General features: G+C 37.2%; 41 protein-coding genes, 5 long non-coding RNA genes, 1 other non-coding gene and 1 pseudogene across 58 annotated transcripts; 27 read left to right on the top strand and 21 right to left on the bottom strand.

Moving 5' to 3' along the window:
- Positions 1-12,080: 12,080 nt before the first annotated feature.
- Trnaa-agc (transfer RNA alanine (anticodon AGC)) lies at positions 12,081-12,153 on the top strand. The gene has a single exon. It is a non-coding gene; the product is annotated as a tRNA-Ala (tRNA).
- A 40,227-nt stretch (positions 12,154-52,380) lies between these two features.
- Positions 52,381-73,793, bottom strand: LOC135074020 (protein limb expression 1 homolog). The gene is made up of 4 exons (XM_063968328.1): positions 73,686-73,793; positions 58,210-58,400; positions 54,071-54,264; positions 52,381-53,763 (listed from the first exon to the last, which is right to left on the bottom strand). The coding sequence occupies exons 1-4, from the start codon at positions 73,759-73,761 to the stop codon at positions 53,388-53,390; spliced, it is 837 nt and encodes a 278-aa protein (XP_063824398.1). The 5' UTR covers positions 73,762-73,793; the 3' UTR covers positions 52,381-53,387.
- A 27,574-nt stretch (positions 73,794-101,367) lies between these two features.
- Positions 101,368-103,433, bottom strand: LOC135071646 (uncharacterized). Its single transcript, XM_063965446.1, has 3 exons — positions 103,259-103,433; positions 101,626-102,637; positions 101,368-101,542 (listed from the first exon to the last, which is right to left on the bottom strand). Exons 1-3 carry the CDS (start codon positions 103,431-103,433, stop codon positions 101,368-101,370), a joined length of 1,362 nt encoding a protein of 453 aa, XP_063821516.1.
- Positions 103,434-165,725: 62,292 nt separating this feature from the next.
- On the top strand, positions 165,726-167,799 carry LOC135074011 (acyl-coenzyme A diphosphatase NUDT19-like). The gene is made up of 5 exons (XM_063968317.1): positions 165,726-166,140; positions 166,651-166,795; positions 166,874-167,071; positions 167,185-167,392; positions 167,475-167,799. Exons 1-5 carry the CDS (start codon positions 165,830-165,832, stop codon positions 167,702-167,704), a joined length of 1,092 nt encoding a protein of 363 aa, XP_063824387.1. The 5' UTR covers positions 165,726-165,829; the 3' UTR covers positions 167,705-167,799.
- Positions 167,795-170,105, top strand: LOC135074006 (serine/threonine-protein kinase OSR1). The gene has a single exon (XM_063968304.1). The coding sequence runs from the start codon at positions 167,795-167,797 to the stop codon at positions 169,223-169,225; it is 1,431 nt and encodes a 476-aa protein (XP_063824374.1). The 3' UTR covers positions 169,226-170,105.
- Positions 170,106-194,295: 24,190 nt separating this feature from the next.
- LOC135073992 (elongation factor 1-alpha) lies at positions 194,296-196,671 on the top strand. Of its 2 annotated transcripts, none has more exons than XM_063968283.1 (2): positions 194,296-194,407; positions 195,038-196,671. In XM_063968283.1, the coding sequence occupies exon 2, from the start codon at positions 195,049-195,051 to the stop codon at positions 196,435-196,437; it is 1,389 nt and encodes a 462-aa protein (XP_063824353.1). In that variant the 5' UTR covers positions 194,296-194,407; positions 195,038-195,048; the 3' UTR covers positions 196,438-196,671. The 2 variants fall into 2 exon arrangements, with proteins under 2 accessions (XP_063824353.1, XP_063824360.1); XM_063968290.1 differs by having other exon boundaries at positions 194,370-194,475.
- Positions 196,672-201,013: 4,342 nt separating this feature from the next.
- LOC135073987 (uncharacterized) lies at positions 201,014-202,280 on the top strand. The gene is made up of 2 exons (XR_010257733.1): positions 201,014-201,324; positions 201,630-202,280. It is a non-coding gene; the product is annotated as an uncharacterized LOC135073987 (long non-coding RNA).
- A 3,698-nt stretch (positions 202,281-205,978) lies between these two features.
- LOC135076282 (adenylate kinase isoenzyme 6) lies at positions 205,979-207,382 on the top strand. Its single transcript, XM_063970768.1, has 4 exons — positions 205,979-206,173; positions 206,298-206,449; positions 206,712-206,857; positions 207,171-207,382. Exons 1-4 carry the CDS (start codon positions 206,131-206,133, stop codon positions 207,358-207,360), a joined length of 531 nt encoding a protein of 176 aa, XP_063826838.1. The 5' UTR covers positions 205,979-206,130; the 3' UTR covers positions 207,361-207,382.
- A 782-nt stretch (positions 207,383-208,164) lies between these two features.
- LOC135074037 (protein disulfide-isomerase A3) lies at positions 208,165-233,032 on the bottom strand. The gene is made up of 9 exons (XM_063968347.1): positions 232,788-233,032; positions 232,490-232,698; positions 232,096-232,324; positions 230,450-230,566; positions 223,323-223,455; positions 211,521-211,681; positions 209,716-209,947; positions 208,993-209,130; positions 208,165-208,483 (listed from the first exon to the last, which is right to left on the bottom strand). Exons 1-9 carry the CDS (start codon positions 232,934-232,936, stop codon positions 208,379-208,381), a joined length of 1,473 nt encoding a protein of 490 aa, XP_063824417.1. The 5' UTR covers positions 232,937-233,032; the 3' UTR covers positions 208,165-208,378.
- LOC135074070 (putative nuclease HARBI1) lies at positions 223,573-225,337 on the top strand. Its single transcript, XM_063968380.1, has 5 exons — positions 223,573-224,089; positions 224,160-224,441; positions 224,596-224,983; positions 225,064-225,197; positions 225,287-225,337. Exons 1-4 carry the CDS (start codon positions 223,835-223,837, stop codon positions 225,192-225,194), a joined length of 1,056 nt encoding a protein of 351 aa, XP_063824450.1. The 5' UTR covers positions 223,573-223,834; the 3' UTR covers positions 225,195-225,197; positions 225,287-225,337.
- A 687-nt stretch (positions 233,033-233,719) lies between the features above and the next one.
- On the top strand, positions 233,720-261,545 carry LOC135073980 (uncharacterized). Its single transcript, XM_063968265.1, has 8 exons — positions 233,720-233,824; positions 234,510-234,561; positions 248,033-248,091; positions 250,928-251,084; positions 251,834-252,014; positions 253,433-253,589; positions 254,155-254,306; positions 258,985-261,545. Exons 1-8 carry the CDS (start codon positions 233,758-233,760, stop codon positions 258,991-258,993), a joined length of 834 nt encoding a protein of 277 aa, XP_063824335.1. The 5' UTR covers positions 233,720-233,757; the 3' UTR covers positions 258,994-261,545.
- Positions 261,546-263,221: 1,676 nt separating this feature from the next.
- On the bottom strand, positions 263,222-266,439 carry LOC135076271 (small ribosomal subunit protein mS31). Its single transcript, XM_063970757.1, has 6 exons — positions 266,350-266,439; positions 265,988-266,265; positions 265,761-265,884; positions 265,323-265,499; positions 263,784-264,004; positions 263,222-263,530 (listed from the first exon to the last, which is right to left on the bottom strand). Exons 1-6 carry the CDS (start codon positions 266,358-266,360, stop codon positions 263,268-263,270), a joined length of 1,074 nt encoding a protein of 357 aa, XP_063826827.1. The 5' UTR covers positions 266,361-266,439; the 3' UTR covers positions 263,222-263,267.
- Positions 266,440-271,358: 4,919 nt separating this feature from the next.
- Positions 271,359-286,422, bottom strand: LOC135073969 (uncharacterized). Of its 2 annotated transcripts, none has more exons than XM_063968245.1 (6): positions 286,261-286,422; positions 285,306-285,607; positions 284,777-285,211; positions 284,485-284,541; positions 279,860-279,987; positions 271,359-274,015 (listed from the first exon to the last, which is right to left on the bottom strand). In XM_063968245.1, exons 2-6 carry the CDS (start codon positions 285,442-285,444, stop codon positions 273,752-273,754), a joined length of 1,023 nt encoding a protein of 340 aa, XP_063824315.1. In that variant the 5' UTR covers positions 285,445-285,607; positions 286,261-286,422; the 3' UTR covers positions 271,359-273,751. The 2 variants fall into 2 exon arrangements, with proteins under 2 accessions (XP_063824315.1, XP_063824324.1); XM_063968254.1 differs by having other exon boundaries at positions 285,390-285,607.
- Positions 286,423-312,003: 25,581 nt separating this feature from the next.
- On the top strand, positions 312,004-353,270 carry LOC135073960 (protein eiger). Its single transcript, XM_063968233.1, has 8 exons — positions 312,004-312,539; positions 335,570-335,764; positions 336,268-336,412; positions 338,566-338,704; positions 346,258-346,348; positions 349,335-349,419; positions 350,102-350,253; positions 352,502-353,270. Exons 1-8 carry the CDS (start codon positions 312,171-312,173, stop codon positions 352,787-352,789), a joined length of 1,464 nt encoding a protein of 487 aa, XP_063824303.1. The 5' UTR covers positions 312,004-312,170; the 3' UTR covers positions 352,790-353,270.
- A 9,464-nt stretch (positions 353,271-362,734) lies between these two features.
- On the top strand, positions 362,735-377,096 carry LOC135071540 (uncharacterized). The gene is made up of 12 exons (XM_063965346.1): positions 362,735-362,908; positions 368,724-368,918; positions 369,631-371,469; positions 371,563-371,693; positions 371,773-371,986; positions 373,825-373,908; positions 374,482-374,538; positions 374,878-375,015; positions 375,368-375,585; positions 376,145-376,312; positions 376,511-376,660; positions 376,860-377,096. The coding sequence occupies exons 2-12, from the start codon at positions 368,732-368,734 to the stop codon at positions 376,914-376,916; spliced, it is 3,243 nt and encodes a 1,080-aa protein (XP_063821416.1). The 5' UTR covers positions 362,735-362,908; positions 368,724-368,731; the 3' UTR covers positions 376,917-377,096.
- On the top strand, positions 377,082-382,473 carry LOC135073951 (ankyrin repeat and MYND domain-containing protein 1-like). Its single transcript, XM_063968222.1, has 15 exons — positions 377,082-377,430; positions 377,931-378,104; positions 378,355-378,564; positions 378,683-378,889; positions 378,993-379,195; positions 379,262-379,382; positions 379,461-379,644; positions 379,724-380,258; positions 380,342-380,510; positions 380,580-380,798; positions 380,871-381,110; positions 381,187-381,331; positions 381,418-381,610; positions 381,693-382,041; positions 382,248-382,473. Exons 1-15 carry the CDS (start codon positions 377,293-377,295, stop codon positions 382,455-382,457), a joined length of 3,297 nt encoding a protein of 1,098 aa, XP_063824292.1. The 5' UTR covers positions 377,082-377,292; the 3' UTR covers positions 382,458-382,473.
- Positions 382,474-383,127: 654 nt separating this feature from the next.
- Positions 383,128-395,954, top strand: LOC135073943 (deoxyribodipyrimidine photo-lyase-like). The gene is made up of 7 exons (XM_063968209.1): positions 383,128-383,580; positions 383,882-384,084; positions 392,744-392,902; positions 393,106-393,304; positions 393,737-393,929; positions 394,555-394,796; positions 395,243-395,954. Exons 1-7 carry the CDS (start codon positions 383,172-383,174, stop codon positions 395,407-395,409), a joined length of 1,572 nt encoding a protein of 523 aa, XP_063824279.1. The 5' UTR covers positions 383,128-383,171; the 3' UTR covers positions 395,410-395,954.
- A 3,149-nt stretch (positions 395,955-399,103) lies between these two features.
- On the bottom strand, positions 399,104-427,691 carry LOC135074082 (PRL-1 phosphatase). 4 transcript variants are annotated; one of them, XM_063968390.1, is made up of 6 exons: positions 427,571-427,691; positions 407,609-407,779; positions 405,325-405,798; positions 403,747-403,913; positions 400,833-400,964; positions 399,104-400,149 (listed from the first exon to the last, which is right to left on the bottom strand). In XM_063968390.1, exons 3-6 carry the CDS (start codon positions 405,430-405,432, stop codon positions 400,041-400,043), a joined length of 516 nt encoding a protein of 171 aa, XP_063824460.1. In that variant the 5' UTR covers positions 405,433-405,798; positions 407,609-407,779; positions 427,571-427,691; the 3' UTR covers positions 399,104-400,040. The 4 variants fall into 4 exon arrangements, with proteins under 4 accessions (XP_063824460.1, XP_063824477.1, XP_063824469.1 ...); XM_063968407.1 differs by lacking the exon at positions 427,571-427,691 and adding an exon at positions 412,277-412,604; XM_063968399.1 differs by lacking the exon at positions 427,571-427,691 and adding an exon at positions 412,426-412,604.
- LOC135076260 (putative nuclease HARBI1) lies at positions 420,102-421,997 on the top strand. Its single transcript, XM_063970747.1, has 5 exons — positions 420,102-420,631; positions 420,711-420,979; positions 421,061-421,216; positions 421,299-421,455; positions 421,718-421,997. Exons 1-5 carry the CDS (start codon positions 420,393-420,395, stop codon positions 421,956-421,958), a joined length of 1,062 nt encoding a protein of 353 aa, XP_063826817.1. The 5' UTR covers positions 420,102-420,392; the 3' UTR covers positions 421,959-421,997.
- On the bottom strand, positions 422,086-423,823 carry LOC135076250 (uncharacterized). Its single transcript, XM_063970737.1, has 3 exons — positions 423,462-423,823; positions 423,036-423,296; positions 422,086-422,760 (listed from the first exon to the last, which is right to left on the bottom strand). The coding sequence occupies exons 1-3, from the start codon at positions 423,594-423,596 to the stop codon at positions 422,227-422,229; spliced, it is 930 nt and encodes a 309-aa protein (XP_063826807.1). The 5' UTR covers positions 423,597-423,823; the 3' UTR covers positions 422,086-422,226.
- A 682-nt stretch (positions 427,692-428,373) lies between the features above and the next one.
- LOC135076240 (proteasome inhibitor PI31 subunit) lies at positions 428,374-430,895 on the bottom strand. Its single transcript, XM_063970725.1, has 6 exons — positions 430,613-430,895; positions 430,372-430,521; positions 429,557-429,740; positions 429,191-429,278; positions 428,973-429,110; positions 428,374-428,554 (listed from the first exon to the last, which is right to left on the bottom strand). The coding sequence occupies exons 1-6, from the start codon at positions 430,751-430,753 to the stop codon at positions 428,422-428,424; spliced, it is 834 nt and encodes a 277-aa protein (XP_063826795.1). The 5' UTR covers positions 430,754-430,895; the 3' UTR covers positions 428,374-428,421.
- Positions 430,896-431,126: 231 nt separating this feature from the next.
- Positions 431,127-628,093, top strand: LOC135073913 (kinesin-like protein KIF13B). Its single transcript, XM_063968167.1, has 38 exons — positions 431,127-431,319; positions 437,785-437,872; positions 503,249-503,412; positions 556,202-556,329; positions 557,208-557,357; positions 570,899-571,146; positions 572,815-572,962; positions 573,670-573,849; positions 574,202-574,301; positions 574,458-574,606; positions 575,054-575,291; positions 576,898-577,044; positions 578,016-578,126; positions 578,421-578,644; positions 580,380-580,520; positions 587,836-587,871; positions 588,204-588,383; positions 589,836-589,952; positions 591,344-591,584; positions 591,936-592,132; positions 594,252-594,412; positions 601,408-601,522; positions 601,753-601,854; positions 602,179-602,284; positions 603,693-603,884; positions 604,511-604,655; positions 605,070-605,218; positions 605,678-605,823; positions 608,684-608,858; positions 611,442-611,507; positions 612,979-613,112; positions 613,551-613,677; positions 614,465-614,902; positions 615,491-615,636; positions 617,557-617,713; positions 618,174-618,338; positions 619,413-619,559; positions 624,666-628,093. The coding sequence occupies exons 1-38, from the start codon at positions 431,265-431,267 to the stop codon at positions 624,746-624,748; spliced, it is 5,796 nt and encodes a 1,931-aa protein (XP_063824237.1). The 5' UTR covers positions 431,127-431,264; the 3' UTR covers positions 624,749-628,093.
- Positions 628,094-629,752: 1,659 nt separating this feature from the next.
- On the top strand, positions 629,753-635,279 carry LOC135071438 (dynein beta chain, ciliary-like). The gene is made up of 12 exons (XM_063965254.1): positions 629,753-630,059; positions 630,207-630,364; positions 630,563-630,785; positions 630,943-631,095; positions 631,282-631,493; positions 631,563-632,078; positions 632,149-632,259; positions 632,340-632,494; positions 633,924-634,200; positions 634,578-634,713; positions 634,795-634,976; positions 635,106-635,279. Exons 1-12 carry the CDS (start codon positions 629,753-629,755, stop codon positions 635,277-635,279), a joined length of 2,604 nt encoding a protein of 867 aa, XP_063821324.1.
- Positions 635,212-653,918, top strand: LOC135073760 (dynein beta chain, ciliary-like). Its single transcript, XM_063967934.1, has 49 exons — positions 635,212-635,264; positions 635,542-635,715; positions 635,796-635,941; positions 636,026-636,152; positions 636,347-636,592; positions 636,672-636,896; positions 636,969-637,195; positions 637,275-637,416; positions 637,501-637,913; positions 638,473-638,608; positions 641,240-641,374; positions 641,450-641,580; positions 641,664-641,997; positions 642,072-642,784; positions 642,872-643,173; positions 643,257-643,408; positions 643,485-643,621; positions 643,706-644,172; positions 644,250-644,365; positions 644,476-644,637; positions 644,720-644,919; positions 645,004-645,160; positions 645,280-645,468; positions 645,560-645,799; positions 645,907-646,097; positions 646,186-646,355; positions 646,546-646,808; positions 646,875-646,995; positions 647,111-647,286; positions 647,603-647,764; positions 648,283-648,411; positions 648,495-648,659; positions 648,746-648,939; positions 649,026-649,395; positions 649,464-649,604; positions 649,681-649,851; positions 649,994-650,230; positions 650,317-650,396; positions 650,487-650,763; positions 650,844-651,035; positions 651,149-651,320; positions 651,394-651,569; positions 651,655-651,897; positions 651,971-652,153; positions 652,358-652,417; positions 652,504-652,617; positions 652,695-652,843; positions 652,944-653,076; positions 653,361-653,918. The coding sequence occupies exons 2-49, from the start codon at positions 635,578-635,580 to the stop codon at positions 653,520-653,522; spliced, it is 9,666 nt and encodes a 3,221-aa protein (XP_063824004.1). The 5' UTR covers positions 635,212-635,264; positions 635,542-635,577; the 3' UTR covers positions 653,523-653,918.
- A 1,031-nt stretch (positions 653,919-654,949) lies between these two features.
- Positions 654,950-680,560, bottom strand: LOC135071342 (dynein beta chain, ciliary-like). The gene is given in 66 exon segments (XM_063965165.1): positions 654,950-655,590; positions 656,081-656,228; positions 657,178-657,332; positions 657,405-657,518; positions 657,585-657,644; positions 657,838-658,020; positions 658,134-658,376; positions 658,459-658,634; positions 658,720-658,891; positions 659,074-659,265; positions 659,347-659,623; positions 659,700-659,779; positions 659,850-660,086; positions 660,171-660,341; positions 660,426-660,566; positions 660,661-661,030; positions 661,746-661,939; positions 662,050-662,214; positions 662,364-662,502; positions 662,833-663,002; positions 663,090-663,265; positions 663,353-663,473; positions 663,566-663,828; positions 663,929-664,098; positions 664,173-664,363; positions 664,547-664,786; positions 665,044-665,232; positions 665,340-665,496; positions 666,023-666,222; positions 666,629-666,790; positions 666,869-666,984; positions 667,463-667,929; positions 668,025-668,161; positions 668,235-668,389; positions 668,481-668,782; positions 668,861-669,573; positions 669,652-669,985; positions 670,061-670,191; positions 670,280-670,414; positions 670,496-670,631; positions 670,846-671,258; positions 671,336-671,477; positions 671,574-671,800; positions 671,876-672,100; positions 673,238-673,483; positions 673,973-674,002; positions 674,301-674,427; positions 674,501-674,646; positions 674,738-674,911; positions 675,002-675,160; positions 675,241-675,422; positions 675,508-675,643; positions 675,824-676,102; positions 676,195-676,480; positions 676,570-676,781; positions 676,847-676,995; positions 677,080-677,341; positions 677,519-677,708; positions 677,940-678,094; positions 678,167-678,277; positions 678,358-678,873; positions 678,957-679,168; positions 679,309-679,461; positions 679,540-679,762; positions 680,013-680,170; positions 680,248-680,560. Coding segments are annotated over 66 exon segments (13,470 nt in total). The 3' UTR covers positions 654,950-655,428.
- An 18,135-nt stretch (positions 680,561-698,695) lies between these two features.
- On the top strand, positions 698,696-920,714 carry LOC135073795 (uncharacterized). Of its 4 annotated transcripts, none has more exons than XR_010257711.1 (11): positions 698,696-698,936; positions 727,225-727,414; positions 816,207-816,348; positions 846,412-846,569; positions 883,614-883,686; positions 886,898-887,065; positions 894,457-894,655; positions 906,751-907,001; positions 914,479-914,569; positions 917,722-918,135; positions 918,769-918,858. XR_010257711.1 is itself a non-coding variant. In XM_063967977.1 (11 exons), the coding sequence occupies exons 2-11, from the start codon at positions 727,338-727,340 to the stop codon at positions 918,882-918,884; spliced, it is 1,521 nt and encodes a 506-aa protein (XP_063824047.1). In that variant the 5' UTR covers positions 698,696-698,936; positions 727,225-727,337; the 3' UTR covers positions 918,885-920,714. The 4 variants fall into 4 exon arrangements, 3 of the variants coding, with proteins under 3 accessions (XP_063824047.1, XP_063824070.1, XP_063824056.1); XM_063967977.1 differs by having other exon boundaries at positions 917,722-917,967; positions 918,769-920,714; XM_063968000.1 differs by lacking the exons at positions 698,696-698,936; positions 727,225-727,414 and adding an exon at positions 767,005-767,201 and having other exon boundaries at positions 917,722-917,967; positions 918,769-920,714.
- On the bottom strand, positions 815,313-823,306 carry LOC135073939 (uncharacterized). The gene is made up of 3 exons (XR_010257731.1): positions 823,017-823,306; positions 821,313-822,730; positions 815,313-815,824 (listed from the first exon to the last, which is right to left on the bottom strand). It is a non-coding gene; the product is annotated as an uncharacterized LOC135073939 (long non-coding RNA).
- Positions 920,715-921,811: 1,097 nt separating the features above from the next.
- LOC135071245 (putative serine protease K12H4.7) lies at positions 921,812-923,331 on the bottom strand (annotated as a pseudogene).
- Positions 923,332-925,886: 2,555 nt separating this feature from the next.
- Positions 925,887-927,317, bottom strand: LOC135071151 (putative serine protease K12H4.7). Its single transcript, XM_063964954.1, has one exon. It carries the CDS (start codon positions 927,315-927,317, stop codon positions 925,887-925,889), a length of 1,431 nt encoding a protein of 476 aa, XP_063821024.1.
- A 9,851-nt stretch (positions 927,318-937,168) lies between these two features.
- Positions 937,169-938,731, bottom strand: LOC135071062 (putative serine protease K12H4.7). Its single transcript, XM_063964845.1, has one exon. The coding sequence runs from the start codon at positions 938,729-938,731 to the stop codon at positions 937,310-937,312; it is 1,422 nt and encodes a 473-aa protein (XP_063820915.1). The 3' UTR covers positions 937,169-937,309.
- Positions 938,732-945,822: 7,091 nt separating this feature from the next.
- Positions 945,823-947,247, bottom strand: LOC135088589 (putative serine protease K12H4.7). The gene has a single exon (XM_063983525.1). The coding sequence runs from the start codon at positions 947,245-947,247 to the stop codon at positions 945,823-945,825; it is 1,425 nt and encodes a 474-aa protein (XP_063839595.1).
- A 5,407-nt stretch (positions 947,248-952,654) lies between these two features.
- LOC135073751 (intraflagellar transport protein 74 homolog) lies at positions 952,655-970,313 on the top strand. The gene is made up of 11 exons (XM_063967925.1): positions 952,655-952,865; positions 953,698-953,830; positions 954,681-954,918; positions 955,091-955,287; positions 955,668-955,844; positions 957,039-957,164; positions 957,648-957,749; positions 958,136-958,441; positions 958,645-958,759; positions 958,941-959,050; positions 969,661-970,313. The coding sequence occupies exons 1-11, from the start codon at positions 952,735-952,737 to the stop codon at positions 969,871-969,873; spliced, it is 1,848 nt and encodes a 615-aa protein (XP_063823995.1). The 5' UTR covers positions 952,655-952,734; the 3' UTR covers positions 969,874-970,313.
- LOC135073744 (leucine-rich PPR motif-containing protein, mitochondrial-like) lies at positions 970,303-987,625 on the bottom strand. The gene is made up of 16 exons (XM_063967912.1): positions 987,441-987,625; positions 987,013-987,369; positions 986,530-986,686; positions 986,070-986,179; positions 985,609-985,840; positions 984,705-984,911; positions 983,742-983,955; positions 982,638-982,850; positions 981,596-981,816; positions 980,887-981,063; positions 978,230-978,388; positions 977,439-977,653; positions 973,465-973,638; positions 971,842-972,064; positions 971,209-971,431; positions 970,303-970,558 (listed from the first exon to the last, which is right to left on the bottom strand). Exons 1-16 carry the CDS (start codon positions 987,569-987,571, stop codon positions 970,374-970,376), a joined length of 3,198 nt encoding a protein of 1,065 aa, XP_063823982.1. The 5' UTR covers positions 987,572-987,625; the 3' UTR covers positions 970,303-970,373.
- A 1,245-nt stretch (positions 987,626-988,870) lies between these two features.
- On the top strand, positions 988,871-1,035,094 carry LOC135073725 (ADP-ribosylation factor 6). Of its 3 annotated transcripts, none has more exons than XM_063967885.1 (7): positions 988,871-988,954; positions 993,935-994,031; positions 1,027,184-1,027,292; positions 1,029,839-1,029,994; positions 1,030,566-1,030,712; positions 1,031,393-1,031,591; positions 1,034,819-1,035,094. In XM_063967885.1, the coding sequence occupies exons 3-6, from the start codon at positions 1,027,211-1,027,213 to the stop codon at positions 1,031,533-1,031,535; spliced, it is 528 nt and encodes a 175-aa protein (XP_063823955.1). In that variant the 5' UTR covers positions 988,871-988,954; positions 993,935-994,031; positions 1,027,184-1,027,210; the 3' UTR covers positions 1,031,536-1,031,591; positions 1,034,819-1,035,094. The 3 variants fall into 3 exon arrangements, with proteins under 3 accessions (XP_063823955.1, XP_063823969.1, XP_063823963.1); XM_063967899.1 differs by lacking the exon at positions 988,871-988,954 and adding an exon at positions 988,970-989,157; XM_063967893.1 differs by lacking the exon at positions 988,871-988,954 and adding an exon at positions 991,637-991,795.
- Positions 1,013,816-1,014,947, bottom strand: LOC135076234 (uncharacterized). The gene is made up of 2 exons (XR_010258226.1): positions 1,014,323-1,014,947; positions 1,013,816-1,014,032 (listed from the first exon to the last, which is right to left on the bottom strand). It is a non-coding gene; the product is annotated as an uncharacterized LOC135076234 (long non-coding RNA).
- On the bottom strand, positions 1,018,629-1,020,874 carry LOC135076227 (uncharacterized). The gene is made up of 4 exons (XR_010258225.1): positions 1,020,650-1,020,874; positions 1,020,289-1,020,431; positions 1,019,761-1,019,964; positions 1,018,629-1,019,440 (listed from the first exon to the last, which is right to left on the bottom strand). It is a non-coding gene; the product is annotated as an uncharacterized LOC135076227 (long non-coding RNA).
- Positions 1,035,095-1,038,223: 3,129 nt separating the features above from the next.
- On the bottom strand, positions 1,038,224-1,041,883 carry LOC135076220 (uncharacterized). Its single transcript, XR_010258223.1, has 2 exons — positions 1,041,828-1,041,883; positions 1,038,224-1,038,602 (listed from the first exon to the last, which is right to left on the bottom strand). It is a non-coding gene; the product is annotated as an uncharacterized LOC135076220 (long non-coding RNA).
- A 111-nt stretch (positions 1,041,884-1,041,994) lies between these two features.
- Positions 1,041,995-1,048,729, bottom strand: LOC135088522 (uncharacterized). Its single transcript, XM_063983393.1, has 6 exons — positions 1,048,517-1,048,729; positions 1,047,369-1,047,515; positions 1,043,508-1,043,630; positions 1,042,651-1,042,786; positions 1,042,349-1,042,429; positions 1,041,995-1,042,140 (listed from the first exon to the last, which is right to left on the bottom strand). The coding sequence occupies exons 1-6, from the start codon at positions 1,048,613-1,048,615 to the stop codon at positions 1,041,995-1,041,997; spliced, it is 732 nt and encodes a 243-aa protein (XP_063839463.1). The 5' UTR covers positions 1,048,616-1,048,729.
- A 726-nt stretch (positions 1,048,730-1,049,455) lies between these two features.
- On the top strand, positions 1,049,456-1,051,864 carry LOC135073719 (trypsin, alkaline C-like). The gene is made up of 4 exons (XM_063967872.1): positions 1,049,456-1,049,547; positions 1,050,111-1,050,273; positions 1,050,800-1,051,064; positions 1,051,475-1,051,864. The coding sequence occupies exons 1-4, from the start codon at positions 1,049,502-1,049,504 to the stop codon at positions 1,051,796-1,051,798; spliced, it is 798 nt and encodes a 265-aa protein (XP_063823942.1). The 5' UTR covers positions 1,049,456-1,049,501; the 3' UTR covers positions 1,051,799-1,051,864.
- A 62-nt stretch (positions 1,051,865-1,051,926) lies between these two features.
- Positions 1,051,927-1,053,092, top strand: LOC135088430 (vitellin-degrading protease-like). The gene is made up of 3 exons (XM_063983282.1): positions 1,051,927-1,052,143; positions 1,052,592-1,052,718; positions 1,052,843-1,053,092. The coding sequence occupies exons 1-3, from the start codon at positions 1,051,927-1,051,929 to the stop codon at positions 1,053,090-1,053,092; spliced, it is 594 nt and encodes a 197-aa protein (XP_063839352.1).
- A 3,619-nt stretch (positions 1,053,093-1,056,711) lies between these two features.
- Positions 1,056,712-1,058,579, top strand: LOC135073845 (trypsin CFT-1-like). Its single transcript, XM_063968064.1, has 4 exons — positions 1,056,712-1,056,813; positions 1,057,260-1,057,422; positions 1,057,735-1,057,993; positions 1,058,189-1,058,579. The coding sequence occupies exons 1-4, from the start codon at positions 1,056,768-1,056,770 to the stop codon at positions 1,058,510-1,058,512; spliced, it is 792 nt and encodes a 263-aa protein (XP_063824134.1). The 5' UTR covers positions 1,056,712-1,056,767; the 3' UTR covers positions 1,058,513-1,058,579.
- Positions 1,058,580-1,059,724: 1,145 nt separating this feature from the next.
- Positions 1,059,725-1,062,345, top strand: LOC135088320 (trypsin, alkaline A-like). Its single transcript, XM_063983201.1, has 4 exons — positions 1,059,725-1,059,930; positions 1,060,661-1,060,831; positions 1,061,357-1,061,621; positions 1,062,022-1,062,345. Exons 1-4 carry the CDS (start codon positions 1,059,725-1,059,727, stop codon positions 1,062,343-1,062,345), a joined length of 966 nt encoding a protein of 321 aa, XP_063839271.1.
- A 4,348-nt stretch (positions 1,062,346-1,066,693) lies between these two features.
- Positions 1,066,694-1,068,488, top strand: LOC135076210 (trypsin CFT-1-like). Its single transcript, XM_063970697.1, has 4 exons — positions 1,066,694-1,066,777; positions 1,067,170-1,067,332; positions 1,067,641-1,067,899; positions 1,068,097-1,068,488. Exons 1-4 carry the CDS (start codon positions 1,066,732-1,066,734, stop codon positions 1,068,418-1,068,420), a joined length of 792 nt encoding a protein of 263 aa, XP_063826767.1. The 5' UTR covers positions 1,066,694-1,066,731; the 3' UTR covers positions 1,068,421-1,068,488.
- Positions 1,068,489-1,070,945: 2,457 nt separating this feature from the next.
- LOC135073711 (trypsin, alkaline B-like) lies at positions 1,070,946-1,072,670 on the top strand. The gene is made up of 4 exons (XM_063967858.1): positions 1,070,946-1,071,056; positions 1,071,350-1,071,509; positions 1,071,761-1,072,019; positions 1,072,318-1,072,670. The coding sequence occupies exons 1-4, from the start codon at positions 1,071,011-1,071,013 to the stop codon at positions 1,072,627-1,072,629; spliced, it is 777 nt and encodes a 258-aa protein (XP_063823928.1). The 5' UTR covers positions 1,070,946-1,071,010; the 3' UTR covers positions 1,072,630-1,072,670.
- A 314-nt stretch (positions 1,072,671-1,072,984) lies between these two features.
- LOC135073699 (uncharacterized) lies at positions 1,072,985-1,088,422 on the bottom strand. 2 transcript variants are annotated; one of them, XM_063967838.1, is made up of 8 exons: positions 1,088,245-1,088,422; positions 1,080,601-1,080,774; positions 1,078,585-1,078,718; positions 1,077,247-1,077,415; positions 1,076,706-1,076,813; positions 1,075,306-1,075,414; positions 1,074,660-1,074,814; positions 1,072,985-1,073,526 (listed from the first exon to the last, which is right to left on the bottom strand). In XM_063967838.1, the coding sequence occupies exons 2-8, from the start codon at positions 1,080,751-1,080,753 to the stop codon at positions 1,073,416-1,073,418; spliced, it is 939 nt and encodes a 312-aa protein (XP_063823908.1). In that variant the 5' UTR covers positions 1,080,754-1,080,774; positions 1,088,245-1,088,422; the 3' UTR covers positions 1,072,985-1,073,415. The 2 variants fall into 2 exon arrangements, with proteins under 2 accessions (XP_063823908.1, XP_063823918.1); XM_063967848.1 differs by lacking the exons at positions 1,080,601-1,080,774; positions 1,088,245-1,088,422 and adding an exon at positions 1,079,968-1,080,035.
- A 770-nt stretch (positions 1,088,423-1,089,192) lies between these two features.
- Positions 1,089,193-1,091,033, top strand: LOC135073690 (achelase-1-like). The gene is given in 5 exon segments (XM_063967827.1): positions 1,089,193-1,089,289; positions 1,089,732-1,089,894; positions 1,090,186-1,090,444; positions 1,090,642-1,090,907; positions 1,090,909-1,091,033. Coding segments are annotated over 5 exon segments (777 nt in total). The 5' UTR covers positions 1,089,193-1,089,243; the 3' UTR covers positions 1,090,952-1,091,033.
- A 2,229-nt stretch (positions 1,091,034-1,093,262) lies between these two features.
- LOC135073852 (trypsin, alkaline B-like) lies at positions 1,093,263-1,094,956 on the top strand. The gene is made up of 4 exons (XM_063968077.1): positions 1,093,263-1,093,371; positions 1,093,665-1,093,824; positions 1,094,076-1,094,334; positions 1,094,633-1,094,956. Exons 1-4 carry the CDS (start codon positions 1,093,326-1,093,328, stop codon positions 1,094,942-1,094,944), a joined length of 777 nt encoding a protein of 258 aa, XP_063824147.1. The 5' UTR covers positions 1,093,263-1,093,325; the 3' UTR covers positions 1,094,945-1,094,956.
- Positions 1,094,957-1,094,962: 6 nt separating this feature from the next.
- Positions 1,094,963-1,152,292, bottom strand: LOC135073786 (uncharacterized). The gene is made up of 13 exons (XM_063967966.1): positions 1,151,986-1,152,292; positions 1,136,838-1,137,110; positions 1,135,843-1,135,994; positions 1,119,743-1,119,995; positions 1,110,616-1,110,731; positions 1,104,374-1,104,506; positions 1,102,605-1,102,778; positions 1,100,574-1,100,707; positions 1,099,324-1,099,492; positions 1,098,770-1,098,877; positions 1,097,382-1,097,490; positions 1,096,699-1,096,853; positions 1,094,963-1,095,747 (listed from the first exon to the last, which is right to left on the bottom strand). Exons 1-13 carry the CDS (start codon positions 1,152,217-1,152,219, stop codon positions 1,095,637-1,095,639), a joined length of 2,121 nt encoding a protein of 706 aa, XP_063824036.1. The 5' UTR covers positions 1,152,220-1,152,292; the 3' UTR covers positions 1,094,963-1,095,636.
- Between the last annotated feature and the right edge of the window lie 1,141 nt (positions 1,152,293-1,153,433).

Raw genomic sequence — 1,153,433 nt, 5'->3', positions numbered from 1 at the left:
CTGTATCTCACCTGATGGTAAGTGATGATCAGGCCAAAGGTGGAAGCGAGCTGCATTCTAGTTAATAATCATGAGTATTCTGCGAAAACCATTTGTATGTAATTGTGTTCTTTCAAGTCGCGAATTTGTACTGATTTATGATACAGAGAGATTTTAATCTGTGTAGGTTTATCCAGGGTATTCCCTGGAGGTAGTTACCTTGTTTGATTAGGACAGTGGAGGCTTAAATTAACCTACATTATAAATAAGAAATTGTAGCTACGTCGTACTCTGGAGGTACGAGTAGACATGAAAAGCGCTCAGTAAAATTGACATCTATGATAACTTATAAATCTAAGGCTGACCTGACTTTAGTCGTAACTATAACGATAATCGGTGTTTTTGTATAGAGTTTGGCAGATTTTTGACGTTTATTAAAGTTTAAGTAAAATGGTGCAACTGCAACTCAGCATAATACTTTTTGGTTGAGATCGACACGCAAAAACTCTACTACGATAGTTTCTGGGTTTCTATACGAAAATACGAATAAGTTAGGTACTTTTTTTTATAATCCCTTGCAGAGCCCTTAATATTATCTGTACTGTGTTATGGCATGGGGTGACCTTTCGCGGCGTAACGATAACGACACGATAACGCGGCGTTAACGAGCCGCCGGCGATGCGCCGTAGGAATAACAGCTGTGCCAGGTGTCGCTTGCCTTCTATTTGTGTCGGTTTCGAACGACACGCGCAGGTTATGACGGAGTAACTATACGTAACTATAGTTAGGTATATTTATGTCTGAGTTAAGCGCTAAACCTTAAAGGGCCGATTTTTCAATCGTCAGATATCATATAACTGAAGAATAAACTTGTCATTTTGACATATTTTCCATACTGAAACTGACAATGTGCCAAACTTATTTTTCAGTTTAAAATTATATCCAACGATTGAAAAAATAGCCCTAACAAAACTATACCTATACGCACATTGTTTAGCTTGTTTGTTTAAACCAACCAATTGTAACATAATACAGTCGACATCACATCAGACTATACATTATGTGTGTTGCTGCAAAGTCGTAAGAGACGCTATTCTTGTTGCAAAATAGTTTCTATTAAAAATACTTACTTACTTAACTATGATACCTAAGTGCCTTATTTTACAAAGAAAGTTAAACGCGCGATAAATTGTCGGCTTAAAATGACATTTTCATACATACACCCGTATTCACAAACGATGCTTGCAGCAAATCGAACGCACAGCGTCGAATAGAGCTCTGTGATTTGTTTGTGTGTCACCCTGTGCGTCCACGCGCACTGTGAGACCTCATAGTAATGTTTGTGAATACGGGCTTAAATGTCAATTTAAAGTCAACGTGAGTTTAACTTTTTGTAAATATAAGGGGGATAGAGTTTAGCTTGTTGTATGTACTGTCGTCTATCTACGGTTCATATACATGAAAATGCCTTCCAATAGCAACTGCGAACTATACGAAAACACACTAAAGCTCGATCCCTTAGGCCCTAATAATTAAATCGTTTGTGAAACTGTCCCCGGGCGATCCATAATTTATCGGCCCAAATTCACCATCGCCAGCTCTGTCTATTGGTTCGGTCAAAAGTTCCCAAAAGCCATTTGTTATCGGCATACTAATGATATAGAGGTATTCACTTGAATATTTATGGTTTGTACTTAATTAACAGAAGTGGGACATTTGTTAGGTACTTTAACACGGGGACGCCTGAAATAGTTTTCGTAGTCGTTTCTTTTTTTGTAGTCGGCTCTTGTTCATGTTTTCAAAATAATTTACCTTTTATGCAGTAGGTAGGAGTACCTACATATGATCTGTGACTTTTTCAGCATTTTTTGAGAATTGTATTTAAGGCTGGGTTGCACCATCTTTGACCGTAACTATAACGATAACCTTTTTGTTTCTGTTTGCCTAAGTTAAAGTAAGATGGTGCAACCAAGCCTTTGTGTTTCCAGTTACTAAACAGTGAAACACTATCGTGTTTATAATTTTCACCCCTGAAAAATTGACATGGGATGGGTTCAGTAAGATCCATGCTTACCACGTCAAAATAAAACAAATACCAATTCGTGGTATGAATTTTCCTTTACGTTGTTATTGTTCCCAATATCTTGTAAATAAATTAAGCTATCCAAGATGGCTTTTCACGCTCAGGTATTTAGGTGCTTGCAAATATTGCGTCGCAATATGCAAGTTGGTTTTATATTTTATTGAAATCTATCGTAGCGGTAAAGGTTTTATAGGGGCGGGTGGAGGCGACGACCTCCGTTTACGAGGGCATTTGCTTCACCCCCGCCCCGCTGCCCCGCCCGCCCTGCGCTCGCGCAGACGTTCTATACCTTGATTTTTTAGAATCCAGCAGAGATGTAAACAAACACTTTCATACACAATTACACCATAATCACTTACGTGTTCATAATATCATACACATTATTTAACAAGCCCATGAAACCAACTTTATTTTCACGTTTATACAAGTTTGAAATCAATCTTTGTAACAAATTATTTTAGCAAAATACGTGGACGATGAGAATTTGTGAGACTTGTCAAATTGACTTGACGTTTAAAATCATGTGTTATCTCCATATTGTCTATGACTTGTCTCTGACACATCAGTGCCGTAACCTGTGAGTCATAGACAATAATCTGTAAATTTAATCGATATTATTTTAAGTATTCACTTATTCCGATTACTGATTAATTTTAAATAAAAAATATACGATATTTTGTTTAGTTTTCCAGCGATAACTTCGACAATATTGGAGATAACGTAAATTTATTTTTCTACTTTTAGTGTTTACTTTTTCGGAGTCAGTTTAATTTTTAGACGGTTTTATTTAAACGAAATTATTTTACTTTTTTATGCAATTAATGCTTACGTATTGTTCCATTGTTTATTTTTAAGAAAATAAAAAACTTCTTTCAATGAGGGTTTTCGCGATTGAAAAATCCGCCAGATGGCAATACGTAGACGCGAGGTCCAAATGCTGCATGATTGGTTATTTTTGACATGACATTGACAGATATGTCAAAATCCACCAATCACGCAGCAAGCAACAACAAGCAACAGAAGTTTAATAACTTTACGGATATCATTGATTGTTTTACTGTCCAGTGTGTTTTTTGATTACATCTGTGCATACAGTTTGTTTCCTGTTCTCGAAAATTTCATAATCAGTTCACATTCAATGTTGCGACTTTGTTGCATATTTTTAGTATTTTGACGATCACCCGGCGATGATACGCAAGTACTACAACATTTCACTTCGCGATTAACGAGAGGTTTTGTCGCATCACTAGTTCACAGACTAAAAATATTTTTATGTCAGTTGGCCATATTTGATGACATTTCTGCTGATTTCTAAAAAATTAGACTGTAGTCGTAAAACGTAAGCAATTATGATCGACTAGCGGCCCGCCCCGGCTTCGCATTGAGTGATATAAAGTATAACTATAAAGGGTGACTTTGCAATTAGTATCATTTTTATGAGTGACTCAGAATTAGTAACTCGATTTATGTAAAAAACACAATTTTTTTTCATGCGCTTCGAGAAATTTAGGCGCGCCTTATAATCGGTGCGCTTCCAGGAATACCTCGTACTTAGCAGTAGCCTTTTCTGAAGAACATTACTATGTGCTATTTTGCAAACAAATTGTCCATCGGATGTACCTACTACAGGCGGGTAACGTTAGTGTCTAACATATAAAAATGTTTCACGTTTCCCTTTAAAATTACTTTTTTACTCGAATAATAATTTTCATGAGCTACGTGCCTCACTCCCGCGCGGCCTAATTTGAGATGATTAATGGAGGTATCAGGTAGGTATATAAAGTGCGTCTAGCAAGGTAACTGAGATGGATAGACTCTAAATAGGACGTGACTGATATTTATTTCTGACTTTAATAACAACGATAGATATAGCAATCTAACAAAAGCGCTAAGCGAGCACTAGCGCTGATTTGACTGTCATTTCTCATACCATGTTTCAGTGTAAACTATGATTTATGGTTCAAATTTCTGATTATACCTACACAAGTATTTAATTTTTTTGAAATTTCAAGTTGTTTGAAACTTTCAAACTGGTCGCGTCATGTGTGGTATCTCAACGGACGCTATGGCAGAAAGTTAGATGCAACTCAAAAGTAACCAGCAGTTGCAGTTTCGTTGCAGTTGCGTTTCAACGTCTGTTCTGGGCGTCTGGGCCTAAAACGAAATTTGGTTTAAAAATATGTAAACTTTATAGTCGACTAAACGTCGTGTAAACTACAGTGGGCTGAGTGTGAGTTTTTTCGTTTAAAAAAGTGTATGAAAATTTTAGTTTTTGAAAGTTTCCCGCTAGGTGCGCTGTACAATCCGTTATACATTTAATGTCATTTTTTGACGCGCTCACTAGTGAGCGCGTTTAATAAAAAAACTCACACTAGGCCCTCGTGTAATTTGGTTTAAATTGGGCTGGTCTTCAAATATTACGAATTTCAAAAGGTTAACATTTCTCAAGTCTCAATTAATGCTGTTAGTTTTGCACGAGGTAAACTAAAACTATTTTTGACTAAATTAGAGGTGCCACTGTCGCAACTAGCCGACCACACACCTCGCCTCGCATAGCTAACACGGCGGCAAAAGGTAAAAAAGTTAAGTAGTGTGTGAAGAGCTCCTAGCGCGCCGTGTTTGACTGCGCCCGCGCTGGTGCAGTGCAAACATTGTGCCGCAGGGCCGGCTGCAGGCAAGTGCAGGGGGCATGGGGGCCACACTTTAAATAAGAGCTTATAAGTGCCAACTCTTGGTCTAAATTTTTTTTTTGTGTCTATCAATTAATACTGCATTCACGATTTACTGAGTTTGGAAACCGATTTTCACACGTTGGATTACTTATTTTAATCTAAAGGAATTTTTATAACTAACGCAAACTTAACTCTAAATAAAAACATATTGGTGTCGAGACCTTCGGACCCTGGGGACCGAATGCTAAAATAGTGTTTCGGACCATTTCCCCTAAATTAATTAAAATTTCGGAGAAGTCAGCTAATATTCAATATTAATATTAATATTAATATTAATAATAATATTCGAGAATATTATTATGATTATCGCATCCAGCTACCTATCATTATTCTAGTCGAACTGTGTCTATTCTACATATGCGAGTATTCTACAACAGATCAAACCAGTATGATCTGATGCCTTCCACTTTAGCTTGCTAATCTCTAGGGATAATTGACTGGATAAGTAGCTGTGCTCCGTCAGATGACTTTTTCTGACTTTATCCTTCAGACAAAGTGCTTTTCGTACAACCTGTTTAACGGATGTAGGTACTGAATCTTACTGCAAGTGTCCATGTCTCATCAATGACAACAGAAACAAGACCTTGTTGACCTCAACTGAGCCCTTATTCCGTCTCTGTGAAGGGCCCAACCGTGTCGCGACCTGTCGCCCATTGTTGTCTGCCGCGCGGCGTCTGCGCCACTTACGCTGTATTACACATGTACAGAGCCTAGGATGAAAGAGATGAAACTTTTCCAGAATCGTGTTAATTTTAAAACGATCTTCTTTCGAAAAACTAACGGATTTAATAAGTTGAACCTTTTTTCGTCGGTGATGGTTATGCAGGACGGAGAAATGAGTCATTTAGGATTTAATTAAGCCAAAGTGTGAACTTTGATGGCCAAGAAATTCTCGTTCTTGTTTATTAAAAAACCTACATTACTACAATTCTGAAAAACCCGTGGTTCCACCGGCGAGAATTTTGGTCTGATATTATTGATATTGTCTTATAATGAATCCTTCTGAGCAATAGGTATTGGAACCTACTTAAGATTTTTTTTATCTGTCACAAATTTTACAGGTTGTTGGATTGTGTGGATCCTAGTTGGTCATAATAACCACGAAGTTATTTGATATTGTGTGGACTTCTTTCTTCGATCCATGATATAACGTTCCATTACTGCCGACTCGTAATTTCGATACATCTGCGCCTTCCGAACTGGCATAAAATAGGTGCTACTAGACCAGCAATTTTATTTTATGTCCTTTTCCTTGTAAACACGAGATTTATAGATAGTAAGGCTTGTGTAGGGGTAACGAGGCTCAAGGATAAGCCGCGGAGCTCCAGTGGGTGTGAAAATTGAATTTGTATGCGTGGAGAGTATACTTATGTTTTTATTTACTCACGTTTGCTTTTCGGAATCTAAGTAGTTTGACATAGGCCCGTATTTTGATGTGACACTCGAATATGAAATGAGGTCGGATTCAAGCCTGAAATTAATCTTGATATTGAAATTGAGGCAACCATTTTTAATCGATACTTGAGTTTGAGCATCCTCTACTACAGTGAATTAATATTAATTTCTCACTCACTGTTTTTTCTTGTAATATTTTTAATGTACATTTCAGTTTGCTTTCTCACAAAGAACAACAAGTCTCATAGGAGCAGCGTCCGCAGTAATCTAATTCATCGTACAAAACTAAAACAATGGTTTTTAAATTTCTCACGCCCGATTCCAGTTATAAGACGTAATATTTCAATGATATCTAGTTACGATGCATATTTAAATGTAAAATTACATATCCATAAGTCCGAGAACCGTTTTAAGAACGGTTTAGAGGTTACTAAAGTTTGATAAAGCTATTGTTACCATAATTACAATCTTTTGAGTTTTATTTTCAGCTGATCTTAAAAATTCAGGGCTACTGAAATAAATGTCTGAACTATGTTTCCCAGTCTTGGAGCTTTACAGAAAAAATATTCGTTTTCAAAACATCTTGAGTCTCCGCCATTCACATGGTCGAGTAGTGCAGAGCAAACGGATTATGAGTTCATCGGCTCGTCATAATAGTTGCGCTTGCGATCGGCGCACGCGCATGCGTGTGACGAGTGAACTTTACGCACTTAGTTAGGCCTTACATCTGAACAATTTGACTCGAGTAAGGAGCCCTTACAGTTTCGTGATTCCACCCATTTCATAAAAGCTGCTATAGATACTTGATTGGCCTTACATTAATTTATATTTAGAGGCATAAATTGTATGTAGATATTGTTAACTAACAATTCATTCCGAAATTGTTATAATTGGGCTAGAGTCGTTGTCCTACTAATCCATAACCAGACTGACCTTACCCTCTCATAACCTGACTGCTAAAATTAATATAGGGACATTACGAGTCTAGCTAAAATATTTGCCTGTTTCTTGTGGATCTGCAGGGCTACTCCGAAACGCTGTTTATGCAATTCCGGGTCTACTGTCACTCTCGCTCAAGCTGGCATCTCGCTTTGCGTGAGAGGGATGTCAATTTCGAAACTTGGGTTAACATTTTTCGAAGTAAACCCCGCTGGCGCAAAACCGCAAACTCTGAAATCATGGGTGGCCGTTGTCACAATCTTTGTAACTGCTTACAATGTTTTCAAAGATTGGCAATCAAGTAATTGTATACGTTTCCTTTTAAGTCTCCCTAAGTAAAGTCTAATAAAGCACTCTAGTAGGCGTTACTGGGATTTAACAAATAGACATTAAAACCTCATTTCTAAACAGTATGGTTTGAGGATAATGTTAGTAGTCGGCCTTCCTGGAATTGAGGCGGACTTCCTTTGTCGAAATTAACGTGCACTCAACGATATTAGACGAATCGCTCGTCCGCACACAGTGTAGGCAGGGTCAGTAGCCCACTTGAGTTATTTTAGGTTTAAAAAAAATCAGTTAGATATCTTAGAAATCGGTATTTATAGCTTGATATTTAGCCTTTTTAGCATAACTTGTATGCTAGAGTCAGTCCAGTTTCAAGGTGATAGATGGAAAATAAGTGGAAAATTAATTTCTAAGCGCATTCTTACAAAACTGCGCTATAATTATGTGCTCGTAGATACTGAATGATGAATCGAGTATCGACAATGAGCATGTGAGTATACCATACAAAGCGATAAATGTACTTAGTATTTTGCATTTTAACTAAGAACAATCATGAAAAACAATATTGTATCATAGTCAGCATCGTGAATCGACCTCTAGATCGTCAACAAGGAATAGAAATGTCAAGTAGAGATGAAACGGATAGTTGTTTGGCCGGATACCGGATACCGGATATCCGGCGAGCTGCTAGGCCGGATAGCCGGATATCCGGCGGCCGGATAGTTGTCCCATTGTCATGTTGCATGTCGTAACGAGTTAAGCGCCGCACAGGTGCTTCGAACGCGATCAGTGAGTCTAATAGACTAGACAAGTCACACTTTTCGAAAATCGAATTCGTTCGAATAGAATGTCAGATTTTGCCACTCGCCTAAGGGGCAGATCAATTCGGGCGATTTCGGTTGCCATCGTGAGTATGTGATTGAATAGCGAAAATTCAATTATAGTTTACTTGCTGCGTAATCTGACTGAACTGCATTATACAGAGTGACTTTGAAATCGTTGGCATTCTTTTTAAAATAAGACTCTACTCATGATTCCCCAAATATGAGTCACATCTAGGGTTACCAGGTCCAAAAACACAAAAGCCGGACTCGGTGCTTAATTTGGCCGGACATTTTACCCTAAAAGCCGGACACGCCTTTTTTTGCCATGCAATGCAATTTATCATCTTCGAATCGGTAGTACGCTTCTAATACACGCATGTTCTGAATGGGCTCGGCAGCCACATAAAAAGCCTAACAAAAGCCGGACAGGCCGGACAAGAGAATTTTTGGCCGGACAAGTCCCTAAAAAGCCAAACATGTCCGGCTAAATCCGGACGCCTGGCAACCCTAGTCACATCAAATGAATTAAAATTTCAATATTTGAAATCTTGTACAGACGACAGCACATCAATCTTCATACTGTGGCATCTTATTTCAATGTATTAAGTGTTATTTTGCAACAAAATGTATAGGATGATGTGCTGTTGACTGTACAATAGTTTTAAACTCTTTTTAAGAGCACACTAATACAAATACATAGTTAAAATAATGACAAAAAATCTCATTGGATTTGTCTCATATTTGGGGAATGCACTATGTATCATGAATAGTCTTATATTAAAAGGATGCCAACGATTTCAAAGTCACCCTGTATGTCATCAGACCATCAGTGAAAAAAAGATCGCCTATTTTATTTGGCAATATTTCGACATTAAAATATATTTACTATGTATTTATGTATTCGTCATTAGAGTGAATAGCCCAGAAAGGAAATTAGTTTTTTGAAAGGCCCTTATATGGCTTTTTTGTAAGTTTTTGGACTTTAGATAAAAACCGTCATTATTATAAGCCATTTTATTGATATTTAACTCAAATATTATTGTGTTTCATTTTATCATAGGAAATTTTCGTAGATTTTTAATATCCGGTATCCGGCCGGATAGTGAGCTACTATCCGGTATCCGGCCGAATAGTAAATTTAGGCCGGATATCCGGCCTACCGGATAGTTGCCGGATATCCGTTTCATCTCTAATGTCAAGCCATTTTAATAAAAAAAAAACTAAATAGAGGTGTTTGCCAAACACTGTTTGGTCAGGTGAGGCATTAAATTCATTTTTTTTATTTTTTTTTATTTTTTGTTTGTTTAGAGAGAGCTTACTGTATTTCGTATAGCTACACTGTGCTCCAATGACTATACTTGGACAGAGTGCGTGGGGCCAGGAATAGAAGCAGGACTAGTACGTTGTGGAAACGAATTTAATTTATTAGTCGTGTATCGACCTGTAGATAAGATAAATCGCTACGTTATTGTATTCGGTCGTTGCCGTGGCTTTTTGATGTCGATCTATTTTTAGCAATATCAGCCAATTGATAAAGATTTGATGATTGCGTGTTAGCTTCATCTAACAATACGCAACTACACAAATGAGGGTTTGGTAGAGATGCACCAAGATGAAGAGGTGAAGACCTACTGAAAACCGTCAAGACTTACCAGATAGTCAACAGACTTATTGGTAGTTTGAAGTGATATTTCAGTAGTTATTAAGCACTAATAATAATAACAATGGTTACAAATACCTGACTTGTTATCCATAAAAAACATTATTGGTCTGTGGAATCACCTTTTATTAGTTATCGTAGCGCCCTTTTCAACTTAAATAAAAGCTTTTTACGAGGGAGCAAAGCTCAAGTTCAACCGATCACTTCACATCGATATTCGCTCATTATCCTTTCTTTCTCAACTGAAATCATATGTTTTGGTTATTACATAGTATAATAATAAATATTTACCTAATATTATACAGCTAATATTAGGTAAATATTTTATAAATAGGTTTTAATAGTACCTATCTCTCTACACGTGCCGACATTAGGGTTCATTGGACACGCGTCCGGCTTCTAAGTCGCCTTCACTGACGCTGCAGCAGGATGTACAGACTACTGAACATCTTGACTTACTTGACTTAAGGTCCTATGTCCCCTAGATGGGACAGAGGGCGTCCACAACAGTCCTTCATCGCGTTCGGTCTTGAGCTTCGCGTTTGAGTTCAAGTCTTGCCAATGTTCTTCGCCTCGTCTTCTAGGTACATAATGAACATCTTGGTAGGAACATAATGTGTTCTTATTTAATTGTAATAGGTGCTATTTTGGAATAAAAACGAAATAGGGATTTTGACGACTGTACTACAATTAACTCATACAGAGATTGTGACTGGTCACAAATATAGCGAAGTGGGACAGCACTATCGTTACGAAATTGAATATACGAGTAAGTAATGTTTATTGGAAATAAAAGCCAATGTAGAGACTCTTGTTGTACAACAATGTTGCCAAGCCACGTGAAATCGCCAAACGCCTTTGAGATTCATTAGATTATCATAATAAAACCCATTTGAATGCGTCATGAAAAAGAAACCACTTTCGTATGTTTGTTTCGATTCAAAAACAATATTAGAGACTGTAATTGATTTTATCATTTGATAAGCTTCCTTTTTGAAACATTCAGTGCCCCCGGTCCGGTTGTCCGGAGGTTTTCCCTAACGTCCGGATGTTTCGGACCGGACCGGACAATCCACGTAATCGTACTGCGAGTCGTGTGCAGTTATTTGTTTTTTAAAAAGTGGCAGAAAAAAAATACATAAAGAAGACCGAAGGATAATAGGTGGTTATGTGGTAGAATAAAATATCGTTAAAAAAGACCGAAAGCTATGTTAATTACTTATATCTATATTTATTGAAGAATGGTTCAAGCTTTAATACTTAGGTAGGCTAGGTAATATTCTTTCTAGTACCTATCTTATGAAATTTTTATTCATTTTAAGTTCATTCATAATATCGTTTTATTCGTTTTCTAAAAAACTTACTTACCTATTACATACAGTTTATTTTATTATTTTCTTCTTCTGCAAAGCTTACATTAAAAGGTTTCAAAGGCAAAAGCTTCTTTGTACCGGAAGTAACATCAATTGCGATTAGAAAGGATTAATTTAAAATGAAAAGGTTTCTAGTTTATTTCCAAACAATCCCTAGTGCCAGATAGTCCCTGAGGCTACGAAATTCACCGCAAACGATGCCCATACATCTTAATACAGGACTAAGCCACATAGAGTGCACCCTCACAGACCACTTACTCATACCACAGAATAAATAACCACTCATACGGAAGACGTAAATAATTATGTTTGCCAATAGCACCTATTTATCAACTTTTTGCTTATTCTTCTATCGTTTTGATTATAATATTAACTATTTATGACTTTTATTTCTACAATTGGCATCTCACAAGCACAGAGATTACCTCATTTTTTAATTTCCTGTGGTGGACCACCATATCACATCACACAAGAATGTGACTATTCTGTCACGTATAGGTACGTACCTACTTACAACGTTCAACTAGTAAGGGTGACTTGTCTACAGCTGTAGATATTCGTAGATGAGTATTTTTAATAGTTCGTTACCATTCGCATAATTTATCTGCTTACTGCTTTTTGCACATCTTGCGCACAGTGACGGATAGTTAGCATCTACAGCTACGCTTCTGTCGATAAGAAGTGAAAGTATCATTCTACTCTGGGCGTCGGACTTGATCCGATTTTTTCAATGTCACATGCGTAACTAGTTTGTTTTATTATTATCTTGGAACTCTGATACATATGGAATTATTCGCCAGTGTAACCAACGGGGGCGTAGCTCAGATGGTAGAGCGCTCGCTTAGCATGCGAGAGGTACCGGGATCGATACCCGGCGCCTCCAATTAGTTTTTTAATTGTGTAATTTTTATACTAGCAACACGTCGATCACAAACTAGACTCAATGCTTAATATTACGTTTCATCACACATTTTTTATAGTAAGAGTGTTTTTTAAGTTAAATGAATCCTAGACTGAATCTCATTTATCAGATGTCATTGCGGGCGTTTTCTACGTATCTACTACGGTTTCGTAGTAACAGCAATCGTTGAGCGTTTTTTCTACTATCAAAAATAGGGCAAATATTACATTATCTGAAAGCCTTTAAGCAATCTACATAGTCCACCAGTTATGATTGGTCACCCGGGGCGTACCTAGTGAATTTATGGCCTAACCACTTCATAAATGTTAGTTGCGAGCTATGTTTATTGTTTAGTGTTGGCCTGTTGCAACCTTTTTGTCCTGTGGTACACACCAACAAGTCATGTGTTTTATTTGTCACTGTGACTGTAGGAATCACATAAGTTTGGCACCCAAGAACAAAAGTTTTTTTAAATGTTCTAACTACAGTTCTACTTTCTTCACCATGGTGAACGTAGTGGAATAATCTAGGATAACCTTAAACTTTTTTAAAAGTACATTACTATAAAATGTGGCTTCTATGTAACGCCAAGTTGTCTATCACAACTTTAACACTGTTATACCAAATATTGGCGAATTTGTTCTAACACACCCGGCTTAGGCAGAGAATTACTGCCCAATATTGTCACTGTAGGTGCTGTAGGTACACGAAGGAGTAAGTTCAGTTATTAAACATGCTTTCAAAGTACAAAATGAATAGGCATTTCATATTACGATGCAATCAAAAGGAGAGTTTATTGCGTTGTATTGGCATGGGAAAACGGCGACCTATCGCTCGCAGGAAACTTATAATATTTGCAGTTACACGACAAAACCAGCCGAGACTAGACATTTTTATAGAAGTATCAAAATAACATCTTAACAGCTAGGTATGTCGGTAATAGGTTAAAGGTGTTTACTTTCTGTAAATTCTCTGTAGCAGCTTTTTTTTTTTTTTTTTTTTTATGTGATAGGAGGCAAACGAGCAGACGGATCACCTGATGGTAAGTGATTACCGTCGCCCATAGACACCCGCAGACCCAGGGGCGTTACAGGTGCGTTGCCGGCCTTTAAGATAAAGATACGCTCTCCTCTTGAAAGCTTGCAGGTCGTATCCGTCCGGAAACACCGCAGACGACAGTCCATTCCACAGTTTGGTTGTACGGGGCAGGAAGTTTCTAGAAAAACGTACTGTTGTGGACTGCCAACCATCTAAGTGATGGGGGTGGAAGTGCTGTCGGGTAGATCGGTGGCGAAAAGTGGCGGCAGGAATAAGTCCGGATAATTCTTCGGAGCACTCCCCGTGATACATGCGATAGAAGATGCACAGTGAGGATACATCTCTACGCAGCGCCAAGGGGTCAAGCTTCATATTTATATGAAAATAATCTTCATATTGTCAGCAATGTTGGCTATGTTTTGTAGACTTCAAGAGCGAGTTTTATTTAGTTAATAAAATAGATTTTATTTCAATTACTGAATAAAACTTCGTTAATTACTCCTGAGGGAGTAAAATTAAATTATTTCATAGAAACGGTCAAGTTGAAGTTGTAAATGACCATCTTGATATTTTTAACTTCTCAAGAAGAAGTCCAGAGTTTAAATTCGCTGTACAATTTAAAACTTAATTAATTTTACGGGTCCGAGAACTCTTTTTATTCTGAAAGTTTTTACCTATGCTTTTGCCATTGCTGCACCCAGTTTCCTGAAGAGCGATTCATAAAATAAAAAGAGCCGTTATGCTTGAATGCATCAGGCGACTTAGCGATATATTTTATGGCCGGAGTTTGTTTTATGTCTGTGTTTACCTCGCCCTACGTGTCTCGGATTTATCGCCAAATCGGGAAATCACTGTCATCCTTTTTTATTTAAGGTTTTGTGACACGTAATTTGATTCCGGGTGTGGGGTAAATGTCGTAGTGTTTGGTTGGGATTGGACGTAAACCATAAATGGGACTTTAATTCAATTTCACTATTTGCATTGGAAATAGATCACTGAAAGTTACTACATAAACTGTCATGAATTGATGAAAATTTGGGTGTAGGTAGATAGTATTGCAGTTATTGCACACAAGTGACATAAAATTGGTTATTTTCTGTCTTCCAACGCCATTAAACTTTTATCGCCACTGTATAACGATAATACTTGCAGTTTTAACCCTTTATCAGTCATAGCAAATTTTTCTGTGTTGTTTCATAATCATCATCATTTCAGCCATAGGGCGTCCACTGCTGAACAGGTCTCCCCCGATTATTTCCATGATGACCAGTGTTGTTTGGCAAAGATTAAAAGAAGATAAATTAAAAGATTTAAGATAATCATTCATTTGTGTGTCCAAATTGTTATTTTCAAGCCGACATCAACCTTTACGAACGGCTCCCTTTAAATCTTTACAGTAGCTACTAGAAACATTTACACGATATACTTATGCAGCACTTCTATGCCCGCATTCAGTTAATATTGCAACAGCTGTTTTATGGGGAATCGAGATAGTTCCTTCTTTGTGCGACAAGAATTTTGTTTGCTTCCAATGTCAATATAATCAGACGAGTATTATGTAGCACTATAATAGCAACTGCGTCAGTGGAAAAATACTCAATAAGCTTAATGGGTCTTGTTACGTTTAGTAAGTAGTTCGACTTCGAACCAAGCAATTTTGTAAATAAGAGCGATAAAATCTACTGAGTTAAAGATCGAACAGTCCCAACAACCGCATGATAATTTCACTTTGCTATTAGAGTTAGTTTAATGCACTTAAAAAGGTTAGGGATGATTAGGAGGCACTATAATAATTTTGCATGTACTCGTATATACCTAGTTAAATAGCTTCGACTTAAACATCAATAGGATGTTGATATTCTTCTTTCTTAGATTCTTGATAAAAGTTTCCTGGTAATCGTTTCACGCAAAAGAAACCTCCACAGTACCGATTATTATTAAATTATTAAAACCCGTCTGTATGCCAAATAACTAGATCTAGCACTGCGATAGTGTCCCCATATAAGTGTATACCCCTATAAGGGCTCAGAATGCAGGCCTCTGTTTCCTGATTTAACGACCTCACCACGCCTCTAAAAGGGCTCTACTCAAAACTATTTTTACGTAATTCGCTTTATTCCGTCTCATTCAGTTTAATTTGGATGCTGGAATGAGTGAAAGAGAACTTACACGTGAATGGTATTAGTTATATTAGAATAGACCCTAGATAGTGTTGCAAGACGAGAGCTTTACGCCAAGCAGCAAATCGAACACACAGCGTTGAATACAGGTCTGTGATTGGTCCGTGTGTGACCCTGTGCGTCCACGCGCACTGTGAGACCTCATAGCAATGTTTGTGAATACGAGCGTTAATGTTTGAAACTTGACAGACTTTGAATTAGGCGGGAAAATACTTTCACTAAGTTCAAAGGTGGTTGAAAACAGACCAATTGGATGAGATTCAACAGATTTTCAGGGGAATCACGTGATGATTATGAACGATGGGTATAGCATTTTGTAGATAACGTTGCACTTTGGACTTGTTCTCGTTAGTTGTAAAAACCATTATAAGATTACAAGACTCTTAAAACGTTTATTATATAGCTAGTCTAGAAGTCAAGATGCAAGCTTACTGAAGCGTATTTATGCTTGTCTGAGCTACGAGTAGTTTGCTGATGAAATAAAGTAATTAAGATTGTGTTGAGTAAACATTTATAGCAGACGAAATTATACTCAATTTTAGTAACAAGTCAAATCGACAAAACTTAATTTAATCGAGTGTTTCACGTCACTATCGCGTAGTAGGGATAGAAATTCTTACATTTCTTGTTAGTATCGAATAGGAATAACTAGATATTTAGAGCAGTTTGAAAAACGAAACTTGTATGACCAAACTTATAATAAGCCATAATTGGCGCAGTGAAAGGCTGTGCAGACCGTATGAGGAAATGTTATTTTCAAATATAAGTAGGTAAATAAGTCCTTAATTAATGTAAGGTATTGAAAGTAAGAAATCAATAAAGCACAGTCAGCGTCAAATAGTTCGTGTCACCCAAAGTAGCCAAAAAGTTCGCAAGACGTCTTTGTTACATTGGAATAAGGTTGTGTTGTCAACTGTTGTCAACTTTGCTTTGTGGACAGTTTGGGCACAGAATAATAATAAGTACTACGTACAGAAGTTTTACTTCTCGAAGGTATTTAAAAAAATGTATGCTCAATGTCATTAACAATATGGTGTAATTTAGCCTGTCTCAAGAGTCAAGCACCATTTTGTTGACAAACGTCAGTGATCGGCACTGCGCCGAAGCTATAGGGCTGACTTCGGTAAAATGATGTGACGTGAGGTGCCAAACTGCGGAAAATGGCGGAGGAAATACATGATTTAGCATGAATTATCATGAATAATATTAACTACATACTTATTTACCTCTCAGTGTCTTGAGGCAACTTAAAAAAGTACATTCTGTGTTTTTATTATTACCTATTTAGGCAGTTAAATACTGCACAGTATTTAGTACACCATTTTCTTTATTTTCTTCCATCATACACAAGAATACGCTTGCGTGAGTCAGTGTTCGCTCGTATGTGAGGCCTTGTCGAATAGTATCCTATAGGTGGGCCATCGTGCGTGTTTTGTTTTCGATGTAAACTCGCGGAGATGAACAGGCCTGGTTTGGGTAACAACTATTTGACGCTGACCTATGAGGTAATGGGGCTTATCTACGTATCTAGGTGTACAATAATTACTTAACTTACATGTAATAATCAATCAATTAGTCCATCTTAAGTTCCAGCAAATATATTTTTCTCTTTACACGAACGAAGAAGAATGAGCTGTCAAATACAATCAATTATAAGGTATTTTAGTCCATTACCATTATTACCGCAATAATAACATTATAAGTACCTACTAAGATAAAAAAAACTAAATTCATTTTCCAGGTTCTCAGTAGTCTTGTTCTTTTTATTTTCCTTCTAAGGCTCCTTTCAGTGAGCTTCTTAGAATTGGATCTAAAACCGTCTTTTATACAAAAATCTAAATGACAAAAGACTTAAAAAGTGAGCATTATAGCGAGGTCACTGACCGAACACAATAACAATGTTAGGGAGAGGACTCACGAAAATACTCCAGTTTTTATTTAGGGGATGAAAATGCCCTTCAGATCGTTATTTATCTGTGACGCGTCTAGTCGTTTTTTAAGGTGTTTCCTATAAGGGTCTTGGGAATCGCTATAATTCATAGAAACTCCACGTTTCATTGAGTTAGTGCAGAATTTAATATCAGACCGACTTTTTACCGGGACGATAAATATGTCGCATGCATATTGTAATTTGTAGCTAATGCCACCTTGCTAATCGAGTTATTACCGTAAATAAAACCATTTAATATTAAAAAGGCTATTATCTGAGTAGGTATACTTATTTGCTACATGGCAGCTATCCATTTATACAGGGAACAGTACAGTCAACTTGTCAATCATCGTATTTTGCTATGGGACAAACAGTCGATGTTTTGCATTAAATTTAAGTTATAGAGAACCCTAGCAGACGGCAAATGTGCTGGCACGAGGGTTAATGAACATTATTATACCTAGCAGATAATATTTTGGACGAGAGTCAAGATACCGGCCAACGGTAAATTATCGGCACCAAACTCACGATCACGAGCCCAATGGACGGTAAAATTATCGGTACTAGATAATGCAAACGCACTCATATTATTTCATTCTCTACGGAGTCGTTCATATTGCGCGTTCACGTATTCGGGATACTTCGGTCTCGGGGGCTGAACGTTTCTTTGCATACTCGAGCAACTTTGAAACGGAGTTGAAACGTAAATGGAATTGAAAGCTGTTTTAAGTTCATACGCAAAATTTTTTTGGTTACGTAATTTATTTAATGTTCCTATGATTTTGGTGTATGCGTGTATTTTCAAAGGAACCTTGCATTAATCTCTACAAATCTGATTACTAGGCACAGTAAGTAGCGCTACTTTGCGTTGACCACTATTTTGGTATTAAAATCGAAATCTGTAGTAATTAGTACTGGAAAAACCATCACATATTTATTCATTACTTGTTTCTATACATGACTGTCTGTTGCCTTAAATAAATGTTTAAAAAAATAAAAGAATATTCAGAGTCATAATATTATTAAGTGTCATCATAACTGCAAAGATCATACAGGTATAACTTCCTAACTTTCGGGTTTTCGAATTCAATGCAGGGTGTCAAATATACCTAATGTCCCTCGAAAATCAATTTGTCCGAGCCTTAGGCTATGGCAGAGCTCCCGAAACAAAAGGTCATTGTAAATTCAAAGCTTTGTTATCTGTGGCTTTCAGACGTTATAACGTCAGAGGGGTCGTATGTATAAATTACACTGTGTGTACATAGCACTATGTCCACCAACCTTACAAGAAATACAGGAACTTAGAGTTTAACTTCAGAAGTTTGGAGTAAACATTACGTTGTGATTTTAACTAGAAGTTATTAATTTATTCGATAGGTGATTGTTTTAGAAACTTTCAGGTAAGTATTTGTTGGCTATTCCCACGCCTAGTTTACTTTACTTGTACCTGACAAATCAAATCAAACCAAAAATGTTTGCGATATTTAGACCAGTATTTTGGCACTTATGAACGTCAAAAATAATAAAAAGGTAACCCGACAGATCTAACAGAAAAATCTTAACACTAAGGGTGGGTTGCACCATCTTACTATAACTATGACAAACGTCAAAAAACTGTCGAAATCCATACAAAGAACACCGGTTATCGTCATAGTTACGGTCAAAGTTGGGTGGTGCGACTCAGCCTTAGACCTTATTTTAACCGTTAAAATAACAATAAACGGTGCTTTTTGTATGGATTTTGACGGATTTTTGACATTTGTCAAAGTTAAAGTAAGATGGTGCAAACACGAGCAGTTTTGTGTTGGCTGTAATAGGTGCGAATTTGCTACGAAAATGCACCGTCTACTGTACTTAGCATTCTTATAAAGCTTCATTTTGCCTAATGGTAAGGTAAATCCGTGCATTTTACAATCGCTTACTCAAAAACGGACTGGGATACGAGTAAATGTAGATAAGTAAGTAAGTTTAGATACACGTTAAGTAAATACACGTTCCTGCTACAGTGCTCAAAGCGAGCTCTTTCGGAGGATCCATTTTAAAGTGCCACTCTACAAGCGATACCTTTCATTGCCCCAGGATTAGTGTTGAAAATGACTAAAGTGACGGATTTAGACTGATCGTCATTTACGGTCAAATTGGTCAAAAAGTAGTCATAAACTGTCAAAAACCGTCATTTTTAGTCAGATTGATTTCAGTCATCTTAAGGCGATTAGAGTCCTCAATGACCTTGGGCGTTTAACCTTCACGCCGCGAGCAACACCCGCGTACCCCGCACCAAAAACTCCAATTTGACACCGATCAAAAATACACGGGCATAGGTAGATACAGAATAGAAGCTCTTTCTTCATACATTACTGCCTATTATTTTAAACTTAAATTGATGAACCTTGATGTCGGTGTCATTTAACTCAGGCGTAAAGGTATTTAATAAAAATAACAAAATCCATGAACATTTTGTACGGGATAAAATTTTATTTTATTTTTCGTAAATTTTCTAATGTTTTTGTCGGTTCAGTCGTTCTCGAAATTTGAACAAACCCGACTTTATTACAAGCTTTTATTTAGCTTGCAATTTATGATGTATGTATTTAATTACATAAATGTTTGTTCGGGTGGAATCTTGCAAGCTGAATTAGTAAGACCAACTTCCTGACGACAACTAGGCTAGATCAAAATTTCAATTATTTGTCCGTCAGACAGATAATTAGAAAATATTAGACTCATATTTTTTATTTTCTTTCATAATTAAATAATTAAATAACAGTGCTACATCGAGTTGAAATGGCGCGATACGCCACGCTTGAGTAGAATTTTTACTCAAATGTGACGTCACGCGACATTTCAACTCAATATAATACTGTAATTATTCGATTACTTTTAGAAAAAATTTAAAAATATGAGTCTAATAGGTATTTTCTAATTATCTGTCTGACGGACTAAATAGAATTTTGATTTCATTACCCAGTCATCATCCCTATTGGAACGCATTAGTACCTAGTATTGTCTATGGCCTAAAAAAGCAAATGTTTCTGCTTTTGTCTATTGTCATTCTCTCTGTGTCACTTATGAAGAACTAGCGGCCGCCCGCGACTTCGTACGCGTGGATCCCGTTGTACCCCCTTCATCTATCTTACGCGGTTTAGATTTTTTCATACAAATGTTTTTTTCCGCTAACTCCCGTTCCCGTGGGAATTTTGCAATATCCTGTTGTAACTAAGCTTCAAGTTTACTAAGGTACCTGCATGCCAAAAGACAATGCCGGAAATTGGCGTCTTTTTTTTTTCGCGCGGCCATCGACCAAACTTTGTTTTTTGATTACAAAATAGTGTAATAAACCAAACTTACTATGACATGTATACCTCTAAACTCAGTCTGAACTGAGTTACGAGCATTAGAAGTTTGATGATTTTCATACTAGATTTGCTTTTTGCGCGCAAAGTTTTGTAAGAAATTGCAACAAAATAGTGAGATTGTATGTGTAAACAAACAATATCATCCATTAAAGGCTCCAGACATCAGTATGGAGCAGAATCAGCGCAATAAAAAAATAGCGCAATATTTTGTTGCATTTCTTACAAAACTTGCGCACAAAAAGCAAATCTAGTATGAAAATAATCAAACTTCTATTGCTCGTAACTCAGTTCAGACTGAGTTTAGAGGTATACATGCCATAGTAAGTTTGGTTTATTACACTATTTTGTAATCAAAAAACAAAGTTTGGTCGATGGCCGCGCGAAAAAAAAAAGACGCCACTTTCCATACAAAATCTGGCATTGCCATTGCAACAAAATATTCCGCTATTTTTTTATTGCGCTGATTCTACTCCACACTGATGTCTGGAGCCTTTAATGGATGGTATTGTTTGTTTACACATACAATGTTACTATTTTGTTGCAATTTCACACAAAACTTGCTCGCAAAAAGCAATTCTTAGTATGTAAACATCAAACTTCTAATGCTCGTAACTCAGTTCAGACTGAGTTTAGAGGTATACATGTCGTAGTAAGTTTGGTTTATTACTTTATTTTGTAACCAAAAAACATGGTTTGGTCGATGGCCGCGCGAAAAAAAAGAGACGCCAATTTCCGGCATTGTCTTTTCTTACAAAACTTGCGCGCAAAAAGCAAATCTAGTATGTAAATCATCAAACTTCTAACGCTCGTAACTCAGTTCAGACTGAGTTTAGAGATATACATGTCATAGTAAGTTTGGTTTATTACACTATTTTGTAATAAAAAAACAAAGTTTGGTCGATGGCCGCGCGAAAAAAAAAGACGCCACCTTCCATACAAAATCTGGCATTGCCATTTCAAGTGTCTAACTTAAGCGGTTTAGATTTTTCATACAAATGTTTTTCCCGCTAACTCCCGTTCCCGTGGGAATTTTGCAATATCCTGTTGTAACTAAGCTTTAATTTTACTAAGGTACCTGCATGCCGAATTTCAAGCGTCTAACTTAAACGGTTCAGATTTTTCATACAAAACGATTTTCCCGCTAATTCCCATTCCCGTGGGAATTCCTAAGTATCCTATAACCTGCCCAGGAGTATGAAGAATAATTGTGCCAAGTTTCGTTAAAATCCGTCGAGTAGTTTTTGTTTCTATAAGGAACATACAGACAGACAGACAGACAGACAGACAGACAGACAGACAGACAGACAGACAGACAAAAATTTTACTGATTGCATTTTTGGCATCAGTATCGATCACTAATCACCCCCTGATAGTTATTTTGAAAATATATTTAATGTACAGAATTGACCTCTCTACAGATTTATTATAAGTATAGATAAACTGAAAATGTATTTGTCTTTTTATTAGAAATCCTTCATCAATTGATTGAGTTAAAATTTCGGATATACATGTAATTCGGGTGACAATGCAATATTGTGATGACATGGAGCTGATCTGATGGTAGAGCTGGAATGCCAGTGGCCCCATAGCAAACTCCGGGATTAAACGATTCCATAGAGTTTAGGCTCGTTTGATTTGTATTTATTTATTATTATACCTAAATAATTTCATTACAATTTTCTAAAAATGCACAAAAACTTAAAACTCTTGAAAACGGTGATATTTTTACTGGGGTCAAAATTGGACGTTAGGGAGACCATGGCGAGGCCTATCGATGGTTGAAGGGTTATCCATTGTTTTTGGGACACCCTGTATAAGCAAGTACCTAATGTTATGTATGTACGCTACTTTGAAAATCATGAGTCTTCAATTCTCTAAGGTAAACTGCAGGGTCTGATGATGGAGCTGGAATGTGGCCATAAGAATAGGCTAGTTTCTTAAAAAAAACTTTTGGTCCGTCAATTTATCATTATCAAAAAATATTGGACACAGGATATTATTATTTGTCAATTAAACAAGTAATTACGAAGATATGTTGCGATGAAATTCCGCGTGACGACACAAATCGCCACATTTTTAAGCATGCCTTGACGTCATGTGCCTCATTTTCTGAACTTTGGTGCGCTTCATCTCTTTAAATTTTCATAAGTTTAAAAAAGTGAAAAATACATTTAGAGTTTTTTTTTTGGTAAGTTCACCGACGGACTAATTCAAACTCTTGCTACTTTCTTGCTTTATCCACAAAACATCCCTATTCTTCGAAATTATTACGATCTACAAACGGAAAATCTCTGCTCCTACGCCGCAGTAAATTCCCCATCATAAATAAAAAGATTTTTTTTAAAACAAGCTCTTGTATGCTAATAATGTTGGTTTCATGACATGCTCCTAAAATTCATCACCTAATAAGAGGATTTCAGTTTTTATCTGCGAAACTTTTTAATAATATAGGTACGTTTCATCAATGGCAACAACAAGGTCTACTGAGTACCTATAATCTACTAAAGGCATGAAATAGATTAATTTCACTCAAAACGACTCACCAAAAGGTAGGCTGCCACCGACTCCGAAAATGGCTAATTTTGTAATCAGTATCCAAATTTTTTAATAAGCTCTATAGAAAAATTCAATACCACCTTATCTTAAATTTTTTTAATGTGACAGGAGGCAAACGAGCAAACGGATCACCTGTTGGTAAATGATTACCGTCGCCAATAGACACCCGCAGACCCAGGGGCGTTACAGGTGTTATTTTTAATTGTTGTATTTTCGCGAAGAAACATATTGAAAATCTAATTCTAATAAGTATGAAAACGGCCATTCTCAGATGAGCTAGTTTTTGGGTGTCCGGGCTGTTAAATCGTTAAAAATGACAAATTAGAGACATGCATGTATTTTTATATGTTACTTAACAACCCCATCCAGTTGTGCATTAAATCATAGGCCTCTATTTTAAGTATTTGTGACTTAATTAATTTCATGAACCTCTATTCTCTAATTACCGTTACGCGTCCGCACACCGACTTAATGTTAAAACTTGGCTGTAATTTTTATGTCGTATAGATTTGGTTTACTCCATTCAACATTTTAAAGAGTACAAAAGATTGTCTTACGCATAGCAAAATATCTATTCAATAGAACCATTCTGTAAATAATTAGAATTAAAAAACTGCTTGTCCGAGCGAGAGTCCTAATTCCCGTGACGTTTTCTGTTTTTGGGCACACAAGCCTAAATAATAATATTTGACACATCATTAACGCGCGCGGCGCGAGCCATTAGTTAGTTCTAAGACCTGTTAGCAAGTAGACGTCTATTGCGTTGTCGTACCGTCGATGAATTGCGTAAGAGTATAATTACCATATCTTTGGTTTTCAATTTTTCTATTTACCATGTCCTTATTTTTATACTCGATTTTTGAAGGTAGATCCACGTTGTTAATTTAAATAGATTCAGTACTTTGGCCTTCATACGTTGTAGTAAGACAGTATTTGCATAAGCTGAAGATTTTGTAAATTTTGAAGAAAAACTATCGTTTTATAATTTCCATGTACTAATTACCGTATATTTATAATCACCGTTGTATGATATTATTACCTACAAATTGCACTCACGATTGAATAAGTATGATGATAAAATATGAAATATACCTAGACTTTCGCATAACAACTGTACGGACTTTTCTTCCAATCTGACAATCAAAATTTAAAAAAACTTTCGTTAGAGTAACCTCGAAATAGATTCAATTTCATGACAAATGTTCAGCTTCAGTTGCTGCATGGTTGTTGGATTTAAGAGTATATTTTAACCCCTAAGGTGACCCCACAAAAAGAAGTTACCTGGAGTGAAATCGGGGCTTTCTGATGGCCAGGAGATGTCACCCCTGCATGAAACATGTCTCGTACCAGATATTTATTTTTGATTAATTCTAATATAATACCATTAACATCTATCCATAATACCTTTGCTCTAAGAAGATGAGATTTTCCAACAGTGACACTTACCTGGCGTGATCATATTAAGAACAAAAGAGAACAAATCAACAGACAATGGGACTTTTCAAGGCAAGAGTATATAGGCACTTTGTACCATCCTAAACTGCATCCTACCTGCTTTGTTATGCATAGAAAAAACTTCGTGAATATGCAATGGGTACTGGACAGAAGAAGCTTGGAGAATAAACTATATACAAATGGATCCTAAAACCCATGTAGACATGGCATCGACTTAGCCTCGCAAATGTAGAAATACTTTAACGTTTTCAAAATAAAGTTTCAAAAATCTTGAGCTGTGCACCTTGGTTTACAAAGTCCATTGAACTGATACCAAACGTCAAAGAGGGTGTGGAAAATCCTGTAAAGCTTACAACCAAAGACTAGTCCTTCTTGCAATCTATTTGCTGCATCCCTTCTAAATTCTAAGAATTCTGCATTTAGGCTCAGGAGAAAGCGAATAGCATCAATCTAAAAACTTATTGTAAAAGAATCGAGGTGACAAATCATGGGATATGCTGAGCTGGAACTGTCATTATTACACAGTCATTATTACAAATTCAATTTAATCTGCAAATGGGTGATGGCTAATCGCAGATAGATTAAAAAGAGGAAAAATCACTTAAATCATTAATTAATTTTTCGATATATGCATATCCGAAAAATCAAATTTGTGAGATCTCCTGATCCATTATCTGTACGTTAAATCGTTTGTACCACATTGAAATCAAATAAATGATGATTAAAATTCTAATGAAATGTGAAACGTAGCCCCTTCTGGCCGAAACTAAGTGTTCCTGTTAAAGCCTCGATTGTTGCAGTACACTGAAAATATCTTGATACAATAAATAATAGAAATGAGTGTTTTCCTTTTTTCAAAGGGTTATTCAGTGTACCTACAGCGTTTTTTATGACGCTATATATTTATATACAAATTTATCAATGCAAGATATTGTTTTCTTACTATTTAACATATTTTTTATAATTACCGTTAGATTAAGTATTAGCCTTATCTAATTACCGTGACCATAAAATTTTTGGGTCTCATTTACGCGAAAACCGCTTGGAATAATTTGACGCCTTAACGATTGTTAAATTCGTACTTTTCATGTGTTTCATATTTAAATGCGTTTAAGTCAATTAAGCCAAATTTCAAAAATGATATGGTAATTAGGCTGAGAACGCCTAATCGTGAGAATGGCCGAAAAATATAAATTGTTTTCTTCACGTAAATCGATTAAGTTACAGATTCTGACTAGCTCCTAATTTGGATACTGATTGCAAAGGCCTAGTAAATAAATAACGTAATAATTTTTCTACTTGTATTTATCTAGTGCAGTTGTTTTGGAGTCAATTATAGTTTTTTTACACTAATAGATTCTATTCAGGTAGAAAATAGCGTCTGAGCGCGTCATAATTCAATTGTATCGTCTGACTGCATGTACTCTATGAACAATTCTGACATAAAATCTATTGTCGAACAAAAGCTGGGTTGCACCATCTTACTTCAACTTTGACAAGCGTCAAAAGTCTGTCTAACTCCATACAAAAAACACCGGTTATCGCCAAAGCTACGGTCAAAGTTAGGTCACGTCAGGTGGTGCAACTCAGCCAAAGAAAAAATTCATTTTGATCGCTAATGTCAGTTTGCAGCGAGTGACACAACCTCCCCGTCTGAAGGCCAGCGGCCGACTGCCGCCCGCACCCCGCGAAGGCCCCCTCAACAGCAAAACGTTCGGAATTTATTAAAAGTAAAATTTATGAATGAAAGTAATGTTCGATTAAAAAACGCAACGTGTCATTTAAAGATTAAAGAATTCCTAATCTATTCGTGCAAAAATCTTTTAAATTAACATAGCCGTTTTGGAGGAGTAGGGAATTTAAGTAAAAAATCGATGTCCCGTATTTATTTTTTTAATCCAAAACAAAGAGACGTAGCGAAAATTCAAACGTCACAAATGTAGTCCTTGAACTGTTGTATAACATATATTTTTTTCAACTATTTCTATCCAGTGGTAAAAGAGGAGTAGGCTTTACAAAATGCCCATTTGGCGCGGATTGAGGACTCTAATCGCCTTAATAGAAATCTTAATTGAAACAAATAATGGTATAATAAAACGTTCCTTCCTTTAATATTGCATAAAATTGAGTAAGTACCTAAATAAATAAATTATTCAGTAATATTTTAGTCAAATTGACTGAATTTGACAATAAATGACCGGTCATATTATGGTTTTAACAGTCGTGACCGGTCAGATTCGGTCAATTTACATCTCTACGTAGGATATAATATTTTCATAGAAAAAGTGTCCTTTTCAATTCACGAGTTTTCATTTCAGCGAGTGAAAGATCCTTAAAGGTCAGCTCTTCAGCTCCCTTTGTGAGGTGCCGCATTCATTAAAAGATCTCAGTGACTACGATAAAAATAAATCTTTTGTTTTTGCTTCGTACTGAATCATTCCTTTTTCTCACAAAGACTAGGAAAGCTTCAGTTATACAAATATACGGAGAGTACGTAATTACGTAGTTTATTGGTGTAAATGAGATATAAGTACTTGTAAATAATCGTATTTGTTTCTTAGAGTGAGGGCCTAAAATAACATTTATGTGTCCCTAAAGGATCACCGCTGTCCGCGACTTAGTATGCGTGGATCCCGTTTTACCTTCAGGGTTGAGTTTTGTAAAATCCGTTCTTAGTGAGCACCTACGTTCTAAAGGGAACCCCAATGCAAAATTTGAGACTCCTCCTAGCATTTGTAGTTTCTGAGATTTCGTGATAAGTGAGTGAGTCAGTCAGTCAATCAGTGACCTTTTGATTTATAAATATAGAATAGAAATTCGCAAATAAGGAAGTCGTTTTCGTGTGGCCCCAGCTTTACTTATGGCATGGACTTTATTGCCATTCTCCAGACGGGAAAGTACCTACGTGTTCAATCGAGATGAAAAGTGTCTCGTATTTTTCCAGGCTCTGGAACCACGTTTAATTCCTCTTCAGTGACTGTATTTAATTTAACACAAATATAAGAACAAATAGTTACCTATTTAAGATGTATCTGTAAGATATATTGTTAAAATCTGTTTGTGCAATTGTTTGTTATCCCTGTAAAATAAAATGTAATACCTATCATCGGCAAAACAATGAAAGTTTACTGTAGGTATGGTTCTTACAGAAGCAATATTATTATGGTGTAACGCAAAGAAATGTATTAAAAAGAACAAGTTGCAACGTCCGTCAAACCAGTAAGCCTGATCACCGGAAGTATATTATTATTTCATGATAATTTTTAGCGATTTTTTGAGATACTTCTCGTTGCAGTCTGAAGTGGAGCTTTTATGAAACTTATTCTTTAGATATGTATTCATAAACCTATACAAATGCTTACATTACCAAGACGTTGATTCATACTTCTATTTTTGGGGTAAAAACCTTTCCTTTAATGAAATGAAGTTTAGAACTAGGCTTTCAAATGGTACCAATGTTGGTGGGAAGTGAGGATGCATACGTTTGATAAGTGCTTGTCGCGGGAGGTGCGATTTATTTGATGCCGAGTGTATTATGGCGGCAAGTGTCGCCGACATGACGTAAGCAAGCTTGCCGAAACTACCGCACAGTTTTGTTCAGAAAACCGCTAAAAACGACAAGGAATATTCTCCTGAAACTTTTATGCAGACTATGTAAGATAAAAAAATATGGGTCAAGTTGCTCTTTCCTCCCAGTAATTTCTGGTGTCCTTTATCCAACCCCTCACAGAAGCTCTTAATTTACACGTTAATTACTCGCACTTTTTGGCACCGCTATCTACTTACAAAATTTGTCTTTTATGTCCCTTTTTTATTCCCAACAGTTTCCAGGAAGTGCGCATTTTATTGCGAGCGAATATTTATTACAAAAACCCCGGCCGTGGCTGTTTACAAGTAAACGAACTGTTCAAATATGCATGATTCTCAGTAAAAAATCAACATCATTTCTGGCATTATAATTACGCCTTATCCAGCCGCTCGCCCAAAATCGAACCGCGCAATTCGGGTTCAATCTCGTCGCAAAAAGTTGTTACATCAAAATCGACTTTTTACCGAGAAAATACCGGCGTGGAGCTGGGAGGGGGGTGTGGTGGGGGTGTGGGGGGGTTGGGAGTTCGGGAGCGGCTACCTGGAGGCGCGGGTAGTTGCAAAAACTGCGCCCGCGCCGCTCCCACGCTCGCCGAACGCGGTCAGCGACCCCATCGCCTAAGGGCAGTGCACACGCATAATGACTAAACCTTGACAGTCTATATCCAGACGCAAATCAAAGTCTGCAGTTACCTGTTGCTTTATAAGAAGGTGTGTTATTTTCTCTTTAAATAAATTACAAAATGCATTTTGTTTTTAGCAGTTTGGTAGACAATATGAATTTATGACGTGATGGGTCATTTAAATGTAGAGTTTTAATTTTTTTGTCCATTTATAACATAACATTGCTAACGAAATGTAGAGCGCAAACAATTTGTATGAAGTTTAGAAGAAAATTTAAATTAAAAACAAAATGTTTAATACTTAAGTGCAGTTGGATAATATTCGAGAGCTGCCTAGAAAGTTTCGTTAGCAGTTTATAGTTCAAAGGCTGAAAGCGAAACTTCTGGCACGAAGCCAACTCATACAAGGTTACTTGAACGTAAGCTTAATCCGGGCACAACGTGGAAACTAATGTATTAAAGGGAACATTGAAGTGATTGGCGAATAAAAAATGTATCAAGTAGGTACGTAAAGATGTTACGGGAATAATTTATTTAGTCCAAAATGTAATTATTATTTAGTAAAGAAATTATGTGGAATAGTACGAGTACCTATGTACATGTAAATACATACGTAGTAGGTACCTATGTATATTACTCGTAAATGACTATCTAATCCGACGTCATCCAATTTATATTTTTTTTAAAGTTACTTAATATGAAAAGTTCATAGGTAGAATAGAAGATCAGCATGCTCAAGCTAAAATATCAACTCGGAGACCGGGGATTAATTTTAGACCTAATTTCATTAAGAGCTTAAGAAAACAAAATAAGAGGTACCTAGCTAAAGTCACTCCTATAAATCGATATAGGACACTGAACCTTCACAGCTCTTAGGCTGGGTTGCACCATCTTACTTTAACTTTGACAAACGTCAAAAATCTGTCAAATACCGTACAAAAAGCACCGGTTATCGTCCTAGTTACCGTTAAAGTTAGGTGGTGCTACTCAGCCTTAAAGAATGAATCGCATAAAAAGTCCACAAGTCAAAACGTGCACAAGTATGGTAACGACTTAATAACGTGCATGTGTACGTAGCCTAATGCTAATTTGGCGATATAGACGGGCGCTACGCGACGACGCCGTCTACGGAACTGCGCGCGCGCCGGCAAACAGCCACTTATGGGCGAATTTATAAAACCAACTCGCATTTAGGACCTTCAAAAAACCTTTATTCCAATTCAAATCAAATCAAAATCAAAAATATTTTATTAGTGGCACGAACGAACGTTAAAATACAGTAAAAAAAAGGTAGCTCTTAAGGGGGGCACTTTACATGTCTCATCACTGCACAACAGCATTTCTGATGATTGGGTTATGTTACATGATATTAGTCCAATTTTTAATGACGATTTCAAATCTGTGATTGAAATATCTGTATCAGCTCTGGTTAAAAAAATATGACACTTGGGTCTTTTTGTAAAAAAACACTCTTTTTTTAGAGATGATCCTATTTTATGAAGTTGTTAAGTTGAAAAAACTTTCTTTTATTTGACTTCCTTGCTGATGCTGAAGGCAGACAGCTCTTCTGAATGATTCAACAGCAGTCAGCCATCATGTGTGCATTCCAGTGGCCCTGATAGCGTCCCTCTATCGTACGAAGGCCCTGGTGGATTTGCTCGCCATGTTCTTCACTTAGACCCTTAAGAGTTGTGATAAAATTGTTCAGGTGATTGCGAAGAGAGTGCAATTCGATGTTTATATTACATCCAACCAAAAAAACATGTTAGTAAGTGACTCATACGTTGTTCGATGTGTAAGAATAGTAAGATTTTTTCGGATTTTCCAAAAAAAAAATTAAAATGCCAAAATAACTCATTCCATGTCTTTTCGGAAGACTTGAAGATCCTAAATCTCTAAAACGATCGTTTAAACCATCTTGGCTACATGGTTTTGAAAATTTCGGGTCACATTCAAAGTCTCTACCACACTGACAGTTTTCGCCTCAAAATCCTCATGTGAAGTATCAACATGAGGTTCAGGTGACTTCTTAGGGTTGAAAAGACGTCTACATGCCAAACGTATGCAAGGAATTACTATTTAGTTCAATATTTTTTGGTTAATACCATTTTTGTTCAAAAATAAAAATAACAGTCGTCGCGATGGTTCAAGGGTTCCTTTCAGATCATAGCGGTTTCGTACCTAAATCTACACATATTCTTATTTGTTTATAAACGTAAAAACTCAACGCATCTTTTCCACGCCTTTTGCGGAATTCAAGGCTTATCTTTCATTTCCACTAGGTCCCCAAACTATTTTTTTTAAGCCAATTTTACGAACTTTGTCACATTTAAACGGATTATTTAAACATATCCTCTCCGCAAATGAAACAAAATTGATTTAGATAATTCACACAAACACTTCTTAATGTTACCATATTAAATTATACAAAGAAAACATAGTATTTTTTGAACTGTCGGCGAATTAAGACTGAAATTTAGCAATTTTTGAGTGAAAGCTATAACACGTAAACAAGAGCTGCTACGAAAAAATGGACGGCAGATTCAGAATCAGCGACGTCAAATTAGTAAACATCATGTAATGAAAGTCAATCATCAGCCAAAAGTTGCAATTTTGTTGTGCAGTGAATTATCTTTTGGGCCCTACCAGCGCTTAGAGACAAACATGGCAAGTGCTGAGAAGAAACGCCGGAACAAACTGAGTCACCACTAGTTGCCAGTAATTATCTAACGTAACCAAATTCAAGTACATTCACACAATTCCTATGCATTACGATTGTTTTTCAGGGGTTTAAATTAGCCAATGCTTGAACGAACAAAAATTAACGCCATAAACATTTCGGAAGCTGCGTTGTGTTCTATTTATAGCTTCCTGAAACGCCACTGAAAATGTGTTTTAAGCTCTACTGTGTGATTTTTCTGTTACTTACTGATGATTACTGTTTCTACGTGACCTCTAAACTGGTATTTACTATTTTAAGTTTATCGAATAAACATAAATGTTAATGGAAACACAGACAATTTTATTGTACTTGATTGTCTCTCCTACATAATAACTGCATACATTAGTTATCAGTAAGTTATAATTTACTTACAGGCTTAGCTTACAGAACAATAATTGGAAACGTTTTAATATGTTTTATCAGATAAATAAGGGTCTGTTTTATAAATACAGGATTTATGATATGTCCCAAAAAAGCGGCACGTCCAGATTAGCGCGTACTCGACGTATTCCACTTTGAGCACCCGTTCAAATAGCACCTGCACGAATAGCACCTGGCCTTAGAGCACCAACAACGCAGCAGCCTAGTGCTGGCTGCTAATTTTGTTAGATAGGACGTTACTAATTTCACCCCAAAAGTACCAGGGCATCATAACCTTACAGGAGCTATGTCGAGGTTTTTTTATCGGGACTACCGATAAATATTTCAAAAATAGCTCCTGCATAAACCTTACCAAGAGTACCACGGCAACATAACTATGTTGAAGAATTTAATAACGTCATGTCTGTCAAATACATTAGCAGCCAACACTAGGCTGCTGTGTTGTAGGTGCTCTAAGAGGACTAGGCCAGGTGCTATTCGTGCAGGTGCTATTTGGGTGCTCAAAGTGGAACACGTCGCGCACTCGGGCACGGCGCGGGTGCAATTATAGCTACGCGCTAATTTGTTTCATTGCGCTTGCGTCGTGCGTGATTGATCAGTTCCCCCCAATTTCGCGGGACGTGCGTACGTGAAGAAAATGCAAAGTACTTCACTATTTTTTAAGCGGGCAATATAAAATATTGCCATACTGTCTTATTGCTGCCTTGAGTTACTATTTAACTTTTCTCAATAAATTGTAGGTACAAATCAATAACGAATAGGTATGAAAGAAAGCCGATGGGGCAGCAAGGTTCTGAAGTGGACGCCACGTAGTAACAGAAAACGCAGCGTAGGACGTCCACCCACAAGGTGGACCGATGACCTCATGAAGGTACCAGGAAGGCGCTGGATTAACCGGCCATTGTGAAAATCATTGGGGGAGGCCTATGGCTGAAATGATGATGATGAAAAAAAGGAAAATGAAAAACTTTTTAAGACTTCACTAACTTTATTTTCTCTAAGTAATAGAAAAGGGATACCGGATGAGACGACAAATTAGATCTGTCTAATTTTTATTGACGATACGCTTTCGATACGCTCTCGATACGCTCTATCCAGCCACCGGGTCCTATTAGAGAAGATTGGAAAAAGACCCATGTCGTAAAGTAACGAAATTAGTATGATATAAATTAAGGTTAAAATAATGAAAACTACAGCAGTGGGTAGGTACGGCTGGTTTTTCTTTTTACAGAGAAAATTCTCAACTGCGGTAGTGGTATCCGTTCTCGACGCCAAAATTGAAAAGTATCAACTTTGACACTTTTCTCGTATTCTCATTAAAAATAATCCCGTAAGCAGTCGTAAGCGTATAAGAGCTGCTCGGGACAGCGAAAATAACTTGTTTCACTTTTGTTTGTTTAGGCCTAAATGTTTTCATTTCACCCTTTGGGAACCTGTTTAGGGATGGGCCGATAGTGACGTATGCGCACCGAAATAAGTAAGTGCACATTGGTTGCATTGACGGCTGTGATCTGATTCGCGCTTAATTGGATCTATCACCAGCCGGGCTAGGATGCGCGCCGTGATAAAATCTTATTGATGATTTTAGACGACAATCGTACCTAACATCGCGTAAAATCGATAAAAAGGCGCGATAAAAACTTATCGCGGCGCTATCCTAGGCCTCATGATGATGAGATGAATAACACTTTGGATCCAGATTCCAGAACCATTCCCAGAGCAGTTTTTACTTCGAATAGCCAAGATGATGACATGAGAGCACATGATGAGGTTTCAAAGTCAAAAATCACAAATTTTCCTTGGATCCCGGAAAATCGACAAGTTGCGAGTCCTCAATTACGACACTTAAGTGCTTTTAGGATAAGAAACTTTCAGGACGAAACCAATAAAAAAATTACACCATTACTCAATTAACTTTTGTATCTTGTTCTTATTTAATACATTTTAAAGTTTGCTGATTAGCGTGTTAACAAAATTAAATGATAATCATGTTTTTAAGTTTGTCTTCGGGACTCATTTAAGAATCAATTAATGTTAAAAGATCCCTTGTCTGCTCCCCTTATACTTTGGTCATTACAAAACAAGACAGAGACAAAGGATTTAAACCCCTTTCATTTCTGCCACAACAGCTTTGAGGAAGTTTGTTATGAATAAAATCAAAATCAAAATCAAAGTCTTAAGCTTAGCCACAGAATACGTAAATGCAGACAGAAGCGTCAATCGTTTTGTGATTAAATAATTTTGTTCTGACGATGCAGAGGACCAATATTAACGTACGTGTGTATTTTCAGCGATCACTTCAGTCATTTGACGACGTTAAAAATGAAATAAAGTCATAATTTAAGTAAGTTATAATACAACAAACTTTATTTTTCAAACATAACAGACACGGAAAGGAATTATAACTTTTCTCTTTTACACAATTTAAACTTATTTGTAGTACTTATTTGTTATTATGTTTACTTTCCCTACATTAATTTTAATAATATCTCCTGAATCTTAGCTATTATGTAGCCTAATTACTGTAAGTAATGAAAATTCTGCGGAGCTTAAAAGCTGTTTCTGCCTAAACTTTAAAGCTTAAACAGACAAACTGTGCCGTCCACGAGACTGAGTTTTTAAAGCTCTACCTTACTAAGAACCAGCTATATCTTTATAGTCTGAAACGGCGACTATTCTGCAGCTTAAAGTTTGGAAAGTTTATTAAAACTTCGCGTTGCAACATTTGCAGTTCGTTCTAAATGATTAACTTTGTATAGGAACCAAATATGTGTATTTAAATTACCTATTTTATTAACCTGTTTAGTGTTTAAAACTTAACGCGCGTTGTTCCCATAAAGTTATGAATACATTGTCTAATAAGATCCACAAGCAAAAGACACAAATAATCAAAAAGCCTTCTAGTTCGCTAGCAGTAACAGTAGTATTTTTAAATATTCTAATCAAACACCTAACTTTATCAACTTTATTTAGAAATCTTCACAAACCTTTAATTGTATGTGTCTCAATACATTATAAAACGATATCAACAAACTTGCAGTCTTTAGCGGAGTTGGTTCGGCAAAAAATGCTCATTGTGCTCCATTTTGGATGTAATTATGTGTAATTATTATACAATGTAATTTATATATGAACAACACTAATGAACAGGTTCAAAAACTGAATAAAAATTTATATTTTTACAGATGTAAAATGAAGCCTGAGCTACATATCGGAAGGCCAATTTGATATTTAAGAAAAATTAAGATAGTCACAAAATTTAACAAATCGGGACGCCAATTAAACCTTAAAATAGTAAAAGTAATAACAATGAGTGCATATAGAAAAGTTAAAATACATATTATTGTAATAATCACCATTTTATGATGTCTCCGTGGTCAAATAAAGTGTTCCATACATAATAGGTCAGCTATAGTGAAATGAAATATATCTGCCTATCTCTCTGTCAGCAATATCGACGCTCGAATCCATTCGTCTATTCCGATATGAACATTTATGAGACTCAAATAACTGGAATGAGCTCCATAATGTAGTAGCAGTGTACCCTTACAAGACAAAACTGCAGCGTCTTAGAGCCACGGCACACACGCTACTTTTTATTTTTTTTATCCACAACGAGGAAGCTCTTAGCCTGTATCTCACCTGATGATAAGTGACGATCAGGCCGTGAAGGTGTAAGCGAGCTTTACCCGGAATCCTCAACCACGGAAGAACTGGCTATCTTACCTCTAACTACCGGAAAACAACAATGTTAAATTGTTGTTATGGCGCGACAGACTTAGGTAAGATGGTGATAGCTAGCCAGGCGGACTTAGAACCAGGCCTACCACCAACCAAACCGAACAGAAAAATCTGCCCCCACTGGGAATCGTCCCGGGACCTCTGCGTCTGAAGTAAGTGGTTTTACCACAGGACTACAGAGGTACTTTTAGCTTCGGCGATCGGCAATTTTGCGAATTCATGCGTTCGGATGCGATACGAAGTCGCGCGTTTCAGCGACTGCTGTAGCTGCGTCGAGCTTCCGAAAAGCGATTCGATCGCCACGTTAGCGTTTTGTGAGCGATGTGGAAATGCTCAAAGTAGTGTGTGCTGTGGCTCTTACAAGGTGCGGCGTTGACAAAAAATTGGTAATTGTGCCGCTGCAATTTCGGTCTGATGGAGGTTTTGCGCGGCGGCCCTCATTTGACGACACGACAATTGCCGAATCTCGCCTTAATTGGGCACGGAATAACCCGACGTTATTATTACATACTTAGTTCTTTATGCCTTTAGGGCCAGGCCAACAGCCTGCGACAATAGAGTTTGGATTTTTTAATAAGATTATGATAACAGTTGAAACAAAAAATGTTTTAAAACACAAACAAAGTTAAAAATAACTTTGATTGCATACTTAATTACCTACATTTTCTAATTTAAATGCGTCAAAATAATAATATTCGTATAAAAATACGAAAGCCTATGTGACCCTAGAGCCATATAGGGAGCTCAAACTGCCTCCAAGCATTTGAATCTCTTCAGATCTGGGCTTTCAATTAATTATACAAAATATTTACTTATCATCTTAAATAGTAAATTAACTTGATAACTTGATATCAACTTATTTCACATTCGTATCGCAAAATATAGGAAAAACGATTCTAACCGTCCATCTGACTTTCTAACTCCGAAGCCGTATTTACGACAGATTAATGTCGTTATAAGTCCCAAGACAGTTTAAGTTTTCGCTAGAACTGCTCAACCTTCACTGATTGGGTTTTAAGAAAGTTTATACCAAGTTTAGTTTAGTAGTTTAGCGGTCAAGCTTTCTCGTATCTTGTGGGTAGGAAGGCGTTGCAGTGGAAATAGTGGAAATGAACTATCTGGTAATACATAGGAATAGTTACTGTTATCCTTCTCTTCATTATGATTATGATAAATTGGTAAGAGGTTACCAAAATATTGAAATGCCCTAATATTTCGTAATTCCAAGTTTTTTTTACAAGAGATTTTAAAACTGTCCCATAAAAAAGTACAAAAAACATAGCCTTTACCGCTTCATCAATCTCTGTGTATGTATGACGATAACCTCATGGCCGAAAGCTCTTACTATAAACGCGAAAGTTTATAAAAACATATTGATGTCTGTAACTCCTTCACGAAAAAACTGCTGACGGTATTCGATGTAACTTTTTATCGAAATCCACCCATACGAAGACTTGTCACAGAATCATCCGGTGTCGCAGCAATATCGTGACAGCAATGATGACAGCGGCGACGTCATAATGTAAACAGTTTACATTGCTTGCGTACGTACCTACTAAAGATTATTTGGACGTTGGGTACTGATACCGCAGTGGATAATGAGCACATATTTTGATTACTTTGTGAGTGTGAATTTCTAATGCGACACTGAGTTTCGAACTCAGCGCATTAGTTGGCATCTCTCTATCTCTATGGTTGTAAGCGACAAGTATTTTTGTGTCTTAATGATTAATTTTAGATTTACTTCTGTATCGTATGAAGAGCACAGCATTTCATTCCATTTATAAAGCCAAACGGTCACCCTTCTAACTAGTCCACGCTTACACATGATCGATTTCGCTCGTCGCTCTCTCGCTACAGCGCGGCGCAATCACGCCAGGAAATTACCAATCCGTTCCTTGGCATATTTGCGTTTAGCACTTATTAGTGAATTAAACTGGCGCTGATTCATGTATCCAAGGCGGGGTACACATAATACAGGATGTCCCAAAAAGTAGGGCATCACTAGGGCTACCGGAATATCGATGAATTTTGATAGTTTTCGAGTTGTGATTTTATTTTACAACATACAGGATTTTAGTTTACATTCGTGTTATGGAAGTAAATACTTCTGGATCAGCTAGACCTAGTAGTAAAATCAGGCGTGTACCTTTATTCCCGCCACAGTGACCAAAAAAGTACCTAATCACAGAAATTTAAATCAATCAAAACTCGGAAAACTATCAAAAATCGCGGAACATACATGGGGGTTATTCGGGTAGCTCTAGTGATGCTCTACCTCTGGGCTTCGGCTTGACACTACTTTTTGGGACACCCTGTATGTATGTTTGCAATTGTGTTAGGCTGGGCCCTTGTGGAAGTATTCCTGTGGGACTCTATATTTTCCGGAGGCGTCCGTTTCGCGCGCAGTGAGGCAGTGCTGGGTTGCGATGTTTTGAGTAGAAATAAACATATTGTAAATATTGATAGTTAATAAGAAGAAATCATTAAAGGCAATAAAATTAAACAAAGTTTCATAATAAATATAGGCAAACATTTTAGATGCCCTCACTGAAAGTGGATATAAGTTTTATTCTGCGGAACCAAATAAAGCTCAATAAACTTTCAGTTACTTTCTACATGACTGTAATGTAGTAATGTAAAACATTTCAATTCACTACAAAATTGGTTTATTAATTTTTTTTTGTTATCGCAAGTTTACATCATTTCGAAATTATTGTTGTAAACAAAATAGTGGTAATTGCCACATCACTAGCGAGAACTGAATAATGCGGGCCATCCGCGTTAGGGATTTAATGAATTTGGAATTTCAGTCGTAATTGTGTGACATGCTGCCGACGTCACGGTAATCACCCTGGTAATTGGAGGCGATGCTTTTAGTGGCTCTAACGTCACAATAAGTACTTGAACAAACTTGACTCGAGTTAAGATTAAGGGCTGTAATAATATTATGAAACATAGGCACTCTCCTGACTGGTTATGAGTGTGAAATGTAAGCTATTTCGTATACAAAAAGGCCTCACGGTGAGTTTTGAAAAATCGTAAGTGCAGTTTTATTTGAATAATTCATTATAATATTAAAGAACGTTTACCATATTAAGTATTTTAACTACTACACACCATTTTTGTTCTGTGATAATGCTCTTCATTTAGGCCCGATTCGTCCAAACTTTTATCCGAGAATAACTCCTGGTATAACTGGTACATTGACTTAACTGTTTCAGTATGGGAAATATGTCAAAACGTCGAATAATTAACGATTTATTCTGAGACTAGTTTTCCGCCCGCGGCTTCGCCTGCGTTGCATTTTGTCTGTCACAGAAAAACTTTATCGCGCGCGTCCCTGTTTCAAAAACCGGGATAAAAACTATCATATGTCCTTTCCCGGGACGCAAACTATCTCTATGCCAAATTTTATCAAAATCGGTTCAGTGGTTTAGGCGTGAAAGCAAGACAGACAGTCAGAGTTACTTTGGCATTTATAATATGAGTATAGATTAGTATAGATTAATATTTACTCTTGTGTGATCGAATCCACCCTTAGAAATTTAACTTAAAACTAGATTTGTCTATATGTGTAGTATAAAAATAAATTCTCAAACCAAACCTATTCTCGCAGAAAAATCCCAATATGTGCAACCGAATCCCTTGGCATTCCGCGCAATATTTTTATTTCAATAGACGCACATAAATCAAAGTTGTTTACGGGGCCGAGGTAAACAACTGTCGATTCGGAATAGGCTTACTAATCTATTTTTCAAGCTATACAATTTATGACTGCAAGCCTATCCCTAGTTTGATCTTTCGTGATATTTTCGATTTATTGGGATATACGAGTGTCTCTATTACAACTTGGGACACTAGGATTTTTTTTTTCCAGTGAAAAAGACAAACAAGATATCTTATTTGTATGAGACTTCGTGCTTAGAGGGATTAAGCCATAATTCATTCTCAGATATAGTGTTTTTAGACTCGTATTACGAAACTACACTCAAGAACCTAGAGCTTAGGAATATATTCCTTCTTTCTTTGTTGCGAATTCGCAACATAATGTCCCGCCCGCCATTTCTTTCATAATTGTTTTTATGAATAGTAATAATACTGCTTACGACAGCTAAGAAATTATTACGAAATTATTCTCAGTAGGAGAAAAGTAGGAACTTGGTAGATATAAACATATTACCGCGTTATTCATTCATTGGACTTATATTGATCACCGAACTAGTGACAGCATAGGGTTGCCAACGAGGAAAATGTTCTGATATAAAAACAGTACCCAATGATAAGTATTCGTAATGTCTCCTATGATTGTATTGTAACTTAAGTGCTAAATATTAGTATGCAATAACAACCAGTGTGATGATAATATTATAAATAATTAAACGATTGTGCTAAGATTTTGATTCTTGCCACACATAAATCCCTATAGATTTTGATTCCCTTCTTTGTTCTAGATAGTCTTGGCAGGCACAAAGAATGGCAACGAAGAGCAGCGAAGTGATCACAATAAGGGTTCCATTTCTTACCTCTTTTTATTCTGACTAGCTCTTTAAAATACCCTCGACATCAATTTCAAAGAATATGAGTTACTTTGACTAAACCATTTATGATATTGCCAACTTACGAGTACTCCTTACGCCCTGTAATGTCACCTTCAGGGACACATAAAGCTAGTTACACACATCTGTGTCAGTTGCCACGAGCGTCGCGTTCTAGCCTTTCTCGTCCTATTGTACACCCAGATGTAATCAGCGCTACTGTCGCTCGAAACTCATTGAAACTGAACGCCTCTCAATGTACAGTCAACAGTACATCAGACTATACATTCTTGTTGGAAAATAGCCCGTGTTACAAAGAGATAGGACGCCACTGTGTTTAGTTTGATGTGCCATCTGCCGACCTAGCACTGCTGCTGCTACTATTGTTGGAGTACTGAGTATGTTACTCAATAGATACTATAGATGTGGAGCCAGGGGACGGAAAAAAGGAACTGAAAGGAAAGCCTGCAGGAAAAATATCTAAAGTATTTTCTATTTCATTATATGCTTTTGCACTTTTGCAGATCTACTATAACCTTTTATAAGTACGTTACCTCCTTTCTACTTATCTTACTAAGCATTTTGCATCTTCCACATTAAATACCAGTTTAATATCTCATAATTAGCCCCATAAAAATATATTTAAATGCGAAAATGATGATGCAAAGTAGAATTTATCAGCCCTATATCATTCGGATCCGGCTTAGGGCCGAGCCAGACGTATGCCCCGGGAGGGCGTATATGGCAATACCACTTTATTATGAGGCAGTTAACATCACCACGCTCGTACCAAGTATTATTCTCATTTCCGATGCATTAGTCGGCGAGGTGTGTGGCTTTAGTTCTAGATTTGCTGGTGAAGCTAATTTAATCGATAGTATGAGGAGGACCATGTTTTGGACTACAAAGAAGAGAGCTGGTTGGGTGAAAAAAAGCGGAAATTCAGGCATTTAGACACTCCTTGGGATTTTGCTGAAGTGTGATTGGCTGGAATAATGGTGAAGATTATGTTTTGACATTTTAAAACTGGCATCACCGTACGTGATACTACATAGTTCTTATTTCTAATCTCTTCGGACAAAGCCCTCGCATTATTATGATAGAACTTCACTTTTTATGTTCGTTTAATCATTAAGTATACAGTAATATAGCTCCATCCTCCAGTTTGAAACTACACTGAAGAATAGATTCATATATCTGTTAGTTTTAATATTGAAATTCACAAAATCAGATGCTTATTGAATATTAATTTACACAATTATACAGATTTTATGTAGGTTAATAATCTTCATCATATTTCGGAATGCGAGGTTTATATCCAAGATTATATACACACAAGTGGAAACTTTGAGGGGTAAGATGTTTCCACTAAATGTAATTTAAGGTTAACCTTCTGGAAAGGTAATGAACGTACGTTATCTTGTACACTTACGAGTAAATTGCTTATACAATAGTTAGTTGGGAAAGCTCGACTAACCATTTATAGATCTGTTGATGATACGAGTAAATCAAGTTTGTCACGCGGCCGCTCGTCCTGTGAAAAACACTCAAATGAATAAAAACATAAAACTTATTATCAATGAATTGGCTAATAAAGAGCATTTTTACACGTCCCAACATAACTGTTTTAACATCAAACATACTGTACACCATGTCTACCATTTTATTTCGGCGTTAGCGCACCCGCTTCCGACCGGATCGAGTGGCCCATAAATCTAACTTTGTCAATTAATCGAAATGTTTTATTGGGCCAAACGCTCGCTACAGGTGGTTTTGGCTGTTATTTTTATTGCTGAAACTTGTGTAGGTACGATAGAAAGTTTCATGAAAAGCAGCATGAAAGAAAAGTTAGTGTTACCTAATGTATTTCTGGAAATATTGATAGTTCGTCCGTGCCATATTGGAAAATACATATTTTACTTTAAGTACTCTAGATATCCTTGGGGGGAAGTTTTTGTCCAGCGGTGGACATCATTCGGCTAAACGAACGAACGAACTCTAGAGATATTAATAAGGGACTTTAGTTCTAGCATACATAATTTAATATCTTCACGCTCCCAAGAAAAGGGTTTTGGAAGACCAAAACGATATAATGACATAGGTAGACAGACACAATTGTTGCTATGAAGATTCCTTTTTTCCTGAAAGGAACGGAAACCTAACGACAACAAAGTAAGAAACCTATGTCACTGAAACGTACGTTATATAAAGGTACTATGTAGCCACAATCACCTCGCTACCGGTGTGCTTGCTGACCCCACTTCCGGGGCTCGGTCCTGAAAAGAGCAAAAGCTCTGCTGAATATACAGCTTTTAGTGGCCCACGATAAATTGTTGCATTACCTGCTGGCCGAAATAGGGCATAGGTTTTTTTATTTTACGTTTTAGTAACTTTTACGAGTTTCAAAGTTAATTATTAGATTGGTATAAGTATAGAAAAATGTGTCATTCCAAACACAGAATGTACAAAATATTTGTTTTTACTCTTAGTTTTAGCTTCGATGTGTTTTTGTAATCATTTTCATATTTTTATGAAACGAGCAGCTTAAAGTACTATAAAGTAATAATACCTACTAGTACAGTAACTTATTACTTATTAAGTAGTAATACTAATACAATAACTTATATTAGCAGTCAATTTTCTTTATTGTATAAATGTTTGTAACAATGTCATTTTTTTGATTAAGAAGCTCTCTATGTGATAATTATTTGACTTCAATGTTACTGTTGGGTGAGATTAAAATATAACATCGCCTTCGCCATACCATAGAGCGCACCTAAAACTACACTGTGAGCCTCGACCCGGCTGTGCTAACAGTAGGGGAGACCGAGGTGAGTAGTAACAGAGGAGAGTTGTGAAATGTCAATTTTTGGAACTTATTAACTACTAGCAAGCTCGCAGTGCGCGTTTTTTAGTTCAAGTTTCGAGCTAACAAATACTCGCAGCTCGCTCGCTGATAGTTTTCCAAAATCGACAATGTCACAACTTCCCTCTGTTACAACTCTCCTCGGTCTCCCCTATCGTCAGAACAATGGCCTAGCTCTACTGTCTTCGTTATCAGCGTTTGTGCAAATTGCTTACATACCCGCAGTAGGTACAGCTAGTGCAACGGACAATGAATGAAACCGACGTTTACAGTTTCCTGCATTTGACTATGTTTTATAATTTTTACGATGTATTTTCCTGTCGAAACACGAAATAGGAGACACTTTTAGAAGTTTCCTAAACTTATATCCTAAGTATTCGTATTAAATAGTTAGGTACGTTGTTTTTCCAATGGAGAGTTGAATAATACTCTCGTGTATTTAGAAAGTCCAAATGTATTTGTAGTTCATAATCAAAAAATATTTCTACTAGAAAGACGAAGTTTTTTTCCTTCAGAAGCCTGAAAATTTGACGATTTCTAGTTCTCAAGCTGTTTGCGAATGCGAATTTCTGGTTTTCAGGTTTCTAAAATGATTTTTTAAAACGTCTATTTGTTTTATTATGAACATAATATTCTACTCATTACTATCTACTATAATTGCATTACCCATAACTTCCTAGCCTTATACCTACCGCTCTAGTTAATTTGGGCCTCACTCGTAATATTGCTCCAGCACCCATGTACTGGGACACTACAGCATGAATATTGATGGTGAGGGTGGCCAGATGGGCTCGCTCGACCTTCGCTCCCGTGCATAAAGTAAGACCCGAGTAAATACAAATGAGTAGGTCATCTTTATAGAAACGTACCGAGCGCGGTTTGTATGTGAGCGCTCCAATATACGTATGCGGCGCGCACGCACACGCTGACAAAATTCGGCGCAACCATGACTGGGTCCCCGCTAATCCACGCTAAATTTTGTCAGTGTGTGCGTGCGCGCCGCATACGTATTGGTGCGCTCACATACCAACCGCGCCCGGTGCGTTTCTATGAAGATAACCTACTCATTTGTATTTACTCTGGTAAGACGTTCATTCCACGCCTTATGACGCCCAGATGGAGTAATCCAATATCCAACGAATAGGTAGTGTAGGCTGCCTAAAATGTTTTCCTTTGCTATTTGGGTGCGCAATAAAATAACTACAAACTTTTTACGTATTGCACTCAGGTGGACATCGGTGGTTATTTTTACAATGTTTTCGGCTGAGTTGCAACAACTAACTTTTTAACATAACAAAAACCGGAATTTTTTGTATGGAGTTTGACATATTTTTGACGTTTGTCGAAGTTAAAATAAGATGGTGCAACTCAGCCTTATCTTGTTAGATATATTTACAGTGATCTATATTTAAACAGAACGCAATCACAGCGCTCTTGTAAACCTACGTCTGCTGTCGTAAAATACTTTTAGATACGTAGTGAAACTCAATTCCGAAAGCCACTATTCGACATCGAGATTTGAAAGAGCATTTTACAAAAATAAAATACATTTCTCTTGCCCCAGGCTACCGCATGGAACATATTTCCCAAATACCGCTAGAGTCGCGCAGAGGAGGTGCTAAAAATTATACAGGGTGGAAACGATAAGTGATCTCACTCGATTATTTCTAAACTATACAAGATATCGTAAAACTGGTTACTGATCCTGAAAGCACTTCACTAACTTACTAAATGTATGGAAGCTGGAAACATTGAATTTTCGGATTTTTATTCTGTAACGTATTATTGATACCATTTGATAGAGCTCGAGAATCACTTTCAGGATCAGTAATAAGTTTTTCGGTATCTATATATATAAAAGAAAGTCGTGTTAGTTACTCCACTTATAACTCAAGAACGGCTGAACCGATTTAGCTGAAAATTGTCAGGGAGGTAGTTTAGAGCCAGGAAAAGGACATAGGATACTTTTTATCCCGTTCGAAATTAAAAAAAAAAGTCTGCTTATTTATTGCCATTAAGGCGGAACAAAGTTCGCCGGGTCAGCTAGTTTTGGATAGTTTAGAAATAATCGAGTGAGATCACTTATCGTTTCCATCCTGTATGTAGGTACTTACATATCTACAGTTTTATACATCTATGCAATTAATTTGAGAACGAAGAGTGCTTTTGACCATGACGTCTCACGCCACAGAAAGTCTAGCAAAATCAAAACTATTCTGAAACAGTAACTGTTACCACTTGGTAAGCATTGAAGCAATGAGTTTATTTAAACTTTATTTTTATGTGTGAATTAGGTCTAGCGCCTAACTCAATCAGTGTAGGCACTTACCTTAGGAGGTATGGGAGTAGTTCCTTAGGAGGGATGACAATGCCATAATATTGACAGAGCATACAAATCTGCCCCCTTAGACAAAACGCACTTTTTGATCGAATCGAAAATCGAATCCGTCAAAACTCCATACAAAAAAGGGGCTTTTCGACCACTTTTCGACTGGTTTGCGATTATAATTTGCACTTTGTCTAGACCCACTGAAATGAAATATATCTGAAACCTCGCTGACGTTTGACGTCTCAAAAACACGCTCCCATACTTCCGCAGAATAACAGCGCTGCAGCGTCATGTTCTGGGTTTTACTACTTCAGAGCATGACACATGCTGAGCGGTGGCCAATTTTGGTTCTAGCAGGCCTGTTCATCTCCGCGAGTTTACATCGAAAACAAAACACGCACGATGGCCCACCTACAGGATACTATTCGACAAGGCCTCACATACGAGCGAACATTGACTCACGCACGCGTATTCTTGTGTATGATGAAAGAAAATAAAGAAAATGGTGTACTAAATACTGTGCAGTATTTAACTGCCTAAATAATAATAAAAACACAGAATGTACTTTTTTAAGTTGCCTCAAGACACTGAGAGGTAAATAAGTAGTTAATATTATTCATGATAATTCATGCTAAATCATGTATTTCCTCCGCCATTTTCCGCAGTTTGGCACCTCACGTCACATCATTTTACCGAAGTCAGCCCTATAGCTTCGGCGCAGTGCCGATCACTGACGTTTGTCAACAAAATGGTGCTTGACTCTTGAGACAGGCTAAATTACACCATATTGTTAATGACATTGGGCATACATTTTTTTAAATACCTTCGCGAAGTTAAACTTCTGTACGTAGTACTTATTATTATTCTGTGGTTCTAGCTACTTGTACTTGCTTTTATTATCTGCGTGTTATATTTTTAAGTTGGAACCAAATAAATGATTTTCTTTTTTCTTTCTTTCTCCCGCGCTGCTCCCATACCTCAAGCCTTAGTTCAGCGACCTATGCTTTGAGTATTAGGTACCTAGTTCCATTAAATATTGTTTTAGGTGTAGAAATAATCGGACTTATCTCACAACCCGATCTGCCGGCTTAGTGGGTCCTTAAAACAATAGGCCCGTTAGTTTGAAACTAAGTTACAATGGCTCTTTGTGACTGCCTGTAACTTGCAGAAAGCGTGTTTGTTTAAAACCTACTTTCTATTAGCGATTCATCATAGGTAGTAACCCGCTTACTTAACTATTTAACTGCAGTTAGTTATTTCCTGTGTCAGCCGAGTAGAAACCTGCAGATTATGGAGAAGTTAATGCAATTTAGACATACCTACCTACTTACTTTTCCAGTCAAAAGTGATATTAACCAAGAGCGTTAGTTAAAACCACTTTTGACTGCGAAAAGTCAGAATTTTTCTACATTTCGTCATGACACTCGTGACTGAAGATGACACATGAACTTTTTAGACATGAACCTTCTATCGTTCATAAAAACACCCATTAAGAATCTTCGATTTAATCAACAACTAAACAAACACAGATACTTGTAGTGTCAGCTGTTCTATGAGCTTTTATAAAGCTTGACTTATGATATGTCATTGAGCTTGACTGGCATGACTCAATCAATAAAAAGTTTAACGTGTCTCTCATCTTTTCAGAACGTTCAGATTTTTTTGTCATTGGAACTTTTACGATTTTGTCAGATTTAAACCCACAATGTCCTAATGAAACCTAAAAACCAAATAATTCCGGGACCACCTCGTTCCCAGTTCGGTGCAATAAGTTTGAGGTAGTTAATCTGTGGCGCGTTGGCACCCGCGTGTGTGATCAGCTGCGCGCGCGCCGGCACCTGCTAATATTGACTCGGCCCCACCCGCGCTGCATCCGCTGTGCTGTGTTGCCAGGGTATGATGATTTACCCTGGAAACTGGAAAAATGTTCGCTTTTGAAACTAATAAAATGTAGCAAAGTACTGTAACTGTTTGTATATTTAATCACACTATCACACTAATATTTATAGAGGCGAAAGTTTGTGACACACTCACGTTTGTTACTTCTCACGCCTAAACGGCTGGAGTGATTTTAAAAAAGGTATGGAGTTAGCTGACACCCTGAATTAACACATAGGCTACGTTTTACCGCGGGTAACACCCCGGGACAAAGCTAGTAAAAAATAAAACCAAAAACGCATAATATAGAGCGTAGTTGCTCTGTGACACTTCGTCCCTACACCATAAAAGGGTAACTAAGCCTTTTTGTTACCTGTCACATTATGCACCTCACAGGTTTACAGGGTCTGTCATCCACCAGCTTTAACATTGACATGGCTTGGGGACGCCATAAAACAATAAATATTCACCTCATGCCAGCTACGGGGCCCTAATTCGCATTGATAAATTGTATTTATTTGCCAATTCAGCACTTTGAAGCATCCAACCTTCTCTCACAATTTCGCTTCCAACTTTAAAAAGTAACAACAACAAAACGATCGGAGCTAAAAATACATCCTTTTAGGGGTATTCGAAAGTAAACCTGGCAACACTGTTCGCCCCGACGGACATGTCCCCTGAAATAACGTAGTCACAACGTGAATCGCTCATTACGAGGGGTCGACGCACCGGGACTGACACTTCTGCAGGGCTGCCAGTTGCCACCCTAATTCAAAAATAAGGTACTTGATACAAATAAGGCCTACCTAACTTTAAATGCTTATATTTCAATAAATATTAACGCCAGTCAACAAAAACAAGGTTAATTAACTTCTTCCATCCTTTAATTTTAACAATATTACAAAAAATAACACAATTTTTAACTAAATCTATTCAAAATAAGCAAATTACGAAACCACTGATTTTGGCTTTATTAAATCACCCACACGGAATAAGGCCTATATGATTCAAATGCCTGTAGACCTTAAAATTGAGGTTGTATTAAACAAAATGCGGTCTTATAACATTAAACACGTCGATTTGTTAGCGTTATCAAAATTTTACATACCAAGTAAACAGAAATATACTGTATATCTCTATATAAACTTAAATTCCACTTATTAAGAATAATACATAAATTACAGATAAAATTAAATATTCATAGTAACAAAGTAATGATTCCTTACTTAAATTATCAAAAAAAATAACAAAAATAAACAATATTATTTTTTTGTATAGGGCTTATTAAAACACCGTGTTCGAATAAGGCCTACACATAAAACCTTTTAAATAAATCAGTTTAGGAACATCATTTAGTCTTGATTTTTTGTAAACAAAATGAGATCTCAATTTTTGTTAGAACCAGGGCATAAAAAGGCTTCTGAATCATCTTTACGAACTCCTACACAATCTTTATGATACCACCAAAAGCAGTCCTTTATGGTAGCATATCTGCTACATTGTCTTCGAGACAAGCATGATAATATCAGCTTTAATCCTTTAGAATTATACATACGGCTTTTTTTTCTTATTTTTTATTGGTTTTGTATTTTGTTTCTTTTTTTTACAGGTTTAGTAATTTTTTTTTTACTCTGTTTTCTTTTTATTTTCTGTGCTGTTAGTAACATTCTTATTAAATAAATATTTAGTTACTCTTTGACTCATTTAGTTTAATGAATTTGTCCGTAATCAGGTGTTGACATAAGTATCCAATATGGCCTACCATGCTGAAATAAGGCCTAGGCCTTATTAGATATTTCGCTCTTGTTGTCTTTAAAAATTTACAAATAATGCATCTATAGCCAGTAGTACAAATTAAGGTAATTATTAGCTAGTAAGAAATATTTAGAAACGATTACTAAGAAAAGCTTAATCTAAAACAGCGTTATTTTACCGAAAATTTAAGATGAAATCGCCAGATTTTTATAAGAGAGCACGAAATTACCCACCACCTTAGAAGAACGCGTGCCAATTGGTGCTGGGATCGTGGATCGGGACGCTCTTGCACTCTACCGGGTTGTAGGGCATATGAGTACGTGACCTTGAAGTATTATCCCGGTTGGATTTGTTTATCTGTGTTTTCTGATGTATAGGCCTTATTAGAACGTAGGCCTTATTTGTATCAAGTACCTTACTAGAGATATACGAGTATACTGAGATATTTATTTATTTATTAAGGTACAGCAACAAATTGCAAATCATGGCTTTTAAACATAAAATACATTCAACAAAGATAAACCAGGTAAATAGTGTAGAATACACTAACAAAGTAACCTACAGTCCAACTTTTTTAGCAAGTCATGTGGTCCATCAAGGCCCACTTATTGTACTTACTTATGAATAGGTATCCTGAATCACGAAAATTCGTTACCTGTAGCTTTTTAGTATGAAAAAAATGATTATTTTATTAATATTCTGACGTACTTACTTGTGTGCTAATACTGTTGACAGGGAAAACACAGCATTCAGTTCCTACCGGTTTACAATAGAAAATATTAATACTTCTTTCAGTTACATTTAAAATATTTTCACTTAACGAGCTGAGGATAAGGGAAATAAAAGCTCACGTACAAACACTAAAAGCAAAAGTTGGTGCAAAGTTGGTTTTGGTCTAACTCTGATTTAGAAAACAGAAAATGTTAACAACTTACATTCCTTTTATGTGTTCTAATATAAACCAACTATAAAAATGTTTCCAAAGGAACTTTAAGCAACATTCTCTTTTGACTGCAACTTTTAATTCTTTACGTGGAAGAGAATTATGAATACTTATTTTCATCTCTATGCAAATACAAGTATCTCTAGTATTTTTCATACTGAAATTTTGCTCACAAGGGTTTTTTTTAAATTTAAATGTTAAGTTTTATTTCAAGTTAGACAGCCCTGCCCGGAACGAGCTAGTGAATGCAATTTAATAAGTTGGGCAACGCCACTTGAGGGATAAGTCAATACTCGCTCCTTGGCTTGACGGCGCGGCAAAGACATTTTTTAAACAAAAACATGTTTTACCATTCTTACTAAAATTGTAGTTGTAAATATTTTGTTTTTCTTTTTTTCTTTCTTACGTAGTACATATTCGATTCATCTAGCTCGATGTGTTATCAACTTCCACATTTGGTTGTAACATGTAGGTTATGATAGGTATTCAGAAGCGATTAATCTATCTTCAGATAATTATAATGTTAATAAGAAATCCTTGGACATGTTACATTTCGCCTGTAGTCCCAAACTAACCAAAGCTTGTACTATGGGTACTAGAGAACGGATATAAACATATGTATACATATATGTAAAAAAAAGTATTTAAGTAAGTATTTACTTCAGCAAAGTCATTCAGCATCGATAATAATCTATCTTCTTCTATCTTGGTAGTTTATTTACTTGATGTACCTACTACTCGTTTTATTAAGCTAAAACTGATAAAAGTACAATAATATGCCAATTTCCTTGTATTTTCTATCTCTATAAATTACGATAAATATCCTACAAAACAACGTAACTAGGTAGTTTTGGGAAAACGTCGTTTCCTTACATTTTTAAAACCTTCCAAGTAATTTAGGACCTACGCCACCCTTTTAATATTTTAAGAAATTAGTCTAAGTCTAAAAGAAAATTAAAAGGATAAATTGACTAACTTTATTCTTATATGCTAACGTCTTTAAGATCATACCGAGTATGAATAATTCATTTTCATAATCGATTCAATATTATGAAAGTTTGAAACTAATATTTAAACAGGCTGCAACAGGGAAACGGAGCTTTTAAAACTTCGCCGTTATTAAAGGCTACGATCAGTTCGGAACTTTAGTTTTCTTTTTCTCTCAAGATATCTAAGCGTTTCTACTTGAAATAATTGTTATTGGACTATTAAGGATATGTATTTATTTATTTACTAGTTTTTGCCCGCGGCTTCACCTGCGTGAAATTTACTTTGTCACATATCGTCATAAATTAAAGCCTATATGTTATTCTGGGTTATAAACTATAATACTGTAAAGTTTCATCATCCATAAACATCCATAATTTCGCATTTATAATATTAGTAGGATTAATATTAGGGAAACAAACAATTTAATATATAGACATTAATAATAATCACACAAAAAATAGGGCAGAAATATAATCTATACTATCCAATCCATACTAATATTATAAAGCTAATGAGTTTGTTTGCGTGAACGCGCTTATCTCGGAACTAAGTAGGTACTGGTCCGATTTAAAAAAAAACTTTTTGTGTTGTTGGATAGCCCATTTATTGAACAAAATATTGCCAAAACAGGAAATATTATTCAAACTATTTTCATGCGTACGAAGTCAGTTGGTTTCAGCTAGTTTGAAATAATTTACAGTATTCCAATAAAGCGTTATTGAATAATCCTAAAAATATTCCATTAAAAGGCCACTTTACGAGCAAGTGTGTGCAAAATTATTTATGATGACACATAAGTGCTTTTGTATGTAACGTCTCAAATAATATTATTTTATTAGCCACAAAACACAAGGAAAAGCTCTTTTTACTATTCTATAAAAATAATGGGTGAATATCATGTAGCCTTCAATAAAAGCGGCGAGAGAATTTTTCTCAGAACTTCAATTTCATGGGGAATACAACGCCTTGCTATTTGCAAAGGGCCTTCTCACTTTTCGAAAGGATCTCATACACCCGACCACAGAAGTGGTATTCCGGATATAAAACATTCAGAAATAAAATAAAGCTTAGCTCGAATGAAAAATATATATCTATACTATTAGTTTGTTTGAGTAATTTATAGATTCATCTCAGTTATTCCAGTTTTCTTTATTTGCTTAATTATATTATGTAATATTAAGGGCGGATTTTTCAATCGTTAGATACCTTTTAACTGAAGTATAAACTTGTTATTTTGCCATAATTTTTCCATACTGAAACTGTCAATGTGCCAAACTTATTCTTCAGTTAAAAATTATCCGACGATTGAATCAGCCCTAATTTAAATGAAACACCAGCACTTTCCAAACATCATTTATTCAATTTCAAACAATTTTAACGAATTTCTACATGATACGAATCTGGACTGTTATAAAAGTAAATTGTAATACTACTTACTACTCTAGTAGGTATTCTGTAGTCATTATATCCTCTTAATAAAATATCTGGCGAGCAGACTGTATAAACTAAGTCTATTGTTTAATGATTTGGTCCTTAAGTAAGGGGATATCTTATTTATAATGTGATTGCACAAGTCCGTATATTGCGATGACGTCAAACCCAAACACACCAACGCTTGGCGAAAAGCTCTACGAGCCACTAAAGGAATAAGTATATCTTTAACAATTAGAAAACTAACAATCACATGGCGGCCAGCCGCCTTTCGCTAAGAGTCACAATGAGGTTTCCACCTGCACCTTCTTGCGGTTACAGCTGGGAATACACTTTTAAAAATAGAATCTAAGCCGCGTGCACACGAAAACCTCTTTGTGAGTTCAGCCTCACTCGCGCGCAGGTTACCGCAATAGGCGGAGTTGTGTCACTTCGCCTTATTCTACGTCGACAGGAGACCGGGTCGAATGAAATATGTACTCTTACATAATAAAACTACACTTAAATAACAAATGCGTGCGCACATTGGTAGCGGGACATCTTAGGGTCTTTTTATAGAGGAATTTAAATGGGGATGCAGCCGGCTTTCCTCACAATTTACTTGTGTTCCAGATGTTATGTAACTAAGAAGTCGTCGTACTCGTTAGTAAGAAATGAACTGTAAACTGAAATCAAATATTAGACTGCCTTGATTCCAGTTATACATGTGAATAATTTTTAAAATTCTGAAATATGAAATTCCATCATGTGTATTTTAGTGTAGAGCTGCTAATGACTTTCAGCTCACCAGGTGACTTAACAAAGAAAGTACATTCTGTTAATTTAACTAACGAAGTCAAACAAAATGCTGAGTGTTTATCTGTAGATTAAGAATCCCGCGGCAATGTGCGCACGCGCCGGCGGCGATGCGATGAGATCACTGTTGCTGCTGAGGCGGCGCTAGTCGCGCAGCGAGCAGGAGGATGTCGCGTTTCTCCTTGGGGAACCTGAGCTCTCTTGCAGCGAGCCGGGCCGCGCGGAGTTCCCGTTCGGCGCGGGCGAGTTCGGTTCGGATGACGCCGCCGCCCGCGCCTGAGGCCGCGTCGCGTTCTCTCGCGGCCCACTCGCGAGCCATTTGCTCCCGCATGGCGTCATCGAGCGCACGCGCAGAATAGTGAGCCACCACCTCCTGCCGCGAACACTGGCGCTCGCGCATCGCCCGCAGAGAGCCGTTCCAATGCAGCAGCTGGAACACCGTCATCAGCTCTTGGAACTCGAGCATTGTCCGCCCTTTGTTCGCTTCCAGCATAAACCTGTGGATGGAAGAGTTGGTTGAGAATCTGGGAGTAGTAAGGACTTGCAGCATCTCATGATTCTCATGTATTATGAAACGATACTCAAGCATGAACCTAGAGTTAAATAAATTCCAAGCCTTTTGAGTCTAAATGTCCTAAGCATTGGTTTTAAATTCGAAAGATCAAAGATGATAAAGAAGATCCTTCTGTTCATCCGCCACGGCCTTCTCGATGAAGCGCTCGGAGATGCGCCGCGACTCGTGTTCGTTGAACACCCAGTTGTATTTGTCTTTATATCTGCCCACTGTTTACTTATTATGCTCACCTAAAGGCAGCGATGCCCGCGCTAGGATCCTGGTGGTGCGCGGCGGCATCACCAGCGAAGGATGCGCGCGCCTCCGCCACGGCCTTCTCGATGAAGTGCTCGGAGATGCGCCGCGACTCGTGTTCGTTGAACACGCTGTTCATGAGCGCGATCTTCGCAGCGCTGCGGCGCGCTTCGGCCTTCGTGGGGCAGTTCTGTGGGCAAAGATAAATTAATGTAAGGACTTATTTTGATAGATCTCGAAGTTACAAGTAAGATACCAATTTACCATCCCCCCAAAGTAACATTCATGATGATGATAATGACATTTATTTTATAGATTGTAGCGTATACAAAACTGCTGGGCTAACTAGATTTAGATTACAGTTTTATGAGTATTCTGTAATTGAATTGTTTAAAAATTCACAAAACAACCGGTCTAAAAACCGGTCAGTGAGCAAAATTGCTTCCTAATTTCGAGAAATGAAACCCATTTCAAACTCGGGCAAAGGCTTCAGTTCTCTTTCAGGTAGCAACCATATTTAGCCTCCAAATTCCGCTGCTAATTTCAGTGTAATAAATAACAAATTCTGCGACTATCCGCTCGTGGAACAAATGGTTTCATTAACTTGTTGAATTTAGTTGTGGAAATCGATATATTAATTAAGTCATGGAATCCCTTGTCAGCTGGTTTATGCAAATTACTAACTTGCGAATTTCTACAATAATGCTTAAATTAAGCGTAATATCTGATTTATTGTGAAAGTTTTCATTCTAGAAATTCTCACAGAACAATCACATGAAAATTATTTTAAAAGAACATAATATGTGCAAGATACAACAAGGTATAACGTGAACTACCAGTAATTGTTTAAGGTTCAAAAAACTTTAACTATAACTTTACAGAATTTCAATGAAAACTTTAAAGCGGTGAAAATAAGATTTGAATAGCATTAGCGTCATTCATCTGACTGAATTACCTCATAAATTAGTTTAAAGTAAAAAAATTATTGCAAAAAGCAGATTATTTTACTTCAATTACAATAATTAAATTGTACTTTGTGAGAGAATAGAAAAACATTCCAATTATGTATTCCATTGTGCGAGCTTGAAATCGAATAAAACGTACACTCGCCGTCCCAATTTGGACAGTTCATAATGATAAAATTGCATAAATCCCAAAACGCCTGATTTAATTTAGCTAACGTGGCGTACATATTCGAGATATATTTTATCCAGCTGCGAGGGACGCCGTGCGAAATGAACTCGGTTGAAAAATTCATTTTTGCAGAACAAAACTGTGTCTTTCAGTAACGGAATATAACAGAAAGCTGCACATTATTACTTACACTGTTCTCTGTTGTACCCTCTTGGGTTTTCCTTTCAGATTTTAAATAATAGTCTTTGTTTCAGTTTTACTTGCACATTCTGTGATTGAATAGAAAAAGATATAATTTTATAATTTTTCTAACTTAATACAGAGTAGATCTTAAATCATTCTCGATTTTAGCTTTGATTTTGGCAGTAGTACTCTCTTTACTTTTGTTTCATATTTTTGATGCTGATTTATGTCGCTGAATAAAATATTTCATTTTCATTATTTTTTTCAGTAATTTACAACACTTTTTTATATGAAATTTTCAGCTGGCTCCTTCTAATCGTGAAATTGAATTAATCCCAAAAAGGAACCAAAACAATTTACGAGGTGCGATAACTGGCCTTGAATGAAAGAACTCAATTTCCGGGTGAAGTCAATGTAATAAACTAACTTTTATAAATTGACTGGGAACTGGGTGAGGTGGGTAAGGCCCCTTGAAATAATTCGTTTTTTAGTACCACGCTTTATGTAATAAAATGAAACTATTTCAACTATTACACAAATTACATAACTCCAAACTAAGCAGAGGATTTGTATTTTTAAGGTAGAGCTTTCTATTTTTAAGGTAGAACTTTCTATTTCGACAATAAAATACATATTATATGCGTTTGAATAAACTCGTATACTGTAAGTAAACGTCCATACCGATCATAAATGCTCAAGCCGATCATACTTTCTAAGTCTGCCCTCAACGGGATTCGAACTTCTTACCCTGCACCGCAGCAAGGTACCAAGTGACTAACTGCCTCACCAACATTAGTTTCTGTAAAGGTTCGGCCAAACTAACGCGATCACACGCGAGCAGCCGGCGTGATGCGATGGCGACCAGACTTAAATGCATTGATCGCCCGATGGCCGGCGTGCAGCGATCTGCTCGCCGGCTGATCGCGTGTGATCGCGTTGGTTTGGCCGAACCTTAACTAGGTCAGCCTACGTTCCCTTATGCAGCATCAATACTTCAAGACGTTATGTTCCTAATGCAAGCGATATAATTCAGTTCGCTACTTGCAAACACCTACTACGAAAGACTGTTTACGTAGTGTCGGTTCCAACTGTCACCGTCACTCACGCTGGCATCTCGCTTTGTGTGAAAGGGATGGCAATATTCGAAACTTCGGAAAACGTTTTCGCCCGGTTCGCCGTTACGCCCGGACTGGACACTAACAATTTCAGCAGTGGGTACTCAAGCTCGTGATTCTGAAATCTCGACGGAAAACTTTATGGGTGAAGCTATTTTCGCTGTATTCTCCGAAATAAAATGTACTGTTGCTGGTATTCTTGTTACATAAGTAGGTATAATGCTGTTATAAGTAGGATGTAAGGTTGTTATTTTAGTACTAAGTACTAACATGAAATTAAGTACAATAAAATTAATTTATCTATCAATCTGTCATCATTCATCGTTGAACATGTAGTTGTCGACGTCGTAGCAAAGGATTTGATCAATAAACAGTAATGAAAGCTAGTCGGAGTCAACTGCTACGCTTATAGCAGCATGACATATTTGGAGCAGTAAACGGATAATACCTAGTCGAAAACTTTTCGTAGAGATCTCGACCATACCTGAAGCTTCCAAAGCACGCACCCCCAGGTAGCGAGCTGTAGCACACGTAGTCGTCGTAACACATGTGATTGTCGTAGCATATCGTAGGTAGGTGTCGTAGCACATGTTTTGAGCAGAAAATAGTATGATCGCTAGTAGGAGTCAACTCCTGATGATATGAGCGGTACATAAACGATCTCCGCCGCTATATGCCGGTCATACCTGTAGGCCTAAGATGTGCGCCGCGATAAGCGGTTATCACGCCATTTTATCGATTTTGCCCATACATTTTGATGTCGATAAAAGTTATCACGGCGCGCATCTTAGGCCTACTGGAAGCTTCCGAAGTACGCGCCGCCGGGCAACGTGACGTAGCACACATAATATGGCGGGTGCGCGGCGGGCACAGACTCGTGACGAGAGATGACGTGCGCGCCGCCGCCACCGCCGCTATATGCAGTCATACCTGGACGCTACCGAAGCACGCGCCGCCGGGCAGCGTGACGTAGCAGACGTAGGGCGGGTGCGCGGCGGGCACGGACTCGTAGATGACGAGCGCGCCGCCGCCGCTATATGTCGGTCATACCTGGAAACTTCCGAAGCACGCGCCGCCGGGCAGCGTGACGTAGCACACATATGGCGGGTGCGCGGCGGGCACGGACTCGTAGATGCCGCTATATGTCGGTCATACCTGGAAGCTTCCGAAGCACGCGCCGCCGAGCAGCGTGACGTAGCACATGTCATATGGCGAGTGAGCGGCGAGCATAGACTCGTAGATGACGAGCGCGCCGTCGCCGCCGCTATATGGCAATTATCCCACTGCGCCGCGCTCCGCCGCGGTGCGCGGGGCGACAGATTTAACCATTCCGTGCGCAAACTCGTTGTCAGTGTGTTGTGCCGCGCGTGTTTTCTGTACAAACTGAGGTACTTGCATATAATGATTAAATCTGTCGACCCGCGAGCTGCGGCGGGGCGCGGTGCAATGGGATAATCGCCTATGTCGGTCATACCTGGAAGCTACCGAAGCACGCGCCGCCGGGCAGCGTGACGTAGCACACATATGGCGGGTGCGCGGCGGGCACGGACTCGTAGATGACGCCCGCACCGCCACCGCTATATGTCGGTCATACCTGGAAGCTTCGGCGGGTGGGCGGCGGGCACGGACTCGTAGATGACGAGCGCGCCGCCGCCACCGCCGCCGCCGCCGCCGCCGCCGCAGCCGCTATATGTCGGTCATACCTGGAAGCTACCGAAGCACGCGCCGCCGGGCAGCGTGACGTAGCACACATATGGCGGGTGCGCGGCGGGCACGGACTCGTAGATGACGAGCGCGCCGCCACCGCCGCCCGCGCCGCCGCCGCGCGCTGCCTTCACTTGCCAGAACTCCTGCAGCGCTTCCACCACGTTCACGGTCGACAGCACGCCATCAGCTAAGGGACAAATGAGGGATTTAGAACTTGCATCGTAAATCACTAAAATAAGAGTTCTGTATAAACGGTTATAAACTAATGTAAATTATGCTAATGGTTAGTGCTTCAGGCGAATCTGACTCCACATTCGGGCCTCTGCTGTTACTGTACACACTATTACGTCAGGTAATTTCTTGAATTTACTAGGTTACTTAAGAATCCACAAGTTTTTTTTTTTCAAATACAAATGCTTGCATATTCAATGATCATGTAATTAGATTCAAATAACACAATTCACGTACTTTAAAACCCTACCTTATACGTACCTGTGGTTATATCGAAAGTACCAAGGTATATGTTATAATCCCAGTAAACAATAATAGAGTTTACTAGACCCAACCAATAAAAACGTGTAGAAAAGTACAAATCCCCAATAAATTTACCTTTCTGTAAATCAATAGCCATCCTTAAACGCCCCAGACGCCAATTCGTCAGACTAAATGTAGTAAAACAATGTTGTGTAACAACAAAACCTAAGCCTAACTAGTTTAACCAACAGACTAAACACTGGTAATGATTGCAAGGCAAAAACGTTCGACTGTCGGAGTGGTACCGCCTAGAATGGCGTGCCAGCTCCTCAAGCGACACACTAATTGCGGAATAGTGGAAAACTGCACTAAATCCATTAGCCCCGCGTTATAGAACAGATACAGCTGATTAATCGTCAACCATTTTCACACGGTCGTCAAGATGAGAACTTCCACAGTAAGTGCATAGAGTAGGCTCGGTGGACATTTCAGATTGTAGTCACTTCACGTTGTATCTACCACTTGCCTTGAATCCTATAAGGCAGTATAAACAGTAAATGCCTAGCCAAAAAGTTTTGTTTTTTTGACTGACTGACTGACATAGCGATCTATCAACGCACAGCCCAAACCACTGGACGGATCAGGCTGAAATTGGGCATGCAGGTGGATGTTATGACGTAGGCATCCGCTAAGAAAGGATTTTACGAAACTCCACCCCTAAGGGGGTAAAACGGGATCCACGCGTACGAAGTCGCGGCCGCTAGTTTGGAATATTTAAGCTAGTATGTAACTTGTAAATGACCGATCAAGCTTATAAGGAGCCTTTACTAGCCTTTTTTTCAGCGCTTCAAGACAACCATTTGGCAAGTGTTGAGAAGAAGCGCCGTAAACTAAACCATGATTATGATGATACCATAATTACTAGGTTATGGCAACTAAGTGAGGACGTACTGGAACTACCTCTCTTGTGCTGTGGCTTGCTTGGGTGAAATCAGATGCCATACAATGACTGAAGGATGGGAACAATAAGGGGGAAAGGTTAGTAGCACAGGTTTTCCATATTATTAAATATGTAAAGCTTTCCACGTACGGTATATTTAGAAATTGCATGTTATTTGCTGATAATTTCTTAAAAATTACCTACTCGTAGATTTGTGAGAATGGTATAATTACCTACTACAATACTTAGTATATTCTTTCATAAGCTCTCCACTATAATGGAAGAGGCTCGTAGTCTACCAGTGGACTGTAAAGCGCTGATGATGATGATGATGATATCTGTTCTTTTAACTACATTGATTTTCCATTATTAAAATCATAAAATATATTTTTTATGTTGTGAAGAACATCAATCACCTTACATTTCATGACACCTACTCCTAAATTACAAGAAAGTACAATGCTTCTTTTTAATTGTCCATTCCAGTGAAAAATGCCTCATCGTCATCTCAATGGATGTAATTTGAATTCTCCTTAGTACTAGAAGGAATGCGCTATATTACCCGATGCTTAACTTCGAGGGAAACGTTTTAGTTTCAGATTAAGGCTATTGCGTAGGAAATATCATGCTTATAATATAACTAGCTTTCCGCCCGCGGCTTCGCCCGCGTGGAATTTTGTCTGTCACAGAAAAACTTTATCGCGCGCGTACCTGATTCAAAAACCGGGATAAAAACTATTCTATGTCCTTTCCCGGGACTCAAACTATCTCTATGCCAAATTTCATCAAAATCGCTTCAGTGGTTTAGGTGTGAAAGCAAGACAGACAGACAGACAGAGTTACTTTCGCATTTATAATATTAGTATAGATAAATAGATGCTATTACACAGCAAAAATTAAGCTATTGTACACATAAACCTCAAATTTCCAATTAATAGAACAACGCCAGGTTGCACGGCTTAATTACCTATATGCACCGCACGTTCTGTGTAGTTAAAATGTTCCACCAGAGATAACGTGGCTAGCCAAATAAGTATACAGCCATTAACCTTTTCTGGACTTTCGCATTGTGAAAAACCATTGTGTTTTACAAATACTTTCCATTTTGATTTGATTGTATTACTTACCTATATAGTACTCAAATGTGACTCACTGACTGACATAGTGATCTTTCAACGCACAGCCCAAACCACTGGACGGATCGGGCTGAAATTTGGCATGCAGGTAGAAGTTATGACTTATTTTACGAAACTACACCCCTAAGGGGGTAAAACGGGATCCACGCGTACGAAGTCGCGGGCGGCCGCTAGTGTTGTATAAACTTCTAACCGGCTCTCAGGAAAAGTTGTTGTATTTGAGCAGCAAAATTAAACTATTAAACACGGAATAAAGTAAATCTAGAGTACGATAACCAGCGTTAGCCTACTATCGCGCAATAAATTACCGTTCAAGACGTAAACTAATTACCGAGTCTAGACTTTAAGCCGTTTACGCTGCATGTTAGCAACTCAGTACAAATAAGAGCTGTTTTTCAACGATTCAAAACGCTATTTCAAATGCTTAAGAAATTGTTTCGGATTAACATAACTTGAGTTAAGCAAAATTACAGACTAAGCCTTTTAAGTAAGCCGGATTATTAGAGGTTACCTATTAAAGCAAAATTTGAACACTTCGTACCGACCATTTCTCCTAATAGAGCCATAAGCGGACCCCGATTTACATTTTATACGCAATGTTTATACCCCAAATTTCCAATTAAATGGCAAAAACCGTACGCACGATACAAGATTAAGTTTCCAGGCCCAAAAGTGTTAAGTTATTTTAATTTATTGCAAATTATAGTTGATTAGCATAACTAATGGACGAACAGGGCGATTCGCCCACGGCCTGTCTTAGTTATTGAAAGCCTACACTTGTGGCCAAAGTTAATGCCCTACTGTTGAACAAAGACCTCTCTCATTAACACTATAAATCAAGCGATCAATTATAATAATGAGTCGGTTTATAATGAGCACGCTTGCAATTATGTATTTATTTACGCTCTACAAACCGCGGCATTCAATATTACTATTTTAGCAATGAATTATACGAGTATAATCGTCACACACCAGAGTAATACATTAAAATCGCAAAATAACACACAAATCATATTGATGTGTTGTCATCCGTGTCACAGAATAATAATAAGTACTTCGTCCGTGCTTCATTCGTAAAAATACTTCATGTTAACATGAAATATATTTCAGTGTATAAATGTGAATAACTGATTGAAATTATAAATGCTTTTGTACTGAAATAACGGATCAATGAGCACATAACATTGTTAGCTCATAACATATAAGGTACATTGAGATTATAAGTTAATAAAGTTGATTTTTCGACCCGCCGGTGTTAACGGTCCATTTGATGTTCGCGGAAGCTTGAAAAGGTCTTCACAGGGTACAGTCCAACCCTAATTTGGGTTCATTATAAGGTTGAATATCGCAGAACAAATGTGTGCCATGGGAACAAAAAAGTTTGTATATTTATGTGAATATTGGCCTTCTGTTAGGAACTAATGGTGCTAGGTGCTGCTGCTCTAAGATTTGGAGTTTTCGACTTTATTGTTTAACCCTAACTTATAAAATTTAAAAGAAATCATTGGTTTTGAACCAAAGTTATCTTACTAAAGTTCCGGTGGCATCAACTCTGCCACTTCCAGGTAAAAGCTTAATAAGTTTTACAACTTTTCCTCCTTATTTTTCTTTTTTGGAAATTGGTTTCCGACTATACTAACTTTAACCTTAAAGTGTTTCATAGAAAAGCCATTTGGTAAATTCAAATGTGAAACAGATAACATTTCACAAACCAATTGGGTAATGATTTAACATTTTACTTTATTAATGGTTTTTAAAAGGCGATGATAATGTAAAACGAAGTAACTCACGGGTGAAATTACCAATTTAATTTTTAAATTATTATTTATTACTTAGTTCTGAAAAGAAATTAAACTTTGATGTGGTATAAGATGTTCATTGCAAAAGTGATTATAGTTCTTGCAACTCACGAAGGCGAGTGAGCTTTTCTTGTGTGTGTACGTGTACATACATGCACATAACGTGTAATGTTTGTCAAAACTTTTGAAAAACGAACATTAGCGAGCCACCACACTCGTGAAGCTCACTCACCTTCGTGAATTGCAACAACTATAGTAATAATCTTTTAGGAGATTTTGGTATAAATGTTTGGTCTATATTCTACAAAAGCTCTTTAATAGTGTTGTACATTCAATGTGTCAAACTATAATAGCCATTTCCGGGTCAAGCCGAGCCGCATGTGATTAATGAACTCCACTTCCGCAGCTTCGATGCGTCTTGATGATTGATTGTAATTCAGTCAAATGGTTAAATGATTTACGATTATTTCTCTTTAAAAGGTTAATACATATCGGTCGCATTTAGCACGCGATTAGCTAAGACGTCGAAAGCATCATCGATCTGAAATTGGTTGTATTTTTAGCTTATATAAGTTATGAATTCCAAATCCGTTAATGAAATTTGCAATCTAACAGAGTAGTAATAACGTATTAACAGTTCATGAATATCTATCAGATTCATTAGCTCATCCATCATGCAAATTGTAGTTAGTGATTGGTCTAACATACTCGAACATAATATATTTATCTATGTATTATGAGTTCCGTTACTATTTTCGGTCAATTTGTTCATTAGAGTAGAACTATCTATTATTTATTGAACATAATATCCCAATCGGTCGCGTACTACGATTAGGTGAAACCTTAACAGCGGCTAAGTTTTTCAGTTAGGTTCACAGACACGAGTAAAGTAAGTAGGTACCTACAGTAATACAGATCCCGTTCCCAATTAAAAAATATTTATAGAAAATCCACCCAAAAAGGCCGCAGCCGCTTATCTGCTTGACGCGAAATTTAATTAACGTTTCCCTCCAAAAATATTGTTATCCATCCAGAGGATTATGGGCTTCACCTGCAATTTTGTGATTCCTAAAAGCCGTGGCACACGTGCCAGTTAATTTCGACGAACGAGAGACGTTAAAGGTCATAGCACAACTATCAACCCGGAAAGGGATCTAAACCATATCGCCTTTCGCGCTGTCAACTGCGAGGCGAGGGTATGGATACTTATGCACATTTGTGCGTTGCAGTACGGAGTTTCATACAAGGAATACCGGCCGCTCGAGGTGATACGGTTACGATCTGGCTCTCTTTCCGGCTTGATAAGTGTGCTCATCCTTAAATCGCCGAGGAGTATCGCGGCAATCAAAACTCGTTGGATTAAGATTGGCATACTGTCAAATCAGGGAAATTTCTAAAAAATTGCTTGTCGCTATTGCCAAAAGTACCTCGTCTGCCATGGCCCTAATTGGAACGTAAACAGTGGGAGTAATTTGAGGGTCCAGCCCTCGCTCGGCCCGCGGGATTGAGTGTAAATAGACGATCGCGTTTTAAATTGCAAGATACGTTTGTTTTTGTTCCGGATTTCATGGTATGTTTCAATGAATATTTCAGCCATCAATTTTTTTTCAGTTTCAGTTACCTTTGCTCTATGGTGATTATCAGAATGTACTGTATTAAGACGAAATAATTTTTCATTTATTAGGGTTCATCAGTTCCCGAATTCCAGATCAGTTCGAAGATCCAGAGCAACATCAAAAAGTAAGTTGAACTACATGAAGACAACTATATTTTATATCAACTCGACCCAAAAACGTTTTAGTCGTTACTCTATGTCACATGGCCTTCATCTTAGCATACGCGCCCCTATATTGTAATTTATAGAATTATTTATTTATTTTACCACCATTATTACGAGTCGCTTGATAAATACTTTCTTTAACAAACCAAAATCCACCTACCAAATCACGGGCAAGTGTGTCTTAAACAAAAAGAAAATGCGTTCATATAAATTCGGTTCACGCCTTAACCTCGGCAACTCCGGAGATAAATAAACAAGCTCGTATAACTTAATCCGTCAGTGGAACAGCTGACTGTTCCGGAACCCACATAACGTGATACGGCGGGAATTATTTTGGCAGCCTTGACGTATTACACCGCGACCGCAGTTTATGTACAAGTTTGTCTAGCGGCCTTTACAAAGGACGATTGAATTGTGCACAGGTATTTACCCGGCACTTGAGTTACGTTTTCAAGGGATTAGATTCAGACATTTTAGTTTTCTACCATTTTTGTTTTGGTTGTGAATCGCTGGGAATAAAAACAATAGGTGTACCAAGTCTCTACCTGCGGACCGGTGTATCAGAATTAAGACAAATAAGTTATCCCATTTACCTAGATACTGTATAAAATAAGTATGTCAAAAAGTAAAAGAAGTTTCAAGTAAGATATGGAACTGTAACGAGGACTATTTAATTCACATTGTTATAATTTGTTTTGTGTCTCAAACGTCCCAAACAATTTATTATGTATTTTCATTATGTAAGTATATTGAAATCTCTGATGGATAAAAGAATGAAAGTAAGATAATTAATCACAGCAAGACACAATTAGCAAAACAATACCATCGCAAAAAGCATACAAATAGAGTTTTAAATCTGAACTTTTCGGCACTTTCAGTGAAGTCGTGAAGTGTAAACCCCCTTTGCCACGCCATTACGCAGCCTTCGGCAGTTGCTCCCGGTGAGGTGAAATTAAGTGTCGCAGTTTTGGCGCCCTCAGCGAACTATCACGACATAAAGGGCGTGAAATGACTCATTTGTCCATAAATTATACAGAGGTTTTGTGATTAAAACGCCAAACAATAACACGGTCGTTTAATTTGCATCTCTAATTTTATATGTAATTAATACTTTGTATAGTTGTTGCGAGTGAGCTTTAGATGTGTGGTGGCTCGCTACTGTTCGTTTTTCAAAAGTTTTGATTCACATGAGATTACACTATCGTTATGTACTGAGGTTATGTGCATGTAGTACACACACACAAGTAAATCTCACTCACCTTCGTGAGTTGTAAGAATATTATAGGGTTGTATTATCGTAATAAATGAATGTGATTCTGAGCTTTGGTCTAGTCAAGTTTGAATGAAACCAAAGACGTGTTTAGCTGTATTGCATAGCACTGTGCTGTGCTATGCACTTTATGCTTTATAAATTGTTACACTCGGTGCACTTTATGCTTTCTGCGGGCTATATTGATATCTACCTGTGATCTTAAAACATATTCTTCAATTGACATGATATCCTCAACGATTTTTTGCACTTGTGCACTATTCTAGTGATCCCGTATGCGCGGTGGCCTGTTGTGACGTGACTAGGGCTGCCACCCGTACTTTATAATACAGTATTGTAACGTTATTTCAGGTAATTGTATACTCTATACTTTATGAGAACTATAAAGTACTTGAAAATACTTTATGATTTATTTTCTTTAGAATTTTGAAAAGTTTAGTCGTAAGTATTTTTTCGTTTAAAAATTTTTTTCGATCGGTGCTGAATCGATGTCGCCACTTGCCAGCGATAAAATTTACTGTTACTTTATTTTTGATACTATTGCTTTTTTTTTCTTAGATAAAATATAAAACCAATACTTATAGGCTTTTAATTTTAATACAAAAAAATGGTAACCCTACGACGTGACTCAGCCGCGCTAAAAATAAGCGACTTGCTCACACACACAGATTCATCTAAGGCAGACTAGCCAGGATTACGTATGGCAGACATGTACCCGCGTAGGTAAACTTACGATCTACTTCGACCCAACATGTCTTGCCCAGACGTAACTATGAAATGGGTTTGGTTAATTACTCTATCACGCAGCTCTGTTTTAGTAATGCAATTTGTTACGTAGGACTTAGAATACATGATCAATGTAAGTGTTGTGCCAGTTTAGTGCCTAACTTCAAGGTTTCAATATTTATTAGCATTTAAATTTTGGGTTTGTTATATGTATTATGTTTTGTTGATAATCGTAACTACTTATATCAGCTAAACTTGTAATTATATTTACCTAAAGGTAATAATTTTCTTTAATTGCCCAATAATTTTGTTTAGAAATGAAATACATTAATATTAATAATTAGGTACACACAGATTGTAAAACCCAGATAAAAAATGATAAAATGCTCTATGCCCTCGACAGCCAAATACTCGTAGTAATTATGTGAAATAATTAAAATTTATGACCCGAAATTAGAATCATAATGTTCATGGTTTCCTCCTATTTCAAAATACACGAATGCTAATATGCAAAGCTTTCTGAGATAGAATTCATTACCACTTCATTGTTAATAGAACAATAAGAACAGTAATCGATCTTCATTGTGCCTTTTAATGAGGGAAATGAGGGAAACCTTTTCCGCTATTTGGAAATTTCCCCACAAATAGGGTAAAATAACCACGGGTCCAAGCCAGCTCTGTTAATTTGCTCTAAGTTGCTTCGGCTAGTCGCCCGTAACGAGTCGATATTGCAGTGAGACCGTTCTTACATAACAACGAAGTATAGACAGCACAACAAGCTACATAATTTTTGTTGCAAAATGGCCCAAAATTACAGTGAATTATTAAGACATAATATGTTATGGTAAATGTGATAAATTAAGCCATCAAGCTACATTATAGCAACGCAAATATCACAAATTGGGCTTGACCACGTCCAATCCTACCCGTTATAAAGCCAAAATATACTGTGAGAAAAAAATAAGCATTATACCACAGAATAATAATAAGTACTACGTACAGAAGTTTTACTTCGCTAAGGTATTTAAAAAAATGTATGCTCAATGTCATTAACAATATGGTGTAATTTAGCCTGTCTCAAGAGCTATAGGGCTGACTTCGGTAAAATGATGTGACGTGAGGTGCCAAACTGCGGAAAATGGCGGAGGAAATACATGATTTAGCATGAATTATCATGAATAATATTAACTACTTATTTACCTCTCAGTGTCTTGAGGCAACTTAAAAAAGTACATTCTGTGTTTTTATTATTATTTAGGCAGTTAAATACTGCACAGTATTTAGTAGGTTCCTACACCATTTTCTTTATTTTCTTCCATCATACACAAGAATACGCGTGCGTGAGTCAATGTTCGCTCGTATGTGAGGCCTTGTCGAATAGTATCCTTTAGGTGGGCCATCGTGCGTGTTTTGTTTTCGATGTAAACTCGCGGAGATGAACAGGCCTGATTATACTGTAATTATGCTAACTTTATTATAAAACCTACATACATACATGGTGTTCCAAAAAATAGTGTCAAGCCGAAGCCCAGAAATAGAGTGCATCACCAGGACTATCCGAATCACCTTCATGAATGTTCCACGATTTTTGATAGTTATGATTGCGAGATCGAATCAGAAATGAGGAAATCCGTAAACGAACTAAAGTCGCTGACATATCCCGACGGATTAGCAAGCTGAAGTGGCAATGGGCAGGGCATATAGTACGCAGAACTAACGGCCGATGGGGCAGCAAGGTTCTGGAATGGAGGCCGCGTACCGGAAAACGCAGCGTGCGACGTCCACCTACAAGGTGGACCGACGACATCGTAAAGGTAGCAGGGAAGCGCTGGATGCAGGCCGCTACCAATCGATCAACGTGGAAAGCATTAGGGGAGGCCTATGTTCAGCAGTGGATGTCCTATGGCTGAAATGATGATGATGATGATGATGATGATGATGATTGTTTTAAATACTTATTTTTAGACCTTTAGTCTTTGGCTTGACACTATTTTTGGGACAACCTGTATATGCTCTGGATAACTTTCACGTATTGGTATTTTATTTTCAGGGAACTACAAGGTAAATGGAATGATAAACTTAAACATTAATATAGAAGCACTTTAAAGATGGCTGTTTATGAAATATAAAACTCCTCATACCCTCACATAAAAGAAATGTAATATTGAAGTGAAATTTGAAAAGTGCAAAGCATGTAGAAGAGTTCTTTGAGAGACATATTATTACACCTGAGGAAATGTAATATTTTGTTCATTTTATCTTTCAGATAGTATTAAACGTGATCCCAAATACACTGGCCAAGTAATACGAGTAATAGCAAATAGTAAGAAAGATAAAGAAGTTTCTCTTTTGGGTCCGTGGCCGAGTCCCCCAGTTTTCGACGCACCCGTGGTCGACGCCCCCGGTCAGTTAAATTCGATTTGAAGCAATTTTTAATCAAATGTACAGTCAGGCACAAAAATGTTTATAAACGAATAAATATTTATTAGGCCAGTAGAATTAAACACAAAAATGAATCTAATGAAATGAAAATAATTCCTACAAAAGTTTTTTGTTTCTTACTACTGCTGGTTTTGGGTTAAAATTTTGCTCCCAGATTGCATAAATAGCGTCAAACATGCATAGTTTAGTATAATAATTAGCTTGTGAAACTTTTTTCGTTGACTGTACTTAGTGCAAAAGCCGAAAAAAATATGATATTAAATTTATTTAAATCGGGGGCGTCTACCACGGGTGCGTCAAATACTGGGGGACTCGGCCACGGACCCTCTCTTTTTAACCGACTTCAAAAAAGAGGTATGTATGTTTGTTAGAGCTTTCTCGTGATTTTTATGCAGTTTTCAGGAAAGTTCTCTAGAAAGCTTTTTTATCATATTATTAGGAAAAAAAACAGTGTCAAAGTTAATGTGCCAAAATGGTCATCTGACATGGCTCAGAAATTCTTAAAACGTACTCGGAAATTTTTAAAACGTACCATTTAAGGTCATTTTACACTACGTGTGTCTTATTAAAAAATCAAATCTGCACACCTTAAAAAGCTTTTAAGAATAAATCACTTATATTTGATTAAGGTTCATGGTTTCAGCAATTCGTTCAAGTAAAGCCTATATTTTTCTTGCGTTATACTCTGGAGATCTCGATCGTAATAAAGAAGTGGAAATAAAGCACAGAAGAAAGCTCATCAAGCTTGACACTGAGGGACCTTACGTAGTTGTGATAAAGGCGATTTCGCAACAAAGTTGTACAACTTCATGTGCTTGAAGTGTTTGTATGAACGTCCGAGGGCGGGAACTAGTAATCCGTAAAATTGGAAAAGTTCAATCCATTTCTGCTCCCCTTTGGAGTTTCTATAACTTATAGAAATATAGATAAAAGAAATGTAAAAGAAACTATATTCTGTTCGCTTAGTTTCCTTTGAAACTATACGTTTTATAAGGATTCCGTTTAGCATGTTTAATTGTATTAAAATCGCATTTTTACGTGAGGAATCATAATACTCCATCTAAAATGTTAAATGTTAAACTTACAAGTAAGCAGTAGGTAATGCATTATAGTAAGACATTAGTAAGATGAACGTTATTTGGACTTTCAGAAACGCGTGGTCACATGAATCATCCAATTTAGTGCTGAGAGAATATAACTACCTAATACTCGTATAATAATGCAAGATAAGGTCACAGAATATTCTAATAATCTGACACCTAATCACTTGTCAGGGCAAGATGCAGACTCTCGCAAAAACTGAAATTATATTGACAAATGCTAACAAAAGGTGAAGGATATTTATTATTCATAAGAATATAAGTTTCAAAAAGCTTTTTCATGAAACTCTTCACAATAACTCGACCGCTCGACCCAATAATCTATGAACACTTTTGTACCTGACATTAAGTAAATAAAAATTGGATTTGATTTGATGTGACTAACTATGAACATTTATTTATTTATTTTGTAAGGGTTTTGAAATGAATTTTCTGACCTAAAATATTCTACTGAAACCAAAATTGATATTACACATTACTTACAATACGAGTACCTACACTTATATTATTTATAAGAATATTACACCCGTATTCACAAACGATGCTCGCTTAAGTGAAGCAGCAACGCTATGTGAAGTCGAACGCACAGAGTTGAGTAGAGCTCTGTGATTGGTTCGCGTGTGTGTCAGTCCGCCACTCAAGTATCGTCTATGAATAGGTTTTTGGGACCTTGTGCGTCCACGTGCACTGTCATGGACCTCATAGTAATATTTGTGAATTTATTACGGTTGTTAGAGTAAGTTAGTGGACAGATGAATTTTGTAATGAATCTTTAGGTTAAGTTTTGACATTTGTAATTTTATTCTTTATGACATTAGCTATAATTACTTTGTTACTTTTTTGTATTTGATAAAATAAGAAAAATTGACTGCCTGCATTGACAAAGATAATTTTGTAATACAAATTAATTTAGATTTTTGCTTTTTTTCAAATTTATTAAGAATCCGTATGCCTATATGGTAGATCATAGTGGAACTTACTAACCCCTAACAACTTTGTACCTATGATAATGACAAATTAAGGCTGAGTTGCACCACCTAACTTTTACGGTAACTATGACGATAATCGGTGCATTTTGTATGGAGTTTGACAGATTTTTGACGTTTGTCAAAGTCAAAGTAAGATGGTGCAACCCACCCAAAGAAGAACGGTCATTTGTGACGTTCTTCTTTCATTTTCATTTTCTGATATCACAGTCACCCTACAGCTGGGCTGGACACCATCGACAATGCGACACTAAAGCTTAGGTTGCAATTCGCTTTTAATTGCTCCTGCTTGCGCCCGCGCCGCTAACGGTGCGCGCCTACGCACATTCCTGCGGGTCTAGTGAAAATAGTGCCGAGAAAGTGTGCGGTTACCTAATACCTACTCGCTACTGGACTAGCTAGACTTGGTATCAGGTACTTGTAACATTATATTTTGTAGGGTTTAACTAGGCATTTAGGTAAAACATATACCTTGTTGAACACTGTTTTAAAGTGACGTTTAGTTTGGAAATGTCACTTTAAAACAGTGTTCAATTAGGTTGTAACTTTTTATTTATGGGGATAAAATGTAAAATTAATGCCATTTTTTTGTTTATTCAGCTTAATTTTTGCAAAATTTTTATTTCAGTAAAGAATAATTTGAGACTCTTTTACTTGTGTTGGTGGTCTCGTATAAGATCATAACATCTTTATTGCACCGTAGTAAAGGCTTTTATTCCTATTTAAGATCAGTTTTGGAAGTATAAATCAACCAGAAATACAATATTTAAGTGATAAACTTTCAGCAATAAAGACTTCACAATATTATGTCAGTTGCAACGACTAAAGTAGAGTCAAGCTCAGGAAAATGCAGCATTTTCACAAATAAACGCTCCTTCCATTCACCCTTAGGAAATCTAAATTATACCTAACCATGCGATGCAGAATTCAAGCTGAAAATGTTAGCTTATGAAAATTACAACTATATTAATAAGGTAAAATAAAAACATTACCACTTAGTCTCTGCGTGTTCATTTATACCAAATGCACACTCGTTTATGAATCATCGTTCAACTCCCTCATGACGACTGTAAAATCCCGTTTTGTGAGGTTAACTTTTTATTCGTTTGCATGCAAAAGAAAAAAGGTCTTGTTTATGAATAAAGATTTGAAATAAGAAGCGTGTGACACACCTATTTTCCGAACGAAACTACAAATGCTAATAGATTTGCATCGAGTCTCACGCGCACATCGAGCGCACTCTTTGCAGTCGCTTTATAGCGGTCGTAAACGGAACGTCATAAAAGCACAATTTGAATTTCCTAAAGACAGTTCAATTTTGAACATTTAATTGAGTTTTATGGCCGCCATGAGTCGTACAGCTCAATTATCTATAAAACAACCGTTGCGCGATCAAAACTTTACGTAGACAATACTGAACACAATCGTGGGTAGGGCTACGGAATCATATCTTCTTCTAGGTTTGTGTTAATAATATTTTTATATTTTACTAGAAAATAAAAAAGCGTACTAACACAATAAATTGTTAACATAGGTACTGGAAATTTAATTAGGTTTAGTGCAATTTATTTCAATACATTTTACAATGACACAGAACACACATTAAAAAGTTTAAATAAAAACACAAGTACTTGCAAAATGACTCAATTTTAACTTTTCTTTAAATATCCTAAAATATACGTTGCATACTTCCTTTAAATACTTTATACTTACCAACCAACAAATAAAATGGGTGAAATACTGTAGAGCTTTCAATTATTAATAATATACTTTTCATGGCGGTTTTTCAGATATTTTTAAAAGTGGCAACCCTATTCGTATGGGATATAACAGTACTCATTAAGGCTCTCTCTGCGAATTTACTATGGGAACGATTCGGAACCAGAGAGCAGAACTTTCGGCTCGTTTGTTGTTTTATTTGAAGACACCATTTACTTGTCTTTCTCAATATAGAGGCAATATAAACTTTAGAAAAACTTAAACACTGCTCCATAATAAGTTTTGCTATATTTTAACATTTAGCGTCTACATTCAAAGTTAATGTAAATAAATAAAAAATAATTTAGTGAGCTTTTAAAGTAAAAAAAAATATTACGTAGATTTAACAAAACAGTATGTGATTTTATTACTACGTTTATTTATTCTCTTTTTAATGTCAAAAACATACTTTATAGGGTACAGTAAAGTAAAAACCAAATATCAACAAGCCAAACGTAATCACAGCCTAAAAAAGAGCGAGAAGAATCAGCTGATCCGCTAATGGCAGCGTCTAACATGTGTCAGCGCTTTGATCCCAATTTCACTACAGGCCGGCGATCAATCATCCCGATGACTCAACTAACCGGCACTGCCACAAAGCCGCCAACGTTTCAATCCAAATTCGCATAAACATCGATTCGGTACACTCTACCCAACCATCGATACTTCCAAATCTTTAATTGCACGATCTCTAACTCCAAAATGTTTTTGCGAGATACTCCAACCAATTTGCCTGCCATTAAGCGGTTTATCGCCATAAAAGTTTAATTAAAACTACCTAACTTTCCTAACAACTTTTCACATAAAGATCATTTTGAGCGGACTCTCCGCGGACAAAGCAGAAACTGTTCCATTGTTTCAATTTAAATCACAAATATTTGAGTAGGAGTTGAACGATGCAATGAACTTATCGACAAAGGCAGAACTCGGTGTTTATGTCTGGGAATGGATATGAAAGCTCGTTTTAATAATGTGCAATTACATCCAGACAGAGACCCGAGTTTCCATCGGAAGCGGCAGAGACAAAGGGCAATGCATCGCGGTTGCAAATGTCAGCTGACCTCGGTAAACGTCGTCGTAGAGAGGAGCTAGCGCGGCGTCGGGCGCGCCCCAGCGGGACGGCTCGGGATACACCATGGCGCGCGCGGGCGCACGGAGCGTGCGTGTGCGCCGGCCGCTGCGCGCGAACTACTGCGCCGCGCCGCACCCCGCCCCGCCTCGCCCCGCGGCACAGACTACCGATAACAGCTCTTTGGACAACAGACTCGAAACTCCAAGCGCTGCGCGTAACGAGCAAAAAGCTCCGCGATTTGCAGTTTTTGCGATTTCAGTAGCTTAATTCGGCTCTCGATCGAGAAGCCGATGTTTCAGGTAAGCAAAAATGTAGAACCGAGCCCCGCGGCACAGACTACCGACAACAGACTCTCAAGACTCCAAGCGCTGCGCGTAACGAGCAAAAAGCTCCGCAATTGTTCGGAGTTGACGCGCGGCCCAATTAATTCGGAAATTGCAGTTTTTGCGATTTCAGTAGCTTAATTCGGGTCTTGATGAAGCCGATGTTTCAGGTAAGCAAAATGTAGAACCGAGCCCCGCGGCACAGACTACCGACAACAGCTCTTTGGACAACAGACTCGAAACTCCAAGCGCTGCGCGTAACGAGCAAAAACCTCCGCGATCGTTCGGAGTTGACGCGCGGCCCAATTAATTCGGAAATTGCAGTTTTTGCGATTTCAGTAGCTTAATTCGGCTCTCTTGATGAAGCCGAAGTTTCAGGTAAGCAAAAATGTAGAACCGACCCCCGCTGCACAGACTACCGACAACAGCTCTTTGGACAACAGACTCTCAAGCTCAAGCGGTGCGCGTAACGAGCAAAAAGCTCCGCGATTGTTCGGAGTTGTCGCGCGGCCCAATTAATTCGGCAATTGCAGTTTTTGCGATTTCAGTAGCTTAATTCGGCTCTCTTGATCAAGAATCCGATGTTTCAGGAAAGCAAAAATCTAGAACCGAGCCCCGCGGCACAGTCTACCGACAACAGCTCTTTGGACAACAGACTCCCAAGCTCTGCGCTTAACGAGCAAAAAGCTCCGCGATTGTTCGGTGTTGACGCGCGTCCCAATTAATTCGGAAATTGCAGTTTTTGCGGTTTCAGTAGCTTAATTCGGCTCTCTTGATAAAGAAGCTGATGTTTCAGGAAAGAAGAAATGTAGAACCGAATGATGTTTGTTCTTCAAGTTCTTATAAGCTAAACAGTACTGTAAGTTTGAAAATTGTTCATCCGTTCTATTTAATAATAATTTTATTAATGTACATATTTTAAAAATATTCAAACATCATGCATTTAAGAGAAATAATAAGCATTAACTTGCTATTAAAAGATCATAAAGATTTTATTTATGCATTACTTATAGTGAAACCATAAAATTAATAACAGAAATTATCTAGCAATCTCAGTGGGTTTATTATTCGATATAAAAGTGTGGAGACTGTAGTGCGTAGTCTGTGGTTTCCGTCCCGGCCCCCGCGCCGAGTGCTTCACTTTCGCACGGTCCGCGAACCCAGCCGCGACACTAGTTTAATTGCAACCCGCTGCAGCCAAACCGGATTATTGTCTCCGATATCACCGCGACGTTGATGGAAAACCTGCGAGAAATCAGCAGGCTTTCCGTGAAACATCGACCGGTCCCTTTCGCCGCGTCTGCGGCAAGTGCAGCGCTCAGTACTCGCTCGGTTCTACGTAACGATGCGCAATTATCTGCGCAGGAGTCGCGCCTAATAAAAGACATCAACGCTTCAGCGTTCGCTTCTCACGCCTTCTACGGAACGACTAGATCAGTCGTACTCCATTAATCTGCGATGAGAAGTCCAAATAAGGCGTTCCGTGATTTAATTTGCAGGTTTTGTTTAATGCGAGGTCGCATGCTAAGTAGATACGATTAGCGAGATCTGGCGAAAGGTGTCGATCGCCCGCAGAAGCAGGAGCGGTGAACTATGCAGAGGTGCACGCGCGGGCGCGGGACGGGTGCTACCGCCGCAACCAGTTTATGTTTTAAATTCGCGATAAAAAAAATCTGCAGCGGCGCGTGTCATTAGCCGCGCGACGCCCTCCCCCCGCCCCGCTGTGCATTTATTAATCTTATTCGGCGAAATCGGCGCATCACCCGCCTCCCCCTTGCCCCGCCGCCTAGGGTGCCCAAACTGCCCAACCAGCCACTCGTCTTGGACCAATGCAACTTAACTACCTTTTTTGTTTAAATAAACAACATAATATAAAAATATGCAAAAAAATCTTAACCATTTAAAAAGAGAAATGTGATTGCAATGTCCTACATTTGAAAGTGACTTGCAAATTCTACTGTTATACTACCACATCATTCTGGTACTTACTGACGTATAAAGTTTAACTTTCTTTGGGTACAAAAAACATAAACTAACTCGTATGTAATGCACATCTTAGAATTTTATTATTATCTCAGACAACTAAAATCTAAAACCACGTTTATTCTTTCTCCAAATCATCCCGCAATATCCCAACGTGTGGAGAGCCGGTGTCCTGTTTATGCCCGTTCACTCACCGTGCGACATCGCCTTGAGTCGTACCTACGCTTGCATACGACATACAACATACATAATACTTATATGTGTGTCTGCTGTACAAAGGGCCTATCGCCCTGCCCGTTTACCTGAACTCAACGTTTCTGTCAAACTTTGCAACAACTTGTTTTAAGTTGGATATTACTAAATCCTAATTGGGAGGTGTCTCGATGAATCATCTCACCACCTAGTTAAAAATATCTAGTCATAAAAGTTTTATAGAACGCGTTTTGATGACATTTATAAACGGCGCGTTTATTTATAGCCCCTTTATGCCGCCTACTGTCTAAAAAGATTACCTAAGTAGTCTATAGACGGCCTGGGAATCATTAATACCTATTTATTTTTATTTTTTTTGCGAAAAATACAGTTACAATATAATTTAACTTTGGTGCAGTAAGAAAACACATAAACTAATTAAGTTTCCACAGTTAAATACATATACAAATAAAGTTGGGCATACCATATGAATATTTTGTTGTGAAAAATATAAAACATAAAAAAAGTATTACAATTATATGACAAAAGAAAAATTATCAATTAATTAATAATGGAACGAACTGCAAACATCACCTGACGCTCGCAATTTAGTTGCTAACCTAAACTACAATTCAAATTTTTTGAAAAAAATCGACTTAATTTGATAGTCCGAACTGACCTAGCCTCTTCTTCTAGCACAATCCAGTGAAAAATTTATAGCCCGCTAGCGTTCCTATCGCCTAGCCTAGGCCCTAGACAGATAACGCATAGATGGCGCGGGCGCAGATGCGATAGTGGCTAACGGCTGTCCCCAGCTGAACCTAACGGGCGCGTGACCTTGCCGCTAATGCTCATATTTAATTATGTTCAAACGCTAGCTAATTACAGATAAAGACATAATTCAGGACTTCTCAACACTTTATAATAGACACAAGTCTAATGTGAAGCTTAAAAGCACACTCAGTTGAGTTTACGCGGTAGGTGCCGCTTTAATTTATGAAATCTATGTAAATCTTATTATCAAGCAATTTGGTTGTAATGCTTATTATAATGTCCGCAAAACAAGCGGTAGATATCGCTTTTATAATAAAAATCTGTGTAATCTTATTATCAAGCAATTTGCTTGCAATGCTTAATATAACGTCCGCAAAACAATGAGAAAGTCTCTCCCTCAATTTACCGACAACTAGGTAGAGCTTTTTTTGGTCAGTTTAGACTGACCCATGCGTTGTACTTTTACCATTTGCAACATTGTTGCGACCCATTAAAAAGCTGAAAAAGAACGAACCTCCAACCTCTAATCTTGCGCCGGCCACTGAGAAAACATGCAATGAAGTCCGACAACGTATTGTGTTCCCAACTCTATTTTAGTTACAATGCAATACAACTATTGGGTATGATCATTATTGTAGTGTCAGTTCTACCTATAAGATCATGTCATGATGAAACTTTTAAGGGAGGTTGATAAAAGTTAAAATAAATAATAAATAAGGTTGGTATCTCACGTACTTATTAGATTGTTTCCTTTATATTACTCCTAATTAAGTATGTTTCTACAGTTCCTATTAAGGGTTATCTACCTGATCAGGGATCACATTAATCTCACGACATTTTGCACAATGCATGCGCGTGCAACGCATTCACTCGAGAAGCTTCGTTGCTACACCGTTTTCCTTAACGCATATAAGTACCAAGGACTAGATGCATCTATTCTAAGCTCAGTTATGCCGGCAAAACAGGTGATTCATAAGACGAAACCAACTTTTACTGAGAAAACTATTTTGCTCAAAAACTAAGAGGCTGGGTTGCACTTAACTTACTTTACTTAACAAAAGTCAAAAACTGTCAAACTCCATACAATAACACCGGTTTTCGCCTGTAACTGTAAGTCACCGTTAAAGTTAGGTGGTACAAATCAGCCTAAGTAGTTAAAGTTAGGTACTCAAATAGGTAACATTAAAACTCATTTTCACAAAGAACTCGAACGGATTATGCCATGCCATCCAATTTAGATGGTCCAAAGTCCAGAATCTACTTACTTCGGCCAATCAGGCTAAAACCACTCGCAATGTCCTAACCAAACTGGAAATCACCAGTCTTCTTTTTCATTTTCATTCCAGGGTGTACCTAATATGATAACCATCACCAATTTCAAACTCAATTAGTGTGATCATGATGAATTTATGGTTGTATTAAAACTGCACTAGAGCTTTACTTATCCCGTCCTACTTGATAATATCACAGATATTACGATGATAATATCTTTAAAAGTCACGTTGTACATGTTTATATCCACTTTTTTCAGTCATGTCCGTCAGAATTATCTTAATAACTAGGCTTAAATGACACATTTGCATAAACCTTTACATGTTTCTGATCGGCCAGGATTAAACAGGACCCTGTCGCTTTTAATAAGCCCTTTTATTATTTCCACCTGCCACAAGGCAAGGTTTTTAAACTTCCGTGAGAGAGCTCTCCGCTGTCAGTCTTACGAAAGGAAATGTTCCTCGCATGCTATCCTGTGATAAGGAGTTAGACAGATATGTCAGATTCTGGTGTTTGATCAAATTAGATAAGTTTCGGAGGCGACAGGAGCTGCCTACAGCGATGTTTAGGCATGTTCACTATTTTTATAAGGAACAGTATGATAGGTCCTACAAAGCCCTTTATGACTGTAGGTACATGGCTTAATTTATGCCCCAGCACTTTTGATTCCGTCTAGCCGAACAAACATGTTCCAAGGATAATTTCAACAATGGGACCTTTTCTAGGAATCGGTACCTAACCTACATGTTTCAAGAGTAACAGTTTGTGATAAGTAGATCGTGATCATGGTCGCCGTCACAATAAAAAGAGTTGTACAACTTACTTATTTTTTCAGGTACTATCTCTTTCAAGTTTTCGAGTCAAAATTGGCTGCTGATCACATGCAGACCCTCGTCAGAACACCAAACAGGTTTGGTGTGATAACCGTTTCGCGACATTTGTTTTGCATATTTATCTCCACTCGGGCAGGTCGGGCGGCGCCGGGCGAAAGACAGATGGAAGCCTAGTTCAATGACATTTACAAAAAAGTTGCATTTAAGTAGGGTAAACTACCCAGTTATTGGCCAACGTCAGTTATTGGCCATACTGCACTTTGTCGGCACAAAATAAGAAACGGGGCAGGTCGGGCCATCTGTATTTTTTATAAAGAACTGCTTTATTAATCAGGTTTCATTTTAGTTCATTTTTTTCCCGTTATTGACCATAGTGCCAATTCTAACAGCATTTTTTTGACAGTTGGTACCCGGACGCCCTCGGAGAAGTATTTATGTAATGTATTTGTTAACGGACGGATTTATTTAAAAAATAGTAATATGGAGTAGTTTTCAGTGTTTTGCAGTGGTTTGCAGTGCTATTGTGTTTTTTAAACGGTAAGTTTCAATATTACAGTATCATATTTAGAGTTAATCTAATAAAACCTCAGTTTTGAGGGGTGGCCAGTAACTGAATGACAATTTGTATTTATTTTTGTTTATTGGCCAGACCGGCCAATAACTAAATTATTCTATGCTCATCGAATTTCTGCGGAAATACACCGTATTTGTAATGTTTTTAAAGTTTAGTATCTACTGGCTAGAAATCATTTATTTCTATCCATAAATTTCAGTTACTGGCATAGGTGGCCAGTAACTAAAAGCAAAGTGTCAATAACTAAATTAACCATTTTTTGTTTCACAGACATCCATTAATTATACAAGATTGCATCAAAGCGATCAAAGCGACGAAAGTATTCTCAAGTAGATCTTAACAAGGCCTTGAAGTTTATAGAAAACAAGGAAGGATCCATTCGACAAGCAGCAAATATTTTCAATGTGCCAAGAAGTACCAAAAAACACTGAATTCGCCCAAAATGCAGGACAAACGCCAAATAGAAAGACTACCATCATTTATCATCATTTCAGCCATAGGACATCCACTGCTGAACATAGGCCTTCCCCAATGATTTCCACAATGGCCGGTTAGAGGCGGCCTGCATCCAGCGCCTTCCCGCTACCTTCATGAGGTCATCGTTCCACCTTGTGGGTGGACGGCTTACGCTGCGCTTTCCAGTACGTGGCCTCCACTCCAAAACCTTGCTGCCCCATCGGCCGTCAGTTCTGCGTACTATATGCTCTGCCTATTGTCTGCTATGTCAGCGACTTTAGTTCGTTTACGGATCTCCTCATTTGTGATTCGTTTTCGTAGAGATTTTTGCTTGTGCCCTATCAAAAAGAGAATTATACAATGTAATCAATGCCAAGAAAAGTACCTATCATTTGAATTGTATTCCAATTGCTCATAGAGTGTATGTACCAGAACAGGATGACGATTCCTTTTGTGTCATTTATGATGATAAAGTTAGAGTAACACTGATTCATCTGATGATGAAGTGGATTATTTATTTGCTGCTGTCTATAAAGAAGCCAAAAAACAAGGGCTTGATTAGATAGTTTTGTTTTTATTTGTTTATTTGAGACTTATATTGAAACTATAGCTCCTAGGTTTGAAATATTCACTTTGTCTATGAGTAAATTATATTGTTTCACGACTGATCTCATACAGTTTTAGATAACGTTGTGTTTTTCATGTTATATTGATTTCTTTAGCTGTAATATATTATTTTTTTCTGTGGCCAGTAACTAGCATGCATATGGCCAGTTACAGAATTTTATGGCCAATAACTAGGATTATTCGTATGTTTTTGAATTAAATAAAAATATACATTCAAAAAGTGTTTAATTGTACTTCATAAAGCCATAAGGTTAAAAAGTAAGATTTCCTGGTCAATTTGATGTCTGTTTTTTGTTAATAAGTTATCGCACTAAGAAACCGTAAAGCTTTGAAGTGGCCAAGAGGCTTAAGGCTTGGTATTTCTGCTAAAGTAGGTATTTCGCGCTGTCAAAATCTGCGCGCGCAATTGTTCGCCGAAAACAGCGCGCCAAAGAGCTCCCGCCACAATTTCCAGCTACACAGTATAGAAATACGCAGTTGGTTAGGTTAGGTTGACTTCCTTCCGTTCAAGCATCACACTCACAGCACTTTCTAATACAAATTATATCCAAGTGATACAAATTAAAACAACTTTCAGAATTTTTGGGAATATATTTTAGAATCGAATAAATTAATATAAAAATATAACTGCCAAAGTAAACACGGTTCAAAGAGGCGTGGCGTCACCCGACCTTCCGGAAGTTCCGCGTCGGCCAAAATAATTTCAAGATTACGTCACCCGACCTATGGGAAGGTCATCGGGAGCTTGAGCGATTGGAAAAACATTTTATGATCAGTTACTCGTAGTAGCGATTATTTAGAGCTTGGATAATAAATTATAGTTGTTGCAATTCACGAAACTTTGCATGTGATTAATTACATTAATCAGTACACGCATCAATTTTGTTCAGTCTTTTTGTTTATTAATAAATAAAAATATCATACTAAAATTGCATACATATTTGTTTGTATTGATCTGGGTGTTTTCTTTCCAAAATCCCAACTAGTCCCAACTAATATTATAAATGCGAAAGTAACTCTGTCTGTCTGTCTGTCTGTTACGCTTTCCCGCTTAAACCTCGCAACCGATTTTGATGAAATTTGGCATAGAGATAGTTTGAGTCCCGGGAAAGAACATAGGATAGTTTTTATCCCGGTTTTTGAAACAGGGACGCGCGCGATAAAGTTTTTCTGTGACAGACAAAATTCCACGCGGGCGAAGCCGCGGGCGGAAAGCTAGTTTATGTATAACGTATGTATCGAAAATCACTATGAGCATCACACGCGGTTATCTGCCGCAGGCACCCGCTCTGAGCACTCATGGGAGTTTATGGAGAGGTCGCTAGAGTTTGACTTTGAGCTTTGTTTATAGTCATTATGAAACAGCACTGTCTTGAATTCGAAAGGGTAATTTGACGGTGTTAGGGGAATTCTAGGAATAAATACTATTACTAGTACTATTGGTAATAATTTAAGGGAAACCTGTTATTGGCCATATTGTATGTTAAATTTATGTATGGTAAAATTGTATAAATACGCTGTTGGTTTTCTCAATAAAATAAAATAAAATAAAATAAAAATGCAGAGCCTCCTCATTAAGATTGAGACATTTCAATTTGAGATTTCACTTGACATTGATTGCAATCTGACATGGAGTTTTCAAACACTTGTAAAAATAAAAAGTAATTAAATCAAAAGCAGTAAGTATCTAGTATTGATATCAACTTCGAAGCAAATGACTCCCAAAATAACTTTCTACCCCTTTTACACGTTTGTCATGAATTGTAATACATATTAACTAATTGTTAAGCAAAATTTCAAGTAGATTGAACCAAAAAATCACTTTGGCCCATACAAACTTTGCCCCCTTTTTTCACCCCCTTCATTTCATGACCCCATTTCGGAAAATCGGATGCCTACGTCATACAAAGAACACACCTTCCAACTTTCAGGTCTCTACGATATCCGTCAGTCATTTAGGACAAAGCATTTTTATTAGTTGTCCAATACTCTATCGTTCCAGGTATGTCATTGACAGGAGGGCGCTACTATCTTAATGGGTTATTTATAAATGCTAAATAGTAAATCGTCGGCTGATTGCAAGAAGTCATTAACTACAAAAAGTCATTAAGTGTCCATACTAGCATGGCGATATTGGCCGCGACTTATACTATATTATGCAAAAATCGCTGAATGGATATCTGCCGTACTTTGGAAGATTTATTTTTGTAAAACTTGATAAATCCAGTTTCGTCAATTTTTATAGCATTAAAATAATTATTGTCCATTAATGATTTTGTGTCGTAACATAGTCGATACACACTTTGTTTTGACTAACTGCCAGAACTTAATAAAGATTTATAATGACTTTTTGTGTAAAAAACTTTGGAACTAAATAGTGATAAAATCTGAGTTATGTCTACAAACTGTTTTCGAGAGTCATCACGAACCGTCTCGCGCGTAGGTTCGATGACTTCCAGCCTCCCGAACAAGCCGGATTCCGAAAAGGTTATAGTACCATAGACCACATCCATACGCTGCGACAGGTTATACAGAAGACTGAGGAGTATAACTTGCCACTATGCTTGGCGTTCGTGGACTATGAGAAGGCCTTCGATTCGATTGAGACCTGGGCAGTGTTACAATCTCTCCAGCGGTGCCGTATTGACTATCGGTATATCGAGGTGCTGAAGTGCTTGTACAAAAACGCCACCATGTCGGTCCGAGTACAGGAGCAGAGCACGAAGGCGATTCCACTGCAGCGAGGCGTTAGGCAGGGAGATGTTATATCTCCGAAACTGTTCACCGCTGCATTGGAAGACGCTTTCAAGCTCCTGGAATGGAAAGGATTCGGCATAAACATTAATGGCGAGTACATCACTCACCTTCGGTTTGCCGACTATATTGTGGTCATGGCAGAATCGTTGGAAGATCTTGGCACAATGCTCGAAGACCTTAATCGAGTTTCCCAACAGGTAGGCCTGAGGATGAACATGGACAAAACGAAGCTTATGTCGAATGTCCATGTTGCGCCCTACCCAGTTTCAGTTGGGAGCTCAACTCTCGAGATTGTTGACAAGTATGTCTACCTCGGACAAACGATCCAGCTAGGTAGGTCCAATTTTGAGAATCCAACTCGGCTGGGCAGCGTTCGGGAAACTAACTACGTAACATCTTTTCGTCCAAAATACCGCCGTGCCTGAAGACGAAAGTCTACAACCAATGTGTGTTACCAGTGATAACTTATGGCTCGGAAACGTGGCCTCTTACTATAGGCCTTATACAGAAGCTGAAAGTTGCACAGCGTGCTATGGAGAGGGCTATGGCTATGCTTGGTGTTTCTTTGCGAGATCGAATCAGAAATGAGGAAATCCGTAAACGAACTAAAGTCGCTGACATAGCCCGACGGATTAGAAAGCTGAAGTGGCAATGGACAGGGCATATAGTACGCAGAACTGACGGCCGATGGGGCAGCAAGGTTCTGGAATGGAGGCCGCGTACCGGAAAACGCAGCGTGGGACGTCCACCTACAAGGTGGACCGACGATATCATAAAGGTAGCAGGGAAGCCCTGGATGCAGGCCGCTACCAATCGATCAACGTGGAAAGCATTAGGGGAGGCCTATGTTCAGCAGTGGACGTCCTATGGCTGAAATGATGATTATGATTGTTTATTATATTATTTTAAACGTAATTTAACTTGATTTAACATGTATCACGGTAATCCGATAAAGTAAAAAGTAATTACTTCTTGGTTTGTTATAGTTGGCCGTCAGTCAAAAGACATTAACTTCATATTTTGATTTTTTTTAAATACTGTGTACGTTATTTTGAAATGCCAGTAACTAAAAATGATTACTAAGACTTATTTTTATGTATCGGCATTTTCATTGCGGCGCTACCTATTATATATTTTTTTTAAATGGCTTTTTTCTCTCCAAACTTCATTAAGCTATTTCTCGAAATCATGTTTCTGCTAGTTAATTACTTCTTGCAATCAACCGACGAAATATTAGTTTGGATTGTGAAATATCCTATCCTACTAATATTATGAAGGCGAAAGTTTGGATGTCTGGATGTCATGATGTCTGGATGTCTGGATGTTTGTTACTCTTTCACGCAAAAACTACTTAACGGATTTTGTTGAAACTTTACAGTATAATTTTTTATAACCCAGATTAACATATAAGCTAACTTATGATGATATGTGACAAATAAATAAGACGTGTCTAAAAAGCGCCATCTACCTATCGTCATTGGTTAAAATCTACAGCGCTGGACAAACTACTGTATGACGTTCGTAAATATTCATTCGGGGGAAGCCGTGAAACGCCATCTATGAACATGATGTCTAACGGGAGTAAAACGAGGTCCACGCGAACGAAGTCACGGGCGGCCGCTAGTTTATAATAGGTAGCTTTCCCTCCGCAACCTTATTGGTATTCCATGTATGTGTCTTTTAACTGATTTCTGTTAAACATTTCATGTAAAATTTGTCCAGTTATAACTCCATTTACATCTGCATCTGTAAACAAGGGTTCATGTTCTCCAGCCCAGATGCCGAGTAAACAGAATCGTCTTTCAGTGACGTGCAGCTGCCCCTATATTTGACCCACTGACCTAATATTTTATTATTTATTGGTATCAGTGTGCTCTTCTAAAGAGTGTAAGACGATTTGTATGTAGGTACTATTAAAATGTAATTTTAACTCATTGGTTTTGTCTCATATTTGAGGAATGTACTATGTATCATGAGTAGAATCTTCGTTTAAAAGGATGCGAACCATTTAAATTTCAATAGGTAGACAAAATTGATAATTCTTAATTATCAAACATTTTAGCTTTCTCCAGTAACACTGATATTATTATACTGTGACTCATCAAAGTCATCATTGTCAAAAATATTGACAAATCGCGAACTGTCACGTCCAACAAACTGACACGCGTCCGTCCTCCGTAAGCGCCACCGCGCGACTGATTGAGATTGTCCAAGCCGTCATGGACGATTTTTTCCACATTTTTTAACATAGTAACTAAATAAGACGCAATATAAAAATTTCATCCGTTAAAAGCCCTCAAGTTATTTCTGAACTTTAGTTTAGTAAAAGATTTAGAATCTCAAATCGCTTATTTTAAAAATAAAACCATAAATAGAAAACGAATAGAGGTAACTTTGGGAATTTATTCTATCGAGTCAACTTCATCAAATCGTGTTTCCATCCGTTAATAGCCCTAGAAAATATCCTCAACTATGCCCAATAAAAATCTTAGCCTTTAATTTTACTGTTTAGTACCTCAAAAATGAAAAATGAAAACCTCATTTTCGCCATTTTCTCTGCTACCCGGCCTTAAGTGGCCAGTAACTAGTCGATTTACCCTACCTACCTCAAAATCCACCAACCACCGAACCTGAACAAACGAACGAAGAGGCTTAAAATAAAAATTAAACTAAGTCACCTGTATTTTCGGCTTTATCAGATGTAAAACAATATCCATCATCGAATGCCCTACAATTTACTTCTTAATTAAGTCCGAATAACAAATTATTCATACATGAAATCTTTTTACATTATCGTTCCCGGCCCTTGTACTTACACAATGATAATAACATTCAGTATACAGTGTGAGTCACGTTAAAGTGTACATATGAAAATAGATTAAACTAGACCTATTTTTATCGACAAAAAAGAGGTCAAATTTTTTTTTGAGATTTTTTTTAAATTTTTTATAGAATTTTTTTTCTTCCAATTACTTATTGTAAAGAAAACGTAATAACTTTTAAACTAAGCGGTATATCCTGATAAAATAAAAACAGTAATAATGCTAAATAACAGGCAATACTAAAAAAATACATAAAATACACAAAAAAGGCCAACAAATAATAAAAAATGATAATTTTTGAAAAAAATCTGCTTAAAAATTCGTGTTTTTTTTGGTTATTTGATAAATTTCTCCAAAAAATGCCCCTATAACTGGTGGTTTTTATTACTTTGTATTATTTTCTATCGTATTACCTTCGTAAAACCAAAAATCGCATGTCTCTATCCCTATCACAACGTTTGCAATGATCGTTTGAACTAAGCCTCTCCGAGCGCGCCATTCAACGCTTCGTTAACAACAAAACTGAAAATGGCTCTAGATTTGTAATTTTGATAAAGACAAGTTAGATTTCAAATAAAAACAAAAGATTTCGAAGTAAAATAAGCATTTTAGTTAAAATTAAAATTGTCTCTACCTGTAGCGGGGAATAATGTTGTGGCAGGCCTTTGTTCAAACGATCATAGCAAATGTTGTGATAGGGATAGAGACATGCGATTTTTGGTTTTACAAAGATAATACGATAGAGAACAATACAAAGTAATAAAAACCACCGGTTATAGGGGCATTTTTTGGAGAAATTTATCAAATAACCAAAAAACACAAATTTTTAAGCAGATTTTTTTCAAAAAGTATAATTTTTTATTATTTTTTGGCCTTTTTTGTGTAATTTATGTATTTTTTTAGTATCGCCTGTTATTTAGCATTATTACTGTTTTTATTTTATCAGGATATACCGCTTAGTTTAAAAGTTATTACGTTTTCTTTACAATAAGTAATTGGAAGAAAAAAAAATCTATAAAAAATTAAAAAAAAAACTCAAAAATTTTTTGACCTCTTTTTTGTCGATAAAAACAGGTCTAGTTTTATCTATTTTCATCATATGTACACTTTAACGTGACTCACACTGTATTTGGGTCATAACACCAACGTAGCAGCGGGAACAAAGGCGAATTGTGCATTCGCATGTAAAATGAATTTCATATTTATTCATCACTGTACAGACAGATAGGTAAGTATAACGTATTAAGGCATTCGAGCGGGTTCTTAGGTGACCTTCTAAAAGCATGTAAGTATCTATTATGATAAAATTGTTGTGATCGTAAAACTGAATATAGAGAAGAACGTTTCTCTCGAATTGAGGACACTCCTTTTGAAGTCGGTCGAAAATAGGAATTATTCCTTGAAGCACACCGATTCTGAATCGCTCCTAAACTATTCCTCAAATCGCACCTATGTTTACCAATAAAAAGATTTTTTAATTTTATGTTTACTAAGATGAATAAAAAGTACCAAGGCAACATAGCATAAGGGCGCTTCGAGGAATGGCCTGCAGGATAGCATCAGGGAAGTCTCGAATCAAACTACTTACCTCGGCAACTAGGTAGATACCGTATTTTAATTGCCCACCTAACAAATAATAGTTATGGATCTTTAGATGTACCATAATCGCTCTACTGGACGTAGGCTAAATTAATGAAAGGCCGTCGGTCAAAGTAATGTAATTGTGAATAATGATGCTCTACTTACTCCGGAAAAATATTTTCATGGCTACAAAGTCGCGGGAATACCTAGTAATTTATATGAAATATTCAGAAAGTTTGGCTCATGACAACCTTATTATTTCGCATGTAATACAATACGTATTCAATTTTCCATCTGAAAAAGCAAATCATAGAACTGGAAATAATACTTAATGAAAATTCATCCAAGACATAATATTTGATTTGATTAAAATAAATTGGTATGAAAATGAGATATTTTGCTCTACATATTATATTTTCTTTGAACTTGACTTCTTTCATTAACTACTAGTGATGGAAAAAAATTAGGCCCACCCTATATTTGTAAATAAATGAAAATAAAAATATTAAAAATGTTAGTAATTTAGGTCTCAAAAATATGGGTAGCAAATTTTTTGTCAACTTTATTTTTTTGAATAAAGTAGTTTCTAATTTTTAAATCAATGTCTGCAATTTTTAAAGCACTGACATAATTAACTGATAACAATTATAAAATTAAAAAAGTTCAACGTAATATTTGATTCAATGAATGTGATATTTCACAACATTGACTCAAATGTCTATGGACAGTGCTTTTGCTGGAAACACATCCTCATGTAGTTATTACATACTATTTGTTGGCTACATTCTGTCCAAATTTTGAGAGACAGTGCAGAAGTCATAGTAGTCAGAGCAAAAGTCGTGATATTTTGAAAATTTAAATGATCATAGATAAATTTAAAATGAGTAATAAAATATTTTTTGACATAAATAACTTTATTTACAAACAATGTTAATTGAAACAGTAGTTCTAACAATTCTTAATATTTGTCAATTTCAGTCACCAGCGACTTCAGACAATTTCAACGGATTATGAAAGCAAGCAATGGATGTCAATCAAAAGAAAATTAAAAGGTTATCAAACCTAATGGTAGGGAGCACATTGAATTGAAGTTTGCCGGTTATTGAACAAGTAAACAATTTCATAAATAGCACATTTTTTACAATAAATCAGCCTTGGGGACTTTAAAGTAAACTGTTTGTTATTCAATCATTATTTATAGATAAAATAAATGTAGGTACTAGGTACTCAAAGATACAATACAATGTTGTAGTGAACTCAGACCCAAAGAAAATAGTGACTGTGCTTGATTAATAAAGGTGCATTGCACAAATGCGCAGACAAGCAATGAAATCTTAACAATTACTTGTATATTACACAAGCCATAAGTGGCTCAAACTTTCTTAGACTTACAATATACAAGTCCTTACTGGACCGAATATTTAGTTACTCTTACATCACATAAAATCACCAATGTCCTTCATAAAACTGGATAACTTATAGGTTATGTTGACATCACTTCTTGACCTGTGCTGGCGCGGTGGGCGCCGTCGCCGCTCGCTGTTGCGCTGCGGACAGCTGCGGCGTGTTTGTAGCAAGTGCCCTCAGCTGCTGCTCAGCCGCTGCGTTCACCATCTTCGTCACATTCGACTTCATTTTGTTCTTCTCCACAGCCTGAGCTTTGCTCTTGACGGGCGCGTTACTCCGCTTCGTCACGGCTTTACCCTTCGCCTTCTTCACTTTAGCGCCTGACGGCAGCTTGCTTTTTACTTTTAACTTTCCTTGGGCCATTTTATTAAATAAAATAATACGCAATTTGTGTTCACAGCAGGCGATTCACCACCACGTTATTTTGACGTTTGTTCTTGTCAATCTTGACATTGTTTTGCGTTTCGTTCAGAAACTACGTCTGGGAATTTTTCGACGACCCTAGTCTGTGTCCGATAGGGGTAAAGCATGAAGCTAAAGATAAAGGAGGCAAAACATGACAGTTGTAATTTCGAAATGTTTTCGTTTCGCTCCGGCGTTTTTTTATGGAACTCCATAAAAAAAAGTCACTCCGCGAAGGGATTAGATTTTCGGACCGATCACAAAGATGTCACCTCTAGGGCAAAGCAGTGAACGGAAAACCGATTTATAAGGATAACCCAATGATATTATATAAAAACAATTGGGATAACCGGTATAAACGGTTACAGATTCATTTGGAAACCTTTTGATGCGGTTACGTGTTAATACTGTTAACACTTTCAATAGGTTAATTAAACGGTCCCAAAACCGAAATAAAACGGTTACCGATTAAAACTGTATACCAAATTAAACCGATATGTATTTCGGTTTTAAATGTTACGAACAAGTAACAGAGTGAGACAAAATCTGTGAGCCAACGTTTGAAATAAAAAATCTGTACGGTTCCTTTGCTTTAGTTTATAATTATTGTTTTTTTATAAAATTGGCTCCTTCGAATATGAACATAATAAAGTTTTTTTGTTTTGAATTATTTGTTATATGCAATCAAACGTTAACGCGAAAAAGAGATGAAAATAGTAGGCGGCCTCTTTACCCGCTCGCTTAGTTTTCGATTCGCGGTGCATTTGATGTTGACTACTGCCGGGCGCCGGCCGTTTGTGCTGTTTTGAATCGTTCTACCTCATAATCGGTGACTCTTAGGAAAAAGGGGTAAAGACAATTTTAATAGATAATTTTTTGATCTAGTATTATTTCTTATCTATTTTAATGACTAGCGGCCGCCCGCGACTTCGTACGCGTGGATCCCGTTTTACCCCCTTCATCTATCTTACGCGGTTTAGATTTTTTCATACAAATGTTTTTTCCCGCTAACTCCCGTTCCCGTTGGAATTTCGCAATATCCTGTTGTAACTAAGCTTTAAGTTTACTAAGGGACCTGCATGCCAAATTTCAAGCGTCTAACTTAAGCGGTTTAGATTTTTCATACAAAAGGATTTTCCAGGTAATTCCTGTTCCTGTGGGAATTTCGGGAATTCCTTTCTTAGTGCACCTCTACGGTACCTAAGCTACGTCCCTTATAAATTTCAAGTGCCTACGTTTAGCCGTTTAGGCTGTGCGTGGGTATGTCAGTGAGTCAGTCATACAAAAGGAATTTCCCGCTAATTCCAGTTCCCGTGGGAATTTTGCAATATCCTGTTGTAACTAAGCTTTAAATTTACTAAGGTACCTGCATGCCAAATTTTAAGCGTCTAACTTACGCGGTTTTGATTTTTTCATACAAATGTTTTTTCCCGCTAACTCCCGTTCCCGTGAGAATTTTGCAATATCCTGTTGTAACTAAGCTTTAAATTTACTAAGGTACCTGCATGCCAAATTTCAAGCGTCTATCTTACGTGGCTTAGATTTTTTCATACAAATGTTTTTTCTCGCTAATTCCCGTTCCCGTAAGAATTTTGCAATATCCTGTTATAACTAAGCTTTAAGTTTACTAAGGTACCTGCTTGCCAAATTTCAAGCATCTAACTTAAGCGGTTTAGATTTTTCATACAAAAAGATTTTCCCGCTAATGCCCGTTCCCGTGGGAATTCCTAAGTATCCTATAACCTGCCCAGGAGTATGAAGAATAATTTTACCAAGTTTCGTTAAAATCCATTGAGTAGTTTTTGTTTCTATAAGGAACATACAGACAGACAGACAGACAGACAGACAGACAGACAGACAGACAAAAATTTTACTGATTGCATTTTTGGCATCAGTATCGATCACTAATCACCCCCTGCTAGTTATTTTGAAAATATATTTCATGTACAGAATTGACCTCTCTACAGATTTATTATAAGTATAGATAAGTTTACTACTTGGCCAAAAAATGCAAAAAACTTGGGACCTCGAAAACTTTTTTTTTAAATGACGGATCGTTGGGGATTTTTGACATTTCATTAATGATGGTGTTCTCAACATTCACACAAATTTTCAGCTCTATGCGAATTATTATCCTGATGATGGAGTCCGGAGGTGGCCATAGGAACTCCTAAACGAAAAGGCGGAATCGCATCGAGTTTGGGTTCGTTGGATTTGTCTTTTTGAGCAGTTTAGTGCTAGATGATCTCCAGGGTCCTTATGATGGATTAGGGAGGGGGCCATAGAAACTCCTAAACGAAACGGCAGAAACTCATCGAGTTTGGGTTCGTTGGATTTGTCTTTTCGAGCAGTTTAGTGCTAGATGATGTCCAGGGTCCTGATGATGGATTTGGGAGGTGGCCATAGGAAATCCTAAACGAAAAGGCAGAAACTCATCGAGTTTGGGTTCGTTGGATTTGCCTTTTCAAGCAGTTTAGTGCTAGATGATTTTTTTTGAAGGTACGCGCGCTGGTTGCTTGAAGAGCTTTTCCAGCTACACCGGGCAGAGTGGCGAGTACAGAAGGTACTCTAACCGTTTGGCGATCGTCGGTGCGTGTGTCGACGAGGCCGAGTGTGGGCTCCGCGAAGCGAAGCCCAGGCTCGTCCGCGTCGGTCGCAGACCGACGTTCGCGATCGGGCCGTATCGAGCGCATAAGGCGCCCGATCAGTGGCGAACCCAACTAGAGAGTCGCCCACCGCGGTGTTGGACCAAAGTCCAGCCTGCGGTGGGCTCACTTTAGTGGGCCCGATCGAGGGGGACTACGGACGCGGCCTGAGGGCGCCCCGGTAGGCTCGGACCTCGGCTCAGGCCGTGTCCGGGGGACGGATTGGGGAGAACAGGCACGGTACATGTCTGTACCGTCCAAAATGAAAAGCTCAAGACGCGTCTGAGGTGCGGAGCGAACGATAATCTCTGGTCGAGGGTGACACCTAAGTACAGTCACGGAATGAAAAGGTTCGTCAGTTTTCAAATTGATTCCTTCAACGAATCACGAGCACATATTACCTTTTGAAACTATGTTACAGAATAATCTCGAGTTAGAGAAAATAATCTTTAACTGTTCGCCAGTAAAGTTCAAAATTATTCAGATCAAAGTTGTTTGACGATTAAACTTGTCAAGAAGATTATTATGATTGATAAACTAAAACCTTTTTGTTGGTTCAACCTGCCATTATCTATTAAATAAAAAAAACTATATTTTGTAACATTGCACTGATGGGATAGAAAAATAAACAAGCAAAACCTTATTCGTTAGCAAACGTCATACCTATTTATTTAAATGTTAGCAGCACTGTTTCTTGCACGGTTATGTTGGCAGGTTTGACTCTAGTGCAAGCGAAAACCGACACTAAGGTGACGAACCTTTTCATTCCGCGACTGTACTTGGCCTCACTCTTCCAAGGAATAGTTTGGTCAAATAAGGTGAGATGGGTGGGGACATTAGGACGAGTGCGAACCGGAGGACGTTTGCAACGACGACGTTTGACGACACTGCTGCACTCTTTTCGGGATTTACCGCGATACGCCACTACCTGAACCATTCGCCTAATTGTGTGACTGCGCGTTGGAGCGCCAAGATGACGTAATTCCGATTACGTCCGGACTTGTAGAGTGCGGTGTCGTCCGCAAAGAGGGCTAAATCAGTATTCGGATATTTGGGGTTGTCATTGACGTACAATGAAAAAAGAATGGGTGCTAGATGATGTCCAGGGTCCTGCTGATGGAGTCAGGAGGTGGCCATAGGAACTCCTAAACGAAACGGCGGAATCTTATCGAGTTTGGGTTCGTTGGATTCGACTTCTGGGGCACTTTGGTGCTAAATAATCATCCAGAGATTGAGATACAACTAAAAAGTGTAAAATAAAATTATAATAAAAAAAAACTTTTTTAAAAACAAGCTTTATCCTGAAATGCAGTTGTACTAAAACGAAAAAAATAATTATATGCTTGGTTCAAAGAATTTCGAAAGCTTGTAGCGCAAACAGAAAAAAAGAGGAATAAATTCCATGCGTGATATTATAATTTTTTATTTTATTACAAGTACTTAGGTTAGTAAATCGCATAAATTACCTTTAATTTATTCCTACATTCACTAAGCTGCTACTCTGCCTCCGCCGACCACGTAGGTCCGCAACGAAACAGCCTGTGCTGATAAACGTGGATAGGCTGAATGATCGCGAGGCCGGGGAGAAATATGCTGAAGCCTTGTCCAAGAAGCTATTGCCAGTCAAAGAGACAGATGATGTCAGTGCTGCTTGGGGATGTTTGTCATCTCATCTCTTGGAAACCGCTTCCGTTGCCTTGGGTATGAAATACCGACGTAATAAAGACTGGTTCGATGAGAACGATGGGGTTCTCAGGGCAGCACTCGACAAACATCGAAATCTCTTGCAAAAGCATAGAAGACGAGGTGGAAGTGTCGCGGTAGTCAAAGAAAGTGACTTTGAACTGCGTAGGCTGTCTCGACAAATAAAAGACAAGTGGTGGCGGGACAAAGCTTGTCACATGCAGTGGCTCGCTGACACAAACCAACTTGGGGAGTTCTACTGCGAGGTACGTAAGCTGATTGGTACACCATATCGGGCAAAAGTACCCTTGAGGTCTGTAGACGGTACGCAATTACTGACAAGTAAGGAAGATGTACTAAGGCGTTGGGCCGAACACTTCAATACTTTGCTCAACGTAGATCGATCAACTGATCTTAATAATATCAGCTTAATGCCTCAACTCCCTCTAGCCACTGAGTTGGATGAGCCCCTGACTTGTGGGGAGGTTGTCACTGCCATCAGGCAGCAGCAAAACAAGCGGGCGGTTGGCATTGACCTTATACCGGGAGAGCTGCTCAAGTGCGGGGGTGAGGAGTTGCATAAGTTGGTTTGGGAACTATTTGTTCGCATGTGGGAGGAAGAGCGAGTACCCGAAAGCTTTAAAGTATCTCGCATCAGTGCCCTGTACAAGAACAAAGGGGACCGTTCCGACTGCAACTCTTACCGTGGTATTTCGCTTCTGTCATCCCCTGGAAAGGCCTTTGCCAGAGTCCTTTTAAACCGCCTAAAGGATTTGTCAGAACGGATCCTGCCCGAAACCCAGTTTGGCTTCCGACCTGACCGAGGTACCTGTGAAGCTATCTTCTCCGTGCGTCAATTACAGGAAAAAAGCAGAGAGCAGGGTCGTCAGCTATATCTCTGCTTTGTTGACTTGGAGAAAGCGTTCGATAGTGTGCCTCGTGAAGCTCTCTGGATGGTGCTGGGAAAATTAGGGTGCACGGGAAAGTATGTGAGACTTCTGAGACTCCTTCACGACGATATGCAGTGCTGCGTCGTCGTAGACGGCGAACAGTCAGATTTCTTCCCCGTTACCTGTGGGGTGAAACAAGGGTGTGTGCTAGCGCCCACACTGTTTGCTCTATACTTTGCGGTGGTAGTCAAAGAGGTTCTACAAACTGTTTCTGAGGGAGTCCGCATCCGTTTTCGCACAGATGGCAGCCTGTTCAACTTAGCCAGACTTAAGGCGCGCACTAAAGTCTCGTATGCACTGATCACTGAGATCATGTATGCTGATGATTTGTGCTTTCTAGCAGAATCCTCAGAAGGCCTGCAACAGCTGATGTCCGTCTTTCACCAGGCATGCCACAAGTTCGGCCTGAAGATAAGTGTCAAGAAGACAGAAGTGATGTCTTTGGACACAAATGACCACGAGTCTCTAAGCATTATGCTTGGTGAGGATGTACTGAAACAGGTGGATAAGTTCCGATATCTGGGGAGTACTATAACATCCAAATGTGATCTTGATACCGAGATCAGCAGCAGGATCAGTGCTGCAGCTGCAGCATTTGGGAAGCTGCGTTCCAAGGTTTTCTGCTCGCATGACCTAAAGCTGGCTACAAAAATTTCAATATACATGGCGGTTGTGCTGCCAAACCTACTGTACTCCTCCGAGGCGTGGTGCGTGTATCGCCACCATATACGCACACTGGATCGTTTCCACCTCAAATGCCTTCGCACCATCATGAAGATCAGATGGTCTGATCGAGTGCGCAATACCGAGGTGCTACGACGAGCCCATGTGGGTGGCATTGAGGCCTATATAATGCGTCGCCAACTTCGATGGTGTGGTCACGTATCACGTATGACGGAGGAGAGAGTGGCGAAGCGCATCTTCTACTCTGAACTTGAGGAGGGTAAGCGGAAACATGGCGGTCAACTCCTCAGGTACAAAGATGTACAGAAGCGGCACATGAAAAGATGCAACATTGAGCCCTCTCAGTGGGAAGGTTTGGCAGCACAGCGTCCAGAATGGCGGGAGATTGTGAAAAGGCAAGTCCACGAGTTCGAGGTGCAGCGTACGACTGAACTCGACGCGAAGCGCGATGACTTGAAGGCCCGTCCATCTGCCGCCTTTCACTATAACTATGTTGGCGGCGTGCTCAGATGCCCTCAATGCGCGAGGGATTTTACCGCGAAAATAGGCTACGTAAGCCATCTTCGGGCACACCAGCGCCGCCAAGACAGCTAGGAGTCGGAGTGGTCGCCATGGCCGAAATCGGTCGGATGGATCATCATCATATCCTGATAACATAAAAACAGTAATAATGCTAAATAACAGGCGATACTAAAAAAATACATAAAAAATACACAAAAAAGGCCAACAAATAATAAAAAATGATACTTTTTGAAAAAAAAACTGCTTTAAAATTCGTGTTTTTTTTTTTGTTATTTGATAAATTTCTCCAAAAAATGCCCCTATAACAGGTGGTTTTTATTACTTTGTATTATTCTTTATCGTATTGTCTTTGTAAAACCAAAAATCGCATGTCTATCCTTATCACAATATTTGCTATGATCGTTTGAACAAAGGCCTGCCACAACATTATTCTCAGCTACAGATAGAGACAATTTTAATTTTAACTAAAATGCTTATTTTACTTCGAAATCTTTTGTTTTTATTTGAAATCTAACTTGTCTTTATCAAAATAACAAATCTAGAGCCATTTTCAGTTTCGTTGTTAACGAAGCGTTGAATGGCGCGCCCGGAGAGGCTTACTTCAAACGATCATTGCAAACGTTGTGATAGGGATAGAGACATGCGATTTTTGGTTTTACGAAGGTAATACGATAGAGAATAATACAAAATAATAAAAACCACCGGTTACAGGGGCATTTTTTGGAGAAATTTATCAAATAACCAAAAAAACACGAATTTAAAAGCAGTTTTTTTTTTAAAAAGTATCATTTTTTATTATTTGTTGGCATTTTTTGTGTATTTTATGTATTTTTTTAGTATTGCCTGTTATTTAGCATTATTACTGTTTTTATTTTATCAGGATATACCGCTTAGTTTAAAAGTTATTACGTTTTCCTTAAAATAAGTAATTGGAAGAAAAAAAAATCTATAATAAATTAAAAAAAAATCAAAATAATGACCTCTTTTTTGTCGATAAAAATAGGTCTAGTTTCATCTATTTTCATATGTACACTTTAACGTGACTCACACTGTATTTTCAAAATAACTATCAGGGGGTGATTAGTGATCGATACTGATGCTAAAAATGCAATCAGTAAAATTTTTGTCTGTCTGTCTGTATGTTCCTTATAGAAACAAAAACTACTCGACGGATTTTAACGAAACTTGGTACAATTATTCTTCATACTCCTGGGCGGGTTATAGTATACTTAGGAATTCCCACGGGAACGGGAATTAGCGGGAAAATCCTTTTGTATGAAAAATCTAAACCGCTTCAATTAGACGCTTGAAATTTGGCTTGCAGGTACCTTAGTAAACTTAAACCTTAGTTACAACAGGATATTGCAAAATTCCCACGGGAACGGGAGTTAGCGGGAAAAAACATTTGTATGAAAAAATCTAAATCGCGTAAGACAGATGAAGGGGGTAAAACGGGATCCACGCGTACGAAGTCGCGGGCGGCCGCTAGTTTTTCTATAAATTTTTGGCTTTACACACACACAATTGTTTTTCTCCGTCATTCCTATCCTATTTTAGCTTTTTTTTTTTACTAATAAACTCTTAAAATACATAACATGTTTATTTTAACCTTTGGGAATGCAATTATAAACAGAAACCCAACTGAAATTAAACATTTTACTCGAAATAAAATCGTATTCTTAACAAAATTACAAAATAATCAACTATTAACCAAGTATCTAAGTAGGTCTATAAAAACAATTCGATTGAAATTAACGCTCCTCTGTCCACGGGTTTGCTAGCCACTCAGATTCTTTCATCACTGGCACCCGGAGTGCAGACGAAGACGGTTCTGGAATTGTCAAGCCACTTGCATCAACTTCGTCTTCGTCGAGCCAAACAAATGAAAAATGACGACCAGACTATAATACAAACGAAGGATTCCCCGTAAAACGTAAAAGAAAAGGGTTGCCAATTTGGGAGTTTTAATTCCCTAAATTTTTGTTTAAAAAAAGAAACAATGTTACGTAATGTCTTGTAAGAAAGTCCCCCTCCCGCCCCTGTAACGCATCGTAACGTTTTACGAGACCAAATTGCGTTACGTAATACTTGAATGCTCCGCCACTCAAAATGTCTGTGGACAGCATTTGTTGCCTTACGCGGCATAATTATACAATATAACACTAATGTTCCAGTATAATAATTTATTAGTTAACTATTTCACATTCACAGTTTCTTTTCGTAATGTTTTTTTCACACTTCAATCAATCCACGCTGAAGCGCCGAGGCGAGCACAATGATGATTGGCATGAGTAAACAAACAAATAATAAAATAAGCGGCAAATGTAAAAAGTATATTTGTTTCATTACGCCTCATAGAAGTGAAAGAGACACGTGCGATGATCAAACGAGACGCGCCGCCCGCGCGGCGATCGGTTGTAACTTGTATGGCCGTAGAGCGCATAGTACATTTCGCGCGGTGGAAAGGCAAATGAAGGTACCTACCTACCTTTATAATTCGGTTAGGGTTAACCGCATGTAAAACTGTAACATATTTTTTCTGTTAACATATTTAATTTTGTGATCAATGTTATCATTAACCGATTGATAAGAAAACCGAAATTATACGGTATATTCCTGTACGATTAACCCATTTTCTATAGGGTTAATAACAGATATATTTATGTTATTAACCCAAACCGGAAAATCCCTGGGGCAAAGGTGTTCGAATAATAGTGTTGCAAAACTGTCGATATTTGCTGTCTCAATTTTAAAATTATCGATAGAATCAATAGTTTTTAATCAATATATTTATAGTATTGTGATATCGGTATTCGACTTTTTACATTATTAATAGTATTCGTTCGTTTCAGCCAAATGATGTCCACTGCTGGACAAAGGCCTCCCCAAAGGTTTTCCACAATGAACGGTCCAGAGCCAGAGCTGCCCGCATCCAGGCTCTTCCCGCGAATAGTATTGAAACTATGGGTACTGCCTGCCTGATATTGATTAAGTAATAATAGTTTTTACTTTTTCTTACAACATTTTGTAGTGTCTGTTAGTGCATAGTAACTAGGTACTTATTTTTTTTTACTTACCCGTCAATCTGTATTTTCACAGAACGGGGCGGCGCGGCGGCGCCGTTCTCTAAAATCTTTATTCGCCATTGTCACAGAATAAATAATCCCATCAAAAACAATACTTGTCAAAAAAACCAAGTCTCGCAACTCAGTTGTTCTACGGTAAAAAGTTGTGAGATCCATGTAATACCAAGTCCAGGCCAGGCAATCTTTAACGTTTTACATAAATTATTGACTTGGCCATCGCACTAAATAATTTAATTTACACGTGTTTTCATGCGATGGCCAAGTCAATATATTTATGTAAAACGTTAAAGATTTCCTGGCCTGGACTTGGTATTACATGGATCTCACAACTTTTTACCGTAGAACAACTGAGTTGCGAGACTTGGTTTTGAAAGTATTGTTTTTGATGGGATCTCATTTCTTTTTGTATTTTGTAGACAGCAGTTATGTATCTAGAAAACTGGACCGAAATTTAAAAATTTTACTCGACTTGGCGGTTGCACTACCGTGCCCCCAAATGTCATTTCTTTTTGTATTTTGTAGACAGCAGTTATGTATCTAGAAAACTGGACCGAAATTGAAAAATTTTACTCGACTTGGCGGTTGCACTACCGTGCCCCCAAATCTCATTTCTTTTTGTATTTTGTAGACAGCAGTTATGTATCTAGAAAACTGGACCGAAATTGAAAAATTTTACTCGACTTGGCGGTTGCACTACCGTGCCCCCAAATATTTTAGTTTTTCCTTGATTCATACACCAAACACTACTTATATTCCAAATTTGAAGCTTCTAGGTCTGCTAGAAGTGCCTTAGAATTTTGATGATCGGTGAGTCAGTCAGTGAGTCAGTGAGTCAGTGAGTCAGTGAGTCAGTGAGTGACAAAATTAAGTAACTTTGACCCGTTATAATTCCTAAACTACTGGTTCAAATTGAATGAAATTTTAAATATACCGTGTCTTTACAATGCCTGCATAGCTAATGAAAATTCAGCCTTCTAGTTTTATCCACAACGAAATTACAGGCAGTCGAAAATGGCCTGAATTGCTTCGAGAAAAGGATGGTACGGCCGTGCCGCTTTTTTGCTCGACTACAATGGCTATCTGGGGGCACTGCCGTGCCCCCAGATAGCCATTGTAGCCTAATTTTAAAGACATTGAAGTACCTACTAAACGCTGTACCTAAATGTAGAAACCTTGTATCAGTAACTCTTTATTCACGTACCTATATTTTCTCTAATGTAGTTACCTTGTCTAAATTCTATTCCTACATTATTTACCTACCTACGTTCCCAAGGCAGTGAAAGGTTCTCATAATTCGAGTAAAAAGATCCATAAATAGAATGTTTGACTAATGCCCGCTTTCACCATCACTCCCTAATTTTTAAGTGACTCTTATGAAAATAAAATTCATGTTAAGCGTTACCATAGGGGCCACTTAAAAATTAGGGATTGATGGTGAAAACAGGCATTAATACCTTAGATTATTATTAAAGCCTTTACTTTCATGATTCCCTACTAAGGATTTTTTTATGTGACATGAGGCAAACGAGCAGACGGATCACCTGAAGGTAAGTGATTACCGTCGCCCATAGACACCCGCAGACCCAGGGGCGTTACAGATGCGTTGCCGGCCTTGAAGATACGCTCTCTTCTTGAAAGCTTGCAGGTCGTCGGTCGGTCGGAAACACCGCAGACGACAGTCCATTCCACAGTTTGGTTGTACGGGGCAGGAAGGATGTAGCAGGAAGGATAATACATATAATAAATAAAATACAAAATTAATATATTTTACGGACTTTTATTCATAAATCGACTGTTGCAGTATATGAATTCGAGTTTCAAGTTTAAGAAATATACATAATATAATAATATCTAAATATATTTTATGTACAGATAAATAGAAAAGTAGTCGAGTATAATAATCGGCTATCGATAGATTCGAGCGGCGAGAGTGCAGGCGACCGGCGGGAAGCGGTGCGGACGAGGCGCACCTCGCCATAAAACGTCTAGAAAAATAGATAAATCGCTCAAAAACGTCAGAGTCAGTCGAAAAGATAGAAGAGGAGATCGGGCAATTCGAAGGCGGCCACGACGCGCGTTGAACACAATCAGGCCCGTCTCACGCGTACTCCGTGTCGGTGGACAGCGAGCGCTCGGCGGGCGAGCGCCGGCCCGCCGCCTCCGCCGCCGCCGGCTCGCCGGCCTGCGCCTGCGCGTACGCCAGGCTCTTCTGGTAGCTGAACAGCTGCCGCTCCAGCGAGTAGTTCTCAGCCTGCAACGCGGCGATCTCGCGTCTGCAACAAGCGCATGCGATCACAACACGTCCAAAACCAAGTAGGCACAATACAAACCAATAACATTATATTGCACAACGCACCTCATTTGATGTCCATGCAGACGACACAGATCGTCGTATACATGATAAGTAGCCTGGAAGAGCAAGTAAGTGTCGCCCCATTCGAGGCGTACACGAAGTTCACTGCCCGAGTGCAGAAAAGGGCACCCGGCTCGAGAAACGTCCTCGACGCGGAGCGAGGTCTCCATCATGAGGCCCTCGTCGGCGCTCTCCTGCGCATAGTAGTGCTCGAAGGGAGCGCCGGGCAGCTCCTCGGCGTCGGGCTCGCCGGGCGCGGGCGCGGCGCGCACCAGCCACGCCGACCAGCTCACGTAGCGCAGGTGGTTGCGCGGCACGTGGTGCACATCGCGGTACAGCATGTGAAGCCGCACCGTCTCCGAGTGCATGTCCACGCGCACCGACCATGCCTGCTTGTCGCGGTCGTAGCACGTCGCCGCCCGCCCGGCCGTGGGCACGGCCAGCTCGGCGAGAGCCCGCGCCCATAGCAGCTCCACTGTGAGGCGGACTCCTTTGTTGAGAAGACGATTCGGCGGCCGCGGGTTCCATGGTGGCGTGCGCCCCTCGGCGTCGCAAACGCACTCGAGTGGGCCGGAGTGGAGCCGCCGTTCTCCCTCGCCGAGAGCGAGAGCGTATCTCACTCGGCATCGCTGGCCCTCCCCGGAAAGTCGCATCAGCCTCAGCGATAGTGGTTCTTTGTTGCCGGCGGTCGCAGAAACGGACCAATCGAATCCGGCGAATGCGAAAGGTGGAGTGTCGAGGCGCGGCGCGCGCAGCTCGCAGGAGTAGAGCGTGCGCACGCGCGACATGCTGAGCTCGAGCTGGAACTCGCCGCGCGCGTCCGCGAACTTGGCGTTGAGCTCGGTGAGCGACACGCAGCGGCCGCGGCCCTGCGCGGCGCAGCCGGAGCTGAACCGGACCTGCTTGCCGGAGAAGCCCTCATTGGCGGTGAAGTGGTCGCGGCTCAGCAACGTGAAGGTGAAGTCGACGTACACGCGCATGCCCTCGCACGCGCCTCGCCATACTAAATATACACCTGAAAAAGAGATTAATGTGAGAAAGGTAAAAATGATATGAATCGAAGTCTAATGTTACATTTATCTACATACGCTTAGAGCTAGCTTGGTAGTGTAGGTATGCCTATAATGACTAAGGGTATGCTGATGATAGCTCGTGCAATACTGACCGAGCGAGTTATCTGGTGCGCGCAGCAGAAGTCTTTGGAGGTGACGTCGTGGTGGTGGACTCGCGAATGAATACGAACGTTTGCCGAACCCGGGGCGGTCCGCCCCGGGTTCCAAGCATCAGGGGGTGCCATTCTGGGGTGCCTTAGGCTATAATTTATATTATTATTATGACGGGGGGGGGGGGGGGGTGCCGCCCCGGGTGCCAACCTATGCTACGCCGCCACTGAGGCTACCAATAGATCTGTGATACTTACCGAGCGAGGTGTCGGTGCGGCTGAACGCGACGGACCATCACTGGTGCGCGCAGCAGAAGTCCTTGGAGGTGACGTCGCGGTCAGGCTCACGCGTGACCGCGAACGTTTGCCTATAAGCTTGGAGCTAACTCAGTAGAGTGTACTCCGTCACGTTGCATCTCGGTTCTTAGACTGAGGGAAGACTAAGAAGGCTGCCAATAGCTGTGTGATACTAACCGAGCGAGGTGTCGGTGCGGCTGAACGCGACGGCCCATCGCTGGTGCGCGCAGCAGAAGTCCTTGGAGGTGACGTCGCGGTCGGGCTCGCGCGTGGCGGAGCGCGTGACCACGAACGTGAACACGTGCGTGTCTGCGCGGTCCTTGAGCCGCGTGGCGCGGTACAGCAGAGCCATGCGCGAGCCGCACGCCGGCCCCGCCCTGCGCCTGCCCTGCGCACAAACTAATGCACATTAACACAACATAGTCGAGACCATTCCCATCTCTCGTTGCCACCGCTGCAACTCTTAAGTAACCATGATCTACCTACAGCTCGACCGTCAATAAAAATCCAACCAGTGAAGGTAAATTAATCAGAATAACATCGGATCCTGGCACTCGAGCACAGGGATCCAGTGCAAAAAGGATGACAGGTGACAAACAAAGGTTTAGTAACCTTAAAGAAAAGATTAACACAACATACTTAGTCATTCAACATCATCATCACTCAGCTACAGGCTGTCCATAGCTAAACACAGGCCTCCCCCAATGATTTCCATATTGGCCGGCAGTGGCCTGCATTCAGCACCTGCCGACCAATCTGGCTATCTGCTAGCTGGTTGCATATCAATTTGAAGAAAAGTTTTTCAGATCAGTTTATTTTAATTTGTTGCAAATTAAAATGCCCTGCGCCTGCGCACAAACTAGTGCACTTTAACAACATTGTAGTCATCATCATAATTTCAGCCACAGGATGTCCTACTGTCTACAGGATGTACTTCTACAGTCAGTGTTTATCAAAATTTTGACGCCTGACGTGATAGTGAAGCAAGTATTTTCATCGGTGTGTGTAACAGACTAACTAAGGGCACTGTGATAAAAATTATGGATATTGAAAGCCAGAAGCACTATAACTTCATGAAGGTACCTACATAGTTTGGGTACAGTTATCACATTAAGGATAATACGTCGATAAATTCCCAAATCGTACCATTTAGAAAAACGACAGGTTATTTTGGCTGCACACAGTAAAAAGATATTAATGTCCTATTTTCGTATTCAGAAACGATTTGTTTTACCTACGGACAGTAAAAAAATATTTTTTTACAAAACGAAGATTGAATCCGTCAATCGACCTAATGCTTCAGTAATAGAAACGGGCTATTAGGTAACCTATAACATCATAACCACGTATGAATCAGTTTATAAGTTTTATCACAGTTAAACGGTTCGCTGATACCTACTTGCTACTTATGAGGTTAAAGAGTTCGAAACTTATAAATGCACTTAAACTGCAGATGAGTGAAGCGGGGAAGTTTTCAAATAACAAAGAATGCGAATCTTCGGCCGGAGCGTTTATACGGATTCCGACGAACGTAGAACTTCGATTTGCGGCCGCAACTTCGCGCAAGGCCCGACCTGGTTAAGGAAAGGAACTGTAATAGAAGCAGCCTTGATTATTTAGATAGATGAGGAAATAAGATGTCCAAAGACAAATAAAATACAGTCGAACGTTATTAGGGTGGCATTTTTTACACTGACACTATCGTGTATTTATTTAATCATTTTTTTAATGCATAACGAGGCAGGTATTTGACCGCAATCTCACCTACTGGTGTTAAGTGAGATGCAGTCTAGGATGAGTACATATCTGCCATGTAAGTGCCTATTCACGCTCGCCTTGAAAAGGCCGGAATTATAGTGTTCGGGAAAGACCGCAGCAACAGTCAGCAAATTCCAGTCCTACTACCTACTTAGGGGACATTCTGTGCTTTTTCGTGTACTGGCGATAGTCACTGGGCTTCCAACTTACACAATACTATTTTATTAAAGTATAATCCCAGATTATGATCTCTGATCGAAAAGATCTCTCGTAATCCACATAGGGTTTTCCTATCACGTAAGACATAAAAAGATACGATGTCAGTGATAAAAAATGCAATAACGCACAATTGCTATTCCCTTAGGTAGCAAAAATCTAGAAATGACCGCACTTTAATACCAACCAATTCTACCAAAAGTTAATTTAGATAACGAATTTTTGTGATCATACATGTACCTATTATTATTTTATTTATTTATTTTATTTTCACCAACTTAACTGTATTAATGTAAGTTCTACTTACTTACATCATATCATGAATACCACGAGCGAAACAAATATTTATTTTGTTTAATGTGGTCACGTTCTTACTTAGGTACTTAGCTAAGTTGTACCTACGCATTGTAGCATTAATGCGAATTTGTTTTTATGTGAACTGGAATATTATTGTAAGGGAATGAGATAAAACGTCTACGATTTCTTTCATTTCAACTTATCTAAAAGAAGATAAATATCAAAGTTGACAAACCAGCAAAAGTTTGGGCCCCAAGCGAAGAACAACAAAAGTAATTAGTTATATCACCTTATGACGTGGTAAGTGGCTATTGGCCAATTTCGTGCTCCAGCCGAATACCTTAGGGCTCCATTTGCGGTTTCGCGGCAAATTGGTTTATAAAGAATTTATCAATATAATTTATTTGGGAACAACCCATTTTCGCGGTAGGCCGTAAAGAATACGTTTTTAGTTAGATATCATTTCCCGACGGGGCCCGTGTAATTTTATTTGAAGTGCAACTAAATGTAATCACGCCTTGATGCCAGAGTTAGGAGTTGTTGTGATGAAACTAATCTAGACCAATTTCATTCGGCAATGACGAAAGAAACATAGACATATCGTCCACTGCGCCGTGGTCACTTTCTATTATTTATAAGTTGGATTTGAAGTCCGCAAACCGAATGTTAACATGTTTAAATGTCGTGGGACGTCCACCCACAAGGTGGACCGACGACCTGATAAAGGTAGCAGGAAGGCGCTGGTCGCTACCAACCGTGCGATGTGGAAGTCATTGGGGGAGGCCTATGTTCAGCAATAGACGTCCTATGGCTGAAATGATGATGATGATAAAATGTCAGTGTCGGAAATAGCCCGCAGAATTGCTTAAAAAATCAAGTGGCACATAGCTCGCAGAGCTGATGGTCGTTGGGGCAGAAAAGTTATTTTGTGGTGAAAACGGGCCGGAAGACGTAGTGTGGGCAGGCTCCCCACTAGGTGGACCGACGATCTGGTTAAAGTCGCGGGAAGAGCCTGGATGCAGGCGGCGCAGGACCGGTTGTTGTGGAAATCCTTGGGGGAGGCCTTTGTCCGGCAGTGGACGTCATTTGGCTGAAACGAACGGAAACGATACTTATGTGTAAAATACAAAGGTATTTTTAGGAACATATCTAGCGAAGCTGGCATTTGTAATTATAAAAGTGCGGAAACCAAGCCTCCAGCAATTTCCTCCCGTTCACACTCGGCTAATCACAATCAATCAAACTGTTCGCTGCAGGTGGGCACAATGAAACAGGTAGGTTGACATGTAATGAACATTATGAATAAATTTCTTATTCTTATTCTTATTCTTATTCTTATTCTTAGGTACAGTCCAAACATCAGACTGGGTAAGTTTACATTTTTGCAAAATGATCTTTTAGGCTTAGTTGCACCAACTTACTTTAACCGTGACTAATAATAATCGATGTTTGTTCAATAAGATGGTGCAACTCAGCCTAAAAGTAGGTACGTAGAACCATAAACTATGTTGTATATAGCATATACATAAATAATATTTTACATTAGTCAGGTACTTCTTACGCAGATAACGTACTGGAAAAAAGAAAAATGATTATATTTTCTTGCTACCTTCTCATCGTTCCTTGAACGTGACATTATTTATTATTATTACAAGAAAAATATATAAAGTAAGCTTAAGCGTACCAAACGATGTTCCCAGAAAATGGGATAATTAATATTTGTTGCTAAGAGCAACCTTCTAAGCGAAAGATTGAGGACGAAAATAACTTTCAGTGTAGCCGGGTTATACTTCAATCATTGTGATTAGCTATCCTTTGAATAAGGACTTTACTGACAACCAAATAACACCCATAGAATAAACTCAAAGGTACGTTTAAGTAATAACGTATTCTAAGAAAACAGTCTTTTGTTTCAAGCGACATTACTTTAATTGATGACTTTCAAATGTTTTCTTGAAAACTTACACGAAAATTAATTCGACGGGAGGAGCTACCCTTAAGGTTATAACCTATTTCAAAAGTTTCTTGTCTATTAAGACCACATGTATCAGTGATTTAGCGTAGTTTTGGCATGGTAAGTCTTGGCGTGAGAAAGTATCATGTTCATGCAAAAAGGAAGGTGCTTCTGTGTAGGATTTTTAGCTTTGTCTGTGACTAATACTTAGCTATTGCTAAACTAAATACAAGCTCATGCTTTGGTAAGCGTATTTCGCGTAGAATTTGAGAAAAAGTGCTATTAATCAGGGACATCATGGATAGTTGTTGACCCAGCTTCAACCACGGTCTCCTGTTAATTTTAAACAAACATTGACTCGTCGCGACTCTCAAATCTGAATATTTAAAACGCTTTGTTATTCTTTGCGTCGCTGAATGGAAAACTAATTTCGCAAACTTGAGCTGCAGTCACTGACGATAAATAATGTGTATTTTGGAGTGTCGCTCCTTCAGCGAAACTTTTAATGTGTTAATATTGCGAGCTGAGTTTTTATTTCATAATTTTCTTTATTTTGACGTTAACTTTTAAATGAACTGAGATATTAAACATTTGCTCTAACTTCTTTGTTACCTTTTTTAAAACTTGTGAAGTTCAAGTAAATTAGGTATCACACGATACTATCGTATATTACGGAGTTATTTATAGATTTTTATATTAAATACGACAAGTTTGTCCCTCCGATAGCTCGTCGACGTCGCAAAGGAACAAGCTCTAATACCTGTCACGACACGCCATTGGTTCCTTGAACTTGAAGTTTATAGGATACTAGCTTTTCGCCCGCGTGGAATTTTGTGTCACAGAAAAACTTTATCGCTCGCGTCCCTGTTTCAAAAACCGGAATAAAAACTATTCTATGTCCTTTCCCGGGACTCAAACTATCTCTATGCCAAATTTAATCAAAATCTGTTCAGTGGTTTAGGCGTGAAAGCAAGACAGACAGACAGAGTTACTTTTACATTTATAATATTAATATAGATAGTATAGAAGTATAGATTTTATTGCGAGATTACGCTATAATTATGCAGATTGACAATGAACAGGATTGCTCCCGACATCCAAAGTCCTTAATTAGTGCAGTGCAGTGTAAAATTACTGCGCTAATGGCCGCCGCGGTTAGCTTTAATGGCTTAGTTTACGAGCACCGCAAGTGCTGCTTGATGTTTGACGCTACCATCGATTAAATTAGAAGAAATTATTTAATCAATTACGAAGAGACACCAACTAACTAACGCCCGTATTCACTAACGATGCTTGCGTGAAGCAGCAAATCGAACGCACAGAGTTGAATAGAGCTCTGTGATTGGTTCGTGTGTCATCCTGTGCGTCCACGCGCACTGTAAAACCTCATAGCAATGTTTGTGAATACGGGCGTAAATAAAACACTCTCAGATCAACAAGCTCTATACTCGCATGCCTGTAGAGTGATACAAAATACTAATTGCGATAATGCTCTGGTCAGTAGTAGGAAGTATTACTGTACCTATACTCGTATGTATAGGTTTATCTTACACCTGCTTTGTTCCCAGAAAGAAATAAATATCGACTATTAGTGCAGAATAGCGTAGGGCGTTTTCCTGCGAAGTAGGACGGGGATAATGGGAAGTTTGTAGCAGTTAGGAAAATAATTAATCAAGATTAGCTGTAAGATGGACTGATATGACTTTTATAAGGCGTGAGTAATCTTTTGTCTATGTCTTTTGACGCTGATTCACGCCCGTATTCACAAACGCTTGCTTAAGTGAAACAGTAAATCGAACGCACAGGGTTGAATAGAACTCTGTGATTGGTTCATTGTGTCACCCTGTGAGTCCACGCGCACTGTGAGACCAAATAATCATCATAATGTTTTTGAATACGGGCGGGCGTCAGAAACGCATTTATATTATTTCCGAGACTCCTGTACAGGGAAGATATTATCTACAGTTTCTTAGAAACTCGGGATAAGTAAAGTTTCCTAGAATCCGAAACGCAATTGATCAGAAGTAAAATAGAAGGTAAATAGAAGTGTTCGAAGCTCGAGTTGACTTGGATCGAGTGCAAAGTGGTGTCGCCCGCTTTGTGACGCAATGAAAGAATAACAAGTTTCTTGAATATCTCTAAGAGTAAAGGGAAAACACTATTTTTCTACGAATTCGCAGGATATTATCCAAGCATCACTGAGATAATTAAAAAAAACATTGTAATCTCTCCAAGTGGTTATGATATCACGAAACTTAAAAAAAATCTAAAACATATTGTAACCATTCCCATTTTTGATACACCTTTCACAAGATGAAGTGCAACATGCAACATACGATAGGTGTAATATAGGATAGCTTATAAAACCCTATCACTCATTACAGCCTTTTTGTGAATTTGTGCTAACACGTGTGCTATTGGTGTAAAACCAAATAAACAAAAACATAAGTCAGCTAATCATCTGACCATAAGTTAAGATTTTAGATCTTAGGTCGTCAGATGATCCTAAATCTGGAATTTTCGCCCAACATCGGCAGATTACGGCGCGGCGATAGTACAACGGATGCTGGCCCTATCAGATGCGCTGCAGGGCCCGGTAATGCGAAATCGATACTCAGCTGGAAGCTTTAAATCGGTTTTTTAACCGATTTTTCAACGTATCGAGAGCGGAGAAGTCACTAGACAGAATCAATGTTATTCTACGTGAATTGAGTTTTAATCTGAGTGGCTAGAACTAGAAGTACTCCGGTTGGGATATAGTCAAGAGATTGGTTAGAAATATAAGAAGTAATTCTAAGATATTACACTATTAAATAACGAGGATATTAATAAATATTTAATCAAAGCAACATCATTAAGTACCCAAGGTAGTTCTGTTCCATTTTAAGTAATTATTATCACTCTAAATAATTGGGCAGTACCTACTCGAATCCGTAATTACTTACCAGACATATAAAAGCTGTCGTCCCAATCGTACAATAATTAAGGTATCATTTTTTTGTACCTTGACCTTAATAATTTTCACGACTGTAGTTATTAAATATTTTAGATTGTCATGGCAAGAAACAAATCGAATTTTCTGTACGCAAATAAGGATCCTACTTATTATTTAAATGCCGTTGTAGAGTGCTTTGTCGCTAAACTCATTTGTTTCCGTGATTAATTGAATTTTCTAGAGGCCATTGCTAAATCGATCAAGCTTAATGTACATAAACTTCGTAATTATATTTTATGCTCCAGTAATTCTTCGCCTGACGTTTAATAAAAGTTACATGCTATTACGGCACTGTGGTAGAGTATCACTGTACAAACTTTCTTTAATGAGTTTATGTAAGAGGGTGGCTGTGTCAAGCCACGGTATCAGTTGGAAACTTCTGTTTCCATTTAATATTTAAATTTTAAGATTAAAATTCACCTCTTGTAAATTACAAAAAATAGAGTAGTTATAGGTACCGTTACGCGTTATTACTTACTTTTACAGCACCATTTTAACTTCAAATTAGGTCATTTGTTTTAGAGTTTGCAGTAACAATATGGCTTGCTTAGTACCTACCTATCGTTAAAAAGTTGGGTTTTGTTATGCTTTTAATGACTTCTGCGTGTGTTATTTATTATCTAAACTTTTGCGTGGGTGTCGTACTGCGAATGTACATAATACCTACGTAAATATTTTAAAAGTGATAAGTACCTAGCTGTAATTTAACTCTGTACTAATACTTATCTACGTGCCTAAAATAGAAAAACCTGTTTGAACTATAATAGTAATATTATTATGATATAGTTACATGCAACTAATTTGTAATTACACATTTACAATTTAAAATTATTAAGTAATTTGCCCTAGAGAAATAAAACAAAAAAGGATTTAATTTCCCACCTCTTCATAGCAGCAAACGACATAATACGACAGGGCATTACTGACGCCTATTTATTTTTAATTGACTGCAAGGTTTTAGCTTAATTTGAATACTTTTTTGTTGAGCCAAAGTTGCCCTCTAGGGCTGAAGTAGCCTGGAAGTACGTTAGTAATTTTAATCAAACCAATGCCGCAATAGATTGTTTTTATAGAAATACTACACTATATTTTTTAATCTAGGAACCTATATGTGATTTGTTAAAATCCTAGAATATATCGTCCAATAAATGTCGCTGTAAATGTCGTTGAAAAATCTTCGCGAGACACGCCCGATATCTCATAGCGCTACGTTAAGCTCCTCAAATATATTTGTACGGGCGAGTACGTGCAACCGATATTAAGATGGAGCCGGCGTTATATTGATTGATTAGAGTTTACTTTGGACTCGAAGAGTTGCTGAATACTGTACCAGTCTAGACTTTTAACTAACGACTGACGAAGTCTTTTATCAACAAAAAGTTAACTACGATACATCAAACTAAACACTGAAGCATCTTATTATTTGTCTCTAGCTGTGCCCGCGACTTCATACGCCTGAAAGTAGTTTAAATAATATTTCCCTTTTTTGCAATACTTTTCTTTACTGCCCCACCCCTGTTGGCTGTAGGATGATGTTAAATAGCCTAAAGCGTTCCTCGATAAATGGGCTGTCCAACACAAAAATATTTTTTCAAATCAGACCAGTGGGCTGAGTGTGAGTGATGTCAAACTCACATTAGGCCCTCTGTAGCGTTCAAGCAAATAAATAAACAAGCAAACTCTTCAGCTGTTTGTTGTGCATGAATTTATAAAGGTATCCATTTTAGGTTACCTACATTATCTTCCAAGGATTTATTGGATCTCGATAACAAAACATTATGAAAGTGTATCAGGCGTATCGTCTAACAAATTAATGTAGTAACCTTAAACTGAAAAAAAAGTTGGCCACATGCGACATAATACGATCACATTTCTAATTCTTTCTGTTGTCGAGATATTTGCATCGGAACAATTTACCCCCGGCACTTTCAGCCCCGCTCTCCCCTTATAAAGTACATATGTATGGCACTTATTTTAGTAAAATAAAGTAATGTAGAAGAAAAATAAACTCAGCTATTCCCTAAAATAATTTGCCCTGTTAAATTCTTACACGCGAACTAGCACAACATAAAAAAGAAAAACTAAAAATAACTGAACCTTCTGTTATCCAAAAACATCTCATCAGATCCGAGGCGGTCATAAAAAGCTCTTTCAACAAAAGTCAAGTGCTCAGCCGATAAACAATTTCAGTAACAGAAAAATTGTAGGCAATACGTAAGAAACATTGCTACTTCATAAAATGTTTTGGGATAATCCTTGGGGAGCCGTATTTTCTTTTCCACTGTATTAAATTTGCTAAAGGCTTTCCTATAAACTACTGTCGAGGAATTTACTCGTGTGTTTTTATATGCTTTTGTGAATGATTTTCAATTCTTGCGCCAGTAAACTAATTGATAGCTAAGTATATCGAGCATTAATACGAGTGCAACATGCATGAAACGAGGACGAATTATGAAATTGTTTCAAGATACCAACTTCAGGACAATTATTCCAGAATTCCTTATCTTCTTATCCTTTCAAGTAGTTAAGCGTTAAAAATACATAAGATTTACGTACCTACAAAAACACCTGAATGGAAAAAATGCGAACGCACTGAGATAGATAATCCAAATAATCGATAAATTAATGTCACTATAACTACACAATAAATAAATAATAAATATAATATCCTTACTTATTTATTTATTTACAAATGTTTTTTATTATACCTATAGCATACTACATTACTTCGTTACCTACAGGCATTCCTACAGGGGTTTAAATCTGTCCAATTTTATGTAATATATTTTTTCCCTGTAGATAGTTTTGTTATCGCTATCGGCGCGAGGTACATAGAGTCAACATTTCCTCGAATGTCTGGGAGATTAGTTTGAAATACTTGTATAAGTATTTATGATGTGTTTTCATCGACTGTAATCAATAAAGCTTGTTCTATATTTGAGTATCTTTCAACTTAAAGCAAATTTCTTTATTGAAACCGTTGCGTAAACTACAATCGACATCCGACTTCATATATTAGCCCTGTTACAACTACATAACATGCCAAAATGTCAAGCTTCATGTGGTTTCATCTGCAACTAATGTAATAAACGCGTATGATTCGTTAAGTTGCCCCATAGATCGTCTCAACACACGCAATTTAGTACTTAATTAAACACGCTTTGTTCCTTTAATAGAGCTTAATACGGCAATCAGTGCGACTGATAGCTCCTCTATTTCCGACCACAACAATAATATGAGCATTAATGTGTTAAAACTAATTGCGGGGCTCGGCGCAGCCATTCAGTAAACTATAACATAGTGCAATTACATTCAGCAGGCTCCCAGAATGCGCTTTACACAAACTAATGGAAAAGCAACCCACGATTGCCAACCCGCCTGCCAAGCGTGGCGATTAAGGCAAAATCCCCCATGGAGAGGAACATATTTGTGGAAATCCTTGGGGGAGGCCTTTTTTATCAGTGGGCGTCTTTCGGCCGAAACGAACGCACGAACGAATGGAAAACGGGACTATTTTCATCTCTCGTTCCCACCGCTGCAACTCCTGCGTAGCCAATAAAATCCCAACCAGTGAAAGTACCAAAACAAATAGAAAATTAAACTTTTGTCGATTCCGTCACCGTCTTTTGTTAAACAGACAATAACATGACTTCAAAGCAAATATTCACAAAATAACTGCTTTGAGACAAGCCAAAAGACATAAGCAACATAAAATCTATGAAATTTTACTCATGTTAGTAAGGTAAGAAATCCGACTCAAACAAAACCATGTTAGCAGCAGCGTTTACAGGCTTAAACCTTTACTACCTGAAGCAGGCTGAATGCGAACTGCACTACCCATAGTAATTTATTTATTTATTTTTAAAATTACTTTTTTTTCTTGGTGACTTCTTTTACTTTTTCTTCTACTTTCTTCTTCTTGGTTCTTTTACTTTCAAAACTTTTATTCAGGTAGGTACTCCTATAAATATAGAGCCTACTGATTCAACAGCCATTGCAAATGCAGCTTATTCCACTTTATGGATATTGGACAAACGCCTCCACCGCCTACGCTTTAATTAAACGGGAAACTACATTCAGTATAAAAATTAATACCTCTATTTTTCTCTATAAAAAGATTTTATTTTAACTGCGTTTCCCGTAGTTTTTCCTTTGCATGGAAAATAACTGAACGAGTTCGTTTAGCTGCACGCATTTTAATTTTATTATGATTGTGCCTATATGAATGTTAAAAAAAAACAACAACACTGCAGGGAATTTCTAAACTCTTAACCATCAACAATATACGTAACTAATAACAAATAGTAAAGTTACATCGTCTTAAACGTGAATAAAATTGTAAATGTCTATGTATAGTCCAATCAAAACAACGCTCGACTTAGCGTGCCATATGAATACAAAGTGAGTAAAAAGCACCGTGTCTCAAAACGAAGTTCAGGAGCTTTTAGCCTGTAGTGAGAGAAGTGAGACAATGTAATCTGAAAAGTTTGATAAAGATTCTAAGCTAAAATTTCTGTTGTCTGCAACACAATGTTTGGGAGTTCAAGTCATCTCATGAACTAGGTCGTAGTCGTTCGTAGCTGAACTAAGCGCTACAAGTGCTACGCCGTAGCAAGTAACAGTAACAGCTTTTTGACAGCTAGAATATTATTACGTTAAGCATAGTTTTTTTGTCACAGTTAAATTTTAATACACTCCAAAATCACATAGCCTTGTTTAGCAAATCTAACGGAACTTTATCAAATCAAATCAATCTAGAACTGAGTCACTGCGGGGTTTAGGTATTGTTTGTTTTTTAAAACCCGAGGCAGAAACTGGTCGGATTTTCTGTTTGCCAATACCACTGAATATAACATCCAAAATGGAAAAAAATGATTACCACTTTTAACCTATCGGATTCGACTAATAAAAATGCAGTGTTTTTTTTTTATATTAAACAACAAATAGGTACTTATGAACATTTTAAAAGCAAGTAACGAAATGCAGTTAAATCTAAGTTATACACATTTTAGTCTTCTTCAAATTCAATTATACAATGAAAATAATTTAATACGAAAGTACTATTATTATTATACTGGTCGCGTTAGTACTGCCATAACACGTTTAAGTACGAAACTGTAGGAGTGTTGTGCATTTAACGCTGCTAACATTTTGGACACGCTGTCGTAATAGTCCATTTGTGCAGTTAGTTGTCTAAACGCTCGCTCTGAGTCCACGTTATGATTTCAATTCACTTTATGAGTGACTAAGGTACTATAGAGTTCACTTTTCGAGGCACGAGAATGCACATCCTAAGCGAATAACTAGAAATGTAAAAGGAATTACTGGCGTTTTTAATTGAGAGGAAGCAAACGGAATTTTTAAGATAGTCGTACGTTTTTTTTAGAGATCTCACCTTTGTGATATTGTATTAAACGCCAATTTTTACATTCGAGGCACTTTTACAATGTTACTTAAATAATAGGTACCTAGGCACCATCATAATGTTTTAATTTTTTAATATTTTACTTCATATTCAACATCAAATAGATATTATCTTTCTGTAATTATTGTTGATGGAGAGCGTCGATGTAGGTAGGTAAATAGGCATTATAAATAAGAGTGATGTTGATTTGTAATAGATAATCTATTTAATTTACTATCCAGCACATTTGCTTACGTAAATAAGCACACATTGAAATCTACATGTTGCGTGTTGTTATTCTACTTTGTTGTTTCAGTCCGTTTATGTTTGGCTTAAAACACAATGAACAGGGAATATGAACTCTCATGTAGACTACTTAAAACAAGTTTTCTATGGCACATTTTGAAGTTTATAGCATTTTGCCCTCGTGTTACAAGACATTGTTACTTGCTTATTCAACTTTAAGTACGCCGTTTTAAGATACGACGGAGCGTGACTGGGACGATTAAAAACAAAGATAATATGTTGTTTATACAGTATGTTTACTTAATTTGAGAAATTGAAACAAAGAAACAAACGTACTATTGGAATCTTAAGAATTCTCTATTCCAGAAGGCTGAAAATATGTCAATTAGTGTAAATCTATAATGGTTTGCCTCTATGATCGGTCAAAATATTTAAAAACTAATCACAGGCTAGCATTTGAATAAAACTTTGAGCTCCAGTTCATAATGCAGTTCAATAAACATCATCATGAATGTTATTATCGTTCCTGCTATTGACAGCTGCGTCCATTGTGAAAAGCTAAAGCTCGATAGTTTAAAGCTTTTATTACGGCACACTCTTTAAAATAACATTTTGTGCTCTCATTGGCCCGGAATCACAGGGTAACATAAAAGACATAAACTGCAGAAGGTGCTCTCTTAAATAAACATTAGCCCCCTCATTAATAAAAAGTTACACCTAGGATGAACACTGGATTAAAATGACATTTCCATACTAAATGACAATTTAAGCCAGAGTTCAACTATGGTGTAACTTTTATTAATAAAGGGGAAACTGATTAATTTTACACAGTAGGTAATATGTCAACGGCTAGATCTAAGATCAATCTATGTTTACTATAGGTATTGTTCGTTCATGGGTGTCAGTTTCGTGTAGATTTCAAAGTGCGGTGACCTTTTCTAAAATTAACTTAGACCGAGGAAAGTTGTGATAGAGGTTAGTTGGGTCAAAGCAAATTTCTCTGCACCTATCACAGCTAGCTGACAATTTCATGCAGACTGTGGAGTGTCGAAAGAGTAACGAATTCACGAAGTACTAGCTCTATAAACTGGCATAGGTTCAAAGAAATTGACTAAAAATCAATGGCAACTCTCTTGGGTCTCCCCTAGTTATCACCCTTCCGTGGACCTGATGCTAGGATGGATTTAAAACCTCTCATAGAGATTTGGTTACCTCAAAACAATAAGCCTAAGTTACACCTCCTTAACCGTAACTCTAAGTAACCGGTATTTTTGTACGGAGATTGACAGACTTTTAAAGTCAGATAGTGCCTTAAACTGATTATTCAGAGTGGGCTCACTTTATTCCCCTCTAGTATACAGTAGTCCAGCTTTTCCAAGCTGCAGCTGACGGAAGCACGTTTACATTTGCACAGGCGTGGCATCAAATGGACGGCACTGATATTTTACAGGGCGGAAATTTCAAGCGAAGTTTAACATAGCGTTCCCAATGGCGTTGCGTCGACGCGTGTTGTGACATTCGATTATGGCGCGCGTCATCGCAGCGTGACTTATGTCAGTGTCATTTTTGTAAAGTTTACACAATGAGCATCAACGTGAACATGATCGTGAGAGACGTGCATTAGCAGTTAACAATTATTGCGTAGGTAATTAATTATTATGAAAGGGTATTGGTAACTCATGTACTAACTTCTGAATATGCCAACCATTCTTGACGTCCACTGATAAAAATATCTGGCTTGTAAAGCTAATCCAATATAGCCAGTAAAAAGCTTTTTTAAGAGCTACAAAAACATAATCTACTTTTTACATTTTGTAAGAAAGTTTGTATTTGTTGCTTGAGTGAATTGATGAATAAACGTTGTATATAAAATCAAAATCGATTAGAAACTGTCTATAAATAGACAGGGGAAACCTAATGGAATAGTAAAAGTGTTGTGGAATGGTAATGAATTTATCCCCCACGTGAACACGCCTACATAATTTACGGGGCCGTCAAAGTTGACTGCCCAATCTTCCACCACGTCATGTGCAATCTACGGAATGACAAGTGATATGACTGCGGAACTTCCTTGTCTCCTGCGATTTATGTCTTCCTGCGAGTGCCGAGGGTGGATTGTCGAGAACAATTACCAAATAACTTAATATGAACCTAAAACAAGTAGATCTTTAAAAATAATAAAAAATCTGATTAATTCAAAGACTTTGTGCTAAAAGTTCAACGCGATTAAAATTCACACTTAGGCCGTAATTATAATTATAACTTTAAGGTGTTTCTCAACATCAAAGAGAAATAATTCTATAGAAGTTCTAAATCTAAACTATATTAATCCTAAGTTAGTTTAGCCTATTGTACGAATTTTACGTTCACAAGCCATTCTACGAATACTACCTTGCTACGACTACGAGCGCTACGCCGTAGCAAGTTGGACAACGCACGTAACACCATACGTCGTAACACAATCAACATTTTGTATGCATGGTGTAAAGTAACTACACTGAATTTAGCTTACATGTTAGAATAGTTTAAGTTTGTGTACATTTACCCAGACTCAAGTGTTTACAGCGTCGGAACGTTCATTATCTTGAGAGCACCGACTCGCTTCTCCTAAGTTACAGATTTAACACTTTCCCAGATCATTACCGAAAGTTACGTCTAAAGGACTTGGAGGTATTAGTTTCCAAGATTCCAAACATTGGATGAGTGAACCCTTCAGCAGTTTGAAACTCAAACATAGCGTGCCGATTGTGAAAGTATTATTAAAGTTCTGAAGTATTGAAAGTCAAATCTAGTTTAGGAAAGGCATTAACCTGAAAGCCTACTATAACATCATTTCCTCGAAAGGGAGTCTCCATAAGCACGTCTTTCCAAAACATACCCGTGAGACAACACACCATTAGCCATCACATTGGATCGACATACGATCGAGCCATCAACACGCGGCTCCCAGTAATGGCCGTTCTATGTTGTGTCGTTCATCATTTGAAATTCAAAATGGTGGTTTGTAAACGTACCCAATATTGGATATTGCCGGTATTCCAGAGCCGTGAATAGCCACTAACGAATCCATAAGCCAAGTTTTATTTAAACTTTATCGTTCACCGTATTTCAGTCGAAAATACTAAAAGGTATGTAACGAAGCGTTACTGGGTTACCGGTTCACCGCTTTCGAATTACGTTAACAAGAGATAAAAAGGCAGACACGTCTGTTGTTTATGTTGACGTTATTTCTCATTACTCAACGTATCAAACCGCAAAGCGAATGTAAGAAAAGAAATCCCACCGGTGCGAATATTGTCTGTTATAACATACCTAAGCCGTGAATTGAAAATAACATATTCCGGAACTCGCACGTCCAATCAGCCGTGTCATGGACCGCGGAAACAAAACGACACGCTCATTGTAATAAGCTAGAGAAGGATGCGTTCCACTTCAGATCGGCTTTGTGTGCCGGGCATGAATGAGCACGCGGCAGCGACAGAATCCCCAGCTATTCCACTTAAATATAAATAAGTCCACGCACTTCACAGGAAAATATCGTGGATTTTCTCAGACACATTTCCTTTTAAGTTCGGAAATCGCTCATACAACGAGAAAGAAGCAAAAGTATGTTACAAAGTAACGTGGGGTAACATAGTGTCAGGGACTGGGGTAGTAACCTTTTTGCTTCAATTCAAGAGCGAAGCAAACACCCTCTTATGGATGTAAGAGGATTATAAGATAGAAGATTAAAATATAACTCGGGGGACGGTCTATCTAATTTAGTTAGTCTTCCTCGAGTAATGACATAAACTACTTACTGAGCGAGTTTTAAAGCAATTTTCACGGTGAGTTAGTAAATTTTGCGGGAAATGTTGGTGCACATTTTATCAAACCCGAAATAGTTTTGCACATGTTGAAAGTGAACAGAACAATGTTAAAACCAACATTTTTGGGAGAACGAAATTCACTAGGATTTGTTTTAAATGCAGTTCTCGAGTGTATTATCTTTCGTTTAATCGAAGTCCGATTTTTGTTAAAAGATTAACTACAACCGACTCATACCGACATACTGATTATAAAATTTCTTGAAAATCTAATTAAAACGCAAAGTTATAATACCTATCTGAGGTATTATTTTGGCACATACTGACATAGCAATTAAAAACTTTCCTGAAAATATAATTAAAAGACAAAACCTGAGGCGTTATTCCGAAATTACTAAACAAAACCCAACACCAATTTTCACACACTAATTTACAAGTAAATAAGGTGTAAATGTGTGAAATTAATGATATACGAGTATGTTCACTTTGGTTGGGCAGAACATATTTCTCTGCAGGTAACGAACGGCACCCTAATGAATCACCCCGTAATATGTGGGTAGATACAGAACATGCGATCAAGCCCGTCGATTTTAAACCGCATCCCTCTTCGTGACTTGTCAAACTGTGATTTATTTTTATAAAATCTGCTACAGTGTGATGAATGATGCCTGGAGTGACCTTTATTTCAAATAGCCATGCACCATTAACTCTCACAAAAGCACTTACATTAAGTACATTGTTTTATTAACGTCACTTCTGTGAAATTGATAACCCATAAGCTATTCAGTCAGATGAAACGACATTATTAAGTTCCATGAAAATCCCTAGAAGTTTTTATGTGCAGGAATAATAACTATCCAACTAAAGCTTACAAACTTGCGTACATAATATTAGAAGTACATTGTTTCCTTAATGGAAAAAGGCACGTCCAATAGATAAATCGAATGGTTTTACAAGCTCGTACAGAAACATAAGAGTTTCCTATGTCCGACCACATTGCAGGCTCCACGGTGCAATTAACGAGTTGGCCCTTAATGAATCGCTTCCATATACCTACGTGTATATTTTGCACGGTTAGGGTTGCCAATTTGCCGTTGGAAAAAGTCCAATTACTATGTAACATAGTATATTTATTTATATCAGGTTTAGGTAACATTAAAGATGAACGATGCATAAAAAATAAACTCAACCATCCGTGCAGTTGCCTTAAAGGTTCTGCAACATCATCTATTGTTATTATTATAACCGTTGTTGTTAAAAGCAATCATCTTTATAAAAGCAAGAAGAAGTACTCCGTACCAAAGCTAAATAAATAATGTGATCATTATGACGTATACTATCACATTGAACGCTAACTGCCATCTTTCTTCGCTATCAAACTTTTAGCAACAAACAAGGAGAAGAATCTAATGTAAAATTAGTAGCCCTATTTGTAGGCTGACTGAGGATTGATACAAGCCCGCGCCCATTGATCGTCCAATCAGTGACGGTTGGCGGCCGACGGAGCGTCAGAAAGCCATTACAGCACTAAGGCGCTGTTCAGACGGAATCCTTTCAATAACAACTGTACAGTGACGTAATATTGTGTGACAGAAATTGGGTAGGCCCCGATCACAAAAGCCGGCTATGTGAACGAGATATCCAAACAGGTTCAATGATGACAACCGCTACATCAATGCTACAATAGCGCCCTTATGTTATAAATACGAAAATACTGAATAGTATATTTATCATACATTGGTTGGTGATACGAATACAATGAGATACGATTATTGTACATGGGCGACGGCAATTGCTTACCATCAGGTGATCCGTCTGCTCGTTTGCCTCCTATCACATAAAAAAAAAATACGATTATTCCTGTCGGGTAATGATCGGTTCAATGGTAAAAGAGATTAACTCAGTCTATCTTTGGATTATTTTTGGTAGAGTTTTGTTAGAATATAGATGAAACCTAGAAGAAGGCTATTATGTGTAGGATTAATTTAAGTAAAAAATAGAGTATCACGTCACAGTACACAAAATTATTGTGGCATAAGTCTCTATCAATATGCTTTTTATTGCTTCCATAATGTATTGACGTATTATTATGATTTATTATGGACACTGTTGGGCGTTGCAAATAAAATACGTGATAGAGGAAGCTTCTTTTTACCCGACTGCGCCAAAAGGAGGGTTATGTTTTTCTCTATTAGCTGCAATGGGGCGATATACAAAAAATCGCAACATTTTTGCCGCGCATGGAGCATGACACAAAACTGACGGGTCTGTAGCCAGCCTTATTAAGCTCCCGAATGGGTACGAGACTCGCGTTCCGATCAACGGAGCCACGACAAAGCCGCTATTTGTATTGCTCTTAATTGGAAGTAAGCTGAAAAAGAAACATGAAAGAAAATGAAAATACCCGTCATATTAACTGGTAATGACGTGTAACAGGAAAATTCTTAGCGGTAGAGTAGCTGGAATGAAGTGAAAAGTGATAGAGTCATTTTGTGAAGAATATATACTTTATATCCTGCATGAGACTGGCTGAAACAGGCGATTATGTTAAATATCGTGCTACTTTTAATTAAAATATAAATACCTACAATACTTTAACGCGGATTTTATTGGCCACGTCCATCGAGAGACTGAGACTGACGGCTTAACGTGCCCTCCAAACACTCATTAATCAATTACAAACAAGTTCACTCTTTTGAAACATTAAATATAAAAACATGTTGACTTTCCCTTTATAAATAAATGGCTGGATTTGTAAACACGGCGCCTACACATTAATTAATTTGATTACTATCTGTTCGGGCAAATCGGTCGTTTGGTTTTGAATGGAAACAACGGAGGATTTATGTCAGAGACGTTTGCCCACGAGGCGTCTTTGACATGGCTTAATGACTGCTATTATAACAGAAAGGTACAGCAGGAGAAGGTTTAGGGCCTTAATAAGTTTCGTCAGGGAAATCGCCACTTGGGTGCCCGTAATATGAGTCGACGGCGCAGTTACTTTTAAGGGCGTAGCATCATGCGAATAAGTTCCGAATATGGTGGATATTTCAGGTCGTGTCGATAAAATGAGCACAGAAATTAATAAGACCTTGGATTTGCTCACACATTTTGAGTTTTTTCTTTCTGCTGAGTGTCTCAGATAGAAAAGGCAGCATTCGCTACAAATTATATTTTGCACGAGCTAAGATTTCGTAAACTTTATTTGTAAAAATATATTAAATGGAGGCAATACTCAAGAATACTAGTAACTAATTACAAATATTAACTTTTGGGTAGGTAAGTTACGACCAATTTATTAACAACAGACGGTCTTATTTCTTAAGATTTCTAGATACATTATTTTCTAATATAATTTCAGTTTGTAACCTATCTTACTGTTCCCATGTATACTGTAGCCAGGGCTTAGCGTGTCTCCGGCGTAATTAGGCCTGCCCTACGAGCGAGGCGGTTGACAAGGAAGGATTGTACATTAAATTTGCCACAATGCCACGGCACAAGACCGCCGATAACAGCCATTAGGAAGCCCTGCAGCCTGGCCTAATCAGATAAGGCTGGCCAAGATGGGAGCAAATATTAATAACTTAGTTAAGCTTCGGCCAAACCAGCGCGTGCAGTTCGCGTCGGCGATGGCGATCACTGCGCGTGCATAGATCGCCGCGACCAATGACAGGATGCGTCGATTGAACTCATCGCTACAAATTCATACAAATGACATCTGATCATCATCGCGGATGCACCCTGCACGCGTTTGTTTGGCTGAAGCTTTAGTCACTCGTAATGTAATAAGGCTTGTTTGGTTATAATAATATTTATTATGTGGGTTAACAACCGCAGTTATGGTGGCAAGCTGGTAGTGTCTCGTAAAAACGAAATTAAGGAAATTCGTTAATGTCAAGTAGCATATTGCAGCTAAAGGCTTGAAGAGAAGAGACGTAAACGTACAAAAAGAACAGGAAGTCGCCCACTTAGACAAGTGTGCTTATTAAATTTTCATGTCTTGCTTTACCATGAAGATGTGTTTCCCCAGAGTACTAAGAAAATAATCTTAAAGCATTTTCATTAAGTTTTCCAGCTAAACACGAATAAACTGCATTGAAATCAGGCCAACCGTTTAATAGCTACGATGTCAAACAGACAAAGGGTTCAAACTTATTATAAACCCACTCTTAGCGTGGGGGTGGGTAGCTGCTTTTATTTAATAAAACCCTTATCTTTCATCTTGAAAGATAAGCATATTGTTTTTTGTGTAAGGCATTTCAAAGTAAGAAAAAATACATTCATCATATTTGATATTGAAGACATATACATACACACGGTAGCGTGTCAAGCCAAGTTCAAGTAACAGAACTGGCGAGCATATAAGTAATCCTACTATCCTACTAATATTATAAATGTTGTTTATAATGTATGAAAGTTTGGATGTCTGGATGTTTGTTACTCTTTCACGCAAAAACTAGTGAACGGATTTTGATGAAACTCTACAGTATTATTGTTCATAATCCAGAATAACATATAGGCTATAATTTATGACGATCGAAACGAAATTTCACGCGGGTGAAGCCGCGGGCAAAAGCTATATACATATATTCCAACAGCATGTAAGACTAGATATTTTTCTTGCAATATCACCCCTATAGCAAAAACGTCTCGTAGTCTGTGCAAGGCACTACAATAAGTATTTTATCTAAGCAATCCCTTAGCTGTTCTAGTAAATTAGACCAGATTACATAGATAACTGGAGTGCAGTCGCGCTCCATCAATTATCTAATGTGTGACGTCACAGAGCCTAACCCTTTGCAAGCGAACGCCTGACAAGAAAGGATTTGTGTTACATCTTATGGCTTCCAGTGTTCCAGTCAATTGTAACAGAGAGTTACTCAGATAACTGAAGCGCAGTTGCGCTCCAACAATAATGTAATGTGTGACGTCACAGAGCTTTAACCCTTTGCAAGCGAACGCCTGACAAGTAAGGATTAGTGTTACATCTTGTGGCCCATGCTTGTGGCACATACACAAGCCCAGAGATAAACGGTTAACGTGGTATTAACGACGCGAACCGTATTAGAAGGATTAATACCATGATCCCATTAATACTCATTTGGATTAGGCCTTATAATTTGGGTCGTGTAACACAAAACGCGGATGTGCTTACATTTCGCAAGTCATGCGCAGGCACATAGACATTTTAATGGGTATGATCATATTATATCGATACCTCTGGGCTCAAAGGGCGTAAGGGACAAAGTACAACTTTACAGTAGAAGCAAAAAATGTTTTTTTATTTTTATTTTAATTGAAAGTAAAATATCACTAAATAAGAAAATGCTTTGAATTCGCAGCATTTTCTGAGGAAGTATTGAAAAACTGATCTAGAGCTGTATTTACTTCATCACTACTTTTCCATATTATGGTTATTATGTTTGTTGCGATAACATATTACTAATTTGAAGCGAATAATTGCAAAATCATTGAGTAGGTACTATTGTTAATTGCGAATACAAATAATGCATTATTACGTTACTAAATGTATTTTCTGTTCAATTAATATCAGTGACAGTCAGAAAAGAGACAAGAATTAATTATTCCCCGCTGCTTCGTAACGCAATTAAATAAGTAACTTTTTAATTAAACACTCAAAAAATGACGAAGTATTCTTTATCTAATTTATATTTAAACAGTTCTTTTGATGGCGATAAATGTACTTTCGAATTGTTATCAAAGACACAATCGAAATATTTCAACACAGAAACCTCAATTCAATTGGAAAAATTCCCATTTAATTGTAAAAAACATTCTGGGTTCACAAAATTTTAGTTTCTCTCAGTAATTACCAGTGAAGGGAAGGTATTAGCATATTGATTAATTTTTAGAACCTTAAGACAACGTTAAGATAAACTTTATAAGCTAAGACAATTTAAGGGTTTTTCCAAGTCGCAATCATTTCTAAAGATAACAATCCCTACTCCTACTAAGGCTGAAGCGTTGCACCACCTTAATTTAACCGTACTATAACTATGACTGGTGTTTTTGTATAGAGTTCGACAGAATTTTGACGTTTGATATAGTTAAAGAAAAATGGTGCAACCCAGCCTAAGATTTTATGAAGATTTTGCTTGTCGCTTCTACTTATCGCTGGTGTAAAAAACTTGCTGTCCACATTTCAGAGCCATGCATCAAAGATTTTTAGGCTTAACGCGCTTTTAAAAAAAGTGAGTCTACTAACTCTACACATTTATTCATAACGCCAGCCGACCTGTAAAAAGGCCCAAGGTCCACAACGAATTAATAAAGCCCGTTCATTTTGGACACGAAAAATTACCGAATATAAAATCCGTGGAGCAGCTCCTATTACCTATTATTAAACCTTACAACACCGCACTGATCGTGTGCTTGGATAAGTAATTCAGTAAATAACTACTTATAAAGAACAATTTTACTCACGCAGGTCTGATTAATTTTTCAGATATCCAACAAATATTTTGTGTTTGTGGACTATAACGATAAAATACCTAACTGAGACTATGACGTTAAGGACGAAATTATACCATCAATTATTCATTGTCGTGTCTGTGTCTAGACTTTATCTTTCCTTCGTTCTAATATCGAGCCTCCAAAAGTGTCAACTGTTGACAAGCAAAAGCCTGACACGCGACGCTAATAAGAATTAAACTTAAAGGTTAATATTGTTTATACTCAGTTGTGGTATTACTATTAGTTCTTCAAGGAGTGACTAAGAAAGTAACCTTTATTGTTTGACATTCACGGTTCATAGTACGGAGCAAGGCAAAGCGTAGATTCCGCCAAACTTTAGTGGAGGGACACCTTTGGGACGGGAAAATTCGTTACGCTAGTTCCCATTGACAAAGAAAAACAAAACTGCTGGAGTTACGGTCAAAGCACACTCCTTTAGTTACGTGATGACGTGAGAAAGAAAAAAAACAACATATGTACAATGGAAAATAACCTCTCTATTTTTGAAGTTAGTTTAAAATAGAGAGTTCATCATTAGGGTTAAACAAACAGTAGTTTGTGCTGCTTACGTTCACATACTCGTACTAAGAAATAAGTAAGTAGTTTTACAGTACTATAATACTCATTATTATTTATGAAACTTATCATAAACCAATCTAAAGTCATTAAATCACACCATAATATTTAGTGGGCATGATATTTAAAAGCGTGCGTGACCAGCGCGGGCGTTGATAAACCAAAACACTATTTACGTCCGTCCATTTGTAAACGTATGTTATGTGTAGCAGTTATTTATTGATTTTGATATTAACCTTACGCCTAATTGCTTTGTATCGAATAATAGGTTTTAAAATACACATTTTTAAAGAGAATCCGATCTTTCCTACTGATAGAGTCGCTCTGTTATTGTACCTAAGTATTATGTACTCAAGATACATAACAATACAATGGTATTGAACAAAAGGTTTTTCGAACAATGCCGACAATACCGTTCATTACACTGTTTTACAAATGGAATTCTATAAAGTTGAAAAACTATTTCATCACTACGGTATAGCGATAAAATAGGTCACTGAAACAATGATTGAAATTTTTATTACATCAAATATAACCTTAACAGATATTTCCTTTTCATCAAATCCTCAAAATACTGAAATTGTAAATGAATCCTCATTTAGAACTTCTTCCCTCCCCTATAAAAGTCCTAATTTTACCGCCCCACTCTCTTGTTCTTACAAATGTCACTCTTACAATTTCCTACAAAAACCCGGAACAATAGTCTATGACAATAGACCATAGTAAGGAGCCCGCTTTGTTTTCCCGTCTCATCCGATATTCTTTCGTCGGAACTTACACTGATATAAATTGGTTACAAAAAAACCTGACCCACGCCATGACAGCAGAATTAGACTCATTTCATTATGTTAATTAATAATTTCAAAATTAAACAAAATTTTCTTATTATAGTATAAATTACACATGCTCATAGAATGTCATGCTTATTAGCATTCTTAAAACAAGCGTGTTCGAACAACTTGATATGTTTAGACACACTGCTATTAACAATAAGTAGCAAATACCATTTAATAATGCTGGTAATGAGCAATCATTTGTAACTGTACCTTTAGATCGTATTTTGCTTATGTGGTGAATAATTAGGCTTAAATAAAAGTCATATTCTCATAAATGAAATGTTTTCATTTTGCGTGTCCCAACAAATCATATTCCAATCACTTTGACCGTCTTTTATCAGCCAATCAAAACTGAAGTAAGTTTATTATTTCGATTGCTTTTACAATAAGCTTCGCAACGGGCGTATAAAAATTCTTTGAACGTGAAAAGGGGTGCAGAAAATAAGCAATGAATAAATAATTGGATCGCAGTTGTTTACTGAAGTGGAGCGCAAGTCGCGATTGCCTCTAAATGAGTTCCTGAGAAACTAATGCAGCCTTTCCAAAGAATATGACAAAGGAGAACCGAAATGAAAGATGATGTCAGTTAATGGACGGTTAGCATGTGGAATAGACAATGCCCTATCAATTCTACAAAACAAATGTTTGCATTGCCAGAGAAAATCGAAAACAACAAAATATAATATCCCGTAGAGACGCTATCTTCACAAAGCTGCTTATGATTCAACAAAAAACCTCCAAACGCTTCGTCAAACAGACAGGTTGACAGTTATCTCATCTTCAGTTGATAGAGACACGTTTTTCATGTTTTCCCCGGACTAGCACTGGACACCTGCCAACCCTGCATTACACCTGGGGCTCAATCGACGCCGAATATTCTCAGCATTTTGTTAAATTCCCGGGATGAAAGTGTTTTGTTAAAATAAGTCTTTGGTAGCTTTCCAATCTGTCGGGACCGGGCCCTAATGTCGGATTTCTATTGACAAAATACGCGGCACGCTCGTAAAAATCCGTTTTCATTCTTTGAGTTTGCATTACAAATTGGATATTTTGATACTCTTTGTATTTTTGATGATTTTCAACACAACGATAAAAGGAACGAAACGAAAAACGTGGAAAAGCCTTTTTACGTGATCCTAAGAAAGGACTAACATTAATGTTCATTATTAAAGTGAAACACAATAAGAACAATAGCCTTGACAAGACATTAATAGCGTTTCATTTTCGGCTCGAGAAATATGACGTTGGTTGCTCAAAGGCTAAGAGAACAATCAAAGGAACTAATTTGATTGTCTCAAAGTTGTAAATTCAAAATAGATTGGAAGCAAGTTTCTCTTGAGATGTAGAAGGATAAGGCGAGGTCAGGGCATGGAGTATCGGCCGTGCTGTTAAGTCAATTACTCCTAAAGGACGGGCTGTAAATTAAATTCGAAGTGAAGCACAATTTCAAATGTAGCTCTCTGTTATAGTATTATACAAACAAAAGTAATTATAGCGCCTCAAAGAGAATATTACATCAGTAACAATATTGTTATTTGAGCAAGTTTTAGTTTGTCAAGTCAAATAGTTCGTAGTTAGCTCGTAGTTTTATAATCACTGTTTTGTGACTTAAATGGCATGAACCTTTTAAAAGTTAAATCCAGTAAGTGAAAGCCCACACATATTATCTCAATATTATGCTACATGTGCAATATTCCGCAGTTTCAAACATGTCTGCAGTTTTTCAAATGTGTAATTAAGTTATTTGCAAACTCATTTGTTAACTGTAAACTCATTTGTGCCGAACTCGGAATCCATCCGGATACTTAAATGTTTAATTAAAACTCAAACTACACTCGACCGATTGCTTCATTAGCGCTAATTAATGCTGGTGAATCTATAAGTATGTTTTTTACAGGTCATGTAAATGGAAGCTTGTGCCGATGAGATAATTAAATTAACTAAATAGTAGGTACATACATTGTTATATTACAGTAATAAACGACTATAAAAATTAATTTAATAGGGATGATGACAGGGTAATGAAATCGAAATTACAGATAATAAAAAAAATTTGGACACATATTTTTTGATTTTTTCATAATCGAATAATTACAGTATTATATTGAGTTGAAATGTCGCGTGACGTCACTTTTGAGTAAAAAATCTACTCAAGCGTGACGTAACGCGCCATTTCAACTCGATGTAGCACTGTTATTATTTAATTATGAAAGAAAATAAAAAATATGAGTCTAATTTTCTAATTATCTGTCTGACGGACAAATAATTGAAATTTTGTCATCTAGCCTATTGCCTCATCATAGGAAAACAAGATAAGGAGTATTTTGTTATAAACGAGTTGATGGATGATATGGAAGTCTCAAATTAATTTTAAATTAATATTCGGTGGTATACGGTTCAGGCATTTCCATTTTATATTCCTCGTAACTACACTCGGCATCAAATAAATCGCACCTCCCGCGACAAGCACTTATCAAACGTATGCATCCCCACTTCCCACCAACGTTGGTACCATTTGAAAGCCTAGTTCTAAACTTCATTTAATTAAAGGAAAGGTTTTTACCCCAAAAATGTGTCTTTACAAGGATCCAGAGTCACTTCTTCAAAAAATAGGTAGTTACGCTATAACCATTTTTCATGACTATAACTGTTATGTTGGGATTAATCGCTATCCATCTGTTAAAGAGGACACGTCAGATCATTATTTGGTTTTATAACCATAAAAATTGGTCTAGTTGATCCCAGAGGTGTGCCCAAAGTGAGGTCTATTTTCAAGTCACATTTATGGTATATGTTAATCATTTATTTAGAAATGAAATGTATTTTTCTTTAAGGATATTTATTGGGCTTTCAAATAACACCAATATTGTTGGGGTACCATAATTGTGTCAGAAGAAAATCTTTAAAGTTCGCGTTGCGGAAGGTGCGGTTTATTTGATGTTGAGTGTAGTACGTTCATTCATTTTAAAATATTACCAGCAACCTATTTTTAATCTGGGCCACGAAAAGATATTGAGAGTCCTTTCAATATTGTGGCAGTATCTCTTCAGTGCTCTAATATTCTATCGAACACATTTCATACGCGGGTGACGCCACCCAAATCATCCGGCAAGGTGACAAGACGAACAAAGGTAGAAGGAATCAATTACTTTTAGTGTCTATTTGTTTTATAAAATGTTTAAAACAATACTTTGGAACGTAAGTTTCTTTGTTTAATAAGATACATTATTATAGACTCTATGCGGCACATTAATAATTGTCACTACGTTTTAGCACGGCTACTGCTAATACTATGTTAGTACCTAAAACTTTCCTATTTACTACAGTGAGTTTTCAAAAGGGTAAATTAAATGAACATTAAATAAAGTAAAGTTTAAAAATGATTAGATATAAAAAAGTTATCGCCAAGTTCAAGCGCATTTAATGATGTTTCAAAATATTATTCATTCATTTAATGATGATTTAATTTACAATTTGTAAATTAATTTATTCTAAGACGTTTTATAATTTGCACCGCATTCACAGATTTCTGAATGACCCAAAGGTTAACTGGTGGAGAATGCTTTACGCATTAAGTCCACCCTTAGTACAATATTTGTGCAATAAAGTATTGAAATAAAACAATAAAATATGCTTTAAGTAACCCTTTGGAATATTTTAAAACACGCAAAACTTATAACAGTAGAAACAAAGATCTAATTAACGGGGACAGCCTTACAATACATTTAATGTAGGTAATTTTAATACTTTTAGCCTTCTATCTATCTATCTACGAGTATAACAGCCTTTAGGGGGTTCGCTTTTGAACACGGGCCTCCTCTTCAACCCTCCACCGACTTTTGGTCTTAAAGAAAAACAATTGAAGTTAGATTCTCCAAGTGCTCGACATAGCTGAATCTCTCCGAACTTTCATTTTCTCAACAAAAATCAGGCCTAAGTTTACTGTACGAATATTCGTGTAGCAAAAATGTAATAGGCAGATTTGATTACTTTACCATCAGCCCTCTGGGATTTTCGCGCCCAAGTTTGAGGCTTTCATTAATTCTCTTACCTGCGGAATAGGTCCCCGATTTTACATTCATTACTTAGTATGTACATGTTTAATGTAACTCATCTGAATATTATAATTCTGGCTGAATCGTGAAAACATAAACAAGCAATGAGAGCGCCATAAAAAGAGAAAAAGGATCGGAAAAGCCGAAATGAAATACTCATCGTTATATTTTTATTGGCCGCATGAAAGCTTTTGAATAAAATCTCCATTCATCAGTGGATGCACGGGCGGGGGCGGATTATTTAAAATATTCGGGGCCACGCGCGGCTTAGCCGATGCCGATTTATCGCCGCCCGCCCGTAAACAAGGCACCTTAAAACCCTGACAAATGCAAAGGACGACCCTTCTAAGGCTCTACAAATTGAGACATTACCCAACTCCGACAACAGGAAAAAAAGCCCCGCGACAGTTAGCAACACATAAATAATTCAATTAACCGCTCCAAAAGTTCGCGAACTAATATTTCAGCAACTCGAAGTTAACGAAAAAGTTTATTCTAAAAGTACTTACTGCCAATTCCAGTCCCTAACCGGCCGGAGCTTTAAAAATTCGGAGGTACCAAAATCAAAACGTCCAAAAGCTTCCCATGGCAGTGATCAATAAATTGGTACATAGTATTTATACAGGTAAGGATGTCCCGAAAGTGCGAGTTAGTGCCAACACCTGGTAGTTACGTGTGGCAACACTTAGCGCGCGAAAACTTGGCGTTGCGTGCGGGCGCTCGAGCAAAAAGTGGTGATATTGTGGGACATAAACAAAGTTGTGCAATGCGCAACAGGGTGGCGCGGCGTGGCGAGCGTACCTTATGGCGGGCGCCGGGTGCGTGGAGCAAGTGTGCGGTCGCAGCGACGTCGCCGCCGCTCGCCGCGGACTGACGCGCCCGCCAGCCTGCGAGCCGCCCGCCTGCCCAGGGTTGCCACACCTGCCCAGCTTACCCCGTAACTGGAGCGCATGAAAATGCATGAGATTTGTTGCGTCAAATTCGAACAAGGAAATTTTTATAGTTATTCATTTCCTCATAATTAACAGCAGTCTAGCTCACATTTAATATTTAAAAGTAGGCGAACTACATACAGTTTGATTGTTCGGAACTTTTATTTGAAGATAATAACAGCTTTTTAAAATTACCTTATTTAATTACTCAACTTTTAAAAACAGACGCATTTTCTTCCTTTTAGGGAATTTAATTAAACTAATTATCTACTTCGTTAACTCCGCCAAGGACAATAACGTAATTCATCAAAGTAATTATAACAATTTTCCTTATTTCAGAGTGTGCCGTTCATCTAGCAACACTGGCATACTCCCCGCGCCCCTCCGACCCAACTAGGACCCGAATAATGAAGCGGGGGAAAAGTGATTGTGGGCCGGGAAATGTCGGAAGATGCGACCCGGGCGCCGCCGGATGCCGCGTCCGGAGCCGGCCTGCGTTGCACCCGTCAACTTTTGAAATTCGAACACTTACACGTTCGAAAAGAAAAAAGAAATGGCGCTGTGTGCCAGCACGATGACAAAAGAAAAAAGTTTGCGCCCCAACAAAACGTCCTTCGTTCTTTTGTGAAGGAGTTTCGATTGAGTGTGCTAAAATGGAATCGGATCGAGACTTCTTTGTAAGCGCCTTTGTTTACAGCTAGAAAATTGAGAAAAAATTATAGCATTCCTTTGCAACACGATAAATACCTACCTACTACTTGATTGTTACATAATTACAACTTTACACTATTATACCATTACAACGTTCTTACTAAATGCAAAACCAAAGGTACATGCTAAAACAAAACTTTTCGCGCCTTAGAATTTGGAATACAGTTCGCGAATTGAATCTTGGCATCCCAAACCGACTCGATCGCTATACAATACGATACAGGATAAGGCGGCTATTTGCTCAGGACAATAAGTACCTCGGAGAGCTCGCTTTTAGGAACTTCGCAGCCAGAAGAGGTTTTTTAGAATCGTTTTTGCTCACCAAAGGTACAGTTGAGGTAAAAACAGAGGACTCTCTCAAAAAACTGAGGTTAATATTACCTACGTTTGCTGTTCATAAGTCATAACACCCTCAAGGCGTACTTTTTATAACATTCGTACTGCTCATAAATCACAGAGGTTACACCATTATTTTCTTTACCTCACTACGTACCTATATGCCACAGTAGTGTGGAAAGTTTGTTTAAACGCAATGAAAATCTAACTAGCTATGTAACCATGCTAATTACTGTGCAACCACAAAGCCAAGTTCTCCAATCAAGAAGAGGATTTGAATTCGCGCAAATTACATAATTTTGGAGGACCATGACCTACCTTAATAAAACAAACATTACCGCAGGAGGCACAACTTTTTTCAGCAACCCACTTCTATTTTTTTTAAGTCTTGCAAGAATGAACTAAGCTTACTTTATCCGACCTGTATTATTCTAAGGGCTGGCTCCAAGAGATTAGCCCTCAATTATGGCGACATGATTGCGGGGAAAAACGCTCTAGAATTGCCATAATATACGACCTCCTCGGCGAGACGCAGCCTTACTTATTTATTCATTTCGAGTAGGTATGAGCCATGAAAACAAATAAGAGACATTCTGCTAAGGCGTCCAAAATGCGAGGCCCTTTGTCTAAGAAATAATATAGTGAATATAAATCATACGAAAGTCAGACACCAGCTTTTTCAGAGGCGTCATCGCGTAAATTAAATGGTAAAATACTATATTAGACATTTACATAATATGTACATGTTGGAATGAAACAGATTATGCTGGATTGTTCCTATTACTGATAAATCCTGGAACATCAACATTGTAAACCCCTCTCATGTCAAATAAGCTCTTCACCAAAATTTCTAAAATTTTTACGGCTTCAACATAATAAATTCTTGTCCATAAAGTTTTGGACTCGTAAAGGCTGACACCGCACGGTGGATCGAGCCCATACAAGGTGTTGGACATGGTGCTTTAAATGCAACTACTTAAAACAAGATTGATTTGCATATAAGTTGAAAGATGAGACTTCATTCTATCAAATATCATTAATATCAAGTCATGATCTACTATCATAGCTATGTGGTGCGACCGTAAAGTGAACAAAGTCAAAATCATGGATTTTCTGACTTCTGTTTGTATTGTCAATATATCCAATTTCGTTCACTGGTTTTATGTTAGTACTTAATAATGTATTAGTTTATACCTTTATCTTAATCTGTGTGTTAAAATGAGTGCCTAAAAAACTTCTAGCTTGGCTATTTTGACGTAATTTTAAAAGGTATTTTTTTAAATGAAAACTGCGTGTTTTAGTTGACATCTTGGGCGATCTTTAACAAACCATGAATGAGAGATGATAGATGACAATGTGGGCGATATTATTACTCAGTTTTTGGACCCTTGTTCATCCATATTTTCGAGAAAATCACAAAAAAACTAAATAAAAGCGCCTCATTTTTCCGCATAGCAAAATTAACTTAGGTAAAATTCGTTACACTAAAATAATGTCAGGTAAACCAAAGATGTTTATTTTGGTTTATGAGTTATTTATCGTGTGCAATTCAGTAAAAAATACTCATTAAAATGGAAAACCTCAAGGCAAATAGAGATTTGTATGCATTATTAAAAACCACGATGAAAGATCGCGCTAGTTCTTTAGCTAGGATACTAGAGCTGTTTTCCCATACACTCTCTTCAGATAAACAGAGGTAAGTACTAACGTAGTTAATACTTTATGAACATAAAGAAATACTATAAAACAGACATAGTAAAAAAATCACACTGTCATCATCTCAAAAGATTGTCGTCGTTGAATTTAGTACATACCATACATACATTTTATATGTATTTTTTTCTTAATTTATGATTGTGTTAGGTAGGTACTAAGTTACACATTTTATTTATCAGATAACTATCGAAAAAAATCAATAATTTCATTGACACTGTTTGTCGCAAGAAGAAGCAGTGTCATTATAATGAGAACCAGTTTTTAGCTACAAACGTATATTGGCGTATATAAACGTATAATCTGTTGATTGGAGTCAGTTTTGTAATCCGCCAAGTTCCTATAAAATTGCATTAGTATGTATCTAACAGCTAACAGAATATAAAATCAAGCTCGACAAAATCGAACAAAGTGATTGTGTGCAATGAAAAATCAGGCGTTTACAAAAAAATTTCTTTCATAATTTTAACACTTAATGAGAATAAATTTAGAGTATTGTTAGATTATGTATCTAACAGTTAACAGAATATGAAATCAAGCTCGACAAAATCGAACAAACTGATTGTGTGCAATGAAAAATCAGGCGTTTACAAAAATATTACTTTAAAAATTTTAACACTTAATGAGAATAAATTTAGAGTATTGTTAGATTATGTTACTCTTTAAATATGGAAATAGACCAAAATGAGTGAGTATTTGCTTTTCATTGAACAATAAATACAAGTTTTTCATCACTATATTTTAAGAATTTTTTTCACTTATATTAATTGCCATCTAATAAGTAAAACCTATCACATTAGAAAGATAAACTTATCAACCTTACACTGTAAAAATTTGAAGTTACTACGTTGACGCAATCTCATTTTATTTTAAAAACACTGAGTAAGGAAGCGATGTCCAACGCTTTGTATGGGCTCGATCCAGTGTGCACCGTCACATAGTAGAGAGAGGTCATGCAAGCACATACGAAAATGTGTTTAGTTTTACAACCTTATACAGGGTGGAAACGATAAGTGATCTCATTCGATTATTTCTAAACTACACAAGATATCGACAAACTGATTACTGATCCTGAAAGTGCTTCACGAGCTCTATCCAACGGTACCAATAATAAGCTATAAAATAAACTGGATCTTTCCGAAATTTCAATGTTTCCAGCTTCCATACATTTAGTACTGCCACAGTCATGGCACGCATGTCTTGATAATATTATAGCAAGGAAAGCCTAAAACCAATGTTTTCCATGAATAATTTTAAATTAGAATGCAATTTACGAGATAATTTTAGGTGTTTATTATTTAAAATAAAATAAAAAATAACACTTCTAATATTGTGTGGCTGGTATAGTGGCATACATTTAGTATGGAGGCTGAAAACATTGAATTTTCGGATAGATCCAGTTAATTCTGTAACCTATTAGTACTGATATCGTTTGAAAAAGCTCGTGAAGCACTTTCAGGCTCAGTAATAAATTTTTCGATATCTTGTATAGTTCAGAATTAATCGCATGAGATCACTTATCGTTTCCATCCTGTATAGTTTCCTTCAAGCTTGTGCAGAATTCATTCTATCCTTTTTAAAATAACAAACTTCAAAGGCATATCTTTGCAAAGTTCTTCTAAGAGAAACCTTTTCAAACGAAGAATGATGAATTGATATCTGGAAATTTCGTTTAAAACTAATATTGGAGCTATCTCTGTAAATATAAATCTTGTAACAGCTTGTAGAAATACAATTAAATAATAATGTCGACTTTAAAAGATACAGAACGTGAAGAATACACATTCGTAATTGTATCGTAACACGAGAACTTAATATTATTTTACATAGACCGCGCGATGTAAGTATAAAGTTAAAATACTAAAAGGATACGTAAGAAAAAACTCCGCACTTCCAAAGTCGTTTAATAGTCTGTGTAATAAAAGTCCAGATAACTGTCAAGCCCAGTAACGCAGTCCCCAAATTGCGTCGCAACAATAGATAAGGCTCTTTAAATTTTATTCTTCTAAAGTCAAACAGAAAAGTTGCGTCCATAATAAGCGTAAGATAAATTTAAATCTGGCGACTTTGGAAGTTGACGGGAGGCTTGTGGGCCGAATTCCGCGCACGTACCAAACTTTTCTAATTTTTCATTGGGCGAACTGTGTGTGAACTCTGCAAGGAATATTATTTCCATGATTAGTGCGCTGCTTCCGCCCGTCGTTAAATTGGGGCACGTGATCATTTTCTTTTTATTGATTTCTAAGGGATCAGCGCTTCGTACATCGCCGTTTTTAAGATTAGAAATGACAAATCGTAAAAAAGTTTACGAGTTTTTTTTATGACACCTATGCTTGTCGTCTTTCTAATAGAACCTTTTTTTATGAAATGTACAAGTACCTAGACTGATTGAAAGAGGCTCATTGTTAACTTAACTTTCTTGTATTAATATTAAAGCCCTGATTGTTATAAGCGCTAAAGTTTAATTTAACAGGTATTTACGAACAACCTTTCAAGCCTTTTCCAATATAATTATTTTTAGGCTTTGTAATCCTAGTTTACCTCATTTATTGAGTTTAGAATATTTCGCACAATTTCTCATTAACGCGTAACTTGAATATTCAGGGAAAATTAGTAAGTAATTGCCTTTTCAATAAGGCCACGAGCCGGTAACATTATTAATTTAATTATTAATTCCCAAAACATCAACCGATAAACGGCGTCTTCTGACAACTCAGACATTTTAAAGAATGGCTTTTATTGTGAAATCACGCCTATCACAGTAAAGTAGCACAGCTAATACAAGCATAAAACTTTAGAAAAGAAGGATACCTTGGTAACAACTTAAACAGTGATGTAAACTTACCCTAACAAACTAACCAAGAGCTGCTTTTGTATCTATCATCATCATCATTTCAGCCATAGGCCGTCCAATGCTGATTTGCCTCTCCCAATGATTTCCACAATGAACGGTTGGTGGCAGCCTCTATCCAGCGCCTTCCTGCTACCTTTATGAGGTCGTCGTTCCAACTTGTAGGTCGCTTTGTATCTATGCTATTTGCTTAAAATAAATTTTATGGGTAGTTTTATGGAATAAAACGTCATGTAATCATGTAAATAACCGTGTGTCGTTTAAAAGTGTGTAAGTACAAAATGTCTAAAAGTCTACGTATTCAATCTCCATAAAGTTCTGGTTATGAGGTTTCCCCGCTTGTCACTGCTCTTTAGAGGCTGTTATGTGAATAAAAGGGAAATAAATCCTTTCTGTCTTTCAATAGAACGGATCATCGATCGTGAATTCTGCTAACTCGGAAAATCCATTAGGTGACGAACAAGGACGTTTCAGGTAACATTTGGAAATGAAATGGAATGTGAAATAAATTATTAAACACCACATATTTATATGATTTTGTCGCCATATGATTAATAGGCAAATAATCATAAAACTGAAACAAAATTAATTGATATTCCACAATAAGGCTCAGTTGCATTAACTTACTTTGACCGTAACTTAAACAATAACCGGTACTTTTTGTATGGAGTTTGACAAATTTTTGACAACTCATTAGGTAGTCTAACTAAACAAAGGCCTTACTATTTAGTCCAAGTAGGACCAAAGGTTGGTAAAGTCAACCATTTGGTTGACTTTACCAACCTTTGGTTAAATGTACCAACCATTTGGTTGGCTTTAGCTCAGTAGGTGGTGATATTGTTCTATTTGTACGCTTCGTTGCTTACCGCGAAAACTTCTTAGTCTTAGTATTAATACAATAACCCTGTATTTTTATCCCGCTATATTGTATCTACATAATAATGTGGGTTAACTAAGCAATCAGTACGTGGTTTAAACTAAGTTAAATACTAACTAAATTACTGCTGCTACGAGCTACGAAATCAAGGCTGTAGCAGTTGTAATACGAGTGGATTTAGAAATGTGTAATGTGATAATCCTAGGATTATTAGGGTTTTACTAATTAATCCTTACTTCTATCGTAAACGTTGGTTTTCAATTCCAATATACAAGGTGGAATTTTATAATGCCACCCGAAGGGAAAATACAAGTACTCTTAATACTGTAGATATTTTATATCTGTTGATCTATTTATACTGTAAATAAAAAATATCTACAGTATCAAGAGTACTTTACTTCAGGTGGCATTACAAAATTCCACCCTGTATACCAATACCAAATTAGAACCATTGTGCAGCATTTTTACGTTTAGATTCGCCTGAAAGAACGTATTATAAAGAACTTTGCAAAATAACAATGGATCCATGTGTGGGGCGGGCGGCTGTCCCTCGGGCCCTTTGAATCTGCGATTATCATAATGTTATGGGCCCGTGAGATGAATGTTCTGTAATATGGCCATCATTATTCACAATCAAAGTAAAAGCTTTCACTCCGACGTATTAAGCTATAAATATATTATGGTTGCGACAAATGTGATATGTTTAGTAACGAGTATGGGACTTTATTTGCGTCGTAATACTTATTTGAAGGTTCTTCCCGCGACCTTTACCAGATCGTCGGTCCACGCTACGTCTTCCAGCCCGTGGTCGCTACTCGAGAACTTTTCTGCCCCAACGACCATCGTCTCATGTAGGGTTGCCAGGCGTCCGGATAAAGCCGGACATAGTTAGGCTTTTTGATTCCGTGTCCGGCCAAAATAACCGATGTCCGGCCTGTCCGGCTTTTGTTAGGCTTTTTATTTGGCTGCCGCGCCAGGCGAAAGTCTAACCACAGAATAAGGCACGCACGCATCAGGACGTTAGGCAACCGATGATGATAGTACTCACTCGTGAGCTCACCCCCCCCCCCACCCCCCCCCCCGTCGCATGTCCGGCTTTTAGGGTAAAATGTCCGGCCAAATGAAGCACATAGTCCGGCTTTTGTGTTTTTGGACCTGGCAACCCTAGTCTCATGCGTCATCGATCTGGTAAAGGTCGTGGGAAGAACCTGGATGCGGGCAGCGCAGGACCGTTCATTATGGAAAACCTTGGGGGAGGCCTTTGGCCAGCAGTGGAAATCATTTGGCTGAAACGAACGACGACTTATTTGAAGGCTTTTTGTGGCGGCTGATGTCCACAATAGAAGTTCATCTGCTACTGTTAATGTGTGATGACCTGAAATACAAGCTTCTTTTAGCTTAGTTTAGGCTCGAATTCTACTATAAGTCTAAATTGTACTAAAAATATGGTAATGATTGTTGTGGTGAGGAAGTAAAGCATTTTTATTTTTATTATTATTTATTTTTTATTACTATAATGCCATTTGATGCTATATGTGGCAGCTTATGTCCATTATAGAAGAAAATATCTGCTTATCTAACCAAAACAAATATGTTTTAAAGGCATGCGTCGTCATAATATCAATTGTTCCCTCAACGCCGAGTTTTTTCTTACAAAATTGTTCAGATTTTTCATATGTGAAGGCAAAATTGTTGGCACCTATCATTTTCCTCCCGCGCATCAGTCAGTAACACTCGCCAATCTATCAAATAACACTTCAATCAGACTTCCCAAATAGAAAATATATCGCACACATAATTTATGAAGGAGAATACAGGGTGATTCAAGATGGGTAAATCAATTTACTAATAGGAAAACTAGGTTGATGAGTAACCAGCTAAGCTTACATAGATTTTTAATGATATTAATAACGTATTTTAGAGGCAGTACCTAAATATAATGTATTGTAATTAATTTGAAAAGATACATAGTTAAGTAGTCTTTATAAGTTAATGAGTCAATATTTGATCCTATATGTATGAAAAATAAGTTTAAAAGAATCATTAATTTTCTTACAGATACAGAAAAACATTCATTTCTTTGGTATTTCACCTAAAGCATTTAAATTGGATACTTTTTGAAAAGGAGCCAGTTTTCTTTGAGTAATATTCCATGTCCTGAATAAACTCGGAGCATATTTTATTCTAAGAATATAAAATTGATTCATGAATATAAAATACTTTCCATTTGGTAAACAGATGGGTGACGCCGATGAATGATGTGGTGTGGGCTTGTACTGTGGCCTTATTACAAAAATAATCTTGCCCCGAATAAAATTCACTCTAAACATCATAAAAAGAACAAGCAGTCTATTAATAAGGCTTTGTGTCCTATTTTATTTTCTCAAACGATTTCAAAAAAGTAATGTAGGTAGTAGGTACATACCTTAAGCCCGTATTCACAAACATTACTATGAGGTTTCACAGTGCGCGTGGACGCACAGGGTGACACACGAACCAATCAGAGAGCTCTATTTTGCGTTAGATTTGCTGCTTCACTTAAGCAAGTATGGTTTGTGAATACGGGTGTTAGTTGACTTCTCATGGGAAGCTTTTGATTTCCTTGTAAGCAAATCAAAAACTTTACCCACTATGTTAGTCGAAGGGTTAGCGAAAATATGACGTCACATACATAGTAGTGTCACACAAAAGTACTAGCGCCCGTATTCACAAACGATGCTTGCTTAAGTAAAGCAGCCAGCACAGCGTTGAATAGAGCTCTGATTGGTTTGCGTGTCACCCTATGCGTCCGCGAGCACTGTGAGACCTCATAGTATTGTTTGTGAATACGGGCGTAGGGGTAAGATAGCTCAAATAGGACGTTAATTGATTGGTGTTAGAACTGTAGAGTGCCTAAGAATATCTAGTATAGGTGGTTAAGTAAGAATTGCTTACCTCAGTTTAACTACAATCACTGTTTGTTTTATATCAAACAACCCATCTTACCTTCGCGTAGCTTCATAAATTAAGTCTTCAGTGTTCCTAATAATATTCCTGCAAAATTACAGAACAGAATACACTTTGTAAAACAATTCTCGATGCTCGACCAACAACCCTTGTAAAATGAAACTATATTCTAGTTGGAATTGTAATAGTTTTTTATCGTACACTTTCAGCCGAGGCCAGAGAGTTCGCAGTCTTTCCGTTCCGAGTTGCTTGCTGAGGCGTGTATTGGCTTATTCGCTGGCTCCATTCGAATATTACTCGGGTTATTCTTGCCTTTGTTCAATATTGATGCTGCTTCCAATGATCGGTGATGAATTTGCACTTTATTCCGTTTGCTTGGTGAAGCATATATCGAGTATTCTAGCTAGTTCGAATCGAATATTACTCAGGTTATTCTCAGCATTATTCAACTTTGCTGGTGCTATCTATTGATTCTGTTCATGAATTATTGATTAAACTATTCAAATTATGTTCATCTCGTGTCGTTGATAGAACAAGAAGCAAAATTCAAAAAAGCTCGAAATATGATTTTCCACTATCAGCCGCTGCTTCCTACTCCACACATATTGAATTATATGTCATAATAAAAGTAAAAGATGCATTACCCATACATATGTCGTATTTTTTATTCATTTATATGTTATACCATTTGTAGAGTTCTATAAAGAGGCTGTCTTATTCAGAAAATTATGAAAGAACGTTGTTTTATTTTAATGAAAAATGTATAAAAGGTATGCAAAACAAGATCCTGCGGTATGTTATACATCATGATTTAATCCTCATCACACAGATTCCATTTCAGAGATGCCAGCTCAGGTATTTGATGCCTCAGTATCCGCGCCTTGGTATTTATGTAGAAGGTCCAATGTGCTCCCTTCGGAAAGCCATTCCAAATATGTCATGTGATACCTATTAATCATTTAATCGTACGTCGTAAAATGTAGAAAGGACTAGGTTTTTATACCGCTTATGTAAGTTTAGTGCGGTTTTGTTATTTGCTGTCATTAGCTAGATAAAGAGTGACATACGTCTGAGCTAAAGAAACAAGATACATTCAAATTGAACAAATGGTATTCTACTACCTATAGCAAAGTTTTTTCGCTCTCTTGTTATAACGATTTCAATAACGCGATGAAAAAAATGAAAATTCCTAACAAAAGGTTGAACTCCCTTTAATAGAGCTGCTCTAAAACATGTTTATACAGTTGTTTTTCTTTTAGAGCATTTTACAATAATATTATTTCTGGCAAAACATTCATTTTGAAGTTTCAAAAGGTTATAAATAGTTTTGCAAATCGATCACAAATTCTAAACCAATTTTATTAAATTACAAAGACGGGCAGATTAATTGAACAAATGTCATCTTGGAATTTGAATTGGAACTTAAATTAACTTTGTGAAAGATGGATCTTCAAATATTTTTAATGCGCTGATTTACACCGATTCCATGATTAATATTCCTTAATTCAAACAGTTTTTATTATTTACTTTATAAAATACACTTCTACAAAGATTAAAATGAGTATTTCGCTTTCAACAAACTAAAGCCAAATAAACAATAACTAAAGATATGTAGACTTAAATGGGATTAAATTTTTCTACCTGACCCCATGCTTTCAAGGCGGTGGACGGACTAGAAATTATTCAAGAGTCGCACCTGACCACACGTGGGGACAAGCATTGGGTCCTGTGGGAATAACTCATAGCCACACAGAATAAAAATCAACTGAAATTTACAAACGTTGAATAACACAAAGCATCAACTCAAAAAATAGTTTTTTCGAGTTTATGTCAAGATAAAAACTAGGAAAATATTTTTTTTAGTTAATGCTTTTTACTGTAACGTACTTACGCAAATGTTTGGTTAGATACAGCTGCTCTATTTGTTTCGTATTCAAGGTGGAAATCATAAAATGTTATTGCCCTCTACAGGTGCACGCGCCAGGTGCTTACATTTCCACTTTTCATCGCGTTCGGATAAATTCAAAAAGCATTCAATTTTAATTCAGTATGAATACGAAAGGTATTTTAATTTTAATATTTATTTTGGAATCGGTATTCTGAGTACGCCATTTTTAATAAAGATATCAGAATAACCCGGTTTAAATTTCAGTAACGAAATAAAAGAAATGAATTAATTAACTAACGCGTTACAGACACCAAAATCGCCGTGTTTTCTCAAACAATCGTTTTTTTATACATTACAATGATTGAGGACTACTAATACAATATTCTTCATTTTTTTTAATGGTTGCCATTATTTATTACTATTAAACTATCAGGCTAAATAGCAATCAATACCAACTTAAGTACAGAAAAAATGCTGCTTACATAATTAAGATACTTACTCTTATTGTAACCTTCAAGTTTGTGTCAACCAGTTCTAGACAAGCTGCAACTTGTCCACAATCCTCCACTGAAATGACTGCCTCTTACACAGCATAAGGAACAAGGAGCTGAGAAGGGCTCTCGCAGCTGTGTAACGAACGGCTCAAGTGCCGGACCTACGTTACTAGGAAAGTTACTCTTCTAGACACATACAGGGTAAGGGACAAGTTTGTAGACTTGACGGTTAATTCAACTTATCTATAATCCTCGACTGAAATGACTCCTTACAAAGCTTAAGGAACAAGGAGCTGAGAAGGGCTCTCGCGGCTGTGTAACGAACGGCTCAAGTGCCGGACCTACGTTACTAGGAAAGTTACTCTTCTGGACACATATGGCGTAAGGGACAAGTTTGTTAAACTTAACGGTTAATTCAACTGGTCCATAATCCTCGACTGAAATGACTCCTTACACAGCTTACGGAACAAGGAGCTGAGAAGGGCTCTCGCGGCTGTGTAACGAACGCCTCAAGTGACGGACCTACGTTACTAGTAACGTAGGTCCGGCATGCTTATAACTTTCCTAGAAAAGTTACGCTTCTGGACACATACAACGTAGAGAAACAAGTTTGTAAAACTTAAACGGTTATTTGTGTAGGTACCTACTTGATAGTATGTACCTATTAGTATTTTTTGGAAACGAAACAAAATTATTCAATAATTGTTTCACAATCCTTATAATTTCTTCTTATATTCTATGAGTACAGTTATGGACCTTACATATGTTATGTAATGCAATTAACAATAATGTAATATTTGCTTCTAATTGTATTTATCTTCGATCAATACCATCAGCACAATAATTACGTCTCAGGAAATAAGATGTTGATCGAAGGTATTTAGATTTTGAAATCTCCGTTTTCATACTGTTTTTGAATCAGTGCTTTTTTTTATTAACTAAGTATTACTGTGAAAAATAAAAGTTAAAAATAGGGAAATCATATTCCGAAAATCAGTAAAAATTCCACACAGCCTCCACTGTTTAAGTTATGCCGACCTTACACGATTTTTGTTATGCTCACGCGACCACTTTTTAAATAAATTACTTTGACCTCCAGGCAGAAAACGCTTTTATTTAAAAAGGTGAAAATTATAATTTAAAATGTAAGCTTTTTCCCAAAAGCTAATTATTATGTCCTTTGACGTCCTTAATGAGTACCTACAAATATGTATAATTTTACATAATTTACTATGTTGGTCCAGAAATGTAGCAAGTTTAGTTACCTGTACCAAATATATCATTTAAATCACAAGTATTCTCCCTCTCTCTCTGTAAACAGAAATGAATATTTATTAGTTAAGCTAGTTAAATCCGTCCAGTGCTGGACAAAGGCCTCCCACGAATTTTCGCAACGATTAATCCTGCGCTACTCGCATCAAGGCGCTTCAAGTGCTTCCTTCACCAGATTGTCGGTCCACCGATTGGGAAGCCTACGTACCTAATTATTAAACTTCGTAAATTTTACTCAGGAGTTATAAACCATACCGCGATACTCAACAAACTTTCCAACATTTTTTCCCTCCACAAGTAGGTAAACCCCTTACAAAGTAGCGCCTCAATGACGTAGTCAGGAGTTGAGGAGCCCTCGCCGCGTCGTTACGTCTAATGAGCACCGCAGCCTCGCCCAAGAATATTCACGCACCGGTTTAGTCCTTACATGTTACTGGTGAGAAAATATTATAATTTTCAGTTGGGTCCTTATTTTTTCTTACAGGCAACACGTTTAAACGAAGCTCTCTCTAATTCTCTTCAATTGAAACAAAAAAAGCAAAGGCATCGTTCTGTCAACAGTTAGCCCTTGAGGAGCGTTTACGCCGTTTGGCGCAAAAACAGTACTTTTTCAACTCGTTACAACCATTAACCAGTAATATTACAAATATGTTATAGGCATAAATAGTTAGGCAATTTTGTCGTCTAAATAGTTAATTGAGAAAATATTGCGATTAGTTTAGTATTTAAGAATTCTATCAAGATAAGTCCACACAGGTTTTGTAAATTTCCACTTTAGCGTCAGTTTACAAGCTGAAATTTTTACAAAAATACTGTGAAAACGATTTGACAAACATTTATATCCTATAGCATAGATCCTTGGGCAAATAGTTATCTGAGAAAATTTTTAGATTTAAGCATTTTACAATAAGAAATCACAAATTAAAAGAACGTGAAATACCCAAAAATCAAAGTGATTTTTTCACCAATATTCTTCCTTTATTCAACACAAAAATAGCTTAATATAATAGAAGAATATCTTATCTAAAATATTTACTTTGAAATTTAAAATAATTCATTGTAACTTTTTTTCTATGAGTATTTGAAAAGTACTATAAAACGCCGCGCACGAATCGTTCAAATTCAGTCCGCCTCGAGGCGTTCCAGAGTGAGGTCACGTCGCTCGGTGCTCTGCTGACATGTGTCACGCGTACGTTGATCTTTGACAGGTAGCTGGACTTTTATAGTGTATCCGCAAAATCTTGGTGGTAGATTTTGCGATCACGTGGTAATTAAAATATGTTATTGTTATTTTTCATTACAGTCTATTTTTACTACAAATTCTATTTCAGACGTAATGAAAAATAAAATTAAGTTATTTTTAGCGATGAAACGAAAACGAATGACGAAAATTTGGAACAGCAAGCTATGTATGTATACTAATATTATAAAGAGGAATAATACTAATAATTTATTTGCCATAAATAGGTGGTTACAGAATAGTTTAAACTTTATAGGAATGCTCTGCCAGCAGGGTCCCACCTAGTTGTAGGGGGAACATACACAACATATTACAGTCGGAAAATCTTTGCGGTAGGTACCTCGGATTGTAGTTAGTTGGTCAGTGGTCATTTGACGGCCACTTGAATCGTCTCCTCACCCCTAAGCTTTTGGCTACCGCCGGCGCACTAAGCCGGTTGATGCCTAATCTCGGAGGCCCGGCCGCACTGAGTCGCTGACTATACTTTTGCGTCGCGCGTTATATGGTCCTATATGGGGCTCAAGTATGGCACAGTGCTGTGTAGTCGTGGAGCATCCTACTGTTGAAAAAAGCGCAACGCATGATATCACTGAGGCACAGGCTGAGGTAATTCGTGGATACCGCATAGTATCCGCAGTCCGTCTATTCCCGGTTGTGGACACTGACTATGACCCTACTGAGGATAAATGGGAAAAAAATTATTGTCATTAGTGGCGACGTATAACAATCCTACTAATATTATAAATGCGAAAGTTTGGATATCTGGATGTTTGTTACTCTTTCACTCAAAAACTACTGAACGGATTTTGTTGAAACTTTACAGTATTATTGTTTATAACCCAGATTAACATAATTTTAGGTTATAATTTATGACGATATGTGACAAATAAATTTCAATAAATAAATAAGACGTGTCTAAAAAGCGCAATCTATCGTCATTGGTTAAAATCTACAGCGCTGGACAAACTACTGTTTTTGACGTTCGTAAATATTCATGCGGGGGAAGCCGTGAAACGCCATCTATAAACATGATATCAAACAACAGATTTTACAAACTAAGGAGTAAAACGAGGTCCACGCGTACAAAGTCGCGGGCGGCCGCTAGTTCAAAATAAAATTAATAATATTTGTATTCATCTGGTCTTACTTGACTTTTACTTTACGTATGTCATGCACGATGACATTTGCGTCAATATTTGTGTACGTCCCCACTAGGCATAATTGGGATGTATTTTTCTAATTTGTCATAAGTTGTGAGAAAGCCTGTAGCTACAACTGGGAAAGTATGTGTCGCCACTGGTGACAATCGATATTATTTATGCCATTTATCCTCAACGTCGACAACCGAGAATAGACGCCAGTTGCGAGGTGACCATAGGTCCCAAGGGGAAATGTACGTGTACGTGCACCACGAGAGATGGAAACCAAAAGGTAGAGGCTTGAGGATCTAGGCCCTAGAGTGCTGAAGGGTACGCCTGGCCGTCAGCCAAATTTTACGTCGCACCATAGAGGCAGTTCTGCCTGTATTAGAGGAGTGGGTGCGACGGCATGATCGCCTCACACATAGGGCGACCCAGGTTCTACCGGGGGGCCATGAGTGCTTCGGGCCATTCCTCCACCGTATAGGCCGAGAGCCTGTAGATGGTTGTCAGTTAACACTGCAGTCTTGGCACGTGAGTCACCGCAGCAGACTGACACGCTCCAACAGTGCCCAGCCTAAGCGAACGAGCGGCGGTTGGAAATGACCTCTCCCTACCAATCGGGAAGAGGCGTGAGATAGATAGATAAATTGTTTATTTGTTGTAACACACTTTTTTTAATGCTTTTAACACACACATTATGTATAGTTGCTATTGAAATTCAATTCAATATCGAAATAAAGTTAGTTAGTCAAGAAACACACTAGGTGACACCACTGGTATTTTGTTACACAGGTTAGTAATAATTTCAATAGTTGCAACATAACAAAAGTGACAAAACAACATAAGATAAAGATGACTAGCGTTTCAAATAGTTCCCTGCGTCAGAGTGATGTGTGCCGCAGCGATGCAAAAAGCAAAGAGCTCAGTATAAACACTACCCTCAAAAGGGCAGAACACTGATTTTCAGCTTTTGCTAGAGAACGCATAATGCGTACAGGTACGGAATGAACCCGCTCGCTTTCGGAAACAATATCTACATTAGTATAAAATATATTCTTATGAGACAAATAATCTTATGGTATAGTGTGCAGTGGAAAGGGGGAGCGAGAGGCCTCAGCCGACACTCCGGTTATCCGCCGCCGACACCCTGGGCGCAAGAGGACAGCTTATGGTCTCCAACTGTCCCTTCCTAACAGGCCTCGGTCGCTAGACATGGAGGTGTCTGGTGGCGGCTAAGGACGAATGCTACAGGCAACAGCCAATGGCGATGTCCCGCGTTCCCTCATATCACTCATATGGATCATGGCAGAAACAGTCAGGTTTTTAGTGGGTGTAGGGGCTACCCACCTTTTCTGGTAGGACATAACCCACTAGCTGCCCCCGCAGCTGGTGGGTATGAAATGTTATGCATTTTCCGGATAAAAAAAGAATAGTTAACAGGAAAAGTTTGTTTTGAATAGAACCGATTTGAAAAAATCTCTCACCATTAAAATTCAATTTTTTTTCTGCTGAACATAGGCTGTATATAATATTCTCAAAATAGTAAAAAACATTTGACAATTTACTATTTGATAAAGAATTTACGTATTTATTATTGATTAGGACTAATGTATACCATGATTTATAATTATGGAGTCGGTGTTGGAAGATTTGAAGATTTTATAGTTTCCTTGAGCTGTCACTTGACAGCCTGGCACACTTTTACGATGGTGGATCAAAGTATTTTGGTTTGACTATAGAGCGTGAGAACACGCACACAGTCACAATTATTTTAGTGTGAATAAAAATAGCATCGAAATTACCTAAACTTGAAATGCCACGCTAGACGTAAACGCTCTTAAGTTAAAAAAATATCAACTTCTCTACCTACTCATAATAGACGATAAAATAGAAAACCAAAATCTTATTCAATACAAACGAACATTAGAAATAAAACGCGTGCATTTCTTGAAAAATGTAAAACGCATTGGCCGTCTAGTTCCACAATATTTTCAGTAGCTCCGTCGTCAAACAATACGAGCAGTGCGTTTTGCTTCATGCAACAACACAGATTTCAATTTACAACATGTTACAACAACGCAGAGTCATTCCATAATTCATAACCGATGTTTGTCTTATTTGCACAACAAGCACACCCGACCGGCAATAAAAATATTCAACCAATTCTGGCCCCGCTCGTTGCAGGCACTTCATCGTAAAATATCTACTCCTTCCTCGACCGCCGCTATTTCTCATACCTCTCGAAAATTGGTTTATGTAATGTGTACTAGGGCATGAATATCGGAATCTCGGAATCTCGTAATATCGGAATCTCAGACTGCGAGATCCGATATTTCAATTCCGATATTGAGCGACCCAATATCGTAATATCGGAATCAGATAAAAGTTTTAATTGAGGTTTTAAACAAAGCGTTTAAACTCGCCACAACCTGCCACAAAGCCCAAAGTACATGATTGGCAAAGACCAATGATTTTCTCATGTCTCTCACCATCACTTTTTGTTCCACTGCAAATATTTTAATATCTTTACGTTAGATTAACCATAATATGATTAATGTAACTTGTTCTAAATCAATTTTAGAATTTGCCATAGGTACTTGGTCAACAAAGAACGACGACATCTCAACTCCCTTTCAAACATTAATTTTACTGGACTATGGACCGTCAGTTCTGCGTACTATGTGTCCTGCCCATTGCCACTTCAGCTTGCTAATTCGTCGGGCTATGTCAGCGACCTTAGTTTATGGAGCTCCTCATTTCTGATTAGATCTCGTAAAGAAACACCAAGCTTATCCCTCTCCATAGCACGTTATGTCCTATATTCAAAGGCCACGTTTTCGAGCCGTATATCATCACTGGTAACACACACTAATTGAAGACTTTCGTCTTCGTATTCGACGATTTACCTCTTTCTCGAAATTGCATCTAACTACCTAACTGATCGTTTGTCCGAGATAGACATACTTACTTGTCAACAATCTCGAGAATCGAGCTTCTAACCGAAACTGGGTAAGGAGCAACACGGACATTCGACATAAGCTTCGTTTTTTCCATATTCATCCGAAGGCCTACCTGTTGGGAAACTCGATTAAGGTCTTCGAGCATTGTGATAAGGTCTTCCAACGGTTCTGCCTTAGTACGCAAAACAGACGGACGATGAGGCAGCAAGGTTATGAAGTGGAGGCCACGTACCGGAAAGCGCAACGTAGGACTCATAACCACAAGGTGGACCGACGACCTCATAAAGGTAGCAGGAAGGCGCTGGATACAGGCCGCCACCAACCGGCCATTGTGAAAATCAGCATCGGAGCCTGTGATCAGCAGTGGACGTCCTATGGCTGACATAATAATATGGCTGGCTAGTGGTTTTGTGAGTTGTACATCGATAATAATCAAAGGAACAAATTACAAGCATATTCAAGTTTTTTACCACTCTCTACAATTTTTGTAACACGTGATTTGAATGACTCTAAAATTCGTTCCGCCAACATAAAACAGGGTAATATAATGAAGGAGTAAAAGTTTGTTTGATACCTGTGATTTTACAAAAACACTTTAATTATTTGCTAGTCCATTATGCTCATTATCAGTAACCATTCATTATCAGGTGATCCGTCTGCTCGTTTGCCTCTTGTCACATAAAAAACCAAATGCAATGGATACCCATAACGTAAAAATGGTTTTAAAATACTTCAATTTTATGAAGTGCTGTTTTGTACCAAATTAAAGATTTTGATTAAAATCATTCTTTTATTGTAAACAATCCATAATTCTTACGAATATAACCAAATATTAATGTTATAGAACATGAACTCAATTCCGATATTAATATCGGAATTCCGATATTGAGATCTAATATCGGAATCCAATATCGGAATTGAAAACCTTCCGATATTACATGCCCTAATGTGTACCTTTTCCCTCGCTGAATTTGTTGCGGAAAAGTAAAGGAAATAAGCAAATCTCGCCAAAGGAATATTGTCTGTTTGCCTCAAACATTACATAATGTCCCATTGTAGCGCTTCAGAAAGGGAATCGCTGTTCATTATTGCCACGACTCAATTCACTCCAGCGCCAGAATAATGCTCGGAAAAATCGCATTATTTCGCTTGCTTTCCCAGTAGAGTAGCGTAGCTCTCGTGAGATGTTTTAAAACTTTATAATGTAAGTAAGCATGGCAATTAAAACTTATGGATGATTAAAGAAAGACTCTAAATATTCATTAGAATGAAATAAGCGCACGGCTAACGGTTGAAATTTTAAACTATCTTTGGTTGGCTCCCGTTAATTTTAAAATGAGCAAAAGTTTGGTCCCTTGAGAACGATTGGCTGGAATAAACGGGCGCCTGTTTTAATATTCTATTTGTGGTTCTCCTGGAAATTATAAAATAAAATATTTGTACATTTTGCGACGTTTGGAAAATATTACAAGTCTTGTATTTTTGACTTCGCATTTTCGCCTAATGATGTAAGAGAATACGGCCGAAAGACAATACTATAAAATGAGATTGAAAGGGTTTCATTTTTCAGTAAGTGCCCTAAACGTTTCTTTGTTATTTTTAATGGGATTTTCGTTTAATCATCATCATGTTCTCACACCCATCCATTGCTGGACATCTACTACTAGGTACTGTCACGATTTAGTTCTACTATTTTATTTAGAGCGCTTACACTTTATCGCGTCGCTACTTCTCGCTGTGATGTTTCCAAGTGCGTTTATTTACTAAGATGATTAATTAAATAAAATTAAAGTCCAACGCCAGGCAAGGCATCTGCTGGATATCTAATTAATCTTATAATACAGTTATATTTGAATTGGCTGTGTCAATACGCTTCTGCGTGGTTTGTAATATTAGCGAGCACAATCTTGCGGGCGCATAGTAACCGCTGTTTTGGTTCTGCGCTGATTAGTCTAATTAATTAATTGGGCCGAATAGGCTGGCGTTGTTAGAGTCGAGCAAATCAGACTATAATTTTTTGTTGTAAAGTCGCTCTTATTTACAACTGCATAGAGTCACGGATGTTTAGCTTGATATGACGATGATTAATCTGGTCCAATACCAAGTGAGTGCTTGCAAGAATGCTGTAGGTAGACTATTAGAGGAATGTGTAGAACTCGAACTGTAAACAAAAGTAATGATCTACTTTTCGAAAAACCTACGATGATACTATCATGGCGATTTCTTTCTGCTATTTTTCAGCAGTTACGATCTTCGATGGGGCTAATAGAACCCAGCAATCGGTCAATCTTACAATCGCAGCTTGTGTAATACACTAACACGAACATATTGCATAAGGAAATATAAAAGGTCCCCATTCATTCATACGGAACACAAAACCAAATGTATTTTTGTACCCGCCTACATTTTCCTTTGACCTTTGGGTAGGGGATCAAAGATATTAATAAAGTCTGTTTATTTATCTTATATGTCAATTCCGTCTGTTTCATCCACTCGCTTATTATTATTTACAATGAACTTAATAAGGTATTCCACTAAGTTTATTTATTAGATATCATAGAGTTCAACAAACTACCCACATCTTGGTCAAGCCATTAATACCATTTTACTGTAAGGTTACATCACAGGATAAGCTTATTTATAGGTACATCATAATCATCAGCATTTCATTCAGCACTGTGCTTTTTGAATAGACAATTTGACACCATTCCTCAATAATTCGAAAACACAACTTTTCTAAAAAGACACTTCATTCTGGTCTTACAAACTTAAATGATTTTAAATTACCTGTAAATTACGATTTTTGGTCGCATTGTAATTTATAAAAAGTAGTTTAATTGAGTTGACAAAATAGTGACGTCACTTGCTTGTAGTGCCGTACAAAATCTATGGGAGAGTTTCGTTTTGCCAGTTTAAAAAAGTACGTCAATTTAGTTGGTGGTGTCAACATGTCTATTGCAGGTATTTTAGTAAAATACCTAGTATTTTTGTATCGACCGTTTTTCTTGACAGGTACTCTTGACTCTCAGTTGAATGGAGAAAAAGTAAACAGTTCTAATGTACCAAAATAATTCTCACTTTCTTTACTCCATTTACAGGTAATTACAGTCTATCTGCAGTCCAAGGTTTCCGAGGGCATTTAGCCATTGTCAATCGTTGTTTGTATTCGGGGATGAAGCCAGGGAGAGGGCAAGGTAGCTCACCGGATTACTCAATTTGCCGACCCTCGACAATAACGTTAACTGAGGAAGATTGACAATTTTATTTGTAACATAAAGAGCACCTTTTGTAGGCACCGGTTGTGCCAACTTCGTGTGCCCGTAACTGGCAATAAAACTTACCTGGATTATTTATTTAGCAAATCGTATCATGTCCGTGTGCTTTGAAATAAGTTAGCAGGACGTTTCACAAAGATATGATACAGCTGCGGATATTGTTGCTTACAGGTTACCCATTATTTTCTATGCCAAAGGTAGGTAAATCAAGAATATAATGTAAGTAAGAAAGTTTGCTATACTTAGTTAGGTAACTATGCACACTGTCGTTAACTATTCTCGATAGAATAGAATTCAATAGGATCCTTTACCTGCTTATAGCCCGACCAGGAACATAAAAACCCTCGCCATGTTGCGGAAAACTAATGGTACTAATTTATTTTAATGGCAACAGTAACTGAAAACTTCATTGACATGTCACCTTGCTTGTTTACACTTTGACAGTATATTGCTGTCAAAGTGTAAACAAACCTTATTTTAAATGTGCGCAATTGATTTTGGGAATTAAATTGCTAAAATCTTTTTATAGTCATGAAAGAAAAGTGGTTCGCAATGTGCTAAAGTATTTGTCGAAGAGCAATACTAAGGGTTCGGACAATATTTTCATTGAATAATGTTTCCGACAAAGGTTGTCAAATTGACTGCCATGTTTATCGTATAGTACAGTCCAATATGAAAATTAGCTGTGGTTTGTTTCAACTACCTACCTATTTTAAAAGTTTTTGTCACTTCCTAAGTGTTGAATTTTATGGAATTGGGAAAGAAGTACCGAGTTTGAAGCGTTCATGAGCAGACATTGCAGTTGAATATTCAAGTTCTGAATTTTATTATTGATGAATAATAAAATAAATCCTACTAGCTCGATTGATGGTTTCATTTAATTTATTTAAACCAGGTTACCTATAATAATATTTTTCCGTTAATTTATGAAAATATCAAATTAGCCCGTAATCCTGAACCCTGATACATAAAGTTAGCCTATTAATTTAACACAGGTACGACTGTACTCAGTGTTGCACTATCAAATGCAATTGACACGCCTCTATGCCAGGGTTTTTATGTTCCTGGTCAGGCTATACCTACGAATTCGATGCGTAATTTATGGTCTTAAAATACCGCCCAGCACAATCTTTCTTAAATGTGACTTTTTTTAGATGTGTGTGTGGGGTTTTCCCCACACATTCTACTGTCGTTAACGAATGCAGAAAGCGGAACGCCTCCCGCGTGCCAATCCCATAACTCATTATGTAACGCCACGGCCTGGTTCAACCCGCGGGAGCTTTTGTGTAAAGCGCCGCGAACTTTTCACGATACACTCCCCTCGATCGCGTCATTTCGCCCTAAGTGGCATGACTTGATTTCGCATGTAAACACACTCGTAAATCTTATTACAGGGTGTTGGTGAAGTAAATCGAATGTAATGAATGCTAAAGATCCAAAAACATTACTATAGGGGGTGTTTCCTTACACACCTAGCTATTATTTGGGACTTGTAATACCCTGAAAAGGGCCTACATTCTAATAAAGATTTTGACACACGTAGGTAGATAGGTTTATCAAAAACTTATTCAGTGATAAGTAAGTGTAAAAATATGGCATAGCAAAATTTCAATAAAATTACAATACCTATTTAAAAAAAACATGTCATCACGGATGTATCAAGGGTTCCATTGTTATGATGCGATAGTTTTTAAACGTTGATTTTATGGTATTTCTTATTCCTATTAGATGTGGATATCAAACTTTCATCTTTATTCGTATTCTAAATTTAGAAAAATCAACTGAAAAACCCTTGGGTCTGAATATCTTCATAACATATGGCAGACGCTGGCACCGACGCGATTTTTCCACTCCACTGCCGAACCCAAAAGCCTATAATGTAAAATAGATTACCAAGCTGGTATAATATGGATTTTTTACATAAATTGTAGTTAGGCAATGAAATTGTTCAGAAAGAAAAAATACTAAGTACTACTCCTGTGCTCTACTATTGTTGTATTTATTATGAGGATAAATAAAAATGATCCTTGTCGCAAATATTTATAACTTACCTACGCTACGTATTTCCTAAAAAGCTGGCTAGGTAACACGAAGACACAATCCAGACAATTTGTCAGATTTCTGTCTGTTAGTACAATAAATTATGATTTGCTACCATCTACTACAGCACTTGTCTTAACAATGTAACTATTTTGTCGACACAAGATATTTTTGGGACAGTGGATCATAATAAATTGGCTGTACTGAGATCCTCTGTGAGCCATTGAGATATCGCTGAACTACTGGGCAATTTTTCCTTAATAGAATCGCAGCTAATATAGCAGCTATAATACATCCACTTAGGTTAATTAGGCTGAACAGTCATGAGTGTCTCGTTCCCTGTTTTTTCTAATTGATCGAGTTAGCGCTTTAGTAGCACTAAGCTTCCCTATTCTGCGGCTTTACGATGTTTTTACTTCCACGAAGGGAGGGATAACATCTAATAGACGTAATTAAGCGCCTAAGAACTCATTCGTACGAGATACTGATGAGGTTTTAACTGGCCTCCTCGCGTTTTATGTGAGGCGTATTCTCGAAGATATAGGCACGAAAGTAACGTACATTTTCTAAGCAGTTTCTTGTACAGACGACAGCAGATCAAGGTAAACACTGTGACATCTTATTCAGTTGTAATGGAGGTGAAATTGGAACAGAAATGTATAATCTGCTATTGCCTGTACATTAGTCCAGACATTTTCTAAAAGATCTGAGAGCCTTTTAACCCCTCATTAGAACCAGACATTGAAAGTACTAACAACGGCAAACAGTTAAACAGTTGTACATTGTAATGTAGACCGAAACGTAACAAACTAAGAACAAACATTTGATTTTGAAACTAAGCCCTCGTTCACCTACATGTCAGCGCTTAATGCCAAATAATCCCAATAAAGTAGATTAACGGCATCAAACCGATTCCGAATGGTACCGCTGCTCTACAAGTGGCGGCTAGTTTATTATTTAACTGAGCGGGTCCGATACCGTTGTTAAAAGTTTTGACATATTATATTGGAGTTAGTGGTTGGCTAAACTACAGCCCGACCCGCGCCCATTGTGGTGAAGGCTTCGGCTTCGCTTCCTGAAGCCCCGCACTCAGGCTGCGTCCAAATGACCCGTTAGTTCAAGTCTCTAGCAAGCTTTTGAAGTCAGCATAAGACCACTATAAAAGCTACAAAACGTTTATAAAAGCGTTTGTCCGCCAATGTTGCCTGGCCTGAGTAAACACGCTTTTAATGGGAATCAGATTTCACTTTGCGTAACTCAAAACATGTTAATTGCCGCCAGAATCACTATTAAAACGAAATTGAGACAATTTACATACCTAGTATAGCCTGACCAGGAACATAAAAACCCTCGCCATGTTGCGGAAAACTAATGGTACTAATTTCTTTTAATGGCAACAGTAACTGAAAACTTCATTGACATGTCACCTTGCATGTCAGTCTATTGCTGTCAAAGTGTAAACAAACTTTATTTTAAATGTGCGCAATTGATTTTGTGAATGAAATTGCTAAAATATTTTTATAGTCGTGAAAGAAAACTGGTTCACAATGTGTTAAAGTATTTGTCGAAGAGAAATATCAAGGGTTCGGACAATATTTTCATTGAATAATGTTTCCAACAAAGGTTGTCAAATTGACTGACATGTTTATCGTATAGTACAGTCCACTATGAAAATTAGCTGTGGTTTGTTTCAACTACCTATTTTAAAGTTTTTTGTCACTTTCTAAGTGTTGAATTTTATGGAATTGGGAAAGAAGTACCGAGTTTGAAGCGTTCATGAGCAGACATTGCAGTTGAATATTCAAGTTCTGAATTTGATTATTGATGATGAATAATAAAATAAATCCTACTAGCTCGATTGATGGTTTAATTTAATTTATTTATACCAGGTTACCTATAATAATATTTTTTCGTTAATTTATGAAAATATCAAATTAGCCCGTAATCCTGAATCCTGATACATAAAGTTAGCCTATTAATTTAACACAGGTACGACTGTACTCAGTGTTGCACTATCAAATGCAATTGACGCGCCACTATGCCAGGGTTTTTATGTTCCTGGTCAGGCTATACCTACATCGTTTTATGACACAGAATTGTGTAAAATAGACCTAGGTATAACTAATACTCGTATTTATTTGGTAGAGTTAATACTGAGACGTGTAAAAGTGACAAATAAATGAGTTTAATGAGTTTTTATTTACCAAAAAAAATTTAAAAAAAAACTTGTTCTTTCAGTTTTCAAAACGTATTGTCTAGATCGTACCTCAGTTTCGTTTAAAGAATATAAGTAATTTGTTCCTATTGCACAAATTACTAATTAAATAGTCCAGTAAACCCTTCGTGGTAAGCTAAATATGCTTGTGTTACGAGTATGTTTACCACAATAGTAGCATCGGCGGGGTTCGAACCCGCTTTCTTCGATTACCCTTATGATAAGTTAGGTACACACAAAATACTTCAGAAAATGTTCATCTCGTAGTTTATAGTACCAGGTTTGTTCATGTGCTCGCAGGCTTAGGTTATCTGTTTTGCAGGATCACCATTTCATAATTCATCACTGTCACTCTGTTTAACTTTACACTTAATACCAGAAATTCCAGGCATTATGCGGAGCGGTTGCGTTCCGGGACACCAGATTATACCAACATTACCTTTGATTAATTATGTGTGCTGAAGTTGTATTAAATGTATTAAATACCCGCGGGTTTCCCTGCTACAAATACATACTTTGGTTCCGCGCGTTTTGAAAAATGAAAACCCTATTTATAAGATCACTCACGTATGTTCAGCATTACGTGCGCCTATATTTTCACGAAATTCAACTTACATTCGCGTTCCGTGGTGCTAGCGATTTCAGGTTTAGATTAATTATACTGAAGCTGCAAGGCTATTCTTTTTCCCAATACTAACATACTCATACCTCTACATAATGACCTACCCGTAAATAAGAGAGGTAGAGACTAATCGAAAAGTTCCAACACTACAAATTAATGAAATAATGTCTATAAATGTAACATACCCCTAAACATTGTCACTGGATCTGAAGAGTACTCTGTATTTAAGGACCTGGACAGCCTTTGAATACATTCAATAGGATGCATCCCAACAACTGGATAGATCCGGTTTAAAGCTGGCTTCCCGAGCGTTTGTGAATAGAACCTGCACGGAAATAGAAAAACTAAACCTTGCGGGCTTACGCAAACCATTGCGATATATTGGCTCTCTCCATCTCTTTCAGCCTCAACTGTATTTCAGGACGAGTGAGGCAGACAGACTACGGCTTACACTAGTACCTTCACCAGTAATCCGAGTAACGCGAACGTAACAACCGCCTGTTTCAAATTGCATAGAATTTTTAATGAAAATTTTAAAAGTTGGGAACTTTTGTGTTAAAAAATAAGTTTAAAAATTTGGGGTCTATGCTTCATAGTATGGTTTAATGAGGCCTTAAGTACGGACAGAAAGGAATATTAATTCAACCAGTGCCTGTAGAACGCAATATTTTAATACTACGATAACTGAGTTGGCGACAACTGTCTCCAAGTGATGTAAGGACTAGCGAGTCAAAATAATATTCACGCTCTGTCTAGAAGCACTGTACATATTCTAATTTGTATCCTCTTTGTCTACGAAAATATTAATGCACCTACGACGAAGTGCTACGAAAATGGGTAAGCACTACGACGTGTAGCGAGCTACTGCGAAAAAGAAAATCGTTTAATTTCTGCTTTCTACGAAAGCAACTCTGTCGTTTAAGTATTTTTTAATTATTCTCTTTCTACAAGTGTCTTCAAAAGTACTACTGGATGCTTTTAATACCGCTGTGAAGGAACTTCTATAAAAGGGGCCGCCATTATTTCCATAAAAATACTTAAGACAAGAATCTTCGCAAAGGAAAACAAAAGAGGCTTTGCAAATCCTCCGTCACAATAAAGTATAAGAAACGTACGAAATCATAAGTTTTTGTGGCTCATATCTAACTTTAAAAGTTTTGCCATGTTTTATTTGGAAGAAGGTTGAATAGAGAATCTTTCACCAAAAATGCGTAAAAAGTTACCGAAGTGAAAAGCTATGTCAAGAACCATTTCATAAAATATGGCTTTGGATACCTAAAGCTTCCAAAAGTTGTATAAGGTCACCTACAAAGTTACAAGAACTTTTGGTAGGTCAATCAACATCATCAAATCATCATGTTGCTCAGCATGAAGACTTTATTATCTCCTGAAAATAGAGTCGCCTAAAAACTGCCTTTAAATCATATTTTTCCAGATCAAAATTCATAACATAATTCCATCATCATTCTATTCAAGTAAAAGAAAGCCGGGAACATAATTGGATAATTCAACTTTTTGACATGTTGTAATACGCTCCATTCAACTTTAATGCGTAAAACAATGCGGAGTCCACGCAATTATTACAGGCAATTACTTTGGCTCATCTTACCCGAACAGAAAACTGGTTTTGGACCTTAAACGAACTAATTTAAGGGCTATAATTGCTATAATTAGGAAGAATTTTCTGGCCTGGTGCTGGCTTCGCTTTGACGTAAGTGAAATTAGTCGTAACGATCATTTGTGTTATGATGTTAGCAGCATATGTGTGCAATGGCGGCGCGCGGGGCGCGGGGCGGCAGCAACAGGCGCTGATCAATGAAAGACCCAGCGCTGCCAACCTTTGACGAATGTTCCCCTGAAACATTTTTCTTTTAAGTCCACTTGGTATAAGGTTCATTTTATCTAAAGTTTGGATAAAATAAGTCTAAGCTAATAAAACAGCCGCAGCTTTTAACTTCACCAAGTAGATTATCGTTTAAAACTCGTAAACTAGGTGTAATGTCATTATTGGTATTGTTTTTGTACGGACAATATTATTATTATAGCACTTCAAGGAAAACATAGGTGTCTTAACTCTTCTCTTTGTAATACGGGCCATTTTGCAACAAGAAAATCAGATATGCTGTTGACTTTATCTAATGCTTGTGTGATAAAATGTTTTATTAAAGGAAAGGGGGAAATAGTATTGGCTCAAAAGTATAAATTAAATAGGTACTACACGGTTAAAAGTAAGCCAGCGATTTTTTTTGTGAAATCATGGTCATAAATACGAGTAGCTGTACTTAAGCTAAATAATCAAAAAAAAAATTGAGAAAAACTTTTTGGGTTCGAATTATCGGACCCGTCCCAGAATTGAATAATGATATTCATTCACTACACACTATCTTAACACGTACTTATGATGTTGTTTTTTTTAAAGTAGAGTTAATCTGAAAGTCTACTCTTTCTATTTTATTAATAAAAAGTTATTATGCAAGTGTTAGTTTAAAGAACTTTAGCATCCACTTTCAGGTATTAATTTAAGTTTAATATTCTTACGATACCAATAGGTTGGTGCCTCTGGAGCCCCCTCCCGCCCTGCGCACTTGTTGCGCGCACAGAAACCGCTGCCAACCGACATGTTCCCCGAAGTTCAGGAAAATGGAAGAGTCAAGGGAAATTTTTCCCTGCACGCGGAAGTTTAGGGGTTAAAACATTAAAAGTTCAATGAAGTTTCGCTTGTGATGAAAAAATTAAGGGAAAACTCCAATTTTATGGCGTGTCCCAAGATTTGGAAAAGTTTTGCGAATTGCATTCACTTTTTTGTAATATCCAATGAACTCTAATAACTTTTTTCATTTCCGTTTCGTTTTCTTTTACTGTCTGCTTAAATGGGGTTTTGGTGAAATCCATTGTAACATCGTGAATATATATTTATGCAATGATGTTCAAATTTCACTTTTTAGGTAAAATTAATCTTGTATTATTTTAAAATAATTATTATAGAACGGACCATCTAGCTAATGATCCAGATTGATTACCTTTACTCAAGAAATTAACTTCAGAATATTTATTTTCCTGTCATAAAAGTTACTTCGCTATTCAGCACTGGCAATACGAGCACGACACTTACGAGCACCGCAATCCTGGCACCACAAACTTGAGCCTTATTGCTCAGAGCACAAAGGTCACTCAAGCCTGGCTTACCTCGAGTGCGTTAGTTAAGCGCTTAACATGTTTTATCTAGGCTCTACAGCGATACTCAAACTTTTTTAAGAGCCAATAAAACCATTTTTGCATTGAACCATCTGGACACAAACTATGCAAAGCTCTAGTCTCGGACTATGGGTGCTATGGGTACCAGACAACTGAAATAAAACGTACCATACGTAATGTTTATTTTTGTAAATACATACGCCCAGTAGCGGCGTAAGGGGGGGGCGGTGGGGGCGGTCCGCCCCGGGTGCCAAGCATCAGGGGGTGACACAAGTCGCGCAGATTAGTACTCACTGGCACATCTGCGTGGCAAATCTGCGGTCTATGTCATGATAAGGGAAGGGGGGGTGGGGGGTGCGATTGTCTTTCAATCTTCGAATCGGTAGGTAGCCCCAAAATTCTGGGGGGGTACCAAGGGGTGCCTTAAGACTTGTGACGTGTGGGGGGATCGCCCCGGGTGCCAACCCATGCTACGCCGCCACTGCATACGCCGTTATTATACGCCAAGCAACCAAAATTTTTCATTGCTTACCTTTGCTTTTGCTATTACCGAATAAATTGTATTATTGTACCTATTACACCGTGACTTTCAACAAACGACCGACTTAAGCCGTTCCATAGTGCTGTGGGTCACGCACTAATATCGGTCACTTCGCTACTGCGACAAGGTGGTACAGTGGTGGTACTCGTATAGCTGAGAACCTACACTTTTTCTACCTTCTTAATAATGTAATCAAAAAGGAGGAGGTCATTACAGATCATTTCGGTTGGTATATCTTTTGTGTCTAGTACATTTTTATCTTTGCGTAGGTAAGTACCTACCTAATGTCCATATGAACCTTTTTTTTTTAAACTGTTTTCGGGATTGTCCCGTAGATTGAGTATCGCTGCTACTGCGTATCGACACCAATAAAGATACGCTGATGGCCTTTGGTAGCTACCGATCGCTTCTACGTGCTTACGACTCAAGAGGGACCGCTATTGGATTATATGCGGGCTATGTTACTTACTTTACTATACGTACAGCAACAAAACGTTTAGCCTGCTTTTATTTTATATATTTACTTAAATTGCTAATGTGGAAAATTGCGTACATACATTTTAATGTGGTTCAAGTATTTTTAGTTCCCTTTACTTACGTTTCGTTTCTTTGTCTAGTTTGGTTAATATTTACTACTACTATTCTACAACGAACAATCCTGTGCGGCCCTACGGTGTGCGGTTAAGTAGTACCTACCTACCGGTAATTGTGGAATCCTTCAAATAAAAAATTATTCTATTCTATTCTATTCTATTCCTTGGGGAAGGCCTTTGTCCAGCAGTGAACATCATTTATCTGAAATGAACGAGCCTATATTATTATTTTTTAAGTTTTGCCTCTAAATTAATTCTCTTTGGCCCAAAGGGTGACTGGGAGCGAATGGCATAATGGCTGAAATGGCTCTCGCTAGTGGCGCGCTAACTATATTTACAACTAGCTTTCCGCCCGCGGCTTCGCCCGCGGCTTCGCCCGCGTGGAATTTTGTCTGTCACAGAAAAACTTTATCGCGCGCGTCCCTGTTTCAAAAACCGGGATAAAAACTATCCTATGTTCTTTCCCGGGACTCAAACTATCTCTATGCCAAATTTCATCAAAATCGGTTGCGAGGTTTAAGCGGGAAAGCGTAACAGACAGACAGACAGACAGACAGACAGACAGACAGAGTTACTTTCGCATTTATAATATTAGTTGGGATGAGGCAAATGCCCTTCCCTCATTTCACTTGTAACGGGGGGAGTGATTAGTTGCTGACTGGTAGGGTGATAAAGTTGGTTAACCTCAATGATTTTCACAAATATTACTTTACATAATACTACTTTACTTTTACATACAGGGTGGAAACGTTAAGTGATCTCACTCGATTATTTCTTAACTATACAAGATATTAAAAAACTGGTTACTGATCCTGAAAGTGCTTAATGAGCTCTTTCAAACGGTACCAATAATAAGTTACAGAATAAACTGGATCTATCTGAAAATTCAATGTTTCCAGCTTCCATACTAAATGTATGCCAGACACACAATATTAGAAGTGTATTTTTTTTAATCCCAACTAATATTATAAATGCGAAAGTAACTCTGTCTGTCTGTCTGTCTGTTACGCTTTCCCGCTTAAACCTCGCAACCGATTTTGATGAAATTTGGCATAGAGATAGTTTGAGTCCCGGGAAAGAACATAGGATAGTTTTTATCCCGGTTTTTGAAACAGGGACGCGCGCGCTAAAGTTTTTCTGTGACAGACAAAATTCCACGCGGGCGAAGCCGCGGGCGGAAAGCTAGTTTAATAATAAATACTTAAAATAAACTCGTAAATTGTATTCTTATTTTAAATTATTATTGAAAAACATTGGTTTTAGGCTTTACTTGCTATAATATTGTCAAGAGATGAGTGTCATGACTGTGGTAGTACTAAATGTATGGAAGAAGGAAACATTGAATTTTTGGTTAGGTCCAGTTTATTCTGTAACCTATCATTGATACCATTGGATAGAGCTTGTGAAGCACTTTTAGAATCAGTAATCAGTTTTACGATATCATATGTAGTTTTTAAAATAATGTGACTTTACCAAATGTATGGAAGCTGGAAACATTGAAGTTTCGGATAGATCCAGTTTATTCTGTAACCTATTATTAATACCGTTTGATAGAGCTCATAAAGCACTTTCAGGATCAATAACTAGTTTATTGATATCTTGTATAGTTTAGAAATAATCGAGTGAGATTACTTATCGTTTCCACCCTGTATATTACAAAACCATTGACCAACTCTAGCCTAGCGTACTACTCTATGGTACTACTAGAGAATAGACTAAGCGTGTGAAAATCCCTATGTGGACTTACACTGTATAGTTCCAAAATACTGGATTGTCCTGTCGATGACATTGACAGTGGGGCGCCACCGTCAATACCGAATCGCTGGTTCAGATTTTTGCCATGTTGCAAACCATATAGTTGAACGATGGTAGCGCCCCCCTGTCATTGAGTTTGGTGGGACAGTTCAGCGTGGGTCATCTATAAACGTGTGGGACTATTATCTATATTCTATCAACCAATAAAAGCGCAGTAAAGATGACTTGCAGGCTTCTCATTGGTTTAAAATAAAACGTCATCAATGTCAAATACTAATGACAGACACGGTCTTTTTAGAACCAAAAAAAATGTGAATGGACGTCAATTTGCTATTTTTATATTTGTAATTTCTTCCTGTGCTATCGTAATAACAGTTATCATAGTTGATAAGACTATTTGACTTTATTTTCTACGTAAGGAAGGTTCGTTCTTACAGTGTGGATCGTAATTTCAGTTGTTTTATTAACTTGTTTCGCGTTCACTTTGCGCTCATCATCTGTAGTGCTCGAAACAACTAGAAAGGAGCATTATCATGAACAGAATAGTCAGCAAAACTTGGCGTGATTCTGCTTCGTTAATAGTGCTTAATAAGCGGAGTGGGGATTCGTTATCACGGAGCCGCGGCGCGTTGGTTAATTACGAGGTGTTGTTGCAGACTCGGACGAGCAAGGCTTCGTTCCCCAATTCCGTGGTCTTCCCGGGAGGAGTGACTGAGGCCGCGGACGCGAGCGCCGACTGGTTGAGCCTCTTCAGCTCGTTCGGATACACACAGCACGACTTCGATGCTTTGCATCACGCTGGTGGCGCAGTCCGGCCAATTTTCCAACCTGATCCGGTCCGAAGGTACGTCACTATACTAATACTTGTCATGGGTATTTCCATAAACTTTCTATGTACTTAGCACTAACAGTTACACCAATGGCTAATGTACGCTGGCTTATCACAACGATCTTAGCCTTATTAAGAAGCGATTGAATGTTAGAATATCTCAGTTGGCATAAAACTAGCTGCAATACTCTCTGAAATATAATATAGCCTCATTAAATTACATGGTAACATTAGCTCGATTTACTTGACCATGACCATCTTGGTGTATTATATTTTGCTAAGCATTACATAGCGAGCTGTTTTATTGTATTTAACCATTCTTTTAAATATTTAAATTGATTGATAGTTCTTTTAACTAGTAAATGTTTGCATACTGAAAAAAAATCGCATAATATCATTGGTTTGAGTGTAAACCTGCAAAATACAATGATGGCACTGGCAGATTTACACTCAACTAGCCAATAAATGTGAAAATAAACACCTTTTTTCAACCACACTTAAGTTTTGTAATTTTTCAATCTACAGGCATATTGCGTTAAGAATTACGGCCATCAGGGAGACATTTGAAGAGCTGGGACTACTTTTATGCTGTCGAGAACACAAAAGCAAAAGAAATCATTTGTGGTCAAGTGCTATTGCCGACATTGATATAAAAGACTGGCAAGATCGAGTATGTTATACATTCAACTAGTTCCAAATTATTTTAGAAATTTTCAATAGAAATATTTCATTTATGTACGTCTTTCAGGTTAGCAAAAATCCAAATGAGCTACTAAACCTGTGCAAAGAATACAATTGCTATCCAGACATCTGGGCCTTACACTATTGGAGCAATTGGCTGTCACCGGTGCACCTCCCCAAAAGATTCAACACAGCATTCTTCGTGGCTGCATTTCAAAGTGAACCTCCAAATATAGAGAGCAACTCCGAAGTTATCAGTGTCCAAGTAATTATTTTTCTATTTTTTTAATAGTTTACTGAAAATTTGAATAAGTTCTCTTATAGATTTTTAAACATTATTGCTCATAATCCAATAACATGTTTGATATTTCTTTGCAGTGGTCAAATCCTGTAGATGTTTTAGCTAGGAATAATAATAAAGAATTAGAGCTGTACCCTCCACAAGTCTACGAACTGAATAGACTCATACATTTGACTGACATAGAAGAATTAATAAAATTCGCACAAAAAAGGAGCTGCCATAGTAATGAAGTTATATTCCCCGTCGTAATTAAAGCGTCGGATGGCATACTTCATCTTATACCAGGTACTACTAGCATATTAAAGTATTAAGTAAGAAATAGTAGTCACTTTTAATGAATTTTATAACAATTCTCTTTATTTTTCAGGAGATGACCTGTACCCAACAAATGTAGATTACACAAACGGAAACGATAAAACTATTAAAGACAATACAGTATTAGACCTAAGAAACAGTAGTAATATTTTACATAGATTGGAAATCATTCACTCGGAGAGCAGAGGACAGTTCGTCATTCAGAAGTACAAACCTTCGAACCATATCAACATGGGTGACAAAACGATCAGAGTTCAAATGACCATTCATAAAAGTAAGTAGAGACAAGCCTTAACCGTCGGCCTTATTAGGAGTACAAACATAGGAACCGCAACAATAATCAGTACAGGAATCGTAGAGCCTTAGTTCAAAATGGCGAGCTCCGGGCACTCGTGGCCCAACAGCCAGGACGACTACGAGCTACTGGAGGTCATCGGCGTGGGCGCCACCGCCGTCGTGCACGCCGCCTACTGCGCGCCGCGCGCCGAGAAGTGCGCCATCAAGCGCATCAACCTCGAGAAGTGGAACACCTCCATGGACGAGCTGCTCAAGGAGATCCAGGCCATGTCCAGCTGCAGCCACGAGAACGTCGTCACCTACTACACCAGCTTCGTGGTGCGCGAGGAGCTGTGGCTCGTGCTGCGCCTGCTCGAGGGCGGCAGCCTGCTCGACATCATCAAGCACAAGGTGCGCGCCGCCAACTGCAAGCACGGCGTGTTCGACGAGGCCACCATCGCCACCGTGCTCAAGGAGGTGCTGCGCGGCCTCGAGTACTTCCACCAGAACGGCCAGATCCACCGCGACATCAAGGCCGGCAACATCCTGCTCGGCGACGACGGCACCGTGCAGATCGCCGACTTCGGCGTGTCCGCCTGGCTCGCCACCGGCCGCGACCTGTCGCGCCAGAAGGTGCGCCACACCTTCGTCGGCACGCCCTGCTGGATGGCGCCCGAGGTCATGGAGCAGAACCACGGCTACGACTTCAAGGCCGACATCTGGTCCTTCGGCATCACCGCCATCGAGATGGCCACCGGCACCGCGCCCTACCACAAGTACCCGCCGATGAAGGTGCTCATGCTCACGCTGCAGAACGACCCGCCCACGCTCGACACCGGCGCCGAGGACAAGGACCAGTACAAGGCGTACGGCAAGACGTTCCGCAAGATGATCTCCGAGTGCCTGCAGAAGGACCCGGCCAAGCGGCCCACCGCGACCGAGCTGCTGAAGCACTCGTTCTTCAAGAAGGCCAAGGACCGCAAGTACCTCGTGCAGACGCTGGTCGCGATCGGGCCGAGCATGGAGACGCGCGTGCACAAGGCGAGCCGGCGGCAGCCCGGCGCGTCGGGCCGCCTGCACCGCATGGAGACGGGCGAGTGGGTGTGGGAGAGCGACGAGGACGACGCCGAGGACGAGGGCTCGCCCGCCGACCGGCCGATGAACACGCTGCCGCGCGCCGCGTCGTCGGACAGCGACGAGGAGCCGCGCGCCGCCTTCAGCATCGGGCCGCCGCCGCAGCTGGAGCTGGTGCTGCGCATGCGCAACGCGCGCGGCGAGCTGAACGACATCCGCTTCGAGTTCGCGGCCGGCAAGGACTCGGCGGACGGCATCGCGGCCGAGCTGGTGGGCGCGGGGCTGCTGGAGGCGCGCGACGCGGGCGCGGTGGCGGCGCAGCTGGCGCGGCTGGTGGGCGCGGCGCTGGCGGGCGAGGCCGCGCGCTCCGCCACGTTCCCGCTGGGCGCGCCCGCGCCGGCGCCCGACGAGGCCGGCCTGGTGGGCTTCGCGCAGCTCTCCATCGTGGACTGAGCGCGCGACGCCGGTCTATTCCACTTTGATCACCTGGCTTTGATGACCCAGGTGATCGAAGTCCACTTCCAGCGACAATTTAGTGTCCTTTGATCACCCACGGATACGATGCCCTGGGTGATCAAAGTGGACTCCAGTTAATTATTTTAGTGTCCTTTGATGACCTACATACAAATCACACCTCTGAAAATAGACACGTCATGTCCAATTATTGTAAGTACAAATATTTTCTTAATATAGACAATTTAGACAAAGTAACTCTGTTTGTCTGTCTCTATTTCACGCCTAAACCACTGAACCGATTTTGATGAAAGGCATAGAGATAGTTTGAGTTCCAGGAAAGGATATGTCCTTTTAGTTTTTATCCCGGTTTTTGAAACAGGAACGCGCGTGATAAAGTTTTTCTGTGACAGACAAAATTCCACGCGGACGAAGCCGCGGGCGGAAAGCTAGTTAATATAAGAGGAGGTGTGATTTGTATGTAGATGATCAAAGGACACTAAAATAATAATTTAACTGGAGTCCACTTTGATCACCCAGAACATTGTATCCGAGGGTGATCAAAGGACACTAAATTGTCGCTGGAAGTGGACTTTGATCACCTGGGTCATCAAAGCCAGGTGATCAAAGTGGAATAGACCTATGAAATGAGTATAATTATTTTTATGATTTTATCCGTTATCCTATTTTCCGCTCGGTGTGTTGTGTCGGGCCGCGCGTGGCGCTCGAGTGCCATACTTGGGACGTTGACGGGACCGAGTTTACAGTGTTGATTTTACATAAACGTGTATGTCGCTCCGCAGAATGTTCTTTTTACATTGTTACTTGTTTGTTGCTTACTGAAGTTTTTTTAAAATAATTTAATAAAACATTAAATTTATTTCGGTAGATTGTTTTATTAAAATCTCTAGTAATCGTTTTATGAAGTAGAAGCTATTCGTCTTACAGATTACGGTTGTTCATGCTCGAAATCTTAAGTACAAATTAATATGTTTAAACCTATGTTTTGTTCAAATCTGTAGTCTAAAAGCACGAATGAAATGAACGAGTTTGAGATTGACCTCGACCTGCAAATTCAGTTTTTATCTGGCTCCAGAATTTGCAGCTCTCACACAAAATAAGTATAGATCACATTTCACAGACTGACGTTTCCAGCGGCAACGCGAATTAGAAAAGCAATAGCGATATAAAAATAAATTTCATTTGGTATGAACTTATGTTGGTCCTCGAGAAAAAGAAACGTTCTATGCTACCAAAACTACAATCAAGCTACTTTTAATATGTGCTTTGAATTTGTAAATTTTAATCTACATAAATGAATGCATCTTGAGAAAAAATAGTACAATGTTACCAATGTTCTACAATAGGATACATGACACCAATGTCTACTTAATTACCGACACCTATCTGTATCATAGAAATGCAACAAATGCGAATTTGTACTAAATAGTGCTGCTCCAAGACAATAATCACGTTTCGCGCTTCAGTTTATTTTCTACATATCTATCGACAAACGTTTGGTGTCATGTACCCTTACTATACAATAGTCAGTGGACAATAGTGGAGGTACACTAACAGTTTAAAGCACACCCTAAATTATTTTTGTTAGCACAATGCTCTTACTGGTTACATCATATTTATACACTGGCAATTTGTAACACTTACAATATCTGGCATTTTAAGTACATCCTAACTAACAGTACCGTCGAATGTAACATATTTTACTTGTAAAATAAAGTAAGGTCATACTCTAAAACTCAGATGCAGGCTCATCTGTTACCATAGGACAAGACCCTCTCTTTTCCTCCTAGATGTATTTTTATCACTATGCTATTGCAGGAGTTTTAGCGTATGCCCTAACGCATAGGAAGTTATTAGACTGATGGAAGCAAAAAATAATTTAATATAATGAAAATAATTTTATATAAAACTATGTCAATGCAAAACTATAACAATATGTTCGTATAACAGAATAATATGGAAGGGTTAATTTTGAGCACAGGATAGTGTGTTTTGTCCATCTAGTGTGGCAGCCTTAATTATGTACTTTATAGCTAGAAAAATAATATAGAAGATGCATATTTTCTGTAGATAATTAAATTATAGTATTGCGTGGACATAGTTTCCAATTAAAAACTAAAGAGAAACAATACGTAAGTCCATTAAAAATGCATTATGTGACTAGGCAGAAACAGTAAGCGTCTTAACATTTGCTTTAAAGATTAAACCTACTTCACACTAATAAGGCAATAACAACGTTCAATTCATTAAACATTTAAAAATAACATAATAGTTTGCTCAAGTAAATATGTATGATATAAGGCAAAATATTCCAATTCCTTCAACAGCATAATAAAGCAGTGACCTATTTAACTTATAACTATTTATATAAAATAATAAATTAAGTTATGTACCTACGTTTAACAATTTATCGAAGTTTACTTTACATGAACAATGTGATAATATGTGGCTATTTGATTATGTAATAAATAAACATATATAAGAAATTAAAATTAAAATCTACACGATCTGCACTAACCTCTCTCATTGTTATTGTACTGTTTTGATACCTTTTTCAAATTAGCATGTCCATGTATAGAGGGTTCGCGATAAAACAATGAGGAATTCATGATTATGAACATAGAAAAGCGCTGATGCATGAGATTCTATACAGGCGGTTTTTTTTTTACAAATTCTTTGGCAACTTCTTGTTTTTTTGTCAAATAGAAAAATTATGGCCTTATTGTTGTAACCAAAAAACTATCTTACGTTATATTTAATGAAGACTATTAGCACTGCATCTTACATCATAAGACATTATTTAAACTAATACAACGTCATTGCTGTTTATAATTCACTTTTGTACTGTAGGAATCATAAAATATTGTAACGCTATACAAACGCTTAAAGAAGCCAATCAAATAGCATTGTTAAACCCATCTTTCTCAACCTGAGGTCATATTTTAACTGTGGTTGAAATATCTTTGCTTTTGTTAAGGTGAAATAAATTTAATATATTAGAACTAAATACTAATCCAAGCATAGCTTCATGTAAATGAGAAAACGACAAATAAAAACTAAACTTAACAATTATGACAATAAATATTTTCTTTTTAATATAAACGCGTTTGTTATACATAATTTGTGCATTTTTATATCACTATACGAAAATAAGACTAGGTAACCCAAAAGATGGTCATGGCACAACACAAAAATAAGGTCACTGAACATTGTGTTCATAACACTATTTATAAAATAAAAACTATCTGGAAGACTAATATAAATGGAATGTAAAAACACAAACAAACTCATACTTAAACAAGAGATTCGTGATATCAAATAGAATAGGATAGAAGTTAGGATAGCACATAAATAAATTGTTTTTTAAACAAAATAAAATTATGAAAAGACAGTTTTCCTATTTATAAATAAAAATTTCTGAAAACTGTTAAAATTATAGCGTTCATAGCTTTAAACGACGCAAGTGTATCAGGTACTTTCTTAAATCTGGAATATTTAACTACATAAGTATTTTAATATATTATTTTAAGTATTAATTCATGCATGTAATGGACAGATTCGGTATTCATAGTTATTTATTTCCAGAAGAATTCAATGTCTAATATTTTAAAGTTGTAAACAAACTACAAAGTAATGCGAAATGGAATTACTCGTGGGAAAAACGTGCGTAAACGAAAAACGTTAAGAGAAGTAAAGTATCACGAAACGTTGTGCGAGTTAAGTCTACAGAAATACCTAAGCTTAGAAGTCAAGTTGTACTATGAAAAAGCGTATTACATCAAAAGTGTGCCCGTGGCGAGAGTAATATGGATAATTTATCGTATCGTCATCACAATCATACCAGAAACAGTTTTCTGTACAAAATTGACACGAGCGAGTGATTATGACAACGTTACAAAATATTACAGCCACGGGCACCGACTTGGGACGATGTGTGGCGACTTTCGACAAGTCTATCGTATTTTGCGAAGGGCTACAAGGAATAGCGGCATTTATAGCAAGACCGTTTTCACCGACTATAGTTCTCCGATACAGATCTGATATTTTTTGTTTTAAAATTTGGTGCATTTGGTCTCTAGACGGCTATCTGTAACCAGCACAATGACACTATCCAACTAATTAGTGTCATTTTCTTCATGTAGGCTCTAAATTATGGATAAGTAGATTTTTTTCATAAAAACCTCTACTCTGTAACTCGATAACAATAAGTTGAGTTTTTCATTACCTTATCATGAGGGTGCCATACTGTACAGAAAACGTGTCCCGGTAACAGTCTTGATAAATCCCGCTAGTCTTCGTAGCGCCAACCCAACCGGCGTCTTTGCCGGCGACTGTTCGGGTCGAATCAGAACAGTTCCAGAAGTTTCCGCCGCAGGTATTCTTTGAGCGGCGCGTAGTAGTGGCGCCTTAGTGCTCGCAAGTCGGGGCGCCGTTTGAGGTCTCGTAGGGGCGCCCAATCTGTCTCGAAGAGCAGTAGGGCTGCCAGCGCTAGCCACGCCCACACGAAGAGGAACGAGGGTACGAACGCGCGAAGTAAGCTGAAGCCGCGGGGCGCTGCGGCCGCGCCGGCTGGCGGGAGCGCGTTTGTGGAAACTCGGGACCATTCTTCTCCTATTTGATGACAAGGAATAAGTAATTTTCTGCAAATAAGTTTTTATACGTCCCCAGACGCAGGACCGGTCTTTGTGGAAATCCTTGGGGGAGGCCTTTGGCCAGCAATGGACGTCTTTCGGCTGAAACGAACGAACGAACGTCTCCAGTATAAACTTTAATCCTACCGCTGCTTTGGGACAATAAGTGGGCCAGTGCTGAAAAGAAGCAGCGCAAGAAACTCAAACACTTTTATGAGCATCTTTTTTCAAGGGTTTACAGCCATTTGATGCTATCTAGGAAGTTGTAACATTCTGAACATTTTTATCTTTTATAATGTAATCAACTTTATAAGTTTCTCGTTTTTACTTTTAAATTATGATAATGACGGCTATCGTATCGTATTTGCCCCGACCAGTTGGTCGAGCGGAGAGCTGTACCCGCCTCTACAACCGACGTGAGCACCTCAACGTGACCATGACCGCTCTGCCAAGAAGTTGACGCCACTGTAGAGTAAATGTAGGCGCACACTAAGCGATACACGACAGCGACAGCTCGGCGACTTAAGGTGCAAGTTCGAAGCCGATTGCACGCAGCAGCAGTAGAGAAGACATGTCGCCGCGACGCTACTGATTTCTAATTAATACCATTCCTAGTAAACGACACATAAAAATACATAGTGACGTGTCGCGGCGACACGTCGTCTGCTGCTGCGTGCAGTCGGCTACGAACTTGCACCTTTAGACGCACCGACAGGCTAAGGTCCTTTCACGCGTTAGTGACTAAGACAGTGGCGTCAACTATTGAGCGCTGAAGCGGTAAAAGGACGAAGTGGCGTCACTGTAAAAGTCCTGTCACTCGACAGTGGCACCAACTCGTGGGCACAACTACGACAACTGTAGGGTTGTCTCACCTTGCGCGGCGGGCGCGTTGGATGCGGCCGGCGCGGCGGCGTGGCTGTGCGTGGTGACGCCCGACTCCGACGACGAGTGCTCGAACGAGTCGCGCAGGCTGTAGTCCGCGGCGCACTCTGGAGACAAGTGACACGGTGAATTGGGGTCTATTCCACTTTGCTCACCCAGGTGATCAAATCAAATCAAATATAATTTATTTGCATTAAATAGGGTTTCACAAAGTGGGTGTTATTACATTTTTAAGTTATTGTACTTATGCCTATTTAGCCAAAGTGCAAAGCTAAATCAAAGTGGACTTCAGGTGACAATTTGGTGTCCTTTGATCACCCATAAAATAAAGAAATAATAAATATCCCTGGACATTTTACACTACGCTTCAGTCCTAAACTAAGCAAAGCTTGTACTATGGGTACTAGACAACAGAATAACATACTTAAATACTTTTTTTTGTAAATACATACATATTATACATAGTAACACCCAGCCCCATCACAGAAATTAAAATTCATCATTAATTTCAATTTCTGCCTGGCCGGGAATCGAACCCGGGACCTCTCGGAATAGTAGTCTTTTCCGAACCACTACACCAAACGGCCGACGACCAAGGCCATGGATAAGATCACCTATGTGATCAAAGTGGACTCTTATCCTATGGGTGATCAAAGGACACTAAAGTGTCGCATGGAATATGAATAGACCGAATATGGGACCCTAGCTACATTATTCGTCCAATACCCGCGCAGCGTCAACAGTCAACACGCTGCGCAGGCGCTAGTGAGACGACGTTCGAAAGACGCTAGCATGGAAGAGGCCTTACACTTGAATGAGTGCAGATGAGGGCATCAACGTAAACACTGTTGCATTAGTTTCGTCGTCAAGGCGAAAATAGCCAAACGGTGTCCTATAGTTTGATACCCGCCGACCTATATGCTTGTGTGAGGTCCTAGATCCTAACACAAGCATACTTTATAGAGGGATTAAAAGAGATATCTCAGTCATAGGACGTCCACTGCTAAACATAGGCCTCCCCCAATGCTTTCCATGTTGCCCGGTTGGTAGCGGCCTGCGTCCAGCGCCTTCCTGCTACCTTTACGATGTCCTCGGTCCACCTTGTGGGTGGATGTCCGTTTTTTTGACGCTGCGTTTTCTGGTACGCGGCCTCCACTTCAGAACCTTGCTGACCTATCGGCCGTCAGTTCTGCGTACTATGTGCCCTGCCCATTGCCACTTCAGCTTGCTAATCCGTGGGGCTATGTCAGCGACTTTATGATGATGATGATGAAAAGAGATATCACTCACGCGGCTTGTCGTTGAGAGCTCTGCTCTCCTCAAGCGGCGCGCTATGCGTCGAGCGAGGCAGACTGCTATAGCTTTGTTCCTGGCTACACACGAGTTGCAGCGGTGGAACAAGGTGGGAATAGTCCCATTTGGACACTTACGAGCCTTGTCGTCGGGCGCGCGGTGGTCGTAGCAGGCCAGCGCGATGTCGACGAGAAACTTGGCCCTAGCTAGGTCTTTATAGGGGGTCAAGCTGTAGCTTTGCTCCTGGCTACAGAGGAGTTGCAGCGGTAGGAACGAGAGGTGGGAATAGTCCCATGAGTGGGACCACAGATCACAGAAACTAAAGGGAGATGTGACAAGGGGGCATGGCCGGTGTCGCAGCAATATGGCCAAAAACAGAACACATTGCTCGTGACAGCAATGATGACAGCAGCGACGTCATAATGTAAACAGTACATTGCTTGCGTAGTACTAAAGATTATTCGAACGTTGAGTACTGATACCGCAGTGGATAATGAGCACATATTTTGATTACTTTGTGTGTGATTTTTTTTGGGACAATATTATTTGATCCTCTAAAAACTAATTGATCTTTTTTGTATGTGCACTTTTAAAAATAAATGATGTTTTTTATTATATTTTATCTTTATATTAATTATTGGGTCTATATTAGTTGATCTACGAATAAATTATGAATGATCTTCATTAAAGGTAACATAATATTTATGTTTAACATACTCTTTTAATATTTGGTAAACAAAAATAATATTTGATCCTCTTTTTTAGTTATTGATCTTTAATTTTGTTAATTTGATGATTTTTATATCAAGTTTGCCTTTTAATATTGATCACCTAATAAATACATTTCGATCTATGTATAACTTAACTTTAAAATATATTTGATCTAACAAAAAATATTATTGGTTAATATTTTTAATTAAAAAATATCTTTTAATTTACGCGGTACTTTGTGGTTGAGTGACAATCGTCCGTCATTGGTTACTGAGTTGGCCAAGGGCTTAGCGGCCAATAAGCAAGCAGAATGGTAGGTACATTGCCATGTTTGTTTAAATTACAAGCTTTGCTTAGTTTGGGACTAGAGGCGCTATGTAAAATAATTTCTTACTTCTGACATCCCTGAACCCGATATCATAATTTTCAACTCTTTAATTTTTTCAAATCGCAAGGTTGATTTTCTCTTAGTATACCGATCTCGACCGTGATCAGTGACCATAAAGTCATCTGTCCATGGGTCGATTAGACACGATAAAAGCACTAAACGATATTTGTTTACTTTTAGTGCGACATCGGGTCGTAAGGACCTGATAAGTTTTTTTTCCAAATATTTACTGTGTTTGACGAAACAATTGCAAAACAATATTTATCTTTCGTACTACTGAAAAGACCGAATATATCCATCCCGCACCAACGCATCCAGCACCTAAGGTCAATTCGACCCGATAACGCAGTGTGAACGTGTTAAGTATGCTTTTTTAATAAAAAAAAATCTTTGAACATCAAGTGCCTTTAAATAGTTTCCATCCTTTGACTACAACTTAACAAAAATAAGTACCATAACATAATTATTTTGAAGATTATTTGATATAGACAAAAAATAATTTATACAAATCGAATTATTTAAAAAAGTATCACAATATTGAATATTTGGTGCTCATTTCTTTTATTTTTGAGGACCAACAAGTAACGATCAGATATAATTTTTACATCTCAATTTTTTTTGCGTAGTTCAAAAGAGGTTAAAATATCGATCGATTTTATTTATTTTATGTCTCAAAGAAAGAGGATCAATCATTAAAATAGATGACCATTTAGATTTTTTTATTTGCCGTTTTTGCTAATTTAAAAAGATCATTTAAATACATGCCATTTTTTTTTATGCATAATAAGGCAGGTATTTGACCACAATCGCACCTGATGTTAAGTGGGATGCATTCTAAGATGGTACATATCTGCCCTGTAAGCGCCTATTCACTCTCGCCTTGAAAAGGCCCGGATTAAAGTTTCGAGAGTTGGCATGTCTCTACAGGGTGTTAGGTAAATGGGTATATGAGCCGACACTAGCCCATGTTAACTTGGTCATATAAATGGTATGGTGAAGTCAAAAAAATTGCTATCTTCATTTTAATTATTTTATTTTTTGAAAATTAAAAAAAAAACAAAATGAGGTTATCAAATTTCTGACTTCACCATACCATTTATATGCCCGTGTTAACATGGGCTAGTGTCGGCTCATATACCCATTTACCTAACACCCTGTATATCACTATGTGGGACACTCACGCGGCTTGTCGTCGGGCGCGCGGTGGTCGCAGCAGGCGAGCGCGATGTCGACGAGAAACTTGGCCCTAGCTGGGACTTTATTGGGGGTCAAACTGTAGCTTTGCTCCTGGCTACCAATTGATCAACATGGAAAGCATTGGGGGAGGCCTATGTTCAGCAGTGACCGTCCTATGGCTGAAATGATGATGATGATGATGACACAGGAGTTGCAGCTATGGGAACGAGAGGTAGGAATAGTCCTATGACACTCACGCGGCTTGTCGTCGGGCGCGCGGTGGAGCGAGGCAGGCTTCTGTAGCTTTGTTCCTGGCTACGAGTGGCAGCGGTAGAACAAGGTGGGAATAGTCCCATGATTAGACACTCACGCGGCTTGTCGTCAGGCGCGCGGTGGAGCGAGGCAGGCTGCTGTAGCTTTGTTCCTGGCTACACAGGAGTTGCAGCGGTGGAACAAGGTGGGAATAGTCCCATGATTGGACACTCACGCGGCTTGTCGTCGGGCGCGCGGTGGTCGCAGCAGGCGAGCGCGATGTCGACGGCGGGCCCGCTGAGCAGGCAGCCGCCGTTGCACGCCTCGCCCGAAGCGCCGATGCTGCTCTCCTCAAGTGCAGCACTGTGCGTAGACCGAGGCAGGCTGCTGTAGCTTTGTTCCTGGTTACACAGGAGTTGCAGCGGTGGAACAAGGTGGGAATAGTCCCATGATTGGACACTCACGCGGCTTGTCGTCGGGCGCGCGGTGGTCGCAGCAGGCGAGCGCGATGTCGACGAGAAACTTGGCCCTAGGTAGGTCTTTATAGGGGGTCAAACTGTAGCTTTGCTCCTGGCTACCAATTGATCAAAATGGAAAGCATTGGGGGAGGCCTATGTTCAGCAGTGACCGTCCTATGGCTGAAATGATGATGATGATGATGACACAGGAGTTGCAGCTATGGGAACGAGAGGTAGGAATAGTCCTATGACACTCACGCGGCTTGTCGTCGGGCGCGCGGTGGAGCGAGGCAGGCTTCTGTAGCGTTGTTCCTGGTTTCACAGAAGTTGCAGCGGTGGAACAAGGTGGGAATAGTCCCATGATTGGACACTCACGCGGCTTGTCGTCGGGCGCGCGGTGGTCGCAGCAGGCGAGCGCGATGTCGACGAGAAACTTGGCCCTAGCTGGGACTTTATTGGGGGTCAAACTGTAGCTTTGCTCCTGGCTACCAATCGATCAACATGGAAAGCATTGGGGGAGGCCTATGTTCAGCAGTGGACGTCCTATGGCTGAAATGATGATGATGATGACACAGGAGTTGCAGCTATGGGAACGAGAGGTGGGAATAGTCCTATGACACTCACGCGGCTTGTCGTCGGGCGCGCGGTGGTCGCAGCAGGCGAGCGCGATGTCGACGGCGGGCCCGCTGAGCAGGCAGCCGCCGTTGCACGCCTCGCCCGCTGCGCCGATGCTGCTCTCCTCAAGTGGAGCACTGTGCGTGGACCGAGGCAGGCTGCTATAGCTTTGTTCCTGGCTACACAGGAGTTGCAGCGATAGGAACGAGGTGGGAATAGTCCCATGACACTCACGCGGCTTGTCATCGGGCGCGCGGTGGTCGCAGCAGACGAGCGCGATGTCGACGAGAAACTTGGGCCTAGCTAGGTCTTTATAGGGGGTCAAGCTGTAGCTTTGCTCCTACCTCCGACCTTTCTGACTTCACCATACCATTTATATGCCCGTGTTAACATGGGCTAGTGTCGGCTCATATACCCATTTACCTAACACCCTGTATATCAATCACTATGTGGGACACTCACGAGGCTTGTCGTCGGGCGCGCGGTGGTCGCAGCAGGCGAGCGCGATGTCGACGAGAAACTTGGCCCTAGCTGGGACTTTATTGGGGGTCAAACTGTAGCTTTGCTCCTGGCTACCAATCGATCAACATGGAAAGCATTGGGGGAGGCCTATGTTCAGCAGTGACCGTCCTATGGCTGAAATGATGATGATGATGATGACACAGGAGTTGCAGCTACGGGAAAGAGAGGTAGGAATAGTCCTATGACACTCACGCGGCTTGTCGTCGGGCGCGCGGTGGTCACAGCAGGCGAGCGCGATGTCGACGGCGGGCCCGCTGAGCAGGCAGCCGCCGTTGCACGCCTCGCCCGAAGCGCCGATGCTGCTCTCCTCAAGTGGAGCACTGTGCGTGGACCGAGGCAGGCTGCTGTAGCCTACACACGAAAAAGTTGACAGAAGTTAGGACACTAATGATGCGTAAACTGACAAAGAATAATACTTGTAGACGCGTAAGCTATACTCGGCGCAGACTCGTGGCAGGCGTTTAATAATAAAACAGAGGGCTAAATGTGAGTTTACATTAAACGTCGTCACCAATGAGCGCCTAGCGGAAACGTTCAAGAACTATTCGTTCAATTTTTTAACGCAATCGATGTCGAATTGATGTAAACTCACACTACGCCTTGTGCATATCACGTTTTCTCTCGCACTCACACTAGTTACTTATAGGTGACGTCACAGAAAGGCAGGTATAGCGTTGTTTATATAATTGTCAACATGAAATTGTGAATTCTGTCAGTTTATAATATAACGCGTTAGATTGTAAACTAACAGTGGGTTAGGTTAGGTTAGATAGTAATTTAACTATGTCAGATTATAATCTGACAGAATTCACAATTTTACGGTGACATATATAATACTGGCGAATAACATATTGGGCGAGCATCTCTGTTTCAAAAATTTTAAATACTTATGGCCCCGTATGCCACGAGTCTTTGCGTCGAGTATAACAAGGTAGACGCGTAAGCTCCCAGAAGACTGTAACCGTCGACGTACAGTCTTCTGGAAGCTCAAGCTAACAGTAGAGTAGTGTAAACGCGCAGTACCTACGAATATTATTTGGACTTCCTTTAATAACTGGACCAAAATTCAACAAACAAAATGAATGAATAAATATATGTAAAATGTTCAAGGATAATATTATATTTAAGGTAAATTGTAAAGATGAAAGTGTAAAAACGACAAAAAAAGTTAACGTGATTTTAAAGCTGTAAAGTTTCGATACTTACCAAAATCACCAGTCATCGGAGTAGATGGCGTGGCAGGCACGCTCGAAGCTTTCCTTTTGCCGCCTGTACTTGAACCTTCCTGCTTAACAAAAGAATCCCTCTCAATACTATCCACGATTTCCAATTACTACCGTGAAAAATCTAATTTTCAAGGCACTCTAAGCCTTATTTAAGCAGAGATAAGGTCGACAATCACCTGAGAGTCCCTCGGTGCCAGGAGACCGTCGCGTTCCAATATCTCTCGCTCGGTGCGGCCCACATACTTGAACTTGGTGCCCCACGAGAATAACCCTCCGCCAGAGTAAACGCACGCGTCCGATGATGAAGGCAATCTGCAGAAACAATTTGCATTTTAAAGCCCTACGCAGTATTAAAAAAAATTACCCACAGCCTCTCACACATCGTTAACACGTTCGACGCCACGTTCTCATAAATTTGCAAACCCACATTTTAAAACTTACGTAATTATGTAGTATCTTGACTTAGGCCCAGTTTTTTGATTCATAAAATTACAATAACTAATTATTAAATTTTGCTACTAATGGCTAAATATTAACAAAATGTAAACAAATAGTTAAAAAATGTAGTAAAATTCAAGCTAACCATTGTTCGAAAAACATTTTTTTTGTGATATTTAACCACTTGTCATTTGACATCTGTCCAATTTGACTATTGGTTATTTTAACTACGAATCAAAAAACTGGTAACTTAAACTCATTTTTTGATGCTATCTCTAAAATCTGTATTCAACTAAAAGCTGTATTTTTTCCAAATAAATAAACTTATTAGTAAACTGTGCTTACGTGAAAAAGAGCATTTGTTCTATGGCACAACACCACACATGCCGACACGATGCGCCGCTTGGACATTTGAAGCCGACTGTATGTTTTTTCTGTAAAAAAAATCTAACATTTATGTAATCATTCTTGTAATTGTTATATCCCGCTGGCCTAGGATGCGCGCTGCTATAAGCTGTTTGTCTAATATTATCGATAAGATTTTATCATGTCGCGCATACTAGCCCGGCTGGTGTACCTAGTGACCAAGACACACGTGACTGAATAAATAAGTTATAAAAAACAAACATCTTACTTCTGGATAATTCAAATGGACTATGAACATGCGGCCTTCGAAGTTGATCTTGTGGACCTCATTCCACTTGAAGTGGTGCGTCTTCTTGCTGCCCTGGAAGGTAAGGATCCCGCTGTGGTTGATGCCCAAGTACAACTGGTTGCCTCTGTGGTCCTGTAAAAAAAGCATAGGGCATACACTAACTACTATCGAAAACCACCGATAAATAGCCGAGAAAAAAAAATTGTCTCTATCAAGAGCCAGAACACGCCTGGCGAATCCATATTTAAAAAATGCTATAATGCGGACACGTTTTCTTGCACTGAAGTTTTAAAAAAATTGTGATGGCATTGAATGTGTTAACTGTTTTTTTGTGGAAGATAATAAAATCTAAACTACCTACTTTTAAAACCTAATACAATAGGTGTAGTACCTAAGTGAATTGTTATTCCGAAAAAGACGAAGTCGCGGACATACAGGGTGTGTTCTAACTAAAGCAACTCTTTGATACCAGATAAATCCAAAAACATTCTAAAAACGGAACACTATGTTAGGGCTATATTAACACATTTTAATTAGTGATGCAACAAATACTACTTTTACGAATATGAATATTAAATCTACTATTCGGCGAATACGAATACGAATATCTCTACATAAAGCCCGGTCCGTGAGCACGTAGAATCCCGTCCAATGACCCCAAGCTACCCATCCTTATCGCTCGCGCGTAATTATATTGCTGTCGCGACTGTGCGACGCGCGCCCGCAGTGAGTGTGCGAGCGCGACAGGCTTTAGTCATGAAATACTCATAAATTTAACTCTTTTTATTATGATTATCGTTTTAGTAATTAAAATTTACAAATGGCATTTTTCATTATTGTATCACTACTTTGTAACTAAACACAAAAGAAAAAAAATTCTTGTACAATCGACCTGCTATTGACTGTCAAATTCCGGAAGAGAACTTACTACTTTGTTATACTGACCGGGGTTTTCCCGTCGTGTCGTTGTGAGTGTTCGGAGACACTTAAGGTAAACGGCTACTAGTTCGTGATAGTACGTAAGTTCGTAAGTTTTTTTTCTAGCTCAAATAATAAGCAAATGGAATATTATTTATAAAAATTCTTCATTACTACAAAAACTCTATTATTTAAGCTATCTAAAAAACCAAGTACCAACATTGTGGCACCGAAAATGAGAGCAATACGAAGCTTCAAACTCTCAGAGAGCCAAAAACAGCCGTGCGGCTTGCAAAGGTTGCTCTCACCGTAAGGTTAGCGCTCCAACTTCTTAAGCTTATAAAAAGGCGAAGGATCGTCAATTTAAATAAAACTTGTAATAGTGGTTTCATGTGTTCTTTGACAATTGATTTGGCTTAGAAAAAAGTTATATGAAAACGTAGAATTCCTTTAAAATTGCGATTAATTGACTCACGAAATAGCGTACATATTATTTTTCGGGTGTCCCCTATTTCGTGACACTACCGATTCAAGGATATTATGGATAACATTTTGATGCTTGGTTTTTAAATAATAATTTATAATAATTTAAATGTAAGTTATGAAACAAATAATGCATTTATTTAAGTTTCTCATGACCTAAATTCGGTATATGTTTCGTTCACTAGAATTTATATGACACGAGTTTGAAGTTCACATATATGACCAATATTAAGATAAATTAGCATAAGTAGTACCAGCATAATTTTGGTTTTATTTCGATTTGTTTTATTTATCTTTGTTTATTTGTATTGTATATGGGATAGATAATAGTTAATTGACACATTTTGACAATAATCCATGAATTTTACTTGGGGAATTTGGAATAATCAGTATCACGAAACAAGGAACCGTATTATTGTTACTTTTTTCCAAGTTCGTGATATATAAATGTATGGTTTTAGGTACTTTTATGACACACACCATCAAAGAAATCGACATATTTTTTAGTTTTTAATACTTACCTACTTAAGAAATTAATTAATTACTTACTTTTTATTATGAGTCATTGGCGTATCTGGGGTTATTTTCAGGGAGGGGGGCTACCCTCACTTGAAACAGCTCCAGGGGTGGGATTATGGGGAGAAGGGGGGGGGGGGGGGGGGGGGGGTAAGTCCCCCCCAATTTCTAATGGTTAATATAAATATTTTCACATATCGCTAGAAATAACAAATCTAAATTTTATGGGTACGGGGGGGGGGGGTGAAGCCCCCTCCCCCCCTTGCTAATGGTTATATAAATATTTTCACATATTGTTAGAATTAACAAATCAAAATATTATACTAGACTCACATTATTTCTTATGAATATTTCAGGTAAGGCAATATCGTCAATTTCACATAATTATTTTATTCTAAATTTTTATTATCGTTTTTAAATTTATTAAACCCTTAATCATTGTTAAAATATCCTAACTGTATGCATAAAACCTTATCCCGAAATAGGGGACATGAGTTCACGAACTTAGAAACAGAGCAAAATTTTGTCACGAAACAGGATCCAAACAAGAGGTCCGCAGAACAATTAATATAAAAAAAAGTTCAAACTATATAACTATAAATTATGTATTAACTTACTGTCAAAAGACCAAAGTTTAGCATACAAAAGCTTTCATACTGATATCATGCTTGGTTATTTTTAAATAAAATGTTAAAGTCGTAAGAGCCTTAATATACCGAAGTAGGGGGCACTTACCTTACGTGTGCAACAAAATAAAATAAAATAGATATTCGTATTCCTAATTATTATTTCACCGAATACGAATATTCGAAAAATGTCTACTATGCGGTGAATACGAATATTCGTATTCGTTGCATCACTAATTTTAATACAGGTTGTTAATACTTATATGCATACCTTTACAGGGTGTGGATCAACACCATAGGTGTCTAACTGGCAGGCTATCTTTAGGAAGGTCCTCTCGGCTTCTTGCGTGGACATGCCTTTAACGCCACCACCGCCGCCCGGGGTCCCTTCCACTGGCTCTCTATGCAACTCCTGGAATCAGGGTAAATTGAGTTAAGTAAATAAATAAATTATTTATTTATTTCTCTCACAATCAGTAACATACTTAGGAAATAACATTTCGGATAATTTATCTGTTTAACTATAGAATAGATCAGGGTTGTGAGAGCTGGTGCTTATTGTAGATTTTAAGAAAATCTGTATTACAGGCCCACTCCACGGAATCTATTTGATTAAATAATTATACATTTCAATAATTGGTAGTTTCCTAGAAGTACAGAGAGTTGGGTTCTAATTAAATAGATAGGCTAAACAAAAAATAAAAAATACAGTAGCACTTTTTTCAATTTCTGAATAAGGCATCAAAAAGAAAACCTCTAAAATGCCATTATTATGCCACTCATAACTTATGATCTTAAGACATTATATTTAGAAAGAAAGAAAGAAAGAAAATTGTTTATTTGGTTCAAACATAGTAATGTTACACAATTTGGTTAATAATTATAGATAAATTGTTGAACCAAAATGGCTCCTACTCAGCTTGTATCATATTCCGTAAAGAACATGATGCTGGTATTCTGTAGGAACCATTTTGAAAAGAGCGTCACCAGGGACGCAATAAACATTGGCATTTCACCATAAACATTAATAAACTTTTACATAAAAATGTAACACTTAACAATATGAAATAAAATCTACTCTTTATTGCTTAAAAAATACCTAGACTTTTCTGGCGCATTGTATTCTCTTAGGTGAGCATGTGAGCGTGTTGTGTACTATGAGTGTATTAGTGTGAGTGTGTGTGAAGCAGGCAGAAAATAATAACAATAATAATATCTACAAACATTACTTTAAAGCTACTTAAACACCGGATATCTGGTCATTGAAAATAAACTTCTTTAAACTACATTTGAAGGCTGCAATTGTTGTAGAATTTCGGACTGGCGGCGGTAAATTGTTCCAACACTTCGTGGCAGAATACCGGAAGCTGCCACGAAAAGCAGCTGTTCTGTGTTCTGGACATATTAGACGTGAAGCGATTCTCATTTTACGCTGAGACACCCTCAGTTTAGCGAATAAATATGCAGGCTCCTCATTGTTAATTACTCCAAAAAGTAAAGAAGCAAAGTGTAATTTCTGTCTGGCTGCCATATTCAAGAGATTGTTACGGTTCAGAAATGGAGTGACATGTGATCGTGGCGGTATTGGAAAGCAGAACCGCGCACAAGCATTTTGGACACGGTGTATCAATTTCTTCGTACGCACTAATAAACACCCTCCAAAAACATTGTCACAATAATTTAGCTTTGAAAGGACAAGTGATTCGCATAAATTAACTCTCGTCTCTACATCTATGTATTGGCGGATTTTATATAAAACTCTAAGCCTATAAAAACAATTACGCATTATTTCATGAATGTGTCCTTCAAATCGTAACCTTCCATCCATCAGTAGACCCAGATTGCGAGCTTGTGGAACATTTTCCAAACTTAAACCCATCATAGACACATTTGGACACTTGGCAGAAACTGTAGCGATACCAGTTTTAGAACCTAAAATCATATATTTGGATTTCTTTGGGTTTAATATTAAGTTATGTCGATCACTCCACATGCTAATACGGTTTAGGTCTTCGTTTAATTTATCTACAGCAGAAGAAGTCGATTCAGGCTCGAATGAAATGTATATTTGGAGGTCATCGGCATATAAGTGGTATTTACAATTATGTATATTTCTAGTGATATCAGCAGTGTATAGAATAAAAAGCAGCGGCCCCAGAATAGATCCCTGTGGGACGCCACGGATCATACTGGCACACGGTGGATCGAAATGGCATTAAAGTGGACATAGGGATTTTTTTCGGAAAATCGAATTTTAAAAATTGCCAATCGATAGTCCTTTGCTCACTTATTACGACATGTCATATCATATTTTTCTCTAAACCTGATACTTTAGCTTAAAAAAAATAATTTGTGTTTTTTTTGTATGAAACGAGACATAAAGTGCTAATTTTCTCCGAAGACCTGCTAGATCGTGACTTGAAACAACCTAGGTCGGTATAACTGCATTATTTATTAATATTCTAAGCTATTTCCAGCTGCTCCAAACCGCAACTTAGCCTGTTAAACGATTCCGAAAAAAATTAAAATTGACTCTTCTTGTAATTGTATTTTAGTTCTTTTTTTTAGAAAAAGCTTCGATTACGGTACTAGAAAGTGATTTTATCGTTAGGTGACATTGTTATCTATTCTCAGAATCTGTTAAACCCTTTCTTTCCTATCAGCGCATGACTTTAAAACAACAATGAAGTTACTCATACATCGTAAATAACGTGTTTTGCGAATAAGCAGATAATGGTCAGGGGTGGGGGTAAAAAACAGATAAGGATTGTTTATTTGTTTTAAATTTAGTTTGGGCTGTGTAACGTCACCAATAACATTCAACTTTAAATGTGGTTTTTAACATGTAATTACAATGGAAGCTATTGTGAATAATATAGATTTGTTCGTAGTCTTAAGAAATACCTTAAAACCTTTCATGGACAGTGAGGAACTTTATAATCACCTTTAGCAGAAAATGGTACATTTGTCAGAAGAAAACAGTGTTGAGTTAAAAAAAGTTTGCCGGAATTTTTGTACTAATCTTAATGGACGATGGACAAACTGTCATCTATCTCTTCCCCAATTTTTAAGAAGAAACAGTGATTGCCTCGAATCTCCAATTAACTGGGTCTGGCAACTAGTTTTTGATGAAGACAAAATTGAGGAAAATGTTGGTTCAATTACTGAACCTAGTGAAAAAACAACGTTAAAATATTATTATGTAGATGCTATTACCGAAAACATGCCAACTTCTACACTACATGCTTCGACTACTTCCTTTATCCCGAGGAAACCGTTACATAAATTAACTCAGAAACAGAAAAAAAGATGAATTACACGTTACATAAATTAACTCAGAAACAGAACATTTTTCTCAATTTTGTCTTCATCAAAAACTAGTTGCCAGACCCAGTTAATTGGAGATTCAAGCCAATCACTGTTTCTTCTTAAAAATTGGGGAAGAGATAGATGACAGTTTTTGTCCATCATCAAGAAGAATAATGGTGTAAAAATCACTTAGATTTTTGGGTATTTCACGTTCTTTGAATTTGTGAAATGTAAAATGTCTTATTTCTTATTGTAAAATGCTTAAATCTAAGAATTTTCTAAACTAACTATTTGCCTAAGGACCTATGCTATAGGATATAAATGTTTGTTATATCGTTTTACAGTATTTTGTGGAAATTTGAAAACCTGTGAGGACTTATCTTGATAGAATTCTTAAATACTATACTAATCGAAATATTATCTCAACTAACTATTTAGACGACGAAATTGCCTAATTATTTATGCCTATAACATATTTGTAATGTAACTGGGTAATGATTGTAACGGGTTGAAAAAGTACTGTTTTTGCGCCAAACGGCGTAAACGCTCTTAACACTGTTTTCTTCTGACAAATGTACCATTTTACATTAAAACAGTGTTAAGTGCGTTTACTTGCCTTTAGAAAAAGGTGATTATAAAGTTCCTCACTGTCCATCAAAGGTTTTAAGGTATTTCTTAAGACTACGAACAAATCTATATTATTCACAATAGCTTCCATTGTAATTACATGTTAAAAACCGCATTTAAAGTTGAATGTTATTGGTGACGTTACACAGCCCAAACTAAATTTAAAACAAATAAACAATCCTTATCTGTTTTTTACCCCCACCCCTGACCATTATCTGCTTATTCGCAAAACACGTTATTTACGAGGTATGAGTAACTTCATTGTTGTTTTAAAGTCATGTGCTGATAGGAAAGAAAGGGTTTAACAGATTCTGAGAATAGATAACAATGTCACCTAACGATAAAATCACTTTCTAGTACCGTAATCGAAGCTTTTTCTAAAAAAAAAGAACTAAAATACAATTACAAGAAGAGTCAATTTTAATTTTTTTCGGTATCGTTTAACAGGCTAAGTTGCGGTTTGGAGCAGCTGGAAATAGCTTAGAATATTAATAAATAATGCAGTTATACCGACCTAGGTTGTTTCAAGTCACGATCTAGCAGGTCTTCGGAGAAAATTAGCACTTTGTCTCGTTTCATACAAAAAAAACACAAATTATTTTTTTTAAGCTAAAGTATCAGGTTTTGAGAAAAATGTGATATGACATGTCGTGATGAGTGAGCAAAGGACTATCGATTGGCAATTTTTAAAATTCGATTTTCCGAAAAAAATCCCTATGTCCACTTTAATGCCATTTCGATCCACCGTGTGGCAGTGGCAGAAGTTGAGGTTGAGCCATCATCATTACGCGTTTCCACGTATTGAGTTCGGTTTGACAAGTAGCTAGCGAACCATTTCAAAGTTGGAGAGTCAAAACCATAATAAGCTAGTTTAGCTAATAGGACTGTTGGGTTGGTTGGGTGACTGGGAATAACACTGACCTGTATTCTAGCCTCAATCGCATCAGTCTGTCTCAGAAGCAACCTCATTTCAGTTACATAGTTACCAACATGTATGCTTGGATCATAATCTCCCAGCTCAACTGCAAAAATTTTAAGGTAATATTAAAAAAAACTAGAAATCATTAATCAAAAATTTTAGCCCCCTTATTACAGGTTTAACCTCAAGATGAAGACTGGTTTAAAATGCCATTTCCATACCATATTAGGGGGAGAACCAATTTTTAATTTCAATTGGGCGCTAAATTTTGTAAACACAAAATTTAGCGCCCAATTGAAATTAAAAATTGGTTTACATACTAAAGTAAATATAGTAGGAGTAATGCATATTGACTGATTTATTTATTTAACAAATAGACTTGTAAATCTCAATTATTTTCTCAGACAATAATTATTTGAATAATAATAAATCAATAAAGTGCAAACTGTGACGATCATGTCCTCAATCTAACTTACTCTGTATAATAAGTGCCCCTAACATTGCAGCTTCATTGGACGTACAATAGAGCCTGCCGTGTAGCAGGTCTCTCTTAAGCTGTAAATATATCTGGAACCTGGTCACGTCTTCTTTCAGGAGTAACGGATTTGGGGGATAGAATTTTACTCTAAAACTAAATAGTATTGGAGACGCATCTGCAAACAAAATGTATTATTTTTAATATTGTTTCGAAATTGCTCCATCAAGTAACTTCGGTTGGATCACACATGTACTTGCCTTTTACTTGCTTCAGTATCAACTTTGCCATATGCAGCCAATGCTAAAATATTAAAAAAGCATAAGATTTTTTATAAAACCAAGTCATGAATAATTTCTAGTAAGAATACAATCAGATTTGAATATGTTTACATAAAAAATATTTTAACTGGATTGTGATATGATTATAGTGTATGTAAAAATATAGTCTTACCCGCTGTCCCCCCGCATCCACATATCGCAAACCAAAGTAATCGGTCTCTGTGAGATTCAGTTGCTGGCACACATACTCCAGTAGGTATTTCCCCTTGTAGCTTGGCTGAAAACACAATACGGATAACAAACCTGCGTTTAAGTTGGGAATCTACCATTTAACCACATTCACTCACGTGAAATTCGCATTCTAATATCTCGGTATCCTCTAAAAGCCGTACTGTGCATTTATAAACAATGTCCCCACGGCTTTTAAACATCTTGAATCCTTATATTGACGTATTTTACCAAGCGTTAGTTAACGATATCACTAGTTAATAGCATTGTTTTTTTATAAATGTAACTCCATTTCAATTAGTTCATTTATTACTGTTTTCATTTGTTTTTTATTTCGATTTCCGAAATGAATGTGGGATGATGACAGGGGTGCGGTGTGGTGGGGGGAGAATGTCGTACATTGACAGATTCGTAATTCGTTCAACAATATTGTTTTATCTCATTGTATTTATCCCAGCCGATGTAAAAATATTTACTACTTTTATTTCGTACCTTGTCAAAATAGATCAATAATATTATAATAGATCATTACCAAAATGAATTCCATGTAAAACTAAAAATGTTTCAAAATACATTTACCACCTAAATAAACTTAGATGGTTTCTGGTTTCTGAACGTTTGGGAATTACATGTGACGTTACTTCCGGCAAAGTATTGCCGAGTGTTGCCTTGTTAGTAAAACCTCCCTTTACCTTGGCATGCACATCACTCTCATTTCCCCACAAGTATTCAAAAAATCAATATTAAAATAAATATTGATTACAAGGGTGATGGACATTGCAATAATCTTTTATTTAATTGAATTTTAATATTTATTTATCACATTTCAAGAAATTGTAATTTTGACTTCACCAAATAGATCTTGCTTCATTTTGAAACAATTGAATTTCTGTCAACTAACCAAACAAAAACTATTAAAACAGCGCTAGATCGTTTATAAAGAATGTCTAAATCGCACTAAAGTTACGTGTACAGATGCAGTATGGTTCAACATAGCGAGTGTTATTTAATGCCACAATTTCAAAATCTTAAGCGTAGTACGTATAATAATATATCGATGGTATTTGTATGTAAATAATTCAAAACAAAACTCTTTTTTTCTCTTAATAGGGATAGATTTTAGTGCGCTTCGGTTTACATTAGTATGTAGGCCAGTAGAATTAAACACAAAAATGAATTAAATCGGAAATAATTCCTATAGCCTGACCAGGAACATAAAAACCCTGGCATAGAGGCGCGTCAATTGCATTTGATAGTGCAACACTGAGTACAGTCGTACATGTGTTAAATTAATAGGCTAAATTTATGTATCAGGATTCAGGATTACGGGCTAATTTGATATTTTCATAAATTAACGAAAAAATATTATTAAAGGTAACCTGGTTTAAATAAATTAAATGAAACCATCAATCGAGCTAGTAGGATTTATTTTATTATTCATCAATAATCAAATTCAGAACTTGAATATTCAACTGCAATGTCTGCTCATGAACGCTTCAAACTCGGTACTTCTTTCCCAATTCCATAAAATTCAACACTTAGAAAGTGACAAAAAACTTTAATATAGGTAGTTGAAACAAACCACAGCTAATTTTCATAGTGGACTGTACTATACGATAAACATGTCAGTCAATTTGACAACCTTTGTCGGAAACATTATTCAATGAAAATATTGTCCGAACCTCAATATTTCTCTTCGACAAATACTTTAACACATTGTGAACCACTTTTCTTTTAAGACTATAAAAAGATTTTAGCAATTTAATTCACAAAATCAATTGCGCACATTTAAAATAAAGTTTGTTTACACTTTGACAGCAATAGACTGACATGCAAGGTGACATGTCAATGAAGTTTTCAGTTACTGTTGCCATTAAAAGAAATTAGTACCATTAGTTTTCCGCAACATGGCGAGGGTTTTTATGTTCCTGGTCAGGCTATACTAAAGATTTTAGTGCTCTCCTAGGTTTTCGACTTCGACGGAGTTGTGCTTAAGTGGTGGGGGCCCCCGAAAGGGGCGCTTTTTAAGTTTTCCGGTTAAAACCTAGGAGAGTCTTAATGGGCAACCAATGAACCCATTAAAGCAATAAAATCTTTTGTATGAATTATTTCCGATTTAAAATCTAATTCTACTGGCCTAATGGGCCTGAATGCCTGATAAACAAAATACACTATGGGTTGATTCTGGGCAGCACTTGATCCAGACCCTGGCACCATCCTTTGCTTGCCACCGCGGCCACGCCCCGAAATCGAACCAACTAAAATCTGTTCATAATTACACACTGTAATGTAATGAAATGAAAACTAGAAAATCTCAAATTATTTTAATTATTTACCTACAGAATATTGTATTTTATGATGGGGGATTTTCGAAAAAAAATCGGAAATACATAATTTTGAATGCAGTTCTCTTTCTTTTCAAAGATAAGGAAATGTTTTCTTTGAATAAAACTTTCTATTTACAGTAGTTTCTTTCTAGGTGGCATTACAAAATGCCACCCTGTATATTAATTATGCGTGTAACTTTTTATTAATAGCTGTTTGTTTTCCTAACAATAAAATAAAATAATATAATTATTGGAGATTGGTAAACAATTTCATTCCATAAAACATTGTTTACCAATCTCTTCACACACACACACACACAAATAGTATAATCAGTGTTACTAGGAAATAAGTTATATCAGCAGTAGGTATTTAATAGTACCTATATTATATCATCAAGAAACCAAATTAAATTATCATTAAACAATATTAAGATAATATAAGAACATATGAAACCAGTTAATTAACCTACTACTGAGCGCCACGGTCTTCTATAGAAGACAACTCGTTTCAGTGCCCTCAGTCCACACCCACGTATTTTATAGAAGACAATAATGTCTAATCATATTTTTTCAGTAATTTCTTTGTTTTATGCGTATATTTACAATTGCCAACAACCATAAACTTACATTTATATTTTAATATGACCTTTATTTATTTAAACCCTTACTAATAAAAAGTTACACAGTTGTTGAACACTGTTTTAAAGTGACATTTCCATACTAAACGTCACTTTATGACACTGTTCAACGAGCGTGTAATTATAACATTAGGCTAACTTAATGCCATAAGGCATTTGTTTGTTTTTATAACAGAACTGCCTGAAACAGTTGTTTTGATATTATGTGTTGGCGGTCAAAAGGATAATTTAAAGAATAATACAGTAGCGCCACCTAGGGTAATTATATTTTGCATAAAACTTAATAACACTTAATATTATTGGTCTTTTAAAGTTCAGTTCCGATATTAAGAAATACCAATCAATTATAATCTAGAGTCTAGACATAATCTCATTTGTGTTACTATCTAACACAATATTTCACATTTGCTACACATGTTGCACAATATATTGCAATTCTAGGGAGTTTGTCCATATAAAGCAGCCACACTGCCGACCGGAAGTGACTCTCCTTGTTCCAGCTGAAACCATTTCTCGTCCATTCTGTTGGAGTCTTTCTCGGATATTACACGCTGATTGTATTCCGTGGTGAGTGTCAGAAGAAGTACTGTGAAGTGAAAAGTGATTTCTAGATCTCAAAAGTTTTATACTATAGTGTTAGTATTTAATTCACTGCCATTCATTTTTGTTTACCAAAATCCAATGAAATCTAATTAGACTAGAGTGGTGTAATTTTAAACCTTTTCAATAAGTCCGATCTGTGTTAGCAACGTGTACGAAATTATCTTTCAATCTAGTATTCCTTTGTTTCTTTTACATTTACGAAAGTGCTTTTCAATAGTTCTTAATTCAAAAACATCGTGATGTGCTTACGCGTCACATTTGTGCACGAACCGGCTCGTCACTACCACGTGGTTGATGCGATCTTGTTTGCCATATTTTAGTGTTATGTCCCAAGTTTTTCAGTTCATTTGTCTTTAGTATTAGCTGTTAATTACTAGTAAATACGTTTTTTCTAATATTTTTAAAGTTTTTGCCGTAATGGCTGACATCCATTGTGAAATGTCAAGATAGGGCGAGGCGGCCATGCGGCGGCCATATTGCCGGTCCCGCGACACATGAGGCTTCGACCTTGCGGATGCCGGTGTACATCGTTATCCCGTACGCGTGTTTGACCAAAACAAATCAAGTAATCTTATTTGTTTTCAATTGTTGCAGACTAACCAAAAATGGGCAAGGAAAAGACTCACATTAACATTGTCGTCATTGGACACGTCGACTCCGGCAAGTCCACCACCACCGGTCACTTGATCTACAAATGCGGTGGTATCGACAAACGTACCATCGAGAAGTTCGAGAAGGAGGCCCAGGAAATGGGCAAGGGTTCCTTCAAATATGCCTGGGTATTGGACAAACTGAAGGCCGAGCGTGAGCGTGGTATCACCATCGATATCGCCCTGTGGAAGTTCGAGACCAGCAAATTCTACGTCACCATCATCGACGCCCCTGGACACAGAGATTTCATCAAGAACATGATCACAGGAACCTCTCAGGCCGACTGCGCCGTCCTCATCGTCGCCGCTGGTACCGGTGAGTTCGAGGCCGGTATCTCCAAGAACGGACAGACCCGCGAGCATGCCCTGCTCGCCTTTACTCTGGGAGTGAAGCAGCTGATTGTGGGCGTCAACAAAATGGACTCCACTGAGCCCCCATACAGCGAATCCCGTTTCGAGGAAATCAAGAAGGAAGTTTCTTCCTACATCAAGAAGATCGGTTACAACCCAGCTGCCGTCGCTTTCGTACCCATTTCTGGCTGGCACGGAGACAACATGTTGGAGCCGTCTACCAAGATGCCTTGGTTCAAGGGATGGCAAATCGAGCGCAAGGAGGGTAAGGCTGAAGGCAAGTGCCTCATTGAGGCCTTGGACGCCATCCTGCCGCCCGCCCGTCCCACCGACAAGCCCCTGCGTCTGCCCCTGCAGGACGTCTACAAAATCGGCGGTATTGGTACGGTGCCCGTAGGCCGTGTGGAGACTGGTGTCCTCAAGCCCGGTACCATCGTCGTATTCGCCCCCGCTAACCTGACCACTGAAGTCAAGTCCGTGGAGATGCACCACGAGGCTCTCCAGGAGGCTGTGCCCGGAGACAACGTTGGTTTCAACGTAAAGAACGTGTCTGTCAAGGAGTTGCGTCGTGGTTTCGTCGCCGGAGACTCCAAGAACAACCCACCCAAGGGAGCTGCTGACTTCACCGCACAGGTCATCGTGCTCAACCACCCCGGACAGATTTCAAACGGCTACACACCTGTATTGGATTGCCACACAGCCCACATTGCTTGCAAATTCGCTGAAATCAAAGAGAAAGTTGACCGTCGTACTGGTAAATCCACTGAGGACAACCCTAAGTCTATCAAATCTGGTGATGCCGCCATTGTCAACCTAGTTCCCTCCAAGCCCCTGTGTGTGGAGGCCTTCCAGGAGTTCCCTCCCCTCGGTCGTTTCGCCGTGCGTGACATGAGACAGACCGTCGCCGTCGGAGTCATCAAGGCCGTGAACTTCAAGGAGGCCAGTGGCAAGGTCACCAAGGCTGCCGAGAAGGCTTCCAAGGGCAAGAAGTAGCTAGCGTTGTTAACAGCACAATTTTTCATCCAACTGCGATACTTCATACACCGAAAGGTGTTCAGAAGGAAAGAAGGGCTACTGACTCATTCCTTTTCTATATTTTTTACAAGGCTTATACTGTAACATTATTTTATAATTTATATAAGGTTATACATATATCTGAAATATTTTGTTATGACTGCAACTAAAGTGTAAATTCATAGAATAAAGGTAGCCTCCAGTAATATTTAATTACTTATTTTTATTCCTTTCCTCTCCGACATCACACACCCTTTCACAAATTCTCAAACACATTAAAAGTAGGACACACCTATCACTAAATGAACACTTGATTTACAATAATAAATGTAATAATAAAAAAGGGCCTATTGCACCTACTGTAAGGTAACATTATAATTTAGTCTTTTATTCCATTTTAATCACATAGGTGACACACAGTGTAGCTTGATGATCAGCCTTGGATAGTTTGACACCTAAATAAATATCCAAAACAAAAGGGTCACGCACGCACAAAACCGGGACCCGATTGATCGCTTTCTGTCACAAAAAATGATTTTACAGCAGTGTTCATCATCTTGTTCACCTACACGTCATAGTATTATACAACCATTCATTTCAAAGGTCAATAACCTTATCGCCCGGATCGGGTGAAAGGTGAGGTTATTAAAAAAATAGAGAAAAATGAATGAACAACAGCAGTAGGTAGCTTGATCATAACATGATGCATTTCTGTGATGAGTGATCTATGTTAGGTTTACCAGACTTTTCTAAAGCTACGTTTAACCACAGAATAAGTCTGTTATAGTACAGGTACAGAAGGATTACTCCGCAAGACGATTTAAATAAATGCGAGTCTTGCTACGACGCGATACAGTGGAATTCAGCTCGCACAGCACTACGTACCTACAATTTTATTCACCTACAAGTTTTGTCTTTTTCTATCGCGTGCCTCTGAACTCTTCTTACGCTGTTAGGGTTGCTGTCTAGTGAAAAAATAATTAATCCACTTATATGTAATAGGTAAGTACGTATAGGTATATACCTACATTACATACCCTACTACTATTTCTCTAATTTAGGTAGGTACCTACATAGGTGTATAATAAAATTGGTGTGTCCAATAGGTAGTTGATTAAGATATTCGCGAAAAACGCTTCTGGGAGAACCTTTTTGACCTTTCATGTTTAGTTTCTTCGGTTAGTTAGGACTGTAACTGTACGGATATGTTACTACTACCACAACTACTACTACTACTATACTATGTAAGTACTGACTGTACCGCAATGCAACTAAAAAATTCGATCAGTACTTAGGTACCTATGGATTAACGCCTACTCAAATTTTATAGCAATGAATGATGAATATGTGTTGTACACCTACCTCTTAGATTAATAAAGCTTTATTAATCTAAGACCAACCTATACTAACTACTTGAATTTCCATCCACTTATTAACTAATAACAAATGTTACTTAAAAATTATATTTACTTGAATATAACAGCTCTAAGTAAGTTGGTTATGTACGTACGTTCGTAATTCGTATTATGTTTTCTGCCGCACAATTTATAAACGCAGTAAGTACCACTTACTGCATTTATGATTGTTTTGAATATTCTGAATCCTGACATCGCGATCTATAAGAATCAAAGACCCGTTTTTTTCTATCTATCTTAGAACGGAAGATACATGTTATCATAAACGGTAAAGAGCAGATTGTAGGTTTCTTCACATACTATGTTAGCAGTAAGAGCACATAATAACTTAATATTACGTGAATACTCGCGCTTACTTAATTTGCTACACAGTAATAGTGCAGTATGTGCCAATTACATCATTCTTATTATGTTTCTACAATTGTTAAGTTCACCTTGCACATAGTATATGTGCAGTAATTCCACTTAAACACACACTGATATTATGTTTCCATAGGAAAAACAGATGACTTGTACTTAATATTAATGCAGTAATTACAATTATACTGCGTACATACTAAGGATTGTCAGAGTGCTGCCTAGGTGTTAACATGTTATGAACGCAGTGGCTGACTCTTACGTTATTGGAAGAAGTTGAAAACCTGTCCAAATGACAAATCTAGCCGAAGACCCAAGAGCTAGATTGACCCGACACTATACCGAAGATATCCCGGACGTAGAGATTAGAATGGCTCTCAAACAGCTGAAAAACAACAAGGCACAGGGCGATGATGGAATCACGGCTGAGCTTCTGAAATCAGGCGGAACGCCGGTACTAAAGGCTCTTTAGAAGCTATTCGATTCCGTCATCCTTGAGGGAAAAACGCCTACGGCATAGCACAGAAGTGTGGTGATACTCTTCTTCAAAAAAGGCAACAAAACCTTGTTGAAGAATTTATTTTATACCCATCTCACTCCTGATTCTGTTTTTGAGAGTCATCATGAATGGTTTCACGCGACATCTAGCCTCCCGAACAAATCGGTTTCCGATAAGGCTTTAGTATGATAGACCACATACTTATCTATGGCAGAAAACTGAGGAGAATAATCAGCAACTTTGTCTGGCATTTGTGGTCTATGAGAAAGACTTCTCTCTTCAAGCTACAGTCTCTCCAACGGTGCCAAATTTACTATAGATATTTATAATCGTTTTGTCTATGTTCATCCTCAGGCCTACCTGTTGGGAAACTCGCTGACATAGCCCGACGTATTAGCAAGCTGAAGTGGCAATGGGCAGGGCACATAGTACGCAGAACTGACGGCCGATGGGGCAGAAAGGTTCTGGAATGGAGGCCGCGTACCGGAAAACGCAGCGTGGGACGTCCACCTACAAGGTGGACCGACGACATCGTAAAGGTAGCAGGGAAGCGCTGGACGCAGGCCGCTACCAATCGATCAACGTGGAAAGCATTGGGGGAGGCCTATGTTCAGCAGTGGACGTCCTGTGGCTGAAATGATGATGATGATGATGATTTATAATCGTTGAAGGGCTTGTACGAATAGGCCACAATGTCAGTCCGTCTCCGGGATCAGGACTTCAGTTGCAGCGAGGGGTCAGACAGGGAGATGTCATATTTCTAAAAGTGTTCACTACCACTCTGGAAGATGTTTTCAAGCTTCTGGACTGGAGCGGATTGGGCATAAATATCATCAGCGAGTACATCACCCATCTTTGATTCGAGGACGATATCGTAGTCATGGCTGAGAACGTGGAGGATCTAAGCTCAATCCTCGATTGCCTCAATAGAGCCTCTCAACAAATTGGTATTTAATGGACAAGACAAAAATCATGACAAATGCCGTGCTGTACCCACTCCTCTGAAGGTTGGAGACACTATAAGTTGTCTGATGGCCGCTGGGGCAGGAAAGTTCTTGAGTGGCGACCATGAGCTGGAAGACGCAGCTTGGGCAAACCTCACACTAGGTGGACCGATGATCTGGTGAAGGTCGCGTCAGGTGCCTGTATGCGAGCGGCACAGGACCGGTCTTTGTGGAAATCCTTGGGGGAGGCCATTGTCCAGCAGTGGACGTCTTTCGGCTGAAACGAACGACCGAGTCTTTATTTTATTAGATTGGTATATTTGAGTCGTATAAAACCAAAGGCGGCCATCTGCAGTTTGACTCATTGTCGGCAAAATGAAAAAAACGTTGTATACGCTAGATTTACTTTTTACAACAACAAGAACATTTTTAAAATATTGCATTTTCTACGAATATTCAATGACACAACGTAAATCACATAGAATATTATAATTATAGACAAAAATCGTAATTATTTAATTCAGATTGCCGCCTTTGTCATTGAAAAATGAAGATTGCCGTATTTGGTACTGAACTAAGAGCAGAATGCCGTTTTTGTTACGAAGTTTTAAATAGGCAGCCATTTTGAAAATAAATAATATGCAGGGTTGTCAATCAAACAAAGCAAGAAAAATATTACTCATTGTTTATTTAATAAAATAAAAATGTTTAGTCACATAAATGAGCCTCAAATTAGACTTTCTTAGAAACAGTAATAAATTACTTTTCTCATTACAAATTTACTTATGACCAGACGATTGTAACTGTGAGTCGTATTTTCAAATACGCAGTTCGCTAGTATCAGCCAATAACTCTTCACAGTAATTAGTTTCAGTAGATGGAGCTGAATACCTGTGGAGATTTTTATGAGTTCAAAAATAGCATGTAATTCATCAAAATAAAGCAAATAAATTATAGTTTCATAAAAATAAATAATACACTGTTAAAGATATTATATCGGACTTGTCAATTTAAACCAAACGAGCCAAAACTCAAAGGGATTAAGAAGAAAGCTCTTCTTCTTCTTCTTCTGAAAAGTTCCCCTTCTGGTTCCATGATTAGATCAGCTCGATTGTACCAAATTATTGTATTGTCATCCGATTTACATACGATCTCTAAGTTTCAAATCGATACGATAATTAGGAGTAAGTTATAATCGATTTCCTAGATTTGTTTACATACTTAGTTAGTTACTTACATACAACGGAATTATATAAGAGTCTTAAAAAGCCCAGTTGTACCAACACTAGCCCCCTAACGCGAATTTAATATGGACAACCCTAGATTGAAACTAACCCATAAAGTTAATATTCCTTCGGAATAGAGCAACAAAGAATGAGCGAGCGAGATGTCACTATCTGCAACCCTGTGTGATAAAAAGAGATGTGTGATGCTATCATCGTCACGTCAATAGAACCATTTTTGCAAAAGATTTGACAGGCAGTGACACATAGAGGCACAAAGCAGAATTTCAAATCACAGTTTTTTCTAAAAATTTCGTAAAATCCTGTATAGTTTTGGAATTTTTTTATTGTAATACAATGGGGACCTGTTCCGTCCTTGATTGTGATGTAAACCAGAGAAATAATCCCGCAAAATATTCATTTCACAGGTAAATTTATTGAAATCGACACCTCCAAACTTTAGCTTTATTTTTGTGAATGCGCTTAGAATTTTAAGCACTAAGTGTGATAATTATGTTCTTTAAACATTAATTTAAGTTGTAAGCAAAGATTTCATGCACATAATCCAGAATTTATGAATATTTTGTGTAAAGAAATAATTTTCGTTTTACACTAGGGCTGTACCACAATCGATAAATATATTTTGTGCACTGTCTATCACAGTCACCTGGGAATGTAATAATATGAGTTTCTGACTATTATAATAGGTACTAATTAGTAAAGTATCTTTCAGATTTCCGACTAACGAAGATGTAAGAAAAACATGGCTCAAATTAATTAATCGTCCAAATTGGATTCCAACTAAATATGCCACTTTATGTAGCAAACATTTTGATAGTAAATATTTTCGAAAAATTGGAGCCAGAATCACGTTGAAAAAATGTGCAATCCCTACAGAGTTTGTAGGGATTTGTTGTATTGCGCTATTTTTTTATTGCGCTGATTCTGCTGCACACTGATGTCTGGATCCTTTAATGGATGGTATTGTTTGTTTACACATACAATGTCATTATTTTGTTGCAATTTCTTACAAAACTTGCGCGCAAACAGCAAATCTAGTATGAAAATCATCAAACTTCTGATGCTCGTAACTCATTTCAGACTGAGTTTAGAGGTATACATGTCATAGTAAGTTTGGTTTATTACACTATTTTGTAATCAAAAACCAAGGTTTGGTCGATGGCCGCGCGAAAAAAAAAAGACGCTAATTTCCGGCATTGTCTTTTATTATTACATCGCATTCGTTAGAATCCTATTTTTTACATTATCGTCAGAATTATCATTTTTAATTATTGACTTACTCTTACTAATTAGAAATCAGAAAGTTTGTATGGATGTCTTGATGTTTGTTGCTCTTTCAATTAAATCAGTTAAATCATTTTAATCTTCTGAGTTTTATTTTTATTTTCCACTCTCCCATATACGGATTGTATATGGACATTCTATCCTATTTTAGTTCCATTAATATTACTACTGTTAGGTGTTAATTAATATAAATCGATATCGATATTCATGTGAAAAGTAACGACATACATCACTAGCATGCACACATATTTATATTTACACACACAAATGACATCTCATTTTTGGTTTCGTTTGACAGCTCGTGATTGTTGCTCTATTCCGAAGGAATATTAACTTTATGAACTAACCTCATTTTTTTGGCCACATTCTTCTTCCAGTTTTCTGTGTTTCTTCGCCGCTTTCTTGTGTATCTATTAGTCTCTGGTATTGGGTGACTCTCCATCTTCACTTTTATTATAAATTTAACTAAATGCAATGATTTAGACACCTATAATTCACTTTAAAAGGCACTGCAAATTAACGAACTTTCCGTAGATGCGCCATACTATGACGTGTAAATTGAGGGCTTCCTATTGGTTGAGAATACAATATTGCCATCTTTGTTTCTAAGTATCAGAAGATTGCCGGATTTGGTACTAAGGGCCATTTTAAACAGTTGTAACCATGGGAGATAGCCGTTTATGATTCCGAGAGAGTAGTTTATATAAATTTAATCAAGATTTCCAGTGTTGCCACTACCATAACTCAATTTTGACCAAAACGTCAGATTGCCACCTTTGGTTTTATACGACTCATTTAAGATCTAAAAGTGGGTGCCATATCTTAATTTTTGATTTAATAACAAGCGATCTCAGCAATTATTTTGTAATCCTTGTTTCATTTACCCCTTGGTCATTTGGGAAAGTTCAACATGAAAGCGTTATTGGCTTATGATAAGCGCAGTATAATTGTATTATTACTGCGCATTTAAAGTTTTGATAAATTATTTTGATTCACACTCCCACTCATAAATGCAGTAAGTTGTAAAGATACGGCGCTTATATTACGTTGTAAGAACTAAAATTTAAATCAATCATTTAACACATGTACCGTAAGTAACGAAAACTACTGATAAACGCAGTAAGGAACAATCATACTGCATTCATGGGTAGTAAGTATCGAACGAAAACTTAGTTAATCCATAACATAAATAGTTTTTTAATCATTTTAAATACAAAATATTAATTAAAATACAAAAACCTCATATCAAAATAAACTTTGAGTTTAGCTCTATAAGCCCATATATTTTTTTTTACAAATATTTGCGTAACTAATTGTAGACACCCCAAAATAAAATTTCAACTTTGATCGCGTTTTTCTCGAAACTGTTCACGTGTTACTTACTGCGTTTATAAATTGTGCGGCAGTTTTGTGCTATGGCCAATGGCGTACAAAAGGTTAACCCTTATTCAAATAAAGGTAGATATATTACCACTTCGTTTACTTTTAAAAAAGGATCCTAATATTCGATATGGTAATACTTAAAGATATCGTGGTCACTCATTTATATTTTTAAATAGATTTTTTTACTAATCTATGCCATTTTATAACTTTTCAACGTCATTTGTCACTGTCAGGTAATGTCAAAGTCAACCAAACGGTTTTATTGTGAAAAATTTCAAGTTTTTAGCGCGCGTTTTTGGTATTTTTGCAACTTTGTTCAACGAAAATTCTGATAAGTGTTTTTTCGATTCAAATTCCTAAACTATAACATTTATTGTATAATCTCACTTATAGGCAGCGTCTGCAATTGATTTGTTCATATAATTTAGACATTTTAAAGAAGTGGTAAATAGTTTACCACTGTCCGATCCCGTCATGACAAAAGTTTGATGATTTATAAAAAATACGGTTGTTTTTTGTATGTGCACAAATAAAACTAAATAAATATTTTGAGAAATTTTAAGTTTTTTTTATATTAACGTTTTGACGTTACGTAATTAGTGAATTGTTAGTTTCAGACTCAAGGTAAGAATAATCATTGTAAGCATAATAACCAATATTAATAAATACATTTTTTATAAAAACAATAAAAAAATTTCATTCCCAAAATATTTAATAAAATATAGGTAGAACCAAGAGGAAGTCACTAGTCAAGAACCAAAAACAAACCAAGACGGACAATGGTAACTATTTTACCACCAACATTTAATAATTGGTAGGCATGAATGGATAATGGTAAATTATTTACCACCCAAAAAACTACCCCTTCCCCTATTTTTTTATTAATTTTGATCAAAAATATGAAATAAGTGACCCACGATTACCCAAAATCCACTTCAACTTTGTAAAAAAAATGCATACCAGCTTGCATTTGAATAAGGGTTAAGAGAGCATACATAGATAAGAACCTACCTACTGAGATTATCTTGGTGCATGTATGATTCACATTCACAAAGCAAAATGAATCATTTTCGCAATGTTACGCCATAAAATAAAATGAAAATCAACTGCATCTTTCCGTGTTACTACCTAATAGGTGTATGAAAACCTTGAAACAGTACAAACTATGTATATAATTTATTTTAAACCTCTGGTTTTTTATTAAAATTTTCGAGATATAGAGAATCCTGTTACGTGTTTGTTGCTTTATTATAATTATATAGGTAATATAGGTAGTCCACATAGTGACTTAGTGCCAACTAGGTATTGACTTTCGCTTTTGAAATCATTGCAGGCTTTGTTCTGCTTAGGTACTCACTTACTTTAGCTACTAGAATTACTACTAAAAATAAGACGAATGTTAATAAGGTACCTACAACGTAAAACCTTAGCACAACTTTAATATACCTAACTTTGTTACTTCATGGCAACATTATTATAATGTTGTGTAATATACATATAATTATTAACATAGTTCAAATAAAGGGTAGTTAAATAAAATATCTTGCCAGAATCTTAGTAAATTAACAGTTTTATTTAAATAAATTACTAGAACTACAATCTAACAAGTCATAACCCTTAAGTTTAATATGAAATATTGTTTTTTTCAGATTCTCCTTTTTCTTCATTTTCTATTATCATGTTAGCCCATTCTTCTGCTTGTCTGTACCTTTGTCGCTTAGCATAGGGGGCATAAAACCATCTATGTGCGGCAACCAAGGCAGTCGTTATGGATATAGCCATCAATGTTTTTGAAATTGGGCTTGCATTCCTAAACCATCTTTGAATTGCAGTCATGATCACTGCGTAGTGCTAGGCGTAATTTCTTCGTTATTTTCAAGAGGTTTCCTTTGCTGCCGAGGAAAATGTTCCTCAAATAGTGGTTTCCAGATGTAAATTCCTCCAAATACACCCAATATTGTTGCTAAAACAATTTGGCCTTTAGTTATTCCACGAGGTCTATAAATTCTCATTATAACCTGTTCTCTGTGGTAAAAGGCTTCTAAGCCTTCGGTAAATACAGCTATTTTAATTCAAAAGGAATTGTAAAATAATAAAGGTATTAAAATTACCTAACTCATTGAAATAACCTAAAAATAAAATTTTGAAGTTTTAATTTTTTTTCTCCTGCCATTCCTGATTTCTGATTCACAAATCTATAACTATACAGCTTAGAACATTTGTACTTTTTACTAAACTACCAAAGATATAAGAATTTATTTGTATGTACACGCGATTAACACAAGGAACATAAAATACAAAGAATGATTTATGTCGCGCATTCTGAATTTCTGACTGACGATGTAATAATGTTAATTTCTTTGCAATTTTTTAAAAAAGTATAAAAAAAAATTGCATGTGACTTTTCGAATGAGAGAATGACAATCACATGTTTTTATTTTGTAATACGTTGCGTTGACGTTCCCTTCAATCGGCAATATTATTTTGTACGAAACATACGATAATCCAAAAGTGTTTTATCGTTGTTTTGTGTAAATAAAGAGGAGATGGAGAGTCGTCCAAGAAAAATCCCCAATTTGTTAATAACTGGTAGGTACACATTATTTAGAGGTTATCTTGAATTGTGATGAACTTTATTTCTATAAATATTTCAGTGAGCTAGGAATGTCCTAGGCTAAAATAAGATATTAAATAAGTTGTCCATTTGATACAGGAACGCCTGGTGTGGGGAAGTCCACAATTTGTCAGAGAGTGGCAGATAGAACAAACTTCGCATGGAGAGAGGTTTCAAAAATTGCCGAAGAGAGCAGCTGTCTTGATGAATTTGATCCCGAGTATCAGTGCCCTTTCCTAAATGAGGATAAGGTCAGGCGATAGCATCATATAATTAAAGAAACCCGAAATTCCAGCATCACAATGATAATGCATGCATTGAATGTAAAACCACATGGTGGTAGACATGTTCTCTAGCCCCTATAATTTAATTATGATTTTGTGTAGGTAGGTAAATACTCATTTATTCAAACAGATCAATGTTTAAATTCCAAAAAAAATACCAACTTGCTTGTTTTGTGTTTAAGTCCAAAATAAATAAAATGTGTCCTAATTGTATTTTGTTATGTTTCAGTTATTAGATGTCATGGAGTGCATGATGAATAAAGGCGGTAATATAGTGGACTACCATGGCTGTGATTTCTTTCCGGAGCGTTGGTTTGATGGCGTATTTGTTATCAGAACAAATAATACCATCCTGTATGACAGACTTTCTGCGAGGTAAGCTAAATAAAATCCTTTCTATACTTTTGATGCACATGCTTTCTAAAGTAGGGTTAAGAAGTTAAGATGAATAAAACAAAGTAAGCAAGGATGCAGCAATACTGCATTTTGCTGTAATAAAAATAAATGTGTTAGAATGCAGTCTGGCTGCAGTTAAATATTATCATAGATAAGTGACCTAGAATAAATTTGTGTCCTATGAAAACATTAAAATAGGAGTCTAAGTTATAGTCTTACTACACCCTGTCTGTCATAAACCTAGCCCATTATTTAATCTAATTGTTAATTAAAATATGATGCTTGTTTACAGAGGGTACACAGGAAAAAAATTGGAAGACAACATCCAATGTGAGATATTTGAAACCTTACTGGAAGAGGCTCAGTCTTCGTACAGGCCACAGATTGTAAAGGAGCTGCAGAATGATTCAGATGAACAACTGCAGAAGAATGTGGATACAATCATTGAGTGGATTGAGAGGTGGAAAGAAGAAAATTTATAATAAATGTTATTAGTAGTCACAATTATTATTTTCATTACTTTACTTTTTTATTGGCAGCCTCATAACTTGAATGTTTTTGAGATTGATCCTCTGTTGCCCTTGATCTTTAACTAGTTTGTTCATTTATACCGCATCCAGTAATTGGTTGACTAGACATTCTGCTGTCACTAGAAAACTGAATTTACACTACACAAATAAAAAAAACTTTCTTACTTCCATAATAGGTAGGCCTGATGACAAGTTTTACAGTCACACAAAAGACATACCTACTAGCTTTTGGCTGCAGTTTGTTTGGTCCTTTTTGAATGGATGGACTAACAAACTTTGAAGAATCATAAAACTATTTTTAAAGTATTGTACTTAAAGTTTATCAATATTTTGTTTAAATCTATACTGATATTATAAATGCGAAAATAAGTCTGTCTGTCTTACTTTCATGCCTTAAACCACTGAACCGATTTGGATGAGATTGAGTCTCGGGAAAGGACATGGGATAGTTTTCAACCCACTTTTTGAAACAGGGACGCGCACGATAAAGTTTTTCTGTGACAGACAAAATTCCACGCGGGCGAAGCCGCGGGCGGAAAGCTAGTATTTTAATAATTCTTAACTCATATCCATAACTAAGTATTATAACTTAGTTTTCGTTCTTCTTTTACCAGAAAAAGGATCGTGGGATCCACCTTGTATCTGTAAATAAATAATCTCTCAGTTGCAGCTCTTCTTTTTTGCGGTTTAGTAAAAACTAATGTAGGTACTATTATTTGATAAACAGGAAGTAAGGATGGAATAACAACAACGGTATTATAAATACAACCTAGTTTATTCATTAGCCCACCAACATATATAAGAAATGCATTCAAATTACTGTATTTAGATTACTAAATTATAAAACTGTGCAAACTCGGTAAATGTGAGATGGTAAAATGGCAACACCAGCCGAGTTCGCGGGCAGTTGCGCAGACACGCTCGCTACATTCACTCACAGATCTTTCATGGAAAGTTTCACATCACAACACTACAGCTCGGACTTCTTGGCGTTGCCCTTTCTGTCCCAGCCGTTGAGTTCGCTGCTGGCGTTCTCAGCGACGTACTTCAGGAAGTCTTCCAAAGCGCGTCCGCCCTGTAATGCAAAAACGAATAACATTAATATAATCTTACAAAAACATTGTATCCTAAATTGATATTGTGCTGTGTATTATCTCTGAATAAATAATCAGGACTGGTCAAACTTCAACTGCAAGAAATACACTTGTTGAGACTGAAGAGTAAGCATTCAGAATGTAGCATAAAGTTTCAGCAATCTCTACTTTAACTTTCTAGAGATAGCAAACGGGACAATCATTGTTGTGCTCAACACTGAAGCATTCGTCCATAGCGAGATTCGAATCCACAACAGCTGGCGTTGTAGTCTGTGAATTAGGTCAGATGGCTACCAGAATAAATACAAACAAGTACACATACAAACAAACTGCGTTCGGTGCGTTTCTATGAAGATAACCTACTCATTTGTATTTACTCTGTGGCTACCTTAGATTCGTAACATTCAGGTCAGATGCTGCATTGTTTGTTATCCAAATCGCTTGGAGGTTGTGATGTGATCTAAAATCAGCTAATGAAATAAATACTCACGTTGTATCTGACAGGTTTCTTGGAGCTGTCCTTAGGTTTCCAGAAGATGGTCGGGAATCCGGACACGTCAAACTGCGACTTGGGCCAGTCGTTGGCGGTGGCGTCGATCTTGATGATGTCCACTTCCTCGTTCTTCAGCTGTTGGCCAATGAATTTAATTATTAGTTTGTTTCAGAAGTATTTGGACCGAAATAAGATGATGAAAGGAATAGTTTTCTGCATTGTTTGCTTTCCCAAGTTATCTAAAAATGTTAACCACATTTAAAAATTTAATTTTCTCAATTTATCATCATCATCCCCTATTATGGAATAAATGTAAGAACCTGTAGTTACTTAATGTCGAAAATAACGGCAGAAGAAGAGAGTGTGGTATGAAAGGCTGAATTTAACCAATAAATATAGTCAATTGAGTACACAAAGATTTATCTTTGGTAATATTCACGTTTGTATTCCCTTTTAGGCTGGTTTTAGAATAGAATTTCAAAATCGTGTCTCTTGAACACATTAGCGAAACAAGTGGGTTTCAAATACGCGTCACGACACGAGTGCATTATAAAAGAATAATAATGATGTCAGTCAACTACTCCATCGTGGTTTAATTATAGTGCTTTTTTAAATCGTGGCTTAATTCTAATTAAAAAAGAAAATGACCTAATTATTGACTCTCCAAGCCGTTAAGTCAAGTTAGGACAAGTCATAATTTATTATCGTGTGCCATCTTACCTTGTCTCCAAGCTCCTCCCACACCGGCGCCAGCTTCTGACAATGTCCGCACCATGGCGCGTAGAACTCGACCAGCGCGTCACGACCGCTGTCGGTCACCAGCTCCTTGAAGTTCTTGCCAACAGCCACCTTCACCGGCCCGTCGTTGCTCTCGGGAACTGCTTCGGATTTCACGAATGGCTCTAGCTTGCCGTCGACCAAGTCCTTGGTGAAAGCCAGGAGGTTTTCGATGCTGGAAATGAGAAGGTGTCTAGGTTAGTCGAATGCTTAATGTAATCTCATGTAAGTGAACTACCTGTTCTTATGAATAAGGATTCTTAAGCCGAAACTGGAACAGATATGTCAAGTGTATGAATCGAGAAAGAGACGCGTCACCATCTTCTGCTTTATAGGGTTCCGTGTTTTGTTTTAATCTAAGGTGAGTACAGTATAATAGAACGGACACTTGAAGAGCTATTGGGTGAGCAATCAAACATCAGATCTGCGAGATGGAAAGTGATGTGAAGTAAAGGGCGTATGATTGCAGTTGAAAATAGTAAAATATCTTACATGATGTATGCTTTATTTATCCAGTTTGGTGGAGCGCAGTTTTAAGTTAAAAACAACCAAACATGATAACTTTCTTTTTCTTAGTATCGTTAGTTAAGCTTCACTACTCGATAACCATCCATGAAATAACAAACCTACTTGTTAAAAATTATCAATTTTTACGCTAAAGTCAGTTCATGTTTAAAAATAATGGAGAAAAGCGAAAGGTTATCATTGTTCCCAGGTGCGATAAGTAATTTCTGAGGCAAATGAATTATACAAGCGCTGTGTGAAAACAATAGTTGGCGGGCCGATAAGCTATAATGTGTTTTTGAATGTTAAACAGCAGGAAAACTACTCATGAAGTGATTAATTTCAGAAAGCTACTATTTCATGGTCTGTTATATTTGCAAATCTTATTAGGGATTGAGCAAAGATATTTATTTATACGTGAATATTTGGCTACACACACATTGTGATAGCGCGAATCTTTGGGTTAACGCGATGTGTACCGCCCAGGGTTAACTAACGCCAAAGGTAGAAGTTAGCCAATAGCATTCGAAATTCTTATAGTTTTCATATCAGTGTAAAAAAATTCAGAAACGAAGTCATAATAACTAATCCACACCTGACTTGTGACTGACCTGACCTGACTCGGTGAATCAGCTGTTGCTGAGATCAGTGAGTAACCAAATGGCACCACTTTACAGGGCAACAATATTCTTAAGAGAGTCTCACTTTCTTGATTAAGGACCACGATGGAGTCACAAAAAGGCTGGTTTTAGAATCACGCTTATCGTCGGCGCTGGTAGCCGAAATTTATGAGGCTCGGTTTCCACCAAAGCCGAAAGGGAAAGATGATTTCCGAACCGAAGCTCAGCGGAGACGTTATGTGGAAATAACAAAATCTGATTGCTTATTCAAACACATCTCCTTTCCTCTCCGCTTTAGTATAAACCGGTGGGGTTACTCCGAAAAACGTTATCCGAAGTTTCGAATGTTACCATCCCTCTCACGCAAAGCGAGATGCCAGCATGAGCGACTGTGACAGATAGAGACGAAACTGCGTAAACAGCGTTTCGGAGCAGACCTGCTGCGGGCCTTCTAAGGGCCCTCGCCCACGGCGACTTTTTGTAGCGATGCAGTCACGCTGCTGTAGCGTGTTGGCATCACCTACGTAGTGCTTTGCAAATGCGACTAACGCGCGTTAGTAGCGATGCTGTCAAAAAGTCGCCATGGGCGAGGGCCCTAAAACAAAATAACGTTTACAACGTTACCTGAACTCGGCGCTCATGACGAACTTGTTGCCATCGGCGTCCTTTCCGGCCACGACGGGCTTGTCGGCCTTCGCGAAGTCGATGCCGTATTCGTTGAGCTCGTGAGTGAAGTCGTCCTTGTCGCTCACGGCGAAGTTCACCTCGGACATCTCCTTGGCAACCTGGATTGATACGAAAAGGTACATAGAATATGTTGTCTCCATACTTTCGACATAGTGGAAAGATTCCAAAGTAAAGCACTAAGAACCATGATCAGTATACCCCAACGTATTAGCAACAAATACATGTATCTTGACCTAAGCATAAACACTGTTCGTGAGGAAATAGTACAGGCAAGCCTCAAATACCAGGAAAAACTAGCACCTCATGCAAACGAACTCGCACAGGCCTTGAGTGGAGAAGGTGAACTACAATACAATCGACTGAAAAGACAAGGCATTCCCAGTCTCGCCCAAAGAATTGTAGACTGTCAGGAAGAGGGTTTGCTGGAAAGTTAAGCAATTGATTGGCTCTCAAAGACAACATGAAACTCAGGACATGTAGATCCAGCCAAACAAGTGGCTTATTGTTCTCGAATAGATTGCCATAGAAAATACATAAAAAAAAGTCTCCATATAACGCGACCCTCTCTAATTTACCATAATTATGATGAACAGTTGAATGCAAAAATCAGTCAAAAGTGGTTTTGACTAAGGGTTATTAAACAGTACTGTACCGTTATTCGAAGCCTTTATAATGAGAGTAGTGTCTGTCTTTTCCTGTTTGAGTACTAGTTTTGACGTATAATCTGCCCACGTGACTTCCGCTCCGGTCCCCCACCGCCTAAGCGCGCCTCAATTAGCGACACTAGCGCCACCAACGGTAGCTCGAAACTAGGTTTCGATATTCTCGCCATTGGTGTTTTAGTTCCCGTTCGAGACGGTCGTAGAATTAGCTCCGCTAGTTCGCGACCCATCTCACAGGTACTAGTCGTGACGTGATTCAGGTAAAATATTACCATCATAATGTAAGTACTTCTAAATTATTAAGTACTGGCTGAAAACTTATAAAAGTTACTGTGATTACTTATTTCGCAGTGTAATTTATTTTTACAACGGTGTTACCGTTCGGAGGTAGATTGCATTCAATCTAACTCAGTTTAATTTTAAATAATTATCTTTCTTCTCTAGTAATACTTTTACCTAACGGTATTCCGTTAGACGTGTTTTAAAAGTAACATTACTTTTTAGCAATGTTTGTTTCTAACGGTTTTTCGTTAGATATGTTTTAAGCTAACTTTTCTTCTTCTTAGCAATGTTCGTACCTGACGGCGTGTTCCGTTAGATGTGTTTTAAAACTAACATTCCTTTTTAGCAATGTTTGTGCCTAACGGTTTTCGTTAGATGTGTTTTAAAACTAATATTCCTTTTTAGCAATGTTCATTCCTAACGGTATAACACTCCTTTTTAGCTGTGTTTGTTCCTAAGGGTTTTCCGTTAGATGTCTTTATTTTCAAAAGGAAAGAGGAAATATTATGTCCACGTGCAGAAGAGGAGCAAGAGTTGGCGTAGAGGTCAAATCAAAGGATGGTGTGGTGTAATGTGATAGTCGCAAAATGTGATTGCTTGCTACAATAAGCTGTAAGTACCAACTTACCAATACCATTTCAGACATACGAATTCCATCGGACGGATTGTGTTGATTTATAAATCAACAAAATAAATAAACGGTAAACTACCTTTATCAATATGCATCCAGGGAAAGTATGAAAACTTCCACTAGGTAGGGTAGCGTACAGACGTACCTATTCTACCGCCATTATGGAAGTCTAACGCATGGCTTATAACCCAAGAGTGAAGTGTGCAGTTTGTCCTATTAGGATACGGTACGTAGGTATAATAATACCTTTGTGGTTTTCTTAAACTATGATTTCAGGAAAACGCTATGCTGTTACTGTGTAGATAAACAGTGAGTCTGTGTAATAAACGGTGAAGGATGAACATCGTCTATTCAGCCTGATACGCAGTTTATTTGATGCTAGCGGCGTCTGGAAAATTTTTCGGCAGCAATACGATCGCAACTCTGCTCCGCAGATCGATCTGAGATTTCGCCTTATGCTAAATACCTACAGTGGAAAACTCAAACTGGCTACTCGGCAAGCTAGATGGCAGTGTAACCAAAACGCAGCAGCATAATCCTGTAGCGAGGGTAAGTTCTCTTGGAGCAAACAGGGAAAAACCAGGAGCCAGAACCTTTTCTCCCTCATCCCACCGGGATAGGAGAAAACTCAAACACTCAAGGAGTCTCATATTGAGCCAGGCAACGCCGCTCATTTTTATTTACGTCGAGAGGTCTTAGTAAGGCATTGGTCCAAACCCTCTTGTTATCCCTCATCCCACTGGGATAGGAGATTACCCAAAGAGAATCGGACTCAAATCATTACATTTTGAGCCGAGCAACCTCGCTCATTTTTATTTACGTCGAGAGGTTTTAGGGCATCGCTCTAAACTCTCCTGTTATCCCTCATCCCACTGGGATAGGAGATTACCCAAAGAGAACCGGACTCAAATCATTACATTTCGAGCCGAGCAACCTCGCTCATTTTTATTTACGTCGAGAGGTTTTAGGGCATCGCTCTAAACTCTCATGTTATCCCTCATCCCACTGGGATAGGAGATTACCCAAAGAGAACCGGACTCAAATCACTACATTTCGAGCCGAGCAACCTCGCTCATTTTTATTTACGTCGAGAGATCTTAGGGCATCGCTCTAAACTCTCATGTTATCCCTCATCCCTCTGGGATAGGAGATTACCCAAGGAGAATCGGACTCAAATCATTACATTTCGAGCCAAGCAACCTCGCTCGTTTGTATTTGCGGTTCAAAGACATGAGGGCATCGTCCTAAATCCTCATAATTTTTGAAGAGTTATAGAACCCAAACGCCTTATTCCACGGCAAACGAAAATAAGTAAAGTTGCCGAGTAGACATGAGGGCTTCGCCCTAAATCCACATAACTATAAAAGGGTCTGAAATTCTATTTAGCACGGCAAAATTAAAGTAATGTTGCCGGGAGGACATAAGGGCATCGCCCCAAATCCTCATAATTTTCAAGGGTTATGGAACCCTAATTAAAATGCTTTATTTCATGACAAAAGTAAGCTATTTAAGACCTGCCATGGGTAAAAGGTGGAGACAGAGATCATGAGATTACGCAAAAATTACTCGATTCGTGTCAGTTTGGCTTATTTCATTACTGCCGAGATGATACAAGGGCATCGCCTTAAACCTTCAGAATCTTGAAGGATGTTAATTAATCGGGGCCGCAGCTATGCGCCCTGAATTTTTGGTACCGAACAGTTAACGCCTGGAGAAATTAAATAAACTTAAGCCTTTATGCAGCCTCTGCATAGTAAAGTTACAATACAACTATTGACCTGATAGTCTTTTAAATAAGGTATACATTCATAGACGCTTGGCGGGTACCACAAAGTACTGAATACTAAAATAAGTATTTGTCTGCTATACATACCTATAGTACACCGACAGACTCATGCAAATGTTCTGACGGCAATTGATTCGCACAGAAAGAGTCGCGACATTCGCGCCCTTACCTATTGGACGACTTCATTCTGGGGTAACTCAGGACCCATCCTTGCTTCGGGGTCAGATATAACCCATGCCCCTATTGTAATAAAAGCACACAAGTCTGGATAATAAACACAATGAAGTCGGTCCTTACCTATATAAAATAAATAAACAAAATAATAACAGTCTTACAAACTAGTAACAGTAAAAGGTGAACTCCATAAATACAAAATGGCCTAACCGAGTCTCGGTTACCAAAAACATACAGATCAAGTCACGTAACGTTACAAATCCTAAAGCATTGGCTCTTCTCATGTTATAACACTACAATTCATGATTTGCGTGAGGCAAAGAGCATTTTAACCGCCAACTTGAGGCGCTCATGGCACCCAATACCAAATACTTATGATCCACAATAACCAAAAGTATAAAGCTTATCTGAGCTTAAAACAAATTGGGCACGCTGCATGGTAACTCATTTCGCAATTGAATTTCACTGTACAACGAAAACAGTGACTTTAGTAAACCGTACTTACTAAATTTAATATATTATATTAAACCGCGTAGGTTTACATACTACAATTTGTTATTTTCTCATTTATACAAGCCATTACATTCGTTGGAGAAAAGATTGCATACCAAAAGTCACACAAGTCTTCAGTCTCTTAACTGAACTTTCCGTGTGCCCTATTATAGTGTCAATGACTACGTCTTGTCTACTTAATTTAAGTAAATAAATATAATTTATTATTAATGTCATATGACACCATGTCATTTATTGTTAATTCGACCTTTTGTGCACCTCTGTGGTTCAATAAAAATTGTCGTATGAATATGAACGGCTTTTACGAGGAGTTAAAGGGAATAAATCAAAACCTTCAGTCCAAGAAAGTAATTTAACTCTGATTTTTCCAATTATCACTGTGACCTTAGGGTCACACAGAAGTACATAAACATGGTTGGAATTAATTTTGGATAATGTGCCGCACTCTTAAGCTCTTTGCTTGGGGCCGAAAGTCCTTCGCCTACCTTCATAGTACAATTTACAAAATTCGTATTTGATGTGAATTAAATCCATCAATTATTATACTGTAACGAAGGTAGTCACAAGCAAAATGTTGTGGCACACACAACTGTTTACGAGTTAACTTGTTTTAAGTACAACAGCCTCGTGAAATATTCTAATACCTACCCGACTCGCTAGGTCAATAAAGTAATTTGTCTCTGCTGACTATAGTCACAAAAATTAGTACTTACCTACCTACTGGCAACTTAGGTATGTACACTTCAATGAATCATGAGTGACATTGGCGATGATATAAAACTTAGTGTTACACAAACATCATTACATAAATATTTTTACATTGTGCAAATGAGCGATCGTCCAACGGCATTCAGGGTGATGAAAATAAATCATTCGAAATTAAATCCGATGCCCACCCTAAGGGCCTTGATGAAACCTGATAAGGTTTAGATCGGCTACGAAACTATCATTTAATTCTAGCTGTGCTTGCGACTTCGTTTGCATAACTTTTCCCGCTTTCGCAACATTCTTATTGATGCTCCACTACTATTGGTGGTAGAATGATGTTATTATGATTTTATACATAGAATTCGTGGTTAAAGGACTCCAACACAAAGATAGTTTTTGTGTTGATGCAAACAAACTCTTGTTCAGCCCTATAACATTATTATCATAATTGTAATTACAATAATACATAATTTCATATTAAGATTGCTCTGAATTAAGCTGGTTGACTAACCGTCAATAAACTGATCTAGCTGACAAGTTATCACTGTTAGCCCTAAAGATAATGGTCGCACAGTCTTACCACAGCACCGACGTTTGTAAACCGCAAAGTTTACTAAGTTTGTACTAGGAAAGTCTGTATTATTATAAATTTTATCAATTCCGACTCAAACTTCGCTATTCCTAGCGAACAGCGATAACGCGGAATACTCAGCCAATACAAAAGTATCGTACCTATACATAGCCGGCTAGCTATTGTCACCTATTCATTACACCGTCCACCTAGGCTACGGTCCTGTAAAGGTTTATAAATATTAAAATCTGAGCTGATACCTAAATGTGGGAAATGTTGGAGATCATCAAACGCCCGCTATCGGCAAGCGACCTTAACTGTACCAGTGAATATTCTTATCCATACCTAATAATTATTCACTCCTACCGAAGCTTATTAAATTCATCCAACGGTCTGATACTGTGAGTGAGGGTGGACGTAGCTTTTGCGCCTTTTACATGACGTAAAGTAACCGATAGTTCATTATTACATAGTTGTTAATAAACGATGCATTAGACGTGAATTTACGGAGATGCAGATGCAGGTTGCGTTCTGTAAAATATTATAATGTACCTACACACAGTACATTACCACTCAGTAGACAGATAAGCTAAAGTTCTAACTAATTCATAACATTTCTCACTGATCAATGTCTTATTCTTCAATTGATCACATTGGCGATTACACAGCGCCACCAGGAGATAATAGACACGTCTCTCATTATAAAGGCTTCGAATAACGGTACAGTACTGTTTAATAGCGACGTTTTACCTGAAAATAAAACGTTTATTAAACATACTTACCTTATTCGAAGCCTACTTTTTAAATCTACCTGGTGTCATAAAACACAATGGCGAGAATATCGAAACCTAGTTTCGAGCTACCGTTGGTGGCGCTAGTGTCGCTAATTGAGGCGCGCTTAGGCGGTGGGGGACCGGAGCGGAAGTCACGTGGGCAGATTATACGTCAAAACTAGTACTCAAACAGGAAAAGACAGACACTACTCTCATTATAAAGGCTTCGAATAAGGTAAGTATGTTTAATAAACGTTTTATTTTCAGGTAAAACGTCGCTATTATTATAACCACTCGCCTGATTTTTGTAGTCAGAAGTGGTTTTAACCAGATACGAGTTTTGACTGTAACATAATATCTAATGAATAACAAATAAGCCCTTCCCCAATAGTTCCCGTCGGATATCATAAAATATAAATGCCGTAGGCCAGGGGATGGTGAACCAATGGTAAGCAATAAAATAAATTAGATACGCTCTCGACCGAAGTCATGTCAACGTTCTTCTACTGTTGTAATAATCTGAATAGTCATGTTTTAGCACGATAATCCATAAATGTTTGCCATCCCTGTCGTAAGCGGACACAAATCTACATCCTGTAAACATCAGGAATAATTATATCGACGCGGCAACTGAGTTAAAACACAGAAAACAAATGCCTAATAATAAAAAGTTACCAAATAACGGACGTAACTTCTATATGTACTATCGGGGACTCTTCCGCCTGACCACTTTGTAGAAATTTTAGCGTAAGCGCATCGCTCCGGTCACGTGCTCACCCCGTCTCTAATTGGTTACGCATTTTACTATATTTTTACTACGACCAATAAGAGACAATCAGGGCTTAGGTTGCAATACGAAATACCATTGTGCACTTTATTGTCATACGGTTAAGGTTTAAAACGAAATGTTTCTTTTTCTTCAATCTTTCTTAGTTTTAGGCTGAGTTGCACCACCTAACTTTGACCGTAACTATAACAGTAACCGGTGCTTTTTGTATGGATTTTGACAGATTTTTGACGTTTGTCAAAGTTAAAGTAAGATGGTGCAACTCAGCCTTAGAATTTTAATAATAGAATTTGGTTACAAACAAATAGATAATGTATTTTTTTAATATTGTGTTTTTATACGAGGTCTGTCTGCTTTTTCCTTTGGCGAACTGTCGACATATTCTCGGCTTTGTTTTTTTGTGAAGTTTTGTGATCAATAACCGATTGATTTTGTTTTGTGTTAACCCGTGCTATTACATTGGACTGTTTGATTGCCTTTTTATTGACCTCCGCGCGATTACTGAACCATGCCTCTCAAAATAATTCTTAATTCTTATACAGGGTGACTTTTGTATCAGTATCCAAATTTTTTCCTGACATTAGGTATCGTTTATAGATGACATTTTTAATAAAAAATAGGTAGGTCAAATTTTAACATCAACTATTTTTTTCCTAACCAATTAATCACGTAGTGTGGTTACCGCGCTTAGCGCGTAAACATTTTGCGGGAGAGCTGGTCGAGCGGAGAGCTGGCAACGTGTGGCAACGCTCGACCGGCCGGCCTGGCCGCGCGCGCGGCGCTTCAATCAGTCGCCCGCGCAACCCATTACGAGACGCGCGTATCGCTGCGCGCGCCGATCGTTCCGTCGCGTCGTGCGGTCAACGTAACGATGTATTCGCGATTGCAGCGCGAGTGTTATGAAATGATTCGGTGCTACATTTTAAGTGGAGAGAGTTTGAACCGGGCCCAGAGGAATACCTCGACTTCGTAACCAAGGACTAAACCCAACAGTGCCAAACCGGTGAACGATTTTAGCGGCAAACTGAAGAGAGATCCGCGAGCAAGTAGGTAAGTGCCTACACGAGACGCGAAGTGCGAAATGACACTGTAGTTTTAAATAAACTCAAAGACAATGTACAAAAGCGTGCAAGTCTGTCTGGAGAAAAATGGTATGCACTTTGGGCAATTATTAAAATAACTACTCATAATTTGTTAGTTTGTTGTTAGGTTAGGTAGGTTTGGTAAGCAATCTCAATTATTGCACATGAAAATAACGATAAATACCCCCGAATAGGTACACAATAAAAGTAGTGTTACCGCTCTCGGTGATTTTATTTTCTTTTTGATAGCGTAATTATTGTCGTAGGTATTTAATTTTTCTACCATAAATTAGTAAGTCTGTTTAATTAAAACTAATTACCACTTTGAAATCTTTTACATTTTGACGGTCCTAAGCCCGTGAAAGTATGAAGGGAAAATCGACAACTTATAAATCGTATCGCAATGAATGAAATGCGGCGCGGGCAGGCGCGTACGTGTGTGCGTGCGTAAGCGAGTGAGCCGTGACCACGGTGTAAGTGTTTTTTCAGACTGTTTCTGGGTGCTTTATTTTGACATTTTTGTACTGGACGATACAAAAATAAAAAATACGTGTTTTGTCTTTCGCTTCATAGATTATTATATTAAAATTTGGATACTGATACAAAAGTCACCCTGTATTTACTTACGAACTTATCTACAAGAAACATTAACTGTTTAAGTATTATTTAGTTTGAAGTTTAATTGTTATTGATTTAAGACCTTGTGTAAAGACACTTAATGTGCAATAAAAAACTGTATTTGAAATAAAACTAACTTAATATTATAATATTTACGATAACCAATTACCTGGACTGGATCATTGCTACCTAGTGCAATATTTGTATTAAATTGTAATAACGTAGTTAGATAAGTGTTTCTTTAAAACGGAAAACAAAAGTTGCTAATGTATTAAAAATAAATAGAAACCTATTATAGGTTTTTATTTACATTCAAGGATTTTTAAGAAAGTTATTATGAAGTTATCTTACAATAATTGTTTTTAAGCCACAAATATTCCTTAACTCTTTACTAATTAATTCAATAACATAATATTGTTTATAAATTATAAGTTCCGAATAAATTAAATACCTATTAAATAAGTAAAATTCGAAAGTAACTAACTGTATGATTTTGTATTTCTCGCCTTAACTAGCTAAACTAATATCACGAGATTTACACTCTTAATCTTAATTATCAACAATAATTATAGAAAGGGCTACTTTTTTCTCAGGAAATTGCACAGTTACCTCGGAATGTGCGATACCAATTTTGTGACCCGAGCGGGCAATCGCTAGTTCAAATTTTACACGAAGCCCCATATAATATTTTGTAGCGATTCTTTATTGGGTTTCAAATTGACTAAAATGCGACGTTGCCAAACGAGCGCTACGGATGCGGGTAATAAGCAATACTCAATCCTAAACGCTTTACATAGAGCTTGGTTTGCAAGGGTAAACATCTACAGTGGTGCGCCGACGCTGCTTAGACCCGAAACATGAATGAACGGGGGCGGAGCATAATCGAGCGTGTGTGTGCAAACAATTTAGGCCCTTAAGGTGTCAAGGCGTCCGAGTCCCCGATAGTACCTACTCGTTTATTGCTTCCTTAATGTAGGGTAAATAGATACTTCGTGTAGAGTTTAAAAACATCAAAATCCTGTAGTATAGTATATTAAATGAATATTATACACTACAATCCGATCAGTACATATGCGTAGTAACTTTAAAAAACCCACGCATTAAGCCCAATAAATTTTCTCGTCTAATATAATTATATTAGGCAATAATTTATTTACTGGGTAAAACTATTAAATGTTTACTACCTCTTGCAGCTATCTAATTAATTACATAATTAGTTTGGTTAAACCCACCCTATTCCCTAATCAGAAGGGCGGTTTTAGGAGTATATTAATAATAAATTCCTTACGAAAACAGGATGCTTGATACAGATACAGTCTAGCTACTATATTCGGGTTTGTTATCTTAACTCATGGGAGTCAAGAGCCGATAAAACTTTAGATAATTGTTTAAAAACACTTGCTTTTAAATTGGCATGATATAATAAGATTAAATTCAGCAGTCACTGCAATATGGAAAGGGAAAATATATTTCTTATCAAAGTATTTGCGATAGTAGAATGGGAAAATGTTTTGATAAACTAAAATATGTCATGGTTACGAAAACTAACATAAAAAACATCAAGCTCAGTAGAATCGAGTTAAATTGAAAATATTACAAAACATGGTAGTAAAACTTGGAAATTAAATTTGACAATAATCATAAAAAACTTAGAGATCTTCATAAAACGGTAATTCTATTGAGATATCATTTTAAATTAGCATGTCTAAGATTATATCGATCTAAGACGATACATTTATCATCTGGAATCGATATAACCCCACGACAAAATTTCGTGTCGCGCACCCTTTTACGGTTGATCTACGTGGGACACTATTTAAGTTGTGAGCCTAACTATGAAAACAAAGTAGTTTATTATTAAAATGGTATTGGTTGTCTTTCATGATTCATGTACTTTTTAATGTGTCCGAAACACTTTTCATAGCATTTTTTCCACTCGGCTTGAGGCACCTCCAAAGCATGGTTTTTGACCGCACCGACAGTTGCTTTTGGCTACATAAATCGCTGTTCACGCATTTAATTTTAATATATGGGTACCAAAAGAAGTGTTTAGATTCCAAGCAAGAATTTTGTAGCGTTGGACCTGTTTATTTCATATTTTGAGTGTTCAAATAGTCAGTTGTTTGACGAGACGTGTAAAAGCTCACATTTTCGTCACGAAGGGCGATTCGACTATGCTGGTCAATTTACCTTATTAAACTGAAGACTTTTGGAAGAAAAGTGGCTGTTTACTATTAAGAATTAACCATTCTAAATTTCTCTAGTGACGCTTCTATCATAATAATCGGATATTTCGGAAAAATAGGCGACCGTAAGTTTTAAAGTGTTCCGAGCGCATGGGACTTTTGTTGGCATTGGTTCATCTTAAAACACCTCCATAGTCGATAGTTGTTTATTTTCAGTATCATTATGCATAGGACCTTAATTCGTCAACTGTCACAATTTAAAAAACGGCTTTTAAAGCTTGTTAAACGTATTTATCAAACATTTCCAAGGACTAAACGACACAAGCGTCCTATTGAGCGTTTGAAAAAATTTGTGACATCCAGCGAGAAAAAAACGTATTAACCATAATATGGTCATACAATATTTTATTACTGCTAGTGGAATTAATGCCTAGGATTATCTCAATCCTATGATATATCACATGACGAGGTTTCTCTTCCATTTTTTTGACAACATCAATGTTTTCCGCCACTATTTGTCATTTTGGACGACTTTCGCAAAGTTCACTGGTTAGCCAATGACATACAATATTATATTTCTTAAACTATCATTTTACAATGGTAAAGGACAGATCTTAATCACCAAAATAGTAATTTAGCTGACCGCTTCAGTTTTGTATTGATTAACCACGTCGAAAGTCATAATAAATCTTCGCGCGAAAATTTCCGCAAGTCAATTCCATGTTTTTGTAGTCAAGATAATTTTCAATTCAATGTTAATAATACAAAACGTGCTCAAATGATAAAAAGTTTTGAATAAGGTTGTAGTCAAAAATGTCAAACTTTTCATTAAAAGTATCAGATGTTGTCTAACAACACGTTATGTTGTCGAGGCTCACAACTTAAATAGTGCCCTAGTAGTAAGGGAGCTCATGACCAAAAAGTATTTTTGACGTACTTTAAAAAGTACATACTATTTTAACGTACCTTGAGCACACGGTTCCTCCAGTAGTTGGTGCCCTTGGGGTTCTTGACATAGTCCACATCGTAGTAGGCCACGACCAGAGGGTTTCCGAAGTCCTGGATGTTGTCCTTCTGACGCACACCGACCAGACCGTGGCTGTTGGATTACAATCTTTTAAGGTCTGTGCTTTTATTGGGCATAGGAGGAAAAATTAAATTTCTCTCGAAAGATAGATAAACATAGTTTTGTATGCAAAACGATTATACGCTTACGGTCTTATTCATAATCATTTTTCACATTTTATCAAATGCTTATTAGAGGTTTATAAAACGTTTGATAAAAATTGTTATTCATAATCGTCATTTAGCGCTAAAATCCTCTTATAACTGTGTGATAAGTTATCGAGAGCTCGGGCCTTGTTTAAAGCTCTAATAAACCTATTTTAACCTAACTTTTATAAATGTCATTTCATATGAATGTCACTTCGTTGGTTTATTTATTCAAAATATCCTTGCTGTGATCCTTGCTTGTGAAAATGAATGCTATAAATGCAATTGTGCATTTAGCCAATAATGCCGACCCAGCGCGACGTAGAAAGCTCTACCGCCAACGAAGCAACCCATTCGATTTGCGGGACCTAAATTTTAAAATAAAATATAGGTTCAATAAGGACACAGTGCGCACCATCATAGATTTGGTGGAAGATGATCTGGTTCAGAGCGCTAGAGGTGGTGGCACGTGTCCTGAACTGCAAGTTTTAGTGGCCATAAGATGTTGGGGACGTCGTGAGGTAAGCACAAAAAAGTGTTTTATTTTATCCCTTTGTCGTGGCTGCTATAATTATTTTCATACATTTTCAGGTACAAGATGATGCTGGTGACCTCCATGGCCTAAGTCAGCCGACAGTGAGCCGGATATGCGCCAGAGTCGCGCATGCAATCGCGAATAAGGCAAATTCCTTCATCAAAATGCCTATCACTATAGGAGAGCAGGAAAGAATTAGTGCCAAATTTAGAGCAATTAAAAATTTTCCTGGGGTGATAGGAGCCATAGATTGCACCCACATTAAAATTAAAAAAACCGGAGGTGACATGGCCCAGTACTATATTAATAGAAAAGGCTATTATTCCCTGAATGTTCAGGTAAAATATATTTTGATTTTATACAGTTTACAACAGAGAAAGATTTGTTTTAATAATGTCTATAATTTTTACTTTGTATGATCTAAATTTTAGCAACATTCAACACTATATTATTGGATGGATTACCTACAGGATACTGTTTTTTTTATTTTAGGTTGTCTGTGATGCTGACCTCAAAATAATGGATATAGTGGCTAGATGGCGAGGCAGTACACATGACAGTCGAATTTTTATGGAGAGCAATATAAAACAACGATTTGAGGATAGGCAGTTTAGAGGACGCCTTATTGGCGATTCGGGCTACCCTCTTCTGCCATATCTATTTACACCTATTTTAAGGCCTAGTCGTCCAGAAGAAGAAGCATACAATAATGCTCACATCTCAACTAGGAACACTGTTGAAAGGTGTTTTGGGGTGTGGAAGCAGCGGTTCCAATGCCTACTCCATGGCTTACCAGTAAGCCTCCAAAATGGAAAAGCTGTGATCATAGCATTGGCTGTATTACATAATATAGCCATTGATATGAATGACACATTGTTAGGTAAATGTTATCAATTTGACTGTACATAAGGAATACAAATCTTTATGACAAAATGTTGACAAATTCATAATATTTTTCAGAACAACATATGGAGCAGGTCCCTGTAACTCCGCAACTTTCGACGGAGAACAGTGTTCACGACAACCGACCTTCATTGTTGAGGCGTAGGTCGCAGTTGATACTACAAAATTTTATAAATCAACATTTTTGAATGGTACTAAAATACATTTTGATAAATTCCAACGATTTACTTTTATGTAATGTCATTTGAGTTCATGAAAATGTTGTATTTTAATTTTTCAGATACTGTTCCTGGCATCTTAATGAAAATAAAAAGAATATTTGATTGAAAAATACCTGTATTTCAATTTTCAGTCCAATTTGTTACTATCACAAAAACAAAACCTGTAGTTCTCTTTAAAAAAGCAATTATTCTGCAAAAATTCAAAACAAATTACTTTATATCACTAATTTAAGTACAATTAGTTTCAACAAACTTACTTATTAAAAATCACAGTTCAATTCTTTAAAACAAAGAAATTGCTTAAGTATAAACGTTTCTATTCGGAGGTTATCAACCTTCTACATTTAAAACAAAATAACCATAATTTACACTATTATTATAAAGGCGAATGTTTGTGACTAGGCATATGTGTATTTACTTTATATCACTAATTTAAGTACAATTATTAAACTTACTTACTAAAAATCACAGTTCAATTCTTATAAACAAATAAATTGCTAAAACAGATAGATTATATAGTCTCGAATAACATATAGGCTTCTTTTTATCCTGGAAAAATGCACAGATCCTGTAGGTTACAGAAATAGTAGTCTACGCAGGCGGAGTCGTGGGCAACAGCTAGTTAATAGTAATCTCAAACTCTTATTAAGTTATGACTAGTAAACATATTCATAGCCGTCTAAATATATTGCAGAAACACAATCAAAATGCGGATTGGAACTGCATAAAATACAAATTAAAAACAAACAGAAGTAAGGGAGGAACTAACTTATTATTTAGAATCTGTTAGTACTTGAAAAACTTTAACATCAAAAGACTTATTATTCTTTATTAATGTGAGTGTAATATTTAAGTTTTTCCTGTAATAATTGATGCTCAAGATCCAAGTTTCTCCCTTTCTTCCGTTCGTTTTCCATTTGAACTTCATGCAGTTCAATCCGGCATTTTGATTCTGTTTCTGCAATTTCGGAAATCCTAACTTTGCTTAAATCAATTAAGCCTTCTTTGTTTAACAGTTTCCTTTTTTTTTTGATTGCTGGTGCTTTAAAATTAGGTTTTGCTTTATTTTCTTTTGCCTCTACTTTTTTATTTTCTTTATCTTCCAATATGCCTCTAGTAGTACAAGCATGTGTATCTTCTATTTCTTCATCAAGTACCACCAATTCATATTGGATTTCTTCATTATTTATCAATTCCTGATCTTGCGTATTTTGAGTTGATTCCTCCTCTTGAATGTTAATTAATTCACTTTTATTTGAGTCCGAGTCAAATCTGTTACAGTAGTACACATTTAATAAGGCGCGTCGTGAATCTTCGGCCACGCAGACAAGGACAAAATTTTTCCGATTATGTTCCCCGTCGCACTTGCGCAAGCCCCGCCCATTTCATAATTACACTGCAGGCCAATTGTAACGGAATTACGGGGAATAAAATATTTATCTTTTTGCCAAAAAAAGTTAAATAGAGTATTTAAATAAATAAATAGACTTCTTAAAAAACAAATTATAAATACACTTGTGGTACCCGTCGTTGTTCCCGATTTCCATAACACAAGTGCTTTTGCTACATACTTTGGGATCGATCGGAGCAATGTACGCGTCTAATATGTATTTATTTATTTACTAGCTTTTGCCCGCGGTTTCACCCGCGTGAGATTTAGTTTGTCATAGATCGTCATAAATTATAGCCTATATTATGTTATAAACAATAATACTGTAAAGTTTCATCAAAATCCGTTCAGTAGTTTTTGCGTGAAAGAGTAACAGACATCCAAACTTTCTCAAATTTTATAATATTAGTAGGATTATTTTTGTGGGATGTATTTAATCCATAATTTAGAAATGTTAATATTTGCATAAATAAATATTTGAATTTCCGAATGTGAGAAGAGTGAATGCTGAATCTATGAATGAATTGTGAATGTGTAGATGTATGGAGATTGGAGGCTCACAAAAATAAAACACTTTTTTTTGCCACTAAGTGTACTTTTGTCTGCAACGCGTCTACGCACTCTAGAATATGGCGGCTGACTAACAGTGTCACAGCGCGCGCAAACTTGACGCGGCGACGGACCAATACCGGCACAGGAAGAAGACGCGCCGTGCGTGGAGTATCCCGATTGGTCAATAGCATTTCCCGCGTTACTTAAATTCGTCTTCTGCGCAGGTACATCGGTGAGCCTTATTAATTGTGTACTACTGTAACATCGACTACAAATTCATTGGGCAACCAAGATGCTATATCATCAGCCCTATCGTCAGGCACTGATAATGGTGGACCACCGCCAGTTTTAATTTGAGCCTGCCTAGCAATGGTCTTGTCTTTCTTCGCACTGATTTTTATGAGGCTCCATTGCGATTTTAACTGGGTAATGGAGCGGTTCATACCAGCGCACATTGAATTAAACCTGAAAAAGAAATGACAGGATTTTGAATTACAGGTAAAGGCAAAATTTTATATTGAAGGCAGAAATCAAAAGATGTACCAACGTTGTTTGTAAATCAGCCCAAGCCGCAACCTTCCGTTTATTCGTGTTAGTGTCTGTATTTTTATTTTCGATTGCATTTACTCTTTCTTTCACCAACTCTTTCAGCAAATACTGAAAAGCAAACACTAGGCGTCAAACATAAATAAAACCATGCTACAAAAATTAGTAGGCACTTTATCAGGCTAAAAATAAGTACTACCTTATCTTCCTCCAACCAGTTTTCTGATCGTTGCCTTTTAGGCGGTCTGTTCTCCTTCGTCATGGACATAATTAGTATCCGATGTAACTAGCCGGGTCGTCGTAAGAGCTTATTGCAGAGTACAGGGTAAGAGGTACAGAATCCAGAACATACAATCCCAAGTTTTATAAAAGTTTGATAAAACTTGGGAGTTGATCGAAAAAACCGAAAACTTTATTAAATTTTCGTGCCAAATGTCAATGTCAGTAAGTAAAACGTCACAGCTGCCAATTTTTTGTTTTTTTTTTCTGCGATTTGTCTATGATTTTACATGGTCCATCAAGTTAAATCACCAAAAAAGCTGTTTTCGTTCATTCTTTTTGTATAGTCTGTGGAAAGAAAATATTAAACTCTGTTTTAGCTATCAAAGGTTTATAAACGATTATGAATAACGTTTTTTATCAGAGGTTTATAAGAGTGTTTTAAGCCTATCAAACGTTTTAGCTAATGTAGGTTTTAAACCTATATTAGCATTTTATTATGAATAAGACCGTTATTCTACCAGTTAACCAAACTAAAATTAAGTAGATTTTAACTGCAACTTTTTATTAGTGAAAATTTTTTTCATTTAACCTATGTTCGTAAAGTTGAAGCACTTCCGATGATATTGGCATAGCAAATATCCAATCTATGATAGCAACATAGTTTATTGTGTCGTAAAATGTACGTACACTTAAGAGCGAGAAGTTAACTTTACGACGGTTTCGCCTTTATGATCCTATGACACGTTTGATTTACATACGGCCGAATACTGAAACACTACTCAAATCTGTCACTCAGCTAACGGGCTCCTAAATTTAAGTATCCTTCAATTTTAAATGGTATTCTCAAACGCCACTCAACGGATTTGAAGCCGTGATCAGCTAAGCAGCTCTCAAATGTTTACCTACTGGCAACATTTACCAAAAAAAGTATGTTTTCATTTACACAAATGATAACTTTACGTTTTTTATCCATTACACGCAGCATCGTTTGGTTATGTATTGTCTTTTATGGAAATATACTCAATCAACTTAACATAGAACAGTTTATTTTTAGTTTATCTCGTTTTATCATATGAAAAAATTAATGCTTGCATTTTTATTTAATTAAAAAAATAATTTTAAAGGTGATAGGTACTTTTTATTGTTGAAATCTATTAAGTGGCGATCGTGGACCGAAACGTAACCACAATTGACATTTATCATTTGACAGAGTATCAAATTGACAAATCAACAACTCTTGGAAATGCTAACTATGCGATATGCGATGTCCACATATTCCTCAGAAATAGGCATGTTTATGTAAAGCGATTTCATAGCAGCTATTTTGGTTGTTACTTTGTGCACTAGTACGATGGACAGTTGGCTGTTCGATGTGGAAGATATCACATAATACACGTTCATAACTTCCCGTTGCGTAGAACAGTAGGGTTATAATAAGTATTTGGTCCACTGGTTGTATGGCATTTGATGAGGGGTTTCAAAGAGCTTCCAAATTATGAATCCAGAAACAACACCGTTTCTTTAGAGACGCGGAACCTCGCTCGGAATTGCATGTCATTATAATAATATTTTTCAATAGCGTTCAGCCTTATTGCGTTCCTGCGATTAGATCTAGGTATTTCCTCGAGGCTCGAAAGAAATGATAACGATGACACACATTATTTACCACTATTTAGGTCGTTTTAGGTATAACAATAGGATTTAAGATACCGCGCAAGCACTCTCAAATTTAACAGCTGCTTAAGACGATTTGACAGTTGTTTGAGTAATGCTTAGCGTTGAATGGCGTTTCAGTATGCGAAAATTCATTTAAGTGGCGTTTGAGTGCAACTTAATTTGAGAGGTGCTTAAAAATTGAGAACTGCTCAGATATTGTTTTGAGTATGCGAAATGTAAGTTTAGGAGCTGCTTAACTATTTGAGAAGCCGTCAAATATTTAAATGGCGTTTCAGTATTCGGCCGATAGTTATTTCAAATTCATTATCGTGAGAAGTGAATAAAGTACGCCATTCACAAATAGTCTACATAACATGGCTCTATGCGAAAATATTATTAGATTCAATCAAATATGAAGCTGAATTACCTAGATACAATCACAGGAAATATACCATTTACAGTGTCTCACTACATAATTTCGCGATGGCATATATTGATATCACATCGCTGCACGATAAACTAGACATTGTTGTCATACTACATATACCTAAAGCAATTTTTATGGAAATAGATATTGCTTTGTACGTTATAGACTTATAGTGGTGACAATGTTATTTATTACGACTTCAAAAAGTAAATCATGCATCATGTTGTTAATCAAATAATACTCCTTGTTACTTGATGAATCTGCTTAAAATGTCGTACAGTCGACTGCACATCAAAGTACACATTTTTGTAGCAAAAGCGCACCTATTTCAACTATATTAGACACTACAGTTTTTAGTTTTTTGTAGCTTGATGTAGCACTGCTGTACCTACAAGAAATGTATGGTAGTGTATTAGAAAGTGGACTTACAAGTGCTCCTTGATGAAGGCCTTGAGGGAGTAGGTCTCGGGCTCACCCTTGTACACGACGAACGAGTCTTCGAATTTGTTCTGGAGGCGTTTCGGCCTGAACAGGACTACGTTATCCCTGCAGGCAAAGATAAATACTTATTAGTGACGAATATTCTCGTAGGCATACGCGCAAACGTCAGTTTATCCATGAGCCTTGAGACAGCTTGGGAAGAATGTGAGTTTGATTCCCAAAACGTAAAAGTGAGACAGACAATTTGAATAAATGTATAATGTAATTCAATACATAATATTATTCCGTTTTTTTTCAGTGTTATTTTAATATCTTTGTGAGTAGCCAAGTATTAGAAGTTAATTAGTCGTAAAATGTATGTATACATCCTGTAATGCGTAAAGGAAACGTATAATATGTGTGAAACTGTAGAAATCGCTAAATAAGCAAGCAGTTTCTATTAATTGGGCATGCAATTTCCGTTACAAATGATTTTTAAATTTGAAGTCTGAACCAGTGTGCAATGTTTGCAGTACTTTATGATTACTCATGGTTCTCTTATTCTAATTTGCCACAATCACACTTATTTCAAAGGTAATAAAGTCTATTAATTAGCAAGTACATGAGTTTGGCTTGTTGGCATGCACATTAATGTAGCTATTACGCTGGTTATGTCAGAACTTCAAGCTGATAACAACAAATATGCCTAGTTCGTTATTTCAGTGATAATGGTCATAAAAATAAAATATTTATGAAGAATTTTAAGGCCTCACTTTATACCATTTGTGTGTGAAAAATATTTGGTAAATTAGATAATGTTATGTTACCTGCAAAACATCTAAAACATAAGATTTCAAAAGTGTTTGAATAATATTATCAAATATTTTATCTTTTGATTGATAAAGATAACAATCTAAGAATATTATCACAGCTGATACCTTTTGAGAACTTTTTAAATCACACTTAGTTTATTACAGGAAAAATATAAGTTTTCATACTGAAAAGGCAAAGTATAATTTAAAATTATTATTTTTCCTTAGGTAACATTTTATAATTTTATTACTATTTATTATTACTTAGCAACACATAAATTATTGACTATATTTTTTACAGAGACAAAAGAGTAAAAGTGACTTTGGTAACCAGGCAAATATTTGCCATAAATATGTATAATTATTTCACAATAAAAGTGAACATTTTCTTTGTCATTTAAATGATCTTAAGTGGAGAAGCAACTGAACAAATATTTAATGTGCCCCAGTTGTCTGAAGCATAAAAATGAAATTGAACAGTTGTAATTTCAGCTACTTAATAATTTCATTATTTGAGTTGGTTTGGGGTTTAGCAATTACAAATTACTAATCTGCTTATCAATGAAGTTAACTGAAATTTTAATTGGGAATGATGCTAAGTTGGTTTTTTCTGTATTTGTAAATATTATGCTGCCTTTAAAGTTGTTATAAAATAGAAGGTTTATAACATTTCTTTCCAAAAGTAAAACTAAAGATTTTTTCTAACTTGTAAAGAGATGACAAAGCCCAAGTGCATTTTCTTCTCTTGAACTAAAAATAGCGAGCTTTATAAATAGAAAGAGTTAAAACAAAGGCAGCCAAAGAGCTGAATTTAAAGGAATGTAAAATTAATTTGAGTCTTACTTGTAGCCACTCTTTTGAAGCACTTCCTTGGCAGTTGAGTGTCCGAAGACAACTTCCTCACGCAGCTTGTCAGCAGTCTTCAGGAACTCTCCCTTGAGGTCGGTCTCCTTCTCAAAGAAGCCGACGACAACAACATCGTCCTTCTTCAAGAATGCTTCATAGTCAGCCACAGAGAGCAGGTCCTTGGAGCTGGGTCCAACCTGGGCTCTCATATACTTCACAATACCACCTAAAGATAAAAAAAAATTTAGTTCATGGAAATTCTAATTTGAATAATCAGAATGAGGATAATGATTCTAAATTGAGGTAGTAGGAAAAAAATATCAGTTTACTATGACTTAAAATGTAACCATTGCAAGCTTATAATAAAGTAAAAACGGGTGTTGTGGCTTACCTGACTCTCTAGGTCCATTGTATTCCTGCGAAAGCTCTCCTTTCCTAAAGATCTTCAGAGTGGGGTATCCTGACACAGAGAACTGTTCGCACGTGCTCTTGCCGCCTTCCGTGCAGTCTACCTTAGCCAGGGCGACCGGGGTGTCATCGTTCTTGAGAATGCCGGCCGCTACGGCGTATTCCGGCTTCAGTCTTTTACAATGGCCGCACCTATAAACCCAAATCAATTCAACTTAGAGCGCCGCTCGTGACACGTTAACACTTGTAACTATAGTCATCCTCAGGAGTCAATGACTTACCATGGTGCGTAAAACATGACTAGGGCAGTATCATGTTGAGATATCACACTAGAAAAGTCTGAATCTGTAAGATCTAACACATCTTCTTCAGCGGCCCTACATAAATAAATTACACCTAAAAGTAAAACTATTTTGAGTGAACCCAACATTTTGTATACGTCCGTCTCTTGACGAAGATGCGGGCGAAATTCCTAGCCGTCGTTCAACTATGCTACGAGAAATGGTCAAATGGAAGAAAGGACAAGGACCGGAAAAATACACGTATGATGCCGCAAAATGACATTTGCCGGCACAGCGTTGGCCGTTTCTGATTGGCCCGTCGATGATACGTTCAGAAGTCGTGACACCATTAAAATTTTAATTTATTACATTTTATTTTAATAATAATTAGCTTCTATTTTTGCTAATATTTCGTGATAAACGCATGTGACATGTGACAAGAAAGAAATAGAATCAGTTTTAGAGAAAATAAACAAACTTTTGCAAAAACTACTAGTTGCGAAAAAAATATAGTAGTTATTCTAGTTTTTTTATATGGCAAGTATTAGGGGCTGCCAGTTTTTACTTTTTCCCAAAATTTACGGGTAAACATGTAAAGTTGTGGCGGATATTTTAAATTGCGGTGAATAGATTTTGCGGTTAGATGTTTGGACATTTACGTTTTGATAATATTTTACTCAAAAAAGTTAAGCCGTTTCGCGGAAAAACTTGTATCGAAACATTTTGTCTCCAAATATTATTTGAAGTAGCCCAAAAAATGTATATTATCTTATATTCTTATAGTGTTTTATCGAAAAAGTTTATTTTAAGTTACATTCAAATGTTTTAAAAATCTCAGCTCAATTAAATAACAATTTTAACAAACTACATACTTTAGGGACTTTGTTAGCTTGTTGTTCGGGTAAAAGTGCCTCAGAGCTGGCAACCCTCAACAAAGCTTTTGTCAGTTGGCTTCGCTGTCAAACAGAAAATGGCAGCGACGAGTGTTGTCGTTCTCGACAGAGGCAACAATACAACTTGTACCGTAAATTTGTTTGGTAAGTGTCTATTCAATTATACTTGTTATGTTTATTTACGACGTAGTGTGATTTTCTTTAAATTAACCGTACTGTCAGGCCTTCAGGTTTCCTAGCCGCATAACCTTATAACTTCTTTATTTATTTTCGATGCGACGCGCGGAACTTTAAAAATTCCTGAATAATGATATTTTAGTACATAACTAAGGTGTTGTAAAATATACAATTTTATATACTCTAAAATGTTTAATAGAAAATGTGTATCCTTTAATTTGTAAGTGAGTATTCAAGTTACAAGTTTTTTCATTGAATAGAATAAGTTGTCGGCAGCGATCATGACCTTGGCTATTGGATTGTAGGAAGTAAACTGTAGATACTTGCTTTTAAATTGTAGGTTGGTATTTGATGTACTCACAAAAAATATTCATAAGACATACATAGCAAAGTATATTAATATCTTGACTAATACATGAGGAAATAGTTTTACTGTTTGATTCTTTCTGTTCTATTCTAATATATTATTAAACAGTATTTAATTATATTTAAAATCTTTTTCAGCATTTAAATTATAGAATTAGGAATGTTTCTAATTCTATAATTTAAATATTTATGATGAACTATTTTGATTTGACTAATAAAAAATAATTACCACACGAGTAGTAAAAACACAAAATTGCAAGTCCTCATTATTTATTTTATTTTATAGGGGCTACAGTTGTATCATGGCGAGTCAACAATCAAGAACAGTTATTTGTTAGGTAAGTGGATTTTAGTTTTACTAATTTATCTAGATTCATAATATTTATGTTCCACTGAGGCAACTATTCTATTTGGTAATAATTGAAAATTCTATTTGGTAATAACTACTCTGAAATCAGTCTATCATAGGTATTCAATATTTAATTATTATCAAGATAAACATCTAATAATATTATTAAACAATTTAGCATGACTGTGCACCTGTTTCAATAAGTGTTTTTAATTTTAGTCTAGTAGTTCTTGATGACATCTTTTGCCTATTACATAATAACATAGTACTTCAAAATACATTAGTGATTTCCACTCCATAGTAATGAAAGTAACAGATCGAAGTAAAATGTAGTACATCAATTGCACACATAAGACATTAGCATAATATTAATTCAGTCACATTGTTAGGGCCCTATTAATCATACAGATATTAAACTCATTTGAATGATAACATTCTGAATTGTATTTGTGTTATTAATGATCTTCTCGAAACACCTGCCTTTTAACATAAAATTGTTAGACTATAACTACAACCATCATTATTTTGGCAAAAAACAATTTATAGCGTCACAAATTCACAATCTTTCGAGAAATTGATACAGGCCGGGAATCGAACGCACTACTCCATAGGTGAGAAGTAGACGCGTCTATACCTACTTCAGATATGATAGCCATTATGGCGCTTTTTTTTACCTTGCCGCCCTTTTCAGGGCGTTTAAATAAGTTACATTTCCCAAATAGAGCTTGCCCTGTTTTTTTTTTCGGGAAAAGTTAAGCTGGTGATGAGAAGTGGCGCAAATATGACGTAATCTTTGTCACATAATATGCAACTTACAACTACAACAAGACTTCTTATGAGATGATAATATAGGAAGCTTTAAATCGTTTTAAAGCTTCCTATATCATTTCTAGTCGAAATAATGTGATGTCTGTGCTGATTCGAAAGAAAATCGTAAATAATTTCGGCTCTATCTGAAAAAGATGTAAAACTAAGCTTGCTTTTCCAACTGCCTGAAAATACAACTTATCCCTTCATCACATAGTGTTCGACACGCGATCATCGTATTCCGTTCGGTAGGAGATTTCAAATCCCAAGGGCATGGGGCACCACGTTCTGCAGGTTTATTTTTATGGTTAATTAAAACCACTAATAAATCAATGGCTTTTCATAAGACCCATTTTCATTGGTCAAAATTCGCAAAAGCATTCAAATGAAAAGTACCACTGTACCTTCACAGAATCACAGAAGAGTAACCAAAGAGCGCGCACTCAGAGACTGATCGTTGTGAAAAGTCCTGGAGGACACTTGACCAATAACAGGGAACGTGTATTGGTTGAAACACAGATCCACAAATTATGCAAATAAACAATGATTTATGAATAGAAACAATCGGTTCTTTTCCGTACTGTAGAGCACATGCCTCTCACTTTTAGTTTATACCATGCGGTGGGTTGAGCCATATCCCACCACGAAAATTAAGCATGAAAAACTGCTGCAATCGGTCTTCATTGTTTTAATTTAATTACGGAATATAAAACATAATTTCGATGTACATTTTCATTCGATAATGACGTTATTTATGTTTTCTAGAACATGTTGAAAGATGTATTCGTTTTTAATTAAGTAGGTGCTTTAACCAGATGGATTTTGCCGGCGGCTGCGAATCTCACGTGTGGGAGCTGTTTATTATCGAGTAATATTGATGATACATTAATTATAATTAAGTATAATAATTTTGAATGCTTACGACTCTTGAACACGCTTATCTAATTCGAAGTTTACGAGTAACAACACCATTTAACATTTTTACAGAAATAATTATGTACCTAATTATTTAACTATTGTAGATCGGACTTAAATAATAATTGTTTAAGGACTTAATGAAATGTTTTATGCTCTTTGGGTAAATTCGCTACCTACGTATGCTTCTAAAACTTTCTAGTTAGTTTTTCACAGAGGAAAACATTGAGCAACCTCAATGGCGGAAATGGGCGAGCTTCTAGCAAATTAGTGTTGTATGTGTGTAATGCATTATAATAACGAATAATCCTATACATATTATACGTAATAGTCTTTATAGAGAGGCCTCCAATATCCGTGTTATAACAACCGTCTCGACTAATGAATCGTGGCCGATTAGCGTGGATTTGGACGGCTGCGCGGGAAATCCTGCATCTTGCAGTCACTCTGTCTTGCTTAAGATCCTCTTCATTTATTCATCCCCATCAATTTTAAATTCAAGGGATTGTTCCTTAGGAGGTAGCTAGTTAATATTGAAAATCCCGACTTATTTTGTAGAGCTTACTAGTGGTTTGAAATATACATTAACCTACGGCTTTTGATGACTTCTTTGACACTTAACAGCTCTACATTTGATCTCTTAGGCTGAGGGGCACCATCTTACTTTAGGAGTTTGACAGATTTTTGACGTTTGTTAAAGTTAAAGTAAGATGGTGTAACGCAACCTTACTGTCTGAACCAAAATAAACATTAACTACCTGTCCTAAGACTATAGGTATTCGTGATAATTGTGTCTTTGAAATCGCAGTTAGCCGCAAGAGTCAAGTTTATCATTACATAAATCGTATAGGTACGTGACCTATGTGTCACCTCTACCTTCTGCAGACAAATACGCAGATACCCTTTTATCATAAACACCTTTATCTTTATTGTATCTTGGTTTACCTACTTTTCTTTCATGTCGCCCCCTATATACTGTCTTGTAATTCTTATTATCTATACTTCTATACTAATATTATAAATGCGACAGTAACTCTGTATGTCTGTTTGTGTCTGTCTTGCTTTCACGCCTAAACCACTGAAGCGATTTTGATGAAATTTGGCATAGAGATAGTTTGAGTCCCGGGAAAGGACATAGGATAGTTTTTATCCCGGTTTTTGAAACGAACGCGCGCGATAAAGTTTTTCTGTGACGGACAAAATTCCACGCGGGCGAAGCCGCGGGCGGAAAGCTAGTATTACATAACTAGGGTAGGGTCTAGCTTTATTCCCTACTTTAAAAATATCACTCTAACGTTAACCTAGTTTTTGGGATTTTTAAATATGAACAATATGAAATGTTACTAAGGCTGAGTTGCACTATCTTAATTTAATTTTAACAAATTTCAAAAATATGTCAAACTCCATACAAAAAACACCGGTTATCGTTATAGTTACAGTTAAAGTTAGGTGGTGCAACTCAGCCTTAGATAAGTATTCTGTGGTAATGCTTGCCTAACACAAGTAAGGCATTGGAAATTCATGATCCTAAAATATCGATAAAGCAGACAATGCCATGATCTTCCACATCCGGTAAGTGATTGAATACAATGGCATCGATAGTCTATGCTAGGTGTACCTCCTAACATTGGCATATTAGTTCCATAGAGTTTTTACTATTATTGGCAAACCTAATATGTACCAATAAGAAACAAAATAATTTTACTTCAATACTAATGTGTAACCTGTTTTAAGTGTAGCTATTTTAAATTATTTCCTTCAAATTATGTACATTGCATTGGAGACCTAAAGGTTAACATGACTGTGTTGTCTTTCTACGTCAATATACTTATTTGTGTCGCAAATACTTATTTTTTTACCTCTTTCTATTATCTTCATGGAATGTTCATCTATTGTTCACTTCCATATTCTACTCACGGACTCACCGTATTAAGTTCCAGTGTAAAAAGTAAAAGCTTTCTATTATATGATCCTGTAACACCATGGAAATTACAAACACATCATCAACGTAAACATAATCTTGGATAATGGAATCACAACGTACGTCTTTAGCTTTGTCGCAATTAATTCGAAATCAATTTAGAGACACACGTATTGTACGGATGCAATTTGGCGAGGGGACAAAAAACGGTCTCTGCCCGCGAATGGCTCTAACAAACGACCGACTGCTGCTAATGATTCTATGTGCTACACACCTATATCTACTAACTGTACGTAGACTAGCTTATATCTGCAGGTCTGCTCGGTTGGTTCATTTATGTCGTACACAATCATTTTGACTACTGTGTTTGTGTCTTTTAAATTGATATGACAAAAGAAACGGATTGTGCAATATTAGAAGTTACTCGGTCTTAGCTACATTAATTAGGATCCTGGATTGTTATGTAAAACTTGTTCGGCGTTACTTTATTTTTAGCACAAAAAGTACCAAACATTTTTGCGGTAGATTTTTAAAACCCATATCTTGATAATCACAGTGCTCATCACCGTGAAACCTTGAGAAGCTAAATCTAATGGAACTCTGGCTATTTCCTTTAATTTGTGAGAGGTGGTAGATTTAACAACATTGCAAAATTTTGGAGATGACGGAAATGAGATTTGGTAATTAAAACTTTGAGTCGACATTCATTGCAGACAACTTGTATTGAATTTGTTTCTTCTTATTTGTCTTTCTGTGGACTGCATAGGATTAGTGTCCCATGTCTTTTCATTGGTTTTTCGACGTTATTGGAATTTGGTTATTGCCATTAATTTTTGATTTATGTTAAAATAGGTAATTTTTGGTGAGTCAGGAGTCAGAACGTTTGGATTGTAAATTGGGTGCTTTAATTCTCGGTTTTCCCAAAGCATAGTTAGAATACGCTTCTGTCCTTATCTTTCGAGTCCAGTAATCACGGCGAGCGGTAGCGGAATTTTGTAAATTAAATAGCGGTGTCCAGCTAGTGCGGTCCCAGGGTCGGCAAAAAGCCGCCGGCACGCGCCTTCTGTTATAATATCCAATATAGTTTGCGCTCGCGGCTTTTTGCCGCCGCGCCGACGTGACGTGAACGCTTGACCCTTTTATGACAGAGGGATTTTTCGAGGGCCAAAGTTTTGGAGAGAGTTCGTTTATGTTGTTTTACGCTGTGTAATGTTGCAATTGTGAAGGAGGTTTCTAATTTTGTTGGCAGTCGATCAATTGTCTTGCGTGGCTCTACATTTGAATAAATATTTCGTATAGGCTGCTTATTATTGTCGCATCTAAGAAGTGTTGGACTGTAAAATACGTTAAATTGTAAAATGTCACGAACTGGTCCTATCAATAGTTAGGCGATAACTGTAGATAGAGTCGATATTGTTGCAGATGAAGCGCAATTCTCGCGTATCTAATAGAAATGTAATTAGCAAAGCACCTTACAATGTAGCATTGATAAGGTCCGTACACACGTTGAGTGTCGGTGACGGCCATCCCCGCGGTGGCTAGCGGTGGCTCGGCCCGCCCTGCTCTCCTCCGCGTCTTGTTTTTGTGGTCGCGTCTGCATCCCCGAGTCGCCGGCACTTTCTTCCCGCCCCGCCCGCTTCCCCAGCTCACCCCGCCTCACCGCACCGATGACAAATGGTCCCCGGACACCCCACTCGCCCCTCGCCCCGCTAATGCCCAGATAATTTTATGCCGCTCCCGATGCACAGACAAAGCCGGGATGGGATGACCGCGAGATTACCCCATCGATCGTCGACGCGCGTCAATGAGTGCAAGCTTTGTTTTATGCTCAGCTTCATGGATGATCGCCCCAGGAGACGGGCTTACGGAGCCGTTAAATCGAAATTTGCAATAAATACTGTCATTGGAAATAGTCATGTAAGGATTGCTAAGGTGTCTAATGTTATTTGGGCACTTATCAATCACCAGAATCAAAGATGTGCTCACGGCCAAAATATCAAAGTCTATCAAGCAACCAGCTTGTGTAACAACAGCTAAATGGTTTCGTTTTAAACAAAAATGGAACAAGACGTAGTAAAGAATGTCAGCGTCACCCAGCGCTCGGCGACCTCTCGGCAGCCGTCGGTCACACGCCATTGACTCCGCTGAATAGTCAGTCCCGCTCCGCAACCGTCATATTATCTCCTGCCTTCAACTCTTTGATCAATCTCGATTTAACCGCTCGGGGTGCCACGGTTACATTCTAATTCATCAATCTTGTAATAATAATTTGAATTCATACCAACCAATATTAGCTTGACTATTGTGATTTCCTTCCGTTAGTAACTCTGTAATGGTGACCACTTGTCTTACTCGAAAGCGTCAAGAAGTCTGTCCACTACACGTGCTTGCTCCATTAGGTGCCGTCGTCACATGTGTTGCGTTACGTTTTTTGCTATCTCCGGTGACATCCAAGACATCGATTGTTACACACATTAGACAGCTGCCATGAAATATTAGAAGCTTGGATCCGCATCAAACCATTGGTTACACTTACCTCTGATTACCAACCTTCTAAAATCTAATTTGTAATTTAGGAATACACAAACACCCACTTACAAAATTCATTGTTGAGTGCTTAGTCGGTGATTTAGTACAATTTATCCTAAGGTTTGCTAAGTCGGGCGTGATTTATTTCTGACTTCGTCTTTATTGTACAAATGTAATTATTGTTTGTGAAGATGATTTATCACAATTAAGACGTCTTTTACAGTTTTGACGTAGACTCAAAGCGTAATAATCTTGACCTTTGGTGTTTGTATATACCTATTCGAAAAATAAATAGTAAAATGTTAAAGCGAGTGCTACCAATAGCCTTGCGTTGTCTCGGCGAACGCATGCTCCGAAAGGGGTCTAGCTAGGAGCAGTATAATTTAGTAATCTCGTTGGTTTCTGATAAATTCATTGAGATTATTATCTTAGCGTGGAAGTGTACTCCATTACTTATTATCTGCCTACGCGTACATTGCGTGGTGATCACAATTTTCGTCAGTCCGTGATAGCTTTTGTTTGGGCGTGTAATTATGTGGCTCGGCGTACGCGGCCGGGCACGCGATCTCCGCCGAGCTTGCTGTACCGAGAGCTGAGGCGTCAGGCATGACATCATCAGAATATGTCTCGTGTGGCCTTACATGGTCGCGGCGTGTATATGATCTATTGGCTAATGGTTCATAACAGCTGATTGAGATCGTGACGAGACGTTTTGTTCAGAATCCGGCTAAAAATGGTCACACTTGTTCAGCGCCGACGCTGATGTTTCTTTTTTACATGAGCTTTTGAAATAATGTGCCAATTAGTCATGTGTTGAGTTGAGTTTCGGCTTAGTACCTTTTAGGCAATGTAGAGTCGCGTAAAAGTTCTAGTTTGTGACAAAGATTCCCTTGACATTGTTTGATATTCTATTCATTTGAGTTATCTTGATTCCTCTGAAAGATCCAGAGCTGGCATTAGAAAAAATAGATTTCGGAGCACTAATTCATATACAAAACAGAAGCTAAGGCGTGCTTTGTCTCCGTTCGAAACCCTAATCAGGGAGGTCGGGCGACCACAATTATTCACGTACAACTATCTTACGGTAGCGGTTGCATTTGTCTCTGAGATTCTGTGTAATCGGCTTATCTGGCAGCACGGGGTGTTTGTAAATTGGAGCTGTTAAGTCGCCGCAGCCGGGGGCGGAGCCTCTTATTAATCGGCTGTCGGGACTCGGGAGCATCTGTGCCCGCTATTTACAGCTCGGCTGACCCCTGTCGCAGAGCCAGTTGTTGCAAGACCACTTAGTTCTTGTTGTCTTCGTCTCCGTTAATGTATTTTATGCTAGCCTTAATTAGCCTTCTGGAGGCATAACAAACTGCACATTAAGTTTACGACAAACTACGTCCGCGCGTCTGCGATAAGCAAATAATTTGTAATGCTAAGTTGTGGACGTTATCTAAAGTTATGATGAAGGGTAAATATATTTCTGTCAAGTCCAAAGTACTCGTAATTGGTATCTTTTTATCAAGAAAACTTTGCGAGTATATCTTGTCGCGGTGGAAACTTTTGGGAAACTCCCCTATGAGTTTTCATTCTGTAAATCAAATTAAATCTTTTGATTTGTTATGTTGTCTCTATTATTTTTATTTTTGCCATTCTTCCGAACTTGGATAGGTTGTAACGTTGTAAGAGAAGCTTACTAAAATATGTAGATTAGTAGAACAAACTTTTAAAACAAAACTTGCCTTGCCCTTTTCCCTTTTCTATGAAAATAACTCTCTTAAGTCTTTGTCTATCTTTTTATGTCCACAAAGTTTTTATAACACGTTTTGATGCACTCGTCACAAACTGAAAGGTGATAAATACCAATATACGGTCCCATTAGTACGTGCCGAGAATTTTTAATTAAGCTCAATATAATTATCCTTTTTTATTTATACTCCCTAATAGGTTATTACAGAAGGCAAAGCGAGATAACGCATGATTGTAATCGCTAAAGTTGTATTAACAAATTACATGTTCATTATTGTGGAACCGCGTGTTATTAGATTTGTGTTTCTGTTCCGAACCGCTAATGGACAAGGAAGTTTCGAGTGCTTATCAATCAAAAATCATTCCGCAAGGATACCTACTGTTGAGATAATTTTGACGCAGAGTATTTATTTTTCAATTAAGTTTACCTGATGATTAATCAGAAAAATAGCTCTACTCTGGGAGTCGTGTTTTTGATGATCCTGTAGTCTACTTAAATATGTATTACAAAACTATTTAACCTATACTGATTATTAAGACGTAAATAGTGATGGCATTTTTCTTAGTATGGTCGCTTTTTAACGTGTATCCCTAATTCTGGAACTAAGTCCTATTTAATTCCATTAAAGGAAGCTTCTATCTCAGGACTATTCGCGAACATTGCCTTTTAGTAATTTTCTGACAAATCTAAATCTCATCTACTAAAACAAGCATGCATAATGATATTGTAATGAAAAATTGTAAATGATACATGATTCTTGGTTATCAAGAGGTAAACGTGTTTGGTAGAGTCACAAGCAGCGAACTGAGGTTAATTTTAATTTATTCAAGTAATTCGATATAAGTCATATTGAGTCTTTGTGCTTATTAATGGGTAAATAACATGGGTACATTCTAAAATAAATGCAATCTTGAGATTGTTTATCAATATCTAGGACTTCCTTTGAGTTTGAATCTCGTTTCACTTTCAGAATGAGCTTGGACTCGATTCTGAGTTTGGTGAATTTGAATAGTTGCCCAAGATCGATATTAGCATTATGATATCGACAGTCGATAATTTGAATCATTCCTGTGGAGGATATTACGAAATGGGTAGACGGCACGTGCGACTCGCTGCGCCCACGCTTCCGACGGATTATCATAGATTACACGCAGACAGAAAAGTGTTTGTTCTATGCTGATTGCTGTGATGAGAAATAGATTGTCTTATTGCGTTAGGTAAGTGATGAGGCGCGATGCAATTTCAAATCATCATTGATTGTTGATCCTGCTGTAGGAAGAAGTATAAATAAAATTCAAAAGTATCATAAGTAAAGCTTGAAAATAATTTCTTTTCATTTGTCACAAGAACGTTTTTCTATCAAGAAAGTATAATAGCTGATATTATGCTTTTTAACTACAATTTTTTTAACTGTTTTTATGTTTTGCGTAGTAACAAAAGGTTTTGCAAAAGTTTGACAAAAACGTAAAACATAAGTACATATAAACAATATACCAAACTGAAAACATTTTTCTATGACTACAAAAGTAAAACGTAGGTACGCCGCAATCGTATCCTACCTATTGTTCCATTACTGTTGCAGACACATGGTTCATTTTCTCATATCAGATTCAAACGAGAAGACAACGGGCTTTTGTTTTTTCCCGTAAAATTAACATTTTGCAGTAGAGAACGGTTCTAATGAATGTCCTCACCGCGGGGAGTGCCGTCCCTCGGGCGAGGCTGCGGGCAGATGGGTCACATCGTGCCCATTTCGGGTGGACATGCCTGATTAAATACTCCTTTTTCTATGCAATACCAACGTTTCCACTTTATACATGTATTTGTCCATTTTTTACTATAAATTAATCACAGAAGATAAGTAAGAAATGAGTTACAAATAACTTCGGGCCATGAAAAAGCGATGTTTTTATATGTAGCGTTAATATTTTAATAGGTAATATTAAAGCGCAAATTAAGCTTTTAAGTTTTTACTTTTTATATTTTACCTTAATTACTCTCAAGTGTAGGTAATATTTATTCCATTAACTTTTCAAAAGTAATAACATTGCACCCATTCATTCGATATGAGAAAAAGAAAAATGAGACAATGTACGCGAGATGCCTCCACGTTGCGAAGATAACTGTTTATATAAATTGATCTTAATTTTATGTCATATCGCGATCGTGAGTAAAGTGCCGGTTATTAAACAGTAGCAAACTATTGGCCTTATAAAATAAGACTACCATTAATATCGGCGGTGGTTTTTATTTCGTTTTTCGCAGACCCGTTCCGAGCAGGAGGTACACATGTAGAGTTAATTAAAGGATAGGTTTGTATGTTGAACTTGCCCCGGGGTGACTCCTAAAATGATCTAATTGTGCCTCGCAGTGTCCCCAGTCTACGCCCTTTAATTTGTCCATCCTCACCCGCTTTTATTCGCGTTTTTTTTTTCATCAAACCGGTTTACTGTCTTTTCTTAATATGTCAAATGGAACACGCTTCAAGTCATTATCTTGATAGCGCTTCAAATAGCTTCTAGTAAGTTTTTGTGCAGCCTAAGCAACTAAGCAGCTTTTTACACTTGTCCATTGGTTAAATAATTAGTGGATTCATTAACCACAGGGAAGGGTGTTTATTGAACACCACTTTTTCTCGTTAGTTTGTAACTATGTGCTGCCAGCTACCGCTTATCAGTAGCCCTTTTTGTAGCGCGAATGCCAATATTCCAGTCTTTTTATGCATGAACTTTATTAAGGCGACAGAAAAAACTAGTTAATTTTACATTTTTATTGACGCTAGCATTGTTTTTAATTTACTTCAATAATTTCCCGGCAACGCCCGCGAGCGTGCACTTCGCTGAACCAATATTAATGAAATACCATTCATGGTCATAACAGGTAGCTGGCTGTTTATAATACTACAGTATAAAGTAATTACAAACTTATCGTGGCCGGTAGCCGGCGCGGGCGCATCGCGCGGCGAGAGCGCTCCCGGGGTGCGGTGACGCGGCGACAATGTTCTCACTGAGCAGCACCGCGTCTGTTCAACTCCAATAATGAAAGTCGAGAACAATGAGCTTGGGACCCGAGAAACTATTGCAACTCATATAGTTTTTGCGGAACGCTGTCGATGCGCTTAACGCGCCATCCCCAATAACGGATTAGTTGATGATCGTGTTAATGAGGAATTATTTAAATTTTAGCAATTAGGCACAGATTGTTGAAGAAATTTTCCCAGATGAAATTTCTGCAGAATGTAGGCTATTTATTTATTTATTGATCAACTTAAACAATGCTGTCATATCAGGCGCTTGTTTGCTAGAGTGCTACTTTACTACGAGAACAATGTAGATTTTGAGCCTATTTTCTCATACAGTAACGCTTATCAGCATCTGTTGAACCATTATAAAATTATCACTTTATGTAGGTGGATATTTTCACCGAGGTTAATTGGCTTTCAATTGACGAATCCGCCCAAAGGTGGACACCGAAAAACTGAATTGAGACGATTATTGAGAGAAAGCAATTGGCGTCGAAGTTATATTTATTGTCGCTATTTGTCTGGTCACAGAATGGCTCGGAACGAGTTTGCCAAGGTAAAAACTCGGCTGGTGCCAAACCGGGAATGTATCGGGCTCGGCGACAGTTCATGAAGGAATTTCATCCGGAATCTCTAATTAAAAGTTTATCTAGCCCCGTCCGTCTGTCTCGCCGGACGGGAGGTGTTCAAGGACCGCTTGCTTGACTTATAGAATACGATTAAGTTTTTAAATTCTTACTGTGTAATTAATTGGATTTTAAGAATGGGTACTAACACAAACTTTACAACAAGGTGCAGTATAAAATCAAAAGTCTATCATCTCAGTAGTGGCTCGTAATACTTGTTATTATTACGCAATTCGAATACCTACTTGTCTGACTGACTTGTCATTTGTGACAGCAAAGTAAAATAAACCAATGAATTATTAACGCATACAAAGTAGGTAGTAAGTTAACTGTTGTAATGAACAGTTGCTAACAAATTACTGGAGACCTTTGCTCGACATTCTGATTATCATACCGTACAAATTAAAAATTTCCAGTATTGAAGAATATACTTGTCAGACGTATTTATGGGGGCTTGAGGCATCGGAATTTGTATAATTTTCTACTTGGACGGCTTCCTTCGATCTACAAAGTTAGTTCGATAGGGTTCTTTCCACCGCGGTCTGCGATCTAAAATAAACGCGTCTGCTTCAAATATTCCTTTAACGGCCACCAGTTTAAGAGGGGTTGCCTCCATATAAGGCCTTCATAAGGTGGCTAAATGACATTACAGCCTCTGCCATTCGTTACGTCCTGGCATACTCCATTTATATGCCATTTTTACAAACAGGACGACGACAGTGTAATGCTATGTGATGTCGGAATATCATTATTTATTGCAACTCGGCCCATTAATTGTTTATATAGGGCCTTTTAGTAATCCATGTTAATCCTTGAACACGGCTTATGCTAACGTGGGAGTTATTATGACTTATTTATTGCATTACTACAATCGGTAAGGCTTTGCATATCTAGATCCTTAATCGATTCCCTTGGATGTCTTAAGTTTAAGATTACGCATAAACTTGGCAAACGTGGGCACACTACCTTATCTTGGCCTATCGTAAAATCTGATTAAGCTAATGTTACTTGAAATGGGTTTGGAATAGATGGCAAGTTCGTTGATAATGATTCGATTTTGTGATGCCAATCACACGTTTCTGGTCGGACATTTGGTCCGCCTGATGTGTCATCGGATGACGGGCTGCCATCAACTGGCCGTCAGCGCCCGGCGTCCACTCGCCTCAAACTCCGAAATGCTAAAAATGGCATAAATAATTTATACGTGGCTTGCTCGAGCTCGGTTTTTGTCGCGTCCGACCTGTCCACTGATGCATTTATAATATAAGGGTGCTTTTTGCATTGTGCCGGGGCCGCGTAGGAATGCAACCGCTAAAATTGATCTTGTTTCAAACGTGAGCTGGAGTAGTAATGCTCCTAGCTGATGCGCGCATGCGGTCGGGTCGATCGCTTGTGGTTCTAGATGCCTGGCTAATGTGGCGCCGTAATAGTGCTACGAATTACGATTGTATAACGTGTATACAGCGTTAGTTACGCTCGGTAGCGTTTACGCTTTATGCGTGACAGATGCTAAACGAATGTCCTGACATATCATCTAGGCATCAGACAGAAGGCACTTAAGTGAACTTTAAAGTCAAACTAGATTCAGAAATTTGACGATAGGGGTGTAATGTTATGATATGGAAATAGAGACTAGAAGATTCTAAGGTCCTTTCTTTTACGTGTTGGACTGATGACTTTGCTAAGGACAACACAGAATTGAACTAGAACTTCTAGGATGGATAAAACCACTCTGCATTAAAGAGCAAGACCACAGCGTTCTTTATTGTAGAGCCGATGTGGTGATTAATACCAATCGTCTTAGCGATGATTGATTCAAACGACGTCAACCTTTGCCCCTCAAAACTCCAAGGAATTTCTTTTAATTACAGAGCTGTTAATTGAAGTGTATTTTGTCTTTTGCAGCAAGCAGGCGGTATTCGATGGCAAGCGCGCGATACGGGGAGGGATACCATTCGTATTTCGTAAGTATCAACCCTGATTAGCATTGTGCTTCCCGCATGCGATCCCTGCATGTTAAATCGGACTAAACACTTATTATCAACTGACTTATGTTGAGAATGTATTAAGATAATTCCAGAAAAAGCTTTGAAATTGTTGTAGGTAGCTGCTTTGCCTAAATTTTGGGCAAATAAACTAAATAATGTCTTGTTTCTTTGTCTTAGTTTTGAAACAAAAGGGTTATTTCATCACGTTCATAAATAAAACAAATTAATGGCGAAAAATACTTTAGTTTAAAGTAATTTTGAGAAATACAAAGTAACTTAGTAGATTTGGGTAATTAGCATGATAAAGGCGTTTAATTCAGATGTTATAAAATTGAAATTAATGAAATAACGGATAATGAGATGAAAATGCATGTGCACTAGGACCGGTTAACGCTTCTGTACAAACAAGCTTTTATACCTACTTAAGTAAAATCGATAAAATGTTAATACAATACTTTTTTGAATTTTCTTTTATGTTCGCATTACCGTGATGAGATTGACGACATTATAGCTATAGCGCACGTAATTATAAAGCAAGCTTATTGAATAACCCGCGAATGTTCACGAGCAGGATAAACCCGCATAATGAACAAAAAATGCGAATAAAGTCTCCTGACAGGTTTGCGGTATTAAAACCGAATAGATTTCGCTAGAATACAATTTTCAATCAACTGCTCATCATTATAATGTCGGATTATAACATTCAATTTTTTTAGGAAATAACACCGGTTTATAAAGTAAAATAGCTGCTAGTGTTTACCAGCGGCTCTGCTTGGGTTTATACGGTTTTTCATTTATGTAAATATGTATCTGAGTTTATGTATTTGTCTGAATATAAGTAGCCGATTGATTATAGGAAAAGCAGTAGGTACGTTGTCAGTAAAAAACATACGTACCTCTACAAGAAAAGCATATTTTTATATTTAATGCCTACACACAAAACATGTTCATAATATTAGTAAAGATATATTCGCAAACGCCTTGTAAACATTACCCATAAGTGTTTTGTAATGCATCGTTCAGGCTGAAAGTAGGTACCTACCTTCGTTCCCAAATTCAAATATTCTGACGTATAGTCTGTATAATGTGATCTCTTTACGGAGTATTTTCTTTTAAACGCGGCCGTATTTTTATGGTAAACGTATTTTTGCAATTCGAGTTGCGACTTGCGATGCAATGTTGCCACATTTTGGTAAAAAACTGAGGAAAATGGTGTTTACATCGTTAAATTTATGCGTATTGTAGAGTTAAGCGCCGCGTGAGGTCCGGTTTTCACCAAGGTGGAGCTGAGTGGAGCAGAGCGGAGAAGTGTCGGGCGTCGCAGAGCGGAGCGGAGAGGAGTAATGGAAATCATCATCATCATCATTTCAGCCATAGGACGTCCACTGCTGAACATAGGGCTACCCCAATGCTTTCTAAATTGATCGATTGGTAGCGGCTTGCGTCCAGCGCTTCCCTGCTACCTTTACGATGTCGTCGGTCCACCTTGTAGGTGGACGTCCAACGCTGCGTTTTCCGGTACGCGGCCTCCATTCGAACCTTGCTGCCCCATCGGCCGTCAGTTCTGCGTACTATGTGCCCTGCCCATTGCCACTTCAGCTTGCTAATCCGTCGGGCTATGTCAGCGACTTTAGTTCGTTTACTGTACTGTACGTAATGGAAATAATGAAATATGATTGCTCATTTAAAACACTTCTCCGCTCTGCTCCGCCGTGGTGGAAAACGGGCCTGAGACGGGCGTAAGTCCTACGCGATGCCCAAAACGGTCTACTGAAGGCTTTGGAATGTATGTGGGCTGCTTTCCATTTCTTCCCACTGAAGATTAATGGAAAAAATATATTTTTAGCATCAGACGTTATTGATTTTGGGCATGATTTGGTAAATTTTCCATTCGTCCTGTTAAAATATTATGAAACAAATCTTTACGTTTAGATTTGTACTAACTAAAATCAGAAAGATGTTGGCTGATATTTGGAGACATCTAGTTCATCATGAATTGTAGCCTTTATATTAGTGACTACCTTTTTGGCTGCACCGACTTTTCGTAGACTATTAGGAAATTGAATCCACCATAAACGTTATAAAATTATCCTAGAGGAATTGGTTCCTAACAGACATGGTACTGCTCGAAATTAATCCTTAAAATATATCAAACAAAAAATGAATAGAAATGAGAATTGCTTTTTATGATTTTCTGTAGTTTTACACACATGAATCATCGTCAGGTCATTAAGCCCTGCAGAGCGACCCTTTCTGATTTGCAAGAGGCAAATAGGTATAGTAAAGGCCTGCACCTAAATATTTAAGAAACAGTGACTGATGCCCGTTTTCGCCATCAATCCCTAATTTCTAAGTGACCCCTATGGTAACACTTAGCAGGAATTTTGTTTTCATAGGGGTCACGTAAAAAATATGGATTGATGGTGAAAACGGGCATGAGTTTCTTGAGCTGCTTCTTCTCAGCACTGGGCCCCTTTATTGTCCCGAAGCAGTGGTAGGGTTAATACTGGGATGTGCTTTTTAAAAGCGTATATTTGCAAAAATAAATTAGTTTTATGAGTTTTTATAAACAAAAGCCTTCCGACCGCGGCTTCGCCCGCGTGAAAACGTGTTTTCTCGGAAATTATTCGAATTTTTCTCGCCGTAAAAACCATCCTTGGACTTCGACGAACATTTAAAAAAAAGAATTACTAAAATTGGTCCAGGCGTTGTTGAGTTTTGCGCTTACCAACACATTTTGCGATTCATTTTTATATTATAGACGATGATAAGTTTAAATAATACACTAACGGGTCCGGCAAACCCTCCACAGCTCAGTTCGGGCAATGGGCGTTCGGGCCGCAGCACGGCTTCGCGCGGGTGGCGCGCTGGCACGTGGAAAAGATGCCCGAGCGGCTGCCCAGCGGCGACGTCGAGGCCGTCTTCAGCCTCATGGATGACGACTTCACGCACTCCATGTGGCACTTCCAGTAAGTGATGACAACTATAATTATTGTCAGCTATATTTCATTATCATTCAGCCGCATCGTGGAGGCGGTCAGATTCATGACGACGATTTTACGCGCTCCACGTCATTCAGTCAGTGGTGACCTTATTGCCAGCTATCACCATCATGAGGTCGTTTATTCAGTGTCCTCTGAAGCATACTATCAATACATATATGGAGAGAAGAGGCAAACGGAAGTTTGCTAATTTGCTTACACATTCCACGCCAGAGGCAGATACTCGAAATTTTGTCTCTTAGTCGCCTTTTACGACATCCACTTAGTATCAGATTTTTATTAGGTATCTTCACTATTTTTATGTGCAACGGTTCTTTCCGTTCAACAAACTGAATTAAAAAGACGTCTTGTAATCTTCAGGTCTTTATCAACTGAAGTCATTTTCTCTACAGAAATTATCTTCGCAGCACACTCCGAACTTCTGGTACTTGCCTCACTGCCGACAGATAGCGAGTAGAGCTAGAAATAGGAAGCGAACAGGGGTTTTGATAGTTTTCTGTCGAGTAGAAAGACCGCTGGTTTATCTCTTGGCGTGAGTCGAAACCGTCAAGCGACAACTGCAAATATTTGATTACGTGAAGCAGTGCATGTGAACAATGTTGGATCAACTTATAATAATATTTTTAATGACGGGATCTAAATCTTGTGTTTCTTAAGTAAGAAAGTTACATTCTCGTCTGCGCTGAGACAAGTGGCTAAACCTGTCACCATTCCAGGTTCAGACTGACGTACCGGCTGATCCTGCGCGAGAAGGAGTTGCACTTCAACATCGGCGTGTACAACCCGAGCAAGGAGCTGACGTTCAGCTGCCAGCTGCTGCTGCACACCTACTTCAAGGTGCCCGACGTGCGCCGCTGTCAGATCACCGGCATGCACGGATGCATGTTCATAGACAAGGTATACCTTCGATACACTAATGGCGCTTTCAATTTAGATGCTACGTGCCGGACACCTGCCTGCTGTGCGTTTGCAAGACAGCACACTTAGGCCAGTAGAATTAAACACAAAAATGAATTAAATCGGAAATAATTCCTACTAAAGATTTTAGTGCTTTAATGGCTTCATTAGTTGCCCATAAAGACTCTCCTAGGATTTCGACTTCGACGGAATTGTGCTTAAGTGGTGGGGGCTCCCGCGCTTTTTCGGTTTTCCGGTTATACCGCGTAAAGGACTTACCCTATCGAAAAGTGGTCTTCCTGACGGTTAAAGGGCATTAAATCCTGCATTAAATAAGACCAAATTCATATTATTATGTTTTGAACAAACCGTTCTCGTGCAAATGTTCGGCAAAGTAGAAAATATGTGTATAATTAATGACCCTCGCCACGTCCAATGGCTCGTTACCCGCAGGCTAATTCTACTGGCCTAACTAACATATTGGTAATTGTCGATTTTATTTCGACACAGTTGTCATACAATTTACCGTGTGCCGTCTTGCAAACGCACCGCAGACGCGCAGCTGGCGTCCGGCACGAAGCCTCTAAATTGGAAGCCCTAACATAATACGTCTTTTCAGACCATTTTTTAGCGTCAAACAATTTGTGACGCCCAGTATCCAAAAAGTTCTTGACACGTCTTTGTTACAGTTAGTTACTGTTGTAATAAGGTTGTGACCGCGAGTTATTGTCAGAGCTTGGCATTCTTTCTCGGCTCCGCCCCAATGCTTTTTCAGACCATAACTCTACCATTTACGCCTACCTAAAGAAACACCTGGCTAGGGATAGTTATGGGGCATGCTATAGTGAGGCGCACAGTATTGGCTGTGTTCATTGTAATCCCGTTGACACTTATCGTATAGAACGGATATACGGGAGGTGCCAAGTATTTTTCAGGACTTGAAAGAAAGAAAATCATTTATTTTGTTTCAAACATAAAATTAACACACAGTTCGATGTAAACTAATGTAAAGGGAGTTAGAACCAAAAATGGCCACCGCTCAGCGTGTGTCATGTCATGCACTGAGGTGGAATCTAGCTGTTATTCTGCGGAAGCCATTGTTGGAGGGAGCGGCAGCAATACTTACGGCGTGTATTGCTTCAAACATTAAAACATTCAAAGAATACACACATTAAAAAAAATACAAACAAAAGAAAAAACTAAATCAAAAATATAATAAATAAAAATACAAACACCTCCATAAAACAATATAGATGCCCAACATCGAACCGTCTCAGCTATGACTAGTGTAGTGATGTAATTATTTTTATACCCTTTGATTTTCAGTTTAAATCAATATCGTAACATGAACAATAATATAATGTTTGAAATCAATACAGTTCCAACATGAACAATAACATTAGTCGTGGTGTCCGCAGACGCGGGAAGGCACGGTGTACCAGGAGACGCGCGAGGTGGTGACCATCAACGAGTGGACGGACCGCATCTACCAGAACACCATGCAGGAGCACATCATCACCAACGTCGTCAGCGGCCGCAAGATGCGGATACAGAAGTATAACTTCCCCGACACAGGTAAATTACTATTGTTATAGACACACACATATTTTTATTTTGAATCTTGACCACATCTTGTCGGTAGAGTCACGTTAACGCCGAAAATAATTCTACTCCGTGATCGTATGCATTTCATAAGACTAGCTTTTGAATTTTTTGTTTGTCAATCTCATTGATTGATTACATACAGCCCCTAAGTCACTCAGGAACAGTCAGACTTGTTAAAAAAAGTACCTGTTAATAATATAAAAAAATGCGGCGGTATAAACTGCGAAGCTCAGAACCTACTAAACGCTACATTTAAATTCGTTAGTTTACGTACTACCTGACTGCGCCAAGTTATGTTTTTTCGAGTGTATCTTTTTCAACATTTTGTAGTGCTTCATAATATACACAGCTCCCGTGTCAATTATGTGAACTCACACTTTCAACAAATATCATTGTGAGACAAATAGTTCCAACAGTGTCAATCTCGGACTGCTTAGATAAGCTAAATACGAGTATTATGTTTGTGTCCAGATGAACGGGTTAGCTGGAACTTATTAGTAACTTGTGCATAAAACTGTAATGTCTTGTTCCTCAGTGATCTGGAACCCCTGGGCCGAGTACGCGAAAGAGATCCCGGACTTCGGCGACGACGAATTTCCAAACATGGTGTGCGTGGAGGCCGGCCGCGTGGCCGCGCCCATCGTGCTGCTGCCCGGCACCGCCTTCGAGGCCAGCCAGATCCTGCAGGTATGTGCACCTTAGCGTAAACGACATAAGGTTCAATATTGTTAAGTACTTGAAGATACGTTAAGGAAGGTTTTTGCTTGACGCAACTGTCACTTTTTTTGTGGTTTCTCGAATAAATATTTGTGTTGTTGCCCGGCACCGCCTTGGAGGCCAGCCAGATCCTGCAGGTATTATGCACCTTACAGCGAACAAGTTAAGGTCCAATATTGCAGTGCACTTGGAGTTATGTATAGGCAGGTTTTTGCTTAACCCGTCTCTATAAATTTTCGAAAAAGTATTGTGCACCTTAGGGTAAACGACATAAGGTTCAATATTGTGAAGTACTTGGAGATACGTTAAGGCAGGTTTTAGCCTGACTCCAAACGTTAGTGCTGCTGCCCGCCACCGCCTTTGAGGTCAGCCAGATCCTGCAGGTATGTGCACCTTAGAGTAAACGACATAAGGTTCAATATTGCAGGGCATTTGGAGTTGCGTTACGGCAGGTTTTAGGTTGTTGCGTCCCGGAATGTTCTTCGAAGCCAGCCAGATCCTGCAGGTATTGTGCACCTTAGGGTAACGACATACGGTTCAATATTGTGAAGTACTTGGAGATGCGTTAAGGCAGGTTTTTGCTTGACGCGACCGACCGAAATTTTTGTTTTGCTGCCGCTGCCCGGCACCGCCTTCGAAGCCAGCCAGATCCTGCAGGTATTGTGTACTTTAAGTTCTACACATTAAGGTTCAGTATTGTGAAGTACTCGGAGATACATTAAGGCGAATTTTTGCTTGACTATGCGCTACTGTGCTACGCCTTCGAGGCCAGCCAGATGCTGCAGGTATTGTGTACTTTAAGTTCTACACTTTAAGGTTCAGTATTGGGAAGTACTCGGTGATGCGTTAAGGCAGGTTTTTGTTTGACGCGACTCTCAAATTTTTAAATACAAGTGTTCGTGCTGCAGTCCGGCTCCGCTTTCGAGGCCAGCCAGATCCTGCAGGTAAACGACATAAACTTCAATATCGCAGTGCCTTTGGAGTTGCATTAAGGCAGGTTTTAGCTTGATGCGAACCCGGAATGTTCTTCGAAGCCAGCCAGATCCTGCAGGTATTGTGCACCTTAGTGTAAACGACATAAAGTTCAATATCGCAGTGCACTTGTTGATTTGACATTAAGGATGGTTTTTGCTTGACGCGATTCTGAGTGTTTGCGAAGCCAGCTAGATCCTGCAGGTGTAGTACACCTTAGGCCTTAGAGTGAACAAATTAAGTTTCAATCTTGCAGCGCAGTTGGAAGTACGTTAAAGCAGATCTGGGGGCACGGCAGTGCCCCCGCCAAGTCGAGCGCGAAGCAAACACTGCCGTACCATCCTTTACTGGAACCATTTCGCCGCATTTTCAGGCCCCTATTTGAGAACCTCTGGATAAGACCAGAACACAGAAATTTTCGTCATCTAGTAAGCTATAATCACATACTTAAAATCCAAAATTTCAAGTCTGTAGGTCATTTAGTTCCGAAGTTAAGCGAAAGCAAAGTTTCGCATTTACGACACTCACTCACTCACTCACTCACTGATGATCATCAAAATAGAACTAGTACTTCCCATAAACTCAGAGAGCTGAAATTTGGTACAGAGTTAGGGTTTAATGGCCACATAAAGGGAAAACTATAAAAACTAGGAAAATCGAAGATCTGGAGTAACACCACATTCATAATCAATACTACTCCGGCACCGTGGTGTTCGCCTGTATCGCTCACCGCTAGATGGCGCTAGCACTAGCAACCGGTGTCCAGATTTTTTTCCTTTCTAGAGAAAGTCGTCGATTAAGTTGAATGTTGTGTAATTTGCATTTCGTTGATTTTATTGTAAGGTTCGCTAAGGTTATGTTATTAAAACAATTCTGATTCGTTGTCCATTTTAAAGGTCGTTGAGTTTATTTGTGTTTATTATCGTAAAAAAATGTCGATAAAACGACGACGCACACTGGATCGAGCCCATACAAAGCGTTGGACATCGCTTCCTTACTCAGTGTTTTTAAAATAAAATGAGATTGCGTCAACGTAGTAACTTCAAATTTTTACAGTGTAAGGTTGACAAGTTTATCTTTCTAATGTGATAGATTTTACTTATTAGATGGCAATTAATATAAGTGAAAAAAAATCTTAAAATATAGTGATGAAAAACTTGTATTTATTGTTCAATTAAAAGCAAATACTCACTCATTTTGGTCTGTTTCCATATTTAAAGAGTAACATAGTCTAACAATACTCTAAATTTATTCTCATTAAGTGTTAAAATTATTAAAGAAATATTTTTGTAAACGCCTGATTTTTCATTGCACACAATCACTTTGTTCGATTTTGTCGAGCTTGTTTTCATATTCTGTTAACTGTTAGATACATAATCTAACAATACTCTAAATTTATTCTCATTAAGTGTTAAACTTATGAAAGAAATGTTTTTGCAAACGCCTGATTTTTCATTGCACACAATCACTTTGTTCGATTTTGTCGAGCTTGATTTTATATTCTGTTAGCTGTTAGATACATACTAATGCAATTTTATAGGGACTTAGCGGACTACAAAACTGACTCCAATCAACAGATTGCCTAAGCCAATCTACGTTTGTAGCTAAAAACTGGTGCTCATTATAATGACACTACTTCTTCTTGCGACAAACAATGTCAATGAAATTATTGTTTTTTTTTTATAGTTATCTGATAAATAAAATGTGTAACTCAGTACCTACCTAACACAATCATAAATGAAGAAAAAAATACATACAAAATGTATGTATGGTATGTACTAAATTCAACGACAATCTTTTGAGATGATGACAATATGATTTTTTTACTATATCTGTTTTATAGTATTTCTTTATGTTCATAAAGTATTAACTACGTTAGTACTTACCTCTGTTTATCTGAAGAGAGTGTATGCGAAAACAGCTCTAGTATCCTAGCTAAAGAACTAGCGCGATCTTTCATCGTGGTTTTTAATAATGCATACAAATCTCTATTTGACTTGAGGTTTTTCATTTTAATGAGTATTTTTACTGAATTGCACACGATAAACAACTCATAAACCAAAATAAACATCTTTGGTTTACCTGACATTATTTTAGTGTAACGAATTTTACCTAAGTTAATTTTGCTATGCGGAAAAATGAGGCGCTTTTATTTAGTTTTTTGTGATTTTCTCGAAAATAGGGATGAATAAGGGTCTAAAAACTGAGTAATAATATCGCCCACGTTGTCATCTATCATCTCTCATTCATGGTTTGTTAAAGATCGCCCAAGATGTCAACTAAAACACGCAGTTTTCATTAAAAAAAATACCTTTTAAAAATACGTCAAAATAGCCAAGCTAGAAGTTTTTTAGGCACTCATTTTAACACACAGATTAAGATAAAGGTATAAGATAATACATTAATAAGTAATAACATAAAACCAGTGAACGAAATTGGATAAATTGACAATACAAACAGAAGTCAGAAAATCCATGATTTTGACTTTGTTCACTTTACGGTCGCACCACATAACTATGATAGTAGATCATGACTTGATATTAGTGATATTTGATAGAATGAAGTCTCATCTTTCAATTTATATGCAAATCAATCTTGTTTTAAGTAGTTGCATTTAAAGCACCATGTCCAACACCTTGTATGGGCTCGATCCACCGTGCGACGTTAAATAATTTTGCCACTTTCTACAAAAAGAAGTGAAATCCCACCAAAAACATTCTGTAAAAAACTAGCCAAGTCTCGATAGAGCTGCTTGTTTATCTCTAAAAAGCAATGAAATCTAGACAAAGTCGTGCCAAGTCTATGGTTCCTTCCTGCGATTTCTTTATTATTATAGTTAATGTTGTGTGACTTGGCCGTTGAACAATCTTTATTTGGATAATCATACATAAGTATTATAAATACGCAGCTTTACCTACAATTGACTGGTTATTGTTGAATCAACGTTTTCCAAGTGGCAATTTTCCATCGTCAATGGGTAGCGGTTCTGGCGACAGATTCCCTTCAACGGCTAAGTCACACAACATTAACTATAATAATAAAGAAATCGCAGGAAGGAACCATAGACTTGGCACGACTTTGTCTAGATTTCATTGCTTTTTAGAGATAAACAAGCAGCTCTATCGAGACTTGGCTAGTTTTTTACAGAATGTTTTTGGTGGGATTTTAACTTGACTCCAAATGTTAGTGCTATTGCCCGGCACCGCCTTCGAGGCCAGCCAGATGCTGCAGGCATGTGCGCCTTAGGCTGGTTTTAGTGTCACGCGGACTGTCAGTGCGAATCGCTCCGCACAGCGGATCTGTATGAACTGCTAGGGAGCGAGCGGTTCCCCCGGACCGCATTACTCTAAAACGCTCCCCAGAAGTAGAGCAAACGACATAAGATTCAGTATTGTGAAGTACTTGGTGATACGTTAAGGAAGGTTTTTGCTTGACGCTACTAATAATTTGCTTGACACGAGTCGTGTTCGTGCTGCTGGCTGGCACCGCCTTCGAGGTCAGCCAGATCCTGCAGATCCTTTAAGGTTCAATATTGCAGTGCACTTGATGTTACGTTAAGGCAGGTTTTTGCCAGACACGCCTCTCAAATATTACTGAAACTCCAGACCTACGTTCTAAGTTCCTTTACATACGTTTCAGAATACTAAATATATTATGTTTATTGTTGTTGTTTCAGGTGATGTAAGCGGCTAGTGCCGTGAGTCCGCAGCCGTCCACTCGACCGTGTCAATTCAACAGTAAACGACTCAAAGACCGAATATTGAACGCAACATTGAGGTATTGTGCTGCACTACAACTGATGTCAAACATTATCTGTACAAACATGTCCGACCTGCAAAGATTCCCAAAAAATTTCAATTTAAAAAGACCGCTGTAGAAGCATTTTATGTCAATTATTATAAATTCACAATTATTTTAAGGTTGTTTACAAAATACTTTATTTGCAGTTTTGTACCTTACCTCTAGAACAGAAGAAATAGCATGCCTTTTCAGTTATAGACAATTTTGGAATCACTTAACAGCACTGACGGCATTGCTATGCGAGTTCTAGTAACAAATCGGTGGTGTATGTAAGAATATCAGTTTAACAACAGTTTAATACCTCTCACCAAATTATTGCAATAATATTTGTACTAAATAATAAAAAATGAGCATAATGTTTTTTTTAGAATATCGACTAAATTGACGTGTCGATGATTTACAAGTTGACCTCTAAGTTTATCTTTTGGTTATAATGCTAATACAGGAATACAAAGATCGTACAAAGGCGACGTTTTAGCGTGGTTGTTACAATTTTAGTTTTATTGACTCGATTTTTACAAACACTACAAAGTTACAAACTACTATTATTTTTATAATAATAACAATGCATTTTAATTCATAATAAGAGGTGTGTAGCATACATATCTATGACTTACCGATAATAGCAGGAAGGAATCATTTAACTTAAATAATAATGCTGTCGACGTATTCCTATAGTTTTACATAATTATCATTCCGTTTGTACAATAATTAGTTATTTACAAGTTTTATAGTGAGCAATTACAATATAATGTTGCTATGAGTAGAATAGTATTCTTTATTAGATATATCTTAAATCTAGCTATTGTGTTCACAAACTTGGGTCAGAATTAAACACAGACAAAAGTAGATATCGCGTTTTCGACTGAACATCAGTTTTTGTTTCAATCAAGTATACCCAGTGCTTGCATTAAAAACTTGCTTCTTTTATCTTAATGTAAATGTTTACTGTGCTATTGCCAAGTTTTTTGGTTAAGAAATCTTAAATTTTGACTTTGATTTTGTGTACACAATAGGTAGTTTAACGTGTATTGATCCGAAGTTCGTTTGATGGGTTATTATTATAATAGGCGAAGCAGACTTGAACAGTCTCTTGTCTCTCTACCGTTTATATGTATATCTTTACCTAATATCTTCAGCGAAGGTTCAAAGTAATTAATTAATACATTCCTTAGCTGTGTCGAACTTTTTTAAAGTATAAAAACAATTAGGATGATGTAGGATAAAATCAAGTGATACGATAGATTAGTATTAAATCTTGCCAATCGTCCTACAGTGTGGGAGTTATATAATTAAATTATCTTATTATTTCTTCAATCGGTCTCTGGCTTCCTTCTTGTCTTCCGCTAGTGTTCTTAAATTGGGGTTACATCTATTATGTATTTCACTTTCGAGTTGTAGGTAATAGGTACATGTTGGTGTTGTTTACTTCTGTTTATGTTTGAAACATTGCGTATGTAATTATAAGCTGGTATTATGATTTAATAGATTTTAAAAATCTGATACTACATTTTTTATTTTCTAATTAAAACAATAAACTGTTACAATCTTTAAGGTTTACATAGCTCACTCATAGCACAAATACTCATTTCAATAACTGTAATACTACCTACTTTGTTATTTTACAGTATGTTTTGTTAATTTGATTTTGAACTTACTGTGTAATGTAATAAGTTTTAATGCAGCTTCATTAAAAGCCTCATTGCGTATCAAGCGTTGCTTCAGTGCGTTTGCTTTTTATTAATGCTAATTTTATAACTAGAAAATTAATGGAATTATTATTATTTCGGCTTCACGTCACGACAAACTGTGCAAACGCGCTCAATGAATGCTTGAGCGTAAGCGAAACTGTTCAAATAAATACTGTTCAAAACTCGTACTGTGTACATACTTGACATAATTTTGTACAAATTGATGTGATTTTTTACATTTATTTTGATGTTTTTCTTAACTTGAAACATTTTTGGAGGCTTTTAACGTATACGACGATTAATTAATATAAGAATATGTACTTAGATATAATGAGTTCCTTGTTTTTTTTACATAATGGACAAAAATGATTGGGTGGGTACTTTTAGTATAAAGATACAACATTTTATGATGTCATATGGCATTAAAGAAGTTTGTAAAAGTTATGTTTTACTTTGTATGTATTTAAAAATAGTCGATACCTAGTAATTCGATGCTCTCTTTGTTAAGTAAACTAAGGGATTTTTATAAATCCGAATGCTAGGATTCGTTTAACGATAGTATGGCGAAAAATAACATCCGTAATATAGGAGGAACTTATACATTTTTCTAGCATGTATGATAAATAAATAACAAACGTGTACTAATGTGTAAGCGAAGAAATGATTCCGAATGGCCGTGGTGCCAACACATCGAATGTTAGCAACGAAGTGTACTTCTAGGTGCAATAAAGTGGAATAATAAGAACATTTGTTTTATTTACTTCCGAATTCTTGTTTGCAGATTAGAATATATTATGTAGATTTAATAATGGGCAGGTGGTTTTTACAGAAGCTAACTACGAATATAGTTGTTATCTACAACCACTTGGGTACGACTTATGGTCCACCTTTTTTAGTATTTTGTAAGAACTTACAAGTAAACTAATTCCTAATAGTCAGGAGATATATGGAATGCGGATAAGTGAGAGTTGGGTTTTGTGTCGTCATTTAAATACTCTTCCATCTCATATCACAAGAGAAACACTAACAAGAACAACAACAAATGACAACAACAACAAAGAGAACAATAAATGATTTATTTATTATTTAGTTCTTTTGTAAAAAGAAGTGGCTGTCCTTTACAAGGAATATTATGAAGCATGCCCGAGCTTCAACCTCTTAATAGAAAGCCCAAGCTAAAGATTGAGAGCCCAGAATTTTTCGTCCCCTTAAAATTTAAGCAATATTGGGCGAAGTTCGGGCCTTATTACGAGGGCCGGCTGATAATTTCGCGGCCTAAGGTACTTAATGAAATAAAATTAATGGTTTCTATTTTTTATTTTGTAATATAATCTCCCTCAAAAGAAATACATTTCTTAAATCTCGCATACAATGCCTTTTACCCACCCAAAAAATTTTTTTTCAAAATGACGACCAACCGCAGCTTTAATTTCGTTGTCATCTGCATATCTCCGGCCCCGTAAGTCCTTTTTCAAATCGAAAAACAGGAAAATATCGCTAGGTAATAGGTCTTGGCTATATGGTGGGTGGTCAATCTCTGAGAACCCGGTGTCTTTCAGGGCTTGGCCTCGCAACACGTGCGGCGTGAACGGGCGCGTTGTCTTGCGGAAAGAGCAATCCGCGTGTCAGTTTCCCCCGTCATTTCTGTACAATAGCCTCGCGAACATAAAGAAATATTCTTCAGCTATCTGCCACGATTTAATTCTTTGGTCAGCCGGAACGATTTTTTCGACTTTTGAACGATTCCTTCACTCAGTATCGTGACAGGGCGGGGGTCGTTTTCACAGGTCTCTCGTCCGTGTTGAAATAGTCGGGCCCATTTTTTAACCATAGTATATGAAGGTCCAGAATCCTGAAGAACCAATGACATCTCTTCAAAAATGTCTTTCGGTCTATTTTCCTTCTTTACGAGGAATTATGTCCGCGGCGCGCGGTGTCGAAATTCCGCAAATCTCCAGATTCGGCGGACATGGTGATGTCATTTGTTCGATAGAAATTGAACTATCAGTGCAAACTTAAGTAGTGATTGCTTTTTATAATACTACTGAGTGTCGCAACTAGTGATATGAGTAACAAGCTAATTACTCATCGCTAAGTACCTTAGGCCGCGAAATTTTCAGCCGCCCCTCGTATATTATCGCGTTGCGTATCTTTTAACTGTGATCTCAAACCCGCCTGCCAAGCGTGGGGATTATGGCAAAACCTTCCACTATAGTGGAGGAGGCTCATAGTCCAGCAGTGGACTGTAAAGGGCTGTTGATGATGGGCATGGGCCGCGATCGCGACTTCCCAGGCGACGCAGCGTGTTCGTGATGCATTCGCTGCGCGCCCGTACTTACCTTCCTGTAAGTCGCAAACCGCTAATATGACAAGGCGTCAATGGGACACGGACGATAAGCGAATATTAAAATAAAAGAATGCTTTTAGTATTATGTACTAACTATAATGTATATCAATAACAATAATTTTATGTGCTAGCCTCGCTCGTAGCCGGCTTCGAGTCCCAAGCTCCTACTTCCGTGAGCACATCCTTTTTGCTTTCAAAATATTCTTTGTACCACATGATGTGATCTTTTTTCTCCTGAACAGTATAGAAAGCGTTTTTAGACAATCCGACGCATACCAGCTCCATGAAATGCCTGATGGGGCCTTTCTTTGGGCACCATCCTTCTAAATGTGAGTCCAGGAACACGTGTTCCGAGAAATGGATGTTCTGTTCCTCTTCCAAACCTATAAAAAATATTATTAAATCGATTAAAGTGCACACAGAGGTTACTGATGACTGCTGAACATTATTTTATGCCCTTTGACTTTGTAAAAAAAAATTCTATCATGTTTATGGGGTTAGTTAGGATTTGACACTAATGTTATAAATAATTATGAAAGGATCTTAATCTTTCTTGTCTGTTAAGACTGAAGCTTAACATTATTCATTTTTTTCTTCTTCTTTGCAACAGGTCTTACCAAAAAAATGATTTCTTACCTTGTTCATTATCTATGGGGAATTTCCAGACTTTCCCCTGTTCTGTCCACAAAACCATCTTCTGGAAGTAATTGCTTGGGGGCTGCAGAGTAGACAGGGTGAGTTCTCTCTCCTTCAATGAGTCCCAAACGTCGAGCTTAGTCCCATAGTTTGTTCCTTTAGCCTTAAAGATGCCCAGGGGTTCTCCACTGAATATATTCACTGACGAAGGCTGAGGAATGCTGTAAAAGTTAACAAAAACATGAAACAAAGAAGTGTGTGATATAGAAAGGCAAGGGTAAGAGTAGGCGCAAACCATTGATTTTTAGTTGGTCGATATTTGTGCCCGATTTTAATTTGTATGAAGAATCGGCCAAATTGAATCGGCGTAGTGTGCGCACTCCCATACATGCCCATACTGATCAACTGCCTGACTAAACTATCGGCCGACGAAAAATCAACGGTGTGCGCCTACTCTAAAGGTACATAGTATTAGCAAAATCTGGGGGCACGGCAGTGCCCCCACCAAGTAGAGCAAAAAAGCGGCACGGCCGTACCATCCTTTTCTCGAAGCAATTCAGGCCATTTTCGACTGCCTGTAACTTCGTTGTGGATAAAACTAGAAGGCTGAATTTTCATTAGCTATGCAGGCATTGTAAAGACACGGTATATTTAAAATTTCATTCAATTTGGACCAGTAGTTTAAGAATTATAACGGGTCAAAGTTACTTAATTTTGTCACTCACTGACTCACCGATCATCAAAACTCTAAGGCACTTCTAGCAGACCTAGAAGCTTCAAATTTGGAATATAAGTTGTGTTTGGTGTATGAATCAAGAAAAAACTAAAATATTTGGGGGCACGGTAGTGCAACCGCCAAGTCGAGTAAAATTTTTCAATTTCGGTCCAGTTTTCTAGATACATAACTGCTGTCTACAAAATACAAAAAGAAATGAGATTTGGGGGCACGGCCAGTGCAACCGCCAAGTCGAGTAAAATTTTTCAATTTCGGTCCAGTTTTCTAGATACATAACTGCTGTCTACAAAATACAAAAAGAAATGAGATCCCATCAAAAACAATACTTGTCAAAAAAACCAAGTCTCGCAACTCAGTTGTTCTACGGTAAAAAGTTGTGAGATCCATGTAATACCAAGTCCAGGCCAGGAAATTTTTAACGTTTTACATAAATATATTGACTTGGCCATCGCATGAAAACACGTGTAAATTAAATTATTTAGTGCGATGGCCAAGTCAATATATTTATGTAAAACGTTAAAGATTTCCTGGCCTGGACTTGGTATTACATGGATCTCACAACTTTTTACCGTAGAACAACTGAGTTGCGAGACTTGGTTTTTTGACTTAAGTATTGTTTTTGATGGGATATTTTATTTTGTTTAAAGAAAGAACTGATCTCATTACACGAAAAAAAAACTTATAGTAACAGCAAAAAATCTCCAATCAAATCAAAGTTGCAAGATCAATAGTTCTTTTAATACTTTTCACAAAGTTAGTCTGAAAACAGTGTGCCTAAATCATTGTGTCAGAATCAATAATACCTTCTTTTTCCATGAGGTCTTTCAGTATCAGCAACCTGCCTTCTCTGAGTAGACTTGGTTTGCTGATTTGTGTTGGGTCTCTCCACAAAACGTCTTACTTGCTGTCCTCTAGTTGGCTTTTGGACTGTGTCATCTTTTTCTGTGTTTCGGTCAACTTTCATGCCAATTAATAGGTCACTAGAAGATGTTAAGGTAAATTAAATAAATGTGAACTAGACATGACAGTAATTTCTAGGATTGCAATATAATACTGAATAAATCCTTGCAAAAAATAATGTTTAATGAAGATTCAAACAATTTCAATTTCTTTCAGCTACGTTTCAATAAAAAACAATGAATCTTTAAAAACTTCAGAATCATGATGAAAGTTTATCTCTGGCTGCAAATGACCATGCCTGGTTCCAATTATTAAAATATAACATTCACAATATTTCCAACCTTAACGTGGTTGAAGACTGGTTGATTTTGCCGAGCACCTTTGAAAGAAGCTCTGCTTCATTTTGTTTGACATCACCACCAATGGCTTGAGCTACTTCTCCAGCTGCTTTGGTTATACTTTCCTCTAAAATTACATTAAATATACATTAATATACTTAGTATGAACAAGCCTATAGCAACAATCTGTTTGTTGTTGTTGTTTAATTTATTGGAAGGAGTTTTCGTACCAATTTTTTCACTTGTTACTTCTATTTCATCCGCTTTGGGCTTTCGCCACCTTGGAATCTCAGGAGCGGTGGCAAATTTCTCCCGATACTCCTTCTCTGATATCTTAGGTTCGGCCAGCATCTTTTTTAGCAGTTCTTGAATCTTTTCAGTTTCTGAAGAAATCTTTTTTGTTTCTTGCTCTTCTGGCTTATTTTCTGGAGCTTTTCCATCGTTGTCTGACGGTTTATCGGATAAAAAACGAGTAATAAGACGAAAATCTCTCTTTCCTAGTCGTAACCTGAAATATTTTATTTGTGTCAGAGTATTGTTGCGATAATGATATAACATATAAGTACGAAATGTTAAGTATGGCCTTTTTTACCTGGTTAACATTATTAGATGTTTTAGTTAAAATTATACCACAACAATATTTCAAGTTTTCTTCAGCTGCTTTTTAGGTTATAAGTTTCGTTCTACGTTAAGTGACATTGACATAACAAACAATTTTACGAATGGTGCATCTTTTCGTATCGACATAAAACGGAACGTATTTTAACTGTTTTTAACTTATTCGTCATCTTCATCAACGATATTTGTGAATGTTTCAAACACTGCAAATACTTATTGTACGCAGATGATCTTAAGGTGTACCGTGTCATTGAAAATAGCGATGACCATGACAAATTCCAAGAGGACCTAGACAGACTGACTTGACTACATATTGCACTAATAATAAACTCAAATTAAGCTTTTAAATAAATGTAAGTAGGTATATTACCTTCACTCGAAAAAAGACCTTTAGACAATATGAATACTTATTATGTGACACAAAACTTGAGAGAGTGCATAGTATTAGAGATCTTGGTGTGATATTAGACGCAAAATTAACATTGGATAAACATATCGAATATATTTGTAATCGCGCATTTAAAATGTTTGGTTTTGTCGTTCGTGCTAGTAACGATTTTAAACGCCCTGCCACTTACGTCCATCTCTATAAGACATTAATACGTTCACAATTGGAATATGCCACTGTCATATGGGATCCCTTTTATAACATCTACATGGATAGATTAGAAAAAGTGCAGAAGAAATTCCTGAACTGCATGCACTTTAAGTGCCATAGAAGCCGACTGTCATATTCAACATTATTGCAGAAATATAAGATGTCTCATCTTAAATCCAGGAGAGTACAGCTGCAAGTAATGTTATTGCATGATTTCTGTCATAATAAGTACGACTGTAACGACATAGTAAATATGATTAGCTATGGAGTAGGGGAGAGGGGGGCAGCTTTGAACAATTTTCATACTTTATTAAATATCTTCCAAATTTGAACGATTTCATTAATTTTTTCTTCCTAGATAGAGGTCATGGTTATCACACAACAAAATAATGATGTTCTTCTTAATTATTCATGAACGCTTATTAAGATATGGGTCATTCCATGACAAATGTTACCGAGGGTGAAAAACTAAATATGTTCTTTTCGCATTAAATCTGATGAATTTTGAAAGTAAACATTCCAAATTATAATGTGCAACAAAAAAAATCTGGAAGAAACAAGTAATTTTTAAGTTATAAGTCTTCAAAGTCTAACTTAAGTCAACTGTTTGAATGATCATTTTCTCTCTTATTATTGGTAATACGATTTAAAAAAAACTATCAATCTGTAAACCGTTTTGCCACTATATGATTTGAGGGTATTTATCATAGTATTGGTAGATAGCGTCATAGTCCCAAAAAAATTGATAATCATCAAGTTTTAAGTGTGTTTTCTTGATACTTCGGCGATGTAACACCCGAAACAAAAAAACAGGTATTTGTTTTATTATTGTACCTTACACATGGATTAGGGTAACAATATTTGGTAAAAGTAAGGTCATGGTAGTAATGATTTCAAATACTAACTAATATCTGAGCATGATACTAATTTAGTATGTTTTTTTCTTGATTAAAAACTGTAACACCCGAAACGTTTCGGATATTACATTTTTATTTATATGTCGATAATGCGTTTAAATTGCTTGGAGAAGTCAAAAAGTATTACTGTGAGGCTCCTTCGACCTCCCACTAGTGCTGGCATCGGAAAAAGAGTCATATTTCTCTATTTAAGACTTTTTGAAATGTCGACTTAACACTAAAATTAAGGTATTGTTAAAAAGCCTCGATGTTCCACATTTCCAATAAATATCGTAATTAGAAATTAAAGTAATGCTATTTCAAGCCAAAAACAATAGAAAAAGCTGTATGCTGAGGAAAAATTAAACTCGAACTTTGTATATTTTTTAAATAAAAACTGGTTCGTAATTTCAAACCAGAATTCGCTCTATTTGTGTTTATTTGTTGTACTCCTTATTTTGTAGTACCCAGAGACTAATAAAACACCGATATTATCAATAAAACGCGTTGGATTTTCGTACTCGTAACACCCGAAACAGAACCATTGTAACACCCGAAACAAAGAAAAAATTTATAAAAAAATAGTAAAACGTTTTATGTAACCGTGATTGTATGTTACATGGTTTGTAAATTTCATACTTTAGAAGTCCTGTAAGTTTTAGGTATGATTCCTTAAGAAAATTCGCTAAATTTCGAGTAAATGCAGCAACAGTCAGAACATAGAGGCAAAATCTCGTAACGCCCGAAACGCACACTTTTCGACTTATATTTTCGTTATCCTACATTCTAAGCTGTACAAACTTTATTATTTAGATAAAACAACTAAAAACGGACAGATTAAGGCACTAACATTATCAAAATACTATTTCAAAATACATGAAATTGTTGAATATGTGTGTACGAACGTAACACCCGAAACGATGGAATGACCCATATTTAGATTTTTGCACAGACCTGTAAACGTTCAAAACTGCCCCGTAGTCGGGGCAGCCTTGAACACGCCTGGGGCAGTTTTGAATTACTATTTTTTTCAATGAAATAAAACTGAATATTTATGAATGTGTATTTTTAAAATAATTAATAAACAAAATTTTAAATGATCAGTGTCATTTGGTATCAATTTAACATGTTTATTTTATTTTACATCACTCTGTACAAAGTAACACAAAACTTAGGGATATTATTTAAAAAAGTAAATATAAGATTATATCAATTAACTAAATACTAATAAACTTTCTGTTTAATGACACATCAAAGACAAAACTGCATAATTTAAAAAATATCAATCAACTAATAAAACTAGCTTTTGCCCGGACTTCACCCAGCTTGAAATTTTATCTGTCACAGTAAAGTAATCTGCTTATTTTTTATGTAAAAACCTTCTACGAAGTATTAGAAAACTTAAGGTTTCATAATACCACTTAAAAAAGAAAATTTATAAAGTTCAAAGGTGCCCCAACCATTTCGTTCAAAGCTGCCCCATGGGTATATTTCCAGAAAAAAACATAAATTTAATAACGGAACATACTTTTATATCGCAATTTCTTATCAAATCTTCATCGAAACTATTTAAACTTCCATATAGTAAACAAACCACTCACTATTTTATAAAACTACGTCCACAAAATCCTTAGAACCAAAATAAAAAAGTGCGAAATTGGCAGTCAAAAACAAAAAACCACTTTTGCCGGTTAACCTACAGTTAGATATTAAAAATGAGATGTGACGGCTATGCGCATCAGTGCTGGCAATATAAATTATGATTTATACCATTGTAGCCTAAACCAGTGATTTTTAAATTTATTTGTTCTAAGCTGCCCCTGTCCAAAGCTGCCCCCCTCTCCCCTACCGGTCAGGCCGCGCGTTAGGACCTGCCGACCACACAAACTATTCAATGTTCCAACTGCTCGAACTAATGCTGGTAAACGCTCGCTTATTGCTCGCCTGGCCGATAGGTATCTATAACGAACATTTTAGTAATATAGACATATTAGCAAACAATAAGAACGCCTTTAGGAAGCTAGTTTTTGAGCAATTGTACTCAATTGACTAGTATCATTTGTAATTTTTTAAAATTTCTAATATTGTAGCTTTATCTTCAAAATTTTTATTTTTTTAATATTGTAGCCTTTACTATCTTCATAATCTGATGTATAAAATAATATTACCTTCCACTCTCATCGTAATTTACTCGTTTATATAATATGTGGATGACGTGGTTGGTTTCACAATTGTAATCCTAGTAAGTAAGTAATATTATTTATAGTTATACATATTGTGAAGCTGTTTGTCTTCCCAAATAAATGAAAAAAAAAAAAAAAAAAAAAAACTGTGAAAGATTTAAATAATTTTATTTCATGATTTTCCTTTCATTACATTATATTTATCAAGTTTGATAGAGAGATTTCATCTAAGTAACCCTAACGATCGATGCAATAAAAATACAGGGTGTAAATTTTAACAGATTTTAGTTGGTTAAAATTCCCGAATGTGGCGTGCAATTGACAATGTTACTAGGTATGCAAAATCACTTGAAACCTATGTTACAGTTAGGCTTTTACATTTACAAATACATCAGTTTTTATTTCATTCAAAAATACCCAGTAGTTATGATTTTATAGGCATTCAAAATTCGCTTAAATATTGAGTCCCGCCAACGGTCGTGACCGTGACGTGACCCCGCGTGACGTACATTCACAGTGTCCGCTCACTAGAAAACGGATATAAACATACTTAAATACATTTTTTTTTTGTAAATACAAACTTATTATACATATTAACACCCAGACCCATCACAGAAATTAAAACTAAACCAAACCCAAACTTGATGCGATTGTGTCGTTTTATTGCGAATTACCTTCCAGCTCCATCATTAGACCCTGATTACTATATAGAATTAAAGTACTCATCAATACAAAACGAACGAGCCCAAACTCGATGGATTTAAGTCGTTTTATTATAGAGTTCCTATGGCCACCTTCCAGCTCCATCATCAGATCAGCTCTATGTCATCATAATATTGCATGGTCATCCAAATCATATGTGTTTGCGAAATTTCAGCTTAATCGGTTGCCTGGAAGTGGGTCTTAATTCAGCTTGCAAGATTCCACCCATACAAATATGAGCCAGCCAGTCACTGTAATATGACGTCACGCGCATAAAATGGCGGGCCGGCCGCCGCGCCCGCACTTTTAAAATTCAATATCTTGGAAACTAATTGACGTATCGAAATAATTCTTTCACGTGTATTTTTTATTTTTAACAGAGAATACAGAAAGCTAAAAAGCAAAATTAGTGAACATTCTTCATTTTTGGAATAATTTGAATTGAATTCTTTAAAAAAATAAAATATTTCTTTTGAGTAAAATTTTCCACCCTGTATAGTTAGTTTTTATGTAGAATGTAGGTATGGACGCGTTTAATTTTTTTAAAATTAAATTATGCGAAGTATTGGCAACCACAAAAATTGAGGAAAATAAAACCATGTAATTACTCAGATAAGGCACATTTATTGGCGGACGGCCTATACTTCTAAACACATACACATAAACGAGACAAACAAAATTATGTCCAGAGCAAACTTATTAACACATTTAAGATATAGCTCTGGGAAATATCGGCAAATATTTTCCAATATTATCCCATGTTTATTATTAGGATCACTTTACTTATTACCAAGTAATAATTATACAAGATGAATTGTGACGAGTGAACATTCTTGTAGGGAATTAAAGAACAGGTCATTACGTCATTAGCAACCAATTTTGTTACGTATATGCCTAGGCAAACGTCAACTATTAATGAGATATTTTGATTTTAGTTTTGTATGGAAATTTTATAAGGAGACAACTCTAACTAATTACTAAAGTAACACTAAACAAAGTACATATATTTATTTAACTTATTTAGTTGCAGTTACTATTCCCAAGCAATTAAAAATAGACTCCTTAAATATGTATGTTTTTTTCATTCAAAATTAAAATCAAAATATCTGATAAAAGGTTGAATTTTGCCTAGGCATATACACAACTAAATTGGTTGCAAATGACCTGTACTATAAACCCTTACAAGGATGTTCACTCATTACAAGTCACCCTGTATACATAATAAATGTATTTATTTTTCATTCTGTCGCGTCAGCAGTTGCTCGACTGCGATAATATCTCTTAACTAGTTAATAATTTTTATCCGCTGGTTTCTGTATTATTATAAACTTTTTTTTAACTTGAGTGTACTCATTTTCTAATTAAATATGAACTGAATGTCCTGAATTGTGAATAAATCAACTTTGAAAATTCGGCTTGAGTAATCACAAATCAATTCAGGATAATTTAGTAACGAAAATAGGCTTAAGTTCTTACTTAAGTAGATAATGAGCTTTCTCAAGCTTCAAATCTCAATTCGGAAACTAGCTGTAGGGCCCGTATTACAAAACTGCACTCAAACTAGATCCAACCACAAGCATTCAATTCTTGTTAAATTTCAATATTTGGACCATTAACAGACTTAACCATAATATGATTGAGTTTGAATTTAATTTGAGCGGTCGTGTCATAATAATATGAGTATATCTATGTATAATGAAATTTTGATAAAGATTTATTGATCGTGCCATCCATGAAGACGTGCCCCACCATTCTTCCGCTAATGTTTGAGTGTTATCGGTACACGCTAGTTATCTATGAGTGCACACGCACGCTACAATAATGACGCTCGGATTGCTCGGATCAAACTCCCCGCACTCCGCGCTTTCTCGACCAAAAAATGGTAGGGCGCGTCTTCGTGGATGGCACGATCAATAAATCTTTATCAAAATGTCATTTTCACATTTAAATTACTTTGTAAATGTGGGTAAATGATGCGGTTTTTATGTTAACCATGTGTCACAACTTGCCCTAAATTAAAATAACAATTACTTATTGTTAATTCCCGAAGTCTTGAAATGAATAATGCGTTCACGAACGTAACAAATTCTATTACAAATTTCCCGTTACTCAGTTAGACACAAGGAACACTCAAATTCGTACAAAAGTACTAAATAATAACACATTGTTTTTACATATACAAAGATAACTAAGTATAATTAAGAATTAATAAATTGCAATATGTTTATCACAAATGTTTCTTACAAATTAGACATTTACACTATTCACTTTTGTATACGTATTTTCAAGAATTGTGTGTTTTTCCAACTTAATTAATATTATATGGACTAGGAAACGTAAATATACTTAAGTGTCTACTTACTAACAAAATTATTTTGCAACTAAATTAACTACATTCATGAAAATAAGTTCTTGGGAAGTTCTTACTTTAACTATTTCAATAAAATAAGACCGTAAAGACCTTTCTTCCTCCAATAATTTTGGCGCCTTGATAAACAATAACTTCTGTAAAACTCAGAAGTTTTTTGTATTGATTAAATAGCTTAAAAATAATATCCTTATCCTATGTATTTAACCCATATGGCAGCTAAGCGTTAAAAAAGCTTCATCTGCTGGTTTTAATAAAAAAACTTTGTCAAAACAAAACAAAACACGGTCTACGATCGCGAAATGTGGGGTAATCTTCGACCGACGTTAGAGAGATCACATATTCCTAATTATTACACAAATAAACAAATTGAGCATGTTATATTAACATGTAAATTGAATTCCTAAACAATCATTCATTGTTCGCGGCTTAACGTAACAAGTGACTAAATACGATTACTATACAATTCAATGTGATGTATGCAATCGATTAACGTACATATGGCACTCCAATCACTTCCAAGTTCTTTGTCCGTCTTACATTTCTAAATAGCACCATTTTTACATCCGTTTTTCAGTGGATTAAACCTTAAATAATCCGATTGTATTCTTATGATATTCACAGCCTCGCTAGGAACTTAGTTTGATGAATCCGAAGTAAGAGTATCCGGGTCTGAGCCAGAGTGTTTTGTTTTGTTCTCTCTGGGCGATGTTGACTATGTCGCCCTTGTACAGTCGTGCGACAGTCTGCACGGCGCAGGAGATTTGCGACTTGTCGAGCGGCCGCCGCGACGAGTCGTCGCCGCTCGCGCACGTGGTCAGAAGTCGCGGCGCCTGCCCATTCTGCCGCGCCCAGATGAAGTAACAATTGGGGCTTTGCGTTAAGTACACTACCTGGAAAGAAGAATGATCTGTTCAGTAAGAATGTCATTTTTTAATAAGAAGTTCCTTCGTGTCCAAACAACTGCACGCAGGAAGATTTAATGAAGGCTACTGACAACGCCACTCTTGTAGCGGAGTTTTGGGCTGACACTGCAGTAGTTTTGTTGTCGACACGACAAGAAAATATAATAATGACACTTTTTCACCTGCGCTAGAGAGCAAATGACTAGTTTTCGATATTTTATTTTGATGGTTGAATTTGAGGATTAGCGATGCCACGATAGCCAAACGGTGAACGGGTCGGAATGGCCGACTCGGCATCCAAGGAATGCAGGTTCGAACCCCTCCGCCTATAAACTGTTGTGGTGAACCTACTCGTAACATGAGCACATTTACCTTACCACGAGGGGTTAACGACACAAATTACTAATAAAATCTAAAAAACTTGATGAGCTTTTAAAACACCTATTGACAACTACATAAGCTGGCACAGTGTTTAGCTTGACGAGCTTTCGCCCGTATGACTGCTGTTCAAACACTCGTAATTTAATACTCTTCTTTGCTGTTTGTGTAAGAATCTTAAGAATATACCTAACTAGTAGGGAATCCAATGTTACGTACGAGTAATTTACACAATGCTGGGGAGATGCGACTAGCATAGTACTCGTTTTGGATTGGAACAGCGAGACTGTCAAAAGTTATTTCTGGGGTGACATGCAATCGTTGGCGAGCCTAAAGGGTGTTGAAAGCTAGCCTGTTGTAATTAGTAATTATCTAACGTCATCGACTGGCAGGTAAGTAATGAAAACTCTATGTCAGATCACCGACACATTCGATTTAACCTGGAAGCATCGCTGCCAAGGCGAATCGAAACCTACAGGGATCCAAGGGCTACTGACTGGGACCATTTCAGGGACCAGTTAAAAACCAACCTTGATGTGATCCCAAAAATCATCAGAACTGTGGAGTGCTTGGAATTAGCAGTGGAGGTAGTCACAGTAGGAATAACCAAAGCCTACGAGGACAGCTGCCCTGTGAAAACCAAAGCATCCACAAGTAAAGTCTCATGGTGGAACTCTAAGCTGCAAAAGCTACGAGAAGAAACCAGGAGACTCTTTAATAGAGCTAAAAAATCCCATGAATGGGACACATATAAGAAAGCTCTAACCAAATATAACACTGAGATCAGGAAAGCAAAGAGAGCATCGTGGAGGAAACTGTGCGAGGATGTCGAAAGTCTTCCTCGAGCAGCAAGACTCCAAAAAATGATCTCCAAAACTCCTGTTAGGCAGATTGGGCTTCTGAAAAGACCCGATGGAACTTTCACTTCATGTGAAAACGACACATTGGAGCTGCTGGCAGCAACCCACTTCCCTGGATCGGTGGGCAGCAATTGCTCGGCGACTACACATAGCAACCTTCGCAGGCCGAAGAATGACGACTGGCGGAGGGCTGCTATAATCATAAGACCCAACCAGGTAAAATGGGCCATCAGCTCCTTTAAACCATATAAAGCGTGTGGCGAGGACAACATATTCCCTGCTCAACTGAAGGAGGGGATGGAAATCCTCACTCCACATCTGGTCAAAATCTTCAGAGCCAGCTTGGCCTGGGGACATATACCGGAACGATGGACCACAGTAAAAGTCATATTCATTCCAAAGGCTGGCAGAAAGGACTACGCCTTGCCAAAGTCCTTTAGGCCAATAAGCCTCTCATCCTTCCTTATGAAGGTTATGGAAAAGATAATTGACATCTATATTAGGGACGTAGCACTAAAAACGAAACCTATTCACCACACACAGCATGCCTACCGCAGAGGTAAATCTACGGAAACAGCCCTGATCAGCCTGATTGACAGGGTCGAAAAGGCACTGGAAGACAAGGAAATCGCGCTTTGCGCATTTCTAGACATAGAGGGAGCTTTTGACAACACTCCTACTACACTGCTGGTCGAAGGTCTGGTTGCAAAAAGCCTTGACCTGACGACCACGAGATGGGTGGAGTCGATGCTCTCCAACAGGAGAGCTAAGGTATCTCTGCTTCAAACCACTATGGAAGTTACAACCACCAGAGGATGCCCGCAAGGGGGCGTGCTTTCGCCCCTTCTCTGGACTCTGGCGGTTGATACACTACTGTATAAAATGGCCGACCTCAACATTGACACTCAAGGGTACGCTGACGACCTTGTTGTCATAGTAAGGGGCTTCTGCCAAAGTACAATATCTTCCATAATGCAAAGAGCGCTAAACACCATAGGTGGGTGGTGCAAAAGAAACAGTTTATCAGTTAACGCTGATAAAACTGTCATTATTCCATTTACCAGGCGTAGACAGTTGAACAAACTAGTCAAACCCTCTCTAAATGGAAAAGAGATCGAGTTTTCCACGGAAGTCAAATATCTGGGCGTCACTATCGACCAGAAACTAACATGGAATACTCACCTTAATAACATCATACAAAAGGCAAAAATTGCCTTAGGCTCCTGTAGCCGCATGATGGGCAACAATTGGGGCTTGAATCCCCGATTTGTCTTATGGCTGTATACCACTATCGTGAGGCCGACTATATCGTACGCCTCTGTAGTGTGGTATCACAAAACCAGCCAAAAGACAGTAACAGTTAAACTAGGTAGTCTGCAAAGGCTTGCCTGTCTCATGGCAACTGGGGCAATGTCAACCGCACCTGGGGCGGCCCTGAACGCACTACTGTGCCTAACGCCCCTAAGTATGCACATTGCTAAGGAGGCGGAGGCAAGTGCCTACAGGATAGACGCTCAGGGGGGCTTCCATTGCATATCCCAGAGAATGAGAACATTACTGGAGGCTATAAAGAGCACACCTACTCTTTGCATGACTTCTGACATCATGGTTCCAAGTTGTAGCTTCCAAAAGAACTACAAAGTGGAAATACCACACAGGGAGGACTGGCTGAACAAGCAAGTCACCTGTGAGAAGGGCAGCCTTATATGGTTTACTGATGGGTCAAAAATGGGCCCTAACGTAGGCTTTGGCGTGTATGGAGAGCAGCCGAAGCTTAGGCTATCTCAAAGCCTGGGCAAATTTGCCTCTATCTTTCAGGCAGAAGTCTACGCCATTATTGAATGTGCGGAAGCTAACCTGCGAAAAAATTATGCCAACCACATAATTTACATTAACTCAGACAGTCAGGCCGCGCTGCTGGCCTTAAACTCCAACTTAATCACCTCAAAGTTGGTAGAAAACTGCATGAGTCGACTAAATACTCTAGGAGAACGGAACAGAGTAACGCTGAGATGGGTTCCAGGTCATGCGGGAATCGAGGGCAATAAAAATGCCGACGAACTAGCCAGAGCGGGAGCGGAGGGAACACAATATGGTCCAGAACCCTTTTGTGGTGTTCCCAAAAGTCTCGCTCGAATGACCCCGGAGAACATCTATTTAAACAAATCCTTTATGGCATGGTCAGACACGCCAGGATTAACTCATTCCAAAGCTCTCATAAAAGCCTATGATCGAAAAAGCTCTAAGCAGATCATAGGACTGAGTAGGACCAAAATGCGCATCTTAGTTCGAGCCCTCACTGGACACTGCAGCTTAAACAAGCACTTGTCCACTATGGGACTGTCCGAAACAAGAACGTGCAGGATGTGCCAAGAGGCAGATGAAACGCCACTACACATGCTCACGGACTGCGGACCTCTGATGCGCAAGCGGAGCTTACACCTGGGCAAACACATCCTAAGCCCACAAGATGTAAAACATATCGCCCCCCAAAAGATACTGCACTTCCTAATGGATGCAGGACTCGGAGGCGAACTGTAAGGAAAACAGCGGCGATCACAATAGATCGATAACGGTCGCAGTGATACTAGGACTTTATTGAACTAGAATAGCCGCTCAACACAAAAAAAAAAAAAAAAAAAAACTTCAAAGTGAAACACCTATTTTATTTTTCTCTGTTAACATTAAGTTGTTGCGAGGCAAATGCATAATGTAGACTTGAACAATCTGCACAACTAATCATTTAACTATTTACATTGATTATGTAAGCTAGAACATAAAATTAAATATTCTAGATTGTCTAGTTTCCGATTGAAAGAATGCAGGACGTGAGTCAGTACCAAGTGTTGCTGGTTAATCATTTACTTATACACACATTATGTGTATGTAATAGTTAGTAACTTTGTGGTAAGAAAATTTCCCATGTAATCTTAAGAAGGCGAGGGACTGACATTAGGGTAGGTCCCGTGGAATCTATACTAATAATACATTATGTCTCTGCACTGGAACTACTGGTCCGATTTGAAAAATTCTTTTTTGGTAAATAGCGCGCGCACGAGAACGGCTATAGGCTATACAGGGTGGAAACGATAAGTGATCTAACGATCAAACGGTACCAATAAAATAAGATTTTAAACTTTCGCGTTCCATTTCAACTAAAATAGTAAGACACGGGTCTGACGGTACCAATACATAATAGGTTACAGAATAAACTGGATCTATCCGAAAATTCCATACATTTAGTACCACGATTGTTCGATCCTTCATGCTTTCTGTAATTTAAATCTATCCAGTAAGGTGCTCTCACCTGGGACATTTGAAAGCGACCCGACCATTAAGTTTATTCGATTCTGTTAATTTATTTTACAGGCAAATGCTCCAAGTGTGGATTAAAATATTATTATAACAAGCGGAACATAGATGTTTCTTATCATCACGCTTATTTTGGTAATAACTTGGAAATTATACGTATATTAACAGTAGATACTATAACGGACGGACTGTCCCAGCCAAAAAGGTCATCGCAATTCGCTTATCGTAGTAACAATATTAAAACATAATATTTCGCTATATTATTATTATCTCTTACTGCGGAGTTTGCTTTAAAATTGTTTATAGTTAAATATCACGCGGTTTTATTATGATTACCTTTGGATTTTGGTCAATGAATGAGTAAGAATTACCTGACTATTTGAATGGTTTTAACTTAATTGTTAAAGTTAGAAACAGTTTTAAAACTACGAATTAAATAATTTATATTATTTTCCTTCAATTTATTATTATTTTACTTATGTATCAATAATTTACCAATCTACAATAATACAGTACCGGTTTTTTCGAGTAATTTTGATTTAGATTTGTTACAAAAGTTAATATCACGTGCATACAAAGATTTACACATGAATTAAATAATTATACACTAGCTTTTGCCCGCGGCTTCACCCGCGTGAAATTTAGTTTGTCACAGATCGTTATTCTGGGTTATAAACTATTACTGTAAAGTTTCATCAAAATCCATTCAGGAGTTTTTGCGTGAAAGAGATGTTGACATCCAGACATCCATACAAACTTTCGCATTTATAATATTAGTAGGGTACATATTTATTTTGATCACAACGCAACGATAAATTGCTGGAAAAACCTGGGTCATGCACTGATGCAAGATAATATTGAAGGGGCGAAAAGTCAACGTTTATCAATAATTTGAATTAATACAGGCTGCTTAAATTAAATTTGTTTATCCTATTCGTGTGAAGACAAAATAGTTTCCTATGAGAAATCGAATTAGTTACATATTTTATAAACTAGTTGGCCCTGCTAACCGCCTATGTTCATCAAAAATAGTGTAGGATTCTAATGGTGAAAGAATTTTTCAAATCGGTTCACTAGTTTAGAACTACGCTACGACGACAACTCAAGACAAGACTGTCCTGCCGCCGCAGAACGAGGAGAACCGACCACAAATCATGGGAAATGGTTAGGACAAAGAAGAAGAGGTCCAGTTTCGAAGCCTATTCAATATAAACAAAAATCAAATCCTTTCTCTTTATAATGTTAGCGCAGAAAAGTAAATTTTGTAAATTAAAAATCTCACCTGTGCGTAAACGAGGTACAGTCCTTCCTCCTTGATGGTAACATAATTACTATTGTCGTTGAGTTCTATTTTGGTCTCGCTGTTTCTCGAGGATATCTCCATGTCGCGAACCCACGGCCCGACGAACGCTGCAACAAAAAGAACACCTTATTAACTCCCAAGGCCATCAAGTTCGTTGAGTCTAGACTTGGCCTTAGATTAGGCAAGTTTTAAAGTTCATTTTGTGCTTGATGTTTGAAAATAAGACCACAATTAGAATTTAGCAAGTCTGTTCTTATCATAGGTCCTATACCTATTACGTATTTGATTATTTTTACGATCATCGCGATTTGAAATAATAAAAGTTCAATCTAAAAAAATATTTTGACTTCAGGGTTGTATCTTTTGTTACCTACATTCGATGGAACACACAGGCACAAATAAATTAATAATAATTCATGTTATTGTAACACAGGAAGAAGCAGAAAAACAAGTTACTAAACTCAAATCTGCAAGCCTGCCGATATGTATTTTTTGGTATACAGGGTGTTAGTGTAAAGATTCTCCCCTATAAGCTGCGGGGTTACTCTGAAAACGTTATCCGAAGTTTCGAATGTTACCATCTCTCTCACGCAAAGCGAGATGCCAGCATGAATGACGGTGACAGACAGACATCATAATTCTTTATGGCATTGAATTGGACGTGTTTATAAATAGTAAAGTTTATGAGTGTTATTATCACAGTTTCAACAAAAACATAATATACTTATACTTGAGCATTATTATTGTTTCTCTCTATACTATACGTTTTAATATGTGACATTTTAACCACATAAACCGCAAGCAAAATACGCGCATTTTACTGACGTCAAATTGGGTAATTTTTTTTTACCTTATTAGGTCATTGGCTATTCCTAATATTATTGAACTCATTAAAGTACTTACTAAATAATTACCTCTCCTTTATAAATTGTAATTTTAATAATGATCGTATTTTTATTAATAAAGAAACTGATTGAGCAACATTTACAAATTGAATAAGTAATTAAACTAATGATAATTATTATTAAGGGTTACATAGTTTCTTGTTTTTAATGTGTTTAATTATTAATGTTTTCTTTTTAATCATTTTTTGATAGGATCCAATGAATGATTCAAGGTAAAATTATTTATAATTAAAAAAATACTTAGAAGACTAAAAATTGTAATGATGATGAACTAGATATTTACATCAACCTACTCACCACAACATTGGTTTATCAGATAGAAAGATAAGATAATTTATAGATTTGTTGTAATTGCTACAAATATAGATTTTAAGTGTGTCTGACCTAATCGATGATTATGAGACAATAAACACTCGTTAAATCAGCACTTGTGAAAGGAGTTTGTTCAAATGGTTTCAAGTAATTATTAACTTAGCCGTTCAGCGATAAATGTATAAATTAAATACAAATTAAAACATAGTAGTGCTGACCGGGCGAACTTCGTACCGCCTAAGTTCATCAGAAATAATGTAGGATTCTATTGGTGAAAAAATATTTCAAATCGGTCCGGTAATACCGTTAAAGAAGTAAAGTAGTACTTTGTTGTTGACGATTTGTGCTACTACCTAGGTACCTACTAAATAAATTGAAATGACACTAAACCTACATTTAACCACACTTTAACCCTGTACCATCCTGTATATTTTCAAGCGAAGCGCATTCTTTTTCACCTGTTTTGTTGTAGTATGTATTATTTACATGTATTTTTATGTCTTTGTTATTTGCCCTCTCGGCATGACGACATTACAGACGAGATTATTGTTATTATCAGTCATACCTACTATTAATAACTAAGTACATATTTTATATCAATATAACCGGTTTTAAATAGCAGAAAAAACATCAATGAACAGAACAATATTGGAGAATTTTAAATATGAATAAATAGACGGCGCGCTCCGTCAAAATTTTCTAGGCATTTTTTTCATGCTACGAGTATATCCCAATGGTTAGGCTACATAAAATGAGATTGACTTCATCTTATAGGTAGACGAAGAAGTATAATATCCCAACTAATATTATAAATGCGAAAGTAACTCTGTCTGTCTGTCTGTCTGTCTGTCTGTTACGCTTTCCCGCTTAAACCTCGCAACCGATTTTGATGAAATTTGGCATAGAGATAGTTTGAGTCCCGGGAAAGAACATAGGATAGTTTTTATCCCGGTTTTTGAAACAGGGACGCGCGCGATAAAGTTTTTCTGTGACAGACAAAATTCCACGCGGGCGAAGCCGCGGGCGGAAAGCTAGTTTAATGATAAACAGGAAGCGATCACCGAATGGTGAAAGCACATTGAATATCAGACCGAAGTTCGAAAGATGTCAACTGGTGAAGTCTACGCTCCGCCCAGCTCCAAAACCCCGACAGCTTTCAGCTCGACCTGCAAAATAATTTCGAATGTCTGGGAGACTGCGAAAGTGAGGAAGAGATTGTCCAAAAGACAGGGTCTAAGGCCTTCTAAACCCGTCATTCAAAAGGAATCAAAAATCTATCTGACCTCACCAATAAGCTTATGGAAGAAAGGTAAAACTTGGTTTTGCAGTTCTCTGAAGTGCTGCTCAGTATCTCAAGTACGTCTCAACAAATACATTTTTGACTCGAGACTTTCGTATTAAAGAGACGATTGAGCGTGAAAGAGTTCAAAAGTGTTCACAAAAGTTCTGTCTGTTAGCTAAAGTCAACTGAGCAAGCTGAAGGCAGAGAGTGGAAGAGTCGGAAGCATGGAATCGCCGCCGCGGCGATTCCATGCTCTGTGGGAAGAGTCATTTCGTCCAAGCCTGATGTGTTGGAAGATGTTGAAGTTCTTATACGCACACATGGCCCTAATAGAGATTGACCCGACACTACACCGAAGATATCCCGGACGTCAGTCTGTCTGTACGAGATTCGAATGAGACTCATATAGCTGTAAAACAATAAGGCACCGGGTGATGATGGAGTCGTGACTCCATACTCCGCCGTGGCTGAGTTTCTGTAAGCAGGCGCGTAGGCGGAACGCTCCGAAAGGCTCTTCAAACAAAAGCTATTCGACTCTGTTTTACTCGGCGGAAAAACGCCTACGACATGGTCCAGAAGTATGGTGATACTTTTTAAAAAAAAAAGCGACAAAATCCTATCTCGGATTGAAGCCATGTCTACTATCTGTTTTCTAGAGTCATTACGGATCGTTTGACGACTTAGCCTTCCCGACCAAGCCGTTTCCAAAAAGGCTTCAGTACCATAGACCACATACATAACTTATGGCAGCTAAAGAAGCCTGAGGAGTACTTGTATAATCAGCCACGTTGTGCCTGTCATTTGTGGTCTAGGGTAGAAAGCCTTCTCGGCGTGAAATTTTGAAGGGGCGGGGGCAATGGCGGCGATGGCGGCACGCTGTCTATGTCAACGCATGTGTTATTACATGCGTATGCGCAAAGAAAGGTACGATTCAATCAACAATAGCGTCGTTGTCGGACTGGCCGAATCGAGATCCGAGGTACGCGGGTTCGAAACACGCCGTCTGGGCCCCGATTACGCTAATTTTGAACGTCTCCAATACAGACGCGCTTCTTCGATTCTGCGATACGGATTGGTCAAAACAGCTGACGTCCAGCTGTATTGGAGACGTTAAAAATTAGCGTAATCGGGGCACTGGTCTATTGTGGTGAACCCACTTGTAACACAAGAATATAGCAAGGGGGGTAAACGGGAATGTAAGTAATTTGTACCTAAAAAAAAACGTTTCGTCGCCATCAACCTACATTATCACACTATCTTGCTATATGTCTAGCAATCTATGGCTGTTAAAGGACATAAAAATATCGCCGACCTTTTGTTCAGCCATTATTTCTATGCCTGAAAAGTGGCATATCTAAATCTGTAGGTATAGCCAAGGAATTATTAGATTAAATAATGAAGTCAAAATTAAGTTAGGACAGCTCCTTTCTTACATACACACAAAACAATGAAATAAGAATTCGCCAACCAAGTCTGCTCTCTTAATTAAAGATGACATCAATTACAATCATAGTGTGCACATCTTTTACTCTGAATAGAAATTATGCTCTTCCATAGAAAAAGCTATTAAACTGAAGACCTTATTATCTGAGCCATACAGTTCAGAACCGTTGGGTATTTTATACATGTACATTGGCACTAAGCTATGCTAACATACATACATCCTGTGAACGGCAGCGGTACACATAAATTATCATATTAATCGCATGCTTGTGATATGGGCGTATGTGGGGACAATTTTAATGTTTGGTTTTGCACTGGATATTTTTAAAAGTTTATCTAACAGCAAGTCTGTATATTTTTATTGTGAGTTCCTGTGGTTATAGGTTTTAGTTTAGTATTAAAAACATAGAATTAAAAGTTAAGAAACCAGTAGAGGGATTATTTTAGATTTGAAGTAAATAAAGTTTATATTCATTATGTAGGTTTTTCTCTAAAAACTTTAATAAGTACCTAGTTAAACAAGTTAAATCTAAAGAATATAATAATAAGCTACTGCTATGTGAAAAGACATTAGCAGACATTTCTCAGTAGTCAGTAGTGGTCATTGTACACTTAAATTTTTATGATGTAGTTACGAATAAACAGTGATAATGAGTACTTACATTGTGTGCCCATGTTGACTTCTCGGACTGCACCATTGAAATGGACTACTAATGGCTCTGTAATGAGATTTATTATTTGTTATTTTGTTGAATAATAACTACATATTTGAAGTAAGGACATTAATGTCTTGTAAGTACTTTTAATGGATTAATGAGAAAATTTAAGTTCTTACTTGGAAAAATAAATTAATAAAAGCAAGATGAGTTGAGTATTCTCTACCAGTAATCCTATTAAGATTGAAACTTATAAGTTGTTTGTTTTTTAATATAATTGTATTCTAAAGAAGTTTACCTTTGGAAGCAAGAGACAGATCATGGACTGGAAGATTTTCCCGCCTGGGGATTTTTCTGGTTGAGTCCACTAATAGCATATCTTCCCCCAAATTTTCTACAAAGTACTTCTTTGGGTTTGGTAAAATGTCCTCATCTTTGGAACTGTCCATCCTGGGGTGACGGACATCACTAGCTTGCAGTGGTCTTTGGTACACCAGGGGGCTGGCTTGTCCCTTATCTGGGCCCAGACTCTGCAATAGGAACTGGTCCCTTATCAAGTCTAGTTGCTTCCTCATTGATATCATCTCATTCCAGTAGTATAACGCGACAGAACAGCTCAGTATCATACATATTATACTGAACAAAAAGTTTAGTATAAATAGCAGCCTTATTTTCTTGGAAGACGCAACAGAGAACGTTGTGTTTATGTGTACGCCGAGGTCAGCCGGTTTCTCTATAATAAAAAAATAACACGTTAGTGTATGGTATTTTATATTGACTTTTTAGTTAGGTACTTAGTCTAATAATGTTGTAGTAAAAAAAGTCACCTGTTTTTAGATGTATGACAGTTCCATCTGGTGAATTTAGTTTAGCAGTACTTTTACCGGTATTCAAAAAAATGTTTGCCGCACCTGTCGAGTTCAATGGAACACCTTCGCTGATGTGTATTTTTCTATCACCGTCCATTATAAATATTTTTATTGCTCGTAGTACAGCGTACTACGATTCATACGTTCATCAACGTAGCGTAGGCGTCTTCGTCTAAACAAAGGATGCGAAGCTTTTTATTCAAAACTTCGCACTGGCCGCATTGTAGCCGCTATGTCCTCGTTAAGTAAATCACCACACACTGAAATTGTTTTGTATTTACACACTTATCATTGTCTATTTAACTAATAAACTATTGACTTCACACTAAACTTTAAAATACTACGCGCACACAAGGTCCATGTTCCCCAAAAACAAGTTTGTAAATAAAAATAAACGAAAGTTGACAAAACACAAGGGAACTTTTTTCGTTCGTTCAACCCACAGATTAGAGAGTATGTCTAAAGGTTCAACCTCGTTTGCCAATCACGAGTCCGCGCACGGCTTGACCGCGCTAGTGGGTTCTGTTTGCGCGCCAAGTTCGAACTGCAAGCGCGGCGCTCGTTCAGCGAGGCTGGCCGGATGTTAACCGCGACAGCGGGCAAGTAAACTACTGACAACAATGCTTCGTCGTGAGGACGCTCGCCAACTTACGGGTTACGGTACTGCGGCTTACTTATAGATTTATCATCGTATTGTCTGGCGGCACTTGAAGTTTGGCAAATTCAGCATTTTGTTGACAAATAAACCGATTTTGAAGAACAAGTGGTGAGAGTACTTGCTTTATCTGTTTTTAAAATAGGTAAGTAACATGAAAACTATAGCTATAACAAAGACTTACGATATTTTATTTATTTACTATCCTAGCTTATGTATTAGGTATATTATAAAATTAAGTAAAATTATAATACTTACTTAGGTACTAATGTACTATCTAAACTTAAGATAGCAATTTTCCCATTTTAAAAATAACACTAAACAAGTGTAAAAATAAAATTTATTTAACATTGATTATTTTCCGAACACAGTACAGTTACAAATTAATTATCGTAGAATAATGATGTCGAACTCGAGTTCGTTGCAGAATTTTATCGTTATCACAAACCCAAGTACAGATGTCTCACGGTATCAAGTAGGTGTATAATATTATTGTATTTTATCAGCTCTTCTTATCGCGATAAGCTGGAAAAGTCAGCCTCTGTCCGCATGATAGATTATTTTTTATCAGATAGTAAAGTAAATAATATGACTTCAGGGGGGTTCCCCTTTTAATAGATACATATTACCATTTTATGCGCTCAGACTGACTGGAAGCAACCCTCAGACTAAACATAGCGCCACGCACGCTCCTAGGGTAGGCAGATAAAATTATCTGCAGCTTGAAATACTTAATAATTAACATAATAACAAAGATTTAAGTTACATATTACCCATTCTTGGTATTAAAGTATGTAAAGCAAGCATTAGATAAATTCTTTAAAAACAGTAAGTGCTCGAGCTGTCCGTGTATGGCGGGCCTTAAATGGTTATTTTCTTCAACATTGCATTATTAAAATATCACTGAAGAATTTGTACGCAAATTTTATTGTAAAAACTTGTTACAAATGGCGGGCTTAAAGTACAGGTGAAAGTATAGGGATTTTACCTAATTAACCACGTTTATAAATAAATAATAAATAGTATTATTGTCAAGAGACCACACGATACGACTGATAGAAGTAAATCAAAGCCTATTTAATTAATTCGATTAAATACCTACGTTCCAAGTGTACCACGAAATTCTAAGAAAAAAAGCTGTATAGAAATATTGGTCATGGTATTTGATTGGAATTTAATTTTGTAAAGAATTTTATCGTCCCTTTTACAATCTAATTTCTTTCTAAGAATGTAAGCACGGAGTTCCCCGACGTACCTAGCACTCCTACGGACAATAGGTATGGTAAATTCTTATCTCACTATTATTACGGTCTACTTAGCTACCTACATCCTAATGTCCCGAAACGATAGTTATGGTGGTACTGGTAACTACAAAACGTGCTGATTAGTACTATTTAACCACCTTCTCGTGAGGTCTTTGTTTCAAACATCACGTAAAAGATATTTAGTTAGCTAAGAATAGTTAATATGTTCCTAGTTATCTGAAAAAATGTAGGTACTAAGTTATGTTTTTTTGTTGAAACATTTTACCAATGATTTTACTTTGCATGGAATGAGTGTGAAAATGATTGAATAATAATAATAAAATTTCATATTAATAAATAAACATAAATGTAGGTATTTACAAAATACCTATCTAATAAACATCGTCAAAAACAATACGCCGTAGGTACTTGTATTTTTACAGACAAAATACATACGCATAATGTTCAGAATACGCATAATATTGTCGCAATGGCATGCGGCTCGCACCAGCTGCTCGCCGCAGCGCTCTGGTCAAGCCCCCTTCGCATTGTGTTCTCTACAATCGTTAACGCCAAAAGGACGACTGTATTGTGTTGCTCATATTGTGTTGATAGGAATTGCATACCAATTTTGTCATAGCTTTGAACTTTTTGAATGTAATAAGGTTACCCATGTAGAGCAAATAACTCTACCTAGTCTGATAGTAAGAAAAATATGTACCACAAAAACTGAACTTGTACGACATATAAAACCAATTACGGTTAATTAAGTTAAAAACCATCATTTATTACTTACTTACGCTCTCTAATTTTTGCTATGCACTGGTCTTTAGTAGCATAAGTCGCCCTATCATTAATGATAGATCGCCCGGTGCTTTGTCCTGCTGGAAGCTCTTCTGGAAGGACTGGTCTTTTGTTCTAAACGTCCTGCCAGAAGATTATCGCAAGTCCTGCCCGCAGTACGCAATTTGTACGTGTTTGCTTGCTGGTCCTTCCAGCAGTACGGTGACCTTCAAATTTGAACTCATCCTCACCAGAAGTAGTAAACACTTGGTTAGTGTTTATTAAATAAAAAGTCATGTCGTAGAATCATTTTGTTTAACCACTATGTTACTTTTCTTAATATATTAAAAACTTGTTTATCTTCTTTCAACTTAACTAATAGGAACTATAATAAGGAACTTTAAATTAATTACTTTGGTACGTCACTTTGTATTAGAAATTACACCTATCACTTACAAATACACTACAAATTAAAAACAAAAACAAGAAATAAATTATAAATGTTTGATTAGGCTGGAATACTTCACATTCATTATAATATTATCGCCAAAATGTTGCCGACTCCACGCCCGGCGCGTCAAAATGTGTCGCGCGAGCGCGAACGCGCTGCCCCCGTGTATACTCGTGCGCCATCGGGCTCCGACTAACGGTTAGTCGCGTTTTTCGATCTTGGGCACTATTGGGTGAAAGAGAGAGAAACACTCTATTTTTTCGTGTAAATTTGAAATTTGTACAATGTATACTTACGAAACTGTGATCTTTTAATTTTGCGTCCTACCGGAAGTACTTTAAGTCCTGCTGGCAGGACTCCGGGCGATCTATCATTAATATTAATTGTTGCATACCATATCTAATTTTAATGTCGATAGCTAGCTTTTCTTTGATTTTAACCTTTGGGTTTAGTGCTTTGGTTTTGGTTATTAGAGGACTTACTGCACTAAATCACTAAATTGCGACAAAAATTATAGAAATGATAATATTTAGTTTGGTTAGGCCCTTGGTGGAGTACTAATATAGCGAGCAGACTGAACCCTATTTCGGCGCGCGCGCATTGCCCGCTTCCAGATTCCATTCAGTTTATAGACACACGCCCTAGTGCATTTGTGCGAAAATAGACATGCCTCTGAAAAGACGACTGTACATACTCGTACATATTTTTATAACTTACACACATTTCTTGGTGAGTATGTGGTCCCCTTAATACAACATAGTATCATCATAGCGTCTAATTTGATATTATTTGGCATTTTAACGAAACTTTTGAACGACCAAAAATTTTCTTAGAAATTGACTCAAAAACTGACTAAATGTGTGAGTACCTATATGCTTTCAAAACACATAACAATACCTACATAACTTACGGGGATTTACTTTCAGTTTTGAAAGTTTAATATATCTACTGAAGGATTTTTCAAGACGGGGTGATACTACGTAAAGAACCTCCCATTTTACATACACCGGTGTAACTAAGGTAGGTAATGTTTACATTAGCCCAGTGTTTTTCAACCTTTTTCATGATGCGACCCCCCTAGCATGAACAAAATTTTTGCGACCCCCCGACCGTTCGCTTTTCTTTCATGCCTTTTACGAAGATGTTGCAGGGACCGAATTCTTCAATCTATACAACATTTATGCATTTGCATAATTAGATTTCGGATAAATCTAGCTTCAAAACTTTACTGTTTTTTTACTGAGGTAGTTTTTGCGACCTCTCGCGACCCCCCTATAGAGGCTTCGCGACCCCCCAGGGGGTCGCGACCCACAGGTTGAAAAACACTGCATTAGCCTAACAATATTTTTTATCTCTACGTTCCTATGCGATGAGATCTTTGATTCGGGTTAGTTACATAGTAAATACTTAGCGAATGAGTGTCTACTGAAGTTTAAAGTAACTTGACCCGATACTGTTGTGACTCACAAAAACAGCTCCTTCCCTGATTCACTCGCATTGTCTTTAAAAAGTGCTTCGTTTGCGCACACGCACGTGAAATCTTTGTTAATTGTATTTTTATCGCGAAAACAAACATAGGACGATGATACATACTTAGTGCCTTAAAGAACTGAACCTACTTTCGCTGAGATCGCAATGATTCAATCACTCCATTTTTTACTGATGATTTCGCTTTTTTATTTTCTTAGTGATAACTGGAAAGTTATTCGATAAGAGTATGAACAAAGTAAAAGTTTCTCTGGTTAAAACTTTCTGTTTGTTGAAGACGAGGACACGCAGAGACGCTGAAGTTCAGAATGGCATAGCTGAAATGCCTTTAACTGTCTGAGCTAAAGAATCGACGTTGAATAGCTACCTTCTTTAACAGATCGAAATAGGAATCAAAATAGGACACCCTCACCATCATGTCGTCCTTAGTTTTATGTGTCACCCAGTGTTACCTATCTAGACTGTTTTAGATCTTACAGGGCTCTACATTAGAAGCAAAGTTTCAATCAATTATTTTAATGGATTCCATTTATTTTTTGTTGTCAAAAAAGTAGGTATTGTAAAATAATGAAATACTTATACCTACTTACAAATTGTGTGATATCGTTTGTTGCATTTCATAATTAAGTAAACCGTTATAAGACATCTTCAGGTCTACGTATGAAAGAATTGAAAGAAATAAGTAAGTTGAAGTTCAAAAATCCATCACCGAGCCGTAAGGAACGGGACTATTCCCACCTCTCGTTCCCACCACTGCAACTCCTGTGTAGCCAGGATCTACAGCTTGACCGCCACAAAAACCCAACCAATGAAGGTCAAGTTTGTCCCGGGGGAAAGTTAAACTGTCATTGGACCCGCAACGAAATTAATCAGAAGAACATAGGAGGAGTTCGAAATTAAGGTTCGACTTCCCTCCATTGCAAAGCGGATGACAGGTGACAAACAAAGGTTTAAAACCTTTAAGAAAAGATTATGCACCACGGACAATAAATTAAATTAAGGGGGCCTATCTTATGAGCAATTAGCAACTACCTGCCAATAATATTTTTCACAAAATCGCTTAAAAGCACGGAAATTTTTCCTTGACGCGACAAGATCGGTGTAATAAATTGCGGAAACAGATGTATGTTGTATTGAATTAAGCATTATATCACGTTCATGTTTCCAAAGATCACACTCCCACAAGATATGATGGGCCGAGCCGTAAGGAAGTAAGTACTGCATCTTTGTGTGCTTGACATTGATGAGTTAAGGTGTCATAGTAGCCTGATAGCCTACTGTCGATGGCGAACATGAACCGCGCCATTGGCCTACTTAGCGATAGGTCGTGCCTCGCGTACCTACTGCCAAATGGGATGTGGGTCACCGTAGACACACACCCACAACCACTGATGTCACTCTCTCATTGTCTAGCCTTTTTGTGTAAGTTACCTATTTGTTGTATTGGCTATTTGATAGTAGATCATAGAAATGATCTGAGGATACTAGGTAGGTACTTTAAAAAACTATTTGTCTTGATAACATTGCCATGCTCTCTCTACACCCACATAATCGTGAATGAGAATGGTATTGTCTGTGATGCGTAGTACAATCAGTGTCATTCAAAGTAACCAATAAGTTCGCAACACGTGTGTTGTCAACTTTTTGACCACTTTAGGTGTCACTTTATTTGACACTGCCTGTACCTATAGCGACGTATGTCTGTGGTTCCAATCCATCGAAAAGGACTCTACTGGGTTAGGGATGCACTATGCAATAATTCATGAAACGTGTTGCTTTAGCCTTACGACTTTTTTAACGACAATAATAAGCAATATGACCTCATATCCTACGACATTCATGGTGTCCAATAACAAAACTGAATACTTCCTATCCGTTGTAAGATCAAGTTCGCAAAATGAGACTCAGTTTCAAGATTACAAAAGGCTCTATGCACCAGAAAATTAAAATGTAGGGATGTAAAGCTCAAGAAAACCACAGACTGATGACATATTTATTATTACGGGACTATTCCCACCTCTCGTTCCCACTGCTGCAACTCCTGTGTAGCCAGGATTTCCAGCTTGATTGCCAATAAAAATCCAACCAGTGAAGGTCAAGTTTGTCCCCGGGGAAAGTTAAACTGTCATTGGGATATTATTAGGCAATTCTACATTAGGCGGATGCATGTCTTCAACATGACATGCCTATTAGTCATGTCACTGAAATCCAGGTTTCAGATATGGCCTATGTGACTTACTATGCGTAGGTAGGTATAACACGCGCGCGGTACTACATACCGTGGTATCAAATTGCTACAACAAGAACTTACCGTGTAGTAAACAAATGATTAAGCACTACACGACACGAAACAGGTATCTTAGCGCACGTACTACGGTAATTATTGTAACGGTAGCATTTTTTCGTTATGCCAATGAGTCAGATTGGAAAAGGTTGAATGAACCCACCATTATGTGAGTGCCTGAAGAGTTATTCATATTCTGATGAAAAGTCGAGCTGGTCTTAATGGAATGCTAAATATTTGCTCACAAATATTTAAAATGATCCATGGTGTTATCACCCTGAGTTCAGCCAAGTTCATTTACAGTCTTAAGAGCCATTTTACATTTTCGTGCGAATTTCTAAGATTTTGGAAGCATGAATTACTATCTTAAGCAACACCCAGATATTATTTAATAACTGCGAAAGATAGGTCAATCCTTGGTGTTGACCATTAATGAAACGGATTTACTAAAACTCTTTTGCTTAATTCACAGTGCTCCATCTCCCACAACCATTTTACGGAAAAATTGCCCCAGACTCATTTTCAAAGTCCTGTATCTATTATTTATGCTCATATAATAAGCTTAAAAATATATAGTAATCATCGGACATATATTCTTGTAGTCCATTAATGAAATAGATTCTTGAATTTCATTACCATTATTGAGTAAAATCTAAAAATAATTTGGCAAATTTGAAGATTAACGTCACATTTTGATCGTGGTTTTTGGTTTAAAAACACAGCAATACCTGCAATAAAAGTATCCCAAAATAAAGAATATTCATTGTAGAATTGATTTCTACAGTTATTGTTTAAATATTAGTAACCACTTTGTCAAAATATTGATGTGAATATCAGTATAAATTACAATGCGCAAGCCGACATCGATTAGTATGGCGCGAGCGCCCGTCAAGGCAGGACCTGTGTCATTTTTCCCGCCGTGACGTTTACGTGCGTTCGTGTCGTGAAGCGGTGATTTGTACGGCGACCAAATACATTTGATACTATGCCGAGAGGCTGTTTCGAGTCGGCCGGCCGAGCAGAAATTGAAATGATGAATTTTAATTTCTTTGACGGATCTGGGTGTAACTATGTATAATATGTAGGTACCATGGTATTTAATTTAATAAATAAATTATAAAAAAGTATATCCATTATGATAGCACCCTTAACACTAGCATATTGGTTGCCTACTTTTGGACTAGATGGCGCTGTGAAATTGTCCAAAGATTTGTTTATTTATTTATCCGCTTTGAGTTTTGTTTCGTGAAGAAGAAAAAGAAGCGTTTTGTTTCGAAAAAGCTTTGTTGTTAAATCTATACTAATAAAAGAGGAAAGATTTAATTGTTTGTTTGTTTGTTTGGAGGCAATAGGCTCCGAAAAAAAATTCTTTCACGATTTAGAATCCTAATTTTTTTCTATGTAGGCTATAAAATATTTTCAAAAACTTTAGTCCAAAATCTTTGATAAAATTCGACGTTTACTAAATAAATTAGATAACATATTATTAATACTTTTTTTTCAGTACGATTTTAGTACTTGTTTTTCAGAAATTCTACGATTTAACTAAACTTCTAAAGTGTTTATATTTTATGCATAATTTATTAACTTCTAAAATATACATATATCCTATTGATAGATGACGTGCTTCGTATTTTATTAAAATTATTACCTGACTAGGTTAAAAAGGTGTGGAATGTTATTTTGGAGATAACTTGGTTCCATAGAAATATAGAGAGATGCTAAGTAATGCGCTGAGTTCGAAACTCAGTGTCGTATTAGAAATTCACACACACAAAGAAATCAAATTATGTGCTCATTATCCACTGCGGTATCAGTATTCAACGTTCGAATAATCTTTAGTACTATGCAAGCAATATAAACTGTTTACATAATGACGTCGCTACTGTCATCATTGCTTTCACAAGCAATATGTTACAATTTGTCCCTTGTCACATTTCCCTTTAGTTTCTGTGATCTGTGCTTGTTTCTGAGTTGATATCAATGAAATATTCCTTAGTACTTTTGATTTAAATTAATATTTTTATTTTGACACGTGTTTGAAAAATCAAGGTCAGATTACAACAAAATAACAAGTGAAAACGTAACATTGCATTGCAACTCGCAATTTCGCAATATTGATGAGGAGATTCCATTGGAAAGTCTGTATTCATTCCTAGGATTCCCCTAACACCATCAAATTCAAGAGAATTCAAGAGAGTGCAGTTTCCCAATTCATGCTTAGGGACCACGGTTTAAAACAGTGTGGTTGCATAGAGCCTGCAACGGGCAACCGCGTGCGCAGCTGCTCATACTAATTTTCGATACAAAAGCAAGTGTTCACGAGTTTTAGAGGAGTTCCATATGGTAGCGGAAGTAGACTTAAAGGAAATCTATGCTTCTCCGACGACCAGTTGTATGTGGAATACTCCAGAGTATGCGCACACAATAGCCTGGTGATTTTAGCACCTGAAGGAAAAATAAAAAAACATTGTTTACAAGGAAATCTGCGGCAGGTGTAGTGTTTTAATTTTGTTTTAGAAAGATCTCATAATTTTGTAAGTATTCAAATATTTAAACATAATAATTTGTAGATTTTATATCAAAAAATATAATCATTTAACAAAATTAATTTTCTTAGAATATTTTAATTCTATTAGAACCATTTTCCACTTCATCGCAGAAGAAGTCGCGGGCAAAAAGCTAGTATCAAATTGTAGTATTGCCCGCGGCTTCACCCGCTTGAAATTTAGTTTGTCACAGATCGTCATAAATTATAGCCTATACATTGTTATTCTGGTCGACGCCAGGGATGGATGAGCGTCGCTGACGCTGGCGACAGGGTCTTCTGGTTCAGGGTTCATGGCCTAGGTCTCAGGCAAAATGAAATCCACTACACACAGCACTAATAATAATAATTACACACAGCACTAGAGTCGTATCGGAACTGAGTGAACCAAAGGTCTTGCGATAGGAACGTCCGACCCGAGTGATAGTTGAACACAGACTGCCTAGTACTGCTGTACTGTACTGTAAAGTTTCATCAAAATCTGTTCAGTAGTTTTTGCGTGAAAGTGTAACAAACATCCAGACATCCACACAAACTTCCGTATTTATAATATTAGTAAGACTAGTAAGAAGTAAGATAGTAAGATGAATTATTTTAGTTATTTGTTTACTTATAATAATATTTATTTATTTATTTCTTAGCTCAGTCTGATAATGGATCTGGAGGAGATGCAATGGCCACCTCCGTAACAAAACAATAGAACCCTATGGAGTTTGGGCTTGTGTGATTCGCCTTGACGAATATTTCGTATCCAGGGTCCGATGATGGAGCTGTAAGGGGGCAGATTTTTTTTTCACTATGTGACTGTCTTTATTTTGTACTTAATATATATTTTACATATTATACCTATTCGTGTTTCATTTTTCGTATCCAGGGTCCGATGATGGAGCTGTAAGGGGGCAGATTTTTTTTTCACTATGTGACTGTCTTTATTTTGTACTTAATATATATTTTACATATTATACCTATTCGTGTTTCATTATGAATCGAAATATAAAAGACTTAATAAACTCTATTAAAAATTTAAATTAATTTATCAAGTTTGAATACCTCATTCTACCTTAAAATTTATAACTTAAATCAAGTCTTAATACGGTCACGGCTCAAGATTTTTTTGTCCATTTCAGCGTTCTTTTTACTCTTTTGACGTTGCGTTGACAGCTTTTACCTAAATTCGCGCGGAATATTTTTGTGAAATGGCTCTTAAGGCTTGGTATTTCTTCTAAAGTAGGTATTTCGCGCTGTCAAAATCTGCGCGCGCAATTCTTCGCCGAAGACTGCGCGCCAAAGAGCTCCCGCCACAATTTCCAGCTACACAGTATAGAAATACGCAGTTGGTTAGGTTAGGTTGACTTCCTTCCCTTCAAGCGTCATACCACAGAATAATAATAAGTACTACGTACAGAAGTTTTACTTCGCGAAGGTATTTAAAAAAATGTATGCTCAATGTCATAAACAATATGGTGTAATTTAGCCTGTCTCAAGAGTCAAGCACCATTTTGTTGACAAAAGTCAGTGATCGGCACTGCGCCGAAGCTATAGGGCTGACTTCGGTAAAATGATGTGACGTGAGGTGCCAAACTGCGGAAAATGGCGGAGGAAATACATGATTTAGCATGAATAATATTAAAAAAACTAAAAAGCTCATTAAAAAAACTCATACTGCACAGTATTTAGTACACCATTTTCTTTATTTTCTTCCATCATACACAAGAATACGCGTGCGTAAGTCAATGTTCGCTCGTATGTGAGGCCTTGTCGAATAGTATCCTGTAGGTGGGCCATGGTGCGTGTTTTGTTTTCGATGTAAACTCGCGTAGATGAACAAGCCTGGTCATACTCACAACACTTTCTAATACAAATCATATCCAAGTGATACAAATTAAAACACCTTTCAGACTTTTTGGGAATATATTCTAGAATCGAATAAATATAAAATATAACTGCAGAAGTAAACACGGTTCAAAGTGGCCGTGGCGTCGCCCGACCTGCTGGAAGTTCTGCGCCGGCTTAAAGAATTTCAAGATTACGTCACCCGACCTATCGGTAAGCCCTTGGGAGCTTGAGCGATTGGAAAAACATTTTATGATAAGTTACTCTTAGTAGCGATTATTTGGAGCTTGGATAATAAATTATAGTTGTTGCAATTCACGAAGCTTTGCATGTGGTTAATAACATTAATCAGTACACGCATCAATTTTGTTCAGTCTCTTTGTTTATTAATAAATAAAAATATCATACTAAAATTTCAGAAACATATTTGTTTGTATTGGTCTGGGTGTTTTCTTTCTATAATATGTGTGACGTATGTACGAGGTTCTGTATCGAAAATTACTATGAGCATCACACGCGGTTACCTGCGTACCTCTGTGCACTCATGGGAGTTTAAGCAGAGGTCCCTAGAGTTTGACTTTGAGCTTTGTTTATAGTCATTACAAAGTAGACTGATGGGAAACTGCACTGTCTTGAATTCGAAAGGGTAATTTGACGGTGTTAGGGGAATTTTAGGAATAAATATAGAGTCTCCTCATTGAGATTGAGACATTTGAATTTAAAATTTCACTTGACATTGAACACAATCTGACATGGAGTTTCCAAACACTTGTAAAAATAAAAAGTAATTAAATCAAAGGCACTAAGTAGTATTGATATAAGTAGTATATCAACTTCGAAGAAAATGACTGCCAAAATTACTTTCTACCCTTTCCACACGTCTTTCATGAATTATATTAAGCTAAATTTCAAGTAGATCGAACCAAGGAATCACTTTGTCCCATACAAACTTTGCCCCCTTTTTTCACCCCATTCATTTCATGACCCCATTTCGGAAAATCTTTTCTTATGAGATGCCTACGTCATACAAAGAACACACCTTCCAACTTTTAGGTCTCTACGATATCCGTCAGTCATTTAGGACAAAGCATTTTTATTAGTTGTCCAATACTCTATCGTTCCAGGTATGTCATTGACAGGAGGGCGCTACTATCTTAACGGGTTATTCATTAGTCCCAACTTTATGCCACTTGACATTTCAGAATCGTTTGACTTTAGATACCTAAGCGATTTGATATTCGGAGTCTTTGAATGAAATCAAGTTCTGAAATAACTTGAGGTGTTGTACCCCATCAAGCTTTTCATTGCAGGACAGTTAAATAGTTTTATTATTAGTTTCTTCACTAAGTCTTAATTTGTCAGTGTCAGATTAGGTAAAGGCTCCATGAGAGCAAAATTTAGCTTTATAATAGTTTTTAATTTTTTTCTTGAAATATTTGACGTCTTATAATCTCTCGTTAATATAGGTCCACACAAATAAAGAATGTTTGATTTCGACTTTAATAATTATGCTCTTACATAATTATAAATAAACTAGCTTTCCGTCCGCCGCTTCGCCCGCGTGGAATTTTTCGGTTTTTATATAACCTATTACACTCAGATATAACGTGGCTATCTATTGGTGAAAGATTTTTTAAAATCGGTTCAGTAGATCCCGAGATTACCCCTTACAATTTAAAAAATATACAAACACACAAACTTTACCTCTTTATAATATTAGATATTTATAGATAGGTAATTTGAAACCCTATTATGTTTTATTCTTTTTTTTATTTTAAATATTTCACAATCCAAACTAATATTTACTGTAAGTAAATGCTAAATAGTAAATATTTTTTTGGATTGTGAAATATCCTACTAATATTATAAAGGCGAAAGTTTGGATGTCTGGATGTCATGATGTCTGGATGTTTGTTACTCTTTCACGCAAAAACTGATTACTGTTAAACATTTCATGTAAAATTTGTCCAGTTATAACTCTATTTACATTTGCATCTGTAAGCAAGGATGAAGGATGTTCTCCAGCCCAGATGCCGAGTAAACAGAATCGTCTTTTAGTGACGTGCAGCTGCCCCTATATTTGACCCACTGACCTAATTTTTTATTATTTATTTGTGTAAGTGTGCTCTTCTAAAGAGTGTAAGTCGATTGTATGTAGGTAGGTACTATTAAAATGTAATTTTAACTCATTGCTTTTGTCTCATATTTGAGGAATGTACTATGTATCATGAGTAGAGTCTTAGTTTAAAAGGATGCCAACGATTTAAATTTCAATAGGTAGACAAAATTCATAATTCTTAATTATCAAAATTTTAGCTTTCTCCAGTAACACTGATATTATTATACTGTGACTCATCAAAGTCATCATTGTCAAAAATATTGACAAATTGCGAACTGTCACGTGCATAAAACTGACACGCGTCCGACCTCCGTAAGCGCCACCGCGCGACTGATTGAGATTGTCCAAGCCGTCATGGGCGATTTTTTCCACATTTTTTAACATAGCAACTAAATAAGACGCAATATAAAAATTTCATCCGTTAAAAGCCCTCAAGTTATTTCTGAACTTTAGTTTAGTAAAAGATTCAGAATCTCAAATCGCTTATTTTAAAAATAAAACCATAAATAGAAAACGAATAGAGGTAACTTTGGGAATTTATTCTATCGAGTCAACTTCATCAAATCGTGTTTCCATCCGTTAATAGCCCTAGAAAATATCCTCAACTATGCCCAAAAAAAATCTTATCATTTAATTTTACTGTTTAGTACCTCAAAAATGAAAAATGAAAACCTCATTTTCGCCATTTTCTCTGCTACCCGGCCTTAAGTAAAAACAGACGTCATGTTTGACAACTATTTCTTTATTAGTTTGTCTACTACTGAATAATATTAAACACAAATAAATCATAAATTTTACAAAACGTTACCATTATAAAGCTGTCCTTATGAATTACTCATGAATGTTTCATATACCCAACATAAGAAAGTATCTGCTCACCATTAAAACTTTTAAAATATCTACTACCTATCGAAAGCACAAAAAAGCTCTCCAATTAAAAGTTGTCCCATTACAAGGACCGATCATGTTCCCCCGTCAAAAGTAGATTATTTACCAAATCCGTTTGTGTGTTCACAACGTTATTTTATTACATAATATTAGAGCTCTACATAATAATATTTAAAGTTATGTGATTTACTTAGTGTTCGGTGGTAGATCCAATTACCTGTAGAGACAAAACAAAGGAAAAGCTGTTTATGTCATAAGACTATTTTGTGAAGTTTCTAATTAATTTGATGCTTTAACTTAGTAAATTATAATGCGTAGGTTTTACCTAAATATCTATCTATGTTCAACGTAGTTACGGCGTTATTCTTTAAACTACCTAAATACTTAACGTTTCAACTAAATATGTACCTATTATTACGGTATAGAACCGACGACATAGTGAATAAGCACTACAAGTTGTAGAAACAAGTTATCTTTCTTAAAAATATTGAAAATCGTGAAACACATTCATACAAGTTAGATGATTCACCTAAAGTATTTAGTAAAGATTATTAAGTTAGTTATTATACAGGAAGTCCCAGAATGGGTGAATCAAACTGCTAGTGGAGGTAGCTCTACTAATGTAGGTAAAAAATATGAAAAAAAAAATTGAGTTCGGATTTTTTTTAAATAAAGTGCTTTAAACTCGAAATCTAGTCATTATTTTCAAAAGTTTGTTTACAGTAAAACGAAGCGATCATGTACAATTAATATTAATAAGAAAAAAGTACAAATAAACTCCAAACGCAGCAATTATAGCCAGATAGATACTTAGGCGAAGCTGATTTATTTTCACTTTTTCAAAAACATTTTTTTTGTGTCCTGTGACCTGTGTCCATTTGTTTTATGCGCTTTATTTTTTTTCATATTTTTTAGAGATAGTACATTAGTAGAGCTACCTCCCCTAGCAGTTTGATTCACCCATTCTGGGACACCCTGTATAACTTTAATATAGCCTTAAATAGTAATTAATTAGTTATGAATCCCAAAAGCAGCCATAGCGTTGGGAACGTGGAAAAGGGTCCACGCCTCATCGCTCATATACGTAACCAGAACTGGTACTGGAATTACCCATTTATAAGGGCTACGAAGCACAGTACCCCAACATACTTGAAGGATGATCTAGCTAGAAGATAGCTGGCAGCAAGCTGTAAGAAAAAAAGCAGACGATCATTACTTGGCACTCCTTGGCTAACGTCCTGCAGTAGGTTTCTGTCAATTGGCAGATTTTTTTAAATTGATGATGACATCAAAAATAAACTAACGCAACAATGACTTCTTGTCGCGAAAGTTCTTTAAAATCGTGTTAGTTGAAAGGAGTCCGTTATGTCTGAGATTTTCGGCGAATTCGGCCCGCGATTGGAAGCAGGCCAACCGTTATGGCTCTCTCGCCTTTATCCTTTGCTGTTGTGACCGAGTGAAAGTTGTTGATTGTATAGGTAACTAATTAGACTTTTTGACTAATGATTTAATTGAGGATAGGTATATTGATATCATTATGGTGATCAATTAAATTGCTTTCATTAATTACCAATCCTAGACAATAAAAACAAACAATGTGTTTGTTTACTTTCTCTTATCCTGGTCACAGTGGGTAATTTTCTTTTGTAAATTGATTTTCTATAGAGATAAGAGCTAACGAAGATCGGTGTCTAGCGCTGGTCTGATGGGGGAATCGGAAGGTGGAGGCACAGATTAGAAAGATGTATTAATTTTCCACATCCATGGTGGAAAATTAATAGCGTCAGACATATTTTATGAGCTAAGAAATACTTTTCCCAGCTTCAAACCACCAAAAATCTAATTTAATACATGAAATAACTCACAATCAATGATCAAAGATGCTGATGATTGTATGCAAACAAAATATTTCACAATCACCATTTCTAATTACGTAACATAAATATTTAACTTTCATTTGGGACATTTCCTCGAGCAAGTTATGTAACACCTAGATCAGCATGTTTCCCTATTTATCGATATAATATTTGTTATTGATTAGGTAATTAGAGACATGTTATCGAGACCTTGTTTACCGCATCTGCTATATGCATCTAGGACACCTTACAGCGTAATTCGAGTACATTTTTTAAGATATTTGTGGACGTATGGAAAATGCTTTAACGCGTTCACATCACACCACGTAGTTGACGTATTTGTTTACGATCATACAAATAGGTTAAGGAGACTGACATTGTGTTGAGGTAGGTAATTTTAACAAGAGACAAATTGATGGTTAAATGTCTCAGGTGGTCAATATAGAGTCTTCACCATTTCTCGTTAGAATTTCTAAGGTTTCACATTTCAGTTACATTACGTTACAGTTGTAACAAAGCTTTAAGTTTGTGCTCCCTTTTCTTACTGTATTATAACTCATCATACCTATTCTATAAAATTAACGAACTTTAACAATATGACGCTTTTGAGTTAAAAACCACTGGAAGTTTTCCTCTCATTTTCCCATGATTTCTTCAGTTTAGGTAATCCTGTAATTAATCAACTTACAACTTCTACACAGTAAGATCAATGTGTCAGCTTATTGGTATGTATTAGTTTTTGTCAAATTACTTACTTTATAATAGTAGGTATGTATACCTAGGTTATTTTATGTGCATACAATGTCAACCAATGTAAATAATAAAAATAGCAATAGGTCACATCTAACCATTGAACTCATTTTTGTGCTGACTAGCTCAATTCATCTTACTACTAATACGAGTTTACTTAGAGCAGTAGGTATGTGATACAAACCTCAATAATTTGTGTCTTAAATAGCTCGTAATATCAGTATAAACACAATGATATTTTTATATGATAAGTCTTATTGATAATGTAAATGCATTTTTGTATGATAACGATAAACGACTTTACTTTCATTTTGTTTTACAGGAAGTACCTACTAGTATATCTATAGCTCTATCACTTTTACTGCGCTGTTGATTCGAAAAGCACAGAATCCTAACTACTACATGTAACTAGGGTGGAAACGATAAGTGATCTCACTCAATTATTTATAAACTATACAAGCCATCGAAAAACTGGTTACTGAACCTGAAAGTGCTTTACGAGCTCTATCAAACAATATCAATATTAGGTTACAGAATAAACTGGATCCATATATTCCATACATTTAGTACAGCTCGTGAAGCACTTTCAAGATCAGTGACCAGTTTTTCGATATCTTGTATTAGTTTAGAAATAATCGAGTGAGATCACTTATCGTTCCCACCCTGTATAGGCTCTTAATATGAAAGAACTGGACTACTCCTCGATCAAGTTTAAGCTGAGTGATCTAACTAAATATTGTTTATCACGAAAAATTTTAAACAACTCTACGTAATAAGTACCTAAATCCATCATGACTTTCCATCATGATATAAAATTGTGTTAACTTTGAATGCTGGCTCTTTCCTTGCACAAAGGCTTAGTATTGCTATCCAGCGAGGAAATGCAGCCAGCATCCACACGCTTTTATTTTTGAGTAAACAATAAGTTTTATTTTTTTCTTTGTTTAGTTAAGTTTGCGTTTGTGGCAAAATTATCTGTTCATTTTAATAACATGTAAATAAATTATGTTATTGTTGACTGTCAGTATTTATTTAAAAGGTAAATAAGTACGTTTACATTCTTATTTGAGGTCACTAGCGCTACTAAGTGCGACACAAACAATTTTCCCATTTCCACGTCGAATAAAGCTTGTTTTCTTTACACACCACGTGTTGCAATGCCCAGAATTCGGTAATTCGAGCCCAAATCGACTTACTTAGTCACACTATTTACCGTTACTTTCAATCACCTCATGCGTGCATTTTTTTTTCAGGGAGCGAACTGAAATTTATTCGAAATTGGATTTAATGCCAAGGGTAATAAGGCTTCATTGATGTTTTAGAGGTTTTGTTATGGTGTGTCTGTAGTTTTGTTTCTGTGCAGGTAGTGAGTACCTAGTTGAAAAACAGACGACAATCGGCCATAGAATAGGCTTATTCCAGGAAAATGCAGTTACAGGTGCCGGGCTGTCTGCCACGGGTTTTCAGAAAGCATGTTTGTGTGCGTTCATTGTGTTGATACATGCGAACCTACGTTTATTCTTTGGTTGCCTTTCATAAATAGTACCTTCGTGTGGTAGAATGTTCTTCGGTGTGTCTTTCGATAGTGCTTTGTTATTTTCTGAAAACTGAAACATCATTGTTTGAATGTTATGTGACTGCGTGAGTAAGTACTGACTGAATATTGTTTTGTAGCGATACTCGTATGTAGGTATTGTTTTCATTAATTTAATATTCTTTAAATACCTACTTCCTCGAATCATACCAAAATGTGGAATAAACTAGTCCTCATAATATATGTAATCTTTTAATAACAATGTTACCCCAGTTGATTCCAGTGGCTTAGCTAGATATAGGCTGCTAAGCTGTAATACTGAGCTTTGATTTGCAAAAAAACAAAACTAGGTTCTCATTACTCAATAAAGTATTGCAAAACCATAAAGGATACGATACGAACAATCAAAGATAAGAATTAGGTTTGTGATATCACTTTTTATAGACCGTCTAACTCGACCTTGTTAAACTTTCGAATAGCGAGTGTTGCCATTTAAATAAAATAAAATAAGTTTTGAAAAGGATTACTTTATTTGACAACATTTGATAAATTAAATAAAATATTAATTTATTGAAAAACTAGCTTTCCGCCCGCGGCTTCGCCCTCGTGGAATTTTGTCTGTCACAGAAAAACTTTATCGCGCGCGTCCCTGTTTCAAAAACCGGGATAAAAACTATCCTATGTTCTTTCCCGGGACTCAAACTATCTCTATGCCAAATTTCATCAAAATCGGTTGCGAGGTTTAAGCGGGAAAGCGTAACAGACAGACAGACAGACAGACAGACAGAGTTACTTTCGCATTTATAATATTAGTTGGGATAGTGACTTCTTTGACCTTAAGTTACATACGGGAGCTCTCAGGTAGGTAGGTACTAGAGTTTGTAGAGCTGAGTTATTGTAAAAAATGTTTTTTAATCCTTAAACCATTTGTGAATCAGACTTTGGTTGAAATTATACAGAGTGGAAACGATAAGTGATCTCACTCGATTATTTGTAAACTATACAAGATATCGAAAAACTGGTTACTGTTCCTGAAAGTGCTTCACGAGCTCTATCAAACGGTATGACTAGGTTACCTACATAATAAAGTGAATCTATCCGAAAATTAAATGTTTCCAGTTTCCACCCTGTATGATGCCTAGTCGTTTGTTTTGAGATAAACCACGTATGGAGTAGAGTCATACACGTGTGGAGTAGGATGATACCATAGTCTGGTCCGCAAGGCCGCAACATCTGGCTCAAGGAAACAGTTTATGATGGGCACATTTTATTTCAAATGTTAAATTAAAAACATCAAATATCTATAGTAACTTATCAATGATTTGTATAAACCTTCGATTGAGTTTTTACTTTATTAGTAAAAAACCTTTTATTTTTCCTGTAATTGCTTTCCACCTGAGATAGGCGTTGTTTTACAAAACCAGACCCTGTATTATAATAGGAAGTGATTTCATAATTATGTATTAAACATTTTATAAACAATTAAATACAAATAATGTCAGCCAGAGACACGTGTATTATTGAAATCAACAGCCTGTATAAGAATGCATAGTTGAAGTTTAATAAATCTTTATGTTTGGGCAATCCCCTTGGCACTTGCCAAATAAATGCAAATAAGTTTAGGAAAAATGGAAAGACCTTATCAAATCTCAAACATACACTTCTTATCTATGTATATTTAGGTAATCGGACACAATTTAAAAAAATAAGTATGTTAGATAAGCAAGGGCAGACTTCTTGTCTTCAATTACATATGTACAATTGTACAAAATTAATAATCCGAGATATTAATATTTCTTTGTGTGTTAAACTATGTATTTCAAATCCAAAAATGTTTCTTATTTCTGTCTGTTTCTCCTGAAAAGCAAAGTTATTCCTGTCATGGATAGACTCGTACCTACATATTGTAAGTAATATGTATATCTATCTAGTGATAACCAATTTAGCGCAGAACTCAGCTTCTGACCCTGAGGTCACGGGTTCGAACTCCGCACAACTTGTATGAACACATCTTTTGTATCAAACTGAGTGTTACTGTACTAAAATGCATTTAAAGATATCCGAAAAATATAGAAAAGATTTCGAGGATTTCAAGTCGAGAGAATTCTTTCAGAAAATAACCGTTTTTTAAAAGCTTAAAACTTTATTAGGTAAGGAATGCTTTTATACGAATTCAAAAAGGATTCAGGCTTCTTTTTCGCTCTCTGAAGGATTCCCACAAATAACCATTTTACAATTTACTAATTTGAAAATGGCTTAGGCTTTAGGCTCACACTTAAATACCTAATTGATTGGTTGAAGTCTTCTATTGAGAGCACTTTATGTCAATCGTAATTAGATCCCCAAAACTTCATTCTTTATCGGATTTAGCAGGTTCGCCTACAACTTGAAGTTGAAATGTTTTTAACATTTACGATTCTTTCTGCATATCTTTTACTGTGGTTGGTTTTTAATAATGGTTTTATTGCACCTGTTTGGCGTCTTTAGGATAGGAGCTTTGTGTGGTTTTTGCAAAAACCCAGAATACCTTCACGCCCCGAGGTACCTGCGCCGAAATACTGGTTTTAAAGGTGCGCTGATCCGCACGGAAAACGAAGTTATAGAGTTTTGAACTCTGGATTCTTTTGTATTGGACCGATCTGTCGAATCGAATCAGCGAGTCAATGTTAATTAATAACACAAAATAAGGTAGCTAAATTTATTTGACCCATTTAGATGCAGTGTTCCAGAACATTAAAAAAAAATTGAGGGCTTTCAAAGATGTTCGCTCATTACAAGATTAATTTATTTCCCATAGGTACAGTCGCGGAATGAAAAGGTTCGTCACCTTAGTGTCGGTTTTCGCTTGCACTAGGTACTGTAAGAGTCAAACCTGCCAACATAACAGTGCAAGAAACAGTGCTGCTAACATTTAAATAAATATGACGTTTGCTAACGAAATCTGTGCTAACGAATAAGGTTTTGCTTGTTTATTTTTCTATCCCATCAGTGCAATGCAATAATGACATTGACCAATTGACAATAGTTTTTTTTATTTAATAGAAATAATAATGGCAGGTTGAACCAACAAGAAGGTTTTAGTTTATCAATCATAATAATCTTCTTGACAAGATAAATCGTCAAACAACTTTGATCTGAATAATTTTGAACTTTACTGACGAACAGTTAAAGATTATTTTCTCTAACTCGAGATTATTCTGTAACATAGTTTCAAAAGGTAATATGTGCTCGCGATTCGTTGAAGGAATCAATTTGAAAACTGAGGAACCTTTTCATTCCGCGACTGTACATTACTTTCCTGAAACTAATATGGGCTCGTATCGTCAATTTCAAAAAGTTAATCTATGTCTCGATAGGTTGGTAGAGTCTCCCCGTTTTATTAATTTATTTATTAATACAAAACCCTTGTGTCCTAAGCGCTTACAAGCTTAAAAATAAATAAAAAAACATTACAAATCGTTACCCGAATGGTGGTAAATTCAACTTACGTTTGTAAGGCATACGAATTTTCAAGTAGAGTCACGTTTTAGTGGGAAGCCCACAGAAGTTTTATTGTTACATCGTCAAGAATTGATTAGATTGCGACAATTATAACCAATAATATCACGACACGACTTAAAATACATCACTTAGCTAATTTTAGCAGTAACCTAACCTAATTCTTTTAAATTTTACGTAATTTCCGTTCCACAATTTATTTTTTATTAGATTTGAAATCAATTAATACCTAGTCAAAGTCAAAAGGAAATCTTTTTTAATATAAATTTTAATAATACATATTGATTAGGATTTATGGTAAAATCAAAGATTCTAAATTAATCTACGTAAGAAAAAACCGTGGGGCCTTAGTTTTTACGACTGTACGAATTCATTTTCGTCGTATTACATTGGAAAAGCTGAAAGTTTCCAAGAATTAGGCAGGGACTTTGTTTTTCTCTCGCTAACATTGAAATTGGGAATATTCCTGAAAATCACTTGTTATTTTTCTCTCCGAATGTGATTTTATAAAGCTCGTTTGACGTTATAAATACCGCCTTAAGTAACAGGACCGAGAAATCTGAAAGGCAACAGAAAAGGGGGTTGTGTGGGGGGAATAGGGTAATGTAATCAGGATAATAAGGCCGGCAACAAAGGTTCTTGGGTCGTATTCAGGTACGGACCAACCGCTTATCAAGTTAAATACTGCGGGATCTTATGTAGATTGTAATAAGTGTGATTTTGCAACGAATTTGTACAGTCTTATGTGCACTGTACAATCTGTACATTATTGTGAATGGTGTAATAGCCATACTATAAAATTATGTAGGAGCCAATTCACCCTACTTAAGGTTATTATAATAAGAAAAAGCGGCAACAAATGCTGTCAGAAAGTACTGAAATATCCGACTTTCAAGATAAAATATTGATACCTGATTCACGCAATGTGTAGCTTTGTAACAACATTGCTATATAGGAAGAGAAGGCACAAGCAGTTTAATGTTTTTAGTAATACATAAAAAATACCTACATAAGTAAGTACCTACATAAAAGATAAAGCACTAAAATAAGTTATTAACTTAAAAACCGCTATAAATAAAACCATTTCATTACAATGACATCACCACGACATCACCGATCAAGCAGCTGAGAACGATTGATTGAAAATTAAGTTACAGAAATGAAAACAAAAAAAAACTGTGTAAAAGAGATGATTTAATTAAGTATACTAGCTATTTAAAAGTATACTTCAAGCATTATAAAATATCATTTCAGTTGTTAAATGTATGTCCTAGGGGTGTTATTATTTGTGGTGCGGTTTTTATCACCTACAGTGGAAAGAAAAGCACGAGTTAGGTAGGTGTGCATTCGTCTTGGAACGTAATATGTTATCTATACTTATATTATAAATGCGAAAGTAACTCTATCTGTCTGTCTTGCTTTCACGGCTAAACCACTGAACCGATTTTGATAAAATTTGGCATACAGATGCTAGTTTGAGTCCCGGGAAAGGTCATAGGATAGTTTTTATCTCGGTTTTTTAAACAGGGACGTGCGCAATAAAGTTTTTCTGTGACAGACAAAATTCCACGCGGGCGAAGCCGGAGAGAGAAGCGCGGGTGGAAAGCTAGTCATCATTATAAAAGAAAGATTTAAAATATACCGTAGAGGAGTAATAACTACATTTATGTGTAAGTAAACTAATATGTAAAGCACTATGAAATTACAAAATTATCTATTTTCACAGTGTATCTTTACATTTATCTCCAGTTTTAACAATACTTATTTATGAAATAATTTTAATTTTACAGTATTTTTGATAGTAAATCAGCCAAAAGGTACAGTGGACACAAAGGGGGCCTAATAAGATAGTAGTCAGTAGGTACTCTACATTATTAAGTCACTCAATACCTTCAATACGTACGACTATAATAATCAGCCAACAGACTACAAGAAAAACATGTTTCGCTCCATTTTATGAAATTAAAATGTTGGAAACTGGAGCATTGTTAACTATTAATTAATAAAAGCTCTGACGCCCGTCTCTACTTTATACAAAGCGAGCAAAGTTTCAAACTCTACACAGGTTGCAGAAATATTATATTAGGCGTTATTGGCCGTGCACTGATGAGCTTTTTCATGAGTTTCCTTGTTAATTGTTAAAAAATATAGGCACTTTATTAAATTAGCGACTTTTATAATATACCTAGTAAAAAGTTTTGTTAGACTATACAATTACGAGCACCAGTTTTATAGCTCAGGGTAATACTTTAAAAGCAGGTGGAAACAAAATAATTCCGAAAGGATGTCCAGTAAGAATTGTTCTTCACACGGTATGAAAACTAGAGGCAGACTTGGAATGAAAATGGATAGAATTATTGTTTTTTTTTAAAACCACAATGTTTTTAAGGTTCTCAAATTAATTAACGTCAAATTCGTTATTGCGGTTCTGAAATTTAGGCCTGAAAAATACGATCCAATTTGTCACATCTTCCTAATTAGCGCACACGTAACCCGGCACATGTTTATCAAGATCCCGTTTGATACATTAATAAATATATAATATCTACGTAAAGGGGAATTACTTGTGAAAGACAAACACCCACGAGGCCACGAGTATTGAAATTTGAAGTAGGTAAGTACTAAAGTCACGTTGGCAACTGGTAAATGTAGACATAATTTATAATCTGCTTAGGTTTTGCCAAATTTTATTATTCAATGATCCGTATAAAAGACTTGTCCAAAAATTTCATTCACCCGCGTAACGCTGAAAAAATATACAAAAATAAACGTGCCAAAAATAAGGTTGTTTACGTCACCACTGGGATCCATCCACGTGCGCTGTGTTTTAGACGCAGAGCGCTGAAACACAGACTTTGCACCTCTGCCACTGCCAAACATTACATAGAAAAGTGAATAAATCCCAACACTTTGTTTTTATGTTGATTGATCTCTTATTTACTCGCTAGAAATAAACTCTCTTGTATCTAATGGGTAAATCATGAGGAAGGCAAAATTATCGGAACCACGAATCTTTTTTCATCAATCTTCATATTAAGACGTCGAGTTACTTCGTCTTTCATCTTCATTATGGTTACCTTCCAATTTTAGCGGCATGTTTAGTTATGCAGTAGAAAGCTGAATTTTACCCTTAGATGGAGCGTTGATACAGTCTAATGCTATACTATATCTAGACAAGTCTTTTCAATTTGGACTAAGCCGGACCCACGCCTCTATCACTCGACGACTCGTAAGTCTGTCACTTTATGAGTCGTGATTGCATATTTGATTTTCCTTTGGGACTGGGTATTCAGAGAAATAAGCTTTCAGTATCAATTTTACACGTAATTTTCTATGTTCTGAAAAGAGTAAAATATTTTCAGAATTTCAACCATTAAATATTGTTTGCATTTTCAACACGAGTTGTCGGACTGAAAGCTGCACCCCATAAAATGTTACTGTAGTACGTACCTGAATAATTGTAATATTGTGAACTTTAATTCGTCGTTCTATGAAAGTAGAAAAACAAAACAAAATGACCAGTTTCTAGAGAGAAAATGACTAGAGAGGCCTATTTTCTGAATTGAGATTTTTCAGAGCTCAAGCAAAAATGTAAATTCAGAAACGGGGTTTACAATAAGTTATGTGTTTATAATTTATATTTTATCATTTGCGATTATGATAGAAAACGATTTCAATCCAGTTTCTGTTCTTTGAATTATGTTTCAGTATATAACGTTTCAAACAGTGGTAGAGTGGTTTTTGTAACTTTTACATTTCTTCAGGAGTTAAATTGTCTTTATGAAATTTAATTTATTTTGTACTTAAGTAATTAAGAAGTACAATTTAGATATTAAAAATCCCAAACTTACGAAATTTATGTCATGAAATTTAGCAGGTTCTAGGGGTAATGTTTTAACGCGAAGATGAGTAAGTAATATAATTTTGTTAATTTGGATATTAAAAATCCCATAAAGTTACGGAGTTATTATGTCATGAAAGTGAAGTTAGCAGGTTTCAGGGTAATGACATAACGGGAAGATGGCGACAGCTCGTGTGCTCGGGACCAGCTGCGGCTCTGACTGATTGCCACTATAGTAATTCATTTTCCTTGAAACAGTACAATTTTGTTAATGGGTCTTGGTAAGTATGTCAGAGTTATTTAATATAATATTGTGCTTAATATTACTTTACAGGGATTCCATTATGTAGAGTCGGTAATATTTACTTACTGCTCTCATGACAGATTTTTTGTGCATATTGCATTTGTGGGTACTCAGTAATCAAGCAGTATTTTCTAAATGTATGTGACGAGCCGGACTTTTTATTATTTTTATTTTGAAAAGCTTGTCCTGTACAAAATATCTGACACGTAGAGCGTGACAATAAGCTTACTACAAAAAGCTTGCTCTTGTATTTACAAATAACAGGTTCATTAGTGTTAGATGTCTATGTGTAATGATGATAATTTTCAAAACAAAATGTTTGATATGCTGTCGACTGTAGGATGATTTACATAGCGTTTGCCTTCAAATTACGGTGAATCTGTATATCAATAAAAAATAACACCCACATAAACCTTTCTAAATGGACATTTCCCACGACCATAAAACGAGCCTACCGCGTGAAATGGCTCAGTAAGTTTTATTGGCTATAAACGATTAACTAACAAAGGTTAATCTCGGTGACGGCTCGCCGCAGCGCGCGGGATGGCCGGGACGCGGCCTGCGCGCGCGCCGCACTCGCTCCCAGCGCGCCCCGACCGCCGCGCGTGTCGCTCGCTGCCGCGCTACTCCACACGTGCCAAACAATCCTCTACCACCCAACGACCCAACTTCCCCGATAATGGAACGATAACTAACCATTTGTGTACGAATGCGGAACACCCTTACGCGAGTGCAGTGTGATCTGTGATGGCTGAAAACCACGCACTCATAGCCGAATCCGCCGCAATGTATCCGCAAACAGAACTGAAGGAATCTAAGGACTTGTCGCAGAATTTAGTGAGTGGTGACTTCGAGATGCAGTACAGGAACCGAGTGTTGGAGCAGAGTGGCCGGCGGCGGCAGGCCTGCTTCATCACGTCGGCGGCGACGGTAGCGGTGCTCTTCGTGTGGCTGCTGGTGCTCACGGTGCTCCGCGAGGTGCAGATAGCGCGCCTCCGTCAAGAGGTGGAGCAGTTATCCGCCCACATCGTCGCAGTGGAGGCATCCCTCAACGGCCTGGACCAGAAAGTGTCCAACAACAGACTCTTCAACGACTTCAAAACGCTGGAGGATGCGGTAAGTGATATAAGACTTGTTTACGTTCAGTATCTCACAATGATAGCGCCGTGATGTCACGCGTTTCTCTATCGTAGTTTATTTGAGACACAACGATGGCAGATTTCGTAAACAAATCGAAATGTAGAGTTACAATTCAATGCTCTTGGTGGCATTCAAACTTCATTGTTGTTTTTTTGGGTGTTAAATGCCTTTATGTGCGAACATGTTGCATTGTAGGGTCAGGTGCTCGAGAAACGAGAAACAATAGCTCAGGTAATTTTTGGACAAATCCAGATTTCGCTGGCCATCGACTCTAGAAAACGTAGCTACGAAAAGTACGTTTGATTACAAGAAGAATGCCGCTATGGTATATTCCTACGACGAATAAAAAGTCTTATGTTTCTCAGTAAAATGTTAATAGAGACTGCGGATCTAGAATGACGAGTGGATCCGACGTGGCGCGAATATGTTACGTAACTAATGAGGCACTTACATCGCGATCTTGGAGATAACAGGCGCCGCAGAAGCTCGGCCAAGGCTGTCCTGCGCCGTGCTATTGTAGCCAATTGACCGAGCATTAAAATGATTGGTTGGCATGCTAACTATTTAAGACTAGGGAGCAATAAATTGGCGCAACATAAAAACAAATAAAATGCTGACAGGTTTCAAAAATGGTGCACAAAAATTCCATAAAGTTCGAAGCGTCGCTAATCTGAGACTTCCTCGTCTAACCTTTCCACTAGTTTAATAATATAACGTCAAGGATAAGCCATCGCAAAATTTGATGTAATAGCAACAGAAAAAGACGGTAAGAAGCAGGTTTACGTATCCGTCCAAACCGGTTGTAAAATGTAAACAAAAATGGTCGCGCGCGCATCTACCTGGCGACCGAGGTTGCGCAATGCTGTCTGATGTTTTTCAATTAGGCGTATTATTACATTTAATGATTATATCGTACAAATTAGTAAGTAACCAATTTCAAATAAAATATTCTAATGACTCTACATTTTCATAATTACGAGTACCTAGGTATATCTATTTCAGGCGTAAGTATTAATTAACTAGCTAACCCGGCGAACTTTGTTCCGCCTTAATGGCAATAAATAAGCAGACTTTTTTTTAAAATTTCGAACGGGACATAAAGTATCCTATGTCCTTCTCCTGGCTCTAAACTACCTCCCTGACAATTTTCAGCTAAATCGGTTCAGCCGTTCTTGAGTTATAAGTGGAGTAACTAACACGACTTTCTTTTATTTATATAATATAGAGATTGATAATGAAATATAATAATAGAGATGCTTCTGTGTCACTTAGGTATAAAATGTATACTGTAATAAATATTTGTACAGTTTGACATTGAGATACTTAACTAATCTTGCAAGGTGCTTGATTAATGGAAGACAATAAACTTAACCTAAATTATTCTGTCAACTAGGTTAGAGCCTCTTTAGTATTCAGGGTAGAGTTTGATAAGATGTTTATCTGAAGAGAGATGAACGTATCATCAGCTGTTGTCGCTCCAGAATGTTTAATGAATGGGTAGTATTTAAACGAGTGACTGTAAATTTATGTTGTAAGTGTCAAAAATAATTAATGTGGGCTAAAGAATTACTAAGTGAGCGACTGAGTGCGAGTGACGAAAAATCAAAAGAACAGCAACTTACAAAAAAAAAATTGGGTTCCTTAAAATACAAAATGAGAAGCTTCATAATATTTGAGCGACCTAATATTTGATTGAGTGTCAACGTTAGGTCCTGCATTTTTTTCAATATTTGGCAAATGCTTTTTTTATACTGAGCGGTATTTTTAACTTTAATGAAGTGTTTCGAATGCAAAAACTACTTTGAAAAATACTATTATGAGCAGCGTATTATGAGCCCACATTTAAATAAAAAATGATCTTATGAAATAAATATTTGACGTAACACTATTCTAGTAGCGAAAAAAATAAATCATTAAAATTTAAGGGTAGGTAATCAAATGAAACAATGTATTACGAAAATGAAATAAATTTGTATTTTCTTAAATCGAATCAACAAAAAAAAAAATAAGTCGCTTCTGTCAACCCAAAAAAAAGTAATCTTATTAATAAGGTTCATTGATTGGTACCTATGAGGATTGAGTATCTCTACCTACTCATCGTCACTGTATGATAAGTGCTGGCTTGGACTTAGCGGGCCGGCCTCGTTTTCTTGTCCAATAGGTATCAGTTTTGCTTCCAGTGGCAGTGTTGTTAGTTTGAGCCGAATTGCTAGACCCAAAACGTGTTTGCATACATATTTTGTTAAAAATTCGGGACAGTCGCCCCGCCCCCATTCGAATTCGCGCGCTGTAACAATCTGTAGTTTTCATTAATAAAGCGTATCAAAATAAAAAACATGAGACCTCAAATATAATATCAGTAACCAATAATCATTAATAAAGCAGCTCACACAACTTTGCTTAGAATTAACTTTTTTGTAGTTCGTTCAGTAAAACCTCAATTAGAAAAATCTAATGTATCTTCATATAAAAGTTGCCCTCTCTGTATTTCTAGTCGCTCACTTAGTAATTTAGTCGCCCGGATAGTATTTTTATGTCTGAAATGTAATAATCAAAACCCACATTTTGTAAGCTCGTTCTGGATTTTATTATTGATCAATATTCGTCGTTAGTTTGGTAAATTTTTCGCTTACTCAAATTCATACCGCTCAAGGTATTAAAACAGTATGCCATCATCAGTCGCAAAGTTTTTTTTTAGTCGCTCGTTTTATAATTCCCCTTAAGGAATTCGTGCAATTATTAGGTAATAAACTTAGGTAAGTTTGCTCTAAAAGGACTAACTAGTATTCCCCTAACACGATCTTCTTAGTCTTATTGATTAATTACTTAATAAATAAAATCAGAGAATTTGTTATCTTTTCAAGAAGTTTAATGATTTACAATTGAATAAACCTGCGCTACAGTAACAAAGGTCTTAGATATCTCAACTTTTATACTTTTATCAAATAAATTCCAAAACGCCAGAGGGATTCGCGTTATTCCCGAAACTTTACAAAGAGCTTGCAAGAAACGACTCAAACAATCTTAATTTTAATGCCCTGTAGAGCCATAAAGATTACCTAACAGAAGTAAGTGAGTGTTTATCGCCTGTTTGGATCTCACGTGCCGTATTTATAGTCACTTTAGTTATATTTCGGTGTTAAAGTTCGAATATTTGGGTCACGCTAAGTATAATTTGATGCGACCGCTGACTTCATTTCGTAACCTATTTTTGGTTATCATTTCGCAAACAAATCTGCTGCTCTGATGGAGATGTTTGCGGTAAATATTTGTTTTGATAATTAATTAATTCAGATAATGGCAGCGTAACAATTAAATGGCACTTCTAGATTTTACTGTTAGTGTCAAAATTACGGCTCATTGTTGTTCGTTAATAAATAACAACTGTGAAAGAGCATTTTCAACAAATTTGGAATGTTGCTGGTCTCGCTGAATATTTTAGCAATGGAAAATCGATATTGATACCTACATAGATGCAATAATTAAGAAATAATGCCGAACTTCTTCAAACAAAGACTTTAAAAACGAATAACTAATTAACGTAGAGTCGAATTTGAGAACCAGTTTCCTTTATTATTGACTTTTGTGAATCAAATTGGTTTCCGTTTAAAGAGCATTAGTTATTTATTAACCATTGCCAATCTCTTGCTTATACATTATACATCGCATGGAAGACCTCAAAGCGAAGAGCTTATATAAAAACGTTTTCATTTCGAGCCCCACTTAATAAACAGTCCTATGTAATGTTTGATGGATCCCTTCACCCACGAGAGTATTATATGAGATTATTTATTTATGCTACGCACAAGGGACGGGCGCCAGTAGGTGGTCAAACATAAAATTCGTCGAATAAATATAGATTCGTCGGATGAAAGTTTACAAACACACGTTGGACTCTCGCCAGAGCCGGCCTCTTGCCTCGGTGGCTGTTTACTATCTACTTTATTGAAATAACGACAACTGAATGAAAATAATTACGAATAAACATAAAGTTATATGTGATGTTATTGCGATATTTCAATAAATTATCCTTGAAAAACGTGTTCAAACAGCGTTAAAGGCTGTTCCACTTATAGCCGGGGGAGATTTCAAAGGCTCAATATAGGTAGGTTACAGTACTTTTCTTTAAACTTTGAGTTGCGATTGTCCTGTATTATTTGGTCAATAAGTTTTCTAAAAAGGTTTCAAGGGCCACACTTAGAAGACAACACAATGACAGGTAGTTTGTACCTGCAGTTGCGGACGAGAACCCCATAGTACTCAGTCGGCTATAATTTTGTAGGTTAATTATTATACGTGTCTGTCTGTTGCAGGAAAATTCCATTTAGACGTTTCTTATTTCGCAAAACCTATTTGAAACGCCTGCAACTCGTAGAAATTCTTCACAAATATGTAGAGCTTCTGTTTCAAAGTTGCTTCACAATCACATAGATACTTATTGTAAATATTAGGTTGCTACATAATATAAGTAGGTGGTGTATATTCGACTTTCGTTCGCATAGGTGGCACATGCTATGCAAAACATTGACTGTTATTATAAGGGTGTATGAAATATTTATGTTTCTGAACGTATTTTCATGCATGTAGCTTTGTCTTCTATCGTGTGGGTTGTTTGTTACAACCGTGTTCATATACAAACCGGTGAATGTGAATAACCTATAGTTACTAATATTATACAGAGGTAAAGTTTGTGTGTTTGTATATTTGTTAAATTGTAATTGGTAATCTCGGGATCTACTGAACCGATTTTAAAAATTCTTTCACCAATAGATAGCCACATTATTGCTGAGTGTCATAGGTTATATAAAAACCGAAAAATTCCACGCAGGCGAAGCCGCGGGCGGAAAGCTAGTAGAATCATATTTTCAGAAAATTATGTTTATTCAAACATGCAGTGCAGGGAATCAAACGAAAGTCTGTTAAATACACAGCTTAGAAAGCTTTCGTGTTGAAATTATGTCTTTCTCAATTGAGAAAGACATATTTTACAATTGTAAAATCTGTTTGCTATCTTTAGTCTAGGTATATATTTTTTTGTCTCTAAGGTGAATTATTCTTAAAAGAAACATAATTAGTTTTACTATGATTCAGAAAGAATTTAACTGTTTATTCGAAAGCAAAAGAAGTTTTACATGTACAAAATACTGTTGCACTGTAATTTCCTTCTCTATCAAGGCTTCCTTTAGAGATTCGTATTTTCATTTACTTCGAAAGTGCTTGTAAGTACCTCACTTATGTTGTCAATCTATCGATATAAAGTCCCGAACATTTTTCCTTATCAATAAGACATGGCAGAAAATATTCACATTTTGCTTTAATATTTTGTGTAATATAAATAAATAAATAAAAAATGTATTTATTGCCTTCGAACCATTAGACAGGTACAGGTAGTTAGACTTACAACTATAATAATATGAAGTACACCGAAGGATAATAGTTTTGAGCAATTACTCAAAAGGAAGCCAGAAAGCAAGAAAAATAATGTGTAAGGACGAAATAAAGATCTTATTATATTATGCACTAAATTTTTCTAAGCTGTTAGTCATTATTAGAAATTTCTAGTGACATACGATACGATATTGATACGAAAGGGGGGAAATCATATTAAATAGCAGCAAATCTGTATGAGTATCTATCTAGTATTAAATCTAATAGAGTTAGGTGGTAACAAGTAAGTAAGTAGATAGATTCATCAAACCACATCCATATCATATGTGAAAAAGAAATGGACTGAGAATTTAGTTATTCTCGCTTTGAGCCCCGCACATAAAAAACTCCACCCGCATTTTCTCGCTAACAGGGTAATACTCGTAGTACGTATCCTTAACTTAATTAAGTCTAGTTTACCCTTTTCTGCTAACCTTTTGTGGTGTTTTATTATGCAATTTTCTGCTTGAAGCTTCATTTAGCTTAAATACCTCTCGAGAGATTCCTTCAAAGCAAAATTGTTAGCACTTTCAGTGAAATTGTGAATCATTCTACTTTAGTCATTGTCCTTTCCATGAACTTGCTATAAAGAGCATTGTTTTGAATTTATAATTGTATTTCATAAAGTACTTGATTTCATTCATAAACAATTTAACCTATTTTATTAAACGACTTCAAAAAAGGAGGAGGTTATTTGTTCGACTGTATGTATTTTTTTTTTTTCTATGTATGTTCACCGATTACTCCGTCAATTGTGGACCGATTTTCAAAATTCTTTTTTTGTTCGATAGGGTATACTTCTGAGGTGGTCCCATTGTCACCAAGTTAGGATCTGATGATGGGATCCTAGGGAAATCGAGGGCAACCCTCAAATTTTATAGGCACGTATATCGTTTTTCAAACTTTTTCTTAAGTTATTGAAGTATTTGCTCCTGGAAATCATCATTTCATATTGATGAGCTGATGATAGAAGGTAAAAATCCTTAATGCTTAGGAGTTGGAAGATAATTCTTTTAAATAGATAAGTATAGTTTCTAAAGTTATTCAAGTGTTTACATCAGAATTCATCATCTCATCATGATGAACTGGTCATGGTAGGTACAACTCCTTAATGCTTAGGAGTTGGAGGATAATTCTTTAAATATTATAGTTACAAATAGACCAACAGTTGTATTCTTTCATGTTTTTAAGGTGGGCTGACGGTTTAAGGTCTTTTTAGGTTTCCTATATGGTAACCTGTATTTTGTAGGGAATATTATTTTACAGTAGACATGAAGAATATGGTCTCAATGTACTGCCTACCTTCAGTGGTAACATCAAGGTAATAATTAGTTAACTAAAAAGCAAGAAATAAGTAAAATTTTATAAAAAAAAATAAAACCGACTCCAAAAAACCTACACTGAAAAATAGAAAAATAATTACTAATTACCTACTTATTTATTAGGACGAATTAATATTTATGTAGGTATACCATGATTGATACTTTTGGAGTCGGTGCAGGCAAACTTTACATGTTTCATAATCTTGGCACCGACTCCAGAAGTATCACTCATGGTATACCTACATAAATATTAATTCGTCCTAATAAATAAGTAGGTAATTAGTAATTATTTTTCTATTTTTCAGTGTAGGTTTTTTGGAGTCGGTTTTTTTTTTTTTTATGTATATGTAGTTAGATGAAAATAATACAATGGCTCAAACAATGTCTCAAAGACAATCAATGGCGATGGAAATGCCAGTAGTGCTTGCTATTTACTTGGTAATGTTTTTCTTTGCTTCTATCAAGATGTGGCTGTATCCGACCTTCCATTAGTTGATTGTTTACCTAGGATCGGGACTCATGTCTTTATTTAGCTTTATATGATTATCATTGGCAACGACTTATGTACATACATTGATGAAGAAACCCATCGCATGTCGTAGATTAAGATTATTGAAGAACACAATAAATAAATAGCCCTTCAAAAAAGTAGAACATGTTTTTTTTTTGTGTTGCTACTCTTTGTGAAAGCATAAAAATATCGAAGCTATAGCTATTTCAGCGCTGAAAACCCAGTTGCTATGAAAATATTCAGTCTGTTTTTCCAGCGACTATAAAAATGCGTTTCTCGTAATTTGAACAATGTTAGATCTATTTTTAAACAGTTTTTTCCTGCTTCATGTCCCCCTGTAATTTAATAAACTACGCGTAATTGGCGGTACTTTAGTGGGACACGGTAATCCCGGAATACTGACTCATCTGGTGCTTAGTATGAGTCCAACTGGCACTTCGTTGTTCGTCGTCGTCCAACTGGCACATGAACCAGCAATTGGTATCTACCAATTTTCTACAGAATAAGGTACACAGTCATGGAATTGTATCTACAATGAACGGCAGTAGGTCTAATCCTGCAATATTCTAAAAAGGCTCCTCTGAAACAGATATTGATGTGTCGCAGTGGCCTCTTTGACATAGGTAAACCATATCCAGATTAGTCGCCCTTTGTAATAATCTTAGATTCTATATGCTTTGACCTCTATCCTGTAGGTATGTGTCCAATTGTACTAATTAATATAGTTGAATTGACCACGGCCGGTCCGCAAATAACCCTATTCAGTAGAGCATGAATACGGTCAAACATCTGCATTTTTTCAGAATACAATTAAAGTTAATACCGATCTTTGTTCATAAAAAGTTCTTTTTCTCCACCTTCGTAGCACATGCAGTTTAATCTTATAAAAAACTGGATCGGATACAATCGTTCGTTCGTTCGTTCGTTTCAGCCGAAAGACGTCCACTGCTGGACAAAGGCTTTCCACAAATCGGATACAATACTGGATCAAAAAACTGACGACTTTAAATCGTATTAAGTCTTATAAAATATTTACAAACTTATAACAAACGCTGAGAAATTCTCAATTGACTGGTTGTGTTCGATCCCTGTTGGTTATGTATTTAATAAATAATTCCTATGTTACTATCGTTTGGGTTAAAATCTTTGTAACTTTAATTCGAACGTTTAACTTAATTGCTCCAATTGAAAAGGTCTAAAACTGTCAATTTGTTTTACTTAATAATTACGTACCCCATTAAGAGCATTAAAGATCCAGCTTGCCTTTCACACGGGCAATTAGCAATTTAGCAATTACCTTATCTTGTGTCAATCTCGGTCGCCCGACTTTATTTCTTACAATTGATTGTAATTGTCACAGTTAGACACTCGTGCGCAGTTGCATCGCGTTAACTTTCAATTGTCTGTTTTGGCTAAAACGGGGTTAGTATTAAATAGGAAACCTTATGGTCCCTATACAACAATGATTTTCTTTGAGAAAATTAAACGTTATTTTGTAAACATTTTCTTTGAAGCATATTTACAGATTTTTGAATGATAAAATTTAGTTTAGGTCAGGCATTACTACTATTATTTAGAGTTATACAGAATTTAGTAAGCCAGTCACATCCAGTGTTTAAAGTCAATGTTTAACTAATTATCTTTAATTTTAACGTCGCCTTTGTTTTGCAAGGCATAAAGAACCATCATAGAAGGAGCAGCAAATGTCATGTTATGCAACTACAGGCGCATTACTATTGTTTAGAATGTAGATTAGATTATATGCTCTATTAACTCCCTTGGTCTGCGTGAGCTTCAAGTAGGGATGTTATGGATATGTAGTTTCGGTTATGGATAAGGTTACGGATATTTTTTTATTTCGGATATCCGAACTTCACCATCTTACTTTAACTTTGACAAACGTCAAAAATCTGTCAAAGTCCATCATACAAAAAACACCGGTTATCGTTATATTTACGGTCAAAGTTAGGTGGTGCAACTAAGTCTTAGAATGCAATTTGCAATAGTTGTCCAACACTATCCGAAACTTTTGAATCGGTTACGGTTACGGTTTCGGATATTTTTTTATTTCGGATATCCGGATATCCATAACATCCCTGGCTTCAAGTAACACATTAGAGTCACAAAGGTAGTAATAAGATGCCTATTTTAGAAATTAAATGATATTTGACACACACTCACTCACTATACGAACGTTAAAGTAAGATTTCTCTAGCTTTTGAAAATATTACTTTCGCTTTCAATAAAAGCCTTTTGTTGCTACGGTAATAATAGAGCTAGGCACAGACGACAGCACGTCAAGGTAAACCCTGTGGGGTCTTATACAATTGTGATAAGAGCGAATTTGCTACAAAAATGGATAGTCTCATGTACTGTCAGTACAATAATTCCAAGAAACGGATTGAAAGGGAATAACACCACGCGTACGAATTAATTTTGTCACGTTATTCACTGTTACCAGGTAGTGATAATTGTGTTTAGGCATAGCTTTTGTAGCTAAAACCGATTTCCTTGGAAACGTATGTATCATAAATATATTAAATTAATTTGTTAGTAAAATAAACGGATATATTGGGGTAAGAATACGATGGATTGGAAGAACAACAGTTATGCATAGGTACGGTATGTTTGTATTGCCATTTCCAGATGACACTTTATACTATTGACACGAATCGTCATCGCATATTCCCCTAGGTACTTATCTATGCGGGCACATAAACGAATTGTTTACATCCCGCTGCTTAAGAGCAATTAACAATTGATATGCAATGATAGGGCATGACCGAGCGTCTATTTCCATCTCAATTGTTCCCAAGGGACAAAGTTTGAAGCCCACGCGGCTTGAATAGTGCTCACTTTGATCTGGTCTGCGCGCCTAGCATGCCTAGACGTCGGCGTCTATTTTAGTGCCACTAATAGACTATTGAGTCGACTAATAATTACAGAGTGCACCCCGTCGCCGCGTCAATCAGGAGGAATTGCAACTAGATACGACCCATTAGTCAGCTCAAGGAAGCGACTTTATGACCGCTGTACGACCAGCAATGCGCGCGGCCTTAATTCGCGTCAATAGTTATAACTATTACAACGTTATAACGCTGGAAGTATTTCTAGAAATACTCGTGCAGTTCTAAGAATAAATTGCGAGTTACGAGTTCCAATAAATACGAATTAATCTACTAAACAAATAAAGAAATTTTGACTTTGACTTATTCACCGAGCAATTGCCAAACTTGGTTTGGGAAAACCCTCATTAAGATAGTTAGGTATGATCTACCTATGTCTATGTAACTACAGAAAAAATAGGCGTTTACGTTTAAGGAGATAATCCTAACAATGTAGGTAAGAGTATACTTACTATTGCCAAAGACGCATGAAATATTAACCTTACGTTGTTAGGCAGTAGTTATCAACACATTTTCCAAATTAGAGAACCAGACAATTCCAGCGCTTCGTCCAACTACCGATGAGGCGTTGAAATTAAATTCCCGCAAAGCCGGCGGAATATCGGATCCGGGCCTAAATTGCCGCGCGTAAGGTCACGTCGGGCGCAGGGTTGCCAGTTCCAACAACACACGCCGGACTCGGTGCTCAATTTGACCAGATATTACACCCTTATACACAGCTTTATAAAATCCCTAATTATGTTTCAATAGTAACAATATTTCATAATAAAAAAACGAGTCATGTCTTTGAGCATGCGCTCGACTTTCCAAATAAAAAGCCTAACAAAACACGGATAGGCCGGACGAGAAAATATTTGTCCGGACACGTCTGTTAAAAGCCAAACATGTCCGGCTAAAACCGGACACCTGGCATCCCTACGTCGGGCGCCATCGTGCGGATTCCGCGCGCATATTCGCCCCACATAGAATACTAATATGAATATCCGATGCAGCGAGCTATTCCCGTCTCATATGTAGGTTAACACCGCAACATATTTATTACCTGCAACGTCATTGCAGACATTGGTAATGCTGCACCGATATATCGAAATAAACGGATTTCGTGCTGTCGACAGGTGGTTTTTCCCGAATCGCCGATGTTGTTTTCGGTTCGCGAACTCGTTACCAGATGCTTATTGGAAATCTGTCTGTAATAACAAAAGATAACTTACTCACCCCAAACAACAAATATTGGAAAAACTGAGATATTATTTATGAGTTTGATTCCAGACTCACATTAAAATGAAATTATTTATAGGTATTTGATATACAGACTCGTACATCAAAATGAAATGGTTTTGACAACCTAGAAAAAGATATCTGACGATTGAAAAAAATAGCCCTATAGAAGTCTGCGATTTTCAGTTTTCGTATTAACTATGTATTAACTGGAGAAATGGATTAAAGAGAGCGCATTTAGGGTTTTATTGCTCTCACAGAACATTAAAAAACTTCTCTAATATTTGAAAAGGTCATAAGTTTTGGCCTAGGTAAAAATACTATGGACGCATTTCAGTATGCTTGGATACATAGAGCTACTGTTCGCAGAAATATTGCTATGTAAAGCAAAGCCAAAGTACCAATACCAATCAACTTCAATTAAATATTATTTTACACAAGGATGTTTCTAATTACGCACGCTAATATTCCTGTGGTTAATGAATTTATCAAAAGCATTGAGTAATTGTACCTATTTGGATTTTGTTATGTTTGTAATTTGTATTTAATAATTACTGTATTCTGCTATCATGTTTAACCTGCGTCAGCAACACTATTGTTGTTCAAAACTAGTTAGTCATTATACGTTAATTGTTTCCTATAATGAGTTAGCTTGTAGTTAATGATTGAACCTTCAATATTTTGGATACTCATTACTCGTACTTTGGTTGTGCATTTTAACAGTTTCGGTTCATCCTAATATATTATGTATAATTTTTTGCTTGCTATCTAAGATTAATTTCAAGTATTTTCAATAGCATACCTATTCATACAATCATAGTGATTTAGAGGTTGTTTATGAAACCCAAAACATGATATAATATTGCAAAATGCAAATCAATAAGTTCTTAGGAAGTGTCCGTCAGGAGGAGTCATTGTTCTTTCAACTCTGTCGTATCATTTCAAATCTAGACTTAATTTTTCAACACTGTTGATTCTTAGACCAACAATGTAACAAAAATAATTGTCCTTTGATAATGACCTTTCAATTACCTAATTGTAAAGTGTAAACGTCTTGCAGAAGGACATACCAATTGATTCTAAATTGTACTAAAATTTGCTTTTTATACATATCTGTAGGTACTCTACATATTTATTGGGGAATGCACACACCATCAAAGGATTCCAAGTGAACACGTTCGGGTCTGAGTGTACCTGGGCCATGAAAGGAGACGATTCTTGCCGCTTCAGTGATTATTTATCGAGCATGATGTTACATTTTTACGTGGAAAAGTTACTCCTTTATAAAAAGATCGTCCTTTTATACTTCAATATTCTTTATCAACGTAATGTAACTCTATTATTCGCGAATTCCAGACAAAAACGGTCCTTCCAATAATTTAATCAATAATTTGGAAGTATCCTTATAACAAAGCATACCTATCCTGAAATATATGTATATAACTACATTTCAGAATAAGTACATACCTAATTACTTTTAGTCGATCTAGGATAAAAGTAGTTTCCAAGTCTTAACGTCTGCTTGTAATAGTGTTCTTACGAGTTATAGCGAATTCAGAGAAAGCTGTAATATAACATACAAAAGCTTCTACGAATAATAACATAATTTCGAGACTGTTGTTCTGTGTTCGTGTTATTTGCTTTGTACTTATACTCGTACATTTTCGTCAGTAAACCTTCCCAGGCCCGCAAAAAGGTCGGGATCTTTTTTTCATCTGAGGAAAACCTTTTAGTGGTTTCATTGCTGTAACTGAGTGGAAAATTTCCTGTCCGGGTCTATACAATACAAATAAAGCCAAACAAGAGGTGCTTACATTGTTTTTTCAACAGATCGTCTTGAGATTGGGTACGCGACACGATTCTAACAAGTATTATTAAAAAGGCAAGGGCACAGAATAATAACATCAAAACTGGCCCGTTTCCATTATTTGTAAAGTTCGTTAGCTCTGAAATATGAGTAATTAACCTTGAAGCTTCGAAAAAGGCGTGACATTACAAAGTTTTTAGAGAAAACACGTTCAAAAAGTATGATACCTGTTTATTTATCGCTGAAACTCTTATAGTACATATGCCTACTGAAACTGCTTGTAAAATTACTCGTATAATTACTCGTACTACCTAAGAAAGCTAGTCATCAGATCAAACAAAACGGAATGATTCTACAGCTCAAATGCAACAAAAATCTTAAAGAAACAACATACCAATTGATATTAAATAACTTTTTTATATTCCCAATTGGGGACATCTTTTTGAATTTGCTTCAATAGAATTAATCGTTTTTGTTTGTCATCCATCAATCATCCATCACCACCCTGTATACTTTCCACAATCATGTTTTGAAAGTAAATGACTCCCGGTGGAGAGCTTACGCCATTAATTAGTGAACTTACACGTAATTCCTGTGGTACAGTTCAAATCACAAGTGTGTTAGCGCTATAGTGCAGTTTGAAACGCTTCCAAAAATACGCGGTGGGAAGTAGCGTAATATTAATTGGCAATCAGCCACATCCGAGTAACATAGGAAAGGTAGAATCAGTACTATTAGTAGACGAAAACACTATGAAAAGCAAGCATTGCTATATTAAAAATGATTATGCTACCTACGTAATGGTATAACAGAAGCGCTTAAATTGGTACTACACATATGCCTGTATTCACAAACGATGCTTGCTTAAATGAAGCAGCAAATCGAACGCACAGCGTTGAAAAGAGCTCTATGATAGCTTCGTGTGTCACCCTGTGCGTCCACGCGCACTGTGAGACCTCATAGTAATGTTTGTGAATACGGGCGATAGAGTCATTGCTTGTGGCAGCCAATTATAACATAACTAATGAAGCCGGTACGGTAGTAGATGATGAACTCATCTATAATTTCATTGTGAAAAAATACGTTTGTATTTTACTTACATAATTATAATTCTTCAGTTTTGAAAATTATAATTATGTAAGTAATTCAAATATATTTAGAGTAGAGAGAACGCTGCATTTATTTCTGTTATACAAATGGTTTCCGACGAGTTTCATTGAAATACTCTCTGGCCACTGGCCACCGTCTATGGAACGAATCAATACCTATACTGATCTAATTTTGTATATAATAAATTAAGAATTCACATGCCACCTCAAGGAATCTCGCATTTCGTCGTAAGGGACGTCTACTTATCTTAGATATAAAGATATTCGTCCCTTATTTATCATATCACGAAATGGTGTAAGAGAAGACATTCGTTTTAGGCAATTTAGGACGGATTTTGATGAAACTACAATTTTTTTTAGACAGATTTTGATTAGGTAAGGATCGATTTGTCTAAATTTTTAAGGATAAGAATAAGAATTACTCGCTGAAAAAAAGACTTCAGATTATAATTTAAGAATATCATCTCGGCTTATAAACTTCAGCAGAGATTTAAGCTTAATTGCCTTGATAAGAATTTCAGATAGATATTTTTACTTGATATACCTATCTTATCAAAATCGTAATCAAAAGTTCTGTTTTAAGCTCACTTTATGAAATTATCGCGCGCAATCATGGAAAGTGCTTTATTGGCCACAGCTTTAAGCGACATTTATTCAAATTGCTCCAGCTAAAAGCCTTTGCTAACAATAGAGAATTCTAAAGCCATTTCAGGTCTTTATTACTTAACTATCTGTCAGAACCAAATGATACGTATTAAAATAAATTATCCCATTTGGTTAATTAATTCTGGATTCATTAAAACTTTCTATAGGTACTGTGGAAAGCATAATTGAACAAGTAATATAATTCGTATAATCTTTTTGTAAAAAAATCCTATCATATAACATTTCGTTTAGGTCTCAGTTTGGATGGAAAAAGTTACTTTCAGCAATATTGCCTACGCGAAAGATTGATAGCCATTTATCATTAAGTTTACATACATTACGCATAAATTAGTTCACGGATTTAGATAAAATACTATATTATTTTATTTTTTATTCGGAACAACAAACAATTATGTACCTACTACTTTTTACCAAAATACCTGCATGCAAACGAAGCCACGATCGTTTACTAGTCTTGCATAACTATATTTTTGGAAAAGCTCTAGAATCCCTTTATCCTAGCCACTTGACATGATGCTGATTGAAAGAGAAAATATCGTCTCAACACAACAAGCAACTTGTTGATTCTTACGAAAGCTCGAAATAATATGAGGCCTACACAGGTAGGCTAAGATTATTATCTTAGACATTTTCCTAGTGCCGGTCCTATTTTCATAATCTGTCTACTTTAAAAATGTATTCAATCTGTCGCTTTCTTCCTAGAGCTCTTACTAAAATAGCCTACCTGTGTAGGCCTCATATTATTTCGAGCTTTCGTAAGAATCAACAAGTTGCTTGTTGTGTTGAGACGATATTTTCTCTTTCAATCAGCATCATGTCAAGTGGCTAGGATAAAGGGATTCTAGAGCATTATTATGCTCTACATTCTAAAGCAGAAACGAGCAAAACTTTCTATTAAGACAACTTTTTATTGTAGGTAGGTACAAAGTTCGCCGGGACAGCTCGTGTAACATGTAGGTCATAAAAATGTGTAATAGACGTGCTTTCGATTGTACTCATTCCAAATGGAGGCATACTACAATGAATTCATGAACGTTTTTTAAGACACATAAAAATATCCATGGTTTGTGTCTCGCGGGATTCTAATTGTTTCACCCGCAGTTAGAACTTGCGTAATAGTCCCATTTGCAAATTAGTCGGCCGCTGACAAAGTTAATGACTCAAATTAAAAAATCGGAAACCTCTATCATTTCAATGAGGCGAAATTACCGCAAATGACGTCACAGTGCAGCTAAGTTAGCGCTGGATAGGACAATCACACGAAATTGCGTGGTTTCGGACCATGCGTCACTAGTATGTAGGTGTTAGGTTCAAAGGTCATTCAGAAGCACTAGCATAATGGAGCTGTTTATACAGTAGTGTCCCTACGTGGTGATTCATAGTCGACTGTTCGTTAGAGCCACCACCAATTGGGCATCGTTATTGAGAGAAGGTGGTTTCGCTCAGTTCACTCTTGGTTTTTCTTTTTTATTGTTATTGTCTATGTGCTACTGTTATGTAGGTATTATGTTACCAATCTGTCTTCGTGTGATGTCTATTGTAATAAATGTCTGTTTCTTTCTTTTAATTCATGAGAGACAGTGTTTAGAACGAGAGGTTTGCAAAAGTTACCTTCACTCATGCAGACCCTTCCCTTTTATTTTCAGAACATACTTGGCAACCTTTAATAAGCATTAAAATAGCTGAATGTTTACGAACTTACTGGTATTTCTTACTCCTAGTCTAATAGCACTTTTCTGTAATCACGTCTATTGAAAGAAAACAAACCAGCGCTCTATGTTCTCCGAATGCAACCTACGTAATTCTATTTAAGAGAAATAATTCCATGGATATTGATTTAGTCTCAGCTTATAACAAAATTAAGTTCAACCGTTGTCCAATTATTTGCGATAAGAACCACTAATTCTGTTTTAGTCATCAAGGACTGTATAAAATATAAATGACGTCACTGTGAGCTTTTATTTTTAATGTATCTCTGTCATTCGCTTTCACAATGTGGGTGTAGTGTCGTGACAAAGGTCAACTGCTGAATACTGCCAATTAGCTCCATTTGAGTGCTCATTATAACAAGGATGCGCTGTCAAACATACTAGAGCTCGCTGCACGTAACAAATTGTTTTTTGATTGATTCTGTGGGCGCTATTCAGATCCATTTAAGATAAACAAGATTGGAAGCAGTCGATATTATTGGAAGTAAACAAAGAATCTTACATCTTCTTTTTAGAGGGCTATGAGATTTATTAGAATCAGTCACTGTCTTAAGTTCCGGAAGAAAATTTCCATGTGACATAATACGTTTAATTACATACTTATGCATGCTATTCTCACACAGGCAGATCTCGCTTCACTTTGATGTTGGGAAAAGGGAAGAATTTAATCAACTTTATTGCTCATTTAGTTGTCGTTTCTGAGGGGCATTCCTCAACCGAACTCGTGTAATTATATTCAGTTTCAAAAATAGGTGTTATTTATTCGATCGTATCAATAAAATCTCATTCTTACAATATTAAGGCCGTGATTTTTGGCATCGAATCAAATCGTAACGATCATTCCGTCGTATTTTGTCCCCCTTTTTGTTTTTTCGGGGCATACCGAGAGGTCGTTGAACTTTCAGCCAGTTCGTTTCGCATGATTTAATATAAAAACAAAAGAAGACGAGACAAATATTGTTTTGATACATAACGTGACGTTTATAAACCTGAAAACAAACGAAAAGCGCGAAAAACACGGCAACTCTACACTACAAGCTTTGACAATGCACATTTTGATTGAAGTATTTTTCATTGAATGTGCTAAGCTGAACTTATTATTTTTCCAAGTCGCCGCGGTTTTCTATTACTGTTTCATTTAATTTTAAAGCTTGATGTTGAATTTTAATCTCGCCGTATAGGAATTGCGTTGGTATCAAGTTTCCCCGTCTAGCTGCAGTGAAGCTAACTAGTTCCTAGCTCTTCCCGGCTGTTTGCAGAGCGAAGTGTTGAAACCCCCCAAGAGTCGAGATGATTTATATTACTTACTAGCTTCTGTACCGCAGTCTTGCTTGCGTTCAGCCTGTCTCAGAGTATGTCCAAAATGTCATGTGTCTTATTTTTTTGCGCCAAACTCTATTTTCCTTTTTCTTATAGAGAGTAACCGTAATTACTATATTAGTATTAAAAATCAAAACCGTTTCAGACATTAGTTGCGATAAACAGACAAAAAAATGTAAGTTGTTAAATAAGTTCAAAAAGATACGTTTTGACATTACAAACAGACACTTCAATTTTATTTATTCTTAAAGATAAAGTTAGGTTAGGAAGCTTTTCAACTACTTTCTTAACTCGTGGAAAGATGCTGCATTCCGCCCTCGCTCGCCGATAGGTTTCTCTTTTTAACTTGAACTAAACATAGAAAGTGTGTATTCTCAGTCTATGTTGGCTTTTTTACGCCTCAATAAAATTTTAATAATTTAACTTCACCGTTGTTTCAGGACAATGTTGTCAGATAAACTCATAAACTTTTTTGTGACATAGGTCCTACATAAACTCAAAGCAAAGATCTATAAAAATCGTTTTTATGTGTAATAGAGACAGACATCCATCCGTCCGTCACCACAAACTTTATGTAGGTATACTTAACTTAATAGGGTGGTTTGTCCCAAGGCCTAAGTGTGTATCGGCTAACACAGATCAGCACTTAGGTTCCATTGCTGATAGATGTCGATTAACAGTGTATGTAGCTCATTCTAAGTACGATTTGACATTAGCCCATTATTGTTAAGAACATTTTCGATGATATGCTTTCGTTTCGTAGGTTTCGTTAGATAAATGGTACTAAAATAATTTAACTTTTCTTTTTATTTCGTACGAAATGTAAAACAATTTAACGGACGAAAAGGTTAGTGTTTTTCAATTAAAATAGAGTACATTAATCATTGTCCTTAGTTTATTCTGGCTTAGAATGTTGCCTTTACTTACTATTACTCCCTCAACTTAATTTTATTTACTTAGCCGGCGTAGGACGAAAGTAATCAAGATGTTATTTAACCCTAAATACGGCTGGTTTGCAGTGGTTGTATCAAATTCACGAATATTTGCTTCCCCGGGTTTAATTGGAAAACTTTGGAAGGCTTCTAGTTCTATTCGCCGAAAATATACACTTGAAAAGACCGACTAATTGAATCGGAAAATGTATTAATTTGAATCAGAGGGTGAGGCTTCATTGAAGTTTACGTTGCTGAGATTTAAAATTGAAAATAAACTTGTGAATGAGCGTGGGGAGTGCTGGCCAAATTCTCCATTTGCCTCGGTAAATTATAGAGTCATGTTCTTGTAGTAGAGATGAAAAAAGTATATATAAAACTATACTAAACAAAGTAAGTGCATTGAGTGATTGTAATGAATGGCGTATTAAATGTGTTCAATTTTCACGTTCAAACCCAGTTTTTACAACCAACAATTAGATTTCATCAACTAATTGCAATGAAACTTTGCTCTGGCCATAATAAAATATATGCTAGAGTTTTAAACCGTTTATTTTATTAAAGCGAGTGGCCGGAACCTTTTAACGTTACAACTCCCATGGCGTTACCCATTACGTTTGGCAAAACGCCTAAACGCCTGTTACACAACTTTGCAACTAGGTAACATAGGAACTGAGGACCTATTCTTCGAAACGATTTCAGATTTTAGGCTTTTCATGTCTCTTTCATTCGTATGACAAATGAAAGAGACAGATCGATAAGAAAATATGAAAGTTTTCCAGAGTAAAGCCTAGAAACTTCAACCTCGTTATATGGAATGGGGTTCAGATTACAGCAATCAATAAAAGAGCCCCGAGGGACTGAAATTCTAGACTAAGTCTGATTCTAGAATTTATCTTAAAGTCCCTCCGGCACAGTTATGTTTACTTTTCTACAAGTTTCAGGCCGATTTATGTGTACTGAGTTATGTGAGATAATCTTTTTTGTAAGTACATGCTATTGCACTGGGGTATGGATTAGGATTTAGGTATATGGCAGGGGTATTTTGTATGTAACAAGACCTTGACTTAAGGTCCTATGAATGAAACATTGATTATAAATACGCAGCCAAGCGTGTAATGTGTATTAAACAATTCCAAAGAAACAAACATTATTTACTTAAGTACCTAGTTGCTTAAAGTGTTATCACAGTGTTACATAGTATCTCAAATATTCCAGTGAACTGCTACCTCCATCTAAAATTCCCTTTAGGGCGTGTACTTTATAAACGCTGTCTAGACAGACCTTAGTATGTATTTAATAAAGTACAATTAAACTAAGTATAAGAGCTTTTGTAATTATAAGGGTTTTCGTAATATAGAAAATGAAAATATGTGCTTATTAATAAATATCAAATATAGCAGATGCTTTACGACTCTCTATAAGTATTAGAATATAGAGAATAATATAATACGAATTTTCAGCGTTTGAATGGCGTATAGTCGCTGAAAATTCGTTTGATTCAGCTGTTTTTTTTTGTTTGTTAGCACAGATTTTTTTTAATTCATGACTAAAAAGTATAAAAACATGTAATTAATTGAGTTTCAATTAAGACATGTATAGTTAGAATTTGATAGTATTTTTTTAAAGATTTACAATTAATTAATTAATATTTGCGGTAATGAACTCCTAGAAATTAACTATTAAAATAAAATAATTAATAAAGGCATGGGCCCCGTTTTACCCCCTCAGGGGTGGAGTGTCCAGTGGAGAGTCCTATAAGGAATCTACCTGCAAGATTATTCATTACTCGATTCACTCTGCAGAGTAAAATAAGTCGATATGTCATACACGAGTAACCTTTAACTAAGCAAATTAATTGACTGGAGTGCCTAACATTTTTACAGCCAACTGTCTCTAAAACGATCGTCGATCCCGTTCGCACTCATTACTTGTTTCCCGGGTGTGAATGGGTCGGACGATCTTATTACGCGTACATTTGTTGCTCGTAAAGATACGCGATACTCTTTAGCTCGCTCATATTTCAAGAGCTCGGATAATTGCAGCGCTTGGAATTTAAATGGAACGCAGAGAATGCACGGATTTTAATGCACTTTTTGCGTGCACTGCATTTAAGTGGCTGATATTACTTTTATAAACACATGTAGACTTTTTTGTAAGTCTAACTTTAATTCAATACTGAAAATACGTCACGAGTAGCGTTGCTTACCTACGTGGTTGAGAAACAGACATACCTACGTAAAGTAAAGCATAAGAAACTTTGCTTTCCCTGTTATTAAAAGTGAAAAGCTTTTGGAACAAAATACAATAATTATAAGGACGATAAGTCTTCTGCCATGCCATGACCATAATGTGTCTGGCGAATTCCCAAACACGTCAACATTTCGTTTGTCACTCGTGACGATAATCGTAACAATTTGTCACGCCATGTTGACGTATGAAACATTTTCTATGATCGAGTCTTACATTACGTGTATTGCCTTGACTTTCATTGAGCTATTTATATTCCCAACAGCACAAGGCAATTATGTAATGAGCAAAACTAGCTCTGAAATCTAGAGAGGTTTAGTGGGTGGTGAGATGTTATGTTCTTTTTTCTTTTTTTTCTTTTCTCAGCCAAATGACGTCCACTGCTGGACAAAGGCCTCCCCCAAGGTTTTCCACAATGAACGGTCCTGCGCTGCCCGCATCCAGGCTCTTCCCGCGACCTTTACCAGATCGTCGGTCCACCTAGTAGGAGGCCTGCCCACGCTACGTCTTCCAGCCCGTGGTCGGCACTCGAGAACTTTCTTCCAAGAGAGATGTTATGTTCACGTAGCAGTATTAATAATTTAAATGCCAATAGCTTAATTAAGTACTCAAATGTATTTTAATGTTTCATAGCGTGCTTAGTTAGTTCACACCTAATCAGATTACAGGACCATGGTCGTTATTGGTGAAGACATTAAGGAAAACTAGGACTCAACATTTATTGCTACTTACGTGTTTCTATTCTAAGTTTGTGTTTTATCAGTCATTTGCTAATTAACTCAAGGAGTGATTACGGAATGCCAAAGCAAAGTTATGACTGTGTTCTAACGTGTAGGGAATTACAGAGCCTCTGCCGAACAAGATATTAGTGTCGGATCAACAACGAAGCCTCTTAATTAACTCGAGACACAAAATACATGAGACACGAGACAGAGACAATTTGTAGAGGATTCCCGGGAGATTGTTTATTATAATATTACAAAATATCTTGGCTTCAAGACTTGGAAAATAGAATATTAAGTTAGTAGAACATTATCCTCTGGTTTCCCCGCAAAAATAACGTATTTGGCACAACATAAATCAGGCCAAGACCTCATTTTGTATTGGGACTGTTTTTCGATTTCCCTTTGAGTCTGTATTTCTCTAGTTGATACGATGTAAATTATTTGCGAATACTCAGATGGCAGGAGTGCCTCCCCAAATCTGTTATTATGATACTTAAAGAGACAGAACCTTTATCAAACTGAATCTGAACATCAAACACTTATTCAGCCACGGAAAATCCTTTTTGCCTTTGAATACTCAAAAGATTTGTCTCAAATACGCATTTTACAGTTATTAGGGAGGAATTTACTTAATCATGTTCAAAATACTATTCATAACTAGACTAGGCCTCTTCATATAGAATTATTCTAATAACAGACGTGAATTTAATTTAAATTCACGTCACTTGATGATCACGCGTTCTCAGAGTGTAGGTAACTAGTGTTCTATAACACTGATTGGAACAACTAAGAAGCCAGACATTTTCAATTACCATTTCACGATAGCCATTCGACTATAGAAAACAAGATAAAGATATGAAAAGCCTCATAATTGACACTATAGAAGTTTAAACGATCCTCGACAGTGCTGGGGGTTGACAAATATTTATAGAAATTCCACCAGAAATTGAGGTTATGGGTGTGGACTCCTCAAGGCACACATTTTACACACTTTAGATTTTTCACTTCAACACTTTAAGGTTTATCATCATAATAGAATGCATTTGATTGAAACCACAAGTACCCTTAATTATACCTAAAGTCTATCTTCCTTTCCCTCCTCAGATATACGCCGATGACGACCAAGAACCAGTGAAGAGTGCCGAAGACGCGTCGGAGTACGCCTCCTTGGACAAGCTGCACAAGCTCACCATCCTGGAGGACGAGAACATGCCCGACGATGACATGTCCGACGACGAGGACCTGTACGACGAGAGCGGGGACTATTACCAGGATTACGACAGGAGAAACAACAAAAAGGTAAGGGTAGTAGGAATACGGGACTATTCCCACCTCTCGTTCCCACCGCTGCAACTCTTGTGTAGCCAGGGTCTACAGCTTGACCGCCAATAAAAACCCAACCAGTGAAGGTCAAGTTTGTTCCGGGAGAAAGTTAAACAGTCATTGGACCCGCAACGAAATTAATGAGAGGAACATAGGAGGAGTTCGAAGTTAAGGACAAGGATTATGACAGAAGGAGATACAACAAAAAGGTAATTTTTCTTGCACGTTTACGAGACTTGATGGGGCTTGACTTGTCCAACAAGGAGGACTTTTATGACGAAAATGGGAGCTATAAACCGAACTATGACAGAAGCAAGGATAGCAAAAAGAATCCTAGTCCTATGGTTCCTTTGACGAACTGACAGGCCTGGAAATATACGTGACCACACTGAACAGCGATAAAATATGCCTATGTAATGATTTATCTAGTCGTACCTACTATATTTAAGAACAATTCTGATCACATCTTATTTTCACAGATTGGCACAACAAACATGGTGATGCTACATCCTGAGGACTTCACGGACTCCGTGATGAAGTTCGACCAGGGCGACAAGGTCGCCTTGTCCAAGATCAGGGAGCTCCAGAAGGTGCTCAATGAAAATCCGGAGAACCCAGACATAGGTAAAGTAATTCTAAATACTAATATGTAGTAACTAATATTATTAAAACAACAAGGACTCTGTTTTACAATATCGTAAGTCCTATCGATGAGTAAGTAATTACTACTTAAAATGTGTAAATCATCCCAAAATTTTAACCAGTAAGCATAGGAAATAAGTAGGACGTAGGATTTATTCTTTTATGCTGGCAAATAATGCATCAACACTAAGTTATTTATTCGCTCCCAGAATTATTTTATTTACTAACATTATGGTACTTAATTATATTATAATTACCGTTTATCAGAGTTATCGTGGGAAAGGCCAATGATAATGCATTGCAATTGAATGTCTGGTCGCTTCAATGACTAACTGATAACGTAATGTGTACCTAATCCGCCCTCTAGATAACCTGGACTGACCGCCACAAAAATATCATACCTAAATCCAGGCAATAAGGTCTAGATTGTTGTAGGTACCAATAGTTCACTGAATGAAACCATCTGGCCGTGGGCGGAGGATTCCCGACTCTAAGCGCCTGCGCCGCATTCCTATTATATTTCTGTTAAACAAATCATCATTCATTTCTAATGCAAGATTAGTATGCCCCTACATACTCGTACGTTATGTGTACCTACTTCTGTATTTCACTCAAACATTGTTTACTAATTTTAATAAATAATTTTAATTGCGTTATTTACTATCCATGCCGAACTGATCTATGATAGTCTTGTTATTTTATAAATATCTACGTAGTAGCATAAAATATACCTATATATTATTCAAAACATTTTCTAACATAAACGTGACTATGTAACAATGTAGTTAAAAACAGTTTTTTATGTTTCAATTTTATCTCTGAAAATAATAAGGTGTCAGTGCAGTGCCTTTAAAATGTTTTAACTGCCAAAAATTGCTTGGTCTGGAATTCGATACCAAATTATTCATGTAGCTAAAGATGCACACGGCTAAATCAATGTAACAACCAATATAGATTCAATTGCTATTCATTGTTTTAGAATCTCGAGACAGACAGAAATGACAGCTCCAATTACTTTACGATTTAAACGAACAGCTATAGGTACTTTGAAATGAGAAACTGCACGTTTATTGCTACTATAAAACTTTCAATCATTGCCTCTAGAGTAACGAAGAAAACTTGGCAATATTGCTAGTGCCCTTTGTAATTGTATAGGCAATCATTCAATAAGCTCTACTTCCAGGGCAGTGTATTTTATTGAACAACGGAAAAGCAATAAAAGCTGGAACGTGCCATTTGTTTCTGCGCAAACCTAAGAACAATTGCAACATAGTTTTTAAAAATTCTTGAAGAAATTAAAGAAAATAGGTAACTTTGGTATTGCTGGGTCTGGGTTTTATGTATCTACGAGTACGTGGGTGGATAAAAATTCTTGGGTTTAATAGAGAAAGTCTAGTGAGTATTTTGTATGTTCAACTGAAATCAACTCTAGGGAATTCTTAGAGATTTGGACTAAAAACTAAAACACTAAAATATTTATTTCAATTTTTAAGCGTTATGAATTGCATCTTTAATCTCAAACAAAATATAAACAACTTGAAAATATCAAACTATCTCTAGGTAGTCAATTTAGTTTAACACTGAAATAATTTACTAATTATAGTAGGAAGTAGGTAATTTTTCACATTGCATACGTGGTCATATAAAAAGTAGGAATTTATTGACCGTTGCACGTGTTGATTAAACGTTTTTATTAGACGTTTGGTGTATATTGAAATAGCCTTGACCGAGTCGCCGCACCGAAACTGATTTGCGGTCAAACTGTTATTAGGTAGTTGTTAGGCGTCCTTTTCGTAAAATTTTGTCATAGGTAATGACTGTGACTTTACCGTTACGAACTCTTCCTATTATGATCAGTTTTGAATATGGTGGAAATTGTTTCTGATTGTCTACGATAAGCTTTCAATAATAAAAATCAGACTTTAATATCCGTTCAAGTTCGAAAGCAAGCTTATTATTTATCTGCGTTAGAAATTAATATTGTTGCCTACTTTTCAATTTGAATGTAAGTCAAGATTCTAAAATAGCCATTGAACACGATTATGACAACTCGAATAATATGCATATTTTTATTTGTTTATGTAAAATTTAAATAATGTCACTTTTGAATGTAAAATTTTGTTCTTATATTCCAGGGCCAGTCCTAGCCGCCACATCAGCGGCAGCAGCGTCCCCTAGCGGTGATCGCGACAAGCGCAGCGTGTTCCCTGACACCGCCGCTGACATGGTGGATGAGTTCGCAGCGCCCAGGATTCCTACCAAAATTGAGGACAGGTAAAATTCATGTTCTTCTTTTCGTGTCGACAACAAACCTACACAGTGTCAGCCCAAAACTCCGCCACAAGAGTGGCGTTGTCAGTAGCACTCGTCAAATCCTCCTGAGTGCAGTTGCTTGGGCACTCAGGGCATGACATCAGGTGCTTCATCGACTGGGGAACAAAACCGCACCTGCACTCCATGTTTAAGCCATCCAAGAATCCCCACCTGACCAGATTGTCCTTACTACGGCCAACCTGCGTTCGAAGTCTATTTAAAGACTTCCAGGTAAGCCAGGGGAGCTCATGTCCAGGTGGAGGACTCTCAGACATAGGGACAAAAGGGCAGATCAGCTCTCTCGCGCCATAACCATCTCTCTTTTGACCGATCGTCATGAAGGAGAGGGGACACACTTTTTACGAAATTGCTTCGGCTTTTTAGCCTTTGAGGCACAGGGTCGTAATTGAAAAGTGGGTGCCGTGTGTCACTCAGCATGGCCAAATAAATTCATGTTTATCAATAGAGAGACAGAGCTCATTTTAATGTACACCACACATGATAACAAAAGAAAGAAATACACAAAAAAGGCGGCAAATTGTAGGCAGTCTTATCGTTATAAAGCGATCTCTTCAAGACAACCTAGAGACCAGTTGCATATAAGGGAAGACGGTGAACGAATAACACAAAAATGTTTTAGTTCGATTCCTACATAGGACTACAATATTATAAGTAGTCGAGAATTCCCTTTGTGACTTTTAATTTGACTTCATTTCTCAGAAAGAACCTCTTCTGTAGATGATCGGTGAATTTATTATACAAATTCTATTATCTATCTATTAAAAATGTCTTAAGTCAAAATGTTGATTCCTGGTAATTCAACATCGACCCTTGGATCCAAGAATTTCGACCTAAGCTTAAGATTCAATTGTGCCATTTTCGTAAATCGGGTAAATGAATCCTTTTTAAATTCTCTGTCACATTTTCAAGTATGGCTTTAGAATAAAAGTGTTTGCAAAGATCACAATAATAATTCTAGTTCAGAAACATTTTTTGTTCGTAAAAATACAAAACCCCAGAATTGCTTTCATCGTAATTCTAGGTACAAAAGATAAGACCGCTAAATTCTTGTTGTAAAAGTTAGACCGAAACTAAACGTCTATTTTGTCTGTGACATAGTGGTTTTACGAGTCCCCTCGGAAATTTGGCCTGTTGTACAACAGACGGTTAGCTTTAAACGTTAAGTTAGATAGGGCAGGTCTGAGTCCACGAGATTTCTAAGAAGCTTTTTCAGCAGAGCTTTTAGATATTCTAACCAAAAGCTTTGGGCTAAAGTATCTTTTTTTAACCTTAAGATGCTAAAGGTGCTTTTGTACAAAGTTACATCGATTTTGTCTTAGTAATAAAAACACGCTCATTGAACAGTGTTTTGAAATGACGTTTAAGGTCATAGCAGACATATCAACTCGGAAAGGGATCAACACCGTATCGCCTCGCGCGAGTTGTCATCGCCTTTCGCGTGCTGTCAATGTGCGGATAAGTTTGCGTTGCAGTATGGAATTTCATAGACAAAGAATACTGACCGCCTCGAGTTGATACGATTACGATCCCTTTTCGGGTTGATAAGTGTGCTACGTCCTTTAACAACTTTGTTCAACAAGGGTGTAACTTTTTATCAGTAATGGAGTAAGTATTTAACTTGATTTACTGACTCTTGCAGCACATAAACATAGAGATAAAGCGATTACAACCTCGAATGAAAATTAAAAACATTCAACACTGGTACATTATTTACAGGTTCTGTTAATGTTTGTATGTGCACGCGCAAACGTGGAATGCAACCGCAGTATATCGTATTTCATCTCGTCTACATTTCGCCTGCAATCACAATTATAGGCGTATAATGTTGCCAGTGCGCATATTTTATTTTTACGCCGGTCATGTTTTGCGAGTAAACAACACGTGCGAAACAAAGTACTGTTGCCATAAAAATGAAACGAGGCACTAGAAGTACGTGTAGGCGACAGGCTGTCTGAAAAAACAGTGACTGGTCTGTAACGATGCATACTTCACATTTTTTCATGGAATTGTTACGGACACAAACAACTTTTACAGTAGCAAAACATTTAACTTTGAAATTATTTATACGTACTCTAGATATAGCTACATTATTAAATAGTTCTTTAGTTGCCTATCATCTGAAGTAGGTCTTGAAGTAATAAATACTTTATTGAAGTAGTCAGCGCGAGAAACGTGTAACTCTTGAGAGATATCAACTGAAACATACACAACAAATGAATACGCAGTTGGGCCATTGATTTTTTACGAGGACAATACAAAAAGGTTTAAAAGCTTTTCCGCAAATAGGCATAATTTTATTGTAGGTTAATTCGTAACCAAAGTACCTACTTTCTGTAGGTAGCTAGTTATAAAATGAGAAACAATCTGGTCGAGTTCTTCTGAGAATCATTTATAATATACGGTCGAACCTTCTTTACCTTTCTGTATTCATTTCTACTGTGGTAATATCCAGGCGAGTTCAGGCGAAATCTTATACTCGTAGCAGTTTCAATGGTAAATACTTAGATGTGCCAGGAATAAGTTTTCGATTAATATTCAAGTGACTTACAGAGAACGAAAATTATTTTGAATATTCACTGAAAATAAAAATTACTTTTAAAGTTAATTTCCATGGAGAAAGGTGGGTTTATGTTAGGATATGAGTTTAACTCGGTATCTCTTTCTCAGAGCTTGCATACTTTATGCTGAAATATACTTTCTATAAAAAAATTAAGATGGTTAAATGTAATTTGTGTACATTAATTAATCATTTTGGTCGCCCGAACACAGACTTTACGTAATTATAAGTTACAATCGGACGTTTATGTTACTGCACACATGCACTTATTCATGAACTGCAAAAATTTTATATACGATTATGTCCTCAAATTCTCAACAAACAATGATAAGATCTTATCAAACTAGAAACCCATCTAACACTCAACACCTAAGCTTATTTAGTTTGTCAACGTGTATAATTCCACGTATCACCGCTGTAATCGGCTTACCAATACACAGCACGCTCTATCGACATCAGAAGAGCACGAGCTACATAATCCGTCACGTCTCTAAGAAGTACAGTCGAACAAAAAAGTGGAAAAAGCGTCTGTTTCTTTCATTTACGGAGTGAAAGGTCTGTGCTAAAATTCTGAAAAAGTTCCAAGAAGTAAATCTAAAGTCAACCTTGAGATCCCGTGGGAAAAGAACCAACGCCCTTGTTTATAAAATCTTAAAAAACATACTCAAATTAATATTAAAGTTATCATTTTACAAAGCACATCATTAGCCAAAACGGAGTTATTAAATTACATAATTAATTGTATATTAATTTTAAAAATTACACGATAACACGTTTATGTTTTTGATTGTACATCTGCGCTCTTCGCTCGAAAGCAGTTAATAAATGGCGTTGAAAGACTTTAAGAGGACTTAGGGTGTTGCGTTTTATTTCCACGTTAGTTCCAAGCGTTTTTGTAAGTAAGTTAATACTTGAATTTTATTCGCAGTCGCGACAAAACCGTTCTACATACTAATTGGAATAGTGCTCTTTGAAAATATTTTATTTCAACCGCTATGGAAACCTGTGTAAAACTTTGTTTACCCATATAAATTGATTCTGAACAAATAACGAACAGTTTCGTACACGTGTATCCTATTTGTACACATAAATCGTTCCCTTACGTAATTTTTATTAAGTAGGTGGGACTTTCTCAGAAGTTATTAAAGTATAAGTGTGTAATTGCGTAATCCAATTAGCTCCTTTATAAGCTAAATAATTATGTAAACTTGTGCTAGGAGTGGGTTCACTTCAACAGGATTGAACTGGCGATCTTTTGAATGTGTATTTACGCCTCTGCACTAAAATAATGATCTTAAAATAAAATGTTCTCCACTGAAAAAAATGTTTCGTTACTGCTTACACAAATGAGTGACTTGCAAACTGAGTGTTAACTTATAACCAAACCAGGTATACCTTATAACCATAGTACAGTACTACAGTTAGTAGTAACCTGCAGTTCGCTAGTCACTCATTTGTGTAAGCAGTAACCAAACTATTCTTTCAGCGTCTGGTCACACTGATAGATTTCAGTTCTATGTGCTTCTAGAACATCCGCGGACTATTTCGAGAACAAGTTTCAACGTGTATATGATCGCATACGAATATAGTGCAGGCAGGACTGACACGAGGCTGCAGCTCCCTGAGGCAAAAGCTTACAAACTTGGATGAGCATGTTTAATGCTACAGTTTGTTTAGAAACGAACAACTAGAACAGCTAATTAGTAATACAATTTAAAGGCTAGAAGACTATCCGAAGACTATAATCCGGGCCTTTTCAAGGCGAGAGTGAATAGGCACTTACAGGGTAGATATTATGTACCATCCTAGACTGCATCCCAATTTCCACTTAACATCAGGTGCGATTGTGGTCAAATTGTTATGCATGAAAGGGTTGCTCTAAAGTCCTCTTTAAGCAGGCCTCGGATAGTATTCTACGGGTTTTTGATTATGATGAATCTTTACTGGGATTAATGATAGCAGTGAGAAAAAAATTTATTATCCGTAAAAAAAAATCCATTGATTTAACTGAACCACCTAGAAAACTGTGAAAGTTGTAACATCATCATGAGTTTATGAGAACCCTTCCTAAAAATTTGGCTCTTACAAAGTGATTTTTATACCGTAATTTTATGAGTACCCAGTGGCGGGGCAAGACCTAAATTTGATGTGGGCAAGACAGATTTCGCGAGGCCTTGTTCTGTGGCGACCTGAAGACGGATTTTATGAAATAATAAAAAAAAACGGGTCAATGGTCTATTCATTGACAGTTTCTGATTTCTTGATTCAGTGATTATTTTTAAAGGAATATTGCGCCAAAGAATAATGTTCGTCACTTAAAACCGTGTTGGTGTTTAATTTTGAGTCTGATTATGGCTGAATTTGTTTGGAAAAAAATATATTTTTATTTTTAACTACATTGTTTAGCTTTCAAGAATTTATATTTAATAGTCAATGTTTGCATTTATTGTCGTATTGTGATATTGTCATCTCCACCTTGTATACATTTTTTCAAAATTTTTGATGCGCGAGGCCCCTTGTACCGCGAGGCCGTAGGCGGTGGCCCACGTCGCCCACGCCTTACGCCGCCACTGTGAGTACCTACTGATGAATGTTTGTTACTCCTTCACTACAACTTTGCAATATTGCAACAACGCGTACTTAGCTCGTAAACTATTTTTTATTTAAAAGTCACGTGGTCGAAGCCGCGGGCACATAATTACGTGGTATAAATTTGTGTTGGCTGTTTTACTAGAGCTTGGTAGTCCCAAAAGACCGGGTTATCTCGGGATATGTAAACAAGCTAATCTTTTAACTCATCCCACGGGTACCAACATTTTATTGGACTCGTAAAACTACATTTTACTATATTGCATTAGATATTATTATGAGTTGCTGCAGCTTAGGAAGATATTATAAAATTAAATAAATAATGATCCTATGAAAAGTTTCTTTGACGGGCTGTTAACAAGATCAAAGGACCATGAATAATGTAACATCTCGTTTCTATTTCGTTATGAATCCATTTGAGTAAGAATTTAAGTATCATTCAGCAGTCGGTAATTTATGATTTCGCCTTTTGGCGTGTCATGTCTAAGCAATTATATATATTCTGATGGGTATTTCACTTAAAAAATAAACATACATATAAGGTAGGTCTTATGCTAAAGGCGTAAGGATTAAATTGTTCACCAAAGTAACAAAACACTCTCGTTGATCAAAAATGGTTTTGACCGATTATGAGTTTTGGCTGCCACATATAATTTTGTAGCAGTCTAAGGTTTCTGTACCAAGTTTTTATAGAACTGTTTTTATAGAGAATACTTTATTAAGCATTTATCCTATAAGGAATATTGCTGAAGACTAACCTTGTTTTTAAAGAGTATTAAAAACAACTAAATCCACAACCCCGATCCAGCTACATATTTCAGATTTATTAATCACCTATACCGTGATATAATTGAAACTTATAATACATCTATTTTAAGCGACAAATTCGTTAAATGAACCACACACAGTCAATAATTAGCAGAGGTTCCTGCCGGCAAGGCTTTAATTAAGTCGCCAATGACGTCACTAAACCGCCCCAGCCTCATTATGGCGTTAATTACTCATCCAGCACCCATCGTTTAACTATACGAAGTAGTTTTATTTCCGTACTAAAGGTTTGTCCTTACAAAAGGCATGCGTATACAGGATGTTACATTGGTGGGTTATCGAACAAAAAGATTGATTCTATTGCTCAAACGCAACAACTACATTGTAATTGTACGGTAGGTACCTTAGATGATTGTCAGTCATCAAGTTTAATTGACAGAGAATGCCTTATGGCATTAAGTTCACTTTATGTACCAATTTTATGGCATTAAAGAATAAGTAATGACTAAGAGATTCACGAGATAGAGAATAGTGTCTGAGTTTCTTGCGCTGCTTCTTCTCAGCACTGGCCTGAAGTAGTGGTAGGGTTAATACTGGGACATGTAAAAGTGCTTTTTTAAAGCCTACTTACATAAATAAATGACTTTTATGAGTTTTAGAGCCAGTTTAAAAAAAAGTTAGTTGTTTGTTTGGTTTGTAGCGTTTATTGAGAATAATATGGTTATAAATTACTTTCATTCTGTATTGTAGTTACTCTTCTTTGGCATGGTACAATAAAATCTATACCAAATTGATTTATTTACAACAGCCTAAAGCCAAATATACTCGTATTATGTCCCCAGACCTTTGTCACGGCAACTAGTTTTGAAAGCCCAAGTGGTAACATTCCGTAGATATTGATTTAACCTGTTCACAACCCTTCACTAATGAAAGGAAACGTTAGACACGTTCACAGGTGTTATCTTAATAATAATATTCTTGTTGAATGGCAAGTATTATATTATTAACGCCACTCTTGTAGCGTTGTTTTGGGCTAACACTGTGTAGGTTTGTTGTCGACATCACACGAAGAAGATTATATTATTTAAAGAGTGCTTATTCGGCCCAGACGGGCTTATTTCCAAAGGTTAAATTAAGTTCATACTTTATTTTTTTTATCCACAACGAGGAGGCTCTTCAACGGGTCTAGGAGTTCCACGATATTAAAAATAAAAAAGTATTTTCTTGGTATTTTACATGGATCCCGTGGAAAAGAAGAACAATAGAGTCGTAGACCTTTGGGGATAAGCCCCCAGAAGCAGTTGATGTTTACAAAGAACATTTTACTCAAATTAATTAATGAATTTAATGATAACATTAGAATATTATGTTCATAAAGTACGACACCAATACAATATTAAGGTGTCTCCTACTTATAATTAGAAATCCCTAAATAGCGTTTCAATATAAATTTCCACACTACCCACACATTATCATCTCACGTGTATTCTACTCGTAAATATAGTACCAATTAAATGTCAATCCTACCTATTTCTTAAAATACTTTTACTCCCAAAATAACTGTTTTTCTTTGTCGCAGACGTAAAAGCAAGAAGTTCGCGTCGAATGTAGAGGCCTCGCCCTCCAAAGTGCCTCTACACGCCATCACGAGGACCGCCAGGAATAGTGAGGTAAGCTTTTTTCAGTAGAGTTTTAACCTTCGGCAGGCAACACTTTTTTTGTATACGTAAAAGGCAACAGGGGTGACCAGTCACCCCACAAATTCAATTTGTAATAAAAAGCTTTGTGATGAAAAATCAAACTAATTAATGATAAGATCTATTACTTTGTTTCATTATAAAACTAAAAATGCTTTCATTTAACACTTTGTATATTTTTAATAAATATTTTTTTAACATTAAGCACAGTTAAAGCAAATATCTTTGCGATGTTGAGGGCATGAGGGTAGTTGACATTTTATACGAGATGTCTTAACTTTTTTGTTCAGTTTTCTTTGACACAGCACTCACCTTGCCTGCTTCTGTAACTTTGCTAAAGGTGCACCCTCAGGAGGTCCCTAGTTCATATTTAGAATGTCATGTGTAATTGCTCTATAATTCTTATATCTCTCGCAATAGTTACTATATTTCGTCGTGATGTTTGACTCCAAGGTGATGGAACCAAGAAGACCAAACATGTCCGTTCTTACATAGTAGCACGTTATGTTCGAATTGTGCTAGTAGAACGTCATCGTCGTAACAATTTTTCGCTATTGGAAATAAAGTCTTCCTCCTCCGACTGAACTGAGATAATAATATTATCTTCAATTTTGGAAATCTTATTATCATAGCAGCGTTTATCATAGGAATTGACATCAGCAAGTCTATAAATGTATTTTTCCATTTAACCATTCGAAAACAAAGCCATTTTTACTCCAAAACCAATCATTTACTTTAGCAACACGAAAAAATAAAGTATACGTAAAAGGCAACAGGGGTGATGAGTCACCCCAGGAATGTCAAAATATCAAAAACAGGAACCTAACGCTATATGTTGACGAATGCGACTGATAGCTTTTTCTCCAATTAGAGAATAGACCAAACGACAGAAAGACACAACATCAGCAACTAAACGTATCAAGACTTTTTTGAACTGGTGGGGTGACCAGTCACCCCTGTTGCCTTCCGAAGGTTAAGTTAGTTTCTAGTAAAATATAAACATTCTACGGATAAATCAGCGTCTCAAATAGGTTTATTGTGTGTTTTACAGTAGCTAATAACGCTGAATGTTTCCTAATTAATAAGATAGTAGTAAATAAATAAATCCCTATCACAACGTTTGCAATGATCGTTTGAACTAAACCTCTCCGGGCGTGCCATTCAACGCTTCGTTAATAACGAAACTGAAAATGGCTCTAGATTTTTAATTTTGATAAAGACAAGTTAGATTTCAAATAAAAACAAAAGATTTCGAAGTAAAATAAGCATTTTAGTTAAAATTAAAATTGTCTCTACCTGTAGCGGAGTATAATGTTGTGGCAGGCCTTTGTTCAAACGATCATAGCAAATGTTGTGATAGGGATAGAGACATGCGATTTTTGGTTTTACAAAGATAATACGATAGAGAATAATACAAAGTAATAAAAACCACCTGTTATAGCGGCATTTTTTGGAGAAATTTATCAAATAACCAAAAAAACACGAATTTTTAAGCAGATTTTTTTCAAAAAGTATCGTTTTTTATTATTTGTTGGCATTTTTTTGTGTATTTTATGTATTTTTTTAGCATCGCCTATTATTTAGCATTATTACTGTTTTTATTTTATCAGGATATACCGCTTAGTTTAAAAGTTATTACGTTTTCTTTACAATAAGTAATTGGAAGAAAAAAAATTCTATAAAAAATTAAAAAAAAATCTCAAAAATTTTTTGACCTCTTTTTTGTCGATAAAAATAGGTCTAGTTTCATCTATTTTCATATGTACACTTTAACGTGACTCACACTGTATAAGTACCTACTTTTGCTTGTGTCACCCGCCCACAGTTTCTAAGTAGGTGCTCAAAAGTTACATTGTGTGTATGAATCCCTACGTATTCGATCTAATAACATCACATCTCAAAGCAATATCAATTTAGAAAAGGCTCATATTCAACGTCACGTCTAACCTTTCCAAAGAAACTTTGACATTGCAAATTATTATTAAAAATATGATGTCTGGTTCATAAATATGGCCTGGAGCCTCCACGTCCCGGGTTTCTAAAAGGGGCATGAAAAGAATGTTTAATTAAATAAAGATATTATAGAGCTATACTTACTCCATATTATAGAGCTTACTTGACTTTGAGCGATTCTTGAAAGGCAAATAAGTAGGCGTATAAGTACACAAAGCAAAATAAAATGAAGATCAAACTTGTTCGTCTTTGATTTACAAGTGGATAATGAAGTACCTGTTAATAGTGAATTAATTACGTAACTTTGATAATTCAATTTAAGATTTTATTGATCTCAAATTAATTCACACTAACTCAGACGCAAAAATAGGCTTAAGTTTATACTTAAGTAGAGAATGAGCATTCTTAAGCTTAAAATCTCAAATCAGATACACTTGTATTTTATTATTCCACATAACTAGGTACGTAAAATTAAGATACGATAAAGCTCCGCTGAATACAAGAGTGACATTCGAAGGTCACTTCAAAGGTCGTCAACCCGGAGCTTTCGTAGTCTCGTAGCTTTCGTAGACTCGTAGCTTTCGTAGTCTCGTAGCAAGCCAACAGGAACATAACGTGTTCAAGGAGGCAGATAAGCTCCAACATGACTGGCGAGATTGACAATTTTCTCGCTACTCACGCAAACCGTTGGTTTGGTTCGTTAATGTCGCAGCCAAGTAGTACAATCTGCCAGTCAATTTAGTTGCTAAATAATGGGAAAAGTCTCTTGAGATGGGCAAAAATATGATACCTACATTCCAAATCATTCGGCAGCAAGCAACGTTGAGAAACCGAAATAGGTAAATTATTGGGAATAGGGCCTCCACGGAAGACCAGCCTTTTCGAGCATGTCACGATACTGTTCGCAGTTTATATACCTCCTTTTTTTGTCATGTACCTACTGTTATAATAAATTTATAAGTTCTAAGTTTAATTGTTTGTATATTTATTTATTTGTCTGTCTCAGGATGGTCGCCCGAAGCCGCTCATCGCAGCCCACTTCCACGGAAACACGTCACACCTCAGCCCGGAAATCCATGAGCATTACAAAGGTAAATAAATTAGTGAACCTTTTATTTTAGTGTAAATTCTTAGAGGTTTCACTCACCCAGTTTTATTTTTCATTCATTTGCGACCACTTTTCAATCAATTAAAGATAATAAATATAACTATACCGTACATACCTTTGGACTTAAATTGTGATAGTGAAGGTTAGAACATTTTTATAATACAGTTATAAATAGGCGTATACAATGGCTTGTCTTGTACATAATCGTATAAATAAACATGTTAACATAGTAACGTAGTTAATATTGTTTCCATTCTAAAGGGGGATACGATATCCCTTGGGGAAAGATCCATCAAAGTTACAAAGGCTTGAAATTGGAAGCTTTGAGCTGTAATACTGTTATTAATATGATTACCCTAGTCTATATCACGATGCTATAAGCCTTACTTAATGTTTATGCCTTTATGTAACTAGAAAAATCCTTTATCTAGGTTTAGACTGCTGAAATCAAGTAGGTAACGTGGCCAAATATTGAAATATTTCCCAGTTTCATAGCCTGAAACGATATCTTAATTTTGCTTTAGATAGTAAAATTAAATAGTCCATCTTCTGTTTTTTCTTACTTTGCCTATAAGAGCGGGTTTATCATTTGTCATACCTAAATGTAAATGTATTATTTAGTCTCTAGGTTCCCTTTATAATATTATTCACAAATATTGTTCCAGGCAATGGCTTAGTCCGCGTGGCGCACGATCAGCCCCACAACGTGTGGTACCCGTCCAGCTGGACGCAGACCGCGCCGCACCCGCGTCCCACGCTCACCAGGAGCGGGCACGTGCACGTGCACCATACTGGCGTGTACCTGGTCTATGTGCAGGTGAGACAGTATATTGTTACGACCAGCCCACAATATGTGGTACCGTCTAGCTGGACGCAGACCGCGCCGCACCCGCGCCCCACGCTCACAAGGAGCGGCCACGTGCACGTGCACCATACTGGCGTGTACCTGGTCTATGTGCAGGTGAGACAGTGATATTGTCACGACCAGCCCCACAACGTGTGGTACCCGTCCAGCTGGACCCAGACCGCGCCGCACCCGCGTCTCACGCTTCTCAGGAGCGGCCACGTGCACGTGCACCATACTGGCGTGTACCTGGTCTATGTGCAGGTGAGACAGTGATATTGTCACGACCAGCCCCACAACGTGTGGTACCCGTCCAGCTGGACCCAGACCGCGCCGCACCCGCGTCTCACTCTTCTCAGGAGCGGCCACGTGCACGTGCACCATACTGGCGTGTACCTGGTCTATGTGCAGGTGAGACAGTGATATTGTCACGACCAGCCCCACAACGTGTGGTCCCAGTTCAGCTGGACGCAGACCGCGCCGCACCCGCGTCCCTCGCTCACCAGGAGCGGCCACGTGCACGTGCACCATACTGGCGTGTATCTGGTCTATGTGCAGGTGAGACAGTGATATTGTTACGACCAGCCCCACAACGTGTGGTACCCGTCCAGCTGGACGCAGACCGCGCCGCACCCGCGTCCCACGCTCACCAGGAGCGGCCACGTGCACGTGCACCACACTGGCGTGTACCTGGTCTATGTGCAGGTGAGATAGTGATATTGTTACGACCAGCCCACAACGTGTGGTACCCGTCCAGCTGGACGCAGACCGCGCCGCACCCGCGCCCCACGCTCACCAGGAGCGGCCACGTGCACGTGCACCATACTGGCGTGTACCTGGTCTATGTGCAGGTGAGACAGTGATATTGTTACGACCAGCCCCACAACGTGTGGTACCCGTCCAGCTGGACCCAGACCGCGCCGCACCCGCGTCTCACGCTTCTCAGGAGCGGCCACGTGCACGTGCACCATACTGGCGTGTACCTGGTCTATGTGCAGGTGAGACAGTGATATTGTTACGACCAGCCCACAACGTGTGGTACCCGTCCAGCTGATCGCAGACCGCGCCGCACCCGCGCCCCACGCTCACCAGGAGCGGGCACGTGCACGTGCACCATACTGGCGTGTACCTGGTCTATGTGCAGGTGAGACAGTATATTGTTACGACCAGCCCACAATATGTGGTACCGTCTAGCTGGACGCAGACCGCGCCGTACCCGCGCCCCACGCTCACCAGGAGCGGGCACGTGCACGTGCACCATACTGGCGTGTACCTGGTCTATGTGCAGGTGAGACAGTGATATTGTTACGACCAGCCCACAACGTGTGGTACCCGTCCAGCTGGACACAGACCGCGCCGCACCCGCGCCCCACGCTCACAAGGAGCGGCCACGTGCACGTGCACCATACTGGCGTGTACTTAGTCTATGTGCAGGTAAGGTCTTTGATCCATTACATCACAAAGGCTACTGAGTCCACCATGGTCCAGTGTAATGTCAAAAATGGAAGCACATCCCCAGGAGAGCAACCCTCGGAGATGACATCGAACACCCCACCGTGTACCTTGTCAGCGCAACCACGACCTCTCTGACAAGAGTGCCTGATTAAGAACAAGGTCTTTAATAGTATGATAGGTCAATGTTCGGGGTCATGTCAAAATGTCTTTGGGGCGTTAGGCCTTTGCTACGCGGACGCATCATGTTTGGCAGATTTGCATCGTTCTTTGTTTACCACCGGCGGCAGACCGCGTGGGTCTCGCATCTTGTGATGTAAAGCTACCTATGCGCGCAGGGGTGACTATTAGTCACAATATTTGTATGTTGTGACAGTATCTCTCTTTTACACTTTATTAAAGAGAAGAAGAGAGGCAACTATAGCAACATACAACATACAGTCACGGTGACAAAAGTCACCCGTGCGCGCGCGCCTTCAGCTAACGGAAAGTGTGTTCTACGAAACCGTAGCTCGTGGCGATACGGGTCTACGAAATAATAAGCATTTTTGTAGCGTGTCGTAGCAATGCGGATATCTACGAGAAGTAAGCACTATTGTAGCGTGTCGTAGCAACGCGGGTCTACGAATGACTCGTAGCAACATAGCAAGAAGAAGAATATCAAATCCTTCATAGCTTTTTTTTTCTTTTCCGGTTTGCTTCAAAATAAGTCTTATAATTTACTTACTATACTTAGTAACTTATTTCAAATCCTGAAATATTTTTACAGATCTACTACCTGGACAGCCACGACATTATCTCCTGGGTGCTGCACCGCACCAACGCAGAGACTGAAGGTCGTGAGACGCTCCTCCAGTGCGCCCAATCCTCCCACTCAGTCGAGAGGCTGGACAAGCCCAACTCCTGCTTCTCAGCCGCCGCCCTCTTCCTCCGAGCTGGAGACAGACTCGCTGTGAGGAACACAGGAGGCGACAGGCACTCTCTCATGGAGCCCGAGAAGAGCTTCATAGGTCTCGTCAAGCTAGGAGACGCTGTTGACCCATTCGAGGAATTTTAGCCGTAAAATTTAATTGTATAGTCCGGTCGCCGAGCACATAGAATTTCGTCCAATGACCCCAAGCTACCTATCCTTATCGCTCGCGCGTAATTATATTGCTGTCGCGCTCGCACATTCACTGCGGCCGCCCGTCGCACAGTCGCTTGGGGTCATTGGACGAAATTCTAAGTGCTCGGTAACCGGCCTTTAGTCTTTAAGGATTCATCTCATTTCCGAAATCCGCTTGTAGATGTTTCGGGCCAAAGAAATCCAAGTGATTCTCATGTTTTTAGAGACCTTGTAGTTTATATTTTCGTAATACACTATCATAGGTCTTTCATTCACTTTGTCATCATTTCATACTGTAACGAAATTAACCGTCATAAAAGTATGTGTGAAATTAACGTGACCGATTTTGGTTATCTTTTTAGTTCGATCATATTTATAGTTTTAGTATCGATAAACCTGTAAACTGAAAGTACAAGATATCCTATTTGTTTTGGTGCTATGATTTGAAAACAAAAATGATTTCATAAATCATATCAAATAATACGTATGAACAATCTCCAAAGTACTCGTAGCATCATTTATATTCTTTCTAATAACATAATTTATAAGTTCACACCATGACTGAAGATTTAAAATTGCGTCATTAATTAACTATATTATTGATCTTAACGTTATTATATTCATCTTTAGAATGAATAGTTGGTCACTAGAAACATAGCTCATAGGTAAAAGTTAAATATTTTTGGCGCTTGTAAATTTTCTTGCCAGAAGTTACAGCTTAACGATATGGTAACAAATACTACTAGTAATTCTTCAAATAAAATCATCTGATATTGATATACTTATATAATCGTCTTTTTATCAAGTTTAAGTACAGTCTAGTGATACAAAGTGCCATGAATCAAAAGTACGTAACAAATTATGTAAAGCCAATGATATTATTTCGTAACTTTATAGTATTGTAATTTATTTTTAATGATAATTTGTTTAAGAGAAGCGACAACGCAATCTGACTTGTCTATAATATTGATGTTTTATATGTGCAAAAAATAAACATTGAAAACTGATTCTAGTTTTATTTTCGAAATAATCATTTACTAATAATAAAAATATGTAAGGCATCTATTTTCTGGATCGGAAAGATATTCAAAAGATATAAAATAAAGCTAATAATAGTTTAATATCGTAATTTAATATCGTAGTTCATTTTTACATTGCCTTTATTCTTCACAAAAGGACTTCTTATATTTATTATTTACAATACCTCTGACGGTTACTTAATATAAACACTATAAAATCTAAACAATTGCCGAGACAGAATTCAGAAATGGCGCAGATTTATTTCTGCCTCCAGCCCAGATTGTTTTACTAGATAAGTATCTAAATAACTGACTTTCTTTATTTTCTAGGATCCTAAATTGGTTCTTGAAGAGTCTTGGGAATAATTAAATTCGGATTAGCCTCTTTGAAACGCTGAAATAAAACTACGTTACCGTATTATTTGATTGTTTCTGTAATTTATTTTTCAATGTCTTTGAATAAACTACATAAATTAAATAAAATTATATTATTATAAGTTCCTTGGAAAGGGCCTATGTACTGAATAAAGTAACTTCATTTCATTTCATGAATTGGTGAGTTACAATAACGTCCAAAATATCGCTTGTTCCTAACGAGTCACACCTAAACATCCCATCCAGTCACACTGTTACTGATTCACATATACATGATATAAGAAATCCTACTATAATATTATAAATGCGAAAGTTTGGATGTCAGGATGTCTGGATGTTTGTTAGTCTTTCACGCAAAAACTCCTGAACAGATTTTGTTGAAACTTTACAGTATTATTGTTTGTAACCCAGATAAACATATAGGCTATAATTTATGCCGATTTGTGACACTAAATTTCACGCGAGTCAAGCCGCGGGCAAAGCTAGTTTCGTTATAACGAAACAATGTACAGAATACATTAAAATCAACAAAATACTTAAGTAATCTAAAGTTTACTGTAAGAAAATACAGGTTACAGTGTGACCGATGAGTTAACGGTTTGACCTGATGGGATTTTTTCCCAACGAGTAACAGTGTTACTCGTTTTGGTGTGACTCGTTCCCATGGGAACAAGCGAGAAAAACGAACCGCTCTCTGACAATAACTTCAAGGTTTGACCATTTTTCGCTCCGGATTTTTTGTATTGAAAATTTCATGGTCGGGTTTGCCCACATCTTTTTACGTGCGAAAAGATTTCCAATAATGGGAATGAGAATCCAGGCTGTGATGAAAAGCCACAGACGTAATTTCGGAGGCGATATCGTATTCGGTACCATTGGGACGCACTAACATATTCTCCTCTCTATATCAATCTCTACATGGGACCCACTTTTCTGTGAAAGGGATTCGAGTGTATAAATCAGCCGTCGAATTGTTGCTAACTCAGGTAGGTACTTATAGGTTTCTAAATTAAGTAAATATAAGATTTTGTTCCTTCTATGAATTAATTCTTTATATATCTTATACATATAGATAGGTACATCGTATCTTTTAATCTTGGACTTCTTCTTCTATTTTTTAAGAAGAACATGATAATAATATATCATTTTATGTTAAAATTATAAAAATTAAGTAAAGATTGCTTGATTTAATAACGCCCGTGCAAAACCATAATTGTCCTTATTATAATTAAAAGAGTCTTGTTGATATAGGTACTCCTTAAACGTGATAATTGGTATGTGATTGGTTTGATTAATTGAAGACCTAATTAATTAGTAGGTATGATTTAAATGTATAATTTGTAGCGCTAATTAAGTTAGGATTGAGCTAAGATTATCGACAACCGGCTTATCCAATTTATACAGACACTCAACACAATGTGTGTTATTATGTAACATTTGCATTTACAATTTCAATATTATGATGACGATTGATCTTGTATAATCGCATATTTACCGCACTTACAAAAGGAAAATAATTAATAACTACATACTTATAAAATAATGATGTTGCCGTTATTTTCAATGATAAGTCGCTCGCGCGATAACAGATTATATCCCGTTCCTAGTCGATAATAATCTACTTCCTATTTCTTTTCGAGATTGGCCCGAGAATCAAAGCTGAGACTCCTTGAGGTCACGGCAATACTGCAAGTGACATTTAATTTTGCCGTTTACGTTTCTCAATACGTAATTTTCAGGGTCGCCCAACTTAGAAATGTCTTGGAAGATCCAAACACTGTTTACGGTAGATTGTCGTTAATAGCTATTATATGCCTGCTTTATACATGTTCAAGTTCGCTTAACTGTGAAATACACCCAATTTGTAAAGCAAAACGCTGACTGGCAGATCAAACGAACCCCGAAATAGCCCGTAAACGCACATCACACACAAATATATGTGAATAGAAGAATATTGCTATGATATAAACACGCCAACTACTAATTCGTTGAATGTCTACTATGTCGTTGAATTCATTATTTCAGTGCCTTTAACTCGTACTTTTGTCCATTATTTAGCTTGATTAATTAATATACAATTATCGTAGGTAGGTATATTAGTTCTTTTTCCAAACACTTACTTACTATCAGTCCTATATACTTTACTTAACATAACGATACTTTTGTGACAATTTCCACGTGAGTGAAGCCGCGGGAAAAAGCTAGTTTAAAATATAACTATTAAACACACATAGTAGATTTCAAATAAAGCACGGCGAGCTATTACACGAACCGATTGAATTTTTGCATACAAATCTTTCGTTTATTCAGGTTTGCATACAAACCATCCGCCCACTCGCAAAATGTATTCAAAGCGCATACAATCCCTTCTCTTGTGAAAATAATTTCAGTTTATGGTTTCCAACAGAAAACTGGGAAATTAACAATGAAATTAAACTCGTTGATGTTTTTTACAGCCCTTTACTAAGTTACTTTGTGCAAACGTTGTGAAACCTTTAAAAGTATTCAACGTTTTTAAATAATCCAGCCAAATGTGAGTTACTTGTGTCCAGAAGGTTCCATACATTTTCCTAATATAGGAAACTACTCCTGATATTTCACGATATTTCTTTTGTAAACTAAGATACTTTAAATCTATCTCTTAACACTTAAATTCAATTGCTAAAAGGATAAAGTGATACTTTAAGATAATAACAATTTAAGATCTCCATCGTAAGCCATTTATTTGATATTTGATACCTCTGATAATAATATGATGTGGGTGTTCAAGAAAAACGTGTTTTTCATTTGTCACCATTGAAGTAATATTACTACGTATAGAACAGACATCGCGAACAAAATATGTACAGTGCGGGGTGCGGGGCGGGAATTTGACGGACAGCTGTCAGTCAAATCCATGACTATCAAGTTTCATAATTTATGGCGATAAAATCTGCACCAGAAAATGTCGTACTTCATTGATAGGATTGCACGAATAGTGACGTTCCTGCGGTCGCCTCATCATAGACATTGTGAATCGATTGTGAAAATAAACAAATCGGCTAAATTGTGTTAAATTTTCATGGTGCTCAATAGCAAAAAGGTTCAGCTACTTACATTATTTTCTTTTATTATATTGTGCGTTTCCTGTAATGTAATCTAAGCTCCCCTCCCTTAGCACTTGTCTAGGACAAGTGACAAAACGTAGCAGTTGAAACATTCGAAATCACTTCGCTCTGCCGTTTTTTGGTGTTAGTTACTTCACTCTGTGATGCGATTTTAAAATTACAACTGGCGATTCCGAATTCACAACTGAGGGGACTGAGGCTAATCGTGTTACTTGTGCTACAAGTGCGTATGGGCTTCATACTGATGCTTAAGCCATTAATTATTTTTCTTCCCGATTAAAATCTAATGTAATCGATAATCGCCTTGAGAATCGTTAACTGGTATTTTCTAATTCGATAACAAAATTACCCATCTCTAGTTTAAAACTGTCATCCAACAGCGCACGAAATATTATGAGTTATAGATAATGATACCATTACAGAGGCGACACTTCGTTTACGTTTAGTTTCTGCCTATTGAATTGGATACTGTAAGGAAACATCGTCATCATCATTTTAGCTACTGGACGTCCACTGCTGAACAAAGGCCTCCTCTAATGATTTCCACATCGCCCAGTTGATAGTGGCCTGCACCCAGCGTCTTCCTGCTATCTTCAGTCAGTCCATCTTGAGATTTTAGAAAAATTCCCACTCGTAACGGTAGGAACAAAGCTAGGGATGACCCACGCCTTCATTCCAGAACCAATAAAATAACTGAAAGTCAGAAACTTTCAGTTATTTTATTGTCTCTATTGTTAACTAACTCAGTGGTTGAGTACACGTATAATAGCTGTGAGGTAGAAGTTACGGGACTATTCCCACCTCTCCTTTTCACCGCTGCATCTCCTGTGTAGCTAGCACCTAGACTGGTTGATTTAAAGCCAAGGTATATCAGTTTTTAGGTAATGACTTAGTGCATCTAAAAATGTAAAACTTTCTAGTATTTTGTAACATTGAAAAATCTAAAAAGAAGCATCATTTTTTTTACGTTCAAGTGTTTCTAAGAAATTTAAATGGAAGCTTTTGATGACAACGTATTGCTTACTTTTTCAGCTGTCGAACGAATCACTTTTATACTCATAGGTCCTGTACATCGGTAGATTTGGTAAATAAGTGAATCCATCCGGACTCAGAAACTAAAAAAATTAAAATAGCTGTAATTTTTTAATACTAGATTTGTCGATTAAATTGATCATATTATTGCGCCCTAACGGGTCGGACACTGGTGACCAGACACACTGTACAATTATTATAATTTTAGCCTATCTCGTGAGCTAGGTGTCAATAATTAGGGTGATTTACTAACTAACCAGTCGCATACGAACAACAGCAGTGAGATTCAAACAATCTCAATGATCCATGATGCCGCACGACTATTGTGTGAGCCCACCCGTAACCCAAGCTTATTTAGCTTAACACTAGGGGCTGGACGGGACTATTAGTAATTTGTGCAATACAAAGTGCTTATAATCTAAAAAAAAATCTTTTTATTGCTGTATTTAACCTTCCTTTCGTATACTAATTTATGCGTCAGTATCAAGTCTGCGATTTTTATTCTTTGAAATTTTCGTAAAATGGCTGCCGCCGCGGTGACGCCTTGTAATTAACAAATTAAAATTAAATTAGTGTTTTAAGTGCATAAATGTACAACTTAATGGTAAAAAGTCATTCCTTGATTTTTACTTAATATGTATCTGGGGTTATTTGAACAGTATTTTCGTCTATAGGATAGTCCAGTCAATAAAGCATTATAGATGGAAAACTGTAGAACACAATTTCTGACTTCAGGACTTTATTTAGACTAGTTAGGAGGTGAACATAGCAAAAGTCCCCGCCCTTAGCCCTTGAGCCGGCGGGGAGAGGGGGGTTTAAAGGTGCCACTTTTCGGTTTTTCGCTTAATCCTCTAAAACTATGCGTCCTAGTGACATGACTACTATGGACTAAAAAAAGCATATTCAATTTGCTACAGGTGAAATAGTCAAGTTTTTCTATATCTTGTATAGTTTTCGCGGCATCTGGTCTAGAAGGTCTGTAATATTGGAAATTTTATTTTTGTCTTACATGTACCCATCAGGAGAAAATCGACTAAATCAACATTCAGCAAACATTCTAGACATGCGGGAGCATGTTTAGCCTAGTTCCATCGAGGGGACTGCACCGTGCGTATATTTAGACGAACCACTTTGAGCCACATTTGACTCCTCATCACTCAAAAAATACTGTGCATTAACACTTCAAATTTGGCTCATGTGTTGAGTCTTGCAAGATATACATCAGCTTCAAATTTCATAAATATGCCTCAAACGGTTCTTTAGGTATTGACGTCCAAAAATCTACATGTCTGACCTACAGACCAAATTCTTACCACTTCCAGATGACATCGAAGGTTCAAATTTGGCATCCAGAAAGGTAGTTATGTAAATACAAAGGAACAAATAAAAAACCAGTAAATTTTAACATTTCACAGGTGATAGATAGATTTTAGTGTTCTAAATGACGATTTTTGAACGTCAATACCTAAATAACCGTTTGAGGTATATTTATGAAATTTAAAGCTGATGTATATCTTGCAAGTCTCAATACATGAGCCAAATTTGAAGTGTTAATGCACAGTAGTTTTTGAATGATGAGGAGTCAAAAGTGGCTCCAATTGATTCGTCTAAATATAAGCACGGTGCAGTCCCCTCCCTGGAACTAGGCTTAACATGCTCCCGCATGTCTATAGTGTTTGCTCAATGTTGATTTAGTCGATTTTCTCTTGATAGGAACATGTAAGACAAAAATAAAATTTCCTATTTTACAGACCTTCTAGAGCAGATGCCGCAAAAACTATACAAGATATAGAAAAACTTGACGGTCTCGCCTGTAGAAAATTGAATAAGCTTTTTTTGGTTCATAGTAATCATGTCACTAGGACGCATAGTTTCCGAGGATTAAGCGAAAAACCGAAAAGTGGTACCTTTAAACCCCCCTCTCCCCGCCGGCTCAAGGGCTAAGGGCGGGGACTTTTGGTATGTTCACCTCCTAACTAGGCTAAATAAAGTCCCGAGGTCAGAAATTGTGTTCCACGGATTTCTCTCTACACCGTCGTTAAGGCATTCATTGACTGGACTAGGATGGCATATTTCAAAAAACAAAACTGCACTCAAGCGTGTTGTCACAGCAACCGCTGAGCACATACTAATTGAATGAAGAATGTTCACTAATTTTGTTTTTTAGCTTTCTGTATTCTCTGTTAAAAATAAAAAATACACGTGAAAGAATTATTTCGATACGTCAATTAGTTTCCAAGATATTGAATTTTAAAAGTGCGGGCGGCGGCCGGCCCGCCATTTTATGCGCGTGACGTCATATTACAACGACTGGCTCATATTTGTATGGGTGGAATCTTGCAAGCTGAATTAAGACCCACTTCCAGGCAACCGATTAAGCTGAAATTTCGCAAACACATGTGATTTGGATGACCATGCAATATTATGATGACATGGAGCTGATCTGATGATGGAGCTGGAAGGTGGCCATAGGAACTCTATAATAAAACGACTTAAATGCATCGAGTTTGGGCTCGTTCGTTTTGTATTGATGAGTATTTTAATTCTATATAGTAATCGGGGTCTAATGTTGGAGCTGGAAGGTAATTCGCAATAAAACGACACAATCGCATCAACTTTGGGTTTGGTTCAATTTTAATTTCTGTGATGGGTCTGGGTCTTAATATGTATAATAAGTTTGTATTTACAAAAAAAAAATATTTAAGTATGTTTATATCCGTTTTCTTGTGAGCGGACGCTGTGAATGTACGTCACACGGGGTCACGTGACCGTCGGCGGGACTCAATATTTAAGCGAACTTTGAATGCCTATAAAATCATAACTACTGGGTATTTTTGAATGAAATAAAAACTAATGTATTTGTAAATGTAAAAGCTTAACTGTAACATAGGTTTCAAGTGATTTTGCATACCTAGTAACATTCTCAATTTCGGTCCATGGACCTGTTTGCGTGCCAGAAACAGTCTAGTTGACATGTCTTCTCTAGTACGTAGTACATTATAACTCAATGTTTGTCACATGACAACTTTATCTGTCCAAAGTAGGTAAGTTCCAACACGGGTTCCAAGTTTATCCATCAAGTAAGTCTCGGAGATAAAATTACTGTGAGACGGACAGGTAACATGGTTATCTTACAACGGCCGAAAACTTAAGCAGAACCCTACAAATAACCTGATTTCAGTAGGAATGCCTAAGCCTTTCAACTTTTGCCTGAAAACCGCAGATTCTACAGGCTGACTTAAAATAAAAAAATAAAAATTTATATCAAAGCCGCTCCGTGTGATAAGAGAATTTTTCAAAAGTTATGCGGGACCCTGTAAATTACACCATATTTCAGAACTCTTGCGAAAGTCTTTCAGCAACTTTTCACTGAAATTCATTTGTAGAAGCCACATTTAAAATTATATTCTTTGAAAGCTGCCTTATGTAATAAAGCTCAGCTTCGCTCCAGCTTTTCTCCAATTAACCGATAACATAGTTCATAACGAGATAGTTTTATAAAATACTTTCCAGTTCCTGAAGGAAGAAGCGGGACATCCGCTGCTTTGGCGCCTTCAATTAAAAGGCACCACTCAAGAACGGGAAGCCTTATATACCGCCTACACTTAAACCTTTGTTCACACAGGAACTGAGAAAATTAAAGGAAATGAAATTAGAAAAGTCCTTTTAGAGTCATATTTAGAGTCCATTTAGTAAATTGCTTATACTTTAGGTGGGTGGGCTTTGTTATGTTCAGGAGATCATTACTGATAAGAATGTTACTTTTAAAAATTAATGAATCAAGAAAAAATATTGAGAGAAATCATAAAAAAAAAAATATATATTCATATGTTACAATGTTACATACGCTACGTATGTATATTTATTATAATATGTAGGTACTTAATTATTAATGACATAATTAAATTAATGAATTAGTAAAAAAAAGTTAATAATTGAAATTCATTTATATTGGAATTTATTTATACCTACGATATTTTTATGATATAGGCGTTTGTTTTTATGAACTCAGTCGTGAAAAACATAAATTAATATCATGGTAGCTCACATAAAATTATGTGCAAGTTCTGTGCTTTCACACAGTACGCACTTAAGCACGAGCTAATAAAAGGGATCACATCTCACCTAACATTGCAATACAATGTGAGCGGAAAACTATTCGCAATTCAATCTACTATCTGCATCGTAAATCGAACTGATTCCATAAAATAGCCTTTACCACATGGCTGTGCAATAAAAAAACACCAGGCTAGCATGGACGCGGCCTACGCTCCGCCCGCCCTGCATATCGATCGGGCGGTTATATAACCCGCCCGCGCTCCTCACCCCGAGCGAATACCTTTCAAAGGCAGCCATATCATTCATAAGTCAGGTTCCGTAGCTGGCACTGTACTGTGGAACCCTGGAACCCTGGTACACTGCGCATTGTGTTTCGCGCACGTTTCAGCCTGTATGCCCAGTTGTTTTCCTGTCCTGGCCATTGCTTGACGGCCGACCCTCCCCGGTGTGTTTTGTTGTGTCGTACTAAATGTTTTAAGGTAAGATTTTTTTATTTATTACCCTATAATATGCTATAAGTCTTATAAATTGCTGTTTAATAAGCAATAAAGACGTAACGAATGCTGAAAAACTATATGCCCATGAAAAAAAGACAAGATAATAAAATCGATATTACGATGTCGTTAATTGAATGCATCGGAGCAAAGAAATTAAATCTATGTGCGAATCAGTTCGTTCTTTCGAACTCTTGGAAGTAACGCGGCAGACAGATTCAGTCATTTGTTTTTTTCTGGAAAGGCAGTCATTTGTTATTTCTCGAACGACAATTTCGGGTTTTCCACAAGAGGCCTTTACGTGTGTAAAACAATTTATTTGTGGTTCGAGCTTAATTGCGTGCTTGTGTTTGTAACTTGATTAAAGGGCTAAGAGGTTTCCTTATTTGGATTTCGTAGGCTTATATGTATTCAGATTAATTGTAACGTTCTTGGAAACGTTTCTGATAGAAAAATCAGAACCTAAACTGCTTTCAGCCCTGGTTTGCCGTAAAGCGAGGTAATGACTCCATTAAAGTTAATTAGGTTGTGCTTTAATGGGAAATGAACAGCTGACCAGACGATTCTGACGGTTGGATTTAAGTATAAATTGGATTAGAAGCTTGTTTCTTTAGGAAAATGAATTTAACGAAATGAGAGAAACGAACTTAAACATCTTGATTCAAAGCTGCAATTAGTTAACTCAATTCGTTTCTATCTATTAGCTGAGAACTGGATTTACTTCTATCTCTACCAATAGAGAATCTAATCTTCTCCAAAGAAGAGATACCATGAGATCAATACAACTAATGGGAGTGACTGATTACCAGATGGACAACACGTTACATTAAAATTTCTTGGCCTTACAAAAAAAAAATTTAAACTTAAACAATGGTTTAAAATTACATTTCCATACTAGTAAATGACAATTTCAACAGGTGTTCAACGGGTGTTTAACTTACTTACATTTGAAATTTACTTGCAAGTAGGTATACTTGTAGTAAACTAACTTCTCCTTACACTTATCATGACTTGATGTCCTCTACAAAGCACCCTTATATTTTTTGTATAATCATATTGATTCTAGCCTGCAATCTCAACTGCTAAGTTGAGATTGTAGGCTAAACAATAATTGTTGCTAAACAAACGCAAAAGTGATGATACTAAACTACAAACTTAAAAGTTTAAATATTCACACTCAAACCATGACTTCACTTGGAATTAATCAGAACACTCGTTTTAGGAATCGAAACACTCTTTTGTCCTCACTCCTCACTCCTCTCACAGTGAAGTCAATATTTTAACAGACATTAATAAAGCAACTATTCATTAGCTAAACAGTGTCATAGATATTTTTAATATTTGTAGATGTGGCGAGACTACAGTTAGTTACATCTGTTTAGTACTTAGGCTGAGTTGCACCACCTAAGCTTTAACCGTAACCGGTTATCGTTATATGTAGATAACCGGTGTATATTGTAGGGCGTTTAACAGATTTTTGATGTTTATTAAAGTCAAAGTAAAATGGTCCAACCCAGCCTTATACAGGGTGGAAACGATAAGTGATCTCACTCGATTATTTCTAAACTATACATATACAAGATATCCAAAAACTAGTTATTGATCCTGAAAGTGCTTCACGAGCTCTTTCAAACGGTACCAATAATAGGTTACAGAATAAACATGAACTGTCCGAAAATTCGCTTCTTCAAAAGCTTCTTCAATGTTAAAAAAGCTCTCAAATAATAAAAATGAACAGAGTATTATCCACAGGCAGTCATTGCAGTAACTTACGAAATAAAAATTAAGTAGCTCTACATTTTTCGTAGATTGCTTTTTAAGAGTTACGAGATGGGCTCTAAAGCAACAAGACTTTTTCTTTCAGCCCGAAAGGGGAGTTTTATATAGTTTGTTACAATTACGGCGTTGTCTCACGTCCTGGCTCTTTATTAAGCCGATATTAAGGCGCCATCGTCTTTTACAACCTCATTTCAGGAGCATTTCTTTCATGGGTGTGGTTTATTACACGTTTTATTAGTACCTACTTGGAGTAGCGAATAACAATGATTTTATTTGAAACAACGGGAGGAAATTTCTAAAGGGTTCGGTTTATGATGGTTTATCAAATATTAATTAATATATCAATATCTATCCCTTTTCAGGGTAAACCGGAACTTTTGAATAGGCATGGGTACAAGAGTTTGAATATTTCAATAGGCTTACATTTCCCGGAGAACGGACTATCTTTTGTGTAGACAACTTTGAAACGTCAATCTGTTTTTTTCGTTTTGACGAAGTTTAACTTTTTGTTTTTAATTACCTAACTATTTTTAACTTAATTCCAGTTAGTGCTCAAAATTCTTGGAGTAAGTTAGAGTCATACAAAAAACCAATAAACTTAATCTTAATAGACGAAAATATTATTAATATTAAAGCAAGTCGCATTCTATCATACGCGTGTACATTATTTTATGCATATAGTACGAAGTCCAAAAGACCCTGTATTGCGGGTAGGCTCCTTGGGATTTCGCGTTAAACGATTTTATGGTCCGCTCATAATCTAGAGTAGCTCCGATAATACGATAGTAGCTTCATCCTTACTATACAGATAAAGATAGTTTCCGCTGAAATAAAATTTACACATGCTCATAAAATGACATGCTTATTAGCGTGCTCAAAACAAGCGTGCTCGAACAACTCATGTCACTCAATAATAAGCATGCTTATGGCAATGTTTCGACACTCCTGCTACTAAAAGCAATTGCTCAATAGTGGCATGCTTTCGTGCTAGTAATGAGCATGTGTGTGTGCCGTTATCTATAATCGCAAAATGTGTTGGTAAGCGCATAACTCAACAACGCCTGAACTAATTTTACCAATTTTTTTTTAATGTTCGTTGAAGTCTAAGCATGGTTTTAACGGCGAGAAAAAAATCAAATAATTTCCAGGAAACCCCTAAAAACAGCCCTTTTTCACGCAGGCGAAGCCGCGGGTGGAAAGCTACGAGTAGTACCTGAATAAAATCATTTGCCTTCATTACTTATGTCGTATTCATTGTCAGGATCTCGCAAAATGTTAATTAATTATGTGTTGTGTAATGTCAAAGAGAAAAAATTAAACCTAAAGCTTTGGGAATACAAAGTCATTAAAATAATTAGATACGAAAGCAGCTCAAAAGTCAAGTAGGGATTCATAATTTTGAAAGTGATTAATTTTAATGGACGCCGAGAAATCTGGTTGCTTTGATGAATTATTAGGCGCAAATATGAGGTAGGTAAGTACCTTTTGATCCACAGTACCTAGGTATCTTCTGTTAGAATCGGGGACAGTAACTAAAAATACAAAATTAAGTATACTTGATTAAATTTTCGTTTCTCTTTATGTAACGTTTATCGCCAAATCCGCTGAATCAATTTGAAGCTGAAACGAATGTTTGTGTCAGATTTTTTGTCGGTACCTAAAATAAATATTGAAGAGGGTGAAATATGGAGATGAATATTTGTATTTTTATTGGGAAACCCATCAATTGTCATGTTAGCTATATGAAAATTCATTTTTATACTTTGTTTGAGGGAGGCACAGGATGCCTTCCTATTTACAGGTATGTAGGTAGGTACACAATATAAAGAGGTAGGTACCAAAATAATAATTCTAAAGAGTGAAGCCATGGACTTAATTTATAAATAACCAAAACAGTAAATAGTTGATACAAACAGCTAACATCGATTATGTTTAAGAAAATATTTGGAAAGTCACTTAAGGTCACTTCAGCCGATAAAAAGCTCATTTTGGTGCCGCAAAAGCTTTACTATCGGCATCGAGGGTTACCGCAAACAAAGGGATGGGTTAATAACATAAATCTTTGAATACTTATAGTTTTATTTTACTTTTATATTGCAGACTTTTGACTTTATGACGCCGTCTACACACTAAACCTTTGACATAAGTCGTCGTCTTTAGAAATGTTCTCAAGTCATAAAAAGTACAAGTCATCGACATAATCTTTTAAAAGAACAGACCATCCCAAAAAAAAAGTCTTTTGAAATAAAGCCGCTGACACCAAACCGCTGAGCTGTCGACGGGCTTGGTGTGTAGACTTTTAAATTAAATCACGACAAGTTCGCTTAGTGTAACGCATCGTTTTGTCATGATTAGATTTCGTGTTAAAATATACCCACTGCACTGAATAAAGTGAATTAATTTCATAAATCCCTTTTTTAGGTATGTAAGGCATTTTCTAACATTATTTAATTTACATTTCGTACTGTTCACGATGAATAGACGGAGATTTATGTCCTGTAAAATCCCGTATTTTCTGGTCAGATACAAACGTAAATTACAATTTTCAGATGAATGGGGACTATTTCCTTTGAAGACGGACGCTGTATTTCCGATGTTTGCGATATTTCCGGCATTTTTGAAAGATCCATTTTGATTTTCTATATGAAACAAAACTTTTCTATATGAAATAGAGCTTTGGGGTAAAATGTCGTATCCACTAGGGGTACCCAAAAATTCCGCGAATAGGCAATAATGGTAAGCGATGCCGTGCAACGTCGCAATACATTTTGCTACGTCACCTTTTTCATATACATTGACGTGCCGTGTTACTTGCGATATTGTGCTGAAACGCTGAAACGTTTGTCGTTAATTACAAGGCTGTTCTTTAATGCCCTTCTAACACTGGACATGTTAAGAACCTAATAAACTTGGTACTACAAATAAAACCTTACTAAGTGTTTCATACATTGTATGTAGGAAAGTTACCCTCCATCTTGACAAGAAGCTTTAGAAGAAGCTTTTGTACTTTAGTTTGTTACTGCTCTATAATAGAGTAGAGTATGTCATGAATCGTTGCAACATTTTATTTCACACAATTTGTGAGTTTAACATATTAATTGTAAGTAGGGGTGCCCGTATTTAAATTCAAATCACTAAAATCGTCGATGAGACTTTCCTGGCTAGTCGTATTTACGTCATTAAGCTCTATTAGTGAGGCATCAATCGGACGCAACCAAAATGGTTCCGTAACTCTAATCAAAATGATGTCGTCCAGCTAAACGTTGATAAACTGTAACACGGTTTTCCCATCTGGAGGTCTACCTCAAATGACGAGCTCGATTCGCTGCCTTCCTTCTCTTTCACGTCTACTAGACAACGTGGAAGTGATAGAGATAGATAGAGCCTGATGCGTCTAAATCGTTTTGCTAATAGGACCTCTGAAATCAGGTTAGTGCAGCGAGCGCGAGGCACAGTTAACTCGATTTTCACTTCGGTGAAAATTTACTTATAGCCTAATGTGTTTTGGGTCGCGGGAAAATGAATACGGGATATATCGTAACGAAAAAGGCAATCCGTCTCACAACTTTCCGGTGGGAATCTGAATTTGAAGCTCAGTTTTTTCTCGGTTCCTACATGTTTATTTGTTCCACGAAATGGGATATTAAATTAAAGTAAATAGAATGTACGTAACAGAAACATAACTGAAAAACTTTTTATTGTATTAAAATGTACTTTAAGTAAATAGCCTAACCTAACAGCCTATTTTATGATAGGCATTTCAAAAAAGTCAAACTTTTTAAAAGCTCATTGAGGCTCATTGAACATTATTTTGTCGTAGTCTATGATATCTTTTCACATTCGATTGCGATAATAGTTTAAGGCCGAGTTGCACCAACCTAACTTTGACCGTAACTACGAGTATAACGATATCCGGTGTTTTTTGTATGGAGTTTGACAGATTTTTGACTTTGTCATAGCTAAAGTAAGATAGTGCAACCCAGCCTAAGTGGTCTTTACAGTCAGTTCCTCCCATTTTTAGCGTCAACAATGAGTGTAACGTGGCTGCTAGTAGCCGCGTGCCTGGCGTGCGCGAGCGCCGACCGCGGCGGGTCGTCGCTGCGCGGGGCGCTTGAAGCGCTGCAGCGCAGGCAGCGCGGCCGCATGCATGGACCTCTAGCGCCGCAGCCGGATTACGACCAGCTGTATGAGTTTGTGCCACCGCAAGGATATCCAGGTACGCTTTAGGCTTGAATAGTTTAACATTAGGTCGACAGATTTACCCGTATTCACAAACATTACTATGAAGACGCAAAAGGCCCCAAAAACCTATTCATATAGACAATACTTGAGTGGCGGAGTTACACACACGAACCAATCATAGAGCTCTATTCAAGCGTTCGACTTCGCATAGCGTTGATTTCACTTAAGCAAGGATCGTTTGTGAATACGAGTGTTAGATATACTTGGTTGGGGTCCGTCTACATTAAGCTTTTTTGCCCTAAACTCGTTAGGTGACTTTAACTTAGCAGTGCTTTTATGTTTGATGGCGTTTGGAGTCCCATTCCCATCTTGACATTTGCAACGATTCTTAATGCCATAAAGGAATATGGTAATACCTACATATTTAACTATTCGTTGAAATTCTGACAAAAAGACAGATTTTATAGTTAATCCGGCCCATATCAAAGGGTTAGACATTTTGATGTCTATAAAAATAAAACACTGGGACAAGGGCAGGTGTAAAATTGTGTTTATTATTGCATGCATGATTTAATCGCAAGCGCTGACCCACTTCACCTGGAGTGACACTTTATTACGGTCTCGTCCACACGTGACTATTTTCTCTGTTATCGAATATTATGCATAATGTGATGTCATGTCGTTAATTTAATACAGAAATTCTTAACTAATGTCAAATACATAAAATTTAAATATTTTGTTTTCAGATATAGACTACCCGGTTGAGGTTGAAGATGTTGAAGACGAACCAAATGCCAAGTATATCATAAAGCTTCTCGACTACGACGAACGGGCGCCTGAAGCATACGAATACAAAGTTATCAAGAAGAAAAACTTGCACGACAGCGAAAATTCTGCTCCCAAAAAAGAATCTGCATTCCGTGAAAGGACCCATCACTCGGACAATGAACGCTTACGAGACCTATTTATGGACAAAAATGAGGCTGAAGAAAAAAAGGAACTTCAAAACCGAGCTGAGAATGATGCTGAATACGCTTTGCTCTTAGGGCAGCTTTGGTCCAAATACAAATACAACAAGGCTCACGCTAACAGCGTTCAGGAAACTGCCCCACAAGGAGTGGTTAAGCTGTATAAAGAGAAAATTGTCAAGAAGCGGTACCCAGAAAATTGGGGACCGATTGCCTTTAAGAGGAAGCGTAGTTCAGACCCTGACATTGAACGACCTGCCTCACCTGACTACGATTCCGGACGAAAACATGGTGACATACTGAATGATCCTACCTACAACGCTTATGAAGTCAACGATGATGATAAGGATGATCTTCGTGAAGAGTATGCAATCGCTTTTCAACCTCTAGATGATGAAAATTTTTCTGAGATTGGTGACGATGATCAATATTCATACGATAATGTTGAAAAGAGATTCCCAGTCTCCAAACGTAGCAGTGGACCGTATAACTTTGGAATGCAAAAGAAAAGGTTTGCATTGGATCAAAATAAACATCAAACAACTAAAACTTTCAGAAGCAGTTCCGGTACTGATCCAAGAATCATAAAGGATTTATCAAAAATATTTGGTGGAGCTGATATTGAAATCATTAAAACTCCAGTCAAACGGAGCAGTGATCACGAAGAAAGTCCCCACGAAACAAAGCCACCAAAAGTAGCCGTCTTATCGCATAAGAATCTTACTCATGAAAACAACACTTCAATAACTGATGATGAAAGCCACGAGCACCATGGTCACAACGTTCACCACCCAGGTATGATCGGCAAAGAAAAAGATGTTGATCATGAACATGAACATGAGCACGGAGAAAGTGAACGACCCATAAATATTAAGAAAAAGTCCATCGACTGGTCAGATTATTTTGGTATTGATAAACGTTCTAAAAACCCAGCAGTGTCATTTGTTAACGATCTTACAAAGGATAGACTCAACAAACAATATTTTGACACTTTTAACAAGGAAGTAATATATCCTTTGAATAGCTTCCGTAAACACAGCAACGTCAAACGGAATTATGTTCAAGCTAACCCAAACGGCGAAAGTGAATCTCAAATTGCTAAAACACTACCAATGTCACATCAAAACGATGAGAAACGAAACACAGCTACAGACAATGATGCCAAATTGGACAATATTGATAGGAAATTGAAGACAATGGAGGGTTTGATTGTAGATGAAGCACTACATTACTCTAACGTGGGCGAAGAATTAGATTCCAAAGAAGAACAAGAAATGAAAGAACAGCTACTTTCCCGATTGGCTGCGGCCTACAGTTTGGAAAAGATGAGGAAAGCTTTGAAAGAGTTCAAGCAGAGTCTTCAAACTCAAAAATCAGAAACTCAAATGTCACCTTCACCCATGCCGACGGATGAAGCAAAAGCTAAACGAGTAGCCGTGAAGAAAGAAAAGGTGGAAATCAATAATAATGACATCCCCGTATTCAACAATGATAGGAATGATGATTTTGAGGATGAACAGGGAGCAGGACATTATCTCAATGGCAAGATCGAGGAGCAGTTCTCTGAAGGATACATGGGTGGCAGTGGAAGACATCGTTCTCCTGTATTATCAACAGGTACCTAAATGAACAACATTTCCATATTAATGCTATTTAATTGCGGTGATTCTAAATGGAAATGAAAAATTAACGGTATAATTTTGATTTCAGTTGGTGCTACTGGTTCTTGCCCTGTACTCGCTAAAATTATACAACGATGCCGTGGAGTTGATCTACTGGCTGGGGACCGCGGGCAGCTGTTCTTACCCCTCTGCAGCTTGCATCAAATCTGCTACCTTTGTGTACGTAACTTACTCACTATTCTATAACTAAAAGTTAACAGCAAAATTTTATCTTATATTTTAATTATAAACTTTACAGGGCGAGGCTCCACCGACGACATGCGACTTGGTATTCCTATCTGAAGCTGACACTTCTTGCGATGGAGATATGAGTTGCCAACGAGCCGCCCGCTCAGCCCTGATGGCTTTGAGGGAGCTCCACGACCACCTGGCAGACGAGCTGGATGGAGAATGCGAAGCCAGTCCCTGCCTGCCCGCTACCCTCAAACTGAACCTCGGCTGGCAACGCGCCCTTCAACGATAAACCACTACAACTTTCACCGGAACGAACCCAAACTAACGCAAAGGGCTCTATCCCGATGTGGATTTGCTGGTACGGTCTCTGGGATTATTTGAACCTTTTTGACATTTAAAAGAAAACTTCTTGTTTGGGTTTCCTCATTGGTTACACATCTTTCTTTTGCAAAATTCGAAACATTCAAATTCTCCGAAATCTTACCAGTATGGCACATTCGTATAAAGAAATCTTGCTCTGAGGATCACGTTCCAACACGGGCGTTGACAATCGAAAGTGGGACTTTTTCGTCCCTCATTCAAAATACAGCTGTTCACGTCTCAATGGATCTCATTTCACCATATTAGTCTAGGAACGTCGTCATATTCGTACGAGTCTAACCAGCCATAGACGCGTATGAATATACAGGCAGGCATCACAATGTTGGTATCAAAACATAGTTATTATATCGCTGGCGTGTTTTTAGCGCTATACTGCTACGCTTTCATTGTTAAATGTCATTTTAATATTATTGTATAGAACGTTGTACGAACATTTTGCTAGATATATTTTTGCGGTTTTTCTGATAGTTCATTTATTCGGTATTTTAGGGCTCGAAACGGGACTAGATGTTGAGGATTTTCAAATGAATTGTGCTGTTTAACAATGTATTGGAGATGGTAATTTTATCGTTGTTAAGTATTTATGTATTTAAGTGTACCTATTGGTGTAAGGATTGGAATTACCATATATTAATTGTGTACTTACTAAATGTAATTTCAAATTTAATACATGGATATTATAAATGGGAGTTTTTAATGTGGAGGCGAAGTATAAATTCAAAATTTAAATGTTATCTTAATAAAATTGTACTCATTTACGTACTAGATAATCAATGTCTATATTTTCTTATTCTTTTAATTACGATAGATACTAAATTTGTAATGAATGGCGGTGGTGATGTGAAGCAGGAGGAAAATCGCGTGCTTTGTCTGATCTGTTTCTGAAGATGGTTGTCGGTCCACACAAAGTCATGCCTTTTTATTGATACAAAGCGACTTAGCACTAGTGCTGCACTTTTAGACTTTACTAGGACAATAAATTAATATTTTTGTTTACACCTGACCCGTTCTTGTTGGGTCTCGACTCGTGTACCTTGGGCGGTGACGCCACTATGTCTTCCGGACCTCTACTCCCAGTTTGGCACGCTCGCTCGTCCACCCTCCCGAACCAGTCCACTGTACGAGTATATCGACATTTACCCTAATTGTTACACAAATATCTCAAAGATTGTAGGTAGGTAGGACTTAATGGATGTAATTTATTAATAACGCTATACGGCGGTATTGCCGGTCATTTTAAACAACTTGAATGTTATCACTTTATTCGTAAAATGTTCAAGTACTTAACACACGAATATAAATGGTTTTCAATAGATTTTGTTTTATTTACCCTGACTTTCCTTTATCTAAACAGCGTTATAAAATTACCAACTTTGTTTCTGGTACTTAGTCATCATAGATTACCTCGTATGGTAGAGCTGATTGTATAACTTACTAATCTAAAATCTATGGGGTATACTTAATTCCGTTAATTATATTCAATACAATTTTTTTGAAAAAATAAACGAAAACCCCTAAAAATTATCGATCACGATACAGTGTTTAGTGATTCTAATTAAAAACACGATGTAGTGTATAAAACCGACGTGTACCAAATAATAATCGTTGAGATTTATCTCATTGATAACTAGATAAGCCGGCGAGCGGACATCGATAATGCAGTGTCGTAACATATCGTCAACAAAGAACATCTATACAAATATTATTTGCAAAGAATAATATAAAAGTGCGTGAGTTGTACTTAAAGTAATGGAAACTACTGCAAATAGAGTCAATAGCCCAGAGAACAAAGGCCTTGACAACCCAACTGCAACGAACGGTAAGTGTGCTCCACCTGAAAATGTTTATGTTGATAAATAATTATATGAACAGTCACTACACAATCGACAGATTATAGCAATAACATGTTGTTTGCATCACTGTCGTCATAAAGTGTAATTATTTTATGCATTGTTCGATATTTATCTACTGTAGACTACCTAGTAATAGAAGTAGGTATTGTAGGTTATTTTAGTAATGCCAGCAACAGTTGAACTAATATTGAAATGAAGTTTAATAATATAGCAACCAATTTTTTTTTATGTGACAGGAGTCAAACGAGCAGACGGATCACCTGATTATTAACACCACAGGCCCTTTTGTGGCCGAACTTTACCTTGAGACCTTTAAAATACAAAATAAATCATTTCTTTTAAATAATGCTAAATAGTAGAGGATGCTAAGGGAAAAGAAAGAAAGTTACACAATATTATGGCATGGCCCAGTAAGCGCACAGCAACTTTGAAAGGAGGAGACAGAATGATCTACTATTACTTACAACTTATTCAACAAGGCTTATAAAGTTAGATAACGTTTAATATAACTTTGACAACCAGCAAACTTTGTTTTACAGATGATGGAACTAACGTAAGACCGGATCTAGTCATCAGCGTCCAACCACAAGTCCATGGTGAGTGGTTTGATTTATACATAAATTTCAGTAAGTTCATGGGCCAGGAACTTCAGTAGTTCAATGGCAAATCTAATTTCCTTTTTATAGAAGTTACATAGGTTTATTAAAGTCATAGCAACTTACCAACCTGGAAAGGGATCAACACCGTATCGCTTTTCGCTGCGATGTGAGGCGCTTACGTTACGGTGCGGATAAGTGTACATTGCATACGGAGTTTCATACAAAGAATACTGACCGCCTCGAGTTGATACGGTTACGATCCGTTTCCAGGTTGACAAGTGTGTTAGGTCCCTATGTCGATGTTAAAAAATCATGATTGTCATCTCTACATTTCAGGCAGCCGTGCGGAACTCCCCGTCACCACTGTGGACTGGCACTCCAACCCTCGGGGCCAGTTCATCCCGACGCACGGCCTGGACTTCCTCATCGGAGTCTCCCGACTTCTCGTCCAACAGACTATCGAACTTGATGACCGTTAGTAGGCTACCTCTGGTTTTTCAACATAAACTTTTGATAACTCGTAAAAACGCATGAGAATATCAGTGGTTCTTATTCGCCTTGGATTCTAATCTATATTATATATCCACTTATAAAGTTACTGTTGTTCTTACAAATGAGTGATCGTTTAAACACGGCATGAACAAGAGCTATACGTTACTACACTTCTTTTCTAAGATACTAAATAGATACTCTCACAATGAGTAAGGGCAACAAAATACTCATCGGAGAAAAGACTTGCCTTAAAAATCATCATTTATCTACCAGTAGTACTAACTACTCCACTGCTTTTACCTTAGTTTCTAAGTAACCTGCTCCTTTTTAACAGTGACATCGAAAATTGAGTCAGAAAATCGGTACATCGTGCGAGTGCCCCATGGCGAAGCCCTATACATAGCTAGCGAGGTGTCCTGGAAGACTGAGAGGTGCCTCTGCGGCACGGGGCGCTCCTTCGTCATGCACCTCCACGACAACACCAGGCAGGAGGCCATGGTGCTGAAGAGGCGGCTGGCAGCTGCCTCTTGCTGCTTCCCTTGTAGACTTCAGGTAAAATGATACAAAGCTAAAATTATGAATTAATGATGAAAGATGGAGTTGAAGGATTCTCGAGTGGAGACCACGTCTTGACAAACCTGACGCGAAATGCGACCTATCAGCTAACTGAAGAAAAATGGTATTTATTAGAAATTCCTTCCATGAAATACATACTCCACAAGTCTACATTCAAGAGCTACAATGAGACAATGACATGTGGCTCGTCCAGTTCTTATAAGTGGCATAAGGACATACACCTAATTTACTGTTAGCATATTACATTACAGCTAAGAAATTATATCCTACTAATATTATAAATGCGAAAGTTTGGATGTCTGGATGTCAGGATGTCTGGATGTTTGTTACGCAAAAACTACTGAACGGATTTTGATGAAACTTCACAGTATTATTGTTTATAACCCAAAATAACATGTAGGCTATAATTTATGACGATCTGTGACAAACTAAATTTCACGCGGGTGAAGCCGCGGGCAAAGCTAGTGTTAAATAATTCCAGCCTCAAACACATTAAACTTAGTAGGAAAACTCTAAACATTTGCATTATCCACAGGAGATGAAAGTGATCACACCGCCCGGAGACTACATAGGGCGGGTCCATCAGCGATGGACCTGGATGGTTCCATTCTACCTGGTGAGGGACGCCAACGACGACGTCTTGTTCGTGGTCGAAGGGCCCGCGGTCATGAAGAGGAGTGCTTTGTTGCTGTCAGAGTTTAAGGTGTGAATTTATTCTCAATTTTCGTAACTTTCCCATTCATAAATTAAATATTTTTCGATCAATACATAAGATTAGTATTTCTTAATCTCAGTAATATGTACTACATAAACTAAATCGAAATACAACATTTACAAAACTAGGTTTCCACAACTAAAGATTACCGAAGATCACGAATGTTTTTTTTTTATATTTTCACAGATTATGACTGGGGATTCACTACGAGAAGTGGGCAAGATATCCCACGGCTGGGATCGAGACCTAAACAGCTTTGCCACCACGCTAAACTTTCCTGATACTGCTGTACAGCCCAAACACAAAGCGCTGCTTTTGGCTACCACTTTCTTACTGGTATGTTAATTTTTAAACTTTATTTACTTTACCCAATCTCTATCTATCTATAGCAGCCTTCAAGGTTCGACTTTGAACATAAGCCTCCTCTTCAACCTTCCGCCGACCTTTGTCCCCAGCCACTTGCATCCATTTTATTCCAGCTTGTGTTTTACCGATCTAAATCGAATTTAATACTAAGTACTTCATTTTGTTTCAGGAATATACCTATTTCGAGAGAGCGAAGACTAACTGCTGGAGATGCAATTGCTTATAATAATGTGTATTTTTACTATAAACTACCTAATATCAGTAAAATAATCATTTAAAAAACGTTTGGAGTAGCTGTACCTACTTTACAAACCCACTCGACTAAGTAACTGAACTTTATATTTTTTTACTCATTTCAACGATTCTAATACGATTTCGTGGAAATAAAATAAACTTAGACCAACCGAATAATCTTTTTATTTTTTCTTATTTTGACTTTAACCTCTTTTATTAAACGATTTTTATTCTGTTTAAGTAGTTTAGCTTGGCAGTGACGTTGTGATTTTGATAGATTGAGTTTACGGTGCTGGTTTTGTAAATATTTAAATTTATTTATTAATATGAAAATTTATTGAATAATTAGTACATCAAATTTTACGAAGATGCAACAGCAGTCAGTCTGTCCGTCAATAGGAACAAAAGCTAATAAGATTTGGCCCTATGATGAATACTATTGTGGAGACAAAGATGAAATGGAAAGGAAGAATGGCAATGGAAACATTCATTGGACTGGGGCGAAGGTTACAAGTATTTTTTTATTAAATACTAGCTTTCCGCCCGCGGCTTCGCGCGCATGGACTACATTATCTACATATTTTACGGAACCCTATTTTTTTCCAAAATAAAATTTAGCCTAAACTATGTTACTCGTGGATGGTGAAAGAATTTTTAAAAACGGTCCAGTAGTTTTTGAGCCTATTCATTACAACCAAACAAACAAACAAAGTTTTCCTCTTTATTTTAATATTAGTGTAGAAGTGTCATACTAATATTAGTAGTTATTTTAATAACTTCCTTATTTGTCCAGTAGGGGAACAAGAGTTTCCTACTATGTAGAAGTTAGGAACTCATTTCTGTATCAAACTATCCCATTGGACCATTGTCGTAAAGACTCGATACTTCCTACACTTTAGGCGAATTCATCACGCATGTCCATTTAGCATGGGAGTGGGACCCCAAGGCATTGATGTGATTGTGCTGATGAGTGTTTCATACTTTCATGATGGTGATTTGCTCTTAGTCTTTAGAATGGTACAGTGGCTGCATAACCAGGGACGTGATGCACGGACCTGGTGAGTACAGATGGAGACACGGAGGTGACGTGGGCGCACACCATACGTATGAAGGCCGCTTCCATTGTAACCGCATGCACGGTTATGGGACCATGTCGTACCCAGATGGACGAGTCTTTACCGTAAGTCCATTGTCAAACACAGAACTAGTTGAACCACAGACCACACAACCGAACCAAATAGTACCTAATGCATAATTATAAAGAAAACCATCCCCCTAAATATTTGGCGCTTTTTGATCGTTCCGAAAATCTAATCCCGGAAAAGGAAGGAGGCCTTTGAAATTAATTACAACTATCAAGTTTTGCCACTTGTAGGCAGAAATTCCTATTTGCAAATGATCTGAAAATTAAAAATTACTTTATCGTACAGGGTTTATTTCATAGCAACATGCGATGGGGACCAGGGATCGAATCTCACGCGTGTCTAAAGGCCGACGTGGGCCTTTGGCGTGGTACGCAGCTCGTTCGACTGGTGTGGCGACCGGAGACTCCAAGTATAGCACCCGATTTGTACGCCACCGCCGCTGGTCGCGCTTGTGTAGATCCTCACCGAGTGATGATGATCACTACTTACAGAAATGTTAGTAGAATATTCAAAATGTCTAAATCCAAAGACACACAGTTCATGTAATTTATAGGTAGTCCGATATACCAAAAAGGAGAATGTCACATCAGGCTAAGACCTACTTCTTTGTCAGATCGGCGAAACTAACAGCGCGTTAGATCTTCTGAAACAATATGGAAGTGATCCTAGAGTTGCTGCAGATATGTGGGATAAGCTTTATCCACAAAATTGCACGGACCTATCTAGTATACTCTGCCATGTTGAGTACTTCGAAAACGAATATTACAAAGGACGGATTAATATGCTGCAAGAAGTATCTAGTATACCGGAATATAAAGAAGTTGGTATATTATATGTCACGGACCGTGAATCTTAGTGTAGGCACGGTAATACGTGTAGGTAATTAGTTAGTGTAATTTTTAAAACAAGTGCTATTTCTTCAGGATGTTAGTCATGACAGCGTAGAAAGTCAACAGAATTTCACAACATACTTTGCTTGGAACAACAACCAAGTAACTATTCACATGATGAAGCACAGTTACACACACGACTATCAAAGAGATGAAACAGAAATCAACTTGACCGAAGTCTTATGTGGTCCCCGAAAGCAGTTTAAACCAGCTGGACAGCATGAACTGGATTGCAGGTCCTAATCATTACATTAATCTTTAAAATTCATTTTTGCAGTTTTGTGATCACTTTTATCTTCCAGGACTTTGTTGATGGCCAGTTACCTCGGACATACTAAAAATGTTGTGCAATTGGTAAATCAGGGCAATATACACCCTGATATCGCTGACAGTCTTGGCAACTCTGCCGTTATGTATGCTACTGTGAGTCTAACTACATATATGAGTGGTCATTATAATTTCCATTTCATGATTTGTCTGATCTTTTCTTACCTTTTCAAGTGCGGGGATCGCGCGGAATTGATTCATTTCTTAGTAGAGGCTGGTGCTAATGTAAACAGCTACAATGACTCATGTTGTACGCCTCTAGCTGTAGCACTTATCCGATTTATTTGTGCTCAGAAAGATATATCATTTAGTGGTATGGTACAAGCGTTATTGCCGCCTCCTGTCATACCAGCACCGCGTAAGTTACAAAAATTTCAAAGATTTACAATGAGAATTAATTTGCAATAAAAATTCAATCATTTCGTTTGTTACTACAGCTCCTGTGGAGCAGAAGGTATTTGAATGGAATTTCTCTCGGGATCAAACCGTTATCTTTGGTGGAGTTGGAGGAACATTAACTAGAACTCCAAGCAAAGTGTCTAAGGCACTAACAGCTACTAAGAAGGTTAAGTCATCCCATTCTCTGCAAGCCCTCGGGAACGTAAGAAAAAAAACTGATACTACCATGTCAAAACCGCCCGTAATATTAGAACATGCGTCACAAGAATCTTTTTCTGAAGAAAAACGAATATACACCAACATTAATAACGAATTTATGACAAGAGTAAACGATCTTTTCTTACGACCAAGTGGCATTAGTCCTATTCCGTATTTATTCGAAGTCATCGATATGGTTCAAGAAGTTGAGGCTGGTGAAGAAGATCCAAAAAAACCACCAGATAAAAATCCCAAAAAGAATCTCTCAAAAGTTTTGAAGGATACGATGAAACCCAGTAAAGAAATGATGTGGCAGAGTACTGATAAAGACGAATTTTCGTCTGTGGACAGCATTGAAAAACTTAAATCTGAAATGTTAGTACCTAGATAAATAAAATTTTAATCTTTTCTTCATAATGTATCCCAGGCAGTAACTTGTTGTCATTTCTCTGACGCAGGATAGCTAATATTCGTTTGACTATTATTCAACTACTTGAGGACGGTGCTAATCCAAATTTGGTTAGATGTCCCAAACCTGCCTTATTTTTGGCAATAATAGCAGGTTCTCCAGAATTAGTTAAGCATTTGGTCGATCACGGAGCGGACATTAACGAAGTTTACAAAGACGTAAGTTAAAAAGTTTTTTAGAAACCTAGCTAAGCCTAGCTTTTATTTAAAACAACTCTTGATTTTCAGACGTTTGGCTACACTCCTTTGGATTTGGCAGTATCTCGTCAGTTCACATACGACAATCTGGAAATGATTAAAGTTGTTTTGGAATGCGGAGCTACAACTTTCCATAGACTGCGTTATGGAGAATTCTTCTCTACGGATTCTGTGCTACCTGAACCGTGTGGTCCTAACTTGTTACACGCTGTGCTGGCCAGAAAAACGGAGGGGGAATCTGAAGAGGAGGTTCATTGCCTTTTACTTTCAATTTAAACAATTTGGTAATTGCATGTCTGTAATCAACTGAATGTCTTACAGATAAGGCATAATATATTGGAACATCTCCTTGAATACTACTGCAACCCACTTCTCCAATTCAAAGGACGTTCTCCTATTGACATTGCGATGACTAAGAGCATGGATCTCCTTGACATATTTATTCGAAGTCCGACGACAAAACTGAATGCTCTTATAAACGATTCGAATCAAACGGTCCTTGTCAAAATGTTCTCATTACCGTTTTTTAAAACGGTGGTGCCATCAGAGCGATTACAAACAGTATGTTCTATTTTCTTTGGGTCTTTAATCGGTCTTTATTTTCAATCATTCTTATTCAGTTCAAGTCATTTTTCAGCTTACAAATCTATTATTATTTGGAGCTGACCCTCTGATAGAGTGTATGAATGGCAGCGACATATATCCAAACATATTTGTGTTTGCAATGAAGACTCTCGGGGAATTGGAAAGCTCCCAGAGCAAACCAGCTGTCGCATCACCAAGTAATTAAAAAATATACATTAAGTTAGCTACTACAATGATGAAACGAGAAGCTGGAATGATGAATGATGATGATTTTCTTTTGTAGATAAAGATGCCAAAAAAGTGGCCGAAAAACCCAAAAAAGAGACATTGTCAACCAAGTCTCTAGGAAAACTAGGTATGGATGATGTTGGCGACTATAAGCAAGCTATCGACTTGGTGACTGAATGCGCTAGGCTGCTGCATGTGCGGTGGTTGCAAGCGAAACTGATGAAAGAATTGGTTGAGATTATCGATAAGTAAGACAATTTTACGAACTCTATTATTTTATAATCGTCATTGGCTCTCAAATTAGATTAGCTACAATTTATTCATTTACAGATACAAACACCGGCAATGGAACATAATCATTAGAGAACACAAACGTAAAAAGAGCGCAGGCCTCTGGCTGACGACTCAGCGATGTCTTGAAATTTGGGATATCCTGAAGCTAACCAAAAGGAAGATGTACAATGACAACCGGATTCTAAAGCATTTGCTTTACATAATCCAGTATTACAACAGGTTGGAAAAGATAGTGCCTTCTGTTCATCCGACAGCAGAAGAAAAGTCGTCGATAGAGTGCAATATAAACTACCTTTTGAAAGAACGTATGGTAGCCACCAAGCTCACAGATGTGGATATGACTTGGAAGAGACCTTATGTAAAACCTGAGCTAACTCCTAGATCTGTAAGTAATGTTACCATAACATCTTCTTTTTACTGTGGTAGACCATTAAACATTGTCGAGCAGATGATAAAAATTTTGTTAGTAAGTATTTACCGAACCTAAGTAATAACCTAGATGTGGGGATATCAACTTTATCAAACTTTATTTTAGTACTTAGCTTAAATAATTTAAAATCATTTTAAAACATTATTGTTGCATTTTTTCAGGATGAGGACAAGTTTAACATTTGCTTCGAGTGCGCCCTTCCCTTTATCGAAGAGAAAATTCAGTGTGTATCATGCAAACTCGTCTCGTTTTGCTCCTTCGACTGCATGAGGCTCAACATCGACCGGGCTAACTGTCACCCTTGCAGTATTTATTTGAAAAATAAGTACTTCCCAAGCCCACCGGAAAGTGGAACTCAAGATATATTTTAAATAAATAATAATAAACGTTACCTATACAAATGCACTTTTATTTACTATGCTATTTTTACTACAAACATTACATAAAAATAGCTGAAAAAAAACATAATAGGTACTAACTTTTAATCTAACTCTGGAAACGAAGTGTGAATCAATTTTTTACGAAGTTCTTTACTTCTAACTTTGCTTAATTCTTCTTCACTGCTGTTAAATTAACAAAACTATTGTAACACACCACCAACGAGAAAACTTGAGACCTCGCGCTCACCTTACGCAGACATCTTGAGAAATCTTGAGAAATCTTGAAGCGAAAAGAAGTCATACTGTTGGTAATTAAGCACTGTTTTTTTATTTGCCTACACTCGTGCACGTTCACCGTCACAGCAGTTAATAATCCACCAATAATACACATTAAAGTTGATTTTAATAAACTTTCAAGACAAAACTGGTAAACATGTTTCACTTTCCCGCCACGAAGTCCACGCAAAACTTTTTTTTCTTAATAATGAAGTTTTACGGCTCTGGGTACAAGCCCTTCACGAAAAACTTGGCTGGCAGGAGGTCACAGACTAAAAAACTTGGATTGAGTGAATGTGAGTAGTTCGCAGTTTGACACCTTTTTTCATCATTCATTGATCTCGTTCATTCATTCTCATCATCTGTCATTACTGTCAAATTCTGTTTTGGTGTGGCGCGGACGCGGCGATTAGTAAATAATTTGATTTTATGAGAATTCTTCAACTAAGATACATATTTCTTCACAACGCGAATAAAATGGCTTCAGCAGCGAAGAAAGCTAAGTTATCAGTTCCTTCAACAAGTGCAGAAACTAAGACAAACCTTGATGAATTCATGAAGAGTATTCAAGCAAAACGTGAGGACACTGCAGAGTCGATTTTAAAGTATAAGTTCAATAAAAAACGTCTTCGAATTGTGTCTCAGGAGCAGATGGTGGCGGACAATTGCGAAGGGATCGTGTACTGGATGTCTAGAGACAGTAGGGTACAAGATAACTGGGCATTTCTGTTCGCGCAAAAACTTGCGTTGAAGAACGAAGTCCCGCTGCATGTGTGTTTCTGCCTGATTGCCAAGTATCTGGACGCTTCAGTGAGACAGTTCCACTTTCTGATTAAAGGTAAGGTATTGTTTTATTGTAAAATACCACTCATAAATTAATTGGAAAGAAAACCTAAAACAAAACTGCCCATCATTTTATGATAACTATTTATTAGGTTTTTTGATATCTAGGCAGTACCTGCAGGTGGTGAACTTACAGTCAAACAATAGGTTAGATTTAATTTTAAATTATTATAGAGTTTTGAACCAACCTTCCATTATTGTATGTATAATAATATCTAAAAAACTGAGAGCTGTGATTCCACCTTCTGATACTTATTATTTGTTTAGTTATTAATTCATGGTTCACTTATTTTCAGGCCTAGAAAAAGTAGCAGCAGATTGCAAGAAACTCAACATATCATTCCATTTGCTGGAAGGCAGTGGAGCAGACGCTCTGCCCCAGTGGGTCATAGACCACAACATTGGGGCCGTGGTGTGTGACTTCAACCCCCTGAGAGTACCCATGGGGTGGCTTGAAGGTTGCAAAAAAAAGCTGAAGAAGGATGTGCCTTTGATACAGGTTTATTTATACCATAATCTAAACTAATATTATAAAGAGGAAAGATAGTAGTTCCAGTAGTTTCAGAGAATAGGCTCTGAAACTACTGGACAGATTTGAAAAATTCTTTCACTATTAGAATTCTACATAATTTCTGATGAACATAGGCAGTCGCCAGGTCAGCTAGTATAAAAAAATCTAAATTATAGAACCCTTTTATGATTCAAAGATTATTTATTCACAGAGATAATGTGGTACAATAAATGTAGTCTCAAGTTAAAAAGAGGTGCAGCTTATCTCACCAGCGCAGCTGGCATGTGAATTTGTGTGTAACATTGGCAGTGGCGGATTAAGAGTATCCGAGGCCTTAAGCACAGAGCCTGTGTAGGCCCTCTATTGCTTAAATGGAAATGGAAGGAATGGAATGGAAGGTATCTATATATATAAAAGAAAGTCTTGTTAGTTACACCACTTATAACTCAAGAACGGCTGAACCGATTTAGCTGAAAATTGTCAGGGAGGTAGTTTAGAGCCAGGAGAAGGACATAGGATACTTTTTATCCCGTTCGAAATAAAAAATATTTATTGCCATTAAGGCGGAACAAAGTTCGCCGGGTCAGCTAGTAAAGTATAAAATGAAAGTTCATCAAAATAGAAAGTGTAGTAGGTAAAAGGTAAAACTTAAAACATTATTTTCCTTGCCTTAATCAGAGCAAACTCCGAGATTACATCGTCGAAATTTATCCGACGAAGTATGTCTGCCTCAATACACATTAATGCTAAATAATTAAGCTTGTCTGGACGGATTTTAGTTCTTTGCGGGTTTTTTAACCTTTTTAGTTGTGAGAAGGATCGTTCAGCAAAGCAGTTAGTAATCATTAAGCTGTGAAAGATTCTAAACGCAACCACAATGATATTAGTCTTACACTAGCACACTTCTTTTGTTTCTCTTCTTTTTTCACATCGCATGTTTATTTTAATATATACATTTATAAATATATACACATACAGGGTGTCCCGTAATGCAACGTCAAGCCGGAACTGGGTGTTGAGGCAAGTTATGCTGGTTATAAAAAAAAAATCTGTGTCATTTTGTCAAAATAATAGGCATTTAAAAAAAAAAACAAAAAAATCTACTCCCGGTGACGGTCTTTTTACTCGTGTTGCCAACTTGCCACAAATCTTCACTTTTTCTAATTTTTTTTTTATGTAACCCTGAATATGCTTCTGTTTGGAATTTATTGTAGCGTAGTGGCACCAATGATCGACACTTTAAGGAGATAGTGGGCTTCTTAATAAGATTAAAGGTCATTTAGTCATCTTTAAACCAAAAGTAACGATTGAGCATGATAAGGTATATTCTTGAGATAAGAATAGGATGTATTATTTTTATTAACTATACACGGACTAGAAAAAAATCCCAAAAAATGAAAAAGTGTATAAATCTCCAATCATCGACACCGAATCTCCAGTAGTCAACACCCAGTCATCGACAGCTGCCACTTACCGACACCCAGTTATCGACGATCTCCTTTTTTGGCAAGTACTCGACCAGGTTTAGGACGGAAGCTCTGCCAGTCCTGGCTGGTGTACCTACTGCCGGTCGACTTAGAGGTACAGAAGCGTGCGGCTATGTACTTCGCATCAAGGGAAAATATATCTAACCTCCAATTTCTTAAATAGCCGCGATCGTTCTAAAATAAGCCGATTATTTGATTCCCGAGAAGTAGTTGAAGAGGAATTACTTAATGAATGGCAAAAAAGATGGAATACGTCAGTCAAAGGCGTCACTTATATAAATTCTTCCCGAATGTACGCGAACGTCTAACTAGGCGATGGTTAGAAATCGACCATTGCTCGTCGCAGTTTCTCACGGGGCATGGCAACTTTAAACACTTCACTAATTCAAACTAGTTCCGTCTCCTTTTTGCGAGTGTTCCACTAATGATGTCAGTCATGAGCAGTCTGCCCATCATATTATCTTGTGGGAGTGTGATCTTTGGAAAAATGAACGTAATTTAATGCTTAATTCAATACAACATACCTACATCTGTTTCCGCAATTTATTACACCGATCTTGTCGCGACAAGGAAAAATTTCCGTGCTTTTAAGCGATTTTGTGAAAAATATTATTGGCAGGTAGGCTACTTAGTTGCTAATTGCTCATAAGATAAGCTCCCTTAATTGATATTATTGTCCGTGGTGCGTAATCTTTTCTTAAAGGTTTTAAACCTTTGTTTGTCACCTGTCATCCGCTTTGCAATGGAGGGAAGTCAAACCTTAATTTCGAACTCCTCCTATGTTCTTCTGAACAATTTCGTTGCGGGTCCAATGACAGTTTAACTTTCCCCCGGGACAAACTTGACCTTCATTGGTTGGGTTTTTGTGGCGGTCAAGCCGTAGATCCTGGCTACACAGGAGTTGCAGTGGTGGGAACGAGAGGTGGGAATAGTCCCGATTTTAGTTAAAACTGTGCTCGGCCACATTATACAGGGTGGAAACGATAAGCGATCTCACTCGACCATCTCTAAACTATACAAGATATCGAAAAACTGGTTACTGATCCCGAAAGTGCTTCACGAGCTCCTTCAAACGGTACCAGTAATAGGTTACAGAATCAACTGGATCTATCCGGAAATTCAATGTTTTCAGGCTTCATACTAAATGTATGCAAGCCACACAATATTAGAAGTGTTAATTTTTTTTATTCAATAATAAACACTTAAATTGAACTCCAAATTGCATTCTTATTTATAAAACATTGGTTTTAGGCTTTACTTGCTATAATATTATCGAGACATGAGTGCCATGACTGTGGCAGTACTAAATGTATGGAAGCTGGTAACATTGAATTTTCGGATAGATCAAGTTTATTTTGTAACCTATTATTATACCGTTGGATAAGAGCTCGTAAAGCACCCTCAGGGTCAGTAATCAGTTTTTGGATATCTTGTATAGTTTTTAATATTATGTGGTTTTACTAAATGTATGGAAGCCGGAAACATTGAATTTTCGGATAGATCCAGTTTATTTGGTAACCCATTATTATTGGTACCGTTGGATAGAGCTCGTAAAGCACCCTCAAGGTCAGTAATCAGTTTTTGGATAATAATATCTTGTATAGTTAAGAAATAATGGAGTGAGATCACTTATCGTTTCCACCCTGTATACTCGTAATATAGTGTAACCCATTGTTGTTTTTCCCGAAATTTTATCATGGAGCGTAATCCTACCTAGGTACTCCGAAACGTTTAGCAGCAACTGCAACCTTTTCGCCATTTTAACAGCTTCTACAGCCTTTTTCTAACTGCTCGGGAGAATATTTTTTTCTCGAACCAATCATCGACATATATTATTCCCCAATAATCGACACTTGTCGATTACTGGTAGCTCGACTATGATTAGATTACTTCAAACATCTACTAAATGCGCAAAGTAATAAGAACTATATTCCGTTGTCAAATGAAAAATGTTTCAAAAAATTACTATCGACACGTGTCGATTTTTGGAAAAGTCAGTTTGTGAAAACCAGTGATCGACACCAATATTTTACTAATATCAAAATAACATTTTAAATTCGTTATAACAAAAATGGATTCTATAGTTCTTAAAGTAACCCGTGAAAAAGATAAAATTCAAATAAGTTACAATACAGTAGTGTAATTAACAAAAAATGCACTCACTTCCTTAAGGATTTTATAGCCTGACCAGGAACATAAAAACCCTGGCATAGAGGCGCGTCAATTGCATTTGATAGTGCAACACTGAGTACAGTCGTACCTGTGTTAAATTAATAGGCTCACTTTATGTATCAGGATTCAGGATTACGGGCTAATTTGATATTTTCATAAATTAACGAAAAAGTATTATTATAGGTAACCTGATTTAAATAAATTAAATAAAACCATCAATCGAGCTAGTAGATTTATTTTATTATTCATCAATAATCAAATTCAGAACTTGAATATTCAACTGCAATGTCTGCTCATGAACGCTTCAAACTCGGTACTTCTTTCCCAATCCCATAAAATTCAACACTTAGAAAGTGACAAAATTTTTAAAATAGGTAGTTGAAACAAACCACAGCTAATTTTCATAGTGGACTGTACTATACGATAAACATGTCAGTCAATTTGACAACCTTTGTCGGAAACATTATTAAATGAAAATATTGTCCGAACCCTTAGTATTTCTCTTCGAAAAATACTTTAACACATTGTGAACCACTTTTCTTTCACGACTATAAAAATATTTTAGCAATTTAATTCATAAAACCAATTGCGCACATTTAAAATAAAGTTTGTTTACACTTTGACAGCAATAGACTGACATGCAAGGTGACATGTCAATGAAGTTTTCAGTTACTGTTGCCATTAAAAGAAATTAGTACCATTAGTTTTCCGCAACATGGCGAGGGTTTTTATGTTCCTGGTCAGGCTATACTAAGAAATGTTGTAATTTTCACCGGTACTCCAGCCGCAATCAGTTGTTATACCGCCATTTTCAAAATAAATTGGCGGATTTTGCTAAAATGTCAATGGGAGGCAGTCAAAAGTGTGCTTTCTATGGTACAGTGTTTCCATATTAAGAAATCGATTTCTTACTCTTATTTTATTGAATCAAAAAATAAAGTGTCGGTCATTGGTTCTTGTCGGTCATTGGTGCCACTACGTTACCCTTAAGACTCCGCCTTTATCCGAAACTATCCGTAACTTTTGAATCAGTTTCGGTTACGGTTATGGATATTTTTTTATTTCGGATATCCGATAGTATCGGTTACGGTTACGGATATCCATAACATCCCTGCTTGGTAAGATGGCCCTCTCCGTTCCGCTCATACCTTTTAAAATGGCTTCTCCACCTCACTTAAGCCAGAAACTTGAATTTTGGGCACATTAGAATAATAATATTTAACCAAGGTAGATAAAGTTAAAAACGGGATTATTTCCAAAAAAACAAAAATTGTCGACAATTACAGCAAGAATTTACCAAGTGTTATACCATTTTGGAATCCTTACTAAATGCGCCAAATTATGACTTCACTCGCCATACTCGCGTAGCTAGTACAATTTTTTTTCAGTACAGTCCGTTTAAACTAGGCAAAATTTTTATTTTGAAATTTTTTTTGGGAATAATGTATTTTTTTCATCCAAGCTGGAGCAGCTGGTTTCGTAATTTAGATAAAAATTTAGAGAAGCATTATTCAGGGTTACTTAACAAAAAAAAATTTTGGAAAAAGTGAAGATTTGTGGCAACACGAGTAAAAAGACAGTCACCGGGAGTAGATTTTCTTGTTTTTTTTTAATGCCTATTACTTTGACAAAATGCCACATAGATTGTTTTTTATATTTTTCTGATAACCAGCATAACTTGCCTCAACACCCAGTTACGGCTTGACGTTGCATTACGGGACACCCTGTATACACAATTATTATTATTTTAATACGGGTATTATTTTATTATGTAGCATCTTTAACCGCTTGAGTCCCAGACGGCATTAATTAATGTCATAACAATTGATTATCTATTGTGTCTAGATTCGCGGGCCTTGAAGGATTAATTTACTATAATTATGTTTATTCAACAAATGTTTGCACATTATTATTATTGTTATATATTTATACTAGCTTTTGCCCGCGGTTTCACCCGCGTGAAATTTAGTATGTCACAGATCGTCATAAATTATAGCCTATATGTTAATCTGGGTTATAAACAGTAATACTGTAAAGTTTCAACAAAATCCGTTCAGTAGTTTTTGCGTGAAAGAGTAACAAACGTCCAGACATCCAAACATCCAGACATCATGACATCCAAACTTTCGCATTTATAATATTAGTAGGATTTAAACAGCCTTGTTGATATGCAGTTTAGGTTAGTGTCCGTGACTTCCACTCGGCATGGGGCCCACTGAAAACCAGCGTCGCACTATGGAGCGAAATTGAGATTTATGGACATAGCGATTTTTTTCACAATTTCTATTTGAAAAAAATACCTATCGATAGGTTACGTTATTCTGATGAATAAATGCTTCACAAGTTTTTCTCTAAAACCAATAGTTTGACTGGAAAAAAATATTTTCCATTTTCGTTGTATGGAATGAAACATAAAGTGGTCGATTTCGACTAAGCCTTGACAGATCTTGCTTTGAAACTACTTAAGCCTTGTTCTATGGCTTGTTGACTGTAATCCTACGCTATCAGCGCGCATCCAAAGTTGCCCGTTCACAAGTTATGAGGTTCTGAAAAATTAAAAAAAAGTAAGTAAAAGTGACTTTTTTTTTAAATATCTTTTAAGATTTAACAAAAATATAAAGATTTTATACGTTAATAATGTAAATTAACCTTAAATTACTGCTAAAAACACATTTTAATAAACTTAAAAGGAATTAAATCAGCGATGATTTTTTTTTCACAATTTCTGTTTAAAAAAAAAACCTGTCGATAGGGTATGTTATTCTGATGAATAAATATTATGAACGTTTTTCTCTAAAACCAATAGTTTGGCTGGAAAAAAATATTTTCCATTTTCGTTGTATGGAATGAAACATAAAGTGGTCGATTTCGACTAAGCCTTGACAGATTTGCTTTGAAACTACTTGAGCCTTGTTCTATGGCTTGTTGACTATAATCCTAGACTAACAGCGCGCGCACAAAGTTGCCCGTTCAGAAGTTATGAGGTTCTGAAAAATTAAAAAAAAGTAAGTAAAAGTGACTTTTTTTGGAATATCTTTAAAGATTTAACAAAAATATAAAGATTTTATACGTTAATAATGTAAATTAACCTTAAATTACTGCTAAAAACACATTTTACTAAACTTAAAAGGAATTAAATCAGCGATTTTTTTTTCACAATGTCTGTTTTAAAAAAATACCTATCGATAGGGTAGGTATGTTATTCTGATGAATAAATATTACAAACGTTTTTCTCTAAAACCAATAGTTTGGCTGGAAAAAAATATTTTCCATTTTCGTTGTATGCAATGAAACATAAAGTGGTCGATTTCGACTAAGCCTTAACAGATTTTGCTTTGAAACTACTTGAACCTTGTTCTATGGCTTGTTGACTATAATCCTGCAAAAACAGCGCGCGCCCAAAGTTGCCCGTTCAGAAGTTATGAGGTTCCAAAAAATGAAAATTAAAGTAAGTAAAAGTATCTTTTTTTGGGTATAAATCTTTAAAGATTCAACTAAAACATGAAAATTATATACTTTAGTAATGTAATTAACCTTTCTCTTGTCGTCTTATCTAAAGAAAAGTCAATTTTACTTACTTTACTTTTCATTTTTCGGAACCTCATAACTTCTGAACGGGCAACTTTGTGCGCGCGCTGTTAGTCTAGGATTATAGTCAACAAGCCATAGAACAAGGCTCAAGTAGTTTCAAAGCAAATCTGTCAAGGCTTAGTCGAAATCGACCACTTTATGTTTCATTCCATACAACGAAAATGGAAAATATTTTTTTCCAGCCAAACTATTGGTTTTAGAGAAAAACGTTCATAATATTTATTCATCAGAATAACATACCCTATCGACAGGTATTTTTTTTAAACAGAAATTGTGAAAAAAAAATCGCTGATTTAATTCCTTTTAAGTTTATTAAAATGTGTTTTTAGCAGTAATTTAAGGTTAATTTACATTATTAACGTATAAAACCTTTATATTTTTGTTAAATCTTAAAAGATATTCCAAAAAAAAGTCACTTTTACTTACTTTTTTTTAATTTTTCAGAACCTCATAACTTGTGAACGGGCAACTTTGGATGCGCGCTGATAGCGTAGGATTACAGTCAACAAGCCATAGAACAAGGCTTAAGTAGTTTCAAAGCAAGATCTGTCAAGGCTTAGTCGAAATCGACCACTTTATGTTTCATTCCATACAACGAAAATGGAAAATATTTTTTTCCAGTCAAACTATTGGTTTTAGAGAAAAACTTGTGAAGCATTTATTCATCAGAATAACGTAACCTATCGATAGGTATTTTTTTCAAATAGAAATTGTGAAAAAAATCGCTATGTCCATAAATCTCAATTTCGCTCCATAGTGCGTCGTGGCCTTCCCCACCGTGGGCCACGGCATATGCTGAGTGGAATCCCATTGCGATGGGCATCGCTGTTGCGACAGGATAGCACTGCTCACTGCTCAGTTCACTTTTTATTTCCTTGTAATATTTATGTGCCATTTCTGTCTTTTTCTCTGTCATGTATGTGATGTTCATCGTAATAAATTTTTCTTTCTTTCTTTCTTTAAACGCCACTTGTATATTTGGGAAAACGCGCTTTACTTTATCTACACTATAATATTATAAAGAGGAAAACTTTGTTTGTTTGGTTGTAATGAATAGGCTCAAAAACTACTGGACCGTTTTTAAAAATTCTTTCACCATTTGAAAGCTACATTACTTACGAGTAACATAGGCTAAATCTCTATAAAATGTAGGTATGAAATGAAACGCCTCCATCCTCTGCTGGCGCGCCAGCAGAGGATGGAGGCCCCTGGAGAACAGGGGCCCCAAGCACGTGCTTGTAGTGCTTATACGTTAATCCGCTACTGAACATTGGATAAAAACTATTGTCAATATTAATATACTGTAGGCGTTAATTCCTAATTAAGATTTAGATCCGGATAAAGGCTAAATTGTAAATAAAATTCACCTATCTCAAATACTGTTATTAATGTTACAGGTAGACGCCCACAACGTGGTCCCGTGCTGGGAAGCCTCCGACAAGCAGGAGTACTCAGCCCGGACTATCAGGAACAAAATCAACTCAAAACTTGGGGAGTATTTGACAGAGTTCCCTCCAGTCATCAGACACCCTTACACAAGCAAGTTTGAGCCAGAGGTGAATAAAGTTTTCTATAATTTATGTAAGAATCTTAAGCTGAAATATTATTCCAATACAGTAAAGACAGTAAACAATAGAGTTTTCAATGAAAAAAAAAGAAGTAGGTCCTGATTTTGAATCCACTTCAACATTTCTATTTAGTCTTGAAATCAAAGCACATAATTTAGTAACAAGAAGCATTTTTTGTGTTATATTTTCAGCCAATAGATTGGGATAAAGCCATAGAATCCAGAGAGGCAGACAAATCAGTAGGGCCCATTGAGTGGGCCAACCCCGGCTATGATGAGGCTGTGAAGACCCTAAAGAGCTTCTTAGATAAGAGGTTGAAAATATTCTCCACCAAGAGGAATGACCCAACACAAGATGCTCTGAGTAATTTATCACCTTGGTTTCATTTTGGTAAGTCAAGAGTTTTCCTGCTACTTTTATTTAAAATCAGAAAACAAGCCATTATGTTACAAAAACTCTTTTTTTAATATCTAGTTTTATTTTATAGATATTCCAAACAAAACTTTTCTAACACCTGAATAATTTCTTATACCATTACATCATCATCAACAACTGCAGTGTGCCAGATGATGATAAGTCATTTTAAAGCTTATAATTTAGAGCAAACTTTATAACTACACAAGAGTATGGATAAAAAAAAAATCGTTTCAGCCAAATGACGTCCACTGCTGGACAAAGGCCTCCTCCAAGGTTTTCCACAATGCACGGTCCTGCGCTGCCCGCATCCAGGCTCTTCCCGCGACCTTTACCAGATCGTCAGTCCACCTAGTAGGAGGCCTGCCCACGCTACGTCTTCCATTATGGAATAACTCATGATTTCAGGTCAAATATCAGTGCAGCGAGTGGCGCTTTGTGTCCAAGAGTACAAATCTAAGTGCACTGAGAGCGTTAACGCGTTCCTAGAAGAAGCGATCGTGCGCAGCGAGCTGGCCGACAACTTCTGCTTCTATTGTGAACACTATGACAGCCTCAAGGGCGCTAGTAATTGGGCGCAGAAGACATTGGATGATCACAGGCAAGTTTCAATAATTGTTCATTCGTTTCAACTAATGACGTCCATGACTGGTGCTGGACAAAAGCCTCCCCCAAGAATTTCCACAATGACTGGTCCTGCGCTACCCGCATCTATAACTTCCCGCGACCTTAGACATGGTCAGGCAGGTCTCCCACTAGGTGGAGTTGCAATGTTTTATTATCTTTGTGCTTTGTGTTGATGGGACTATAAAACTGACTATAACCATCTCTGACCACTACAGCTCTTGTAGTCATCAGATGCTGAATTGAAGTTTGGATGGTTTCAATGGCGCGATGTATCATCAAATACAATTGAAGATTGCTTTTTTTGCACTAAAACTGTTATAGTACCTACTCTACGCTTATATTTTTTTCCCTTGACCCCGAATTGACATTTTTTGCTCAAAGAAGTGAGAGGGCGAACTTAAACTTAGGGCTTCTCTCCCAGTAAGTAGACAGACAATTCTCAAACCAGTACTCCATTCTTATAATTCATTTGAGTCACTACAGCCTGATAGCATCTGCTTTTGCTTTTATAGTGTCATCTGACACTATACAAGTTGGACAATTCTGTGTTACACTTAATTTAACACTACTTTTAAAATAAATCAATGATTAACTTACAGAAAGGACAAAAGACAGTACATATACACACTGGAGCAGCTTTCCAAAGGAGAAACACACGACGATCTGTGGAACTCTGCCCAGATTCAGCTAGTTAAAGAAGGCAAGATGCACGGCTTCCTCAGAATGTACTGGTGTAAAAAGATTCTAGAGTGGACCCCCTCACCTGAGGATGCCCTCAAGTACAGCATTTACTTGAATGACCACTATAGTGTGGATGGGCGAGACCCAAATGGCTATGTTGGTGAGTTCAATTTCCTTAGTTTCTGTATTACGAATAGATTAAATAGTGCCATGGAAAGCTTGTCCTGAACTGTGAAGGGCTCGGACTGGCACTCGTGATCCGAAGAACGTGGGTTTGAACCCCCGGCGCGCCGCTCGACTATTCTGGTGAACCCACCACAAGCATATTTTAGCTTACCACAAGGGGTTAATGGGATTATTAGTTATTGTTTCCTTATATTCTGCTTACTTCAGCCAAAATTTGGCCACCTATGAAGGTCATGCATGAGAACCATGAAATCGCCCATTTCAATATTTTATCTCCAGATCTTATTTTTCGTTCATTCACTAAAGCTTTAAATTATATTTTACTCTTTCCTTGCTATGATTATTTATTAGGTATATTGTCTGGATATTTCAATTTCATTGGATATTTTGTTATAACTCATTTTCACAATCTTCTTTCAGGTTGCATGTGGTCAATCTGCGGCATCCACGACCAAGGCTGGGCGGAGAGAGCGATCTTCGGAAAGATCCGCTTCATGAACTACGAAGGATGCAAGAGGAAGTTCGATGTCAAGGCATTCGTCGCAAGGTACGGTGGAAAAGTACACAATTACGTGCCGAAGAAATAAGGATTGTATTCTCACTTTTTAATCTCTATTTACAATAGTTAAGATGTTTTTCGTACTTACAAGTTAGGTTATCGAATTTTGGTATTTTTAGTATTTAAATATCTTAAGATAATCTTATATATTTATTCAATAAGCCAATATTATATTCGGCAGTGGTTAATCAAGATATCCACTAGTTGAAAGCCTTTTTACATATTGCAATAATATCGATATGTGATTTAAAGTACAAAACTGCATTACCTCATTAATTGTTAAGAGTTAAGGATTGTTACTTACGTGATTGTGTTCAAATAATTCTTAAAGCAATAGAAAGAATCGCAATACATATTTGTTATTACTTTTCTAACAAGTTTTTTTTTCTTATTCCCAATTCCAATAATTCCTAGTAATTTATTATAGTTTTAGGGCTCAAGATGCGTAAAAAGTAATCTTTATTGTAATGTAACGCAATTCCTGCGTGTGTACGGCAATTACGAAACGTTATATGCAAATTCCCACCCATTTATTCCCATCACATTATGCACACCCTGTATTCGGCCTTCGGGAGACATCTATATATGGGTCGTTCTACTTTTAAGGTCTTAACCATGAAAAAAAATAAAGGAAGCTATTTAGTACATTTCATACGACTGAAATGTAGGAAAGTTACCATAGATTCGGTATCTGTATACCAGCAGCTCAGTTTTTTATCAAAACTTATATTTTTTTGCGTTTTACTAAACTAAGATGGAAAAAAATGTATCCTTCGTCACGAAATTCAGTTGTTTAAAACTCGATAAATTAAAAGAAATTTCAATGGATATTTGCATTTATTCTTACAAAATCTCAGCTTAAATCAGTCTTGGACAATTGGTAGTTAATCGTTATTTTAATCAGGTAACAATTCCATAAAAATCAGCAGTTTGTCCCTTTCGTCACATTTACACCTTTAAAACTTAACAAAAATCAATTATTTTTCTCTTTTATAAAGTTATATTGAAAAAGTAGTATTACACACTCAAAACCAAGTATTACACGACATAAAATTAGTTACAAAAAGAGTTAACACTCGCATTTTTGTTGTTTAAGAGATAATATTTATTAGGGGACGAGATCAAACTCTTCGTTACGAAGGAGACATAAATGTGATGAAGTAGACATCTAACACTTAATAATCAATCTAACTTGAAAACTAATGAGTGTCTCAGCCATTTTTCATTAAGCACAGGCATATATTTGCTTATTACTAAAATAGATAATGAAAAATATTAGGAAAATCAGCAAAAACCTACACAAATAGGAACTGACTCTAAGAGTATTAGAGGAAAAAAAAAACATTTCAAGAACTACTTCAACTGGTTTACTAAACGAATACAAAATTCGTATACCTTTTTCTGAGGTGTTTTTAGTATTCTTAACATATTATCTAACTGCACAAAGGACACATCGTTTAGATGTAGGATCACCTGTTACGAAGGATACGTGTGACGAAGTATACAATTTTCCAAAAAGATCAATAATAATCGTAAATAACGATAATTTGGATCGAAAACTATACTTTATCTTAAAGATTACTTAAAAACAAATCATGTTTACAGTAAAACAATTTAAAATTCGTTAAATAAATACCAAAAACCGCTGTGACTAAGGATACGCCCAATAAACACACGCCGCCCGTTTTCGTGCTTGATGTAAAAGAAGTGACAAGCTGGCTATGTTTTTTTTTTTTTTTTTTTTTTTTTTTTATATGGCAACTAAACCTCTCTGGGAGGTTTATTTCTGCCAATGTCGAGTGAAAATTGACATAATTGAGAATGTTACTAGGTATGCAAAATCACTTGAAACCTATGTTACAGTTAAGCTTTTACATTTACAAATACATTAGTTTTTATTTCATTCAAAAATACCCAGTAGTTATGATTTTATAGGCATTCAAAGTTCGCTTAAATATTGAGTCCCGCCGACGGTCACGTGACCCCGTGTGACGTACATTCACAGCGTCCGCTCACTAGAAAACGGATATAAACATACTTAAATATTTTTTTTTTGTAAATACAAACTTATTATACATATTAACACCCAGACCCATCACAGAAATTAAAATTGAACCAAACCCAAACTTGATGCGATTGTGTCGTTTTATTGCGAATTACCTTCCAGCTCCATCATTAGACCCCGATTACTATATAGAATTAAAATACTCATCAATACAAAACGAACGAGCCCAAACTCGATGCATTTAAGTCGTTTTATTATAGAGTTCCTATGGCCACCTTCCAGCTCCATCATCAGATCAGCTCCATGTCATCATAATATTGCATGGTCATCCAAATCACATGTGTTTGCGAAATTTCAGCTTAATCGGTTGCCTGGAAGTGGGTCTTAATTCAGCTTGCAAGATTCCACCCATACAAATATGAGCCAGTCACTGTAATATGACGTCACGCGCATAAAATGGCGGGCCGGCCGCCGCCCGCACTTTTAAAATTAAATATCTTGGAAACTAATTGACGTATCGAAATAATTCTTTCACGTGTATTTTTTATTTTTAACAGAGAATACAGAAAGCTAAAAAACAAAATTAGTGAACATTCTTCATTATCAATAGAACGTGGGTGTTTCAGTTCTATTGATTTTTCATGGATTCCGTGGAGTTGCTGGCTATGTTAAACACTTGATTTGAGTTTCGTTCTATACTCTATGGTCTATGGCCTTTCGTTTTACTAAAAAACGTGATCTACTCACGTATTTTTTAAGAACTTATTTTAATATTTGACTGTTCGTGACGATGGATATAGTTCCAAAATACTGAACTGTCCTATCGATGACATTGACAGCGGGGCGCCACCGTCAATACCAAATCGCTGGTTCCGATTTTTGCCATGTTGGAAACCATAAAGTTGAACGATGGTAGCGCCCCCCTGTCATTGAGTTTGGCGGGACAGTTCAGCGTGGGTCATCTATACTCCCATTTTCGGGACAATCTTTCGTCACACCAAAAAATATATTTTTACAGATAAATAAAATTAAACTTTGTAGTTACCATGTTTAACAAAGTATATCTCTTTTTATTTAAAAATAATTGTGTGGCTTCAACAAATTATTTCTAAAAAACGTAATAGTTCTAAGCAACACCTAATGGGGACATGCCGTTTTAGCTTTGTTATAAAAGTTTGAAGTCATTTTTTTAACACAGTTAAATTGTAATTGAAACTTAGTGTAACTAGATAATCTAAACAGGTGTTATTAACTTTATTTAAATAAAATAAATGATAGTTTCTTCATTTTGTATTATAGTATTAACCTTCGTTAATGTGGGGACAACCTTATTTTTGTGATGGACTCTAAAAGTAGAACCACCCATATATAAAAGAAAGTCGTGTTAGTTACTCCACTTATAACTCAAGAACGGCTGAACTGATTTAGCTGAAAATTGTCAGGGAGGTAGTTTAGAGCCAAGAGAAGGACATAGGATACTTTTTATCCCGTTCGAAATTAAAAAAAAAGTCTGCTTATTTATTGCCATTAAGGCGGAACAAAGTTCGCCGGGTCAGCTAGTTTTACATATAAGAGTTACGTAGGTAATTTATATTAATATTTTGTCTAAGAAAACTTCTTTAGGAAATGAATTGAGTGAAATCTTATTTTACTATTCACTAAAATTGAGATTAATATAATCGAAAGTATACTAAATTAGGAATATGGAAATGAAACATTTGTTGCTTATAAATATTTTTATTTATGAATGTGACTGTTCCGTCGATACACGATCATATACTTCGATAATCTTCATAAAATTAGAAATAGAAAAATAATATCAAAGAGCTATTTTTTCATTGGAACATCATCAGTGAGTCAAATTGTATTGTGTATGGGTATCTATTAATTAGAAATTTTAGATAACCGAATCAAAGGTTGTATCAATTTTCAGTTTAACCTAAGCTCAGTTGAGTTTTGGATACAAAACACAATATTGTCACAACATTTCACAAAAGCATAATTTTATTAAAATATTTGTCAAAATCGATTTTCCCTAAGACACAAATCATACATAAGTTCTCTATTATGTCGTAATTTATTAAAATTAAATTAAGTCGCTACAAAAAGGAATTAATTACGAAATTATATCATGATTTCACCACACAAAAGAATTAATTGAAAATCTAAGAGCATATTAATATTGATTGACTGCATTGCGTTTATTATGGATATTGAATTTATTATGATTTTAAAATATATAAATACCCGAGTAACTGTTTCAACTATGAACACAAATTGTGGCTCGCTTCTATTTAACATATTCCACTAATACACAGTACAGCACGAGGGTTATACACCTTTACTTCGAACATACAGATAGCATTAAATTTCGTACAAAACTCGTGATAAATATGTCGAAGACGCAATAGAGGAGCCGAGATTAACCAAATTCTAGTTCAGTTCGTTGAAAACTTAGGAATGTGTTTCCGTCGTCGGTTGTTTTCTTTGAGAATTTGGTTAAATCTCGTCGTATTAGAAAAAATATAAAGGAAAACGAACGGAAAGTCGTCGAAAAGAGGCGACATACTAGGAATAAAAAATAATTGATTGTTGTCTATGCTCCCGTGTGTTAGTGTGTGTGTGAAAGCAGAGCTCGGTTCCTGCGGACGGCGCTACTGCACGCAGCAGGCGTTTTTGTGCCCGTTCTTCTTCAGTCGCGACTTCGGTCGGTACTTCTCCAGGTAAGACAGCTGCTTCGCGTTTATGGCTCCGCGGCGTTGGCTGGAAACAAAATTATACAAGTTAAACTTTATAGAATAAACTAAAATGTAACGTCTAATGTAAACTTCGGGTCGTAGAGATGCGATTTTTTATCGTACTGACATAGGGCCTTCGCAATTTGAAAAAATAAATGTATCGCTGTTTACTAAACAGAAACAGTGCCACTACTTACGAGCCCGCTACAAAGCAGAAGCTCAGTCTCTTTACAGGAGACATGCCTTATTTAATACTAGTCAGTGTGTCAAGTGTAAAAATTACATATCGGTCCCCAGTACCTGTTGATACTGCACGACCTAATAGATGCAGCAGGGCCACTGGAACGCTCTTTACGGTTTCGGGAATCTGTCCCGTAACTCATGCTGGCATTTCGCTTTGCGTGAGAGTAATGGCAATATTCGAAGCTTCAGATAATGTTTTTCCGAGTAATCCCGCAGCACTCGGAGGCAAATTGTAATATAGCGATCACAAGATATTCATACCGTAGTGATACGTTTCTTTCGAACTAGAACTACCCCTCAACTAATAAATGGCAACATTCGAAACTTTGGATAACGTTTTGCGGAGTAACACCGCAGGAGTCGAATTTTAATAATGTAGCGGCCAAAATAGATCCATATTGCATTAACACGACTCCATTGAGCCAAAACTACCGCTCAACTAGTAAAATAAACATGTAAACTCACTCTCTGATGGTCTCGACGGCCTCCTCGTACTTCATGCCGAGCTCGATCAGCGCGATGGCCACCATGACGGGAGCGCGGCCCAGTCCGGCCACGCAGTGCACCGCCACTGCCGCCTCAGGCTTGTTCTGGGCCCTGTGGAAGGAAGAGTTGGTTATATTCAGGCCCCTCTTTCCCACTGGGCACTTTGGGCACGTGCCCAGGGCCCCGCGAACGAGAGGGCCCCCATCTGCTAATAAGACCATTTTCCAGATGATAAGGGCCCCCCTTAATCCTTAAATGCCCAGGGTCCCTAGTAGGTTAAAGACGGTCCTGGTTATATTTGGGAATAATCATCATCATAAGATGGGCCAGGATGAGCGCCGTGATAAAATGTTATCGATGATTTTAGGCGACAAATGAATAGTCTTATCGTGTGAAGTCGATAAAATGCGAGGCATACAGTAGCCATTCACGTAACAAAACTTCAACGACAACAAATCGCTGAGTTGCGATCCTATCGAGTAATCGGTCTATCGAAATGAGCCTTATGAATACGAATTTAGAACTGTTTTTCGATAGGACGACTTCTAAACATCAACGAGATTTTGACTGTGTCAAAAGGCTACAGGTCATTTAAGTCTCCACTGCAGGAGCTTAGATTAGATTTGGCCTAAACTTTGATTTGGGAGGAACACTTGGTTGGTTATATACTATACATGGCATTTGGTGCTACATGTGTTGCTATTTGTGACATTCAGCAGGGTTTCTCAAACTTTACTCCGACGTAGCTATCCCTATTCAATTTTCCTAACTATTGCTAACGCTTTTGCTAAAAAAGGTCTTTGAACTAATTTAGGAAAGCCAAGACAGTATAATTACTGTAGCTGTCGGATTTTTTAAATAACAAAGCGATCAGGAGTCTTGGCACTGGTAAAGAATGTGGATCATCCTCTTAATTGACGCGTTCCAAACATAGATATTATTTGCAATGATGATAGAAGAAGCAGTGCATGAAACTCAGGTTACAGCAAAATGTTCAATATTGCAGTTTTTGCTAACCAATATAATTCCAATAAACTTGTAAATCAATATTTTACAGAAGATTGATTAGGTATACACTGAGTTACTGACTGTTATCTGAAATGACGTTAGCACGCAAAGGTGATATACAAATTCGCGTGCAAACGAAATGTTCGGTCAGAAGATATTGGTTTGGGTTTATGCTAAGATTGCATGCACGGCTTGCACGGTACACAATCAGTTTTGCATAATATTTGGTGTATCGTATCATTTTCGTTGCTAAATGCGATTCGTTCGTGAAATTCACTTAAGTTAAAACACAACTCGATATTGTACAGTTATTCTGTTAGTTACGTTCAGTTTTACATAACATCTGTACATGCGAACAAAATAATTCCATTTAGTTTACGTAGTTGTCGCGTGGGCGTCGTCATCACAATAGCCAGCCTTCCATATTGTTCGACGAGAAATAGGTTAATCAGAATACGTAAGCAGGAGCGACTTGCACAACAGAATGCTATGAATGTGCGTCATTGGTGGGTGTTAAAACGCATTAATGGACACAATGACGCTGCTGTTCCGCTTCCTTGTCATTAGGATCGCTTAAGCATGGAGGACGTGATAAAGACTCGATCAATTGGCAATTAGAAGTCTACGCTGAGAAACTCTGTCACTATAGAATGTTCTGAAATTACACTGTTTCACTCTTACCATCTACTAGCCTCATAAAAACTCATAGTTCTGGTTGTTATAAGAAACTATACGTAGGTAGTACGGGACACGGGTAACGAGGCACGTGCCTGCTATTCTGTTAATGACAGAGGCAGCATTATACAAATATTAGTTTCCTTAAGCAGGTTCGCCGCTCGTAAAGCAAAGCCATTGTATAAGGCGTTAGCAAGATTAGCCATTATTATCTTAGAAGTTTTCTAAAGAGTAAGATACGAGTGCAAGTGTCATCACCCATCATTGTTCATTAATAGTAAAAGCTATAATTTTGTTTTGAACCAAACAAAAAAAATATTAAGTCGTAAGTAAGCTTGCTCTCAATCGAGTTAGAATGACCCACAAGTTAAAAGAAAACCGATCCAAATACGTAACTAAGATGAAGACGCCGTACGTGAGACGTGATGAGTGTCACGTAAATTCCGTTCCCAGTCATTGTAGCTTCTATTGTTCGTGCCCGCCAGTGGCAACTGTGGCAAGTGTTTCTTTTGTAATTAAAACACGGCTCATAAACACTGACGTATCCATAAACTTAATAGGGCAACAAATGAGTCTTGCTTATTACTCATGATATCGTAAGAATTCGGGATCTTTTTATTATTTTATTATCTTTTTTCCTCGATATTGTTATCGAAAGAACAATAGAGTGATTAATTAATTCATGTGGCGACTGGTAGACCATCAATACTGATTGTACTTATAGGTACAGGTATTTCAGAAACCGTATATCTTTTTAAAATTATTTGGTGATTAAAGGTCCTCAGGGTTACCAAGACAAAGTTGACTCTGCATCACAACGTAAATCTAGCGCGGGTCATATGCAAAATAGTTTGCGTACCGTTTGAACAGTCTCCTAGCCGCGCAGGTGGCAGTCGGAAGGTGGGCATTGCTCGTCCTATTAGCTGAAGTTACCCTACTAAACCTATTCAACATGTACAGAGCATTTTGTGTCGGGGAGGTATGGAAGCCTCATGAAGCCTGTTTGGTAACGGTAACGAAACGCTTTTTACGCATTATCGGGTCTATTTGTCAAGGTCGCTCATGCTGCCATCTCGTGTGAGAGGGATGGTCAAGGTTGCTCATGTATGTTTGTTTTTCGGAGTATACTGAGTATACCGAGTATACTGTATGTTTTTCGGAGTAACCCCGCAGTCCTTCATCACCTAAGATATCAAAAAATTGTACTCACTTTTCGCGCAGTATCTCGAACCACTCCTCGACGACGTTAGTCGGCGGGAAGGTGCCATCGTCGTAGGCCAGGTCGCGGACCTCGATGCCCTCAGCCTTCAGCGGCGACGTGTCGTAGCTGGGCTCGCACACGCGCACTACGGTGCACACGTTGTGCTTGCGCAACTCCTGTAAGGAGATGGAGCTTTAGCTATCTTAATCTGAGGTGGACAGCCTATCTATCTTGGGTGGAACAGCCTATCTATCTTGGCTGGAACAGCCTATCTATCTTGGTTGGAACAGCCTATCTGTATTTAGTGGAACAGCCTATTTATCCTCGCTCGAATAGCCTATCTATGCTCGGTAGAACAGCCTATCTGTCTTTAGTGGAACAGCCTATTTATCTTGAGTCGAATAGCCTATCTATGCTCGGTAGAACAGCCTATCTGTCCTCGGTGGAGCAGCTTAGCTAACCTTGGTGGAACAGCTTTTTTAGCTTCGGTGGAACAGTATCTATCCTGGGTGGAACAGCCTGTCTGTCTTTCCTGGGGTAAACAGTCTATCTTGCCTATCCTGGAGTGAACAGTAGTCTGTTTTAGATCTATCTTGGGTGGACCAGCCTATATATCCTTGTGGAACAGCCTATCTGACTTCGGAGAAACAGGCTATCTATAACTTCGGTGAAAAAGCCTATCTGACTTCAGTGGAACAGCCTACTTAAACCGCATGGAACAGCTTAGAACTCGGTTCCTCAAGGCGCTTCTAACTCCCAGGCATTTGGGAATGTAGGATTTATTGACTAGGTGGGTAGTTTTATTTGTGTATAATATAATTACGTCTCCAACTTGAAAGGGAGTTTCAGATTGATAAATCAATTGATTATTAATAATTTCCACATTGTGAATCATCAGGTCTAATCAAGTTACCTACAAATGTACAAGTTATTTTTAATTTAAATAAGGATAGCATCTGATATTTTAATCTCGTAAGGAAGTGGTTGAATGGTTAAGTCACAGATTCGTGACAGAGAGATAAAACTGGTGCAGTGACGACACGTCTGGAGACGAAAATAGTGATTCACGAATATGTTAATGACAAAGTCAGTACAATGTTAAACCAATCGGATTATAGTTCGCAGTAGACCGATACAGACGTTATTATTCTGAGCTAATGGGTTTTTTTCAAGACCGCTTTTTAATCTCTTATTAAAGTCCATCCAATGTACTTTACATTACATTTACTTTGTTATAAATTCTTATCTGAACGCTTGGACACAAGCCATATGTTGTTGTGTACACAAGCCTCTGAATACAGTTTTATCTAACACTTTCGTTTATAGTTCCAACAATAATGAAAGACTAATGTTTGCCGACGTCTTATACAATGTAAGACATGACTACACTCGCCTACATCTTAACTCAAAATATGTATTATGAAAGGGAAAACAAGACCAGTAAACAAAATAATAACGCCATAACATAAAACGAAGTCATGTACAGGAGAACTTTTCTCGTAAACATGTCTTGGTTATTCCGTTTTTACAGTGATGAGATGAAACTTGATGGAAGTAGGTCGTTTCAGTATATTTTGGACTGCTTACCTGAAGGTAGGACTGGATGGTGACGTCCGAGGGGCGGTCGGTGATCAAGAACCGCATGGTCTTGTACTCGATTAGCGAGGGAGCCGGTCTGATGTCCTTCTGCTTCATGGTGACTGCTTTCCTTCTCTCCTTGTCGACTCGAACGCGTCAAACACAGGTGGTGATCACTTCACTCGCGTCACAGGACTCGCGGTCCGTCAAAGTCTAACAGCAAACTGTCACTCTATTTCCACACAACACACTGCAGTTTCGTGACTTTTGTTTTGAAAGGGTCCAATTATATCATCGGAACTGCCCGCATGGATGGCGCTTTCAACCACTTGAGCACATTCGTGAACGAACAAACAAAAGTACTGAATGTGGAATGAAATCAAAAAAATTAAGCGAGTAACATAAGTTTGTCGCTGTCTTCACACGAACTTCGGCAACTGAATGATATGCTCCAATTAACAGCAGGCTTCGAATTCAGGTTAACTGAAACAAAAATGAAAGACGTATGAACGTTTGCGGATTCACTCGCGGCCGGGGATTTACGAGGTTTATCATTTTAGAGATGTATTTGCGTCAAAGCCAGAGCAACGACTGAAGAGGAATAAAAAACGGTCTATAAATAGTTTATGTCTGAATTTTGAAGCGGAGTACGGGTCACGTGTGTGTGTGTCTATTTACCGGTGGTATGCGCGAGAGTGCTGAGCTGGAGCCAAAAGCGCGTCACTTGTTAGCGCATTCACATACTTGTGCACTCAACTCTGTGGGCACAAGGTGATAACGTCCACCGTAAACACTACGTCTTAACTGTTGTGTTTTGATAAATGCCTGATTTCGTGATGTTGGTAAATATTTTTTGTTAAACTTGTAGATGGCTGGTGTTGGTCAGGGATAGATAACGACTGATCAATAACGACAGTAAACGAGCGGCTCCTGTGCCCCACCCTGATTTGACATCCGGTGTCTCATTACAGTACGTGGGTACTTGTAACCTGCATGACCTAGGTTCATATTGTAAACCGATGCGGTCTACATACTCGTTTGTATATCAAGCTACACATTCAAACCATCATCGTTTAAACTACGTGGTGATAAAATTAACTGTCGCGTTTATTCATTAGTTTAATTATGACGAGTTAGTCAAGCGCTAATTAACGCTAACAATGTCGCGTAACTTGTCTTTGGGTACAATAATAACTCAACAAAACTTTTCCGATGTAAACAAAAAACTGCGAGTGTTCTTCCTTGATTAGTTAAGTTTACTTTTAGTTTCTCATTCTTGCATTTACTTCTTAGAAATTGGCTAAGTTTTCTTAGAATCGGTTCAGCGATCTCCCGTTCAGACTTTCCACTCACGACTAGACTTTAGAATGGGGATAGCGCTAACTGGTATATCTAGTTGCCTTTAACTTTCATGTCTAAGACCTTTTGGCCTCAATAATCTTGGCTGGAAAGCTTCATTCATATCGCTCGATACTTGCCGTGACATTTGTAAATTGAGGTGTTCCGATTTAAGGGCGACGATCTCTATCCGAAATATAAAATAAATAAAGATGATAAACAAAATAGAGGTCGGTATACGCGAAAAATGAGGATATCATTATGCATTATTATATTGTAATTTACGGTATGTTATCTACATAATGGGTTTTTTCAGGCAAAGGCTTCAGAAATTCATACCTATTCTTTATTTTACACGAAAGAGAGTCGACCCATCTCATGTTTTGAAATTGCAGTCAATTTGACGTTCGTAGTACGCAGTTGTATCGGCATCAATGCGATGTTTTGTTTTATGACTGCCGTTATACGCCCATGCAAACGTCATGCAATTGTTCCATCAGTCATGGCACGGTCATGGCTTGATTGATGCGTGATTGATTGATCGTTATGTGCATAGAGTTCAGTCATCATGACGGCTTTTGGCTGTCTATCACTTATGGTACCTGTAGGCAATTCAACCTACACTGGTTGGGTTTCATTGGAGGCCTAGCTGATTCGTTTCAGCCAAATGACGTCCACTTCTAGACAAAGGACTTCCACAAGGACTGGTCCTGTTGTTCCCGCATTCAGGTACTTCCTGCGACCTTCACCAGATCGTCGGTCCATCAAGTGGAAGGCCTACCTACACTACGTCTTTTGGCTCATGGTCGGCACTCGAGAACTTTTCTGCCCCAACGACCATCAGCTCCACGAGCTATGTACTTCACCCGCTTAGAGGCCAAGCTGTTGATCCTGGCTATACAGGAGTTTCAATGGTGAGAAAAAGAACTAGAAATATGGGATTAGTCCAGCGTACCTGTGGGTAGGTGTCCGTGGGGTGCGTATATCCTGGGCGCGCTCCCGGCAGCATCGGTCCTGGTCGCTGCTCCTACGCACTGATGCCTCGCGTTTATTTGTGTTGAGCCTGGCAGTACTCCGCGCTGTCCAAGCGGAACTCCATCAATGTCGCCACAGAAGAGATATCCAGCTGGGGACAAGAGAAATTAAGGTTAGACAAAGTCCAAGCAACTGGTCAATCTGGAATTTGGGCAGGCATACTGAACATAAGTTCAGCGAGCGGTGGACGTCCTGTGACTGAAATGATGATCGAAGATCCGTGGAAATCGATTGTCTAAGAATGCGATGAACGAACGTGGCCGTGAAACCTATTATACCGACTCGTGAATTGATGATACAATCAGTGGCGGTATTTTAGCTACTGACCAAGAAATAGAAAACATGATGGAACTAGACAAATAATTGCATGCTAATTTATGAATTTGGCAAGTTAATAAAGAAACTGACGATGCCAAACCAGAGTAAATAATGTAATAGTAAGTGTCAACATAATCCAGATCCTGGGGTATTAGTGTCCAAACGTTACCAAAATATACGAGCAAGAATAATATAAACTTTGAACAGACTAATGCTGTTTTGCCTCTAGATCTATTTGATTCAAGCCTTTTGACTTGTAACTGAATGACATTTGAATATCTCAATGAAAATCAATGAGGAAGGAGCGCAATCATTGTTATTCTAGATACCTACTCTGTTTGCTCTAGGCGCCTAGTCTGACTCACTACTGTTTACGCCGTGCAAAGTATAATTACGTTTCTCAGAAGTGACAAGTCAATAAATTGTCAGCTGCGCCACTATCGAGTGCAAACGTGGCGACGAATAACAAGGGTCACAACTAAAAATAGAAATCTATAATGTTTTGTGATGATAACATCCACGCAGCGGCCATTTCACAAATGAGCGTCACTGAAGTAACAACAATATAAAAATTTACACCTGAACAAACAATAATATTTGCAAAATCTTACCAAAGCACTACACACTTATGAGAACATTCCTAAAGAACTGGAGGTCTTGGCAAATCTGGAGCAACTGAGGTAAAACGGAATAACAAATCAAAAGTACGGAGTCACACACATCACTCGCCCTATAAAGGAGAGACATATCTGGACCGATGAAATTTACTCAAAGAGAATTTTGGTGGATTATATTCGTAATAATAACAAGCGACGATAAACACGAGGACTAATGAGCTCGACCGGAGGCAGACTCAGGAACACTGCCGGGACAACGACGCAACAGACTTGGCAGAACTCCGACATAGAAACGAGACGTCATACGAAATCGATTCGAACATCACAAAAAAACTCGAAATAGATAAACACTCGAATATTGAAATGTACAAAACACACTTAATTCTCATTGATCCTATCAAATCCGATAATGCAATACAGAATTGGGCTGAGGCCAAGAGAAAACTGGACCACAAAGGCGAGTAAACACATCTAACTTAATCAAAATATCTTTACTCCATTTTCCTTGGACGGAAATAGAACATAAATTGTTTATTTACTCGACCGAATCAAGAGATAATACTTTTGGGTTTCCAATCGGGCAGTATTTAATTATAATTAGAAGTAATAATTTACGACTGTTCTATGTACACATTAATCGCTGGCTTTATGTGTAAATATAGTCCCAGAATAGCGTGGTACTACTACGAGTAATTTATTCAAACGGAGCCAAAGTACGTCCACCTATAACCGATATTCACCCACTTTAATAGACAAATACGTAGACCAATTAAATATTAACGTGAGAAAAATAAACGTTTACACTACAGGTACACGGTCCAGAGAAGTTTTGGAGTCGTACGTAAGTACCATTTGGTTTATTAAAATTATTAAAGACAAAAGCTATAAAACTTTACTTAATAACTAAATTCAAATATTAAATGATTTTGAGGAATTTTTGTGAACTCGCGAGTCTACACGGTACAATAAAACTGTTACTAGCTTAGCAACCAACAGACGGGCAATAAACTCTGCTCTTGAAAATATTTAAAAGGACATTCGAGAACCAATTTACTACCCGAATCGTGTTAGCAGACGACAGTTGTTTTAAGGCATATACACGTTCAACTACACGAACTATTTCAGAATCGAATATGTTACCAAACGATCGGCAAGATACGTATAAAATCGAATAGCCCAGGCCCCAGACGAATTCGGTTGACTTGCTGAGAGGGCAGATAAGAGATTTAATATATTGTAGCTGAAGGCTAGAAGATTGTCCGAATACCGGCTAGAAGGGACGGTCGATAAACTCCAGACTAGTATACATACAGTTGTGCACCCTACATGGACTGCAGTATTGTGAACGTCTGCACAACCATTAGACCGTCTCTAACAATAACCCCCAAGAGGTAATGGCTGATATGGACAATTTGCATCATTAGCAGTACAATGGGTATTATTTTCAATGCAAGGGCACGAGGATGTGAGCACGGATGTTATTGGTCTATTAATAGCATTGGCATCGGATTGGACACAATGGAAGTCAATAGACGAATTGCATAACATAGCATCATCTGATACAGGAGGCAGACACGTGGCAAACAAACCACAAAGGACATCAAAAACCACAACAGCTGCTCTGGTGGACGATACATAATGGATAAAACATGTCAAGCAAGATTATGCAACAAACCTATGTGTGAGGCGGCGACAAAATATTGGTGTAATCACAATAACGCTGGTGCCGTGTTCCGCTTGCAGGAGCCTGTCGAGGTCGTCCGTGTTCTACAATGCTATGCTAGTATGCGACTGGTACTGGACGTACCTGCTTGCCACATTACCAGCAATTCTTGTAACAAACACGCCCTGATGTCTTTTGTTAAGAACTGTGTTTAAATGGCCTTTTTCTTATAAAAACAGACTTTTTGCTTTGGGGAGTTCACGCTAATCTTTTTGGGTTTCTATTGTAAAAAATATTTTTGAATAGAAACAGCCTGCAACAGTTACAATGAAACATTTATATACCATGCACATAGACAAATGTCCGTATACAATGTAGCTTTTCTCGTGGTATTTATCTCGAGGGATTACCGTCGAGCGAGGCTGAGTACGATAGCTTATGATTTAGTCACGTAACTCTAATGGCCACGAATGCGAACAGAAAATACAAACTTTGTAAAGTTAGTACAGCATTAAATGCAAATTGAACTACCACGAAATTTCATGTATACGTTTATTGTTACTAGTGACTACAAGGCATTAAAAGACGTTGAAAGCAACGAAATGTAATTTCCGCTACTTAAATACACTGCGCAAAATGCTAATATAAGCCATGATAACTCCTTGACCAACAACGTCATCGGTAAAGAATGACTAATATTTGCAAGCGTATTTGAAGATGGAGTAGAATTATTAAAAATTCAAATGTACAACAGAATTTGTTAAATCGATGCAAATTCCTCATCTTGAATACTCTAAGCCGTATGGCCTTGACGTCAATTCATATCAAGAAAATAAGATGGATAGATAAGACTTTCTATTCAAAGAAAGTAATTTACAGTAAAGAACAAAAGGTATTGGGGCTTATCCATTCTAACGAATCTTTTTGTGTCTACTACTATGTTAATCGAAATTCTATTAATGGATCAAAATAGCGGTCGCGTAAAACCGTGGCGTATTGATTTTAGCTGACATATTCATTGTTAGAATTATCTACGAGCTTGTATTAGAATTGGGAAGGTATTTGTAGCTAGATTTACATATGCAAATGTTCCAATCAACTCAAACGAGATTATTAATGCTATGTCAATCGGTTTTTGACCGCGTTACCGTGACATCGACACTGACATCATCTTGAAAAAAGATAACAATTTATTTAAAGCTGTTAACAAGCAAGTTAGTGTCGCCAACAAGTCAACACCGGAATGAGGCCTAAAATAAATTGTAATTTATTGTATTGCTCGGGACAACGCCAACGAAAGGGAAGCGGGCATGGCGCCGCACCCAACTATAAGTAAATTGGTTTGCGTAATTAATACAGCAATCGACCCGCAAATTAATTAAACTAAAAACCATTTATTTTGCCTCCCAAACTGTAGTATTGATCATTTGAAGTAATTGCAATTAATGCAGGTACTGACCAATTTAACACTTCCCAAATTGTTTTCTTCAAGAATTTGTGGTGAGAATTCGGAATAGTGTAATGAAAATAGTAGGAACAAGAACACAATGCCTACAGATGTAAATGTTTGATGACGTGCGTTACTAAACTGTGCTAAATTAAATTGTTTAAAAATATCATAGACTCTACTGACTAAAACAAAACAAAAGAGAAATAGACTAACAAGCACAAATGGTATAGAAACAAAATGAAAAACTAAGAATAACAAATCCAAATTCTCATGCTGAGAGAAAAGCAATTAGTGCAAAAATAATAATTGCAAGTGACTATTGTTTGAGCCACGTTTTCTAAACTACCAGCAGCCAATATGTAGTCGGGGCACATAATTGATAAGAAATAGAACGTGAAAGACGATAAGACATACAAAAAACGTGGCACACATCAGGCAAAATGATCACCTGTTGATATCAAACAATGAAAAACTGCTGAAACTAAAGAAGCATTAACTACTGACCGAGAAAAAGTGCTACTCAGCAATAAAACCATTTACCTGACCAAAGAATATGACCATCTGGGAAGACTGCAGATATTTAGACAGTTTCGACTATCGTCACGCGGGCACGGCACTTCGGAATTTGGACAAAATGTGTCAGTAGTGCGGGACACCGAGGTTAATGATGACACAGAAACTTCACTTACATGTATCCGGAACACGGGTGATTGAGAACAATCGTCAACACAAAGTTAATGATACAAAATGTAACAGAAACGATCGTGCACACGCAACAGTGGCTGTCGTGACAGACAGTGTAGGAGGTTATGCGTTCACATCGCACCGGCCGACACTGCTCGCGTCGCGGTCGTGCAGAGACTGGCGCGCCCTAGCCTAGCGACGGTCGCTGGCAAGTCACGCCGCGACGACGGGGGCGTTGGCGTCACCTACCAGACTACGCCGTGCGTCGCCCACATTGTGTGGAACTGTATCGGACACTCAAACTTTTCGACGCGGATGGGATGCAACGTGAAACAAACGGTGTTGATGCTCAATTTTCACCACTTTAGAATGCTCCAAGGTTTATATGAGACGCGAGACTAAACATACTAGAATAGATAATTGATGCACATACGGCTGAACCATACACTGAAAGACGACGCAAAAAAATAACACGAGGCATCGAATTGAAAGAATAGGGGAATGTTGCAACAATAGCAGAGCATATGGCTGTTTGCAGCTGCAATTTAATTGAAAAACGCACGTTTATGACCGAGGAGATTCGATTAGCTCTCGACAATATATCGGTCGCATTCTAATAATAGCAGTAAAACGAGAAAGAATCCGAGTCGGCAAACTCCCACGCGACGGATAATAATAAAAGCAAATACAATAATAAAAGATAAACCTCAGCACTTTAGTAAGTAGACTAAGTAGTGGTGAGGCACTAAGCTTCAAGGTTACGGAGTGTACCAAAACATTTGAAACAATGAGGAAAATTCATCAACAGCGTAGTTGCGATACTTGTGATACTTTGTAGTAGTACTATCAATATAATACAAAGTTCATCTTATCAATTGACGTTGTTACTGGGTACTTCAAAGTATTTTCTGCTCTGAAGCCCCCAGATACAACAAAATGGTTTCCCTGCCCACGTCTTGTGTTTTGTATAAATTTAGACACCCGCACATAAGGCGGTAAATTTCTAGGCCATTCAGATTTATGAGGGTAAACAGCAATGATGCTACAAACGAGGACGTAGGTGGGTACTTTACAAAATGAGGTTGGAAAGTGTGTTGCGTCAAGATATCTACTTTACTATACGAGTTCTAGATTTCTGACACGGCAACAGGAGTAACAGTAAATCTCAAACTCCTATTCGCCAGTATTTTAGATTCTGTTGAAATTTACCATTTAAAGAACCAATAAGTAAATATGGTTAACGTAAAACGAGTCGATGTAATAAAAATCGTCAGAAGGCAACAGCTACCGTAAGCTGCCGATAAAAGCTTTTTGAAACAAGAGCAAACACTTCAGTGTCGTCGAGAATCTCGAGAGCCCGAGGGATTTTAGTGGCCTTTCGTTGGCGAGGAATTTAATTGGCGACGCAGTATAACTTTCCTTGTTGACGATCTATTTTCGGAGACCAAAAAAATTGGCAATGGATGTATAAACACACAAATTTAGAACTTCAGAAAATGGAATTCAGTCTTGAACGAGATTTACAAAAAAGACAAGTGTCGAAGAACAGTAATTAGTGTGTTCTTGATAATTCTAGATTGTCTGACTGATTTGTCTTAATCGTATTAGTACTTAAAATTGTTTAACACAACAATTCGTTTATCATTAGCAGATCATTAATGTTGTGTAATTTTTGAATTCAGTAAGTTAGAAAATAATAATAAATTCAGATGCAGCATGATGCATTAACAATTTATAACAAAAACTCTCACATGACGTGTGTAGTTTACTAAACCAAGCTGCAACACAAAGGACTTAACTTTTTTTTACTAGGTAGAGGTTGCTTGGCAACTAAACCAAATGTTCGAGAAAATTCCTTTATCACTGTAAGTCGCATTTAGGGGTTGCAATCGAATATTCGAATATTCGAATTTAGATTCCAAATTTAATATTCGAATAGTAAATTAACATGTATTCGAATATTCGAATATTAAAAAAATAAACAGAAAAGATAGAACGAAGACAACTTAGTGTTTGCAAATGTGGTCGGAGGCATCAAATACATATCACCAACTAAAAGAACTAGTCATTGATGCTTCCGACTTCATTGGTGAACACTAAGTTGTCTTGCGAAACCAAGGTTCCAAATTACCTGAAAGAGACAACTATTGAGCAAAGTCAGCTAACGATGCTGAAGACGGCGGACGGTAACGTCAACAAAAGCCGAGGTTCTGGGTGAGATCGAAAAGATTTATGGACAGCTACATACCTCCAAACCTGTTAATAACTCCGCAACAGATGCAAGAGCTAGGTTAACGCGACACTATACCAAAGACATCCCGTATATCAGCCTATACGAGATTGATTAGGAAGGCTCTCAAACAGCTAAAGAACAGCAAGGCACCGAGTGATGACGGAATAACCTGGGAGCTTCTGAACGCGGGTGGAACACCGAAACTCGTTCCGTCTTACTCTAAGGAACAACGCCAGAGGCATGGGATAGAAGTGTGGTGATGCTTTTCTTAGACTATGAGAAGGCCTTTGATTCGATCGATACTTAGGCAGTGCAGCAGTCTCTTTAGCGGTGCCGTATTGACTATCGGTATATCGAGATGCTGAAATGCCTGTACAGAAACGCTACCATGTCGAGCCGAGTACAGGAGCAGAGCACGAGGGCGATTCCTCTGCAGCGAGGCGTGAGGCAGAGAGATGTTATATCTCCGAAACCATTGACCGCTGCATTGGAAGACGCTTTCAAGCTCTTTGAATGGAAAGGATTAGCCATAATTACCTTTCAATAGCGAATACATCACTCAGCTTCGGTTTGCTGACGATATTGTGGTCATGGCAGAATCGCTTGAAGACCTCGGCACAATACTCGAAGACCTTAATCGAGTCTCTCAACAGGCAAGCCTTCGGATGAACATGGACAAAACGAAGCTTAGGTCTAACGTCCATGTTTCGGTTGGAGCTCGATTCTCGAGACTGTTGTGCTGTGTTGACAAGTATGACAAACTCTGACAAACGATTCGGCTAGGTAGATTAAATTTCGAGAAAAAGGTAAATCGTCGAATCCAACTCGGCTGGGCAGCGTTCGGGAAACTATACAACATCTTTTCGTCCAAATACCTCAGTGCCTAAAGACGAAATTCTTCAATCAGTGTGTTACCAGTGATGGCACACGGCTCGGAAACGTGGCCTCTTACAATAGGCTTTAAAAACAAGCTCAAAATTGCACAGCGTGCTATGGGGAGGGCTATGCTCAGTGTTTCTTTACGAGATGGAATCAGAAATGAGGAGATCCGTAAACGAACTAAAGTCGCTGACATAGCCCGACGGATTAGCAAGCTGAAGTGGCAATAGGCAGATCACATAGTACGCTGAAATTATGGCCAATGGGGCAGCAAGGTTCTGAAGTGGAGGCCACGTACCAAAAAGCGCAGCGTGAGACGTCCACCCACAAAGGTGGACCGAAGACCTCATATAGGTAGCGGGAAGGCGCTGGATACAGGCCGCTGCCAACCAGTCATTATGGAAGTCATTGGGAGAGGCCTATGTTCAGCAGTGGACTTCCTAGGGCTGAAATGATGATGATGATGAGAATTTTATAACTGTTTTAAAAACTATATTGTTAAATAGTTAAAACATAGTTCCTAAAGCAATAAAACCAGCAATAAAACATTGATAATTTAAGTACTTTTTATTTTTTTTGAAAGTATTCGAATATTCGAATATCACTGAAAAAATATTCGAATATTCGAAATAGAAAACTATCGAATATTTGCAATCTCTAGTCGCATTCCAATTTCAGTATCTGGAGCCAGTGATTTGATTATGTAAGTATGCCATAGATAAACTTCGTCGAACATGATTTACGTTACAAAGATAAAAATATTGATAAAATGCGGCATTTTATTATAGAACGTTTAAAATGTGTTGATATCAAAATATGCAAAGCACCGGAATCGGTTTGAAACTTCGATATTGTTATCTGTATCACTAAGATTAGACCGCTAATGATTTACGTAGGTTGGAAAAGTACTTAGTCGGTTCGATAGAGAAAAGTGAATGTGCAGCTGCAACTTAGCCAGTTGTGGGGGAGGGGACTTGGTGCAAATCAACTTTCACGGCTATGCACCAACCCACGCGCACTACCAATCGCTTAGCTCGGTTCCATCTACGTGGGACCACCCGATCCCGGAATCTATTCATGGAAATCAATCCGAGAAAGGCTCCAGCGATACCCAACCTTATTACCCCAACATGTATTATTCAGACTTTCTCGTGACACAAATATTTATCCAAGCGAGAAAGCTGCTTGGGTTTAAGGCAATAAGGCGCAGAATAACTTTCCAGGACAAACTCGGGAAACGCTTTGTTTATGGCGCAATTAATAACCGTTTAAAGGCAGGTAAATGGGAGCGTTTGGACGACGATGTCGAACTGGTACCGCCAGACCACGGGTTGACGTGACTGACATTTGGCAAGCCAGGTACAAAGCGTACGAAGGCCACGCACAATCGCGCCGTGCTATTTAACAAAGCACAGGAAATGATAGACAGACAGTAATCAATTTAAGCAGTATAAAACCAAAACATTGAAATGATTTGCATTCTGTATAATCCTCAATTCAAATACGCCGTCGAGGAATACGGTTTAGAAAACAATGAATTATTTTTGAATAATACAATTGTACACCTAAAAACGATAGCAGAATAATTATGTAGAAGGTGCATAAGATTCTTTTACCATCTTGGCACAAAATTAAATACCCGAGTCCTTGAAGTAAATTTTAAACAAACGGAGACTGAATATTAAAGATGCGTGTAAGGATGAGCCGCAAATCCATAATCAGTTGAATCCTAAATACTTTTCTTTAGCAATATCAATTATCAACAGAGGAACTATTATTGGTCCTAGCAAACAAATTGAAAATTGAACGCTATACTTCATGTGACTTTCTGGTGCAGGTTAATCCATAATTCAAGTGACGGTTCAATGACAACTATAAGCTCCAGCTTTAAAGACAAACAAGATAAAGATTACACTAAAATGTTGACAAGTGCCAGAAGAAACAGATTGTAGCAAGCGAAAATAGCTAAGTCGATCGGGAGACCTTTTGCCGGCCGGCAAAATTCTGGTACTAAAAATATATTTGCTGAGCTACTCAAGCAAGGGTGTGCTATATTAAGCACGAGTTTGAGAAGACCGCTGCACCCTGTTGGTTGCATCGGGAATCGGGTCATGACCCACTTCGTTGGGATCAATACTCGGTCATCGACTCCGCCCGCCTTCCCCTACTATCTTTAATGTCCTGTACTTGGGTTCACGTAGCTCCTGAATGACATTGACGTCGACTTATAAATAGATTGGGGCTTAAGCGTCGCGTTTGAAGGTTGAGAGAAAACATTTTTACGTTAAATGCTGAGCTTTCTTGTTATGTTTGTAATAAATATGAATGAATCTTCGTGTTTGTGTGATTCTCAGGGATACATGGCGATATATTTTGATGAAAAGAGATCCCAAAAATTTGCCTTTACAAATTTTGTCTCAACTATAAGATAAGACAATGACTTGAATCGTGAACTTTACAATTATGATAAATCGCAAAAATATTGAAACAACATGTTTACAGTCTGGTGCATTTTGATCGTATGTTAAGTGGAGAATTCCAAGGCACTGATTGTATCAACATAACTGGCACGCGAAGGTTCTTAAAAAAGTCTAAGCATGCTTTTCGGTTTTCCTGTTGTACGTTCATTTATGTTTTGTACTCCGAATACAATTAACTATGCCATTAAAAAAAGTTACGATAAGCCAGTTACGATCGAGAATAATGAAGTTCATCTCAATGATAATGTGCATTTAGATTTCAGACCAATTAACAATTCTACGGAAAGTTTTGTGTGATTGTATGACCTTTCGTTGGAAGTATTCTAGAATCTAGACTCTAGTCCATTGGAAATGGCAACTAAAATAACATTCGACGTCATACGTGTGACGTAGATGGAGTAGGTAGTATGGGTAAAGGCGTACTGCGATTCGGTGACGTCATCCCATTTGATAGGATATTGCACAACCCACGCGATAAATTGCACTTATATAAAACAAAAACTTGATGTCCATACTTCGTAGAATAAAGTGTTAGGATAGGCAGATGGTGGAATCGTCCTTATCATACTACTGCGTAAAAGTATGATATTGAAAGTTGGTAAATCATTGTGAAACACATTGTTTCTTTATTTTACTCAAAGATATGTATGTATTTTCCAAGGATCGAGGGGGGCACGACTCCTAATGACAATAGCAAACAAATAATAGGTCAATTGATAATACATTGTACTAATTGATTGCTGGTTACTGTTGACAAGGACAAAGTCGTGGTCATCTAAATACATACTTAATCTTCTTATTACGTTTCTCATACCAAAAGGAATAACCACTAAGAATTGAGTTGAACATTTTGAATATTCTTTCTACTATTAACAGTTTATTTTCACGCGAACGTGTCGATAAACTTCAACGAGGTGGGCCTTTGCCCTTCTTATCTTTGCATTCTATTACACGTGATATTTGCAACGCGAACACGACCACCACTAAGATCATTAAGAACTCAATTTATGCATGAAGTTGACATACTACTATAATAATAACAGGGACATCTCAAATAGTTCCTCAAAGCGAGATAAAATTAACAACATGCTAAATGAAATGATGTAATGAAAACAAATCATTTAGGGAGTTCATGAAGTCCAAAAGAAGCGTAAATTAGGAAATCTGAAGCAGGGAAAAGCATACCGTAATTTAAGGTAAATATAATAATAATTTTGTTCTATTTTCAGGTGGGATAGAAATGTGCGGGTAGTTAAACATGGATCGTGACCCGTTCCGGCTTAGTGACCTGGATCCTTCAGCGCGGCCCGCGACATCGCTTTGACCTGCTTTACCTGGACCTACATAGTAGCTGTATCCATTAAGCAGGATATTATATCGTTATTTTACTGCAGCTTGCACTTCCACACAATACCAAACGCATTTCGGCCACAAGCTGTGAAGCAAAATGCCTTTGAAACATCTGCCAAACATATGGACGAGCGACCGGACGAATTATGTCGGGCAACCATAACACACTCGAACATTTTTTATGCTGTCTGCATTATAAATAGACCATGTGTGGATCAGGATGCGAGCTCCGCATTTTATGAATTAAAATTAACCTATTTATTAGTCAAGGTGGAATTAGAGGTCATTTTAGTTCGTGTCGAACGCTAAGCGATCGTGAGTGCGTCGCCCTTCGAGTTCGAAAGCCGCGCATTGCAGGAGCCTGGATCAACGACCTTAGCCCTTACTGAATAACCGGCTAAGTTTTTGTCCCTTAGCCCTGCGAGTGTGAGCGCGCCTCCCCTCGTGAGGCGCATATACATGCGCATTTATACTCTCCTGCTTTTTTCGCATTCACTCCTATAAATAGAACACAATAAACATTTACATTCTGCTAGGAATGGTAGTGTTGTATCAAATAAAGATAATGGCAAAACTACACTGGCTGGTGAGGAATAATAAGAAGTAGAATGCTAATAACATCCATAATTTTGAGGATATTGGGTGGCATTTGGAACGTAATGGCGTTTTACGCCCGATTTCAATAATCGATCTTTCGTCAAATCCAGATTGAAATATGACAGTTAATGTCATTTTTCAATCTGGATTGGTGTTACCTGCTTTCCAATAATGTATCCACGACTAGAGATTGCAATCTGCGCTGGCAATCTATCTATGGGAGGGTCAGATCAGAAAACGGATAGACCCTCTGTATGAAAATGACAGTATTGTGGTTTCCTATATCCTATCCGCCGATTTTGACGTTTGCTTTGACAGGTATTGTCATCCAAATTTGCAATCCTAGAAATTTATAGGATTTTGTCAGAATCTTGATTCTTTTGGACGCTGTTCATAGGTTTTTGTTGTCGTAAACGAAAATTATTGCGTTGAGATGGCGTTCTCACTGTCCAGCAGCAGCAGTGACAGCAGTAACAGCGATGAAGACCTCACGCTCGTCTCGAGTTCAAGCGAGGAAGAACTGCCAAGACGCTCACGCAGTTTAATCAGAAGAGTCAATTACATGCAGAGCTTGGACGACGCGGAATTCACATTTCGATTTAGGTTAACGAAACCTGCGGTGGAGTTCCTGCTGGCTGAAATAATGCCATTTGTACGAGTGACCTCGACGAGGTACGTTATGAGAAACGCTACAGGAGAGCCCTACTTTTTAATATTAATTTCATTAATTCACAACTCACATTCTTTGCAGAAATTTCGGAATCTCCCCACTGCATCAGCTACTGATGTCTTTGCGCTTCTACGCGCTAGGCACAATGCTGATATCAGTAGCTGACTTTGTGGGAGTATCAATTGCTACAGCATGCAGAATAGTGCGCGACATCTCGTCAGCGGTCTCGAGGCTTTATGATAGATATATTTTTATGCACCAGAACAGCGCTGCAAATTTTTACACGATTGCTGGGTTTCCTCGCGTGCTAGGTGCAATAGACTGCACACATGTACGCATACAATCGCCTTGTAAGTTTGTACATCATATTGTGATAAAATGTAATATTCGTTAATTTGTGGACAGTAATTTTATCTATTTTTTATTTTTAGGTCATCTGATAGGTGAAGAATTTAGAAACCGGAAAGGTTATTTTTCCCTCAATGTACAAGCCGTTTGTGATGCGGATTTACGCCTAATGAATGTTGTTGCTCGGTGGCCAGGGTCTGCACATGATGCCACCATATTTAACAACTCCATGCTAAAGGGTAGGTACCTAAGATATGTATAATATGTGTTCAGTGGCTGGAGTATATATATTTAATGAAACCCCTTTTTTAAATTTCATAGCTCAATGTGACTCCGGAGAATTTGGAAACCGGTGGTTGCTTGGCGACAGCGCTTATCCCAACACTCCATATTTACTGACTCCTCTTTTGAACCCCAGTACAGTGGGTGATCATCGATACAATGAAGCTCATATTAAAACAAGGAACACAATTGAACGGTAATTATTTTCATACTTATATTATAGAAATAAGTACGTACATTGACCAGTACGTGTTGCCAGTGGTCACTTACTAAGGGCCTCATAAGAAAGTTCAGGTCACCCAAAGGGTGGAGCGTGCTGTGCTCGGAGTTTCCCTGTGTGATCTAGTCAGAAATGAGAAGTTCCGCAGGAAATCGAAAGAGAAACCAACATAGCCCGCAGGATTGCTAAATTGCTAAGTAGGTGCTATAACTACTTATTAAGCTTCTTATTGTTTCAGAACATTTGGAGTTTGGAAACGCCGGTTTCCAGTAATCAGCTTAACATTGCGACTATCACTGCCTAATATCCAAGCAGTAGTCATAGCGACAGCTGTACTGCACAACATCTGCAGGAACATGAATTTAGAAGATGTTCCCTCAGAAATTGAGATGCCAGCTGAGGATAATATCGAGGAAAGATGGCCTGAAGAATTAAATATTAGTCAAAGGGCTGACTTGATTAATAATTTTTTTAGTTAGGTTTAAAAAAAGTTAAAAAAAGAGGGAATTTTTAATAAAACCTTTTTCCATATTATATTTAAAGATGTCTTTTATTAAGTTGCATATACACACACAAATACACATACAATAAATCAGCTATCTAAGATACAAAAAAAAACTAAATTGCACTAGCTTAACAGTGATTAATTAAAAATTAATATTTGTTATTTATTTTTCATATTTTCTATTTCTTGCTTAAGTTTTTCATTTTCTAATTTAACAGTGATTAATTAAAAATTAATATTTGTTATTTATTTTTCATATTTTCTATTTCTTGCTTAAGTTTTTCATTTTCTAATTTTAAGTTTTCATTCGTTAGTATAAAAAACTCCAGCTTCTCCTCTACACACTTTTTTTTAGTATTGAAATACCCAGCGATGGCAAGGTCTTTTTCCACCTTACTAGGATGAGGAATATAGGGATTATTGCCTTGCCTTTTAAATTTACCTTTTTTTGGAATATAATCTGAGAGTTTCTTAGGATTTTCTTTTCCCGCAATATCCTTATTATCAGCATCATGCATAATAAGATCATTCAGCGCAAGCACCTGGGCACTGCAGCTGGGTACCGGGACCTCACTACCTGAAGTCTCACCACTTTCCGAAGTGGATTTTGGGGTTAAGTTTTCTTTAGCTTCACCATTGGTAGTAGCTTCACCGTAATCATAACATCTATCTCCTCCAAATGGCACATCGAAACCGCTGGCCGTACTCCCTAGTAAACTTAAAACCCGGTCAAGTATTTCATCAGGAGGTACGTAATCACCAGCTCCTCCACCAGTCTGTAATGGAAAGTTGAGGGAAAATGAAAATGAAAAGATATTCATAATATGAAGTGATTTGTTTAATGATGACTACAGTATAGAAACGCCAAGGGGGAGCAGATTTATGGCAGAGACGTACAGCTTTTATCGGGCCATTTTATCGACTTTACTCGAAAAGCCCTGTACATTTATAGTCTAAAATCATGGATAAGATTTTATCACGGCACGCATACAAGCCCAGCTGGAAATCTAGTCACAAATAAAATTAAAATAACAACTATATGTAGGTATACCTTCAGTCTGTTCATTCGAATTTGTGTGCTACGTTTACGAGCATTTTTCTTTAGATTTTCCCATTTTAAACGCAGTTGCTGCGGCGTACGTGGACAAAATGATGCTGCCGAAGCATTAAAGTTTACTGCTATTTGATTCCACTCTTCAGTTTTAACTTTGTTATTCGTGGCGTTTGTGCATTTGTTGGTAATGACTTTGCTGGCTTCTATGAGTTGAAGTAAAGCCTTCGTCTCCTCTTTTGTAAGAGGCTTGCTCTTTGTCTAAAACAGATAAATTTGAAGTTGTATTTCAATTAAAATAGTTATTAATAGCGGTAAACTGCGTAACTACGTCAAACGTCCTACATTTCCTAGTCCTTCGAAAACGTATTACGAGTACAAATATTTTAGCAATATACTTGCTTATACATCATTGATAAAACTCACCAATTCTTTGTCCATTTTAAATTTTTTATTAATTTCAATAATAAAAATAGGTACAGTTGACGACTTTACTTTGACTTTTTTTTTTTTTTGGTTTCGTTCTTTCCTCTTGCAGGAAAAGGCAAAGGCATTCGCCATACAGCCAAGTCTTCAGTTACTTTGACTTTGAGCGATGAAAATTTCTTCTTCTCTTTATGGCAATCGTTGGCAATCAAACCTCTGTGGTTTGATGGATGAAACAAAACAGAAAGCAAGCATAATTGGTATTATACTATCTTCGACGTTTTTTTTTTTCATTTTTCTACCGTTTAATAGTTTAATATCATTAAATTTTTGCCTATTTTATTGTAGATGTCTCTCCAGATAGCGCATAATATAATTAAGTTTATAGGAGAAAAACGTTTTTTGCGTAGAACTGAACTTCCGAGAGGGAAGGAAAACGCAAAGACATTACCTATATTCTGTAAAGCCTTCAGTTTTTATACAATTAATTTAAAATAAGTACTATCTTCGAAGTATTTTCATTTTTCTGCGTTTAAATAGTTTAATATCATTAATAATCATTATATTTTGACCTATTTTATTTTATTTCGCCTGTTCACATAGCGCATAATTTAATTAAGTTTATACGAGAAAAACGTAATTTGCGTAGAACTGAACTTCCGAGAGAGAAAAGATTGCTGGGTTATCCGAGCACATCAAAGGATTGCGGCTCTTGAGATACATTATTGGAATGCAGATAGGAGACCAATCTACAGATTGGTTTCTTAGATTAAGATATGAAGATTGCTAAAATCTGTGGATTGAAGATCGAATATTGAAATCGGGCGTTAGTGACGTGAGCGAATGGCAATGCCACAAAACTATAGATAGAGGCCAGCGGCCCAAAATGGCGTCGATACTCGTAGATCCTCATCAACCGTTTCGTGAGTGGTCGGGTGGGATCGTGCATGCTCGGGGTAACGGACCAGCGCCTGCGCAGGGTCAACACACGCAAACCAAGGCCGGGTCGATGGCCCATCCAGGGTGTCCTGGTAATACCTCCTGTCTATTTATAAACAGGTTCAATTGAGGTCGTAGGTAGGTAAGCCACTTTGAACACCTGAGAATTCAGTGCCATAAACAAATATAGGTAGTATAGGCACAGAATAAGTAATAGTACAGGTACAGAAGGATTACTCCGCAAGACGATTTAAATAAATGCGAGTCTTGCTACGACGCGATACAGTGGAATTCAGCTCGCACAGCACTACGTACCTACAATTTTATTCACCTACAAGTTTTGTCTCTTTCTATCGCGTGCCTCTGAACTCTTCTTACGCTGTTAGGGTTGCTGTCTAGTGAAAAAATAATTAATCTACTTATTTGTAATGAGGTACGTATGTAGGTAAGTATGCATTCATTATGGAAAACCTTGGGAGAGGCCTTTGTCCAGCAGTGGACGTCATTTGGCTGAAACGAACGAACGCATTCTGAGCAGTAGTCATAGTAGGTTAGGTTCCTATACTATCCTAAGAATTATTGATTAATTACCTACATGGCCAACATACCTTTCAGCATCTTTGGGAAGCGAAAAAAAAAGATAAATCCGGTAGATTACTTTTCGAATTTAAACACCCGAACGCCGCACAATATTTCTTTCTCTTTATTCCATTTTTAAATAATACTTCGATCATAGAATTATAATCATACTACAACACACGCCAGCGTCCTGACGAGCGCGCGCGTGACACTCGACAGATATAATACCCGCCGGCGGGGCGCTTCGCTGTAGGTAATTATCGGATGTACCGCGCGGAGTGAGCCAGGCCTGGTATAGGAAACATGCACCGAAGACGTGAATAATTTCACATTTTGTCGTAGCGATAAGAACGAATGATGCAATCTTGATGACGCTATAAAATTCAGCGGTTTACGTCCTTATTGTGACCAGAAACATACCTACATAAGGAACAAACGATGCATGTTTACATAAACACCACAAACGTTTGACACGCGTATTGTATGACGTCAAAGAGGGTTCGATGGTTTACGATACGACGGAAATGGGACTTCGTGCGTCTCCCAGAATTGTAAGTAAACAAACAAAAAATTCTACCTGCTCTTTCGAAAAGCCAATTTTGGAATCATCTGGAATGATCTTGTCCTTGGGCAGGCAACCTTTAACAAGGGAACAAAGAAAGTTGGCTCTACCTGAGTCCCTTTGAGATTGGGAGTGTAAAAAAATGAACACCTGTTGTAAAACAGGTAAAATTTCCAGGGAAACAAATTGGGGAAAAAACATCAACAAAACAGATTTCTTTCAACAGGTAAGAAAGTTTAGGAGCAATGGAGTTTTTAAGGATTTAGTTTAGAAGTAGGCACCTACCTACCCTACTTTAAAAACATTGTTTTGTGGGTGTTTGGTGAACTTTTAAGGAAATTCTGATTGTTTGTGAAAAACCAGGTTTCATCTGGATCCAACCGGTTTTTATAACATTATGTAACTTATATAATGTATTGCTTAATCTGTCAAAAGCTTTGAATAAATGTTTGGTCATTTGATGGAAAATATTATTGTTTGGTGAATTATGGCCTAAACCTAAACTGTTGACTGCTTATATCTCTGAATCAATCTTATCTTTCATTATGATAATGTATCCATTACCCACATACCTATCTACATAATTATTAATGTAATATCAAATTAAAATTGTTTTCTTATCATGACAATTAGAATTAAAGGTAGTGATTTGTTGTTAATTTAGGGTAGCAGGCAGGTATTTATTTAAATTCTAAATTGAAAGATAATTATGTAGTATCTAGTTGAATCAACAAATTTGCTGTGAAATTAGCCTCCAATAGATAATTATTAAAATAATTGAGGGTAATAGTCTAACTTAGCTACAAAAAGTCATGCTTGTGTGCACCATATCATGGTAACATTCACACAATAGGCATTATTGCACCAGACAATCGAAATAAGCATTGCTATGTTTATAAAGCACTGAATTCAAATGATACTTTCATAAACACTTCATAAGAAATTCTGTTTATTATTATATTCAATATCAAAACTAAATCATTTGAACAAAGAACTACCTGAGTTGTTAAATAAATGATTGCATCATGTTTTTAAAAACAAGATATAAATTAATTTGTTAATGTTTTACAGATTCTATAAACCATTAAGGAAATTAGATTGAATCAAAGATTTTTTATTGGAAATATTGTTCGATGGATTGTTGAAACTAACATTTTGTGTGAAACTCAAAAAACATATCGTAGTCTGGATCTACCAGCCTATTAATAACTCAAATATAGCTTAATAAAGACACATTTTAGTAATTTCCAATACGATAAATGTAAATTTTTTATGGAATAAATTACTACGACTTAAAACTTAAACGAGAAGATCCAGACAACTCCACAAATGATGACTGTAATTGGTTAAAAAATAATGATCACTCAAGAATGAACAACATGTTTCTATTTCAAAAGAAGGGTAGATCAAATTGGTTAAAATTTCATTCACTATTAATGACTTTGGGGCTTGATCAATTGCTAATAGGTTAGTAACATTGTGAAAGTGGGAAAATCCTATTGATGAATGTACACAACAAAGCGAAAGCTAGGTGTTTTCTGCTTTACTGATTTATGATACGATTATCACTGACCAGGAAAAAATACAATGAGGGTAAGTTGCTTTACATACAGCACAGGCATGTGGATTTGTGGTTTCATAAATGAGTCATCGCAGTTTTAATCTAGAGTATTCCACCGACTAAAATACGAAAACAGAGCTCGATCACGGAAGATATTATACGTGCGGCCAATACGAACAAGTTACGAAGCGAGTAGGTAGTCACAGGGCGTCACGTAAGAACAAGAATAATTGCTCCATTAGACGCTAATGGCTAGCCAACGTAAAACAATAATAAGAGATCTGAATTATCAGCATAATAATACAGTCAGCATCCTCATATGTATGTAATAATTGTATTTATAATTCCAATGGTTTCACGACGCTGGTGACGTCCGCCGTTCGTTCGATAGGAGGGTACGACCTTCATTCTAACCATAAAAAGAAACCTTTATGTTTTATAATAAATAACTATTAAAAAAGCACTTACCTCCACAGCCATACACATTGAATAGGAATTGAACGGTTTCAGCCGTGAGCAGCCAAGGAAATTCACCACACACACGCCAAAAACGTGTGCCTCGCACAAAAAAACTTAGGGAACTGAATTTTGGGGTTGCTAGATATCAAACTTCAAATATTTCTAAACGTCCATTTGGTGTTGCAATATTAATAAATTTCATGTAGCAGTAACGTTAACGTTATTGTATTTGTAATAAAATAATGCATGTAATTTTTCTGATGTATGAGATCACTGCTGGATGGTAGATGAACCCCAATAATGGTTTTATACATTTCCTTCCCTTCTTTTTTTTGGTGACTGAATAGTTTGGCTGGTAACCTGGTGACAACAATACCATCATGCATGATGGCTTGTTGCACTACTTGCACAGAGGAAGTAATCATTTGGAAGCTTGGCACAGCTTTTCATCTCTATTGCAGTTTTATAAAGCGTCCTGGAACTATAGTTCAGTCAGTGTAATACGGCTACCTGTAAGCCTCGAGTGTAAGTTCTCGAGTGGCGACCACGGGCTGGAAGACGTAGCGTGGGCAGGCCTCTTACTAGGTGGACCGACGAACTGGTAAAGGTTGCGGGAAGAGCCTGGATGCGGGCAGCGAGAGGACCGTGCATTGTGGAAAACCTTGGAGGAGGCCTTTGTCCAGCAGTGGACGTCATTTGGCTGAACTGAAACGAACGAACGAATATGGCTACCTAGTATTTTTAGTAAATGTAGGTAATATTGGATGAGCAATCATGAGGGGGTCGTCAACATATTAACAAAAAAGTCGAAATTGTTTCAAATGAAATGGTGACCTTTATTTCATCAAACTACTACATGGTTACATGAACATGAAATCGTTGGAACCCGGCGGAGGCAGGTGATCTGCGTCGGGAGGCGGCTGGCGCCTGCCAGGCATGGGGCCGCCAGGGGGGCCCACGGGGTCGAAACGGGCGCCTGGAGGAATCCCTCCCCTGAAAATAAAAACAATTCAACTTGAATGGATAAGAGTATCTATGGGGTAGGCATTATTTCATTCAACTTTGCCTATTTAATAAAAAAAAAATTAAAATCAATAATAATATGACCAATATTAATTCAGTATTAATGAATTAACAAGTACGAGTATGTACATACGGCCACAGTGTTAACTATCCATTTCCGTTTTTGCTCTCACTCACTGTCACATTATATGGTGATTCTGGTGAGTCCCTCGCACTTTAGGTTAGAAATCCTTGGCTTAGTTTCTATTGTATTGTGTACCTAAATTGTGAAGGGTAATAAATATTTTTTTTGATTCTTTGAGATAGAACGAGACAACATGACCGGCAATGGGCAGTTGACACTGTTGCCGTGCCGATAGTACATTTTTAGATTTTCTAAATTACAAACCTCGGCAGTCCACCAGGTATACCAAGCCCAGGGTTTTCGAGTTCACCACGAGGATTAAAAGGGTTGAACAACATTCCACCACCACCAGGAGAGAAGGGGTCCAAATCTGAACGGCCAACATTCAACGGAGGAAGGCCCCTGAAACACAAAGATAACCTTAGATTTCATGACCAGATTCGAGAATACTGCTAATTTAAAGTACGAAGCATGATTTTTACCACAAGTCCCTTGTGTCAGACTGTCGGTGCATAGGCATTCCTGGCTCTCTTAGGAAGTCTTCTGGTGGCCTCCTGCTGGTGGAGTCAGCTGTAATAACATTTTAATTGGATTATTTATTAATCATGATGCAAATTTAACTGACAGACAGACAGTAATTGTCATTGGGAAAGTTTTTTTTTTAATAAAAACTAGAAATAAACTGAAATTCTGAATTACCTACTATAAATTTATTAATATAAATTAAATAATATCATAACTTATAATTTGTCATTCAAGTTTTAATTGTTACTGATACTGATAACAAGTATGAAACAAAAATGTTTGAATGAACAGCAAATACACAAGCTTTTCATAAAATAACTCACTTCTAGTTGTTTGAGTCTCTGCTGTAGCCGTTGGCCCGGATATAATTGAGTCAATAAGATCTCTTTTAATGTTATACATGAGATCTTTATAAGTTGGCATCAGTGTGTCTATAGCTCCCATCATTTCCTTGACCGTATCGTCAATTTTAACTGCAATGTTTGATACAGCTAAATCGTCTGACCTCTGCAAACAAAACACATCATTATTATTTTCTTATGTCATCATCATCATCATTTCAGCCATAGGACGTCCACTGCTGAACATAGGCCTCCTCTAATGCTTTCCACGTTGATCGATTGGTAGCAGTCTGCATCCAGCGCTTCCCTGCTACCTTTACGATTTCGTCAGTCCACCTTGTAGGTGGACGTCCCACGCTGCGTTTTTCGGTACGCGGCCTCCATTCCAGAACCTTGCTGCCCCATCGGCCGTCAGTTCTGCGTACGTATATGCCCTGCCCATTGCCACTTCAGCTTGCTAATCCGTCGAGCTATGTCAGCAACTTTAGTTCGTTTACGGATTTCCTCATTTCTGATTCGATCTCGCATAGAAACACCTTTTCTTATGTGCATTTTCAAAATATTTTGCTTTTGTGTAAACAATAATACTGTAAAGTTTCGTCGAAATCCGTTTAGTTGTTTTTGAGTGAAAGAGTAACAAACATGTTGACATCCAGACATCCTGACACCCAGACATTCAGACATCCATACAAACTTTCGCATTTTTAATATTAGTAGGATAATACTCCAGTTTTACTCTGTCCATTAAAGTTTAAAAACAACATGTAAGACTAGACTTGAAATAACATTTTACTAACCATTAGGTTGACAATAAGATTTCCATCAGTATTCAGTCCATGAAGAATGTACAATTTCTCTTCAAACATATACCTCATTGTATAGTTGTCTTTATCATTCCATCCTGTTGGGAGCAATTCACTCTGAGCTTCATTTCCAGTTATTGTACGCTAGAAACAACAGAACATATGTTTAATTGAGATAGTTACACAGCTGTCCGAAAATCGATGTAGTTTTAGTTGAATCAATCTTAATAACTACCTCATCACCAATACCGATGCTGCGAAAACCTCGTTTTGTTAAATTCCAATGTATAAAAGCTATGAGAACATCAGATTTTCGCTTCACATCTTTCTCGACAGTCTTGAAAGTTAGATCCCAACCAAATAGCGCATCTGCCATGATGCTTCAATAAGAATCAAATGTGTAGAGAAAACTTGTGGTATAAATTACACATCTAATTAAAAAAGTATATTTTTGTTTTATTTCCACAAAGTTTAGCCGGAATTATTTATTTTACGAAATAGTAAATAGCGATTTGTCATGAATGATGACATTAATTTGTTTTGATTTTGACTTTGACATTAGTGACAGCCACAAATCGCATAATTATTTTAACGCCTACACCGCTTTGTAATGGCACGGTTATACGTACGACTTTTTAACCGGTATTTTCTTTAAATCAATATTCGACTTAAAATTCGTAGTTCGAATTCGAGGTACGCGCACCTCACTATTATGATGGATCAAGAAACAACATGGCGGGCAGTGTCAATTCGGGAACGTCGCGATCATAACGTGAAATAATGAATTTTGTTGTTTTAGAATATGGGTGAATATGTGCAATAATTTTTTAAACTTTGATGTGTAAAGTGTTGTGTTTTGATTATATTTGTGCAATTAAGTGTTAAAAATGGCCTCGGATAAGATTAAAGTCGCTGTTCGGGTCCGACCTTTTAACAGGCGAGGTAAGCTGGTTTCATTTTGCTAATAAATAAATGTTTCCTATCTTACAGGTGACTACGTAAGCTTGACTTATCTTTGCATTGCGTTTTCGCTGATAAAATCGCTATGACAGTCATGAGCGTTACGAATCTGATAAAATTCAATGTTTTCCCTTGAATTTTTTGTTGTCTGTAAACCATGTGAAATTGACAATCAAATTCACAACAAAGAGAAATTCACTATAATTCAGCATTACCTGTTCGAGGTGTTCAAGAACAACATTTACGAACATTTGTAGATAAAATATGTTTTATTTTGTTCAGCAGGGAAATAATGAATCATGGTTGAAGGTTTGAAGGCTAGGTCTAAGGTACTTCTATAGTGCAAAAAACTTGTAGATTTTGATCTATAATAAATAGCTTAATCTACCTTTGCAAAATATTATTTAACTTATTTATTCCTAATTAAAAATTTTGGTAAATTGTTCCTTATAAGTATCAAAACTGTAAATTATATATTTTTTTCTCTATAGACACACTTGTCTGCCACTTTCATGATTGTGTACAGGTACCAGGTGTGATTGGGGTCAAATACCTGCCTTGTCTTGCTTAAAAAAACCTGGATATTTTATAATCGATGCGGCAGAGAAAAACTAAATCATCCTATGTTTTTAAAAAAGTCCAATGTATGTGCTTTCTTTACACCGAAGTGTACATACACATTAGGGTGGTCCTTATTTTTCGACTTTTGAATTATCCCCGGGGCACTTTCTCATTCGATTATATACCTCTAAATATGAAATTAGCTTTTTTTGTTTTTTTTTTAGTTAAGATTTAGAGGTCGCTACCAGCTGTCAAAATATTTACAAAAGCTTTGAAAATCTTAAATCATGATTTCATAAATGTTTTATTTAAGTGTTTATATCACATTTTACGTGCAAAATGAACATCGCATAGATAGAATAGACAATCGCTTCTTGTCCCCTTCTCCCCTCAACCCCTCTTCTGTACCGACCATGGTACCGACGCGTCGAGATACTAACAAGTAAACTCTTATATCTTAAAAATAATTGATTCAAATATGTACATTGTACATAATATATTAGTTCATAGCAACAACAATAATTTTGTAATATTTTTATTTGGCTTTGGCTTTAAAAATAAATGAATCTAAAGGTAGCATTCGGATCAAGACGACCGCGACGCGAGACCGCGACTCGAGACCGCGACCGGCGACCGCGACCCACTGCTTTATATGAATTAATAGGAAGTGCTGACGGATGCAAGCGACCGAGTCGCGAGACGTGTGGGCGTGGCCTGCCGGCTACTTGCGTCGCGCGACTCGGTCGCTCACAAGGCAGTGCCGTCGCGCGACAGATGCAAAATGGCCGTGTTTTCTTTGCACGAAGACGAAATTTTAATAGAATTAGTAAGTAAAAACGCACCTGTATTCGATACGAGACTTCAAGCTTATAAAGATAATACTGTGAGAGACAATATTTGGGAAAAAATTGGAAAAGCATTAAATAAAACAATTAAGTTCAAATGATACATATTTTTATTAGAAAAGGTACTTATTTTTATTGTTTACAGATAGGTACTATTTTACTTTAACTGCAAACATACTGAGTTTCGTATGGGTCGCACGACTCGTGTCGCGAAGATTCGTAAGTAGCTGTCGCCCTGCGACCTGCGACCGGTCGCCGGTCGCGGTCTCGAGTCGCGGTCTCGCGTCGCGGTCGTCTTGATCCGAATGCTACCTTAACAAATACAGATTTTGTTTTTACTTAGAATTCAAACCTTGGTAGCGACCCCTAAATGTCTTTTAAAAATTAAAAAAATAATAATGAAAGACTTTCATATGGTATATATTCAAATTACGTGGTGCCCCGCAAAATATAAGAAAAAAAATTTTTTTCGTAGGAATAAGGACCACCCTAATACACATACTAAATTAGGTTTAAAAAATAGATTTCCTTTAGATAATATCTGATTACTCAAATGTGATGTATCATTTTATAGAAACAGTCATGTTCATGTTTAATTTTTGTCATTGTTAAACTAAAAGTTTTTACTGGAATAGATGAATTGTGAACCTAAATGAATTGTGATTCCGGAATAATTTTTTAATGGCTACAAAGAAATATTGAAAGAGAAGAACTGTAAGAGTAGAAAACCCTAAAAATGATTATGTCCTCTTCTCAGACCTACTGAATTATACACTAAATATCACAAATGAAATAAGATTTATCCCGAAGCAAGAGGAATAAAGGGTTCTATAAATCTATCAATGGTTTGATTCAGATTCCCGTCTTGTCAGAGAAAGAGAAACAAAACACTTCAACATACATTTTTATGCTATTATTTATGTATCTGACAATTCGGATCAGGTGCAATCAGAAGAAAATAAGGTGGATGTGTCAGCTTTGAGTGCACTTGAACAGAGATTTAAGTCTCACATCAATAAACAGGTGCTTAAGTCCAGTTACTCATTTATTTCTACAATATAACTTATAGATTTTTTAAAATTAAAAATAAAAACAAGCCATTTAAACAAACAAGATTAGATAAGTCAATATCAGAAATATTGAGAAATAAACTTCTTGTTACAGTTCAAACACCTTGTTTTATCTCTCAGGAAATATTTGACAACCTGTATCTTTTATTTGCTTTAAAGTTATCTAAGTTATAAATAGTTGTAAAAATTTGGTTAATATCTTCCCAGTTGGACAAGAAATTTGTGGTGCACTTAGATAGGTAATATATTTCAATTTTGATTTTGTAAGACATTTTAATGCTGAATGTGGGCAGCACAAGACTGGTGTTAGAAATCTATAGGGGTTCTTTTGTATAGCAGTGGCACCATTTGATTGAGACAAAGATTTGTTATTACTTTTTCTTGTAAATTAAATAACATTTTGACAACTGAAGCAGCTTGTGCCTATGTAGCCCATTTTTCCATTACTGATTAAAATTTTGTAACTTCTGTGGGTTCTTAAATCGACGCATATATTTTTTGTGAGTAGACCTAACAGACCATAACGTTTTGTACCACATATCAAAACGCCCGCTTAACTTTAATTATGATAAAAATATTTAAAAATTATATCAAAACGCACTTGGCGTTCCGTTAGCCGTCATGGTAAATGCACTTGTATCCGACTTGTGATTGCTGCGTGCTACTTTCGGCGTAACGTCTTTACGTAATTTTGGTCGGCTTTATATCGATTTTAGGTGTTGCAAGAACATCATCTGCGGTCTCATTACGACGATGCTTGATTAGTTTGTCTTGAAAGTGAAACGAATGTCATACTTGCTTTTAAATGGGTCGTAACCTCATAATGCCATCTGAATTCTTATAAGACTTACAAAAGTTAAACTTATTAGGGGGTTAGTACACAAAAGAACCAAGAAAAAGAAGTTAATACACAAAATAATCAAGAAACAGAGCGGACAGTAAAATTCTTAGACTTTCTTATTCCAAAATTTAAATATTCCAACAGTGGAAAACAAACAATTCAAAGGTAAGTATCGGTCTGTGCAGCCGTCTAGCCGGTCGTACATATTCCGTTTGCTTAACATAAGTCGGTGTGCATAGAGAACCGGATTTGTTAGAGCTCGGACGTACCGCCGACCTCAGTTGACTCACCTACTCTTATACCTACTTGGATTACGTTACTTTTATTTTGTAAACTCGGCTTTTGTTTTATTATTATGATGGTATGCTTGAATTGCCTCTAGTTCAAACAAATATTACGTTTCTAAATATCGACTTATCTAAACGTAATAACTACGTTATGAAATAATAGTTTGATTGGCATAATGCTCTTTATTTTAAATGTTAAAATTTCATAGTTAATTGTCGGTTTTCACAGAACCAAGACCGTTATTTCGGCCTGCGCCTGCGCTCGTACATCTGTAACCTAACTATAGCAGCCTGTGCAGAAGATGATGAAATACGTCAGCAGCTTTGCAACGGACGTCTTGGCACATTAAGTTGACTGGATTAATTTCAATCAATCTAAGGCCCCTAAGTCTAACGTCCTGTTATTTTGAATCTTTCAGTACTAATTATGTCTCATTATACTTAAAATCTACACTCGCTAACGGCTTTAGTGGCAACTTGATAATTGTCGTACAAAACCGAGACAAAACTTTCAGGGGAGTGGAAAGCGACCGAAACTTGATGTTACGCTCTGTAACTCGAGAGCAAGTTCTGTTTATCAACAGCCTGATCTCAGCTTAGACTTAGTGCTTAGTTAAATGACTTATTACCGTTGGTATCGCCTTTCTTAGCCTGCCTTTCCGCTGTAAAAGGAATTGCAGTAAAGCTGTGAAATGGTTAAAATAATTTCACCACGAACTTTGTGCCTATGACAGTTTTGAAGACGCACTTTTGCGATAAAAAGAGACAACAATTGCAAAGAAGAAAGCTCAGTATGTAGTTAAAACAAGAATTGCATAGAGCAAAGCTGCTATCCCAACTAATATTATAAATGCGAAAGTAACTCTGTCTGTCTGTCTGTCTGTTACGCTTTCCCGCTTAAACCTCGCAACCGATTTTGATGAAATTTGGCATAGAGATAGTTTGAGTCCCGGGAAAGAACATAGGATAGTTTTTATCCCGGTTTTTGAAACAGGGACGCGCGCGATAAAGTTTTTCTGTGACAGACAAAATTCCACGCGGGCGAAGCCGCGGGCGGAAAGCTAGTTATGTAATAAATTGATGATTCCGAAAAACGGGACTAAGGTACAGCTTCCTTCTGTTTGTTTAACTTCAGTTAAGACTAGAACGTCTAGACGCCTAAAATTTTTCACAAGGACACTCGGAGCACCTTCACCATTAGTATTTTCTGGAATTAATGTTTAAGTAAAACATCGTTCTAAGGGCGCCCGGGCGCCCGCAATTAAACGGGGCTCCAGGGATTCCAAGCACCCTTGAGAGCTCGCGAGATCTTCAACGGAGTGTGAGTTAAAACATAAGTCGAATGCTTTCCGAATATTCAATAGCTATCTCAGCTTTAGTCTTACAGCGTCTAATGGCTCTAATGAGAATTTTCTTTGCCAAACCTTGTGTCTTACCAAATTTAATTTCCAATAAGAACTGACTCATTATTATTTGTTGTAGTGTGGATGTATTATTATTGCAATTTACATATTCTTATCATCATCTTTTAATTATCGTATCGTGTGTATTTGATTACAAATTACCAACTCTTCCAATCCAATATTCTATATGAGAACATCGTCTCTTTAGTAGCATTTGATTTCAATAAAGCAGTCTGAACAGCTCATAAATGAAATAAAAATCACCTAGTTGCGATAAAAATATGATTACCCGCTCACCGCCCAGCACCAGCAAAGTAATATTCAATCATAAAATTTTCCAATATAGTTAGGAACGTTAGGAGGAGAAAAATGGCTTCTCGGTAGACTCCTTGGTGAGAAAATAACGTCTATGCAGCATTAAAATGGTTGGGTACAAGTAAAAAAATACGTTTCTCTTTAAAAATCATAGTTTTTTAAATTTCCTACAATTTCTTGTCCACATTGGGATATTTTTGGACTTTGGTAAAGCGTGGAAAGTTTTGCTGACTTAAATTTTCGCTGACAAAAGCGGGATATGTCAGAAAAATTCCAGTTACTCCAAAGTCCAAGATTTTATTCAGTACCTATTTAGGTCCTTTTTAGAGCGCTTATACAGTATACACGTCCCAAATATGGCTTGCCCTCCTATCACCACCTCGGGACAACATAATATGGGCTGGTGCTGAGAAGAAGTGACGGAAGAAACTCAACGAAAAAACCTTTGTCAGCCTCTTTTTCAATCAAATGCAGCTACAGATAGTAGATAACTCATTAATTTATTAACAGTGGTCGCTCCTGCAGTATACCAAAACTTTTTATGATACATCGCATTCGCAGTCCAGTAATTGATTACGTTCGATCAATAACCCGATATAATTCAGCGAAACTGGGGCAGGTCGAATCAATGAAGTAACGATCGCCCATAGTTTTGTTGGTCTAGTAGTTCAAGTTGTATGGCCGTTTGAGACTTGTTTGTAGAGAAACGTTCTTATGTATGTCTAAACTAGTATTTACTGAATAACTGGATCACTGTTTTAGTTGTCAGGTTGATTCTTCGGCTGTTCGAGTTCCTCATCCACTTAATTATTTATTCATCCACTTAATTATACTTCTATCCACTTAATCCTGAATTATGTTGACTAACATTTATTTTATTTTATTGGACGTCGATAAATTTTCTTACGTCCCATAGTCTTACTGTAATTTTCTCTTTGATAGATTTCTTTCCTCGTGTTTTATGTAGGTAACAACAAAGACCTTTAATATCTTTGTTTGTGTCTAAACATGGGTGACGTAAGAAGGCTATATTGGATAAAAATAGATCCTATTTACCTACGGTTCAATTTACCGTTTAAACAGTAACTCAAACAAGTGATCTTAATTATTAAATTTTCCTTTCAGAACTCGAACTTGGGACACAATGCGTGGTAGAAATGGAGGGGCAGCAGACCGTTCTGCAGTACCCGCAGTCGGCACACGAGAAAGAAAGGTAAATAATAGTTGTTTCTTTACTGTTTGACCTAAACGCTGTCCTACATAAGTTACTATTAAGTAGGTTGGTTCTTGGAATAGCATAAATAGTGCTGGTGTGACTTCTTCATACAAAATCACACATGGATCACGAGACGTGACGCTCCTTCACAATCACTACTATGTACTCTCTTGGAAACTAAAAGCATGGGAAATAAAATCACCAGTCAGACTTCTAATTAGCTATTCTGTTTTCTGATTCCTAGAGACACATATAACCGGCGTGTTCCCTGAAGTTTATAGGAATCCTATAGTAACAATGCCTATTAGATAGGATAAAAAGATGTATGTTAACGACATTATCTACCCGTGAAAAAAGAATTGAAGTTGTGAATAAACCTTCAGCTAATACTAAATTGAATATCTAATATGTATTAAAAATATTGATTGAAGCTAAAGTTGAGCAACATCACTGTTTTAATTGCTGTAGTTGCTTTAATTATTATCGGATCAAGTAATAAATTGGTATTTTTAACTATGTGTTAATAATATTTGCTCGTTATATTAAATAATTACTTATTGTTACATCTTACAATACTGAAAAAGATAAAACTACATGTAAATTACAATATTTCAAGTCTTTGTGGAACATAATTAATGATGCATATTGTATTTTTAATTATAGGAAGTGTTCGAACACAACGGACCTTTGAAACCGTCCTTGCTCTAGTTTCAAGAAAGAATCCAATAGGAAGAACGAAGTAGTCTTTGAAAATACAGAAGCGATACTTAAAAAGTCCTCGTTACAGTTAAAATAAAGATACTAAACACGAATGTGTGTGCATTTTGATTTATTGATTGCATTTGTTGTTTACTAATAGGTATTACTAATTGCAGAAAGTATTTACCAATGATTGAATGACTCAGTTTTTGAACCCGACTGGATATTGCAGTGAATTTATTTTTCATTTTAGTTCGAAACATTTACTTATTAAGATAAATAAACTATGTAACTACAATAAATAGAACGATTAGCTTCGTAAATCGTCCAAGTCATGAAAGCAATGCTTAAAACAATAATAAGTAATATCTTTTTATTACAATTTTCAACAACGTCTCGGAGACTCACAAATTGACAAAATGAGTCCGATTTAACCATACTTCGCCAATAAATCACATATCTCCTGAAGAATGTCGTGACGCAAAGAATCGTTTATTTAGCGATTCGATATGTTTAATGTTTACGATCGCGGTAGTATTTGTTTTTGTTGGCAATAAGCAAACATTTGAGCAAATATGTGAAGTAAGTACTTACTGGTTTGTTCCGATTTGCATTTACGTTTTCAATGTCGATTGGATTTCAAAATACACGTGTCGTTCGTTTGGGATGCTCTGATTCGCATCACCTCGGGTGGCGCAAGCGCCGGTGTTGCGGGCACAAAGCAGATACAATCAAATTGCATTTTTGTAACAAAGATGGTCATTGATGAGCTGTGGAGTCGGCAAACACGAATATAGGAAGGAGCGTATGAGAAGAATGATAATGCAGTCTGATAATTGCTTCCCGTTTCCACAACACGCCAAAGTTAATTTGTTTCGGATAGTTTTTACCCGACAGCTAATACTAAGATGAGATATATAAAGTTTTTGAAAGCAACTTTTTTAACACGACATTCTGCAAAAATAACTGGAACGATAAACATTCATGATTGACTTCGGATCGTCACGTTCACCGACCGATATTAATATTACTTCAGTCCGTGTTAATAAACCCTGTCTAATCAAAGCCAATATTTATTTAAATTAAACCCTCTTTTTCCACCCTCGAAAAAGTAGGGCAATAATATCGAAAAAATAGCCCATTCGTTGTAAATGAACATTGGTAATAGTCATAAGGGGTGGTAGGGGGTTAGGGGGTCGTGCCTCACCTAGCTTAGTTTTCCAGAACACTCCGTCATGCCCCCTAGCGGCCGGCGGGTCGGAAAACTCTCCCATCATGGAAACTAAAACGTGGTAGATTGAATTCTGGATTTAATATTTTAAAGTACAAATTTGTTTGCTGGTGCTCATTCAATATCCAATTTAATATTATCGATTGTAATGTTTACATGAGAACAATAACGCGTATTAATGGATAGTTAAATTTCGACCTAATTGTGTTCAGTTCACCTACTTGTTGCTTTATTGACAATACAATATGGTAGAATTCAATCATGATTGAATTTGTCGTCGAAGAAGTCCAATCTCTTGACTTATCCATGTTGTTAAAACTTGCACGTGTTAGCACATAAAATAATAATAAGTTTTAAACAAAACTAAAACGGAAGCTCACGCAAAGCACAATTAAGCGTATAAAAATAACCGCATAATGTTCTGGGGGCACGGCAGTGCCCCCACCAAGTCGAGCAAAAAAGCGGCACGGCCGTACCATCCTTTTCTCGAAGCAATTCAGGCCATTTTCGACTGCCTGTAACTTCGTTGTGGATAAAATTAGAAGGCTGAATTTTCATTAGCTATGCAGGCATTGTAAAGACACGGTATATTTAAAATTTCATTCAATTTGAACCAGTAGTTTAAGAATTATAACGGGTCAAAGTTACTTAATTTTGTCACTCACTGACTCACTGACTCACTGACTCACTGACTCACCGATCATCAAAACTCTAAGGCACTTCTAGCAGACCTAGAAGCTTCAAATTTGGAATATAAGTAGTGTTTGGTGTATGAATCAAGGAAAAACTAAAATATTTGGGGGCACGGTAGTGCAACCGCCAAGTCGAGTAAAATTTTTCAATTTCGGTCCAGTTTTCTAGATACATAACTGCTGTCTACAAAATACAAAAAGAAATGAGATTTGGGGGCACGGTAGTGCAACCGCCAAGTCGAGTAAAATTTTTCAATTTCGGTCCAGTTTTCTAGATACATAACTGCTGTCTACAAAATACAAAAAGAAATGAGATTTGGGGGCACGGTAGTGCAACCGCCAAGTCGAGTAAAATTTTTCAATTTCGGTCCAGTTTTCTAGATACATAACTGCTGTCTACAAAATACAAAAAGAAATGAGATCCCATCAAAAACAATACTTGTCAAAAAAACCAAGTCTCGCAACTCAGTTGTTCTACGGTAAAAAGTTGTGAGATCCATGTAATACCAAGTCCAGGCCAGGAAATCTTTAACGTTTTACATAAATATATTGACTTGGCCATCGCATGAAAACACGTGTAAATTAAATTATTTAGTGCGATGGCCAAGTCAATATATTTATGTAAAACGTTAAAGATTTCCTGGCCTGGACTTGGTATTACATGGATCTCACAACTTTTTACCGTAGAACAACTGAGTTGCGAGACTTGGTTTTTTTGACAAGTATTGTTTTTGATGGGATACAATTTCTCATGTTACGTATCTAAAATTTATGTTACGAAGGTATTTTTTTAATAACACTCCACTGGGGCTATAAAACTTCAGCCGACCGCATACTGCATTATGCAAATGGATACCTAACTGTAGCTACGGCTAAAACGTAGCCTACTTTGAAAACTTATGTATAAACACACATTTAGCGTAGCGTTGATCGTGTTAACTTAAATCTGAAGAGGTATTTTGCTCACGCGCATGTCAGGTCGATGACCCGCCCGTACTAGAATTACAGCTTTTTTACCCGGTATGGCTGATCTGCAAAAAGTTGGTTAAAACACCGTGTGCTCACAATCAGATAATAAATCATGGAGTGTTAATCCAATGATTAAAGCATGGAGATAAATAATCTGGATCTTCTTATTTAAGATGTTGCTGGAATAAAGCAAAAACGAAACGTTTTTGTAGGTTTACGTAGTCTTGTTTATGTTAAAAATATCTTTAAAAGCATTGACCGTGTGTGTACGGAATATGCCCGAGTAGAAAGATACATCGTGCAAGGCAAGAGAATGGATGATCATAGTGTCCAATGTAAATCATTGAAAGAATACTGTTAGTAATAGATACGCCCTCTGTCTAATAGATGTCGTGCCCTGAGTGTCCAAGCAACTGCACTCAGGAGGATTTGATGAGTGCTACTGACAACGCCACTCTTGTGGCGGAGTCTTGGGCTGGCAATGTGTAGGTTTGTTGTCGACACGAAAAGAAGAAGAAGAATAGATACGCCTAGGTTTTACATAGTTCTTGCGTTATCAAGGGTGTTTTCACGCCCACCGGCTAACAACTACTACAAGGCAATCTATACTTCAATTACTGATAGGCGGTGAACTAATCACTGGTTCAGCCGTGCGTGATTGCCTGACTGGGCAGACGACGTCAAGTATTGATCTGGCGAGGCGACCCATATTACTTACTGATGGCGCGATTTTTAATATTCGATAATGTAACGCAAGCCAACCGTAAACGTAACGTTTCGAATTCAAAATTGGCTGTTTTCCTAAAGTGTCTTTCAAAAAATATACGTTTTTTTGGACCTTTTAAAATAAAATCACTTCTTTGTCCCATAAAAATATTCGTAGGAACCGTCAGGTCTTCTATTGAATATTGTCAGATGCTTACGGAGGTGTCCCTAAAGTCTAACTTCATTGAAACATTTTAATAAAATGAAGTTAATGCAATTCACTGAATACTGCAAATTGTCGCTCTTCATGACTCCACATCGTAGCATGACCTCACAGTTGAATGAATCATGCAATTATCAATATTGATGTTTAAATTGCTGTTTATTGTTTTTGTTTGATTATGTCCTCAGTTCAGCGGATTTCTCTTCGTAAATATTTGTCCTTTCTCTATTTGATTGAACTCTTGTTCCTTTTTTCTTCTTTTTATGTGTTTACAAATACTGCTTTGCTTTTATGTCCGTGGCAAGATCACAAAGCAACTTTCTTTCTACAATTATCATTATCTGTATTTCAAGTTATTCTATTCTTATCAACTTGTACAATAGTCTTATCTAGAGATAGCCTATTTCTGGATAAACTGAACCTAGAGTAACAGTGAGCCAGAATTCTTGATTCAAATCGACTAGCTTGTGAACTACTTACTGTTTGTGAGTTTATTTTTCAATTTAAATGTGTATATTACTCAGTAAACTTACTTACATTTTGTATTGACCTTGTTTGTATTCCACGAGCGCTGTATCAGTGGAAATGATTTCATTGCTCGTCTGTAGATAAGCGTATCGGCCGTTATCTTTACGGGGACAATTTTACTTTCCCTTTGTTCTGTATTTTAGGCGCTTTTCAGGTTATTTTTATTAAATCCCAACTAATATTATAAATGCGAAAGTAACTCTGTCTGTCTGTCTGTCTGTCTGTCTGTCTGTCTGTCTGTTACGCTTTCCCGCTTAAACCTCGCAACCGATTTTGATGAAATTTGGCATAGAGATAGTTTGAGTCCCGGGAAAGAACATAGGATAGTTTTATCCCGGTTTTTGAAACAGGGACGCGCGCGATAAAGTTTTTCTGTGACAGACAAAATTCCACGCGGGCGAAGCCGCGGGCGGAAAGCTAGTAAGGGTATAAAAAGCTTCCAGTAGAAATGGTAATGTAATCATTTTCAAATGTTTTTGTTTATTGAAAAATACTGGGTTGAATAAGACCATGCAGATTTCGGATATAGATCTACCATAATACTCACGCGTCCTAACACTTGAAAACACGATTTACCATAAAGATACTGGCACTAAACAAACCGTTAAAAGATGAAAGGAGACTAACCTTTTCAGGTCAAGCAGAACTCGTATCAAGATCCGCACGTACGCGTACGCGCAGACATTGTAATCCGCGGCTGTCTCTATCACACGGCTGTCTCGCTCGCACGCTGCAGCGTTTTTCCCTCAAGGCGGAAGTCTTGCGTTCGTGGTTTCCCGAGGACCTCTACAATCTCTTTGTGTGCGACCTCATTTTGTTGAATACACTCTTTAGCGCTGTCAGATGAATGTCGACGTTCGCAACGCACTTGGCGCGTCGCAGGCACCAGTGCTGCTATTGTCTGTGGAGAAAGCCAATTTACGGAACAATTGAAGTTGTATTAACATGTTAAAAGCATAATGCAAGCAAGTTTAATCCTGAAAACCAAATTATAAAGGGTTACTTACCAATTCCCATTCTCAAATGCAGGACCGAGTGTATGTCTTTTATTATAACTGTCTCACTTTCTGAATTTCACGCGTATACGCATATTTAAAGTATCGCTTAAGAAATCTGACCTAGCAAGATGAAAGAGATCTAGAATTTACGAATCTAAATTGTTAGTAGCTAGAGCGTGCCGAAGCGAATAAAATTAGGCTACCGCACAAATTAAAACTAACTTACAGTGAAGGGGTTCCGAATTTAAAGTGGGTAGGTACACGTTTGCCGAAGCAAGGAGTTTCCGAATTAATTATGGAGATAGTGAAGGGCACGTGAGCGCAATTTGAGTGTACTTAGAGCCAGCCCGGCGCGATAACGGCGGAGTTAACGTCTGATGAACTAATAGATTACTCGGAGCACCCTGTATACACGCAATATAGCTGGGAGTAGGGTTGCCAGGTCCCAAAAACACAAAAGCCGGACTCTGTGCTTCATTTGGCCGGACATTTTACCCTAAAAGCCAGACATCTGACGGGGGGGAGGGGGGGTCGAGTGAGTACTATCATCGGTTGCCCAAGGTCCTGATGCGTGCGATTCATATTATTCTGTGGCTCGACTTTCGCCTGGCGCGGCAGTCTGATAAAAAGCCTAACAAAAGCCGGAGACGCAATCAAAAAGCCTAACTATGTCCGGCTTTATCCGGACGCCTGGCAACCCTAGCTGGGAGTGCTAAAACGGTGCTTAAGGAGTCACAAGCGACATTAATAAATCAAGTAGCTCTTACAACACACAGCAGTCGATTTGGCCTATTATACACGAGTAAATTCAAATATTGTTCATGTCATGGCCTGTAAACTATAGAGATACTGTAATAATATGAATGCAGTCTTGCAACTTGAAATCATAGTCTCAAGACAAACTAATTTTAACGCTCTGTTTACTTTGCGATATCATCTGCTTTGAGAAACATGTTATTTTTTATCATTAATAATATCTAAGCTTGTCTTAATACACATTACTGTGTTAATAAGACACTAATGGCGTATTTATGTTTTATGTTCTATTTCATTTCAACAGTCAATTAATGACGGATAAAAATAATAAAATTACTAAAAGCTAAATGTCGCCGAAAGATGAAATTGGATCCAAAATTAATAAACGCATTAACCTATTAAATTCTCTTTGCGCGGCCAAAATTCAGTAAACCATTTACGAGGACTGCTCCACGCTTTAGTTAAATGCGTGCTAATCCCATTGTTCCATACATTACGATTTTGCAGGGCTACCAGGGGCTCCAAAAGCTATAAATTGTAACCGCAAACACTGATATAGGGCGAGGCTACATTGGTCAATGCTGAGAAAAAACATGGCATTTATACGAATGTTTCTAACTAAAATATAGTTTCAGATTTCTTGAGGTTTTCTAGCCTCCCAGATATCTTTCAGTTATATTGGTAAAATTGGAAATCGAAGCAAAAAAAAAGATATTATGAACTTTCAAAACTTAAAAGACCGGCTAAACATATAAACGCACTTACTAATCTAAATTAGACCTTTCTAAACTCAATACTCAGCCCGTCTCTTGAAAAAGGTCTTAGTTTAGTTCAATGAACAATTTATTCAATTTACAAAGTTCACGTCAATGTATTCTGGCCCTAGAGGGATGAAACCCATTTCAACCGATTAGGTCGGACACGTAATCCTAAAGGTATTATCCGATGTTACGATTGCACATCGCAATCTGTAAAAAATCGATATGGTAAGCCGTTTAACGCTGCACTTGCTCGATGCGACTTATTGACAAGTGAGCGTTTGTTGTGCACTTGTAAATAAATAATTGCTGTTTTAAAATTAGGATAAAGGAATAATGACGAGTCATTATCATCATCATTTCAGTCACAGGACGTCCGTCGTCCATTGCCGAACATAGGCCTACCCCAATGATTTCCATATTGGCCGGATGATAACTACCTTTATGAAGTCGTCTATCCAGTTTGTGGGGCGATCCTACGCCCTAAGACTCAAATGTTTTAGAAAAATCTGTAAGAGGAATTTGATCCTTAACATAAATATAAAAAGAAAACATCAAAGCCATAGAAATTACATAAAGTGTGCGACTGCGAGGCAATTGGCTTTTAGGAAGGTAAACAATTGAGTTTCCACATCCGAATCTAGTTAGTTTTAGGGGCACATGTATCTATTTTGGCTCCCGCCGGTAAATAAAATTTATCGTCCGTATTTCACGTTGCCCTAGGAAACTGACTTATTGGGCCTCCGAGAAAATCGCGGATGATTTATTTGACGTGCCCTTTGGTACGTCATTGCATTTTTATACGTTCACAATTTTCCCGATAAAACGTGAAAGAAAGTTTTATAGCGTTCCTCTCAGTTTTGTTTGGATTGCACGAGGAAAATCTTATTTACTTTGTTTGATGTTGTAATGCTCTGTCAAAGCGAAATGTAACCAGCCGTGTATGAGTGGTAAACAATTTAATACTCTATCTTCGTATCTTAAGGCTTGGTATTTCTGCTAAAGTAGGTATTTCGGGCTGTCAAAATCTGCGCGCGCAATACTTCGCCGAAGACAGCGCGCCAAAGAGCTCTCGCGGCTACACAGTATAGAAATACGCAGTTTAGAAATACGCAGTTGGTTAGGTTAGGTTGACTTCCTTCCGTTCAAGCGTCACACTCACAGCACTTTCTAATACAAATCATATCCAAGTGATACAAATTAAGACAACTTTCAAAATTTTTGGGAATATATTTTAGAATCGAATAAATATAGAATATAACTGCCAAAGTAAACACGGTTCAAAGAGGCGTGGCGTCACCCGACCTTCCGGAAGTTCCGCGCCGGCTAAAAGAATTTCAAGATTACGTCAGCCGACCTATCGGTAGATCCTCGGGAGCTTGAGCGATTGGAAAAACATTTTATGATCAGTTACTCGTAGTAGCGATTATTTAGAGCTTGGATAATAAATAATAGTTGTTGCAATTCACAAAGCTTTGCATGTGGTTAATTACATTAATCAGTACACGCATCAATTTTGTTCAGTCTTTTTGTTTATTAATAAATAAAAATATCATACTAAAATTGCATACATATTTGTTTGTATTGGTCTGGGTGTTTTCTTTCCATAATTTATGTATAACGTATGTACGGGACTCTGTATCGAAAATCACTATGAGCAATGAGCATCACACACTGTTACCTGGAGTGCATTACCGCAGCAAAATTTTTATAAATGTTGTGCTTTAGAGAGTCGAGAGTATAGCATATAATTAGTCCATCGTGAGCAGAAATTTGTCCACTAATAGCAAAATTCGTTCAAATTATAGTTTTAAAGTTATTGGCTACAAGATTATTTTATCTTGCAGCTTAGACCTTTAGCTACAGACCTTAGACAGTATTTTTGAAACATTCTTACGCATGGTGGAGGAAGGGACGCTCTAGAGACTCAAGTCTACAAGGAGTCATATGAACTCCAGTTTTAAATCCGTTAACATCTGCTGCATCTGCCATCTTTTTGGCTAGAAGATTCTTCTATCTTACAGCTTAGACCTTTAGCTACAGACCTTAGACAGCATTTTTTATTATTTATTTGTGTCAGTGTGCTCTTCTAAAGAGTGTAAGACGATTGTATGTAGGTACTATTAAAATGTAATTTTAACTCATTGGTTTTGTCTCATATTTGAGGAATGTACTATGTATCATGAGTAGAATCTTCGTTTAAAAGGATGCGAACGATTTAAATTTCAATAGGTAGACAAAATTGATAATAATTCTTAATTCTCAAAAATTTAAGCTTTCTCCAGTAACACTGATATTATTATACTGTGACTCATCAAAGTCATCATTGTCAAAAATATTGACAAATCGCGAACTGTCACGGCCATAAAACTGACACGCGTCCGTCCTCCGTAAGCGCCACCGCGCGACTGATTGAGATTGTCCAAGCCGTCATGGACGATTTTTTCCACATTTTTTAACATAGTAACTAAATAAGACGCAATATAAAAATTTCATCCGTTAAAAGCCCTCAAGTTATTTCTGAACTTTAGTTTAGTAAAAGATTTAGAATCTCAAATCGCTTATTTTAAAAATAAAACCATAATTAGAAAACGAATAGAGGTAACTTTGGGAATATATTCTATCGAGTCAACTTCATCAAATCGTGTTTCCATCCGTTAATAGCCCTAGAAAATATCCTCAACTATGCCCAATAAAAATCTTAGCCTTTAATTTTACTGTTTAGTACCTCAAAAATGAAAAATGAAAACCTCATTTTCGCCATTTTCTCTGCTACCCGGCCTTAAACTTTAATCGAAAAGTAATAGCAACATTACACAAATGTAGTCAATGTACAATATGTACTTTTCCTTTATAATGCAATGTTTATTTCATAGGCGACTGAATCTTTCATCCCATAAAATATTTCCATATAGAATCGTAAGCATAGTCTTACACAACAAATAAATCGTATTCATCCAAAAAAAACGAACAATGTATGACTGCGTAAGTCAAATATTGGCGTTAGTCAAACAGCAATTTGGCTTCGTACACGGCACATACATAAAACTACACAATACAAATCGGATAAGGCCGACTTAAACTATTCATTAGGTTGTTCTGGACCCCAGAATTATTTAGCAGCCTGCGCAGGGCTGTAGCTCACGTCGCTTGTTTGACGCTTTATTTTCGGCCGAGCAATAAATATGTGATGTTCGGAAATAAAAAGGTTACGCTCATTTATACCAAATTGGGGCTTTTACTGTGCTTTTATACAAGGAGCCTCGAGCTGAGTGGCAAAGTGGTTCGGTGAGACGGTGATAGCATTTTTGTCACTGGGCTGCCAATCGAAGTACTTTTTTATTTGTCCTTGTCAGTTGCTCTCTACCCGTCGCTGATTGTTATTATCCAATTTGGAATCACCTTCAAGTTTCAGATTCAGAGTTTATTCGATTTGTTAAACCGTTGAATTGAGCTGTCGATTATACCTAATGGGTGTGACGCAAAATATAATAGTTATAGTGTCCTTGCAACTTGGTCATACATACAAGAACGTATTCATCCAGGGACAAAAATAAGGCAGGTCGATACTAGGCATGTAAATGATTGCTATTTTTCATTCATTTTCATTCTATGAAATGATGATTCTTTTTCATATGATTTCACATGCGAAATTTCACAGGCAATGATTTTTATTCGCAGTGTTTTAATGTAGCTCTTTCATATAATGTGCTACTTTTAATGAAGTATGAATTATGATGAAGGATTGCTAATTAGCTAAAATATGAAATGTAACAATATCTGTCATTTATGTCGCACAACAAAAAACAAACAGTTTCACAGCACATTAATAACCGCGCGACTAATGAAAATCATTCATTTCATCTGCCTGCTATCTAATGAAATCACACGAATCATGACAAGGAAATCTAAACCTTACACCTTTGAGTTTAAAGTTCATATTTAAAATGACCAGTTTCGTCCGTCATCACATCTCTTGTCCTTTTCTAACACGCACATGATCAAATCATTCCTTCTTACTCGCTCGGTCGCTTCGCAGAGCTGCGCTCACGAACTTCGCTCGAATGAATGAATGAAATTCATGTGATTCGTGATTTCGTTGACTGTGAAATTATAGCAGTCTATGTGAAGTAAAATAGCAGGTGTGATTAATGAAATTCATTTCATATGATTTTTCACCTGCTATTCATGAAATCTTCCATGCCTAGTCGATACCCCTGGTCGTTTACGCATAGCTATTTCCCTCATCAACCTGAGTGCTCGGCTCAGCCCAATATTGCGGTTCCGTCGCGCGCCCATTTCTCTTTATGACAACTGGAAATCTAGCTTTTACTGCGGATCTTCGGGAAAGTGAAATATTATCGAGCGAGCCTGTGAAACTACAAACGGCCTGGAACATGTTTCGGAGGCGATAAAACAACTCTGTTCCATTCGTGTGCTGACCGCTTTATGTTGCGATTGATAGAGGATGAAATGCCAGAGGTTTTATTGTGGACATTGAAGTGAGTAGTTTTGGGTATGTTACAACGTTTTTGCTGAGTTTTGGAAAATGTCATTTTGGTTGTGTTGTACCTTTTGTAGGGGTGAAAGTCAATTCTCACGCGAATTTCATCCAACTACAGAGAGACAGACTGATGTGAAACTATTAAATATTATTGCAAAGTAACAAAACATTTGGCTTATGTGCGTAACTTAAAAGTATTCTATGACGTAAATGTAACTTACTTCAGCACCTACTTTAAATGCAAGAAAAAATTATGACGTGCTTTGAAGCGGACGTTATCCGACTCTATCCGTATAGGCTTCTAACGTTTTTCATTAAGGTTCTGAATCACAACAGTTCCACGTTTACAGAAAAAGAACCTTATGCAAATCTTCCAGAAGAACAAGAAGCAAACAATTAATACCAGTCTTTGTGACGCGAAGGAGCCAATTTGCTTCAAAACAAAGAGTTGTAATTGAGGTCGATGAGACACGAGTCGGCGACCAAGCGGGGCGCAGTTCAGTCATGGGACCGAACAGTTATGGCATTACACGGTGCACCTGTGATACGGTGCGTGAATTGTACCGTATCACGCCGTTAGCCCGAGCTTTCAGGGTGGAAACCTAAATGGAAGTTTTCGACAGCGCCGAAGAATGCCTTTAAAAAGTTTGCGATTAGAAACATAAATAACAATTATATCGGCATTTAATGAGGCGTTCCAGAAAATAATGAAAGTTTTTTTAGGTATACACAACCGTATCAACACCTACACGTTCAAATTAAAAGTATTGACACACTGCGAAATTGAAAATGAAAAAGAATCTTAATATGATTGTAATAATTTCATCATTCTTTCCCTGTACTCTTCGTATATTAAAGTCAATAAAAAGTATATTAGTTTGTACCAGTCACCGGTCGTAAAATGTTGATAAAAAACTTAAAATTTCGATTAAATTGTATCCCACTCACGGCAGGGCTTAACAAAATATTTTTAAAATTACATATTTTATTGTCAGTGCCTTGCAATTAGCCAGTGGGTCTTAATCAACGTTCGTCGAATTCAGCAGCAACATTGAGCAGTTCCATGGTTGCGATGGATTTTCCTGGAATTGACGCTGGAATTTGCTCAGCGTCGCCTGTGAGCTTGATTCGATTGCTGTCAAAGGTTTCCTGTTTATTCCACGGAGAATCGGTTTTATCAGCAGATCAATCGGGCTCAGTGTTACGTGCTTTTCAGAAATGAAATTGCCGTGTGTTTATTTCGTGTGAGACAGTTATCTCGATCCACTGAGTTTTATGAATGATGGTATGTGATGTGAGAGATTTACAATTGCCATTATTGCTTACAGGTGTGACGAACTCCTTGTGTGTGATAAAGTTCAACAGTTAAATCGTGATTGTTTAGTTGAGATTGTGGTAGTTTTTAATTAATAAGTAGTTCTGCACTTTTTAACAAGGTTTAAAGCGAGCTTTTGTGCTTTGCCAGTACACTGCGCTTAACTTGCAAGTTTGTTCTAGACTTTGTTCTTTGCCAGTTAACATTTCGTATTACAAAAAACTTCTAAATCTGCTTCTACCACGTAACTGGTTATTGTGAATGTTTAATGTAGGTTTATTACTTAACTGAATATTACTTCGATCACCTGATTTAATTATATCAATGCAGCTTGAAACACTGGCTCGTAATCAGCAGAGCATAATTGAATTTTTCGGAATGCCGGAGTGGTAAGTGGTAATCGAATCGTCACGCCTTGGTGCTCGCACGGAGGTGCAGTTTCACGGAATTGGGATGTTGACACCAGTTACAATTAACTCCAGAGTAAGTATCTAAAGAAGGCATTCAATTTAGGAGCTCAACTTTTTTTTTATTTATTTTCAAAAACGTTCAGTTGATCTGAAAATTAGTCGCAACCCTCCACTTTCATGTCTCTCACTCTAAAGAAATCTATCGACACAAAATGAACGAACTCTACATAATTATAAACCGTAGAATGTGTCAAACTGTGTAGAATGTGCCACGTGATGTGTCCTGACCATTCGTTCGCCAGCATTTTGAAATAGAAACTTGAATGAATTGGTGAAATTATCTTCTTGAATGGATCGGACTCGGATCAGAGCAGACGTAGTGCGAAACCGCTCTAACTCTACGACAGCTGTGTCAGCTGTGTTATATTTCTCTGATAAAACGCAGGAATTCATTTTCTTTTACTTGCTTTAAGTCACGAAGACTTACCTACTATTTTCGATGATATCTTTGAGATGAATGGTTTAGCTAATCAACGTATTGAACGAAAAATGTTTTGTTATTCGTTGTAAACGTTTGGATAATATAAAGTCCATCTCTAAAAGATGAATTGTTGACAGTAATTGATATAAATCTGGTGAAGTGATAAAAGTAAGCTACCTAAATAAAAGTATTGTGCAGTTATACGATCAACATTCCGTACCATTGAGAGAGATTGTGCCATACAATTCACCGTAACCAAATATCCAACTTATCGCGAATACCTTCTTAAATTGCGTTACTTTCTTATGTATTTACATTTGATAAAATAACGGTTTGTAAATATTATTAGTCACTTATTCTACTAATATTTAATTAATAGGTACAATAAATAAGACAATGGTGTCTTCAAAAGGCTCTTTCGACAAAATTTCGCTAATACGAAAATGAAAAGGCGAAATCTCAAGCTTTAGTAGGTACTCGAACGTTAAGTCTTTAAATTAGGTCATAAATCGTTTTAATGCAGCAATTCATCTGGATTTGCGTTAAAATACTAACAAAAGAGTTATCAGTGCGGATAACGAGCGATCCGTCAATGTTTTATCTTTGTTTGTAGAACCGTACTATTCCTTGCGCGAACTTGACATGCCAATAGGCTTTAGTAAAACTCTTTACACGTGATAACATTATCGCGCTTATCAAATTTTCATTGCCGACGAGCCCCACATAAAATGAAAATTCTGCACATAAAACATTCCGAAAAAAATAACGTTCACTCATTTTAGCGGTATGTAATTCAATTCCCTTGCCTACTTTTCACCTTTACGTAAAAAAAGAAATTGCGCGTGTTGAATTTTGAATGTGAATGAATGGCGTCGGACGGAGGCGAATGATTTCCGACGCTCCATCACTCACGTCCGATGCGATCAGCTTTGCATCGTCGAATCACGAGTGCTCCGAATAAATACCCGGGGATACAATCTCATGGGATCACGTACACTATACAGCAACTAACACCCCCTGCCTGGGAGTAGATGAGTCGTTAACCGCTCGCGCCTCGTAAACAGCGTCGCTGTTTGAATTTTTATGAAACGATTATGCGATGGATAGGTACTAAGCGTAAACATTGTTCGCAATCCCGAAGCATTTTTCCAAGTCAATTTAAAGAAATAGAAACAATTAGTATGATAATAACACTGAGTTAAAAATGGCTGCAAATAAAAACCAGTTTCGCAACTCATTTCATGCAATTTTACAACTCGCATTCTGATGTTAATGTCAAGGTGACGATATTCATCGAGTATGTATGTATCACCTGTTCTACTATCTTGCGGAGCTATTTTCTTTATAGTTAACCTTACTTCGTGCCTTTGTCTTTGAGAAGTACTTCCATGAAACTAGCATCAATCAGAGTTTCGACGTAAAACTGCGAACAAAGAAGTCACTGTTTATAGTCGAACTTCAAAGATTTCAGTTTGTCTTGGTTTTAGTTGAAACAGTAAATGAATTTTCCGAATCTAGATGCGAAAGTTGAAAGTTTCACATTAGCATTTAGATTAACATTTAGGACGGTAGGTACATTGGCATAGCTAGCCAATAGGGCTCGCCTTAAACGCGTCGGAACCAAAGAAAGTTTAGCAACAAGCGAACTCCCAATTGAGTTTTGCTCTTGTACACTCTTCCCGAAAACTTCTGTATTATTTTCTCCTGTATCATTTGTGTTTCGTTCTCGGAACGGATAAAGTTTCTTTTTCGTCTCTTTTTATTGAAAAACATTTTTGTGTTTTGTCTTCGAATGTTCATTTTCGATTGTGCGGATAGAAGCAATAGAGAAGTTAGGAGTGAATTGTATTTGCTACAATAATTTGCTTGAATATAATTTGCAATATTAAATGAATTTTCTAACAATGGTTATCTTTGACTTTGTACTGATAGTTAGACCGTCTGAATTTAGATTTACAAACGGACTATCCCGTCAGATTCCCTCAAGTCTCGGGAAAAGGGATATGGGCTGAACGGTTTCTCGTTTGCTCTATCACATTGTTACATATTTGATTCTAATTTCCCATTACTGTTGGTTTGTCCCTTAAATATACGAGAGATGGGAGCATTCTTTAAGTGAATGATTCAGAATCAACGCCACAGTAGAGAGTACGTATAAATTACCAGTTTCCTTGCTGTTATCAAAGTTTTTTGTTCCTTCTCTGACTTGCTACTTAGGTTGAATTAGTAACTAGTTGTTTAGAATACTGCTATTAGTTAATTAGTAAGCTGTCCTTTGACTTAACTGTATTTAAGTAGAAGCAGACGAACCGTTTATTAACAACTGTTTCGACCCCCGCAGTTATCAGAGCGGAAAGCGCGCGGCCTTGTACCGAGCCGTCAATGTTCACCTCATTATGGATTATTCTGCTGGTAAATGGCTATTTATAAACTACATATGCTTATAGTTGAGACAAAGATAAATACTCTGTAGATGTGAGAGTCCAGTTTGAAGCATGTAGGACGTCTTTGGAAGTTCTATAGCCTGAACCAAGTGTTGTCCCAGCCTACGCGTTAAGTAGATACTATAGCGACAAGAATAGATACCTACTCCTGCGAGATATGATATGAGTAATTCTTGTTGCCTGATACACTAACAAGTAAAGTTATTCGTTTTTAACACAGCTGATTGGTATTTGGAATTATTGTAAAGAACACTTCATTCATTTCTAAATTAGGAAAATATGAGTTCATTCTAACTAGGAAATAAGTATTGGAGTTATTCGCAGAATAAAGTTCCTTTGACGTTTACCTTTGACTTGTAGGAACCTACTTCGATTTTTTCGCACTTTAAAAGAGAATCTAATTGTTCGATCGATTCCCCTGAAACTTGATGTTTGCAATACCTTTGTATAGATCTAGTGCAAATAATATATCCAGGTATGTACATTATACAAACATGATTAGTTCGTAGAACGGGTAACATTGTATCCATTTAACCTTCTAAATAATTATGATGTATTTATCAACATCGGCACTAAACAGTATTGTGTGTTGTAGAGAATATTCCCGATAAACCCAGGAAGTAGCGGGCGCGATGCGTACATCAGATAAACGCGTTAGCGAGCTGCCTAGCAATAAAAATACCAGACCTTAGACCTTGAGCCGACGAGTTATAGTCCAAATTCCAGTAATTTCAGCCACTGCGAGGCGTAAGCCATTTTCTTCCCAAAGCCTTTCTAGATAGGTGTGGCTGGTAATGTTTAGCAGCAAAATGATAACGCCGTATTGTTGGTATTATGCTCAACTTTGAAAGCGTTCATAATGGTACATTAAAACTAGTGTACTTCACTCGAGGGTACTATTATTTTGTGATAGATGAATGTCTGTGCCATATTGCCCGTGGGTTAGCACGACAAAAATGTTTTCTACCTAGTCTCTGTTTTGCAAAATTTAACAACTAGGGTCATCATATCAGAACCCTGGTACCATTTTCTCGATCTACTGATGAGATGTCTGGCTTAACAGAAACCTTGACATTTTATTTAGATTTCGTCGAAATCCAGAGAAATCAACTCAAATCACTCAACCACAGAGGCGTTCCTGCAATTACTTAAAAACGAACAAAGTCCCATAGGAACCATAAATCTCTACATAATATACACAAGCGCCGGCTTTCATAAAATATAAAGGTTTTATTGTTCGAACTTGGGCCAATATTTTCGCAACGTGTTTGTGTTGCTAGATTGCTTCGTGCAAAAGCTGTGATTGACATATTCAATACGCTGCGCACTTTTTCACATAGGCCCGGTTGATCTCCGCCCCCAAACATCCGTCATATTCAGCTGCCAGGACAAAACAGCTTTATTTTTCAGCCTGGTAACATTAAAATATACATATTTCATCTATATATGTTCCTAGTCATCGTTAATAGTCCTTTTGGTAAGGTTTCCTTGATTAAACTGAACGGCTATTGAAACCTAACAATAGATTCGAAAAGTTCCAATCCAACCGAGATCCAGTTTCGCAATTTACTTTTTATTCTTCTTTTGTGTTACCACTTGACAATACTTTCGATGGAAATTTTATTAAAATTAAGTTTAAGTACTATAAACAGGACCGTTCATTGTGGAAAACCTTGGGGGAGGCCTTTGTCCAGCAGTGGACGTCATTTGGCTGAAAACGATACTATAAACTGTATGTCACATTTACTTGCGCCATTTGCAAAGTCTTGAGTGACATCAGTTTCTATTATTTACAAACGCACGGAAACTCGTAACTCGTATGTCATTTTAACAATGGTTATAATAAATTGAGCCGATTTCAAAGCAAATATGACGTCTTAAATTTAAATTTGTTGTGGCTACTTGTTACCCAGCAAGTTTCTATTGTGTGAACGGCTACTGTTATGGACGCTGACCAAAACTGCGACTTTGGTCGCATTTCCAGGGACCCTAGCCAGGAAAACAAAAAAAAACTTATCATCAAAACCTACTACACCAGTACCTATTTACACAAGTTAAGTTACTTATTTGAAATCTTGATTTGCTTTATATCGCCAAAGTCTACCTACAGTTTGCAAGTCTAAGTTGCAAAACGTGAACGTCAACGCGTAAAGCGACATAATATAGTTTCTCCATAAATAATACATGGGTGCACAGCGCAGCGCGATGAAGTTGCACAACTCGCGAGCGCCGCATCTGGCTGACTTCCTTCATGAATTACTCATGTGCTGTGCGTGCCACTTGTTGTAAGTGCGTTATTATAAATCAAGCAAGAATCTCTGCTTCCTTGGGAGCGTCGCTTTGGAATGACAATTATAAACTGAAGCTCTATAGGATTCTAAAAACGAACGCAAACATCGGTTGAGTCCTCAGTGACGAATGGTGGCAGAATATGGACTAGGTTGACTCGACATGCTATGACAGTCTTTGTTAGCTCGTGTACCGTCTATATTCCACTCCTCTAATCGAAACTGAACTTGAAGATCATCATCATCATCATCTCAGCCATAGGACGTCCACTGCTGAACATAGGCCTCCCCCAATGCTTTCCTGAACTTGAAGATGATTCTGCTGAATAAAGCTGATAAAAAGTAAATAAACCGCCACCCTGTTCTATTATGTATAATTACCAATTCAGTTGAATCCAAACCCTTCAAACCCTGTTCAATTGTTTCATTACTAACAACAGGTTTGTTCAGGGACGCTACACACATATGCAACTGATACGGCAACCTTGTGCCAGTTTGTCCCTCCTCTATGACACAACTTGCTCCGCATACTGGACGGATCGCCCTACAATACATCAAACAAAAGGCGTCACAAAACAGCGCCAGCCTGTCTCCTACCCACGTGGGGCGCCTCGTGATTCTCTCGTGACCTCACTTTACTAACTGGTCCAATTTCAACTCTAATCTTTTAGATGTAAAGCTTCTATTGGCATCACTGGTTAATCTATTCCAAAACAAGTGACATCTACTTTCAATTCCCGATTACAACCAGCTCCTGACTAAATGTTTCCAGCTCCACTAAGTTATTGAATTTTGGGGCGAATGCGACGCCTTTAATAATAAACTATTCGAAAACCTTTTTAAGAAACAACGTCACTACATCACAATTCACACACACGTAAGCTATACAATCAACATGGTGGCAGAGAAATTTTCCGCTCCGAAAATAGCCTAATCGTTATATTGTTCTTCCATAATAAGAACTTTAATCCAAATTTTCCTACTATTGCTCTCCTGTCGGCAAACTTATATCGAACCAGTGAAATGTTAAATGATAACTCGCTTCTACTTTAATGATGCTAATGATAAAGTATCTCCAGCTGGGATGCCGATCGAGGGACTGTAAAAAATGTAGCGCCACCGGTTTTGCTTGTATCAGGTAGTTTCCTTGTAGAAACCGCAAGACGGCGTATGAAACTCAATGAATCGATGTAAACACTAGTTATATTTATTAAGGTAAATTGCCGTGGAATCGCAATAATAAATGAATATACCGCTGCCTTATTAGTCATCACGTCATTAATTAGTAATGAACCAAAAATAGCAATTGCTTGTTAATACAAATTACACAAACCGCTCCAACTGAAATTGTCATCCGTGAAATTCAAACTGAAGTAACAGTTCGGGAATCCCAAAACAAATTGCGGTTGGTTCTGCATTGCAATTCAGAGAGCAATATTACGGTCACAGATTTTAGCGAGCCACGCTCTCAGGTGGGTTTAAACTTCGGCAAGTTTTGATAAACCACGGGCTTTTATGTTCGTCCAATTGAAATTAATATTGTGCACGAAAATGCTACGCTGCCGCGTTGTTAAATAATGCAGAGAGAAAGATAAAAACCAGACCGGAGCGACTAGTGGTCTAGTAAGTTTTAGACTGCCCACGCAGAAAGTCTTGCTAAGTGCTTTCCCAACTTATTATAGACATTAATATTTCAATGAAATAGTTTACTAACTAAGTACTTAAAAATAAATATAGTTAGATCGCGATCTGGGTCACGATGAAGTGGTCAATACTTACTTCATCGAAAGTTTCGTTTCGACTCTGATACTCGTATGTGCTAAGAACTCGTAGCAAAAATAATCCAAACAACCGCTAGAACCTGAGCCAATGAACATCAACAACTGGTTAATGTAGGAAAACATGTTGAACCGTAACTAAGTATGATCATCGCAGAAGGCTGCGTACGAGACATGTCTTCACCCCTAATTGGATAGAGTATCGGACAGCTGCCTAAGTAGAGTTATTTATTCCTCGCCCACACGCAGCCGCGAATAACTGGTTAACTGGCGAATCTCCATACGGGGATTATTAGGGCTTGAGTAAACATGAGTTTTAATACCGAGATGCAGTTACTTAAATGGTTAACAAGTGACTCGCAGATTTCGGAGAAGTGCGATCTTGTGTTGATCTTTCCTTACTTATTAAAAATGTTTCGGCCAAAATAACCAGTTTTACTAATTTAATCAAAACTTACCGATGTTAAGACGTTGCTCTCAACCATAGGTCGTTGAACATGCAAAAACTTCCCAAGTTTAGCATGGAAATGTAATCCGAAGTCAGAACAGGCAGCCCTGCGCAAATCTCTTTAACTCGACAACTTTACCGATATTGAAACATACTAGCGCCTTTAATTCATGCGATATTGGATTTGCTCGAATAAAAGCGATAAGAACGGAGTCAAAGTATGCGTTTAATAATGTTCAATGTGAACCTGAACTTATGTGCCATTCGTAGCAGAACGTTTGCGTTCGAGATTGGCAGTTGAAGTTTCCCAATTACATTGAGTTTCTGAGTTGAATTAACTTAATCCAAATACAACGTAGAGCGTGTTGAAGCTAGGTATGATTACGTTCCGAATCTGCATTTATATTCAGTCTGCGCTTTAAACATTTCAAGTGAGCAACCGTTTGTTTCCATGCAAGATGGTTTTCTGCATTTATGTGTAGCCAGCCACCCGTTTATAGCCACGCTTTGTAGAGTTCCACTAACGAGTCCACCTACGCAACAGTGAGTCAACGATCCCTTTCTAAGATTATGCTGACACTTTCATTGCAACACCTCGCACTCCTATTTATACCCGCCGTTTGTGTAGGGGAGTGCAATCTGGTTTTTGTTGTCGTCGACCTCGCTGTGAGTAAACAGATTTATGTAGTACACTGACGCACGTGTCCGCCGCTGAGCACGATACGTGTCACAACAAAGGCGGCTGCCTTATTGTTCTCGCGGGAGCCGCGATTTGACGCCATCTGCAATCGAGATCTTCCAAGGTTACGCCCTTGGAGCATCCCAGCGGTACGGCACTAACCTTCCGTAGTAACAACCGGGCCATTGTTTCACGCGCGATAAGCTTATTATGACATAAAAGAGAACAACACTTCTTTGTAAACACTACGCAATCGGGCATCAATGATGCTTTCGTTCCTAATTCACTCGGAAGGTCACACGAGCTACTTCAGCTACCGATCGAAGTTTTTGTTACCGATTCAATCTCGTATCGGAAACTTTTCTGTTTGCCCAGCGAGCGTGATGGTAACGGTCCTAATTTCAATTCCGTACCGAGTCGGCTATTGTAGCGGGTGTTCGTCTGAATAAGTTTGAAAGAGCTCCATCTAAATCGTGGACCCTCTGGAAAAGGGCGCATTTCGGTGCGGCAGCACGTACTGTTCCCAAATGAAATTTCCCAGTGTTAAGAGTGTGAGGCTGGCTACAATCCCTAGGGAGCGCTCGGATGGCTCGCGAATGGCTAGCCCTATTCCGCTGCACATTTCTTTGTTTCGCCTCCGCAGACTTCTTAATCAGACGGATGCTATGGAAATTGGAAAGTAATTCCATTTGTTTTGTGAGGCGTGAGCAGAAACTTTATTTATGTTAATAAAGCTTCCGTGCAAATACGATACTTATTATTGGGTTGGGCCGAGTTCTTTTCATCTTGGAGTATTTCCTTTGCGTCTGCAACAAAGTTCGGCTTTATGTTACTAAATATGATTTATTGTTTCCTCTAGAACGGTGTGTTGGGAAGTAAGTACTGTGCGTGAAAATGAAATACGGTTGCCAGGGAATTCAATATGTTTACTCTGCCAGTTAGTTTGTATTGAGCGTCGACAGGGGCTTACACGCGGAGGACGAAGTTACATCATCCTTTTTCGGGTATCGCAAGAGCTTTTCTGTGTTCTTTTGTAGGTACTGAACTCTCTTAGATAGTTCACTCCATTGTTACATTCCTTTTGTCCTAATACAAGAAAATAATGCCTTGAACTGTCATTGTTATGTAAATTGAAGAAGGGTTCTCGTTTATAGTGCAATAAATGGGTTTAATTGTTGAAATGGATTATGAAAAGAGTCGGATAACCGCCTGCTTTATTTTTAGACCGGCCGCAGATGGCGAAGGTCGCTCCTGGCTACAGAATGCTACTTATTTATTTAACGCAGCCCGCACTCCGCGTCTGCCTGTGCCCGCTTCGCCAGGCTTGCAATAAAATTTTTCGAGGGATATTTTTGCGCGTTTTTATAGGCTAGGGGATATGAGACACAGGTTCAATGAACTCAACTAACAAAATTTTGAACTAATTACAATTATACTTCATTGTAATTACAACTCAAGAAATGCTCTTAAAACAACTGGTTGGATCTAAAACAGGTATCCTGTGGGTAACTCAAAATAGTATATTCTTTAACCAGACTTTTCTGGTCAGAATTATTTAACTAAATCGACCGATATGTGCGTTGTGTATAATTACAACAAATTATGTTTCTGCTGTCATACCTAATATCTTGCCCCAAATTGAGCTAATTTTGTAATATCCATTTGATAAGGGCTACACATATTATTTGGAACACAGTATCATACACATCTTTACCAAGTCCGGGTATAAATGCATCGGCAAAATGGAGTCCATATAGGGTGTACCCAGACGGTAAATGTAATGGCTCCCGTTTAATACTTTCAGAAAGCTTAATAGTACATAACAGGAATGTTATTGTAATTAATAACAGTTGCGTGCCCCGGGCGGCTCGCGTGTTTACCTTTCATTAGACGGTCCCCGCGCCCAGCAAACATAGCCTTGTCATAGCGTCGTATTTACTCCATAGGTATTGTATCGGGAATTGGACTGTATAATATTGGATAATCTTATCGATTCTGCGAATTCGATGATTTATTGGAAATAGGTGCGCTACTGAAAACTGTCGATAGAAAGAGCACATGCTGTAATCTATGGTAGATTGACGACCAAAAATAGGTTTGTTATTGTTATATTGATGAATTAGCATTGATGTAACTGTGAATAATATATAAATTGATCCTTTGTTTAGTGCAATGGATTTCAAAATAAATTAATAAGACATCGGCTTTCTTTGAAATTAAGGACTTTCTGAAAATTTTTTAGCATCTGATTAATGATACTCCTATTTTTATGTCTACCTTAATAAAGACGAGAAAGTTGTTCGTGTCAATTTCAGTTTCGAAATTGCTATAACAGTATTTTACACGGAATTCCATCGTGGAGCCAAAAAAGGTTGACGGCCGCTAAAATCGTACGTTCCTGGCTCCTTGAGAATATAGCCTTACCCGGCATTCAGGTTGTCAGGTTGGCAGCAGGGATGTTATGGATATCCGTAACCGAAACTTTCGGATATCCGAAATAAAAAATATCCGTAACCGTAACCGATTCAAAAGTTTCGGATGTAAGCAGTTTAACTGGTTTTTTTTTATATAGCATTATAAAGGCATAATAGCCTGATTTACCGTTATAATGCCATCTAGTATAAATTTTTTTTATTTTATTACTTTTTATTCGATGTAAAGTATGTGGCCATGAATGAACCGTGTTGGACAACTATTGCAATTTGCATTCTAAAGTACAGATATCCGTAACCGTAACCGAAACTTTCGGATATCCGAAATAAAAAAATATCCGTAACCGTAACCGAAACCGATATAATATTATTCCTATATCCGTAACCGTATCCATAACCGAAACTACATATCCATAACATCCCTAGACTTGGCAGTAACAAAATTGCAGCCCTGTCATCGTAGCTTACCGAGGGCGGCGCGCCCTAGCGGGGGCGGGCGGGCACGTAAAATTACGTGTCATCGTCTACGAGTTACGACGTTTTTGTTTTCGAATTGTGTTAGTGGTTAGACTGAAGGTGACTGTAGCCAGCTTTTTGTGATATTGGAATGTTTAGCTAGTCTGATTTTAGTGAACCTTTTTGGGTTCTCACCTTCTAAAGAACAGCCTTACAAATGTAGAACACATTTGAGGTGCCTTTGATTTCAACTATTGATGAATGGACGTGTTTAGTATCGTTCCTCTCAACCTAGTGCCATCCACTGCTGGATAAAAGCCTCCTCATGATGAATAAGAAAAGAAAGGCATGATGCAAAATTATTTAGATTTCGGGAGAGTCCAAAATGGTTTGCTGTTTTGTTCCTGTAATTTTTTTATAACTGGTTAAGTTTTCCAAATGTCACGTACAATAACTGTATAGTCCAGTAGAATTAGCTTTTAAATCGGAAATAATTCCTACAAAAGATTTTATCGTTTTAATGGCTTCATTGGTTGCCCATTAAAACTCTCCTAAGGCCCGGTTTTTTGATTCGTGGTTAAAATAACCAATGGTCAAATTTGACAGATGTCAAATGACAAGTGGTTAAATTTCAGAAAAAAATGTTTTTCAAACAATGGTTAGTCTGACTTTTAGTACATTTTTTAACCATTAGTTTACAGTTTGTTAATATTTAACCATTAGTAGCAAAATTTAACAATTAGTTATTTTAACTATGAATCAAAAAACTGGGCCTAAGTTTTCGACTTCGACGGAGTTGTGCTTAAGTGGTGGGGGCCCCCGAAAGAGGCATTTTTTCGGTTTTCCGGTTATACCGCGTAAAGGACTTACCCTATCAAAAAGTGGTTTTCATGACGGTTGAAGGGCACTTAATCCTGCATTGAATAAGACCAAATTCATATGTTTTGGACAAACCGTTCTCGCGCTAATGTTCGGCAAAGTAGAAAATATACGTATAATTAATGACCCTCTCCACGTCCAATGGTTTGTTACCCACAGGCTTCCAAGTCTTGAAAAGGGCCACCTCAACCAGTGTAACCCTATCAAGGCTTACGAGCTTGATGCGCCTATCCTTGTTCGTCCCAGCCGTTCCTTAACTGCGGTTGCTGCACCTCTTCCTGGCACTCACCTGAACGACTCTGTGTTACCTACTGTGGCTGCCCCTCTTCCTTGTATCCTCCTGCATGACTACGTTGCCTAGCCGTATGCCTGGTCTAAGGTTCGACGCCAAAAATCAACAACAACAAGTTCATATTAAAACGCTGAAGAGTTTTTTGTTTGTTTGTTTGAACGCGCTAATCTTAAGAATTACTAGTTTGATTGAAATCATTATTTTTGTGTTGAATAGCTCATACATTGAGGAAGGCTATAGGATATATACAATCACTCTACGACTAATAGAGGAGAAGCAGTAAAGAAAAATGTTGCAAGCACGGAAAATAGTATTTAAACTATTTTCACGCGTACAAAGTTGATTTTGTGGCGTCGAACCTTGGACCAGGCATATAGCTAAGCAATGCAATCGTACAGGAGGGTACAAGGAAGAGAGGCAGCCACATTAGGTAACACAGAGTCGTTCAGGAGAGTGTCAGGAAGAGGTGCAGCAACCGCAGTTAAGGAACGGCTGGGACGAACAAGGATAAGCGAATCAAACTCGTGAGCCTTGTTAGGGTTACACTGATTAAGGCGACCCTTTACAAGGCTTGGAAGCATGTGGGTAACAAGCCATTGGACGTGGAGAGGGTCATTAATTATACGTATATTTTCTACTTTGCCGAACTTTAGCGCGAGAACGGTTTGTCCAAAACATATGAATTTGGTCTTATTCAATGCAGGATTAAGTGCCCTTTAACCGTCATGAATACCACTTTTCGATAGGGTATGTCCTTTACGCGGTATAACCGGAAAACCAAAAAAACGCCGCTTTCGGGGGCCCCCACCACTTAAGCACAAATCCGTCGAAGTCGAAAACTTAGGAGAGTCTTAATGGGCAACCAATAAAGCCATTAAAGCAAAAAAATCTTTTGTAGGAATTATTTCCGATTTAATCAATTTTTGTGTTTAATTCTACTGGCCTAGTAGTAGTTTCTAAGCAAGATTGTCCGATGCTTGGATAAAATTGACACTCGTATTTACGCTACGACTGCCAGTTATTATTTTTACATTTGCTGGGATAGATTGTGGGCTTAGCGAATGTGGCCGTAATAACATCGTTAGATGATTGGAGACTATTTTTACGTTACGTTTATTTAATGACGCTTTTATTTTCTCGTAAAATAACGCAATTATTCTACAATAAGTATTTGCGATTGACTAATGGATTAGATTTAATAACTTTTTGAAAATAGAGAGTAATTTTAATACGTTTTTTACGAAAGATAATTATGTGAAAAATTTGTAATGCTGATTTTGATATGCACTCGCGTAATGCATATACATGAGTCAATATAGTGCAGTCCCTGCCTGTGATTTATAAAATTTTATCTACTGATAAAATAAATGTTTAGCATTTTATAAATTTGTGATTGTGATGATACCTACTTACATCTGTGTATTTGGAATTTCATTCTGATCGTCAGAAATACTTTACATTGAATTAATTTTCTTTAAAGTTTCTAAATCTCGTTTGCAGTATTATACTAATTCAGAGATGTTTTGATGCCCTAATGAAAAACGATTCCCCCGTGGATCAGAGAGGGTCAGGGTAAACTAATTCAAGATTCTAATCCCTTTAACATTCACAAAGGTAGGTGGTTCATCCCTGGTTGATGTCTTTGTCCAACAGTTAGGTTTCGTAGTATGCGCAGGCTATGAACAATAGGAGCAGAGCACTTGAAAAATGTAACAAAACCGGTAAAAAATATTCAAACTGTTTTCACACGTACGAATTCACGGGCACAGCTAGTATCCAAAATAATGCATCTTTGTAACCACACGGATACAAAAACTCGGATTTGCAACAAAAGACGCAATTTAACTGTGGGTTTGGTCTCAGTGCTCGTCTGATATTTTCTGGACTGGACTTATTTTCAAGAGGTCACCCTTGGGACTCATTAGTATCCGAAGAAAGACGATATTTTACTCTCAAGTTTTGTAGAAAAAAGGTTTTATTTTCATTTACAGAACTTGGAAAATTTTAATAAGGTTTTTATTATTGGAGTGGTTATAAAGAAATTGTGTTATTAATTAACAAACCGTCAACGTTGAATGTTGTAAATTGCTGCTTTTTAAATGTTTTGGGATTGATGTTGGAATGTCTAAACCACTCCCTAATAATCTCTGCAACCAGTCAGTTACATCGATATAACACTAGTTTTCTATCGATCTTTATTTTATTTTTATTTTATTTATTGTTAAAGATTTACCAACAACATATCAATTTTCTTAGACAGATATCTTAGACCTCGATCAAAATTTTTTCTTACATTCCATTCAGAATCAGAATGCTGTCGCCATATTGTGATCCATGATTACAATTACAATGCATTTGAGATGTTTTTACTATCCCACAATCGCAACCTAATCAGTTGTTCCGTTCATAATCGTGAACAGATTATCTCGGGGTCGAAGGATCAAACCGATAGTGCAGTAAATAAGTGCAACAGTGATCTAAGTACACAATGTCCATAGTCAACTTGCAAGGGTCGTGACGGCCAGCACCATCAGGTAATGATCACGATTTTCAGACTTGACTCTTGGGAGCGACACGACATGGTGATTAGGGCAAGAGACTTGGGGAAATAGTGACCAAATTTAGCCTATAGGTTCATTGCCCTCTATAAAATGTTCAGTATCTAGCTAGCAGGACTGAAATAAAAACAAGGCCATTATTCCCGATCTTTGCAAACTATTGTTACACCAATTGAAACAGTAGAGCTACTCCCTACCGATTTTTCTGTATTTTCCGATATTTTTTCGCAGTATGTGATTCTATCTTTCTCGCCCATGAAAGTATCGTGATATGATTTAGGTATGAGCAGGCTGTGTGGATCTGATAATACAGCACGGCTTCGGTATGCACGATATTCCTAAATTGCTAAAATTCCGTGTCACGTTTCACAATTTCTACATACTTTTTACGCGGTTTTTAATACTAAATATGTTAGTAACACATAACTCAAATGCAAACGACCTCGTTGGCGGCCTTTTGATGAAATACTATAATTCATACAGGTCTGGCCTTCGCTCTAATTTGAGCAATTTAGCAGGTTATACTTATAGATTGGGGAATTTCACAACGCATATTCTTTGATATAGCAAAGTGAGATTGATGTGACTTATCCACTCGTGGGGTTTGAGAAAGATTCATTGGAACGATAATAATATCGTCGTCGAGTAAGGTACATAAAATATTAAGAGCTTTGCCGTGTTTAAGTGATATACCTTAAAGGGTAGAAGACCCTTTAAGGCCATATTATAGCGCTATTTTCGGAGTAAGATATTGAAAACCGAAATTACCTTATCATATCAGTATAACGTTATTACTATCACAAGTTCCCTTGGGAACACTAGAGCGAGAAATTCGGTGCCTATATTTATTCCCGAATATTGGAATTCGCCATTATGCGGTAAGAGGTATCTTCAAGGTTTTTTTCCACTCAAGAAGTAACTATAATATAACTCGTATAACATACTCACTCGTATAACATTTAAATCAAATTTAGACACCATTAATACTTATTATAAGTACCCCATTTCTTACGGTAAGAACTAAGAAGGGTCATTCAATACTATGATATGGGATAACAAGGGACAGTCTAAGTTCGAAGCTGTGACAGTGACCAAACTCATTTCTAAAAGTCCACGATAATCTCCTCGTCTTAAAAACCTAATGTTAATATCGGTAGCTTCGTCTTATGAAATATAAAGAAGGTTTTGGCGCTGAAATCGAAACATCCAGGTCAAACCCTAAGCATACATCGTAGTATTGATTTCACGTTCGATACGTACTTAACGTTATGAACAATGACCACTCATTATGAAAGCGTTATTCAAACTGCTATAAAACGGATCTACCCCCACGATAATGGATGGTGAATTTAATATGATACACGTTTTTTGATGTGGTTTGGTGGTTAGCCGTTGCAGTGTTGAAATGCAGCCTGAAAGCTGAAGAATCGTGAGCGAATTACTAATTTTGATGATAAATAAGTATCAGATCATGGTTTAATTTAACAATAGGTGCAATCAGCTGATGATAAGCAAAATGAGAACTGACAAATGCCGGGAATGCAATTGGGTCTTCATAATTTTGGAAATGAGGAGATGCGCAGCAATTCCAGTGACCGACATAACGCGCAGAATTGCTAAACTCAAGTGGCAGTGAGTAGCTAGGGCACATAGCTAGTAGAGTTGATGGCCGTTGATAGGTAATAATAACATCAACCGTAGTTTGGGTATAATGTGCTTTTGACGTCACAAAAACAATCGTCTCTATGTAAACATTAGCATAGAAGATCATGTGAGGCTTTATGCTATCTCAATAGAGAAACTGAATAAAGAAATATCCTCCTTGACTCATAAAGCGGTCTCCTTGAAAAATTAACAATTCCGCATACAAACAGCAAAGTATACTGCCTGCAGAACATCGATTTAGCGCCGAGTCGCTAACCGGCTGAGAACAATAAAGCACGAATTAGTTTGCGTCGAAACAGGTTTTATATTTTCGAATATGACGGAATTTGGCGTTGCGTGAATCGATGCTAAATGCTTTAGCTTAAATTTCTTTTCGTTTTAATTTTATTCTGTGAGGAAACGATTGAAAATTATCGTGAATTTGTTCGCTGATGAGTCATAGGTTTCCCCTTTAAAGTTGGGAAAGCAGTAATGGTAGTAGACATGGATCCTATCAAAAATGCGAAAATGGAGGCAAAATTCTATAAAAACATACGTGGATGGTGGCCGACTAAAGAATATAGATAGAAATGGGTGCCAAGTTCTTTAGGTAATCCCGAAATTAATTTACCCAAATCTCCCTATTTATGATACTGAGGAAGATAAAAAAAAGCTTCTGAACATTCCAATTTAAATTCGCATACGAATCTACATGAAGTCCTGAGTACACACATTTCCCATTATTCTAGAAGTCATTTAGTTACGCTAATTAGAGTAATTGATATTATTGTCGACACTCACATGCTAGCATGTGACCAATTTGCGCCGTGTGCGTCTCTTTCGGTAAACAATTAGTTACTCATGGAACGTTTTCCATTAAAAATAAGGCATTCAATCGAAAGTACTTTGCTACAAATCCATTCTGATAAATGTTTTATCGTATTTCAAGTAAATAGTCTTTCCTTTCCATTAATCGATACGTGGTTCTCATGTGAAATGAGGTTATGGTGGCATTAATTAACAATGCATGTATAAAATATACTTAGGGGTGATGAAAATCATAATATTTTTACTGTATTATACACATAAATTTTGTTCATGTTTTTTTTTTCGTTAATGTTCAAAATTAAGTTAGTCGTTGAAAAGTTGTTATTCTGTGTACCCACCTAAATAGTGTTGCTCTACACTACAAGTGGAGATAGTACAAAATGTTAATGTCCCACGTGTTTATCACACTGAAATTTGCCTTGAGTGGATTCGAACCTGACGTTATATTCCAGTACCTACAAAATCCACCAGGCCAGGCAGCCGTCTAGAATAATAGAAAAGGAAGCCGTATTCTCCAACGTATCTGTGACAAGGATCTGTGACGTACGAGTACGAGGTCGGTGCGCCCAGTGCGCGAATCGATATGCCCGATGCCTACGTCACTTGTGTTTACATACCGTCTCTACGGCGACCGATTCGATTTGTATAATCGCGGCCGCCGCACCACTTGCGCGAATCGAGATATCTACTCGATGGATAGTGATGTGAACGCTTTCGAACTTCTTCGATTTGGATAGAAATTGTATTTTTAGTCTTAAGTTACGAGGACTGTTTTAGAACTCTATGGATGAGTCAATAATACCTGATTATTTTACAAGTTTTCTAGCTAATCTACCAAAGTAAACTTGTAATTTCTCTTTACAAGGGCGTCCGAGTTGATTATTATTCGTTCACGTATTTCCATGACCTTAAAACCAATGCTAAGTATAAGATAAGTTTTTGTTGTGGTTTTGAAGGTTTCCAATACACGACGCATTTAAAAAAAGTGAAATTAGTCGATTTTACATTTTTTTTTAAAGATGAAGAAGATGTGTTCGGCATTTTTTCAGAACAATTTGTTCAGTAACATTTATTAATTCATTCATGGACTACTGAATATGCAACCGTTCTGGAACTTGTGGATTTTTATCTCTTTTGTATACGTTTATAACTCGGCTATATCAGAATTCAGAATACACATCATATGATTATTTTCTGTATGACTGAATTGATAAATTTTATATTCCGTGTTGCGTAATACCTAAATAATACTTTTTTCCGTACCTACGCAAAGCCGGTTTCTGTACGCGGTATCATTTACGCTCGGGTAGCGTTAAGCGGGTTACATCCTCTCATATGTACGGCACATCAAGATAAACAATGTGGGATCTTATTTACTTGTAATAGGTGCTATATTACAACAAAAATGTAAAGTCTGATGTGCTCTCTACCGTACATCAGCTGTAAGGCCCTTTGTTTGTTATGCATCGCATTAATAGCTTCGTTAGCCTTGCTTGGGTTAACGTGTAACGTTTCCGTTATTTTTGTAACGTTATCTTTGTAGACTGATGTTGATAATTTTACGGGTAACATCTTTTTGTATCAGCTGTAGGTAAAAGTCTTATTTTAAAAATCATCGTATAAGGCCCGATTCGACCAAACTTTTATCCGAGAATAACTCCTGGTATAACTGGCACATTGACAGTTTCAGTATGGGAAATATGTCAAAACAAACTATTTATTCTGAGATTAATATTTACTCTCGTTTGGTCGAATCCAGCCTTAATAACTTAGTTACATTTTCTTGGGTTAACGTGAATCGTTTACGTTATTCTTTTTATCGTTGTGATGTTTCTGATACCTTTAAAATGTAAAAATTTCATTTGATACATGTGATTCTATTGTTGTTCTAAATAATTGTTGGCACAATAAAAGGTTTGTTAGTGATGCTTAATGATTTCACACAATGCGAGGGAGAGGCATTTCACAATTATTCTTTACTTTAAAAACTCTATATTTCTTTCATTTCCGTACCATTATTTGTATTGTTATTTCTCTAATTAATTGTAGAGGTAAACTACAAAATTACTTATAACTGCTATGAAAAATAATGATGTTCGCTCGTCAGTCATCATCTTTTTCTTATTATAGTTAGAAATACAATAAATAGTGTAGTAATAATCTTTATATCGACTCTACATAAACAGAGCTCATTTATGAAACTAATTTGCACTATTATAATAACATTTTATTTCGTTTAATACTCAGTACGAGTAATACCTCACACTTGAGAATTTATAACTGTCCACTATTTGTCAATAAGATTTACATTAATTTGTTTAAACTATCATATTTTGTTTATCACTGAGAAAACCAACTATCCGGAAATGTACAATTGTATCTTTTAATTGTGTTTTATATGCAACCTTTTTTCTTTGTTTCAGGTAAATTATAACGCACTGTGTGACCTCGCAGTACATTGATAGCATACATTGGTAAATTGCCATAAGGAAGTAAAGTTTAATTTAACTCGGTAAGGTTAAGGATCTTTTACTGAAACAAATGAGTACCGAATTTGTAATGTAATGATATGAGCAAAATTTACTTTAAAAAAATATTAAAATATGTCAAAAGTCAGAAGACGGCAACTAGCAAAAAAAATACTACACGAATTAAATATTATTAGTTTCTTCTAGAATTGTCTATGAATAGGGTGACTAATAATAGGCACGTAAAATCCACCCACTTATGCTTTCGTGTTGGTAATTTCCTTATGGAATAATTACAGGTGACGTGACGTGCTGAACGCGACCCCCACAGTCAAAACTCATTTCAAATGACATGACTCACGACTTTGTAATATTTTCGGTTAGCTTTCTATTTATAAATTTATAAAATAATTGAGTATCCAAGAATTCTTGGAAATACTAAATAAAGGTACTGGATTAATAAAATATGTACTACAAGTTATGCTTTGAAAAAGCGTGTTTATACGGTTTTTTCGGCTCCAACCTGAACAAAACGATTTATAAACATACCGGTCCAGTAGTCTTAATTAAAACATATAAATGTAAGTGTCACTAAAACTAACTAATTAAAGTAAGTGCATTTATACTGCACGTGAATGATTTCAGTTTTGTTATTAATAATTCAATTGTTCAATTATATTCACTTATTCAGGCTGCACTTCTGCTCAGGTTGAATGAACGTATAAATAATAATAAACAAGCATTAAGATCGCGATGAAGTTATAAAAATAAACGATTACCGCATAATAGCATCTCGTATAAGTGGTGTAAGTGACACGGCATGTAATTAACTTTTAAACCGTCCGCAATTTGTATCTGGTAATTACAGGGTGACGTAATGATTGCAGTTTTCGGGCATATCGGCGCGATAACTGTTGGCAAATGGACAGGATACAGCGTAATGAGACAATGAATGGTACGCGAAAACGCAGTTACATCATTACAACTTACGGCAATCAGTTAACGAGAACTAAAATGTGATGATAATCCGTTAATTTATTGTGAATTATGTACTTACATGAAATAGGTGGTCATTCCGTGTTTTTTTTTTATAATCAACTACCTACTAAAAAACTAAAATTAAGAGAGTTAATATTATATTACCTAGTACGTGTTACTATTATCACATATTTATTTATTTATACATCGTATCGTTAACATATTCGGGGCATATCGGCGTGATAAACGGTGGAAAATTGATAAGATATAATGAGTCAACATGGTACGTGGTTTTGAAGTTGCATCGTTGCACTTAATGATAATAAGTAGTCCCGTTGTTAGGGATGATTATAAAATAAAAAACTAAGTGACTTTCGTGTTTTTTAAAGGCCAGCTTTTCTAAAATACTAAATTCCTTTGAATTACCGCTTACCAAATAAAAAATAAATCTAAGTTTATTACGAAACGAAAGACCTACAAATATTATGATAATTGTACCAAGAACTGCCTCTTTGACGTTTTTTCCACTGGAATTAAATTGGAAACGGTCTAATCCGTATTTATTACGTAAATAAAAAGCTTTAGCCAAATTCAGAGGCTCGACAAAACCACAGTGGAGGAAGATTATACGGTAACTTTGTACTAAGCTTTAAAACAACAGTACCTCTAGCATGAACAACTTTCGTCTTCGAATCGTTTGCGTATTCGACAAAATTCTATACCTACTCAACCTTCGAATTAAACGATAGCGTGACAATTTTGATTCTCAAAATAAGTTTCGTGCAACCATTTCTCATACTAAGTTCACTTTACGACACGTTCACAAGGGCGCTGTTGTAGTTTTCGTACTAAATCTTTTGATGGCGATTCGAATACGCAAACGATACGAACTCGAAAGTTTTTCGTGCTAGCCGTACTGAACCATTTAAAACAGTTAAAATTTAAAGCTAATGGTATGAGGTTAAAACTTCAATTACGTGGAACTTAAAAGTTAATTGGAAACTTGTAGGCAAATGTGTGAAACAATTTTTTTTAAACTTCCTAAAGTGTATTTGCTGTGTTGAACAGTAACTTTTGTTAAAATAAACTAGTGAATGACGATTAACGACAGTTAATTTGTAGTTAGAAACAAACTTTTATTTGAAGAAAAAGATTTGTTTTATACAAATTATAGTTGAAATATCACTTTTTAAACCAAGTGTTAAAACTGTACCTTTATTGAAACAAAAACGATGAGTTAAATAAACAAAAAAATTAAAATAATTCAATATCTCAATCCCAAAACCATAATACGCAAAGTCATTGTTCCAGTTATACCGAGTACAATTTTTTTTGTCATGATTACAAATTGCCAAATGAGCACACATAATATGATTATTAAAAACAACATACGAGCCTAATAAAATATTCAATTCATGGTTATGATTATGATTATGTAAATCAATGAGTCGGTGGAGGCCAATTTACATTCAGGTCTTTATTCATGTACGAGAGGTACATTTGAAGCAATTTCTCGTTGTATCGAACATACTTCAATTATTTCGAACTTTTTGTTACCATTCTTTCGGTAGTTATTGGTTATACGAAATCATTTCACTGTTTTTCTAGGGCGTACCTACTTAATTAAACTGGGGATGCACAGAATTCAGAGAAATTGTACATGTAGAGAATCGTTAATTACTTTTCATGCGAATTCGTTCAGATATTGAATGCTATTTTTACTTTTTCAATGCCGCGTAGGTACCAAAATATGTAGATTGACTTTGGGTGTGATTATTGGATTACAAAATTGTTGGTTATTCCCACCTGGACATTCCCACGTGTAAAAGTAATCCGCCATATGTAAAAGTAGGTAATCTGCCTTATTAGTTCAGTCGACGAAGCATATGATGTCGTCGTGCCCTGCGTGCCCAAACAACTGCACTCAGGAAGATTTAATTAAGGCTACTGACAACGCCACTCTTGTGGCGGAGTTTTGATTTTTTTTTTATTTTGATTTTGATATGCGTTTTCTTTTTAGCTTGATGATGTCCATGACCTCAGAGTTTGATGCTTTAAAAAGTCATATTTTTCTGAAAAAAAACTTCCCGCCAAAAACTCGCGGGGTAGGTAACATAACATTACCAGATACCATCTGATAATAATATAATAATATAATACACACACACAATACACATACACAAACAGCATCAGCTGTTTGTGTATGTGTACCTATATTACACTCAATATGTGTCACTTCTTTTTACCTTGATCTGGGGGCACGGCAGTGCCCCCGCCAAGTCGAGCGCGAAGCAAACACTGCCGTACCATCTTTACTGGAACCATTTCTCCGCATTTTCAGGCCCCTATTTGAGAACCTCTGGATAAGACCAGAACGCAGAAATTTTCGTCATATAGTAAGCTATAATCACATACTTAAAATCCAAAATTTTAAGTCTGTAGGTCATTTAGTTCCGAAGTTAAGCGAAAGCAAAGTTTCGCATTTATGACACTCACTCACTCACTGATGATCATCAAAATAGAACTAGTACTTCCCATAAACTCAGAGAGCTGAAATTTGGTACAGAGTTAGGGTTTAATGGCCACATAAAGGAAAAACTATAAAAACTACGAAAATCGAAGATCTGGAGTAACACCACATGGGTCATTCCATAAAAATCTGTATATTTTCGACGTCATTTTGTCCGTAACTTTTTTAAGATGCTTTTGAATACTTTATTAGTGTAAATTATAGTTTATTAATTAATTATGTTATGTCTAAAAGGGCCAGTCACTTTATGCTTTATTTTAGGAGAAATTATAATTTTCAATTTTTTCATACTACATTACTCCTATATGACTTCTATTAAAGTATAAAACTTATAACCTTAACATTTATAGATAAGTTAATATACATAATGTAGTTGTTTTGTTATTATAACTATATAAAAAACATCATTCCCTAACTAGTAATTTAGTCCCAAGTGCCGTTTAAAGCTAGGGCCTGACGCTCTAGGGACTGACGATTTGGAGTAAAACTTAACACAAATGCAGATTAACTTTATATTATAAGATGCTTAATACGATGTGCCGAAAATAGCCAAAAAACCACACGTAAATACTAATTAAATTATATACAATTTATTATTGTAATCAATAAAGCTACTCAACTAGGGACTGACGAAGTGACTGGATTAACACATGTTTCCGCAACAACTAGCACGTTTGCACTAATTCAAAAAACGGCTACCGCAAAGCCAGTATGGTCTGAGGATAACATCGTATCGTACTTTAAACTCTACTAAATGTCATTCACTCTAAATACATATTAAAGCGCAAAATTATAAAATTAGTCCGTGGCGAGGGAATGACGCTAAAAGCTGTAGACTCTTTTTCAACTAAAGAAAATCAAATTATTGTTTATTGAAACCGCAAAATATTAATAGAATTTGGTGTAATATACATTTAAATAGATTATTCGTTAATTAAAACAAAGGATAAAGTTGATGTTTTTATAAATGTGGGTCCCAAAACACAAACTTTTGGAGTACGGACATGCCTAGGGAATGACGTTTTGGGTCATTCAAAAGGAATTTAAGATGTTTTAAAAAAAGTTTCAAAAAATATAAATGGGTGATGAATAAAGCACATTTCGAGCTGTTATTTAACAATTTTGGAATAAAATATTAACAAATATTTCATGTGAAATGTGGCGCGGACTAAGAGTTGACATATTTTTGTGGAATGACCCACATTCATAATCAATACTACTAGCGCCACTCCGGCACAGTGGTGTTCGCCTGTACCGCTCACCGCTAGATGGCGCTAGCACTTTGAGCGTTGATTTTCTGCACCGCGGTGTCCAGATTTTTTTTCCTTTCTAGACCCCCCCCGTCGATTAAATTGAATGTTGTGTAATTTGAATTTGGTTGATTTCGTTTATTATATCGTGAGGTTCGCTAAGGTTAAGTTATTATTAAAACAATTCCGATTCGTTGTCCATTTTAAAGGTCGCTGTGTTTTAATATCGTAAAAAAAAATGTCGATAATATTAAAGGGTGACGACGTTAAATAATTATGCCACATTCTACAAAAAGGAATGAAATCCCACCAAAAACATTCTGTAAAAAACTAGCCAAGTCTCGATGGAGCTGCTTGTTTATCTCTAAAAAGTAATGAAATCTAGACAAAGTCGTGCCAAGTCTATGATGGTTCCTTACTGCGATTTCTTTATTATTATAGTTAATGTTGTGTGACTTGGCCGTTGAAGGGTACAAAATCAGGTGCTCCATGACATCATTGCACCAATCTGTCGCCAGAACCGATGCCCATTGACGATGGAAAATTGCCACTTGGAAAACGTTGATTCAATAACCAGTCAATTGTAGGCTTAATAAAGCTGCGTATTTCAATAATACTTATGTATGATTATCATAATAAATGTAAAAACTATAACGGCCAAGTCACACAACATTAACTATAATAATAAAGAAATCGCAGTAAGGAACCATCATAGACTTGGCACGACTTTGTCTAGATTTCATTACTTTTTAGAGATAAACAAGCAGCTCCATCGAGACTTGGCTAGTTTTTTACAGAATGTTTTTGGTGGGATGATGGCTACTCCATTGACCTCTGAGTCCGTATTTTAATGATTTGCGAGTCAAAATAGAAAAGGTTTAAAAGAACTTCGCGCCAAAACCTCGCGGGGTACCATTACCTTATTTTTACAGACACCATCTGATGCTGTTTGTGTGTAGTATTACACCTGGGTGAGAACTCTCTCCGTCTTGGCTTTTATGCAAAGTGGGACATTAGCAAACATAATATTGCCAAGTCAGACGATTCTATGGTATCTTTTGTAGCTGTTATAAGTGTTATTTTGCAATGAAAATGTTATTTTGATGTGCGGTCGATTGTACTTAAGGTGTTGGCATTGTTATACTTTCAATATTCATTATGAGATGTTTGTTTAGTTAGGTTAGGATATTTAATATTCATGAGGATATTGATACAATGTTTCCATCCCGCTCTAATACTAGATATTTCCCAAATCTTACCCTAAAAGTGGTAACTGCAGTCATCATCAGGTCATTTAGTTCCATTGAGTTAGGAGTACTTACCGAAAATTACTGTTATTATTAGAGATGAAACGGATATCCGGCAACTATCCGGTAGGCCGGATATCCGGCCTAAATTTACTATCCGGCCGGATACCGGATAGTAGCTCACTATCCGGCCGGATACCGGATATTAAAAAAACTACGAAAATTTCCTATAATAAAATGAAACACATTAATCTTTGAGTCAAATATCAATAAAATGGCTTATAATAATGACTGTTTTTATCTAAAGTCCAAAAAGTTACAAAAAAGCCATATTAACGCCTTTCAAAAAACTGATTTCTTTTCTGGGCTATTCACTCTAATGACGAATACATAATAAATAGTAAATATATTTTAATGTCGAAATATTGCCAAATAAAATAGGCGATCTTTTTTTTTCACTGATGGTCTGATGACATACAGGGTGACTTTGAAATCGTTGGCATCCTTTTAATATAAGACTACTCATGATACATGGTGCTCTTAAAAAGAGTTTAAAACTATTGTACAGTCAACAGCACATAGTCCTATACATTTTGTTGCAAAATAACACTTAATACATTGAAATAAGATGCCACAATATGAAGATTTATGTGCTGTCGTCTGTACAATATTTCAAATATTGAAATTTTAATTCATTTGATATGACTCATATTTGGGGAATCATGATGGGAGTGGGATGTCCTGTGATGACAGTGTAGTGTTGTTGTCGTTGTAAATAAATTAAAAAAAAAATGAGTAGTCTTATTTTAAAAAGAATGCCAACGATTTCAAAGTCACCCTGTATAATGCAGTTCATTCAGATTACGCAGCAAGTAAACTAATTGAATTTTCGCTATTCAGTCACATACTCACGATGCATATGGCAACCGAAATCGCCCGAATTGAGACGAGTGGCAAAATCTGACATTCTTCGAACAAATTCGATTTTCGAAAAGTGTGACTTGTCTAGTCTACTAGACCTACTGATCGCGTCGTTCGAAGCACCTGTGCAGCGCTAAACTCGTTACGACATGCAACATGACAATGGGACAACTATCCGGCCGCCGGATATCCGGCTATCCGGCCTAGCAGCTCGCCGGATATCCGGTATCCGGTATCCGGCCAAACAACTATCCGTTTCATCTCTAGTTATTATACAATAAGGCATTTGTCAAGTTTCAAAGCAAAATTCAGTTTACAAAAGAAAATGCTTTCAGTTAGAGCTAACATGAATTCATTATCTTTTCTCAAATTTAAAAAATAAAACGTAAAAATTTATTTATTTCTCAAATTTAAAAAAATATTTTTCTGAGTTTAATGAGTATTGAGTCTTAATTAAAACCTAAGTATCAACGTACCTAAGTTCATTTTGTTCCCCCAATACCTCACTAATATGTACAAGTACCTTCATTCATAATGTTTGTTTTGTAGTAGTGTCTTTGGTAAGCAAAGAGCAAGTCTACTGAAACTATTATTTATTATGCAGTTCACATTCCCATGCTAATCGTACCTACGAATGATTGAATAGGCGTTGTTGCTGAATGAATGAGATCATCCATGTGAACCGCCATGAATGGTGTGTCATCTAAATTTAAATCAGTTACGTGTTTCGGGTAAGTTAAGTTTTTGTCGGATTAAGAATTACTCATTGCGATAATAGGTTTAGGTACATTATTGTTGTTTTTTTAGAAATTCATTATTCTAAGAATGTAATGTGGCCTATAAGATTTTAAACTTTCGCGTTCCATTTTAACTAAAATAGTAAGACACGGGTCTACACGACGTTTATTAATGAGTTACATTATGTTATTACTCGAACGTTTGCCCGTTCGGATTCGAACGGTCGAACCCGCACCTGTAAAAGACTGGTGCGTTGATGCGAATTACTAGGACAAGGGATCATGTTTTTTTCGTTTAGTCACTAATATTTTTTAAAATAAACTACTTAAAATGCAGACAACTCGTCATAATATTATGTAGACTAATATGTAGAGAACAACACACACCCATACCACTAATACCACACGGCTCTTGAATATTAAGCTACGTAATATTAGCGGATCATGTTATTTAGGTATTAGCTTTTTGTTTTCCATCGTTGTGAAATTAAATCCAGTGGCAGGGAGAGCAGAATAAATTATAACTATTAATTTGTTCCACTAATTGGAAATTAATCGCAAAGTGGAATAATTAATAGCATATTAGTTAGGCTGCACAGAGCAGAGACGCATTTAACCTCGTAAGTCCTGTGTTTTTTCAACAGCAGTATTCATATCTACCGGATGTACTATACCAAGTACAAACTAAGAAATGTGCTTCAGACCGAGATAAAATATTGACGGTTTTACATAGTTTTTTAAGTGTTACCTTATGTTTTGTATTTTTTACTGTAAGTTAAGCATCTTTAGCACCTGTTTTAAAAGAAAAATATTGAAAATAGTTTGTACTCCTGTAAGTACGTTAGGCTTTTTATACAGTGTAAAAAAATAATATCATTAAGATAAAGGTTTTATTTATGTATTAAAAACAAATCATTTTTTTCTTTTAAACGTCACTTAAGTAAGCAATAATTATAAAATTCAGTCTTAAAGACAAAATTATTTGGCCTTAGCGTTTTATATGGAGAATTTCACCAATTTTATTTTTTTATACTAATATTTTTGGGATTTTTTAAAAAGCCATAAATTCAAATGTTATGAAATTTTGTAGGTAGATTGAAACAACATTAAGCTATAAAAAATTAAAAGATTTCTTGAAAATTGGTATCTGTATAAAATATATATTTATTTTTGTTTAATGGAAACGGACGACAATTAGGACGAGCTATCTTTGAAAATTAAATTCAAATTAAAAAAATAAAATTAAGTTTAGCATTTTATACGTAAAAGTAAGCTCTTGAAGTCAAATTCCAAATAATAAAAGAATGATGGACATAGCTATACTATGAAAGAAATTACATAGTAATGAACATTGAAGAAAAAAAAACGCTAATTTCATACCTAATACAAATTTCATACAATTTTTTGTGTAACAAATGCCTAACGTACTATATCAAGTACAAATTATTTTGACTGATCATAAACCTCATAAAATACTAAGTTTCTTTTTAAATTTTGTTTAATTTACAAAAACTATAATTTATATTTACTGATACATTTAAAAAACAAGACAAAAAACCAAAGATTACTTTGATATAAACAGATAAACTATCCTCGTGCCAACCGGGAATCCGACCCCGTGACCATTTTGCGAAAAAATGACACTGACACTGACAGTTGACGTTACCTGTCTAACATGGCGGAATTGACTAGTATGGACGAGTATTGAATGAGTATGGTCGTATCATTTTTGCCATTGTAAAAAAACTACCCGGTAAATGGGGAAAGAAAGATTTGTACTTGGGTAAGTACATTGGGCAGTTACTCTTGCTATGTAGTTTAACCTCGTAAGACCGAAGAGTAAATTTTGTCAACTTCTAAGTATCGCCGAATGTGCTTTCAGAAGAACGAATAATTTGAAGTCGTAAACGCCGAGCACTTCGAGTAAAAAAATTTCTATGTTAGAGATTTTCTTTTGCACCCATATTTTCAGGGACCCTATATAATAGTGCATAGAGCTTATTTTAGGTAAAAAATAATAAAAAAATGTTTTCTCTTAAAAGAACATTCGGTATTACAGACTTTAAAAAGAAAAAGTAAATAAATTGTATATTATACTTTAAAGTAAAACATAAATGTAACCTCCTTAATAAATTAATACTACATAAAGATACAATAATGATATTAATAAATGTAACTGAAAAGGCAAAAGTATTTTAATTTTATTTAATGTTCCATAATTAGTACTTTTAAAAGTACTATCGGTTTTATAACATACAATAATGATAGGTTAGAATGTATAAGAAGTAAAGTCAATATTCATGTTAATTATAATATTTATTAAACTAAAAATCAGAACGTTCTCATAGTAAATTTTCTCAATCATATCATAATTTTAAAAGTCCAATTCTCAATTCATCTCAATAGAAAAAATATACAAAAATAAAACTTTCACCATTAAGACCGAATGTTCCTTGCAAAGAACTATTATTTTCAAATGAAAAAAAATCATACAAAACTTTTCGAATTGGTAAAAATATTTTTTTTGCTTGTTTAGCAGTATTTTAACTTTAATTACACTGGTTAGTTTTTCAATTAAACTACGTTTACGTGAAGAAAAAAAATTAGTCGTAAATCACGTCCGCTCGGAAGAACCACCTTGTCAAAGAAAAATGATAATTTGACAGTGACATTTTGTTTTTTTTACATTAATAAGTTCGGATACCTGATTTTGAATACTTTGAGCCATAGACTATCACTCGTTTTTTTCGATAGGCGCGAATTTTTGAACTTAAAATTATCGCTAAAGTTTTAGTTCCTCTGAAGGCACATCCGGCGATACTTACAATTCACCTCCGAAAATGTCTCGGCGTTACCGACTACAAAGTTTCAGTTCCTTCTGAGGCACATCCGGGCTTACGAGGTTAAATGTCAGGTCTGAACTACTATCCTTAATATGTACGATCTCAGATTCTATTCATAGCTGCATATTCCTTAATCCTTGTTGTGAAAGTGAAGTATTTAATTTAACAAAATCTTTGAATAATACAGCATCTGTAGGTGTTGATGAGATTACGACGGAATTGGTTAAATCGTGTATAACCGAACTTACTCCAATATTAACCCATTTAATAAATATGTCATTCGAAGAAGGAACATTTCCAAACGCCTTAAAATTATCGGTTGTCAAACCTATACACAAAAAAGGAGACAAGGCAGAAGTAGGTAATTACCGTCCTATAACTTTGATCCCGATATTTAGTAAAATATTTGAGAAAGCTATGTATAAAAGACTTTCACTGTTTTTACAAAAGCACCACGTCATAAAAGATAATCAAAATGGTTTTCAAAAAGGTAAATCAACAACCTTAGCTGCATTTAATTTGATCAAAACTATTACGGAAACAATTGATAAAGGAGATCATGTAGCGGTGGTACCTACTGTTTGATATGACCAAAGCCTTTGATTATGTCTGCCATGAGAGACTTCTGCGGAAATGCGAGTCTTATGGCCTGAGAGGTCGTGCTCTGCAATGGCTAAGTAGTTACCTAGATGACCGACGACAGTATGTCGAAATATCCAAAGTCGATCAAAAATCTAAAAAACTAAAATACTTTAGATCATGTCCAAAGATAAATTCATACGGTGTACCTCAAGGAAGCATTTTAGGGCCACTTCTGTTTCTAATCTACATTAATGACCTGCCTAATATAACTGAATTTCAAACAATATTATTTGCTGATGACATTTCGATTGTTATCACTTGCAATGACATTATTAATTATGAATTTGACATTAACAATACGGTAGACAAAGTTGCAAAATGGCTCAGTTGTAATAACCTCTTTATTAATGTATCCAAGACTAAATTTATGCAATTCCATAACACGAAAAAAGTGCCTCCAAATATAAATCTATTCTGTGGAGGAGAAAGAGTTGAGAGGTCCTCATGCGCTTTGTTTTTGGGACTAACCTTAGATTCTAATTGCTCATGGAAATTGCAGGTAGAACAGTTGTGTACTAAAATAAATCGTTTTGTCTATGTTTTATATAGAATCAGAAAAACGAATGATCTAAAACTTTCCCTTCTTGCCTATCATGGATACGTTGCGTCGGTGCTACGTTATGGTATAGTAGTCTGGGGAAATTCAAGTGAAATCGAATCCTTGTTCATTATCCAAAAAAAATGCATTCGTGCAATGTGTAATTTAGACTCGTTGGACTCGTGTAAGCCCTGGTTCAGAAAGCTGAACCTATTAACTCTGCCATGCCTATACATTTATGAATTGGGATTATTTGTAAAAAAATATTCCTATTTTTTCACGACATATAGTCATAATAACCTATATAGTAGAAGACATCCTAACAGGCTTAAATTTCCGGCTATAAAGTCTACCCTTTACAGTAAAAACTGTTTTATAATGGCCATTAAAGTTTTTAATAAAATTCCAGACTCTATCACTGACTTGCATGTAAACCAATTTAAAAAATGTCTTTATGAATGGTTAGTTGATAAATGTTTTTATACTGTCAAAGAATTTCTGAGTGATTGATTTGTGTACCTATAATGAATTCAATATTTTAATTAATTTATTATTGTTATTAATATGTAGATTCTAATTTTGTAAAATTTGCATGCCTACCCTGGACAAAACATGTTGGACTTGACATTTTCTATCGACCATTTTGTTACCATGTTTCTGAGCAAATAAATGATTTATTTTTATTATTTACTTGTACAAGTACGCGGGGACTTACGAGGTTAAGCGCAAGGATTTAAATCCTCATAGCTAAGAATAGCGATTTCAAAACAGAGCAAGATTATTCTGCGTGCCTAATGTTCATAATGAGTTAGCAAGTCGAGATGCACATGAATGAATGCCTTTACGATGAATGTAAAGAATTAAATTCGAATGCTACGTATTAATCTGCCCTTTAGACTAACGAAGTAATATTTGTGACGATTTCGCGATCTTTTTACTGAGCGAATTACGTTAGTTACGCACAAAAGGAGGTAACGAAGCAATTACGGATTTGAAGCTGTCACGAAAGTTACTTGATGAAGGGGGGTTTTAGTTAATCACGTGGGTTACTCTTGAATAATTACTAAGCTAAGCCACGTGTAAATTTTACAGCGCAAAGTAGTTATCAACAAAAATAGAACAAAATTAAGGGACTGCAATTTTTTGTTATTAATGGTACTCTGTCTAGGGGGTCTAGATTTTTATAAACACTCTTGTATAATTACTAAGCTATGCTACGCTACGAGTAGGGTTATTTTTAGGTTAGTTAGTAGTTACCTACTATTAAAGGCCGGTCGATCTATTCTCATAAATAAAACACTGGATACTTAACTTAACTTTCACAGTATAATGCCATAATTTAGATACAATTCATCACTTAGCATAAAAGCGCGCGGAGTCGTCTCCGCGCGTCCCTCTATTCTGACGTTTGATTCTCGTGTGACATTGACGTATTGTCAATGTCACTATGACAGCATCTCATTGGCCACAACGATACCGTTATTTTAACGTTTTAGATTTTTCATAATTAACACTACGTACAAAAAAAGATAACGACGCGTTTACAGATTTGAAACTGTCATGTAGTTTGTCTAGGGGGGCTGGATTTTTATGTTCACACACTTGTTTAATTGCTGAGCTAAGAATAGCTTATCCCAGATTACCCCATTATCGGCGATTAAAGCTATCTCCAGAACGGAGTGCTACCGATTAACTCGCGACTTGGACTAATTACTTGAGTTTGAGTTTGCGAGTTACTTATGATGGATTGAGATAGATGACCGACGTTTGCGGAATTGTCTCAGGACTGATGGATGTGAAGGTAGATTTAAGAAACTATCCTGAAATAAGCAGCAGCTTCATTTGTGCTACCAAATAATCCGAACCGATGATGCCGTAACGTTTGAAACTTTTAATTTTAAGGGAAAATTAATTTCTCTAGATATATTAATTTTCCCAGAGCTAGACTTCTATGTAATACAGGGTTGAAACGAAAAGTGATCGCACTCGATTATTTCTAAACTAAACAAGATATCGAACTATTTTCTGATCCTATTGCTTCACGAATTCTATCAAACGGTAGGTATTAATAAAATAGATTACGGAATTAAATGGATCTATCCGAAAATTGAGTGTTTTCAGCTTCATAAACACTGTGGCATCTTATGTTGTTTTAATCAGTGCTATTTGGCAAAAATAATGTAGTCTGATATGCTGTTGGCTGTACGTACATTAGAATTTACAACGTGATTTGGACCGTAATGCCCCTTTCTATTACATTTTAATGACGTGACGAGAATCAAGATTACCTTTATGACTGTATTATATTGGCGATATTATAATAAAGGTGTTGCATAATATAATGAGTTCATTCATCACGAAGATGGAACACATTTGTGGAATGAGATTACGTATAGGGTTGCCGGAGGCTTTTTAGGGACTTGTCCGGCCTGTTGAAAGATGATAGTACCCACTCATGAGCTATGACGCTAATCCCCCCCCCCCCCCCCCGTAATATAGTACGTTAGCTATTAAAAAAGTGTGTCCAGCTTTTAGGGTAAAATGTCCGGCCAAATGAAGCACAGAGTCCGGCTTTTGTGTTTTTGGACCTGGCAACCCTAATTACGTATTACGTCACAAATCTTTAGAGCCGACTAACTCTCCATCTAGGCAACCCGCACTTACCCACTGCTGCGAACATAAGTCAGCAAGTGCTATAACAAACTTGGAGAAATAATTTTAGCTTGGTCGCAATTTCGGTTTGTAGCTTTACCCACAGATTTAAATTATATTTTGTGACTTATGGCACGAAGAGAGCGTAGAGCGACATTGTCGATTTTGACGTATTTTCCTAAAACTGTTTCTTCAAAGGTAATTATTTTATCACTCTCTTTCTCTTCCTCATACTTAAACTGCCTGTCAATCAGTCTTGGTGTTGTTTAATAAAAATAATTGAAGATTGGCAACCAAAATAACTTAATTTTGCGTGTTTGAAGGCAACATTTTGCGAGAAAACCTATTCGACCCTTCTGCCCCTGTGTTAGCAAATTTAATACGGTTATTCAATCAAAAACCTGTTAACCGAATAGCACGGCGCGATTCCGGGACTTGATTAAAGTCTACAACTCATAATTGTGTAAGGGCAGAAACTGCAGGTCTACTCCGAAACGCGTTCCAGGTCTATCTATCACTGTCTTTCATGCTGGCATTTTGTTTAAAGTGAGAGAGATGGCAACATTCGAAACTTCATATAAAGCTTTTCGGAGTAACCTCGCTGTTTTAGGGTTCCTCTCATTCCGAATACTGCGGAGTTTTGTCGTTTTATGGGTTTTATGCAAATTTTAAGACGTTAATAAACGATTTTATAGCTGCAGCCGCGGTAAGTGCCCAATAAATGAAATTTAATTTCAGACTTGTCTGACGGCACTTGAGGAGTTGAAATGAGTTGTTAGTAAATAGAATCTGGCTCTGAAAATGGGTATTCAAGAAGATATTTTCGATATTAAATTGACGAAGTTTATCTGACTCTTTTAGATCCCTCCCTATTATGAAACAACAATCAAAACTCGATTTCAAGAGAATGACTGAATTGAATCTTAGAAATATTTAGACCAATAATCATTTCAACAGGACCTAATGACTCGTAAATCTTTTTACTTATCATATTAATTAACTTTCTAAATAAATAGAGCGGCACCAGGAAAAATATAAACACAGTAGGTACTTAAGTACATGACATTCTTCATGAGAAACAATCCAATACTTCCTAGCTCTTTCCCCTATTTCTGTTGTATTGCAAAAAATCAAAACACTGGCGTCTTATGTAGTTGTCGTAAGTTCTATTTTGCAACAGAATGTATAGTTTGATATGCTGTCGACTCCAATACAAACAAGTAACGACGTCCGATAAGATGCACCGCAAACTTTTAATGGAGTTCTCGTGTGTATTTGAATTCTTAAATCATATTTTATACGGTCTGTTTGGGGTAACATGGATATAGTAGTGGTTAAACTTCAACCTGTCTTATTTAATACGAGTAGAAATAATTTTGCAGTAAACCGAGACCACTATTTTTACGGGACTTTGAAGAATATGATGATAATTTTTAGATAATGTACCTACGAACTTCTAGGAAAAATATAACATGAAAAGTCTCGTTAATTTTGCTTTTTGATTCACAAAGTTTGTAATTAACGCTCAACCTTCGCTGTGACGCGGTTTAAAACTAACTACTAACGACTTGTATTAAAGTGTCGGAAACATCGCCCTTTCGGATATACGTCAACAAAGGAGGGTTAACGCAAGCCGCGTATTGTATGGCATGGTCATTACACGGTATTAGCAAATGTAGAGCAAAGAGAACCGACATTATCTGATAAAAATACATAGGGACTATTCTCAAAAAAATAAATAAACGGTGCCGATTTTGAGGCGCACTTGTCGATACACTCACTATTTAGCGTCGCATTGAAAAAGTGCTCTTATTTCGCTGTATGCATTGACAAATACTCGGTCTCATGATGAGCACAGCCATGATAGACTTTGATTTAAAGATATGTCAATTAATCCTTCAAGCTCCGCGAATCTAGACACAATAGATAATCAATTGTTGTGACATTAAAATTAATGCCGTCTGGGGCTCAATCGGTTAAGTAGAATTTCATGAAAGTCTAAACATTTTTCAAAAACACATCAACTCGTAAACGTTCAAGATTTATTACAGACAGGTCGAATGAAACTATTTCCAGAGACCCATAGTAAATAACATCTAACAGTACCTTTATAAAGACTTTGTAAACAACGTTTCACATCAATATTACTATTACTATTACTAGTATGATTTACCTTATTTGTGTCAACTAAAAGGATTGCTTTGTTTTTGGTATGGGCTGGCTGAATTCGTCGTCTTGTGTTAAGCTACAATGACAAGCCTGATGAATTGTTGCCACCAGCATACAGTCTCTCCAAGTGGTCCAACAAAGGTTTCGTGTTTCATGTTATCAATTTAACCTTAACCGAGTCTTTGTAAGGACACCCAGTTTTATGATAATCCTTAGTACCTAACCCACATCCAGTAAGCTTAGCTGAATATTTTTTTCACGATCCTTTCTTTATGAACGGCAAAATGTTTATTCAGTTGTTTTAGCAGCTTAACTTGTTAATACAACGTGCTCCTTTTGTTTTACGGTAGGGGTATATTCTATAAATAAAAAACTAGTTAAAGAGTCTTAGGAATATGTGTTTCTAATGGCATATTTTTGAAGATATTGTGGATTCTAGATTTAGAAGATACCTACCTAGTTGATTTAGATTATAGTATCATCAATCTAGTTTTTTTTTCAAAATTGTCACCTAGTCTTTTTGTGCAGAGTTTTTATTGATAAGTGTATGTAAATTATGAATTATTTTTAGTAAAAAATTAAGTTTTTAAATAAAATCGTATGAAAAAATACGTCGAAAAAAATTGTTGAATTTAACAAAAAAATTAATGCCATTCCATTCTTTGAAGTGGTCTTATTAATACCCTAGAGTTCCAGGAACTCAAAAAGAAGGACAATATGGACATTGGACATGATGAAAAATTATATTGATAACATTTTCGTATTTTTAGTCTAAATGTAGAAAGTAAATCGCGTTGGATGACACAGCATTAAAAAAAAGCTTTGTCCCTATGATCAGGTGAGCATTTTACTATCCGGCGCACACCCCTCCCTATTATGATAATTAACTATCAGATTGTTAATCTATTTCCATTACGTAATTAAAACAAAAACAATTTTAATAATACATACATCGTCGTAACTTTCGTTTAGTTACGTGTTTGCAAAAACAAAAGTTTGTAAAACAGTTTAGGTTAAAAAAACAAAAGAATGAAGCGGCCGCTCCAAGCCAATTTTCATTTGTTTTTGTTCTACCAAAACATTGAAATGTCAAAGGCCAAAAAGAAATAATGTCAACGTCACCGTCAATCCAGCGACGACCCAGCAGAAACTCAACTGGGGCGCGCTGAGCCTTCCTGGCGCCGCGCAGTGACGTATATTGCCTTTCACTCCCGAAAAAGGTAAACAAACATTCCAAATGTTTGCTTACTGGATTCGTTTTTACATATTTCAAGCGAAGGAATAAAGCCTTGCAGCTTTGTTTTCTTTATCATAGATTTAGTTAATTTTTTGAGGCAATGACATCATTTCGCGGCCGTAGGTGGGATGACGCATATCAAGCCCTTATTTGGGCAGACAGTTTAGAGGAAGGCTAGTTTGAGACAGCTTGCCTTTGCGATGGCTTGCCTACATTCTAATTTGGACATCCCAATAAAATTTAATAGATAACATTGTGATATATTGCTATTTAAACGTCGACGAGCCGATTTGGGAATTTAATTAAGGTTTTGTGTTTAACATTTACAGCTGTTTCATTTCTGCCAATCTGGAAACAATCACGCTACTCAATTTAACTTTTAAAAAAGTCTTATAACATGGAAACTGACCAGAGCACGAACCCAGCTCAACTAACGACGAAATGCGTTATCAAAACGTAGTTAATACAGTCCAGGCCTAACAGTTTTACGACTTGCGCATTTGTATGCGAGACCCACCCTGAAAGTTATGCTATTACAAGCCCCTCTTGAGTAAGTCATTAGCATATTTATCAGAATATTCTTGTATCCTATTCTTTCTGGTATTCATGAGACTTGAATGAGTAACTACCACCGTTCCAATATTACTTTTGTTAGCGTCATGCTTGAAGCTACCTCACAGGAATTCATTCAGTTTAAAAAGTTCAAGTTGTGCTGCAAAATATTACCCAAGAGATTCTGTGAAGTCATGTTGTACATATATTATATTAGAACTACATTAGTTAGAATGCCACAATGTTTAGCTAAATGTACCCTCGTCTGTTCTTTGTTTCTAAGTTATTAGAAAGATGACTTCGCACTCCCAAACAGCAGTAATTCCAGAGATTGAGAGTCCAAAAGTAACATTTCTTCTCCATAATAGCTGTATATACTGTAGAGATTATTACAAATGATTTGTGCCACAAGTCCACAGCGGAGCGGAGCTTGCGTAATAAAGTTGGATTATAGGAACAATGGTGACAGCAATAGTAGCAAGTGGAGCTCAACTGGAGTGAGAAGCGAAAGTGGCACAGTGGTAAATCAAGTTATTTTTTAAGATACGTCCACACTGATCTGATCGGTTTTGTTACATTTGTGAGTTATCTTCACACAGTTATAATAAGAATCTGTTAAAGATCACATACCGTCTTCGACGAATGAGCGTATGACACCATTCACCATTAACCAGTAATTCCAAGAAACAACTTTTTCAATTTACTGTATGATTTTTATGTTGTTGCATTGAATGTAGTAGGTAGTTTATGTGATGTGGCGTCATTCGTCATCCGCTTGATGGCACATAGTAGTGACAGTGTTTCAATTAATTGGTGGTTGTTGTTACCCAATTTAATGACAATGTTAGTCAGCCTTATTACATTGCAAGATTGTCAGAATCTTTTTTCATCCACATGTAGCGTATTCTCCGTTCCAAAGCTCCTTTTTTGTCCGCGATGGACGGCTTACTCCATTGTGTTTCTCGTAGCTTGCTTGCCAAAAACGACTACTAGATTTCAATTCATTTTTCACGAACAGTGCAAACATGCTCTTGTATGAATTGGTCGCATTCGCAACGTGATTTGAATTTTCCCGTCTCTGTTGGTTCACCATTCAATTTTGGGGAATATTTTCTCGGAGTCTCGAGTGTGTATACGGAGCGGTCCAGACACTCCGATTTTGGGAATAAAATATAAACAAGACGTCCCTTTTAACTTATATTTAGATGTTGAGCACCGTGAAATGTTTAAAATTTATGTTTGGCCCTAGAGTCAGACTTTTGCACAGACTAAGATTTTAACGAAGTCTCTAGGATTTGCTTAAGTAGAGATTGCAGCATTGTATCTGTGAACGCCCCCCAAGGAGGATGCAAGTTGACAAAACGACAGCAGCTTTAATGTCGTCATGGCCGCCACGGGTTCTGGGTCGCGCTCGTTAGAAAGTTCCAACATTATTTAACGTGACTTTTTTAATATTTGTGCAAAGCCTTTGTGGGCAACCTTTACGACTAAGCTTACGAAATCTGAGACATTGAAGTCTTTTCATTCCGCGCCAACTCTCTTTGTAAAACTAAATCCTTACGTGAAAAACTCAAAGCATTTTTTCGTCTTCTTTTTTGATATGCATGTTATTGCGAGCCATATTTCGTTTCAAAGGTCAGCTGAGCTAGCTTATGGTGTTAGCACATGCAAATGAGTTTTAAAATAGTGCAGTTCTCCGAATTTCAGCTATTCCGCGACAGCTCCAAAACGAAGACCGTTTAATGCGGGCACGTCTGTTAAATTTTATTTCCTAATTTGAACTCGGGCAGATAGTTTGGAATTCAGAGTCATTTCTGGGCGGGCTTTGGACATATCTAGGGTGGCAGAGATAATCTGCAAAGGGGTGCAATATCGGAGGCCATTATGGTAGCGTAACTCTGATACTGCCGGGCTAATGCTTTGGGTTGGGTCGACATTACTCGTACTTCTTGAAGGTCTTCTTTACCTGAGAATTATTCCTAATTCGTGTTAAGAGGAAGTTTAGACCCGTCTTCATAATCAACGCTCAAACTCTATACATACTTGAACATAAGTTTTAACAATGATTGGCCGAATTTCTGTATTAGACTAATCTAATACTAGGTACAGTATGATTCTATGGGTACCTCAAATCTCAAGGTTTTGGGAAAGTTACAAGGACAAAGCGATAATTGCTTATTCTTGTAGGCATGTTTATCGAATCTGATATGATTTCTATTAAAAGTATACTCACGCTAGTACTTACAAAATAGGGTTAAATACAGCTCTTTTTTTAGTACAAATATTTTGAAATGCATAACAAGTAATAAAAACGAGTCGACAACAAGAGAGAGATAAAGAAGAATGGTAAATAATCTCCCGGCAAAAGGTTTCAGGTTGTGTTTATCCTTCCCTTTGTTCGTAATTTTATGAAAAACTTCAGCTTTGCCATCTTTGTTCTTTTGTTTTTACTGCACTGTTTTACTTTAATTTTCAAATTAAACGCTTTTACCGTACTTATTTGAATAAAGTACCTACTCTCAGTCTTCCAAACTTGTGATACCTAGCAGAGAGTAGTGATTTTTGCAAAATGTGATTTATAATTCTCTAAATTTTTACACAATTTAAAATTGTTGATACTTATATTATCAGTCAAAGCATAACGGTATAAAAATGGTTTTAGCACCCAATCACAGCCTAACAAATACTCTCAAGTTATAGCCAGTAAAGCAATAAATCCGTGTAATCGGGGTTGTAGTGAAGTAATCGTAAACTAGCACTAACAAAGACGTAGTAGCCAAGGGATACAGTGGTGTCGTATATCCTAATCATTCGCTAGTTGGGAGGCAATTTGGTAGGCGTTTACGCTCTTTTATCCCCAACTAACTAGTTGCTATCCAACCTAAAATCTAGACTAGGTTTAAGTTTAATGTAAAACTAAAATACAATACTGAATTTTGCCCGTGCCACTCCGACGTGTTTGCTTATTGTGATTTGATTTATCAGCCGAAGCTGAAATTTCATCACGAAGCATGTAATTTTCATATCAATTTTCAAAATGAACTAAGTACAAACGATAGTTTTATATTCTGTTGATTTAAGAATTGAGCATAATTATTATCTAACTTTATAATAAAGCAGGTGCACACTGCACAATGATATTGTTAATCATGATTGGAAAAGTCATTTCGACGGTGAAGCAACAATACCTTCTAACTGCATTTTTTTTGTTTTCAGGAGATAGAAAAAAATACGTAATATTACCACTTACGCATATAGCAGCTATTTCCACAAAGTTTTATTGCTATCTATAAAGAAAAAATTCGAATGGAAAAAGTTCACGCGAAATTATATTTTAAGCCAATTGTATTAAGAAAATCGATTTCTTAAAAAAAATAGTTTTAGTTAGGAGGTATTGTCACTTCACCGTCGATTTGTCATATCAATTGGTCAGCAAAAATTACGAATGACAAAATAGATACTGCAGAATCTTGGCAATAAATAATATACGACTTTAATGTCGATGTCGTAAAAACAGATATTGCTTTTAAAGATTTCTCTAAAGCTGATCTGATACTAGGATTCCGTTCCATCTAATATGGACTATAAACCGAATATATTCAGTTACTCCTAGAAGATGCTGTGTAATTTCTAGTTCATAAATGTCATTCTGTCTCCGATACTTGCAGCCACATAATGAATAATGCCTGGATGTGTGCCAAAGGCATTCTATGGGGTACATGGGCTATAGGAGTTTCGTACCATGACACACTTCCTTCACCATATATCGCGGAGGAATATTATATGGAGCTACGGCAATTTGACAGCGAGCCAATTTGACGTTATTTCGGATGTGTTTAGTAGTTTTTAGCGTGCTTCAGTTTTATTTGCGTGGTATAAATACAGTTAAAAACTGTTCTTTGAATATTATGTTCTTTCCACTTCTGGATCAGAATTTTCTTTGCCCTTTGTGTCGGTAAAGTATGCGCTAATAGAATTTAAACGCTATGTAATTAAATTAAGCCGACGACATCGATAATAATCTTTTATTTCATCCTTTAATAATAATAACTGAGTTAGTCTATAAGCAAGCACTTGTTTTTTTTTGTTTTAGATATACTTACTGAATATCAATATAAATCTTCTTATCTTTGGGCCATGATGTAACTGATATCTGACATAATGAGCGACTGTAGGCGTCTTAAACATGGCTTTAAAACGGCTTAACTTGCCATCTGAAGCACCGAATCATCTTTCTTAAAAGTTCATTCAAGCTTGGAAATATCTAAGTGTCAAAATAAGAACTAATCGAGAATTTATTGTGATTAGAATCTAGGACTACATCTAACGCATATTTTGCTATCAGCGCCATCTACATCGTAACGGATAAACGGTTATTAGGTATAATGGCTTGAAATGACCATTTAGAGAATAGAACTCCACTTTAGTGGATTGGCAGACAAAACAGTGTGTCGCGAGTGACCTTCCAGGGTAATAACCCCATGGAAAACGCTTACATAAGCAACATGACGCCGTGGTTTTGATTGCTGTTTTGTGCAAACACGGTGACGTACGCAATAACTCGTAAGTTGGGTTTGTTTTCGATATGTAAAAAGTGGTCTCTGTTCACCAACAGGTGAATTAAACTCACCACGATCTAGTAATACATTATTTTAAACTAGCTTCGGCTATGCTCGCGTGGATTTTGGTCTGTCACACAAATCCCCACGATTAAGTACAGTGACATCGAAACTGTGCTTGATTTTTTCAACTACGCTAAATTTCCAGAGGCTTTTTTTATTACTCTCAAAAATCGGACCACCTAAAAGTATCCTTACATTTTTTTTATCGATAAATGGTACAAAAATCTTCAAAATTGATTTAAGAGCTTAGGCGTGAATCGTAGCAAAAACAAACAGCTACTTTAGTGTAATATTGTATTATGTATTATGATAACATCTTAAACTTGAACAATATTAAAGCGTTTACTCTGCCAAGCTCATTAAAGCGTCTGGCATATACCTACTAGTTAACTATTCCCGGATTAACTTATCAAAACCCGTTAATTACCACCAGGAACAACTTACCCCTATTAGTGGCCATCAGAAAACAATGGATGGAGTAAGCAACGAAAAGTTTGACCTTTCTGGAACCCTTTTAGCGGAAATTAGGTACAGCTATTTGCGAGCCCACCCCTTGCATTACTAAGAAATGAATTTTCTTTCTTCACAAAAGTTTTGTTTTGTTCTGCATTCATTAAAATTTAACAATGAAGGTGAAACATCCTCATGCTGTTAGTCTGCTTTACTATTACACTGAAGTATACAATGAGATAACAAAAAGGTAAAATCTTTTGCTTATGTAATGTAAGTACCTACTTATAAGCCTAAAAGTATCAATGGTATAATCAGCCATTGCGATGATGTAAGTTAGAATCAGTTTTACCAACTTTTTAATTGGCTAAACTCACGTCAATAAATTTATAGAATAGGACTAGTTTTTCTCCGAAATATAGGACGCCATCTATTATACTCGTATACACACACTATGAAACCAAAGCTAAATTAGCTTCGTTGTTACCCGAGGTTGTTGCCAAAACCCGTTGCAACTTTTGTACAGTACACGTCGCACATTTGCTGCACGCTCCATCTGATTTAAGAGAATCCAGGAAGTTTTCCTTATATTTCTTGACTGGGAACTGATTGCTGGCGTAGCGATGCGTCTTCTTTTGGCTCGATCTCTGTTGTGCAATTCGAAGTTTCTTTTACTTATCATCTGGGCCATTGACGTTCAGTTTGATCGAGACAGCTATGGATTGGTTAGATAGCCTTTATATTCCAGTAGATTTCTTGTCTCATTTGGTATTTTGAAGTGGGATTTGGTGCATGGCTTTTCCTTATCGTTAAGAAGTTTTACTTGACCTGCCGCAGTGGGGGTTGGATGCGTAAAGCACAGCCTCCGCGAAAACAGTTAATTTTGACTGAAGTACGTGTACGACCAGGAATTTTGCTGGAGATCGAGTTGGAATTACCATTGATTATTTTGACAAAAGCTTTGATAAAAGTTTAGCGTTCAATGCTTGTTTTGACACAACGAACGCTGAAACTGTGATTCTGTTTTAGAGTTTCCCTTCAATTTAGCGTTCGTCAAACTCGGGCCTCTAAAATATGAATGTCAACGTTGATTATGCACCACCCGGGCGCGCCTGACATCCCGCCAAATTGAATCCTGCCGTGGAGGCGTGCAGTGCCGTGGTTCGAGTAGAAAGGCCAGTTTTGTTCCTGTTCTTTTCATTTATTCAGGACCAGCCCTAATAATGAAAGACCTGGCGCACTTGAGCGTACAGCAGCAGTGCCGGAGCTAAAAAAAGACAGTTTAATATTTTTTTATTCCTAGCATTTAAAATAACCTTAAAATTGTATCAAACTGTTTCAGGCGCTTCATGCAAGTTAAAATATACACTGTAAATGCCAGTCATACTTTGACTAGATTTTGTGTAGTTAAACCATTGTTTTGAAAACATTTTAGAGAAACATCTGTTACCTACAATACAACCTTCATACCTAGTTCTTTAAATTAACATGTTTTAGTCATATTACCTATAAGAAACGACAAACAATATGGTGTTTATTTATATAGTGACTTATTCGACATTGGGCCTAAAGAAAACCAGGGCCGTGGCCTTCGTTATTGTGGGTCACGAGTTAAGGTTGAGTGAGATCCTATCCTAATGCCATGGGCATTGTGATTGCGACAGGGTGAAACTATTAACTTTCCTTCCTTATTTTAATTGAGCGCTATGCTGTTATAATTAGATTTACTATTCTAAACTGCATCTTACTTAACAACGGTTGCGATTTCGGTCAAATACCTGTTTTTTTCTGCATAAAAAAACCTTTTTGAATCTTTTTATTACGTTATACGAGTGGACTGTCTGCTCTCTATTGACTGTAGTCAATGTTTTGCATCGCTGTGCTGTTTGTCGGTGCTATTGATTTTGGTTACATTGCATGTGAATGAGTTGGAGCATCTGTCATGCGAATGATAGAGCAGCTCTTGTCCAGATGTTTTGAAATGCCGCGCATTTTTTATTTGTTAGTATTTTGTTTTGAATCCAGTGCGTCCAGTGTTGAATAACTTGTGTAAGTGTATCACATTTGTTGTCGAAGAACAATAGTGAAACCGCAATTGTTTTATTCAATTCCAATGTTCAAGTGCATGATCTGGCAAAACGTCATCTGAAAAACCAGCGATATTATTATATTAAGCTTATAACTACTAACGATGCCTTGCTTTGCAAAACTTCGTCCATGGCAAGTTTCACACATTTCCATATACAGGGTGGCCAAAACAGTGAGGTCTAAAAGAAAAATTTAGATTCAGATTTTACACCTTGATGTAAGGAATCTAAATTTTTCTTTTAGACCTCACTGTTTTGGCCACCCTGTATTTGCAAATTAAGCCCACTGCCCTAAGTTTAAGTTTCAAGTTTGCGGTTGAGCAAGAACCTTTATTAAGTTTCAAAATAATGCATTCAAAATAGATTCGGTCAAAGTTACGGCTAATTAAACTTTGAAACTTAAACCTTATTTGTGGTACGCCACTGCATAAAATATTAGGTACAGTCAGCGTCAAATAGTTGAGACACCCAAAGTAGCCAAAAGGTTCGTAAAACGTCTTTGTTACAATTGGAATAAGGTTGTGTTGCCAACTTTTTGTCTCTTTGGTGTCACAGTTTCTTTGGCGCTGACTGTATTTTAAAATAGTGAGCCATCTTATCTATTATTTATTTATATCACGTCGATCACACCAAATATAATTTTACTTTGTTATGAATTCTGCCTTAACTATCATATCTAATTAATTATACTGTCCTAGATTATGCTAATTTTATCCAAATCCTACGAGAATTTGAATTGACTAAACTACACCCACTGACTTACTGACAAGGTAATTTATAGAACCTGTAGATAGTTTAAGTACACAGATATTAGTATGCAACTCTTGAATCATCGTAGATGGCTAATATTATATTTGTTGAAAGGTACTTGTTATTGACGGTCATCCCCCAAATTAGTATTTTACGAGTAACTGTTATTGATTTTTATTGTTTTCTGTTCTGTTTGTTGATCAGTACTTATCTCTTGTTTTATAAATTACTAGCTTTCCCGCCCGCGGCTTCGCCCGCGTGGAATTTTATCTGTCACAGAAAAACTTTATCGCGCGCGTCCCTGTTTCAAAAACCGGGATAAAAACTATCCTATGTCCTTTCCCGGGACTCAAACTATCTCTATGCGAAATTTCATCAAAATCGGTTCAGACAGACAGAGTTACTTTCGAATTTATAATATTAGTATAGAGTAAAGATTTGTTGTGTATGACTAACACATACTGTAGACAATGTTGTGAATTTCATATACGAGATTTCGTAGCGCAAGTGTTTAAAACTATTCTTTCGCGAACTGAACAGTTTTAACGCGCTCGTAATTCGGTCTAGTGTTTGAACAACGTGCTCATTTGACTCATTTATATCCGTTGTTCCGATTTACGTAGTACCACGGCTTTGTTATAAAGCTGCGTTTATCCAATTTGCAGCGGGTTCGAATCTGTTAAGTCTATTAGAAAGTTTCCATGCAATTTAACTGTGCTACTGCACACTTATTTCATTAAAGTGCCGTACAAACTAAAGCAATTGTATGAAAAACTATTTTAACAGAGTTATTTTTATAAAGCTGAGTATAGGCTAGAATATAAACGAGACGCTCGATCTATGAAATGTTCTAGTGTCAGTGTCACCTCTTTCACAAACCAAATGTCGTACATTTTACCTGTATTGTACCATTCGATTATCCTCCACATAAGTGACAGACTTACAAAATACTTCTTTTTATACGTTATTATTTGTGAGAGCTATCGCAGCTGAACAAAATGTTGGTCATGTTACATAAATCCGCATATCCTGAATGATCTTGCCATAAATTCTTTAAGTTTCTCAGAAGAATCCAATTCCCGGCAGATGAAAGTAATCTACGTAGGTGTCTTATTCTTTGTGAATACAGATATCCCGGTCTCTCTGGAATCTGAAACTTAAATTTAAACTAGAAAAGTTACAAATCTCCTGTCGTCCTGAGCGAAGATTCAGACAATTCAGAGTTCAGACATTTCTGAACAAAATTCCAAGTTTCATAGCGGCCATAGAGCACGAATGCAAATAAAAAGAGTTGTGCAAACGGAACATAGTCGCCTTTTATGACTCTCGGTAGTCGGCACCAATATAGTCTGGTCATAGTAGAGAAGGGCACAGCAGGTGTGCTTGCTTACATAATCGCACCTTGTCCCCTTATCCCAGTGAGGGTATCGTTAGATGAGCAATTTAGGTGGATGTAAACTACATATACTTACTAAAATACAAATGACAGGTAGGTACTACATATTTTTGTCTGTGATGGATGAATATCATGCTGTGCTCAAGTAAAAAGAAAATGTTCAACAAACTATTTTTTGTCACAGCACATTGTGGTATTAGTATGGGCATTTTTAATGAAAGTTTGCTTGGTAAAAAAATGATTTTCGAGATCTCTGAGTTTTATCTTAATTACAAAAAAAATTATCACGAGTTTTTAGCAAGGAGTGGCATATGGCGCTATGTTTTATTATGAGTGTGCTAACATTTACTGGTATCTGAAACTACCCTACTTCTCTCCATTACGGCTTCAGTAAGTAGCTATTCAAACTGTATATTTGGCGATAAGCCCGCTCGAATGCTCCTTCCTTTATTTACATCTTCAGATCACAGGTCCTATATTTGGATAGGACTTTTATGAAAACTCTGACCGTGAAAGACTTTCAGTGTAATATCTGTGTATTAACATTCAAAGAGATCCTACACTGCTGTGTCTATGCAAGCAGTTATTAAAAAAAGAGTTAATTACAAAAAAGTGTCCTGATTACATTTCACCATCTCGATTAGCGCTTATTTTGAATCATTTCTTCTATTGGTAAGTGTTTTCTAAAATTTATTTTTCGGTGGGCATTGAAGTGCTCATAAAAATATATATCTACTTATACTAATATTATAAATGCGAAAGTAACTATGTCTTGATTTCACGCCTAAACCACTGAACCGGTTTTGATGAAATTTGGCATAGAGATAGTTTGAAACAGGGACGCGCACGATTAAGTATTTTTGTGACAGAAAAAATCCACGCGGGCGAAGCTAGACTTTTTAATAACCGAAGCATGCCAAGATACGCGTTGCTAGATTAATGAAATAGTAACATTTTAATTGTTAGAAATATTACTCTATTTTTCTTCGGTCTGTAACTGGAACCTAGCTTTAACTAGCAAGGTATACTCAAGGCAATGTATGGAAGTTTCCGTTTAATAACCTACGACCATTTTCCATTCCTTTATTAGGCGATAACAGCTGCTCGGTGGTATTATGCTTGAGTTATGTGCCGAAGGTCTTCCAGACAAACATGTGCAATAGATTCCCATGTTATTATTAACGTAAAAATGATAGTCAACTCATTTATGGAAAAAAAGAAGTAAAATCTGCAAAATAATAAGTTGCATGAACTTTGGAAAAAGGAGGCGGTGACGGAAAAGAGGGTTGTTATTTCTTAGCATTCAAGCCTAAATTATTGTCTCGTAGTTGTATGATTCAAGAGCAGGAACGTGTAAAAGTGCTGCGTGTAGGGGAGGAAACCAAGGAGAGTTGTGACATTGTCGATTTTTGGCAACCTATTAATATATCAGCGAGCTCGCAACAGCGCGTATTTGTTAGCTCGAGACTTGCACTAAAAAACGCGCACCGTTACGAGCTCGCTAGTAAAAGTCTCAAAAATTTCCCCCTTCGTATAATCCTATGAACTAAAAATAACGTTTTATGATAATCTTATTGAACAAATAAAAAACAGGAAATAAATGAAAAGTCGACCACCACGACTTGTCACAATGCCGGGTGAATATTTATAGAATGTTATGTAACCAGTACGACTGATAAACTCGCTAGCTCGATGGTTCTCACAGGATAAGTAGGGCTAAGTTGTCTATGTCCCCAAGTGCCTGTGGGAAATTGGAGAGATTAATGAACTGTTAACAGGACATCAGTCCGCGCCGCCACATGGAAGATTTTGGGGACGAAATGATTTATGAAGGTTATTTTCGAGTTTTGTTTCAATACGAAAATATTACATTTTCGTACATTTTAGAAAGAGAGTTGTGATATAGGTAGGTAGGTTGTTTGTCAAAATAAACAGAACATAGTTCACCGCAAAATATTATTATTATGTTAATCATGTTACCAGACGTATTCGGAAATTTTAACGTCCTTGGTACCCGTTCTGTGGTGTTAAATGTCAGTTACAATCATTTGCTGCGCTCGAATTCTTGAATCATGTAAAGTGAAAAAAAAAAAAACATATTAATTTATAAAATATGTAGTTTGTAATGTTATGTATGTTTTAATGGAAAATTAACGTCGTCAGATTGCTCATCTGTCGAATCTCTCACTACAAATAATAATGTAGAGTGTAGACAGCAGAGACAATATAATCATGTCACTCTTCAGCATGATACCAACCACATGTTGCATCTGTTGAGAAAGTTCTGAACTCTGAGTTTGAAGCGTTTTGTTTTTATACTGTTACATAAATTGTTACATTTAATTTAGTAAAATTGAGCTGGAATTATTTTAATAAAGTTTGGGTGGGCGATCGGCTGAAGTCAAGCGGTGTGATGGACGACTTAGGGTTGTCGCTTACACCAATAAAAGTACTTTCTGGAGCTTATGTATAGATGTTTTGTTTATCCAATGAAGGCCGCTGACTAAAAAGGGTGAAATATGAGTTAAAAGCACACAAAATCAATAGCCTATATTAATAGAGGCTAGGGTAAATGAATAGTGTTTTAAAATAACTGAGACTTTTATAACAGCGGTAAAGACTGGCACAGACAGACGAAGCCGCGGAAAACCAGCACTCGTTAAGCTCACCTCGTATTTAAAGAACTTCAGGAAAATACTTTTACTGTAAGCCCTGAGACGTATGTACCTACTATGTACTCGTATAAATCGTTTAATCAAAAGTTGCGTCCATTAGTTTAATCAGAGTGTACGCCATCGTCGCCCGCGGTCACCGATCGCTAATTTGATTCTGTACCGAGGCTATTAAATTTATTCTCTTTAGATTAAGTAGCTGTACGTATTTTATTCATTATCATCATGTTCCAAGCGAAGATGTAATATCAATCATTGTTAGTTAAGGGTGGTTTTTAAATATGAATACATAACTACTACATAATAGTACACTATCACGTCGCGTCTAGATTTAACTATAAATCCTACAGAGAAATTTAGTTATCACAGTTCCATTCCAATCGAAAGCGTAGCTTTGATAAGGCGCGTCAATGACTCTACGAACGTCGAATGTAAATAAGATAACACTCGGGTCTGTAGTAGACATAACCGGTCTTTGGCATTCATTCAAGCCATTCATTCATCTGAGACAGTTGACGATTTGAATCATTCCAAATTTAAAAACGTAATTGCTTTTTTCTTTCAGTTAAGTATGGCTTCGGTTTGCTTTTATTGCCAGTGACAAACATTTAAGTAAATTCTTCTACATAATATTATGTTTAAAAAAAGAGTTTTATTTGTAGGTTAGTAAATAAACCAAAGTCTCTAGTCTAAAAAATCAAACAATGAAAAGAATTTCAACTGTATAATGGCGTGTCAGGTTACCTTTCTTGTTAAATGCGGGTCGGTTTACTGTTTTCTTCGTCAAACTAATTGAAAATCTTTGTTTAAGCTGGTTTAATATCTAATGGATGTTGAAGATTTACTACTACAAAGAGTAGTTACAAGATTCGAAATAAATTGAGTGCAGTCAAGTCGTCACATAATATACTTGACTTGACTGTAGGTACTGTCTTAGCGCTTTTAATCCGTAACTTTGAAATAATGAAAAACTTACCCTAAGCTCTTATAGATAAGATTTTAATTGGATTTAACAAAGGAAAATCCGTGGAGTACATTATTATAGTCTTAACAGAATCGCAACGAACAGATGATTCAATTTAGCGCTGTTCATTTCGACGGACGAATCCAACTGATTTCAGCATCGATATGAATTAATGATGTCGATTTTCGCGTGCCAGTCAACTTCAAAAGTGATTTTAATTACGTTAACGGTTCTGTAAATAAATAAATATGGAGTAGTTAGTACGTCAGACTGTACTTTTCGTTGTTAAAAATATTGGAAAATAGCATCTATTGTATTGTAACTAAGTACGTACTGTAGTGTAATTGTAAATCAATTTTTTCTTTGAAGTAAAATAAAAATTGACATGTCTTTTAACACTTTTTGAAATGACGTACGAATAGTCGTCGTAAATGTAAATACTCAGTAATTTTATTATCATCAGCTTCTAGCAGTCCACCGGTGGACATACCTCTCAATACACGCCACCTTACCCTGTCTTCGACTTGTCACTTTCTTGCAAATATATACTCACTGTTAGTTTACCATCTAACGCGTTATATTATAAACTGACAGAGTTCACAATTTCACGTTGACATATATATATTTTAATATAATATAATATAATATAAATATTCCCCTGTCTTTGTTCCAGGAAACAACCAAAGACGTTCGCGTTCGACCACTGTTTCTTCTCTCTGGAGGCAGGGCTGCCCAACTTCGCATCCCAAAAGACAGTGTTCGAATGTCTGGGACGGGACATCCTGGACAATGCCTTCGAGGGGTACAACGCGTGCATCTTCGCTTATGGACAAACAGGTTAGTTTTTAAGTTAGAGTAATCTCGTCTAAATTAGGCAGATATTCTAAATGATAACGTTTAATTAAAAATACAGTACAGTGGCAGGGATCAGGGACAGACAGATTTGTCAAAGTTTTGCCAGCTCTATGCATATTGTTAAACGAAATGACCTAACCTGTTGCCATGGCAACAAATGGTCACTAATCAAACGTCAATGTCAATCTTTTAGAGGAGTCAAAATTTATTAAATTTTCAGTCAGTCATTAGAGCAGTTAGTTGCCCGGTAAGCGAAAGGTCGGAAGTTTCAATCCCACCTATAACAGTAGTTTTTACCTAGTGTAGGTAAATCTGAAAAAGCGACCATAATAACAGATGAAATGTAAATAAAAAGAAACCAGGAAGTGATAAAAACAGTATTTTCTCAATTACGCATTCATTAGTATTTTAATGAATGACCGATAAGAATAAATTGAACCATTATTGTCAGCGAACCTAACTTACATTTATGACAATGGGCACTTTAGTATAATTGGCCATTCCTTTTAGAGCCATTGATAGATTAAAAAAATCTCTATTATTAGACAAATCGAATTGAACCTTAACAGAAAAATTCCATTATCTGTTTTAATTACAGCTGAAATTACTAATGAAATTCAATTATATTTTCTCTCGTGTTCCCCGCACTGGAATCTCCGGCCACTTCAATTCCAGGCATTAATATTTCCAATAAATTCCCGAAGGATTCCTAGAAATGATCGGAGATGAGCAACCGTTGACCCGGCTGGGTTAGTTGTCGTGACTTAATTTATTATTCTACTAGCTTTCCTTCCGCGGCTTCGCCCGCGTGGAATTTTGTCTGTCACAGAAAAACTTTATCGCGCGCGTCCCTGTTCAAAAACTGGGATAAAAACTATACTATGTCCTTTCCCGGGACTCAAACTATCTCTGTGCCAATTTCATCAAAATCGGTTCAGTGGTTTAGGCGTGAAAGACAGACCGACAGACAGACAGAGTTACTTTCGCATTTATAATATTAGTATAGATTACGAGTAGTAATTATGCTGAACTATTATGAACGTATTTTGATCGTATTTTCCACTTCTTTACTTTTTAAGATTGTCATTCTCTATATTTACTTTCATTTCTTGCTGCTAGCAAAACCATGTCATTATTAAGTTAAATAATGTTCATATTTGATACGGTTTCTACAAACTGCTTTGTAGATGTTCTTATATCATCAAATGCGATAATGAACATGTTTGAAATGGTTTCTACTGTTCTTTGTTCTGCAGATAAATGAAAGGTGATAAATGAAAAACCATACTTTTATATTTCCGATATTTCAATATCCTGCTGCCGGATATCGTCTGTCCATCGTTTAGGCGGTCTTCCCCTGCCGCGGGTGTTGTTGCGGGGTCTCCACTCCAGGGTCTTTCTGGCCCAGCGATCCTGGTTCATCCGTGCAATGTGTCCTGCCCATCTCCATTTACGGCTCTCTATCTCAGGCTGGAGTGAACTGGATGCGTGTGGCCAGGGACAGAAAACGGTGGAGGGTTGAAGAGGAGGCCTATGTTAGAAGGCGAACCCAAAGGCTGACATAGATAGATAGATAGATTTCAATATCCTCTGGTGGCCATATTTTTTGACAAAAAAGATGAAGTAAACACAATGTTATTTTGTAGTCTTAGGACTATGCTCATAAATATACATTTCTGCTTCAATTGAAGCATTAATCTAACAGATGTACCTAGCAGATTTTTTGTACTGGTTTTTATACCGGGAGCCGGTATTAGCCACAGTTAGGGAGGTTAAGAAACTCTTCCGGTGATTCCCCCTCCTGTTTGTCAGTTTTCGCAAATATTATCACATGCTAGATTGCAAGTTTTTGATGTCTAGGCTAGCCGGTGCAACGCTCTGGCAATGGACCGTCATATCAGATGCAGCCAGGGTTGCCATAATAATGTGTCCGGCTTTACCCGGATTGGGTTTAGTTTGACCAGACATTCATTTACTCTGTATTAATTTCACTGTAACAAATTCCACCTTATGTTTATTTACATGAACAACATTATTATTACTTTTTAATTGTATTAGATTATATAACTTTTGGCGTCTAGGTTTAGCGACGTAAGTTTTGACGATGGCAACCCTAGATATTTGGCAGAGAAAACAGTTTGATATCCGTTTGCTTTGTGTAATAAATGGATAGACGAGGGGAGGTTTTACATTTTGTATTTTATAATTCTACTCGTATGTAAGGTTAGGAGTAAGGAGGCCTTAAGATTATGTCATTATACTCAGTTGGCTCACATTTTATGTTTTTTGCATCACAAGTCACAACGAAAGAAAACAATGCTGTTGCTGTTAGCTCCTTACTGAAAATTGTTAGCGCGTTGGTTTCTTTACTATTGAAAAATTCGGTATGACGAGATGATGGAATACAGGACCGGTGTATGAGATTTATCCCGTAAATATGATAACTAAAAATATTCGTCTAAAGATATTATCCGAAATCAAAAGGAAATTGGTACAAGATTCAAAATTCTAGTCTGGCGTAGCATCTCGGTGCAATGCCCTTGCTATGGCCGGTCGTCGGCAAATATACATAAAACTGCATTACTGTAGGTGCTATTGTATACATACCGTATACATACGTAAGTGCTATCTCGCAGTAATATCCTTGAAACATCTGCGACAATTACCATCTACAACTTTTACTACATAGCAGTTACAAAAACGGTTCCGTGGAATGTAGGTACATGTGCCATAAAAGTACCCAGCTGTCAAAAAAGGCACGGTTTTCTTGCAGAAGGAAAATATAAAAATAATTTAATCAGAAACAAAATGTGGGAAGGGTAAGGGATCGCAGCATAAAATTCCGTGTACTTGTACTACTAACCCGCAACGTATTTTCTACAACGCAATCGTAACGGACTCGTGTTTTTTCTGTATGGTGGCTTTTCACATGAATCTGAGCCGACTGTATGTGTTTTTCCTTGCAACGAACATTTTTCAAGATGCTGGCATTATTTAGTAAATAATGGCTATTTTGGATTTGACGAAAGCACAGCACCCAAAATAGCCGTCCTGTTGATAAATAATTGCTAAAAATGTGTTAGCTATAGTGAGCAATAATATCATTTTTTACGGCAATATCAAGACATGCGGCACTAGTTTAAATACTTATTATGATAAATATGTTTACATCAATCCGTAAGCAAGTATTTCTTGAAACGAAAAAGCCCGGGTTGATAATTTAGATTACGCTACAATACTGGGAAAATTTACAGTTACAAATTGATAACATTTTGTGACATACCCAATTCCAAGCCATCGCTCGCTCGCTATTATTTGTATTTCAACTAAACTAGACCAAAACAAATTAAACTTCCTAAACAAGACAAAACGCTTATTTAGGCCTATTGTGCCTATTCCATTCACAATATTCATCAACTGGGCACCAATAAAGCGAACATTTCCACTGTTTGAATCCGTGGAGCGTTGTTTATGTTTTAAACTAACCATTCAACTGCGGAGAGTTATGCCCGGGCGCCCACTTCGTCTAGTGTAGGGTGACCATTAACGTGGAATAAATCTCGGACAGGCAAATAACTTTTTTTGAACCAGCCGCTTAGCTGTGCTTGCAATTTCGTACGCAAAGAAACCGTTTTCTAGCTAGGTATAGGACTCTAGATGTATGCCTCATTAATTAGTGTTAAACATAGCTTTTTTTTTACAATTTCATACAGAACTTTGGCCCATAGGTATGTATACATACCTATGGGCCAAAGCTTGTTTCAAAAGCAATAAGTTACGTACAGTAAAAGTAAAACAATTCTGCTCATTTTGCATGCATTTTCAGATCTTTTTATTCGAATATCTAACACCAGTTAGATATTTGAATAAAAAGATCTGAAAATGCATGCAAATCATGGTAATCTGCCGTTAATCGTCTAATATGATCTTATTATTATAAACACACTAAGAGCGTATAATGACTTCATTCCGGTGCATTGATTAATAAACATGATAACACAATTTCTCCTAGAAAATGTAATAGTTTCAAGACAGTATCGGAAAACTGCGGACGTGTGGACGCCTTATCGTTTCATGTAATTTTAATCTTGTTTATTGCTGTCCGCTGGGAAAAATATTCCTTCGTTTGCTGTCGCAGAGTAAGCTAAATGAGCCCAATATTTCTTGCTAGACGTTATTTCGGAGATTTCTATGTTTTTATTAATTATTACACGTAAACACAGGCCTGGGGATTTTTCAGGAGAAGTCCTTAGAGGCATATTAAATTCAAGTAACTTATTTAAATGCATTAAGTCTTACCAATGTTGTCAACTTATAGTCCAGTCAAATTAGACATGAACCCTGCAATAATTCGCATACAGCTGAAAATTGGTACGAATGTTCAGAGCACCATTATGAATTAACTGTGAAAAGTCCCCATCGATCCGACGTGTGCTAAAAAAAAAATTCAAGGTCAAATTTAAAAAATACGGGTTTTTGAGATTTTCAGCCAAACGGTAAGTATTATCACAAAACTATGTATGACAAGGTTTAAGACCATACAATTATCTATCAAAATTGTCTATACACTTTCTCCTAAGAGTCAGCGTTTCTGAGATTCGATGATCCGAAGAGTCAAAAAAGTGTTTTCTTCATAACGGTCTTACACATAAATCCAATGTGATATCGCCTCGTGCCACGACTCAGCATTGTATCATGATGTGTTGTCGACGTCGAATATAAAATAATCAACCTCAATGTCGTCTGTCATCTTTAATTGTCGAAAAATGGGTGCAACTTTAACGAAGGACTGCACCGTGAGTTTCTAAGATACGAAGTTTTCGTGTCTATTATGTTTAAGAGCTCTTATATGCACACGTCACTACTCTACTTGTAACTCTATGGTCATTCTTTTAGCCCGACCAAGTTAGACAGTCCAGGTTATAATAATTCACATAGAGCTGAAAATTTGTGTGAATGTTAAGAACACCATCCTAAATGAAATGTCAAAAGTCCCCGACGATCCGTCATTTAAAAAAAAAGTTTTCGAAGTCCCAAGTTTTTTGCATTTTTTGGCCAAGTAGTAAATTTATCATAAAAATAGATAAGAAATAATAGTAGATAATAAAATTATCTATTAAAATTGTCTTTACCCCCTTTTTCCCAAGAGTCACCGATTATGAGGTAGAACGATTCAAAAAGTTAGTTTTGATGTTCTCGTTATATGCACATGTTTCCACAACACCTATGAGGGTTATTAGGCGTATTTTTTTTACCAGGTTTCCCCAGTAGGCCTTTTTTAAGATGTATTTGTTATCCTGTTCAATTCAAAACTATTTTAATAGAGTTGAAGTTGTGGACTTTTGGAGTAGTTAACAGAATGCGAATTCTCCAACTTTTTGCATCGTTACCACATAAACGGTGACTCTTAGGAAAAAGGGGCAAAGACAATTTTAATAGATAATTTTATGATCTACTACTATTTCTTATCATTTCTTATGATAAGTTTACTGTTTGGCGGAAAAATGCAAAAAACTTGGACTTCGTAAATTTTTTTTTCAAATGACTGATCGCTGGGGACTTTTGACATTTCATTAAGGATGGTGTTCTCAACAATCACACAAATTTTCAGCTTTATGCGAATTATTATAACCTGGATTTTCTGACTTGACCGGTCTAAAAGAGTGACCATAGAGTTACAAGTAGAGTAGTGACGTGTGCATATAAGAGCTCTTAAACATAATAGACACGAAAACTTCGTATCTTAGAAACTCACGGTGCAGTCCTTCGTCTAAGTTGCAGACATTTTTCGACAATTAAAGATGACAAATGACATTGAGGTTAATCATTTTATATTCGACGTCGACAACACATCATGATACAATGCTGAGTCGTGGCACGAGGCGACATCACATTGGACTTATGTGTAAGACCGTTATGAAGAAAACACTTTTTTGACTCTTCGGATCATCGAATCTCAGAAACGCTGACTCTTAGAAGAAAGTGTATAGACAATTTTGATAGATAATTGTATGGCCTTAAACCTTGTCATACATATTTTTGTGATAAAACTTACCGTTTGGCTGAAAATCTCAAAAACCCGTATTTTTTAAGTTTGACCTTGAATTTTTTTTTAGCACACGTCGGATCGATGGGGACTTTTCACAGTTAATTCATAATGGTGCTCCGAACATTCGTACCAATTTTCAGCTGTATGCGAATTATTGCAGGGTTCATGTCTAATTTGACTGGACTATTAGTCGAAAAACAAGAGAAACAGAAGAAGAAAAAGATCTTTCACTCACGCGCCAATAATTTTCTAAAGACAGTTATTTATTAAAATTCTAACTACTATTAAAAACTTGGCAGCTTTTTCTATCTAAAAGGTGTTTTAAGTTTTAAAAACATGATGAAAAATGAAATGATTGTAAAGTTTCATATTTATGGTCAGCAACTTCATCATATTGCAACTTGAACTAAATATTAGGAACGATCTGGATGACAATGAATACATACATTACATATATACGTTCAATGTAAAAAAAATATACTAAACAATAACGCAAGATCACGATTTCGGGCATGATTTATCACCAAATCGCAAATGGACATGTCACAACATGGCCATAGAATGTACCTATAGCATCTCTATTGTGTTGTGTACATTGTGTTGAGTGACCCTCTGCCAATCAATTTTGTGGAATCTTCTCCCTTATCACATGGTATTGAATTCGCTTTAAATACAAAAAAGTTCCTGTACATAATATAGACAAAAGTATTCGAGAAGTATACCGATGTCCCGATTCAATTGCTCGGAATGTAGAATACAAGTCCGACACAGTGTTGAACTTAATGTGCGAGCAACTGTACGACACGGGAGCGCGAGCGTGTGTATCGAATCGGCAATGGACAGGTGGGACAATCGAAATATCTATTTCGTACAGACGACAGAATATGAAGCAGAACACTGTAACATCTTATGGAGTTGTAATAGAGGCGATTTTGCAAAAGAAAGGCGTGTTCTGTCGCTCTTTTAGAACGTGTTTTATAAATAAAAAGAAAACTCGTAGGTGCGCCTAGGGTTGCCAGGTCCAAAAACACAAAAGCCGGACTCAGTGCTTAATTTGGCCGGACTCAGTGCTTTATTATTATTATAATTTTTAATTAATGAATAAAAAAATATTATTTCTTATTCTGTGGCTCGACTTTCGGGTGGCACGGCAGTCGCATAAAAAGCCTAACAAAAGCCGGACAGGCCGGACATTTCCGTAAAAAGCCAAACATGTTCGGTTTTAGTCGGACACCTAGCAACCCTAGGTGCGCCCCCAGACATGATCCGCACATAAATAGCACCGCGACAGGAAACAATTTTGTTATTTACAGTAAACAAGTGAAAGTCTAGCTACTCGTATTTTATGCGAAGGAAAGTAAAGCGATATTTCATCGATTAATTTGTTTGCGTAACGACATTAGAACGGTATTGAATTAGTGTTTTTTCAAAGATGATACGATTTGTAAATAAAAGTCAATTGAATGAATTAAATAGGTGTAAATAAAATATAGCTGTGAAACCCGATATAAAACATCCCTAATGGCCCAGAGGCTAAAAGGCGATCGTTTGCTATAAACTTGAGACACTTATTTACAAGTTTTACAACGACTAGGTATGTGTCGCGAAGTGTGTGCGTACATTAGTGGGATAAGAATAAGATCGGATTGTGGCACTTATTTACACAAGAGAGAGTTAGATTTGTACTCCGAGTTGTATACAGCTTGAGTAGTCTCAATTGTGTTGTAAAAGACCCGATGGACGGTTTGCTTTGAACTTTAGACGTTTTTATTTACAAACTACTAGGGGTGTGTCGCGTAGTGTATGTCGTAAGATTGTACGCGACACGCGCCGTGTGTGTAAACAAGAGTCGTTGGATTTCACACTGAGTTGGAGCAGAACTTGAATGAACCAGTATTCATAATACATATTTATTTAGTTTGTTTACTTGCATCGAAGTAGCAACAGATGGAAGTATTTGAAAGCCTATATTTGTGTACTCATTTTCAGTTACATATTTTATAAATTCTTCTGAGAAGAAGAAGACAGGCCTGTAGAAGATGGTTTGCACTGTGTCGCTTGCCATAAGATGTCACATTGTTTCGTTTGATGTAGTCGTGCGTCTCTTATAATAATAATTTGTTTCGACAACTAAAAGTAAGTAACTAAAACTAGTCTAATTTAATCTCTGAAAAAAGAACAAAATCCCAACCCACGTTCACCGTTGAAAAGAAATGTAATTCGACATCGGAACGACTTAACCAAGTTTAGTGACGCGTTCGCAATTTCCTAAGCTCCCCGAATTATTCTAAACACGTCACTAAGCGAACGGAGGACGATTGTGTGTCTATCTCCATAGCTATTCTTTTTAGAGTTCCCCGAAGAAATTTGGAAAGGCGAAAAAGCTGTATTAGATTAGACTAAACCGAATTCAAGCCAGACTATTCATCACAAGTTGAAATAGTGTTAGAACTTCGTTTTAGACCATAATTGCGTTGTCTTTTTCTAGCAAATAATGTCGATTTCATTGTGGTTAAAGAAGACAAAACAAAACAATATTACTGGGCTTCAGTGGTAAATAAGCTTAACCCCTTTTTCCTTCTCTGAGACGATTCACAGAATCACAATTTCTAAGGCTTATTTAATTATAAAGCTTTGAAATGAAATGAAAATGTGAAATAAACTCTTTTATTGAAATTTTGACCAAAAGAAAATGTAGCGTTCTTTATGTCTTATCTTTTTTCATCCAGTGCATTGCTAAAACCCACAGTTGTACTTTAGTAGGTTGTGGTTTTTAGTAAAAACCTGTAAAAACTTTTTCCAGCACTTTCATTAAAAGCCACTAAGGTGTGCGTGGCGTGTCTGGAATTGGGTCACGTGACATGTCGGAACTAGGTTTCCAGGAAAACTGGGCGTCCCACTAAGCGTGCGGTCTTTTAACATTTTAGGAGCTTTGTGTCCAACAAAATGCTTTGGGTATATGAAATAAGGTGTGTAAAATTGATAAGAATGAGGTAAAATATACAATTGAGCAGTTTTTAAAACGATGACCTAGGAGATTTATTTCGAGATAAACACTATTATCAAAACTTTGGTTTATATCATTGTTTATGCACAGTCTCTATTGTATAACAGTATCTGATTCCATAGTTGTGTTTTTTCAAATTTCTTATACAGTCGACCAAGATTACGGGAGTTATAAACGACACAATAATCGAATGTTTTACGATGTATGGAACCCTATACATGAGTACAATACTTGTACTTTTTGCTTTCAAATAAAGAATTGGGAATCCTTAATTTTACGCCTGACGAGATTCGGTCGGTTAAAGAATTTCCTCTGGAGGTTTAAACGGGCCGTGGCAAATGATGCGAACATATCACGCGGCTAAGTGGCCGACGGACTGGCCAGAATTGTAAGTGGATAGCATTTAAGGCGATTAGTGTCCTCAATCCGCGCCAAATGGGCATTTTGTAAAGCCTACTCCTCTTTTACTGCTGGACAGAAATAGTTGAAAAAAATATATGTTATACAACAGTTCAAGGACTACATTTGTGACGTTTGAATTTTCGCTACGTCTCTTTGTTTTGGATTAAAAAAATAAATACGGGACATCGATTTTTTACTTCAATTCCCTACTCCTCCAAAACGGCTATGTTAATTTAAAAGATTTTTGCACGAATAGATTGGGAATTCTTTAATCTTTAAATGACACGTTGCGTTTTTCAATCGAACATTACTTTCATTCATAAATTTTACTTTTGATAAATTCCGAACGTTTTGCTGTTGAGGGGGCCTTCGCGGGGTGCGGGCGGCAGTCGGCCGCTGGCCTTCAGACGGGGAGGTTGTGTCACTCGCTGCAAACTGACATTAGCGATCAAAATGAATTTTTTCTTTGGCTGAGTTGCACCACCTGACGTGACCTAACTTTGACCGTAGCTTTGGCGATAACCGGTGTTTTTTGTATGGAGTTAGACAGACTTTTGACGCTTGTCAAAGTTGAAGTAAGATGGTGCAACCCAGCTTTTGTTCGACAATAGATTTTATGTCAGAATTGTTCATAGAGTACGTGCAGTCAGATGATACAATTGAATTATGACGCGCTCAGACGCTATTTTCTACCTGAATAGAATCTATTAGTGTAAAAAAACTATAATTGACTCCAAAACAACTGCACTAGATAAATACAAGTAGAAAAATTATTACGTTATTTATTTACTAGGCCTTTGCAATCAGTATCCAAATTAGGAGCTAGTCAGAATCTGTAACTTAATCGATTTACGTGAAGAAAACAATTTATATTTTTCATAGTTATTAGAATTAGATTTTAAATATGTTTCTTCGCGAAAATACCACAATTAAAAATAACACCTGTAACGCCCCTGGGTCTGCGGGTGTCTATGGGTGACGGTAATCATTTACCAACAGGTGATCCGTTTGCTCGTTTGCCTCCTGTCACATTAAAAAAAATTAAGATAAAGTGGTATTGAATTGTTCTATAGAGCTTATTAAAAATTTGGATACTGATTACAAAATTAGCCATTTTCGGAGTCGGTGTCGGTGTCCTACCTTTTGGTCATTCGTTTTGGAGTTGGTTTTAATTTTTAGTGAAATTAATCTATTTCATGCCTTTAGTAGACTATAGGTACCCAGTAGACATTGTTGTTGCCACTGAAGGTGCATAGGTACTCAGTACATTGATACCAATATATTTTTCATGTTAAGTGCAAATAAACTTCCCTAAATTACCAAACCATGAAACGTACCTATATTATTAAAAAGTTTCGCAGATAAAAACTGAAATCCTCTTATAAGGTGATGAATTTTAGGAGCATGCCATGAAACCAAAATTATCTTTTTATTTATGATGGGGAATTTACTGCGGCGTAGTAGCAGAGATTTTCCGTTTGTAGATCGTAATAATTTCGAAGAATAGGGATGTTTCGTGGATAAAACAGGAAAGTAGCAAGAGTTTGAATAAGTCCGTCGGTGAACTTACCAAAAAAAAACTCTAAATGTATTTTTCACTTTTTTAAACTTATGAAAATTTAAAGAGATGAAGCGCACCAAAGTTCAGAAGATGAGGCACATGACGTCAAGGCATGCTTAAAAATGAGGCGATTTGTGTCGTCACGCGGAATTTCATCGCATCATTATCTTCGTAATTACTTGTTTAATTGAAAAATAAAAATATCCTGTGTCCAATATTTTTTGATAATGTAAAATTGACGGACCAAAAGTCTTTTTTAAAGAAACTAGCCTATTCCTATGGCCACATTCCAGCTCCATCATCAGACCCTGCAGTTTCCCTTAGAGAATTGAAGACTCATGATTTTCAAAGTAGCGTACCTACTTACATAACATTAGGTACTTGCTTATACAGGGTGTCCCAAAAACAATGGATAAACCTTCAACCATCGATAGGCCTCGCCATGGTCTCCCTAACGTCCAATTTTGACCCCAGTAAAAATATCACCGTTTTCAAGATTTTTAAGTTTTTGTGCATTTTTAGAAAATTGTAATGAAATTATTTAGGTATATATAATACATAAATAAATACAAATCAAACGAGCCTAAACTCGATGGAATCGTTTATTCCCGGAGTTGCTATGGGGCCACTGGCATTCCAGCTCTACCATCAGATCAGCTCCATGTCATCACAATATTGCATTGTCACCCGAATTACATGTATATCCGAAATTTGAACTCAATCAATTGATGAAGGATTTCTAATAAAAAGACAAATACATTTTCAGTTTATTCTTCATAAGTGATAGACAAAAGCAGAAACATTTGCTTTTTTAGGCCATAGACAATACTAGGTACTAATGCGTTCCAATAGGGATGATGACTGGGTAATGAAATCGAAATTCTATTTAGTCCGTCAGACAGATAATTAGAAAATAATTAGACTCATATTTTTTAATTTTTTCCATAATCGAATAATTACAATATTATATTGAGTTGAAATGTCGCGTGACGTCACATTTGAGTAAAAATTCTACTCAAGCGTGGCGTATCGCGCCATATTTTCAACTCGATGTAGCACTGTTATTATTTAATTATGAAAGAAAAAGAAAGTCGGGTTTGTTCAAATTTCGAGAACGACTGAACCGACAAAAGCATTAGAAAATTTACGAAAAATAAAATAAAATTTTATCCCGTACAAAATGTTCATGGATTTTGTTATTTTTATTAAATACCTTTACGCCTGAGTTAAATGACACCGACATCAAGGTTCATCAATTTAAGTTTAAAATAATAGGCAGTAATGTATGAAGAAAGAGCTTCTATTCTGTATCTACCTATGCCCTTGTATTTTTGATCGGTGTCAAATCGGAGTTTTTGGTGCGGGGTACGCGGGTGTTGCTCGCGGCGTGAAGGTCAAACGCCCAAGGTCATTGAGGACTCTAATCGCCTTAATATTTAATGTGAAGAGCCTAACCTGATAGACAGCCGATTTAACGAAGAAAGGCAACAGTAAAATCAAGCTTCAACAAAATCTTAACACTTAAAATGTTAGCCGGGTAAAAAGGCGCATCTTTTCGATTATTTGTAATAACATTTCCCTTAAAATCTTAGCTTGTGCTATAGCCAAAGGATGAGCACAACATAACTACACAGTCATTCATGGAGCTAACTAATGTTTTTCTCTAAATTTAGTTAACCAAGCGAATGTTCTCAGTACAGCGACCGTGACTAACGATGTTCCGTTTAAAGCCTTACTTTTCCATTAAAGAAAATAGCTTTTGCCGAACAAAATTGCCTATTTACAACATGGAAGGCCCTGCAAATTAGCTCGTATTTCAAAGCGTTTTGGGCGTGTATTGTTGATGTAACTAACATTCGAACGCGGTGGAGCTAATAATTGACAATTTGTAACAGTCAATGTCATCAGAGCTCGCCGATCGCTCGTGCGGGGTTAAATGTTTGACGTTAATTAGGTCGTAGTTAAAAATGGACAGCCTGTTCATGAGGAAAATCTACCCCAATATTGTATGACGGGACTATTCCCACGTCTCGTTCCCACCGCTGCAACTCCTAAGTTGCCAGAATCTACAGCTTGACCGCCAATAAAAACCCAACGAGTGAAGGTCAAGTTTGTCCCGGGGGAAAGTTATTGTACGAGTATTGTACGAGTCGAAAAGCATGATTTTATGTCAAACTCTACAAAGAAAGCGCAATATAATGATTATAATCATCTTGCACCCTAAATATTAAAGCACGTATTTTGTTTACAAAGGACAATGACCAAAAATGTATGGAGTGTGGTCCAAATGTCCACCACTAACGAGACCTATGTAGTAAAATAGTCTAATAAATACTGATTCCTTATAACCAAATCGCAATCAAAAATATGCTGTCAGTAAAAAGTTATGACTGAATGAAAAGTCTGTTTTTTAACTTTTCATCCGAAAAATGTTCTTGATATCAGTCTATCCATTGCACATTTTGGACTAATCTACGCATGTTATGTCATGTCGCATATGGCGCGGGGTTATAGATGAGTTTTATTAAATATTATACTAGCTGTGCCTACGACTTTGTACGCGTGAAAATAGTTTGAATAATATTTCCCATTTTTACAACATTTGTCTTTACTACTCCGCCCCTATTGGTTGTATGGTGATGTTATTTATCCTAAAATTATCCTTGATAAATGGGCTATCCATAACAAAAAGAATTTTTCAAATCGGACCAGTAGTTCCTGAGATTAGCGCGTAAACTACTACAATTTTTCAAACAGTCATAACTTTTTACTGACAGCTTATTTTTTTTTCGTCTCATACTGAAAGTTAATCTCTATTTAATGGACTATAAGCCAATATAGGTCTCATTAGTGGTGGACATTTGGACCACTTTTGGTCATTGTCCTTTAAATTTTACAGCATAAATATTTAAGGAGAGAAAGAGTTAATTAAAGTTCTTTCGGTAGGTACCTACAAAGATTTGATTTACGGAAGAGTGAGCATTCCTAGAAACTTATTTATTCGTATAGTGCTTCACTCACTATCACATTTATTTCCACCTGACTAAAATATTCTACTGACGAAAGTATAGCTGGGCAACTCGCAAGAAATATTTCCCCAGTGCTGCACTCATTTATCAATTCTTGACAGTATTTTAGAGTTTTACGCTGAATTTTATACGAAAGTTTACGATTGCAATACATTTAAATTTCGTGGAAATACTCATTTGCAAGCCAACCTAGGCAATATAATTTCGCAGAAGTATGCCAGTACAGTTGATGCACAGGAATTAACTTTACCTACCGGTAAAAATGTTAAACTTTTGTAATATTAAATATTGCCGTGCATCTGATAGGTACAGAAAATTACCTACTACTAGATTCCGATTTGAGAAGCATTTGTCAATCATCAAGTTATCTTTCCCTTTCAAGCATAGTATAATTATGTATACCATATAGGTAGGTTTTGGATCCCATATTCGCTGGTATAGAGAATGTTAATCATTTTACGGTTTACCACATCTGCGACCAATAAACACATTCAAAACTTCAAAACGAACTGGCTGTTCTCTCCCACTATTTATGCTCACAACCTTAGACGTACAAGTTTGGACCTTCTCGCATTAGCATACGGGCAAATATTTAGTGACGCGAGGAAAGCGCGCGGTCGCTTAATTACTAGCGGCTTAATTTATTCGCGCAGGTCGCGCCTAATGCCTTGAGCTTGAGCTTTGCCGTTAGGCGGGCGCTACACGGGTCGATGTGTCTTAATAGTTTTTCGGGAATGGAAAGGTTCCTTCATTTTGCGAGTATAAACTTAGATTAATAAAACCTAGATGGATAGTCTTCATACAAACGCTTCGTCAAGAGTGAGGCAAAAATCTTATGTCATTAGTGTCAATTTTGTTGGGGAGTGTAGACAGTGAAGGCGATTTTCCCGAAAGTAGGGAAATTTTTAATACGTTTTTAATTATTTTATAATTAACAAAAACAAAATGCATCATGTACTTACTTACTTATTTATTGAATTCAAAGTACCTACCTAATAACAATAAGATAAATCGACTTAAAAGTCTCGATTTCATAAAAAAGGAAGTGTATTTGTACGGCGAACAATAGGGAAATAAATTTTCTTGTTACTGGTATCATTCCCGTATTTAATTTTTGAAAGCCAAATTCAAGCAAAATACGCGTTGAATTGTAGTACTTACTTATGAAATGTAACACTGGTCACTTTCTTTCGTTTTTCTGATGTATTTTAGACACCCTTTCACAGCACAAACCGTTTTAATTAATTAAAATTCGTCGGACGTGTTTACCAATTTTTCACTTTGACAGTTCATGTGACGTTTACGGGTGAGCCGTGCCGGCTCCCTAAAAACTGCCTCACCTTTCGTGCACTGACTATCTATCTAGGCTTTATTAATCTAAGAGTATAAAATATAAAGAGTACTTACGAACTTTGGACTAATGTAGTATGTACCACCTACGAGTATGTACTAGTTTATAGTAAGGTTCGTAGAACGACTATGAATATGTTTATGGAAGATGCTGGTTACTCTTGTTCGAATTGCAAAGTTTATTTTTTACTCTCTGATTTTCATTATTCATTCTTCTTCTTTTCGTGTCGACAACAAACCTACACAGCGTCAATTCAAAACTCCACCACGAGGGTGGCGTTGTCAGCAGCACTCATCAAATCCTCCTGAGTGCAGCTGCTTGGGCACTCAGGGCTTATTCATTGTATGTACTAGATTGTTGTGTATAATTTTCATATCACACTTCTTAGAAATCACGAGTTAAACGCTACACCATACTTGTATACAAGGTTTCGAACCATTTGACTGTTGCTATGCTGTGTTGGTATGTTTTTCCAGGTGAAAAATACGTCAAAAATTACTTTCTTTCCAAAAGTTTGAACAGTCTCTGGTCCAGCTTAACTCGCGCCCAGGGATCTTCGGCGGGATTATTTATTTAGCGACGCAATTAGTGTGCGCGGCACTTTACCCTCACACACTTCAGCATTTCTTGGGCCAGGGCTGCCTGGAATGTGTTTATCGTCTAATTAAACCGAACTGGCAAGTTATTTCCAGCCAAATTGCTAGTTTAAGTTGTACCCTGAAACTATCGATTACACTATTTGAGTTTTAATGATAGATTTTATTGTTTGGACAAGAAAGTTGGAGACATGGTTTCCAAACCCCGCTTTTTGGCATATTCGCGGTTTTATATATTAATTATAGTTTTAACGTGTGCGATTTTGCAACCACGATAGCGACTGCACTTTGAAACGTGGCCTTTCGACTTACCGAAACTTCAGTGTGGTCAGGCAGAACTCTTGACTCGAAGAATTAATTCGCTTCAGTGAACAGTTAGTTCAAGTGTCTTTGAAACCGCAGTAGAATTAGATAGGAGAAAATGGCTAGAGTTTGTGGACTACTTATCGAATTATGCAGTGGCCAGAACATTAAACCCATAATGTATTTTGTATTTAGGTACTTGAAATTGTTCTGTTGGCCAAATGCCTACCCTATGCCCCAACATTAGTTTTTAGTTAGTTTAGTTTTTGGTTTTTGATTCTGTTTAGTTTTGTGTTATTATTGTTTTCTTTTTTTTTTTTTCTCTCTCTTTTTTGTGATCACCGTCCATAACGCCCCCTGTTGCGCGCCTTCTTGACTGGTAGCCTCAATATGGTCCCGGTCAAGAGGGCGCGCAATCCGCAATCCTCATCGTATAATGGTTCCCGCTGAAAACCAGCTTCTCGACATGGCGCTTGTTATGTCGCGAATATAGCTATTTTTATTTTATTTTTCTATGCTGAATAAAGTATTCTTATTCTTAAATGTATTAAGTTAGAGACCCGAGAGGGAGACAGAGATTGAGATTACTCAATTTCTTTATTATTATGTAGATCCTTTTCAGGGCACTTACACGTCCTAAATAAAGCTTGTTCTATCTCCAATATTATTGATGTGATTCACGTTAGTTTGGCCAGTCCGACATCGAACGCGGCAGCCCTGCTTACATAATATTCCGTACGAAATACAAATTCAGTTTGCAACACGTTCGTAAAATTTTCCGCGCTGTTTCTACTTTATTCAAATTTTCTAAGGCCGTATTTCAAAGAAAGTTTTCAATGCGGCAAAATGAACCGTTTGGAGCTGCGACAGGCTGAGCCCGAAGGCTTCGTGTGTGATATTAGCGAAAAGCCGCATTTTATAAAGGTTTTCTTCGTATCCCCGATGTTACAGAAAATCACGTACGATGCGGACTTCCTTTTATTTTGCTTTCAATCAATTCAACTTCAGTTTGAACATAGTAAAATTGAGTTAGCATTCTTTTACTGTGGATAAATATGGAATTCAGTACAAGTCTAGGTTCCTTGGAAAACATTTCACGGAAAACTACCACGCATTCTCTGGGGCGCCATCTAATATTCATTCATACGAATCGAATTCGGTCCTAACATTGACTTGACTGACTATCACGTCCTTATGAATAAACTATTCCCATTTCACCGTACATAAAAATCTTTTCCCTTTAAGGTTTAGGTAAGGGCAGGTACGAGTAATATTCATTGCGTTTAGGTAACACAGACTCTTTATGTAGCTGCTGCCGTGTATGTATTTGGTTTAATATTGGTAGAGTCTAGATGAGACTTTTTGGGGAAATCCTGAACAATTTATTTCGATTATACATAAAATGTGAGTGTATAGAGAGATTTATGGACTTAAGATGTAGCAAGCTAAGGTGGCAGTGGACAGACCGGATTACTAATGTTTGGCCAAAAAACGTTTCCCAAATTATCACATCGCAAACAACGTTTCGCAAATTTTCATTTGGCAAATTCTCATTTGGCAAAACAACTTATTGCAAACTTTTAATTCGCAAATGTCATTTTTGGCTTAATATTGTTTAGCAAATTACTGTTTGGCAAAGTATGTTTTGCCAAATGTTTCATTTGGCAAAAATATTTCACGATAAACTATTTACAAAACAATTTGATTGGTGCTTAAAATGGAATACAAATTATATTATTTTGTTTAGTGGGTAGTTAATATAAATTTTTTTCTAAATAAATTTTCATATTTCATTCTTTTTATCGAAATTTCCAAATGATTCATTCATTAACAATAGAGATGATTCTAGCGCTCGGCGGCCGCTGCCGCGGCACGCTTCGCTCGCCTTCGCGCATTAAGGGTCACTGTTCTAACCTAACCTAACCTACTATTTTCTACAATACCTACTTTTTGCAACCATACTATTTTCTGCAATCTCTCTGTTTTACATAAAATTATTGTGAAAACCATGATCATGTGCCTTATGCTTTGATTTGTGGGTAACGGTGGGTACTCGTAAGTATTGAAGTGTCAATTTGACCAAGCAAATTATTTGGGATATAATATTTGGCAAAATAAAACATTTGCTATATAAACATTTGCCAAGTAAAATTTGGCCAAATGTTAATTTGACCAAATGAATTAGTTGCGAAAAGTACAGTTGCTAAAAGTTTATTTGGGAAATGAAACTTTGGCGATAAGTTGTTTGCGAAGTGAAATTTGGCGAAAAGTAATTTGGCCAAACGGAAGGATACCGGACAGACCATATCACAGAATCGTTGGAAGATAAAATAATCGGGCACTGAAGTGGAAACCACGTCTCAGCAAATGTAGTGTTGTATAATGCCATGGCTGGATGGATCGACGAAACTTCGAAGAAAAGAAAGATTGAAGAAAAAAAATGGTAAACTCGTTGGATGAAATTATGATTATTGTATAGAAATTTTGTGCGATATCGGTATACTTTTGTGGCGATAATTTTTACATTCGGCCTGAGGTCGGGCGGCGGTCGGTACAAAACAAATAGGGGCAATCGTGAACAATGCACATGGCTAGTGGTTTGAACAAAAAAGTAGATCTGTTCGTAAGCTAAAATGATGATGAAGAAATAGAAAGTGTCGACTTGATGGAATAGAAAATGTACCTACCTACAAAAGCATGACCTATTGCGAATCGTTTGTCCCCATGCCGATACAATAGCTGTTACCCTTTTTTACGTACCTATTAAATCATAAAGTTAACTTTATCAGGGAGATTCTAACTTTGTTAATGCAGAACCCCCAAATAAATACGTAACCCGCGTTTAAACAACCGGGTCTTTATGACCCACAGCCGTGTGTTACATACGGCCTGAGGTCGGCGGTCGCGGTCGGGACAAGACGAATGGGGGCAATCCTGAACAATGCAGCGGTAGCCGCGTGTTTAGTGCCCGTAACCAGGCCCCTCTTTCCCACTGGGCACTTTGGGCACGTGCCCAGGGCCCCGCGACTGAGGGGGCCCCCATCTGCTTATAAGATCTTTTTCCAGATGATAAGGGCCCCCCTTAATCCTTAAAACCTTTAAATGCCCAGGGCCCCTAGTAGGTTAAAGACGGCCCTGTCCGTAACCTGTTTTATCGCCGCGACGTTAATTAGTAACGGTTGGGAGAGGGTTAAGAAATTGACGCCGTTAAGAAATATGGACGACATTTTCGCAGTGCTTACCTCGTCTTTGATATAAATCTAGGGTTTGCGAGTGAAATTACCGTTCCTTACACAAGAATAGCTCGCAACTTTAAAACAAAACTTACTCGTATCCGTATCATCATCTCAGCCATAGGACGTCCACTGCTGAACATAGGCCTCCGCCAATGCTTTCCATGTTGCCCGGTTGGTAGTATGATAATAAGTATTACATGCTCGTATATTAGCAAAAATGGTCGGGAACCTTCGAGCCGGATTCGCACTTACTGGGTTTTTGTATCCATCAAAGTTTTGTCCAATGTTTGACTAAATAAAATATTTTATTCACAGAAAATCCGTACACTATGTAATATTCATAAAATATTCTTTGTCTTCAGCAAAATCATAACAAACTCAATGTTCAGCTGTAAGCAGATTAAAACTATCTGCTTCATAACAATATCAAAAACAAAAACTTTTGCTTCTTTCATCTTTCATCGTATAAAGTACATAAAACAGTATAAATACATTTACGGATTACGTTCGTCGTTCAGCCTAATTGAAAGTTAAGCAAGAAAGAGATACTAAATCTTACAGTTTACGTAACTAATCGCGTCAGAAAACCGGAACGGGTAAACAAACGTGGGGTGTAAACAACGAGCTAAAACAGGGGCGTGCAACCTTTTTACATTTGGTTAAAAATATTTTCAGTACAACCGACGACACATTAAGACAAACATTGTGGCACCGTATGTTGCTGTAATAGATGCGATTTTGCAACAAAATGTGTTGGTTGTCGACTGTAAACATACCGGTGTTTTTGTCGGCCACGTCCCAAACGTACACAGGAGGTGTAAAATGATTACATTAGCGAAAACTTCCATTAACGTATCCCAAAATAAAACGACTCCCCTAATGGTAAAGTGCTTGCATTTAGCGGTGGCAGCGCTTTGGTGGTGACCACCATATTTAAACAACCACCGCCACCTTTTTTATAAAACATGGTTCTTTTTGTCGGAATTACTAGTAATTTTTGAACGCAACTGGTGAAATGAAATCTAGTTACATTTTATCTGATGAAACCCTTTTATTTTACGACTGTGTTTCCTTTGATAACAGCAATTTAGATTTTTATAACTATTACAAGTATACCGCGCAATCGAAATGTATTTCCCTCTTCAATTAGTTTTTTTTAAATCAAGACTGTTTGTGCTTCGTTCCGGCATAGTCTCTTAAAATGAAAAAAATGTTTAGCAGAACTATTTTCTTTCAAAAATAAATAAAGTAGGCCTACATAGTTACTGAATTGAGAGGATTTTTTATTCAAATAAGAAGCCAGTGAGCTCAATACTTCTAGTTAAAATCAGTTACTGCTTAGGTAACACCCAGTTCGCAATCGCTTTGTGTAAGCAGTAAATAAAATTAGAGTTGATCAGCGCGAAAATTCCTTTTTTCAACGTAACACCCGATTCGTGAGTAACTTTTTGTGTAAGCAGTAACTAAAATTTGTGTCAAGCATCAAATACTTTTTTTTTTCAGTACGTATACTGTTTACATTAACGACTAGCTGTGCCCGCGAGTCCCGTTCCCGTTTTTACAACATTTTTCATTACTGCTCTGCCCCTATTGACTGTAGGGTGATGTTAGGCCTAAAGCCTTCCTCGATAAATGGGCTATCCAATACAAAAATAATTTTTTTTAAATCGGACCAGTAGTTCCTGAGATTAGCACGTTCAAACCAACAAACTCTTCAGCTTTAGGTTATATGGTTTTCTTCATCCTTTAGGCTTGCCATTTCTGGCCTTGAACAAGTTTTTATTGGGGTTGATCCTGTTGTTGTTGCCGAAATGATCCCGGATATTATCTGCAAAAATGAATACCAATGGGGCATAATGAGTTGTTTATATACTCAACATCAAATAAACCGCACCTTCCGCGACGCGAACTTTAACGATTTTCTTCTGACACAATCATGGTCCCCCAACAATATTGGTGTCATTTGAAAGCCCAATAAATATCCTTAAAGAAAAACACATTTAATTTCTTAATAAATGATTAACATATACCATAAATGTGACTTGAAAATATACCTCACTTTGGGCCCACCTATGGGATCAATTAGACCAATTTTTATGGTTATAAAACCAATTAATGATCTCACGTGTCCTCTTTAACAGATGGATAGCGATTAATCCCAACTTAACAGTTTTATAGCCATAAAAGTTGGCTCTAGCGTAACTACCTATTTCTTGAAGAAGTAACTCTGGATCCTTCTAAAGACACATTTTTGGGGTAAAAACCTTTCCTTTAATGAAATGAAGGTTAGAACTAGGCTTTTAAATGGTGCCAATATTGGTGGGAAGTGGGGAAGCATACGTTTGAAAATGCTTGTCGCGGGAGGTGCGATTTATTTGATGTCGAGTGTATTCTGTTTTTATTCAACTCGCATGTTATGGAACATTTCGAGTCTTTTGTTTTAGTAAACATGATGGCGTCTGTTAAGTCTAGTTTTACGTTCTTTGTTAATCTATTTAACTTAACCATGATAGTATAATCAGGCCTGTTCATCTCCGCGAGTTTACATCGAAAACAAAACACGCACGATGGCCCACCTACAGGATACTGTTCGACAAGACACTGAGAGGTAAATAAGTAGTTAATTATTATTCATGCTAAATCATGTATTTCCTCCGCCATTTTCTGCAGTTTGGCACCTCACGTCACATCATTTTACCGAAGTCAGCCCTATAGCTTCGGCGCAGTGCCGATCACTGACGTTTGTCAACAAAATGGTGCTTGACTCTTGAGACAGGCTAAATTACACCATATTGTTAATGACATTGAGCATACATTTTTTTAAATACCTTCGCGAAGTAAAACTTCTGTAGGTACGTAGTACTTATTATTATTCTGTGGTATAATACAGTTTGAGTTAGTTGTTTCTCAAGAGCAACAATGGAAAACGTTTGCACTTACTTCATAAGTAAAACCTCCCACTGAGTTTCAAACTCCGTCTGTAGAGGGTTTGCCAACTTTAAAAGTTGTTTATAGACTATCGATATGTATAAACTTAGTCGTTCATAAGTAGCTGTTATCGATATCGTTCAATTTTCTTACCATAACGTTCAAATAATAAAGCATAAGGGTAGCAAGAAGAGCTGGATGCGGGCCGCTGCCAACCGGTATTATGGAAATCATTGGGGGAGGCCTATGTTCAGCAGTGGATGTCTTATGGCTGGAATACGGATGATGATGATGATGAAAGTTTAAATACAGTTTTCGTTTGTACCTAAGGGAATCAGGAATCACGTTAATTGTGTCTCTTGTGGTGAATCTGTAGTTGATTAATAAAATCAGCCGAGCGATGAATGAGGTGTTGATTATGTAACTTTGTTTCAACTCAGCTCTCCCAGTAAATAAGACACGAAGTAGGGTTACTCCCGTTACGTAAAAGCTATAAATTCTATTAATAAACCTTTTGGGAAGCTGAACGGATTGTATACTGTCCATTTATTCGCAGAGGAAATGCTTTACGCATAATATCTGCTGTTGTCATTTTCCTTATCAAAACAATCTAATTGTGATTATTCCCATCAATATCATAACTGGGAGTTGTTTCTTAATGTTTTCTTAAAGCGGTTAAGCTCACATAAGTGTCAACACTCAACAGAGTATTTTTGAGAGAACGCCGAAGAAAGAAACATTCAATTACTAAACAATCTAATTGTGATTATTCCCATCAATATCATAACTGGGAGTTGTTTCTAAATGTTTTCTTAAAGCGGTTACGCTCACATAAGTGTCAAGACGCCGAAGAAAGAAACATTCATTTACTAGTTTTTTCAGAGAATTTTGCAAAATCAAAATCAAAATTTTCTTTATTTGTTTAGACTAATTAAATTAGTACTTGCAAATCGTCAAATGCTCTTAAGGAGCCTATACATGTCTCATTCTTTTTTTGCCCTAAAATACGTTGGAATTCCACGTACAAAACACAGTGTGTACGCACTAAACTCATACATATTATTTTTTATGAACCTGCTGTGCGTATTTTATGTATATTACGTGACATTTACACGGGGTAAATGAATTCAGTGAAATGAAATATAGGCAGTTATTTTGCATTATTACTGTATTGAGCTCACATAAGGATAATCCGTCACGTATTGTTATGCCTAATCTGTCGTTTTTTCAATTTATATCCATGTTAACACAAACAAAGGAATTCGTACTTATAAATAATTGAAAGATGTAACACAATATAGCGCATCAGACATTGCAGAAAAAGTTCATCAATTAACAGAAGCTAAGTATAAGTCATATTTTACTCCTTCAAGAAACTTAGAAGTTTGTTAGTCCTTAGTCCTACAAAAGATAAAAAAAAGTGAAGCTCGATCAGGTGCGATTGTGGTCAAATACCTGCCTTGTTATGCATAAAAAAAGATATATATAAACAATCAAAATTGGAACTTCTCGGAGATAGCTTAAGCTGCAATAAACCGTCGATTTTCGTCAACAATACCAATACACCGTATGCCCCTGACTGTAAGTAGGTATCGTGATCATACGTCGTATGCTCTTGGTCCCCCAAACCACAACAAACGGTATCCGATTGACTTTTATACGAGATTTTGTACATCGTATCAAAAAGAATTCCTCAATGAATAAAATAAAAGTCGTCTTGACTACTCGTGCGAAGTGGTCAGCGCTTATTCCGAGTGAACGAGTGCCCGCCTAAGTGAACTGCCGGCGCCATATTAAAATCGGCAGTTTCACGATCGTTCGAGACGTGAGTGGATTTTCCAATCGAACATTCTTTTTATAAACTGTTTTGGAATCGAGACGTTTGGCGCGAAAAAGCGATATAATTAAATTCAGGAAGCCGCGAAACAAATCCTTGCTGATGATGAATTTTAAGTTTTAAATTAAATGTTTTTTTTTTTGTTTTGCTATAATCTTGTGTACATCTTGTCTTTGTTAGTAGACTATGCTTAGCAGGCGTAGACCCTCCAAAAGTTTAAACACAAATACTAATGTATCGTGGTCCAAAGCTACACCCCAAATTAACAAATACACACAAATACATAACAAAATCGTGCTAACTAAACATTGTTGATCTTATGTAGTTGTAATTGATGATATCCTATTTATTAAACTTACTGACGACTGTAGGTACGAGGCACTATTGCATTGCAAGAAAAGGAATTCATCGCTATCCAGACACAAAATAAAAAGTACCTAAGTAAATAGTACCTGAACATTTAGCGTTGTGTAGATACATAGGTACTCATTGCTTTAATAATGAATAATGAATATAATTCAAAACACCTACTTGGTAATCTAAGCAGACTTTAACGACTCGATGCTCGCGAAAAAGAAAATTTTCTCTATTAGCAATGTGCAATTTACGTCAAATGTATCAAATAAATGGGCGCGAAAACGTAAGCAACGGTAATATTAAACATTTGTTCGAGAGGTAAAAAGTGTAGAACGAAATTGCGATGGTTATCCAGCAGTTTTCAAGAATATCTTTTACACTTTGGAGGTGCTCTTCGCTTTCGCGGATAGGGAAATAAATAATCCAATAAATATACCAACTAGTCCCAAAAGAAGCAGAGGTAATAAACGGTGAGATAACGAACTACACATGGGCCCAAAATGAGACTTAGATACAAACGCTCATCAATATGATAAGAATAAAATATAGACCTAAATTTACTTGAACCTTTTTTTTTGTTCTTAAAACAATATTCCAATTTTAATAAAGTCTACAAACTTAATTTCCTCTTTATTTGGGCACAGTAACGAAATTGGTCGCTCTAAGACTTTATTTTATACGAAGCTCCAAATCCGCTTTATTTGGACAGTAATCTGTAATTCACTTGATTTTATTTCTCTCTCTTTTGATCGTCCAAAGATCCGTCTGTTTACAAAAGCTAGCCAAGAATTTCGGATGATCAAACAGTTTTTTGTAGCGAGAGAATAGCCAAAGATTATTTGTAAACATAATGTGAATGGACACTGCAGCTAAATACTAGCACCTTATTCCATGGTAATAAAGGTGCTATTTTGCTACGAAACTGTCGTGAGATTATGTGCATTTTCTTTAAAAAAAGGTCGAACATTATCTTCTTGTCCCCCGATTTTGTTTCGTTTTTCTCATGCAGTTCCTTGCTAAATTGTATTAATATAATTTGTTTGTATACTTGGATTATTCCTCAAATCAGAAATCAGAGATCTCAGTCAGATTAAATTTTCTTGAGGCGATATTTCTTTGTCAGAACCAATCAGATGCGTACCCAAGTAGGCGTATCTAACTAAAGTCTCTTACTTATTAACTTACGAACTAACTCACGAAATCCAGTTATAAAAATAGGTATGAAAATGAAAAGAGAACTCTAGCATGAAAGGCAAACTAGCCCCAAATGCGGAATGCATACGTTTCCACTTGGAAAACTGAAGCGCTTCGGGAATTCAAATTGCGATCGTCAAAGACCCTTGATCCGCAGTCATTAGTCGATATTGAGCTGAGTGGACCAATAAAGAATTTAATTTAGACGATAAACCAAGCTGTATTGATTCAGGAGGATGTCATCTTAGAAAAGTTTGCCCCCGAGCCTTCGACCCTTCTGCAAGAATTCCGAATTACCTGAACTTTTCCGTAAAGGTATTCTTCATCATATACCTCGATGATGTGAAGAATTCTTTAATATTTACTTTTTTGTTTTTTTTATCACGACATTTTAATAGTGCTCTCATGTCCACTTTAATTTTTAATTCGCTGTTGTCTTTATCAGGATTTCAAGTAGACACTACACTTTTGCAGCTCGTATTACATATTTAACTTGTCACAATTTTTTTTTTATTTAATTTTTTTTTATGACTAAAAAACACGAAAAAAAAAACGCTCAGAATTATAAAGCTTCAGCCGCAGTCGTTATTAGTATTTATTATTCTGTTTGTGATCATGGCGGCACAATGATACAAAATTCTTCGGTTATGGGTGGTTTCAAAGTCTACACGCTGTCTGTTATGTATTTTGTCCTTTCTATAGGTCATTTTGTAATGTAATTAAATTAGCACCATCTAATTTTCAGGCACCTAACCTACTTACACATTCATTCGCTAATTAATCCTCATGATTAATTCTGTTTATGTTTGTCATTTACGTGATCGCCACTACAGACTAGACAACACCTAATGATATCGCTGTAAGGTCCACAATGGCATGTTTTCGTGTATCAATGGTATACTAGGTTTAGATGGTGTGCCTAAGTAATTATTCTCTGTCTGGGAGTGGCGGCCAGGAGTACAGTCAGCGTCAGTAGTTCGTGACACCCAAAGAAGCCAAAATGTTCGCAACACGTCTTTGTTGCAGTTGGAATAAGGTTGTGGTCAACTTTTTGGCCACTTTAAGTATTACGAACTATTTGACGCTGACTGTACGGACGACAGCACATCAAGACACGGTGGTCTTATCTCGTTGTAATACAGGCTATTTTGCAACTTAAATGTTTAGTCTGATGTCGATTGTACAACTAACAGAGCGCCTTCGCACCTATCAATCTCGCTCACACGATGCCTGCCGTTTCCGATTAGAATAATGGCTGCTATAAAGCTATTGAATATCCTGGAATTAGCTGGACTAGACTTCGGTTTTGGATTAAGGTCAGAGAGATTGATTACGTACAGCGTCGAATAGAATAGGAAAGCTGAAGCAACAGTATTGATATAGATAGACAACACTGAATTGTCCCAGATATGAAATTGACAGGAGGGCGCTACTATCAATTCTGGATTATTAGTCCCGATTATTGTCACTTGACGTTCCAGAATGGTTGGACTATAGGTTAGTAGTAGCTGCTTTTATTACATGAAGGTAACTCAATGACAGTCCAAAAGAAGTGAGGGAAAACAGAGGCTGGAAAAGAGTTCCACTTCTTTATAGACTGCGCATGATACACGCAGTAGCAAAATAGCATTGCACGTCTCAGTTTTCTTATTCAGTTTTTTAATTGTGAAGAAAAAACTTAATAATCGATTTGTCCTTTTCATTGCGTTCGTTCGTTTCCAGCCAATAATGACTTCCCAAGGATTTCCACAATGACCGCGGTCCTGTGTCCTTTTCGTTAATTTATTCAAATTCTTGAGTTATATCCGTCACAATTAAGAGTTGAGATGACGAAGAACGTTATAATAAACACAAACACTATGATGTTGTTTAAATGAAACTTAGAGCTGCGCAATATCACGAAGCTTAGACGAACCAACAAGCTTCAACAGCAAATTTCACGTCCCCACTAACTGTGAACAGTGAACGTGTCTGCCCCTCTAATGAGAGTCTCTATCTTGCCGCTAAATTAATTGTGTAATTAATTTTAAGCGATCGTTTTTCTTCTGCGGCGGAATGAAGAAGCCTGTCAACAACAGTTCACTGTGTTCGTTTTCTTACACAATAATCTCGGGGTTTCCAATTAAGGTCGTCTAATATTAGGTTACAGTTCTATGCCTGTGTTGATATTAAATTAAGTGTACTGTTTTATTTGGGTGACCTTGAGCCTTCTTATGAGGCCCATAGTAAGCGACCACGTCTCAGAGCCATACACCATCACTGGCAACACACACTGGTCAATTACTTTTGACTTGAGACACTGCGGTATATCGGACGTGAGAATTTCGCGAAGCTTCCCGAACGCTGCCCAGCCGAGTTGGATTCGACGATTAACCTCTTTCTCGAAGTTGGACCTACCTAACTGGACTGTTTGTCCCAGGTATACATAATTGTCAACAACTTCGAGTGTAGTGTCTCCAACCTTCAGAGGAGTGGGTACAACACGGGCATTTGACATAATTTTTGTCTTGTCCATGTTCATTTTAAGACCCACTTGTTGAGAGGCTCTACTGAGGCCATCGAGCATAGCTCGAAGAGCTGATGGCCGCTGGGGCAGGAAAGTTCTTGAGTGGCGACCACGAGCTGGAAGACGTAGCGTGGGCAGGCCTCCCACTAGGTGGACCGACGATCTGGTGAAGGTCGCGGGAAGTACCTGGATGCAAGCGGCGCAGGACCGGTCTTTGTGGAAGTCCTTGGGGGAGGCCTTTGTCCAGCAGTGGACGTCTTTCGGCTGAAACGACGACGACGACGACTGTTTTATTAAATTCTTCTTGTTCGGTAATCTATATCCATTTTTCAATGGTATTTTTATTATAGCCGTACTAACTTAACATTAGTTTAGCAACTTCTTAAAAGCTTACCATTTTCAAAGAATGTTTGACCTAACCCGATCCCGAAAAGAACCCGTTGAAGTTAGCAAACTTTTAAGTGCTTGCTCACAAACTACTACTAACTCTAAGTTAAGGATCACCTATTTCAGTCCACTATTCTCGATACAAAACTTTAATAAGGTTAAACCAGCCATTGAGGGTCTTATTAAGGATTCTTCGTAGCTAGAAAACTTGGATGCAGATTGGTTGTTAATTGCTTTCTCAGAAAACTCTCAACAGAAAAAATAGGTCGTACGGAAATTGATTTAGGGAAGTTAATGCATACACCGGTGGCGTTGCAGAGTTCAATGATTAAAATGTGGTTGGAGTTAAGAGCGATCAGCTACTTAACTTAACAGTCTCTTATACAAAAATATAACCCCTATCTTATTATTATGTATGGTGTTTGAGTCAGGCCTAAGATACAATTTTACTTTTTACTCGACTCTTTTTTTTGCCGCTAAGAGCTTTTTCGTCCACGTTTCTTGAATTTTTATCGATTATTTGAGACTTGGCTAATTTGCTGATAAAGAAATTTTCGTAGGCTTTTTGTTTGAGTTTCGGCAGTCTAGAAATTTTTTCTTCAGCTTTTATTTATACTTTCAAACAATTGGGCTCCAGTTTAGTAACTTAATAACAATCTTCAAAGGAGCCGTCTTTGTTATTAAGCAGCGTTATCAATCGTTTGATTGCAATTCTCAGTCTCTAAATGAAAACGCTCTATCTCATGGATTAAGTTAAACGGCAAATGAATTGGATGTTTCGCGTTTGATCGCGCCGTTTCCATTTTAGATTGCATTTCATTACCGCCACAAATTCTGAATTTGTCTTTCCATATTGATTAACTTTGTTATTTTCTGTGGAAGTTCACTCGTGTTCTGCTCTTAAAGGATTATCAAAGTTTACGATATGGGTAAAGGTTTACATTGTCATGATTCGAGTTGTTTGTTTCTCTTATAACCACACATAATGATCGAGAACTTTTGAATTACCTAAGTTTGTATTATCGCTTCATGTTCTTTCAAATTACACTTGAATCTTGAGAGCGACTGGAATACAGCTGGCAAACGAGACGTCGCGCGTCGCGTCGCGCCGTAGCGTGACTTTTCCGTATAAATAGCAGAGCTGCAAATATGTGGGTATCAATACGACTAAAAAAAAATGTTTGAGACTATATTTCCGTTGTTTTTTGTAAAAAGAATCAGATTCGTCAAAAGCATTTTAAGGATTTCAGAAAGTACTTGAATAGTACGTAAGTACCAGTTTCATCAGGGTCTTGTCACGAAATCAGCGTGGCAACCATTACATGATGGCAATTAAAGAGATGGGCGGCGCGGGGTGCCATAATATAGAGGCGTAGTGTAGTTAGGCATAGTAGGTTCACGATCCAGTGACAAAAAACGGACGAATGTTCAATATAGGACAATAACTCGCGGCCCCCTTTCATTGGGCTCCGGTGGACACCGCGTTTGGATCATCCTCGCGCTCTAGCTTCGCGACCTCCTTCTGAGTTATTATATCTTCGCAGAAGGAGGCCTAAGCCTACTGTAACCATCGCTTTTGTTTTGAGGGCCTCCTCAGACAGTGTTTAATTAATTTTCTTCGTCTGACCTTATTTTTGCTGACACTAATCGCGCTTTAAATCGTGTGCGGTTGAGTGAATATAGACCCAGAAAAAGTTAAGAAACGTTGACACATTTCTTTTTTCATCTTATTTTAATACAAATACATATTTATTCAAACAAATAATTTAGGGAGTTTTTTTTTAAATAGTCATTGCACATACCAAAATATTTGAGAAAAAAAAATGGTACGTACTGTCTAAACTTAACTAAATTGCTGTTCTTGTCTATCTCACGAGTATTTGGAAACGAATTTGTTTAACACTTTAAATAAATTACTTTATTAAGCTTGGATCTAATTAACCGTTCCAAATTCCGAGTTCATCCGTTCCCAAAACCTGCTGTCTATCAATTTAATTCAATTTAAGTCTCAATGGACCTATAAATGTAATTAATTTTCATTTGCCAACGTTTATTTGGGTCGATGGAGCTCGGTGAGAATTGATAAGATTTTGAAAACAGTAAAATTTTAAGGTATTTAATTAGTACGATGGTGCACCTTTACTTGGAAACAACAACAGTTATATGGTATTTCTAAGAGTTATTCATTACGTTCAAAATACACTTATGTATTTTGTCCTTCAGTACAACGTGAAGGTAGAAAGCTAGTTTTTAAATAAACTACCATCATGAGACTGAATATGTTCGTATAAGTAGATGTGTATGTAATACTTCACCCTAAAATATTCATGAGAGACTCGTCGCCTGCAGCATGGCTTCTCGCCCAAGTGCATTCCCGTGTTCTATGAAATTATTCGACAATTTCATTGTTGAAAATAATTTCGGTACACTGTGTGTTCACAGCTTTAGTTGAAAAACAAAAGACTGTTGGCTTTTGCGATGTTAGAATGTTTTTTAATTGTTCGGCAGGGATTTTTGACGTTCCATTTTTGAAACTTTTCTTTAAACTTTTTTTTTCTTGTTACAGGTAATGATCGTGACAACGATTTGCAGAATGCTGTAGTAGTAAGCCAAGTGTAGATACAGATTTCTAAAGAATAATACTTCAAGAGTATTTATTGTACGCCAATAATATACCTACAAGTAATATGGTCAAGAAAGAACTATACAGGGTGTTAGGTAAATGGGTATATGAGCCGACACTAGCCCATGTTAACATGGTCATATAAATGGTATGGTGAAGTCAGAAAATTGATATCTTCATTTTAATTATTTTAATTTTCATACAAATCGGATTTTATAGAATATATTTTGTATGAAAATAAAATTAAAAAAATGATGATATCAAATTTCTGACTTCACCATACCATTTATATGACCATGTTAACATGGGCTAGTGTCGGCTCATATACCCATTTACCTAACACCCTGTATAATAAGTATTATGAAATGGCAACATTGGCAACACACAAGCCGTGTAAAGCCAACAAACGAAGTATTATAAAAATAAAACTCGTATTTCAAAACTAATTTATGATCTGTTGATTTTAAATTGAAGAATTAATAAATGTAAGAAAACAATTTCACACATGACTGGTTCTTTTTCTTCAATTTAGAAGTGAAATTTATCTTTGAGGATCTTTCATTCGTTCTTGATATAAAAGTTGTGAGTAATCATTAGTATCAATTAAATGCTCTATTATTTCAACAATTTAATATTGTACTCGGTTTTAATTAGCAAACGAGGTTTTTATGTATTCATTTAGTAATGCTGATGAATTAATTATTTTGGGATTAACTCAAATTGCTATATTGGAGGCTGTTTGTTATAGATATCGCTTGCTGATGAAGAATGACAGATATCTAGTTATCATGTATTATTGGACTTTAGTTTCAGCAGAATATTAGCTGAAACTAAAATTAGGTTTTTATTTGCCAATATTGTCTGAGAGACAAGTTGCTGAAACTCAAATAAGTACATAACGTACTTTTAAAACGTTTTGATCGTTATTAACAATACTGCTATCGCTGTTTTCCAGTATTGGATTGGTCTTGAATTAGAATTGGAATGTGTGGAATGGACTGTCGTCTGCGGTGTTTCCAGACGGATACGACCTGCAAGCTTTCAAGAGGAGAGTTTATCTTCACCTTAAAGGCCGGCAACGCACCTGTAACGCCCCTGGGTCTGCGGGTGTCTATGGGCGACGGTAATCACTTACCATCAGGTGATCCGTCTGCTCGTTTGCCTCCTGTCACATAAAAAAAAAGATTTGATGGTATATCTTGCGTAATCATAGATAGTTAAAATTGATTTGACCTGTGATTGGTTAAATTCAATATTTAGTCCAACCTTTGAGATTCTCATTCTTGAGTGTTATCTCAGAATATGAGCCTCAAGTTTTTCTGGAATGTAATATGTCACCGTAAAATTGTGAATTCCGTCAGATTATAATCTGACGTAGTTAAATTACAATCTAACCTAACCTAACCCACTGTTAGTTTACAATCTAACGCGTTATATTATAAACTGACAGAGTTCACAATTTCACGTTGACATATACATACACACACTAAAACACAAAGTACAGTGTATTCGTATAAGTGAAGTTCTTCATAAGAAAACTTATTTACGACTCAAAAGCATTCAATTTCCAACGTCGACACTGTCCTTTGTTTTGCGATGCGCTTATTAAGCGGCCATTAGCAAGCGGGCGCGTCTATTGGAACACCGCGGCGCTGCAGAAAGCGCTTGGCACCCACCTGCGGCCAACTAGGGCAATGAATTGAATGGGAAGATTTAATGCGGCTCTTTTCTTTCTTTTCTTGAACTGTTTTTCAAGTCTAACGCGATTCCAGTTCACGATTGAAGCTTTAGTTAGATGCACCTTGACGTTTCATTTCGGGAAATTCGTCAAAATAACAATTTTGGTTAGTCTCAGTTAAAAGATATTTGACTGTTAAAAAATCTGCCCTTATTAATGCTAATGACAATTTTAGTTAGTCTTAGTTAAAAGATATCCCTACCATCTGGTCCATCTGACACAGTGGTTCTTAACCTTTAAGTCACGAGGGACCGTTTTACCAAATTTCTGTCTTGTCAGGGACCACTTATTTTTTTTTTCAAAATCCTATGAAAGGGCAGGACGATTTCTCGCCCACTGTGCGCCGTTTGCATTGTGTTGACTCGACTCATCACGTCACGTCACTGTTTATTACGATGTCTTCGTGGACCACTTGGAATGCCTCCAGGGACCACCAGTGGTCCGCGGACCACCGGTTAAGAACCACTGATCTGACAGATAAAGATTATAACATTACTGCCGTGACTCTATCCGCTAGATAAGTTACTTTAAGACAGTCAGCACGAGCTCTAAAGTTATTTTAAATCGTCTCAATCTGACTAAATTAGTAGCTCTACGTAAAATAATAGTTAAACCTGACAAAAAGCTGCTCCAACTATAAAGTTGTATATTCGTAACGTTTTATACGTTCAATCTGCCCGTCCTCAAAGCAATCACACGTCCTACAACAAACAAACGGGGCAGCGGAGCGTTGATTAACACCGCTCCGGGGTGACGGCGCGTGGTAAAGGGGCAAATGACGTTTATATGCCGCCACACGCTACCGGGTTTGGGAGTAGAACAGTCTACAAAATACACAATTCTATGAATAAATAATAGTAAATCTGACAAAAGCTCTAACTAAACTTGTATACTTACCTACTTCGTGACACCCAAAGTGACCAAAAAGTTGACAACACAACCTTATTCCAATTATCCTTTTTGGCTACTTTGGGTGCCACGAACAATTGGTAGGGCAAATCGCTGGTAGTGCAAAAAAAGAATGAGACATGTATGTATAGGCTCCTTAAGAGCATTTGACGATTTGCAAGTACTAATTTAATTAGTCTAAACAAATAAAGATAATTTTGATTTTGAAATTTGACGCTGACTGTGCCAGAACAGTTTTACTGCAAAATGTCACCTATTCCTAAAATGGTCGTGTTTAGCTTGGTTTGGCAGGCTGTACTATTAACCGATATAGTTGTATGTCCAAAGGGTCAGTTCAATGCGTTTCAAAGATATAACTTAGTTTAAAGCTAATAAGTAAGTAGTCTCTACTACTAACTGTACGACAAATCCCTCTTTAATGTACTCGTAGTCTAGCTTCGCATGTCATTAAAAGGAAGACTACTTGTTGATGAAATGCATACATCGAATTTTGTGAATGAAAAAGTTAATTAGTCATTAAATTGTGAGAACTAAAATTACCCTCCAGTTTCTTCCCTCGAGCTCTTTCGCGGTCAATATGACTTTTTCTCCAACAATAATCTTTTGAAGCCAGCAAATTGGTACTCTTGAGAATAATATTCTGAAGGAAAGAGTAACAGTTTGCAAACAAAGCTATTTCAACAGCTTGCTATTTACTTCAGTCAAGTTCAGTGCGGCCTTATTAAACCTAGAGATAGTATCTAGACATTCAAGTTGTTTTGATTTTATGAACATCATCTTAGTAGACTAAAATTAATTTAACAGTCTTCATTATAACAATGTCTGTGAGGTGCATCTACGAGTTGTAATTACACGCTTGGCTACTATCCTTTTAGTTAAAAGAACTTTGATGAGAGCTTGCTCTCTTGAGCTTTTGTAAGCTTTTTCTTTTTAATCTAAATTTTATTAGGTTATTTTAGTGTGGTCGGAAAATTCATGATTGAATATTATATTATACTATCTATCAAATAAAAGTCTGGTTTCAGACCTTTATGAACTTGATAAACCAAACTTATTTGGCTAAGTGTGCCCGCCACAGTACATAATTGATCAAATCGGTTCTCGAAAAAAGTAAAAAAAAAATACAATTTTTGTCTTTTATCTTACACGAATTTACACGATGGTACTTAGGTCCTACAATGACGATGATTTTATCCACTCGTCGTTTGAACCCAGTCAGTAAAAGGTCAAAGGGCAATTCATTACAGCTGTAATGAATTGCTCATAATGAGTTGTGCTTTGAGTGTAACAATCGATACAAACTGACAATAACGACGCGTATTTATTGTGCTTAGCCCAAGTCAGTGATGTTTTGTGATGATTTTATCGATACTAAAAATAATATTCGTTAATCGAATCTCAAATAAAGAGTTATCAGTTGTTGCCGCTCCAGGTTTTTAAATAAAGGAAAGAATTGAAATCAACAATGATAATACGATCAGATTTTTACTTTTTTGAAAGTTCATTATGTTTTTGATTGTAGTTTTAAAATTGAATCACCATTGTTTTTAATTTTTATCCTTATTAAAATCATCATATTCGTAAATTCAATTGAGATACACATGTTATCATAAAGAGTGTTCAATTGTTGTTACAGTACACTAGATCGAATAAGATGCCGAAATGCTGGCGTATGTGCATACTGATGTCGTTGTAAGATAACAATCGATGTTTCCATTTGTTTGTTGTTACACAACACTAGTCCCGGCCCAGTGCATCTGCATCGGTTATAGAGCCATTCTTGCTCGTTCGCTGTTTTATGGTTATAATAATGTGCTATCTCATGTAATGTGTCATTGTGTTCTGTTTAACAATAGTTTTTATCGTTTGTCGATGTGACTGGATGGATTTATGATCTATCGTGAGATTGACACAATATGTGTATCATTCAGTAAACGTTTACCAGTAAAAATAGTTGTGTGTAATACAATTACCAGATATCACTGTCTTATTTATACACGTTTTTGAAACACTGCGTAATCGGTAATTCGGTTTTCTTAAACGAAACCGGAGACGTTTCTGGAAAAATATTTATGACGAAAAAATAATTTTGAAAGTGATCTTGTGGACCATTAAAAAAGATTGTTAATTATGCCCTGGTAATTAAACAATAAGAAACGGCCTGTTTGTTCAACTGCCGTAATAATTAATGTGTATTTAGTCCTCGAGTTTAAAAAGAAGCGCCTAAACAAATATTTGAATGGGCCTTAAAAAGGTGAAGCCTTTTATGCTGATCTTTTGAATGTTTATTCAAATTATAAAAAACAAGTTCAACAGTAAGTTTCAATTCAAACAACTTCTAAAAAATTAGATACGTACTAAGTACAAGTTGGCAATTTTAAATATAAAAGGGTATTCTAGATTAAGCTTGAATAAGGGCTAGATTGCTAGAAAATTGATTTGTAGGTTCAAATAAAGGTCTGAAAACTGAATTTCCCAGAAGAGGCCCTGTCAATATTTTACTTAGCGTCTTTTGATTGACGAGGTCATTCCCAGATGTTTCTTAGGAGATGGGAGATTGATTTTACTGGATCGCCCGCCTGTCTGGCTCTAGACCTTTGTTCAATATTCAATCGGGTCTTATAATATTTGAATGGAAAATCTAGAAAATTTCTACGTAATGTTGGAAAAGCAATCTAGGGGGTAAATAAACCTTTTCACATTGATTTGTTTACTATTTTAATGTAAAACTGTTTATGATAGTTCGACGAAGTAGGTACTTAAAGTAGCTTTATATTCCGCTTATCCCTTGGCCACACATATCGCGATAACCCGAAGATTCGCGCTGTCGTGATTTTCGTAGCCAAGTATTTGCGTATACTGCGGTGCTTTTTTGCATAGTCGTAAGACTTCGCTCGGCTGTCGCCCGGATGTTATCGCGATGTGTTTTCCAGAGGAGTTAGTGGCAGTGAGTTATATCGTAATATAAAACAAATGGCGCTTATAAAAAAGTTCAAACACAGCAGAATGGCTGCCGTAGACTTGAGGATAAAACTTCGGAATACAGTTCTGAATACGGAGGATAAAACGGATCGCACATCGTTGGTGCGGGTCAAAATACTTTTACGACGGCCCCCATGCAACTTGGATGGGTGCCATGCATAATGTCTGATTCACAAACATTGCTTCCTGAGACCTCAGCTATTCGGAGCTACTACTTTTGGACACAGTGATCATTTTCGCCAGTGGTGCTCACAACGTTATAAGTCGTTTTGATTTGCCAAAAAATTAATTCCATCATTATAGAACTTCAATCGATGCCTTATAAATTGCAATAGAGCTTAATTAATGTATAGTTTGTAAATGCGACGGCACGTCAAGGTAAAATTACTGAAACATCCTAGTTGTAATACTAATTGTCTAATTTTGCAGCAAAAAATATTTTCGAAATTTCTGAAGCATATTTTCTTTACTATGATGATGTTAATTAAGTTCAAAGCTTAATTACGAATGCCGACTATTCAATCTACTCTTAAATTCCTCTCCACTACATACACCCTAGTACGGACCGAAACGGGTTCTGTACAGTACGAGTCAAAAGTCAATGCCAACTTCACTGCGTAGTCCTTTTATATGCGCCCATGTAAGTAAATACATATTTATGTACTGCCCACCAATGGCGTGCTGCTGGACTATTCAGTTTATTCAGGAACCGGTGCTTTAAAATGATGGGGTTGGCAATTTTCCAGGATTCGCAGCCGCGTGCTTATAGGAAACTTGTCTAATTTGTACCCGTTGGTTTAAGGGATATTGATGTTTTAAGATATTGTATTGATTTTAACATGATATTTCAGTTGTGATTGATAGTAAAGGTAAAAATGTTACTGAATGAAATTGGAAGATAATTTTAGAAATAGGTAGGTTGTGTCCAAAAGTATGTAGTTTTGTTTCCTTTAAGGATTTATTTTATTAGCATGTATCTTGTCATTCGGCACGGATTATTATTGTAATGCCTGCTGCACCAAAATGGTGATAGTTTTTACATAAACATAAAAAATCGATTTATTTTACATTATTCTCTTGAAGCAAGTTTATTAGATTTCGCGCTAGTTCTTGCTAAATGGTAGTACTTATAAAACACGAACATAATGGAGGAAAGAAACATTAGGAGCAAAACAACGGGTAAATCCACTTAGGAGCGAATTTACGGCTCAGGCATCTAATGCGCTCACATTAGGTGCTGAAAATACTTTTATTGGATGTTTCTAGGAAACACACCGCGTTGCTTCCGTGGTTGATTATGGTTGTCTTGCAAACTTTTCCTCTATGTACTTTTTTACTCGTTATTGAGTAAAGAATGTGATTAAAATAGAAACAATTATTTATAAAAGACTTGCAAGCTTACATACGAGTATTAAACCTTGTAGACTGGGTTTGTGTTTAAAATAGAACTGCATAATTGGTCCTCTTAAAATTAGACATGGTCCTTATTTGAGAGACCATTTGCTCCTTTCGGGGGTTTTGCGATAGCCATGGCTGACTTTCTGCCACATAAGAACAAAACATTCTCATTAAGCTCTCATTTTTAACAAAGTCGCACATCATCATTGATTTTGTTCAGCAGCCGAGACAGCTGATTTTGTTCAGCAGCCGAGACAGCAACGCAACTTGATGGCATGTTCATGTGGCCATAAAACTGGATATATCCCTTTGACATATGCATGCGGCGACGCAAAATTTTTACGTCGATCCTCCCCTTGATATGACGCAAATGGAGCCGAAATGGCTCGGAGCTATGATTCCTGCTCGTCATTTTATATTTTTTCTTGTACGTGTTGGCATTTACTTTTCAGTATTCCCTGACAAAATTACACAATCACCTTGTACAATACGCAATGTAGGTACCAAAGTAACTCTATTAAAAAACACAAGATCCAAATAAATAAAACAACTTAATGTGTGTTTACATTTTAAGTTATTAATTTAAAATGAATGTTGTTATTCAAGGTTGGTGATCGATCGGTGGACTCTTATAGAAGTTCTATTTGTGCAGATAACATTTCTCTTGTTGTTCAGACTATAAAACACATCTAGCTAAACAAAGTGTTGTAATATGAGCAATGTGTTTTAGGTGTAGTCGACTGTACCTACTTACTTACCGTATTAAAATATATTAAATCAAAACTAAATAATTTCCACCAACACATTTTTCGTACGTCTTCTCAGAAATTGGGCACGCGCTATATTTATCTTACGCGAAAATATCCTAGAACCTGCGTCTCAAAGCATGTAATATATGAGAGCCTTATAAGAGATTTATTTCAATAAAACTTATTGGATATTATGTATTCAGCACATTCGCATGTAGATGTAAAGGAGGGTCCAGACGGGTGTAATTTGTAATGTAATCCACCGTGTAATGTAACACGAATTCTACGTGTGGACAGCACTACCAGCATTACACTGATGTTATAGATATCCGTAATAATTATTCTAATATCCGTAACCGTATCCATAACCGAAACTTCATATCCATAACATCCCTACAGCATTACATCTACATGTAACGCTCCTGCCGGCGCTCGGGCTTATCCATCGGCTGTCGGTTTTTTGCGTGAATACAAAGGCGCTCGCAGCTGTTGAAATAAAGCCTGGTCCGTGAGCACGTAGAATTTTGTCCAATGACCCCAAGCTACCCATCCTTGTCTTGTTGTGTAATTATGTTGCTGTCGCGCTCGCATACTCACTGCGGGCGCCTTTCGCACAGTCGCGACAGCAATATAATTATGCGCGAGCAATGAGGATGGGTAGCTTGGGGTCATTGGACAAAATTCTACGTGCTCACGGACCAGGCTTTAGATTTGCGTACACAATTCGCTTTGAGTTCGTGTGTCGTGCACACTGTTGACGCTAAATTAAACGTAATCTTACATTACACCTTACACCCGTCTGAACCCGGCTTTATAACATCTCCGAGGTACGCTCAGCCGAACATTGTTTCAAAACAACTTTCCAAATGGGTATATCAAATCTATCACTGTCATTCTTCCAGACTAAGAACAGTCGTATAACTTTACCAGATATATTTGATTATTCTAAAATTTGAAATTGAATTTTCTTTGAAAGTTTCACATTGAAATTATGTATTTTGCTATTGATAGAATTTTTACTTCAAGAAATATTTTTAAATATTCGTATACTACTTGAAAATTTAATCCTCTAATTTTGGAGCTACGAAACTAGAGTCTCCCGGGGTTACAATCCAACACCATAGTTGTTGCAGTTGGCTAGTTGGTTGTGCCACATTGAGTGGGCGTGGGTATGGAAAAACATGAACTCTTTATTCTTTTCATTTCATTATGTTGAATATTTTTACGTTATAGGTATGCAGATATTTAAATTTTGCCTATTCGATTACTTACTTAACGTATAATTTTCACTGAAATTCAGAAATAAACAAGCTAATTCTACCTCAACGCAGCGCCCAAAACAATCCTCTAATTTCGGAGCTACGAAACAAGAGAAAACTGAGTCTCCTGAGGTTACAATCCACCAACACCATAGTTGCAGCAGTTGGCTAGTTGCTCGTGCCACTTTGAGTGGGCGTGGGTATGCAAATGTATAAAGTTGACGAGTTCCAAGGGAATCGGATCGGCTTAACCGCGCTGACCTGGCGGAACCGAGTGAATTCCAATTTCGGATTTATTGTACAGAATTCTATCCATAATAGAGTAAAATAATCCCTAAGTCAAAAGCTTAAGGAAACAATAATTTGAATTGGAAATTACCGAGTATTTTCGATAATGATTCTTCACCAGCAAGTATCAACATTGTCATTGCAATTCCTGAAAACTAAACAGAACATTTTTGTCCTGAGGAATGATGTCTTAAAACTTTGTAAAGTTTTACAGGTTTTTATAATGGTGCTATCAATATCCATATTTTTAAAAATGACAGAAATATTCGTCTGCTACAGCTGTTTAAATGACTAATGCCCGTTTTCACCATCAATCCCTAATTTTTAAGTGACCCCTATGGCAACAAAATTCCTGTTATGTGTTACCTTAGGGGTCACTTTAAAATTAGGAATTGATGGTGAAAACGGGCATAAAGATTTCAGCTTTGCTACGACCTTACGAAGCTCCGTAGCGTTACTACGAAGTACTACGTGGTGCTACGGCGTAGCTACGCAAGCTCTAATGACTACGAGCAATGTCGACGAATACAGTAGGTCTGTTATGTAGCTACACGTACAGTCGTACACACTCTGGTTGACGGATTATTTTTGTGTTTACACATAGATGATGTGTGTGACACATAAAGTATATGTAATGTTCAGTTTTGTGGACTTATACATAGTTCGTGACCTATTTTATAGTATAACTAACTTGTTGATAAGCATCGATGGTCAACGCCCTGTTGACCGACAAGACAAGAGAATATGCCATCAGTATATTTAATGCTTACCAAGCTGTACCTTCAAAAACTCTGTAGAAGGCTAAGGCAGCTCTTTATAAAATGATGTCAAATTATCTAGAAAAGGGCTGATAAGCAAGAGTTTTCTGCGTCTGTTTCAATTACGCCCGCAGTCTTTTCTAAACGTTATGAGCCCGATTTAATTTTCCGCCCGCTGCGTCCGCCTTTTTCAATTCTTTGACTGAATGTCTCGTTATTCACGCCGTATTAATTTTGTCAGTCGGTTGGTCCGTATAAGGTTTATTATTTTGCAATTTGCAGAGGCCGCTGGAGCTTGACATTGAACTTGAATTATGTTATCTGAAATGAGGAATCAACGGGCTTTCCGCGTACAATTTTTTTCTTATTTTTTCCGTTTCTCGGTAGGTAATTTGGTTTTAAAGCATTTAATGGTTCATTTCCCTCAAAATACTCTTGTTTTTCGTGTGCTACATAGGAACAAAACGGAACAAAAGCAGTTGGTAAATGGAATCTAACCAGAGACCATAGGTTAAAACTGCATAGTTGCCAAAGTAACAAAGCGGAACAAAGCAGCATATGTGCGATGGTTAATTACAAAGGATCGGAATGTTCATTAGGAAGAGCTGACAGCGGAGACGCTGCGTTACGTAATGGAACGGTGATGGCAAGAACAAAGCCGGCCGCGTGACCTAAAACTGCAGGTGCCAGCTATGTGCCGCGAGCGGGGTGCGGCTCAAGGCAATGATTTGAGCGAGAGAGCTAGAAATATTGAGGCAAATCTGGATAAATTACCCCGGAGTGTTCTTTTAAAGGCAAATTGTTGCTGTTACAGCTACAGCTCAGTGAAATAATATTAAGATGCCAATTGTAAATAAGCTGAAATGGAACGCAACAGAAAAGAGTCGAAGTGTCAACGCTGACGGGTATTTTTGCCAGCAGCCATTCTGAAATGTTCAGCAATGAAAGGTACGTGTATTTCATTGTTGACATTAATGCATCTCTTTCTAATCCTGTGTCATAAAGACATCTTCCAGTGCCTTTGATAGACATATTAACGCCAGCACTTAGCCAATGACTTCTCACGTCGAAATGCGGTATCCAATTAAATCAAAATAGCTTTACATGCACAAACGTGTCCAAGATACCTTGAAAACCTAGTCGGTAAAACCTGCAAACATTGCCATAACGTGTTCGTTACACATAGTTAAAGTTTGTTTAACTTTAATTAACTTTGACCTGCGAATTTAAGCTCACATTTGCTCCGGGAGCTTTGGCTAAGCTTAACGTTAAACTACGTCTTTGAGAATACGCTGTAGGCTCAGAGTTAGGCCGGCTGCAAAGCCGGGACCAAGTTTTAACTATCAAATGTTTGCGTTCCGTTAATTGTCACAAGCGCAGGTGCGGCGAACGGTGACGGCGATCACGTCACTCGATTCAGGGGCTACGTTGACGTCATTAATTGTTTCAGCACAACGTAGTAATCGACAACTTGTTGTTATATACTAAAATAGGTTCGCCTAATAAGACAAGGTTGTAGGTACTGCTAATAAATACAGAATTTCCCGCAAACATTTTGCGTAATATTTGCAACATTTCTGATTCAAATTAAGCCTATCCGCCTTACGAGCAAAATGTAATAAGGATGTGAGACTAATGCCCATTTTCACCATCAATCCCTAACTTTTGAGTAACCCATATGAAAACAAAATTGCTGTTATGTGTTATCATAGGGGTCACTTAAAAATTAGGGATTGATGGTGAAAACGGGCACAAGAGAAGGAAAACTTGCACACGACCCTGGAGAAATGAAGCAAGCTACTGGATAGTTGCACAAAATTTATTAGATAATTATTTAGACGTCTTTGGAAAATGAAGACTGTTTTAACAGGCCAATCTCGCAATCCACTAAAATACATAAGAACGATATAAACTATAAATATTCATTTGCGTGTTGCCAGTTGTCAAACCTCCGCCATAAAAATTGCCACGTCTGCAATCCGCCTTATTTTCACTGGAAACGAATATTTTCACCGATAGTGATAAATTTGAAAGCGTCGGATCGCGTTACATAAAATTGTATGGTGTCGCAGATGGGATGGCGTCTTGTGACAGCCATCTAAGGAATTGGAAGTCACAATGTTGCCACGAGATGGAGACGCCAAACAAATGGAAAATGTGTGCAGTTTTTAATCTAATGATGGTGTTTTAGTTTCATCAGTAGAGGTCTTGTTACTGGGGGTAAAAGATTGATCTATGTTAGTATTTTCACTGCAAAAATGTAAGGTTTTTAGTGTCTTGCTTGCGAACGTTTCATGTAACAAAACTTAATACTTTGTAAATTACATTAACAAGTGTTGAGCTCATTAAGAACATTCTTCTTGTTATCCCAACTAATATTATAAATGCGAAAGTAACTCTGTCTGTCTGTCTGTCTGTCTGTCTGTCTGTCTGTCTGTCTGTCTGTCTGTCTGTCTGTTACGCTTTCCCGCTTAAACCTCGCAACCGATTTTGATGAAATTTGGCATAGAGATAGTTTGAGTCCCGGGAAAGAACATAGGATAGTTTTTATCCCGGTTTTTGAAACAGGGACGCGCGCGATAAAGTTTTTCTGTGACAGACAAAATTCCACGCGGGCGAAGCCGCGGGCGGAAATTTACCATAAACTTTTTCAACGTCGCAATTCGTAATTGATTTCTATAGCTGCCTTACTCAGCTGTTAAAGACTGAATAAGGTCGATATTCTACTTAAGTTCAGATTCATTTTACCATAGTTAACTTTCCAATCTAGATTTAAACTCAAGTGGGCTGGCCTTCCAATCGTGATGACGGCCCGCTGACTCGTCAGCCGTCTGGCGCCGTGCCAAGAGCTGGTCATCCTTCACTCGGATGGCCGCGATGCATCAAGCCTTCCTACAGCTTGGGACGGATTTTTAATCGGGCTTATTACAGCCATTTTTGCAGAATACTGACTATATGGTTAGGGCCAGGTGACATTGCAGTCAAATAGTTACACATAGTTACGAGAATACAATTAAGAATCATCAAATCATTAAAAAAATTGTAATATTTTTAATAAAAAGATATTGTGATCTTTATTTGTTGTATTATTAGAAATTAATTTACCATTCATATTATGTTCAGCTCATTGGATTGCTTATGAATGTGTCTAATTCGGTTTTATACATAAGTAGGTAATAAAACAGGATTACAATTTGTATTGACTTCATTAATATTAGCAAGATTTAATTTAAAACAAGCCTTATCGAAACAATTAAAATGTAGATGCACAAATAAAATTATTCCACCAATTAATATTGACTGTTGGCAACCGACAAATTAGGAAAGTGCAAGGTTAGATCGACCAAAAACAAAAAAACGAAGTACACAATAACAATTTGATGCAATCAGTTATTATGAGCACGCGCACAACTTCAATAGTTTTTTTTTTACTTCCGAATGCAGCTGGGAACGCATCATAATCGATTTCAGTATGCTCTATGAGATTGTAATCGATTTCTAAATATCTAAATATGTAGAGATAGCCCACCCACTTTTGCTTCAAAATCGCCTTTGTTACAATTATAAATTTACATAAGGTACGTGTTTACCTTGATGTAACATATCTTCTGTTTATACAAATTTTTAACTACTGATTTTTACAATAAAGCACTGTCATCAGGTGGATATATGCTTTATCATTGTATGCATCGCCTTGATGTATTGCAGCTTTTTATTAAGTTTTATTTTTTATAAAAAAGATTGCTGCCAAAATCCTGGATTTAATTTAGTTTGCCAAAGACAAAAAAATTTTTGCGCACTCCCGCTTTTCAGTTACCGTATAATTTCGGTAGTTACAGGAAAGTCCGCATTCCCAATAAATTCAAACTGAATCGGAGCCTGAATCTTCAGCTCCAATAAAAGTAGACGTCCCTACGGCGATTCTACGCAAGAGTTACGAGCGATCTCCCTGAATCGAATGATTCCTCGATTCTTTTGAAACTCGAGTACTCGATTCTGAACCCGAATCCGGTATACTCGAGTGCTGGTACTCGATATTGGAATGCGAAATCGAATATTTCATAAACATCAAGTGTTCTTGTTTACTTTGAAATTGTAACGAGATTTTTAAGTGCTTTTGCTTCAGAAAAAAGCAATTACTTACCAACCTTTTCTCTGTTACTACCGGGCAAATTAATGTTTCACATATATAAATAAAAATGAATTGATGTTCGTTAGTCTGATGAAAACTCGAGAACGGCTGGGCCGATTGAGCTGATTTTGGTTTTAAAATGTTTGTCGTAGTTCAGGGTAGGTCTAAACCTAAACGGTGAGCAAATACGCGCGCGATATTGTTTTTCTGTGACAGACAAAATTCCACGCGGGCGAAGCCGCGGGCGGAAAGCTAGTTGCTAATAAAACTATACATACAGTCATATAGTACGAGAGGGGAGCGTAGGATTGATACTTGATTGATTCGGTAAACCATTAATTTCATATTGTTCAATGGAGGAACAAGAGGAAAATATTCTAAAACTTATTACTTTATCAAATAGTTTGAGGCGGGGCCTGGACCCATGTTAAAAGATTTTTGACACAATTTAGATGAAGGGTTAGCTCGGCTACGCCCATGGTTACTTTACTGGGGATGACTCTTGTTTATTATCTCAATGATCAGAGGCTCATTAAATCAATGGTACTTCTTATGTCTTCGGCAGTGCCATAAAAGTTGTAAGCCCCGGATGATTCATGGTGCCATAGCAACGCTATAATCGACCTAATAAATCCGGCTGATGTAAACAGCTCTATATTCCAGCCAGATTGGAAAATTGGACATTTTAAATAACTCATGTGACAAATTGTTAGATAGAGTGCCTGTTGTTTTAGGAGATTCATTGCAGGAATTTTTTTTGGCTACATGCAGGAATCATATTCTTTAATGGCGCAACTTTTGGCGTTCTCTCTATTGAGCATACACTTTTCGTAAAAGGCCTTATTTGTATAATGTATGTAGGTAGCATGCCTACAACTTAAGTATGTCCAATGCAAAAGAAACTACTTATGTTCATTTACCTCAGCCAATTCGTGACTGTATATTGTAAACATTTTAATACACAAACCCTTTTATTTGACCACTTCGTACTGCTAGTAAAAGGCTTCAGAGAAGTTTTACTTGTCTGATTGCTTTATAGGTCGTGTGATTTTCAACCCGTCTGTAATTCAAAGTTTGTGCGTTGCGTAAGTTCCGTAATATCTTTTCGGCTGTCATCGTGTCTCCGGGCATCAGGTGCCCAGTTCCGTATAATACGTCTATAAATCCGACACGCGCCGTTTCTTGCTATTGTTTCCGAATCTTTCGGAATATAGAAGGCATCTGTATCGCCCGAATGGTTAAGGATGTTTGCGCAGTTTGGGATGGTCACGGGGTTTTGTTTTGTCTTTTGGGATTGCAAAAGTAAATGGCTTGTAAGTACGCATGTGGAATTTATGGTTTTGGTAACTATTGATTTCTGTCATGGTAATTTTAACTCTATTTATCTGTGACGTTAGAATATCAATGTTATTTTGGCAACAATGTGAAGCTAAGTACAGCGCATGCTACAGTGGAATTTGAACTGAAATTCACAGTCGTAAATTCACGAAAGTTTTTGAAGAGTTTTACGAAATGAATGCATCTATTCATGCATCTCACTTAAGTATCAGTTTAAGCCATTGGTCCATTCGATTAAAAGTAAACAGTTATCGGAAATTATACTTATCCAAATTGTACATTATTCTTATGTGAAATGTTGGTCTAACGGAATCGACATTTAACTCTAAAGCCGAATAAGATTGCATAATCCACGAGCTTCCCTCTAAACTGACCCGATTCCACGGCTTACCCTAAGCACCTAGGCGGCTGTGCGGCCGTCAATTTATTTTTCTGTCGCCTAGCCTACGAGGCTCCAGTAATCCCGATCTAGTTGTAAGATCTGACCTAAATGCTCTGGGAAATTCCATTTAAATACAGGGTGAAAACGATAAGTGATCTCACTCGATTATTTCTAAACTTTCCAAGATATCGGAAACCTGGAAACATTGAATTTTCGAATAGATCCAGATTATTCTGTAACCTATTATTTATACCGTTTTATAGAGCTCATGAAGCACTTTCAGGATCAGTAACTAAATTTTTGATATCTTGTATAGTTTAGAAATAATCGAGTGAGATCACTTATCGTTTCCACCCTGTATATTGAAACGCGTTCTGGAGTCACATATTAAGGCGAACATTTTCTGAAAACCCATTTCGGTATGTAAGCCATATTTATGGACGCGAGTGCCCATCAATACGAATAAATTTTGCGCGGTATATGAGAAAATATTGATTCACCATACAACACAGTACGGTCTCTTACGCACGAGTGAATTATGTTTTCGAGACAACTCCGTTCAATCGTAGATCTCAATGTACAGGCTTCGATACACAATTTAAACACTGTGGCGTCTTATGTACCTACTACTTGTAAAAGGATAAATTTTGTATCCAAACTGTTTAAGTATAATGAGCGGTCGACTCTACACCTATCTCGGGTGACATTATTAGAATAGATTTCTGGAGAAATCTTGATTCTCATTCATACAACTCTAAGATCTTTTGAGACAAGGGAATCTTTGAAATCTGAGATCAGAATCTAACTTTAGATTATTTTTTTACAACGACAAGCCCGCACATCATTTTAAGAAAACTTTTACTTGCGTAGAAAGCCTAATAAACCTTTATCTAACTCGAAATCTTTTCTCTTACTATTTCTAAAAGCCAATTCCAATATTATTTACTCCATTAGGTGTATTAATTGATCTGGTTTGCGGCTCGAGCGAGGTTCCCTGTATCATGACGTTTTCTATTAGCTGCTTCTTTGAACTTGGGCTTATTGGAGATAAAGTTAGCGGTATTGAGTAGTGGCGTTGTTTTCACGTAATTTCTTTCAAAATAAGTTCTTTTTGCAGGTAAGAATCGATATATTGTAATAATTACTATGTACGAGTAAGTAATAAGAAATACTTTAAATAGAATATAGTAATAATTACTATATTCTATTTAAAGTATTTCTTATCAACTACATAAATACTAGAACATCTGTCAGCTTATTTGAAGAATTCCTTAAAGGGGATTTTTGACTATTTTTCCTGTTTTTTATAGATTATCCCGGTCAATACTAGTTATTATACATCTGCTGATTAGGTGATGCATAGAGTGAAGATGCTATGTTTTAAATAAGCAAGTTCATTATCTGTTAGGCCCAGAACACACGGTGAAACGCAATTGCAACGAAACTGTAACTTCTAGTTACTTTTGAGTTTTATCTAAGTTTCTGCCATAGCTTCCGTTGAGAGACCACACATGACGCGACCAGTTTGAAACCGGTTTGAAATGAACAACTCAAAAGTAACTAGAAGTTGCAGTTTCGTTGCATTTGCGTTTCACCGTGTGTTCTGGGCCTTAAAGATTCAATGTTAGTTAAATTTTAACTCGAATTTATTGTTTTGCTTATTTGTAACCTAAAATATAATGAACTTTCGAGCAGGCTTATTTATTATGTAAATACTCGTTACAATAACAGAATAAACAAAAAGCCTAACTTACCTTAGAAAGACGAAAGGTCATAGTTTACGTTATACTCAATGCTGAATAGGGGTTAAATATTTAGTGCTAAGCTTCGAGATTTAGGAGGGATGTTCGCAAACATTATTCTTGGTTGAACTAGAATGATTTATAATAATAGAGTTATACGTTTTAGTCTGTTACATTGTGTTGAAACAATAAAAAGCTTTTATGCTTCGACTGATTTGTGTCTTTAGTCTAGCTTTAATAAAGCTTTAGCTAGCTTTTCACAATAGAAAATGTCGATACACAATCAATGTCATAAGCTGGGTTCTTGGATTATATTATAAATCCAATCCAACTATTATTTTATTATTTTGTGATTTTATTACAAAATGGCGCCTGACGGTCAAACTGATGGAGTGGGATCATAAGATATAAAACATCATAAGACTACAATATAACAATCTGTGTAATCCACCTGAAAAACGAATCCAGGAATGTTGAATCGTGAGATTCCAGCTCTATTAATAAAGCAGGTATTCAATAAATTACTTCTAATCCTTGGTAAATAAAGCTTAGTTGCTAATTTGATAATCTCCATAAATAAACCAACTTTGTGAAATAATACGCTTGAATTTTTGATGAAAGTCTCCTTTGAAATATAAACGAGCGCTAAGTCGTTATCGAGTTTATAATTAGAACATTATTCATGGAATAATCCTCTTCCTAACAACTGATTCATTGACTTGCTTTAAATATTTATTACATACTTCCATTTATTGTACGTTATTTAATTTATAACAAAAATTGACTACTTTAGCGTGCCAAGCAACTAGGCTAACGCTCATATTTACAAACGATGCTTGCTTAAGTGAAGCAGCAAATCGAACGCACAGCGTTGAATAGAGCTCTGTGATTGATTCGTGTACCACCCTGCGCGTCCACTTGCACTGTGAGACCTCATAGTAATGTTTGTGAATACGGGCGTTAGATGTAAATACGTCATTTTTAGGCGAATCTTAGTGCAGCTTTGTGTTAGCTTCATACTGATACTGGCGTTTAAAATCTCAAATATTCTACCGTATATTTGGGTAGTAATTGTTCCGAAACCAACTAATTATAAGTTTCGAAATTATTAATCAACTTTTAGGTTCACAATTCCATCGGATACATAACTAATTCAATGTAGTACATTTTATCAACCAACCCGAAAGATAAATAAATGTAATCTATTTCATTTAAAAGCTAACTTATTTTCATATTTCATTCATAGTTTCGATATAATATTTCACTCGCAACTTGGTGATCAGTTGAGCTTGTTCGCGAACTCTGATTGGTTATCTCTTTCGCGCAGCCTGCGAACTAACAGATAAGAAGATAAGAAAGCGCCGTTGTCAGCTCTGTTCATAAATAACTTACTTATTAAGTTATGATTTACCTTTTATTTTGTATGTTTAGTGATGCGATTTTGTTTTGTATTTGTTGTAATAATCTCCTTTCATGTTTGCATGGTCGTGTCAACGCTCGGCACTAGCCCCTATACCCACTGTAATTGCACTTTGGCATTATTTATGTTAACAAATTCGGACTACTCGTATGTTACTGTTCAAAATAAATATTTTGGTGATGTATTCTAAAACGCTTGCAACACAAGGTTTCAATCATGTAGGGGCAAATTAACTTATTTCGATCACTAGATTATTAAATTCGCTCTGCGTACTTAAGTTGTCCTTATGTAGAGCTTAAGTGAATCTGGAATTAAGCTACGTCTGCTAAGAAACTAGGTTTTCAGGGCAAACTTACACTCGACTTGACCTCCAGCTCCATTAAAGTTCAAAGCAAATAAGTAATTAATAGGTACGGAATGACCTGTCTCTATATTACTCAGCACGTAAAAATAAAAAAAATATCAAATTCAAAATAAAATACGTGTCAGATTTAAAGCTAAGTGGGCGAAGCTGCAGGGAACCTAGAACTTGAAAAAGAATTTCATTTACTATATTCAGAGTTTTCTTTTCAGAAAGCTAATGTTACCCTAGAGATAGAACTAGACTACATTAAAACTGGGGTCAACTAAGGTTAAGTTAGTACATCTCTTTATTTATTAAACTGGGGAATATAGCGTTATAGCAGGCCTGTTCATCTCCGCGAGTTTACATCGAAAACAAAACACGCACGATGGCCCACCTACAGGATACTATTCGACAAGGCCTCACATACGAGCGAACATTGACTCACGCACGCGTATTCTTGTGTATGATGGAAGAAAATAAAGAAAATGGTGTACTAAATACTGTGCAGTATTTAACTGCCTAAATAATAATAAAAACACAGAATGTACTTTTTTAAGTTGCCTCAAGACACTGAGAGGTAAATAAGTAGTTAATATTATTCATGATAATACATGCTAAATCATGTATTTCCTCCGCCATTTTCCGCAGTTTGGCACCTCACGTCACATCATTTTACCGAAGTCAGCCCTATAGCTTCGGCGCCGTGCCGATCACTGACGTTTGTCAACAAAATGGTGCTTGACTCTTGAGACAGGCTAAATTACACCATATTGTTAATGACATTGAGCATACATTTTTTTAAATACCTTCGCGAAGTAAAACTTCTGTACGTAGTACTTATTATTATTCTGTGGTTATAGGCACATAAATCATATTTTCTAGAGATGCCGATTCTCACTCATATTCAAAACATAGTCCGACCAAGATAATTAAGACCCTAGGCTAGGATTCACCATTTGCAAGCACCAAGTCTCGCAGGCTATATTTAAACGCAGATTTATGATCGGAAATTATGTGTAATTTAAGCTTAATCTACTCTGTATTTACCTACTTATCATAACCGATATTGCCATGCACAGACCACGCTACAACAAGCTATCGGCATATGGCATCATATTGAGTACAAGTATGTAATAGAATAGATGCTATTTTGATACAGTTTTTCACGTTCTATACTACTTTTCACATAGGAACCGGGATTAATTATTTTGATGGCTAGCGCCAACTGTCGTAATTAGAAAATTTTTAATTGCAAATTGGTCTCGTGTCCTTCACCGAGACATCCAATTGGCTTAATTGATCGTGACGTCACTCGGCTGACTCCCGACATCCCCCGGGAAAGCATAACAAGGAACGGTCGTTTACTTCTTCGGAATAAACAAAAACTGGCAACACTTAATTACATTTTATTCATTTTCGAAATATGCTACGCAGTGGAGAAATGTCAGATAACAATGGTTTATCAAATAACCTCACAACAAGGTAACAATTGTAACTTCAATTGTCTCCACCACTTGCCACATCAATTTTCACTAGGAACTCAAACGATAGAAGAAGAAGTAGAAATACGTTGTGCGTTACGGCTCATACTGAGCATAAAAAACTCATAAAACTCATTTATTTTTGCAAATAGGCTTTTAAAAAGCACTTTTACACGTCCCAATATTAACCCTTCCACTGCTTCGGGACAATAAATGGGCCAGTGCTGAGAAGAAGCAGCGCAAGAAACTCAGTCACTATTGTCAGCCTCCTTTTCAAGGGTTTACAGTCTTTAAAATATGCAAATTATAGTCATAAGTATTGATGCGAGCTAGGTAGTTAAACATTCCAAACATTTTTATCTTTTATATAAGCGGATACCATTTTAGCATCGTCCTAATTTTATGAATTTATTTTAAGTTTTTTTATTTTGCACCAAATTATATCTTTTCTCTCTTTCTATAACCTGTTTTCTTTGTCCGCAGGCTCAGGCAAATCGTACACCATGATGGGCGCGCCCGGGGCCGACGAGGGCGGTATCATCCCGCGGCTTTGCGACGCGCTCTTCGAACGGATCGCAGTCCAGCAGAACCCACCGGCCCTCACTTACAAGGTATTATTGCTTATTTATGGTAAGGTTCTTTATGGTATACAAACTTGACCTTCACTGGTTGGGTCTTTATTGGCGGTCAAGCTGTAGATCCCGGAACGAGAGGTAGGAATAGTCCCGTTCTTTATGGTGCTTGAAGTTCACCGACAGAGTTTTCTTTTTAACGTCCACTGCTGGATAGTGGCCACCCTCGAGGATTTCCACAAAGATCGCTCCTGCGCTGCCCGCATCCAACTTTGTAAGGGCAATTTACCGGGAATTAAGTTTTCTTTTATTATTGACTGAACTATCAGATTTAGACGTTAATGTTTTGGATTGTGCATAAGTACCATTAGCTTACGTTAGGTGTGCTCGCTAGCGAGTACGTCAAAAAATCTATGAAGATTTTATTTCTTGAAAGTAGCCGTTAGAGGCGCTGCACAATATGTCATACATTTAATGTCATTTTTTTACGCAGTCGCTAGCGAGCTCACCTAACGTAAACTCATGGTATGCACACTGATTATATAGTCAGGCTTTTACGCCTAGTAATCGTTGTAATGAGTGAATCATTCCTAGTTACATTGTTTTTAAACTAAAATCAAAACTAAGGTATATTTAAATCAAATGACAACGCGTGGGAGTCTGGTGTAGGTACGCGTCTCGTATGTTCTTTCCATTGAGAGACTCGCTCACGTTCTTCATAGTATTTTAACAGGTTCGCTGCCACGCTCCGTAACAATACGAATGCATCTTCAATTTCAGTCAATCATGCTCAAACCTTCAGTTTTCAGTCATGTAACAACATTCGAATCGTTCCACAGCAACTCAATAAGTGTACTTCACCTTTGGTCAAATACCAACCTTATCTTTCTTTGCTTAAGAAACCATATTGCCTGCAGGTCGAGGTATCCTACATGGAGATCTACAACGAGCGCGTGCACGATCTATTGGACCCGGAGACGTCGCGGCGCTCGCTGCGCGTGCGCGAGCACGTCGTGCTTGGGCCCTACGTCGACGGGCTGTCGCAGCTCGCCGTCGCGTCTTTTCAGGTGAGCTAGAAAGAGGCAGGTGCTATCAAGCTCTATTTTAAGATTAAGAATAAGAGTATAGAGAGGGTTGAAGAAGAAAGGGAGCAAGTCGTGCTTGGGCCCTACGTCGACGGGCTGTCGCAGCTCGCCGTCGCGTCTTTTCAGGTGAGCTAGAAAGAGACAGGTGTTTTCAAGCTCTATTTATAAGCTTAAAAATAGAAGATTATTGTGAGGGTTGAAGAAGGAAGCAAGCACGTCGTGTTCGGGCCCTACGTCGACGGGCTGTCGCAGCTCGCCGTCGCGTCTTTCCAGGTGAGCTAGAAAGAGACAGGTGTTATCAAGCTCTATTTATCGCTAGTGAGTTAGAAAGGGACAAAGAAAGCGAGCTCCTACGTTGACGCGACCGGCTGTCGCAGCCTTTCAGGTAGAAAGAGACAGGTATCTCGGTCAAAGAGAGAGTTGAAGAAAGAACTGTTTTGCTTGACGCAAAAAGAAAAGACATAGATACTTCTTATTGCACATCACACAAAACTACTATAAAAATTAAAACAGCACAACTGGGTAGGCGGTCTTATTGTTAGGAAGTGTGGTAGGTACTTAGTGCCTGTGTTACCATTTGCATTTTACTCGTCCCAGATAATAAAATTTTAATCCGTTTAAATACATAAGATAAAACTGATACAATTATACCTTCTATGGTAGCTACAGAATAATAATAATAACCCGTACTGCTAACTAGCAAACCTAATTAACGTAATTATCTGTGCATATTGTTAACTTTCTGTATGAAACGTTAGCTCTCAGGTATTCTGTTTCTCTTATAAAATCGCGTGGTTTTACATCGTGTGCTCAACTCCTCGGGGCCTTAGTTATTTATAATCTCAAGTACGACCAACCTTTCCAACCTTCAGCGTACAAAATGTGCACACTAACTAATCTTGTTACTTACTCAAAAACGTCTACACATGAAGTCTTTTATGAAACTTCTAAAAGTACACTCGTTTGTTGAACCGACCTATTTCAGAGGTTGTTAACTGTTGTGAGATTATTATACAAACATTTAAAAAAATTCACAAAAGTAATATTGGCTGAATGAATGAAAAATCGTGTTTACTTTTAAAGATAAACAACTGAGAGTCTATTAATATACCCAAATGGAAAATTGAAAATGTTTTCCCAATATTTTTATTAAAAGAGAGATGCAGATAGCTACGATTTAGAACTGAAAATACGAAAACTGCGTTGGGAACAGCCCCATTGATGCGATTGATAGCTGAAACTGAAAAATGTTGCGGAATTTACGTAAACGAAATATTCAATACTACGAGTTCATTCGGTCATAGACGAAAAGCCGGCATTCTTTTGTTTTTGTAAAAAAAATAGCACATTAAACTGAGTTGCATCACCTTATTTTAACCGTAACAATAACCGGTGCTTTTTGTATGGATAATGACAGACAAGAATGTAATGAAATGAAAAGCTCACAAAAGTAGCACCATAATAATATCATTCGCCGTGTTAAACCTTGCTGAAATTGAACTTAAACGTAACTAGTTTTCTTTTGATTCAGTTTGCAGAGCGAGAAACAAGAGGTCAAGCGCTAATTCAGCTCCTAATTGCGATTCGCTGTCGCTCATTACGTTGTTCTGCTTGTCTGGATTTAATTTCCTTTTCTGTATAGTCAGTTTGAGAAACTACGTTGTTCAACTGCACAAGTTAATGCTGAAATCTCTGTCGTTTGTCAACGGAACCCACACGGTTGACAAACGACCTCAACCAAGCAGAAAGGCGCTGAATGTGGGCCGCTAACAACCCGTCAATCTGAAAATCATTCATCTGAATCATTTCAGCCATAGGACGTCCACTGCTGAATGACTTGATATGACTTCCACATCGCACGGAAATCATTGGGTGAGGCTTATGTCAGCAGTGGACGTCCTGTGGCTGAAACGATGATGATGAAAGCTAAAATAAAATTCCGCTATAAAAGAAACGATGCCATTCGACCCCTATAAAGTTTCAGCGCTCTACATTTTTTAAACACGAAACGCACGTCAATTTTTAACAAAACGACGTATCATTTTCAGTTAACAATATTCTGCTTCTTCTATTTAAAGCTACTCTGAAATCCGAGCTGACTGTACAATTGTACATCCCTCGAGAATTCTGAACCTTAAAACTACGGAATAAGAATTTTTGGCCGTCATTGTGCACCGGGTATTCAACAAAGTTCAATTCATTCCGGATATGTATACAGTTGTACCGAGCTGTAAGGATTTCCTACCCTCTAAGGATTTGTGCAGTGGGAATATTGTATACCATTTACGAGCAATATTTGTATACTTGTTTAATACAGTTTTAAAATATTTTAAAGTAGATAAATACATTAAAATACTTTAAAGCGCGGGCAGGCCTCCTACTAGGTGGACCGACGATCTGGTAAAGGTCGCGGGAAGAGCCTGGATGCGGGCAGCGCAGGACCGTTCATTATGGAAAACCTTGGGGGAGGCCTTTGTCCAGCAGTGGACGTCATTTGGCTGAAACGACGACGACGACTTAAAAGCGTTAAGCTCTAAAAACGAATTACATTCATATTCGGTAATTTTTTCCAATAATTACAATTACACGCAAAACAATTAGCGTAAACCACAACGCAATATGAAAATTGATATTTGGGCGATATTCAATAAATACTTGTACCTAATGAATTTAATTTCCAATATCGTTTCATTTCAATTAGCTTAGTTAACTATACAATTTTAGTCAAACCTCTTATTACTAAGGTTATTAAAACCATTTATAATAGTGACTGTCCGTTTTTACGAGACTTGACTATCAGTTATAGTATTATTATAATCATCATCAAAATCATTATTCCAATCACAGGATGTCCACTGCTGAACATAGGCCTCCCCAAATTAATTGCATTATAACAATATTAACTAGAAATTAGTAGGTATTTGCTAGTCACAAACGGTGCTTCACCGTTCTTAATAAAAAATCCAATATTTGCTTGTCTAACAAATTCCAATTTCTGAGTAAACTTTCTCCCAATTTTTATTTCATTTTTCATAACCAATTTTTTGTGAGGTGGCCGTCTGAAAAGTCAATTAGTGTTTGTTAAGCGGCGCGAAAAGGAGAACTTTCGCCCCTCTGATAAGTCCTGAAGTGTCTAAAAATAACAATTCTAAACAACGCTCCGACGATGGCTGAGATTATTTATGAAAAGACTTGAAATAACAACAGAAGAAGATTCAGTATTCTTGTTTCTAATCCAGAGTGTTTATTTAGATTATACACGTAGATTAGTCTTGCGATATCATTAACACGTAACCAACACAATATTATGTTCGTCGCCATTTAAAAAAAAATATTCTTGAGAGACTCGGTTATAGGTTTACCTGTGCACCTGTGTCATATTCTATTTAGTTGTATAAAAATTGTGAATTTAGTCAGATTATAAACTGACGTAGTTAGATTACAATCTAACCTAACCTAACCCACTGTTAGTTTACAATCTCACGCGTTATATTATAAACTGACGGAGTTCACAATTTCACGTTGACATATACAATCCTGGATATCTGTTTATTACGGCGGTTAACAAAAAAAAGTAGGTAACCAGTTTATACTCGTATACTTCAATTAATTGCAGACTTTACTTTATCTACTTGTAGTATGACAAGGCTATGCCAACAAAGATGGATAAAATCGCACTTTTGAGCAGATTGGCCGTTCGGACCGCTTCATTATACCGGATCGGGTAGGGTTACCATGCTTTTAAGCGAGCTTATGCACGCTGATGGTATCACTATCGAAGATTTGTTGTAGCTATTTGAGCATTAGAATGATTTTATCTTCGTAAAGGTTTACGGAATCTGAACTTTTCCAACCGACAGTCGGCCATATTTCTTTAAACTGCTTGATAAATATCTTCTCTATGATTTTCATATCAACAACTAGCCCTGCGCTGCCCGCATCCAGGCGCTTCCCGCAACCATTACCAGATCATCGGTCCACCGAGTGTCCCCAGCCCACACTTTATCTTCCAGTGTACTTACCATGAGTTTATTTACGTTAGGTGTGCTCGCTAGCGACTGTGTAAAAAAATGTCATAAAATGTATGACAGATTATACAGCGCCCCTAGCGGCTACTTTCAAGAACTAAAATCTTCATAGATTTTTTGACGCACTCGCTAGCGAGCAAAAGTAACGTAAACTCATGGTAACTGATCCTAACATGTCCATTTAAATCTCACTGTGTGGTAACCTGATCCGCCCCGGGCTTAACGGTGCTATCCCGGCTGTCAGTCGGCACATCGACTTAGCCCCTTTCGCTTCCAAATGCTTCATTTGCCCCGGATTCTGTATCGCGATCTCGTGAACTTCGAGGGTCAATGGGACCTTTGTAATTTTGGAGTTTAGGATATTTAAACGCGATGTTTATTTTAATTTTGTATCTTGTTCCGAAAGTTATACTTTTTGTTCCTGAAAATGAGTTTGATAATGTTTTTTGTACATTTGTTAAGATAATTATTGTGTTGTTCCTATACAATCCTTTTTAACAATGTCAGTTATTTTTAATTCGATTTTCCACATGGACGCGTTAGTGAAAAATAACGCAATCACTATGTAGTGGTAGCAAACTAGTATGATATGGGCACTTGAACGACTGTTACGTTGGCTAAGCTAGAGAAAATAAAACTAGAGACTAGAAGCTAAAAAAATATGTCTACGAGTCTTACGAGTACATTCAAGTCTCAAGCCTTCACTGCAGCATAAAATAGCTGTTTGTATATACAATTTTCCCGTTGACATCACATATTTTCATTAAAGTTTAGTGAACATTTTGCGAGGCGTCCCGTGGAATCCGCAATATCACTGAAACACGCAGTAAAACTCCGAGCTACGTGGGACGTGATGACGGGAATTCATATAAGGGCACTGTGAAAGTTACCTAAAAGTTAAAAATATGCTGATAGTGAGAGGTATACCATTTAAATAGTAAACAAATCTGACTCATTACAGGTAGATGTTCTAAGATAAAGATTAAAATCTCAAATTGAAAACTAATATATTCTGTGCAAAATCATGCATACATTCAGAATTTAGACTGGAGTCTACATTACCAGAGATTTCACCGTCATCAGGTAATTTAGTCTCCACTACAAGAAGACTAGTTTACCTAAGATATGTATTTTATTTTTCCGTATGCGAAATCGAGGACCTGACCTATACTCCTCATGCTAGCTAGGCTGGTATACGGACTGATCACTAATTAATTATGATTATAATTATTAATATTATAATAAAATAACACGAAAGAAATAATGATGAATAATATCAATTCCTATTAAGTTAACCTAAAGTTGATTCACAAACGTGTCAGCACAAACGACCTGACATTGAAACCGTCCAACACAGGCCAGACGTCAGAGTCGATGTTGCAAATTGGACGGGCCGGCCCTCGCTCGCTCGCTCATTGTCCGAGAGCGGAGCGAAGCGAATCGAGCTGAAGCTAATATAGGGTTCTATAGGAAATTGGTAGCTACAGCTGTTGTAAATATTGATCTGAATGTAGTTAAATAACGTTTTATGTAAATTAATACAAACGATTTTGTGATAAGTGACAAATACAGGGAACTAGGTTTTGGTTTAACAACATAAGCAAGACTGCAACCTGAGTCTGTGGACTTTACCTGCCTAGCTCGCACTTATTATATCTCTTTTTAATGTAGTATTTGCTGTATTAGATTGAAAAACAGGCTGGCAAAGGAGACTGAGTTTCTTCCGCCACTTCTCAGCACCAGCCCATATTTTGAGTTGTAAAAATATGTAAAATCTAAGACTAAATGTAGCAATAATAATTAACATAACTTTAAGAACAAAAACTTTTGCACGTCGCATGCGACAGAATATGCTGGAATTAACTAAATTAACACCAATCTAACCATGTTCTTGCAAATAAATGATTTTATTATTATTATTATGTTGTCCCGAAGTGATGGTAGGGCAAATTATTTGGGGCCTGTATAATAATAGCCCTGGAAAGGCCTAAGTTCTGAATAAAAACTGACTGACTTTAATGATGTTTTAGACAAGCCTTTTACAATTTAGAAACCCCTGCGTGCCCTTTTGCCATTGGCCTACTGCAATAGGGGGCCGCAGCCTAAAACCATCTAAAGCCTATTCCGTTATTCTCTCCAAATCCAACTCATTTAGCGTTTATTGTTGTCGGAACACGCACAAGATATTTTGCATATCAATAGGAACCGAATGCCCATTGTTATTCTTATTAATTTTGGCCTACTTTTGATAGAGAACAAAAATTCGTTACTACGAAAGTAAAATTTGAATTGTCTTGATATTTTTATGTATTATTAATTTTACATTTACTTCTCCCAAAAATATTTGGATTATTATTGGAAGTTCATAAAGTCTATAATCGGCTGGTAGGTAGGGAAATGCAAGAAAGTAACATTGTCTGTTGTTTATTTACTTATCCGCTAAAAACCCTGGCCCAATTTTGTTGAATTGACTTTTTTGTTTCTGATCGCGAATACTTAAAGACTTTCTACGTTCAGATCAAAATGCAGGCACGTAAAGCTGCGGAAGGAAAGAGGAAGGATCTTGAATCTTATAATGACTTCTGCCAAAGGAAGGTAGAGATACAAACCACTAAACGCAAAAGCCATTAAGGTGGAAATTTCACGTTTTCCGTGTACACTGCTCAACGCCATTTATATTCGTTTCTTCCTCAATAATCATAAATCATGTCGTTTTAGGTGTAGACACGGGGCTTTGAAACCTAAACGTTAGATATAATGGAAGTAGATATTAGTGGGTTCACAATCCAGGGTCTTTTATTTATGTAAATAAAGTGCTTAGAACATAACTTTTGCTGTGCGATGGAACAGTTGATGAACGAAGTATTAGTAGAGTAAGCAATTTACTGCGTCAATGCCCATTCTTGACACAAACTTCGTTGCAGTAGTATAGCAAATTATATCTTTTTTGTTTAGGCAGAATAGGATGATAATGTAGTGTTTATTTTGATATGCTAACATTCGTTGTTAATATCACTGAAAAGTAGATTTGCAGTGCATGCACGGTGTTATAACGATATACTGATGTTCCCAAAATACGGACAATGTTACATGAAAGTATACATTGTTGTGCTACCTTATGTAGTTCTATTAAATGTGACTTTATAACGACTTATGTGTGACGTTTCTGTACACTTAAGAGTGCTTAGTAGTAAACCCTCTGCACCTACCCTCATTATGCTTTCAAAGTTACAAGGCTCGCACATCTTCGCTCCTTTATACATTTAATATCCTGCGCATATGACTCGCTTAGGCTTCACAATATATTCAGCCTTGGATTTCAGGCAGGATTTGAAGTTACTTCCAGCTTCAGGCAATGTTTCCTCGTCATAGCATACCGTAGACGATATTAATATTAAAATATTAGTTTCGGGTCTAAATATTTAATATTTTGTCCAATGTTTTGGGAATATTAGACCTTCCAACGCTTATCGATTGTTTTATGTAGGTACACAACCTGATAAAGTCTTTTAGATGAAGACATTGTCTTTTGGAAATTATTTATAGCGTTTTTCGAGGTTTTCCGTCATGAAACGGCACAGAAGAAAAATAATAAGAATTGTATTTCTAAGAAAAAAATGTCTGACGAAAAGCCAGCGAAAAGTGATCCTATATACAAACAAAAGTTTTACGGAACCGCGAAGTTATGATATTTTCGATTGCGTAGCGTTATCTATTATTTATTTTAGTTTTATTATTTAGGTAGGTACACTTTCCCATCCGAAGTTAAGCCCAGTAAGTTAATAAAAAACTGGTAATTTATTCTTGGGTTGCCAGGGACAGTTGGTAGTTCAAAATGCTGCTGGGTTGGGTAATCAGGGACCCAAGGGGCACGGGAATACATTAGTGAGCTTTGGCGAGATCAAAAGTGGGTTATATGGGGACGCCCTTTACGTTAAAGGTACGGTACGTAATTAAAACCACAAATACACACGTTTATTTCAGCCCATGCCCTGAAATAAACGTTGTAATGCTCATTTTGCTCATACTAATGAAAAAAAAAAGTGAATTCGTTTTAATAATCCATTTATGTTGGAGCTACAAAGACCTATAATTTCTCAAAGGACATCATCCACGATTCATATATTTTATTTTTGGTCCAAAATCAAAAGTGCCGGCCAACAAAAAAACGTGCTGTATTCTGACAGAACACGTGCTCTAAATGAGCAATCTTAGACCCGCTGATTGCCAAAAATGGCAAAAAAAATAATGATTTATTTTTTGGACTGTGTTTTTGTTTATTAATTTATAAATAGACTTCCTTAACAATCAGTGATAAGTAGGTACTCACGCTATTTCAGTAAAAAATATTACTTAGCTTACTTAGCTTAACATTTTACTTTTTATTGATACTTCCAAAGTTTTCAGACGTTCACAAACTATTTCTGTAACTATTGGGTGGATCAACAATCTTTTTATGATAATCAGGTTATCTTTCCGAACCCTTCGGATCATGACTTGAACCAGTTTGGTGAACTAAGGGCAAATAGGGATACGCGACGGGCGTTTCACTTATCTGATGGATAGTAGTGATTTATTGCAGTTACCGATATACAGGGTGGTTTGGAGGATTAGATCTGTCATTTTAGGGATATTGATGGCCCGATAAACTAATGTGTAACCCTCGATTGTCGGATTACTGTGCCTTATTGTTTTTGTGGAATAACAATGTAATGGGACTTACGAGCTTGGGATATTAAGAGGCCTAAGGGCTATGTTAGTTTATTTATTTAGACTTTGACTACATAATATTGTGGTTATATTAAAGTCAATTCATAATATCATCAAAGATGCTTCATAATTATGTATATGTTACAGGAAATGTATGAAATCCGTCATTGTATACAATTCCTAGGAATTGTATAGAATTCCAATATTTTATTAGGAAATGTATAAAACTAACATTTCCTAGGAATAGTATACAATTCCTAGAATTCATACATTTCCTGTAACATATACATATTTGAAAAATCTTCCAACTCTACATTCAAGATTTGATTAATATTTGTGATTAATCTATTCAATAGCAACCATATACACGTTTAAATCAGACAAAAAGGGACATTATCACAGACGAATACATGAATAATCTAAAGCTGGAAATCACTTAAATATTAAGGTAACATTATTATTACGTTTCTATTCCTAAATTACTACGTCGCTCAACTCGCTCACATAAATTTACTCGCGTATTTCGAAACAACATCGCTTACGTATAATACATTTTAATCTTAATTCCAAATTACCTACATTACCGTAGCCTACGAACGCGTTATAAATTTATCAATCATCGGCCACTCGTTCGTTTTATTGAGCCCGTCGATTCCAGTTTATCGAGCCGCTAATCTTGTTACGTTAATGGATGAGTTGGAAGCGCTTCCAGTAATTTCCCTACTTTACTAAATTAAGCGATTTATTTATGATGTAGACTCCTTTTGCTTAAAGGTACTTAATGGTATGGATACCGTTAAGTGACAACAGAAAATTGGAATTATAATGTAAGCAAGTATTGCTTTTGCGGCTTCGCCAGCGTAGATTTATAATGTCGTTATAAATTGTTGCCTTTACGTTATTCTGATGTATAAACATACTGTAAAGGTTCATTAAAATCCGTTCGATAGTGTTTGCATGAAAGGATAATAGGTAAAAATCCTTACAATCCATTCATCTTCACAAACTTTCACAATTAAAATATTTTATATATTTATTGGTAACATTTTATTAAAATTGTAGTAAATTAGTAAATTCTCGGAAACGATAAAAGGCTTTTCCAACTGGTTGTATTTGTAACTTCTACACAGTTCGTAAACGGTCAAAGTGAAAACAGCAGATTACCAAAGGTCGCTGGTAATCCTCGCCTGGAAGGCTTCGGGCCTTGAACCTGATCGTGGATCTAGCAAATCTCTTAATGCGATCTAGATATTTTGGGGAACCGAAGTTTCGAGTAAGACGATTACGCTGTTGCTGTTATTTCTGAAGCAAACGTTTATCAGAATTGATTTTTCTACCTACTTGTTAGTACACATACAGTACTTAGCATAAATGTCATTTATTTTTTTGCAAGTATGCTTTTAAACTTCCTAGTAGGTATTACTTTAGACCTACCAGTGCTTCGGGACAATAAACAGGTTATTGCTGAGTTTTTCTCAGCAATAACCTGTTAGCCTAAGAAACTCACTAACCTGCAGCATAAGAAACTCACTCATCATAATTTTATTACCTTTTCGACATGCTTCTTGTGTTACGTGATACGTCATACAATGTATATTATTGTTTAACGTAAGTCAATCTACGATCCTTATTATGGTTTATTTACCTTTTGCTCAACAAACACCCTTGACCTTTCCAAGAATTCGGGTCAGAAAGCGAGCATCTTTTCTACAAATCTGGTATTTCAGTATTACTCCGTTCTTGTGTAATTAGCAGTGTAAGTAGTTCTGATATCTTTCAATTCCGCCCAATAAAGCTCTGAGATATCGAGAACAAGCTTTTGTTTTATTTACGGAAGCTTTCTCAAAGCACATTTCGTCTCGACCGAAACAACAATGTTTCGTGGAATTGAAAACCGCTCTTTGCTTTTGTTCAGCTGAAATTGACACACCATAAAGGAGAACAGCTATATCAGTATACACAAATACATTTAAAAGGAGTAAGTTTATTCCATGTCATTTGTGAATGCAAATAAAGCAAGCATCCGTTGTCTAGTACCCATAGTACAAGCTTTGCTTAGTTTGGGACTAGAAACGCAGTGTAAAATGTCTAAGGATATTTATTATTTATTATTATTATTATTTATTATGAAAAATTCAAAAGAAGAAAGAAACCTTCAGGATTTTGATTCTTATTCCAAGTCTCAAAGAAGCTTGTGTAGCTAACATTTTCTTTTACAACGTCATAAGATAAGCCGGCCATTACACTTGATGTGAAGTGTTGATGTAGTTTAGGGTTCCCACTCTCTACACACTACGTAAGGTTAGTGTTTATACCCTTCTTACCAAGTATGTAAGTGCTTATTAAGTCTAGCCTTCGAAAGATCAAATAACAAGTGAAAAATATTTATGTTATGGAAATTTAGAGGCCTTTGTCCAGCAGTGGACGTCATTTGGCTGAAACGAACGACCAAACGAAAAAGAGTTTTCGCGAATCTGTTCCTCGATGGTAGAAAGGAGTTTGTGCTCTCAATAACTCATGTTTCTCTGTATGCCGTTTGCATATTCGTATTTTAAATGGCATCACTCTCGAGTGGCGGTTTTACTGTTCCGTTTGGCGTATATGCCTGTTTTGGAGCGTTTTCTTGAATATTTTGCCACGGTTTTCCTCGTGGCTTAAAGCGTGCTCCAGCTAAAGTATTGTTCCAAATATTAATAGATGTGGGACAGCGCCGTACCGAGTTTTCGGTTAATGAAGAAAAACGCCACGTCAACTCGTTATTTTTCCGTATTACACGATGACATGAATTCTTTACGTGGTCGGAATGGGTAATGGAAGGAGAATTCGTATGCTGTGTGCGTTCTCGTATTAAGATATTGAAGGTAAGGTGGTTAGTATGCAGGTAGGGTATCGTGGTTTTTGTATACTAAATTGGTTAACTCATTATTTACAATAGTAGTCATATTATAATTATAATAAATATTGGAGTAGACTTGCCTTTTAACCTACATATAAGTGTTCGAGAATATGACCCTTGTTAAAGCACTGTAAATGAAAATTTTTGGTACAGACAACAGCACGTCAAATACTTTTTGTAGTTTTAATAAGTATGTACCTAAGTAAGTGTGCTGTTCAGTATACACATGAATAAAAGTACGCAAGTTCACCTAAATAAGTCATCTTAGAATTGCTTTGACACGTAATCCTACAAGTCTCTTCCATTACTCCAGGGTGGCATAACGTAAGTAGCCGAAAACCTCTTTCGCCACGCGTTTCACCCGGATCGCGGAAATCGCTGCGTTAGCCTGTTATGGAAATTTGCCAGAATATTGTTCCAAATCCTTCGCATCCAAATTGATTGAGAGGGGTTATGCCTGTATAAAAAGGTCTAATTTAAATTTACCCCGGCCCTTCCGACCAATAAAAAATAACGAAACACAGAGATGAAGCGAATATTTTCCGAATCGAATTTCGTATTCATCCAGCGATAATTTGTGTACTGAACCTCTGGGGGCTACGGTATCGTTTGTTATATTACTGTTTCGCCGATTGATACAGTGAACTTTATTAACCAATTTCGCACGAGCGCTCAGTAAATATCTAAAAGTTAGGTACAGATAGAATGGAGTAAAATTCAATTTCATATTGTATTTTTACTGTGGGCTGAAACCATTTTAGCAGCCGCCTGGCTTAGCAGTTTCCGTGCCCGATTACCGGATTTCCACACTAGCAGCATCGGGTTCGAGCATTTTTGACGTTAAGAGTATGTGTGTATTGTTAATTCTATTAAAATGTCTAACCACTCCATGAAAATGCAAACAATTTAATGTATTAGCAGCTAAAGTTCGCAATATGGAATGAAGGTGAATTTAATTTTGATTCAGGGAAGTTGGTGCGAGCACCCGCGACCCGGGGCAAGTTGAGAACAGCTCAAGTTTGGGCACGTCGTCACAATATTGGATGAAGTTCTGGGGACTACTCTAAACACTGTGTTTAGTTCGGATCTATGCGTCTCTGCCCTTCTTGAGCCTACGTCCCGGAAGTATGTGGAAATCACGTTTCGTAGTAGGCCCTCTGTTTACTCTAAGTCTAAGCCCTTAGAATTAAGCTATCGTAATGTTGCTACATGAAGTTTCTTGGTATTTATAATCCCTCACCTAAAGGTAGAGTTGCTGTAGTAGCGTTTCGAGGAAAGTGTAAATATTTGTTCATTTTAGAAGTATGTCTAGGGAGGCTAGCGCTTTCTTGGACGTTTTGTACACAGCTGCAAACTCATTAACGTCCTTTGTGAAAGTTGGAGTTTGCCTTAGAATAGAATAGAATAGAATAGAATTTCTTTATTGCGGTAAATGTGTCATTTAGATAACCTTTGATGTTTTTTACAATTTAATATAACTTTACTGGATTGGATTTTGTGTGGAGTGCAATAAAGTATCTATAATCTATTCATTCATTAATGGGGGTTGAATTAACATTCTTTCATATCTTACGAGCTTTCGCGTTCTTCTGATTAATTTCGTTGCGGGTCCAATGACAGTTTAACTTTTTCCCGGGACAAACTTGACCTTCACTGGTTGGGTTTTTAGAGGCGGTCAAGCTGTAGATCCTGGCTACACAGGAGATGCAGCGGTGGGAACGAGAGGTGGGAATAGTCACGAGCTTTCTTTTACGATTAAAATACAGAGACATTTTATTTCTATACGCAACGTGTTCCTCATGTCATGATATAATGCCATCCGATTCTTTTATGCATTCTTATTCTCCCTAAAATAACTTATCTAAATTGTCTATTATTATTGTCCACAGGACATCGACAACCTAATGACTGAAGGCAACAAATCCCGGACAGTGGCTGCCACAAACATGAACAGCGAGTCATCCCGGTCACACGCGGTGTTCAGCGTGGTCCTCACACAGACGCTGTGTGATGCTGCGACAGGTGTCACTGGCGAGAAAGTCGCCAGGCTGTCGCTGGTGGACTTAGCTGGCTCCGAGCGAGCTGTCAAGACCGGCGCGGTAGGCGACCGGCTGAAGGAAGGATCTAATATCAACAAGTAAGTTCTCACGCAGATGCTCGACCGAAGTTCCTGAAGAGAAAGTCGCTAGGCTGTCGCTGGTGGACTTAGCTGGCTCCGAGCGAGCCGTCAATACGGGCGCGGTGGGCGACCGGCTGAAGGAAGGCTCCAATATCAAAAAGTAAGTGCTCACGCAGTAGCTGTGTGGTGCTGCGACTGGCGTCACGTGCGAGAAAGTCGCCAGGCTGTCGCTGGTAGACCTGGCTGGCTCCGAGCGAGCTGTCAAGACCGGTGCAGTGGGTGACCGGCTGAAGGAAGGATCCAATATCAACAAGTAAGTGCTCACCCAGACGCTGTGACTGGTGTCACTGGCGAGAAAGTCGCCAGGCTGTCGCTGGTGGACTTAGCTGGATCAGAGTGAGCTGTCAAGACCGGCGCGGTGGGCGACCGGCTGAAGGATGGCACCAATATCAACAAGTAAGTCCTCACGCAGACGCTGTGAGTAGCGAGAGTATGGCCAAGCTCATAGGACCATGACTCAAAATAAGTGGCCTAGATAGGTGCTAGAAGAGTGACACTACCTTGATACTATGTAGCTATTATACAATGCCGTACTGTGTACTAAAATCAACCCGAAATGTACCAAGTACAGTAAGGTACAAAGAATTTAACGATTTCAGTTTAGTCCATTGTTGTATTCATACATTTTAACTAAAGTTACCAACCCGAATCCCAGTATAAATTATTAAGTAATTTTACTAAGCCTCTACACATGCAAATTACAATACAACGGCTGCCTTTGTACAACGGAAATTAAAAAATCGACATTCTGTTTGCTTCTCCCTCCCGCTCGTATTCGAGCTCTGTTATTGATACTTATACCATTATTTAACCACATCGTAGGCGTGTGTGAAACAAGTAAATTCGAAAAATATTTCAGTCGACTTCTGCACCGCTTTGCGGCAAGCCGGTAGTCGGGCTGGCTCTACTAATTAGTTTCTAAACCATAGCGTGACTATTGCTAACAAATCACGACGCCAACTTAAACGGCAGCACGATCTTGGCTTACTTCTGGTTCAAAACGTCACATAAATCCTTCATATAAGCTGTAAACTCGCTGTGTCCGTGCAATATTCATAAATAAGGTGTTCAAGCTAGAGTGCAGGCAAGTCTATGAGGGTAGGTAGGCACGCAAGCCATTGATTTTCTATACTATATTCTGTCGGTTTTCACGCAAAGAAAGCTTTGTTTGTTTAATCAATAAGGTGGTGTGCTTGTGAAAGATTGGGAAGGTGTAATACGATACAGTTTTATTAAAAAGTAAGATACACTCAACACCTTATCATGACGTGCCGGGGAACGCTTGCCTCTGAAACCAGCCTATCTTGGGCGGATGGTGCATGGTACGGGAGACGAGCTAGATGATTCCTTGTACTGTTTCATAGTGAAAAATGCCCGCGCGTTCCACCCGCGCTGATTTACAATACATCCGCGGGCTTACAAGTACAAGGCGCGCGGACTACAGCCGCGGGCGATCCGCGTGACTGAAACCCTTACTGATTTATTAGTATCTATTTGGTATAAAATATTCGTCTATTTTGGTCCAAAACAGGTTCAGCCCATTTTCTTGTTAGATAATAATTGCCTCCCTATTTAACTGACTGTGCCAGAAGGAGCGTACTTTTTTATAATAACCTCGTTCCCCAGGTCCCTCACGACCCTCGGCCTGGTAATCTCCAAGCTGGCGGACCAGTCGTCGGGCAAGCCCAACAAGGACAAGTTCGTGCCGTACAGAGACTCTGTGCTCACGTGGCTGCTGAAAGACAACCTTGGGGGGAACAGTAAGACTGTCATGGTATGTGATTCAGATACAATTACGTTACTGTCAAAACTATTTTTAGAGAGATGCCACACGAGCGTTGACGTAGCAGTGTTGCAGCGGCATGGTGTGGCATCTCTTTAACTATAGGTAGGACGGTTAGTAGTAGAAAAATAGTTTCACTTTGGTCCCTAGAATACGCTAAGAAATATTATTTCAAGAATAATTTCAACATAGGTCTTATACATTTGGTCCACATTCTAGCCCGCCGAGACCAAGTAATATAGGCGCCAGATTAAGGAGTTACCTACACAATAAAGGACGTAGCGAAGCGAATTGTATCTTACACGAATGTTAGATAAATGTAGCGGGCTGATGCTGCTACATATTCGTAATTAATCACCCAGCACTTGCCATATGTTTGTCTCGAAGCGCTGGTAGGGCCCAAAAGATAAGGAGACATGTAACGTGCCCCATAAGGGCTAACTTTTCTTTTTTATTACTTTCTATAATAATTTTGACGTTCATAAGTGCCACTTGTGGTCTAAACTGAATAAATACTTTTGATTTTGATTTGATTTTTGATTTTTTATTTTTTCGAGCAGAGAAGTCCAAAATTTTACTTCACATGTGGAATGTCTATGTTTACACACGTACAAAAGGTTTTTTAAATCATCAAAATCGCTCGATAGCTAGGTGCAACGCTTATACCAAGTCTATAACACCACCAATCCTCTACCCAGGTGGCGACCATATCGCCAGCGGCGGACAACTACGAGGAGACGCTATCGACGCTTCGCTACGCTGACCGGGCGAAGCGAATCGTTAACCACGCTGTGGTCAACGAGGACCCCAACGCGAGGATCATCAGGGAGCTGCGGCAAGAAGTCGAAGCTCTGAAGGAGATGCTCAAGTATGCCACGGTATGTAAGCGGTGAAACGAGGCTACATACCGAGGAACTGGCCATAACTGATAAATAATGTAACACACTGATTATGATTTGTGTTTGTTTTTAAATAAAAAAAAACAGTTGTCAATGTCAATCAAATACTAGCCACAAAAAATTGTGTTGGCCGAACTCCTTGGCGCGCGACAAACTGGCCACAACGAAACTTTATTATTTTTTTCATTGTCTCATTTCGTTCCTCTTTTGTTTTTTTCTCAATCAGTATCCTTATTATTTTTACTTAATCTATTTATTTATTTGGTTGTCATTAATACAGAATGAATCTCAAAGGAATTCTTCAATATTAATAAAACGTTTATGGTTTCAGGGTTCCCCCGTGGGTGAAGACGTCCACGAACAGTTGGCTCAAAGTGAACATCTGATGAAGGAGATGTCCAGGACCTGGGAGGAGAAACTCGTTGAAACTGGTACGGAATATTCCCATACATTACCACTTCATACCGACTTTATACATATTCATTACCAGGCAATGTTCGCCCAGGGACTATTTTGTGCCTTAGTCAATGTTTCTTACTTCTGTCTTCACTGAATATAACTTAATAATTTTTAATTTTTGTTTGTAGGTCGGATACAAAGCGAAAGACAACAAGCCCTAGAAAAGATGGGCATTAGCGTCCAAGCGAGCGGCATCAAAGTAGAGAAGAATAAATACTATCTCGTCAACCTCAACGCGGATCCATCGCTCAACGAACTACTTGTATACTACCTAAAGGTGAGATTTTATGCTGATTTCTATCAAAGCAATATGTATTCTTAATTAAATATAAATCGTGTCATCCACGAAGTCGCGCCCCACCATTCTTCAGCTAATGTTTGAGTGTTATCGGTACACGCTAAATTATCCATGAGTGCACACGCACACTACAATAATGACGCTCGCATTGCTCGGATCAAACTCTCCGTACCCCGCGCCTCGACCAAAAATTGGTGGGGCGCGTCTTCGTGGATGAAACGATCTATACCGAACTTAATAAAAACTTAAAACTTATGGGAAAATCTTTGGGTGGGGTTTTAATCAAAAGCTAACTCACATGAAACATAGCAATGTTAATATTTGTATTCGATAGCTGCCTAAGTTTTCCAGTTTTTATTTCAGACGAATGGGCCAGCAGGCATTTTTGTTTGAATTTCCTTTAAAAATCGTGGCCATCCATTCCAGGATCGAACCCTAGTCGGCGCGGACAGTTCAGCCGACATCCAGCTATCAGGCTTAGGCATCCAGCCACAGCACTGCCAATTGGTGGTGGAGGGCGGCGCCCTACACATGGAGCCTCTGAATGGCGCGCGCTGCTTCGTCAACGGAGCGCCCGTGATCTCACGAGTCTTGCTCGGACACGCTGACAGGATTCTGTGGGGGAACCACCACTTCTTCCGCGTCAACTGCCCTAAAACCACCAGTAAGTAGAGTTACAATATAGCTGGTGGTAGAGGGCGGCGCCCTACACATGGAGCCGCTGAACGGCGCACGCTGCTTCGTCAACGGAGCGCCCGTGATCTCACGAGTCCTACTCGGCCACGCTGACAGGATTCTGTGGGGGAACCACCACTTCTTCCGCGTCAACTGTCCCAAGACCACAAGTAAGTTGTTTTATAATGCCGCTGGTGGTAGAGGGCGGCGCCCTACACATGGAGCCGCTGAATGGCGCGCGCTGCTTCGTCAACGGAGCACCAGTGATCTCACGAGTCCTGCTCGGCCACGCTGACAGGATCCTGTGGGGGAACCACCACTTCTTCCGTGTCAACTGCCCCAAGACTACCAGTAAGTTGAACTATACTGTCGCTGGTGGTGGAGGGCGGCGCCCTACACATGGAGCCGCTGAATGGCGCACGCTGCTTCGTCAACGGAGCGCCTGTGATCTCAAGAGTCCTGCTCGGCCACGCTGACAGGATTCTGTGGGGGAACCATCACTTTTTCCGCGTCAACTGCCCTAAGACCACCAGTAAGTAGAGTTACAATATAGCTGGTGGTAGAGGGCGGCGCCCTACACATGGAGCCGTATAATTGCGCTCGCTGCTTCTTCAACGGAGCGCCCGTGATCTCACGAGTCCTACTCGGCCACGCTGATAGGATTCTGTGGGGGAACCACCACTTCTTCCGCGTCAACTGCCCCAAGACAACCAGTAAGTTGAGTTAATTGCTAGCTAGTGGTCGAGGGCGGCGCCCTACACATGGAGCCGCTGAACGGCGCGCGCTGCTTCGTCAATGGAGCGCCTGTGATCTCAAGAGTCCTGCTCGGCCACGCTGACAGGATCTTGTGGGGGAACCACCACTTCTTCCGTGTTAACTGCCCCAAGACTACCAGTAAGTTGAGTTTATTGCTAGCTAGTGGTCGAGGGCGGCGCCCTACACATGGAGCCGCTGAATGGCGCACGTTGCTTCGTCAACGGAGTTCCCGTGATCTCAAGAGTCCTGCTAGGTCACGCTGACAGGATTCTGTGGGGGAACCATCACTTCTTCCGCGTCAACTGCCCTAGAGTTTTCTTCAGCCAAAATGACAGAAAGTGTCAATAGTAGATGATATGTTCAACAGGACATCCTTTTCCACCATTATTCCACAAAAGAGCTACGCGAATTCAAATTCATTAATTAATTTTTCATGAAATTTCATTAATTATCCACTAAATCTTATTAACATTTACCTGGAGTCCTGCAATACAGGGCTGCCCTACATTAGGCTCCAGTCACACCATTCTCTGTTCCTTCATATGTATGTTTAATTCTAATTGTAACTTTAAATGTAATGTATAAGCCCTATAAGGTGAGAAAATAACCAATTTTTTTTATTATTATTATTTTACGCTAGTTTATAAAATCTGGAGATCTTTTTTTAACACACACTCTATTTCAAATACTAGAAACAAGCAAAAAAAGTGTGCCTGTTCAAAAAAAAGAGTATCCCAAAAGGCCCTTCCTCAACTTAGATAAATACTCACGGTATTTTTGGAACACCCTGTATAACATCCATCAATACCAGTATCATAAGCTCTATCTCTTTCTCCCAGCGACCGCAGCATCAGAGCCGCAGACTCCCGCGCAGCCGATCGACTATAACTTCGCGCGCGACGAGATCATGCTCAATGAGCTCAGCAACGACCCCATACAGACCGCCATCTCGCGGCTGGAGAAACAGCATGAGGAGGACAAACAAGGTACGAACTATACTCAACATCAAATAAACCGCACCTTCCGCGACGCGAACTTTAACGATTTTCTTCTGACACAATCATGGTACCCCAACAATATTGGTGTTATTTGAAAGCCCAATAAATATCCTTAAAGAAAAACACATTTAATTTCTTAATAAATGATTAACATATACTACCATAAATGTGACTTGAAAAAATACCTCACTTTGGGCCCACCTATGGGATCAATTAGACCAATTTTTATGGTTATAAAACCAAATAATGATTTCACGTATCCTCTTTAACAGATGGATAGCAATTAAACCCAACTTAACAGTTTTATAGCCATAAAAGTTGGCTCTAGCGTAACTACCTATTTTTTGAAGAAGTGACTCTGGATCCTTGTAAAGACACATTTTTGGGGTAAAAACCTTTCCTTTAATGAAATGAAGGTTAGAACTAGGCTTTTAAATGGTATTAATATTGGTGGGAAGTGGGGATGCATACGTTTGAAAATGCTTGTTGCGGGAGGTGCGATTTATTTGACGTCGAGTGTAGATAGATACTCTTATATCTGTCATTAAAAAAAGTTTTTTTCAAAATTTTATTTTATCGTTTGGTCTGCGTGATTAATATACGTACCTCCACAAAATTACAGCTCCCTAGTGCCAATAGTTTCCAAGCAAAACCTCGGACAGACAGACATATCGAAACTATAAGGGTTCCTTGTCAGGACTACGAAACCCTAAAAACTAGTGTGATGTGATTGCAACATTTGTCACATAATTATGTAGAATTTAATTAGGGTAAAGAATCACTCACAAAATACAAAGATCTCTTAATAGCTTGTAGATTTTGAAGGTGTAGCTCTGCCAGCGTATTTTCGCTGATTAATTAGTTGACTGTAAATTCGATAGAGTATTGCCGACCATGTTTTAGAAAAACTGAATCAATCGTGTATCCTAGGATTAACTACCTTTTTCTTTCTCTTTCAGTTGCTTTGGAAAAACAACGGCAAGAATATGAAAGGCAGTTCCAGCAACTGAGAAATATTCTATCACCGTCAACACCATATCCACCGTACTCGTACGATCCATTGAAATTAGGTAAGTAATTTTACTAAATACCATTACCAAACTAATAGTAAGTACTACTTTAAAATTACTAGCTTTTCCCGCGGCATTGCTCTCGTGACTTTCACGTACCTATTTGGACCCCCATTTCAATCCCTTAAGGGGTGCATTTTGGGAAATGTCTTTCTTAGTCATATAACAATCTGCGTGTCTTTCAATGCAAACCGTTCAGGTTTGAGCTGTCTACTGATACATTATTCAGTCAGTAACGATTGTCTTTTATTGTACACAAATATTAAGACTAAAATTAATTGACTTGTCCTGTAGGTAAAATGACAGCCTGTACCCCTACCACCGCGGCTCGCGTGGAACGCTGGGCAGCGGAGCGCGACGACACCTTCAAGCGGTCTCTGGGCCGACTCAAGGCAGACATATTGCGAGCCAACGCGCTTGTACAAGAAGCCAACTTCTTGGCTGAAGAGATGCGGAGGAACACCAGGTTCAGCGTCACACTGCAGATACCGCCGCAGAATCTGAGCCCGAATAGGAAGGTTAGTGTCGAATAGTCTAGTTTGTGTAGGACATATTCTTTGTCAAGGTGCTCGTGCAGGAGGCCAACTTCCTAGCTGAAGAGATGCGGAGGAACACCATGTTCAGCGTCACACTGCAGATACCGCCGCAGAATCTGAGTCCGAATAGGAAGGTTAGTGTCGAATAGTCTAGTTTGTGTAGGACATTCTTTGTCAAGGTGCTCGTGCAGGAGGCCAACTTCCTAGCTGAAGAGATGCGGAGGAACATCAGGTTCAGCGTCACACTGCAGATCCCGCCGCAGAACTTGGGCCCGAATAGGAAGGTGAGCGATGAACAAAGACATCATCAATTGTTTGTCAAGGAGATCTTTCTCGTTAATGCAATGGGTACAATAAAGTTACTTCTTGTCTGAAGAGATGAGGATGAACACCAGATTCAGCTGAACATAGGCCTCCCTCAATGCTTTCCATGTTGCCCGGTTGGTAGCGGCCTGCGTCCAGCGCCTTCCTGCTACCTTTATGATGTCGTCGGTCCACCTTGTGGGTGGACGTCCCACGCTGCGTTTTCCTGTACGCGGCCTCCACTCCAGAACTTTGCTGCCCCATCGGCCGTCAGTTCTGCGTACTATGTGCCCTGCCCATTGCCATTTCAGCTTGCTAATCCGTCGGGCTATGTCAGTGACTTAAATTCGTTTAACCTTCGGAAGGCAACAGGGGTGACCAGTCACCCCACTAGTTCAAAAAAGTCTTCATACGTTTAGTTGCAGTTGTTGTGTCTTTCTGTCGTTTGGTCTATTCTCTAATTGGAGGGAGCGCATGCGTCAACATATCGCGTTAGGTTCCTGTTTTTGATATTTTGACACTGCTGGGGTGACTCATCACCCCTGTTGCCTTTTACGTATACTTTATTTTTTCGTGTTGCTAAAGTAAATGGTTGGTTTTGGAGTAAAAATGGCTTTGTTTTCGGATGATCAAATCGAAAAATACTTTCATGGACTTGCTGATGTCAATTCCTATGATAAACGCTGCTCAGATGATAATAAGATTTCTAAAATTGAAGACAATAATCTCAGTTCAGTCGGAGGAGGAATACTTTATTTCCAATAGCGAAAATTGTTACGACGATGACGTTCTACTAGCACAATTCAAACAAAATGTGCTACTATGTAAGAACAGACATGTTTGGTCTTCTTGGTTTCATCACCTTGAAGTCAAACACCTCGACGAAATATAGTAACTCTTGTGAGAGATGCGAGAATTATAGAGCAATTACACATGGCATTCTAAATATGAACTAGGGACCTCCTGAGGGTGCACCTTCAGCAAAGTTATAGAAGCAGGCAAGGTGAGAGCTGTGTCAAAGAAAACTGAACAAAAAAATTATGACATCTCGTATAAAATGTCAACTACCCGCATGCCCTGAAAATCGAAAAGACATTTGCTTTAACTGTGCTTTATGTTAAAAATTAATTTATAAAAAATATATAAACTGTTAAATGAAAGCATTTTTAGTTTTATAATGAAACAAAGTAATAGATCTAATCATTAATAAGTTTGATTTTTCATTACAAAGCTATTTTATTTCAAATTATATTTGTGGGGTGACTGGTCACCCCTGTTGCCTTTTACGTATATAAAAAAAGTGTTGCCTGCCGAAGGTTAAGAATCTCCTCATTTCTGATTCGATCTCATAAAGAAACACCGAGCATAGCACGAATAAAATACGAGATAAAAATAATGTTTCTTTTTTTTACAGCGGGGCGCTTTCGTGTCCGAACCAGCTATAATGGTCAAGCGGCCAGGTCGAGGCGGGCAGGTGTGGTCGATGGAGAAGCTTGACAACAAGCTGGTGGACATGCGCGACATGTACGACGACTGGCGCCGCCGCCAGCAGAGGGCGCCCGACGCAGAGGTCGAGGAGGTACGCTCATACACTTGCAGAGGACGCTTGTGTCAAACCCGGCTGTAATGGCAGAGTAAATACAAATGAGTAGGTCATCTTCATAGAAACGCCCGAGCGCGGTTTGTATGTGAGCGCGCCAATACGTATGCGGCGCGCACGCACACACTGACAAAATTTAGCGTGGATTAGCGGTGAGGTGCGCTAATTGGCGCCGTATTGGCGCGCGCTCACATAAAAGCCGCGCTCGGTGCGTTTCTATGAAGATGACATACTCATTTGTATTTACTCTGGTAATGGTGAGGCGGGCAAGTGTGGTCGATGGAGAAGCTGGACAACAAACTAGTAGACATGCGCGACATGTACGACGACTGGCGCCGCCGCCAGCAGAGGGCGCCCGACGCAGAGGTCGAGGAGGTACGCTCATACACTTCCAGGGGACGCTTGTGTCAGATCCAGCTAAAGCCCGGTCTGTGAGCACGTAGAATTTTGTCCAATGACCCCAAGCTACCCATCCTTATCTTTCGCGCGTAATTATATTGCTGTCGCGACTGGGCGACGGGCGCCCGCAGTGAGTGTGCGAGCGCGACAGCAACATAATTACGCGCGAGTGATAAGGATGGGTAGCTTTTGGTCATTGGACAAAATTCTACGTGCTCGCAGACCAGACTATATAATGGTCAAGCGGCCGGGGCGCGGCGGTACACACAGTCAGGATTTCGCTTCGCATCGCTCGCACGGTACGGACGTGCGCTCCACCTCGCCCGCCCGCTCGCATGCGCTGCGCTCCGAGTTCCTCGAGCTTATCGCCTTCGCTCTGCGAGTCTTGTTTCTGTGGTGTTTTGTCACAATTACGTGGCTTGCCCGCGGCTGCGCTTGGGATACCTAACGGTGATAACGAACAAGCGTAGTTAAACGCCTTTCTAAAGGCGGTTCGGTTCGATTGGGAGCGACCGACAGTGCCTTTTTCAAGGCGCTGAAATTTCCTGCCGCCGCCGGTATATTAGGCTGTGAACCTTGGCCTCCTGGAAGGCACGTTTGAGAGGGTGAGGCGTTCCTCCTCGCCCTTGAGACACTCGGTTTCACAGTCTTTTCACTGCCGGGCGTGACCCCCCCTACCCCACCCTACTTTCCATCCCTGAAGGAGCGTATCCCTGGTTGTTTTTGCGACCGGGGCCCTCCTGAAGGACTGTTAGGAGTAGGTACTCACCCTACGTCGCGGCGTTGCTACGTTGCGGCGTAGTTACATTGGTTAGGGCACACTTTTCCGACACACCCCGCTCGGTTTACACCGACTGTGCGGGACTTACACACCGCTATAACCACCGAGTTTCTTGCCGGCTCTTCTCGGTGGTTGCGACTTGCGAACCGGTGTAGATTCACGCGTCGCGAATCTCAACTCCATGCCATGGACACGGAGGAACTCTTAAAGTTCCTCCGGGCCACTCACCCGGAGGTCCTCTCCGGGTTTAAAGCCCACATACGGGCAAAGACCCTCGCAAGCTCCGTCTATGAGGAGCCTGCTTCCCCTTCATGTCCCGAGGACGCCATGTGCGATCCGAACTCGGCCCCGCTACCAATCCCGCTCACGAACGACCACTCTATTATCATAGAGCACCAATCCCATGCCCCCAGTAGGGACATGGAGTGCGATGTTCCCGTCTCGGACGCCGACGACGATGGCTTCACCACCGTCAGTCGTTCGAAGAGGACCCGCAAATCCGCGGCCTCTCCCCCTCCTTCCCCCCCTGCGAAGGCGCTGAAGGCCAACTCGGGCCTCTCTCAGCCCTCGCAATCTTCCCAGCCCTCCGGCTCGCGGTCGAGCACCGGACGGACTGCCAGAGTCCCCCCGGTCTTTGTCCAGGACAAGGCGTCCTGGAACAAGATTTCCGGGGCGCTCAAGGAGCGCCACATCAATTTCTCGCACGCTAAGTCGTGCAATGTAGGCATTAAGGTGTCCTTGTCCACTTCGGACGAGCACCGAGCCCTAACCCGCTTCCTAGATGAGAACCGTATCGGTTATCATACTTTCCCCCGTGAGGAGGAAAGGGAGCTGCGGGTTGTTATCCGTGGCATTCCCAAGGAGCTAGACTCTGCCTCCATCTTGGCCGACCTCAAGGCCCAAAATTTACCCGTCAAACAGGTTCATCGGCTGTACAGGACTCGTACACGCGAGCCATTTGACCTTGTCCAAGTAGTCTTGGACTATTCCAACGAAGCGAAATCGATTTTCAATCTAAAAACGGTTTGCTTCATCTCCGGGCTCAAAGTTGAGCCACCCCGAAAGCGCGGCGCTCCCGGCCAGTGCCACCGCTGTCAACATTACGGACACGCGGCCCGTAATTGTCACGCCCGTCCTAGGTGCGTCAAGTGCCTAGGCGATCACGGCACAGCCGACTGTGTCCGTGACAAGGCACACACACAGCCACCGAACCACCGAGCTGCATACTGTGTGGTAGCCAGGGTCATCCTGCGAATTATCGCGGTTGTCCCCGGGCCCCACGCACTCAGCCGCGTGCCCCCATCCCCTCTGCCCCCAGGCAGATCAATGCTACTCGCAACTTTGCGGTAGCAAGTGAGGCTCCTAGCCTCCGCCCCAACTGGCCCAATGCTTGGGCTAGGCCTCTGGCCTACACCCAGGCTGCCAGCCTTACTCCCGCACCCGCCCAGACAGCTGTGGCCCCACCCGCGCCCCAGCAGGCTCCTCAACCCCACCCAGCCCCTAAGGCTATGCCAAAGGCACCTACCCATCAGGCGCCTAACCCTAGTCCCTCTGCCCCTAAGGCACCGGCCCACAAAGTCCCGGCCCCTCAGGCCAAGCCCCAGCCTACACACTCACCTGCGGCTGACATTAAATTGGTCAGAGACTTCTTTGGCCAAATTAATGTCGGCGAGATGTTTGTGATCGCCGCAAAACTGCGCGCGACTAATGGCGAAGGCAACATCATGGATAGGTTATCTATCCTCGCCGAACACGTAGACTTTTGCTACGCTATCTCCTCTTTCCACGCTCCGTAATGGCTAATCCCACCGCTAGGATCAAACCCCGGTCAATCACCTTAGCTTTTTTCAACGCTAACGGTCTTAGACAGCAGAAGGACGAGGTTACTCAGTTCCTTACCGACCACCAGGTCGACATCTTTCTGGTTCAAGAGACCCTCCTAACACCCTCTATTCGCAATCCTAGGATAGCGAACTACAATATCATTAGACACGATAGGCCCACACGTGGCGGCGGCACGCTTATTTACTATAAGCGTTCTCTGCACTGTGCTTTAGTCGATCCCCCTTCTCTCTCTAACCTAGAAGTCTCCCTTTGTCGGCTAGCCATGACTGGACACGAGCCCATTCTCATCGGCTCGGTTTACCTCTCCCCGAACAAGACTCCCTTAAGGAGCGACTTTGAGGCCCTGTTTGCTATGAATAGTGCAGTCATTCTTGGCGGCGACTTTAATAGCAAACACACCCATTGGGGTTGCGTAACATCCACTGCCAACGGCATGATGCTAAGCGAACTCTCTGAGGAACTCATTTTTGATATCTTAGTCCCTATGACGCCCACTCACTATCCTTACAATGTCGAGCATCGGCCCGACATTCTTGACATGGCAATTCTAAAGAATATAGGCCTCCGCCTACACTCTATAGAAACCATGCACGCGCTCACTTCTGACCATCGCCCGGTCGTACTCCAACTAGGCTCTCCTGAGTCTACACCCACTATGAAGACAGTTGTGGACTGGGACAAACTCAAGGTAAAACTTGGGAACTGTCAGAGCCCACAACTGTCCTCAATCCCCGACGATATAGTTTCGCCTCACGAAACTATTAACGCGATCGATGCGCTCACTAGTCACATCTCGGTCGCCATCGGCGACTCGTCTAGGCAAGTGCCTGCGATAGCTAACCGCCGTCTCAGGTTGCCGGACGACGCGCGAGAGCTATTGAGGGCAAAGAACGCAGCCACTCGCGATTACGACGCTTATCCAACCGAGGAAAACAGAGCCCGCCTACGTTCCTTACAGCGCGCTGTCAAGGCTCGTATCGCGGAACTCCGTAACAATCAGTGGGATGATCTACTTAAAGAAATCTCGCCATCTCACCAAGCCTATTGGAAGTTGACGAGAGCCTTTAAGTCCGACACCGTAGCGTCCACGCCACCGCTTTTACGTCCCGATCAAACGCTTGCGTTTGACGACGACGCCAAAGCCGAATGTCTAGCCGACAGTTTAGAAGCACAGTGCTCCCCCAGTTCCCTCCCAGTAGACTCTGCCCACCTCCGCATGGTGGACAGCGAAGTCGAACGTAGAGCCGCCCTCCCTCCGACCACAACCCTAGACCCGACCAACGTCGACGAGGTGCGAACGATAATCAAAGGTTTCCGTCCCAACAAAGCTCCCGGCCCGGACCGTATCTCTAATAGAGTCTTACACGCCCTGCCCGCCCCCCTAGTATACCTCTTAGTTGCTATTTTCAACGCGGCCATGTCTCACTGCATCTTTCCCGACGCGTGGAAAGAGGCAGAAGTCATTGGCATCCCGAAGCCCGGTAAGAAACTGGCTGACCCCACAAGCTACAGACCCATCAGTCTCTTAAAGACCATGGGTAAGTTATACGAACGTATAATTGTTTCTCGATTAAGAGATTATGTTTTTTCTAATAATCTCTTAATAAACGAACAGTTTGGCTTCCGAGCCTCACATTCCTGCGTACAACAGGTGCACCGCTTAACGGAGCACATACTTAGCGGCCTCACTGCTAAGCCACCCGTAGGGACAGGAGTGCTATTCTTCGACGTAGCGAAGGCATTCGATAAAGTCTGGCACAATGGCTTGATTTACAAGCTTTACGAACTCGGTGTGCCGGACAGTCTCGTGCACATCTTACGTGACTTTTTATCGAATCGCACCTTTCGTTACCGAGTAGATGGCCCCCTCTCCTCCCCCCGCCCCATAAGAGCCGGTTCCCCAGGGCTCCGTGCTCTCGCCCATCCTCTTTTCATTGTACGTCAATGACATCCCCAAATATCCGCATACGGATTTAGCCCTCTTTGCGGACGACACCGCACTCTACAAGTCCGGACGTAATCGGAATTACGTCATCTTGGCGCTCCAACGCGCAGTCACACAATTAGGCGAATGGTTCAGGAAGTGGCGTATCGAGGTAAATCCCGAAAAAAGTGCAGCAGTGTACTTTTCTAGGGCTTTGTCTGCGAAACGTCCTCCGGTTCGCACTCGTCGTAATGTCCCCACCCATCTCACCTTATTTGACCAAACTATTCCTTGGAAAAGTGAGGCCAAATACTTAGGTGTCACCCTCGACCAGAGATTAACGTTCGCTCCGCACCTCAGACGCGTCTTGAGCCGTGCAAACCACTACATCCACCGACTCTACCACCTAGTTGGAAGGAAAAGTAAATTGTCACTTAGAAATAAGTTGACAATTTACAAAACCTGCATCCGTCCAGTGTTGACTTACGCCAGTCCGGTGTTTGCTCACACTTCCTGCACAGACCTTAAGAAATTCCAGACCCTCCAAAACAAATTCTTACGCCGAGCCGCGGATGCCCCGTGGTTCGTGCGTAATACGAATCTCCATAGAGATTTCGAGATCCCATCGATTGATCACTTTATGAAAGAAGCCTCTCGCCGCTACTTTGATAAAGCGATCAACCACAAGAACCCTCTTATCGTTAGCGCCGCCACGTATACACCCCAGAAAGATGTCGCTGCCAAATACCGACGACCTAGGCATGTCCTAGACGACCCGGACGATCCTATTACCGAATTTCTGAACACAGACATCACTGCCTTAAGCACGCCAACTACTCCACAACACAGTAGCTCGTTACACCGTACTCGCCGGCGAGTACGAGGCCCTGCCTTCCATTTCGGACGGTACAGACATGTACCGGGCCGGTTCTCCCCAATCCGTCCCCCGGACACGGCCTGAGCCGAGGTCCGAGCCTACCGTGGCGCCCTCAGGCCGCGTCTGTAGTCCCCCTCGATCGGGCCCACTAGAGTGAGCCCGCCGTAGGCTGGACTTTGGTCCAACACCGCGGTGGGCAACCCTCTAGTTGGGTTCGCCACTGATCGAGCGCCTTATGCGCTCGATACGGCCCGATCGCGAACGTCGGTCTGCGACCGACGATCGCCAAACGGCTAGAGTACCTTCTGTACTCGCCACTCTGCCCGGTGAAGTTGGAAAAGCTCTTCAAGCTACCAGCGCGCGTCCCTTCAAAAAAAAAAAAAAAAAAAGGCGCGGCGGTCAAGTGTGGTCGATGGAGAAGCTTGACAACAAACTGGTGGACATGCGCGATATGTACGACGACTGGCGCCGCCGCCAGCAGAGGGCGCCCGACGCAGAGGTCGAGGAGGTACGCTCATACACTTTCAGAGGGCGCCTGTGTCAGATCCAGCTAAAGCCCGGTCTGTGAGCACGTAGAATTTTGTCCAATGACCACAAGCTACCCATCCTTATCTCTCGCGCGTAATTATATTGCTGTCGCAACTGAGCGACGGGCGCCCGCAGTGAGTGTGCGAGCGCGACAGCAACATAATTACGCGCGAGCGATAAGGATGGGTAGCTAGGGGTCATTGGACAAAATTCTACGTGCTCGCAGACCAGACTATATAATGGTCAAGCGGACGGGGCGCGGCGGGCAGGTGTGGTCGATGGAGAAGCTTGACAACAAACTGGTGGACATGCGCGACATGTACGACGACTGGCGTCGCCGCCAGCAGAGGGCGCCCGACGCTGAGGTCGAGGAGGTACGCTCATACACTTCCAGAGGGCGCTTGTGTCAGACCCGGCTGTAATGGCAGAGTAAATACAAATGAGTAGGTCATCTTCATAGAAACGCCCGAGCGCGGTTTGTATATGAGCGCGCCAATACGTATGCGGCGCGCACGCACACACTGACAAAATTTAGCGAGGATTAGCGGTGAGGGAGCGCTAATTGGCGCCGTATTGGGGCGCGCTCACATACAAACTGCGCTCGGTGCGTTTCTATGAAGATAACCTACTCATTTGTATTTACTCTGGTAATGGTCAAGCGGACGGGGCGCGGCGGGCAGATGTGGTCGATGGAGAAGCTGGACAACAAGCTGGTGGACATGCGCGACATGTACGACGACTGGCGCCGCCGCCAGCAGAGGGCGCCCGACGCAGAGGTCGAGGAGGTACTCTCTTCTTCTTTGTCACTACACTCTTGCCAGAGTGGTCGTGGTCGCCGTGGAATCCGTCGCCATTCCTCCCGCACTGCAGCCTTTCTTGTGCACTCGTGGAGGTATTCAGACTCATATATTTCCAGGGGGCGCCTGTGTCAGAGTCGGCTGATAAAGATGAAGTGGCCGGGGATCATAGTTCGTTTCAGCCAAATGACGTCCACTGCTAGACAAAGGCCTCCATCAAGGATTTCCACAACAATGTGCAAAATTGTGCAATGCCCGCGTCCAGGTTTTTCCCGGGACCTTCGCCAGGTCGTCAGTCCATCTAGTGAGAGGCCTGCCCACACTACGTCTTCTGTAGTCGCCACTAGAGAGCATCTTCATATTTTTAATAGGATTTTGCAACATAAATGAAAAGTCAACTATCCTGACGAATGTATTCAGATCTTTTATTATAAGCATTCTGTTTAAAATGACAAATAAAGTTGATAAGAAGACCATTATTTCACAGATCGACAATATTTCACAGGAACCAAATGAGAAAGCGATCGATCCGTTCTACGAGTCGCAGGAGAACCACAACCTCATCGGAGTCGCCAATGTGTTCCTTGAGGCACTCTTTCATGACGTGACTCTGGACTACCACACACCCATCATCAGCCAGCAAGGAGAGGTGGCCGGGAGACTACAGGTACAACAAGATCCTAATAATAAATATAACAGATTCCACTGATTCGTCACTTATAGTCCAGTCATTTAAGCTTAAATTAGGTAAGAATCTCGGAATTCGAGATACCCAGCTGTAAGTCTGTAAATACTTGTATATTGACACCCTAAAAGTTGTCTCAAAACCTACATATGGTAGGGTGTAAGCAACTATTAAATTTTAAGGTCAAAGGTCACAAAAATCGGTTTTTTGCGCTTTTTTTGGAAATATCTCATTTCCTATGGGTTTTTTGCTATTTGTATTTATTATCAATATTGTAGAATACTAAATTATCTACAAATTTTGTTTAAAAAAATTTTTTATACGGTGAACCGTTTTCGATATAGAGGGCGGAGAGCGCGCGGTCACTGCATCACTTCAGGTCAACTTAAGTGGTTTAGGTTTTTCATACAAAAGGATTTTCCCGCTAATTCCCGTGGGAATTTCGGTAATTACTTGTTGTAAATAAGCTTTAAGTTTACTAAGGTACCTACATGCCAAATTTCAAGCGTCTAACTTCCGTTAAGCGTTTAGATTTTTCATACAAAAGGATTAATGTTCCTTATAGAAACAAAAACTACTCGACGGATTTTAACGAAACTTGGTACAATTATTCTTCATACACCTGGGCAGGTTATAGTATACTTAGGAATTCCCACGGGAACAGGAATTAGCGGGAAAATCCTTTTGTATGAAAAATCTAAACGCTTAACGGAAGTTAGACGCTTGAAATTTGGCATGTAGGTACCTTAGTAAACTCAAAGCTTAGTTACAACAAGGAATTCCCGAAATTCCCACAGGAATTAGCGGGAAAATCCTTTTGTATGAAAAATCTAAACCGCTTAAGTAGACCTGAAGTGATGCAGTGACCGCGCGCTCTCCGCCCTCTATCTCGAAAACGGTTCACCGTATAAAAAAAGTTTTTAAACAAAATTTGTAGAGAATTTAGTATTCTACAATATTGATAATAAATACAAATAGCAAAAAACCCATAGGAAATGAGATATTTCTAAAAAAAGCGCAAAAAACCGATTTTTGTGACCGTTGACCTTGAAATTTAATAGTTGCTTACACCCTACCATATGTAGGTTTTGAGACAACTTTTAGGGTGTCAATATACACGTATTTACAGACTTACAGCTGGGTATCTCGAATTCCGAGGTGAACTTACTATAATGACTGGACTATTATACTATAGTCAGCCAACTTAGAGGTGATAATGATTGAACACTAAATAGCCCGAGAGTCAAACACTGCCTTCTCTCAGAATTGGCGTATCATTGATTAATCAAAATTTATGATATACGGTTTCACGCACCATTTGTCGCGCCACGAAACTGCAAAACTGTAATTTTATATCTCGCATCACATACCTACTAAATAATTAGGTCAATGAAAATGTATTAACACAACAATTTGTTTTTTTTTTGTTGCTAGGTGGAATTGAGTCGAGTGTCCGGCCAGTTCCCTCAAGACAGAATTTGTGAGGCAGCATCAGACAGCTCCGGTGATATGCGAGACGACGATGACCCTGCTGATCCTGCCACTCAACAAGTAAGTCGCTTTTCGTTGAATGTTGAAATTTAAAAAAACCGGCCAAGTGCGAGTCGGGCTCGCACACCGAGGGTTCCGCCGTACAAACGTAGCGGTTTACAATTTATGACGTATTAAATCAAATTACTTACTTGATTCCGTTGCGAGTAGTGGCGAATTTCAAATTATGCGGTATGATTATTTTTTATTTATTTATTTTTCCTATATTTGCATTATAGGATAGGCGTTTTGAATTTTTGCGTTGATTTAGAATTTCTCACAGTTTAGAGGCAATTAGATTTAAGAAGTGTTTGATATGAATTTCAACTTTAATATCTCTACGCGTTCATGTGAAAAAGGGTAGGTAGTAAGTTTATAATTATTAAAAAAATATTTTATGTCATGTAAGCAAAAATAATATTTTAAATTTTATATAACTTCAAATTTATCATTTTCGCAATTTTTCCTTTATCTGTACTATATAACGTTGCTTCGTGCCGAATTTCAAGATTCTGAGTTCACAGGAAGTACCTTGTAGGTTTTGATTCCCTAGCGTGTGACGGAAATTCGTCTAAGGTGTCGGTATAAACTGCTGTATCTTTTGATCGCGTTAACTTAGAAGTTTGATTTTTTTACTTCTTAAAGGGACAATAGATCTAGGTTTTTGGTATAAATTTCAATTTGATACCTTTATTCGTTCGTGAGAAATAAGGTAGTAAGTTTCATTTTATTAAAATATTTTTATTATATTATATAACTAAAAAAATGTAATTTTCGCAATTTTTCCTATATTTGCATTATATGACAATGCTTTATGCCAAATTTCAAGATTCTGAGTTTACGGGAAGTATCCTGTAGGTTTTGATTCCTTTGCGAGTGTCGAAAATTTGTTGAAAATATCGACATAATCGGCTGTATCTTTTGATTGGCTTGGCTTAGAAGTTTGATATTTTCACAGCTTAAAGGAACAATAGACCTGAGTATTTCATGTGAATTTCAGCTTGATACGTTCACGCGTTCTTGAGATAAAGGGTCTTGACAGACGGACGGACAGACGGACAACAAAGTGATCCTATAAGGGTTCCGTTTTTTCCTTTTGAGGTACGGAACCCTAAAAATGAGACAGAATAGTACTTAGTTTACTTTAGTTAGTGCAGAAGGGGTTAACAGTCGTAATAATAAAACAAATCTCACCAAGAAGTCTGGTTGCCAACATAAAAATTAATTAAATTAGAGTTGCCATATCAAAAATAAAACAGTATTTTTTTATTTGGCTTACAAAACTGGGTACAATCAAATGTCATGCAAAACTGGGTACAATCAAATATCACGAAAATTTTAGTTGTTTTCGTATACAAATCAGTAATAATGTATGTTTATGGTGTATTTAATTCTATGTCTTGCTACATTAGGTCACAATCCGCGTGGTGATCAAGCAAGCGACCGGCTTGCCGCCGTCGCTCTCGCACTTCGTGTTCTGCCAGTACTCGCTATGTGGCGGCGAGCCGGTGGTGGTCCCGCCGCATGTCAGTGCTGATACGCCGCCACCGCCACCCGCCTCGCCGAGGCATCAACCACAAGCGACCTTCCGCTTTGACCACCGTCAGGATTTTACGCTGCCGTTGACTGAGGAGTTCATCGAGCACTGTGCCGGTAGGTGCTGCTGTCTCACTCTAATAGACTACTGCTGCCTTCCTCGGACAGTGCCGATACGCCGCCATCGCGGCACCACCGCCTGCGTCTCCGCGTCACTAACCCCAAGCGCCCTTCTGCTTCGACCACCACCAGGACTTCACGCTACAGCTTACTGAAGAGTTCATCGAGAATTGCGCAGGTAGGTTTCACTCTAACAGACAGCTGCTGTTTCCCTCGGACATCCCAAATTTGTCTGGATCGGTTGATTATTCAAAAGGACCGCCTACCACTTGATTTTGTCCGCGGTCAAATTTTTTATTTCAATAAATATTGAAATATAAGTGTTTTATTGAAATATTTTTCCTCCAGAGGGCGCCCTCTCCATCGAAGTGTGGGGCCACCGCTCCGCCGGTTTCAGCCGCGGGCGCGGCAACTGGGAGGTGGAACAACAGCAATTGGCCAAGGCGCGCTCGCTGGCCGACCGCTGGGCCGAGCTCACGCGCAAGATCGAGCTCTGGGTCGAGATCCACGAGCTCAATGACCAGGGCGAGTACGCTCCAGTAGAGGTTAGTGTTTGCCTTATAACATGTACTAAAGAAATACAACTGGGAGGTGGAACAACAGCAGCTGGCCAAGGCGCGCTCGCTGGCCGACCGCTGGGCCGAGCTCACGCGCAAGATCGAGCTCTGGGTCGAGATCCACGAGCTCAATGACCAGGGCGAGTACGCTCCCGTTGAGGTTAGTGTTTACCTTATAACATGTACTAAAGAAATACAACTGGGAGGTGGAGCAGCAGCAATTGGCCAAGGCGCGCTCGCTGGCCGACCGCTGGGCCGAGCTCACGCGCAAGATCGAGCTCTGGGTCGAGATCCACGAGCTCAATGACCAGGGCGAATACGCGCCAGTAGAGGTTAGTGTTCTACCTTGTCATGTACTACTAAAGAAATACAACTGGGAGGTGGAACAACAGCAGCTGGCCAAGGCGCGCTCGCTGGCCGACCGCTGGGCCGAGCTCACGCGCAAGATCGAGCTCTGGGTCGAGATCCACGAGCTCAATGACCAGGGCGAGTACGCGCCGGTTGAGGTTAGTGTTCTACCTTGTCATGTACTAAGGAATACAACTGGGAGGTGGAGCAGCAGCAGCTGGCCAAGGCACGCTCGCTGGCCGACCGCTGGGCCGAGCTCACGCGCAAGATCGAGCTCTGGGTCGAGATCCACGAGCTCAATGACCAGGGCGAGTACGCTCCAGTAGAGGTTAGTATTTTACCTTATTATTATGTCGTGTACTAAAGAAATACAACTGGGAGGTGGAGCAGCAGCAGCTGGCCAAGGCGCGCTCGCTGGCCGACCGCTGGGCCGAGCTCACGCGCAAGATCGAGCTCTGGGTCGAGATCCACGAGCTCAATGACCAGGGCGAGTACGCGCCTGTTGAGGTTAGTGTTTGACCTTATGTCATGTACTAAGGAATACAACTGGGAGGTGGAGCAGCAGCAGCTGGCCAAGGCACGCTCGCTGGCCGACCGCTGGGCCGAGCTCACGCGCAAGATCGAGCTCTGGGTCGAGATCCACGAGCTCAATGACCAGGGCGAGTACGCTCCAGTAGAGGTTAGTATTTTACCTTATTATTATGTCGTGTACTAAAGAAATACAACTGGGAGGTGGAGCAGCAGCAGCTGGCCAAGGCGCGCTCGCTGGCCGACCGCTGGGCCGAGCTCACGCGCAAGATCGAGCTCTGGGTCGAGATCCACGAGCTCAATGACCAGGGCGAGTACGCGCCTGTTGAGGTTAGTGTTTGACCTTATGTCATGTACTAAGGAATACAACTGGGAGGTGGAGCAGCAGCAGCTGGCCAAGGCACGCTCGCTGGCCGACCGCTGGGCCGAGCTCACGCGCAAGATCGAGCTCTGGGTCGAGATCCACGAGCTCAATGACCAGGGCGAGTAGATACGCGCCCGTTGAGGTTAGTGTTTTATGTTACATGTTGTGGATGATTTGTAATTTCTTACCTAAAAACCTATAAATAAGGGCTGTCGGTTTACCATCTATCATCAGATTTACCATTTGCTAAGTACAAGAATATGGTTATAAAGACAGACATGGGAGGCATTGTCATCTAAAACGACGAAGGTTACAAAGAATAAACACTACTGTGAATATTTTTTTTTATTCAGATATCATAATTGTCAATTTAGTGCTACGTAGTGCGTACAGCCCCTAGACAACACGCACTTTTTGATCGAATCGTAAAATCAAATCCGTCAAAACTCCATACAAAAAAGGGGCTTTTCGACCACTTTTCGACTGGTTTGCGATTATAATTTGCACTTTGTCTAGACCCACTGGTCCTGAGAAATTTGTATGAGATTGCGTTCACTACGCACCGAAGAATTATGAAGTCTATATTATGCATCTTCTCAGTTTGAATTGAATCGTTAAATGAATGTAAATGACAATTAAAGTAATAATTTTGCATGCCTAAAGGTGGAAGATGGAGATACCTACTTGAAAAATTGTAACACCTACTGATGTAAACCCATTTTCGCAAAATAAATGATTTGATTTGATTTGTTAATTTGACGGCTGCATGCGCAAGTGACCCAGCGCAGTGACAGTGACATACTACGTCCGTCATAACTATAAAATCAATACGAAACTGAACTCTAAATCCATCTCCCCAATGCACAGGTGAGCCAGCGCAGCGATATGCTGACCGGCGGCGTGTACCAACTACGGCAGGGGCAGCAGCGGCGCGTGGGCGTGCGCGTGCGGCCGGCGCACAACTCCGGCACGCTGCCCATCATCTGCCAGCACATCGTCAGCGTCGAGGTCGGCTCCGTGTCCGTCAGGTGCGTGACGTCAGAAGTAGATAGCCCGCTGGTGACGTCATGCTTACAGGCTGCGTGTACCAACTACGGCAGGGGCAGCAGCGGCGCGTGGGCGTGCGCGTGCGGCCGGCGCACAACTCCGGCACGCTGCCCATCATCTGCCAGCACATCGTCAGCGTCGAGGTCGGCTCCGTGTCCGTCAGGTGCGTGACGTCAGAAGTAGATAGCCCGCTGGTGACGTCATGCTTACAGGCGGCGTGTACCAACTACGGCAGGGGCAGCAGCGGCGCGTGGGCGTGCGCGTGCGGCCGGCGCACAACTCCGGCACGCTGCCCATCATCTGCCAGCACATCGTCAGCGTCGAGGTCGGCTCCGTGTCCGTCAGGTGCGTGACGTCAGAAGTAGATAGCCCGCTGGTGACGTCATGCTTACAGGCGGCGTGTACCAACTACGGCAGGGGCAGCAGCGGCGCGTGCGGCCGGCGCACAACTCCGGCACGCTGCCCATCATCTGCCAGCACATCGTCAGCGTCGAATTCGGCTCCGTGTCCGTCAGGTGCGTGACGTCAGAAGTAGATAGCCCGCTGGTGACGTCATGCTTACAGGCGGCGTGTACCAACTACGGCAGGGGCAGCAGCGGCGCGTGCGGCCGGCGCACAACTCCGGCACGCTGCCCATCATCTGCCAGCACATCGTCAGCGTCGAGGTCGGCTCCGTGTCCGTCAGGTGCGTGACGTCAGAAGTAGATAGCCCGCTGGTGACGTCATGCTTACAGGCTGCGTGTACCAACTACGGCAGGGGCAGCAGCGGCGCGTGGGCGTGCGCGTGCGGCCGGCGCACAACTCCGGCACGCTGCCCATCATCTGCCAGCACATCGTCAGCGTCGAGGTCGGCTCCGTGTCCGTCAGGTGCGTGACGTCAGAAGTAGATAGCCCGCTGGTGACGTCATGCTTACAGGCGGCGTGTACCAACTACGGCAGGGGCAGCAGCGGCGCGTGGGCGTGCGCGTGCGGCCGGCCCACAACTCCGGCACGCTGCCCATCATCTGCCAGCACATCGTCAGCGTCGAGGTCGGCTCCGTGTCCGTCAGGTGCGTGACGTCAGAAGTAGATAGCCCGCTGGTGACGTCATGCTTACAGGCGGCGTGTACCAACTACGGCAGGGGCAGCAGCGGCGCGTGCGGCCGGCGCACAACTCCGGCACGCTGCCCATCATCTGCCAGCACATCGTCAGCGTCGAATTCGGCTCCGTGTCCGTCAGGTGCGTGACGTCAGAAGTAGATAGCCCGCTGGTGACGTCATGCTTACAGGCGGCGTGTACCAACTACGGCAGGGGCAGCAGCGGCGCGTGCGGCCGGCGCACAACTCCGGCACGCTGCCCATCATCTGCCAGCACATCGTCAGCGTCGAGGTCGGCTCCGTGTCCGTCAGGTGCGTGACGTCAGAAGTAGATAGCCCGCTGGTGACGTCATGCTTACAGGCTGCGTGTACCAACTACGGCAGGGGCAGCAGCGGCGCGTGGGCGTGCGCGTGCGGCCGGCGCACAACTCCGGCACGCTGCCCATCATCTGCCAGCACATCGTCAGCGTCGAGGTCGGCTCCGTGTCCGTCAGGTGCGTGACGTCAGAAGTAGATAGCCCGCCGCCGGCGTCATGGGCACAGGAGGAGTTTATGAACACCTGCCCTTCTCTTAGCCTGCGTTTCCACCAGACATGTGCGAGGATGCGCCCTAGTGGAAACGCAACCTAATAGGCCTCGAACATCAGATACAGGGGGTGTGTGGTGGCGTCAAAAGAGGCCGCAACGGCGCAGCACGTGTCCTGCGTGCCTCTCGCTGGAGGCTGATGGTTGTTGGTTTGAGGTTGCGCATTAAGCGAGCCAAATAACGAGCAGGGAACAAAAAAAAAGCACCACTAGATATGGGGGTGTTTGGTGGCCGTTAGAGGGGGACCCGTGCGCATGCATGTGTTCACGCACGCCGTTAGCGTTGGTACTAACTCGCATGAAGCCAGTCGCCGCTTGCTCTGACAGAGCGAGCCAGTCTGAAACGGAGCTACGAAAGAATGTCCTGGACAATAACTCGCAGTTCCATCCCAAAGACTTTGAAGAACACCGTCAGGTTTTAGTGAGTAGACAGGCGGCGTGTACCAACTACGGCAGGGGCAGCAGCGGCGCGTGGGCGTGCGCGTGCGGCCGGCGCACAACTCCGGCACGCTGCCCATCATCTGCCAGCACATCGTCAGCGTCGAGGTCGGCTCCGTGTCCGTCAGGTGCGTGACGTCAGAAGTAGATAGCCCGCTGGTGACGTCATGCTTACAGGCGGCGTGTACCAACTACGGCAGGGGCAGCAGCGGCGCGTGGGCGTGCGCGTGCGGCCGGCGCACAACTCCGGCACGCTGCCCATCATCTGCCAGCACATCGTCAGCGTCGAGGTCGGCTCCGTGTCCGTCAGGTGCGTGACGTCAGAAGTAGATAGCCCGCTGGTGACGTCATGCTTACAGGCGGCGTGTACCAACTACGGCAGGGGCAGCAGCGGCGCGTGGGCGTGCGCGTGCGGCCGGCGCACAACTCCGGCACGCTGCCCATCATCTGCCAGCACATCGTCAGCGTCGAGGTCGGCTCCGTGTCCGTCAGGTGCGTGACGTCAGAAGTAGACATCCCGCTGGTGACGTCATGCTTACAGGCGGCGTGTACCAACTACGGCAGGGGCAGCAGCGGCGCGTGGGCGTGCGCGTGCGGCCGGCGCACAACTCCGGCACGCTGCCCATCATCTGCCAGCACATCGTCAGCGTCGAGGTCGGCTCCGTGTCCGTCAGGTGCGTGACGTCAGAAGTAGATAGCCCGCCGCCGACGTCATGGGCACAGGAGGAGTTTATGACCTTCACCTGCCCCTTCCTAAGGCTGCGTTTCCACCAGAGACGTGCGAGGATGCGCTCTGGAGAAAACGCAACCTAATAGGCCTCGGACATCAGATACAGGGGATGTGTGATGTCGTCAAAAGACGCCGCAACGGCGCAGCACGTGTCCTGCATGCCTCTCGCTGGAGGCTGATGGTTGTTGGTTTGGGGTTGCGCATTAAGCGAGCCGAATGCCGAGCAGGGAACAAAAAAAAGCACCACTAGATATGGGGGTGTTTGGTGGCCGTTAAAGAAGGACCCGTGGGCAAGCCAGTGTTCACGCGCGCCGTTAGCGCAGGTACTAACTCGCCTGAAGCCAGTCGCCGCTTGCTCTGACAGAGCGAGCCAGTCTGAGACGGAGCTACGAAAGAATGTCCTGGACAATAGCTCGCAGTTCCATCCCAAAGACTTTGAAGAACACCGTCAGGTTTTAGTGAGTAGACTGGCGGCGTGTACCTACTACGGCAGGGGCAGCAGCGGCGCGTGGGCGTGCGCGTGCGGCCGGCGCACAACTCCGGCACGCTGCCCATCATCTGCCAGCACATCGTCAGCGTCGAGGTCGGCCCCGTGTCCGTCAGGTGCGTGACGTCAGAAGTAGACAGCCCGCTGGTGACGTCATGCTTACAGGCTGCGTGTACCAACTACGGCAGGGGCAGCAGCGGCGCGTGGGCGTGCGCGTGCGGCCGGCGCACAACTCCGGCACGCTGCCCATCATCTGCCAGCACATCGTCAGCGTCGAGGTCGGCTCCGTGTCCGTCAGGTGCGTGACGTCAGAAGTAGATAGCCCGCTGGTGACGTCATGCTTACAGGCGGCGTGTACCAACTACGGCAGGGGCAGCAGCGGCGCGTGCGGCCGGCGCACAACTCCGGCACGCTGCCCATCATCTGCCAGCACATCGTCAGCGTCGAGGTCGGCTCCGTGTCCGTCAGGTGCGTGACGTCAGAAGTAGATAGCCCGCTGGTGACGTCATGCTTACAGGCGGCGTGTACCAACTACGGCAGGGGCAGCAGCGGCGCGTGGGCGTGCGCGTGCGGCCGGCGCACAACTCCGGCACGCTGCCCATCATCTGCCAGCACATCGTCAGCGTCGAGGTCGGCTCCGTGTCCGTCAGGTGCGTGACGTCAGAAGTAGATAGCCCGCTGGTGACGTCATGCTTACAGGCGGCGTGTACCAACTACGGCAGGGGCAGCAGCGGCGCGTGCGGCCGGCGCACAACTCCGGCACGCTGCCCATCATCTGCCAGCACATCGTCAGCGTCGAGGTCGGCTCCGTGTCCGTCAGGTGCGTGACGTCAGAAGTAGATAGCCCGCTGGTGACGTCATGCTTACAGGCGGCGTGTACCAACTACGGCAGGGGCAGCAGCGGCGCGTGGGCGTGCGCGTGCGGCCGGCCCACAACTCCGGCACGCTGCCCATCATCTGCCAGCACATCGTCAGCGTCGAGGTCGGCTCCGTGTCCGTCAGGTGCGTGACGTCAGAAGTAGATAGCCCGCCGCCGACGTCATGGGCACAGGATGAGTTTATGACCTCCACCTGCCCCTTTCTTAGCCTGCGTTTCCACCAGACATGTGCGAGGATGCGCCCTAGTGGAAACGCAACCTAATAGGCCTCGGACATCAGATACAGGGGGTGTGTGGTGGCGTCAAAAGAGGCCGCAACGGCGCAGCACGTCCTACGTGCCTCTCGCTGGAGGTTGATGGTTGTTGGTTTGGGGTTGCGCATTAAGCGAGCCGAATGCCGAGCAGGGAACAAAAAAAAGCACCACTAGATATGGGGGTGTTTGGTGGCCGTTAGAGAGGGACCCGTGCGCATGCCTGTGTTCACGCGCGCCGTTAGCGGAGGTACTAACTCGCCTGAAGCCAGTCGCCGCTTGCTCTGACAGAGCGAGCCAGTCTGAGACGGAGCTACGAAAGAATGTCCTGGACAATAGCTCGCAGTTCCATCCCAAAGACTTTGAAGAACACCGTCAGGTTTTAGTGGGTAGACCCTGCAGTGACATGCTGACCGGCGGCGTGTACCAACTACGGCAGGGGCAGCAGCGGCGCGTGGGCGTGCGCGTGCGGCCGGCGCACAACTCCGGCACGCTGCCCATCATCTGCCAGCACATCGTCAGCGTCGAGGTCGGCTCCGTGTCCGTCAGGTGCGTGACGTCAGAAGTAGATAGCCCGCGCCGCCGGCGTCATGGGCACAGGAGGAGTTTATGACTTCCAACTGTCCCTTTCTTAGCCTGCGTTTCCACCAGAGATGTGTGTGGATGCGTAGCTGGGGATGTTTGTAAAAAACCAATAGAATCGCTTCATTTACCGAGGCGAGGTATATGATGCGATTCTATTGGTTCTTTACGCATCCTCGCACATCTCTGGTGGAAACGCAACCTAATAGGTCACGGCCATCAGATACAGGGGTGTCTGTGTGGCATCTAAAGAGGCCACGACGGCGCAGAACGTGTCTTGTGTGCCGCTCGCTGGAGGCTGAAGGTGTAACGACGCCTTCCTTGGTTTGAGCCTGCGCATTAAGCGAGCTGAATGCTGAGCAGGGAACGAAAAAACACCTCTAGTTTGGTGGCCGTTAAAGGAGGACCCGTGCGTATGCATGTGTTCACGCGCGCCGTTAGCGTAGGTACTAACTCGCCTGAAGCCAGTCGCCGCTTGCTCTGACAGAGCGAGCCAGTCTGAGACGGAGCTACGAAAGAATGTCCTGGACAATAGCTCGCAGTTCCATCCCAAAGACTTTGAAGAACACCGTCAGGTTTTAGTGGGTAGACCCTGCAGTGACATGCTGACCGGCGGCGTGTACCAACTACGGCAGGGGCAGCAGCGGCGCGTGGGCGTGCGCGTGCGGCCGGCGCACAACTCCGGCACGCTGCCCATCATCTGCCAGCACATCGTCAGCGTCGAGGTCGGCTCCGTGTCCGTCAGGTGCGTGACGTCAGAAGTAGATAGCCCGCTGGTGACGTCATGCTTACAGGCGGCGTGTACCAACTACGGCAGGGGCAGCAGCGGCGCGTGGGCGTGCGCGTGCGGCCGGCGCACAACTCCGGCACGCTGCCCATCATCTGCCAGCACATCGTCAGCGTCGAGGTCGGCTCCGTGTCCGTCAGGTGCGTGACGTCAGAAGTAGATAGCCCGCTGGTGACGTCATGCTTACAGGCTGCGTGTACCAACTACGGCAGGGGCAGCAGCGGCGCGTGGGCGTGCGCGTGCGGCCGGCGCACAACTCCGGCACGCTGCCCATCATCTGCCAGCACATCGTCAGCGTCGAGGTCGGCTCCGTGTCCGTCAGGTGCGTGACGTCAGAAGTAGATAGCCCGCTGGTGACGTCATGCTTACAGGCGGCGTGTACCAACTACGGCAGGGGCAGCAGCGGCGCGTGGGCGTGCGCGTGCGGCCGGCGCACAACTCCGGCACGCTGCCCATCATCTGCCAGCACATCGTCAGCGTCGAGGTCGGCTCCGTGTCCGTCAGGTGCGTGACGTCAGAAGTAGATAGCCCGCCGCCGACGTCATGGGCACAGGAGGACCTTCACCGTTTTTTATCAGGATAATGGCCTATCCATAACTTGACCTTCATTGGTTGGGTTTTTGTGGCGGTCAAGCTGTAGATCATGACTACACAGGAGTGATGGGAACGAGAGGTGGGAATAGTCCCGTATCCATATCATTATGTAGGGCTCGAACCCACTAAAAACCTGGGGTGTTCCCTCTGCCGCATAGTGGTCGGTGCCTTAGGTAATAGAAACGACCAAGGCGCCTTCCGCGGATGTCCCTAAAAGAACGAACTACAGTCTGAGACGCAGCTGCGAAAGAACGTCTCGGTTGTTTGGTCAGGACAATAACTCGCAGTGCCATCCCAAAGACTTTGAAGAACACCGTCAGATTTTAGTGAGTAAGCCCTGCACTGCAGTGACATGCTAACGAGTGGCGTATACTAGCTTCGACTGGGTCAGCAGTATCTAAAACAATTCCTCATGGCTAAGTTTGTCTTAGCTAGATTATAAGCAAGTCGCTCATTGAGGCCGTCATGCCGGCCGGTCATTGTAGTAATACAGCAAAGGTACTTGTGCTTAACCGAATATAGAAAATGATTGAAGAATTAAGTTTTAATTTGGAATTTGATCACCAGGTCGCGTCTACAAAAACCATTGGACTCGTACCAAGAAGAGGACTTGGCTGTTCTCCGCGAGAGGTGGAGCGACGCGCTCGCTCGTCGCCGGCAGCATTTGCACGCACAACTACAGGTAATATACATTCACATTGATGTAATGTGCGATTGTTATCCTTTACTTGGTTCATTGACTTTTTGTACCTACCGCGACGTTCGAAATCTAATAGGTATGCGTTTAAACAAGAATCGCTGTAGTTTGTTATTCGATAGGGCTATCTGTATAAATTGTTTTAGGTTTTATTTTTTTATGTGGATATCATTACCTTGTTTTTGAAGTTAATAGAAAAGGCAAAATTGTTTCAGAAACTTGTGAACATGTCGCCATCGATGAAGAGTGAACGGGATATGGAACGCGAACAATCACTCGTCGAACAGTGGGTCTCACTCACGGAAGAGAGAAATGCTGTAAGTAAACTTTTAAAGTTGTATTCCTTATTTCTGATAGCCGCAACATTTCTTATTTCTTCTGCTAAGCAGTTCTACGGTAGAACTAGTGAAACTTTTTTTATCATTAGTTATGGCGTTATGTGTAAGAGGACAGTAGAGTTAGTGGGACTGGATCTTTCCACCTCTTCATTGTTTTTCATAGTAAAAACAATGAGATTTTTTTGAAAAATTCTGTAAAGGTCTGCCTTTATGTCTGCATAGTTCTTTTATCATATTCGTAATTATAGTTCACGTCATTTTGGTCGGTGCCAAGTTGTGATGATAACTTCTTTTGTGGTATAGGTGCTGGTGCCGAGCCCTGGCAGTCCTATACCCGGCGCGCCCGCTGCGTGGAACCCGCCCACTGGCATGGAACAACACATACCTGTTCTATTCCTTGACCTCAACGGTAAGTTGTGAATGAGCAGGTGACAGGAGAAAGACAAGATAAAAAGATAGATTTTTACAAAAAAAATCTTGTAGTAGACTTTTCATGTGACTTTTAAATGTTATAATGATTACTTATTCCTTGAGTTTTAGCTATGATGAATAAGCTAAAAGCTCTTTAGGCTAATGTTATTATTTATTCACAAACTATGCATAGCCACAGAATAATAAAATAAGTACTACGTACAGTCACGGAATGAAAAGGTTCGTCAGTTTTCAAATTGATTCCTTCAACGAATCGCGAGCACATATTACCTTTTGAAACTATTTTACAAAATAATCTCGAGTTAGAGAAAATAATCTTTAACTGTTCGTCAGTAAAGTTCAAAATTAGTCAGATCAAAGTTGTTTGACGATTTAACTTGTCAAGAAGATTATTATGATTGATAAACTAAAACCTTCTTGTTGGTTCAACCTGCCATTATCTATTAAATAAAAAAAACTGCATTTTGTAACATTGCACTGATGAGATAGAAAAATAAACAAGCAAAACCTTATTCGTTAGCAAACGTCATATTTATTTAAATGTTAGCAGCACTGTTTTCTTGCACTGTTATGTTGGCAGGTTTGACTCTTACAGTACCTAGTGCAAGCGAAAACCGACACTAAGGTGACGAACCTTTTCATTCCGCGACTGTACATAAGGTTTACTTCGCGAAGGTATTTAAAAAAAATTATGCTCAACATCATTAACAATATGGCGTAATTATTAGCTTTTCTCAAGAGTCAAGCACCATTTTGTTGACAAACGTCATTGATCGGTACTGCGCCGACGCCATAGGGCTGACTTCGGTAAAATGATGTGTGACGTGAGATGCCAAACTGCAGAAAATGGCGGAGGAAATACATGATTTAGCATGAATTATCATGAATAATATTAACTACTTATTTACCTCTCAGTGTCTTGAGGCAACTTAAAAAAGTACATTCTGTGTTTTTATTATTATTTAGGTAGTTAAATACTGCACAGTATTTAGTACACCATTTTCTATATTTTTTTCCATCATGCACAAGAATACGCGTGCGTGAGTCAATGCTTGCTCGTATGTGAGGCCTTGTCGAATAGTAATCTTGTAGGGTGCCATCGTGCTTGTTTTGTTTTCGATGTAAACTCGCGGAGATGAACAGGCCTGGCATAACTTGTTATTGTAACTTCATAAAGAAAAGAATATATTTAAATAGATAAACATTCTTACTAAAATGTTCATTATTTCGGGTATGAATACTCGTGGTCACATTTGTCTTGATCATCATCTTTATGGGATTCGAATCCGCAGCTCAGTACGAAATGTTTAGAGTACGAAAATACAAAACAAAGCACGTATTTATTTACTGTGCTTACCTACTTATTATTTTATCATTTCCCACAGCGGACGACCTAACAACGCACCCGTCAGGCGAGGAGGTGACCGTGGCCGGCCTGCACTCCATCCTGCCCAAGGAGCACGGCAACAAGTTCTACGAGCTGCAGATACTGCACCACCACGACAAAGACGTCTCCGCCATCGCCTGCTGGGACTCCTCTATCCACGACTCGCAGTACCTCAACAGGGTTACCGAGGGTAAGTGGAGAAAGAGTTTAGGTTTTATTCGAAAGACGTGGCTGGCTTCCACTCCATCCTGCCCTAGTTCTACGAGCTGCAGATACTGCACCACCACGACAAAGACGTCTCTGCTATTGCTTGCTGGGACTCCACTATCCACGACTCGCAGTACCTTAACAGGGTTACCGAGGGTAAGTGGAGAGTTTAGGGATTCTACAAGCTGCCATATGGGATAATTGAACTCAATTTGAACTGATGATATTGCACTACTACGACAAAGATGTCTCTGATATTGCCTGCTGGAAGTCCGCTGTCCCCGACTCGCAGTACGTCAGGGTAAATGAACTGAGGTTAAGTGTGGAAAAATGTTAGCTTCAGTTCGAAACGTGTAGATCTTTGACAGACTAGGAAATCAATGAGCGACCATATTGGCATGATTTTTCCATAGTTTTATTCATGTATTTGTTTGCGTTGCTCTGCTTATAAAGAAACGGCACGTAATAAGCTAGGATTATCACGCAGATATACCTACTGCCATATTGATATTGGATACGAGAACTCGTTCTGAATTGTGGGATAGTTTGGCCATACTTGACTTTAAAATAATTTAATATCGATAAACTCATTAAATTCTTCTTTTTTAGCCAATGAACGCGTGTACCTGATTCTAAAGACAACAGTGCGGCTGTCGCACCCGGCGCCAATGGATCTCATACTTAGGAAACGACTAGGGTTAAACATATACAAACGGCAGAGCTTGACCGATAGGATACGTAAGAAAATTGTCAGGTGAGTTGTACGTTTCATTATGCAAAACCGTATTACACTTTATATTGCAAAATTATACCTATTCCAAATACATAAAGTGCCCTCAAGGTTGAAGAAGTGCCCTCAAGGTTGAAGAAGTGCCCATGGAAATTCTTGATAAATAATATGAGACCAAGCTATGTGTCTTGATGGCAGGCTACTTCGGGGCAGTGTATAGAAAGTTTCAGACCTCTCTTATAATTGATTACTTTTAAATCACAGGCTTTATTACGATATAAGACTAACGTCATACTGCGTGTATCAATCTACTCTTGTCATTCGCTTGTTAAAATATAAAATTACGTTAGTTTGTTCGAGTTAGTATCTCTGTGTCTGCGCTTATGACTTTATCTTCTTCTTTATGACCTCTATTGACCCTTTTGTTACTGCATACAGGACGGATCAGCTGTCACAAACCGGTGTCACGTATGAAGTGGTCTCGAACATTCCGAAGGCCTCCGAAGAGTTGGAAGACCGGGAGAGTCTGGCGCAAATCGCCGCCACTGGAGAAGATTCGAGCGCTGCTGACGGCGAGACTTATATCGGTAGAATCTATACTTCTATTATCGTCCATGTAACTATATTCTCTACAAGAGTGCCTAAACCTTGTTGTGTTGTGCACATTTTGAATAGTATAGTAGGTAATTTACCTTAGGCACATTATCTATATTTCATTTACCCTCAGATACCGTTTTGAGATACTGTTGGAGAAATAAACTATTTGAAAATAATAATTATAGTCTTGTGTTCCTTATATTAATTCTTAACAATAGTAAGCCCACTGGCGAGTAAAGTTCACTTGTTAGTAGCTAAAATAGTGGCCCTAAATGATGAGCGCTGAAGCGGCAGGACTGTTGCATTCGCACTACTGTCGAATAAAGTCTTGTAACTCGCTAGTGACGCCAATTAGTAATCCCGATTTACGGTAGAGAACCACAAATTACGCACAATGGTAGATGAATCCTAACCCTAAACTAAACTAAACCCCCATTTTACCCCAACAGAAAAATACACCCGCGGCGTCAGCGCAGTAGAGAGCATACTGACGCTCGACAGACTGCGACAAAGCGTAGCTGTCAAAGAACTGGAGCAGTCCCGCGGCCAGCCCATCACGATGCGCAAGACTGCATCCGTGCCTAACTTCTCGCAGGTGAGCTGGCGGATCTATGCTGGGCTGTGGACGGGCGAGACGCGCGGAGAGGGAGCGACTTTGTGATTGGCATTTTGAATTTTATCTGTTTAAACGTAAGGACGACTTTCGTTTAGAAGTTTATCTATTTAAACGTAATAACCTTATAAAGGGTGTTCACTAAAAGCAGATTCTCTTTTTTGTATGTGCGGCATCAAGTTGAGTTTGTAGCATAATTTATAAATCAGCATTACGTTCTTTTTTAGTCAAATTATGTTTCTTTGAATCTAGACGAGGCAGATATTATACCAGTTTAGTAAATTGTAGATACATGTCTTTCGTCAACATTAAGTAATGAGGCTAGGTGTTCGTTGTTAGAGATAAAGAATTTTTTACATGTCGTTCTTTCCTCTCCGCACGTCTCCGCTATAGCGTACCAGCCTTTAGCCTGTATGCTATGACACACTGCCAACACTTAACAAAAGTAGACTTTAGGACGATTGAATAGATAACAAAAAGCAAAGTTACCTGCACATAGTTTCACTATAGATTTTATTAGAATGGTTAGTGATATTGAAAAATCACAAGAAATTCCAATGTTATGCTAGTCACAAAGAAAATATCTACAACGTTATTAACACGCTAACCTTATTTAGAATATTAGAGCTAAATTATTAAGTTACTACACAATAGTGTAAGAAATTATCTATAATTCGATGTTGCTTACTAACCATCAAAATCATTAAGCTAATAAATGTTTATCGCAATAAAAATATGCTTCAAATTGAATAAGCTATTCGATGTTCTTCACTGACACACTAAATAATATAATTATTTACTTAGAATTATTTTTATAGCTACATATAAGTATACAATTAACAGACACACATGTACATAAACTAATAATATGAATTTTACATAGACTAATATATCACTCGACTGCGTACATTTTGCTATTCTAACTGAAATTTTAATTAATTTGGATCTTGATGAATTTATTCGAAAGTTTTGTTATACTATTAAAGACTGTATAAATACATAAATAAGTCAATGGTTTCCAAACAAATAACTACGATCTAAGAATCCTAAAACATTATAGGTCACGTGATCGACTCTTGCGTCGTTTAATTTTTCACTGAAATGTTTTACTCAGCTTACGAATAAAATAACGCCATCTATATTTTAAGATGTGGGCAAAAATATCGTGTTTAATGGATTTTTATGGGCCTTTAATGATACTTCCGTAGTAAATGTCAATTTAAAAAGTGTTCAACGCGCATTTAACTTTTTGTAATAAGGCTTTAAGTCTTAATTTTAATTGAGACTCGAATAGCAAATGTACCAAGTCGTGTCCTACTAGCGGTGTTGTTCGCTTGCTAACTATGTGTGTTGTCGCTACGCACACGCAGCTGTCGCAGGCTCTCGAGACGGCGGCGAAGAATGGAACCAACGTGAGTGACCCGCATGGCTGACCCACGCTATACACTAGCTTCGTAACGTGCCCCACGTTTTGGACGACTTTCTTCTGAAATTCGGGAACAGCCAAGATCATTGGTTTTAGGATCGCGCTGACCGCTCGCTGATCGTCAGCGCTGACAGATCAATATGTATGTAATTAAAGGGAACGTTCCTGAGTGACGCTGATCGCTCGGCGCCGACGCTTCATACGTTTCGGCTTGCGTCAGCGTCTCTAAAACCAGCCTTATAATAATATGGTCAAAATTAAGCTCTCCACGCACTAAGATCATGCGATACTTCTATTATACTTGCGTTAAGAGAAGCGTAATATTATACAGTATGTTCCAAAAATAGCACGTCACACTGACACTGGAGATAGCTGGGCATAAGACGCACTATTGGAACAACCTGTATGTATTGAACTAATTCACTCAGCTACTAAAACAATAGAAATCTTAGAATTCTAAAGCTGATTGAGTGACTTTTGCAATCAATTGCTAAGAATACGAGTATCTTGTTTGTAAAATAGAGAAGATCGAATCGAAGATTTACTTTCGATCCTGGTTGTCCCCCGGTTTCAGAAGATAAAACTAGACTGAAGTCGTGCATAAGCGATTCCTGGCACACCTTATTTGGCCTCTTCTTATTTTTCTTATTTATTTAGTGGGTAATTGTAAGCACAGATGGTACTGTGATGGCACTACCTGTGGTACTGTTTATAGTTCGTGCTGGTTATTATTTCTTGGTGTATGTTCGATGTGGTCTACGCATTTATTTTGTTGCGAAGTGAATGTCGGTTCATGGCCTTGTTTATTTCCTTTAGCTATCGGCGATATTTTTTAGACATTAAGCTTATACATTACCTAGAAGATTGAAAATTATTTTGGTGGACAAAAATGGTAAAGAGAAATGGAGAAGTGAAGATGACGTGAACATATTGGGAGGAATGTGTTATATTTCACACAAGTTTTGGAAATTTATCACCATTTAATTATGAGTGACGCACACCGATAAGATTCGCAATGGTGAATATTTCTTTATGACGAAATCAATTCACACCTTATGGGGATTGGGATTGGATGGGTATTCCAATTAGTTATTTTAACTGAAACAATTCGTATTTTAGTTTTTATTATTTGTTGTGTTCCCTTTTCTAGTGTTTTAATATTTGTAATGTATATCTTTTTAATAAATATCCATGTAGAAAGTAATTAATGTCTTTGGTTCGTACTGATTAATGTCTTTTTAAATACTTTTACTGTAGAAAATCTGATGCATCAGCTCGTCAATCGTAACACGTTATTCTCTAAGAACGTTTCTGTCCTTTAAGAGCGTTTGTAGTGAAACTGTTACGTTTGATGTGTTGACGGCATAATATTTACACGTTACGAGGTATTATAAGAACGTTTATTGGTAAATCCAGATCATGCGCCTGGACTCGTCACTGGAGTCGTTGGCCGGCCTCGCGGGAGGCCGCTCGGGCAGCGTGGCCGACCTCGCCGACGAGACGCCGCGCCGCGCCGCCCACCGCCACTCCTACGCAGCGCCGTCGCACAACGACCCCGATATGGCAACGCCCACTAAACCCTTCGGCCTCGGTGAGTTAACTGTTTTAACGCTATCACGTAACGGGTGAAGTTGCTGTACCTCTTACTAATGAACATTGGGAGATAGATAGTCAAACATTGTTTTGTCTCTGTCTGTCATTCGTTAAATGACATTTGATAGAAACAAAACATTGTGTAACTATTTATTGAATGACGTTTATTAGTGACAGGGTATTGTACACGTAGAATAATAATATAATAATAATAATAAATATTTTATTTCCAAAAAAGATATACATATTCTTGACTTAAATAACAATGTACTTAAACTATGCACTAGATATTAACATATTTAAATATTGATACAGATGTTATTATAACTCTTAGGTGTATGAAGTTGATTAATTCGATTGTTGATTAGGATTGGAAAAGACTGGGCTTTTTGATGCCTTTGAGACTGTATTGAATTACTTAAATTGATTTTGTATGTTTTTTTTATTAATTAGTTTTAATTTATGATTGGAAGCAAAACTATTGCTATTGTAAACGATCTTTTGTAAGAATATGACTGTATAAAATTTTGTGTAATTACATCTTCTTTTGCAGTATTATAAACAACAAAAGATACACTCCTTTTCCAATACATTCATTTTCTATATTTTCCGTCACTCATACAAATCACACATTGTTATGCATACATCTATCAAATCAAAATTATAACTTGGCACTAGAGCATAAGTAAATATACTTTAGTATTATCAATAAATACACAGATTCGGCTTCTGAATTATTTCGAAAAAATCTGTATTCAAACAGCGATTAGATCATGCATAGTGCACTGAGTAGAAAAAGTATTTGATGACAGATTTAGAAGTTTTGTACAGATATTAATTAAAGTATACTATTTGCACGATGATATAGATTTAGGTACTTATTAGAATATAAAAAATAGTCTTAGTATATTGACTGACAAAAGTATATTCTAATTAGATTACGAATTTGAGACATCACGAACAGATTACATGAATAAAAAATCTTGTAGGTAGTTCAAATCCACTAAATTCACGATAAACTACATCCATCTTCTCATAACTTCACAATTACGTTTTATTTTCGACTTGCTTTGTGGCAATGCTATAGCTCAATCAGTCTTATCTATATCTTTCTTACTCTCCCCATTCCTTCTCTTTCTATCTTCTTCTTATAACATCACTCTTACTGTTCCAAAAGAAATTTTAGAATTTGTGATGAAATGGAGTTTTGATTTTGAAGTTAACTTATATGGATTTGAAAAAAGATATTAATGTAATAACTTAAATGTAAAACATATGAATTTTAACTGTTAATCAAAACTACATTTGGAATCTCAAAAACCAAAAAATGATAGGGCATCAAAGAAAATGGAGACTTGGGACCTTTAACTAACACTATATTTTGTTTATCTCAATCCCTCGCTACCTTCAGGCTCGTTCCTCTCAGGTAAACAGTGAAACAATTTGGTCTTGAATCGGAATGGCAATGTATGGCGAAATCATTAGACGAATGTTTAATGCAGCATTAATAAAAAAATAATAGATGTGTTGTGATTGTTTAATGTGAAAATGTATCTGTGTAATTCGTTGATTGGCTGTAAATTCTAAACAAAAAAAAAAGGCTTATTTCAAAATCATTCAGTAATAATAACACGAAAGCAGTTTGAATAAATATAGAGAAATCTAGACCCTACTTATTGGCATTAGAGTGCAAAACGAACTGTAAGCTTCGAGCATCAAGCTAGCTTCTGTCGTTGTGTTGTCTATGTTTGTTTGCGTGTCTCTTTCATTTGCATGGACCAAGCATGACCTGTGTTTATCCCCGTTTCCTTTCCTCTTCGTAACTCTATTTGCTGTGGATTTAAAAGGCGAAGGATGCTTTCAAAATAGTCAATAAATGTAACTGAATATTGCTTAAATGATAGAAAAATAGGATCAATTAACTTACAGCCAAAATGTTTTGTAATTATTAGATGAAGTATAGTAATTGTAAAGTGTTGTGTAATTAAAAACTTGAAAAGCAGTTCGGATCGTAATGTAGATATTTAATAGTAGAATAGTTAATATAAAAGATACGTAGGTTTGTGTTTGTGTTAGGTATCGTATGCATGTAAGTAGCAATATGCAAATGCATATTATGAGGATGTAATCGAAGATAGATTATGTAAAGAAAGCATGGATTTAGTTATATTGTAATGTGGAGTAATGTAGGTAAATTGTACCTGTAAATTATGTGATGTGCGTAAAATATTAGGTCAAAACTGGGTTGCTTGAAAATATTCAGCGAATGTTAATTAATATTAGAGTAATAAATGCACATGTCTTCGTTTTGATTGACACCAGACTCGAAATTTTGGAGTGTATCCAAGTGCAATTTCGTTATCTCAACTAAACTCGCAAAATAATTGTAAATTACTTAAATTTTCATAATGAAATTGTATATTTTATTACTATCCAACAATTTTCTTCAATTAGCCTACTTATTATTTTAATTTAAAGTCTTAGGTGTGGATATTGAATAACTTTTAGTTGTTTATAAGTCTGGTAGGTGTATTTCCAGCTAGAAGGTGTACTGACATCGTGTTGACGATTTCTATTGCAGCGCGGCCCACGTTCCTAAACTTGAATCTGAACCTCAACTCGCTGCGACTGCAGACGCCGAGCAAGTGTACGTGTAGCTACCGTAGACTCACTAGTTTCGCTTGTTCAACGGTTTTGTTTTAAGTTTCATGATGTTTGTTTACGCTCGTTGTACGTTCCGTTCGATATAACTCAATCTGATCTAATAGATGACGAAAGATTCATTGGATCTACCTCGTGACTGTATGCCTTCTGCTACCGGTTTTACACCCTACAGAAAGTATGGGATGGTCGGATACGTAGAATCAATGAAGGGTGTATGTTGCTGGTACCAGTGGCGCCACCTGTGATACACTTATGAGACAGGCTGGTGCGTCTCCGGGATCTCATACAGAAACACTCGTACAGTGGTGAACATATGATTCATGATGACATAGCAAAATCATAGTATGACTACATAACATACAACAGGGTGGGATGCGTACACTCGGCCACAGTGTTAACTATCAATTTCCGTTTTTGCTCTCGCTCTCTTCAAATGGTGATTCTTTGCGATAGAACGAGACGACATGACCGGTAATGGGCAGTTAACACTTGCCGATGGTACGTGTAGTGTTTAGGATAAGTGGTCACCAAAAAACAAAGATTGGTTATATTGGATGGAATACATTTTAAATATTTTTCCGAAGTGTGATTTTGTTTTTCACTACATTTCAACTTGTTTTTATTTGCAATATCTCATACATCGGTTTCGTATCGCGAATTGGCATGACATCATTCACGCATGAATCTAACGAAGCTCGAAGTGATTGTAACTATTAGAGGACTTTAAACAGCTATTTTAATATATTTCACATCATTTAGTTTTAAGTAGATGACTTATATGTATTTTGTTATAAGAAATGAAATTTTAACTACTCTGATTAATTAGTTACCTATTTGTTATTTTACACTGATAAATTTAAAAATAATAAACAATTTTGTTAATAATACGATGTAATAATCTATTCTCACATAATCATCTTTATAATACAGTCATTGTTTATTGTTAATAGCTTAAAATGAAACTTTTAAGCGCACATATTGTGCACATTATTTACTCTGATCTCTACAAACTATCTGCACCATTTTTAATGAATACAGCTTAGCTGATCTGCTATTTGTGTCTTATTAAAATAAGTATTTAATTTCAAAATAAATGACTGATGAACTTTTTTATAATTTGTACTTTTGCCCCCTTATTAATAAAAGTTACACCTTACACCCTATTTGAACTCTGGCTTAAATTGTCATTTAGTATGGAAATGTCTTTTTAATCCTGACCTGAGTTCATCCTAGATGTAACTTTTTATTAAAAAGGGGGTTAAAGTAGCCTGTAGACTGCTAGCTGTTAGAGTAAATTTTATATTTTGATCTTTTATTACATTGGACATTACATCGAAGTAATATCAGAATGGATTTTCTTTGCTAATAGATTTTTCAATAATATTTTGGCGACGCTTACTGCGTGTTTTTCTAAAGTGAACTTTATTATAAACGTGATAACTGTGACATTGCAGCGTCCCCAGCGAGCGGCAAGCTAGGTCTGCGCATGACCACGCTTCACGAGGAGCCTGGGAGGCGCAACGATGATGACTCGCACTCGGAGCCCGAGTCCGCGCCGTTAGATGAGCTCACCACGCCGCGATCACATGTAAGTTTAGTTAGATGATAAGGACTAAAATGTACTTTTGACTTTGAGTTTTGAGAAGAATGAGTCGTTCATGCCTCTTTACTTTTGTTACTGTCACAACTATATTTATGTCTGCAATAGTGTTCACCTGTGGATAAGTATAACCTGAATTTTCTTAATTTTTTACACCCTAACCGAACATTGTGTCGGCTTCGAAATAATTACCAAAATGCAAAATGTGGAATTCATTTGCATTAAGAATGCCTTGTGTCATTGCTTGTGACTAGGTTTATCACATTATATTCTGATATATTCTGATTGCTCTGAGTATTCAATGATATTTCATAAATAACCCTTGAAAACACAGTGCTAAAGGGCGAGTTTTCAAAAGCGTCATCTGTTTAGTTTTCTCGTAGCAAAATTATCTTTATCGTGTCAATAATAAAGTGTTTTTTGCAGCGCACCCGGTCCCGTGCATCATCCCGCGGCTTCCTGCCGACTTCGAAGACGCTGGACTCGCTTCATGAGCTGGCGTGCGAGCGTCTGCCCAACAAGAACTCGCCGTCGATATCGTCCAGTGGCTACGGTCAGTATTTCCACTAATACTACTTTCAATTGTTTTTTATTTATTACTATAGGTTTTTATTTATTACTAATTGGGCCATTGCCTGAGGTATGGCAGCGGAACGGGAGGGTGTTTTTGTAACGTCAAATGTCAGCGAAACGTCAGATTTGCTTCAGAGTCGTATGCTCTGTCAAGTCATAATGTTCGATGCAATCTCTCCCGTGCCCCTCCCATACCTCAGGAACTGATTGAGTTAAGCGTTAGACCGTTAGTAATTCTATCAGTACTCGTAGTAGTAGTATTCTCATAAAACCAGTTTAGCATCAAGTCGTATACTCGGAATTATAATTCGATTCCACATTTGACAATTTCAGTGTTGCAACGTTATGACAAGTACTGAATAGTGACGTGACGTTGCGAAATTATTCGATATGGAAATTGAATATTTCCGGATCGATTCTTCTCGTTTATTATTTTACTCTCGTAAACAAAGTATATCAGGAAATTAAATATTTCTGAACCGATACTTTAGTTTTGACGATTAACTAACGATCTGAGACTTTTCTTTTATAATTGTGTGTGAAATAAATAAAAAAATGTGATCATGAAGGAATCAATAATTTAGTCTTTAATTGGCACACTGATGGCACACACACTGATTGTTTATCGATTTTTGTGTACACTATCACTACACTATTATAATATGTGGTATCATTATTTCACATGACAGTAGCTAATGTCAAATGTGGAATCGAATTATAATTCCGACTTTAGAACTAAATCTAACCTCCTATCCTTATAATTTCAGGTTCACAAGCAGTATCATCAACGAACCTCACCAACGACGACACGCTATCCATCCGAAGCATGTCGGTCGACGACACCCCGGACTTCGACAAAACCATGGAGTACACACACATCAGCCGGACCAAGACCTCCATGGCCGGTCTACGGAACGAGATCACCGAACTCAGGAACGATATATCCGAGCTCAAGAATGAGATAGTCGAGTCTAAGAACGAACTGGACGACCCATCGTTCGAGAAAGCGAAGACTCCTGTTCTCACTCCTGGGTCTAGGAATCGGATTAATCCATTCCTGAGGGACTGTGAGGAGGCAGATGAGAAGAAGGATCAGATGGTGGATCCTTTGGGAGCGATTCCGGTGGAGGTCCTGTCTAGTCAGCCGAACAAAGCGTCGGAGCCGGTGCAAGTGAACGGACAAGTGGCTCATGAGCAGTCGTTTGGTAAGTATACAAATTATTTGCCTAATATTCTTTTGAAGCTTTTATTTCGAGTTCTTCAAGTACACAACACACAAAAAATAACAACAAAAAGAAACGCAAAATAGTGTGGAATCTATGTTAGTAAACTGTCAAGGCGAGAGTGAATAGGCACTTGCAGGGCAGATATGTACCATCCTAGACTGCATCCCACTTCACATCAGGTGCTATTGTGGTCTATGTTTAATGAGGGCTATCGTTTTTATACTTAACAGTTGGCACCCCTGGCGATTGACAGGACCTTACTCTACAGTGGCGCCATCTTGATGAGGGCAAATGCGATAGTCCTCCTACCACTTTAGCGCTCACCAGTTGGCGCCACTGTCTTCGCTACTAGCAAGTGACAGGACCTTACTCTACAGTGGCGCCAACTGGTGAGCGCTAAAACGATAGCCCTCATTACGAGCTGTTTCACTTCATGCGATCTTTTATGATATGGCTTTCTCTGTCACACTTGCGTTTACTCACGTTGAGTGTGTTTGTGGTAACAAAAGATGTTATCAGCGTGCCTCTGAGTCGTTTCCTTTAATGATTTCCTATATTATCGTTTAGGTGAAGCAGAAGTGGAATCAGTTGGCTCGGAGCAATCAAGCCACGACGCGTCGCGTAGCCGCGAGGCTTCCTCGGTGGGCGAGAGCGACTCGGCCTCGCCGCCGCCCGACCACGCGCCCGTCAAGACGCAGCTGCCCGCCGGGAAGGTATGACTTATTGAGCCAAGTCTCCACTACTCCACTATAGTCTTTTTCACGTAAGATGATCCGTATGACACTTCAAGGTTATCCATATTACGCATACTACTTATGCAGAATATTTTTGAAAAAATATTTGTATTTTATTAGCAATATAATAAAAAAAAAATTAACTACTTGTCTTGAAATATATCGTAAAATCTGAGTCTATTGATTATATTTTAATTAAACACGATATAAAAATATTTTTTATTTAATGTACGCAATGTGTGAAACGGAATAGATTTAGTGCTGGGGTATTTCTTGTATAATAAAATCGATTATTTCCGCGGTTCATTAATCGATTGCAGTGTATACTTAGTTATTAAAAACATCACAAAAATCAACTATATTTTTCGATTATTGACTTTAATAAACGCATTGAAAATAAATTAATAGTTTTTAATTTAAAGAAACAGAACCAGTACTTTTTAGGAATCGTTTTTTTTAAACACGAACCATGAAATTTTAATATTATTAATAAAAAAATGTTACAATAATATTTGTAATTAAAAAAACATGTTTTTTGTTAAATAACACCTATACAAAATAATTCTCTAAAAGTAGGTTTTACTAACTCTTGAAAAAATCGATAGATAAATCGCTATGGTTTAGTTATGTGACATCTCTAAATCTTTCAAACTCGAAACGTCATACGGATCTTCTTAGGTGAAAAAGACTATAGGCAGCCTAAGGCCCCGTTTCCACCAAGCTGGAGCAGAGAAATATTTTGAATAACCAGTCAGATTTTATTCTGTCAATTTCATTCAATCTGAATGAAATTTGGTTATTCAAAACATTTCTCCGCTCCGCCTCGCATTGGTGGAAACCGGGTCTTAGGTTGAGCGACCGCTTCGACATGCGGCTGTTCAAGGGGAGACGATGCCCCAACCAAAGGCATAAATCACCGCGAGGCAAATGTCATCGCTGCGGACTGAGCCAGATTCGCGCGTTCAAAGATGCCACAGTCTGGGCTGTGCATTCAGTGAAGTCGGGAGAGCAAGTCACTCGCAACTGCTCTACGAGCGTCTGCTGACATAGCTCTTTCATATAATTTTAGATCCCTAAAATACAAATTTCTAGTTTGGGAATTAATGTATATGTCAACGTGAAATTGTGAACTCTGTCAGTTTATAATATAACGCGTTAGATTGTAAACTAACAGTGGGTTAGGTTAGGTTAGATTGTAATTTAACTACGTCAGATTATAATCTGACGGAATTCACAATTTTACGGTGACATATACATATTTTTCTACCTTTGTATACTATGTATACTACACTCGACATCAAATAAATCGCACCTCCCGCGACAAGCATTTTCAAACGTATGCTTCCCCACTTCCCACCAATATTGGCACCATTTGAAAGCCTAGTTCTAACCTTCATTTCATTAAAGGAAAGGTTTTTACTCCAAAAATGTGTCTTTAGAAGGATCCAGAGTCACTTCTTCAAAAAATAGGTAGTTACGCTAGAGCCAACTTTTATGGCTATAAAACTGTTAAGTTGGGATTAATCTCTATCCATCTGTTAAATAGGACACGTGAGATCATTATTTGGTTTTATAACCATAAAAATTGGTCTAACTAATCCCATAGGTGGGCCCAAAGTGAGGTATTTTTTCAAGTCACATTTATGGTATATGTTAATCATTTATTAAGAAATTAAATGTGTTTTTCTTTAAGGATATTTATTGGGCTTTCAAATAACACCAATATTGTTGGGGCACCATGATTGTGTCAGAAGAAAATCGTTAAAGTTCGCGTCGCGGAAGGTGCGGTTTATTTGATGTTGAGTATATATTGTAATTGAGTGCAACAATAAACGTTTTATTATTTATTTTTATTGAAATAAAACTAAAAGCAAAGTAATGATGCACTATCATTTGCAGGTGGTGCGAAGACGAGCGACCGGCAGTGGGTCAGGAGGCAACAGACGCACGACTACGACGCGACCGCGCTCGGCCATCGAGCCTAGTCAAGCGCATCACGCGTCACAACGAAACTTACACGAAACGCCAGCCTCGTCTACTGAGCGCATCGGGGATGGTAAGTTTTAACAGTGTATCTTAGCACTTAGCAGTCACAAATCTGGGAAAAAGTTAAATTGCATTATTTATTTACTTGACATCCTTAGCGATTTAGTTTTAAGTTTAACCACTATAAATGCTCCCAAATAGAAAAGCGAATGTTGCCATAAGCCTATGAAGACCTAAATCACACTCATTGAAAAACTGATAGGCATGCGAGTTTTCTGTGTGGCCTGATTGTAAAACTCATATACTGTGACATATTAAGGTTCTAAATTTCTATAAGGTTGTATACGAGACTATTCCCATCTCTCGTTCCCACCGCTGCAAATCCTGTGTAGCCAGGATCTACAGCTTGACCGCCATTAAAACCCAATCAGTGAAGGTCGAGTTTGTCCCGAGGCCGCGAGGGAAAGTTAAACTGTCATTGAACCCGCAGCGAAATATCAGTTTTTTTTAACCTGTATGAATAATTCCAGACGAGTCGTCAGAGAGCGCGCGCACGATCACGGTGCCGGAGTGGATGACGGTGGGCGAGAGCGTGTCGCTGCGGCTGAGCAGCAGCACCGGCGTCGTCGCCTACGTCGGGCCCACCCACTTTGCCCACGGGCCCTGGGTGGGCGTGGCCTTGGACGCGCCCACAGGTGGGATTAAGGCGGTTTTCACACTGCCCCGCGCTCCGCCGCGGAGCGCGGGCGACAGATCTAATCATTGTATGCAAGTACCTCAGTGTGTATAGAAAACACGCGCGGCACTTCATACTGACAACGCGTCCGCGCGCGTGATTTTTTATATGAAAATCACGCGCTCCGCGGCGGAGCGCGGCGCAGTGTGATAACCGCCTAAATCAGTTACTTTATCTGTTATCCGACGCCTTACGTGAGATGGATCGTCCAACAATGAGTTTCTTAAAGACTTCCACCTCTATAAATTATTATTCAAAGTCTATACAGGGTGTCTCAAAAATAGCAGTCAGCAATTAATTAGAGATTGCTTAGTTCCACAAAGTGTCATGGTTTAAGATGTTGTTTTTAAATTATGTTTCTTGAAACTACTTTTTGTTAAAATAGAGAAACACGGGTATCAACACCAGTGGCGGATTTACAGTTTTGCCGCCCGTAGGCTAGGGAGGAGTTGAATCTTTATTTAACTTTGATCTTCTGAAATCGAGTAAGCGTCATCTGAAATCTGCCGCCCCTAGGACGCTGCCGCCCCTAGTCCGCGGCCTATACGGCCTATTGACAGATCCAGGACTGATCAACACGATATTTTTATATAAGTTACATGTACTTACGGCTTAACGTTTCAGCTGCTATGCTGTAGCCGCAGTCACAAGTAAACGTGTTTCTTTATTTTAGTTGAAATGGAACGCCATAGTTTAAACTCTTATAGGTACTACGTTCTGTTACCTAATGCTTGAAATATTATCAGAATCTTATATCCTTTAGTCCTTAGCTATTCAAAATAGTAAGTTTTAGGGCAGATTTTTCTATCGCTGGATAACTTTTAATGAAGAAGAATAAGTTTGGCATATTGACAGTTTTAGTGTGGGAAATATGTCAAAATGACAAGGTTATTCTTCAGTTACAAGTTATCTGACGATTGAAAAATCGACCCTTAGACAAGATTTATCAGATAATATTATAGCATCTGCTAACTACACTAGGGAGTGTTATGCTAGAAAATGGCATTGTTTCAACTACTTTATTCTTCTGCAGGCAAAAACGACGGCTCAGTAGGCGGCACACGGTACTTCGAGTGCCGGCCGCGGCACGGCATCTTCGTGCGGCCCGACAAGCTGGCGCACGACCGCCGCGGACGCAGCGCGCGCGCCTACAAGGAGCAGGAGCGCGCCTCCATCAAAGGTACGCAAAGGCAAGAAACAGTATACATTACATTTGACCCTAACGTACACTAGTGCACTGTGGCGTATACCACGTGACACGATTGACCACTGGCTCGCTTGTCACGTGACTCCCAGCCACTGGTGCGCATACGATATGACTATAGGTCAGCAGTGTTTAGTTGTGGTCCGACAAGCTGGCGCACGACCGCCGCGGACGCAGCGCGCGCGCCTACAAGGAGCAGGAGCGCGCTTCCATCAAAGGTAGGCTAAGGCAAGAAAAACTCTAACTAAGGCACACGAGAACAATGAACACTACCGCTGGTATACAAGCCACGTGACCCTAGCGTACACCGGTGGAAGACCAGGTGACGCTATCGACAACTAGCTCGTATACCACGTGACTACCGGCCACTGGTGCGAATACCACGTGACTATAGGTCGTGACATCGGTAGTGTGTAGCTGCTGCCCGACAAGCTGGCGCACGACCGCCGCGGACGAAGCGCGCGCGCATATAAGGAGCAGGAGCGCGCCTCCATCAAAGGTAGGCTAAGGCAAGAAACACATTTCACGAGACCTTAACATACACTGGTATATAGCCAAGTAGTAACACACACCACCGCATGAGACGTAATTGACCACTGGTGCGCTTACCACGTGACTATAGGTCATTAGTACTCATACCTGCGGCCCGACAAGCTGGCGCACGACCGCCGCGGACGAAGCGCGCGCGCCTACAAGGAGCAGGAGCGCGCTTCCATCAAAGGTACGCAAAGGCAAGAAACACTACCATTGAAATACATTATGTATTTCACGTGACCCTACCGTACATTCGTGCACTGTGGCGTATACCACGTGACGCGATTGACCACTGGCTCGATTATCACGCGACTCCCAGCCACTGGTACGCATACCACGTCACTATAGGTAATTAATGTGTAGCTACGGCCCGCCGCGGCCGCGCGCACGCCTACAAGGAGCAGGAGCGCGCCTCCATCAAAGGTAGGCTAAGGCAAGAAACAGTATACATTACATTTGACCCTAACGAACACTATCTAGCACACCACGGGACGCGATTGAACCATTGGCTCGTATACCACGTGACTACCAGATGCTATCAGTCACTGGTACGAATACCACGTGACTATAGGTCATTAGTGAATAGCTGCTGCCCGACAAGCTGGCGCACGACCGCGCGCGCCTTCAAGGAGCAGGAGTGCGCCTCCATCAAAGGTAGGCTAAGGCAAGAAACACTATACATTTCACATGAATTTAAACATGAACTGGTGTAATAGCCAAGTAGTGACGCTATCGACCACTGGCGCACACACCACCACACGGGACGTGATTGACCACTGGCTCGCATATCACGTGACTACTGACCACTGGCCGGGCAAGCTGGCGCCTACAACACGACCGCCGAGGAGTCAGTGCGCGCGCTTATAAGGAGCAGGAGCGCGCCTCCATCAAAGGTAAGGTTCACATCATTGTATGTGTGTATAGACCCCCTTCTGGGGACTTTGGTATTTTTGAAGCGGCTATTGAGGATGCTCTTAATAAAACTTGTAACAGCAACAAAAAGGTCTTAGTTTGTGGAGATTTTAACGTCAATTTACTAGATAGCTCATCATCATATTCTGTAAGACTACTTTCCCTTTTTCAGTCATTTAACTTGTTTAGTCAATTTAAGGAAGCAACTAGAATTACGGAAACCACAGCTACTTGTCTAGATAATATTTTCTCTAGCTGTGTCCCTGACAATAAAGCTGTCATACACAATCTTACGTCAGATCACTGTGGTATTAAAGTAGAATTTATTTGTAATAATTTGAATAATAAAAGTAAAAAAAATGCCGTATGTAGACCTGTAACCATTAGTCGTCTAGAACGTTTTAAAAATAATCTTGAAAATAAATTGCATTTAGTCCCGTATGTTCAGGGAGACCCAGATGCTCTTTACAATAACCTTTTCGAATGTATTAAAACCGAACATGACAAAGTTTTTACGGTAAAGCCATTAAAACCAAATACCAAATCAAAGTTTAGTGACTGGGCTACTAAGGGAATATACAAAAGTCGAAATACGTTATATGAACTTTATGGCATGAAAAAGTATAATAATAGTATATCTTTTCTTGAGCATGTAAAAAAGTATTCAAAAATTTTTAAGAAAGTTTGCTTCATGGCTAAGTCTTTTTATATTCGGGACAAGATAGGGAACGCCAGTAATAAAATAAAAGAAACTTGGAATGTTATCAACCGAGAGACTGGTAAACTAAAACCAAGAGATAATGACTTTTCTCTCAAAGTTCACGATAATTTGATATCTGCAGATAAAGATGTAGCGGAAGCTTTTGACAATTTTTTTGGGAATATAGCTTCAGCAACAACTGCCAACTTAAAGTCATCTCCCTCCGAGGCCGAAGAAATATTGAAAACTCACGTGACACCCTGTGACTCGCACTTCTCTTTTAAACATATTACTCCATTAGATATCACTAAAACTTTTAATCTTTTAAACGTAAAGAGTACAACTGATATCTGGGGCATCTCTGTCAAGATAGTCAAACACATTATTGATATAATTTCCCCACAGTTAGCGATAATATTCAATAATTGCATAGAGAAGGGAATCTTCCCCGACCTCATGAAACATAGTAGACTAATGCCATTATTTAAGTCTGGTAGCAAAACCGACCCTGGCAATTATAGACCCATTTCTATCTTGCCCGCTCTGAGCAAGATTTTTGAAAAAATCATACAGGAGCAACTTATGATTCACTTTGGCTCTAATAAACTTATATCCATTTCATAGTGAACAATATGGTTTCACCAAGGGTCGTTCCACCACCGATGCAGGGGTTGCACTACTTAAACATATCTTCGAGGCTTGGGAGAATTCTCAAAATGCACTAGGGGTCTTCTGTGATCTCTCAAAAGCTTTTGACTGCGTAGAACATCAAACGCTAATTCGCAAACTGCACTATTATGGGGTAAAGGACTCGGCTTTGGATTTAATACAATCCTATTTAAACTTTAGAGTTCAAAAAGTTGACATAAATGGTGTTTTGTCTTCTGGGTCACCTGTGAAAATGGGAGTTCCGCAGGGGTCCATTCTGGGTCCATTCTTGTTTCTTATATACATTAATGATCTACCATATTTTGTTAAGGACTCTTGCGAAATCGTGTTATTTGCTGATGACACATCTTTGATTTTTAATATCGATAGAAGTAAAAATAACTTTGACGATGTAAATAATGCACTAACAAGAGTTTTAAGTTGGTTCACTACAAATAATTTACAACTCAATGCAAAGAAAACAAAATGTATAAAATTCTCTTTGCCTAACGTAAAAACAGTTAGTACACAAATAGAACTTAATAATAATGCAATCGATCTGGTAGACTCTACTGTATTTCTGGGAATTACCCTGGATTCAAAACTCCAGTGGGGCCCCCATATAGAAACTCTGGCGGGAAAGCTCAGCTCAGCGGCTTTTGCAATAAAAAGGATACGGTCATTAACCGATGTTTCAACAGCTCGCTTAGTCTACTTTAGCTACTTTCATAGCCTAATGTCATATGGAATCATGCTGTGGGGCAAAGCTGCAGATTTTGAAACAATATTTATTTTGCAAAAACGTGCGATAAGATACTTGTATAAAATGAAAGCAAGAGCATCCCTTAGAGAATTGTTTAAAGAAATTGGCATTCTCACGGCCGCTTCACAATACATCTTAAACTGTATTCTATTTATTCAAAAAAATATTACTGAATTCAAAAAGAAAAGTGATATTCACCAAATTAACACTAGAAATAAAAATAAATTGGCTATACCCGCTTTTAGACTTAATAAAGTGTTTGCTACTTTTATGGGACAAGGTATCCATTTTTATAACAAAGTCCCTGATAAATATAAAGAGCTACCGTATAATAAATTTAAAGATATAGTTAAAGATCACATGCTTAAAAAAGCCTATTATACAACTCGAGATTTTCTTAATGATAAGTCATCCTGGGAGTAGGATTATGGTCCTCTCATGCTCGCACTAAAAAGAATTAAAATGAAAAGTAATGTATAAACTAATAATAATTTCTCAAATGTTATAGTGTCATGCTTCTCAATCTGGACTGTTACTTAGCTTTATTATTAGTTTTTTTTTAAAGAGATAACTTGGAATTGTCATTCTCACTAAAATGTCTCTGGGGTGGTGGCGTAGTGAGGCGGGTCGTTACATTCCCTCTAATATGGTCGAGTGAAGCGATGGCTGGTTCACTCGTCATGTCTGTGAACAGGCGCTGCTTTCGGGGACTGGTCAATCCAAGTTATTCAAATTTATGTATGCGAGTCATTTCTACTAGTATCTTAATATGTAAGTCTAGATATTAGCACGTCACTACCTTGTTTAATATACCACGCAATCTTGTATACCCATTCTTATAAGATACACCATACAAGAATGCATGGTAAATTCAGTGAACTGCTCCTGAATCGAATGTACCTACTACTACTATTTCTATTTATTTATATTAACCGGCAGACAGTGGTGACTGAGTTTGTTGCGGCGCTTCTTCTCAGCACTTGCCAAATGTTGGTCTCGAAGCGCTGGTAGGGTAAAAAGATTATGAGACATGTAGAGGCTCCTTAAGAGCAAAATGACGATTTGTAAGAACTATTTATTAGTCCAAACAAATAAAGAAATTTTGACTTTGACTTTGACTTTGGTACACGCTGACAATGGACACTAGTAAACACTGGTACTCATGGCAACGTTCGTGCCAATACAGGCTGTTGGCGCTGGTGGCATTGCAGATCGCTAGCGCATAGCGCGTGGCAATAATGTGACCACTGAAGCACATGCAACGTCAATTACCGAATAATATTACTTAGGACGAAAAAGACGGGACTCAATGTTGGCAAGCTACTATGAAAAGACAAAATGACCGGTGAACTCGGAGGATGTTATACCCGATCATCGCGATAAACGGTTTTTACTGTTACTGTTAATTCACGCCCATGTTTAGTTAAATGTTGGGAAACACAAAACAGTGTTGCAGAAGAGAACATTTTTAAAGTTTATGATGCTTCTAAGAAAATAATTAATGATAATACACTTATTGTTTCAGGTGAAGGCCTTCACAACTTGCACAGATCAAGAAGTCGCGGCGAGAGCATAAACGCCGTGGGCATCAAGACTAGGAGCAAATAAACCCTCAGCCACCGGACCGAAGCGACTACGTCCACAGCCTGTGTAGATACCGTTTCTGTTGCAGTCGTGTCACGCGTATGGTGCTTTTGTATACTATAGTTGGATTTGTTTAGTTCGAATCAGTAAATGACATTTAGAATTAAGTGCAATATGGCGGACAGCTAATGTGATATTCCGTGACCAGCGTATGTAATTATCGGCATGATAAAAATGAAATGTTTAATTTTTTTTGGTGGAAATACTGTAATTTACAAAACTGGTTACACTCTTAATGTGACTTCACTGATTCGAATGAAACAAATCAAAGTTTAGACGTTTATCTTCCGTTACCGCGTCGTGAAGCAATACGCAAGCCTTTATTCGTTAAGTTGTTGGCCCGCAGCTGGGGAAACAAGATGATCTCAATTTTATTGATACGCTCAATAAAACCGCGCAGATACATCGACGACGTTTCCGAAGATCGCAAATGTTAGGTACAAGTATTTTTTACTTCTTTGACGTTATCGACTTAAATTTTACATTACACGATATGTAAATAGTATGAAATTATGTGATTTAATTTTATTATATGATTTCCATGTAAATATGTGAATTTTTGTGTGTGTATTATTTTATTTGATAATTTTAGAACCAATGAATTTTTTTGTGATCGGTGATAAGGTTCGATGCATTATTTGTATAGAATTTTTTACTGTATAGTTTGTGGTATAGATGTTATCGTAAATTATTTATGTATTTTAGCTCATTGACTAATGCTTTTCTTGTCTATGGATACAGCACAGGCCGACGTTCCCGCGGGAACGTCAGGTCTGTGCGCTTGCGCCGCACACTTCATAGACACGCATTTCACAAACGACTTTTATTAAAATGTATTTTTATCGAATGATTCCTAGCGATGTACTTTAATTTCGACCTATTGCTCATATGTGTTGTACACACGATTGCCAGTGTATATGTGATAGTTTCTTGCCACGCGTTAGCCCTTATACATTTTCTCGTCTGCTTTTTACCCTTTAAAATTTTCGAAATCGTCCAATATTACATCTTCGTCCTTTAAAAGACTTGTACTTAGTACACTAACAAACCATTTTGACGGAAATTACTGATGCCCAAACTTTGATTGACTTTCGTTGTGTGGTCCAAGTGATAAGCGAAATGAAGGCTGACTTCCATACAATTTTGGAAATTCTGAAATATATTCATAGAAAGAGTAATTAAACAAGGCTGTCCATTATGTTAAGCTGCATTATTGACTCTCGTTTTGTAAACTAATATAAATTACGGCCATTTAATTAAATCATTAGTAATATATCGCTTATCGCTTGTGCCATAAAATTTATCGATTAGGTTGTGTAGGTAATCTGAATTGTAAAAAATACGTGTGTATATCAGCACGCTGTAAATTAAAAATAAATATTATAATGTGTCACTAGTGAAAATGTCCTCAATTTATTATCTCCATCCACTTGCGAACAATAAATTCGATGAGAGTTCTATCTAATAAATAGTGAAGCGAGCGGTGTCCTCGCTCGTGCCACATATGAATGTGTGGTAGTTATTTTGGCATTTTTTGTGAAGATAGTATCAGAAGTTATAGCGGCGTAGGACGCGTGTAATCGAGTGTTAGGAAATGTCCACATTGCCCGCCTCCGGGCAGCATAGACTAGCTCACCTAATGTATATTCCATCCTCTTAGAAACGTAATCGATCGTAAGTACACTTAACAAGTACACAGATAGTTTAAATGCCTCGTTATTTACTAGTGTTTGTAAGAGTTCCAATTTCAGCGTTCATTATAGCCCGCCACTTGCCTCCATTCCTGTAAACATATGTATATTAACATTAATGAATTAAGTACTCACGTTAAAATACAAAAATATCAAAAATATTTAAATCGTTTCAATGCACTCGAGAATTTCACGCCAACTCGTAAGGTGCGGTTCTACTGCAAGCGGTTTTTCGGAGACACATTTAGTTTAATAAATGATATAGGATGTAAAATATTTAACATCAAAGTATATCTCGACTTAGAAGCTTGTGTAGTGGGGCCGCGACCTAAATAATTTAAGCGTTGACTGACATCATATTGTCTCACGTAATAGTTATCACCATTAACATTTATCGAATGCTTATTAGACTGTCGTACTTAAACATTCCATTTTTTCTATACATTTATCGTTCTAGCAGAATTCAGTAGAGTAATGTCAGTATTCACTGATGATTTAGATTTCTAACAGTTGTGACTTAAATGGCGTTAATTTTTGCATTTTACGATTTTGACTTTAATGTAAAAGTATAGACCAGTGTATAAATAATTCTGGCCCTAACTAGGACAGCTCAATGTGTAGTCGAAGTAAACAGTCTAAATGAAATATTGATTATAACTTTGAAATATTGTAGGATGTCTTTGAACCTCTCGATGTGCTTGTGTCCAGTAGTGTCGGTAGGTCATGGGCAAAGGGTTGGAACTGAAGGCCTCTGGTGGAACTGGCGTGGAAACAACGGATAATTGTGTAGACTTGACCTTAAAAAATTGCGGGATCGTTATTTTTGTATAGAGGCGGCCCGCGTGAGAGTCTACACGTTGTTGTATCGGAATCGTATCGGATTTTTTCTTCTATAATCGTAATTTTGTAGTGCTGTCGCGCCTACCCATTGAGTTGGAGCGGGATAAAGCTATATAAAATACTATTATGTTAGAAAAAGAACTATTATGATTCCGATGCCCGCCCGTTTCATCATAGACTGATGGGGGTAGCAGCGAAGGAACGAAGTGTGGCATTCGAGGCAAAGTATGCACTAGGGCTCCTAGTATTAGGCTAATAGCGACCTTAAAAGCAGCGTCTGGTAGGTCCTAAATTAATTTAATAGTAACTAAGCTGACCATGTGCTGTGCTTTTGTTTTAAACAATTAGTTTTTAAGTAAATGAAATTATTTGTTTATAATTATTATTTCATGTAGATGATTTTGTATTTATTGCATCCAACAAATCATGAGCTTTTACGATGATAATGTAATTAATTAGGTTTGTGAAGCGATGCATGATTCATTTAGCATAGATTACAAGGTTATTTAAGTTGCCAGTGTCGGACATGTAATATAAAATAAAGATCACAAACCATATTGTATTCTTGATTATTTCTTGACGATTGGTCTTATTGGCAGCTACTTGGTAGGGTAGGTAGATGGTTGCATCTTTCTGTAAACACCTGAGCATAATAAATTATAAAGAGATTTTAATATTTAAATATGGAAATAGTTCACTTCTAGTGGAAATATTTTTGCCAAGTAGCAAATTCGCGTCAACCATCGCTGTCATTATCAATAAATGTATGATAAATTAATTTAGTTGTTTTCATTAACTACCCTTCTTTGAATAAATTATTAGTTAATCTTAGAGAAGTAAATAAGCATGACTAGAAGACAGAGTCATAGATTTTTGTTATCAATAGTTGGTATGTTACAACAGTTAGTAGTTAGGTACTATCCAGATCAGTACCTATACATTTTTATTCTCTTTATAGCTATGAAAATACTGTAGATAGACAAAAGAAACCTAGAAAACTACCATAAACTAGAAATTTTATGTAGTCGTTAGTCTTTTATAAAGCAATTAAATACATAATTAATTGGATTATGGTAATTATGAAAAACTAAATAGGTCGCCAATAAAACCAATATTGAAACAACAACTGCTTTTCATGGTGACGTCTAATAATTCTATTCTTTGAATTTATTGCCTCCGCTTTGGTGGTGGTCTAAGAACTGAGAAACAGGTATTTTTTAAAATTTTATCTACTTTTGTAATCATAACATTTTTGGTGTAGAAAACAATGAATTTACTTTATCAAATGTATCAAACTATAAAAATGGACCACGAAAATTAAAAAAACATGTTTATTTTAATAAAAAAAAAGTTGTGTAAGGTTTCATCACTTTATTTTCTGGGATAAACTACAGGATAAACTGGCAGCCAAGAAAAACAATTGTCTCCTACAGATTAGATGCGTAATTTGCGCGGGAAAATGACTTGTATGGTGAAAGTGAAACAGACTGCTAGGTACGAGCTCAAAGTTAGAAGGTAAGTATGTTTTTTATTTTTTATCAGAGAAATGAAATGTTGTTTATTATTATTTATTTTTTATCCAAACAGAATATCGCGAGTTAAATATTTTGGTAAAAATATTCCTCAAAACCTTAACAGGTGTGTAAATTGTATTGGCACTGGCAGTCAAAATTTTCATCATCCCGCTAGTGTCGTCAACTTTCATAATTTTTAGTTCCCCAATCTATTGTCATATTTTTAAGACACGCTTCAGCTTATAACTTGAGTCCTTTCTCAGAGCGATGCTTTGAGTTCCACGTCGCGGGTGACATTTCAGGCGGGCGGATAGGGCGGCGCGCTTTCGCCCTGGCACGCGCTTCTCTCGTGGGCAATCGTAAGTACTGTGGACAAAACAGTTTTTGTTATGAAATTAAAGTGTTATTTACGTGTGTTAGTTGAAGACGCTTAGGCGTCTGATATACATAGACAGACGTTTGGTAGGTAAAGCACGACGTGCTTATCAAATATCGGTGTCATGGTTTCTATTAAAAATCTAATTTATATGCGAGTTGTGTATCTACCTACACATCTCATATCTCTATTGCTTTTCGCATTAATTCAACTTAATTCCCACTTTGGTAAACTTACATAAACTTGTATTATTTTCTACCTCTGTAAGTAGAGGTTATAAAAACTGATTATAAACAATTTTTGCACACTGTACCCAATTATTCAAAAAGGCATCCGATGCTCGTTAGAGAGGGATATCGTCAAGGCTGTGCAGACTTGCGTGACTACTGCTCACCAGCTCAACCAAGCCGACTTACCGTCAGACTATATCCGACCGTCATCGCATCAGCGCGGTAGGACTTCAGTAGCAAAACAAAAAGTACCGACACTTCAACCACCGTTATAGAAACTATCAGTAAAAGAAAACTATGGCAAACAAAACCTAATTATGGACCTGCCGCCTGCCCCTACCCAAGACCCCCGCTACGACTTCATAGGACTCTTCACGTTGAAAGCCCTTAAGTTGAAACCAGAAAAATGGCTTCGAGTTATAACTACAGAGGAGTACAAAGCCGTAGTGGACCAGTTCCTCAACCAGCCTCTGCCTTTGCTGTTGGTAGTAGTGTTGACGAATGCCAACCAGCTCGTCCCGGTGGTGTCCTTTCCGTGCAATTTGAAGAACAAGTCATGTTACTTTGTGAAGTCCATGCCAGATGTCGTCCCGAAGGAAGGGTGTGGTGAAATGCTTATTTATGGTAAGTGTGCATTGTGCAATCACTTATATTATTACATTTAGACTTCACGTTTTTTAGTACGAACCCCTCGCTACTAAGATATTTATTAGGGTGACAGACATGTGAATCTGATGCCCGTTTTGAAACAAATAATTGTGTTTGAATTAGGTGATCTGGCACCAAAACTAATAGACGAACTAGCGTCTTTGGTGGACGAAATATTCGTGCCTCTGCTGTCGAACCCCATCAACCACGAAGGGTGGCCCATCGTCGTGTCCCAAGATATCCTGAAGCAGATTCATAATTTAAAAAGCACTGTTAATGAGGTAATTTAATAAACATACCTATTACTTACTCGCCAACATGGCTACAATAGAGTCCATTCTCTCTGAATTTAAAAGCACAACAATTTTGGAATTGTCTACGGCTAAAAATAATTAAAACAATATGCATTTTTTTCATATGTAAGCATTCCCAGAGAGAGGAACTGTAGGCCTATGTATAACTTATTTTTAAATGTGTAGGTAAAAGGCAAAGTTAACGGCCAGACCATACTCCCTCTACCAGTGGGGGTAGAACTAGTTCACGATGCGGAGAAGCAAGTGCTGAGAGGCGAGGAGGTGGATCTGTACCTAAAGAGTGCCATTGAAGGCGTCGTCATCAAGTGGGCTCAGCAGGTCAATGACGTCATGAATGATGACTCTGCTCTGGCTTTTGAGAATGGACAGAATCCACTGCCGAGTGTTGGTAAGAACTCATTCCTCACTTTCTTTTAATTTGGTGCGGTATACTCGTATTATATTGAATTTCTGAAGAATTCAACTTTATTCACCACCTGTGAAGAAACATTTTAACACCGGGCCATGAGTATAATAATTAAAATTCTTTATTATAATCTTCATAGAGCTCGCCTACTGGAGGTCCAGGCTCAACAACCTGAACTACATTTACGACCAGCTGTGCAGCGAGCGCGTGCGCTGCATGTCCGTCATACTCGAGAAGACATCCTCTGCTTACTACCCTTGCTACAGCCGATTGTACAAAAACACCATCTCAGGTAAGCACCCTATTATTTTGTAAAGTTTTGAAGCTAAATTCCAGGAATTTGAATGATACGTATTTCCTAGTGTCGTAGTTATTGCATTTGAGTATCCCTAATTCTCCTCGGTAAATCCTATATTGTTCAGTTTCACTCACTCTTTACTGAAGCGCGGTTACCTACTTAATGATGATTATGTTTTAGCTTTAGAAGAAGCAAAAGAAATCGACTTGTATCTTCATACTTTAGACAAACACTTCTTCAAATTAGAAATAGCCGATTTCACGGAATGTCAAATTTTGTTTCGACCAATGTTTCATGTAATTTGCATGATTTGGCGAGACTCCAAATACTACTGTAGTTCTTCAAAGTTGATTGTGCTGCTGAAGCAAATAAATAATCTACTTATTTATACGGTAGGTGAAGTTGAATCAACAATTAACAAAACGAAAATTTCTGAATTAATTACATGTTTGATTTCGTAGGCAAAAAAATGTCTTGATCCAACAACCATCTTTCAAAGTGACATTACTGAAGCAGCGTTGCGCATACGCTTAAGCATTGAAGTTATAAAGGACTATCGGACCACTTTTGATTATTTTAAAGACAACTTGCAAAAATACTTTGGAGAAAGAAAAGTATCACCGTGGGTCTTCGATACAAACGCCGTTTTTGAAAGACTGGATAAATTTTCAGAACGGCTCACTACTATTCTGTGGTTTTTTGAAACGGTCTTAGAATTCCGGAAACTAGATAACATAGAAATAGGTGGCATCAAAGGTAAAATACTCAGTGGGGAGTTGAGGGAGATTTCAACAGAATTCGAATCTTACTATCAAGGTTTCGCGTCAAAGACTTACGATGTTCTCGACCCTGATGACGTAAGGTTTATAGCAGATTTCAAAGGATTTCAAGAAAATATAATTGATTTAGATTTAAAATTGGCAACTGTTTTAGTTGAGGCTTTTGATAACTATCCTACACTGGATGATATATTCAAGGTAGGTATTATAACGCTATAAATCAGAAATAATTTAAACGACAGTTTAACATGAGCTTAAATATTTTCAGCTGATCGAAATAGCTGGAACAATATTGGATCGTCCTTTGATAAAGAGTCAATTCACAGCAAAGTTCGCTGAGATAATAGAGATGCTGGACAAAGAAATGACAGCATGCGAAGTAAGTGTGATTCCTACAGTAGATTATACATGTTGTATTTAGTTGAGTCTTAATCAAACAAATTCTAACCACTTTCACAGACGAAGTACAACGAGCAACTTGAACGTCTTGAAAACTTCGGTATTATGGAGATTGATATTTACATGCCTCCCGTAGCAGGAGGATTGGCATTCATGTCGACGCTGGCTGCCAGGATCACCAAGCCTGTAGTCAGCTTTCGCAATTTGCCGCACCCGTAAGTTGACCTGGGTGGGGCAAATTGCGAAAGCCGATTGGAGACTTACGATCAACACTTGCATTAGACCACACCCGAAAATCGTGAGAGATCCATTTTTATTTAGATGCATTTAGTGCAGAATACACCGCATTAGATGTTGTAGAGAGTCACAAATGAAAATTGGAAAAGTGTAGTCGTTAGAGCTGTTGTTATGCACAATGCACATTATAAAATCGCTTTAGATTATGTTTTCAGTGAACAGATTTTGATTCAGTTTACCCGTGTATAGCATAAAGGGTGCGGATGAGGCGATCAAACTGTTCGAAAGATACGATAAACTCATTGCGGACATCAATGATTTCAAACATAGATATTTTCGTGGTTGGGCAATAAATGTGCCATACACTATTGAAGAAAAAATTAATAATTCGATTATAGCTCGTCAGGGTAGCGATTTTATATCAAACTTTAGTCCAAAAGTAAGTATTTTAAACATTTTTTACTGGCAAGTTGCAATAATTATGAAAATTGTGCTTATAACATACTAATGTTATTCAGATTTTAGATATAATGAAAGAAATTCATCAGCTACTCAGAAATCCAGAGTTTCAGAACGATATACCGAAAGAAGGTCTAGATTTATTTAAAAAACAAGATACTTATAGACTGTATCAAATAAACTTAGGGATTACGCTGAAGTGGTATAATGAATTGAGAGAAAATAGTCAGCAAGTAGAATTTGATTTAGTGGAGAAAGAAATAAAGGCAATCGATCACTTAATTGAAATAGCTGAAAACGAATTAAATTGGAATTCGCCAAGTATGTTTCAGTTAATAACAAAATTATTAATTTAATGTCTCTTTGGTGTTTGTTTGGAGTTAAATGATATGCCTTTGTTTATTTAAGATCTGTGGGAGCATTTGCAGGAGCTGCACAAGTTAGTAGGAAATTTATACGAAAGAATGGGAAAAGTACAAGCTAATTTTAAAGATATAAGAGCCGTTATGCGTGAGTGGGAGTGTCTACCTCTATTTGAAAGAAAGGAAGGGAGGAAGGTAATCAAATGGTTCTATGGTAATCTTTTAATAGTTATGAACTTGTAGGTACTTTAATTATTCCTAATACTATCGTAGGATACGCTCCTTAATTTAGAAGATAGGCAAGATAAAAAAAATAAACGTTATGATACTATAATCAAAACTGCCGAACGTATTCGTGAACTTATAAGACAGAATATGGAATTGTTTAACATGCAAGAAAACCAAGACTGTGAAGCTTGGAAAAAATACGTTGCTTTTGTCGACGATTTGATGGAAGACTCTTTGTATAAATGTATTGCTTGTAGGTAAGTGTCACCTCTTAATTTGAGTACAATTTTAATCAAATTAGGTACAATGTTTTAGTGTAACTTGGATAGGTATTATGTTGATACGTTCTTTATTTTAGTTTGGGCTATATTTCTGAGCATATGAACCCTAAACATAATCTGGCTCCATTGTTGAACGCTCAATTAGAACTTTTGGATCCTGAAATGGTTTTGGATCCAACTTTAGATGTAAATGATGAAAAAGGCTTAATGGCTATATTGAAAGGGATAATTGAAGACATACTAAAAATGTCCACCCTCATTGAAAGAATCGACGTTTCTAAAGAAACATCCTATGAACACGAAATTCTAAATAATAGCGTTATTATAGAAATTAAAAATGAGATCATAAATGAGGTAAATAAGGTAATAGACGACGCTAATAAATTCTGCAAAACATTTGAACCTTACTATTACCTCTGGTTAGAAGAAAGAGATGGAGTTATGGAGATATTTTTAACGTATGGAAGAATACTAACACTAGAAGAGATGGATAGGATTGGTTCAGAAGATGACGAAAACCCAGCACCTAAAACACGCGCTCCGACAATGAAAGGGTTTAGACAGCAAATAGATCATTTTGAAAATCTTTTCTTGGAGATTGAAGAAATTGAACCATACAAAGTATTTGATTGTTGGTTTCAGGTAACTCTTTATACTCTTATTAAATGAAGGAAGCACTGGGATCATCTTAGATTTAAAGATACATCTTTATACACAAAACTGTGTTGCAGGTCGACATCAGGCCTTTCTTGCAAGCCCTCTTAAATTTGACTAGAAAATGGGGAAATATGTACAAAGAACATTTGGTAGAGCTTGTGACTTCAAACTTGACTGATTTGGGTAATTTCATTCGTAAAGCTGACGAAGGTAGGTTGGCCCACTGAAGTCGAAATTTCAAAAGTTGTGACTTTCTGAATATCCTCAATTATTCTGATGTATGTTTTGTAGGACTTATTCAGCCAGTAGTGGAAGGTGATTATCAAGCTCTCATCAATGTGATGGGGTATTTGATGAACGTCAAAGATCGGACTGAAGCTACTGATAAAATGTTTCAACCAGTCACAGAGACTATCAATCTTCTCAAGTTCTACTTGGTTGATATACCTGAGGAAGTTAACGTTTTACTTCAGGTAGGTAATTAGTAATGCAATTAACCGCAGATTAGTGAAAATGCAGTAGAGCTTAGAACGAGTTGAAATTTCAAATCAGGAAGAGTTGTTTAAGATAAAATATTTTTAACCTTAATATTATTATTTAAGGAACTACCTCTACAATGGGCAGCAACTAAGAAATTAGCAGGAACAGTGAAACAAACAGTTGCTGCTCTACAACAAGCTGAAGTTAGTGGCATCAAAGAGAAAATAAAAATATTTGACGCACTAGCTATACATTACAAGGAAGTGTTTAAAAGATACAACGTATGTATTGACTGACAGATTTTTTGTTATTACCTATTTGATGCTCGCTTGTTATGAAGCTCTTTTCTTACGTAAAATATGAACCGACAGTATTTTATGCTCGAGATATTATCACCTATCAGAGATAATACCCGTGAATATGCTCTAATAGCTCATTGTAGGTTAATGTCTAACTATCTAGTAGATTATACTATACTTGTAATGCATAACATACCACGATAGACGAGGTCATTTTACAAGATATTTATGTTATACTTAATTATAATGATCTTTGCAGTTTTTTAAATTTGACTGTCAAAATCCGTACGAAGTGATGGCAAGAGTGGATTTAGAGATGTCTCATTTAGAAACAGAAATGAATAATATACAAGAATCCGGTTCATTGTTTGAAGTGAATGTACCAGAGTTTAAAATACTGAAGCAGTGTAGAAAAGAACTGCGAATGCTAAAAGTAATTACATATAATAATTTTGATGAATTTTACTAAAGTTAGGAATAAACGCTTATGGCTTAATTATTGTATGCTTTCAGCAACTTTGGGACTACGTATACATAGTGAAAACTAGTATTGAGAATTGGAAAACTACTCCATGGCGGAAAATTGATGTGGAAAATATGGACATAGAATGTAAAAAGTTTGCAAAAGAAATCAGACTTTTAGATAAGGAAATGAGGGGGTATGATTATTTTATTTCAATAATTAAAGAAACTTAAATGCAATGAATCTATTGATCACCAATGATGATTGTGTTTATTTGTAGTTGGGATACTTACATCAACTTAGAGGCTAATGTAAAAAATATGTTGACGTCTGTACGAGCTGTTGGTGAACTGCAAAATCCAGCCATCAGAGATCGTCACTGGGATCAGTTACTGACAAGCACGAAGGTTGGTTTATTTTTTTTAAGTGTTTCTCTTTATAAATGTTTTAAATGGAATAATTCAATATCAACATTTTATGGTTTATAGAGTTTGGCCGCTTTACCCTCAGAGCTTACAGTAAGTACACCGTTTTAATAAGTAATGGCGTGCAGGTATTCTTGCTGAACAATTTAATATGGAAATACTTATGATTTTATTAGATTCGAATTGTAATGGATGAAAATGCCACACTCGCTGATTTACTACTTCTGAACCTTCACGAATGTGTTGAGGAAGTAAAAAATATAGTAGACAAAGCTGTAAAAGAGATGTCAATGGAAAAAGTTCTTAGAGACCTAGATGCGACATGGAAAAGAATGGAGTTTGATCAAGATATCCATCCGAAAAATGGTGCCCTATTGCTAAAAGCTAGGGAAGAGCTGATAGAAACTTTAGAAGAAAATCAGGTACCCAGGCTTTGCGATTTGTAGAATATGCTATGTTGGATGAGTGACAAGCACAAAATAAATTTGAGATATTTTTTAGGTTTTGGTCCAAAATTTAATGACGTCAAAGTATATTGCGCACTTCTTGAAAGAAGTCTCGTGCTGGCAGCACAAGTTATCCACCGCAGACCAAGTGATTACCATGTGGTTCGAGGTGCAACGGACTTGGGCTAACATGGAGAGCATATTCATGAGTTCTGATGACATCAGGATACAATTACCTGAAGATTCAGACAGATTTGATAAAATTGATGCAGCATTTAGGGTACCTACATAATATGTTTTAAGTATTTTTGATTTGGGATTGGGATCTACATTTTATTTATGTTCTTTCTAGAATTTATCTATAGAAATGGCCAAAACTCCAAACGTAGTGAAAGGAACTAACCAAGAAGGGTTAATTGAGAAACTCGAAGATTTACAGAATGATTTGCTTCTTTGCGAAAAAGCACTCTCGGAATATTTAGAAACGAAAAGATTGGCATTCCCAAGATTTTATTTTGTGTCTTCAGCGGACCTTTTGGATATTTTGTCTAATGGTGATCAAGCTGATCTTGTAATAAGGTAAAACAATACATAGGCGATTAGATTTGTATTCCTAAAAAATACAGTAGGCATAACTTTCATAACTTAATATTTTTAGACATCTCACAAAACTTTTTGACTCAATGGCAATTCTGAGGTTTATTGAAAGCGAGAACCCTGAAGAAAAATTGGCAATGGGAATGATAGCCAAGGACACTGAATATGTGCCATTCCACGGGACGTGTGACTGTACTGGCCCAGTAAGTATCTGGCGTACTTTTAACATCGTGTTCGAGAACCTAATTCAACAGATGGTATCTATATAACTGTTCACAAAATTACAGGTAGAAATATGGTTAAATAGACTCCAAGACATGATGAGGTCCACGATTCGTCAATATTTTGAAGATGCTGTAATCTCTCTCGAAGTAAAACCACGAGAAGAGTGGCTTTTCGATTTCATGGCCCAAGTATCTCTCTGTGGTTCGCAAATTTGGTGGACCACCGAAGTGAATAACGCCTTTGTAAGAATAGAAGGTGGTTATGAAAATGGTTTGAAAGATTATTACAAAAAACAGTTGCATCAACTTAGTACGTTGATCACTCTACTGATAGGGGAGCTCAGTAAGCAGGATAGGCAGAAGGTGATGACAATTTGTACTATTGATGTCCATTCGAGAGATGTAGTCAACAAATTGATCTTGGCTAAGGTGGATGAAGGTTCATCTTTTCAATGGCAATCGCAACTGAGACACAGGTTTTGAGAAACAATCATTAGTAAATTGAAATCAAATGCACTGTTGTCTCTTGCTTATATGATATTAATTTTCACTTCTTTTTCACTGTCAAATGAATAATACTAATTCCGGAACATAACCAAATTAGTCATTTATAACTCTAGATATTTTAAAGTAATTAAATTAATTAATAAAGTTATGAATAAATGGTATTAAATTAGACACGCACTTTTTAATATATTCAATTTATAAATCAATTATAAAAAATGGTTTACATAATTTCATTTAAAGAATTTTATATTGGAATAATTAGCACACCATTATTTTTTTACATCTATAGGAGCAATTACACGTAGAAGAATTTCCAGTTTGCAGTGGACACTCTCCAAGCCTTGGTAAATATGTTTCTAAATTATTCACAACTTATAAATTAAAAGACAAAATGATGAAATATTAACTCTAAAAAACTAAGTAGTGATGTGAGTAATATTTTAATAAATCTTGCAACTTGGAACACCGTTTTTCAATTTGACCAAGGAAATTATTAATGAACTTTATGAGGTGTATCATTTTTTATAGATGGGGCAAGGCTGAAGGGCACTGTTTTGCCAATATCTGCGATGCGCAATTCAAATACAGTTACGAATACTTGGGAAACACTCCAAGACTGGTCATAACACCATTGACTGACAGGTGCTACATCACGCTAACTCAGGTTAGTTTCTTTCCATAGGATCTACTAGGAACTACTCACGAAATACTAGGGCACTATTTAAGGGGTAGTATTTAAACGAGTGACTGTAAATTTATGTTGTAAGTGTCAAAAATAATTAATGTGGGCTAAAGAATTACTAAGTGAGCGACTGAGTGCGAGTGACGAAAAATCAAAAGAATAGCAACTTACAAAAAAAAATTGAGTTCCCTAAAATACAAAATGAGAAGCTTCATAATATTTGAGCGACCTAATATTTGATTGAGTGTCAACGTTAGGTCCTGCATTTTTTTCAATATTTGGCAAATGCTTTTTTTATACTGAGCGGTATTTTTAACTTTAATGAAGTGGTTCGAATGCAAAAACTACTTTGAAAAATACTATTATGAGCAGCGTATTATGAGCCCACATTTAAATAAAAAATGATCTTATGAAATAAATATTTGACGGAACACTATTCTAGTAGCGAAAAAAATAAATCATTAAAATTTAAGGGTAGGTAATCAAATGAAACAATGTATTACGAAAAATGAATGAATAAATTTGTATTTTCTTAAATCGAATCAACAAAAAAAAAAAAAATAAGTCGCTTCTGTCAACCCAAAAAAAAAAGTAATCTTATTAATAAGGTTCATTGATTGGTACCTATGAGGATTGAGGAGCTCTACCTACTCATCGTCACTGTATGATAAGTGCTGGCTTGGACTTAGCGGGCCGGCCTCGTTTTCTTTTTTGTCCAATAGGTATCAGTTTTGCTTCCAGTGGCGGTGTTGTTAGTATGAGCCGAATTGCTAGACCCAAAACGTGTTTGCATACATATTTTGTTAAAAATTTGGGACAGTCGCCCCGCCCCCATTCGAATTCGCGCGCTGTAACAATCTGTAGTTTTCATTAATAAAGCGTATCAAAATAAAAAACATGAGACCTCAAATATAATATCAGTAACCAATAAATCATTAATAAAGCAGCTCACAAAACTTTGCTTAGAATTAACTTTTTTGTAGTTCGTTCAGTTAAACCTCAATTAGAAAAATCTAATGTATCTTCATATTAAAGTTGCCCTCTCTGTATTTCTAGTCGCTCACTTAGTAATTTAGTCGCCCGGATAGTATTTTTATGTCTGAAATGTAATAATCAAAACCCACATTTTGTAAGCTCGTTCTGGATTTTATTATTGATCAATATTCGTCGTTAGTTTGGTAAATTTTTCGCTTACTCAAATTCATACCGCTCAAGGTATTAAAACAGTATGCCATCATCAGTCGCAAAGTTTTTTTTTAGTCGCTCGTTTTATAATTCCCCCTATTTAAGTTGTGAGCCTCGACAACATAACGTGTTGTTAGACGACATCTGATGATTCTGATGAAAAGTTTGTAATTTTTGACTATAACCTTATTCAAAACTTTTTAACATTTGAGCACGTTTTGTATTATTAACATTGAATTGAAAATTATCTTGACTACAAAAACATGGAATTGACTTGCGGAAATTTTCGCGCGAAGATTTATTATGACTTTCGACGTGGTTAATCAATACAAAACTGAAGCGGTCAGCTAAATTTCACTTTTGGTGATAAAGGTCTATCCTTTACCATTGTAAAACGCTAGTTTAAGAAGTATAATATTGTATGTCATTGGCTCACCAGTGAACTTTGCGAAAGTCGTCCAAAATGACTAATTGTGGCGGAAAACATTGATGTTGTCAGAAAAATGGAAGAGAAACCTCGTCATGTGATATATCGTAGGATTGAGATAATACTAGGCATGAATTCCACCAGCAGTAATAAAATATTGTATGACCATATTATGGTTAATACGTTTTTTTCTCGCTGGATGTCACAAAATTTTTCAAACGCTCAATAGGACGCTTGTGTCGTTTAGTCCTTGGAAATGTTTGATAAATACGTTTAAAAAGCATTAAAAACCGTTTTTGAAATTGTGACAGTTGACGAATTAAGGATCTATGCATAATGATCCTGAAAATAAACAGCTATCGACTATAGAGGTTTTTTAAGATGAACCAATTCCAACAAAAGTCCCATGCGCTCGGAACACTTTGAAACTTACGGTCGCCTATTTTTCCGAAATATCCGATTATGTGACAGAAACATCACTAGAGAAATTTAGAATGGTTAATTCTTAATAGTAAACAGCCACTTTTTTTCCAAAAGTCTTCAGTTTATAAGGGAAACTGACCAGCATAGTCGAATCGCCATTCGTGACGAAAATGTGAGCTTTTACACGTCTCGTCAAACAACTGACTATTTGAACACTCAAAATATGAAATAAACAGGTCCAACGCTACAAAATTCTTGCTTGGAATCTAAACACTTCTTTTGGTACCCATATATTAAAATTAAATGCGTGAACAGCGATTTGTGTAGCCAGAAGCAACTGTCGGTGCGGTCAAAAACCATGCTTTGGCGGTGCCTCAAGCTGAGTGGAAAAAATGCTATGAAAAGTATTTCGAACACATTAAAAAGTACATAAATCATGAAAAACAATACCAATAAACGCAATCAATACCATTTTAATAATAAACTACTTTGTTTTCATAGTTAGGCTCACAACTTAAATAGTGTCCCACGTATACATTATTTTAAACGTGGTTAATAACTTTTTTGTTCCTTTAAAGTCTTTACATCTTATAATGGGAGGAGGCCCAGCAGGCCCAGCTGGTACAGGGAAAACAGAAACTACGAAAGACTTAGGAAGAGCTTTGGGCATTATGGTTTATGTCTTCAACTGCTCTGAGCAAATGGATTATCAGGTAAATAAAGAAGTACCTAATTCATATAATAGTACCACTGTAGAATGTTAAATCTTATAAAATTTTGGTTTTCAGTCTTGTGGTAATATTTATAAAGGATTAGCACAAACAGGAGCTTGGGGATGCTTTGATGAGTTCAACAGGATCTCTGTTGAAGTGCTATCCGTAGTAGCAGTACAAGTGAAATCTATACAGGATGCCATAAGGTAAGATACCTAGCAATCAAAAAGGTTTTTTTTATTAAGATTGTCCAAAAGCTACAATATTGCCTATTTTTGTGATATTTCAGGGACAAAAAACAGCAGTTCAATTTCATGGGAGAAATAATATCATTAGTACCAAGCGTTGGAGTATTTGTAACAATGAATCCAGGTTATGCAGGCAGAACGGAATTGCCAGAAAATCTAAAGGCATTGTTCAGACCTTGCGCCATGGTTGTACCAGATTTCGAATTAATTTGTGAAATCATGTTGGTAGCTGAAGGTTTTCAAGAGGCAAAAATCCTTGCGAGCAAGTTCATAACTTTGTACACCTTGTGTAAGGAGCTGTTGTCAAAGCAAGATCATTATGATTGGGGACTGAGAGCTATAAAATCTGTATTAGTAGTAGCGGGTTCTTTGAAGGTAAGTTTTAGCTGTACACACACTTTGAGGTCTTTATAATCGAAAATAGCCTAATGTTACATTAATTTGTTTAGAGAGGAGATCCTGGTCGTCCTGAAGAAGAAGTGTTGATGAGGACGCTACGGGACTTCAATATTCCTAAAATTGTAATTGATGACATGTCAGTATTTATTGGTCTTGTTAGCGACTTATTCCCGGCTATAGATGTACCACGCAGGAGAGATTTAGATTTTGAGAAGATTGTAAAGCAAGCAGCTAGAGATCTTCTCCTGCAAGCTGAAGACAATTTCGTTATGAAGGTTGTCCAATTAGAAGAGTTATTGGAGGTGCGGCATTCTGTGTTTGTTGTCGGTAATGCTGGTTGTGGCAAAACTCAAGTATGGAAAACTCTTTTCAAAACGTACCAAAACATTGAAAAGAAACCAATCTTCAACGATTTGAATCCAAAAGCAGTAACCAATGATGAATTGTTTGGTATCATCAATCCAGCAACCAGAGAATGGAAAGATGGTCTCTTCTCGGTTATAATGAGAGATCAAGCTAATTTAGGGGGAGACAACCCGAAATGGATTGTCTTAGATGGGGATATAGATCCGATGTGGATCGAGTCGTTGAATACTGTGATGGATGACAATAAAATATTGACATTGGCCAGTAATGAAAGAATTGCTGTTACTCCCTCTATGCGGCTTATGTTTGAGATTTCTAATTTACGGACTGCTACTCCAGCTACGGTGTCTAGAGCTGGTATTCTTTATATCAACCCTCAAGATTTGGGATGGAATCCGTGAGTAAATTCATAGAGAAGGGTAAATTGTGATTTGGGTAGTACCTAATCAGTATGAAGATACTAAAAATGAAACTTTTATTCTAGTTATGTTACGAGTTGGATTGAAACAAGGGAAGATCCAACTGAAAAAGCAAATTTAGTTAACCTTTTCGATAATTACGTCCCGTCGTGTGTAGAAACGTTAGGAGGCAGATTTAAAACGATAACTCCTATAGTAGAGATGGCTCATATTCAGATGTTGTGTCATCTGCTAGAGTGCTTGTTTATCCCGGCAAATACTCCAGTCGGCTGCCCGAAGGAATGGCATGAAATATACTTCGTGTTTGCTTGTGTTTGGGCGTTTGGATCAGCGTTGTATCATGAGCCAGGGATTGATTACAGAATGGGTATGCTATTTGATTATTTTATTTCAGCATTAACTTAGAGTAACAGTAAGTTTGTGGCATTTTATTTGTTTTTTTTTTCAAAGAGTTTTCCAAGTGGTGGGCGAAAGAATACAAATCCGTCCCATTCCCACCAGAAGGATCAGTGTTCGACTACTTTATAAATGAGAAGAAACAATTCATTCCTTGGACAGAGAAAATACCAAAATTTGAATTGGACACCGACACTCCATTACAAGTTAGTACCTACACGGTATTATTGTTGTAAATAATAATAGTCAAAACAATTTTCTTATGCCCGACGATTGTTTTAGGCTGTACTAGTACCGACAGCAGAAACATTGAGAGTGAGGTTCTTTTTGGATTTGCTAATGAAAGACAAACATCCAGTAATGTTGGTCGGTGGTGCTGGTTGCGGCAAAACTGTCTTAGTTAATGAAAAGTTGCAGTCGTAAGTTAAAGCTGCATCTTGAAAATTTATAAATCAGGCACTTAGATTAGATACTCTTACTAATCTTTGATGTACTTTCTTCAGACTTCCAGAAAACTACGCCATCCAATCAGTACCATTTAATTTCTACACAACATCTGAAATGCTGCAGAAGATTTTAGAAAAACCTCTAGAGAAAAAGGCCGGTCGAAATTACGGTCCTCCAGGGAATAAGACTCTGATTTACTTCATAGATGACATGAACATGCCCGAAGTAGATGCTTACGGAACTGTTCAACCACATACTATAATAAGGCAGCACATAGACTACCATCATTGGTATGACCGTACCAAGCTCTCCCTAAAAGATATTCACAATACACAGTACGTTTCTTGTATGAATCCAAAGTCAGGAAGTTTTACAATCAACCCAAGACTGCAGAGACACTTCTCTGTGTTTGCTGTCAGCTTTCCCAATAACGAGGCGCTGAATTATATTTATTACTCCATTTTGTATCAGCATTTGACTAACCCGGAGTTTAGGATTAACCCTTTGGTTATAAAATTATCTTGTAAGTATTACATTAGACACATTTTTGTTTAATTTTTATAATAAATAAATAAATATGACTGTAATTATTTATTTCAGCAACTATGGTCAAAGTTACAATATTATTGCATAACAAAGTCAATCAAATATTTCTTCCCACTGCGTTGAAATTCCATTACATCTTCAATCTTCGAGATTTGTCCAATATTTTCCAGGTAAGGGAATTGTATTTAATTTGTTTTTAAATTGTAGTTAATTCTCACAGCAATTATAAACAAAAACGTGACAAATGAATTAATTCTCAGTGTTTATTTTAATGTCTCAGGGTTTTCTATTCACCACCAATGAGTGCTTACTGAATCCATCAGATTTGATTCGGCTATGGATACATGAAACTAGTCGAGTATACGGAGACAAATTGACAGAGGAAAAAGATATCGAAGCCTTTGCGAAAATGCAAGTTGACATGCTAAAGAAGAATTTAGATGTAAGCAAACTTCCAAGGGGTAAATTAAGATAATGAAACTAACTAGGTATGGAATACTTATTAGAACTATGGAAATTTTCAGGAGATAGAAGACCAGGTAGTTTTCAAGAAACCTAACATTTATTGTCATTTTGCTGACGGAATTGGTGACCCCAAGTATATGCCAATAGAATCGTGGGAGCATTTGAGCAAACTTCTCAACGAAGCTATGGCAAGCTACAACGATCTCATTGCAGCTATGAGCTTAGTGCTGTTCGAAGATGCTATGGCACATATTTGCAGGTTCCTAATTTTTAACTTCTTATTTATGGTGTCATCGAAAATAGACTTCTAGAAATCTTGAATCTTGCATAATCGTATTTTCAGGATCAGTCGCATCTTAGAGAGTCCTCGAGGCAGCGCCCTTTTAGTTGGTGTAGGTGGTTTTGGAAAACAGTCGTTATCGCGATTAGCTGCATTTATATCTACTCTGGAAGTCCTGCAAATTCAGTTAAAGAAAGGCTATGGAGTTGCTGATTTGAAGGTAAATCCAAATTTCCATATACCTTATTTACCTACTATGGTTAGGTTTTGAAAATGTACAATGTGTATTTAACTTGCTTAGTGAACATGTACAAATCATACATCACCACATTTTTACAGAATGAACTTAATGGCCTGTACATAAAAACTGGCCTCAAGAATGTAGGTGTAATGTTCTTAATGACGGACGCACAGGTGGCTAACGAACAATTCCTAGTGCTCATAAATGATTTGTTAGCATCTGGCGAGGTAGCTGATCTATTTCCTGATGATGAAGTTGAAAATATATTGGGCGCTGTGAGAAATGAGGTAAATTCCATAATTCAACTAAAACTCAAAGTTCTCTTTGAAAACTGATTGCCTTTTACACTAAAATTGAAATACAACTATATTTCTATAGGTCAAAGCAGCAGGATTACCAGATACAAGAGAAGTATGTTGGAAGTTTTTCATAGACCGAGTCCGTAAGCAACTGAAGGTGGTTCTGTGCTTCTCACCAATAGGATCCACTTTGAGAGTCAGAGCCAGGAAGTTCCCGGCTCTGATCAACTCTACTTCTATCAATTGGTTCCACGAATGGCCGCAAGAGGCTTTGGTGACGGTGGCCATGACTTTTTTGCAAAATTTGGAAGCGCTACCAGTGAGTGTTTTCTTAGAATTACACTCATTAGAATCGTGACATTGATTTTTGTCAGCCTCGATATTCATCGACAAACTCGAGCCAATGAATATACTCGTATGTTTCAGGAACCACTGAAGGATTCAGTTGCAAAGTTCATGTCCTATGTACATACTTCAGTAAACAACATTTCAAGAGATTATCTAGCTAATGATCGCAGATACAATTACACGACCCCTAAAAGTTTCTTGGAGCAAATCAGTCTTTACTCGAAATTGATAACGCACAAATCTGTAGATCTGTGCGAGAAAATAATAAGGTAAGTTATGATGATGACATTTATTACACATGCTGTACCTAAGTCATTTCTGTACTTTCGTATCAATCCGTTGAGTTGTATTTGAAAGGTTAGAGAATGGACTGGAGAAACTCCGCTGTACTGCAGTACAAGTGGCTGAGCTGAAGAAAAAGCTGGCTGTTGAGGAGATTGACCTGGCGCAGAAGAACGCCATCGCTGACAAACTTATCGAGAACGTCGGCATTGAGACTGCTAAAGTTACTGTTGAGAAAGAACTGGGTATGTGATTCAATAAAATACAGTTTTGTCTTCTTACACAATATTCACATTTTGTATAGAACTGCACGTACATAATAAGATGGATATTGTGTTTCTTGCCAGTCCCTAATTGACTTCTTAGGTACTGTTACGGTACCCGAGTAACTAATTAAAATATGTTTGTTTTATTCTCATCCTCATAATAATATAGCCGATGACGAGGAGGAGAGAGTTGCTGTCATAGCTGACGAGGTGAAGAAAAAACAGAAAGACTGCGCTGAAGATTTGATCAAAGCAGAGCCAGCTCTCCAGGCTGCTCAGGAAGCTTTGAACACACTGAATAAAGCCAACCTCACTGAACTGAAGTCTTTCGGCTCTCCACCCGATGCTGTGACTAATGTAACTGCTGCTGTGATGGTCATCATGGCTCCTAATGGCAAAATACCGAAGGATAGGAGCTGGAAAGCAGCTAAGGTACATAACCTAGATTTGTGAAATTTGAAATCAACAGTTGACATGACTGACCAATGGTTTTTTTAGCTGGTGATGTCAAAAGTTGACGTGTTCCTAGATGCCCTTATAAATTACGATAAAGAAAACATACATCCTGATGTCATCAAAGCTATACAGCCATATTTGAAAGACGCTGAATTTGAACCAGGTAATAAAAGATGTGCTCGACCACTTAGATTTCTTTAGTTTTGCGTCCACTTATTCATCGAATTATGAGAAGATACTTGACAAGCAATGTAAATTAAAACTAAACCCTATTTTAGAGTTCATAAGATCAAAATCAGCTGCAGCAGCTGGTCTTTGTGCCTGGGTGATAAACATCATAAAGTTCTATGAGGTGTTCTGCGAAGTCATGCCGAAGAGGAACGCATTGTTAGCCGCCAATGCTGAGCTGGCTGAGGCGCAAGAGAGCTTGAAAAACATCAAGGCTAAAGTAGCTGTAAGTATGAATGTATTCCAATCAGGTGGTGTTCGTTAGACGGTACTTGACTTATGCTTTGCGGAGTTTTGTTAAGAGGTTTCAAATTTCCAAATTTCATCAAAATCGGTTGCGAGGTTTAAGCGGGAAAGCGTAACAGACAGACAGACAGACAGACAGACAGACAGACAGACAGACAGAGTTACTTTCGCATTTATAATATTAGTTGGGATAGGCATATTACACCTAAAAATATTAACACATTATGTTTGGAAGGTCCTGTTTGATTCTCATTTTACCATTTAATACAGGGTTTAATCAGAATTTCTTATTTTAGGCACTTGAAGCGCTATTAGCTTCGTTGACGGCTCAGTTCCAAAAAGCCGTGGCCGAGAAGATGAAATGCCAAGCCAAGGCTGATGCCACCAACGCCATCATCTCTCTAGCCAACCGACTCGTCAACGGACTGGCCAGTGAGAATATTCGCTGGGCTGAGGCGGTCACAAAGTATGTAAATAGCTTTAATTTTTATGCAAGCTGCTAAGCTGTAGTTCCGTTTTGATTTAGGTACCGGTACGTTATCTAATTCCACATGAATGTAACTCCACGTGTAACTCAGATTATGGAATTACGTTATAAAATATGTACTAATTACGTGCGGAAACGTCTTATTAGCTACAGTATAAATAAGATAGACTGTGTTGCATAGAACACTATACATTGCCGGTTTTCTAATTAGATAAAAAAGTTTTCCGATTCCGCTTTTTCTGTTTATCGTTAGTTAATTAATGTTCCTCGATTGTCGCCATATTTTATTGTCACCACAAAGTAGAAAAATAAACGACACTGATTAAATTCGACTCCTAAATCATTTAATTATTACGAGTATTTGACTAAATATTTCTTTGGGCAGCGCATAAACTTTATCACTATATTCATTTGTTTCCTCTAGCTCGATCAGTTTTTTGTGAAGTGCTACTGGTAGGAAAATAAGATTTCCGCTATTCCAGCTTCAAGATACAGAGCACAACCTTGCCTGGGGATATCCTGCTGGTGTGTGCCTTTATATCATACGTGGGCTGCTTCACCAAGCCGTATCGTCTTGAATTGCAGAGGCTATGGCTTAACTATTTGAAGATGTTAGATGTATGTACATCTTTCCTTCAAATCAACTTAAATATTTTACATACCGTCTTTTATTATTCATGATTTTATGACTTTTTAAACAGCCCGCAGTACCCACAACTGAAGGTTTGGATCCCTTGACGATGTTGACAGATGACACGCAAATCGCCATGTGGCAGAACGAAGGACTACCTTCAGATCGGATGAGCACCGAGAATGCTACTGTACTCTCCAACTCTGACAGATGGCCTTTGATGATTGATCCACAGGTTGGTAGCTCTTACTTAAAATGAAATATTGTCCAATGCTCAATTAGTGACACTTTAACTTAATAAACTATTACTTATTTGCACAGCTTCAAGGCGTGAAATGGATCAAGCAAAAGTATGGTGATAAGCTACAAGTCATCCGACTTGGGCAAAAGGGCTACTTGGAGACGATAGTAGACGCCGTCGTCAAAGGAGACATCGTTCTCCTAGAGAACATTGGAGAGACTGTCGACCCCGTGCTTGATCCGTTGCTGGGGAGAATTTTGATCAAGAAAGGAAAGTAAGTTTCACGCAAAATTAAGCGCTATATTCAAATCATTTAAGGCTAATTTCACACATTAAATAACCTTTACCTACTTATCACAGGGCAATTAAGATCGGTGATAAAGAAGTAGAGTATAACCCAAATTTTCGATTGATCATTCACACGAAGTTAGCAAATCCGCACTACCAGCCTGAAATGCAAGCTCAAACAACCCTGGTTAACTTCACCGTAACCAGGGACGGTCTTGAAGACCAGCTCTTAGCCGAAGTAGTCAAAGCCGAAAGACCAGATTTGGAAAGCTTGAAAGCTGAATTAACGAGACAGCAAAATGAATTTAAAATCAAGTTAAAAGAATTAGAAGACAATCTACTGTCGAGCCTTTCGTCTGCAGGAGAAAATATATTAGCAAATCCTGCATTGGTAGATAACTTAGAAACGACGAAAAATACTGCTGATGATATTGAACGAAAGGTACGTACCTAATGAAGTAAGCCTATACAATTTTGTAAGATCTAAAATTAAAATCTCGAATATTTTAGGTAAATGAAGCGAAGGTTACTTCTTGTGAAATAGATATAGCACGTGAATTCTACCGACCAGCAGCAGCCAGAGCTTCACTTTTGTACTTCATTCTCAACGATCTGAATATTATCAACCCAATCTACCAGTTTTCCTTAAAGGTTTGTATGAAACATATTTTGGATACAGCAATTACTTCTAATTTAATTAGTCATTTATAAAAAAATATAATTTCAGGCCTTCAGTGTAGTATTCCTAAAAGCGTTAAGTCGAGCGGAGCCAGCGAGTGACTTGCAAGAGCGCATTAAGAACCTTATAGACTGCATTAGCTTCTCCGTCTTTCAGTATACTTCCAGAGGGTTGTTTGAGTGTGACAAACTTATATTTGCGTCGCTTGTGACCTTCCAGGTATATTCAAATACCGTCTTTATTATTTAATTGCTATCTATCAATCTTTTTTAACCAGACACTGTGTGTTACTTTTGAATCAATCAATGGCGCATTATGTTTCTTGTCTTGTCCATTATACTCACCAATGAAACCTTTACAGATACTTGTGATGAGTGAAGAAATATCTCCAGAAGAACTGGACTTCTTACTCCGGTTCCCTGTCAAACCACACGTAGCTAGCCCAGTAGACTTTCTTTCTGACCATAGTTGGGGAGGCATCTGCTCTCTATCTGGAAGGTTGGAGTTCACAAACCTTGATAGAGATATCGAGTCTGCTCCTCTTAAATGGAAGAAAGTCGTTGAGATGGAATGCCCTGAGCGAGAGAAGTTTCCTCAAGTAAGATTGTCTGTGTTCCTCTAAAGTTTAGACTGTAGTAATAACGACGGGATGAAGTAAATCTAAAATACCTGAATATTCTTTAGGATTGGGAGGATAAAACACCACTCCAACGTCTATGTATGATGCGAGCCTTACGACCTGATAGAATGGTATATGCAGTAGCGTAAGTAGAGACACTTTAAATCTTTAGATTTCGAATATAATGACAATAAGGTACCTACATTTTTCCTCATTCATGTAACACAATTTCCAGAGCATTCATTGAAGAGAAGATGGGTGGTAAATACACAGAAAATAGAACCATGGAATTCAGCAAGTCGTTCGAGGAGACTAGCTCTACTACTCCGATATTCTTCATACTGTCTCCTGGAGTGAACCCACTGACTGACGTAGAAAGCTTGGGTAAAGCCATGGGGTACACCATTGATGGTGGAAACTTCCACAATGTATCGCTGGGTCAAGGTCAAGAAATAGTGGCTGAGCAGGCTATGGATATGGCTGTAAAAGAGGGGCAATGGGTGGTATTACAGGTTGGTGCTTTGGTGCATTATATTAATGACGATAAACATTTGGATGAAGCATTGACATACTGATTATTGTTATGTTACAGAACATTCACTTGGTGAAAAAGTGGCTTCCGACACTCGAGAAGAAGATGGAAAGTTTTACCAGTGGTTGTCACGACGATTTCAGATTGTTCATGTCAGCCGAGCCTGCTGAATCAGCGGAGTCCCATATCATACCGCAGGGAATCCTGGAGTCCAGCATAAAGATCACTAACGAACCACCCACAGGAATGCTGGTAATTTTATTTCTATGGTCTTTTAACTCCATGCTGATAAGTCATTATCTGAAATCCCTACTGACTAGCAATGGCAAGATTAGGAAAGTCACAAATATTAATTTTATTCTCAGGCAAACATTCACAAAGCACTGGACAATTTCACTCAAGAAACTCTAGAGATGTGTGGCAAAGATACCGAGTTTAAAGGCATTCTGTTTGCTCTCTGCTACTTCCATGCCGTTGTAGCAGAAAGGAGAAAGTTTGGACCACAAGGGTGGAACAAAGTATATCCCTTCAACGTTGGTTAGTACCTACCTCTATGTTTTGAACATGTACAGACACTTATGGATTAGAATATAAATCAAGATTATTTCAGGTGACTTGTCTATAAGCGTTTTGGTATTGTACAACTATTTGGAAGCGAATGAGTTTGTGCCTTGGGACGACTTGAGATATCTTTTCGGTGAAATTATGTACGGCGGTCATATCACTGACGACTGGGATCGGCGTCTTTGCAACGCGTATTTAGAAGAACTCATGCAACCTGATTTAGTATGTTTTAATCATTTGTGCGACATTTGATTATGTTTTTAAGTAGGTTACCTGATTTATTGATGTGTTTAATTTCTGTCTAAAGGTTGAAGGTGAGCTAGAATTAGCGCCTGGTTTCATAGCTCCTCCTAATACAGACTACCCTGGTTACCATCAGTACATAGAAGATAAGTTGCCACCAGAATCACCTTACTTATACGGACTCCATCCCAACGCAGAAATAGGCTTTCTGACCACCACTTCTGAGAACCTCTTCAGGACCATATTCGAAATGCAGCCGAGGGACAGTCAGGCTTCTGGTGGAGCTACTGTTACAAGGGAAGAAAAGGTAAGGCTTTATAATTTATTCCTTAATAAGGCAAGATGTGATGACTTCTCTTAACCACAAAACGTTTTTTTAGGTAAAACTAATGATAGATGAAATCCTGGAGAAGCTGCCAGTAGAATACAACATGGTAGAGATAATGAACAGAGTGGAGGAACGGACGCCGTACATAGTCGTGGCATTCCAGGAGTGTGAGAGGATGAACGCCCTCACCGGCGAGATGAAGCGTTCGCTGAGAGAGCTAGATTTAGGCTTGAAGGTAAAATGAAGTACATAAACACAGTTGTTTCATGAATTCTACTAATTTGCTTTCACATGATCCTACAAAGATTGTCTTTTAACTTTGTTTTTCGATAATTTTGGTCGACGCTGTTTAGTTTTTACCATTTTGCATGAGGTCTCGTAGCAGCATTAGCTTGTTGAAATTTTAATATTGAAATTAATGTAAAAATGTTTTTTTCAGGGGGAACTGACAATAACATCGGTTATGGAAGAATTGGATAATGCACTATTTTTGGACCAGGTGAGTCATTGTTTTAAGTTACATTTAAAAGATATCCATTTAACTGGTTAACCCATTGATTCATCTAGGTACTCGTATTTTTTCAGGTTCCAGTAATATGGTCTAGTAAGGCATACCCTTCCTTGTTGGGGCTGGCAGCATGGTTCATAGACTTGACCCTTCGAATCAAAGAACTTCAGGCATGGGCCACTGACTTTATTGTAAGTAAAGTATTATATTTGTTCAAAAGATATTTGAATAAGCAGCTACCTACCTATTATTTATTTCCATATTTCAGCTACCACCATCAATATGGCTACCAGGTTTCTTCAACCCTCAGAGTCTTCTGACAGCTATAATGCAAAGCACAGCTCGAAAGTATGAGTTGCCTCTGGATAAAATGTGTCTCCAGTGTGATGTTACGAAGAAAATGATAAAAGATTTCACGTGAGCTTATCTTACACCTACTTCAGAATGAATTTGCTTGATTTTGCGAATGTTGTAATTGAACAATATTTGATAATGTCTCCAGGATCGTAGACGCCAGGTCAGGTCCTCAAGACGGAGCGTTCGTCCACGGACTGCTGATGGAAGGTGCCCGCTGGGACGTCCTGGCGGGGGTTATCGCAGACTCTTTGCTAAAGGAACTCTTTCCACCAATGGCAGTCATCAATATTAGGGTATGTTTGAGGTAACTTAGGGCACGCAGAACTGACGGCTGATGGGGCAACAAGGTTCTGGAATGGAGAACACGCACCGACAAGCGCATCGTGTGACTTCCACCCATAACAGATTGTGATTTTATAAACTTGCGGGAAGTCGTTGGGTGACTGGGTGTAGGCTGCTACTAACCGGCTAATTTGGAAATCATTGGGGGAGGTCTATGATCAGCAGTGGACGTCCTGTGGCTGAAAGTATGATGATGATCAAAATAGTATATGATGACCATTGATGTATTTCACAGGCGATCACCCAGGACAAGCAGGACCTGCGCAACATGTACGAGTGCCCGGTGTACAAGACGCGCACGCGCGGGCCCACCTACGTCTGGACCTTCAACCTCAAGACCAAGGACAAGCCCTCCAAGTGGACCCTCGCCGGAGCCGCGTTGCTGCTGCAAATATAAATAAAATATCCCAATAAAATAAATCGATATACTGACACGATCTACACTAGAGTAGATCGTGGGAAGCACCTAAGTGCGGGAGCACAGGGCCGGTTGCTGTGCAGCAGTGGACGCCTTGGGCTAAAACGAACGAAACGAAGTAACAAATATTGTGATATTAAAATAGGTATTCTAAGTTCTTGCTTTATGTTTGCCTGAATACAAAACCTTTGCCTTTATTCAATCACTTAAAAGTTTGCTATGTAACGATACGAGATCACTCACTAACGTACTAACTTTACACTCGCCAGATGATCAAGTAAATAAATTACCTAGTCAATTTATTATAATTTGTGTTTAGAATAATAAGAACCTCAAATGACTTTGATAGAACACCACCAATTGTTAAAAAATCACCTTTGGGTACAAAAGGTAAAGAAAAACTCAATAATTATACAAATTTATAATCCAACTGCATTTAAATCATTTGAAATTCCCTAAATAAAAGAAACCTGTTGATCGTTGACACAATAAAAAATTGCTAATTTAGGATAAAATAAAAGTGCAAATAAGTAAGTATGACTAATTCTGAGGTGATGTCATCTTTAATTATGCAGCTTTTGTGAACACAAATGACACAATACTTTTAAAACATTGATCGATGTGGATAGTAAAATTCCATTACAAAGAGGCAAAAGGAATTTAAAAATGTACAACAGATAAAATGATGAAACGTCTTAAAATTATGTCCATGAAAAAGTTGTTCTTTCGATATTGGAAGTTTTACCCGATTTGGCAAATTGTCGTATAGAAATTCTTAGGTATTATCAAGGGATTTTTGATACATAGCGACAAATATAATAACACGCATTGTTTCAAGTAACGGGATTATACTCGCCTCTCGTTTCCATCGCTGCAACTCCTGTGCAGCCAGGATCTACAGCATGACCGTTAATGAAAACCCAACCAGTGACCGTGAAGTAGTAAATATTTTAATAATATTAAAATACCAATTGCCAGTCAATTCCTATGATGAAGTGACAATAGCTTATTGAGGACAGATTCTGCATGGTTAAATACTTTCTCTCAAATTACGACCTGCCATTTGTTACACGGAACTGTAGACTTTTTCGCCTCATTAATCATGATACGGTGTTATTCTCACAAGTAAATTATAATGAGGCGGTGTCTGTTGATAACTGTATCTAAATGAGCAGGTAAAACATCTTATTGCTGTCGAACAAACATCCTCTTTACCTAATGATCTACGTAACGTATGATTGTTAGTGGTGTGACTATAGGTACAAGGATAGATTGAAAGAAAACATTATTATAATTTCCATAAATAAATATCATTTATTCATATCATATAACAGAATTTAATAAACGTACCTATACATACGTTACCTATCTAATAACATGTTTTAACAAAACTAGGCATCTTTTTAATACCTAGTTACCTACCTACTTACTACTGGGCGGATCAATTTATTGTAACTACGAGTAAGTACGAGAAAGTAAGTTAGCATCAGAAATAGTACTGCCAGAATTTATCCAACTATGCAGGCGAAGCCGCGGTCATATCTCGTTAAATTAGCCTTACTGTCAGACAGGTAAAATTAAAGAACAATAATGAACCCAAAAAATTTTGGTTGATCGCAAAGCTGTCTAGTTTTTCAAACGAGGTAATATTTACTATGGACGCTGGAGTTGAAACGCATCCTAATTGAAATATCTAACATCTCTCATACTTTAATTTTAAAGAACTTTTATTCTGGTACAGTCGACAGCAAATCAGACTATATATTTTTTGCAACGTAACCTGTATTACAACAAGATAGGACAGACGTCACTGTGTTTAACCGAAAGTGCTGTCGTCCGTACAAAATAGTGCGTGTTTTGCTACCGCTTTAGCCTAAAAAGATCTTTAAATCTGCAGCAGCAAGGCGACCCCGGCGAGGGTCCACTTGGAGGGCTTGTCCTTGGTCTTGAGGTTGAAGGTCCAGACGTAGGTGGGCCCGCGCGTGCGCGTCTTGTACACCGGGCACTCGTACATGTTGCGCAGGTCCTGCTTGTCCTGGGTGATCGCCTGTTAATTTTGGTTAAGGATAATTTTGTTTTATGAGTTAAGCCCTTTTTAAGGCCTGCAGTTGGAATTATTATTGTTTTTGTTAAAATCTGTATTTTTTATTCTTAAATAAGTAAGATGAAGTCTTGAAACGAAAGTTTTTTTAAAGTTTTAGGTTGTGGTAGTTCTTTGTAATCTTTAAACAAAGCACATACTTTTAATTCGTAGCCTCTCTCGTAATTAAATTCTCTACATTACGAGAAAGAAAAAGAAAATGGTAATTCACGTCAATGTCAATGTCTTAAAAACTTGTAAAGAAAATATAGATGTTTATAAAGATGTTTTGCGGGTAGCTTAATTCAAATTGGAGGGATAAGTGAAGTGAAGTGTTTTTGTCCGTGATTCTCTATTGAATAAGAAATTAATATTACCTGAATTTTATTCAAAGTGTAAAAATACCATCAAACATCGAAGTTCTCCCATGGTTTTTGTGTAAATATTATTTTCATACCCTGACGTTGATCACTGGCATCGGCGGGAACAGATCCTTCAACCTCGAATCCATTATGATCCCAGCCTGCACATCCCATCGGGCGCCTTCCATCAGCAGGCCATGGACAAATGCTCCATCTCGTGGAGCAGACCTGGAATCAGCGATCCTGTCGTACGACGAGTAGTATTAGGAAGCCGATCCATGCAGTGAGACAGTGAGGCAGCTTGCAGTGTACAGTGTGAGACAGAGGAAGAGGTAAGCTTGTGGTCCCTTGATAAATAAATATTCCTTCAGGATTGTTTAACTAACTGAGTAAAGGAAAGGGTTTACTACCAGCTGTCAAGAATCCCGAAACCGAAACCAATGATTAAACTGATACCAGAAGGTGGTCCTAATGTTCTAAAATCTATGATTTTTGAAGACTTTGGAAATTTACTTATCAAGGTACCGAAATTTGAAGTAGAGACAGTCATAGAGAACGTAGCTCCAGTCGATTGAAGCCACGCTAAGCGAAGCGTTGACGCCATTCATAAACCAAACCTGGTGTCGATCCTGAAGCCGGTACAGAATATGAAAACATGAAATTTAATGCTGTAAATAATCGTCACAGTCAAGGCATTCAGATCATGCTCAAGAGTTGACATGCGAAGACATGCGTTGTCAGGTTCGCACATAACACTAAGTCATGCTTAAACATGGCATTCCGTTCTGGGCATAAAATGTTTGTACACTGATTATTTTAGGTATTATAACGACAATTGGGTGATTTTGACATGACACCACGACGCTCTCGTGATGCCACACCATGCATAAAACGGGTGGTATCACGAGTCATGACACTTGAAGCTTGTTGCTGCTGATATAATTTTATGCGATTACATGGTATTATAACCGCTTTCAGATAGCTTGGTGTGTGATGTGTGACAGCAAAAATATTCGTCCTTTTACTGAAATTCTTTTTCATGAACCGCTATGATATTGCCAATAATCTCACATGTCTTAGATTAACTAGGTAGTAAAGTAAGTAGTACCCCCGTAGCACCGTGGTGTCATGTAAATCAGCCTAAAGGGTAAATTTGCATGTATAGTAGTTATCTGAAAGTGTTGTATGGGGCACTCACGTGAATTCTTCTTTCATTTTTTTGGTGACGTCACACTGTAAACACATCTTGTCCAGAGGCAACTCATACCTTCTAGCTGTGCTTTGCATTATAGCAGTTAGTAGACTTTGAGGGTTGAAAAATCCTGCTAACCATACTGATGCTGGCAACTGCAAGATATTGATTTCTGTAGTGATTCTTGAATTATATTGTCTTGTGGTATCAAAATTTCTTGCACTTACAACAAAATCTGTAGCCCAAGTCTCCAATTCTCTCAGCCGAAGGGTTAAGTCCACAAACCAGGCCGAAAGCCCCAACAAAGATGGATATGCTCTTTTTGACCATATCATTGGTACCTAAAAAATATGAAATTCATTGAATTGGATTCAGAGCATTGTCAATAAAATTAAGGCGTTACTTACCTGATCTAAAAATAGTGCATTTTCTAAGTCTTCCATGTCTGATGTGATTGTCAGCTCTCCCTATAAACAGTCAATTCATATTGTAACATTTTTTGTATAGGTATAAATGTAAGGGCAAAAAAAGAATGAGACATGTATATGCTCCTTAAGAGCATTTGACGATTTGCAAGTACTAATTTAATTAGTCTAAACAAATAAAGAAAATGTTGATTTTGATTTTTGATTTTTAATAATCAAAATGATGAAGATTTACCTTCAGTCCTAGATCCAATTCCCTCAAAGATCTCTTCATCTCTCCAGTAAGGTAGTTCATCCGCTCGCACTCTTGGAAAGCTACAATAACGTATGGCGTCCTTTCTTCCACCTTCCCCATTATTTCTACCATGTTGAACTCTTCTGGCAGTTTTTCTATGATTTCGTCTAACATCTGTTTTACCTAAAGAAGAAAATAAACCAATTTAAGTTAATATTAAAACCATGCAAGATAGGCGCTTAGTCTTTTGAGCGTGGTTACAGAATTATAAAGATCACTATCTTAAAAAGACTAACCTTGTCCTCTCTGGTAACAGTAGCAGCACCAGAAGCTTGAGCATCTCTAGGCTGCATTTCAAATATAGTCCTAAAGAGATTCTCTGAAGTTGTGGTTAGGAAGCCAATCTCTGCGTTGGGATGTAGCCCGTAGAGGTAGGGAGATTCAGTAGGCATGGCGTCTTCTATGTACTGATGGTAGCCACAATAGTCTGTGTTTGGAGGTGCTGGGAAGCCAGGGGCCAGTTGCAATTCGCCATCAACCTTAGTGATACAGAGATTAATCATAGTTAAATTATCATTAATTTTAAACGTCTTTTGCATGATATTATAGCATACAACTTACAAGATCAGGTTGCATGAGTTCTTCCAAATAAGCGTTGCAAAGTCTGCGATCCCAATCGTCAGTGATATGTCCGCCATACATGATCTCACCGAAGAGGTACCTTAAGTCCTCCCACGGGACTCTGGAGTTGGCTTCCAGATAATTGTATAGTACAAAAACACTAATTGTTAAATCCCCTAAAAGTTTAGTATTGGAGTCAATATTGTTATTATTTTAGCTATCACTGACTACAAATTGTAATGAAAATTATGCATTACTAACCAACATTGAACGGGTAAATTTTGTTCCAACCTTGCGGACCGAACTTTCTTCTCTCTGCCACAACGGCATGGAAGTAACAAAGAGCAAAAAGAATTGCTTTGAACTCTGCTTCTTTTCCGCACATTTCTAGTGTTTCTTGGTTGAAATTATCCAGTGCTTTATGTATGTTTGCCTATGGAAAAGAATAGCTATAGGAAATAATGCAAAAGTGTATGTTAAAAATGAAAACTATAGATCATTAAATTAAAACTTTAGAACAAAAATACCTGTTTGTATCTATAATATATTATTATTATAAAGAGCTATGGTTTTCTGAATAAAGAAAAAAAAATCATCCTACAATTTGTAATTTACCTGCATCCCAGTAGGCGGTTCGTTTGTGATTTTAATACTCGATTCTAGAATGCCTTGTGGAATGATATGAGCAGCTGGCGTGGCTGCAGGTTCAGCTGACATAAACAGTCTGAATTCTATGTGGCATCCGTTTGCGAAGCTCTCCATCTTCTTTTCAAGGCTTGGCAACCACTTTTTCACTAAGTGAATATTCTGAAATTATACAAATTCAATCAAAATTATGATGATGAAAACAACTTAAAGTTGTTGATAATTCTTGCAATAAATATTAACCTGGAGTACAACCCAATGTCCTTTCTGTAAAGCCTCATCCATGGCCTGTTCCGCGACTATCTCCTGACCCTGACCAAGAGATACATTGTGGAAATTCCCATTATCCGATGTGAAACCCATAACTTTTCCCAATGCTTCCACATCCTTCAGAGGGTTTACTCCAGGCGATAGGATGAAAAATATCGGTGTAGTAGGACTTGTCTCTTCAAACGATTTGCTGAACTCTAGAGTTCTGTTTTCAACGTATTTTGTGCCCATTTTCTCTTCAATGTATGCTCTGTAATAAAATTTTAACTCTATTAAAATAACTTTGATTCTAGTTATCGTATGAGTATTCCTTAAGCATTACTTACGCGACTGCATACGTCATTCTGTCTGGTCGTAAGGCTCGTAGCATACACAATCTTTGAAGGGCTGTTTTATTTTTCCATTCCTGTAAAAATATACTTTGTTTAATTTACGTTCGTCAAAGTTATAAAAGCATGCATAAAATAGATTCTTACTTGAGGGAATTTTTCTCTTTCTGGGCTCTCCATCTCAACAATCTTTTTCCATCTCTTGGGTGAAGTCTCTATATCCCTGTCAAGGTTCCTGAACTCTTCCTTTCCAGCCAGGGAACAGATGCCTCCCCAACTGTGGTTTGAGAGAAAATCCACAGGACTGGTGACGTGGGGTTTGACAGGAAATCGGAGGAAGAAATCCAGGTCAGCTGGTGATATTTCTTCGCTCATTAGTAGCACCTTAAAGTATGTAATTAAAGGACGGCATTATGACCTTACATAATTCTTATTAGGTTGAAAAAAACTAAGACCTAAAAATGGTACCTGAAACGTCATTTGTGATGCAAATATAAGTTTGTCGCACTCGAACAACCCTCTGGAAGTGTATTGAAAAACGGAATAGCTAATGCAATCGATCAAGTTCTTGATTCTTTGGGCTACAGTCTCTGCTGGCTCAGCTCGAGATATTGCCTTTTGGAATACAACACTGAACGCCTAAAATACAATGAAACGTAGTACGTACATAAGTGTGAATAGTAGTAGAACTATATTTTGTAGACTGCTCATAAATTGATTTACCTTCAGAGAAAATTGATATATTGGGTTGATAGTATTCAAGTCATTGAGAATGAAGTAAAGAAGGGAAGCCCTGGCAGCGGCTGGTCTGTAGAACTCACGTGCTTGGTCTATTTGGTGTGATGTTATTTTTGCTTCTGCAACCTGTATAATTTATAAATATTTTATTTTATTTATATTTTCTAAGTATTTGATTTTATTTTCAGACAAAATGTATAGTTTTTTTTTACAAACGAACCTTTTTCTCAATGTCAGCAGCTGTCTTCTTAGTGGTCTCTAAGTTTTCTACTAGTGCTGTATCACCAAGTATATTCTCTCCTGCTGACGACAGTCGAGACAGAAGATCGTCTTCTAGTTCTTTCAACTGTATCTTAAATTGATTCTGTTGCTTTGTCAACTCTGCTTTCAGGTCTTCTAAATCCGGCCGTTCGGCTTTGACCACCTCAGCTAGAAGTTGATCTTCTAAGCCGTCTCTTGTGACAGTGAAATTCACCAAAGTAGTTTGGGCTTGCATTTCAGGTTTGTAATGTGGATTTGCCAATTTCGTGTGAAGAATCAGCCTGAAGCTTGAGCTGTATTCCACTTCTTTGTCTCCAATTTTTATGGCCCTATAAAGTAAATTAGTTTAACACAAGCATTAGGGTGGTCCTTATTTTTAGACTTTTGAATTATTCCCGGGGCACTTTCTCATTCGATTATATACCTCTAAATATGAAATTAGCTTTTTTTGTTTTTTTTTTTGGTTAAGATTTAGAGGTCGCTACCAGCTGTCAAAATATTTACAAAAGCTTTGAAGATCTTAAATCATGGTTTCATAAATGTTTTATTTAAGTGTTTATATCACATTTTAGGTGCAAATGAACATCGCATAGATAGAATAGACAATCGCTTCTTGTCCCCTTCTCCCCTTAACCCCTCTTCTGTACCGACCATGGTACCGACGCGTCGAGATACTAACAAGTCAACTCTTATATCTTAAAAATAATTGATTCAAATATGTACATTGTACATAATATCTTAGTTCATAGCAACAACAATAATTTTGTAATATTTTTATTTGGCTTTGGCTAAAAATAAATGAATCTAACAAATACAGATTTTGTGCTTTTACTTAAAATTCAAACCTTGGTAGCGACCCCTAAATGTCTTTTAAAAATTAAAAAAAAAATAATGAAAGACTTTCATATGGTATATATTCAAATTACGTGGTGCCCCGCAAAATATAAGAAAAAAATTTTTTTTCGTAGGAATAAGGACCACCCTAACAAGCATGGTGTTTTGTAAAATTAACCTCATTAAAGAAAAATATTATTTATGCCTTACTTTCCCTTTTTAATTAGATTTCTTCCCAGTAGCGGATCAAGCACAGGGTCAACTGTTTCCCCAATATTTTCAAATATAACGGTTTTGCCTTTTATGATGGACTTTTCAATTGTGTCTAAGTAGCCCTTTTGACCCAACCGGATTACTTGTAAATTGTCGCCATATTTTTGTTTGATCCATTTCACTCCTTGAAGCTGAAAGTTTTAAGTGTTTTATCATTATTAGAACTATGTAGGTAGGTACGTCTGATATTTCTGATATTTATGTGACTATAGTTACACGTAGCATAATTCATTATACTTACCTGTGGATCAATCATCAGTGGCCATCGGTCGGAATTGGACAATATTGTCGCGTTCTCAGTACTCATGCGATCTGAGGGAAGTCCTTCGTTTTGCCACATTGCGATCTGTGTATCATCTGTCAGCATTGTCAGGGGATCGAGGCCTTCCGTGATTGGTATTGGAGGCTATAAAAATATATTATTATTAGGCTGATTTAAAAAATATATTTCAGTGTAGGCATCAACGTGACATATTTTTGTACCTTAATTTTCTCATCTGAACCTATTAAACTTTTAACTTAAATGTCATTAACATTATTTGATTAGTCAAATACCTCCAATGTCTTCATGAATGTGAGCCAATTTTTGTGAAGTAAATCCAGTCTGTATTGCTTGGTAAAGCATCCTACGTACGATATGAATGCGCATACAAGCAACACATCTCCTGGCAACGTCGTGCTCTGCTGCATAAAACTGCAAAAGTAAAACAGTCCTTTATTAAAATTTCATGAAATGAAACCATTACCTGGTCGGCCGTTTGGTGTAGTGGTTCGAAACGGACTACTACGCTGAGAGAATCCGGATTCGATTCCCGGCCGGGCAGAAATTGATGAATTTTAATCTCTGTGACGGGTCTGGGTGTTACTATGTATAAATGTATGTATTAATAATATTGGAGGCTTGATGACGCTAGGTGAAATTATCTAAAGATTTGATACTTATTCGGAACTCTCTTGTTTACAAAATATAGTTAGTGCAAAAGACACTCATAGCTCACAAGTGCAATTCACAATGTTTACATACTTAGCAACAGCTTCAGCCCAACGCACGTTTTCACTGGCCAGCCCATTGACGAGCCTGTTAGCGAGCTGAATGGTCTGGTTTGTAGCATCTGCCTCCTTTTGGCACTTCACTTTCTCTGCAGTGGCTTTCTCGAAGTCAGCTGTGAGTGATGCCAAAAGCTCTTCCAAAGACTAAAACAATGAGCAATTTAATTTTTTTCATTAAGATTTAAGGGTGTCTGATTTATCTCAATTGTTTTAAATGGGTTTAATACTTACAGCAACTTTAGATTTGATGTTTTTCAATTTCTCTTGAGCTGCAGCTAGTTCAGCATTGGCAGCTTGTAACGCTTTCCTCTTAGGCTCTACATCGCAAAATACTTCAAAGAATTTTATTATGTTGATGACCCAAGCGCACAGTCCTGCTGCTGCAGCTGATTTTGATCTTACGAATTCTAAAAATAAAGTTGGTTTTCGTTTAAAATTATTTTATTGTAACTTTCTACTACCTACCTATTTTGTTTTCTATGACTATTCGTTACCAGGTTCAAACTCAGAGTCCTTGAGGTAAGGTTGGATAGCTTTGATGACGTCAGGGTGAATATTTTCTTTGTCGTAGTGTATAAGTGCCTCCAAAAACATGTCCACTTTCGCCATTACCACCTAGGATAAAACCATCATAAATTACTTGGCATAAGTGATACTTGTTATTAGTGTTGTAAGGTGTATAAATGATAGCTCATAGACTTCAGTACCTTTGCTGCTTTCCAGCTCCGATCTTTAGGTATTTTTCCTCCAGGAGCCATAAGCACCATGACAGCAGCAGTCACATTGGTCACAGCTCCCGGTGGTGAACCGAAAGACTTCAGCTCAGTGAGGTTAGCTTTGTTCAACGTATTCAAAGCCTCTTGAGCTGCTATGAGCGCTGGTTCTGCTTTTATCAAATCTTCTTCGCAGTCCCTTTGCTTCTTTGACACCTCTTCAGCTATAACTGCTACTCTTTCTTCTTCTTCGTCAGCTGCAATGACGAATGATGATCATAAGTCACTACTCAAATTACAAATAAAAATAAGAACATACAATACGAAATATTAGCAAGATTGTTTATTTTTTCATACCTAAGGCTTTCTCGTGCTGCACTTTAGCAGTCTCGATGCCAACGGTCTCAATAAGTTTGTCTGCGATTTCATTCTTCTGCTGTAATTCTATTTCTTGAATGGCTAATTTCTTTTTCAGTTCGGCTACTTGTTCGGCAGTAGACCGGAGTTTCTCTAAACCGTTTTCTAACCTGTAATATTGTTTTATAAGTACACAGAACATCTTTATTATTATCTGATGGATAAAATTAAATCTGTAAATTACCTGGTTATTTTAGCTTGCAACTCGCTTGTTTTATTGTTTACAAGTTTGGCGTACAAGCTTATCTGTTCCAAGTAACTCTTTGGAGTTGTGTAATTGTATCGTCTCTCATTAGACAAATAAGCCTTCGATATTGTGTTCACTGAAGTGTGGACGTAGGCCATGAATCGCGCTACTGAATCTCTTAATGTTACCTGACAAGTGGAATTATTTTTCCAATAAATAAATCATGAATTAAAAGAATGCGCTTGTTGTTTAAAGTTACAACCAATTATATTTTTATTGAAAGAGATACCGATTATTTTAGTAATGAAAATGCATAAATAGAATTTGTTGATACTGTACAATATCTAGCAAAATAATTGAACATATTTTACCGGCAAGCCATTCAGTTTTTCCAAGAAACTCATAGCAACAGACACGAGGGCCTCTTGCGGCCATTCATGGAACCAGTTGATAGAGGTGCAGTTGATCAGAGCTGGAAACTTTCTCGATCGCACCCTTAATGTAGAACCAACGGGAGAGAAGCACAGAACTACTTTCAGCTGCTTGCGAACTCTATCTATGAAGAACTTCCAACACACTTCCCTTGTATCTGGTAGGCCAGCACCTTTCACCTGAAATATTGGTATACTATTAAACCGTCAGATAAATTGCCAACTGTAAGACATGACGTATTCGGAAATGAATTTCTTGTTGAGAGGGAAAACATAATGTATAGCTTAATGTGCCGTTCTTTGAGGATTTTCGCGAGTCTTTTATTCATACTATACTTTCCTTTTGGAAGAATGAAATTTTTAACAGTTATATGATTATTCTGATGAACTTAAGAGTCTTTTAATAGCCCCGTAGCTTTATTTTAACGACTAATTACCTCATTCCTCACACCAGCCAGTATGTTTTCGATTTCATCGTCAGGGAATAAGTCAGCTACTTCACCAGACGCTAGTAGGTCGTTTATGAGCACCAAAAACTGTTCATTAGCCACTTGTGCGTCAGTCATCAAGAACATTATGCCGACATTTTTTAGACCAGTTTTGATGTAGAGTCCGTTCAGCTCATTCTGTGAAAAACATTTTTTTTTTGTGTAGATTGATAGAACGAAATCGCAATAGGTTTTAAAGTATTTTGGTATTCCCATGTCAAGTCCATTCGGTTTTAAATTGGTACCTTTAAGTCGGCCACTCCGTATCCTTTCTTCAGCTGTATTTGCAAGACTTCTAAACTGGATATGAATGCAGCCAGACGAGATAATGACTGTTTTCCAGATCCACCCACTCCAACTAGAAGCGCACTGCCTCTAGGACTTTCTAGAATTCGACTAATTCTGTTAAATATAAAAAAGTAAATCATTAGTACAATTTGTACATAACAACTTCAGATGATATTTAATGTTAATTACTGAGTTAAACGACAGTTCATACTTATAATAATAATAAATATTGTGGCAAAATTGGCAACATTGTTATTTCTTTAATGCAAAATCAAGCTGTATGATCTAATTTTGCGTCATCTAATTAACCGTCTCTATGTTCCGATTCGTACATCTTCTGTTGAGACAACGCGTCATGTCGCATGATCGAAGATCTTGCTTCGTATTTATTACTAATCGAAGTTGGGAATTCTAAATGATTACTGTCTAACTCAAAGGTGACTGACTGACTGACTGACATAGTGATCTATCAACGCACAGCTCAAACCACTGGACGGATCGGGCTGATTAATTTGGTATGCAGGTAGATGTTATGACGTAGGCATTCGCTAAGAAAGGATTTTACGAAACTAACACGGGATCCATGCGTACGAAGTCGCGGGCGGCCGCTAGTTACATTAATAAGACTGACAGGTCTCACCTACAAATGTGCATCATAGCATCTTCAAACAGAACCAGGTTCATGGCCGCGATGAGGTCGTTGTAGCTAGACATGGCCTCTAGCAGGAGCTTGTTCAGTTGCTCCCATGACGCGATCGGCATGTACTTGGGCTCGCCGATGCCACCGGCGAAGTGGCAGTATATGTTCGGCCTCTCGAATACTGTGCCTTCGTCTATGTCCTGGAAAAAAATAATTAAATTAACTAAGCCGCAGACGAATGTCCAATTTTAGGACAATTGCTCGCGGTTCCGTTTCAATGGCCTCAGAGGACATCGTAGGGTTTAGTGGGTAGGCCCCGCCCTCCTGGCGGGGAGAGTCCCACATAACCCACTGACCGTCCCCAATGGCTAGTGGCATACCCCGACAGAAAGAAAAGAGTTAATTATCTAGAATACCAAAGGGAGTATACTTAAGCTGGGTACAGACATGTGTAACATGTAAGGTTGTAATGGACTAACAAGAATCCTGCTTGCGTGTAAACGGCATTACGATGTTAAGTGTTATCCATACTATTCCCATTACATTACACTTTAAAGACGTCTGGATCTGGCTTCAAATGGTAAATACTTATACATTTATACTTACCTCAAAATTCTTCTTGCAAATATCCACTTGCATTTTCAGGAATGCGTCAATGTCCTTGTCCTCTGTTAGTTTGTCGCCGTACACCCGATGTGTTTCGTGTAGCCATAGCCTTATGATGTCTGATGGATTGACTAGACACTCGTTGGTGCTGAATAGGAAACCCTATGAAATTATAGTTAATTAAATATCTATGTACTAAGATTTTGACAACATGTTTTTTATAACGAATTATTAATTTACCTGAAACACATTTGATAGATCCCTGAGGTTGAAAATATAGTGGAATTTGATCGCAGTCGGAAGAAACACTTGGGATGCTTTGTTATGTAAACCCATAGTTGCGCTTACGATGCTTGCTGAAAATTATTTATTTTTTATAAATTTTTAAATTAGTTAATCATACACAGTTTTGTTAAGCAGAATTCCAAGCTTAGCAGCTAGTTTGGGCAGCCTGGCTGCTTTAGAAATGTACAGAGAAAAATATTTAACAATGCGATATATTTTTTGAGTTGTGAAGTAAGAAATCAATTCACATTAATAAAACAATTGTGGATATTCGTATCTGATTTGTCAAAATTAATGTCGTCCATCCATCTTGCATCAAGCGTCCATCTTGTTCTAGGTTCTAGTGTTCAACAAAGTTGCTGACAAAATTACCAAGCTGTTTTTGAATAATTCTTTATTGTGCGAAACGAAAGATTATCTTTACAAAGAAACTTGGTGTCTAGCAAAATGAAAGATTCATGTGTTGTTCTTTCTTGAATAGCCAACTTTTTAATAATTTATGACGGCAACTTCACTGATAAAATCTTGTTGTCTACAATTTGATTGTACCTGACAATTTTGATATTTGTGGATTGATCCGCAGCTCCGGGTTTGTTAGGTGTTGGCTCAGAATCGAGTAATAAATGTTGTTTAAAGCCTCATTATTGGGGAAACTGATTGCAAATACACAGAAATGCCTCTGCAATCTAGGATTGATTGTGAAGCTGCCAGACGTCGGATTCATACATGAGACGTACTGCGTGTTATGGATGTCTTTCAGGCTAAGTTTGGTCCGGTCGTACCAGTGGTTATAGTCTAGGTGCTGTCTTATAATTGTGTGTGGCTGTACTGTCCCATATGCGTCCACTTCGGGCATGTTCATGTCATCTATGAAGTAAATGAGTGTCTTGTTCCCTGGTGGACCGTAATTTCGACCAGCTTTCTTTTCTAATGGTTTCTCTAATATTTTCTGCAGCATTTCAGATGATGTGTAGAAGTTGAAGGGTACTGACTGTATTGCGTAAGTTTCTGGAAGTCTGATGGAAAATAGACACAATGAAATAAACAAAGTATGATACACATTTTACATCTCTCGTGATCGAAATTGTAAGATCTTCTTGATCAAACTTACCCTTGCAATTTCTCGTTGACCAAAACTGTTTTACCACAGCCAGCTCCTCCCACCAACATGACTGGATGTTTGTTCTTCATCAGCAAGTCCAGAAAGAATCTAATCCGTATTGTTTCAGCTGTAGGTACTAGGACCGCCTAAAATACAAAAAAAATGTACATTATAAAGTCGCAAATTACCTACCATTATCGCAACAATCTCGATGCTTACCTGTAAGGGTATATCGGAGTCCAATTCAAATTTAGGTATTTTCTCTGTCCACGGTGTAAATTGTTTACTCTCTGGATCAATGTAATAATCGAAAACCGTACCACCAGCGGGGAACTTGACTGTTTTGAATTCGTTTACCCACCATTTTGTGAATTCTGAACACAACAAAGAGAAACATAGAATGAGGTAACGTAAAGCTCTGTTTATGCTATAATTATGAACTATGCTATTTATTAAAGAACTTACCAACACGATAGTCGATGCCCGTGTCTTGGAACATTGCAGACCCAAAGGCCCAAACGCAAGCGAACACAAAAAATATGTCATGCCATTCCTTAGGGCAGTCAGCTGGCGTGTTCTCAGGTACAAGCAAGCAATCCAGAAGATGGCACAACATCTGTATGTGAGCCATCTCAGCTATGGGAGTAATCTTCTTGAATCTATTCCTCACGGTCTCCAAGCAAGGAGGAATGTATTTGTCGAAGAGGTTCACCAGGTTTGACTTCTCAGCTGGCACTTTTCTTGTTTCAATCCAACTTGTAACATAACTGTAAAAAATATTATGTGGATAATTTATCTATTACACTAATTTAAATACACGAGTATCCTTTAGGTAGTTGACTTACGGGTTCCATCCTAAGTCTTGAGCATTGATGTATAAAATACCAGCTCGTGATACAGTAGCTGGAGTAGCGGTCCTCAAGTTTGAAATTTCAAACATCAACCTCATAGTTGGGGTCAAAGCAATTCTTTCATTACTGGCTAACGTCAGTATTTTATTATCATCCATCACTGTGTTTAGGGATTCAATCCACATCGGATCTATATCTCCATCCAAAACTATCCACTTTGGATTTTCACCAACGATATTCGCTTGATCTCTCATTATAACCGAAAATAAACCATCCTTCCATTCTCTAGTTGCTGGATTAATAATACCAAATAGCTCATCATTGGTAACTGCTTTTGGATTTAAGTCGTTAAATAGTGGTTTCTTTCTTAAATTCTGGTACGTTTTAAATAGTGTCTTCCATACTTGAGTTTTGCCTGTGCCTGCATTACCTACAATGAATACCGAATGTCGGACTTCAAGTAACTCTTCAAGTTGGACCACCTTTAAAATGAAGTTATCCTCAGGTTGTAGTAGAAGATCCATTGCTGCTTGTTTTACTGTTCTTTCAAAGTCTAAGTCTCGTTTGCGTGGGACTTCCAAGGCTGGAAATAAATCCCCAATCAAACCCATGAACACTGGCATATCATCAGTAACTATTTTGGGAATATTGAAGTCACGAAGAGTCCTCATCAATACCTCCTCTTCAGGTCGACCAGGGTCACCTCTCTGCAAATGTATGAAAAGCATGAATTTTATATCATCAAACGTGTTTTCGCTGATTACTGTTATTTAAATAAGTCTTACTTTCAAGGATCCAGCTACAACAAGCACAGACTTGATAGCTCTTAGACCCCAATCATAATGATCTTGCTTTGACAACAACTCTTTGCACAAAGTATACAAAGTGATAAACTTTCTAGCAAGGATTTTCGCTTCTTGAAATCCCTCAGCTACCAACATAATTTCACAAATCAGTTCAAAGTCCGGAACAACCATGGCGCAAGGTCGGAATAAAGCCTTTAGATTTTCTGGTAGCTCTGTTCTGCCAGCATAGCCTGGATTCATTGTTATGAATATGCCAACACTGGGCACTAGCACGATGATTTCACCCATGAAATTGAATTTTTCTTTCTTGTCCCTGAAAGTAATTATTTTACAAACAAAAGTTATATTTGTCACTCCAATACAAATCCATGTAATGCGTAATTGATACCTTATAGCATCTTGTACTGATTTAACTTGAACCGCTACGACAGACAACACTTCAACTGAAATTCTGTTGAACTCGTCAAAGCATCCCCAAGCTCCTGTTTGGGCTAGTCCTTTATAAATATTTCCACAAGACTGAAAGTAATAACAAAACATTATTAAGGTTTGAGTTATTGATTATTTTTAAAAATAATAAGACTAATAATTTATTGTGATGATTTACCTGATAATCCATTTGTTCAGAGCAGTTGAATACATACACCATGATGCCCAAGGCTCTTCCTAAATCTTTGGTGGTTTCTGTCTTTCCCGTACCAGCTGGTCCAGCAGGCCCTCCACCCATGATAAGATGTAAAGACTGTCAAAAGTACATAATTACAGTAAATGCTACAAATAAGACTATAATGTGCTATGTTTATTGATTTCTAATTTCACTAACCTGTGTCAAAGTTATATAACATCTATCAGTCAAGGGTGTGATGACCAATCTGGGTGTGTTTCCCAAGTACTCGTAGCTGTACAGAAACTGTGCGTCACAGATATTTGCAAAGCAATGCATTTCGGCATCACCCCATCTGCAAATGAAACATAGACTCAGTAGTTAATCCACAAATTTCAAATCATTATAATTTAGAATTTATAATGAATAGAACTGAAATAAAGTATGTTAAGAAAGAATAAAGTAGATAAAAATGCATCTACGCCACGTGAAGATTGTGTAGTATGAAAATGAAATAACCTGTGACTAAATAGTGCACATGATGCCAATCTACTTAGATTTCTCAAAACCTGTGTCTGAGTTGTGACTGCCACTGGAAAGCTGATCCTGCTTCCACTTTGCCTTGAATCAGTTTGCTCACGACATCTCTTGAGTGTACATCGATAGTACAGATGGTCATAATTTTCTGCCGATCTTGCTTACTGAGTTCTCCTATCAGCAATGTGATCAAAGTGCTAAGTTGAGACAGCTGTTTCTTATAGTAATCCTTTAATGCATTATCGTATCCTTCTTCTAATCTTGAGAAGGCCATGTTTACTTCTGTGGTCCACCAAATTTGTGAACCACATAAAGATACTTGCGCCATAAAATCAAACAACCATTGTTCCCGTGGTTTCTCTTCATACGAAACGATGGCCTCGCCAAAGTATTGCCTGATGGTGGACCTCATTATATCTTGAAGTCTGTTCAGCCATATTTCAACCTGAAACCACAGTTATGCTTACCGTAACAACTCTTACAAGTGACATTTGTTTAGCATAAAATAAAAATAGAATTTACCGGTCCAGTGCAGTCACAAGTCCCGTGAAATGGCACATATTCACCATCCTTTGCTATCATACCTAGAGCCACTTTTTCATCAGGTTTCTCACTTTCAGCAAACTTTAATTTCGCTATAGAGTCAAAGAGTTTCGTTAGGTGCCTAGAAAATAAAAAATAAAATTATGATTCTATTTGTATTAGGTATAATATTTTTTTGTCTCTTGAGTCACAGTTGTCTTAGTTACAAGCTATTTACCTTATCACAAGCTCAGCCTGATTCCCATTAGACAAAATATCTAACAAATCTGCAGATGACACAAAATAAAATCTAGGAAATGCCAATCTTTTCGTTTCCAAATATTCTGCCAAAGCTTTCTCGCAAATTACTAAATCCTTTTGAAGAACATCAAGCTTTTCTACTAGACCATCTCTATTAGTCCCTTTTACAACGTTTGGAGTTTTAGACATTTCTGTTGATAAGATCTACAAACAAAACAAAATTTAAGTAAAACATTCTACACAACATACAAAACGTTACAATTTTTGTCAAAACATTACTTTGAATGCGGAATCAATCCTATCAAATCGGGCAGAATCTTCAGGTAGTTGCTTTCTGATATCCTCAGAACTCATAAATATGCTCTCCAAGTGTGTCCAGGTCCTTTGCACTTCAAACCATACAGTGATTACTTGATCTGCTGTCGATAACTTCTGCTGCCAACTCGATACTTCTTCGAGAAAGTGCGCGATGAACTTGGATGTGATCAAATTTTGAAGTTGCACCTGAAAAACAGATATTATGTTAATATTACATTCAAAGTATAAAAGTCGTTACTTCGCTATTCCTCATAAATAAAGTAAAGCTTGATGTGTCTGTTAACACGTTGAGTGCGAAACCAGGTCTATAGACCTTGTGTACGTCTCGCTTACCGTGCGGCTAAGAAAATTATAGTTTTCCTTGTCGTGCGAAAGGCATAACTTCAATTGGGTCCGGTGTAGGAAAGTGATGAATATATATCTATGATGTATTCTTAAAATAGAATCCAATGATGTACCTACCTTAATACCAGGTTTTTAGACCTGGTACCGCACGGAAGTAATAAAATGTCTTCACAATGCGAAACCAGGTCGAAGCACCTTGTACCCTGCGCACCTGGTACCGGACCCCACGCTAGCTTCGTGCAGCCAGTGTTGCCTCGCATTCGTAAGAAACGCACATGTCGACATGGCGTCAAGAGAAACAAACAAAATCAAAACTGCATATTGATTATAATTTAATTTGCTACACGATTTATTGCTAATTTAAATAATGCTTTTCGTGACAAACATTTGAAGTTGTCACTAAATGTTATTAAATAATATGTTTTCTTTAAATATAGCTTATTTAAGTATTTATGCACGTATGTCTTATTTGTAAAATATTTAGACTAAATTATTAAAACATCTTTGTATGTTACTTTTTAAAATTTTTATTAAAACTTAATTTAAACTATCGATATTTGTATTTCACATCCCTAGAATACCCACTAGACTTCCCTACTTCAGTGCGGCACAGGGTGCATAAGCCTTGTATTTTGAATATAGCTATAATTTTTATACTCAACAAGTTATTCACGAACGCCTTCAGGTGTATGTCAATAAATGCATTATTATTAATATTCAAAGAAAAAAAACACAATATCTATTAACATGAAGCCAAAAATAAAATTAATATATCTTAAATATTACAAGGTCTTTAAGCCTTGTGCCGCCACAATGTAAGTTTTAATACCAGGTTTACTGACCTTGTACCGAAGGAATGGAAAGTATTAGAAAGTTACTGCCGCAGCAAAGGTGTTAAAGGTAGATAATTTTAGTGTTAAAAGCAACCATTTTTTTATTTACGAGTATATTCTAATAATTAATTGCTTTAATATGCACCTGGTTTTCCTCTAGCGTTTCTATCAATTCTTCACTGGCTCTCAACAAAGTACACCCAGTACGGGTATGTTCTTCTTGCTCGAACTCCATTCCACTCCAAGTGTTGTGCAAATCTTTAAGGATTTTTTCCATTGACATCTCTTTGACTGCTTTGTCCACTATATTTTTGACTTCCTCTTCGCATTCATGTAAATTCAATGCTAACAAATCTGCCAAGGTAGTATTTGCATCCATGACGATCCTAACCTATTAGATTGAATTGATTTTAGTAACAAGTTCCGTGCTAAGGATTACATCTACAAATCTAACTATTCTAAATATATGACTAAGAATTAATAAGATACGAGTAAGTTTATTCATCACTAATCTAGTTCTTTTAATAACTAAGAGTAGAGAGTTAAAGTACCTAGTAATAAAGTATCTCTACAACTGTACAAATTTACACAAATACTAACAATACTAGAAGAATTACAAGACTAGAAGAGGGTTCACTAATAAAAGTTGTGATAGTTGGAGCGAAAGATAAATGTTTACAAGCTACGAGTAAATACGACATTTCAAAACTACTGTATTCACACATGCAATTATTAGAAACATGCAAACCTAAACGTAATACATTCTGTCAATAAAATTTATTACGTATTATACTTAAAGTGTAACCATTATTATTGACATTATGAACAAAAATCAAGGTCATGATTAAAGGCCTCGTTCCCCGCTTTTGGGCATACTTACAGTGAGCTCAGGTGGCAATGCAGCTAAACTCTGTGAATCATAAAAGTAATATTTACATTGGCAAGACACATTTGCATATAAAACATCAAGTTGTTTGTATGTACACGCATTCCTCAGCCAGCATGACATTGAATAAACTTGTGAACATCCAAAGCATTGATGCATGCCACACGGTAAGATCAGAACATGCAAAATGCAGTTGAGTTAGGGTTCAGGAAATTAAAATGTTACCCTTAAACGTGCTCATCACACCAAGAGGCTGTACGTACAAAAGTTATATACACATTATTACACATGATAAGAATTTATTTTATCACATCCTTGTCACCTTTGTGGTCCTCATAAGTTGATCCCAATGCCGTTCTCTGATTGCTGGGTTCTGTAGTTCACCTACAGCTCGTAGGGAAGTTAGCATGTTCTTCACTGTTGCCTCCAAGTTTATGTAAGTGTCCCAACTGTAGAAGACAGAAGATATCCGTTAGAATACAACATACCATAAGTGTTCCGTTTTTCAAAAAGTTTGATTACCTTCTCATTTCCTTATCCAGAAGTCTGATTTCTTTGGCGAATTTCTTGCATTCTATATCCATGTTCTCCACGTCAATTTTACGCCATGGTGTGGTCTTCCAATCTTCAATGCTCGTCCGCACTATGTACACGTAATCCCATAGTTGCTGTATAGTGAAATGTGAAATGTATAGTGAATTGATTAGTAGGTAATTTTTAGAAAGCAGCTGTTTTTTTTAATGTTCAACATTACTCTACCTTGAGCATCCTCAACTCCTTTCTGCACTGCTTTAACAATTTGAACTCAGGTACGTTAACTTCAAATAACGATCCTGATCCTTGGATACCCTTCATTTCCTCCTCTAGATGTAACATTTCGTAGTCAACTCTTGACATAACCTCGTATGGATCTCCACATTCGTACTTGAAGAACTATAAACCAGATAGATATAGTATCAGTATAAGCGCGTACCTTAATACAGGAATCTTTGCCTATTCAGCATTCAATACTTCAATACTTGCCTCATATCTTTTAAAAACTTCTCGGTAGTAGGTTACATGCGCGTCAAAGGCAGCAATCTTCTTTCGTATTCCACTAACTTCAGCTGCTTGAAGGGGTGCTACTTGCTGTTTCACTGTAAGGGCCAATTTCTTAGTTCCTGCCCATTGTTCTGGTAATTCCTGAAAGTGATTTACAAACCCACTTATATGGTAAACTGATCAATCATTAACTTAATGAAGTATTCACAATATGTTCTTACCTGCAGTAATACATTGACTTCTTCAGGAATATCCATGTCGTAGAACTTTAGAAGTTCAATGGTTTCAGTGAGGGGCTGGAACATTTCATCAGTAACAGCGGTACGATCTTTCACGTGCATTAAATAACCCATTACGTTAATTAAGGCATCGTAATCGCCTTCTGGTACAGGTTGTAAGAGCCCTGAGAATAACATTAATAATTTTATACATGCAAATATTGATATTCCATTGTCATGGCATCCAAATGACGATTACAGTTTATTTACCTTCATCAGCTTTACGGATGAAATTAGCCAAATCAGTCAAACTAGACGTTACATTTTCAACCAAGTGTTCTTTGTACATGTTTCCCCATTTCCTTACAAGGTTTAATAGAGCTTGACGAAATGGTCTGATATCCACCTAAAACAAGCGTTGAATTATGTCTTTAATGAAAGAATACATTCTAAATTACTAAGTTAATTTAATGAAACAATTAAGGTTCGTTATGTATTGTTGCACTCGTTAATACTACTACAAAATTGCAATAGTTAAATATAATTAAACATTTATCTAATTTGTTGACATAAAAGCATTAGTTACCTGAAACCAGCAATTAAAAACTTTGTACGAATCCATTTCTTCGATATCCATAAACAGATTTTCATACTGATCGATTTGTTCTCTAAACGCTTCCATCTTTGGAGGGCAAGGTGTCGGTGGTGGATTATCCTTATCTTCCGATCCGATTCTATCTATTTCTTCAGGTTGCAAAATCCTTCCATAAGTCAAAAATATTTCCATAATCGCATCTCTTTCCTCAAGCCAAAGGTAACTGTAGTTTTCAAAGGTTTTACAAAATTCATTTGCATCTTCAATGACCTGCAAGTATATCAAAAAGTCGTTTAAAAATAAATGAAGCATTTCCAATTATGAATAAATGTTTCATTTAATGAAAAGAATTGTATCCATACCTTTTCTATTGCACCCAGTATTTCCTCTTTCATTTCAATAATAATATCATTGTTTACAATAACATCTTCGTAAGACTGTTCTTTATCAATATCTATTCTCTTTATCAAAGTAGACATTTTTAGTATGTCATCAATAATTCCTTTCACCATAGCTCTGAACCCTTTTTCATCGTTAGGGTCTAAGGTTGGAGCAAACACCATATCGGGCTCCAAAAGTTCCAATTGGGCTTCAAATAATGGAGCTAGTTTGTTTTTAGGGTCCATGTGTTCTGTAATATAAGCCGAACTAAAAAGAAATAATATGAAATTATCTCCATGTTCATAAATATCTATGTACATTTAAAGGTAGCTGTTGGAATTTCATTTAATGCTTACCTGCATGCAATACTTTTGAACAAAGACTCTTCTATCAAGTTATCAATGAAAGTAACATAATTCTTCCAAGCTTCACACTCCTGATTGTTTTGCATATTGAATAGCTCCATATTTTCTTGTAACAACTCTCGTATACGATCAGCCGTGTTGTTTATATCAGAATATCGTTGTTCTTTTCTTTCTTGTCTATCTTCAAGGTTGAGGAGTGTATCCTAGAAAATAAATATAAAAATGAAATCGTTATGAAATTATGTTCCATACTTATTTTTCTACTAACCTTTTTCCCTTCTTTTCTTTCAAATAGAGGCTTAGTAGCCCACTCCCTCATTACAGCCTTTATTTCTTTTAGATTTTCTTGTATTTTAGACATTCTTTCGTATAAGCTCCCAACTAAGGTGTGTAGTTCTTGTAGTTGAGTCCATAGATCTATCAATGAAATGGAAAACATTTGATATTACTTAGATTACTACAGACAGACAAATATATTTTAATTTAGTACGGGTAACTGACCTTGAGAGTTCCAATTCAGCTCATGTTGCGCTATTTCAATTCTATTGTCGATATTCTTTATTTCTTCTTCCACTAAATCAAACTCTACTTTCTGACTGTTCTTTCGAATTTGATTATACCAATCGATAGTGATTCCCAAGTTAATTCTGTACTGTCGATACGTTTCTTGTTTTTGAAACAAGGTTAAACCATCTTCTGGTATGTCGTTTTCAAAGTCTGGATTATTCCGCAAATGATGAACTTCTCTCAGGATGTCTATAACCTAAATAGTATTTTTTCATGCATTTTTGTTGTTTTTTGTAGTATTCTTAAAAATACATGCTTGAAATGAAAATTACTATTCGTGCATAAAACGTGTTTAAAAATAAAGCAGGCAGTTTTATTTTGAAATCACTGAAGTCATTGATTGTAAATATTATGTTCTTAAATAATTACTTACCATTGGGCTGAAGTTCATTATTAAATCAGATGCCTGGCGAGCTATAATGGTGTTGTTTGTTTTGTCTTCAATGATCTTAGGGATAGTCACTGCCCAGTCTCCGAAATATTTCTTTTTGAATGCTTCGATTTTTTCAATGAGTTGGTCGTATCTTTCGAAAATTTTGATCGCTTCATCCGAACCCTTTATCCTATGATAAAAATGATGAAGGAAAACATTCGTGAAAGTGTATAAAGGTATATCGTATTTAATATGATTTTCAACTATAAATAGCTACAGTCTCTAATCGTCTACTTAATCTACAGTGAAAGATTTGTGTTGAAATACATAAATAAACATCTCACAATTTTGGGAGAGGTTATTTAGATGATTTATAGCAAAGTAATCAGCTTTCGCAATTTGCCCCACCCAGCTGACTTACGGGTGCGGTAAATTGCGAAAGCTGACTACAGGCTTAGTTATCCTGGCGGCCAGCGTTGACATGAAGAGGAGTCCTCCAGCGACTGGGGGCATGAAGGCGTCGATTTCCATAACTCCGTATCTTTCAAGACGTTGAGTTTGTTCAGTAAAAAGTTCCTGTGGGTCAATGATTCATTGAAAAATTCCATAAAATCTGCTATAAGATTTTTTATTTGCAGCTGTACTTACTTCGCAGGTGACGATTTCTTTCTCGAGCATTACGATGATTTCGGCGAATTTTGCGGTAAATTCGTTTTTTATCAGAGGCCGATCCAACACTGATCCAACAATGTCGATCAACTGTAACAACAACGTGGTGTTATGTCGAATATACCTACTTACACTGGAATTGATGTACGATTTAAAAAATTAGAATTTACCTTAAAAATTGCCTCCAAAGTAGAACAGTTGTCGAAAGACTCGACAAGTACAGTTGACAGTTTCAAATCTAAGTCGATAATGTTTTCTTGAAATTCCTTGAAGTCTTCGTTAAATGTTTCATCATCAGGGTCCAGGACATCGTACGATTTTGATGCAAAGCTATGAAAGTAAGATTCGAATTCCGCTGAAATCTCTCTAATTTGCCCGCTGAGTACTCTGCCTTTCATACCACCTATCTCTATCTTTTCTAATTTTTGGAATTCCAAGACAGTTTTGAAAAACCATTGGATTGTAGTCAATCGATCTGTAAACCTGTTCATTCTTTCAAATACAGCGTTTGGATGGAAGGTCCACGGTATGACCCTTCTGTCTAAGAAGTATTTTTGCAAGTTGTCCTTAAAATATTCGAATGTGTTTCTGAATTTCTTCAGTATGTTCATGGTTAGTTGAATTCTTTGTGTTGCTTCATCGATATCGCTATGGAATAGCGTGCTTGGGTCTAAACATTTCTTAGCCTAAAATAATTGAAATGATTTTAATTATTGGATGTTCTTGCAGAGTTAATTTAGCGTTATGTACAGATTATATAGATACTTACCGTATAAATAAGCAAATTGCTAATTTGTTTCAGCAAAACCATCAGTTTAGAAGAGCTACAGTAATATTTAGAGTCTCTCCAGATCATACAAATTACATGGAACAAAGGCCGAAATAATGTCTGACACTCCGTAAAGTCAGTATCTTCCAAGGCTTGAAAATGTTTTTCTAATGTGTGAAGGTACAAATCTATTTCTTTTGCTTCAGCCAAAGCTGAAATACAAAATGTTTTATTAGAAACTTGCTCCGCTTATCTTTTGAAGTTACATAACCATCCCAAGTATCTTTACTTTTATTAATATCTATTATGATGCACTAAAATTTTTTGACAATTTTTTGTAATTAGTACATACCAGATACAATATTTTTGAAAAGTCTGCTGAAGCAGGGATAATAAGCTGACGTGGTTTTTTCGAGTATGACGGCCATGCAACGGACTCTCTCGCTCCGCAGTTGGTCATAGATGTAGTTCAAATTGCTCAGCCTTGACCTCCAGAACAAAATTTCTGACAAAAGAAAAAATAATTTTAATAAAAGACCCAATTAAAATTTGATAGTCGTTTGTTATCACAACTGCAACTTACCAGCATTAGGTAATGGATTCTGTCCATTATCGAAGGCCTGCGAAGAATCCTCCATCATGACGTCATTGATCTGCTGCGCCCACTTAATGACGACGCCTTCAATGGCGCTTTTAAGGTACAAGTCAACCTCTTCACCCCTGAGAACTTGCTTCTCTGCATCGTGAACTAACTCTACTCCAACTGGTAGTGGAAGTACTGTCTGGCCGTTTACTTTGCCTTTTACCTGAGTTACATAATACTCATGTTAATCCATAACCAGTAAGCAGAAAACTTACTTATAGATTGGCTGGTACTTCAATTGCATTTTTAACTTTTTATGCAAAGCAAGTATTGACTACAATTGCACCTGATGTTAAGTGAGATGCAGTCTAGGATGGCACATACCTGTCCTGTAAGTGCCTATTCACTCTCGTCTTTAAGATAAATAAACTAAATAAATTAGTGTCTAAAATACGACATTAGTGAAACGCTACCTCATAAACTGTGCTCTTCAGATTGTGGATTTGCTTGAGGATGTCCTGTGAGACAACCAACGGCCAACCTTCATGATTGAGTGGATTCGACAGAAGAGGAACAAAGACCTCATCTACTAAAGATGCCAACTCATCTATTAATCTGGGTGCAAGATCACCTACAAGAAATTATTTAATCAATATGATTTACTATTTGGACGAAAAGATTTGTACTAAGCTGGTAGGTAGTACATACCATAAATGAGCATTTCAGTGCAATTCTCCCTCGGCACGACATCTGGCTTCTTTTTCACGAAGTAGACGGACTTGTTCTTCAAATAGCACGGGAAAGACACGACTGGAACAAGCTGGTTGGTATGAGTCAGCACCACCACCAAGAGTAAAGGCAGTGGTTTGTCGACGAAGTCCCTCAAGGTCGATCTGTGTTCTTCTGTACCTAGTACTCGCATCCATTTCTCTGGCTTGAGTTTTAGGGATTTGACGGCGTATGACCCTATGAATTCGAACCGTGGGTCTTGGTTAGACGACGATGGACCTGCTTGGTCCATTTTAGACGGTTGCCTTTGTCATAGCTGTGTGATCTGCTGCTACGCCGCCGGTCGGGGTGGCTTTGACGGCGGCCTGGGAAAGGCAAGCCTGGCAAACGGCAAGTCACGCGAGTCTCGACGGCAGCCATTAAAAACGATGTCCCTTTGTACCGAGACATCGGCTGCCTTTACTAAAATAGATGAAGGTAGGATGTGCAGAAAAATGTAATATGAAAATAAGTACCTATGTTAAGAAAATGTGTATTTTTGCCGTTATTCTGAAATCCTTTTTAATAAAAGGTAAAGGAGATAATTCTCAACTATTTAGTTGACTTTCATTCATTGCAGGGTGTAAGGGGTCTCTTACACTTCGCTACATCTCATGATGGTATATGGTGCCATTGGCGATGATGGCGGTCCGTGCCGATCTACATCTACCTTCTCTGCTTCATCCATTTCCACTTCATTGTCGCTTTTCTTTTTATCACCTTTACCTACCAAGTAAGAAAATTAATGAGCTTCACAAATGATATCAAATTGGCATCGATAGGTTAACCAACTTTTAAGGCGTAATTTAATAACTGCAAAATGGTTACTTTCTTTTAGTTTCTAATTATTTCAATGTCTTTTTTACAAAAATATAACTTCGATAGACCTACTCGTTTCTGAATTAATTTATTCAACGTAGCAACATTCCATAATAAGAATTGCGTGTGCGCTACCACCACTAACTATTAATTCTTTGTTCTATTCCACTTGTTTTGTCTTTAAAGTCTACGTTTATTTATTTTATGTTTGTCTCCTTTATTTCTTCAAAAGTAATATTTTGTCAACGGTACATGGATTTCTAAGTGAGCAGTGCGCGTACCAGGCTACCACCCGCACCGCCCCGCCCGCTCTGGATGACACTCGCGACGTCGCGAATAAGGTCACCTAGGGCGGATTTACGCAGCGACGACGTTGGGCGGACGTGGCGGAGACGTAGCAGAAACCTGACGGGGTTCTGGTGGGAACAGCATGGTGAATTGGGCTTTAGAATGAGACGGTCTAATTTTCTTCTATGCTGTCTTAGCAATTGATGCATTTTCAATTTCTTTCTAAAACTATGTACTATATTTTCACTAATATACCTACTTACCAGAAACAAAAAAAATGTCGTGTCGTCTTTATTCGATTTCAACATTAATTAATAAATTGGTATTTTCATTGCATTATTAATAGAGTCGTTCACATTATTTAAAAAAATGCTTCAAATTAATTAAAGTTGTCAATTTAATTTTTGTTAGGTGCGGTACATTGGATATTCTATGCGTCAGAATCAAGTCAAATAATTTTATTTGATTCAGTGACTTCATCAAATTAAATGGCCTATTAGAATATAATTAACATTAACCTTTATTTATGATCCTAGTCGGTTTCTTTGATGTAATCGAGCGCTGTGAAATCCTACTATTTGGCAGAAAATCTGAGTACCAAGTTTTCAACCTTAGTTCATAAGGGCCACTAGTAATTTAAATTGAATAAAATATTTTTGATTTGATTTGATTTTGACATTAGTTTAGTTAGGACATTTCAAGCTTGTAAACCCAATCAATTATCCAAAAACACAATTTTACGGACGCGTAAGCTGTCGGTCTCATTGATATGTTAGACGGCTATGTCATGTAAGAACTGTATGTACTTTAATATTAAATGCAATTTATTTAGATTTTATAAAATCCATTTCGAGTATATTGCGAGTTCCTTTAGTAAGCATAATTTTTGCCGCCCGATGACACGATCGTTAATAAAATTAAGGACAGCTACATATCGTTATAAATAATGACCAATATTGGTAACATGATACGATGACTAATTCATACCAAAATGAATAAATTTAGCATCAAATCAAAATAAAATAACTATATTAATTGTGAGAATCTCATTTTATTGGTCAATATTTTTCCCAAAAAATACCAAGGATTTGTTTTAATAAATGTACTTTAAGTGTAGTCCCGTATTAATAACCCAAGCTCTACTTTGTATCTAACACTACATGCAATTAGTTCCATTTGCTGTGTCGTAGCCAGGTAGGAGTACATTTGCATAACCCCAGAAGTGTTGTTAGCCAGTTAGGCCCTTGTTAGAAAAGCTGGTGGGCGACCATTGAGATGTAGAGCCCGTATTTATAAAGTAAAAGTTAGGAACTGCCCGCAAACCGCAAATATTGATAGCAGCGAGTAAATAATGTTCAATTTCCCGTTTCAATCTCGTTTCCTTAAAAGTTAAATGGGAAATGGAATACTTACGGAACTACACAAAACAAACTTTAGATAAATAAATAGAATACTTGTGACTCCAAACAACGGCCCAATGTTGGATTTCTGTAAATTAAAAATAATGCAAAACTCAAATACACAAAGAACGCGTTTATTTATTTTATTTTAAGACCAAATTAAACAAACTAAATTTTTATATCGTTTATAATGAGGTTTTACTAAGTTATTTATTCTGTATATTTAAATAAATGTTTTAACCACGGGATGCGCTAGTTAATACGGGACTCGGATGTGATTAAAAAGTACACAACTCTTCTTAATTGTTAATGAAATTCAACAAACTTTAGAAAGTGTAATTTTATTTCTTTTCAATTCGCTGCTTAATGAATAATTAACATTGTCATTGTTAGAATAAGTGTATCACTTGGGGGGCGTCCATAAATTACGTGAGACAATTTTGACCATTTTTGAACCCCCCCGCCCCCCTTGGTGAGATTTGGTGAGATTTTGCCTGACCCCCTCCCCCACCCCCCTAATCTCACGTGAGATTTAATAAAATGCCTATTTTGCAATGTCTATACTTCGAGTCTATTAGATTTATATGAAAAAATCAGTAACCCAGTGTCGTGCCACGCGCAGTACAGGGTTCCGTAGCTTCCCGTCGCGTCGTTTAGTAAGACAAGCAATTGCTTCAACCTAGGACCAGTTTTTTGATCCATAGTTAAAATAACTAATTGCTAAATTTTGCTACTAATGGTTAAATAATAATAAAATGTAAACTAATAGTTAAAAAATGTACTAAAAGTCAAGTTAAACATTGTTTTAAAAACATTTTTTTCTGTTATTTTAACCACTTGTCATTTGACATCTGTCAAATTTGACTATTGGTTACTTTAACTTCGAATACATAATATTTTCATACGTATGTAATGTCATTTTTTGGGGTTCCGTAGTCCTCACAAGGAACCCTTATAGTTTCGATCTGTCTGTCTTTCTGTCCGAGGTTTCGCTTGGAAACTATTGGCACTGGGGAGCTGTAATTTTGTGAAGGTATATGTATATTAACCACGCCGACAAAACGGTAAAATAAAATTTTGAAAAAAAAAATTTTTTTTTCTAGGGTAGCTCCCCTGCATGTAAAGTGGGGATGAATTTTTTCAAGGAAAACTATAACGGTTAAGATACAAACTACGGAACCCTACACTGCGCGTGGCACGACACGCACTTGGCCATTTTTTTACGCAATAGCGATGGCCGATGACGTTTTTTTTTAATTTCAAATTTTCTTAATTTCGACATTTATTCTGCATCTTTAGTATTCACAAATGCAGATGGAGGCATTTTTAGTTTAATTTGATTAAACGGTTTAGAATAAATTGTCATCATCATAAAAAAAATCATTTTTTTTACTTCAATAACCAGTTTTCTGGCAATTATTTTACTCTATTTCTTGCGGGAAAAATTACGTGATATTTTCCGAGACCCCCCCTCTCCCCCACGTGAGATTTAGTGAGGTTTTCGTTGACCCCCTCCCCCCCCTAAAAGTCTCACGTAATTTATGGACGCCCCCTTTAATAAAAATACGCACGAAAAAGAGCATTGTTTTATAACGTATAAATTAATAAGTATTCTATGATAGAACACGGTCAAGTCGTACAAGTTTGGAATAAATAATAATAATAATCCACTTGTCTATGAGTTGTACTAAGCCTCATTTTGAGACCACGGGTGAAGGTCGCGGGAAGAACCTGGGTGCGGGCAGTGCAGGACCGGTCGTGATAGAAATCCTTGGTGGAGGACTTTGTCCAACAGTGGACGTCGTTTTGGCTGAAACGAACGAACGATTTTTGAGATCATGAGACGTTTCGACTGGGTTGCATTGCACCATCTTACTTTAACTTTGACAAACGTCAAAAATCCGTCAAACTCCATTAAAAAAACACCGGTTATCGTTAAAGTTACGGTCAAAGTTAGGTGGTGCAACTCAGCCTTAGAAATTCGTAAACGATTTGTGTCATTTCGTATGCGAATCATACTTCTAATGGTTCAAATACGCATAAAGCAGTTTGATTTATTTTTAAACAAATTCTTAATCCATAAACTTTTTATTACGAGTGTGTTTTACATGTTAATAAAGCTCTTCTCAAAAGTATCACTTGCGATCAATCGGGCTTTAGAAACTAACCTTGACACACAACTATTGTCTGTTTATTCGTGTGGGCTCCTAGAGCTTACTATACACGAATGCGCAACACTTGTGATGATACTTGTTTCATGTAAGCGGATTATATTTGTATAACTTGATGAATCAATGCGAATGTCAATCACTTGACATATTTGAACACAATTTCAAAATGTGTTGATTAAAAGAAGGATTAGAACTCGAATTGTTAACAGTGATAATCAAGCAAGTGAAAAGTATACCTGTAAGTCTTCAGTGTTTGTGCAATCGGATTATTATAGGGGAGAGTTCGGTATATTGTACCGCCGGGTAAATTGTACCACCCTCATATTTTGTAAAGTATCTATTTAATGTCTGTAATTGCAACACTCAGCGATACACAACTAAATTCAATTAATATCGGCCATGTGGTTTTTGCCGTGACAACGAACACGTGTGTTTTATTTTGAAAAGTATTTTTTCATTGTTTTCAAGTAACTTTTGACAATGCATGTTTAGTTTGTAATTTTGTTGAATTTAATCACAGGGTGTTTCTAATATATTATTTAGAAGCGTAAATTAGTGTGGATTACAATTATTTGAAACATTTTTCGGTATTTTATAAGCTATATTTTTTTACCGATTTTTTAAAAGCACTATCACCTAGTCGGCTAAATTGTAAAACATCAAGTTGTATGGAACTTTACCAAAGGATTTTGAATTTTTTTTTAGTAAATCATAATATTTTGAAGTTATAGTAGCGTAGTTATGTTTGACTAACAATAAATGAAACCAAAAGACTGGCAAAGTAGATTAGGTACAAGTGTGCGTTATGATAATTGGAATTGCAAAACTTTTACTCAAAGTCGTGATAACATGTAAAACAATATCGTTTGTCTATGTTATTAACTACTGTTCCTTTTCGTTACCTAATTTGTTAAGAATGTATCGTATAATATTTTGCCATAGTTTTTTTATAGCCTTGAAATTTATTGAAATCCAATTTAGTAACCCTGTGGTACAAATTATCGAACCGGTTGGCTAAATTGGACCGAAGCTCTGAACTCGTATTTTGTTGATTTGTGCTAAATATACAACAATTATGTTGATTAATACCTATGAAATAGTAAGTTGAATAATTTCTCTTTTATTATATACCATGAACATTAGCAAAAACAAAAGAAAACTATGTGTAAAATGGGATTGAAAAAAACTGGTCCAAATTACCGGACTCTCCCTTAACTTGACTTACTTGACTTAAGGTCCTACTATATCCCCTAGATGGGGCAGAGGGCGTCCACAACAGTCCTCCATCGCGTTCGGTCTTGAGCTTCGCGCTTGATCTCGCTCCAGGTCTTGCCGATTTTATTATTATAAGTTACCTATTAAATACACCAAATCATTCCTTTGTACGAAATTCTCTCATCGATATTAATGGTACCTACCTACAATAAATACCTACCTACCTAGATACTTTTAATGTTTTTTCACCATCAAAGGATAGTGCCAGGGTCTGGACCAAGTGCTGCCCAGAATCAACCCATAGTGCATTTTGTTCCTCAGGCCAATACTAATGTGTAAACCGAAGCGCACTGCAATCTATCCCTGGAGTTAAGGGAAAAAAAGAGTTTTGTTTTGAAATATTTACATACAAAATATCATCGATATATACGTACTACGCATAAGATTTCGTGATTTTGGCATTAAATAACACTCGCTATGTTGAAATTAACCATACTGCATCCGTACACCTTACATTAGTGCGACTTAGACATTCTTTATAAGCGATCTAGCGCTGTTACTACTTGATACTTTTATTATAATTAGACCAAACAAGCGGTAGGTCTTTGACATTGTATCGATTGTATCAGATTGAATAATATATTTTTGCCGGCAGCCCACGCTATGCGACTATTAAAGTAATAATAATAACTAGGATGGGTGATAAGAGAATCGTAAATGATTACAAACCTGGTGTTGACCCTCAAGCTAGGTAAAGTGACAACTTGTAAAAGATTGCCGATAGAAGTTGTATGCGACAATACAAAGACAGCGTAAAATGACTCGTTTTTGGGGAGTCCATCAGTAGACTGCTTGCTACAACAGTAGGCTAATAATTTATTATGACCATGATGAACATAATGAATCAACAGAGATTAAACTTTTACACTAACTTATCTCAGAATAGATAAGTTGACGTTAAGAAATACTCGATCGTTTGCAAGGTGTGTCAGTTACACAAAGGGTAGGTAGGTAAAGATGTAAAGGATAAGAAAATGTAGAGTCGTATGTGACTCTACATATTTGTTGCAAAATCCATATAACAGAGAAATACAGCTCCTTTTACAACTACCTAAAAACCACAGTGTTTAGCTTTATTTACTATCTATCTATCTATAAGCAACTAGCGGCCGCCCGCGACTTCGTACGCGTGGACCCCGTTTTACCCTTAGGGGTGAAGTTTCGAGTTTTTTAGGGTTTACCCGGAAATTATTCAAACTTTTCTCGCTGTAAAAACCATCCTTGGATTTCAACAAACATTTAAAAAAAAGAATTTGTAAAATTGGTCCAGGCGTTGTTGAGTTATGCGCTTACCAACACATTTTGCGATTCATTTTTATATTATAGAAGATATAGCGTTTACAACCATTTTTCTAAAAATATAATCGTGTAACGGTAGTTTTTTTACCCATTTCCCATTAAAATAGCTCATTACGAGCTTCCAACCAAAATACCTTTTGGCTCAGTTAAAATGATTGATTTGTATGCTGACAGCATCTTTATGTCTCGGCTCTTCTAATAGAATGCAAGAGGTGCATTTTTTGCATACAACTGTGTCTAGGTCATGACATTATGAAGGTCGCCACTGATTGGGATTCGGCACCTCACATACCTATCTATTTTTTCTATTTTCGAATCGTTTGGTAGTTTTTTGTTTTTATTTCTGTCTGTTGTCAAAATCTAGATGCGGTCTGGTTACCTGAGTCAGAGTAAGGCTGAGTTGCGCCACCTAACTTTAACCGTAACTATAACAATAACCGGTGCTTTTTGTATGGAGTTTGATAGGTATTTGACGTTTGTCAAAGTTAAAGTAAGATGATGCAACCCAGCTTAAGATTCGAAGGATCAATCGGCGCTATGTTTACTTGCATTGAAATAGGATTAGCATCGGTTAAGGTTAAGTTTTTACAGTAGCGTTTTATAGCCGGTGAACTTCGTGGTCTAAGTAATATAAACAAGTTGTTATTATCAACCATGGCATCCACAAATAGTAAATTTATAAGTAACCATTAGGCCCAGAACAGACGGTGAAACGCAACTGCAACGAAACTGCAACTGCTAGTTACTTTTGAGTTGCATCTAAGTTTCTGCCATAGCGTCCGTTGAGGGACCACACATGACGCGACCAGTTTGAAACTGTCAGTTTCAGTTTCATTCATCAGAATCATCACAAAGTTGCAGTTTCGTTGCAGTTGCGTTTCACCGTCTGTTCTGGGCCTTATGCATATGTCATAGTCAAAGGTCGATATGCAGTCTCTTCGCGGAATGACTAGTTTATCCTAGGTTTGACCAAGGCCTTCAGGCAAACCCCGAAGTGAATTCTAATTTCGGCCTTTGACTAAGTCAAACCTAGAAGTGCCTAAACTGTTCAGTCAAACGTCGAAACTAAAATAATCTGTATCGGGCTTTGCCTAGTCAATCCTAGAAACGACTGGCAGACTCTGTCAGAAGTAGACAGCTAATAGAAAACCGGCCAAGTGCGAGTCGGATTCGCTCACGAAGGGTTCCGTACGACTCTGTTCTTGTATGGGAGCCCCCCTTCTAATATTTCTTTTATTTTAATTTTATGATTTATTTTTAAAGTAGATATGCAACTAATTTTGTGAATATTTCAAGGGTTCACCTGTTTACGTTTTAATATTGAGCAGAAAACTGCAAAAAGTCACGTTTGCTGTATAGGAACCCCCCTTAAATATTTAAGTATTTTATTGAATTATTTATTTTTAAAGCGAATAAAAAACTAAATCTTTTGAAATCAAATGATTCATGAGATACGAGCCTGGTGACAGACAACATTTGGCGAAGTCCTAGTTAGGGTCCCGTTTTAACTCTTTATCCTAAGGTAATAGAACCCTAAAAATTTGTAATTTCAAGATCGGTCTAGAAACACTGACAAACAACCGCAGTAAATAATTTTAGTTACTCGTACCTTCACCTAAAGAACCGACCGTAACGCCTATGCAATAAATTAGAGATCAGAATTAAGTATAGTTTAGTTTAAAGTCTTAATTGAGGTTTGACTAGTCAAACCCCGATTTCAATAAATTGAGTTTCGACGTTTGCCTGACCTAATTAGTTACTCCTAGGTTTGACTAACATTCTTTAGTCAAAGGCCGAAATGTTTGGGCTTTGACTAAGACTTCTAGTCAGACCTGAGGATTGACTAGTCAAACCTAGGAGTGCCGGAGCTTCTAGGTTTGACTATAACACATATGCATAAGCTTCAGGATTCAAACCCGTTGCAGTCTCTTAAGCGAACCACTGGTCCACCATCTTTATCAATGTTGCTTTAAATGAAAATATTACTTTCGTTTTAAACTTTCATGGTCACTAACATTAGAATAGGAATTAGATTAAGCTCGTAAATAAGGTACATAGTAGCAATTCCATTAATAATTATTATTCTAATATTACATATCGTTTCACTTTGCTCACAAAGCTTTATACCTATTACGATTAAATGAAGAAGCACCACTGAACTTATATGGTTCCGATTATGTATTGTAGGTAATCAATTATCCATCACCGCCCACGGATCCACGCTATCGTTTTAAACTTTCACGGTCACCAACATTAAAATAGGAATTATAATAGGCTCGTAAATAAAGTACAGAGTAGCAATCCCGTTAATAATAATTATTCTAATTACACATCATTTCACTTACTTTTCTCACAAAACTTTATACCTATTACGATTAAATTAAGAAGCACCACAGAACTTATATGGTTCCGATTATGTATTGTAGGTAATCAATTATCCATCGCCGCCCACGGATCCACGCCTATTGTTTGACTCAGAAGATCCCACGTTGTGAACATAGTAAATCTTATGTCTTGCAATATTTTGTGATTTGAACGTTCATTCAACTGTGTCTTGTAAAGTAAAATGTACTGATATCAACTCTACATTTGTGAATAAAATTATTAAAAAAACTAGCTTTTGCCCGCGGCTTCACCCGCGTGAAATTTAGTTTGTGACAGATCATCATAAATTATAGCCTATATGTTATTCTGTTTTATAAACAATAATACTGTAAAGTTTCATCAAAATCCGTTAAGTAGTTTTTCCGTGAAAGAGTAACAAACATCCAGACATCCACACAAAATTTCGCATTTATAATATTATAGTAGGATAGGATGAGAGACACTTCGCTTCTGTCAGATGTCGTCCACTGCTGGACAAAAGCTTGGGGGACCAAGGATTTCCATAAAAATCAGTGTACCTACCATGAGTTTACGTTAGGTGTGCTCGCTAGCGAGTACGTCAAAAATCTCTATGAAGATTTTGTTTCTTGAAAGTAGCCGCTAGGGGCGCTGCACAATATGTCATACTATTACAATTAATGTCATTTTTTTACGCAGTCGCCATCGAGCTAAACTCATGGTAAGCACACAGTTCTTCTCTGAACGCATCCAGGTACATCTCGCGACCTTCACCAGTGAAATCTAGAGATGTTTATTATAAAAACATTCTCGGAAATAGTAGAGCCGCTCAGACACAGTTTCTTATAATTTATCAATTATCTCTTGATGATAAAATAGAAAAGTTATTTCATTTTATATCTCAACAGTGAATCTAAATTACTACTAGCTCTTTCATGCTTTTACCGTTTAATCCATTTCTTATATCAGTCACAGAGTAAAAATATAAATCATCTCGATTCGGTTTATTTTATATCGATTACTCGTAATATCTGTTTAATACATTTCAATTCGCTTACCTCGGTAGCTTTGCTCGCGGCTCTACTTATTAAAAAAAACGGAATATAGATAATTTATTACAATCTGATCAACATTTAATTTTCCTGAGTAGATAGACTAAAGTCAGTGATCATTATTATTGAGAGAAGTTTGAGAGCCTGTTTTACCACGTGCTTACGAAACTTACTTGCCAAATCAACTTCAAATATGTGAAAAATATACAAATCATGGTGTTATGTATTATCAGCATGTTTTTAGACATTAAAGTTTACTACTTGAGCCAGAAAAAAAGACTCGATTATTTAGAGCGCTATTTCAGAATACGGGCCTATGAACATCGGTCAAAATGCGAAACACTTAACCAGCACGAATAGCTGGCACGCATCAGAACTAATTAGCCATAAAATAGCTAAAAGATTGCATGTTTCGAATCATTTGAAGCGTACTAGTTTTTGCCCAAGGTTTGACAGTGGTTCACCCAAAATGCGGGACGCATCCGATTCTGAACTCACCGGCCTTGCTCGTCGCAGACCTTCCCTTGATTAGAAGTCGCTCTGGTTTTTAGCTTGTACTCGTTACTGGTTGATAAATAGATACTTAGATAGATAGAACACACTTTATATTATGCCACACAAGACAAGAAAAGAAAGATCAAAAGAGACGGATAAAAAACAAAAGAAAGATGAATTATTCAATACGAGAGTTTGTCTTTATTAAGCTTGTATTGGTAAGGTGATTTGTTCGATATGAAAGAGTTTGTCGAAGATTTTTGAAGATCTCTTGTTCATGAAAAGTGACTTCTAGTATTTGGTTAATCCAATTCACCCAAAGGTAGTTTCGCTAATTTGGTTTAAAATTCTCGGTCGCAAAACCATAGCCCAAAAGATCAGGAGATTTGAAGGAAAGTTACGAGTAAGAAAATTCGTTGGCTTCAGCCAAATGACGTCCACTGCTTTACAAAGGCTTCCCCTAAGGATTTCCATAATAACCGGTACGAAGAAAATAACTTTTTTTAATTTAGCCTTCTGCCTACCAAAAATGATCGAAATCATTTTAGACGTCATTCTTACCAAATAATGCAAATTTAGTGTAAACTAGTTCAAAATTTTAGCGGTAGAGCTCTCTCCCACATAGTTCGAGGTCAGTAATTATGACGTAAATATGTATAATTTTATCTTATAGGTACCTAAGAAATATACGAATTCTAAGATGCTTTTTTGGTAGCTGATGTATTCAGTAATACGAAATATGTTATTATTTTGGCGTTCTTTTTAAGTATAATTTCTATCTTTCTTCAAGTAGGTAGGTATTAAAATATCATGTCAAAAATATGTAATTTATGAACAATCATAAAGCTGACAACGGAAGGAAGTAATTATCATTTTCATGAACACACTTTGTGCCGACTTTTTTATTTAATTGTGTATTCCTTCATGGCAGCGATAGTTTGACGAGAACATCGCGTGATTGCGCGCGCACAGTTCCAGCTAAACTAGCGAAAGTGCAATAGCCGTGTGTTCGAAACCGGGTAATTTTACGAGTCTAATTCTGGTGGGCTGGTCTTAGGCTGAGTTGCACCATCTTATTTTAACTTTAACAAACGTCAAAAATCTGTCAAACTCCATACAAAAAGCACCGGTTATCGTCAAAGTTACGGTCAAAGTTAGGTGGTGCAACTCAGCCTTAGTTTTTTGGCTTGATGTTAACCTTTTACAGGATTCAATTAGTAACTGTACTTAAGTGCGACCTAACCGTTTGTCACCTAAAGAGTTTTATATCCCCTTCTGCATCTGCAGTTTTGAATGAACAACCCAAAAGATTCTGAGAATACAATAGTACCTATGTAGGTAGAGTCTGTGGTGGGAATAGACTAGTAGCTTAGAAAATTCATCGTTTCTGACATTTTTTTATGAGACACGAGGCAAAATATACTACGGATCACCTGATGGTAAATGTTTACTATCGCCCATAGGACATCCGCAGGTCCAGGGACGTTACGGGTGCGTTTCCGGCCTTTAAGATGTACGTAAGATGTTTCAAATACATCTAGTTTTACAAAAAAAGAGGAATACTATTAGTTATTAATTTCTGTGTCATGTGAAGGAAAATATACCTACATATCATTAAGCGGAGGCCACGCACCCACACTTAGTTTGCGCAATCAAACGTGTAATGAGCAAGTAAGAAACATCGCACTTTTCGTTTTCCATGTCGTCAAAAGTATGAACCTAACACCTTTTACTTTTACACATTACATAGGTACTTAGCCTACGTAGCAGTACCTATTTGTTTTTTATTAGAAAGTTAACAAATAACCTGTACAGTTTTACTCGACTGCGCCAGAAGGAGGGTTATGTTTTGAAAACTGTTCATTCTGAGACAGTGTACGAGTTTACCGAATTTAGTTGTTTTAAACCATCTTCAGGAGAAGCAATGATCTTTTACACTTATAGTATTAATAATATGATGAACGTTTCTGTTAAAAACTACTGTTCCCTTTCTTATCTTCACTTTCTCTTATTTGTTTGAATAATAAAAATAACCCTCCTTTTGGTGCAATCGGGTAAAAATTCAGCAAATACGATGCATCTTCACTGTGATTTATCCCAAAGTTCAACATAAGCACGAATATTGAAGGTATTGTTGTTTTGCCTCGACGAGAATCATTTAGCGAGTCCAAGTCTGGCAGTTCCGTCTTCGGTGGACACTATAAAAGACAACGGGACCGTCAAATATGGCGGTGGTTCCGTTTGGTCTGCGACAGTTATAATAACATTCTAATAATAATCTCAGGAGAATAAACGATTGGGTATTGAATAGAGATGTTAAACAAACGATACCACTTGACTTAGGTAAAAATAATTTTCAGTTCAGCCCGAAGTTTCACTGGTAGAGAATGTCGTATGACAATAAGTTTGCCTTATGTACTAATTAATACGGCATTCATCATCATCATCATCATTTCAGCCATAGGACGTCCACTGCTGAACAAAGGCCTTCTCCAATGATTTCCACAATGGCCGGTTGGTGGCGGTCTGCATCCAGCGCCTTCCTGCTACCTTCGGTCCACCTTGTGGGCACAATACGGCATTACAAGGACTCAATTAATTAATAAATTTGGATAAATTAAATACCCTACAGGTTAACTGCCTTAGGAGTTTGACCAATTAAAGCTCCATACTGTTGCTAAAAACATCTGTAATTAGAAAACACATATAAACGCTGCAGTGATCAGTTAGATCGTTTAAATAGTTAAACATTAATTTCAACAAACATTTCATTACCAGGCATAATTTACAGTTGAAACCGCTGATTTATCACCAATAAAATGTTTTTAGGCAGGCACTACGTAATTATTTCTATATCCACACGCATATCTGAAAGATAGAAACTCTGATAAAATCGACAGTGTAATAATAATCGTGAAATCTCATTTAAGAATAATTTCATTTAAGAAAATTCGCTAAAAACGGCTGAATGTACGGACTGAAAATTACTAGCATTTTGTGTAGTGATTTTAAGTGCTATTTTGCTACGAAAATTTTTAATCTGATATTCTGTCGACTGTAAATACTTATTGGAAATAAAGTGGCCTATAAAGTTAGCGATCAGTACCTAATTAAAAATAATTTGGAAAATTCGAATGCAATACTAAACTAACTACACTCTCAAGCAAAAGTATGGAATCACCATACTTGTTCCGAGCGATCGTAAGAACTAAATGACTAATAGAAGATAATTAAAAATGTTACCATTTTAAAGGTAATGTTTTACACTTTAAATTGATACTATAAATACATACATAATCATTCAGTTCTTAAGATGGCTCGGAACCAAACACAACGGCCTGATTCCATACTTTTGCTCGTAAGTATAGTTACTTATTATAATACTATAATACTTTCGGTCTTATAAAACGATTACTTGTTTGTTTGTATTTTTGTTTACAATAGTTAACTAATATGTATTTAGGTTATTACCAATTTATAACATTAATCAAATGATTTATAAATATTTGATGCTTTTTCAGTCTGCTACACAGCTATCAGCGCTGGACGCAAGCCGCTACCAATCGATCAACATGGAAAACATTGGGGGAGGCCTATGTTCAGCAGTGGACGTCCTATGGCTGAAATTATGATGATGATACAGCTATCTATGGACCAGGAACGCTCTTATAGGACCGAGCCACTTTTGATCCGTGAGCGTAAATAAAAATAAGAAAGGCTAATTTTTGATAAAAACACACCACAATTTTCATGATTGAATTGTTTTTTCTCTCTTTAGCCTTCTAACATATGCGTTATAAACCTAAATAATTAGGCTGGCATATTCCGTTTTTGCAGGACTGATGAAAAACTTGAAGCGTGATTAAATTATGACAGCGCTGGAGTTGCCAAATACGGTGGTTACCGGTTAACTAATCGGAGGTTTTGTAAATACTTATATCCCTTGGATTTAAAGGATTTGATGTCTCAATTAACGATTCATTTGAATTTTTACGAACAATCCAGTTCTTTACGGGCCTATACATATTTGTACTAAAATACTGACTATAGTATCCAGGGTTTTCTTGCTTCCTTATTATTTTCTAAGAAGTAGGCTTGCTACCAACCCGTCATTATGGAAACTGTTGGGGGAGGCTTATGTTCAGCAGTGGGCGTCCTATGGCTGAAATGATGATGATGTTATTGCGACAAATTGACACCTTTGTATAGAAAGCATCTATCAAAGTTACATTTAGATGCCTACGTCATAACATCTACCTGCATGCCTTTCAGCCCGATCCGTCCAGTGGTTTGGACTGTGCGTTGGCAGATCACTATGTCAGTCAGTCAGGTCACCTTTGAGTTAATATAATATTTGGATTAACTCATTATCACAATCGATTATAAAACTTAGAATGTTACTAATGGTCGATCATCGTAATGACTGCCTAATCGTAATATTACATGGATACAATTTAGATAGTTTACATAACACTGCCCCAATTAGGGGCTTTACTACTATCGTTAAACCTCGACATGCATACATAACATCGTTACACTGATATCAGCCCACTTCTGTACGGAACCTCTAATGAAATCATCATCGCCGACGAGCAATTAGCGGTAATTAGATTGAAAGCGATGGCGGTAGACGACCAGCGACGAAAGTGCAGGTTTTATTCCGTGATGTAACGATTCTCAACCTTTTTACCCCGAGATCCCGATTCTGTTACTTTAATCTTGAGGAGGATTTAATTAATGCTGCTGACAACGCCACTCTTGTAGCCGAGTTTTGGGCTGACACTGTGTAGGTTTGTTGTCGACACGCTAAGAAGACGATCTTGAGGTATTGGATAGGATTTGGTGGGGCTTTCCCGACTCTTTGTATGTCCCCCCGACTCCCGACAAAGTACAAAATCTTCCAATAAACAACTTCATTTTAGTGCCCCCCGCCGCACTTATTGTTTTACCTTGCCAAAGTCCAAAAGTCCCGAAAAAATATGATTTCTCCCGACAATCGGTATATTCGATCTGGAAACCCTAGGGAAGGAAACAGCTGCTCCATGCAGGCGGGCAATCGCTAGTAGGAGCTGTGATCACAGAAGATTTTGTTCGGAATCCCACAGTTCTCTCCCACTCATGGCGAGTGACGGAACACCGGGATATTTTTTGTGGTTATGCTCTCTTTCCTGGCTTGGTGATTTCAAACCTACCCTGTACTTGCAGGGTCAATGCATTTTTTCCTCGTCAAGAAAAAGGGGAACTATGGAACTGAGGAGAATGTTCCGAATGCAGCTGTTGAGAACCTATGCCGTAATGCATTAGCACGATACATGGCAGAATATCCGTTACATGCCGCGAGTTTTTGTGATTTGATTATTAAAGATAGGTTCATTATACGACTACTATAACGTGACAGTAGTTCAAAAGATCTTAACAATATCATTAAAATGTAAAATTCGTTACTGGCACTTAATACAATAAGTTCTGGGGAATGGTAAGGTGTAATTTTTAGGAACTCAGGTGTTCTTTTTCACCAAATCTATCTAGTTTTTAATTTCCACGAAACAATGTGACCAGCGTTGATTGTATAGTAGATAGGGTAAAAACGACAACAATACTATGAGTGTCAAAATTCTCTAACAATACGAAACGATACTATAATTATGAATGATGCAAAAAGTAAATTCCTTCATTATGTTTTAAGATTGGTGAACTCAATGATTTAGATTAGTGTTACCTTTGAGAAAATTTACTAGACTTGAACCATAGTATAAATAATGAGTATTGCATTCTTGAACGCTGCATCGCTGATTCAGCTTTGGCATAGAGATTGAAAAAGCTATAAAAAGGACATGGACACACTTTTTAAAATTAAACCTGCTGAAATGTAGTTATTGAAGAATTTTATCATAATATAATGTAAAACAATTTTTTTTTATTCAGAGACGTGCGTGATGATATTTTATGTTTCTGTGTGCAATTTCTGTGTGAAAGTTTGGTAGGTAAGTGAAGAATCAATAAAATATGTTTTGGCAAAAATGAAGAAAATGTAGTACAATATTTTAATAAATACACGGTCCTGAAAATCTGACTATTTTACTACAAAATCACTTCTATTACAAAAGCTTTGCTAAACTTGATGTGCATACTTAGTCCGTGTCAGGTTTTGGATTGAAACCGGTGAAGTGTGAAAAATAATGCTCGTATTCACTAACATTACTATGAGATCTCACAGTGCGCGTGGATGCACACGAACCAATCACAGAGCTCCATTCAACGCTGTGCGTTAGATTTACAGCGTCACTTAAGTAAGCATCGTTTGTGAATACGGGCATAATTGTTGTAACCAGAGACAAGTTAATCGATCAGTTGGACATTTCTCTTTCAGTTATTGAGAATCGGTATGCTATTGTAGAGATTGTTTTTCATAAGTGCATTCACTTATCGAGTGTATTATTACGTACCTATTACCTACATACGGGTTTCATATAACATATGATACTTATTATAAAGTAATTATCCCCTTACTAATATAACTAATTAAATTCCGTAATACCGATCAATACAGTAAATGATATTTTTTAAATAAAATTTAAAGATTATTAGACATAAGACTCCATAAGAGCAAAACTTTTTTTTTACTAGTTCTTTATTTTATTTTTTTAAATATTTATTGTCGATTTCTGAGTACCTACTATTTAAATAATCTATGCAAATAAAGAAATTTTGATTTTGATATGCAATAAACCGTGCTCACACAAAATTTAGTAAGTATCTATTATTTCGTAGTAAGTATTCCGGTACGCGAACCACTGGGCAGGCGGCCATCAAAGCGGCTGAATAATGTATTGTAATAAGTATTCAATAATTAAAAAAATGATTAATTACACAAAAAATGTCTAAACAATATTTTTCAGACGTATGTAGTACATACTTGTATGAAAGTTTCGCAATATGTTATTTCTGCTTGTGTTTATGTTATTGTGTTACGATATTTCTGGAACTGTTAAATTAAATAAATCCAAAATAAGTCTTTTTGGAATTTTAACAATTTTTATTTATTTAAAAACATTAACATCGCTAAAAATAAATACACAGACACCTTACAGCTTTTTAATTCAATCGTTTAAAAATAAATACTTTAAATTCATAGACGATCAAATAAATAGTTTAAAAAAGGAAACCTGTCATTTGCCGAATTCTATGTCACCCACTTACGGCCCTGTGGGCAGGCAGGTGCGTTCGCGCATACTAGCGGCACAAACGGCGCCGCATACACGCGCGCACACAGTTCGGTGAACGACTACAACAAACAACCTTACCCCTTTACCTTAAAGCACATTATACCGTGCACACCTAATCTGTGACCGCAAGAAAATTGTGGATTTTTTTCCCTTTGTAACCGAACTTTTCCGACCACGAGTTTGAGTGAAGTGTTGCATAGTGCAGTGATTGTTTATTATTATAATTATAAGTGTATTTGTTACGTATTTTTAATACTACTGGTAAGTTGAAATATTTATATAATAGTTTTATAATTAAAAATACTCGTTTTTACGCCCTCGTTCGTAAAGCCCGCAGAATTTAATTTAGTTTTGTTTTGTAATAGATGTCTTTTAATGATTTATAATAACTACAAAGTTATTTAAAAATAGGTAGGTGTACAGTAGACTGAAAAATTGCTACGAAAACATACTTGAAGTGTGAGTTTTAAATTAGGTAGGAATCTTGTGAAAATTTGTGAAATATTACCAATGTAAATGAAAGTGAAAATCGGAAAATCGATTAAGAAATCTGAAGAAGCTGAACTCCTCTCTTCTAATGTAATGATTTTGGTAGGGATTTCGTTTCATAATCACCTTCAATGGCTGATCGGCTTTGAGTAAAGCTCAAACCCACGTATTTACCCTGACCGGGTTTAGAAGTGGCGCATCTAAAATTATGGCGCATCCGCAAAAAATATGATTTCATAGACGTTATAGACGTTAAGACTTGGTCAGATTGAACCATGTTGTCCATCATCATCCTTTGAAGGGGAGTTGGTCAGAATTACTTATTTATTTGAATTTATACAGTACTAGTTTTTGCCCGCGGCTTCACCTGCGTTAAGTTTATTTTTGTCACAGATCGTCATAAATTATAGCCTATATGTTATTCTGGGTTATAAACAATAATACTGTTAAGTTTCATCAAAATCAGTTCAGTAGTTTTCGCTTGAAAGAGTAACAAACATCCAGACATTCAGACATCCAAACATCCAAACTTCCAAACTTTCGCATTTATAATATTAGTAGGATTAGTTAACAATTTTTTTGTGGAATCATCGGGACTCCTCCAGGCCCACTTCCTGTGAGGCGGCTTCTGAAAGAAGGGATTCATCGCAAAGAGGTCTTCCTTCTCCAGAAATTCGGCTAGCCTCTGTCCTTTAGGATTCCGTTGCCCACATCCAGATTGCCACATCCACTCTCAACTCATCATCTCATAAAGACTGTGAAACAGGGTTTTACAAACCAAACAATAGAACAAGAATGAAAGAGATCTACAAATTGATTTGGTAGTTTGGTATCACCAGCGATCGACACCATAGGCAAATGCTAGTCAACCAACATTCATAATAATCAAAGGTAACACACATAACACACAATCGTTAAAGTGAAAATACTTATTAACTATTGTCCGTTTCCTCAGTAGCTGTATAAAATCGAATTTCTATAGAAAGGCAGTTAAGAGGTCGCTTTAGCGAGGCATTAAATCTATTGAGTCGAATCTTTGAATACGTTTAATGTCGGAAACCTGACGCAAGTATTTCCCAGTTATGCTTAGAAATGCATTCACTTTCACTAATAAAACATAAGGTTTTATAATAGAATATAAAATGGCTGTTGTGGTATTTATAAAGATTTGGGGATCTTTTGCGGTATGAGAGAGAAAAGAGATAAAGCTAGCGTCAGATTCTAAATTTACTTATGTCATGATCTTCTTCTTCTTATCGCGTCGACAACAAACCTACACAGTGTCAGCCTAAAACTCCGCCATAAGAGTGGCGTTGTCAGTAGGCTTTGTTAAATCTTCCTGCGTGCAGTTGTTTGGGCACGCAGGGTACGACGACATCATGTGCTTTATCGACTGGGGAACAAAACCATACTTGCACTCCAAGTCCTTACTACGTCATGATTATTGTCTATTAGTATTACTTAGCGTTTGCAAATCATTCATTGCAAATGATAAATTAGAGAAGGTCGTGCTTCTGCTGTCCAGATTAAATTATCAGATGATGACATAAAACTCCCCATAGATAAACACCGCACGCCACTGGCAGTACATTTTAACCATTTATTTGAGAAAAAATATTATTTTGATTAATATTTATTAACCGTGATCTTCCGTGTTGAGGAACAACCAAGAAATAATTTAAATTCAGTCTAGCAAATTAACTTTATTGTTTGCCAAAACTGTTGAAGCTACGACGTGGTCCCCAGGTTAAAAAAAACTTGCCAAAACCGATGACCTCGTTCGTAAGAATCTTTTATGCAAATTTTCGCGTCAAACTCAATGTCCATATCATAAAACGGTGTTCTTTGTCAGTTTATTTATTGTTATTGGCTATATTTGCAATGAGTCATATTCATATTGTAACGTCCTGGTTTGGCAAAATTTACGCCCGTATTCACAAACGATGCTAGCTTATGTAAAGCAGAAAATCGAACGCATAGAGCTCTGTGATTGGTTCGTGTGTCACCCTGTGCGTGCACGCGCACTGTGAGACCTCATAGTAATGTTTGTGAATACGGGCGTTTGTTTTCGTGTTGTAATATTTACAGCTTGCTACTTCGGTAGTTAGACAGGTCGGTGGACGAGGAAGTTTTAGTACGTATAGAAATAATTTATTGACTAGCAAGTCTTAATTAGGACTTGTATTTATTATAAATAGTAACTGAGATAGAAAGTCATTTGCTTGTAGTAAGAAAAAACATCTCATTAAAAGTATATCAGGCATTAACTGTCTAAAAATGTATCAATACTCGTAGATATGGGTTAATACATTTTGGCTTTTTTGTATGTTCGGGAATCTACAAAACCTTGTTGACCTACGAACTGTTGTTTTTCTAAAGTATAGAATTTAAACTAGCCTAGGTCATGGTGTAAAGTCACTACAAATTCCGTAGACTAATCAATACCTTGGTTAACCAATCCCATCCAAAACACAATAACTAATATGTAGTACATAAATAATATTATTTGCTAAAGCAATAAAAACATACTTCAGAAGCCTAAATATACGTAAATCCACTATTTATAAATCCAACTACAAACGTGTACATAAAAATGTTAGAGTCATAAATCCTGAAAAGTGAAATCTCTTCAATGCAGTCCGCTTCTAACAATTACTTTAATTAGAGGAAAGCTATAATTATATCGTATAATACAATATGAACACAATAAAGGAATGTGGGTTAAATTAACTTACAAATAGTTACACCAGCTGTTAAGACACTTTAATGTTTGATTTCAGTCAAAATTAATTGGCCTTTTGTTCTATATATTGTTAAATTTAACCTCAAAATAAATGTTTTAATTGAAATTATATTAATTGAAACAATTACATGTTTAAATGTCGGATTTTAAAGGTATAATTATAATAAATAACGTGATTTGTTCCTGCGCCTACTAACCTCAAATGTGAATAAAGGTTTTGGTAAATACTTATAAGCAGCAAAGTTTCTAAATGGATTATTATGGAACAAAAAGTTCTATCCTTTATATTTTTAAGCAAATTATATAATTACAAAAATCGTCTTTGTTTACAGCCAAATAACGCTATTTTTGCAGTGCAACTCGTAGACAAGTAGGTACATAGGTACATATAATACTTAATTACACATAAAGATTTGACTCAAAAGCTTTAAAAACATCTAGAAAATCTCAGGGATTCCATTGTTTTTCATATAAAACTGGTTTTCAGAATACTTCCTCGGTAACTCGTGAGTTTGCCAATATGCGGGTTACATCACCGTACAAAAACATGGGTTAAAAACTTATCGATTGGTCAAAATATCGCTAACTTGATATGTAGCGATGATCTAAGCCATATACTATAATTTGGTAAAGTTTGGACTGAACTCTACAATATGAGGTGTCTCTATGACGTAGATAAAATTAAATAAACTTTATTCTTAAGCTGGGTTACACCACCTTACTTTGAATATAACAAACGTCAAAAGTCTGTCAAACTCCATACAGAAACACCTGTTATGTTAAACTTACTGTGTAAGTTTAGTGCAATTGAGGCTTAAATTAAATCTATTTGCTTGGTTTTTAATTTTATTGCTTGACCTTTTAAAAAAGCTCTGACTCTGCTTAGCTTCTTTCAAAAACCTATCATAATTTCAGCACCCTCTGATCATCACATATCACATACATTTAAACATCGTCATCTGTCTTATAAGAACCATCTTCAATTAATCTGAAAAAGTTTTGGAGATACATGAAATCCTCCCTCTCCCTCAAAGGAAATAAATGTGAGGCGAGGCGTTTACGTTATGGTGCGGATAAGTGTGCGATGCAGTAGGTAAGGAGTTTCATACAAAGACTACTGACTACCTCGAGTTGATACGGTTACGATCCGTTTCCGGTTTGATAAGTGTGTTTCATACTTTATTTAGTCTCCCGTTACATAGTGGGTAAATAAACCTATTTTCAGTAACATTTGATAAGAAAAATCTTAGACGTAACAGCAAAGTATTGATATAACTGCATTGCAATAGTTGATTGCACCGTGTGCATATTAATGATTGGATGATTGCATATGCAATGAATAAAATATGCCGATTGCCCTAAGCTAATACAGCCATTACCTAAGATGTACTTACTTTCTATGAATTATGTAAATCATAAAGACATAATTAAGTATGTAGGAAAACGTTTGGTATAAAATTAATACTGTCTTTTTAATTTCGATAGAAATAATCATCACAAAATCTTTAGACTTCATTTTCCATAACAGAAGAAATCTTTTGTAATCAATTAAGGCCAACTAACATTGTCCATGTTCTAAATTAAAGTAACTGAGCTTTGTTATTTTTGGTTTTGTTTGACATTTGTTTCATTTATAATCATACCTATTTTTGAAAACCATAGCGAATTGATGTAGAATGGCGGGCACACAATCACCTGACCTTCTATGGCTAAAGGCTTGATAAATCATTTGAAAGAAGATGGGATTTTTAACTACCGACCTTCTCTAACCTTTGAAAGGTAACACCAAACATTTCCCATATAATAATAAATATTTACATGTGCATTAAATAAGTTAAAACTGACAATGAGCCATCTCATATTACTAATCGGTAATATTTTTGAAAATAAACATTATGTTTTATTTTTAATTTCAACAAATATTACTCAAACTCTCACTTAATTTCCATTGTAGTAAGATTTAATCACTGACCATCTTCAAAGGTAAATAAAAGCTTGTAAAATATCAATAGTACCTTCACATAATGCCAATCGTTCAATCAAATTTAATGCATGTTTACACCCATCAGCATGGCTATAGCACCTGTTATTAACGAACATCATGATACACTTTCGGCCGAGTTGCGTAATGGCCGAAAACCGCGGTTTTCACCCGACTCTATCAGATGGTTCGTCACGGTACAGTCAACGGAAAGAGTGGTAAACATTGTTATAATCACCGTACGTCGTTAAATAAATAACGTTATTTCTATGGCTGTTGAGGTTCCTGAAACAATTGACGACGCAGATTTTGCTTGCAGGGAAGGACAATTAATGATTATTATTGTCATTATAACAATAATTTTTGTACCTTAAAACACAGGTAAGCCCCAAACAATATAAATTTTCTAATGTGTCTGGTTTCTCGGCAGTTAAAGATTTAAAGAAGTCCGTGATTGCAAGAATAATAAGTGAAATCTGATAAATATCTCGATTTTAATTCGATTAGTCTTTTAACCAGTGAATTAAAGGCGATCCATTTTTATTAATTTCTCTTTTCACTCTTTAATAAATAACTGACTGTTTCCGATACATTAAAGCGGATTGAAGTTATTGATTGATTAATGATTTCATATTAGTGTTGTTTTTCTCAATCTGGCGCTTATAAATCTACTTAAGAAAAATATCGAAACGTATTAGTCGGAAACAAATAAACATAATAGTAGTACTTAAGTCAAAATTTTTTATTCTTCTTAATTTACATTAAATATTTACGAAATATTATAACAATTAGATAAGGCGACAACGATCACATTTACTATATTAAAATACAGTTTAATACTGAAATTCAATATACACAGCCACCCTTAATAATAACTTACATTCTTTCAAAAACAAAATGGGAAAAATAAAAAATAAAGTTTTGTTTTAAAATCCCGTGAAGTGATCATTTTAAAATGGGAAAAATTTATACATTTTTTTTGGCTGACTGTACACTGGCGTAATAGTATAAATGGTTGCCATGTCCATCAACACACAGATTGGTCGGATTGCTAATTACGATAGAGTAAGATCTTGTTGTTATCACGGATTATGCAATGGACTTGGGTGGAGAAGATTACTGGACACCATGGTGTTAACATTAAAATCTATTATACAAGAAGCTTCTTATTACAGTAACATAGAACATGGTGATGGATGGGATAATTTAGGTGAGGTGTTAAGATAAATAATAATTAAGCGAAATACGGTTATTAAAAACCTTGACTACGAAAAGGACAATGAAATCTCCTTGAATATTAACATTTATTTATTATTACGAGAACAATGTGTGTGTATTTTTAATTTAGTCAAAAAGTACTAACTTCAATGACCCTGAAAATAATTTAAAATAAAAAAAATATTTGAACATAAAAACTCTTATGATAAATTACTAATGACATTGGCATTCGCCGGCCATCTTGAAAACACAAAAGCCTAAATAACGTGGCTTCTATTCATGGTTGACACCACCAAAGTCAACAGTGGGTAATTGTAAACATCTTTGAATAGCTGTGTTTACTTGAGTCCGTTTCAGATTTGGTTAAACATTGTACGAGTATACAGGGTGGAATTAATTTTGAAATGACGCCTTAAAAGGGAACTTAAGAACCTTACAAAATTTTACTCGAAGAAAACATTCCTTTGTTTTTGAAAATAAAGAGAACCGCTCATTCAAAGATTTCCGAAAATTCACCACAATTCATTGTTTTCCTTTATTTGATTTATCAAGTTTATTAGTAATAATATTTTTATTAATAATAATAATTTTAAATATATTTTAGACGGTTCGAAGCCCGGGCGTGGCAAATACATTTCCGGAAATTTTTGAGTTCTCTTTCTTTTAAAAAATAAAGGAAAGTTTTCTTTGAGTAAAATTTTCTATCTGCAATATTAAGTGTACTGTCCCTTCAGGTGGCGTTACAAAATTCCATCCTGTATATCAACATACTCAGTCATACAGCTATTGCAAACAATATGAACTTAGACCTGAGGTCGCACAAGTGGTTTTCGAAACTACGGTGGCAGATTTAAACTCAAGGCCCCGGGTTTTCGGTAAAACAAATGACTCATCTGGAATTTTAATACTGAAAGTGAGACTGACAGATCATGGTGCAAGTCACGTATATAATGTATAATAATCTATTGAAGAGGAATTCGTCAGAAGAAGTAAACAAAGGATTTAGGTATTTTTCAATATGTAACTATTACTGTGCGTGACTTAGCACCTTGTTACTGTGTTTTCCCTAAACAAAGAGCCTCAAACTCAACATCGCAAACTTGACACAACCAAATGTGAAGATTTTGTATCTACATGATGTTAGTACCTACCAAGGTATTCATTGACGTACTTTACTGAAGTAAGTAATTTTGTAGAGATTTTGAATTATATAAAGTTTCATAATCATCATCATCATTTCAGCCATAGGACGTCCACTGCTGAACATAGGCCTCCCCCAATGACTTCCACATCGCACGGTAGGTAGCGGCCTGCATCCAGCGCCTTCCTGCTACCTTGAATTATAGTTCACCTACATTGTGAATCAGAAAAGAGAATAAAATAATTGGGACAATAAATTATACTCATAATATTATTTGCATCATAATTTCCAAAGTTATGTTTGTTAAAGGTTACATAAGAGTAGTGAGTAAGAAGCGTTTTGCAATGAAAGTGGACAGTCGGCTGTGATTCATGGAACGGGTGCAAGTTCGACTCCCGCGTGACCCAAATACTTAATGCAACAATGGCTTATTATGAGGAAATTGGTTTTAAGCACGACGATTATTTATCAGATCCTTTGTATTATTGTAGCAACTAGTTAATGCCTTTTGGTTGAAACCCTTTGATGAGATACGCAAATTTAAAAATAACAATAATGTGTTGTCACCTGAAGTTATTCCGGTGCTATAGTACGATTTTTCTGTGACCAACGTCGATGAAAATCTAGAGTGATAAAGAACAATATTGACCAATCAGCTGTTAAAAGATAAAATACTATATTTACATGTAGAGACGAAATCACATAAACACTGTGTAGATGTCACATTTGTAACATTTTTTATTCAACATTAGCAATATGACGTCTACCACCACAGTCAGCAAAAAAACGTATGAAAAACGTACACGTTTCGCCGAATTGATTAAATTTCCTAGCTGCTTTAATTTTCCACATTGCTGACAGCCGTTGCGAAAGGCGCCACGTCGATCAACATGCGCAGTTCGCACATATCAATGTTAACTGCATGGTTTTTGTTGATACCGTTAACAGCAGTTGATTGAGGATTGGTGTTGATGAGTCTTTTGTTTAGGTAGAGCTAGTGATCTCAGGTCGGTAATTTCTCTTAAGGTTCAGCTTTAGCCTTGGCGCAGACCACCGACTTTTAGTTGGCCGATAGTTGGGCCCGATTCTAATTTGTATGAAGAATCGGCCGATACCAAATCGGTGTAATGTGCGCACTTTCGTACATCTCCATACTGATCAACAGCCCAACCCAACTATCGGCCAACTAAAAGTCGGTGGTCTCCGCCTGGCTTAAAAGCACCTATTCCTTTTGTTTAGAGCTAGAGATGAGTCAAACCTGAAAATATTGTCTAGGTCGGGAATAAACTCGGCAATTTTACCCAATATTTTCAGTAGATGGGAACATTCTGGGCAAGCTACTGTGTATTATTTCCGCCTTGAGTACTTTAGGAGCTATAAATACTTATAAGTAGCTATAAATTGAATAACACTTCGATGGGTGCCTGGAATAAAGCCGCAATAGCCATAGCAGCAGTTTTCCGATTAAGCGATTTTCGTAATCTGGGGGTCCCTATACACCTTGCGATTTTTTTTCAGAATTTTATCTTTGAAACTGGCTGATTTACCAAAAGCACTATGGATATTGAATCGTTATTCCCGGAAATTTGTTTACCAGAATAATCGTGGCATGTTCAATGTTAAAAGTTATATTTCAAACTTCTACAAGTAACGGTCATTGCGGCTTTGTTCCCCGAAACAAACTATGTGTACCAAGTCACAATAAACATTACCTACTTGTACAATTTCTTTAAACTTTCTTAAGTAATAATACTTCATGGTGTTCTTCTATGCAATAAAAATATGTTGATTGGATTTACATTAAGCAATGCTGTGTACCTACCTGACAACTGCTGGAACACAGTAATGCTGTCAACATTATTGTTATGGCGACAGACTTAGGAATATAAAGGGGACTTAGGAAGAGAAGAAGGAGGGATATTTGGTTTATGTTCATTAAAGCTTATTTATAATAACAATATGTTTCGGCATTGGAGGTAGGAAGCCATAGTTTCTCTGTAGTTGAAGTTTCCTTCTACCTTGAGCCTGATCACAGTTTCCACCAGGTGTGATAAAGGGCAAAAGCTTTCTTGCTGAGAATAAAAACATGTTCTGTTCAGTTATTGTCTCTAAATCTGTTCTACGTAATTAATGATTAAACGAACTTACCTGTACGTGAAGTTCTATCATAATTATACGATAGCTTCGTCCGAAGAGATTAAGTAATACACATGTAGTAGCACCTACCATGTCGCCAGTTAGCACAGTTATTTGAGAGTACTAATATTTAATAAAAAATCAAAATACCGTTACCGTTACAACTTCCAACGTTATCGCTGTATCGCCACTAGTTGTCATTATGTTCAGAGTTATTAATATGTGATATTTTACTTCAGGGTTTGGGTGGGAGGGTTGTTAATCTCTTCGGACGAAGCTATCGTATAATTATGATAGAACTTCACGTACAGGTAAGTTCGTTTAATCATTAATTATACTCAAGCTTCGTCCTTCGAGATTAAGTAATACACATGTAGACATTGAGAGATGAAAATCGTAAAATATCACATCATTCTAAAATAAAGACAATCGCTTGAGTAATAAAAAAAAATATGTAATTATTATTCCCTTTAAGTTATACTGTTTAAATTTTTAATTATAAACATTTTTAACTTATAAATTAATCATCATCCGATTCACCGGTTATAATAGGCCTGGCAAAAGAAGTCTGTTCCACATTGTTATAAATTTCTCTATGATAGAAACGCCCAAAGGTATTTGAGCTGCCAGTCCACCCTGCCGTTTTTCTAATTAAATCGATGTTGACCCCAAGTTTATATGCCTTAGAAGTCGCAGCATGCCTAGTGCTGTGCGCTGTAAAAATGGATACATCTACCCCACATTCTTCAAGTGTGTTTTTAACCCAACGACTAAGAGACTGAGATGTAATTTTAGAATGTGGTTTTCGTAAACTGATAAAGAGATGAGAATTGTCAGTGCGTAAGGTTTCAGTCATATTTAAATACGAATCCAAAGTGTTAACGGGACAGATTTCAGGTTTATTATGAAAAGAAGGCAAAACTAGAGTAGGCTGTTGTGATCCAATACGAGAAGTTTTTATAAGATCAGGAATTTTGATAATTATCTTGTCCGGGTATCGTTCAATATTATGAATGTTAATCTTAGATAGAGTTTGGATCCTATGAGCGGTCGTTAGGGCTAATAAGGTAACAAGCTTCTTAGAAATTTTCTCCAAACTTAAAGATTGATTGGGATACCATTCACCTAAATGATCTAAGACTAACGAGGTATCCCAAGTACAATTGTATTTTGGCAACGGGGGACGTAATCGGAATATACCCCTGAATAGACGCTTGACTCTAATGTCATTTCCAATTTGTGGTCCAAAAATTAGAGACAGTGCGGACTTACAGCTGTTAAGGGTACCGTACTGAGCACCAGCTTCGAACTGCTCAGTTAAGAAGAGTAAGATATTTGGAACAGACTCCTCTAACAGATTGTAATTATGAGCAATACAGAATTGGAACCACTTTTTTAAACATGTGTCATATTGCTTTATCGTATTTTCAGCCAAAGAAGCTAGAATTATATTAATTGAAGATAGTGGAACCTGTTTCTTAATCATTGATCTGGTGATAAGATTCCGGCAACCAGGGTAAGTCGTTGGTGAACGTTGCGGTTGCTGGAATGAGAAAATATTAAGTTCTGAGATGGCTCAAAGACCAAGGGCTTTGAGACAAGTAGCTTTTTAAAAACAGGAAACCATGGCTGAGTTGGCCACCAAGGCACAACTAGAATACCCTTGGCTTTATCCTTTATTATTTTACGAATAGTTTTAAGTATCATACTAAATGGCGGAAAGCCATAGAAAAAAAAATTAGTCCAGGGTATTGTAAAAGCATTGGTGGCAAATGCATCTGGATCCCTGTGCCAGGAAATATACTTTGGACATTTTTTGTTAACTCTGCTAGCAAAAATGTCTATTTCAGGTATCCCGAAAACATTTTGAATTTTTTGAAATGCAAAATCCGCAAGTTCCCATTCAACGTCAGGATGCACCCGCCTAGACTCTGAATCGGCTAGAGTGTTGTCTGCGGAGCTAATATATGCAGCAAAGACTATAATATTTTTTGCCTCGCACCATTTCCATAATTCACGGGCTATTTGCGTCAAGTGAGGAAACTGGACACCGCCCATACGATTTACGTAGGATATTGCAGTGGTATTGTCGATTCGAAGCAATATTTGACAGTTATTTAAATTTCTCGCGAAAACTTTAAGGCCTAAAAAGGCAGCAAGTATTTCTAAGTAGTTAATGTGCATGCTACGTTCTTTTTCAGTCCAAATGCCGCTCGCAGTTTCCTCACCACACGCAGCCCCCCACCCCATAGTCGAAGCATCACTGAAAATTTCTATACAGTATTCGTCATATTTTATTTTATTTACTGGGTTCTCCATTGCTTTTAACCACCAATCAAATTCCGATTTTAGACTCTCAGGAATATCCATATACATATCATAATTTTCATTATTATTTTTCAGATTTAAATATTTACACCTTTCGAAGCTTTTTGTATAAAGCCATCCGTATTCAGTAGCTAAACAAGCAGAATTGAGTAACCCGAGGAAACTTGCAAAGTCCCTTATTTTGCATCTAGATTTATTTTTGAAAAAATTTACTTTTTCTTGTATTTTATTTATTTTTTTCCCGTGGTAAACTGATATGGAAGTTTTCAGTGTCAATAATATAACCTAAAAATTTACAGACAGTTTTAGGTTCCATATCACTTTTATCATGATTAATAATAAAGCCCAAAGTTTCAAGCAAGTTTATGGTAGCATTAGAGTTTTCAAAACAACTACTGTAACTGTCAGATATTAATAAAATATCATCAAGATAAATAGTAGATATATAACCACAAGATCTTAGCAGACTGACAACCGGCTTCATTAATTTCGTAAAAACAAAAGGTGCCGTGTTGAGGCCGAAGGGTAAAACATTAAATTGGTACATCTCCTCATTGTCGCCAAATTGAAATCGAAGGTATTTTTTATAATTATCTTGGATTGAAATTAAAAAATATGCATCTTTCAGGTCGATTGTACACATATAGTTATTTTCGGATACTAATTTTATAGCTGTACGTAAGTCTTCTAATTTGAAGTGTTCTGTGTCGATAAATTTATTTAACTGCTTCAAATTTAAAATAAATCTATTTTTCCCATTTGGCTTAGGTACTAGAAAATAACTAGAAAGAAACTGATCCTGGCATGGCTGACAAGAGGAGATGGCACCAATAGACAAAAGCTCATCAATACACTCCTTAATTTGTGATTTTTCATAATCAGAGTATGATCGACATTTAGGAGGATCGTTTTGAATTACAGGTCGTGCAAATGGTATTTTATAGCCTGATATCCACGATAATATAGTAGCGTCGTTTGTTAACATAGACCATTGATTGTAAAAACGTGTTAGCCTGCCGGCGTGGCTCACCGTGTCTAGCGTCGGTTGCGATTCTTCGGAGGTGGCGCTCGATATGATGGTCGCGAGGAGCTCGCGGGCTGACTCCTCTGTGCAGGCTCTTTCGGCTCCTGAGTCCCTTTCGGCCTGCGGTTCTGAGGAGGAGCCTTCCAGTTTAAATTCCTTTGAGGCGTAGAAACTGGAGTTTGCTTGGTGAATTTTGTAGCAGCAGGCTTAGGTGGTGGAGCTGATTTTAGCTCGGCTCCTGACTTCGAGATATTTCTGGCAGTTTTTATATTTTCTGCTAGGTCCGCACCAAAAAGAGAAGTGTCAATCTTAGATTTTTGTAACTGATCTCTCATTTCCTTTTTAAGATTATAGAGTATGAAATTTCGACGTGTTACAGAATCAGTATTTTGGCAGTCGCATATAATACGACAAGCATCCATTAGGAGCTTAAACCCTCGACTGCGTAGCCAGACATATTATGTTGCCTCAGATTGACAGTTTTTATATTCCGCAGTTTAAGGGTTAATCAATTCTGTATTTTTATCTTCCACGGCTAACAGTTTGGATATAGCCTCCCCAATACAGGTAATTGCACTTCCAAGGAGTTTCTGTTTCAATTCGATGCCCTTATCCCTTTTTAAGACTGTCTCGGAAACAGCAGCTTTTATTTCCGGATTAAGAGTGGGGGCGTCAACAAAAGTGCAGTTACTAGGGGGCAAATATTTAGTCTGCAGCTCTTTACGGGTATCTTTGGATAGGCCGTTGGTTACCATGTGCTGAATACGAACTGCTAGTCCAGAATTAATCTCATTGCCATATGATTTGGTAACGGATGGATCATCTCCTAATAGTTCTAGCATAATTTTGTCCATCGGTTCTTCACACGGTGAGGTATTTGTTTGTGACTGTGGCGCTTCGATTGATTGAGATTCGATACCTGGTTGTGGCTCGACACTTGTTGACGCAAGCGCAGCTTTGCTCGTTGAAGCTATAGGTGAGCACTCGCGTTCTGGTCGCGAGATGTTCACAACACTCGCTGGCCGGCATTCGCCATTTGTGGTCTCCAAATCCACCGCCGTAACATCGTTGTCAACGTATATTGATTCCAACTCGACCATTGAGCCGTCTAAAAAAAGTATTGAATGTTTACATTCCATTTTACTGAGTAAAAATAGGTACATATCGGGAATGCTATATGAAACACAAGTATCAAAGTGACAACCCAATCGGAAGCCCGCAATGTACTTTTTCATGTTATTTCTAAAAATTTAGTAACAATGAAGTGACTACCCAGACGGTAGCCCGCAACATCGTATATTTATCGTGTTTATTAGCTAAGTGACAATCCCAAAAACTGCCCGCAGAGCTAACTTAATACACGTAAGGTATGATTTTTTCCACTAAAGTGATAACCCAATCGGTTAACCGCAGTAGTGGAATATTTCATAAAATAATATGTTCAAGTGGGTAGTATGCAACCTACCTTCTAGGTTTTTCGGCGAAGCAACCGAGTTATGCGAATCACTTGATGTTGATGAATCACGTCGTTTTTTCTTGGATCGTTTCACCCTTTTTTCCAACTTTCTTAACTTCTTTATAATATACTCATATCCATCTTGATCGGAATGTTTTCGTTTTCCCATTTTATTAACTGCTGGAAAAAAAACTTGTAACGAACGGAAAAAACGTGTGCGCACCGGCGGAGCACAGACAGTGAATGACAACTAGTGGCGATACAGCGATAACGTTGGAAGTTGTAACGGTAACGGTATTTTGATTTTTTATTAAATATTAGTACTCTCAAATAACTGTGCTAACTGGCGACATGGTAGGTGCTACTACATGTGTATTACTTAATCTCGAAGGACGAAGCTTGAGTATAATGTAAACTTAGAAGATTGCCCATATTAATTCACTTTAAGAAAGTCAAAAACATTTAGCGACTTACCACTTTAGTGGAGCGATTACAAAAATAGTGGCCTATTAAGTACATGTTTTTTTTGTATTATTATGAATGTCCAGAAAACTGCGCAGTTTTTAAAATTATTTTAGACCTATGAAAGTTCTCATTTTTTATTATTTAAACATTTAAGTTGAAATTTTGAGAATGTTCTGCAAAAAGCATTTTTTTTATGTTTCTAGCAAAAATTTTGAATCTTGCATCAAAGATAGGAAGGTGAATATTTTTTTCAAACATTTGCAATTAATAGCGATATTGTCAAAATAAAGAAATCTGAGATAAGTCAACCCGAAATAAAGATAAGTTTTTTTAAAGCCTACTAGGTCATGAAATTGAAAAAAAGTTACAAAATTATTGATAACTTCTAAACTACGAAAAAGCCGCGGGCAAAAGCGTGTAATATTATAATATTATCATTATGTACTAATGAATTCCACTACTTTATATAAAGATATTAACGATACACTCTAGATATTCAACTTTGTACTCATTTCGATACGGACCATATGAACATATAATGTACACAGCATTCACCTGTACATTTTCCAAGTCGATCATTAAATTCAAGCAAACCGCTATTACTGTATTCGCCATACATCCTTCAGATCAGCGCACAACGCTGCAATGCACTATTGCTGTATGATTACTTTTGCACTTTTTACCGGAATAAAACCACAATGGACTCTTACGGAACCGACTTTCAATGTATGAAGCGGCAATATGTATTTCTACCTTTTTTAAGGTACATTCTAAGCACTATAACCTTATGCACATTATATGTTACTCCAGAAAAAATAACGCATCGTTTGATATACAAACCATTTGGATACGCCTCGTAGTTTAGTTATTATTCAAAAATTTCACTAAATCTCTTCTCCTGTAAAATTGTGTTTTGTCGATTGCGGCTTTATTCCAGGCACCCATCGACTTGAGCATGTTACCTACATAATTTCTTCAAACACGTTCAAGTTAAATATTAAACTTTCTTTACACATTTTGTAATTAATTACGTCCTGGTTTCAGTACATAGACTATAAATTAATAAAACATTCAGAAACAAGTTTCAGCAATCCAGAATTTCCTATTTTTACTTCAATAAATAATAAAATTCACAAATAAACTAAAACTACGAGTTTTCGTCGAGTTCATTAGCTCAGAAAGTTGCTAGCATTTTAGGGTCAAATAACTCAAGTTTCTAAGCTAATTCATACCTTATTTCTTTAGAAATAAAGTTGTAAAGTTTATCGTACTCGGACCCAACCCTAAAATCAACACATACAATTTACCACACATGATATTGCATTATCACAGTAAATATTCCGAGATATCATAGGTGCAGCGCTTGCGCAAGTATTGCCACTGGCCGTTTATTTTAACCTCAGTTTTATTTGAAGTTTTGAAACTTAGCGACCATCAGGCGTTGAAGTTGATTTTTAATCTGCAGTTTAGTGTCAACCGATTGGGTTTCTCACGATTTTGCTTGAAATCTTTTACTTTTAAACCTTCGTTGAATTACTGATCATACTGACGTACTATTCATTTTTATCCTCATAAATTAAACATAGAAGATATGGAATACTTACTTGTATGTGAATACCATCATGATCATCACTTACCATCAGGTGAGATACAGGCCAAGAGCTTCCTCGAGATTTTTGATTGGTTTTTTATATTTTGAGGGAGCTATTTATCTTATTGGATGACTTAATTATTCTGAACAGATTTAAATTAAAAAGTTATCTTTACTCTGCAAATCATTATTTAGCTAACTTTACCATAATTATTTTCAAGTCGTGTTCCTTAATAAACTTTTGTTTACTTAATCGACCAGCTATTCAAACTCCACTGAATAAAAGCACTGAAGTATAATAAAAACTAACTTTTATAACAAACAAACATTGCCGATTCAGTTTTATTCAGGAGTTTATTAGCATTCATAAATACTAAAAGCACTAAAATATCTTTACGATTCGCTAAAATATTGTCTTCGTGCTAAGTTGAAGTACATACTTATAGCACGTCAAGGTTTACACCATGGGATCTTACCTAGTTGATATAGAGTCGAATTTGCAATAAAAAATGTAAAGACTGATGAGCTATCGTCTACCAAAACGGTATTAACAACAAAGCTTTACTGGGTGAAACCGGTTTCAAGTTTTTGGTCTGAATGTAGGTTATGGATAGATTGAAAACTTGTTTGTTTAATAAAATTAGGTCCATCGTTAAAGTTTTTATGGACGTGCTAGATTTTCTTCTTTTAGTAAGATTTGACGACGACCTGATAAAGGTAGCAGGAAGGCGCTGGATGCAGGCCGCTACCAACCGTGAGATGTGGACGTCATTGGGGGAAGCCTATGTACAGCAGTGGACGTTCCTGTGGCTGTAATGATGATGATGAAGCGATTTGTGAAGAACCTATTTAGCTTATACATAATTATCTCGTCTAAAATACGCACCCGTAGACTAAAAAAGATCAGTTTGTTTCAAGAAATTTCTGAATCGTTCTTTTACCTATGGGCCCTGGTATGATTTACAGTTTCGAAACAATTAATTTTATAATTTTCGAAACAGTTCGGATCTCAACAGTTTCAGTATGATAAGGCATGAAATTATGTGTAATAAACACACAGAGTTACCTACTTTCACACCTACATTTTTGGCATAGGTGTAACTAGTGTAACTAGGTTTGCCGATTAAAATGTAGATGAAACTCAAACATCCTTCAAGAATTATGAAAGAATGTACAATATTTCACGTGCAATTAAGTTTTTAACGATTGCTATCAAACTAGCTTGTGTGCCAACCGTGACACGTCCATCGGTGAGCCAATTGCAACAATTAGTCGATAAGCTATACCGTGTTATCTTTGCCAATTATCTTGCAAAAAATGCTAGAACAAACTTGTATGGTTGGGTAGAGGTGGCCACATTTTTTTGCTGACCCAATCCAATAGCAGATCCGCGTAAATGACTAGATTAAGTGGAGTTCTCAGAGCCATCATCATCATCATTATCATCATCATCATTATCATCTCAGCCATAGGACGTCCACTGCTGAACATAGACCTCCCCCAATGCTTTCCATGTTACCCGGTTGGTGGCGGCCTGCGTCCAGCGCTTTCCTGCTACCTTTATGATCATCATAATCATCAGTAATTATTACCAGCTATCATCAGAGTTCTCATCTTCATCATCATAATCAACTTATATAGACTCCACTGCAGGTTCAAGATCTTCTATAATTTACCACAGGCAAATGCTGGATTTGGTCTACGCTACACACGTTGCCTAAGCAGGATGGGGAGATCTGATGTCTACATAGCTTAGACACTTTTTACGAAATCGACATCAAGGGAAGAGTGGAAGTGACCACTGACCCTATTCTACTTTAACATTCGTTCGAAGGTTACCAAACCTTTGTTTGGCACATGTCATCCGCTTTGCAATGAAGGGAAATTAAACCTTAACTTCGAACTCCTCCTATGTTCTTCTGATTAATTTCGTTGCGGGTCCAATGACAGTTTAAATTTCTCCCGGGACAAACTTGATCTTCTTGGGTTTTTATTGGCGATCAAGCTATAGATCCTGGCTACATAGGGGTTGCAGCGGTGGGAACGAGAGGTGGGAATAGTCCCGTAACATTCGTTTAATAAATTGGCTTCAAAAAAATACGTCTCTAAATATTTGCTGCAATTAGACCGACATGGAAACATGTAATTCAACGAGTGTACATTCTGTTTAATTGAAACACAACTTGTTTATAGACTTTATTAGTGGACGTCCTTTACCAAATAGGATTTGAATGATTTACAGTTCAAGGCGAATACAAACCTAACCCACTTTTATAAATGGAACGAAGCGAAAATTGTCGGAATGCGATGCTGCAGATGCGCGCTTGCGCAACCTGCATGATCGAAAGTGACCGGATGTGCCGCCATTATTTTAACGTCAACAAAAAAGGTACTGTAATATGGAACCTTAATAAAGGTGGATTCGTTTTGACAGGAACCTAACCTAGAGGGTGTTTCACTCACAATTTCGTAAAAAAAAATCTATCGCACTAATTAAATAGTGACTAAATTAACCTCGTAAGCCCGGATGTGCCTCAGAAGGAACTGAAACTTTGTAGTCAGTAACGCCGAGACATTTTCGGAGGTGACTTCGAAGTATCGCCGGATGTGCCATCAGAGGAACTAAAACTTTAGCGATAAATTTAAGTTCAAAAATTCGCGCCTATCGAAAGAAAAGAGTGATAGTCTATGGCTTAAAGTATTCAAAATCAGGTATCCGAACTTATTAATATAAAAAAAAACAAAATGTCACTGTCAAATTATCATTTTTCTTTGACAAGGTGGTTCGTCCAAGAAGACATGATGTGCGATTAATTTTTTTTCTTCACGTAAACGTAGTTTAATTGCAAAACTGACCAGTATAATTTAAGTTAAAATACTGCTAAACAAGCAAAAAAATTATTTTTCCCAATTTGAAGTAGTTTTGTAAGATTTTTTTTAGTTTAAAAATAAAAGTTCTTTGCAAGGAACATTCGGTCTTGATGGTGAAAGTTTTATTTTTGTATATTTTTTCTATTGAGATGGGATTGAGTATTGGACTTTTAAAATTATGATATGATTGAGAATATTTACCATGAGAACGTTCTGATTTTTAGTTTAGTAAATATTATAATTAACATGAATATTAACTTTACTTCTTGTACATTTTAACCTATCATTAGTGTATGTTATAAAACCGATAGTACTTTTAAAAGTACTAATTATGAAACATTAAATAAAATTAAAACCGTTGTTCCTTTTCAGTTACATTTATTAATATCGTTATTGTATCTTTATGTAGTATTAATTTATTAAGAAGGTTACATTTATGTTTTACTTTAAAGTATAAAACACAATTTATTTACTTTTCCTTTTTAAAGTCTGTAATACCGAATGTTCTTTTAAGAGAAAACATTTTTTTATTATTTTTCACCTAAAATAAGCTCTATGCACTATTATATAGGGCCCCTGAAAATATGAATGCAAAAGAAAATCTCTAACATAGAAATTTTTTTACTCGAAGTGCTCGGCGTTTACTACTTCAAATTATTCGTTCTTCTGAAAGCACATTCGGCGATACTTAGAAGTCGACACAATTTACTCTTCGGTCTTACGAGGTTAACCAATAAAATAAAAAGCAGTATTTCACTTGAATTTTTAATTTTGAATTTGGATTTCACTAAAACATTGGAATAAATTTTGTAAAAGTTAATAAATTATGCGTAGAATTAAGTATCATATTTCTTTGAAATCAATCAAGCCAATTGGGTTACCTAACAGAATGACATTAACCCATTTAGACCGATAATTATTTTTGTAAATAAATATCGTTTTTTCAGCAAAAACTTACAAAGGGAAGCCTAAAAATCATGAAAAAAATATTTAAAAAAATAATCCATAAATAGGGGGCCGTGAGGAGCCCGTACCATATAGGGTACAGTAGGTCTATAAGCAAGCAAAACATAGTCGTTGTTCAAAGAAGATTTTTATTTATTTTTGTATGATATAAAATAAAAATAAAATCACATGATCACTAGTATCACACTTGGCATATCTTGTAAGACGTTTTCTGTGATACTAACCACATTTGGTTCTTTTTCCCTACCTTCTCCTAAGTTAGTGAGGATAGCTGAAGAAGACCTGGCTTCTTCTGATTTGTTACGTTTAGTGCTATCCATAATCGCATTTAGCAACACGTTGATGGAAATTTAGCAAATCCATCGAAGAAAACTCTGAGGGTTATTATTTACATTGACACTATCTTTATCGCCTAAATCTTCGTCAATCTGTTCATCATTAGCGGTCATCTGATAAGACAGCAGTAGAAAATACTAAGACTGCTTTATGTTTGCTGAAATTATCAAATTTTTCATGAGTTGTGGCAATATAGTGAAGCATCAATAGCCTAAAACAAATAAAAATAATAAATATTAATTATATTTTTTCGCATGATTTACTCATGCATAGACCTACTGTACCTTATACGGTACACCTATTTTAGACTGGAATAAACCGTATAAAAATAATCTGAATAATATTTTTTTTTGTAGTCATGATATCTATTGTACTCTATTTTTAAAATAAAATTGATAAATAACATAATTTACCATGAGTAATAAGAAATTATACCTTCTTAAATACATTGTAAATATTTTTTTGGTTTTCTGTCGAGGAATTTCATAAATATTTCCGAAACTACTTGTTAAAACATATTTTAAAATATTTTTATGTAAAATAATCACTTTAAGCTTACTGTCACAATCATTTTTACAAATTAACAACAGTTTGGTACTTCGAAATATTTTCAAAAAGATACCGTACCACATAGGGTACGGTAGGGCTAAATGGGTTAAAACTCTTATTGCTTACTCAATTTCTAGGGTAGGTAACTATCGCGTTTTAACACCATATAAAGTCTACAAATTGTTTTGCTATCTGTACTTAGTTTGAGAAAGAGTCGTTTCGCGAGATGGCAGCGATTTATTTGCCATATGCGACCATTACCGATATCGTTGTTGTCGTGTCGCAAGCAAACGATCTTGCGAGAACTCGGCTTCTGAGTTACGATTGCGAGCATCGAGAAAAACTAAGTGGACTCGATTATAGTGAGCGATTGGCTTGTTGTGGGTCTTTTGACATAATTTTGTCACAATGATTACCGATTATCTGTTGAGTTTGATTGTACCTACAATAAAACCTATTATTTTGGGTCTGACATTAATTGAAGATCATCAATCATGTCCTATTGTTCTATAATATTAGACTACATGCACCACTAAGCGCTTGACATAACTCAATCAGAGCAACGATTAAACATTAAAAAATTCGCGTAGGTACCTAGTACTTTACTTAAAAAAACGATTTCATAAAAAAATATTGCTACGAGTCTTGTCGTATTAATACATTTTAATATTATAATTTCATGTTTTGCATGACGACGGCAGTCCATTAATTCTGAAGTCACACTTTAATGTAATATGACAAGGTGCCTAATAAATATTCACTGATGAATATCCTAAAATTGGTTCAGATTTGTTAACAGCTATTTCATTAATGTCATGATGTCACGGAGTTAAGCTTCCTAAATGAAGCAATGAGTCAGAAGTAAAATTATGTCTTTTTAACTAATTAGCATATTTTAACCTTCACTTCCTTTGAGTTCGTGATGCAATACGTCCATGGCCAATCGAAGAAGACCCATTATAAATACCGACATCTCTACTCACACAGAGATCAAGCTTGAATGGTTAATACTTGACCATTCGAAGTAGAGCTTTAAGGACGAAATAAGTGTTCTTGTGTGAAGATCGCATAAAACTGAACTGACAATTCAATTCCAATCAGGGAGTCAGGATGCAAGCACGAGGTGCGCATACCAAGTGTGGCACACTAAAATGACCTTTATTGCGTTATAGTACGCATCGGCAGCATGTGGTAGCTTGGGATTGTAGAAAATGCTTTTAAAATCAATAAAACTTTTCAACTATCTTTAAAAAGTAAGACACATTAGTCGTTATTTGTGATTTGTGAGCAAGTGCCCTGAAAAACAATGTTCATCTATTGTGTCAATCCTTAAAACTGGACAACAATTGCTGAATCAATTCGCAATATTATTGAATTCGAAGATTTTTAGGCAGGCAGGTAGTTACATTTTAAGGAAATAAAAGAAAATAGCTGGGAAAATCATACCTTCTACAGGCTTGATTTATTTCAAAACTGTTTGATGGGTCAGCTAGTTAACAAAAGAATTTAAATTTGAATGACTACACGCACGCATAATTTAATCACACACTATGTGTGGTTATTGGCCATATAAAAGCGTGACATACACCGCCATGCACTGTTAACCATGCTTTCTTTGAACGTTTTTATTGCCGAGTGACGTAGGTTGGAAGAACAGGCAGGAATACACATACAACAATTATACATTTTTCAAAAAACGCTTCCCTATTGAAACAGCTTTTACAATTACTGAGATACATAGAAGTGGAGGTGGTATTAAAGATATTATAATGGAAGTTAACCCGATATACTTATTACGAAGGGAAAGGTACCAATTCCAGGTTAGGTGGCAAGCTTTACAATCCGTCGCCATTTGTCCCGTATTGCCAGCCTTTCTTGTACACTCTTGGACCATTGAGTGCTGTTTTGATCTGGAGTGGACTACCATCGAGTGCGATTTTGACTTGATCTGACCTAAAACCAGGAATAGGAGTCTAATTAAGGTTTAAGACGGGCTTTAAGATTTTCTAGGTAACTGGAACAAATACACAAACTTTAAACACTATAATTATGTCCCATCTAGGAATCAATCCCAGAACCTTCTAGTGAAAGAGTCTTATAGGTACTCACTGGACCACTAAAATGTTTTTCTAATGTAAATACTTTATCTCAGCGTTGGCAGATGAATATTGTATGAGGAAAGTGAGTCTGGCGGAAATGAATGGCATGTTGGGAAAGATAAATAGAAATTGTTCGCTAAACGGAGGCGGGCGCCGCACTCATGCGCATGTCTTCATACTTTGGGTGTGTCTATTTGTTAGATGTAATTACGCGTATGATTCTGTAAGATATTCGTTCAAAGGAAACTGGAGAGTTTAGTCAGCGATCATTGGGTAGTAAGAGTGGTAGATAACTAAATATAATAATATTATAATATAATATATAATATATTTAGTTGAGGTTGAAAGAAATATACCGAAAGTCATTTCTTCGTTTAACTTTTAGTCGACAAAACCTTTCGCTTTCAGGATTTCGTCACCAGAACCTTTTTCAAATTCTAATTCAAATATTCAATAGACATACCCGTAGCTCTTAAGTATTAACATAGTACAGATGAAAGATAGAGAATATAAAAGATTGTGCTTAGTAGTTTACTTATTATGAGTATAGTTTACTGCTGCTTAATGTATCAAACTAGTTACACTTGCCACTCAACCATTTGTAGTCCATTAGGTACTTTGTTATCTTTTTAAGTATGAATAATACTGAACCAAAATATGACTTTTTAAAATGAAAATTTCCAAACAAATCATCATTGAAATATTGTCAATAATTATTATCTTAATGAGACAGTCGGCTTTCCATTTCCTCTTATTCATATTCTGATTTAAGCAGATGGTACGCTATCGAAATTTTTGGGCTTTCGGTCAGTGGGTCGACAGACCGGTCGGGTAGCATCGCTGACCCGCTAGAGTTGTTGTTCTATTGCTGACCATTTAATAAAGCGTTGATTACTTTTACTTTGGCCACGATGAGTATTAGCAAAAAGCTCATAATTCCTGTAAAATTATTTTCTTTCATTGGGCTCGACTTATAAAATGTTGACATTTTACTTAATAATACATGTAACCTTTGAGATCATTATGTTAAATTCAATATGTATGTAACAGTCAAAACTGATAATCGGTCAAAACCACTTTTGACTGCACATGTCGATCATGAGTTTTGACTGTAACATGTATACCTACAATCTACAATGAAATTAATAACTAATAACGTACCTAATTAGTAATAACTTTAATGATGAAAATACCTATAAATCGTGTCTTTCTTAATAATTTAAAGCCAGTTATGCCAATAAATATTTTTTAAATAACAATTAATTTAAAAAAAAATGTTTATTCATACAATCAATTTTAAAAAGCTATAGGTATGTCAGTTTTTATTTAAAACTACAGCGAATTATACATTCATTATAACATTAACAATATTATTATTTTTAAATAGAAATCGTCGAAAAGAAAAGACTTGCGAAAATATTATAAAAAGTAAAATCACTGAAGTAATAAGTTATAAATAGTAAGTAATAAAAATTAATACCTATCACTTCTTTGGTTTTAAATTAAACTGTGACGACAAGTCACTCTTAGGCTGGGTTGCACCATCTTTCTTTAACTTTGACAAACGTCAAAAATCTGTCAAACTCCATACAAAAACACCGGTTATCGTTATAGTTACAGTCAAAGTTAGGTGGTGCAACTCAGCCTTAGAGTTAGTAATAAATTAATTTTCTCTTCAACTAAATTATAATTATCTAATTGCGATTTGCGACATAATTACTTAGTGAAGTTACATCGATTTTATGACTAACATACATTACAGCACGTAAAGTCATATAATAACTTCCTTAAACTAAAAAAGAGCCTATGCAATTATTTAATTAAGTTGTACCTTTAATTAGCCTAGGCCAATTAGTGATACAAATAAAATTAAGTATGTTATTCAAAACTGCGCTAATTTCAACACTAGAAACATGCTAAGGTTTCACTTCCTCTGGATTATGTACATTACGTACCTTACATACCTGCATTTATGAGTGTAGTTTAGGGGCTATAGTGCTAATTGTATCAATATGTATTCCGAAAACTTAAGAATGTAAACCTATGCGTTTTTTTTAATCACCTCTTGGATTAAAAAATACTTATTCTTATAAAATTTTTATCGTAAATGAAGATTTTATATAAGTATTTTAATAAACGCGTTTCTTATCACACGAAGCTGAAACTTCTTTGTGGCCCTCTACGTGTTTCAGCAAGATAGTTCATTAAAAATGTGCTATTTATGCTGAAAAATATTTATTGTAACGAGTTGCAGGCTCTAAATTCATCTTTTTAAGTTCAAATAATTGAAAAGTACAAAATAAATACTTCGTTTACTTATGCAAAATATTTAAAATTAGTACCATGGCCCCTGTACTATTAAGTACGGTAATAAAATCATGAGTTACAATTTGAGAATATGTATGTAATTAATTATGTAAATAGATCTACATTTAGCATAATATTTGAATTGAGTTGCTGCGATTGTAGATAAGCTTGACTTTCTTAAAAAATAACACAGAATGGGCCCTTTGAAGGTCCCTGGATAGGATAGTCTATGGTAATTAGTAGTTGGTGCGGCCTTTTGATTGAAGGCTGATGTTAATTTGAATAATTGTTCATCAATTTGTTTTTACGCGTGTATTTTGGTCTGTCAAAATATAGGTAGATGTAATTTCAGATCATAGTATTTTAATAAAATATGTATTTTTATTAATTTCAATGAGTATTTATGGGGGGATACAAACCTTCACCTGCAAGTTTTATAGTAGGACTAGCTTTCCGCCCGCGGCTTCGCCCGCGTGGAATTTTGTCTGTCACAGAAAAACTTTATCGCGCGCGTCCCTGTTTCAAAAACCGGGATAAAAACTATCCTATGTTCTTTCCCGGGACTCAAACTATCTCTATGCCAAATTTCATCAAAATCGGTTGCGAGGTTTAAGCGGGAAAGCGTAACAGACAGACAGACAGACAGAGTTACTTTCGCATTTATAATATTAGTTGGGATAGTTGGGATAGTTGGGATACGACTTGAGCCATCATGATTATATATATATATATAAAATTATATATATACTAGCTTTCCGCCCGCGGCTTCGCCCGCGTGGAATTTTGTCTGTCACAGAAAAACTTTATCGCGCGCGTCCCTGTTTCAAAAACCGGGATAAAAACTATCCTATGTTCTTTCCCGGGACTCAAACTATCTCTATGCCAAATTTCATCAAAATCGGTTGCGAGGTTTAAGCGGGAAAGCGTAACAGACAGACAGACAGACAGACAGAGTTACTTTCGCATTTATAATATTAGTTGGGATGGGATACAACGTGTCCCAAAATTCAAGGATAAGCCGACGCCACAGGACGGACATAGTCATGACTACTTTAGGAAAAATAAGAAAAAAAATCTATCTCAATTATTTTTTTACTTACACAATAAATTATGAAATTCGACGAAAATTGACACCCCTTATGATATTTTACATTACCACGACCACAATTTTTCAAATATTCCTGTTTTTCTGTTTATATCGACAACTTAAGTGTAGTGCTGCTGTTCACCCCAACTCTTAAAACCCCCAGAATCCTTGCAGTTTTTACACAAAAGTTAATCAAAATATGTTATTTCCTTAAAATTTTCAACGATTTTTACTTTCACTCCACTTTGACTCATCGTTTTGTAAAAAAAAAGTATGAACACTACTGCGGCAAGTTTTTTATAAAGTTGACGCAACTATCCAAGATTCCAAAATGGTATAATACTCTAAGAAACCTAGTCGCAAAAAAGATATGCGTACCATTTTTACAAGCACTTCGCTTGTTAGTTAGTATGGGATAAATCTTGCAACTGAATTTAAAACCAGTTCTCCTTAACCAATTGAGCTAAAATTTGGTATACTTGTGTAAGTACGATGACAATGCAATATTATGGTACCATTGAGCTGGATGGAGACTGGAGGTGGCCATAGGAACTCTTAACGAAACGGCGGAATTGCATCTAGTTTGGGTTCTTTGGACTTGTCTTTTAGAGCACTTTAGTGCTAGATGATGTCCAGGGTCCTGATAATGAAGTCAAGAAGTGGCAGAAACTGGCCATTGGAACTCCTAAACGAAACGTCGGAAGCTTATCGAGTTTGGGTTCGTTGGATTTGTCTTCCCGAGCACTTGGACCATGAGATTGAGAAACAACTGAAAAGTTTAAAATAAAGTTGTAATAAAAAAAACTTTTTTTAAAAACAAGCTTGACTTCGTTTGAAAATTATAACTGACTTCATCATCAGGATCCTGGACATCATCTAGCACTAAAGTGCTCGAAAAGACAAGTCCATCGAACCCAAACTAGATGCAATTCCGCCGTTTCGTTTAGAAGTTCCTATGGCCACCTCCAGTCTCCATTCAGCTCAATGGTACCATAATATTGCATTTTCATCGTACTTACATAAGTATACCAAATTTCAGCTCAATCGGTTGAGGAGAACTGGTTTTAAATTCAGTTGCAAGATTTAACCCATACTAACTAACAAGCGAAGTGCTTGTAAAAATGGTACGCATATCTTTTTTGCGACTAGGTTTCTTAGAGTATTATACCATTTCGGAATCTTGGATAGTTGCGTCAACTTTATAAAAAACTTCCCGCAGTAGTGTTCATACTTTTTTTTTACAAAACGATGAGTCAAAGTGGAGTGAAAGTAAAAATCGTTCAAAATTTTAAGGAAATAACATATTTTGATTAACTTTTGTGTAAAAACTGCAAGGATTCTGGGGGTTTTGAGAGTTGGGGTGGACAGCAGCACTACTTAAGTTGCCGATACAAACAAAAAAACAGAAATATTTGAAAAATGGTAGTCGTGGTAATGTAAAATATCATAAGGGGTGTCAATTTTCGAAGAATTTCGTAATTTATTGTGTAACTTAAAAAATAATTGAGATATATTTTTTTCCTTATTTTTCCTAAAGTAGTCATGACTATGTCCATCCTGCGGCGCCAGCTTATCCTTGAATTTTGGGACACGTTGTATATATCATTTTCAACGTGAATCTCATATTACTAGCATTTATACCGATGACATAATTATCATGCTTAACCCTGTGGCTTGTTATTCAGTTGTAACGATTTTGTATGAATCTGTCCCTATATTTTAATACCGACACTTTGTAACTAACCCTGTATTTTTGTTCCAGATTAACCGTGATCAGCAACTAGTGTAATAAATGATGTTCAAAATTAGCCAGTGATATTGACTAGTGTAATTAGTGGTTAAGTTGCGTAGTGTGGTGATCAGTGAAGTGGGTTCATGGCCAGCAAGATGATGACTCTATACAGGACCATTAAGGGCACCAGCACCGCCAAAAGGAAGAAACGGGAGCGAAGGTAAGTTATAAAACACTTCTAGTATACCATTATTTCATAAACGGTTACTATAAGAGAAATATGTAAACGGCAGGCCTTCCCAAACCTTTTGGCTAGCCTTTCAGAGGTCTTCCAATTGCCTCTAGTGAATTATAGAGGGTTGCTCTCCTGCAATGGAGTCTATATGACTTGATGATAGTGATTATGCTGATGATTTCAGTATTATGGTGGTCCTGCTGACAATTTTTTAAATTAATTCCTTCCCTAGGTATAAAAGATTGATGAGGATTTAATTAAACAAAAGCGTTTAGCTCAAGCTATAATTGTGTTGAGGAAATTGTAAAAAAATTAAAGAATATCAATGGTATTCCATGGAGGCTGAATGATTCTGACCTGGTTAAGTTTTTGTAGTATTATTTTGTACTTTTCGTATAGCATTTCAAGCTATTTTAAATAGGTCACCCTGTATTTGCTATCGTGTGCGCTTGCGCTGTCAGCAGCGCCACTAAAAAGTGAACGGAGCTGTTCGGAACTTACTACTTCGGACGCGTACGAACGATACACTGTTTTACTTTTACTTTTCGTAGTGAGTAACGGTTGCTAGTTTGCGGTGCCTTTGATAGATGGCGTAGATCACTATTTTGTATGCAAGTGATTTTTTGGCGCCAAAAAGGTTTATAATAATAATTAAGGCTTAATTATTATTTTTTTAACCAAAGACGCGTTTATTCACACTCAGCTAAAATACCTACTACTCGTTATGAACAAAAGTTAGTCATCACTACAAAATAATTACTATCTAGCGGTAAAATTTATTGGTTAATTAGTATTTAGGTACTACATCATAAATCAATTCATCATTACATTTTAATATACAGCCTTAGGCCCTATTGTAGCCAATTACAAGCCATCTAAAGCAAAAAATCCAACAACGAACTTAAACTCAACTTATTTCTTATTTAGATTCTGACATCTAAATAACAAATAAGAGTTCCTAAAGGTTTGACCAAACCAACGCGTGTGGCCCGCGTGCGCGATGGCGATGGCTATCAATGCGTTTTAAGTCTGATGGCCATCGGCATCGCGCACGCGGGCTGCACGCGTTGGTTTGGTCGAACCTTAAGAACTCAACAACTTTATCTGTTATAATTTCACAGGTCAATAGCATTTCGCTAATCGGTGCAAAGTGATCTACAGCAGACAACCGATCAGACTCATCTTAATTAGAAAACACATAGATCGAATAACTTAATTAGGTTTTTGTGGTAAAGCAATTATTTATTGTTATTTGGAGCCGCGAAAACGAAATATTTGTAACTTAGCTAGTTGTACAGTCAGCGTCAAACTGTTCGTGACACCCAAAGTTCGCAACACGTCTTTGTTGAAATTGGAATAAGGTGGTGTTGTCGACTTTTTGGCCACTTAGGGTATCACTAACTATTTGACGCTGACTGTACGATGGCTGGACTTTGGCTTTTACTGCAGAAATGTATGGCGGTTAAGCCTTTAAACGCGGCTCACATAACAACACAAAATTCATTGTTTGTGACCGGCGTGGCAGTGAATGTGTTTACCAGCAGGATTGAGATCATAAAAAAATTAATGTATGGGATTTTGAAATCTGCTATGGCAATAGAGCTATATTTTTTGAAGTTTAGGTTACTGAAGTCTAACCGTGAGGATTCAGTCATATAAATACTAGGATAAGTAGAGTGCCAGCCAGTATATTTTTTTTATTTTTTTTATTACGAAGCAAACATTTTTATCTAAGACTTAGGGTTTGTTTAAGAAATGTCTGGCGTGCATAGAACTCTAAACTCTACTTCAAACTGAAGCCAATCATAGGCTTAAATTATTAGATTAAAATTCATACTATTTGAGGATAATTTTATACCTAAGGATGTTGGGTAAGCGACTGAGTGTCTGTAAAAAATGCTTTCATATAGGTAGAGTCTTCCAGATATAATTTCGGGATTAAGATTCAAAATTACTTTTGTCTTTCTAATCTTCAAATCAAACACATGTTAGATCTTCAAAATTAATCTTGTAAACATTAATTAATCCAAAGGATCAAGCGTATCAAATTAAAATTTGCCCAGTAACATTGTTCGGTAGATTACTACCGATTTGATCGAGTGGGTGTGCCGGTTATAAATCAATGTTTCGATAACCAATAAATAAAATCGGTTGTACTTTGACCCTTAATCTTAAATCTATCTCATTCGGATTTTCTCCAAGAAACTCACACTCGGATACATTATTACGAAGTTCTGCCTACAGCTTCACTTGCATGAATATACTAGTTCACTGTACCTACTTACTTGGTTGCTAATTACCACTAGTATAAAATCTTTCAAGGAGTTCAATTATTTTTGCGTTCAACTTTGATTCTCGTGTTAATTTATTTTCATGACTATAGCCACCACTTAAAGCTTATATGTATAAAAAATAGATTTAGCAGCTTTTGTTTAAATTAGCTGACATTGTGATTTATAAGTAAATAAATAAGTAGTATTTACCTTGTAGGTATTTAGCCTTCTTTTTTATGCACTACGAAGCCTCTCAATAAAATATTACCTACATTAAATAACATTTGGGCACATAACTTTGTGTCGCGCGTATATTCCCAGATGCAAATAATGCGAATTCTTTCAATGTCATTAGTAATCTGCTCGTGCTATCGAAATTCGTGATGATTGAGGGAATCGTGAATTCGGCGGTTAGGATGCATGCCTGGTACACTTTATTGCACTGGTAACCGTACCACAAAAAGAACAGCCAGTTTATAGAAATGCATTAAAATTATCATTAAGAAATTTTAATATTAATCAAAATGATTTTTTAGTATTAAATCAAAAATATGACCAGTTCCTTGAAAAAGAGCTTTTTCATTTTGTCTCCAGAGCAATATGGCCAGAGTGTCACTGAACTATAGGATCCGTTTACCTAAGTATTCAATACATAATTCATTTCCTTTTCATGATTGCAGAATCAATTGACATAGAAAATGTGCGAAAAGCGATTGCAATCAGCTATAAGAACTCTATTCAATTTAGGTAGGTATAATATGTGCTACAGACTACATAAATTGCACTCCCATCAATTAAGCCTTATTTATTACAGTGAAAGAGATAGAACTATCTTTAAACATTATTGGTAAGGCGATAGTCAGTAAGCCTCAGTGGAGTTATCCTTTTTTCGTTGCATAAAAGTGGCTGTTTTCGCACACGCTATACGCTATGTCGCTTACGCTACCATACTTGCATGTTATTTTAAAATATATCAGTCTCGTTTTTGGATTTATTGTGGGAACTCATCAGTGATGTCATCGTGACTCAGAATTTGTAATAAAACAGATACTTTGAATTCATCAAAAAGTTATTAGATTTCACGGTGCTCGGTAAAAAAGGCTCCGACTATCCACAGCACCATACGTTTCTTTTGATAGTTAAGTTTATTAGTTTCTGGCTATAAAAATCGGGCCAATTTATTTATTCCATAACTAACTATAATGGCAAACTCGCGGTATAGAGAACAGTGTGCTTACCATGAGTTTACGTTAGGTGTGCTCGCTAGCGACTGCGTAAAAAAATGACATTAAACGTATGGCATATTGTGCAGCGGCCAGCGCCCCTAGTGGCTACTTTCAAGAAATAAAATCTTCATAGATAATTTTGACGTACTCGCTAGCGAGCACACCGAACGTGAACTCATGGTAAGCACACTGTATCGTTATTTTGTTTGATTATTTTGCATGCTCGTGCTAATCACTATAACTTAACCGCCTATGTGGTCCAGTGGTAAGACCATCTGCTTCGGACCCTGTGGTCCTGGGCCCGATTCTCAGTGGGGCCAGATTTTTCTATTCAGTTTGCTTGATGATAGGGCTTGTTATAAATCCGCCTGGCTGGCTACCACCATGTTACTTAGTTTGTCGCCATAACAACAATGTTAACATCATTATTGTGTTCCGGCGGTTTGACGTCAGATAGCCAGTTCCTGACCTGATTATCACTTTCCATCATGCCAGTTCATCATGGTGGGATGTAGACCAAGAGCTTCCTCGTTGTGGATTAAAAAAACATTTTACCCCCATCAGGATCTGAATCCCTAATCTCAATTGTCGTAACCACCAGGCTAGGCGTCAGCTACTTCACAACTATGTCTTATCACGCATACAATGTCGCGTGCCTTGTAAATGTTGCAGTTCGGCGCTAACTAAATTTTACTATAGTAGTGGCGCGTGGGCAGGCAATACCAAATCCAATCGTTGACTTTGACGCTTCAGTCCTAACCAACCAATTTATACGAAACTATAGTTCTCTAACATTTACAGCACACTGAAATATTTAAGCAAATGTAGATCTTAAGTTCAAGCAATAAGGTGCTCAGTTTTGTTGATAAAGATCAGTTTGACCTTCCGAAATGGCTTCATTTTACACGTAAGCACGAACCAAACCATGTTCGCGGGCTGTTAAGATGATAATGTCGATAGCAAGGATAATATGGGCTTACATGATACAATAGTAGATACCCTATGATCTTAAAGTAGGCTTATCTTCAAAATCAACATATTAGAAGAAGGTACCTGTATAATATAGTTTGAATTATTTTGATGATGATCACTATCAATGACATTACGTGCAAGTAATGGAACCTTGGAATGAAGGAATGACGGTAATGTGGAGAGACTTAGGCTGAGTTGCACCACCTTATTTTAACCGTAACAATAACAATAACCGGTGCTTTTTGTATGGAGTTTGACAGATTTTTGACATTTATTACAGTCAAAGCAAGATGGTGCAACCCAGCCTTAGAATGTCAAACTGAAAGAAGGAATAACAGTAATATTGATGTAATTTTTACTCCGTAAGTAAGTCCACTATGTTTAATCAATACACACAAACTAATTTTACCGATGTGTCAATACAACATCTGTAGATACTCATCTTTTAAAATTCCCGTACTTTATTTAGTAAATCTATGACTATCAGTACTTTCAGTTCGAATTTCGTTCCATTTCCTATTGTGTAATAGCCGTAGGCGATGTGCGGTGCCCACGCGTCGATTTCAGCAAACCTTTTACAAAACTAGGAAGTGCTCTACATTTGGGACGTTAACAAGCGAGTGTCGCGGCCATTTGCGATTTCAATCGTCCATTGTAGTGAGGTTCGTTGTTAAAAGAATCGATTTATATCGATAAAGTAAAATATGAATTCTGTAGGCCCAAGATGCGCGCCGTGATAACTTTTATCGACGTCAATTTGTATGGGCAAAATCGATAAAATGGCGTGATAACCGCCTATCACGACGCGCATCTTAGGCCTACTGATTGTCATTTTAAGCAACAAGTTTTGGTTAACAACTTTTAAATCTCTTTCACAAATTCTTTACGACGTCAAGATCAATAAAATAGCGAGATTTAAAGATTATTTCATTTGTGTCAATTTATTCAGTACATTTAAATCATTTCGTAATCACTCGATTCACGATGCCAACCAAAACAGCCTTTGCAACAATGTTCCATCGACGTTTTCTTCGATTTCGAAGTAAAAGCTTTTATGTATTTTTTTATCTTGGACGAGTATTTTATCATAAAGATCTATTTCGCTGTTGATAAGGATCAGCGATACGCCTACGAGAGATTTATTTCAAATTCAAAAGATTTAAATGCACAAACCTCGACAAAAAGACTTAAAGACCAACACTTTACATTGTGGATTACTTAAGCATCTTTAGTGTTAACGAATGTAGTTCTTTATTTTTAAATAGATTAGAGCTGTCTTTGTATGAAAATTGTTTTTTGCAATGAGCATATAGAAGGAAACAAAGAAAAGGATATAATAAATGTATGAGGAAAAACTCTACAAAATATATTTAATTCTAAAAGAGTGTCGACAATCTTCAGACAAATTGGGTAATTTTGGAGACCGATTTACAGTCTGGTGGTACTGGTGGTTAATTTAACTTCGCTTAGTAACTTATTAATTTTAATATGAAGAATAACTATTTATGAGTAAAATTGACTGTATTTCTTTCTCTCTATTTCTTTATTACCCTCTAATTCCACCAGAAAATGAAAATAGCCTCCTGAATCCTAGATCCTACAATTCCAGTTAAATCATTCGTTTTATCAACAAACAAATTTTTAATTGGCGTTTAACTATCTATAGTTAATTGAACACGCTCTTCCAGATAACGTTGCTAAGTGAGAATTTATGTTTTAATAGTCACCTCTGTTTGCTTTTTAAGTTATTTAAATGGTCTCACGCCTCATAAAAGTGAAAATGGATGTTCGTTTAAACTGAGAGATAAAAGAACGGGAGTAAAATTGTGGGCGTACAATTGTTTACTGAGAAATACGAATAGTATTTATTTACGGAGGAGTAAATCAATGGAATGTTTTAACCAATGTGTAAGTGAGTTGAGTAGGTACATTATTATCTAATATAGACCCACTAAAACCATACTGTCAAATAATTTTAAAAGATGCCGTGAATCACTGCCATAATGTAGAGCGAACATCATTTAACGCAAACTACAAAAGGTTTTTAGAAATGAATGCATGTAGTTTGTAAACTCGCCAGTAAATAAAATAAAGGAAACTACATAAAATCGCGAAAAAGCACACGGTAGTGTCGCAAAGTTAGTACCCACGTATGACAGTGTTCACGCATATGTAGGTATTAAAAAAAATGTTTTTATTTCCTGATCAGATATGCAATCAAGATTATTGTGATCTGGAAATGTGCATGAGCCGATTTCTAAGCAAGTTTTTCAATGCATTCGTCCAATTGAAATTCCGAACGCCACTTGAGTTATGTGTCGAATACCGCCAGTAAAATTCGCGAAATGTCTGCAATGCGAATTCGAGTTAGACGCATTTTTAGGGAAAAGGAATTTATTTTTCGTAACATAAACAATAATATTGCCTCAGCGGAAAATATTCGTGAAAATAAATAAAATAATTTAGTCAATTTAGTTACACTGCCTATGCCATTGGGTGATACCTAAACATTATAATTGAGTTTGATGGCACATAGCTATTTATCGAACTAAATGCGCATCAAAATCTATATTTATATCTAAAAGTATTTAATTTCGGCCATGAAAATATTAGTTTTAAATTACTTTGATTCGATTATTAAGTGTCTTGAAATCTATTATTCTATTAATAGTCGGACGATTGAGTTGACAAGCAGGTGACGTCAAATATTTCCCTGCAAAATCCATAAAGATAATCGCGTTACATCAACTGGTTGTTGGAGTCAACTACCCAGTTATGAAACCTGAATTCTTCTGTCTCTTAACTTTTGTCCCTTTTTGTGAATAAATTACCTAAACCGTGACACAAACGTTTAGTTACATAAAAAATAAGAAATTTCCAGCTCAAGTTCTTTGACCCCATAGGGTCAGATCCTACCTGGCCAAGATTAGGCTGTAACATTGCGTTTTTACGACAGTTTATCTTCAGAATTTGGCAAAACCTTATAAAAGGACACTCTGCATTTTGATATAAGCGGCATTTTTAGTGGTCATTGGCCTAAACTTTGACTCACTGGGTTTGGAAGCCCTTTAGAGGGTGATGACTTTACACCTTTTTCTACTAGTGTGTATCAAAATGATAGCTGTGATGAATAATTATGGTGTCATTAGAATGAAGACTTCCCAAGGGAAGTCACCAACGTATTATCTATCTAAATAGGTATACAAAAACTCAAAGGTGACTGACTGACTCACATAGTGATCTATCAACGCACAGCCCAAACCACTGGACGGATCGGGCTGAAATTTGGCATGCAGGTAGATGTTATGACGTAGGCATCCGCTAAGAAAGGATTTTACTCGAAACTCCACTCCTAAAGGTGTAAAACGGGATGGCGCCTATAGACAAGGAGGTGTATAAACAAACATCACGATAGTTTATATTTTTTTTAAATCTATGTTTCTTAAAATGTTGGGTTCTTCAAATATTTTTTGCATATAGGTACTACGAGTTACTTAATCAATTTCAAGAAAGATGATTATAATATTGTAAAAGCACCAGAAAACACGCCCACTCTATACATTTAATGAAGATTCATAACTTAAGAATACAATTTAAAGCGAGTCAGCGCTAAAATAGACTCACTTTTGTTGTCTAGTACATCCATAGTACAAACTTTATTTAGTTTGGGACTAGAAGCGTAGTGTACAATGTCCAAGGATTTATTATTATTATTTTGCGATATCCTAAAATCGCAAACACTAGACCTAAATTTCACCAGCTTAACATTAACCGCAACTATAACTATAACCGGTGCTTTTGTGTGGAGTTTGACTGACTTCTGACGTTTGTTTTAGTAATTAATGTAATATGGTGCAACCCAGGATGTTATTATTTGACGGTTTTAATTTTTAATTTAAGATTTAAGGATATTTAATATGTAACAAATTCAAGAATCACTTAAAAAGCAGCAGGTCATAGGTTTAAACCATACAGTAACATCCTTTTCTTAGGGCTCTTCTCAATTTTGAGATCTAAAAGAAGTCCTATAAGGTTTATGTTTCGTCGCAGCTACACTTTTGTAGGAACGAGATTACAAAAGTGCATCAAAATGTTTATTTTGCGCATTACTTTTGAAGTTTATCACTTTAATGGGCCATAAAAAGAGTTTTAACGGCATGTTAACGCGTCTCGACTAACTATATTTTTATACTTAACTTTTTCAGAGTGATCGCCACAAAGGAAACTCGGGGTATAACTTCACTTCGGTAGAAAAAAGTTTATATTTTAAAATATATGAATAAAAATATTCTTGTTATTTCCATGATTTGTGATTTGGGTTATTTTTTTAGCAGTTATTTTGACCATAACTCGTTTAGGGAACTTTTAAAATGGGAATCGTTATTTTAAATCGATGCACTTTTTCAGGTTAGTGAGGATCTAAATTTATTGCTAGAAAATTAAAGCAAACGGACAAATTCTGTAGTACTTAATTAAAAATGAAAAGAAATATTCTGAAAACTTGTACGAAAGTTTACAATTACTCATAACTTACGTAAAGAACATCATAAGAAGTCACAGTGCCATGTGTACCTACTTCTATGCGCTTTTGTCTGTACATTAAAAAATATTACTTATTGATTTATTTATGTACTAGCGGCCGCCCGCGACTTCGTACACGTGGATCCCGTTTTACCCCCTTCATCTATCTTACGCGGTTTAGATTTTTTCATACAAATGTTTTTTCCCGCTAACTCCCGTTCCCATAGGAATTTTGCAATATCCTGTTGTAAATAAGCTTTAAGTGTACTAAGATACCTGCATGCCAAATTTCAAGCGTCTAACTTAAGCGGTTTAGATTTTTCATATAAAAGAATTTTCCCGCTAATTCCCTTTCCCGTGGGAATTCCTAAGTATACTATAACCTGCCCAGGAGTATGAAGAATAATTGTACCAAGTTTCGTTAAAATCCGTCGAGTAGTTGTTGTCTGACAGACAGACAAACAGACAAAAATTTTACTGATTGCATTTTTGGCATCAGTATCGATCACTAATCACCCCCTGATAGTTATTTTGAAAATATATTTCATGTACAGAATTAACCTCTCTACACAACTTTAATATAACTTTTCCATGTAGGTCTCCTTCCAGATTTAAAATATCTCCTAAGAAAGTGAAAAGTTTTTTAGTAGATGTCACCTTCAAGTTTAATTGCAATAAGCCTTTTAGCTCGCACAAAGCAATGTCGCTCAATCAATAATTGATTTAGGTAATCGTTTTACATAATGACTGAAGTTGCATTGCAAAACGAAATGTGGGATGTTATTATGCACGGTAATAGACGTGACGCAACGTTAGCGAATAATATTAAAGGAATGCGTGTTTAGTCAAGAAAATTGAATGGAGAAAACAATAAAATGTGTGTTTTAAATAGATATTTGTAAAGTACAACAACAGCGCTCTCTGATAAACATTAATCTTTTAAACTGCGATCTCCAACCTGCCTGCTAAGCGTGGGGATTATGGCAAAACCCTCCACTAAAGTGGAAGAGGTGCTTAGTCCAGGCACAGTCCAGCAGTAGACTGTAAAGGGCTATTGATGATGTAAAATATCTGAATTTGTGTCTGAAAAATCCTGTAAATAGCCAGCCATCAAGATGACGAGGATGAAAGCAGTCTTTAGGCGTGTGGTGCGATGCTGGAAATAAACAGCTGCTCACTGTTATTTAAATACCTAAATTAATAGGCATTAGCAACAAAGTAGCCTAAATATCAGCTGAACTTTTCAAACGCATGCAATACATTCTTGGTACAGTCAACAGCAAATTAGCTAAGCAATGAGGCATCTTATGGAGTTGTAACAGGTGCTATTTTGCCAAAATTTTATAAAATACGTGGTCGACTGTACATCCGAATAGTTCACTTAGATTCCAATCTACCATCCACCTAAATACCAACTGTACTTGCAGGTAATAAATATTATATTCCATTGTAATACGCTTAGAGGAATCTAATTTAATAAAACAATTGAAAAGCAATTATATTCCTTTGGGATAAGGTTCATTCTCCGTTGTAGTAAGTAAATGAAGTGCGCAGGAGTGGAAGTCAGATCGTGACTTATAATTTTGTACTCGCGCGTGCGCTCTCTTTGACGGTTGCTTGCGACATGAGAATAACACCCTTTACTTAGTAAGTTGTTACTGAAGTGCTATACTTTTCTTAGTTATTTGTTTTTCAAAACTAATCTATACTAATATTATAAAGTTGAAGAGTTTGTTTGATTGTTTACTTGAACGCGCTAATCTCAGGAACTACTTTAAAAAAATATTTCAGTGTTACAAAGCTCATTTATCGAGGAAGGCTATAGGCTATATACCATCACGATACTTACCAGTAATAGAAGCAGAGCTACAATGAAAAATGATGCAAAAACGGGTTTTCACGCGTACGAAGTCGCGTCAAAATAAAACTTGAACTACTTATACGTTATTTTGTTAAATTCAGTTAAAAATCGAAAAAAAAAATTCAAGGTGTTATGTATTCAAATGAAGGAATATCATAGGAATCTTGTGTAGATACAAAACAACAACAATCAACGTAATTTCACAGAACTGACCTAAGAAAAAATTGTTTAATAATATTCTCTCTTAAATTAAACTGCTAAACGGCTGAAAAAAGCCTGGTTAAGTGAACAACGAGCAATAACTGTCACAATGCGAAAAAAAGCACAGATGTATTACGATCCCCAGCACTTTAGTGTTATGGCAACACTAATTATGAGGGCATCCTTCGCCCCCGTTCATATTTCCCGAACGACAATGCAGATAGCCCAGTTAACATTATTTGTTCACTTGCACGCTTCTGTCACGGCGCAAGCGCATAGGCTAAGAGCCAGACATTGAAGTTGTTTCGTTGAGCGCTCCATCGTTCGTGACTAAAATTGTATGAACCTATGTATAGTTTCGTGCCCTCACGCGTTCCTTCCTCAAACGGTTTTTGAGAAATCGAGTTTTGCTACGAAATTTTTTTGGTCCAACATATAGTTACAATACTTACTTGATGAGTTATTTAAGATACATTTTGAGTTAAACAAAAAATTATTAACTCGTAAAAATAGATCTTATCAGGAGCTACACGTGCTTAAAGGACACCTAACCATGCTATACAAAATAGACGATCTAAATAACTTTTACTTAGCCCTCAAACTATAGAAGACGGTAGACATGAACAGTCGCGGATCTAAATCACGAATGAGGAAGATTTTATTACTAGGACTGGGGGTTCATTCTTGTGGCCAATGCATACTAAATTCGATATTTTATATCGTATGCTTCCTATGCCTTATTTTGATCTTAATTTTTTTAACTTAATTGCACACAGAAAGTTCAATTAACGGACTAAACGATATACAGACAGAATCAACCTGTTAGCCTCAGGATAATGGATAATGTAGAGATGAGTCAATTATAGGTTATTTCGAGGATATTTTTAAAAACGAAAAAATTTTTAATACGTATTTCTAATCCCATAAAATGTTTAACTTGTAGGTACTATAAAAATATCTAGCCATTTCATTTTGGTAAACATTTTAAAATACACTACTTCTACAGGTACGAACTGCTCAAATGCTTTTAAGGGATTTTCTAGAATTTAATATTAATTATTGTTAATAGAAATTATATCTACAATTTTATATTTTGTTTGTCTAAAAATAAATGCATGTTTGTTATGATACATACAAGAATAGTCCCCTAGAGAAACAGGGTATCACGTCACTACATTGTGTCCAAAATGGCAATAAATTAAGCGGGGCGTATTCGAATAAATCGTCCATATTTATAGCGGGATGGTATGGCGCCCTGACAGATTGCGCCAAGATGAACACGTCGGTAACCGAACCCTGGACCGGGCGGGCTCTACTCAGTACTCACTACTCAATGACGGTATAATAGAGACGCCTGTCAAATGTTTACTCGGTAGTTTAGTGCTGTTTTAGTTTGTTTTTGGTTTCTGCAATAGCTATTTGTACGAGTAGGTATCAGCTAGTATACCTACCTATCAGCTAGTATTAAAGTGTTTATCTAAAAATTTCATGGTTCCTGTAATAATTAAAGATTATTCAATAATATTTTCCATGTTTGAAAGATAAGGCGGTAAGCGGTAAGCAGCGGTTTATTAAAAATTAGTGAAATACATTTTGGCAAAAATAGCAAGCAGTAAGCACCTTTAGACTTAATTTGTGGTATTTAATGTAGTTAAGATATTTGGAAAGCATTAGGGAGGCCTATGTTCAGCAGTGGACATCCTGTGGCTGAAATGATGATGATGATGATAATAATATTTGCCATTTTGCTATAAAAATTTGTATGATATTGTTGACCATACTACACCATACATTCCTCAGTCTCTCAGTGGTCAATATTTGCGAATAACGTTTTATTGTTTAATTTTATGAATTCTTTGCGCTTGAACCAGTACCAAAAGTGTGCAGACCGTAAATAAGTAAGTGCATAAAAATGATATAATTTACATTCAGACATCAAATAGTTTTTTAACTGTATAGACGAGGTGAATGGAATGTGTACGAGTATCTAATTTGAATTTAATTACTTGATGTTTAATAACTTAAGCATAAATGAGTGCGTGTGAACTGTGAATGACATTTTTTTTATAATTTTTTATTAATTTGCATGACATTATCACTTTCAGTCACACAATAATATATGTACTAGGTATTTAATGTAAAGCTGTAGGTGACATTGAAAACGAATATTAATTTATGTAGAAATGTTATAACGAAATACGAAAAAGATATACTTGGGATTAAATAGCTAGGGACTGGAATTCGCTGCCTGCTGCTGTATTTCCTGAACACTATTATCCGGGCGTTTTCAAGGCGAGAGTGAATAGGCACTTACAGGGCAGATATGTACCATCCTAGACTGCATCTCACTTAACACCAGGTGCGATTGCGGTCAAATATCTGCCTTATCTAGCATAAGAAAAAAAAAAGAAAAACAATGCCTAATGATTTCTTACACCCGCATTAATTTACAAAAAAAAGATAAAAATTATCAAATATTAAAAAATGAAAGTTTCATTCTTTTATAGGTTAACTAAATAAATATCAAACATTGTGGAAATTCATGAGGCAGGCCTCTATCCAGAAGTGGACGTTATTTGGCTGAAACTCGTAGGTTGATGAACAATACCTATTTGGATAGATTTCGTAACAGTTTTTTATCACCAGTCGCGTGATAAACACTGTCAGACATTCAAAGACTTTCAATGACAGACTAAACTCCACACGAAGAATCCAGAAAGAAGCATCTAAATGAATACCCAGCCTGCTCCCGCCTCATTTGTCCAGCAGCCACCATAAACATTTCAATTCGCTTTATTTCCCCGTCGACTCTACCACAGGCTCTCGTTACTCAAACACAGCGACGGACAGTTTTATTGGGCTGTCCCCAGATGTCTCCATCCTTTGGGCGCAGGCAAATGGGTTTCGTCATTTGTTTAGAGTGAACGAGGGAGATTTTCGTGGTTAATTTGGTTCCGTATGATTTTTTGTTAGATTTCCTTGCTCTGGTAAAATTATACTTTGATCTTAGTCAAAAGGCCGAGGAAACCGCTAAAATTGAGTTTGGTAAAGATATAGATTGCACCTTGAAGAATGATAGGCTACCGTTTACCGTAAACCAAATAAAATTATAGTTTTTTGGGGGACACTTAGGCTGAGTTGCACTATCTAACTTCAACGGTAACTTTAACGGTAACTTTAACGATAACCGATGCTTTTTGTATGGAGTTTGACACATTTTTGACGTTTGTTAATTTAAAGTAAGATGGTGCAACAGCCTTATAGTTTATAAATTTAATTTTTAAACCTATCAGCCTCTCGTTACTCAAACACAGCGACGGACAGTTTTATTGGGCTGTCCCCAGATGTCTCCATCCTTTGGGCGCAGGCAAATGCGTTTCGTCATTTGTTTAGGTACCTATATAAATGTAAAGTTCAGCTCGTGGTCAATTGGTTCCGTATGTTTCTTCCATTTCTATGAGTTTGCTTTCAGCCGCTGAACCAGGTTTGACGAATGTTGTTGGATAGATACATATAACCTTGGAAAATGGTGTAGGCTATGTTTCGGTACACAACAGAACTGAAAAAGAATAAAAGAAAGTATGAAAGCTGAGATAAGGAGAATGCGACATGGCATTAAGTTCGCCTTTTTGTACCGTTTTTATATATAAATAAAGATTTTAAATAAATAAATAAAGCTTGAGCATGAAGAACATAATATATTTTTTGTCTTTGATATTTTTTTGAAATTTTGTGATCAATGTTGTATCAGATTCAGACAGCTAACCTTTATTTCTACATACCTACTTTGTGAATCATAGAAAAGTATCATAAGACTCTATCTAACTAGACCAATCTGGCTTACTCATGGAACCCAGATCGAAAAGCCTTTCTACACGGACCCCTAAAACAAACGTCCATTGTCCGTCAGCGGTGAATGGTAACGCAAAACATCGCATGTGACAACGCAATGCGCGCATTGTGCGCGACTTCATTGAACTGCCCACGGCGCGGCTCCTGCGCATACTTGGTTAATATTAACTAGATATATTGTGAGTATCGATAGCGTAACGCTGGTGGGTGGACAATTAAAATTATAATTTATTAAAGGCGTTGAAATTGTGCCACTTGAGAACTTTTCTGCCCAAACGGCCATCAGCTCTACAAGCTTTGTGCCCCGCCCTCTTATTGCTCTGACTTACCTATTCCTAATTTCCTATAATGAGAACGGCCAGTGGGTTATGTGAGACTCTCCCCGCCTGATAACTAAAGGCGGACCCTACCCACTAAAGCCCGACGGTGTCCACCGGAGCCCAATGAAACAGACTCGCGAGTTTTTGTACTAATTGTGTCATTCATCCGCAGCTCCGTCTCATTCTAGAGTCTCGCTTTCCAGTGGGTCTCTCTGGCTTTGAGGGTCCCCCATTCCCCTACACCTATTGTTTTTAGAGGTTTTCTTCTCCTGGTCCTGGTGCAACAGGACCCCCAGTTTGCTCTATGTCACTGCTATGTAAGCAATCTATACAATAGAAATCAATATCTCCAAACAAATCTTAATGAAATTGTCAGTAACACTATCCAGCATTAGAATTCATGCGCACCCCGCGTTATCGTCCTATCGGTACATTTGAACATTCTTCAGCAAGGTGCGTCTATTGAGTTCTCTCCCGCCCTCATAAGTCCCCGTCGACACCCGCGGCGGGGTGTCGGTAAATACCGTTTTTTACGTCGAAAATGCTTTGTGCATACCCACTGGTCAATGAGGACGGCCAGTGGGTTATGTGAGACTCTCCCCACCTGATATCTAAAGGCGGGCCCTATCCGCTAAAGCCCGACGGTGTCCACCGGAGCCCAATGAAACAGACTCGCGAGTTTTTGTACTAATTTTGTTATTCGTCCGCAGCTCCGTCTTATTCTAGAGTCTGGCTCTCCAGCGGGCCTCTCTGGCTTTGAGGGTCCCCCATTCCCCTACACCTATTGTTTTTATAGAGACTTTCTTCTCGTGGTCCTGGTGCAACAGGACCCCCAGTTTTCCCTATGTCCCTGCTATGTAAGCAATCAATACAATAGAAACCAATATCTCCAAACAAATCATAATGAAATTGTCGGTAACACTATCCAGCATTAGAATTCATGCGCACCCCGTGTTATCGTCCTATCGGTACATTTGAACATTCTTCAGCAAGGTGCGTCTATTGAGATCTCTCCCGCCCTCATAAGTCCCCGTCGACACCCACGGCGGGGTGTCGGTAAATACCGTTTTTTCGGAAAATGTTTTGCGCATACCCACTGGTCAATATGGAACGTCAGGTGGGTTATGTGGGACTCTCCCCGCCTGATAACTAAAGGCGGGCCCTACCCACTAAAGCCTGACGGTGTCCACCGGAGCCCAAATGAAACGGACTCGCGAGTTTTTGTACTAATCTTGTCATTCATCCGCAGCTCCGTCTTATTCTAGAGTCTCGCTCTCCAGCGGGCCTCTCTACACCTATTGTTTTTATAGAGGCTTTCTCCTCGTGGTCCTGGTGCAATAGGACCCCCGGCTATGTAAGCAATCAATACAATAGAAATCAATATCTCCAAACAAATAATGAAATTGTCAGTAACACTATCCAGCATTAGAATTCATGCGCATCCCGCGTTATCGTCCTATCGGCACATTTGAACATTCTTCAGCAAGGTGCGTCTATTGAGATCTCTCCCGCCCTCATAAGTCCCCGTCGACACCCACGGCGGGGTGTCGGTAAATACCGTCATCCATCCCCGCTAACTGACTGTATATCACGACCTACACGGTAGTGATGGGACAGTGGGTTGATGTATCGACTGAAATGAGTAATCGGAATCGATTCTTATCAGTAAAATTTTTAAACTCATCTGAAAAAAAGTTATAAGTAGATCCAAAAAGTAAAGCCTATAATGTGTATTCTGATGTTATGATAATACGTTCAGTACATTGAAAAAGTTATCATCCATCCAACTTTAAGTACTTTCGAATTTGTAGTATTTATGAACCAAACTATTTTTCTTTCTTTTTATTAACACTCCAAGAAGTATTGTACATCTTAAATACTACTAATTATGTTATTAAAACGTTACAATTCTTAATTGCCAATTATCTGCTTGCTTGCAATATTTGTTGCATCCGCTCCTGTTTATTAAAAAAAATAAAAAAGGAAAATCTTATCTTTCACAATTGAAAATTGCATTATTGCCGTAATGAAACTACGTTATTTGATAATGATTGTGTGTTTTGAGCTTCAAGACGTCTAGAGAATTCTAGAAAAGAAAACACAGAAAGAGCTCTCTTCTGAGAGAAAAGGATAAAAAGAATAAATAAAATATGATATTATTAGCGATACCTTGATAAGATTAGCGATTATAGATTTTTTGTGACGAATAGCTAACTTCAATCTGACAAAACGTAGTAGCCTAGTAATATCGATTAGTATCGATACCCGAATCGTGTCCCATCCCTAAGCCCAACCCTTCCACACGCGACGGACCTGCGCACGCGCCATAAATATGAGATACGTCATCGCCAGTTGTGACCGAAACGCAACGCGAATCGCGATACCGCTCATAACGCAATAAATAAAGTGATACGCGCGGCGACACCTACTTACTTACGTGGATCTTTTGATGCAATACACGCGTTGAAGCTTGCTTGCGTTTTGTTCTACATGACTTGATTTTGCAGCATATGTATGCTTTTATCGATGACTAGTGTTTTGCCCACGGCTTCGTACCTACTCAGTTTTATTTTAAACTAGCGGCCGCCCGCAACTTCCAACGCGTGGATCCCGTTTTACCCCCTTAGGGGTGGAGTTTCGTAAAATCCTTTCTTAGCGAATGCCTACGTCATAACATCTACCTGCATGCCATTTCAGCTCGATCCGTCCAGTGCTTTGGGCTGTGCGTTGATAGATCACTATGTCAGTCAGTCAGTCAGTAAGTCAGTCACCTTTGAGTTATTATATGTATTTAGATTCTCTAGGTAGCCCTATACACTTGGACTGAATAGTTAGGAATAGAATGTCATAGATTTTTAAACTCAATTTAGCTCCAATTTGATTCGCATTACGATCATCGTTGGTGCAACACTAGCAGCAGATCCGATACTAACTATTATCGAAAGTTTTTTATATTTATTTTAACGAAATTTTCTATTCTTTTTAACAACGTTTGTGTCAAAACGTTTTATTTGCCAATATTTATCAAAACATTCAAACCCCCCGTAGTTAGATAACAGCAATTTCATAAATAACGTTGTGTTTTCAAATCTTAACTATTTCTATTACTTCTCTACGTGTTCTATTCAATGTCTGAAATTCAATCTTTATGAAATACCAAGACAATTTTTCGTCTAACCCAGTGGTCGACTACCTTTTACATTCACACCTAGTATAAAAAGGTCTAATATCTAAAGCACAACCTACACAACTCCAACGCGAAACTACGACAGCCAGTTCTTAAAAAATGTTTTTTCTTTTTAAGTTATCAAAATTGAAATATGTAGAAGACCGCAGGTTGACGACCGCTACTTTTATCTATAAATAGCTGACAAAGTTCAGTAGGTACTACAAACTGAAATTGGCACTTACCTAAAGTTTAAAATCTGTGTAGCGCATACCTAGATTGACATTTTAGAAAAAATTGTTGCACAAAAACAATACCGCAAAGGAGATTTTTATCTTATCCTATTATAATATGCCATTCCTATCATTAGTTTAGTTAACATAAACATATAAACTTCCTAGGTTAGGTCTATTACCATATAATAAATAAACCGATTTAACCGTGATAACGATAAAATTCACTTTCAAATACAGAAAATGTAGAGTACAGGGCTATCCCCACCTTTCGTTCCCACTGTTGCAACACCTGTGTAGCCAGGATATACAACTTGACTGCCAAAATATAAATTAATGAACTCTCCGTTTAATGGACGTTCATTCACCTCCTCAAGTTCGACGAATGAACTCCAAATCACTCAACCGGCCAGCCTGTTAACCCCCAATCATCTTTCAAAGTGCTGAACCCTAAAATGACAATGGCAAAATAATTTCGGCGATGCGCCCATCAATTTCCGAGAGAACCGCTTAATTCTCGCCTTACAATGCCGCGAAGAATTTTCTGGGTACTTTCTGTCAAATTAATCAACTTTGACAGTGAGCCGGGCGAGATATCGACATGAGTTAAGGGTGGGTTATTTATAATTCGCAAGTAAATCAGCTATAAATATGGGTACCGTAATCTTGTTGCATCATCGGGTTACAGTGGAGTGCTATTCTGGAGATCGAAATGTGAAATGAAATCATCGACTGTTAAACTTAACATTAAAAAGCATACTTCGACACAGGGATACAAAAGACGATGCTTGAAAGTGTACTACTAATAGTCATCGTCGACCACCAAATGTCGCAAATGCCAAGTTTCAGAAAATAAGAAAGCTTTATCGATTGCGACTTTTTAACGCCTAACTTATTATTAAAAACGGCAACAAGGCTCTACAGCATTTTCTGTCCATATTTTCTTATCAGCTGATTCCTAACAAGTAACTGTTGATCAGTTAAATCTTGTTAGAAATTTAAAAAAAAATACTATGAAGTCACCTTCGAAAATAATGTTTCAGTCTCGCGCTTCCAGAATAGCCCCCCTTTTTCGGGAACCGTCGCCCGCGCAGGTACTGTTAGCTTACGGGGAACATCGGGATTTACGACTAGTCGCCCTGGACGCAGCGGGGCGCCTGACACAATTACACTTTGACCGACTCCGGTGCTAACTGTTCTTGCATTTGGGGCGAATATCGCGTGACGGGGGCAAAGTAAAAGTTATTGAAGAGATCCAGTTACATATTAGATTATTTTGGATGCATATTTATTATTTGGTGGATTTTGCATGTTTTTTTAACAGAACAGGTTTTATAGAGCGTCTTCTTGCATATTTCTTTATTCTGCGTAATCTCGTCTATTTAGCTATGCAACTTTCTCGATATGAATAATATTGAGAAGACAACTTATAGCCCAATGGTGTCAATGTCTGACTGATCATTAATAAATTCGTAGTTTGATCCCGGTTGTCCGCTAGACTACTGTGGCGAACCCACTCCTTAAGGTTCGACCAAACCAACGCAATCCTACTGATTTCTACTGATCGCTATCGCTATATCGCGCACGCAGGCTACACGCGTTGGTTTGGTCGAACCTTTACTCGTATATTTAACTTAACTAGAGGGGTTAACTATTACAAACATTTTATAAAAATGCGCTTATTTGTTATTGATTTGTTATTAATATAATAAATAATCAACATTTTCTTATCTTAACTGTACCTACTAAAGCTTTTTACTAGACATAGGTAATTAATTTCCCTTGTGTCATAAAAACAATCAAAAATCAATTTGAAGACATTTTTCTTTACAGTGATTGTAAGTCCTTTGAGATAAAACTAATATACCCGATAATAAGGTATGCTTCGTTTCTTTGTATCTTTAATAATAATGTCGATAGCACAGCCTTATCACAATGACCGTGATAAAAAAACACATCAATCTCTACTTAAAACTAGCTTGGATCTGATATGATGATTGATACGACGTCTGAGTTAATTACTTAAAACAATCTCAATAGACTTCAGTGCGTGATAAGAAATTAATAGTCAATGAATCTTAATTTGAATTGATGAGGAGATAATGAATAAATAACAATGAATGCATAACGTCTGTAATAATGAAGTGACTGAAAAGTGCAATAAATTTACGGTAAGTGTGAAAGAAATAATTTCCTAGAAATGAAATTGTGGGTTTTATATTTCTTATAATTAGCAGTTTTTGTGGAGTAGTAAAAACTATCGAGTATCGATTTATCTATTTCAAATCTCTAATTAACATTATTGCTATTTTGTCGGTGAATTAAATTTTTCAGCGATTTTTGTAGACTTTTCCTACTGTTTAAGGATTTATTTATTTGCTTCAGCTCATACAAATACATACCCCAAAATCTAACTTACATGTTTAAACATAAAGCTTAAAAACTATTTCATCACTTCGGAGACGTGTGACGCAATAAAGTGTCTTCGGTAACTGACATCTGAAACGTCTGCGTGAATGTAGCGTAGTGTACTTTAAAACCAATGAAATTTTGACTCGGACGCTGACGATATTCAAAAACACCGAAAGAACTTCAAGTCCCGTATGTTAATAGTGTCTTATCGATGACGAAAAATCGTCTGCTTCGTTGGACACAACACAAACTTCAATTCAGACTTTAGCATGAAACGCGACGATCCTGCGTCACGCCTGAATGGCGATAACATTATTTCCCATAACGGGGATGTCCAAAAATACGTCCGAAGACTCACAAACTCCGCGCTGTGTAACCAAATACTACATTTCCTTAAAAATAAACTGACATATGACCACTACCAAGTATCTTTTACACTAATTTCAACGATATTCGATCTTATGCCTTAAGTTATAAAAGATATAGCGAAGGAAAAAAGGAGTATGGCCAAAATTCCTCCACCTACGACGCGACCAAAAAAAGTTTTTGTCTCGTCCATTAACGCAGAAACAATGAACCGTTAAGTGCACATTGTCGTACTCTTAGTTATTTTCAGCGATGCATTGCGACATAGGATCGAGTTCGAATCAAGACCGACCAGTTTTGTACAAAACTTACCTATATGTGGTTCTCCAGCCCCCAGTTTTCAGTGGGCTAAGTGTGAGTTTACATGAGCGCGTTAAAAATGTATGAAAACTTTAGTTCTTGAACGTTTCCGCTATGGGCGCCGTACAATCCTTCATACATTTAATGTCATTTTTTAACGCACTCACTATGTGAGCGCGTTAGATGTAAACTCACACTAAGCCCTCGGTTTCAGTAGGTACTAACTAATTTCAATATTTTACGGTTTAGTAATTATTAGCTTATTTGCATTTTATTTAATGACGAGGCCCAGTTGATTCTTGAGATGAGATTTTTAATTTGGTATTGCAATAAATAGTTTTCTAGCTGCAACAAATAACAATAACCTATGATACCAACTGGTTAAAAAGAACAATTTCATAACGTGTAAAAACTAAAAACAGAATTACATAACACGTAAAAACTAAACCAATATTTACGAGGTTGCTTTTCGTACAAATTATGCAGGGATTACTTGCCAATTGCGTGTTATAATCGCAGTTATTAAGTCATCGTATTTCAAACAGCACACAGCAAATTAATTAAAAATGCATAACCAAATTGCCATTTTGGCAAACTCCTTTTATTATTTGAATAATAATGTAGGGTGTTGAAAGTATATGATTTGTTGCATTTTAGTTACCTCTTCATTACAAAATGGCTACGATTACGTTACTTTGTACGCTCGTAAATCTCCCTGTGTCTTTAATAAATATTTATTTATGATATTATAATAATTGATTTATCTTTGGAGAGCCGATTCGGCAAACTTTCCCGTTTCTACGAACTTGTTCGTAATTTGCTCTCGTTCGTGTTCTGTGTCGGACTTGGGTAGGGTTGCCACAAATGATATGATCAGTAATCAACAATTAGTATCATGAGATGGAATAGTTGATCTGAGTGATTACGTAGCCATAGGATATGTTAACCGTAAAATAAAAGCTCTACGCGGTAGCTCTACCATAGTACCGAATCTAAAACAATTCTGGAATTACAACTTTTAATAAGGCTAGGTACCCATTTTATCAAAAATGTTGCAAATAGTTTTTTTTATTCGGTAATTAACACATCACTGTCACACCAATCAACATGCAATGTAAAAAAATACATACACTTAAAAATGAGTGGAGTGCAGTCTTATTGATCGTTTCTTTCAAATTGTGACCATTGAACTACTTTTTGATACCTACAGAGTAGGGAAAATAAATCAACATTTTATGAAAATACTTTCGTGGCAACCCTACCACAGAGTATTTTTGGAAGAAGACAGATGAGTCGCGGAAGTCAATAAGCGTAAAGTATTCGCAGGCAACTGATTTATATGGAACGGCGCCGTTGCGATACAAAGCCTCCGTCTGCTCTTCGGAATTCCTTTTAAATACAATGTACCCCGAAATTGATTACAATTTTGGACCTTATCCCTTTTGCTATAGGAACAGAGGTTTAAAAAGTTACGGTTTTTCTACTAATCTACTACTACTGTAAAAGTTATTTTTAATGCCGCATATAGATACTAAGCTAAGTAATTGAGGTTATAAGGTAAGGTTGCATATGCTGTCACTTGTCGTCTAGTAAATGTTTTGATTCATTTGCAAATTAAAATTATGGGAAAAAGTCACAATCTTCCTGTTTTATTCTAGTACAGTCACCAGTACAAAAACTAAAACTTTATTTATTTGATTCGTAATAAATAAAGCGGTACACCAATAACAAAATATCGCTTAATCACAATCGGGAGGAGAGTGAGACTTTTATTTGCAATCGAATTAATTGTTCAATCGATTTTATTACGACCAGGGTTCCTTATCTGTATGCTTAATCCATAACATGAGCTTGCTGAATGTATGCATAATCGAATGGAATATAAATTTTGATTTAAATAATATGCTTTAAAAATTTAAAATCCTGTTGTCTACGCTACCAATTACATAAAATTGAAAATACCTGCAATAGTTGCCACGAATTACATAAAAATTAAAATACACGCACCACCACCTACCAGCTAATTTAGCTGCTAAACTAAACTGCCTACTAGAGTTTTCTAATATTTATTTTTCTTTTTTCCAGGTAAAAATATTGTGTGCAGACTCTATTATCTGACTGGTTCTGTAAGTACTCGTATTATGCAATTATCAGTTAGATAACTCACCCAATGATCCCTGTTTTGAGACGATAAACGCTCGTATTCACAAACGAAAGCAGCGAATCGAGCGCACAGCTTTAAGGCTTGGTATTTCTGCTAAAGTAGGTATTTCGCGCTGTCAAAATCTGCGCGCGCAATACTTCGCCGAAGACAGCGCGCCAAAGAGCTCTCGCGGCTACACAGTATAGAAATACGCAGTTTAGAAATACGCAGTTGGTTAGGTTAGGTTGACTTCCTTCCGTTCAAGCGTCACACTCACAGCACTTTCTAATACAAATCATATCCAAGTGATACAAATTAAAACAACTTTCAAAATTTTTGGGAATATATTTTAGAATCGAATAAATATAGAATATAACTGCCAAAGTAAACACGGTTCGAAGAGGCGTGGCGTCACCCGACCTTCCGGAAGTTCCGCGCCGGCTAAAAGAATTTCAAGATTACGTCACCCGACCTATCGGTAGATCCTCGGGAGCTTGAGCGATTGGAAAAACATTTTATGATCAGTTACTCGTAGTAGCGATTATTTAGAGCTTGGATAATAAATTATAGTTGTTGCAATTCACGAAATTTTGCGAGATGGTTAATTACATTAATCAGTACACGCATCAATTTTGTTCAGTCTTTTTGTTTATCTATACTTATAATAAATCTGTAGAGAGGTCAATTCTGTACATGAAATATATTTTCAAAATAACTATTAGGGGGTGATTAGTGATCGATACTGATGCCAAAAATGCAATCAGTAAAATTTTTGTCTGTCTGTCTGTCTGTCTGTCTGTCTGTATGTTCCTTATAGAAACAAAAACTACTCGACGGATTTTAACGAAACTTGGTACAATTATTCTTCACACTCCTGGGCAGGTTATAGGATACTTAGGAATTCCCACGGGAACGGGTATTAGCGGGAAAATCCTTTTGTATGAAAAATCTAAACCGCTTAAGTTAGACGCTTGAAATTTGGCATGTAGGTACCTTAGTAAACTTAGAGCTTAGTTACAACAAGGAATTCCCGAAATTCTCACGGAAACGGGAATAAGACGGAAAATCCTTTTGTATGAAAAATCTAAACCGCTTAAGTTAGACGCTTGAAATTTAGCATGCAGGTACCTTAGTAAACTTAAAGCTTAGTTCTATCAGGATATTGCAAAATGCCTACGGGAACGGGATTTAGCGGGAAAAACATTTGTATGATAAAATCTAAGCCACGTAAGATAGACGCTTGAAATTTGGCATGCAGGTACCTTAGTAAAGGATGATGGGCACAAATGTATGGAAAGTGGTACCCGCTCCAATAGCCATAACCAATATATATTTCAAAAGGCCTTTAGATGTAAAATAATGTCTGCTATGGGGCCAGTTCTAATTCACGTTTTGAAAGCAGTAATTCCACTAAGTATTATAATGAAAGTATAACACAATCATCCATGTATACGAGTATGTACTATGACTACAATCTATTAATATAACTAAAAGAAGCCTTGAAAAGGAAAGGATTATATCTACGATGAACTACCCAAGCTATTAGCCCTTTATTCGCTTTCAGCATCATCATCATGATCATTTTAGCCATAAGACGTCCAGTTGAACATATACCTCCCCCAATGATTTCCACAATGGCCGGTTGGTGGCGGCCTGCATACAGCGCCTTCCCGCTACCTTTATATCGTCGGTCCATCTTGTGGGTGGACTTATTGGGTCTTGTGGGTTTATTCGCTTTAGCAACCCATAATAAAACCCTTAAGAAATAATAAAACTCCAACCCCTTAATTAATAAAAGTTACACCCTAGTTGAACACTGATTTAAATTGTCATTTGGTATGGAAATGTCATTTCAATCCAAGGTTCATCCTAGGTATAACTTTTTTTAAATAAGGGGGGAGTAGTTCTTCAAATAAAAACATTTATTTCACAATTATCTCTATCAATAATTATAGAGTTAAGGAAGGATGCTGGAGCAGTAAACCCTTCATGCCTCGCATAACCTAAGTAGGTATCATAAGATGGACACGTATGATACTTCGGTTACACAAAAAGTATGTTTATCTTCGAACGCAACCAGATCTGAGGCTGGTGGCCATAGTAAATGTTGTTCGTCTTGGTAAGACCTTTCAAATAACACTACAAACATAACTATTGGAGCCGGGTACCATTTTGCAAATAAGTATGTTTATCTTCGAACACAACCAGATCTGAGGCTGGTGGCCATAGTAAAAGTTGTTCGTCTTGGTAAGTCCTTTCAAACGACACTAGAAGCATATCTATTGGAGCCGGGTACCATTTTGCCCATTGTCCTTTAAAGCTTAGTTACAACAGGATATTGCAAAATTCTCATGGGAACGGGAGTTAGCGGGAAAAAACATTTCTATGAAAAAATCTAAACCGCGTAAGATAGATGAAGGGGGTAAAACGGGATCCACGCGTACGAAGTCGCGGGCGGCCGCTAGTTAATAAATAAAAATATCATACTAAAATTGCATACATATTTGTTTGTATTGGTGTGGGTGTTTTCTTTCCATAATTTATGTATAACGTATGTACGGGGCTCTGTATCGAAAATCACTATGAGCAATGAGCATCACACACGGTTTTTAAATGTTGCAAAATTTTTATAAATGTTGTGCTTTAGAGAGTCGAGAGTATAGCAGATAATTAGTCCATCGTGAGCAGAAATTTGTCCACTAATAGCAAAATTCGTTCAAATTATAGTTTTAAAGTTATTAGGAAAAAACAGATTTTGCTGGGGTAACGTTTCAAACATTACCCTGGCAAATTTTTTTTTGAAAGTCGTTCTATCCCGGAACCAAATACATGGATAGATAGCTCTTGTTGCGTAGTAATTTGTCCACGAATAGCAAAATTTGTTCGTGTTCCGGTTCTCAAGTTATTTAGAATTTTGCCGGAGTAATGTTTTGTGATGTCCCAGATCTCGTAAATGGCTCAACGCAGAAATTTGAAAAAAAATACCAATGATAGACCTTGATATGTCCAAATTAGTTCAAACATTAGTCATTGATTTGAATGATAAACACCAGTGTAATTAAAAGATTTCGAAAATCAGATAAACCGGATTTGTGAGTAAACCAGTACTCTTACAATCGAATATCGAGGTTTCGTCAGTACAGTTGCGAACAAAGGTGTTTGTGTAGTGTAGTTGAGTTGAGAGGTCAGATTATTGAAATAATTAAACGAACATTTTATTTTTTAAATACATTTTAAAAATAATTTACATTACAGATAACAATGAGAGGATGACATTGCAAGGTGGTGCCAGTCCAGTCTTAAATCCGTTGATATATGCTGCATCTGCCATGTTTTTGGCTAAAAGATTTTTCTATCTTGCAGCTTAGACCTTTAGCTACAGATCTTAGACAGTATTTTTGAAACATTCTTACGCATGCTGGAGAAAGGGACGCTCTAGACACTCAAGTCTACAAGGAGTCACAATATCAACTCCAGTTTTAAATCCGTTGACATCTGCTGCATCTGCCATCTTTTTGGTTAGAAGATTCTTCCATCCTGCAGCGTAGACCTTTAGCTATTGACCTTAGACAGTATTTTTGTGAAAATTCTTCGGCATGGTGGAAGAAGGGACGCTCTAGACACTCAAGTCTACAAGGAGTCACATGAACTCCAGTTTTAAATCCGTTGACATCTGCTGCATCTGCCATCTTTTTGGCTAGAAGATTCTTCTATCTTACAGCTTAGACCTTTAGCTACAGACCTAAGACAGTATTTTTTATTATTTATTTGTGTCAGTGTGCTCTTCTAAAGAGTGTAAGACGATTGTATGTAGGTACCTACTATTAAAATTTAATTTTAACTCATTGGTTTTGTCTCATATTTGAGGAATGTACTATGTATCATGAGTAGAGTCTTCGTTTAAAAGGATGCGAACGATTTAAATTTCAATACGTAGACAAAATTGATAATTATTCTTAATTATCAAAAATTTTAGCTTTCTCCAGTAACACTGATATTATTATACTGTGACTCATCAAAGTCATCATTGTCAAAAATATTGACAAATCGCGAACTGTCACGGCCAAAAAACTGACACGCGTCCGTCCTCCGTAAGCGCCACCGCGCGACTGATTGAGATTGTCCAAGCCGTCATGGACGATTTTTTCCACATTTTTTAACATAGTAACTAAATAAGACGCAATATAAAAATTTCATCCGTTAAAAGCCCTCAAGTTATTTCTGAACTTTAGTTTAGTAAAAGATTTAGAATCTCAAATCGCTTATTTTAAAAATAAAACCATAAATAGAAAACGAATAGAGGTAACTTTGGGAATTTATTCTATCGAGTCAACTTCATCAAATCGTGTTTCCATCCGTTAATAGCCCTAGAAAATATCCTCAACTATGCCCAATAAAAATCTCAGCCTTTAATTTTACTGTTTAGTACCTCAAAAATGAAAAATGAAAACCTCATTTTCGCCATTTTCTCTGCTACCCGGCCTTAAATAGAGCTCTGTGATTAGTTCTTGTGTCACCCTGTGCGTCCACGCGCACTGTGAGACCTCATAGTAATGTTTGTGAAAACGGGCGAAAATAAATTGTGAGTATGTATCACTAAACTTGGGCCGTTTTATAACTATATTCCTAGTGAGATAGTAATGAATCGCTTTCGTATAACTATGTTACGGTATATAATTATATCACTAGGGATATAACTATATTACGGCTTTATCTATCTTACTGCGACATATACATGCTGTGCCCTTTGCCCTGGGGTAGGAATTATAAGTAAGTAGGAGTCTTTACCCAAGCGTAATGACCCCAAAGAACGATTCTAAGTTGAAACTAGAGCTGAATGGTCCCTATCATCCAAGTTTTAAAGACTACGGAACCATCTTTCATTTCACCGTCTCTTTTAACTGATATTTAAGACAAAATGTTAATTTCGGGGCCTGTATCGGAGAGTAATAGGGTTTTAAAAGCGCCCTCTCGCGGTGATGCATCATCTGATGTCAGGATTGCGGGTCGTATTAAAATTAATTGCACTTATTGTTACATGAAATCGGGGAAGGTCTTTATGAAACGAATTTTCTTTTCTTTTCAAGTAGGTACTCGTACTTTATTAAGTATCTTTCTAAGAGAGTGGAAAGTGGAGAGTGGAGCTTAGAAAAATTGGTTGACATTCGCTCAAAGTTTCAATGAAAAGAATGAAAGAACACATACTATTAAAAACTTCATATTTTAACCACATCTTTAAACCTTAAATTTTATTAAAATTTTATTGTTCAATGTTAAACCGTAATAAAACCTTTATTTTTAGTATACCTAAATGTAAAGAAGAATGCCAGAACGGAAATGAATTTTCATTCTAAAGTTGTTGTGACTCCTTTGTAACAGTAATGTGTGTAGTCGACAGAACTTTACACATTTTTTCTGTGCAAAATCGCCTCTATTTCAACCACACAAGGTGCCTCACTATTTACCAAGATTTGCCGTTGTCTCTTCAATATTTCAAAGATGACAATTCAAAATAAATATTATCACAAGTGCGTTATTCAAAAGTATCTTAGTCACATCAAAAAACAAGTGTAGGTACAACAGATTCAAAATGTTTGCGGTTGTCGGGAGATGACGTCATATCTGCTAAGAAGGAAAATGACATCTAACCTAAGTTCAAAGACCTCACTAACACCAAAAAAGGGAGGACCACTTTATCTGGCTACTGGAAAACAAATGCTATTAGTAAAATGATATCATATAAGTAGAGGGCAGAAACAGTAAGTATATTTTTCGTCTTAATGGTTTTGTTGATTATTTTTCATCAACTTTTCCCCCGATCGAGAACTCGCTTCTCTCTCTTTCTTTCTTTTGCTCGCCAAAATATATAAATAGGAATTTACGTAAATTCTCTATTGAAATTCTAGATTTTTACCCCATATTTTCTTTCTACAAAAGTTGTAAGACTGTTTTAAATGTAAAGATTGATGTCATTACTTTTTATTAGTCGGTGATTATGAGATGTATGAGATTAATTAAAATACACTTGTTATAAAAAAAAAACTAGTGCTAAAAATACTCCCTAAAGGTAAAAGTAACAACTACCTACGCCCTTTTCCTACGTTGTTTACATCAGGTGAATGAACTGACCATCTTCGGTCTCTACAATGCAATAATTGTTTAAACTCTTAGAAGATAATTACTTTAACTTTTTCAACATACGGAAATGACATTATTGCATGTTGATGCTATATCATTAAAGTGCAGCAACATTTCTTTATTACCTTATCGCTCATTCGGAATTCCTAGTGATCATCCATCATTCGGTGTGGTACTTACTTGCTGTATGAAACGTTTTTGGCTTAAGTTGAGACAAACATACCAACAATGGTTGTAGCAAAACAAGAGATACCGCTATGTCCCTAAATGAGCCATTTTTGGGATAAATGGTTAAAAGTTAAGCTTTGAATAAACCATTATTGTATTAATGAAGGTTTTGAAAATGGCTTATTAATAGGTCTACGGCACAAGGTCGTTTATGCCAAGGGAATTTTATACTTTATTCTTTAAGGTCTAAACTGACTAAGAAAATTGATTTTTGACTGTAAATTACGAATAAAAATCTCCTTTTGAAAACCTTTTTGATAATATATCCGTGTTCGATGCGCCAGCGCATCTTAAAGTGGGTGGAGCTGGTGCGCCAGAAACAAAAAATAGAGTCCAACAAGACTGCATTAGGTAGTCACAACATTAAAATAATTAATTGCTTGTACATCCCTTTGTATAATTACGGCATAGAGTAAATCATAACGTAGATTCAATTGCTACTAAATTAGTATCTAAACTTATTTTCATAAGGCTTCAAAATTAAGTTATAATACTTTCTATAAGTAAACAAAAAAGCTCTATATTTACATTTACTTAAGTTTAACCATTAATTCGTAATTGTCTCTCGATTTATGCTATTTTGTCGATCAATAAAACCTGTCAACTATTTCTAGTTCTCGATCGGGGTAATTTATATTAGTCACTGATAGACAAAAACAAGTTGATCGACAATATCTGATTGATAGCGATTGTTCATTTGCCTGTATGTTTAAATAGTTCTAAAATCAAGAAATATTTAAACAAATTCAAGTGAACGTGAACAGCACATAAGACCATACATTTTTATTGCAAAATCTAATACATTACGGTCAAAGTTAGGCACCACCTAACTTTGACCGTAACTTTAACGATAACCGGTGTTTTTTTGTATGGATTTTGACAGATTTTTGACGTTAGTGCGTTGACGTTAGTCAAAGTTAAAGTAAGATGGTGCAACCCAGCCTAAGATGCCAACGTGTTCACTTGTATAATATGTTTTCGTCCGTACCTTAAGAAGGGTTATTATCGATTTGTCATAAAGTCAATTATCACACTTTTGTAATTTAAAAAAAGTTTTGTAAGTTACATTAAAAGTAAATTCGTCGTAAGTATGTATAAATATGTGGATACTCCAAAATAGTTTGCTACAAAATAGGTATTTCGAGTGTGACGAATTGTGTATAATATGCTTTTTTTTGTAACGAATCGACTTTGTGGCGAATCGACAGTAGCCCCTTAAGAAGTTATTAATACACTCGCTAATATGTTAAGAAAAGCGTTTATCTACTAACAAGTAATTGGCAGTTTTCTCTATTAACAGCATGCCATATAACATGTAATTAGGCTTAGAAATATAACCTCTATTTACGAGAAATATGTACTGAAAAGTATATTAGCTAATGGTCCGTTAACCCGATAAATAACGATGCAAGTACAATATTGACTTACTTTCTAACTACAACAAGTTAATTTTGTTATATTGTAACTTTTAACTTTATACTTATTATCTATACTTATAATAAATCTGTAGAGAGGTCAATTCTGTACATGAAATATATTTTCAAAATAACTATCAGGGGGTGATTAGTGATCGATACTGATGCCAAAAATGCAATCAGTAAAATTTTTGTCTGTCTGTCTGTCTGTCTGTCTGTATGTTCCTTATAGAAACAAAAACTACTCGACGGATTTTAACGAAACTTGGTACAATTATTCTTCATACTCCTGGGCAGGTTATAGTATACTTAGGAATTCCCACGCGAACGGGAATTAGCGGGAAAATCCTTTTGTATGAAAAAACTAAACCGCTTAAGTTAGACGCTTGAAATTTGGCATGCAGGTACCTTTGTAAACTTAAAGCTTAGTTACAACAGGACATTGTAAAATTCCCACGGGAACGGGAGTTAGCGAGAAAAAACATTTGTATGGAAAAATCTAAGCCGCGTAAAATAGATAACGGGGGTAAAACGGGATCCACGCGTACGAAGTCGAGGGCGGCCGCTATTGTACAATAAATTAACACAAACGGGTTTTTCATCTTTGATTGAAAAGAGTGTTTACGATTTTTTTCGTTAGTTAGGTGACGGTTCTTTAGGTGAAGTTTTAATAAACTTAGATTTTAATGTGAATAAAACTCAAATCCATATTTAGAAGGTATTAATAGATTAAAACTAATATTTTTCTATCATAAGCCTATATTAGACATACTTGTATGAGACTTTTTCCAAACTGAAAATGCTTACGCTTAAGCTTAGTAGGTAGAACAATAAAATAATAGTAAGACACAATATTTTAACAGGGTTTGAGATGTTAGAAAATAAAAAAACTAATACAATAATTATGTTTCTCCTGATTTAATAACTTACATACATAAAGGACAATGATGTCCAAAGATCGCGTCATTACATATTCAAAAAGTGACTGTTCGCGAAATTATCGAACGTTTCAATGGAATCGCAAGGTCATTGTGACACCTTACAATCATTATCCGTTTAAAATTAAACCTTATACCTAAACCGGCCGATCTCAATTTAACTCTTCGCGTCACCTTGTAATTTTTTCTGCAAATTCTGCAGAAAATGATGCTTTATTCCGTTCCGTTAAAGGGGACTTTTGATTTCAAGACACGTCATGGTTCTTCTCAATGGGTTTTTACTAGGTCCTGCTGTTCGTTGATAAATCGGTGACGTATTAAGTGGGCGAGACGTCACCTCGGGCAGTTTGGTCATCTCACTTCTTAATAGCTCTAATAAGAATCACTTTTGTTTGCCTTGAGCTCATTTGGAAAGCCAAATTGCTGACAAATCTTTCTTATAGGGATTTCTCAAATTGGGATACAATTTGATTTGATTTGTTAAACATGAATTACCTGTAGTATTTACCTACTTAATATTAAGTTTATGTTGTTAGAAAAAATATTAATTCTTTTTATCATACTATGAGTAAAGCACAATGACACCTTCAGTTAGCTCCACTGTTTCTCCATAGAATTCTAAGCAAATGAAATTATGTGACGTCACTGTTTTCTGAATGATTTCGATCGGTTGACTTAAAGAATCCTTAGTTTTCAAAGGCATTCTTCTACATAAAGGATTCTTTTCTACAACATGGTCAATAGTCATGCCTTCATTTATATTAAGTACCTATCTCATTTGTCATCTCAAAATGTTTGACAAAAGCGTGGTTATGACCATCTGACAACCTGTACCGCAAGAAGACGTGCCAGTCCGTCAACCGTGGCAAATTCACAAACAATAAAATGTGTTTCGTCTTTATTACATGTAATTAAACATTAATGTCACGGCCGTGATCGTCAGTCGCTAGTTGTCAAATAGATGACAGATAAATAAGGGTAAAGTCACACCTTTATTAAAAAATTAGATCGGCATTAATGTTTAGTAGTGCTTTTGAATAGCTGAATCGTTCGTTCGTTCGTTTCAGCCGAAAGACGTCCACTGCTGGACAAAGGCCTCCCCCAAGGATTTCCACAAAGACCGGTCCTGCGCCGACGAGTATACCTGAAAATGAAGAAATATAATTAAAGAAAAATAAATAAAATAAAAAATAAAAATTATTTATTTTCAGACAAAAGCAGTCCATAGTTTGATTAGTAACAATTTGAACTTAGAGACTATATTAGTAGAGTTAGTAACAATGTTCTTAGAAATATGTTAGTCGTACATCATGGGTTCTGTATATTGACTCTTTATCTATGGACGTTATTAAGACTGATGTGTCTCACTATTAAGACTCTTCAAGAAGAATGCACTTCCGCTCTTGAGCACTTGTAAGTACCTTTTTACGGTGGTTGACATTGTGAAAACGAAAAAGAGGCATCTGTGTTCGGGTTTGATTAACGACCAAATTATCAATCCTGGTAATACAGAACTACTTAGTTAAAACGCAGCAAATAGCTAAAGCCGAGAAAAAAAAGTAACAATGCATGGGGGCGTTTGTAGAACGCACCTAAGAACTAAAGTGTGCCTCCAACCTTAGTCGCAAGTGCCAAATGTGTAGATGACAGATTAATTATCGATGCGTGGAGACGCAGGCGCAGGTTCGTTGTGAAACCGAATATCGATACAAGCGGGTCAATGCCATGCTCTAGCGGGGTTAGGAGGCCTGTTCGTAACAGTGTTTCATCAGTTTTAGGACAAATATAACAGGGATATAATCATGTAATTCAGTTTTTTCTTCGAAAATACAAGCTCTAAAATCTTTAGCAGTGTTGATAAGTGCCTAATAAATGTTCTCTAGCAAAAACTCCGCGTCTCGTTTTTCACTGTTTTCTTTTCTATTTACACCTACTAAATAAAGTAGGTAATAAATAAAAGTTATTTTTAGGGAAAATGCATCAATTATTGTGAATAGAAATACCCAAAATATTTGGCGATTTTTAAACTTAGTATAATCGGAATTGAACGAAATGCTGACAAATTATTATTTCAATTCCGGGATTAACTAATCCTGATTTCAATAGCGAGCTTGGCAAATGGCGAAACGAAGCAAACAAGAGTAAATAATTTAATCTCAGAATAAAACGTCAGTATTGACATATTTCCCAAACTGAATCTGTCAATGTGCCAGTTATACCAGGAGTTATTCTCGGATAAAAGTTTGGTCGAATCGAGCCTTAATTAATTATTTAAAACCAATAAATAAAAGTGTTAAGTGTTTCATACCTGTGTACAAGTAATGTCCTTCGTTCGTCCCACAGCTGACACACGCTAGCGTTAGAGCAAGAGTCTCTAATTGCATGCCTTGTGGCACGTGGGACGACTGTGATAGTTGTTGTTAGACAAGAAAAATTTAACTTCATCGCAAGGCTTCATCTTCATTACAGTTAAACTAGACCTGTTAAATGTATAGTACCAGACCAATATTAGAGTTCAGCTGAATGTCAGGAAATTTTTAGTTAGGTAATACGTCAAAAAGTGTTTAGAAATTAAAAACATGCTACTTTTCGAGAATACACAGACGAAGTAACTTACATAACTTGCATAAAAGTACAGAGATAGCATTCTGAAAACTGCAAATATAGTCTCATGCCCGTTTTCACCTTCAATCCCTAATTTTTAAGTGACCCCTATAGCACAGAATAATAATAAGTACTACGTACCTATAGTAACAAATAACAGGAATGTTGTTTACATAGGGGACACTTAAAAATTAGGGATTGATGATGAAAACGGGCATAACTGTCCTGTTTTTTTTGCATTTTTAGGGTCGATATTTTTGCACTCAAAAGTTTACTGTCACACAAAGTAATATTAATTTAAATGTAATTTATGTGTAACACAAGTTGTGTTACACCCAGAAGTACCTACACGGGTCACAATAACTAAATTGCATTTAAATAGTGACTTGCATTACTTCATACATCAAAACTTCATTTGTAAGAGTAACTGTTGACCAAATTGTTATATAATATGACCTGAACAACGCCAACGAGGTCGGACAAAATGTCAATTTGGAACATTATTTATTCATGCATTGACTTTTCTTAAAATTGAGTATCCAGATATTAAGACGCAAAATATTAATACGAGTACATATTTTTGTTACTCTCACACAAAAACACATTTCTGAGTGTGATAAAATTTAAAATCTACCATAAAAATCAAGACAATCTACTGTATTTTGAAGAATGACTGCTTCACACAGTGAAATGGGCATAAGGCCAAAATTTTTATTGTCCCTGATAGCACACACGCAACTAACACAAGCTTCATAGATTTTATGCCAAATCACTAGTATGGACATTCGTTCGTTCGTTCGTTTCAACCGAAAGACGTCCACTGCTGGACAAAGGCCAAGGCTTTCCACAAAGACCGGTCCTGCGCCGCCCGCATCCAGGCACCTCCCGCAACCTTCACCAGATCGTCGGTCCACCTAGTGGGAGGCCTGCCCACACTACGTCTTCCGGCTCGTGGTCGCCACTCGAGAACTTTTCTGCCCCAGCGGCCGTCAGCTCTTTGGTTCTCCTCATTTCTAATTCGATCACGCAGCAGCATGGACATTGCGGGTAGCCAAATGTAAACGCCACAGAGCTAGCTTTGGCGATATAATATGGGAAAATCCATGTTGTGTACTTGTAGAGGTGAATGATGATGAAGGGTTTTACGAAGTCACGGGATCAGATTAGCTCTTAAAACATGATGTGCATTTAATATTTTTAAACTTATAATGCAGAATCAATTATGGTTTGCTGACAGTTTTCATATAAAACTTAAATACATTAGTATAAGATTTATAATGCAATAAAACGAAGATCTGGGTTTTTGATGACTTAATTTGACGTTTCATTTTATTTTTAGTGCATTAACATAATTGTTGCAATGTGACAAAAACTATGGGATAATTATTTTAAGATTTATTTAAGTTTGCGTATAAGAAATATTTTAGATGATCATTATCTTCTAGTATGTTAGCTCTGATAAAGTAATTACTCTAATGACTCAAATTAACTATAAAATTATTGATTAGATTTTATTATCTAGTTGATAATATAATATTCAAATCTGTGACTTATTTAAATATTACAGTTTTTGTTACTTTTATTTACGATTTTTTGTGTTTAAAAGTTTTATCCAAACAACATCTCTCTCGTCATCGTAACTTTACATAATTACTATTTTTAGGTAAAAATAATTAAAGGTCATTTTAGAAAAGTAAAATTAATTTTAACCACAAATTATGACAAATTGTAAATAACTTCAATAAAAGCATCATTACATTAATGTATAAAACAATTAGTGCGAAAGATATTTTGCACTAATTGTTATTTATCATAAAGGATTAAACCTCAGTTAGGTCATCTGAATAACCTCTACGAAGAGACTTCGACTGAATTTTCCTTAACCTCGTATTAAGTAGTATTACGTCAGTAGGCTCCACCGCATTCTTTGGTGTCGATGACAAATATTGAATTAAAAATAGCGGAGTTATGCGGTATTTTTGGTTCGTTTTTAAAATCTGTGGTATTCATTCCTTTGAAATGAATGTTTTTTATTTTTGAAAATATGTATTTGGTAAAGTAGAGTGTTCCAATGCATGAATATTTCCAGTGAATAATGTTATGTATGAATAAATCGATATAACTAGATAAAACGTCTGTCATAATTACGAATTTATTTGCTTTTATCGCCTAAAAACCTACTGATTTTAGCATAAAATATTTTAATTCTAACTATCGCTAAGTTTATCTGCTCTGATTTCAGTGCCATCGGCGACTAGTCTAGTTTTCTGTTTAGACCAGTGACAGGGGCTGATTATGTACGAGTTGGACATAGACCTTAAGATAACTACTTTAAGATCACACCTGATGTGTCATCCGGTTCTATATTGGCTCACATAAAATTCTAAATCCTATTCTTTGTCTTACTACCGATTTGTGGTCATAATAATCTCTCTTCATAATTTTATTTTTCATACTTTTTTTATTCATACATTTTTATTACTACCATCGGAGCTCATAACAGTTAGTAATCATAATTTTTTTATCAATATTGTTACTACCAAGAACCATTTAAAATACATAATTTTTATTTTCAGATCTTTTTTTCTTCATAACATTCATTGATCATATTGTTTTAATTAATAATGTTGTTACTAAGAACATACTTCAACTCATAATGTTGTTGTTCAGAATAATTTACTTTATAACAGACATACTCGTATCTTTTAAAAAATCATATATAATTTAATAGAGTAGATAAGCATGCAGAGCATGCAGCATGAAAGCAAGCATGCAGCATGCATTGGTATCTCCTCGTCTCCGGCGCTGCGGGATGTGCAGCCCTTCCGCCCTTGCGTAACGAGGCTCAGGCACCCGCGCTTGCTTCCGCAGCTTCGGCTTTTTGGATCGCCATCGGCGCCTTCGGCGCCTCGGCGACCAGCCTCAGCCGCTCCAGCTCACCCGGGCGCCTGAGCCTCGTTACAGCGGGCGAGGGCTGCCCTCCCTCCGCGCCTCCGGCTTTTAAATTACACTCTAGGGGTAGGGCAGACAAGACTACGTGGAGTCGGTTTTGCAGCGATTCGTTTCTGTCACGTTAGTTTTGTGGCACAAAATATTGCTGTTTTGGACCATTTCAAATTAATTTAATGTTAAAATACGATTTAATACGAATACAGACATCATGATTTTCAATAATATGGATAAATACACTTATGAGCAATAAATTTATGAAAACAAATATTAGGATACATCACATTTATGAATATTATAGTTATTTATTCGAATGATTATGAGTTTCGATCGTTAGTATAGAAAAATATATGAAAACAAATATTAGTAAAAACTAAGTGTATGATTAGTGATATTATGAATATCAATGATTATGTTTTTAAATATGTAGGTTTTAAATTTTTTATGAAGAATGATCATTATGGTATCAAATTGTATGAGAAATATTTTCGGACCTCCAATGATAGGAATTGAAAAGTTATGTAAGAAAATGCGCTACCGTGTCATCCACATATTTATTCACTCCACTCCGTCACTAGGCGGCTCCCGATAGTCGCTGATATGTCATTGTGACGTCACGAATGTGGAACGGGTCGACCTCAGTATATCTTTGTGACCTTACCGAATAGTTGGGGAAATGACATGTCTCATATAGATCCGTATTACCTTGTCGATAAGAGGCGTAGAGTGATAAGCTGAAGCGGGGGCGATTTTGTTTACTAGATTGTAAAGTTGAGTACATCAAATTATACAATTTTGTTGCAAGTACTTATTAAAAGCACATAAGATGCCATGGTGTTTAGCTTGACAAACAATTGATATTCCATTTTGAGGTTATTAGCTCTATTATCAAGAAAAAATATAATTATGTATTTATTCTTAGTTTGTTTTGGTCGACATGCTTGATAAATCTGTCTCAAAATTATGTGACTTCAGTCTCTTGTCCAATCTTTATGGTGATGGGTGTGGTGACTTATATTATGATCAAAAAAGTATAAAGAACATGAGAATCTTATATTAATGTTATTTTCTATTCCATAAACGACTTCACTAAACTAAAAATACCAAAACAAATTTTTAATTTTTAAAAGTTACGCTAGAAAGCTAGCCCTAATTAAAAGTTACGCCTAGTTGTACCTTATGTGTTCCTTTTCTTTCTGTTCTGTTCTTTGGTGTGCAATAAAGAGTATTTATTATTATTATTTAATTTATTTATTTACTTATTTACAATAATATTTTATCTTACAGGTAACTAAATTTATCCAAGAATAAATTTATTTTTTCATCAATTCAAAAGTATGCCAAAGAATCTTAACTCAAAAGAATCCAAAATCGCTCCCGCTACATCTCATGCCACACCGCCCAGATGCAAGGTGATCACGGATTCGGGTGTCACGCAGCGCGCGCGCAGTCTCTCGCCGCCGCCCGACCCGCGCGCCCGTCGCTCGCGCATCCACGCCCGACGCGCGAAATTCAAATTCAGAACACCCATTTCAAATTCCGAACACCCATTTCAAATTTTCCTTTTTTTCTTCCCTGGACTCTGTGAACAAACGTGCCAGTGATAGTGTTGTGTTGTGCTCACTCCGGTGAAAGTTAACTTATTTCGCGAACGGTGAGTCTCGTGTTTTTATTTTAATCGATTACACAACGCTAAAAAATTATGAAAGCACCAAACTTTGTCAACTTTTTTGATTGAACGAAACCATTGTGCAACGAGTTCTAGTGCATCCTAATTGCAGCATAATGTGCGCTAATTGAACGAATTTTGCCAACGCTCGTTTGCGGTTTTCTAACAATTACCCAAGTCATTATTTTAACTGTTAGAATATTAGTGCGTTTGTTATTATCATAATATCTAATCAATCATACCGATTTCCCGGAATATGAGTATTATTTATTGTAATTGATAAGTAAAGTTATGTGTCAATTACCTAAAATATACAATGAGTTATTTTACAATAGTCAACTTATTTTTAGGTATGACTTTTAAAATACTACTGCGGAATACTAATTACTAAGTTACGAAAACTGCTCACACGCAACTCGCGCGTTGATGTCTTTTATACGAGCAGGCGTTTCACGTACAATCAAGAAAACGTAGCTAACAAAATATCACATAGAACTGAGGCCACTCAGCTTCGGAAGCAATGCTGCCTTATACCGGAACTACGAATACTAAGCAGTTGCCGGAACGAGATAAAATCTAACGCGTTGATATCTTTTGTACCAAGTTGCGCGCGCGCTGGATCCATTGTATATTTTGGTGTAGACATCAAAATGTTTTTAAATATTAACTGGTATTTTTATTTATGAATATCATTGTCGTTTCCTAGTATTTTCATACATCTGCGACATCTTAGTAAATATCTAAATGGTATCTTGTATCAATTTGTACTAATTAATAAATATAGGTAGGTACTTTACCGCATTTAAGCTGAGTGTCAAAATCTAACCTAATTACGTGCTTAACTCTACATTTGCATGTAAATTAGCAATAATTTCATTTACTTAGGTTAAGTATATAATTTAAATTAATGTGAACAATCAACAATTAATTAATGTCTCACTTTCCCTTGCTTTACAATTTAACACCTTTATGTACGACTAGCTTTCCGCCCGCGGCTTCGCGCGCGTTGACTACATTAACCCTATTTTTTTCCAAAATAAAATTTAGCCTATTTTACTCGTGGATAATGTAGCTTTCGAATGGTGAAAGAATTTTTAAAAACGGTCCAGTAGTTTTTGAGTCTATTCATTACAACCAAACAAACAAACAAAGTTTTCCTCTTTATAATATTAGTGTAGATTGAAGCTATAAAAACTAAATTGAATTGTCTCCTAGAGGTTTAAATCTCTCACTTGTCTCTGGTCAGAGCTGAGTAATGACTCATTATTATGTTAAGAAATTGCTGGAATGCGTTGATATTGGCGCGGGCGCTTGTACAGAGCACATCAAGCTTGACATTGCAGCATCTTATGTCTTTACAATAAGTGCTATTTTCCAATAAAAATATAGTTTGATTTTCTGTGGTACAGAGTTGCGCACGCGTCGAATACTGAGCGAGATTTCTACTGATATTTGATATATTTCACTTACTGTTTGAACTAACTCAGATTTAGTTTAAACTGGTATATCGACTAATTAGAGTGATATAAAGACAGCGATGTAACTGATCAGTTAATTTTCGTTGGATTATGAACGCAATAAACAGTTCTCGTTTTACAAATAATCGTGATTATTAACAATCAAATTGACATTTATTTATTGATGATAACGCAACGATAAGTGAGCACAAAAAATGCCTTCATAAATTATTTAAAAGACTCCTATTTTTTAGGTTAAACATTGTTTTTTCTGTTTTCGTCTTAGTGCAAACAACATTTTATAAAAGCGACTAAGCATTAAACACTAAATCGGACTTATTTTTATTAATTTCTATGAATAAGAAACACTCATTATTTTATTATTTTTGCCTGAAACAAAACATTATTATTTTTGTCTGAAACAAAAGTGTTCGTTACTATAAAAAATATTTTAAATTTCAAATCATGAACGGGTCTATATAATTTGAATAAATTAATTTCATGGCTTTATCATAGATCCTTGTATACTAATAATATGGTAATCAATAGTAGAGTTACACGTTCGTTGTCAAGAGTAAAATTAACATGCAAAATTGTGTAAAGTAAATCTAAAGGCCCCAAAAGTTACGACAGTGTCTCGGCGCTCGCGCATTATGTCATCGATTTCGAATAAAAATATGAGTTGGTGTAATAAAACAAAGATTAAGGATAAAGTACGGATGACACGTTCAAACATGGAGTGGTAGTGAAGCCGTTGTTCTGACATTTGCATCAAAATTCGCTGTAAAAAGTGGACATAAAAATTAAAGTGTTACATTCAATAAATAATAACTTGGGTCCCGCATTTTCATGTCTATTTATACGAGTATTTTGCATCAGTATAAAAGACTAGCCATATCTCTATGACTGAATATCCTCTGATTAAACTTATTTTTTGGGCTTAGTAGGTACATAGTCAAATAATTTGTGATTAAAAGTGCAACTACTTGGATTAAACTCCAAAGAAAATTGGTAATAGCCAAAACTTAATCAATAATATTCATAAAACGCTAGACCCCACACTTAAATTCAAACTTTTATAAGAATAATATTTAAATATAAAACCCATTTTGAGAATTCGCAAAAAGTCAATTCAAATAACAATAATCCTTTGTAAACAGATTAGTTTTTTTAAACGTGTCGTGATTTAGGTAACAAGGTTTTAATTCAAAGCTCTACAAAAACAGGCCAGCCCAGTCTAAAAGCATGAATATTATTTTTTATTGTTGAACTTTCGTCGACAATCAGTATTCCGCTTGACAACAGGATTCCGAATGATATTTATGCAAATTATGGAATTTTATACGCCACTCATGCAGGCGAAAGCCGCTTCGCCCGCAAGGAGGACTACATTTTTAAGGTGCAAATGGTTTTGGTTGAAATACCTATGATTATTTAAATATTATTAGTTTCGTGTCCACTGGATTAATATTATTTTATTTTCACACTAGAAATATTTTCGTTTTTCATTCAACATGCTTGATAATAATATGATATCATATCTAAAAATGAAATAACTATGTTTATTAAAATTTTTGCAATCTTTACGAATAATAGATTTATACACTAACTACATACATAATATGTATAAAGATTCATTAAAAATTAATGAAATGTAATACTTAATCAAGGTAAAATACTCAAATATTATTCGCACTTTTCTGTACGTGATTTCGTAAGTTCTACATACTTAAACAAGATGTGTCTTAAAAACCTAGTATAAAAACTAAAAAATTGACACTGTTAAGAAATGTTATAAATATTAGTTAGGTCATTTACATATTACCATAGACAAAATACAATTGCATACGAATCCCACGCTTATGACCATGTGTATTGAATGACACAGCCAAATGGATGACCGTATAAACAGCGACACAATTCATTGATGGCCCCCTAAATTCGGACAAAAGTGACCTAATGATCCGTTTAGTATTGTCGTGTGTTAACCAAGAAGCATTGTCGTGGCCCACAATCAGGTGGGGTTTACACGATCCGACTCTACATTGAATTACCTGTGTGTAACTCTACCTTTACTTTTAATTTTATACACAGCGCAAAATTGGTGGGTAGTTCGAGACAATGGATAGTATCGTTTTCTGCTGACATTACAGCGTTAAAACAACAAACTCCTTTTTAACACAGCCTGATAAAATGACACTCGGTCATTGCCATAAAAAAGAAGATGAAATAACTTAGGCAACGTTAAATTATTAATTTAGTCAAAATAAAGCAAATTTTATAAAGCTCTGAATTTTATAAACCCTGTAAACTTTGTCAAAGCTGATTACGTGACATTGGCGAAATCATGGTTCTCAAAACCAAGTCGTGGCCAAAATAAAAGAAGAAGAAGGGTTTCTCTTTTTTTTACAAATATGAATGTCAAAATGTCAATGTGTCCTTACAAAGTTGATTAAAAACTAGTAAACAACATTATGTATCGGTAATGTTAACTGGTTATTCCAAATGTCACAGCCACTTGATAGGTATCGTTAATTCATTTATTTATTAATTACTGTGTTATATTAAATTAAGTACTAACTACAAAAAATACATGAGACGTATTACCTAATGGTGAATGGTGATTTAGAAGCTTGAACTTTGTTCATTACTAATAGTCCAGTCAATGAATGCCTTAACGACGGTGTAGAGAGAAATCCGTGGAACACAATATCTGACCTCGGGACTTTATTTAGACTAGTTAGGAGGTGAACATAGCAAAAGTCCCCGCCCTTAGCCCTTTAGCCGGCGAGGTGAGGGGGGTTTAAAGGTACCACTTTTCGGTTTTTTTCTTAATCCTCGGAAACTATGCATCCTAGTGACATGACTACTATGAACCGAAAAAAGCTTATTCAATTTACTACAGGTGAGATAATCAAGTTTTTCTATATCTTGTATAGTTTTCGCGGCATCTGCTCTAGAAGGTCTGTAATATTGGAAATTTTATTTTTGTCTTACATGTTCCCATCAGAAGAAAATCGACTAAATCAACATTGAGCAAACATTCTAGACATGCGGAGGCATGTTAAGCCTAGTTCCAGGGAGGGGACTGCACCGTGCGTATATTTAGACGAACCACTTGCAGCCACTTTTGACTCCTCATCACTCAAAAACTACTGTGCATTAACACTTCAAATTTGGCTCATGTATTGAGACTTACGATATAAACATCAGCTTCAAATTTCATAAATATACCTCAAACGGTTATTTAGGTATTGACGTTCAAAAATCGACATTTAGGACACTAAAATCTATCTATTACTTGTGAAATGTTAAAATTTACTGGTTTTTTATTTCTTCCTTTGTATTTACACATCTACCTATCTGGATGCCAAGTTTGAACCTTCAAGGTCATCTGGAAGTGGTTAGAATTTGGTCTATAGGTCAGACATGTAGATTTTCGGACGTCAATACCTTAAGAAACGTTTGAGGTATATTTATGAAATTTGAAGCTGATGTTTATCTCGTAAGTCTCAACACATGAGCCAAATTTAAAGTGTTAATGCACAGTAGTTTTTGAGTGAAGAGGAGTCAAAAGTGGCTGCAAGTGGTTCGTCTAAATATAGGCACGGTGCAGTCCCCTCCCTGGAACTAGGCTTAACATGCTCCCGCATGTCTAGAATGTTTGATCAATATTGATTTAGTCGATTTTCTCCTGATGGGAACATGTAAGACAAAAATAAAATTTCCAATATTACAGACCTTCTAAAGCAGATGCCGTGAAAACTATACAAGATATAGAAAAACTTGAATATCTCACCTGTAGCAAACTGAATAAGCTTTTTTTGGTTCATAGTAGTGATGTCACTAGGACGCATAGTTTTCGAGGATTAAGCGAAAAACCGAAAAGTGGTACCTTTAAACCCCCCTCTCCCCGCCGGCTCAAGGGCTAAGGGCGGGGACTTTTGCTATGTTCACCTCCTAACTAGCCTAAATAAAGTCCCGAAGTCAGAATTTGTGTTCCACGGATTTCCATCTATAATGCTTTATTGACTGGACTATAAGGCTGGGTTGCACCATCTTCCTTTAACTTTGACAAACGTCAAAAATCTGTCAAACTGCATACAAAAAGCACCGGTTATCGTTATAGTTACCATTAAAGTTAGGTGGTGCAACTCAGCCTAAGAAATTTAGTCTCCACTGCAAAAGGACGATTTACATTTGGTCTACACTCCCTACTCTGGCCACACTTGTTTTTAAGTGTTTTCATTTTTTTTATTTATATAAAATAAATAAATAAATATAAATTTTGGCTGTCAACCCACGATCGTGGCGTGTAAAAGCCGCCCAAACCGACAATAACATGTCGGCAGGTGGTTGGGCAACCCGATGGTGTGTGAACGCATTGTGGCGCTACAGTAGCGAGGTGTGGCAACCTTTCAATAGTGTGCGCAGGAGTCGCCCCGCTAAAATTTGATTGTGATTGTTCTGTCGAAGGATTCTTATAGTAACTGTCTCTATAGTAGGCGGACTATAATCCGCTCCATTAGACTCTGGAAATTTTACAAATACAATACAAAAATCTTTATTGTGAATCATAGGTGAAATGGTGGCATGTTACAGTAGGTAGTATCACTATGGAACATAGAGCAAAGAGCTTTTGTACGTAAAGTGTGATATGAATCGACCCAAAAAATATTGAACTGCCTCAGTTTAAACCTTTCATTTTACGATCAAATTTATAAACACTGTAATGATGTTATTTGGCCTCATTTTTCTGAAAGTGTACTAAAACAAGTCATAATAAAGTAAATAAAAGAACAATTAACCCACTGTTTGATCACAGGTATTAAGTTATTCTTTTGTTGGACAGTAAGATACGGTAATGCAGTCAAACTGTACTGTGTTAAAATATGACGCTAGAATATGACGAAAGTTCTAAACAGCAAAAAAGTCAAAAGATTCGTTTGTAACTAAAATTACCTTGCTGAATAGTGCTCAAAAGTTTCCTCTTAAATTATTAAAAATACTCGCGAATCCTAACTTAAACAAACAAGTGAATCACGAGGTTGTCCATTGTCTACCGTTGCCAAATAAAAGTGCAGATATGACACAGTTTGGCGACTATTCATACAAAACTCATAAATTGCAACACTGCTTCACACCCAGGGATGTTATGGATATGAAGTTTCAGTTATGGATACGGTTACGGATGTTAGAATAATATTATACCGGTTTCGGTTACGGTTACGGACATGAAATCAGTTCAGATTATCCGAAAGTTTCGGATAATTTTGGTTACGGATATTAGAATTAAAAAAAAGTTAAATTCAAATAGCAAAATGTTGCGCGACCCATATTATTAACTATGATAATGGGTAAACAGACGGGGATATCAGATTGTGCCAGAGAATGCCAGACGAGTAACTTATTAAAAAACATTAAGATTTAGACTCTGCCTTTATCCGAAACTTTTGAATCGGTTTCAGTTACGGTTACGGATATTTTTTTATTTCGGGTATCCTATAGTTTCGGTTACGGTTACGGATATCCATAACATCCCTGCTTCACACTCGCTCTGTATGTAGCCAGCCAAGGTTGGTGCAGTAAAATAAGATCTTTTTATGTAATTCGAGTCCAATTAGGTAATCAATGTAGGCGATTGGCATGTTGTTTGGTATGGCCTGATTGATTAATGTAATGTGGTTTTTAATTATGATGAGTTAAATGTTTTATGTAAAGAGTACGAGTATTTAGTGTGTCTTGAAAGGTTAGCGGAAATATGAGTTTGTTAAAAAATAGATAGATTTTTTGCGTTTTTGCATATTGATCTTCTGTAGCCTAATCTAATTAAAGCCGATTTTAATTAAAGTTCGACTTTTTGATTGCTATACGCTTAATTGAAATAGCTTAAAGGTAACGCAATAGGTTAATGCCGTTTAACTACAAATTTAATTAATTTATTATTGCTTTTGAATCAAAACACCTAAATGTCTGACAATAAATCGTAAAAAATTAATTTATTATAAACTTTGATTCAAGCTATCAATTTCGTAACGATGTCCTCAAAATTTGCTCGCTATGGGATTCAAACCCACTACCACTGATACTTTTGTAGTTCGCTGCACGAATCAGGCCAGCAGCCGTCAATTGTTCTACATATACCCTCTTCCGACTGTAAGGCCATCGGAAGAACATAATTTGGTATCTTTTTAGCTATTATCTTTTCCGATCCGCTAGAAACGTTACTTCCTGTAGGATATCACACTTTACAAGGAAAAATGAACTCTATATGCGTGTTAAAAGTTATATAACACGTTTGCACGTGTGGAGTGGTACTTATCAGACGCTTTCAGTTGATTTTACAAATTGCTAACGCCGGCAAATCAAGCTAAAAACGGGCATCTTTATGTAGTTGTAATAAGTTCGAGTTTTCAACAAAACTATGTATTCCGATTTGCTGTCACTGTACTAAAATGTTATTAGACGATGTGTTAAGTACACAATAGAATAACAACTTTGTTGCTACACGTATGAATTATGAAGTTGTAATCATATCACTGATAACATTTTAATGTTATTTGTCATTGTGGAAAACCTTGGGGGAGGCCTTTGTCCAGCAATGGACGTCATTTGGCTGAAACGAACGAACATTTTAAAGAGCAAGTAGTAATTTTATACCAGTTAAGTTAATTCAAAGTACTGTACGATTAAACGATACCTTAGGTGACAAATTGTTATGAAAATGACTCATCTTAATTTCATCAGAAAACAAAATTTCATAAATTGTTTTTCACTTGAACCGGGCGTGAAAACCATTTTATTTCATGTTGAAATCTTTATAACAGCAATTCAAGTTATCCATAAATACGTATCTAAATAGGTAACTAATAAAATTATATTTATTCACTCAAACATTCTCTACCAGCAACCGGTACAAACACGAGCTAAATCTAGTTCAAGATAAACGCCGAGTCCTTTAGAAACTAGTGAGTGCCTGCAACAGAAATGTTATGCCATATTGATTCTTATGCCTATCGGATTAAGTGTAAACATTGTTTATGGTTCGGTAGAGAGGTATGGACCAAGTGAGAGATAAATCCAGTAACTCCAGTTGCTGTAGTTATTGTAGCAAATATAAGAAAAATTAGGAACTGTAGCTATTGATGCTAGGTTCATCAATCTAATGCTTTTAACCTTCTAAGACCCTGCGTACAAAATTTTGCACAAAATTAAATATATACCTTTGTCAGTCACAGCTTTGTAATAATGTTGCAGTTCTAACTGTCCACTGTGCAATTTTTTGTACATATTCTTTAAAGTTTTCTGATCATCATCACCATTATGATTATTGTCTTACGTCTTATTTCTGCCAGATGAAGGCTTTTGGAAGAATGTAGATTCCAATTCTATTCTTCGTCAATCATTGCTTTACTTTGGCAAAACTCCTAACTGCTTCTCATGACGTTGTGTTCACTCCGCAGAAAACATTCAGTCATTGAAAAAACAGTTATCCCATTCTAACCTTCATAGACCTATATCAGTTTTGGCTGTAAAAGAGTAAATAAATAAACCGGGTAAAAATATAAACAATCAATACTTAAAAACTGGTTATAAAGATTAAGCCTACTCCATTCCACATCTCTTTGGTGCACGGCCTGCCTGGTTGATTTAAAGCCGCGATTGTCATACTTTCGATCGCTAATATTGTCGCCGCGCTGGAGTTTTGCAAGCCAGCGCGTGCGCGGCTCGCTAATTGTAATGTCGCAACGAACAGGTGCAGACAGGGTTGCCAGCTTGAAACAAAAATAATTCGATAAGAATATTCAATGACAAACAATGTAAAGATAAGCAAGGGATAGCGAGAGATTCTACGCGAAAAACAGTTTAATTTTAAGACATTAGGCAAGATATGTCAGTTGACTATGAAACAAGTGATTTAACAAACTTGTGTTCCTTTCAATTCATATTGCAATTATATGTATGATCAGAAGGTGTATATTTTATAAGTTGGCAACCTTACATCTAGTTTATTCTGTGGGGACGTTTATGAGTATCTATTTAGATATTAGATGTTGTAGATAGGTTTCTATTATACCCAAAAGCTGGTTTATTTAAATAAGCATTTATTTAAATGTAATCTATGTTGTATTTTGCTTCAACAAACAGTTGAATTTTCTTAATATTAAAATATTGTCTGATATTGGAAAAACTCAGGTATGAGAGATTTATGATTTTATTTGTTAAATTGAATAAAATATGCACTACTAACTTTAGCAAAACAGTGGCTAACAAATTAAACAGTCGATTAATCCCATTACAATAGGTACAAAATTTCGTAATTTGTTAGGCTTGATCGAGTAGATTCGGCCCGGCCTCCCATAAAACACATCCGATCACTATGCTGTATTAAAATATTAATTAACTTGGATAAAGCCACAGTCTAGGCAGAAGCAGAAGATTATAAGTACGTACTCTTGGTGTTATCTGCATGCAATCTTAGGGCTAGGAACAGTGCACAAAATTATTGAAAGTGCACTAAATATTTTGATCTTGATAAGACCAGTGAAGTAATCAAAATGTATACGTAAACCGGCTATTAAAGTTGAGGAAGTAATTTTATTGCATGTGTTTGGTTGGCGTTAATCGAAAAAATAAAATTCAGGGCAGTGTTTATTTTAAGTACTTATGTCACTATTTGTCAAGGAGTTTGGTAACAAAAATGTATAGTCAGACTTAACTTGCTGCGCTCACCTACACTGTGGCATGTTACAAAATGCTACAGTTTTCGTTGATTAGACCACAGATTGGTGTAGTTTTATCAAAATCGATTTAAAATCAATTAAGACAAAAAATCTAAAACATTTGATGATCGAAAAACTAATTAATAACCAAATCGTTCTAATACAGTCCTTAATTGCTATTTTTTTGAAATATGAACAAACGTAGATATTTCATTCACTTTCTAAAAAGTAACCGTAGTTGTTTTAACTAAAAACGTATCTTTGACATAAAGTATGCTTAAACAATTTGTCCATGCCAGTCAAAGGCCAAAAAAGTGAAATCTGGACAGGCCATAATTGATTTGTGTTTTACACCTCTCAATGTCGTGTTTGCGGTATTTAGAAAATAAATAATACTGACGTGTTTTACAAGGACGGGTACGTTCTTACTTAAAACAATGTTGTAATTATACGTTATTTTAATATTTCCCTTTTTTCATCGGAAAACAAACTGTGACAGGAATTATGTATCAAAATTCTAAAGGAAGATAAAATATATTGTAGTTAGCTGCAAGCGAATGGAACTCTCTCCTATTGCTCTGCTGTATTGATCTGGGTGTCTATTGCCCGTATTCACAAACGATACTTGCTTAAGTAAAGCAGCAAATCGAACGCATAGCGTTGAATAGAGTTCTGTGATTGATTCGTGTGCCACCATGTGCGTCTACGTGCACTGTGAGACCTCATAGTAATGTTTGTGAATACGGACGTTAGACTCAAGTAATGCTCAGTAAATACCAATTGTATTTTTATAGGTCTCATCATTACCTTAAAATGATTAATATCAAACTTTAATGGTTTTACGTAAATTCTTACTTAAATCAGAAAATGAAAAAAAAAATACTTCAATATCTTGTGTTGACATCTATTCGCCATATTTTATAGGCGACTTCTCCAACACGGATCTAAAGGGACCATTAATTTTGAGCATTTTATCAAACATCAAGATGACATAATGTGTTGAGCCGTCAGATTGGCTATTATTACAATCAGATAATAAACTATTTATGTCATCCATGTCATTATATTACAAGATTTATGTCCAATCATCCCATTATTTAATATATCAAAAGCTTTTTTATAATTAGTCGCATATTTTCGTTTAAAGATTTATTTAAAATATTATAATTAAGTAGGCATAAAGGTCGTGAACTTTTAAACGGAACGTATGTGGCAGACTGTTTTATTATTACACACGTGAATTTAATTTTTGATAAAAAAAATCGCAAGTTACCTAAGTTACCTGTTGATTTTTATACATCGTGTCCCAAAATTCAACGATAAGCCGGCGCCATTGGGTGACAAGGTAAAAAAGAAAAAATGTATCTTAATTTTTTTTTCTTACTTTTCATACAGTAGGATAGGAAAACTTACTAAGAAAAAAATCTCTTACATTTTTATTTTTTATTTTTCCTAAAGTACTTTACTCTATAGCACCGGCTTATCGTTGAATTTTGGGACATGATGTACATAATTTTTTAATTTTAAAAAGAATAATCCCTTTATCTCCTGGTAAGCTAGAATCAATCGCCTGTAATAAAATTCAACTTTATACCGTCAAATGTGAAAACATTCTGTGAGTTCATGATGTAAAGCACACTAGTATAGACACATACCTATTCTTAGACAAATTATTTCAAAACAAGGTATAAGGTCATCTCGAATTGATTAATACAGGTTTAAGTAATAATATGAAGAAGCTGATTTCTAGTTAACCTCTTAAACGATCTGTGATATCATTTGAATGATTTTATCATTTCAAATGCAAATTAATAAAGTCTTATTTTTTAAAGATACTGGCTAGGTTAAAAACAGTATTTTTTGTATGAAGAAACGAACAGGTAGTCATTACTTATATACTAAACATAACAAAACAGCGCCAATTACTGGTTTCACTCTTAGGAAACTGGATTAGAAACAATTTATATTGCTGTACTACATCTAAAAGTATCAATACGAAGGTCTTAAGTATTTTGAATAGGGTTCAAAATCAATTGAGCACTTAGTTTGCGTATTGTCCTGCTGGCAACATAGTATTTGAAATACTATTTTTTTTACTTAAAAAAATAACAGTGGTAATAGATTTTACTAACAGTCAGTAACAGGTTTGAATTTTTAAGTAACACTTGTAACATAAAAATATCTGTATTTTTTAATACAAAATGCACCAGACTCAAAAACTATATTAATACAACATTGTTTTACAAAATCGAAACGGTTTTTATTAAACTTCTGTGTAAGATTCTATGCATAACATGGCCAAAGGCTATTTGGTGGGAGAAATGAATATACCTTATAATTTTAATGGCTAATTAATCAAATGTTAAATTAAAATCGGTACACTCTACAGACCAAATCGTCCCATAGACTCCACCATCAGGAGCGGCGGGGTTATTTTTGATTTTCCACAGTGTGACAATTCGTGTCACGAAAAAAAAGACGCGAAAAGAAAAAGTATGTGTAAATTCGTCACACTTTTATTACTTCTACATGTTTATGAGGAATTTACTTTAAATACCTACATGGAACTTATAAAAATAACTTGATCAGCGTAGGCTCAAATTTAATATAGTGTCATTGGTGAAATTTATTATGCCAAATATTCTACAGAGGAGCCATATTTAGGCTCGGCTATGTTAGTTGCGAAACTCACCTATTGAGTTGGGACTAGATAAAATGCCATACATTCTTGATGTGCCATTGTTAAAACCCCATAAACTGATGCTCCCATTCCAATACACATTCCAATATTATAAAAAAAAAATATGTCAAAATAACATACTATTTACAGAATTACGAAACATCTTTTTTTATAGAACGCTATCCTCCAAACTTTTTTAAAAACATTTGAAAATGGAATCTTCATACCAAGAAAATGTTTGAATTTGTCGACGGACTACCTATTTGGTATCTATGAGATTATCTTGTCTATGATTTATGCCAGTTCTGATATCACCATATCGGTTAGAAAGTAATTTGTAATGTACAAATTGGGAATAAACTCTTCCTCGAAAGCGCTTTAGGCGTGAAAGTAATTATAGTCTCAGAATAATGTCTAATTGTGTTCGCCTCCTTGTCTTGTGTTTCGATACAACTAACCCATTTAAATCCAAAAGAGAAAATCAAGTGGGGTTTTATTAATGTATATTATTAATCTTACTTATTAACTTTTTGTTCTAAATAATAAAAAAGCCACTTAAAATTAAACACCAGATAAAATATTTTGTGTTGCGTGCACATAATTGTACATCTCTACAAAAATCGTAACTGGTACACATCACACAATCGCTCAATTTTTCTAACTACCAATCGTAAAAATAAATAAATAGAAACAAGTAAAAACTGCATTCTTTCACATCCGTGTTTCTAGCTGACACCGCGCGGCACGGCACACGCGGGCGCGGATTATAGACTTTTTGTAATAAAATGACATTTGGGGAACTAGTTATACGTATTTTGGTGGAAACTGGACGACCTTACGCTACCTTCACGGCCTCTGCCGGTGAGTAGTGAACCGCAGGTGCTGTGGAGGCGGCATATGGAAAACTAAATATTATTCAATCTTTGCATGCTGATGAGTGAATGTAATAAAAATACATATTTTATCAAAATTCGTTAATCAAAAGTGGCTGTATTCCGCTCGTGCAAAGCTTTAGTGAATTACGTTTTTGTCACTTTCTGTTCTAAGTTAACTTCGCTGGTATTTGGGCTTAAAAGCTTAAAAATGTAGAGCTCTTTTGTAGGCAATACTAGAAATGTGTGTGGTAAGTTCTATTTTTGCCAGTTAATAATCCATCTTATTACGAAAATATAAAGCAATAGAAACACACACACAAAGATGCACCCAATATGTTATCGATTCTAAAAAATCGCGTAGGTATAAAAATATCAGAGAAAATTATTACAACTGCGTTATTCATAATTTTGTTTCAACTTATTAAATTATTAACAGATGTTTCACTCTATTAATAAACGTCTTATAATTCATTCTGTTCTTGTAAATTTACCACATCCAAATGTTAATGCGTGTTTAGTTAATCACAGTCAGTTTTAATTATACATTTGCTTCCATCGAACTGGCCCGATAGTAATCACGAGATTTTAACGTGATCGCCTCAGGTTAGGTTTTTGCCATTTATAATTAATATTTTGAACTTTTCAACCTTTGATATACTATAATATGTATACATAGGTAGACAAGGTCAGATGTGTGACAAGCAACGACGTCGTAAAAGTTACAGATGGTTATCTTGACGACATTATTGTTTTAACTTCAAAATGCAAAAGCCTAAGCCAATAATGGCTTAAAGTTTTTAGTATTACATAAGTTAAAATGCCAAAATATTAATGCCAAAATATAAATAAACATTTTTTTGACTCGAGAACCATTTTTCACGAATACGAAAGCTCGTAAATCGTATGAAAACCTTGAGATTGGTGCACTCTATGAAATATTAAACTTTAATAACTTCTTATCGATATTTAAAAGCCGTATCTCTTATTTAAGCAATTTAAGTGTTTGCAAGTAAGTACAAATCATGAGCCATGTTTGTAGCTCACGCCCGTATTCACAAACATTACTATGAGGTCTCACAGTGCGCGTGGACGCACAGCGACAACGAAGATCTATTCAACGCTGTGCGATTTGCTGCTTCACAGCAAGTATCGTTTGTGAATACGGGCGTCAGTATTGTTTTCAGACAATTCCGTATAACTTTCTACGTAATGCATCGTAGAGATTGTGCATCTCGCTTCACTTGTCTTAAGACCACCAGTTTTGCTATGCTTAGGAAGTAATAAAATAATATTACAGATGGACAAACATAATGTTTAAATTTTGACCGACTTCAATAAAGTAGGTTACTTAGGTACCTATATTAGATACCAAATAGATAACCTGAAATAAATACATTCATAAGGGATCATATTATTCAAATCTTAAAAACAAATTCAATCCTTTAATTATTAATTAAAGGATGGAAAGGATGAAATTAGAAATATTTTTCATTATACAGGATTGTGTTTGTTAGATAATATCAAATCATTAAATTTTTTGGTGCCATCAAAACCATTACTGGCTTTTGATTAATGGTTTGGCATATGGCAACACATTTCTTTTGTGTCGATTTGCATTTTTATGTAAAACTCAATGGGTTTTATCCAAAACTGGTTATAAGGTAACATTCCTCAGAAGTATTTTTACCGGATTTTAAAAAAGGAGGTTATCAATTTGACACGAATTTAATAGGGACATTAGGTATCTAGTTTATTTTGTTTTATAATAATGTTTGAAAAAAGTACAAACAAGTACCAAAATTAATGTGGTTGCTATCCTAATAATTATATCAACACAAAATTTATTCTAACATAAAACATATAACTATGTCTCATCTGTAAAAACTTAATCGAATCGCCCTATTTATAAATGGGCCACTTTGGGTGTCACATCACAAACTATGTATTTGACGCTGACTGTAGAAAACCACAAATTAAAGAGTTTTTCTCCATTAGCAGTTCCATAACAAGATGATATAACTAGAGCAAATAACCAACAGTATTTTCACAATTTTCCCAGTTTCCACCGCATCCGCGTTCTCTATATCGGCCGCCGCAAACCTAATTCTGTGGTTGGAGAAATTCCCGCGCTATGGAAAAGCCTAGGAGATTAGATAGACTTTCACAGTTATCTAGTGTAGGCCGGGTAATGTGGACTGTAATGGTTTCATGTGTTACGTGGGTAGGATAGCCATATAACGAGTACGAACTCAATTTGGTTCAGACGTAGTTCAAACGTAAACGTAACGTTTTGTGTTACTCTCACTCATAAACTGGCGTAACTAAGCGAGTGAGTGAGATACCTATACATATAGCTTATTATGAAAACATAATAGTAGACTTCTAGTCTATTATTGTGAATATTTTTACATGAAAATCGCTTTAGCTGTTACACAGCATCTAAACCTAAGGCATTTACATCACTAGTTTTGGGTTCACATATTCTTATTAACCTATTTTATCAATATTCATATTATGTAGGTACCTTAAGTTTTTCTTCACACCAAGACCTATCATCATCATAATGCACCGTGAAATCGAAACTGCGTAAGATGTGTGCTAATTGATGTAGATCTTCATTTAAACAAATGCTTTTAGTTTTGTGCAAGGTTATAAATGTGCTCTTTTGTAGGGATCGTGATCAATATGAGAAACAGACAGAAATAATTAATGCCAATATTGCGTTAAGCAATTAGTAAATTGATAGAGATGATTAAATGAAACTGTAAAGCTATGATTTGTACCCGTTTTTTTCCCAAAATAAGACTTTTTGCTCTGCATAATATGGCTTTTTTCTAAGAACTTCTATTTAGTATTTTTGTGGGATGGTATTAAAAAGCTTAGCTAAATCACATTCATGTTTAAAATTGTCTAAATTGTCCCTTGATCAAAATACTATTTAACAAAAAGTAAAACCGTAGATTTTAAAGATCAACTCAGAAGCTTAAACAAACATTCAAGCTCCATTGAACTCCAATTTCCTGCTCAGACTTTAGAGAGTAAAATCGGTTGAACCATAGACATTTAACGAATTAAATACGTACAGAAACAGATACTTCCGTCAGATTTAGCTCAAGGCGAGTCGAGCCGTTTAGCGACCGGAAAGTGACACCTGGATTAACTGAACCCGAATCAAGAAACTCACGATCGCTTTTGCTTTTGTAAGCAACTAATTTTGATACAAAATCTTTATTTTCCGTCGATTCGGAGTGCAGTTTTTAAGAGTGTCAATAGATTCAGAGTGCAATTTTTAAGAGTGTCGATTAAGAGACATTAAATTCCTCCAAAACGACAGTTTTATTATCTAACTCATCATCTGTTGGAAAATTTTGGTGCGTCCATAGTAGATAGGTTATAAATGGAATTCATTTTATAGAGATTTGACAATTTGAATAGGGATAAGGGAAAATGTATCTCTGATACTTTTTTAATATTTTTCTTTATTTGTAAGTTTCATAATAATATTCTGTGTCATAACTTAATCAATGATCAAAAATTTGAGGTGTCTAGCAACACAACCTAATTTTACGCTTTATTCGCACATTGAGCATGGATTTTACGCTTCACTTTTCGCACTTCTAATCTCAGTCATCGCTTGCGCTTACGCATCTGCTACATAGTATTATGAGCAGACACTAAATAGTTATCTTTTATCTGTGATCCATATGCAAGCGTTAGATGAGCCCATCTCGTGCTGACGTAATTCGTGCGCTAACGCGCGGGTTATTCAACCGCGTGGAAAGTAGAGAAATTCAGAGAAATTCGCGTTCATATTTCTTTAACGATCGCAAGATTGGATCGTACCGTAACGGGTGCTATTGTTTAATTTTACACCTTACTGTTACTGATGTAGGTGTCAGATTTGCATGATGATAATCAATTTGCATCTGCGGTATCGAGGTGCAGATGGAATAACAATTAACAATGCAAGTATGATTAGCATTTTTGAAAATATCTCTCGTTTCTGCGATTGGGACCGTAGATTAGTGTGATGTTTGTGGTTGTTTTCTATTTGTGGACAACACAAAATTAAGTATTTAGGTGGTTCGTTATCATAAAAAAAACCTTAAAAGCATATAATATTTTCAAAATCATGTGACTTACAGACTTACCACTGTAAAAAAAATTAATTCAAGCAAAACCTCAGTGTGTAGGTATGTAATTATTTAGATAAACATCTTGTAGCACTAAAAATAGACGCACAATTTGTTGACGCTTTCTCGAGAACCAGAATATAATAGAGCGCGTCAAAACCACCGCACGGTGGTCGAAAACGCAACCTCCTAACCGACAAAAAATTACAAAAGTCAGACCGTTTGTCACGATATAATTTCTTTATTTCCAAACTGAGGAATGTTCCCACTGTGCCATGCTCGTGCCTAAAAGCTAAAACTGTGTCGAAACATCCTTACAAAGAAACCGTAGAATTTATGTTCAAAAGAAAATGCCCGTTGACTCGCTTAATTGAATATAAAAGAACTGTGAGAGATATAATACAGTCGTTTATTGGACATGGAAAGCGTGGCGGTATGATGAGTTGTGTTTTTGAATTGACACAAAAAAGAAAGTAAAAAGTCCTGGACTTTTTACTTCTGTTGTTGTCGCTGTATTTATTGATACAGAAGTACATAACAACGAAAAACTGCCTTAGCACGAAATGATTGGTCAACTAAGTTAAATATAACGAAATTCTGGATTATGAATGATTTATTTGTCTCTGTTTACTTCTTAATTATATTAGTTACTTGTGACTTTTTTTGAGAATCGCTCAAATTAACATAATTATGAATCTTTTTTTCCAAAGAAATTAAGTTTTTAGCACGGTGTGGTAGTACGAGTAATGATGTACAATAACACATATTTTCGTATTCATAATTTTGCATATGTCTTGCACAAACGTTTTGATCCTTACTTCGTTCAAAGTTCATACAAGTTGTATGTTTACATTTATGAAAGGTACATCACTCGTTGCGTAAGAAGCGTTACAATATAAGATTTATTAACGTCATTAGAAACGTGTAATCATCTTGAATTAGTCATAATTAGTTATATTCCGTTTAATTATATTTGACGTTTGAGTTTAATAACTTTTATTTGTTTGTTTATGAATTACATCTTAATGATAATTTACTAACTGTATTTAAATATAAGATGGTAGTTCCTTTTATGTCTTAAAGCCTTGAGTTTAGAACAAACAAAAAAAAACTACACCTGACAGAAGCTCTTGACAACCTAAAACAAATGACTGTTGCCAAAATATGCCTCCCACAAACAGTGTGTAAACTATCGAATAAAAGAACAGACTACTGAATACATTTTTGACTTCAAAAATTCACACTCAAAACCGCCATTGATGACTAGAGACTCCATTTAGACGATTCATTTCGATAGTTCGCTGTCACGTCGAACTAAACGGTAATTATCTTGACTATTATGTTCGCCGAAATGTCTGAGGCCAACCACCCACTGAATGCAGCCAAGACCTTTCAAGTCGGAAGTATTGAACGCTAACCGGAACAAAACACTGTCGTTCTGTCGTTGTAGAGCACGCTCCTCGATTTTACGAGAGTTCACTCCCATTTTTCAGATGGTCATTTGTTTTTTAGTAGCGGGGATCGTGTATTTTGATTGTGAGGGAGTCCATTTTTAACAAAACACTGTCGATCTGTCGCACGCCTCTCGATTTGCGGGATTGTTCCATTTGTTGGATAGTCATTTGTTTTTAGTGGGATCACGTGTCTTATTTATGAGGGTTTTCTTTCTTTTCAAATAGTCATTTGTTTTTTATAGCAGTCACTTGTCTTGATTTTTATGGAATTTCGTTTTTAAGCGATTCATTTGTTTTATTTCATGCTTATCATATAGCCCAAATCTGTGACATTTCTAAAAAAGATATTTTTTCTTTTGTTGGTTATTTTGGTTTCAATATGATGTTCTCAATTCCATAGTCTACTTTCCTCAATTTTGTGTCACGTTTTTACTTATTTTAGAATAAAAAGTCTACAAACGAACTGATTATGGGTCCAAGGGCGACTAAAATTTACAACAGAAATCTACTTTCAAATTTAAAGCCACTTATAACTCTTTTATTTTAAAACATACAGGAACAAAAACAAGTGAAACGCGTTCTGGGATACTTAAATAACAGTAGTATTCTTGTAAACAAATAAATTGGTTGAGCAATGACAACAATTATTACATATTAAGGACTTAAAAAGTAGTAGGAGATAGGTACATGAAAATTCAAATTGATCACACTAAAACCTGCTTTCGTCACGATTCGAACCCGCAATGCTAGCTGGCATTGTAGGTTAAAACGCGAACCACCATACTAAAGAAATGATTGCAGTATAACTTCCTTAAAGTTAAAATAATCTTCATACTAAATTACAGCTAATGTAAAAACGTCTCAAAACTAGGCAGCCAATAAACGGTGCTCGGTACAACTTTCTCAACGCAATCCAATGTATCAAACACCAAACATCAGCGTGTGTAAAAAATAACAATTGCAGCGCAAACGCGTTTGAACTCTATCAATATTGAATTAGAATGCATAATCGAACGGTAATGGGCCTAATAAATCATCTCATACCGAGGCGTGACGTGCGGTGATGGACACCGTTTCGGATAAAAAAAAAGTAACTGGCCAGTTCGAATTAGGGTTGTCGTTGCGAAATTAGACGATAAAAAGAAAAACAGTTCCTTTTTTAAACTTTTTAAAGGTTCTAAATACACGCATTAATGTCAATGAACTCAAGTGAAATAAGTAGTATTTTTAAAGTAAAATCAAAGAAGGGTTAAGAAGTAATAAGAAAGGATTCTGGGTGGGAAAAGGGTTAAGTGATGAAAGAGTAAAATCAGAAAGAATAAAATGTTTTTCAGCTGATTTTTTACCAAATGACTAAACTGGGTTGCATCAGCTTACATTAACTTTAACAAACGTCAAAAGTCTGTCAAACTCCATACCAAAAACACCGGTTATGGTTCTAGTCACGAATAAAAGAAGGTGGTGCAATTCAGGTTTAGTATCGCTAAAACTTTACCGTTTCCCACTGTAAGAAATTTGACATAAAGTTTTCAGATGATTTACTAATAACAATAAACAATGCACATCACACTTGTCAGGAACAGCCCTACATCCCGATCATACTAGATTATATTGCCGAGATACAAGATAAGTTGTTTATCTCAAATTGACCGGTTTACACGCGGTGCATCAAACCTTCGGTGAAAGTATCGAATAATCGATTCTATGCGTTTCATTCGATGCATAGTTGCACAATGATTTATGGAGGGAACCGTTTGGCTAGTTGGCACTGACGTATCGGTCTGGCTACTGTAAAGGCTTAAGCCATCCAGACGGGTGTAATGTGTAATGTAAGATTACGTGTAATGTAACACGAATCCTACGTGTGGACGAAACTACGAGCAATACAATACATGTAGGTAATGTGCTCCCCATATCACTGAAAAAAATGTTTGGTTACTGCTTACACAACAAAAGTGACCACCGAACACTTTGGTTATGAGGAACGAAAATGTTGTGTAAATTAAACAAATAATTCTGTAGTGAGCTAGACTTAGTTTGGTTATAGTTAACACTTAGTTCGGTGGTCACTTTTGTTGTGTAAGCAGTAACCAAACATTTTTTTCAGTGTACTATTTCCATTACATTACACGATACATTCCATTACGCGTTACACCCGTCTGGACCCGGCTTTATTTTGAGAAGGCACTTTTAGTACACTCAGCGTCAAGTAGTTCGCGACACCCAAAGTAGCCAAAAAGTTCGCAACACGTCTTTGTTACAATTGGAATAGAGGAGTCAAGTTTTTAGCCACTTTGAATGTCATGAAGTATTTGAAGCTGACTGTACAAGATTATAAACACTGTCTATCTATTGAATCTATGAATAGCCAACCAAATCCAATTTAAAATATGTCATCGTCCATCAATAAGTAACAACTATGGAACATATTAAAGTACTGATGCTTATTGTATAAATTAATGTATTTTTGAAGCGATTGGATAACTGGCGTTTGTGAGCATTAATTTTATTTGATAGTAAGTAGGTGGCTAATTGGAACGTATTTATTAAAACACCGATTTTCGTTTCCATTTGCCTAATTGTGTTTATGCAACGATCGCTCCTGGTGTTTTCTAAAGTAAAGTTTTCTTTCACAATTAAATACATAATATAATATATATAAATATAATATAAATAAAATAAAAATAAAAATAAGATAATATGCCTATGCATAATATTCATTTTCGACCAATAAAGACTTTATGACTCTTCAGGTATGATTTATGTGTGCAAGAGTATGTAGAACTATCTGCACACACACCTGCACACACATAAACAACGTTCGTTATAAATACTTTCATATATCTAAACACATCAATCTAATAATCCATCTTTTGTTTCAGGTAACTAATCTTTCCACCTACTCTACTTCATCCGTACGTATACAGGGTGTTCACGGATGTCAGTGATAACGTCACTAAGACAGGCGGAAGGGGCAGACTATTGCCAAGTCAGCACTGACAGAAGCCGCTACCAAATGTCAGATGGTAATCTGCCTTGTTGAGATCAGATTTGAACCACTTGAAGGTTAAAAGCTTTTATCAGTGAGTACTTAACTTTATCTCTATGGGAATGCTTTAAATAAGAGAAAGTAGGATATGGGCATGTTTTAATATAGATAATTGAGCTTTACTCTTTTTGATATTTTTTCAGAAAATTTTGGTTTTGTAGAATATTAAGCTAACTTTATCCATAACTATAACGATAACCGGTGTTTTTTGTCCATAGTTTGACAGACTTGACATTTGCTAATGTTAAAGTAAGATGATGCTGCAACCCAATCAAAGACTGTATGAATGATGACAAATCTAAATATGTAGGCATCTATACTAGGCTAGTTCCTGCTTCATCTATATTATAGGGTCGTAAAACAAATTTATTTTTGCAAATAGGCTTTTAAAAAGCACTTTTACTCGACCCAGTATTAACCCTATCACTGCTTCGGGACAATAAATGGGCCAGTGCTGAGAAGAAGCAGCGCAAGAAACTCACTCACTATTCATTGAAGGTCATTCTACCACTGTTGTTCCAGACTCCAGTCAGCATCTTGCTACGAGTATAGAGATGGTTCCAAAAGTACGAAACATACTCTAAGGAGTAGCCCTTATGATGAAAATACTTGACTCTACACTTTCCTTATGATGAATAAACTTGATTAGTTATTTTTTAAACCACTACATTAACCTAAAGTACAATCACCACGAATCTTCTAGACCCCATATCCTGTTCCATGGACTTATTTTTATACCGCACAATTTCACCTGCTCAGTATGCAGAAGCGCCACCATCGACGGTTTTGTTTTATGCCTATCACGCGCTACGTCACACCATTAGGTAAGAACAGTTTTGTAAGAGCGGCTGTAACCCTATCTATCCGGTCGGGTTATGTTACGATAAGATTGGTTATTGCGAATGAATTTAACGGATAATAACATGCCTATCAATTGGCATGGATATTTCAATTTGTTAAAGTTTTTGACACACTTGCGTTGACCTAGACAGCCTAGACATGAATGAATGTTTCGAGTAAGAAGGCATATTTTGTTGTTGTATAAATTATTCTCTGACATATTAACTTTCGATTTCTGAGCTAGTAGTTATAAATAAACAATTGTTACGAGATTTTTCGGCACACTAAGACCATTGAAAATGGTTGAAATATATTTTAATTTTCACCTCTTGCCATTGAAACCTTTTCGGCAATGCTGCTCCATTAGAATGCATCGTTTTTCATTTTCAGGTGAAAATCAAGAGTACTACTAAATCTGTTTTTATCATTTAACTAAGCGCTTCACTTGCGTCTCTTTAAAATTTTGCTCTCGCATCGATTATAAAAGAAAAAAAATAAAATATCCATACCACTCCACCCCTTTCCCTACTCTACGGCCACCGACAATCGATTCCGGATAGTGTCATATCGATTGTTCCGCGGTCGGTGGCAGAATCGATTCTTTACTACCGCCGCTATGTGTGAGCTGCATTTTATTTTCTGATCCTGTTTATACGCGTATTGTTATGACTTATGATCGAGTTTTATATTGTGTTAGGTTTGTTTAAATATTCTTAAGCTTAGATCAAAATGAGGCTTAATAACCGAATTGCGAAATACTTCGATTCGGCGGCAAGATTTTTACCCAAAAAATACAGCACACAGATTATCGCTTAACTCCGACCAAACATTAGATCATGATTTTTCTCTCAATCAATTTAATGATTTTAATAATAGCGACATCATGTAAGACAGTCTAGACAGTGGCCATATATTGATGACTATCTAAAAAACTTGCCCCACAAGAACAAACATTATTAGTTACGATTTTTGTCGCAGTATTCAAATTATGTTGTTTAAAGTAGGTTTTTGTACCTACCATTTTATCCATTACGAAGTTTAAGTTTTTCAAAAATACTCTAAGAATTCATTAACTTAAGTACCTATCGAAACAAATTATGTCGTATTAACATGCGATAGTACAGTCTAAATTGGCAATCAGTATGTTAATTTCGCCCATCCGATGCATCTTCCAAGTAAAAGGAGACAATATCTGCTCTAGACTGATTGACAGACCTACTTAGCACTTAAGTGTTGATTGTGGGTGTCACCTTTAGTTAAGCGATCGGCAATTAATCAGGAGTGATACAATAAATAGCCTCTTAAAAGAATCTTGCCACGCAATCTTTAAGAAAATAATACCTTAAATTGAAGTAAAACGTAAATATTGTGGGTGAATTTAATGGTTCAAGTAGGTTTATGGTAACATTGGAGCTGGATGATAATACGTCCAGTTCCCTCCGATAGATTTTATCAATCGTGTAAAGGTAAACTCAACAAAGCCTATTTAAGTAATCGTCTATCAGTAGATAGTGGTAGACATGACCCAATTTAAATGTAATCGTCATCATCATCATTTCAGCCACAGGACGTCTACTGTTGAATACATTGGCCCCCCAAATTGTAAACTGAAGTAATTTTAGAAAGAATACCTTGACCCATGTGAGAGTAAATCGCGTGCTCTTCCAAAATACATCTCATATTTCTACATAGACTTCTTTTCCTCTATCACATAAAGGTTGAAACACAAGACCTATTGATTGTTCCAATTATAAAAATGAACTTTTTCCCATGCTAGATACAGACCACTCATCAGTTTGTAATTCGTGTCATGTACACTACGTACACACATTCCGACTTACCTACTGTAAATGGTTTAAAAATAACGTCATGCATAGGTAGGTATAAGACGTAAGACTTGGCAGTGACAATAATTTTATTTATGTTGCAATAATTTTATTAAAGTTAAAAGTTTCCTCATTTCTTTAGTGGGATTTTAAATATTATTTAATATTGTATTAGTTTGGATATTAAAATAATTTTAAATCTTAATTACATAACAAATAATGATTAATAGATAATAAGATTAACAGTTAATAAAACATCCATGACGTAAGCGGTGTCAATTCTTAAATATTTTAATTGTTACTTAATGTAAGTATTACTCAGTCTCTTACATTATTATTATAATAAAAAGAAAAACGTGACTTCATAGATGTACAGTCATGTTCCAATAATAATAAACGACAACCGCCTGACCGTACTGCTTGTTACAGAACCCAGACTTCTACAGACTGTTACTGTGGGTTCAGATCCCATTGGTAACAAATTTCTGAAGACTGAAAATTCTTCAAGAACGTTTATGCCAAAGTCTTGATGTCACAAAACTAAAGAAGTAGATAAATTATGAATTATAGAAATAAATATTGCTGACAGTTGTAGCCGCCTCTACCATCGACATAGGTGCTTCTACGACTGATCTACTTACTAAGGATGATCGTTTTAGAATTTGATACAGATAATGTTTGTTTTGTTATTGAAAAGGTTTTATATTTATGATACCGACTATACATAATCTCTAGATCATATCTTTCTGATGTAGGATCATCCAAATATGGGGTGGATTCTTGTCGTTCGCGTACAGTGACATCGCATGATTAATGACTTAATTTCTAAGAAACCGTGACCTTATAACTTACTATTGTAAAATTCCCATAGAAAAGGTTTGATTTGTATTTCCTTGTATTAAAGTAATCGTAGCTGCTTTCTTGCTTTACAAAAGCTCAGATTTACAATTTCTCTTCAGTAGATTGGAAGTTTTTTATAATTAGTAAAATTGCAGTTTGTGAAATTCATAACTTGACTCACTTTTTGTTAAGGAGAATAAAACAAAACGAAGTGTACCGTTAACAGACCTAATACTTACGAGTACCTGGTTGTGTTTATGCATTTTTACCAATAAAATCAATCATGGTAGGACAATTTTAAAGCGACCACATTTTGGCTATAGGACCTCTGCTTGATGAAGCCTATCTGCTCGATGACCTTTAAAAGAAAACTGCAGTGGCTAAAAAAAGCGGGAAATCTTTCTTACGTTAGTCCCGTAAAACTTGAGAAGGCGCACACCGTTGATTTTTAGTTGGCCGATAGTTGTGCCCGATTTTAAATTGTATGAAGAATCGGCCAAATCGAATCGGCGTAGTGTGCGAACTCCCATACATGCCCATACTGATCAACTGCCCGACTAAACTATCGGCCGACGAAAAATCAACAGTGTGCGCCTACTCTAAGTCCAGCACTAACCGTTTAGGGTTGTCGTATTTTCCAGTAAAGTAATAGTGTGTCTTTATAGATAGCTCACACCTAGGAAGCACAACCCAGGGCCTTGGCCCATAGCACGTTACATAACGTTCCTTTCGTCGCACAATAGTGTCACTGCGGTCCACAATTTTGTACCGCACCGTTATTAGGCGCATGCTCCTTGAATACTAATCACGTGATCAATAGCTGCGCGCGCGCGGCATAACTGTTGTTTTGGAGTTTTGTACGGCCTAGATCGGGATTCCATAGTGATGGTTCAGTGAATAACCTGTGTCTTTGTAGAGTGAAACCTGAAAGTGATGTTTTTGTTTTATCTTTTGTGAATATCTGAATGTTACTGTTCATCGCACCAGCGAGTAAGATTTGAGAGATTATCGCCTGCGTACACGCATTGCTTGCATTAGTGTCGTTAGAAACACATTATTTGCTAATACAACTCAGCTACGTTCCTTGCACAGTAAAGTTTTATTCTACTTTGGTATTAATCAATTTGTCAGTACCTAGGCATGTTAGAAGTTTTATATACTTACTTACCCAAGAAGCAGTATTGTTTTCAAAATCTAAAGTTCTTAGCACTCGTAAGTTCTTTCAATTATTTCCGTTCATTGATCGCCGATAGTTTTATTGTTATTCAATTCAATTTGTTACGTCACGACTATTAGAGCGAGAAGAAGCTGGTTTAGTTTGTCTGTAAGTAAATAATTTTAATGCTATTGTCAGTAATGATAAGTTCCCTGTTCCTAAAGGCGTTGGTATTAAAATTGCATTACTATAAAATCTTTGTCTTGCCAAATACAATTATTATACTACTACTAGTATGTCTGTCTATCACTAAAAGTAGATAAAAATCATTATCAATTAAATAACATGTTATTTAAAAATGTACTTCATAATTCTTTCGTTCTTAGGTAGATACCATCATCATTTCAGCCACAGAACGTCCACTGCTGAACATAAGCCTCCCCCAATGACTTCCACATCGCACGGTTGGTAGCGGCCTGCATCCAGCGCCTTCCAACTTTTATCAGGTCGTCGATCCACCTTGTGGGTGGACGTCCCATGCTGCGTAGGTATTATTTATTTATGCCTTTAGGATCCAAAATTATTTCAACGTTTTCATGTTAGCTTGACATTTCCTAATCCTTAAAATACCAACAATTTCAAACCGTTATTTTCATCGCCTCAGACTTTTGAAAGGAAAATAGTAAAAACATAAACTCTTACGCAGTCGGTTGTAATGGCCGCCGTTTGTTTTATTTGTTTACGTTTCACACTCATTGGTTTCTAATTGGCTGAAAAAACGTTATTTATGTCGATTACGTAGCTTGACTATTTGTTAAGAGGTTTTCGTTTGTTAAATTGAGTTGGGTGAAATTTTTATAAAGAAATTTGTTTTATTAAATGAGAATGCATTAATCTTTTCCCATTTTATTTCCAATAAACTACTTTCATCACATCTCTATTTCTAAGGCCCTATAACAGGATTTTTAATACTATTAATGCAATATTAACTCAATTAAATTATAATTTAATTGAGTTAATATTGCATTAATAGTATTAAAAATCCTGTTATAAATCATAACATAAATGTTACAGAGAATAAAATCAAAAGTGTAATTTCTGTCACAGTATCAAAACGATAACCTATCAAGTTATTTAAAGTTGTTCAAATTATGTTGGCTTTTTATCATTATTTAGTCGCCAAGCCAAACTATTACTTCTACTCTTAAGGTTGATGAAATTTTAAAAATAAAAAAGCTCAAAGTAGTTTTTGCGTACTTATGCATAGCATAACATTTGCATTAAGTGTAGTCCAAGTGATAATTTGCTATGCCGTTAAGATGTCCCGTTCGAGGAAGACCACAGGTGGACCAGAGCTAGGCAACTGCTTCTTGGAATTCAGAGATGAATGTGTTGTCTCATAATATCTTTCGTCAACCCTCATATAAACTACCCGAGAACTTCCTTGTTTACTTTGGTCTAACTTTGCTAGTTATAAACCGAGCCCTGTTTTGGATACAGATTGCTGTAGGTATCTCAAAACAGGTTTCGGTTGATCCACTATTATGACGCTATTGAGCTGAATTCATGAAGTGTCATTAAATTGTATTGATTAAACAGGGTGAAAATGATATCGTTGGCATTCGTTTAAAATAAATACATTCCCTAAATATGACAAATCAAATTCCTAAAATTACCTTTATTCAAGCTTTATATTGACTTCGCTTGTTAGTTAGTGTAGGATAAATCTTGCAACTGAATTTAAGACCAGTATTCCTCAATCTTTTTAGTCCTGGACTTGAGCATGTTCAAACTGATGAAATCCAGGACAGACTGTCCTGACGACGCAAATAATAAATTGAAGGCGGAATTCACAAGGCTAAAATATTTTCAAGCTCAATTTTCGTAAATTGTTCTCAACTTTACGACCGGGTTATGAATACGAGCTTTTAAGCTAGCGTCAAGTTTAAGGCTGCGCTTGTATCTGGCACGTGAATCGCGACGCATTTCTATGCGTTACAACTGAATAGTGGACGTTTCCTAGTTCGCAATTAGCATGTGTTGTACTTGTAAGGAGTGTGAGCTTTGGAGAGCTTAAAGTTCTTGCTTGAACTGTTTGTTAATAAATGCACTTGGCGCTTTTCACGCGGCTGTAAAATGTAAAATAATGTGTATTTCCGCTTGTTAATAAATACAATAAGAGAGCGATAAACTAATAATTAATAATTATTTATTTATTATTTTTTTGTTATTTTTACGTGTTAATGATTTATAAATTATTAATTCGATGATTTATTTATTAACTAGTACATACATTAACAATTATTTGTCATCAATTAGAATACACTACACATTTTCGTCGCAAAATGGCATATTTCAACAACAAGATGACACAGTGTATAACGAGACGTGCCGTGGTTTACACAAAACTGAATTTTAATATTAATCTTCCAGAAACTATTCATCGGCACTACACAATTAAATCTATAAATATTCCACAGAAAACGCTAACAGTATTTAATTGTTTAGCACTAAACTTCGATTTCACAATAGATTTAAACGGTTAGCGTACAACACAAGGTTTTGGATTGCGTTGCCGCGTCTGCAGAGCGACGGACCATGTTCAATTACAACCGAAAACTATGTTTTACTTTACGAAACATCTCCAAAACTGTTCTAAATCATTTTCTTTATCATTATCACGATGAATAAAACAATTACAAACAAAACCACACTTTTAATTAATAGGAACATGTTGCTTGCGACATTGTTTCGCCAGCGTGTGATGTTGCCTCTCTTTTTGTTTTGCTAAAATGGCACGCGTTAGAGAGGGATAGTGAGCAATTACAATGCTATTTAAACGACTTTATTAAGGCTAAAACCTGAAATTTTTATGTTAATTAGATTGCAATAGTGTTCTAATTGATGCTAGTCGTCAATGTTGGTGGGCAGTGAGTGGTCGTGTGTGTTCAGTGAGTGCTGAAGATGGAATTGCGTAACCACAGACTGTTCCGGTTTGGGAAGAAGCCGCTCTCGCGGTCGTCTTCCATGTCCTCGCCGAGGTTTGTCCTTGAGTTTTTGGATTTCAAGGTCATCTGTAGACCTTACAAAAGTGTTTTTTAAATGTTTTTGCGCAAATTAGTATTACGGAAGCGTAAAGTGTGTAGTTACAATTACAATAGATATTGCAGGTCTGTGTTTTTGCAGTGAGTGCCTAAGTGATGCTATAGATTCCTGCAAGCGACGCAGGACCGGTCGTTGTGGAAATCCTTGGGGGAGGCTTTTGTCCAGCAGTGGACGTCATTTGGCTGAAACAAACGAACGAACGATTCCTAAAGATTGGTAGTAAAAATTTGACGAAATAAGCTTTAGATTGACTCGATTAACTCAATTTGGTGTTTTTGGAGTCCACGTAAGTAAGGATAACACAATGATTAGTACTTAGTTGTAAATAATAGGGAAACACAGCTTTAGAATGCAATATTTGAAAACATAACGGAATTGAAAGATTTTCATTATCCTTCACTAGGTACCTAAGATGAGAGATCTAGTTCAATTCTGTCTGGTTTGGTCTAGCTAGGTAATTGATGAGATAGTAAAAAAAACGAGTATTCGCAAAGGCAGCTTCTTTGTAAGTAGCCGTCGGGCTTGTCAGCATCGCCTCCAATTGAGACGTCGCTCAAGGCGTGTGCTGACGTGTCAGGAAGATTTATTAACTGAGATGTCAATATTATCCTTTTTTGTCCAGCCATTACAACTTAGTAATATTTTACTAGATGCTTTTAAAGGATAATGGTAGAGGTTCACCTTTTAAAAGTTAAATTATGTTCCCACAAATTATAAATTTGACATACGTAACTAATGTTAATGTAGATAATTGAATTTGTTGACTGACAAGCATTCAATTTACCTGTTAAATAATTTTAAATTCCAAAGTAATCACAATTGAAGTATTTTTGACTATTGTTAAGATATGCGATAATATTGGCATTTATTTGTTAATTCACCTGACATTTCAATCCTACGACCTTCGACATAATCACTGCTCACTCGCACTAAAACACAGTCATATTTCCAGCTTTTTAGATTTATTGCTCATTATTTCTACCTCTTTTAATGAAACTTAAACAATACATATAATTACCAACGACATCTCCGTATATGCTTGCACAATCATCTTGTTAAATAAAAATATTCTCACATGTGGATAAATCAATTTACTTATATTATCGGAAACGTTATATAATGTATAGTTTATCGACGGTTTGTCGATAAAAACTGTTTTGTTTTGAACTCTATATCTAAGATGCTTAGAATTAAAGCATGTTATGGTGTTGTATAAGTTAAATGATGTGTGTATATCTTAATGCTGAGTCGGTTGTTAATTGTATAATTGTCGTGTGAGGCAATTACTTACTTACATGCTCCGGTTGATGTGGATTTACGATAACTCTAGATTTAATAGTTAAAGATGTTTCTTTATTTAATTTAAGCTTATACGTCGTTAACTGTTTAGGAAAATGTTTTATCCCGCATTTGAGTATTTTTGCTGGATAAGTATAGCTAAGCTTTGCCACACAGTAGATAAATTAATTAATATTAAAATATCTATATTTAATTTCTAAGCGTATAATTAGCTCTATCTGGGGGCACGGCAGTGCCCCCGCCAAGTCGAGCGCGAAGCAAACACTGCCGTACCATCCTTTACTGGAACCATTTCGCCGCATTTTCAGGCCCCTATTTGAGAACCTCTGGATAAGACCAGAACGCTGAAATTTTCGTTATCTAGTAAGCTATAATCACAGACTTAAAATCCAAAATTTCAAGTCTGTAGGTCATTTAGTTTCGAAGTTAAGCGAAAGCAAAGTTTCGCATTTATGACACTCACTCACTGATGATCATCAAAATAGAACTAGTACTTCCCATAAACTCAGAGAGCTGAAATTTGGTACAGAGTTAGGGTTTAATGGCCACATTAAGGGAAAACTATAAAAACTAGGAAAATCGAAGATCTGGAGTAACACCATAATTCATAATCAATACTACTAGCGCCACACCGGCATCGTGGTGTTCGCCTGTACCGCTCACCGCTAGATGGCGCTAGCACTTTGAGCGTCGATTTTCTGCACCGCGGTGTCCAGATTTTTTTTCCTTTCTAGACCCCCCCGTCGATTAAGTTGAATGTTGTGTAATTTATTTACATTTCGTTTATTTCGTTTATTATATCGTAAGGTTCGCTAAGGTTAAGGTTATGATATTAAAACCATTCTGATTCATTGTCCATTTTAAAGGTCGTTGAGTTTATTTGTGTTTAACTGTTTAATATCGTAAAAAAATGTCGATAATATTTAAAGACGACGACGTTAAATAATTATGCCACATTCTACAAAAAGGAGTGAAATCCCACCAAAAACATTCTGTAAAAAACTAGCCAAGTCTCGATGGAGCTGCTTGTTTATCTCTAAAAAGTAATGAAATCTAGACAAAGTCGTGCCAAGTCTATGGTTCCTTCCTGCGATTTCTTTATTATTATAGTTAATGTTGTGTGACTTGGCCGTTGAACAATCTTTATTAAGATAATCATACATAAGTATTATTGAAATACGCAGCTTTATTAAGCCTACAATTGACTGGTTATTGAATCAACGTTTTCCAAGTGGCAATTTTCCATCATCAATGGATAGCGGTTCTGGCGACAGATTGGTGCAATGGTGTCATAGAGCACCTGGTTTTGTACACTTCAACGGCCAAGTCACACAACATTAACTATAATAATAAAGAAATCGCAGGAAGGAACCATAGACTTGGCACGACTTTGTCTAGATTTCATTACTTTTTAGAGATAAACAAGCAGCTCCATCGAGACTTGGCTAGTTTTTTACAGAATGTTTTTGGTGGGATATTAGTTACTAGTAGTAACCATTGTTAAGACACCAAGTTATGACAAGCTTAAAGCTACTACTACTACGACTAGGACAATGTAAACAAAAAAACATAATGAGTGGAAACCAGTATAAATAAGAATAGAAGTCTCTTAGCTTAGGCGCAGACCACTAACTTTTAGTTGGCCGATAGTTGGGCCCGATTCTAATTTGTATAAAGAATCTCCACACTTTCACACAGCCCGACCCAACAAATATTTAGAACTAGCGGCCGCCCGCGACTTCGTACGCGTGGATCCCGTTTTACCCCCTTCATCTATCTTACGCGGTTTAGATTTTTTCATACAAATGTTTTTCCCGCTAACTCCCGTTCCCGTGCGAATTTTGCAATATCCGGTTGTAACTAAGCTTTAAGTTTACTAAGTTACCTGCGTGCCAAATTTCAAGCGTCTAACTTGAGCGGTTTAGATTTTTCACACAAAAGGATTTTCCCGCTAATTCCCGTTCCCGTGAGAATTCCTAAGTATACTATAACCTGCTCAGGAGTATGAAGAATAATTGTGCCAAGTTTCGTTAAAATTCGTTGAGTAGTTTTTGTTTCTATAAGGAACATACAGACAGACAGACAGACAGACAAAAATTTTACTGATTGCATTTTAGCATCAGTATCGATCACTAATCACCCCCTGATAGTTATCAACCGACTTCAAAAAAGGAGGAGGTTCTCAATTCGACCCGTATGTTTTTTTTTTTTTTTCTATGTTTGTTACGCGATAACTCCGCCAATTATGAACCGATTTGAACAAATCTTTTTTCGGCGTATAGGTAATACCTCAAGGGTGGTCCCATTTAAATTTAATAATAAAAAAAACAACCCCCAAGGGTGGAAAATTGGGGATGAACTTTTTTATACGCAATATCTCCGCCGATTATAAACCAATTTGAACGATTATTTTTTTGTTGAATAGGTATTATCAAAAGGGTGGTTTCATGCGAATTTGAAGAAAATATTTCACCCCCAAGGGTGGAAAATTGGGGATGAACTTTTTTATACGCAATATCTCCGCCGATTATGAACCAATTTGAACGATTATTTTTTTGTTGAATAGGTATTATCAAAAGGGTGGTTTCATGCGAATTTGAAGAAAAACTGGTCATGGTAGGTACAACTCCTTAATGCTTAGGAGTTGTAGGATAATTCTTTAAATATTATAAGTACAAATAGACCAATAGCTGTATTCTTTCATGTTTTAAGGTGGGCTGACGGTTATAGGTCTTTTTAGGTTTCCTATATATGGTAACCTGTATTTTGTAGGCAATATTATTTTACACTAGACATGAAGAATATGCTGGTCTCAATGTACTGCCTACCTTCAGTGGTAACATCAAGGTAATAATTAGTTAACTAAAAAGCAAGAAATAAGTAAAATTTTATAAAAAAAATAAAACCGACTCCAAAAAACCTACACTAAAAAGTAGAAAAATAATTACTAATTACCTACTTATTTATTAGGACGAATTATTAATATTTATGTAGGTATACCATGATTGATACTTCTGGAGTCGGTGCCAAGATTATGAAACATGTAAAGTTTGCCTGCACCGACTCCAAAAGTATCAATCATGGTATACCTACATAAATATTAATAATTCGTCCTAATAAATAAGTAGGTAATTAGTAATTATTTTTCTACTTTTTAGTGTAGGTTTTTTGGAGTCGGTTTTATTTTTTTTATAAAATTTTACTTATTTTGAAAATATATTTCATGTACAGAATTGACCTCTCTACAGATTTATTATAAGTATAGATATCGCCCAATTAAAAATCGGTGTTCTGCACCTAGGCTTAGTCTCTTCTCAAAAGGAATCTTGCGCAGTCCAATACGCATTTAAATACTTACTCTACATTATGAGATCATTGCGTTCATCTCAACTAATAAGCTACGTCAAACGGGCAACATAATAACTTATCTAACATTCGCGCCACAAACTCATTGTTATATAAAAATCTGTGAAAACACGGAATATGAAGTTACCTAATATCGGACAATGACTTTCGCTGCTAAATTATGAATGAGACATAATTTTTATACTATATTCGGACTACGAATACATTATGACGTAATTAAAGAAGAATGATAATGCCTATAAAATTAAATTGCGCAATTTTGAACTTAGGAAGTTTTATAGCACGCCTTTAGTTTGATAATAGAACCATTGCTTATTGGAATAAAACAATTACGAGTATTGTAGTACTCAATTGGGCTCAAGCATTATTACGGTTTTTATTACGTGAATAACTTGATAATAATCAAAATGTATGAGCTGTGAAGAGATTAAGGTATTTTTTTATGGAACACTTTAAAAGAGGTTTATAGTTCTTATCTTTTAACTTGATCTAGATCACAAGAGAAACGACTTTATCTAGATTAAAATGTAGATCACGTTATTTAGGTCAAAATCGCTAATTTTTCACTTAATTTGACCATTTTTACCAAAAACAACAGATACTGATTAATTCGATTTTAAAGAGTTTCATTTGTGGCAAAGAGACTACTTCAAATAAAACGCGGGTAATCTTTAAGTCTACCGTACTCCCAGTTTGATGTCTTAATTAAAACAAATGAAAACGTCACAACACACACCTTAGAGGTTTTATATAATACACAATGATACACGCAATTCTGCCAGTTCTCACGATAGGCTTGGGTTTACGAATGGCAGCCGTTGATAAGACCATTTTAGGCCAACGACAACTTATGGAAGTATAATTGTCGGAAACCAGACGCGGCTGCCAGTCGCACCGTCTGCGCCTGACCTTATTTGGAAAATCTCAGTTGTGGAGGAAACAGGACCTAGTTTTAGGAATATTTGTGCCAGTTGTCTATTTTTTTCTGTTAATGCTGTATTTAAAGTCATAATTATTTTTCGTAAAAAGTTTCATCTAGTTTTTTTGAGTCAAGGCGTAATATACACCCATTCATCCTCACAAACGTTCGCGTATGCAAAAGCTTTTTACAATAAGTATTTCTCGCATAAAACTCAAGTGCTGAAAAGTTATTAAAATGTCAAAACCGTAATTTTATCACGTTTTTACGTAAACAGATAAAAACATTTGCTAATAAAATTGCAAACCACGAATATGATCTGATGTAGCGACTGATAGCGTATTAGTAAGTTGCATGACACAGAGTAGAGCATTTGCCGTACATTTATAATAATAAGAATATATTATGATGTATTTTAAAAACATCATTTTGATAATGTAATACGAGTCTATAAGGCTGCGTTTACATTTTGTTTCCATTTGGAAATAAGCAGCTTGACCGATGTAGATGAAATTCAGTTCAAGATTATTTAATTTAACATACATTTTAATTAGAACAAATAATGAAATTGTCCTTGACTTTTAAACCTTTCACCACGTGACAATACAATTAAGCAATTTAAAATCCACAAAATACTCCACCTGCAGGAAGCTATGTCGATGTCAGCTGCATTACCTGCTGAGCATTTTAATGATCTGTTTTATTTTGAAAGACGGAAATAATAATACGTTGACAAAAGAAACTTTAAATTGATTGGACCATCTGCACTTTTGTACTCTATGGCCCAACAAGTAGCGGATCGCGTCCAGTTGGCCACATTACTCAGTCCCTTGACATCTTTTCGTACACATTTGTAAGTGTCGGGTATCAGATAGCAATATTTTGAGGACGAAAAAACAACTTTGACCCCTTTGGAGATGAATTGCGAAATTAACGCAGGTGTGAAGTCAATTTAAACACCTGACATGGTTATAAATTTTAGAGACTTTATAGTTATTGTCTGTAAAATAATAATTTGATTGTCGTTTGTTGGATTGAAATTTAATAATCCTGCAGATTTTCACTTGTTACTTAATCAATAGAGTAAGAACCAGTTAATTTAAACAAACATTTATCTTACATCATCGTCATCATCATCACCAACACAGTCTTCATTGCAGGAGCCCGCCAAATTTATAATTTACCAAAGGCAGGAATTTTCAAGACTTCCCTCGCTGGCTAGTCTAGTCAGGCAGGCAGCATGGTTAGGGAGATTTACATGGCATTTTATGAAGTAGAATTTCTATGTTCAAATATAATTTTCCTGCATAAGGTTGCCATTATTAGCTCACATACAATTCGTTCAACTCCAAACCGATCCGAAGTCAACTCCTACAGTAACCTTTTGCGTAACCACGTGGGTAGACCGTGACGCGCAGGCGCACGGTGATTACAGCGACGTGGCATTCCGTGGAACTAATGCCTGACATTAACCAGACAAAGTAAAGTCTAATTTTGGCATTATGTAAAGGTACAAAATGTGCCCTGCGTTTCGATATGAATCGAGATGCTTTTCTGGGAGCTTACCTAATCTACACAAATATTTTAAGTGTAAATTGTTTGTGATTATTATAGGTAGAGTCACTGGAAATACGAACTACATTTTTGTAATTTTCTTTATACGAACGACAGCACATTAGGATAAATACTCTGATATCTAATCTCATACATACATAATCCTGTAAGTCTAAGCCTAGGCGCAGACCATCCATTTTTCGTCGGCCGATAGTTTAGTCGGGCAGTTGATCAGTATGGGCTGGGCATGTATGGAAGTGCAAACACTACGCCGATTTGATTTGGCCGATTCTTCATACAAATTAAAATCGTGCCCAACTATCGGCCAACTAAAAATCGGTGGTCTGCGCCTAGTCTAAGTACATTGAGTATTTCGTAAAAGAAGATGCTATTTTTTTGATCAGTAAAATCGACCTAGTTATCCAAATTAAGAGAAACGACATCTGTTAATCAAGATGCATTAAATACTTACTACTTACCTTTAGGTAGAAGGTTCATCTGACATGCCATCAGCTGTCCTGTCGATATGTAGTCGACCTTGTGTATTCTTTGACACGTCGTATTACCATTTTGACGCAGAATTTCGACATATAACATGTTAGATTCACTATCACATGACATTTGTAGAGCAAAGTTCGTGTCAATATCTATGTACTTACATCTATTGTATTAAACAAACACACAGCTTGTTATTTAAATTTTATGTTAACAAATCATCAGTGTTTGATAGGCAGTCGACAGTTGCGGATACAAAACTGTTAGTTTATGAATTTGGTCCGGTAACGCCTCTGAATAATATTCTATTCTGTGAGGAAATGTAGGCGTGTGTATCAAAATGTGAAATGTCAAATGCACTGTTATTGTCACTGTATAATCTATCATTAACAGTGAAAGCCATTTTATAGATAATGTGCCAAAAAGAACTCTGCAGATTAGTCACCATATTGGAGTAGGTCGTGTCACGACACAGATTTTTAGAAGGAGGTAAACATGTAGGTATTCATCATCTTCAAAAATAATATATGATGATGATGATACCAACAGGTTAAACTCTTTCTACTCGTACAATAAGATCAGTCCGACTTAAATGACTAAAATCTTGAAACTTTTGAATTTTAACCTTAAAATGAATATCACAAAACATTGAATAAAGAATTTTAAAATAGAAGAAATAAACCTGCCAATTTTATGTTCAGAGTAGGGTAGCTTGATTAAAACACCTATCTGAGACAGCGTCAAGTCCGTCTTTAGATCTTCAACGAAATCTTATTATACATATTTTATAGCTAAATTGCTCTAAATCCGTTCTTCTATCTCTAGAAACCTAGACTATTTAATGAGAGAGAGTTCCAAACACACTTTCGCATTGCGCGCCGCTACTTTATTATTATTGTATTTGATCTGGCGCATGCGTTTCCAAACTTTTCAACATTAAGGGTGAAAACGGTAAACGATGGGACGTGTAAAAGTGCCTTATAAAAGCCTATTTGCAAAAATAAATGAGTTTTATGAGTTTTTTAATAAAAGTTCACTTTAAGTTCTCACTTTCATGCACATCAGTTTTTCGGTTCACTTTTAGGGTTCCGTAGCCAAATGGCAAAAACGGAACCTATATATTTTAAAACACACTTATAACTACAAGATGCTACAGGTGTACAATCTGTACATACTTACCATCCAAACTCAAAACAAAGATTACGATATTACCTCCAAAATAGATCACTCTACAGCAGCGGTCGGCAACCTTTTGACAGGCAAGGGCTACAATGTGGCAAAATAAACTAAAGGCGAGCGCGGGCCACACTTGCGTTGCGTTCAAGAAAAGCTTACTTATTATTGATACATTCTTCTTCTTCTTTTCGTGTCGACAACAAACCTACACAGTGTCAGCCGGCATGTCAGGCGTTGTCAGCAGCACTCATCAAATCCTCCTGAGTGCAGTTGCTTGGGCACTTAGGGCACGACATCAGGTGCTTCATCGACGGGGGAACAAAACCGCACCTGCACTCCATGTTCAAGCCATCCAAGAATCCCCACCTGACCTGAAATTGATACATTTATTTTGATAATTGTAACTTATTTACAAAACATTCACGGGGCATGTGTTGCCGACCGCTTTTCTCTTCTCTACAGTTTGAGAAGCACTGCCTACGGACGACGGCACGTCAACGTAACCACTGCGGTTTCTTGTGCAGTTGTAATAGGGGCGAGTTTGCAACAAAAATGGGTAGCCTGATGTGCTGTCGTGTGTACATCGCTATACAAGCCCGCGTGGGCGTGCGCACAATACGCTTAGCAGACAGGTACTTGCAGGAAATACCAGCGGCATTAGTTAGCTTGCTTACTTAAGATCAGAATTGAAGATCTTGTCAATATCTGTGTTGAAATTATCTATTGAGAAACTAATTCGAATATTTAGCACAATGCAGTGTGCTAACTGTGTGCTTAAAGTGGAGTAGTCCTAGGTTTTATTTTGCAACAGTACACTAAAAATAAATAGGTTTTTCATTGTTTTAGTACAAAGTGATTATTAGGCTGAAAATTAGGTGACTGAAAGTGAAACCTATAGCTTAGGTACCTATTTGCCATTTTAAAAGAAAATGTGGCAGTTGTTATGATTGGTATACGGTGTGAGATTATGTTGTCCTATATAAAAATGATCGTGTATTACAATTTTTGATTCAAATTAAATAAATACCTGAGCAAACGTAGTAAGAACCTTACTTAATGTTGGCCCTGATAAGCCACGATCCTTCGCGCGAAAGGCATTTCGAAAAGTGATTGCGAAAAACATTTTCGTCAAACAAAAACGTGTTTAATAAAAATAGAACGCGTCCAATCGTCAAAAGGATGGTTTCTTTTGAAAACTATGTCGAAAGGACTTGGTCTACCCTACGCAGTTCATTTTTAAACTGTATTTCTTGAGACATAGAGTTCATCCGCAATACTTTAATCTTCGACATCTCGCGTTGTTTTGTTTTAGTATAATAGAAACACGTCTTAATTTGAATTGGAGATTCTGAAGAATTCTCTCACATTTTTCAATTTTTAAACGTTTCGTAATACATTAGTTAAGTACGCATGTAACAATTACAGTTACTTGGAAACAAGTTCAAGTTATGTGTAGAGATTTGAAATTGCGTGCGGTTAACGCATGCGATAAGTATATTAGATGATAAAAATCGCAACCGTATCGTGTACACGATTAACAAAATGCTTTGATTGACGACTATAATAAACATTAAACAACAGTATTAATTTTCGTGTTATGCTGTTAAATTTAATAAGCCGTTGTTCCGTGTGTGTTTATTAATTAAAAACTTAACAAATGAAAGTGCAGTTGCATTGTAAGTGTATTAACACCATATCGAAAGACTAACATTCCAAAAACTTATCATAGATTCGCATTAAGTATTTTAACGAGTATATCTCAATAGGTACATGGATTTCTATTTTTTTCTTATCTCTGGAACAACTGATTAAAAAAACAAAAGAAATTGATAAACACAAACTAATCTGTGGATATAAAACCGCGCCCTCCGCATACGATAGTGTGTAGTGACGTCACAGGACCTGTTTGCGGGCACACTGACCCACATCGAGGGGTGAACGTTTGAAGCCTTCGAGGGACTATTCTGGACAACGTCGATAGTGTAAACGGGAATGTAGTCGATAATTTACTTTCGACTTCGCAGTGATGTAGATTTTTATTAAATTAACATTGCCTGTCAAAGAGATTCTGTACAACGTTACATGATCTTAAATCTTGATATAAACTGACAAACTATCTTTCCCCTTAACGTTAAATTTCAATTAAAGTATCTATCTTTTTATCTTGTAAGAGACACAGGATTTTCACAGATTCACACAGGTTGACATTCAAAAAGTTTAGGTATTTAATTATCTGCTAATATTTATGATAGTTGCAAATAGCAATATATTTGCAACTTGTAACAAATACGTAACACCAACATTTGTAATTTTTATCTCTCATTTCTGAACAGTCAAATTTTCACGGTTTATTAATGTGATATCAAATTTCAATTACTTAATTAAGATTCATACATTCACAACTTCTTTTGCCCAATCAAAATTGAGTTATCATCATAATTTTAAACTTTATTAAAATGAGTTGAAGGTCGACTGAGTTAAATGGATGTGATGATATTTTAATATGGGCACATAACATTTTAGAGACGCAGCTATATTTTTTTGCAATTAAATTAAATTGCAATAAAACCATGAGCTTTGATATTTTATTAGTTTCTATTTGACTGAAAGGACACAGCTATTTATTCGTTATTGATTGCTTCTAAATAAAAAAGAAACTTGTTTGGCAGTGCGTATTAATATTTAATAAAAAAAACTAATCAATAAGTGTTGCGTTATAAATGATCATCAAACAAATGATTATGATGATTATCAAACAAATATTTTATCAAACAAACTTTCATTCGAAAATGTATCGATCGCTCGATACTTTACCCTGTCTCCCGTTACCCTACTAGACGGCCAGTCATTACGGGAATCGCTTAACGGAGCAGGTTTCTTGCCTTTTTTATTCCCCTACGTGAAGGCATTGCGTTATTAGGCCAGCACGTGGCGTCCAATCTCTTTTATAGCCCTATTATCTTTTTTTAAACGGCTTGTTATTGGCCAGTATTTCTACTGAGGCGCTTTATAAGGGATGCTGTATGAAGGATTGGGCTCATTTTGAGCGGGATTGTTTTGTTTTTTTCTTCTTATTCGTAATATTTATATGACTGTGTTCTGTCAGAATTACTTTTTTCAGCCAGTATGCTTTGTTATTATGATCGTCTTTTGTTTTTTTTAGATGGATTCAGTTTTCTTTGTTTGACATTAAAGTACGAATGAATCTCTATCATATGTGAGAGATAAAGCAATATTGGTATTATATGACATTTGAATGAATGATCGTTTTGATCAAAGTTATCAATACATTATAATGATCATTATATTCACAAGTAATTTACGAAACTTCCAATAATAGAATCGGCGTGAAAGAAACGGAATCGAAAACGATAAAACAACTAATTTGAAATCCCATTCAAGAAATTCACTGTAGCTTAACAAAATTTGAACAAAGATTTCAATTAATTGTCATTGTCATGTAAAGAAGGTGTTAATTGAAGATGTTCTGTTCAGTACTGTCTTAGCAAATCGACCTTGCATGGTAGTCCTTGCGAAATTTTGCTACTGGTTTTGTGTTAATTTAAGGTGTGGATGTAAAGTTTGAATTATACAATTGACAAAATAAAAAATGAACTGTCTAGAGAAGACATGGTGTTGATTGAGTCTGTACGGAATGAATTAATGGTTTTAATGATTTCACAAAAAGATTTCAAAGGCTTATTTCCAAAGGTCCACGACTCTATAATCTTATCCCAGCGGGTCCATTAAATTTTAAAATATATTAAGAAAATGCTTTTTTATGCCGTGGACCCGCTGAGAATCAAAGTGTAAACATACATTTTTTTAAACAATAGAGCTGTGGACCTTTGGGAATGAGCCGTACCTACCTCGATTTCTGATAGTGTAATTTCAAATCAAATCAAATCAAATCAAATTCGTATGCGAATCAACTCTAGTGCTTCAAAGATGCTCTCCAGAAGGCTGGCATATGCCATAGTATTTTTAATTTAATAATTTGACACTGATTGGTGGGTTATTAATTAGAAAATAGACATTATGAGGTCAAGCGAAATTACAGTAAGATTTCTTTTATGCCAAACTAGAGCTTGTATTATTAGAGTCATTTGATCGATATTTTGTGATGCTAAAATTACTCTCTTTGTCCGAATACACTTCAGTGTTATGTAGTAAAATTATATGTTGCATTGTAACTTTTCTCTATGCAAAGCAATAATTTATAATTAGAAATATGTAATTGAGTAACCACTGTTAATGTCAGATCTTCCAATCTTTAAGGCCAATTACTTCAAAATGTTGTAAATACATGAATTGGATCGAATGAAATAGTACGATGAATGATAAGAAAAGTCTAATGACCTACCTTTGTATTTTGGTATTTTAAAGAAACTTTATGCTCATTTAGCAGTCTTAAAGAAAATTCTATAAAAGGCTAATTTGCTCATAAATACCGCTAAATACTTACGAACGTTGTAGCTATGTTATTGCGCGAGGATATCAAATCAATACAAGTTCGGTGTATGTAAGTATTGCTTTCATAATATTACAAAATCCGGCATTCATAGTGGTTGCCAGTCAGTAATCAACCATACTCGGTTCGACAGGTATGAGTTTAACTGAGGTATGCGCGTGCGTCTATACACACTTAAGTTGTAATTCGTGTTTTTTGTGTGATTTCAAATCGTTTATGTGGAGTGTGACATTATACAAGGAGCTATAATTGCAGGTGAGGCAGATAAATATTGATAATGTCGTTTGATTTTATTTCTATCGTTGAAGTTGATATTTTTGGGTCAAAGTTTTATTATACCTTATTTATTAACTTACTATTAACCATTTAATTTGCTATAATTTACACTTAATTTTGTAGATTTCCTATTTAGCAGTTTGTACTACCATGCCATAAGTATCTTTGGTTACTAATAAAGTTGATAGGATAACCTGTAACATTAGTTACAGGCTATCCTATGCTATCCCTAACTTAATCATAGTAAATCCTACTAATTCTACTAATAATTATAAATGCGAAAGTTTGTGTGGATGTTTTTTACTCTTTCACGCAAAAACTGCTGAACGGATTTTGATGAAACTTTACAGTATTATTGTTTATAACCCAGAATAACATATAGGCTATAATTTATGACGTTCGGTGACAAACTAAGTTTCACGCGGGTGAAGCCGCGGGCATAATTTATAGTATGACGATCTGTGACAAACTAAATTTCACGCGGGTGAAGACGCGGGCAAGAACTAGTAACTATAATCATAAATATGTATTCCACTAAATGACACGTTCAATTTATTAATTGTAGAGAACTTAATATCCCTAGATAACGAAACAGATACGTATTTGCCATAACATAACACATAATAATCGTGAGTTTGTTGAAATCGATAAAACTTGCATCGATTTACCAATATCGGATGTCAATTACATCATATCGATCTCGTAGGCACCTTGCCTTCTGTGAAACTTCGAGCGGACGAAACTATCTGCATATCGATCGTGATTTATTCGAATACGGCTATCTTGATCATTGGATATGGACGAAAACATAGTTTTACTATCAATAAAATGATTTATAATGTTTTAGACTTGTAGCTAGTAATATAGAGTCTGCAAACTTATGTTTTTGATCGTTTTTCAAATGAATTATTCACTTATTTGATCATCAACAAGGTTCACAAGAATAACTTACAAAAACGACACTTGTTAAATGCAAACTTAATTAAAGGTGAAAACAACATGCATTAGAGAATAGTTTATTGTCTATTCACTCTATTTATTTACAGTATTTAACGACTATCCAGTTACACCAGTTTGACCAACCTGATTATAAATTAAGGTTATAATAAATCAACAATCTAAACTACATGCAGAGTACTGAGTATCAATTGAATCGACACAGATACTAACAAGAGATAAGACTATTGTAAATATTGAAACAAATCGGTTATCGATACATCGATGTCAGGTTACGACAACACTAGATATTCGCTTTGCGGTATTATAAGATAAATCTTTTGCTGATTGTACAGACGACAGCAAATCAAGCTTAACAAAGTGGAGTCTTATCTAATTGTAATAAAGGCTATTTTGCAAGAAAAATGTATAGTCTGATATGCTGTTGACTCTACAATGAGATGGTATCACTGTGAAAGTGCATTTGACCTACTGTAGAAGTTTGTGAGTATAACTGTTCTGGTGACCGATATATCGATGATCTATTGTTATACAAAAACTAACCTTAAGCTGATTAATTAGAGTTTTAATTGAGTGGCACTCAAAAGAAGTCAAAATGACTCTACTTATTTGGACTTGGAAATATTACAGATATTAAAAATATGTTTACAGGTGAAATTAACGAGTCTTCCAGCTACTTGACCCACTTTTAGCTTTGCCCATGGACCAAGCTAGAAGTGGGCCAAGTCACTGGAAGATTCAAATTAGGTAATTTCTGTCAAAGAATATGTGTTAACAGTTTCTGTTTACAATACCCCTTCAATTAGTAACACCATTGACTTTCATAAGAAAATTGTGTGCAGAAGAAAACGGTGCTTTCCACTTTCAAGCTATTTATATTAATGGCGCTGAAATCAATCATGTATGTTGGCCTAGACATTAGATCTTAGGAAATATGTCAAGTGGGTAAAAACAACTCTGAGCTGTGAAGTAAGATTAAGCTAAATGCAAGCCTTCGTTGGAGGTATTCCAGTAGCTTACAGAAATAATTTATATTTGAGTGCTAATCTTAAAGGTCCTTTGATGTATTTATAGTGAAATATGGGCAGTATAAAATAATTGCTAGAAATCTAAACTTGCACAGATTATAATAAAAATGACACATAAAAAAACAAAAGCCTCGCGCCTTTTTCGAAGCACGACCTACTCGATTTCTATGAAGACATGACATTTTTTTTTAAAAGTTGCCAGTCTGTTACTCTTCTATTGAACACAAGAAAAAAATACACACAAAAAATAAAATAACGGTTTGAATAAGGAACATGAAGTAACCTACTCGTAAACTGTGGACGTGGTTATAAATTGAATATTAAAAGTATGTACGTGAGGTACAGAAGTAAAGAGGCTGGTTACATTTCCTTATTTGCTAGGAATAATTTAACTGTAAAAAGTGAATAGAGCTTAGTCTTATAGTTTACTAGCTTTCCGCCCGCGGCTTCGCCCGCGTGGAATTTTGTCTGTCACAGAAAAACTTTATCGCGCGCGTCCCTGTTTCAAAAACCGGGATAAAAACTATCCTATGTTCTTTCCCGGGACTCAAACTATCTCTATGCCAAATTTCATCAAAATCGGTTGCGAGGTTTAAGCGGGAAAGCGTAACAGACAGACAGACAGACAGACAGAGTTACTTTCGCATTTATAATATTAGTTGGGATATTAGTTGGGATTTTTGGTATACCTACTTCAATAACATTTGGCAATCTTACATCAAAAACGGATTCTTTAAATCTTTAGTTTTTTTTTTTTGATAGTTGTCAGCTTTTTTTGTGCTATCCACAGGATAGCTAGATTTATTGGCGGTGACTATTGCGAACATCGTAAACAAACCGTCTTGTAGGCTCTATGAATGGGAGGAACAGCTAGCTCGTTAGACACGGGCCACAGAGCCAATGTCGCGCCCAATGCCAAACATTGTTCGGAAGGAAGCGCCTTTGTCTAGAGAAGCTACCCACTGGTACAGTCGCTAACATTTAAAACTAAAGGTTTTTGCAAAATATCAGTTATTACAAGAAGGGTAAAAGATGGTGTAGTTAGATATACCTTGTCGTCCGTCAATTTCAGTCGGGAAATTTCAGACTGCAGTAATATGTTGGTGACAAATTCAATGGAAAAAAAAATTAAGCCAATAAGCCAGGGATCGATTCCACCCCCGGCTGAAAATTTTAAAGAAGAGTAATTGATAGGACGCCATGTCCACCGTGTCCATAATTGGTCTATTCCAGAAGTACACTTTGATGATCAAATCCTGGTTATCAAAGTGGAATAGACCCCATAACTATGTTATTGTGTAACCTTTTTAACTGAAGTTGAAAATTACCTACTATCAGATTGTTAGGCTGAGTTGCACCACCTAACTTTGACCGTAAATTAACGATAACCGATGTTTTTTGTAAGGAGTTTGACAGATTTTTGAGGTTTGTCTAAGTTAAAGTACGATGGTGCAACCCAGCCTTAGAGTATAATATTTGCCAGTAATAAATACTCACTGCTGACTGTACTGCTTAAACTTAGAGTAGGCGCACACCGTTGATTTTTCGTCGGCCGATAGTTTAGTCGGGCAGTTGATCAGTATGGGCATGTATGGGAGTGCGCACACTACGCCGATTCGATTTGGCCGATTCTTCATACAAATTAAAATCGGGCACAACTATCGGCCAACTAAAAATCAACGGTGTGCGCGTACTTAAGCTAAGCCTACGCATCTCCCAAATTTTCTCACAGCCGCTGCATTGACGGCCAATTTTGACGAATGGCAACTATTAATCCTGAATGATTGCTGATGAAGATACTAAACGATAGCAAGCTTTCACTGCTCCTATTGTTTCGTTTCATAATACTGTTACGTGTAACTTAATCTGCTAGAAAGTCTTACATTGTAACTGTATCGATAATAGGATCGTGGTTTTTAAATGGGTCTGATCTTGTGCTAAATGCTTTTTGGTGTTTTGTCATTGTTAATAAGTTATGTTCTTAAAAAGGGCAATTACTTTTTAATCTTCGTTGATTTCTTTTAAGTTAATACCTTTAGAATAAAGACACTTTTTAAATAAGCCTTATCTTTAAAAAGTATCGCGCGTGTTCGGCAGAAGCTTTATACGAGTGGAACTATCATTCCTTGATTTTGATTGTAATTTATTGCTCTTAATTACATGATAACAAGTAGTTATACTTTCATTTAGGTACTAATTTTATTTCGCATCGCACGATATAGCATTTTGTACTTTCACTGTCCAGAGTCTAAAGTCACTAGGCTGACAAATAAGATTATAGGAACTTCTTATGCTAAAATTCAGCTAAATGTGCAATGCTCAATTAAACATAAAACACCTATGTATGTACCAAATGAATATATTCTATTCTTTTCCACTTTCTTACCTATGTGTCAGGCTTTTACCACAGAATAATAATAAGTACTACGTACAGAAGTTTAACTTCGCGAAGGTATTTAAAAAAATGTATGCTCAATGTCATTAACAATATGGTGTAATTTAGCTTGTCTCAAGAGTCAAGCAAGTTTGTCAGAAGTTTTGTTGACAAACGTCAGTGATCGGCACTGCGCCGAAGCTATAGGGCTGACTTCGGTAAAATGATGTGACGTGAGGTGCCAATCTGCAGAAAATGGCGGAGGAAATTTCATGATTTAGCATGAATTATCATGAATAATATTAACTACTTATTTACCTCTCAGTGTCTTCAGGCAACTTAAAAAAGTACATTCTGTGTTTTTATTATTATTTAGGCAGTTAAATACTGCACAGTATTTAGTACACCATTTTCTTTATTTTCTTCCATCATACACAAGAATACGCGTGCGTGAGTCAATGTTCGCTCGTATGTGAGGCCTTGTCGAATAGTACTCTTGTAGGGGGCAATCGTGCGTGTTTTGTTTTCGATGTAAACTCGCGGAGATGAACAGGCCTGCTTTTACTGACATGTGTTCATCAGATCGATGTTTTTTTTTTATGGGAATGTGGGATGTAAAAAATGCCAGCCGTCCCATCGCAGGGTTCCTCCTGAGACCTCCTTTGCTGGCTTGATGAGATACGAATTAAATTATATTTACTGTACTAGTAATAATTATAGTTTTTGCTTACGAAATGTGGAGCCATGCGGAGTGAATCTGATGCGGTGTAGACTTGACAGGACAGGCTGACGCTCTTATCAATGAAGTCCACCTGTCACTTGCCGTTTGATGTGTTAAAGAAAAGGCCTAAAACTTAACTAAGGCGGCTGACTTCAGCCCTAGAGCTACTTTAGCTTAATTTTCAACAGTACTAACGTTATTCTTTCCTTGTTCCAGCTTAGGCCCATTTGAGGCGGCGGCGGGTGCTGAGATGGTGTCACGGCGTCGCATTCTGTCGCGCTCCCGCGACGACCTCACGCAGGCCGCGCAGTTGGAAGAGGAGGAGGATGTGTGGTACCAGAAAGATAAACTCTATAAGGTAAGAAATTGGGTCTAATTTGCTTTGGCTTGACTCACGCAGGCCGCGCAGCTGGTAGTGGAGGTGGTACCAGAAGGATTTAAACTTTATCAAGTAAGAAATTTGGACTAGTTTGCTTTGGCTGGATTCAGATAGAGCGCTGGTGACATTCTCACGCAGGCAGCGCAGATGGAAGAGGAGGAGGATGTGTGGTACCAAAAGAATAATCTCTATAGAGTAAAACATTGGGTCTAGTTTGCTTTGGCTGGATTCTGGATAGACCGCTGGTAACGTTGTCACATTTGCGCGACCAAAAAAGGAGTAGACTTTAATTTCCAATTTACGCTACCTGACCTGACGCAGTACGCAGAACTGACGGCCGATTGGGCAGCAAGGTTCTGGTGTGGAGTCCACGTACCGGAAAGCGCAGCGTAGGACGTCCACCCACAAGGGGGACCGAAGAGATCATAAAGGTAGCGGGAAGGCGATGAATGCAGGCCGCCACCAACCGGCCATTGTAGAAATCATTGGAGGAGGCCTATGTTCAGCAGTCGACGTCCTATGACTGAAATGATGATGACGATGATGATGCTACCTGACCATGCCATGCTATCAAACTAATCCAAATACTTATCTGGCCCAAACTAGATAGAGCTTATAAATGGACAAATACAAAACAGAGGTAGGAACTAAAATGTGAATTATATCTTTGTTGCTCGCAGTCATCACACTAATATTTGCTCCATCTGGATTCAAAACTGCAACCGCAACTGGCTTCATAGTCAAAGACTATAATAATATCATGTAATTATTCTAATATGTATTTGTGTTTAGTCAATATCTAATTGCCATGACATATAAGCTCTATCGTTTGAGGTTGATGATTGATGACTGTGATTGTTAGAAAAAACATTTATTCAATTTTATTACATGGCATTACGCATCGTTCGTTCGTTCGTTTCAGCCAAACGACGTCCACTGCTGGACAAAGGCCTCCTCCAAGGTTTTCCACAATGCACGGTCCTGCGCTGCCCGCATCCAGGCTCTTCCCGCGACCTTTACGAGATCGTCAGTCCACCTAGTAGGAGGCCTGCCTACGCTACGTCTTCCAGCCCGTGGTCGCCACTCGAGAACTTTTCTGCCCCAACGGCCATCGTCTCTACAAGCTATGTGCCCCGCCCACTGCCACTTGGTTTTAGCAATTCTGCGAGCTATGTCGGTCACTTTGGTTCTCCTGCGGATCTCCTCATTTCTGATTCGATCACGTAGGGAAACTCCAAGCATGGCCCGCTCCATCGCCCTTTGGGTGACCTTGAGCCTTCTTATGAGGCCCATAGTAAGCGACCACGTTTCAGATCCATAAATCAACACTGGCAGCACACACTGCTCGAAGACTTTTGTCTTGAGACACTGCGGTATTTCGGACGTGAGTATATTGCGTAGCTTCCCGAACGCTGCCCAGCCGAGTTGGATTCGACGATTGACCTCTTTCTCGAAGTTGGCCCTACCTAACTGGACTGTTTGTCCCAGGTATACATAATTGTCAACAACTTCGAGTGTAGAGTCTCCAACCTTCAAAGGAGTGGGTACGACATTTTACGCATGGCATTACGCATACTTATCTATAAATGTACATCAATATTATGTCTTTCTCCTCACATTTGCGTCAAGCGTCACAGACAAGCACTTGCGCAAGTAACCTTTAATCACTGACCCATCTTCAAACTCAATACGAGTCAATGCTGCGTTTTAAAATTATTTTACATAATATGTCTGCACCGTTTCACAAATTTCACATCACGCACGAGCCGGGTTCGCTAACTCCGTCGCGTGCGCAGCGTGACGCAACGTGCGTTCGTGCATCTTACACGTTTTCTATTGCGAGATTCTTGAACTGCATCGGTCTGACTAGATTTTCAGGTGTACCTAATTTTTTTTTATTTTTCACGTCTACTAGGTGAGTAAAAATTTTAAAATGCCTATTTTGCAGCATTTTTTTTTAATAAAAATTGGTACCAAAATTTGCCTAAACTAGGTACTCTTTTAGTACTATTGGTACAGACGACAGCTCAGCAACGTAACTTCGGCATCTTATATCAAGTACTTGTACTACAGCTACCCGTTTGCAACAGATATTGATAGTCTGATGTGAGCCGACTATACATTTACTCGTAATTTATGTTATTATAAGCGTAACATAAATGCAAGTGAAAGGACAATTTGTTTTCTAATCATTCTAATTACAGCTGTTAACATAAAACGTCTAATTTAGCTTTCTAACATTAAACCTTTATAAGAGCGTACGTGTATTTGCGAACTAAAAGAATTACCTACTTGTACTTTAAATTTTAGTGTGACTAATGAACAAGGCAGTTATATTACGGTAGCACTTTCCACACATAAATCATAGCACGTTCGAATCATTTGCCGCAAAATTTGTGGATCAGTTAACACAGGTGAGGGTAAAAGTGGATAATAGAACTAAAATGACACATTAAGCTCGAAAGCGGTTACGGTTGTGACCATTATGTCAAGTTATCGGAGTGAAATCAAAGTGTAATGTGCAGTTTTCACAAATGCGGCTTAAGTGATCGGTTGTACGATTGTGGGTTTGAATATTAAAGCAATTTTGATGGCAATAAAAGAGATACCTAGTGAAGGTATATCAGGAAGTCTGAAGACGATCATTTCGATGTCGAAAGCTCAATTTAATGAAATAGTTCTTCGAGATATCTTGTAAGATCTTAATGCAAGATCTCTTGCATCCTAAAGTAACTGAACTTACCATCTGGCCATACCTACTCACGGTCATTGGTCAACCTCGAAAGCCCTTACCAAATTCTATTCAGAAGTTGCGTGATGTCGTGTACGAGAGATAGCAGTATGTCGCTACCGATAGCGAATGTTAAGGTCTTAATCAAATCGATTTGCAAGTGTCTCCCATAGCTGTTCCGCGTATTACGTTTTCCTTTCCTTTGTCAATGGTTACGTTTTTGTAACCGTTTCCGACTGCTTACAGTTATTAAGGACGTGAGAACCCGCCGTCCCGTACAAAGAGTCGCCGCCGCTTACCGCGTTACATTTAGCCTCAGCGCTTACGCCGATAACATCGCTTGTTTGATTTACATCGACAGCTTGTTACATGCAGTTCTCGTGCCTACGCCAATTGTAGCGGCGTTGTACTTTACATAAGACGACGTTGTCGCAACAGGTGTGATCGCGGTGCCGATTGTCATGGTTTTCTCTGTTAGTTGACGCCCGCCCTCGTTTGTATTGGTGAAAAAATCTGCCGTTGCAGCATCTATGTTTGATAGCAATTCCACATTCAAGAAAAATAACTGTTGAAAACTTTATATTTACTTAATCTTTATTCACAATTTTCTTGACTCATCTTTTTAGGTAGACAAAAAATACATTGTATTTACCTATGATTATGGATGTAAGTATCTCGAACAAACGACATCATCAGACATTTTCTTACGTATTAAAATATGATCAAGCATGAATGAGCCCGCGTTCAAAGCTCCGGTGCATAATTTTCCTCGTATTATGTTGATGGTCCGACAAAAACAGTTGAACGAATCCACAATAGGCATCCTGTGTAAGTCATACGATTTTATCAAAGATTCCGTTGTGTTGCTTATTTTGATGCCTGATGACCGCTGTCATTTGTGGTCCTTACAGTTCAACGCTGGACGTTGGCCTTTTGTCAAGACGTGTATCTGGATGATCGCATCATAAAATGCCTGGATTTTGACAGACACGTCTGGTATGTAGTGGAGTTCCGTTACGTCTTTGTGATAAAAAACCACAAGGTCAAGCATAACTGTTTCTCGTATCATGGCAATCTGCGGTTTCACTACTTGTTGCAACTATACATGTTCGTCTAGGTTAGTTTTAATTGGATAATTTATGGAGTTTTCGCATTTTCCTGGAACTTCTTCATTTTGGAAATTTGCGTATCTACAGATTTTATCCAACTGATGTTGTTCTTTACTTAAATTATATTTTTGATACAATCGATCAAGAATCACAAATAGATACAGTTCGACCCATTTGCGCAACTAATATCGGATCTTTTCATAGAAATATTGACTTTTTATGACTAACTGCAAATGTAAAAGGGGTCAGCTATGTTCCATTGATCAAGAACGTGACTGGCCACAACAATAGTGTGTTACGGCACGTTGAAAGACGTCCAAGTGTTTGACCTTAGTGAAATGCAATGTCAAATTAACTAGTTCGCGATTGGACCACTTTATGTCACAGTTGTCACGTAATCCTCAACATGGCCACGGTTATGACAGTGATGTCAAAACTGACATCAATAATTGTTAATGTTGCTACACTTCTTCAATGTAATAAAAGTCACTGTGCTATCTAATTGAACTTTAATGTAAATTTTAAATTGTCAAAATTATTATAATCCATGTTTAATTTAATATTTTTTATATTTAAATATTTTAACACTGCATCGTAAAAATGGTAGGTATATCCAATATAATGCTAACAGTGAATGGTTACACAAACATTGGTATTAAACAGTATTTTTATAACAAGGATCCATTCTAAACCTGACATTATAGTTAGGCTAAGCGAATGTCAGTCACGAAAATAAACAACACTGAAGTTGGTCTAGCATTTCAGCAAAGAGGAATTGAGAAACAGTGCAACGCTAAATGTAGTTCGAGGTCGCACAGTTCCGTTGTGAGCATTAAAGAAAAAAAATTCATTTGTTTTATTTACTCTATTGTAAAATATTTTATAAAATGCAGCAACAGCTTTAGCCGATTTTCAGGAAAATAAAACGCACCTTAAACTTGTTGCGATAGAGTTCACAAACTGATGTAAATTTTGAACAAGAACAGACCGTTAACAAAGTTCTGTTTTTAAAATTGTATTTTCTTTTTATGTCTCACTGACCAGACAGTGTTAGCGACTAAGTTAGACAGTGACCTAATTCGATGTTTTAGGTATAGCCCGACCAGCAGGGCTAAGATGCGCGCCGTGATAAACTGCTATCGCGGCGTTATATCGATTTTGACGTCACTATATCGTTTTATCTACCGGCGCTAACATGGCACCCCGAAAATTATCATGTCATCTGTCAAAATGTGATAGTGATAGATTTGTTTTTTTTTTTTGTGATAAACCTGGCAAGCCCTAACATGAAGCGCTAACTATATCATATTTTGACATCACGATAGGATAGGATGTGGTGTTTTTATCGTCCTCGATCCTTGCCCACGATAGCAAGACGATAGGAGATTAACTTTTTTGCAAGCTACTTTAACTCTATTTATTTATCATTTATAATGGTAAATGACATTTTACGACTAATTTGAGGCTAGTAAAATTCAAAGAAAGGAATCTAGCACCTTTGTGATACTTTTACTTCTAGGTGGAGATTGAGTTCTAGTTCAAGAGTTTATCAGTGTGAGGCGAATCTTGCGACAGTTTATAATCGCTAGCTGCAAAATCTTAGTGCTCCCACAGTCCCACCCACCATATTAATTATTACATTACCTACCTTGTAAAATAACCATTACTTACCTACTTAGGTAGGCAGTCAACAGTACATCAGACAATACATATTAAGTTGCAAATGTCGTGAGATACCCCACAGTGTTTAGCTTGATTTAAGGACCTACTGTCATCTGTACATAATCTTGTAAAATTATTGAAAATGGGGCGGAATGTGGTGACCGAGCTTCTTGTGTCTACATCAAACAGTGGCAAGGTCATTGTCAGAAATTAGCATTGGGTGGGATGTGTAATCAAACTTGCTATAATAACAATGAGAATAAATGAATTTTACTAATTTTATAACTTGATGGTGATACCATTCATACATTCCACATTACTATCAATCTAATTCCTCCATGTGGTCTTTTTTAAGGGCTTTAATGTGACAGGATGATAATCTTGTACAATTTATTCCATTATAATAAATTCATCATCATCTCAGCCATAGGACGTCCACTGCTGAACTTAGGCCTCCCCCAATGCTTTCCATGTTGCCCGATGGGGCAGCAAGGTTCTGGGGTGGAGGCCGGGTACCGGAATACGCAGCGTGGGACGTCCACCCACAAGGTGGACCGACGATATCATAATGGTAGCAGAAAGGCGCTGGACGCAGGCAATAAATTCATTATTGCAGTGTAATTTCAAAATAATTCAACCATTATTTACAAAATCTTTATTTGGAAAACTTTTGTTTTACAATAGCTATTTATAATTTCAAATACAAACAGAATTCCATGAATTGGTTAGCCTAGCCAGTACCCTTGAAGTTTTTCTTGCTGATTGTTATTGTAAATTTTCATGATAGTGAGCAAGACTTGATTATGTCTGCTTTAGAATGAAATAATCACTCATAATCCCACACTTCTTCATCCACTGTCTGAAAAAAGAAAGAATATTATTTAAACACAATTATAAATATTACAATTACATAAACAGTTCATAAATAGAAACATTTACTTAATCCTATTTGTATTTTAAGTTTACACACAAAATATTGATCACAGTATTATTACACGGTGAAAGAACTATGTGAAATAAATATAGGAAAGAAGGTGAAAGCTTATTTGTAGGAATAAAGATATTTTTCCTTTTCTCCGGTGCTGTTACTTATGAAAATCAAGATCTGCGGAGTATAGCTAATATTTTAGACTTTAGGTACTTACTTTGCTACTTATAAGTGTAACTTTATTTCTCAAATCTCAATAAACTTTCTGACTGCTTCATGTAAGTTGAATAATTACTGTAAACCTCGCATTATGGGGTAGGTAGTGGAGTTCGGTTATTCTGTTAATTTTGAAGACTTCATTCTTTAATACTATCGGTATGATTAGGAATTCTTCATTGTTTTTCTTTAACTTGGTTATCTCTTCGTTTGATATTTTCCGTACTTTAGAAATATTAAAAATAAGACTGGAAACATAAAAATACAATTTTAAAAACACAAACAAATACAATCAAGTAATGTCAACAAAATCACAGATAACTATATATAACAAAATTGACATAACATTTTTTTAATGACGTTCTCACTGCTTTGAGATATGTGTTTTTAGCCGAATTAGTAGTAGAAATGAACGAGATTGAACGAATGAGCTAAAATATTTCAAGGTTGGCCAACATAATAACGCAATTTTTTCTTAATATGGCAACAATTCGGTTATCACGCGATAGCGGTCGATAGACTTTTCTATCGATGGTCCCATGCTAGGGAAAATGATAAAATTATCTACGTGATCGAAAATTGTCTTATCATATCATGTCATTGTCGATGCGCGCATCTTAGGCCTACAGGAACATAAAAACCCTCGCCATGTTGCGGAAAACTAATGGTACTAATTTCTTTTAATGGCAACAGTAACTGAAAACTTCATTGACCTGTCATCTTGCATGTCAGTCTATTGCTGTCAAAGTGTAAACAAACTTTATTTTAAATGTGCGCAAATGATTTTGTGAATTAAACTGCTAAAATCTTTTTATAGTCGTGAAAGAAAAGTGGTTCACAATGTGTTAAAGTATTTGTCGAAGAGAAATACTAAGGGTTCGGACAATATTTTCATTGAATAATGTTTCCGACAAAGGTTGTCAAATTGACTGACATGTTTATCGTATAGTACAGTCCACTATGAAAATTAGATGTGGTTTGTTTCAACTTACCTATTTTAAAATTTTTTGTCACTTTCGTGTTGAATTTTATGGAATTGGGAAAGAAGTACCGAGTTTGAAGCGTTCATGAGCAGACATTGCAGTTGAATATTCAAGTTCTGAATTTGATTATTGATAATTAATAAAATAAATCCTACCAGCTCGATTGATGGTTTCATGTAATTTATTTAAACCAGGTTACCTATAATAATATTTTTTCGTTAATTTATGAAAATATCAAATTAGCCCGTAATGCTGAATCCTGATACATAAAGTTAGCCTATTTTAATTTAACATAGGTACGACTGTACTCAGTGTTGCACTATCAAATGCAATTGACGCGCCTCTATGCCAGGGTTTTTATGTTCCTGGTCAGGCTATACTTACAAGTTATGGTTCTCAGAAATATAAAAGCGAGCCCATTTTGAGAAGAATTTGGTTTTGGGGTAACCCCGTAATGAATGTGTTTTTTTTATGGTGCTTTTTATTTAAATTTTAATCACCAATGTTTTAGAATAACAAAAAGGGGGATGTTTATTCGTAGACAGCCTTTTAATTTATTATAGGAGAGCAGATATTAAATATAGCATATTATAATATACTGTAACATCATGCATAGTGGACTCTCTTATTAATCAATGCAAGGTATAGCAAAGTTTTCGGAGAAAATCCGATAGCGGCGTACAAAACGACTTAACTTTATACAGCAACAAAGCGAACACTATACCTACATGTGAATTATACAGCGTTGTCCTTATTACGCGATCGGCAGGCCGCCTGCGCATGTCGCAATGTGATACTTGACACCGCTTGGCCAACACCCTGGCCGGCTTGCAATAAAGTCCGTAAGATTATTAAACCCAGCACTAATGCATTAGAGAGCTTGGGTATTAGTTTACTTGTATCGATTGTAGATGCACATGGATTTTCACTTTTTGTTGCAAGAGTCACTTCTGTAGAGTAACTTGATGCAGCCGGGCAATTTACTTGTCCAAAGTTAGTTGAATCTGTTGTTCATGAGGTTGATAGAAAGATAATTCAATTAAAAATAAAATCGAAAAAGTGTCCATCCTGGCAGCTTTTAAAAATGTTTATTTCGTGGTAGGCAGTAGGTAGGAAAAGTCCGATCAAAAAACAATTTTATAGGAACTGCTTAGTTATTTTTATGTACCAAATGCATTTGCTTTATTTAACTGACAGCAAAACCGAAATGAAATGTCAAAACGTCTTCAGTCATGCAATATCCTAGTATAGACAACAGCATATCCATCTACTAAACAATACGGCACCTTATGTACTAAGATTAAGTGCGATTTTCAGGTGCGTTATTGACTCAACATCAAACCCAAAATCCAAACTTCAGTTGCATAACTCACAACGTCACAAAACTATCATTACAGCGCATACGCATAGAATAGAGCATGCAGCTAATTTCTCTCTAAATTTTATGCTTTACATAATTCATTTTACTTTGTCCGTAATAGTTGTGGACGTACTAATTGGAGGTAGATCACGATCCGCCGTGACGGCAACTATCTCCGCGAATGTATGCTAAGAGAAAACGTCACTCATATATTCATATAGCACGACTTTCGTAGTCCTACTTCCTGTAAAAGAAAATAATGTTTAAATGGATGGATGATCGCTTAATTGGTCAACTTGAAAACTTGATTAAATGTCAACCTTATCCATGTCATGTATAAAACAATAACCATTTTACCTTATCTTTTAGTTTGGCTCTATCCACCAAAACAGTTACATCTAATATTGCACATAGCTCATCTTTTTCAATGATCATTTTTTGCTTACCTGCTTCATTACTTGTATGTTAAACAGCAATTGCAAAACTTCCTAAACCAGCAATATCACGGTGTACTTCATTAAAGCATCATTTTTCTTCACATGCTTGTCTTTGTAACTCGGCTGGGTAATAACAAGACAGGTGGCATCTTCGGGCCAGGGGTCAATATTTGACATTTAAATAGTAGGCAAAAGTGAAATGATGTAACACGTAGCCGCAGACTTAGCTCGTCTCTTGCGAAAGATTTGTCACTCAAATAAACACACTGATATTTAGATGTAATCACACATCGGAAAGGTCGCCAGTAATAAGCAGTTGATTTTAGATAAGATTATCAACTTCAATTTAAGCGATTTGAAATATTTATTATTTTAAGGTCAAATCGAAAATTTACCAAAGTGCTTCTTGCAAATACTTAAGATGCAAATATGGTTTGATGAGAACGTGAAACATAAAGGAATATGAACGCATTAAATGAGTAGGGAGATTCAGACCTTTATAAAACAAAAGAAGTGCAAAAAGCGACCCACATGATGACGTTTTAAATGTGGAAACTGGTGTATTGGACGTCCTTGACAAGGCGTTTACCAGATGAATGCTCCCAACCGACATCCGGCTGGCAAAATATAGTTTTTTGCCATCTTTTAAACGCTTAATTTAAAGTAAGGCATTGGGTATAAAAACTATAATTAACTTCAGTCGAATCAATAAGAAAACTATTTTGCTTTCCTGCATACACGTCATAAGATGGTCATAATTTTTGAGAAGGATGTTCGAAAGTAATCCTTGTGAAATTGTTCAAAGATTTTCCTGTAACCTACTTGTAGTTGGTATCTGATACACCTTTATTTCTTTTGGAATAGTCATAATATGTCAGTCAGAACACTTATCTTTGCAAATTCATGACACTGAATAGGCTTCATTAGTCATCATTCCAGCACAGTCGCACAACAATAAATTCATTTGGCACTTGTAGTAATTCTCCGTGCATTTATTTACACAAGCGTCAAGGCGAACGCATTGAACTGAAAAATAAAAATATAGCGCTGACCCCAAAGAATGATAAGCCTTTTATGAGATTCCGAGATGCCAAATCGTTATAGCATCGACGTCCATTCCATTTGATACGTATGCATTTATTGCAGGCTTGTCATGATTAATTTCTTCTGAGACATTGACAGGTACTTTGTTACAAATTTGTAATTTCCCAACATCATTGTTTACAGTGCAAGTTTCATTGAAATTGATTTTAGAAGTATTGATGCAAATTGGCTAGCATTGAAATTTCGATAGAATCATTCTCACGAAACCATTATTGTGTATATTTGAATGGCCCTATTTAGCGGCAACTCAATTTTACTCCCAATTGGCATTTAGCTTAAGTCTGACCTCTCTAAAGCAAAGTTCACAGTATTCATGCTTTATATTGCCAGACGTCGATAATTATGCCCTTTATTCCGAATTCGTGGAGATTGTAAACACTTGGTAAGATTTATTGCCAAAAGTCTGCATATTTCGGTTTTCGATATCGATCTGAATGGATCATATCTGATTTTTACTATCTAATGCTCTTGTATTTTCATCTTTGACATTAAGACCCGTATTACGAAATGGTATACAATTATACGCATATCCTCAAGAATAGATTGTAACTTGTGATTGCTCTAAATATTAGAATTCAATGAAGCATTGATTCGAGTTTGAATTTGTGCTTGGTTTTATAATGAGAGCCTAAAATTATTTAAAATGACTCACCCGCTTTATTAACGATGTTGATATTTCATCGGGAGCCTATCCTCGTATAACGACCGTCGCGAATCGTACGACGTTCGGTAATTCTACCCCAACTGCTTCCCTTCCCTCATTATTTTAGCTTGTCGACCTCCAAACTTACCTGTTTTGCGACAGTTGTGTGCTTCTTTAAATTTAGTCTCACATACTTACAGCGTGGTTACAATGTGTGTTACAACAATAGTGGTTATTGTTACAATTTAATACTTATTGATTAATTTCTTATATTTCTGTAATTCATTGCGTTACATATTGATTAATTTATTATATTTTTTTAATTAATTGTATTACTTATTGATTAGTTTATTATTTCTGTAATAAATTGTGTTACCTTCATTTTTTTGTATCTGTTTGATGAAGTTCTTTTTTAGAGATGGGCCGACTAGTCGCCGACTAGTCGGGAAAGCAGACTATTCGGCATCATTTGTAGTCGGCCGACTAGTGACGACTATTCGGCAAAATATGCCGATTATAATCGGCGCATTACAAAATTTAATATGTGAATGAAATAAAACTCATAATCACCAAGATGATTATGAGGTAGACCAAGGGCGTTTATCTAAACCACTTTTGACTGCAAAAATCAGTCAAAAGTTGTTTCACCTGATTTAAAATTTTGGCAATCAGTCTAAATTCATACAAAGTTAAGATTAGTTAAAATTACTAGGAAATCATCAAAAATGTTTAAAGTTTATGTAATTTGTCCATATAAAAATTATGACACTTTTTTTTCGGGGAAAAAATGCATGGAATTGCACACCTATCTTGCGGGGAAGTGGTAGATTATGTGGGTCTCCTCTCATCGGAAGGATGAGGAATACCCACATAAATAACCCCTGAGATCGCCTTAGTGTGAAGAACTATGGGAATCCGGACAAAGCCATCAACTATCACAATCCGTCCCGGCAATTGTCCACCTGTATAGCGGGCCCTATCCGACGGTGGTGGTAGTCCGTGTTATGTAGGCAGGGGTACCCCTACGCCCCCAGCTCGCTGACCATCACCGTGGATGGAGGAATCAATGGGCCTGAATGCGTGGCGTGATAAGCGCAATTTTGCCCATACATTTTGACGTCGATAAGTAAGTAACAATAATATCACGGCGCGCATCCTAGCCTAGCCCAGCAGGAGGCGATCATATTGTCACCTCCGCCGTCGAAAATTATGACATCTACCTTAGGTACTGTTAGGTGATTGTAATGCTGCTTTTTATTTTTTCTCATATTAAAGAAATCTAATTTCTCAAGAAGTCATATTCATCTCTTTAGGAATTTAGATACCTACTCATATTTCTTTGAGAAAATCTAGATATTATTCTTCGGACAAGTAGGTATTAGAATGATCGGCATTGCCGATTAGTCGGCCGACTAATCGGCAAATTGAAAACCGATTAGTCGGCTAGTCGGTTAGTCGGCAAAGACCATAGTCGGCCCATCACTATCTTTTTATATAACTCTTATGTTCATGTACCTATGTAAGTACCTCTTCTTCGTAATTTGGTACCTCATTGTGTTTTCACACTTTCTACCTCAGTAATAGGTTTTAAAGTGGCCATTTCCCATTGTTTGTCTTTATTCGGCTTATTTTGGGCATTTTCATCATTGGCAAGTTATTATCATAGTTACTACTTGCTTAACTCTTATTATGGTTTCACTTTTAGCATGTGTTGAGTGAAAGTCGTCTGTTCCTTACTTTTCCTTTCATTTACCTTTTTCGCATTTTGCTCGTTTATAACGTAATTATTTTGGTCGCCCATTACCCAAATTAACAATTTGTGTCTTACTTGATTGATCAAAGAATGTGTGTAGGTAGTTTAATTTATAATTGAATATTAAGTGTAGCTTGAATTCACAATTAAAATTGATTGAATATTTAGGCACTTGAGTAATTTAATTGAAACTATTTTAAATATCGCTTGGGTGGGCGAGCGAAATTTTTGTTTTTAAACACTTAATTACACACTATAATAATAGGTTTGTTATTGCTATTAATAATAGATTACCTATGAGGTGGCCTTACCTATGAGATCCAATTTCATTTCATAACAAACTATTTATCTTTTTTAATCAATCTGTTTTATAGGCTTATTAAAAAAATATACTCTAACCGTTCTATTCATGAATAAATAAATAAATAAATAAATACTCGAAAGATGCAACAATTCCAGTTACGTTCATTTCGAATTTTGTCAATATTTTGAAGACTTTGATAAGACTAAATTTTACATAGGGCTCTGTTAGAATATTCTTCTTAATTGTCAGCTGCTTTACTTGTCTTATTTCTTATCAGATGAACAAAGATAAATTCCATGCCGATCTACTTTTCTCAACAAAGAATGCAGCCTATTAACGCATAGCTGCATCGTCCTTGCAATCAGACTAAATAGCCATACCCGTTGCGGCGAGGCGAGCGGCCTACCAGGAAGAGAACAACTTTCGTTTTCATACACCTGTCCTGCCACTCTACGAGAACCCTGATATACGATAATGACTCTACAAGTCCAGTAATAAAGGGCACAGTTGTAAAACGAGACGGGGAACGGGCTTGCGCCTGAGATGCACTTTTTGCTCGCATACGACACCACACTTTAGTTGTTCGATAGTGATTTTGTTATACGTACCTACTTACGTAGTTTATGCCGTTTTGTTTTGTCAGCGATTTTTTAATTTTATGTTGCTACTTATTTAGAAGTATTTTATATAAATCAATCTTTATCAATATAATTATGTTGCTAATCCAGCTAGATTTATTAGTTCAGCTCAATGAGCTACTTATAACAAAACTCACTTTAAATTTACATTAAAGTACTTATTGAATCGTGAAAATTCCTAGCAACAAATTATTGCAATATTCCAACAAAATAATTAAATTAATTAATGCATAGTCAATATCAAAAAATTAATTGGTATCCGACATTTCTACATGGAATCTACTAACTAAACTAATTTAGTAGTTCAACATAACCCAACTTTAGGAAAAGGAAAATTTAGGTATGTGGCAAGAAAGTGTTATGAGCTAATACTACAGATTACGGGTTTTCTAGCTGCTTAAATTTTAACCTAATGATTTTCTAGTTAGTCTTTAAATCTAGTTTACTCACACTTCAATAACATAATATTACGTTAACTTGTAAAATTATTCATTCGTAATCCTTTTTAAACTAAGAATTCCATATGTTATATTATGCTCTCGTTTTACAAATAACGAGCGTTCAAATTATTCGGAATCCTTTGTATTCTTTACAAATTTTCCATATACGTGCAATTTTAAGCCGCACCTGTGCAATTGCCAAATGTTTCAAGAAGCAAATCATTGTGCCTGATCTAATTGGGCGTTTCAAAAAGCAAATCATCTGATCTAAATTGCCCTGTATGGTAGCAACCCTAAATTTGCGTAACCCTCTCGCTTTTGCCTCAAAATGAGGTTTTGCTTTCGCTCACGACGAGTGTGCGTGCACTTAATGCGCGTACGCCGGTTTTCACACGCAAAATTGTGGGTCATATGTTTTGGGAATCTTAGCGTTCCTGATTATGTGAGGAATACAGAAAATAATGCAGTCTCATCGTGCTTTGGATAGTTAAAAGGCTTACATTGAAAGAATTTATTTTTTTGAGAAAATGATGGCAAGAATTCTTGATGAAAGAAGCCCGCACGCCACTGGCAATTTCTGCCAGTTTGTAGTTTGTACCTACAGTTAATTATATCATGTAATTTATAAAGTTTCCGTAATTTTATTGATGCAATTCCGTAATTTTTACCTTTCTGAGATTAAATTAATCATTTAAACATTACAAAAAGAACAAGCAGTTACATGTGTCGGTCCCTCCTAATGGTCAATTTGCCGCCCATAAAGAAAGTATTTGACAGCTGTCAACCGTCAGATCATTACCATTCGTGAACTGACTTAAAATAAATGACAAACGACACTCACTTTTCCTACTTATTTAACTTATTCGGCCTACACTCGCGCAAGACAGGAAAAATTCAAAAAAACTTATTCTAAGAAGTATCGAATTCGTTTGACCTAGATAAGTTTCTTTTAAATGTGTTTAATATCATCAATGACTAAGTAATAAGGAAAGTTCATCCAGTAAACTGAAAAACAAATTCGTTGAACGGATAACACTCGCTTCCAATTCATTAGTATGTCTTAAAGAAACACATTGGTCAGTGTAAAAACTCCAACTTTAAGACCATAAACAGAACGAAAATAGACCACATAGAGCTTAAAAAGCTCTACACATTCTAAATACACGGGAATGTGTGTCTAATTAAACTTTAGCTTAGTTAATTGGTATTTTATTGGCTACAACTAAAATCTACATAGCACCTGGGTCTTTAACCGTAGCATTTAAATCACATTGGACTTGCTTCTGGGATAATAAACGGATAAATCTAACCGTGTCTGCTTCTAGGGGCTATAAACAAAATTCGATTGTTATACTAGGCGCTATCAAACTGGTATTTTATCGTGTTATGTCCTCAATATAGATTGCCTCTTCTCATATACAATCGTTATAACATGAGAAGAACAGCTTACACACACACACCTAGATAATGGTTTTGTATTTTCTTTATTCTCTACCTAACCTACAAAAGAAAGTGTTAACAGAAATCTCTTCATACAGCACCTTTTATCTCATCTATTTGTCTTTACTTTCAGTGAGTGCTTAGCCCCTTTTACACCATAAATGTACGTGCCATAAAGTTATAAATAACAAAACATCTCAATTAAGGTTTACCTAAGACAAATGCCTGTTTTCACCATCAATCCCTAATTTTTAAGTGACCCCTTTGAAAACAAAATTCCTGTTAAATGTTACCATAGGGGTCACTTAAAAGTTAGGGATTGATGGTGAAAACGGGCATAAAACTCCTGTTGAGGAGTGTTCTAAAATCATTTTCAGCAGTTTAAGGTCAATTTATAAATGACGCTTGAAATTAGTTTGAGTTTATCCCTTTCAAGCAAACGGATTCCCAGGCGTTTCACACCACGTTTCGACCCACGAACCACTCGTGGTGCGAAACGGTCTGGCTGTTCTGAGCCATCGTTCCTATAAACACCATTTCATTGAAGCCGGTGTGGCAATCAACAATTACTGCCCGCCAACCATCCATCACGGGGCACGCGATAACTTTGTCTCATTTGTAGGCTATGGCACAGGTACCGTGGGCTGAATGGGGTTTACATGGTACGACGATTATGGCTTCAGAAGGCGGCATTTTTAGGCGGGACTTCAAGACAAAAATTTTTAAGGGTTTCCACTCGCTTTACAAAGTAAGTAAGCTAATTTTGGAATCTGTCCTTTAAGCCAATTTTGGAAGCTGTCCTATAAGCTAATTTTGGTAGCTGTCAGGCGACTTATTATCATAAATCAAAAACTCTTATTTTTATAGCATAGTCGTGTTATCGGTAACATCAATGTCGCGGGTGTCAATAGGGGAATGTTTTTCTACGCGTGTCAATGTGTGATCACTCGTGTAATAATCACAATGTCTTCGACCATAACAATAATCTGGCCTAACACGCCTTTTAAAAAGAGGACATATTTATTTACATTATCATATTTATCAATCCGTGATCGCACTGTGTAAATCCCACATGACCATTGTAAACTTCTTGGTCTTTTTGTCACTTGAACCCTACCCAAAGTTCATAAGGTCCTAAATTCTTTGACATTTTTAAGTCGAACTCAAAGTTGACACTAAACAGACAGTTGTGAAGTTTGACACTTGTTCGCGTCTGCACTTGTGAATAGCGTTGTGTCAGAGCCAATTACGAAATGTTTCGTCTAATTATGTAGATTTGGTATACTATGGAGTATTAGGCTGCCGTTCCAAAGATGAGTAAGAGCTACCTAGTTTTAGTCTTGTGGTATGGGGACGGTAAACAAACTTTTTTTACTTTTTTCATTGGTTGGGTTTTTATTTCCTGGCTTTAGTGCCCGAGCAACTGCACTCAGGAGGATTTGATGAGCGCTGCTGACAACGCCACTCTTGTGGCTGGATTTTGGGCTGACACTGTGTAGGTTTGTTGTCGACACGAATAGAAGAAGAAGATTTCCTGGCTACACAGAAGTTGCAGCGGTGGAACGAGAGATGGGACTACTCCCGTTTATTCACTTTTTTTGTAGTTAAATACTATGACTGGTCGTTTGGTCGTTAAAAAATCCTTGGGGTGGACTTTGTCCAGCAGTGGACGTCATAAGAGACCATAAAGCGTTGTGAGCTTTTTTTGCTATCAGGTGAACATCTTTGTTTGTATTGATATAGGTGATCTATAGCATAGATTACCTGAAACAAATATGTTCACCTGATAGCAAAAAAGCCTCTTTAAAAGATCCACATCACGAAGAGAAATAATGAAATACCTTTCAGGATATAGATCCTAATATAGCTACGAAACTAACAGAGTTTCGTAGCTCGTAGCTCTATTTAGCATCTTTTGGTGGAACACCGGCTTACTGTGCGGTATGCATTGTGTAACCGTGAATTGTAAAATTAGTCTAATTACTTTCTTTTATTTATGAGCGGCTAATAAGAGTAACAGTAGTTATGATAAATGGAAATTTAATTGTTATGTAAGCCGATGGTCTACTTAATTAACGCACTACTAAATTTACTAATTTGGACAATCAAAGTAGGTACTGTCTGAATTTGGATCACGCGATGTATAGAAGAGATCTATTCTTAACAATGAAATTGCCTAAATTGCGCCATTACCTACTACCAAAATATTTTTTTGTGTTTGTCAGTTCACTTCTTCCTCAGTCCCTCACTGATTAGGATCGCGACCACAGGTAGTGTTCCTCCACAGACTGTGGTCATAAGCTGTGTGGACCGCGCGATGCAAGCTTTGCCCGCCGTCTTTCTCACCGCGTCTGACCATCTCGTCGGTGCCCTGCCCCGAGTTTAGTTTGTTATATAGTATGCAATAAAGAGTCTCTACCTATTTATCATTCATCACATAAACTCTTTTGAATTGAATGTTGAGAAAACGCAACTGCACTTAAATACACTCAATTAAACTTACGCCCTACAAAAGCCGTATGTGAATTGAAATCCCTCAACAATGAAGAGTTCAACAGCTTTTCTGTCAAAAAAAAAACAATGAACGCATCCTCGTCTCACTCGTTGAAATTGCACACTCAGCTTGCGTAATTGGTCCAAACATTTTAACATTGGCCAATGCCGCTCTTTACTTCGCAGCCTATTTGGTGCACCATACAATTCAAGGTACAGGCAGCAATAGAAGCTAAATGAAGTTTTTTCTTCATTCATTCATTCTTTGTCACTTATAATAACACTAGTTTACAAAAAAAAAGATTTTCTTTTACCCAAAGATAATTTATATTGGATGTGTTTTCTACCAGCCCCCTTATTACAAAAATATATGTCTCATATTTTTATCACGTCTAGTTTTTGAGAAATCCACATTAATCTAAGTAAGCTGGCTTGTTAGCCGTGTCGGAGTTTCTTCTTTATTTTAATTGCGTTTAAGTATTATTTTAACATTTTCACTTGTTTTAAAATATCACCAAGGCAGTGTAAATTAAGCCCAGATAAATTTTTCTATGTTTGTGGTAAAATTATATTGTCAAAAAAAAAACAGAAACCAGTCACTAAGACCGTAAAACGGGCCTATTTCTATTACTTTTTAATCTCGGTAACAAACCTGATAAAAAATGGGTTCCTGGTGTAGTGTGCGAAAATTTGAGAAGTACATTATTGCACTAGGCTGCAGGAAAAAGAATTCGGCACCCCAATGTTATGGAGAGAACCAACAAATCACACTAATGACTGTTACTTCTGTCTCACTGAAACTACAGGTTTTAACAACAAAAACCCAGAACATACAATATCCTGATGTTGCATCAGTCACAAAACCTGTGCTTCAATCTGAAGGAGTTCTTTATCCGTCATTACCCGTAATTCCAGTAAGGGAAAGATGCTTGGTATTCATTTAAAGCAGTACTGAAAAGTTTCCTGGGAAACTATAAATTAATCTGAGAATTATGCAGAAATTGTTTCCAAATTATTGAGGAATTACCAAAGAATGGGTGTGAATAAGTCGATAAAAATTCATTTTTTACATTCTCACCTCAATTTTTTTCCTGAGAACCTGGGAAGCGTGAGTGTTAGGCATGGCGAAAGTTTTCACCGGGATTTGAAGGTTTTTGAGGAAAGATACCAAGGAATTTGGGTTAAAAATATGTTAGCGGATTGCTGTTGGTCTATAATAAGGGAAACTGATACTAATTAGTATAAAAGTAGGAGTAACACTACTCATTTTTGGTTGTTTTTAGAGATAAATGTATAAAAATGATAAAAATTAATATAATCAATATTCACAAAATTTGACGTCCTAAATTTTTTCTAAGTTCAGTTTTTAAGTAAGGGTTAATAACTCTAACGATACATATCAGTTTCATCTCTGGGTAAAAAACCTTGTAAACTAGTGTAATTATTAGCTTTACAATAAAGTCCTCCGCCGCGTGCTAACTGCGCCGCTAACTATCTGTGTGTTCTCAGTAAAATCTAAGTTTTTATCCAGTACTTAGGCCCTTACCAGGGCGCTTATACACGTCTCAAATAGTTTATAATAAAGTTTTTGGCTGTAACTAAATAAATAAATAAACTGCCAGAGTAAAGTTAGTAAGAGGAAATGTTAAATCTTGTTTTGTTCCTGATTGTACCTTGAGCGTATATGCGAATATACGTAAGATAGGTAGGATCTTAATGCACTGGCTTAAGGTGCAAAATAATGTTGATTTCTTGATATTTCTCAAAATTATGTTTTAACCTAAAATGTTGGTTAATTCCAGTAATCCATGCAGCGTCTAAATAGCAAGAACAATTGATTTATCTACATTCACATTTACTCTGCTTTTAGTAAAGGTCATGTGGACTTTGACGTATATTTGCATTATTATTAAACTTGTTTGTTTTTGTCTAGTTTAGTAAAACAAAACATAAATGTCAGATTACTATTCGTATAATGTCATAAGAGGATTACGAAGAGTAATTTTATTACAAGTAATTTTATGTTATTCAATTGTTGTTGTTTGTGTTTTGTTGTTACCTCCATAGAAAATTTTATCAAAATCTGCCCAGCAGTCTTGTTATAAATGGTGTACCTAACTAACCCGACTTTGTTTTATTTTTAGAGATTATTTAGTACTAAGTAGCTTCTGCCCGCAATTTCACGCTCATTTTGGACTCTCAAAGAAAGCATTTTTCAGGCAATTATAATTATTTGATATCCAAAGCAATTTCCAAAATAAAATAGTAAACCAACCTTTTACATATTTTTGACATTTATGACTTTATGTTATAGCTGTTTTCGAAAAATCTTAATAATATTTTAAAGATACACGTGTTTTCACTGCGTTTAAGGAAATACCAATAGCTGTATTTTTTCACGCACACGTGAGTATTCTAAGAATAGATAGGTATTAGGTAAGCCGGTTTTGACTGCATCAAAAATTTATGAATTTTCCTCGTGTTTGCAGTAACTTTAGATATCTATGCAAATAATACTACTTCACAGATAATTTTATTGAAAAATTCACGAATACTTAAAGTGAAGTGTTGTAAAGCGAATAAATACATTTCAATGATAAAGAGAGATCAGAAAACCAAAACACTCGTATAGTTGTCCAACAGTGAACCATGCCAGCTATGATATTGTTAGGAGGGCGCTACAATGAATACTGGATTATTAGCCTTGCCACTTGACGTTTCAGAAACGTTTGACTATACACTTGTTGATATAGCTTGTTCTTTTTTAATTTGACATTTCGAAAACATACATTTTTGCGCAGATACTCGTATAATCTCTCTCAGTATTTCTATGGTTTTTCCTTTCGCCTTACGTTAAAATGGAGTTATGATAGTTACGAAGTTAGAGGAGCTTTGCCTAGACTTGTAATCATGTAAATACAGATAATGCAATGACAGCGTTTAGAAGGGTACGGTATGCATTCATGATCAACTTTTGTTGCCTTGATAGCTTGACTTAATAAGTTCTAGTTTTTTCTTTAGTTAATTACTTCATTTAAAAGAAATAATTGTAGGTATAACTTTAGAATTGAATCGTTATGTATAATGTTTTTTTATTAACTAAGTATAACCCGACTACGGAAAAAAATGAGGGCTTATTCGACGACTCCTATTGTTAAAGTCGGTGAAAATTTAACCAAATGTTTCTCGGGCCATACTTAATTAGTTTATGCGCTATGTAGCGACACACGTAAATAATTCAAACCAGACACAGGTTGACGTTATATTCTTCTCATTTTATTCTTTTCTCATTCTCTCTCCATCCACATTTCACCACAAAATAAAATAAAAATACGTTTATTTCGAACCAGGGTCCAAAGCGCTTTTTTGATAACTAAAGTACTGATCAGATAGGAACTGACCTGCTTCTACACATAATTTTTTGTATGTAGGTATGTAGTCGAATAAAATAGGCAAAACGAAAGACATCCATCATCATTCATTCCCATATACTTCAGAACGTCCATCTCGCGGCCTCAAATATATCGTTAGGCCAAATGTCAAGGAAGGTCTAGACTGTATTCGAAGCAATAAGTCTAAGGTCTCATTAGTAGAGTCCGGGCTAGACATAAAACTACTTCCTTCTTTCTACGCATACCACAGCACAAAAACTGTAAGTTTTCATAGCAAAATAGCTCCTATTACGCCTGAAAAAAGTCCTGTTTAGCTTGAAGTGTTCTCGTGTTACCAGTTGTCCTTTTGGCTCATTCTACAAAGGAGTGACAACTGTAGAGTCGCGTGCGAGACTAGTTACAAAAGTGTAGTGCGAGTCGTGACGCGTATCGAGACATTTACGACTATGTCGCCAATGTCCGCTCCCTTTACTAAGGGCAAGTGCAGGCGAGCGACAAAATCTCAATGTTATGCAGACAAAGACTAGCTATAAATACGAAGAAAGTAACTTTTAGAGACGTACGTCGTACACATTCAGAAACGTTTCACTGTCAAAACTGGCCAAATGTCTAATTCTTCTGAAACATCAAAAAGTCCCAAGCATAGATTCAAACTATTATCTAAATTAGTAATAATCTAATTAGTTATCATCTAAATTAGCAATTTTCTAAAAATACACAAAAACTTTTAATCAAGAATAAAAGATTTTTAATCTTGAAAACGGTGATATTCTTATTAGGTTAGGTTATAATTTGATATTATAGAGACCATGGCGAAGCCTATCGATGGTTATAGGATTTTATCCATTGTTTTGGGGACTGTATAGTGAATTTTAATTTAAAACAAACATAAATTACGAGCTGTATTTATTTACGTTACTACATTTTAATTCAGTTTATCTCCATTTCGTATCTAAAATAGGTAAGTAAAATCTTGTGACTGATAAACTTTATATCAGTCTCAAGCCTGTACTCGGCCTTACTCTCCGCCTCTCACGTATCAAACGCAAAGTGCATAGCAAAGGTCAGGAGGGATGCTCAAGGCTGCTCCACTTGCGGTGATATAACGCAATGCAATTACTTCGAATGCATGAATAAAACCATCTTGTTTTCGCTTAGCACGTATTTACAAGATGATGCTTTTAAAACTTATTCATATAACGCAAACAACAAAGTAACTAAAGAACTTATTTTTATTTCATTACGCTGATTTGAATGATAAAGCTTTCAATTTTTGACGACACTAGGTATTGAGAAAAGACTGCATCAGTGATTGCTTTATAATCTGTGGCAATATTTGTTTTATTGATTTATTTGTGCCTTTGCTTGTATTTGATATTCGAAATTTAAAAAGTTTGCATATTCAAAGTTCTAAAAAGTTATTTATTAGGTCAATCTGTTACAAACGGCCAGTATTTGAAGAAAAAGGAAACCGTCCAAGGCTGCCACAGTCGGCAGAACGAGATCTAATCTGTGATATTAATGAAATCAAGGACTCTGACAAAATATAGCGAGCGGGAGATTTATTAAGGGACGACATTTAGGACAAAAAAAGGAAAAATAAATTAAGATAAATTGCGTTAGGTACTTAAAATATAACTGCACAAATCAAAATGACTTGGTTCTCAATTAAATTAAATTACTATTTTTTTATGAATTTAACCATTAATTAATGGCATTTACATTAAAATTAAATATAATTACTATGTAAATTCCAATCTACTTGTCTTAGAATGTAGGCTACAGTAACTTGACCCTGCAAGGCCGTTGTAAGCTGTTACCAAGGTATGTAGAGTATTCAGCAAGAATGCAGTTTGAATTTTAATTGTATATTATTAAGGTCGAAAATAGATTTTTGATATTTGCATTGAAGTTATGCGGAATCAAAATCATTTCGCAGAATGTAAACATGTTTATTAACCACATTGGTGCCCCTAGTGCAGTGATTTTGTATTTTTAACAATATTACATTTTTTATCGGCCTTTACCAACCACTGATTTTGAACAAATTAATTTCTGCTACTTTAACCCGTTCGCTGCCATAAACTTCAAGGCTTGCGGTCTGTTGTCTGCAAGGATTAGACTGTGGAAACGATATTTTATTGATTAAATAAGTAATTTTAAATAAGTCTTATTCCTTCCAATAATAGAAGCTATGCTCTAGAAATCTAGATAAAGCAAATTAGTAGCTCATTACTTCTGATAAACAGAAATATTTAGTTATAAAAATTTGAGGCCTTAATATTATTAAATAGTTTAATCTTTTACACTAAAACCATTTTCATTGATATATGAGACTAACGGGCCCACGCGAAACTGCTAGGCACGCCTCCGTTAACCGAAAACTACCAATCACGACAAACTGAATCGTGTTCTATTGTAAAAGAGCAAGGTCTATTTTGCATAGCCAATTTCACCGACCTTCGCCTGTTTGCAATTTGCGTTTGGCCATATATGGTCCGATGCATTATAATGCAACTCAGTAGTATGATCGTTGGTTGCTCAACATATCGTGATTAAGCTCTGAAGTTATTGGGTAAGGATCGTTATGGTAGCACTCTATAAGACCAATAGCGTAGTGATTTGTTAAATTGTTTAAGTGTGAGAGGTTAAAAGTTCGACTCTCGAACTCTGTTAGCAAAGGCACTATTGAGTCTTCAAACTTTGGAGTTCAAAGTAAGCTTAGGGACTACTTTAACGATGCCACAGTTTAAAGTTTATTTGAAGATAAACAACAATTAATTAAATCCTCTGGTAAAAAAAGATTAAAACTTTTTCGTTCCTAATCAGTTCTTAATTATTTTTTTCAATCATCAGCTTAATCCCTTTCAAGGATATTTAGAAGTTCTAATTTAAGTGGATCGCGAAGTTCCTTTATCTCAGACCTTTCAATAATTTACTGCCACACGGTGGCCAGAACGGGGTAATAAACTGGCCACCAATAAAAGTATTTTTAGGCATATTGGGGAGACACGTCCCAAAAAAAGGACAGCGAACTGGTTAACAGGTACGAAAGTTTAGTTATCTCAAATCCCCAAATTAGAATTTCCAGAAAGAACTAAACCATCTGAACCACCAACTGACTCGATCTTTTTTTTAATGTAAAAATGCAAGTGCGGATTTTCTAAACCCTTAATTTAAGCCCCGCAATTCAGGACAATTAATTGATTGGTTAGTTAGAGCTAATGTTTATGTTTTTTAATATTTTTTTGAATTTTGCATAAATCTTGTGACTTGCCTACAAACAAGACCGGACATTATTACTCAATCTATTTTAAAACTCAACCGCTTTAATATTAACCCAAATTATAAAACCACTGTCATTAAACGCGAAACGCACTTTGCGTAATACTCATGAAGTTATGAGTCGTGATTTTGCCATAAGATATACATCAATGCGCAAAGTTACTATGGTGGTGACCGTAGGTGACCACCACAGCTCATCGTGACAAAGGCTGGCAATATTACTTTGCTTCGTATAGGTAGCAGGAAAGCGCTGGATGCAAAACGCTACCAACCGGGTAATGGGGAATCACTGGGGGAGGCCTATGTTCAGCAGTGCACTTACAAAGATAACAAAAAAGGTAGCCCTAAAGATGAGACAGTATTATTTTTTTTTTTTTCGTTCATACAAAAATACGCATTTAAATTGTTGTTTTTAAGTAAAAAAAAATAATGAACGATATTAAATACTTATCACATGACTAAGTCAACCTTTTTTTTTTCATTAAAAGACAAGCTGTACCTTCCTAGAGCGTTTATTACAATTTATTTTATCTTTAACTGGTCATTATAGTATTTAAGACCTCTCTCAAGATGTTTATCGAAAATATTTCCTAGTTGTCAATGGTGAGTCATATAAGAAGCGCTCTGAATACTTTTTTCTGTATTTTTATACTGTCTGTGATCGCTATCAGACAAAAGGGTGTAGATAGGATATCGTTTCGCACAGTTGTTAGGCAAAAATGCAAAGACATCCATCCACGTTAAAATATTAGCTTTGTCAATCTTTGTCATAACTCGACCACAATATTGACAATAATTATCACAATTAACTAAACCGCTAGATTCTGAACCTCAATTTGTACAGAAATACTAACTACCGGAAGAATACTCGTATAGGATTAAACGAATATAGGCTACCAGTAAAAAAAGGATCTGTACATTTATCAAAAGTAAGTTTGTCCAATTCCATCATATTTTATCCACATCAAAACCACTGTAACAATAACTGTGAATGTGATGTAATTTTCAATGGCCCAACAAACCCTTTTCAAGGCGATCTTGAAGTTCTAAGATTGTTCTAAGCACAACATTAGCCCTTGAGGGCTACAAATGTGTCTTTTAGAAGAACCGCCGTAGAATGATTAAGCATGACAGAGCCTTTGCGAATAAGTGCAAAACTATGTACAGTTAGCGCAAAAATATCTGCTTGCACGACGTTTTCAACCTGTTGCATTCGCTTCGCTCCACTAATTTGTCTTCGCCAAGCCTCCTAAAGTGCCGGAAAATAATATTAAATAACTCTGTAAAATGGCAGTAAAATATTAGAATATTAGAAGAGAATACTCAGATTGATTCAAACTCTAGAAATCTACATAACTAAAATTTTATCATGTTATGCTTAAGTTTGAATGCAGTTGTGAGCTTCTTAATAAAATCCATATTAAGTACCTATCTTTAATACATAATGCAGATATTTTCGCAACCGACTGTACACTAACGAGCACCATTCACATACGGCAACACCGATCAACAATGTGCTAGATTGTACCAGATCATACCTAGTTATAGTATACAAGTTAGGGAAAGCTTAGGGGCAATGCACATGGTCGTATAATTTAGTACCTATTGGGTGTATTGAATGCAGGCTTAGTGCTATAGCGTTATTCAGTTAAATCTTGCAACACGGAAGTATTTACAGAGCAAGAGGTTGCGTAGGTACTTTACCAACACTGTAAGAAACCTTTTTAGAGTCCTTATGGATAGGATTTTTGTAGATGAGAGCAAATAAAGGCAAATGCACTGCGCTCATGTGGCCCTGAAGAAGTTAAGATAACAGATAGTTTAAATAAAATAAGAATAAACTTACATTATTAATGAATTGGTTTAAGGAACTGAAAAACCGAGAGAATTTTAAAACCTCATTCAGCTCAGTAAGAAATACAAAATCCTTTCTAAAGCACTATCTCAATTTTTTCCAATTCTTCAGTAATTAACAAATTATTTTTATGCATATTTTCTCTTAATCTTTATTAAAATGATATCAAAGTGTGTACAATACTTTAGCGAAAGCATGTTACTCTCATTATGACATGAGCTGCAAAGATGGACAAAGAAGCTAATGATCTACCAATGTGAATGAAAGTAATACAAGGAAAAGTTGATAAGCAAGCAAACTAGCCGACAGAAATACACAAGTATATTTTAAAATCATAACTAAGCTTTTTCTAGATTGCCAAAAAATAAAACCTTACTCCACAGGACAGGTAATGCCTAGTGTGGAGGTCAGTATCTTTGTGTTGTATTAGTTAATCTGACAATATTATTATTATTTCTTCTTTCTTTCATTTACATTGGAAAATTTAGTCACAATCAGACAACCTATTTACGTATTCCATCATCACGGGCAATGATTGAAAGAAAAGCTCATAGCCCAAAACTTTCTGAAGAGCTTGTGTACAGTTTGCCATTTTCCTTAAAGCTACCGATAGATCAGTGATCAGAATGGTCACTCAGTTGCTTTGTGGTCAATTTTAATATCTTCATCATCATTTCATCAGCCATAGGACGTCCACTGCTGAACATAGGCCTCCCCCAATGATTTCCATGTTGACCGGTTGGTCTGCGTCCAGCGCTTTCTTTATACCTTTATGACGTCATCGGTCCACCTTGTGGGAGGACTTGCCATTTTTAATATGCAAAATAAAAAAAATGCAATAATTACATACTATTCACACATACTAAGTTATTAAGACCATTTAACACACATTCCTACGCCCGTATTCACAAACGATGCTTGCTTATATGAAGCAGCAAATCGAACGCACGGCGTTGAATAGAGCTCTGTGATTGGTTCGTGTGTCACACTGTGCGTCCACGCGCACTGTGAGACCTCATAGTAATGTTTGTGAATACGGGCGTTAGATAAGTATGTTTTGTTCTATTATCGTTCGTGACATCTGTTCCTATTTTTAGCGACAATCAACTCAAAATGATGCAAGCAAATATACAGGGTGTTAGGTAAATGGGTATATGAGCCGACACTAGCCCATGTTAACATGGTCATATAAATGGTATGGTGAAGTTAGAAATTTGATTTCATCATTTAAATTTTTTTAATTTTCATACAAAAAAAAATGTATAAAATCCGATTTGTATGAAAATTAAAATAATTAAAATGAAGATATCAATTTTCTGACTTCACCATACCATTTATATGACCATGTTAACATGGGTTAGTGTCGGCTCATATACCCATTTACCTAACACCCTGTAAAACCATAAATCAACAATAATGACGTATATCATCGACACCATTACAACTTTTTATGCTTTCCACTTCTGCAGAAACGAGCGTATCTACTCTCGATTTCGTTCACGAAAGCGAACACGTTTTGATTACTGTTATTTGGTTGCGATTTCTGAAACGTTCGCTACACGATTTTAATTGACTTTCGCTTTTCGAGTATTGTTAGATTTATTGTTATTATTTGCAGCGGTTATGCGTAGGATTTTTATGGAGATTCGTGAACTGTCTTACCTAACATAGGTATTTAAACACTTTTTATGTAAAATACACGTTATATAGAAAATGCCTTGATCAATACGTTCAAGCACCTAGCATTGTGCTGAGATTTTAAACCTCTGAATTCTGGAAAATACATTTCCTCGCTTATTTACCTAACGTAAAGAAAAAAGAATAAACATTATGTAGACTAGCTAGACGTTACAAAAAAAATCACAGTTTGGATCAATATCTATGTAGTTCGTTTCAGCCAAATGACGTCCACTGCTGGACAAATCCAGGCATATTATTTACTCGGCTACAGTTCCTTTAAAAATAAAATTACGGTTAGTCTTTAAGCTGTAATTCTTATTTAACAACATCATTATTACTCCTGCACTGATTAGAGTAAATAATACCTAATGACCTACCGCATACGTTTTATTAATATACTAAAATAGTAAAACATTAAAATTACTATAATCATTACCAAACTTCAGCTCGTAATAACATTAATAGTGACATTGACTTCAAAAATTAAGTACACGGTTAAAGATAAAAGTTCTTAATATTAAGGTGATTTCGCAAAGTACGAGTAAATAGTCATGCGTGTTTCAATTACAATGATTTAGTGCACGCACATTCTGATATTTTGGGTAACCCTGATTATGTGGTCGGTTTCAAAACTTTTTGCTAAGTTAACGGTCTGTTTAGAGTTGGAGTCGGCTGTTGATAAACCGCCAATTGTTTCGCTTGAAAAAAAAGACAGTAGTGGAGTTACAGCATAACAACATTACCTAAACAAACGAAAAGAAAACAAGTGACATTGCAAGAAAGACTAAGGACTGATAGTGCATCTACAAGTTTGAAACCTCTTATTGATCTACTTGTTATTTCATGAATTCCTAACTTTTTTCTCGCTCGCTGCGAGCCCTACTTTGTTTGGTATTTTAAAATACTGTAGTATCAGATGTTTCTAAATTCACATGAGTCTCTAAGTACCTATTGTCACATTGAATAAAAATTTGTCTGTTACAAACCCAGTTAGTAACAACAAAAAACCTTTACAATAGCAGTTAATAATCTCGATCACCACCAACACCCAATCCGCAGAATCCTCAAGCAGCTCACACATCAAGCGGTTTACTAGAGCGTGTCGTTGCGCCCGATGTCGCCCGCTTGCGACACCGTTGCCACACGAGTATTAATATCTAAACTTTGGTAATCTCGGCTTACAAAGAACATCCTTGGAGTAGGTGGGTGGTGATTTAAAGAGCAAATAAGTTGATGGTAACAGCATTGTAAATCCAAACACGAATGCTATAGTGGTTGAAGAGATTGAAGCTCTCGAATTAACTGTTTTGTGTGCAATGATTCAATACTTAGATAACAAATATGATGTCTTGGTTAGCTCAGTAATTGTGCAAATTTTATAACCCACACGATAAAAAAGAAAGGTCATAGGACTTTCACTGGCACAGGACTCTTCCAATGAATGCATTGTAAAAGCAATAAGTGAGCTAACAAGACTTAAAAAGGTATTTCCCACCGCTACACTCCTGTATATGCACCTATAGTTTGTACGCCAAATACTACCATTAAAAGATATCAAAAACTAACTGTGCCATTTCTATTGTCCTCAGGAACACATACAAGAAGTGCTGGATAAATGGACTCAAATTGACGACGAGATCTGGGCGAAGGTGATAGTGTTCGAGAAGAACAGACGCGTTGCCAAAGCGTATGCGCGTGCGCCCGTACTCACTATCAACGGCTCGGATGACGGATTTGACGGCATGAGGTAAGGATATACCATTAATGAACTTAAAGTCCTTGTAGACGAGCAAAATTTTTCAATGAAAAGCAACACAGAGGAACTTTGGTAAGGCTTTTTCAAAGTCCACCTGGCTAGCTACCACTTACCGTTGTGTGATGCTTAAGTACTTACCTATTTTCGGCAGTTGAACGTAAGATGGTCAGTTCCTCTGTAGTTAAAAATTCTGGGTGAAACTCGCTTCTACCTTCGCAGCTTCGGCCCAATTGATCATCATCAGGTGCGATGCGGGTTAAGAGCTTTTCTGTTGTGTGTAAAAGTAAAAACATCCAAAGCATGTTGAGCGTAGGTATGCGACGATGCAACGTATAGCGATTCGTGATAATATAATAGAGTAGAATACAATGACGAAATGGCATCGCTCAGCGCACTTTGATCCATTTTGTTTGTGTAAGTATTTGCGACATGTTGCATTGCATTGGTGTATTTTAAAGCTTAGAATATTCTTCGTAGACACAGAAAAGGCGTGCCCATTTTATCAATGTTTTCTGTTTCACCCAACTTTTAAAATCTCATTAACTCATTTCGAAAATCATTTACAAGATCATCAACAGCTGATTCATTTTATTAATTAAGTTTTATGGCCCAAATTAAATAAATTCTTGTTGAAAAACTGAAGATATTTGAGACTTGAAAAATATGCAAAGCAAAATGTTTAAACGACACACAAATGGAAGCAATACTCAACAACATTCTGAACGCATTAATATGGTAAAAATCTGTGGGTAGGAACGGACGTGTCACTCGATTTCTGGTGCAGCAACTACGCCTTTCCTAACTAAGATGCAAAATAACCTGAGTTTATGATTAAAACTATGAAACTCATAAGATTTAAGTACTTCGGTAAATTCTATATCATTATCTAGTTGAGTTACCTTAAATTGAACTTTACTGTAACTTTCGAAATCTTCATACTTAATAAATACCTTATCGGAAAATCTAATGAGTTCACAAACCTATAATTTAAGCAAAATTATCTTGGAAATGATTCAAACGAACCACTTGGTAAAATTGCCGACACCAATTGCTGATTATTTAGACATGTGCTAACTAGAAACGGTATGAACTTGAACTTTATTGGTAAAGTTATTGGTCATCAAAATAAAATTACTAAACGATTAACATGTCAAGCAACAAACTCAAGTTGACCTGTTGTTACATTGGTTAAGCAACTGCCATAATTAAATCGGGTATCGATGTATTTGCACACGGTTGGCCAACACGACTTAAGTCACTTTCACTACCGATAAGCCAAGCATCACCTTAATCTAGTGCTAATTTGTTTCTTTAAATAAACTGATGGAGTATTCAAGGCCGAGTGAGAATTAGGTTACATGCATCAGGAATCTATTGACTTAGATTTCTTGACGACTTTTCAGTAGTTTCTTTAAAATATGTGTAAGCCTTTAACAGAAAACTAGCTGAGTAAACTTTGTTTTGCATCCAGAGATATAAAATATAGTTGGTCTATTTAGGAACTACAAGTTACTATAGCCCACAGAATCAACATCACTGATTTATAGACTCTCAATCATTCATTGTAACTCTGAACCGGTGTTGAAGCGCATTTTTAGTATGACTCAACAATCTTTATTACAAATTAAGTTGTTACAAAAAATTGCGTTACTACACCGGTAGCTTTCACTATCACATTCGCTAGCTCGAATCAAAATCTCAGTCCGTTAGCAGGTGAAACCAGCAACCTTGCGCATGTCACGCTCCGTTGAGCCCGTATCTTTTGTTAATGCTTCAAATTTCAGAAATGTAACTAGCCCAAATCAGTAATGATTAGAAATAATTGCAAGACAGTTTGTTGATAGACAGTGATCAGCGACAGATCGGGTTTAGTAATTCGAGTACACTAAAGAACTAAATCTTGTTACGCTGGAAATCGGTAAAGTAATGACAATTATTATTCAAGTTACATAAGCTCTAATGGTATAAACGTTGAAGATGCCACAGTTATTAAAGCTATTACGATTGAAATGAAACTCAAGGTCAATTAAAAAACCAAAAGAAATGTAACATACGATCGTGATCAAGATACCGATGCAATTAAACTTCACGGTCAAAGCTAAAATAATTTCTATGCAAATGTTGAATAGGACGCAATAAAAATCAAAGCGATTGTCGAAACTTTTGACGAGGGGAATGTGTTGAACAATTAAATTGCCAAATACATGTAGAACAATAATAAATTAAAGTTTGTTTGTGCCGATAAGCCGTACGTATCACGACAACGTGACTCCTAACAGGTAACGTAGGTTGAACAAATCTAGCTCATTCGTGATTTGCATTGCGCAATGGCAATTATAAAGTTGCTGTTGGGAAATGATTTAGTTGAACCGGCAACACTGCACTTATGATAAACTCAGTGACAGGTAAAGATTGGCCGACGTCGTCTGGTTCAATTTTTCGTGACAGCTAATTGCATAGTCCAGATTTTGAAATCTAATTACTTCCTTTGGCTTTACCATGCTTTACATTCCGTTTATAAAACTTATATCTCATGGAATAAGACTCAGAACTCGAAAACAGTTAATCCCCTGTCAAATACCTGTTTATGCCACGTCATTTGCAAACTCGTTTTCATTTTTGTGGTTTCTCAGCAGTTTTGGAGTTCATTAATAAAAGGTGCATAACCTACATCAGGTAAATCCGACGGTTTAAGTATTTTCGTACCCTTTGCTCACGCTGAATTGAGCTCAAGGATATTTACCTGCTTTCGTCGAATTGCTTCTTATAAAATTTTGCATTGGCTGTAATTTTTATCTTAGCAATAAAAAGAAGTAGGCAGACATAATATAATTTTTAGTTGCCCATAAAAAATTTAAAGTAGTTCAGGTCAAGCTATCTTAATTACACATTTCACTGTCTAATAATTATGGCCAAAAACAGTTCAATCAATTACAAGCGATGATCATCATTAGCACTTTCATAAATTAGTTTTAAAACTTTCCATTCTGTTTGTAGATCAGAATAATGAGGTGGCTAATTAAGAAGTATTTGCAAATAACAAAGCACAAGAGAACGGTGCACTTGATTTAATTTGACAGAGATTGATTGTCCCACACCATTCAACATTCAACAAAGAGATAAATTCGCTAGTAGTATAAGCAAACAAATGAGATAATAAGCTTATTTGGAACAGACACGTGCCATAATAGCCTTTAATAGGCTTAGTGTATCCGGCCTATTAAGTACCTGTTAAGACCGAGGCGACTTTTTCAACTCTTAAAAATGACTCCCGTTATGAGGTCGTTTAGACAAGCGGTTAGTTACAAGAAGGTTGACTCGTTAAGATACCCACAAAAAACTCAATGAATTATTCTATGAATGTGTTGATAATAAGCTTTAGCCCATTCATAGTGGGCGCTTATTTGAATTCATACTTTGATCTGCAAAAAACAATTTAGCTGCAACAATTCCGAAATTAGACAAAGATACATTGCATATGATAGATTGTATCTTCAAGGCTAACTCCTAATAAGACGTTTATACAATTACAATAACTTATTGTGTATGAACAATTTTTTCTACGGTTAGAGTTAGGCCCAGAACAGACGGTGAAACGCAACTGCAACGAAACTGCAACTTTGTGATGATTCTGATGAATGAAACTGAAACTGAAAGCTTCAAACTGGTCGCGTCATGTGTGGTCTCTCAACGGACGCTATGGTAGAAACATAGATGCAACTCAAAAGTAACTAGCAGTTGCAGTTTCGTTGCAGTTGCGTTTCACCGTCTGTTCTGTGCCTTAAGAAAATGCAAAGGTTGTCGTTGTTTAGTTTAAGAGAGAGTTAAGAATATTGAGTTCCGATTCTTCAATGAGTAAAATAATTTAATCCGCACGGTATAAGCGAAGCACTAGAAATACAATAAAATACATTACAAAGTATTATTAAAAGGTCAAATAAATATAAAAGAATCCACACTTCACGGGCGGTCACCACCAAAGGGCAGACGAAGATGAAAGTGGAATATTCACAATCACAATGACCAAAATATCCATACAATGTATGAAGAATAAGCAAACAGTGTCAAGTGCTCAATGGAGGTATGTCGATCGTGCGCACGCGTTTTTTTGTTGCAGTTAAAATATGATCGTATTAAAATAAAAGCTTTTACCATTCAAATCAATATTTGAGTACCTTAGTTCTCGCAATGATCGCACGAGTCACGAATGTGAACGTGTCGAGAATCGTAGTTGTGGTAACTTACTACTAATATGTATAACCTATTGATAACTTTTTCTGAACTCTACATTAAAAGTGGGAAAAAAACTTACATAAATTAAAACAATTAAACTGAATAAAAAGATCCAAAAGTACTTACTTCTAAAAAAAATTTACGGCGTAGGTATATTTGGATACTGACTTCCAGAGATGTACCTGCTCAATTTATAGGCTTAGATTATAGTGGTTGTGCCTTCAAATTTAATCAAATTTGCGTTTTGACATGCCTACGATCAGTAAAATACCCCTCTTAATAAAAAAATAAATAATCCAAAAACTTCTTTAAGTTACTGTTGGCGTATTTTCTCTATTTACGTTAAAAATTCACTATAATTTTCTTCATCTATCATCTTTATTTTCTCCACTAACGTTCAAAAACGTCACAAATCCGCAATCGCGCGCCTTAGCGTGTCGATTGCATCGGCGCGCGCGCAGCCGCGTAATGACACGGAAGTATCTTTGCATAGCAGATCATCGCCGTACTGTCTCCTTTAGAATAGGGCTCCTATAAAATATTTAAATAATTTTACTCAAAGTATTCCAAAATAAACGTTACAAAATTAAGTGAAAAAATTTATTGTAAACAATGTGCAAAGGGCATTTAATTAAACTTTTGAAAGCATTTTGAAATTTTTAGAAAACAAAAACATTGATTTTTCCGTCAATTTACTTGAATGCTCGGTTTGCTTTTTCCAGTCGACGTACTTTGTAAAATTGTAATCTAAAAAAAGGGATTTTTATTCCTCACGATTTTCGAATTCATTTCGATTTCGACGCCTTAAGAAACTCCTGTACGGCCCATAAAATTGTTGTTTAATCTGATTTCAGAGCAGACCAGTAAAATAAACACTGCTCATAATTGGAGCCTAGGGGACTTCGCTCTGAACCCTTTCTATCGATGAAATAAACATTTTCCAATTACTTTTCCCCGCGACTGTACTCTAGGAAGTGTCGCCTATGTTCCCTAGCTTTTTATCAGATGCACACATACGAAAATCGGCATTTTAATGGGACTTGGCCACTCTTACACCAACATTTAATTAGTGCAGATCCAGAGAACATGGTGCCACATTTTCTGATACACGGCGCTGACTTATGCCCACGATATACGGTTTAAAATCGTCTGAATTATCTTGAAACATTACAGGAACAAACAATAAAGACGGTACATTCCCTTGGTAATAATTAGGACTTGTTTCAGGACGTCTGATAGGGAAATGGCTGGCCAGGAGTTAATTTCGAGGAATTAATTGGATATATCTTGTAGGAAGTGGTGGCGTACTAGCTGGGTTCTTTTTGTTGCAGTCAAATCTCTGGGATGGGAAAAGTCGGGGGAGTTACATTATACATTACACGTCATTTAGATCAATTACAAGTGTGAGTGCACTGTGCAGGTTTCACTTTGCATAAAATTAACTAACAACTTCAGAACTTTCTTAGCTCTACCAGCTGTATAATTTATAGTTTTACGACAGCTATTTGAAGTCGATTGATTTATTTGTGACAATATAACATAATTTTCATAATAAAATACCAATTTATTTAATTAGAAACTTTATGTTAAATACATAAAGTTTATAATTTTGACAAGTATTCGCTCACGAGCAATTTAACTTTATTTTTTGCATTTCATTAATACCTATGCCGTTCATTATTTTCTTTTAATTCAATTCTGAAGTCCACACAACTGGAATCGCGAGCAAAAACTGTATAAGGTAAGCTTTATATTATTAGTTCTTCCATAAACCAATAGTCCAGTCAATGAATGCTTTAACGACGGTGTAGAGAGAAATCCCTGGAACACAATTTCTGACCTCGGGTCTTTATTTAGACTAGTTAGGAGGTGAACATAGCAAAAGTCCCCGCCCTTAGCCCTTGAGCCGGCGGGAAGAGGGGGGTTTAAAGGTACCACTTTTCGGTTTTTCGCTTAATCCTCGGAAACTATGTGTCCTAGTGACATGGCTACTATGAACCAAAAAAAGATTATTCAATTTGCTACAGGTGAGACTGTCAAGTTTTTCTATATCTTGTATAGTTTTCGCGGTATCTGCTCTAGAAGGTCTGTAATATTGGAAGTTTTAATTTTGTCTTACATGTTCCCATCAGGAGAAAATCGACTAAATCAACATTGAGCAAACATTATAGACATGCGGGAGCATGTTAAGCCTAGTTCCAGGGAGAGGACTGCATCGTGCGTATATTTAGACGAACCAATTGGAGCCACTTTTGACTCCTCATTACTCAAAAAGTACTGTGCATTAACACTTCAAATTTGGCTCATGTGTTGCGACTTTCAAGATAAACGTCAGCTTCCAATTTCATAAATATACCTCAAACGGTTATTTTGGTATTGACGTTCAAAAATCGATATTTTGGACACTAAAATCTATCTATCACCTGTGAAATGTTAAAATTTAATGGTTTTTTATTTTTTCCTTTGTATTTACACATCTACCTATCTGGATGCCAAATTTGAACCTTCAAGGTCATCTGGAAGTGGTTAGAATTTGGTCTATAGGTCAGACATGTAGATTTTTGGACGTCAATACCTAAAGAACCGTTTGAGGTATATTTATGAAATTGGAAGCTGATGTTTATCTTGCAAGTCTGAACACATGAGCCAAATTTGAAGTGTTAACGCACAGTAGTTTTTGAGTGATGAGGAGTCAAAAGTGGCTCCAATTGATTCGTCTAAATATACGCACAGTGCAGTCCCCTCCCTGGAACTAGGCTTAACATGCTCCCGCATGTCCAAAATGTTTGCTTAATGTTGATTTAGTCGATTTTCTCCTGATGGGAACATATAAGACAAAAATAAAATTTCCAATATTACAGACCTTCTAGAGCAGATGCCGCGAAAACTATACAAGATATATAAAAACTTGACTATCTCACCTGTAGCAAATTGAATAATCTCTTTTTGGTTCATAGTAGCCATGCCACTAGGACGCATAGTTTCCGAGGATTAAGCGAAAAATCGAAAAGTGGTACCTTTAAACCCCCCTCTCCCCGCCGGCTCAAGGGCTAAGGGCGGGGACTTTTGCTATGTTCACCTCCTGACAAGTCTAAATAAAGTCCCGAAGTCAAAAATTGTGTTCCATGGTTTTCCATCTATAATGCTTTATTGACTGGACTACAAATACATTCTGTGCCTCGTATCTTACTTAAAAATAATAAATATCCTCAAACCGACATCGAATTGGTGCGTTGTCACAAAAACAGAGGGAAATTGTGAAAAAGCCGACTTATAAATACAACCAATGTCACTGGTTAAGGTTTACAATCGTTCTATTTGCAGGCCAAAGAATGGGGCCCTGTCGCTTGGGTATCAGTAAAAGTAAAAATAAGTGAAATGTCCACGCCTTGTATGAGGGTATGAATGAAAACTATACACGTATAACCACAGAATACATAATAGTAGCAACAGAAATTGCACTCCTTTGTGTAGGATCAGATGCCGACATTTTAACGGTAATAATAATAATGCAAAATTTCCAACGAACCTGGTGCATTCGAAATCGCACCCTACTACTACGCTCACAAGAGCGCAATTTTTTTTGTGATCAGAATTGATCTACGTCACAGCTCAAGCGTCAGGGTTGTTTAAACAAAGTAAAATAAATAAAAACTTAATTTTAAGAAGCATTTATTGTTTTTACGATTGGTAAACGTTAATCTAGTGGTGTTTGTATTTCGTACCATCTCCAAAGTACCTATTAATAAACTTGAGTGTTGCGATTATTCGAAATTGGACAAACAGTTTTAAAAGGTGTAGTGTCGGAAAATAGACACGGTGAAGTAAAGTTAATGTTTTATTAGCTAAAATAATGTTTTTGCTACAGCTTTTTGTCTTAAGTATTTCAAATTGCAGTTATTTTTCATTATTTGAATTACTATTTTTAAATTACAGTTAATTATTATTTTTAAATATTACGATTTTCCATCATAAAGACGAATTAAAGTGCTGTTGGAACAATAAACCTTGATTGCGACGATGATCAACCGAGCGCGAGCGTGTATAGGTACGCATGTGTACCTACACAGGCGCGTGGCGGCCCTGACTGATTTGCAACTTGGAGTTGTCGCGCGCTGTAGGTAATTATCTCGGCCGGCATAGGCGAGTGACGGAGGCCTGGTATAACGTACAATATAGAAACTATGTTGATTGTATGATGATTATAAATATTCTTATACCTCTAATAACAACGTAGCAATAATAATCGGTTTTGATGATCATCATTCCCATGTTTCTGTTTGTGCGCTTTTCATAGAACTTTTTAAATTTTTAAATATTCTTGGACATTTTGCACTGCGCTTCTAGTCCCAAACTAAGCAAAGCTTGTACTATGGGTACTAGACAACGGATATAAACATACTTGAATACTTTTTTTTTTGTAAATACATACTTATTATACATAGAAAACACCCAGTCCAATACAAACAAATATGTTCATGCACACAAATGTTTGTACTGTGCGGGAATCGAACCCGCTACCTCAGGAAAAGTTGTCCGTTTCGAACCACTACACCAAACGGCCGACTTTATAAGCAGGTATTTACTTTCATTTTTAATTTCCCATGAAAAGTCACTGAGTGTCTATAATCGAATGATGATTAGCATTTTTCTTCTTCAAAGGTCATGACGTGACTAGTATGTCCATATAATTTATGACAATAATATCATCTATTGTTTAACACTGTGAGAAAATTAGTTTCATCAAACTAATTTTGGAGATGTTGCAAATGTAGCGTTTTGTTTCTTTTAGAAGTCATTTTAGACTCTTTTAAAATGTTCACCGGTGTCACTTAGATTTTTTAAAGTTGTTATTTTTGTCACAATTTTTTATTCTATGTTTAAACTTAGCGACAGTAACAGCGCCGCTAACAGATAATATAACCTATTGCCTATTTGTTAGACAGTATCAACTAACACTTGATTTTATTTATCAATAACTTATTTAATTATAGCCCAGACATACATGTTGCCACCCAACGTGACAGACAGATAATGGACACATACAAGACAATAGCTTGGCTCTAATGCATTTGCTATGAGATAATCGTCCTAATTTCTAAGTCGGGTCAAGCCCCTGCAATTACAAAGAAGGCTGCGTTCAGATAAGCCCACGCGCAGTTTGGAGGCAAACAAATGCATTATTTATTGCTAGGTATACTGCACCCACTTGCTAAATTCGTATTGTGATTTGTATTGTGATATCAAGATATGAATCGCGATAACTTGCATATTGGATATCATTAACAGAAAGCTAGTGTGTAATAGTGCCCTCAAAAAAGCTCTAAAATGAACATTATACTTTTCTATTTTTTATGTATTTTACACTTTTATAGAGCTCAATGACGATTTTTTTTATGCATAACAAGGCAGATATTTGACCACAATCGCACCTGGTGTTAAGTGGGATGTCTAGGATGGTACAGACGACAGCACATCAGACTATACATTTTAGTTGCAAAGTCGCCCTTATCGCAACTACGTAAGTTACTACAGTGTTTACGTTGACGTGCTGTCGACTGTACGTACATATCTGCCCTGTAAGTGTGATTGATAGCTTTAGGAAAATTACTCTGGTACTCATTTATGGAAGCTCTTCTCCAATTGTTTAAAATTGCAATTCAAATTGTTTATTTATGCAAATCGGCTCTCGAAGAGCACTTTTACATCGTGTACTCTCTATGGACAGTTATAGGTTGAAATGAATAACGATTGATTAAACTTATCAATTTGGTCACTTCGCGAATTTTCCGACTCAATTCCTCCAGCGCTAAAACATTATAAAAAAACTGCTCATTGTGAAGCATATCCATGGTCGCATATAACGACAGTGTTGCAACCAAGCAATACCTGAGTGTTATTGTTTATTGTCTTCTTATCAATATCTCACCGCTTTGTTAGTTTGGTGCTACCAGCGGTTCCCAAGGAGGGCGGGCACGCCCCCATGTGGGCGCTGAGAAGTGTTATCAGTCATTTATCAAGCACACAATTGGTTTTAATTACATGGAAGCGTTAAATAAGAGTTCATATTACACTTCGAACTGTAATTTAGCATTTGCCTGCGGTATCATTTGGATGGAATCGCTTTATCTTTCAATATTAATACACCTAGCTGTTCTAAATTTGAAATACATAGTGACTCTTTCAATTCTTATCAAAAACGTTTTACAATACTAACAAATTGAGAAGAATTGCAAACTGATTTTAGTTAGATGATTGATCAGACATGTTAGTCTTCATCTATTTTTTAGCTCGGAAAAGTTTTAGGTAGATTACTTCGTATGTCTTCCCATAGGTATTTTCAAATATTTTATCAGTGCAAAAATCTTTTCTGCTTTCAATCTGAACTAAAAGTGGACACTAGCCGCAATAGTTTGAGCACCTCTAGTCCAGGCGGTCGACGCACGCACAATGGTTTGCACAGCCTTGGTTTTTGTGGAATTAAAGCGTAATACGGTAGTATGACTTTGCGTTTGTCTGTTTTAAATCTTCGGAACTTTTTGTTTAAACGTGTTTCACTTTATAACAACAGTGCCAAAATTAGTCAAAAGGTTGCCAAATTAAAACTTTCTGTTTTTCCCTTCCTTTACTAGATAAGTATACGTATAATTAACAAAATACAATGTACAAAATGCAGACCTTAGAACAACTTTTCTCTTACAATGGCTCTAATTAAGTAACAACCATTCACAAAGTTACCGCCCAACAGAATTGAGCTCGTTGCACAAACTTGGTCTAGATCACAGATTTAACTCCAATAAACTTAGTTTCGTAATTGTCCTGATAATGCCAACTACCAAAACCTTGGCGCCGGCATATCCTGCATTGTCACTCTTTACAGGAATTGCAACTCTATCTATAAGGACCTACACATCAGTTTTGCAAATAGTAGCTACCTCACATAATTAAGTCTTTGCCACGACCGGTAGTGCTCTCGATATTCTATTGTCTGTTTCGACCACAAACTTATCATTTGCAATCCGAAATCTGAAATCAGACCTTATGTCGTCAGCTTAAGATGTAAAGTCACTTATTTGGGAAGCACCATTGCATGGCCGACTGCGTGATATAATAGTATGTTTGTTTGTTGTATTGTCCACATAATTGTCTCTAGATAGAGTGGAAAGTAGGGCGGCATTGAGGTAGGCTTTGCAAACGATCACGTTGGTCAGTGCCAATGAATTTGTCTCACTGATTTTGAAATCTTGCTTCAAACCGTTTTGTTTAAAAAAGTGTTTAACATAACACAACAATATTTCGAATATTTCTGTTATGCCTTTTGCGACTAGTGCAACCAATTGTTGCATTAGTCGATTTGTAAACAAAAAGTCAATTTGTTCCATGTCCCACGGTCATTTGAACTTTCACTAGAAAACCCTTTATATCTGTTAAATTAACCACCATGGGCAGTTAAAGTTAACTACACATTCGCGTGCTAGATCTAATTTATAAAAATGGCAATTCCAATTCTAACAACTCGTAAGAAGTCAATTAAGATTTAACACAATTTGTGCATGCGACCCTTTGGCACGCCTAAGTATCTAAAAATTTTAAACTTTTTGCGCTCCGACGCCTTCTGATTAGACTTCTATTGCATGGTGGTAGAGGCTATTTTCGAGCGTGTTAACATTTTGAGGAGTGACTTTTCTCAGGTCATTTTTGAGATCTAAACAGTCAATATATGCAAATGCCGTCAATCTGATGCGCAGCCGCACGTGGGCTAGTTGCTTCTGTTGTTTAATAAAAGATTAGTGGCGTTGATTCTGCCCACGGGAGCCTGTTCCTTGTTTCTGCTCGGGATTTTTCAACAGTTAGAGCTATGTTACACTTACTGCACCAGAATAGACATAAATTGCACAAATTAAAAATAACGAATTAGACAATTTAATTCTAAGTGTTCTTTCCTTTCTCTCTCGACAAGGTCAATTGAACAGTTAACAATTGTCGTGTAAGTTTGACTATGCGTATATTGTTTTGAATGGCATAACTCAACGATATTCAACAGCAATTATAGACACTAGAACTAAATATAAACAATGCTACGACGAATGCCGCAGAAACAAATCGTACCCAATTGTGAGTCACGTTTACCAATTCCAAATCTATATTTTCTATCAAAACCAGTCCTGATTGAGCTTAATTAGATTAAGGTAAATTGATCAGAAATGTTGATTATACCAAAACCCGATACGCAACTGAATGACAAGTATCTACTGGAATGCTAACCAATTTGGTTGGAATTTTGCTAGTTTAGGCTATACTCAAACCTAACAATAAACAAGACTTTGTTTCAAAATCGACCGCAAACCACAGCGGCGTCTGACACTAATGTGCACTCTCTCTAATGTGAACTTGTATTTCTCGTTTAGAAATTCTTCTTATTTCGAGATGAATGTCACTGTTAGCTTAAAACAAGGCATTCGTTGCGAATTTCGCGCTTTGTTCCGGACATCATGAATTTGACATGAGCTCTCTGAATGAGGCAGAATTTAAATACCGTGATCCCATAAATTGCACCTTGATTTATTTCACCTTTTCAATTTAAATATAAATAATCCGGATTTACATTCTTGCAAGATCAAACATGGCAATGCTTCAAATATGTAGTTAAAAGTTCATGACGTAAAGTTCAAAATCTCTTCCTGAATCTATAATCGAAATGTATTATGAGCTGTCAGCTAGAGAAAGTCCGCCCTACGTAAGTGACAATGTAATCTGACAATCTCGCGCGTACTTTGCCTCAACACGCGTGCGGCGACGAGTTAAAGAAGATGTATTGTGCGATACAGATGTCAGTCGAGTTGCCTTTTACCGACAAAATAGAAGTCAACACGGAATATCTCTAAACAGATTTTATCTGTGAAGGAAGATACAGTTGTGGACCTATTAGACTCCCCTGAGGCACTCCTTCAAATGGCAACTTGCAAATTTTGTTTATATCTATTGTCGACATTCTTTTGATCACTGTGTAAGTGTGTAGGCTTGACTTGACGAAAAAGCTTATAATAATGTAATAACAATCTGACAAATAATAACTGTCACTAGCAAGCGAGTAACTTCATAGTCAAAAGCACTGTCTAAATACATATTTTTAATTTGGTTAATTAAATATTTGTGATCGTTAGCTTAAGACCCAATTTATTAATGTAACCTAGTTACTTGATCCCTCTTACTACTCTAGTCTAGTGTAAAAGTAATGAATTTCAAAAATAAGAAGTGATATCATTAGTTCTTTTTGAGGACTCATTAATTAAAAGTGCAATTTGTTTGTCCATTTCCTGACATTACTTCGTGAGCTGCTAATTACTTGTATTTCGGGTGTGTAGGCGTTGTCTTTGGTAGTTATCGGTATCCCAAGGTCATTAGTTCACTTCGAACTATTAATTACTGATTACATACCCAACCATAAAGCCGGCAATCACGAGCAATCGTAATGGTTTTTGACCTACATCAATAAAGATCATCGACAGTACCATTGTTTCTTACTTTCTGTATCAATGCATCGATCCCAAGATCGATTACGATTCGGGCTTGACCTTGTTCTGCGAATGGACAGAAAGTTTATTGTTTCAAACAACGATCAATCATTGAGGTCAATTGTAATTGTGTTTACGTCACATTTCTTAAATTGTATGATTGTAACGAGCATGATAATTATGTAATCTTATTAGATATTATGACATGTTTATCTGTTTGTATTTGTCAATGTATCATTAAACTGCTTTTGATACTTCTATTCTTAATTAATATTATAAACGCCAACCACTTAAGCCTCAGAAACAATGCTTATAAATGTTGATAATGGAGTTAGAATAAACATTTGAAAAATGCAAGCTTACGTCTAACTTACTTACTGCAAGAAAATCTAAAAGAACTAAAGACAGTAGCGAAAGCTTTGTACATGGATCCTATCTAGGTATTTGGTGGAAGACCAAAATAAACACGAGCCAAGCCACGGGCAGCTAGTTGTTTTAATAGTAACATGCGAGGCACTCAATTTCTATTTTCACGGTCACTAATCCACGAATAGTTTAAATTCTTACAAAAGCCGCCATTAAAACTATTTCGTTTCGTAACAATTAGACGGTCGTAACGGTTTGTTGTTTTAACATGATTTGTATCCAACATATTCAGTCGGTGTAACGTAACTAACTCGGGGATAGCCTGGGGCTAAGTGTTTATTTCTTTGATACTAGCTGTGCCCGCGACTTCGTACGCATGAAAATAGTTTGAATTGTTTCGCGTTTTTGCAACATTATTCTTTACTGCATCACCCTTATTGGCTGTATACATAGAGTAGGATAATTTTAATAGCCTAAAGCCTTCCTCCATAAATGAGTTATCCAACACAAAAAGTTTTTCATATCGGACCAGTAGCAGGCCTGGCTCACTCCGCGCGGTACATCCGATAATTACCTACAGCGAAGCGCCCCGCCGGCGGGTATTATATCAGTCGAGTGTCACGCGCGCGCCCGTCAGGACGCTGGCGTGCGTTGTAGTACCTAATTCTATGATCGAAGTATTATTTAAAAATGGACATAAAGAGAAAGAAATATTATTGTGCGGCGTTCGGGTGTTTAAATTCGAAAAGAAATCTACCGGATTTATCTTTTTTTTCGCTTCCCAAAGATGCTGAAAGGTATGTTGACCATGTAGGTAATCAATAATTCTTAGGATAGTATAGGAACCTAACCTACCATGACTATTGCTCAGAATGCGTTCGTTCGTTTCAGCCAAAATAAATGACGTCCACTGCTGGACAAAGGCCTCCCCAAGGTTTTCCATAATGAATGCGTACTTACCTACATACGTACCTCATTATAAATAAGTAGATTAATTATTTTTTTACTAGACACTACTAGACAGCAACCCTAACAGCGTAAGAAGAGTTCAGAGGCACGCGATAGAAAGAGACAAAACTTGTAGGTGAATAAAATTGTAGGTACGTAGTGCTGTGCGAGCTGAATTCCACTGTATCGCGTCGTAGCAAGACTCGCATTTATTTAAATCGTCTTGCGGAGTAATCCTTCTGTACCTGTACTATTACTTATTCTGTGCCAGTAGTTCCAGAGATTAGATCGTTCAATAAACAAACAAACAAACTCTTCAGCTTTATAATATTAGTAAAGTACCTATAGGAGTATACAAGAGGTCACAACGACCTTTTGACTGTAGGCACGGAAACTTATATTAACTAGCGACATGACGCCTTAGCTAATCATTTGAGGTGTGGCTTTGGTTTAATGTTGATAGTTTTTTGGGTTTTGATAGATTAGGATATTGTTTGCTTCAGCTTTTGATCATAATCTCTCAGCTAACAAATAGGTGTGATTTGAACGTCTAAATAAACGAAGATAAGAGTTTAACTAAGATCATAACATTGATCAGACTGCATGAGCCACCATAGGTGTCTGACATGCTTAATCCGACTTTGTTTGCTGTTCCTCCAAAGTACGAATTCAGGTTGATTTTTAACTTTAGGAATCTATACCAAATTATGTGTAATTTGCAACAATACAATACAAACTGATAGCCAAAAAAGTACCTATAGAGAATATTTCTCAAGTTGCAATTGGTTGTAGATTAAGTCTTATAAGGGCCTTTAATTTGATTTGTTTATTTGCCGGTCAGTAATTTAATATAAGACATAAGTGGTAATATTGCATCAAAATTTTCATAGGTATAAATAATCCTGCAACATCGTCCATCTATTACAAAACTGACCTCTCTGTGATCGTCGGTATATCAGCGCATCCGATGTCGAAACCTAAGTATATGGACTCCTTAAATTGGTCAAGTAACCTTTAAGCTCTTAGTTAAGAGTATCGTAAGGCATGTTTCTAAATAAACTTAATATGCAGATTGAAATAGTTGTATTTTAATGTCGGGAAAATGAGTAGGCAGAATACGTTTTTTAACATCATTAGTCTGTTCACTATGCTACTATGCCTACTTTGTAGACATCAAGTAATAATGTTAAGATATTTGAACTTTTACTTATTTTATATTATGAAGGTGATTTGTATAGCGACACGTGCTTTTCTTACATAATTTTTATTTACCTAAGTAATTTTACCATAGGTAGTCCTCAACACAAAACCCAAAAAAATATAAAACAAAACAGTGTTCTTCAGACAAAAACATTTGACTGACGATTGAAAAATAAGCCCCAAATTGAATACTTTGAATACTTCCTATACTTTACTATTTCGTATGTTGTGCCTAAGTGAGTATAGAGCCTCCTAAATTGGTCAACTAACCTTTAGGTCCATCTTCTAACGGTCAAACCTTAATAAGCAAATAACAGGATGCTAAATGAAGTTGAATAGCAAATAATTCCAAGTTCCAAGCGCAATCTCATGCTATAAATGCATGTTGCAACACATCATTCAGTTGTGGCATTTGTCAAAGTAATGGCCGTACATTTGCATAGAGAGTGTAGGAATTAACAGTTAATTAACTTTGATGTTTATGTTATTTACGTATGCCTAAATACTAGATATTGCGTATTAGTCAATCAATATAAAAGAAACTTAGAGTAATTAAAAAATCAACATCATTTCAGCCACAGAACGTCCATAGGCTGAACATAGGCCGCCCCCAATGACTTCCAGATTAGCCGCAGAATGGTAGCGGCCTGCATCCAGCGCCGTCCTGCTACCTTGCCATTATGAGGTCTCGTTTGTCCACCTAGTTTAAAAGAAACTAAGTCTTAAAATTATTACAATGAGATGAAAAGTTTTTGGTTTTTTAAATTAATTTCGTATCAGTATTTTTGGTAACTATTACTTTGCTACAAACAGTTACAAAATTGAAATCTTTGCAACAGCCTACAATGTTTTTAACAAAATGTCAGCGTCTTTTATTCATTGGAAGATTGACAGGTTTCATAAGGTCCAAGCTGTAATAAAAACTAGTTCAAGTCTCGTTAGAAACTAGTTCGCAGTTTCGGGCTATATTTCAAGGGTAACGAATTAACGATTCGTTACTAGTGCAGTTTATTAACACTTAATTGCTGGTAGTAATTAATTAATTTATCTGCGAATATGTTTTTTTAATTATCTGTTACTAACTGAAAGTAGATTTTCAAAGCACATACTAACAATAAAATAGAATTGATTGAGCAAACATTACGTTACCTATGAACACGATGAAATTTACAATTTGTACACAATTTGTTAAATAAAGAGCTCGAATGCAATCTATGATTAAGTTAGATTGCCCAAATAGAAGAAGTTTATTAATTGAACAACACAGTCCACTGAGCGCCGAAAAGGGATTCAATGAATAGAAAATTGATGTTGCAAAAACGAACTCTAAATAAACTGCATTCATAAAAGGAATCAAAATCAAACTCTAGTAACGAAATAAGATCGCCAAAAATGTAATCAAGACGTTATAATTATACATAACACCAACATTTTATTAGCTCGTTAACCTTAATTGCCAACCTTGCAAAATAACCAAATAAAACACCGAACGAATAGTGGAGTTTTCATTTCAAAGGATAAATTGAAAGTACAATTCAACTGGGTATGCAATTTTGTAATTTTACGTCTCTTTATTATGAGAACGGCCTTGAGTTTTTGACATAAAATATTCGTTAGGCTAGACATTAAAAACAAACCTAACAATTCATACCAAAAGCTTACCAAATACATCACGACTAAAAACATTACAGCGATAAATAACGATGTTAATAAGCTAAAGCACAAGAAACACAATGGTAACAACCAAAAAAACGATATATCAGATGGAATTAAATCAACAAAACTAATAAGATGCTCGGTAGTCGAAATGAACTAACAATAATGTTGGAAGCAGTTCAATACACTTGGATGTCTCAATTATACCTGGATATAAAAACTAGTGATATTATCACTTTAATAGGATCCGTAAAAGATAGTGATATAGATATGGAAATACAATTCAAAGTAGTAGAGTCTTCAAAAAATATTGATGCTTCTAGTGATCGTTTAGTATGTTGATACTACAGATTGGAATCTTAAAATAATGCAAATTTGAGACAAAAATGTCGTGACGACGATATCCTGTTCTCAAACTGGTATCAATGGTTCAGTAGGTGTGATGAAGGCCGACAACTCACAATCTGAACGGTTGAACTCTAAACGCTGGCAGCGGATCAGATAACTGCACTAGAGTGTAAATTAATAGTAACGCTCATAACGTAGTAACGTATAAAAGTAGTTAAAATTCTTCCCTTATAACACATTACATACAATATTATAAATCTCTGTAAATAAACAGATCATAAATAAACTCTTTCAAGCATTATGAATGTAGGTAATCGTTTGTGTAAAAATATACTCTGACCATTAAAAATGGCTTAAATAAAATAAATTCTCGTTCTGTGCTTTAAAAATAATTTACTGACTGAATTGAATCATTTTACAAAATTAAATGGGACCGCCTCAGACATTAATGTACTTAAATTATATTCTTTGCTTTTGTGTCCAGAACACGAATTCTTTTGCCTTTACAATGCTTGTTGTACCACCGTTTAGATGTTATGCTTACTGCAAAATTTGTTGTTTATTCTAGCCTTTATGTGCTTTATCTACAAAATCTACATTTAACTCGGGATCAAGATGAGCGGTTTTACAAACAATGTCGCTTTTGTGGGCGCAGCAACTTGTCAGTCGTGTGTGATCGTTACTTTCTGCTGTGACTGGTATAATTTAATAAATCCAAAGGTTTCACTTTCTTGGTGTATTTATGTGACGTTGTAAGTCAAGATTTGTATTTCTTGTGCATTAGTGAAGTTAGTGCGGTCATTGTGCGAGTGAGGTATGTGGCCGCTTGCCTGGGCTCGCTTTGTGCGTGGACATAGAGAGTCTAATAATTATGATCGCGTTGACAGAACGTATCAAAACGTTGAGTAATTGCTGCGATAAATCCATTCGTGAAAGCATGTTTGATAAAAGGACTCTTAGGTGTTTAATGTTGGTTTTAGTTTGCTTTTTGTATAGTCCATGGTCCCGGATTTGCATGCTCAAAAGTATGCACATGTAGAAATACCCATTAGTTTTTTTTTTGCGTCATAACTATTATTACTTCCGTATTTCCTCTCCCAATATCAACGTTTTCCGGACACTAATGCTCTGAGAAAAATGACGGCTTCCGACAAAATGTTAGAGGTTAACAGAAAACGAGACATAAATCTCACAGCAACTGGGTGCAGTTTACGAAATTTATGCTTGTCTTGAACTTTGCCGCGGTGCAGTTGAGCAGTCGAAATGTTAGATCGACAGAATTATGGGAACAATGAGTTATTGCACATTATCCATGCTTCAAATGCGTACCCGAACATGGCAGAAGTAAATTCACAAATTGTTGTAAATCAAAAGCAATCAGCGGTGTTTCCACCCACAACTTTACTAAGATCCTTTCAACACAAACGATTAGTGTTGCGATATTATAAGCACTTCTTTCTATTGCATAATTCACAGTCCCAACGAATTATAACATTTATCAGATCACGATTAAGCATTTGACTTCAATTAAAGCTATCCTTACATTCACATACAGCTTTAACTGTATTTGCATTTAATGAAGCTAATAAGGAACCAGTTGCACTATACAGCCACGATTCTAATAAATCTGATCTACTAACAAAGACACAATTTGCAAACGGTTACATTAATACAATGGTCACGATTTTTCACAGTAAGCAGGCAAATCCATCAATTCCAGCCAATAATGTTTGAGCAACCAAAGTTAGCATGGCGCCCTGAAGCAGGCATTTGACTGTGTCTAGTAAATGTCTAGTTACAAAACCTACCGAACCTAGAGCGAACGGTAATGATCATATTGGGAAACGTAACAACCCATTTAATGATCCAAATGTCAAGATAGATGATGAATGGGCGCCGCTCGATTTTGATCCTAAAGATGGGGAGGGCAAAAGTTGAAAAGATAATCAGATGGATCGATCATTGCTAAAAATCAAAGATCAAAGTACTATTATTATATTTGCAATAAAAAAGATGTGTTTATATTCTAGAAACATTACGATGTCAATCATCCAATCGATACCTAATTTTTTTGTAGATTTAACCGGTAATAACATGTTTTTACAGGAAACAATACAAAGAAATGGTTGCCAAAGGTCACTAAGTAGAAAATTCAATGACCGTTTAATTTCATTTACTCGTAATAGTGTTCTAGATAGTAAACAGAGCAGTGATAAAGTCATTAGCATAGCATTGATAAAAAGAAAGTATTGCTATCGAAGCGTGGTAAATTGATTTAACGAATCGATCTATTGGTTTATCGACAATACGGAAAGTGTAGCCGCGGAAGCGGTATATTTAGTAAACAGTTACTTTTTATTGCTTTTAAATTTCTCCAAGCCGTTTTCAATCTTATTGCTTTACGGTAGAGGTGTAAATAATCCAAAACATGGAGAAATTCGGTCATGATTTTATTATGTTTACGCAAATCAGGTCAATATTACCTTCACGGAAATTTTAAAATTCGTTTATCAGTATTGTTTTATGCTCAGTTCTTTTCCTTTTAATTTACATTGTAAATTGATTTGGTGTTAATTCTAATGAGTTAGCACCCTCTTAGTTGTGCAACATATGCATTGTTTAATGCGCTATTCGTTTAGGTAATACAAAATTGTTGAAATTATTATAAATTACCGATCGCAACTCCCATGAATGTCACTTTTTAGTACTATTATTACCAGTGATCTAGTTATTATTATATTCAAAAATTGGCAGTCAAATAGTGTTATCAGCTATTGAATGATTTGTCAAATTAACTATAAAGATATCAAACACCATAGAAATATTCATTATTTCCTCTAAGTGTCAATCATCACCCAAACACTAAATCGATTAGCGCACTATAATCGAATCGTATCGATATCTCGAGTCGTGCGCGTTCCGATCTTCAATCGACCCAGTTGTGATTGCAAGCAAGGTGACAGAGAGGCGCATCCGTGGACAATCTCCTCAGTCCTTGGCACATACTCGAACATCGGTTCGGTTTCATGGATCACATCTCTTGTGGGATAAAAGAGAACAGTCAGCCATCTTGGAGATTAGAATAAAAATTTAAGTATTTTTATTGTAGAGTCAACTATTTTTGTATTGCTATTCGGATGACACTGTATAACGATTGATCAAAAGATCGGTTTTATCTTTAAGCCGGGTCCAGACATGTATCATTTGCCCGATCCGATCACCGTATCCGTATCGTCGACGCGTATCATGATCGCATATGTGGACGGGTAATAACCGGGTTTTTATTAATTATTAATTTTCTTTAACCCGGGTTTTTATTAACCCATCCCGACCCGGCTTTAGATTTGGCATAAAGTTATAATTAATTTCAAGTACTGATTCGTTTTGAAACAGAAATTGTATTAGATAGGTGCTCTGTTTATAACTTGTTTGACTTAACTTAGGGTTGACAAAATTTTATACAAGAGAAAAGTTATCTAAACGTGTAAGTATAGATCTCGTTGGACCACTAGAGATAAAACTCAATAATCTTTTAAAAAAAAATCTGCACAATGTGTAGTCTGTTCTACTTGTACTATGCCCGCAGCCCTATTGTGTTCTTAATAACGTGTACATTGTTGACCTACAACAAGTTTATGAAGTGTTAAATTGAATTTGTGGAGGGCGTCCGTTAAATGGACGATCCGATTGTCCATCTAACACCGTTCTGACCTCTGTATCATTTGTAACTGCTATTGTCCGTTACAATTTTACAATAATTATCATACATCTAATTGTATGGCGTGAAACTTGTAAAGAACCACCTATCATGTATAATAGAGACCTTGGGCGTTCATTCTTTAAATTCAAGTTCAGTTAGGTATTTCTATACTTGCAAAACTGTTGGGTGCCTTTTGACTGGACTAGGTGATGAAAAGAGGATGTAATAATTTTAAGCCTATATTTTCCCAAGACATGTTAAACGTTGACTGTTTTGTTCATCAACCATCAGTACATCAACCTTCATAGGAATTAGATGGATGTTTGATAAAAAAGGAAGATCGGAAACGCTCAATTAGTATCATGTTATGAAACCATCATTTGACAAGGATTGACCGAAGACATAGCACCATTTCACTGAGCAAACATATAATACATTACTTCCTGTTGTTATCTAACATTGTTATAAATATATAATTTGCGGTCAATTACAGACCTTTGTGATAGGACCCTATTATCAAGAGCTGTCATGCTGCCCGAGGCTTCTGTCAAATCAATTATAGAGAGACGAGAATGTAATGTTATGCTTTCACTGATCAAGATGCCATTTTGGTTATGTGTGCCAGATGGTGTGTTGTTGAACTATTCGTTCAACCAAACTAAGCCAAACTAAGGTACGAACTTTGAAATAAAAAGATGCAGGAAACTGTTTGATTCTGACTTTTCACTTTCAATTAAGCATTCGCCATTTTTTCATTGTTAAAGGGCTTACTTACTTGTAGTTCTGACATCTTTGCGTGTGGAGATCTTAGACCTTATATGTAAAATACTTAATATACAAAGAATTTGAATTTGAATCAGGTATTGGAAGATTACTTTTTCCATTAATAATACCTACAATGTGCTCAGTCAAAAGTAAAATAATAGCGCGTGTAGTATTTAAGGCGGCGCGATGTGTTGAGACGTCGCGATAAAATGATACTTTGATGCTGTTATTTTTTCATTCATAATACTGAACATTATACGATATTTCACTTATCTTATCTTATCTTATTTAGGGCCGCGCATGAGCGCAGTGCACGTCGACCCATTGGGATCTTTTGTGCTTCCCTATACCTTTATCCCCCCTCATCCGCAAAGATCCTATCCATATAGTAAATCTTTGGATAATCTTTAAATCTTTAACAGCGACAGCTGTCATCCGTAGTTAGGCCCATTTTGTGGAGCATGTGGTTTGTAGTGTAGTGTCCTGTCAGCGCACCCGTGATCACTCGGGCTTGCCTTCTGTTTCCATTGAGTATGAGCTTTTCCCATGATCTTGTGTTTCCAACTAGGAATAGTTTGGAGTGGCTCATACCGTTGGAGCTTTCCCATTCAGCTCTGTGCTTCCTGGATATACAGTCGTGGTCAACTAATTAGGGACAGATAGAATACTAAGCAATACTAAGTGTTCATATCCTATTGTTGTGAGCTTCATTCGATATTACTGGCTGTTACTTTGTAAACATATTGACTATCAAGTACTCTATTTAACAGAATACAATAACAACAAAAAAAACTTACTAACTTAATAAAAAATCTAAATCAAATCACATGAATCGGTAATTATGGTACGGACGGTCTGGCCACCTAATTAGGGACGCTTAAGTTTTTCCTTCTAAATTAAAAAAAAATAATAGTAATAACTTTTATTCTGTTCATTTGTAATTTCGGCGTCAATTTGAAAAGCGATATTCTTATCTTGCGAGTTAAAAACTCATCAAATTATTAAAGGTAATGGACTGAAAGAAAAGCAACAATGCGCTAAGTTATAATCAATCTTTATCAGTTTGGATGGCCATACCGGTAAATTGCAGATCATCTAAAATGTTCAAAAACATGAATCTACGATGCAGTGGCTTATTTCAAAATCATGAAACCACAGAAAGTATGCCTAGAAGGAAGAGGCCAATAAAAACAACCCCACAAGATGATCGCAGAATGGTCACTCTCGCAAAGAGAGACCCCTTTAAGGGTTTCGTTCTGATCAAGAGCGAGATTTTTGGACCAGAACCGACTGCTGGAGTATCTGCGAGGACCGTCAGAAGGCGAATGGTGGAGGCAAAGCTTGTAGGAAGAGTTCCTCGAAAAGTTCCACTACTGAAGATGGAACACAAAGAAGCAAGATTGGCGTTTGCAAGAAAGTATGGACATTAGGCTTTTGCTCAATGGATAAATGTGCTGTTTTCTGATGAGATCAAGATAAATCTTATTTCATCCGATGACAGACAATACGTGCGACGACCTGTAAAGTCCGAAATGATACCAAAGTAAACGAAGAAGCAGGTGAAACATACAGGCGGCAATATAAAAATCTGGGGATGTTTTTCTGGACATAGAGTGTAACCTATAAAAAGAACTGAAGTTAAACTTGAGCAATTCCAATACAAACAAATATTGGAGAAAACGATGCTATCGTATGCTGAAGAAGTCTTACCAGTCTTATTAACATTTCAACACGATAACGACCCAAAACATACCGCGTACTCTGTTTAATCGTTCCTAGCGCAACAGTCAGTGACGGTACTAGATTGACCCGAAAACAACTCAGACTTAAGCCCTATAGAGCTTATGGTATGAAACGAAGGAAAAAGTTGCAGCTCAACGTACTGGCACTAAAAATCAGCTTTTCGTGGCATTCCATGGTGTTTGGAATAATATTTCTTTAGAAACCTGTAATGATTTGATTGCATCCATGCCGCGCCGATGTCAAATGGTTATAACTAACAAAACCAACCATATTGGTTATAAAAATACGTCTGATGATTTTGTTTTGTATTCTATATTTATTAATGAAAACTTTTTATGTAAGAAACACTTAAATAATTTCCAATTTATTTACATTTTTACAGTGAAAGTGTTACGTGTCCCTAATTAGTTGTCCATCCCTAGGTCAATAAATGTGTAGGTGGCAATGATTTATTTATTTTAAAAATATTGATCGCAACTAGCTAGTTTCTTTTCTGGCCTTTAAATATTTAGAATACTAGCCAAATTACTTGATAATAATAGGCACAAGCTACAAAGCCTCGTGAAGATTTTTTTTTTCGGACTGGAGAGACGGTCTTGTGTTTTAGTCATATAACGTCCCTAATTAGTTGACCACGACTGTATATTGCCTCATGGCCATGTGTAAAGTGCTCATAGATAAGGGCACTATCGGCTCTGGCCCAATAGGTGCCGCCTCTGACCCTTGTCTCGCTAGACTGTCGGCTCTCTCATTGCCTTCGATTCCAGTATGTCCAGGTACCCACATGAGGGTCACCCTGTTGTGCCTTCCAAGTTTATTCAGTGCCAAGATTGCCTCCAGAACGAGTCTGGATCCAACCCTCACTGAGGCAATGGCTTTGAGTGCTGCCTGACTGTCACTTAATATGTAAATGTCACGCTTTTTATGCGCCTGTTCTATATTCCTTACTGCGCACATGATTATAGCATAGGTTTCAGCTTGAAACACTGTTGCAAACCTCCCTAAGCTTTCACTGTGCTCAGATTGTTTGGAGTAGACGCCCGCTCCTGTTCCTGAGTTCATCTTGGAGCCGTCAGTATACCAGATCAGGCTGTCTTGTTGACGTTTTAGTCCTCTTTTCCAGTCTTCCCTTGTTGGTATAGACACTTTGAAATCCTTGCTAAACATGTACCTAGGCTGCATTGTATCACAACCCATGTCCATTATTGCATCTAATTGAGGATCGCTCCCCATCCTTGTGTGCTTGGTGCAAGGTTTGGATGTACTCCAAAGTCCCGCCCCCTTCAGTCTGTGCAGCGCCTTCCTTGCATCTACTTCTAGCGCCAAGTGCAGTGGGGGCAATCCCAGAATAATCTCCAATGCTGCAGTTGGCGTAGTTCTAAACGCACTCGTTATTGCTAGGCATGCAGTTCTTTGCAATTTGCCCAGTGCCGTTCTGCACGTCTGTAACCTAATTCTAGGCCACCAGACAATGCTGCCATAAAGTATTATTGGTCTCACCATAGTTATATAGATCCACCTCATCACTCTGGGACTAAGTCCCCATGTCTTCCCGTATGCACCACGACACATTCCCAGCACTCTCATAGCCTTAGCTATGACCGTATCTTGGTGTTTACGCAAGTTCCTTATCTAGGATTACCCCTAGATATTTCACTTCATTGGTCCAGGTTATCTGTTTACCATAAAGGTAGAGATGTCCTAGCCCTGTTGTATTTCTCATTTTTGTAAATGCAATAGCATTCGTTTTTCCCGGATTCACCGAGAGGTGGTTTTCGTCACACCACTCTTCCAGTGTGTTGAGGGCTCTTTGCATGATGTCTGTCACAATAGTTGGGAACTTGCCCCTTACCATAATTACCAAATCATCTGCATATCCAACCGTGTAGAGTGGTCCTTTGTTAAGTTTCACAAGTAGTGAGTCCACGACCAGGCTCCATAGCAAGGGTGAGAGTACCCCCCCTTGCGGGCAGCCCTTGACAGTCCTTACACTCATGCACTCTCCTTGCAGTTCTGATTGAATAATCCTGCCTTTAAGCATACAGTCTATCCACCGACATAGAGGTAGTGGTACCCCGTGGTCAGAAGCAGCAGCTCCTATAGAGACGAAGGTAGTGCGGTCAAATGCCCCCTCTATGTCGACAAATGTCCCAACAGTAACCTCCCTACTCTCAAGAGCCGCCTCCGCCCTGCCGGTTACATAGTGTAGCGCAGTTTCTGTAGATTTCCCTGCCTGGTATGCACATTGTAGCTCATGTAGAGGAAATCTTTTTAGTGGTCCTTGTCTTATGTACTTATCTACAAGTTTTTCAAGCGATTTAAGAAGAAAAGATTGTAGACTTATTGGCCTATATGCCTTAGGGTCGTTGTAATCCGGTCTACCTGGTTTAGGTATAAAGATCACTTTGACTTCTCTCCATACCTTAGGTATGTATCCAAATGCTATGCAGGCTTTGTATAACCTGCATAGATGAGGATTCAGAATGGAGATTCCTTGCTGCAAGAGAATTGGGTAGATCGAATCTGGGCCTGGTGCCTTGTATGGTTCAAAGCTCCCGATTGCCCATCTCACCTTAGTCTCATCCACTACTCTTTTAGCCGTAACCCAGTCGAGCTTGTTTGTTGTTCTATTTTGTTCCTCCACGCTGATTGGATCTTGATCATCGTTTAGGACCTGTGATTCAGGAAAGTGCGTTGCTATCATTGTTTTCAACGTATCTTTGCCTGCTTCCGTATATCCCCCCCTCTCACTCCATACTGTAGTGAGTGGGTTCGCTTTGGTTGTTGACATGGCCTTTGTCAGTCTCATGCCCTCGGGAACTGAGTTGATCATCTCACAATGATCCCTCCATGCCTTCCTCTTTGCCTTTCGCACCGCTTTGCTATACTCCGTCAGTGCTCTTCTATACTCTGTAAAGTCATTCCTAGCTCTTGCTATATTGAATGCCTTTCTTGTCTCCCTTCGTAAGAGGGCTATTTCCTTGGTCCACCATGGAAGTTTCTTCGATCCCGCCTCGCGTTCCGGGCAGTTATCCCTCCAGGCAGTCTTCAAGGCATTGGTGATTCGATCAGCGTCAAACTCTATTTCAAGCACAGAGTTAAGTTTGCATTTTGGTTCACTAAGTTCCGTCCTTAGGTCCCGTTTGAAGTCTTCCCAATTAGTGTTCCTGGGATTCCTTCTTTTTATTGCATCTTTTCTTATAGGAGCATTATACCTAAAGCATATATAGTTATGGTCAGACAATGATATCTCGTCCGAAACATACCAGTTAGTGATTTTCCGGACTGCCTTTTTACATGCAAGCGTCAGGTCAATCACCTCTGCCCTCCGGGCATTGAAGAATGTAGGTTTGTTACCCTTGTTAATAACATGTGTTTCAGAACTCACCAGAAAATCCAGTAACCTCTCTCCTCTGGCGTTGTTGTTTGAGCTGCCCCACACAACATGATGAGCATTCGCATCGCAGCCAATGATGGTTTCCAGATCTTCTTGGTTGCCGTGTTGTATCAGATCCTGCATTTGCCTTGACACAGGATCTGCCTTTTCATATGGGAGATATGCCGATGCCACTATCACTCCTCGCAAATCCCCCTCCCTTTGGATCTTCACTGCTGTGAGATCCCTGTAAGAAAACCTGGATAGAGGAATCGCACTTATCCCATTTCTGACATAAATGCAAGTCCTCGTATCATTAGTAGAACAATTATATATTAACATTCCACCTGTGCCGCCGAGTCCTTTCACCTCACCTTTGTACAGGTAGGGCTCTTGGATTAAGGCGATATCATATCTTTTGACCTTGAGCTCTCGTGCCATGATGGCAGTCGCCGCTTTGCAGTGATGCAGATTAATTTGAACGCACCTTAAACCCCCGAAGAGAGCTGCAGACGTCAAATTCTGTCCCCGAGCTCGGTCTCCTCATCCGCGGAGATATCATACTCCAGCGGCGAGGACCGTCCCAGGTCCAGGTCAGCTATGGCTTCCAGCGAGCCTATGGATGCGGGAGACGGAGCGGCAGCAGGTTCATCTACCACCAGCTCCTCCTCCCCACCCCCAGTCCCTCCGGATAGCCTTTCACCCGCACTAGGTCCCGCTATCGGTTCCAAGGCTCTGTCCGCGGGCAGTCTTCCGGCACCGCCACCGCATCCCCCCGCTGTTCAGCCGTCACACTGGCACTGACCGGTTCATCCCCACGCCTCACATCGTACTCGAGGAGCTTGAAGATGCTCCGGTCAATCCCAGTGTTCAGGATGTACTGACGGGCTTTAATGTACGCCGCAGAGGCCTCGTCCATCAGGACGATTCTCCTGACCGCCATCCCCTCTACAGTGGAGCCAACAATGCTCCAGTTCGAGGTCTTCAGGCTCGGATGTAACCTCTGCAGCAACCTCATGACCCGCCCTGTGTCCTGCCTCGTGACGTTCCTGGATTTCCAGGCCATCTTTACCGGCTTTGGGAGGTTCTTAGCCTCCACCACCCTAAGCTCCACACCATTGACGGCAGTACCATCAAGTGTGCGAAGCCACTTCATAGAGCTCTCCCCCTCACACCTGAAGAGAATTGCCCCTGACTTCAGGTTTCCCATGCTGACGACGGGGATGGGGTCCGGCGTGATCTCCAGTTTATCAAAAATGATACCCTGAAGCGCCAGATACTCCTCCTTGCCTAGCCAGGTCCCTGGAAAGTCCTTAGCGGTGATCGCCATCTTATAGATGTTCAGAGCCGCGGCATAGGACTGAGTTTCCTCAGTCTTAGCACGCTTGGCGCTGACCAGCACTTGGCTCTCACCGCTGATTTCCCTCGCCCTTTTAGTTCGGTCTGCCGTTGAGGTGGCGTCCTCAGCCTGTTGCCTCCGCAACTCAGCCTTCACCCTCCTCTGGCATCCCGACCGCTTTTTGCGCCTCCTTCTCCCCTGCAGATCGCCGCCCTCCGCTGCATTAAGCGCAGTGCCACTGGTGTTACCCTGCGGCCCTAGCGCCTCACGCACATCAGGCAGTCGCTGCTCGGGTGGTGCACTGTGTGGAGCCACACTGCCAGAGCCGCCCCCCTGGTTCAGGCCGCCTTCACTTCGCACAACGAGACCCCGTGGGTTCTCGGCGCTCCGCTTAGGTGCCCGCCCCATGTGGGGAGCATTCCCCGACGGTGCCACCCCACTCCCTGCACCTGGTGCGCCCTCCACTTCACCTTTCGGTGCCTTTATCCCTTTCGGGACCTTTGGCCCTCCCAATTTGGTCTGGCCCCTGCTGCCTCCTGCAGCTCCTCCAACACGCAATTGCTTGCCCCCCCCAGAATACGTAGGGCAGCCTGAGCGATGCTCAGGGAGGGATTCTCCAGCTTTGCTGGTACCCTCCTGGGGTAAATCACTTTTGGCTTTTGCGCTCATGTTGGTTGTTGGGGATATTTTTGAAACCCGTGATGCCTCCCCTAGCACCACTGCCACACTTTTTGCTCAGATTTTCCATCGCATGGCTTGTGGTAGCCGGTTGTGGTTATACCGCCACTGTTCGGTTGGGTCCTTTCTGTGTCCATCCAAGGCCGCCCGCGCCTCCTCAACCTCTGGTTGGTTAATGGTTATACCGCCATTATATACATATTTCACTTAAAAAGTTGATGAATCGTAGGGTAGTGTTCCGTATACACCTGAGGCACTTGCTTTTTGCAAGTGAAATATCATGAACATAATATTTATGTTCAACACTTCACTGAATTCATTTTCGATAAACATAATATTTACGTGTTAGTAATTTTAAAACTGCATAGGTAATTATTTTCAACGCTGTTTTCTTGTTTCACAGTTGGTTTAAAAATAGCGACAAAAACTCTAGTATTATCTCATCACTGTCATAATTTACTGAACAAGCGATTTCTTATGCACTAGCGTCTTAAATACCTATTAACAATACAGTTTTCACACAGTTGGATTATCTGTAAGTAAAAAAAGAATAACATCGATGACACTTTATTTAAGGAGAAGTTATGCGATGTATTTGAAAAGATAATATCTAAAGGCACTTTAAAATTATCAATTTTCGTTCATATAAAAAACACCACAGCACCGCCAGTAGGCGACCGACACTGCGCTAATTTGAATGCCCTAAGGCAAACGATTTTCTTTTCCAATATAAAATATGTTTTTAATAACATAACAACTTATTTTAGCAGAGCTGTGAATATTAACTTAAAAGCACTGGAGATAATACGTTCGGAAATTAATATTCCACTAGACATCAAATATTAAGTTTTACTTTTCAGTACAGTAAGCTCTACCTATGTAAACTTAGACCTTCAGAGTAAATATGCTTGTAAATGTATTAATACGAGCATCATCAACGAGTGATAATCACTTTCCAATAGGTGATCCAGTAGTTGTAGATCCAAAAGCTTCCTTGTTGTGGATTTCTACTGCAAGAAGAGGGACATAGTCTTAACAAAATGTATGTTAACAAGAAAGCGTCTGAATGAAACATCAATATCATCATCATCTTTCGAAGCTATCTTCATAAGCACTAGCCTTAAGAGGTTTCTCACCAACCGCATGTACAGACGACAGCACGTCAAGGCATACAGTGGCATCTTACGTAGTCGTAATAGGGTCGGGTTTGTAACGAAAATGTAAACTCTGATGTCTGAACTGCGGCTAACCCGGCACCCGCCGATCAACTTTTACTTTCGTCGCGCGCGCCGCTTCCGCGAACGAAAGTGATTTCCGCGCGGCAGACACTTAAATCTTGTTATCGATGGATTGTTGCAATTTCGGTAATCGATGTCGATGTTCCTGTAATTTGCGTTTTGGCTTCTGTTTTTTCGCTGGTCCTTTAATTGTCTGTTATTAAAGAAAGGTGAAGTTAACTTGTGATTTTTGGAGATGCCATTTTGAAAACATGAAATTTATTTAATTGTATGAGGAAGACTATGGTTTACATGATTTCAGTAAGTTATTGTACAAATTATGCATTTATAAATTGATCACGATATCATAATTTGGCAAACCATTTACTTTGATAGAGTCAATAATAAAGTTGCTGGTCTGCAGCTTTTTTATAAAACTTCGATTAACCCTCTATAATAGGCGTCCATCGAATTCAATTCGCGTTTAGTCGTATCATTCATTATGTTTTGCGTTACGCATCTACCTACTATTGATAAAAACTATGCGGTGTGAAATTTAGCAATTTTTTTGGAAATAATTGGTCACGATATTTTTTGTTACAATCGTAGTCTGTTCCGTGTTAGGTTCACGTCAAAATCAATTAAGGCATGCAAACAGATTCTACCATGTTTTAATGCGGCATAACTAAACACTAATAATATAAACGTTACGTGTGGATCATTAAGCAAATGAAGAAATTAAACTCAATTTATCGATACATAATCATCGAATCGGAACAACACTAAACTTGGTATTTGTCAACAAATGCAAACTGACAACCAAGATCGTCATACTTTCTTTTCGATTATCGTTATGAATAACAAGATATTTTATCAGCACGTTTTCTTAAAAAGTAGTATCAATGTTAACCAAAAACAACTCTCCAAATTGCGGTTTTATTTTGTCATTAATTTAATATTGTCATTAAAAGAGAATTCTCTCCGTCTCAATTGATAATTAATATAATTATAGCACAGGAAACGTTTAAAATACTTGGGCGGAAACAACCATAATACCTATTTGGTAGGAAAATTGTTAGGATTATGTAAACTCTAAATAATTGCTGGAAACCCCTTTCTCTAGTGTTTTGGATGGTAATAAACTAGAAGATTACTTATTTATGTGAATATCTACGTATTTATTTCGTAATTTATTTTCAAATTACTTACGTAAATAAAGTATTAAGCATTATATCCATTAAGGATTTCTGACGAGTTGTTTTTTTCAATAAATATCTAGTTGGATTGTTCCTATATTGGTAAATTGATCTAATTGAAGTTATGCTGATAATTCACATCTTACATTACTTATGGTGAAATATAGGAGTAATCTAGGCTACTTGCGTTGTTGTGTTTCTTACTCTTTAATTAATTTTAAAATTATTACAGGAACTAAACGATAATTTACTTACGATCTAAAAATATCTATCTAACTGTAAACATTCTCCGGCCTAGAATTAGTGCCAAATGAACTGTGACACGTTTATTCGGTAAACAATGGGCATTTTCGCGGATTTCACGGGCGCGGGTTCGAGTTCCGATCGAGCACCCTTGAACCTGTGTCAAACTGTCAATCACCACTGCCGTGAACTTTCCCGGAAAACCATTGTTTTGGGCTAAGTTTACCGACTTTCATACTTGTTATCTTTTTTGTAGAGACTTCATTTGGATATGGCAGGTAATTGACACTAATTAATTTCCAAGGCAGAAATTTCCTTAAAAAACATCATCATTATTTTGACACTATTAATTTCCAAGGCAGAGGTCTCCTTAAAAAGATAATCATTATTTTAATCAATGACAGTCCACTACTGGATGTAAGCGTCCCACGAAAAACAGTAGTAGGTAGATAATCCTCCATCAATGTTGAAAAAGTAACTCAAAAATCCAATTTTAGTGGCCTTGGTTAAAGTTAAGTTATAGAAATTGACCAATAAATAAATGACGTCACAATTTGTATTGTTCTATTAAATCAACGGGCGAAACGTATTTTGTCAGATCAAATTATCTAGATACCCGCAGGCGTAATATTAAACGTATTCTCTATCAATAATTCAATCAAGGCTCTAACTCTAATAACAATAGGTAGTACGCATATTTTAAAATTACAGCCAGTTGCTGTAATTATAACAAAAGAAAATCACCTGACACTCCCATTATCCGTCAAAGTCAACCAATTTACATAGTTTCAAGTCGTGACTGCAGAAGTTAATGGCAAAATAACACATAATTGAATTAGATATCGGAACAATATCGAATCGGAGGTAGCATTTCATTATTTGACACATCCTTGAACTAGTCACGCATGTGCACAACTTGGCTTGTGGGTAGGGCTGCCAATCCTAAGAATGTAGAAATATTTTTCATACGTTAATACATAACCTTAATTTTGCCTAAAGCCCGGTGTGAGCACGTAGAATTTTGTCCAATGACCCCAAGCTACCCATCCCTATCGCTCGCGCGTAATTATATTGCTGTCGCGACTGTGCGACGGGCGCGGGCGCCCGAAGTGAGAGTGCGAGAGCGACAGCAATTTTTGATTAAAAAATGTGGTGCTACGAAATCAGTTTTAACAAGAGTAAGCCTTTACGCGATATTTTCTTTTATTTTACATGTCCTTCAATGTAAAATAATTACTTGTTTCTTACTACTTTTTTTAAGCATTATTTTTCTGAGGAAACACATCTACACAATCACAGTTATGATGTAACGTTAATACTATGCTTGGATAAAATATTCGTATCTAAAAAGAAAAGAAAGAAGCGTACTTTGTCATTAAGAAAACTTGGTTAAACACGGAAACCTACATTGTACACCTTTATGATTATTATGTTTATAACAGACCTTCTCCAACAGTTTGCGAAAATGACAAAAGAATCCACCAGATGTATTTGTAAGATAAAAAAGTTTGTGCAGTATATTATAATTAAAAAAATTATAATGTTTATGACGCAGATAAATATTTACTTTAATGTTGTTCCATATGTATGTCCGTGTATCTTGAATCATGTAAGTGAATGTCAGTTTTGTTTATACCTAACCTAATGTAAAATTAAGTAGGTAAACCCTACTTGTGAACTACCACTACTTTGTTCGATTGCAATAATAAATACCTGAATAAATTGATAACATAAATAGTCGTGTAGAGTGCGGTTTTAATGATACTAATATAAATAATAAATTATCACAAATAAATTGGTACCTACTTATGTCTCATTAATTGCATGTACTTTAATACCTAAACAAAGCCACAAAATGAAAAGTATTCGCGCAAACAAAATCCAAACTATTAATTAAATTAAAGCATTAAGATCAAGATAGAGGGCGCCACGTGCGCGAAATGACATAGTAGCGTCGCAAGGCCGCCGCTCACCGTCGCGTTATTGGTTCGACGACCATTTGATATACCTGAAACCACATCATGTTTTACACTGGGACACCTTATGTAGTTGTGATAAATGATATTTTGCAGCAGAAATGTAAAATCTGATGTGCTGTGTAAAATAATCTCAAGACATAACTAAATGGAATATTCGAGAGTGATTGAGGTAACGCTAAATTAAAATTACCTACCAATTTACTGTTGGGATACAAATAATGGACATAATTATTTAATACCTTCGACACTCGGGATGCTAAAAACGTAGAAATCCCTAGAAATTGTTGGATCCAGAGTTATGAAAGCCTAAAGCCTACATGAAAAAACCTTGGAAGAATCAACTTTTACCCCCTTACTAATAAAACTTACACGCTCGTTGAACAGTGTTTTAAAGTGACGTTTAGTATGGAAATGTAATTTTAAAACAGTGTTCAGCAACTGTGTAACTTTTTATTCGTAAAGGGGTTAGTTATTAAATCTTGTTTATAAGTTTTGCACTACATTCAAGTATATTCAAGTTATAAATTACTTATAATTTTATTAATGCAGCTATTATTTTATAAATCGGAAATTATTATTCGACCGTTTGCAGTCTAAGTTAGCAATCGTTTTTACTTTCAAACAAAACAAAGCGACAAACATAAACTAGCAGATAAATTACCAAGTAATTAACAATAAGTTATATGCGACTTGCAATTAAAACGTGATCGATGGATTGTCGAAAGTTGGGCCGTACCTTGTTGGACACCATTTATAAACTAAAGGTCGCCATTGTCATTTGCTAGTAACAATTAAAATATTAGAATGATTGCTTAGTCATGGGGAGTAATTTATCAATTATTGGAAATATTTTACTAAACACATACCTACTTGTTTGGCATTGTCACTGAAAGATAAATAAGAGAAACCAACAATGTATAGGTAATTAGCAAGGGGGATTTGACACTTCACAGAACTAGCACTCTACTAATGTAAATTTAGCAGTAGCTACATTTCTCACAAGGGGCGCTGCTCAAAAAACTCTGCTTATCGGACTCAAATGCTTGAGCGCCCTCATATGCTCAGAAATTTTAATCTAGAGATAAGAACACCTGTCTTAGACTCAGAGGTCCTGAGTTCGATACCCAGTGAGTTTTCTTAATGTCACTTTTCAAAATAGTCGGTAGGTATTATGAATATAAGCTATATTCAAGTAACAGCAAACCCACATGAACCCACAACATTTGACACGTGACCTTTTTGCCTTATTCAATCACATAGAGTCATGGCAACTCATTGATAGACGTTTTTGTGAGACATAACTCCTTTAAGTTTGTTTTGGCATAGCAAATAAATATCATGATCAATATTATAGATAAGAAGATACTCTATATTATACCCAACATAAAACTAACAAATAAAAGAAATACAGAATCAGAGGTCTTATCGCTTGGATGCAATATTTTTTACGTTGCCTTCTTGTGAAACACTTGAACTGGTCAAAATAGAATATCGTCCCTGAAAGTCATGACAGACACACGTACCATTCTGTACTTTATAGGCAAAAACCTGTAACTTCATTTATTGAGTGACAAACACTTTTGTATGTTTCTATGTGTTTAAAGATTTTTTTCTATAAACAATGCAACTTGACCTAAATTTTCCTTTTCTATAATACACGCTATGCATTAAGGTCAAATTAAATATACGCCTAGACATAATACACCGTTACGTGATCACGTTGTTGCCCAGATTCTATTAAATTATCACTCTTGTATAGTAATCGGTACTTGAACCATGAATTTGCTACACGTATTCGGTATCATACCAATTATTTTGCAGTTGAAGGATCTACAATTGCTAGATTAATTCCACTTGGAACTGCATCGTTCACTAATCTAACACGATTCTATTTTTCTACAGTAATTACTTCATTTTATGTTCCTTACATTGTGAGGCTACATTCAAAAGTTTGACTTTCTCTCGCAAATGATATCATCATATGTATTCTCAATGTGCGTGACAACACACAACTTTCGTTAAAATCACATTATTCAATCCACCGTCAAACTTAATTGTTACACGCGTTGAATAGAAAAGTTTACCTTTGAACGGTATTTGAATCAAATAGAAATTTCCAATCGGTAGGCACAGACGAACCTTCGGACCAAATCGGAATGACAATGAGAGTTCTCAGCCAATGCCAAGGAACGGTTTTAAGAAAACAATATTCCGATACAGGACGACGACAAAATACTAATGCACCATAAATTCCGATGTCGTCATTGTTCAATTTGTTACATGAGAACCGAATATCGGACAAGATACGTTTAAATAGTAGATTCCAAAGACACTTCAATAAACGTGTGCAAACAATAGGACGGTTATTTCTAAAAAGGGTTTTTTCGCACTTCACTCATTTATACATATAAATTCTTTTGGCTGAGATCCAAGCAATGCAAAAATCATCACATCAGAAATTATGGTTCACGCGATGTGAATCCAAATCTTTCTGTTTTGCATTTGACTAATGTTTTGTGTCTTGTCTTTACAGAATTGGCCTTTGCGGGTTCAACAATCCACACAGAGATCAGAAAACAGATGAAGTGAAAAGGCATATAGGACAGGTGAGTCACAAACCATTATTTTTAAATATTGTATCATCAACACGTCAGTAATTTATTAATAATTTAATAAAAATTGTTGAAATTACAATATTATAATTCGTAATGGGTAATAGAGATTCCTCGCATGTCAAAGGTATATTTGCATGTATAGCAAAACATAATATTATTAACACCAGCGTGTTATTTTAATGAGCTTTATGATTCCCATGCCCATGATGACACAAAGCTAAAAACATTGATGAGGTCACGACTAGTTAGACGGACGCAATCAAACTTGGACTATACAATACAACTCCTAAATCGAATGAAACTATTTTTTTACAAGTATTCCATCTTAAATGATGACCCATCATTTAATAGTTTAGATGATGACCATGTATTTTAGTAAATTTATCAAAGTACACCCACTACTGCAATAGTCATTTGTATCAAAACAAAATCTGTTAAAAGAATAACACTTGCTCGAAAACCAGATCGGTGAGAAGATTAAAATTATTTATGATGATACTACTACAAATCAGGTTGTAGACGAAATCATACTTGCAAATGTGCACGGCGTAAATACTGAGTATGTTATAGATAAAAAAAAAAACAATAGGTAAAATCGAATAATTTGTTCAAGGAAGTGTTGCCGCGTGCAAAATCTCGTTATCAAATCAGACATGTAACCCGGTACGGTTCATTGAAAATAAACGGTGCGAACAATAGATCCGAAAATACTTCTGACACAAATGAGATGCGGTAACAAGCTGTCCAATACAAGGTCAGCTGATATGGGAATTGTATTGATTAAGTTTACACAGAATAGCTTTTAAGCCGATGAAGTAAACAAAACATATTTGTAAAATATTGATTTTGATAATAACTGATAAATGAATGCGGCTATACTAGAATTTTTCCACTCTGTTTGTGGTCATTAATAAAAAGGTTTTTTTATACATAGAATGAGAAAATGGTAAATAGTTATTGAAAAAAGAAACAGTTAAACAATGTAAGAAAAGTAATGTACAAATCAAAAAATCTCAAAAATGAATCTAGTAGAGCGTAATTACCATAAATATTATGTACCTACTCATAGTAAAATAAAAAATAATACATAGTTTTCTTACAACGTAAGGCCAGAGGCGTAATCAGAGTAGACATCAGCTTTATTAGCCGTATCTAAATTTTAGTAGTCTTGGTCAAATTCAAATATCATGGGTAACAACTGTGTGAGGTCAGATTTTTGTAATCTATGCACAAACCATTCCATATTAAATTATGTTTTAGATCCACCCACAATTCGATACGGAGCACGTTCTATATGTATATCAAAACCCGTATCTTACCTGAACATTATAGCCTGATTTACTTAGATATTTTGTTCATGGTCAATCGAAATGATGTAATCGAGTTGCAAGGTTCAAACTTAGTAAGCTACTTTAATTCGATCTATAAATATTATAATTCTGACTGCACCATTTCTACGATCTGTTTCCAATTACCTTTATCCTTTATCTCTTCACGATTTTCACATTGAACTTAGGTATTGAAAATAACCAATCATTGATATCGGCGTGATTAGGACAATTCACTACACGTAATTCGTAAAATAAGAAAATAGATTTTGAAAGTATTGTCCATCAAAATAGCTTACCATCAGGTGATCCGTCTGCTCGTTTGCCTCCTATCACATTAAAAAAAAAAAAAAAAAAAAATAGCTTTATAGTAAACACTTCATTTCGAACTGAAGTATTTCACTTTGATCAAAGTAAACGATGCGACCGGTCCGATACAAAATCGATTGTGGATCAAAGGCCCATTCGATTAAATTATCATCGGATGGATGAGCAGACGGTATTCGAAACTGACGCGACAATTAACGTTTCGTCAATTGGTTGCTACACTTCCTTCTAACTGCAGGTAATTGCGGACGCGCTGGTAAAACTGCAAGTCAATTGGATCATGAATAACCATTCATGATAAAGATTCAACTTTATTGAGTGTGAATTATTTCGTTGGTTGCTGTAGAAGTGTTTTTACTTAAAGAATTTTCTCGTGACTATAAATGTATAAATTCATGATTACAATGTTTTGGTAAACAATAATATCAAAACTTTAATCTTTGCTGAGCACTACAAGCTTAAGTGGCTATGATGCAGCACCAGTCGACCTTGTCCCAAAGATTTGAATAAAGTTGATACACTTTTATTCTGTCTAGCTAAAGCGATGCGTCTCGAGTTTCTCTACAAATAGCAAGGACATGTACCAAATAGACAAAGGTTAAGCTGCCATATTGGATAATACTAGAATTCAGCTGCGGCAAGAAATGCATTAAAATACTTTAAAAAAAGCTACTTATTATAAAGTCATAAACACACATTTCCCGTTTAATAATATCTTGATAGATTGTTATTTTATTAAAATGTTATCCATCAAATCATATTGACAGAACGTTTAACGATGAACATGCTAATAACATTGTGTTATAAGATTTCATGCCATTTATTACAATCATTTAATTTATTTTTACGGATTCACATCTTGCCGCATCCAAAGTCGAAAATAGCTTACAGATTCGATTTCACACCGGTGAAAAAATCATCTACCTCAATTTATATCTCAATGTTATCTTCCTTGAGTTTTGGTAATTCTGTAAAAAATAGTTTCCCATCTAAATTAGTTGTAACAATGCCTGTACTATGACATGCACCAATGTGGGTAAGGTCGCTGATGTCATAGGTCAGACGATTATTGGAACCTACTCCATTGTTGAGCACTCCTGTCATGTCGTAAATCATCATAAGACAAATGGTGTTATACAAACAAAAACCGTACAGCCGTGTGTCGATGACCTTGAATCAATTTTGTTAGCAATATAAGGACATAACTGTGATGTCATCTACGTAACGGCATTTGCAAAAAATAAGGTGATTGTCCCCCCAATTTATTGTAAACAACACTGCACTCGGTACCTGCTAATGTGTGTTTTTGTGGGTTAAACTAACAGATTTTAATTATGTTCTGTTAGAGTCAATGTCCCTACATTTTTTGATACGAATGATGTTACTCAAACTCAATAAGCAGCTTTGATGATAAATAAATAATGACAACCAAACGATTACTATTATGTCAAAGAGCTTTGATGACTCTCTTTCAAAGAAAAGAGATTGGTTCCTCTACCATTTTAAAATTCCTAGTACTTATGCCGTCATATATTTTTCTTCAACAGGGTGTCAAAATAAAGATGGACGACGCCGGTAACATACTCGTCAGGCGCTACTCCAAGAGTAGTGTGTTTGTGAAGAGTACAGCAGCCACCAGCAACGAAGAGACAGCTATAGGACAGGACATACTGAAACTGCCTGGCTACGCGCTGGAGCAGGAAAAAATATTTAAGGTACGTTAATATATTTTCAACCGACTTCAAAAAAAGGAGGAGGTTCTCAATTCGACCCGTACCTATGTTTTTTTTTTTTCTATGTTTGTTACGCGATAACTCCGCCAATTATGAACCGATTTGAACAAATCTTTTTTCAGCGTATAGGTAATACCTCAAGGGTGGTCCCATTTAAATTTAATAATAAAAAAACAACCCTCAAGGGTGGAAAATTGGGGATGAACTTTTTTATACGCAATATCTCCGCCGATTATGAACCAATTTGAACGATTATTTTTTTGTTGAATAGGTATTATCAGAAGGGTGGTTTCATGCGAATTTGAAGAAAATATTTCACCCCCAAGGGTGGAAAATTGGGGATGAACTTTTTTATACGCAATATCTCCGCCGATTATGAACCAATTTGAACGATTATTTTTTTGTTGAATAGGTATTATCAAAAGGGTGGTTTCATGCGAATTTGAAGAAAAACTGGTCATGGTAGGTACAACTCCTTAATGCTTAGGAGTTGTAGGATAATTCTTTAAATATTATAAGTACAAATAGACCAACAGTTGTATTCTTTCATGTTTTCAACAGACTTCAAAAAAGGGGGATACTTCTGGAGTCGGTGCCAAGATTATGAAACATGTAAAGTTTGCCTGCACCGACTCCAAAAGTATCAATCATGGTATACCTATATAAATATTAATAATTCGTCCTAATAAATAAGTAGGTAATTAGTAATTATTTTTCTACTTTTTTAGTGTAGGTTTTTTGGAGTCGGTTTTATTTTTTTTTATAAAATTTTACTTATTTATTTGTAAGTCGCCTTATGTTACAAAAATAATCTTCATCATCATCATCATCTCAGCCATAGGACGTCCACTGCTGATCATAGGCCTCCCCCGATGCTTTCCATGCTGCCCGGTTGGTAGCGGCCTGCGTCCAGCGCCTTCCTGCTACCTTTATGATGTCGTCGGTCCATCTTGTGGGTGGACGTCCCACGCTGCGTTTTCCGGTACGCGGCCTCCACTCCAGAACCTTGTTGCCTCATCAGCCGTCAGTTCTGCGTACTATGTGCCCTGCCCATTGCCACTTTAAAAATAATCTTAGTATGTTCTTTTAGATAACTGCAACGCTCATTTTTATACCGACATTTCTTACGTCTAGAACTTCTTTATTTCTATGTCTGTCAAACTTACTCATACTAATGCGTACATAATTCTTGGTAGCTTTAGTTCGTTTGCTGCAACTCGTACATATAAATGCACACACAGATTAGTTGTTTGTATCACTATTAAATTACAAAGCTCAAGCTATTAATTCCACGTCCAAAATGCATTAGTTGGTACCAAGCCAACCAAATGGATGTTTACAAGTAATCATTTCCGTCGAGATGGGAGCATACAAAGCTATGTCGAAATTCTCCTGTATAATTCCTACCTACATAATGACTTGACTTCTGAGATATAGTAATTCCAATGTATAATTTTGTGGCAAACAGAACTAGAACTACGCAAAATCTAAGGTAACGAGTATTTCAAAACCAGATTGGAGTATATTAATCTTGTTTTGCCCTTTATAAAGAATAGGAAATGTTTTTGTTATTTGCATGAACTGAACTGATGAAGTCCAAGAGGTGAACGAACTGGTTCATATGAAGGCTAGTTACTTGTGATCTGACGACAAACCTCTTTATAAAGTAACTATAATTACAGTGGAAACAAAAAATCCAAAACTAGATCTTGCGATCTACGTACTTAAAGCCTGTAATGTTCCGTATTTTTTTCGCAAAACTGTAATAAATTATAAAGGTGTTTAAGTTTATGCTATTTCTTAATGTAATTTTAATCCAGATATTTTCTTTTGAAATACACTAAATTAGAAGTATTCAGAAAAGTGTTGAAATACTTTTACACATAAGTCATGATGCTACAGATACTCGAGCAAGTTGAAGATATATTTTAACCAAAGTGCTTTATGCCCCAAATGCTAATGACCCAAATGTACAAATCACATCTCTCATTGATACTAATACTCCCTTTTCTTCTTACGCAAGACTTTTCTAAGACAACGATCGTTACAAAAAGTCGAAAAGACCGTGCATTACTCTAATGTGAGTTGCATTGTGCTGCACTGGTCATTTAGAACGCATCACATCAGTGCACGGGCTGAGATGACCATGACATTGCCACATAATTCCTTTATAGCTGTTACAGAATTGCTTAATCTGGAAAGTACACACTGGTAATGACATCAAATTGCTTATTCATTTGTTTCTTTTTCTGGATTCAAATTACTTGGCATTGGAACTGTGGTTGGGAATTTTAGAGGATTTCGATATTTTCGAATATTGAGGCAAATTGAGTTAAATAATAGCGGACTGTAATTAATTATAATAAATATGCAATCTTTTAAACTGTAAATGCTGCGTCTTGACCGTATTAGTTACATAACTGAAATTGAACACAGTCCATTACACGTATTTTAATTAATACACGCGAATGAACAATACGATAACGCGTCCGAAATAGGGACGTGTTATCGAACAATGGAAGATCCACTTCCTAGTGAACCGGCTAAGATACATCACTGGTTCATAGACCATTACCTACTCGGGTTTTACGTAAGCCAGTTGCAAGAACAATAGAGAAGATAGCAACATTAGGCAAGGAAAAGAATGATCATTGCTTCATTTATTTGTTTGGCGCTTATACTGTTTCCTTGGGAGCGACGAAAGCGAATATGTAGAAAAGGAAAAGCATTGTTCTATACCTGATTGAATATACAATTTCGGTCTTTATTCCATAAATTGTGCTAGTAACAGATCATTGGCTTTTTTAAACCATTAGATTTTTTTAACTTAAAATAAAATCGTAAATTTTAATAAGAATCTCATAAATTATTTGTAATTATCCACACGACGTGTTTACTATACCTAGAAAATCCTATCTACGTAAAAAAATATAAATACATAGATATTGTATCAAAAGAATAATTCATCGTATCTCTCAGTCTCAGATCTATTAGATATCAGTTGTTTATATAGTTAGTTTGATAATATAAATTGGAACTTAATTGACATCTTTCCAATGTCAAATGATATTTAAGAGATACGAGATCTCCTATCTTTATTAATTAGTACAGAAACAACACTATCTTTGAGATAAGGGATCAGAGTTCAGACAAATTGAAATTGGGGACTATTAGTTTGATGCTAGATAATTTCATAGTAGTTAGTAATTTCGATCTTCCAAACAATACAATGTAGCAACATTGATACCTGGGATTTTTTCAATGCAATCCGTGTTCCCACACCGAATTCCCTTGTGACTTTTAATAAGATAGGTACAATGTTATCATCACATGTCAACTTAGATGACTCGTATACATCGATGTGTTTCGTAAACAATTCATCACTTGTGGCTCAATTAACCGTAGCTGTAGGTATGTCCATTTCGTAACGTAGGTACCACGAACATTCCGGTAATAATTAAGAATCTCAAAAACGCATCAACATACGCACCGAAGGCCGAAAGATGAGCTAAGAGACGCGTAGGCGGTGGTTTTGTGTTTTTAGATAGCATCGAATCTTGCGCACCGGCCGACAGGCCGCTTGATGCAAGTGATGTTTCAAACGCTCCGATTAGTGTTGGAGGAAAATTGAATTTGGTGGCATAAAAATTGAGCTCTTTTTTGGCATTCAGTTTAAATAACAATAGCAATTAAGGATTGGCATTTTTCAAGATGCCACAGTTAATCACAGTTTGAATATCCTACAGAACAAAACGTGTATCTCATGCTTTTTACCATCATTTGCTTTTGGAAAGCAAATAGGCTACACTGACAGGTGTATCTGATGCAATCAAATCGCCTTACCAAATGTTCGTACTACTTATCTGCAACATTAACTGCAAAAGAGTTTGTTAGGAATTTAGAATTCATTATTGTTCATTTCCAATCCATATTCAGTTAAATCTAATTTTTAAAGTAATCTATATCGATAGAAAAGCCATTGAACAATGTAACAGCACTAGTCGAAAGTGCACCGATTATGTAACAACTTCATAAGCCTCATTCAATTTCGTCGATGCATCTGACGCGGCACTTTCGGCTTTGTTTGCTTTGGTCCCCATTAAATAAGAAAGATCTTTATTAAACCAGAACAGTTTCGATGTAAGAATCCGAGTTGAGATGACTGGCTGATAAAGAATTAGTCTTATAAAGGCCGGTAGATACAGAGGAACAAGTAATTTATGAATCAAAATAACAATTTACTCAAGTATTGATAGGGTTGGAACAACGAAATTGTGAAAAATCAACGACTGAAAATCTCAATACCAGACTACGCATTGTCAAGTGCAAAAGTTAATAGCAATGCTAACTTCCTTAACACTAGAAAGGCCGCCGTCCCATTTTTGTCCCACTCGCGAGTTTGATCAGCTCTAACTTTTTTATTTTTCAACGAAAGTCCATGAAACTTTTTGACTTTTTCTGATTTATTGAATTTTATCATTTTTTAATGTTTTTGATAATATAACATTAATAGAATTTTTTTTTAAATCGGTTTTACCTAGAAGCGCCACTGGGTCAATTTTGTCCCACCCTGGTATTTGCCACAATAATTCGATGAAGAGTCCTTGTTTCGAGGAGATACGAAAGTGGAGAGGTGAGGAGAGTTTAGGTGACTCGTGACAATGCAGAAATGTAAATATTATATTGTACTAGTTTTTGCCTGTGACTTCACCCGTGAGAAATTAAGTTTATCATAGAAAGACCTAATTTCTTGACACTTATCGTTGCTTTTTGACCAAATAACTGAATATTATTCTAAATTATAGCCTTTATTATGTTATTCTGAAGTATTAACAATAAAATTACAAAGTTTTATTAAGATCGGCTTAGTATTTTTTGCGTAAAAGGGTGAAAAAACATCCATCGATCTAACCATGAATCCATACTCACTTAGTTCAAGTTTCAGGCATATATCCACCTATTCATCCATCCTATCCATTCATCAGTCCATCCATCCTTCAATTCATCAATATTTATTAACTTTTACATTTATAATATTAGTAGGAAGATGGCCTCTAGACATAAGCCAGTTCATACATTGTATGATTTGATACATTTTTAAAATGTGTAACTTATAAAATTTTGAAGATTAAACGTACATACTTTTCATTGTAATTGGTCAAAAACTTCATTGTTTGTGTACAGATAACAGAAAAATAACCATACCTATAGAAATTCCTAAACACATAGTACACCAGATAGACAAAAAACCATACAAAAAAACTTTGTGCAAAATGTGCACTATTATTTTTAAGATATTTATTTTTTCTTTAAAAATAATAATGACTAGTTGAAGTAGTAATTTCACGATTTTAATACAGTATACCACCACGTAATATGTGACTATTTTTAGATGAAACCAAAAATATCTAAATTTTAAGAATTCCAAATTAAAATTGAATACATTTATATTTTTATAGAAATAAATACATATTGTTTTAACCACATAGATAAACCTTTTTTTAAGGATACTACAAATAGTTTTAACCATAATATTCATGCCTGAAACTAAAAAATGTTACAAAATACATGCTGGGACAAAATTGACCCAGCGGCGCTTTTAGGGGGGTCGTAATCTTCGGCACTTCTAGTGTTAAGAATCATAGAGATGATAGGAATATGTTGAAAAGTAAACCTTTATCGATTGAAAATGACATTGATGATAATGACCCTAATGCAATATAGTTCTAGATTCTAAGAAGTCTTCACGCTTAGTTCCACAAAAAGTGTATTGTTAAAGAAAAACGCATTGTTGCTAATAGAGTCGATAGTTTTAAGAATTTTGAGAATAATTACATGGTTTTGTATCCATATTACACACAATTCAATGTTAGGAAAAAGGCTCACGTCTAGAGAGGTATCAAAATTGATAAATATCTTTATTCACAGGACGACACAAAACGCTAGCAGAATTTGTCTAAAATCTATCTGCCTATAATAATCAAAGTCGAACGAAAGCCTCAACTCCAAAATGACCTTAAGGTCCGAAGATAATAGGCAAACAACACTTACATTGCAGTAATTTATTTAGGTACTGTACTAACTGGAGAGCATTTTACAGTAGATAATTCAAGGCCGTTCAACTCTATGAAAAGTCTTAATTAGCTTAAGTCCATGTCTAGATTATTTCCATTGAATAATAAATTCCAAAACAACAGCAGGGATGGAAGTTACTGCATTATTATCTACATTATAAGACCAGCAGTTCCGCTCCATCGAGTTTTAATTTTAGGATGCACTCGTCGGATGACTGGACCATGATTCAATGATCGATTGTCTTTTCATTATCCAATATCGACTGCTCTATTGTGATGTAATAATAATGATAACATCTCCGAGTGCATTCATTTATTAGATTGTTTGTTTAGATCACCATCGCGTGTATGATCAAATTGCTTAATACAGATAAAAACTGCAGCCGTCACTTTTTGTAATACACGCTTAACAAAAGATAAGTAGAAGTTTTTTCGTTGCGTTATTTTTTATTTCGATTTATTATTGCAGCTTTAATGCCTTTTTAACAGAATCCGATTATTGCTAATGATGTATTATAAGTAACTTGTAATACATGCATTGAATATATCTACAAGTATGATCAGCGTAATAATAGTGTACTAACACTGAGCTACTTAATTTTAAAACGGTCTCTAAAAAAGTAGATTTGTGATAAGTAGAGTTCAAAGTGATATTCAGGGTAACGTAAACACTTACCCGATAATTAGTTTATAAATAAGTTTCTGCTTAAGGCTATAAGGCAAAAAATGCGACAAAACCAACTGTTAATATCCCTCATGCTAAGATATTATGCGTAACAATATTCATTACATTGAAAACGCTAAGTGGCTCTGCGTTTTAGGCCACTAGCAGTGATTGATTTATTTTTTGCTGCCAGTTGAACTTTGGAACTTTAAAAAAAACTAAATCGCAGGGATGTCCCCGTCACACTGTTGCGGCCGCTCCACCGCCTCCTTGGCTGCGTGACACTGGCCATCAAGAAAAGAAAACTGCAAACATGATTTTTGTCGACGAGCAATATCGATGTTCTTTTGTTTTTTTCTCTCGCCCTCATCTCTGCCGTATGGATATTTATCCAAAGCCGTAAAATATATATGAAAAAAAAAAAAAAGCCCTCATCTCTCGAATTTTTACGCAATACTTTTCAAAGTCTCACAATGTAAATATTTTTTGTAACGTTTTATCCCGCATATCTAGTATTATCTATGAAGCCGACCCCAAGTACATGATACACGTAATATTTAGGCCCTTCGAACCATTACATATACACTTTTAAAAACTAAACTTTTCCTAACTAACCATATTATTTTATTCCACAGTTATTCGACATGAAGAAATTTCAGTCGAACGTGAACCGGGAGCTTCGCCGTGCGTACCCTGATCGTCGGAGACTTGAGACGCAGTGCTTGAGCGCGGTGGCCTTCGTCAAGTCGGAGGGAGAGCTCCTGGAGTGCCCGATATGGGTGCTGGTCATCAACGTCGTCGCTATGGATATGCTCAAGTCGAAGCTGCCTCCAGGTCAGTGTACTTCTTCTTTCTTCTATCGTATGGGTTGTCATCAGATCAGATCATACAACGTCGCTGTGGAATACCACATCGATATTATTTCGTCGATTATTTAATAAATTAAGGTCTCAACCTTGGTTCTGACCACCATAGACGTCTAACATGGCACAATAAATGATCCGCCACTGTAAAAAAACTTTTATAAACAAAATTTTCAATAAAGAAATTGAAGCTTCACGTGCCCTCAAAAGCATGGTAGACCAGATTCTGTGACATCGAAAGCAGAACTCCTAGATTTTTTTAGCAGCATCAGGTTCTGAGATTTTTAAGAACAACTCTATCTAAGAAAAGGTTTAGCATCTGACCGTTTTGAATATTTATATCGTTAGGTAGGCATACATCGTAGTGATTTTGCGTAATTCGCCATATGCAATTAAAAATTAAAATATCCGACATGACTAAAAGTAGAAATCATTTGACATTTGCCCACTGCTACTGTTAAGTACATTAATACTAATAAGTTAAGCCGTATCCGCCCGCGTCATATTCGGCCTTGGCTCCTGAGTAATTCTCTATGACTGTCGCTTTCTATGCTCTTGCGCATGTTCTCAAGACTAGCCAGAAGCGGGAAACTGACAATTTATATGTATGACTTATGTATGATGGTGGAAGCTAGATAACTTCTTTGAATAAGTCCAACAATATAAGATGTACCAATGCTAAAACATAAGAACGACTGATATACTAAGATGGTGGTAGCTTACTACTTAGAAAGCCCTACCACCAAAAAAAAATAAAATAGAAGCACAAAATGTTTGTCCCCACTCGAAATTGATCCCGGGAAGTGTATGTTTGTGGCAGGTGATTTCATTGCCGTCTACTGCCACTACTCCAACCATAGAAACAAATCTTTCAAATTCAATTTGTTTTTTTTTGCAGTCTTATGTAGGCGTTAAGCACCGTATACGTTTATTGAAGCTTTGTTAATAAATAATACAATATCAATACCTATTTTTCTTTACAATCATGCTAAAGCCATAAATTCGAAAGCTAGAGCGAGTCATAATAACATAACTATTGCAATAGACAGACAATTTGTTATTGGAAAGGCTCGGGTTTCTACGTTTCTCACACAGTCTAGGTTTAATGATACTTTACGCAAATTTCTGAGAACTATGATATTAAGAAAATTACAAATTCCTAACAGCTGAGTTGTTTAAGAAAGATCTACTGTTTCTTAGTTGGATTTTAATTAAACATTTTTTATAGAAACGGAAGCTTTATTTAACATATCCATTGGACTTTATGATTCGTTTATATCACCATTAAACGACTCATTCGTTTTTTTCTTCAAATATTATTTAAATAACTCATTACAACTCAATTAAATGGACTAAGATGTAACGTTGCCAGAAATGAAGCGTTAGTATGAGAATTAACATATTTACTGCGTACATACATGTTATAAAAATATCATAGGATGTTGGTATTACTTCATAATACATGCAAAAAGTTCACATATCCGTGCTAAAAACTAAAGCACAGTGTAAATTATTACAGAAACTTTACTCTTACATAAACTTGCGTACTCAAGAGTAATTATTGAGTAAGTACTATAATTTACCCATTGATAAATTTCCGTAATATTTACTGCATCAAATTATAGTGGAAACATAGAATCAGAGTAAAAATCAATCTTAACTTAGTCAATTAAGAAGAGTGTGTAAGGCTTTACATACAAGTAGGCTCATGACATATCCAAAGAAAGACGAACTTACTGCTTTAACTATTTTACTGTGTTTCACATCAGTATTTAACGAGATCGAAGTTTGGGTTCAGATTATGATCTATCGACGGTTTTTGCTCTTCGCTAATTTGGCTTCATTAGGTTCGGAACAGCCTATTATTCATCGTCAAAGGTCAAAAAAGTTTTACAATATTTTGACTAATATTCGTAGGTAGGTATGTTTTAATGTTTCGTTTGATCTTGATTGACATTGACGATTGAGGTAATAGGCACTTTATTTTTTATATTTTTAAGTAATTTAATTCTTCTTCCATTGAAAATAAAGGTAAACATGGTCTTATACAATTTTTTAATGTCTAACAATTAAGTCACCCCGCAGACTGCAGAATTTTAGTCGACATTTTATAAAATCGGCCGACGATACCAAACCGATGTACTTATAATGTTTATACATGTTCAAACTGAACAGCCCGATCCAACTATCGGCCGACTAAGTCTGTGGGCTATAAAAGAAACTAATTTAAATGAAATGTTATTAGCATCCACATATTCCACATCCATAATAAAATGTATTATGTCTGAGCATATACAAATTAAAGTCACAATAAAATTAAATTTAAGTTTCTACAACCAACGTGGGACATGAGTTTCAAAAAGTCGAACCAGGAAATAATTGAACTTGTATTTCTTTGATCTTATTAAATTTTAAATTAGTTGTGTTCAGTTGACGAAATGGAGTGTAGTTCCGCATTGGGTTACTAACTAAAACAGTTTAAAAAACTTTAGACATCACTAATGGTTACAAATAAAACGTGTGTAAAACCAATTACAGGCCTACAAGGTAGGGTAATTGAACCATAATTGAAGCATTCATAAACACTCAAAAAAAAATCTAACTCAAAAATGCTTTATTAACGTCTTGTGAAACTTGATAAACTTTAAGCATTTGACAAAGTATCGCCGTCATTATTGTTTTGAATTTTACTTTAATTTTATCGCGCATCTTGGCGACTTTTTTTTTATTTTATCAAAAGGTTGTTTTAAAAATAACGCTGTCACAATACTCTGACTAAGTTTATTGTTCGAGATTAACGATATTCTCAGGAAATATTTTTAAGTTAAAAATTACTTTTGTATTTTTTGTTTCATGTCAATGATTCTGCCAGACTGTTCCTTTTATTGTCATCCTGATGTATTTGGTCATAATTTATTTAAAAAACCTTATTATTAAACGCATAAAGTACCTATTCATAATATTACTCTGCCTTCCAAAGAAACCACCTGATCCTTACGCACGACATTTTGTTATGTATTGCCTGGACTAGAGACTAAACGTTAGAAATGTCTTTCTAGATCTTGCATGGGGACCATCAATCTATGGTACTGCCCCATTTAACAATCGTTCTCGATTCGAATCCGGCACCATTAGACTGACAATGGGAGCACGAGGTTTCACACTGAGCGGACAATGGCGTAGAAAACGAGATCTGTGGAAAAATCGCAAAGCGACGGAGACGCAGGCGCAGTATCGTGTCATAGCGAATAAATAGCGTAGAGGCACATTCATACAGAAACAGATGTATGATTAATGTCATAAAAGTTAGTAGAATTCAATTAATCAACCATTTTGGTGTGTATGGTAGAGCTAAGAAAAAAAATGTTAAAAACTATGGTTCTATAAGGACATTAAATCTATAGCAAAGGTTGCATTTTAAACATCAATAACTTGTATGGTCCCAACCTTTTAAACCTTTAATTAAGTTGAAATTCACCTTTTTGACCTTTAATCAAGGCCGTAACGTTCAGATTAAATATGCTCTTGAATGCATTGTCTGCTAAAGGGTTATAGATACGATAAAATACCCTAATCCATTGAGACATCGATGACTAAGATCAAATCAAACGTAGTAAAAAACGTGATTTTACCTGCCATATGGATTCCCCTTTACCAAGTGCACACAATCGGACGGAGAAATATCGCGGGTCGCGTTCAAATGCATAACGTTATCTGTGAACAGAAAAATAGTCCATTAGTGTTGTGACATTTATCAACACGCCTTAAACGTTTAGTGATGCGCGTTGAATATCGTGGTAGCCATCAAGCGCAATGAATAAAGATACAACCATTACTAACTTGGATTCTCAAGCGATTGAAAAACTTATGTTCGATAAAATGTTTACTAATTTGATTACAAATTGAATTGGATGCTATCCACTGATAACAGAGCGGGTGAAGTTATCTTATGTAGCTGTTTGACACAAAACGTTTCCAGATAGTAAACGACTCTATATTTTTTTATTTCTATAAGATTTCTCACTTTCAATGGCTTACAAAGAATTTGATTAATCGTACATTCGTCATCATGTATGAAAGTGTACATTATTATAACGTATAGGAAGTATATTCCTAGCACTTCATCATCATCCGCATCAAAATAATTAACATTGAATCGGAGTATGATATACAATCATCAACACCCAAATGGCATTACAATGATCTCTATTTCCAAAGACACAAAGGGGAAATAAGATTAGTACAGTAATGCAAAGAGGATTGCATTCTAATTGCTGATACAGTTGCCTTCAGCTGCGCCCGCGCATACGACTAACAATACGCCGACCTCCAAAATTATCATTAACGCTAACGAATGTATGAAATTAAAATTTACAATAAGAGTTCTCACGCGAAGACTTAGCTAAAACCTTTAATCAGAAAATTATAAAACAACATGTTTTATAAGGTTTTTTCTGACGTCTTTTAGCCAGAAGTTTATCATTTACTAGAAAAAATTAGCTACACCTAGGCATATTATATTTAAACACGATGTAGATATTATTATGATATATTATGTTGTCTTAGTTTGTTAGTAGATATCAAAATAGGACGCGTACTATTTGTATTAGAAATTAATATTAAATCCACCATTGCCTTTGGAAAATTAGGGTAGGTCGTTCTCCATAATGATTGATGTTCTTTACGTTGAAGTTTACCCTCATTGATTTGAGGAAATGGATTCTGAACTTCTAACCAGGTAGTGATTAATTTCCATCCCAAGACCTTTTTTCTCATGGATTTAAAAACCACAGCACCTTATTTAGAAGACCATCATTAAAATCATCCAAGTTTTGGCAAGAAACATCTCAATTGCTGCAACAAAACACAAATTAAGTTTGTATTTGGCAACACTGTTTCTACGTCATCAACGCCACAGTCCATGAATGGTTTAATTGCATTAATTCCGTCTCTATTGGGTGTGACGATAAAAAATATTGATGCAAACCGATAATTTGAGACGACCTTAAAAGCAGGATCATCTGTGTCTGTGGGTAATTGGTTAGTGTTTTGAGGAGTTGTGTGGAGCTGGACTGGTTTCTTAGAGTTCTGTACCTACTCGAAGGAGGGACCTATTATAATTAATAATTATTAATTCACCGTTATCTCTGTCTGTCAGCTATTTCATAAAATATAGGTACGATAATAATGATGAAGGTACCTAATTACCTAGTTAGTTCAAATTTTCACAAAATGTATATTTCTGTTACACCTCGACACAAGTGACACCTCGGCATTATGCTGAGTAAATAATAAACCTTTCGGGACTCTTACCCAAATACAGGGTTTTTGAGATTTCGTTTCTTCAACAATTTTTCAAATAAGCATAAAAATTTACGATGTCAAATCTTTAACAAGAATACGGAACCCTTCATTTTCGAGTCCGACTCACACTTCCACACATAATGCAAGGTGATCGACCAATCGTCGGCCAGGTGTAATGACATCCAGATCGCTTCCGGATCGAACAGATGATGATTGCTCCTACTTAATTGGTCTGCACGTACTGGCACTATGTTATTCGATAATTAACTTAGTATCGATAAACTTTAACTTTTTTATAGTTACTTTAGAAATTCATAACACACTTTCATTTGATGCTACCTAAACTTTACAATTCAATTGTCAATTTAGCAACAATAGATAAAATGCGGAACCTAATTTTATATCAAATTACGCATCTGATTCAATTCTCATAGGATGCAACCGCATCTTTTCTCAGTAGCCGCCATTGTGGCATCTCATTCCACTTTAGCCATAAAGAAAATTTCTAATCCAAGCCATATTGCCGAGTTAGCAACAATCCAACCAATATTGGTTTTGTTCAAATCATGGGAAAGAAACCGCACAGCTAGATTCCCTTGATTTTCCAGCCCGGATAAGATCCATTCCTAGATTTTCTAGTGGTTACGCGGTCTGGTCACTGTTTATCGCCATGAGGAACTAAAATAAATCTATTGGCCAACAAAACTAATGTTCTCTGTGTAGAAATCGTGACACTTTACTGGGGACCAGAAGGTTAGGAGATATTAACTAAAAACGTTTACTCCGTGGTCGGTGGGTTTATCGGCTGATTTGTTATTTTCACCTCTTTTGACCTTCCACGTATCCTACCGAATGGATGCTTTATTACGATTGCGTTAAATTAATGATTGAAGTGTATGAGCTTTCATAACATTAGTATCGATAAGATCGGCATTACTGGGTCTAATAAGTGATTCCTATTGTGCAGCGTACACATGGAGTTAAGATAATTCACGCGCATTACAAATGTACAATGAAATATCTGTTTTATTTTTCATACCTAATAAAAATTTGTGCCTACATTATTACCACATTGGCATTAAATTTAATTACTAAGGGCCTATTTTCCTGTATTATTTTGGGACCACCGACCACGCCACATACGCACCGGAAATTACAACGCATCATCCTCAATAAAATCGATTCCGAATGCTTCTCGATTCTCAATAAAGACACACCCTAACGTTATCGATAATCTCGTGTATCACTCTTTGTATCCGTTGCATTGTGAACACATTCGCATGCCATTGCGATTTCGTTTTCGATTCGAAGGTCAATAGACTCGTGACTGTGTCAAAGCTTAGGGCGGATGCAGATATGATACATTTAATTGTAGCATTGACGTTTAGCGTTTATTTTATTGCCATTTACACTATTGCGTTTTCATCTGATCTCTCGCTCTCTGATCTGGTCAAAATTTTTAAGCCTTTGGCTTACTGCCGGAGTTAATGCTTTAAGACAAAATAAATCCATGGAACTGCTAATGTGTATGCGACTATGCATGTATAAAAGCTATCATCTATAATATATTTATTTTGGACGAAAATTTATCAATTTTTTGGAGCTTCCGTAACCAACTCGCTTCGCAGTCAATGCTTATTAAAAACTGTCTCTGTTTTTTCTGTTTGCTGCATTTATTTTGCAGTTAGCTGCTAAAAACAGTATCTTGTGATTCAGTTGAGAAGGCACCATTTCTCCATAATCCATTACTTCGGAATTCGGATTCAAAAAATAATTTGAGTTTAGAAAAATCGTGACTGTCGTTATGCAAAATAGCGCGAGCCAATAATAGGAAGCGAACGATTGAAATGCGAAAGCGATCCAATATCGCACAAATTGAGCTCCAAAATCACTGATGTTACCATTCTAAGTTTCTGTCCCTTACATAAGATATTGGAAGGCGAACAATGACCTAAATATACATTGTGTTCAGTCTGAATGATACTTATGTACAGTCGACGGCAAATCATACTAAACATTTTTTTTTGCGAAATAGCATTTATTAAAACTGCAAAGTTGCCATATTTTCTAATTACTTTGATGTTCTTTTGTCTGCAAATAAGAGTTACGCTAAGATATCTATTTGGGTCCTACTGACGGATCACTCTTTAAAAATAGAAAACACATGAAAATGTCACCTGTCATTCAGGGGATAACCTGATTATAATTTCAACATTTCAGTGGTTATTTTATTTTCCCATTGTTTTGTAATTCGTCATTTGGACGCCAACAGGCGACATGACCCTACAGCTACACATAATCGAGTAGTAGAGTGGTTATTTATAGAAAAAAAAAAAAAAAAAAAACACTTACTTACTAGTGTTTGAGCATTATTTTTTATGTCGTTGATGATCTAGTCACATATCAACGGCCTAGATTGTTTTATTGTTTCTCCGATAACATTTCTTGTGTTGTTTCGTCCATCCACGCGATATTTATTCATACCCACATTGTGAATAGACCCACGTATTTTTCACGGCATAGAAGTAATCGCCGTATCAGTGGTCTCTTTAATTTGTATGCCGGTCATTGGCCACAGTGTAAATAGGCGCAGTAATACTATTTTGTGGTAAGGACATTGACACTCGAGTAGGTATCTGAAGTTTGATCTATTTGGCGTAACTGAACAACGGGCATTTAATGACCAAGCAAATATCATCAAAATGTAATAAATATAATATCATTAAGTGTAATGTAATAATAAATACTTAAATAAAATAATGATGCTTAGGTAAAAAAAAAAACTTATGCTTCAAGTTATGTAGAGTCAGTTTCATTTAGATATTTTTTGTAAGCTGAACACTAAGTTCAGCTATTTCATCCCTCAAATGCTGAAATGATTGAGAGACAGGTACTGAAGCTCGAAGTCTTCATGAAATTATTAGAGCTGCTGTCCCAACTAAGTTGTAGGTACTTTACTATGGTTTTTTGGCGTCGTCTCGTTGTTTATACGGAGTGGTCTTTCTGTATTATTTTTGTTGTGCATCGAGTAAACTAATCTGGATTCTAATCCCGTTGGGGCATGTCGTCTGCGGTATTTCCAGACGACATCTTTTAAAGTAGAGATGTGCGAAATGTTTATATCTGTCCATAACATCACTGTTTAAAGTTAATATTAACTTTGGTCAGTTTTATTGTCTGAGAAGTTTCCTATGCAATGGTAACACACGGCTTAAAATCTAAGTCCAAGTTTAAAATAATGCCTACGTAAGTTAAAGATGTAGTTTTAGTTAGACTGTCCCTCCGTAATGTCTTTAAAACTAGGCATGGCAAAGTCAATACAAGCAAAAATCAATAAAGCATATTAAAAATCGTTTTGATATGACCTTGCTGTAAATATAATTGAAACCATTGGTTCTTAAGTTATAATAATTGCTATAAAACATTTAATATGTCTCGTACAATATTTTGTCATACCGCACTCCACGAAAGCAATTTATTTAATTTTAAGCTATTAGCCCAACTTCCTAATTCAAACTTAAAACCAGTCGCCCGTACTTCAATTGTTTAAGTTACATTCCGGCGATTTATAGACAGATTATCATAATCACTGCCTTCCATTCAACTAATAATTACAATCAAAGGCGTTCGTAATTAGGGTAGCTCAGTAATTGGCTATTGCTTTTGGAGTTGCTCAATTTATTATGGTTTAGCTCGATCATGCTCGGTAATTAATGCAGGATGTATTCAAACATTTAGGACAATCGATTAGTTAGAGCAATCGATTATTATCTATGACTTGATATGAGGCATATAAAGCAAGGCTTTCTTAAAGCTTTCTCCATACCTTTGTTCCACTTGTCAACAGTGTTTGTACTGGAAATAAAGCTTCTGATAATTTTGACCATTGAGAATAATTTTCTCCGACTTACTTCATTCAGCCTTTAGTGAGGTCTAATTTAATGATGGTTAAGTATTTCGAGTAGTACATGATTCTACAGAAGATGCAGAGGTGGGAATAGTCCTATACATAATAATGGTCATAAAATAATAGGAGGTTTCTGGCTGAAATAATACAATGGTGAACGCCGTTGGGTTTTGGGAACTTTTCTGAAATGGGTAGTTGAGCAGCTTATAAAAGGACTAAAGAATCGAAAACTATAAATGAAAAACTAAAGAATGTTATAAGTAGGTGCGTATTTACATAACTATAAATCAATTATGTAAGTTGTGCAAATATTGAACTGTTTTTATGAGACATAATTTGGCTCTATTTGGTGATGAAATATATAGCCACGATAAAATTGCTTTAGAAACTTTTATTGCTGTAGTTCGAACTGCCATTTAAAGGCAACTATAAAAAGATGGGATCCTCATAAAATGATTCAATTAATCGTTTGGCTAAATAATATGCGTTTTTGTTTCGTCTTATAATGTCTGTTTATGGAATAATCTACGAACGACCTCACGATTCTTTGTTCTTGAAGCTTATTTACAATAATAAACACAAGTAATAAAAATCTAGAAATGTAGAATGATCTTAACTTTGTTGGTTATACTGAACCTAAAAATTAAACATGTGGTTACCTTACCTACAATAAACTATATTTAAAATGAAGACTTCCTCGTAGCTTCTTCTGCGACGCAAAACCAATAAACTTTTAAAAAAGGCTGGCATTTTCCTTCTTAGCAATAGGTTGGTACATTATTGTTCGGAAGGAGAAAGCAGTTTTCTGGAAGGCACACCGCACAATAGAGTTCCAAAATTAATTTTATTTTAATACTTCAATTAATACTAATTGACACAACATTGTAACTTAAAGACCCATAAAAATTACGTGAAAACTTTGTAATATCCAAACAATTGTCTGTAATAGTTCTGCCTTCGTTTATGCACATTTAGTGCGAGATGAAATAATGACGTTCGGTCCCTAAACGGCTAATAACCATAGGTTGAGTCGTGAACAGGTCTGATTGCCATCCGATCTGAGCATCACGACTCCACTCATGCTGCTCCAAGTTGCAACACGGATAAATGTTGCCAATTGTGAACGGTCGGTGTTGGGACCTTATGGTGCAGTTTGTTAATTTTGTACGGGTAATTTAGTTGCTTTGAACGTTATCAAATCTGGGGGCACGGCAGTGCCCCCGCCAAGTCGAGCGCGAAGCAAACACTGCCGTACCATCCTTTACTGGAACCATTTCGCCGCATTTTCAGGCCCCTATTTGAGAACCTCTGGATAAGACCAGAACGCTGAAATTTTCGTTATCTAGTAAGCTATAATCACAGACTTAAAATCCAAAATTTCAAGTCTGTAGGTCATTTAGTTTCGAAGTTAAGCGAAAGCAAAGTTTCGCATTTATGACACTCACTCACTGATGATCATCAAAATAGAACTAGTACTTCCCATAAACTCAGAGAGCTGAAATTTGGTACAGAGTTAGGGTTTAATGGCCACATTAAGGGAAAACTATAAAAACTAGGAAAATCGAAGATCTGGAGTAACACCATAATTCATAATCAATACTACTAGCGCCACACCGGCATCGTGGTGTTCGCCTGTACCGCTCACCGCTAGATGGCGCTAGCACTTTGAGCGTCGATTTTCTGCACCGCGGTGTCCAGATTTTTTTTCCTTTCTAGACCCCCCCGTCGATTAAGTTGAATGTTGTGTAATTTATTTACATTTCGTTTATTTCGTTTATTATATCGTAAGGTTCGCTAAGGTTAAGGTTATGATATTAAAACCATTCTGATTCATTGTCCATTTTAAAGGTCGTTGAGTTTATTTGTGTTTAACTGTTTAATATCGTAAAAAAATGTCGATAATATTTAAAGACGACGACGTTAAATAATTATGCCACATTCTACAAAAAGGAGTGAAATCCCACCAAAAACATTCTGTAAAAAACTAGCCAAGTCTCGATGGAGCTGCTTGTTTATCTCTAAAAAGTAATGAAATCTAGACAAAGTCGTGCCAAGTCTATGGTTCCTTCCTGCGATTTCTTTATTATTATAGTTAATGTTGTGTGACTTGGCCGTTGAACAATCTTTATTAAGATAATCATACATAAGTATTATTGAAATACGCAGCTTTATTAAGCCTACAATTGACTGGTTATTGAATCAACGTTTTCCAAGTGGCAATTTTCCATCATCAATGGATAGCGGTTCTGGCGACAGATTGGTGCAATGGTGTCATAGAGCACCTGGTTTTGTACACTTCAACGGCCAAGTCACACAACATTAACTATAATAATAAAGAAATCGCAGGAAGGAACCATAGACTTGGCACGACTTTGTCTAGATTTCATTACTTTTTAGAGATAAACAAGCAGCTCCATCGAGACTTGGCTAGTTTTTTACAGAATGTTTTTGGTGGGATACATTTTACTTTGCAACTATTAAGGACTATTATTTTATTATTTAGGGCATGTACGTGTCATGAACAAAAAAAACACGGAGAGGCTATACTTATCTGTCAAATAAATTGCTTTAAATCTCACACCGAATAGAAATAGATAATGTCACCGAAATTCACGCTTTATTTCTTAAAAAAATATATATATTCAAAGACTTTAATTACCCTATAATTATTATGCTCTTTTTTGACATAATAGCCATTATTGTACGGACGACGGCACGTCAACGTAACCACTGTGGGTTCTTGTGCAGTTGTAATAGGGGCGAGTTTGCAACAAAAATGGGTAGCCTGATGTGCTGTCGTGTGTACGTTCTAGTTCTCACTATAACATTTTCTAATCAAACCTTCTCTTCCACAGTCCAAAGACCCATGGACATCAAGAACCGGCCTCGCATCCCGATCCCGGATGAAGACCCGTACAGCATTGCCAGTTCAAACGCCAACGGCTCAGGGTCGAGCGGCAGTTCAGGCGGCTACGGCCACAACGGCCACGGCGTGGTCGCGGCTACGAGGGAGCAGCTGATGATGCAGATGGGCCAGAGGAGAGGTGATAAGCCTCCCAAGCTGCCGCCTAGGGAGAATGGCTACGGGCCCGCTGATATTCCCAAGGTCTGTGTAGTTGCTGTTTTATGACATAAGTAAAAGGGAAATAAATGAATACCTTTACATTTTACACAGCGCCATCTAGTCCTAACATTTTGATAGAACTTTTATCTCAAGAGAAGAAAGTTACAAACGTGACAGCTTTAATTTCGAAGTCGCTTAACGGAGCGAAAAAAAAAAACAAAATTACACCGGTGTGAAGCGATTTCGGAATCATAACTGTAGTGTTTGTAACATTGTCTAGGCCCCCTGATTTGATAGCATTTGTTTATCAGTTAATGTGACTAGAATCCTACGCATATAGGACTAGCATCTATCCATTTCAAGCTATTTAGGAACCGACGCATAGGATGTCCTGCATCAGTGATAAATGTCATATAGAACTAAAACTTAAAATGGAGTATCTTCTTAAAATAATGCGATCAAATTATTATAGTACACTCTCGTGTGTGTAATCACGTTACGCCAATACCACAGCCTATAGCATAATAAAAGCCTCATTTAATTCCCATAACATATCATTTAATCGAACTATAACTATCATAATAAAACAATTGACCTGCATTGTCCTCGCATTTGAAAATCTTTCAACATTATCGACCATTTTGACTATTACGCCATGACGTTTATCGTTACAAATCTAATAAAGCAATTTTTATATTATGTAAGTAATTCCGAGGGGCTAATCATAAGGCAATTTTTGCCACAGGCCACTGGTAATTCAATTTTCAACACATTTGAAGCGAGCCTGCTTTGCCCTTCATATACGCGTAATAGACACAGATTCAGTAAGTACAAACACTATAAAACGATACAGAATGTGTATAGTAGTCCCTTAGACACACACACACACACACTGTGAGAAAGAGAGATATTTCATCTCTTCTGCCGTCTGAGCTATAAAAACTAATTTTAAAACCCTGCTGTCAACTTCAAGAGACAAAGGCATTTGATTTTTATTGGCTCTGAAATGGCACTGAAATTAATACAGTCATTTGAGTTCGTGAAAAAGTGACGTCATAGGTTCCGTTTGCTCTACATAATTTTATGGACTATTTTTTGGACAGGCACTTTATGACAGCTTATACAGTAAGTCAATGAAGAATGTTCACTAATTTTGTTTTTTAGCTTTCTGTATTCTCTGTTAAAAATAAAAAATACACATGAAAGAATTATTTCGATACGTCAATTAGTTTCCAAGATATTGAATTTTAAAGTTGCGGGCGGCGGCCGGCCCGCCATTTTATGCGCGTGACGTCATAGTATAGCGACTGGCTCCAATTTGTATGGGTGGAATCTTGCAAGCTGAATTAAGACCCACTTCCGGACAACCGATTAAGCTGAAATTTCGCATACACATGTAATTTGGATGACCATGCAATATTATGATGACATGGAGCTGATCTGAAGATGGAGCTGGAAGGTGGCCATAGGAACTCCATAATAAAACGACTTAACTCTATCGAGTTTGGGCTCGTTCGTTTTGTATTGACGAGTACTTCAATTCTATATAGTAATCAGGGTCTGATGATGGAGCTAGAAGGTACTTTGCAATAAAACGACACAATCGCATCAAGTTTGGATTTGGTTCAATTTTAATTTCTGTGATGGGTCTGGGTGTTAATATGTATAATATGTATGTATTTACAAAAAAAAATGTATATAAGTATGTTTATATCCGTTTTCTAGTGAGCGGACACTGTGAATGTACGTCACGCGGGGTCACGTGACCGTCGGCGGGACTCGATATTTAAGCGAACTTTGAATGCCTATAAAATCATAACTACTTGGTATTTTTGAATGAAATAAAACAAATGTATTTGTATATGTAAAAGCTTAAATGTAACAAAGGTTTCAAGTGATTTTGCATACCTAGTAACATTCTCAATTGTGATACGAGACTACTGCTCTTTCCCCAGTTTTGACATTGACTTTAATAACGACACCTGATTCAATTCACTCGCATCTGAACAATGCAAACTTGATTTCATACAAGCCACTTGCAATTCGATACACATCGAATGCGGTTTGGATTCCCCGAGTAATTTGTTGCAAGTGAAAATTGCATTGTGCATTACAACGTCATTACTGCATGCATTAAGGTCCGGAAGAAAAAAGGCGAGGTCCCGAAATAAATTGAGGAAATAAAATGGTTTGGGTAATAAATTATGCTATTTGACGATATTCGTATGGGAAAAGAGGTACTTAATTTGATTATAAGTAGGTATTGTTTTGTAACAAATCAATTTTATTGACGATCATTAATACCCACAGTCATGAACGTTTGTAGTACTTGTAAGAGCCATATTATGTGGAAGTTTGCTTGTATACCAACTTTGAAACAATAAAGTTAGCATTTTAAAACTTTATAAATAAAAAATAATATAATATTCCAATGATATCAGTTCCCCAAAAGCTGCATTGATTTGCTAAATAAAGACATTTCAACAAAAAATATTAATATTACTTGCTAATATTATTAACATTTGGCATGTCATTGTCTATCTACTTCAATGTAAGAGCAAGTTTACAAAAACTTGTCATTCTAACTTTCTATACAACTGGCGGAGTCGAATCAAAGCAACACCATAAGTGGAACTAAAATTTCACTTGCCCAGTCGCACATCCAGAGATTTACAGCAATTTACGTTTCACTTTTTCTTTTACTATAATTGATGCAATTTTAAAAATAATAGCAAGCCTTATTTGTTCCACACTTTTTTCCGCCATCTTAATTTGATTTTGAAATAAAAATGCACGAGCGAATAGGAGGTTGAAATGAGAAGCAAAATTAAAGTTACATGGAGGTTGAAATAGTGTTGACTGAGTTGGTTCTGACGCCTTCGTCTCATATTTGCCATTGTTGTCTCGTAACGCTGACACAGTACAGTCAGCGTCAAATAGTTTATGACACCCAAAGTAACCAAAAAGTTGAGAACACAACCGAAACAAAACCGCACTGTATGTAACAAATATAACAACGTGTTGCGAACTTTTTGACTAAGTACTTTGGGTGTCACGAACTATTTGACGCTGACTGTACATACAAATTATAATGTATAGCCTGACCAGGAACATAAAAACCCTCGCCATGTTGCGGAAAACTAATGGTACTAATTTCTTTTAATGGCAACAGTAACTGAAAACTTCATTGTCATGTCACCTTGCATGTCAGTCTATTGCTGTCAAAGTGTAAACAAACTTTATTTTAAATGTGCGCAATAGATTTTGTGAATTAAATTGCTAAAATCTTTTTATAGTCGTGAAAGAAAAGTGGTTTACAATGTGTTAAAGTATTTGTCGAAGAGAAATACTAAGGGTTCGGACAATATTTTCATTGAATAATGTTTCCGACAAAGGTTGTCAAATTGACTGACATGTTTATCGCATAGTACAGTCCTCTATGAAAATTAGCTGTGGTTTATTTGAACTACCTATTTTAAAAAAATTTGTCACTTTCTAAGTGTTGGTATTTATGGAATTGGGAAAGAAGTACCGAGTTTGAAGCGTTCATGAGCAAACATTGCAGTTGAATATTCAAGTTCTGAATTTGATTATTGATGAATAATAAAATAAATCCTACTAGCTCGATTGATGGTTTCATTTAATTTATTTAAACCAGGTTACCTATAATAATATTTTTTCGTTAATTTATGAAAATATCAAATTAGCCCGTAATCCTGAATCCTGATACATAAAGTTAGCCTATTAATTTAACACAGGTACGACTGTACTCAGTGTTGCACTATCAAATGCAATTGACGCGCCTCTATGCCAGGGTTTTTATGTTCCTGGTCAGGCTATAGTAAATATTGCGTAATGAGGAGTTAATTAAGTACCTTTGACGTTTAAGAACTCAGTTTAATTTTGCATTGACTATGACGTAAGTTATTAAGACCAATCGTAAGTCCCAAAAGACTCTTCAATAAAGTATTTCCAAGATCCCCATTTGTCAACCGCAAGCTAACAACTGCATTTGATAAAATAAATGCAATATATTAATGATAAAATGCAATTTATGCAGATTGAATCCCTTAACGTAATCGGATTTAGAGTGAATGATCACTTCTTTCGCTTAGCGGTCGATGAACAGGAAAAATGTTTCCGAAAACGCTTAGCTAAAGATCGCAAAATCCATTGATGTGAGTGAGACATTTATCTTGACAAGGGTACAAAATAATCGGGGAAGTAACTAATAATATACCTAAGTCTGTTAACAGAGTTCTTCCTAAGCTTAGTTTGGTATTTTTTACATTTACTTAACGCTTTTATATTTTCATTCTTAACTTAGATAAATAAAAGTCCTGTGAGTTGATAAAAGCAGAGGCAACACGAAAGGGTTAAGAAGTGACAAATTTTAGACATTATCACACATTAATCACATAAAAAAATATGTAAAACGATCCCCACCTACTCTCACATTGTCTGCATTACTAATTGATTTGACATTAAAATATCTGAACGGATGTTATAAAATATTTATTGCCCAAGTTATTCGGAATTCGTTACCAGGACGGGTTACGATAGCTGATGGATCAACAATACCGCCCGATGGACTGAAATTAGTATTCTAATCTCATATGTCACCGACAGATGTTATGTAAATCATCGCTAAATTGATCCTTACTGGACTATCGAGATTAGTTCACCGGTTCAGATTTAATACGTAATCTTGTTTTATGTAACATTTGAAATGCTGTCGATTTCTGATACTTATCAATAGGAGTCGTTGTTTAAAATTGAACTACTTTACATCTTGATATCGATTTTTGTTTTGAAGTATGAATTAGATAAGTGTCAAGATTTTTCAGTAAACTATTCTCTGTTACCTTACGCAATAATAACTGGAAAATGAGTTAAACATCGATTCTTGAATATTATTCTTTGTTAAGGAGGTTTTATTCGTAGCAAGGTTCTAAGGACTCCCATTCCTTTGATATAGTGTGAACTAGACTTTTCAAAGACGCGATAGTGACGTGCCAATATCTCGCTTCAATCTCACCTCCGAGATAAATATCGATATTCGATATCGATATTTCTTATTCGTTTACGCAAAGCGCCATCGAGGCGGCTGCAGTTATACAAATGAACAATGTCCTTTGTATGTCTTTTACTTACAATTTCTATATCGGCAGATTTAGTACAGAGGGCATTGATAAAAGACGTTCTATTTTTAACCCTATTGAATATAACACTTTCATATTTTGAATTGCGAAGTATTTCCATTTAAGTCTGCTTCTATTTGTATTTTGTTTACAATATAGCGAATAGTAAAAAAAAAACTCTAGAAACCCTAATGCTTACAGCTTTATTCCGTACTAAACTGTGTTCGTGCGTACGCACCGTTGTAGTTTAAGATTTTATTCACACCCTATATCTATCGCAATGTAATTTAGTGTAAAAAGGGAAATACAGGGTGGCGCTAATAATTCGCGCTGGTGTGATAAGATCCACCTACTATATGAGCTTGCAGATGCGATCGGATCTTGTGCTAAAAGATTGTACTGCGCCTACGCATTTTATTGTAACTCCATTTTTTGTTTTTAGAAAAGACTTCTAGCTAGAGACTGGTGTTCGTTTGTTTTTAAACATTAGTCGACCCTAGTCATAATTTATCAAATTATTTTGTAAGATTGTATAAACACAAATAAAATTAACATAGGTATAAACTATAAGGTTAGGACTCAGAAGGATGCAGTTTTAAATCTCTCTAGAGGCAAATATTTGTAGTGATTGCACGAACATATATACACTCGCGAGCAAAAGTATGGAATCACTTACATGAAGTTGTTTCCACGCGATCTTGTGTACTAACGAATTTGTTAGTAACAAAAAAAGTGACACCATTTTAAAGACTACATTTTTAACTTTAAATTGATACCAAATTCATTTAAATCACACCAGTATTTAAAAAGATATCGCGGCTGATGTGAAGAAGTAAGGAAAAAGACATGTATCAACTGTTTGATACGTCGCGAGTTGCGGCCCATTTACCCCCTATAAAAGCACGTGTTTTCGGATTTTTGCTTTCACGCGTTGATCCATACACATCTCAGCTTCTTTTGACACTTTACCTGGGATTCTACACCTTCAGAAGCAACACAAATCCTTGCACTATTGCAAGAAGGGCTCAGCCAGCGGGCTGTCGCATGTCAGCTCCACATAAGCCAGTCCTGGGTTTCGAAAGTTTTAAGACGCTTTCGAGAGACTAGTGGCTTTATCCTGAGACTAAGTTCTGAACAGCGCCGGTGCACATCGCAGAAGGATGACCGTTTTTTCATGTCAACCTCTCTATGAAATCGTCATTTGACTGGTATCGACGTCCAGCAAGAGCTCAGAAATGTTCGTAGGATAACTGTTAGCGTGTGGACAGTTTGTCTAAGATATAAGCAATAGAATTTGACTTCAAAAAGGCCTGCCACAGGCTCGAAACTGACGGCAGGTCACCGATAAGCACGCTTTCAATTTGCTCGTACACATCTCGATGGGAAGTCAAGCAAGCCACCCCCATAAGCCACTGTTTCAGCGAACCAGCACTGCACAAATCGCTCCCCAGGCTGCCTATAGACCCGACCTCTTCAACTGCTGCACTGCTGCAAACACAGTCTGCATTCATCGAAGAACAAAACTAGCCTCCATTACTCGCCTTCCCATCAAAATAAGTGCGAGTTAATTGAAAGCGTGCTTGTCGGTGACCTGCCGTCAGTTTCGAGCCTGTGGCAGGCTTTTTTGGAGTCAAATTCTATTGCTTATATCTTAGACAATCTGTCCACACGCTAACAGCTATCCTAGGAACATTTCTGAGCTCTTGCTGGACGTCGATACCACTCAAATGATGATTTCATAGAGAGGTTGACATGAAAAATCGGTCATCCCTCTGCGATATGCACCGGCGCTGTTCAGAACTTGGTCTCGGGATAAAGCCACCAGTCTCCCGAAAGCGTCTTAAAACTTTCGAAACCCAGGACTGGCTTATGTGGAGCTGACGTGCGACAGCCCGCTAGTTGAGCCCTTCTTGCAATAGTGCAACGATTTGTGCTGCTTCTGTAGGTGTAGAATCCCATGTAAAGTGTCAAAAAAAGCAGAGATGTGTATGGATCAACGTGTGAAAGCAAAAATCCGAAAACAGGTGTTTTTATAGGGGGTAAGTAGGCCGCAACTCGCGACGTATCAAACAGTTGATACATGTCTTTTTCCTTACTTCTTCACATCAGCCGGGATATCTTTTTAAATACTGGTGTGATTTAAATGAATTTGGTATCAATTTAAAGGTAAAAGTTTAATCTTTAAAATGGTGCCACTTTTTTTGTTACTAACAAATTCGTTAGTACACAAGATCGCGTGGAAACAACTTCATGTTAGTGATTCCATAGTTTTGCTCGCGAGTGTATTTCAAACGTATTATAGCTACAATCTATAAATGACTTATTTGTTGTTTCAAATTATATACGTGTGTAATTGTATTTTTATATCTCCATTTCAGCCGGACTATGACGACATAGAGGAGAACGGGCGCGTCCCAACGCAGTTCCCGAGGGGCAAATCTGACAAGGGCAAAGACAATAAGAAATATGGTAAGTTAATATTATTGCCAAATTTTAAGTCCATTTGAGGCATTCTTCTTCTTCTTAGTCGGGCACTCTTGTCAGAGTGTTCGTGGTTGCGCTGACGAGGTTCACGGTGGGGTGTTCGATGTCATCTCCGAGAGTAGCTCTCCTGGTGATGTGCTTCCATTTATGTCGGTTAGAGGATTAATTATTATTAAATATGGCTAGCCCTACTTCTAAGAAATAGACTTATAAAAACTTAGTAATCAATACCTTAGAGATTTAACCAGGAATGAAGTTTTCAAAATCAAAAGAACCGTGCCTCAAGTAAACAGTTATTTTTAGAACCATCTAAAAATAAACCCCAACGAAAGCGAAAGTAAAAGCAAACCGAAAAAAATTCAAAACGTACTCAACAATTGCAGCATTAATTACAAGGCGACTATAAATTGTCCCGCGCAGGAGTCGAACCTTGAACAGTATGCCCGCCGTCGGCTATTACAGTATATTTAAGGCGGCGCACGCGTCTAAAATGGCATCGCCTATGTTTGGGCATTACGCCTCAATAAATACTTGCCTTAATGAAACTTGTTTTAAAAAGTTCAGTTTAATTCGTTTAAGTTATTTCACTAATTGAAAGCAGAGGAATTATAAATTTAAGAAAACTAGACGTATTTACTGCTAAAGGTATACAATTAAAATGAAGCACCTACTATTCATACACATAGAATTAAGAAAAAAATAGAATATCCCAAAAAACCCAAACAAAACTTTACCAAACTAAAAAAGTTACTATGGGAAGTGAGAGTAAGTACCTACACAAAAAATATAACCTTACTTAAGGATACTAAGTATCAACATTTTTACTCCCTATAAATCATTGCTTATTTTTATTTTACCATCACCTAAGGTGCTAGTAACCATTTTAATATTTTGTCCAACACTTTAATCTTACGGGATGGTAAATTGCTGACATTTGCCGGATGGACATTAAAAGGTCTTCTTTCAGGATTATCTGTTTAAATAGCCTCTCGAATAGCAATTCTTGGCTTATCAAAGGAATCTGTCGTGTATTAACCTGTATAGCGCGTGTAAGGCTGACACCTGCCAGTTGCCCCGGATTTATGGTGGCCGACTGAAGTGAACAAGGCGAAGTGTGAACATTATATCAATATCAGTGTTGGGCCGACAGATCATCATTTATAAATACACGTCCAGCGTTCAGATTTACCGCCCTCGGGGTAAAATATTGGAATAGAGAATAAGGGGATGACACATGGGAATATGTAGATTTTGGTAATTGTCTTCAGAATATAAAATTAAAATTCATAAAATTCATTTATTTTTGCAAATAGGCTTTAAAAAAGCGCTTTTACACGTCCCAATATTAACCCTACCACTGCTTCGGGACAATAAATGGGCCAGTGCTGAGAAGAAGCAGCGCAAGAAACTCAGTCACTATTGTCAGCCTAGCCTATATAGTAGGTATTTCCTAATAAGTATTAATATTCTAAGTCCAAACACGAAAAACTTATTACGTGTCTTTTTACATTTATCAACCCTGTATGTAAAACACTGTATTCTATTAGGAAAACATTATAGAATTCAGTTGAAATATTTTGACACCTTCATATAAGAAAGAACAGGGGATTGAGAAGCATAAATTCATAAGATGTTTAATTTTGTCCGGAGTATAAGTAGGTATAGTTAAGATTTTTTTGCTGTAGTGGGTAGGACCTATTACTTATTTGAAAAACCGCATGTGTGATAGGGCTCTTACTTAAACGCGAAATTCACATTCAGCCCAGAAAAGCTTTTACGCGGTCTGATAAGGCACAAAAGGCGTTCTATAAATTTTGTTAAAGTACCTTTTTGAATTTATACGTTTTAATATACTCGATAACATTGAAAACTCTGAAATATGATTGCTTCAAGAAAGAAACGCGAGCGGCAAAATCAAAAGGTGTAAGATTTGTCGGTCACTAGATCCTGGGGAAAAAGGTTCTTAAGGATAGTAGAAAGAATCGAGAAAATGTAAACAAAGTGTTGCATGATATCCAATGCGTTCTAGTACCTAATCATAAAAGGTGTTGCAATGAGTGGTTATAAAACAAATCAAGCGTGGCTATTATGACATTTGATCCTGATTGAAATCTATGTAGAGCTTGTTGTAATAGTGTCCAAAGTGTTGACTCTACCTAGGGGCAAATGTTTCCAGTCACGTTTATCGTTTCTCAATTCAGTATGTATGATCGAGTGTGACGTTTCTAGTTCACTTCACTATGCCTGTTTGAAGACCGTCGCATTTCATTCATCAATTAAGTGATGGTTGAAGGTCACAAACTGGTGAAATATTTTTTTATAAAATCCCAATTAAGAAAACAAAGGACTTCATAATTTTTATTTCGTTCATAATTCAAATAATGCTTTTTGATAATCAATTGATAAAAAAAATGCCTTCAAAGTTAATAAAACATTTTTTTGAAAAGCTACGTACACAACACGAAATTTAGCTATAATTTCAAAACCACACAAAACCAATTGTGATTTTTGGGACTTCATAAATTTACAGCGCTGCATCTCCTGTATAATCTGAATTCACGCGCAGGATTTATTAGTTTCAGCTTATATCGTCTGTCATCATAGCAACACTATTCAGTGCAGAGGTTACACCGAGACAATGCTCCGGTGTCGCAACCTCGTTGGCATTTCGGCATATCCTTGATATTTGGATTGGCGGTATTTGGAACGTAGGACGAGGAACGTGCACGCGTGTTGTGAGTGTGCGCAGCAACACGATTAACATTTTGCCGCGTTAATGCCACTGGGGTTCCCCAAGGATCTACTCTAGGTCCACATTTATTAAGGGTCAAATCTAGTGTTTAGTTTTAATTTAAATTAATTTTACGAGAGCGAGCAAGGGAAATCTAATTTATTTAATAATTTAATTAACTGTCAATTAATTCATATCAAATGAATAAGTTAATTCAAGAAATAAGGGTAAATCATGGGTGTTCCAAAATAATTTTCATTTTTCAGAGTGCATTAAGTGACACAGTTAAATTCCAGAATATTTAAAAATCGTTTTGTAATAATATTTTTCATACATATTTTCCGTCCCATCACAATAATATTTTGACTGTAAAAAATAATTAACTTTCCGTGCAACTTTGTTTCAGATGACCCGTACTACTGCGGTCTGCGCGCCCGCGTGCCCAACTTCGTAAAGACGAACGGGGCCAAAGTTCTGCCAGCGATGACTGAGCGGCTGACCCTCAAGGAGGCGCCGATGCCCGTTCCCAGCAAGCGCTACAGCGTGGCCCACGCCCACCCTGGCCCCTTCCCGCCACACATGGCCCCTTTCGCCCACGCTCCCATGCCCCCCGCGGCGCTCTGGCACGCTCGCTCCTACGAGAGCGGAATCGGTGCGTACGAAAGACCCCCCAGAAAGGAAAAGCTCATGTACCAATTCTATCCTAACAGGGACCAACGGCTGCGACCGATCGTCATCCAGCAACCGCGCTAGGTGTACATAAGATTAACCCCGCACTAAAATCACACCGCCTCGGCGCGGAATCTCCGCTCCAATCTTGGTATTTAAACTTTCCGTATTTCAAACGCTTAGCTTGGTAGCACTTTCTGCCTGTAGCTGGTATCTTAACTCACTTATCTTCACTTCTACACTTCTGTGTTCACTTACTACTACAATCTTCTGATACTGTTCTTTCCTAGTTCTCTTATGTCTGCGCATCCCAATCTTTCAGCATTGCAAGCTTTGCTATGAATGGTAGTGTTAGTAGTCCTTTGAATTCTATCGAATGTTCTATTGAAACTTTTTCCTTAAACACCTTTGACCGTAGTTTCTGATTTACCCAGATTAAGATCGTACGTTTGACGAATAACACATCGACAGTGAATACAATCGCTGCAACGTTTCCGTATATGAACAAGCCACTGCGATTGTACAGGCAGGCGTTACCACTTGGATGAAGCATCACACCATTGATTTATCTAAGATGTGCCCTTGCCCTTTAACCTAAGACGGAAGAATAAATTCACTGATTAGGTTTAAAAGATCGTACATCGCGCACATAATAAAATTGGAGCTTAAAAAGTATTAACGTATAATGCATACGCAAATTTGAAAAGTTTAACGCTAAGCAAAGGCACACCTGTATAAATCATTGGCTCCCACTCACGCACGACTAACGGACACAATCTTGCAGATGGAGATCACTATGACCCATACGCGATATACGGCAGACTACCCATGCCTGGCCGCGGCTTCCCGCCTCCACCGGCACCCAACGCTCGCCACATGTTCATCGGAGAATGGGACTAAACCCCATCAATTGCACTGGAGAATACCACTAAAAACCACGAGACCAATCTATGACATAATCTAAAAAATATAAATTATTATCGAGACAATTGTCTGAAGAAATTTTAGAATCTGTAGCTTGATTGATTATCTCAAAGGTTGACCTTGTGATTGGTTTTACTGAATATGGTCACATCGATGTTAAACTTTCGAGTTTTCTAACAAATCGACGTAGCGATATTCAGACAGTATGTCCTGACATGTAAATATAACACAGTTGTAAATTATTAGTCAAATCGTTTTCTGTTTATCGATTTCAAAGCAGCTTTTGACAATGTATCACTCAAAAATCGCTTTGAAGAGAAAACGAATTGAACTGGGCAATGCTGTATAATTACGAATTTAGTTTTTAAAACCATCGCAGACTTTAACTTGTGTAGTTTTTGTTGATAAGATTGAAGTTTGTAAGACGCGAATTTTACCATTTTGATACATGATTAGAATTAAGTATTTAAGATATTGTGTGTTTTAAATAATCACTGCCACTTTCGACGATATCAGTGTGTTCATACCTACTTGATTTTGTTTATTAAGGTTTTTCTTTCTTAATATTTAAGGTGTCAATCCTAGTCAATACAGGGTTGGGAATGATTTATTAGGAACTAGTAAATGTTGAAATCCAAATTCGTGCAGTGTTCTCACACCTTCTGTCTTTTTTATTTTCATTTATTTAAAAGAAATAAAAGATGTTACAGAGAACACACAGAGTAAATTAATACTGTAACATCACATAGAAAACGTCTTGTGACATAAATAATGTAATTTATGTTTAATAGTATTTTCAATTGACTAGCAACAACTTTGGAATTTTCCGTGTAAATACCAAGTTTTATTTCAAATTGTTTCATAGTTAAGGAGTTATTTTGTATGTTTATTAATAAGTACCTTACAAGTCTTTGTCACAACATAAGTTAAATGTAATCACATACATGTGTAGTTGTTATAGACAGCAATAATATAAACTTAGTACCTAAGATAAATAAGCTCTTTTGTAAATATATTCGAGTATAATCATTTTATTATAAAAAACAGTGTATCACTTTAATATGTTACAATATCTTTTAATACTCAATTACGTGTAATGGATATTTAGTTGTGTACAATTAATAATAATAATTTGTATGTAATTTATTGTAAAAGATTTTTTATATAATGTATATGTCACATTTTTATTTTTGTACTTTTAATACAACGATAAAATGTGGTTAATTTGAGCTTGTTAAAAAAATTATGTTTCTTAAAGGGACTATTATTCTTTTAACAGTAGTCTTTTTTGGAAAAATATAATGTGGTTATATTTTTATAAACAGCAGTAAATAATGTACATTCAAAATTGTATATTCGGAGGTGCTACGCAGGTTACCATTGTAGCTTTTTACGACTATGCTAAAATAGAATACATGAAATAAAGGATTTATAAATTGAGTCGTCGTCAGGTGATAAAATTGCTCTTGTTTTGAATTTTCCAAATATTTTTTCGAAGGTTTTAGACAATTACAACATTAAAATTTGGTCTAGACTCTCTTTCTTCTTTAGTCTTGGAACTGTCGAGACGTTAGATTCGTTCTAAATTACTTAAATAAAGGTCATTGTTGTTAAATTAAATAATTATTTGTATTATTATTTAGAGTTTAATAGCAGTTTTGTACACTTATATAACGAATATACTAGTATAAACATTAAAAATACTTATCAACATCCTAAATGTATTATGTAACGCAGGGTGTTGGATAATGAGTAACCTATTTTAAGGAAACGTGTATGGATAAATACAATAATTTTGTAATTAAATGCTTTATTATTTCAAATCCTTGACAAAAATTTATTCGTTCATCAAGATAGAAAACCTTAGGAAAGGTTTTTTATAATGAGGATCAGTACTGTTGTAGAAAATTCAATAAAACTAGTATCTACGTTAATCTTTAAGACATAAGAAAGATATATCTTTTTGAATTATCCAAATCGGATCATTATTTACGAAGATATTAAGTAATAAACATAGGCCGTTTTTGCCGCTAAAAGTCAACGTACGCAGGGCCGCGTGACGTCACTATATCCGAATCGAGCGCAGCCGGCGTACTATTGGGATGGAAAATATTTTTTTCCAGCTAAACTATCAGTTTTAGAAAAAAACTTTTAATAACATTTATTCATCAAAATAAAGTAACCTTTCGACCAGTAATTTTAGGGGGGGTAAATCATACCCAACTTCTGGCCGAGGGGAAGTCATGCCCAGCTTATGACCTGGGGAGAGGAGGGGGGTGGGGACCGCCCATGGGAACGGCGAATAGATAGGTAGGTACGTAGGTTTAACTCAGAAAAACTAAATAACAGGTAGGTATTGCGTGTACATCGAAATGATCTTCATAGCAATGTCTTGTAGCCTAGGCAGAGTGTATCTGCCTCAGCTATACCTACCTTATTGTTAGAAGTAAATAAATTAATACTTATACATTTTTATATTTTACTTGGAAGAAGACAACACTTATGAACACTTTATTTGAATAAATCGCCAAATATACCACCGCGGAGACCCCAATCGCGTCTCTGCGTTCCATTGAATCGTATGAGCGTATGGATTTTTTGCGTTATTTTTCACAATTTCTATTTTTAAAAATTACCTATCGATAGCTTACTTTATTCTGATGAATAAATGTCATTACAAGTTTTGCTCTAAAACTGATAGTTTGGCTAGAAAAAAATATTTTCTATCCACGCAGTACGCCGGCAGCGTTCGGATCGGATATAGTGACGTCATCGTCCCCGCGCCGGGCGGTCAGTGAACTTTTTTAGTAATTTGGCCATAACTTCGTCAATCTTTGTCGTAGAACAAAAATTTTTGGACTGTGTATTAAGGATTTCTTAGCCCCATAAATCTGCATTCACAGCTAAAAATCGAAATGATCCTCATTGCCTTCACCAATCCAATATTTAATGAGATATCTAATATACGCCCTTGCATCTTTTAGTTCCTCATGATCCGATTCTCTATCAGAAAACAGATCTCTGCAATGCGACGATTGACTGATAATTTTGGCTGGCGATTCATAGGACAAGTCTTCTAGGACACTCAATCTGCTCCATGGATCCATGTCACCATTTACGAATACAACGTGACTCACGTTAGGCTTCAAACCTCCATACAATTTATTGCTATCTCTAACGCCTCTGTCAACTCTTTCTTCATTAAAGTCTGGCCCAAACAACTTGGTACACATCCTGTAGTAAAATTCTACCGGAATGTTTTTAGTAAACGGCTGGTCATCAGAAGACCCAGTTTGAAAGTAACCGAACTCGGTGCAAGTCTGATAGATCCAAGCAGTCAACCAATCAATGCTCCTAATACTTCGAAGTAAAGTTGCTCTCACAATAATCCTTGATGACTCCAGGATTACCATACTGGGCTCGATACATAAATTGGGAGGCCTTCTCCATGAAGAAAAGTTCCCTATTTTCCGATTTGCTCATATCACAACTATCGCAAATATTCTCTTCAACTTTTAACGTTTCGATTCCGTCGTCACTCTGAAAAAGTTTTTCATATCTTGAAAACATTGCAGCAATTTTGTCCCAACAGCCGGCAGGTCCGTATTGTTCGAAGTCATCGCTAACAGTTTCTAGGTATTCGTAGAAATCTTTTTTCGCTAAAACGGGCGCACTGCTTGCTATTGCTGCATCCACTAGTTCAGGGTACAATAATTTCATCCACGCAGCTAAATTTCCAGAATACGATCCACCAACTACGACTACTTTCGATGATTTAAATTTAGGCATTGATTTAATTAACTTCAATAATCTGGCTGAGTCAGCAAGTGCTTGTTTAGCGCTCAGATACGCCAAATTTTCTGAAGTGAAATTTTGAAACGGCTTACTTTTCCCATAGTACCTGTGTTCGGATGCAAACATAGCTCCATTCGTCTCGTTTGCTAGATCGTACATTATGCCGGTCTTCAAGAAAACAGGACTTGCTGGACCCTCGCCGCCCAAGAATAAATATATGGGCTTCTTTGGTTTCCACATGTCATGTCTTTGAAAATACCTCATTTTCCATGTCCGTGTATCAATAGGATCAAAGTGGTTTACGGGTTGTCTCATCCAACTCGTTTTAACAGCTGATGTGTCGAAATTTACTAGCGATTCGTTCATTTCTGTCGCTATATATTCAAATTCGTTGCCGAAACTGTGAAACGAAAGGCCATTTGTACGGCCAGTGTTGAACAATACAACTGCCAAACACAGAAACAGCATAGTCGATGAGTGCACTTGGTAATCAGAAATGATTTCACGTAACGGGTGCTCAGCTCTAGTATTTAACCTCACTGAAAACTCGGCGTAAGCTTCTTATCACGGTTAGTTTTCACACTCAGCTTCCACACTTGAATGTAGCCTAAGTAGCTAGAACACAAAAAGTAACCGAAATTATACAGATTTTAATTACAGGCAATCTGAGTAATGTTGGCCATCAGTACAACAATAGCTCAAAACATATTGTGAATTTATTATTTTTTTAAAGTTTTTTTGAGTTAAAGATACAAAGGGTAAGCTTCAATTTATTGAAATAACTAAAATCAAAGTGATTAAAACTACTACCTACTTAAATTAGCAATTGTATTTTGAACATATATAAATTATATGCCAATGACCAAAGTTAACCAATTTGTATATTAAATTTAATTTCTTTATTTTACCTAACCACCAGAGGCTAATTTTTTAACAGATGATAGTTTAATTTTGAATGCAGAAATGTTCGTAAAATCATGGGTAAAATAAAACACCCACCAGAATTGCGAGCGGATACACAAGGTTTATATACCGAGTCGAGTCATTCAATTCACGTGGAACAGCACACGTCACTAAGGGGAGAAAGGGGCACTTATCAAAATGGCCTATTTTTCTTTTAACATTTGTTGATTATAGAAATGTTCGTAAACATCCACCAAAATTAAAATAATATTTTAAAAAATTACGAGCGGATACCTTGATAAACTTCGTATTAACACACTCTTCTTTTTGCTTGTTACTAGCACTATGTTGGAACCTTACTAATGATAATATTCATAAAAATTTTAGTGAATGGTGTATAAGTACCAACTTATTCTGTGTATGTGCCTAAGTACATAAAGTAGTTCTGGTTACGAACTTTTTTTTGTGATTAAGAGTAGGTAGGCTAATCTGGTGTAAGCGATGCCATTTTTGAGTTGACATCAAAATCTACGTAGATTTTAATTAGCACTTACCTATTTCAATAAATAAATTTAAATGGAAATTATATTAATGTATTAAATAAAATTAAATTGAATATTATATACCTACTATTAAATTATTATGTAAAATGTTTGCATGCTTTTATAAAGTAGATTTTGACGAACAAACCATTTTAAGAACACCTTAATGTATTTACTCAATCAAAATTGAAGCAAATAAATTTATTTCATTTCATATTAAATTTTCATTTCATTTCAAATAAATGTCTTTAAAAATAACATTATGTAGGTAGCTACTTCATTTTTTTTGTTGTGTGTTAGTAAAATAAAAGACACCGAGTATGATAAATACTTTATTTGCAATGGAATTTCGAATTTTGTATTTTATGCGGGTAAACCTCATTCTGACGTAAGTGAACAGTGGGTCTAGTCAAAATGCCATCGCAAACCAATGTGAAGTTTTCACTAATGTCAGTCGCCGCGTCACCAGTGATTCGATTCGATCGGAAAATGGCAGCCAAAATGCACATTGAACCACCAACGACGCGGCGATATAAAAGTTCATTCAAAATCGAATAAAAGTTAAAAAATGTCTATGACTTTGCGATTGTTTTTACTTTTTCTAGCTTTTTTTTTTTAAATTAGTTTCTTCCTTCTTTCTGCTCTCTGTTTACGTCTATGCTTCGCTGTCAAACTAGCTGTCAAAACGACATCGCGATACGGATTTGTCAAAACAGCCTTAGGGTGGGTTGCACCATCTTAGTTTAACTTTGACAAACGTCTAAAATCTGTCAAACTCCATACAAAAAACACCGGTTAACGTCATAGTTACGTTTAAAGTTAGGTGGTGCAACTCACCCTATTGGTTTTCGATCGAATCCAAGCTTATCACCGGGGTTTTAGTAATCGCAATGAAAATGGCGGGTGTTGCGATTCGATTCGATTTTGATTGAGTCTTTAATGCATGTTGGCTAAGCCTTTGTATGGGAAATTTCAAACCAGTCTTTCGATTATCGATAGGTAGGGCTTTGCGATTCGATTTTTTGCCGTTTGACTAAGCCTTTTTTGTTATCGACCTCTTTTGCGATTTGTTTATTTGTTTGCGACTGGTTTGCGATGGGTTTGCGATTTTAAAGTGCGTTTTGACTAGACCCGCTGTATCTCAATGACACAAACCGATGAGGATTTTGTCAAAGATAGAGTTGTTGTTTTTTTATTATATTTGCATTAAGGCAGTTACTGTTACTGCCTCTTATCTTCTTTCTGTCGTCTGTTTGGAATTAAAAGCTGTGCTATCACTTGAGTCGTGGAGGTTTTTTTAATTTTTAATTTTAATTGCAATTGTAATTTTAACAGTCCGTCTCTAATAGAGTAAGTTTTCTAAACATTGACCTCATTTTAAGCCTTGTAACTATTTTTTTTTTGATACCACGTTTTATATTGTTATATCTTAATTTAACTACAATAATAAATTGCCTGAACTTGTGTTCCCAGACCTCAAAGTAAAGATATCAATAATGTAAAAACTTAAAAAGGCTACTGCGATACAAGCTATGCTTAGTGCAGAAGCCGCTAGTTATAAGAATATTTTGTATTAAGATTTATTGGCAATAAACATTTTATTATTATTATTATTATAGTATGGAAAACCCAAGAAAAAATAGTTCTAGAGGTCACCCCGAATAAACTTAATATATATTAAAATGTCAACCCTGATAATGGCATCAAAATATACAACAATGTTAATAAAGGGAGTATTTTACATTCCAATCCATTCCTTTAGTTTCTTCTTCGTAAACTCTCTGACCTCTGCAACCTTTTCGGGTTTATCGTCTTCATCGAAAATCCAGAGGTCTGAACAATGACCTGCATCTGGTATGACCCTGGCCGGAGCTTCATCTGAAAGATCTGTCAAAACACCAAGTTTGTGCCATGGGTCCATGTCTCCGTTAACAAAAACTACTCTGTCCGCATTTGGCGTCCGGCCACCATATTTTTCGTTGGTTTTCTTAACACCATCTTCCATACGTGCCTGATCAAATTCTGGGCCAAATACGCCTGTACACATTTTATAAAAGAATGAAACCGGTAAGTTATTTGTAAAAGGATGATTATTCGATGAAGTGGATTCCATATAACCAAATTCGGTACAAGTCTGATAAAGCCATGGTTTGAAATAAACATTTTCTTTGATATCTTCAATCATATCGGCAAAGTCATAGTTAAAACAAATGGGATACGAATTATCAAACTGCAATTGCTTATTCCACTTCCAATCATGAATACTACTATTTGAAGTGATGATATGATTACAGTAATTTTGTATCCGTGTTGGATTATGAAGTTTTATCCAATTTGAAAAGTCTGATATTTTGTGGTAAAAAAAGGTATGTTGGTTTTCCAGCACCTTCATATCAGTCCATTTGCAAATAGAATGTTCTTTTTTAAGCTGCTTAATTGCCTCGTCAGATTGCAGTAACTTTTCGTAGCGTTGGAATTTTTCAGCTACTTTCTCATAACAAGCAGAAGATCCATATTTCTTGAAAAGATCACCAACTACCTCAAGGTATTCATAAAAATCTGACTTAGCTAACTGAGGAGCACTACTTGATAGGGCTGCGTCTACTAAATCGGGATACAACATCCTCGCCCAGGCGGCTAAATTTCCTGAGTATGAACCGCCGAAGACAACGACTTTGCTATTTTTATAACGATCTTCGCGCTTTATATATTCTATGAAGTTTTTCAAATCGGCAAGAGCTTGCGTCGAACTTAAGTAAGCCAAGTTCTCTACACTCACATCTCCGTTAGGAACACTTTTATCGTAGAATCTATGTTCTGGCATCATCACGGTAGCGTTAACTTCTCTTGCAAAATTCATGATTACATAATTGTACAAAACCGAAAAAGACCCAAAAGGATGGTTGCCTAGATACAGTACAAGAGGCCCACCAGGTTTAAAATGTTCATAATTGAAATAGTGGTAATACATCTCCCATGTTCTATTTTCCGCAGAATCGAAGTGGTCCAATGGCTGCGTCATCGTAGCTTCAGCAATAACTATTACTTCACCTTTTGGCGGTGAAACATCTCGCAGATGATGATCGCCTTCGAAGTGGAAGAATCCATAACAAGTTTTAAGATTGAGGAGGGTTATAACGTAAAACCACAACCCTTTCAAAAATATCATTGTTACTGATATTGAAGAACACGACTGTATGTTGGTAACCGAACACAGGGTTTATTTATATACCAAGTCGAGGCTTTCAAGTCACGTGGAACAGCACACGTCACTAAGGGGAAAAAGGGGCACTTTTCAAAATGGCCTTTTTTTTCTTTAAAACATTGGTGAATATTGACCAAGTGTACATTCAGTTGTGCTTAAGCCAATAAAGCCAGGTAGGTACTTACCGTTTTTATACCTAAGCATAAAATATGTAAGAGATCGCTTCATAGCGATAAGACCGCCTAATTGTACCTTATAGGCCAGTAGAATTAGATTTTAAATCGGAAATAATTCCTACAAAAGATTTTATTGCTTTAATGGCTTCATTAGTTGCCTATTAAGACTCTCCTAGGTTTTCGACTTCGACGGAGTTGTGCTTAAGTGGTGGGGCCCCCGAAAGGGGCGCTTTTTAGGTTTTCCGGTTATACCGCCTAAAGGACTTACCCTATCGAAAAGTGGTCCTCCTGTTGGTTGAAGGGCATTTAATTCTGCATTAAATAAGACCAAATTCATATGTTTTGGACAAACCGTTCTCGTGCAAATGTTCGGAAAAGTAGAAAATATGTGTATAATTAGTGACCCGAGCTCGAATCAGAAATGAGGAAATCCGCAAACGAACTAAAGTCGCTGACATAGCCCGACGGATTAGCAAGCTGAAGTGGCAATGGGCAGGGCACATAGTGCGCAGAACTGACGGCCGATGGGGCAGCAAGGTTCTGGAATGGAGGCCGCGTACCGGAAGGCGCAGCGTGGGACGTCCACCTACAAGGTGGACCGACGACATCGTAAAGGTAGCAGGGAAGCGCTGGATGCAGGCCGCTACCAATCGATCAATGTGGAAAGCATTAGGGGAGGCCTATGTTCAGCAGTGGACGTCCTATGGCTGACATGATGATGATGATGATGAATTAATGACCCTCTCCACTTTGACAGCTATGTAACGTCCGTTGACTGTTCAGATGAGCGCGCGCTTCCATCGCAATTGCACGTTTTTTTGCGACTTGCTTCATCCTGGATGAGTTGCAACAAGTAGTCGAATGATTTTATAGACATTCTAAAGTAATTAAAGAATTTAGATTAATTGTCTCTCAGATTCGGATATAATGTTGCAAAAAAACTGAGACTATTTTTCAAAATTGGGTGAACATGTGAACATAGCCTAAAGAGTCCATATGACAAGCGCTACTTAACACGCGTTGCGAGGAGCTCGTCAGTTTGTTTCGATAGAGCTTAGAGAATGGACGTGGAAAAAGCTATCGCGATGGAAGCTCGCGTTCATCTGAACAGTCAACAGACGTTACATAGCTGTCAAAGCGCGCGTCAATCCGCGATCGCCTGCGTCTAAAGACTTTTTCTCTGAGCGCCGCGTCAACCTTCGCTGACGTGCGTTAACGTGCGCTCATGAGTGATCAGCCCCCCTAGACAAAACGCACTTTTTGATCGAATCGAAAATCGAATCCGTCAAAACTCCATACAAAAAAGGGGCTTTTCGACCACTTTTCGACTGGTTTGCGATTATAATTTGCACTTTGTCTAGACCCACTGTTGTATTTAAATACTACGATGTCTAGTCGCGCGATTTGAAAACGCGCGTCAAAATTTTGCCATCTGAACATAGCCTTAAGAAAACCTTAGGAAAACGCCGCGACTCACACCGTCTACGCTATCTGTCGCTTTATTGCACGAGCAACGTGTTTTTTTTTTTTTTTATGTGATAGGAGGCAAACGAGCAGACGGATCACCTGATGGTAAGTGATTACCGTCGCCCATAGACACCCGCAGACCCAGGGGCGTTACAGGTGCGTTGCCGGCCTTTAAGGTAAAGATACGCTCTCCTCTTGAAAGCGTAATAGCGTGTTATAAAATAAAAATTAAAAAACGTATACATTTTTATTTATCAAAGTAAGTAAAGCAATAAAACATTAGATTAATCATTTATGTATGAATTAAAAACACAACTGGTCCTTATTTCCCCTCCCGTAGCTATCTACATTCTTTTGATTTTATTGGATACATTTTATTAATTTATTTAGGTATGTTTCTTATTGTTAACGACTTTGAATTATTGAAATAGATGTAGTTAAAATTAAATGATTGTTAACTTTATTTGCATAGTTAAGATAACTAGTACAGAATTCTAAATATGAATCTACTAACCAGTAGGTAATTATGTATTATATGCTACTTACATCAACATTATTTTGACAGCGGCTCCGCTTGTCTACAACATTAATAGGTGCGAAAATCACTTGAAAGCTTTGTTACAGTTAAGCTTTTCTGTATACAGTGTCAGTCACGATAAAGTGCACATATGAATTAAGGTGAAACTACACCTATTTTTATCGACAAAGAATTTTTGAGTTGTATTTTTTATGGATTTTTTTTTCTTCCAATTACTTATTGTAAAGTAAAACATAATAACTTTTAAACTAAGAGGTATATCCTGATAAAATAATAAATGCACTGCCTGAAAGAATCACACAACCTATTCCGATTACTATGAAAACCGCTGGGAAGGGGTATCTTTGTTCAATAATTACGTCGAAACTAATTGACGTAGACTAATAAATTTACATTCATTTTGTAGAATAGCTCAAATACTAATAATACAATGCAAATAAAACATACCTTAACGACCTGGTTTTTCTTGTGTTGAAAAATAACTGAAAAAGAAGTGAAAAAAGTCATATTTTTTTCTAATTAAATCCATTCTTACTCCCTTAAAATGTATGAAACTTGTATCTGTTTTCTACTTCTGCTAATAGATAATTTTATTGGCTATCGCATAATATAAAATTTTTGCTTATTAGTGTTAAGCTACCCACGCTATCACTTGTTTTTGAAGGAAGAGGTGAAAACTTAAAATTCAAAACTTAAATCCTTGTAGTTTTGCGAGAAATAGGTCAAGCCCCAAAGGACAATGACCAAAAGTGGTCCAAATGTCCACCACTAATAGGGCATGTAATATCGGAAGGTTTTCAATTCCGATATTGGATTCCGATATTAGATCTCAATATCGGAATTCCGATATTAATATCGGAATTGAGTTCATGTGCTATAAAATTAATATTTGGTTATATTCGTAAGAATTCTGGATTGTTTACAATAAAATAATGATTTTAATCAAAATCTTTAATTTGGTACAAAACAGCACTTCATAAAATTGAAGTATTTTAAAACCATTTTTACGTTATGGGTATCCATTGCATTTGGTTTTTTATGTGACAAGAGGCAAACGAGCAGACGGATCACCTGATAATGAACGGTTACTAATAATGAGCCTATATGGACTAGCAAATAATTAAAGTGTTTTTGTAAAATCACAGGTATCAAACAAACTTTTTTACTCCTTCATTATATTACCCTGTTTTATGTTGGCGGAACGAATTTTAGAGTCATTCAAATCACGTGTTACAAAAATTGTAGAGTGGTAAAAAACTTGAATATGCTTGTAATTTGTTCCTTTTTGATTATCGATGTACAACTCACAAAACCATCATCATGTCAGCCATAGGACGTCCACTGCTGAACACAGGCTCCGATGCTGATTTTCACAATGGCCGGTTGGTGGCGGCCTGCATTCAGCGCCTTCCTGCTACCTTTATGAGGTCGTCGGTCCACCTTGTGGTTATGAGTCCTACGCTGTGCTTTCCGGTACGTGGCCTCCACTTCAGAACCTTGCTGCCTCATCGTCCGTCTGTTTTGCGTACTAAGGCAGAACCGTTGGAAGACCTTATCACAATGTTCGAGGACCTTAATCGAGTTTCCCAACAGGTAGGCCTTCGGATGAATATGGGAAAAACGAAGTTTATGTCGAATGTCCATGTTGCTCCTTACCCAGTATCGGTTAGGAGCTCGATTCTCGAGATTGTTGACAAGTAAGTATGTCTATCTCGGACAAACGATCAGCTAGGTAGTTAGATGCAATTTCGAGAAAGAGGTAAATCGTCGAATACGAAGACGAAAGTCTTCAATTAGTGTGTGTTACCAGTGATGATATACGGTTCGAAAACGTGGCCTTTGAATATAGGGCACAACGTGCTATGGAGAGGGGTAAGCTTGGTGTTTCTTTACGAGATCTAATCAGAAATGAGGAGCTCCGTAAACTAAGGTCGCTGACATAGCTCGACGGATTAGCAAGCTGAAGTGGCAATGGGCAGGGCACATAGTACGCAGAACTGACGGTCCATGTCCAGTAAAATTAATGTTTGAAAGGGAGTTGAGATGTAGTTCTTTGTTGACCAAGTACCTATGGCAAATGCTAAAATTGATTTAGGTCAAGTTAAATTAACCATAAATAGTAAAGATATTAAAATATTTGCAGTGGAACAAAAAGTGATGGTGAGAGACATGAGAAAATCATTGGTCTTTGCCAATCATGTACTTTGAACTTTGTGGCAGGTTGTGGCGAGTTTAAACGCTTTGTTTAAAATCTCAATTAAAACTTTTATCTGATTCCGATATTACGATATTGGGTCGCTCAATATCGGAATTGAAATATCGGATCTCGCAGTCCGAGATTCCGATATTACGAGATTCCGAGATTCCGATATTCATGCCCTAACCACTAATGGGACCTATATTGGCTTATAGTCCATTAAATAGAGATTAACTTTCAGTACGGGACGAAATAAAAATAAGCTGTCAGTAAAAAGTTATGACTGTATGAAAAATTGAAGTAGTTTACGCGCTAATCTCAGGAACTACTGGTCCGATTTGAAAAATTTTTTTTGTTATGGATAGCCCATTTATAAAGGATGGTTTAAGGTTATATAACATCACCCTACAACCAATAGGGGCGGAGCAGTAAAGACAAATGTTGTAAAAATGGGAAATATTATTCAAACTATTTTCACGCGTATAAAGTCGTAGACGCAGCTAGTATAATATACATTTTAATATAATTCATCTACTTATAACGCCGCACCAGTTGGAAATAATAAAATTTGTACCCCTTTCGCATTATTCCAAGTATTCCAATATTGTTGTCTTTAAGTTCTTCTGGGCTTATTTTTTTTCTTTTAGCGAGAACCTAACACGGCACACTAAGCGACATGACATAGCATGCATAGATTAGTCCCAAATGTGCGATGGATAGAATGATATCAAAAACATTTTTCTGATGAAAAGGTGAAAAACATGACTTTTCATTAAGTCATAACTTTTTACTGACAGCATATTTTTGATTGCGGTTTGGTTATAATTAATCAGTAGGTATTTAGTAGACTATTTTACTACATAGGTCTCGTTAGTGGTGGACATTTGGACCACACTCCATACATTTTTGGTCATTGTCCTTTGAAGTATTTTCATCGATAAAATTGTCCATAGATTACGCCCTTAAAGTTTGATCACTACATGCCCGGACACACTGTATTAGAGTCAAAACTCATAATCGGTCAAAACCACTTCCGATTGCAAAAATCAGTCAAAAGAGATTTTGATTGATGCCCTCTTATAACTACATTGTAAGTTTAGATACTACTCTAATAGACAGTATCAGGACTGGTAAACCAAAAAGTAAATAAAAATATACATAAATAAATATAATGTCTCAACTGCACCACCATCTCTAATAAAGGTAGGTACCAGAGGCAAAAAGCTTTCAGACTATAACTCCTCAGCGATCCTGACGAAGACAATACATCACCCTAGCCATCGAGGCCGCCCAACAGCTCGCGAAAACTGCCACCACTGCACACCAACTGACATATCGTGCTCGCTGCGAGGATGCGCGGTACGGCGCGTGCCCGCCGCTTCTGGCTTCTCTCCCCAAACCTATGTTAGGTTACCGTCCCCCAGCAACGCCCTAGGCCTAGGCCGAGGTTCGAGCCCCACTCGGGGGCGCCCTTAGGCTCGTTGCTTAAATTGCCCGGTGAAGCTGAAAAAGCTCACGGCTGTCAGCATAGTCCGTCCGAAAAAAAAAGCTTTAACTCCCCACGCTGGCCAGAGGGGTTTGAGAAGCCTGATGCTCGCATGTTGGCCCCATAATAGCATTTTATGACATCCATAGTAAGAATGGGAGTGCTCGTTCCGGCACAAAGCAACAACAGCAGTCTACAGTTGAACCTATCTCCAATCTATGTAGGTAACCATAAGTCTGCGGTCAGGTCAAAGTGAACGCAGCCCGCATTGTGTTTGTGTATGACCAACACAATCATTGTATGACATTGTCACTTGTCGGAAAAAATCAGTCCTACGATTTAAACCGTCGTTTAAATCTTTTAACTCAAGAATAAAATTATCATTTTGACATAATATTTAGAAGAAGAGAAGAGAGTTTCTGCATGAGAGATTTGTGAGAGCACTAAGAATTTTAAAGTTTTTCGATTATTGTTATCCATTAATTATTACGAATGTCGCCTTTGGAATTTGATTACAAGAATTCTCTTTCAAAAGTCGAGTATAAAATGTGTTTTAATTTTAAAATTAATTATATTAGGTATCTTCACAAACAATTTAGTCCTAGACCCTATAATTTAATGCTTTCTTTGAGTATCCGATTGTGCAATGTATAATTACCATGCCAATATACTTATAAAATTACCAGCTTTTGCCCGCGACTTGGTCTGCGTGAATTACGGTTTGTCTAATACCCACCTCTCATTCCCACTGCAACTCCTGTATAGGCAGAACCGATGATGTACCTATAGTTTGACCCACTATTGACCAGTTTGACCACCCATGAAACCCGATTACTTAAGATCAGGATGATCTTAAAATAATAATCTTGATCAGAAAAATACAGAGATGTTTGAATGAAATAAAGAGCTATGCAATTGAAACTTTAATGAGTAGTATTCAAAAATTGACTATGCATTTCAACAATTATTACAGTTACCATAGTTACCTACCTACCTAACTACATACGAGTGCCCTTGTGATTCCTGGGCTCGTCTTGGCGAGGGCACTCCCGTACCCTCAGATTGTTTGAATTAAATTAAGCAGAACACTACTTTACAGTTTACCGATTAAGTAATTTCCTAATAAAGGTGAAGAAAAGTCAAGTCTTCTCTATGCGTGTTGCTACTAATATTAATTGAGAGAGACTGAGAAGTCATTTCAGCGCGATGGTGGACAGATAAACAGAAGGAGGTTTAAGCGAAGACTTAGGTGCAAAAGTGGCATAGCGTCTTGCTTACGTCTGTCTAACGTCTATTTTATTTTATTTTATTTTATTTTATTTTATTTTATTTTATTTTATTTTATTTTATTTTATTTTATTTTATTTTATTTTATTTTATTTTATTTTATTTTATTTTATTTTATTTTATTTTATTTTATTTTATTTTATTTTATTTTATTTTATTTTATTTTATTTTATTTTATTTTATTTTATTTTATTTTATTTTATTTTATTTTATTAGGGACAACAAACAATTGTACAAACGGTTTTACAAAAAGTCTTACAGATATATCTTAAATAAATGCACAACCAGCACCGTTATCCACAAAAGTAACAAATAGAACAGCTACTAAGGTCGCACACGTTTGAAGAAATTATTTGACTAATTTTAAGTTTATGACAATAAATTCCATGCAAATTTTAAGTTTGGTAAGTTAAAATTGACAAGTTCTAAGACAAAAGTCAGGAAACAACCGTATTACCAATTATTTAAGTTGGCTTAGTGCAGTTATATATGTCACCGTAAAACTGCGAACTCCGCCAGACCACAATCCGACGTAGTTAAATTACAATCCAACCTAACCTAACCCACCGTTAGTTTACAATCCAACGCGCCACACTATAAACTGACAGAGTCCACAACTTCACGCCGACACATACATTACATATTATACCTACAGTCAAGGCCATACGGCAAGCACCGATCATACAACAGAAAACGAAAATGGCAGACAAGGGAAAAGTCTAGAGGTTTAGTGATAGATATAGTTCCAAAATACTGAACTGTCCTATCCATGACATTGACAGCGGGGCGCCACCGTCAATACCGGATCGCTGGTTCCGATTTTTGCCATGTTGGAAACCATATAGTTGAACGATGTTAGCGCCCCCCTGTCATTGAGTTTGGTGGGACAGTTCAGCGTGGGTCATCTACCTATATCTTAAAGATACCAGGCATTTGGTATTCACAGTGCTGACTCGGAATATGTGCTAGTGACATTCCAGCTGTTATCATGGTCCAGAATATCTGAAACCTTATGAACTCCACAATCTATGCAACTAGCACTAGCGCTGTTTACCTTAATTATTTTATAAAAAGAGTTCCTAGTGTACATATTTTCTTGAAATATTGAGTGACTAAGGCTGAGTTGCTGCACCATCTTCCCTTAACTTTGACAAACGTCATAAATCTGTCAAACCAAAGAACACCGGTTATTGTCGTAGTTACTGTTACAGTAAGATGGTGCAATCCAGCCATAGTGTTGGGTTACCTACGTGAGTGCGACAAACGTTACATGAGTTGTACCTGCGTACCTACTCGTAGTTCTTGTTATCTAAGTAGGTACTTCATAATTGATTTATGGAATAACTAGCTTTCCGCCCGCGGCTTCGCCCGCGTGGAATTTTGTCTGTCACAGAAAAACTTAATCTCGCGCGTCCCTGTTTCAAAAACCGGGATAAAAACTATCCTATGTCCTTTCCCGGGACTCAAACTATCTCTATGCCAAATTTCATCAATATCGATTCAGTGGTATAGGCGTGAAAGCAAGACAGACAGACAGTTACTTTCGAATTTATAATATTAGTATAGATAGTATATACAGGGTGGAAACGATAAGTGATTTCACTCGATTATTTCTAAACTATACAAGATATCCAAAAACTGGTTATTGATCCTGAAAGTGCTTTACGAGCTCTATCCAACGGTACCAATAATAGGTTAGGTACAAAATAAACTGGACTATCTGAAAATTCAATATTTCCATTCATTTATAAAAACCACAGTATATTAAAAACTATACAAGATATCCAAAAACTGATTACTGATCCTGAAAGTGTTTCACAAGCTCTATCCAACGGTACCAATAATAAGTAATAAAATAAACTGGATGTATCCAAAAATTCAATGTTTCCAGCTTGCATACATTTAGTACTGCTGCCGCAGTCACGGCACTCATCTCTTGATAATATTATAGCAAGTAAAGCCTATAACCAATGTTCTCTATTAATAATTTTAAATAAGAATGCAATTTACGAGTTAATTTTAAGTGTTTATTATTTAAAATAAAAAAAGTTAACACTTCTAATATTGTGTGGCTGGCATAGTGGCATACATTTAGTATGGAGGCTGAAAACATTGAATTTTTGGATAGATCCAGTTAATTCTGTAACCTATTATTGATATCGTTAGAAAGAACTCGTGAAGCACTTTCAAGATCAGTAATCATTTTTTCGATATCTTGTATAGTTTAGAAATAATCGAGTGAGATCACTTATCGTTTCCACCCTGTAGAAGTAAAGATATAGATTAGGTACTACTTATGTATGGGTAAACTTGGTACACCGGTCGTTAAATAAAAGACACATTATGATAAATACTTTATTTGCAATAAAATTTCGAATTTAGATTTTATTTGGGTACACCTCATTCTAACTAAAAAGTATGACACAGTATGGTCTCAAATCATTTGCAGCTATAAAGATTATGTATAATACTGCATTTAGGTACTTCATACTCGTATCTTCTTTCTGTCATCTGCTTGGAATTAAAGCTGTGGGTCTAGACAAAGTGCAAATTATAATCGCAAACCAGTCGAAAAGTGGTCGAAAAGCCCCTTTTTTGTATGGAGTTTTGACGGATTCGATTTTCGATTCGATCAAAAAGTGCGTTTTGTCTAGGGGGGCTGATCTGTCTCTCGACACGTGGAACTTTGTGTCACGTAAGAAAAAACAGTTCTAGAGGTCATCCCGAATAAACATAATATTATATTAAAATGTCAACCCTGAGAGTGGCATCCAAATACACAACAATCTTAATAAAGAGAGTATGTTACATTCCAATCCATTCCTTTAGTTTCTTCATCGTAAACTCTCTGACCTCTGCAACCTTTTCGGGTTTATCGTCTTCATCGAAAAGCCAGAGGTCTGAACAATGACCCGCATCTGGTATGACCCTGGCCGGAGCTTCATCTGAAAGATCTGTCAAAACACCAAGTTTGTGCCATGGGTCCATGTCTCCGTTAACGAAAACTACTCTGTCCACATTTGGCGTCAGGCCACCATATTTTTCGTTGGTTTTCTTAACACCATCTTCCATACGTGCCTGATCAAATTCTGGGCCGAATACGTCTGTACACATTTTATAAAAGAATGAAACCGGTAAGTTATTTGTAAAAGGATGATTATTCGATGAAGTGGATTGCATATAACCAAATTCGGTACAAGTCTGATAAAGCCATGGTTTGAAATAAAAATTTTCTTTTATATCTTCAATCATATCGGCAAAGTCATAGTTAAAACAAATGGGATGTGAATTTTCAAACTGCAATTGCTTGTTCCACTTCCAATCATGAATACTATTTGAAGTGATGGTATGATTACAGTAATTTTGTATCCGTGTTGGATTTTGTACCATAGATGTAAAATGTGTTAAGATATAGTAAAAAAAGGTATGTTGGTTTTCCAGGACCTTCATATCAGTCCCTTTGCAAATTTTATGTTCTTTTTTAAGCTGCTCAATTCCCTCGTCAGATTTTAGTAACTTTTCGTAGCGTTGGAAAATTTCAGCTACTTTCTCATAACAAGCAGAAGATCCATATTTCTTGAAAAGATCACCAACTACATCAAGGTATTCATAAAAATCTGACTTAGCTAACAGGGGAGCACTACTTGATAGGGCTGCGTCTACTAAATCGGGATACAACATCCTCGCCCAGGCGGCTAGATTTCCTGAGTATGAACCGCCGAAGACAACGACTTTGCTATTTTTATAAAGATCTTCACGCTTTATATATTCTATGAAGTTTTTCAAATCGGAAAGAGCTTGCGTCGAACTTAAGTAAGCCAAGTTCTCTACACTCATATCGCCGTTAGGAACACTTTTACCGTAGAATCTATGTTCTGGTATCATCACGGTAGCGTTAACTTCTTTTGCAAAATTCATGATTAGAAAATTGACGATCTGATTAATGTTATAGGGGTGATTGCCTCCTGTGTACAATACAAGAGGCCCACCAGGTTTAAAATGTTTATAATTGAAATAGTGGTAATTCATCTCCCATGTTCTATTTTCCGCAGGATCGAAGTGGTCCAATGGCTGCGTCATCGTAGCTTCGTCAATAACTATTACTTCACCTTTTGGCGGTGAAACATCTCGCAGATGATGATCGCCTTCGAAGTGGAAGAATCCATAACAAGTTTTAAGATTGAGGAGGGTTATAACGTAAAACCACAACCCTTTCAAAAATATCATTGTTACTGATATTGAAGAACACAACTGTATGTTGGTAACCGAACACAGGGTTTATTTATATACCAAGTCGAGGCTTTCAAGTCACGTGGAACAGCACACGTCACTAAGGGGAAAAAGGGGCACTTTTCAAAATGGCCTTTTTTTCTTTAAAACATTGGTGAATATTCACCAAGTAAACATTCAGTTGTGATTAAGCCAATAAAGCCAGGTAGGTACTTACCGTTTTTATACCTAAGCATAAAATATGTAAGAGATCGCTTCATAGCGATAAGACCGCCTAATTGTACCTTATAGGCCAGTAGAATTAGATATTAAATCGGAAATAATTCCTACAAAAGATTTTATTGCTTTAATGGCTTCATTAGTTGCCTATTAAGACTCTCCTAGGTTTTCGACTTCGACGGAGTTGTGCTTAAGTGGTGGGGCCCCCGAAAGGGGCGCTTTTTAGGTTTTCCGGTTATACCGCCTAAAGGACTTACCCTATCGAAAAGTGGTCCTCCTGTTGGTTGAAGGGCATTTAATTCTGCATTAAATAAGACCAAATTCATATGTTTTGGACAAACCGTTCTCGTGCAAATGTTCGGAAAAGTAGAAAATATGTGTATAATTAATGACCCTCTCCACTTTGACAGCTATGTAACGTCCGTTGACTGTTCAGTACCTCTATTACGAAAAACTTTCGAGTTCGTTTCGTTTGCGTATTCAAAGTGCCATCGAAAAATTTTGTATGAAAAATTAAACAGCGCCCCCTAGGGCGGCTATAATATAGGGGGCGCTGTTTAATTTTTCATACAAAATTTTTCGATGGCACTTTGAATACGCAAGAAACGAACTCGAAAGTTTTTCGTAATAGAGGTACTGATGAGCGCGCGCTTCCATCGCAATTGCACGTTTTTTTTGCGACTTGCTTCATCCTGGATGAGTTGCAACAAGTAGTCGAATGATTTTATAGACATTCTAAAGTAATTAAAGAATTTAGATTAATTGTCTCTCAGATTCGGATATAATGTTGCAAAAAAACTGAGACTATTTTTCAAAATTGGGTGAACATGTGAACATAGCCTAAAGAGTCCATATGACAAGCGCTACTTAACAAGCGTTGCGAGGAGCTCGTCAGTTTGTTTCGATAGAGCTTAGATAATGGACGTGGAAAAAGCTATCGCGATGGAAGCTCGCGTTCATCTGAACAGTCAACAGACGTTACATAGCTGTCAAAGCGCGCGTCAACCCGCGATCGCCTGCGTCTAAAGACTTTTTCTCTGAGCGCCGCGTCAACCTTCGCTGACGTGCGTTAACGTGCGCTCATGAGTGATCTGTTGTATTTAAATACTACGATGTCTAGTCGCGCGATTTGAAAACGCGCGTCAAAATTTTGCCATCTGAACATAGCCTTAAGAAAACCTTAGGAAAACGCCGCGACTCACACCGTCTACGCTATCTGTCGCTTTATTGCACGAGCAACGTGTTATAAAATAAAAATTAAAAAACGTATACTTTTTTATTTATCAAAGTAAGTAAAGCAATAAAACATTAGATTAATCATTTATGTATGAATTAAAAACACAACTGGTCCTTATTTCCCCTCCCGTAGCTATCTACATTCTTTTGATTTTATTGGATACATTTTATTAATTTATTTAGGTATGTTTCTTATTGTTAACGACTTTGAATTATTGAAATAGATGTAATTAAAATTAAATGATTGTTAACTTTATTTGCATAGTTAAGATAACTAGTACAGAATTCTAAATATGAATCTACTAACCAGTAGGTAATTATGTATTATATGCTACATCAACTTTATTTTGACCGCGGCTCCGCTTGTGTGCGAAAATCACTTGAATGCTTTGTTACAGTTAAGCTTTTATGTATACAGCGTCAGTCACGATAAAGTGCACATATGAATTAAGGTGAAACTACACCTATTTTTATCGACAAAAAAGTGGTCAAAAATTTTTTGAATTTTATTTTTTATAGATTTTTTCTCTTCCAATTACTAATTGTAAAGTAAAACGTAATAACTTTTAAATTAAGAGGTATATCCTGATAAAATAAAAACAGTAATAATGCTAAATAACAGACGATACTAAAAAAATACTCAGAAAATGCCAACAAATAATAAAAAAATATACTTTTTTAAAAAAATCTGCTTTTAAATTCGTGTTTTTTTGGTTATTTGATAATTTTCCCAAAAAATGCCCCTATGACATGTGGTTTTTATTACTTTGTATTATTTTCCATCGTATTACCTTCGTAAAACCAAAAATTGCATGTCTATCCCTATCACAACGTTTGCAATGATTGTTTGAACTAAAGCCTCTCCGGGCGCGCCATTGAACGCTTCGTTAACAATGAAACTGAAAATGGCTCTAGATTTGTAATTTTGATAAAGACAAGTTTCATTTCAAATAAAAACAAAAGCTTTCGAAGTAAAATAAGCATTTTAGTAAAAATTAAAATTGTCTCTACCTGTAGCGGAGAATAATGTGGCAGGCCTTTGTTCAAACGATCATAGTAAATGTTGTGATAGGGGTAGAGACATGCGGTTTTTGGTTTTACAAAGGTAATACGATAGAGAATTATACAAATACGAATTTCAAGCAGATTTTTTTCAAAAAGTATAATTTTTTTATTATTTGTTGGCCTTCTCTGAGTATTTTATGTAGTTTTTTAGTATTGTCTGTTATTTAGCATTATTACTGTTTTTATTTTATCAGGATATACCTCTTAGTTTAAAAGTCATTACGTTTTCTTTATAAAAAAAAAATTATAACAATGAAAAAATAAACTCAAAAATTTTTTGACCTCTTTTTTGTCGATAAAAATAGGTCTAGTTTTACCTAATTTCATATGTGCACTTTATCGTGACTCACACTGTATAATATATTTCAGTCAAAACTCATAATCGGTCAAAACCACTTCCGACTGCAAAAATCAGTCAAAAGTGATTTTGATTAATGCCCTCTTAAAACTATATTGTAAGTTTAGATACTACTCTAATAGTCAGTAACAGCACTGGTAAACCAAAAAGTAAATTAAAATATATGTTACGGTTAATGTGATAAATTGAAAATTATTAATAATAACCGGTCATTATGAATAATTACCGACAGTCGCGGTAAAAGTGATAAATTAATCACATTAAACAGTGATTATTTAATAATTAAACCTTAGTACTAACAAATATCATAAAAGAGAACAACATCTTGTGTACGTGCTCGTGTACAGCCAAACTTTTGAACGTTTTGATATCATATATTAATATAATTTGGTATAATGAGTTTGGAATGTTTCTTGCATAATATTACTTTTCCATGATGCCTATAACATAATGTTTTGATTTAAAGTGAAAAATAGGTTAAGGTGCGGCGGGGGTGGCCCTAAGCCGCCTATTTAGTTTTACACACACATAAAAGACCTCATATTAATCATATTTACCAAATCATGCGGTAATTATTCATAATAACCGGCGATTATTCATAATTTTCACATTTATCACTTTGACCGTAACATATACATAAATAAATATAATGTCTCAACTGCACCACCCTGTCTAATAAAGATAGGTACCAGAGGCAAAAAGGTTTCAGACTATAACTCCTCAGCGATCCTGACGAAGACATCACCCTAGCCATCGAGGCCACCCAACAGCTCGCGAAAACTGCCACCACTGCACACCAACTGACATATCGTGCTCGCCGCGAGGATGCGCGGTACGGCGCGTGCCCGCCGCTTCTGGCTTCTCTCCCCAAACCTATGTTAGGTTACCGTCCCCCAGCAACGCCCTAAGCCTAGGCCGAGGTTCGAGCCCCACTCGGGGGCGCCCTTAGGCTCGTTGCTTAAATTGCCCGGTGAAGCTGAAAAAGCGGCTCACGGCTGTCAGCATAGTCCGTCCGAAAAAAAAGCTTTAACTCCCCACGCTGGCCAGAGGGGTTTGAGAAGCCTGATGCTCGCATGTTGGCCCCATAATAGCATTTTATGACATCCATAGTAAGAATGGGAGTGCTGGTTCCGGCACAAAGCAACAACAGCAGTCTACAGTTGGACCTATCTCCAATCTATGTAGGTAACCATAAGTCTGCGGTCAGGTCAAAGTGAACGCAGCCCGCATTGTGTTTGTGTATGACCAACACAATCATTGTATAACATTGTCACTTGTCGGAAAAAATCAGTCCTACGATTTAAACCGTCGTTTAAATCTTTTAACTCAAGAATAAAATTATCATTTTGACATAATATTTAGAAGAAGAGAAGAGAGTTTCTGCATGAGAGATTTGTGAGAGCACTAAGAATTTTAAAGTTTTTCGATTATTGTTATCCATTAATTATTACGAATGTCGCCTTTGGAATTTGATTACAAGAATTCTCTTTCAAAAGTCGAGTATAAAATGTGTTTTAATTTTAAAATTAATTATATTATTATCTTCACAAACAATTTAGTCCTAGATCCTATAATTTATTGCTTTCTTTGAGTATCCGATTGTGCAATGTATAATTACCATGCCAATATACTTATAAAATTACCAGCTTTTGCCCGCGACTTGGTCTGCGTGAATTACGGTTAGTCTAATATCCACCTCTCATTCCCACTGCAACTCCTGTATAGGCAGAACCGATGATGTACCTATAGTTTGACCCACTATTGACCAGTTTGACCACCCATGAAACCCGACTACTTAAGATCAGGATGATCTTAAAATAATAATCTTGATCAGAAAAATACAGAGATGTTTGAATGAAATAAAGAGCTATGCAATTGAAACTTTAATGAGTAGTATTCAAAAATTGACTATGCATTTCAACAATTATTACAGTTACCATAGTTACCTACCTACCTAACTACATACGAGTGCCCTTGTGATTCCTGGGCTCGTCTTGGCGAGGGCACTCCCGTACCCTCAGATTGTTTGAATTAAATTAAGCAGAACACTACTTTACAGTTTACCGATTAAGTAATTTCCTAATAAAGGTGAAGAAAAGTCAAGTCTTCTCTATGCGTGTTGCTACTAATATTAATTGAGAGAGACTGAGAAGTCATTTCAGCGCGATGGTGGACAGATAAACAAAAGGAGGTTTAAGCGAAGACTTAGGTGCAAAAGTGGCATAGCGTCTTGCTTACGTCTGTCTAACGTCTAGAGGTTTAGTGATAGATATAGTTCCAAAATACTGAACTGTCCTATCCATGACATTGACAGCGGGGCGCCACCGTCAATACCGGATCGCTGGTTCCGATTTTTGCCATGTTGGAAACCATATAGTTGAACGATGTTAGCGCCCCCCTGTCATTGAGTTTGGTGGGACAGTTCAGCGTGGGTCATCTATATCTTAAAGATACCAGGCATTTGGTATTCACAGTGCTGACTCGGAATATGTGCTAGTGACATTCCAGCTGTTATCATGGTCCAGAATAGCTGAAACCTTATGAACTCCACAATCTATGCAACTAGCACTAGCGCTGTTTACCTTAATTATTTTATAAAAAGAGTTCCTGGTGTAAATATTTTCTTGAAATATTGAGTGACTAAGGCTGAGTTGCTGCACCATCTTCCCTTAACTTTAACAAACGTCATAAATCTGTCAAACCAAAGAACACCGGTTATTGTCGTAGTTACTGTTACAGTAAGATGGTGCAATCCAGCCATAGTGTTGGGTTACCTACGTGAGTGCGACAAACGTTACATGAGTTGTACCTGCGTACCTACTCGTAGTTCTTGTTATCTAAGTAGGTACTTCATAATTGATTTATGGAATAACTAGCTTTCCGCCCGCGGCTTCGCCCGCGTGGAATTTTGTCTGTCACAGAAAAACTTAATCTCGCGCGTCCCTGTTTCAAAAACCGGGATAAAAACTATCCTATGTCCTTTCCCGGGACTCAAACTATCTCTATGCCAAATTTCATCAAAATCGATTCAGTGGTATAGGCGTGAAAGCAAGACAGACAGACAGTTACTTTCGAATTTATAATATTAGTATAGATAGTATATACAGGGTGGAAACGATAAGTGATTTCACTCGATTATTTCTAAACTATACAAGATATCCAAAAACTGGTTATTGATCCTGAAAGTGCTTTACGAGCTCTATCCAACGGTACCAATAATAGGTTAGGTACAAAATAAACTGGACCTATCTGAAAATTCAATATTTCCATTCATTTAGTAAAACCACAGTATATTAAAAACTATACAAGATATCCAAAAACTGGTTACTGATCCTGAAAGTGTTTCACAAGCTCTATCCAACGGTACCAATAATAAGTTATAAAATAAACTGGATGTATCCAAAAATTCAATGTTTCCAGCTTGCATACATTTAGTACTGCCGCAGTCACGGCACTCATCTCTTGATAATATTATAGCAAGTAAAGCCTATAACCAATGTTCTCTATTAATAATTTTAAATAAGAATGCAATTTACGAGTTAATTTTAAGTGTTTATTATTTAAAATAAAAAAAGTTAACACTTCTAATATTGTGTGGCTGGCATAGTGGCATACATTTAGTATGGAGGCTGAAAACATTGAATTTTTGGATAGATCCAGTTAATTCTGTAACATATTACTGATATCGTTTGAAAGAACTCGTGAAGCACTTTCAAGATCAGTAATCATTTTTTCGATATCTTGTATAGTTGAGAAATAATCGAGTGAGATCACTTATCGTTTCCACCCTGTAGAAGTAAAGATATAGATTAGGTACCAACTACTTATGTATGGGTAAACTTGGTACACCGGTCGTAAAATAAAAGACACATTATGATAAATACTTTATTTGCAATGAAATTTCGAATTTAGATTTTATTTGGGTACACCTCATTCTAACTAAAAAAGTATGACACAGTATGGTCTCAAATCATTTGCAGCTATATGGATGATATGTATATACTGCAATTAGGTACTTCATACTCGTATCTTCTTTCTGTCATCTGCTTGGAATTAAAGCTGATCTGTCTCTCGACACGTGGAACTTTGTGTCACGTAAGAAAAAACAGTTCTAGAGGTCATCCCGAATAAACATAATATATAATATTAAAATGTCAACCCTGATAGTGGCATCCAAATACACAACAATGTTAATAAATTTGAGAGTGTTTTACATTCCAATCCATTCCTTTAGTTTCTTCTTCGTAAACTCTCTGACCTCTGCAACCTTTTCAGATTTATTATCGTCATCGAAAAGCCAGAGGTCTGAACAATGAGATGCATCTGGTATGACCCTGGCCGGAGCTTCATCTGAAAGATCTGTCAAAACACCAAGTTTGTGCCATGGGTCCATGTCTCCGTTAACGAAAACTACTCTGTCCACATTTGGCGTCAGGCCACCATATTTTTCGTTGGTTTTCTTAACACCATCTTCCATACGTGCCTGATCAAATTCTGGGCCAAATACGTCTGTACACATTTTATAAAAGAATGAAACCGGTAAGTTATTTTTAAAAGGATGATTATTCGATGAAGTGGATTTCATATAACCAAATTCGGTACAAGTCTGATAAAGCCATGATTTGAAATAAACATTTTCTTTTATAACTTCAATCATATCGGCAAAGTCATAGTTAAAACAAATGGGATTTGAATTTTCAAACTGCAATTGCTTGTTCCACTTCCAATCATGAATACTATTTGAAGTGATGATATTATGATTACAGTAATGTTGTATCCGTGTTGGATTTTGTACCACAAATGTAAAACGTGTTAAGATATAGTAAAAAAAGGTATGTTGGTTTTCTAGGACCTTCATATCAGTCCCTTTGCAAATTTCATGTTCTTTTTTAAGCTGTTCAATTCCCTCGTCAGATTTTAGTAACTTTTCGTAGCGTTGGAAAATTTCAGCTACTTTCTCATAACAAGCAGAAGATCCATATTTCTTGAAAAGATCACCAACTACCTCAAGGTATTCATAAAAATCTGACTTAGCTAAGAGGGGAGCACTACTTGATAGGGCTGCGTCTACTAAATCGGGATACAACATCCTCGCCCAGGCGGCTAAATTTCCTGAGTATGAACCGCCGTAGACTACGACTTTGCTGTTTTTATAAAGATCTTCACGCTTTATATATTCTATGAAGTTTTTCAAATCGGCAAGAGCTTGCGTCGAACTTAAGTAAGCCAAGTTCTCTAAACTCATATCGCCGTTAGGAACACTTTTACCGTAGAATCTATGTTCTGGTATCATCACGGTAGCGTTAATTTCTTTTGCAAAATTGTTGATTACAAAATTGTTGATCTGATTAATGTAATAGGGGTGATTGCCTCCTGTGTACAATACAAGAGGCCCACCAGGTTTAAAATGTTTATAATTGAAATAGTGGTAATACATCTCCCATGTTCTATTTTCCGCAGGATCGAAGTGGTCCAATGGCTGCGTCATCGTAGCTTCATAAATAGGTATTACATCAGGTTTTGGCGGTGAATCATCTCGCAGATGATGATCTCCTTCGAAGTGGAAGAATCCATAACAAGTTTTAAGATTGAGGAGGGTTATAACGTAAAACCACAACCCTTTCAAAAATATCATTGTTACTGATATTGGAGAACACGACTGTATGTTGGTAAACGAACACAGGGTTTATATACCGAGTCGAGGCTTTCAAGACACGTGGAACAGCACACGTTACTATGGGGAGAAAGGGGCACTTAAAAAAAAAACCTGTTTTTCTTTACAAACTCGCTGAAATGTTATAACTTTTGTTAAAAACTGTTATAAGAGCATTAGCCACTAATTGTTGACAAACACTATGAATTATTAACAATTTGAAATTGGTTTGTCATTTCACCTACCCTATATTAAGCATATTAGGCTGTTTATTAAATATTTTTTTTTGCATTTTAACAAGCCCGAGAAAAAGCGCCACAACTAAGTAAAATAGTTTAGATGCAGTCTTTCTTTTTGTTTGGAATACATGCAAATAAAACGGAAAAGTAGCTTGTATGCTTATTATTTAACAGCAAGTGCAAGACGTAAACTGGTGCAAAGTGATATACTTCAACGAAATTTGCATCCTTGTATGTCTCTATTTAAAATAGTTCGTGGCACATGCAAGGAGCTATACGGGACTATTCCCACCTCTCTTTCCCACCACTGCAACTCCTGTGTAGCCAGGATCTACAGCTTGACCGCCAAAAAAAAACCCAACCAGTGAAGGTCAAGTTTGTCTCGGGGGAAAGTTCAACTGTCATTGGACCCGCAACGAAATTAATCAGAAGAACATAGGAGGAGTTCGAAGTTAAGGTTCGACTAATCCCTCCGTTGCAAAGCGGATGACAGGTGACAAACAAAGGTTTAGTAACCTTTATGAAAAAGATATGCTGATTGTGGGGGCCTATCTTATGAGCTATTAGCTACCTGCCAATAATATTTTTCACAAAATCGCTTAAAAGCACGGAAATTTAACCTTGTATGCAAGGAGCTATACTATAATTTGAATAAGTAACTGGCATGACTGTGTTAATTAATAGGTAAATGATTACCGTCGCTCATAGACACCCTAGTAGGGAATTTAGTGCAAGAACCCCTCCACTTTGGTATAGAAGGCTCATTTTTGCAACAGTCGTTCTTTGGGTGCTCCTGAGTAGATTTCCGTCGGTAGACATCGGTAGCCCCCCCTGTGGTAGCAGGGGGAGGGGGGGCAAGTTTCCTTCTGCCGCGCTTCACTCTAAGGCCCATATCTTCAAAACTATGAGTATTAGGGCAAGTGTGGTATCATTTTCAGATAATTAAAGGATGGCGAATTCATTTCTAGAACAAACTTTTTGCCTTTTCATACAAAAAAATTGAAATATTGAGCAAAATTCACAAAAACCAAAAAGTATTTTTTCAAATAAACGTCGTTTACTTTTAAACCACTGGAGATAATCTAATAAAAAAAATATGTCCTGAAAGCTACATTTATCAGGATTATAAATATATACCATTGTATGGTACTTTTTTTGCAAAAAGTAGGTGAAAAAAATTTTTTCTTCAGGACACAGCGGCCGAATTTTATTGCGCATCGGAAAAAAATATTTATTTTATCCATGAATTCATACTATTTGGTTCATAAGCAAGTAAGGATTATTATTTTAGAATTTATTTAGAGTTGCTGGCACATCAATCTACCATGATTAGTATTTTTTCTTCAATTGATTTTAACTCTATGTGAAAGACATAAGGTTGAAAATAGCTTAAATACATTTTAATATTGAAAATATCATAAGAAGAAAGCACTAAATAAAGAACTTGAATTTGTCTAAATGTCTAATGATTATTATCATTTTAATTAATACTTTTATTTCTGCATACTATTGTACAATGATTTAATGGAAAGGTAAGTGTGAGGAAAATGAGGATTGACAATCATAGTACGGCATATATTTTAGCACAAAGGCTACGGTTGTGATCATTTTAGTTGTTTTTTCAGACAGCACCAGCTTCACCAGCACTACTTCTTGCACTCACATCTTACAATTTCCAGGCAAGCTTCGGCAGCTACGGGCAAATCGGTCCATATAGGCTCCATGTTGCTATCGACTCTGGTCCACCCCCAACTAGTCGGGTAAAGGGAAGACTGAGTCGTTTGTTTGCAACTGATCCTATACGCGAAGCCCTTGATATACAAAATTTTGAATACCTAACTTGAAAAAATCCTAAGGAACAAGAGACGACGAAAAGAGGACCAAAATCCCAACATAACAGCCTAATCTGGTTTACTGACAGCTCAAAGATGGCCTTTTTAACGGGAACGGGCGTCTACTGAAACACTTCGAACACTGTGAACGCATAAGGAGGTTTGCTTCAGTGTTTCAAGCTGAATTCTACGCTATAAATTATGTGTGCACTAAAGAACAGGGGCGTAAAAAACGCAATATTTACATCCTGAGCCACAGCCATGGCCATAATATGGCATGAGGTATGCTTTTAGATAAAGGTACTATCAGTTCTGACCCAATAGGTATGGTCTCTGACCCTTGTCTCGCTAAACTGTCGGCTCTTATTTGATCCGTGTTTGTCCAGGTATCCCACATCAGGGACACTTTGTCATACCTTCCGAGTTTGTATCTTTAAGATCTCAACGTTCACTGAGGCGATGGCTTTGCTTGAGTGCTGCCTGGCTGCGGCTCAGGATGTAAATATTGCGTTTTTTACACCCCTGTTCTTATATCCAAGAAGCACAGGGCTGAATGGGAAAGCTCCAACGATATAAGCCTCTCCAAATCATTTCTAAAGGGAAATACAAGGTCATGGAGAAAACTCATTAAACGGAAATAAAAGGTAAGCCTAAGCAATTACGGGTTCGCAAACTGGGCATTATGGAACGAACCACATATCCCACAAAATGGGCCTAACTAGAGAAGACAGCTTTCGAGCATGTGGAATACATGTGGGGTCCATGAAACACTTAATACTGTAAGGATGGGTCTGCTTGGGTCAGCATATCCGGCATCAGAAGACTATTAGGTGACTTTCACTCAGATGCTTAATCACCTAATGGATAGGATTTTTTGGATGATAGGGAATAAAAAAGGAAGCATAAAGATCCTAATGGGTCGCTGTGGACTACGCTTAGGTGTGGCCCTACATAAGATAACCCAGACAGCATTGGCTACTGGCAGTATATTAAGGAGTTCGCGTATAGGATCAGTTGCAATTGCAAGCAACCGACTCAGTCTTCCCTTTACCCGACTGGTTGGGGGTGGACCAGGGTTGATAGCAACATGGAACCTACATGGACCGATTTGCCCGTAGCTGCCAAGGCTTGCCTGGAAATGATGAGATGCAAGTGCAAGAAGTAGTGCAGAAGCTGGTGCTGTCTGAAAAAACAACTAAAACGGTCACAGCCGTAGCCTTTGTGTTAAAAATATCTCCCGTACTATGATTGTCAATTTCCATTTTCCTCACATTTACCTTTCCGTTAAATCACTGGTACAATAGTATTTAGAAATAAAAGTATTAATTAAAATAATAATAATCATTAGACATTTAGACAAATTCAAGTTCTTTATTTAGTGCTTTCTTCTTATGATATTTTCAATATTAAAATGTATTTAAGCTATTTTCAACCTTATGTCTCTCACATAGAGTTCAAAATCAATTGAAGAAAAAATACTAATCATGGTAGATTGATGTGCCAGCAACTCTAAATAAATTCTAAAATAATAATCCTTACTTGCTTATGAACCAAATAGTATGAATTCATGGATAAAATAAATATTTTTTTCCGATGCGCAATAAAATTCGGCCGCTGTGTCCTGAAGAAAAAATTTTTTTCACCTACTTTTTGCAAAAAAAGTACCATACAATGGTATATATTTATAATCCTGATAAATGTAGCTTTCAGGACATATTTTTTTTATTAGATTATCTCCAGTGGTTTAAAAGTAAACGACGTTTATTTAAAAAATACTTTTTGGTTTTTGTGAATTTTACTCAATATTTCAATTTTTTTGTATGAAAAGGCAAAAAGTTTGTTCTAGAAATGAATTCGCCATCCTTTAATTATCTGAAAATGATACCACACTTGCCCTAATACTCATAGTTTTGAAGATATGGGCCTTAGAGTGAAGCGCGGCAGAAGGAAACTTGCCCCCCTTCCCCCTGCTACCACAGGGGGGGCTCCCGATGTCTACCGACGGAAATCCACTCAGGAGGACCCAAAGAACCACTGTTGCAAAAATGAGCCTTCTATACCAAAGTGGAGGGGTCTCCATACAAATCATTGCACTAAATTCCCTACTACCCGCAGGCCCGGGGCCGTTACAGGTGCGTTGCCGGCATACTTACTTAAGTAAATGCTCTCTTCATGAAAAATTGTTGGTCGTATCGGTCCGGAAATACCGCAGACGACAGTCCATTCTGATTTTACGGTTTCAACAAATGAAGAGTTTTATGATGACTTTATATTATTATTATATTAATCCCTTAAATAATATTATAAATTAACACAATACCTACTCAGTGACTTTGCCTCCCCTCCTTGGTAGCTACATTCTCTTTTTTATGATTTCGTTAGATAGCTACATACTTCTTACGGTTAACGACTTAGAATTTTTTAAATATAATAATTAAATAATAAATTGTTAACTTCGTTTGAATATTTAAGATAACTAATACAGAATGCTAAGCTATTTTTATGTCACTAATAATTTCTTTATTTTGAACCATTTTAACAACCTTCCTAAAGTCCTCATAATCATCAATCGGTGCTGGAATGCGTCTCCCTCGCACTCACTCGCCCGATGAACGAACGTTTGCTGTTTAGGAAAAAAAAACAATATTTTCTCTGTTAGGTAGAGAAAATTTTACCGCGATACCGAATTGATCCTCAGCTGCAGGGCTACTACGAAACGCTGTTCCTACGTAGTTTCGGGTCTATCTATCACTTACAAATACAAATACACAAACATATTTACAAATTACTAATATTCTTTAAAAATTATTTCTAAAACTACAGAAAGGGCATGTATGTAAGGCACTATCTTACGTTAACTTTAACAAACGTCAGAAATCTGTCAAACTCCATAAAAAAACACACCGGTTATCGTTATAGTTAACGGTCACAAATCAAATTAGAGATTTGCTAGACGCATTTTCCAATATTTTTATTTTCTTGTATAAAAATTCACACACACACTTTTCAATAGGGTAAGTCCTTTACACGGTATAACCGGAAAACCTAAAAAGCGCCCCTTTCGGGGGCCCCCACCACTTAAGTAAGCACAACTCCGTCGAAGTCGAAAACCTAGGAGAGTGTTAATGGGCAACCAATGAAGCCATTAAAGCAATAAAATATTTTGTAGGAATTATTTCCGATTTAAAATCTAATTCTACTGGCCTATGCCGCGTTGGCTAAATGCGCAAACCGCATGAATCCTCAAAACAAAAAAAAAATGTCAGTTCAGAATTGTCAATGACGGTTGTTGCCCGGTCAACCGGCTGCCATGGCAACGCATAACAACAAAGCATTTGCGCGTGTACCCAGCTGTAATTTTCTGTGACCTACAATAGGCGATAAGTGTTTTTCTAATTATGGATTTTTCCGACGACAGTGTGACGGGCACTTCGGGCAGGGAGAGTGCGGTCAGGCGGCCCGACGCGCCGCGCCCTGTATCTAGGAGGGGGTTCCGGGAGTACACCAACTCAGGGTCTGCAGTGTCCAGGTGAACAACGTTGTTTAATGTAAATTATTTGCCATTAATGACACATTCAGTGTGCGAGTAACGTAGATAGTAAAATTATAGGTAAGTAGGTACTTACGGCTCATAATATCATGGCTTATTCAATACACCAGAATAAAAATAAGATTACCAATAAACTCTTGAGTCTTGCGAAGTATCTACCTAATGGTACTATGCGAATTACTAGGGAATTAGACAATAGGACTGATTTTATGTTGTACCTATAGTTTTATTCAGTAGCACTCAGAATACAGATTGTTCTGTATTCTGAGGTAGCACTGTATACGTATAGGAGTAAGTATATTTAGATTTTTGTTAATAGGTATACATTTCTTTCCAATTTCTAAAATTCGTATGTACCTACTATAGGCTGTGTGTATAATATATTTTTGATCGAAATAAAAAACCATACTCATGAAGTTTATCTGCCGCCCCTTACAATTTGCCCTAGGCCTTAGCCTACTCAGCCTGCTGGTAAATCCACCTCTGCAAGCATAGGGCTGACTTCGGTAAATTAATGTGAAGTGCCAAACTACGGAAAATGGCGGAGGAAATATACACGATTAATTACTTATTTTATTATTCAGGCAGTTAAATACTGCACAGTATTTGATACACCACCGTTTTTTTCTACTTTCCATCATACATAGTTTATGTCTGTACCTACAATGCAAATGGGTGAAGAATACGCGTGGCGTGCGTGCGTGAATGGTCGCTCGTGATTGTCCTGTCGATTAGAGATCCCAGGAGAAATTCGCGGAGATGAACAGGCCTGATATTAGTGTGATTCTTCATAAAATGATCGTTTTGACAGAAGCGGCAGCATGAGGCCGACGTCAGCCTACCGACCTGCGGGCAGCACCGCCTCCCGCCTGTCCACTGCTGGGTTTGGGCCGGCGCCGCCCACAGCCGGTAGACAGCAGACGGCTATGACTGGATTCTCTATGGTAACCATTTTGAGTCGCTTTCGTTCGTTTCAGCCGAAAGACGTTCACTGCTGGACAAAGGCCTCCCCCAAGGATTTCCACAAAGACCGCTCCTGCGCCGCTCGCATCCAGGCGCCTCCCGCGACCTTCACCAGATCGTCGGTCCACCTAGTGGGAGGCCTGCCCGCGCTACGTATTTCGGCTCGTGGTCGCCACTCAAGAACTTTTCTACTCCAGCGGCCATCAGCTCTACGAGCTATGTGCCCCGCCCACTGCCACTTGATTTTAACGATTCTGTGGGCTATGTTAGTCACTTTGGTTCTCCTACGGAGCTCCTCCTCTTTCCTCCTTGAGTCGCCTTAGGCCGCTTGAACACGCTAAGAAAAGTCGCCGGGCCTACGCAAGAATTCGTGTACATTGCTCGGGCGCTGACCAAGAAATAATTATTGTTTTTTCGTAGCTAGGTCCGACAAAATTCTTGACACGGCGAAATTTCTTAGCGTGTACGAGAAGGCTTATGATCGTATTTAGGAACTTAAACTGCGTAAATCAAGTGTTTTTCATGCTACTTTAAATACGTTTATGGATCGCTTTGCTGCTCTTCTAAACTTCAAAAAGGCAGGGATGTTCCCGGGTAAAAAAGCAATAGTTTGAATTAGCCGTGTCGGTTAACTTGTCAAAAAAATACTCGACACGTAGGTATTTTTCACTTTTTCAAACTAATGAAAACTGAAAAAGATAAAGTGTGCCAAAGTTCAAATGAAGAGATCCATAACGTCAATGCGTGCTTAAAAGTGGCCTATGTTCAGCAGTGAACGCCCTATGGCTGAAATGATGATGACAAGGTTCGACTGAAAAATGTGTTTTTTAGATTGATCGCCCCATAACCCAGCAAGGCATCTCGGGGCTGCGCACAGGCACTGCCCGCGGCTTCCGCACCAGGCAGCTCCAAGACAAGAGGTACTGGGAAGAGCTGATGCAGGTCAAGATCAGAGAGATGAAGGCAGAGATAGCCAGGCTGAACGAGCTGGCTGAGGCTGGCGAGAGGGAGAAGTCTGCTAAGAAACACTATGAGAAAAGGGTGAGGGAGCTTGCGCAGGAGTTGACAGGTAAGCGTGAGAGCTAGGGGTTATACACCCATAGTGGCCAAAAAGTTGACAATACAACCTTTTTCCAAATGTAACAAAGACGTGTTGCGAACTTATGGCTACAACCAAAGGGGTGTCACGAACTATTTGACGGTATTCATTTTGATTGAACTAAACTAGGAAGTAATTTCAGATCTTCAAGGCCGATTAGCAGATTACAACACAGCTATACGCATAGCGAATGGGGAAGCAACCAAGCAGTCGGTTGAAGACCAAACAAAAGAACTGGAAATCAACAACAGGAAGCTACAAGAGGAAGTAGAACAAGTGTTCCTGGAGAAACAGAGGAAGGAAAATCAGCTGAGGCAGTTAAGAGAGCAAATGGATAAGGTACCTTTATATTCTACCATTTTGCTGATCAGAATTTCGTCAATATAAGTTTTCTATGGAGTACTAGCGGCCGCTCGCGACTTCGTACGCGTGGATCCCGTTTTATCCCCTTTAAAATTTTTCCTGAATTTTCTTTGCTATAAACCTCACGGAGCCCGAGACCTTTCCAACGAATGCAAAACCGCGGAAATCGGTTCGTGCGTTCTGGAGTTATAGCGTCAGGGAGGAAAACCCGACTTATTTTTATATAGTAGATTATTATCCTTACTAATGTCATAGACTTGCTGTCCACTACCATCTAGATATAGATCAGAATCACAATCCTCATTTACTTAAATAAATGCATTAATCTTAATTCACTCATGATTTTCGTAAAACAGGAACAGTCAACCATATCAAAGCTGCTAGCTGAGATGACCCAAGAGCAGAAAGACCAGTACAACGAGCTGGAGGCTACGGCAGCGGCTTTGAGGGAGGAGGTGGAGCAGGCCAGGGCTCAGCTGGACCACCTCAGCAGGGAGAAGGAGGAATTCAGCAAGGAGATATCGGGATCACAGGTATTAAATTTTTATGATCATGTCTGAAGAGTGAAGACTTGTCCCATATTTAGACAGCTGGAATGTATTTCTACTTCATTTTGAAAGAAAATATGAAATATTTATAATATACCTAAAACAACACAAAGAAAATTAAAACAATACTACATTAGTGTGTAGAACAAATCAACACACACAAGTTGGTTTTAATTTTTGTGTTATACAGGGTGGCCCAGAAAGAAATTCACTTTTGAAAATTCAAGGAAAAAAAATCTGTGTAATTTTGTAGAACTTTATTCATTACAATTCAAAGAAAATTAAATGAAATTTATTTTTAAATTTACCTTTATTAAATTACATCGTCCAGGAGATTTCCTTGAAGCTTACAACATTCGATCAACATACATCAAAATCTTGAAATGCGTTCGTTAGAATTACCTCGAAACCTATTTTCCATTTTTTGCCGAATCAGTTCAGGTTCAGTTGCTGCATAGTTGTTGGATTATAAAAGCATACTCTATTCTTAAGGTAACACCACAAAAAGGAGTTTTCTGGAGTGAGATCAGGGCTTCCTGGTGGCCAGGAGATGTCACCCCTGCCTAAAAAAATTTTTTTGTGGGAACATGTCTCTTACCATCTAAATGCTCTCATTTGAAGTGTGACACGTAGCCCAATCTTGATGAAACCAAGTGCACCTGTCATAGCCTTGCGAATCTTGCCACTTTGAAATCAAAAAGCTTTTCAGCATGCCAGTATAGCGCACTCAAAAATTAATTATCCTTTCGATGCAACAAACCAATTAAACAGGGGTAAAATCTCGTTGCCACTAAGAAGCCCTAAACTCATTCCAGCAGACTTCTTTTTGTGAGGTTACATTATGAGCAGAGTATACTCTAAAAATCCAAAAACTCTGCAGCATTCATCCATCCTGAATCCATTTCAAGGTAACTCTTATGAAAGTTTTCCAAAATTTTTATGTATGTTGACTGAATGTTGTAAACGTCAAGGGAATCACATGTACGATGAAATTTAAAAAAAAAGTAAATTTAAAAATAAATTGCATGAAATTTCCTTTAAATTACCATGGTTAAAGTTTTACAAAAAATTACAGTTTTCGTTTCCTTACATTTTCAAAAGTGAACTTTCTTCTGGGCCACCCTGTATTATCTTTCAACAGAAGAATCGATCAGATATTAATGCTCTTGCTCTTTTTAGATTAAAGTACATCTTTTGGAGTTGCACAGGCGTTTAGCAGCCGCTGAGGACAAGCGAGACACGCTTAAAAATGAGATGAACAACCGCCTAGAACCTCAGGAAGAGAGGGAGAAGTTACTATTACAGGTGAACTATACTTGAAGGATTTGGCATTTGGCACACTGGATGCGGGCGTTCACTTTGACCTGAATGGTGACCGCGGAACGCATCCAGTGTGGCAAATCCTTTGCCCTATCGCGTCTAAAGTCCGGTCGCCGAGCAGATAGATTTTGTCCAATGACCCGAAGTACCCATACCATACCCTACCCATCCTTATCGTTCGCGCGTTATTATATTGCTGTCGCGGCTGTACGACGGCCGGCCGCAGTGAGTGTGCGAGCGGACTTTAGTCCAGTGTTCTGCAAAGGGTGTACCGCGGCATACTGGTGTACCGTGTTCATTAGATGGTGTGCCTTAGTAAGTCAGGGTAAGATTAGTAAAGATAATTACTTATTTTTCATGTGTGGTGTACCATCAAAAAATTTCGTTTTTCTAGGATTTGAACACAAAAGTTTGCGGAACATCGGTCTAGTCATACATACATATTGCAACTAAGATGATGTTTTTCAGGTTCGCGAAGACAACGCGGCTATTACTTCTTTGGACAGTAACGCTGCAAATCTAAAAGAACAAATCAAGAAAGTCCAAGAACTCATAGAGCAAGCTGAACAGGTATGTACTAAAAGACAAGGTCTATTTTCTTCTTTTAACCATTAAGATACTGATAGCCGCCAAAAGTGGGCTTAGTGTGAGTTTACATCAGACGTCATCACTAGAGAGCGCTTAAAAAATGACATTAAATGTATGACGGATTGTACAGCGCCCCCAGCGGAAACTTTCAAGAACTAAAATTTTCATTTTTTTAACGCGCTCGCTAATGAGGACGTTTGTTGTAAACTCACACTGAGCCCTCAGATTGAACTATCCATAATAACCAATAGATATACGCATGTAGAACATTTTCCTGATTTTAGTTACATTAAACATTTTGTAGTACTGACATTGATAATGCTAGCTACCATACTAAGTATTTAATTTTCTTTCTGGGCCTTTTGTAGGACTTGGAAGAAGGAAACTCCGAGCGTCATCAGAAATACCGCGAATTGAAGAAGCGCGAAGAGACAATGGACACCTTCATGTCCACTTACGACGAAAACCTCAAGAAAGAACAAGAAAAGATAGCTCAACTAGAGAAGGACATTGTATTTGCTTTAGAACACAGCAGTTCTAACATTGACATGGATTTGAGCGAAATAGATACGTTGAAGCAAAAAGAAGGGTATGTTTCCTCTTATGATGATGGAAAGAAGTCGGTGGATACTCTTATGAAGGATTACGAAAGGTTTCAAGCCAATTTGAAGAAGGTTGGTTTCTCTTTATGATGATAATAGTAATTTACGTAGACTCCTTGTATGTATCTGGCTGTATGTATAAGTCGAGCTTTTGCTTTTTTAAGCGGCACGGCCGTACCATCCTTTTCTCGAAGCAATTCAGGCCATTTTCGCCCCCCTGTATCATCGTTGTGGATAAAACTAGAAGACTGATACTAATGATTGTCATATTCTAGGCAGAATCTACGCGTGAGCGGCTTGCAACAGAACTGCAGGCGTTACCGCAAAAGACAGAGGCTATGAACGAGGAGCTAGTCACCCTGTCAGATCTAGAAAGACTGAGGGATGAAGGTAAATTTCTATCCCTACATCAAAATCTATCTAAAGTAGGTATCGAGTCAATAACTATCTTTACAGTAAAGAGAGCTCTCAGCTCAATAGAGTAGAGCAGTGTTTAGAACAAACATCGCGTTGTATTATGTAATACCACAGGTAATACTCGTAAATAAACTAGTTTAAAAATGTGTTTTAGGTGAAGAACAAAAGAAAACGTTAGAGACGGAGATGCAATTGCTGAGGGAAAAATTAGCTCCGACAGAAAGCGCGGTCACAGAAGCTTTGAGCAAACTGAAGAAATTGCAGGTTTGTAGTCGTTATAATTATTCGTTACCAAATAAAGCAATCAATATTGGTAATTGTAAACCGTTAAACCACTGTAAACCAGAGAGATGGCGCCACCGCCAGTGTAAACATCGGCTCCGTATATTTCTTTAAAAATAAAAACACCAAGGATCTTTTGATGCTCACAAATAAACTCAAATTGTTAAACAACAGTGCGGACATATGTACAAGTGTTTGTGACGATAAATATTGCGGGACAGTGACAATATCTGCAACGAAATGAATGTGAAATTATGTGAACTAAAAGTAAATTAGTGACTTGCCTAAGAACTAAATGGTGAAAAAAACATAGTTAAAAAACATTCTCTGAACAGTGCAGTGTTGTTTACCAAAATAAACTATAAACAAGCTTATTTCAAACATAAAATGACTAACTATTTTGTGTGAAGGTGTAATTATAAAACTTGTAAAAAGCACTACCCGAACCCAGTAAACAATCAAACTGCTACAATACATCGCATACGGTGCTTATTTACATCAGTCTTCATCAAGACGGATTGGCGCGTTGGAAACTTAAGCAGACTGGCCGAGTTGAACAAATCGGAGAGCACCAAGTTCCGATCCCACTGACATCAATAAAATTTGTTTTTCCTTTTTACTTTTTGTTTGTTTTATTTTTATTGTTTTTTATTTTTGTTTTTTTTTTTGTTTGCTTTATTTTCTCATTTATTGAAAAATGGAGAATATAACAATTCGCAACAAAATGCCCAGATCGAGATCGGACTTCGATTTATCTCGAGTAACACAGGATCTTTTAAACTCGACGATTATGGACACGACAATGTTAAGCATACAGAACGAATCTCAACTTATTGACACTTCAAACACTTCAAACAGTGACGAATACATGAAAGAAATAGCTACATTGAGGTACACATTGGAGAGAGCGCATGATGAAATTGATAACCTAAACTTAGAAAATAGCGAATTAAAAAAGACTATTACAAAACAGGAACAACAAATAATATTACTCAAAACTATCAGCAGCGACTTTAAACGTAAAAATTTGACAATGACTCCAGTACGACATAAAATTATGCATATAAATAAAAACATATCAAGGACATCACCTATACATATGGACAAGTCTGTTATATATAATAGTACATCGACAAATATATCTACCCGTTAGCCATAACATATCATCGCATACAGCTGAGAACTCCCACTTATCTTCCAATGATAAGAATAACTCATCGTTTAGAATCGCTAACAGTAATGCGGATGAAGACATTATTGCAAAATCTCAGATCTTCATTCTCGGCGACGAGCAAATCAAGGGCCTTTCAAGAAAACTTCATAGCAGTCGCAATCATGTAGTAAACGATCCTTACACAATCACTACCATGATGAAGACAGGAGCAACGTCGACCCAGGTTCTGAATTCATGTGACAGCATTCAAGAAACTCTTAGAAAAGACGATGTTGTGATCTTAGCAATAGGTTCAAACGATAAAAATCCCTACATCCTTCTCTCGGAATTAGGGGCAGCGTTGTATAAACTAAGAAACTTTAATGTGTTTATAGTAAATGTATTAAATAGTACACATCTTAACATAGGCTTATTGAACTATAATATTAAATTATTAGTAAGGAATTATGAAAAATGTAAATTTATAGATACTAAAAATAATAAGATGTATTTACAGGAATTATGCTTCAAATTAAATATTGAAATAGACTATTTACATTATAAACATGAGTATCTCGCACCGCAGAAAGTAAAAAATCGACTATACCAAAATAACATTACACACACAAAATTAAATATTCCTAATGATATGACTATGAGAGATAATATTAATAAGACACAAACATTGATAACAAATTATTTTCCTAAAATAGTGAAAAAGAATAACCTAAATAATGACATTGAGTTTTTTCGTTCCGGTGACAAAACTAACACTATTTCACCAAAATATAGCCAGCATCCTTAGCAAACAAGATCTATTTATGGTAACATTGGATGAACTAAACAATGAACTGAATGGTGTTGATTTTATTTGCCTTTCAGAGACATTTATCAAAAAAGGCTCTGAGAAAAATCTCAACATTAGTAACTTTAAAATGGTCGCTTCTTTTTGCAGAGGGGAACGACGTGGTTGCACTTGTATTTTAGTAAAAAATAATTTAGAGTACAAGACCTTAGACATAACTCAGGCATTACCATACACATTTGAATGTTGTGCAGTAGAGATTATACAATATAATCTTATAATTGTCTGCATATACAGAACTCCAAATTCTAAATTAGATATCTTTTTCCAACAGCTTCAGGCTCTTCTTAGCATGTTATCAAAAAAACGCAATAAGAAAATAATACTTTGCGGAGATTGGAATGTAGATATGTTGCAAAATAATAAACACAGCAAAGATTTAAAAAGTCTGTTGAGTAATTATAATATAAATAATCATATTAATTCTCCTACCCGTAAAAACGCTTGCTTAGACCTGATCACAAGTAATTTAAATGTTAACGTGACCTCAAAAATACATTGTTTATGTTTGTCGGATCATGAAACGGGGCAAAGTATAACCTTTGAACTTGACACAGACCCTAAATATAAAAAAAAGATAAAGTTTTGGTTTGAATATAGGCGTGATATGTGCAAGGAGAACGTAAAAAAATTTATCGACTGTATATCTGCACTATCATTTATGGAAGTTATTCAGGAAAGTGATATTAACAAAGCATTTAAGTACTTCCATGATATCATCATCCTATTTTTTAATCTATGCTTTCCAATCATAAAAGTAAAGGTAAAAAATAAACCTTTGAAAAATAATTGGCTTACTAAAGGTTTGAAGCGTTGCTGTATTCATAAAAGACAGCTATACCTCAAATATCGATTATCCAAAGGAAATAAAAATATAACAAAAAAAAGATACTTAAACTACACTAGAATACTAAAAAAATGTATACATCAAGCACAAAAAAATACAAATACAAATTATATTGCTAATTCAAAAAACGTTTGCAAAACATCATGGGATGTCCTAAAAAAATACACACAAAATACAGACTTTAGAAAAGACATTCAAAATATAAAACTTGACAATAATAAATTAATTGACAATCCTAAAGATATATGTGACGAATTTAATAAATATTATATAGAATTGACGAAAAATAATAAAAATGACAGGGAAACGCAACTCAAACAAGCATTAAACAATATACCATTTCACCCTAATACCATATTTTTAACTCCTGTTAATGAAAATGATATATTTAAGATAATAAAAGGTCTAAGAAACACTAATTCTGCAGGTTACGACAACATCAACACAGAAATCATAAAAAAATGTGCTGAATTTGTATCGATCCCCTTAGCCTATTTAGTAAATCTTTCTCTCGAACAGGGTCGGTTTCCGGTAGAACTAAAACGATCCATTGTGAAACCCCTTTACAAGAATGGTGCTGATGATGAGCTAGGTAATTACCGACCCATTACCTTGATACCTATATTGTCTAAAATATTTGAAAAGGTTATGCATAATAAGATAACAACATTCATTTCATCTGAAAAGCTATTAAAGGATGAACAGTTTGGGTTCCGTAAGAATAGCTCAACGACGCTTGCTTGTTTTCATTTGATAAGGGAAGTAACACAAAATCTAAATGACGCAATGCACACATTAGCCATATTTTTAGACATGAGCAAAGCTTTTGATTTTGTCTCTCATAAGCTGCTACTTAACAAACTGGATAGATATGGTATAAGGGGAAACGCTCTATCCTGGATAGAAAGCTATCTAACGGACCGTCAACAGTGCGTAGAAATCACAAGAATATCTGAGAATGTTAAGAAAACATACTCATCTTCATACTGCTATAATAGATGCGGTGTTCCCCAGGGTAGCGTATTAGGACCGTTGTTATTTCTTTTGTACATTAATGACTTGCCAAATGTCACTAACCAACGATGTTTACTTTTTGCCGACGATACCACTCTTACCGTTAAATGTAAAAATAAAGAAGAGTTAGATCGTATTGCAAGTACTGAATTATGTAAAATAATAAAATGGCTTGAATGTAATAATTTGAATCTTAATGTTAATAAAACCAAATATATTAAATTTGAAGCAAAATTCAACAATGACATAAAACTACTTGACATATATTGTGACAATCGTAAAATAGAACATATAAATTCGACAAAGTTTTTAGGATTAAAAATAGATCAATTTTGTAATTGGAAAGACCATATTGACTATATAGTTAGCAAAATTGACAGATTTGTTTACGCCCTCCGCAGAGTTAGACAAGTAGCATCTAAAGATGCAGCAGTCATGGCTTATCATGGATATGTGGGATCTGTGCTACGATATGGTCTCATATTATGGGGAAACTCTGTGGATATGCCAAGAGCTTTTAAAGTGCAAAAGAAATGTATTCGATCAATCTGTGGGGTACATTATTTGGATAGTTGTAAACCTCTATTCAAGGCTCTAAACATTTTGCCACTTCCCTGCCTATATATATTGGAAATTTCGATTTTTGTTAAAAGATACATTCATCTCTTCGATAAAAACAAAGACTTTGATAGGTACAGAGGCAGGAAAACTGAAAATTTGAGAATTCCTCCACAAAGATTGACCCTCTACTCAAGGAATGTGTATTGTATGGCAATAAAAATATTTAATAAATTACCCGAAGATATTAAAACATTGACATTTACTAAATTTAGAAATAATTTATTAGAATTCTTAAAACAAAAGATGTATTACACAGTCAATGAATTCCTGACAGAAAAATCTTTTTGACATTTTGTACTTGACATCTAAAAATTTCTTAAAATATGACATTGTGTATCATTGACATTGTATGAATCTAATGTAATAATATGTTTGTGCTATTTCAATAATTCATAATCATTTTCTGACATTTGCATGACATTCAATTAATAATGATACTACTTTTTAAGGCTTGGTATTTCTGCTAAAGTAGGTATTTCGCGCTGTCAAAATCTGCGCGCGCAATACTTCGCCGAAGACAGCGCGCCAAAGAGCTCTCGCGGCTACACAGTATAGAAATACGCAGTTTAGAAATACGCAGTTGGTTAGGTTAGGTTGACTTCCTTCCGTTCAAGCGTCACACTCACAGCACTTTCTAATACAAATCATATCCAAGTGATACAAATTCAAACAACTTTCAAAATTTTTGGGAATATATTTTATAATCGAATAAATATAGAATATAACTGCCAAAGTAAACACGATTCAAAGAGGCGTGGCGTCACCCGACCTTCCGGAAGTTCCGCGCCGGCTAAAATAATTTCAAGATTACGTCACCCGACCTATCGGTAGATCCTCGGGAGCTTGAGCGATTGGAAAAACATTTTATGATCAGTTACTCGTAGTAGCGATTATTTAGAGCTTGGATAATAAATTATAGTTGTTGCAATTCACAAAGCTTTGCATGTAGTTAATTACATTAATCAGTACACGCTTCAATTTTGTTCAGTCTTTTTGTTTATTAATAAATAGAAATATCATACTAAAATTGCATACATATTTGTTTGTATTGGTCTGGGTGTTTTCTTTCCATAATTTATGTATAACGTATGTACGGGGCTCTGTATCGAAAATCACTATGAGCAATGAGCATCACACACGGTTACCTGGAGTGCATTACCGCAGCAAAATTTTTATAAATGTTGTGCTTTAGAGAGTCGAGAGTATAGCAGATAATTAGTCCATCGTGAGCAGAAATTTGTCCACTAATAGCAAATTTCGTTCAAATTATAGTTTTAAAGTTATTAGGAAAACACAGATTTTGCTGGGGTAACGTTTCAAACATTACCCTGGCAAAATTTTTTTTTGAAAGTCGTTCTATCCCGGAACCAAATACATGGATAGGTAGCTCTTATTGCGTAGTAATTTGTCCACGAATAGCAAAATTTGTTCGTGTTCCGGTTCTCAAGTTATTTAGAATTTTGCCGGGGTAATGTTTTGTGATGTCCCAGATCTCGTAAATGGCTCAACGCAGAAGTTTGAAAAAAATACCAATGATAGACCTTGATATGTCCAAATTAGTTCAAACATTAGTCATTGATTTGAATAATAAATACCAGTGTAATTAAAAGATTTCAGAAAATCAGATAAAACGGATTTGTGAGTAAACCAGTACTCTTACAATCGAATAAAAAGGTGTAGCATAAAATAAAATAAAATTCTTACGCATGGTGGAGAAAGGGACGCTCTAGACACTCAAGTCTACAAGGAGTCACATCAACTCCAGTTTTAAATCCGTTGACATCTGCTGCATCTGCCATCTTTTTGGTTAGAAGATTCTTCCATCTTGCAGCGTAGACCTTTAGCTACAGACCTTAGACAGTATTTTTGTGAAAATTCTTACGCATGGTGGAGGAAGGGACGCTCTAGACACGCAAGTCTACAAGGAGTCACATGAACTCCAGTTTTAAATCCGTTGACATCTGCTGCATCTGCCATCTTTTTGGCTAGAAGATTCTTCTATCTTGCAGCTTTGACCTTTAGCTACAGACCTTAGACAGTATTTTTGAAACATTCTTACGCATGGTGGAGGAAGGGACGCTCTAGACACGCAAGTCTACAAGGAGTCACATGAACTCCAGTTTTAAATCCGTTGACATCTGCTGCATCTGCCATCTTTTTGGCTAGAAGATTCTTCTATCTTACAGCTTAGACCTTTAGCTACAGACCTTAGACAGTATTTTTTATTATTTATTTGTGTCAGTGTGCTCTTCTAAAGAGTGTAAGATGATTGTATGTAGGTACTATTAAAATGTAATTTTAACTCATTGGTTTTGTCTCATATTTGAGGAATGTACTATGTATCATGAGTAGAGTCTTCGTTTAAAAGGATGGGAACGATTTAAAGGACAATGACCAAAAGTGGTCCAAATGTCCACCACTAATGAGACCTATATTGGCTTATGGTCCATTAAATAGAGATTAACTTTCAGTATGGGACGAAAAAAAAATAGACTGTCAGTAAAAAGTTATGACTGTATGAAAAATTGTAGTAGTTTACGCGCTAATCTCAGAACCTACTGGTCCGATTTGAAAAATTCTTTTTGTTATGGATAGCCCATTTATCAAGTAGGCCAGTAGAATTAAACACAAAAATTGATTAAATCGGAAATAATTCCTACAAAAGATTTTTTTGCATTAATGGCTTCATTGGTTGCCCATTAAGACTCTCCTAAGTTTTCGACTTCGACGGAGTTGTGCTTAAGTGGTGGGGGCCCCCGAAAGAGGCATTTTTTCGGTTTTCCGGTTATACCGCGTAAAGGACTTACCCTATCGAAAAGTGGTCTTCATGACGGTTAAAGGGCACTTAATCCTGCATTGAATAAGACCAAATTCATATGTTTTGGACAAACCGTTCTCGCGCTAAAGTTCGGCAAAGTAGAAAATATACGTATAATTAATGACCCTCTCCACGTCCAATGGCTTGTTACCCACATGCTTCCAAGCCTTTTAAAGGGTCGCCTTAACCAGTGTAACCCTAACAAGGCTCACGAGTTTGAGTCGCTTATCCTTGTTCGTCCCAGCCGTTCCTTAACTGCGGTTGCTGCACCTCTTCCTGGCACTCTCCTGAACGACTCTGTGTTACCTAATGTGGCTGCCCCTCTTCCTTGTACCCTCCTGTACGATTTCATTGCTTAGCCATATGCCTGGTCCAAGGTTCGACGCCACAAAATCAACTTCGTACGAGTGAAAAAACAGTAATAATGCTAAATAACAGGCGATACTAAAAAATACATAAAATACACAAAAAAGGCCAACAAATAATAAAAAATGATACTTTTTGAAAAAAATCTGCTTTTAAATTCGTGTTTTTTTGGTTATTTGATAAATTTCTCCAAAAAATGCCCCTATAACAGGTGGTTTTGATTACTTTGTATTATTTTCTATCGTATTATCTTTGTAAAACCAAAAATCGTATGTGTCTATCCCTATCACAACATTTGCTATGAGCGTTTGAACAAAGGCCTGCCACAACATTATTCTCCGCTGCAGGTAGAGAAAATTTTAATTTTAACTAAAATGCTTATTTTACTTCGAAATCTTTTGTTTTTATTTGAAATTTAACTTGTCTTTATCTAAATTACAAATCTAGAGCCATTTTCAGTTTCGTTGTTAACGAAGCGTTGAATAGCGCGCCCGGAGAGGCTTAGTTCAAACGATCATTGCAAATGTTGTGATAGGGATAGAGACATGCGATTTTTGGTTTTACGAAGGTAATACGATGGAGAATAATACAAAGTAGTAAAAACCACCTGTTATAGGGGCATTTTTTGGAGAAATTTATCAAATAACCAAAAAAACACGAATATAAAAGCAGATTTTTTTCAAAAAGTATCATTTTTTATTATTTGTTGGCCTTTTTTGTGTATTTTATGTATTTTCAACCGACTTCAAAAAAGGAGGAGGTTCTCAATTCGACCCGTATGTTTTTTTTTTTTTCTATGTTTGTTACGCGATAACTCCGCCAATTATGAACCGATTTGAACAAATCTTTTTTCGGCGTATAGGTAATACCTCAAGGGTGGTCCCATTTAAATTTAATAATAGAAAAAACAACCCCCAAGGGTGGAAAATTGGGGATGAACTTTTTATACGCAATATCTCCGCCGATTATAAATCAATTTGAACGATTATTTTTTTGTTGAATAGGTATTATCAAAAGGGTGGTTTCATGCGAATTTGAAGAAAATATTTCACCCCCAAGGGTGGAAAATTGGGGATGAACTTTTTTATACGCAATATTTTTAATTTTTAGTTTTTTTTTGTGTTCACGCATTTGAAGTCGGTTTTATTTTTTTTAAAAGTTAATTATTTAGTATCGCCTGTTATTTAGCATTATTACTGTTTTTATTTTATCAGGATATACCGCTTAGTTTAAAAGTTATTACGTTTTCTTTACAATAAGTAATTGGAAGAAAAAAAATTATATAAAAAAATTTAAAAAAATCTCAAAAATTTTTTGTCCACTTTTTTGTCGATAAAAATAGGTCTAGTTTCATCTATTTTCATATGTACACTTTAACGTGACTCACACTGTATAACATCACCCTACAACCAATAGGGGCGGAGCAGCGACCACCCGACCATAATTCTGTGCCTACTTTGTACTCAGTTAATTATAAAATATGATTGCATCATTCTTTATGCACTCATCACACCATGTATGTACCAAATATTGAGGACAGATTAATCATGTACCTAATAACTTTTCTTTGCCTTTTGCACTCGGCACCAATCCCTAATTTGTAATATTCTGTCATAATAACTAGTCTTCGTTTTATATTCAATTAATTATTACCTCACTCTTTGTACCACTGTTGCACGAACAACATCAAATATATTAATCAACTATTGTCTGGTGTTTTATCTACGTATCTCCTACGAAGAAGCTCTATCTACAACAACCAAAGTATCCAACTCTTCACAATTCCAATATTGTTATCTTTCTTCTGAGTCTATTTTTTTTTCTTTTAGCGAGAATCTAACACGGCACACTAAGCGACATGACATAACATGCATAGATTAATCCAAAATGTGCGATGGATAGAATGATATCAAGAACATTTTTCAGATGAAAAGGTAAAAAACATGACTTTTCATTCAGTCATAACTTTTTACTGACAGCATACTTTTGATTGCGGTTTGGTTATAATGAATCAGTATTTAGTAGACTATTTTACTACATAGGTCTCGTTAGTGGTGGACATTTGGACCACACTCCATACATTTTTGGTCATTGTCCTTTCAATAGGTAGACAAAATTGATAATTCTCAATTATCAAAAATTTAAGCTTTCTCCAGTAACACTGATATTATTATACTGTGACTCATCAAAGTCATCATTGTCAAAAATATTGACAAATCGCGAACTGTCACGGCCAAAAAACTGACACGCGTCCGTCCTCCGTAAGCGCCACCGCGCGACTGATTGAGATTGTCCAAGCCGTCATGGACGATTTTTTCCACATTTTTTAACATAGTAACTAAATAAGACGCAATATAAAAATTTCATCCGTTAAAAGCCCTCAAGTTATTTCTGAACTTTAGTTTAGTAAAAGATTTAGAATCTCAAATCGCTTAGTTTAAAAATAAAACCATAAATAGAAAACGAATAGAGGTAACTTTGGGAATTTATTCTATCGAGTCAACTTCATCAAATCGTGTTTCCATCCGTTAATAGCCCTAGAAAATATCCTCAACTATGCCCAATAAAAATCTTAGCCTTTAATTTTACTGTTTAGTACCTCAAAAATGAAAAATGAAAACCTCATTTTCGCCATTTTCTCTGCTACCCGGCCTTAATATTAAAAACATAACCGTATTTTTTGTAATATTTGCACATCGTATGTACGATAGAATATGTTGGAAACTTCTCTTTTTAAAACCATTTGTAACCGTATTCTGGCAAATAAATGATTTATTATTATATTATTATTATTACCAGTGACCCCAATATGATCCCTGCGTCACGGTCTCATACTGAAAATAGACCATTAAGTGCCGTCCTATTTTGACATTGAAGTTGTTGGTACCAAATAAACACTTTTTTACAGGAGAGCCTGGACGGCAACGAAATGTACACAAGACTTAACAACCTAGAAGAAGAATTGGCTCAACTTGACACCAGGAAGACGGTCTTAGAAGAAGATATAGCGTCAATCACGCTGAAAGCAGACTACGAACCTTTGAAGAAACAGGCAATGGAGGAGCTGGCTAGCTTGAACAAGAAGATCATTGAAGACTTGAACAGCGCTAAATCTTATTGAATTTGATTTAAAAATGGGTTTGTTACGTGCACGTAAATAAGGTTTTTACTCGTTGATAATTTTTACAATTTTATCAATTTTTGCGGTCTTATTCGTGTCGCTGAGTTTAACTTTCCCCCGGGACAAACTTGATCTTCACTGGTTGGGTTATTATTGGCGATCAAGCTGTAGATCCTGGCTACACAGGAGTTGCAGCGGTGGGAACGAGAGGTGGGAATAGTCCCGTCTTCTTCGTGTGATGTTTTTTCAAATAGAAAGATTTAACTCGAGAGCAATTACTACATAAACACATGCATATTCTACTCGTATACGAGATGTCTTGACTGCTATGTGAATTTATGTATAATTTTCAAGATCATGTTTCTTCTTCATTGTTAATTAACTTATTGTCGTATGATTAGTTATTTACTTTTAAATAAAACAATTGAATATATTCACAATCATTTTAATTCAAAATAATTTACTATATCACAGACATTAGACTTACATTTGTTACACTTCTAAATTTCAACGCTGGATTTCTTCTCCTGCTTATCAAGTAGCGCGAGCAGGTCAGAAGGGATGGGTTTGTGGTTCGCTTTGAGCATAGAACAAATGCTAGATACGAACTTTTGGGAAGGAATCGCGTCTGATTCCTGCATTTTGGTCCAAAGTGATAGCGCTCCTTGCGCGTCGTCTTCGCGCTCTGGAAGAAAAGATATTTGAAAATTGAGACGAACATGAACTTTGTGTAACGATTTTTAGATTTAATTGCAGGTGGTCTCGCACCCAAGACATGAACATAAAAAACCCTGAAAGGAGTTTTGGCGCCAGTTTTGGTCTCTCACAGTTCACATGGAGTCTTTTTTGTACGTTTGTAGCTTCCGAAGTTGTCCACTAGTCAGTATAAAAACAATTTTATTGAATACAACACAGTCGTGCTAATGTTCAACAACAAGTTGTAAACAGAAAATGGAGCTCTGTGGTTGGTTCGTGTGTCATCCTGAGCGTCCACGCGCACTGTGAGACCTCATACATAGTCATAGTAATGTTTGTGAATACGGGCCTAACGCCCGAGGTGAATATTACCAGAGTAAATACAAATGAGTACGTTATCTTCATAGAATCGCACCGGGCGCGGTTTGTATGTGAGCGCGCCAATACGTATGCGGCGCGCACGCACACACTGACAAAATTTAGCGTAGATTAGCGGGGAGCCAGTCGTGGTTGCGCCGAATTTTCTCAGTGTGTGCGTGCGCGCCGCATACGTATATTGGCGCGCTCACATGCAAACCGCGCTCGGTGCGTTTCTATGAAGATAACCTACTCATTTGTATTTACTCTGATATTACTTACGATAAACATCCAACATCAGGTCATAAACCTCTTGTACAGGCACGCGTCTAACGCCGCTCGCACACTCGGCTATCGTTTCGAGCGGCTTCACCTTGCGTTCGTCCGCGAATCGTTCGCAACGGCGCAATAGTGCGTCCGGGTGAAACGTGACGGACGGGTCTAGGAATAGCTTGCGGAGAGTCTTCTTGTAGCCCACTTCGGCTAACGCTGCTATTAGGGTTAGCTAGAATAGTTATATAAATAGTTTATAGCTTCAAAAGTTTATACAATGGGTGTAGATTAAAAAGCCCTTTCGAATGCTTAACTAAATTAGATCGAAATCGACAAGTAGATTGATATAGATGACCTAAATTGAACTGTTTCACCAAACTCATTGACAGGGGGGCGCTACGATCGTTCAAGTATATGGTTTCCAACATGGCAAAAATCGGAACCAGCGATCCGGTATTGACGGTGGCGCCCCACTGTCAATGTCATGCATAGGACAGTTCTGTAAATTGGAACTATAAGCTCTGTTACAACATAAATGTCAACGTCACCCCTCCCATACCGCTTCCCTGACTGATTAAAGCGCCCAGACCTATCGATTACAACTCTCTCAATGTTTCTTACAAATTCGGTCCGAAAAATTACCTGCACATCACTAGCTCCGTGAACTTTTTTATCAATGTTCAGAACAGTCTGAGCCATCTTGTTGAAGCGTCCGTTAGACTTTTCGTTCACAAGGAACTTCTCTTCCGAGTGCCCTTCGCCCATTTTGGCCATTATTTGGGATAGCAGTTCGTGTTTGAGCGGCGTTTTGGAGTATTTGCTCGCTAGACGGACGAATTCGTTCACTGCTTCTTGGAGGTTGTCACTGGAATAGAAATGATGTGGGAATATGAATTATTGTCTCATAAGTACAGTAATCGGCAAGACTTGGAGCGATATCAAACGCGAAGCTCAAGATCGAACATGATGGAGGACTGTTGTGGACGTCCTTTGCGTTATCTAGAGAACATAAGACATTAATGCCCGTTTTCACCATCAATCCCTAACCATAGGGGTCACTTAAAAATTAAGGGTTGATGGTGAAAACGGCAATAAGTCAAGTAAGTTAAGTACAGGCAGATAATCAGCTGTTCAAAAAATAAATGTTTGATGCCCATTGAGTTTTCAATAAGCAAAGAGAAAACTCAGAAAGAAAACTCATGCATTTCAGCAAATGAAAATGAGACTGCCCTTTTTTAAATTCAAATTGATATATTTTTTAAATGAATAACAATATTGGTATTTATGTTTTGCATGCCAACAAGTGTCTCATTACTTTTTACTGTGTAATAAATGCACTTTAATGGGTAATAAAATGTATCATTGTTTAAACATAAAATAAATTCCTAAATTCTTTTGGTTGCTAACATGAACTAATAAAATTTAAGTTAGCAACTAATGGAATTTACAATGCAAATGCATAACTATATTGAAAATAACTGTTTTTATTGCATTGGAAAGTAAATAATTCTAAAAATATTTGGTCAAACGAATGCAAACCTTTTACGATACGATAACAGTTATCTGTTTATTTTTTTTTCGTGTCCATTTTGAAGGTCACACAACAAAGTCAACATTTTGATATAATTTCCGGAACTAATTTATTCAACAGAAGGCTAAAGTAACATAGTTCAAATATGTATCAAGTTCATGTGGCTGTAAACCAGCCACATTTGTCGGAGAACGACAAAATGACAAAAGGTGGAGTTCGGAAAACGGGTCCTCCAAGGAAGACTACGTCTCGGTCAACGAAGCATAATAAGCACCTGCTCGATGGACCGACAAACTCAGGACGAGGGCAAAATAATGGTCAAAGTCAAAGTCAGGGAATATTAAGGCTGGTTTTAGTGTCACGCGGACTGTTCCTCCGACCGACCGCATTACCTACTCTAAAACGCTCCCTAGAAGTTCATACAGATTGGCCGTGCGGAGCGGGTCCGCACCGAACGGTCCGCGTGACACTAAAACCAGCCTAAGGCTGAGTTACACCACCTTATTTTAACCGTAACAATATTGTTATTGTTGCGGTTACGGTTGGTTTGGCATTGGTACGGTTATTTGTATAATAATCGGTGCTTTTTGTATGGAGTTTGACAGATATTTGACATTTGTCGAAGTTAAATTAAGGTTGTGCAACTCAGCCTAAGTCTTCGGGCAATATTAAGACCAGAAGTGGACTATAATAAGTTGAATACTGATGATATAATTTTAAAATACAAGACTCACTTTTTCAAATGCACCCGTATCAGCGGTCCCAGCAGTACATTTGACGGTTTGCAGTACCGCAAACTGGTGAGCATATCGAACATTTTGATGGTCTCCAAATGGGTCCCGTGCGCAGCCGTCGCGTCCAACAGCCGCCAGCAATTCATTGCGATGCTGCGACCGCCGACTATACGCCTAAAAATATGTTTTATGTTATTTTTATTATCCTGTTAAAATGTTGTAAATGGACAAGCGACCTAATCAAGTATAACACGGTGGGAAAAGGTTCGTGACATTGTCATGTCATTGGATTATGGTTGTGTTGTCAACTTTTTGGCCACTTTGTCGTACGTTATGAACTGTCAAATGATTACGATTGCTTTACACAATTCCACCTCAGAATCTTAAGGCGATTAGTGTCCTCAATCCGCGCAAAATGGGCATTTTGTAAAGCCTACTCCTCTTTTACTGCTGGACAGAAATAGTTGAAAAAAATATATGTTATACAACAGTTCAAGGACTACATTTGTGACGTTTGAATTTTCGCTACGTCTCTTTGTTTTGGATTAAAAAAATAAATACGAGACATCGATTTTTTACTTAAATTCCCTACTCCTCCAAAACGGCTATGTTAAATTAAAAGATTTTTGCACGAATAGATTGGGAATTCTTTAATCTTTAAATGACACGTTGCGTTTTTCAATAGAACATTACTTTCATTCATAAATTTTACTTTTGATAAATTCCGAACGTTTTGCTGTTGAGGGGGCCTTCGCGGGGTGCGGGCGGCAGTCGGCCGCTGGCCTTCAGACGGGGAGGTTGTGTCACTCGCTACAAACTGACATTAGCGATCAAAATGAATTTTTTCTTTGGCTAAGTTGCACCACCTGACGTGACCTAACTTTGACCGTAGCTTTGGCGATAACCGGTGTTTTTTGTATGGAGTTAGACAGACTTTTGACGCTTGTCAAAGTTGAAGTAAGATGGTGCAACCCAGCTTTTGTTCGACAATAGATTTTATGTCAGAATTGTTCATAGAGTACGTGCAGTCAGACAATACAATTGAATTATGACGCGCTCAGACGCTATTTTCTACCTGAATAGAATCTATTAGTGTAAAAAAACTATAATTGACTCCAAAACAACTGCACTAGATAAATACAAGTAGAAAAATTATTACGTTATTTATTTACTAGGCCTTTGCAATCAGTATCCAAATTAGGAGCTAGTCAGAATCTGTAACTTAATCGATTTACGTGAAGAAAACAAGTTATATTTTTCATACTTATTAGAATTAGATTTTAAATATGTTTCTTCGCGAAAATACCACAATTAAAAATAACACCTGTAACGCCCCTGGGTCTGCGGGTGTCTATGGGTGACGGTAATCATTTACCAACAGGTGATCCGTTTGCTCGTTTGCCTCCTGTCACATTAAAAAAAATTAAGATAAAGTGGTATTGAATTGTTCTATAGAGCTTATTAAAAATTTGGATACTGATTACAAAATTAGCCATTTTCGGAGTCGGTGTCGGTGTCCTACCTTTTGGTGATTCGTTTTGGAGTTGGTTTTATTTTTTAGTGAAATTAATCTATTTCATGCCTTTAGTAGACTATAGGTACCCAGTAGACCTTGTTGTTGCCACTGAAGGTGCATAGGTACTCAGTACATTGATACCATATTTTTCATGTTAAGTGCAAATAAACTTCCCTAAATTACCAAACCATGAAACGTACCTATATTATTAAAAAGTTTCGCAGATAAAAACTAAAATCCTCTTATAAGGTGATGAATTTTAGGAGCATGTCATGAAACCAAAGTTATTAGCATAAAAGAGCTTGTTTTAAAAAAATATTTTTATTTATGATGGGGAATTTACTGCGGCGTAGTAGCAGAGATTTTCCGTTTGTAGATCGTAATAATTTCGAAGAATAGGGATGTTTCGTGGATAAAGCAAGAAAGTAGCAAGAGTTTGAATAAGACCGTCGGTGAACTTACCAAAAAAAAACTCTAAATGTATTTTTCACTTTTTTAAACTTATGAAAATTTAAAGAGATGAAGCGCACCAAAGTTCAGAAGATGAGGCACATGACGTCAAGGTATGCTTAAAAATGTGGCGATTTGTGTCGTCACGCGGAATTTCATCGCATCATTATCTTCGTAATTACTTGTTTAATTGAAAAATAAAATTATCCTGTGTCCAATATTTTTTGATAATGTAAAATTGACGGACCAAATGTCTTTTTTAAAGAAACTAGCCTATTCCTATGGCCACATTCCAGCTCCATCATCAGACCCTGCAGTTTCCCTTAGAGAATTGAAGACTCATGATTTTCAAAGTAGCGTACCTACTTACATAACATTAGGTACTTGCTTATACAGGGTGTCCCAAAAACAATGGATAACCCTTCAACCATCGATAGGCCTCGCCATGGTCTCCCTAACGTCCAATTTTGACCCCAGTAAAAATATCACCGTTTTCAAGATTTTTAAGTTTTTGTGCATTTTTAGAAAATTGTAATGAAGTTATTTAGGTATAATAATAAATAAATACAAATCAAACGAGCCTAAACTCGATGGAATCGTTTATTCCCGGAGTTGCTATGGGGCCACTGGCATTCCAGCTCTACCATCAGATCAGCTCCATGTCATCACAATATTGCATTGTCACCCGAATTACATGTATATCCGAAATTTGAACTCAATCAATTGATGAAGGATTTCTAATAAAAAGACAAATACATTTTCAGTTTATTCTTCATAAGTGATAGACAAAAGCAGAAACATTTGCTTTTTTAGGCCATAGACAATACTAGGTAGGTACTAATGCGTTCCAATAGGGATGATGACTGGGTAATGAAATCGAAATTCTATTTAGTCCGTCAGACAGATAATTAGAAAATATTAGACTCATATTTTTTAATTTTTTCCATAATCGAATAATTACAGTATTATATTGAGTTGAAATGTCGCGTGACGTCATATTTGAGTAAAAATTCTACTCAAGCGTGGCGTATCGCGCCATTTCAACTCGATGTAGCACTGTTATTTAATTATGAAAGAAAATAAAAAATATGAGTCTAATATTTTCTAATTATCTGTCTGGCGGACAAATAATTGAAATTTTGTCATCTAGCCTAGTTGTCGTCAGGAAGTTGGTCTAACTAATTCAGCTTGCAACTAATTCAGCTTGCAAGATTCCACCCGAACAAACATTTATGTAATTACCTACATACATCATAAATTGCAAGCTAAATAAAAGCTTGTAATAAAGTCGGGTTTGTTCAAATTTCGAGAACGACTGAACCGACAAAAGCATTAGAAAATTTACGAAAAATAAAATAAAATTTTATCCCGTACAAAATGTTCATGGATTTTGTTATTTTTATTAAATACCTTTACGCCTGAGTTAAATTACACCGACATCAAGGTTCATCAAAAGTTTAAAATAATAGGCAGTAATGTATGAAGAAAGAGCTTCTATTCTGTATCTACCAATGCCCGTGTATTTTTGATCGGTGTCAAATCGGAGTTTTTGGTGCGGGGTACGCGGGTGTTGCTCGCGGCGTGAAGGTCAAACGCCCAAGGTCATTGAGGACTCTAATCGCCTTAATCGATTTACGCAGAAAAAAAAACAATATTTTTTCACATTTAATTATTTTTATACGCGCGGTTTCAAAATTGACTCACATGGAAAAATTCGTAAGCACAATTTACTACAAAGCTTAATAGACATAATGGTACGCAAAAATCAGCCTTAACCTTTGAAAGTCTCCTTTCATTTGATGACTGCGAACTTAAGTTCTACGACGTCAGAAAAATCTCTTGAATGAGTAAAATAAAGTAAAAACGAATGTTTTGTAAGTTTAGTCATAAAAGTGTTTTAGGATAGTTTTAAAGTTTATCTTTAAAGACTGCGTTTTAACGAAGTGTACGGTTATTTATGAGGGACTTAAATTCATACGAGTAAATAAATAAATCAGTCAATACAAACCTTTTCTTAGACTGTTCATTTATCAGCTCAAATGCTTGTTCAATCTTCTTCCTATAAACCATGAGGGTCGCAAAGTCGATAACCTTGAATTCGTCTAAAGTGAAGTTGGGTGACGTTTTGTTCAGGTCGGCCAGAGCTATCTCCGCTAAGTCTAGCTCGCCCAGCTTCACGTGGAGGTCGAAGATGGCTGCCTTCATGCCCGCTGATAGAAACACCTGGAAAAAAATTAAGTAGATAATGAAGTGTATAGATGAACTACACTGAACTGTCCCACCAAACTCATTGACAGGGCGCTACCATCGTTTAATTATATAGTTTCCAACATGGCAAAAATCGGAACCAGCGATCCGGTATTGACGGTGGCGCCCCCCTTGTCAATGTCTCTGATGGGATGGTTGGGTGTAGTTAGACAATATCACGTCAAATTCAGCCAAAACCAAAGTATGATCGCTCTTCATCTATCCCAGTGATTCCCAGTTCCCAGTGATCAGTGGTTCGTGGACCATCGATGGTCTACATAAGTCAAATAATGGTCCGAAAATTTCTTTCATTCGTGATTGGATTACTATTTTGAACTTACAATCAAAAGCTATAGTATAAGGCCTGGTTTCCACTAAAGCGGAGCAGAGAATTGTCGGGCTGTCAATATTTTCTATAGAATTTGACAGCGGCGGCGACGAAGTGGAAATAGTGAAATCTGATTGGTTATTCAACACACTCCTCTGCTCCGCTCCTTAACCTTACTGTTCTACCTGCTTTAATTTACTCATTATTCTTAATTTCTCGCTTACCCCTTCCTTCTGGCATTTCTCGGCTATCTTCCTAGCCTCAGCTAAGTTCCCATCCCTGCAGTACTGTTGTAACAACTTCCGTAGCACGCCGCGTGTGTTCATGCCTTTAGCTTCTAACTCGTTCAAATGCGCGCGTAAGGACTCTTCGTTCATTTGTTTCTGAAATAATTTGAATATGAAACGTAGGTAGGTACTTGGGAATATTTAGATTTGCAACAAATAACAAGGTCATGGTGTAGTCATTAGGTAATATAAACAATAACAACAAACCTTGTCCTAAAAATATCAATAAAATTACCTAATTCATAGGGCCTTTTATGTCTCATGCTCATGCACCACTTCCTAAATTTTTCAATTATAAGTTACATTTATTTATTTAAAATCTTTATTGCACACACATAATAAATATCGGTACAACAGGCGAGCTTAATGCCATGTGGCATTCTCTTCCAGCTAACCAAAAAGTTAGGTTAGTTAAGTTACATTCTCTATCAAAAGCGCATTCATCATTGATTTTGATTCGTGGCGGTGATAGCAAGGGAGGGAGCAAATATTAACTTCGATGAAATTTTTGCGTCAGGAAAATGTATTTACTTGCATACTCACCGGTTCGGGAAGCTGATAGGTTATGTGGGGCTCTGTCAGGGCACGGCCTATACCCACTAAAAACCTGACATAATCTGTCTTGTCAATCAACTTACTGGATGCAGCATCTGATGCGCGAACAAGTCTCCTTCGTCCACCAGCCTGTCGTCCGTGACCTCGACGAGGATGTCACGGAACGCCGCGGAAGCGTCGCGACTGTGCTTCTCCGGCAGACGGCTCATGTAGTCTGACCGAGGATGTGACTCCGAAAACTTGGGACTATAGTTTTAGCGCTCAACTCAGTCAGCGCCTGAGGTATGGGAGCGGCACGGGAGGGGTGACATTGACATATTGTGACGTGACAGGGCATACAAATCTAAAAAGCATAATCTGAGGGCTTAGTGTGAGTTTATATCAAACGTTTCCGATATCGAGTGCGTCAAAAAAGTCTATGAAGATTTTAGTTCTTGAAAGTATCCGTTAGGGACGCTGTACAATCCGTCATACATTTAAAGTAATTTTTTTAGGCAGCCGATATCGAATAAGTTTAATATAAAAGTCACACTATAGACCCAATATACTGAACTTTCCTACCCGTGACATTGACAGCGGGGCGCCACCGTCAACACCGGATCGCTGGTTCTAATTTTTGCAATGTTAGAAACTATACAGTTGAACGATGGGGGCGCCCCTCTGTCAATGAGTTTGGTGGGACAGTACAGTACAGTTCAGGTCATCTATAAGCCCCCTGAAGTGTCACTGACGTTTGACGTCTCCTAAACACCCTCCAGCGCCCCCTACCTCAAGCACTGAGTTAAGCGCTATAGACTATGTCATTCAACTTACTGGGTGCGGCATCTGCTGCGCGAACAAGTCTCCTTCGTCCACCAGCCTGTCCATCAATCCCTAATTTTTAAGTGACCCTTATGGTAACACTTAACAGGAGTTTTGTTTTCATTTGGGTCACTTAAAAATTACGGATCGATGGTAAAAACGGGCATAATATGTCATTAAACTTACTGGATGCGGCATCTGCTGCGCGAACAAGTCTCCTTCATCTACCAGCCTGTCGTCCGTGACCTCGACGAGGATGTCACGGAACGCCGCGGAAGCGTCACGACTGTGCTTCTCCGGCAGACGACTCATGTCATCTGACAGAGCAATAGTCCAACGATTTTGAAACTTCAAGTGGCAAAAATCAAAAACTAACAACCCAGCTTTGATAGTAACGCCCTCACGCAAATGTCACAATTATATGGTTGTCCCACTTGGCAATAATCGGAACTAATAATCCAGCATTAATAGTAGCGCCCTCCTGATGATATCATAGCTGGGATGGTTCAGTGAAGGACATCTATTCATATCTACGGCACAATCTGAAGTTTCACTGACGATTGACGTCTCAAAAACACCCTCCAGCGCTCCCTACCTCAAGCGCCAATAGACTGTGTCATTCAACTTACTGGGTGCGGCATCTGCTGCGCGAACAAGTCTCCTTCGTCCACCAGCCTGTCGTCCGTGACCTCGACGAGGATGTCGCGGAACGCCGCGGAAGCGTCGCGACTGTGCTTCTCCGGCAGACGGCTCATGTAGTCTGACCGAGGATGTGACTCCGAAAACTTGTGACTATAGTTTTAGCGCTCAACTCAGTCAGCACCTGAGGTATGGGAGCGACACGGGAGGGGTAACATTGACATAATATGACGTGACAGAGCATATAGTCCAACTATTTTGAAACTTAAAGTGGCAAAAATCAAAAACTAATAACCCAGCATTGATAGGAGCGCTCTCCTGCAAATGTCACAATTATATGGTTGTCCTACGTGGCAATAATCGGAACTAATAATCCAGCATTGATCCGCTCCCCTACCTCAAGCACTAGAGTTAAGCGCTAATATCATTCAACTTATTGGGTGCGGCATCTGCTGCGCGAACAAGTCTCCTTCGTCCACCAGCCTGTCCATCAATCCCTAATTTTTAAGTGACACTTAACAGGAGTTTTGTTTTCATATGGGTCACTTAAAAATTAGGGATCGATGGTGAAAACGGGCATAATATGTCATTCAACTTACTGGATGCGGCATCTGCTGCGCGAACAAGTCTCCTTCGTCCACCAGCCTGTCGTCCGTGACCTCGACGAGAATGTCACGGAACGCCGCGGAAGCGTCGCGACTATGCTTCTCCGGCAGACGGCTCATGCAGTAGTCTGATGCTGACGTGGATATCTTCAGTCTTGCCGCTTTTATTGCCTGCGACAAATGAATGGTTTTATTATTGCAATCCCATTTAAAAGACAGTATTATAAGGTGCAGCAACAGATTACAGAACATATGGCATACACACAAATACATCGAAAAAAAAAATGCATTCCGATTTTAGCAATTATAACAAAACACAGCCACTGTTAACACAACTTTTAGACTAATGGACGAGGTCCATATTCCAATACGCTATTCCAAAATTAGCGTTATTATAAAGAGAGATAAACCAATTAATACAATTTATTGTCTTTGTGATGTCAATGTACGATTATAAAATTTATATTTCACAATGTTTTGTTGGTTATTAACACAATGTTATTAATGCGTGGGATGTCCACCCACAAGGTGGACAGAAGACATCGTAAAGGTAGCAGGGAAGCGCTGGACGCAGGCCGCTACCAATCAATCAACGTGGAAAGCATTGGGGGAGGCCTATGTTCAGCAGTGAACGTCCTATGGCTGAAATGATGATGATGATGATTAACATAATAAAACGATATAAATCATAAAATAAAGTCACCTTAGCCAAATCCATGAACTCCGTCAAATCCTCAACGACTTTCTTGTGCTGCATAAAAACACACAGAAACCTGCCAACCCAGTCTTTATTATTGTCTGTAGCCTTTTTCAAGATGTCTTCTAATATGTACACCGTAGACTTCACGTCACCACTCATCAGGTAACCTCTGAGCAGGGGTTTGAGTAACTTATCGGCGTCTATTTTCCCTTCGAATAGCTCGCCTAAAACAATGTACATACGTGTCATATTGCAATGTAGGCAATGATTTTAAAATTTGCTTTGAAAGTGCTGAAAAACAAATGCTTCGCAACAAACTCAGTACGTTAGTAGATTATTAGATCGCTCAGAATAATCGTTTACGTACCGAACAGGGCTTATTCCCATCCAGTCACATCCTTACTCGTTAACCTGTATTTTCTTACTGTATTTTGTACATATTTTTTTTATTATGAAAGCTCTTATATCCTGATATTAAAGGTACTTTATATGTTATCAGTACGAGTGTGACTCGATGGGAATTTTTTTCCCAACGAGCAACGGGCGAGGAAAATCAGCAAGACCTTGAGCGAGATCAAACGCGAAGCTCAAGACCGATCGCGATGGAGGACTGTTGTGGACGCCCTCTGTCCCATCTAGGGGACATTGGACCTTAAGTCAAGTCAATAGTAACAGGACTAATGGGTTACCCATTTGGGTGTTACTTTTTGGGAACAAGCGCCGGACAGCGGTCAGAGATCGCAGGTTTGATCTCCACACAATACATAGATTCGTGTCTGTTTTAAGCTAAGCGTCCACATGTCGGTTTCGTACGCATCGGACGTATCGCACGCAACGGATCGTAGTATTATTTATATGGAAACTCATGTAAGTGCGTCCACCTGTCCGCATCGTACGAATCGCATATCCGATACGATGTGTTTCGTACGATGCGTCCGTTGCGTACGATACTGACAAGTGGACGCTTAGCTTTAAGTCTGCTGATGGCGCTGTGTAAATGTCAAAAAATACCAATTTATTTATGCAAAATTATAACAATACCCACATATTTCACTAGCCGCTCTAACTTGCCCAGTCTTTAGTAATGTGTCCATCATTGGACTGAGTACCGTGCTCACAGTCAGTCCAGTGTCGAGGAATTTCTTCATCAGGTTCTGTGGTGACGTAAAACTGACGTACGGTAACGTATACTCCATTATCGTCTCGTAGTCTGGCTTGACGTCCATGGTCACCATTGTTTTTAGGGTGTTCATTATACCTGCAAATATGGGATATTGTGGTCTCTTTTTAACCGACTTGAAAATAGGAGGAATTTTTTCTCATGATATAATTTATCATGAGAATATAATCGTAGGTAAACTTTTACTTAAAATAAGCGGCTTTTACCCGTGGTCCCCCCAACATGTCCCCCTGGTGGGTCCACGGGTAATTATTTTTACCCGTTGTCCCACCGTTCTGAACAGTGTTTGCACTCAAACTATCTCTATGCCAAATTTCATCAAAATCGGTTGCGAGGTTTAAGCGGGAAAGCGTAACAGACAGACAGACAGACAGAGTTACTTTCGCATTTATAATATTAGTTGGGATTAGTTGGGATAGATACCTAGGTGACATGCAATGTTTGCCACTTAGTGCGGTGGGACCATGGTTAAAATAAATTACCCGTAGACCCACTGGCAAACACTGTTCAGAACGGTGGGACAACGGGTAAAAAAAATTACCCGTGGACCCACCAGGGGGACATGTAACACGGGTAAAAGCCGAAAATAAGTGAGATGTAATAAACCCGTTTGACCCCAATAACAGTTGCCTTAATTACAAAATAGTAAAAGTTGGTTTTCCTAAGTTTTCTTGCCTAAGACTTGACTAAACAAAAACAAACTTATTGATTTGTCAAAATTAATGAAATCTCATCTACTAAATGAAATCGAAGTTCTTTCTTTTTATTTATCTTCTGAATCTTATTTGCTTATTATCATTTCTTATGGTAGAGAAAGTTCATCATTTCGGGCATTGATCGGCAGTCTATTACTGCTGGCGTAACCGGAATGAAGATAGATCTCCCCAAATTGGGGAGTTTTTTGAAAAAGAAAAATTGGGAGTCCCAGCCGGTGATACGCTAGGCGTTTTATTTTATTTCTTTACATACCTTTCTCGCCATAGCTCCTCGAGCTATGCAGCAGTATTGGCCAGAAGTAGTGCGGTCTGATCGGCAGGCCGAGCTGTTGCATGCGCGTGAACATGTCTAAAGCCAGCGGCACTTTGCCCAACTGTAGGGCTGCTTCGGACGCGTTGTGGAGCGCTATGGGGTTCCGGCCGGAGGACATCAGCTCTTGGGTTACGAGCGCTATGACGCTTGAAGGCTGAAAAGGTAAGGTGTGTGAGATATAAATAATAATAATAATAAATAAATATCTTTGGACATTTTACACTGCGCTTCTAGTCCCAAACTAAGCAAAGCTTGTACTATGGGTACTAGACAACGGATATAAACATACTTAAATACTTTTTTTTCTTGTAAATACATACTTATTATACATAGAAAACACCCAGTCCAATACAAACAAATATGTTCATGCACACAAATGTTTGTACTGTGCGGGAATCGGACCCGCTACCTCCGGAATAGTAGTCCGTTTCGAACCACTACACCAAACGGCCGATATGTCATGTTAATGAGGGCTGTTTATATCAATATTGTAAATGCGATAGTAACTCTGTCTGTTTGTTCATTGCTTTTTATGTCTTGCTTGCTTTTCATGCGGAGCGGAGCGAATAACCAATCACATTTCCTGGTTTCCTGAATGAAATCTGATTTGATGAAACACATCGCTACTTCGCTCCGCCTTGGTGGAAACCAGGCCTAATCCAGTAAATAATGTAATACACTGACAAAATTATGATGGCTTTTAATATAGAGATAGATTGGATCTCGGAGAAGAATGAGTCTATTAAAAAAAATTAGGTGTACTAAATCAATTTCAAGTTGGCAATATGAACACTTATTGCTTTTGGCAATGGTTTTCTTGCCACAAGGTCTTCTAAAAAACCTTTCTGCCAACATTATTAAATTCTGTGAATTCAATATTTTAAAAATATAATTATAATTTACCATAGCTGCTTTAACGCAGTCCCTAACCAAACTTCTTCCATGTAAACCTTGGTCATCCTTCGGTCCAAACGAAGGCAGCGGCAGACACTTGTATATCTCCAGTGCAGCTAACGGGTGGTTTTGGAACACCAGTAGTGTGCACACACTTTGCATGTACGGAGAAATGGAAGGCGTCTTCAAGATCTCGTCAGGTAAGAATTGCAGAACCTGAAAAAAAATTAAGTCAGTCAGTTTTTTATTTATAATAGGAATACTAAAGTACGGCCAACGAGAAGCGATACCAAATGGAAACAAACTCAATGTCATGGGTGAACCCGTCTGACTTTAACATATTTAGGCGGGAGAACGAGACATTACGACAAATACACAAGATGGGAAGAGACAGAATATATTGTCAACTCGACAGTCGAATCGACCTTTTGTATCGCTGCTAGTTGGCCGTACTTTACTTCATATACTTAGGTCCTTTCCAGGGCGCTTATTGACGTCCCAAACATAGCTTGCCCTACCACCACTTCAGAGCAACTATAGGCTGGCTAAGCATAATAATTATAATTCATCAAGTTTAATCCTGATAAAAGTGTTAGGAACTGAAGTCTAAATCAACCATTTAATTTATTAGGCCGCCATCACACGGCCTGCACCACAACAACCGCACGAAGTCACATCAGCAACCGCACGCAGTCGCTATATTCAACTGCATGCAGTTGTCTGCTGACTTTCTCAAAGAGACAAGGTTCAAAATATAAAAACTAACATGGATTTTGTATGGGAGGTTCAAAGATTTTTCATATTTCGACCCAAGTTTCTTTGAGCAAGTTGTTCAGAATCACAGTTTGAACTACCCTGCAAAATATTGCTCGTAGTTCTTTTTACACCATGTGTAAGTAAAAATTAAAATTACCTTAGGTATAGATCCATACAATCCAATACTGGCCAAAGTTTTCACAATTTCCATGATATGTGTTTCCCCAAACTCCAAACCTCTACTCCTTGCGTTTTCCATTTCTTCTAGAAGGTTAGGGGTTCGTTTATTCCAAGCTAAGGCGCGGGCGACTGCGGTATACGTGTCGATGGATTTTTCCAGTTTTAGCGACTTCATCATTGTTAGTACTTCTTGTATGTTCTGTGGGTTTCTGTGATAAGAAAGTACAATAAGGTCCTAATATTTGCTAATAGCTATGCCTGATTTGAGGTCAATGAGAGCAGTAGGTATCAAGTTAACAACTGTAGCACCACCAGCCTAGATTCAGATAGAAGATACAAAAATTTTGCAGTACATAATTTTGTTTAAAATCAACTTGCATATAAATTCACTGAGTGAAAGCAATAAGATCTTAAATTACTACCTGTGTTACTACATACCCAGCTTTTCCTTGGCAGATTATAAGGGAATTGAAAATATTTTCATTTGCAGGCAGGTTTTGGGATTTCATGTTAGATATCACTTCAGTACTTTGGTTTAAATCACCAGCCTAGAAAAACAAATTACAATAGGAGTACAAGAAGGTATATTTTATTATGTTTATAGAAATATCATCATACAACCCTCTGGCACTTTGTGGCCAAAGAACTTAGTGACAAAAAGAGTCTCCTAACTCTACAGATTTTTTTTTCTTATCCCATTTACAGTAAGTCCTATCCTAAGTGATTAATGCCCATTTTTACCATCAATCCCTAATTTTTAAGTGACCCCATTGAAAACAAAATTCCTGATAAGTGTTACCTTACGGGTCACTTAAAAATTAGGGATTGATCTTAAAAATGGGCAAGACTCAAGAATGTATGCTTTATGAATATAAACTAGTTAAATTTAATTACATACTTCAGCAAGGGCTCGCAATATCAGTTCATATGTAGTCACGTTAGGTTTTGCTGGAGCCATCTGCTGGATAAAAGTGCTGACCGTCAGTGTTCTGTTGTTAGCGATGTACACTTTAAGCAGCTCGTTGTAATGTTCTACTTCAAACTCGGTATGTCGTCTGAAAATAGAAATAATTGTTATTAAAATAGTTATTTGTCATTCTCTTGATGTTATAATATTTATCTTAAATAAAAATGGTTTTATTTTTTATCAGATTTGAAAATACATTTTTGATAAGATTTCCTGAAAAAGAAACAAAATAGAGCAGGGTGGAAAAAAACAGTTTGTTCTGCATCTTAAGATATATACACTTAGTGAGCAAATAAATCATTTGAATATGTGTTTTCAGGATCCGCAGAGTAAGGAATATAAAATGTGTCGATAAATAAGAGACAAAATTTATAAGCATTACTTGGTAAATCTAAGAAATAATATAAATCTTACTTGATAGCATTCCAAATGATTTCTACTAATGCCATTCTCGTTGCGGGCGTTTCATCTGGCATCATTTCAGTGCAACATCGAATAAGTAATAACCCTTGTTTTTTGGTTGAAAAATTCATTTCCTCCACCTTTTTTATCACTCTCACCAGGTCATTCTTGTAAACACGGTTTTTATTATGAATGTCAGTGGAAAGACCTGCTATCAGCTTCTCCAATAGATCGTTGGCCGATGGTTTATTAGGTTTTAGTGCTGTTTCAGACGAATTCGATTGTAGCGTTTTTGGACTAAACTGCAACCTCTTTGAAGAATCTGACCCACGCGCCGCATTTTGTACAAGTGCAGTAGAGGCAAATAATCTGAAAAGTAATATTGTTAGTAGGCTATTGTGTAAATAATACCCAAAAAATTTGTAAGTAACAAAACTAACCTAGAAGTTTGAGTATTATGGCACTGGCAAGAGTAAGAAAGCCCGAAATATTTTTCTTTCAATGACAACTTGTTAGATAAGAAAACTCTTGCTGGACTAGATAATTTCGTACAGTGTCGAGTAAGAAACATTTTAAAGAATTAATTGGAAAGTTTTCAAAACAAATGGACTTTTCTTGAATGAATTTTGACAGTGACAGTTTAGTAGATTGACATTAAATTAAATGTTACCAAGCCGAAAAATTATAAAGGGTAGTGTAGATAAGTCAAAATAACGCTACTATTCATTAGGTAACGTTATTTCGATTGGTCAGAGTGCTAATCCGAACGTGTTTTTTTTTGTCCTCATGTTGGTACAACTGATTGAAGCAACTTCACGTTACTGTAGTTTCACAAATTAAACTCGTGGCGCTAGTGTCCTCCTGTCGTGCAGGGTGAAGAAACTTCCATACAACGGTCATCGAAGTGAAACTTGCTTCCAAACAGCGACATCGGTGAATAAATTCAAATACTTTTTAACTACCCTAAAACGCTCTAGATGTCGCTGCTCCTGTTTCCTTCATATTTTCATTTTTTTCTTAATTAAAATATATTTGAGAATATTGTTAATTACAATGTGAAAACTTTTTTTAAATGAAATTAATTTGTTTTAATTTAAAACTGAACATTGACATTTTTGTTATAATTTACATAATAGAGTAGTAGAAATTACTATTTAACATATGGCAACTTTGTTTTTCCTCCAAAATGGCCGGTGTTGTTTTTGTTAGGTTGAATTGAATGCATTATTGTTTTCTTAGCCATCGTTTATGAGTTCTGTGGCCCTATTAAAGTATTGAAGAGTCGAGTCAAATTCAAGTTCATTCCTTCGTACCTGCTGCTGTTCTGGTTCATCGGAGTTTTGTTCGTTCCTTCGTGAATCGCGAAGAAACTTTCTGTTATGTTCACAAGTGATCTGAGTTTTCTCAATGTGCTGTGTTCTGTGTTTAGTGTTGAAAACTTTGCGAAAAGACGCTTTTGGTGTATAATATTATGTGTGTTCATAAATAAAGTAAAATTATTAAATTCAAAAGTTTTTGTTTACTTATTTGCATTTCCATGTGCAATGTAGAATTTTTCCAAATACATTGTTTTGAAAATACGTACACCATAAAGATAAATATTTTCAAAATAATGGATTTGAAAAAATTCTACATTGTACATCATAAAAACAATAATTCTTTGAAGGTTATGAGGGCCTATGTGTGCGTGAACTGTGTGTATGTGTGCGTGGACTTTATGTATGTATGTGTGCGTGTACTATGTATGTATGTGAGCGTTACGTACGTAGGTTAAGTACAGGGAATTTAACACCAGGCTATCAATTAGTAGGCTCAAAAATTTGACAGAGAGGGTTCTCTATTTCCTATGTATTACTTTTCTCTATGCTGTCGTGTGTCAATCGTGGATGTGGTGGAGTGTTTTGTGTTGTTGAGAGTGAATGTAGAAAATTATTCAATTTAATGTTGTCATGTGGTGAGTTTATTCTTTTGGTGATAACATTTTTCACGGAGAAATTAATTTACGTTGAAGTGGAGTGGCCAGACCGAGGTTATTATTGTTGCTTTGGTATAAACGTCATCAGTCGGCCGTTAGTTGACCGCCATCGCCCAAGCTTGCGACGAATGAATACTACTATCGCCAGTTCGGCACCGCCTTTCCTGCAGATTGTGACATCTGTGAGTCTTCTGATAACGAATAAATGCAGCTAAATATCTGTGGAATGTGCGTCGGCAGCACGGCGTTATGAGCACCTAACCTTGCCGCGTTAGCTCCCTTCAGTTTGTAACCAGTTTTGTAAGTTAGAGTTGCCGCCTTCCCGCGGATGATTCATAATACAAGATTTTCCAATTACATCTTAGTAAAGTGGAATGTTAATGTCCTAATGATACTCATTGCTCTCAGTTAACTGGGACAGTATTATTTACAGATTTCTAATATCTTGGGTTTTTTATGAATAATCATTTTTTATTTATTATCAAGAACTGTTTATATCTTGAATGCTAAACTTTGTGATAATAATAGGTCAGTAGTGGTACAGCTACGAATACTATTTAGGTTGGTTTCGAATGTAAATTCAATTTCTGAATCACATTGAACATTCTAGAACATAATGAACAAAATAATGCACTCTCATAATTTGATGCTTGATGATCACATAATTTATTCATTCTGAAGATTACTTTGCAACAAAATTGTACACTATTCTGATACTAAACAAATCCGTTGCCATGCCTCACAAATCCCTAAAGAAGGTTAAGTTGTAGATAAAACATGAATTTCAATAATACATAAAACCAGATCATAGCAATTGCAAGTGTGTATATTTTAAGGAATCATTATCTAGGTACTTTTATTCCTAACAATCAAACAAGATTTTTGACAGCGATCACTATTTAAAAAAAAAATTACTAACTAAATATTCGTCTGACACTTCAAGAAATTACCTACTTCTTTATGCCTTCAAATGGCATTCATTTGATGATTAATTAACAACATGCTTATTAAATAGAAAATACACTACAGGGAAATTAAATTTACAATAACCATAAACAGTATCTGTACATTCCGTCACTAAATTAAATTCCAAATTGATCAGTAACAGCAGTAGCTAGCTATACACATGCCACAATGTTATCATGTGATGAGTAGGTACAGACCAACTATCCTACAATGTAATGTTATACATACATAATTAGTTTTATCACACAAGGACATGCATGATAACAATTTCAAAGTCATAATGTAGGCTAAATTGTGTCATATTTAATAATATGACATTATAAATCCCCTTTCAGAAGCTTAAAAACGTTGATGTTTTATTGATAGAAGAAACTGTAACAATCGGAGAAATAATGTTTTGTATGTTAGTTAGCATTTTGAATTTTATAATAGACTAAAACTAGGGTAACCAAAAATTTGCAAACCCTAAAGTACTATTAACAAGCATTATTTCCTGGATTATTCTACAGAAAATTTTAATATAGAACCTATCACATGTCCCAGAACATTATTAGTATCTATCTTAAAATCTCGTACTGAATACAGATGAAAGGTTAATAATTCCTTTCTAATCTAGAAAATAAACTTGTAAAGAGAGCGAATAATGTAAAAGTATACCTATTTGGCTTTGATCGAAGCACCCGCTGGGTCTCGTTTGTCATGCGCGACGGTGCGCCTGCGACGGATGGCAACAGTCCGAAAGAATGCCGCCCGGTTGACGGGCGAATAGCGATTATTTTGTCTGTCACAGAAAAACTTCATCGCGCGCGTCTCTGTTTCAAAAACCGGGATAAAAACTATCCTACGTCCTTTCCCGGGACTCAAACTATCTCTATGCCAAATTTCATCAAAATCGGTTCAGTGGTTTAGGCGTGAAAGAGAGACAGACAGACAGAGTTACTTTCGCATTTATAATATTAGTATAGATGTACCGACGCCAGTACATTTTCTGTTGCAAGCAAATGCGCCTATCACAATAAGATGTGACAGAGTTCACTTTGACCTGCCGTAGTCCGTTATTATAGGTAAGTGACTAGGTAGGTATATTGGACTAATCGGATCGTGTTCATTTATTAGTCACGTGCTTTATCGTAATTTTTCGTGTATTCGTGTTCATATAAAGTTTGTTTTACCTAATTAACCTTTACCCCCACTGAAAGTGCGTAAGTTCTGTCTATAAAAGTAATTACGAAACGTCCTAAAGACTAATATTGATGACTTTCGGAACCCATTGACCAACATTGCAACCTACTTCGATTCCCTAGTCTAGTTAATGGAATTACTGACAGTTTAGCATACATTTTATTTCCAAAAAAATGTATCTAATCGTCCTTCATGAGCGGTTCCTATAGGTACCTACCTACATAATCTGTTTCCGCGTGAAACTATTAGAAATTGAGTCCATTTCTTCATCGTTCCTCCTGTCTGATAATAATTTTGGCATCTATTAATATTTCAATATTACCTATCCGCGTATCGCGTTAAGTATTAAAACCTGTTTAAATTAATTCAATTATGCCTCGCGAAAGTTCAAAATTACTTAATTAATTAAAATTTTAGTCGCTAAACCCTTTTACTTGAACCTCCGCGGGTGTACGTTACGGACGGAAGCCTCGCGTGCTCTTGCGCCGGCAGATTACACCGATCATAGATCAGTGCTGATTCAGAGGGGGCGATCAACGCACACGGAAAACTCGCGATGTGCGTGAAAATACCGTGAACAGTGATGCCGTTTTTGAAAAACATGTGCGTGTGCCATTCGTTCCGAGACATTAAGTGATTGCCTCAATCAATGTATTTACTCAAACTTAACCGGTGGGTGAAACTGTGTACTTATTCTTTGGATTTATGTATGACTCAGACAGGAAACGATTTCTTATTCCCAATGCGTGTCGTGCTCGTAACAAGAAGCTATTTCAACGATTTGTAGAGATAGTTCAGTAATCTCGAATTAGATTTATACGGTGGTCTATAATTGGATCGTCATACACGTGTCTGATGTTTGGAAATAAGTGTCTTTGAGTTATTTTACAGTATTCTGTAATACTCCAATAGAGTAGATTGGATTTTGTGATGTGGGTTGCTCGACTGGCTTTGAAATGAGAAATCAGAAAATCGATTCAGATTTTAATAACTTTGCTCAAGCTTCATTGAAAGGCATTTCGGGATGTTTGAATTCTGAATTTCTGATACAAATTGAAATCTGTAATGCGTGGGTAAGGGTATTTATAATAATAGAATAATATTATAAACGAGGATTAATCTTGAAATAGGCTGTATTATGATTTAAGCTCCGTTATTGCCCTTATAATTGAAAAGCCTGTCCGTTTAGATACGGCATCCTACATTCGGATTCAATTTAACAATTCAGTGAATCGTATAAGCGTTTAATGAGAGCCGGTGAGATTTTCAGTGAATTGTTAAGTGAAACCTATCAAATCACTGTTTATCCAGTTGTTAGATTATCTTCTATACTCAGTTTCCAAACTGGGACCGTTAAAAATATCGTCTTCAAAATACATGCTGGCCCCAGTTTAAAATATTCACTGGCGAAGGAAAAAAGGTCGTCGACGCGAAGTGTAACGTGGGAATTTACTATTTTTAGGTTGACTGGCCCTTAATAAACCATGATGGAAGCACTCGCGACACGACACGAAAAACGTAGCCCATTATTATTGATAGCTAAAGCCTAGTTTGTGCCTGAAGCCTACTGTATAATTTCATGGAACATGGAAAGCATTGGTAAAGGCCTATGTTCAGCAGTGGACGTCCTATGGCTGAGATGATGATGATGACTGTATAAGTTCCACCTTTAGCCCCAGTTGCACCAAACTGTGACAATAATATTAACCGGTGTTTTGGTATGGAATTTGACAGATCTTTGACGTTATTAAAATGAAATTAAGATTATTAGATAGCTGTGAGTTATTTGCCAGTTCTACTTGCCTACATCTTCCTACCGAACAAGACTTATGTCTACCAGTCTTTATTTTTACTCTCGTTCTAAGAAATCGGTTCGTATTAATATTAATTAATTAAATTAGGTATGTATGTGCGAAACCGCATTATAATTAGAATGCCTTTCTATTGTTCTTACTTCTACTGAGATGTAGGTTTTCATGCCAGCTGGCGAAATATTCTTAGTTTGACCTTGGTTGCCAATGTTGATGCTTTTTGCATTGCACCCTTTTATTCTTAGGGGCAACTGTACATTCTAACATCGAAATAAAATAATATGTAGTAAACTAGCTATAACACAGCTAGTTCCTGATCCATTGTACAAGTTTAAACTGACTTATTTTACAAATACAAACATGTAGCTAGTTGGAACATGCAGAACACTTCCTACACCACCACTCACACCGTGTAGAACACAAACCAAGTTACGTGATGTAATGTAATGATGAAGTCTCACTTCCACTTAAGTACTAAAGGCATCATTGAAGTGCCAAATGGGTGTTATATTGAAATTTAAATACCCTACAGTTTATTCTTTAATAATGCTCGTATTATCTTCAAAGTTATTTTCATGTTAAAACATCATACTTGATGAGAATCTCACTCCTTTTGTTGAAGTCGGTTAACAATAACTCCGTTTCGCTATGAATATCCTGAATTCTTCTTCGCTATGAATGAGTCCTGCAAGGTCCTGCAATATTCCAAATGGAAAATAAGACCGACAACCTGTCATTGATACTGGTTGTCTATGGCGCCGTTTCTGAACTGAGATTTTTAGCTTGAACTAGGTATGTCCTTTCGTAGACTCTCCACCAAATTATTCGTTTATTCTCCAAATATTTTTTACTTATCCGAACCAAAGCTGGCTGCAGTGATTAAAATGCTAATAAACTTTGTTTTTCTTGTCTCGACGGATTTTTTTTTGGTTTTGTCACCAGCCAGTTAGTGTAGTCTTAGCTTAAATACATGTACTGATAACGCTTTCAATTGTTTCAGGTTATGTGCGCGTGTCGTTAGATAAAGAAGTGCTGTGATTGGATTGCTTTCATCCAACTGTGGAATGGTTCCGGGGACCTGGCGCTGTCTTGTTCAAGTGAGTCTTATGCAGACATATTTAAAGTTAATTTTGAATTGACTCCCAAGAGCAGTATCTTGACCATCGACAGAACTGAGTGTGCCGTCAAAAGAGATGAAAAACTAGACCCCCAATTTTTTTATTTAGATTAATGCCCGTGTTCACCATGAATCCCTAATTTTTAAGTGACTCCTATGAAAACAAAATTCCTGTTATTTGTTACCGTAGGTCACTTAAAAATTAGGGATTGATGGTGAAAACGGGCATAAGTGCCTTTTTTCTGTGATGGGGATTTCGGGACGCGTGTGGTTCTGGTCCGCGTGCGTGTAAAATTTCATTGCTGGTTGCACGCAGGACAAAGATTTCATTGTGTACCCGCAGCCTATCCGCGTTCCGCATGCGTGTAGCCCGCGTAAATTAATAAAATGTCCTGGACAATAATGAAGTGTGGTGTGGACAAATCCAGTGCTGAAATCCACATGACAGAAAAATGGACAAACACACAGACAAATAACTACAAACAAAGTTACTTTCTAACGAGAGTACAGATTAATGAATAGTTACGTATTTAGCAGATGATATGTTTATTGCTCTAAAAAACTTATCATGTCTCGCAAATACCAGACAAATATCGTTTGACAAATACCGTTGCATTTGACGATATGTTTCTATGAATTTATCAATGGACGAGACGACTGTTCACTTTTATGACGCTGCCAATGTCCGGCCATTGTATTTTATTTGCTCAGTATCAATCTCCTTTGTACAATTCAAATTCAAAGTTCATGGACCTTTATTAGCAATATATAAAATAATTTACATTTTTTTTTTCTAATTATACCAATTTACGACATGTATCCTCTTTTGCCTTTCATCACAAAACGGCTTCCTCTCATTGAAGTATTTGAAATCTCATTTTTAGTCTCAACTTCAACTCTAGAGTGAATTAATTTTTAAATAAGTACGGGTTTTACAAACATTTATTACCCAAACAAAGGTATTCGCTTGTGTATAAATACAAGTTTATGTATGCCGTGACCCGTAAAATTAAATTAATTTACGTTTTTATAAAGATAACCGTTTATATGGTTTCGTCTGTCTGCAAAACTAATTGCATTGCGCTAATTGTGTGTTAGGCGGGCTTAATTAACAATTCAAATTAATTTAAAGTGTCTTAAAGAACTACATCCATGCTGGTCTTATGTTGAATACTTGTAATATTTTCTGTGTTCAAAGTTATTGGTCTAGTTCTTATCTGAGTAAGTGATTGAGGTATGACATATTATGACGTAAGCATACAAATCTAAAGAAATCTGAAGTCTCACTCACTTTTGACGTCTCAAAAATACTCTCCCGTGCCTCTCCCATGCCTCAGGCACTGACTCAGTTCAGCCCTAGACTTAAATAACATATTATTAGGATTAATATTCAAATTGGCTCGTAACCTCATCATCATTATTAAACTTGATGTTACGGTAATTGATATAAATTTTCTGATTTTCCCGCAATCTAATATCCGACCTCATTGAGCTAGTTAACACATTAAATGAGCTAGTTATCCGAATAAGAGCTTGTTCAGAACATTTTTAAACGACTTGATGCTAAAAGCTAGCTTAACATGGTTGTAATAAGCGTTATTTTATAACGAAAATGTACAGTCTTAAGTGCTGGCAGTTACCTATTACGTCAAAGGAATAAATCTTCAAAGTGAATGCTGTAAGGAGAATCGGAAAGTGTTTTCCTTGTCTTCTTGAAATCTGGGAACATAATCGAATTTATATTGTAAATTTTTCTGTTTTTGAAGTTGGATACGTAAATTGTTGGTTACTTAACAAGCCCATGCCTGACTTTGAATTTAATTCAGAAAAACTATCATCGATGATATCCAGTTTGTTATTATTGAGTGTAATATTAGCGATTACGATGCAAAATCCCCTGCATGACCTTGTCCAATGTCCATATTTCCCCCTCGATTTACTTCAAACGTTGACATGCAAATGACATCATTGGGTCATTCCATCGTTTCGGGTGTTACGTTCGTACACACATATTCAACAATTTCATGTATTTTGAAATAGTATTTTAATAATGTTAGGGCCTTAATCTGTCCGTTTTTAGTTGTTTTATCTAAATAATAAAGTTTGTACAGCTTAGAATGTAGGATAACGAAAATATGAGTCGAAAAGTGTGCGTTTCGGGCGTTACGAGATTTTGCCTCTATGTTCTGACTGTTGCTGCATTTACTCGAAATTTAGCGAATTTTCTTAAGGAATCATACCTAAAACTTACAGGACTTATAAAGTATGAAATTTACAAACCATGTAACATACAATCACTGTTAAATAAAACGTTTTACTATTTTTTTATAAATTTTTTCTTTGTTTCGGGTGTTACAATGGTTCTGTTTCGGGTGTTACGAGTACGAAAATTCAAAGCGTTTTATCGATAAAATCGGTGTTTTATTAGTCTCTAGGTACTACAAAATAAAGAGTACAACAAATAAACACAAATAGAGCGAATTCTGGTTTGAAATTACGAAGAAACTTTTTTTAAAAAATATACAAAATTCAAGTTTAATTTTTCCTCAGAATATAGCTTTTTCTATTGTTTTTGGCTTGAAATAGCATTACTTTAATTTATAATTACGATATTTATTGGAAATGTCAAACATCGACACTTTTTAGCAATACCTTAATTTTAGTGTTAAGTCGACATTTCAAAAAAGTCTTAAATTGAGAAATATGACTCCTTTTCCGATGCCAGCGCTAGTGGGAGGTCAAAGGATCCTCACAGTAATACTTTTTCACTTCTCCAAGCAATATACACACATTATCGACATATAAATAAAAATGTAATACCCGAAACGTTTCGGGTGTTACAGTTTTTAATCAAGAAAGAAACATACTAAATTAGTATCATGCTCAGATATTAGTTAGTATTTGAAATCATTACTACCATGACCTTACTTTTACCAAATATTGTTACCCTAATCCATGTGTAAGGTACAATAATAAAACAAATACCTGTTTTTCTGTTTCGGGTGTTACATCGCCGAAGTAACAAGAAAACACACTCAAAACTTGATGATTATCAATTTTTTTGGGACTATGACGCTATCTACCAATACTATGATAAATACCCTCGAATCATATAGTGGCAAAACGTTTCACAGATTAATAGTTTTTTTTAAATCGTATTACCAATAATTAGAGAGAAAATGATCATTCAGACAGTTGACTTAAGTATAGACTTTGAAGACTAATAACTTAAATATTACTTGTTTCTTTCAGTTTTTTTTGTTGCACATTATAATTTGGAATGTTTACTTTCAAAATTCATCAGATTTAATGCGAAAACAACATATTTAGTTTTTCACCCTCGGTAACATTTGTCATGGAATGACCCCATTACAATTGGTCTGTATTAGTCATTTTAATCGATATCAGTCGTTATTATTATTAAAATTTACACATTCTCCCTAAACGTTGAGTGCAAGGAATATTTTTCCTTGTACGTACAAATATTGTGTCGTGGAAGCCTCATCACAACGTTTCAGTCGTTTGTAGCTATCATAATCTAATTTGACTGCTAATACTATTAAAACGAATATTTTAATATAACCACAGTCTCACTTGCTAGGATTAGAATGAGTACTGATCTGGCCATCATCAGAGGATTACTTCTGCAGGTTGGACATAGGAAAACTCTTTCTTTTATAGTGTGGTGTAAACAACTGAGATCACAACCTGGTGATCCATCTGTCGTCAAAATATAAAATAAGAGTTACAAAGAGATACAAAAATCCCAATTCGTCAAATTGCTAGCATTTTGCATAAAAGCAGCTATTAGCTCTTAATACGATTAGAAAAGTTAATGTAGGTAGGGTGATTGCTATAGTAATTGGCCTGTACATAGTTATTGGCCACCTTGGCTAAAATAAAAATAAACAAGCATATGTACGTTATTAAGAGTGGAAAAGAGACACAAATACTTTCTCTGAGCAATACGCTGTCCAATGTAGTATGTCAGAGTAAGAACAGATGGCACTCTAAACAGCAGAAGCTTTCTTTCGACAACGAGTCGTCCGAGTAGCCGCATGCTTGTCAAAAATTTAAGGTAAATATTTATGAATATTGTTCGTAATTTAATTGTTTTTGCTTGTTATAGTAATTTTACTGTTTTTTTGTAAAGAGATAAATGGTAGCTTATGTAGATAGATTAAGTTACTTTGTTTTGGAATAAAATAACTTTAAAATTAGACCGGCCAATAACTATACCACATTTCAATTTATTTCAGTTATTGGCCATGGGTGGCCAATAATTAAAATTTACTTTTATTGTATTTTTATTCAAGATTAAGTTAATTTAACCCTTAAATATTTGCTATTAAAATACTAACGTCCTAACCTATTAGGATCAGTAATTAGCCGGGGGGCCAATTACTGACACTTATGCACGGCCAATAACTATTTTTATTGATTCACTTTACCTAGATTGTTACAAGATGCCGTTGGTAACACAGTATACTAAGGTTGGTATAAGTAGTTGGAACAGAAACACCTAATCAGTTTAAAAAAATAAAACAAATAATACCTGAAATGCAAAACAATGATTTTTTTTATTCTCTATCGTTTGTGGGACTATTTATTATAAGCAAAATGGATTGGAAGCGGAAGTTACAGATGAACCTGAACCTATAAGTCGGGAGAAAGAATCAACATTGAGTGAAATAGGAGAACTTCAAACTAGAGATAAAGAAAGAGAGACAAAAGACCCTAAAACTGGGACCCAAGAAGATGAGATAGGTACTTGTAGACGAACGAGAACGATGAGATGAACCGTTACCATAACCAGAATATCAGAGGATTCTGGAAGAAAAAGCTAAAGAAAAAGAAATCCTCGAGAAAGAAAAAAGCTAACGGAAAATTGAAAGAGAACATAAAAGAGAGGACAGAAAACTGAAAGCTGAAGAAAAGAAAACTGCTAAAATAAAAAAAAGTAAGAATAATGTATCTGTATCCAATCAAATCTGTAATATTTGCAAAAAGCTTATAAAAAATAGACTTTTAGTTTGCTCTGAATGTCACCGTGTCTTTCATAAATCTTGTGCAACAGCATATTCCTGAAGAAGAAGGAGACAGTTATCTTTGTCACAATTGTTACAATGTTACTGAATGTACTGACGATGATGAGATAGATGAAGAAATCGATAAGAGTGATACTGATGACGAATCCTTAGCTAATCTTAAGGAAAGACAAAATGAGCTAGGATTACAAAGCGTGAAATTTCAGTGATTTTTATGTGTTTTTTTCGGTGGCTAATAACTGTACTTCTAGGAGCCAATTACTGTGATTTTGGGGCCAATAGCTAAATTTAATGTGATCTCTGATATTTTTATAATTATTATTGTAATTCTTATCGTATAACACCAAATAGGTACTAGCTTAAACAGCAGCAATATTGTTTTCTCATAATAAAGTATAAAAAGTAAACAAAAGTCGAGTTTTTGTTACATTTTACACAAGTTAACTTACACAACGCTCTTAAAGGGCCAATAACTGTAGCAATCACCCTAATTATTATTTTATTTTCTCTATCACCTGTGGGTTGAGCTAAACTTAACAATATCAGTCTTCCAATTAATTTGCAATTAAATTACTAAGTTTCGTACGAAAGATCGACTAAGGTTCCACCAAAGGCAATAACCAAATTGAACAATTCACGGACCTGATTTCTTGTATTCAAACAATAATACTTACAAGTTCATGCATTCAAAGTGTCGGTGCTATCCGATAAACCAATTAGTATTCAGGCAACACCAACGACAGTTGTCCCAGCGTGTTGGTGGAACGCTTAAGCCCGCTTACAACTGGATTGTAGTGGGTCGTTGCGCTAATGTTTGTCATTGAATGCCAATGTGACTGGCGGAACGAAGTTATTGTCTATTAACCATTTGGAATTGAACGGGAATGAATGTGTTCATTTTGTCTAACAGCTAAACAAAAATAGATCATTTTTCGACCACATTTAGCAGTCTTTAATGATGTGATGAAATCTTCAAGCAAAACAAATTGTATCGTATCAATTTTCAATCTGTTTATTCAAATTTAAATTTCCCTTTCATCAACGATGTTCTCAAACGTTAACTTCAGTAACTCAATCAACATTTTCGTTTATAAAAGCCCCATTAATGTCGTAGGGATGAATGGCGTACAATGGTGGACGATTTTAGGTAACAAAAGCAGCCAGGAAACCCTTCCCGGATATCAGCATCGGGTATTTGTCCTCGCACAGACGTCCAAACATTTGTATTCAAGTCCCGCCAGGTAACTGTTCTGTTTCACCTGAACGGAGCTTCATTTGTATGTGTATTCGTAACTTTAAAAGTAATTAGTTGCTTTCCAGAATCATCTTTAATTTGGAGTGTATTTTTTACTCTTTCTTTAATTACCGGTAGATCAGAAACTTTACCACTTTTTAAATATCTCTTTTTACTGTTTAAGGTACATTTGTAACATAGGCAACCTGATTTCCATGTTCCTGTTCCCCAAAGCATTTGTCCTTAGCAATTGTATTCAATCAATGTTCCTAAATAGATTTCGGTGTCTCAATTACTCGGCAATTAGCCTCGAAAACAATCGTGCTATCTATCAGGCCATCTTGCAATGAATGGGGACGTTTAGAATCTGATTTACGTCGAGAAAAAGGGTCGGAATTTTCTCGGAAAAGAGAATACATCTTTTAACCGAATTTGCCTAGTGTTCAATACTTTTTGAGACATTGTCTGCCTTGCCATTTTAATTTCTATGGAGTTCTGGATAAGTGATATTTCCTTTAAACATCTTCATGCATGGTGGCTGTGGTATGGGAGCAGGTCATCTAAAGTTAATGATGTGACAAGGTATCGTATGACGAGAGTCGTGTCAACAAACGATCTTTTCAAGCGTGCAGTGTAAACCTGTATGGTTAGCATTGGACATGAAATTGACAATTGAAACTGTGCTTTTAGACATTGGCATTAGAATCAAAATATAAATTCATAGGCGTGCTGCTATGTGATCGGCTCCTGACCTTAGTTCATTATTTTACTTGTACGTAAAGTGATACATACCTTCTTAGTGATTTGTTTTACCAAAATCAAAAATTTGTAAAAATCTCACGTTTCTCATTGATTTACTATCATTCCCTGAAATACAAAAACAATTGCCTGGCTCTCTGAATACATTTTATAACGCTTTACTCGCCTTCTAAGAATAACGAAAGAGCTTTCCATAAATTAATATTTATTTTATCGATTACGCGATTGCCCAAGTGAAGGGCATTGGGATTCGTGAATTTAGCCCAGACCGAGGGTTTATTTGGAATATCTTTGAAGGCTGCTTGCTTATGGTTTAAGCTGTTTGCTCAGATCATAGAAAGAGAATAGATATGAAGTCGCGCGTAACTACAACGAGAACCAGTGTCCCCACATTTCCCCCACCACAGCTCCCACACACACATTCAACTGTGTAAAAACAAAGCGACTGAGAGTCTACGACAACATGTGCAACCGGCTTAAAAGTGCTGTGATTGGCCAGAAGGCGTGCCTTATGGCCAATCAATGGCCGCGTGACGTGACGCACACTTTGAAAACTAGTGAGAGAACAAAGATAAAATGAAGTCGACAAGATATCGATACTTTAAATCGCTAGGGGCAAGGCTAGAAACTGGTTTCACAAAATGCTTATGTATGAAAACCTTTTATTAATTTTTCTTTCTTATTTTTAATTTTTTCTTTTTACAATGTAATTATCAAAAAATAAAAATACATTATAAAAACAAAAATCTTAAAAATAGTTAACCCGCTGGCAGCGGAGCAGGGCCCAAGCTACCGGTGGTCAGGGTCACAGGCTGAGGAACCTCCGGACAATGCGTGCCGTGCTGAGGATCACCGCCTTTTGAATCTGACCCTTGAGCCAATCATCTAGCGAGAGCTTCTTTAGATGTTGGTCGAAGCTCTTCGCTATTAGCCCGTTTGCCGAGACAACTATCGGGACAATGATCGTCGAGTCAACATCCCACATGGCGGTCACATCGTGGGCCAAGTCAAGGTATTTGCTTTATTTATTACTAGCTTTCCGCCCGCGGCTTCGCCCGCGTGGAATTTTGTCTGTCACAGAAAAACATTATCGCGCGCGTCCCTGTTTCAAAAACCGGGATAAAAACTATCCTATGTTCTTTCCCGGGACTCAAACTATCTCTATGCCAAATTTCATCAAAATCGGTTGCGAGGTTTAAGCGGGAAAGCGTAACAGACAGACAGACAGACAGACAGACAGACAGACAGAGTTACTTTCGCATTTATAATATTAGTTGGGATACGTTATTATTAACTACTATCACGCATTTACTTTTTAACCGCTTGAGTCCCAGACGGCATTAATTAATGTCATAACAATTGATTATCTATTGTGTCTAGATTCGCGGGCCTTGAAGGATTAATTATGGCGATCTGCGTACCGCATATGTTTATCAAAAATAATGCCTACATTAGGCTTTCAACTAGCTCTTATAGTAATTACATAGTTGACAGTTACTAATTACTTCTACTGTTATTATTTTTTTTGTAAAATCTTATAATCGCAAGTAACACATAATTTTTTTATTTAAAATTACAAAATAGAAAATCATAATTTACTTCTATTTATCGATAATAGGAAACCGCATTAGAACACGAGCACGGCACTATGTTACGACCGGCACATGCGGCCGTACCTCAGATCATAGAAAGAGAATAGATATGAAGTCGCGCGTAACTACAACGAGAACCAGTGTCCCCACATTTCCCCCACCACAGCTCCCACACACACATTCAACTGTGTAAAAACAAAGCGACTGAGAGTCTACGACAACATGTGCAACCGGCTTAAAAGTGCTGTGATTGGCCAGAAGGCGTGCCTTATGGCCAATCAATGGCCGCGTGACGTGACGCACACTTTGAAAAAAGCAATTAGAGAGAAGAAAGATAAAATGGAGTCGATAAGATATCGATACTTTAAATCCTGGGGGCAAGGCTCGAAATTGGTTTAAAAAATGCTTGTATGAAAACCTTTTTATTATTATACGTTATTATTATGTTCTTTAACGATTTTTGCATAAAGGAGTCAGTTCCATTTTGTATGGACGAAAAACTCAGAATCAATTATTGGGACTAAATGAAGTTACCTTATATTAATTTACCCCAACCAAAGCTCAATGTCGTTATCGATGGAGTATAGAAGTTATAGACTGACAAAGTTTGTATGAAAAGTCATGGGCTTAACCCATGACTTTTAGGTACTTGCGATTTTTACCAGTATTTACAATATTGGTAATATAATTATTATTTACTTTAATAATAATAACAGGATCACTGTAATTATTATTAACTACTATCGCGCATTAACTTTTTAATTATGGCGAAATTCGTACCGCCTATGTTTATCAAAAATTATGCCTATATTAGGCTTTCAACTAGCTCTTATAGTAATTACATAGTTGACAGTTCTGCCGCACAATTTATAAACGCAGTAAGTACCACTTACTGCATTTATGATTGTTTTGAATATTCTGAATCCTGACATCGCGATCTATAAGAATCAAAGACCCGTTTTTTTCTATCTATCTTAGAACGGAAGATACATATTATCATAAACGCAGTAAAGAGCAGATTGTAGGTTTCTTCACATACTATGTTAGCAGTAAGAGCACATAATAACTTAATATTACGTGAATACTCGCGCTTACTTAATTTGCTACACAGTAATAGTGCAGTATGTGCCAATTACATCATTCTTATTATGTTTCTACAATTGTTAAGTTCACCTTGCACATAGTATATGTGCAGTAATTCCACTTAAACACACACTGATATCATGTTTCCATAGGAAAAACAGATGACTTGTACTTAATATTAATGCAGTAATTACAATTATACTGCGTACATACTAAGGATTGTCAGAGTGCTGCCTAGGTGTTAACATGTTATGAACGCAGTGGCTGACTCTTACGTTATTGGAAGAAGTGGAAAACCTGTCCAAATGACAAATCTAGTCGAAGACCCAAGAGCTAGATTGACCCGACACTATACCGAAGATATCCCGGACGTGTCTGTACGAGATTAGAATGGCTCTCAAACAGCTGAAAAACAACAAGGCACCTGGCGATGATGGAATCACGGCTGAGCTTCTGAAATCCGGCGGAACGCCGGTACTAAAGGCTCTTTAGAAGCTATTCGATTACGTCATCCTTGAGGGAAAAACGCCTACGGTATGGCACAGAAGTGTGGTGATACTCTTCTTCAAAAAAGGCAACAAAACCTTGGTGAAGAATTTATTTTATACCCATCTCACTTCTGATTCTGTTTTTGAGAGTCATCATGAATGGTTTCACGCGACATCTAGCCTCCCGAACAAATCGGTTTCCGATAAGGCTTTAGTACGATAGACCACATACTTATTTATGGCAGAAAACTGAGGAGAATAATCAGCAACTTTGTCTGGCATTTGTGGTCTATGAGAAAGACTTCTCTCTTCAAGCTACAGTCTCTCCAACGGTGCCAAATTTACTATAGATATAATCGTTGAATGGCTTGTACGAATAGGCCACAATGTCAGTCCGTCTCCGGGATCAGGACTCCAGTTGCAGCGAGGGGTCAGACAGGGAGATGTCATATTTCTAAAACTGTTCACTACCACCCTGGAAGATGTTTTCAAGCTTCTGGACTGGAGCGGATTGGGCATAAATATCATCAGCGAGTACATCACCCATCTTTGATTCGCGGACGATATCGTAGTCATGGCTGAGAACGTGGAGGATCTAAGCTCAATCCTCGATTGCCTCAATAGAGCCTCTCAACAAATGGGTCTTTAATAGACAAGACAAAAATCATGTCAAATGCCGTGCTGTCCCCACTCCTCTGAAGGTTGGAGACACTATGAGTTGTCTGATGGCCGCTGGGGCAGGAAAGTTCTTGAGTGGCGACCATGAGCTAGAAGACGCAGCTTGGGCAAGCCTCACACTAGGTGGACCGATGATCTGGTGAAGGTCGCGTCAGGTGCCTGTATGCGAGCGGCACATGACCGGTCTTTGTGGAAATCCTTGGGGGAGGCCGTTGTCCAGCAGTGGACGTCTTTCGGCTGAAACGAACGATCGAGTCTTTATTTTATTAGATTGGTATAATATTTAAGATCTAAAAGTGGGTGCCATATCTTAATTTTTGATTGAATAACAAGCGATCTCAGCAATTATTTTGTAATACTTGTTTCATTTACCCCTTGGTCATTTGGGAAAGTTCAACATGAAAGCGTTATTGGCTTATGATAAGCGCAGTATAATTGTATTATTACTGCGCATTTAAAGTTTTGATAAATTATTTTGATTCACACTCCCTCTCATAAATGCAGTAAGTTGTAAAGATACGGCGCATATAATAATATTACGTTGTAAGAACTAAAATTTAAATCAATCATTTAACACATGTACCGTAAGTAACCAAAACTACTGATAAACGCAGTAAGGAACAATGATACTGCATTCATGGGTAGTAAGTATCGAACGAAATCTTAGTTAATCCATAATATAAACAGTTTTTTAATAATTTTAAATACAAAATATTAATTAAAATACAAAAACCTCATATCAAAATAAACTTTGAGTTTAGCTCTATAAGCCCATATATTTTTTTTTACAAATATTTGCCTAACTAATTGTAGACACCCCAAAATAAAATTTCAACTTTGATCGCGTTTTTCTCGAAACTGTTCACGTGTTACTTACTGCGTTTATAAATTGTGCGGCAGAGTTACTAATCCCTTCTACTATTGTTATTGTTTTTGTAAAAACTTAAAAATCGCAAGCAACTCATGATTTTTTCATTCAAAATTAGAAAATAGAAAATAATAATTTACTTCTATTTATCGATAATAGGAAACCGTATTAGAACACGAGCCCTGCACTATGTTACGACCGGCACATGCGGCCGTACTGTGTATTTTCACGCGTCAGTGGATATCGGAAGAAATAAAATACATTGCGCAGTAGTTACGCATGACATAAAGTGGTTGCTAACTAAATCGTCAATGTACAACGTGTTTGAATTTTTATCACCACTAATTTCGATATCGCAGTAAATGTCACGGCACTGAATTCGTTCGTAAAAATGTTTAGTTTTTTTTATTTATAAGCAAAATACCAATGGATTTGCTATACTTACATGTGGTAAATGACTTCATTGTTCCTGTAGTTCTTCGTTTCACTTATGTTATTGCACGTTACGACGCATTATCCAACAATATCGGAGAACATTTCCTCAGTACGACTGAATCGCGACTAACCTGGCGTCGCGGGCGATGTTCGTTTCTGGGCATATCGCGGAGACACGCGCCACGCCCCCGTTTCACATCTATTCCCTTCTATGATCTGAGGGCCGTACTGTGTATTTTCACACGATAGTGGATATCGGAAGAAATTAAATACATCGCGCAGTAGTTGAGCATGACATAAAGTGGTTGCTAACTAAATCGTCAATGTACAAGTGTGTTAGAATTTTTATCACCACTGATTTCGATATCGCAGTAACTGTTACGGCACTGAATTCGTTCGTAAAAATGTTAAGTTTTTTTTATTTATAACCAAAATACCAATGGATTTGCAATACTTACATGTAGTAAATGACTCCATTGTTCCTGTAGTTCTTCGTTTCACTTGTTTTATTGCACGTAACGACGCATTATCCAAAAAATTCGGAGAACATTTCCTTAGTACGACTGAATCGCGACTAACCTAGCTACGCGGCCGATGTTCGTTTCTGGGCATATCGCGGAGACACGCGCCACGCCCCCGTTTCACATCTATTCCCTTCTATGATCTGAGGCTGTTTGGATATTTGCCTTTTCGGATAATTCCTAGTTATTAATTCCAGATCTTTTCTCAATTCCCTGATCCTTGCGTCAATAGATTGCGATCGTTTTTTATTGAAAATGTTTGTGGCACACTATTTTATGATATTTGCCTTTTAAAGCTTCAGAAAAAAGGGATCTTCCATTTGATTGAGCAATATTCTTGATCATTCATTATGAACAGTTGAATGGTTTCATAATAAAAGTAAAATGTTGTTTAGCTTGTCGACTACATATTAAATCTAAAATCTATGAATTTGTGATTAATGTTTTATATCGCTACATTATCTTTCGGTTATTTTTGTGGCGTTGTCTTAAAAACGAATATTGTGATTATAATTTTCTTTTAACTTATTATACTGTATCTACTTATTAGTTATTATTATACTCTTGAATTAATACTACCCTAATTTGTCTATTATATGATTTCGTTTATCCAACTCAGTATCAAAACGTAGTAGAAATATTTAAAATACTCGAAAAATTTTGGCTGATTGGATACATTTTACCACGTATTTTCTAAGGATTACACTTTGTTTATGACTCGCACGGTTAACCAAGTCATTAAACTCGCGTAACCGTTAAATTTTCATTAAGTCGTAAAAATGCTAACCCGAGCGTGATGCTAAATTTAAAACCCTTGGAATCAGTGTTAACTCTTGACATATTTATCAAACGGAAATTGTGTGTGAGAATAAAATGATAAAATATATTTTTACGTGACTCACAACAATTAAAGCATGACAAATAAAATTCTACAAAAGAAGTTTATTCCAGAAATTCCCTGGACTCACTTCCTAGAATACAACTTCGTTTTACAACATTGTCCGAAAAGAATTTTGACACAGTGGTCGTGACTTCAGTTACTAATATTCTTACTTGCGGAACTATGTAGTCGTGTTTAATTTAATTCAAAATCATTTCTTCTCTCTTAAGTCATTTGCATTTCGGTTAACATGTTTATTTTGTTCGACTCAAGTTTGCGTGTTGGCATGTCTACGTTTGAGCACATAGCACAGTTATGTATCTGCAATATTTCATTCACAGCTCGACGATGAACATTATGATGCGAACATCTACGAACATCGTGACACAAATTCCTTTAATCTGATTACGCAAGCGTACATCTGGGCTTCCCATTACACGTTATCGGCGAGAAAGGGTGCCTGACCCGGTGTAGTTTTTGTTGCACTTAGGCCCAGAACAGACGGTGAAACGCAACTGCAACGAAACTGCAACTGCTAGTTACTTTTGAGTTGCATCTGTTTCTGCCATAGCGTCCGTTGAGAGACCACACATGACGCGACCAGTTTGAAACTTTCAGTTTCATTCACGTCATAAGAATCATCAGAAAGTTGCAATTTCGTTGCAGTTGCGTTTCACCGTCTGTTCTGGGCCTTACCAGAAACATTAAGGGATTAGTACCTCTAATCATCCCTGCTACAGACTATTTTCTCTCTAACATAACCTTTTTCTAGTTAATTTTTTTGGTCCTTCGTTCTATTCTACAGTGTGAGTCACGTTAAAGTGTACATATGAAAATAGAAGAAACTAGACCTATTTTTATCGACAAAAAAGAGGTCAAAAATTTTTTGAGTTTTTTTTTTAATTTCTTATAAAAAAATTTTTCTTTCAATTACTTATTGTAAAGAAAACGTAATAACTTTTAAATTAAGCGGTATATCCTGATAAAATAAAAACAGTAATAATGCTAAATAACAGGCGACACTAAAAAAATACATAAAATACACAAAAAATGCCAACAAATAATAAAAAATGACAGTTTTTGAAAAAAATCTGCTTTTAAATTCGTGTTTTTTTGGTTATTTGATAAATTTCTCCAAAAAATGCCCCTATAACAGGTGGTTTTTATTACTTTGTATTATTCTCTATCGTATTATCTTTGTAAAACCTAAAATCGCATGTCTCTATCCCTATCACAACATTTGCTATGATCGTTTGAACAAAGGCCTGCCACAACATTATTCTCCGCTACAGGTAGAGACAATTTTAATTTTAACTAAAATGCTTATTTTACTTCGAAATCTTTTGTTTTTATTTGAAATCTAACTTGTCTTTATCAAAATTACAAATCTAGAGCCATTTTCAGTTTCGTTGTTAACGAAGCTTTGAATGGCGCACCCGGAGAGGCTTAGTTCAAACGATCATTGCAAACGTTGTGATAGGGATAGAGACATGCGATTTTTGGTTTTACGAAGGTAATACGATAGAGAATAATACAAAGTAATAAAAACTACCGGTTATAGGGGCATTTTTTGGAGAAATTTATCAAATAACCAAAAAAACACGAATTTAAAAGCATATTTTTTTCAAAAAGTATCATTTTTTATTATTTGTTGGCCTTTTTTGTGTATTTTATGTATTTTTTTAGTATTACCTGTTATTTAGCATTATTACTGTTTTTATTTTATCAGGATATACCGCTTAGTTTAAAAGTTATTACGTTTTCTTTACAATAAGTAATTGGAAGAAAAAAAATTCTATAAAAAATTAAAAAAAAATCTCAAAAATTTTTTGACCTCTTTTTTGTCGATAAAAATACGTCTAGTTTCATCTATTTGCATATGTACACTTTAACGTGACTCACACTGTATAGAGCTTCAGAATTCACAAGTATGTTTTTCTTTGCAACTGGTCTGTTGTTCTTACGCTTAATGAGAAATGCAGAATGCATCTGTACGAATAAATGTAGTAGAAAGTAAACAGTCTTTCCCAAGCCGCCATCTGGAGCAATTTAAACGACCATCACAAATGAAACTGCTGTCATATCTCTCACCCTTTTATTATGTGTAGAACTTGAACGAAATTGGATGATTCTACACACACATCTTCCCTTTTTTGTTCTCGGTTTACGAATAAGCTGGAAAGATCCAGTGTAAAATCGTGTTCGTTGTTATAAAATTACTAGAGCGGGAATAAACAGATTACAATCTTATTTATTGCTAGATAATTATATGTTATCACGATAAATGTATGTTTCTAATTCACGAATCTGTAATATTGGAATTTGTTAACGCTTATGTACAATTCGCGTTTAGTAAATAGGATTATTTATCGAATCGCACGATATTGCATCACTGCAATATGCTCCCGTACATCTTCATTGTGTTTCCGAAGGCGCTGAATGGGAAATTTCCATATAAATCTACCAAGCTCCGTCGATGCCTTTCTATCTTCAATAATAATGGCTCCTTTGGAACGTACGTAACCTATTATTCAATCATTTGTAATCGTAGTTTAAAATATAACTAAGATAATAATACTAATAAGTAACCTGTTCTTTAGTAAGCACGCAGTTCATTCAATGACGTCATTTATGTAGGAAAATTTCTACTACTTTAATAACTTTCCTTTCGTTATTTTCTTCAGTAGGACCGAACATTAGTTCTTAGATTTCTCTAAATCCCCACGGCTTATTGAGGCTCTGTCCAACATTATGACTCTGTAAATATTTGATTGCGTCTTTCCTTTTTGATTTAGTGGAGAATCTTCAAATAGTTACTATAAAAAAAAACTGTTTTTTATGCAGAACAAGACAGGTACTTGACCGCAATCGCACCTAATGTTAAGTGAGATGCAGTATAGGATATATATAGGATATATTACCTGCCCTATAACTCCCTATTCATCATCGCCTTGAAAAGGCCCGAATTATATCTTGTGAATTCAGAAAGAATAAATTGTGCATTAGCCGCTTTGCAGCCTGTTACTAAGTTCGCTGTTACGTAACGCGGTTCCGTGCTAGCTATCAGTGCGGGTTGTTAGGGGAAGTTACATTGCTTCCGTCTCACTGCAGCTACTTGAATGCTATATTTTTTCTTTCTACTAAATCAAATGTTCACGGTGTCTGTTTCGCAGCGTGGCAACTAAAAAATGGCGACACAAAATTAAAATGCCGTTAAGATAATGTAGCGAAGTATCATTAATGTTTGTAATCAGACCAGCTGGTTTTTCTTTACGTAATGATTTCTTATCATCGTATCGTACATGAGTAAACTGTGATATCACTTACCTAATCATCGATGTAAGTCACTTATCACAAAGCATCTGATAAATCTGTGATAAAGCCTATCATCACAACTAATATTGAATTTTTTACGACTATTTAGTACAGATTTATTACTCAATCATAATCAAAATATCTACACTCGTAGATATAAACTTTCTATGTAAAACATGTTCTTGCTGTGTTTAAGTGGAGAAAGTTACCTGTAAATTTATTAAATCCACTTTCTTCGTATGGACCTTTAATATGCTCCCTTGGAGCGCTTTCATAAACGCGTTCTTTTAGTTATTAAAGAAGCTAAGAAGGATCTTCAATTTTGCGTGAATATTTCAAAGGTGCGCAGTTGGTTCAGTCAGCTTTCTTGCTTTTGTACCCTTGAAAAGTCTTCCCTTGTAATAAATCCTTGGGGCAATCGGTATGTCATCCCAAGGGGCGCTGAAGCCATAACGGACAGTCGGTCGGCGACAGCATTAGTGCTTATATACCGTAAACCATGTCTGATTTTATCGAGGGGTCTAAATTGGAGGGTTCCCATGCTATCCCTTTAGTACAGTTGCGATTCGTAAGAATCAAAAATGTTTTCTACGTATTAATTTTGCTAATTTCCGTGTTTGCAAGTATGAGGTAAAGTCCGAGGGTGAAGTGTAGAGGGTGAATATTTGAATAAGTTTGCGACCATTTTTTGTTGGACTGTGTTGACTATTTTGTGGATTGTAAGGAACGGTGCTAGTGGAACAAAAACATAGAGCCCAAATTCATCTTTCTGTTTAAATAATATCCTTAAAAATAATTATTATAATTGCAAAATTGCTTCAAATATGTACCTGCTTAACGTACAAGTATTCCCAATGAAATCTGTAGTGAATATCTGAAGATTTGCGCATACCAATCTCAGTCATAGCACGTTTTGACGACCCCTTTTGCATCGTAAAACATTTCTGTCTGTCGTAAATGAAGATGTCTCTTACTCCAAATAAAACCGTATTAGAGATACTGCTTTACGGTTTCTCTTTTGTATTATCTGAATCTGTAGTCTGTGTTCCACGACCACGAAACTGGTAAACGCAAGAACAGGTATGCGATGCGTTGTAGGAGTTGGCTAATAGCTACCTTAACCACGCTCATTTAAACATACAAATACAAACAAGATATAAAGTGAGTGAATTATCTCTAACCTGCAAACTTACTAAGAAAACTGACCGCCTAGCTGCTTAAAATGAATGGCCGTTAAAGTTTCAAGCTGCAGTTTTCCTCTTGGCCGAGTTAAAAGTTCTAAACCGTATAACTTTGGTACTACTGCAACACTCTTTGTTTGTTTCGGAAGCGAATTCATATCTGAATTTGTAAAAAATATCTAACATAAATCAAAAACTTTGGTAAACCTATCGCTGAAAGTGCTAAAGTAGATTTACGGCACGGTTTCTGGCCAGACTAAGTGCCGCCATCGAAATACAGTAGTCATAAAGACAATACTGCAAAGATAAGATATGAATGAGAAGAAACCCGATAGAGATGCTTCACTTTTTACTCGCTTGACGCCCGTTATCGAAAAAGCTGCTCAATGAAATGGGCGTTGATCTCTTTTTCATTTGATCAGCAAGATTGTTATTTATCTAAGCTATAATGCTGGTACTAGTGCTGCAGGGCTAAGATGCGCGCCGTGATAAACTGCTATCGCGGCGTTATATCGATTTTGACGTCACTATATCGTTTTATCTACCGGCGCTAACATGGCACCCCGAAAATTATCATGTCATCTGTCAAAATGTGATAGTGATAGATTTGTTTTTTTTTTTGTGATAAACCTGGCAAGCCCTAACATGAAGCGCTAACTATATCATATTTTGACATCACGATAGGATAGGATGTGGTGTTTTTATCGTCCTCGATCCATGCCCACGATAGCAAGACGATAGGAGATTGAATTTTTTGCAAGCTACTTTAACTCTATTTATTTATCATTTACAATGGTAAATGACATTTTACGATTAATTTGAGGCTAGAAAAATTCAAAGAAAGGAATCTAGCACCTTTGTGATACTTTTACTTCTAGGTGGAGATTGAGTTTTAGTTCAAGAGTTTATCAGAAGCAGCATTTTGTAATTATTGCAATGGATGTGAGGCGAATCTTGCGACAGTTTATAATCATTAACTGCAAAATCTAAGTGCTCCCACAGTCCCACCCACATTTAATTATTACATTACCTACCTTGTAAAATAACCATTACTTACTTACCTACTTAGGTAGGCAGTCAACAACAGTACATCAGACAAATATTAAGTTGCAAATGACGTGAGATACCCCATAGTGTTTAGCTTGATTTAAGTACCTACTGTCATCTGTACATAATCTTGTAAAAATTATTGAAAATGGGGCAGAATGTGGTGACCGAGCTTCTTATGTCTACATTATTTTCAAACAGTGGCAAGGTCATTGTCAGAAATTAGCATTGGGTGGGATATGTAATCAATAAAAAATTGCTATAATAACAATGAGAATAAATGAATTTTACTAATTTTATAACTTGACGGTTAACATCGACACATTACTATAAATCTAATTCCTCCATTTGGACTTTTTTAAGGGCTTTAATGTGACAGGATGATAATCTTGTACAATTTATTCCATTATAATAAATTCATTCATCATCATCTCAGCCATAGGACGTCCACTGCTGTAATGCTTTCCATGTTGCCCGATGGGGCAGCAAGGTTCTGGAGTGGAGGCCGGGTACTGGAATACGCAGCGTGGGACGTCGAGTGTCCACCCACAAGGTGGACCGACAACATCACGCAGGCCGCTACCAACCAGGCAATAAATTCATTATTGCAGTGTAATTTCAAAATAATTCAACCATTATTTACAAAATCTTTATTTGGAAAACTTTTGTTTTACAATAGCTATTGATAATTTCAAACACTAACAGAATTCCATGAATTGGTTAGCCTAGCCAGTATCCTTGAAGTTTTTTGCTGATTGTTATTGTGAATTTTCATGACAGTGAGCGAGACTTGCTTATGTCTGCTTTAGAATGAAATAATCACTCATAATCCCACACTTCTTCATCCACTGTCTGAAAAAAAAAAGAATATTATTTAAACACAATTATATTATTACAATTACATAAACAGTTCATAAATAGAAACATTTACTTAATCCTATTTGTATTTTAAGTTTACATACAAAATGTTGATCATCAATATTATTACACCGTGAAAGAACTATGTGAAATAAATATAGGAAAGAAGGTGAAAGCTTATTTGTAGGAATAAAGATATTTTTCCTTTTATCAGGTGTTATTAATTATGAAAATCAAGATGTGCGGAGTATAGCTAATATTTTAGACTTTAGGTACCTACTTACTTTGCTACTTATGAGTGTAACTTTATTTCTCAAATCTCAATAAACTTTCTGACTGCTTCATGTACGTTGAATAATTACTGTAAACCTCGCATTATGGGATAGGTAGTGGAGTTCGGACTTCGGTTATTCTGTTAATTTTGAAGACTTCATTCTTTAATACTATCGGTATGATTAGGAATTCTTCATTGTTTTTCTGTAACTTGGTTATCTCTTCGTTTGATATTTTCCGTACTTTAGAAATATTAAAAATAAGACTGGAAACATAAAAATACAATTTTAAAAACAAATACAATCAATACAATCAAGCAGTCATGTAATGTCAACAAATTTGACATAACTTTTTTTTAATGACGTTCTCACTGCTTTAAGATATGTGTTTTAGCCGAATTAATAGCAGAAATGAACGAGATTGAACGAATGAGCTAAAATATTTCAAGGTTGGCCAACATAATAACGCAAATTTTTCTTAATATGGCAACAATTGGGTTATCACGCGATAGCGGTCGATAGACTTTTCTATCGATGGTCCCATGTTAGGGAAAATGATAAAATTATCTACGTGATCGAAAATTGTCTTATCATATCATGTCATTGTCGATGCGCGCATCTTAGGCCTACAGGTAAAAGATAACCGACTATCCATCCAATGTTCCATGTTCAACTGGTACCTCTTCTCTTTTATTTTTCACCAAAAAGGTGGACGCGTCTCATACTTTTTTACGACGCGTCAAATTATTGATATTCGTCCATATGTACGTCCTTCCAGCGCTTGCTCTGAATTCAAAGCATCCTGTCCTTCGTATTGTATATGGCCGGCCATAGATTGTTACCACATGTCTCGTTTCCGTCGCAATCGGGATAGATATTGCAAAGCTGCGGTTTACACATCTCACGATGTCAGCACGTTTCTACCGTTATTGCCCACAAGTGTGACAATGTGGCTGGCAACTCCTAAATTGGAGAAATTATTTCACATACTACTAGTAAGATATTATAGTAAATTCGATCAAACTAGCTCTTGAGAATTTCAATTTTCCTCAACAATGAAGATGATCCTAGTATTTCGATCAATCATAGGTACAGCACTTTTATACCTCGTGAACTTTTCCAGTTGATTGATAGATGTAATCCTTCATCCGCTGCAAATTGAGGTTTTTCTCACTCATATCTAAGGATAAACAAGATGTTGCTCTAGTTCTTATTCTCGTGAACTCTGACCATCAGTAACAAGTAGTGGTATGTTGCAATGTCGCGCTTCTAATCATTTAATATGTCCCATTGTGCCAGCTTCGTATGAATTAAATGTTTCAAGCTCTATTGCTTAGAGTTATGTCGTCATAATCGTAGTTAGACAAAGCTTTGACTGGTTTGTTTGCTCTATGTCTGTTCCACTGGCAAATTTTAAAAGCGCACCGAACATCTGTTACGGCTTTGAGATTATTTTTGTCCGGGTGTTTGCCAATTCAGGACGAATTACGTAGTAGATAGAAGTATTTTTGGACCGTATTTATCTAAACATTAACATGATTGATGACATTATGAGATGTTCTGTCAACAGATCGTCTGATTTTGTCATTGCCGCAATTGTGGTTGGTAATATTAGCATTACAATTATTTGTTTAATTTGAGATGTCTGCAATAAAACTATTATCGCTAATCTTTGTTTGAAAATAACCGTGTCAGACTAGGTGTACCGTTGAACAAAAACGACCACTGTGATCTGCTAATGCCTTTTTTTACTTGCTGACCTACTAAAGCTATCTACTGTGGAACTCGCAAACGAGCTCTGAAACTAAAATTTTCTCGACGTGAAGATGATTTTTGTTAAAGAAATATAAAATTGTTTTTAATTTCGCTGCCAATAAAGGTGTTTTTATTTGTTCTTTACCTATACTATTTACGTAAGACGCTTTGGGGTAATAATGGAAACAGTGTTTCTTATGCTTTTCTTTTATTCGATGCAAAATTCATAACTTGTAAGCTCAAAAATCAAAAATGCAAGCTTCAACAATTTCGAAAGGTATTGATCGTATAATTTGGCAAGTTAATGCAATAAGTATCGGTACCATGTCGTATCTACTGAAATGTTACAGCAGTACAGCAGTAGTTTCGAAGTCTGCGATTCTCTAACGATGTTACAAACTTTGTCTTACGAGGAGCAATTATTATAAAGCTATTACACGACTTTTTAATTGCTCTTGTCTATTCTCAAAGCAGAATTCGAAAATTCGAATTTATAAGCTTTTAGAAATGCTTCATTGCTTGTTACAGTGCATTATGTAATTGGTGTGACGACGATTTCATGGAATAATTTGAAATTACCATACAACTTTTATATTACTAACAGAATTTGCTTAAATAGATTAAATTTCTCTATTAGCAATAGTAGCGAGTGTGTTTACATAAGATAAAACGTTGTTTACTCCTCACGGGCACGAGTTGCTCACAATGTATTCGTCCCAAGATTTAATTTAGCTTTTTCAGTGTCATGACGATTTTATTGGCTCGACTCAAGCTGAACTGTTGGAAGGTCGCCTAAGATGGCGGAAAGAGTTCCATTTCCGAGATGGTAAAAAAAGATCACGCCTTGCCTTAACTGGATTCCCGTGTCGATGTCGTCGTCACCAATCAGATGCAATTTATATTCGACCTTAACACTGCAGTACACGCGCCCCTTTTTTTACACCAATACACGCGCGGCCTACTCTGGTAAGCCAATTTAAAATCACTGTAAATCAGTTTGTAAACAATTTATGAATAAAATTATTATGTAAATGATTAAAGTGTTTATATAATAAACTATTCTTTTATAATCAAAGTTTCTTTGTATAACTATTTGGGATAAAACATTATAAACAAATTAAAAAGTTGTACATTTTTGGACCAAAATTGCACTCTGAGATCCATGTTAGCAAAAAAAAATTACTGAAAAAATATGATTTGTTTTTTATCTGTCATAGTATTCAAGACTTTCTACTGCCTGGTACATGGGGCAAATCCATTTTTTGCAAGTCTTCCATCATTTTTTTCGTGATTGATTTCGGGCTTTTGAGTAGACCCGCAGTTTTGACGGCCAATTTTAGAAAAGTGCGTAGACGCCTAGCGACCCAAGCTTTACTGGCTTATTGACAATTTAGTCAACGAGGCTTTCCTGGAATACCAGCTCTCTGGCGCAAGTTCTTAAAAAGTTATAGCGTAAAATGTTACCCTGGTCTACTCTAGGAGGCCACGCGTGTACTCTAGTGTTAATGATGGAGATATAAAGATGATCTTTTAGAATTTAAAACGAATTACTCCCCAAGCCTTTTTGCATAAAGTGCATTGTAAATTCCATTTCCATTCCGTAGTTCGATGCCATCCATTCCGTAAAACGAGATGAATGAGTAGTAACTGCTAGGCGTAATTGGCGACTATCCAACGCCGTGGGCGGGGTTCGATGCCAGCCCACGCTCCATCACAAAATGTAGCAGGAATAGTAGGTTCGTATCCTTGTTATCACGCAAAAACTATTAATCGGGTAACATTCTGTTGCGAAGGTATACCTAATTGGATTTTCGTAGGGTACATTTTCGCTTGCTCATTGGTTTAACCTTGTTCATATCACACGTGATTGTATGTTAGTTGTTTCTCAGAATTGATGGATCAGCGAGGAAGGTGATTTATTGGAATCTTTTTAAGAGCAGTCGCTAACCAAACGTATGTTCTCTGACCTGACCTGTGTGGGTTCTACACACTTTCGTTCTTCGTCTAAGACCTTCGTTCTTCGACCGACAGTTCTAATTGGTTTACAATTGCCAACACATTCTTGTTGTAAAATAACACTTCTTACTTGTCAATAAGATGCCACAGAATCACCTTGATAATATGCGTACACTGTATTACTATTAGCTACTACATGCATGCATACAATCTAAAGAAATTTCCTGTCATTAGAAAATAATGTCAGCAGAAAAAGCTTTCCGTTTTTGTTGTAACATTTGTAAAATACCTAGTCATAATTAAAAGTGTATTCAACCTGGATGAACTGACCTTCAGTATAACAAAGTCACCTATGGTTATTTATAAGGTTAATTATTTTAATCTTTCTGACCGCAATATTGATTATGAAAGTATCATGTCTGTCGCATTGGATATAGTCAATATACTTTCTTTTAGGTTAAAATATGAGCGGCAATTTTGCAAAACGGAGCATGGTTCAAACGTCTCAGATTTAACCATTGTTATACGAGTAGGTATCAGTGTAACTTTGATCAAACTTTGATTCACCCTCTGGTTAAATGTGAGATTATAATTGTACTAGATGAAAACCCGGCTTCGCTCGGGTGAAATTTGACTCATAATACACAATTCTAGGTGCAAAATGTAGATAGATGTTTCTGTAGTCATCGGTTCTCAAAGAATATTAAATATAGATTCATATAGCTTCGTTAGTTGTGTTTAATAAATATGGTAAATAAAAACTGCAAATGTTTTTACACAAATTATTTTTATTTTAAATCAACATTCAAAATAAACTAAGACAAATTAACAAAACAATCAAATTCAATCGTTAATATAGGTTATGTAAATAACTCTTATTAATAGTCAGAAACGGGATCAGATAAGAAAATACTATTTTCATCAATATCTGGCTCCGGAAGTCCGAAATCTGTTAGTCTCTTTCCGTGGAGTTTTAATGTTTCATCAATTTCTTGTAAAGCCAACTGTTTGGATAATATTTCAGGGCGGGATCTTGTAAAGTCTTCGATAAAATGTGATGCAAATTTTTCCCAAAGAGCATTAGGATCAGTTACTTCACAAAACACGCAAATTAACGCAAACAGCTGTCGTAATTGCCGAGGAAGTTTGAAACCAATTGCTTCATCCAAACATCTTTCCCATTCTTGATCGTCAAAAAGCTGCCCCCTTGCTTGAGCAGCTTCTCGAAATGATGTGTAAATAATATTTTCATATTAATAAGTTCTAACATCTCTGAAGCAAGTCGGCCCTTTGACGTGAAGAAGTAATAGCCAGAGATAATATCGTTCCCGATCAGAAAAGGAATAATTATACATTCTTGCAATTACTTTATCAGCCGCTGACTGAGATATTCGTGGTTGCCACTGTCCATGGATAAATCTGAAATGTGTCGGAATTTCAGTGTAAAGATATTGTCGAGCACTTTCATCTGTTCTGTTTAGTTCAAAAAATGCTAATAATATTTCTGGAATTGGCTTTAAGACTGTCTGGGTCTACCTTCTACTACATGTATACCTTCCCATTATGACAACAATTTTTAAAATGATTTTTAATTTTTTCACCTTGACATTGAACACATTCATAAATCATAGAACCAACTGAATGTACTGATACTTGAATGGTGTTATTTGAAAGTGCTAAATATAAATAGTTAGTCCTGGGGGGCTGATATTCTGTACTAAACCTGCTTGAATATTTACGTTTTTTCGGGGGTCTGCCCGCCATTTGATATGTTTTCTTTCTCTTCTTCTTCTAAAGAAATAAAATCACTGCTGACTGACAGCAGCTGTTTTTCCTTTTTGTCCGAAGAAGCATCATCACTGCTGACTGACAGTAGCTGTTTTTTCTTGTTGTCCGAAGAAGCATCATGAATCCTCGATTAGCGTCAACTCTCCGTTATCAACCTTAAAAGAGAAATATATTTATGAATAGCTAATTTAAAGCTTTAATTTAAATTTTTAATGCTATATTGTGTTACTCTTATTAAACATATTTAATAAGATGTGATGAAAAAATACACGACATGCAGGAATTGAACCTACATCCTCGACTTCTCCGTTGTCGCGCTCTTACCATCTGAGCTAACTGAGTTTAATAAGAGAAATATATTTTATTTTTAGACAAATATTCAAATAATAATAAGTATTGTGAATGTATGTAGGTGTAGGTATATCCTCCCATCTCTATATTTATTTTACTTTACTCAGTGACCTACACTATTAACTTACCTGAAAGTCATCAAATAAATCTTGTGATGCAGCAGAAGCAGCTTTTTGCTTTTTAGGAAAAAGGTTTGATAGTGCCCGAGCCTTGTTTATTCTTAACTGCCTAATTGTTTCTAAGCCACAACACTCGCAATAATTGAAATTATCTGCAAAAATATATTACACAATTATGTATTTATAATAAGAACCAGCCGAGCTCAAGTGGAACTTGCGCATGAAGGAGTCTATTCCGTTATCAGAAAAAACGGTGCAAAAATCGTGTCTGTTTCTGTATTTATGTTGATAACAACTCAACACAGGCTATGCATGTGGTCATTTATTATTATTTTTCGGGTTAAATAAAAAAAAATATTAAGCCGCTTACCGAGTATAATGTTGTCGCATTCCACACATCGACTGCACATTTGCATTTGTTTGCAGTTTCTTACTAATATTTTGCCATTACAAAAATTGCATGTCACTGGAATTTATCACTGTGCGAAACTAAATGACATTGACATTTGAACTTCAACTTTTATGGTTATGGCTAATATTCTTTTTCTGTGGTTGAATCGGCCAATACCAGGTTTAAAGAAAAAACACATAACAAAGAGTATATAGATGACCCACGCTGAACTGTCCCGCCAAACTCAATGACAGGGGGGCGCTACCATCGTTCAACTATATGGTTTCCAACATGGCAAAAATCTGAACCAGCGATCCGGTATTGACGGTGGCGCCCCACTGTCAATGTCATCGACAGGACAGTCCAGTATTTTGGAACTATATCATAAAAATCGCGAAACGCACTGATTTCCATTTATTTATGGATCGATGACAACCCAGCAAATAGTTTATAATAAGGTTTTGGCTTTGATCGCATAGTGAGTGGATGGTGAACTACTAAAGATGGCGACAGCGGTTTGTTTGTCAGTGCCATCGGAATTTAACGAAATTCTCCATTATCCGAATTTTGCGGATATATGTTGTCGACTCAAAATCGTTATTTTTTTATGCTTTGTTATTCATATAAGGTTTCGATCCAGTCTACCGTACCCCTTGACGAAATTATTAATATAGATTGATAATTAACATTACCCTGGTTGTACATTACCCCGGCGGCATTTCTGTGCGTTTCTATTTTACGCTGCGGTGCCGATAATCTGCTATCCTGCTAATGTTATTGCGAGGGGATACGCTCCATTTAGTTTACAGAGTAAATAAAACCCAGCGTTTTGTTTAAATCGCTGTTAGTTTGACTCCGAAGCAGATAAACGGACGATAAATATGTTGTTGGAATAACAAATGCTCCCGAAATGTACGTTCATAAAAATTATGTCGACTAATATCTAAGACTGTTTGTATACCATCGAAACTAAATAAACTGAATGTCGAGTTGAACTACAAATTACGAGTATCACGCTGAGACTTTAAAAATGACAGGAATTTCTGCATCGAAAAAAGTTAAAAGTTTATGGATTATTTCTAGGAAACATGACTAACCCGTAACAAGCATAATTAGTTGAAAAGATTTAAAATAAATAAAAGAAAAAATATGGATAAAAGGCGAAATCTTCTCGAGCTCTCTGATTATTATTCCATTTAGGATCTTGAAAATCTAACCGCATCTGATGCTCCATCATAGCGATTGGCTTCGCAAAGGAAATGGCATGGAAATGGTTAACGCCCTAGGCGATGACCCGACGGAAATAAAGGGGCGGCCCTGATGTTGACAGCCAACTCCGCGACTCTTCCCCGCAACTCAGATATTAATGAGGTTTACTTAAAAAACTAAATACACTTTGAATTAGATAGACCCAGGGCTATACTTTGAAAGTCAAATGAAAACATAATTCGAAGTTCTGAAGTTGTTTTCGTGACAGTTCTTTACAACGCGGATCTCGGATTCTCGGTTTTGGTTAATTCATTCCAATTATTTCTGTTGTCGTTCGCAAATTTATTGTATTACCTACATGATTTCTCATTAAAACAGTTGGGTTGTGTTGTTTCGTAACTCTGGAGAATTAATTATATTGGTTTTATGTAGGTACGTGGTTATTATTTACAAGTATCTATTAAATATGTATGTATTAAATCTGTCGTTAAGTGGGCGCTCACGAGCTTAATTTCATTACGTAAAAAAATAATTACTCCAGATTTTTTCCGATTCGTAACATTTATTCATAACAAATTAATTACTATGAAGTCTTACGTTGCCGATCCTAAACTTTACTATGGCTTGTAAATTCTCAACATGACTTTAACAGCTGACATCTGGGCCGTGAACTGGAGTCAACAATTCAATTGCAAACTAATTGCTCAAAGGCTGCATCCCGTCACATTGTCCGTACGAGTTGATTACGTCAGATATTACATCTCTTACTTCATGTCAGTATGCGAAAGAATCTGTTGCTACATCAAAACTGCACATAATGACTGTGCATTCAAACTAATTAACCGTTTTTGGCGTAACATTACCGAATTTCTTTATTTCCGTAGCCTTTTATCTTGAAACGGTAACGGTTAGTTTTCGTGGAACAAGTTTCCGGCGATAACCATTGACCCCGAACTCGTATGCTTACCACAATACTGGCGAAATTGTTTTATGAACAACAGAACGGTATGCTCCAAAATTGTATGTCGGCTACTTAATTTCAACACGTCTGTGCTTCAATCATAATGATCTTGAGTTATAACTTCATTAAAGTTTTCCGTAGTAAGAGTTTGCATGTTTTTATTTGTTATCTCGGTTTTATGAACTTGCGATTGGTTTATTGTCTTCTTATCAACTTCATTCATGACAACGACAACCATCTTCTGGTCTTCATCTCTTTTTAAATACGTAACCGCTTATCAGTCTTCCACGTCGTTTAAGCGTGGCGTGTTCTTGAAATACATTGACGTTAGGATACGTCGACCCAATTTAGGTTCCGTGTTTAAACCGCTGACATACCCTCGTTTCACCTTTATGGTTCCGAGGCACGCCGTTAAAGCTTTATTTTGTTTATGGTACCAATACTTGTGCCTATTAATGTCGCCAATTGTTTATTACTCAACATTAACCAGGCTCAAATTAAGAGACTATTAAATGTTGCGAATCATTACCAAAGCAACCAAAAATAGCATCGAGGATAATCCTTTGTGTGCTATTATTACTTTTCTTTCTCATCGTCGTGTCTATAATGTATTGTTGTAGTTGATGTTTTATACAAAAACAACCGCTCTATCGATTTTTGTTGATCCACGTAACAGGTCGCGGAATGTCACCTACGTCTTTTTGTAATGAACTTGTTTCTAGAAAATGTGGCATTTCTTTCATGCTAATAAAAAGTAATAATTCAGCCATTCGTCGACGTAACATTTCTTTGTAGCTAACTGTTTACTTGCATTTTTCAAACGGTTCGTTAGGGACCTGCATAAAAACTTTATGACATAGTAACAGATAACAGACATTCAAGAGGACGACTGTAATAAATGTGTATTTCCCTTAAGTGACATTTACGGAGTTCATTGCTCTTTTTAGCGAGCACTCGTCAGTTTATAGGTGTAGTTTGATTCTCCAGGCGACCTTTCCTAACCAGGTTATCTACACTATGTAGTGACAGATTCGTGCTAACCTATTGCGACCAATTGTGAGCAATTTCTGTCGCGTGAATCGAAACTGCTCTATAATAATAGGACCAGTATTGATACTAAATCCTTCAAATAGGTACTAGGAATATCAAGTTACTAGAGTAGAAACCTTTGTCAACTAATGCGCGTCGAGAAAACTCCACGTATTTTTTTGATGAAATCTATTATTAGCAATTTCATTTTTATTCCATCTAAAATGCTCAGATCCATTACTGTCGTTTTCTATCAACTCGCATCAGTAATACGATTTGTGATAGCTTTCACAAGATTCTTAGAAAAGGGCTCTTAGTCTGTCTATATTTAGCCGCAGCGTATCTAGGGCATCAGCTGACATAGTAGGTGTTGCTCGTGGGATGTCTTTCAAATCTCACAATAGGAGATTTCCTTTTTAGCGGCTCTATTATGAAATTTTATCTTTATTATCCTTACAATGCCGTTTTTGATAAGGCGCGGAAGTGAGTGTTTCGGTCGTGTCTGAAGTGACTTCTACCTACCTTTATTAAGCATGATCAGGCTACGAAAATCAACTACATCCACAAGATCAATGATTTTGAAATAAATAGACTGTCCTTTCACTTTCAGACCTCTAGAATATCGAAAGTTTGGATATTTTGTTCGTACCTATTTTGTACGAGTATAAAAACTAAATTGACATACTGTGGTATCAATCTATACGCATATTCCCCATATCTATCTATACATACTATAAATATAAATTTTGTGAGGATGTACGTTTGTTACTCCTTCACGCTAGTCTTCCTCCACTCCTTCATTTCTCCTAGTTTTAATTTGCATCAGAACAGTTAATTCATTAATTATAATACCTTTTTTGTAAAAGCAATGACTTTTAGTTTTACGAGTCTACTTTTTGCTGTTTGAGAAGGCAAAGTCGCGAGCAGAAGCTAGTTTCTCATAAAGTTAAATTTATCTCGGCACTCGAACGGCGTTCACGCAAAAGATTTTAATGATCACGCTGAGGATCGGTGCTCAGATGAAGTGGAAGGATCGATGGAAGAAATTAGAGGTCAAGCCTGATTGGTGGGGGTATCTTGCGTTAAAATAAAATTTATGCAAAATGTTTTAAGAAAATAACTTCTTGGACTAACCTTATATTTTTGTAAATTTTCGAAATATTATTTAATTTAGTTGTAGTATTGTTATGTAAGGAAAGAAGATTATTGCCACAAACGCTGTTTATAGATCCTTTCATCCACGAAGATGCACCCCACCATTCTTCCGCTAATGTTTGAATGTTATCGGTATATCATCATCATCATCATTTCAGCCATAGGACGTCCACTGCTGAACATAGGCCTCCCCCAATGCTTTCCATGTTGATCAATTGGTAGCGGCCTGCGTCCAGCGCTTCCCTGCTACCTTTACGATGTCGTCGGTCCACCCTGTAGGTGGACGTCCCACGCTGCGTTTTCCGGTACGCGGCCTCCATTCCAGAACCTTTCTGCCCCATCGGCCGTCAGTTCTGCGTACTATGTGCCCTGCCCATTGCCACTTCAGCATGCTAATCCGTCGGGCTATGTCAGCGACTTTGGTTCGTTTACGGATCTCCTCATTTCTGATTCGATCTCGCAAAGAAACACCAAGCATGCATGCACGCACCCCGCGCTTCCCTCGAGCAAAAATTGGTGGGGCGTGTCTTCGTGGATGAAACGATCTATACCAGCAGATTGCAATCGTCCAATTCACATTCTCTTATTATGGGATATACTGAAAGCAGGAAGTATACCCTCCAAATTTATAAAGTACACGCTGTTCTAATTTTAGAATCTCAGTTTGGACGAAGATGGACGTTCAATTAAAACTTTCTGTATTGCCAAATCACGATATTGGTGTTGTAAGTGGATCTTCAAAAGTAAATAATATTGACTGATAATAAGATAAAGAACGAGAAATTTCGTTTGAAAAGGCTCTCGACAAAAAATACAGTGTCTTTTAATATACAAATGTTAACGGTATAGCCAGTATAGCTGATTACACATTAGCCTAGAAAGAAATTGCAGATGAAATGGACGAGTCTAATTTGAGAACTTAAATCGTTCCGTTCAGTAATCCACAGATTGATATGATAGCTAGATTGGAGTCATTAGCCAATCTTGCTAGCTGGATTAACCTAGTTTTCAAACTATACCAATATTATTTCGAACATTGACATTTAGTCGAACCCAGAACAGAAAAATTTACTTACTTATCTACAACAATAAAACTAAATTTTAAAGCGCAAAACTTATGAATTTGACTAATTATTCCAATATAAATTAATTATTATAATATTTGAATTATGTGGAAGTTTCTTAGGACGAGAAACATTGGAAATCGGAAAAACTTGACACATTTTTCTTTTCCCATCCAAATGTTTATCGGGTCAGCTTGTGTTAGTAAATAAATCCAATAAAGGTTAAATAGCAATATTAGTTATTTGCAGCATATGAAGTACCTACCCTACCTACATGTATCATCAGAAGCAAACATACCGACACGTCAACACGACCCGTAGAATCTGTAATTAGGTATAAGTCTGGTCAGTGAGCACGTAGAATTTTGTGCAATGACCCCTAGCTACCCATCCTTACCGCTCGCGCGTAATTATATTGCTGTCGCGGCTGTGCGACTGGCACCCGCAGTGAGTGTGCGAGCGCGATAGCAACATAATTACGCGCGAGCGATAAGGATGGGTAGGTAGGGGTCATTGGACAAAATTCTACGTGCTCACGGACCGGGCTAGTTGTCGGAGGCAAATGTACTTATGCTCTGTACTTGGTATAGGTTCTATACACTTAACAAGGAATATTCTATTAATTCTTCTCTGTATAGACGATAGCACGTCAATATCGCTTTTAATGGGTTGTAATACAGGCGAGTTTGCGACAAAAATGTTTGGTTTGATGTGCTATCGTTTGTACAAGTTACTAAGCGAAAAAAATATGCAAATTCTATTTAAAAGTGCAGTCGCTGAAATCTGCCAACAAAATTACCATTGAATAAATTCCGTGAATTCCATTATGTACTGTATTCAGTCGTTTAGTTCTATCAATTACTTCTTTTCTTATAAATTATTCTGTCAGATAAATTACATCTCCTTTGTAATTTGTTAAAACTATTGAACTTTTACTTCTGTCCGTGACCTGAAGAAGCGTCGAATTCAAATCCTATCATTGAGATGTCAGTAATGATTGTAATACAAAACACTTGTATGTGTGTCAAATCTACCTTTTATTGTGTGTCAAACTGATTTCAACCTAATTGCAATAAAATTATTCTCTATTTTCAGTTGTGCGGTTGAGGTGAGCTGATCACCATGGGCAAACTACTCTCGAAGATCTTCGGAAACAAGGAGATGAGGATATTGATGCTGGGCCTTGACGCTGCCGGCAAGACTAGTATCCTTTTTAAAACAACTAAAAGAAACCAGGTTTCTTCTACATACATTTTAATTTATCTTTCACCAAAGGATTAATTACTACATCTCTAATTACTTCTTAAATAGCCATCATCATCGTCAGATTACTCAGTATCAATCGCAGACAACCCTCTAATTTACCACAATCCTTGCTGGTTAGACGGATTGAGGAGAACTAATGTCCTAAACCATTTTTTTTTTTCTATAAATAAACTGCATAAATTAATAAATTAACTTCTTGAAGTATGCCATGTTATCCTTTAATCTGGAATATTTATCACACCAACTGTAACTAATGGTTTTCTAGTTAAAATTATTATTTATTAATTCAGAGCATAATTTCATAGCTAGTTGCTCACTCAGTCGAAAATCAGTCGCATAAATTACGACAACCGATAATTTAACAAAAAGAGCGCTTCGTTTATTCTGCGAGGAATTTTCATACATCTAATGCTCATCTGACTGTGCATTGTTATTTGAAAAGAGCCCTTATTTCCAATACATAAGATGCCACAGTGAAAAACTTGATGTGCTGGCTGTACAATTTTACCAATAATCATAGCGGTTAGTCAAGCGTTGCTTGTTTACAAGATATTGTCAATAAAACCTTTTTTTATTAACTTTGAAAAGTCGTTAGCAAGCTTATTGTAAATTATTTTAAATTTTGCCTAGTGTATTCTTGGTAATGACTCAATTAATTTGGTTTGAGCACCATGACTAATGAAGACAAATGAGATTTATTGTTAACATTTAATAAATATTAGTACTTTAATAAAGTTAAAAAGGTCTTTTCAAATACACGATTGATATTATTGTTACTCCTATTTTTTGTAATTTGTCACATTGGTTATAATTAGGTATGATTTGAATTTGAACCAATCGCAGTGTTGTAATTAAAATTAAATCTACAGTTTGTTTTCGTTTCACGCAGAAAAAAATGGGTTATTTAATTAATTAGGCCAATTTATCTTCGATCATTTATTTCTTTACCACCTAGAAAGTTCGTTGTAGAGTTAACTCAGGCTTTTCAAAAATAAAAGTTAAAAATTATTACGAAACCTGTGAGATTTGGAATTCAAACATTTCACAATAAGTCAATAATCTTTAAACTCGAGACCCTTTTAAACTTTTCTGTAGTTATTTAGAATTTTCACAGTTAAATCATAATTTTAGACTTAGCTAGTAACAATTTCGTACGCAGACAGACAAAAGACATCAAATCTGTCTGCATATTCAAGATATACTAAATGGGTTAATAGTATGTTAAGTTATTCATTATGCTGTCTGGGAGTTTTCTAATACCACACCTTAGATTTATGTGGCTCGACAATACATTTTGCTTAGCGAAATGAAAAGTGTCACTCAGTGTTCTATGAATAATAAATACTTATAACTATTGGGTTACACGTGTAGAAGTACCTATAATTAAATACGCACTTTACTGTACTCGTATGATATACTGTATACAGTTCTGTTATTTATGTATTATTGAATTGACTTTTGGATTGAAACAATTGTGACGTATTCCAGACTAATTCTTCGTTTATAGTAATCGAGACTAAGTATACAGACGTTAATATTGCACATCAAGCCAGACACTGTGGGCTCTTATTTAGTTAAATAAGTGCTATTTTGCACTAAACTATGTTATATTTTGTGCTAAATAAATGGAACGCGGGAGTCAAATGCCGCATTCCAAATTACACGTTCCAAAAGTAAAGAGGAAGCCATATTATTAATGGATAGCTAATAGTCTGCTTTGGAAACCGAAATATTAACCAGCAGTCACCAATTTGGTTTAAATCATTTATTATCCTACACACCGATTTGACACACTTCTCGTTAATGTAGTAAAAGCCGAATAAACGACAAATACGTGAACATCAGGATTCCCCAACTCGTCTGGTCAGCGTAGGGAGTGTAGGAAAAATTTCTCCATTTAGGTAAATAAGTCGGCCGTTTGGTGTAGTGGTTCAGAACGGACTACTATGCCGAGAGGTCCCGGGTTCGATTCCCGGCCGGGCAGAAATTGAAATGATAAATTTTAATTTTTGTGACGGGTCTGGGTGTGACTATGTATAATATTTATGTATTTAAAAAAAAAGTATATAAGTAGTATATCCGTTAAGCTAGCACCCATAACACAAGCATTAAGTTGCTTACTTTGGGGCTAGCTGGCGCTGTGTGAAATTGTCCAAAGATTTATTTATTTATTTATTATTATTTAAGTAGGTCGTGTTGCAGTGGAAAGGGAAACTACAAATGACTTATAACGATGATCCATCGTTTCCTCTGTCAGAGACAATTGAGCTCCTGTAGAACCCTGATGATGATAAGAATGAATGAGAATCTGGCAGAGAATGCTCAATGGCGTTAGGCGAACATTAAGCGACAGCGAACATAGCTTGTCGTCGCGAAGTCGCAACGACAGAAATGACGCGCACATGCGTTTTGTGATCGCATCTGTCGCCGCGTTTTGTCGCCCAATTTAGACAGATCAGATGATTTCCTTAGCGCAGAGCTCAGCTATTTTATATAAACTAAAATTAGGTCAGTCAGTCACAACGATACCGACGGTCGGCTTCAATGTGGAAACCGTCACGTATAAAAACGTCAAATTCAACGTCTGGGACGTTGGGGGGCAGGACAAAATACGACCGCTATGGAGGCATTACTATACGGGTAAGAAAGTTTTGAAAACATTATTTTTAATTTCTTAAACTGGTAGTATTGTGAGCTTTTTTTTTATAATATTACTGCAGATAATCCTGCACGAGACGCCAGGATAATATCGCGCTTATTGGTGTTTCTATTGTAGTTAAATTATGGTAATTAGTTAGTAAAAAATATTCATGCTATGCAGTTTCGACGTGGTCAAATCAGAAATTAATGCTCCGTAGGAAAACCGACACAGACTGCAGAATTTCCTAAGTGGCAGTGGGCGAGGAAAATAGTTCATCTCGTAGAACTGACGGCTTTTTAGAGCAGAACAGTTATCGAATGGCAACTAAAGACGGATCGAAAGGCGTAGTCTGTTTAAAAGAGGCCTGAAGCACTCGGTATACCGACGATTTGGGGGAAGTTGCGGGAGGTGTCTTGCTTGATGCGGGCTTGTTGTGGAAATAGTTTGGAGATAACCTTTGTCCAGTAGTAGACTTCGTTTGGCGAACCCAGTGTTTTAATTTTTATTTGTGTAATTTGACCAGCCCTTCCTAGTCCTATCAATACTCACAGGAACCTCTATCGTTTCCAGGCACCCAGGGTCTAATATTCGTGGTGGACTGCGCAGACCGCGACCGCATCGATGAGGCGCGCCAGGAGCTCCACCGGATCATCAACGATAGGGAGATGCGCGACGCCATCATTCTCATCTTCGCCAACAAGCAGGACTTGCCTGATGGTACGTAATTTCCTTGTAATAGGAGCTATTTTGCAAACGATAATATTATGTAGTCTGCTCACTAAATCATACATTGACTTCCCAGTCGAACCTTAATTTCGAACTCCTCCTATGTTCTTCTGATTAATTTTGTTGAGGGTCCAATGATAGTTTAAAACTTTCCCCGGCCCCAGGACAAACTTAACCCTTACTGGTTGGGTTTTTATTGACGGTCAGGCTGTAGATCTTGGCTACACAGGACTTGCAGCGGTGGGAATAGTCCCGTTTTGAAAATATACAGTATATTCAATTGTGTCTCTGCGGCTTAAACAGGCACATAATCACTTAAAAACTCCGAATCAAGAATGTGCAAGATGTGCCACGAAGGGGACTAAACTGCTTAAATGATTATTGTAACTTCAATCGATATTGATACTTAAATTCTCTGTTTTGCCTAATTTTCTGGTTAGCTGGAAGAGAATGCCACATGGCATTAAGCTCACCTGTTGTACCACTATTTATTATGTTTGCAATAAAGTTTTTAAATAAATAAATATTTTGTGCTGTGTACTTTCCCTAAATAAATTAATGATGACTGATAAATTACGAAATTAATCATGTGCTCATTAATATTACGAAGTTATGTAAGGTATTGGGAATATTAGTGACCTTTCTTACAAAACCATTGTTTTTCATTCCAGCAATGAAGCCACACGAGATCCAAGAGAAGTTAGGGCTGACGCGCATCCGCGACCGCAACTGGTACGTGCAGCCGTCGTGCGCCACGTCGGGCGACGGGCTCTACGAGGGGCTCACGTGGCTCACCAGCAACCACAAGTTATGAGCTGCGGAGTAGGCGGCCGCCGCCGCCCGCCCCAAGCCCGCCGCTCGCACGCCACGGTACGTATACAGCTAGTATAGAGGCCAGCGCAGATCTGGGTGCGTAGTGTGAGTTTACGTCAAACGCATTCGATATCGACTGCGTAAAAGTGACATTAAGGCTATGTTCAGATGGCAAAATTTTAACGCGCGTTTTCAAATCGCGCGACTAGACATCGTAGTATTCACATACAACCGATCACATGAGCGCGCGTTAACGCGCGTCAGCGAGCGTTGACGCGGCGCTCAGAGAAAAATTCTCTAGACGCAGGCGATCGCGCGTTGACGCGCGCTTTGACAGCTATGTAACGTCCGTTGACTGTTCAGATGAGCGCGCGCTTCCTTCGCAATAGCTTCTTCCACGTCCATTTTCTAAGCTCTATCGAAAACAGACTGACGAACTCCTCGCAAAGCGCGTTAGCGCTTGTCATGTGAACTCTTTATAAAGGACATCATCCACGTTTCATATATTTTTGGTCCAAAATCAAAAGTGCCGGCCAACAAAAAAAGTGCTGTATTCTGACAGAATACGTCTGCCTTAGCATTTGTTACTATGGCACCAAAGCCGTAGCTCCACTGTGCGTCGAGTGTTTGAGATCTAAAAGTCATCGACTATTCATACATTTTTTGTTCAAAATCAAAAGTGTCGGCCAATAAAAAAAAAGTGCTGTATTCCGACAGAATACGTCCGCCTTAGCATTTGTTACTATGGCACCAAAGCTGTAGCACCACTGTGCGTCGAGTATTTGAGATTTAAAATTCATCGACAATTCATACATTTTTTGTTCAAAATCAAAAATGTCGGCCAATAAAATAAAAAGTGCTGTATTCTGACAGAATAAATGCTAAGGCGGACGTATTCTATCAGAATACAGCACTTTTATTTTTTGGCCGGCACTTTTGATTTTGGACCAAAATGGATGATGTCCTTTAATTCTGCGCTGACCTGCGTTAACGCGCGTTACATGTGAACATAGCCTAAATGTATGACGGATTATACAGCGCCCCTAGCAGAAACTTTCAAGAAGTAAAATGTTCATATATTTTTTTGAACATGGCAATGTGCCCTGGCGAGGCACGGCATGGTCTCTTACCAAGAAAAAAAACTATTTTTCATGTCATTCGATTCAAAATGAGTCGTGAATGATTTCAAATGACCCAAAGATAAAGATTGCAAACGGCTCGCAAGTTGCTACGCAAGCCGGCTCGCGACTGCTTCTGGAGACGCACTATGGAGCGAAATTGCAATTTATGGACATAGCGATTTTTTTCACAATTTCTATTTGAAAAAAATACCTATCGATAGGTTACGTTATTCTGATGAATAAATGCTGCACAAGTTTTTCTCTAAAACCAATAGTTTGACTGGAAAAAAATATTTTCCATTTTCGTTGTATGGAATGAAACATAAAGTGGTCGATTTCGACTAAGCCTTGACAGATCTTGCTTTGAAACTACTTGAGCCTTGTTCTATAGCTTGTTGACTGCAATCCTACGCTATCAGCGCGCATCCAAAGTTGCCCGTTCACAAGTTATGAGGTTCTGAAAAATTAAAAAAAAGTAAGTAAAAGTGACCTTTTTTTGGAATATCTTTAAAGATTTAACAAAAATATAAAGATTTTATACGTTAATAATGTAAATTAACCTTAAATTACTGCTAAAACACATTTTAATAAACTTAAAAGGAATTAAATCAGCGAATTTTTTTTCACAATTTCTGTTTTAAAAAAATACCTATCGATAGGGTATGTTATTCTGATGAATAAATATCATGAACGTCTTTCTCTAAAACCAATAGTTTGGCTGGAAAAAAATATTTTCCATTTTCGTTGTATGGAATGAAACATAAAGTGGTCGATTTCGACTAAGCCTTGACAGATTTTGCTTTGAAACTACTTGAGCCTTGTTCTATGGCTTGTTGACTATAATCCTAGACTAACAGCGCGCGCACAATGTTGCCCGTTCAGAAGTTATGAGGTTCCGAAAAATGAAAATTAAAGTAAGTAAAAGTATCTTTTTTTGGGTATAAATCTTTAAAGATTCAACTAAAACATGAAAATTATATACTTTAATAATGTAATTAACCTTTCTCTTGTCGTCTTATCTAAAGAAAAGTCAATTTTACTTACTTTAATTTTCATTTTTCGGAACCTCATAACTTCTGAACGGGCAACTTTGGGCGCGCGCTGTTAGTGCAGGATTATAGTCAACAAGCCATAGAACAAGGCTCAAGTAGTTTCAAAGCAAAATCTGTCAAGGCTTAGTCGAAATCGACCACTTTATGTTTCATCCCATACAACGAAAATGGAAAATATTTTTTTCCAGCCAAACTATTGGTTTTAGAGAAGTTCATGATATTTATTCATCAGAATAACATACCCTATCGATAGGTTTTTTTTTTAAACAGAAATTGTGAAAAAAAATTCGCTGATTTAATTCCTTTTAAGTTTATTAAAATGTGTTTTTAGCAGTAATTTAAGGTTAATTTACATTATTAACGTATAAAATCTTTATATTTTTGTTAAATCTTTAAAGATATTCCAAAAAAAAGTCACTTTTACTTACTTTTTTTTAATTTTTCAGAACCTCATAACTTGTGAACGGGCAACTTTGGATGCGCGCTGATAGCGTAGGATTACAGTCAACAAGCCATAGAACAAGGCTCAAGTAGTTTCAAAGCAAGATCTGTCAAGGCTTAGTCGAAATCGACCACTTTATGTTTCATTCCATACAACGAAAATGGAAAATATTTTTTCCAGTCAAACTTTTGGTTTTAGAGTAAAACTTGTGCAGCATTTATTCATCAGAATAACGTAACCTATCGATAGGTATTTTTTTCAAATAGAAATTGTGAAAAAAATCGCTATGTCCATAAATCGCAATTTCGCTCCATAGTGAGACGCTTGGAATTTCATGAAAACTAAGTTTCGCCACGCTTCGCCAGGTCTGCGCTGGCCCTTATTTTAGACTTTTGTTTAACCGCCGACGTGATAGCGACTAGTTGTCGAGTGTCGATAATTTTCTCATTTAAAAAAACGTACAATAGATATCTCGTCGACTACTACACAATGCGGATCGCACACTTGCTTATAAACTATTGGAACTTGACGTTGATAGTAGTTTTCTCAATAAGTTCTGTTGATAAATGAGATGATAATCTTCCAGTGCAAGATATGTAGACTACAGAAAACCCATTCCTACTTTATTTTTAGCATATCTATTTATCATAAATTTAATTTATTTTCCAGGTGAGGATATCGATGCCATTTAATTTAAGTAAACAGCGCGCGCGTTGAACCGAGTAACTTCCACGTGACCCAGTGTGTGTGAGCGTCACTGTAGTGCGAACGCCCGGACTCAATTATTAGCTAGATCGAGTGAACAACGTCACACAAATATCAAATCAATTATTCCATTATTTAATTTAAAATACAGAGCGATTGTTGTATCGAAATGTTTGATTATTTTTTTATGTTATTTAAAAAGAATGATTACGTAGAGTAAATGAGTTTTTATTATTATTATTACAATTAATTTAATGTTTACCTCCAACTTTTGTATGATAGGTAGAAATTTGAAGTTTCTAATTCAGATGAAGATCGAATTGATTATTATGAAGACATGAGACGTGTGAAATGTGAATGCAATTTTAATTATTAAATTACGTAACGTAAATAGCTTAATGCACGCCTGCGATTAATGTAAGTGAGGTAGCTTGACTATTGTCGTATACTACTCGACCGGTGTAGACAGAACTCCGAGAGTATAACGAATCCATACAATCTGTATGACACGGTATTCTAGCTAGGGTTCTGAATTCCACGGTCGTTTAGTGCATAAGGAAACCCAACTGTTTTTATGTTATATTTTTATATTGTTAAGCTGGCCTAGACAAATTTAGAAGTCTTGTTTCATTGTAATATCAAATATTGGCAATTTTGCTGTCACAAATATATCTATTGTAAAGTTTTCACTTAAGAAACTTGTGTCGCAATAAATTGACGCTCAGTGTTTGGCAACTATGCTGAATATCGCAACTGTCATCAATGTTGTCGACAGTTTGAGCAACTGTTGCGTTCACATTGTACTCAAGTGAAAACGGGGCTTTATTTTGACAATTTTTCGGCCCTAATTATTTTTAGAAAAATGTTGTATTTTTGTTTAATGAACTGTAAAAACTAAGAACCAAGTTATAAACTCCTATATCACTTGGCCTCAATCTGTATATGGCAATAGTCAAGTCAAAGATTTAACCGAATACTGTACATATGATGCCCAACGTTATGTACATACAAAACAGTGAGGGGTTGTTGATTGGTCGAAGGTTTTCGTAGCTGTGACTGCTTCGCTTTCGATGTAATACTGAGGGTAGATTGGGGACCATCTTGTTTTGTGAGGCCCAGGAGGGGATGAGAGGGACAACAATATGTCTCTGTTGCTTGTTTAACGTTATTGGACGCAGACACAAAAAAATGTGATTTGGCTGTCCGCCATAAGAAAAGTGCTAAGTAGATTTTTTACTAAGCGTATATACGCGGAAGTTGGGCATTATTGCCAAAAATAAACAAAACTGCAGGGCTACTTAGAAACGCTATTTACGTTCTTTCAAATCTATCTAGGGGCCATCCATAAAGTACGTCACACGAATTTCATGATTTTTTGACCCCCCCCCTCCGTCCTTGTCACAGGTGGTCACATTTCTGAGACCCCACCCCCCCTCCCTAGTGTGACGTCACATGTTTTGCAATTTCACATCGAAAAATTATTAAATTAACAGCAGTTCCGAAATTAGTTTTATTTCCAATCCATTTAAATTAAGTACTTTTTTATGAAATCAACATTATATCAAATATTTGAAACAATTGAAATGTGATGTCACGAAACTTAGGACCCCTCCCACCCCTTGTCACACCATGTCACACTTTGTCAACCCCCTCCCCCCCTCTTTACGTGTGACGTACTTTATGGATGACCCCCTATCACTGTCGTTCATGCTGGCATCTCGCTTTGCGTGAGAGAGATGGCAGGCAACATTCGAAACTTCGGATGACCACGAAGAATGCTTATTACATAAGTTCAAGTTCCTCTCATTAATCCTGGGTGTTGCTCCAACTTATATTTCTGTTACATTTTCTTGCCTCGTATATTTGATTTGTTTACTCCTAGTGAATTTGATTCGAACGAATGAAACAATTTATTGGTACTATTTCCACTGTCAATCTCACCTGTTATATGTGATAATTTATCTGTACCTTTATCATTATGTATGTGCTATTTGTACTGTGGATTGAGTTATTATAAAGCCCGGTCTGTGAGCAGTAGCATTTTGTCCAATGACCCCTATTAGCTACCCATCCTTATCGCTCGCGCGTAATTATATTGCCGTCGCGACTGCGCGACTGGCACCCGCAGTGACTGTGCGAGCGCGACAGCAACATAATTACGCGCGAGCGATAAGGATGGGTAGCTTGGGGTTATTGGACAAAATTCTACATGCTCACAGACCAGACTATAGTTGGGTGCGTATATTTATGACAGCATGTGAGCATAAAGTATTCAGAAATGTGACACTAAGGTTCCCTATATATTTTTATTAATGAAAGTCGAGTCGATGCGGTAGTATTCCGTTGTATTCTCGAATATTCTGACCAAACTGTTGTTTATTAATTTGTAGCTGTGATTGGCTGACCAAAAGCAAGTCGAATGTTAGCTCGTGGTTCCATTATGATTAACCTTATTGATGTGTCATTGAATTTAAGGTTACGTGAATATCTGTGACTATTTCTGAAGTGTGTGAAGTATGAATATGTAAGGCTCCACGCTCAAGTAAATTCGAGCCAAATTCTTGAAATATTTTATAAATTTAATATGAATCTGATTCAGGGGCAATGTTACCATGATAGAGAAAGATTAATGTTGATGGAAGTGGAACCACGAAACTATCAGAGCAGTTAATTTTAAATACTTACAGAATTTTGTCAGAATGCTCACTGGAGTACAATATCTTTTAGACAAATCGATAGAACCCGTTTTAATGTAATATACCTGTTAGATGTAAAATCGGTTGGTTTGTCAACTATTTAGCAATACAACCACGAACTAAAGCTTTACTTTTAAAAACAGATTTTTTAATCAAAATTTTGTAGTCCTAGTATATTCAACAACGCAATCGTTTCGAATTAGTATAAAAATAAATAAAGTGCAATTAAAATATACAAATTACGCACTGATGTATAATATTTATGTTTTCTATGGGTTCTAATCGTTGTATTTGTATAAGTTCTTTGTATATTGCGAGGGGAGCGTGGGTATGAGTTTACAGTCTGCTGTATAATATTGTAGAAAGGTTATTCAATATAAATTCACACTTATAATTTTTCGTTTCATTTATCATTACCATTTTTAGGGAAGGTTATAGGAACTGGTGTTATAGTGAAATAGGTAAAACCTATTATATGAAATCGAGTTTTGTGAACAGCTATTTGAATGCATAAAATTCGTGATACAAACTGAATATATTTTATGTTTTTCGATCTTCATTAGCGTTTGGTGTAGTCACTTTTTTAGTAAAGCTTTGAAAATGTGTTAATTTGTCACTGTACTGTGAATAAGTACTACATTTTATAAATCCTTTTCGAAATAAAACAACTATGTCACTTATTTATTATTATATTTTGTAAGAATATCTTGAATAATCCAATCTATGAACATAAAAAGTCGACCTAATTTCTTTCTATAATTCCGTATCAGCCTATTAATTTTCAATTTCGTTTTCAGGCCGATACAACGGCGTTTTAAGCGAATTTTCATTAGAATATGAACCTTGTTGCATCGTCTTACAGACGGTATCGAGTTCACTTGGCGAGTCGTCTTGGTCAGCTTTCTATGGAGGCGGTGGCGGATGATTCTGCAGTGACGTCATCGCATCGTGGGGGGAGAATGATTTGGAGTTCCTCGGTCAGTTGGACCTCGTCCTCTGGCAGTGGATCGTCTGGCACTCGAGTGTCGTACTCTTCATTGGCTGACATGCCGCTGAAAATGGAATGGCTTAAATGTCTTAATGGGTTGAAATACGAAAACTTAACTTACCGAAAACTTTTTTAGAAAATCTATGCCCAAAAACCGAACTTACCGAAAACCTTTTCGAATATCTAACTTTCCGAATCCTAACTTCTCGAAGACCTAACGAAAACTTATCTTTCGGAAACCTAACTTTTCGAAAATGTCCAAAAACCTAACTTACCGAAAATCTTTTCGACTTCGCGACATCCTAAGCCGCGAGTTATTGTCCTAACATTCATACACATTCGTCCGCAGCTCCGCCTCGGGCTAGAGGCTCGCTCGTGAGCGAGCGTCTCCGGCTTCGAGGGAACCCCCAATCCGAAAGAGATCGGAATCCGAGAAAAGAAGTTTTCTCCTCGTGGCCCTGAAACATCAAGACCCCCGGCCCACCGTAGCGGGTTACGGTCTGCTCCATGCTGCTGCTAAGTTAGCTCTGCTGATTTATTTATCTGATCAGAGGAGTACCGAGAGCTGTTCCCCAAAGAGTGGGCCCTGACCCCTATTAGCACTTCCCTTAAAGTCAATCATACTCACTCCAGCTGATCAGACGTGTAGAGACGCGCGCATGCCCCACGGGGCACACGTAGCCTCTTACAAGCCTGCATGTCTTCAGCCTCACAAGGGTTGTGATCTATCAGCACTTCAATTATAGTCAGGGTATACTCACTTATTCCTGCCGCCACTTTTCGCCACCGATCTACCCGACAGCACTTCCACCCCCATCACTTAGATGGTTGGCAGTCCACAACAGTACGTTTCTCTGGAAACTTCTTGCCCCGTACAACCAAACTGTGGAATGGACTGTCGTCTGCGGTGTTTCCGGACGGATACGACCTGCAAGCTTTCAAGAGGAGAGCGTATCTTTACCTTAAAGGCCGGCAACGCACCTGTAACGCCCCTGGGTCTGCGGGTGTCTATGGGCGACGGTAATCACTTACCATCAGGTGATCCGTCTGCTCGTTTGCCTCCTATCACATAAAAAAAAAAACTCCAGCTGATCACAAGCGCGCGCGCCGGCGAGCCCTAACGTGTATTCCTACCAACCACGTGTCTTCAGCCTCCCAGGGGTTGTGAGACAATAGTCCCGCTATCAGAATTACAATAAAGTCAGGATATACTCACTCTTCGATCTTTTAATCTGCGATCTCCAACCCGCCTGCCAAGCGTGGGGATTATGGAAAAACCATTTTCTATAGTGGAGGAGGCTCATAGTCCAGCAGTGGACTGTAAAATGCTGTTGATGATGATGATGATACTCACTCCAGCTGATCACCAACGTGCGCGCCCGCTAGCAAGGACGTGTAGAGACGCACGCGTGCCCCGTGTAGCCTCTTACTAGCCTGCATGTCTTCAGCTTCACAAAGGTTAAAGGTTGTGAGTCACTAGTCCCCTCCTATCAGCACTTCTATACCCTTCATTTGATTTTGTTCACTGGGATGAACATTGAATTGAAAAAAATAATATGCCGAGTGCATACGTCTTAATTAGTGGTAACTTTTTTTTTCACTAGAAAATATACTTAAGTTTTGGTAGAAAAATATTTTTATGTGCTAGCCACAGTCTGAAAGTGTTAATTTTAGCCAAAATGCCGACATAGCGAAGACCAGGCTTTAGTGTCAAGGTGTTTATTCAAGCTTTACATGTTTTTTATTATAATTGAGTAATGACAGTGGTTTTAACGTATTGCATAGTGTTCATGCTCAATAACTTGATTGATTTATAATGCTCATTTAATAAATAAGCCATGTTATACCAGGTCAAAGTCGAGTGTTCATCCCAGTGAACATTGCCAAATTACTATCAATGTTTGATTGTTCATCCCAGTGAACGTTGTCAAATAGGCTATCAAACGTTTATTTTTGCTTAATTTTATTTCAGTGGACCAATTTCTTTATTTAGAGTTAATTTCTATTTTGTTTGGGTTGTTGGCAGCTTGATACTGTATATTGCATGAAATGTAATATCAGAATAATGTTTTGTTACTTGTAAAAGTGGACATAATTGTTTTCTAAATTTTCATGCAAAATAATTACATATTTTAATTTAGCCGGTGTTTGTAGATTCAAATTTTGTAGTTCCAAAGAATATTTTTGATTAAAATCATTTTTACTTTTTTATTTAAACCCTGAAGAATATATTTTATAAATGTGAGAGCTGTTTTTTTATTATTTTGTGCGACATGTCCACTTTTAAGTTACATGAACAAAAAAATATAATTTTTTCTTTAAAAACATTAAACATTGTTTTACCTCAACGATCACACAAAATTGTATGGTAATAGTTGATTTCTTACTATTTCGTGCACCAAAAAGCGTTTAATAATATAAAGTTTACTTTTTATATGAATAATTGTTTTAATTTAATGCCGCTACCCTAAATTGGCAATGTTCACCCCAATGAACAGTTACAATTCTCCATATATTTGGCAGTGTTCATTGGGATGAACATTGTTTTTTTTCTATTTGGTGAAGTTTCGATTTTTTATATATTTTTTTCTGACCTATAAATAACCCTAAGAACATAAACCCGACGATGTATTTTTATTTTTTGATAAATAAGGAGTCTGCCAAATTAAGGGTTAAATTCAGTCATACTCACTCCAGTTGATCACCAGCGCGCGCGCCCGCTAGCACGGACGTGTAGAGACGCGCGCGTGCCCCGTGTAGTCTCATACCCGCCGGCACGTCTTCAGCCCCTCGGTGGTTGTGAGACACTAGGCCCCCCTATAGTTACGATATACTCACTCCAGCTGATCACCAACGTGCGCGCCCGCTAGCAAGGACGTGTAGAGACGCGCGCGTGCCCCGTGTAGCCTCTTACTAGCCTGCACGTCTTCAGCTTCCTTACTAGCCTGCATGTCTTCAGCCTCACAAGGGTTGTGATCTATCAGCACTTCAATTATAGTAAGGGTATACTCACTCCAGCTGATCACAAGCGCGCGCGCCCGCGAGCCCGAACGTGTATTCTTACCAACCACGTGTCTTCAGCCTCCCAGGGGTTGTGAGACAATAGTCCCGCTATCAGAATTACAATAAAGTCAGGATATAATACTCACTCTTCGATCTTTTAATCTGCGATCTCCAACCCGCCTGCCAAGCGTGGGGATTATGGATACCCATTTTCTATAGTGGAGGAGGCTCATAGTCCAGCAGTGGACTGTAAAAGGCTGTTGATGATGATGATGATGATACTCACTCCAGCTGATCACCAGCGCGCGCGCCCGCTAGCACGGACGTGTAGAGACGCGCGCGTGCCCCGTGAGCCCCCGTGTAGCCTCTTACTAGCCTGCATGTCTTCAGCTTCACAAAGGTTGAGAGTCACTAGTCCCCCCCTATCAGCACTTCTATTAAATTCAGTCGTACTCACTCCAGTTGATCACCAGCGCGCGCGCCCGCTAGCACGGACGTGTAGAGACGCGCGCGTGCCCCGTGTAGTCTCATACCCGCCGGCACGTCTTCTGCGCCCGACCGCGTCTCTGGTATCGGGTGCAGGGCACTTGCCCCATTCCCTGCATAGAAAAATCAAAGTTTATTTACTGTGCCTCACTCAGATTGATTATTTTGTCCATTTCAAATATTGAATTCGGGTTAGGGGTTAGAGTTACGGTACCATTCTCTTCTGATCTTACAAATATTGACTATCATCTACTGCAAAGTCATTATCTAGCTAGAGACTAAGATGTAGAAGATGAGATTTATTTCATTTATTTCACTCACCATCATCTTGAGAGTTTGCTTCTTTGTCTTTCAAATCTCGCGCTCGAATATTTTCATCTGGTGGAAGCACCACTCGGTATTCTAAGAAGATCATATAAATAAGTAGTTTGTAAGTGATACCGAATGCGGATTCAATGAAGAATTGGGTAGTAGACACCAAAACAATTAGGGTTTACTGTTGCGATTTGATGTCGTTAAAGTATCTTTAGCCATTCAAAATCTGTCGAGGATCATCTCATTAAGAAGTAGGTAAATTGACTATAGCCTATTATGCAGCGGCTGCTTGCAGACTATCAAGTTACCAGTCTTGTTGTTCCCACGCGTGGGCAGGTCTGCGTAGCCTCTGAAGAGGGTCTCCAACTCATCGGGCGACATACGGCGCAAGTACGGCACCCGCTTCAGGTCCGGACGGTGCAGGCTTCGGAACGAGTTTCGATGCTGCAGGTTGAGAAATGGAATATTAAGGCTTCGGAACGAGTTTCGATGCTGCAGGTTGAGAAATGGAATATTAAAGTTCCATTTTTGTAATTTTTATAGGTAAGAGGTCTGTAATTAAGCAATTGTGTTATGTTTTCACTCCAGAACATTGCGGCCGCCAGTTCTACCGCAAATTATAGGTCTAAGGGCTATATTTCACCGGGACACCATGGCGGCGCAACCAGTCGCCGGCTACCAACAAAATGTATACAGCTCTATAGAGAGTTACTCACCTGGTGTCCGTTTAGTTGCGCAAAGCTGTATACATTTTGTTGGTAGCGGCGACTGGTTGCGCCGCCATGGTGTCCCGGTGAAATATAGCCCTAAGTGCTTTACTGAGCCAGCGCCTGATATATGGGAACGGCACGGGATGGTTTGTGATCAGCGAGGTTTTACATGTGCTTCAAACTGTATGCTCTGTCAGTATTACGTAATTTTTATTATACATGTGTCAAGCCTCCCGTGTCCCCATCCATACCTCAGGCACTGACTAAGTTTTACGTTTGACCTTTAGTGAGTACTTACTTAACGCCCGTATTCACAAACGATAATTGCTAGGGAAGCAGCAAATCGAACGCACAGCGTTGAATAGAGCTCTGTGATTAGTTCGTGTGTCACCCTCATAGTTAAGTACCTAATGTTTGTGAATACGGGCGTATTTTTTATAACTATCAAAAGCAACCTTCACCAGCCCTGGAGGCACCTGCATCCTCTCGCAAGCGCGCGACATACTCAGGCACTGTATGACGCTGTCGTGCTTCACCGATATGGCGGACAGGCCGCTTCGGACGAGGTCCTCGTTTATCTAGAACATACAAACTTATAAGTACTTCTAGAGAGGCTGTGCTGAATAACTGAGGTGTTGCTCAGTCATAGACACCTGGAGCGGATTTTGCGCTAGGACGACCATCGACGGTCACTATTTCTGGTTGTGGCGTTATGAGCTTGAGGCCTGCGCAAAGCAGTTTTACTACTGTAGTGGTACTGCAGGTAGTTCTAGCCGTTCTACGTTTATTACTCAAGTAATACCATGGAAAAATTAAGTAAGTAGGTTACTTTTTCTCGTGCGTGGCTATTATACTGAGGAAGATATCAGGCTGTAATCAAATTCAAGGAATTATAATCAATTTCCCTAATTGATGGATTATAATATTGTCGATTCGCGATGGTTATAATGAGCTCAGGAGCTCGTTATACATTTTCGGATTAATTATCGTTTAAAGTTTATTCTGTTAAGCACAAAATAAGTATTTAGATAGATTCAAAAAACAACGCCAGCGTACCTACTTAATTGGACGTTACAAAAAACCAGAAGAAAATAAAATTGCGATATTTTCGACTATCGATTAGGGTTTTGGTAGAGCACACATTTAAGTAACTAAGTAGGTACTTGATAAAATTTGGAAGATCTGGCTTTACTATACCCACTGAAGCGTAAGTACCACGCCAGAAGTCGACTGCTCATGAATAAAGATGCGCGAATAAAGAGAATGGAAATTAGAAGATCCGTCTATGAAAAGACGTTGTGGAGCGACGAGAGCGTGGGATTTGTTTTACTCCATTAATTTGGATCTCGGGGTAGAAGTGCTTGCGATATGAATACGCAAACATATATGAATAATGACTTTTAATCATGGTAATAACGCCAAAGTACCCGTTTTAGCAGATTATAATATACCTAAAGTAGGGAGGTTCAGTAACTTTACGCCCTTATTATCAAAACGTAGTAGGTACTTAACTTACCTACTTAGTTAGGTGTCTGACGACGCAATAGGACGGGTTCTGTTCGTATTGATCTGGTTGTTTTCTATCACTTATTAACAAGCTCACAGCCTAAGCCTTAAGGTGTTAAGTACGTACAGAACGAAGCTTAAAACTCGATCCCATCAAAAACAATACTTGTCAAAAAAACCAAGTCTCGCAACTCAGTTCTACGGTAAAAAGTTGTGAGATCCATGTAATACCAAGTCCAGGCCAGGAAATCTTTAACGTTTTACATAAATATATTGACTTGGCCATCGCACTAAATAATTTAATTTACACGTGTTTTCATGCGATGGCCAAGTCAATATATTTATGTAAAACGTTAAAGATTTCCTGGCCTGGACTTGGTATTACATGGATCTCACAACTTTTTACCGTAGAACTGAGTTGCGAGACTTGGTTTTTTTGACAAGTATTGTTTTTGATGGGATCTCATTTCTTTTTGTATTTTGTAGACAGCAGTTATGTATCTAGAAAACTAGACCGAAATTGAAAAATTTTACTAGACTTGGCGGTTGCACTACCGTGCCCCCAAATCTCATTTCTTTTTGTATTTTGTAGACAGCAGTTATGTATCTAGAAAACTGGACCGAAATTGAAAAATTTTACTCGACTTGGCGGTTGCACTACCGTGCCCCCAAATATTTTAGTTTTTCCTTGATTCATACACCAAACACTACTTATATTCCAAATTTGAAGCTTCTAGGTCTGCTAGAAGTGCCTTAGAATTTTGATGATCGGTGAGTCAGTCAGTGAGTGACAAAATTAAGTAACTTTGACCCGTTATAATTCTTAAACTACTGGTTCAAATTGAATGAAATTTTAAATATACCGTGTCTTTACAATGCCTGCATAGCTAATGAAAATTCAGCCTTCTAGTTTTATCCACAACGAAGTTACAGGCGGTCGAAAATGGCCTGAATTGCTTCGAGAAAAGGATGGTACGGCCGTGCCGCTTTTTTGCTCGACTTGGTAGATTCAACTTCCAACATATTATTTGTTTTGTAATGCGGACCTTCTTTTGATTGGTCGGACTACAGGAAAACTACCTGAGTTCCAATCAAGTTTGTGTATCATACGCAAAACGACCCTTTCAATTTTATTAATATTACTTTCGGTAGAGTTACGATCTCATTTCATCATCCGAACCTTCCCAATATAACGGACAGCGATTCAACTTCGGGGCACTCATGACGCTTACATTATGCATCGCAGCACATTTTATTCCATTCAACTCTGTTAATATGTTGTGTCAACGTAGACGGAGGGCCCTCGTCCGTTTCAATAAAAGCCCCAAAAGATTGACCCGCATCTAGGGTTACTGTCCGTCCGGATTTGTCCGGATATGTCCGGACTTTTAAGGCGCACGCACGGGTAAATTTTATTACCGTGACAGCAAGGCTATCGCCAAACGAGCGCAATTTCCGTAGCGTAATAAACGTTCAAGTTCCAACACATTTTGCGTCATTCAAAAATCAATTTGTGTAGACTCAATAACACGGTGACAAAAAATATCTAACGGCCTTAGTGACAAGGCAAACTATTCCGCACCCCGCTTCCTTTCACACCCCCGAAATTCGAGCGTCTACTTAATTACCATGTCTATCATCATGCCTACCATACCACAGAGACTAATGCCCGTTTACACCATCAATCCCTAATTTTTAAGAGACCCCTATGGTAACACATAACAGGCATTTTGTTTTCATAGAAGTCACTTAAAAATTGGGGATAGATGGTGAAAACGGGCATAAGTGAGCTAAAAAGTCCCAACTTTTATCGAAATGTCAGGACTTCAAATGCCTAAATGGTAACCCTACCCGCATGGTCATCGATCAACCCGACAAGGACAGACCACAGCTGAATGGTTGATGAGAGAAGTTTAGTTACAGTATTGGTTTCTTTACTAAAGATTATTGGGTAACTTCGAAACAAACGCCACACTGTGCACTGTACGTGTATCGGTATTTCTTGGAATATAAATATTTGCTTCTATTCAGTTAGTTTTCGTCTGCATAACATGGATGGATCTGTTTTTGTGCCGATCAGAAATACTAATTTTGGGAGAGTCGAAAACTTATAGGTAAAGATAAGTATACCTACTGAAAACATAGGAACTGTAATAAAACATGAATAAAATACACATCAACAAAAAATATTTAAGCATCATTATTAATAAAGTGTTATCGTCAACTACTTAATAGATTAAACACTTATCTCTTACAACAAATCCATATTATCATAACAGATATTAATTTAGTAGTCTCTCGTTAGTAAGCCGACATTTTAGCAAACTTGCTATCATTTGTTAGCTAGGATACCTACTTTCTCGTTACTAAAACCTATATCAACTTTTTGTATAGGATCAACATAGGTACAATTCCCAAAAGACTTACTTCCCAACAAATTGGCTGATAGATGAGTTAACTTACTTACATGGAGTAAGTAGGGTATTTTTTGAGATATTTATGTCTATGGGCCCTATTACAGAAAGCCAGACAATCTAAATAAAAGTATGTAGGTAATTGTACTATTTGAACACTAAAATAAAAGAAATCACCGCCTTTCAGATCAGACTAGGTTTTTACGTCTTGAAGGTGCGGCAGCAGGACATTGACTACTTTACATTGCGTAGTATAATATGTAGTTGTAATAAGTGCTATTTTTACACCATACATTAATTTTTAATAATCAGACTATACATTTTTGTTGCCAAATAGCCTGTAGGTACTACAACGACATAAAGATGCCACTGTTTAGTGTGACGTGCTGTCGGTACCTGCAATTCTTTCCCCTCGCAGCAAGGCACGAGCGGCGGCAGCTCCTCCTTGAGTTTGTGCGCGGACCCCAACACGGCCATGTTGTCGCCACTCGCCACCGGGTTCATGACACGCAAGGAGGCGCTTGAAGACCTCTTCTCCTTTACCTTAGAAACAGGCCAGTTAAAATTATTAGCTCAACAGTCAACACTCCATACCTCATGGAAATCATGGAATGCGTAGTGTGGGCATTGTGGGTAGGCCCCCCACTAGGGGGACCGACGATATGGTGAGGGTCACGGGAGGTGCATGGATGCGCGCGGCGGAGGACCGGTCGTTGTGGTCTTGTCTTTCTCCTATCTACGAGTAGGTCTGTTCTATCATCGTCTTGAACAAAATTAATCACACAAACAGAAAAGGCAAAACATAGTAGATATTTTTGGCGAGCATGCTAAAAACGCAATGAGCCAAGAAGGGATAAGATGACTTCACCAAGCAAAATCATTGACCATGGATTTATTTCCCCACATTCATCTGCATTTTACAATTATTTTAACTTGCAATTGTACTTCCAAACTATAGTAATAATACCTACTCTTAAGCCATATCGAAACCCCGAATGTTATTTGATTGTCAACGAATTATAGAACACACAAATAATTCTGATATCAAATGTTACGATGGTTCACCATTCATTAATTAGATCGCGGGTACGTTTGGGAATAATACCTAATTATTATTATCGTATTCAACTCAAATGACGTTCGATGTTTTTTCATTCTTAAGGGTTTATCCTAGGGGTCCATTGATATCTCATAATGATGATAGCCTAATGTTCAGGCGCTTCGTACACAACTCTACCCAAATGTTCGATAGGGACCCGATGATATTCTGGTCAGTGACCTAAGAAGAAAAAAGCTCTGTGAACTCTTATTACGGTACTTGCTTAGAGACTATAATACTTAGTCGGGTATTGAACATTTGAGTAGCCTTTTGTAGCGGGTCCAATGACAGTTTAATTTTCCCCCAGGACAGACTTGGCCTTACTGGTTGGGTTTTTATTAGCGGCCAATCTATAGATCCTGGCAACACAGGAGTTGCAGCGGTGGGAACGAGAGGTGGGAATAGTCCCGTATTCTTGTGTACGAAGGGTTCCACTGAAGCTTACCTCAAAGGTCTCGCAGGAGCCATCCTTGGGGTTCCCACTTAGGTTCATCATGTCTCTTACTGCGACTGGGATAGAGTTGGGCTCGTGAAGAAGCTGCATTACGATGTTTTTGGTCTGGACTGGTTTTGAATTAGTGTTGAAGTTTTAAATGTTGCTTACATTTTCACTGGACTGTTTGACACTGACATTCCTAATTTTGAAACCCATTTCTTTGTTACGCCAGAGACAAACGAAATTTAAAAAGTTTGGTTTTGGCTTTTTTCGTTAATTAATTTGATGATAAGTTTTACAAATATTGATCCCCAACATTTTAAATAAAACAAGCCTGTTTAATTTTTTAGATAAGTAGTATAGTTCGATTGAAAAAGTTTATAGAGCTAGTATGCCAATAGGCTCTGGTAATTTCATGTCATGTATCTGAAACATAACTGAAGACTGAAATGAAACTGAGGTTGAACTGTTTCAAAGGTTCCAACACTAATTCCATCAGCAATAGAATAAAAACACTAACGTAAATTACTATGTAGGGTCATGTTACAAAGCTTGGTATCGTTCGTTCGTTTCAGCCAAATGACGTCCACTGCTGGCCAAAGGCCTCCCCCAAGGTTTTCCATAATGAACGGTCCTGCGCTGCCCGCATCCAGGCTCTTCTTCTTCTTCTACAAAGCTTGGTATAAGTAAATAATAATCGGCCTAAAGATTGCCAAAATCTATTGGCACTGATTAAAGGACTATTACTGTGCTATTACGTTTAATGTTATTGTGTAATCAACAAGACGTGCTGATAAAGATTAGGAACTCGGGTCAGAGGGAAATCCGTCCTGATGTATGAGTTGATAAATAATACCCACAAATAAAGATAATTGATAATAATTATTATGTTTTAATTAGTGTGTAGATAAAAGATAAAAGGAAATGATAGTTGAGCAAAGTTTATGTATAAAAGCGGAAAGTTATCAAAATTATAATCTATTTCTCGGTCAAAATGCGATCCTTTATTGTATTTGCCATAACATTGGCGGTGGCAGCAGGTAAAGATTTGTGCAGTGTACTTACTTATTAAGGCCTTGCCCAGTAGGGCGAATTCTACGCGCTTAGAATCATACGCGCGTTGGCCAGATACACAGATACTAGGAGCCAATAATACATTGCGTCCACAAGACACGCGCGAGTTGAAAATTCGCGTGAAAATCGTGTCATACAATACGCTTTACAACACGACAATTTCTTAAATTGAGGCATTAGGTGGCACATTAGTGTTCACGTGTCTTCCTGGAGGGCTTAAGGGCTACTCCCAAACGCAGTTAACTTACTTTCGGATCTATCTGTCATCTTCGTTCATGCTGTCATCTCGTTTTGCGTGAGAGGGATGGCTACATTCAAGACTTTGGATAACTCTTTCCGGAGTAACCCCGCTGTTCTGATATTTATAGAAAACGTGGGAAACTGTGCTACTTGACTGTACGACAATTTCGTACACGAGATTAGGCTAAAAATAATCCACAAATAAATATTGCTACATCTTATAACACGAATCTTAACTTTGAAGACATGACTTTACAGTTTAATATTGAACTTTAAATCTATGTTGAAGCCACCGAGACCTCCGAGAGGATCGTCGGAGGGTCCCTCACAACCATCGAGGAGTACCCTGAGATGGTGGCTCTGCTGAGGGTCTGGGGCAACCATTATGGCCAGGACTGCGGAGGGTCCATTCTGAACAACAGGGCCATCTTGACTGCTGCTCACTGTACTGAGTAAGTAACTACCTACTGCTGATAATGTTTACCTACTTACTTTTTAAGTACCTAGGGTACCTAATATCGATTAAATCAATATTCACCAAGATTTGGCTAGTCCGTTGGGGGTTCTTTATGTATGTGCCTATCGACGCTAACGCCGTGAGACAAATTAGCAAATTATGGAATGGATCAATTTAGGTTTTGATGCAAAACATTTCTTCTCAAAAGGATGGCTCACGTATACTATAAAAACATCTTAGATCACAATATTCTAAGTTTGCAGATACATTTTATTTTCCTGCCTATACCTAAAATGCATCAGAGCATTTAGCACGGGACTTTTCCCACCTCTCGTTCCCACCGTTGCAACTCCTGTGTAGTCAGGATGTACAGCTAGACCGCCAAAAAAAAACCTAATCAGTGAAGGTTAAGTTTGTTCCGGGGCATTATATGTATAGCGTTGAATTCTGAGCTATTCTTTTTCAATTGGTAACTTACAACTCCTAACTACGGATGCAGATATAAATTTTTATTTTTTCAGAGTTACTATTCCAGCAGGTCGTCGTGTGCGTGTGGGATCCTCATACAGAAGCTCGAATGGGACTGTGTACACTATTGAAAGGATTATTATCCATCCCGGCTACGCTTTCAACTGGCCAGCCCAACCAGACAATGACGTGTCGATCCTTTGGCTTACCGGCATCATTCCCGTCACATCTACTTCAAGACCCGCCCTGATCGCTGGTCCAAACTACAACCTAGCTGATAACCAAGCGGTCTGGGCAACTGGATGGGGATGGACTCAGGTATGTTCTTCTAAATCACTCCATTGGGTTGATAGGCTGATAGGGCTATAAACAATCGCGCGTGTGACATCATCACTGACGTCACGACACTGCGGAAGTTCGAAAGCATGGACGCTCATTGCGCCATCACTCAAAAACCATAACATGGTACAACATTGTATGAACACAATGTAAATCTTCGTCCACAAAATCTACTTGGATGAAGTCGCAGCGTGATGAATTAACGAATTTGTTATTGTTACCAATTTTCCCAAGATAAGGATTACGACAAATATAGAGCTGAATAATTAGTTATAACACATTTAAGTAGCTGGATTATAGAGCTGATATCGCTTCACTACACACCTTTTTTGCTAATAAAACCTAATAATACTAAAAATAATAACTAAAAAAAACAATGTATTTTCCAGTACGGCAACTTCACGTCTCAATCAGAGCAGCTGCGTCACGTGCAAGTGTACACTGTGAACCAGGAGATTTGCAGACAGCGGTTCGCAAACCTCGTGATCAACGGCGTGCCTATGCCATACACGATCACTGACAACATGCTGTGCTCCGGTATACTGGACGTGGGAGGTCGCGACCAGTGCTACGGGGACTCTGGCGGGCCAGTCTTCCACCATGGCGTGCAAGTCGGCATCTGCTCGTTCGGGCACGAATGCGCGCTAGGCGAATTCCCTGGCGTCAATGTGCGCGTGTCTCAGTTCACCGACTGGATAAGCGAGAACCGATAGGAAATAAATTTATGAGGATATAAGACATTGATAAATCAATTAAACGAACTAATAAAAGAAAGTCTACTTATCGTTTCATTATTAGATTAAGCATTAAATAAATCTGCAGACAGGAATTTGCAAGCCGAATGGTTAACGGCGTGCCTATACCATATACGATCACTGACAACATGCTGTGCTCCGGTATACTGGACGTGGGAGGTCGCGACCAGTGCTATGGGGACTCTGGCGGGCCAGTCTTCCACCATGGCGTGCAAGTCGGCATCTGCTCGTTCGGGCACGAATGCGCGCTAGGCGAATTCCCTGGCGTCAATGTGCGCGTGTCTCAGTTCACCGACTGGATAAGCGAGAACCGATAAGAAATACCTAAATATAAGAGTACCTTTATAAGACATAGCTTTCCGCCAGCGGCTTCGCCCGCGTGGACTCCGAAAAACCCAAATATTTTATGAAGCCCTATTTTTTTCCAAAATAAAATATAGCCTATGTTACTCGTGGATAATGTAGCTTTCAAATGGTGAAAGAATTTTTAAAAACGGTCCAGTAGTTTTTGAGCCTATTCATTACAACCAAACAAACAAACAAACAAAGTTTTCCTCTTTATAATATTAGTGTAGATTGATAATTGATTAAACAAAGTAATAAAAAAACGTCTACTTTTCATTTCAATTAGATTAAGCGTACCTAAATAAATCTACAGACAGCAAATTACAAACCTCGTGATCAACGGCATACCTATGCCATACACGATCACTGACAACATGCTGTGCTCCGGTATACTTGGACGTGGGAGGTCGCGACCAGTGCTACGGGGACTCTGGCGGGCCAGTCTTCCACCACGGCGTGCAAGTCGGCATCTGCTCGTTCGGGCACGAATGCGCGCTAGGCGAATTCCCTGGCGTCAATGTGCGCGTGTCTCAGTTCACCAACTGGATAAGCGAGAACCGATAAGAGGATATAAGACATTGATAAGTCAATTAAACCAAGTAATAAAAAAACGTCTACTTTTCATTTCAATTAGATTAAGCGTAAATAAATCTTCAGACAGCAAATTACAAACCTCGTGATCAACGGCATACCTATGCCATACACGATCACTGACAACATGCTGTGCTCCGGTATACTGGACGTGGGAGGTCGCGACCAGTGCTACGGGGACTCTGGCGGGCCAGTCTTCCACCACGGCGTGCAAGTCGGCATCTGCTCGTTCGGGCACGAATGCGCGCTTGGCGAATTCCCTGGCGTCAATGTGCGCGTGTCTCAGTTCACCAACTGGATAAGCGAGAACCGATAAGAAATACCTAAATATAAGAATATACAGTGTGTCCGGGCATGTAGTGATCAAACTTTAAGGGCGTAATCTATGGACAATTTTATCGATGAAAATACTTCAAATTTGGGACCTGACCCATTTCTCGAAAAATTACATCGATTTAAGTTTTTAATTTTTAGTTTACACCTCTTCTTTAAAAAACAAGTGAAAGCGTGGGTAGCTTAACATTAGTAGGCAAATATTTTATATCATGCGATAGCCAATAAAATTATCTATTAGTAGAAGAAGAAAGCAGACACAAGTTTCATACATTTTATGGGAGTAAGAATGGATTTAATTTGAAAAATACATTACTTTTTTCTCTTATTTTTCAGTTATTTTCCAACACAAGAAAAACCAGGTCGTTAAGGTATGTTTTATTTGCATTGTATTATTAGTATTTGAGCTATTCTAAAAAACGAATGTAAATTCATTAGTCTACGTCTATTAGTTTCGACGTAATTGTTGAACAAAGATACCCCTTCCCAGCGGTTTCCATAGCGCACGCGACATGCGAAAATACACTGCCTGAAAGAATCACACAACCTATTCCGATTACTATGGAAACAGCTGGGAAGGGGTATCTTTGTTCAACAATTACGTCGAAACTAATAGACGTAGACTAATAAATTTACATTCGTTTTGTAGAATAGCTCAAATACTAAAAATACAATGCAAATAAAACATACCTTAACGACCTGGTTTTTCTTGTGTTGGAAAATAACTGAAAAAGAAGTGAAAAAAGTAATGTATTTTTCAAATTAAATCCATTCTTACTCCCATAAAATGTATGAAACTTGTATCTGCTTTCTTCTTCTACTAATAGATAATTTTATTGGCTATCGCATGATATAAAATATTTGCCTATTAATGTTAAGCTACCCACACTTTCACTTGTTTTTTAAAGAAGAGGTGTAAACTAAAAATTAAAAACTTAAATCGATGTAATTTTGCGAGAAATGGGTCAAGCCCCAAATTTGAAGTATTTTCATCGATAAAATTGTCCATAGATTACGCCCTTAAAGTTTGATCACTACATGCCCGGACACACTGTATAACATAATTGATAAATCGATTAAACGAAGTAATAAAAAAACGTCTGCTTTTCATTTCATTATTAGATTAAGCATAAATAAATCTGCAGACAGCAATTTGCAAGCCGAGTGATCAACGGCGTGCCATATGCCATATACGATCACTGACAACATGCTGTGCTCCGGTATACTGGACGTGGGAGGTCGCGACCAGTGCTACGGGGACTCTGGCGGGCCAGTCTTCCACCACGGCGTGCAAGTCGGCATCTGCTCGTTCGGGCACGAATGCGCGCTAGGAGAATTCCCTGGCGTCAATGTGCGCGTGTCTCAGTTCACCAACTGGATAAGCGAGAACCGATAAGAGGATATAAGACATTGATAAGTCAATTAAACCAAGTAATAAAAAAACGTCTACTTTTCATTTCAATTAGATTAAGCGTAAATAAATCTGCAGACAGCAAATTACAAACCTCGTGATCAACGGCGTGCCTATGCCATCCACGAAGACGCGCCACACCAATTTTTGGTCGAGGGAAGCGCAAGGTACAGGGAGTTTGATCCGAGCAATCCGAGCGTCATTATTGTAGTGTGCGTGTGCACTCATGCATAATTTAGCGTGTATCGATAACATTAAAACATTAGCGGAAGAATGTTGGGGCGCGTCTTCGTGGATGGAACGATCTATACCTATTCAAAGAATGTAACGTAACTGTTGCTGTTGATTGTTTTGTATGGGACCTTGGACTGGGCAGTAGGTCATGCACAGCTGTGCAAGAGGGTGTAAGGAAGAGGGGCAGTCACAGTAGATAACGTCATAGAGTCGTTCAGGAGAGTGCAAGAAAAGGCGCAGCAATCGTAGTTATGGAACGACTGGGATGAACAAGAGGAGGCGCATCCAGCTCGCAAGCCTTGACTGGGATACGCTGGTTGAGGCGGCTTTTGTCAAGATTTAGGAGCCTGCGGGTAATGAGCCACTGGACGTGGAGAGGGTCAATAAAGTAAACGTATATGTCATACTTTGTCAAGCATTATCACGAGAAACGGTTTGTCCAAAACATGAGTTTGGTCTTATTCGATGCAGAATTAAATGCCCTACAACTTCCAACCCTATAACCATCCTTACTAGATATAATCGTAAGACCGCTTAAATGCTCCCTGTGTAAGCAAAACTCCATCGAAAACCATTATAACAATAATAGATTTTCTAAGGAATTAGGTAAATCCGATTTCAACTCTAATTCTACTGGCCTACTAGGTAGAACTTAACTTGAAGTGGGCTCATGCCAGTGTATTGTAACCAGTTTAGCCAATCACCAGTATTACACCAGCCCGGCGTAGTTGACTCTATTAAATTGGCTAGGAACACTCAATAATTTTAAAGCACAACTTTAAAACTTTTAAAATAAACATACACTACCTTTGTCCAGCAGTGGACGTCATTTGGCTGAAACGACGACGACGACACTACCTACATCGAAATATACTCTAAGTCTTAGAGTCTAAGATGAGCTTAGATCGCTATCACATTAATTACACCTTTAAACAGCAGGGGACCACACTCGACACTATTTCAAATGCTCTACTTAGCTACAATAAAAACGCCCTCAAGGCCTAATCCTTAAAAAATACTTTCAATTAAAACAGTACGTTTTAGGCGAATATAACCCAACAGTGAACGTGCACTGGCCGACTCGAGATCCGAGGGATTCAAACCCCTCGCTGCGATGTCGCTGGACTATTGTGATGAACGTGTGTTCGTACACAAGCAATTCTCAATCATTTGACTCCGTCTCTACATAATTACCCACAGTTCCAGCTACCCACCCATTTCAGTTTTTTCTCTCGCTCTCATCAAATGGTGATTATTTGCGATAGAACGAGACAACATGACCGGAAATGGGTAGCTGGAACTGTGGCCGATAGTACCTACTTAGTAAGTACTAACAAAGCTTATCTACATAAAAATAACATGATGAATTATATTTAGATATATTATAGATTATAATAATATCAATTCGTCAAAATGGGCTTAATCTATGCGTATTTTCCAATGAATGAAAATTCTAATTATGACTATACAAAAGTTTTGATAATGTCTGTTTGTAAATTCTGAAATGTTTCATTTTTAGACAATTACTGCACTTTGATTCCAGAGGGGTTACCCTGTACCCAGTCCTCTCAGAAATCTTAAAATATTCAGGAGATCGTGTCTTGTCTTTTGATCAAATTGCACTTTATTTAACCAGAATAGACGTTTACGTCAATAACATTTTTCTTAATAATAAGGAGGTCTTGTTTTATTTTTGTCCCGGAATTAACCCCTTACTACATGGTCACAGGTTAAGCTTTAGCTAGCGGACTACCATCTTTTACCTTGTTTGTATAATTATGTTTTATCTTTTGGTGGTGTGGTCGCTGCAAGCAGAACCGACTAGTCGCGGGCTATCTATAATTATTTTGTAAAATCCCAAATACCTAAGTACCTATGCGTAAAATTGACAAAAAAGGATTATGAGAACAGGTAAAAGATAAGCAGTTCATCAGAATGATGAAGAAATTTTGAGTATATAAGCAGAAATCAATCAACAACAATCACACAACTACCTACTGCGTGTCGGTCAAAATGCGTACCTTCATTGTCTTGGCTTTAACGTTGGCGGTGGCGGCAGGTAAATATTTCAAGCCATTTTTAATCACATTCTGTACAATTTTATCCTATTTACTTATTTAAAATAATTATAAAATATGTATTATGATAAAAGAGTAGTTTTCAGTGTTAAAATAATTGGCTCTGCCGAGTGAGATTAATTTAAAAGTTGCACTGAGCACTGATCATCTGAAAAATGTAGTCCTTCGTAGCACAGATTGTTTTTACTGTATTGGCTTCGAGTTCAGGATATTTATTAATGGTGCAAAACTATTGAATGAAACTCATGTAAATTGTATTTCCTGAAATAAATAACAGGCTGAAAAAGGTGACTGGTTTCTTCCACCACTCCTTCTCAGCACCAGCTAATGTGTGGTCCCGAAGTGGTGGGAGGGAAATCTAATAAATAATATTATGTTGAGACGTGTAACTAAATACTAATAATTTGAATTGAATTACAAATTGTAGCCGATGACGCCGCTGGTCGCATCATCGGTGGTTCCGTGACCACCATTGAGCAGTATCCTGAGATGGCTGCTCTGCTGAGTTGGTCCGGCACCAACTTTAGACAAGACTGTGGAGGCACCATTCTCAACAACAGGGCTATTTTGAGTGCTGCTCACTGCACTGTGTAAGTAACCAAGTAAATGTTTCCATCAAAACTTAACCTGGTCTAATTAATTTCAAATCACTGCCATAAATTGTCTTTTCCTTGCTTTTAGCTCTATTTGTTTTGCAAGTTTTACAGCCGACAGCAAACCCCTAGTGATTTTTTGTAGCAAAATAGCAATGAGTTGCAAAATGGCTGTGATAGTGTCAGCTTTTTTGTGTACCTAATAAAAATACCGATCAATTTGGACCCTAGAGACTATACCAGATATGAATGGAAATTAGCGATAAGGATTTCTATGTATTTCTTTCAAATGCTTATTCTTTTCCCCAGAATCACTGCAGCATCTAACCGCCGTGTACGCGTCGGATCATCATTCAGAAGTTGGGACGGGACTGAATATGCTGTCGCTAGAATCATTAACCACCCTGACTACAATAGGCCAACCCCGATGGACAATGACATCTCTATCCTGTGGGTCAATGGCAACATACCGACCACCACGAGAACCCGCCCTGCCGCAATCGCTGGTTACAACTACAACGTCGCTGATAACCAAGTAGTCTGGGCTACTGGATGGGGACGGACTATTGTAAGTATTTATACTATTTTTTTGTGTTCACCATACTCTTTCATGAATGAACTCGTGAACTCGTCAGTTCAAGATTTACTTTGACATGATATTCATTAATACTACGGGCTACGCCGGTTGACACTGGTTTCTATCTTAAAAGAATGATAATTCGTATAATTTTGTCTCGATCATTAAGCTTTTTGATGATTACAGGCTGGCGACTCAAACTCAATGTCAGAACAGCTTCGTCACGTTCAAGTCTGGACAGTGAACCAGGCGATCTGCAGACAGCGGTATTTGAACCGAGTCATCAACGGCGTCCACCGCCCAGCTTACATCACTGACAACATGCTGTGCTCCGGTTGGCTGGACATTGGAGGTCGCGACCAGTGCCAGGGTGACTCCGGTGGCCCTCTCTACCACAACGGAGTAGTCGTTGGCGTCTGCTCCTGGGGTGAGGGCTGTGCTCACCCACAGTTCCCCGGTGTCAATGTTCGCGTGTCTCGCTACACCAACTGGATAAACCAGAACCGATAAGAACTGTCAAAGACTGATTATGACCCTGTTATTTATATTGGCTTGATTAAACGCATACTATACACAATTATGGTTTTTTGTTTTTATTTCCTGCCTATTATCGTTCTGTAGATATCTTAGGTTTTTGAACAGATAACATGATATTTACTTTTTTTACTTTTCAAAATTCTTTATTTAAACAAAACACATTATACAGTTACACTATAAAAATAATACCATACAGTATAACTTACATCTTAAATGCGATAACACTTCACCAGGCCAAAAACACCTCTCAAAGCTTAACTGCACTGAGTTTATAAACAAAACTATTAGCTAACACAAATAATTGTAAAATATTATCATAAAGCAAAAACATTATGAAGCTTTTAGTGTAAACTTCATATTTTAAAGAATGATTCAATAAACAAACTGAATAATTTTGCAAGTTGGGTAGTTTTTATAAGAAGTACGACAAAGTTTGTTGGTCCCTCGAACCGAGCACCGAACACCGTGAGCCGGCGCAGATTATACTGGACTTGTATAGAATACCGGTCTTGTGTGAATACGCAGGACAAAAGGCGACGTCATGCGTAGTGATGGGGTAAGCGGTATGTGCCGTAAGTATCGATATACGATAAATCCTGTATTTTCGTGGCTGCAATATTATAAATTAAGGGATTACTATGGGATGCTACATTATCGAAGAATTTACGAGTGAGTTTTAAGATGTAATTACGTAATGTTAACAGATTTATGGTTTCATGTAATTTTAGCAAATTGGTACGAAATTTTGTATTATAAGCTATTTTCAAGGCTCTATTTTGAATTACTTGTAACGATTGGTGGTTAGTGGTGCAGGTAGTGTTCCATACAGGGCAGGCATATGTAAGGCAGGGTCTTATGAGAGTCGTGTAGATGCGTAGCTTAGTGGTCGAGCTGAGGGGGCTATTGCGGTTGAAAATGGGATTTAGGCCAATCATAGCAGATGCACCTTTAGTTTTAAGGTCACATAGGTGTTTGGTCCACCTTAACTTCCGGTCAAAGGTGACACCAAGGTACTTCACCGAGTCCTTCCAGGGAATGGAATGCGCACCTATTTTTAAGGTTCTCGTCGGTAATCTACGTTTACGAGAAAACATGATTGCCTCTGTTTTGGCCTCATTTAATTTTAGTTTCCATTTCTGGAAGTAATCTTTAAGACTATCTAACGACAGCTGCAGTCTGCTAATTATGAGATCTTCATCCAAGGATGAAGTTAGCGATGCGGTGTCGTCGGCGAAGCATGCTAGACTCGTGTGTGGCTGTATGGGGATGTCATGTGCGTATATTATGTACAGAAAGGGGCCTAGAATGGACCCCTGGGGTACACCAGCTAGAATGTGTCTCGGTTGGGAGGAAGTATCGCCAATAAAGACCCTAAAACTGCGGTCAGTGAGGTATGATCGTATAATCTTGACTATGTGAGTAGGTACATTTATGGCTATTAATTTATGAAGAAGACCGGCGTGCCATACTGTGTCGAATGCTTTTTCAATGTCGAGCAGAAACATGCCCGTGAACATGATATTAATGTTAATTGAATATATCAATTCACAAATTGATAAATTTATATGTAATTAAGCTTACTATCAAATTGAACAACGATATACAGGATGATTTCTGAACCGCCTCTGTGGTCTAGTAGCGTAAATCGCGTCATACAATACGCTCGTGTTCGCGCGTAGGATTCGCGGCGTATTCGCCCTCCTGGACAAGGCTATATTTATGGCTTCGTTTTGTGTGTTAGGATATGGGAATTACCTGAAAAATTCTTAAATTGAGGCATTAGATGGCATTAGTGTTCACGTGCCTTCCTGGAGGGCTACTTGGGGCTACTCCGAAACTCTGTTAACTTAGTTTCGGATCTCTCTGTCATCTTCGTTCATGCTAACATCTCACTTTGCGTGAGAAGGATGGCTACATTCGACATTTTAGATAACATTTTCCGGATTAACCCCGCTGTTCTGATAAATTTATAGAAAACGTGGGAAACTGTGCTACTTGACTGTACGACAATTTCGTACACGAGATTAAAAATAATCCACAAATAAATATTGCTACATCTTATAACACGAATCTTAACTTTGAAGACATGACTTTACAGTCTAAAATTGAACTTTAAATCTATGTTGAAGCCACCGAGACCTCCGAAAGGATTGTCGGAGGGTCCCTCACAACCATCGAGGAGTACCCTGAGATGGTGGCTCTGCTGAGGGTTTGGGGCAATCATTATGGCCAAGACTGCGGAGGGTCCATTCTGAACAACAGGGCCATCTTGACTGCTGCTCACTGTACTGAGTAAGTAACTACCTACTGCTGATAATGTTTACCTACTTACTTTTTAAGTAAGGTACCTAATATCGATTAAATCAATATTCACCAAGATTTGGCTAGTCCGTTGGGGGTTCTTTATGTATGTGCCTACCGACGCTAACGCTGTGAGACAAATTAGCAAATTATGGAATGGATCAATTTAGGATTTTGGTGTAAAACATGTCTTCTCAAAAGGACGGCTCACGTATACTATAAAAACATCTTAGCTCACAATATTCTAAGTTTGCAGATACATTTTATTTCCCTGCCTATACCTAAAATGCATCAGAGCATTTAGCACGGGATTTTTCCCACCTCTCGTTCCTACCGTTGCAACTCCTGTGTAGTCAGGATCTACAGATAAACCGCCAATAAAAACCTAATCAGTGAAGGTGAAGTTTGTTCCGGGGCATTATATGTATAGAAGTGAATTCTGAGCTATTCTTTTTCAATTGTTAACTTAAAACCTCCTAACTACGGATGCAGATATAATTTTTTATTTTTTTCCAGAGTCACTATTCCAGCAGGTCGTCGTGTGCGTGTGGGATCTTCATACAGAAGCTCGAATGGGACTGTCTACACTATTGAAAGGATTATTATCCATCCCGGCTACGCTTTCAACTGGCCAGCCCAACCAGACAATGACGTGTCGATCCTTTGGCTTACTGGCATCATTCCCGTCACATCTACTTCAAGACCCGCCCTGATCGCTGGTCCAAACTACAACCTAGCTGATAACCAAGCGGTCTGGGCTACTGGATGGGGATGGACTCAGGTATGTTCTTCTAAATCACTCCATTGGGCTGATAGGCTGATAGGGCTATAAACAATCGCGCGTGTGACATCATCACTGACGTCATGACACTGCGGAAGTTCGAAAGCATGGACGCTCATTGCGCCATCACTCAAAAACCATAACATGGTACAACATTGTATGAACACAATGTAAATCTTCGTCCACAAAATCTAAGTCGCAGCGTGATGAATTAACGAATTTGTTATTGTTACCAATTTTCCCAAGATAAGGATTACGACAAATATAGAGCTGAATAATTAGTTATAACACATTTAAGTAGCTGGATTATAGAGCTGATATCGCTACATTACACACCTTTTTTGCTAATAAAACCTAATAATACTAAAAATAAAAACTAATAAAACAATGTATTTTCCAGTACGGCAACTTCACGTCTCAATCAGAGCAGCTACGTCACGTGCAAGTGTACACTGTGAACCAGGAGATTTGCAGACAGCGGTTCGCAAACCTCGTGATCAACGGCGTGCCTATGCCATACACGATCACTGACAACATGCTGTGCTCCGGTATACTGGACGTGGGAGGTCGCGACCAATGCTACGGGGACTCTGGCGGGCCAGTCTTCCACCACGGCGTGCAAGTCGGCATCTGCTCGTTCGGGCACGAATGCGCGCTAGGCGAATTCCCTGGTGTCAATGTGCGCGTGTCTCAGTTCACCGACTGGATAAGCGAGAACCGATAAGAGGATATAAGACATTGATAAGTCAATTAAACCAAGTAATAAAAAAACGTCTACTTTTCATTTCAATTAGATTAAGCGTATATAAATCTGCAGACAGCAAATTACAAACCTCGTGATCAACGGCATACCTACCTATGCCATACACGATCACTGACAACATGCTGTGCTCCGGTATACTGGACGTGGGAGGTCGCGACCAGTGCTACGGGGACTCTGGCGGGCCAGTCTTCCACCATGGCGTGCAAGTCGGCATCTGCTCGTTCGGGCACGAATGCGCGCTAGGCGAATTCCCTGGCGTCAATGTGCGCGTGTCTCAGTTCACCAACTGGATATGCGAGAACCGATAAGAAATAGATAGTGACATTCGATTAAATGAATTAATATAAAAACGTCTACTTTTAATTGATTCAAACGTCTTACTATCAAAGAAAAAATAATACATTTCTCAAAAATATTAGCAATAGGTAATTAAATAGGTAGGTAATTAAATTATTAGCAATAGGTAATTAAATAGGTAGGTAGTAGGTAGTAGGTAATTAGATAGGTAATTAAATTCATCCATACATTCAATCAGTGTCTATTTTTAGGGTTCCGTACCTCAAAAGGAAAAAACGGAACCCTTATAGGATCACTTTGTTGTCCGTCCGTCCGTCTGTCAAGACCCTTTTTCTCAGGAACGCGTGGAGGTTTGAAGCTGAAATTTATATCAATTACTCAGGTCTACTGTCCCTTGAAGCTGTGAAAAAATCAAACTTCTAAGCCAACGTAATCAAAAGATACAGCCGTTTATGCCGCAAATTTTCGACACTTGCAAGGGAATCAAAACCTACAGGGTGCTTCCCGTGAACTCAGAATCTTGAAATTTGGTACGAAGCAACGTCTTATAGCATAGATAAAGGAAAAATTACGAAAACCATAAATTTTTAGTTACATCACATAATATATATTTTTTTAATAATTTTAAACTTACTACCCATTTCCTCATAAACGCGTAGAGGTATTAAATTGAAATTCATACCAAATACTCAGGTCTATAATACCTTTAAAAGCTGTAATAAAATCAAACTTCTATGTTAACGCAATCAAAAGAAACAGCAATTTAAGCTGCATATTTTGAAACTCGCAAGTACTCGCAAGGGAATCAAAACCTAAAGGGTACTTCCAGTCGACCTAGAATCTTGAAATTTGGCATGAAGCAACGTTTTATAGCACACATAAAGGAAAAATTCCGAAAACCTTAAATTTTTAGTTACATTACAAAATATATATTTTTTAATAAATATAAACTTATTACTTTTTTCCTCATGAACGCGTAGAGCTATCAAGTTGAAATTCATATCAAATACTTAGATCTAATTGCCTTTAACCCGTGAAAAAAAAAAACATAGTTATGACTCGATTGTCGTAATGAACGAACTTTGTAAACCTTGCAGGTTTGTACGGAACCCTCGGTGCGCGAGTCCGACTCGCACTTGGCCGGTTTTTTTTATTATGAACTGTAACCGTGTTTGTTTATTGTTTATATTAAACTTAACCTATCCTATCACAAAACTACACCAATACACTAATGCCATTATATGATTATCATTATCATTAATTTCAGTCACGTCAGGACATCCGCTGCTAAACTAAAGTACCTATAGATAGTATTACCGTGCTTTAGTCACGACTAAAGCCTCACCTCACCCAATGATTTCCAGATTAGCCGGTTGGCAACGGCCTTACCTACAATTTTGTGGAAAGAAAATATACTGGTCATCACAAAAATCGGCCCACCTACGTTTTACAGGAAAACTCGTTTCTACTGACACAATCATGGTGCCCCAACAATATTGGTGTTATTTGAAAGCCCAATAAATATCCTTTAAGAAAAAGACATTTAATTTCTTAATAAACGATTTAAACGATTAACATATACAATAAATGTGACTTGAAAAACGACCTCACTTTGGGCTTTCCTCTGGGATCAATTAGACCAATTTTTATGGTTATAAAACCAAATAATGATCTCACGTGTCCTCTTTAACAGATTGATAGCGATTAATCCCAACTTAACAGTTTTATAGCCATAAAAGTTGGCTCAAGCTTAACTACCGATTTTTTGAAGAAGTGACTCTGGATTCTTCTACAGACAAATTTTTGGGGTAAAAACCTTTCCTTTAATGAAATGAAGTTTAGAACTAGGCTTTTAAATGGTGCCAATATTAGTGGGAAGTGAGGATGCATACGTTTGAAAGTGCTTGTCGCGGGAGGGTCGATTTTTGTGATGACCAGTGTAGTAGTATAAGCTCTACTGTTCCCTCCTTACATAGGCAGTTTTTGGAAAAGGACAATATTTTTGTCTAATCCACCCACGAAGACGCGCCCCACTAATTTTTGGTCGAGGGAAGCGCAATTTGCGGGGAGTTTGATCCGAACAATCCGAGCGTTATTATTGTAGTGTGGGTGTGCACTCATGGATAATTTAGCGTGTACCGATAACACTCAAACATTAGCGGAAAATGGTCCGCGTCTTCGTGGATGGAACGATCTATTACCTAGGTTATAGAATGTAACGTAACTGTTGCTGTTAATTGTTTTGTGTGGAACCTTGGACCGGGCAGTAGGTCATGCAAAGCCTTGCAGGAGGGTGGAAGGAAGAGGGGCAGTCACAGTAGAGAACATAGAGTCATTCAGAAGAGTGCTAGGAAGGGGCACAGGTACCGTAGTTATGGAACGGCTGGGATGAGTAGGCACATCCAGCTCGCAAGCCTTGACAGGGATACGCTAGTTGAGGCGGCTATTGTCAAAATTTATGAGCCTGGGACGGGTAATGAGCCACTGGACGTGGAGAGGGTCAATAAAGTAAACGTATATGTCATACTTTGTCAAGCATTATCACGAGAAACGGTTTGTCAAAAACATGAGTTTGGTCTTATTCGATGCAGAATTAAATGCCCTACAACTTCTAACCCTATAACGCTATAACCATCCTTACTAGATATAATCGTAAGACCGCTTAAATGCTCCCTGTGTAAGCAAAACTCCATCGAAAACCATTATAACAATAAAAGATTTTCTAAGGAATTAGGTAAATCCGATTTCAACTCTAATTCTACTGGCCTACTAGGTAGAACTTAACTTGAAGTGGGCTCATGCCAGTGTATTGTAACCAGTTTAGCCAATCACCAGTATCACACCAGCCCGGCGTAGTTGACTCTATCAAACTTGGCTAGGAACACTTTCTCATAATTAAGGCACAATTTTTAAACTTTTAAAACGCTCTACATCAAAATGTACTCTAAGCTGAGCTTAGATTGCTATTACACCTTTAAACAGCAGGGAGCCACACGCGACACTACTTTTAAATGGTCTACTTAGCCACAATAAAAAAAGCCCTCGAGGCCTAAAAAAAACATTTCAATTAAAACAGTACGTTTGACGCGACTATAGCCCAACAGTGAAACGTGTCGGGCTGGCCGACTCGAGATCCGAGGGATTCAAACCCCTCGCTGCGATGCCACTGGACTATTGTGATGAACACACTCGTACACAACACAAGCAATTCTCAATCATTTGACTCCGTCTCTACATAATTTATTACTCATAGTTCCAGCTACCCATTTCAGTTTTTTCTCTCGCTCTCATCAAATGGTGATAATTTGCGATAGAACGAGACAACATGACCGGAAATGAGTAGCTGGAATGAGTGGCCGATAGTACTTAGTAAGTACTAAGCTTATCTACATAAAAATAACATGATGAATTATATTTAGATATATTATAGATATATAATTTTATCAATTCGTCAAAATGGGCTTAATCTATGCGTATTTTCCAATGAATGAAAATTCCAATTATTACTATACAAAAGTTTTGATAAAGTGTCTGTTTGTAAGTTCAGAAATTGGTTTATTTTTTGACAATTACTGCACTTTTATTCCAGAGGGGTTACCCTGTACCCAGTCCTCTCAGAAATCTTAAAATATTCAGGAGATCGTGTCTTGTCTTTTGATCAAATTGCACTTTATATAACCAGAATAGAGGTTTACGGCAATAACATTTTTCTTAATAATAAGGAGGTCTTCTTTTATTTTTGTCCCGGAATTAACCCCTTACTACATAGTCACAGGTTAAGCTTTAGCTAGCGGACTACCATCTTTTACCTTGTTTGTATAATTATGTTTTATCTTTTGGTGGTGTGGTCGCTGCAAGCAGAACCGACTAGTCGCGGGCTATCTATAATTATTTTGTAAAATCCAAAATAAGTACCTATGCGTAAAATTGACAAAAAAGGATTATGAGAACAGTAAAAGATAAGCAGTTCATCAGAATGATGAAGAAATTTTGAGTATATAAGCAGAAATCAATCAACAACAATCACACAACTACTGCGTGTCGGTCAAAATGCGTACCTTCATTGTCTTGGCTTTAACGTTGGCGGTGGCGGCAGGTAAATATTTCAAGCCATTTGTACTTAATTCTTTTCTTACATAAGGAGTAGTTTTCAATGTTAAAATAATTGAGTGAGATTAATTTAAAAGTTGTAATGAGCACTGATCATCTGAAAAATGTATTCCTTCTCGTAGCACAGATTGTTTTTACTGTATTGGCTTCGAGTTCAGGATATTTATTAATGGTGCAAAACTATTGAATGAAACTCATGTAAATTGTATTTCTTGAAATAAATAACAGGCTGAAAAAGGTGACTGGTTTCTTCCACCACTCCTTCTCAGCACCAGCTAATGTGTGGTCCCGAAGTGGTGGGAGGGAGATCTAATAAATAATATTATATAGAGACGTGTAACTAAATACTAATAATTTAAATTGAATTACAAATTGTAGCCGATGACGCCGCTGGTCGCATCATCGGTGGTTCCGTGACCACCATTGAGCAGTATCCTGAGATGGCTGCCCTGCTGAGTTGGTCCGGCACCAACTTTAGACAAGACTGTGGAGGCACTATTCTCAACAACAGGGCTATTTTGAGTGCTGCTCACTGCACTGTGTAAGTAAATGCTGCTTCCATCAAAACTTAACCTAGCCTAATTTTTAAAATACCGCCATAATAATTGTCTCTTCCTTGATTTTATTAGCCCTATTCGTTTTGCAAGTTTTACAGCCGACAGCAAACCCCTGGTGAATTTTTGTAGCAAAATAGCAATGAGTTGCAAAATGGCTGTGATAGTGTCAGATTTTTTGTGTACCTAATTAAATATCGATCAATTTGGACCCTAGATACTATACCAGATATGAATGGAAATTAGCGGTAAGGACTTCTATGTATTTCTTTCAAATGCTTATTCTTTCCCCCAGAATCACTGCAGCATCTAGCCGCCGTGTACGCGTCGGATCATCATTCAGAAGCTGGGACGGGACTGAATATGCTGTCGCTAGAATCATTAACCACCCTGACTACAATAGGCCAACCCCAATGGATAATGACATCTCTATCCTGTGGGTCAATGGAAACATACCCACCACTACGAGAACCCGCCCTGCCGCAATCGCTGGTTCCAACTACAACGTTGCTGACAACCAAGTAGTCTGGGCTACTGGATGGGGACGGACTATTGTAAGTATACTATTTTTTGTGTTCACCATACTCTTTCATGAATGAATTAACAATTTAACAAGAGAACTCGTCAGTTTAAGATTCACTTTAACATGATTTTCATTAATACTACGGGCTACGCCAGTTGACACTGGATGATAATTACATGATAATTCGTATAATTTTGTCTCGATCATTAAGCTTTTTGATGATTACAGGCTGGCGACTCAAACTCAATGTCAGAACAGCTTCGTCACGTTCAAGTCTGGACAGTGAACCAGGCGATCTGCAGACAGCGCTATTTGAACCGAGTCATCAACGGCGTCCACCGCCCAGCTTACATCACTGACAACATGTTGTGCTCCGGCTGGCTGGACATTGGAGGTCGCGACCAGTGCCAGGGTGACTCCGGTGGCCCTCTCTACCACAACGGAGTAGTCGTTGGCGTCTGCTCCTGGGGTGAGGGCTGTGCTCACCCACAGTTCCCCGGTGTCAATGTTCGCGTGTCTCGCTACACCAACTGGATAAACCAGAACCGATAAAAACTGTCAAAGACTGATTATGACCCTGTTATTAATATTGGCTTGATTAAACGCATACTATACACAATTATGGTTTTTTGTTTTTTTTCCTGCTTAATATCGTTCTGTAGATGTCTTAGTTTTTTGAACAGATAACAAGGTTTTATGTTAATTGAATACTTATATCAATTCACAAATTGATAAATTTATATGTAATTAAGCTTACTATCAAATTGAACAACGATATACAGGATGATTTTTTCAATCAGTGTCAAAAATTTTTAGGAGCGACTAGAATCTGTAACTTCAAATTCAAATTCAAATTCAAATTCAAATTCGTTTATTTCTTTAACTTAGCCTAGTTCAGTTACAAGTTGTTGGAGCTTCCTGTTAAGCAACAGATGTTACTTGTGCTAGGAAGCACCGCTCTTCCATAACAATATTACAGTAGGTAGGCAAATTTAATTTTAATGCGTTTAGTGTGGATAGAACAAAATAAATAAATAAGTACACTTTATAATATTTTACAAATGAAAATTTTATAAGTGAAAATTTTAAAATTAAAGTTAAATTAATTCAAAAATACTAATTAATACTAGAACCCAGGTAAAAGATATAATGTGCGAGTGTGTAATGTGTGTGTATGTGTAATGTAAGTGTATGTGTAATGTGTGTGTATGTGTAATGTGTGTGTATGTGTAATGTGTGTGTATGTGTAATATATGTATATGTGAATGTATGTATGATTTTGTTTTAACTCACTATCAGAGATTCAATTTCTTCGTAATTTTTAGTTTGTAGCCATTCAGTGACTGCTGATTTGCACTTTGCATACGTTAATGGATAGATGTTTATTTCTTTGTTAATTTTGTTATACATGGTAGCAGATCTGTTTCCATGTTGACGTTTAGCAAAGATTGATTTAATTTTTGGTATTTTGGCAACGTTAAATTTGCGTCTCGAGTTGCTGGTGTCAGGCGTATAGGGGAGCGTTTTATGTGTTCTTAGGACAATGTTCAGGATGTACAGCTTCCTTACTGATAGAGTTCCTGTAGCAGTGAACAGAAGCTCTGTTGAAAACATGCGAGGTAAGAAATACATCATTTTTAGTAGTGCCCTCAGAGCTCGCTCTAAGTCAAGAAATCTTGTTTTATTTGCTCCACCCCATACAGCTATGCAATACGTTATAACTGATTGCGCTAAAGCAAGATATGTTTGATGTAGCAGATGTTCTGAAGCTACATGACGCAGTTTCTTAAAAGTCCACATGAGTTTTCTAGTTCTACTTATAATCAATTCTATATGGTTATGCCATGATAGCCGTTGGTCAACGAGAACGCCTAGGTATTTTATATGGGAAACCTTTTGTAATTTAGCACATGAGCAGTGTCCATCGGAATCGGAATGACATTGGTGAATAATTAAGTTAAAGTCCGAAGACGGTTGGCTGTTTTCATATTTAGTGAAACAAATGTAGTTACTTTTCTGAACATTCAGTGTGAGTAGGTGACTATTTAGCCAACCCGCAATTTGAGTTAGTCCTTGTTCTGCCAGTATTTTTAGTCGCTCCCAACCCTTGGCTGCAAAAACTATTGCAGTATCGTCAGCGTAGGAGAAGATATGGCCACTGCTTATTTTCATATCACATAATTCGTTGATATATACTAAAAACAACGTTGGACCCAGCACACTGCCTTGGGGCACTCCATAGTTTACAGTGTGTTCGGAGCTCATTTCCGACCCCACCCCGACTCGAGACCTCCGATTACTGAGATAATTTTCAAGCAGTTTAAGCGGTGTACCTCGAATACCTACTTTATTAAGACTGCGTATAAGAATAGGTATTGAGACCGTATCGAACGCTTTCTTTAAGTCTAGGAAGACAGCCAAACACTTATTCCCAGAATCAACGCTATCAACTATAGTGGAAGTCAGCGCTATTACTGCGTCTTCAGTAGATAAGTTTTTACGGAAACCGTATTGTGTAACTTAATCGATTTACGTAAAGAAAACATTTTTTTTTCATTTTTAATTATTTTTATCCGCTGCGCGCGGTTTTAAAATTGGCTCACGTGGATAATTTGCTTAGTTCATAGAAAAATACGTACACACAGACTAATTAGATTTTCAATTATTTCTTTTCGCGAAAAACACTACTATTAATAATTATATAAAATAAAATAATTAAGATAAAGTTGTATTGTTAAATTATGTATAGAGCTTATTAAAATTGGACACTGATTACAAAATCACCCTGTATAGAAACGGATCTTTCCTATTCTTTTATATGTAGGTATTATCTTCTGATAACATAAAAGGTTTTTCCTTAATTTCAATAATCATTATTTTACAACTTTAGTTCGATTGAAATTAAATTCATTAATGCGATATCAAAGATGTGATGTAATAAGAATTATTTTGGCTCTGCAGAGCACATTGCTAAACACTTGGTGTTGGCCTGAAATTAATTACTTTTTAAAAGCTGATCTTATCTCGGTAGGTAGGTATATATCAAAGATTATGAACATTTAATCAAGTTAAGAATTATTTATAAAAAGTCAGTGAGAAACCATCCGTCGTTCAGTAGACAGTTGGTTATTTAATTAATAAAATGCGGTTCCTTATCGTTGTGGTGTTATGTTTGGCGGTGGCTTCAGGTAAATATGATGAAAAATACCATTTAATATTTTATTGGAATAAACTAAAGAGCAATTTGTAGCCAGTACAAATATAATTTCATTTTTCATATTTAATGTCTTCTAGATGGAAATAGGTACAATGTTAAGTACAGTATTATTATCGGTTTGTCATCTTGTAGCAGAGTTTAGAGGTGACACTGTATAATAATAATTATGTTTGTTTTCGATACGACAAGAAGAAGAAGAATATTATCTTCACGTAGTTTCATCCATAGTTATAATCAATGTCACATCACATCTTTGAATTTCAGCTGCAAAAGACAATGGCAGGATCATCGGTGGTTCACTGACGACCATCTATGACTATCCTGATATGGTGGCATTGTTGCGCGGTTCTGTCTTCTATCACCAGGACTGCGGTGGGGTCATTCTCAACAACAGAGCCGTACTCAGTGCAGCCCATTGCGTCGGGTAGGTACCTAAGGAACACTACGAAATATCAATATTCAGTCCGTGGTTTGTATAGCCTTTTGTTTAATTAAGCGACTGTGTCAGTTTACTGGCGTCCAAACATATTTTGCCTTATATAATAACCATGAAAATGTTGTAATTCGCGCATTAGGTATGAGGCAAGGAATAACACTATTTTCGAACGAGACCTTTAACTATCGATAGAACGCAACAGAGTATGCTTAGTATAAACCCAACAATTTCTCTTCCAGAGCATGGGGCATACACGCTCGCCGCATTCGTGTCGGATCATCGTACGCGAACAATGGTGGCACAGTCATAACCACAGAGAGACTCATTGTCTACCCCGAATATAATGTACCGACGGGACACAACAACGACATTGGAATCTTGTGGACGACGGAAGAAATCCCAGTCACGGCAGCTTCCCGACCAGCCTGGATCGCCGGTCCGAATTACCACGTGGCTGATGATCAAGAAGTTTGGGCTGCAGGCTGGGGCCGCACGATCGTAAGTTATCTTGTAGATATTGCAGATATTATACTCCAATTTCCAAAAGACGTTATAAAATTGTAGTGATGTCTCATTAGTTCTTGAAATGGTGATTGTTCTATTTATCTCGCATATTATGTTACTACCAGAAGTTCAATTGATTTTATTCCAGACAGCTCTCTCTCGTCTGTCTCTTGAAGACATCTAATAATCTTGATTTAGTTTCTATCTGGCATTACTCTAGCATTACATCCGAGCATTTTTGAATCTCTTCTACGCATAACAAAAGAAGGCTAAAAAAGGGACATCCTTTCAGGCCAACGATGGGGGCTCAGTCTCAGAACAGCTACAGCATGTGAAGATCTGGACAGTGAACCAAGAGACTTGCAGGCTTCGCTACTTGCAGCGGTCGCCGATCCCGAATTTCATCACGGAGAACATGCTTTGTGCCGGCTGGATAGATGTGGGAGGTCGCGACCAGTGCCAGGGCGACTCCGGTGGTCCTCTCTACCACAACGGAGTGGTCGTCGGAATCACCTCGTGGGGCGAGGGCTGCGCTGATCCCTTCTTCCCTGGTGTCAACGTTCGAGTCTCTCAATACACGAGCTGGATCGATAGCAACCGATAATATTTTATTCGAGCGATTAAATCAACAACAGTACCTAGCTATATATTAAGAGCAAAATGACGATTTGTAAGAACTATTTATTAGTCCAAACAAATAAAGAAATTTTGACTTTGACTTTGACTTTGACTTATATCTATATTTTTTGTTGCCAAATAGCGATTATAAGTGGATAATTAACAAGATGCTAAAGTGCGTGTGTTTTCTGTACTTGAATAGGTTTTTGTTTTCTATTTACTAATGAAAATAATATTATTAAGTGTGTAAATGCGATAAAGAGGTGATTCTAATTAAAACGCCTACCTCAAACAAAATTGAAGGCTTGAAGCACTACAAAAGTTTAATAAAACAGGCTCAGTTCTTTGATAATATTAATGTATTGTCAACAAAACTGAAATACAAAAGTAAACAGTCACAAATAAATTGGTATAAACTAGCATCCCTTTAGAAACTTCAAAAACAATATCAATTTCTACGAAATAGTAATAATTCACAGTCATCTAGTTACGGTTTTCCAGGTAAAACTGTTTTGATGAAACTCATGAAACGGGGCTATTTACAAAACTGTTATTTTACCATTTTAATAGATTCTAATTTTACCAAAATAGCTCAAACTGACTTTGCCGTAAAATTAAATGATGTTAAAAATTTAAACGTTCAAAGAATTATCAAGAGAAATATCATATCATTGTCAGATAATTTTGATTAATTAATTAACATCAAATATCTAAATGATAGTACTAATAAAATTGACCTAACACGTCGACATTCCAACTATATTTTTATAGTCTACTTTGGGCTGGTTTCGGGACTTTGGTTGGCGTCTTCTCCTTTCATTTCTCCTGGGACATAGAAGTCCTTTTGTTCGTGGTCCGACAAACGACTTTGTAGGCTGTATTTCTGAAAGAAAAATTATTATGCTGCTGAAAATGTAACACAGCTGATATCTAAAATTATAGCAAAGGATAATCGAAATTATCTACAATTTATTATCCGAAAATGAATAATAATTCTAATTATGTATTAGAATTAGTCACAAATCGTGCTAATCATGAATGAGAGATGATTAGTAATTTTATCAGTTTCCTTGACAAGTTTTTGGTGCCCAAATTCACGCTAATACTATTATTGTACGAGTAAAGGTTCGACCAAACCAACGCGTGCACGATGGCGATGGCGATCAAACTTATACGCATTGATCGCTATCGCCATCGCCATCGCCATCGCGCACGCAGGTATCGCTTTGGTTTGGCCGAACCTTAAAAATGTTTATTAAAATCAAAGACGTTACTGATGTTGAGCTAACTGAGATGGTACTAATGTAGCCATAACCCTAGTGTCATATTCTACGATAGGTCTAGCGTAGCGCTAACTCAGTCATTGCCTGAGATATGGGCGCGGCACGGGAAACGGGTGTTTTTGGGACGTCAAACGTCAGCGAGTCTAATACACTCAACATCAAATAAACCGCACCTTCCGCGACGCGAACTTTAAAGATTTTCTTCTGACACAATTATGGTACCCCAACAATATTGGTGTTATTTGAAAGCCGAATACCTATCCTTAAAGAAAAATACATTTCATTTCTAAATAAATGATTAATATATACCATAAATGTGACTTGAAAATAGACCTCACTTTGGGCTCACCTCTGGGATCAATTAGACCAATTTTTATGATTATAAAACCAAATAAAGATCTCACGTGTCCTCTTTAACAGATGGATAGCGATTAATCCCAACTTAACAGTTTTATAGTCATAAAAAATGGCTATAGCGTAACTACCTATTTTTTGAAGAAGTGACTCTGGATCCTTGTAAAGACACATTTTTGGGGTAAAAACCTTTCCTTTAATGAAATGAAGTTTAGAACTAGGCTTTCAAATGGTACCAATGTTGGTTGGAAGTGGGGATGCATACGTTTGATAAGTGCTTGTCGCGGGAGGTGCGATTTATTTGATGCCGAGTGTTTATCAATCAATGTCAAACGTCCCAAACCCCTGGCATCACAATTAGCTGCAAACCAAGACTTACCCGTTTCTCCTTCTCCTGCTTCATCTCAATAAGCAGTGACCGCAGTATGCGGTGAGCCAGGAACTCGCTCGTGCGACGCACGTCGGGCGAATCGCCGTATATCCGGTTATCCACCACCGCCGACGCGAGGCTTTCCACGGCCTCGCCCCATTCCACTGTCAAAGAAAAAGATTAAGCTTCGAGATGAATAGCGCGTTTAGACGTGGGGCAAACAAAGGCTCTAAGCTTTTTGGATACACTGAAAGAATAAAATTTACGTAATAAAATAGGTATATTTATAGAGTAAGCTTTGGCTTGAGAAAACAACTTACTTGTCCCAAGACTTTAATGTTCCCGGTGCCTATGCTTTGGGATAATAATAATGTGCAGCAATAATAATGAAGCAGCATTAAATTTCCTCTCACCTCTTTACCAATATATTAAGATTGATTATGGACTTCAAATTCAAACCTAGGAAATTCAGCAGAGTATCACAAATGCAAAATACCTGTAGCTGGGTATTTGTAACTTGCAAAAGCATTCCTTGCGCCAAATGCTCTTAGTTCAAAATTCAAAACAAAAGCGATAGATCCATTAAATTTATCACGCTATATCCAAAGCTAGGTTAGTTTAAAACATAAAAATGCAGTTCATTTAGTGGTCTTACTTGGATGCTTCATGTTGGGCAGCGTGACTTTACCCACGGTGACGTCCATGCCTTTCTGCACGCGTTGACTCACAGAACGTGACAGCAGTTTGGCGGCAGAGTTCACCATCTAAGTAGGTACACAGATGATGATGATGATGTTGGTATAGTAATATGATGACTTTCATAATCTTGTGTAACAGGCAGTGTTGTCAATAATTTCACTTTGTACTCAAATTACCAGGGCCATAAAGTTAGTTATCAATATTAGTCGGATTTATTGGTTTTTCAATATGCCAAAGTCTATTAGCGCAGACTGCAGTATCAAAAATAGATAACAAATACGTATCTAGAACTCTTCTGTGTTTGCCGCTTAATGATTTCATAGTCGGAATAATTTAATTGCACTGAAAACAAATACGGTTTCACATTTTCTGAATCAACTATACCAACAAAAACAAAATATTCAATATTCATGCCAATAATGGTCAACACAAAATTCGTTGTTCACGTTGTGTTTTCTAAAAGCTTCCACGAACACTTTTGTTGTATAAAAATAAAAGCTTTTGCATAAAGCTGTAAGCGGCTTTTAGGCTTTTAAATGTGTGCCAAAATCAGTTAAAATCGTGGACTAGACAGGAGTTTTCAGAGCAAGCGTTTGGTATTTGCAAATTATGCTTGTGGGCTGGTCCATATTTGCCCGATGGTTGGATGAGCTAGATGCGTGAACTTCACAAATCAAAATAAATATGCAGTGGGCTCCAACTTGCGCACACAGCGGTGTAACTATTGTAGCGCGACTAGCTTGTATTTTAGAATATTAAATCTTGTTTACAGGGTGTGCAAGTAAACGGAGCAGTACTTAAAACTATACGAAGGGGGATCCTGACAAATAATTTCAGAGTTGCAGAAATTGGTACAGGTGCTTGTAGAAACAATGTGGCATTCTTTACATCATTTCGATTCGAAAATGTTCATACACCTACACCTAATATATTCAACTCAAATTCTAGAAATGTAGACGTAGTGAAGCGATCAAGAAATAATCACAGTATCTAAACCAGACATTACATTGCTGTCCACTGATTACGTTTCCAGGACTAAATAGTGTTTTTTTGTACAACCTGTATAAACAATTTTACGCATAGTTACGTTTACGGTTCGGGGTTAGATTTGTATTCTCGACCGAAGGAAGGTATGTAAAGGGGTAAATATGGCATTTCTCATTCGACATTTTCATTGAAACATTCTCATGTTTCCGCAAACATTTTCGAAGCTGGCTTCGTTAGAAAATTGCAGATTCGAAGGCTATTTTTAGATGCGGCATACATCTGTACATGAGCATGTCATCTTGAGTGATATGATCTGATTCCAGCTCAGTTCAGAGATAAAATATGAATAGCTGTGCAAAAAAAACTTACTTCTAGAAGTTTCCTTCTTTCAGGCAGGTAGGTTCCAACAGCCACTGGATCTGGCAAGTCTTCGACTCGGTCGGAGAAAGTCACTTCAGCCAATTTCGTTTTCGACGGCTTTAAAATAAAAATGTAAGTTTTAGCGACCTCTTGAAACAAAGACTAGTTTTTTAAGCTTAATTTAAAGGCGAGCTTAATTGTTCACAATCCTAATCTTAAATAATGGCGCCCAATTAGTGCCAAGACCCTCAAAGAAAATGAGTTAGTACGATTAAAGTAAACACTTACAGTAAATAAAATTCGCGGTTTACGTTAACCCTTTCACGACCAAGGGAAATATTTTTCCCTTGGTTTTACTGGTGAGCAAAAAGACCTTGATCTTTTTTAAAAATAAGTATTATTCTAATAAAGTAGAGATCTAGTTTCACTATCTATTATTTCTCTTGTGATATTAACTCATATTATTACAATAACAAGACCAAAGTTTGATAGACCTAGTAATACGGTAACTATCACAACACATTATGGTAAAAAATCCTTCAATACTTACTACAGGCGTCGGTGGTCTATCTTTGACGCTCTTCATGTCGATTTCTGTGGTGGTCTCTGCGGGTATGTTGACGATGTCTCCGAATAAAATCGAAGATCCGTGCACGTTCACATACTGTCGAGCCAGCTCGGTGGCTATCTGGATCGACCACCGAGGCACTTTTGTTCCGCTGGATGAAAAAATATCAGGTTGTACAAATGTACACTTTGGCAATGTCAATAAATGGATACAATTGAAAAATAATTTTCTGTATCCTTATCCTATTCTCTTTTACTTCCCCTGGGACAAACTTGACCTTCACTGGTTGGGTTTTTATTGGTGGTCAAGCTGTAGATCCTGGCTATGACTATACAGGAGTTGCAGCGGTGGGAACGAGATTCTCTGTATTATATTTTCGTAAAATAATGATACAATGTTACTGACGAAGTATTACTTATTACTAGCTGTCAAATTATGAAAACTAAAAATAAAATTTGCATCTTATTTCATACAGTTGGTTTTAGGTATGATATGTTTTACTCATTTTATTAGCAAACAATTTATTATTCCATTCGGTTTTCTGGAAATATTGTGACGTGACGACCTATTAATTGAGATTGATTACAACTCCTTTACCCCAGTCCGTTCTCGTAGGTATCCATTATGTTTTCATAGTAAAAAGGCTGAAAAATCTTTGAGCTTATGATAATATTACCTTAAATTGATTGATGAATGAATATGTCAAAAGATCCTTTTAACGGACTTTTGAGAAAACATCCGAGTAAAGAATTTGAAGCTTAATTTAACGATTTTTAGTCTTCATTGCCAGCTACAAAAGCTTTGACAATATAAGGCTTAGAAGTTTTGGTAACTCTTTGTAATTAAAGGGAAAGTAATGTTTTAAGAGTTATCTAGATAAGTCAAAGTTATTGAACAACAATAAACAATTTATTGATAGTTTCAAATAGATATCGCATAAGTACTTACTTCAATAATATTTTTTAAATATTTTCATTAAGTAGATTTAGAGAAAATAATGTGTTTTCAGTTGTGTTTCAGCTTTTACAAAATGGTAAAGTACAAAGTATTATCCTGAAGCTAGTGATCTGCTGTCTCAAAAATCGAATTCCAGTAGCTACAAATTCTAAGTAACGATTAATTTCGTTCGATGGTCGTTAATTAATACGTGCAGATATTTAAACAATGTTTTCCAGAATACAGCACCGTAGGCAATGAGGGTTTTCGCGTCTACTATTGCCATCTGGCGGATTTTTCACGAAAACCCTCATTTGAGACTTTCTGGAACTTTTCAATCTACCTTTTATTTATATTTATTTTCTATTAGTGGTAGTCCCTTACTGTCTCTTGGCGGTGCTCGGACGATAGTTTTGGAAGAACACGTGAGCGGCGCGTGAGCGAACCACCCTCTCCACGTCTCGGAGGAGTAGATTCACTCGTCTGCGAGCAAACTCCATCACGGCGGTTTCCAGCATCTGTGTAAGTTGATGAATTGGGTAAGGTTATTATAATCAGATCATTTGGTCTCCACCATAAGAGCACGACCTTCTTAAATTTTATCCACAGGACGTCCGCTGCTGAACATAGGCCTCCCCCAATGATTGCGTAGTTGCGTAGTTGGTAGCGGCCTGCATCCAACGCCTTCCTGCTAAGTGCTACCTCCATACCCTCTCTCTTCTTCTTTAATTTACCAGATACTTACAAATAGAGGGTAAGGCACACTTCCTACCCTAGTCAGGTGGGTTGGAGAGATAAGGTTATTGATACGATATAATTGGAGGCTTTTGGTCGTTTAGGGACACGGCGGGACCTACAACCCCAATAAGTAAGCACCCTGTTCTGCTATGCTGTATAGCACCCATATTGTCCCCACTCAGCGGTAATAGTGGTAAACGGGTAATCACCTTTACCTACTTGACGGTAGTGCCTGCATTGTACTTATGTCCTATCAAAACATGTCTAAACTCAAAATGGCTGTTAATTTTTTTGACGGTATAAAAGAATTCTTGAATTTTGAATTGGTCATGTTGAAATGTAAAAAGAACTACGAGCCATTCCAGACAGTAATGGCCCTTCTGTATTACAGAAGGGATTAGGGCCATTAAAATTCGGGAAAATATGCGATCCCTTTAAAGCAGGATAATTAGAACTTAATTGTATGCCTTCCTTCGAACTCCGTGAGGAATTTATATGAATAATTATTCTAAAACCTAAACAATTTAGAATATTTCAGTCCCTTGGTGTAGCTTTTAATTATCTTGGGTAAAAAGGTAAGGGTTTTAGCGTAGTTTACTGCGTCATTTAGGGCGTTTTGCATACTTATTAAGCGTCTGAGGTAAATTGCGAAGTTACATGGTCATTACAGATTGTATTTTAGTGGTTTGGTTTTACGACCAGGCCTTACCTTATTAATAGTGATGTAATAGGTTCGCAAATGTACCTAATATTTTGAGCAGCTGAAGGATTTTAAAGTTTCTGGCTAATCAGACTAAAGTTGTTTTAAGGCTGTGAACATTTTCATTTAAACAGTACATTGATTATTCACTCTCTCGCCTTGACAGCAAATAATAAATTACAATAATAATAAACTCGTTATTTGTTTCAAAACTAGAGAACACAAACTTACTTCGTTAAAAAAAAGATAACTCTCCTTGAGCGGACATAACGAAAGCTTGGGGAATCCTTCAGATTTTCAAAAGTAAGAGAGGTCTAATATGAACTGACCTCGTCAAGCAACTTGATGGTGCGGTCGGTAGCACAGTCTCGATGTCCATTCTAGCACGGGCCTGACCAAGGGTCATCCTTCAGCAAGTCTCCTTGCATAGATACTGCGGTGGACATCGCTTCAGCAGCAATACGTTAGAAATTAGGACAAATGAACTAACCTCGTCAAGCAACTTGATGGGTGCGGGCGGTCGGTACCACAGTCTCGATGTCAATTCTAGCATGGACCTGACCAAGGGTCATCAGCAAGTCTACTTGTGTAGATACTGCGGTGGACATCGTTTCAGCAGCAACTCAGCAAGACGTTAGAAATTAGGACACATGAACTAACCTCGTCAAGCAACTTGATGGGTGCGGGCGGTCGGTACCACAGTCTCGATGTCAATTCTAGCATGGACCTGACCAAGGGTCATCAGCAAGTCTCCTTGCATAGATACTGCGGTGGACATCGCTTCAGCAGCAATACGTTAGAAATTAGGATAAATATGAACTAACCTCGTCAAACAACTTGATTTCATTCTGGCACGGGCCTGACCGAGGGTCATGAGCGCGTCTCCATGCAAAACCCTCGCCACTGCAGCTAGACATTAGATAAATCTCCTTAACGATGGGAGGAATCTAATATTAACTGACCTCGTCAAGCAACTTAATGGGTGCGGTCGGCAGCACAGTCTCGATGTCCATTCTAGCTCGGGCTTGACCCAGGGTCATGAGCGCGTCTCCTTGGGTGGACACTGCGGTAGACATCGCTTCAGCAGCAAGACGTTGAGCCAGCTCAGGACTCATGCCCTTTGCGCCGCGCTTTGACTGTAAATAAAATCGTGGTTAGCAGCTATTTTAATTATTTATTTACTCTATTTTTCAAGGGCAACTGGCACTTTGGGTCCAGTTCGAAGCAACAATCGACGGAAGACTCATTATTGTTTTTGCAAATTGAAATACATATCTGAAAAATGCTCATGAAAAACTGGATTATTATTGTCATATTCTATCTCTCCTGTCTATTTAACAGTCCCACCCAACCCTCTCACGCGTTTATAATACACAATAAAAGATCTTCACATTTCCTTTGACTAACTTCAAACAAAAGGCGCCGTTTATATGTAAAACGTTTTTCACGAGTCGTTGATTCCGGCGCCTAGTTGACTGCTTGTTGTGAATAATAATGTTAAATGCACTTAATGTTTTCAGTATTTACTTCGAACAACGAGAACTGAAGCACTGAAGTCTCCTGTTGCTTGTTTTAATGCAATCTATTCTTGCAGCGCTTTATTTGTTTAACAAAGATTGTTTTCATCGCTAGCGCGCTTCGCTTGTCTAGATGTTATTAAAACTGCACACAACATGAAGTGCTTTGAGCATTAGTGGTAGAGAATAAGAAATATTAAATTTGCAACTGCATAATGGAGTAGGATAGGGAAATAATATGATTAGATAATAACACAATAATTTCGCAAGGATAGGTATTATAGTACCAAGTAGAGCGTCTCTTCTATGATAGTAGACGTCAACATTGATACAAAAAAGGGTTTTGCATTAAATTTTACTTCAGCTTGACAGTTGACACCACTTGGGACAATTTTCATATTTTTAACGTTCTTCATAAAATGTTATGCTTCTGAAGAAAGCATGTTCTTTTTCATTGTTGGGAAATTAGAAGAAAAAACTTACTTAGGCTTAATGAAATTCTTAAGCAATTCCATCAATGCTAAGTAATGCAACGAGATGGGAGTGCGAGGAAAAACCACCAATAGAATTACAGGTTTTTTCTTAGTCTCGCTTTTCTTTGAATACACGAGTAGGTAAGCGAGAAACGTGTGCGAGGCGAGGCTTTGGTGAAAAGAGTCACGAGGACGCCGCTTCACCTCCTCGCTCGCTCAATTACCCCACAAATCCAAGATGGAAGCGTTGCCTTTTAAAAGACAAACCCCGTTTTATAAAAAACTAGCTGACTCGGCGAACTTTGTTCCGCCTTAATGGCAATAAATAAGCAGACTTTTTTTTTATTTCGAACGGGATAAAAAGTATCCTATGTCCTTCTCCTGGCTCTAAACTACCTCCCTGACAATTTTCAGCTAAATCGGTTCAGCCGTTCTTGAGTTATAAGTGGTGTAACTAACACGACTTTCTTTTATACAGTGTGAGTCACGTTAAAGTGTACATATGAAAATAGATGAAACTAGACCCATTTTTATCGACAAAAAAGAGGTCAAAAAATTTTTGAGATTTTTTTTTAATTTTTTATAGAATTTTTTTTCTTCCAATTACTTATTGTAAAGAAAACGTAATAACTTTTAAACCAAGGGGTATATCCTGATAAAATAAAAACAGTAATAATGCTAAATAACAGGCAATACTAAAAAAATACATGAAATACACAAAAAAGGCCAACAAATAATAAAAAATGATACGTTTTGAAAAAAATCTGCTTTTAATTCGTGTTTTTTTGGTTATTTGATAAATTTCTCCAAAAAATGCCCCTATAACGGGTGGTTTTTATTACTTTGTATTATTCTCTATCGTATTACCTTCGTAAAACCAAAAATCGCATGTCTCTAACCCTATCACAACGTTTGCAATGATCGTTTGAACTAAGCCTCTCCGGGCGCGCCATTCAACGCTTCGTTAACAACGAAACTGAAAATGGCTCTAGATTTGTAAATTTGATGAAGACAAGTTAGATTTCAAATAAAAACCAAAGATTTCGAAGTAAAATAAGCATTTTAGTTAAAATTAAAATTGTCTCTACCTGTAGCGGAGAATAATGTTGTGGCAGGCCTTTGTTCAAACGATCATAGCAAATGTTGTGATAGGGATAGAGACATGCGATTTTTGGTTTTACAAAGATAATACGATAGAGAATAATACAAAGTAATAAAAATCACCTGTTATAGGGGCATTTTTTTGAGAAATTTATCAAATAACCAAAAAAATACGAATTTTTAAGCAGATTTTTTTAAAAAAGTATCATTTTTTATTATTTGTTGGCATTTTCTGGGTATTTTATGTATTTTTTTAGTATTGCCTGTTATTTAGCATTATTACTGTTTTTATTTTATCAGGATATACCTCTTAGTTTAAAAGTTATTACGTTTTCTTTACGAGAAGTAATTGGAAGAAAAAAAATTCTATAAAAATTAAAAAAAAATCTCAAAAATTTTTTGACCTCTTTTTTGTCGATAAAAATAGGTCTAGTTTCATCTATTTTCATATGTACACTTTAACGTGACTCACACTGTATATATAGATATAGTTTTATAATGCAGTTTTATGAACATGAACATTTGACAGTAAATGACAAATCATAAAAGAGTTTTATGTCGCTAATAATAATGGCATCGTTTTAGCCTAGGCGCAGACCACCGATTTTTAGTTGGCCGATAGTTTAGTCGGGCAGTTAATCAGTATGGGCATGCAGCGTCGGACTGGCCATACAGTCGGGGTGGCATTTGCCAGCCGGGCCCCAGCCTGCGCGGGCCCCCCACGGGCCTGGGTTGCGGGGCATGCGGCAACCGTGGTACAGGGGGCCCGCGCAGCGTGGCCCCTGTGCTACGGTTGCCCGCGTGCATGTCTCGGAAACTATGCGTCGTACAAAAAAATTGTACAGTCATAATTTGTAGAAAATTGCTTTGCCTACAAATATGTTAACATAACTATTTGCTTTAAAATAAAGATTAAAGAAGTTATAAGCAAAAAATAAAAAATCCTTTTTTCAACCGACTTCAAAAAAAGGAGGAGGTTCTCAATTCGACCCGTATGTTTTTTTTTTTCTATGTTTGTTACGCGATAACTCCGCCAATTATGAACCGATTTGAACAAATCTTTTTTCGGCGTATAGGTAATACCTCAAGGGTGGTCCCATTTAAATTTAATGATAGAAAAAACAACCCCCAAGGGTGGAAAATTGGGGATGAACTTTTTTATACGCAATATCTCCGCCGATTATAAATCAATTTGAACGATCATTTTTTTGTTGAATAGGTATTATCAAAAGGGTGGTTTCATGCGAATTTGAAGAAAATATTTCACCCCCAAGGGTAGAACTTTTTTTAAATTTTTAGTTTTTTTTTGGGTTCACGCATTTGAAGTCGGTTTTATTTTTTTTTAAAAGTTAATTATGTTGAAAGAAAATGGTATCAGCTCTACTACTACTTACCTTGAAATAGGCTGTTTTGGAAAAGAAAAACATTTTTTCAAATGTTACCTAGTATGAAGAATGTTACGTAACTGTTGCTGTTAATTGTTTTGCGTGGGACCTTGAACTGGACAGTAGGTCATGCACAGCTGTGCAAGAGGGTGTAAGGAAGAGGGGCAGTCACAGTAGATAACGTCATAGAGTCGTTCAGGAGAGTGCAAGAAAAGGCGCAGCAATCGTAGTTGGGTCATTCCATCGTTTCGGGTGTTACGTTCGTACACACATATTCAACAATTTCATGTATTTTGAAATAGTATTTTAATAATGTTAGTGCTTTAATCTGTCCGTTTTTGGTTGTTTTATCTAAATAATAAAGTTTGTACAGCTTAGAATGTAGGATAACGAAAATATGAATCGAAAAGTGTGCGTTTCGGGCGTTACGAGATTTTGCCTCTATGTTCTGACTGTTGCTGCATTTACTCGAAATTTAACGAATTTTCTTAAGGAATCATACCTAAAACTTACAGGACCTATAAAGTATGACATTTACAAACCATGTAACATACAATCACTGTTAAATAAAACGTTTTACTATTTTTTTATAAATTTTTTTCTTTGTTTCGGGTGTTACAATGGTTCTGTTTCGGGTGTTACGAGTACGAAAATTCAACGCGATTTATCGATAAAATCGGTGTTTTATTAGTCTCTAGGTACTACAAAATAAGGAGTACAACAAATAAACACAAATAGAGCGAATTCTGGTTTGAAATTACGAAGCAGCTTTTTTTTTAAAATATACAAAGTTCAAGTTTAATTTTTCTTCAGAATATAGCTTTTTCTATTGTTTTTGGCTTGAAATCGCATTACTTTAATTTCTAATTACGATATTTATTGGAAATGTCTAAAATCGACACTTTTTAGCAATACCTTAATTTTAGTGTTAAGTCGACATTTCAAAAAAGTCTTAAATTGAGAAATATGACTCCTTTTCCGATGCCAGCGCTAGGGGAGGTCAAAGGACCCTCACAGTAATACTTTTTCACTTCTCCAAGCAATATACACACATTATCGACATATAAATAAAAATGTAATACCCGAAACGTTTCGGGTGTTACAGTTTTTAATCAAGAAAGAAACATACTAAATTAGTATCATGCTCAGATATTAGTTAGTATTTGAAATCATTACTACCATGTCCTTACTTTTACCAAATATTGTTACCCTAATCCATGTGTAAGGTACAATAATAAAACAAATACCTGTTTTTCTGTTTCGGGTGTTACATCGCCGAAGTAACAAGAAAACACACTTAAAACTTGATGATTATCCATTTTTTTGGGACTATGACGCTATCTACCAATACTATGATAAATACCCTCGAATCATATAGTGGCAAAACGTTTCACAGATTGATAGTTTTTTTTAAATCGTATTACCAATAATTAGAGAGAAAATGATCATTCAGACAGTTGACTTAAGTATAGACTTTGAAGACTAATAACTTAAAAATAACTTGTTTCTTTCAGATTTTTTTGTTGCACATTATAATTTGGAATGTTTACTTTCAAAATTCATTAGATTTAATGCGAAAAGAACATAATTCGTCGGCTGATTGCAAGAAGTCATTAACTACAAAAAGTCATTAAGTGTCCATACTAGCATGGCGATATTGGCCGCGACTTCTACTATATTATGCAAAAATCGCTCAATGGATATCTGCCGTACTTTGGAAGATTTATTTTTGTAAAACTTGATAAATCCAGTTTCGTCAATTTTTATAGCATTAAAATAATTATTGTCCATTAATGATTTTGTGTCGTAACATAGTCGATACACACTTTGTTTTGACTAACTGCCAGAACTTAATAAAGATTTATAATGACTTTTTGTGTAAAAAACTTTGGAACCAAATAGTGATAAAATCTGAGTCATGTCTACAAACTGTTTTCGAGAGTCATCACGAACCGTCTCGCGAGTAGGTTCGATGTATTCCAGTCTCCCGAACAAGCCGGATTCCGAAAAGGTTATAGTACCATAGACCACATCCATACGCTGCGACAGGTTATACAGAAGACTGAGGAGTATAACTTGCCACTATGCTTGGCGTTCGTGGACTATGAGAGGGCCTTCGATTCGATTGAGACTTGGGCAGTGTTACAATCTCTCCAGCGGCGGTGCCGTATTGACTATCGGTATATCGAGGTGCTGAAGTGCTTGTACAAAAACGCCACCATGTCGGTCCGAGTACAGGAGCAGAGCACGAAGGCGATTCCACTGCAGCGACGCGTTAGGCAGGGAGATGTTATATCTCCGAAACTGTTCACCGCTGCATTGGAAGACGCTTTCAAACTCCTGGAATGGAAAGGATTCGGCATAAACATTAATGGCGAGTACATCACTCGCCTTCGGTTTGCCGACGATATTGTGGTCATGGCAGAATCGTTGGAAGATCTTGGCACAATGTTCGAAGACCTTAATCGAGTTTCCCAACAGGTAGGCCTGAGGATGAACATGGACAAAACGAAGCTTATCTCGAATGTCCATGTTGCGCCCTACCCAGTTTCAGTAGGGAGCTCAACTCTCGAGATTGTTGACAAGTATGTCTACCTCGGACAAACGATCCAGCTAAGTAGGTCCAATTTTGAGAATCCAACTCGGCTAGGCAGCATTCGGGAAACTACGTAACATCTTTTCGTCCAAAATACCGCAGTGCCTGAAGACGAAAGTCTACAACCAATGTGTGTTACCAGTGATAACTTATGGCTCATATAGGCCTTATACAGAAGCTGAAAGTTGCACAGCGTGCTATGGAGAGGGCTATGGCTATGCTTGGCGTTTCTTTGTGAGATCGAATCAGAAATGAGGAAATCCGTAAACGAACTAAAGTCGCTGACATATCCCGACGGATTAGAAAGCTGAAGTGGCAATGGACAGGGCATATAGTACGCAGAACTGATGGCCGATGGGGCAGCAAGGTTCTGGAATGGAGGCCGCGTACCGGAAAACGCAGCGTGGGACGTCCACTTACAAGGTGGACCGACGACATCGTAAAGGTAGCAGGGAAGCGCTGGATGCAGGCCGCTACCAATCGATCAACGTGGAAAGCATTAGGGGAGGCCTATGTTCAGCAGTGGACGTCCTATGGCTGAAATGATGATTATGATTGTTTATTATATTATTTTAAACGTAATTTAACTTGATTTAACATGTATCACGGTAATCCGATAAAGTAAAAAGTAATTACTTCTTGGTTTGTTATAGTTGGCCGTCAGTCAAAAGACATTAACTTCATATTTTGATTTTTTTAAAATACTGTGTACGTTATTTTGAAATGCCAGTAACTAAAAATGATAACTAAGACTTATTTTTATGTATCGGCATTTTCATTGCGGCGCTACCTATTATATATTTTTTTTAAATGGCTTTTTTCTCTCCAAACTTCATTAAGCTATTTCTCGAAATCATGTTTCTGCTAGTTATTGACTTCTTGCAATCAGCCGACGAATATTTAGTTTTTCACCCTCGGTAACATTTATCATGGAATGACCCAGTTATGGAACGACTGGGATGAACAAGAGGAGGCGCATCCAGCTCGCAAGCCTTGACTGGGATACGCTGGTTGAGGCGGCTTTTATCAAGATTTAGGAGCCTGCGGGTAATGAGCCACTGGACGTGGAGAGGGTCAATAAAGTAAACGTATATGTCATACTTTGTCAAGCATTATCACGAGAAACGGTTTGTCCAAAACATGAGTTTGGTCTTATTCGATGCAGAATTAAATGCCCTACAACTTCCAACCCTATAACCATCCTTACTAGATATAATCGTAAGACCGCTTAAACCCTGTGTAAGCAAAACTCCATCGAAAACCATTATAACAATAAAAGATTTTCTAAAGAATTAGGTAAATCCGATTTCAACTCTAATTCTACTGGCCTACTAGGTAGAACTTAACTTGAAGTGGGCTCATGCCAGTGTATTGTAACCAGTTTAGCCAATCACCAGTATTAAACCTGCCCGGCGTAGTTGACTCTATCAAACTTGGCTAGGAACACTTTCTCATAATTAAGGCACAATTTTTAAACTTTTAAAACGCTCTACATCAAAATGTACTCTTAGATGAGCTTAGATCGCTATTACACCTTTAAACAGCAGGGAGCCACACGCGACACTACTTTTAAATGGTCTACTTAGCCACAATAAAAAAGCCCCTCGAGGCCTCTATAGCCCAACAGTGAAACGTGTCGGGCTGGCCGACTCGAGATCCGAGGGATTCAAACCCCTCGCTGCGATGCCACTGGACTATTGTGATGAACACACTCGTACACAACACAAGCAATTCTCAATCATTTGACTCCGTCTCTACATAATTTATTACTCACAGTTCCAGCTACCCATTTCAGTTTTTTCTCTCGCTCTCATCAAATGGTGATAATTTGCGATAGAACGAGACAACATGACCGGAAATGAGTAGCTGGAATGAGTGGCCGATAGTACTTAGTAAGTACTAAGCTTATCTACATATTATATTCGTCAAAATGGGCTTAATCTATGCGTATTTTCCAATGAATGAAAATTCCAATTATGACTATACAAAAGTTTTGATAAAGTGTCTGTTTGTAAGTTCTGAAATTGGTTTATTTTTTGACAACTACTGCACTTTGATTCCAGAGGGGTTACCCTGTACCCAGTCCTCTCAGAAATCTTAAAATATTCAGGAGATCGTGTCTTGTCTTTTGATCAAATTGCACATTATATAACCAGAATAGAGGTTTACGGCAATAACATTTTTCTTAATAATAAGGAGGTCTTGTTTGATTTTTGTCCCGAAATTAACCCCTTACTACATAGTCACAGGTTAAGCTTTAGCTAGCGGACTACCATCTTTTACCTTGTTTGTATAATTATGTTTTATCTTTTGGTGGTGTGGTCGCTGCAAGCAGAACCGACTAGTCGCGGGCTATCTATAATTATTTTGTAAAATCCCAAATACCTAAGTACCTATGCGTAAAATTGACAAAAAAGGATTATGAGAACAGATAAAAGATAAGCAGTTCATCAGAATGATGAAGAAATTTTGAGTATATAAGCAGAAATCAATCAACAACAATCACACAACTACCTACTGCGTGTCGGTCAAAATGCGTACCTTCATTGTCTTGGCTTTAACGTTGGCGGTGGCGGCAGGTAAATATTTCAAGCCATTTTTAATCACATTCTGTACAATTCCTATTTACTTATTTAAAATAATTATAAAATATGTATTATGATAAAAGAGTAGTTTTCAGTGTTAAAATAATTGGCTCTGCCGAGTGAGATTAATTTAAAAGTTGCACTGAGCACTGATCATCTGAAAAATGTATTCCTTCGTAGCACAGATTGTTTTTACTGTATTGGCTTCGAGTTCAGGATATTTATTAATGGTGCAAAACTATTGAATGAAACTCATGTAAATTGTATTTCCTGAAATAAATAAGAGGCTGAAAAAGGTGACTGGTTTCTTCCACCACTCCTTCTCAGCACCAGCTAATGTGTGGTCCCGAAGTGGTGGGAGGGAAATCTAATAAACAATATTATATTGAGACGTGTAACTAAATACTAATAATTTGAATTGAATTACAAATTGTAGCCGATGACGCCGCTGGTCGCATCATCGGTGGTTCCGTGACCACTATTGAGCAGTATCCTGAGATGGCTGCTCTGCTGAGTTGGTCCGGCACCAACTTTAGACAAGACTGTGGAGGCACCATTCTCAACAACAGGGCTATTTTGAGTGCTGCTCACTGCACTGTGTAAGTAAATGCTGCTTCCATCAAAACTTGACCTGGCCTAATTAATTTCAAATCACTGCCATAATTGTCTTTTCCTTGCTTTTAGCCCTATTTGTTTTGCAAGTTTTACAGCCGACAGCAAACCCCTGGTGATTTTTTGTAGCAAAATAGCAATGAGTTGCAAAATGGCTTTTTTGTGTACCTAATAAAAATACCGATCAATTTGGACCCCAGATACTATACCAGATATGAATGGAAATTAGCGGTAAGGACTTCTATGTATTTCTTTCAAATGCTTATTCTTTCCCTCAGAATCACTGCAGCATCTAGCCGCCGTGTACGCGTCGGATCATCATTCAGAAGCTGGGACGGGACTGAATATGCTGTCGCTAGAATCATTAACCACCCTGACTACAATAGGCCAACCCCAATGGATAATGACATCTCTATCCTGTGGGTCAATGGAAACATACCCACCACTACGAGAACCCGCCCTGCCGCAATCGCTGGTTCCAACTACAACGTTGCTGACAACCAAGTAGTCTGGGCTACTGGATGGGGACGGACTATTGTAATTATACTATTTTTTGTGTTCACCATACTCTTTCATGAATGAATTAACAATTTAACAAGAGAACTCGTCAGTTTAAGATTCACTTTAACATGATTTTCATTAATACTACGGGCTACGCCAGTTGACACTGGATGATAATTACATGATAATTCGTATAATTTTGTCTCGATCATTAAGCTTTTTGATGATTACAGGCTGGCGACTCAAACTCAATGTCAGAACAGCTTCGTCACGTTCAAGTCTGGACAGTGAACCAGGCGATCTGCAGACAGCGCTATTTGAACCGAGTCATCAACGGCGTCCACCGCCCAGCTTACATCACTGACAACATGTTGTGCTCCGGCTGGCTGGACATTGGAGGTCGCGACCAGTGCCAGGGTGACTCCGGTGGCCCTCTCTACCACAACGGAATAGTCGTTGGCGTCTGCTCCTGGGGTGAGGGCTGTGCTCACCCACAGTTCCCCGGTGTCAATGTTCGCGTGTCTCGCTACACCAACTGGATAAACCAGAACCGATAAAAACTGTCAAAGACTGATTATGACCCTGTTATTAATATTGGCTTGATTAAACGCATACTATACACAATTATGGTTTTTTGTTTTTATTTCCTGCTTAATATCGTTCTGTAGATGTCTTAGTTTTTTGAACAGATAACAAGGTTTTATGTTAATTGAATACTTATATCAATTCACAAATTGATAAATTTATATGTAATTAAGCTTACTATCAAATTGAACAACGATATACAGGATGATTTTTTCAATCAGTGTCAAAAATTTTTAGGAGCGACTAGAATCTGTAACTTAATCGATTTACGTAAAGAAAACATTTTTTTTTTCATTTTTAATTATTTTTATCCGCTGCGCGCGGTTTTAAAATTGGCTCACGTGGATAATTTGCTTAGTTCATAGAAAAATACGTACACACGTCATACTAATTAGATTTTCAATTATTTCTTTTCGCGAAAAACACTACTATTAATAATTATATAAAATAAAATAATTAAGATAAAGTTGTATTGTTAAATTATGTATAGAGCTTATTAAAATTGGACACTGATTACAAAATCATCCTGTATAGAAACGGATCTTTCCTATTCTTTTATATGTAGGTATTATCTTCTGATAACATAAAAGGTTTTTCCTTAATTTCAATAATCATTATTTTACAACTTTAGTTCGATTAAAATTAAATTCATTAATGCGATATCAAAGATGTGATGTAATAAGAATTATTTTGGCTCTGCAGAGCACATTGCTAAACACTTGGTGTTGGCCTGAAATTAATTACTTTTTAAAAGCTGATCTTATCTCGGTAGGTAGGTATACACTACTACTTTTTTATCACCGGAAAAATTTTAACAGGTTATGTAGAAATGTGTGAAAATTATAAAGTAAAAAAAAAATTAAATTTTTATAAAGTTAATTTTTTTATTAAATTTTCTTTAGTCCCTATTTTACGCGTCACAGCTGGGCCACTCCGCTGCTCGTTCATTCAGTAGAGTAGTCGTACGCGCTCACACATTGATCTGTCTGTCTCGCTCACGCCTTGACCACGCTTCCAGTGTTATTATTACTAATTTAGACCATTTTAATGCAACATTTCAAGTAATTTTGAGTTCTAATAAGTGTTTCATTACACTTACGTACTTCTTTACGTGGTATTCTGACTGTTAACACTAATTGTAAGTTAATAATACAATGAAATACCTACCTACTGTGAATACGTTACGAATACACACCAATGTGTCGTTACGAGGCTACTACGACTTTAAAAGAAATATGTAATTCAAAGATCTGCCAAAACAGCGGCTTTCAGTGTTATCATCACAGAATAATAATAATGTATTACTTAGCTACCTATCTTAGGCTATTTTTATTGCAACATTTCAAGTAGGTAATTAGAATTGTAATTGAACGCAGGGCAAAGGACGAAAACAGTAATTTAGTAATTACGTAATACGTCACGTTGTATTTCTGTGAGTTTTTAACACTAGTTAATAATAATACCTACTGTGTAACTCCAATTGAGATCGCGCGTCGTTCGTAGTTCGTGAATTTAAGATCCGCCATAACAGCTGAGTGGTGCGAACAGTTTTAGATGGTGGTTTTAGTAGGCGCTTAGGTAAAATAATAAAAATAATTCAACTTTCCCTTCATACTTACCCGGGCTTAGGATCGGCCTTAGGACCGGCAAAATTCAATGCTTTGATAAGCACCCTGCATCGTGCTGAAGTGTGGCTGTCCCGGTACAGTCGCAAAACTGCACTACACAATTTCTCCGGCCAAGAATAATAATGCACGTATCATTAACACGTATTCACGTGAGGTGAATTGGTAAGACAACGTAATAATTGCACGACACTATTGACTTGATTGATACAATGTTAACAAGACACTTCACGACCGATAAAGAGCTCGCGCGCGCGCAACTGACCGACCGCGGCCGGCGGCCGGAAGAGCGAGAGGGCGGAGCGGGCCGCGGCCCCGCGCCGCCCTCTCGCTCGTGGCTCGCGGGTGATAATGGCCGCACAACAAACGTACACCGCCGCCTTTAGGAAGCGTCGGGCCGGCAACGTCGCATCTCTCTCCATAGTAACGGGCGGCCTTGCGTTGAGCGTAAATAGTGCTAGCGACGCGTGTGTCCAAATATTACCAATTTTGGGATGAAATTTTGAGTAGCTTTATTTAACTTTTTTTTTTTGCATAAATAGGATCAGTATCAATAACTCATTACCCAGATTTTTTTTTTCCGGTGATAAAAATGTAGTGGTGTATATCAAAGATTATGAACATTTAATCAAGTTAAGAATTATTTATAAAAAGTCAGTGAGAAATCATCCGTCGTTCAGTAGACAGTTGGTTATTTAATTAATAAAATGCGGTTCCTTATCGTTGTGGTGTTATGTTTGGCGGTGGCTTCAGGTAAATATGATGAAAAATACCATTTAATATTTTATTGGAATAAACTAAAGAGCAATTTGTAGCCAGTACAAATATAATTTCATTTTTCATATTTAATGTCTTCTAGATGGAAATAGGTACAATGTTAAGTACAGTATTATTATCGGTTTGTCATCTTGTAGCAGAGTTTAGAGGTGACACTGTATAATAATAATTATGTTTGTTTTCGATACGACAAGAAGAAGAAGAATATTATCTTCACGTAGTTTCATCCATAGTTATAATCAATGTCACATCACATCTTTGAATTTCAGCTGCAAAAGACAATGGCAGGATCATCGGTGGTTCACTGACGACCATCTATGACTATCCTGATATGGTGGCATTGTTGCGCGGTTCTGTCTTCTATCATCAGGACTGCGGTGGGGTCATTCTCAACAACAGAGCCGTACTCAGTGCAGCCCATTGCGTCGGGTAGGTACCTAAGGAACACTACGAAATATCAATATTCAGTCCGTGGTTTGTATAGCCTTTTGTTTAATTAAGCGACTGTGTCAGTTTACTGGCGTCCAAACATATTTTGCCTTATATAATAACCATGAAAATGTTGTAATTCGCGCATTAGGTATGAGGCAAGGAATAACACTATTTTCGAACGAGACCTTTAACTATCGATAGAACGCAACAGAGTATGCTTAGTCTAAACCCAACAATTTCTCTTCCAGAGCATGGGGCATACACGCTCGCCGCATTCGTGTCGGATCATCGTACGCGAACAATGGTGGCACAGTCATAACCACAGAGAGACTCATTGTCCACCCCGAATATAATGTACCGACGGGACACAACAACGACATTGGAATCTTGTGGACGACGGAAGAAATCCCAGTCACGGCAGCTTCCCGACCAGCCTGGATCGCCGGTCCGAATTACCACGTGGCTGATGATCAAGAAGTTTGGGCTGCAGGCTGGGGCCGCACGATCGTAAGTTATCTTGTAGATATTGCAGATATTATACTCCAATTTCCAAAAGACGTTATAAAATTGTAGTGATGTCTCATTAGTTCTTGAAATGGTGATTGTTCTATTTATCTCGCATATTATGTTACTACCAGAAGTTCAATTGATTTTATTCCAGACAGCTCTCTCTCGTCTGTCTCTTGAAGACATCTAATAATCTTGATTTAGTTTCTATCTGGCATTACTCTAGCATTACATCCGAGCATTTTTGAATCTCTTCTACGCATAACAAAAGAAGGCTAAAAAAGGGACATCCTTTCAGGCCAACGATGGGGGCTCAGTCTCAGAACAGCTACAGCATGTGAAGATCTGGACAGTGAACCAAGAGACTTGCAGGCTTCGCTACTTGCAGCGGTCGCCGATCCCGAATTTCATCACGGAGAACATGCTTTGTGCCGGCTGGATAGATGTGGGAGGTCGCGACCAGTGCCAGGGCGACTCCGGTGGTCCTCTCTACCACAACGGAGTGGTCGTCGGAATCACCTCGTGGGGCGAGGGCTGCGCTGATCCCTTCTTCCCTGGTGTCAACGTTCGAGTCTCTCAATACACGAGCTGGATCGATAGCAACCGATAATATTTTATTCGAGCGATTAAATCAACAACAGTAGGTACCTAGCTATATCTATATTTTTTGTTGCCAAATAGCGAAAGTGGACAATTAACAAGATGCTAAAGTGCGTGTGTTTTCTGTACTTGAATAGGTTTTTGTTTTCTGTTTACTAATGAAAATAATATTATTAAGTGTGTAAATGCGATGAAGAGGTGATTCTAATTAAAACGCCTACCTCAAACAAAATTGAAGCACTACAAAACTTTAATAAAACAGGCTGAGTTCTTTGATAATATTAATGTATTGTCAACAAAACTGAAATACAAAAGTAAACAGTCACAAATAAATTGGTATAAACTAGCATCCTTCTAGAACTTCAAAAACAACATCAATTTCTACGAAATAGTACCTAATAATTCTCAGTCATCTAGTTTCGGTTTTCCAGGTAAAACTGTTTTGATGAAACTCATGAAACGGGGCTATTTACAAAACTGTTATTTTACCATTTTAATAGATTCTAATTTTACCAAAATAGCTCAAACTGACTTTGCCGTATAATTAAATGATGTTAAAAATTTAAACGTTCAAAGAATTATCAAGAGAAATATCATATCATTGTCAGATAATTTTGATTAATTAATTAACATCAAATATCTAAATGATAGTACTAATAAAATTGACCTAACACGTCGACATTCCAACTATATTTTTATAGTCTACTTTGGGCTGGTTTCGGGACTTTGGTTGGCGTCTTCTCCTTTCATTTCTCCCGGGACATAGAAGTCCTTTTGTTCGTGGTCCGACAAACGACTTTGTAGGCTGTATTTCTGAAAGAAAAATTATTATGCTGCTGAAAATGTAACACAGCTGATATCTAAAATTATAGCAAAGGATAATCGAAATTATCTACAATTTATTATCCGAAAATGAATAATAATTCTAATTATGTATTAGAATTAGTCACAAATCGTGCTAATCATGAATGAGAGATGATTAGTAATTTTATCAGTTTCCTTGACAAGTTTTTGGTGCCCAAACTCACGCTAATACATATTATTGTAAGAGTAAAGGCTCGACCAAACCAACGCGTGCACGATGGCGATGGCGATCAAACTTATACGCATTGATCGCCATCGCCATCGCGCACGCAGGGATCGCGTTGGTTTTGCCGAACCTTAAAAATGATTATTAAAATCAAAGACGTTACTGATGTTGAGCTAACTGTTATGGTACTAATGTAGCCATAACCCTAGTATCATATTCCACGATAGGTCTAGCGCTAACTCGGACATTGCCAGAGATATGGGCGCGGCACGGGAAACGGGTGTTTTTGGGACGTCAAACGTCAGCGAGACTTCAAATGTGCTTCAGATTTGTATGCTCTGTCACGTCGTAATATAAGTATCAATGTGAAACCTCCCAAACCCCAGGCATCACAATAGGCTAGTTTCCTAAAAAAAATTTTTTAGTCCGTCATGTTTAATATAAAAAAATATTGGACACATATATTTTTATTTGTCAATCTAACAAATAATTACATAGTTATGGTGCGTTGAAGTTCCGAACGACGTCACAACGTGCGGCACTTTTATGCACGCATTGACGTCACGGGCCTCTTCTTATGAACTTTGGCGCGCTTTATCTCTTTAAATTTTTATTAGTTTGAAAAAGTGAAAAATAGGTGTAGAGTATTTTTTGATAAGTTAACTGACGGACTAATTAAAACTCTTGCTTTTTGACCCAGGAAACATCCCTATTCGCTGCAAACCAATACTTACCCGTTTCTCCTTCTCCTGTTTCATCTCAATAAGCAGTGACCGCAGTATGCGGTGAGCCAGGAACTCGCTCGTGCGACGCACGTCGGGCGAATCGCCGTATATCCGGTTATCCACCACCGCCGACGCGAGGCTTTCCACGGCCTCGCCCCATTCCACTGTCAAAGAAAAAGATTAAGCTTCGAGATGAATAGCGCGTTTAGACGTGGGGCAAACAAAGGCTCTAAGCTTTTTGGATACACTGGAAGAATAAAATTAACGTAATAAAATAGGTATATTTATAGAGTAAGCTTTGGCTTGAGAAAACAACTTACTTGTCCCAAGACTTTAACGTTCCCGGTGCCAATGCTTTGGGATAATAATAATGTGCAGCAATAATAATGAAGCAGCATTAAAACTTCCTCTCACCTCTTTATCAATATTTTTTACAAGATTGATTATTTATGTACTTCAAAGTAAAACCTAGGAAATTCAGTAGAGTATCACAAATGCAAAATACCTATAGCTGGTAGCTATATTTGCTAGTAGCAAATGTAGCTGGGTATTTGTAAGTTGCAAAAGCATTCCTTGCGCCAAATGCTCTTAGTTCAAAATTCAAAATCAAAAGCGATAGATCCGTTTGTTACGTTATATCCAAAGCTAGGTTAGTTTAAAACATAAAAATGCAGTTCATTTAGTGGTCTTACTTGGATGCTTCATGTTGGGCAGCGTGACTTTACCCACGGTGACGTCCATGCCTTTTTGCACGCGTTGACTCACAGAACGTGACAGCAGTTTGGCGGCAGAGTTCACCATCTACACAGATGATGATGATGTTGGTATAGTTGATGATGACTTTCGTAATTTTCACTTTGTACTCAAATTACCAGGGCCATAAAGTTAGTTATCAATATTAGTCGGATTTATTGGTTTTTCAATATGCCAAAGTCTATTAGCGCAGACTGCAGTATCAAAAATAGATAACAAATCCGTATCTAGAACTCTTCTGTGTTTGCCGGTTTTCATACTCGGAATAATTTAATTGCACTGAAAACAAATACGGTTTCACATTTTCTGAATCAACTAAACCAACAAAAAAAAAATATTCAATATTCATGCCAATAATGGTCAACACAAAATTCGTTGTTCACGTTGTGTTTTCTAAAAGCTACCACGAACACTTTTGTTGTGTAAAAATAAAAGCTTTTGCATAAAGCTGTAAGCGGCTTTTAGGCTTTAAATGTGTGCCAAAATCAGTTAAAATCGTGGACTAGACAGGAGTTTTCAGAGCAAGCGTTTGGTATTTGCAAATTATGCTTGTGGGCTGGTCCATATTTGCCCGATGGTTGGATGAGCTAGATGCGTGAACTTCACAAATCAAAAATGCAGTGGGCTCCAACTTGCGCACACAGCGGTGTAACTATTGTAGCGCGACTAGCTTGTATTTTAGAATATTAAATTTTGTATACAGGATGTGCAAGTAAACGGAGCAGTACTTAAAACTATACGAAAGGAGACCCTGACAAATAATTTCAGAGTTGCTGAAATTGGAACAGTTGCTTGTAGAAACAATGTGACATTCCTTACATCATTTCGATTCGAAAATGTCCATACATCTGAACTAATATTTTAAACTCAAATTATTATAGAAATGTACGTAGTGAAGCGGTCAAGAAATCAAATCTAAACCCGGTCGTTGCATTGTCTAATGATTACGTTTCCAAGACTAAATAAATAGTTTTTGTACAACCTGTATAAACAATTTTACGCATAGTTACGTTTACGGTTCGGGGTTAGATTTGTATTCTCGACCGAAGGAAGGTATGTAAAGGGGTAAATATGGCATTTCTCATTCGACATTTTCATTGAAACATTCTCATGTTTCCGCAAACATTTTCGAAGCTGGCTTGGTTAGAACATTGTAGGTTCGAAGGCTATTTTTAGATGCGGATACCTGTCGGTAGTTAGAACTGTGTTTGCAATATGAGCATGTCATCCAGTGATATGATGATCTGACTCCAGCTTCGGTTCAGACATAAAATATGAATAGCTGTGCATAGAAATAAAATTAAAAATCAATACATTTAAAACTTACTTCTAGAAGTTTCCTTCTTTCAGGCAGGTAGGTGCCAACAGCCACTGGATCGGGCAAGTCCTCGACTCGGTCGGAGAAAGTCACTTCAGCCAATTTCGTTTTGGACGGCTTTAAAATAAAAATGTAAGTTTTAGCGACCTCTTGAAACAAAGACTAGTTTTTTAAGCTTAATTAATTTAAAGGCGAGCTTAATTGTTCACAATCCTAATCTTAAATAATGGCGCCCAATTAGTGCCAAGACCCTTAAAGAAAATGAGTTAGTACGATTAAAGTAAACACTTACAGTAAATAAAATTCGCGGTTTACGTTAACCCTTTCACGACCAAGGGAAATATTTTTCCCTTGGTTTTACTGGTGAGCAAAAAGACCTTGATCTTTTTTAAAATGACCTTTTGTAAGTATTATTCTAATAAAGTAGAGATCTAGTTTCACTATCTATTATTTCTCTTGTGATATTAACTCATATTATTACAATAACAAGACCAAAGTTTGATAGACCTAGTAATACGGTAACTATCACAACACATTATGGTAAAAAATCCTTCAATACTTACTACAGGCGTCGGTGGTCTATCTTTGACGCTCTTCATGTCGATTTCTGTGGTGGTCTCTGCGGGTATGTTGACGATGTCTCCGAATAGAATCGAAGATCCGTGCACGTTTACATACTGTCGAGCCAGCTCGGTGGCTATCTGGATCGACCACCGAGGCACTTTTGTTCCGCTGGATGAAAAAATATCAGGTTGTACAAATGTACACTTTGGCAATGTCAATAAATGGATACAATTGAAAAATAATTTTCTGTATCCTTATCCTATTCTCTTTTACTTCCCCTGGGACAAACTTGACCTTCACTGGTTGGGTTTTTATTGGTGGTCAAGCTGTAGATCCTGGCTATGACTACACAGGAGTTGCAGCGGTGGGAACGAGATTCTCTGTATTATATTTTCGTAAAAGAATGATACAATGTTACTGACGAAGTATCTAGCTGTCAATTTATGAAAACTAAAAATAAATCTGCTTTATTTCAATTAGCAATACAGAACCAATTTATATGTTTTACTCATTTTATTAGCGAACAATTTATTATTCCATTCGGTTTTCTGGAAATATTGTGACTTGACGACCTATTACCTAATTGAGATTGATTACAACTCCTTCACCCCAGTCCGTTCTCGTAGGTATCCATTATGTTTTCATGGTAAAAATGCTGAAAAATCTTTGAGCTTATGATAATATTACCTTAAATTGATTGATGAATATGTCAAAAGACCCTTTTAACGGACTTTTGAGAAAACATCCGAGTAAAGAATTCGAAGCTTAATTTAACGATTTTTTAGTCTTAATTGCCAGCTACAAAAGCTTTGACAATTTAAGGCTTAGAAGTTTTGGTAACTCTTTGTAATTAAAGGGAAAGTAAATGTTTTAGGAGTTATCCAGATAAGTCAAAGTTATTGAACAACATTAAACGATTTATAGATAGTTTCAAATAAATATTGTATACTTAAATAATAATTTTTAAATATTTTCATTAAGTAGATTTAAGAGAAATGTGTTTTCAGTTGTTTTCAGCTTTCACAAAATGGTAAATTACAAAGTTTTATCCGCTATCTGTCTCAAAATCGAATTCCAGTAGCTACAAATTCTAGGTAACAGATTAATTACGTTCGATAAGTAGTCGTTAATTAAAACGCAGATAAACAATGTTTTCCAGAATACAGCACAGTAGGTAATTTGAGACTTTCTGGAACTTTTCAATCTACCTTTTATTTATATTTATTTTCTATTAGTGATAGTCCCTTACTGTCTCTTGGCGGTGCTCGGTCGATAGTTTTGGAAGAAAACGTGAGCGGCGCGTGAGCGAACCACCCTCTCCACGTCTCGGAGGAGTAGATTCACTCGTCTGCGAGCAAACTCCATCACGGCGGTTTCCAGCATCTGTGTAAGTTGATGAATTGGGTAAGGCTCTTATGGTGGAGACCAAATGATCTGATTATTATAATAAGAGCACGACCTTCTTAAATTTTATCATCATTTTATCCACAGGATGTCCGCTGCTGAACATAGGCCTCCCCCAATGATTTCCACATCGCCCGGTTGGTAGCGGCCTGCATCCAGCGCCTTCCTGCTAAGTGCTACCTCCATACCCTCTCTACTTCTTTAATTTACCAGATACTTACAAATAGAGGGTAAGGCACACTTCCCACCCTAGTCAGGTGGGTTGGAGAGATAAGGTTATTGATACGATATAATTGGAGGCTTTTGGTCGTTTAGGGACACGGCGGGACCTACAACCCCAATAAGTAAGCACCCTGTTCTGCTATGCTGTATAGCACCCATATTGTCCCCACTCAGCGGTAATAGTGGTAAACGGGTAATCACCTTTACCTACTTGACGGTAGTGCCTGCATTGTACTTATGTCCTATCAAAACATGTCTAAACTCAAAATGGTTGTTAATTTTTTTGACGGTATAAAAGAATTCTTGAATTTTGAATTGGTCATGTTGAAATATAAAAAGAACTACGAGCCATTCCAGACAGTAATGGCCCTTCTGTATTACAGAAGGGATTAGGGCCATTAAAATTCGGGAAAATATGCGATCCCTTTAAAGCAGGATAATTAGAAATTAATTGTATGCCTTCCTTCGAACTCCGTGAGGAATTTATATGAATAATTATTCTAAAACCTAAACAATTTAGAATATTTCAGTCCCTTGGTGTAGCTTTTAATTATCTTGGGTAAAAAGGTAAGGGTTTTAGCGTAGTTTACTGCGTCATTTAGGGCGTTTTGCATACTTATTAAGCGTCTGAGGTAAATTGCGAAGTTACATGGTCATTACAGATTGTATTTTAGTGGTTTGGTTTTACGACCAGGCCTTACCTTATTAATAGTGATGTAATAGGTTCGCAAATGTACCTAATATTTTAAGCAGCTGAAGGATTTTAAAGTTTCTGGCTAATCAGACTAAAGTTGTTTTAAGGCTGTGAACATTTTCATTTAAACAGTACATTGATTATTCACTCTCTCGCCTTGACAGCAAATAATAAATTACAATAATAATAAACTCGTTATTTGTTTCAAAACTAGAGAACACAAACTTACTTCGTTAAAAAAAAGATAACTCTCCTTGAGCGGACATAACGAAAGCTTGGGGAATCCTTCAGATTTTCAAAAGTAAGAGAGGTCTAATATGAACTGACCTCGTCAAGCAACTTGATGGTGCGGTCGGTAGCACAGTCTCGATGTCCATTCTAGCACGGGCCTGACCAAGGGTCATCCTTCAGCAAGTCTCCTTGCATAGATACTGCGGTGGACATCGCTTCAGCAGCAATACGTTAGAAATTAGGACAAATGAACTAACCTCGTCAAGCAACTTGATGGGTGCGGGCGGTCGGTACCACAGTCTCGATGTCAATTCTAGCATGGACCTGACCAAGGGTCATCAGCAAGTCTCCTTGTGTAGATACTGCGGTGGACATCGTTTCAGCAGCAACTCAGCAAGACGTTAGAAATTAGGACACATGAACTAACCTCGTCAAGCAACTTGATGGGTGCGGGCGGTCGGTACCACAGTCTCGATGTCAATTCTAGCATGGACCTGACCAAGGGTCATCAGCAAGTCTCCTTGCATAGATATTGCGGTGGACATCGCTTCAGCAGCAATACGTTAGAAATTAGGATAAATATGAACTAACCTCGTCAAACAACTTGATTTCATTCTGGCACGGGCCTGACCGAGGGTCATGAGCGCGTCTCCATGCAAAACCCTCGCCACTGCAGCTAGACATTAGATAAATCTCCTTAACGATGGGAGGGATCTAATATTAACTGACCTCGTCAAGCAACTTAATGGGTGCGGTCGGCAGCACAGTCTCGATGTCCATTCTAGCTCGGGCTTGACCCAGGGTCATGAGCGCGTCTCCTTGGGTGGACACTGCGGTAGACATCGCTTCAGCAGCAAGACGTTGAGCCAGCTCAGGACTCATGCCCTTTGCGCCGCGCTTTGACTGTAAATAAAATCGTGGTTAGCAGCTATTTTAATTATTTATTTACTCTATTTTTCAAGGGCAACTGGCACCTTGGGTCCAGTTCGAAGCAACAATCGACGGAAGACTCATTATTGTTTTTGCAAATTGAAATACATATCTGAAAAATGCTTATGAAAAACTGGATTATTATTGTCATATTCTATCTCTCCTGTCTATTTAACAGTCCCACCCAACCCTCTCACGCGTTTATAATACACAATAAAAGATCTTCACATTTCCTTTGACTAACTTCAAACAAAAGGCGCCGTTTATATGTAAAACGTTTTTCACGAGTCGTTGATTCCGGCGCCTAGTTGACTGCTTGTTGTGAATAATAATGTTAAATGCACTTAATGTTTTCAGTATTTACCTACTTCGAACAACGAGAACTGAAGCACTGAAGTCTCCTGTTGCTTGTTTTAATGCAATCTATTCTTGCAGCGCTTTATTTGTTTAACAAAGATTGTTTTCATCGCTAGCGCGCTTCGCTTGTCTAGATGTTATTAAAACTGCACACAACATGAAGTGCTTTGAGCATTAGTGGTGGAGAGCAAGAAATATTAAATTTGCAACGGCATAATGGAGTAGGATAGGGAAAGAATATGATTAGATAACACAATTTCTCAAGGATAGCTTGTAGAGCGATTACTAGTACCAAGTAGAGCGTTTAATAAGTCATTTATGACTGTAGACGTCAAAAATAGGCTTGACCTGGTTCTTCATAAAATGTTAAATGCTTCTGAAGAAAGCATGTTCTTTTTCATCGTTGGGAAATTAGAAGAAAAAACTTACTTAAGCTTAATGAAATTCTTAAGCAATTCCATCAATGCTAAGTAATGCAACGAGATGGGAGTGCGAGGAAAAACCACCAATAGAATTACAGGTTTTTTCTTAGTCTCGCTTTTCTTTGAATACACGAGTAGGTAAGCGAGAAACGTGTGCGAGGCGAGGCTTTGGTGAAAAGAGTCACGAGGACGCCGCTTCACCTCCTCGCTCGCTCAATTACCCCGCAAATCTAAGATGGAAGCGTTGCCTTTTAAAAGTTAAACCCCTTTTTACAAAAAATATAGTTTTATAATGCAGTTTTATGAAAATGAACATTTGACAGTAAATGACAAATCATCAAAGAGTTTTATGTCGCTAATAATAATGGCATCGTTTTAGATAGACCACCGATTTTTAGTTGGCCGATAGTTTAGTCGGGAAGTTAATCAGTATGGGCATGTTTGGAAGTGCGCACATTACACCGATTTGGTATCGACCGAGTCTTCATACAAAATTGAATCGGGCTCAACTATCGGCCAACTAAAAGTCGGTGGTCTGAGCCTAGGCTTCATTATTTATGAGGGAGAAAACTGTTTAATGCCGTTGGCAACAAGTATGTGGATTTTCCGCAGCTTCGTAATCTGGTAAATTGCTATGAACAGCGAAAACATGACTTTTAAATGTAATTGATGGTGACTTAGCTAACTCATCTCATAATGGACCAAAATTCACTTACGTTACATAAACTTACCTGTGTATGCTAGAAAAGTTACATTATTTTGGGCTATAGCCCTTAGATGTTATCCTACCTTTTCAAACTCAACGCCCATCTTCCTAACAAGCTGGGCAGCCTTGGCGTGTCCACCGTGTATCAGCTTCCAGTTGGCCAGACGAATGCGTTGCAACTCCAAGTCTGTGTTGTAGGCGTAGATCTCTGCTTTCCTAAAGACATAAAAGAAAAAAAATGGCAAATGATATCGCAATACAGCCTATGGCTTTCGTATGCTAAGAGTTCGGTTGAACTTATGTTACATTTGAAAATAGTTCAGTGAGATTTTTTGACAGTGTATTAATGTTTAAACATTCGCACACGCAAAAACAGCCCACTATTTTGTAGTCGACGGAAAAATCAGCGGAAAGGTGTTAAATTAATTTTGAAGTTTGAATTTAAACCTATTAGTCCAGTCAATGAATGCCTTAACGACGGTGTAGAGAGAAATCCGTGGAACACAATTTCTGACCTCGGGACTTTATTTAGCCTAGTTAGGAGGTGAACATAGCAAAAGTCCCCGCCCTTAGCCCTTGAGCCGGCGGGGGGAGGGGGGTTTAAAGGTACCACTTTTCGGTTTTTCGCTTAATCCTCGGAAACTATGCGTCCTAGTGACATGACTACTATGAACCAAATAAAGCTTATTCAATTTGCTACAGGCGAGACCGTCAAGTTTTTCTATATCTTGTATAGTTTTTGCGGCATCTGCTCTCGAAGGTCTGTAAAATTGGAAATTTTATTTTTGTCTTATATGTTCCTATCAGGAAAAAATCAACTAAATCAACATTGAGCAAACACTATAGACATGCGGGAGCATGTTAAGCCTAGTTCCAGGGAGGGGACTGCACAGTGCGTATATTTAGACGAACCAATTGTAGCCACTTTTAACTCCTCATCATTCAAAAAGTACTGTGCATTAACACTTCAAATTTGGCTCGTGTATTGAGACTTGCAAGATATACATCAGCTTCAAATTTCATAAATATACCTCAAACGGTTATTTAGGTATTGACGTTCAAAAATCGACATTTAGAACACTAAAATCTATCTATCACCTGTGAAATGTTAAAATTTACTGGTTTTTTATTTGTTCCTTTGTATTTACATAACTACCTTTCTGGATGCAAAATTTGAACCTTCGAGGTCATCTGGAAGTGGTTAGAATTTGGTCTATAGGTCAGACATGTAGATTTTTGGACGTCAATACCTAAAGAACCGTTTAAGGCATATTTATGAAATTTGAAGCTGATGTATATCTTGCAAGTCTCAACATATGAGCCAAAGGACAATGTTCGTTCTCCATACATTGTTCGCCTAAGAACCAACAATTTTGACATATTACTACCCGAAAGCGAAATAATACGATTCTGTGTGTAAGAACAATGATTCCTGATGGACACTTGCCATAAAATTAATGATTAAGAATATTAAATCACAGCGATTTTATAATATGTCGTTTATGACAACATGGCGTCTAATGTATTGTGTGAATGTATGAACACCGATTCGCGAAAAATGTTTTGTATTGTCGTCACGCCGAGTCGCAGCCAAATAGTATAAAATAATAGAACAAGTTTTAGAAATACAACTCGGCATTCCACTTTTATAATATGCCCACATATTGCACGTAAATAAACAACATGAATCGTAGGTTGTTTCCACCCTTGTCATCTGACACATGAAATAAACTCCTATAGTATTATAGATATCGAAGCCGAATCGTATATAATAATAGAATGGGTTTTGGAGATCACTCGGGGTTCCACTTTTATAAAATACCTACATATTGCATAAAAATAACACGAATCATGAGTTTTCTTTTCACCATTTACATCTGACACGAGATAACAAACTCCTATCTCCATGACTACCGTCGTAGTCTATGCCAAAGACTACAATATTTTAAGCAAGAAGTTTCAAACCTTAGCGGCTACGGTAACCCCTGGGCCACATACATCGTGATAACATTCGGTCGACACTGGAACGAAGTCTTGCGATTATGCAAAAAAGCATCGTATTCTATAGTCTATCCAATATAGCTTGATTAGAATGACAGCTGCCATCAAAAGTAACGACATAACTTTGTAGTAGCGATCAATGAGAGCAAAATATTGGCGGACGTGAAATAATTCACGTCTGACCTACAAACAATATTTTCGACGACAGTGCTTCCAATAAAAATGTTAATTTCGTGTAAATGCAGCTTTAAATTACACCAATAAGTAGTAATTCGAAATCATAAAAATCAAGCTAGATTATTAACGACGTCTCTACAAGGTTATCTCGAGTTACAAAAATGTTAGTGATGGGACATATCGACAAATGTCTAAAACTAATTTTTTAACATATTTAAGTCAAGTTATACGTTTTTCTAAATGTTCACTATTAAAAACCAAAAAACGTTTCATTCTTAAATGAGCAAACACCGGAAATCAATCACCGGTAATTTCTAGGGTATTCATGCTATTAATACCCAAAAAATTAACGGTGATTGATTGTTGCTCTAGAAGAGATGTCCACCGCCCTCTAGCGAGAGGAAAAAACCACTGAAGAACACTGATGATGATGACTACGACTTAGGTTGTACACCCTTGACATACATTTTAAATTTTACTGTCTTTAAATATAAATTTTAATTAACATTTTTATGAATAAAGCTATGAAGAAAAATTGGGTGCATTTTTTTATATATTTTTTTCGAAAACTTATCGATACATCTATGTGAACCGTACGAAACATACCCAGCACTAGTCACATTCGTTTGAAAGCTGTCATTCTAATCAAGCTATATTGGATAGACTATAGTGCGGCTATATCACGTTCAACCGGGGTTTTAATTCGACTAAAGTCCTGACTAAAGACTGGAAGAAAATACGCCGCATTGTATGAGCACTCCGTGTTCGTTAAAGCGGCTTCAGATCTAGAGCCCACATAGTTTTCTTTCCAATAATATCCGCAAGTAGCGCTGCATGATCTTTACAACAAAAACGGCAATAGTTATTAAGGTGCCAAAATTATATGATTACTTTGGCACGGTATTATACACGTTCGAAGATTTGTCATTTTCATTCATTTCATCATCATCATCATCATTTCAGCCACAGGACGTCCACTACTGAACATAGGCCTCCCCCAATGACTTCCACATCGCACGGTTGGTAGCAGCCTGCATCCAGCGCCTTCCCGCTACCTTTATCAGGTCGTCGGTCCACCTTGTGGTGGGTTGACATTGCAGAATATGACTTTTGATAGGTTCATCATAGAATTCGGCGGGGATATCCTCACGGAGGAAGTTCGTAAAAGGGCGGAACAAGATCTTATAATAATGCAAGGCCGAAGCTGTAACGCGCGTGCTCCTACGTGTAATCCGGCGAGTATGCAATAAATAGTAATGTCTGGTAAATAGTGGTAATACGTATCGTTCGTTCGTTCGTTTCAGCCGAAAAGATGTCCACTGCTGGACAAAGGCCTCCCCCAAGGATTTCCACGAAGACCGATCCTGCACCGCTCGCATACAGGCACCTCCCGCGACCTTCACCAGATCGTCGGTCCACCTAGTGGGAGGCCTGCCCACGCTACGTCTTTCGGCTCGTGGTCGCCACTCAAGAACTTTCCTGCCCCAGCGGCCATCAGCTCTACGAGCTATGTGCCCCGCCCCGTCTATGTCTATTTATGCGCTACGATTACAGGGTATCATTTTGCATAGTCGCAAGACTTCACTCCGCTGCTGTCAAATCAATGTCGCATAATGTTATCGCAATGTGTGTGGCCCTTGGCCAAATCACAGAAGCCTATGCGAAGAAAGAGCACTTGAATGACAATGAAAATCAGGGTTACCATTTTATAAGATCTCCTCACTATTGAGGGTAACAAAGTAACATTAATAATCTAGCCATTAATTACATTTATTACCTATACGAGAAAGTAAAGCAACATGCGGTTTTATTTTAATTTGTAAAATATTTGTAACAGTTTGTTCCAAGTTTAGTTTTACAACAGTATTGCTGTTTCAGCTGTCACTGTGAAGCTTTGGGAAAATAAATAAATACAAAAAATATTAACATAAATATTTATTTAAGTTTTTATGTTCATTATCATAATAATTATGCCAATTTAAGTTACACTGTGTGACAGTCTTTGACACTAAACAAACTCTTCAGCTTAATAATACCTACCTACAGGGCGTTTTTATAGTTACTCTTGCTGATGAAACAAGAAGGGTTGATTCTACTACTGAAATACAACTACTTTTCTTACAGGACCAATATCAAATTCTCAAAAAAATTCACATCCTCGTGATGGTGATAATTTCTATGGAGAGGTTTTTTTTTATATTCGGTCTCTTGGGATAAGTTATTCCATTTGAGCAGTAGAATTAATCCTTTTTATTTGATCACATATAAAAATAACACAAGTGTGTGTGTTTAGGAAAACTTCTTCTTTGGTATGGTATCACTACGGAGTTATAATGTCGGCAACTCTGTATCACTGACTTGTAACTTTCAAACAGTATGAATAATAAGGGCACCACATTGGTTTTCTTTCTGAAAAAAGGCTTTCACTTTTAGTACTAACCCTTTAGCACTATTTCATTGAAATAAAAATACAATAAACGCACAGAAGACTGAAATTGAGTCAACTGACGTGACATTTATAATTTGTTGACATTATGACAGTTTGACAAGACTAGGCATTGAAAAAGTTTTAATTGAAAAAGTAAAATGACAATTTATTAAAACGATTCACAAGGATATAATCGATTAAAAATATTTATATAAAATGTTCTGATACTTGCCTGTAGCGATTATCCAATCCTGGTTTCTACTGAAAAACTACTTCGTGGCAAGATTTTAATAAAATAATAAAATCTTTATCTTCTCTTTCACAATCTATAAAAGTTCATTTGGTCTATTATTAATGTGCTATGAATGAGGGTTTTCGCGATTGAAAAATCCGCGAGATGGCAATACGTAGACGCGAGGTCCAAATGCTGCATGATTGGTGGATATCTGTCAATGTCATGTCAAAAATAACCAATCATGCAGCATTTGGACCTCACGTCTACGTATTGCCATCTGGCGGATTTTTCAATCGCGAAAACCCTCATTGGCATAGATTATGAGAGACTGGCATTGGATTCAACATCGGATTCTGACACTTTTACAGTTATGATACCATGAATATCAGTTTATGGTCCTAATTATTTTTATTTTATTTACGACCTTCGACCAGTTGGACACATTAGATAGCTTCTTGTAATAGTGTCAATATCTTTTTAGCTTTTAACGCAAATCTAGTCTTCAAAGCAGTTTAATCGATTTATTTTATTTTCAAAATCGATATTTTATTGTCTATGATGGCCGCAGGAACATCACTATACATGGACTCCCAGCAATAAAGTACGGTAATGCCTCGTACAGATTTTATCGGCAAAAATTATGGAACTTGATAGGTTTTAGACCATGCCACGCACCAAAACGTCCGGAAGTTGTAATAGTATTATAGAATAAACGTTAAAAGACTTATTTATTTAATTTTTCAATGATTAAGTGTCCATTAGAACGAAAGGGTGCTTAATGTATTAAAAAAAATAGAAAATAATTATGATGGGTTAATGTTTTTGGGCGGTTTTTTAGGCGGTTTCTGACAATGTCCTTTGAAGTGTTAATGCACAGTAGTTTTTGAATGATGAGGAGTCAAAAGTGGCTACAATTGGTTCGTCTAAATATACGCACGGTGCAGTCCCCTCCCTGGAACTAGGCTTAACATGCTCCCGCATGTCTATAGTGTTTGCTCAATGTTGATTTAGTCGATTTTCTCCTGATAGAAACACATAAGACAAAAATAAAATTTCCAATTTTACAGACCTTCTAGAGCAGATGCCGCAAAAACTATACAAGATATAGAAAAACTTGACGGTCTCGCCTGTAGAAAATTGAATAAGCTTTATTTGGTTCATAGTAGTCAAGTCACTAGGACGCATAGTTTCCGAGGATTAAGCGAAAAACCGAAAAGTGGTACCTTTAAACCCCCCTCTCCCCGCCGGCTCAAGGGCTAAGGGCGGGGACTTTTGCTATGTTCACCTCCTAACTAAGCTAAATAAAGTCCCGAGGTCAGAAATTGTGTTCTACAGTTTTCCATCTATAATGCTTTATTGACTGGACTATATGTGGGACGACTCCGAAGTTTTATTTTAACCATTTTTATGCTAGTGAATTACTTAGTTATTGCCTTCCTATTTTGAGCTATAAAGCCTGTTCTTAAGGTTTAACAAATGCTTACTTCTCTCGTCGCCGAGCGCCAGCCGTCATGTCCTCGGTGTACAGTTTCAGCAGCAGCGCCTCTTCATGTATCTTCATGTTCTGAGCGGACACACGAGCCGTCCATTTTCTGTTCGCCTACAAATAGGTTAAAGATAGTTTGAAATGAGTATGACACTATTCACAAATGATTTTAGATTAGGTACCATATAAATGGCATAGAGCCGCTAAAGCTCACTATGTTCTGCAACTGTTTGGGGCCTTGCACACTTAACCTGTGAAATTGATGTAATTTTTTTTGTTGGGTAAAAATCTAAAGCTCTTGTAATTCCTTTCTCTCCATCGTTTTTTTATAAGATTTTATGTTCTAACATCGACATAAAATATAACTTAATTAAATCATTACACATATAATTTACTGTGTCACACATGTACCTAACGTAAAAATCTTAACGCCAAAAAGTTTTACGAGAAAACAATTGACAATCGATATTGGTCGCCTAAAAAGAAAAATATTTCTTAGTGGCCAGGTGCGCGGCTACGGAATTTATCGAACCTGGCTATAGTCCAGTCATTATAGTAAGTTCACCTCGGAATTCGAGATACCCAGCTGTAAGTCTGTAAATACGTGTATATGGACACCCTAAAAGTTGTCTCAAAACCTACATATGGTAGGGTGTAAGCAACTATTAAATTTCAAGGTCAACGGTCACAAAAATTGGTTTTTTGCGCTTTTTTTAGAAATATCTCATTTCCTATGGGTTTTTTGCTATTTGTGTTTATTATCAATATTGTAGAATACTAAATTCTATACAAATTTTGTTTAAAAAAATTTTTTATACGGTGAACCGTTTTCGAGATAGACGGAGAGCGCGCGGTCACTGCATCACTTCAGGTCAACTTAAGCGGTTTAGATTTTTCATACAAAAGGATTTTCCCGCTAATTCCCGTGGGAATTTCGGGAATTCCTTGTTGTTTACTTTTACTAAGGTACCTACATGCCAAATTTCAAGCGTCTAACTTCCGTTAAGCGTTTAGATTTTTCATACAAAAGGATTTTCCCGCTAATTCCTGTTCCCGTGGGAATTCCTAAGTATACTATAACCTGCCCAGGAGTATGAAGAATAATGAAGAATGTTCACTAATTTTGTTTTTTAGCTTTCTGTATTCTCTGTTAAAAATAAAAAATACACGTGAAAGAATTATTTCGATACGTCAATTAGTTTCCAAGATATTGAATTTTAAAAGTGCGGGCGGCGGCCGGCCCGCCATTATATGCGCGTGACGTCATATTACAGTGACTGGCTCATATTTGTATGGGTGGAATCTTGCAAGCTGAATTAAGACCCACTTCCAGGCAACCGATTAAGCTGAAATTTCATGTGAACACATGTGATTTGGATGACCATGCAATATTATGATGACATGGACCTGATCTGATGATGGAGCTGGAAGGTGGCCATAGGATCTCTATAATAAAACGACTTAAATCCATCGAGTTTGGGTTCGTTCGTTTTGTATTGATGAGTACTTTAATTCTATATAGTAATCAGAGTCTAATGATGGAGCTGGAAGGTAATTCGCAATAAAACGACATAATCGCATAAAGTTTGGGTTTGGTTCAATTTTAATTTCTGTGATGGGTCTGGGTGTTAATATGTATAATAAGTTTGTATTTACAAAAACAATGTATTTAAGTATGTTTATATCCGTTTTCTAGTGAGCGGACACTGTGAATGTACGTCACGCGGGGTCACGTGACCGTCGGCGGCACTCAATATTTAAGCGAACTTTGAATGCCTATAAAATCATAACTACTGGGTATTTTTGAATGAAATAAAAACTAATGTATTTGTAAATGTAAAAGCCTAACTGTAACATAGGTTTCAAGTGATTTTGCATACCTAGTAACATTCTCAATTGTACCAAGTTTCGTTAAAATCCGTCGAGTAGTTTTTGTTTCTATAAGGAACATACAGACGGACAGACAGACAGACAAAAATTTTACTGATTGCATTTTTGGCATCAGTATCGATTACTAATCACCCCCTGATAGTTATTTTGAAAATATATTTCATGTACAGAATTGACCTCTACAGATTTATTATAAGTACTAGCGGCCGCCCTCTATCTCGAAAACGGTTCACCGTATAAAAAATTTTTTGAGCAAAATTTGTAGAGAATTTTGTATTCTACAATATTGATAATAAATACAAATAGCAAAAAACCCATAGGAAATGAGATATTTCCAAAAAAAGCGATTTTTGTGACCTTTGACCTTAAAATTTAATAGTTGCTTACACCCTACCATATGTAGGTTTTGAGACAACTTTAAGGGTGTCAATCTACAAGTATTTACAGACTTACAGCTGGGTATCTCGAATTCCGAGATTCTTACCTAATTTAAGCTTAAATGACTGGACTACTATGCGACCTCAATAATTCGTAATATTTTTACAGGCTATAATGTCTTGTTTTAATTTTTAAAAAATCATGATTGCTTTGGAAATGAATATACAGGATGGAATTTTGTAATGCCACCTGAATTCTGAAGGGAAAGTACTCTTAATATTGTAGATAGAAAATTTTATTCCTTTATTTTTAAAATGAAATAGAACTGCATTCAAAGATTTCCAAAATTTGCTTGCCGCACTAGGTAATCGAACTAGCTAAAATCTGTAAAAAATTAAACCCTGTATTTTTATTGCATCGATCGTTAGGGTTAAGTATAAGGATGAAATCTCTTAAACAAACTTGAAAAATCAAATGAAAGGAAAACCATGAAATCTTAAAAATTATTGTAATTATTTACAGAAAATTGTATGGTATGGTGGTAAATTTTCGAAAAACTTTGAATGCAGTTGTCTTTCTTTTCAAAAATAAAGGAATGTTTTCTTCGAGTAAAATTTTCTTTCTACAGTATTAAGGGTACTTTCCCTCCAGGTGGCATTACAAAATTCCACCCTGTATAGAATTATTTATTTATTATTATACACTAGCTTTCCGCCCGCGGCTTCGCCCGTGTGAAATTTTGTTTGTCACAGAAAAACTTTATCGCGCGCGTCCCTGTTTCAAAAACCGGGATAAAAACTATCCTATGTCCTTTCCCAGGACTTAAACTATATCTATGCCAAATTTCAACAAAATCGGTTCAGTGGTTTAGGCGTGAAAGAGAGACCGGCAGACAGAGTAACTTTCGCATTTATAATATTAGTATAGAATTAGTATAGATTTTAGCGAACTGGTTGAATGGATTGACTTTAGTAAATCTTATCAGCTAAGTACGTCCTACCAGAGGATCCAGGAGATTTAGATAATACCAGAAAATAAGGCTCACCGAGTAATTTAATAAATCGAAAACGATCTATCTTCAAGTCTAGCATCTAATTTATGGAAAAGATTCACTGAGCTTAGAATAGAACGATTGCTTCAAGACAAGACCTTACTCTTTGGTCGCCTGTAATGTTAAGAATTACCCGTGAAATTGAGGATCGAATCGAATGAGTCGTCTTAGGTGCTTCAGCGTAAGAGGCCATTAAGGAATCTATTACACAGTATGGTTAATTCCACGAACTTGGTCGGCCATGTTGCATTTAATAGAACGCAGGTGTAGCTAGTACTTAACCTGCAGCCCGCGGGACTGTTGTGACCCGCCGGGCTCTAAGTGGCCCACTTGGCATAGTTATGTATAGAAAATTACGTTTCTTTTGTAACACCTGTGACGCTTATAAAGACTTTATGGGTGATGTATTAAAAATAGTTGACTACATGGCTAGTGTGGCCCATACGAGCAAAGAACGGCTAATTTGAAAATTATAAATACCTTGAAAAAATCGAACTGCCTAAGGCGGGAATTGAACCCATGTTTTTTTAAATTAAATTCAAAATACATGAACAATGGGTTATGGTAACAATAAACAGGATATAGGCAGAAGCAGCTTCTGAGAGACTTTCTCTGTTAGAAATTGTGAAATTATTTGAAACGTGAAAACACAGTATGTCCTGTATATAAATATCTTTCATGAGCTCTCAAAGAAATTATTATAACATATTTTATGTGAAAAACAAAATTAATTCTGATCGTACAGAAATAAATACACGTGCGGGCGATCACTTTATGTAGCGATTATTTATTGGACTGGAAACTGTATCGCTGAAAGCGAATCTAATTCGTTCGAGTGCGTCGCAATCATAGTTTAAATTAAAAGCTGGTTTGCCGATACACAACATGATAGCCTATGAAAGCTTTTGTAAGGGTATAATAATTACGTTATGTGAGCTAGCTTCAGTACGCCTGATAGAGTATAAAACCTTTTCAATTAAATACATAGATAGCTTTATTGGAAGCTTTGCTTTTTGCCTCCATTTTTCCTGGTAATTTTTCGCCTACTGAGAATGGACATGGCGCACAATTTTTGTTGAAGATGCCAAAAAATACTACAAAAAATTAGAATGAATACTGTATTTTTACTTTTTTGATATCTTTAAAAATTACTGAAATATTCAAGCTCAAAGTGCGCTCTTCCGCTAGGAGCGATTTTCCGCGCGGATTTTGAAAATGTGACGTAGTAACATGAAAAGCTGCATGTAAGATATTATCTGTGTACAATGGTTAGAATGGTTAGTAGGGGAGCCGAAGCGGGGATTTCGGGACTTACTAAAGAGTGGCAGACTAACATACAAGGAACGACTTTGTACCTGGTTAATTACCTTTAAGTATGAATTTTTGACATAAAACGGCATTAGTTCTTATGCCTCTCACCCAAAAAATACCTCAATTAAGCCCAAATTTGAGACCGCAGCCAAACTTTGAGTGACGAGCCTAGATGGAGGACACATGAAATTGAACTTCTGCTTCTTCATTGATAAAGACTTATCATTTACCATACCTTATCATTTTGTATTCCATTTTCAAGTCACTTTTTTTTCGCTTACTGTTTAAACAAAACGTGGGATTTTTTTAAATCTCAGGTCTTTTGAACGCACATCTGAACGATGTCTGGTTTTAATTTCTTCAGTTACTCCGTGACCATGGTGCTTGCAACAGTGCCGAAATATTGGAAACTCAAAACTAAGGTATAATAATATAAATTCAATCCCGTCAGTAATAATAATAGGAAAATGTCTTGAAAAATAAGTAAATCGTATATTACTTTATGTAACTAATTTTATTATGTATCATACTTATAACTAATCACTTCATTCAGAACTAGAAAAAGATTCCAAGGATTCCACTTTTCTTCAAAAGATGATCAAGATAAAGAGGTATTTATTATAAATTGCTCTTCCACCATTTCAATTATTCTATCTTACATCTTACTTGATGAAATCTTTTTCAATTTTATTTACATGGTCATAACTTTTTCACCATTCCTCTGCACCAATTTGTGAGGTACACCTGAAACCCCCGATAAAGCAGCTATTATAAGAATAATATTTTTAAAAAAACCCTCCTTCTGACGCAGTTAGGTAATAAACTAAATGTATCCAATTTCACTCCAACTTACTGTCAACTCAACGACGCGCTTTAAAATCAAAGATTGACTTTGAATTATGCCTTATTTTACAATACACATTGAAAACAATATGACTTGCTTGAGCTTTTTCGACTTTTTCACAAAAATAACAAATAGGCATGAAGAGATTACAAAATTTCTGCAGCGACTGACAGTTCACTTGATTTACTTTGACAGGTGACAATAAAGCCATAGATATTTGCCATATGAAAGACACACTTTTCCAATATTTTTGTTTGCCATGAGATTCTGGTACACCTATACCTATCATTTAATGAAAAGATAAACTAAACTTTTTCAGCACAACGAAAATCTGCTTTGGCGCGTAGCAATGCAACGCGACAACTGCAGTTCGGACTTCTTTATGCGTCCACTACACATACAATAAAATTCGAACTATCGCACATTTTTTATTTTTTATTCTAATTCAGTAAAAAATGTTTTGAAACCTTCATTCAAAATTCAAAAGTTATCATCATATGACAGAACTTATGACCAGACTATGTACATTGAATAAAATATTTTTCTTTTTATCATCAAGCTTAGCAGTCTAATAAGTTACTATGACACTCGAGTTAATCCACATTCAGCACCATAGCCTCCCCTTCTACAAGGCCCTCTACAAATGTCAAAACGTCACTTAACCCTTTTAGCACCAGTTCTTTTGTTTTTGAGTAGATGTACCCAAATTTTTATATCAATTTAATTATAGTCCAGTCGTTTGGTACAAATTATCGTGGTTACCTGGAAAGTGTTCCGGGAGTTTTGAAAATCGGTGATTAAAATAAATTTCGCTATGCTCTCTGTTAGTTAAGTGTGATTGCCGCGCTCGTTGCGAAATTGGAAAAATGCTGCCTTAAACAAGATTTTTGATAGTTACATTCTTTCCTATTTCGTCGTTACAGCCAAATGACGTTCACTGCTGGACAAAGGCGAGAGGCCTTTGGGTTTTCCATAGGTTTTTCATAATGAACAGTCCTGCGCTGCCCGCATTCAGGTTCTTCCCGAGACCTTTACCAGATCGTCGGTCCACCTATTAGGAGGCCTGCCCATGCTACGTCTTCCAGCCCGTGGTCGCCACTCAAGAAATTTTCTGCCCCAACTCCGTCTGTCTCTACGAGCTATGTGTCCCGCCCACTGCCACTTGATTTTAGCAATTCTGCGTGCTATGTCGGTCACTTTGGTTCTCCTGCGGATCTCCTCATTTCTGATTCGATCACGCAGGGAAACCCCGAGCATAGCCCGCTCCATCACCCTTTGGGTGACCTTGAGCCTTCTTATGAGGCCCATAGTAAGCGACCACGTTTCAGAACCTTAAACTTTCCTATTTATTTCACGACTAGCTTTTGCCTGCGGCTTCACCTGCGTGAAATTTAGTGTCACAGATCGGCATAAATTATCTTCTTATATCTATATATATAAAAGAAAGTCGTGTTAGTTACTCCACTTATAACTCAAGAACGGCTGAACCGATTTAGCTGAAAATTGTCAGGGAGGTAGTTTAGAGCCAGGAGAAAGACATAGAATACTTTTTATCCCGTTCGAAATTAAAAAAAAGTCTGCTTATTTATTGCCATTAAGGCGGAACAAAGTTCGCCGGGTCAGCTAGTAGCCTATATGTTAATCTGGGTTACAAACAAAACAATAATATTGTACAGTTTCAACAAAATCCGTTAAGTACTTTTTGCGTGAAAGAGTAACAAACCTGAGACACAGGAATCTTCCTAGTTCAGGTATCAACCCACCAACATTCTTACTTTTTGTTTTTCCTGATTGTTTGTTATCATAATATTATCTGTTATGTTGGTGAGAAATAAACATTACTTTACTTTATTTTAAACTTCCAGACTTCCAAACATTTATAACTAGCTTTCCGCCCGCGGCTTCGCCCGCGTGGTTTGTAATTCCAAGTCTGATTCTTTTTTCTTATACCACGTTTTATAGTGACTGACGTTTCATGTCAAGTCACACGGGAATGCTGTCGAACGGGATAAAAAGTATCCTATGTCCTTCTCCTGGCTCTAAACTACCTCCCTGACAATTTTCAGCTAAATCGGTTCAGCCGTTCTTGAGTTATAAGTGGAGTAACTAACACGACTTTCTTTTATATATATAGATATTAGTAGGATACAATTATGTAATGTAGAAACAAACGAGACAAAAAAAATGTATACTTCAGCAACGCGAATTTTTTAATACTTCAGCATATTTAGGACACCCGGCAGCGTGTCCTGCCATGATCAAAGAAAAAATAACTCGCAATTTAGCAGGTACATTAGTTTGACTGTTTCACAACTCTAAATCTATTTAACTTACATTACTAACAAATAACTGGACTATTTACTCGTTATTGAGCACAGAGACACAAACTTGGTTATTTTTCCAGAAAATTTATATTTAAGTGCATAAATGTAAAAATGGCTTCATACTGCACAAAATTGGCAATAGGTGGCATAATAATGGTTACTTTTTTAGCGCCTAGTTTGAAATGTGATTGAACGATGACAACTAACAACAGTAACAGTTGTCAGTTAGGTAAAATTTTATTTTAGTTGGAAAAAGACAAAAAGTGGTAAATGGGTTAACGTGCGGGGGCTGCAAAATCATGTTGTGACGTCACGCGCGAATATTGGAAATTTTTGAAAATTTTAAAATGTCCGTAAACTTCTCGAGGCTCTATCTTCGGTAATACTGGATGGATTGAGGTGAAATAAAAACTAGTGTAATGTGTGTGATCTAAACTTTAAATTAAGTCATAATTTAACTTAATATTACAACTTATGCGTGTTGTCCATTCTTAGACGTGGAACAAGACCAGATAAAAAGTTGAATATATTGAGACACTGATTAGGAAAACAAAAATTAATGCAGGAAACAAATGAATATAGGAAATTTGGAATAGCCAAATAAGTGATTTGAATTGCTAATTTTACCTTTTTGTTTTTTATAAGAAAAACAATTTTATTGAAGACCGGAGATCAAAAATCTTGCTCTCGGCTCTATCTAGAACAAAATTATGCCAGGCCTGTTCATCTCCGCGAGCTTGCATCGAAAACAAAACACGCGCGACTACCCCTCCTGAGATACCAAATCGACAGGACAATCACGAGCGAGTATTGACGCACGCACGTATTCTTCACCCATTTGCATTGTAAAGACAATAAACCATATGTAAAAACGGTGGTGCAATTAATACTGTGCAGTATTTTTTAACTGCCTGAATAATATTAGAAACACAAAATATAATTCATGCTTATTCATGTATTTCCTCCGCCATTTTTCGCAATTTGGCACCTCACGTCACACATCATTTTACCGAAGTCAGCCCCTATGTCTTCGGCGCAGTACCGATCACTGACGTTTGTCAACAAAATGGTGCTCGACTCTTGCGACAAGCTAAATTACACCATATTGTTAACGACATTGAGCATACATTTTTTTAAATACCTTCGCGAAGAAAATCTTCTGTACGAAGTACTTATTATTATTCTGTGATTATGCCTAAAACCCAATCGAGTTAACTACGCACCTTGCTGGAAAAATGTGACTCTCCCTCCTACTACCAGAGCGTCGATGTGACGTCACGGCTGCCAGGTGCGCAGTTAACTCGACTGGGTTGTAGTAACATCTTACTTCATCCTCGAGCCATTTCTGTTTCGCCTCTCTTTCTTGCTTCAACCTGTTGAGTCGTTTCTTCTCGTTCGTTCGCCACTGGCGGACCATGGTGATCTTCCTTCTCAGTTCCATCTCGGCTGCAGCCTGTACCCTCTGCTTGATCCTGTTCTGTTTCTCTCTCGCTCTCGCAGCGCGTTCCTTGCGTTGCTTCTCGTTGAACTCGGCGAGGTATCTCATTCGCGCTTGGATCTTTCTCTCTTGTTCTTTTGCACTGGAATAGAAGACTTACAATTTAATGCTTAAGGAAGTTAAGTTCAATAAAGGATCAATTTAGTGCCTTTTATATCAGAGGTTACTGTATAAGAAAAAATAATTTTATAAATATTTACTTTCTCCATGATATTTAGGCTGAGTTGCACCACCTAACTTCGACCGTAAGGCCCTTTTCACATGTCCCGGTTGCCGGCTAACCGGCGCCGGGTACCCGGTGGTGAAGTGTATGGGCATGCCGGATTAATTACGTCGGTACATGTGAAAGCTACGTACCATGCCCATACACTTCACCACCGGGTACCCGGCGCCGGTTAGCCGGCTACCGGGACATGTGAAAAGAGCCTAACTTTGACGAAAACCGGTGCTTTTTGTATGGACCTTGACAGATTTTTGACGTTTGTCAAAGTTAAAGTAAGATGGTGCAACCCAGCCTTAATGGTCTAAATTATATTTAGAATTGTGATGTAGTAGTCATAAATAACTTGTTATTTTGAGTTGTTTACGTTTCACAAAATACTGTTGTACTAACATAGTCTTGAAAAGTCTTTTATCTTTCTATCAAAATATAAGCATGCACTTATCACGAAACTAGAGCTATGCATACCAACAACTTTGGCCTTTAACGTGTAGCAAAGTTGAAAGTAAGCGGCTGTCGGCGCCGCGAATATTTGTATGGCTCAAAAGCTGCTTTTAATTAAGACGTGTTTCTGGTTCCTTTGAATTTATGCTCGAAACTCTGGAAAATCGTGCCGTAGCCGCTATTTTCTGGAGATTTTTGGAACACGTGCGCTTTCCGTAAATTCGAGTAAGTAGGGATGTAGAGAGGTGCTTGAGATAATGGTGGCTCATCAAGACTGATGTTAGGGTACTTATGCGTTCTATTATATGTGGGACTATAGGTTATACCTATGTACCACACTTAATAGAAGTCGCACCTACGAGTATTTATCCTAATAAGACAAGGAATCGAAGTTAGGTAAGTACTTTATGGACGTTGATAGGGACGTGCTCGGAGCGTGCGAAACTTTGTATGCGACACGGATAATGCCCGGAGCTTCCACAGTCTCGAGTTCTGAAAATGATGATATGACATAATAATAACGAATAGCTATACCTACCTAAGCTGATTGGTTTATCACCCCACACTTTTATGCCTGTTTTCACCATCAATCCCTAATTTTTAAGTGACCCCTGTAAAAAAAAGTCCTGTTAAGTGATACCAAAATAGATGTCACTTAAAAATTAGGGATTGATGGTGAAAACCGGCATGGTCGCCCGATATTTGTCGGCCGTTTGGTGTAGTGGTTCGAAACGGACAACTATTCCGGAGGTAGCGGGTTCGATTCCCGCACAGTACAAACATTTGTGTGCATGAACATATTTGTTTGTATTGGACTGGGTGTTTTCTATGTATAATAAGTATGTATTTACAAAAAAAAAGTATTTAAGTATGTTTATATCCGTTGTCTAGTACCCATAGTACAAGCTTTGCTTAGTTTGGGACTAGAAGCGCAGTGTAAAATGTCCAAGGATATTTATTTTTATTTATTTAGGTCCAGCTGTTAATCAGTGAAGTGCGTACATAAACCGATTTGGTATCGGCCGATTCTTTATACAAAATGGCAACCGAAACGTCTGTGCTTTGCGGGGTGCCTAAGGCTGAGTTGCACCATCTTATTTTAACTTTGACAAACGTCAAAAATCTGTCAAACTCTATACAAAAAGCACCGGTTATTGTTATTTTTACGGTTAAAATAAGGTAGTGCAACTGAGCCTAAATATTTAAGATTAACCAATCACAAACAAACATAGGAGTAACAGAGTAACAGACCTGAATTTTGGACTACCCGCGCATCATGAATACACCTTAACTAAGCGCAGTTCTGACGAATCTTCGCAAAATAGGTTATGCAAATGGTCGCCAAGTTTACGATTCATATCCTCAAAGCTTTGAAGTTTGCGAGAGGTTCAATTGGAATTAATACAGATGCATTTGCGATCTTATTGCAATAACGTAAGAACGTTCATCCATCAATAATGGATCCTACACAGTTCTGACTCTGACTGGAGATTAAGATTAATTTTTCAAACTCCTATCCAATGTTAGCAAGGGTCATTTTTAATCAATTCTTTACTTATAGTCATATCTCTTATGTTCAACCCGGTCGAGTTAACTGCACACCTGACGAGCGTGACGTCACATCGATGCTCTATTACAAACGGGGCGAATACGGAGAGGTGTGCGGGTAAGTGGGAGGGAGAGTCGCATTCCAGTGAGGTGCTTGATCGGGTTGTAATAACAAATGAGATAGATACCCCTAAAGTTAACGATAGCCACGATTGTAATTTTTTTGTAGAGATACGTGTAAGTTTTTACTATAAACGCCACAAATCTTTTACAGCATTTGAATATGCATTTAAATGGATTTCCCCGCACATAGTTCTGTCACTAATCGCCCTACATTTCGCGCCGTAAAGTAATTATCGCGGTAAGTTTCCCAGCGTAGCTCGGTCCTGACGACGGGCAGCAAAATAGGTTATGCGTTATACCACAGAATAATAATAAGTACTACGTACAGAAGTTTTACTTCGCGAAGGTATTTAAATAATGTATGCTCAATGTCATTAACAATATGGTGTAATTTAGCCTGTCTCAAGATCAAGAGTCAAGCACCATTTTGTTGACAAACGTCAGTGATCGGTGATCGGCACTGCGCCGAAGCTATAGGGCTGACTTCGGTAAAATCATGTGACGTGAGGTGCCAAACTGCGGAAAATGGCGGAGGAAATACATGATTTAGCATGAATTATCATGGATAATATTGACTACTTATTTACCTCTCAGTGTCTTGAGGCAACTTAAAAAAGTACATTCTGTGTTTTTATTATTATTTAGGCAGTTAAATACTGCACAGTATTTAGTACACCATTTTCTTTATTTTCTTCCATCATACGCGTGCGTGAGTCAATGTCCGCTCGTATGTGAGGCCTTGTCGAATAGTATCCTGTAGGTGGGCCATCGTGCGTGTTTTGTTTTCGATGTAAACTCGCGGAGATGAACAGGCCTGGTTATCCTGGTTGGTACTCATCAGGTTCGCTAGTCTCCTCTAAGGCGAACACAATGCAGGTATAATGGGGTAAGCAAGTATAATAGGGTACGTATAATGGGGTAAGTTAACAAGATAAACAGTCTGTTGTGTAGTTTGTAAAAAGGGCTTTTTTGAAACAAAAAATGTAAAGTCAGATACTTCGACTGTTATGAAAGTCTAGAAAGTGTAATTCTATAAAATTCTGTATCAGCAACGTCTTTATAAGAGTACCAAAAATACTTTTTAACGTGAAAATAAACTCCACACCCACTAAGATTTATTGTGCGTAGTTATTTATTCATAATCCTCTTCGTTGTTTTGGTTCCCTTGAAATTCGCAAGAAAATACCTCGTTGAGTCTGTAGTTGGAAGGGAGTCAACCGTCCCTCTTTTTACCCGACTGCCCCAGAAGAAGGGTTATGTTTTTGTGGTTAAAACTTGGCGAAACCAGGTCGAATCGGAATTAATAGAAGATGAAGTGCCTATTGACGTTCCATACTCCGCAATCAATCGAAGTTCAATAGTAAGTAGTTTCACTTGAACTTTGAGTAAAGGATTCAAACCACGTAACCCACAAATCAGATTATATCTTCAACATTAGTGTAAATAGTGAAGGTATGGCTTAAGCTCGAAATTTAATTTAATTTTAACTTAAAGTCAGGTTTTTGCAATATTATTTCTCAATGCACCAATACGTAGCATATTCGATGCGGCACACACAAGCAATTTATTAGCCAAGGTTTGGTTTTTGACGTAATTTTTCGCTGTTGGTTCCTCTGACACACATTTCTGAAGTTGTTCGCCAAGTCACGTATGAGCCGACGCAATGTATTGCATTATTTGTCTCAGTGACCAGTGCCAGTGAAACTTGTTGATATCGTGAAAATAAATGTTATGTTTGTGAAGAACATTATTATTATTTACTTATTATCCTTTATGTAAACCCTTTTACGGACTTCACAAAGGAGGCGCTTTTATGTTCTACTAGTAATACGTTTGATATCTTTTTTTATAAGGTATATTGTTCGATTTTCCTATTTGTCTCCAATTATACAATGATGATGATGATGATTTTGCATTTGTTGTAAATTTCACATTTTACTTTTAAAATTAACCACAAACTGACTTTTCCTATCAATCAAATCAAAGTCGAGTTCAAAGCCGTCGAGTGAAACGTTAAACATAGTTTAGCCGTTCCAATATTTTGAAATATCGCCCTCGAATACCGGGCATAGTTTGAAATTCCTGAACTAGGTCATTGTAATGGGCTTCCAGTGATGGGATGAACTACAAAATCCGATTTCTCGCGTCTAATGAAAGCCCAGCGAGGGAAGTAATTAGCACTCGGCTATTCAACAAAAAACTACACAACATGCAAGGCTCCAGAATACAAACTTCGAACAAAGTTAATCTTGGCAACGCAGCATCAGCGCTCGCCTCCAAATTTGCGTTACGAAATATCAGACAATTCAAATTGTTAGCATTGAAACAATTAGACAATATCCCATTTCACTAATTGGATGGTTGGATAATCTGATAAAACGTCCTGAGATTCCTTTCGAATTTAATTCGTATACGATAATCGTATAATAAATTGTATTCAAATATATACAATTTGCCGTCCTTATAAAATTTGCATTGATAGAATTTAAAATGTTTTCATCTTTCGTGTGGTTGTTTATCATCGTTTTATTATGAATACACTCAAGAATTAACATACTCTAACATAGATTGATCTTCTTAGCAACTTTTTATGATGTTTGCCTGTGAATTTAAATTCAGTCGGTCCAACAAATTTTGAACCATCTAAAATAATTATGAGAAAATGTTTCGTGCACGACTCTTCTTAAACCTTGATGAAGTTTAAAATAAACTCCCTAATTTTGTTACAAATGCTCTTAATTAAAATTTAACTATGGAGTGTGCCTTAATCAAGACTTATTCGTAGATCGCAGGTGCGTATTATCATTCAAATTTGTATTAATTGGAGAATGATGTAAAGCCCTGGCGACTGATGGTTTAATTTCAGGTGCCTCTTGGATTTGATTGTGATCATTAAAGTGTAAGAGAAGGACTGAGGAGGAGGGCTACTTTAGTTTATTTGACGCACAAATCCGACTTTATTTCATCAGCAAATTCAATTATAATTAACACAAAACTCAAGCAACTAGTTTTCCAATGTCACTCAAAAACCCTAAAATCAGTACGATTTGAAATGGAAGTAAGGAAAAACCATTAGTATTTTTCAACAGAAATTGAAAGATGCTTCAATAAAAGTCCATATTTTAAAATGGGTCGTGCAATACGATGTGTTTACATTGACGATTTGTTGACTGAATATTCAATATTGACTAGATCCTTTTTCAAATAGAAAAGCTAATACGCAAAATAATTAAATATAATAATAATAAAATAAATAATCAGTTCAATTGAAAAAAGTGAAACTAACGTTTTTCACTCACTTTGTAAGAATCAGTTAACGAAAAATCAACAGTAAGCGATTCTTTAATAAATAGCAAATGAAGAAATATTTGTTTTCTGTTCCCAAGGGAATGTACGGGTAAATTCAGCGTAGGGCAAATGAAAACGAAGTGATGGCATAAATAAATGTGTTCACAGCTCACGTAATTTGGCTTGTTAACTTAACACCAAGCCGGGCCCAAATTGTTGACCAAACCTCATTAATGATTCTACGAAGGCTTACTTGGATTTTGGAAGTTCATAAGCTATGCCAATGTCGGTATTAGTTACGGTCTTAATGGATGGTTAAGGCAAGTCCCAGGGTATTAATATCGCGCCATTTTCTGACGCCCGTATTTTGTTATTTTGCTTTTTGGTAGCCACTACGGCTTATTTTTAACTTTGTCACAACAACGATACAGAAAACGAGCTTCTTTATACATTTGCCAAAAAACTTCAAGAATTTACTGTTTAGATAGACTCACAATGATTTTACTCAATTATTTTATCTACAATCACTACATTAGTATAAAACAAAGTCGTTTTCCGCTGTCTGTCCCTCCTATGTATGCTTTGATTTTTAAAACTACGCAACGGATTTTGATGCGGTTTTTTGTATTAGATAGAGTGATTCAAGAGGAAGGTTTATGTATACTTAGCGTAAGCTTACTTACGTGCAAAGCCGGGGCGGGTCGCTAGTAATGTTATAAAGAGGAAAGATTTGATTGTTTGTATTGAATCGGCTCCTAAAACTACTGGACCAATTTGCAAAATTCTTTCATCAAATTCGCCGGGTAGTACTGAATATGACTGCGCCAAATATCTGATGTCAGTCAACCGAGATACTCAAAAGGAAATAAAATTCTCATGCCTATTGGATGGCACTTGAGACTTGCTGAGTCGTGGTGTATTAGCATGCACGCTATGATTATGCAGAGGGCTTTTCAATAGGATCAATATGGAGGACATCGAAGATTGGAGACTCTCTAATCTGTGGTTGGGCGTGAAGGGAATGTTTTAAGTGAAATGTACCCCAGTTCATACTCATCTAATATAAGAATTAGAATAATTATTATTGCCGGGATTGCTATATGGTAGTGGTACCTACCTTAATTACGAGTCTCCGATATTTCGGCACTGTTGCAAGCGCCATGATCACGGAGTAATTGAGGAACTGGCATGTGAGATGTTATGGGCATACATATCATCTAATATTTTCTAGTCTAGTGCTTAAATCAGTCAGTACTTGAGGTATTGGAGCGGCACGGGAGGAGTGGCATTGACATATTAAAGATGTGACAGAGCATAGAGCTGAGTTACCTATGAGGTACTTGATACAAATAAGGCCTACGTTCTAATAAGGCCTATACATCAGAAAACACAGATAAATGAGTCCAACCGGGATAATACTTCAAGGACACGTACTAATATGCCCTATAACCCAGTAGAGTGCAAGAGCGTCCCGATCCAGGATCCCAGCACCGATTGGCAAGCGTTCTTCTAAGGTGGTGGGTGATTTCGTGCTCTCTTATAAAAATCCGGCGATTTCATCTTAAGTTTTCAGTAAAATGACGCTGTTTTAGATTAAGCTTTTCTTAGTAATCGTTTCTAAATATTTCTTACTAGCTAATAATAACCTTAATTTGTACTACTGGCTATAGATGCATTATTTGTAAATTTTTAAAGACAACAAGAGCGAGTTATCTAATAAGGCCTAGGCCTTATTTCAGCACGGCAGGCCATATTAGATACTCATGTTAACACTTGATTACGGTCAAATTCATTACTATATGAGTCAAAGAGTAACAAAATATTTATTTAATAAGAATGTTTCTAACAGCACAGAAAAAAAAAGAAAACAGTGTCGAAAAAAATTACAAAACCTGTAAAAAAAGAAACAAAACCAATAAAAATAAGAAAAAAAGCCGTATGTATAATTCTAAAGGAAAGGAGAATGAAAGCTGGTATTATCATGCCTGTCTCGAAGACGAAGTAGCAGATATGTGACCATAAAGGACTGCTTTAGGTGGTATAACAAAGATTTTGTAGGAGTTCGTAAAGATGATTCAGAAGCTTTTTTATGCCTACATACTTATATGTTTACAAAATATCAAGACTAAATGATGTTCCTAACCTGATTTATTTTAAACGTTTTTTATGTAGGCCTTATTCGAACACGGTGTTTTAATAAGCCCTATACAAAAAAATAATATTGTTTGTTTTTCATATTTTTTTTGATAAAATTGTAAGGAATCATTACTTTGTTACTATGAATATTAAATTTTATCTGTAATTTAAGTATAATTCTTAATATGTGGTATTTAAGTTTATCTAGAGATGTACAGTATATTTCTGTTTACTTGGTATGTAAAATTTTAATAACGGAAACAAATCGACGTGTTTATTATTATAAGACCGCATTTTGTTTAATACAACCTCAATTTTAAGGCCTAGAGGCATTTGAATCATATAGGCCTTATTCCGTATAGGTGATTTATTAAAGCCAAAATCAGTGGTTTCGAAATTTGCTTATTTTGAATAGATTTAGTTAAAAATTGTGTTATTTTTTGTAATATTGCTAAAATTAAAGAATGGAAGAAGTTAATTAATCTTGTTTTTGTTGATTGGCGTTAATATTTATTGAAATATACCTAAGCATTTAAAGTTAGGTAGGCCTTATTTGTATCAAGTACCTTGGTATTAAAATGACCCGCAATACTGAGTAGTCAACCGATTATACTACATATCTTAATAGATGTATTAATAAAACGCAATCCGAAGAGAAGTCGACCTTCACCCATGTATATTATTTACCAGATACTTGTTTTTATTAATTCTTAAACGCAAGCAAATATGTATTCCGAAGAGGTCGCCAATTTAAATCTGGTCAAGGCTATCCAGAATTAGAAAAAGAACTGTTATATTTTTCTATACTACCGAAGTAATTATTTGTTTACCAAACATAATTTATTATGTTTCTACATGACGACTTCATTGCCATCCTCTACAGAACCATAACTAAAACATGCGACAAATCACTTCCCCGAAAGCGTGGCAAACTCGCGTACAACCCATGGTGGAGTGATGAGCTGGAAGAACAGAAACGGCTTGTCATCCACCTCCATCATAGAATTCAGCAACTGGCACGAAGTGGCCATAATCTGGATGAGGTGCTACGCGAACGAGCTGAAGCTAAAAATAAGTATGCAGAAATGTTGAGAGAAGCATCTACCACAAACTTTCGAGAGTTCTGCACCCGTCAGGGGAAGGAGGATGTTTGGTCCCTCACCAACCGACTTCTTACCCGAGCACCTCCACCTAAGCCCGCGGTCACTCTTTCCTTTGACGGTGTGCATACTGAAAATAGCGAAGAGACGGCAGCAAAACTATTGGAAAAATTTTATAACGATGATACGTCTGACAGTCTGGATTGTCACAAAATGACTAGGCAACAAAGTCACCACACTCCAAACACTCATAATGATACCCAATTTACAACAGAAGAAGTTATCTCATGCATTGATAGCATGAATCCCAAAAAGGCTCCCGGACCTGACAATTTTACCTCCGACATTATCTCTGCAGTCTGTCATACCTTTCCGGAAATGATTACCCGTCTTTTTAATCGCTGTTTAGAACTGGCATACTTTCCGACCATCTGGAAAGTGGCTCAAGTGATAGCTGTACCCAAACCCACCAAGGATGATTACAATGTGTCGTCATCTTACAGGCCAATAGGTCTTATAAATGTCTTTGGAAAACTGATTGAAAAGCTCATCACTAAACGGCTTACACACCATCTCCACACAAAAGGGTTCATGAACCCGAAGCAATTTGGGTTCAAAGAACAAACTTCTACAGTGAATGCTCTGAATCAAGCTCTTAAAGACATTCAATCAGCTCGACAGGACAAAAAATTAGTGATTGCAGTATCTATGGACATCCAAGGTGCCTTTAACAACGCCTGGTGGCCCAAGCTTTTACAGAGACTCCAACTCGTTGAGTGTCCCCAAAACATATATAAGCTCATTACAAACTATCTAAGTGATCGGACGGTTACTCTAAATTATGCCGACTCTAGCGCTTCTAAGACAATGACTCGTGGATGCATACAGGGCTCAGTCTGCGGACCGAGCTTCTGGAACATCATTTTGGATGAACTCTTCGAGCAGGAGCTCCCCTCGGGGTGCAAACTGCAGGCTTATGCCGATGATGTATTGCTGATCTGCACTGCCAAAGACCTAGTACAACTAGAACGCAATACAAACATCGCTCTAGAAACCATAACAGCTTGGGGAGAGAATGCAAAACTCACCTTTGGCCCTACAAAGACACAAATGATTGGTTTTACCCCGACTGCCCGTAAAGCTCGCATCACCCACCGCGGTATCCGCCTGCAATTTAAAAGTGACATAAAATTACTCGGCATTATAATCGACCAAAGACTAACCTTCACTAAACACGCTGACTACACCATTTGCAAAGCTCTTAAAATTTATCGTTCACTCTGCAAATTTGTTCGCCCCACATGGGGGGTTCATAGCCAAAACATCTCAACAATATACCAACAAGTAATACAACCCATTATAACGTATGCAGCTGGGATCTGGGGTGATGCAGTTAAATTTAAAAAGGTCAGCAGAAATCTCTTGTCTTTGCAGCGTGGGTTTGCTGTTAAGATAATACGTGGTTTCCGTACTGTATCAACTATTGCTGCCATTTCGCTTGCGCAGCTCACTCCACTCGATCTGAAAGTCCACGAGATCTGCATCACCGAACGTGCAAAACTTTCGGGATGCTCGCCATATCTCCCTTCAAACGTCACGCTGCAAAAACCCACACCACCAGCGAAACTTCCTCACCCTGCAGCACGACAGGGCATCACATTCTCTTCGGCATATACTGAACAGGATATTGACAGACTTTGCCCACCTGACGGCACTAAGATCTATACCGACGGCAGTAAATTGGAAGACGGTAAAGTTGGCGCAGCATATGTCGTTATGAAGCCTAACCAAACATCTGTAACTTGTGAACTTAAACTCCACGACAGCTGTACCGTCTTTCAAGCGGAACTATTAGCCATTGAACGTGCCGTCATATGGATCACGGAATCCAACACCGTAAGATCAACTATTCTCTCGGACAGCCACTCTGCTCTTCAAGAGTTAGCAAATGGGCAAACCACCAACAGCTTGGCAGTAATGACTCACGATCATTTACGTCGACATTCGGGATGCGTGGATTTCGTCTGGGTCAAGGCGCATGCTGGACTTGAAGGCAACGAAACAGCAGATGAGGCCGCAAAAAGTGCAGCGTCTTCTCAGCGAGCTCCCGACTTTGCTAGGTTTCCGATCAGCCACGTAAAGCGCAGAATAAGGGAAATAAACCAACGCCAAGTGAATGATCGTTACATTAATGCTAACACTGGTGCTCTCACCCGCAACTGGCTCCCAAACTTGGACAGCATCAACCAACTCTTCGCTCAGGCGGAACACTCCTTCCACCTGACACAAATTCTTACCGGTCACGGCTATCACCGACAATACTTACATCGGTTCAAGATAGTCGAGACCGATAAGTGCAATTGCGACACAAATGCTGTTCAGGATATACTTCACCTACTCAAAGAATGTCCACGTTTTGCCCGGCAAAGAGTACAGCACATGGCTATATGCCAATACCTTAAAGTTAACCCCTTTGAAATATCGGACCTGTTAAAGAGGGAAAGCGCCATCCAATCATTCATCCAATTATGTAAATATATTGTAAATAATTTAAAAGAATACAATAGTACGTAAGTTAAAATTTTGTGCAATAAATGTAAGTGTACATAAAGTATATATGAAAGGTATTTAAATTTATGTATATATTAAAACAAAATAAAAAAGAAAAAAAAAAAAAAAAAAAAAAACAAAAAAACAATAAAAGGAAAAAACAAAAAAATACAATAATATACCTAAAAAAAAAAATGTTAAGTTCATTTTTAAATTTAAAACCTTGTACATAAATAAAAAAAAAAAAAAACCTCTAAAGTATGGAGACTACAAGTTTGCTCGTAGACATTAGCGAGAAACTACCACCACTTGCTCTAAAAAAAAAAATAATAATACATTATTGATTTAATATTCAACAAATTGTTTTGTCTGAAACCGAACTCCGGCAATTTCAGCCGGAGATTAAAAAAAAAAAAAAAAAAAAAAAAAAACATATTAACCGCCTCTGTGGTCTAGTGGTAAGTCCACCTTCTTCAGACGCAGAGGTCCCTGGTTGGATTCCCAGTGGGAGCAGATTTTTTTGTTCGGTTTGGTTGGTGATAGGGCTTGTTCTAAGTCAGCCTGGCTAACTACCACCATCTTACCTAAGTCTGTCGCCATAACAACAATGTTAACATCATTGTTGTGTCCCGGCAATTAAAATTACGATAGCCAGTTCCTCCGTGGTTGAGGATTCCGGGTGAAGCTCGTCACTTAATATCAGGTGAGATACAATACAAGAGCCTCCTCGTAATTGTAGATAAAAAAAAAGTATTTCAATATACAGCAGCACAGGAGGGGTGACATTGACATAATTATGACGTAACATAAAATATAAATCTGAAGCAGATCGCTGATAAGTATTTGATGTTTCAAAAACACCCTCCCGTGTAGGGAATGCAAAACCGGTTAATCGGAAACCGAAAAATCGGAAAAACCGCCCTTTTTCGACGAATTCTAAAACCGGTTTTAAAAATCGAAACCCGGATTTAATTCGGTTTTTCTATCTGTATACACGTAACAAATTCCATAAATAAGCAATATCATTTTATTATAATATAACCTGGGTATTTTGATATTTAACGAATATTTGGTTATTTTACAATTTATAACTTGGCAACATTGTCACTTGGTTACTCCGTCGTTTACCTACCTTTGAACGGGGAATCCCCGATAATTATTTAGGACTCGTACCGCCCGCGCCCGCCACCTGACATGACCCACGCCCCGCAATTCAGATAGTTGGTGATTATTGCAGTGAATAATTTACCATGTGTGAGTGAATTGAACAGTTTTTATTTCTGAATTGTTTTGAACATTGAATCTCATTTATTTGCGATATCTGCAGAAGCTTATTACTGTAGTGTATTGAAATTGGACAGAAATACCACCTAACGTTCACAAATAAAGCTTTTTACATTTTATTATACTTTTTAATTTAAGATATTGCTTAAAATATCAATCGTAATCACCTAACGTTCACAAATAAAGCTTTTTACATTTTATTATACTTTTTAATTTTAAATATTGCTTATATCAATCGTAATTGTAAACAAATACGTTTTCGATGTACATTACGTGAATTACTAATGTTTGGCCAAAAAACGTTTCCCAAATTATCACATCGCAAACAACGTTTCGCAAATGTTCATTTGGCAAATTCTCATTTGGCAAAACAACTTATTGCAAACTTTTAATTCGCAAATATCGTTTTTGGCATATTATTGTTTGGCAAAGTATGTTTTGCCAAATGTTTCATTTGGCAAAAATATTTCACGATAAACTATTTACAAAATAATTTGATTGGTGCATAAAATGGAATACAAATTAGCTTGTGGTTATTATTTTGTTTAGTGGGTAGTTAATATAAAATTTGTTCTAAATTAATTTTCATACTTATTTCATTCTTTTTATCGAAATTTCCAAATGATTCATTAACAATAGAAGTGATTCTAGCGCTCGGCGGCCGCTGCCGCGGCACGCTTTGCTCGCCTTCGCGCGTTAAGGGTCACTGTTCTAACCTAACCTAACCTACTGTTTTCTGCAATACCTACTTTCTGCAACCATATTATTTTCTGCAATGCAAAAACCATGATCATCTGCCTTATGCTTTGATTTGTGGGAAACGGTGGGTAAGTATGTGAAGTGTCAATTTGACCAAACAAATTATTTGGGATATAATATTTGGCAAAATAAAACATTTGCTATATAAACATTTGCCAAGTAAAATTTGGCCAAATGATAATTTGACCAAATGAATTAGTTGCGAAAAGTACAGTTGCTAAAAGTTTATTTGGGAAATGAAACTTTGGCGATAAGTTGTTTGCGAAGTGAAATTTGGCGAAAAGTAATTTGGCCAAACGGAAGGATACCACATTACGTACATGGTGGTAATTAACAAAATCTAAACCGACAGAGTAATGAATTTTAAAAACGTATTCGTTGACAATTATTACGTAAATACGTACAATGGAGATAAACTACCATACCTTGAGTTAAATTTAGCTTATTCATTATGCATTATGTGCCTATAATGCCTAATGAATAAGCTGAAGAATTTATCAAAACTGTTATAACCCTCTCTTAAATAATGTAATCTAACACAAAACGGACAGGACGTAACAAATCGCTGTATGTAACTACTAGTTGATTGAAAAAAAAATAGAACGATAATAACCGATTAAAAACCGAAAACCGGTTTTTTTTCTTGGAAACCGAAAAAAAAATCGGTTTTTAATAAACTTTCGGTTTTGCATACCCTAATCCAGACGCGTGTCTGATTCTGCAATACGATTGGTCAAAACAGCTGACGTACGCCAGCGTAAACAGCGTACGTCAGCTGTTTTGACCAATCGTATCGCAGAATCGATGAAGCGTGTCTGGATTGTAGACGTTAAAAGTTTACCGTAATCGGGGCTCTGTCCCGCTTCCATACCTCAGGCAGGCATTGACTTAAGCCAGCGGTTTACAAACTTATTTAGTCTACTGCCCACTTTGAGAATAAAATATTTTTTAGCGCCCCCCATTTTTGTAGTCAAGAGTCGAGCTCAGTCGGTGTCTAAGAGTCCTCCTAGTAGATGACGCCTCCCAAGCCTCTACACAACGGCCCCATTTTTTTTTCCGGGTCTCTTACCGCCCCCCTTTAAGCATGCAGCGCCCACAAGGGGGCGTTATCGCCCACTTTGGGAAAGACTGACTTAAGCGCTAGACCTATAGCACAGAATAATAATAAGTACTACGTACAGAAGTTTTACTTCGCGAAGGTATTTAAAAAAATGTATGCTCAATGTCATTAACAATATGGTGTAATTTAGCTTGTCTCAAGAGTCAAGCAAGTTTGTCAGAAGTTTTGTTGACAAACGTCAGTGATCGGTACTGCGCCGAAGCTATAGGGCTGACTTCGGTAAAATGATGTGACGTGAGGTGCCAATCTGCAGAAAATGGCAAAGTCAAAGTCAAAGTCAAAATTTCTTTATTTGTTTAGACTAATAAATAGTTCTTACAAATCGTCATAAAATATGCTCTTAAGGAGCCTCTACATGTCTCATAATCTTTTTACCCTACCAGCGCTTCGAGACCAACATTTGGCAAGTGCTGAGAAGAAGCGCCGCAACAAACTCAGTCACCACTGTCTGCGGAGGAAATACATGATTTAGCATGAATTATCATGAATAATATTAACTACTTATTTACCTCTCAGTGTCTTGAGGCAACTTAAAAAAGTACATTCTGTGTTTTTATTATTATTTAGGCAGTTAAATACTGCACAGTATTTAGTACACCATTTTCTTTATTTTTTTCCATCATACACAAGAATACGCGTGCGTGAGTCAATGTTCGCTCGTATGTGAGGCCTTGTCGAATAGTACTCTTGTAGGGGGCAATCGTGCGTGTTTTGTTTTTGATGTAAACTCGCGGAGATGAACAGGCCTGCCTATAGTGCGTAACCTAGCATACCACCTTAACACCTTTAGTGAGCTGCCACACTGGCGGATTTGCAAGCGTTTTCAAAGCGGAGCGGTGACACCGCGTGTCCGCAGCGAACACGTCGCGGATTCTCAACGTCTCCGCCTCGCGTCGCTGCTCCGCTTTGAAAATGCTTGTAATCCGCCAGTGTGGCAAGGCTCTTAGGATTATCTAAATATACATAACTCAAAGGTGACCGACTGACTGACTGACTGGCATAGTGATCTGTCAACGCACAGTCCAAACCACTGGACGGATCGGGCTGAAATTTGGCATGCAGGTAGATGTTTTTTTTTTGTCATCGGCACTTTTTCGATTTTGGTTAAAGTACCTAATAATGTGCTCACATTTTTTATTGAACTTCGAAAGTTCTGAGCTCCAAGGGCGTTTAGTTATGACGAGGCATCAGAAAGTATTTTACGAAACTCCATCCCTAAGGGGGTAAAACGGGACCCACGTGTACGAAATCACGTGCGGCCGCTAGTTATTATTATACTTCTTCTTCTTGACGTGTCGAACAACAACCTACACAGCGTCGGCCCAAAACTCCGTCACAAGAATATTATTATACTTACAGTCTCCTCTTTTCGGCCCATTCATCCGCGTGCTCCTGCGCTACTCTCTCGAGGTGCTCCCTTGCCCTCTCCGCTTTGGTGAACACTTGCAACCGCCTCGCCACGTCCACTTCCACTCTCTTCAGGGTCAGGTCATCACGGGCTCGTTCATCCTGATGGCATGTACCATTGACAGGGTTAACTATAGGTCTGACGTTAATTGAATCAGTATAGTGCATGAGGTACAGGTGCAGCAAGGGTGTTTTTGAGACTTCAAACGTCAGCGAGACTTCAGATAGTTATATGCTTCAGAGGTGGAATTGTGTAAAGAAATCATAATCATTTGACAGTTCATAACGTACGAATATTCTGTCAAACGCTTTGTTTAACTGACTTTATCGTACGTTATGAACTGTTAAATGATTACGATTGCTTTACACAATTCCATCTCTGATTTTGTATGCTATGTCACGTCATAATAAAATATGTCAATGTCACTCCTCCCCTGCCGCTCTCATACATCAAAAAGTGACTCAGTTGTGCTCTACACGTGTAGGTTCTTTAAGTCACTCACTATCCTTTAATAGTTATGACATAATAACGACCGGTAGGTATTGGGATGACAAAACCATTAAATGCATTTGAGTAATAAACGACACAAGGATTACAACAATCTTACGAGTATAAACCTACTTACATAATTGAGGATGGCTAGAGATGCAACTTTATTAAATAGGTAGTTACAATCTACATGAGTTAAGAGAGCGAACAATGAAGTACAGAAACTGAAAACCTTGTCGTAGCTAAATGATGCTTGACCAAATCTCATGTTATATCAACAAATTGTTCCCTAACAACTGTTACGAGTACTTAATATAATATAAGATTTCTAGCAAACTAGTTATAAAACCAATCATTTTATCTAGTCTAGCAAGTTTCCATAAACCATATTCATAACGACTTTCTACCGCTCTAGATTATACCCTTTACTTAAGTAAAAATCCATCAGCACTTACCAATTTCTTCATCTCCTGGTGTATCCTATCCATGAACTGATTGTACAGATATTTTCTGTACTGGTTGAACTCTCTTAGCGAGCACACAGCCCGTCCATCCTTAGTGCAGTAGCCGAGCTGTTTCATCCTGTTCCTCGCTGGCTTCTGGGCGAAGTGGTGGGCCAGATGGGGGTCATGTTCTGGCACGTAGTCATAGGACACGTTGTTGCAGTAAGGGTCGGTGAGGTCGAACGTTGGCTGAGGGCCGGTGCCACCAAGGCCCAGTCTTCGTACCTGTGGTGTAAAAGAAGTGATCGTGAGAAAGGTGCGTTTAAAAAATTGTATATTCAATTGAAGTGGACTAACTGGATTAGCTAAGAACAGCGATTGGATAACTGGAGATAATGCCGTAATAAATGCCCATTTTATACTGTGTTAATTTTGCAATAATGTTTTGAGTAAATAGGTAAAATAACTGCTATTACTTTGGAAAGCTGATTAGACTCAGTGGAAATACACTTTTTGACAAACCGACTGAAGATACGGAATAATGATAAAAGCGAGGAAATATTACCTTAGAATAAAATTAAGAGTTTCGTTTCATTTGATAAACGTCCTCGCGTTATCCCACAAAAACACATTAGTCTAAAAGTTTCGCACAAAACCAGAGTCTCGTAAAATTGAAATGCCTTAAAACTTGAGTCTGAAACTTCAATAGGTACCTAAATTTTTTTTTATGTGACAGGAGGCAAACGAGCAGACGGATCACCTGATGGTAAGTGATTACCGTCGCCCATAGACACCCGCACTAATTATTCAAATAATTTAGAACTATTGGGTATTTCTGTTTGTATTTTGCAATACATAAATGTAATACATACATTTGTTAATACATGGTAATTAAACTGTAATTAACTAGCAATCTGCATTTTAATCAGTTGCAAATTAATAGGCGAGCATCATAAGCTGTTAATGCCCAGCCATGTTTATACTTCATATCGACGGTCCCTACGTACAATTCAGTATCTACCAGTTCCGCGATTTGCCTTTTTTGTTTGCAAAACCTTCAGAGGACCCAACAGTTACGGCTCAGTTCAAAAAACATACACTTTTTATTCAAATTGAACCTTAAAACGCCAAAAAACAAATCCCGCAACTACAAAATTAGAACGATTTCCGCAGTAAAATTGCATTAGTGGGAGTTACGAAAGTTTACGCTGGACCTCACGCTTAGCTCCGCGCGCCCTGCCCCGCAACTGCCACTTTCATTCACGCAGATCGAGTGAATTGATACGTAATTTATGAAGAAAATAGGTATTATTATGGTTTGTAACCTAATCTATTTCACTCAACATTATACCAACGGCAAATTAATCAATTAACTGTAGGAACCTGGTAGTTGTGTTGTTTCACTAGGGAAAATTAAAGTTACTATTATAAGTAAGTGGCACTTACCTATTTTTACGTCGGAAAATTAAAGTATCTTCTAGCCGTAACTGCCACTATAAATGTTTTACTTTGGAAAAGTTTGTTTTATGTCTATAAGCAAGTGCCGGTAACGGTGTTTTACGCTGAGAAATTGTATTTTAGCAATATCTGGTGGAGATAAAAGTGAAGACAAAACAATATAAAATATGATATACAACACAACTGAAGTATCTAGGGTCATTTATTAGAATTAACGCAACCAAGTTCTTCTCCTATGCTATTTTTTACAAGATACAAGTTTGTAAAAATATCGTAAAATTTATTTTATTTATTTATCAAGCATATTATGGCATTCAGAAATAAATATAAGTAGGTAACACTTACAAACAAAAGTTTCAATTAACTGTAGTTAGAAGCTACTATTACATGATAATGCTTACATGATATTGCATACATACCCGTCAGAAGGATGAGGTATACCCACTAAAAATACCCTGATGTCCCCGTCACTCGCTATAAGTGCTAACTTTGAGGTTCCAGACAAAGACCTCCCGCCTACACGGCGAGAGTTGGGACGAGAGCAGCTGGAAGTATACATCTTTCCCGTACAAACACTCACCGTCAGCAGACGATGGTGGTGGCCAATGCAATGCCTGGAACGAATTCAAATGCACCCGTACTTGCTTCGTAGTCGCGCTATCGTACCGCAGCTTCTTTCGGCACCTTGTCTTCTCAGATAGAGGTGATTCATTACCACCCAGGTTTTGTTACCGTCCACATAGCTTTGACTATGCTATCCCGCAAGAATATGGCGTGCCGTATACTCCTAGCCACCACAATACAGTTAGGGCTCGAAGGATCCATGCCCAGTCATGGTGCGATCGCTCGAGCAACCTTAACCCATTATAGACTAGCGGTCCCATATGGTACCACTTTTTTGTGTGTTTTAATTTGGCTCTATACATTAACACGTGAAAAGATGCAGTGCTCTGATTGATGCAATTCGTAGCCAATAGATATGGTCTATGCTTCTAGGAATAAAAATTGACAGTTATTCTTTTCAGTTGTGTGTAATAAATGATAGAAGTGAGCGCATCAAAATTTTCTCTTAAAAATTGACGCGCCATTCAAGTAAGTGATCATATTTTTTTTGTGCGATAGTGAAATACTGATTTTGTTACAATCTTGTATTCTCCATAAGTGCTCTTATTGTGAAATGGTGTAAAATTACGTAGATAGGTAATAATAATTGGAAATATTGTATGTCAAAATTACTGGTACCGTACGGTACCGCTAGCCGCTTACCGTGTCTTTTTAATTATTTTATGATTTTTAGTTTTTACTGTATTTATTGGGAAGTATGTGATATATTCAATGGTATATAAGGTATACAGGAAGATAAAGTAAAATAGTTTCCTATACTTTACAAAACCATGGGTTTTTGTTTATTTTAGATGTAACTTACACGAAACATTGGCAGTTTTGGAGGATGATGAAGGTCCCAAGACGAAGCAGATATTTATAGAATGAACTCGAGATAATTGCAACTCTCGAACAATATTAGAGTATAGGAAATGTTACGTGGGGCTAAGTGCAGCGTGCAATGCCAAGCTCCATTCCAAATTTTTGAATATTCAAAGATAAAAATGAATATTCCTTACCCAATATACAGTTTTTTTACATTTAATATCACTTCTGTTATTTGCTTGTATATTAATACATATAATAATAATAATAAAATAAATAATTTACCCTATTTTTATAAAGTCCATGATAAAGTTATGTTTTAACCGACTGACACGGTAAGAGGCTAGCGGTACCATATGGTACCAGCATTTTTTTTCTAGATTACAGGTCGGATCATTTTTTCAATGCTTGTATGGCATTATGTAGACCATAATTATAAACATATTTCAAAAAAACAAAAATCTGACACTTTAAGAAAACTCAGTCTATAATGGGTTAAACTTCTGCACGAGTGCGAATAAAGTTCAGTGACCCAACTTAGCTACGGCGAGGTAGTTTATCAACTACTAGACTACAGCACAGTCTAGCGAGTCTTACGTCAAACGGCTTCTCTGTCCTCCTAATGCGGGGCTTTCACCTCGTTCTTTACGCTGCATTAAAGCCGACGATGTAGCCCTGTAGACTTTCTGGGCCTGTTAAGGTCTTAGAAGATGGGCAGCGTTACTTTTCCCTACGAGGGTGATGCCCTATATGAACGAATTCTGCTTTTGAGGGTGCCAGTATAGAGCTCCCGGCCTTTCTCCATAGCCTTCCGACATAGAGTTTTCGGACCTCCAAATTAGGGAAGCAGCCATGAAAAAGCAAGTTGTCTTCCATACGCATGGCGACGTATTGGAAAAAGTGCGAGCTGCCACTGGTTATATACAGTTAAGGTCACCGTATTTGCACTCACTACTTGGCGCCACTGGTGATTAACAGGATAACTCTTAGATATTTGATCTGGGCCTTAGTTTTGACAGTGGTGTGGGCGTCAGGTTAAGGTGTCAGGGATGCCTTTAAACATAATGCCGTCTATTTCGCCCAGGCAAGCCACCTCGCTGTGACAGTTATTTATTTATTTATTTATTTATTTATGAGGATATTATATATTAGGATTAGGATTTATTTATTTTAGCCTGGATGCGGGCAGCGCAGGACCGTTCATTGTGGAAAACCTTGGGGGAGGCCTTTGTCCAGCAGTGGACGTCATTTGGCTGAAACGACGAGGATATTCATGTAATGATGAACTATCTGCATGACAGAAAATATGAAATATTGAAATATCCATGCTCTTGAAAAGGGTTCCATTTAGTACCCTGTTGTATTCAATGTTCCACAAGATCGAACTCGAAAAAGAGCCATCTTGATCTTCGGACTCGATGCCATGCCGTCAAACCTGGCCGGCACTATTGACAAAGAAAATTTTCCGGTTCCACAAGTATTCTTCAGTCAAAAGACCCCTTAGATAAGGAAGAATCTTAAGGTATTGAGTGCCTCCAAAATGCAACTATCTGGGAAACGAGGCGGGACGCTGTTATACCTCGTCGAGCAGGACTATGGGCCTAGAGTGAGAGTTACGGTCAGTAGTAGCTGAACTTTGTTCCCGTGTACAATTGCTTATGTGGCAGTTAATAATTTAAATAAATATATTACTCCGACGTAAAAGTTAGTAAGTACCACTTACGTCATTTGTAATTAGAAACTTTCCGTTGTATAAGTGAGTAAATGACAAATAATACACTTATTGTGATTATTTTTTAATAATTCTTCATGTTTTATAAAATATACCTCATATAAAACTATTATACCAAATTTCATCAATGTATGATAAATAGAACGCGAGCTACACATGTTTAAACCTTCAAACCGCTCTCCTGTAAAATTGGCCGTTTTCAGATACGTTTTTATACGTAGGGACCGTCGATATATTATGAACAGTTTAATCAACTTGTTTAATACAACCCGACAAAATTGTATCATTCTGGTATTAAAAGTTTACCGTTAATTTTTGTACCCTTCTAATTATACTTCATTTAGACCGTTATTTTGATTAAGTGTCTTGATTCGTGTAATCATGACCAAACTGGAAACCACAATAGGTAGGTAGGAACCAAGCAAGTGCTGGTGTTTTTATAATCCTTTGTGACTTTTTCGTAGTATACACGTAATTTCAGTCTATTTTGTTCGGCTCTCTGACCTCTAGTTGATCCAGTGACTACCTAATGATAATGCGGACTTAAGTATTAATTTGGCTGCTTTGTTGTTGTCGAAATAACTTAATCGCGTTAAAATGTATTTTGGGATTGATAAAGATTCTACATTCTTTGGATTCGAGTTAACTGGATGATTCATTTTATTTTGCTGGCTGTTTCACCAGCAATCAATGTTTTTTAAATACTTTTTACTGCCATTGTTTCGTTTTTTTGGTTATGAGTCCTTGTCGGGTTTAAAATATACTCTGTTTGGGCCCTTATTTAGATTTTTCTTAAAATCACTTGCTTCTGCATTTACATTACCATCAGGCCCTATACCAGTCAGAAGGAAATACAGTTTACTCCCTCGCGGGTCATAACATTATGCAATATGCTAGCTTAGAATGCTAGTTTATTTGATTAGAACCAAATAAGAATGTTAGGCCTTAATCGCACTGGCGTTTTTTGGTCGCGAGCGTTTTAAACGTGCGTCATCAGTCTCTAGCAACTACTAAAATGCTTGCTACGGACGATGCATGCTTCAAACTTGAAGCTTCATTATTAATTAACCATCTTTATACAAATAGACTATTATCAGATGCTTTCGAAACGACAACTCTGAAAGAACTGTTGTAAAAATATATTTTGATCGATTAAATCACAATAAAGAATTTGTTTCATGCAAAAACACGATCGTGCCCGCTGACAAAAATAATGCGAGCGCTCTACATTCGCGCTTTTTACACGCTCGTTAAAGACGCGAACCCCACAAAATGTCGTGTGACAATACCCTAACAGCCTTTTAATGTCGTTCAAAATATGAATAGGCTTTATGGCACCAAATACGTCTAATTTACTTGGCAGGTACGTACTTATCAGGGCGATAACGAATGCCAAACTGGCCCACATTTGGCACGTTAGCCCAACGCGCGTGTCTCTACCAACGATACCGGTTTTTTGGCACAGAAACAACATTGAACATACCCATGTGCTGAGTTGCAAACGTTAAGTTTTACACTGATAACTTTAAAGTCATACTGGCCCTATTTTGATGACGAAATCTACGCTCTTTAGCTCTATTATTAATTAAATTAAATGTCAGAGCATTAATGTTATGTATTCACGAATAAGATTTTCATCATCATCATCATCATCATCATTTCAGCCACAGGACGTCCACTGCTGAACATAGGCCTCCCCCAATGACTTCCACATCGCACGGTTGGTAGCGGCCTGCATCCAGCGCCTTCCCAAATAAGATTTTAGTTACCAATAACTTTAACCCCCTTATTAATAAAAAGTTACACCTAGGATGAACCTTGGATTAAAATGACATTTCCATACTAAATGACAATTGAAGCCAGAGTTCAACTAGGGTGTAACTTTTATTAATAAAAATAAAGGTAAATAATTTTTTCTTTATAAAAAAAAACTAATAGTTTGTCATCGTCACTATCTAAATAACAGAAGCAAACACAAATCTGTATTAAGGGTGTCACAGAACGTTGACTCACAATTTCTTAACCGCTCCCATTATTATCGATGACTATCAGGATAGCGACCCGATAATATCGATTCCTTTCAAAGTGGATGGGCCGGATATTGTGTCTGATGTGTACATCGGAGGAGTTGTGACTCAGCGACAGAGGGAATTTAGGAAGCACTATCGAACGCTAGTAAACTAGTTATCATGGGCTTTAAAAGCCCGTACTACGAAATGTTCCTGAAAAATTTTTCAGTTCAAAGCAGACAGACTTTTAGCTAGTGCTAAGTGGCATAACTAGATACTGCTGATATTGAAACATACAAAGATTGACTAGATTTTGAACTAGAGGAGTGTAACTGCGAAAGTAGTTAATGCAGTGCGAGAATAGATATTGGTAATGTGTGTGTTTCAATAAAGCTGTGCAAAAAAAAACAGCGGTACCAGGATGATAAGAGTAAAATTTTTGTCATTTGCGTGTAATACGTGACCTTACCGAATGACTGTTCGTAAGGTGGTAAGACAAAATGTCAAAGATCAAAGTAAAGAATCGCTTCTTTTATCGCTCGCTCCATCATAAATCTCATTTGTATGTGGACAGGAGGTAAATAATGGGTACATGGATAACATCTAACAAGAAATTTCGATAGACCCTTTACCGACAAAGCTTCTTTTATTTCATAAAAATGCGGCCTAAATCTTTAGAATTAATTTAGCTACGTACTTTAACCATCAACATAAATATTAAAATTCGGCTTGTTATTTTAGCCTCACGTTAAATTGTTCACTTCTGTGATTATGCAAAAAAGGCAATTTACTAAAAAGGTTCAGGAGCGTTAGGTTAAAATCGAACAAAAAGTGCTAATCTGACTACACAAACACAAAACGGCTTCGTAGTCCAAACAACCAAAACGTGTAAAAACATGGCAAGAAACTTTTGGGATACCCAATTGGTCCCGAACTAACACGAAAGCAAAAATGTTCGAAACGATAAAACAAATAAGAGAGAAATATCTCCGAATGAACTACTGGAGGTTGCGTCAACGAAAGTGCGGTGAAGAAATGAATCAACAAAAACTGCTTTACCTTATACAAGCATAAAAAGCTGGTAAGAAAAAACAAGGATTCCCGAGTTTGCAAAGTTTCAAGTCGAGGTGAAATACTTAGGGAAAGTTTCACCGGGGAAATTGAATTCAAAACCACTCTAGGTTGTCAAACAAGAAATATTTTGTGTTGACTATAAATAGCAAATTTTAAATAATCGGCCATTCTCAGATGAGCTAGTTTTTGGGTGTCCGGGCTGTTAAATCGTTAAAAATGACAAAGGACATCATCCATTTTGGTCCAAAATCAAAAGTGCCGGCCAAAAAATAAAAGTGCTGTATTCTGATAGAATACGTCCGCCTTAGCATTTATTACTATGGCACCAAAGCTGTAGCACCACTGTGCATCGTAGTATTTGAGTTCTAAAAATATATGAAACGACTGACTTTGATCTCAAATACTACGACGTATAGTGGTGCTACAGCTTTGGTGTCATAGTAACAAATGCTAAGGCGGACGTATTCTGTCAGAATACAGCACTTTTTTTTTTATTGGCCGACATTTTTGATTTTGAACAAAAAATGTATGAATCGTCGATGAATTTTAAATCTCAAATACTCGACGCGCAGTGGTGCTACAGCTTTGGTGCCATAGTAACAAATGCTAAGGCGGACGTATTCTGTCAGAAGACAGCACTTTTTTTTATTGGCCGACACTTTTGATTTTGAACAAAAAATGTATGAATCGTCGATGAATTTTAGATCTCAAATACTCGACGCATAGTGGTGCTACAGCTTTGGTGCCATAGTAACAAATGCTAAGGCGGACGTATTCTGTCAGAATACAGCACTTTTTTTTTTATTGGCCGACACTTTTGATTTTGAACAAAAAATGTATGAAAAGTCGATGACTTTTAGATCTCAAATACTCGACGCACAGTGGAGCTACGGCTTTGGTGCCATAGTAACAAATGCTAAGGCAGACGTATTCTGTCAGAATACAGCAATTTTTTTTGTTGGCCGGCACTTTTGATTTTGGACCAAAAATATATGAAACGTGGATGATGTCCTTAGAGACATGCAAGTATTTTTATATGTTACTTAACAACCCTATCCAGTTGTGCATTAAATCATAGGCCTCTATTTTAAGTATTTGTGACTTAATTAATTTCATGAACCTCTGTTCTCTAATTACCGTTACGCGTCCGCACACCGACTTAATGTTAAAAGTTGGCTGTAATTTTTATGTCGTATAGATTTGGTTCACTTCATTCAACATTTTAAAGAGTACAAAAGATTGTCTTATGCATAGCAAAATATCTATTCAATAGAACCATTCTGTAAATAATTAGAATTAAAAAACTGCTTGTCCGAGCGAAAGTCCTAATTCCCGTGACGTTTTCTGTTTTTGGGCACACAAGCCTAAATAATAATATTTGACACATCATTTATGCGCGCGGCGCGAGCCCTTAGTTAGTTCTAAGACCTGTTAGCAAGTAGACGTCTATAGCGTTGGCGTACCGTCGATGAATTGCGTAAGAGTATAATTACCATATCTTTGGTTTTCAATTTTTCTATTTACCATGTCCTTATTTTTATATTCGATTTTTGAAGGTAGATCCACGTTGTTAATTTAAATAGAATCAGTACTTTGGCCTTCATACGTTGTAGTAAGACAGTATTTGCATACGCTGCAGATTTTGGAAATTTTGAAAAAAAACTATCGTTTTATAATTTCCATGTACTAATTACCATATATTTATAATCACCGTTGTATGAAATTATTACCTACAAATTGCACTCACGATTGAATAAGTATGATGATAAAATATGAAATATACCTAGGCTTTCCCATAACAACTTTACGGACTTTTCTTCCAATCTGACATCAAAATTTTGAAAAGCTTTCGTTAGAGTAACCTCGAAATAGATTTGATTTCATGACGAATGTTCAGCTTCAGTTGCTGCATGGTTGTTGAATTTTAAAGTAATATTTTAACCCCTAAGGTAACCCCACAAAAAGAAGTTAGATGGAGTGAAATCGGGGCTTCTTGATGGCCAGGAGATGTCACCCCTGCGTGAAACATGTCTCGTACCAGACACTTATTTTCACTATTAATATCATTGATATTTACATGTTAAATCATTAATTAATTCTAATATAATACCATTAAAATCTATCCATATTACCTTTGCCCTAAGAAGATGAGATTGTCCAACATTAACACTTACCTGGCGTGATCACATTAAGAACAAAAGGGAACAAATCAACAGACAATGGGACTTTTCAAGACAAGAGTGTATAGGCACTTTGTACCATCCTAGACTGCATCCTAACTGATTTGTTATGCATAGAAAAAACTTCGTGATATGCAATGGATACTGAAAAATCACTTATATCATTAATTACTTTTTCGATATAATATGCATATCCGAAAAGTCTAATTCGTGAGACCTCCTGATCCATTAATTATCTGTACGTTAAATCGTTTGTACCACATTTAAATCAAATAAATTATGATTAAGATTCTGATTCAGCTAAATGCTCTCATTTGAAATGTGATACGTAGCCCCTTCTTGCTGAAACTAAGTGTTCCTTATAGCCTCGATTCTTGCAGTATACTGAAAATATCTTGATACAATAAATAATAGAAATTAGTGTTTTTCTTTTTGCAAAGGGTTTATTAAGTGTACCTACAGCTTTTTTTATGACGCTATATATTTGTATACAAATTTATCAATGCAAGATGTTGTTTTTTTTGCTATTTTACATATCTTTTCTAATTACCGTTAGATCTGAAATTAAACGGAAAAACTCTTCCTTTCTCAAGCGAAACCAAGTATCTAGGGGTAACTTTTGACCAAAAGCTTACTTGGAATTCGCACCTAAACAACATCATTCAAAAAGCCAAAATGGCTCTGTGGAGTTGTTGTCGAATGGCAGGGTCAAGATGGGGACTAAAACCCGCAATCGCCCTATGGCTGTACACAGCGGTCGTGAGACCGATAATAACCTATGCCTCTGCCGTCTGGTGCGGCAAGGTCAACCAAATGACAACAATACAGAAATTAAGCAGCCTACAACGGCTAGCCTGCATCACAGCAACCGGAGCACTATCAACGACACCAGGGGCTGCATTAAATGCTCTGCTTGATCTTATACCACTGCATATGCATGTGCAAAAAGAAGCCAAGCAGAGCACATATAGAATCTGCACCCGCACGAAAGTCAGATGGGCTTCTCAAAATCTGATAAGACTCAAGGAATCAGTACTTGAAAACAAACTTCTGTGCATGCCCAGTGACGACATGCATACGGAATGTAACTTCACCAAACTATATTCCGTAAACATACCTCCTAGAGACAAATGGCTAGAAGGCCAAATGTCATTTAAGGAAGGTAGTCACGTCTGGTACACGGACGGATCCAAAAAGGAAAATAATGTAGGTTGCGGGATCTACGGAGAGAGGCCTAAGCTCAAAGTTAGCCTAAACATGGGGACTGAAGCCTCAATCTTCCAAGCCGAGGTCTTTGCCATAAACAAATGTGCAGAGATAAACTTGGAAAGGAAGCTCCAGGATCAACACATCTACATCAACTCAGACAGCCAAGCAGCACTGCTGGCCTTAAAATCCTTCGAATACACGTCAAAATTGGTGCAAACATGCACCGAGACACTGAATGCACTGGGAAATACCAACAAAGTAACGCTTACATGGGTACCAGGACATTCGAATATAGAAGGAAACGAAGTAGCAGATGAACTCGCCAGAGATGGAGCCGATAACCCTCAAGTCGGCGTAGAACCGTTCTGTGGCATTACCAAACAACGAGCCACCACGCTACTAACCGCCCTCTGCAAACAAGAGGCTATTGAGTGGTGGAAGTCTACATCGGGACAAAAACACTCAAAAGCACTCATTCAGGGATATAGCAATGAAGTAACTAAGGAACTGCTAAAGTTCAAAAGATACAAAGCCTGTGCAGTGACTAGAATACTGACCGGCCACTGCAAACTAAACAAACATAAATCGAACATGAACATGACCGAGGAAACTCTGTGCAGATTCTGCCATACAGAAGAAGAAACGGCCATGCATGTTCTTTGCTCATGCTTCCCGCTTATGAGCAAAAGAAGTATCCATCTCGGGCGACACATCATGCACCCGGATGAGATAGCAGATATCACGCTCCAATGAATCTGGAAATTTATAGACTCAACGGGACTAAGCAGTGAACTTTAAAGACAAGGGCTGCCACAATAGATCAAACCTGGTCGAGTTGGCGCAAATAAAGGCCCAAAAAAACCAATAATAATAATACCGTTAGATTAAGTATTAGCTTTATCTAATTACCGTGACCATAAAATTTTTGGATCTCATTTACGCGAAAACCGCTTTGAATAATTTGACGCCTTTACGATAGTTAAATTCGTACTTTTCATGTGTTTTATATTTAAATGCATTTAAGTCAATTAAGCCAAATTTCAAAAATGATATGGTAATTAGGCTGAGAACGCCTGATCGTGAGAATGACCGTAATAATACCAATTTAACTTCGAAATAGTTTACTTCGATTACGATTGAATTACATGACTTAATGCTTAAGTTTATAAACGTTAAACGTTACGTAATTTTGATATAGGGTAATTTATCATTCAAAGCAGACAAGATGTTTGTGAAGAGATCCTAACATTAGGATCATGAATGCGGCGTAGGCGTTACGTAACAAATTAGGATAAGGGTGTTTTTTGAAAACAATCTTTAGCCTAGACAGCCGCTCATATAAAAATGAACTTAGAATTATAGAAACGAAATCTCAATTTTCGTTGGCACGTAATTCAAAATTTGGATATTTAGTCACCAGGTTTTCTTTTCTTCTCTTCGCTATCCCATTACTTTAAGACACCCCGTAAAGAACAAATTTTGGTTGGCCGATAGTTTGGTTAGGCTGTTGTATGCAAGTATCTTACACACATTACAGCGACTTGGTATCAGCTAATTCTTACAATAAGAAGAAGCCGATCAAATTACTATGGGCCAACTTAGTAAAAGTCTGCGGGGAGTCCAATGAGAATTTGGCTAAGTTAGTATGCGCATGAAATCCCCATCTACATTCCCACAGAGAGGTAGGTGTTGTAAAACACTTGAAAAATGGGATGTTGGTTTGGACCCTGAAACTAACAAGAACATACCGCGGACGTGTGAAACAATAACGTAGCCGCTAAAAAGATTTATTACGCGAGAATGCTTCGGGTGTAGGGTTGTCGAGATGCAATAACAAATTGTTATTTTTTATGGCAAGAACAAATGTATTAATGTAGAGTGCATCTAACTAAACTAATGAAAAAATAAAAAAAAACTCTATCATAGAACCTGTTAATTAAAATTAACGACATACGTTTACCATATATGACAGAGATTTTGAGAGATCGACAGAAAAATAAGAATCACTTATCAAATAAAAATACAGTTAAATTAACGTTTTAATACTATTTTTTGTACTGGGGTTCATATACTAAGCTTGAAAATATTCTGACTGACATGACATGACTCCTAATCCTAAACCTAAGTACAAAAACGTGCGATACCATTACTAAACTGTTATTCTCACAATAAAAAATATTTATAAAAAAAAGTATGCTGTTATATTGATGGCAACCCTTATAGCCACGTCATTCGCGGGTTGAATGGGGAGCATTAGCATAATGAACGTAACCAAGTCTCTTAAAAAGGGATTTAAAGCCGGAAACTTTCTGAAACCGCCTAAACGCGTATTTGCCTCCATGTGTGCTCGTATAATGTCGGTTAGTATTGGAATAAGGCTTTAATATGCACAGTCAGCGTCAAATAAGTAGTGGCAAAAAAGTTGACAACACAACCTTATTTCAGTTGTGACAAAGATGTGTTTCGAACTTATTGGCTACTTTGGGTGGCATAAATTAATTGACGCTGACTGTACATACAGTACAAGATAGGCTAAAGATAAAAGCGAAGATTTTAAGATACTATTTGAGGCCGACATTTTTAAGATAATAAAACGTATTGTTTCTTAAAATTATCACAGAATAATAATAAGTACTCCGTACAGAAGTTTTACTTCGCGAAGGTATTTAAAAAAATGTATGCTCAATGTCATTAACAATATGGTGTAATTTAGCCTGTCTCAAGAGTCAAGCACCATTTTGTTGACAAACGTCAGTGATCGGCACTGCGCCGAAGCTATAGGGCTGACTTCGGTAAAATGAAGTGACGTGAGGTGCCAAACTGCGGAAAATGGCGGAGAAAATAAATGATTTAGCATGAATTATCATGAATAATATTAACTACTTATTTACCTCTCAGTGTCTTGAGGACAACTTAAAAAAGTACATTCTGTGTTTTTATTATTGTTTAGGCAGTTAAATACTGCACAGTATTTAGTACACCATTTTCTTTATCTTCTTCCATGTATGTATGATGACACAAGAATACGCGTGCGTGAGTCAATGTTCGCTCGTATGTGAGGCCTTGTCGAATAGTATCCTGTAGGTGGGCCATCGTGCGTGTTTTGTTTTCGATGTAAACTCGCGGAGATGAACAGGCCTGAAATTATCTCTAATGGCCTGGTATTTTGCGAATTTTCCTTGCTAGGATCACAATTTTCACCCAAAAATTCCATCGTCTTCGTCGACTATAAATTATTTTACAAAGTAAATCTAAATAATGTGTCCTCGTTCTGCTGCTTTTTGGCATTTTAAGTCCAACAGTTGACTGAAAATGGCTGAAATGATGGTTCTCCAAGGGATGCAACAGGACAATAAAAAGGCTTTTACATAAGCCCTAAAAAGCCTAATACATTAGACGAATCCCAAAATAAGTAGTAAAATGTTTTTTAAGAGTAAACCATCCACTTAGCAGCAGTATTACTCGAGTAAGTAATTCGAATAAATAAAAACTTTACGAACCGAGTAAACAGAACGTGCCCCTCTAGTGAGAGCAACAATAGAAATGGGAATGAGGTGTAAAAGCAGATTTACGGTCTTTATTCATTCCGTTTATAGTCTTCGCAGCTTAGGCTTTGGGAGGTGTGTACACAATGGGGTTATTATACAGTAGGTTCACCATAGGCGCAACAGGTGATGAAATGTAAAACTCTATAAAGTACCAGGATCTTGTAATCATTGAGATATCACAGATGGTATCATGACAGTCCTGGAAATAGCATCTTACACCCGTATTCACAAACGATGCTTGGTTAAGTGAAGCAGCAAATCGAAACTAAACGGCAATAGAGCTCTGTGATTGGTTCGTGTGTCACCCTGTGCGGCCACGCGCACTGTGAGACCTCATAGTAATGTTTGTGAATACGGGCGTAAATTATTAGTGCTATAAGAGGCTGTGTAGAGAAATAGAGCGGATTCACCGTATCTATTTCTAATTTAATCACAGGTACAGAAATAATAACGTGTTCGTTAATCCATTGTGGCGACGTCGAAGTCAAAGTCATGCTCGGGTCCAAGAAATTATTCACTCACGTCCTCGCCGATTTTTCCACGTGCAAACACAATCTTCCCAACCGGCATTTTGGGCATCGGGAGCTTGCACTCCAGGCCAAGCCTGTACCACATGGGCAAGCCATTCTTCGGAACAGCTCTTACTGGCTTCGGTATTGAGTCTATCACTTTCTTCAACTCCGTAGGTTTCCTCAAAGTCATCAACGTTATGTCGATGTTCGACAAATCGTCGATACCAACATCGGATGCCGACATGATTTGATTTTTTGTAACGCGAAATAAAAATCACAAAAACCGCGACGCGGCCACGCGTGACGACACGCACTGAAATTTGATAGCCGAATGACATTCGAACTTCAAATTTGGATACTTTTTAATTTTTTCCCGATGTGGCAGCCAGTATTGTAATTTGATTGAAACCTCTGGTTTTTATCAAAAAAGGTTGGTAGCGAGCGATATTTTCCGCTGCTATTTATAAATAAAGGCATAGTTTGTTTAGTAGCGTTCAATGGAACGATAAAATTGCCTTTTAGCACGAATACGGGTTCGACAATAAGCGTGGTCATTGCTCTTTTAAATTGTTTTCTCACTGTAAAACTATGGATATCACTGGATTAATATTTTAAAAAACTTTGAATCTTGGAACACGGCCTAAATAGGTACCTACCAGAAAAGTGAGAATTAAGTCGTACACTATTACGTCAGGGGAGGACTTTCGTCGTGCACCATATGCATATCTCAACGTTGATATCGTTGCGTTGGGTCAGGGGACTCAAGTCTTTACTTCCTGTACAGCCCAAATAGATAAGACGGAAATACCCGAATATTTTTAAATTGGCATTTAAGAGTAGGCGCACACCGTTGATTTTTAGTTGGCCGATAGTTTAGTCGGGCAGTTGATTAGTATGGGCATGTATGGGAGTGCGCACACTACGCCGATTCGATTTGGCCGATTCTTCATACAATTTAAAATCGGGCACAACTATCGGCCAACTATAAATCAACGGTGTGCGCCTACTCTAAAGAACTTTAACATACGGATAGAACCACGTGAGATGAACTAAAGCTATAATCAGCTAACTTATTTAATTTTTGACACAAAAAAGATGAATTAATTAAAATTAAAATTAGATTATTGTGTGATTTATTTATCTAAACAATGTTAATAATTTTAATGGGTTTCGAGATATGAGCCATAACGGACATGGAATACAAAATTTATTTAAACTTAAGTTTTTTGATTTAAACTGTGTTTAATTTAAATATTAACAATAATTTGATTATTATTATTATACATATGATTAGTAAAAATTATTATAATAAGTAAATATATATTATTATAAGTAAAAAGTAAGTCATACATGAACGAGCATTTACCAAAAAATGTTATTGTTCAACCCCGGGCGGAGCCGCGGGCGCAAAGCTAGTTGTTTATAATTTGCTAACTCTCATGGGCTGTCTGTTCTGCC

This window comes from Ostrinia nubilalis, chromosome 1 (assembly GCF_963855985.1).
Source record: "Ostrinia nubilalis chromosome 1, ilOstNubi1.1, whole genome shotgun sequence".
In the NCBI taxonomy this organism is placed as follows: domain Eukaryota; kingdom Metazoa; phylum Arthropoda; class Insecta; order Lepidoptera; family Crambidae; genus Ostrinia; species Ostrinia nubilalis.
The sequence above is the reverse complement of the archived record's forward strand: the minus strand, read 5'-3'. Positions and strand labels throughout refer to the sequence as shown.

Coding starts and splice junctions, on each gene's coding strand:
- LOC135074020 (XM_063968328.1), bottom strand. CDS start 73,761: ATGGTGTATCCCGAGCCGTCCCGCTGGGGCGCGCCCGACGCCGCGCTA. Junction 58,401..73,685: donor CTACGACGACGTTTACCGAG/GTCAGCTGACAT, acceptor TTTGTCCCTTAG/CTGATGGCGTGCTGTCGACC. Junction 53,764..54,070: donor GCGGGCATCGCTGCCTTTAG/GTGAGCATAATA, acceptor TTCCATCCACAG/GTTTATGCTGGAAGCGAACA.
- LOC135071646 (XM_063965446.1), bottom strand. CDS start 103,433: ATGGCTCTGCTGTACCGCGCCACGCGGCTCAAGGACCGCGCAGACACG. Junction 102,638..103,258: donor CCGCACCGACACCTCGCTCG/GTTAGTATCACA, acceptor TCTCTTTTTCAG/GTGTATATTTAGTATGGCGA. Junction 101,543..101,625: donor CTGCATGGACATCAAATGAG/GTGCGTTGTGCA, acceptor CGCTTGTTGCAG/ACGCGAGATCGCCGCGTTGC.
- LOC135074011 (XM_063968317.1), top strand. CDS start 165,830: ATGAACAGAATAGTCAGCAAAACTTGGCGTGATTCTGCTTCGTTAATA. Junction 167,072..167,184: donor CCGAAGTTATCAGTGTCCAA/GTAATTATTTTT, acceptor ATTTCTTTGCAG/TGGTCAAATCCTGTAGATGT. Junction 167,393..167,474: donor CATACTTCATCTTATACCAG/GTACTACTAGCA, acceptor TTTATTTTTCAG/GAGATGACCTGTACCCAACA.
- LOC135074006 (XM_063968304.1), top strand. CDS start 167,795: ATGGCGAGCTCCGGGCACTCGTGGCCCAACAGCCAGGACGACTACGAG.
- LOC135073992 (XM_063968283.1), top strand. CDS start 195,049: ATGGGCAAGGAAAAGACTCACATTAACATTGTCGTCATTGGACACGTC.
- LOC135076282 (XM_063970768.1), top strand. CDS start 206,131: ATGGAGAGTCGTCCAAGAAAAATCCCCAATTTGTTAATAACTG. Junction 206,174..206,297: donor CCCCAATTTGTTAATAACTG/GTAGGTACACAT, acceptor CATTTGATACAG/GAACGCCTGGTGTGGGGAAG. Junction 206,450..206,711: donor CTTTCCTAAATGAGGATAAG/GTCAGGCGATAG, acceptor GTTATGTTTCAG/TTATTAGATGTCATGGAGTG.
- LOC135074070 (XM_063968380.1), top strand. CDS start 223,835: ATGAATGCTATAAATGCAATTGTGCATTTAGCCAATAATGCCGACCCA. Junction 224,442..224,595: donor ATTATTCCCTGAATGTTCAG/GTAAAATATATT, acceptor TTTTTATTTTAG/GTTGTCTGTGATGCTGACCT. Junction 224,984..225,063: donor TATGAATGACACATTGTTAG/GTAAATGTTATC, acceptor AATATTTTTCAG/AACAACATATGGAGCAGGTC.
- LOC135074037 (XM_063968347.1), bottom strand. CDS start 232,936: ATGTTGGGTTCACTCAAAATAGTTTTACTTTTAGGTGTAATTTATTTA. Junction 211,682..223,322: donor GGAGGAACCGTGTGCTCAAG/GTACGTTAAAAT, acceptor GTATCAATCCAG/GTTGCCAAGGAGATGTCCGA. Junction 209,948..211,520: donor GTCATGAGCGCCGAGTTCAG/GTAACGTTGTAA, acceptor TCTCATTTCCAG/CATCGAAAACCTCCTGGCTT.
- LOC135073980 (XM_063968265.1), top strand. CDS start 233,758: ATGGCAGCGACGAGTGTTGTCGTTCTCGACAGAGGCAACAATACAACT. Junction 234,562..248,032: donor CAAGAACAGTTATTTGTTAG/GTAAGTGGATTT, acceptor TGTCTTTTGCAG/CAAGCAGGCGGTATTCGATG. Junction 248,092..250,927: donor AGGGATACCATTCGTATTTC/GTAAGTATCAAC, acceptor AACCCTCCACAG/CTCAGTTCGGGCAATGGGCG.
- LOC135076271 (XM_063970757.1), bottom strand. Junction 265,885..265,987: donor AGTAACAAGTGAAAAAATTG/GTACGAAAACTC, acceptor ATGTAATTTTAG/AGGAAAGTATAACCAAAGCA. Junction 265,500..265,760: donor CAGTCTTCAACCACGTTAAG/GTTGGAAATATT, acceptor AACATCTTCTAG/TGACCTATTAATTGGCATGA.
- LOC135073969 (XM_063968245.1), bottom strand. CDS start 285,444: ATGGACGGTGATAGAAAAATACACATCAGCGAAGGTGTTCCATTGAAC. Junction 285,212..285,305: donor TGTCATACATCTAAAAACAG/GTGACTTTTTTT, acceptor TTTTTATTATAG/AGAAACCGGCTGACCTCGGC. Junction 279,988..284,484: donor AGTCAACATGGGCACACAAT/GTAAGTACTCAT, acceptor TTTTTGTTGCAG/CGTTCGTCGGGCCGTGGGTT.
- LOC135073960 (XM_063968233.1), top strand. CDS start 312,171: ATGGCTGAAAACCACGCACTCATAGCCGAATCCGCCGCAATGTATCCG. Junction 312,540..335,569: donor TCAAAACGCTGGAGGATGCG/GTAAGTGATATA, acceptor TTCCCTCCTCAG/ATATACGCCGATGACGACCA. Junction 338,705..346,257: donor CCTACCAAAATTGAGGACAG/GTAAAATTCATG, acceptor TCTTTGTCGCAG/ACGTAAAAGCAAGAAGTTCG.
- LOC135071540 (XM_063965346.1), top strand. CDS start 368,732: ATGAGTGTAACGTGGCTGCTAGTAGCCGCGTGCCTGGCGTGCGCGAGC. Junction 368,919..369,630: donor GCCACCGCAAGGATATCCAG/GTACGCTTTAGG, acceptor TTTTGTTTTCAG/ATATAGACTACCCGGTTGAG. Junction 375,586..376,144: donor GCTTCCCTTGTAGACTTCAG/GTAAAATGATAC, acceptor CATTATCCACAG/GAGATGAAAGTGATCACACC.
- LOC135073951 (XM_063968222.1), top strand. CDS start 377,293: ATGCAACAGCAGTCAGTCTGTCCGTCAATAGGAACAAAAGCTAATAAG. Junction 380,799..380,870: donor AGGGGGAATCTGAAGAGGAG/GTTCATTGCCTT, acceptor AATGTCTTACAG/ATAAGGCATAATATATTGGA. Junction 381,111..381,186: donor CATCAGAGCGATTACAAACA/GTATGTTCTATT, acceptor GTCATTTTTCAG/CTTACAAATCTATTATTATT.
- LOC135073943 (XM_063968209.1), top strand. CDS start 383,172: ATGAGAATTCTTCAACTAAGATACATATTTCTTCACAACGCGAATAAA. Junction 384,085..392,743: donor AGGATGTGCCTTTGATACAG/GTTTATTTATAC, acceptor TTAATGTTACAG/GTAGACGCCCACAACGTGGT. Junction 393,305..393,736: donor ATCACCTTGGTTTCATTTTG/GTAAGTCAAGAG, acceptor TCATGATTTCAG/GTCAAATATCAGTGCAGCGA.
- LOC135074082 (XM_063968390.1), bottom strand. CDS start 405,432: ATGAAGCAGAAGGACATCAGACCGGCTCCCTCGCTAATCGAGTACAAG. Junction 400,965..403,746: donor TTCGAGATACTGCGCGAAAA/GTGAGTACAATT, acceptor TTCCTTCCACAG/GGCCCAGAACAAGCCTGAGG. Junction 400,150..400,832: donor GCCGTCGAGACCATCAGAGA/GTGAGTTTACAT, acceptor TTTTGTTTCCAG/CCAACGCCGCGGAGCCATAA.
- LOC135076260 (XM_063970747.1), top strand. CDS start 420,393: ATGGCGTTCTCACTGTCCAGCAGCAGCAGTGACAGCAGTAACAGCGAT. Junction 420,632..420,710: donor GTACGAGTGACCTCGACGAG/GTACGTTATGAG, acceptor CATTCTTTGCAG/AAATTTCGGAATCTCCCCAC. Junction 420,980..421,060: donor TGTACGCATACAATCGCCTT/GTAAGTTTGTAC, acceptor TTTTATTTTTAG/GTCATCTGATAGGTGAAGAA.
- LOC135076250 (XM_063970737.1), bottom strand. CDS start 423,596: ATGGCGAATGCCTTTGCCTTTTCCTGCAAGAGGAAAGAACGAAACCAA. Junction 423,297..423,461: donor TTAAAATGGACAAAGAATTG/GTGAGTTTTATC, acceptor TATCTGTTTTAG/ACAAAGAGCAAGCCTCTTAC. Junction 422,761..423,035: donor TTCGAATGAACAGACTGAAG/GTATACCTACAT, acceptor TTTCCATTACAG/ACTGGTGGAGGAGCTGGTGA.
- LOC135076240 (XM_063970725.1), bottom strand. CDS start 430,753: ATGGCAGATGCGCTATTTGGTTGGGATCTAACTTTCAAGACTGTCGAG. Junction 430,522..430,612: donor GCATCGGTATTGGTGATGAG/GTAGTTATTAAG, acceptor TGTTGTTTCTAG/CGTACAATAACTGGAAATGA. Junction 429,741..430,371: donor ATCTTATTGTCAACCTAATG/GTTAGTAAAATG, acceptor TTTTGTTTGCAG/AGGTCAGACGATTTAGCTGT.
- LOC135073913 (XM_063968167.1), top strand. CDS start 431,265: ATGGCCTCGGATAAGATTAAAGTCGCTGTTCGGGTCCGACCTTTTAAC. Junction 602,285..603,692: donor TCTATTCCTTGACCTCAACG/GTAAGTTGTGAA, acceptor CATTTCCCACAG/CGGACGACCTAACAACGCAC. Junction 619,560..624,665: donor GGAGCGCGCCTCCATCAAAG/GTACGCAAAGGC, acceptor TTATTGTTTCAG/GTGAAGGCCTTCACAACTTG.
- LOC135071438 (XM_063965254.1), top strand. CDS start 629,753: ATGGACCTGCCGCCTGCCCCTACCCAAGACCCCCGCTACGACTTCATA. Junction 632,495..633,923: donor TTTCGCAATTTGCCGCACCC/GTAAGTTGACCT, acceptor TCTTTATTTTAG/TTTGGGCTATATTTCTGAGC. Junction 634,977..635,105: donor AAGTTAACGTTTTACTTCAG/GTAGGTAATTAG, acceptor TTATTATTTAAG/GAACTACCTCTACAATGGGC.
- LOC135073760 (XM_063967934.1), top strand. CDS start 635,578: ATGGCAAGAGTGGATTTAGAGATGTCTCATTTAGAAACAGAAATGAAT. Junction 647,287..647,602: donor ACATCAAGGCTAAAGTAGCT/GTAAGTATGAAT, acceptor TTCTTATTTTAG/GCACTTGAAGCGCTATTAGC. Junction 653,077..653,360: donor TGGCAGTCATCAATATTAGG/GTATGTTTGAGG, acceptor TGTATTTCACAG/GCGATCACCCAGGACAAGCA.
- LOC135073795 (XM_063967977.1), top strand. CDS start 727,338: ATGGCCAGCAAGATGATGACTCTATACAGGACCATTAAGGGCACCAGC. Junction 816,349..846,411: donor AGAAAGATAAACTCTATAAG/GTAAGAAATTGG, acceptor TATTGTCCTCAG/GAACACATACAAGAAGTGCT. Junction 883,687..886,897: donor TGAAAAGGCATATAGGACAG/GTGAGTCACAAA, acceptor TTTCTTCAACAG/GGTGTCAAAATAAAGATGGA.
- LOC135071151 (XM_063964954.1), bottom strand. CDS start 927,317: ATGATATTTTTGAAAGGGTTGTGGTTTTACGTTATAACCCTCCTCAAT.
- LOC135071062 (XM_063964845.1), bottom strand. CDS start 938,731: ATGATATTTTTGAAAGGGTTGTGGTTTTACGTTATAACCCTCCTCAAT.
- LOC135088589 (XM_063983525.1), bottom strand. CDS start 947,247: ATGATATTTTTGAAAGGGTTGTGGTTTTACGTTATAACCCTCCTCAAT.
- LOC135073751 (XM_063967925.1), top strand. CDS start 952,735: ATGGATTTTTCCGACGACAGTGTGACGGGCACTTCGGGCAGGGAGAGT. Junction 954,919..955,090: donor GCTTGCGCAGGAGTTGACAG/GTAAGCGTGAGA, acceptor AAGTAATTTCAG/ATCTTCAAGGCCGATTAGCA. Junction 958,760..958,940: donor AGAAAGACTGAGGGATGAAG/GTAAATTTCTAT, acceptor AATGTGTTTTAG/GTGAAGAACAAAAGAAAACG.
- LOC135073744 (XM_063967912.1), bottom strand. CDS start 987,571: ATGTTTCTTACTCGACACTGTACGAAATTATCTAGTCCAGCAAGAGTT. Junction 982,851..983,741: donor GAGGAGCTATGGCGAGAAAG/GTATGTAAAGAA, acceptor CCATATTTGCAG/GTATAATGAACACCCTAAAA. Junction 977,654..978,229: donor AGAAATGCCAGAAGGAAGGG/GTAAGCGAGAAA, acceptor ATTTTTTTCCAG/GTGTTTCTATCAGCGGGCAT.
- LOC135073725 (XM_063967885.1), top strand. CDS start 1,027,211: ATGGGCAAACTACTCTCGAAGATCTTCGGAAACAAGGAGATGAGGATA. Junction 1,029,995..1,030,565: donor ATGGAGGCATTACTATACGG/GTAAGAAAGTTT, acceptor TATCGTTTCCAG/GCACCCAGGGTCTAATATTC. Junction 1,030,713..1,031,392: donor CAAGCAGGACTTGCCTGATG/GTACGTAATTTC, acceptor TTTTCATTCCAG/CAATGAAGCCACACGAGATC.
- LOC135088522 (XM_063983393.1), bottom strand. CDS start 1,048,615: ATGCAGCTTCTTCACGAGCCCAACTCTATCCCAGTCGCAGTAAGAGAC. Junction 1,043,631..1,047,368: donor GCGAGGGGAAAGAATTGCAG/GTACCGACAGCA, acceptor TGTATGTTCTAG/ATAAACGAGGACCTCGTCCG. Junction 1,042,787..1,043,507: donor TGCCTCCAGGGCTGGTGAAG/GTTGCTTTTGAT, acceptor CTCAACCTGCAG/CATCGAAACTCGTTCCGAAG.
- LOC135073719 (XM_063967872.1), top strand. CDS start 1,049,502: ATGCGATCCTTTATTGTATTTGCCATAACATTGGCGGTGGCAGCAG. Junction 1,049,548..1,050,110: donor AACATTGGCGGTGGCAGCAG/GTAAAGATTTGT, acceptor TCTATGTTGAAG/CCACCGAGACCTCCGAGAGG. Junction 1,051,065..1,051,474: donor CTGGATGGGGATGGACTCAG/GTATGTTCTTCT, acceptor TGTATTTTCCAG/TACGGCAACTTCACGTCTCA.
- LOC135088430 (XM_063983282.1), top strand. CDS start 1,051,927: ATGGTTAACGGCGTGCCTATACCATATACGATCACTGACAACATGCTG. Junction 1,052,144..1,052,591: donor TCAGTTCACCGACTGGATAA/GCGAGAACCGAT, acceptor TGGACGTGGGAG/GTCGCGACCAGTGCTACGGG. Junction 1,052,719..1,052,842: donor GTCAATGTGCGCGTGTCTCA/GTTCACCAACTG, acceptor ATAAATCTTCAG/ACAGCAAATTACAAACCTCG.
- LOC135073845 (XM_063968064.1), top strand. CDS start 1,056,768: ATGCGTACCTTCATTGTCTTGGCTTTAACGTTGGCGGTGGCGGCAG. Junction 1,056,814..1,057,259: donor AACGTTGGCGGTGGCGGCAG/GTAAATATTTCA, acceptor TACAAATTGTAG/CCGATGACGCCGCTGGTCGC. Junction 1,057,423..1,057,734: donor AGTGCTGCTCACTGCACTGT/GTAAGTAACCAA, acceptor TCTTTTCCCCAG/AATCACTGCAGCATCTAACC.
- LOC135088320 (XM_063983201.1), top strand. CDS start 1,059,725: ATGAGATCTTCATCCAAGGATGAAGTTAGCGATGCGGTGTCGTCGGCG. Junction 1,060,832..1,061,356: donor ACTGCTGCTCACTGTACTGA/GTAAGTAACTAC, acceptor ATTTTTTTCCAG/AGTCACTATTCCAGCAGGTC. Junction 1,061,622..1,062,021: donor CTGGATGGGGATGGACTCAG/GTATGTTCTTCT, acceptor TGTATTTTCCAG/TACGGCAACTTCACGTCTCA.
- LOC135076210 (XM_063970697.1), top strand. CDS start 1,066,732: ATGCGTACCTTCATTGTCTTGGCTTTAACGTTGGCGGTGGCGGCAG. Junction 1,066,778..1,067,169: donor AACGTTGGCGGTGGCGGCAG/GTAAATATTTCA, acceptor TACAAATTGTAG/CCGATGACGCCGCTGGTCGC. Junction 1,067,333..1,067,640: donor AGTGCTGCTCACTGCACTGT/GTAAGTAAATGC, acceptor TCTTTCCCCCAG/AATCACTGCAGCATCTAGCC.
- LOC135073711 (XM_063967858.1), top strand. CDS start 1,071,011: ATGCGGTTCCTTATCGTTGTGGTGTTATGTTTGGCGGTGGCTTCAG. Junction 1,071,057..1,071,349: donor ATGTTTGGCGGTGGCTTCAG/GTAAATATGATG, acceptor TTTGAATTTCAG/CTGCAAAAGACAATGGCAGG. Junction 1,072,020..1,072,317: donor CAGGCTGGGGCCGCACGATC/GTAAGTTATCTT, acceptor ACATCCTTTCAG/GCCAACGATGGGGGCTCAGT.
- LOC135073699 (XM_063967838.1), bottom strand. CDS start 1,080,753: ATGAGTCCTGAGCTGGCTCAACGTCTTGCTGCTGAAGCGATGTCTACC. Junction 1,078,719..1,080,600: donor CCATTAAGTTGCTTGACGAG/GTCAGTTAATAT, acceptor CAACTTACACAG/ATGCTGGAAACCGCCGTGAT. Junction 1,076,814..1,077,246: donor ATAGACCACCGACGCCTGTA/GTAAGTATTGAA, acceptor TTTATTTTAAAG/CCGTCGAAAACGAAATTGGC.
- LOC135073852 (XM_063968077.1), top strand. CDS start 1,093,326: ATGCGGTTCCTTATCGTTGTGGTGTTATGTTTGGCGGTGGCTTCAG. Junction 1,093,372..1,093,664: donor ATGTTTGGCGGTGGCTTCAG/GTAAATATGATG, acceptor TTTGAATTTCAG/CTGCAAAAGACAATGGCAGG. Junction 1,093,825..1,094,075: donor AGTGCAGCCCATTGCGTCGG/GTAGGTACCTAA, acceptor TTTCTCTTCCAG/AGCATGGGGCATACACGCTC.
- LOC135073786 (XM_063967966.1), bottom strand. CDS start 1,152,219: ATGTCGGCATCCGATGTTGGTATCGACGATTTGTCGAACATCGACATA. Junction 1,097,491..1,098,769: donor AAAGAAGGAAACTTCTAGAA/GTAAGTTTTAAA, acceptor TCATCTGTGTAG/ATGGTGAACTCTGCCGCCAA. Junction 1,096,854..1,097,381: donor GCCCAACATGAAGCATCCAA/GTAAGACCACTA, acceptor TTTCTTTGACAG/TGGAATGGGGCGAGGCCGTG.